Source organism: Oryctolagus cuniculus, chromosome 9 (assembly GCF_051225735.1).
Source record: "Oryctolagus cuniculus isolate XC-2025 breed Fujian yellow rabbit chromosome 9, ASM5122573v1, whole genome shotgun sequence".
NCBI lineage: Eukaryota > Metazoa > Chordata > Mammalia > Lagomorpha > Leporidae > Oryctolagus > Oryctolagus cuniculus.
In genome coordinates, this window is record NC_142875.1 from 60,794,113 (window position 1) to 61,947,545 (window position 1,153,433).

The 1,153,433-nt window shown below is 42.2% G+C and overlaps 4 protein-coding genes, 3 long non-coding RNA genes, 2 other non-coding genes and 3 pseudogenes across 43 annotated transcripts; 8 read left to right on the forward strand and 4 right to left on the reverse strand.

The window, feature by feature from the left end:
• Nucleotides 1-340: 340 nt before the first annotated feature.
• On the reverse strand, nt 341-407,785 carry VWA8 (von Willebrand factor A domain containing 8). 2 transcript variants are annotated; one of them, XM_008260014.5, is made up of 45 exons: nt 407,151-407,785; nt 379,528-379,605; nt 342,711-342,841; nt 337,606-337,716; nt 308,399-308,566; nt 303,022-303,186; nt 302,621-302,670; nt 301,776-301,884; nt 299,421-299,525; nt 289,310-289,441; nt 286,646-286,780; nt 286,479-286,556; nt 257,187-257,347; nt 253,617-253,730; nt 241,170-241,338; nt 238,603-238,680; nt 233,758-233,873; nt 224,789-224,895; nt 219,076-219,182; nt 214,037-214,108; nt 193,087-193,163; nt 161,259-161,334; nt 158,882-159,017; nt 156,724-156,843; nt 153,471-153,676; nt 151,021-151,172; nt 138,238-138,346; nt 135,928-136,066; nt 132,059-132,258; nt 125,648-125,758; nt 124,772-124,836; nt 124,053-124,178; nt 122,932-123,041; nt 122,117-122,271; nt 115,074-115,269; nt 109,834-109,915; nt 105,480-105,684; nt 50,787-50,895; nt 47,612-47,768; nt 39,744-39,852; nt 20,484-20,609; nt 18,400-18,558; nt 6,374-6,472; nt 5,455-5,693; nt 341-3,046 (listed from the first exon to the last, which is right to left on the reverse strand). In XM_008260014.5, exons 1-45 carry the CDS (start codon nt 407,311-407,313, stop codon nt 2,938-2,940), a joined length of 5,721 nt encoding a protein of 1,906 aa, XP_008258236.3. In that variant the 5' UTR covers nt 407,314-407,785; the 3' UTR covers nt 341-2,937. The 2 variants fall into 2 exon arrangements, with proteins under 2 accessions (XP_008258236.3, XP_051706601.3); XM_051850641.3 differs by lacking the exons at nt 299,421-299,525; nt 301,776-301,884; nt 302,621-302,670; ... (4 more) ...; nt 379,528-379,605; nt 407,151-407,785 and adding an exon at nt 299,052-299,281.
• Nucleotides 140,574-154,067, forward strand: LOC138843789 (uncharacterized). The gene is made up of 2 exons (XR_011378779.2): nt 140,574-140,754; nt 152,519-154,067. It is a non-coding gene; the product is annotated as an uncharacterized LOC138843789 (long non-coding RNA).
• Nucleotides 407,786-466,771: 58,986 nt separating the features above from the next.
• LOC127492225 (U6atac minor spliceosomal RNA) lies at nt 466,772-466,894 on the forward strand. The gene has a single exon (XR_007921384.3). It is a non-coding gene; the product is annotated as a U6atac minor spliceosomal RNA (small nuclear RNA).
• Nucleotides 466,895-488,151: 21,257 nt separating this feature from the next.
• On the forward strand, nt 488,152-697,037 carry DGKH (diacylglycerol kinase eta). 8 transcript variants are annotated; one of them, XM_002712967.6, is made up of 31 exons: nt 488,152-488,517; nt 495,406-495,609; nt 582,600-582,710; nt 585,854-585,934; nt 619,637-619,741; nt 620,025-620,157; nt 628,472-628,578; nt 629,239-629,364; nt 634,042-634,144; nt 635,120-635,279; nt 638,143-638,251; nt 638,362-638,501; nt 642,642-642,726; nt 647,761-647,846; nt 658,014-658,113; nt 659,853-660,126; nt 660,885-661,004; nt 663,685-663,816; nt 666,104-666,221; nt 667,518-667,628; nt 667,770-667,866; nt 671,273-671,380; nt 674,254-674,367; nt 674,626-674,760; nt 675,698-675,861; nt 678,652-678,757; nt 679,728-679,820; nt 682,937-683,056; nt 683,744-683,852; nt 685,292-685,422; nt 691,296-697,037. In XM_002712967.6, exons 1-31 carry the CDS (start codon nt 488,458-488,460, stop codon nt 691,383-691,385), a joined length of 3,732 nt encoding a protein of 1,243 aa, XP_002713013.6. In that variant the 5' UTR covers nt 488,152-488,457; the 3' UTR covers nt 691,386-697,037. The 8 variants fall into 8 exon arrangements, 7 of the variants coding, with proteins under 7 accessions (XP_002713013.6, XP_017198986.4, XP_051706602.3 ...); XR_016213237.1 differs by lacking the exon at nt 488,152-488,517 and adding an exon at nt 494,109-494,501 and having other exon boundaries at nt 678,652-678,771; nt 691,296-693,504; XM_051850642.3 differs by lacking the exon at nt 488,152-488,517 and adding an exon at nt 494,109-494,501.
• Nucleotides 686,449-726,650, reverse strand: LOC103349063 (uncharacterized). Of its 2 annotated transcripts, none has more exons than XR_011378783.2 (4): nt 726,523-726,650; nt 725,355-725,426; nt 719,146-719,213; nt 686,449-687,330 (listed from the first exon to the last, which is right to left on the reverse strand). It is a non-coding gene; the product is annotated as an uncharacterized LOC103349063 (long non-coding RNA). The 2 variants fall into 2 exon arrangements; XR_011378781.2 differs by lacking the exon at nt 686,449-687,330 and adding an exon at nt 714,364-714,490.
• Nucleotides 726,274-783,513, forward strand: AKAP11 (A-kinase anchoring protein 11). Of its 20 annotated transcripts, none has more exons than XM_089304108.1 (13): nt 726,651-726,779; nt 729,970-730,066; nt 741,520-741,628; nt 745,897-746,013; nt 748,406-748,453; nt 751,724-751,858; nt 753,835-754,096; nt 754,648-759,133; nt 763,894-764,049; nt 769,121-769,207; nt 769,957-770,003; nt 774,041-774,201; nt 779,551-783,513. In XM_089304108.1, exons 3-13 carry the CDS (start codon nt 741,569-741,571, stop codon nt 779,689-779,691), a joined length of 5,700 nt encoding a protein of 1,899 aa, XP_089160234.1. In that variant the 5' UTR covers nt 726,651-726,779; nt 729,970-730,066; nt 741,520-741,568; the 3' UTR covers nt 779,692-783,513. The 20 variants fall into 20 exon arrangements, with proteins under 20 accessions (XP_051706594.3, XP_089160237.1, XP_069904857.2 ...); XM_070048750.2 differs by lacking the exon at nt 726,651-726,779 and adding an exon at nt 726,787-726,845; XM_051850635.3 differs by lacking the exon at nt 726,651-726,779 and adding an exon at nt 726,881-726,989.
• Nucleotides 783,514-790,895: 7,382 nt separating this feature from the next.
• On the reverse strand, nt 790,896-792,501 carry LOC100352499 (tubulin beta chain pseudogene; annotated as a pseudogene).
• A 4,785-nt stretch (nt 792,502-797,286) lies between these two features.
• Nucleotides 797,287-798,974, reverse strand: LOC100352252 (neugrin-like; annotated as a pseudogene).
• A 1,045-nt stretch (nt 798,975-800,019) lies between these two features.
• LOC127492122 (uncharacterized) lies at nt 800,020-940,845 on the forward strand. Of its 7 annotated transcripts, none has more exons than XR_016213242.1 (5): nt 800,020-801,408; nt 896,945-897,006; nt 926,179-926,481; nt 939,982-940,078; nt 940,642-940,845. It is a non-coding gene; the product is annotated as an uncharacterized LOC127492122 (long non-coding RNA). The 7 variants fall into 7 exon arrangements; XR_016213243.1 differs by having other exon boundaries at nt 800,022-801,408; nt 926,309-926,481; XR_016213241.1 differs by lacking the exons at nt 939,982-940,078; nt 940,642-940,845 and adding exons at nt 929,685-929,775; nt 933,253-936,606 and having other exon boundaries at nt 800,037-801,408; nt 926,256-926,481.
• Nucleotides 930,537-932,653, forward strand: LOC149124572 (nibrin pseudogene; annotated as a pseudogene).
• A 7,280-nt stretch (nt 940,846-948,125) lies between the features above and the next one.
• On the forward strand, nt 948,126-948,232 carry LOC127492191 (U6 spliceosomal RNA). Its single transcript, XR_007921351.3, has one exon. It is a non-coding gene; the product is annotated as a U6 spliceosomal RNA (small nuclear RNA).
• A 77,469-nt stretch (nt 948,233-1,025,701) lies between these two features.
• On the forward strand, nt 1,025,702-1,059,116 carry TNFSF11 (TNF superfamily member 11). The gene is made up of 5 exons (XM_002712966.6): nt 1,025,702-1,026,112; nt 1,032,492-1,032,659; nt 1,051,511-1,051,556; nt 1,051,635-1,051,733; nt 1,057,588-1,059,116. Exons 1-5 carry the CDS (start codon nt 1,025,879-1,025,881, stop codon nt 1,058,007-1,058,009), a joined length of 969 nt encoding a protein of 322 aa, XP_002713012.1. The 5' UTR covers nt 1,025,702-1,025,878; the 3' UTR covers nt 1,058,010-1,059,116.
• The last annotated feature ends 94,317 nt before the right edge of the window (nt 1,059,117-1,153,433 follow it).

Genomic DNA, 1,153,433 nt, shown 5'->3' on the forward strand with positions numbered 1-1,153,433 from the left:
CCTAGAGCTTGTTTTGAGAAACCTTTGCTGGCATTGATGGATTTCTCCCCGTCTGACAGTTCACAGGAAAGGGTGCAGGGGGAAGAAGTAAATGATTCATTCCAAACATCTGATGGGTTCCCTCGGAGGACTCCCGCTCGGATCCACAGCTTGCGGCTGTCCTCGAGCCGCCCCGGCATGATGAGGTCATTTTGCTGGGGCCCACAAAGGCGTCCAGGGGGAACCCCACAGCACATAGGGCGGCTATTCACAGCATTCATTCCTCCTGGCTGCTCACGGATAACAATGAACCCTTCTCAGTGTTACATGCGCTCTCTACCGACACAGAGGGTCAGATGCCTTTCAGCGGAGCCCCCTGGGGCACACAATGCATTTATTATAACGTCCTGGCCCCAAGAAGGTCCTGGGAACAGTCTGGAGTGGCCCGTAATGAAGCACATTTAATAATAAATGCACACACTTCTTAGGTATTGCAATAAGTGAAAACAAACCCATCATCTCACGCCCCGCTCCCCTCCCCCACGATCCTTTCCTTTTACAAATAAGGGAAGCCCAGGAGTTCTATTTCTTTCTTCTTCTTCTTCTTCTTTTTTTTTTAAATAACAATTGCAAAGGATGTCTGGCTAGTCTGGAAAGGGAAATTAAATTACTTGAGAACATTCTTTCCATGTCAAAAGGAAATAAAAAAAGAGGGGCTTCTGCTTACTCAGGTAGTTACTTTGCATGGGGAGGATTTGTTAAAAGGCTGTTCCTTTCATCACCCTGGGGTCTTGAGTCACTTCGGAAGTCTCTCTGGGGCTAGCAAAGGGGCCCCACTGCGGGGGAAGCGGCCACTTCCTCAGCTCTCGGCTGGACCCGGGAAGGAAGGGGCAGTTGGAAGTGGTCCCCCAGCCTCCAGGCTTCTGGTAGACAGGAGAGGAGAAGGCTCTCTGCACCTGGGACAGGGGACAGGAAGAGAAACTGCTGGAAGGGGAAAGGCAGTGGGAGTAGCACACGTAGTGTGAAGTGTGTCCACCGGTACTGAAGGGATGGGGTCACAAGCTCAGCTTTGCCCCTGCCTGGCTGTGAGTGCGGCCCACTTTCTTGAGTTACCAGTATAAGGAAGAATGGAAAGTAGTTCAGGGGTTCTTTCTGAAGATTGGTTCCAGGACCCTCCTTGCAGACAAAAATTTACAGATGTCCAGACCCCTTCTATGAGTATAAAATGGTGTGGGCTTTGCACACAACTCCCACACATCCTCCTGCACACTACAAATCGTCTCCAGATTACCTTCATTATTTACTGCAATGTAAATGCTACATAAACAGTTGTTTTACTATAATCTTCAGGGAACAATAAGAAGAAAAAAGCCTACATGTGTTCAGCGTAGATGTAATTTTTCCTCCCCAAATACTTCTGATCCTAGCTTGGTTGAATCCATAGATGCAGAATCCAGGAATATGAAGAGTTGGTTGTGTTAGGAATCTTAAAAAATACCCATCTTGCATTGGTGTTGTGAGGACTGAATGAACTAATGTATGGAATCACTTGGAATACACCTACAGTACAGCAATAGGCAATAAACACTAGCTGTGGTTGTTATTAATGCAATAACGTGTTAGAGGTACTTATTAGATTGAAACTGCTTGCATCATTGGTGGATCCAATACACGAAGCAAGCATTTGGCCAGATAACAAGACAAGCCATACAAACACGCTGGGTAATAAAACTGCACTGGAAATCTGATTGCTTCTATTTCTCTGACACTTAATGAGAGGGAGAAGCGGTGGTAGAATAAATGGTGTTATCTTTTCTTCTGTTCTCCATTACAATGAAATTATGGGCCCGTACAATTTCATTATATAAGGGTGAATCAGACAAAATTATTAACAGGACTCATTTTTCCAACTCACAAGAAAGCACACATCCCCTGCGGTCTCCAGTGTCTCTGACTCTGCCGTCCCTGTGAAGATGAGCTTTTTATTGGAGGAGTCTAGCTGCAGAGACACTGGCTTTGGCTGAGGCATTTGACATTAAACAAATTGACATCGCGCCTACAGAAGAAGGTCAGGCCAAGAATGCGTAGGAATAAGGTACGCTTTGAAAGAAAAAAGAATGAGGCTTGAAAAAAAATTTTTTTTACAGCTACAGAAATCCACAATCAGTTTATTGCAATTCTACCGCCTTTTACTTTGCTTTCAGTAATTTTTATATGAATGTTCTCAATAAATACTTTTCCTCCTGAGCATCTGTTGGATTGAACCTTCCACCAAATGAAACTTTGGGGAGGCGCTAGGAGAACAAGAAAAACAGGAGCCTGGGGCCAGACGTCTTTATCCGTCCACTCTGGCAGCAGAACAAGCCGTTCGCTCTTTCTTATGTAAAGAGCCTTTGAAAAGTCACGTGGGAGAACAGGCACTCGCAGGCTCTTTTGACTCCTTTTGGCCTTGGCCAAGAAGATGGAATTATTGAGAAAATGCAACCTTTTATGAAATACTGCTGTTGGGAAGATTTTCAGTGGGTTCCATGCTATACAGTCTTTGTTTTGCTGGGCAGTGCAGAGTGGGGAGAAAGCAGAACCAATCACTGGACGGCAGCATGTGGGCCCCTTTGGTGGGGTGGCCCCTTATCTCAGGTGACAGATGATGTATGATGGCAAAGGCACAGGATTCCTCATCCCGCTGGGTTTAGGAAACAGAGACCAAGCACCTTCCTTTGCCCTGACCTTTCGTAAAATGCAGGTCAACTTGCTTCCTTGAATGAGTTCTAAACTCATCAGCGGTTGTAGATTTCCACACACGAGTCTCCTCCCATCTGTTTGTCTCAGTCTCGACTCCTGAGCAAGTGTGGGGAGACCCAGGAATCCCAGAATGATCCAGTCTGCTTTTCTTCAGAATGCTCTTTATTCCTGCCTTATTTCCAGTCCTGGGGTCATCGGGGTGCCCAAGGATGTCCCTTAAACACCCGACAGCATAGTGGAGGTGAAGATCTGTTGTAGAATCTGAGGGATGTCCTTTGTATCCATGGCAATAAAAGACCGGCCAGCTGGCAAAGTCCTCTGAAGCCTGCCAAGACGGAGAGGGAAGGAATTACCATGCAGCTCGGGGCTCCCCTCCGCCTCCTGCCCTGGCAAACCCTGCATCCAAATGGGTTCTTAGGGAAGGAAGCCTTCCATTCTGCTACCTTGCCTGCTGCCTGCAGTTGGATTGGCTGTCACTAGGCAACGAAAGTCTTGGAAGAGCAAGAGCGAGAGAGAGTGAGAGAGAGAGAGAGAGAGAGAGACACAGTGACAGCAGAGAACCAAAAGTGAGAGAATCAGCAAATTTAAAAAGAAGAAAATGTCTTCCTTTTGTTTCCGTCATTTCCTGGCATTTTCTGTGTAGTCCCTTGGCAGACTCTCTCCTGTGAATCTTGGTAGAATCTCGTCTGGGATGAGCTCACCTGGTCCTTCCAGGCACTTTTCCTGCCTTAGAAGAAGGCCTCCGGAAATGCTGCCTCGCCAAACCCCGAGTGGCTCTCTCTTTCTCCCTCTCCCCCTCTCTCCGTCCTTTTTCCTTCACAGAACACAGTGTGAAATGGGACCTGGATGATGCAGTTGCTGCTTCGATGACACAGAGCTCACATAGGCTTATGAAAACTTTTAAAAACTATCAACTTATCATTTGGAACAAAAGGCCATTTTTTGAAGGCAATAGAACGGCAAGACAGTTCTATTCCAACGAATGGCTCCTTTCACTGAGCCAACACCATTTGGTTTTGGAATGACATTTAATAAGTCGGCCCTTCTGTGTAGTTTCATACATTTGGCATGCCTGGTAGACCAGCTAATTCTGCAACGTATCTTTTGCCAGTGGATGTTGGACCACTTCCCTAGGAAACCACAAGGGCATTATTATGCTTTCTTAAGTATTCAAACAGGATCTGTTCACTCGAAAGACAAAACAGCCTTTGCAGCTCAGCCAGTACTTGTTGAGCTTGCTGTGTGCCTGATACTGGGCTGATGATGAGGAACGTGGGGCAGAAAAACCACCGTTTGCACTGGAGGACGTGGAGGTTGTGGAAGACGTAAAAGCGCTAACACATAAAACTGAGACAATACAAAGGCAGTTGTAATAAAGTGAGTGTAATGACATAATTTTCTGTCTGGTCTCAACTTTACCCTGCAACCGTGTCGTGAGGCAAAGGGAATAGAAAACATTGGTAGCATTTTGGATACCAGAACATTTCCTAGTCTCTATAGGACTATGCCACAGAGCGTGATGCGTAAAAGAGGTGGATGAACAAAAAGGGGGGCCCTTTGTGCCTAGGCAGGAATTTTTTTTTTGTTATATAATTTTAGGGAGATTTACTTTCATTTGTATTCTCCACTTAATACTGGCATTTTAAACAGACAAAAGTCTAGAGCTCCTTCTGGTTGCAATTCAAGAAGATAAATGTTAGTGCATCTAAGTTAAGAAAGTGTTTCCAGATTTCTCAGCTCATCCCCCAATGGCACTTATGATCTGACCATAAATTTCCTGAGTGATTGTTCAGTATATTCAGTGTAACGTCTAACGATATATACGGTCTTACTCTGTTTCTCCAAGTGTTTCTTCTGCCTAGTCTTCCCAGTAAGAAGGGAGATGAGTGTGTGTGTGTGTGTGTGTGTGTGTGTGTGTACAGTACATGCGAACTTATATACCTAACTATTCATTTCCCCTTTCTTATTGGGGAGACATAGAACAGAGCTTCAGAAAGTTCATGGAAATATGAATTACAAAAAAATAAAGTTGGGGCCAGCACTGTGGCATGGCGGGTAAAGCTGCTGCCTGTAGTGCCAGCATCCCACATGGGTGCCGGTTCTAGTCCCAGCTACGCCACTTCCGATCCAGCTCTCTGCTATGGCCTGGGAAAGCAGTGGAAGATGGCCCAGGTCCTTGGGCCCCTGCACTCATGTGGGAGACCGGAAGAAGCTCCTGGCTCCTGACTTCATTCTGGTCAAGTTCCAGCCATTGTGGCCATTTGGGGAGTGAACTATCGAATGGACGATCTCTTTCTCTCCTTCTCTCTCTGCCCCCAAACCTGTAATTCTGCCTTTCAAATAAAATAACTAAATCTTATAAAAAGTTTTTTTTTGCACCAAAATAAACTCATGCCTTTAATTTCGCTTTTCCATGAACATTTTCAAGTATCTTCATACATACATATGTATGAGTATATCCACATATAATATACACACACACATATTGTCTGTTATGCTAGGAAAATAGATGTTCATCATTTTAAATATGATAACAAACTGATTAGACTGAGCCTGGGACCTTGATGTAAGGTGCCAGATGTATAAAGTACTGTCTAATTTATTATTGGACAACTTGCTGATTGTTCATTTTACTTTTGATTCTTTAGTCTCCTCCCCTGCTCTCCCATTGAAAGGCTGTGTGTCAGGTGCACATTATCTTTAGATCTGTCCTTTGCCTGGGATCATACTTACCTGGCTGCTTGATCACCTAAAGATCCGATAAAAATGGCAAAGGCATTTACTTGAGGGTCACTTGTTAGGATTTGGGCAAACTTGTCAGGATGTATTCCGTATCGCGACAGATTTGCGTCACTCAAGACTATGACAAAGTACTCATCAGCTTCTTCTTTGACAATTTCCTTGATGGCGTGTTCTGTCCCCTCTAGCGTGTGGTCCCCACTCATGCAGAACTGGGAGTGGGCATGCATTGTCTGGAGGTGAGAGACATTGCACAAATTCATGGATGAGAAACTTACTTTTCAAAATAAACATGATGGTTTTTCCATTGGCCAGGAGAATGCACAAAGAGCAATTACTACACATCAGTAAAAACTCCCTGCGTTCTACTTAATTTGACCATTACAATGACAACAGTACATGGCGATATTTGTCTTTGGTAAACACTGTCATTATAAACAAGAAACACTGCAAAACTATCACAGTTGGCATTTTACAAATTCAAGCTTCCATGAAAAGTGAGAAAATGTGGGAAAAGATAAAACTTGATATCACACAGAAAGATGGATATGATACAAGATACGATAAGGAATGGGTTGAGTTTCCAAAAACCAAAGTTTTAGTGCTAAACACTGTACTCACATCAATAGCAATGAAAGAAATTTACTTGGAACTCACGGTGTGTGTGTTTTCTACCACAGATTTCAGTAGCTGAAATTAAGTTTATAGATAATAGTAAGCACTACATAAAGCTGGGGCTGAGAGTATCCTCAAAGGGGCATTCTTTTCCTCCTATTGACCATGTATGACTGAGAAAGACAGGTGGCAGAATCGCCCTGCATTCCCCACACAATCTGAAGTACTCTCAAAATCCATTCGGGGAAAATGGGCATGTTTTGATTTCACAACACAGTTATAATCAAATCGCATTTACCTTCAGAATTTCTAGCCTTTGCTTATTGTCCTTGGGGATTTTGTTAACCGGAACGAGACCAATGTTGTAGCCATCTCCAGAGTGCCCAGCGACGTCATACTATACACAAGAGAATCAGAGTTAGGATCCATGGCCACTCGTAGGACAGTCCTTGGGCCAGTGAAGCTTCAACTCTTTGGACTGCTTTTGTCCAAAATTGCTCAACATTTGGCCATAAAGAAGTGCCGAGAAACAGATTTTTATCAGTAAAGGCAAGCAAATTCCAGATGCGTTTGTTTCTGATCAATCCACCCTCTTCCGTGATCTCTGCTCTCCAGCGGCAGTGGGAAAGTGTGATGACAGCTTCAGGGGCTAATACCACAAATTCCATTCTTAACTCTCAGGAGAGACTTTGAAGAGTTATGCTGGGGCTGGTGCTGTGGCGCCGGCTGGTTCAAGTCCCGGCTGCTCCATTTCTAACCCAGCTCTCTGCTATGGCCTGGGAAAGCAGCAGAAGATGGCCCAAGTCCTTGGGCCCCTGCACCCACATGGGAGACCTGGAAGAAGCTCCTGGCTCCTGGCTTTGAATCAGCTCAGCTCCAGCCATTGTCACCATTTGCGGAATGAACCAGCAGATGGAAGACCTCTCTCTCTCTTTCTCTCTCTCTCTCTCTGCCTCTGCCTCCCTGTAACTGTGCCTTTCAAATAAATAAGTAAATCTTAAAAGAAGGTTACACACACACACACACACACACACACCCATTGAGAAGGAGAATTCTAAGGTGGTCCTCACGGATCTAGCCCCTAGCATAGAAGCTCTCTATATAATCTTGCCTGAGTGTGGGGAGGACTTGTAAATACAATGGCTGCCTCTCACAGACTATGTTCACTTGGGTGGCACAAGGGGTTTTACAGATGCAGTTAAGTTTACTTGACTTTGAATTAATCAAAAGGGAGGCTAGCTGGAGCATCTGAAGGGAGAGGGGGCTCTGACGTGAGGCAGTTACCTGCTCCTGGGGTGGAAGGGCCCACGGGCGAAGACCTCAGGGGCAGCAAGAAGCTGAGGGCAGCTATGGCTGAGTACCAGCAGGGAGCAGGGCCCTCTGACTGCAACCGCAGGAGCTGCCCTCTGCCAACAGTTGGGTACTCGGCCGCAGCCTCCAGGTAAGGACCCAGCCTGGCTAACACCTTGACGTAGCCTCCTCAGACCCTAATCAGAGAACCCAGTCGAGCTGGCTGAACTTTGGAACTACAGACCTATGAGTAAATAAGCATTATTCTTAAGCTGCTATGTTTGTGCTAATTTGTGAGGCAACAATAGAAACTATTACAAGGGTATTTCAAAAAGTCTGTGTAAAACGGAATTAAAAGATAAGCTTATTATGGAATAAAAACAGCTGGATTCTATGCCCAATTTTTTCATAACTGTACTTTCTTGAACTTTTTGAAGATCCTTGGTACATATCCATTTCTTCTATTCACCAAAGTGTGAAACACATTCATTGTAGAAATTACAGAAAAGCACAGAGAAGTAAAAATTACTCACAATCCCATCAAATATAATCTGTTAATGCTTTGCTACATAAGCTCCTAAGCTTCTATTTTTTTTTTTTTTTTTTTTTTTTTTAGATTTTATTTATTTATTTGAGAGGTAGAGTTACAGACAGTGAGAAGGAGAGACAGAGAGAAAGGTCTTCCTTGTTGGTTCACTCCCCAAATGGCTGCAATGGCTGGAGCTGTGCCAATCTGAAGCCAGGAGCCAGGAGCTTCTTCCTGGTCTCCCATATGGGTGCAGGGGCCCAAGGACTTGAGCCATCTTCCACTGCCTTCTCAGGTCACAGCAGAGAGCTGGATTGGAAGTGGAGCATCCAGGACCAGAACCAACACCCACATGGGATGCTGGCGCTGCAGGTGGAGGATTAACCTACTGCGCCATGGCGCCGGCCTCAAGCTTCTATGTTCTTTAAAATGTATGTGTAATTGGGGCCGGCGCTGTGGCGTAGTGGGTAAAGCCAACTCCTGCAGTGCCGGCATCCCACGTGGGCGCCAGTTCGAGTCCCGGCTGCTCCACTTCCTATCCAGCTCTCTGTTATGGCCTGGGACAGCAGCAGAAGATGGCCTAACCCCTTGAGCTCCTGAATCCATATGGGAGACCCGGAAAGAAATCCTGACTCCTGGCTTTAGATCAGCACAGCTCCAGCTGTTGTGGCCAACTGGGGAAGTGAACCAGCGGGTGGAAGACCTCTCTCTCTCTCTGCCTCTCCTTCTCTCTCTGTGTAACTCTTTCAAGTAAAAATAAATAAATCTTTAAAAATAAATAAATAAAATGTATGTGTTCACATACAGACTGTTCACATCTATATCACTTGTGGCTAACATGAGAACTGTGGGCCACATGATTTTACAATCTATGTTGCCATTTACATGTATATGACATATATTTTTCAATTTTGGAAATACCTTTCCAATTTTTTATCTTACTATGTACACAGAAGTTTTGTCTATTGAGAAAAGGCTACAGTCAGGAGTCAGGTACACCTCTTTTACCAAATCTGGGAAGAAGTCGGGACCCGTGGCAAACTATAACTGGGGCAAGATGGTTCATGCCAACTGCTGAATTTGTCCCCAAGTTCCTTCTCCCCACTCACCTCCCTCTAAGAATTTTTGTGATGCTGATAGGAAGCTGAGAATAGACCCTGAGGCATCTGGGCCACAGGCATTTGCAAAGAAAATCCTGAGTGTGGCTCTGAGGTAAAGATTTTACGGAGCACCTAGAGCACTATGGATAAAATGATTACAAATCCCTGACATCCACCAACCATCAATCAACAGCTGTCTTTTGAACACCTACTGTGTGCAATGCACTACTTGGTGTTACAGGTGAATGCAATTATTCCACATCTGTTCCTTTGAGAATGCTGAGTTCTCTGAAGGCGAGGTCCTATCACAGTCATCTTTGCATCCTTGGTATTTATGAGAGTGCCTAACATGCATACTCCATAAACACTTAAAGAGAGCCTCCAGTCAAGTTGGGGCAAAAAGAAGCGTTCCTTCTGCATGTGGGTCACACTCCTTCTCAAATAAGCTGTTTGGGAATTGGAATGCGTTTTCCCTCAACAGTCATGTGATAAATGGTGGTTAGTCCAGGCTAGCTGACAAGAAAACCACTACCCAAATCATGGTATTTAAAAATGAAAAGTAGAAAAACTCCTGGTCATTATTGTGCAAACACAGAAACCTGAAGGTAAGTTATCTTGGGGGGAGGGGGATGATGAGCTGCATGGAGATGTGCTGAAACTGTACTGGGGAGGAGAGATGTGGCTGGAGGTGAAGACCCCGCAGTCATCCTCAGGAGGGTGACATTCATCGAGGCCCATGTAGGATGTGTAAATATTTATTTATCTATTTTAAAAGACTGAATGACTTATTTGAAAGTCAGAGTTACAGAGATAGGGAGAGAAAGAGAGAAAAGAGAGGTCTATCTTCTACCCCCTGGTATACTCCCCAGATGGTTGCAATGGGCAGTGGTGGGCCAGGTCGAAGCCAGGAGGCAGGAATTTCATCTGGGTCTTCCACATGGGTGGCAGGGGCCCAAACTTGGGCAAACTTGTGCTGCTTTTCCCAGGCCATTTGGAGCTGGATCAGAAATGGAGCAGTTGGGACACGAACTGGACCCATATGGGATGCAGTATAGTCGGCAGGCAGTGGCTTTACCCTGCTATACCACAATGCTGGCACTAAGCTGTGTAAGTATTTAAAAGCTATAAATCTGCCTACAAACTATTAAGTAAATTATATTCTCTTTTCCCTCTTTGACTATGATGATCTGGGAATCCAGGGTCACATTTCAAATGTTTGGATTCCTCAAAGTTCTGGGCTAATACGTGGATGTTGGCTCCTAGTCTGCCCCCTGGATACCACTCAGATCTTGCGGTGTTCACACTAATTGGCCAGTCTGCCCTAGGAAGATGGACCTGGGTAAGAGGCCCATGCACGGGCTGGAAGCAGCTTGGGGACATTTGATTGGGATCACCGGGGATTCAGCTACCAGGAGGATCATCTGGGAACAGGTTCTGTGTGGGCACACCTCTTTGGCCCCATAGACATCCTGGCTCATGGGAGGGCCAGAGACAAGGTAGGGCCAGTCAAGGGACTGCAGACAAGGAGTCGGGAGATTCTCCCGTGCCTGGTTGTAAGGTTGCTGTCATGAATACAAAGGATGATACAAAAGAGCTATGAGGGGGATTTACCAATATTTAGAAAAAGGCTGGCAAGTGCTTCTTAAGGCTGTAACACATTGCGTATATGAAGAAAGTCTCCTCAGTGTATCATGCTATGAATGCAGTGACAGGTAAAATACAAATTGAAAGCCAAAGCTGTTCAGCTCAGGAAACTGCTGGCTTCAGCATGGGCCTGACGATGGTCACTCACGTGCTAGTGCTGGGACTGGCACGGATGCGGACAAAGCCTGCATGATTCTCCTGTGGAAGCATGCTCAAGGGAGGCCCGACAAGCCTGATTTGACAATGGTCATGGCAGGAACAGCGGGCCGCCTGGAACCAGTCCTCCCGAGAAGGTGCCAGGTTGGCTGCTTTCGTTATGTGGCTGGCAAAGTAATCTGTTCAACAGCATCTTACATGTGAGGGAAGACTGGTTCCCTGAACAGAGGCAGATTTCTTACATTGGGCTGATGCGAGGGCCATGAATCTGGTCAACTTTTTCCTACCTTTTAACTGATGGTTAGTGTTCTTAGTAAATAAATGACAACAGCTAAGATACATAAATCTTTGACCATGAGGTCTGTTCACAGGTCAATACAACTGCCCACAGCAAGCAGAAAAGTTGGTAATTAATGATTAAACACATAGCAGTTAAATGAGTTATTAGACGCTCTGTAAAACAAGATATTGGTTGACTGAAATATTCTAGCAACTGACCATCTATCAACTAACTAGGTTGACTGATGCATCTATTTAACTATTTGCCTTTGAGAAGAAAAGCAGCATGCTATACTTAGGTAACCGGGATAAAGACACATGGGCTGGAGACTTAATTTTCTTCCTTCCTTTTTTCCTGTTCTTTACTTTCTTTGTAGTAAGGGAAAGCGTAATTTGCAGAGGGATCAGCCTTTGTGTCCGGTTAGGGTGGCCAAGGTTGGAGAAGACACCTCAGGGACAGGCTGGGGTTATACAGTTGTTTTTAGGCTGTGGTTGCTCATCTTCCGCATGGGCTTGGGGATTGCTCTATGACCAAATAAAATGCTTGAGAGGAATCCAGGTATATCCAAATGTGAAGTATGCCCTGGTGTTACTGTACAGCATCTTAAGCTTCTAGTAAAAACAGCACTTCTCCATCATAATTACCTAGAATATGCTATGCAAGAATCCCAACACGTTTCACCAACAGTATGCTCGAAGTCATGTGGGTCCAGGAAAATGTAAGCAAACACACTCATGTGCATTCTCTAACTCCTGACTCTGCCGTTCACCCAGGCTGCTTGCTGCCATGACCATCAGGTTAGACAGGGACTCGAACCTGCTTCCAGGAACGAGCCTTTGGAGTCCAGCACCAAGAGCCTCACCATTGGCATCACACCTCCAACGCTGATGCTGTAACTTTTTCTGAATAGCTCAGCATTTTTATGATCATGACTTCACCACTTTTCGGACCGTTCCTGAAATCCCTGTGAGGTATTGATTGCATTGAGCATTCAATATAAATACCAAAGCACAGTGGTAAAAAGCATCAATTAGAAAGGCCCATTTTTGATACTCCATTGTTTCAAATACTTGTTTAAATGCCTCCTTGTTATATTTGCTTTTGAAAATCTCATTCATTTAGAGAAAAAAATAACAAATGAAAACAAATGCTGTGTTTTAGTCAAGACACAAAGATTTATCATCAAATCAGAAGGCTGATTAATAACACAAAATGCAAACAATCCTGTGCTTGGAACATGAAGCTATTAGCATTTTTATGAATAAAGTTTATTTTACATTTCTGTTGGGAAGGATACTCATTGGCTGGCTTCAGGAAAGGCTATGCTTTATTATATATCTATGAGGGCATTTCTAAAAGTTTATGAAAAATGGAATAAAAAAATCAGTCGATTTTGGTGCTAAAGTATTGAAATTCACACATAGTTTTTCTCAGAATATACATTTTCTAGGCACTTTCTGAAGCATCCTCATGTAAGTAGATATGAGGCTGAGACTGTTTCTGAAAACTGATGACATGTGCAATTCTAAACTTGTTCTGGAAATCCAAATACACCATTCTAAGATGGCAGTACTGAATGCAGGCAGCAAAGGATGAGAAGGCCAACGTGTGATTTAAAAGGTTGAAAGAAGTACCTTCAGAACCCAGGGTCTTAGCTAATCATCTATAGTATTAGCTGGCTAACTTTTCTTCTGCTCATTGAAGTCAATCCAGAATGTTCTGGAAGGTCAAGGAATCTGGACTTGGCTCTGACATTCACAAGGTTGTTGATCTAGAGCTAGCTGCATAGCCCCTCCAAACCTTGTTTCCAGCCTGTACATAACGCTGGCATAGATGACCTCTAGCAGTGTGAGCTCGTAAATCACTTCACTCCGCTGACAAATAAGAATGATCTCTGTCTCACTACTCCCCAGGCTTGCTGAAAGGACAGGTCAACACATTTACTGACCCTAGTGGTCAACATTACAGAGTTCCTTGCGGTGAACAGTGTGCTTTTTTACACATCTCATCTCCTTTGGTTTCCCTTCACAACCTGTGAGGTGGGTGTTACCCCCATTCACAAATGAAGACATAGAAGCTTGGGGAGATTCACAGATTATCTTAAGGCCACAGATACAGAACTGGCAGAGGTGGAAACCAAACCCATATGTTCTGGCTCCAAATCCAGCTTCTTATTTTTTAGATTTATTTATTTATTTGAAAGACAGAGGTGTATACACACACACACACACACACACACAGAGAGAGAGAGAGAGAGAGAGAAACCTTCCATCCAGTGATTCACTCCCCAAATGGCTGCAACAGCCAGGGCTAGGCCAGGCTGAAGTCAGGAGCCAGGAGCCTCTTCCAGGTCTCCCACATGGATTCCCCCAGAGACTTGGCCATCTTCCTCTGCTTTCCCAGGCACATTAGCAGGGACCTGGATTAGAAATGGAGCAGCTGGGACTTGAACCAGTTCCCATATGGGATATCTGCACTGCAGATGAAGGCTTAACCACCAGCCCCCCAATCTATCTTTTTTTTTAACTGTAGAGCAATAATAATTTCCCCAATGAGTCTATCTTCTCACCTCTAATTAAGTGTTTGGAATGGCTGACTTGGCCAATATTTTTACAGTGACAGTTGAGTCTATCCTGAATGCTTGCAAAATTTGGCATGAGTGCAGAGAAGCCTACACTCTTCTTTGGTTCTAACTCTGTGTGGCAATAAGAATGATTCAAAGTGTCCATCTCCAAGTGTTTGGAACATTTTCCTAAGACAATGGGAAAAGGAGGTTAATTACAGACACTGAACTAAGTTCTTGATAGAAAGGCTTTTCCTAGCAGGTGAATCATGTTTTTCTATATTCTTCTGACAGTTAACTCAGTCTTCCTGACCAAGATATATTAGAGAAAACTACATGTATTAAACCTCCAACAGATGAGAAGATACTGAGAGTGGGAGAAGACAGAGCACTTTACCTAAGTAATAATGATTTGCTCTTCAATTATAGATTTTTGAAAATGTTAACTGGGTGGAAATAAAATGACTTCAAGAAATACAGAGCTAGTATCATGGTACAGCAGGTAAAGCTACTGCCTGCAATGCCTGCATTCTGTATGGATGCCGTTTCAAGTCCTGGTTGCTCCCTCTAATGGCCTGACAAAAGCAGTAGAAGATGGCCCAAGTGCTTGGGCCCCTGCTACCCACATGGGAGACCCAGATGAAGCTCCTGGCTGTTGTGATCCTCTGGGGAGTGAACCAACAGATGGAAGATCCCCCACCTGCCTCCGCCCTCCTCTGACTTTCAAATTAAAAAAAAAAAAAAAAAGAAATATGCATGAAACAACTCAGAAAGAGCCCTGAAGTGTCATTAGTCCTGGTTTTTCCTAGTCTAGATGTATAACCTTAACCTCTCTTAGTTTTCTTGCCAGTAAAATGAGGAGGAGGGTGGGAACAATTTCTAAGATCCATTCCATTCCTTAAGGTTCCATGAAAATGCAATGGCACACCCAAGAAATGGTATAACAGTTGACTTTTCGTAGTTTTAGGAACACCTATGCCTTGCTTCCACCTATCAGGGGAGGAATGAATGACCACATCTGAGGACTGACAACATATTTTCCCAAAAAGAAAGCCTTCAGAATCTAGAAGAAATAGCAATCCAGGATTAATCCTACAATAATGGCTTTCCCTTTCCTTTAAGTTTTTGGTGTGTTTTTTTTTTTTTTTTTTTTTTTTTAGTAGTGGAACCCTTTCTCCAAATGAAATATTTCAGAAAAACCCACCTAAATGCATATCGTACAATATCAATACAGGTGGGACTGTTTTAGTAGAATTGGGGGTGGACGGAGGGGGGTGGGGAAGGAAGTGTTGCTCACACACCCCACCCCCCCAACACCCTTCAGGGGCTCATTGTCACACTCTTAGAAAACCGCTGCCTTAGAATGTGGTTTACACCATTTACATGCCTTCATAGAGACGATACCTTTGAGGTCTTATTTGCTTTTACCCAAGTTCAACTTTTGTATAAGTCTGTCTTCTGGTGCCCTTTTTGAGTGCTTAGTGGAGAAATATTCACCAAGCTTTTGTTATTGAGTACCTTGAAGAAAAAAATTAAGGTATTCTGAGCTTTTGAAGAGGAATTCTCATTTAAGACTACAGTGAAGACATTCTTAGTGCTTGGAGAAATCACGAGAAACAAATGGGAAATGACGGTAAAGGAACAATGTGTCCTGACTAAAACAAAATGGGCCAGCTAAGCCTGACCATGGTACCTTTCACTCAACATTATGCTAGGCAGGCATTAAGTACAGCGGCTAGGGCGTCATTTGAGATGCCTGCATCTCACATTGGAGTGCCTGAGGCTCCACTTGCGAATCCAGCTTCCGGCTCAGATGCACGCTGGGAGGCAGCAGGCGACAGCTCAAGTACTTAAGTTCCTGCCACCAACACGGGAAACTCAGGTTGAGTTTCAGGATCCTGGCTTTGGCCTGGCCCAGCCCTGGCTGTTGTGTGCATTTGGGGAGTAAACCGGTGAATGGAAGATTTCTGTCTGTTAATCTGTCTCTGGCTCTCAAACAAATAAAAATTAATTTTAATTTAGAATTTTTGTTGATTACAGGTGAATATGTTGCTCCTGTCTTAAGTGACTTGCTGTGAATGCTGTTCCTGAGAATAAGTGACTTGAGTCAGCAGAACAAATACGGACAACTTAAACATGCCAGATGGCTTTGAGATGTGTCTTGCCACGGAGTTGCCTTTCCTTCCGAGTATTCTTGCTCAAGGGTCTCTGTGGTTTGGCCTGGGTCATGCTAACGTGGAATGAAAAGTGGAGGCTCACTCCTAAGTCTCCTGACCCGGGGCTGTAATGACCCACGGCTCAGAGCTGAGCCCAAACCAAAGACAACACCAGGCAGGTGCCAAGAGAAATGGGAGGAGCCCAATGCCCGGACCAGGCTTCAAAGCAAATACAGACCAGACACCTTTACACCCCAGACATGACTGCATCAAGAACCATTTGGAACTGGGGGTGGGAGTCTCAGATCACACTGTGGGATTCCTACAGGTACCACAGGGGATGCGACCCTGGGCTACAGGGTACATTTTTCACCAGGAGCTCCGCAAACTGTGGTCTGCTCAGGTGTCATTTTACATTTTCTGGGCATATTACGTCATTCCCTTAGTTGTTTCTAGTCCTTATGCCTCTTTCACAAATGAGGAAATCAAAGTATGGAGAGATTAAGTGAGTTGGGTATGATCATATAACAAGGACACAGAGCAGAGTGTGCGGTGTGCAGCCACTTGATGTATGTTGGTCAAGTACCTCTGAGAAGAGACCAGAACATCCACTAACCATGGCTGCACCAGGGAGAGGAGCAGGCAGCTGGGAGAGGGCGGGTGGAGGTGTGCTCCTCATCCTTTCTCCTTTTGTACCTTTCATATTTTGTACTATGTGCACCTGTTACCTATGCCCCAAATACTTTATTGTAAACAGAATGTAAGTGGCTCATCCCATTGCCTCCTGCCTTTACAGAGGTGGCCTCGGGGCGGGGGGGGGGGCCCTACCACAGACTGGCTGGGTGCTACTCAGAATCTCAGCCGTGTTGGCAGGGGTGGGTAGGTAAGGGATGTGGTCTCCAGGGTGCCGGATGTGGCGGGAAGGGCTGTAAGGAGTTGTGGAAGTAGAAGGGATACTGGGACAAGTTTAAATAGCACCACTGAGAAAACCTCCAGACAAATCCAGAATAAGGATGGTCCACGAGACAACTGATTTGGACTCTCAAGGGAGAGACTCACGAGAAGCAAAAACTGGTAGTGGAAGTGGAGATGCTGTCCCAGATTGAGAGGTTAATGAGATATTACAGCCAAAAGGAGGATGTGGACTTTGACTGGATCCTGATTGCTGACACTCTTGGGAAAACTGGGTTTGTGTAGGATATGATGTGATATCTGGCAGTTTTCCTAGGTGTGATAATGGTGTTGAAATTGTGTTAGAGAAGTCTGAGTATAAAGTATAATACAGCAGTTAGAATTAAAGCATTGTGATGATTACAACCTACTTTTTTTAAAAAAAGCTCCTTTATTTGAAAGTCAGACACACACACACACACACACACAGATTTTCCATTTGCTAATTCACTCCTCAAAAGCCTGCAAACAGCCAAGGCTGGGCCAGACAGAAGCAAGGAATCTGACGCTCCCACGTGTGTGGCTATCACCTGATGTCTCCCGTGGTACGCACCAGCAGGAAGCTGGGTCAGAAGCAGAGGTGCCAGGATTCGAACTGGCACTGTGAAACAGGACACAGGCATCCAAACTGGGGTGCGTGTGTGTATGGGGGGGAATGTGCTGTGACACAACACTGTCCGATTATAATTTACTTTTAAATGAAAGAACATATACATATGAGGGGACTTTAAAAAGTTCATGGAAAAATAGAATCTACCAACCATATTGACTCTGCTAAAAACTAATCAAAATTTTGAAAAAATGAGTTTTAAAAAGGTCATGGAAAATAGAATTAAAAATAATTATTTCTGTGCAATAGCGAAGACTGGACAAATAGGCATCCTTGCATAACTCCACCGAGTGAGGTGCAAGGGAGTCTCAGCACTCTGTGATCATCACACTGCCTCTCCCTGGAGGCACGGGAATGGCTCTTGGAACTCCTGGGAGCTGGGCCACCATCTGCCCGCTTCTTATGCTTTGTGCAGTCCTGGGGGTTGTGTCAGCCTGCAGCATCCACTGCCTAAAGCAGCCCTTTCCTTCCGGTACTGGGCTTTCTTCTGTAGTAATCAGTCCTTTAACTCATGGGGTTGTTTTCTGGGGCCAGCACTGTGGCACAGCAGGTTAAGCTGCTGCTTGCAACACCAGCATCCCATATGAGTGCTGGTTTGAGTCCCGGCTGCTCCACTTCTGATCCTGCTCCCTGCTAATGCACCTGAAAAAGCAGCAGAGGATGGTCCAAGTGCCTGGGTCCCTGCACTCATGTGGGAGACCTGGATAGCATTCCAGGTTTCTGGCTTCAGCCTGGCCTGGCCTGGCCCAGCCTCAGCTGTTGCAGGTGTTGGGCAAATGAACCAGTGGATGAAGATCTCTTTCTCTCTCTCTCCCTGTTTCTGTAAATCTGCCTGTCAAATAAACAACTAAAAACAATCCATATGGTACTGTATTCTAATTATTTGAGCAGGTAAAACAAACAGGGTCACGTGCTCTGTGCTATCAGCAAATGAGCAGGGAGGATGGACAGTGTCACCTGTTCTGCCCGGATGTCAGGCTGATGTCAGGCTGACTCCTGGGTAGATGTGGTCAAGGTGGCCTCCCATCATTCTCATTCATACCATTACCTTGAACTTTTCCTCATAGTTCTCGAAGGCTTCCATGACCATACACACAGCCTCCATGGACCGCTCGAGCCGGCCGTCCACCCCGTTGAAGCGATACATGCTGCCAGATACGTCCACCACCAGCCGTAGACGTTTGGGTTTCTGTTGCGGGCTGCCCAGCTGATGGAGGGAGGGAGGGGGAGAGCGGATGATAGAAAAGCCGTGAACCAGAAAATCAATGGCTGCTGGCCTGTGAGATCAGCTGGAAGCTGGGCACTGAACAGGGCTGTCCTGGCAGGTGCAAAGGCAATGGGCTGGACTTCAGCGAAGGGAATGCCAGGCTCCTGTTAGTAGTCAGGGCCGTGTGGAAAACACCTTCCTTTGGAATACAGTCCTGTCAAGGCCCAATCTAGTCTAGTGAAGTTGACTTATGGAGGCTGATATTTTTAAAAAAAATATGATACCTTTAAAACGATAATCTGGCAAGACAGAACCCCAGCATGTCATTTTCATTTCATGCCTCGGAGTCACTATCTCCAGCAAGAGAGTGGGCATCATTTTGGAGGGAAGCTCACACCGACACTGACGTCACTGGTACCTGCTGTGCAGTGATGGCTACACAGAAGCCCCAAGAAACATCAGATCCCTGAAACTAGGGCACAGGAGAGAGGTTCTGGCAGAGAACCGAAGGAAACTGTTTTCGAACGCCTCTGTCTTTGGTAAACTTCCGGTGCTGCCTTCCTTCCAGTTGCTGCACTGTTGCCTCTCTCTGCTCAGCAGTTCAAAGCAAGGACGCGGTAGGTAACTGCTGTCCAGCAACAACTGTCAGTTAAAAGGCGAGACACACGAGACCCAGTTTGATTTTCAACTCACACCTGCCAATCTGCAGAATTTAGAGACGTCTGTCACTTTTGTTGACCAAAAATAAAAAAATTAAATCTAGATTATTCTGTTGTTATAGACTTGCTGAAATAAAATTAATGAGGCAAGTTAGCAATTTGAAGAAAATATTGTGGGTATTAGAATAATGATTTGAGGCAAATGTAATGTCCTTTAAAAAACGGATTGAATCTGTCCAAATTAAGATCACTGTCACACATGCTTCCATGACTATTCACAATTTCAGATGTACCCAAACACATGTGCTGACCACAATGAGTCAGTAAGGCAGGCAGCTGACTCATCCCCATGCCACAGACAGAAGAACACTCCAAATCACCACCAGAGCCTCCCGGTGTAAATATTTACATGGACTGGCTCTCCCTGCCCTGCCAGTCGCCAGCCCCCAGCTCTCAGGCCGCTCAGCAATGCCGGAAATCACAGAGCTCTTCTGCAGACTCAATACTTCACTGTGCTGCCAGTAACCTGACACACTACAATTCGAGTTATTTAAGGGAAGGTCTCCTGTTTTCTAGAATTTTCCTCAGTGATGTGATGGGCATAGATCTTTCCAGTAATAGAACAGCAGAAAACACCCAGATTTCTCTACTACTTGCGCCTGAAGAGTTCCCTGGGCTTAGCAGACATACTGAGGGTCTTCAGGTTCCCCTCCAGGGCACCTCTCGGTCCTAGGAGCTGCCCTCCATGCCTGCATCAGCCGCTTCTTGGCTGCTGACTCCCAATGGCAGATCTGAGGGTGAGGCTGGGTAAGTGTTCATGCTGCTCCTTCTCTGCTGTCGCCGTGGGCCGGCTCCTCCTCCACCAAGGCCACAGATTTCTCAGATTCCCTTCTCTGGGTTCCTGCCATTGTTCTCTCGCTCTGGCCTGTTACCCCTAGGGGTGGGATTAGATCCCGGCTGTTGCTAGCTCCGACTTACTGTCTCATTTGGATTTTCCTAAGCCTCACCCTTCGATTTAGCTACAGTCTTTGTATTAACTGTTCTTTAGATTGCCCAACTTAAGCATTCCTTATGTTTCCTTGCTTGGGCTTTGATTTGTATCCTAAATAATCTAAGGTTTACGTTTCACCTTGCTCGTTTTTTCTTTTTTTAAATACGGTGCTTCCCATATTCAAGGTTTATGGTGTTTTGCATACCTCAAGAAAGCAAGTTTCTGTAAGGAGGGCTGAACTATGCACATACGAGGCCGGTGTTCGCTGGACTTACCTGTGGCTCCAGATCACCCCGGCGTTTGTAGATGGCTTTCTCTCCAGTCAGCCCATCAATGATCTTGGCGTCATCTAGTTCTCCAGTAGCTTGGTGTCTCAGCCACTGTCGCTCTTTCCCTTTAGCCTATAATGACACACAAATAACCCTGAATTTCAATGACTTCTGCAGGGTCTCTGATACACTTTGTGCATCAATAACAGGAAACGCGGCATCTTTTCAGTAAGTGAGGTCCTGTGTGAACACGGTAGAACGAATGGAAAGGTGTCTGTACTGCTGACAGAGAAACGTGTTTTGTGCGGATTTTGACATGTTTAATTGTCTTAACATATGGAACAACAAAATGAGCTGACTCAAAGTGCATAAGAGCAGGAAGACAGCATGCAAATGAACCCCTGGAGAAATGCTCGCTACCTAGAAATGTAATGGTGACGCATTTCTTAGGGATTTTCTCTCCTAGTGCTTCTAGAAAATTTATAAGGTAACAAAATCATCAGTTTGAACTTGTTAACATTGTCTGCAAACCCAGAGAAAATGATATCTTCAGAAATTTTCCTTGTGGAGAAGAAATTTTAGTTTAAGTTCTCTGTGACTTGGAATGCAGATGGAAATGGCTAAAAACAATAGTAGGTGAACATTTTATACGGCACACATCTCTGATTTTTTCTTTCTTTTTTTTAATTGAGAGGCAGAGTTACAGACAGAGAGAGGGAGAAACAGAGAAAGAAGTCTTCCATCTGCTGGTTCATTCCCCAAACGGCTGCAGCAGTTGAAGCTGGGCTGATCTGAAGCCAGGAGGGTCCTCTAGGTCTCCCGTGTGGGTACAGGGGTCCGAGCACTCTAGCCATCTTCCACTGCTTTCCTGTGCTATCAGCAGGGAGATGGATCAGAAGTGGAGCAGTTGGGACTCAAACTGACACCATATAGGATGCCGACACCGTGGGCAGTTGCTTAACTCACTATGCCATAGCACCCATCCCAATCTCTGATTTTCTACATTCAAAAATCTTCTGAGTTACTTTTCTAAAGGTAATTCCATAAGATACTTTGCCACAATAACTTCTGCCAGGTGGCTAAGACAGTGGTAAATGGTAAACAACCTTCCTAGTCAAGGCAACTCTTTATATTATAACTGATAACTGTATTTATATTATGAATAAAAAGTTGCAAGAATAGTTAAAATACTTCTATGCATACAAATTAGATAGTGGTTAAAAAAAATCATGTGTTCTGGAGTCACACAGCCTGGCTCCAATCATCCCTTCATGACTGCCAAATATTTGATCAAGGTAAAATAATCACTCTGTTTGCAGTCTCCTTTAAGCGAGGAAACACTAGTATCTACTTGGGTGAGTTGTTGTGATGATTAAATGAGCTAGCACGTGGAATCAGGTAAGAAGGAGCTGGGCAATCTCTGTGAGCTGGCGCTGCTACTATGAGCAGTGGGTGAAGCAAATATTATGGACAATGAAGTCCACATTGACTTCAGCATACTTCCATCACTGTGTACTGTCTGACTGCATTGTCACTGAAAATACAGAGCCATGTGGCAGGCATTGGGTGCCTGTTTTGGGAGCAGAGCAACCATTACACAAAGAAACTCTATATGCTCCAATTCTGGGCATTACTATATATATAGTTTCTGTGTCTTTCATACCCTTGCTGTGAACTGGTACAAAATTACCAAGACTGGGTAAAAATATAATGATGTGAACGTGAAATCGAGAGAAGGAAATCCCTAATTGAGTAGCATAAAGGTATCAGTTTGGGCGGGCAGTTGATTCCAGAACTTCCGGGCTTGTGTTCTTTGGGAGTCTGTTCTTGGCAAGAGCCCCAGGATCTCACAGGAAGATGGGGCAAACTGTCGCACCGCTGTCACATAAACCTTGGTAAGATGCGCAGCACAGGTCTGGACACTTTTCACACTGGGGCATGGACCCCGCAGCCTGCATCCCACTGCACCCTGCTCAGGGGCCCTCTGCCACTCTAGTGGCTCAGACTTGGAGCGTAGCTCCTCTTTCCTGTCACTTCTGGTGGATAGGGCGAGGATTCCCCAGGCTTCCGGGAGAAACCAGGCTGGGAAATGTTACTGTGGTAATGCCGACACTCCACCCCTCTTGGAGAGGCCAAGCCCAAGAGCACTGGCTTCGAAAGCTTTCCTTGGAAGAGGACAGACGCTCACAGACAAGTCTAAACTGTGAAAAGAAGCACTGGAGAAAGTGAAGAGAACATGGTGGCAGTGATCAGTTGCCATCAAATCAGCATGAAAGACTCTTGAACTCCTTAGAGGAATGTGGGGTAAAAATTCCCATAAGATTATATGACATGTTACATAATAACACTGGGATCATTAAGCATTGATTTTCCAAGTTTCATAAATATATACACAAGGCAATGACCCTGAGGACGCCTACCCAATATCGCTAGCTACTGCACAGTTTTATTAATCAATGATGCTTTCGCTGGGGAAAGCTACAGATTTTTTTCACCATTGTGATAGGTATAGATGAAGTAATTTCTGTGATTTTTGATGCAGATGACAACATGGTAAAAAATAAATTTAAAATCCACCATTTAACAATCAAGGAAATATAAAATGCTAAAATTCTAATTATTAATTCTATTCTCCTTCCATATTTCAGTGTTTCTGAAAACAGAATATATTTATCATGAGGGCAAAAAATAAACCTTGTTAAGGTAACAGGCAGAGGGGTAAACTGTAACTTGTCTGTTCCAGCTGGAAGGACGTACATATGACCTTGGCTGAGCAGAGCAGGCATCATCTCATTATGATTTCCACTGATAATTGAGAATTGCTCAGTTAACTTTTAAAGGTCCTAATTATCATTTTAAATGGCTCTGAAACATTACTATAATATAACATTAGAATAATGAGCAAAGAAATGGAGTGTTAGTATACAAATACACTACAGGTGAAGCAAGGTTCTTCACTGCAGAAATGACTGCACTTGCACTAAGACCCACCACATTTCAATGTTCATAGACTATCATTAAAATGTCTGTACTAGGGGCCGGCGCTGTGGTGCAGCAGGTTAACGCCCTGGCCTGAAGCGCTGACATCCCATATGGGTGCCTGTTCGAGACCTGGCTGCTCCACTTCCGATCAAGCTCTCTGCTATGGCCTGGGAAAGCAGCAAGAAGATGGCCCAAGTCCTTGGGCCTCTGCACCCACGTGGGAGACCTGGAAGAAGCTCCTGGCTCCTGGCTTCTGATAGGCGCAGTTCTGGCTGTTGAGGCCAATTGGGGAGTGAACCACTGGATGGAAGACCTCTCTCTCTCTCTCTCTGCTTCTCCTCTCTCTGTGTGACTCTGACTTTCAAATAAATAAGTAAAATTTTAAAAAATAAGTCTGTACTACCCATGGTGATGTACAGGTGCAAGGCAATCCTCACCAAAATACCAATGGCATTCTTCACAGGGATAGAACAAGATCCTAAAATTCATGCGGAATCACAAAGATCCCAAGTAGCCAAAAAAGAAAATCTTGATCAAGAAAGAACTAACCTGGAGGCATCACAATATCTTACCTCAAAACACATTACAAAACTAAAATAACATGGTGCTGGCATCAAAACCGACACACAGACCAACAGGATAGAATAGAAAGCCCCAAATCAGACCTGTGTACAGCCAGCTGATCTCTGACAAAGGTGTCAAAAACATGCCCTGAAAAAGGGACAAGTTCTTAATAAATAGTGCTGGGAAAAATACATCCAAAGGAAGTGAAATCAGGACCTCACAGAGATAGCTCCATGTTGATGTTCACTACAACAGCTGAGGTATGGAATCAGCTGAGGTGTCCTTTGACTGGTGAGAGTGGTATAAACGCACAAAGGAATATTACTGTCATATTATTAACACATTATTAATATTAATATCATTAAAAATCTTGTCATTTGTGACTACATAGATGAACTAGAGGGCATTATGTTACACAAAGTAAACCAGACACAGACAGGCAAATACTATATGCTCTCACTCATATGTGGAAATGAAGAGATGGTTTAGTGAGAGTTAGAATACTGGTCACTGGAGGCTTAGAAGGGTAGGAGGAAGGGGGAGCAGAGAGAGGTCCCATACGCACCAACGTACAGTTAGAAGGAAGAAGTACATGGGGCTGGCGCTGTGGCTCACTTGGTTAATCCTCCGCCTGAGGCACCGACATCCCATATGGGCGCCGGGTTCTAGTCCTGGTTGCTCCTCTTCCAGTCCAGCTCTCTGCTGTGGCCCGGGAGTGCAGTGGAGGATGGCCCAAGTGCTTGGGCCCTGCACTCACATGGGAGACCAGGAGAAGCACCTGGCTCCTGGCTTCGGATCGGCGCAGCGCGCCAGCCACAGTGGCCATTTGGGGAGTGAACCAATGGAAGGAAGACCTTTCTCTCTGTCTCTCTCTCCCATTGTCTATAACTCTACCTATCAAATTAAAAAAAAGAAGAAGAAGGAAGAAGTACTGTTGCCAGACAGCACCATACGGGCTGCAGTTTGCAATAATGCGTTATACATTTTATAAAGAGTTGCAGCAGTAGAGTTCCAAAGTGCCCATCACGGAGAAATGACAAATTTTTAAGGAGCTGGAAATGCTAATTACCCTGATCTACTTTTATACGTGATCTACTTTGTATTGAATTACTATACTGTACCCCCTGAATGCGTAAAGTTTAAAAAAGAACTCCTGAAAAAGAAGAAAAGTTTCCTGCAAAGCAGTATGCCTTCTTACGCTGACAGGGCCTTCAGACACACACACACAGGCCTCCCTAGAAAGGTAACAGTGAGAGAAAATTGGGCACACGTTTGTTAGGAGGACATACACATAAAGGATTATACGCTGCAGGCCAGGCCTTGCAATTCAAGAGGAGAAACCTTCACATTTCACAAAGTAGGTCACAACGCTTAAAACTAGGAGCTGGGGTAACTAATTCATGTGTAGTGAATCACTATGGCTCAGGCACTGTACGCCACTCAATAAGTATGAAAAAAGCTGCTAAATGTCCAGTGATGTGCGATTCAGTTAAGTACAACATGTAACTCTGTTTAACCAAATAAGAAATGGAGAGAATATCGCACTTTTTGATAGAGGACTAGAAATTGGGGCAGGCACTGTGGCACAGCAGGTTAAGCTGACATTAGGGACGCCAATATCCCATAACAGAATGCCCTGGTGTGAGCACTGCCTCCATTTCTGTTCCAGCTTCCCGCCAATACGCTGGGAGGCAGCAGATGATGGTCCAGGTGCTTGGTTTCCTGCTTCAGCCTGGGTTTAGCCCTGGCTGTCACAGGTATGTGGGGAGTAACCCAGTAGATGGAAGATCTGTCACTCTGCCTTTTAGACAGCCAGGTAGATAGAGTGTCAGATAAGTAAATAAATATTTTGACAAAAAAAAAAAAAAAAAAAGACTGGAAGTTATACTGTTACTCCTAAAGGAATCGTAGAGGCCCAGATCATAAACATGGGTTGGTACAGCCGGAATCAAGGAATCTATCATTCTCTAGCTCATTAACCTGTGTAAATTTCTTCACATTTATCACCATTTATAAATGCTTTATTTGTCCCTTTGTCTCAGAAAATAAGGGTCATGGGAGACAAGCCCGTATTTTCTTTGTTCATTGTTGTAACCTCAGCATCCAGAGCAATGCTTGATACGTGGTAGGTGTTCAGTGAAGTACTTGTTAAATGCTTACTGTAAAATGTTAAGTGATTATGATACAAAAGCAGGTACATATATTATCTCAATGTATATGTACGTGTATTGCATGTACATTATATATATGCAAAGAAAAATATGTGGAAAGAAACAAACCAATGTATTAATAGTGATGGCTATTTTTGGGCTGTGAGATTATAGGTGACATTATTTTCCTCTCAATTTTTAAAAAATCTTTATTTATTCATTTGAAAGACAAAGTTACAGAGAGAGGAAGCGACAGAGATATCTTCAATCTGCTGGTTCACCCCCCATATTGCTGCAATGGCCAGGGCTGGGCCAGACCAAATCCAGGAGCCAGGAGCTTCATCTGGGTCTCCCATGTGGGTGCAGCCATCTTCCACTGTTTTCCCAGGCACATTAGCAGGGAGCTGGACTGGAAGTGGAGCAGCTGGGACTTGAACCAGTGCCCATATGAGATGCCAGCATCACAGGTGAGCCCCATTCTTTTAATTTTTGTGTTTTTGAATTTTCATACAATGAACTTGTGACTTTTACAATTCAAAATAAATAAAAATAAGTTATTTATTTCCCACAAGAATTTAAAAAATAATTTAATGAAATATACCTTTGAGTCTATCTGGCAGGTTATGGAGAGCAGGGCTTCTCAAAGCTTAGTGTGTATATAAATAACAATGTAGTTTCTGATTCCGGGTGGGGTCTAAGAACAAGCTTTAATGTGATGCAAATATTTGCTAGCCCAAGAGTCTTACATTAGGAGCAAAGATCTAGAGAATTATTGCAGACCATAAATAGTCTTTGAAAAATGACGATAAATGCCGGCGCTGCGGCTCACTAGGCTAATCCTCCGCCTAGCGGCGCCGGCACACCGGGTTCTAGTCCCGGTTGGGGCGCCGGATTCTGTCCCGGCTGCCCCTCTTCCAGGCCAGCTCTCTGCTGTGGCCCGGGAGTGCAGTGGAGGATGGCCCAGGTGCTTGGGCCCTGCACCCCATGGGAGACCAGGAAAAGCACCTGGCTCCTGGCTCCTGCCATCGGATCAGCGCGGTGCGCCGGCCACAGTGCACCGGCCGCGGCAGCCATTGGAGGGTGAACCAACGGCAAAGGAAGACCTTTCTCTCTGTCTCTCTCTCGCTATCCACTCTGCCTGTCAAAAAAAAAAAAAAAAAAAAAAAAAGACGATAAATGAGGGTATTTCAAGAAGTTTGTGGAAAATGTAGTATGCACTAAACTTCATCTTACTTAGAAATCTATCAAAAGAATGAGAAGGCAAGACATAGACTAGAAGAAAATATTTGCAAAAGATATGTCTGATAAAGGACTCTCACTCAAAACACACAAAGAACTCTCAAAACCCAACATTAAGAAAATGATCAAGAAACGGGCAACAGACTTGAGTGGACACCTCATTAGAGAAGATACCCAGATGGCAAACAAACATCTGAACAGACGTTCCACATCACATGTCCTCACAGAACTGCACATTATGAGATATCACCACACACCTATTAGAATGGCCAAAATTCAAAATACTGACAACACCAAATGCTGGTGAAGATGTGGAGCAACAGGAAGTCTAATAGCTTCTGAGATCACAAAATCCTAAAGCCACTTGGGAAGACAGTTTGGCAGCTTCTCACCAAAACATACCCTTACCAGGGAATCCAGCAATTACATTCCTTAGTAATCACCTAAATGAGTTGAAAATTTACGTCTATGCAAAAAATCTATACATGATGTATACAGTAGTTTTATTCATAATTGCCAAAATATGGAAGCAACCAGGATGTCCTACAGTAAATGAAAGAATAAACACACTGTGCTACACCTACATGGTGTTTTATTATTTAATGTTAAAAAGAAATGAACTAGGGGCTGGTACTGTGGCGTAGCAGGTAAAGCCAGTGGCAGTGCCGGCATCCCACATGGGCACCAGGTTGAGTCCCGGCTGCTCCACTTCCAATCCAGCTCTCTGCTATGGCCTGAGAAAAGCAGCAGAAGATGGCCCAGGTCCTTGGGCCCTTGCACCCACATGGGAGACCTGGCTCCTGGCTTCAGCTCAGTTCAGCTCTGGTGGTTGCAGCCATTTGGGGAGTGAACCAGTGGATGGAAGACCTGTCTCCCTCTCCCTCTTCCCCACCCCCCCTCTCTGGCTCTAACTCACTCTGTAACTCTTTCAAGTAAATAAAAAACAAATCTTAAAAAAATGTTTATTTTTCCCTTAGAATATTCTATGAGCTGTCTCTGGATCTGCCATCACATAAGAATCCAGGGATTTTATGTCTGAATCTTCTCATACTGGTGTTGCTTCCGTGTCCATAATGATTTTGCCTCCCTTAAAGAATCCCTCAGCTTAAACACTCCTTCTATTATGTATGCCAATAAAGTAAACCTTGTACTGAGAGTGTGGGAGAGGGATAAGCGCTTTCCAAAAAGTTTTTTTAAAATTTAATTATAATATGCATATGACAAAGTGGGTAAATCTTAAGTGCAGATCTCAATAAATGGTTACAAAGAGTCCATATTTTTTAACTTCCCATACCTCTGAAACCTCCCAGGGCCCTGTTCTGAACTTGACCTTCCTCCTGCCAGAGGTAACCCCTATTCTGACCCCTGTTTCCATGGATTAAGTCTGCCCGGTTTTGATCTTGATAAAAATGGACACACATGGCAGCTACTCTTGTTTCTGCCGTCTCTGTCTCAATACTTCCCTTGTGAGTTTCCCATGTTGGTGTGCGTAGGCGGTAGTCAACTTGTAATGCCTTGATCGATTTAGAATTTTTTACTTTACAGTAGTGGGAGAGTGTCACCCATTCGGTAGAAACCATGTCGGATTTTGAATTTTGATCTGAGATGCTAGGCGGCGGCAGCAGCCGCAGCTGCCAGTCAGCCTCGCAGTCCTGGAGGGGCACCGAGACCCTGTATGTGCTGTGGGGCTGAGCTAGGATGCTTGGCAGGTTAGACGTACTGAATGCATTTCCCACGTTGGGCTTATCAGCATGGAACCCCATCATCAGTCACGCAGCATCTGTACTGCCATCTCCTGTGTGACCTTGACAGTGTTCCGCTGTACGGCTCTGTCCCAATTCATCCATTCTCCAACTGCTGCTTCCTGTGTGGCGCTATTATGGGTAATGCCATCATTGACATCCCTGGACACGTCTTCTGCAGCAGGTATGTGCTCCTTTGTGTTGGATGGAAACCCTGAGTCACAGAATGTGGATATTCCAGCTCCAGCAGATATTGTGAAGCAGTTTTCCTGCGTGGTTTTCCCGTTTTCTATTCCCATGAGCAGTTCACGAGGATTGTTTGCTTATGTCCTCACCAACAATTGAGAATGACAGCTAAAAAATTGTTTTTCAGTCATTCTTGTGGGGTAAACTCTCTTTCTTTCTTTTTAATTGCAGATAAAGGAATTACTTTGGATACTGCTGCCATTGATATTTTCAGGAATAAGAACCAGTCGTTGTTGAAAGTGAGAGCATGTTTCAGCCACTGACCCACTGGGCACAGCCACTCTAATCACAGTAGTTCTGCTCATTGGTTTTTAACTCCATAACTCCCAGGTAAGTTTGGGCAGAAGATATGTTCCCTCCTCTAGCCAGCCCACTGGTACTTGCTAACTCAAAACAGGAAGAGGCCAGTCTGTCCAAATGTATGCTCTTGGGGACAGTAGGCTGGGAGCTCTTTAAAAAGTCCCTGCAGGCTGAATCAGAACATTTACACACAAGCTTCCATGTTCTATGGGACTAATTCAGACTCTTCTTGAACTAGTCAGTTCCTACTGTATTTAAATGTATGCTTTAATTTATACCAAAGGGCCAAAGATGTTCTTTACTGTATGTCCTACTGCACAAAGTATACTTCTAAGTATGTCCAGCAGTTTTGTATGAGACAGTATATTCATACTAATGTGAACTCATATATAAAGCTAGGTTGCACTAGCAAAAAGGCTGTTATACAGACTTTCTACAAAAGAAGTAGAATTTTACTGCTTGTATGCAAAGAACAATTAGACTAACTGAAATGCTCAGGGGATGATGTATTCTGATTCACTTATTTTCTGGGAAATACTTGTAGTTGGTTAACCAGAAAGTACACACACACCCACAGACACATAGCACTGAGGGCTTTAGAATGAGTAAACTTGACAAAAACCACTTATCTTGTGGTTTGTGACACTCTCCTATGATTTTTAGCACTGAAAGCATTGTGATTAATCTTAAGTCTCCACTTAATTGGGTTACGTTTAATCAAGATTTCCTTCACCTAAAAATTCTATAATCAAGCTAATTTTCTGTTTCTTCAGAATTTATTTAATGAAGATATTAGGAAGAATAGACTTAAATAACTACTTTTGTACACAGTATGTATATTCTACAGAATGAAGTGTATAGAAGTTATCAAATACTTGTTGGGTGGAAGAGTGATTACAGATGGCTGCTTGAGGATACATAGGGCATAGTCATTCTCTTATTTAACCTTAGTGCCCATTATTTTTATTGTGCATGCTCAACCAACATATATTTTTACGACAATTATTTATACCATTTGAAAAAAAAGACTTGCTGATTAAGAAAAATTTTTGTATAGCATTTATAAAATAAATAAAATTGTTTACTCTGTAGTTCTCAATATTTTGACATTATAGTTAAAATACTTTACAATATATCTGTTAAGTTCTTAGGAGCTCTAAACAGTGAAAGAGTATTTCAGAGAAAAGAGAAGATATGCATCTTCGTATTCTAAGGAATTCCCTATTATTTGTGTTACATCTCTTTGTAAGGTACTTACATGTACTTAGCAAAGATGATTCTCCTTGGAACCTTAACCTTGGATGATGTTGTGGAACTAAATCGTTACTTTGTGTGAGTATTTATCATCCTTTTATATTCAGTTTTTACAAATAAAAACAATTTCAGGTCTTTCCTTCAAGAATTAAACATTTTGGGGGCAGATGTTTGATGCAGAGATACTGCTCAGGGCGCTCACATGCCACATGGGAATGTCTGGATTTGAGTCCTGGCTTTTCCAGCTTCCCGCTAATGCCCACTCTGAGAGGAAGCAGGTGATGGCTCAAGTACCCAAAAGGGTGACCCAGTTCTTGGCTCCTGGCTTCACCCTGGCCCAGTCTTGGCTGTTGTGGGCATTTGGGGGATGAGCTAACAGATCTAAGAACTCTCATGGCCCATCTGTAGTGCCTGACTGTGTCTGTCTCCCTTTCAAATAAAGATTTAAAAAATTAAAAGAATTAAATATTTTATGCTTCGATGAAGCTGGGAACCACCCACACAGGTGCATATATGTAACTGTCATCTTAACAAGTTCAGAACCCTGGATTCCATGCCTAGGATCCTCCCCAGCACAGTAAAAGTCAGGGGGTAACCTCACTCTTCAGCTTTTCAGGCCACACACCCAAGAGCTGCCTGCGACTCCCGCTTCCCCACACCTAATCCACTGGCGCCTCCTCCCAGCGCCTGGCAGCAGCTGGCACTCTCCTTCCATCCCTAAGCCCATCCTCAGCCCGCACTGCCCTCACCTGCACCGCGGCACATCCTTCTAGCTGCTCTCCTGAACTGCCACCTCACCTCTGGCACTGCCTTTCCCACATAGCAGCCTCTAAAAATATGCTGTAATTCACAAGAAATACATCTTAAAAAAAAAACACAGCCTAACTGTAAGTCTTTAAAAAACATCTGATTGAACTTGGACTTCTCTAATCATTTCAGGAATGAGAGGGTCTTTGCCTTGCCCATAGTGAACATGAAGTATGGTGATTTATAGCTCTCTATTCCTCTTCTATACCAGCTTAATTAATCCAACCAACAGAATTAACTAAAAATCTCCTGGGTATTTACTTTTAAAATAATGTGAGCATTTAGGTCCTATTATTACTAAATCAATAATTTTCAATAGGGGTATTTTAAAAGGAATTATTCTTGATATTGAACTTTCTTCCTGAACTTGCTGGTCACAATTATGTAGACCTGATTCTGTGTTTATTGGTACCAGTGTTCTCGGCTTGTCTTTTAGGACCACAAAATTCCCACTCTGATGGGATTCTGATGCTCTCTTAACTGGCTGGAACGTTTACACATACGAGTATGTATATGTATGCAAGTGTGTCTCTGAGTGTGTATACTCATTTATTTCAAAGTTACTCCCAAAGAGCTCTTTAAGTGACACATTTTAAGTCTCTGCAGATCTGAAGATGTCTTCCTTCACCTTCATACTTAGGCTGAGTGTGGAATTCTTGGACCCCATCCTTCTCCAAAATCGTGCAGGCATTCTTCTATCTTTGGCATCCAGTGTTTCAGGGACAGCTAATGCATCATTTTCAGTTCTCGGATGGTAGCACGTTTTCGTCTTCTCATACGGTTTTAGGATATTTTCTTTATTTTTGAAACATTAAAGCTCCATGAAGTGTGGCAAGGTGCTTATCTCTTCGGTACTTTTGCCTGGCATTCAGTTTAGTTCTTTGGATCCACACTTAGGCTTTTTCTTAGCTCAGTACAGCTTTGTTTTTACTTTGCTTATTGCTTATGTGCCCTCTTTGGCGTTGTCCACTCTGGGAATAGCCTTTGTTCACGCAGCACATGGTAAGTGAGCATTTACACGTGCCAAGTGCTGCTCTGCTTACTGGGATGGCCCACGGCCCCGCGTGTGGGCTAGCCGCTCTGCTTCAATGCGTCACCTTCCTTATGGTTTTTACCTCTCTATATCCTTGGTAGTCTGGGAAAACTTTTCACATTTTTCACTCACATTAGTTTGTAGGCTTACAACCAAAGTTGAGTTATTCTTTCTTCTTGTAATGCAGATTCAAACTTTGCCATTGCATTTCTGGTTTTCTCATCATCTTTCCTTCTGTCATTCAACTCCCTAATTATTTCTGCTTGCTTCTTAGCCAGATCCTTTTAAATCCATGTCTTCTTTCGCATGCCTTGAGTTTCTTTGAATTTTGAGGACACAAAGCAGCTGTTTTCTACAAATCTTAGGTTTCCTGCAGAAAATCTTTTATCCCAGTTACACAGTCTTGTTTTGCATCTTGAATGCTTGTTACTTGGCCTCAGTGCAGAATCTTTCTGCAGATCCCCAGCTATTTCCTTCTTGATGTCCTTTTTCTCAAATGGTGAGATGCTGATGGAAAACTTCAGTGACAGATGGGTGGCTCCTCCTCGGTTCCATTTACTCGCCACTTGGTTACTATGAAACTTTCCCTGAGGATTTAAAACTGGCGTTAGGCTGTCGCACTAAAGCTATCCTAGCAGCTCAGGAACTCTGCAGGGGAGGAGCTGGAACTGTGGAGAGTCCTAGCATGAGGACTCCGTCTCCACATCATTTCATATTTTGCTTGGAGAAGCCATTGCAATGCGGCTAGCTTTTGGCATTTGGCTCTTGTTGGATCTTACTCTTTGGGCCAAGTTCAAGCTGGGGCTGAGCTGGCCCCTCTCCCGGAACTATTCCCCCTTCCAGCTTTCTGCTTGTTGTAGCCACTGCGTGAAACCTAGACCTCTCCTCCCCGCTCCTCACCAGCACTGCTGCTGCTTGGCAGTGACAGCATGGAAGTCACTGCATCTGCACCTCACAGGCTCCCAGACTCCCTCCCTTCCCCTGGCTCTCCCGGCAAGGGCTGTTAATGAGATTTCATTATGTCTTATTCGCTTACTTGCCGGTAGTGCTATGTCTCAGGAAGGTTTTTGAGTTTTCCTTGGTAGGGATCCTGTGACACTATATTTAGCAAAACTGAAACTTTCTCAGATGTCACTAGCACCCGTCCCTGATTTCTGCTGTCATGGAGGTTTCTCACTGTATATAGCTTTTTACTAATTTATTGGTCTTCTGGGCAAAGACCAAGTGAGATGCCCCAGTTGTGCAGCCTGAAAGTTAGCACTGTTTTCCTAGGCTGTTCCTCTCATGGCCACGGACATCACGTGCTGAAAGATAAGGCATTGGGTGCTGAGAAAGAGTAGCTAGCACTTTGCTGCTCTGCCTGAAATGCACCAGCTCCCAAATGGTGGCTGTCTTCACCCTCCCCTCCCTTTCTTCCAGACTCTTGCCTTAGGCAACCCACCTCTCTTGGCTTGAGCTGCCTCCTATACAGATGACCATAAAAAATACAGACACAAATAGAAATATAGATCTGTAACCCTGTCTGGTTCCAACCTTGCTCCTGAACTCCAGATTTACATTGTAAAAATTTCAAATATCATGCTTGCCATTTTTATATTAGGTGTCCCAGTGGTGAAAGAACATGCCACCATCCAAAGCAAACATCTGCTTAGTTCTCAAGTTCTCTAGGCCTTGAAACCTCCCCAGCTTTTTTAGCCCACATTCAATTAGTCACCGTCTTCTTGTTCTACCTCCAAACTGCTTTGTGAATTTTTTCTGCTCCTTTTGTTTTCACTTCAAATACCCTGGTTCTTATCACTTCTCACCTGAACAAGTGAAATCGCTTTATGATTTCATTTCTGGCTTCCATCTCTCTCTCTCTCTCTCTCTCTCTCCTCTGAAACTTTCTCCTTCTGTTAGGTAGGAAGTCAGAAATGAGCTTATGTGTGTGTGACAAAGGCCAGGGAACTGACATCTAGGTCCAGCATCTGCATCTCAAAGTCATCCCATCCAGGTGACCTTCCAGGGGGTCCTGCTCCTTCTACCCGATAACCTTCCCTCCTCTAAGGCGGGGCAACACCAGCCAGGCTTCCCCTGTCTGATAACTTCAGGGGGAAAACTCAGAAAGGAATTTTTCGTATTTACATCCAACAAGACCTTTGTTCGGGAGAAGAAAGAGAGGGGGAGGGAAAGAAAGACCCATGCCCTTAAAAACCCCAGCCTAAATGCAAACTGTGCACTCTCTCTCAGGTGCTGCCTGGAGAGGTGCCCATCTGTTCTTATGGATGTCCCTACCCTAATACACTTTGCTATGTTGCTTTCCCCTGCTCTCTGTCTCACGCCTGAATTCTTTCTTGCGCAAAGACAAGGACCCTTTTGCTTCTCTGGTAACAATTCTTTCTGTTCTCTAAACCTGAGCGAAGTCGGCACTCAGAGTAAAGTCTCAGTCCTGCTTCTCAGTCTCCTGTCCTTGCTTGCGTTTCATGCTGGGTGTGACCCGACTGTGGCCTGCTCTCAGCTCATGCCTTGGATCCGCAGGATCACGCAGGATCATGGCTCCGTCTGGGATGTGCCCTCTGCAGGGGGCATGGTTTCCACGCTTCTCTGGTTCATGTTCCTGCGTCCTCCAAGACCTCAGCTCATGTACCCCTTCCTTCAGAATTCATCCTTGGATCTCTTCCTCCTGGAACTCTACTTCATTCATGGCCTCTCTCTCTAGGCAGACACTTAGCGTAGTAAACTGCACTGATCTGTCTACATGTCTGTCTTCTCTGTCCCTTCAGCCTGGAACCTTCTTAGTCCAGGGACAGCATCTTATCAGAAAGGCTAACATAGTTTAGGCTGGGAATGAAAATACTGATTGTAATCGGAACTGAGAAGAACGACATGTGTGCAGTACCGGCACACGTTACCACGCGTGGTGGCAGCACTTCCTGCTCCTCAGATATCTGCCCAGCAACCACGTGTCGGTGCGTGGGCCACGGGGCCTGCTCTGGAAAGTCACCTCAAATGATGGTTTGCTAGTTCCTGGCCAGACTTTGTGTCGGTCACCAAGCATCACCATGGTTACTGGGATGACACAGCAATCTCCAGACAGCTAGAAGATTTTAGTTAATTAGAGCCACAGAGGACTGGCAGAGGATGGCAACAAGGGGAGCAAATCAAAGCCTCCTTGCTCCACAAGGCTTTGTCCACTGTTGATCCCTTGGTATCTTTTTACCTACCCCCATCTCTCTAAATCGAGAACCGGATGGCCCACCTGAGGCTAATTGGCCTAAGCATTAAAAATAAAGATAAGGGAAGCAACTGGAAATGCTGTATTGGCATTTGGATAATGGTACAAGATGTTTTATTAGCGTATGTAAGAATTATACTTTTTTATGGATTGTACAGTTGGAAGAAGTTAACAGAGACCTAACAGATAACAGGAACCTGAGTTTTGGGCTCAGATGCAGGAATGTCTAGCCGCATAACCCAGGACAAGCTACACCATCTTTCTAATTTACATTTTTATTCTCTCATTTACAAGGTGGTGAGGAATATCTATATTTCGTAAGATTCCGAGAGCTGAAAATACGGACGTGTCTCAGTTTCTTTAGCTATCGAATGTAGGCAATCCCAGAGAATAAACAGCACAATGAGGGCCCGGCCTGTTTGCCAGGCTGCTGGCTGTCGGCTGGCTCAGTGACGGTGATGCTGAAGCCAGCCTTCCCGGGGAGAACGCGCCGTACTGTGCACTGTTTCACGTGGCTTACGCACATCACCCGAGTGAATCATCTCTGCTGTCCTGCTGTCTGTCATTCCCATTCTGGCTCCCCAGCGGGCACTTTCAGCCACTAAGTGATGATGATGGTGACGGCAATGTAAGGCACTTAGTAAAATGCTCAGCACAGGGAAAATGCTCAATAAATACCCACTAGTATCATGGTGCTGGTAATACTTTTTTTTTCCTTTTTTTTGACAGGCAGAGTTAGACAGTGAGAGAGAGAGAAACAGAGAGAAAGGTCTTCCTTCCATTGGTTCACTCCCCAAATGGCCACTGTGGCTGGCGCACTGTGCTGATCTGAAGCCAGGAACCAGGTTCCTCCCCCTGGTCTCCCATGCGGGTGCAGGGCCCAAGCACCCGGGCCATCCTCCACTGCCCTCCCAGGCCACAGCAGAGAGCTGGACTGGAGGAGGAGCAACCAGGACAGAACCAGCGCCCCAACCGGGACTAGAACCAGGAGTACTGGCGCCGCAGGCGGAGGATTAGCCTAATGAGCCATGGTGTGGGCCAGTGCTGGTAATATTAATAGTGATTTCTAGAGGTGGAAGTTCTATATCTATGTTCCATATTCATTCAAATATTAAATCACTTTTATCTCCTTCTGTGTATCTAAAAATTGTTTTCTAGTTTCTGGGGTTTTTGAAATATTTCCAAGGAAGAAGAGAACAAAAAGTTCCCTGTAATAAAGTTACTCTATTTGAAGATATTTATTAGTTTATTGAACGTAATTATTTAAGGATTTTAAAAAATTATATATTTTATTTATTTGAGAGGAAGAGTTGTCTTATTTGAGTTCCTTCTTTGAGGGCAGGGGCTGCATTATTTTCCTATCCCTAATTCTTGGTGTGCAGCAAGGACTTAAGAAATGAATGGAGGATTACATTATACTCATCTTTTAGTCTTAGTACAAGCACCATCTCCCATTCCCCTCACCTACTGTGAACCACTCACGTTAGTGCGTAGTTAACTACTGCCTCGCCCTGAAGCTCAGAGCTCACCAAGCAGCTGCCCATGCCCTGGCCCACTGAGTGACTATGGCTGAAATTTCAGTTGTTCACTGTCAGGTTGTTCAGACAGCTTATATAAAACCTTAAGTTTATATAAAACCTTACCCTACGTCATTGCATATAGACTTTTAAAAAATATTTCTTTATTCATTTATGTGAGAGGCCCAGCAATAGAGGAAGAAGGACACACACACACACACACACACACACACGGAGGGAGACAGAGAGAGAGAAAGAGAGAGAAAGAGAGAGAGAGAGAGGATATTCAATCTACTGGCTTACTCCCCAAACTTCCACAATAGCCATAGATGGGCCAGGCTGAAGCCAGGAGCCAGGACTTCAGCCTGGTGTCCCCCTGGCAGGGGCCCAGGCACTTGGGCTATTGACCACTGCTTTCCCAGGCACATTAGCAGGCGGCTGGATTGGAAGCAGGACTAGAACTGGTGCTCAGATACGGGATGCTGGCATAGTAAGCCATGGCTTAGCCCACTGTGCACAACACCAGCCCCCATATGACTTTTTTTTTAAGCAAATGACTTAATTCCTACATTCCTCAGATTTTGAAACTGGTCATCTAGTTAATCATTATAAAGAACTTTTCCCAATATTCTAATGCAGCTTAGAGGATTTCCCAGAGTTTTGGATTAAGGTAGTGGATTAAAACTGTGTCACAGGACTTCTAATTTCTAACTGGAAAAAAAATAAAACTTCCTTCAAAAGGACAGCTCCAAGCAGCAGCCGAAGCGGGCAGAGGCGTAACTGGAGGAATCAACTGCAAGCACTTCCGGCTCCCAGAGCAGAGGCAGCCCATGCTTGGACTCTCGAGCCCTGCCCTTCTCCCCTGCAATGAGACTTCCCTCTCTCCGAGACAAAAAGATTTGACTTCCTTTGTGATATTAGGGAATATTTGCCTTTAATTATTTGTGCAAATTGACCAGAGTATAATTTATTTTCTTTCTTTCTTTTTTTTTTTTTTTTTTTTTTGACAGGCAGAGTTAGACAATGAGAGAGAGACAGATAGAGAGAAAGGTCTTCCTTCCGTTGGTTCACCCCCGAAGTGGCCGCTATGGCTGGTGCTCTGTGGCTGGTGTGCTGTGCTGATCTGATGGCAGGAGCCAGGTGCTTCCTCCTGGTCTCCCATGGGGTGCAGGGCCCAAGCACTTGGGCCATCCTCCACTGCCTTCCCGGGCCACAGCAGAGAGCTGGCCTGGAAGAGGGGCAACCGGGACAGAATCCGGCACCCCAACCGGGACTAGAACCTGGGGTGCCGGTGCTGCAGGCAGAGGATTAGCCAAGTGAGCCGCGGCGCGGGCCAAGAGTATAATTCCAAAAGTAAAATCTGCAAATAATAACAGGCACTGCTTGGGAAATACTGAAACAGCTTAATTTTTAGGGTAATAACAATGAAGCAGCCATGGTTTTGTGAGACTGCAAAGGGTAGGATGCAGGGGCACGAGAAGGACGGGGGCAGAGGGTGCCAGAAGTGCAGAGAATGGACAACTTGCGTGCCGACACTCTCCTGTTCCTCCAGTGATGGTGAGAGGCCTTGTAGAGGAGAACTCTATTTGTGAATTTTCAGTGGAGCTGAGACGCTCGCAGATTTTACATTGGTGAGTGGGGGTGGGGATCAGCAAGTCACATGTCTGCTAGGGTTACTGGTATCATTACAGCTTCCTGGACAGGCCGGATTAGAGGGCAAACATTTTCCTGAAGCTCCTGCCTGCAGTGCCGGCATCCCATAAGGGCACTGGTTCTAGTCCTGGCTGCCCCATTTCCAATCCAGCTCTCTGCTATGGCCAGGGAAAGCAGTAGAAGATGGCCCAAGTGCTTGGGCCCCTGCACCTGTGTTGGAGATCCAGAAGAAGCTCCTGGCTCCTGGTTTTGGATTGGTGCAGCTCCGGCCGTTGCAGGCAATTGAAGAGTGAACCATTGGATGGAAGACTCTCTCTTTCTCTTTCTGCCTCTCCTTCTCTCTCTGTGTAACTCGATGACTTTCAATAAGCAAATAAATATTTTTTAAGAAAAAAAATCAACTAACAGAGCTGTGCGGTGAGTGTACAGTTTTATGCAGGTATTTTGGTGTTGATTAACCTCTGCTGACTGGCTGATGAGGGTCTGGATAACTTCTCCCACAGTTTTGGGGATGTGGTAAGCCTTAGACTCAGATTATCTTTTTGGTCCATAAGTGGAAGATTACCTGCAAATTATCCAGGATGATCCGGAGGGAGTGCACTTGTCTTCGAACGGCACCTGAAAACCTTTCATAGGTTGCAGCATCGTATTCACTCATCTGGATCTCTTTCAGCCTGCAACCGGAGGAGGAAGAAAGACAGCAGCTTAGATCATGTTTGAGGGTCCTTTGAAAGGTTCATGAGAAAGTGGAATTCAAAGATAAGGTTGTTTTGGTGAAAAACTATTGAAACCCATGCATAGTTTTTTCTTAATACATTTTCCATCAGCTTTTGAAGAGCCCTTGTCCATGTATGGCTTTTGCTTTCATCCACCTACTGTTAGAGCTGTAGCACACTCCTTGGCACCTCAGGTTGACTCTGAGAAGAAAAGGCAAGAACTGGTGTCTCTGGATAAAAAGGGGAGATTCTACTTACTGGTGTGCTGGGGAACGGCTAATAAGCTCCCCTGCAGGAAGAAAAGTGCTGATTTGTGTATATATTTACTGATTTCTGTTGTGCAAATGTTCCCACCACGATCGCTCAGTTAGAAATGCACACAGTTGGCTCCTGTGAGCCGGTATAAACTGGCTCCATAGTATACCATTTCTGTATTCCCCAGACATGATATTGTGATACTGGCAGTTAATCAATTCATGTGACAGGTCCCTAAGAGAAATCCCATGGGCTGTATTTTAAGACAGAGGCTACAGGAGTATATTTGGTTGACCAAGATGAACAGACCCAAAGAACACACACTAATGCGTTGCTATATATTCTTATATGAGAGTTTCCTAAAGTTGCTGGTGGTATACATTAAGTAGGACAATACGATTTTATTGTGGTTTTGACTTTTATCCCCCCTCCAGTTCACTGCTTCTTGTCGTCTGTCACCACCTGCTTCTGCTGCAGCACCCCCAGGCCACTGGCGGTTCTCTGCACACACAGTGGGGCCATGCCTTGGTGCCTCTGCAGGGGCTTCTCTCCCACCACCGGTGCCCCTCGCCTGCCTCTTCGCCTGCTAACTCCCACTAACCTTTCAAGACTCACACCAATGATCACTTCCTCTGACCCCCCAGACTGCTCTCTCTCCACTTCATTGCTCCCTCAGGGCATCTACAAGGACTGAGCTTTTCTCCTCTTTGTACGTACAGGGCCGACCATGGTACTTGACACAAAATAAATAGAAATGAATGTCTACAATAAAAATAAGATTCAGGATTACTCAGAACTCAGCATCGCAGGGCAGGTGTTTGGTGTAGCAGTTTAGATGCCATTTGAGATGCTGCATCTCGTGTCAGAGTGCCTGGGTTCCATCCTGGATTCTCTCCCAATTCCAGCTCCCGACTAATTCACAGCCTGGGAGACAGCAGGAGATGGCTCAAGTAGTTGGGTGTCTGCTGCCTATGGGGGAGGCCCAGATTCAGTTCTCAGCTCCTGGCTGTTGTAGGCGTTTGGGGAGTGGTCCAGCAGGTGGGAGATCTGTGTGTCTGCCTCTGCTTCTTGTCTACATAAGTAGAAAGGTCATTCCCTGAGTGCTCTCTCTCGGGTTTTGCTGTACTGCACCCACACCACTAATTTAATCATGCATTTCAATAAATTTCTATAAATATAAAAGGTTCTAGTATGAAGACAAGGAATAGTGAATGCATATTTCAAAGGCCTGATCATACCACAATCCTCTACGCTGGCCTGATCATCACAGGGCCTTCTATACTGCTCTGTGGTGGGCAGATATGTGAGCCCTGTACGCAGCGCCGGAGGCACGGACTGCAGGTGCACTGCTAAAACTCTCATCTAAAACACTCTTACTTTCATTGTTCTGAGGCGGAACAGAAACCCCAGATGCTGAAGGAGAATGAAGGATTTCTATTCCTCCTTGTCAGGCTGAGCACTGGGAAGAGTCGCTTCAACACAGGGTGGAGAACTGGATGTTTATTAGAACCACATGAAGCTGGGCCCCAGTGACCATGGAGATGATTGGCACCTCCTGCTCTGTTATCGGGTGAGTTAGGTATCAGCTATTCAGATTTCAAGACTTGGATCAATGGCTAAATCCTATGAAGTCTTGCCCAATCCCTTGGGGAACATTGACCATTCTATTTTGGACACCTTATGTGGACATCGACCTTGGAACTTGCACATTTTACTGCTTTAATAGACAGATCCATTTTGCTCTGTCATGGTCTTTGTCAAATTTTTCTCTTCCACAGTAGGGAATACATCTTATGTTGATATCCAGTAAACCCAACTGTGTGTGTGTGTGTGTGTGTGTGCACAAGTAAACCAAAAATTCAGTGAAAAGTACATTTATAACAAATGAGGTACTCTCATGTTTTCAGTTCTATTCCTCTTGGAGAAGCATCACATCTTATTTTTTCTTTGAATCTGAAGTACCTAGCACAATGCCTGGCACACAGTAGCACTCAATAAATGCTGTTGGACAGCACTCTGCAAACATTATCAGAAGGTAAATGCACACAAGGCCACTATAACAGCTGAATGATTGTTTTCCTAGGGTGACACTGCAAGGTGCATGTCTGAATCTAATTAACTCTTCTCTAAGAAAAAAGGAATATAACTATATATATTATATGTAAGTATATATAGTATACATACATACATATACAGTTATATATACTACATACATACATACATATACATATGTATATAGCATGTATACTATATATACTATATATACTCTATATATATACTCACACACATGAACACACACACACACATATATGTTTATCAAAAAGGAATACCACACACACACACACACACACACACACACCTGACCTCTTAACAATACTTTTTCTGGCAATCTCTGGATCCCTTGGATTAAGTGATGTGTTGAGTATCAAGGCTGACAGAACACCACAGGGTATGTGCCTGACCACTTCATACCTAGGAAGCCAAGATCTCTTCCTCAAAGGAGATTAGTACTGACTGGAAAGAGTGTAGATGTGGCTTGCCTCTGGGATGTGGGGGAGAGGGAACAGAAAATACACACATGTCTGCACAGATGCTCACATACACACATGTACACCTGTTAGTATTCATGTTAGTAAGTCCCCTCAAGCAGAACGGGCTTTGCAGAGAGATCAGAATTAGCTCCAGTTATAGGTCTACCCCTGGTGTGATCACGCTGCACCCCAAAACACAACACACGTTATTTTAATGATGAAGAAATGTGGAAATCATATTCCAGATGGTATCGGATTTCAGAAAGATCACCTCAAAGATGTTCAAAGCTACTCACAAATTCTGAAAGATGAAGACCAAAGCAAGGCATGGAGAAGGAAAATAGGAAAATTTAACCTCGGGATCACACAAGCTCCCCATTGCTAATACTGTCAGCCCACAAAACTAGCTGAAAATATTTCTTCCTGCTTCTCCTAGAACTGATCAAAACTGCAGGGCACAGCTGCTTCACATCCCAGTAATCTGTGCACTAGCTGCACTTTGTTGGCACAGGGTACTTATAAAGGGTATATTTATTGTTACGTAAGAGTCTGGGAATTTTAGTTCTCATTTCGCTTTTTCTTATAGGTCAGACTTAAATACTATAATTTAAAATCAATTTTGAGGAAAACAAACATAAGCTGAGAACCAGTATGTGAGGCTGATTAGTTTTGCAAATGGTCACGGAGGCAGTTTCCACAGCTGGAGCCCACCCTCAATGCTTTTCTAAGTGTGCATGAGTATCTTACTGTTTCATCCACTTTTTGTTGGTGTAATATTTCTGTTCCATTTTATGCATGTCTTATGCTTGTCTCTCTCTGCTAGTCTTCCTGAATTAACCAATTTATGATCTGTAGAAATAGGCACCTGGGTTTTAAAACTGATACAGGGGCCAGCGCTGTGGTGTAGCGGGTAAAGCCAACGCCTGCAGTGCCAGCATCCTAAATGGGTGCTGGTTCGAGTCCTGGCTGCTTCACTTTCCATCCAACTCTCTGTTATGGCCTGGGAAAGCGGCAGAAGATGGCCCAGGTCCTTGGGCCCCTGCACCTGCATTGGAGACCAGGAAGAAGATCCTGGCTCCTGGCTTTGGATCAGTATAGCTCTGGCTGTTGTGGCCAACTGGGGAGTGGACCAGCAGATGGAAAACCTCTCTCTCTCTCTGTCTCTGTCTCTGTCTGTCTCTCTCTCTCTCTCTCTCCCTCTACCTCTCTGTAACTCTGCCTTTCAAATAAATAAATAAATCTTTTTTTAAAAAAAGGAAGACTTCAGAATAGGAAAAGAGGAAGTCCAAATACCCATGTTTGCAGATGACACGATGTTATACATGGAAAAACCTAAACACTCCACCAAAGAAAAGCTGTTAGAACTTAAAAACCAATTCAGTAAAGTTGCAGATTACAAAGTAAACATAGAAAAAAAAAAAGATACAAATGAAATTAACTAAATAACTAAATTCTATGTTGATGATATCAAGAATTCATCAGCAGGATTCGATTCTTCCGGGCAGCAGAGTGAACCTTCTTGGCTGATAGCTGGGGCTGCCTCATCCCAGGTGGCCTCTGAAACAAGTACTAGAAGGGGGCACTATACTTGCATGTATGTGTGTATTACTGATTCCAAATGGGAAGGAACATTTGCCATGCACCAGGTGCTGGGTATGGGGCCTGGGGTTGTGCTGGAGCACATAACATAAATCCCTGCCCTTGAGAAATGCACAGTCTGTGGAGACAATGAAGTAATCACACAAACAATAAAGTGGGAGAGAGTGATAAGGATTATGGAGAAAAGGTATAGGGTGCTGTAAAAGCAAGAATGGCAGGGCCCCGCCCCACTCTGCATGTGCCTGGAGGGGCAGAATTGCTTTAAAATGGATTATTTGATGACTAAAGAATTACTGCTTCTTTGCAAGACACAATACTTGCATTGTGTGTCTGTATTTTTTTACGTTCCGTATCATAGAGACACACCGGAATGTTCACAGTGAGACAACAGGACGTCTTGGGTGAGTTTCATGTTGATCTCGGGGTAGAGACTGGGTGTAGAGCCGGATTTTCCTTCTCGCAGTTGGAGGGGCTGGGAGGTTGGGTCCATAGGGTTCTTTCTTTGTGATTTCTCTCCTTTTGTTTTCTGCCTTGAAGGCTCAATAACACAAAGTCACAGGAGCATCTCCAGCAATACTGAATGGGTACTCATCAGGTCAGATGGACGCCCCATCTCTACATGCACATCGCGATGTTTTTCTCTGGGTGTGCTGCACGCTCCTGACTTTCTCAGGCTCTCCCAGCACTTTCATTTCATCCCCACGCCTTCTCCTAGCCTGGTCCACCTGCTCTCTAACAATGGCCTGCTACTGTCTCTTACTCAGGGTGAGATTCTGCACAGTGCGTCACAGAGGTGCCTGTACTCCTCCACGGCCCCCGCTTCCTCCAGCACACCCAGTGAGGTAGTAGTCCTGTTATCGCAAATGCCTCCTGAGCTCGTCCCCCGGCGAGGCCATGGTCTTTATGGAACCAGGCTCCCTTTGCCATCTGGCCATGTGGACTACTGCTGTGCCAGAGCCCTCTGTCCACTTGTCAGACTGGAAGATGTCGTGTGATGTTTTGACCACGGTGACAACGGGAGCTCAGGTGGGCGGGGGAGCACGACATCTAGCTAACTGGTTCTTTGCCTAAATGGACCTCCTCGTATTAATGTGAAATGTAAAGTGACAGCATGTCACAGGACACCAGATGTTCCACACGGGGTGGGGGGGTGGATCTCACAGCTCACGTGCACTAGAACGTGCCTTTTCACTACCTTGCTCCTCACAGAGCACACGCGTATCAGTCTGCTGCCCAAGCCGCAGCCCCGCCCCTCAGTCTGAAAGCACGTGGTGGCATTTTCCACTGTTAGTGGAAGGACACACATGGCTGTCTAGGGAAAGCATCGTGTGGGTTCCTGGTTTCTGGGTGGGTTCAAGGCAGCCCAGAACAGCTGGGGAATGTCTGCAGCCCACGGGCGCAGCAGCCTGGATGACAAACTCCTCATCTGCTGACAAGCTCGCCCCATCCAGCCCCACTGCCTGCTGCTCCCCACCAGTGCCCCTCGTCCTGGTGGGCAGGCGGCCCTCTCCACCACGGACAATATGGACACACAGCTTCCTCTCCTTGAACAAGCTAGGGCTCCTCTGCCGGCCCTACCCATCGACTTGCTGCTTCTAGAGAACATGGGTTTATTTGAAAGAGTTACAGAGAGAGGAGAGGAGGGGGTGGGCGAGGGAGAGAGGGAGGGGGAGAGGGAGGGAGTGAAGAAAGGAGGGAGGGAGGGAGAGGGAGACAGGGAGGGAGAGAAAGAGAAAGAGAGAGAAAGAGAGAGAAAGAGAGAGAAAGAGAGAGAAAGAGAGAGAAAGAGAGAGAAAGAGAGAGAGAGAGAGAGAGAGAGAGAGAGAGTCTTCCACCCATTGGTTCATTCCCCAGATGGCCTCAACAGCCCAGGCTGAGCCAGGCTGAAGCCCAGGAGCCAGGAGCCTCCTCGGAGTCTCCCATCTCCCACGCAGGTGCAGGGGCCTAGGCACTCGCCATCTCCCACTGAGAGCAGCTGGCAAAGGAACCAGCGCTCACTGCCTAACACACGAACCCTGTCTTTCTCCATACGGCAGGGGCACAGCCTCTGCACCACACGACATCGGCACTGACAGGCTGCGTGCATGTGTCTGCATGTGCAAGTTTGTGCTTATGTGTATGTGTGTTTGTGTGTGCATGTGCATGTGCTCATGTGTACCTGTGTGTGTTCTGTGTTTGTGTGTTTTGTGTGTGTGTGTGCGCATGTTTGTGTGTGCGCCTGTGTGTGTGGTTTGTGTGTACCTGTGTGTTTGGGGTGCATGTGCGTTTGTGTGTGTCCCTGGGTTTATGTGTGTGTCTGTTTGCACGTAGGCACTTGTGTCTGTGTGCGTATTTGTGTGCCAGTGTGTTTGTGTGTGCACACATTTGTGTGCTTATGTGTGCCTATATTTGTGTTAGCATGTTTGTGTTTAAGTGAACATGTGTTTTGTGCGCACATGTTGTGTTTGTGCATTCATGTGTGTATGTGTTTGTATGTGCATGTATGTGAACATGTGTTTAGTGCATGTGTCTGTGTGTTTATGTGCACACATGTGTTTCTGAGTGCTGAGCCTATGTTGTGTGTGTGTTTATGTGTGTTTGTGTGTGCGTGTTTGTGCACGTGCGTGAACGTGTATGTGATTTTGTGTGTGTGTGTCTTTGTGTGTGTGTCTGCATATGTTTGTGTGTATGCATGCTTTTGTGTGTGTGGACATGCAGAGATGTGCATGCACACACACATGCAAGCATACAGACACGCACACACAAAGATACACAAACACACATGCACACACATGAATGCACAAACACAACATGTGCACAGACACATGCACGCAAATACACATATATGTGTGTAAACACATATGCACACACACGCAGACACATGCACAAACACATGCATACACAAGCACATGTGTGAACACAACACATGCACACACAAATACAAACATGCAAACAAAAACACACACACATACATGCACACACACATACACACGTGCACAGGCATGCACACATGCACACACATGTACACAATACTTATGAGCACACCTATACACATAAAAACAATCATACACAGAAGCATGCACATGGACATACACATGCGCACATGTATGTGTGTGCATCTGTGCATGCATGTGTATGTGTCCATGTATGCACATGTGTTTGTGTGTACATGCATGTTTCTGTGCATGTGTTTGCACATGCGTATGCACGTTTGTGAGTTTGTGTGTGCACGGTTTTGTGTGTGCATGTTTGTGCACATGTGTGCTTCTGTGTGTGCATGTGAGTGTGTATACGTATGCATGTGCGTGTGTCATCACCAGCACTGCTCTGGCTGTGACAGGCACCCCACCCACCTCTGTTGGAAGGCTCTCTGTCCCATCTCCCTGGCGGCTCTCTTGACCTCCTCAGGCACCGCGTCTTTCTCAGCATCAGAGAGCTGGTACACTGGGTGTCCTGCATCCAGCCGGTAGGGACCGCCTTTGCCCCCCAGGCCTGCAGTGTCTCGTCCCCCTGGAAGGAAAACAGGAGAATGCAACTGGTGAGTCTGGACCTGGCCACAAAACAAAGTTGAATCAGCACTTTAAGGTGTGCTGCAGGTACAGTGATTGTAGTTAGCTAGGAACCAAATTCCCCAACACCTGCTGTGGAAGCAAAGCTGTTGGCCCTGGTCAGCATGCTCCGCCTTCCCTCCACCCACACGAATCCCACCCGACTCCATGTCCACACTGGAGGGCACTGGACTGGATGCCTCCACTCCAGAGGGAGCCATACTTGTTCTTCTTTTTTTTTTTTTTTTTTTAAGATTGATTGATTTATTTGAAAGGCAGAGAGAGAGAGAAAGAGAGAGATCTTCCATCCGCTGGTCTACCCCCACAATTGGTCGCAACGGCCAGAGCTGCACTGATCCAAAGCCAGGAGCCAGGAGCTTCTTCCGGGTCTCCCACAAGGACTGACTTGGGCAATCTTCTACTGCTTTCCCAGGCCATAGCAGAGAGTTGGATAGGAAGTGGAGCAGCAGGGACTTGAACCGGCACCCATATGGGATTCCAGCACTGCAGGTGGCGGCTTTACCCGCTAAGCCACAGAACCAGCCCCTGGGATCCATACTCCTCTGTTCTATATGTTGTTCTTCAAAAGCTATTTTTCTTTTCTCACTAGATGATGAATAGGACAATTCTATTTTATTTATCTTTGTACCTCTGCACCTCCCTGATTGGCTCCAATATCATAAACATGTAGAATACACTGGAAAGTTAAACGGGCAGCCTCTCTTCTCTTGCATGGTACCTGTTTTTCCTTAAGTTACTAGGACACAGCTCAGCCTCAGTTTCTTGGGTTTTGCAAAGTAGAAAAATGTTGCATAGTTAAGTAACCTATTAATGTCATTTCTAGCTTAGTCCAGATTAGAAGCCAATTATTCCAACAACTTTGACTCTTACTTTCCAACAACATAACACATAAACAATGCCAGCTTTAGAACAGTGTTTCGACTTTAACTCAGGCTCACATACTTTTAAGTACACGTTACAAAACAGCATATGAACTGTTTAGGTTTAAAATACGAATTACATGCCTATGAGGCCAGCCAGGTAATATCATAAGAAACAGTAGGGACACTTGGTAACTAGGAGAACTTGTCTTGTCCAAATACATCCTGATGCAAATTAATTTAAAACACTAAGCTGACCAAAGAAAGTACCTACATGTGACTTTTGACTACTGGTCTTTCACTCCTGTGTAACGACTGGGATATTAGTAAGAGTTCCTGTGCTCAGTCACACGACTTGGGAACTTGGAGGAGAATCCAACATGGGCTGTATGGGGTTGTAGGTACAGTAACACAGCACAGTATAGCATCACACAGTAAGGAGCAATAGTATTGTATTGTGTGGTCTGTAGCAAAGTCAGACTGCCTGAGTTTGAATCCTGGCTAGTTTGCTAGCTGTGTGTCTTGATTTCCCCAAAGATACTTTGTTTCTTTGTATCTCAACCACCTCATCTAGCAAACAGGGATATGGATATTTTTAGTTAATGTGTAGAACAGCATCTAGCACATATAAGCCTGCACTTCCTGCTGTCATTTCAGTAACTCTCAGTTACACAGCTCGAGGTCCTTTCCAGTTTCACAAGGTGGAAAATTTGAAAGCGTTTAGACATTGGTTAAGTTATGTTGCATTTTTGTTGTCTGCCTCAGGGCTTTCATTGGGCTAATAAAGTAAAATATGAGAACTCAGCATGGACTGCTTCCCTGGTAGGTCATTTCCTCCTGAGAAGAACCCTGAGAACAGCCCATTCATTATAATATTTTTAGCCTGGGACTGGAGCACACTTGATTTCATTTGCACTTAGCACTGGGCTGTGGAAAATTCCTTCTTGGATGTGCGTGATCCTGGCTGCCACTCACGGTCGACTTATGGCAGAGGGAGCAGCAAGTGCACAAGGAGCCACAGGTGGAAACGCTGTGGTTGGGACCTGCCTTTCTTCCCCACAGGAGTGCGTCCTTGGGTGTGGATGAGTCACAGATGAGAGCAGATGAGAGAGAGGGAGGGAGGGAGAGAGATGAAGCTAAAGAGCCTTGGTCAATTGAAAAATAAAAGCTTTGGGGAAGCAAATGCAGGTCTTCAGTCTGGAAAGATACTTGAGCTATTTGGTTCGAGCTGAGCAGCAAGCAACAACGTTCACTCCGGGGAAGCCCAGTGTCAGGAGCCCTGCGTCTGGCCAGCTCGCCCCACAGTGCACTCCATATGGATCAAATCTTCTTGCATTGACACTGACTTCCAGATCAAAGGACATTTCTAAAAACAGCCTCTCTTTTCAAGCTGCTGCTTGATGAATAAACAGAGCTGGACAAGAGGTCCCTGGGCCTTTTTGATAGCACATTGTCTCCGCACAGAGACCCATTTCCTGCCCAGGGCGTCAAGGCCAAGAGACAGGGGACCATCCTCAGGGAAGGTGAAGTCCTGAGCTCCTGCCAGCACTCCCCAGGGCTGGGCTGAGATAAGCTCAGACAGAGCACACAGTCTGGCTCTGTTCCTGTGGCCCAGCAGCTGTGTCTGCTGCAGCTGCCACGGAGGAAAAGGAAGACGGCAGTCAGTCACAGGAACAATGTGCTCGCCAGGCAGCCAAGAGGAAGGAATGGACCACAGCAAACAGCCCCAACCCCCTTATCTCAGAAATCTCGCATCCTCAACGCACTCGCTTAGGAGACAAGGATCATTTCTTTTCCGAGTCCCTGGCTCCAGAAAGAATTTAGAGTTCTGGCAGGATCCCAAAGGGCATGGAATTTAAAAGACACAGGATTAACACTTTTTCTTATGCCAGGCATTGTATGCTCGGCGGCTTTACATTTGGAATCTTATTTAATCCTCACTGCAACCTGGAGAGATTGCCCTGTTTTGACGAATGAGGCGACTCTGAGAGGGTGAGAAGGATGTCAGGTCACAGGGTGGCGGATGGGGAGCTGTGCCGGCCAGAAGGGCCTGGGAAGCCCCAGGATGCTCCAGCTAGGCAAACACTCCTGCTACCCACCTGTTCCTCCAGCCCAAGTGTTGCCGCCCACGTGGGGCATGTTGTCTGGGTCTTCCTTCCCGTGTTTGGGGGAGCTCACATCTTCACCACTGTCTCTGTTGATTGTTATCTACAATGAAGAAAGGAGAGGCCATCATTATCCTGTGACCAACACCTGGAACCCCGTGACAGAGAGAAGGCTTCTTTCCCACGAGTTCTGAATGGATCTCATGACGTGATAGATGCTGTTTGTGTATGGTAAAAAAAAATATATTTTTAAATCAGATTTAACATCCATTTATTTGAGAAGGAGATGAATTAAAATTTCAGGACACTCTTTTAAAGGAAGAAAAGGAGTGGGCTGGGTTTCAGCTTCACGGCTGTCCTGGTGAAGAATGCTCTGAGAGTGTTTTCACAAGGCAGGAGACCCGCCCAAAGCAGGCAAAACCAGAGCCCACCAGAAATAGACATGAAAAGGATCACCGTCTGGCTGATACAGCTGAGTCAGTAAATGCACACTTATCTATTTCACTTTCAAAGAAACCCCATTACTCTGAGAGCTGTTATAGTATGTAAAATATATGGGAGGAAAAAAAAACTCAGAAAATGAATGCCTGTGTGCCGGAGTGACAGATTTATGTCTATAGATCTGCAAATACTAAAAACTGCTGATTTATTTTCTGGACCCGCTCCAATTTTATTATGGTATTTTGTGGCTTTCCTAATTCATCTTTAACGCTGGATTTATGATGCCTGCAATTCAGACAGAGTAAGTGGTACGCTAGCCCTCCGCTAGGGGAGCACACAGTCCATCGGTCGCCGTTTCAATCAGCACGGCTGACAACCACGCAGGAACACCAATCCCAGTAATCGGCTGACTGGGCTCGAGTCCGCGGCAGAAGGACCCTGAAGCGTTCACGTTTCGTGGGCACTGTGCACCTGCTTTCAAACGTAACAACTTTCAGGGAAGAGATGATAAAATGTTCTTTTATAAGTCCTACAAGGAACACACTGATGGGATCCTGAAGAGTACCAAGGGCCCACAAAGCCTTGAAGAGTTGGTCTTGACCTCAAAGTGCTTACAGCAGGGACAAGGGAGCTTGTTGGGCCTGAAACACGCGGCAGATCAGTTCTTAGAGTGAATCCACTTGTGAGTGTGTGTGCTTTTCCTTCTTGAGGTTAGGATCAATAAAGGCAGACAGGAGGTGATTTGAGGTCTTTGCAAACAAAAATGGAGATTAGGGATGAACTAATCACAACTTCCATGGCCTATGTCCAGATGAGTTCACCTCAACTGTTAGATCATCACAAAGCAATTTTAATTCACTAGCCCGTAATTTCCTTTTTTTTTTTAATTATTTTATTTACTTGGAAGAGAGAGGAGAGACAGAAGGAGATCTTCTATCCACTGGTTCAGTCCCCCAATGGCTGTGATGGTCGGGGCTGGGCCAGACTCAAATCGAGATCCAGGAACTCCATCTGGGTCTCCCACCAGCGTGGCAGGATTCCAGGCACTTGGGCCACCTTCCGTTGCCTCCCAGGCATGTCATCAGGGAGCTGGACTGGATGTTCAGCAGCCATGGTATGAACGGGCAGTCTGATTTGGGATGCTGGCATGATAACCACGGCTCAACCCACGGCACCACAACACTGTCCCTTCCCTGGACTTTTCTTCCAGCAGCTTTATACACTGTTTTTTTTTTCGCTTTACACAGGAAGATACATTTATTACAATAATGCTGCCCCTGTAGCTTCTCAACTGATTCTGGAAGGATCGACAGAATCCATGGAATGTTCTTTTGAAATATCTTTGATGCCAGCAATTATGTGTTCTTTCAAAGTGGATTTGATTTTTAATAAACAACCAAAGGACACTTACAGCTGATTTCTGGTATAATGTATCTGCTAACTCAATATGTAACCTTTGAAGTAAACCAATGAACTTCTCTGGGCCTCAACTTTCCTACCAGAAACTAAGAGAGGTGAACTAAATTTCTGCTGTTCCTCTAGAGTTAATATGCTGTGACTGATTCAATTATTCCAAATCTGGTAAAAACAAAATATGGAGCTTCAGGTAGAGTATGAGTCAAAATGAGGTACAATTATGCAACAGTGAGCCCGGTTTATGTATAAGAGTTACGACTCTTCCATAAGCCAATTCTCAAAGAGAAGTTCCAAAAATGGTCTGAGCAGTGGCAATTTTCTCAGTATCATTCCTCGCTTTGGGGTGTGTGTGCATTCTGGTATGCTGTTTAAAAATAAATAAGACTAAAAGAAGTATGAAAAACAAATTTCCATGTGTCTAGTAACTATTTTCATAAAAAGTTATCTCTTTTAGACATTTCACACCATCCAGTTATGCTATAAAAGAAAAATAGCCCTTTATAAAACAAGTGCTAAAAATGATGGCTGAAGGCAAACAAAAGGCCCCTCCAATGCTCCCCCCCACCCCCACCCCGGTAGCTCCCACTCCAAGTTTTGGAGGTTGTAAAGCCAGCCATGATGGCCTGAGGGAGGGAGAAAATAGGCTATGAGATGTCTCTGCAGACAAGCACCTGTACTTCTTTGCCACCTGAGTGTCTTGTTCCCGGGAAATGGCCCTTCTCATGTAGCCAGCGACAAGGCAGCCCCCCAACCACCCTAAGCAGCGAGATTCAAAATCGACTAATATGAGACACGCATACCATAAAATCCCAGGGATCTTGAATTGGGAGCATGGCACATGGGGAGTTTATTTCATCTGGCGTCACTGTGCAAATGTCATTATACTTTCTCACAGGAATATATTTCCCAGGGGTGGGGAACCTTTTTTCTGCCAAGGGCCATTTGGATATCTACAACATCATTCACAGGCCATAAACAATTATCCACTCAAAAAAGAACCTGCTATAGATTTACTGGATTTAGGGTCTCACCTGCAGTTGCCTTGGCAGGACCAGATCAAATGCTTTCAGCCCCCAGGCCAGACATTCCCCACCCCTAGATGAATGGGAGGAGCACATATTCTAAGGGGCTTTCAGAGCCATTTTAGGGAATCTCTTACAGGCACTGACAATGATTCCTAAAAGCTGCAACAGACAGGCTCAGTCAGTCCAATGCAGAACAGAAACCGGGACAGACAGGAGGGAAGGCCTATCATTCGAGGAGGCTCACTCCCTGGGGATGGACTTATGCTGCAGAGCCACTGGCCATTCGGAAAAGTGATAAACTGCTGTCTGTTTTCATGCACGTGTTGAGGAGCAACCAGGATGCATTTCCTTTAGTTTCATCCAGAATGGGTTCCAGGAAGTCATCCCAATCACTGAAATAGGCACTATGTCATTTGGGGAGTGAACCAGCAGATGGAAGACCCCTCTTTCTCTCTCTCTCTCTCTCTCTCTCTCTCTCTCTCTCTCTCTCTCTCTGTCTTCTCTACCTCTCTAACTCTGTCTTTCAAATAAATAAAACATATCGTTAACAAAATTTATTCATTTGAAAGAGAGAAAGAAATAAGAGAGATAGAGACCGAGAATGAGAGTGAGAGCAAGAAAAGGAGAGAATCTTGTATCCACTTTTTCATTCCTCAAATGGCCACAACAGCCAGGGCTGGGACAGGCTGAAGCCAGGAGCCAGGAACTCCTTCCTGGTCTCTCACATGGGTGGCAGGGACTCAAGTATTTGAGCCATCATCTATCTGCTGCTTCTCAGTCATATGAGCAGGCAGCTGGATCGGAAGTAGAATAGTTGAGACTTGAACTGGCACTCCAATGTGGGAAGCAGGTGTCCCAAACAGCAAGTAACCCACTGTGCCTTGATTCCTGCCTACCTTCATTTTTTTTTTAAAGATTCTACTGATTTATTTGAAAGGCAGAGTTACAGAGGCAGAGAGAGAGAGAGGTCTTACATCCAATGGTTCACTCCTCAGATGGCTGCAACAGCCGGAGCTGTGCCGATCCGAGGCCAGGAGCCAGGAGCTTCTTCTGGGTCTCCCACATGGGTGCATGGGTCCAAGGACTTGGGCCATCTCCAACTGCTTTCCCAGGACATAGCAGAGAGCTGGAGGGGAAGAGGAACAGCCGGGACTCGAACCGGCGTCCATATGGAATGTTGGTGATGCAGGCGGAGAATTAACCTACTGCACCACCATGCTGGCCCCTCCCAACCTTCATTTTTTAAAAAAATATTTAATTAATTTATTTGAGAGGTAGAGTTACAGAGAGAGAGAGGGAGAGACAGAGAGAAAGGTCTTCCATCTGCTAGTTTGTCGCTCCCCCTCTTCGTGGAGGAGCAACACAGGACCCTGCGCTGTTCTTTCGTCTGCTCGGCCCTCCCCGGGTTTGCTGCTGGTTCTTCCCGGGTTGGCTACTATCCCTTCCACCTCCGTGGAAGGGCAGTTCCCCCTGGCCGCATTCCCCACTTCCGCAGGGGAGCGGCACACCGCCGGCCGGCTTTCTCGGGGGCTGCACGGGTTCCCTTAGATGTTCCCCATAGATGTTCCTGGTGCATGCCGTCTCTCTCCTCCTTTATAGTCCTCCTCCGCCAATCCCAACTCGGCTGAGTACGCTGCTCTCCAATCAGGAGCAAGTCCTACAGTTAATTGGTTGAACTGGAGGCAGCTGTGCGGAAGCTGTTTACTTCTCTCCCAGCGCCATATTGTGGGAGAGCAGATGCATAGAATAAGTCCTAATTCGAGTAACTTAGTCTAGTCCGGATTGCTCCCCACAGATCCCCCTTTCTTTTTATTTTTTAGCGTTGATACGCGCCTGTCTTCGGTGTCCCGCGGCACACACTCTGCTCTGCTGCTAGAGTTGCCCACAGGCTCTTACAAGTCCTATCAATCAGGAAAACCGAATCCGGGTCCTCTCTTCGCCATTGTGAGGAGGTTTTTAGGCGCTGATGCATGCCTGTGTTCGGTGCCCTGCAGCGCATGCTCTGCTCTGCCTGCAGGGGCTTACAAAACCTATCAGGCAAACCGAATCCAAGCCTTCTCATTGCCTTATTGTGGGGGAGACTTATTAGTGTTGGTTCGTGCCTATCTTCGGTGACCTGCAGCTCATACTCTGGTCGAGCTTTGCTGGCGCTTACCGCCTTAAATCAGGCAGACCGAATCCAAGCCTTCTAATTGGCATGTTGAGGGGAGGCCTTATTTTTCTCTATTTCTCTATCTCCGGGCATTCCTACCTCTCCCATTTCACTTCTATCTTCCAGCATTCCCATTTCTCTTTTACTTCACTTCCAAACTTCTGTTTCTCTTATCCCTGCGGCTTTCCGGCACCTCGCCCCGCCGGCGGGTTCCCGGCTCTGCGCCGCTTCAGCCCGCGCGCCTCTCTGCGCGGCTTCCCGGCTTTGCGCGGTCCGCGGTCTCCACGCTTAACCCTTTCGCGTCTGAACCACGGCCTACGCCAGCGTCCCCTATCTATTCACGCCCCGTGCTCTCTGCACGCGGCGGCTTCCGCGAGTAACACAGCGTAGCTTGCGTCTCCGCCACTAGGATTCAATCTAAGTTCCCCGGGCTAGCCTGGCGAATTCAACCCAGCGTACGTCTCCGCCCCACGATTTGGCTTCCCGTCCTTTGCTCCCCGGGCTAATCAGACGGATCCCAATCTGGCTTGCGTCTCAGCTTCTGGTTTTAACTTTTCGCCCCCTATTCCCGGGCTAACTTGAGAATCCCAAAGTGGCTTTCGTTTCCGCCTTGGCCTGCCCCCCGCGGCTTCAATTTCCCTAACATTTTTCTCTACCCGGTATGTTTCCCCAAGCTTTCCTCCAACGATATTCCTCCCTCATTTCTCCTGGCCTCTCCCCACAGTCCGCGTCCGAGTCTGTTTGTTCTAGCTTTCACTTTCGCTTTCGACCTTAGAGATTCCTCCCAGCTTCCCCCCGTAGTCCGTATCCGAGTCTATGCCTAGGCTTTCAACAGCTTCTTCCGGCACCTTTTTCGTCCGGCTTTTCCCTAGGCTGTTTGCTAGTCTCTCTCTCCGGTATTTTCCCTAGGCTGTTTGCTAGTCTCTCTCTCCGATATTTTCCCAATTCTTCCCGTTTCTTCCCTCCTAAGTTTGCTATCCGTCCTAGGTTTCCTATCCGAGTCAGGTTTCCTATCCGAGTCACGGCACCATTATGTCGCTCCCCCTCTTCGTGGAGGAGCAACACAGGACCCTGCGCTGTTCTTTCGTCTGCTCGGCCCTCCCCGGGTTTGCTGCTGGTTCTTCCCGGGTTGGCTACTATCCCTTCCACCTCCGTGGAAGGGCAGTTCCCCCTGGCCGCATTCCCCACTTCCGCAGGGGAGCGGCACACCGCCGGCCGGCTTTCTCGGGGGCTGCACGGGTTCCCTTAGATGTTCCCCATAGATGTTCCTGGTGCATGCCGTCTCTCTCCTCCTTTATAGTCCTCCTCCGCCAATCCCAACTCGGCTGAGTACGCTGCTCTCCAATCAGGAGCAAGTCCTACAGTTAATTGGTTGAACTGGAGGCAGCTGTGCGGAAGCTGTTTACTTCTCTCCCAGCGCCATATTGTGGGAGAGCAGATGCATAGAATAAGTCCTAATTCGAGTAACTTAGTCTAGTCCGGATTGCTCCCCACACTAGTTCACTCCCCAATGGCTGCAATGGCCAGAGCTGAGCCAATCCAAAGCCAGCAGCCAGGAGCTTCTTCCAGGTCTCCCATGTGGATGCAGGGGCCCAAGCACTTGGGCCATCTTTCACTGATTTCCCAGGTCACAAGCAGAGAGCTGGATGGGAAGAAGAGCAGCCAGGACATGAACTGGCGCCCATATGGGATCCCAGCACCGGAGGTAGAGACTTAGCCTACTATGCCACCGTCCCTCCTATGCATTTTTATGGTACATCTACTATTCACAGGGATACAGAAGTGTGTGAAACAGGATATCTGCTTCTAGAACAAAGCAAAAGGGAAGAAATCTAAAGGGGCACAAAGAGACAGCACAGGAAGATACAAGCAGTCATAAGGCAGTGACTACATCTGCTTAAACTACACTATTGTCTGGGGCGGGAGCTGTGGTGAAGCAGGGTAAGCTGCCTATCCTTAGGATTCCTGCAGCCCATATCAGAGTGCCTGGGCTTGAGTCCCACCTCTGCTTCCAATCCAGCTTTTTGTTAATGAACTTGAGAGGTGGCAAAGGATGGTCCAAGTACTTGGGAGTCTGCCACCTACATGGGAGATGGAGTTTGTAGCTCCCAGCTTTGGCCTGGTTCAGCCCTAGCTGATGTGGGCATTTGGGGAGAGAACCACATTGGAGGATCTCTCTCTTTCTCTGTCACTCTTTCAAAAAAATAAATATGTACAGCTTAAAAATGTATGCACATATACTCTTGTCTGAGATTATTCTCTCCTAAAGGTTAGAAATTTCTTTCACAGATACAGATACAATGAAAATTATATTAACATATTTCTAGGAATAATGGTTTTTCGTGTAAATTCAGTTGGTTAAAAAAAGTAGCAAGTTAACTGCCACCTATTTTCCATAAGTGACCCATACTTTCTACAATAATAACATGAGAAAAATACCATTGTCCCTGGTTTGCCCCTCTGTGTACCAACTTCAAGCTTTGGCGAAGCCATTGAATATACAATTTATCTTTAGTTCTTCCCTAGCTTGGTGGTAATATCCACTGCCAAATACTCAACGATTTACCCTTAAAAAGCAGAGAAACAGGCCGGCGCCGTGGCTCACTAGGCTAATCCTCCACTTGCAGTGCCGGTACCCCGAGTTCTAATCCCAGTTGGGGCGCCGGTTCTGTCCCGGTTGCTCCTCTTCCAGTCCAGCTCTCTGCTGTGGCCCCGGGAAGGCAGTGGAGGATGGCCCAAGTGCTTGGCCCAAGTGCTGGGTCTCCTGCATGGGAGACCAGGAGGAGGCACCTGGCTCCTGGCTTTGGATCGGTGCAGCGCGCTGGCCTTAGCGGCTACTTTGGGGGTGAACCAACAGAAGGAAGACCTTTCTCTCTGTCTCTCTCTCTTATTGTCTAATTCTGTCTGTTAAAAAAAAAAAAAGAGAAAGATCTGACTGTTGATCACTAATATCCACTAATTACACAGTAATTTATGTAATGATATACAATGCCTAGCTAATATTCATTTGTTCTAAATAACCAACCCCAGAGGGCATCCATATTCTAAGCACTGTTCTTACTAAATGATAAACAAGTCATTTTCCCTTTGTTGGAAAGGCTAGGAAGCAGCAGACAGGCAGAAGTGGTGGAATGTGGCATGCAGTACATGAGAGCTGCTCCCTGTCCCTGAAGACAGATGCCTGATAGGGTGACTTGGGACAAGCAGGTGAGAAGCAGAATGGATAACCCACGGCTGCCAAGTAGAAGCTATCCAATGGTACAGAAAGGCTTTCCTCCTCCTCCTTCTTTAAGATTTATTTATTTATTTATCTGAGAGGCAGAGTTACAGAGAGAGGGAGAGACAGAGAGAGGTCTTTTATCCACTGGTTCACTCCCCAAATGGCCACAATGGCAGAGCTGGGTCAACTCCAAGCCAGGAGCCAGGAGCTTCTTCTGGGTCTCCCATGTGGGAGCAGGGGCCCAAGCACTTGGGCATCTTCCACTGCTTTCCCAGGTTATTAGCAGGGAGCTGGATCAGAAGTGGAGCAGCTGGGACCTGAACAGGTACTCATATGGGATGTCAGTGCTGCAGGCGGAGGCTTAACCTACTTTGCCACAGTGCCAGCCCTGAGGGTTCCTTTCTTTTTTTATGAGCTTCTTCAAGGCTACCAGCAACCCCTCGACTGGACTCCTTGCCCACCTCCCAAACTCAACCCAATACACTGTTACCCTTCTCCTTCTGCCCTGACACTCCTAGGGAGTATTATTGCTTGGTAACTGTGGGACACTGGTTTCACAATGTCCCTCAGATACCCAAATCCTTGGGTGTTCAAGTCCCCTATAGAAAATGGTATAGTATTTGTATAGAACCTACATACCTCCTCCCATATACTGTAAAACACATTTGTTTTACTTATAACACATAAAACAATTAAGTGTTATGTCAGTAGTTGCTGTACTGTATTGCTTAGGGGATGACAAGAAAAAAATCCAATAGACATTTAGCCCAGATGTGTTTTTTCAAATGCTTTTGATCTGAAGTTAGTTCAATCTGCTGGTGGGGAAGTGATAGACACAGAAGGCCAAGTGTATTTTCGACTTTTGGCATAAGTGATGTGCTTAGTAAATATTTGAAACTATAACCAAAAACATCCCCCTCCGTCTATCTAGGTGCTCTAGAACACATATTTATATCCATTCTGTATTACTTCTCTATCTCAATGCACCAAATTTCAGACAAGAACTTTCTCACTGGAACGAGGACCCTCTCTAACAAGAGCCATTACTATGTACACAACAAAAACACCCAGCATGACTGAAAACAAAACTATGGACTACTTAGGCTTGGGTTTAAAGGAGGACAAAAATACCAATTTATTAATATTCTAAATTACCTTTCATTATCTGCCAGGAGTGGCTGGCACAGTGGCTTTTACATACAGTCTTGTACATACGGTGTTTACTAAACGTCTGCCAAATATGTGCACGGGAGGCTATTCAGTGGTAGAACACTAAGGGTTTCATCTTCCACATATAATCTTCCCCCACGGTAAGCTGCCATATGGGAGCTTGATGGGACTCCTCCAGCCTTGCCTGCCACTTCATGACTGATGCACAGTGGGGCCGCTGGTCAGCACAGCCGTCCAGCAGAAGCAGGAAACACATGCCCATGTCGGCTCCTGCCTCTCTTAAATCTTGATCTCACACTGATCTCTGCTGGACTTTGATCCCTCCCAAGGCCTCGGCTCAGTCCGTTTCAGGCTGGATTCCTCCCTAAACCCCAGACGGGCTCCTTGCTGTGGCCCCTGAGTCTAGGGTTATGACCTGTCTCCTGGCTCCCTGGGCCAGACAGAGCTGTCTGTGTGACTCCAAAACAAAACCAGAGTTTTGCAGAACCCATCCAAAGCAACTTCTTGTGCGTCACTTCGAGTCCCTTATTTAGTCTTTCTGTGTCTTCTATTTAAATGCAAATATGAACAAAAGATGAAGAAGATTTTTGGAAAATCTGGGAACATGGAATGCAGCATGATGGAATCAAGAAGGTGTTTCAAGGGTTAAGAGGCTACACTTAGACACAAATCTTTAAGGGAAACCAAATGTTGTTATCATTGTGTGTAGGTGAATGTCAAAAACACATGTTAAAAACCCACAAATAATTGGCACGGCAACAGTTTACTGGCACGGAAATGCATTCTTCCTGCTGCCACCACACACAAGCACATTCAGTATTCCAAACATCCACACAAAAACAACTGCTAATGAGAGTCATAGACAGCAGGGGCAAGGCAAGCTGTCATGTCTTTATATATTCTACCCTTCCTATTTTTGCCTCTTTTATTTTTAAGGGCCTTCAAAAAGGTTAATATTTTTAAAGATTTATTTATTTATTTGAAAGTTGGAGTTACAGAGAAGAAGAGGCAGAGGCCTAGGCAGAGGCAGAAGTAGAGAGAGAGAAAGATCTTCTATCCACTGGTTCACTCCCAAACGGCTGCAACAGACAGGACTGGGCCAGGCCGAAGCCAGGAGCCAGGAGCCAGGAGCTTCAATTAGGTCTCTCACATGGGTGCAGGGGCCCAAGCACTTGGGCCATCTTCCACTGCTTTCTCAGGTGCATTAGCAGAGAGCTGGATTGGAAGTGGAGCAGCTAGGACTTGAACGGGTGCCCATATAGGATGCTGGTGCTGCAGGCAGGGACTTTACCTGCTACGCCATAGCACTGGCCCCAGAAAGATTAACATTTAAAGCTGTAGTAAATAAAAAACCAGCCATTAGACCTCCAAGCTGAAGGTTGGCGAAGGCAAGGCAACCTCAACTGAAGCTGACAATTTTGTGCAAATGCTCTGGTTTGGTTAGCTGCAAAGTAGCCCTGGAAAGAGACATTTAATGTCATAAACTTTTATCATTACAAAAGCTAAATGACCTCTCGTGGCATTTCCTGGCCAGGTGACTTCAATCTCAACCTGAAGTCTTGTACGTCTTCCAAAATACAGTAAATTTGGAAATATCTAAAGCTACTCTGCTTTCCGTGGTGACAGAATTCTCTGAGGTGCTGAGGGTATTAGGAAAAGGGAAGGGTGGGTAGAAAAGCTATTCCTCGGACAGACGTTATGGTCCAGCTGGTAAAGTCTCTGCCTGCAAGCAGCTTCTCCACTTCTGATCCAGCTCCCTGCTTATGTGCCTGGGAAAGCAGCAGAGGATGGCCCAAGTCCTTGGGCCCCTGCATCCACATGGGAGACCCAGAAGAAGCTCCTGGCTCCTGGCCTTGGTCTGGCCCAGCCCTACCCATTGTGGCCATTTGGGAAGTAACCCGGCAGATGGAAGATCTCTCTCTGCCTCTCCTCTGTCTCTCTGTAATTCTGCCTTTCAAATAAATAACATAAACCTATTTAAAAACAAAACAAAACAAAACAAAACAAAACAAAACCGAAAAGCTATTCCTCCCAGCATTGTGTATTAGAAGTGAAACTCTGAAAAAATGATCCAGGTTCTAAGAATACACGGAAGCACCTACCACAACCACGTGCACAAGCTTTTATGTGGGGAATTCTTCCCGGGAAACAGGGGCGCTAACTGAATGAGTGAGGGACAGCTTAGCACGGCACAGTCCCTGTGCAGAGATATTTCTGGCATCAAATCTCGGCAACTGGTTTCCTACGTTCTTTGTTTCTACTGAAGTCACAAGATGCAGCCAGCCATCATCTCCTGCACTATGCTTCATACAACTTGGGTTTATCATCTCAGACTACGATCATGTTTACAAAACCATGCCTCCCGATGTTTATCCTGAATTTCCCTAACTATTTCTCACAATACCCAGAGTTCCTATAAAAACTGTGCAGTCACATCCAAAGATAACAGTCTTCCTGTGCTTCCAGTAGGACAAGCACTGTCACTCACGCAGTTGTGCACAGACACTGCGAATGAAAGCTATTCATCAGAGTACAAAATAGTAGCATAAGGAGAGGCGACACAGGGGCCAGCGTTGTGGCGTTGTGGGTAAAGCTGCTGCCTGCAATGCCAGCATCCCATGTGGGCACTGGTTCATGTCCTGGCTGCTCCACTTTGGATTCAGCTCCCTGTCAATGTGGCTGGGAAAGCAGTGGAAGATGGCCCAAGTGTTTGGGCCCCTGCGCCCATGTGGGAGACCCGGAAGAAGCCCCTGGCTCCTGAGTGCAGTTGTTGAGGTCCTTTGGGGAGTGAACCACTGGATGGAAGATTTCTCTCTCTCTGTCTCTCCCTCTTTCTCTGTAACTCTTTCAAATAAATAAAATAAATCTTTTTTTTTTTTTTAAAGAGGCAACATAGAAATAAGCAATCCACACTGCACACACAGCACTCAGGAAGCTGTGGCACGTTGCTCACTGGCTGAGAACATCTATGGTTTTGTGCTCTGATGCTCACTGTGGGAGGGACTCTTCCAGGCTGCTGCACTAGCTCATATGGGCTCAGAGCACAAAACAAAATTCAGATATTAGGGATCTTTAATATACACTTTTATTATAGGATATCTAGAGAAAACTATTTCAGCATAAGTAAACAGTATTGCCATGAATCAAAGCTGTGAGGTATATACAAAGACGTATGCAAGCTGACAGTGATTCTAGGTGTGACCACGCAGGGGCAGGGACTATTCTGTAGCTGGCACAGTGCTCCTGCAGCACAGAGCTGGGGAACAGACTGGTGAATGGCTGCATCCTCACTGTGGCCATGTTAAGGCCGCAGGACGGCCGCAGTGGCGTGCACGCCACCAGGAACCTACAGAAGCTGGACAGCTGCTCTCCTGAAACTCAGGCAGCAAGTTGGGAAGCAGAAACTTCCGAGTAGGAGGAAAGAATATTATTAGATCTCACTTTGTGAAGCCTTGTTTTAATTTTAGGTTGTGATGGCTCTTACTATGTGAGCAACCAAATTAGAACACTAAATACCACTTGGTAAAGATCTCTAACTAAATGTAGGGCACGGTTAATAGGATACAAATTTATGTCACGGATCATTGGTATTGAGCTACATGGTAATTAGAAACCAACAAAAATCTCATGCAATGACTGTAATTAATCAGGGGTTTACATAATCAAACATGAGCAAGCTGGTCATTTTCTCCTTGGTGTTGGTTCGCCAGTTTCCTTAACAGCGGGAATCTCAGTTTCCCGTGTATACTCTGACTCCTAAAAGGACCAGGATGCCGTTTGAACAAGTTCCCCTGCCTCTGCCCCTGTGTCCCTGCATCGCCTCCTGATCCCGGAGCTCTTCAATGATGCTGGTGTCAGGAGGCCTGGGAGGTGGAGAGCTCGAGGCGGCACAAACTCCAGGATATGGAGCTGGATATGTTTGCCCAGGGGTGCTGTGGCCTGGTTGCTGGCAGTGAAGGGGCTCACACAAACTGAAGAGAGTATGTGAGGCTGAACTGGCTGAGCAGAGGCAGCCTGGCCTTCCCCTGCATTCCTCCAGGGCCTGCGTTACCTTCTATTGTGTCACTATAGTTCGTATGACTCCTGGGAATTTTTCATTTTTGTCTCCTTCCACTGGTGTCACTGTACCCCAGGACCCGACACAGTGTAATATTTCTACTTGTGCAGCCAAGGCAGGTAGCCTAACAGAACTCTTGCTTCACGAAACACATTTAGGGTGGACATTGTTGTATGGAGGGTTAAACTGCCACTTGAGAGGCCTACAGTCCATAGCCGAGTGGCTGGGATACAGCCCTGCCTCTGCTTCTGGTCCAGCTTCCTCCTAATGAGCCTGGGAGGCAGCAGATGATGCTCAACTATTTGGGTTCCTGTCATCCATGCGGGAAACCTGAGCAGACTTCCTGGCTCCTAGCCCAGCCCTGGCTGCTGCGGACATCTGGGGAGTGAGCCAGCAGATGGAAGATTCATATTCTCTGTTTTTCCAATAAATAATAAACTTTAAAAAACTCCATTTTTTACTTGCTGTGTCATGTCTAAATGCCATTTCTAGAGATGCGTATGTTTAACAGAGAGACTGATGTGAGGCATCCGTGCCCAACAGGAACAGGAATGGGTGAGAGGATGGGTGTGCAGCAGGGAGGGCTCTGGGCTGGAAGCTGAGGGCTCAGTTTTAGCCTCACTGTGTGATGCTGGGCAAGCCATTGACCTCTCTGGGCCTCAGTTTTCTCATTTTCAAAATGAAAAATCACACCAAATTATTTTTAGCTCTAAATTCTTTACTTGGAGCCTTATCTGCATTCACTTTGATTTCAATTTAAAAGTCCCTGGGGATCATTTTGAGTAAAATGAAAGCTAAGTTTAAAGAACATTTTATATAATCATGTACAAGTTTGGCTTCTCTTTAAACTGATTTACTAGGCTTTTAAAATTAAATTTTTTTTTCTTTGAGAGGCAGCTTGATGTCACAGAGAAACCATTTTACTGGGAGTTAGAAAATTGGCTTTCGACCCTGGTGCTGGCAGGAACAGGTGAGAGGTCTGGGCCAAAGTCACTTCTCTTCTCTTTGATTTCGCCACCTAGAAAATGAGGAAGTGTGGCAGAAAACGGCCCTGCTGACCAATAACGTTTTACCCAGTTACTACAACAGGAAACCTGAACACTGGCTGAACCACAATCCCAGTAGAAATTTACTGGGGAAGTCTGTATTGTATAGAAGGGACAGGAAAGCGATAGCAAATTCACAGTGGGTTAAGCCACTGCCTGTAATGCTGGCATTCCATATGAGTACTGGTTTGAGTCTGGGCTGCTCTACTTTTTTTTTTTTTTTAATTTTATTTATTTATTTATTTATTTATTTGTTTATTTTTGACAGGCAGAGTGGACAGTGAGAGAGAGAGACAGAGAGAAAGTTCTTCCTTTGCCGTTGGTTCACCCTCCAATGGCCGCGCTGATCCGATGGCAGGAGCCAGGTGCTTCTCCTGGTCTCCCATGGGATGCAGGGCCCAAGTACTTGGGCCATCCTCCACTGCACTCCTGGGCCACAGCAGAGAGCTGGCCTGGAAGAAGGGCAACCGGGACAGAATCTGGCACCCTGACTGGGACTAGAACCTGGTGTGCCGGTGCCGCAAGGTGGAGGATTAGCCTAGTGAGTTGCAGCGCCAGCCCTGCTCTACTTCTAATCAAGCTCCCTGGGAAAGCAGTGGAAGATGGCCCAAGTGCTTGGGCTCCTGCCATCCATACAGGAAGCCTGGATGGAGTTCCAGGCTCCCGGCTTCAGACTGGCCAGCCCCAGGTGTTGCATGCATTTGGGGAGCGAACCAGTGGAGGGAAGATGCTTTCTCTGCCTTTCAAATAAATTAATAAAACTTTTTTTTTTTTTAAAAGGAAGTAACTTTCTGAACTTCCATGAGTAAAGTTGACAGAGAATGCATGAAATGGAAAAATCAATAAGAAACATCAGTATGCTCTTTAGAGACACTGGTGCAAAAAATAAATCATGAAAAGAGTTGATGGTGTTTGCGTCTATGTTATGTTTTACAACAAGTCTGATAAGTTTAATGTTTTTTCTATTTTAAAGATTTATGTATTCATTTATTTGAAGAACAGAGAGGGAGAGACAGACAGAGATCATCTTGCATCCGCTGGTGCACTCTCCAAATGGCTGCAATGGCTGAGGCTGACCCAGGCCGAAGCCAAGAGCCAGGAACCCGTGTACTCAGGCCATCCTCTACTGCCTTCCCAGGCACATTAGTAGAGAGCTGAACTGGAAGCAGAGTCGCCAGGATTCAAGCTGGAACTCCATATGGGATGTTGTCATCGTCGGCTGCAGCTTAGTTCAGTGGGCCATGACGCCAGCCCCTAAATGTAATTTTTCAAACAATGAACATGCAATGTACATACATAGTTAGATAACCCTATAAATGCTGCTCTTCCTTCCTTGCCTATCAGACTGCCTTCTTGCCTACAGTACAGTATCCACTGATCCTTGGGGGTAAGTTCCAAGACCCCTAGTGGATGCCTGAAACTGTGGATAGTGGCAAACTCTATATAACATTTTTGTTCCCATACTTATATACTGTGATAATTTAATTTATAAATTAGGTATAGTAAGAGATTAACAGTAACCAATGATAAAAGGGAATAATTATTGCAACATATTGCAATAAAATGTCTAGCATCACTGCTCTTGTGTGTTGAAGCCATTGTTAATACTTGGATGCAAGCACTGTGGCAGCTGATCTAGATAGCTGCTGTGTGGCAAATGGAGCACGTACAGGACAGACAGGCTGGGCAAAGGGATGACTCCTGTCCTGGGAGGGATGGAGCAGAATGATGTGGGATTTCAACTACTCCTAACAATGTGCAATTTGAAATGTATTACTTACTTTTTTTCTGGAATTTTCCACTGAATTTTCCCAACTATGTTTGACCACAGGTAACTGAAATTGCACAAGAGTAACACTGTGGATAAGGGGAGGGGGTTGGGCTATGTAGCTTATTTTACAAGCAACTACTGAGAGTCGGGGGTCTCTGCTCCATGCTGTGGATACCGAGCCAAATGAGACCTGGTTCTTTGTCCCACGCAGCTTTTAGCCAGAGGTAAGAGAGATACCCATTGTCAACAGTCAGAGCAGAGAGTGGGTGGAAGCCAGTCAGGGTCAGCACAGTATGTCAATACAGCCCGCAGAAAGGTTTCCTAACTCAGGCTGGGGATCTGGACAAGTGTCAGGGGACACTTCTTTTAAAAGGTAATGTCCATGGGGATTCTTTTTTTAAAAAATTTATTTTCATGTTTATTTAGAAGAGACAGAGACAGTGACAATGACACACACACACATACACACACACACAGAAATAAAGGGATTTTCCACCCACTGGTTCATTTCTCAAATGTCTACAACAGTGGGGGTTGGGCCAGGTTAAAGTCTGAAGCCTGGAACGCAATCCAGGTCTCCCATGTTGGTACCAGGTGGGGATACAAGTACTTGAGCCATGACTGTTGCCTGCCAGGGTACACATTAGCAGAAATCTGGAATCGGAAGCAGAGCCGGGACTCAAGTCCTGGCTCTAGATATGGGCGATGGGTGTCTTAACTATTGCACCCAAGGCCACCCTCCACTCCCCTAGGGGCATTTTGAAAGAGTACGAGTCAGACAGTAGAGCAGGCTGGATAGTTCTGGCAGAAAGAACAACAGCAGAGGCGCTGAGGTGAAACAAGGGCACCACATGGCAGCTTACATGAAGAGCTCTGTGTTCCTACAGTCTTGCTCGGCGCCCAGTGCAATCTACATGCATGTCCACATTCACCAAGGATTGTTAACCACTGAATGCCTCATCTTAAAACCCACTCATTCTGCCAAGCCGAAGTTGAATAAACTAATCAGAGCTTGGGGAGGTTTCTGTGAAAACCCTAATAACTGGAGAAGCAGCGGGGGCTCACCACTGCTGAATGTATTCTCCCTTACTGAAGAACATCAGGAAGACATGTGTTTATCATTGTGGCATGGGCTCCCCAGTAACTGCCATGGGCATTGACAAAAACAAACAATCCAAGTCAATCTTCAAGTATAGATAAACATTTAGAATTTTTATTTATGAAACTCCTTCTCCCTGGTCTCTTTCTCCCACTCATGCCAGTTGCTGTTGTGAGTTTGCCTCTCTCTTTAAAGACAATTTCTTGCCTTTTTTTTCTTCTAATGCATTATTGCAAATTCCTACCATTTCTGTGACTATTTCATTTATTAACATACTTTATGACCACTATTCACCTGAAATCATGGAAATGAATGAAGTTGAGTAAGAAGAGAGTTTTAGAGGGAAAGGGCAGTGGCCCTGGAGAGAAACAGACCAGCAAAGGAGACAGAGGAGCAGCATGTAGGAGAGGCAGGAGGGAAGGTGACAGGAGATTGGGATCATCCTGGAAGCTAAGGGGAGATGGGCTTCACCAAGGAGGGAGTGTTGCCCACTCCAGCCCAGCTCAGAGCCAGGCAAGATGATGACCAAGAGGTCCCCTGAATGTAGCCACGGGGTGGTTACTTGTGACGTCAGCAAGACTGACTCTGAGGATGTGTAGGAGGGAAGGGAGGTGAGACAGATGACGGAAGGGAGGTCTGGAAGTCCAGGTGGATCATTCCTGTAAGAGGCTTAGCTGTGAAAGTGATCAATGTTTCAGTGTTACACAGACTGGAGTTAGCGTAATAGGAGGCTTGATCCATGGGGGTCAGAAAAGCGTTAGAGTGTGTTGAAATGATGACGGGTGGGATCCAGAAGGCAGGGAGAAGGGAGATGCCTGAGAAGAAGGAGTCGACGCGCCTGAGGAGGTGGGAGGACGGGGTGGGGGCATGGGGGCAGCTGCAGTGGCGTTCCACCATCTGAGTTTAGGAAGTTAAAGGAGCTCCCTTCTGGTAGCTCCTGTTGTCTTTGGGAAACCCAAGACTACAGTAGTGTCTTGAGAATTTGGGGGAGAGCGGTTTGAGGTCTGAAGAAAGTAGAGACTATATGAAAATCATTAAAGAGTCTTTGATCTTAAAAGAACCTTAAAGTTTCCAAATAGTCTCCTTTAAAAGGAAGTTTGTGGAGCATAATCATCTGTTTGGAGATTATTAGGTACTCGACAGATGTGCTGGGTGGGAAAAAGAGATAGGCGGCCAGGATATTTTTAGACAAATTGCAAGAATCCAGACGTGAGGGGATCCATCCTGCAAACGCTACCTTGTGGGGAGCAACCCGGACTGGACTAAGTTACTGGAATTAAGACTTATTCTATGCATCTGCTCTCCCACAATATGGCGCTGGGAGAGAAGAAAACAGCTTCTACGCAGCTGCCTCTTGCCAACTTGAGTGCTGACCTCCAGGAGCTGATCCTGCTCCTGATTGGAGGAGAGCAGCGTACTCGGCGTGTGGGCAGCCGAGTTAGGATTGGCGGAGGAGGACTATAAAGGAGGAGAGAGACGGCATGCACCAGGAACATCTAAGGGGAACATCTATCTGAAGGAACACCTGTGCAGCCCCCGAGAGAGCCGGCCAGCGGTGTGCCGCTCCCCCGCGGAAGTGGGGAATGTGGCAGGGGGAACCGCCCTTCCACGGAGATGGAAGGGACGGTAGCCAACCCGGGAAAAACCAGCAGCAAACCCGGGGAGGGCCGAGCAGACAAAAGAACAGCGCAGGGTCCTGTGTCGTTCCTCCACGAAGACGGGGAGCGACACTACCTTCCGGAGGTTTGGGCCCCCACACACTGCGTTCTCCATGCTGCCCTCTGTGCCGCACCAGTCCTATCACTGTGAGGAGATGGGGATCCCCAAATTAAATTGCAGGAATCGGGAGCCCTGGCTGGGCTTGGAGAGACCCCAGCTTGACTTAATTCAGCTTCTGGTGTTCCCGCAGTAAGAATTCAAATGGGAGACACAGGTAGAGGTGAACAGAAGAGCAGGATTTACTAAAAAGCAAAAGGGGGGCCAGTGCTGTGGTTTAGTGGGTTAAGCCTTTGCCTGCAGTGCCAGCATCCCATATGGGCGCCGGTTCGAGTCCCAGCTGCTCCACTTCTGATCCAGTTCTCTGCTAAGGCCTGAGAAAGCAGTGGAAGGTGGCCCAATTCCTTGGGGCCATGCATCCACATGGGAGACCCCAAAGAGGATCCTAGCTCCTGGCTTCGGATCGGCACAGCTCCAGCAGTTGTGGCCACTGGGGAGGGAACCAGCAGGTGGGATACCTGTCTGCCTCTCTCCCTCTCTCTGCCTCTCCTTCTCTGTCTGTATAACTCTGACTTTCAAATAAATAAATGAAATCTTAAAAGAAAAGAAAAGAAAAGCAAAAGGATGGCACACACTCATACGTGAATACAGGCAACCTCAAGAGGGAACCGTCCCCACTGAGGCTGGGGCCATCCATTCAGCGGGCATGGGTGGTGTTCAGGGCAGAGCTGGACTCAAGATCCAAAGGAGACAGTGCTTGGGGAAGGGCTGCACACATGGTGGTCCCCAGGAGGGTGTCATGGCTCATGGTACCTGATACAAGGGGCGGCTTAGCTGCCTTGAGTCAGCACGGAAGGTGACGGCATTGGGGTGATACTGCGCTTGGGTGCTAACAGTCCTTAGCTCCTTACTCCTTCCTGGCTGCCTGTGGCTGCCTGTTCCTCCTGCGCATCTGTAGACACCTTAAAGACAGCAGTCAGTCCACAGTCTGGTTGCACAGTGTTCGTGACAAATGGATGTATAAACTGAAGAGAGACTGTTACCTGATTCATACAAACCGGCTTTCTACGCTCTGAGGAAGACTCTCATGGTCTAATACGAAGCATCTTTGTAAGAACAAAAGATCTCCACAAACAGCAACATGAAACGGGGTGGGCCACGCTGGCAAGCACCACGCTCCTTCTGTGGGCCACTCTAGCTGACAGCTTCAAGAGAGCCCTACCCAGCCTCGCCAGGAAAATTCAAGGAAATGAAACGACTCCCTCCCCCTGTGCCTATTCTTCTTAGAGACAAAAGACAGATAATTATCTAAAGTATTTCTCAATATGGATAAAATGGAAAAGTGACCTTTGCCTCCACGACAGTCTATTCACGTAGATGCAAAGCAGTGGCCAGGCTTAGGAGTGCTCAGCGGAGCCAACTTCTGCTCTCCCTCATGTTACATGAACCATAAATAAAGAGAAATAGTTTAGCAGGCGGCCAGACCTGTATGGCTCGGAGTCACCCCGAGGGACAGATAAAATTCTCCTGCTGGTAGACTTACATCAACTAAGATGCAGGAATTTTTTTTTAGGATACTCCCTTTGCTCAATAAACCTGAAAAACGGCTAGACTAAGAGGGAAAATAAATCAATCTGGCAAGAAAAAGCAATCGTTCAGAGTGCTGGTAGATCAACTGAAACATGCAGGATATCAAATTCAGTGATTTAAAACTCACATGCTCACTAGTTAAAAATCTCCATGTCTACTTTTCTCATGTATTTTTACAGACATACCAGAAGAGTTTTTATCCAGTGATTTGACTGCTCAAAGCCAAAACTGGGGCTTCTGTTGAATCTCTGGCTTGTTTGTATTCAAAACAGAGGACACAATAAATTTCAAAGTCTGAAGCTTTTTACACTTATCTGTTGTTTGGTGGTAATTCTCAAAAAGCACTTTGCCAGATAATGAATCAATCTAGTTGATTATCCTGATGATGATGACATCTTAGAGGGCTTTTCACTTGTCTAATACATCAAAGTACCCGAATGATTGCTTTATTATACTCTAAAATAACACACAAAACCAAAGAGAACAAGATAGTTGATAGGCGCAACACGTGGAGATCTGATCTCTGCTAACCACTTCAACAACTTGCTCATGTAGGGCAGCACACTTTCTGCCCTAAACAACCCTGGTTTGCCCCTCCAAGATATGCAGGCACACACTCCTTCTGTCTTCAGGCACTTGTTCTAGTGGAGATCAAGGAAGAGGACTGGCAGGGGAGTCATGTGGATTGCTGTAGGCAGACACAGTAATAGGGCTGGGGGCATCTTCTGGGGGAAAGAACTTACTAGTATAAATACCTAGAGCAGGAATTGCAGTTCATAAATATAAAAGAAGGCACTTTTAAAAATTAACCAAACAATTAAAACTGTTAATTCCATTTAGAATAGTTTCCAAGTCATTCAGAAAGTCACTGATTTTTTTGAGAAAATGACAATGCTAGGCCCAGTCAAGAGGGTTATTTCATTTTCAAATCTCTTTAGAAATGTACTGTTTGGGGGCATCCTCTTAGGATCATACATAGCACTTCTGGAGCTAGTTTAGCATCCTGGCTTTTATGTGTCTTGGCTCAGCTGTTTGGCCCAGAGTTCCTGTAACATCTGCTCAGCTGGGGAGGAGCCAGTACTGTGGTGCTGATGACTGGTTTCAAGATGGTTGCTTTGCTCTTCTTATTTATTAAAAGAAAGCACTTTTCTTTCATCTTGGGAGATCGTGACCATGGGAAGGATGTCACCCCCCCTCCCCCCCCCCAACTGTAGGATCTTAGGTAGAAAGGACTTGGCCATGCTAATTTACATTCATACTGCGGGGTCTTTTAGAATGCATTACAGGTTTATAATGCAAAGAAGGCTTTGTTTTCAAGGACATGGGAGAAGTGGGAAAACCTTTTCTTGGCATGCATGTATTTTCTACAATCATATATTCTGGATTCATATTTCCAAAATGCCAAAGGTATTCTAAAAAATTACCTACTAAATGAAATAAAGCAAATGGTAATCAAATGACCAATAACTAGTTGACCAGATGTTGTGCTGTGCCTGGAACAGCCTCAGTTAATGTCTGTTGTTGCAGTGTAATTATTGAAGGTTCCCGTTTGGTCACTCTGCAATAACCAGATATGCAGATGCAAGCTAGTCCTTTGGAGGACTGACTTACTCTCCACAGCACTGGTTCTCTGTAACTCACTGCTTGACAGAAGGAAGCCTACACATTGCTACAAAATATGTGTATTCCAGGCTTGTATGAACAATTTTTTGAATGAAGAATCTTTTGAATTTTGAAATCAAAAGTTTGAAATTTTTAATTTTATCTTCAAAATTCAGTTATGTTTTCTGAGATGTTTCTTACATTGACTTTTCATTAAAAGTTTGAGCATAACAGACAACGTTCAGCTCTTAAGGTCCTGCAGGCTCTAAGCTAAGGTGGTTTGAACAACTGTGGCCACTTGGCTCCAAATGCTGTTCAGCCTCCCATAAATCCTGCTGCTGCTCCCACTCTCCATTGCCCTAACGGACCCCCTGCCTTCTCTCTCGGGTATAAGCCCCTACCCTGCATGTCTCTTGTAGTAGCTGGGCCCCGGTTTGGTTCCCTATTGCATGAACCTATGCATTGATTCCATGCCTTGTCCCTCCTCTAGGATTGTAGGGACTCCTCTGCCTGACCTTGAACCTCTCGGATCTGGATTCCAAGCCACTGTCAGTCATCACGTGCTTAATTCTTTATTTTGCTTGTGTTTTCAACAGCAAATTAGGCATTTCTCTTCTTTGACTAGCTGGCAGCTAGTACAATGCCTGGTGCACTGCCGACAGCGAGAAAGAGAGAGAGACAGAGAGAGAGAGAGAGAGAGAAAGGTCTTCCTTTGCCAGTGGTTCACCCTCCAATGGCTGCTGCGGCTGGCACGGTGCGACCAGCGCACCGCGCTGATCCGATGGCAGAGGCCAGGTACTTCTCCTGGTCTCCCATGGGGTGCAGGGCCCAAGTACTTGGGCCATCCTCCACTGCACTCCCTGGCCACAGCAGAGAGCTGGCCTGGAAGAGGGGCAACCGGGACAGACTCCGGCGCCCCGACTGGGACTAGAACCCGGTGTGCCGGCGCCGCAAGGCGGAGGATTAGCCTAGTGAGCTGCGGCGCCGGCCAGCAACCAGCTTTTAATGAATGAATAATGAATGAGCACTGAAGCTTCTTTCTCATTGACTGGAGCTGGGTTTCCTTCCAAACGCCACTTCCGCTCTGCCTTGCTCCACTGCTCACAGGGCTTAGGGAGCTAATGTTGTTTGCCCATATGAGTTAATACAGGCACAGAGACTAATGGATGCCTGGACAGTTTTTTGGTGTTTCCCTAGTGGGGCAGCTGCCCAGGGTTGTACAGGGTACAGCTGAGACAATGTAAGTGGGGCTGAAATTTACACAATGCTTGTGTTACCAACAACACCGGCCTCCGAGGAGGACAGCTGAAACAAAGCAGCTCTATTTTTCTCCCCTAACTAGTTTGCCCAGAGAGGACCCTTTATGCAAGCCATCCTCCCTGTGGGAAAGTCCTTCTGATTTCAAACAGTGGCTCATGTGTGCTGGAAGAAGCCCCACCGGACTAACACTCCCACAAGAAAACACTGTAAGTTTAAGGAACAAGCACCTGTGAAGTAATGAAGCTAGTATCTCCTTACTTGCTTTTTATTACAGGTAGAACCCAGTATCCTTCTCCTACAAAGCTGTCCAGACAGAATTCACCAGGATTTAAAGGCAAGTATTTGGGGCCAGCACTATGGCATCGCGGGAAAAGCTGCCACCTGCAGTGCTGGCATCCCATATGGGCGCCGGTTTGAGTCCCAGCTGCTCCACTTCTGATCCAGCTCTCTGCTATGGCCTGGGAAAGCAGTAGAAGATAGCCCAAGTCCTTGGGCCCCTGCATCCACATGGGAGACTTGAAGGAAGCTCATGGCTCCTGGCTTCGGATCGGCACACCTTTGGCCATTGCGGCCATTTGGGGAGTGAACCAGCGGATGGAAGACCTCTCTCTCTCTCTCTTTCTCTCTCTGCCTCTCCTTCTCTCTCTGTATAACTCTGACTTTCAAATAAATAAATCTAAAAAAAAAGCAAGTATTTTAGCATGGCTACTAACTCAGATGTTTCTATTGTGCCATTATATGGAAGTAATCTTTTCCCAAGGCAGTGAAGTGAATGCTCTTAGCCTTGGGAGAATCCTTGCCAAGCCTTGCCAGAGGACTTCCTCCACTGAGCCTCTAATTTGTATTTTAAACCAAGGCACATGGCACCTGAGGAAAATCAGAGCATGCCTTGTCCATGTCACTTCTCTAAGATGATCACAAATATATCCTGTCCAGCCTTGACAGATATGTGTGTGACTGCCACTCAAAAATGTCCTCTAAGAGCACAAACATTAGAATCAGTTTGGCTGGATTTGAATCCCAGATCTTGACAATTACTAGTCGGTTAAGGAATCTCATCTGCAAGTCATGGATAATAATAGCACCTGGGCCACAGGGCAGTTGGAAAAAAAAAAAAAGTTAATACAATCACTTCAAATTGCCCCTAGACTCACCATGCACTTATGTGTTAGCTGTTATTACCATTAATGTCTTTCTAGAGAGTGGAAAAGGTACTGCTTAGCACAAAGCATTAGCTTTTCAGTAGAGATGTGCTAGGTATAGATCATCTCAACCTTAGCATTAGGAAAAGCAACTCGGGATTTTAATCAAGGATGTTTTCCGAAATTTGGTTATATGACAATTCTACACTCCGTCCAAGTTTTCTAACACTCATGATCTGTTGTTCACTCATGATCTCACTCAGGAAGTTCAAAGTTGCTGCAAATATAACAAATACCAAACTGATGTTTCCTAACAGTGCTGAGCCCAGACTGTGACAGGTCCCTTTCACGGCTCTGACAGCTGGAATGAGAACCTGATTACTTCTGAACTCCTCACAATGTGTTTGCTCTCAGCTGCAGAGATACGGCCTGAAGGGGACTCAAAACATTTCTGATCACATGATTGTTCCAAACAAGACTTGAGAGAATGGAGTACCTTTAAAAACAAGAATAAAATATGTTAAAGTGCCAAAGGACTGGCAGTTCTTTGTGAATGCCAAGTTAGGATTTATACTTCAGTCTATTATACTTGTTTGCTTGTCAAATTTTAAAAAAAGTTAATCAGATGATGTCAGATATGAGGTTTCCACTGACTTACATTTTTCTAAGTGCATCTGAAAGAAGAAAGGCACTTCCAAGAATGCAAAGAAAAGAATGTGTAGAATCTTACAGAATTTTCCTGATTCTCCAGAACAGAGCTGAACAATGGGACCAATGTGGCTCTTAGGAGCATTCATTCAGTCATGAGTACTGATGACAGGCACCTCCTGTGTGGCTGTGCACTTCCTGTGTGCCTGAGCCATGCACTAGGAAGACAATGTGAACCTTGCCCACATGTTGTGTGAGGAAGGCACTTCATGTATAGTATTTCTCACATTCATAACTCTCCAAAGTAGGCACTGCTATTTCTACTTTTCAGGACAGGAAGCCAAGGCTTGGAGAAGTAAAGCAACTTGCTCAGCATCATGCAGCTGTTATGGAGCTAGGATCCAAAGCCCAGTCTGTCTCCTTCCAAAAGCCAAGGTTGTTAGATTTCTTTTTCTACATTACACTGGCTTTAAACAATGAATATGTTCTTCAAAGTTAGAGAATTCAGTGTTTCACAAAGCATGTTATGGTTTAAGAAAGCAAGGGATCACTTTTCCTTTGTAATGTCTATTAGATTTACAGAAGGCAACATACACCAGTACATAGGATATGGGGTCAAAGGGCTAGCACAGCTTCCAGGAGGATAAGGATACAGCATCTATGGTCTGAATTAGTTTTGTACTAGATAATCTTTTTTTTTTTTTTTTTAATTTATGTATCTGAGAGAGAGAGGGAGTGAGCACAAGCTCTCCCACTCCACAAATGCCCACAACGGCCTGGGCTAGGCCAGGCTGCAGCTGAAAGCCAGAATCTCAACTCAGGCCTCCCATGGGAGTGGCAGGAACTCAATTACTTGAGCTATCGCCACTGCCTGACCGGGTCTGCAGTAACAGGACTCAGGAATCAAACCCAGGCACCCTAACAAGGGATTCGGGCATCTTGACCTGCAGGCTAAATGCCTGTCCCTGTACTAGACAATCTCGAACGTGACCTGTAGATTCAATGTCTGCCCTGGGTTCTGCAATCTGATAATGCCACAGGCTGGCCATACGACATGGGTGTATTATGCAGTCTCTCTGAGATGCTGCTTCTTCACCAGAAAAACATGGAACAAAATCATGCATTACATGGATAACTGCAGAGAATAAATGGAGTGACATATGCAGAATAATTAACAGTGATGGGCAGGATTCGGTCTCTTACATCCAGCTTTTCTAACAATGGTAGCAGAGTGCATTTCTCTTTAGCATTTATGGAGAAAAAAAAATCACTGCAATGGACCTGTCACAGAGTATGCCTTGCTTGAGGTAATCTAGGACATGAATGAGGACTGGAGGCTTTTAGGATACATGCTTTGCATGGACTCGGGTTTAGGGTGACTGAAAAAGGGTTTGAATAGATAATCCCTGAACCACAAGTCACCTTTCACTTCTGCAAATTAGGTGAGGACAGAGAGTCATATGTCTTAAAAAATACAGCAGAACGTGCTCATTTAAAAGAATCTGATTTGAAAAAAATAAAGAAACATTTTGAGAGACTATTATTTGAAAGCATCACACTGAACATCCGGGTATTTATTTCATTCATTTGGTTAACAGATGTTTACTGGATGTCCATGGAGTTCAGACACTGTGCTAGCACTTAGCATACGGTGCTGAACAGAACAAAAATATTTTCTCCTGTCAGAATCAGTTTTGAAGACACAAGCAGCACCAGTTGCATTGTCTACTGGTTTGTGAATATCACTAAGAGAATGCAGAGCTGCCTGACCGGATCCCAGCACCCAGGAGAGCATGGCAAGAACGCTCGTCTTAGAGGACCTGCGCAGTCAGCAGAGAACGTTCCTAACACCAGAGAAACAGGCCTTTGACTACGTCTGTGACCCTCCAGGGATGGCCTCACATTTCCTGAGTCTGATCATTGTTAATTGTAATGATTAAAAAAAGGTTCTCCCTTTTTAGCTTTGGAAAAAATCCTAACCAAATAGTTTTTGGAAGGTGGAGGCTACATTATTTATTTGGTTCAGGTCTTAAAAATATTTCTGTGTGTTTTTTTTTTTTTTTTTTTTTTTTTTTTTTTTTTTTCTGCCAGCAGCCCAGCCCTCTCTCCTCACAGACAGCAACCTTGATTTCTGAAGCAGTTCTTCCCTTGACATCACGGGGAGGTGGGCATCATTTCCCCAGCAGAGTAAACAGGGGAATAAGAACAAGGTGACTCAAAGGATGGGGAAGTATGTTTTTCTACAGAACAAAAGATCCTTTCTCAGTATGTCAAAGACTTAGCTGTGAACTTTCCTGAATGTAAACAGTGTTCAAATGGCAAAAGGAATTTCATCTATGTCTATAAAAGGTCCTGCACAATAGTTTTTGCTTGAAGCTACAGTTAGCAGGCGGCAAAATAATATTTTCTCCAAATACTTTGCACACAGACCTACAAAAGCATTTTAATCACAGGAGATGTACAGTTAGAATTGTGTTCATAATAGCAATAACACAGGGATCAGAGTGTTCACAGAATTGTCCAGAATAAAGAAATGATTTAAGAGATAATTTAAAAAATTGAGCTGATTCTTTCCATTTAGCACAAGGGTTCAAAACATACAGGGCAGTAGGTTAATTTAAACAGATGTTGTTATGATGACAGAGGGGAATGCTCATATTTTAAACTGAAAGGAATTGTGAGATATCAGTTGCCTAAAATCAATATTTAACTTTCCCTAATTTAAACCTCCTAGTTTTAACAAATGTAAAATGGACACTGGTAATTATGTTTATAATATTTAATAGAGCTATATGCTAATGAACCAAATGATAAAATCATTATGAAAATGTCAAAGCTCTTTCCTCATCCATCTGGAGATTTTGCAGATTTTTATTGTCACCATTTATGAGCCCAAATTCTTCCTCCCACCACTATAGAAATATGGTAGAGTTTCTGGGAAATGATCTATAAAGAGGACAACAGCAGGGTCAGAGGATGTTGAGGTTTTATTTGGGGGTTTCTATTTTCACACACTGAGTATAAAATTAGAATGAGATGTCCCGCAGGCCCCTATGGCGGCTGGGCTGAGGGTGGCAGGGATGAGACAGGACAGCAGCAAGCTTACGCGGCCACAGAGAGCGGCACGTGTGTGACACGCTTGTGTCTCCGTGTCCATCCATCAAGGCAGCGTCAGCTCTTTACAGCATTACAAAGGATGCTGCAAGTCAATGGAGTGTCTCACTTAGCCAAATCCCTCTCAAAGGAGCTTGTTGCTATCTCAGGGGGCCTGGGACCCAGGAGAGCACAGAGAGATCCTGACTGATTTATGTCACACAGTGTAACATGTAGAAGGCAAAGGCATTCTCCAGAGGCCAGGTCTGGCCATAATGGGCCCAGTCCTTGTGCAGCAAAAGATCAAGGGGTCAGTTCTTGCTCAGGAACTGAGCACACAAGGGGCTCATGTTCTAAGAATAGTAAGAAAGGACGAACTCCCAAGTTCCCTCTTTCCCAGTCCCCCTTTCTTAAGGAAAACGGCGTCCCAGAGAAATAAGGGTCCTAAGAATTTCATTCTCAAGGAAAACAAGGGTGCTAAGATACAGAATAGCTATCTTCTCAAGTTCAAGTTCTAGTTCTCTGCCGTGAAGTAAACGTAGCATCTCAAGGAATTCTTTTGGGGTTCAATTTACTCTTCAGGGCTGCCTTGCAATCTCCAAGGTTTGTAAAGTTGGTGACAATATTGAACATTTAGCAAGCTTGTCATACAAATTAGTAACTTGTCCCACACGGAAATATGCACTGTTCACGGCTTGCCTGCTTTACCTTTACAGCTACTCTTTGAATTCTTACGACTCTTATTTTATCTGAAGAAACTGAGGCTTGTAGAAGTGTAGCTAATAGAAAGTGGAAACAAGGGCTGTTTTGATTCCGGAGCTGGAATCCCCATACTGCCCTTTTCCACAGATTTCAGAATAATGTATGGGAATGAATTTTTTTTTTTTTAAGTTTAAAGCCATTTGTTTGGGACTGGAAGAATAAACTAGATATAATCTACAGGTCTGCTCCTTGCAGAAGTGTGGTCCCTTCCACTGGCTTTTATCTGGCACGTCTCCCTTCCTAGCAGCTGGAGGGAGGAATTGCCAACCTGCCTGGGCGCACACCAGGACGTCCAGGCAGTCACTGTGCATTTGTGTGTGCAAGATCCCCGGGTCCTTCTTTGGCAAGGTGATTGTCGGGTATATGATGAACCTCCTAAATCAGAGGGACTCAGCCCGTCTTTTCCCTTCTGCTTTCTTCCCTGTGCATGAACCTGGGAGGAGTGGTCGGATGGGGCTTCCAAGGCTAAGGAAGGAAGCGAGCAACCCTGCTTTGTCCTCTGGATTCAACTTTTTCTTTCTGTTTCTACTTCTGCACTGAGGGTAACTGAAGAGCGGTTTATTTCCTAATGAATGAATACAAATACACTGATACGTTGTGTCCTGTTAGGCTAATCTTCTTGAGTTTAAAGTCCTGTGGTTTGGAATTCTGGGGAGAGAAGGTATAGGGATAGGTAAGATTCCCAGGTCCTATCTTACTATCATCTGATGTTCTCAAAACCTCAGGTTGCTTTTGCAAGTAGAAATTGAATTCGTAACTTAAAACTGCCCACAAAGGAAAACCCAAGACCAGGCGGCTTCATGATGAATCTTGCCAAACATTTAGAGAATTAATAGTAATTCTTCACAAACTCTTCCAGAAAATAGCAAAGAAAGGAATACTTCTTAAATATTTCTATGAGGCTATTATTACTCTGGTATCAAAATCAGAAAAAAAAAATAAGAAAAGACTGCCACACATCACTAGCTTTTCTGAATATAGATGCGAACATTCTCAAAAAGTTTTTTCTGGGCCCAGAGAAGTATATAAAAACAGATTATACACTACAACCAAGTAGGCTTTATCCCAGGAATGCAAGATCTACTAAATATATGAAAATCAATTAATATAATAGATCACATTAATAGAATGAAGAAAAAAAAAGGTCATCTTAACAAATGCACAGAAAAAACCCAATAAGAACATTCAACAAACTAGAAATGGAAGGGAAATTCATCAACTTGGTAAAAGGGATTTATGAGAACCTATAGCTAATATCATACTTAATAGTAGAAGAATCAATGCTTTCTCCTTATTTATGAAAAAACAAAACAAGGATGTTCATGTCACACTCATTTAATATTGTGCCACAATATCTAGCCAGAGCAATTAGGCAAGAAAGTGAAATAAAGGTATCCATATTGAAAAGAGAGAAGTATTATCTTCTATTTGCAGATAACACAGTTTTATAGAAACGGAAAATCCTAAGGAATCCACTAAAAACTATTAGAGAAATATCAGCAAGGTTGCAGGATATAAGTTCAGTAACAAAAGTCAACTGTACTTCTGTATACTAGCAATGAAGAATTTGAAAATAAAATTAAGAATTTTATTTTCAATAGTATAAAAAATAAACAATAGTATAAAGCCTATACTCTGAGAACTATAAAACATTCTAGAAACAGAGAATAAATAAATAGAAGGACATTGGTGTGCATGAATCAGAAGACTCAGTGCTGGGTGACAATACACCCTAAACTCATCTTCAGATTCAATCTAATTCCTATCATTATTCCAGCTGGGTTTTTGGTAGAAACTGATAAGTTTATTCAAAAATTTATATAGAAATGCAAGGGACTTAGGACAGTCAAAACAATGTTGAAAAAGAAAAACAAAGCCAGCAGACTCATGTGTTCTGATTTAAAAACCACTACAATCTATAATAATTAAGACAGTGTCATCTTGACATAGTATAGCTACATACATCAATGGACAGTCTAGAAATAAGACCTCGGACTTATGATCAATTGGTTTTTGAAAGAGGTGCAAAAATGGGACAGAACAGTCTTTCAACAAAAGGAGCACAGACAATTTGGTATACACACGCAAATAATGAATTTGGAAAAATTACCTCAGACCATATATAAAAAACTAACTAAAAATGGATCAAAGACATAAATATAACAGCTAAAACTATAAAACTCTTAAAAGAAACAAAGAAGTAAATATTTGTGATCTTGGATTAGGCAATGCTTTTTCTGGATATGCCAGCAAAAGTACGAGTAACCAAATAAAAAACAAATTGGATATTATCAAAATTAAAAACATTTGTGCCTCAAAATATATTATAAGAAACTGAAGATACAACTTACAGATTTGCAAACCGTAAGTTGATAAGAGGTTTGCATCGAGACTATATAGAGAACTCTTGAACAGTAAAAAGACAAACAGATATTCCTCTAAAGCAGATACACAAATGGCCAAAAAGCACAAGAAAAGATGCTCAGCATTACTAGCTACCAGGGAAATACAAATCAAAATCACAGTGACGGGCAGGAATCAGCACAGCAGCTAAGAGCTGCTCAGGACAGCCACACCTCACGTTGCAGTGCCTGGGTCGAGTCCTGACTCTGCTCCTGACTCCAGCTCCCTGCTAATGGGCACCCTCGGAGGCAGCAGGTGAAAGCTCAGGTACTTGGCTCCTTGCCACTCCTGTGGAAGACAGCTTGAGCTTCCGGCTCTGGGCTGTGGCCTGGTCTACCCCTAGCTGTTGGGAGCATTTGGAAAGTGAATGACAGATGGGAGAATTCTCTGTCTGCCTGTCTTTCTCTGTCCTTCAAATAGATTTAAAAACACTAATAAAAAAGAAAACTACAATGAGATACTACTTCATACCCAGTAGTATGGCCATAATAAAAAAGCAGCCAATAACAAGTGTTAGCAAAGATATGAAGGATTTGGAATCCTTGCATACTGCTTCTGGGAATGTAAAATGGTGCAGATGTTTGGGAAAACACTGTGGCAGTTCCTCAAAACTTTTAAACAATGTTGACATGCTAGCCAGCCCTTCCACTCCCAGATATATTCTCAAGAGAACTGGAAACACACATCCCTACAAAAACTTGAACACAAATGTTCACACCAGCAACTTCTGTTAATACCCCAAAGTAGAAATAACCCACATGTACATGAATGGATAAATTGGATAAATAAGTAAAATGTGCGATATCCATACAAGGGAATATTATTCAGCAATCAAGGAAATGGAAGTACAGTATTGACACCTGTTATAGCACGGATGAACACGGAAAACATGATGTTAAGTGGAAGAGAGCCAAAAAGAACCACATGTTACAGCTTCCACTTAACATGTTGTCCAAAAGAGGTCAATCCTTAGAGAGACAAAGTAGACTTGTAGGTTGCCTGGGGCTGGCGGTGGGTGGGAGGTCAAATGGGAGCAACTTCTTAATGGGTAGAGTTTCTTTTCGGAATGATGAAAATGTTCTGGAATCATGACAGTGATGAGGATTGCAGAACTCATTAACACACTACAAAAATCATTGATTCATAAAGTTTAAATGGATGTATTATATCTCTATAAAATTGTTTATTAAAAGAAAGGATCTCAGCTAGAACCACTAATACCAATCACCCCTGAACACAGAGGGAGCTTAGTTTTTTTTAAAATTTTAAAAAAATTTCTTTATTTGAGAGGCAGAGTTACACACACACACACACACACACACAGAAAGAGAGAAAGAGAGAGAGAGAGAGAGAGAGAGAGAGAGAGAGAGAGAGAGAAAGCTATCTTCTAGAAGTTAATTGTTAAAAATTGATAATTTGCAAAGTATAATACATACTAGGGCCTAGGGAAAAAAAAGTATGAGGACAACAGTGTCCCTGGATCCAAATATGACAAAATTTCCTAAAGGAGAACAAGACAAATACACAGGTAATTTGAGGCAGGTTGTGAGCAGTACTGCCTGACAGGTCCAAGTGGGCAGAAAGAGGACACATCTACCTGGGGGATGGAGGCTGGGGAGTGGCGGGGGGAGGGAAGGAGCATTTGGAATGGACCTCTGAGAGCAGATGGCTGTGGCTGGCAGAAACCGGAAGGAGAGAGATGGCAATGAGCCGGAGCAGAAGTGCAGGGCACAGCAGGGATGAGCTGTGTCCTGGGATTAGAATGATCGTGAGCTTTTGTAGGCTGGGGCATGTTGTGGAGACCCTACACAACACAAAGGATGGTTTGTATTACATGCTGACAATGGTGCAATTTCTTTTTAACTAATTTCAACATGTTCAGGGCTATTATTTACAATGACTTGAATCAGCAGTATACGTAAAATAGATTAGACTTTGGCCTTAAGACAAACTTCCATTGTAAGGCAGGGATTAGTATCTCCACGTTTACGGTAAACTACATACAATCTTTAGTTACTCATGAATACTATGGGTTCAGCATCTTGAATCCAAAAACCCATAACCCCAAATGCTCCAAAATCAGAAATTTTTGAGTGCCGAAATGATGCCACAAGTCGACAGTTTCACAACTGATTTCATGTGATAGATTGAGGACAAAACATAGGTGTATTAAATTATTATATAAAATTATCTTTAGGCTGTATATATAAGGTACATATGAAATATACATGAGTTTTGTGTTTAGACTTGGGTCCCATCTACAAGATATTTCATTATATATGGGCAAATATTCCTAAATCTGGAAAAATCAGAGATCTGACACACTTCTGTTCTAAGCATTTTGGACAAAGGGTATTCAACCCATATATTAGGATGCAAAGGAAGGAAGAGGCTTCTTATTGCATTAGACTAACAGTCTGAGTTATAGTCAGGCAGATAATCATTGTCTATTTCTGGTGGGATGGGTTTACTTTGTATGAATTTTTTGTGAATAATTTTGAGTACAGCTATTTTTTCCATTAATATTTTGAGTAGTGCCAATTTTTATAATATTTAATTGCAAGTGTTTTTTTTTTCTTTTTAATGTATAATTTCCAGAGATTTGCTTTGAGGGGGGGATGCTATTTTTTCCTGCTGAAATGGGCCTCTCACTTTATCATGACTGTTAGTGGCAAAACAGAATTTACTTCTAGAAATAAGACTTATATCAAACCACAGATCATTAGCACTGGATGAAAATATATCAAATATTTTATACCCTTCTTCAGCCTTATATCTTAGGAAGATGACATTCTACTATGAGTGGTAGCTCCTACAAATTCAAAACAAATTATATGATAATTTGGTTGGTACAGGAAAGAATCTAATTCCTTGAACTGTTCATTGTTATCTATGTAGTTATCAACAAAAGCATTAGCCACCTCCCCAATAAGGGTTACTATATATGTTTTCAAGTTTACTAAAATTTAATTCAGGAGTTTTTATATTTAGCTGTCCATATGCTATAGTCTTTCTCCTATTTAGTGTACAGATTAAATCATAAATACTATCTCACAGGTGTATACTACTTTACAGTTCACACAGCACTTGAACATACGCTATCTCACTTAGTTTTTAGAACAATGCTGAGTGGTAGCTGCTATGGGTAGCTCCATTTCACAGATGGAGAAAGCAAGAACTTCAGCAAGGTTAAATGACCTGCATCTCCTTAGATCACTGGACGGAACTGGGAAGCAAATTTGGTTCTGGCTATCTGGTTCACAGGTGCTCATTCCACAGCCACAACCTAACATGTACAGAAAAATAAGCCAGGGTGGTAGGTTAATCACTATGTTCCTCATCAATCTAGGCAGTAATAGTCAGCTAGCTCACTTACAGAATCAAAAGAATTAGCCTTTTTGTATTCTAAACCAGGGGTCAGCAAACTATATAAATATAGATCCATATATAAATATTTTGTCCTTCATGATCCACACGGTTGCAACTACACAACTCTGCCTTGCAGCACAGAAGTAGCCACAGATAATACATAAAAGACTGAGTGTGGCTGGGTTCCATTAAAACTTTCCTATGGACACATAAATTTATATTAAATTTCATATAATTTTTACATGTCAGAAGATCTGCTCTTTTTCTGTTTTTCCCTCCATTATAAAATGTAAAAATTGTAATGGAGAAATTTTTGTGCCTTGTGGGTTCTACCAAAACTGGGGTCATCTTTTACTATTTCTATCCATTAGGGAAACCTAAGAGAGTTTCCTAGAGCAAGCTGGCAAATTCAGCAACAGGGCAACCTGAACAGGGTTGGAGAAGAATAGGGCTACATTTCTTGATCCTGCTCCCATTTTGGTGAGACAGTAGAGGGGTTTGTGGGTTTTGGAATGTTCTGCCATTCTCCCTAGCCTGGAAAATTCTGTATTTGCTGCCAAAACTTCAAGATAATGGGATTTCATTAAAAATATGGATTTTGGGCCGGTGCCACGGCTCACTAGGCTAATCATCCGCCTAGCGGCGCCGGCACACCAGGTTCTAGTCCCAGTCAGATTCTGTCCCGGTTGCCCCTTTTCCAGGCCAGCTCTCTGCTGTGGCCAGGGAGTGCAGTGGAGGACGGCCCAAGTGCTTGGGCCCTGCACCCCATGGGAGACCAGGATAAGTACCTGGCTCCTGCCATCGGATCAGCGTGGTACGCTGGCTGCAGCGTGCCGGCCACGGCGGCCATTGGAGGGTGAACCAACGGCAAAGGAAGACCTTTCTCTCTGTCTCTCTCTCTCTCTCATTGTCCATTCTGCCTGTCAAAAAAATTAAAAAATAAATAAATAAAAATAAAAATATGGATTTTGGTCCTCATGAAAATGGGATGATAAGGCTAAACTGGGATAGGATTCTCCCATAGCAGTAGCTAGTAGAGACTGCTCTCCCATGTTGGGCATGACTTCTAGATCACCCCAGACCTCCCCACCCGACCCCCGCCTCTGCTTTGATTACCTGGTACCTGTAAATACTCTAAGCTCTACAGGGTCAAGAATGATCTGTTCTCTTCTCTAAGGGCACAACCTTCATGTTGGCCTCAGGGAAATCATGTGATTTACAAAAAAACAAAACAACAGACCCACGGGTTTCTGAGTTAGAGACCTAGGCTCAAATCTGTTTGTTCACTAGTAGCAGAGTGACCTTGGGCAAATTAGTCAACCTCAGCCTCAGTACGGGAACCGCATGCATGCACCTGGAATGGTGGTGGCAACGATCACGTGACGGAGTACGTCAGAAGCAGTGAGCACATACTAAGCTGCTGGTCAACAAAAGGAATCGCTAGGATGGAGGAGTGCTTTGATGTCTGTCTTTTAATTATAGAGCCTGTCTTCACGGTTTCCGTCTGTGGAAGGGCCTGGAGGTTCAACTTATAATCTACCCCATTTTATAGAAAAAGCAATTAAGGCCCAGGGAGGTGAAGTGACTGCTTACAGCCACGCATTAGTGGTAGAACCAGGAAGAGGATCTACATCTCTTAATTGTTGGCCTGAGGAAAGTTCTATGTGCTACGTTACCGCAGAGAAAGTCCTGAATTCTTTTCATGAAAACTTTTCAATTCATGGTCACAAGATCTTCTTCTAATGGGATAACGCTTATTCCAGACTTCTAGCTAGCCTGGTGACTATAGTTTCTAATTGTAACTTCTAAATATAGTGAAGTGACACAAATTCGTCTGCAGTTGTGCAAGGTCTAATACTTATTTACCTGGAACACTTCTGTCCTAAGCTCAGCAGCACCCCCCTGTGGCCAGCAGATGTCTAGTTAAATATGAGAAGTCTAAAGCTATTTACAGTTAATTATTAAATATAAAAGGTAGAAAAGTGTTAAATACCATAAAATTCACTAAAATTATATTATTTTAGGCCCTGGCCAATTCCCAGAGGAAAAATTATTTTCTATCCCTGACTTTATCTTTAACGAGCCTGGTAGATCATGACATACTTTTCTGAGGACTTGGTCACAGTACAATTACCTACTATAATGAAGAAAAACATTAAACATAAGTGGTGGCTACATTATCTTAGATCTTTACATGTTTCCCTGCAACATACATGATTATGAATGACAGAATTCTAGCGCTGGCTCAGTACCACCAGTAAGCACAGGGGATAAACATCATAAGTAAATAAATAAACCAGATAAATACATAAACCAGAAGGCATCTCACAAAGTCTCTACCAAACATATGTTCATTAGGCACACAGCTCAGTAAGCTGGAGCACAGGGCTGAGAACAAGAAAAATACCCACCAGCTGTAAGGGCTCAGGAGGCTGTGGACATCCTTTCGGGTGGGAGGACATTTAGTGAGCTGGTTAAACAGAAGTAGGTTAGATGCTTCTTTTGTATTAACAGGTTGACCTAAGCTATTGGGCAGTGCTATTTTAAAAAATTAATTATGAGGGACAAAGGGAGGGCAAAAGAGGGAGGGAGGGAGCAAATGCAAGGGAGAGAAGGGATCCTATTTTCTGGTTTATTTCCCAAACACCTGCAACAGCTGCTGGAAGGTGGAAGGCAGGAACTCAATCCAGGATTCCCACACGGGTATCAGGGACCCACCCACTGGAGCCATCACTTGCTGCCTTCCACAGTGTGCATTAGCAGGAAGCCAGAGTTGGGAGCAGAGCTAAGACTCAAACCCAGACATCCAGAAATGGGATGCAGGCATTCTAACTAAATCTTAATTTCTCAGCCAAATGTGCTAAACTGCTCAGAGAAACTACATATACTAATATAGAAAATCAGTGGCAAAGATAACTGGATTGACTTTTTGTGCCACACAGTTCAGGAAAGACTCAAAATTTATGGAGATACGACAAAAAGACAAGGGACCTGGCTAGAAAAGACTCCCATTGGATAATTCTGAAATAATCTAAGCATCAGAAAATAAATATGGGCAGCATTGTACTATAATCAATGAAGTAATATTGACACCCATGGGGTCATACTAATAAATACGAGAGGGGCTGGTGCTATGTGTAGAGGGTAAAGCTGCCGCCTGCAGTGCCATCATCTCATACGGGCGCCGTTTCAATTCCCGGCTGCTCCACTTCCAATTTAGCCCTCTGCTGTGCCCTGGGAGAGCAGCAGACGATGGCCCAAGTCCTTGGGCCTCTGCACCCACATGGGAGACCCGGAAGAAGTTCCTGGCTCCTGGCTTTGGATCGGCATGGCTCTGGCCATTGCGGCCAATTGGGGAGTGAAACAGTGGATGAAAGACCTCTCTCTCTCTCTCTCTCTCTCTCTTTGTCTTTCCTTCTCTCTCTGTATAACTCTGACTTTCGAATAAATAAATATTAAATAAAAAACAAGGGGAGAAAGGAGGGCACTTCTTACCTTAGAGTGCCAACTAACAAATGTAGAAGGAATGGTGGAATCAGAAAAATCACCATTTGGTGATCACAGCAGTAAGAATTGATTCAAGCAAGAATCATTAAAAAAAATCATTAATGGATGATAAAACTAATGGATAAAAGTTTGATTAAGTCTTGAAATATGTATTTACATAATCTCAAAATACATGTCTGAGGAACACAGGTACTAATTATAAAAAGGAAGTAATAGTGACTGCACAGTGCAGCACAGACAGTAGAGGCAACATCTTAACCAAAGGTTCAAAGTTAACACCCCCCATAATGGGACATCACGTGTCACCCAACAGGACACTTAGAGAACACCACAACATTTCTGAGACATGTCTGCCAAAGATGTATCTACTGGATGAACCCAGGTTGAGGGATGTTCTACAAAACGATTGGCCAATACTCTTCAAACACGTCAGTGTCATGAAAATCAAGGAAGGATGAAGAAAAGATTGAAAGACAGCACAGAGACCTGTTAAGTCATGTAGCACATTATCCCCAGGCGCTTCCTTTCACCATGGAGGATGTGACTGGGACTCATGGCAGTTGAATAAGGTCAGTTAACGTTGCATCAATGTTAACTTCCTGATGTTGAGGTCTGTGTTGTGGTTATGTTGCAGGAGAGTGTTCTTGTTTTGAGGAAATACTCAAGTATTTATAGGTGATGAGGCATCATGGCTGCAAACTGCTTTCAAATGACTCATGAAAAAAAATACAAATATATCCTCCACACATAGACATTACAAGTAGAGTTTGGATTTATGGCTCTGATGATGGAATGTTTTTATTACTATTTTTTTTTTAAATTTTTTGACAGGCAGAGTGGACAGTGAGAGAGAGAGACAGAGAGACAGGTCTTCCTTTGCTGTTGGTTCACCCTCCAATGGCCGCTGCGGCCGGCACGCTGTGGCCAGCGCACCATGCTGATCCGATGGTAGGAGCCAGGTACTTATCCTGGTCTCCCATGGGGTGCAGGGCCCAAGTACTTGGGCCATCCTCCACTGCACTCCCTGGCCACAGCAGAGAGCTGGCCTGGAAGAGGGGCAACCGGGACAGAATCTGGCGCCCTGACCGGGACTAGAACCCGGTGTGCCGGCGCCGCAAGGTGGAGGATTAGCCTAATGGCTGCGGCACCGGCCTTTATTACTATTTTTAACAGCAGGTGCTCTTGATGAATTTTCCAACTCATCAAAGATTAGAAGATACTGGGAAAAACTCAAAGATATAACAAAGAATCAAGGTCTATTCTATAAAGCAAATTCCACTTTAGATAAATCACATATACAGAAAAAATGTTTTTATAATTCATATATTCTATCTATATAAATATTTCTGCAGCTAGGCTTAGGTGGGAAGGGTGCTGTATTCAGAATCTTGAAGTGTGTTCCTATTTTATCTTGAATCAGCCACAGGCTGAGCTCCATCACCAAATCAGAAGCATAAGAGATATGTAAGAGGATGGCATTGTGGGGCAGTGAGTTAAAATGCCACTTGAGATGCTGGCATCCCATAATGGAGTTTGAGTCCCAGCACCTCTGCTTCTGATCCTGCTCCCTGTTAATGTACCTGGGAAAGCAGCAGAAGCTGGTGCAAGTGCCTGGGGCCTTGTCACCCACATGGGAGACCCGGATGGAATTCTGGGCTTTGGGGAATGAACAGAGAATGGAAGATCTCTTTCTCTATCATTTCCCACCCCCCGCCCCATCCCCCACCCCGGGTGTTTCAAATAAATAGAATAAATCTTAAAAGAGACGTGAGGCTGATTTTTAAACTCTTGAATAATTATGGGTTGTAAAAGGGGGAAATGTTGTATTTTAGGATTAGGAAAGCCATGATTATGTATAGCTGATATTTGTAACTGTGAAATAGTCTTTAGACAATTTTGACTTTTTTTTTTTTTTTTTGACAGGCAGAGTGGACAGTGAGAGAGAGAGTCAGAGAGAAAGGTCTTCCTTTGCCATTGGTTTACCCCCCAATGGCCACTGCGGCCGGCGTGCTGCGGCTGGCGCACTGTGCTGATCCGAAGCCAGGAGCCAGGTGTATTAACCCAAGCTACACTTGAATTCCAATATTATGGAAGGTTCTTTTCATTTCTTCCTGGACAATGACTTAGATGGAAATAAGAGGGCAGAGTGGTGGAGGTAATGCTGACTCGGAAGAAAAGGTGGGGCCAGCACTGTGGCATAGTCGCCTGTAGCGCTGGCATCCCATATGGGTGCTGGTTCGAGACTTCCGATCCAGCTCTCTGCTATGGTCTGGGAAAGCAGTAGAAGATGGACCAAGTCCTTGGGCCCCTACACCCATGTGGGAGACCCAGAAGAAGCTCCAGGCTCCTGGTTTTGGATCGGCACAGCTCTGGCCGTTGGGCCAATTGGGGAGTGAACCACTGGGTGGAAGACCTCTCTCTCTGTCTCTACCTCTCCTTCTCTCTGTGTAACTCTTTCAAATAAATAAATAAATCTTTAAAAAAAAAAAAAAAGAACCAAAGGCAGCGCTTTCCCCTTTGACTGGCACAAAGCTATTTAAGTTTCAGATTTTAGCTTGTCCAGTGTTTCTTTTGGGTGTTCCCCTTCCCATCCCAATTCCTAGCTCTGTGTTTCAGGTGGCATTGACACAGTCACCTCTTGCCCCAAACTCTAGGAGTGGAGACATGACCTTGGTCTGACCAATTAGATTCTCACTGTTCTGGGGGAATCTACCCCTGAGGCCTTGGGCTGAAAATACAGGAAGAGATATGCTCCATGTGTTGGGTTTGCCAGCTACGAGAACCATATGTATTGCCCAAAACTTCCAAGGCTATCTTTGCCATCTACAGGAGCATCTGTGAGAATGAAGTCACCCTAAGGAAAAGCAGAGTGAAGGTAGGAAAGGCATTGGGTCCTGTGATATGTGTTCAGCCTTTGGTTAGAGCTGTGCCCAAGGCCCTGGGACTTCTTGGTTCTGATGGCCAATAACTTGCATTCTGTAGCTTAAGTTAGCGTAAGCAGAATCTCTGACACTTTCAATGCTGCTTATAAAACTTGTACGCCCCTTCTGATTCTATGGTCAACTTGGAACCACATGAATAACAGACGCTGTCTTTGGAGGTATAAGAGAAAGTTATTATTTTAACTAGCACTCCAGGTTTATTCCCTGAAATCATAAAAGACATACACCCTAGCAGTACTTGTGAGTCAAGATCAGAGTTAGCACAAACGTCTTATCCTAAACTGTCTACTACACAGAGTCCATGGTGGACTGCAGCAAAGGAGACCAGGAACAGAGAAACTGGCTACTTGCTGAAGTACTAAAAGGAGTTTAAGTACACTTGATGTCTACTAAGTTGAAAAAGCTAGACAGGTTTAGTTACAGTGTGATTTTTCAAAGCCAGTTATTTACCAATGATGTCCAAGAAGTTACTAAGTTATACAATGTTCCCAAATAGATTGAACACAGCTTCTTTATTAAAAATGGTTTTTGAGAACTTTCAGGAGCATCTGATTATACATATTTCCAAAAACAGAGCCTATTTGTCCTGATCATTTTGTTTGATCTCTCTATTCTCCTTGACATCATGGTTTCAACTAAAACCTCCAAGCTAAGGGTAGCTATAATTCTAACCAGCTTCAGGCTGTTGTCCCTTAGTTCAATTCCTGATGAAGCAGTCACTGGAATATCTCCCTACTACCTCAAATTCAATGTATTAAACCCTGTCTCCTTCCCACCTTGCCTGATTCCATTAAGGAACTGCCATTTTGCCAAACATCTATGGCATCTGCCTCCATGTCCCATAATCCAGCAGTCTCCACCAACCCACAGCAGGGCATCACCTCAGCCTCACCGCTGCCCTGCTGCCCTCGGGGCTCTTTGCCCCCTGCACACCTCTACCGAGCCCACCTTCTCAAACACAGAATCCAGAATTACACTGCTCCTGTTCAAGGAACAGCTCCCCATCAAAGGGAACGTAAAGGCCTCATTGGTTTTCACACAGCCTAGTTTCTCCTGTTCATGTGACTCCTTATTGTAACATTGTCTAAAGCAGACCATTTGCTTTCAACTGCTTTGAAAAACATCTTGTGTCAGTAAGACTGTGCAGAAACTGAACCATTGGCCATTTTCTCAAGTCTCCCAGCCTGTGTATGTCTGGTGGCTGTGGACATAGCCCTTACTCCCACCTCTGCTCTGGAGTATACTCCACCTGGAAATGGACTTGGATTTACCCTCTGGATTTGTGCTTGCATCAAATTATGGGTGATATTTGCTCAGGGTTCCTCTGGGATCTGTACCCTGTTACCCCTGGCACCTACGGCACAATTCTCCCTCTTACCAAGAAAATGCACCGTGCTCAGCCTTGCAGCTGTGATGCCTGCAGTCCCATTTTTTTTTTTTTTTGAATGACTACAATGCCCTTCCCTCTCCTTTTGAACTATCCAAATAAATCCATTTTAAAGGTCCAGTCCAGGGCCGGCACTGTGGCATAAGGGGGAAAGCCATTGCCTGCAGTGCTGGCAACCATATGGGCACTGGTTCAAGACCTGGCTGCTCCACTTCTGGTCCAGCTCTCTGCTATCGCCTGGGAAAGCAGTAGTCCTGCACCCATGTAGGAGACCTGGAGGAAGCTCCTGGCTCCTGGCTCCTGGGTTTGGATCAGCCCAGCTCCGACAGTTGCTGCCATTTGGGGAGTGAACCAGCAGTTGCAAGATCAATCAATCTCTCTCTCTCTCTCTCTCTCTCTCTCTCTCTCCCTCTGTAGCTCTTTCAAATAAATAAATAAATAATTAAAAAAAAAAGTCTAATCCAAGCTCCATCTCACTCATGAATTTCCTCTGCATAGAATCTGTCCTTTAAACTACATCGGCAGGTTAACTGCTACTTTAAATTGGGGCTGGAATTCCCCAACATAATGCTCAAGCACACATTTCCATACTCCTTGCTGTTTCATGTCCATCTCATCTTCCCAGTTCCACAGTATAGGCTTCCAGGGGCCAAACTATGCTTCCTCCTTTACTCTTTCTCCATATGGCAGACCTTGGTGGGTGCTGAGAAGTGCTCCACAAAATGAGCTGCTAAACGGTTCTCAAGGGACTCAAGCATCCCTAGTCTCTGCGATTCAATAGAAGACAACCTACCCATACCACAGAGAAGTCCTACAATGTACTTATGGCCAATGTGCAGTTGCATTGGATCTATGGGCATCAGCTGTTGCTTGGGGCTGCTGGAAGGCTACTCATTAGCAGACTTTTTGCTCAGATTGTACTGAAAGTTTCTACTTTATTCATGTGCAATTACTGATAAATCAACTCTTTTAAACAAAGTCACATATAAAAGTCAGTTACTTCAACAGCATACAAAAATGGTTGAAGTAAGATATTTGACCAGTGAAAATAAAATCCTGGGAACAGAGCAGTTTGGAAAAGGAAAACTCCTTCGAAGTGCATGAGATGCAGCTCCCTCTGGGACACACCAGCCGGCCTCGCTCCCTGGCGTCTGTGTCCCAGCCAGGCTTCTGCTCTGCCTGGCTCTAGGAATCGTGTACTTGTCACTCTGGGAGCAGATGCTTTTAGCAGCTTTTCTGATGGAAGCAGAGAGCATTGGTGGCTCAGTTACTGGGCTCCAGATCATGGAGGAAATACACACGCTGTGCTCTGCCTGGGAAGTGAGCAGTAATCTTACAGGGAAAGACCCATTCCTGTACCTCTGTCTTCCTACCAATAAATCCTGTGGAGGTTCAAATAAAACTAGTTCTGGAGAATCAGGCTGTGTCTTACTATAGTTCAAATATATGACAACTCCAAAACTCATGTTAAAATTTAATTGCCACTATACTATGAGCCGGAACTTCTGAGGGGGTGATGAGGCAGCTTTACTGTGCTTAGTCTTCAAATCCATGAATTCTGTATCTTCCATTTATTTGGTATTTGATTTATTTCATTAGTGTTTTATCATATTCAACATATATATTGTGCAAAAGTCACTTTAGATTTATACGCATGCATTTCCTGTATGGTAGGAGCTACTTGTAGATGGTATGTATATACACACACGCACACACATAGTTTTAGCTTCAAATTGTTCATTGTTAATATATAGCAATATGATTGACTTTTGTTCTCATACATCTCATTTATTAGTGCTAAGAGTAGCTTTGTTTTGTTTTTGCTTGCTTGTTGGGACCTTTTAAGGCAGACTCTACAGGATTTTATAGCAGGCAATTGCATTGTCTGCAGATAGGGATGGTTTCATTTCTTCTTTTCCAAGCTGTATGCCTTTTCCTTTTTCTTTTCTTCTTGCTCTGGCTGCACCTGCCAGTTTGACGCTGAGTGGGTAAGGCATGTGGCCCTCTGTGCCTTATCCCAGTATTAGGGGGAAGCATTTAGCCTTTGCCCATTAGGCATGGGGCGAGCTGTAGAGTTCATGCTTTCGCCCTTTACCAGGTTAAGGAGATGCCCTCCCCTCGTCCTCACAGCCACTTCAATGGTCAGGCTGACTCCAGTCAGTATCTGGAGGTTCTGGAGACAAATTGGGAACCCATAGCTGGTTCAAGGGTAGTTCAAGTTCTGGTCTTCTTCCTTAGTCTGTGTGCCTCCATTTCTTTTCCAAGACTAACTTTTCATGCACTCTGTCCCTGTTTTATAGAGACATTCCGTGGGAAGGAGAGAATAGAGCATCATTTCTCTATTTAACTCAGAACTGCAATTGCTGAGTCATGTTGACGTGAAAGAAGGAAAACTAACCAGCTTATTCAGTTCCACTAAAAATACGTATTTTTTTTAAGTGTCGAGGATTCAAAGGGAAGTCAAATTTAATCTCTGCTCCTGAGGAATTGTTTCATGTCCACTCTTATTCCTCTTTTTCACCCTGTAAATTCCTACTTGTTTTTAAATTAATTTTGTAATAAACTACATGGTTTCATAAACAAACAGTACTCTAAGATGTATAATAATTATACGAATGCTATGTCCCACTGTCTCCTTTCCCCATCCCCAGTTCCCATTCCTTAAGGGTAACTGCTTCAACTCTGCATATTATGATTCTGTTTAGCTCCATACTCCTAAGTAGTATTCCAATTTTACTTTTCAATTTCATATATCATCTATGACTTCCAACTATGAAAGGCGAGGATTATTTCACCTCTCTCACATCAAACACATTATTCACTTTCCCTCCCCTCATCCTCCTGACAAAGTACTATCATAAGCAAATCAATATTGTCTGCCTTATTAGTACAACATGCAGGTGGTAACATTTCACTGTATGTAGCAAAAAATATTATGTGACTATACAAAATTGTACTATAGTACACATTACTATATAGTTAATATGTGACTTACTATTTTAAATAATTGTTCATTTTCCCTCTAATCAATGAACTACTTAAGTATTCTTCACTTTCTGTATCTATCATTAATTGTTCCATAAATTTTCAACCAGACTCATGAACTCCTCTCATATCATCAACCTGATATTTTTTAAAGATATTAATTCTTTCTAGAGCTCTTCGTCTTTCCATGTCTTTTCTCCCAGTCTACTTCCGGGGCTGTAGCACAGCTGTCATCCTAGCACATTCTTTCATCATCGTCCTGGGAGAGACCCCTCCTCTTTTTGGCTCAGGCTTCTCTTTCTACTCACAGCTTCTGCTTACTTGGTTTACCCCTCCTTTCGTGAGAACACGTCATGCAGTGGCTTCCTGGGAAAGACGGAATGCTCCGAGATTTGCACATTTGCTAAAGTTTCAGTCTGCTCACTTGAATCCTAGTTTGGCTGGTTATAAAATTCTGGGTTGGAAATTAGCTTCAAGCTGTGATTTTTCTCTCCATCTTCAGTGCTGCTGTTGAGAAGCCCATTACCATGAGGATCTTTGCCACTGTTACATAACCCGTCCTCCCCTTCTCCCAACCTGGAAGTTTTCAGCATTGTTTATTTCCCCATGGAGTTCTAAAATTACAAGTGGATACGCTCTGGGGAGTTTGTACATTTTCCATTTGTCATACTGACCACCTGTTCTTTAATTCAGTGAAATTTTCTTAAATTAATATTGGGTAATTTCCTGCCCTTTCAGTTTCTCTTTCTGGAATTCATATCAGTCAGATAAGACCTCTTATCTTCTATTTTAAGCTTCTTTGCCTTTTGGAAGAGTTCCCTAATACCTAATCCCTTCTATTCAATGTTTTATTTTTGCTACTACTTTTTTAATTTCCAAAGGGTCTTTCTCATTCTTGGAATGTTTTTATCTTAAAATAGTTTTTATGTTTTAACATTTTTTTCTTCTATGATTACACTGGTTTCTTTTGCCTTTCTGAGAATATCAAGTGTCATTTTGTGTAATGTTTTCCTACTCCTTGCACTACTTCTGTTTTTTCAAAGTTCCTTTTTTCCTATCTTTATTTGATTTCCATATTTTGTTTTAAGAGGCTATTAATATTTAAGGATAAAACCAGAAAACTGGACTTTTTTTTACATAAAGGTGGGGCTCATAGACACATGGGTCTTTTTATTTGAAAGGCAGACAGAGAGCAAAAGAGAGTGAGAAAGAAAGATCTGCCATTTACTGTTTTTTTCCCCAAATGCCTGCAGTAGCCAGGACTAGGCCAGCCCAAACCCAAGAGTCAGGAACTCTATCCAGGGCTCCTGCATGGGTGGCAGGGACCCAAGGATTTGTGCCATCACTTGCCTCCTTCCAGGGGTTGCATTAGCAGGAAGCTGGAATTGTAAGAAGAACTGGGACACAAACCCAGGCATTCTGAATGGTATGCAGGCAACTCAAGTGATGGCTTCACTGTTGTGCCAAATGCCCACCCTCTGTGAGCTGGTTTTATGTAAGAAGGAACTTCCAAATGTTAGCATCACAAAGGATCTTCTCTTGGGCATGTCAGTTTCCATAGGGCATTCTTCTAATCTCTCTGCCAGAGAAGATAAAAATACTGATGCCAATTTCCTTGCATCCACCTAAGGAAAGCAGACTCTTCATCTTCCTAAGGGTTGTGTGGTATCACTCCTGTGCTACACTGTGCCAATCACCATTCAGCTCCTGCCTTGTATAGAGGCACAGCAGAGCCAACTGCCTACAGATGAAAGAGGGATTAGAAAATCTAGACATCTAAATGGACTCTACACAGATTTTCAACTAATCTTCCAAATCTCATGTCAACCCACCCTCCAATTTTCAGGGCTATATGCTGCTTCAAGTTCTAAAGGTAACAAAATCTAAAAAAAAAAAAAATTGTTTTTAAATCTAAAAAAGAAAAGCTAAGAAAGACAGCTCCAAATTCATCTTTGTTCTTTGCTATTCTCAGGACTCAGGTTAAATGATGTATATTTTGCTGCATGTTTTTTGGTCCTGTTCTAATTTGTCTTTTAAAAAAGGCTAAACACTATAATCCTCTATGGACAATTGTCCTATCATTGATTTCCTGCTTTTCTTCAAGCTGACAGGTTTAGGCAAAGATCATTTTTTCAATTCCTTTTTTGGGCCTGACAAAACTTTTTCCAACAAGGATTATAAACAAAGCTTACATTTTAACACCAGGATAGATGATGAATTATGTAACTCATTGGGTCATGATTTAATACTAGATATTTGTGTAACACTGTTTCATTTTAATTTGGCTTTGTCTCCATATAAATATTAAAGAATTCTGTAGCCCAATGTTGATTAAATCTGTTTCTAATTTTCACTTAATACTTACTCTGTCTCAGGTATGCATGTGTTTTATCCTTACAGCAACTATGTATGGTATACTGGTGTGATCTTTATATTACGGTTAGAAGGTGAGGCTTCAAAAAAAAAACTAAGTAATTTAAGTAATTTGCCAAAGACCACAAGGTGAAGCAGACATTTGAATTCAAGTTTAATTGATCCCAATTTCATGCTCTCATGCATCTATACTGCTGATGAACAAAATTATCATTTTATCTGTAAATACAACAGCAAGAAAGTTTTATTTCTACAACTGTTGTGACGTGTTGATTATACACAGTATGACAGGGTACTTTGAAAAGTTCATGGAACAGTGACATTAAAAGGTAAATTTACCTGGGTGCAAGAAATATTCAGGGGCTGTGGGGAGCAACTGAGACTAGACTAAGTTACTGGAATTAAGACTTATTCTATGCATCTGCTCTCCCACAATATGGTGCTGAGAGAGAGAGACCAAACAACCTCTACGCAGCTGCCTCATCAGTTTGATAAGCTGCAGGAGCTGATCCTGCTCCTGATTGGAGGAGAGCAGCGTGCTCAGCGTGTGGGCAGCAGAGTTGGGATTGGTGGAAGAGGACTATAAAGGAGGAGAGAGACAACATGCACCAGGAACATCTGAGGGAACACCTGAGGAACATCTGAGCAGCCCCAGAGAGAGCCGGCCGGTGGTGTGCCGCTCCTGCGCGGAAGCGGGGAAAGCGGCGGGGGAGTGCCGCCCCTCCATGGAGGTGGAGGGGCCGGCAGCTAACCCAGGACGGCGTCATTCCTCCGTGAGTGAGGGACCGGCAGCTAACCCGGGAAGGGCGGGGCAGACAAAAGAACAGCGCAGGGTCCAGTGTCATTCCTCCGCGAAGAGGGGGAGCGACAAGGGGCTGGCATTGTGACACAGCAGATTAAGCCACCACTTAAGATGTCAGCATCCCACATTTGAGATCCAGTGATTTGAGTACCAGCTGCTTTGCTTCTATCCAGCTTCCTGCTAATGCACCTGGGAAGGCAGTGATGACGGCCCAAGGATGTCAGTCCCTGCCAACCACATAGGAGACCCTGAAGGAGTTCCTTGCACCTGGCTTTTGCCTGATCTAGATCTGGTTGTTGTGGCTATTTCGGGAGTGACCCAGTGGATAGAAGATCTTTCTCTCTTCCCTGTCTTTTAAATAAATAAATAAATCTTTTTAAAAAAAAATCCACACATAGTCATAATACACATTTCCATGAAATTTTTTGATGTACTGCATATAATCTAATGTGCTCAGCGCTATACCAATTATAGTCACTGACTGTCAACCTATTCATTGTATCTGACATCTCAATTTATAACTGGTATATTATAAAATTAATGTTTTCCTTGTTTTTTAAAATTTATTTATTTATTTGAAAGTCAGAGTTGGGGCTGGCATTGTGGTGTAGCAGGTAAAGGTGCAGCCTGTGGCTCTGACATATGGCCACTGGTTGGCGTCCCTGCTGCTCCACTTCTGATCCAGCTCCCTGCTAATGTTCCTGGGAAAGCAGTGCAAGATGGATCACATGCTTGTGCCTCTGCACCTGGATCCTGGCTTTGGATCAGCTCAGCCCTGGCTGTTGTAGCCATTCAGGGAGTGAAGATCTCTCTCTCTCTCTCTCTCTCTCTCTCTCCTCTTTGTCTTTTTCTGTAACTCTGTCTTTCAAATAAGTAAATAAATCGATCTTTAAAAAAAAAAAAAAAAAGAAAAGAAAGAGTTACAAAGAGAGGGAGAAACAGATGGAGAGGGAGATCTTCCAACAGCTGATTCACTCCCCTGATGGCTGCATTAGCCAGGGCTGGGCCAGGCCAGAGCCAGGAGCCAGGGGCTTCATCAGGGTCTCCCATGTGGGTGGCAGCGGACCACGCATATGGGTCATCTTATGCTGTTTTTACAGACACATTAGCAGGAAGCTGGATCAGAAGTACCGCAGCCAGGACAAGTCCACATGGGATGTTCATGTCACAGGCAGTGGCTTTACCTGCTTTGTGGAAAAGCTGGCCCTGTTTTCTGTATACTTTTAATAAATCTTGCTAAAGAATTTTCATGAGTTGTAGGCATTTTAATGTACAAAATAATGATCTTAAGGCCTGTCTTGAAAGAAAGGAGTTGAAATTCCTGATAGTTTGAAAAGGAATTTCTTAAAGTTAGGGCTTTTACAAAGTATAAAAGCAAGATGATATTTCTACTTGTAATTAGTTTATACATCTATAATACCCATGATATTCATAGTTTATAGGGGTGACATTCTTGTTGTATATGCACAAGAGGTTAATGAAAATTCATAATCCTCCTAAAATCATAGACTTGATGATTTATTTGTCTTAGGGAAGTGGCTGCTGATTTAATTTTAGTTGTATTCAGCAATCACAGATAAGGTTGGAAGCCTTACTTCTGGAGGAGTATAAAAATTAACTGACAGTTTCTCACTGGAATATGATGTATATAAGAAAGAAGGCCCTTCCAAAGGAATCCCCGAGCATCAGCCTGCCTGAGGCAGACTTCTCTCCAATTCTCTGCTCAAACCAAACTGCTGGTCCAAGAGATCACTGACAATCTCTAACTGAGACAACTGCAGGCTCGCACACTTCCCAGAGGGAATGACCCCATTTTATCTGTGTTCTCAGGACTCCTTTCCCTTTTCTTCTACATCTTTTCCCTCCCAGTCCCATTTCCACTGCCTTCTTTCTCAAAGGCCTTGCTCCTAGGTGACTGTCGTAATTCTCAGGGGAGTTAGTCTGAGCCATTGGCAGGCTGGAGCCAAACTGTATGAGCTGATGAGAGATAGTTGGTAAATGTTCATGGTTTTTCTGAGCAGAGTTAACTTTTGGTAGCTTGACACCAGCCAGGGAGGGAATATTTATGCCACAAAAACTGGCAAAAGTCATTAGCCTCTGCCTAGTCCCCTCGAGAGCTGGTTTATCAGTACACAACTGGGTATCTCACTCTCCAGGAGGTCCTGCATATTCACCAGATTCTCCAGAAAACCTGAAGGATTCCAAATGAATTTCCATGCCTGGGATTGCTCTAACAGGAATAAACAATGGAAAAATCATTACAGGCAATGCCTAAGTGTTATCATATAGGCAAACAGCAAGCCCCGCTGGCTGCAAGCCAGCTCTACTGACATATCACTAGAAGATATGGTAGGAAATTATACATATTCAACAAAGGCACTGCCTTCCTGAGCCAAGAAAGGCTTCTAAAGATATATGCACGTATAATCATCTTGTAAGCTACAGATCACTCTGTAATACTGACCCACTGAATCAAACTGCTCCGAATTTTCAAGGTTACTGGCCAAAGCAAAGAATGAAGTGTAAGAGTGGATCATGCTCCTTAAAAAAGAGAAAATATTGTGTACCCACAGAGAGTAGCTGCAGAGAATTTAGCCTGTGTATCTCTCTCCTCCCAATCTTCAAACACTGACTGAGTGCCTACTATGTACCAAAGGCTGTCTGAACTGTAAGGATGATTAAGTTGCAGTCGCACACTGTGTTTTGGAAGAATCCATCCGTTTTATAGCACACAAAGGAGGTACTACACAGAGGCCTCAAGGAGAGTCTACCAGTCATACTGGGAGGATTTACTTTCTGGTTTGTCTGCTGTAATTAGAAAGTAACACTCTGAAGCTACAACACTGAAGTCCATTTTGCTCCCACAAGACGAGTAAGCAAGAGCCTTAAAGGAAGACGATCTGATTTCTGAGGAAAACTGTGGTGTAGCTTTCTTGGGAGGAATACAAATATAACAAAATAAAAACTTGAAAAATATACTTTACAGAGAATCACCATGGAACACAGGTAGAAGAATTCTGGCTAATACTTAATCCATTTCTAAAAATCTGGTGTCTAAAAGTAATAAATATGGACTCTTCATAATGAGTTCTAGGAACTACAGTTGCAATTAATGTTTTAAATTTGTTTTTATAGTTGTTTACTCTAGGAAGAACACTTTCCTGTTAAAGCATGTAAAATTAATGAATGCATTTTATATGCACAGCTCAATAAATTCTCTCTATACTCATGAAAAAAAAAACCCCAATGAATTCATTAAACAAAAACAAAAGTTTAAATCAACAATGGCTTCAAAGCTCACAACTCTGGAATGGCTGCACAGCCCATAACCCCAGAACACTAAACTGTAGCCCAGACATCAAGGGTACTGATAAAGTGGGTCACTGTATGGTTTATCAGCTACCATGCAGGGGAAGCCAGGAAAGGCGGGCGTCCTTAGGTGGTAGACAGCTTGGCAGGCTGTTTGCTCAGCCTATTCTGCTGATCTGAAGGAGTATCTCCTGCCCACAAGGAACCACACACGACAGGAGTGTGCAAACCACCCATGCTGAGGACCTGAGGACCATTTGGCCACTAGATGGCAATCAGGTTACTCTGCCAGTGACACGGGTGCCGCTTGTAGCCAGCAAGTGTAGGAAGGGTACCAAAAGAATCTCTTCTCTTTTCTCAATATTTCCATGCAAGGCATCTCCTGAGCTCCAGAATCAGGAGCAGATCCATGCTGAATAAAGGGTCCATAAATGAGGAATACTTTGAAAAACAGAATAGGAAGGAAACTACGAAAGAGAAGTATGAGTATGTGCTTGTTATTACCATTGCCCTTGAATGGTTCCTCTGAGACTCAGCTGTGGCAACTACTTGTACATAACAAATAATAATGGGCTTGTCTACACGAGAGCAATTAAAAGTGCTTTCTCATGATTTATCAAGCAGTGAGCAGGAAGAGGAGAGATATAACAAAAAGTAGAAACAGCAAGAGACTATTTGAACAACTAATCTTGTCTGTTTGAACAGAAAGATTCATGCTCACCATTTGTGGCTCAGTGTGCATATGTACAGAGGTATGAGTTTTCAGTATCAACCACAATGGGTCAAGGAATCTTGGAGACAAAAGAACGCTAGACAGCATGTATTCTAATTTTCCTAAGGAAACTGTTATTTAATTTTGAGTTGTATAACTTTATTACTAAGAGTCTTATTTTTCTATTGTGGTTGAACTTTGAAGTGGGGGTACAAAGTTACACTTTTCCTTGAAAATGTTTGGTGTGAGGAAATTCAGATACTGCATTGCATAACATAGTTGAGTATATTTTTGGAGCTGTTAGAAAGTATATTGCTCTGTTCATTTCTAATTTAATAACTACATATTCACTTGAAAAATACAGACTCAAGTCATAGGTCAGAAGGATAATGTGTGATAATTTAAACGAGAAATTCCATTTGTTATCAGATGGCTTCAAGTATCAGTGCACTTAGTACATGTAAGTGTGAACATGGCTGTTGTGTGCTAACCACTGTGCTAGGAGCTAGGAATTCAAAGATCCACAACATATTCAAAAATGTCCCTGAGTAAAGAGCTACAGGCTTAAAATACAAATGGGGTTAATCCTTGTAGCAGTTAAGAGCTGCTATCAAAACCATTAGTAAAAATCCATTTTAAAGATCTATTGTAAAAATAAATTTAGGTCACAAATCTTGACCACAGGAAAAACATAACTGTTGATTTCCATGACATATGAGAAACTGAAATAAAATATAAGAAACTTAAACATAGTAGTATTAATTATTAGGCACCAATGGCTATAATGAAAATAGGAGCTTAATTCAGAGAAAGAAATTCATGTTTAGATTAATAAAAGAAACACAGCCACAAGTAATTAACTTTCAAACATTGTACGGATAGCGCCTACAGCCTGCTGCTATAATAGATCCATTGCACTTATCTTGTTAATTGGTTCTCTGCAGGGCAACATTGCTGGTAGAAACCTACCTTTCTTTTTGCTGGACAACAATGCAATGTAAACAGAAACATTTTTCTCTGAAGATTAAAACAAATAAATTGCAAATAAATCTTTTCAGTCTATGCTTCAGTATTTATGGGGATACAGCCTTCCTCATTCTTTAAATTAGTTTCAGACAGCAACTATATAAGGTACTGACCGAGTTGTTTCTGGAGTCTTGGGGTTTCATTCTGCTCTGCGGGGTGTTCTCTGATTTCCAGTGCAGTCAGGGTCTGCTTACTGTGACTGCGAGATTTACGTTATCTGGAAACAAGGCAGTGGGCAGAAACATTCGAGTGCACGCATGTTTTGCTTACTCTCCGTAGCCTCGAGGTTTTGACCTTGTTAACAAGATCCTGTTTGTTAGACCCTCGATGTTTCTGTCTCCTAGGTAGCACGCAGAGATGCTGACAACAATGGCAGTCGAAGTCGGAGCTGATAAAAAGGTGTTCACGCTGATGGCTACAAAATGAAAGCTGATGACTGTCTCCGTATGTGGTGAATTTAGGAAACTACATTTAAATACTGAAAGAAAAGGAGTGGGAAGCACACGCTTGCTTTTTCACTCTCTAGATGGACAGATTTTTCTGAGCCCAAAAACGATGTAAGCTACTTTGGTTGGGCCAGACATTTTCCTGGCTGCGGCATCTGTAGCTAACTTTACAGCTGAACGTGTACCCCTGAGAAGGAAAGTCAGTTCAAGCGGTACCTGCATATGCCTGTCATCTTCTTGTCCAATCATGTTTCTCCACTCCATGAGGGATCGCTGCAGACGCTCCAGCCCAGTTTCCCAAAGCCTGACGCGACCTCCCATATCAACAGTAACAACGCCGCTTTTGCCCCACTCAGCCAACAGTGCGTCTGTGTCAGAAATGGTAGACAGCCATGTGGTATATGGCGAGAGAGATTCTGACCTGAGAAGGGAATCCAAAGTGAGGGAAAAACAAAAATAAAGCAGGGCAGGTGACCCTTCACAGTTGTAACTGCTTTCCTGTATAAAAGTATGCTTACAACCCTCCTTCTTTTACACATGCTTTTACCTATCTCACAGCAAAAGAGGCAGGACAATTACGAACACAGAAAAACCAGGAGGATCAAATTAAGGCAGGTATAATTTTTCTTTTTTATCACAGTATGTAACCTATCAGTAGTCCTGGTAATGAAACTAGCTTAGGCTAATTTAGGTTCACTAAGTTTGTTATAAATAATTTATCATGGACTGAATGTGTCCCTTCCCAAAATCCTATGCTGGAGCCCTAACTCCCACTGAGCTGGGGAACCTCTGAGAGGTGATTAGGTTTAGACAAGACATGAGCGTAGCGTCTTGTGAAGGGATTAGAACCCTGATTAGAAGAGACCGGGGGAGGCCGGCGCCGCGGCTCACTAGGCTAATCCTCCGCCTAGCGGCGCCGGCACACCGGGTTCTAGTCCCGGTCGGGGCGCCGGATTCTGTCCCGGTTGCCCCTCTTCCAGGCCAGCCCTCTGCTGTGGCCAGGGAGTGCAGTGGAGGATGGCCCAGGTGCTTGGGCCCTGCACCCCATGGGAGACCAGGAAAAGCACCTGGCTCCTGGCTCCTGCCATCGGATCAGCGCGGTGCGCTGGCCGCAGCGCGCCGGCCGCGGCGGCCATTGGAGGGTGAACCAACGGCAAAAGGAAGACCTTTCTCTCTGTCTCTCTCTCTCACTGTCCACTCTGCCTGTCAAAAAAATAAATAAATAAAAAAAAAAAAAAAAAAAAAAAAAAGAAGAGACCGGGGGAATTGTGTGCTCCCTGCCCCTCTCTGACCCACCTTTCTCATGCTGGGACAGAGCAGGAAGGCAGCCTCTGCAGGGGAGCCCTCATCGGGAGATGAATTAGCTGGGGCCATGATCTTGGCTTTCCCAGCCTCGGGACTTTGAGAAATAAATGTTTGTCATTTAAGCCACCCAGTCTATTCTATTATTCTGTTATTGCAGCTTGACCTGAGATAGAAGTCTAATAGAAAGTACATTAAGAAGATATCAACAGATCCATTTGTAAGGAACAAAATTACACAGTAATTTATGGGTTATTTGCATTTTTCTGCGTATGTGGACCCTAGCTGACCCTGGCTCTCAGCTGTCGGGAAGAAAGGAACTCCGCCTCCCCCAGCAACGTGTAGTGGTTGGCTCATTCCTTGGAGTCTCAACTCATTTCAATTGCATTTATATTTGAGACTTTGCCTTTTCTCACTTATGAATCTGTAACATGGAATTTATATAGTTACATGTTTCACACATACATCCATTATCATATAGGATACAATACATATTACTATGGAGCCATGTATATTACTATATGTATAGTAATTTCTAGAAGTGCAACTGCTGTCTGTAAGAGTCAATTGCATGCTTCTTTGAAATAAGTATAGCTTTTGCTATACAAAAGAGACAGATTATAAATTCCTATTACCAAGGTTGGCTCTCTACATGGTGTAAAGGATAGTCTGATCACATAATAAGAAAAAAACACTGAATTAGCAATGTAGATGTGGAAAAATCATAAAACCACAATATGTTAGCTAAATTCTTACAATATATCAAAAGTCAAGAGTATTTGGACCTTTTTTCTGTTTTCCTTAGCTGAACATAAAGACAGTGACAAGGGCAGCTATTCTCAGTGCAAAAGTCTTCTCAAATGTTGATAAGATGAGGAAGAGCACAGTAAGATGAGACCATGTGTTTCAAAACTACTTTCTAGGGCTCCTAAGAGATAAACTTGAAATAATATGGAATTTATTTCATGGTACTCCCTCATAAAGTATTTTCTTTAGAAAAAAAAATTGTAGCTACAGATGGTGAGGTAAAGAGCTATTCAAGAAAAATGGAATTTATCCCTGTGAAACTAGGTTTGAGTTTCTGCCAGGAACACTTCAATTGTATGGGTCCATGAGCATTTTATGTACTGCTTGCCCTTATTTAATTCTCCACCACAAAATTTTCAATTTACAAGGGCAATTTCTTAAATCGTTAAAACAAAAAAGTTACTGAAGAAATTGCATATTTACTAAAGTTCGCACACCAAGTCTAGAATCTCTTATTTTTTAAATGCACATTCCCCTTATACATAATTACCAAGAATTACAGTAGGGTCTAGCTTTCTATACAGCGTATGTGAAGCTAGACAGTACAGGTTTACAAGTGAAAACAGTACAAAAAATAAGTGAGGGCGACAGCAGCGTATTCACTTTGGCCCTGTAGTTACATGCGGTTTTATTGTATTCTCTATTATTTGAAGTTAGTCATCAAGTGGAAAATTCCTGATATGTAGCAGAATGTTAAATTTAAGCAACTGGCAGAAAAACTGAAATCCAGATGGGTTGTTCCCTTGAAATATATATATGTGCCAAAAATAGCAACAGTTAATCTCAAGAGAGACTCAGGATGCAGTGAAACAGATTCTCCATCAAGTGAGACCTGAAATATGGCAAGTGGAGAGGTGCAGGAGGCATAAAACACTGGGCCTCACGGACTTAAAGGAAAAAGCAACACAGAATCCCTCACTACAGTCTTCATTCTGAATACACATCACAAAGATAATCATGTGGACACACTGGGTAAAATATATTATTAAATGTAATTTCACCTGTCTCCTTTGACCTTTTTTTTTAGTGTGGTCACTAAGAAATATAAAATTACATATTTGGCTTGCATTATATTTCCACTGGACAGGGCAGCTCTTAATGAGTGAATTACAGCGACCGGCTGGCGTGCGGCCGGCTACACAGCTGCTCTTGCAGGTGTTCTTCCACGTCAGGGATAACATGTGGCCCTTACAGAAAGTTAAAAAGGAAAGAACACGGGGTTTAGTGAGAGAAGGATAAAGAGAAATACTGTGTGAAATTACCAATGCTTTAGAAATATTTAAGAAGCATATTCTTTGCTTCCATTATTAGAACTAACAGTATATTTTAAGGAGTGTGTCATTAAGACAGACTGAGGAATTTCTTCCAATTTAAAGTCATTTATCCTTAAACCAACACATTAAGATGGTTCCAAGAAGTCATACCTACATTTGTTGGGACAAATAAATCTATTGGTCCCAAGACAGGAAGCTGTTTTTCTGCATTATTTTGTACTGTCCCGCTGAGCTGGCTTCTTCTGAGAGTGGAGGGAGAAGATGGTGGCCTAAGGATGCTCTGGGGGAACCAACAGGTTTCCGTGTCCCTGGCCTTCCACTGACCTTGGAAGACCCTCCAGGCCCCTCTGCTTCAGGTTTCAGGCAAGGACTTCCCCACTGCGTTGCAAGGGCTCCATCACATGTGAGGGAGTCAATGGGAGGAGTGCATCTGATCTTAATCTAGATCCAACCGGAATGGAGGAAGGAGGCTTTGGCCAGAAGGGGCATGGGCAAAGGAAAGAAAAAGGCAAAACTCAGCATATGCTGACAAAGCAGCTGTAAGGTGAACTTGAGAGAGGGAGGCAAGACCAGGATGCACCCAGAAAGGCATGGGTGACAAGTGAGAGGACACCTGTGTTCTCAAGGTAGAGACCAAGTGTTACTGTTTCTGCTTTTGTGTCCTGAGTCTAGCTACCACCACTGGACAAAAATAAAAAACAGTGAATGGTAATGAATTTCATCCTACATCTAAGGAAACCTTCAGCTACTCTTTGACCTCCATAACTGGACATGCACAGAAACATACTTAAAAACAATATTAAGCAAATGCCATTTAAATTCCTCTGACATTTTGAACACCTCTGCTTCAGAACACTATTACATAAAGTTAATAAGTATCAAAATCTCTGCAATACTAAAAATGCTATTTCAGGACATAGAAAAACTTACCACCAGAACAGATCAAACAAAAGAAAATGCAAGGTTGAAGGCTGTTAGACTTATACCTATATAACATTTTTCCAAAATGATTATAAAAATGTCAGTAAAGCATGCGGAAGAACAGCAAGATATAAACCAACTATAATGGGGGGAAAAGAGCTTGCTATTTAAGGAAGCAAAAAGCACACATTTGTTCAGAGTACTTATTAAGAATTCACTCATTTTTTATGATACTACAAGCTAAGAACAAAAGTGAAATGTATTACCTGGGAATAGGGATATATCGCAGTTTCTTTGATTGAAGATCAGTGACTTCTATATAACCAGCTGTTTGCGGAGGGGTAACATCTGCACACGAGTCACAAAATGATCCACGTATTAAATTACTGCATGAGACCCAAATGAACCAAAAGAATAACTGAATGCTGCTAGAAGTGGAATAAAGTTATTAGTGGCTTAGGGTGGAACTCTGGGATGTACTTGCCGGGGTACAGTGTCAAGTCCAGTCCTCATAAAGACCGGGTAGGAAGGCCTGGCTCTGATATTTCCTAGCTGTGTCATATTAGTGAAGTTAGTTACCTTTCTGAGGCCTGTTTCCCCCATTTGTAAAATGGGAACAATAGCAGCATTTGAGCATCTAAGTACTATTTTGAGGATTAGATGAAATTACAGACTCATAGCATTTAATTATAGTTGCTCCACTTACAGTATCTGTCATTATTAGGGCCCTGAAAGACAGAAGTGAGGTGAGCATAGGGCAGTGGAGGGAGGACTCTGGATCACAGAGAATGTGGAAAGTTGAGGGAAGGAGGAGACTAAGAGATGTGGGAGCCAGAGGCCTCCACTTCAGTTCTGGGGTTGGTTTCCCAGCAAATTCTTGGGTTTCACTGACTTCTCTCCCACTAGCACTGTAGACTACCATTGCCCTCAAAGTCAGCAGCTCTGATGAGTCTTTACAGAGAGCGCCAACGGCACTGACAACAAGCAAGACCCAGGATTCCTATTCGAGGGAGAGGAAGCAGAGGCTTACACAGGTGTGCTGAGGTGACTGAGCTGCCATTGCCTTCAAACACAGGCCTTCTGGAACTCCACACACAACTCTTAGCTTAGCTGGCTCCCAGGAAATAGTTATTTGTGAAGTAGACCCATTTTACAAAATCTTGGACCTTAAGTTGCTTTGTAAAAAGAAATTTTCCCTACACATAGCTCACATGTTTAAAGCTTTTCATGTCTGCCTCTCTACCTACCACCTTATATTGTAACTTCTGATTAGAATGAGATATCCAGGATCTTCACACTGAATTCACTGGAGCTTGGCTTTTTTATTTCATGATTGTAGTAGTTTTCTAAATAGCTTATCTGAAAAACTCAACATCTCTCAGATCTACTTAACAAACATGTTTGAACTTACTTTGCACCAGACATCCATGAAGTGCTGGAGACAGAGAAAGGAAAGAGATGTGGACCTTGTCTTTGAGAAGTTCACAGCATAAAGAGAAAACTCTCGTTTTTCTTTCTTTCTTAAAAAATTGTCTAAGCCATTTTGGCCTTTTGGGAGTCACAGTCCTGGGCCAGGTATGAGCTGCAGAACTGGGCAAGGGAGAGTTCCAAGGGAAGGAGGTAATGTCCAGAGACAGGAGGGCATTAGAAATAAAGTAATCTGACCACCCGAATGCATCGGTTGTGCCTGGATGACCATTTGTATAAAATGAATGTCATGGACCATCTGTGTTGAAAATGCAGCCTAGGATATAAGGTCAATCTTGGATAAAGTTTTGCACCATGTACCTTTTTTTTTTTTTTTTTTGACAATTCCTGTTGCTAGAACCTAGCTGAAGTAAGTTGAATTATTTATAGACCACGGTTCAATGCCAAAAATGACCAGTTATTTAAGCAGTTGGGATGACTAAAGATGACTAGCTAACCAACTTACTCACATTTTGGCTTGCCATTTAGAGGATTTCTTTTTAAAGTAGTATTAAGTTGAGCTACTGCCATCAGCACTATTTGGCCTGTGAGAGTAAAGCAAGCCAACTTATTTAAAAATACCATTTTTTTCCTACGTCTTTCTTTTCTTTCATTGTGAAAATTAATTCCATGACATAGAAGGTAAGAAAAGTGCAATGAAAACTGTATACTATTTTAAGAAGAAGAAAGCAAGAATTTTACTCTTGATATTAGAAAATATTTGTATCGATCAGAAAAGGGAATTTGTGGCTATAAAACACTGCAGGGAAAGATAAAAGATGGTGGTAGTAGTGGTAAGCACTTGAAAATAATCAAAATTGATGCTTACTGATTTGCCAGCAGACAAGGATATTTACAAAAAGGACTTTGTGGCTGTCCCTACACAGAATACATGATTGAATTAAGGAAGTAAACCGTGTGGCTAGGTTTTCCTCCAAACTTAGCCAAATCCTTGCCCATCCATTTTAAATGTTTCAACACTCTGGAGAGGATGAGGCTCAGTAAATTTCCATTACATTTATAATCCAGGTGGATTTCAAAGATAGGTATAAACTATATTTAGGGATTAGCTCACTAACCATTAAAGGGAAGTCATTGCTGCAGTGTTTATCACATAGTTCCCATGTACAGTGGGGACAGTTTATATGCGCAGTGCCAAGGTTAGGAGGAGGTATAAAAACTGTCAGGCAGCACAACCAAGAAAATTTTCAGAGGGAAGATGAAATTATATTTTAAAATCCACTCCTTCTAGAAATGCAATTTGATGTACAACAGTGAACCACTAGGTTTAATGTACTTCCACCTGAGTTCCCAGGTTAAAAGAAGGATGAGTGTCATAATAAAAAGGCTTTTATATGTGACGTTTCACATTATGCTATTTTTCAGTGACTTCCTTTATGCTGCTGGGACAACAACCTTGGTAATTCCACTGATGGATACGTGTCCTTCAGACTCTCAATGTATATTCAAGGAGACAGGCATGAGAATATTCATAGTACCCCTTATTTGTGATGGCAAAAACTTAGAAAGAACCTAACTGTGCATTGACAAAGAAGAGATGAGTAAGTGGTGGTATGTAAAGCAGTGACTATGAAGTAGAGCTATCAGTGTGGTGATGACAAAGACGCTCTTCTTGACCAAACCGAATTCCCAAATTCCTGAATTCTCTTCCCAATTCTTAGGATTCGGTGTTCACCTTTACACCATGTAAAAAATTAGCTCAACTTGGATCCTAAACTTAAATATAAAATCTAGAAGTGTAAGACTTGTAGAAGAAAACAAAGGAGATTTTCCTTTCATCAAAATAGGAGAAAATATTTGTGAAGTATACTGACACTGGACTTATACCCAGAACATGGAAAGGATATGCATAGAAAGAATATCTCAATTAAAATGGGCAAAAGATCTGAAGATACATTTCACTAAAGAAGATATATGTGAAAAAATTGTCAACATCATTAAGTGCTAGGGAAAATATAAAATAAAAGTTGAATGAGATAGCACCACAGAACTACTAGAAAGATCAAGAATTGCAGATAATGAGTACTGGCAAGGATACAGAGTAACTGCAACTCTCATTCACTGTTAACAGAAATGCAAGATGGGACTGCACCTTGGAAAACAGTTTGGCAGCTTTGTCACGTAATGTAAAAATGCCATTCCAAGATATGTACACCTAAGTAGAACAGAAAGTTGTGTTCACTTGAAAATCTGTGAATAAATGTGGACAGTGGCCATATTCATTACTGCCCCATACTAGAAACAATCCATTTGCAAACAATAAGCAGAAAATACATCCATATGATAGACAATCACCTGGCAATAAAAAGGAATTGAGTACTGGTACATACAACATAAACAACTGTCAAATGCATTATATCAAAGGAAAGAAGCCAGACTCAGAAATCCACACATTCATATGATTCTATACAATATTCTGATAAAGGTAAATTTATGAGGACAGAAACACAGAAATTTGGCTTTTGGTTTCAGATAGGGTGGGAGTTGGCCACAAAGTGGCATGGGGGAGGTTTGTAGGGCAATGGAATCTTCTGTATAAACTGTGGTAGTGCTTACAAAATTGTGTCTGTCAAACTCAGAGAACTATACAGTAAAAGGGGTGAATTTTACTGTGCATAAGGTGGGTCCTGATAAGGACCAATGTTCATCTTTATGATATCACTCAGATTTGTGGAGAATGGGTGAGGAGAAAAGCATGGAAGAGGTAACATGTTTAGGAGTCTATGGCACTGTTTCAGATAGGCAAGATGGTGGTACTCCAGATGGGAGGCAGGCAGCAGAATGGAGACCAAGTGAGTGGATACAAGGCTCATTAGTGATGTCATATCAGGACAGAGTGACTGATGGATTGGATGTGGACAATGAGAGAAGAGGCATTAAGGTGGACTCCAGGTTTCTGGGTTGACGGAGGTGCACCAAACCCTGCTTCAGAACTCCCTATAATTCCTGGAGTGCTCTGCCAACCCCTGACTCTGCCATATGGGACTCTTTCCCTGGAAAGGTTCCTTCAATTGATTATGATTTGACTCATGAAAGATGAGTGAAAGTTAATCGGTCTGAGTTGTAAGCTTCTCTTTTGCATTGATGTTTCACCTTGTGAATATTCCCATCATAGCACTTATTACACTGTACTGCAATTGTCAATGTATTCATCTGCTTCTTCCTCCATAAACAGCTTAAGGAAATCATGGTTTCTTTCCACGGGTTTCAGTCTGGAAGGAATTAATTCTAAATACTGTTATATAACCAGGGCTTTTCAAACCCCAGGAACAGATTAGTATTATACAGTTAGCATTACATTTGTGAAGCCCATACTACTATAATAAATGTAAAAATAGGGTAATATATTACTGATTCTATGATGCAGATAAGAGCAGTCAATAATTTACAATCATTTGTTATGATGAAAGCAATATCCAATCCAATAATAGCTCTAGATTTGGGAGTGGAAGACTTTGGTGCAAATCTGGGTTTTGCTGGCCACTGGTGGAGTGATCTGGTCATTGAACCCTCTGTCAGCATTTTTTTATGCATAAATTACACAGCATGTCAACAATAGGATGAGATTTTGAAGATCAATGAATGTATATGAGAATAAAAAGATGAGATCAGGACAAGCCTTGGGCTTGGATATATTTTATAGTAATAAACAGAAGTTGACTTTGAAAGCACTGATAATTCAGTCGATCTGTCTTATAAGCACCTGGTTCTCGGTATCAGAAATTTAATACCAAAGTGAGGCTTCATATCTAGTTTATGCCTAAAATCCTGATCATTTTAGGTGGCCTTCTGAAACATGTTCTAGTAAAGTTACTGTAGATTGTCCCAGAACGAGGATGAGCTCTCACACTGTGTGAAGGTGAGTGAGAACTTTTAGAACCCCCTAAGTCTTTTTAGCTGCTTCCAGATCTGTGAGAATAATCTATGTTGATTAATATGCAAAGATAATGATAAGCTAAGTGTTCCCTACCGAAAGCAAGCTACATTTAACCACCTTGGTAAATGAAAAGTTCCTTACCTTTGGGGTAGATATCTCCTAGAGGGACATCTCCTGGGGGGAGAATCCTTACTACCTGATTGGTATCTAAAAGAGTCACACAATTGCTCTGTTTTGGGGTCCCACTTTTCTTCTTTCCTCCATAGAATGCTGTATCAGTGACATTTGATTTATGCAAAGATGATGGCCTCTTCCAAGAATAAACTTCACTAGGTGACTGAAAAACAACAACAAAAAGATTTAAGCATTGTCATATGCCTACCCTCATCACAATTTTAACAATGCACCCTTTCATCTTTAAGCAGATAGTAATGGTAAACTTAAGTTTTTAACAAGTATGAGAAAAACTGAATTATTCTTCAACTCTTTTGGATTTGGTACAGAAAATAGCTGCTTCACAAAGAACTATAATTTTCAGACATGTGAGATATACTAGTTTTTTATTTTGAAATGAAAAAATGAACACATATGTATCGACCATTTGACCTGAGGAATACAACAAAACTAATGTTTCTGAAGCCCTTAGAGTGTCTCTTGTCAATCACACCTCTTTTTGTCTTCTCTAAATTTAACTCTTCTGGAATTTTGCTTTACTTTAAAGCTTTTAAAGTTGCATCCTTTCCAAGATCAAATGATATCTTCCTATGGTTTCTCTGAAACTGCTTTCAAGAGTGAGGACCTCAGCCTGTCAGGAGTTTATTTTTGTGAGTGGTGGGAGGCAAGGACCTAGGTTCATCCTTTAATCACAGGGACACCTAATGGTCCAAATATCATTAACCTTTGTTCACTTTGATATGCAATGCTATCACCAAACACAGATCCGTGTATGCATGCATCTGTTTCTGGGCACTAAGCTCTGTGTTACTGTATATTTTTCTACCACTATGGAAATGTCACATAGTGTTTGTTATTGCACCTTTTACTAGCCTTGAAATTTACTAGGATGAGTACCTCTGCTTGTTCTTTGTTAGTGATGTCATGGTTATTGTTTGCCATTGCACTTCCATAAAAATGTATGAGCGTTATCTGCTCTGCATTCTTGTCGATATTTGTTATTTCTTACTTTAGCCATTCTAAGAGGCATATTGTAGCATCTCATTGTGGTTTTAATTTTCATTTCTCTCATGACCAGTGTTTTTGGATAATTTTTCATATACTAATTTGTCACCCCATATCCTCTTTGTTGAAGCGTTTGTTCAAGTCTTTTGCCCATTTTTATATTTACCCTTAATTTTATTTCTTTTTTTTAAAGATTTATTTATTTATTTGAAAGAGTTACACATAGAGTGGAGAGGCAGAGAGAGAGAGCAAGAGAGAGAGAGAGGTCTTCCATCCACTGGTTCTCTCCCCATTTGACCGCAATGGCCGGAGCTGTGCTGATCCGAAATTAGGAGCCAGGAGCTTCCTCCAGGTCTCCTATGTGAGTGCAGGGGCCCAAGGACTTGGGCCATCTTCTACTGCTTTCCCAGGCCATAGCAGAGAGCTGGATTGGAAGAGGAGCAGCCAGGACTAGAACCAGCGCCCATATGGGATGCTGGCGCTTCAGGCCAGGGCTTTAAACCACTGTGCCACAGTGCCGGCCCCATCCTTAATTTTATTTCTGTAACTATCTAAATACATAGAAAATTATGAATACAAACAAATATATCCAACTCCAATTCAATGACTATGGGGCTCATTCTAGTTTTCTTCTTTCAGTAAATGTGACTCCCTTCTCCACCAGAAATCTGTTTTAATTAACCTTATGTTATTATTTTGGCAGAGAAAGAAATAAAGGGTATCCAAATAGGAAAGGAGAAAGTCAAACTGTCATTGTTTACACATGACATAATCTTTTTTTTTCCCCTAAGAAAAATCTTTAGTTGTCTACAGGGAGATATCCTACTGACAAATTTTTTTTTTTTTTCCTTAATAGAAACATAGAGAGTCCCCATTCTTTATCCACAGCAAAATAAATAGCTATTCCCTACAGAAGGACAGTGGCATTGCTCTAGGGCCCACTTGGGGCCTGAAATGGGTTAGGGGGCCATCAGTCCCATGTGATACAATCTTATACATAGAAAACACCACACATTTCACCAAAAATCGATTAGAAAAATATATACAGCAAACTGCAGGACACAAAAATCAACGTGCAAAAATTAATAGAACTGTTTTTCATCAATAGCAAATTATAGGAAAAAAGAATGAAGAAAGCAATTTCAACTCCATTAGCTATAAAAAAATAATGTGAAGTATCTAGGAATAAATTTAGCAAAGGAGTAAACAATCTCTTAAATAAAAACTATAAATATTGATGAAAGCAACTGAAGAGGACACAAACATGTGAAAAGACAGCCTCTGTTCATGAAGTGGAGGAATCAATATCCTTAAAACATCCATAGCATCCAACTCACTTACAGATTCAATATTATCCCTATCAAAATATCAATGACTTTTTGATTTACAGAACTAGACAAAATACTACTAAAATTTGTATGGAACTACAAACACCCCAAATAGCCAAACCAAACTTAAACAAAAAGAAGTGAACTTGAGACATTATATTACCTGACTTTAAAATTTACTACAGAGCAACAGAAATTAAAACAGCATAGTATTGGCATAAAAACAGACAGACCAATGGAGAAAAATAGAGAACCTAGCAGTAACCCTACATATCTACAGTCAACTGATCTTTGACAAATGTGCTAAAAACATATATTAGAGGAAGAATGATCTTCCAGTAGATGGTGCTGGGAAAATTGGCTATCTACACACAGAAGAATGAAACTGGGGCACCTGTCTATTACCATGTACAAAAATCAACACAGATGGATTAAAGATCTAAATGTAGGACCTGGAGCTATGAAACTACTAGAATAAAACAGGGAAAATACTTCAGCACACTGGGATAGGCAAGGATTTGTTTTTGAATCAGATCCTAAAAGACAAGAAAAAAAATAAAGATATCAAATGAGGAAGCTAATTCCAAGCAAAGGAAATAATCAACAGAGTAAAGAACTAATCTGAATGAGAGAATGTATTTTGCTTTAAAGCTATTGATTTGATAAAGGGTTAATATTCAGAACATATAAAGAACACAAACAACTCAGTAGCAAATACCACCACCAAATAATGGGCAGTAGATCCAGACATTTTTAAGAGAAAGACACACATACGGCTGACAGGTACATGAAAAAAAGCTCAGTGTCACTAATCATGGGGTTAAGGCAAATCAAAATCACGGAGAGATATCACCTGACTGCAGTTGTATAGCCACTGTCAAAACCACAAAAAGCAGCCAGCGATGCCGAGGATGTGGAGAAAAGGGAACATCTGCACACTACTGCTGACAATGTTCATCACTACAGTCACTGTGAAAAACAGTAAAGAGTTTCCTAAAAAACTAAACTAAATTAAAACTACTATATGCTCCAGAAATCTCACTATTTGGGATACATATATCCAAAGGAAAGGGAATCAGACTGTTGAAGAGACATCTGCACTCCTGTGTTTACTGCAGCATTATTCACAATAGCCAAGAAGTGGAAACAATGTAAGTGTCCATCTACTGATGAATGGATAAAGACAATGTGATACATAGACACAATGCAAAACCACTCAGCCATAAAAGGGATGAAATCCTGTCATCTGCAACAACATGGATGGAACTGAAGGTCATTATGTTAAGTGAAATAAGCCAGGCACAGAAAGACTAGTACTGAATGACCTTACTTATATGTGGAATCTAAAAAAGTTGAGCCTGTAGAAGTTGAGAGCACAGTGATGGTTACCAGAGTCTGGGGAGAGCAGAACGGAGGAAGGGATGAGAAGTGGTTGATTAATGGGTACTAAGTTATAGTTGGATAGGAATAAGAAGTTCTGGGCTTCCGTTGTACAGTAGGGTGACCATGGATGACAATGACATACCATGTATTTTTTTTTTAACGAAAAAGCAAGAAGAAAGGATTTTTAATTTATTAATCATAAAGAAATGATAAATATTTGAGGAGAGCAGGTGTATTTAACCTGATCTGAACATTATACAACACACATATGTATTAAAACATCACATGGTACCTCTTAGTCATGTACAATTTTTATGCATTAAAAAGGCTTTAAAATACATATCATTTAATTATCCTGAATATATTTCATTATCTTTATGTTACTATGGTTAATGTATTTACTTTCATTGTGCATTCTCCACTTTCTATCCCCACCATAACCTTATCTTCTTGGCGGAAGCCCTGGATACCTTGCTTGGGTTCCCGAAGCTGATACTGAGCTAGGTTCAAGTGTGAACCTTCTCCTCCATTTGCTGGGACTCCCACACACCACACCAGGCTGCCCCTTCCCCATGCAAAGTCTTTTTTTAAAGATTTATTTATTTTACTTGAAAGGCAGAGTTACAGAGAGGCAGAGGCAGAGAGAGAGAGAGAAAGAAAGAAAGAGAGAGAGGTCTTCCAGATGGTCGCAATGGTCTGAGCTGCTCTAGTCCAAAGCCAGGAGCCAGGAGCTTCTTCTGGTCTCCCATGCGGGTGCAGGGGCCAAAAGACTTGGGCCATCTGCTTTCCCAGGCCATAGCAGAGAGCTGGATCAGAAATGGAGCAGCCAGGACTTGAACTGGTGTCCCTATGGGATGCCAGCACTGCAGGTGGCGGCTTTACCTGCTATGCTAGGAATGCTTTCAATGTTTCACTACTGAGGATGATATTTGCTATAGGTTTTTATAGATATTTGTTACTAGGATAAGAAATTTATGTAAGCTTTTAATAATTTTGGTGTTTTTGATAACTGTACAAAAGTTAATAAGAGGTGACATATCCTTTGTTGATAGTTTTATGTATAATGTAAAGAAATCCACATAAAAGCAGACAGGCAGTGTGGTATAGTAAAAAGGATTCAGGGTAGAGGGTTGGTCACACTTGAATTCAAATCTTAGTTTGCTTACTGATAGCCTCTGTGACCTGAGGGGCAGAACTTTTCCACTTCTTGATCTGTAAAGCCTTGTATAACTGTTATAAAAACTAGCTTTCAGAAAAGGGCTTAGAATTAAGCACAATACCTAACCATTGCATTGGGAACCAAAAAATACAATTGCCATCCAAAAACATTGAAGGCTGTCTGGTTGACTCTAATTTTTCACTTAATAGATATTCACTGAGCACCTTTTAGGTGGTGGGTACCACACTAAGGACCAGGGATATAGCTTTTAACTTAACAAGTTCAGTAATCACACAGGCTATAAAGGATTTCTATAGGATTAGTACATACAGTATTTTATACTCGGTTTTGATTCTCTAACTTGTTTATAATTCTATCTCTATTTTAATTTCTTCAATCAGAAGAAAGTTATTAGATCTATTTTTTACTTAGTTCCATCTTCAGACAAAAAGCTCCATTGCTTTTTCTACTCACAGCTATAACACTGTAGAAAGCATATCAAACACATCTCTTTCATTCACTTGAGGCTGCTGTGGACATTGTAGTCCAACTACAGGTTTCACTTTGAGTTACATAATATGATAACAAATGCTGTTTACTTGATAATCAGGAAGACATATGGCTAAGTCCTAAGCCACATATTATCCATGGGGTTTTAGATTTCAAATGTCTTATATCCTGAAGGGCCTACCATTCATTAATTACATTAAAAATTTGAGGCATGTGAGATGGTTGTATTATCAAGAAGAGCCCATATTTTTATCTTTTAAATGACTCTATCAGCCCATCTAATAGCTACAAAGGAAATTATGAAAATTAAATGTATAATCGAAACACATGGAGCTATATCAAGGTTGTTGGATGGCAGTGTGGACTGAAATGACCTTTACATTTATTTCCTCACATTTTCATCAGGAGAGACTGGTGCCCAGTTTTACCTGGAGTCAAATACAAACAGCCTCTTCTTTATAACAGTAAAGAGCAGTAATATGCTTCATTGAATTGAAAGATAAGTTGAGGTCATTACCCATCACAGCCTAAGCTGGATGTTGCGAACATACATTAAATCAGAGCAAAACTTAAATGAAAGTGAACTGATGTTCATGAGTGTTGAAGAACTGCATCTACAGTAATGACCCCTCTAAAATTTAACTTGAAAATATTTTAGGAGACTACTTTATTAGTCTCAAATTGTTTCTTGTGTCATTGAACTTCCACAAATGGAGAATACTCATTTTCCCTTACTAAATTATATCATAGAATTACACTCCAAATGTTACTTTTTAAAAAAAAAAAAGATTTATTTTATTTATTTGAAGAGTTAGAGAGGTAGAGCTAGAGAGAGAGAGAGAAAAAGAGAGAGGTCTTCCATTCACTGGTTCACTCCTCAAATGGCTGCAACGGCCAGAGCTGAGCAGATCTGAAGCCAGGAGCCAGGAGTTTCTTCCAGGTTTCTCACAGGTCCAAGTGCTTGAGCCATCTTCTATTGTTTTCCTAGGCCACAGCAGAGAGCTGGATCAGAAGTGGAGCAGCCAGGACTTGAACCAGCACCCATATGGGATACTGGCACTGCAAGCCAGGGCTTTAACCCACTGTGCCACAGTGCTGGCCCTTCAAATGTTAATTTTTAAAAAATTAATGAAATTATATAAGTATAATATAGTTTTTAAGTGACTGACTTATAGATTTGATCTGATATATTTACCAGAAAAGAATTATGTTTTTAATTACTCCATCAAACAGGCTTACAGATTACAGGTTAAATTGAGGAGAAGAAACATTTATTCAATAATTAAAAAATTGATGCTTGGGGGCCTGTGTTGTGACATAGCAAGTTAAGCCTCTGCCTGCAACCCTGGCACCCCATATGGGTGCTGGTTCAAGACCCAGCTTCTCCACTTCCAATCCAGCTCCCTGCTAGTGTGCCTGGGAAAACAGCAGAAGACAGCCCAAGGTGCTTGGGTCCCTGTACCTGTATCTATGTGGGAGACCCAGAACAAGCTCGGGGCTCCTACTTTTGACCTGGCCCAGCCCCCATGGCCATTGCAGCCATCTGGGGAGTGAACCAGTGGATAGAAGACCTCTGTCTCTGTCTCTCCCTCTTGTTCTCTCTGTGAAAAAAAAAAAATGCTTACCATGAGATCTGGAAAACCAACTACTACTGTAGCATAACTGTTCTCATCTGAGAGGATTCGGTTGGGAGAGACAATCTTTTGTCCCACAGCTGAACTTAGATTGTCAGATGAGAGTTGGTCACTTGAAATTTTATGAGGTATGCTGAATTCTGTTTCTGAAAAGAGACGAACATTAGACATCATACGTCCCCAGCATGCTCCAGGAATTAATTTTTTACAGGATTTCAGTTTAAACAACTCAAACAGAAAGGAAAAGGTAAAAAGAGAGAGAAGGAAAGAGAGAGAAACTTTAAATTCATAGACTTTGGTCTGAGAAACTGTTTTCACAATCAAGACATCTTCCCAAGTGCTTCTAAGTATTTATGAAATTTGAAATTGTATTAGGAATAAATATTAGTATTGTCTATTCCCTGTGAAACTGGCCCAACTCAGGATTGGTAACAGTACATTTTAGAGATTTTTCATAAGTACTGTTCATCACCACCGCCACCCCAAGACTTTGATGAAATACATAGCAGCCCTGATGGCCAAGAAAATAAAGAAAAGATGTCATCTTAATTAGGAAGCTATATGTATATAAAAATTCTGATTTGGCAGTTAAACAACCCAAAGACAAAACTTAAAAGAGTGAGCTTCCTCATGATGAACGGGAAGATGGTAGATGACCTATTTACTATTTCTAGGGTAGTGACTAAGTTTTCTTTTGGTATGAAATTAGCATAGGCTGATGTTATTGTCCTTAAATGATTCTAGAGGACAGTCCATGTATAAGCATGCACCCATACAGCCATCAGCACAGAGAGCATGGTATTTACCTTGTGTAACTCCAAACCCTGCACTAGGCAGTTCCTCTTTCAACATGTACAGCTGGCATGCTCCACTGTTCTCAGATTCAATGTGTGCTGGCTTAGTTAAAAGGTATTTCCTATAAACAAATGAAACACCTGAGTGAGTTTTTCTTTTTCTAATAATCATAATGGTAGACTATAAAAAATTAGAGTTTTTGCTCCCAAAGCCTCTTTAAAAAATCATCTAATTTGCAGTTTCAGGACTTCATCAGAAATTAACAAATGATTTCTCAACACTGTGTAAACGAACAGTGTCCAATAACTATGCAGTGGTAAAAGTGAACTCCAAATCCCACACTTCCTATAAGAGGAAGAGCTGTAAAAAGAAAAGCAACTCTAATGTAGTACGCCCTTATTTGCATGGCACCCTCTCTTGACAGGACTCTTTGATCTGCCAGTAACTAGGAACAAGACCTCTGATGTGTCATCAGCTGGCTCCTTACCACTACAGTCCCTCTGATCTACTTATTTTTTAGGATTTTCAAAATTCAGATATATAAACAGTCAGAAATCTTTTGCAACTACTTCTACTTGTCAATCGAAGGGCACAAATGCAGTCATGAGTGAGGGGACTCAGAATTTAGTGTGCACATTAAGGGCCACTTAATGCCTTTCATGCAGAAGTGTACAGTAGCCCAAGCATAAACATAACATAACCAAATAGGAGCATACGAGGTGAAAAGAAGAAGACAATTCTAAGGAGTTGATTCTGTGAAGTTATAGGAAGGCAGCAGTTCTAAGATGCAGACTGTGACTCTTTGAAGAAGGAATAAACGTCAAATCTATACAGAAGAATTTGCAATTTGGCAGATATATAGTATATATATATATTGCAGAATATAGTAGATTTTCAATGTGTTAATGGAAACATAGATCATTTATATAATCATTATTTTATAACTGCTAATTTCAATGGATTGCTTTGAGAAATGACATTTATTTTTCTTGTAATTCTTGCCTACAGAGATGCTGCCAAACACACACACCTTGAAGACAGACATAAGGAATTCACAGTAAGGCTGTTGGATCATTGATTTCGAAGGCCGCGCTACAACATGCCCCGTAACACGCTATATGGATCTACCCACTGATTTGTTCTGCTCTCCACCAGAAGCCATTTGTCCTCCGCTACAAGGAAAGCCGCACTGAGGTTAATGGGAAGCGAGATAGTGTGAGTTCGTCCTTCTAGAACATCCAGCACCGTCAGACTGTTCCTGAAAAAGGAGACGAAAACCATATGAGAAAGGAAATAGTAAGGATAATGGTTGAGTAATTATGGTAGAGTCATTCCACAATATGTTGTACAGCCCTAAGAGGGATGTTTTAAAGTCTAAGTAATAACATGTTTTTAAATAGAAAACTTTTATTTAATAAATACAAATTTCAAAAGTACAACTTCTGGATTATAGCGGCTCTTCTCTCCATAACCACCCTCCCACCCCCAAACCATCCCATCTCCTACTCCCTCTCCCATCCCATTCTTCATTAAGATTCATTTTTAATGATCTATATACAGAAGATCAACTCTATACTGAGTAAAGATTTCAACAGTTTGCACCCACACAGAAAACAGTAATAAGATATTAAAATGTTAATTGAGATCCTAAACTATGTCCAAGTGATAGCTTCTGTGTTACAATCTTTCTTGTCTGTTTCGCAGTGTTCTTCAATGTGAGAAGAGTGAATTTCACATCAAAGCATCTCTAACTTGGTTACATTAGCTTTGTAATACACAAGTATAATTACAACAGGAAAGAATGGACAAAATAAGAGCCTCAGTTTAAATCTCTCACCGTGAAGAACTCACCCTTTTTCTTTGTAGAAAACTAGCCAGTTTTTGTGTGCAAATTCTTTACACATTTTATAAGTTTCCTGAAGACAGAACAAAATAGCAACATTAATAATTGTGTCAGATGCAGTCATGTCTTTAGCTACTCCCCTTTAAATAAATTCTTCAATGTATAAAACCTCTACCCACCCCAAGACTCTTATAAAACATGGATTAAACTGTAGTTCAAAATTTACTGTACAATTATGTACTAAAGCTTCTTTAGAATCAGTTTTGAAAAATAATTCCAAATACTGTTTAAACATAAATATACTATCTGGTAATTAAGAATAGAATTCACATCATAACATAAACATGTGGTACATATTTTATTTTTTTAGATTTAGATATACTTAAAACATTTAAAAATTTCTTTTTATGGTCTTTGAAGACATAAGAATGCTGTTTTGCAGGGCATAGTGTAAGCTGCATATTTGCAGTTTAATTTAGTTAACAAACCAAAGAGTTATTCATCTAATAGGGGCAATTAGGAGTTGTACTCATGGTTTTATCACACAAATCTAAAATACAACTATATTTAGTAAACAAGTTAAAATTTACTGCATGACTGGGAGTTGGTTATGAACATCATATTCAAATTTTAATATCACATTCAAATAATGTTCTATTATTAGTTCATTCCTGTTAATATGTGGGTCAAGATGCTATTCATATTTGATTATACATGTATCTATAACTGCATATTTGTACTACATCAAAATCTGCAAGTACATAGAAAGAATTCTCTTATGCATTATGGTAAAAAAGGCAGGGATAGGCAGCATTCTCTAATGTTTTATGTCAGAAAGCTACAGAAAGGCCTGTGCAGTTTGCTGAAAGCGTGGTCTTCCTTACAGGTTCCTGCTTGTACAACCAGGAAGACTTCTTGGACGTAACTTCTTGTGAAGGGAGGATGAGACGCCGAAGGGCCCGGCCTGGAGTGTCCAACAACAGGATGACATTACTCTGGAAATAAAGACAAGAGTGAAAAGCTTAAGGTTTGTTCCTGCTTTTTTACGGGGGGGTTGCTGCTGCTGCTACTGCTGCTTTTTTTTTTTTTTTTTTTTTAAGCACTGGCCTCCTGGCAGCCTGAGAGTGGAAGGTTTAGTGATAGACCAATGGGAAGACAAGAATATTGAAGTACTCAACAGACACACGAAGACATCAAATGATTTCCCATAACATAGAATTGAAACTTTTAGGTGGGCCTTCTGAAGGCTTTCCCAATTATGGAAGGTAGAAGGTATTTTCTTGAAGATTTTATCTTAAGACCATTCCCTCCTAAATATAATACAGCTGGCTGAACCATGATTCTGTTTTTACTATATAATAAAAAGAAAATTAAGGACTGACACATATTTTCAAGAAGTTTACTTATACCCAAATTACACTTAGAGAATGCTCTGTAGAAAGTTCTCTTACATCATGTATGATTAAATCTTATTTATCCTTTTCATGAGAACAGGTTCAGTTCAGAAAACAGGTATCTTATGTAAAGATGAGTTGACAAGAAAACATGAAGGACTTGAAGATTAGCTGGTAAGAGTGTTTCTTCAACTTGAAATTCACTAAGCTAGAATTAACTGGTACTATACTAATATACAAACAAGAGACTTCTTCAGCATTATTAATCACTGCTATGCAATGAGGTAATAATCCCCCAGTGATTAGAAGGGCTTTTACAAAGAAGAGAAACAAGCCCTAGGCATTGAAATACAGAAATAGAAACACATGAAATAAGAAGTTAAAACTGAGAAAGCCAAAAATGATTAACTATCTTAAAGCAATGCAAAAAAAGTTGACTTTTTTCCATTAAAATATGAAGACATTTGAAGATCAGACTAACAGGTTTGCAAAAGACACCTGATAGTTGTTTGCCCTTATTGCTAGGCAACTGTCCCTTCTTTCTGGTTTTTGTGCTGTTTTAAATTTGGGGCTCCTCCATTTACCTCTACCTTTTTGACTTCTTAATTTCAAGAACTTCCTTTAGGGAAAATAAAGTAGAAAGGCACCCAAAGTATTAATACTTATTTTGCAACATATAAAAAGCAATTAAATTGCAAGAGGTTTGTTCATTTATTCCACAATATTTATTAAGCAGCTTATATTTAAAGTACAAAAGAGACTACAGCAATGAATTAATCATGGCCCTTGCCCTCTTTTATGTAATCCAGTTAAAGAAATGTAAAAATACTAATGAATCAGCTGCAATTCTAGTACTTGGTACTGTGGTTTCAAGATTTATTTTATAAGCAAATTTTATTGAAGTGCTCAAGAATTAAAGTAGCATTTGCACTGCATAGTTTACTTCCCACTATGTACTCTGAACCTTGGCTGTCTTAAAAAATTTTACTAAGCAGGTTGACAAAGCTTTGATGTTTTCCACAAACATCATCCTTCCAATGCATTATTCTGTGTAATATGTAATTCTCCATTAAAAATGTGCATTGGAAATATTTTAAAAATTACATCTAAATAAGAAGCATTATTCATAGTTTTGGAAAGTTTTGAAAATGGTAATGATACTTAAGAGGTTTCCAAAAAGAAAAAAAAACTAATGAATAAGTTAAAATATTACAAAGTCTCCATTGTGGATTAAATATTTTAAAGGACTGTTTAATGGTAAATAAATCTTGCCTGTATCATAAGTATTACAATATTAACATGAATTGTTAGCACTCAAGCAATTTAGGATGCTATAACTTTTAAAACAAAGTTCTAAAACATATATTTTATGATTTTTAAATCATTTACAAATGATGAAGGAGCTGATTAAATAGATATGATTAAGCAGAAAAGTAAGTGTGATTTTCCATTTTTGTTCCTTTTTAGGGTCTAATAGTCACATAGTCCTAAGTGAACTGAAAACTCTTCCTGACAGAAAACATGTATACATTCCAGCCATCCCTGTATTTAGAATTAGTTTTATAAGCAATTGGCAACACGAAGGAGCGCTGTTGCTCCCTCCCTTTAGATGTTAATGGTTTCCTTCTGTAAATGACTAATGATATATTCTGTCTGAGTTTAAAAATAGAATTTTGCGTCACACATGAGTACATGTAACTGTGGCTTTGGCGCTCCTTGGAGCGGGGCAGGGAAGAGAGGCAAGTGAGCGAGTTTATTATGTTTGTATTTGACTGGGAGAAAAGTAACCTCTGGATGACCTCAATGTCCCAAAGTCTGAAATTCTAAACTTTGTGCAGATGTAATAAGTAATCTCCTGGGGCTGGGGGAAGGGAGGGTCTTTATTTTTAGCATGGCAAAGTTTCCCTTTCCTCACTTAAGGTTTTATTTTAGCAAGGAATTTCTGAACAACTTCTTAAGCTAACCAGGGAAATGTATCCGTGGCAAAGCTTTATTTTAAAAAGACAGGGGTGTAGGAGAATTCATGGAAGTCCTCTTGAGGATAGGTCAGCTTCATTTGCAGTTAGGGCAGATGAGGGAGAAGGGGCTGGTGGCGGGCAGTTTATATTCCACTAGAATTATGTATCAGTTGTTGAGTTTCCCGGCTGTGTGGTGCTGTTCATAAAGGATTCCAACAGGTCTGACATCCCAACAGAGGCATTAGCACAAAAGGGACACCTCAGATTCCCTCTTAGGAATGATAGGGCAGTTTGGAGGACAAGTAGAATGGACCTATCCAGCTACACTGGCAAGTCCGCTCAGGGTGTCCCAGCACTTTCTGGAAAACTGTTAACACTGTGGCCAGGGGATAAGCAGAAAGAAGGCCAGGGGGCCAGGCTCTGGAATGAAAAACAAATTTTCTTGGATAAAGTCTTTGTAATAGAACAGGGTATTCACCAGCAAGGTTGCCAAATAATTGGATCACTTGAGGAAATACTTGCTAAGAACCCCCTAATCTTAAATCCAAATCCCCCCAAGCCCCCTTGACGAATGTGCACATGTAAATCTGACCATGAATTCGACACTGAAATCTGGCAGGACTTTTGGAATAAACACTCTAAATTTTTATTCTCACCCAAACTTGTTTGGCTTACTGAATGAAAAAAAACAAGATATCATGTGGGTTTCATGACAGGTTCTTCTGACTGACGAATTCAATATAACGGCATTGATATTTTATTGGAAATCTATAAAGTACAACTCATTTCAATTTGCCGGACACAAACTTTTATAAGTCGTATCTGGATACTTATGAACCCTGCTCCTAGGAGAAAGTGAAAGTGGAAAAAAATGTGAAAACAAAACCAGGAAAAAACCCAACTCAGAATTTATGATGATGATTCAGGCAAGAGTAAAGTCAGAGCTGAGTTATTTCCTCCAGTGATCCACTAAAATGTTCTTTTCCTTTTGGCTAAGTACAGACTAAAAGTATTGTTTCTTAGTAATCCTTTTCTCTTTAAATGATTAAAAATAACAGCATTGCATTTCTTTAATATTGTCCTATTATGAATGCTCTTTAATGTTTTCAGACTAGTCTTTAGCCCAGGTATCTGCAGTCAGTGAGAACACGGGTGAAGACTAATTTGGGTGGGGTCCACCCAGCTTGGTTGAATCTCAGTTCTATGTACTTTCTGGGAAGCTTGCTTAACCTCTGTGCCTCAGTCTCCTCCTAGGCAGTTGTAAGAAGCTGAGACAGTGCACGCTCATCCCTGACACACTGTCATCATGATATCTGATCTCTGTCCTTGAGACCGTCACCATTTGCCTTCCAGGATACCACACTCCCTGGGTTATCCATCTACTTCACTCTTACCCAGTCCTCATTGTTGATTCCTCTTCACCTTGATTTCTGCAGATTCTGTTGCCCCAAGGCTTAGAGCCTGGGAATCTCTTCTCTCCCTGCATTCATTTCCATGGGGCCCTCTTTCAATCTGATGCCTTTATATAACATTTATATACTCACAACTCCTAAATTTATATTTCTTGTTCTGAACTCTCCAGTGAATTCCAGTTCACCTTCTACTGGGATGTTTAATAGGTATCACGAATTCAAGCAAACATGCATTCTATATTCTCCACTGACTCCTTCTCCACCTCAGTTTATGGCAATTTTATTCCAAGTTGTTCAGACCCTAAAACTTGAGGCTGTCCTTAACTCTGCCCTCTCTCATCATGTACATCTGATCTGCTAGGAAATCCTGCTAGTTCTGTTTTCAAAAAACCAGAATCTACCACGGCTCATGACCTCCATCCTCTTCCAAACCACCAGTATCTTTTGGCTGGATCACTTCAGTATCTGCTGAGGGAGCTCTCTATTCATCACAACACAACCAGAGACTTTATTTCTAAAAAAACGTAAGTCAGATTGTGCCACTTTTCTGCTCAAAACTCACACCAATGCATTCCCCTTTCATTCACAGTCAGGGCCCAGAACCTTCGATGGCCTACAGGCACAACACAATCTGCTTCTCATAGCCCTCTCTGCCTTGTCACCCTCCCACGCCCTTGAGTAACCTCTACCTCACCTCTTACTCTCCTGCTTGATTCAATCTCCTCCAACACACTTCTTAAAAAGGAAGGGGCAAGTTTTAGCCTCTGGACCCTTCAATTTACTATTCCTATCGACTAGAATGTTCTTCAGGTATCTGTTCTCCTCAGTTTCATCAAGTTTTCATTTAAACATTGACCTCTTTCAGTTAGGCAATCTCTGCCCAACTTATTTTAAAATGCAGTCTTGGTTTCTCCTTTGACCCTAAGATATCATGTGTTTATTTTGTTTATTTTCTATCTTCCTACATCAGAATGTTAGCGTTTGAAGAAAAGAATTTTTTTGTTGTTTTGTTCACTGTGGCATCCCCAATAGCAGATACTGGGTATACATTCATTGAATAACATAACTAGAACAACAGCTGGTAGATAGTAGGCAGATAGCAGGTAAACAAAAACATTAGACTCCTCACTGTTGCTATAGTATAGATTACCTTGGCCTTGGAATTCCCACTAATTGAAACATAGATCTACATCTGTTTGGAATTGCTTTTATTCTGACTTTTCTTTAGTGCAACCTTAGTGCACTAATCCACAGAAGTGATGAATAGAATGTGATCATCATAGATACTAAATGATCAGAGTGTATTGCACTCAAGTGTATTCAACTGGCTCTCCAAACACAAAGAATGTCATTCAGGCTTCTCTCAGCACTCTTTCAATATTTGTCCTCCCAACTCCACCCCATCACTCCCTCAGACATTATGCTGTTTCTGTATAGCACTTACCACTATGTGAAACTGGCATGTTTACTTATTGGTTTATTTATTTGTCGTGTATCCCTCCCAAAAAAGTGTGAATTTGATAAGAGAATTATCTGGCCTTAAATGTCAATGGTATTGAGGTTGAAAAACTGAGCAACCTGTTTTCAGCCCTTCAGGTTGTACTGAAGTCTCTACAGAAAGGACATTAGTCTGCCTTTGTGGTACTGATTAACATCAAACTTCTCAGTTGCCCCTCAGCCCTTCTCCTCAACCTTTGTGATAGCATGTATTTTCAGTTAAAAGAAATTTCCTTCAAAGGGCTGGCGTTGTGGTGTAGTGGGTGAGTTAAGCCACCAACTGCAATATCGGCATCCCATGTGGGCACAGGTTCAAGTCCTGACTGCTCCATTTCTGATCCAGCTCCCTGCTAATGGCCTGGGATAGTAGCAGAAGAAAGTAGCCACAGTGTTTGGGCTCCTGCATTCATGTGGGAGATCTGGATGAAGCTCCTGACTCCTGGCTTTGACCGGCTTAGCCTTGGTAATTGCAGCCATCTGGGGAGTAAACCAGCAGATGGAAGCTCTTTCTCTTTCTCTCTCTCTGTAACTCTGACTTTCAAATACATAAAATAATCTTAAAAAAAGAAAGGCAGAGTTACATAAAGAGGGAAGGAAGGAGGGAAAGAGAGAAAGAGACAAAGATTTTCCATCTGCTGGTTTACTCCACAAATGGCTCCAATGGCCAGGTCTGGCACAGGTCAAAGGCAGGAGCCAGGAGTTTCATCCGGGTCCACTACATGTGTGCAAGGGCCCAAGCACTTGGGTCATTTTCTGCTACTTTCCCCAGGCCATTAGCAGGGAGCTGGATTGGAAGTGGAGCAGCTGGGACAAGAACCAGCACCCATATGGGATGCCATGTGATTGCAGGTATTGGCTTTACCCATTATGCCACAATGCTGGCTCCAACTTTGCTTTTCAAATAAAATAAATGGTTATGAAAATAATCTTTGTGATAGCACATATTTTCAGTTATAGGCTGTAGATGATTTTTTGCCACTTCATATAAATTACCATTCACATAATTGAAGCATGTTAGTGGGCTAGTAAGTTACCTGTTCCTCATGGAGAATCACTTGACCTCTGAGGGGACCTCCTAGTGGGGCTACTGTCACAAATGGATGCCAAACTCCACTGGTCAGTTTTGGGAAGATGTCATAAAAGTCCACAAAGTAGCCACTTTTCCCAGCCATATTCATGAAGTACAAGGAAACTGGGTTGCATGCTGCTACGTACAGAATATTTTCCTCATTATCTGAAATGACAAAAAGATGTTAATTTTACGGTTTACAACTGATTTTCTGATTAGTCCAGAGGTTGAACACACAGTTGAAGCTCAGCAGCTATATGTAAGTGGATTGATTAAGCTGAAGAGACTATGAGAAGCAATTTGCTTCTTACCCTAAATGCAGATAGGGCCACACCAATCAATTTGAGGAAATTAGTATCTATTTGCTCCCAAAAGAATACTGTTACATCTCATGATAACCCTATTAAGTATTCTATTAAGTATTCTACAATCCACAAGTTCAGGAAATTCTTCCTTGTATGGTGCAAAGTGCCTTGTGTTCCAATAATGGTCTTTCATTCTACTGTTGCTTCAAATGGACAACTGCTCATCAACATCTTCTATCTGGTAATCTTGCATTTTCTAGCTATTTACTAGTTCTTTATGAATTTTTTTGCTGTAAATTAGTCAGCCAATTTCTTTTTCTTTTCCAAAGAAATCTTTTATTTAACGAGTACAATTTTCATAAGTACAACTTTAGGAATATAGTGATTCTTCCCACCATATCTGTCTCCCATCCACACTCCCACCCCACTTCTTCCTCACTCTCCCACTCCCAGTCCCATTCTCCATTAAGATTCATTTTCAATTAACTTTATAAACAAAGACCAACTCTATACAAAGTAAAGATTTCAACAATTTGCACATATATGCACAAAAAAACTGTTTGAGAACAAGTTTTACAGTTAATTCTCATAATACAACTCATTGAAGACAGAGGTCCTACATGGGAAGTTAGTGCACAGTGACTTCTGTTGTTAATTTAACAATTAACACTCTTATGTATGACGTCAGTGATCATCTGAGGCTTTTGACATAAGCTAGCTGTCTAGGCTATGGAAGCCTTTTGAATCTACAAACTCTGTCCGTGTTTAGACAAGGCCTAAGCAAAGTGGAAGTTCTCTCCTCCCTTCAGAGCAAAGTGCATCCTTCTTTGATGGCCACTTCTTTTCACTGGGATCGCTCTCACAGAGATCCTTCATGTAGGATATTTTTTTTGCCACAGTGTCTTGGCTTTCCATTCCTCAAATGCTCTCTTTGCAGCCAGACCAGGATTCCTTAAGGGCTGATTCTGAGGTCAGAGTGCTGTTTAAAGCAATTATCATTCTAGGAGTCTGCTGTGCACTACTTCTCATGTTGGAACATTCTCTCCTTTTTAATTCAATCTATTATTATTATCAGACATTTGATCTTATTTATATGACCCCTTTAACATTTAATCCTATCTACATGATCACTTATCTTATAATATTAGTCCTATGGCTCTTAATTTCAAGGCTTTTCTTCATAGTTGAATACTTTTTTTTTTTTTTTTAAGAAAAATCTCTGTGTTTTCAAGGTGAATACTTGCCTGGGTCCCTTTTCTTACTTTTTATTTTATTTTTTTAAAGATTTATTTTATTTATTTGAAAGGCAGAATTACAAAGAGAGACAGGAAGAAATAGGGAGATAGAGAGAGATCTTCCACTGGTTCACTTCCCAAATTGCTGCAACAACCAGGGCTGGGGCAGGCTGAAGCCACAAGCTTCATGCAGGTCTCTAACATGGGTGCAGGGGCCCAAGCACTTGGGCCATCCTCCACTGCTTTCCCAGGCACATTAGCAGGGAGCTGGATTGGAAATGGAGCAACTGGGACTGAAACTGACATCCATATGGGATGCTGGCATTGCAGGCGGCCCCTCTGGGTCCATTTTCTGAATTCTATATCAGTGCTTCTTCAACTTTTGCATGTCTATTAATCACTGGGGAATCTACATGAAAATGAAGATTCTGACTTGGTGGGTGTGGGGCTAGGTTACAGACTCTGTCCTTCCAATAGGCTCCCAGGGGATAAACCCAGGCTGCTGGTTTGAGGCCCTCCTTTTGTGCAGTTAGGCTGTTTTGTTTTTTACAACCTCCTTTGTAGTCACCTTGAGATAAGGGATTAAATTTATCTTGTATAATAAATTCTATCAGCAGGTATCTGATTCTGATTCACAATGGTCATATTTTCTGAAACCAAAATTAAGACACCAGATATGACAATAAGAAATGCTTCAATTTGGGACTACTCTGGAAAATCTAGATGTGTGTATATGAGTATGCGTGCAACACCTACAATATTATATATATATATATATATATACACACACAACATTATATCTATCTATATAGAAATATGTCATATATATATATAAGGATAGTAAAATTTAAATCAACAAACTAACATTGCTAAGAAATGAAAGTCAACAGAAGGGCTGAAGAGGACACATTATTTAGAAACAGTAGGAACTGTGTGTGTGTGTGTACTATAGTACATTGTACAGATAGAACTGTACAATGCTTCCATTATCAACACAAACACGTTCACCTCAACATTTAATGAGCACATTCCTGCACAGCACAGAGCACTAGGGAATACAGCAGACGTGTTAACAGAAATGTACTTAAGAAGCTTATTAGTTGTTCTCTTTCTTACTACAGGCAGTAAATGCCATTTGGTCTTTGGCCTAAACATACAGAAATATAATTAACTCTGTTTCTAATCCAAGAACATGCTCTTTTCTCTTATAAATGCAGAATAAAACAAACAAACAAAGAAACAAAACCTTAGTTTACAAAATGAGACCAACACCAAAACAGAGTGTTGAATTATATCTGGGATAGCAAACAGTTTCGTTGTTCAGGGCTGACTCGGACTTGAGGGGCAGTGGCCACGTGGAATGTGTGCTGAGGACACTGGGGGCCTGTGACCAGGCTGATGGAGAAAAGTACAGCAGGGACTGATTAGCAATTCTGTCCTAGGCATGGGCAGAGATCACAGTGTACTTATTTACACTCCCTAGAAACAAAACAGGGGCCAAAGTTCAAACTTCACCCCAAAGCTCCATACTTTGTCTCTCACTCAGAATGTAAAATACCTTAATAAGAGAGACAGTTGTTTGTTTGTTTGTTTTAGCAAACAACAAGAACAACTGCACATTTTTAAAGCACAGTTTTAGTCAAATAGCTTATTTAGGGAATAAACAATATCCACAGAACATACAGGAACAAAAATAAGATACTGATCTTCGCCTTGACAATTCCCATCTCCCTGAAGTTAGAGACTCTCACCCTTTCCCTAGCTACAACTTCTGTTTATATCACCATAGCAACTGACATCCACTGAGAAACTCCTGCCAAAAGGTGCCCAGGCTCACTACACATCATAGGTAATGGCAAGAGTCCAGAAATGTAGATGCCCAAAATCCACGTCTTTTAACAACGAGAAGTTTAATGAGTGCAAATCGCTCCAACCCTGCTTTTGTGGTTCATGCAATCACTAAACTGGAATCCTAGCCAAAAAAAATCCAATGTTACTCCTTTTTATTTTTCCCTTCTATTTTTAGCACATGCCTGGGTGTGTTTAACTTTGTGCTACAGTTGTAATGAGAAACAGATATACGCACACAAACTCAGAAGTACTTATGTGGATTCCACAATAGCATTTTGCTAGGTTGTTAGAGGAAATTAGTTCTAGATTACATATAATTGCTATCCAATCCACAAATGACACTCACCGAGTCTGTCATAGTCTCTTGATGTCTAGACATTATTTTAATCCTTCTTTAAAAAGAAAATCAGTGTAGAAAACATCAAAAGAGTGAGCTGACATACCATGGGATGTAGCAATATCGCAGACTAAATTAATTTCATCCAATGGGAAACTCCAGGAAGCACATTCTTCCGTGAAGTTTAGGGATCTTTCTTCCTGCCTTTCTATTGGAAACTCCTGTATGTTTACAGTTGCTGGGCCCTGTAATAAAGCAGTTAGCTAAGTTAGAAATTTGTGTAGTCACAAAAATATAGAAAAATTGCAGTTCTTCCAACACATACATTTTAATTCAAGTACATACTGTTCTAATATACCTCTTCTCATTTTATTGGCTGGAATAATATTTATATTGATAATGTCACTATATACCTGCATTTACAGATGCTTTCACATGTGCTATCTTATTTAATTTCCCATTTTCTTTTCTTTTTACTCACAAAACATGCCAGAAGTAGAATCCCATAAGATGTCTCAGTAATTCGTTCCTTTCTAAGCCAACACCTAGTTTTTTATTCTAAATATCACAACTCAGAGCTGTCTAAGTCAGGAGAATAATTTGCAAATGAATGACCCAGGGACTGATCATATTTCCATTGGGAAGAATGCTTTTTGATGGGCAGAGTTAGACAGTGAGAGAGAGAGACAGAGACAAGGGTCTTCCTTCTGTTGGTTCACCCCTCAAATGGCACCGGCCACATTTTACTTTTAAAAGCCTGGTTCAATTCTAGATAGTGTTATAAAAAGCATTCTTCCCAGCCGGCGCTGCGGCTCACTAGGCTAATCCTCCGCCTGCGGTGCCGGCACCCCGGGTTCTAGTCCCAGTTGGGGCGCCATTCTGTCCTGGTTGCTCCTCTTCCAGTCCAGCTCTCTGTTGTGACTGGGAGTGCAGTGGAGGATGGCCTAAGTCCTTGGGTCCTGCACCCACATGGGAGACCAGGAGAAGCACCTGGCTCCTGGCTTGGGATCCGCACAGCACGGTGGCTGCAACGCACTGGCCATAGCGGCCATTGTGGGGTGAACCAAGGGAAAAAGGAAGACCTTTCTCTCTGTCTCTCTCTCACTGTCTAATTCTGCCTGTCTAATAATAAAAAAAGTAAAATTTTCATAAAATATGACATATGAAAGTTAAAAATAAAAGCAACTCAAACTTACTGATAATCACCAGTGTTATTTATGAAAGGCAGAGTATTTCATCCATAGTGATAATCATTCAATATAAACATAAGCAGAGCAACTAATTTAATAATGTATGGATATTAGTGCTGGGTATTAGATACGAGTTCCTGGAAAACTCTATAGATATGATTGAAGTTTCAATGATTCACATGGTCTACAGCCTAAATTAATCAAAAATGTTTGGGATAGATGTTGGCATTCTCCCTTCCTCTAGTCTGTATCTCAGGGGTTAGATTCCTCACACTCCCTAGAGAAAGGATTTTGGGAGTGACTTAGGTCCTGCCAATTAAATGCATTTGCATGAAATCTGGAAGGCAGGACAGAGGTATCTGGGTATCTTCCTACATCAACATAGACAAGGAAGCTCTGACAAATATGAGCAAATTCTGTGCTCTATTACAGGAGTTGACAAGGCCCACAAGTTGACAAGTATGACCCATTGTCTATTTCTGTAAAGAAAATCTTAGTGGAGAACAGCCACACCCATTTGTTTATGTATTGCCATGGCTGCTTCTGCACTGTGATGGCAGAATTAAGTAGTTGCAACAGAATCTGTATGGCCACAAAGCCTAAAATATTTACTACTGGCACTTTTACAGAAAAATCTTGCTGACCTTGGTTTCCATGAAGTCCCAGCAACAGGGATGGTAAAAGACAGAGAAACACTAATCTTGAAATTATAAAACCAATACTGATCCCCTGACTTTTGTTTTTCCTGTCCTTTCTAATGATTTTACAAGCACCTCATTTCCCAAAATAAACACCTTTCTTCTTGAAAAACTTAGTGATTTCCACTGCAAGGAGGGACTGATAATCCTTTGCCTTTTCACATGAAGAAGACAGCATCTATCAATAACGTGTAGCTACAGAGTAGCTGAAACTTTTTAAACAGCGCACACAAAGTTTTAATTCCACTGACAAACACAAAGTAAAGATAAATATCGCAGAGTAACTGTCCTAGGAAAACACAAGATATACCTAATGGATATACAGATTAACTCTTAGAAATTCTATCTGGGTGTTATGAATGGCGTATGTTGAGTCCTCTGGAGGTCAGACTGATTTGAAAGTTGAGCAGAAGCTAAAATGATATCATATCAGGTCATTCCTGAGATGCCATGGATTTTCTCCAGGAAACATACCAGAAAAAAATTGTAAGAGTCAATAGTTTAAGAGAAAATAATAAAGATATCAACCTTTATGTCTATATGATGAGTTTCTGCGGGACACAAGAGTCTCTGCATTCCAGTTCCTCCCTGACCAACTGTCCAGTAGCCCATGAACGTCTGCTTTGGCAGAGGTAACCTGTCAAAGACAATTTGAGAAGTAGACATTTTTTCCTGTTGACAAGTCACAGGGAAAAGTAATGTACCATTTATGATCAATCATACAAATATATTTGATGAATGCTTTAATTACAGTTATGAAAAGACAGTCTATAAAGTCATAGCTGGAATATATATTAAGGTGAGAAAGACTCCACATTAAAGAAAATTAGAAGGTAAGTTCTTTCTTGCTTTTACTTTAGTGATAAATATGCATTTATATAAATTATAAATAAAGTTTACAAGTTTTTTCCTTGACTTCTAAAATATTTAGTAATTTAACATGCAAATTCTTGGTAGAGGATAGGAAATATTTAAAATATTTGGGGTAGTCTATCAAAATTCTCAGTCTATTCTTTTAAATTTGGCATTAAGTAATAAATAGTACATAATACGAATAGTCCCAGGCTTGTAATACACTTTACCTTTTCTTCATTTTGAGTTCACACATAATACAGAAATATTCACATGAACGTGTCACTTGTCTCTGAACACAGCTGTAATCCGTGCCTAAAGAAATAGAGCACCCCCAGCACCGGAACCCCTTGGGGCCACTTTCAGTCATTGCCCCCAGCAGAGAAACTACTTCTATCACTTCTAATGGGCTCGTTCATTATTTTATTTTAAGCAGTTTCCAACTGCAATTTACCAAAGCTAATATGGAAATGCGAAAGCACAAAACTACAGACAGACTTTTGAGACTAAAGCCTTCACTTTTTAGTCACACTAACTCTTCTCTGAATCTGTAAAGAAAGGCACAATTGATTTATTTAATCTATTAGAATTTTCTTCATCACAAGTTAAGGGAAAAATAATCTGGATTTAACATTTCTCTAAAAATAATTATTAAAATCATTAGAGATTATTAAAAGTAATCTCTAAAAATAAATGACAACAGACTGAAATGCATGCTTGATATGAATTAGATGATTATTAAAAGAATATATAGTTATATTTAGAAATCATTTGTTTTCAGTTAAGGAGAAGTTTGATATGGTATTTCTTAGGTATTTTTTGCTTAAAATAATGAGCTCCAACATTCCGATAAAATATGCTCTTTGTCTCTTTGAAATGTTAATATTTAACAGGAGCAGAGAAATTAAAAAGAAATTTACATGAAAATTCTTAAAAGACACCTGACAAAAGCATACATGTGCTTTTGTATCTATGTGAAACATACATTTAAAATACTTGGGTAGTTATTCTGATTGGCAACCCACTTAATTCCATCTTTTCACTGGGGAGTGTGTTGTGGCTGACTTAGGGGATTCACCACTATTTTGTTCTTTCTTTTGAATGTAATAAAACTGCATTTTTGAGTCAATAGGGTTGATCTTGAAAATATCTTGTAGACTAGGATTTCTCTCCCCTAGTTCAAGGAACAAATTATATTGCTTACTTCTTTCAGCAATTCACAAAAGGAGAATTAGGCCTCCAAACACAGAAGGAGAAAACAAAGGCGGGAGACACTTAATTTCCCCCTAGCACAGAAAACGTAGTGTAATAGAATACAAGAGAACTGGGTTTTAGGTCTAGTTCCTTTATTAACCAGCCATGCAAATTTGGGAAAGGAAAATTTGACAAATATCTCCGAGCACTAATTTCATCTGTGAAATGAACGTGGTGATATGTAATGTTTCTTGGGACCTGGGGGGGGGGGGGGTCTGTGTCGATGCAGGAAGTGAATAGAGCGAGCTGCCAATGTTAGGTTCAGTAATCTTGCATTTCTTTACTCTGGAGAGAAAAAAAATCATCAAAATGAAATGATCTCTACCTAACAATAGACTAGGCGGCCTGATAGATGGGCGAGCTTTATTGAAACCTATGAAAAGAAGCTCTAGATACATCCCAAATTGGTACTTTGAAGACAACACAAAAAGTTTCACATCTTGAAATCTAATTAAAGGTGGAGAGTTGCTCAATAAAAATGATGCATAGGCTAAAAAACAGATCTAATACATCTGTTAACAATCCTACAAAAATAACATTCAGATTATATTAAAAAAAAAACTTCATTCATCTAAGTGAAAAGGACTTCACTCAATTTCCAACTTTAACTGACAATGTCAGGGATGTTCATAAAATCTGCTTTGAACTTGCCAGCTCACTCTAAATAACAGTTCTGGAAATTACAGGCTGCCTGACTCTACATAAAAATAGCACTGACTGGTTGGCAGAGTATGGGAAGGCTCTCAGGTACCCCATATAGACTCTATTCTGGAATCATGTAACAGGAGGCTATTGGCAATGACCACTGTAACCAAATGAGCTATTAAGAAACATCAGGGTGTCCTGGTGTTGCCCAATCTAAAGGACTTTGTTCTGTTTCTTGGTAACTCAAAGTGTTGTTTCTAGATTTTACTGTGGACTCTACACCAGCCAACTGAGGTAAACCAAAGCCTTTCATTTATTTTCCACTACTAAACCCTCTCAATAAGATGAGGAAAAATTTAACCATTAGTAACTTTCTCATCTTCAGAAAGTTAGTAGTCAGGGGAATGGAGAAGCATTATATTCAGGTGTATTAGCAAACTCTGGAATTTGAAACATAATTAACATTAATTTGGGGCTAATCCTAAACTAGTAACCAGTTAGCTATATTCCATTACTAAAATCTGGTATTCAACTCAGACCAGACTTTAGTTGTTATATAAGACTCGACTGAAACAATAATGGCATTTTCCATGGTTTTAAGATCCTGTCACTTGTATTGTTTAACTCTGTTGAAGTCGTAGTTGGAATGATGTCTGGATTTGATTCGAAGGGGGAAGAGGATGAACTGCAGGTCTATAAATAGCACTACTTTTTATCTTCAATGTCATTCATGATTTTATGTTTTTTAAAACAACTAAGTATTTCAACTCATATGTTGTGATGTTTCTTAATCCCTTGTGGAAGTCATAATAAAGATCTGGGAGTAATAGCTTTAACTCAAAGAAAGGTGAACATTAAAATTATGACTCAGGTCAAATTACAGTACTTGAGCAAGCTACAGAAAGGAGAAGAATTTTTCTCTAAACATACGTACGCTTCGTAACATAATGCATATGGACACCAAAGTCAAGTAACACAGCCTGAATGATGTGCAAGAGATTAGTCTAAGATTGCTTCCATAAAGAGGTGAGCTGGGGCTTTAAAGAACATGTTCTGGCAAATTTCTGCCTTCTCTGAACATTTGCCAACACTATTTCTGGAGTATGAAAGCAAACACATGAAAAAGATTTGGATCTTTCTAGGGGCATTATGCAATTGGAAGTTGTTGACATACCTATTATCAACAATTCCTGAAACATTTCCTTACCACAAGAACTACTAATTTTCATGGGAATAATGGAATCCTTCAGGGTAGTTCCACCAACTCAAAAATTCAACAATTGCTACCATCTTTGAGAAGGAAAAAAAAAAAAAAACTCCCATTTTAGAAGGCCTCACTCATTCCTAATGTTTTAAACTCAACCTCTGGCAAACATTAAGCCAGACTGTGTAACTGAGTTCACTGAGCCTCTCATAGAATAGCCTGGCAAGGTTGTTCCAGCTTCGGCTCTTCCCCCTTCCTCCTACTCTCTAGCCAACCTAAATCTTCGCCATTTCCAACTGCTACCTGCTATTCCTGAACATGCTATGCATTTGCATGCTTCCACAGGCTATCACCTCTGCCTAGAATTCGTTTTTGCTATACTTCTTTGGTGAACTCCTTCCCATTTTAAAGTTCAATTCGAACATTACTTTTCCCCCTGAGATCTTACTTTCTGGGCAGATTTAAGAACCCCTTGCTCTGTTGGGTTTCCATGTCGATTTGCACATATGCGACTCTCAGACTCCCAGAGCATCTGTAATTTTCAAGTTTAAGACCTGAGAGGCAATAAGATGTTAGGAGGAGCAGGTCAGAAGTGAACCTGTGAAATTTCTTTTCTTTTTTCCTCCTGAAAGAAACCTTTTAGTTAAGGAATACAAATTTCATGCGTTTCATTGTGAAATTCCTTACTAATATTTTTGTATTTTCTAAAACCAAAGTCAGCACATTAAAGAGAGAAATGTACAAAAGCCCCTGTAAACACTTTAAATTAGTAATAGTGTTTAGTACTACTAAGTCATACAACAATCCTCCTTTGTATGCTAGAAATTTCAGAATGTTTATTCCCTACACTCCCACATATTGCTGGCAAATTAATTTTTGCTTTGCTGCAAATGATACATACAAGAGTATGTGCTTGTATGTTCCCTTTATGTGTCTGGTTCTGTATTTAGAAATTATGGCTTTTACTTTGTAACTTGGACTTGTGTACCTCCGCCACCTCCATCCTGCCAAGGTTGCAGAAATACAGTCATTTGGATGCATGAGATGGAAAAGATTTGGGGAAACTCGCCATTCTTGGCAGTCATTTCTCAATTACACTCCCCAATACCCAGAACGACACTGTGCAGTCTCAGGGCTGTCGCTCATTGTCACTCTGTGCCAGAGCAGATGTTGTCAGCTTGCTCCACACATTCGGGCTCTCTTCCTCCTCAGAGAAGTTGCCAGACTGCAGTTCTGGGACCTGGGTTTCTTTTCCTTGATCTTTCTTCAAGTTTCACTGCAAAAATGTCTCTTTTTTTTGCCATCTGGTTTATCAACCGCATCTTGGTATTTTCGAACCTCATGTTCTTTTCTAATCATCCGCAACAAGAATGACTGGGACTGAAACTCTCCTAGTTGTTGCAAAATTTCCCAGGAAAAGACTTCCTGTATTTCCCATAGGAAAGACTCATAGGATGAAAACTCTGTGAATATAGCACTTTGAATAAAACATTGCATAGTAATGCTGCTCCAAGGTTTCCTTACTAGATTGCTAATTCATTGAGGATAAGGCTTATATCTTACTAATTTGAATTTCTGGTATTTGCAATCCATTGACTGTGCCATCTAATTCTGCTGTCCCTCCTTTTCATAGCCACAGCTACACCATAGCTCATCACTCCAATTACTGCAACTGCTTCCCAATAGCTCTTTCTGCCTTCAGATTCACTGCTACTCAGTTTACTAACTTTGGAAACCAGTTACTGTCTTTCTAAACTAAATCTAACCATACTACTCTCCGCCTTGGACTCTTCTAAGATTCCCCTTGATGCTTCTCCCCCTTTTAGCCTCACCACCCAGCATGCCCTCACATAACCCTAAGTTTTTGGTCACCAAACTACTTGGCAGTTGCCAAAGTGCACCACACTTTCTGAAAACTTCTCTGCTTGTTCTCCCCTCCTTTATCTGCCTGGGGATTGTCTAGTTATACTTTTGAAGATTCAGTTTTCTTGTCCTAATGTTTCCCAAGGGAGGATGACAGCAATCCTATTTCCTTGTTCCCTCTGATGTGGCTTTAACATAATAGAGGCCACCGTGTAATTGAGTTCAAGTGTCTCTTACATGAATGAATGCCTGGTTTCATTAGAACTCTGTGTGTGTGTGTGTGTGTGTGTGTGTGTGTGTGTTTGTGTTTTGAAACTTGCTGGTTTTCTCACTTTCAGTGGCAAGATGCAAACTTCCATGCTAAATCTTCCCCACTGTATTATGACTAATTGTCTTATCATTTCCTCCTCTTAGAGGACTCTTAACAAAGGATGCAGTCTCTTTGCAGGTGTATTTGGAAAAGTTATTTATAGCTGGGGACTGGGGATTGATATCTAGTCAGGTGACAGCTCTCATAAAACTTCATTTACAAATGCTTAAGGGATCAAGAATAAATCTGTGGGACAGCATCAGGCAGATATGACAGATTCATAGATCTTGAAAACTTCTGTGCAGCATGGAGATACATATATATTTGCATCCCCATATAAAGAAGCTAAAAGCAAATGAATGCTGTTAAGCTACTTCATAGTATGTCAAGAGAATATAGAGCAATGATTATGAAAATATAAAATCTAAGGCCATTATTCCACTTACAATAGTTCTAAGATATCATAAGGAAGATCTAACTTGCAAACTAAGATCTCTTAAGTGTAGTGAAAGTAAATCATCAGGCAGAGTGGAATCACACACCTTAGAACTCCATGGTCAACACTCTGAACTTATTTGTAAAACTATGACTATAAAAAGAAGTTATAGCATTTCACAGTCTGGGAAAAGGGAAGTGAGGCTCAAAATAGTAGGCAGAGTGCATTCTACTTCATGTGGATAAACATAAATTGATAATCATTCCTACTTTCAAAGAGAAATCTAATGAAATTACTCCAAAGAGAGGTCCCAGCTGGGGCTGTTCCTTTTGATGCTTCTGGTACTTTGAAGACTCCATAACTGTTCTCTGTTAGAGAAGGAGCAGCTGCTATTGATGGTTCAAATACAAGGCAAACGTACTAACTAAAGCAGAAAACCAGTTCTAGATAGAAGCCATTTCAAAGGCAAAATCAAGAGATGGAGGTGTTCTGGTCACAAATACATACAACTGGCACTGTTTTGAAAACAAAGATAAATATGAAACACAATCCTGCAGCACACATCGCCAAGATGCACGGATGGCTCTTGACCAGGAAAACACAACCTTAGCCACCTTCATCACAAGTACTACTAAACTAATGAACAAATGGTTACTGATGTAAGGAGGATTTATTATTTTTTAACTTCCCTATCCAATTAGGGACAGTAAGTCACAGAATCTGTGAGTTAGTAGGATATTATGGACTAGTTAATTCAGTATTTCAAGTCTGAGTCCTCTCAAGTACCTCCCCAGTGAGGTTTGTCCTTACCCATTTGAACGCTATCTACAGAAGGTACAACTGCTCTTTCTCCATCTTTGAAAACAAGAACTATTGATTCCAAGAGAGAGGACCAATCTAAATTAATTTGAAAAAAATTGTGATGAAAATAATATGTACAGTGATTAAAGCAAAAGTTATATATACATTGTGCCTGAGATAGGTCCCTAAATGTTGAGAAATAGAAATTGAAAGACAACTCCAAAGTTTCCATTATTTCTGAAACCTTGTCAGCCAACGTGGTATTGCATTGCTCTTCTCTTTCGAACAGTGGGATAAACAGAAAGAGATGTCAAGCTTTGAACTGAGATAGACCTATGATTGAATCCGCAATTGGGCCACTTACTAGTTGTAACACTTGGTATTTAAAATCCTCTGAGCCTCAGTTTCTTAATCTGTTAACACAGATCCAAACCTACATACACATAATCCTAACACCCAATAGATAATAAAACAGAATAAAGTTACTTGCCTAAGTAAACTTAAGTAAACCAGAATTGCTATGTGGATTAGGTGTGTTAATATTTGTAAAGTGTTTAGAGCACTTAGGATTTGGTAAATGCCAACTGTTTTTATTTTTGCTGCTTAAAAAATATGTTGTTTACTTTTGTTTGATTACATCGAAGCCAAGTCTACGAACGTATAAATTTACTTATACTGTGTTGAAATGCCAGGGGAATGCCTGGCTAACCTGATTTCTCATTTGCCATAGGTTATGGTGTCCAGGATCTAGTCCTAGAGAGGACACTGTAGGGTGAACTAAGCTTTGTTGCACAGTAGGTAAGGGCTCCAAGAAATAGCAATTGCAGAATAGACTTTTCCTCTGAACTTTTTACTTAAATAAGATAGCAAAATAAAAAATTTCAGTGCCCAGAGTCGATGAACACTTAAAATTTACAAAATAATAATATGCGCTAAGATAGTAAAGCAAGTGAGATAGACTTTCTTCTTTCTTGGGCCTCTCTCAAAGACAACCATTGTCCACAGTTACCACTGTTTCTTAAATTGTTTAAAATGTGACCTTATTAGAGACATTTAATAAAAACATTGGCCAGTGTGGTCCTAGACCTTGTTAGCTCAAAGTTAACTTAGTTTTCCTAAAACATTAAAAATTCCTTTAAATAAAACATTTCAAATTAGGGAGAGGATGCATAAAACAGGACACGTGAGGACTAATTCAATGGTTTCAATGGGGCTTTTTCAGCAGCGATGGGGCACTTTGAAAGTGCAGTCCCACATAACAGTCATTTTTAGATGTGTAGTCTGGCGAGAGCATTTTTATACATCTGAAAAGCATAATGGCATTTAAACATATGCAGAAAGACACAAAGTGTTGTTGATATTAATGTTTTTGTTATTTATGAAAGCATCTCAAATGCTTTTTAAATCTGTTCATTCTGTTTGGAATAAATATCTTTAGCTCAAAATTTCAAGGAGTGAAGGGAATACAGATACAAGTGGGAATGGGAGAGAACTGTTGTATCTGGGTTCTTCAAAATGTTCATTAAGGAAAAACTTATGCTTAGATTTCAAAAGTTTTTTTCTTTGCACCAACATATAACTGATATTTTAATTCCATTTTTTCACAAGCTTTCTGAAGTATGCTCATATAAACAAAGCACATTCATTTTAGATAGCTTTCTTTGACAAAGACACTTGGGAATGAGGTATTTAAAAAAGAACTTGTTTTAAGGGACATATGTCTTCTATTAAGAAGAAAGACTCAAAAATGAAAATCACTGGAAAGAAATGTTTCTAAATGCATAAAATAACACATATGCATATAATCATAGGAAAAGGTCTAGAAGGATTTTTTTTTTTTTTTTTTTTTTTTTTGGACAGGCAGAGTGAGAGAGAGAGACAGAGAGAAAGGTCTTCCTTTTTCCATTGGTTCACCCCCACAAATGACCGCTACGGCTGGTGTGCTGTGCCGATCTGAAGCCAGGAGCCAGGTGCTTCCTCCTGGTCTCCCATGTGGGTACAGGGCCCAAGCACCTGGGCCATCCTCCACTGCCTTCCCAGGCCACAGCAGAGAGCTGGACTGGAAGAGGAACAACCAGGACAGAATCCGGTGCCCCGACCAGGACTAGAACCTGAGGTGCCAGCGCCGCAGGCGGAGGATTAGCCTATTGAGCTGTGGCGCCAGCCTAGAAGGATTTCTTGATGGTTATTTCTGGATGGAAAAAACATGGGAGTTCTTATTCCCTTTTTGTTATTTTAGAAATAGATAAGGTGTTATTATTTAGTAAATACAGGTCATAAAGCCTACATGTAAAAATTTTTTAACCTCTTCAAATTTTTTATTCTACTTAACCATTACAATTGAATGGTAGTTTGTCAATGACAAATAGGAACTAAATGCTTTTGGGAGGAGAGATGGCTTAGGAATAAACTAAGCAGCATTAAGAAAGCAATCAACGGGGCTGGCGCTGTAGCATAGTGGCTAAAAGCCACTGCCTGCAGGGCCAGCATCCCATATGGGTGCCGGTTCTAGTCCCTGCTTCTCCACTTTCAGTCCAGCTCTCTGCTATGGCGTGGAAAAGCAGTAGAAAATGGCCCAAGGCCTTGGGCCCCTGCATCCACATGGGAGACCTGGAAGAAGCTCCTGGCTCCTGGCTTCGGATTGCCACAGCTCCGGCCTTTGTGGCCAATTGGGGAGTGAACCAGCAGATGGAAGATCTCTCTCTCTGCCTTTCCTTCTCTCTCTGTGTAACTCTGACTTTCAAATAAATATATAAAACTTTAAATGAAAAAAAAGGAAAGAAAGAAATCAACAGAGGGCAAGTCTTCTGGAGTAAAGAAAATGATCAAGCTATCTCTCTCTCTCTCTCTATTCTTGAGGGAAAAGCAGGCAGGCAAACTTTGCTTTTAAATATATTTATATATATTATATATAAATATAATTACATATGCTATTTTTATACTATTTATACATACATATACGTACAAATGTATATACATATATATTTGCGTATATGTATGTATAAATAGTATATATATTTGTGTATATGTATGTATAAATAGTATAAAAATAGCATATAAATAGATAAAAAGTAGCATATAAATAGCATATAAAAACCATAGCAGATACCTAAGAGTCTTTGGCTAGATGTGTAGATCTAATTCTGTTGTAAATGATATATATAAAGATACTTCCAAAAGTTCATGAAAAATTAAATTAAAAGGCAAACTTACTTTGGTATAAAATTTTCAAAGTCCATGCATATTGTTTGCAAATGTGCATTTTCCATGAACTTTTTAAGACCTTGTGTTTAGTTTATATTATATATATATGCATAATTTATATATATTTCTAACATTGACATTTAAAACTCAGATTCCAGGGCTGGTATGTGACACAGCAGGTTAGGATTCTGCTTGGGATGCCTGCAACACCTATTGGAGTGCCTGGTGTGAGTCCTGGTTCCACTTTGGATTCTTGTTTCTTGCTAATGCACCTGCTGGGAAGCAGCAGATGATGGCTTAAATACTTGGCCAACTATATAGGAGATCCAGATTGAGTTCTGGGCTCCTGGCTTAGCCAGGCCTTGCCACGGCAGTTGCAGGCATTTGGAGAGTGAACCAGTGGGTAGCATGTCTCTCTCTCTGCCTTTCACATAAAATGGGGCAAAAAAACTGCACCAAAATCTCAAAGAGTTCGGATGTTAACTCAAATCTCCCAATCTCTACAAAAGGAGATTAGTGAATGTATATGCATTTCTCTCTCTCTGGCATGCCTACACACACACACACACACACACAGTCGTGCACACATATACATTCGAGAGCACACACACATACACCCCATGCACACCCATGCATACACACACAGGCATACTATCTGCTTGGAGGTGTTTAACCCAGTGATTAAGATCTTGCATCTCACACTGGAGTGCCTGAATTTGATTCCCAGCTCTGGCTCCTGAATCCAGATTTCCAGAAATGCATATCCTGGGAGGCAGCATTGATGGCTCAGTTAATTGAGTTCCTGCCACCAGCCTGGGAAACCTGGATTGCATTAGTTTCAGTTAATACCAGCCATGGCTGTTGCAGAAATCTGGGGAGTGAACTAGAGGATGGGGTCCCCTCTCCATCTCCATCTCCCTCTCCCCCTGTTTCCCCCACTCCCCACTCTGTCTCTTCCCCACTCTTCTATTCTCACTTCCCCCTTTTCTCTTTCCTTCTCCCTCAAGCATACAAGAAAAATTATTTTAGAATATAAGCTGAATTTCCACGAAGCTAGAACTCAAACTATAAAACTGTTAATGGTCAAAAGAACTATTTTATTTCCAAGTGAAAATAAAAATATAACATTTTAAAAAAGAAGAAAAATGAGTACTAACAGAAGTTCACATATTAATAATTTTTAAGCTCTCTAATAGACACATTACTGACATCATAATTGCTGGCTCTATAATCTGTTATATTACTTAGTTTCAAAATGTCCACAGGACTGCTAATGAATCAGTAAAATATTATTGTATGGAAAAGTGTATGCATTAGCAAGTCACATCCAATCATTCTTCCTGAAAAACATTTACTCATTCAATAAGCAACATTTCCACTGATGATTTCTCACATCACTTCATCTTGTGCTTTTACAACAAAAGGGAAATATTTGTTTCTCTTCAAGAAATTCTGAATACTTAAATAATTTATTTGTGTTGGCATCTGTTTTACAACATCTTCGAAGAATAAATAATAAGGACTATGTAAATCAGGCTGTTATATTTTGCTGATATGTACCTTACAGATATTTTTCTACAGGCTGGATAGTACCTCCTATGTGAGATCAAGTGAAATGATTATTTACCTTAAAATTATTATGTCTTGTGCATTTATGATATCTGACTACTGTTATAGACAAATATGGTATTATATGCAGTATTTTTCTTTTGACAGGTAGAGTGGACAGTGAGAGAGAGAGAGACAGAAAGAAAAGGTCTTCCTTTTCCATTGGTTCACCCCCCAATGGCCGCTGCGGCCAGTGTGCTGAGGCCGGCGCATTGTGCTGATCCAAAGCCAGGAGCCAGGTGCTTCTCCTGGTCTCCCATGGGGTGCAGGGCCCAAGCACTTGGGCCATCCTCCACTGCACTCCCGGGCCACAGCAGAGAGCTGGCCTGGAAGAGGGGCAACCGGGACAGAATCTGGCGCCCTGACCGGGACTAGAACCCGGTGTGCTGGTGCCGCAAGGTGGAGGATTAGCTTAGTGAGCTGCGGCGCCAGCCTATATGCAGTATTAAGTTACCTATATTTAAAACTATTTTTGCAATGAGTTTATTTGTTATCACTTAATTTCTCTTAATTAACTTTGTTTATCTTTCTGATAAACAGCATGTCTGCAAGATTCTTAACTGAGGTTAGTTTAATTGCCTATGATTTTAAACAGTAGGCAACTTGCCCAAGTGAAGTGTACCTACTTGTTCTTATTACCTCATTCATCTATGAAGCTGAAATAAGAAAATAAATGTTTCTTAAATTAATATGCTAATAAATTTAGAAAGCTACCATAGATTAAATTATATGGGTGACATGAATAAAAATATCTTAATAAAATATAGTGGCAGTTTTGATGTCTGTACAATTATTTTGCTCTGGATTAGGAAATAATGAGACTCAATACAACAAAATGACAGAGACTGTTAAAGAAACAAATATTTCCCTTTATTTCAATGTGTTACATCTATCATCGGACAGTTATAATAATTGCAATTCTCAATTTACAAGCCTATTTACGTTATAAATAATGCCATTTAACTGAAAGCCAGTCAGCAAATAGTAAAATATATTTAAAATGCTTATTTGTGGAAAGTAATGTGCACACCAACTCCGTTTAGTAGAGTGAAACAGTAGATTAGGAATTATAAGCATTTAAGAATCAGAAGAGTAATGCTCAACATTATTTGATCAATAGTGAGAGTGCCTTACTCCTTTGCCAGCTGCACGCTGGTAGGTTTTGCTCCGATGGGAATCCCGTATTTGTGTAAAGTTTTAATCAAAACCTCCCTCATGTCGTTGTTATAGGAATCAAAGTCGAACACATTCCGAACCACACTGGAGAGGCCTTCAGTGGGAAATTTCTGTATTAAAAAAAATTCCCTTATTACACAAGTGATAAAATATACATTAAATAGATTTTTATAAAAGCAACAAAACAGTAATGAACAAGCGAAATTTAGCAGATATTTACTAGCCTTGTCAAATAACCAGATAACAGGAATATATATATATATGTATAGAGAGAAATATATTTATTTGTAAATATATATTTACTTTATATACTTATTTATATAAGGAATATATTTGTTTTATATTTATAAATTAGAAATATATTTATTTGTAGAGAAATATATACATATTTCTCTTTTCATGTTTCTGCTTAACAATACTTTCCTTTTTAATACCAGAATTTGAAGAACAGTTCCTCCTCTTAAATGTTAAAGCAGTGCTCAGATCCTGATGCTCAGTTATGGATGATGCTTTCTGAAACCTCCTGCAATTACAAGAGGCTTGGAGGGGTGGGAGAGATGAGGAAGTTTTGGTAAAAAAAAAAATTAGGGGAAGCTAGATGTGGTTAATTGCCACAAATATGTCATACTCACATGAGATGTTACTAGGCAGGGAAGTTGGGTGTGGTTTATTTATTGTGACAAATATATTAATGTGAGATGTCAACAATGTGGGAAGGTGGGTGTAGGATACATGGGAATTCGTTGTATAATTTTTGTTTTGTAAGTCTAAAACTATTCTGAAATTAAAATTTTATTTAAAAAATGAGTACAAGTTTGGCCAACTTAAAATGTTAACTGAATAAAGGAGAGTGCTGGGTGTCTACACTAACATATTTAGAAAAGTCACATTCTATGAATTAGAAAGATCAAGGGACAAGTAGAGAAGAGAAGTGTAAAAAGTACAGGGACTAGACACATGAGGAAGAGCAGGAGAGAAAACAAGCATCAGTGCAGCTAAGTCCACATCAGCAGTGGCCTCTGGGTCCTTTTCCCGGTCTGTTGTGATTTTCTTAGGTGTTGAGATCTCAGCTGGCTGAACAGGATTTTATCATGGTTTTATAGGCAGAATAAACCTTTCTATTGTACTTTTTTTCCTTTCCAGATATCTATTTTAACTTGACAGATAATAACTGTATTTTTTATGGGGTATAATATGATGTTTTGATATATGCACAGATCAGGAATGATTACGCTGAGTTAACACTTCCGCTGCTTCACACATGTAGGTTTTGTTTGTAGTACAAACCTTTACAGTATACTCTGTTAGCAATTTTGAAGTATGCATTACATTACTGTTACTTTATGGTGAACATGCTGTGTAAGAGATCATTGGAATTTATTCTTCCTAACTAAATTTTGTACTCTTTGACCAGCATCTCATCTCTCTGCTCTTAATTTTCTGTGTTTCTTTCTAGGGTCCTCTTGGAGGCACAGGGATGAGACAAAGGTGAAGAGTCATGACCTTGGGAGTCTTGGAGATCATTGTTTATATCTAAGTAGAATTCACATGGATTTTAAAATTTATTTATTTTTCATGATTTTCGTTTTTAAGACACAGAGACATAGTTTTTTTCATCCACTGACTCACTCCTCAATTGCCCACAATACCCAGGACTGGGCCAGGCTGAAGCTGAGAGTCCAGAACTCAACCATGGTCTTCCACATGGAAGGCAGAGACCCAAGTACTTGAGTCAAAATCTGCTGCCACCCAGGGTGTGCATTAGAAAGAAGCTGGAACTGAAAGGAGCTCTGGACTCAAACGAGGCACTCTGATACAGGATGTGGGAATCTCAAGTGGTGTCTCAGCCACTGATCAAATGCTCACCCTTGACATGAATTTTTTTTGTTTGTTTTCTTTAATACAGTGGACTACATGGTGTATTTGATCACAAAGGATTCCAATCTCCTGTCTACTTACTAAACTTCCTTGCAGTATTAAAGAATATTAATAGTCAATACTGTTAGGTTTTCCTCTTTTCTGCCTCCATATCATTTACTTCAAAAAAAATCTTTTTTAACCCAGATACTGCATGCTTGTTATAAAAAGCCAAATAGGACAGGATGCTTCCCGCGCATCGCATGGTTTCACTCTCCTGCCTCGCCACTTTCTAAAAAAGTCCTCTGCTGAATGTTCTAGCTTCCTGGTTACAACCAAGGCACCAAGTCTCGCAAAGCCAATATAAAAGCTAAATGGATACTGATCACTGGTCTTCCATGTTCACAACTCAGACTCCAGATAATTCATATCATGTCGTCTGACTCATTATCATAGTTATAGAAATTTAAACACCTGTTATATACTGTGCAGTCTGAGAAGGAGAGATTGATGGCTGCTTCCAAGTCTCTGCACCCAGGTGTCTGCCATACCTCTAAGTGTTTCACGATGTTGACAACTTCCCTGGTCGAGTAAGGATAATTGATGATCCCCTGGTCAGCCAAACTCCTCAACTCTCCAAAGGCAGCCACGAGCTTCCGAAGGATGGGCTCAGGGACATTTGGTCCATACTGTTTGAGCATCTCAAGCTCCGAGTGGGGTTTGGGGTTATCAATTGCATGACAGCTAAAAATATCACCTGAAGGAACGAAAGAGATGTGCATCAGCGTTTAACTTGCCCACTCTGATACAACAGGAGAAAATGGAATGGTCGCTTAGAGAGCTGCTAAGTGCAGAAAGCCCACCAGAGGAGAAAACACATGACTGAAGCAAAAGAAAGTTGCATGGATTTATTTCTGTTAAACATTATATGATACTTGAATACGCATAGAGACTCGATGGGAAATTCTAAAATACCAAAATAAAAAAGTTGATGTCTTCTTAATGTCTCTCTGCCAAAATCTATTCCCTCCATAACAGGCACCAGTGTTAACAGTCCAGTGTACTTTTTTTTTTTTTTTCAGACATGCATTAGTATTTCTTAAAAACAAAAATGCATATATGTAAATAAATACAGTTTTGGTGAATTATTCCTTTTCATGAATGCAAATATATTCTTTGTATGGCTCTGAGACTGCCTTTTTAACAATCATTGAATATCTTCAGAAATTATATACATCTATTGCATATAAATGTACACCAAAAAAGGAAGAATTGGAATCATCACTCTCCAGACAATTTATAATCATATTTTATACAGACTGCTGGAATATAGCTTAGAGGCTAGTACTGGAAAAACAAATGTGCAGAGACACTGTCTAAATTACAATCAAGAAAAGGAAACACAAAAGAGTTCATCTGTAATTCTGGCAATTGAGAATGTACTGCGAGAACATAATCTATGCTCAAAAGAAGGATGAATTGCTCATGTTAAAGCTGCATATAATTCTATTGTTTCATTATCTAAGTAGTCAGGGACCAAAGGAAGTTAAGTAAACAGACTCACATTATTTGGTATGTTCATTTTAGAAAAAGAGGACATCTAATCAGGTAGCAATAAGATCTTACTTTGATTTAGAAAGAATCAGAATAAATGTGTGTGTGTGTGTGTGTGTGTGTTTAAGAGTAATTGAATACAATGAAAGCCATATTTTGAAACATTTACCTCAGGGACTAGAGCTTTTCAAATATAAACATGAGGAATAGTCTTTTGTCTTTTTTGCTGAAAATGTAATCTGATACTAAAATAAAAATATAATTGACCCCTCCCTCATGCAGTCATCAAATAATTAGGAAATTTTTTAATATGTCAGGTACTACCCAAGGTATTTTATATTGTGGTGATTTAAAAAAAAAGTGACCCCAGTTAAATATAAGAGTGGGAATAAGAGAGGGAGGAGATGTGCAATTTGGGACATGCTCAATCGGACTTCCCCCAAATGGTGGAGTTAGAATCGTGCCAGGGGATTCCAATACAATCCCATCAAGGTGGCATGTACCAATGCCATCTCACTAGTCCAAGTGATCAATTTCAGTTCATAATTGATCACAATGATAGGTCTAAGAGTCAAAGGGATCACACAAACAAGACTAGCGTCTGCTAATACTAACTGATAGAATCAAAAAGGGAGAGAACGATCCATCATGGGAAGCGGGATACACAGCAGACTCATAGAATGGCAGATGTCCTCTGGCCTCAGAATCAGCCCTTAAGGCATTCGGATATGGCTGAAGAGCCCATGAGAGTATCTTAGGCATGGAAAGCCTAGACACTCTGGAAAAAAAAAAAAGACGACGACCTAAATAAAAGATCTCTGTGAGTGAGATCCCAGTGGAAAGAATGGGGCCATCAAGAAGGAGGTACCTTTCTCTGAAGGGAGGAGAGAACTTCCACTTTGACTATGACCCTGTCAGAATAAGATCAAAGTCGGCGAACTCAAAAGGCTTCCATAGCCTTGGCAACTCATGACTAGAGCCTAGGGAGATTACTGATGCCATAAACAAGAGTGTCAAATTGTTAAGTCAACAACAGGAGTCACTGTGTACTTACTTCTCATGTGGGATCTGTCCTTAATGTGTTGTCCAATGTGAAGTAATGCTATAACTAGTACTGAAACAGTATTTTACACTTTGTGTTTCTGTGTGGGTGCAAACTGATGAAATCTTTACTTAATATATACTAAATCAATCTTCTGTATATAAAAAAAATTGAAAATGAATCTTGATGTGAATGGAAGGGGAGAGGGAGCAGGAGATGGGAAGGGTGCTAGTGGGAGGGAAATTATGGGGGGGGGGAAGCCATTGTAATCCATTAACTGTACTTTGGAAATTTATATTTACTAAATTAAAAAAAAAGTTCTTGATGTTCATGGAGTTTATATACTGGCATATGGAGATAACAAATTATAAGTGTAAATATTAGAAAATATGTTTTTTGAAGACAGAAGATAAGCCTGGTATGGTACAGCAGAAGAGGTAAGTAGGGAAGGTCAGGCAAGCATCACTGAGAAGGTAATGGCTGAGCAAATATAGACATCTTGGGGAGGAGCAAATCCAGGGAGCAGGTGCACCAACGCAATTGCCCTAGGCAAGCACACCCGCATGTGGATGGAAGAGGTAGGAGAGCAGAATGGCCGGGATGGAATGATTGATGCAGGTTTTTAAAAAAATACACATTTTCCAAGATCTTTTTGAGGACTCTTCATACACATGGATTCTAAATTTTTTCCTCATCACAATAAACTTATCTTTCAATTCCATTTCCCATAAACTCTCTGAAGAACTCTCGTACTGCCTTAGAGGTATGAGAAGCCTTCTTAAAGACTTCTGATGATTAACCTTACTTGGGGGCCTCTCCAATCATGTGAACCAGTCCCCTCAGAACAGGCTTCCACCCACATAGTTAGGGGATGTGACAAAACAAATGCTAAAGATCATTTCTTACTTTGTGTTTTACTCCAGGGAGTCCTTAACAACAAAGGAGAGTGCATTTGCTTAATAAAAAAGGCGCTGGCATCAGACAGACTTGGATGTGAAGCTGAGCTCCACCACAGTGAACATAGGAAAAAGTGAATCTTTCTGATTGACGATCAGATCGTTCACCTTCTCTAAAACAGGAATAACAGTTACTCCCACAGGATGGTTATGATGGCAGGACAGCACAAGAAAAGCATTCAGTGATAGTCATGATAACCTCACAAGGCTTGTATTATTGTTAGCTGTTATTATTATAGTTACTGTTTTTACCTAAGGTACCGAAGAAATCGTTGCCTAAGAAAGGAAATCCAGGTCTGTTGGCAAGAACAATCATTCTGAAGTCTGGATGAATCACTACAACATTTTCTCTTCCATTTACATTGGCAGAATCTGAAAAATAACAAGTCTTTTTATTCTTAATTGACATTTAATCATTCTTCAGAATGTTAAGTTATAACCCTTAATATAACAAAAGTAGTCACACTACTCAATTATAAGAGCTCTAAGACAACTGTGATAAACTTGGTTGTAGAAAAACTAACTTCTTTGAGAAAGGTTACTCAAGAATAGAATACTGATAAAGCCCATTCTGCATTGTATAAGAGTTCGCATATTTATGGAAATTCAGCATATATCAAAAAAGCAAACTTGTCCAAAAGTTATCTTTCATTACTTAAACCTGGCTTTGATATTATTTCTCTAAAAAATAAAAACAAAATTGCCAATAAGAGATAAAAAACATCCAAGGTATAACATAAATATTGTTTCATATTCATCAAGTCAGCAATTGTATCCCTATATATAGATCCTGCCCCCTGTCTAGCTAAGGAGCAGTTCCTGTTTACATCATGCACCCTGCAACCTAAGTACCTAAAAAAGGTATCAAAAACCTAGTTAATTCAGCATTGTCTTATTTCCAATCAAGGAACTTTTACCACAGTTATTAAAATAAGTGATCTCAAAATGACTAGAGCTTTCTCTGTGCCTATGTTTAAGGCATTAACGAAATTGAATCCTGCAATCGACTGGGTAGTATACATTCCAGATAGAACAGCTAGGTTAGACAACAATTTGACAGAGTAAAATCTTTATTTTTATTATGGTTATTTTAAGAAGAACTATTTGCTATCTGGGTTTATTTAAACTGCAGCCTTTGGCTGTCCATCTTTAAACAAGATAGCTGTGAAACACCTGGAGTTTTATTTGAGATGAGTCTGTAAGAATCTACACTCATAATGTTTTTATGATACCAAAAAATAACCTTCAACAGGCCACATATTCACATCCTAATACAACCAACAGTTATAATATTTGGTCTTTATTAATTTCAGTGGTGGTAAATAACAAGGGGTAGTCACGCCATAACTGTGAGCAATTCTTCCTTTCCATTTTGCTGCTCTCACAATGCCTGCTGAGAGTTGGCATGACCTTTTTAAGAGATAGTATTCAGGATAATGCGAATTCTCATTTTCTCATAAAGTCCTGGGGAAAGTGAAACATTAGATGACTTTTATTAGTACTGAGTTCAGGCTCAGAAATGGCAATCTCGTAATGATGTCAAAGGAGAAGACTTTTGTGATGATGCATTTGTACCTTTTTAATGGGGTCTTCTTTACATGCTTTCTTTGGATAATAAAGATATTAGTTATTGCCTCAACTTGTTTGGTTACCACACTGTTGGCTACATATTTGGAACACCTAGAAATAGATTTTCAAATCTTTTTCAGGACACAAAAAACTGAAATTGCAAACTACAAAATCTTCTCACACTGCATTAGACAAACTCGATTTTTCCTTGTAGGTTAAATACACTGATAAGATTCATCTATCTTTATTTTTTCCTTATAACAATAAAAGGGTAGGTAGGGACAATTCAAAACAGAAGATAACTTATTTCTCAGAAGTGTGTGTGTAATATATAAATAGATGTATGTATTCACACACAAATTATATATGTATCTATAAAATATACATAAACTATATATGTAAATAAAAGGTCCAAAAAAATTTTTTTATTTATACCAACCTAACAATAAAATAGGTGCTAATACTGCAGGCAATAGAAATATCCCTGAGTTAAAAAAAAAAAAAAAAAAAAAAAAAAAACCTCCAGATAACAAAGAAGGAAAATAAATCACACACAAATAATTGAGAGAACAGTATATGGATTGCATATTGCTATTCTCAGAGTTGAAAAATATGGAGCTGATTTCTCCAATGACTACTACTGACATTTTCAGAATTTCTCTGGCTACAAAAAGTAAACTGACATAGCTAGATTTAGATGTATCAATTTTTATAAATGATTGGCAAGAAAGACAATTTAAGTTATATCAAGCTTTCACTTTCAGCCTACTAAGCGTATGATTTGATATGAGCGATGTAAAAATTGCATGCATTAAAGGAAGCATTGTTTATTTATACTCACTTGCAACAATGCGTCTTCCATCTGCTAGAATCATTTCTCCATTTTCTACCAGAGTTTTTAAAATACAAGTGACATTTGTTGGGGCTTTATCTGCCTCATCTACTACCAGAATATGACCCATCTTTACTGCTTTAACCTTTGGAGACAGAAAGTTTATTATAGACAAAAAAATGAAAGCAGTCATTATTAAAACTTCATCAGTTGCTGCATCGAATTTATAACAGCTGGTCTTATTTAAATTACGGATACTCTATCACACACCCAAAGAGGCTTGAAACATAATTAATGGACCTTTACCAGAAGTTTCACAGTTATTAAATGAACCGCTCTATACTTTTTTCTCTCACTTTAGTAATAGTTACTCCTATGATAGTGATGCCCAATTACGCAACAGCAGTTCATGCCCTACAGTTGGCAAGATTTAAAATAACTAAAACAAACAGAGAAATTAAAGTGCATTGTGTCCCCATCACAGCTATCAGAATATTGTATTTGATATAGCTCTTTAAACTGTCTACAATTTTATGAGATCAGGATGGATGGTGCTGAAGAGGTGGGCATTCAAGAGGAAGAGAATCAAAGGTAAAACTCAAGAGACCCTAGGACACACATTAGGGAAAAGTGAATATGAGCAGTTCCTGCTGCCTGAAACAGAGGAAGTAAATATGAGAAAAGAGAGAAGAGATAAAAATGAGTCTCTACAACTAAGGGCTTCATTGTCAGACCAAGAAATATGAGGATACCCAAAACATGCATCAGAAGTTCATATTATGAAAAACTATGCATGGATTTCAGATATTTTTGAATCAAGATAAGTTTTTCAAGGTTTTTTTTTTTTTTTTTTTTTTTTTTTTTTGACAGGCAGAGTGGACAGTGAGAGAGAGACAGAGAGAAAAGGTCTTCCTTTTCCATTGGTTCAGCCCCCAACGGCTGCTGCGGCCAGTGCGCTGCGGCCGGCGCATTGTGCTGATCCAAAGCCAGGAGCCAGGTGCTTCTCCTGGTCTCCCATGCAGGTGCATGGCCCAAGCACTTGGGCCAGCCTCCACTGCACTCCCAGGCCATAACAGAGAGCTGGACTGGAAGAGGAGCAACAGGGACAGAATCTGGCGCCCCGACCAGGACTAGAACCAGGTGTGCCAGCACCGCAGGCAGAGGATGAGACTATTGAGCTGCGGTGACGGGCTCAAAATTATTTTTTTAATTCAATTTTCCACAAATCTTTTGAAGTATCCTCCCATGTACCTTCTCTGCTTAGGTAATTTCATAATTTTGAGTTCAGACATGATAGTAATGAAGCCCGGAGTTACCATTTAAGATATTTAATGGGGCAGTAATATGCAGAGTGGACAAAAAGAGAATTAGTATAATAATTTGGTTTAAAAGTAGTTTGGGGACCAGTGTTTAGTATGACAGTTAAGATAACACTTGGGAGACGTGGATCCCATTTCAGAGTGTCTGGGGTCAAGCTCAGCTCTTCTTCTTATTCTTCTTTTATTTCTTTCTATTTTTTTTAAAGATTTCATTTATTTATTTGAGAGGTTGACTTAGTGAGAGAGAGAGAGAGAGAGAGAGAGAGAGAGAGAGAGAGAGAGAGAGGAACAGACAGAGAGAAAGATCTTCCAACCACTGGTTCACTCCCCAAATGGCCGCAGCTGGGCCAATACAAAGCCAGGAGCCAGGAGCTTCTTCCAGGTCTCCCATATGGGTGCAGGAGCCCAAGGAATTGAGCCATCTTCTACTGCTTTCCAAGGCCATAGTAGAGAGCTGGATTGGAAGTGGGGACAGCCGGGACTCGAACCAGTACCCATATGGGATGCTGGTCGGAGGCAGAGGCTTTACCAGCTATGTCACAGTGCCAATTCTCCCTCTCCCCGGTTCTGCTTCTATTGCCAGCTTTTCTTGTAGCAGGTGATGCTCCCACTGACGTGGGAAACCTGGCCTAGCATTGGCAATTGCAGGCATTTGGGGAGTGAGCTAGAATTGCGAACTCTCTGCCTGTCTTTTTCTCTCTTTCAATATCTCTTTACCTTTCAAATAAATAAATACAAATAAAACTGTTTTCTACAAGTATTACTTAATTTCAAACTCTACACATTTGGAAATAAGGAAAAAAATTCTAGAACAGAAAAAAGATCAATAGAGGATTTCTGTCATTCCCTAAATTTCTCACTCTGAAAAGAGAGCAGAATAAGAAAATATGTGATTTTCTCAATAATTTGCATTTAAATCTTCACCCCTAAAATGATACGCATTTGTTAGACTAAAATATATTCAAATTTAGAGGAGATTCTGTCTCCTACCCTACCCCACAAAAGCTGAAATACGACTATCATTCAAAAAATACACTTGAAAATATTCATATTACTGGATTACTAACCAAAGGTGAGTCTTCATACACAATAAGTCCATCTTTAACAGAAGGCTGAAGAGTAAGAGTTTGTACTGTGGTGTCCCTAGAGTAAAAGCAAGACATTTTATAGTCAGTGAGGAAATAAACTGATGTTCTGTTTAATGAAAATTCTAACACAAGAGCACTGTTCAATAAATTTCTGTTCATAAAGCAAGTGTATGTATTAAACATTCAGGTCCAATCCATTAATCTGCCATCTCTAGATGTGCAAACCAGATCATCTCAGGTCACTTACAACAACAAAGAGTTGCTTTCTAGGACTTGGAACATTTCAGCTGGGATAGGGAAATCCATTTTAGTTTCTTAAATCTACCTTCTAGTATTTACCTGACCCTCTTTTAGATCAGGATCTTCAAAAGTATTAATAGTGGGCCAAGCTGATGTTAGCAGCCTCTGTGTGCATGCATAGCAGTTGGGATGAGATGCCTAATTGGCAGAACTGGTGGCAATGGCGGGCAGGCAGCAACATTTGGCCAGTGGCTCTTATGTGAACATGTGATCCAGAGATTCTAGCAGAGGGAAAGGTCCACAGTTCCCACTGACTTTGAGCCTGGCAGGGCAGCCAGGTGGGACAGAGGGGCACCTGAAGCCGCCCAGGTCAAGACACCTAGGTGGAGCTGTTTCAGGGAACATCAGGCTGGCAGGGTGAAGGGAAACCTCTGGAACTGGCGACTGTGGAATCCTTGTGTGCTGAGACCCCGGGAACTCGGTGGTTAAATGAGAAGGTGCAGGGTGTAGCTAGGTATTGAGATCTACCATGTCCAACTTGTATGTTACCCTGGATACTGACACCCACCCCCCCAGCACTGACCAGAGCTCCCTGGCCACACCCACCACACATCTCTTGGTATTCAATGCACAGACATTCCACTAAGCCACAGAAGCATAGCTCAAAGATAAAAGCTTTCAGAGTAAAAACAATCAACTCCACCAATGCCTAAAAACAAATTCAGAAATTCAAGAAACAATAAGGAAGACAACATGGCCCCCCACCCCCTCAATGAACACAACATTTCAATATTAGAGTGGAGAGACTGAGGAAAGGTTGGAAATGAAATTCAAAAAATTAACCATATGATTACTCAAAAGCAATCAGAAGCAAATCCACAAACTAAAAAAACCCATACAGGATATGAATGAAAGTTTTTCCCATGAAATTGATATTTCAAAGAGAAATCAAAAGGAAATGTTAGAAATGAAGGCTTCAAAAAATCAAATAAAAAATGCAGTGGATAGCCTTAACAGCGGCCTTGGTGAGGAAGAAAAAAGAATATCCGAACTAAAAGATAAATCAGGAAATCTTAAATTCAGACAAAAACAAACAAACAAACAAACAAAACTGTGGGGAGCAACCCGGACTAGACTAAGTTACTGGAATTAAGACTTATTCTATGCATCTGCTCTCCCACAATATGGCGCTGGGAGAGGAGAAAACAGCCTCTACCCAGCTGCCTCCAGTTCAACCAATAAACAGCAGGACCTGCTCCTGATTGGAGGAGAGCAGCGTACTCGGCGTGTGGGCAGCCGAGTTGGGATTGGCGGAGGAGGACTATAAAGGAGGAGAGAGACGGCATGCACCAGGAACATCTATGGGGAACATCTAAGGGGAACACCTGTGCAGCCCCCGAGAAGAGCCGGCCGGCGGTGTGCCGCTCCCCTGCGGAAGTGGGGAATGTGGCCAGGGGGAACCGCCCTTCCACGGAGGTGGAAGGGATAGTAGCCAACCCGGGAAGAACCAGCAGCAAACCCGGGGAGGGCCGAGCAGACGAAAGAACAGCGCAGGGTCTTGTGTCGTTCCCCCACGAAGACGGGGAGCAACATAATGGTGCCGTGACTCGGATATGAAGCCTAGGCAGGGTTTTGTGTCGTTCCTCCATGAAGAGGGGGAGCGACATAATGGTGCCGTGACTCGGATAGGAAACCTAGGAGGGAAGAAACAGGAAGAAGTGGAAAATATCGGAGAGAGAGACTAGCAAACAGCCTAGGGAAAAGCCGGACGAAAAGGGTGCCGGAAGAAGCTATTGAAAGCCTAGGCATAGATTCAGATACGGACTATGGGGGGAAGCTGGGAGAAATCTCTAAGATTGAAAGCGAAAGTGAAACCTGGAGGAGGCTTGGACTCGGATACGGACTGTGGGGAGAAGCCAGGAGAAATGAGAGGAATATTGTTGGAAGAAAACTTAAGGAAACATACCAGGTAGAGAAAAATGTTAGGGAGGATGAAGCCGCGAGTGCAGGCCAAGGCGGAGACATAAGCCACCTTGGAATTCTTCAAGTCACCCCGGGGAGCAAGAGGCGAAGATCTGGAACCAGAGGCAGAGACATGGGCCGCCAGGTTGAAATTCGCCAGGTTAGTCCGGGGAACTTGGACTGAATGCCGGTGGTGGCGGAAACATTCGCGGAAGCCGCCACGTGCAGAGAGAGCACGGGGCGTGAATAGATAGGGAACGCGGGGCTGGCGCGAGGCCGTGGTGCCGGCGCGAAGTGCGTGGAGACCGCGGAGCGTGCGCGCAGAGCCGGGAACCCGCCGGCGGGGCGAGGCGCCGGGAAGCCGCGCAGAGCCGTGAAGCTGCCGCAGGGCGAGGTGCCGAGAAGCAGCCTCGGGGCAGGCGCCGCCGGGAAGCCGCAGGGATAAGAGAAACAGAAGTTTAGAAGTAAAAGGAGAGAAATAGGAATGCTGGAAGATAGAAGTAAAATGGGAGAAATAGGAATGCCCGGAGATAGAGAAATAGAGAAATAGAAAGGCCTCCCTACAACACTGCAATGTGAGAGCTTGGATTCGGTCTGCCTGATTAAGTGAGGCGATGAGCACCTGCGGGCGGCTAGCAGCTTATGCGCCGCAGGTCACCGAAGACAGGCACGAATTAACATCAGTAAGGCCTCCCCACAATACAGCAATTAGAAGGCTTGGATTCGGTTTGCCTGATTGTTAGGGCTTGTAAGCCCCTGCAGGCAGAGCAGACCATGCGCTGCAGGGCACCGAACACAGGCACGCATCAGCGCCTAAAAACCTCCTCACAACATGGCGAAGAGAGGACCCGGATTCGGTTTGCCTGATTGATAGGACTTGTAAGAACCTGTGGCAACTCTAGCAAGTAGAGCAGAGTGTGTGCCGCGGGACACCGAAGACAGGCACGTATCAACGCCAAAAAAATAAAAAGAAAGGGGGATCTGTGGGGAGCAACCCGGACTAGACTAAGTTACTGGAATTAAGACTTATTCTATGCATCTGCTCTCCCACAATATGGCACTGGGAGAGAAGAAAACAGCTTCTACCCAGCTGCCTCCAGTTCAACCAATAAACAGCAGGACCTGCTCCTGATTGGAGGAGAGCAGCGTACTCGGCGTGTGGGCAGCCGAGTTGGGATTGGCGGAGGAGGACTATAAAGGAGGAGAGAGACGGCATGCACCAGGAACATCTAAGGGGAACATCTAAGGGGAACACCTGTGCAGCCCCCGAGAAGAGCCGGCCGGCGGTGTGCCGCTCCCCTGCGGAAGTGGGGAATGTGGCCAGGGGGAACCGCCCTTCCACGGAGGTGGAAGGGATAGTAGCCAACCCGGGAAGAACCAGCAGCAAACCCGGGGAGGGCCGAGCAGACGAAAGAACAGCACAGGGTCTTGTGTCGTTCCCCCACGAAGACGGGGAGCAACATAATGGTGCCGTGACTCGGATATGAAGCCTAGGCAGGGTTTTGTGTCGTTCCTCCACGAAGAGGGGGAGCGACACAAAACCAAGAAGAAAACAGAAAACTTAAAATGGTGTTGGAGATTTATGGAATACTATCAAATGACCCAACATTCTGGTCTTAGGACTTCCTGAAGGTGTGGAAAGAACGAATGGACTAGAAGGCCTATTTAGTGAAATAATTAGGGAAAACATCCCCAATTTGGAGAAAGAAAGGGACAACCAAGTACAAAAAGCACATAGAACTCCTAATAGGAACAGAAAAGATCTTCGACATGGCACATAGTAGTCAAACTTTCCACAGTAAAACATAAAGAAAATATTCTAAAATGTGCATGAGAAAAATGTCAAGGGGCCAGTGCTGTGGCGTAGCAGGTAAAGCCGTAGTCTGTAGTGCCGGCATCCCATGTCAGCGCTAGTTCAAGTCTCGGCTTCTCTACTTCCTATCCGGCTCTCTGCTACAGCCTGGGAAAACAGTGGAAGATGGGCCCCTGCACGTGTGGGAGACCTGGAAAAAGCTCCTCGCTCTTGGCTTTGGATTGGCACAGCTCTGGCTGTTGCGGCCAATTAGGGGTTGAACCAGTGAATGGAAGACCTCTCTTTCGCTCTCTCTGCCTTTCCTTCCCTCTCTGTGTAACTCTTTCAAATACATAAATAAATCTTTAAAAAAATATCAGTTACTCTCAGAAGATCTCCAATTAGACTCACAGCTGACTTCTCAGCAAAAACCTTAGAAGCTAGAAGGGAATGGTGAAATATAGTCCACGTTTTAAAAGAAAAAAACTGTTAACCCAGAATACTGTACCCTGCAAAACTCTTTATGAATGAAGGTGAAATAAAGAGCTTCCAAAACAAACAAATTGAAAGAATTTGTCACCACTCATCCAGTCTTACAAAAGATGCATAAGAATATATGCTACACACAGAAACATAGAAATAGCCATCATCATGAAAGAATGAGAAGGCAGAAAATCCTTCAGTAGAAGTATAAAAGAAATTCAAAGTAAACAATAGAAAAATTTATGGAAAAATGGCAGGGGCAAGTAGTAACTTATCAATAGTCACCTTGAATGTAAATGGCCTCAACTGTTTAGTTACAGATACAGTTTAGTTTAGATACAGACAGGCTGAATGGATTAAAAAACAAGGCCTATCTATTTGGTGCCCACAAGAAACACATCTCACCAACAAAGACACATGCAGACTGAAAGTGAAAGCATGGAAAAAGATAGTCCACATTAACAGAAACCAAAAAAGAGCTGGTGTTATCATCCTAATATCCAACAACATAAACTTTAGCATAAAAATGTTATAATAGACCAAGAAGGAAACTATGTATGATTAATGGATCAATTCAACAGGAAGATGTGAATATAATAAATGTATAAGCACCTAGTTATGGAGTGCTTGGCTATTAAAAGAAATGTTAATGGATCTAAAGGGAGACATAGACTCCAATACAATAGTAACGGGAATTCAATACCCACTTTCAGCAAAGGACAGATCAACTAGACAGAAAATTAGCAAGGAAACAACAGATCATTGACACTGTAATCCAAATGGACCTAATGGATATCTACAGAAACTTTCACCCAAAAGTGGCAGAATACACATTCTTCTCATCGGTGCATGGAACTTTCTCTAGGATTGATCACACTCTAGGCCATAAAGCAAGTCTCAGCAAATTCAAAAAGACTGAAATCATACCATGCATCTTCTCTGACCTCAATGGAATACAGCTAGAAATCAGCAACTCAAGAATCTCTAGATCATATGTAAGCCCAATGGTCCTGAATGAACAGAAGAAATCAAAAGAAGAATAAAAAATTGGGGGAAAGAAATGAAGATGACAATACATAATATCGAAACATATGGGATACAGCAAAAGCAGTGTTAAGAGGGAAGTTTATAGCAATAATGCCTACATGAAGAAATTGAAAAGGTATCAAATAAATGAGCTATCAATGCATCTCAAGGACCTAGAAAAACAACAGCAAAAAAACTCAAAATTAGTAGGAGGGAAAAATAATTAAAATTAGAGAATAAACAAAATTGAAGCCAAAAAAATTACAAAAAAAATCAGTGAAATGAAAAGCTGGTTTTATTTTTTTAAAAGATAAATAAAATTGATACACCATTGGCACAGCCAAAATAAAGAAGGAAAAGACCCAAATCTAGATGAAAAAGAAAATGTAACAATAGATAACACAGAAATAAACAGAATCATCAGAAATTACTACAAAGAGCAGAATGCCAACAACTTGGAAAACCTAGAAGAAATGGATAAATTCCTAGAACAAATAATCTACCAAAATTGAGCCATGAAGACATAGAAAACCTAAACAGACCTATTATCAAGACAGAAATTGAATCAGTTATAAAGACCTTTCCAATAAAGAAAAGCCTAGGACTGGATGACTTCACTGCTGAATTCTACCAGATATTGAAAGAAGAACTAATTGGGTCAGCACTGTGGTGCAGCGGGTTAAAGCCTCAGCTTGTCATGCCAGCATCCCATATGAGTGCTGACTCAGGTCTCAGTTACTCCACTTTTTTTTTTTTTTTTTTTTTTTTTTTTTTTTTTTGACAGGCAGAATTAGTGAGAGAGACAGAGACAGAGAGAAAGGTCTTCCTTTTTCTGTTGGTTCACCCCCCAGTGGCCGCTGAGGGCCAGTGCACCCCGCTGATCCGAAGCCAGGAGCCAGGTGCTTCCCCTGGTCTCCCATGCGGGTACAGGGCCCAAGCACTTGGGCCATCATCCACTGCACTCCCGGGCCATAGCAGAGAGCTGGACTGGAAGAGGAGCAACCAGGACAGAATCCAGCACCCCGACCGGGACTAGAACCTGGGGTGCCGGCGCCGCAGATGGAGGATTAGCCTATTGAGCCGCAGCGTTGTGCACCATTCTATGACTGATCAAGAGACTAATAGTTAAAAACCTTAGCAGGCCTTATTCACGATATGCAGAAAAAAAAAAAGTGCTGCAATTTAGATACCTCTGCAATTTTTCCACAGTGCCACAGGTTAATAATATGTGAAGCCCTACATTTCTAAGAATATAATTCTTGCTCAGTTGTTTCAGGCGAGCTCAAGACTTTGTAATTTTAAAGGGCCCAACATTTTTTTTTCAATAACAGACTAGCTTCTTTTTCCTATAATTACAGATGTAATTTCTTTTTTTCTGTCAAACTTAAGGTACCAAATATGATGCAATAAATTGTTTTGAAAAACAGAAACAAAAAAATACAGCATTCTTTCATGATGAAAACCTTAAGTAAATTGAGTAAAGAAGGAACATTCCTCAACATAATCAAGGCAATTTATGACAAACCCACAGCCAGCATCCTATTGAATGGAGAAAAGCTGGAAGCATTTCCCCTAAGATCCAGAACCAGACAAGGATGTCCACTCAAACATTTGCTATTTAAGAAGCTCCAGAAATCAATCCTTGCATCTAAAACCAACGTATTTTGATAAAGGAGCTAAAATCAATCCCTAGAGCAATGACAGTTTCTTTAACAAATGGTGCTGGAGAAACTGGATCTCTATGTGCAGAAGTATGAAACTAGGTCCCTACTATACACCTTACATGAAAATCCACTCAAAATGGAGCAAAGACCTAAACCTGTAACCAGATACCATCAGATCATTGGAGAACACTGGGGAAACTTTGCAAGGCACTGACATAGGCAATGGTGTCTTAAAAAAGACCCCAGAAGCACAGGTGATCAAAGCCAAAATTGACAACTGGATTACATCAATCTGAGAAGCTTCTGCACTGCAAAAGTAACACTCAGGAAAGTGACAAGGCAACTGACAGAATTGGAGAAAATATTTGCAAACTACACAACTGATAAGTGCTTAACATCCAGAATCTATAAAGAGCTCAAGAAATTCAACAACAACAAAACAAACAATCCAGTTCAGGGGCAAAGGACTTGAACAAGCATTTTTAAAAAGAGGAAAATCAAAATGGCCAACAGACACTCAAGAACATGCTCAGGGCCAGTGCTGTGATGCAGTGGGCTAAAGCCCTGGTCTGAAGCGCCGGCATCCCATATGAGCACCGGTTCTAGTTCCAGCTGCTGCTCTTCCGATCCAGCCCTCTGTTATGGCCTGGGAAAGCAGTAGAAGATGGCCCAAGTCCTTGGGCCCCTGCACCCACGTGGGAGACCTGGAAGAAGCTCCTGGGTCCTGGCTTCAGATCGGTACAGCTCTGGCCATTGCAGCCATCTAGGGAGTGAATCAGCAGATGGAAGACCTCTCTCTCTGTCTCTACCTCTCTCTATAACTCTTTCAAATAAATAAAATAAATCTTTAAAAAAAAAGAACATGCTCAGTATCACTAGCCATCAGGGAAATGTAAATCAAAATAATGGTGAGGTTTCACCTCACTCCAGTTAGAATGGCTCTCATACAGAAATCAACAAATGACAAATGCTGGTGAGGATGTGTGGAAAAAGGTACCCTGGTCCACTGTTGGTGTTAATGTAAAGTGGTGCAGCCACTGTAGAAGACAGTATGGGCATAGCTCAGAAATTTGAATATAGACCTACCATATGATCCAGTCATCCCACTCCTGGGAATTTACCCAAGCCAAAAGAATTCAGCAATGAAAGTTATCTATACTTCCATGTTCATTGCAGCACACTTCACAATAGCTAAGATGTCCATCAACTTTTAACTGGATAAAGAAACTACTGTATATGTACATGTATTGTATATGTACACATATATTGTATATGTACACTACAGAGTACTACTCATCCATAAAAAAAAATGAAGTCCTGTCTTTTGCAACAAGATGGTTGCATCTGGAAACCATTATACTTATTGAAATCATCCAGTCCTGAAAAGACATAATATTTTTTCCTGATCTGAGGTAGCTAATAGAGTACCTGAAATGTAATGTATTGGAGTGAAGTGGACATTTTGAGAATCGATGATTGTTTATAACCCTTGTCTCTTCTATTGAGGAACTGTGTTTTTTATTTTTTCTTTGTTTTCTCCTGATACTATTTGTTGAACTATTTTAATTACAGTAGGGTCACCTATACTATCATTAAGTATACTGAAAATAGATCATTCATATAAATAGGATTAAGTGTCTGGTAATAATAATAGATAGAATTAAAAAGGAGTGAATGCTCCAACATGGGAAGCAGTCCATACAGCAGACTCATAGAATGACAATCGCTTTAAGAAACACTCCAACCTCAGAATCAGCCCCTAAGGCATTCTGCTCTGGCTGAAAAGCCCATGAGAGTATTTTAGGCATGGAAAGCCAAGACACTGTGGTAAAAAACGTCCTACATGAAGGATCTTGGCAGGTGAGACCTCAGTCGAAAGAAGTAGTCATCAAAGAGGTTCCTTTCTCCAGAGGAAGGAGAGAACTTTTACTTTGTTTATGGCCTTGTCTAAATACTGATGGAGTTTGTGAATTCAAAGGTTTCCATAGCCTTGGCAGCTCATGTTAGGAGGCTTGGGTGATCATACATAAAAGTGCTAATTGTTAAAATTAACAACAGGATTCACTGTGCACTAACTTCCCATGAAGGACCTCTGTCTCCTCAAAGAGGAGATATGATATTATATTTAACAATAAAACTTGTTCTCAAGAATTTATTTTACTTTAGTGTATTAAGTGGACGATATTCTTATGTCCCATAAGTTTTAGTTATGCCTAAATGTCTCATTCCATTGCATGTTTTCTTAGATGCTTTCTTAATTAATGATAAAACTTGTTCTCAAGGACTTATTTTCTTTTAATGTATTAAATTGAGGTCTAATGTCTCAAAAAATAAAAAGAAAATAGATCATTGCAAAAATTAAGAGTGAGAACATGATAGGAAGGGAGAGGGAGGGCTGGAGCACGGGCAGGAGGGAGGGTAAGGGGGGAAGTGCCACTATGTTCCTGAATCTCTATATATGAAATACATGAAACTTGTATAACTTAAAAAAAAAATCTCATGGCCAGTTTGATCATGTCAATTGGAAAATTAAAACTACTTTTAAAATATGAGTAGCAGCTTTCTTTAGAAGAGTCCTAAGATATTTTTTTTTTTTTTGACAGGCAGAGTGGACAGTGAGAGAGAGAGACAGAGAGAAAGGTCTTCCTTTGCCGTTGGTTCACCCTCCAATGGCCGCCGCAGCTGGCGCGCTGCGGCCGGCGCACCGCGCTGATCCAATGGCAGGAGCCAGGTACTTCTCCTGGTCTCCCATGGGGTGCAGGGCCCAAGCACTTGGGCCATCCTCCACTGCACTCCCTGGCCACAGCAGAGAGCTGGCCTGGAAGAGGGGCAACCGGGACAGAATCCGGCGCCCCGACCGGGACTAGAACCCGGTGTGCTGGCGCCGCAAGGTGGAGGATTAGCCTAATGAGCTGCGGCGCCGGCCCTAAGATGTCTTCTCAAACTACCTTTCTATTTTTTCATAGTAAAATGTAAGGCTGCCATTGTATTTGCGTACCTAAAAGAGTAAGACTACTTAAGACGTGAACTTAAGACCTTAGTGTTATACTTGTGACATTGATACCCAAATGCCAAATTTTATGACAATTTGTTAAGATTACAAAATGTAAAATAAGGAACAATGTATACTTTTAAAAGCTCTCAATGTAAAGCTTTTACCAAAATCTTGCCAAATATCTTCTCATTCTCCATGTTAGAACTAAACTATGTCTTACTGTGAACAGTCCTTCTGCTTCTAGATGAAGTTGTGGTAGTGATATAATTTCCCAATAGTGATAAAGAATACAGTCATTATTTTAACAACAATAACAACAACATACTTATTTAATTCTAGGACTGAATTAATAAAACCCAAAAAGTTAGGTTGCCTTTTCCCAGTTTAATATGTATTAAAAAAATGTTTCCTTAATGTAATAGTGCAAAAAAATCATCAGAAAATTGGCATAGAAGATCTTGACAATATTTCATGTTGTTAATTGAATACTGCCCAGAAATTGAAAAGCAGAATGATTGTATTGGTATGCTTTCACAGCCCCATAAGTAAATCACTGTTGAACGGTCAAAAAAAGAAGTAATTGTTCACTGGGATCCTGAGAAATAATGTACAATATGGTTTATAATGCAATAAATATTTCTCCAAAAATAAATGTAACTTAATGTCAAAAAAAAAAGATTACAAAATGTGTATTTTTTTTTTCAAAAAAAGCAACAAATGCCACATGTAAATAAAACATAAAGCAAACGAGGTACCATGAAAATTTTTTTGTTGTTTGTTTTAGCAAAACATCTTCAATCATAATCAGCTAATTGTTTGAAAAGAAAGTCATAGGGTAGTGGAAAGAAGGCTTTTGAGTCAGATCACTCAGGATGCAAAGTCTTGTTCTTGTCACTGACCAATTTGTGGTTCTTAGTCATGTGGTCTTAGGTAAGCACTACAGCTCATCCAGAAGAATGACTGCTAGAATGCTTGGAAAGTACCTAGCAGATATTAGGAGTATAATTACATGTCCATTCTAACTAGTTATCGTTACTGTGTTGTTGCAACTGAAGTTTCTTGTCCATGTAATTTTTTTTAAGATTTGCTTATTTATTATTTGCAAGGCAGAGTTAGAGAGAGGCAGAGGCAGAGAGAGATCTTCCATCTGCTGGATCACTCCCCAAATGGCAGCAATGGCTGGAGCTGCGCTAATCCGAAGTCAGGAACCAAAAGCTTCTTCCGGGTCTCCCACGTGGGTGCAGGGGCCCCAGGACTTGGGCCATCTTCTGCTGCTTTCCCAAGCCAAAGCGGAGAGTGGGATCAGAAGTGGAGTACTCGGGACTAGATCCAGCATCCACATGGGATGCCAGCACTGCAGGCGGTGATTTTATCCACCACACCACAGCACTAGCCTCATTTGTCCCTGAGATTTCAACCTTCTCTTTAGGTTTCAGCACAGACAGTAGAATTTACTGGACTCCCCTGCCTGACCCTTTCTCTTCCAGCTTGTGTGCTCTTGCTCTATGTGTTCTTTGAGCCCTGGATTTCTCCTGTTTCATCCTTGACACATTGCATTGTAATGACGTTTTAATTCCTATTTTTTGTGGGGCTGTGGCGCAGTGGGTTAAAGCCCCAGCCTGTAGCGCTGGCATTCCATATGGGCGCTCGTTTGTGTCCAGGCTGCTCTTTTTTCGATCCAGCTCCCTGCTAAGGGCCTGAGAAAGCAGTAGAAACATGGCTCAAGTGCTTGGGCCCCTGCACACATGTGGGAGACTGGAAAGAAGCTCCTGGCTTTCGATTGGCAGAGCTCCGGCCATTGCAGTGATTTGGGGAGTGAACCAGCAGATGGAAGACCTCTCTCTGTCTCTGTACCTCTCTGTCTCTGTAACACTTTCAAATAAATAAAATGAATCTTTTTAAAAAATACCCATCTTTCTGTACAAAGTATCAGATCTAAAAGCATCAAAGATATCTACGTTGTCACTCATTCTGTCCCAAGCATCTAGGAGATGTCTGGCTTATGGGAGGAATTCAATAAGTATTTGTTGAAGTCAACAAAAATTACTAAAAGGCAAAATATCAATATGATGGCTTGTGATTCATGACATAGCATGTGGACTTCTCCACTTATACTGATGGAACTCTTTTGGAACAGAAAATCTGGAACACACTCTTGTAAATAAACTGATTTATATTAAGGACAGATTGTTACAGGGAAGAATGATCATACTCATCTGCAAGTCCGTTTTAGAACATATATATTCATGTCAAGAGTATTCTTGAGGTTGACGAGTCAAGGGCCTGACTTTTATATCCATCATTTATTTCAACTGAGTTGAATTTGGACTATTGCAGCAAGTAACTACTTCTAATTCTTCTTCTTCTTCTTCTTCTTCTTCTTTTTTTTTTTTTTTGATAGGCAGAGTTAGACAGAAAGAGTGACAGGGAGAGTCTTCCTTCCGTTGGTTCACCCCCCAAATGGCTGCCACAGCTGGTGCTGCACTGATCCGAAGCCAGGAACCAGGTGCTTCCTCCTGGTCTCCCATGTGGTGCAGGGCCCAAGCACCTGGGCCATCTTCCACTCTCTTCCTGGGCCACAGCAAAGCACTGGACTGGAAGAGGAGCAACCGGGACAGAATCCGGCGCCCCAACTTGGACTAGAACCCAGGGTGCTGGTGTTGCATGTGGAGGATTAGCCAAGTGATCCGCGGCACCGGCCGCAGCAAGTAACTTCTGCATCAGAGTCTTCACTTACCAGGGCTCCAGCAGATATGTTGGCAATATAATTAGTAACATTTAAAAATTCTAGTCTGCCTTATTGGTCTCCAACTTGAAAGGCTTCTCCTTCTAACCTAACCAAGCAGTGATTATATATATAATATACAGATTCTATATACACACATAATGTGTGTGTGTGTGTGTACATACAAATTTAATTCCCTTGGAGTATGGCCTATTGTCATTCCAGACCTATATTCCAAGCCCCCAACCCTATGATTCTTGATCGGGGGGCACCTGTCACATCACCTACTGCTTCCTACATCCCAGGCATTACATATTAAAAGTTACTCTTTTATCTTCACCAAGAATCAAATTAAAGCTGTACCTAAAAATAAACCCTGTGGGATGTTAAGTAAAAATATATTGTGACAATTCATTGATGCTTATGAACTTCTAGAATGGATAAAAAATGTTTCTTACTCAACATTATGATCTATAGTCATATATACATTTTCTGTATTCATGGGTCTTACAAAGCAGCATAGGAAATACTTTATACTTTTTTTTTTGCTAATAAATTGACTTTTAAGGTTTAGAATAAATCAAGAACATAGCTTAATTAACCTCACTTAAATTCACTATTAATATTCTAGCAATGAAAAAGGGGTGTGTTGAGGAAGGGAAGAAAGGCATGTTCACACAGATTTTTATAGCAATATAACGAATTTCTCACCTCAGCTCTCACATACTTTATGGGCAACAACATGACACCTTCCAGCACAAAAAGGAAAAAGAAGCTCTTGCATCGGTGTCAGCAGAAAGGAAACTCAGTTGATACCTTAATAATTATAGTACTTCTTAACAGATTAAAACCAGTAAATTTAAACTGAGTTCTCGTTTTAAAAAAAAAGCAAATAAATTTCCCTCTAACACTTGAATTCTGATTCACAACTTGACAAATGAGATTTCTCCAGATGTTTGTGCTGGAAATAAAAACTATAACTTGGAGGGAAAAAGCGCAAGTTGGCTAATATCTAAGAGAGACAAAAAGAATAAATACAAACAGAAAACATGGCTTTCAGTGGAGTAGTCATTGGAGAGGAATTTATAGGACAACAGTGATTTTGCCCTATTCTTATTATTGATCCTTTCATCTTGTGCAGCTAAAGAAAAGCAAAGGTTAGTAAAATATGTAAAATGATATGGAGTTTAAAAAACCAGTTAGCTTGTATTTCAGGGAGGTACTCTAATTATATAAGAGTAGAAAACAATCCACACTACCCACTGCATAGCGCTCACAAAGAAAGGAGGCTGATTTCCAAGACAGTCTATAATATCATAAACTTAATCTTTTTTTTTTTTTTTTTTGACAGGCAGAGTGGACAGTGAGAGAGAGACAGAGAGAAAGGTCTTCCTTTGCCATTGGCTCACCCTCCAATGGCCGCTGCGGCTGGTGCGCTGCGACCGGCGCACCGCGCTGATCCGAAGGCAGGAGCCAGGTGCTTCTCCTGGTCTCCCATGGGGTGCAGGGCCCAAGCACTTGGGCCATCCTCCACTGTACTCCTGGGCCACAGCAGAGAGCTGGCCTGGAAGAGGGGCAACCGGGACAGAATCCGGTGCCCCGACCGGGACTAGAACCCGGTGTGCCAGCGCCACAAGGCGGAGGATTAGCCTAGTGAGCCGCGGCGCCGGCCCATAAACTTAATCTTAATAAGTGAAAATTGACGGCTGTTGTCACAGGTAGCATATGAACTGACTCTAAAAGAAGAAAAGACAAGACAATATAATGATTGTTGCTCAGAGAGTGTTTGATTAAAATCATTGTTCTGTATTTATGGGTGTTTTAGATGAAAGACTATTAATTCTCCACACAAATAAGCAATGACTCCAGGAGAACATTTCGCTACAATTTTAATTCTATTTTGGCTTGCTCCTTTTAAAAAAACAAGTTTGAAATTTAAACTAATGAGTTTAACGTCAACAATTTTAACAATACTGAGGAAAAGAAAATTTAAAACACATCTTAGTCACATTTCCTTACCCTAAGGTTTAATAAAGAGATGATTTTCCAGTAACAGAACAGTTACCAGTAATGCTTGATGAATTAGAATGTTCAGCTAATTGTTGACATTTCTGTTATCACCAATTGTTCTCACTTCTTAACTATTATACAAACTACAGCTGTCTAGAAATTCAAGTTTGGGCCAACAAGGAGACACTTAAAGCAATAGTGTGCCGTACTGTATTCGCCTTTTAAATCTGTGATTTTAAAGCCTTTTAAAAATTTGAATTATTAATGCTTCAGTGGTAACTTCAAATGATTCCAGAAGCAATAAAAGTAATTAAATTGTGTGAAGACCAGGTTTTTGTCAAAATAAGGAAAGAAAATTGGCCTGCAGACAGCAAGCACGGTCTGTTCTGAGATGATGTTTGTAAAGGTACAGTAAGTTACTGTCTTCTAATTTACTGAGGAACCACAGACCTCAAAATAGTGATGTTTATCTTAAAGATGATATTTTAATGAGTTGCATTTTAATTGATTTATGATTAGCTTTCCTTTAGAAAAATTGTAACAGTTATACACAAGAATGAAGGAAGAAAGAAGACGCACCGGAGTTTCAAATAGCTGACAAAAATTTCTTCTGACTTTAAAAAAAATGGCTATGGGAAAAGTCTACTCAATAATTTGTGCTGAACATGAGTGGGAAAAGGCAGAATACAGCTCAGGGAAGGCCATAGTTACTCAATATGTTAATAAGAGGGGTGATAATGAATACATAAGGAGATGGTAATTTTTACTATTCAGTGTAATATTGTTTCAGAAGCAAATGCTGTTGAGAGATGTTTTTCAAGTGAAGACTTCATGGCATCATCTGGAATATTATTTTTATAAGGCTTATTTTAAAATAATTCATGAAATAGAGGTAAAGAACACTAATAATAACTATTATTAAGAAAACAGAGTGGCATTTAGTTATGGGTTTAAAAATCAATTTAGGGGCCAGTGCAGTGGTGTAGCGGGTAAAGCCACCACCTACAGTGCCGTCATCCTGTATGGGCACCGGTTCAAGTCCTGGCTGCTCCACTTCTGATCCAGCTCTCTGCTATGGCCTGGGAAGGCAGTAGAAGATGGCCCAAGTCCTTGGGCCCCTGTACCCATGTGGAAGACCCAGAAGAAGCTCCTGGCTATTGGCTTCATTTTGGCACAGCTCCAGCCGTTAGGCCATCTGGGGAGTGAATCAGCAGATGGAAGACCTCTCTCTCTCTCTCTCTGCTCTCTCTGTGTAACTCTGACTTTCAAGTAAATAAATACATTTAAAAAATCAATTTAAAAACTAAACAATGTCTACAAATCTTCTGGACTCTCAGCGAGATAGTAGCACATCATCTACCACACCCAACCCCTACATTGGTAATGCAGCTGCCTCAGACCCTCAAAAACATGCATGGATTTGGTTATAATTAGTATTCTTATTCAACTATATTTCCAAAAAGACACACAATAAGCTATGATCACAACAACCTACAATGTTACTAGTTTGTATCACTATCTCTGCAGATGGAATTAACATAGCTGACACAGGGTCACATCATAAAAAGTAAGGAAGACATAGAGTGGGGTGGGGAGAAAGTATTATATTATACAGTGCTTTGATTATTTTGAATGCTTTGAGGGAAAAGTCCTCTCAGAAAGATAAGCAAAATATTATTTCTGCCAAAGCGACTGAAAAGACTCCAGCTCTTAAAATAGTTGTTTTGGAGGACACAGAGTTTATTTAATAGTCAATCACTCATCACTAACAGGCCCAGATGCAAGAAATCCTAACAGACTATAAAAGGGAGGAAGACATTAGGGGGATAATATTTATGAAAGGAAGTGTACTCTGATGCAACACTTCGCTCTTTAGAGGTGGCTTCTTGCTGGGAACAGCAGGTAGAAAATAGCTACAGCAAAACAGTCACCTAACAGAAGCTAAACATTTCAAAATGTTCAAAAACATTTAAAATCTCAGTACCTCTACCAAGTCTCCTAGTACTACTCTATAAACAGTGTTTCAGAAAGAATTCTTCCAATAGCCAAAGCCATGCTGATAATCAAGTCTTATGACAAACTCTGAAAATTTTGTTAAGTTGTCCAGTCTTCAGAAATAAAAACAAATTTGCTAAACTGGTATCTGGGAAATTCAACTTGTTATGTTCAATCTGAAAACTAATTTTCCAGCTTGATACATTTCAGGAGCCCAAAATGATCTAATTTTGGGGGAAAGAACTTCATTTGCCCCTTTCCAGACAAAAGTGAATGACAGCATCCAGGGCCCTTATTTGAACAGAGCAATGTATTTTAACATCAGTTTTTAACAAAGTCTAGACGAACAGATTAAAGAAGAATAAGAGGACAAAGTTAATGAATGTGCAAAGATGTGCACACAGATGCAACTGGCGTGTGAGAAGTTTTCTACACTAGATAAATCTTGGTCAGAAAAGACAGCGCATAGTAGTTTCCATGTTTAAAAGACTTTGTCAAGTGAAAAAGTGCAATTAACAGTCAACATTAGAAATAATCACTTCTCATATCAGCATATTCCAAAATCTGTCACTTAACAGGCACTTCTTGAGCATCTACTAATGGGTACTGCTTTAGAAATGAGAGGAACATGTGTGAACAGAACAGGTAAAAACCCCTTCCCTTGATGATTCTACATTCCTGTGTTTGTGGGAAGTTAACTTACCAGACTGGCAATGTACAAGCTACAGTATGAACTAGATCTTGCATAAAATTAAGCAGCACAAGATATTTTACCACAGGCAATTCAAAGAAAAAACGTTTAAAAAAAATGGTTTTGATCAAGACAACATGGTAAAGCAGCCTGCTGCTTATTAAGTCCTGCAAAAGAGGTATGTTCTCCCCAAAGCTGGACAGGGATGCTCTTCTGGATAATGACCTAAAATACATGTTTCATGTAATGCATACAGTCTAAGACTTACTGCCTTGTTATAAAATATCATGTTACTTGCTGCATTATAATCCCTGAATTATTATTGTATCTTTACTTCTGTTTGTTAGTTGGCAAAAAACAATACCCAATGCTCTGTATTTTTTAAATTTTAAAAATGTATTTATTTGAAAGGTAAAGAAGCAGGAGAGAGAGAGGAAGAGGGGAGAGGGAGAAACTAGGAGCCAGAAACTCTATCCTGGTTTCCCACAGGAGTAGAAGAAACCCTAGGACTTGAGCCTTCACCTGCTGTCCCCTAGAGTCTACATTCACAGAAAACTGCAATTGCAAGCACAGCTGAGACTCTGACCCAGAGTCTCAAATGTGTGATGTGAGCATCCCACGTGGGGTCTTAACTCCGTGTGTGTCCCTTTTTCCTCAACCTGCTTCCAATGCTCTGGTTTTAAATCTGCCAGATTTTAAGCACTTGGGTCAAACAGAAAACAGCACTATGTAAGCTCTATATTTGGAAAACTCTTATAGTAAATTTGTCTTTATGTTTTCTATAATTAACTTACTTAGTTTTTATGACAGTGTTTCCTGAAGGTAAAAACTGGTAAACCCTAAGAAAAACAACACATACTGCTCTTTGCAACAGCAATTAACGAGCTCACTTCAACTCCAGCCTATCTCCAAGGGTCATTTTCACGGCAGAGGAGAAGGAAGAGACACCTCTGAGGAATTAGAGGGGCGAGGGCTGCCGCAGCCCTCTAAGAACATTTCGTCCTCACCTATGTGTCAGCTTTACTTCTGATGTAGAGTCTGCATGCTAATGCATAATATACCCAGTTTGTTTCAGTGCAGCAAATGTTAAAAGTGACAGGAGAACAGCAGCAAGGGGCTGCTGCTCCGAGCCAGCACCTTCAGGAACTGGGGCTGCAGTGAAGACATTTGATGTCGCGTGGAAGGTCAGCACCTGGACGCCTTTTCGGTTCTGGCATCTATCACATTATTTATTGAACCCAAAATTGAAAGAATGGCTATAAACGGCAATCATTTTTTCCCCACTGCTGTATGAACTATGTCAGGATAATCACTATGGAGATCCTCCAAAATGATGCAGAAAAGGCAGTACGCGCAGCATTTTCTGACTCTTGCGGGAGACATTTCAGCAACTGCACCATTTTAAGATATCACACTGCTGACGTCATCTTGGGAGTAAAACGTTGTCTCGTCTCTTGGGCAGTCTCCCCTGTGCTTGCAGGATGAACAGGAAGATGTGGTTCATCTGTCCTGAGTTCTCAATCCAATTTAGGCACTACTGCTTTTTAAGGTTAGTAATAAAATCTCCAAAACCACACCAACATGAAAAAAAAAAAAGTACTTACTAAATAGATGAAACTTTAAAATGGAAAGGGCATGTTTAAAGCAGTTAAGAGAGTAGAAATAGGGTACAGTACAGTGCTACTCAACTGTATGCCCGCAGCAAGGCCTTCCCTGACCAACCTGTTTAAAATCATAATCCCTGGAATGGCCATTTAGCCTGGCAGCTGAGAAGTCCTGGAATCCTATCAGAGTACCTGGGTTATAGATACCCGGCTCCAGTCCTGCCAATGCACACTTGGGAGGCAGTGGTGATGACTCAAGTAGTTGGGTGCCTGCCACTCACACAGGACACCTGGATTGAGTTCCCAGCTCTTGATTTTGACCTGGCCCAGTGTTGGCCACTGCAGACATTTGGGGAATGAACCAGTAGACATCTGTCTGTCTCTCAGGTAAATAAACAAAACTTAATAACATAAATTCTAACTTTTTCTTTGGTCCCCTTCCTTGCTTGCCTGCTCACTTGCTTTATTACTATTTGATAAGCTGCATGTTCTAATTCTCTCTCTTTCCTACCAGCAAGCAGAATATAAACATGATGGCTACGTTTTTTAATGTTTTTGGCACTTTTATTCACTGATGAATCACTCCCACTTAGAAAAGTAACCACCATATGGCACATGTTCAATAATTCCTGCTGAAATGCATGTATTTCTGGTACTTCAATCATGTGCCCTGAGGCCATACTGAATTACTAAAAGCTCCTTAAGCATTACTGCATTTATTTTTAAAAAATATTTTATTAACTAATTTGTTAATTTGAAAGGCAGAGCATCAGGGGGACAGAGACAGAAACCAAGAGAGAGACAGAGAGAAATCTTCTATCTGCTTGTTCACTCCCTATATGGCTGCAATAGTCAGGTCTGGGTCAGGCCAAAGCCAGGAGTCAGGAACTCCTTCCAGGTCGCTGACATGGATGGCAGGGATCCAAGCACTTGGGCCATCTTCGGCTGCTTTCCCAGGTACATTAGTGGGAAGCTGGATCAGAAATGGGAAGCTGGATCAGAAATGAGCAGCTGGGACTCAAACTGGCATTCTGATATGGGATGCTTAACCCACTGTGCCAAAATGCTGGCCACCACTGTATATTTATATGCATTTTTTTTTCTCATTTCTGGAAAGTTTTCTTTCCTTCTCCTTTTTCCTGACAAACCGTTAAGGTCTATTCCTTAAATGTTCAACTCATGTTACCTCCTCTTAGAATCATTACTTATTTCTCACTTCTCCCATAGAATTGTTCCAAACAAATTGTTTTACACCTTAGATGTTGTTTGTTAGCTCATAAGACTGCATCCTTTACAATGTATAGTATCTATAGACAAACATAGAATATTGCCAGGTGCCGTGGCTCACTTGGTTAATCCTCTGCCTGCAGTGCCGGCATCCCATATGGGCGCTGGGTTCTAGTCCTGGTTGCTCCTCTTCCACTACAGCTCTCTGCTGTGGCCCGGGAGGGCAGTGGAGGATGGCCCAAGTGCTTGGGCCCCTGCACCCGCATGGGAGACCAGGAGGAAGCACCTGGCTCCTGGCCTCAGATTGGTGTAGCTCCAGCAATAGCGGCCACTTGGGGGGTGAACCAAGGGAAAAAGGAAGACCTTTCTCTATGTCTCTCTTATTCTCTCACTGTCTAACTCTGCCTGTCCAAAAAAAAAAAAAAAGTAGAGTATCTTTTTTATTTACCTGCTGCCTATCACCATGCCTCATGTCTGCACGCAGGCAATAAATACTTGCCCAAAGAGCGAAGGAACACAGAAGTATATTAAGCAAATATTAAACATGTATTTAAATATATAAAATAGATTATGGGAGGGTGGCATTATGACATACTTGCACCAATCTGAAGCCAGGAGCCAGGTGCTTCCCCCTGGTCTCCCATGTGGGTACAGGGCCCAAGGACTTCGGCCATCCTCCACTGCCTTCCCGGGCCACAGCAGAGAGCTAGACTGGAAGAGGAGCAACTGGGACAGAATCCGGCGCCCCAACCGGGACTAGAACCTGGGGTGCCGGTGCAGCAAGCAGAGGATTAGCCTAGTGAGCCGCAGTGCTGGCCTCCCTTTCTTTTTCTTACCTAATGGATCTAGCTAAAACTTCTAGGACTATATTGAATAGCAATGGTGAGAGCAGGAGTACTTGTCTGTGTCCGGTTCTTAGTGGGAATGCTTCCAGCTTTTCCCCATTCAATAGGATACTTCTGTGGGTTTGTCATAAGTTACCTTGATTGTGTTGAGGAGTTTTCTTTCTATATTCATTTTGCTTAAAATTTTCATAATGAAAGAATGTTGTATTTTGTCAAATGCTTACTCTGCATCTATTGAGATAATCATATGGTTTTTGTTCTTCAATTTGTTAATGTGATGTCTCACATTGATTTGCGAATGTTGAACCATCCCTGCATACTAGGGATAAATCCCATTTGGTCCAGGTGAATAATCCTTCTGATGTATTGTTGGATTCAATTGACTAGTATTTTGTTCAGGATTTATGCATCTATGTTCATCAGGGAAATTGGTCTGTAGTTCTCTTTTTTGTTGTATCTTTTCCACGTTTAGGAAGTAAGGTTATGCTTGCTTCATAGAAGGAGTTTGGGAGGATTCCATTCCTTTCAATTATTTTGAATAGCTTGAGAGGAATTGGAGTTAGTTCTTCTTTATATGTCTGGTAGAATTCAGCAGTGAAGCCATCCTGTTCTGGGATTTTCTTTTTTGGGAGGGTTTTTATTATTTATTCAATTTCTATCTTGGTTATTGGTTTGTTTTTGTTTTCTGTGTCTTCATGGTTAAATTTAGTTATGTTATATGTGTCCAGGAATCTATCCATTTCTTCTAGGTTTCCTGATTTGTTGGCATACTTCTCTTTGTAGTAATTCCTGATGATTCTTTTTATTTTTGTGGTATCTGTTGTTATATTTACTTTTTCATCTCTGATTTTATTGATTTGGGACGTTATCCCTCTTTTTTTTTTTTTTTTTTGGTTGGTTGAACAGTGTGTCAATTTCATTTATTTTTTTTCAAAAAAACTACTCTTCTTTTCACTGATATTTTGTATTGTGATATATTGTAATGTGATAGAGAAAAAGCAAGTGTTTTAAAAATAAGCATGCACATGCAATATTCTATCTCAGCTGGTTAGAGAACCTGCACAGCACAGTCACAAGTGTAATATGTGGGAATATAAGGGACCTTACTTAATTCTAAAATAACTATCCATGCCCCTAGGTAGGGATGACTAATCATAGGGTTAGCTTGAGCTGGAAGGTCTGAATGAAATTAGCATATACTAAGTCATTCACTGTGCATTGAGTATCACACACAGTGCCTGCCTCTTGATTGGCTAACCATATGTAAGAGAGTCTTTTCTTTTCCTTTCAACCTCCATGAAGTTATCAGTGATTCTAGCTATTTAAATCTATTTTAGTATGTCCCTTATTTCCTTTCTCATTGCCAATATGTTCAGCCCCAATGATTTTATCCAGATTACTGAAACTCCTCCTCATGTTCTCTGTGCTGTAAGTCCCATCTGACTCTGATCTACCCTCAGATGATGCTTGTACAAACTCTCTTGTTTAACTCTATCATGTTGCATTCAGGATAAAATCCAGGCTTGGCAGGGCCACTTTTTCGTGGGATCATTGATTCTTCCATATCCATGCACACACTCTAAGCTACAGTAATCTGTCTCTAACTTTCTAGTCTTTGTGTAGCCTGTTTTTCAATGGCTACAATGCCCCTTTCTATATTCTCATCTTAGGAAACTCTTACTTAATCCTAAAACTCAGTTTAATTGCCATTTTCTCCAGACACCTTCCAGCATACTACAGACCCATAATCAGAGAGGAACACCCTTTCTCAAGGTTCCCACAGGACCTGCACATTTCTGTTTCATAGGTTATATACAACAAATGTTATATTTTTTATTGATGTATTCATGGGGCCAGCACTGTGGCTGCAGTGTGGGCATCCCATATTGGTACTGGTTCATGTTCTGGCTGTTCCTCTTCTTATCCAGTGCTCTGCTTGGCCTATGAAAGCAGTAGAAGATGGCCCAAAGGCTTGAGCCCTTACACCCACTGGGGAGACTTGGAAGAAGCTCCTGGCTCCTGACTACAGATCGGCCCACCTCTGGCCATTGTGGCCATTTGGAGAGTGAACCAATGGGAGAGAAGACCTCTCTGTCTCTCTGTCTCATTAACTCTGCCTCTCAAATAAATATATAAATCTTCAAAAAAATTGATGTATTCAAACAGCACACACTGAAAAGCTAGTAAACACCTCTAAGTCATCTTAATAGTCACTAACATGTTATCAGTGCCTAAGCAACTACTAGCAAACAAAAGAACTTTAATAAATACATATATATTCAATAACTACATCAATGAGTTAACACAATGAACAAACCAGGCTTCTGCCCTCAAAAGTTCCCTATTTACCTGGGGGAGGCATGACTGGGGAAAAAGAAGGGGATGGAAATAAAATATAGACATTACTATAATGCAAATCAGAATCAGGTAGGAAAGCAGGGTGTCCAGTAAAAAATTAGGACTTAGGTTTGCCTAAATGTTTAGGTGCCTCTAAGTGCCAGATACTGTGGTTGGCCTGTTGCACAATTCTCTCACTTAATCTTCACAATCACCCTGCAAGGTTTTATTTTAATTTGATAGGTAAGGAAACTAAAAGAACTCAGAGCCATACAGAAGTCAGGGAAGGACATGATCTTTCTTTTTTTTTTTTTCTTAATTTTGTTTAAGGTGAAAGGATACCATCTCTTAAACCTGGGTTCTTCCTATCACAGTGGTACAAATTCAATCGTGTGGAATTTCAGAGGGAACAGTGTCAATCAGAAGGAACCATCCAACAAGCTTCTGAGTAAAAGTAACAATGGACCAAAACTGAAGGACTGGGAATGAAATGGGGGTGAATTTATCTGGAGCTATAGAGACAGGCATGGACACACATTCAAAACTCACTGAGTAGAACACAGAACGATCCAGCCTGGAATAAATTAAGCATATGTGATGAGAATGCAACTGGAAGAGGAAGGTGAGGCTACACTGGGAGACCTGGCAACTTTACATTTACAATGGCACCCCTTTCAGAAGAATAACCAAGAGCATAGGTCCTGCTAGCTAATGATTGTGCTTGTGCCATCATCTTCATCTATGAAGTGTAGCAAAAAAAAACAAAAAAAACAAAAAAAACAAACAAACAAAAAAAAACCAAAAAAACCTGGTAACATAAGTATTTGAAAGCCTTGGGATAATAGTGATTTTATTCTAGAGGTATACATTTATCCAACAAGGGAATAGAGCTACAGAAGTTAACACAGTCAAGTGCCCTTTTTAATGTCAAATTAACATAACATTGTAGAAAAAACAATGGATGTACTTCTCAAATGTGAGCCATATCATCTCTTCTTTGAAATGTATACCATCAAAAGTAATTACTTCTATTAATCTTTTAAATTCCCTAAATCATACTCTTAAGGCAACATCTTGATTTTAACTAAATACATTCTTGAATGGACCAACTTACTCATTTTATGAAACTTGATCATCAAGACATAAGATGGCCATACTTAACAGTACACTGGTTGTGTGTTTTATTCAAGTATGTTTGGTGATGGTTTTACTTATCAAGATTATGATTTGAATGGCTCTTACAACTAATTTGTCCAAATGAAATCCATAAGCTAAACTGAGTGTGACTGATTATTTAGATAGTAACATCACAAATCCATTAGAAGGGACCTAAAATAAACAGAGTAAAGACCCTTACGTAGATCATCTTCAGATCAGAGAAGACTTAAACCTTTTTTTAATTGCTATTTTTAGCTCTTTTAAACATATGTTTTTCTTAAAGCAATTTTGTGAGCTTAAATTTTATGGTAAATAGCCTTAAAGCTGTACATAATAAAGAAAAATTTCCTATATTAAAATTAGTGGGAATGTCAGATTCGTAAAGAAATTTAATATTATGTATTTTACACAGAAATGGAGCTTTTTAACTCTGATTTTAGATAATAAATTAAATATCCAATATCTTGAAATAGAAGTGCCCAGGGCCCCCATGAAAATCTCAGGGGCAAGTAACATAACAATAAGGAGGGTTTTCTGAGGAGCAGATTCTCAAAATTTAATGTATAACATACTGAGAATTATATTCAGCTTGGTCAATTCATGGATCCAGCATCCTAGCCAGCATTCGCTGATAATAACTAGCACAGTGTGCCACTTTAAAGCAAGAATGATTTTAGGAGACAATCAGGATGAAACATTTTCTATTAGCAACAAAGATCAGCTATTGCCCACTTTTAAATAAGGTAAAGAGAATTCTAACACACAGCAGTGATTCTGAGGAAAGGCAGCTGGATGTTGAAGCATATGAAGATAAGGAGAAGGAACTCAACACCACAAGTGTTTGAAAAAGATGAGCTTTCATTTCATTTTAAATTGCTATCAGCAAGTTAACAAAAAGCATGTGGCTATTGACCATGATATTCGTCAATTAAACATCTGCAATACTTTGTTGGGTTTAGCCCCAGGTACCTCATCTTTTCTTTCTTTCTTTTTTTTTTTCTTTTTTTTTTTTTTTGACAGGCAGAGTGGACAGTGAGAGAGAGAGAGACAGAGAGAAAGGTCTTCCTTTGCCGTTGGTTCACCCTCCAATGGCCGCCGCAGCCGGCGCACCATGCTGATCTGAAGGCAGGAGCCAGGAGCTTCTCCTGGTCTCCCATGGGGTGCAGGGCCCAAGCACTTGGGCCATCCTCCACTGCACTCCCTGGCCACAGCAGACAGCTGGCCTGGAAGAGGGGCAACCGGGACAGAATCCGGCGCCCCGACAGGGACTAGAACCCAGTGTGCCGGCGCCGCTAGGTGGAGGATTAGCCTAGTGAGCTGCGGCGCCGGCCAGGTACCTCATCTTGTACAACAGCTATTGCAAGTAGTGTTCAAAACATTGTATTCTCCCTTTGTCTATTGCTAGCATATAATACCAGGGACTTTTTGTACACTGACCTTTTATTCTGCAACCTTATTTAATTAGGTTCTTCAGGGCAGGCATTTTGAATGGTGGTTAAGACATGGCTTAGGATGCTTACATCTTATAAGGGAGTGCGTGGGTCCAGGTCCTGGCTCTGGTCCCCATACCAGCCTCCTGCTAACACCTGCTAACACCCTCTGAGGCAGCCAGTGATGGCTCACGTAGCTAGTTTCCTGCTACCCATGTGGGAGACCTGGTTCTTCTTGGCTTTGGCCTCCCCTGGCCCCACAGTTGCAGGCATTTATGGAGTGAACCAGTGGATGAAGCTTTCTTTCTCTGTCTCTCTCATAGACCTAGTCTCTCTCTGTCTCTGCCTTTCAAAGAAATAAAATAATTTTTTTAATTCAGATATTAATTCTGATACTTTTTAAAAAATAATTTTTAAGGCTGTTCCCAACATATAAAGTCATGTATTCAAGTCCTGTATACCATTTCTTATTTCTTTTGCTAATTGCACTAGCTAGCACCTCTGGCATAATGTGAATAATGAACATCATTGCTTTTTCTCCTAACATAGGAGCAAAGCACTTAATTTTCCACCAAAATATGAAGTTAGCTATAAGGATATCATAGATACCTCTTATTATGCTGATATTTGTAGTCTACAGATTATTTCATCATGAGTGGGTGTTGACTTCTGTTGAATGCTTTTTTTCATGACAACTGAGAGCTTCATATGACTTTATTTTAATTATATTCTTTATTTTCAAATGTTCAACCACACTTACATTCCTGGGATAAAACCTACTGAGTTAGATGGATTGGACTTTATTACATGTTGTTAGATTTGATTTGTCAAGGATTTTTGCATCTGTGTTCAAGGAAAATACTAGGCTATGATTTTCTTATATTATGCAGATCTAATGAAAAATATTCTCAGCTTTTATTTGTCTCAAAAAGTATTTTACCTCTACTTTTAAAGAGTATTTTTGCTGAATATACCATTCTCTATTGATTTTTTCTTTCAAACTTTAAAAACAACTGTTCCACTGAATTGTGGTTTATATTTATTTAAGTTTTATTGTAACTGTCACATAAGAGTTATACATATTCATGAGGTACTGTGTAATGTCTCCATTCATGTATATAGTATGCAATGATCAATGCAGGGTAAATATCACAATCTCCTCAAATATCTGTCATTTATTTTTAGAGAAAACATTCAAAATCCTCTTCTGTTTTTTTCTTTAAAAACTGTACATAGTATATTAACATTGACCATAGTGACTATACTGTGCAAGAGAACAGCAGAACTTCTTCCTACTATCTATAACTTACTACTCTATTAGCCAACTCTCTTCCCATCTTCCCCTCCACTCTCCCCAGCCTCTGAAACCTAAGTCCACTCTCACATTCTATGAGAACTTTTTTTTTAATAATCTATAGATAATTCAGATCAGGCAGTTCTCCTCTTTCACCCTCTTTAAATGACCAAATAGTATTCCCTCAAAGCCATGTACTGCGTTTTCTTTATATATTCATCAGTGAAGGACAGTTAGGTTGTTTCCATTTCTTGGCTATTGTGAGTAGTGCTGTAATAAACATGGAACAGCACTTGTCTCTTTGACAGACTGATTTCCCTTCCCTTGCATATATAACCAGGAGTAGGATGTAGATTATATGGTAGTTCTATTTCTGGTTTTTGGGAACTTCCATACTATTTTCCACAATGGCTGTACTAATTCACATGCCCGCCGGCAGCGAAAGGGGGTTTCTTTTTCTCCAGATCCTTACCAGCCTCTGGTATCTTTTAGTTTTTGATAATAGTTGGTCTAACTGGATTGAGGTGATATGGTGATATTTCTTTGTGGTTTTGATTTGCATTTCCCTGATAATTAGTGTTGACATTTTTTTTTAATGCATTTGGTGTGGTCATTTGTGTATCTTCTTTTGAGAAATGATGTCTATTCAGATCTATTGCTCATTAAAGATTTTTAAAATATATTATTTATTTTTATTTTGTTTGAAAGGCAGAGAGAGAGAGGGAGAGAGAGCGCACACACAGGTGAGCAAGTTTTCATTTGCTGGCACACCCCAAATATCTGTGGCAGCCTGTGGCGGGCCAGGCTGCAGCCAGGAGCCTGAAACTCCATCTGAGTCCCCCTACATGGGTAGCAGAATCTAATACTTGAGCCACCACTTGATGTCTCCCACGATGTGCTTTAGCACAGGTGGATTGGAAGTGGCAGAGCTGCTTTAGCACAGGTGGATTGGAAGTGGCAGAGCTGGGACCTGAATCAGGCTCTCTGACATGAGAAGCAGGTATTCCAAGCAGCAATTTAAACACTGTGCTAAATACATGCCCCTCTTAATGAGATGATTTGTTCTATGCTGTTGAGTTCCTTATATATTCTGGTTATTAACCCTTCGTCAGATATACTTTTCTGCCATTCGGTAGTTCCTCACTCTGCTGATTATTCCCTTTGCTGTGCAGAAGATTTTTTAGTTTGATTAAATCCTATATATCCATTTTTCCTTTTCTTTCCTGTGTTTTGGTGATCCTATCAATAAAATCCTAATATATTACAATGCTCTGAAGCATTTCTTTTTTTCTTTCTTATTTAGATCTATTTATGCATTTGAAAGGCAAAGTTAAAGAGAAAGAGGGAGAGATAGCGACAAAGAGAGATCTTCTGTCTGCTGCTTCATCCCCTCTGAATGGCTGTAATAGCCAGAGCTGTGCCTGGCTGAAGTCAGGAACTTCATCTGGGTCTTCCATGTTGGTGGCGGGGGCCAAAGTACTTGGGCCATCTTCCACTGCTTTCCTATGCACATTAGCGGGGAGCTGTATCAGAAGGGGAGCAGCTGGGACAAGGAACCATATGGGATTCTGATATAATAGGTGGTGGCTTAACCCACTACATCAAAATACTGGCCCCCTCACCTGTTGTCTTAGAACAGGTTTGTAGTTTCAGGTTTACATCTATGTGTTTAGTCCATTCTGAGTTCATTTTTGTATAAAGTGAAATATAAGTGTTTAGTTGCATTCTTTTGCATGTGGATATCAAAACTTCCCAGCAGCATTTATTTAATAGATTGTCCCTTCAATGATGCACCTTCTTATCATCTTTATCAAAGATCAGTAGGCTGTAGATGCAAGAAGTTACTTCTGGACCCTTTATTCTATGAGGTTACTACTTTTTGATAGTTTCTTTTTACTTGCTACCATTTTTCAATTTGAAGACTCTCTTTAGGATATCCTGTAGAACAGGTCTGGTGATGGTAAATTTTCTCAGCTTTTGTCTGTCTGGGAATATCTTTATCTCTTCTTCACACCTAAAGGGTAGTTTGGCTGATACACAATCTTGGTTGGCAGATTTTTTTTCCTTCAGAATTGTGAAAGTCACCCTCTACTCTCTCCTGGCCAGTAAAGTTTCTGATGAGATGTCTTCCATCTAGTAAAGTGGGATAGAACTGTGGTTTATATTTTTCTTCTGAAAAGTCATCAGTCATTTTTATCATTGTTTTTCTGTATGCAATATTTTTCCTCTGGCACTTTTAAGAATTTTCTCTTGGTTTTCACAAATTTGACTATGATATGTCATGTTGTGGTTTTCTTTTTATTCTGGTTGAGTTCACCAAACTTCATGGATTGGTGGCTTTATGCTTTTCATCAAATTTGGAGATTTTTATCACCATTACCTCTTTAAACAGCATTTTGTACTTTTTTTTTTCCTCCTCTCTTTTGAGACTCAAATTACTGGTATGTATGCTGTTTTTCTGAGTTGCCATTTCTGTACTGGGAATTTCTAATTACTCCTTTTTTATATTAATTTTCCCCCTTTGATACACTTATGTCAACTGTTTTATAGGCTTTATCTGCTAATTTCTTCATCTGTTATTTTTAATTCTATTGACCAATTTTCTTGCTTCTTTATATGTCTAGCAATTTTCTATTGAATGCTTGACATTATGAATGTTATGTTGGTGAGTGTTTGGATTTTGCAATCTTCCTTAGTTAAGTGTCAAATTTTGTTCAGGTAAGCAATACATTTACATTTGAAATATTTTGATCTTCTCAAGACATGCCCATCTGCCTTTCTAAACACTCATTGATTTTATTTTTAAATCAATTTTTATGAGAAACCTTCGAAAATGATGTTAAACAGCAAATATCTTTGTTTCTTCAAGATTTATTTTTAATCCTTTTAAGGGTGGGCATAGAGTAGTTTTTACTTTTAGGATAAATTAGTCCTACTTCTTTTTTTCTTTTCTTGTTCCATTAATTCTATTTCTTTTTTTGAGATTTTTAAAAATTTATATAAGGTGAACAAATTTCATGTATTTCATATATACAGATTAAGAGCATATTGATACTTCCCACCCCATACTCCCTCCCACACACACTCCCACCCTCCATCCTCCCTTATTTTTAAAAAAATTTTTACAATGACATAGTTTGTTTATTTTATAATTACAAGCTTAATTGTCGACCAAATAAAGAACACAACAAGCAGTAAGTAGAAAACCCACTGTTCCTCAAGAGTAAAACAAGGGCTATAAAGAACAACCAAATCTCAACATGTCAATTTCACTCACAAGATACCTTATGAATACAAGATAGGTTTACTGAAGACTTCCAACCAGGTACGAGTTCTGGTAGCTGTTCTTTTCTCATTATTTGTGAAATCTGCCCAGTTATAGTTTTTTTATTCTGGTTGAGCTAATTTGGTACTTTAATCTGTCAATCTGTCACAGCCAGAGGTGTTAATTCCTAGAGGGAATTTTTGATAGTAACTCAGCTTCCTTCAGTCCTTCCTTCTTTCTCCATTGACCTATTAAATTTACTCTCATTCTTCTATAGTTCTTTCTTAAGAACTCATAATTATTTAGCAAAAGGACCCAAATCAGACTAATTATAACTCCATCCAATGTATAATATCTAATCTCATGGAATTAAAATAATAATAACCTAAGTTAGCTCTAAATTGCTCATTACTTGTTACATATCTCCATATCTCTCTTTTGTTTGATGTTAGTTTTGTTGCTGTTGTTTGTTTCTGGTAAATCTGTTGCTAATATTTTGTTTTTACAGATTTAAAATGGCTTCACCTATAAATTTAAAAATGGTTTGTACTGAGGAAATCTATTTGATCAAAACTATTCTGGAACCAGTATTCTGTCTATACAAAAATAAATAACCCACCAAATGTTTAAAAGGAAGGCAAGGAGACATTAAAAGCATACTTTTTCCATATTTCTGAGTTCCTTATCTCAAATCTTAAATTCATATAGTTTACTGTTCCTTCTTGTAAGCTATTTTAGCTTCTTGCTAGAGAATGGGCTTAGGCTCTACATAGTTTTCTTCTAATTTAAGAGCCATAATGTTGATGAGGTCTGCTCCTAGAATGTAATGTTCATCACTCTATGTCCACAAAATATCTATTAATTCATGTTTATAAAGCATTAGTCACTTTAAAAATAAATTTTGCATGATTTTATTACCTTTTAAGGAGAGGAGAGATAAGAGCAGGAGAACAGAAGGAAACTGGTTTATAAAATGGGCATTTAAGAACGTATTTGTAATTGCATCAGGAGAAAAATAAAAGATTAAATCATATTTTGAGAGGTCTTGGGTCTGATACTCTTACCTATGCAGCTGGATATATTCTCGGGGTCTATTGAGCAGGTGAAGGAATCGGTCCACAATCTTATTTTTTCCTACACCCTGTAATTACACAGACATCATTAAACAAAATAAAGCTTTTGCTTAGAGCTCATTTTATACCAAAGCAGAAGAATCTTTTATCAAAAACTATTTTCTCAAAGTTGTACTGTTTTAATTTTTTGTTAATGAAAACACAACTGGCAAACATTTGTAATATGTCGCCTATGATATAAAGGTGGTTTTTTTAAATATACTTCTAAGCATGCATACTAGTTCTAATCTATTCTTATTTTAAAAGAAATCTGTAAATTAACTTCCTATATCTTGATTTTTTCCTTTTCCATAATTTTACACTAAAGTCTAAACATTATAGAAGATTATTAACTATTGCAGAGTTGAAGAATGGCATCAAAGGAGATTAAGTAAGTATGAAATCAATGGTCTTCTAATCAGCTCCTTAGAAGTATGGCTTTCAGATACAAGAAGATAAACATAATGCCGCAGTCTTATTTTTTAATCAAACATTCATTTTTGCTTCTTTTACCAATTTTCTAGTCTTTTAAAACTCTAGAAACCTAAAACTTCTACCCAACTATGTTAATAAAACAATTACATGTATTCTCCTTAGAAATGCTCCCACGGGCCGGTGCCGCGGCTCACTAGGCTAATCCTCCACCTTGCGGTGCCGGCACACCGGGTTCTAGTCCCGGTCGGGGCGCCGGATTCTGTCCCGGTTGCCCCTCTTCCAGGCCAGCTCTCTGCTGTGGCCAGGGAGTGCAGTGGAGGATGCCCCAAGTCCTTGGGCCCTGCACCCCATGGGAGACCAGGAGAAGCACCTGGCTCCTGCCATCGGATCAGCGCAGTGCGCTGGCCGCAGCGCGCCAGCAGTGGCGGCCATTGGAGGGTGAACCAACGGCAAAGGAAGACCTCTGTCTCTCTCTCTCTCACTGTCCACTCTGCCTGTCAAAAAAAAAAAAAAAAAAAAGAAATGCTCCCACTTCCTTACCATTTTCTGATGCTGAAGTTGCTGTCCTTTTATGGAAAATAGACTATTAAAAATGGAATCCACTCCCATACTATTTCCCTATTTTAAAGTTTTCACTTGGAAGTGAAATACTATTAGTAGAGTATAAGTCTTCTAGCAAGTAGGTTTTGTGGTCAGAAAGAGTGGAAGTGGCTTAAAAGTTGAGTTTTATTTCACAGGTGACAGCAATGATACCCTATTGATACATTACATTGAGCCAGGCTCTATGCTAGGTATTTTTATGTTATTACATGTAATCATAACTATAAGCTATATAAGGTATGTAGCATGGATATTTCAACCTCACAAACCAAAATACAACAAGGCTCAGACAAGCTAAGCAGTAAATACATGATCACACAGCTAATCATGGGGAGTCTGGTCAGAAGCACAGGTCCATATGACTCTGATGTTTTTAGCCCTGCATTATAGATTATGTATCTTTCAGTTTGAAATTATTTAGGTAATATGGGCTTAAATGATCTCTTTCCACACTGCTAGTATCTGTAATGGTCTGCATACAGTTTGAGTGTGTATTCCAGAAACTCATGTGCTGGAAGTTTGGTCTAGTGTGGGAGTGTTGAGGTGGTGAGAAAACTTTAAAGGGTGTGGCCTAGTGCAAGAGATTAATGCTGGTCTCTTAGAGTTAGTTTCCATGAGAATAGATTATTATAAAAAGAGCAAGACTGGCCCTTGAATTTCTCTTACTCCCTGCTTTTGTCATGTGAACTCTTTTTCTTAAATAAGTTCTTACCATAATGTCATCTGCTACGCTGTGGTATAGCAAGGAAGCCGTCATGCAGACAACATGGTCTTGGACCTCCAAAATTATGAGCTAAACATTTCAAGTATTTTGCTCTAGCAGCAGAAAACAGAGCAACACAAGATCTAGCCTAATTAATAAAAAATACTTCAGTGAATAAGGACATTGCATGGTATATAGTAGAGACAGCTGAAGCCCAACAGAGTAGCAGGTATTAGTACCAGTATTTTTACTACATACTCAAAGTTCCTGTGTGGAAAAGCACTCTATAAGCACGCTTCAAGGATAGAAATTCCAGTCAATGAAATGGTGCTTACTGAATGCCATGGGGAGCAGGGACCATGCTTGTTTCGCTTATCGGTATCTACAGAGCTCAGACAGCGGTCAACACAAAGGATGCATTCAGCAAATATTTATCAAATTAATGACTGAATATGGGAAATGTGGGAAGTAGTGAAAAGGGGGCATAAATACTGGCAAAATATAAACAATGGGGACCAGTGCTATGGTGCAGATTAAGCCACCATCTGCAGTGCCAGCATCCAATATGGGTGCTGGTTTGAGTCCCAGCTGCTCCACTTCTCATCCAGCAAAGGCTAATGTGCCTGGGAAAGCAGCGGAGGGTGGCCCAAGTGCTTGGATCCTTGCACACCCATGAGAAGCCCCTGGCTTCAGTCTGGCCCAGCCCTGGCCATTGTGGCCTCCTAGGGAATGAACCAGTGGATAGAAGATCTGTGTGTGTGTGTGTGTATGTGTGTGTGTGTGTCTACTTCTAACTTACACATAAATAAATCTTAAAAAAAAAAAATAAACAATGACCATGCTAATAGGATACTGATTAATGGAATCTGTGATGACTTGTAGAGTTATAAAAGCTAGACAAGTTTTGCAAATGATCCAATTTGTTTCACATACAAAAGGCTCCAGATTATCAGAGCCAAATGTCAATCAGACAAATACACTAAAGTAAGAACAATGGATCGTTTCACGTTCTAGAAATCATTTCAGTATCAAACTGGATTTCAACCAAAATAGTTTCAAGTGAAGTACAGAAGCAGAGAAGGAAAATACATTTGCACATTCACATGTCAATTCAAACAGCTGTGTATTCTTTAAACGGCATGCTGCAATGAACACAAAATTTTAAACATATAAAATCATATGAGTGAAATGTCTGTGTTAACATTTCAGCCCTGGTACATTCAGTGATCCTAGAGAAAAGCAAACATTAATGTATTAAATGTGGGAAACACAGAGGACTTTCTGAAAGAAGTAAGACACAGAGAGCTAACAACTTCTATCAGGAAGTTGTTCCTTTCTCTCTACCTCCAAAGTTACTGAATATGGCACACTTTTTCAAATTCCTCCTGAGCTTACAAACCCAATGAAAGCAGGGTTTCATTGTGTTTCAATGTGTGGGCTCCTAAGTGGCCACTCAGGAGTTCTTTGGCTAAGTGTTATGGTCTCATGAATTTCAGCCTCAGCTATCTTCTTGCCCCAATATATACTTTCTGGGAGGCCTCCCCCACTCCTGTGCCCTAGGTCACCACTAGGGCTCAAACTTCTCTCCTTAGCTCCATTTGAGATCTTCTTCTGCTGTGCTGAACCTCTACCAGATGTTCATGCTGAACTCATTATGCTCCCACTCAAACTACTCTTCTTTCTTTTTAATCTCAATACAACAGTATGGCCATACTGTGACCAGCTGCTTAATGGAAGTCTCAGAATTTTTTGACTGTTCCATTTTTTCCCTTGTCCTTATTCATGAAGTCACTGGGATCATCACAATCCCTACTTACAAGACTTCTATTTCCTTCCTGCCATTCCTTCATTTCTCCTTCATTCCTCCATCTGTCTAATTCGTCAACTAGCTGAGCCCCTAGTGCTACAGCACCATTCTAGCTGAGCTTGATACAAAAGCAATTAGTCAGCTACAGCTCCCTGCACACTCATAGTTTACAGTCTAGTAGGGAACATAGACTGTGAAGCAAATACAATAGATACATGTGATGAATGCTATCATAGGAGACATCTAATAGTGAACAAGGGACCTGGCTGGTTCCACGAGAGGTCAAAGTCTACAGGACAAGTGAGGAAGATGAAACACAGGGTTGGAAATCTAGATGAGGTCTAGCTCTGTCAAAGCCTTGGAAGCTATTTAAAAGAGCTGGCACTGCTTCCTCAAAGCACTGAGAAGCCACCAGAGGAGAGGAAAGGAGGAAAAGGAGGAGCTTTTCAGTTTCGGATGAACAGAGACAAAGAGGAAAGCAATCCAGAAACTCTTTCACAGATTCAAGCAGGAGATTACAGTGACTGAAACTAAGAGGGAGAGAAAAATGCAGGATTTAAGAGATATTTAAGAGCCGGCGCCGTGGCTCAATAGGCTAATCCTCCACCTTGCGGCGCCGGCACACCGGGTTCTAGTCCCGGTTGGGGCGCCGGATTCTGTCCCGGTTGCCCCTCTTCCAGGCCAGCTCTCTGCTATGGCCAGGGAGTGCAGTGGAGGATGGCCCAGGTGCTTGGGCCCTGCACCCCATGGGAGACCAGGAAAAGCACCTGGCTCCTGGCTCCTGCCAGGATCAGCGCGGTGCGCCGGCTGCAGCGGCGGCCATCGGAGGGTGAACCAGCGGCAAAGGAAGACCTTTCTCTCTCTGTCTCTCTCTCACTGTCCACTCTGCCTGTCAAAAAAAAAAAAAAAAAAAAAAAAAAAAAAAAAAAAAAGAGATATTTAAGAAAAAGAACAATAGGATTTGGGGATGGACTGGGTAGGGATTAGGAGATTAAGGAGTTAAAGTTTCTGTCTCAGGCACCAGGTGTCAGGTCCTGCCATCCAGAGATGAGAAAAGCAGGCGAGGGAAGTGTTTCCTGGGTTGGGGAGGGAAGTCTGGTTTGAAAAGGGCAGTTTAACTTTGGATGTGTTTACTCTGAAGGGTCTGCTTCCCATTCTGCCCCCTTCCTCTCCGATTCACTGTCCCTGCCCAAGGATGGCTCATCTTCTCCCCAGGTTCCTGGAAGGGAGCCGGTTTTGTTCCCCACCTTCAGACCCACAACAAGCCAGTCCACAATTGAGCTAGTTGTTTTTCTAAAACAGAGCTCTTGTCAGGTCGCTTCCTACTTCATTTTAAGAAGCTCTGATAGTTCCTTCGAGGAAATGCTGAAAGCATAATCTAGGAAGGAATTTCTGTAAATATCCTGACCAAAATGAAACAGTTAGCTACTTGTTCCTTCCAGACATAGCTTTCCCCTAGAACAGAAAATCCTTAGCATGATTTCAATGGAATAAATACATAAACAGGCTCTCTTTTTCTCATCATAAAAGTTAACACAATCATTTTTATCACTGGGAAATAGAAAATAAAACACAATTCAATGTACAATCATGCTTAAAAAATCTTTTTAAAAAATTTTGTTCCTGTGCATATTTATTTTTATTTACTAGTCATTATTCTGTATTTATAACTTCTGTCCTTCAATAAAAATTAACATTATTTACTCCTATTGAGGATAATTTTTAGTGGGCAAAACTTTAGGAAGGGAGAAGGAATCTGTGCAATGAGGGGAGGGTCCCAACCCATATAAATGATCTCAGGACAGTGGCTCTTACTGTAGCATTACTGCCAGCTGCCTAGTGTCATTCATGAAAAGAGGGAACTCCGAAGACACAGGCATCAGGATGCCCTTCAAGTGCAGGGCAGAAGTAGGGAATCAGTAAAGCCCTATAGAAAGGAACCAAACCAAGGACAGAAGTAAACATGCTTCCAGTTTCTGTGGGAGGAAAGCCCAAGGACCTGGATTTTATAAACTCTGAAGGATTCTGAGACTTTTATAACTTCCTCAGGTTTATTACTTTAGTTGTTGACATAGTGCTAGGGTGCACTGTGGTGAGAGACAGGGGTTTAGAATCCAAAGGAGGAAACCATTCCGGTGCTGAGGATTAAAGGAGACAAAAGAATGGCATAGCCAGACAAAGCTGCAGAGGAATGGGGATGCTCCATCAGAAAGCTAAAGAAAGAGTGGAGTGGGACAGATAAACTTGGCTTGTCTTAGCAAGAAAACACAAAAACCTAGGAAACTCTATCCGTATCTTGTCAATGGGAAGAGGAGAGGGAAACAGAGTAGCAGAAAAGGCCTGAAGGGGAATAGAAAACATGCAAAAGGAAAATGAACCTAGGAATGGGTTTTGGGTTAAGGGTGTCTGTCTAGGGGCCGGTTATAGTGCAGCAGGTTAAGCTGGTTCCAGTCCCGACTGCTCCATTTCCAATCCAGCTTTGTACTAATGCTCCTGGGAATGCAGAACATGGCCCAAGTGCTTGGGCCCTGCCACCCACATGGGAGACCTGGATGGAGCTCCAAGCTCCTGGCTTTGGCTTGGCCTAACCTTGGCCATTGAAGCCATTTGGGGAGTGAACCAACAGATAGATCTCTCTCTCTCTCCTTCTCCTTCCCTCCCTCCCTCCATTCATCCATCCCCCTCTATATCTGTAACTTTTCAAATAAATAAAATTCATCCTTTTTAAAGATTATTCATTTGAGAGGCAGACTTACAGATAGAGAGAGACAGGGAAAGAGAGGTCTTCCATATGCTGGTTCACTCTCCAGATGGCCACAACTGCCAGAGCTGAGCCGATCTTCAGGAGTCAGGAGATTCTTCTGGGTCTCCCACATGGGTGCAGGGGCCCAAGCACTTGGGTCATCTCCCACTGCCTTCCCAGGCTATTAGCAAAGGGCTGGATCGGAAGAGGAGCAGCCAGAACTCGAAACAGTGCCCATGTGGGATGCTGTTGCCAGAGGTGGATGCTTACCCTACTAAGTCAGCACCGGCCCCTAAAACAAATCTTAAAAAAAAAAAAAAAAAAAAAAAGAGTGGGGCTGGTGCTGTGGTGTAGCGGGTAAAGCCACTGCCTGCAGTGCCAGCATCCCATGTGGGGGCCAGTTTGAGTCCCGGCTGCTCCACTTCTGATCCAACTCTCTGCTATCACCTGGGAAAGCAGTATTAGATGGCCCAAGTCCTTGGGCCCCTGCACCCACTTGGGAAGATCTGGGGGAAGCTCCTGGCTCTTGGCTTTGGATTGGCACAGCTCCAGCCATTGCAGCCAATTGGGCAGTGAACCAGTGGATGGAAGATCTCTCTCTCTCTCTGCCTCTCTTTCTGTGTATCTGACTTTCAAATAAATAAATCAATCTTAAATTTTTTTTTAATTAAAAAAAAAAAGTGTCTGTCATGGTACTTACGACAATGGAAGATGAGTGACAGGTCTTGAATGAGACCTGAGGGGTAGAAACACTCACAGGCTTGCTCTGCCAGCCCTCTACAAGGCTCACTCAAACATGTTCCTATCAGCCAAGCATCTCCTGAGCACCTTTGGTGCTCCACATCTCTGCTCCTGTCGTTCCTTTGGATGAGAACAGCTTATCCTTTCCCTTTTATCGGTCATCTTCCACTCACCCTTTAGATTTCTGATGAAACTTCCTCATCTCTCTGAAGCCTTGCCTGACTGGTGCCACTGTTTTCTCTTCTCCAGTCCCCAGCACCAGAATGGTCTCCGCCTTTGGGTTCCTAAGCCTCTGTCTCTCACTACAGCATCCCTGAGATATACATCAAGTGCTTTGGCTAGTCACATGCTCCTTGAGACCAGGACAGTTTCTCTACTCAGGTCTCCATTGCTGCTGGACTCACAAATAATCTGTAGACAACAGCTATTAAAACTTGGGCAGAAGAGAGAAGAAAAGGAAGAGGAAGTTATGTGATATGCTATGCTCTTTTAAAACGGGGTAGGAACTTCTTCTGGGAACCTTCTGCTTCCATTGTTCAAACAAACAGGAGGAAACTAACATTTAGGAAGTCCTCTGCTGCCTGCATAAATGCACGTTCGGTGTATAATCACTTGATGTTCATACCAGTCCTGTGAGTGGGAAGGAATGTATCTGTTTCAGAGAGCCCGCAAAGTTCTAGAAAATTAAAATCTTGCACACAATGGGACTTTAAAGACAAATTCATTCTGACTTAGTACACTGAGCTCTATCTTCTATTGCTTCCTGTTGTAAAACAAAAGTCAGGAGGTAGTGTTTTCTGAACTGTTTTGCATGAGTATTTACCTTGATGTCGCAGAGTCAACAGTCAGTTCAAGGTTAGAAAATCATCTATAATAGGTTTGGGAACTCCCTACAGGGTATCCAGGTTTCAGGAGGGAAGAAGGTGAAGAAGTCAATCCAGATCTTTTCTTATGCACAGGAAAAAAAACAAACAAACAAAAAAAAACCCTATTTGAAAGCCAAGAGAGACAACACTTCCATCTGTTAGTGTACTTCCCAAATGCCCATGGCAGCCAGGACCAGGCCAGGCCAAAGTTAGGAAGAGCCTGGAACACATTCCAATCTCCCACATGGGTGGTAAGGCCACAAGTACTTGAACCATCATCTGCTGCCTTCCCAGGGTGAACACCAGCAGGAAGATGAATCAAAAGTATAGCTGCAACTTGAACCAGGCACTCACACCTGAGACATTTCCAACATCTCCAGTGGCATCTCAACCACTATGCCAATAACCTTTCTCTGCAGAAATTTCTTTTAATTGACTCCAAGTGAGGGTTTTCCATTGTTAGTGTTCAACTTGCCCTTGTGCTCTCGGGAACATTGTTAATTTTGGCCTTTCTTCCAGTTTCCCTCAATTCTTTAATACTTGTCATTAAATTAGTTCACTTTGTGTAATATTGAGGAATGTTCTTTGAATGGTGCCCTAAATTCATTTTAAGTAAAGTGAATATCATTAATAAATATAATAAATAAATAAATAAAGCTATAATAAAAAGATAAATTTTTATTGCAGTAATTCAGGACAAATAAATTATAGCTTCTTTTTAACTTAAAATTTCTCTCAAAGGTTGAGTTTTATAATTTTTTGCTTAAAATGTCTGAAACTACATTATATTAGGAGCTAAGAGAATCCCTGCTTAATCCTCCTCAGATGGAGATTTCTACTACCATCTGAACCTAGATTCATTCATTTTATGGGGAAGGCCTAGACAAGTTGATCTCCAAGCACCATTTATAATATTATTCTTTGGGTTCCATGCTGCAGTGTAGAAGTTTAAGCCTCTGTCTGCAGTGCCAGCATCCTATATGGGTGCAGGTTCAAGTCCCAGCTGCTCCACTTCCAATCCAGCTCATTGCTAATGGGTTTGGGAATGCAGAAGAAGATGGCCTAAGTACTTGGGCCCATGAACCCATGTGGGAGAACTGAAAGAAGTTCCTGGCTCCTGACTTTGGCCTGGCCCAGCCCTGGCCATTGCAGCCATTTGAGGAGTGAACCAATGAATGGAGGCTCTCTCACTCTGTCTCTCCTTCTCTCTGTCTATATAACTCTGCCTCTCAAATAAATTAAACCAAAAAAAAATTAATCTTAAAAAATTAATATTCTTTAATCCCATAATAAAAGATTGCTGCTATATGATCACTAACAATTTCCTTTATTTTTTAAAGATTTAAAGAGTTAGAGAGAGAAGGAGAGACAAGAGAGAGGTCTTCCATCTTCTGGTTCACTCCCCAAATGGCTGCAATGGCCGGATCTGAGCCAATCCAAAGCCAGGAACCAGGAGCTTCCTCCAGGTTTCCCAAGTGGGTGCAGGGGACCAAGCACTTGGGCCATCCTTTGCTGCTTTCCCAGGTGCATTAGCAGGGAGCTGGATTGAAAGTGGAGCAGTCTGTACTTAAATCAGTGTCCATATGTGATGCCAGTGTAGCAGGCAAGGGCTTTAATCTGCTGCACCACAGTGCCTGCCCATAATCACTAACAATTTCTTATTTTCCAAACTCTCTCAATGAATATACATTGCTTGCATAACTATAAAAAATATTAACTGAGTAGTGGGGGCAGGCTTTTGGCATGAGGTAAATATTTCACTTGGGCCACCCACATTAAATACAGAAGTTCCTGGGTTCAAGCACCAGCTCCACTTCTGATTCCAGTTTCCTGTTAATGTGCACCCTGGGATGCAACAGGTGATGGCTCAAACACTGTGATACCTACCTCCCTTGTAGGAGATCTGGATGGAATTCCATGTTCCTGGCTTTGGCCTGGCCCACTCTTAGCTGTTGAAAGAATTTGGGAAATAAATCTGCAAATTGAAGATCTCTCTTTTTTCTCCCTTTCAAATAAAATCTCAAATTTTTTCCTAAAAAGCTTATTAGTCTTATAAATTCACAAATATGAGTCCTTCTAAGAGAACCAACAAATAGTCCCCAGAGGAGAAGACAGTCATTTTAACTGTATTATTAATTTGCATGGCTCTAAAACACACTTACTTATAAAGCTTCCTGTCACGGTTATAACCTTCATTTCACACACAAGAATAAAAATCAATATCCTTGCAATTTCCCTTTGAAATGCTGTGTTGCTGTAAATGGCAAAGATGTACTTTTAGGTAGCAAGGTCAGCCATTAGGTACCACCTAAGCAGCCATCACAGACACTGTAGGGGAGAAAAAAATCAATGTATCTGCAAGAGCAAAATAAACATACAAATTAAATGTTAAAAAAAAATCACTAAAAAATGCTGGAGAAACAAACTAAATTTGCCAAGGGGTGGGCTGTTGGCCTAATGTTAAACCAAACATTGGAATGCCCTCATCCCATATCAGAATGCCTGGGTATGAGTCCTGGTTCCACTTCCAATTCCAGCTTCCTGCTAATGTGCATTCTAGAAGGTAGCAGGTGATGGATCAAGTAGTTGGGTTTCTATGATCCGTGTGGGAAATATGGCTTGAGTTTCTAGCTACAAGTTTTGGCTGGATGGAAAGCCAAAACACGGTGGAAAAAAATGGCCTACATGAAAGATAACTGAAGTAAGACCCTAGTGGAAAGAATGGGCCATCAAAGAAGGGTGTACTTTTCTCTGAAGAGAGGAGAGAACTTCTACTTCACTTATGGCCCTATCTAAATAATGACAGAGTCTGTGGACTCAAAAGGCTTCCATAGCCTTGGCAGCTCATGACAAGAGCCTTGGGTGATTACAGACATCATAAATGAGAGTGTCAATTGTTAAATCAACAACAAGAATTACTGTGCACTTGCTTCCAATGTAGGAACTCTGTCCTTAATGAGTTATACTATGATAATTGATGGTAAAACTAATCTTAAAACAGTACTTTATACTTTGTGTGTCTGTGTGGGTGCAAACTGTTGACGTCTTTACTTGATATAGAGTTGGTCTTCTGTATATAAAGATAATTAAAAATTGAATCTTAATGAAGAATGGGATGGGAGAGGGAGTAGGAGATGGGATGGTTTGTGGGTGGGAGGGTGGGAATGGGGGGGGGGGGAAAAACCACTATATTCCAAGGGCTGTACCTATGAAATTTATATTTATTAAATAAAAGCTTTCTAAAAAAAAAAAAAAAAAAAAAAGAAGAAAACAAGTTTTTGCTGGGCCTGTCTACAGCTGTTGTGGGCATTTTAGGAATGAGCCAGTGGATGGGAGATCTCTGTGTCATTCTGTATGAATCTCCCCTCTTCCCCACACCCCACTCCTGTCATCAAATAAACAAGATTTAAAAAAAAAAAAACTGAGAGAATGTGGCAGAATGGCAAAGAATTATAGTCAGGAAACTTACAGTCAGGAAAATTCACTAATAAAGGGTTGTGAAGGGACAAAAAGATAACTTAAAGATGAGAGTATCACAACGTTTGACGAAAGTCACATATTTCATGGCCTGGGACCCCTAGGCTGCTAGAGCTATCAGAAGCATAGCACACTTAGTTATCAAGTTACCTGCTGCCAATACCAGCTGGGAGTACAGGCAAGAAAATTTCTGGACAAACTGTTCAGTCTCTCTACAGATTTTAGACAATTATGCTGGCATAGCAACATGGTATATTTTTGATGGTGTACCGTAGCAACCTGCCAGGGCTCAGTTCAAATTAATTAGCAAAATTCACACATTCTTTAATTTTGGCAATAAAATATTCATAATATCTCAATATTAAATAATGCAGCAAGCACTTATTAAGCCCTTTACCAGGAGAAAAACTAACTACTTGGTCACAATAAGCTTATAATTAATAGAGGGAATGATATTCAAAGAATTATACAATAACAACGTTACAGAGTCATGCTTAGTTGACAATCAATTTATATTTGCTGTTTTTAAAATAACATATGTGACTTAAAATGCCAAGTGCTAAGAAAATTAAGAAAAGAAGGCAGTTATTTATAGCCAGAAATAAATATCTATCATTTTATCTCACTGGATAAATTAATTAAGGAATTAGGTTTATGAAGTTCACTCTAAGAAAATATTTCCTTAGTGGATGTTCATCAACATTGGCATACTTCTGCATAAAATGTGTATATTATTGAAAATGGACCAATACCTCTCAGAATAAAAATAACAGAAAAGTACATTTTTCCTCTTACAAAGAGACTTGAGCAGCACGTCAACTAAATTTAATGACCAGGCTTTCCTTGGATGTTGACTGGAACAAACTGACTGTAAAACAACATTTTTGAGATAATTAAGAAAAACTGAAAATAGGGTATCATTTGCTCATTTATTATTCTATGTTACTACTGACTGACTTATATTAGAGATAAATACTGAGATATGTAAGAAAAGTGATTTGTAAAAAATAAAGTTTTGAAAGATGACATACAAAATGTATTGAGGGAATAGATGAAAAAAGATGGACAAAATGTACTTAAATATTGAAGCTGGAAGACAGGAACATACACATGGAGGAAACATAAATGGCTGAGAAGCCATCCTACATGAAAACTAGTCACAGCTGGATTTTTATTGGATAAAGAAGACAAAAATGCATCAAGATTTTGGTAAGGGCAAAATATACAGATTGTGAAATATGAGGAGTATTTAATAAAAAATTTACCAGACTCCTATTATTTTATTAAACACACAAAGCTGATTTAAAATGGAAAAAAAAGTGCAAGCTCTAGCGAGTGATTTGTCTAATCCACATTCACATAGAAATGATTGTAATTAATAGTGCCTCATTAAATATAAACTTTGATGACTTTGAAATTTTGTCTAATTCTAGAACCTAAGCAATATTATTATATGCAGATGATTAAACTTTCACTTCTAAAAGCAGCACTGCATATTTTAACAATAATTCTTATGTAAGGGCATTGGAACATTAGAACAGCACATAACTAAAATAACTTTTCCCTTCAAATATCCAATAAAATGCTACTGTCTCTCAAAAGTCATGCATTCTTACAAACAGATGTATGTATAGGCAGATTCTATAATTGAGACTTTCATGACATATTTTTATATCAAATGAAATATGACTCTACAAGTCAAAAGAAAAGCAAGCTTGAGAAGGTAGAAAGCTTAAAAAAAAAAAAGAAAGCTTATTCTTGGGCTAGAGTTGGAATAAAAAGCATCACTGGCTTTGTTAAATAGAAAGCCATGCTATTTTTTTTTTTATAAAGCACGAAACGTCTAATTGCAGGAAAGGTACCTGTAATGTTATAATTGCATTCGGTAGAAAGGAACGCATGTTAGCAGCATGCTAAGTGGTTCTACAGTGTGCAGCATTGTATGCTGGGTGACCATGGGGCATGTGTAATTTCAGGGCACCCTATTCCAGCTGGTTTAAAGGCAGCACAACTCGCTTATAGGAAACACTCTGTGTTGTGTCATAAAAATCCCTCATAGAAAACAGAAATAATTTAAAAATTCTATTTTATTTTATCAAAGTAAGATGCAAGCTACTTTATTTTGCTATGAAAAATTATGACAGTTTTTAGCTTCTTCAATAAGTGTGAATGTGGTCTAATACCATAGACTTTTATAAAGATTTAATCTGCAAGAAAAGGTGGGATTAGGCTTACTAAAGGTGAAAGAACTTGAGACACCTCAAAATCAACTTACTCCTTTTAATTTCCTCATTCCAAAAGTTGCCATTAGTAACACAGCAATCTTCTGAAATAGCTCTAGATAAAATTTCAACCATTGGAAGTGTCTTTCACAGATTTTAGTTTCTTGTTTGCCAAAAAAAAAAAAAAAAAAAAAAAAGGCTATGTAGTTTGTTATCTTTCTGTAAGTAGTCTGTATTGAGTAATTATTGTAGTTTATTGTATAATTACACTAACTTGTTGCTGGTTTCTCTGTCCATATAGTAGTCCCTAAAGCTTCATTTTTAGTTATTACTTAATGTTTTAGAAAAAGAGACGGGAGGGGCCAGCGCTGTGACATAGTGAGTAAAGTCACCACCTGCAGCACCTGCATCCCATATGGGAGCCAGTTAGAGTCCTGGCTGCTCCACTTCCGATCCAGCTCTCTGCTAATGGCCTGCGAAAGCAGCGGAAGATGCCCCAAGTGCTTGGGCTCCTGCACCCACATGGGAGATGTGGAAAAATCTCCAGGCTCCTATCTTTGGTTCGGCGCAGCTTCAGCTGTTGTGGCCATCTGGGGAGTGAAGCAGCGAATAGAAGACCTGTCTTTGTCGCTGCCTCTGCCTCTCTGTAACTCTGCCTTTCAAACACATAAATAAATCTTCAAAAAAAGAAAAAGAGAAGGGAGGAATCCTGGTCAATTATTATGAACAGCTCACTTTGTTTCATGTGATAAAAGCAGGTATTTTTGAAGACAGCTGTCACTGCCACACTACCCCACCAGAACTGAGAATCAAGTTTTCAACCTCCCACCTGCACCTTCACTTACCTTTCATTTTCCTTTTACATTGTAATGTTTCACAAGGTGGAAGTAAGGGTGAGGGTGAGAAAGCACACAAAATATTAAGAAAGGTACGAAACACCAAAGCAGGCCATTTTCAGAGCCATTTAAAAGGACCTGGGTTACTCTGACTACAAACATATACATTCCCTCCGAAACGACTCTCCTGGATGATCAGGACTTAGAGGAGAGCAGATCGAGTTCTGGGATGCTGGCTATGGCTTGACCCAGCCTTGGCTGTAGCAGGCATTTGGGGAGTGAACCAGTCAATGGAAGATCAATCTTTCTTTATTTCTCTCTCTCCCCCTCCCTCTCTCTGCCTTTTAAATAAATAATTATTTTTTTATTATTTTTAAAGAGTCTAACTATAGAATCTCACTCAATTCTTGAGATAGGCAATAGCTTTTCTTTTTTTTAAGATTTATTTATTTGAAAGGTAGAGAGAGAGAGGGAGAGGGAGAGAGAGAGATAAGAGACAGACTTCCATCCACTGGTTTACTCCCCAAATGGCCAAAATGGTCAGGGGGGCCAAAGCCAGGAGCCAGGAGGCTCTTTTGGGTCTCCCACATGGGTGCAGGGGCCCAAGCACTTGGATCATCTTCTGCTGCTTTCCCAGGTGTATTAACAGGGAGCTGGATTGGAAGTGAGAGCAGCCAGGACTCGAATGGGTACCCAAAAGGGATGCCAGCATTGTAGGCAGTGGATTAACCTGTTGTACCACAACACTGGTCCCAGGCAATAGCTTCTCAAAGCTAGTCTGAAAGAAACTAAAGTTGGCTAAAGTATTCAAAAAGTTCTAGTTAGAGTTTAGTCAGCCACCTTGCTAATTTTACACTCTCTCATTTGCTAAATATAAAGATGAGGGGCCAGCACTGCAGTATAGCGGGTAAAGCCACTGTCTGCAGTGCCAGTATCCCATATGGGTGCCAGTTCGAGTCCTGGCTGCTCCACTTCCCATCCAGCTCTCTGCTATGGCCTGGGCAAGCGGTAGAAGATGGCTCAAGTTCTTGGGCCCCTGCACCCCTGTGGAGGACCTGGAGGAAGCTCCTGGCTTCGGATGGGCACAGCTCTAGACGTTGTGGCCATTTGGGGAGTGAGCCAGTGGATGGAAGGCCTCTTGTTCTCTCCTTCTATCTCTGTCTCTTTGCCTCTCTGTAACTCTGCCTTTCAAACAAATAAATAAATCTTTATAAAAAAAAAAAAAGATGAGCTAACCACTAATCAGCACTTAATTATTATTAGAAAAATTAAATTGGTATTTCTCTCATTTTGATAATGGTGCCAGCTTGTGAGCCTATCATTACAAAACCATATCTAGTTGAATGGGCAACTTAGTTGTTAACTCTCTTGAGTGGGCATACCTTAGATTCTACATAATTTATCTGTGGCCTTCACTCAATACTTGCAAGTTCACAGAAGAAGAAATTTGGTCAATTTGCCCTAGAATTTCCTGAAAATAATCCAACTGAGGCAAAATTTTATTTTTTTTAAATGATTTATTTTTATCTATTCAAAAGACAGAGTTACAGAGAGGGAGGGAGAAACATACACACACACACACACACACACACAGAGACAGAGAGGGAGAGGGAGAGGGAGAGGGAGAGGGAGAGGGAGAGGAGGAGGAGGAGGAGGAGGAGGAGGAGGAGGAGGAGGAGGAGGAGGAGGAGAGAGAGAACCTTCCATCCACTGGTTTACTTCTCAAATGGCTGGCTGCAATGTCTGGGCCTGGGCCAGACCAAAGCCAGCAGCCAGGAGCTTCTTCCAGGTTTCTCTCATAAAAGGCAGGGGCCCTAGCACTTGGGTCATCTTTTGCTGCTTTTCGCAGGCCATTAACAGGGAGCTGGATCAGAAACAGAGCAGCCAGAACAGGAACCATCACACATATAGGATGCCTGCCTCAGAGGTCGTAGCTTTACCTGTTATACTAATGCTGGCCCCAAAGCTAAATTTTAAATTTATATTACCTCTAGAGTGGGAGAGGGGAGTGTTGTGGGTGGGAGGCAAGTTATGGGGTGGGGGGAGCTATTGTAATCCATAAGCTGTACTTTGGAAATTTATGTTCATTAAATAAAATAAAATAAAAAAATTAAAAATTAAAAAACTTTATATTACCTCTAAATCTTTTTGTCTACTTATAATAAATTTATTTTAGGTAGCTTCTAAAATCCAATAATCCATTCAGAAAATATTTGTTCAATATCTTCTATATACAAGGCAAAAGAGAGGATGCAAAAATAATGAAAATTCACTCTTTTTAGGACAGATGTGTAAGTCTGACAGAAGGAAAAAGAAATCTACAAAGGATCGGCTACAACAGTTTAAATAGACTCAAACCTTCAGGTTGAAGCGATCAGAAGACTTTAAAGAAGTATAGAATGTGGACAGTGCAGTTGGAGAAGTAGGTAAAAGTTGATGCTTGCAGTGCCGACATAGTGAGTAAAGTCACCACCTGTAGCACCTGCATCCCATATGGGCACCAGTTCAAGTCCCAGCTGCTCCACTTCTGACCCAGCTCTCTGCTAATGTGCCTGAGAAAGCAGTGGAAGATGGCTCAAGTGCTTGGGTCTCTGCAACCATGTGGGACATCCAGAAGAAGCTTCTGGCTTTGGCCTGGCCCAGCTCTGGCTGCCGTGGCCATCTGGGGAGTGAACCAGCAGATGGAAACACTCTCTCTCTCTGTAACTCTGCCCTTCAAATAAATAAATAAATCTTTTTTTTTTTTAAAAAAGAACTATAGTATACATATTATAACCAGAGTAGCCTTAAAAATTATCAATCCAATCCTATAATTTTATAGATAAGAAAAGAAAAAGGGAAGTATCCTTATAAGAGAAATAACGATTTACTTAATATCACATAGAGTTAAAAAATCTGGGCAAGAAAAGGTAGGTCTTTGGATTCCAGCGACTTCATTTCTATGACACTGCACTTCCATTCTGAGGTTGAAAGGGATTGTGTAAGAAAGATAGGGAAATGGGAGCATCACACTGTGATGGGACCTATCACATGGTGAGCGACAGAAGCTAGAACAATACTGCTATGAGGTATGTCTGGGAATCAGACTGTTGACCTGAGGACAAAGTTTGAGGGGGAGGAATGGAAGACACTTGGTTGAAAGCGGGCATCAAATGACAGAGCATCAAATGACAGACTAAGACTTTTTTTTATTAGTTAACATAATGGACACAAGTAGCAGAATTTACTTAGAAAATCTAAAAATCCCTTCCACACTGGTCCTGTGATATATCACTGGCAGTCTCAGAAGTTTACAATGAAAGAACAGAAACCCTTCTGAAGCGAACAAGGTCAGCTAAATATAGCAAATTTATACTGGAAACAATCTCCCTTTGTTGATTCTTCTTTCTCCAAAATGAAGAATGGCAGAATCGGGGTAAAAGAAGGTGAGACACTGTGACCTGCTGGTCATTGATGGAATTCGTGATAGGACTGGTAAGGAGAAGTCTGTGACACCCCATGTTGCCTGCCTTGTGCCTCTTGGGGAGCCTCAGCTTACTGACTCTGTCCAGTTGGTTTCTAAATCAGAGGGACGGCCTATCCTCTCCAGGTGCTGGGTCCAACCTAGGGAGCTGGAGCTGCTCTTCCCTCCACTCCACCCAAACCAATGCCGGGTCCTTTGCTCTGGTGTCTTGTTCCCTTCTTTAGGACTGGAAACAGATGACAGGTAGCTTACTGGTTCATACCAACATTTGTGCAGAACTCCTGAATCATCCCCAAACACTCTCATGTATCTTTTCCATTTATCATAAAAGCAGAAGCAGAGCTCTGTACCACCTCACCCTTTGCTCAGCACATTCTCCCCAACCTCCAGAGGTTAGACCACACTCCCTGCCTCTGTGTTTACTGACGAGGCTCTAACTTCAACCTTTTATCCTAGATGGCCCTCTTACCTGCTCAACTGTAGCTCTACTTGGGGAAAAAACTCTACCTGCACCCACCCTCCAAACCCTTAGGACATCAATACCACAAGGATATTTCAAAACCACTTGGCCATCCCACCTTGACCTCTATAGGGCCTTCCTTTTGAAAGCCTGCTCATCAGAAAAAATTATTTCTCAAGCTTCAGATCTGTATTTCCTGGGTTGTTCTTTTCCCCATGTTGATCTGCTCTGCTGTGATGTCAGTAATCTGAGGCCATTTGAGTGATGGCAGAAGTTCTACAAAGGATGCACACATTGCACCAAGTGAATGTCTAAAAATCTCTGAAACATTTATTTAAAAAAAAAAAAAAAAAGCAAGCTGGTGGTTAAGACACCACTCGGACACCCATATCCCATGTCAGAGTGCCTGGGTTCAAGTCCCTGCTCAGCTTCTGATTCCAGCTTCCCGATAATATGCAACCTGGTAGGCAGCAGGTGATGGCTCAAGTAGTTGGGTCTCTGTCACCCATATGGTTGACCTGATTGTGTCCCTGAATTGCATCTAAGACATGGCTATTGTATACATCCAATATCAGAACTAGAGGATGAGAGATATCTCTGTCTCTCTGCCTTTCAAGTAAATACCTACATATATACATAAAAACTTTAAAGTTTGTCAGGGGCCTGCATTGTGGTCTAGTGGGTAAAGCAGCTGCCTGTAATGCTAGCATCCATATAGGGCTCTGGTTAGAGACCCAGGTGCTCCACTTCCAATCCAGCTCCCTGCTAATGGCCTGGGAAATCAAAAGAGGATGGCCCAATTGGTTGGGCCCCTGGCACCCACATAGGAGACCCAGAAGAAGCTCTTGGCCACTGGCTTTGGTCTGGCCCAGTCTTGGCCATTGTAGCCATTTGGGAAGAGAACTAGCAGTTGGAAGATAACTCTCTCTTTTTCTCTCTCTTACTCTCCCTCTCTCTGTAACTGTGACTTTCAAATAAATCTTTAAAAAAAAATTTGTGAAACACTCTGGGCTTAAAAATACTTAAGAGCCCACAAGTGATCACTTTTCAAAGTGAGATGAGAATCTGACTTCTTGGATTTCAATATTAATATTGATCATACTGATCTTTATCATCCCACTCTGGTGTGTACAAGTAGATTCTTCAGAAAAATGACTTTTCAGTGAAGTGGGTAGAACTTTCAAATGCTGAGAAAAAAGACTCATGAATAATTTACTGTTCTACTCTTAATTCTTGTTTAGACAAAAAATGGAACAAGAGACTCCTGAAGTACTTTTAAACTATACAGTGATACAGAGATTTTATTTTTAGCTGGAAGAACCAAGCACTGTGTGAAGTACTTTCCATGCATTATCTCATGTCATCCTTAAAGAAGACATACTATTTTTATTCCCAGGTTAGTCATTAGGAAACTGAGCCTTGGTAAGATAAGCAATGTACCCAAGTCAGATGGCCATATGTGGAAGAATTGGAAGATATCTAGTCAGCTCACTTCTAAGACTGTGCACTCAATCGGTAAATTGATCAGGTGGTCCCTTTTTATTAAAAAATTCTTTTAAGATTGCAAGCTTGAGGGGTTAAATATACAAAGAATATGTACTGTTTATAAGTGCAAGAAAAAGCTCATTACCCTTAGTTAAGAACAATTTTAAAAAGTGAAAATGTGTTCACTCTGTGTCAATAATTCAATTGAAGAGAGTTATTGGACCCTGTAAGTATAAAATTCCCTCTTCTACCTCCATAAACATACACTGAATATCAGCTACGCAGTAGGCACCATGCTGGGAACTGACACAGAGGTAAACAGGAGAAACATGATCCCTGCTCCTGAGGAGCTGCCAGACCTGTTGGAAAGACAGTCATCCCACATGTAAACACAGCACCACAGGACTCATATGATAAAGGGACAGAAGTGAGGAGAAGCAGGGGAAAGTTAACTCAAGTAGGAACAAGGGAAGGCCTCCATCCCAAGAGTTAGGGACAGGGCATGTAAGCAGAGGATATTCTATGCGGAAGGAGGAGCAGGAACAAGGACTAGAAAGAAGATAAGAAATCAAGGGAAATTTCATTGTGCCTCAAGCCAATGCAGAAAGAAAAGAGGGGCCAAAGCTTAGGACTGGAAAGGTGAGCTAACCAGATCCTAGAGGACTGGATAGCACGCTACAGACTATATACCTAAGGGTCAGGGGAGTCAGTCCTTCACCTGGCTGCCAAGCAGAGAGCAGATCACAGTGGGAGTGCCACCGCTGTAATCCGGGTGCTAACTGAAGCGAGTGGGGGCTAGCAGGACAGGTTAGGCAAGAAGAGTAGATATTCAGGAGGCAGAATGGAAAGGACTTGTTCTGAGACTGAATGAGAGTGATTTAAGACTCGAGGCAATTCTAAAATTTAGAAGGTAGCAGACTCTTATCTTTTAAATAAATCAGATATTTAACTAGGGTAAAAAAAAATGATTTTAAAAAAACTAAACAGGAAAAAGAAATGTACTGCTTCCTAAATACTGTTATCATCATTTATTCATTAGTACCTGCATGCTAGCCTTAACTCACCTGGTTACCAACCAATAATAAGTGTTCTCCAAGGAGAAAGTCTTTGAGCATGTCTTCCATCACCACCATGTGCTAGAGAAAGAGAAACAGAATAAATGGGTTTCCCACAATAAATAAGAAAGGTAACTATAAAGATATCTTTGTGGAATGTAAAACATATTATGATAGTATATTCAAATGATTGGATTTAAAAAAACTGATTAATAATTTAGTTATAAGCAAGTTATATAACCAACCAGGTGACTGATACTGAAAAACCACTGGCCAACATTTCAGAGAGGTTTTATAATTCAATTCAAATATTTTCATCCATTAAACTATGTAGAGGTGGCTTATCACTTAATATAATATTTAAATTCGCACTTGCTAGTGTAAATATATAAAGGCTTCCAAAACTAATTGGAGATTTCCATGGAATATTTTACACTGATTTGTTCTTAACTATTACCTTCAAAGCTATGTGTAGCTTTAGAATTAAAAATATATTATTTATCTTCCACGGTTCTTTATTTGAATTATGACACAATATAATAAAAGAACAAGATTAAGGTTGTTCACAAAAGCCACAGAGGAAATTACATTCTCTTTTGTGTCCTGAAAAATAGGACACCTGTAAATAGGCTATAAAGGCTCATCAGGGGTTGGGGAGGGAACTATGTCCCCGTCTTAGTAATATCCTCATCGCTTATTCTTGGTTTTCTGTATCAAGTTCCCTATTTGTACAAAAGGTAAATTAACCTTCAGCATCTAATACATGCTGTAGACGCTTTTCTACTGTGTCAGCTGCTTTCCTCTTTTAACTTGGTTTTTTTTGGAAAGCCATGAAATTTTCCTTGTCAAATTTACCAATGTCTCATTTTCTTTCTTAGAAAAAAAAAAAACTGAGAAAGTTTTTTTCCCTGCAAGAACAAATGAATATTCCCTGATGTTTATCTTGATAGTTTTAATTGTTTTACAAGTGTTTTTAGATACAACATAGAGCTAGAGTTTTAATAATGCCTGAAGATGAGCATATCCACTGATGGTTCATTCTGGAACACTTTCAAGAACAAAAGGAGACACTATTCATAATTATTCTGAGAAATAACTATGTACAGAGACTATCTTAAGCAAACCAAGATATATGGTTACCCCATAAAAAGGAGTCCTGAAATACTATTTTTTAAAATTGGGTGCTAGCAGTATATAGTCTGAAGACTTCTTCCTTTTAACAAAGATAAAGTCAGTGACAATTCCCAGACAAAATAAATTTTTCCCATAAAAAATAGGCTAAGCTATGTGATGTATAGATATAAAAGTTGGAATGAATACCTGCATAGCCAGGTAATACTGAAAAAAATAATCCAAACTATATTTATATTCTTACTTTCTCACCCTTCTCTTGTCCTCCTACCTTCCGCCCTCATTACATCTAACAGGATTATTCAAATCAGCAGAGGCTAAGGTCACTGCCAACACCATTTTTTTTCTCTTGACCTCTTGGTTGACAGCACCACAGACCATTTCTCAAATGTCTCTCCTGATTCCCTCGTACCTTCGTAACGATTTATCTCCCTAGTTTTCTTAATTGGATCTTCTTGTAGCAAATCTTTTAATACTGACTTTCCCATGGCTCCTTCATTTGTGCTCTCTCCTTACATTTTTACTCATTTTTTTCTAGGTAACAGTTGATGTAAAATTAAATAAACAAGTGTGGAAGGGAAAGGTCACATTCCTGCAAGGCAGAGCAAAATGTGCCCACTCATTCACAGGTGCCCACGTGAGAGCACATGTGTGCACAGCTGGGTATCTGCATGTCTGTGCTCCAGGAGCTGCCTCTGACTCTGACGTCTGACGTCCCTGGAGCTTCTCGTCCATCTTGTGGCTTCATCCACCAGCCCACGCTGATCGTCAAACAGAAACATTTTCCTCCTCAACTCCAGTCTCATAGTTATGAGTGCTGGCTGAACTACTTGATTATGCACTAGTCTCCTCCTCAACCCAGCTCATGACTTTTCACTGTCATTCTTTACTCTGTACTTTGTTTTCCAATTAAGAGCATCATTTGTACCACCTGACCGAACCCCTGTCCTCATCACCACTCTGCCCACCTTACTCCTTTTCTACTAAGGTCTGGTTACATACCAAGTCTTAGCTATTAGGACACCAAGAAAAAAAAATCAAATGTATCTACCCTGTCATTTCTGTCTGCACAGCTTTGATCCAGGTTTTTAATCACCTCTCGCCTAGATTTTTATCAGCTGAGTCAGTCTCTCCCTGAGCCAATGTGTTTTCTACAACACTCACACAGTCATTTGTCCAAAATCTTGCTACTTCATTCTTTAAAACATCTTAAAAGACGCTTAATACACTGGGAAGAAAGGCTCTTCTTTACATGCTCGATCTCATCTCAGCCTTCTCTAATAGTGCTCTCCTTCTCCTGTACTTTGTTTCAGCCATGGGCACAATTTAGGATAATTTTCTGTTCACTGTTGTTTACAGCTCTACCACACTATGTGCTCCCTGAGGGAGAATCTCTGCCTCTCTGTAACAGAAAGTGCTATCGATTGCACTTCTCCAAAAACCTTTTGATGTGCCCTCTCTTCTCTGTCCCCACTGTCACTTCTCACTGCCTTGGTTCAGAGCCTTCAAGACCCTCACTTAAGACTGCTGCAGTAACCACAGAGCTAATTTCTCTTTGGTTTGGTTTGGTTTGGTTCTAACTCCCTGACAACACTGAAAAGCACACCCAAGGTTAACAGAAGAGCAGAATCTTTCACTGGCTTTCCCATTTCTTCTGAGTTCAATCTCAGTTCCCTACTGAGCAAGTTCCGACTGATGGGATTCTTTCCTAATCATCGTGACACTCATCTCTTCACACTTTTCCACTGGCAACCTCAGTGCTGTGCCAATGACAATTAATCAATGAGCCGCTTTTTTTATACAACCAAGTCTTTGCAAATGCTTGTCTCTCTGCCTGAGAAACTCTCCCAGCTTTGGCTGCTTAACCAATTTTCTAGGGTCATTCCAACCTGAGACCACGCTGCTACACTAACTGCACATACCTCTAACACACTGTGCAGTGCTTACCACAGTGCTTACTACATTCTTTCTCCTCTGGGAGGTACAAATGCTTCTGTGTATTTTAACCTCTGTGTCCCAATACCTTAGTACAAGGTCTGACTCATGGTAAATATTTTTAAAATTTTTCAGATCTTAAGCTCCTGAGCTTATTAAGATCTCTTTCCTCAATTTCTTCCCTTTTCTGTGGCAAATGTTTCTTAATCAAAGATTTAATGACATCATACTCTGTAGTATGAGCATTCAATGCCTTGTCCATTCTTTCATTCACCTGTTCAAAATGTATTTATATAGGCCAGGCACTGTTATCTGCTGGAGATCCAAAATAAAGAAGACACAGGGCTTTGTCTCAGTGATACAGAAGACAACATGTTAAAACATGTTTTCCACACAATGTGGAAAGGAGACAGCAGGGCACAGAGGAGCACGATGGGACAGGAGCATCTACGTCTGCAAGAGGCACAGAACACTGCTGCCACGGAGATGAAATGGAACAGAAAAGGAAGTAGTGATTTCAGCAACAGAAGCAAATTTAATCAAGCCACTGTCCCCAGAATTGGTGCAGCTAAAAATTTTCCATTAGTGGCTAATTCAATTCATGCTGCTTTACGAAGAGAAGGTGTGCTTGGAGACAGGCTACATAAAGTCCCTCAGTGCCACTGTGTAAAGTTCACAGCAGCCCTGCAGCCTCAATGTCTGTGTCACAGGCACCATGGCAACAGACGTCGTGTTCAAGGGCACAATGGTCTCCCCTTCTACTGAATTTCCTACATTCTTGTATGCTGTGAAGTCTTTTCAACCTTTGCTGCCATGGGGTTTTTCAAATTGTCACTCACAGGAGTTTCCTGATTCTTTTTCTTTGTTCCTTACCACTACATGGACAGAGATGATACCACCAATGCTCAGCAATAGTATATTTCCTTACAATCACGTTTTTGCCTTTATTTGTTACGCAAGATTTTCTTCCTTCTTTGTATCATGTTCATTTGCCTATTGACTGTGCAAGAACATTAATATTCCAGAAGAAAAATAAAGCATTCATTAGTTAATTGATGGTAGAATGAATTGAAAAAATAGTGTCATGCCTTGTGCTGTGTCATATATGATGAATATAATTTCGACAGATTTCAGAATGTTTAACCAAGACTTTTATTGAGAAAGAAGAATTTGCCTGGATATTTCCTATGCTGTTAATTTAGCAATACGAATTAGGATACTCATTGAACAACACAGAGAATTAGGCAATGTCAGACTTAAAAAATAAATTGTACTCACTCACAATTACACTGAAACTAGTAAGAAGGTTTTCTAATATAATTTATGAATATAACATTATTTACACACAGATGGTGACTATTATAGAAAAATTTATTTTTTTTATAAAAGAAATAACCATATGACAGAAAACCTGAAAATGAAAACTGTCATGACTGATTTTTCCCTGAAAAACTGTTATTAAAGTGAACATATATAATAAAGCTTTCTAGATACAAACTTATTTCTATGTCTAAGTGAAACATCCAACAATTACTGGTTAGGTTAAAGCTGGGAAATCTTCTACTCTTCTCCCTTGAAAAAAAAAGGAAAAAGAAAGAATACAAAAATACTAGGAATTTGTAGGAAAAGGCGTACTAGGGTAGGATGTACAGGACATTTCCCTATTTAAACTACTAAAATGATGTAAATAACAAGCAAGCAAAAGAGAGAAGTTTCTATGTTTTTTTAAGCTTAATGTATTAATATATGTGAAGTAGAATCATAAAATGTATGTGAATATAAAATTTATTCCCCTAATCATAGCAGCAATTCCTTCAACTTTCAAGTATCTTTGGAAAAAATTTTAAATGTATAAAACCTTAATAAAAGATGTTCAACTCTTCATTTTTCATCATTCAAACTGAATTTAGGAAATGACAAATATACCTCAGCATCATCCCATAAGGAGTGATTTATGCAAGGATGCAAACCTATGCCCTTACCTGAACATTGTCATAGAAGAGAACATCAGGCACTTTCATTTTCTCATGGGCATTGTAGACAGGTGCGCTCACAGTGCCGATCCTCAGAGATCCAGACACCACTTCACCTTAACATTTCCCAGGATAGAGAATTATTTGTAGCAAGGTCCTCAGAGAAGCTAAGTCAATCCAACTTAGGATGCAATACAGCCTCTGTAATACCTGTGGGTTCTTCAGGGACTTTAACTCAACAACTAAAGAAATAAGCTTGAAGGTGATAATAACCTCATAGCTCTACATACAACTCAGAATGTAAGAAATTTTATTACATCAATATATATAAAAATATAGATAAAACTGAGAGACAAAAAAAAAAAAAAAAAAACAGTCAAGCCACCTACATAAGCTTATTCAGCCAGAGACTATAACATACAAATAAACCAAATACATACTTGAGAGTTCTAAAGTATCCAGAATATAATTTTTAGGACCCATCCATTGAACAGGAGAACCTTCTAGAGCTCCAGTAAGAGCTGGTGTTGTGGGACTGTAGAATAGGCTGCCACCCAGCAATGAAAGCATCCTAAATAGGTGTCCCAGCTCAAGTCTCAGCTGTTCTAATTCTGATCCAACTCCCTACTATGGCAGTTGGGGGGACTGTGGAAGATGGCCCAAGTACTTGCAGTCCTATCAGCATGTGGGAGACCAAGACAGAGTTTCTGGCTCCTGGTTTTGGCCTGGCTGTTGCAGATATTTGGGGAGTGAACCAATAAATTAAATCTGTCTCTCTCTCTCCCTGTCTGTCACTCTACCTTTCAAGTAAGCAAGCAAATAAATAAATAGTCTTAAAAACAAAGCAAGTGAACTGACTCACCCCAGCTTTCTTAAACTTCTATCTTAAGGGATGGCCCAGGAGCTCTACGTGAGTGTTCTCAAATAAGTACCCAAGTGATTCTGACACTCGGTTATACTGGAAATCTCTGTGCTATGAATGATTCTGTAGTAGTTATTATTGTAGTATATGTTATTTGCATTAGAGTGGTTGTCCTAGAATAGATTATGAGTTCTTTGAAACCAAGAAATGAACAATACATTTCTTAAAGTTAGGGAACATAGCTCATGTGTATGAGCATTCCCTGTAGTGACTAGAGATACATGCTCACTGTTGGGCATGTCCCAGGAGAATAACATCAGTAGTACCATTAGTGTGGTAATACTCATGTTCACAATAATAAAAGCTATCATTTACTAAGGACATCTCAAATGTCTAAGCTACATCTCAAATGAAGTGCTGCATGTAAGTTTTTTCCTTACACAATTTCCTGTCACTCTTAACAATGACACAAGAATTAAGAGTAAACTAAAATTAATTAATTAATTAATTAATTCTCTTAAAAATCACAAGGCTAGCGGATAGAGGTTGAAATAGAACTTAGTCTAACTTGGCATTCTTCCTACCATGTGAACTATATCCAATTCTTTGACTCCAAATTCTGTTCCTTCCTGTGGAAATACCCTAGCAAGCAGAAATACAATTCCAATGCCTTAAACAATTCATTTATCTTTTCTTCCCCTACTTCAAGTAAGAATATTATAGCATTTTTCCCCCTCCAGAATGATAATTTTGTGCTAAATCATTTTTGAAAGACAAGAGGGAAGCAACATTTGCTTCTGTGGAGCACCAGGAACAAATGGCGCTGAAGTAATTACACGGGCACCTTGTTTAATCACTGCTGAGGGCTGCACATCCGCCAAAGCATAGCAGACCTTCCAGGAACCTCTCCCTTCAATAGTTCAATAGATTCTTGGCAATTTCCTTTTATTTACAAGTTCCGAAGTGAAGAAAAACCATGAGCTCTCACACTGAGAATTTACTATTTATTTATATAACACCTTTGATAGAGATCCAGCATAAAATCATTAAGGAGAAGAGCAGGAACCTGGCAGTAAACCCACCGGAGACATGTATGTTGAGATAACAAACATGATTTTAGGTTCAAGCAGCATCTGATACCATCTATGGTTTAGTTTACTAAGCATATTCATTCAGTAGATTCAATTTAATCCACTCATCCAAAGCTTACTGTCAAAATTTTTGGGGGAGAGATTTTTTATTTCATAGTGAGTCAGTAAGGCATTTTTGCTGTTGTTTAAAAAAAAATCTCATTTCCTTATAGAAACAGTTTTTAGTTTTTAATGAACTTGTAAACAAAAATGCTCCCACTTAAAAATGAAAACATAATTTCAGATAGTATAGGTGTTTATGTTATTACATTTATGTAAGCAACATATATACATGTTCAGCTATATGATGTTAAGTAAATTTCTGTGACAAATATGTTTTTAAATAACAAGAACATTATAGAACTAACGCAGAGCTCAAGGATTATCTAGTAGTCATTAAGTTTTTCTCAAGTCTTCACTTTAGATGCTGTTATTTCTAGCACAGGTATGCAGGCAGAGTCATTCATATGTTCAAACACTAGAATCTTTGGTTGCTACCCTGTCAATCTGCTTGCAAACAAGAAGCTAACAATTTGAAGAATGTTTCAAGTGAACAACTTGTTTGTTTTTGTTATTTATTTGACAGGTAGAGTTATAGACAGTGAGTGAGAGAGAGAGAGAGAGAGAGAGAGAGAGAGAAAGGTCTTCCTTCCATTGGTTCACTCCCCAAATGGCCGCCACGGCCGGCACTGTGCCGATTCGAAGCCAGAAGCCAGGTGCTTCTTTCTGGTCTCCCATGCGGCTATAGGGGCCCAAGTTTTTATTGTGATATAAATAGAAAGATTGTATCACACAGACTGTAGATTGTTTCTCTGGATAATAGACCAGTGTTAGCAGTGCCCATCTAAGCTTCAGGTAGGTTACAAAGAACCCAAGTGAAGAGCTTTCTCAGTCGTCTTGCTCCTTTAATCTTCAAGGCTGTCTGTTTGGCAGAGAATTGTTTTGCTTTACTTTATGGGCCATCCTCCTGAGTGAACAACTTGTAAAACCCAGGGGTGGAAAAACCCTAAGAATGCACAATTGTGAGAATTTACAATCATTACAACTGCAGCCGAAAAGTGCTCATGCTGTTCTTCTGAAATGAGATTTCAAAGCAGTATAGTTCAAAATAAAGGATCTTAACAAAAAAAATGCCATATGAACAATTTCTTCACCAATTTGTATGTGTCAACCATTTAGTTAACCTTTCCACTTGAAAAAATACAATAGAAACCTGCACACATGTTTCACCACTTCAGTTAATATCCACAATTACAGCAGCTAAAACTCAGGATACAGCATCACCAGTGCCGCCCAGAGCCAGTCTGTAATGAAATTAAGTTCTTCACACCAAGTAAATGGTCGTCCACAACCACTGGCTAGTATACAGATGAAGTAAAATTTCTAGATTTGGGGAGAAACAAATGCTGTCCCGATCATCTGCTCTGCTGCTTCTGTGCCAGGATTTCATGTCACTCTAGGTTCTGTTGGTTTGCTTGCCCACGGGGGTTTGGGCCTGCTCAACCTGCCCACTGGAAGATACTGCCTGTTGTGCTGCTTTCTGCTTTTAACATTGTCCAATCAAATGTGTAGTCATACTGGTGGTTCAGGACCCTAAAAAAGGAAGAGCTGTCTCAGATACACTGACAATTTTAAGTTCAAAAAGGGAAACACACTGACAGAGTGGTGATGCTGGTACCTTCCTGGGAGAAAGTTGACTCTGCCAAAAAATCTCATAAGACAGCATACTTTGGTGCATTTGTCAAGGTCCTCAGTCTAATGGGCTCAAAATTTGAGATTGTCATCACAACCAAGGGCAAACTTAATTTTCAAAAGAATAAAAAAATATTTTTATATATGTATATATTCTGATAGAAAACCAGAGTTTCAGAATACTATATCACATGGCCGGTGCTGCAGCTCACTTGGCTAATCCTCTGGCTGTGGTGCCGGCATACCAGGTTCTAGTCCCGGTTGGGGCGCCGGATTCTGTCCCGGTTGCTCCTCTTCCAGTCCAGCTCTCTGCTGTGGCCCGGGAAGGCAGTGGAGGATGGCCCAAGTCCTTGGGCCCTGCACCCACATGGGAGACCAGGAGAAGCACCTGGCTCCTGGCTTCAGATCGGTGCAGCACGCTGGCTGCAACGCACCGGCTGTAGCGGCCACTTAGGTGATGAACCAACGGAAAAAGGAAGACCTTTCTTTCTATCTCTCTCACTCTCTCACTAACTCTGCCTGTCAAAAAAAAAATATTATATCACAATAAAAACTGTCATCCTCCTACAACCAGCACTGGTTGCAATAATCAGCAGCGACCTGCATGGCAGTCAAATCCTCATCAGAGGGTGTCGGGGACCACGCAGCATGTGACCTCTTAGTTGAGAGACAGGGCTGGACAAGCCAGACCTGATAGTACTGATAACGCAACCTTGTGTGACCTTGTGCCTTAAGGCCTTGTAACCTTTCCCCTACTTGCACTAGCATTGCAGCTACAAGATAAGCCCCCCCTCCTTCCCCCGCCCGATACCCTGCCTCGATGATATATAAGTGTGTGGTTGAAAAATAAAGTCGCAGCTTGATCGGCACCTGTCTTGCTGCCATCTTTGTGTCTCCTGTCCCTTTCATTTCTCCTTCTAGGTGCTCGGCCCCAGTTGCTGTCCCGCGGGACGGGACAAGAGGGTTGTCTGATGACCACAGACTTTGAACCAGAAAAGTAAAGCAAAACAATTCTCTGCCAAACAGACAGCCTTGAAGACTAATGGGGCAAGACGACTGAGAAAGCTCTTCACTTAGGTTCTTTGTAACCTACCTGAGGCTTAGATGGGCACTGCTAACACTGGTCTATTATCCAAAGAAACAATCTACAGTCTGTGTGATACAATCTTTCTTTGGCTGTTAATAGATTCAATCAAGCAACATCATGAGTTTACAAGTATCAGAGTTATTCACTCTGTTTAGTTGGCTCTGCCCATCTATATTTAGCCCTAAATTAACATGTTGAATTTACAATTTTACTAAAAAAAATCCTATTATTCTCTTAATATCAAATTCTTGTCTCAGGGTAACTACAGTTATTAAAAATATCTATTACAAAGAGAGCCACAACAAGAGACTGGTAACACATTGGCTGTTTTGATAAAACAAGTAATTAACATTTAAAAATTACAAGATTTTTGTTGTACAGAAGAGGGAACTTTCACAGAGAAAACAAAATCTCCCCAAACCCAAAGTTATACTTCTGGCTGTCTGGGGGAAAAGGAACACAAAAGAAAACAGAGGTACAAACAGAGGGAGGAAGAAGGCATGGAATGGTTTTCTAAGTGTTATTGTAGTCTGCATCAACCTAGAAAAGTTACCCAAACATATCGATGAGACACTGGTGGGCCTCAAGGTTAAATATTTTGCAAAGAAAACAGTATCTAGATGATATGATGAAATAAAATTTGGAAAACATACATTTGTCAAAAAATACGTTGATTTAAACAGGAATTCTCAGAGCCTTTACTTTGGTAATGTCAACTGTGACCCAGCTGGGTGGAACTGTTTGTAATATGTACTGAAAGAAAGTAAATGTTCTAGCATTTACCTTCTAAATGGTTTTCAAACTTAAAAAATAAAAGTATATTCATTTCTTCACACAATACATAAAACAAAATGGATGGAAAGCATTCTTTGTTTAAAAAAAGATAATAAGTAGTATCACATATTTGAAAATTATTATTTCACTTTACAAAGAACCAAAACAAATACTTACATTTGTAGTTCTCTAGTTCTGGTTCTGGATTATCATCAGCATTTATTTCTATTGAAGCATCTGCCAGATTTTTTTCTAATGCTGATCTAGCAAGGTTTGGTAAGAACCTGGTGGGGAAGGAAGAGGAAATGAATGATACAGTTAATGTATTCTGTGATTCTTAAACATCATTTCTCCTCTCTCTCTCTCTCTCTCTCTCTCACACACACACACACACACAATATTACTAATTACAGCTAATTAAGAAAGATTAATATGAATCTGTAAAATCCAAATTATACATTTTAGAATAAATTCAAACTTAACGTATGTACAAATTATATTTACAAAATTTCACTTCATAAACTAAGTAAAGCCCATTTGCAATCAGCAGTATCCACTTACATAAAATATTTTTTTAAAGATTTATTTATTTATTTGAAAGTCAGAGTTATACAGAGAGAGAAAGAGAGGCAGAGAGAGAGAGAGGGAACTCTTCCATCCACTGGTTCACTCCTCAATTGGCTGCAATGGCCAGAGCTGTGTGATCCAAAGCCAGGAGCCAGGAGCTTCTTCTGGGTCTCCCACATGGGTGCAGGGGCCCAAAGACTTGGGCCATCTTCTAGTGCTTTCCAGGCCATAGCAGAAAGCTGGATTGGAAGAGGAGCAGCCAGGTATCAAACCGGCACCCAAATGGGATGCCGGGGCTTCAGGCCAGGTCCTTAACCTGCTTTACCACAGTGCCAGCCCCTTACACACAATATTATGCAGAACAAGACAAAATAATTTACTTTCTTTTTTTAAAAGATTTTATTTATTTATTTCAGAGGTAGAGTTACAGACTGTGAGATGACGAGAGAGACAGAAAGGTCTTCCTTCTGTTGGTTCACTCCCCAAATGGCCGCAACGGCCAGAATTGCGCCAATCCGAAGCCAGGAGACAGGAGTCTCTTCCCAGTCTCCCTCGTGGGTGCAGGGTCCCAAGCATATGGGCCATCTTCTACTGATTGTTCAGGTCATAGCACAGAGCTGGATGGGAAGAAGAGCAGCTGGAACTAGAACCAGCATCCCATATAGGTGCCCTCGCAGCAGGCGGAGGATTAACCTACTGCACCATGGCACCGGCCCCATAATTTCCTTTAAGTGGATTTGTATACCTCATAAATCTTACCACTTAACTGGCTTGTCAAGTTTTTATAAGATAGATTAAAAACAACACTCTAAGAAGGTAGATTAATGAGGTTTCCTGTACTTTCTAACATAAATAACTATAATAAATAACAATAATTGATGATCCCAAGTACGTTCACAGAAATTATTTTTAAAAAATTTTTAAAAATTATTTATTTGAGAGGTAGAGTCACAGACGGAGAAAGAGAGATACAGAGAGAAAGATCTTTCATCCGGTGGTTCACTCCCCAAATGGCTGCAACTGCCAGAGCTGGGCTGATCCAAAGCCAGCAGCCAAGAGCTTTTTCTGTGTCTCACAAGCGGGTGCAGGGGCCCAAGGACTTGGGCCATCTTCTACTGTTTTCCCAGGCCATAGCAGAGAGCTGGATCAGAAGAGGAGCAGCCAGGACATGAACAGGCACCCATATGGGATGCTGGAGCTGCAGACAGAGGCTTAGCCTATTACGCCACAGTGCCGGCCCCCAGAAATTATTTTTAACCCATGGTCTTAGGTACTTTGCTACTATAAACTAACTACTATGTGATGTAATGTTCCAAATTAACATACTAAGCAAATATCATTTCTAGTTTAGGTTTTATGCAGCTCTCTTTGATGATGGTTCCCACAGGCTTAAGGATAAACTCTTAAGGAGTAGTTGATGTAAGCAAAAAGGCAAATGGATGAGTGAGTAAGGAACCGTCAGGTTTCCTATACCTGTAATTTTCCAACCTATATATCTAGTGTTACTTCTTACCTATCACTTCATTTTGGTCCGAGACTATGTTTGGGGGATTTATATAGCTCTAGGCCACTAGCTCATCAGCTCGGCATCAAGTCAGACTCACCTGTCGCTCATCTCTGACCTTTCACCACAGTTTTTAGATCACCATCTTGTTCAAGATCAAGCCCTCACCTTATCTCCCAGACCTGGAACCAACCTAAATGCCCATCAACGGTAGACTGGATAAAGAAATTATGGGATATGTACTCTTTAGAATACTATAGTGCAGTAAAAACCAATGAAATCCGGTCATTTGCAACAAAATGGAGGAATCTGGAACATATCATGCTGAGTGAAATAAGCCAGCCCCAAAGGGACAAATATCATATGTTCTCCCTGATCAGTGACAACTGACTGAACACCAAAAAGGAAACCTGTTGAAGTGAAATGGACACTATGAGAAACGGTGACTTGTTCAGCATACCCCTGACTGTTAATAATCTTCCCTCAAAACATTGCTTTTGCTGTATCCCATAGGTTTTGATAAGATATACTGTCATCTTATTTCCAGAAATTTTTTGATTTCTATTTTGATTTCTTCTATGACCTGTTCATTCAGCGTCCACGTGTTTACATATGTTCTGGAGATTCTTGAGTTGTTGATTTCTAGCTTTATTCCATTGTGGTCAGAGAAGATACATGGAATGATTTTGATTTTTTTGAATTTGCTGAGACTTGCTTTGTGGCCTAGCATATGGTCTATCCTAGAGAAAGTTGCATGCACTGATAAGAATGTGCATTCTGCTACTTTGGGGTAAAAGGTTCTGTAGATAACCGTTAGGTCCATTTGGACTACAGTGTCATTTAACTCTGTTGTTTCCTTGCTAATTTTCTGTCTGGTTGATCTGTCCTTTGCTGAAAGTGGTGTATTAAAGTCACCCATTACTATTTTATTGGAGTATATAGCTCCATTTATGTCTATTAACATTTTTAAAGTAGCCAGGCACGCTGTAATTGGATGTATATACATTTATTATAGAAATATTTTCCTGGTGGATTAATCCCTTAATGGTTTTGGTTTTTGTTTTTTTTTTTTTTTGTTTTTTTTTTTTGTTTTTTTTTTGACAGGCAGAGTGGATAGTGAGAGAGAGAGACAGAGAGATCCTTTACCGTTGGTTCACCCTCCAATGGCCGCTGTGGCCGGCATGCGGCAGCCGCCGCACCACGCTGATCCAAAGCCAGGAGCCAGGTGCTTCTCCTGGTCTCCCATGTGAGTGCAGGGCCTAAGCACTTGGGCCATCCTCCACTGCACTCCCGGGCCACAGCAGAGAGCTGCCTGGAAGAGGGGCAACTGGGACAGAATCCGGCGCCCCAACCAGGACTAGAACTTGGTGTGCCGGCGCTGCAGGTGGAGGATTAGCCTAGTGAGCTGTGGCGCCGGCCTCCCTTAATCTTTACATAGTGTCCTTCTTTATCTCTTTTAACAGTTCTTATGTTCAAGTCTATTTTGTCTGATATTAGGATGGCAATACCAGCTCTTTTGTTTCTGTTAGCATGGACTATCTTTTTCCATCCTTTCATTTTCAGTCTGTGTGTATCTATGTTGGTGAGATATGTTTCCTGAAAGCAGCAAATAGATGGGTCTACTTTTTTAAACCATTCAGTCAGCCTGTATCTTTTTTATTTTTTTATTTGACAGGTAGAGTCAGACAGTGAGAGAGAGAGACAGAGAGAAAGGTCTTCCTTCCATTGGCTCACCCCCCCAAATGGCCAACACGGCCGGTACTGTGCCAATCCGAAGCCAGGAGCCAGGTGCTTCCTCCTGGTCTCCCACGCAGGTGCAGGGGCCCAACCACTTGGGCCATCCTCCACTGCCCTCTAGGGCCACAGCAGAGAGCTGGACTGGAAGAAGAGCAACCGGGACTAGAACCTGGCACCCATATGGGATGCCGGCGCTGCAGGTGGAGGATTAACCAAGTGAGCCACAGCCCCAGCCCCAGCCTGTATCTTTTAACTGGAGAATTGAGGCCATTTACATTCAAGGTAAGTATTGATAAGTAATGACTTGCTCCTGCCATTTTCCCATAAATATTCCTATTGTTTATTTTGGATTTCTTTTATAATTCTACTGGTGTTTTTTCTGCCTTCTCATTCTTTCCCAATGGTTATCTTTCTGTGTTTCTGTGTGTAGCACCTCCTTAGGCACCTTTTGTAAGTGTCCACAAATTTTTGTAACTACAATATTTGCAGGGCATAGTATTCTAGGTTGAAGATTTTTTTCTTTTAAAACTTGGACTATTCTTGCCATTCCCTTCTAGCTTGTATGGTTTCCGATGAGAAGCCAGCTGTGAGTCTAATTGAAGATCCACTGAAATTGATCTGACATTTCTATCATGCACATTTTATAAATCTTTTCTTTATGTTTTACTATGGAAAGTTTGACTACAATGTGTTGTGAAGATCCATTCTGATCATGTCTGCTAAGAGTTCTATGTGCTTCCTCTACTTGAGCATCCCTTTCTTTTTCCAAATTGGGGAAGTTTTCTATAATCATTTCACTAAATAGGCTTTGTATTCCCTTCTCTCTTTCCACTCCTTCAAGAACTTCGAAGACTTACATGTTTGGTCATTTGACAGTACCCCATAGATCTCCAACACTGTTTTTAAGTTTTCTATTTTCTTCTTGTTTTTCTTTGTCTGACTATAAAATTTCCAAAGATTTCTCTTCTAGTTCGGATATTCTTTATTCTGCCTCATTAAGTCTGCTGTTAAGGCTTCCCACCACATTTTTTATTTAGTTCGTTGAATTGTTCATTTCTAAAATTCCGTTTTGGTTTTTCTTTAAATTCTAAATTTCCTGGGAAAAATTTTCATTCATATCATGGATGGTTTTCTTTAGCTCATGGGTTTGCTTCTGATCTCTTTTTTGCGTAATCCTGTGATTAATTTTCTAAATTCCCTTTCTGGCATTTCCTTGGTCTCTTCATCCTCACATTCCAACACTGAAATGCTATTGTGTTCCTCTGGGAGGTGTCACGGTGACTTCCTTATTCTTGTTTCTTGAATTTTGGCTCTTATTTTTTGGCACTTGTAGTGTTCATTTTAAATTTTTCTTCTGTTGGCTTTTATCTTTGGGGCTATGCTTCTGTGGCTTCATGGAATGTCTGCCCTTTCAGTGAATATCAGGAGGTGTGTGGTGGGTGTGGCCAGGGGGCTCTGGTCAATGCTATAGGGTGGTGTGAGTTTTTGGGTAACACCCAGATTGGGAGTGGTAGAACTCAATACCCAGCTATGCCCTATACCTTCTCATGTAGCCACTGAGGCCGCAAGGTCTCAGCACACAAGGCTCCCACAGTTGCAGGGTCCAGATGGCGCTGCTGTTTTGAGAGCCCCCTGACCCTCGTAGCTGTTTGGCCACCTTCCAGCCACGCTCTGAGTCAGTGGGGGCTAGGGGCCATTCCTTCCGCTTGAAGCTCTGGATCACACACACACTAGAGTCACTGGCCGAATGCCTGCCTGCTGCTGCTGCCATCACTACATTTAGGTGCCCCGTCTCAGCGAGCTATTATGTGTGTACCTGCAGCCTTCCGTTCTTGTTGTTCTGTTTGTTTTGTTTTGTTTTGTTTTGTTTTTTTTGACAGGCAGAGTGGACAGTGAGAGAGAGAGAAAGAGAGAAAGGTCTTCCTTTGCCATTGGTTCACCCTACAATGGCCGCCGCGGCCGGCACGCTGCGGCTGTCGCGCTGCGGCTGGTGCACCGCGCTGATCCGATGGCAGGAGCCAGGTGCTTCTCCTGGTCTCCCATGGGGTGCAGGGCCCAAGTACTTGGGCCATCCTCCACTGCACTCCCTGGCCACAGCAGAGAGCTGGCCTGGAAGAGGGGCAACTGGGACAGAATCCGGTGCCCCGACCGGGACTAGAACCCGGTTGTGCCGGCGCCGCCGCAAGGCAGAGGATTAGCCTATTGAGCCGCGGTGCCGGCCTTGTTGTTCTGTTTTTAAATGGCACCTGCCCTCTCTCAGCCAGGTCATGGGTTCTGTTTTGGAGAGACTGGTTTTGAATCGAACATCCTCCTCCACTTCCACTGGGACCACAGGTGACCGCCAGCAACTGTCTGCCCCGGGCTCCAGTCTGGTCCCATGCCACTCTCTCTCTCTGGCTCTATCCCCACGGATTGGTGTAGTCCATCCTCCGCCACCTCAAAAACGCTGCCAGCTCCGGCTTTCCGTGCTCTCTGGATGCCCATCAGCTCTCACCATGCAGGTTCACACTGTTTCCCCGCCTTCCATGGGGCTTCCTGGGAGGTTTTCTCTCCAATTCTCTGCTGAGAGTGTACCTCCTACCCTATTCTCCTCAGGGTTTCTCCCTAGCCCTGTGAAGCACACCGTTCACTAATCCACCATTTTCCCCCACAATACAACCTTTTTTCATGGACATTCATCTTTGCATTTTTGTTTGACTTTGACACAGGTGACTGATTTTGTTTTTCTGAGCCCCCCCCACCACCACCACCACCATCCCAAGTTCCAGACTGATGTGGAGTTTTCTTATCCTTTCTCTGAGCTGGTGGGCAGAATTTCTGTAGTCTATAAGCTCAGAAAACACATGAAGATAATTCTTTATGCAGAGATCAGCTGAAGCCTTTCTACTTCAAATATGCCTGTGGCCATATCTCTTGTCCTTTAGCAGACACTAAAATCCAGCACTGGCCCACAGAGCCCCATTCCGATTTGAAAGTCCCTTGGGAATGCATGATATCAGCTCCTTATTCTGGCTTTGCTACCTTCCTTCTTTTCTTCTTCTAAACATCAGTTGTACTGATACATAATCCTCAAATTTTGCATTTCATTTATTAGAATATATAATTCAATGGTATTTAAGTACAATCACAGAGTTGTGCAACCATTATCTCAGACAATTTTAGAACATTTTTCTTACCCTGTAGCAGTCATTCTCCATTTTCTAAGACCCAGGCAACCACCAAGCTACTTTCTATTTTTATGGATTTTCCCTATTCTCAATAGCTCACCTAAACAGAATTATACAATATGTAATCTTTTTTCTATGGCTTTTTTCACTCAGCATCATAATTTCTAGGTTCATCCACATTGCAATATATATCAGTACCTCATTTCTTTTTACTGTTGAATAATATTCTACTATACGGATAAACCACATTATATTTATCTATTCAGCAGGTGATGGACTTTTGTGTTGCTTCCTTGCTTTAGTTGTTATGAATAGTATTTTCATGAATATTCATGTTCAAATTTTTTAAGGACATATTTTCAATTCTCAGAAATGGAATTGATAGATCCCATGAAATCCTATTTTAACTTTATTTCAGATAGTCTCTGCTTTTCAAGTTTGAATAAGAATAAACATCTATTTATTTATTATATTATATTATATTCAGAATTTCTAGGTTGGTTGGGAGTTGACAGGAGATAATATCTACCATAGTTTATTTGTCCATATTTTCTACTATTTTTCTATAGCTTTTAGCTTTATAGATTTTTGAAAATATTTCTGTTTGAGGAGAAATCCATTAAGTTTTCTACTCCAAATAGTAGGAAAAAATGTAGAATCACTTTTTTCCCCCACTATTGTTTTTAGTATATAACCAAGGGAAATAATGACAAATCACCTGGTAGAAACTTATTCCTTAAATCTTTCTAATATTTATTTAAAATGTACATACAGTCTCCAGGTAGGCTGGCAACTGTATTAGTAACAAATTAAACTTTGCCAGCTTTCAATATTCTCAGATCATTTAGATTTCTTTTTATTTGTTCTCCAAAATTTGATTACTCATTTATTTGTTAGATAAATACTCATTACTTGATTTTTTTTAATAAGGGAAATTGAAAGTTGATTTAACTTCCACAGTATATCTTACAATCTGTCAAATGTGTTGGGCCTGATTATTTTGTTTTAATATGAATGGCTTTAAAAATTTCATGGAAAGTATATAGTATAAAAAAAAATTCATGGATTTCAAAAATGTCTATACCAAAACAAACTTTTAATTTAATTTCTCCATAAATTGTTGAATATTTAATTTTTTTCTTAGGCTCCACAGCTCTTAACATTGCTTAGCATTGTCTATTCATTTCTATGATCTCATATCTACAGCCAAGTCCTGCCTAAGAAGAAATATTGACTAGATAATGAAGCTATCTCTCTGTTTATAGTTTCTTCAGTTCTTAAGTCTGACAAATAAGGAATTGAGGCTTTTTTTTTTTTTTTAATTTTCATTTGGATGTCTAATACTCTTCTATTTAAAGGAATAAGGAAATCAATTTTGTTGGTTTTCATAACTACAAGTTATTCAAAGAATTATGCTAAATACTTGTAGGGAAGATCATCTTAGCATCTTAGCTAGACGGAATTCAAGCTTTAACTCAAGAAGATTAAACTATAGGAAAATTGTCTATTTCATTGAAAAGTTAACGAAGGCAATTTTTAGATTCTCCTAAACTGAAAACACATTCTTTTAAAATTCTTTTTTAAGGAATGAATGGACAACAAGCACAACTACCATAAAAATAACTATTAGATTATATGAATACACTCTAAAAGAAACCTCTGGGACTGATGGGGATTGTCCTTCTTTTTTTCTTATTAACAATCTTTTTGTTCAAATTAGTTTCATATGAATGTGATTCTATAAAAAATTCTGTAAGCTAGTGTTATATGAACTATCAGTCTAAGAGTAGAAAATGTTAGTTTTGTTGAACTTTGACAAGGTAGCAGTACTACTAAGTATGGGAAGTTCCAATGCAAATTCAGGCAGTGAGAAGTATAATGCTTAGGAGCTCAACGCAGAAGACAGGTGACCCAGCCTTCCAGCAGTCCCAAGTACACTAGTCACTCCTGTGTGGCTTGAGCAAGCACGCGACTCAGTTTCCCCATCTACAAAATGCCTGTTAAAACTGTTATGCCTTAACAAGATAATATATACTATACTACATAAGTTTGAATAACTGAGAGCAACATTGAAACAGAAGTATAGTAAAGTAGATCAATACATTATGCAGATCTGTGAATATAAACTATAAATACAATTAGAATTCAGTAAAAAAGGAAAACACGATTACCTGGAAAGGCAGGCTTTAGTAACTGCACCATGAAGATTTTCATTAGGATACTGTGACAGCCGCCGAGCAATCCGCAACAGCTGTCTTGTGGAAAGAGACGCTGCCAATGATTGTGCCTATGACCAGACAAAGACATCCTGTTAGAGTCTTGTTTCAACTTGCTAAAAGTCCCTCTAGCTGGGCTTCCTGGCAGGATCCATTATTCCTGAAGGACAAGGCCAAACTTAAATTAAGTGTGCGCTGCTAATGAATTACAAATAAAAATAAACAGAATCCAATTTCCATTTAAAATGTCCTTGAAGATGAGCTTTCTAAAAACCACATTGAAAGTATTTTTCAATTCAATATTTTAAAAAATATGTATTAGAGAGACAGAAAAGGAACAAGAGACAGACTGAGACAGAGAGTGAACAACACTCATCCACTGCCCCCCCCCCACAAATGCCCACAATGACTTGAGGCCAAAGCAGGTCACAAGGAACTCAGTTCAGGCCTCTTGCATGGGTTGTAGGGATGCAACCACTTCAGCCAGCACCACCACTTCCTGGGTTCTGCACTGGCAGGAGGTGGAGACAAGAGCCAGAAGCAGATATTGAACACATGGACTCTGATGCGGGAGGTTGGCATTTTAACTGTTACCTTAATCAGCTGATTAAATTCTCACCTCTAAAGTAACTTAACTGTGCCAAGTTTTATACACACATGCTGGCTAGGGGTAGGTTCCATGGAGAAAGGATGCTATATAGTGCAGGTTACACCTGACCCACAAATGGCCCTATTGTACTACTGACTACTTTTAATTTATTTCCCTCTGCCTTCCCCAAACCAATCTGCTAATATCTTGAAAATGCTTAGAGTTTTAAGAAAATCTACAGTTTGAAATAGAGAAAGAAAGATGTGGATAGAGGCCAGTGTTGTGGCATAGTGGGTTAAGCTGCTGCCTGCAATGCCGGCATCCCATATGGTTCTGGTTGGAGTCCTGGCTGCTCCATTTCCAATCCAGCTCAATGCTACTGTGCCTAGGAAAGCAGCAGAGGATGGCCCAAGTGTTTAGGTCCTTGCACCCACGTGGGAGATCCAGAAGAAGCTCCTGGCTTCTGCTTGGCCCAGCCCTAGCCATTGCAGCCACTTGGGGAGTAAACCAGCAGACGAAGACCCCTCTCTCTCTTGATCTCCCTCTCTCTCTAACTCTGCCTTTCAAATAAATAAAGTAAATCTTTAAAAGAAAAAATGAAAAATGTGGACAACTTAGATTGCTGACTACAGAGCTGTTCACCAGCTCATCACCTGAGTAGAAGCATGTTATTTGGAACCCTTCCTCTACTGACAGAGTAATTTCACTTTGTTTCCTTAACACTTCCCCAAATTCCACTAACAGAGATGCTACTTTACAACTCAAGGTATAGTACACACTTAATAATTATTTGTTGGGGATATTGAAGTCCTACAATAAAGTCTGACAACAAGGTTGGAGAGAAAGAATGCAACAGATGTGTGCACCAGTATTGCTGCAAACACAAGTTTTGTAAAATTTTGTTTTATACCATTGTCAAACCAATGGTTGAGAAAGATGTAATACTACGTTTTAATGATCTCTGATTATTTTAAAACTTACTGTGTATGAGTGAAATGGTACTTTTTCCATTCAATTATTATTTATAGCTGTTGCCTATATTCCCACTAAATTAGGGTCTTTTTGCTTTTTACTTGTTAAACTTCTTATCTGGTGATGCATTAAGTCTTTTTACTATAATATATATTTAAAATATGTTATTTCAAAAACTAAAAAGAGAAAGTGAGAGGGAAGGAGGGAAATTCATTATACTCTTTGAATTTTATCTATAAACTATACTGAATCTGTTAAAAATCAATCAAAATTTAAAATTAAAAAAGATTCTGCTAATATGACTAAAAGTATCAGAAATTAAATAAGACTCAGAAATTTCCATAATGCCTAAGGCCACGAAAAATCCCTATTTTTTTATTTTTTATTTTTTTTATTTTTTATTTATTTATTTTTTATTTTTATTTTTTGACAGGCAGAGTGGACAGTGAGAGAGAGAGAGACAGAGAGAAAGGTCTTCCTTTCTCGTTGGTTCACCCTCCAATGGCCGCCGCGGCCAGCGCACTGCGGCTGGCGCACCGCGCTGATCCGATGGCAGGAGCCAGGAGCCAGGTGCTTTTCCTGGTCTCCCATGGGGTGCAGGGCCCAAGCACCTGGGCCATCCTCCACTGCACTCCCTGGCCACAGCAGAGGGCTGGCCTGGAAGAGGGGCAACCGGGACAGAATCCGGCGCCCCAACCGGGACTAGAACCCGGTGTGCCGGCGCCGCTAGGCGGAGGATTAGCCTAGTGAGCCGCGGCGCCGGCCGAAAAATCCCTATTTTAATCATGGAAAATGTTTGACAAATCACCCCAGTAGAACATACTCATGTCCAGAGTCTTATTCAAACAAGGTAACTTGGTGGGAATCACATTCTAGTCTCATTCTAAGCCTGACACTGAACTCTGGCTTCCCATTTCACTCCAGCAACTAAGGCTTTCTCATAAAGAACACCAGTTCTCTCAACTGATAGCACCAAATGTTTTGTAACAATGTCTAATATCCAAAAAATCATAACTATACTTAATGTTCAGCCAGTGGTGACCCTTTCTCTCATGTTCTCTCTCTTTTTTTAAAGATTTATTTTATCTATTTGAAAGAGCTACAGAGAAAGGTAGAGACACAAAGAGAGTTCTTCCATCCGCTGGTTCACTCCCCAGATGGCTGCAACGGCTGGAGCTGTGCCGATCTGAAGCCAGGAGCCAGGAGCTTCTTCTGAGTCTTCCACACAGGTCCAAGGTCCCAAGGACTTGGGCCATCTTCTTCTGCTTTCCCAGGCCATAGCAGAGAGCTGGACTGGAAGAGGAGTAGCCGGGACTCAAACCAGCACCCATATGGGATGCTGGCGCTTCAGGCCAGAGCTTTAACCCACTGCGCCACAGTGTCGGCCCACTCTTTTAAAAATTGAGAGTATACTTTAATTTAAAAATTCCTAATGGATTTAATGTCTATAATATCAAATTTCTAACTGCAATTTTATCTTGCCAGGCACATTCCTTTGCTTACCATGGTTATACAATGTAAGAGAGCTAGCACTTCAGCTTAAAAATTTCAAAAGTTCTGGGGAAAGCATGTAGTGTAGCATGTAAACCTGCTGCCTTTGGCACTGGCATCCTATATGGGCGTGAGTTCGAGTGCTGGCTGTTCCACTTCCTATCCAGCTCCCTGCTAATGTGCCTCTGAAAGCAGTAGATGGCCCAAGTGCTGGGGCCCCTGCAACCATGTGGGAGACTCAGAAGAAGCTCCTGGCTCCTGGCTTTGGATTGGCGCAGTTCTGGTTGTTGTGGCCAAATCTAGAGAATATAGCTTATTACATACCTAGGCTGTATGGTATTTAAGTTCCCAGGACAGTGATGAACAAAATAACACAAGATTAAACTTAGCACAAGAGACAATTATGCAATCAAGAGATGTCATAAGTAACCAATGTATGAGGCTGCTGCTGGTAAAACATGGCATATAGTTTTATAATAAAGTTTTTTTTTAGTAAATAGACATACATTTTAAAATAATAAGTATACTAAATACATAAATCAGTAGCGTAGTTGTTTTTTACTATCTTGTATTAGGTACGGTACATAATTGTATGCATCATGACAGTGCAGGTTTGCTGACACCTGCATCAGAATCACATAACCAAAGCATTGTACTAAGACTTTGTGACAGCTACGTCATCAGTACACAATAGGGATTTGTCAGCTCCTTTATAATATCATTGGGTAGGGATTTCAAGATGGCTAAATAGAGATGCTCAGCATTTACCTCTTCTTCCACAGAGAGGAACCTAACCAACATTTAAGCCATAAGTGTATGATTTTATAATTTGTGACAACAGTCATGGGAAACTAATAGAGGGTCACTTGATGAAGACAGCAGTAAAGAGGAAATAATGTTACTTCAGGAGAAAGATTATGAAATCTGATACTAGGACAACTACTGCCTATAGACAAGAGAACAGATGAGACATCAAGATGCTAAACTGACAGAATCTGCTTTCAGATTAAGTGAAGACAGCAGGAAAGCAAGAAATTAACAGAGATGCCAAGGTTTCCTAACTTAGGCAATATGGTAGATAGATTTTTAACAAAGTCAGGAAATTAAATCAGGAACAGAAATAGACTTAAGGGACAAAGACATTTTTGTTGTATAAGATCTGTTGAATTCATAATGATCTCAAAGCATCAAGTTGAAAAGTGAAGAAAAGCAAAACTAACATTAAGCAGCTACTAAGGACAGAATTCTTTACCTACATTTTCATGGTTTAGCATTGTGACCTTCTCATGAGGGATCTGGTTCCCATTTTACAATTAACACCAAGAGTTACAGGGTTAGACACTGACAGCCCTGTACCTTTCCACCATGCCATTCTGGAATGGAAATACTGATCAATCAGAAAAGAGAAGTCAGAAGCTGAAGATAACAAAGCAGGCCATTAACTTATTAAGTGGTCCTTGAAGCCATAGAAACAGATAACACTGCTCAGCAGATGATCCAGGGGGAACAGGTTCCCATGAACATGGAGTACTGCTCTGGAACGAAAAGTTGTTTTCTGCGACATAAGCCATGAGCAGCTGGAAGAAATGTTAAAAACCACTGAAATCAAAGTAAAACATATGTGTGGCGCAAAGCGTAAGTGATAAAAATAACAGCTTAAAAAATAGACTTGACATCATTGAATTCTAAGAAAATAAAGCATCAGCATATCAACAATAGAGAATGCTATGGGAAAAGCCCAGACATACCGTTGGATCCTGTGTTTCCCTGAGTTTGTGCGTAAATGACAACAACTTGTCCAATGCTTCCTGAGGTGTGTTTGGAACCTATATTATGAGAGAAATGAGGAAAAAGAGAATGAATAAATTGGGACATCTGATCAATTGAGTACTTCACAAATCACATTTGAATTACTTATTTAGAAACTCCCTAATTATTAGTTATATATTTAACACATGGATATAGTTGCTTATTCAACTTTTCAAGAAGTTGCTTTCTCTTTAAAAATCAGGCATTAAAAATAAGCCTCTACTCCATTCACAATTCAATCACTAGGATAAAACTGAGAGGAGTCTCTTACAAACTGGCCTATGGAGGCAGGTGCTTGGCTCCATGGGTAAATCAACCACATCCCACATCTGAGTCCTGAGTTTAAGTCCTACCTCAGCTCTCTATTCCAGCTTCCTGTTTATATGCACCACGGTGGCGGTAGAGAGCAGGGGGAGGGGAAATTGTGGTGGTCAGGGGTTGGGGGACAGCGGATGATGACTCAAGTAGTAGGGTCCTAGACCCCTGTGTGGGAGACCCAGATTGAGTTTCCAGTGTGTGAACATTTGAGGAGTGAACATGTGAATGGGAGTTCATTCTGTCTCTTAAATAGATAAACAAAAGAATTTTTTAATAAAACTGGCAGATAGCATACCCTTAAAAATTTTATTTTCTTAGGGATTTTTTTGTTTTATTTATTTAATTTTTTGGCCTAGTATGATTGTTTTAAGCTCTAATTTGGGCAATTTCCTATTTTATTAAGTGGAAATTTAAATTTTTAAAATTATTAAAATTTTATTTATTTTTTTGACAGCTAGAGTTAGACAGTGAGAGGGAGAGAGACAGAGAGAAAGGTCTTCCTACCATTGGTTCACCCCCCAAATGGCTGCTACAGCCAGAGCTACGCAGATCCAAAGCCAGGAGCCAGGTGCTTTCTCCTGGTCTCCCATGCCGGTGCAGGGGCCTAAGCACTTGGGCCATCCTCCACTGCCCTCTCAGGCCATAGCAGAGAGCTGGACTGGAAGAGGAGCAACTGGGACTAGAACTGGCACCCATATGGGATGCCGGCGCCACAGGCGGAGGATTAACGAAGTGAGCCACAGCACTGGCCCCTCCTATTTTATTTAATCATCAACATATATCTACTCTGTGACATAAGGCACCCTGGGGTAAAAAACACATGCTCAAAGTGTCAGTTTTTCCAAGGACTATTAAAATGCAGCCTGGAGGGCCATGACCAATACATCAGTGATTTCCATGGGCAGTTTGACAAATAACATACATGACCGACTTGAAATAAAAAATCTTTATGTTATTAAATATTTGACTTAATTAAACTATAAGCAATTTTTGTTTAAGCAATAACAAATTGAAAGGTTTGATTTTAAAATCTCAGAAGGAAATATTAAAACAACAATTGGTGTAATGTGACCATTTCAGAGTCCTTTAAGGAACTAGAGGAATTTTTTTTAATTCTAAGTTCGATTCCACATATGCTTTAACTTATTCTTTAAATCAATAATGTGATGTACAATCACCTTCATCTTAAGATGAAGAAGTTCTGACTGAATAATTTGCTCAAGATCTGGAAGCTAATCAGGAGTGGATTGATATTCACAGTCAAGTCATTGAACTCTAAAGCCGATACCATTACCATAACCATGCCCACATAAAATTAACCAGTTCCTTATGTTATCTCAATAGAAATGAGGCATTTGTGTAAAACATTTATTATTAGTGACTAGAACAGTTCCAGAACTTTCTATGAACAGTAAATGTTCTTTAATGATGCTGTCTATCACAGTAGTCAGAAGTCCCCCATGCAGCTATTAAGCACTTGCAATGTGATTGGGACACTGAATTAAAACAACTTTGCTTAATGTGGTGAGTGTTGCTACATTGAACAGTGCAGTTCTAGAATTTCCAAGTGCTAACATAATGCTTGGTTAAGGCAGACATGGAAAGAACGAATTACACACACACACACACACACACACACACACAGGAAGCACTGGATGGTGACTCAGGTAAGTATAGGATACATTACAATCCTGAGATACCAGGACTACTTAGTATTTTCTATCAAATCTAATACCTGATAATATATCTGGCCTCCATTTACAGTAGTAACTTAAAATAGTTACTTTTGACTAAATGTAAAAGGAAAAGGAACTCCAAAAGTGTTTCTCTCTGAGGAAAGAGGAAAGGACCGTGTACATCTGTGGTTTTCATAGTGTGGTACCCAGACCAACAGCATCGTCATCACCTGAGACCTGCTAGAAATGCATATTCTCATGTAACCTTCCCAGATCTACTGACTCAAACACTATAGACACAGAATCATCAAATGGCTTTCCACCAAGGCCTCTGGATGATTCTCCAAAATGTTAAGTTTGAGAATCAGGACCCACACCATTATATGAGGAGATGTGGAAGTAAATGTGGGAGGAAAAGCTAGACATGTCCAACTCTGCTCTAGAATGTTTCAGAGCACCTTGAAAAAGGAAAACAGCTGCTGACACGAGGCTGGAGCAGCCTTTGCTCTTACCATTTCCTTCACCACTTGCATTTCTTCACTTTTGACAAGTGGCTTCATGTAATGGAAAAAGAACATGGTTAACAATTCTGGTCCCAGCCATTGCTGTGTTGCACTTCCAATAACAGGGGGCTCTGCCATGGCAATGATTCTGAAGCTGGGGTGGATAGGGAAAATGGATCTAAAAGGAAAAAAAAAAAATCACAAAACATAACCTTTCACACTAGAAATTAGGTCAGGGTGGCTTACCATTCTGTTAACAACGTCAAAGCTATTATCCAAAGAAAGAGTTTTGAAAAAAATAATTAGGATATTCTAAGAACCTAAGATTAAGACAAACAAAATAATCATCTTCTGCTAATAAATGTTGTACAATATCCACTTATGAAACTCCAGCTGAGAAACAAATCACTGCTTTGATATGTCTTCAAGCCTATAATAATTTTTTTCATAGTCCCTTGAAATAAAATTTCACCCAGTTTGTATTCATTATATAATCCTCTTTATTTATTTAAAAGCCCCTCAAATTTTCTGTCTTGCAAGGAGCCTAACTATGTCAATCATAGAATGGTCAAGAGTACTGGTTTGAGTCCTGGCTCCCCTGACAGAAGGCAGAGCATCCCAGGCAGTGGCTTAATCTACTGTGCCACAATGCTAGCCTTAAAAAAAAAAAAAAAAAAAGAAGAAGAAGAAGAAGAAGAAGCATAAAAAACAGAAACTTAAGCAGAAAAAGCAGTTAAATTTAAGGTTTACATTGGCAAAAATAATACTCAAGTCTTAAAAAGACAAAGAAAACTGAACCTTTATATAATTCATTTGCTTGTCACTTTTACAGCAAATGTTATGATTTTTTAAGTGATTCTTCTAGAAATCTGCTAGGAAATCTGAGGAAGCATGTAAACATGCTAGGACACACAGAGGAATAAGATAAGACTTCTCTAGGCTTTTGAAATGTCTTGAGGTAGTTCTGAAAGGGGGCTAGAACCCTCTTCTCATGATGTAATCATGTGAGTGATTCTGTCAGATTTTGTTTTTCAGTTCTATTAAGAGACCCAACAGAGGATAACATAATTCTTGCTAAGAGAAAGAAAGAATGAAAGTCAAACACTTGTCAAGGTTTCCAGAAACACAGAAATACAGGAATATGACCAGCATTTCCCCTTAACTATCATAACAGAAGCCAAAGGGTTTAGGTAGCTAAAATACCAGCATGTAGGACATGTGTGGATGAGCACTCTGGAGTGTCCAAGTGAGAGAAAGTCCCATCAAAACAACAGGCAGTCCACTGAGTCCCTGATCCCTTTCTCCTGGTTCAGACACAAGAAGAGACCAAGAGAGAGGGAGTTTGACATGGTCGCATTTGATTGAAGCTGTAGAAGTAGTTTCTCATTTATGATAGTGAAGGATACAACATCAAGGAAGTAAGCAAAGCCAAAATCCATCAGACAAGCCAGAGGGGCAAGTCCAGTTTAGTCAGAGGCCACAGCTGGCCTGTAAAATTAGGACCAGAAGAAGAGTCACTAAAAATGACAGCAGGCTGGGTGGTTTGAACTTAAATAAAGAAATGGACATTGCCTGGAACATATACAAGAGTACTTACATAAAAAAGTTAAGTTTATTGTAGTGCAAATCTATTTTGAAATTCACACACAGTTTTTCATAATGTGAATTTTTCATGAACATTTTAATGATCCCTTATATTGTCTGTGACTTGCATTGGCCAAATCTGAAGGCAGCAGTTTTGAGATAAGTAATGTGTTGGGCAGAAAAGTGTACACAAACTGTAAAAACAGCCACCACACCACTGAAAAACAGGATGACAAGGCCCTTTTTGTTTGTTAGGTACTCTCCAAAGACTTCCTTACATACAAATAAGTCATATGGAAAGTCATTTCCTGATCCTCTTGGTTCCCCAAGTTTAGAAGTAAGAGAGCAGATAATCTGCTGTGTACATTAGGGAGATGTGATAAGCCGGTAAGTACCACAAAGGCTGGAAAAGTGATACAGAATTAGAAATTAGGAAACAAGTGCTATTAGAATCTAAAATTAGGATTAGGTTTAATTTTACTAGAATTTAACAACAACAAAACAACGAAGGGAATATATGAGTTAATTTCAGGTAAACAGATATTATTTTATAAAGATTAAAGATATAAAAAAGCAAAAATGCTTTTAAAATGAAAATATCAAGGTTAATATAATATTATCTGTGGTCAAATTGTTTGGAAAGAATAATGTTTCCTCAATAATAAAAAAAAAGAACTATTGATACCTAAAACCACATGGATGATCCTAAAATAAGCTATGTGAAAGAAACTGGGGGGAGGTGGTGGTGGAAGAGAGTACACACTGAGGGTGACAGTGGGTGATCCTACACCAGGCTGGGAGACTGCCTGCCTAGCCCATGCAGAAGGTTAGCCTGACTGCTGGCAGGCGGCAGGAGCCCTAGGCACGTTAACCCCACCCCCACCTTCTGCCACAGGTAAACTGCTTCAGGGTGTGGCCCAGGCCCATCAGGAAAGCTACCATAGCCTATGTGACCTTCAAGCTGATTGGAGAAGTATAGCAGTGACAATATCAGCTCTATCCTATAGAATTAGTGTTGCCCTGAATTAGCTACAGCCCCTCTGGCTGCCCTTTAGAAGGTGCGCTTGGTCATTAATAAAGCAGATATGTTCACCAACACTTGTCTCCAGTGCTTCTTGTGGAAGAGTGCCTAGCCTCACCCATCCCACAATGCTCAGGCCTTGCAGGATAAGCCCACAGTTGACTAATGTGTGGATCTCTCAGGATGCACCTGCTGGCTAGAAAACAGAAGATACGGGGCCAGCGCCAGTGGCTCACTTGGTTAACCCTCCGCCTGCGGTGCCAGCATCCCATATGGGCGCCGGGTCTGGTCCTGGTTGCTCCTCTTCCAGTCCAGCTCTCTGCTGTGGCCCAGGAAGGCAATGGAGGATGGCCCAAGTGCTTGGGCCGCTGCACCCACATTGGAAACCAGGAAGAAGCACCTGGCTCCTGGCTTCGGATCGGCGCAGCACCGGCCATAATGGCCATTTGGGGAGTGAACCAACGGAAGGAAGACCTCTCTGTCTCTCTCTCACTGTCTATAACTCTAACTGTCAAAACAGACAGACAGACAGACAGACAGAAAGAAAGAAAACAGAAGATACTAGAGTAACCAGAAACAGATACCTGGGGTTAGGAGAGGAGGGAGAGAAGGAGCATGAGGGAGAGATTCCAAAGAAGCCTGAGGATACTTTGGGTGTTACAGATATACTCATTATCTCTACTGTGGTGATAGATTCATGGTATACAGCTGGTCCCTTTAAATATTCAGTTTATTATATGTCAACTATATCTCAACAAAATCTACAATAAAACAAAGCAAGACTTTGGCAAACTAAGTCCTTTACAGGAAGTTATTTGGGACATTTTGCTGAATTTTCATATTAAGGAACATGAAAAGAATGATATAGGGGTGGGAATTTGATCTAGTGGTTAAGACACAGGTTGGCATGCCCACATCCCCAACAGAATGCCTGGGTTCCTGTCCCAACTCTCTTTCCAGTTCCAGCTTCCTGCTAACGTACACCCAGGGAGGCAGTGGGGATGGCTCTAGTAGTTGGGCCCCTGGCATCTTTCTGGAAGATGTGGATTGAATTCCTGTGAGAGGAAAACCTGTGAATTTGTGAGAGGAGGTACACTTTCTCCATCAAAAGGAAGAACCCAGCACACTTGAAGGTGCTTCAATAGTTCATGGGAAATAGAATGAAAAATAAGTTCATTTTGATGCAAATTTTTTTGAAATCCATACATGAGAGGTATTCAAAAAGTTCATGGGAAAAGTATGCTTGGATTTCAAACATTTTTGCATCAAAATAAATATCTTCTGCTTCCATTTTTCTACAAACTTTTAAAATTAACTCATATAGTAATAAATAATTGCACCCCTCACAGGTACAAGGTTTAAAACCATTCCTTGACCATGGAAATGTTCAATATTATTTTCAAGATCAAAATTTCCTTAAGCCTTTTTATTTTGGGAATGAAACACAAAGATTTGAATGTAAAAACCTAGATCTATCTTAATTTTGGTAAAAAGTGGCATGGCGTGATTTGCTAGCTGAGATTTTTGAGTGAGCAGGAGACAATGCTTAGATCTTAACTGTCTTCAAATGTGGTGAACATAAAAGAGCCCAGAAAATCTAACTGACCAAGGATTGTGCTCAGAAGTCCAGTTATGGCTCACCACTGACCACTGAAGACTCACTGCAAATTGTTCTCACTGTTCATTAGCAACCAGTAAAAATAGAATATTCAATTAAAATGTAAAAATATTAGAGCATATCTAAGAGCAACTAATCTTTATTGCTTTCATTAGATAACCAGAATTTTTTCTTGGTATAATAAATTGTTAATAACTCACAGAAACTGTCACCCTCTCATCTATGCTTTGGACAACAGCAGGAAGGAACACATTTAGCAGCCTATAGTATTTGTACTCTTTTCTGCAAAATAAGTTTTTCTCATCAAAGGAAGCATTTCTATTTTGGTACTTACTTCCTCCTACAAATGCAAGTATGATATCTGGGGTGTGTGGTCATTATGCTTTTTCTAACCACCACGTCCATGGTACCCCTAATGTCTTGCAACAAGAGAAGGAAGGTCTCTAATTTTTCTTAAGCTATTTCCTTGGGCATATTAGCCATATGATTACCTACAAAGAATGTGACAGCCTTCAGTACATTCTGAATTAAACAACTTATATGATTTTGGTGAGGACCTAGTATAAGATGAAGGTTGGCAAAGGGGTCAAATGTAATTGTTGAAATGAGTGTCACGTTACAGTTTAAAGGGTTATTGGCCCATTGTTAGCAGCCGTTAATTATGAGATCCTATGCTTGTCAGACTTGTCTTTAAAAGGTATCAAAGAATTCCTAATTGACGGTTCCTAAAAGGAAATTCTGCTACTCAGTAAATTACCTAAAACTGGATGAATAAAATTACCTTTATCTGAGTACCCCAAGTGAATAGTCTCACATTCAAAAACATTTACTAGGTAGTCTACAATGTGCCAAAATACAAAAACAAGACACAAAGTCTTGACAACAAAAGTGCCAAGTTCCAGTTATTTCCTGAGGCTCAGCTTCCTTTGAAGGTGTGAGAGAGTAGTGTACTGCATAGCAACATTTCAGTCAACTACAAACTTCCTATACAATGGTGCTCCCAAAAGACTGCACTGCCAGATGCTATAGCTGTCTCAGCTTGTGTCAGTATTTGCTATGATGTCCATACAACAAGGCTATCATCTATAATCCATTTTTCAGAACAGACCCCTGTTGTGAAACAATGCATGACAGTACTGATGAATTTTCTCTTTCAACAATTTGAATTTTTTCATTATTATTAACAAAAAATCCTGCTAGTCACAAATATGAAAATGGTTTCTCTCTGACAGTAGAACCTCAAGTCTAAATTTACCAAACTGGATTTAAAGTCTGACAGTTTAAGTCTTCCTTGGCCTTGGAAAGGGCTAGAGGAATGTTTGAGAAGGCTTCATCACAGAGGAAGCGACTCTTGAAGGAATAGAAGTTCGCTAGGCTTATTCTGAGACATGAAAGATGATGCTGGCAAGTATGCATAGATATTACCAAACACTGCAGGCAATGGAAGCCAAAGAAGGATTTAAATAGTGATGTGATCAAATTTATGGATTAAACTTCTAGCCTACTTGTATGGAAAACTGGTTCCATTCACTAAGTTTAGGAGTTCAAAAAGAATAGTAGTCTATAGAAATTAACTCAGAATCCCCTGGGACACCTAACAGATGACATCTCGTAGTCACATGGCACTTAGGACAGAAAACTAAATTGAAAAGAGCCTCTAATTAATACTCAGCCTATCAATTACAGGTGAAGACACAGGGAGACTGAAGCTGCCTAAGGAGAAGAAAAGGCTAAGGAGAAAACACTGGGAGCTACCAACCTGAACAATATTCTGAAGCCTCTCCCCACCTCTCAAGGCAGATACTAGTCACTTCCTCTTCTATACTCCCCACGAATTTTGTATAGAACTCTAACTGACATTCAAAACTGCACTGTAGTTATTTATTTGCACATGTATCACAGAAGACAGTGACTATGTCATCTCGGGCTTGGAACTCAATAAACATTTAACCTGAAGAAAAGAATGAAGTAATGTTAACCATCAATAACCACCATTTGTACTCTCCAAATCAGTTCTACCCATATATCAGACTATAGGTCTGGGAACTATTCTGAGAGCCCAGAGAGTGACTAATTTCATGCATTACCTTTATGATATCCAAGTTCAACAACATCATCCAATCACTGGAGTTGGAAGAAAAGTTTTAAAGTCAACATTTAGGTGGTATTACTCTATATACTAGAGGAAATTGGTTTTGGAATCCTGATCCCATGGAGGTAGGAGGCTTATTTATTCAAGTAAGATTACGGAAGCTGTTCTTTCTGCTAGGCAGTTCCATCTTATTTTCTACCCCCTGCCAGTACACAACCCTACAAAATCTTTCCCCCTTAAAAAAATCTTTCTCTGTCATTTATCTTTGATCTTTTCTCTATTTTAAAATGTCCCACTATGTAACCAAAGTGTTCATAACAATAAATTAAATAAACCTGAGTTTATGTAAATACAATCATAAAGGTCAACTTGCTGAACTCTAGTTCTGTGATTAAGTATAGAAGTGAAAGATTAGATGATTTGGGTCAAGAGTTTCTTATCTGTAGTTCAAACATGAATGGCAGAAGTGACATATTAGACACAGACTGCGCATAGGATCACTCCATGCTGGATATGGATTATATGACTTACAGGAACAACTCAAGAAATAAATTGATTTCCTCACTCTATACAAATTTCCTGTACTATGTCTATTTAGTTAAGCTGGTAGCCAATAAACACAACCCTTAAGGAAACACTGTAAACAAACATTTTATAGCCCAAAAAGAGAACACATTTATTCCAGAAATACAAAAGATGGTTGCAAAATTAAGACATTTTCCCTTTTCCCAACAATCCAAACCATCAGGATGAAGCAGATTCTGTAACATGACTATGTTTAACAACAAAATAGAGGGGAAAACTGCTTATAATCATAACAGTGTTGATCAGGTCAAAAGGAGGAGACTGAGAAGGAAAGAGAGAATTTGACTTTTAACTGGTGAAAATGTTTCAGAAAAGACAGGAGAATCATTGTCCAAAAACATCTTACCTCTGAAAAGCTAATTAAGGCCCAGTAAATTCACAGAACATGAAGGAGGGAAAAAAAAAAGAAGAAGAAGAAGAAGTTCAGCCTGGGAGGTTCAACAAGGTGAAGAGAGACCAAGAAAACCAGAAAAGTGGACATGGAGAGAGATCTAAGGTGATGTAGGAACTACAAGTATGAAGAACAAGTTCAGATTAGAGGTTGTCAGAACACAGAGGAGATTTAGAAAACAGGGACAGTGTCTGGGATGGAAAAGTGATATATATATCAAATAGAGCCACTTCCTCTTTAGTGTTCCCATAGCATTGTTGTACAGACCACTACTCTAACTGTATTTTAATTATTATTCATACTATCTCTCTTCAAGTGTAGGTAATTGTTAACTTTAAGAAAAACAAGGCCGGGCCGGCGCCGTGGCTCACTAGGCTAATCCTCCACCTTGCGGCGCCGGCACACCGGGTTCTAGTCCCGGTCGGGGCGCCGGATTCTGTCCCGGTTGCCCCTCTTCCAGGCCAGCTCTCTGCTATGGCCAGGGAGTGCAGTGGAGGATGGCCCAGGTGCTTGGGCCCTGCACCCCATGGGAGACCAGGAAAAGCACCTGGATCCTGGCTCCTGCCTTCGGATCAGCGCGGTGCGCCGGCTGCAGCGGCGGCCATTGGAGGGTGAACCAACGGCAAAGGAAGACCTTACTCTGTCTGTCTCTCTCACTATCCACTCTGCCTGTCAAAAAAATAAAAAATAAAAAAAATAAAAAATAAAAAAAAAAAGAAAAACAAGGCCGGCGCCGTGGCTCACTAGGCTAATCCTCCGCCTTGCGGCGCCGGCACACCGGATTCTAGACCTGGTCGGGGCGCCGGATTCTGTCCCGGTTGCCCCTCTTCCAGGCCAGCTCTCTGCTTTGGCCTGGGAGTGCAGTGGAGGATGGCTCAAGTACTTGGGCCCTGCACCCCATGGGAGACCAGGAGAAGTACCTGGCTCCTGCCATCGGATCAGCGCGGTGCGCCGGCTGTGCCGGCCATTGGGAGGTGAACCAACAGCAAAGGAAGACCTTTCTCTCTGTCTCTCTCTCTCACTGTCCACTCTGCCTGTCAAAAAAAAAGAAAAACAAGATATACGGCAGATTAAATGGCATGGCTATGTATATAGTCTTCGTGCTAACATAACAATGAAAACACTGGATAAAGTTCTGAGCAAAATTATTATGTAACTCTTTAAGAAGAATGCAAGATGGAAGTATGTGTGTGTGGTAAGAAGAGAGGAGGTGAAACAGCTAAGCCTTAATTTTTCATGTAAGAAATCAATAGAAAATTCTTAAAGTTGAAAAATAAATCAATAAATAGTAATGACAGCATGTTCTTTAGTGATGTACAGGTAAACAGTAAAAGGAACAGTTGAGAATGTCTCACCTCTTTGGGATGAGAAGTAGGGAAGGCGAGACTGTCATGGAACCAGTAACAGGGAAAGGGTATATTTTCATAAAATGCTATGAGTAAGAAACAACAAAATCCAGTCATTTGCAACAAAATGGAGGAATCTGGAACACATCATGCTGAGTGAAGTAAGCCAGTCCCAAAGGGACAAATACCATATGTTCTCCCTGATCGGTGACAACTGACTGAACACCAAAAAGGAAACCTCCTGAAGTGAAATGGACACTATGAGAAACGGTGACTTGATCAGCATAGCCCTGACTGTTAATGAACTTAATACATTATCCCTCTTAGTATTTTTTTTTGTCTGTTCTACTTAATATGACTGGTTTAATTCTGTAATTATCACACAGTTAATCTTAAGTGTTGAAATTTAACTGAAATGTGATCCCTGTTAAACATAAGAGTGGGAATAAGAGAGGGAAGAGATGTATAATTTGGGACATGCTCAAGCTGACTTGCCCCAAATGGTAGAGTTAGAAACATAACAGGGGATTCCAATTCAATCCCATCAAGGTGGCATGTACCAATGCCATCTCACTATTCCAAGTGAACAATTTCAGTTCACAATTGATAATAATGAAAGGACTAAGAGTCAAAGGGAGCACATAAACAAGTCTAGTACCTGCTAACACTAACCGATAGAATAAATAAAGGGGAGAGTGATCCAACATGGGAAGCGAGATACTCAGCAGACTCATAGAATGGCAGATGTCCTAAATAGCACTCTGGCCTCATAATCAGCCCTAAAGGCATTCAGATCTGGCTGAAAAGCCCATGAGAGTATTTCAGGCATGGAAAGCCAAGACACTCCGGCAAAAAGATCTCTGTGAGTGAGATCCCAGTGGAAAGAACAGGTCTTCAAAGAAGGAGGTACCTTTCTCTGAAGGGAGGAGAGAACCTCCACTTTGACTATGACCTTGTCTAAACAAGATAAGAATCGGAGAACTCAGAGGGCTTCCATAGCCTTGGAAACTCATGACTGGAGCATAGGGAGATTACTGATGCCATAGACAGGAGTGTCAATTGGTAAAGTCAACAACAGGAGTCCCTGTGTACTTACTCCTCATGTAGGATCTCTGTCCTTAATGTGCTGTACATTGAGATTTAATGCTATAATGAGTACTCAAACAATATATTTCACTTTGTGTTTCTATGGGGGTGCAAACTGTTGAAATCTTTACTTAATGCATACTAAACTGATCTTCTGTAAAAAAAAAAAAAAAAGAAATTATCAACTCCCAACTTGACTCTCACTGGGATTAAACATGACAATAGGTCTGATCTGATTTTATCATCATTTAAAAAAATCATCTATTATTTTTCACTTTATGTTTCTGTGTGGGAGCAAACTGTTGAAATCCTTACTTAATGTATACTAAGCTGATCTTCTGTATATTAAGATAATCGAAAATGAATCTTGATGTGAATGGAAGGGGAGAGGGAGTGGGAAAGGGGAGGGTTGTGGGTGGGAGGGACGGTATGGGGGGGAAGCCATTGTAATCCATAAGTGGTACTTTGGAAATTTATATTCATTAAATAAAAGTTAAAAAAAAAATAAAAAAAATGCTATGGAAAACTGGCTCAAATTTCATGTATGTCTAATATTGATAAAAATGGAAACAAAAATTTTAAAGATAAATGAAGGAAGCAAGCTTGCTATGACCTCTCTCAACCTTCTCATACAGACCTCTGAAGATAGAGTCAAGCTCGGTTTTTACGCATGAGGGAGACCCAAATCAGTTGTGAGGGAGGTGTGAGGGAAACTGAGAAGCACCACTAACCATGCTGAGCCACACCCTGAACATGATCTCATGGCTGCTCTGTTCCTAAAAATGTTTTCATTTGTAAACTACTAATGTCAATGAGGGAGAACGTGGGTATTTTTACAGAAAAGGATTATCACTTCCTAGATATTTGGCAACAAGTCCAATATTCCTGATATCCTAAAGGAAACTGCCAGGCAGGATTGCTGTGAGCTAGCGCCCAATTGACTTGATGCATCTATGAAAATATAGACTCTTGGGGCTGGCACTTGTGGCATAGTGGGCTAATCCTCCATCTGCAGAGAGTTCCAGCTGCTCCACTTCCGATCCTACTCTCTGCTATGGCCTGGGAAACCAGTAGAGGATGGCCCAAGTGCTTGGACCCCGTCACCCATAGGGGAGAGCCAGAAGAAGCTCCTGGCTCCTGGCTTCAGATCGGCTCAGCTCCAGCCCTTGAGGCCCTTGGAGAGTGAACAAGCAGATGGAAGACCTTTACATCTGTGTCTCCCTCTCTGTCTGAAACTCTACCTCTCAAATAAATTAATTTTAAAAAAAGAAAAGAAACTATATTCTTTTTTTCTCTGGTGATTCACAAATAATGTATAACAGCTAAATTTTATAAACTTAAGGTAGAAAATGAGAGAGATCTTTATAACTTTGCTCCTCTAAGAACTCTATCAAACCAAACTGAGGTAGAAAAATTTGATAATGTACACTTCAGATTCATAAGCAGATAAGTAATAAGTGAATTTTTTAATAACTTATACAGTGCTAATGGGAACTTTAGCATTTCCCCTTCTAAGAAAAAGAATCTTAAAACAAAAGTTTGCTGGAACTTACATACAATAATAAATATGTCTAATTATCTTTGTAGAATCTTCATGTTTTAAATATGGTAGCGAGCCCTTTGGGGAGAGAAATCTCAATTAAATAAGGTCAGATTAGGTAACAAGGAGCCTCAATATAGCAACTTGAAATTATGTGAAAATATCCACGGAACTGTAATAAGCTGAAAACCACTCACATGCGCCAAACTTCCTCTGAGGGAAAGGACAAGGTACAGCTGAAGGAAGTAATTTTCTTTTGAACTTTTTATGTTGAATTTTTTCAAATGCATAGACAATTTAAAAGAATAAAATACAAACACCCATATTTCCTCCACGTAGATTTTGTCAGTGATGAAGATTTTACCATATTTGCCTTCTCACTCTTGCTTGATCCATCTCTCCTCCTCTCTGTGTGGTATGTGTTTACATGCACACATACCCATATTTTTCCCCTGAATCATTTGAAAATATTTTTATTTAAATTTTATCCTGTTACTATATAAGCATCTCCTAAGAATAGAAATATTCTCCTTTATAACCACAATACCATTAAGATACATCAGAAAATTAATACTAGTTCAACAACAGCATGCAATATACAAGGGACTGACACAAAGTTGATGGAAAATGCTGATTATCTTCTAATTTCATTTCTACAAAGTTTTTGAAGCTCCTTCATATATAGCCCATTTTAAAACTTTTCTAATTGTTTTCTGTAGCTGGTTTCATTTTGTTCTCTGCTCCAGGATCCCATCAAGTATCACACATTGCATTTGGTTGTACCATCTCTGGAAGGAATGCTTAAATCAGCCAGAATGCTTTATCCTGCATCAGGTGGCATACCCCAGGAACAACTGATGACTACTTAGGAAGGCAGACATCATTAATTGTGGGTCCAGCTATTGTTTTGCTGAGTGAAGCCAAAGTATGAGGCCAAAATTGGATGGGTAGTAGCAACAGAGGAGGGACTGCCTTCTTACCACCATGTTTTCATAAAAGGTTGAAACAATTACTTAGGCTAAGGACACAGAGCACACCTTGAGCAGCAAGTTTTAAGAAAGAAGGACACTATTAGCATGTGCAGGACACCAAATGATTGAGCTCTTCAGTGATTCTAGGTTGATACTAACTTAGAAAATAATGAACAATATTAATTTTAACTTAACAAAAAGAACAATGTACCCCCAAATTACCTCATCTGTAACTGCTCATCTGACATTTGTAGCTCCTCTTTTAAACGCTTATACCTGTCTTCTCTCAGCAGCCTCGAGCCATCATAGAGGCTTAGCTCTCGATCATGGATTAACCTAATCAAATAAGAGAAAGTCAGGCAACAGGATCGATCAGCTTCAAACACTGACATCATTAGAGGCAGAATCAGTCAACGTACTAATTTTGTCTGTTATTTCTGGCAATCAAGTCTAAAAATTTCTTAGATAAATATTTCAAAATTTCAAGTTGCTCATTCCTGTTACACTCAGAAAAACCACTGGATTATTCAATGGAGGGAAGAAGCCATGAATGCTAAATATGGATAGGGAGCAGGAAGAAGGAGAGGAAAAGAAACATCTGAATGAGTGTCTCTGGATAACCATGAGAGGCACATGAGTACTGATGACAAGCCAGTTTGGCACACACTCCCTTGAGTCAAATGTAACTCTTTAAGTGATGAGATTATCAAAATATTTCTATCTTTAGAATTATAGACCTAAAATATAAAAAATCTCCATAATGAAATAACTACATTGCTATTGCACATTCCAACACAGATGGTGATCTAATCAAACCACAAACGGCATTGTCTTCAATGCTGCACTGGCTGACAAGCACTGCTCTAGAGGCTGGTGCTGTGGCACGGTCTGTGATGTCAGCATCCTGTGTGGGCACTGGTTCAAGTCCTAGTTACACCTCTTCCAATCCAGCTCTCTGTTAATGGCCTGGGAAAGCAGAAGATGGCCCAAGTGCTTGGACCCCTGCACTGACATGGGAAACCTGGAGGAAGCTCCTGATTCCTGGCTTTGAATTGGCTCAGCTCCGGCCATTGCGGCCATTTGGGGAGTGAACCAATGGATGGAAGACCTCTTTCTCTGTCTCTACCTCTCTGTCTGTAACTCTGCCTCTCAAATAAATAAATAATTTTGTCTTTAAAAAAGCACTGTTCAGGCTGGCACCATGGCTAAATAGGCTAATCCTCCGCCTGTGGCGCTGGCACCCCAGGGTTCTAGTCCCGGTCGGAGCGCTGGATTCTGTCCCGGATGCTCCTCTTCCAGGCCAGCTCTCTGCTGTGGCCTGGGAGTGCAGTGGAGGATGGCCCAAATCCTTGGGCCCTGCACCTGCTTGGGAGACTGGGAGAGGCACCTGGCTCCTGGCTTTGGATCAGCGCGGTGCACCGGCCGCAGTACGCCGGCCGCAGCGGCCATTGGGAGGTGAACCAACGGAAAAGGAAGACCTTTCTCTCTGTCTCTCTCTCTCTCACTGTCCACTCTGCCTGTCAAAAACAAATAAATAAAAAAGAAGCACAGTTCTACATCTTATATTAACCACTAAGTTTCCTGATGCCCATGATAGAGTTGTGACCCACAATCTCCATTCTGTAGGCACTGAGAAAAGAGGAGACTCTATTAGGTAAAGGTTAGGGGTATGAGCGGTGCAATATCAGACTTACAGGTGGCTTCAAGCACAGGTCTATGTCTGAAGTGATGAGTAGGGAGAGAAGAGAAATATTCCATCTCTCTAAACATTTGCCTTTTATAAAATTAAGGCAATAATACCAGCCTCAAAGTGTTGCTGCAAAATTAAACACCTCATATGAGTTTAAAATACATGCTTGATATAGTTGTTCTCAATCTTGACTGTACGTTAGAGTCTTCTGGGAAGTACTTAAAAATATCAATGGTCAGACCTCAGGTTGGACCAACTGCATCAGAATTCCTGATGATGGAGTCCAAGCGTCAGTATTTTGAAGTTCTCAGAACACAAGGTAATTCTAGGGTTGAGAACCGGGGAAGGACTGGCTTAACACAATGGCCGGCACAGAGTTAAGTATTCAATTAATGGTAGCTGCAGCTGTTACTATTACTACTTGGCCAAACATGAAAGAGAAAGTCAATTAAAGTAGACTGGCATTATTTTATGGAATCTGTATTTGTTTGGCTCAGAGAGAAAAGCATTTAAAATCTATGAAATGTTTATGGTAAATCACTGAAACGTAGCCATCAAAATTTTCAAATACTTTCAAATCTAATCAGTATCAACACAATGTATTTGAAGTCTTCAATTATATTTAGTACTTGCATCTTGTTAAGGATAAAAACCAAATGGTTAAGTTAAAGGTATATTCTACTTTTTGACTTTTCTTAATAATTCAGAATTAAAAATCATACATCTACAAGATGAAATTTAAAATCAGTATACGTAATCTCCTAAAATGATACAAGATAGAAATACTTTCCATGAAAGTAAAGCATTCAGAATCTTATCTCAACATTAAATTCTAGAGAAGTTTTAGGAATGTGAGGCTATTTTTACCTAAACTGAAACAAGAAAACAACAGTTATATAAATGTTCAAGTCTCTAACAACAAAGTAAGCATTTTAGTCCATATAAAATATAATCAAGAGGCCAATGCTGTAACGTACTGGGCTAAGCTTCTGCCTGCAGTGCTGGCATCCCCTGTGGGCACTGATTCTGGTCCTGGCTGCTCCTGTTCAGGTCCAGCTCTCTGCTATGGCCTGGGAAGGCAGAAGATGGCCCAAGTGTTTGGGCCCCTGTACCCGAGCAAGGGATCCAGAAGTACCTGGCTTTGGATAGGTCCAGCTCCATCTGTTGTGGCATTTGGGTAGTGAAACAGAGGATGGAAGACCTTTCTTTCTGTCTCTCCCTCTCTCTGTAATTCTACTTCTCAAATAAATACAATCTTAATATATATATATATAATATGTAATCAAACAGCTATTACATATATTATATAAAAAGTACATTTCTCTCCATCCCCATTTTTTTATAAAGATTTATTTATTTATTTGAAAGGTAGAGTTACAGAGAGGTAGAAGCAGAGAGAGAGAAAAAAAGAGAGAGAGAGAGAGAGAGGTCTTCTATCCACTGGTTCACTCCCCAGATGGCCACAATGGCCGGAGCTGCGCTGATCCGAAGCCAGGAGCCAGGAGACTCTTCTGCGCCTCCCATTTAGTAACAGGGGCCGAAAGACATGGGCCATCTTCTACTGCTTTCTCAGGTCATAGCAGAAAGCTGGATCGGAAGTGGAGCAGCCAGGACTTGAACCAGCACCGATATGGGATGCTGGCACTACAGGTGGCGGCTTTACCTGCTACACCATGGTGCGGGTCCCCTCCTCCCAATTTTAACAAGATCAACCAATAAAGCAGACGTGATTCAGAGTCAATTTCTGAACAGTGAAGCTACAATCCTGACAAACTGGAGAAACTTCAGCTATGAGACTTTTTGCTGATTTAAATCTGTATATGTAAAGCCTTTCAAAATTACTATGGAAAAGTTTTCTTTTTTCAGCTATTACAAAGTTTTGCTATACCAGTGGCTTTCCTCCAAATGTTCATCAATTGGCATTTTACAGTATGTGTTTATAATAATAAAAGTCTGCCATTTTACTTGGATATAGAATCAGGAATTTCTCATAATCCTCATAATTCAGTTTTTAAAACAGAACTGAAAGACTTCCATGTCTACTGCTTGTTTGTGTGTATTGAATGTGGATGTGTATTTTGTTTTGTGTGACTCATACAAACCTCTGCAATACAGCAAGTGTGCCGGTGTTGACCCGGTGAATGCCATCCAACAAGACCAGCTTGCCTTCCAGGGCTGCATTCACAAGAGGGGAAGACCGCCAGGCGGTGTCTCCATTTGGAAGAGTGTATCTCTGTTGTAGCAGATCACGTGCAGTCATATCCTAAAAGCAATTCGCAGTACCCACAAAAGAACACACGGAATTAATTTTTAAGACACAGATGGAAGCTTATCTAGTTTAATGAAGTCACCTTTCTCTGAATATGTCAAGCCTTGTAACAACTGGGAAACATCTATGATACAACGAAAGAAAGGGCCTTGTCATCCTGTTTTTCAGTGGTGTGGTACTGTTTTTACAGTTTGTATACAATTTTCTGCCCAACACATTACTTATCTCAAAACTGCTGCCTTCAGATTTGGCCAATGCAAGTCACAGACAATATAAGGGATCATTAAAATCTTCAGAAAACTTCTTTTGGTCTTTTGAGGTTTCCTCTTATTACTAATTCAAATGATAGAGTAGGAATGAGGGTTTTTCCTAACCTTTTCCTTTTATTTGACATTTCCCTCCTACTTAAAATGTTCATATAGCAGTGAACTCCACCTTTCTTTAATGGAGTTTAAATCAAGTGGCTCAAAGATGCTTATCAAGAATGTGCATTTTCTTGTAGTTGATGCGGTCTCCTGAAAAGCCAGGATAGAGACCATCACAGTGAGTCTTATAACGGAGGAGACCAAGGAGGCCAGTCATCAAATGAGGTACAGGAATTCAGAAACAATAGCATGGCACTTACCAAGGCATTTTTAAAAGTGCACACACAATGTGCTAGCACTAAAATAGAGTAAAGATCTAAGCAAACTATCAATAGTCATGGTATACAGAAGTCTATCTACTGTAAAAATTTGGTGCCATACAGTATGAACAATTTTTTTCTTACATGTGCTACCATGAGGATGGTTTGTTTTTTGTTACCAGTTTCACATACATTTTGTGTCATTTATATCAAAGAAAAGTTAAACATTTACAGTTACTTTCATCTAAAACTTTAAAGTCTTCCATAAATTCTTTGATGCTCACTCCAAGCTCTTTAAAAAATTTTTATTTATTTATTTATTTATTTGAGAGGCAGATGAACAGAGCTCACATCTACCAGTTCCTCTTCAAATGCCCACAACAGCCAGGACTGAGCCAGGCCAAAGCCTGCAGGAGAGCACTCAATCTAGGTCTCCCACATGGGTAGCAAGAACCCAACTATTTGAATGATCCATTGCCACTGCCTCCAAGAATCTGCATTAGCAGGAAGTTGGAGTCAGGAGCTGGAGTGCCTTAATTATTTCAGCGTACTTTTTTTGTTTGCTTAATCAACAAAATACTGACTTATGATATATGAATGGGCTTGCACTGAAACATAAAGGCAATAAAGAGTAATAACATTTAAACTCAAAAAATTCTCATAGCCTTAAAGGGCTGACTTTGACACCTTATCAAAATTTGGACTACCTCTTTTATTAATTTTATTTAATCTTTCAATTATGACTCTCAAATTCTATACAAATATCATCATCAGTATGATTCTGTGCTGTCAAAAAAGTATAACAGCCAAGATCAAGCTCACCACCATCATCAGGGTTTGGTGAGATGGTGCATAGTGGGGATAAGCTCATTCCCATTCAGGGCTGTGCTAAAATGTATTGACTGCTCTGCAAGAAAAATAGGACAAAGTAAAAATAAGTGTTTGTGGGTCATTTGATGATCAAATTGTTTCAGAAATTAAGTGTATATACATAGAATGTATGTATGCAGACATAGATATTTGAACATACACATACATATAAAATCTTTTTTTGATTTACTTATTTATTTGAAAGGCAGAGTTAGAGAGAGGGAGAGACAGTGAGAGCTTCCACTCCTGGTTCACTCCCCAAAGGGCTGCAATGACTCGGGCTAAGATTAAAGTCAGGAGCCTGGATCTTCATCAAGGCCTCTCTCATACGAGTGGCAGAGGCCCAGGTATTTGGGCCATCTTCTCCTGCATTAGCAGGTAGCTGGATAGGAGGTGTTGCAGGTGGCAGCTTCACCTGTTACACCACAACATTGGTCTCTGGCCCCATCTTTTTATTAAAATAGGTAAATTTAAAGAAAACTCTTGGTAGTAATTATTTCAGAAAAAATATCTGCTATAAAGTCACATGGCATATTACCCTAGAAAATTAAACAAACAGAAAAAATGCTCCAGCAGACTGATTCAAAATCAAAGATTTGTATTAGAAACCACTAAGGTAAATAGTGGCAGAAAAATAAGGAAATAGTAAGTCTGGTTTCCTTTGAACACTCCTATTGGAAGCTGGAGGAGGTAGCATGTTACAAAGGCATCCCAGTGATATCATATTTTCAAAGAAATTGATGGATGTTAATTTTGAAAATCCTAGCTCTAGATTTAAAACAGATGATATCCTGGCCTAATTCAGCTTGGGGGTCATTTGCCTGGGTCCAGGAAAAGGAGGTAAACCATGTCTTGACTCAGGTAAACCATGATTTGGTTCAGACTCCAAAGGGAGGTAAGGCTAGTAGCTGGAAATATTTGTTTTGTTTTTTAAATTTCAATAGGGAGAATTCTTCATTCTCCCAATACATCTAAAATCACTACTCTGTTCTTGATATGAAAAAGCACTACTTCATTTAGTCATGATTCCAAAGTACTTTAATTTCTTGTTAATTCATACTGTGTACAGTCCTTGCCTCATTCTAGTAGGTAAATATTCACCAACAGAGCTGATAAGAAAGACAACCAGTACATAAGGCTCCTCTTTTCCGACCTAATAGCTGGAGACTCCCATATATTTAGGAAAATAAAGTGATTATTTGTTGCTACACAACAAGCTGTAACAGATCAATAAGCTCAATGCTGTTTATGCCAACCAAAACTACAGATCAAAAATAATTCTTCCTTTATTCCTTCTTCAGAGGCACAGAAAACGGCAAGCCCTTGGCATTATTATAACAGTAGTTGCTCAGTTTGATTCTAGAATTTAACCTCTCTGCATATCATCGTGGTAAAAAAGCCATCACCCCTCACTTCTAATATAATTTTGCAGTGAAACAAAAAACCCTCTTGAGGGGGAGAAGGAAGCATTCTCTTGAATATAAAGCTGCTGGCTTTCATAATTAAGTTCCTACTTGCAAGATTAAAAAATCAAGTCTTTCCTTAATGCATGAAAGTTATTTTCGGTTGTGTGAAAGTGCAAGGACACCAAGTAAAACTTCACAGAACAACTGGACCTAATTAGACCAGCACAGTCTAAATGACACGGGGATAAGCATTAATTTCAGGTAACAAGCAAATCCTTAAAGCAGAGTAATGAAATTTTCAAGTGCAGAATATCTGAGTTTTAGTAGCTTCAAATGGTTGCTTTAACATTTTCATTTATTTTAACATGCTGCATCATTTTATTTTTTCCACCTATGTGTACATCCTTTTCACAACTGGTAACACAAGTTGTTTTTTTTTTTTTTAAGTGTGCTCTTTTAAAAAATTGGTACTTTGAACATATACTAGTAAAAGTCAAGAAAGATGAATATCCTCATTTTTGCATATCTTTCTCTTATCCCTGAAACCTTTGAACCTCTGAGAATAAAAATAGCACTAATGATATCATAGAGCCCAAACCATTTCCTCTTTCTGCATTTCCTTAGAAATTTTAAAACAACAGGACATGAAATCTTGTTCCCTTAAAGCCACCATTGTCTAACCTTCAACGTCTCACCTTTATTCCGATGCCTGGAAAACATCCATATGCCTGCTAAGTTTCTGTGTCATTTTAAAACATGTTCTTTTGATTTGCAACAGAGAAATTTTACTGAAAATAAAAATGTCCTACTAAAATGAGAAGCATATCATACAAAATGTATCAGAGAATATAGATTTGAACCTTAAAGCAATTAAATACCTTAAAAGTCTTCAGTGCATTTGGCTAATTTTTCTGAGGTTCCCTTGAGAAACCCAGGTATAAATTATTACCTCAATAAAATAACTACATAAAGTAGTTATGTATAGGGTAGCTAGAATAAGATTAGAAGGTATAATGTCATTTAGAAAGAAAACTGAAATATTAAGTAAATTGTTAGACTATAAAGAAATGAGGGGCAGGTGTTGTGCAGCTAGTTAAGCCATGGTATGCAACGCCGGCATCCCTTATAAGCACTGGTTAAGAGTGCTGGCTGTTCCACGTCCAATCCAGCTCCCTGTGAATGCTCCTTGGAAAGCAGGCCCAAGTACTAGGGTCTCTGCAACCCACAGGGGAGACCTAGATAGAGGATTCTGGCTTCAGCCTGGTCCAGACCAGCTGTTGCAGTCGTTTGGGGAGTGAACCAGCAGATAGAAGATCTCTCCCCACTTCTGTGTTTCACTCTCTCACTCTTTAATTCCACCTTTCAAATAAATAAGATAAATTGTAAAAAAAAAAGACAAGACATTGGAGCTACCTCTCTTTAAATATGAGTGCTGATATGAACATAAAATTTTATACTTAATACATATATAACTTTTCTGATGGGGAATTAAAATAACAGCAAAAATAGAATATCAAATTGCTTATAGAATATGATTTCAACCACGTTAAAAATATATATACATTTCCATCACATCTAGGGACACAGAATAATTTCAGAAAGTATCCAAGTTGGCTTGCAAAAATGAGCTTGTGCTCAAAAATGTTACAACAAATACAGGAACAAATGATAGCAAAAGAAATTCTAAAGAAAAGTAGCTAGTCTGGATTTATCAGTCCACAGATAAACTGTCAACATAGGAACATACCAATTACACATTTCTGGCTATCTTCACAAATAAATAAACTTCTGATTAAAGTGTCAATTTTTTTGAGAAGAGTAGAAAAGTAGTGATTATGATGCTAATTACTCCATGAAATGATGATAGACTAAGTTAGTCTCCATTACTGCTTTAAAATATCACTAATTATAGATGTAAAAGATTAAAATAAATCTATATTAGTTAAAAGTAAGTATATCTCTATGTGGACGTGATTCTTCATTTTCATGTTATGAATTAAAAACAAACAGTGGGGGCCAGCACTGTGGTGCATCGGGTTAACGCCCCGGCCTGAGTGCTGGCATCCCATATGGATGCCGGTTCTAGTTCCAGCTGCTCCTCTTCCAATCCAGCTCTCTGCTATGGCCTGGGATAGCAGCAGAAGATGTCCCAAATCCTTGGGCCCCTGCACCCATGTGGGAGACCCAGAAGAAGCTCCTGGCTCCTGGTTTCAGATCAGCACAGCTCTGACCATTCCGGCCATTCCGGCCATCTGGGGAGTGAACCAGTGGATAGTAGACCGCCCTCTCTGTCTCTACCTCTCTCTACAACTCTGTCTTGCAAATAAATAAATCTTTAAAAAAATAAAAAAAACAGTAGGCACTTATTTTTAATGGGGGTAAATAGGCATTATGAGTGATTTTGCTTTCTGAAAGAAACTAGCTAGTACTCTAGTTTTTCTAGGACTTAAGTAATTTTTGCTTAAAATTATTTAAGGCAGAACTTATACTACCAGTAGAAAAAACACTAAGAAAATCTGAAATTCAAGTAAACAAAAGAACATGTACAAGAAGACTAGCTGATGTAAGCCATCAATTTTGCAATAAGGAACTAATTATGTCCATACCTATTAATGGCAGAATACTGTATAAATATTGTACAAACACAGAATGTTAATAATTTTTAGGTCTTAGAATAGAAACAAAGCCATTATTTACAGAGTCTAAGTGTGCTCAGTGAACAGAACACAAGGCATGCTGCCAACATTCCGCAGTGTCATTTATGTTTGATCTCACAAAGGCCTCTCATTTTACATATATTGTAAAATTATTTGTAAACTCTCCCATGCTTCTCCCTCATGTTTTTCTTTTAAAGAACTATTTTTAACCTGTTGCATATAAAAGAAATGCTCCCTTTTATGTGTTTGATGAGATTGGACATTACAAGTCTACCATGATTATTTTAAGTTACATGGCTATCAATGGGAAGAAGTGAATCATTTTAAGCTCTATTCATTGTAACCACTGGGACCTATTTCAAGATGATCCACTTTAGTTTAAGATTTATCCCATGAACATAGAAAAAAATTCTCTGGTTGAAGCTAATCAGAAGTAAAATCCACTATCTTGCTAATAACATCTCAACACTAGGACATTGTATTGAAGTAACAAACCAAATGAGAGCCAAGGTCCATGTAGGTATAGATAATGTCATATGTAATTACTGAAAACACCCAGTCAAATAACTTCCGCTAGTATCCTTTCAGTACTGTAAAGGCTAGAAAACCTGAAACATCATCTCTTCGTGCATTTGCAGGTAGAATTCTGTACATGACTCAGGTTCTGGCAGTAAGGGAAACTGGGAAGATGGCAGGCAGTGGTGGGAGTAAAGAGAGAGCTGGCATGAAGACAGCAGCTCTTCTAGCACAGCTATGGGTGGCGTTCTCCTGGCTCTGTCATCCCTAACTGGGTAAAATCTAAATCTCTTGTTTCTTCCAGAAATTCTTCAAGCTGATGCCCTGTAGTGACTATCTCTCCATCTCAGATACACAGAATGAATAATGTTTCTCACAAGGAAAATCACGACTTATGGATGATTTTTAAAAAAGTAAATCAACTATTAAAGTTTGGGAATAAAATGTTTCTAAACAACTAAGTATTTTTAAAATGGTCAGAGGTGTTTCAAGCACAAAGGCAAAAAGTTGAGCTGATAGTTAAACATTCCAGCACACACAAACTAAAGAATCTCATATTTCACTCAAATATTGTAAATTCTGCTGCATTTTATCACAAATATTTAACCCTGGTGGAATAATAGGTAGAGAAATAGCAATTAATTCTAGTTTAAATTTCTGCAAAAAATATTTGCTTTACAATAAATTAGTTTTTTAAAACAAGAAATAGGACTTACTTATCATTAAGGATTTATTTATTTATTTACTGAAATGCGGAGTTACAGAAAGAAGGGGGTGAGACAGAAAGAGAGATCCTTCATTGGCTGGTTTACACCTCAAATGGCTACAACAATCAGGACGGGGCTGGACTGAAGCCAGGCGTGTCATCCAGCTCTCCCACATGGGTTGTGGGGCCCAAGCATTTGGGCTATCTTCCACTGTCTTCCCAGGCCCACCAACAGTGAGCTGGACAGGAAGAGGAGCAGCCTGGATGCCTCATATGTGATGCCGATGTCACAGGAGGCAGCCAAACTTGCTATGCCACAACACTGGCCCCACAAATAGGATTTGAAGTCAGGGTTGGCATATGTACCAATTACTTGTGTGGTATTCCGTAAAGAAGCTGGAAGCAGATATGTCATTTGACCATACTCAACATTACTCAAATCCCTGCTAGTCAGCCAAGGTCAACATGTGGTACAGCTGTGTACAGAATGAAGCAGACTGGGTCTCAATTCCACTTCTGTGACTTCCTTATCATGTGACAGAGGGATACATTGAGTTACACACCTTTAGATTTAAATGTGTAAGTAAATTAAAGCTGAATCTAAATCAGTTACAGAAACAAAACATTTAAATATACCAACAAATATACAAATATTTAAATGTGCCAATAAAAATTCTTGTCTTAGAATCTGAAGAAAAGGTGATATTGAAGCTGACAGAAATAGTAAACAAACACTGACAAAGAAGGTTAGATTTGAGTCGGTTATTTAAAAGTCATCTGAAATTATCAAAGTGTATTTATTCACTCAATAGATACTGAGTGCCTATTACATTCAAGACTATGTCAGGTGCTGAGAATACAGTAGTGAAATAGATAAACATGGACCCTGGATTCTAGTGGGAAGAAAACAAAGCTAGGTGAAAGAAAGGAGGCACAGATGGAAAAGGAAGAAAGGGAAGGAGGAGACACAGATAACAAAAGAGTACCTAGTGGTCAGTTTTACATGGAAAACAGCAGGTTATGTGATAACCAGTGACTCAGAGTCAAGGATACCTTCCCTGAGGATATCTAAGTTCAGATCTCAATGTTAAGAGCTCAAGGGAAGAGAATTCCAGGCTGAGGAAATAATCTATGGAATACCTTGAAGCAGAAAGAAGCTAGACAGCTGTAAGTGACTTAATATAGACATTCATAAGAAACAATCAGCAGAGGTTTGGGGAGGGAGGGAGAATCTTGGGGAGGGAGACTTGGCTCAGGTCATCTGGAACAATGCCTCTCAACCCTGGCAGCCTGTTAGAATTTAAAAAATACTGAATTCCAGATCTTATCTCACAACAATTCCTTTAGATTATCTGGTAGTAGAACCTTCAAAATGAAAGATTTTCAAATATCCCTGTGTGGCTCTAATAGGCAACCTCAATAACTGGAAGGCACATAAACCAAGGTAAAGAGTTTTCATTGTATTCCATGTAGAATGGTAATCTGTTGGGTCCAAGCAAGGAAATGACATGATCCAGTTTATATTAAAAGGCAACTGTGTAACTACGGTTTAAAGCAGTAAACAGAACAGAATACATTGAGTTTGATGCATGCAAATATTCATGACATAATTGATATGTAAAATTCCACAAGCCTACTGTGTTTTCCAACAAAATCTCAACAATGGATCCGGTGATGGTGATGTCAAAGGTTACAATGGAACCTCAAATAAAATGACAGAAAACTGATAATTGGCTATTAGGGGTGAATGGGGTGGGAAGAGGCCAGGAAGTGAGCCAGGGCCTCACTACCCATCAGCTCTTTTAACTGGCACCTTCCTCATGAAGCTAAATCTGCTGTATCTGAATTGATCCTCCATGGGAGACAGGGTACAGCAGGAAGCCAAACGCCTGTTCACTGGGTACAGAGTAAGAATGTATTGAGGATTCAGAGAGAGTCATTAAGGAGAAATCTGGAATCTCCTGCGTGAAGCAGCACAGAACTTGCTGAGTAAAGAAAAGGGCCAGCAGAGTTTGCAAAGCAAGCACCCTACCTGTGTGATAGCTGCATTCTTCCTTTGTGCAGAGTTTTCCTGCCTACAGCCACCTCAAACTCCGAGAGCTTAAGAGAAACACAGGAAATTAGCAGGAAGCAGCACAGGAGATGAGCTGGCTAAGGCTCCTGTTCATATTAAATTTTTTTAACAGCAGTCAACAGAGTGCAAAGTAAGGGTTTAAGCAGCTTTACCATGTCAAATCTCAAGATGCTTCAACTCCAAGTTCCTGGAGGTTGCCTGTTCTGAGGTTGGTGCTGTGGCATAGCAGGTAAAGCCACTGCCTGCAGTGCCAGCATCCCATGTACTCGCTGGTTCCTGTCCCAGCTGCTCCTCTTCCCATCCTCTGCTATGGCCTGGGAAAGCAGTAGAAGATGGCCCAAGTGCTTGGGGCCTTGCACTCACATGTGAGGCCTAAAAGTAGCTCCTGGCTCCTGGCTTTGGATTGGCCCAGCTCCAGCCATTGCAGCCGTTTGTGGAGTTAACCATCGGATGGAAGATCTCTCTCTTTCTGCCTATGCCTCTCCCTCTCTGAAACACTGACTTTCAAATAAATAATCTTAAAAAAAAAAAGATTGCCTGTTCCTTTTCTGACTTTTTTGCTCTAAATAATTTTGTTTTTTTAAAAGATTTATTTATTTATTTGCAAGTCAGAGTTACACAGAGAGAGAAGAGAGGGAAAGAGAGAGAAAGAGAGAAAGAGGTCTTCCATCCGATGGTTCACTTCCCAACTGGCCGCAATGGCCGGAACTGTGCTGATCCGAAGCCAGGAGCCAGGAGCCAGGAGCCAGGAGCTTCTTTCAGGTCTCCCACACAGGTGCAGGAGCCCAAGGCCTTGGGCCATCCTCTACTGCTTTCCCAGGCCATACCAGAGAGCTGAGCAGCTGGATCGGAAGTGTTGCGGCCAATTGGAGAGTGAACTAGTGAATTAAAGATCTCTCTCTCTCTCTCTCTCTCTCTTTCTCATCTCTCTGACTCTTCCTCTCTCTGTGTAACTCTGGCTTTTAAATAAATAAAGTACCTTTTTTTTCCAAAAAATATACATTTCAAACAAAAGTGCTAACAAATATCAAGCTTGAATTTTATTAATAATATGATAACTTCATTGCACTGTGCCCTGATGTTTGAAGCTATTCCACAGTGAGATCCCAAATTTGAAGTTCTTTCCCCCTTCATTTTTATGGGTCATTACTAATAGTAAAAGAAATACCTTTCAGGCTGAATTACTTTATTTGGTTGGGTTCCTTGCTCACGTTACTTTGTTTTCTTCTTTGGGCTAATGGATTTGGCTGTTCTGAAATGCTTATTTTTACAAACATACCCAAAGGCCTAATAGTGTGTTTTTATAAATCTAATAAATACCTCATGATAACTAAATTTGTTAAGATAAACAAAAGATGTTGTTCATTACTTAAAAAAAAAAGTACACTGTTTTAATTAAATAAGCAGTCAAGTGTATTCTTTAAAAGTAATTCAGACCCCTGTGGACTCAGGCACCAGGCCCATCTAGTGGACACTGGCATCAGTCCTGACACAACAGACTCGTGACTGGGCTCATTTCCATGGATACAGCCCTGTTGCCAGGTTGGATCCTGCAGACTGCAGCTAATGGCCTGCCACAGCACCATGTCAACTTGTGTGGAACCAGATTTCAGACCAACTCCTGCAGGATCAGGCACCAAAACCAGCCATCTACCGACTAAGCTATCAGATCAGCCCAACCAAGGACTCCAATAGCAAGCCCATCCAAGGACCCCATTGGATGACTCACCAGAATCAACACCTGGGGTGACTACTGAAGGCATTCTGTTTCAAAGCCAGGCTAAAGAGACAGATGAGGTGCCTACTTCTTCAAATGCATTGATATCAGCACAAGACCAAGGGAACACAATCAGAAAAATATGACACTAACAGAAAAACAAAACAAAGTACCAGTAACTGGCCCAAAAGAAATGGAAATTGTGAACTAACTGGCAGAGAATTTAAGACCATCATCTGAAAGAAACACAGTGAGTTACAAGAATACACAAATAAATGACTAAATGGTATCAGGAAAACGACATGAACAAGATGAAAAGCTCAACAAAGAAACAGAAAGCATAAAAGATACAAACACAAATTTCTGAAAATAAAGAATATAATAATTGAATTTAAAAATACAGCATATAGCTTCAACAACTGACTCAAGCAAAAGAATCAGTGAGCTTGAAGAAAGGTCATTTGAAATTCTATAGTCAGGGGAACAAAAAGGACAAAGAATGAAAAATATTGAGGAAAGCATACTGGGATTATGGGACACAATAAAGGGAAATGATATATGCAGTGTAGCAATAATAAAAGATGCAGAGAAAGAGAAATGGGTACAAAGCTAACTTAAGGAAATAATGACAGGTATAGGCATTTGATGAAGTGGTTAAGACACCACCTGGGATGCATCAGTTTGAGTCCCAGGTCTGTTTCTAATTCCAACATCCTGCCAATGTACACCCTGGTAGGCAGCAGATGCTGGCTCAAATTTGGGCCCTCCCCATATGGGAGAATCAGACTGAGTTCCAACTTTCTGGCTTTGGCTTCGTCCATCACCAGATATTGAGGATATCTGGGGAATGAACCAGCAGATGAAATATCTCTCTGTCTCTGTTTGTGTGTCTGTTAATCTCTCTGCCTTTCAAATAAAATAAAATAATGGTATTTAAAAGATTTAAAAAGAAGGGTCACACTGTGACGCAGTGAGTTAAGCTGCCACCTGTGATGCTGGTACCCCATATGGGCACTGTTTAGAGTCGCAACTGCTCTACTTCTAATCCAGCTCTCTGGTAATGCGCCTGGGAAGGTAACCAAACATGGACTGAGTACTTGGGCCCCTGCACCCATTTGAAAGACTCAGAAGAAGTTCCTGGTTTCAGCCTGGCCCAGCTCCAGATGTTGCAGCCATTTGGGGAGAACCAGTGGATGGAAGACACCTCTCTCTCTCTCTCACTCCTCTCTCTCTCTCTCTCTGTATGTGTGTGTGTGTGTGTCTCCCTCTCTCTCTTCCCCCCAACTCTGCCTTTCAAATAAATATGTCTTATTTAAAAAGTACCTAAATATGAAGAGAAAAATGAGGATCCAGATCCACGGATCCAATGAAGTTCAAAGAGATTATATATCATGAAATCTTCACCAAGATGCATTATGATCAAATTTTTAGAAGACAAAGACAACACATTTTGAAATCAGCAAGAGAAAAGCATCATCACATACAATAGAATCTCCATGAGAATATCAGCAGATTTCTCTCAGCAGAAACTCTGTTGATCAGATAATATATTGAAAGTCTCAAAAGGTAAAAAAAAAAAAAAAAAAAAAAAAAAACTGCCATCAAAGAATACTATACTCAGCAAGTCTGTTGATTATAAATGAAGGCAACAGAAACAAAAGCCAGTGGAACTGATCTCCACTAGATCTGCCTGACAGGAAATGCTAAAAGTAATTTTTGAGTTGAAAGAAAAGGATGTTAACTTAAAAACATGAAAAGACATTAAAGTGGCATTGCAAGACAGATGAATAGAGAAACAGGGGAAGATAGCAGAAGAAAACCAGAGAAAGGGCATTGCTAGGGGAGATTTGCAGAAAAGTTTGCAGTGGAAATTCTACCACAAGAAGGATGCCATGGAGCACCATGGAAAGTCTGCAGCTAGAAACTGGAGGAGACACCGGCTTCTGGGCGGGCTGGGGGAGGGGGAGAGCAGATTGTGGCAACCCACGTCACTGGTGATATTGCTTGAAGGAGAACTTTGTAGAGCACACTGAATTTAAGTCTGGCCTGTAGCCCTAGTTGGGACAGGGTACCTACCTAATCCAGTGAAGGAAAAGTACATCATTCTCCCCATCCTCCCACTGCATCTGTGATCTCCACTGACTTCCAGTTTAGCAGGGAGGGTTGACAGGGGGCTGTGCACTCAAATAGGAATGTGAATTGCACCCATTCCCTCGACCCATCATAGGCTCTAGGCAGGCCAAGGCAGAAGTGCCACAGGAAGCTTGCTCTTGGAAGATCTCTGCTGTCTTCATGTACAGGGCAGGCTCATGGGGCTCAGAGTAGATCCTTTACACGCGATAACTGTGGGAACCTGGAGCTGTGACTGTGGGAATTCTGATTGCATATAAGGTGTGGGGTGTAGCTGCTCTCTGGGCAGTGTGTCTGGTGTCAGACGCTCAGAGCTCCCTGACTGCCTGGGGTGGTTCACTGCAGAAGGTTTGCACTCACACTGAAGACCACATAGATCCTTTGTGTAGTTGTGCCCACTGTGAACTAACCCCAGGCATTGATCGCCTTAGAAGAGAGGAAATGAGGCTGTGATTGCATCAGCAGGCATGATCATACCCTCCCCACTGCTGACAATAGAGGAGATCTACCACACTCAACTGTGGTGTCACCCTGGAATCTTGCCCTACCCTTCAGCACTGACCAGAGCTCCATGGCCCCAACCAGCACACGACACTGGGTATTCACAGAAGGGGCATATACTCCACTAAGCCACAGATGCATAGTACAAAGATTAAAAACCATCAGAGGCTAAAATCAACAAGTGGTTCCACAAAAGCAGAAGTACAAGAAACAAGAACAAGGAAGACAACATGACTTCCCAAAAGGAACATATTTCAATATTAGAATGTGAAGATGAACAGAGAGATGAAATGCCTGAAAATGAATTCAAAAGAATGGTCATAAAATTACTCAGAAGCACAGAGAAACAAATTCAGAAGATAATGATATCCATATATAACATGAATGAAAAATTTTATTCAGAGATATTGAAGAGAAATCAAACTGAAATATTAGAAATGAAGAATTCAATATGTCAAATAAAAAATATAGTGGAAAGCCTCAAGAAAAGACTCGGTAAAGCAGAAGAAAGAATATCGTTGCTATAAGACAAATCCTTGGAAATATCTCAGTCAGGAGGAGGAGGAGAAAGGAAGGGAGAAGAGGGGGAGGAGGAAGAGGAGAAGAAGAAATTAGAAAAAATGAAAAAAGCACTCAAAATTTATGGGATACTATCGAATGACCCAACATAGGTGTCTTAGGAGTTTCTAAAGGCGGGGAAAGAGAATGGATTATAAAGCCTATTCAGCAAAAATAATAGCAGGAGACTTCTCTAATTTGGAGAAAGAAAGGAACATCCAAGTACAGAAAGCACACAGAACCCCTAATAGACATGTAAAGAAAAGATCTTCACCATGGTATATTACAGTCAAACTTTCAAGAGTAAAACATAAAGAAAGGAATCTAAAATGTGCATGTGAAAAACTCCAGATGACCCTCATAGGATTCCCAATAAGACTAATAGCTGATTTCTCATCAGAAACCCTATAGGGAAGGAGGGAATGCAGAGACATCATCCAATTCCTAAAAGAAAGAAACTGTCAACCCAGAATACTGGAGCCAGCAAAACTCTCATTTATAAATGAAGATGAAATAAAGAACTTCTAAAACAGAAATTGAAAGAATTTGTCACTACTCATCGAGCCTTACAAATGATGATTAAGGATGTACTACACACAGAACAGAGAATGACAGTCACTGTTATGAAAGAACGTGAAGGCAGTAAAAGTACAAAGGGAATCCAAGGAGAACAATAGGAATATGTATAGTAAAATGGTAGGATCAAATCATTATTTATAAATAATAACCTTGAATGGAAATGGCCTAAATTCTCTAATTAAAAGATACAGACTAGCTGGCGCCACGGCTCACTAGGCTAATCCTCCGCCTCGTGGCGCCGGCACACCGGGTTCTAGTCCCGGTCGGGGCGCCGGATTCTGTCCCGGTTGCCCCTCTTCCAGGCCAGCTCTCTGCTGTGGCCAGGGAATGCAGTGGAGGATGGCCCAAGTGCTTGGGCCCTGCACCCCATGGGAGACCAGGAGAAGTACCTGGCTCCTGCCATCGGATCAGCTCGCTGCGCTGGCCGCAGCGCACCAGCCGCGGTGGCCATTGGAGGGTGAACCAAAGGCAAAGGAAGACCTTTCTCTCTGTCTCTCTCTCTCTCACTGTCCACTCTGCCTGTCAAAAAAATTTTTAAAAAATTAAAAAAAAAAGATACAGACTGGCTGAGTGGATTAAAAAACAACACCCACATATTTGCTGCCTACCAGAAACACATTTCACCAACAAACATACATCCAGAATAAAAGTGATAGGAGGGACAAGGATATTTCATGCTAACGGAAAAGCAGAAACAAGCAGGCGTAGGCTTTTTATATGTGGTTGAAGCTATTAGCTCATAATAAATTTATGTTTTTATAAGCCTCATGGTAACCACAAAGAAAAAACCTGTACTAGTCATTTACAAGATAAAAATAATGATAGCAAAGCTGATAACTACAGGAAACCATCAAATCACAAAGAAATATTGTAAGAGAAGAGGAACAAAAAAATTTAGAACAGCCCCGAAAATGGCAATAGAGAAAAAAAAAAACAAAAAACCTTACATATCAATAAATACCTTAAATGGAAATGTATTAAATTCTCTAATCAAGAGTGGCTAAATATATTTTTTTAAAAAGAAGATCTAGGGGCCTGCGCTGTGGCACACTAGATTAATTCTCTGCCTGTGGTGCTGGCATCCCATATGGGCACCGCGTTCTAGTCCTGGTTGCTTCTCTTCCAGTCCAGCTCTCTGCTGTGGCCCAGGAAGGCAGTGGAGAATGAATGGTCCAAGTTCTTGGGCCCCTGCACCTGTATGGGAGACCAGGAGGAGGCACCTGGCTCCTGGCTTCAGATTGGCGTAGCTCTGGCTGTTGCGGCCATTTGGGGAGTGAACCAATGGAAGGAAGACCTTTCTCTCTGTCTCTTTCTCTCACTGTCTGTAACTCTACCTGTCAAATAAATAAATAAAATTAAAAAAAAAAAAGATCCAATTATATGCTGCCTACAAAAGACTCACATCAGCTTTACAGACACACATAGGATGAATGTGAAGAGATGGAAAAAGATATTCCATGGAAATCATAATCCCAAAAAAGTACAGGTATCTATATTTATACTACACCAAATAGACTTTTTGTTTAAAATACCACAACAAATAAGCTCATTATAAAGAGATCAATTCAGCAAGTGGTTATAATAATTATAAGTTTTTATGTGTCCAGCATTAGAACACATAAATACCTAAATAAATAAATCTTTTTGAAAAATTTGCTTTATTTATTTATTTAAGAGAAAGAGCTACAGACAGAGAGAGTAAGAGACAAAGAGAAAGGTCTTCCATTGGCTGGTCAACTCCCCAAGTGGCCTCAATGGCCAGAGCTGGGCTGATCCGAAACCAGGAGCCAGGAGCTTCTTCCAGGTCTCCCATGCAGGTGCAGGGGCCTAAGCACTTGGGCATCTCCCACTGCTTTCCCAGGCCATAGCAGAGAGTTGGATTGGAAGAGGAGTAGCCAGGACTTGAACCAGTGTCCAAACGGGATGCCAGCACTGCAGGTAGCGGCTTTACTTACTAAGCCACAGCACTGGTCCCCTAAGGCAAATATTAACAGAGCTGAAGGGATAAAAAGGGAGCAACACAATAGCAGTAGGGGATGCTAATACCCTACATTCCAAAATGGATACATCATTCAGAAAGGAAACCAGTGTGCAAACAGTGGGCCTGAGCAGTATTATAGGCCAAATGGAACTTACAAACCATTTTTGAAACTTTCCATCCAACTGCAGCAGAATATACATACTTTTTAAGCACATATGGAATACTGTCACATGTTAGGTCGCAGTATGATAGCTCATCTGTTACACTACAAAACAAGTTTCAACAAACTTAAGAAGGCTGGAATCATATCAAATATATTTTCTTACCATAGTGGTATGAAATTAGAAAGCAATAGCAAGAGGAATTTTGGAAAATATTGAAGACTTTAAAATACAATCCTAAATAGCCAATGGGTCATAGAAGTGAATGAAAGGGATATTTTAAAAATACCTTGAGACAAACCAAAATGATCAAATAACATATCAAAACATGAGATACAACAAAATGGTCCTAAAGGGTAAGTTAATAACTATAAACATCTATACTAAGAGAAAAAAACTCAAATAAAGCACCTAATGTTATACCCCAAGGAACCAGAAAAAGAACCAACTAAGTCCAAAGTTAACAGAGGGAAAGAAGTAACAAATACTAGAGCAGATCTAAATGAAAGAGGAGGCATAAAAAATAGAAAAGATCAATGCAACTATAATTTTTTTCTTTAAAAGATAAAACTGACATTCCTTAGGTAGACTAACTAGGAAAAAAAAGACAAGAAAAACCAAATAAATAGAATTATAGGCACAGTCATTTGGTCTAACAGCAAAGACACATCCAGCATCAAAGTACCTGAGTTTGAGTCCTGGCTCCACTTTCAATTCCAATTCCATCTTTCTTCTAATGTGCATCCTGGAGGCATCAGGTAATAGCTGAAGCAGATGTGTCCCCACCACTTACAAAGGAGACCTTGATTGAGTTTTTGGCTCCCAGTGGTTCCCAGCTTCAGCCTGGCTCAGCTCCTGACATTATGAGGCTTTGAGGAGTGCAACTAACAGATGGGAGCTCGCTATCTGCCTGTTTCTCTCTCTGCCAAATTAATCAATAAATAATTTTTAAATAAATAAAATTACAAATGAAAGGAGACACATCATAACTGATACCACACATCATAACTGATACCTATGCAAAAGTTCATAGGAGACTACTATGAACAATTATATACCAACAATTTAGAAAACCTAAAAGAAATGCGTAAATACCTAAAGACATAAAATCTACCAAGACTGAATAATGAAGAAAGAGAAAATCATGAACAACCCAATAATGAGCAAGGATATCGAATCAGCATTAATCTGATTGCATCACCTTGCAGAAGTTCAGAACCTGTTTGATGAATTCTACAAAAAGTTTAAAGAATTAACACTAACACTTCACGAATGCATAAAAAAATTGAATAAGATGTAAAATTTCCAAAATCATATTGCTAGGCCAGCCTTATCCTGATACCAAGCCCAGACAAGAACACTACAAGAAAAGAAAATTTCAGGCCAATATCGCTAATGAACATAGATTAAAAAAAAAAGCTCCAAGAAAAATATTAGCAAATCAAATTCAACAGCATATTAAAAAGATACTAGATGAGCAATGGGGATTTTTCCCTGCAATGCAAGGATGGTTTAACACACACAAGTCAATAGATGTGACTCCTTTGTGAGTTCCCAGCAAAATTGAGGTTGCAATACGAGAGGCTAGTAACCTCATTACAAGGGAAAATGAAGGTGAGGGTGTGGGTACTTACAGTGTGCCTTTATGGGATACTTCTTTTACAGGCAGACAGCCTTATGCCTAGCTGACCAAAAACCACAGGGTCTTTAACAAGAGAATCTTGTTTGTACAATGAAGATACCCTTTTGGTATCTTATGTGTGCTATCACTTTGGCACTAGGAGAGCTAAACTTGTGTTCTGACCAGCATCCCAGGTAAAACTCAGCCTTGGGTAGCTCCTAGTTCCATGGAGGGAAGATGGAAATTGAAAACACCACTATAATATGTAACATGTTCAGTAAGTGTTGCTTTCCAATCCTGAGCAAAGAGTAAACAGTGGGTCAGACAAGCAGTCTTCTTGCCCTGACTTGCATAAGGCTAGAATAAAGAATCAATTCAGGGAGGGGTGCCATTAGGAATACACAGGGTTCTAAAAGAAGTTCATGAAAAAGTTGTATTCTAAAGAAATTATACATGGACTTAAAAAAATTTTTGCACCAAATAAACATAACTTAATTCCATTTTCACTCTCATATAGAAGTGAGGAACTCAGTCTTATAAACAACAAAGATGCCTCTAAATTCTTACTTCTGATCACTGGTATAGTGATCCTTTGGATATTATACAGAACAAAGTTAAACTTTCATTCAAAATTTACCAAAGCAACAACAAAAAAGTCTACAAAAATTTACTACAGAGACATACCATATAATTAAAAATGCACTCTAATCACTCTATTCAATACAGTATTTAAATCCTTGCCAGAGCAATTAGACAAGAAATAAAGACATCCAAATAGGAAAAGAAAGAGTAAAACTGCCTGTTCACAGATATCATGATTTTGTATGAGTCTACCAAAAAATTAGTAGATAAATTAATTCAGTAAAGTTGCAGTGTACAAAACCAACATGAAAAAACAACAACCAGGGTTTCAATACACCAACAACAAACTAGCCAAAAGCAACCCCATTTACAATACCATCAAAATACTTAAGAATAAATTAAGCAAGGAAGTGGAAGATTAGTATACTAGAAACTATAAAACACTGATGAAAGTATTGAAGAAGACAAAAATAAATGTGACAATATGCTATGTTCATGGATTGGAAGATATTGTTTAAATGTCCATAGTAACCAAAGTAATCTACAGATTCAATGCAATTTCCACAAAAATTCAAATTATATTTTTCACACAAAGAGGAAAAACATATATTAAAATTCATACGGAATCATAAAAGACCCCGAATAGCCACTGCAATCTTGAGCAAAAAGAGCAAAGCTGGAAAAATGATACTATTTGATTTTTTAAAATTATACTACAAAGCTATAGTAATCAAAACAGCATGGTTGGGGAACAAAAACAGACATACAGACCAATGGAATAGAATAGAGAGCCCAGAAATAAATAAACTCATGCTCTTTGATATTGGTTTGGATAATGACTTTTTTGACTATGAAGTCAAACACACAGGCAACTAAAGCAAAAATAATTAGGACTGTATCAAACTAAAAAAGCTCTGCACAGTAAAGGAAAAAGCATAGTACTGAGACAACCTAAGGGCTGATATCCAAAATATATAAGGAATTCAAACAACTCAATAGCAAGAATACAAGTAATCCAATTAAAAAGTAGGCCAAGATCTAAACAGACATATCTCAAAAGATATTTGCCAACAAGTATATGTTTAAATATTCAGTATCACTGATCATCAGGAGATACAAATAAAAGCTACAATGAAATAATGAAATATCACCTCACATCTGTTAGAATGGTTAACACACAAATTACAATTTCTATATGCAGGTATACAGACATAAGTGAATGCAAATAACTATAAATAAAAAGTTGAGTGTTAAAAAAAATAGAGTCACCTGCCTCTTTTTATATGAACTTACTGGTTCTCAGAACTCAGGATCTGATCTAAATAAACTTCTTGCTTTCCTACATTAAAGAACCCTAAAAATGGTAAAGCTCCTCCATGCTATTGATGAGGGAAGATCACAATGATGTCTGAATAATCACACCTACCTGCCTGATAAACGTAATAATGGGAGGCATGGGGCTGCCATTGTGTCTTAGAGAGCAAAGCTGCTGGCATGCCATAGGGGTGCCAGTTTGAGTCCCAGATGCTCCACTTCCAAAGCAGCTCCCTGCTAATGCACCTGGGAAAGCAGTGGAGATGGCCCAAATGCTTGGGACCCTGTACCCACTAGGGAGACCTGGAAAAAGCTCCTAGCTCCTGGCTTCAGTCCCAGTCCCAACCATGGTGGACATTTGGGGAGTGAACCAGCAGATGGAAGCTCTTTCTCTTTGTCTCCCCTCCTCATACTCTGTAACTTTTCCTTTTAAATAAATTATTCTTCTTAAAAAAAATCTGTACATAATTAAGATACCATGTAACCAACTTTTAAAATTTTTTATTTATTTATTTTGAAAGCCAGAGTTACAGAGAGAGAGAGAGACAATCTTCCATCCACTGGTTCAATCCCCAGATGGCTGCAACAGCAAAGCACTGGACCATGCCAAACCCAGAAGACAGGAGCTTCTTCTAGATCTCCCACTTGCATGGCAGGGGCCCAAATACTTCAGCCATCTTTTGCTGCTTTTCCCAGGCCATTAGTAGGGAGCTGGATTGGAAGTGGAGCAGCTAGGTCTCAAACTGGTGGTTTTATCCACTATGCCACAATACTGGTTCCAATACCAGGTTTTTTTAGATTCTACATATGAGTGAGATTGTGCAATACCTGTCTCTACGTGCTTGGTTTGTTGCCCTTAGCATAGTGCCTCCAGGTCCATCCATTTTGTTGTAAGATACAAAATTTCACCCTTTTATGGCTGAATCATATGCCTCTGTGTATAAGTTTCTCTATGTATTCATCACTGGCTGGACACTTAGATTGATTCCATTTCTTGACTATTATGAACAGTCTTATTCATACACTAAACATGCCAGTGCAGATGGCTCTTAGATTTCATTTCCCTTGGATACATATCCATTAATGAGACTGCCGGATCACATGGTAATTGTATTTTTAGTTTTTTGTGGAAATGCTATACTCTTCTCCACAATGGCTCTACTAATTTACATTTCCACCAATAGCTTCTAAGAGTTGCCTTTTCTCTACACCTCTACCAGCATTTGCATATTTCAGTATTTGTTATGGATTTGGCAAGACTTGGATCCCCAAATTAATGCAGATATTAAAATCCCCAAATCTTATACTAACTGTTAATAGATGAATGCTAATGATTGGTGGATTAGGGAGGGTAGAGATTTGTTCTACTTATGAGGTCTAGGAGGTAGCCCAGCTGGAGGTCTTTAGGTCACGGAGTTTGCCCTAGGAAGGCAGTTCTGCCAAGAGGGTTGGTTATTTAAGCCCCAAGTTGAGCACAGCTTCCCTCTCTGTTTCCCAGCTCATCATGGGATCCTACTTCTGCACATGCTCAGCTCCTGGAAGCCTCTACCAGATGCCAGACTGATGGAGCCACTTACTCCTGAACTGTGAGCTTCCACACTGTAAGCCATGTAAAACTTTTTTTTCTCAAGAAGCTCTTCTCAGGGATTTTAGTGAAAGTAAAAAAAAACAAAACTACTATACTCTTATTTTTTAAAATAAATACTAAGTGTGCATAGGCAACAACTATAATAATGACATTATCAGTCTGGCATGAAATTGAAAACATTTTTAACTACTGCTGATATATTACTGAGAGTCACCCATATTCTATTATTTCCAATAAAGTACACTTATGAAGTAACTTGTTATTAGCATAAGGATTATAGCTTATGACTTTATGATTTGATTTCTAAAATTCCCCACATATGCAATTGTTACCTATTTATTAGTACTTTGATGAAACCTACTGAATTAATTATTCCATACAAGGCAAAACATTGATAGTTTTACAATTATAAGTAATACTATCATGCATTATAATTTCATTTATCTATTAAATATGGCAAAGAACATTACAAATAGTTATTAATACTCTTATAGCATGCTTTTGTTATACAGGTAAGAAACCTCCAAGAAAATATCCCTTTAAATTAGGAGGGAAATTTTATTCTGCTTTCTAGGCACCATGATGGTCGATTTTATGTGTCAACTTTGACTTGGATATGAAGTACGCAGATGTTCAATTAAACATTACTCTGGGTGACTCAGCAGGGTATTTCTGGATGAGTCTCACAGTTGATTGCCTATCCCAATATGGCTGGGCATCATCTAAGACCTTAGAAGTCTGAATAGAACAAAAAAGGAGTAAGTAAAAGTGAGTTCTCTCTGCCTATTTTCTGAGCTGGGACATCAGTCTCGAACTCAAGGTAGAATTTACATCACTGGCTCTCCAGAGTCTCCAAGTTGCAGACAACAGGTCATGGGAGTTCTCAGCCTTCAAATTCTTTTGAGCCAATTCTGTACATCTCTATACATATCTCCATTAGTTCTGCTTCTCTAACGAACCCTGACTAATACAGGCACCAAATTTTATACTCTTGATACCTTGAAATAAATTCTAAGTTTTAAAATAGATTCTACCTAAGGCAGTCGGGAGACAAAGCACTCTTGTTATTAATGAGAAATTTATAAAGACTTGGTTTGACTCACTTGAAAAAGATGGATGAAGTCAAAATGTGGAAGTTAGGATGTCACTGATTACATATATTGTTATTGGAAAACCAAATTTGACAAAAGGGATTTGAAAGTGTTGAAATAAGTAAATTCTTAGTCTTAGAAAATTTCTTCTATGTGGGAAAATAAAAGATACTAAAAAAACTGGAAGGATGACAGATTGTAATAAAATAAGACAAGCTACAGAATTATGTAGAAATTCTCCAAGACAGATAGAAATATTTTTAAACCTTTATGAGAGAAAAGGGAAAAGTCAAGGCAAAGACAAGAAGGATGGAAATAAATACAAGACAGAGAGCAAGGAAAACAAGAGAGAGAAAGAGAAAGAAACATATTTCCACTGCATTTGGATAACAGAGAGAAGTGAGGATTGTGGATTAGATGGATAAGGGAAAAAAGGATTTTATTTGAGTTTAGCTGTAGGAAGAAAAATTTAACCAAGTAGTTAAAGATGATCCTATGACTTCATGTGTTAAACAGCAATTATTTCTACTAAAAGTCCCATCAACTTACTTTCTCTTAAATTTGATTGCATTTTAAAAAAATGACCTAAATGAAAGATCTCCGCGAGTGAGATCCCAGTGAAAAGAACAGGTCATCAAAGAAGGAGGTACCTTTCTCTGAAGGGAGGAGAGAACTTCCATTCTGACTACGACCTTGCCTAAATATGATCAGAGTCGGTGAACTCAAAAGGCTTCCATAGCCTTGGCAACTCATGACAAGAGCCTAGGGTGATTACTGATGCCATAAACAAGAGTGTCAATTTGTTAAGTCAACAACAGGAGTCACTGTGCACTTACTACTCATGCAGGATCTCTGTCCTTAATATGCTGTACATTGTGATTTAATGCTATAACTAGTACTCAAACAGTATTTTTCACTTTGTGTTTCTATGTGGTTGCAAACTGCAAACTGTTGAAATCTTTACTTAATATATGCTAAACTGATCTTCTGTATATAAAGAGAATTGAAAATGAATCTTGATGTCAATGGAAGGGGAGAGGGAGCGGGAAAGGTGAGGGTTGTGGGTGGGAGGGACGTTATTGGGGGGAAGCCATTGTAATCCATAAGCTGTACCTTGGAAATTTATATTCATTAAATAAAAGTTAAAAAAAAATTGATTGCATTTGACTTTGCATTTAATCTCACTATATCAGAAGAAAATCTCAGATCTGCCATATTTGTAATGGTATAGAAAGAAATCTGGAAATCTTCCCTTGTCTGTATGCGAAGAGAAAGAATAAACTTACGTTTTTTTCAACACAGGACATCACTGGTATCAACACTGAAAAACAAGCGACCTAATACTTGAGCCAAATGATTTTAAGATTTGTACAGCGTATTATAAAACTTACTAATCTTTAAAAAAAACTTATTTTATATACTGCTACAAATTGGTATTAAAGCTAAGTATTCTTTTACTTCATATAAAATCTAGCCCTAAAAATAATTGAATCTAAAAATAAGGTAAAACCTACAGATGAAGTGTACCTTTATACATGTACAAATAACAGGGAAGTCTTCACATTTTCTTGGAAAATAGATCACTTGTTCCTATTAAATTCTTTATTGAGTCAAACCTCTAGAAATTCTTCATTCATTAAAGTGAACTATATCAGTTATTATAAAAACTAAATTCTTTCTTTAACCCTATTAAATTAATTTTGGGGCTGGCGCCATGGCTCACTTGGTTAATCCTCCGCCTACGGCACCAGCATTCCATATGGGCACCGGGTTCTAGTCCCAGTTGCTCCTCTTCCAGTCCAGCTCTCTGCTGTAGCCCGGGAGGGAAGTGGAGGATGGCCTGAGTGCTTGGGTCCCTGTATCCCCATGGGAGATCAGGAGGAAGCACCTGGCTCCTGGTTTTGGATTGGCACAGTAGCAGCCATTTGGGGAGTGAACCAACAGAAGGCAGACCTTTCTCTCTGTCTCTCTCTCTCCCACTGTCTATAACTCTACCTATCAAATAAAAAAATTAATTTGTGTCCCAGAGAGATCAATATATTTTAGTTATAAATATGTTAGTATAAGGAAAAAAGAATCTCATGTTTGATCTCAGCAGCTTGGTTTCTATTATGAGAACCAACTGATCAACAATTCGCAAAATCTGCAAATACCAATTTCAGTGCCTAATATAAGCTTTGGTCCAGTTCATAGAAAAAGCCCATGAGAGAGAGAGAAAGAAACAAATTTATCTCCACAAGTTGTTACAGTTATTACACTTCTCTATTCCTGTCATAAGTCTATGCTTCCAGAATCCACTTTTCTCTAGAGTTTTTCTCTAAAGCTTAATAAGCAGAAAACACAGGAAAAGAAAAGCAGTTTTCAGAAAATGTGGTTACTTTGCTTATTACTGTACCATTTTTCTACTCCTTGAAGGACAACTATGAGGTTGACATATGTTTGAAAATATTCGAGTGGCAAATTATATGCCTTTCAATTATCAGCAACTGTATTTTTCAGAGAAGATCGATACAATATGAGCAAATTACTTTATTAAGTGGCAGATATTAGAAGAGATTGGCTTCATTATTCAGAAGTATACCAGGAAATACAATTTTAAGCCACCAATTTTAATGCTAGTAACTTCCTACCTTTGTATATCTATCCATCAACATACCGAATAGGAAGAAAAAAAATTAAAATAAAATGATACTTTCATGAGGTTATTGTACTCCAAAAATATATATTAAAAAAGTGCTTTCAGATTCTTTTTTTTAATTTATTTATTTATTTGAATGGTATAGAGAGTTATACCCTTTTATACCTACCTACCTTTGCTTATCTTTCTTGAGATATGATTATGAAAGCTATACAAAATGCTAGAGGTATGGCTCTGCCACAGTTTTTTATAAAGACATGATGTCTTCTCTTTCGTTTCTAAAACTGTTTTCAATGCAAATAAAACTCCTAAATGGTGCCTTGGTGCCCTGAATGAGTTAAATTGTCCAGAGGGGGAAAAAATTAGTTTCAGTGACAATTATCTTATGTACCATTACAATAGATGCTTTTGCTAACATCCCTAAGTTATCAGTACTACATAACTGGGGTCCCTTACAAACTCAGGCCAATTCAATTAACAAGCACAAAGTACATTAAAATAGCATAAAAGGAATCTTCTCAATAGAATCATTTGAAATAGGAGAACTAACAAAATTTTCTAGTATCCAATGTCACAACAATGATTTAAATACAAAATGGTTTAATATAAAACATAAAACAATTGTTTAAATATAAAATAATATAAATATAAAATATAAAAATATGAAGATTCTGCTGTAGATTATGGTAGGGTCTACCATAATCAGCCAAAGATTGATATATAGAATAAAAAATTAGCAAGACAAAAATGCCTTAGGAGAGATCATTACCAAAACAAAAACAGTGAATTTCACTCTTAAGAATACCAGCTATAAGTCTGCTTTCTTACCGTACCATCAACAACATGTATAGCCACCAAAATAAACTATTCAAAAATAAATGTAACCAAGGAGATAAAAGACTTCTACACTTAAAACTACAAAACATTGCTGAAAGAAATTTACAAAGACATAAATAAATGAAACACAATAATGTTCATGATTTGGAAGACAATATTATTTAGATCATAATACTACCCAAAGTATTACACAGATTCAACAAAATATCAATTCTCAATGGCTTTTTTCATATTCAAATAGAAAAATCCATCCTAAAATTCTCAGGGAATCTCAAAAGATCCTGAAAAATCAAAAACGACATTCAAAAGAAAGAACAAAGTTGGAAGTCTCATATTTGCCAATTTCAACAGGGATAATAAAGCCATATTAATAATAAAAATTATAAAATAAAGTAAAAATAATATGATAAATAAAAACTATATTAATATTAAAACTATTGTAATCAAAATAGTGTGATGCTGGCAGAGATCCAAACCAATGACATAGAAAGCTCATAAATAAACTTCTACTTACACTCATGATCAAGTGATTTGTAATAAGAATCTCAATCATGTGCTAAGAATTCTTAACCATGTGGGTGCCAGTTCGAGTCCTGGCTGCTCCACTTCCCATCTAGCTTCCTGCTAATACAATTGAGAAAGCAGAAGGGGATACCCGGTTTGGTGGCCCCTGCTTCCATGTGGGAGACCCAAAAGAGGCTCCTGGATCCTGGCTTTGGCCTGGCCCAGCCCTGGCCTTTGTGGTCATGTGGGGAGTGAACCAGTAGATGGAAGATTTCCCTCTCTCTGTCTCACCCTCTCTCTAACTCTGCCTTTCAAATAAACAAATTTTAAAAAGAAAAGATATTCAATATTAATAATATTAGTCACCAGAAAAAATGCAAATCAAACCCACAATGAGTTACCACTTCACATCCAGTAGGATGACTATCATAAAAAAAATCCAAAAATAGAAAATAAGTATTGTGGAGAATGTGGAGGAATTGTGTACATCCCTTTAAAACAGATTCTTTTGTTTGTAGCCCAAAAGTTACCAGTACTGTTGCAATTCCTCCTAAACTGTGGACAATTTGATCAAAGGGCACAAAATACCTTAGACCAGCATAATAAGAATCACTGCTGGTAGAAATGTAATAGGATATAACTGCTATAGAAAACAGCTTATTGATAACTCAAAAAGTTGAATACAGAATTATCATATGATCCAGCAAATCCCATGCCTAGGTATGACCCAAAAGAATTAAAAGCAGGGACTAGGCCGGCGCCGCGGCTCACTAGGCTAATCCTCCGCCTAGCGGCGCCGGCACACCAGGTTCTAGTCCCGGTCGGGGTGCCGGATTCTGTCCCAGTTGCCCCTCTTCCAGGCCAGCTCTCTGCTGTGGCCAGGGAGTGCAGTGGAGGATGGCCCAAGTACTTGGGCCCTGCACCCCATGGGAGACCAGGAGAAGCACCTGGCTCCTGCCTTCGGATCAGCACGGTGTGCCAGCCGCAGCGCGCCAGCCATGGCGGCCATTGGAGGGTGAACCAACGGCAAAAGGAAGACCTTTCTCTCTGTCTCTCTCTCTCTCACTGTCCACTCTGCCTGTCAAAAAAAAAAAAGCAGGGACTAAAACATACACTTGTACAACACTGTTTATAGTAGAACTATTTGCAAAAGCCAAAAGGTAGAAACCACCTAAGGATCCATCAACAATGAAGGGATAACAAAAAGTACAGATAATACAACATAATATTATTTGGCCATAAAACGGAATTAAATTTTGATATGTGTCACAACATGACCAGACAAAAAGGACAGAAATATGATATTACTTATACAAGGTTACTAACATAGGCAAATTCATAGAGATAGAAAGTAAAAGAGAGGTTAAGAGCATGTGGGGAAGAGGAGGGAATCAGGAATTATTGCTTCAGATGATAAAAAAGTTCTGGAAAGAGAAAGTGGTGATAGTTACACAACATTGTGAATACGCTTAAAGCCAGTGAATTATATAATTTTAAATGGTTAAAATGACAAATTGTATATATTTTATCACAATAAAATATATTAATCTATGGTATGGGTATTGCAGTGCAACAGCTTAGGCCATCATTTTGGATGTCTTTATTCCACATCAAAGTGTCTGGTTTGAGTGCTAGTCAGGGCTTCTGATCCAGCTTCCTGTTAGTGCTCCTAGGAGGCAGCATGTGATGGCCTAAGTTCTTGGGTTCCTACCCTCCATGGGGGGCACCTGGATGCAGTTTCTGGCTCCTGGCTTCAGACTGAAATAGCCCTGACTATTGCAGGCACTGGAGAGTGAATTAGTCTGTGGAAGATCTCTGTCTCTCACTCTCTGTCATTCTTTCAAATAAATAAAAAATCTTAAAGAATAACAATAGTAATCTATTCAGTGAATACCTAATTATCTCCCATTGCAGCCAAAACCAACTTTGCTTATATTTCCAAATTACCAGTAAATGTAGTCTGTGTGTGTGCATGAACATAAAGCAAACCTCTTAAAAAACAGATCCTGGAGCACCAGTTCAATTCCTGGCTACTCCACTTCCAATCACGCTCCCTGTTAATGAGCCTGGGAAAGGAATAGATTACCCAAGTACTTGTGCCCCTCATCCATGTGGGAGACCCGAATGAAGCTCCTGGCTCCTGGTTTTGGCCTGGCCCAGTCCAGGCTATTGTGGCCATTTAGGGAGTGAACAAGTAGATGGAAGATCTGTCTCTCTCTGTATATATCCCCTTCTCTCTCTCTCTCTCTCTCTCTCTCTCTCTCTCTCTCTATATATATATATATATATATATATATATCTGCCTTTAAAATAAATAAATAAATCTTAAAAAAAAAAATTCCAGGTCCTGGTATGCTATACACATTCAATAACATAGAATGGACCTACAAAAGTTACAAATAAATATAAATGCATTACATCAAAAACTTCATATGTTAACAGTCCAAGTGCCAAAAACGAATGTTGTACCTGATACAGCATAATAGGTTCTATGTTGTATCCTAAGGTATCAGCGAAGTTCTTAGCAATGACTGTTTTTCCACAACCCTACAAATGGAAACACAATCACTCAAAGGATTGATCAAAACAAACCATAGCCACAAAACTGAAGTTTACAGTGAGGCTGCCATTCTTACCTTTCCTCCCACTAAACATATGTCCTTAACCATGTGTGACTGCATCATTTCAGCCAGGAGCTGCTTATGGCCTAAAGTCTGGATGAAGCAGTCTGATGCACAAGGTTCACTCAATGGTCTGGTCCCAGCTGGCACCTACAATTAAAGAGAGGCAAATATAATATGCATATGCTTTTCTCAAAAGTTTAGTAACTTAAAGCACCTAATTCCCACGTGAATATCCTCCAGTAATTCCTTGCTCAATTCCACCCTAAACTATATTTTGATATTTCAATAGAGCAGAAACTATTTTCTCATTTACAGATCTTATGATGATTATCATCAAGCTTTCAAATCAATCATTTCTCTAAAATCCAAGTCCCATGTTCTCAGACATTCATAACAATCATGTCATTTCTGTGGTATTTATAACTTATAATAACAGTGTCAATGGAGAATGAAGTGTTTTCCCCCATATTTACTTGTTAGCATGAGATTTAAAATAAGTCTTAGGGCTAGCATTGTGGCGTAGAGAGTAAAACCACTGCCTGCCTGCGATGCTGGTATCCCATCTGGGTGACAGTTCGATTCCTGGATGCTCCACTTCCAATCCCACTCCCTGCTAATGGCCTGGGAAAAGCAATAAAAGATGGCTAAAGTGCATGGGTCCCTGCATCCATGTGGGAGACCCAGAATAAGCTCCTGGCTTCCAGCTTTGGCCCAGCCTGGAGCTGACCACTGAGCTATCTGGGGAGTGAAACAGAAGATGGAAGATCAATCTCTCCCTGTATCTCATTCTCTTTCTCTCTGCGTCTCCCCCTCTCTGCATAATGCTTTCAAATAATAAGTAAGTCTTTAAAATAAAATGAATCTTTCAACAGAGTATGACCCAACTACTTGGGAATCTGCAACCAACATGGGAGACCAGGATGGAGTCCCAGCTTCCTGTCTTCAAACTGGTCCAGCCCTGGCCGTTGTGGCCATCTGAGAAGTGTGAACCAGCAGATAGAAGATCAATCGATCGATCGATTGATCGATCTCTCTCCCTGTCTTTTCCTCTAACTCTGCCTTTCAAATAAATAAATAAATCTTAAAAAAAAAAAAACTCCTGTTGCCAAATAAAGTCACTGAAGTCAATTACATTTCATCTTTAAAAAATAAATCTTTCAGAATCTCCAGAGTCACCAAACACCTCCTGTTTTTTAAAAGCCATATCCATAAATCCTTTGCACATTTATCTTAGTTCACTGCTCAAAAGCATCTGTTCATAAAATCTCTCCCCATCGCAAACACCTACTTCTTCTTCTATTTTGTATCCTCTCCTTCTTAGGTTCCTGGGGCCTGCTCTGCTGAGGACTCTAGACTTGATCACACTAAAGAATGTAAACCCCACAGAACTGGACATTTGGAAGTGACAAGATCAGACTTGTACTTCAGAAAGATCATCTTGGCACTAACATAGTAAGTGAACTGGAAGGGACTGGAGACAATGAAGACACAGTTCACTACCAAAAGGAAGCAAATAATGAAGGCTTGCTCATACTTCACATGTTTGATCATACTGTATTAACTTTCACTTAAGCCTTATCACCTTTCCACCGGGGCAATTGGAAAAATCCTGTTGTTCTTCAAGGTTTAGCTCAAGTCCTACCTCCTATCTGAAGCTTTCCCAACTCCTTTCCCTGATTCTCAATGTTCCCGTCCTTCTCTATACCCCTATGACCACTCCAATGTTTTCCTTATTCATCTGTCACTGTATGAGGTCATTCATACGAAGGAGACATAAGAACATAGGAAGTAATCAATCTCAGCTTTGCAACTGCACAAGCTGGTGACTCTGGCTAAATCAATTAACTCATTTGCATCTCGGGTTTCCAATCTATAAAATGGAGACAAAATTATTTCTGGGGCTACTGGAGGATTTAAATAGCATAATATACACAAAGAGACAAATACAGGGACTAGTGCATAGTAAATACTCAGTAAATCTTAATATACAGCCTGGCTCCTGGTAGATATAATGTTTAGTTCAATAGATGAATAAATATAGTAACATGAATAAATATTAAATCATACCACACCAAAATTAAAATGTTTATTATGAAATTTGCCACAACATAAGAAGGCAACCATCTATTCTTTCCTACCTATATTATGCAGCATTTAGAGTTGCACTTACTGGCTTCACATGACAATCTTAGTGTTCTCAGGACCCTAAAAGAAAGAGTTAAATAAAGGGGAAGCCGAGCGAGCAGATGGAGCTCTCTGACCAATATCATCCCCTCTTCTAAAAACTGTTCAATCAAAACAGCTTATTTTTTAACTCTTTAAGGAAGCTGAGAAACATTTCACTGGAAAAGAGGTTTTGTAGCCACCAAATACACTTAAAAACACTATTTCTTACCGAGGACTCAGACTGCAAAATACTTTCATTAGTCAACATTTGACCTGAGTTTCCCAGAGGCAAACTTTAGATTTTTGAAGCAATGTTATCCCTAGGTTTCTCCTAAATTTTCCAACTTACAAGCACTTGTTGATTCTGTTTACATAGATACATAGGGATAACAAATACATAGATATAGCTATATGGTCAAAGACTTTCAAGAACATTGTAAACCTAATTCAGGCTATGAAAATGGTGAGAGCAAGGCGTATCTTAGAAACAATGAACCCGTGTCTTATTACCTTGATGGTCACCTCCGTTCCTGCAATTTGTATGGTCACAGAAGCCTGCGAGACAGGGCTTTCAGTCATCCTCTCCACTCTTACTATCTCTTTGGGAAGCAGAGGGCTTTTTGAATCCTGGAGCTCAAAGCGCTGTAAAATTGGAATAAAATCTTGTAATTTGCATTCTACTTCAGACTTAATGTTGGGTATCTGGAAGATTTCTATATAGTATACAAGTAGAGCTAAAACAAAAGGATTTTTTCTCTTTTTCTACTAATACCCTTACACTTAAATCAGTTATTAAAATGATATGAAAACAGTCTCTCAAATTTACTGGAAATACCTGGAATTTCTGAATTCCCAACTTGGTAGAAGTTCATAGCCTATATATCTCTGTAGTCAACAGTTCCAATTTCCAAACCAGGGATGATCTTATCCTACTGAAATAAAATAAGGCCTATGCCAATTTATTTCTTAAATCCACATGAAGTTCACATGTTGCTTGAAATTCATGAAAATAGAACTTCTTAGACACATTCTGCTATCTGCTTGTGTGAAAAGCTTAACTGATGAAAATACATTACAATGATCAATCTTCTACAGCATCTGGCCCAGTGCCTGCTATACTCAAGTCCTCCGTTTTCTCAAACTGGGTTTTTAAAAAGGGTTTACTTATTATTTATTTAATTATTTGTTTGAAAGAATTACAGAGAGAGGGGGAGAGACAGGTCTTTTGCCCACTGGTTCACTCCCCAGATGGCTGTACCAGCCAGACCTAGGCCAGGCCAAAGTGAGGAGCCAGAAGTGACTTCCCATGTGGATCCAGGAGTCCAAGCACTTGGGTCATCCTCTGCTGCCTTTCCAAGGCCATTAGCAGGGGATTGGAACAAAAGTAGAGTAGTGGGGACATGAACTGGCACCTATATAGGATGACAGCATTGCAGGTGGCAGCTTTACACAGTATGCCACAGCTACCAGCCCCTCAAACTGGATTTAAAAGGCTAAGACCTTTGATTCTCCCTTGTTGTGGGCCAGTTACCAATGTTCTAGCATTGATTACATCCCCTTAAACCAGCTGATTGTTCAAAAAGGGACATGGAAGGGCCAGCCTTGTGGCACAATGGGTTAAGTTGCCCCTTGTGTCACTGTCATCTCATACTGGAGTGGCTGTTTGAGGTAATGGCTCATAAGCCTGGCTCCTCTGCTTATGATCAGCCTCCAGCTAATGTGCCTGAGAAAGCAGCAGATGATTGCCTAAGTACTTGGGTCTCTGCCACCCACCCACATGGGAGACCTGGATAGAGTTCCTGTTTCCTGGTTTTTACCTTGGTCCATCACCAGCCATTGTGATCATTTGGGGAATGAAATAGCAGGTGGAAGATCCCAAAATCTCTCTCTCTCTCTCTGCCACTCTGCCTTTCAAACAAATGAAATTAACGTTCTTTAAAAATTACTTCTTAGGGACCGGCGCTGTGGCGTGGTGGGTAAAGCTGCTGCCTGCAGTGCCAGCATCCCATATGGGCACCGTCCAAGACCCGGCTGCTTCACTTCCGATCCAGCTCTATGCTATGGCCTGGAAAAGCAGTGAAAGATGGCCCAAGTCCTTGGGCCCTTGTACATATGTGAGAGACCCAGAAGAAGCTCCTGACTCCTGGCTTCAGATTGGCACAGCTCTGGCAGTTGTGACCATTTGAGGAGTGAACCAGTGGATGGAAGACTTCTTTCTCTCTCTCTCTCTCTCTCTCTCTCTCTCTCTCTCTCTGCAACTCTACCTTTCAAATAATAAAATAAATACATGTAAAAAATTACTTTTTAAAAGGCGCATGGAAAACAAGTATGTGAAAAATGGGAATACTGATTAGAAATTCCTTAGAGCCTATGTCATATAGCATGACCAATATGAATAACAGAATTCACTTGTAGTATTAAAGATGTACAAATTATCCTTGAAGGGGGCAGCATTGTGATATAACAGTTAAATCTACCACTTGCACCCCAGCATCCCATATGGGTACCGGCTGGAGTCCTGGCTGCTCCACTTCCAATCTAGCACCCTGGTTATGTGAGTGGGAAAGCAGAGGAAGGTGGCCCAAGTGCTTGGACCCCTGCACCCATGTGGGAGACCTGGATGATTCCAGCTGCTGTGGCCATTTTGGGAGTAAAATAGCAGATAGAAGATCTCTGTCTCTCCCCACCTCTCTCTCTAACTCTGGCTTTCAAAAGTAAAATAAATCTTAAAAAGAAAATTTCCGAGGCATTCCAAGAGCTGCTAGAGCTCTTATGTGCGCACCCAACTACTAGTGGGGCCAGTCTCCATGCTGTTGGCAGAGGCGACCGTGGCAGCTCACATGCAACTGGTGGGGATGGTGTCAACCCTGTCAACAGGACAATAGCAAGAACTTCGCTGCACCTGGTTGGCAAGGGGTGGTAGTGGGGAACCATCCCAACAGAAGTGCCACCTATAGAGAATCTTGTATGTGCCCAGCACAACTGTAAAATGAGTGTGGCTGTAGCCACCGGGTATTGTACATGTATGTGATCCAGGGATTTTACCAGAGGGAAAAATCCATGTTCTGCACTAACTTTGAGTCTGGCTGGGAGGATCAAGCTCAATCTGCCTGGCCAGAACACACATGGGTAGCGGTTCTGGGAACCCCTCAGTATCTCTGTGGGTGGGACAGGCTAACAGGGCAGAGTGGATCCTCTTGTACTCTTTCACTGTGGGAGCCTGGGGTGCTGGAACTGTGAAAACACTGTGACTATGTGAGAGGGTGCAGGGTCTTAGTGCGATCACTGTGAGCAGCTCCACATGCTCAGAATTCCCTGATTACCCAGGAGTGAGTCACTGCAATGGGATCCAGGCTCACACTGAGGACTATACAGATTCTTGATGCAGTCCAAGTGGTAGCACGGATGAGTACTACACCCATAAAGGGCTAACATCCAGGCACTAATTACCTTGGAAGAGAAGTGGTGAGGGTGTAGTCAAGCCAAAAGAGGTGACCATACCCCCTTTTCTGATAACAAGAGAAGATCTACCACACCCAAATTGTGTGTTACCCTCCATATTCACCCCACCCTGGAGAACTGACCAGCGCTCCCTGGTCACACCCACCACACTTCTCTGGGTATTCACTGAAAGAGCAGACATTCCAGTAGGCCACAGAGGCATACTTCAATGATAAAAGCCATCAGAGGAAAAAACTTAACAAATATCTACCTCCACAAATGCCAAAAAATAAATGCAGAAACTCAAGAAGCAACATTTAGGAGTTCCCCCAAAGGAACCCAATAACAACATTTTTAGAATGCAAAGATGAAGAAGCTGAGGAAATGCCTGAAACAAAATTCAAAAAAATAATCATAGGTTTTCTCAGAAACAACCAGAATAAAGTCCACAAACAAAAGAAAACCATACATGACGTGAATGAAAAAATTTCCCATGAAATTGAGATTTTAAAAAGAAATCAAACAGAAATATTACAAATGAAGAACTCAGTAGATCAAATAAAAAATGCAGTGGAAAGCCTTAACAACAGACTTGTGAGGCAGAGAAAAATATGTGAGATAGAAGTCAAATTTTGGGAAAGGTTTCAGTCAGTCCAAAATAAAGGAAGAAATTCGAAAAATTAATAACAGTGCTGGATTTTATCAAATGACCAAACATATGGGTCTTAGGAGTTCCTGAAGGAATGGAAAGAGAGAATGGATTAGAAGGCCTATTTAGTGAAATAAGCATAGAAAACTTTCCCCAATTTGGAGAAAAAGATGTCCAAGTACACGAAGTACATAGAACTTCAAGGGGCCGGCACCATGGCTCACTTAGTTAATCCTCTGCCTGCGGCGCCAGCATCCCATATGGGTGCCAGGTTCTAGTCCTAGTTGCTCCTCTTCCAGTCCAGCTCTCTGCTGTGGCCAGGGACAGCAGTGGAGGATGGCCCAAGTGCTTGGGCCCTGCACCCGCATGGGAGACCAGGAGGAAGCACCTGGCTCCTGGCTTCAGACTGGCACATCACCGGCCGAAGCGGCCATTTGTGGGGTGAACCAATGGAAGGAAGACCTTTCTCGCTGTCTCTCTCTCTCTCTCTCACTGTCTATAACTCTGTCAAATAAATAAAAAAAAAGAACTTCTAATAAATATAATCAGAAAAGAGTATTACTCATGATACACCGTAGTCAAACTTTCAACAATAAAACATAAAGAAAAGATTCTAAACTGTGCATGAGAGAAATGCCAGATTACTTCAAGAGGATCTCCAATTAGACTCACAAATGATTTATCAGAAATCCTAACAGCCAGGAAAGGAAGAAGATAAAACTGTCAACCCAGAATACTGTTCCCTGCAAAGCTCACATTCATGAATGAAGGTGAAATAAAGAACTCCATAACAAACAGAAATTGAAAGAATTTGTCGCCACATAACCAGCCTTACAAAAGATGCTTAAGGATGTAATACACACAAAAACACGACAAGATAGTCATCATTATGAAAGAATGTGAAGGCAGAAAATTCTCCAGTAAAAGTACAAAGGAAATCCCAAGTAAACAACAGGAATATTTATGGAAAAATTATAGGGCTGAGTTGTTACTCATCAATAGTAACCTTGAACCCTAATCCACTGTTGGTGGGAATGTAAACTGGTACAGCCACTGTAGAAGACAGTATAGCAATACCTCAGAAATCTGAATATAGATCTACCATATGACCCAGCTAATCTACTCCTGGGAATTTACCCAAGAGAAACGAAATCAACATATAAAAGAGTGATCTGTACCCCCATGTTTATTGCAGCTCAATTCACAATAACTAAGATATGAATCAACCCAAATGTCCATCAAACAGAGACTGGTTAAAGAAATTATGGTATATATATATATATATACACACACACACACACACACACATATGTACACACACTATGGAATACTACACAGCATTAAAAAATGAAATCCTGTCATTTGCAATAAAATGGATGCAACTGGAAACCATTATATTTAGTGAAATAAGCCAGTCCCAAAAAGATATGTTCCCTTTGATCATGGTGACTAATAGAGTACCTAAAAGGTAATTTATAGGAGTGAAATTGGCACTTTGTGATGTGATGATTTTGAACAGTCCTAGTCTTGACTGTTAAAGAACAATGTTTTTTGTTTGGTTGGTTCATTGTTTTTTCTTGTTTGTTTGTTTGTTTTTTCTTCATACTATTTGTTGAATTTTATACTTAGGAACTCTATACTTAGGACTAATCTTATGAGTATAAAGTTAACTGAAAATAGATCTTTGTAAAAAATAAGAATGGGAGAGCAAGGAGGAAGAAGGGTGGGAGGATGGGTGGTAAGAATGTAGAATGGGAAAAATCACCATGTTCCTAAATTTGTATATATGAAGTGATTTAGTCTGTATTCCTTAAATAAAATTTTAAATAAAGAAATTATCCTTCAAAAATCACTACAGTTTTAGAATATTGTCACTACAGTAAAAGAGTTAAAACTCAATGAAAGAACAGGTCCATCTTGTACTCATACAAATGACAGATTACAAAAATCAGATTTTGGGGGAAGAAAATCATATCTTATCTCAACATTTTAAACAGAGTATCCTAATTGCAATCTTCATTTTGGTGTCATAAATTTTCTAGACAATTACTAATTCCTTTTCCCAAATATAAGAAAAACTATTTATGAAGATTTTTTAACTTCTACACTTTATATATGAAAATAGCCATAGTATCATAAAATTTGCTAAGAATTTTTTCATGATACAGACAAATAACAATTAAAACCTTAATTTGATTCTTTTTTTTTTTTTACAAAAAGTCTACACTGCCTTTAATTTTTTTTAATTTATTTTATTTAAGAGACAGTGATACAGCAAGAGAGGAAGATAGAGAGTCGGAGTTCTCACATCCGGGCTCACTCTGCAAATGCCCACAATAGGCAGGGCTTGCCCAGGCTGAAGCTTGGATCCAGGAACTCAATCCAGTGGGTGGTGGGGACCCAATCACTTGAGCCATCTCTCAGGATGGCTCACACTAGCAGAAGCTGAAACAGAAAGCAGAGCTGGGACATGGACCCATGCACTCTGATATGGAATGTGGGATTCCCAACTGGGGTCTTAATTGCTATGTCAAACACCTCCTCCACACTTCAGTTTAAGAGAGGATTATCAGAAAGGGAATAAAGCCTAGCCAACTAATTCAATTCATTAGAATTTTGTGCAAGAAGCTATTAACTTCCCAGAAAACAAATAAGTTAAGGCATGTTTTTACCCATGTGGCAGTAACGTCAGTCTAAATTGGTAAAGGATTAATATCAGAGCACTCATATTCCAGAAACAAACACAAAGGCAGTGAAGTACCTGCTATACTGGTTATGTCCTTATAAATAATTCAAGCTAAAATATTTCAGTATAATAAAAATAGGCTGTAATACAATAAGATAGTAAAAGAACTCAAGTTTCAAGGTGAATTACTATTTGCCAGCACATGAAATTTAGAGTATAATTAATCAGAAAGGTAATAACAGAGTACATTAGATTTAAAATCTTTCCATGTATTTTAGCAAGCAGCAGAAAATGAGAGTTTATTTATCATTTCAATCAGCATTTTCTAAGTATTCTTGAATTTCAGTTAAACAAACAAAAAACTAACCCTTTTTTAATATATTTTCTTTAAGAGGACACTATTTGAATTGAGAGAAATAATTCAATAAGATGAAACATAAATCACACAATGTTAGTTGTGGTGGGATCCTATCTATCCACTTTCCTCATAACATTTTTCTAGGCCATTGAGCACTTAGATTCTCCATACCACATGGGCAAATACATGGCCCTGGTCTCTCCTGCACTATTTTCCCAAAGTCTTCTGACAACTACAAACCATTACTACTCTTCTCAGGAGTCAACCTGAGCCCACAACCCACCCTCAACAGGCAGGAGTTCAGGCAAGAGACACAGAAATAGTTTGCAAAATCGTGCCACTGGATGAAATCACTTTGAAAGTGATTATAAATAGAAAGTATAATTAAATCCTCGATTATTTAGCCCCACTCCCAAATGTGCTCCTCTCCACCTTCTCATATAAATTAATGGTATTTCTATCTACCAACTTGTTCAAACTAGAATTCATGGACATTTTCGATTTCTCACTATCTCTCTCTCTCTCTCTTTTTTTTTTTTTTTTTTTTTTTGACAGGCAGAGTGGATAGTGAGAGAGAGAGACAGAGAGAAAGGTCTTCCTTTGCCGTCGGTTCACCCTCCAATGGCCGCCACGGCTGACGCGCTGCGGCCGGCACACCGTGCTGATCCGATGGCAGGAGCCAGGTGCTTCTCCTGGTCTCCCATGGGGTGCAGGGCCCAAGCACTTGGGCCATCCTCCACTGCCTTCCCGGGCCACAGCAGAGAGCTGGCCTGGAAGAGGGGCAACCGGGACAGAATCCAGCGCCCCAACCGGGACTAGAACCCGGTGTGCCGGCGCCACTAGGTGGAGGATTAGCCTATTGAGCCGCGGTGCCAGCCCGTCACTATCTCTTACAGACCTCAAAATCTATCCCATATGTTGTCAGTAAGTACCATCTATTACCTTTGAAACATTTCTCATGTCCATTTAATTCCTATTTCCACAAACCTAATTCAGGTTGTTATTGCTTTAACAAACGGTATTCATCATTATGATATAATGCTATACAAATCATTATAGAATAGCTATTTACAAATACTAGAATTTCTCATGCTTTAACCAGACTCCGAGTTTCAGGAATAGAGATCAAATTATTGCCATGTAAGTATGTTTAACTGAATAAAAATACGAAAAGCAAGATCTTGCCATCTTTCTCAGAAAAATTAATTAATTAATTAAAAACACATGATTATACTATCAATGGATAAGTAGCAGCACCTCTTTTCTAAAGCACCACTGTTTTGTTTTTTTTCTTAATATTTATTGATTTATTTATTTGCGAGACAGAGAAGGAGACAGAGAGACAGAGAGGTATCTCCCACTACTGGTTCACTCCCCAAATGGCCACAACCACAGAGGCTGAGCCAGGCTGCAGCCAGGAGCCACAGCTTCTTCTGGGTCTCCCATGTGAATGCAGAGACCCAAGTACCCAAGTATTTGGGTACTTGGGCCATCCTCTGCCACTTTCCTAGACACATTACCAGGGAGCTGGATTGGAAGTGGAGCAGCTGGGACTCGAACAGATGTCCCAGGATCTGTTTTGTAAGACCAATTTGTTTTATCTTCATCTAGGAACATTAGTTTAAGATAATGATTAAAAGAAAACATAGAAACTTAAGACTAACAGGCCACACAGACTTCCTTGGAACAGACGAGAATGGATTACACCAAGGAGCAGGGTGTTCTCCTTTTAAGCAAAGATACTTAACATTCTAAATGTTTGTATATTGCAGTGTGTAATGACTTCAGAAAACAAAAGTTCAGAGAAATTAACTGAGGCCCTCCTACTTAACTATCTACTGGGGAGGTACAACTATTCATTAACTAGCTCCTCACATAAAGAAAGTGACAGAACACTCATGCTTTTCCTTCTCTTATCTACATATCACCAATTCCCTTTCCTTTTTTAAAAAGTCTCAATCTGGCCGGCGCCACGGCTCACTAGGCTAATCCTCCACCTAGCGGCACCGGCACACCAGGTTCTAGTCCCGGTTGGGGCGCTGGATTCTGTCCCGGTTGCCTCTCTTCCAGGCCAGCTCTCTGCTGTGGCCAGGGAGTGCAGTGGAGGATGGCCCAGGTGCTTGGGCCCTGCACCCCATGGGAGACCAGGAGAAGTACCTGGCTCCTGGCTCCTGCCATCGGATCAGCGCGGTGCGCCGGCCGCAGCGCGCCGGCCGCGGCGGCCATTGGAGGGTGAACCAAAGGCAAAAGGAAGACCTTTCTCTCTGTCTCTCTCTCTCACTGTCCACTCTGCCTGTCAAAAAAAAAAAAAAAAAAAAAAAGTCTCAATCTAATTTGAAAATACTGTACTTGCAATATGAATCCTGAATCATTTTTCTATGTTCCCTAGACTCATGACCAAAATAAAGGTTTATTAACCAAAGTAACATTAGGCACTTCCTTCAGAAAATTCAACTCTTTATTCTGTATCTTTACATAATTTATATGGACAGTTTAGGAATTGGAAATCAGAAACACATCAAAGTGGTCTCTTTGTAAAGATAAAGACTTTTAGGGTGGCTGGCATTGTGGCACAGAGAGTTAAGCTGCATTCTGTAATGCCAGCATCCCATATAAACACCAACTTGTGTCCCAGCTGTTCTACTTCTGATCCAACTCCCTGCTAAAACACTTAGGAAGGCAGCAGATGTCACAAGTGCTTAGGCCTCTGCCACCCACATGATAGACCCACATGGAGTTCTAGTCTCCTGGCTTTGGCCTGGCCCAGCCCTGCCTATTGCAAAAATTTGGGGAGTGAATCAGTAGATGGAAGCTCCCTTTTTTTCTGTTCTTCCCTCTCTCTAGTTATGCTTTCAAATAAATAAATCTTCAAAAAAAAAAAAAAAGAAGAAAAGATAAAATCTTTATTCATAACTGGCTTAACGAGACACTGAATATCTTCTCACAGTTGTATTATGAAAAACTGCATTGTTTCATTTTTCAGAACATTCCCCTACAGTTTCTTCCTGAATACAGGCCCTTGTCCCCAAGGCATTGGGCACTGTGCTAGAGGCACTGAGGAAACTCATTTGAAATCACAACCCTCGACCTTAAACACTAAGTGCTCTACTTCATTTACCTTGCTGACTTAGTTCAGATGCTGATTAAATCAAAGACAGGTTCCAGTTCTCTTTTTTCTCACCATCTGGAATCAACCTTAAAACAAAATATAGGGGCTGGTGTTGTGGCATAGTGGGTAAAGCCATGGCTATGATGTCGGCATCCCATAAGGGAGCCAGTTTCAGTCCAGCTACTCCTCTTCCAATCCAGCTCAATGCTAAGGGCCTGGGAAGAGCAGCAAAAGATGGTCCAGAATACAATGTTGAGGCAGCCATGTCTGGAAGAGAATGGAATGCAAGGAAAAGAAAGATGGGGAGAGAAAAATAGCAGAAATGAGGAGGGGAGAGACGGGAGAAGGGAGGCAAAGTCAAAGGAAGCAGATACTTACTTTTAAGACACCTTCCACAGCCATCTTCCCTTCATGTCCTAGTAAAATACTGTATGGATAAAGCCATTGAATTGCATGCTTGATTGACATCATAGGAAAGCAATCCTATTTAGGAGCAAAAAACATAGGAATGAGCAACTTCTAGAATAATCACAGAAAATTAATCTGAAATGTACATGGCATTAAAGTTGTCATAAAAATGGCCAAAAGGTTTTCTAGAAGTATAAAAATTAAATATTATTTCTCTTCTCTTCTTTTTCCTGGGTAAGCTAACTAGCTCCCCTCCCTCCATTCATTTTCTGACTATGTGTGAATGGCTCCTGTGCTTCTGTTTAGTTCTGAACTCTAGGCATGAATCATCAGTTGTCCACCACATGTGGCTATATGAACATCCCATAAACCTCCATTCAACACATGTGAAACTGAACAAATTTCCCATCCTATTCATCCCACAGTATCTCATCTTCCTCCTATACTCAATAATTTCCAATAATCTCATCGACATTCACTTAGCTTCACATTTGAAACTGTAAAGTTAGAAAGTATTCATTGAACCTGGCGCTGTGCACCCCGTATGGGTGCTGGTTCTAGACCCAGCTGCTCCTCTTCCGATCCAGCTCTCTGCTATGGCCAAGGAAAGCAGTGGAAGATGATTCAAGTGCTTGGGCCCCCACCTCGTGGGAGACCCAGAAGAAGCTCCTGGCTCCTGGCTTTGGATTGGCTCAGCTCAGCTCAGGTCATTACAGTCATCTGGGGAGTGAACTAGCAGATGGAAGACCTTTCTCTGTCCCTCCCTCTGACTGTCTGTAATTCTGCCTCTCAAATAAATAAATAAAATCTTTCTTTAAAAAAAAAGAAGAAAGTATTCATTATGCGCAAACCCTTCCCCCTCTAAATCAAATTATATTCTCAGTTCTTTCCATCCCACTGATCTACTGATGGGGCAATTAGGGAAATTTCAATATGGATTAGATGATTTTTATAGAGTTGTTGTTAATATGACATAAGAGTGATAATGGTTTACTGGCTATGTAGAAAAATACTATATTTCATAGAAGGTATATCCTGCAGGATTTAACAGCACTGACTGCAATTCACTTTCAAATGGTTCTGGAAATTTTAAAAAGTGGAAGGAGTGGCAGAGAGAAAGAGAAGGAATATATGCACAAGCAAACATGATAACATGTTAACAACTGGTGATTCTAGGTGAAGAGATTATAGGTGTTTGACCATTTTTCAACAGCTTTTTAAATATGAGAATTTCAAAGTAAAAATTATTGAGCAAAAAAAATGCAAGCACATGATTCGATAAATAGGAGGAGAAACACTGTTCTGAATATAAAGAACCATGTGAACAAGACCAGAGAAACCTAACTTTCTAATTTGCAGGTAACATTTGAAAACACACACAGATAGAAGCTTCAAACTAAGAGTCTCTTGCCTAAGGCAGTATTCCCCACGTCCTGCGACAAGTCGCTGCTCAGCAACACCTCACTGAGGAATGTGCACAGGCTCTGGGGTCCTCCTTGCTGCCGTCAGACAGAGATGTCTTCCTCAGATGTAAAACTGATCAGCTCACATGTCACCTACCTTGTAACCTGGGGTGGGAGCTTTTCCTCGTGATAAAATTCAGGCTACTTCACTCACCATGCCAACTACTTCATACTCGGGTTCTGACCGCTCCCTCCATCACACTCACTTTCATTCTCGAAGCATACCAGGTCCTTTCGTGACTGAACACACCTTTCCATGTGCTGTGCCCTCTGCCTGGAAGGCCATCCCATCGCTCCAGACATGACTGCCTCCAGTGCCCCTGTGAAGCTGCATGGGCAGTGTCGGGACTCTCCCAGGTCCCCTCTGGTCTGTATCCATTCTTTGTCTCTAAGTCCTCCCCTCCCACAGCCAATCACCACAAGTCTTTCTAAGATAATCGCCCCAGACCAGCTTTGCTCACAGGCAGGAGACTGCTGGTGCCTGGGAATCTGTGTTCCCTGGGAGCACCACAAACCAAAGACTGATGGATGCCAGTGTGTGAAAGCCCCAGCCGCCTCAGGCTGGGGTCACTGCAAGGCCTAATTTACGCTACAACACCCTCTTACTTGATGAAGCAAGAACTTTCTTCTGTGGAACTTTCGCTGAGACTGCCTGTCTACTTCCTCCTGCCCCAAAGCTGGAAGCTCATTAGAGGCCCAGAATATGTCCTTGATCTCCATACAGTTTACTGCACTGCACAACAAATTAATCTCAGGACTTGCAATATTTATAGAAGAACAAGACAAAGTTAAAAAAAAAATTAACTTTCAAATTTTGTTTGCTACATTTGGTGTATCAGTCATTTATTTATTTTATACATACCAGGATTTGAACTGCAGCTGGCAAACTATCTAAAGGAAAATCTGGAAGTCCAAGAGTAGAAGATTCTTGGGAACAGAGAGTTGTGGCAAAGGACAAGAGTTGAGAAATTCTAGGGAGAAAAAGGATAACAAATTTGTTTCTAATAGTTTCAAAATTTAAATATATATGAATCTGTTAAATATAAAAATAACTGGGCCAATTTAATTAATTTTAAAAATGGTTTCCTACTATTAATTATTAAAGAACAATGGCTCCATATCATAATATTCCACTTAAAACTCCAAAGTTGACATATACACAGATACATTTCCTAAATCTACCACAATATGCAAGGTTTTTTACAACCTGGCTAAAATCTGCCCTGTGAGCCTCACTTCTCTTCTTTCTAATCTCAATGCTAAATTTGATCCACTTGGAGCTTTTTATAGCCCTAAGAATAATGCTATAAACTCTCATATCCCATGGTTTAAAAACAAATCTCTCAGAACTGCTTGATGCCATTCTCTGGCAAAAGTCTACTCACTCTTTAGGACCTATTTCAAACACCAATGCATTAGGAAGTCCTTATAAAGACTCAACTACAAACAGCCTCAATACTTTGAAATTATGGCACTTACTATGTTATGTTTAACTAAGCTGTTCATATATCTTTCAGCTCTACCAGATCTAGAGTTTCTTGCCACCAAAGATCATATCTTACTAATTTTATCATCAGCACTTACCAACATCCTAATACGGAAAAATTCTTCAAAGAATTGTTGGATGAATGAGTGAATCAACTAGTCAATGAACAGGAAACACAATTTCAATGCTAAGAGTACAAATATGTTTAAAAATGTACTTACTTCTCAGCAGATACATTGGTTCCAACAGAATATAACAGTTTAAGTTGGTCCTAAAACAATGTAGAAACAAATCAAATCAATTAAAAAGAAATATAACAAATTAAACCCAAGTGTTTTATAGTACAACCCAACTTTTTAATTAGGCAGACACTAATTAACAGAAAAAAAATTTCTTGATAAATTTCATTTTCTAAAAGAAAAGACAGTCTTTTAAAAACTCTTTCAAATAATGCCGTGATAATTTTTCTTCCTGGTTTCCAGAGATTTTTCTCCACCTTATATCCATTTTGTTCTATTAACTACCAAGGAAGATGCTAAAAAAACAGTAATATTTTTATAGAATTGAATTACTAATTGGAAAATGCTGTTTTTAAAGATAATTCATCTTTAATCACGCTTACCTTGAAGGGTAGAAAATAAATATCTCTGGCTTGAAATCGAGAACGGAGAGGGGGATCTAGTGGATTTCCAGAGTACCTCGGCACCGGCAAACCTAAGGCAATCACTCGGAAATTTTCACTGACTCGGACAATCTTCCATGCATCCAACTCTGTTTTAGTATGATCCTTAAAAAAGTAAGAGATCAAAAAACCATGGCATACATGAAACAGAATACAACTTCAAGATCTGTCAGGAGAAGGAACTTTGGCCTTGACTCCTGAGAAACACATTCAAAAATCAATCTGTCAGGGCTGGCATTGCAGTGCAATGGGTTAGGCTGCCACCTGCAACATGAGATCTAATATGGGAACAGCAGTTCCAGTCCTGGGTGTTCTATTTCCCATTCAGCTCCCTGCTAATGCTCCTAGGAAAGCAGCAGAAGACAGACCAATTTCTTGGGCCCCTGCCACCCATGTGGCAAACCTGAATGGAGTTCCTGGCTCCTGACTTCAGGCTGCCCCAGCATGATCAACATGGCCATTTGGAGAATGAACCAACAGATGGAAGGTCTTTCTGACCTTCCTTCTCTTTGTCATTCTGCTTTTATTTTTAATATATTCATTTTATTTACTTGAAAGGCACAGTTACAGAAAGAAAAGGAAGACAGAGAAAGAGAGAACCTCCATCCTCTGGTTCACTACCCAGATAGCTGCAGAGGCTAGGGCTGGGCCAGGCCAGAGCTAGGAGCTAGGAACTTCTTGGTCTCCCACATGGATAGCAAGGACCCAAGCACTTGGATGGTATCTTTCGTTGCTTTATCAGGCACATTAGCAGGGAACTGGATCTGAAGTGGAGCAGCTGGGACTCAAACTGGTGCCCATATGGGATGCCAGCATCGCAGGAGGCAGCTTTATCTGCTATGCCACAATATAGGCCCCTCTGCCTTTCAAATAAATAAAAATAAGTCTTAAAAAAGATCCATCAGGTGTTTAATTAATGCTATAACTAGTACTCAAATAGTATTTTACACTTTGTGTTTCTGTGTGGGAGCAAAATGTGGAAATCTTTACTTAACATACGCTAAATTGATCTTCTGTATATAAAGATAATTGAAAATTAATCATGATGTGAAGGGGAAGGAGAGAGGGAGTGGGAGAGGGGAGCGTTGTGGGTGGGAGGGAGGACAGATGGGGGGGGGGGAGGCTATTGTGGTCCATAAGCTGTACTTTGGAAATTTATGCTCATTAAATAAAAAAAAATAAAAAATAAAAAAAAAGAAAACAAACACACACACACACACAAAAAGATCTATCAAGAAAAAAAAAAAAAAAACATCAAGTAGGAAGAAAAGTGAAATCAAGATCACTTTTCAATGCCAGGCTCACAAGGTGAGAATTTGCAAGTAAAAGTAGCTAACATACCAGAGAACAAAGGAAACTTGGGGCAGATCTTTGAGTCAGTAACTGAGCAAAAAAGAGTCAGGTTGGTAAGAAGCATATGTGATTATAAGCAGACCTCCAGCACAATGGAGACTGCTCATGGACCCTAACTAGATATGCTTATGAGTACTTATGAGTAAGGCATATTCCTGGTAAAAACTAATGTGCTCCATGAATTTTCCTCATTTAATTTTCACCAGAATCCAAAGAGACACTTAATCTCCCTTTTATCATTTGCCTGTGGTCCTGCAACAAGTATACGGTAGAGCTGAGAGAATGAAAACAGTATAGGTTTTGAGTAACTAATCCTAGTTCAACTGCTATAGCTGGAGCCTCAGTTTTATAATGTATAAAGTATAAATAAAATTCTCTACATTGCTACATCTACTATAAAAATTAAATGTGAGAATATATATGAAAGTAACTGATCCATAGAGGCACCAATAAATGTCATTTCCTTCCTTCTCTGCCCAACTCTGTCTTTACAGCCTTCAACAGTGGGATCCATGGTGCTCGTATAGTGTTGCCAGATCCTTAGAAGGTTCCCTAACAAGGTACTCAAGGTCGTTCCTGGGCAGGATTCAGCAAAGACCACACACCTGTCTCAGTGCCACACCTTCCCAGACCCTAAGGTCTATCTCATCTTGAAGCTCTCCAGACACATTGTGATGCTTCAACAACGCTGTTGTATTTCTGCGAAACTCCATTTTCATTTTGTACAGCATAAACACAACTACCATTCAAAGCTCAACACAAATGAAATCGTCATAAAAATGGGCCTTTTCTGATATTCTTTCCCCATTAGAATCTCTTTGTACCCCTTCCTTATACCCTTTGCAAGCTTCTATCACTAAACATTTGTGCATTCACTTCAATGTATGATTCTCTCATGCTAGATCCAGTCTCTTAACAGGATTTTTTATTCTTGCACATAGTAGGTCAAATGTCTGTTGACAGACTTCATGAATTACTTTAACAAATAACAATTATTTGAATCATAACCAAAATCACAAATGACAAAGTTAATTCAGAGACTGACATTATGACATTAAGTTACACATACTAAAAAGTGAGAGTCTGGATCTAGCCTGCCTGATAAACCAACAGAACAATCTTCAGAGCACTGAATATTTCCATTTTCCATGTACCTAAAACTGATAATCAGAATATAATGCACATACAAACTGATTATATTTGCTTCCATAATAACAATTGTACTCTAATCATCTCCATGAAACCAGTAAGATTTTTGACACATTAAAATTAAATATATTGAATCTATCTAGAAGTAAGTGGAGCTTAAATTGCAGATTTGGAAGCTTTTCACCACAGAAATTTTGTTAAGATGGAAAGTGTCTTATGAAAGGATCATGCCAAATTCTGTGAAGTTCCCATGAGACAGATTCTACCAGTACCAAAATAACATTTACTGATAAAAATCATGTATGTATAGTGATATTTACCTGGGGGAAAACAACGTAGTACATTTTTCCCACTTAATAATAGGCATTTCCTATATACTGCAACTCTTTTGATTTCTATATTTCAAGTTCCTACTCAAAGTATGTCCAATGTGTTCTATAACTCCACACAGAATTCTACTACTAGAACAAATTATGTATCAAACTAAAAATTACGTATCAAACTTTTGTGGACCTCTGTACTTTAATTAAAAAGATCCCATAATCTGAGTATTCTTTTTCAAATGATTTACTAGCGTGGGTGAATAACCATATAGTCTCTAAGGTAAATAGATATTTTATAATTAGAAAACGCCTACATAGAAAGTGTTCTGCATTATAGCCACTGCCTTTTAAAAGCAGTGAAAATATGTATGGCTCATTTCAGTAAACAATATGAAGGAATGAATTTAACTTTTTCTTATTGGTTAAATCCTCAATTATCCTCTTCTAGATCCAGAAGATAATGATTAAGCTGCACTGTTAAAAAAAATTCTAGAAATTCCCAAAGACAGTAAAGAGACTATTGAAAGGATTGCAAGGTGGGTTCCAGAGAAACAAACTTCTATAGCAGGAATCAGGAAGATAAAGTTCGTGGGCCTGCCAGCCAGGGAGTATCAGATCAATCAGATTCTCTGACATCAACATCTATTATTTAGTGTTTGTATTAGTATCATGGAGCAAGATCAAAAAGTAAAAAACACAGATCCTACTTTTGCGTAATCCACAATCCATCTGGGGTAGTAACAGTATAAACGAGTCTCTACAGAATAGGCTTGAGAGAGATTCTGAAGCCCTAGAATGCGAGGTACAGCTATCAGCCGCAGAAGACTGGATGAGCTGCAGAGCTCCACTGCGGTGCAGCTTGAGCTGAACGAACAACGGCTATGTGTCCTCTCGTCACTCATATTCTACGACCTCCTCTTCAAAGTACTGGAAGAGTCCTGATCCCAGAATTGTTACCCTATTTATATGCACATGTATCACAGCACTTCGTTATTTTTTACACTTATTCATTTATTCAACAAATAGTTACTGAGCAGCTATCATGTATCAAGCATTGTTTTAGGAACTTGAGATAACATCAGTGACAAAAATTCCTGCCCCTGTGAAATGTATATTCTAGTAGGGGGAGGCAGACAATTACCTAAAAACATAGTAAGCAAGGTATTTAGGATGGCTAGAAGATACATCAAAAAAAAAAAAAAAATAGCAGGATAGGGAAGCATGAAGGCAGACAGAAGACTAGAACTCTAAACAGGAGCAGAGGCTGCACTGATAATGTAACAGTGGAGCAAAGCTTTGAAGTAGGTACAGGAGTGAGCCAAGCAGACACCTGGAGAAAACCGTTCTGCGAAGAGGAAAGTACTCACACAAGAGTACTCACATGTTTATGGTATAGTGAAGAGAATATTAGTAGCTGAAGCAGAGCGCAACAGAAGGATAGAAAGAGTGAAGGCAGAAGGTAGAAAGGACCTATATTGGACCACTATATTCCATTGTCAGCACTTTGAATTTTGACTCTTGAGTGGAACATGAAATCATTAGGGTTAGGGCATAAGAGTGACCCACTCTGGTGCCTACTTTATTTATTTATTTATTTAGACAGGCAGAGTGGACAGTGAGAGAGAGAGAGAGAGAAAGGTCTTCCTTTGCTGTTGGTTCACCTCCCAATGGCCGCTGTGGCCGGCGCACTGCGGCCAGTGCACCGCGCTGATCCGAAGCCAGGCGCCAGGTGCTTCTCCTGGTCTCCCATGCGGGTGTAGGGCCCAAGGACTTGGGCCATCCTCCACTGCACTCCTGGGCCACAGCAGAGAGCTGGACTGGAAGAGGAGCAACCGGGACAGAATCCAGCGCCCCAACCAGGACTAGAACCTGGGGTGCCGGCGCCGCAGGCGGAGGATTAGCCTATTGAGCCGCAGCACTGGCCATCTGGTGCCTACTTTAGAGGCACCACCCACACTGCTGGGTTGAAAATTGTGGAAGCGGGCAATGATAGAAACAGGAAGTATAGATAGGAGCTTCTCACAATAACCCAGGCATGAGATGCCAGTGGAGCATCAGGGTATCTTTTCAACATCTGACTCATTTTTGTCAATTCCTTCTGGACTTTGTGCTTCCTAAGGGCAAGAACTAGACTTTACTCAGCTTTGCATCCCTGATGCCCAGCGCAGTCCAGAAGTCATGATGCTTTTAAATAGTCCTTGAAAGAAGTAAGAGAAGGGGAAAGAGCAGAAAGCAAAGAAGGGAAAAGGAGAAGGAGAAAAATGAATAAGAGAATAGTTATTAGACTGATGAGAAATTAAGAGTAAAAATCTGCACCGTCTTCCAAGCTGGTATCCAAAACTGCCAACTCAGGACCTGACCTCAGTTAACTGCCACAGACATGGGCAGCTGGGCATCTGTCCCGATTCCAAGATAACCAGGTCTTACAGAACGAAATGGCACTACCCACAATGTGATGGCAAAGACAACACAGCCAAATTTTTTTTTCTTACTTGGAGAAGTTTGTCGTAACGTTCAGCAGACATCAGGAAGCGTCCATCTTCAAGCTGCATCTCTCTGTTCTCCAACAAGTTGTTCAAAACAGGCAGAACGTTCCTCTCCGCCTTCTCCAAGCCTTCCAAAACCAGAGTTCTGCCTTCTGTGGCTGCGCGGACTGCACACTATAGCCCGGAAATACAAAGGCAAAAATGAGACAGGACCAAAACAGGACTCATTAAATCAAGCCCATCCCGACCTCACATGTATCTTCTATAGCTGCAAGCCAATCAGGAGCAAAGAGCACCCAGATCCTAATTTCAAAAGATCTCCCACTATCCTGTTAAGGAATTGTCCAACCCCCATGCCCGACCAGAATAACCCAGGACCACCAATACATGACCTTCCTGGCAAGGCAGTGGTGAGCAATCATGCCATTTTGAGTGTGTCACATGCTAAGAAAGGAAAAGTCCCTGCACAGGACACAGAGCCAGTTGTAAATTGAAATTTGACTGCTGTATGACAAAGGGAAAGAGACGTGAGACCAAGAGGGCAAAGCCACACCTCCTCAACTGGATAAAAGCCCATGTGATTCTGTCAAGTAGCCAGTCTACAGAACCTCTTCCTGCCAGGCTGTCTCCCAATAAACATAAGGTCCAATAAACCCTGCCTGGCTGTAAATTAGCCTCTTGTCAATTTCCACTGCAAGGGAGGCAAAGAACCTGACGGGTAACAAAATGAGAATACAGGGGCTGGCGCTGTTGGGCAGCGCCTGAAGCACCGGCATCCCATATGGGTGCCGGTTCTAGTCCTGGCTGCTTCTCTTCTGATCCAGCTCTCTGCTATGGCCTGGGATAGCAGTAGAAGATGGCCCAAGTCCTTGAGCCCCTGCACCCGCGTGGGAGAACCAGAAGAAGCTCCTGGTTCCTGGCTTCTGATTGGCACAGCTCCGGCCATTGCGGCCACCTGGGGAGTGAACCAGTGGATGGAAGACTTTTCTCTCTGCCTCTACCTCTCTCTGTAACTCTTTCAAATAAATAAAATAAAATATATCTTAAAAAAAATAAAAAAACAAAATGAGAATACAGAAGACCTAACTTCACTTCACTACAAATTATACTTGAGGTTCTTGTTATGGGAACAGCAATTGGGACAGCTGAAATCCAGATCTTTGTACTTCTTTGGACCTGATTATTTGTAAAATATAGAGAAACTGAGAGAAATGATCTGTAAGGCTCCTTTCACCTTTAACATTTTAAATTTTATACCCAATAAAGGATAAAGCAGCTACATGAGAACAAATAACATATCAAAACAATGGAACAGGTCTCAGAAGCATTTAAGAGAAATGGCTCACAATCAACCCTGTCTTTGCCTTCAGAAGCTTCTTATGAGGCTCATGCAAGCTAGGTGAGAAGGTAAGGTTTTCCAACCGGAGCCATCACCAGAGTGAATTCAGGGGTAGTATGAAGTGCAGAGCTGACCATATGAAACACTTAGCACAAGACTCACATCCTATCCTTGGCCGAGAGCAGAATGACTTCATCAGTACTATAAGTTTTCCAAATGTCAGAAAGTTAGTAATGGAGAAAATTGGGAAATAAAGTAGACCACACAGAGAGACCAGAAAACTGCTAATACCAAAAAAATTATGAAATGTAAAAAAAAAAAATTCTCCTTTACCTGACAGGACCCGAATAATATAGCAAACAACTATTTTTCAATCAAAATCCTTTAAAATTTGCTAAAAAATGGAAAACCACAGTCCTGTTGCTTCTGTGCATTCAATAACAGAGGATTAGTGGTGTCAAATTTATATTCTTACCCTCTTCTTTACAGTCATCTTCTTTGCCTTCACAATACTACATTCTCCTAGGAAAATATTTTCTCTTTTTTGTTTTTTAAAATTTATTTCTTTATTTGAGAGGCAGAATTACACACAGAAGAGAGGTCTTCCATCCACTGGTTCACTCCCCAAATGGCCACAATGGCCAGAGCTGGGCTGATCAAGGCCAGGAGCTTCTTTTGGATCTGTCACATGGATTCAGGGGCTCAAGTACTTAGGTCATCTTCCACTGCTTTCCCAGACCATCAGCAGAGAGCTGGGTCAGAAGTGGAACAGCCAGGACTTGAACTGGTTCCCAAAACAGATGCTAGTGCCACAGGTAGAGGCTTAACCCACTGGGCTACAGCACCAGCCCATATTTTCTCTTCTGCCTGTCCACTAATTGTAGGTGATGCCCACAATCCTTAACCCACAATTTGTTTTACTCTACAAGGACCTTCCTGAGCAATCTTATCCAATACACAGTTCCAACCACTCTTTATGTTAATGCCTCTCCAAATTCAAACTCTCTCACACTTCAGAACCACATGGTCCCATCACACGTAGGTCTCCAACCAGACCCTAGAAGCACCTCAGGCTCTCCTGTACAACACTAATCCATCTTTTTTTTTTTTTTTTTTTGTACATATTAAATTGTTTGAAAGTCAGAATTATGGGTATGTGGTTTTTTTTGGGGGGGGGTGGGGGGATAGAGTGAGAGAAAGAGAGAGAGAGAGAGAGAGACATCTTCCATCCATTGGTTCACTCCCTAGATGACCAAAATGGCAAGGCCTGAACCAGGCCAAGGTCAGGAGCCTGGAGCTTCATCCAGGTCTCCCACGTGGGTTCAGGGGGTTAAGCAGTTGGGTCAACATCCGCTGATTTTCCCAGGCACATTAGCAGGGAGTTGGATCAGAAGTGGAGCAGCTGGAACTGGAAGAGGTGCCCATATGGGATGCCAGCATCGCAGGCAGTGGCTGTACGTGATATGGAACACGGGCCCCCAACACTACTCATTTTATTTCTTTCTCACAAAACACGCTTCTCCTTTTAACTTTCAACTTAAGATTGGCATACCATTCACCCATGCCTGGACTCTTGACCCTATCTCACTATGATTTGATGATGAAACCTCCTTCATGTTTTTTGAACTGCTCCGTTTCTACCCCTGTCCTAGTTCATGGCCTCCTTACCTTTCAGATGTCCTTCCTCATGGTCCAAGCTCCCTAATCTGACATTTAAGCCTCCCACAATATGGTATCTCCAACACCATCTCCTAACACAAGATACCTCACATGTGGGACTTTTGTGACAATGAATTGACTATCATTGTCCCTACACATTCTGCTTCACTAGACAATCTCCATGCCTTTCCTTAGACGGACTACTTAAAATTTAATTTTCCCTTTAATAATTAGCCTAAACAGAATCTGAATGTTTGAAGAAGGAAAAACATAACTATTATTTTCTGGACTTAACAAAGCAGTCTTTTTTTTTTTTTTTTTTTTTTTTTTTTGACAGGCAGAGTGGACAGTGAGAGAGAGAAAGGTCTTCCTTGGCCATTGGTTCACCCTCCAATGGCAACTGCAGCCAGCGCACCACGCTGATCCGAAGCCAGGAGCCAGGGGCTTCTCCTGGTCTCCCACGCGGGTGCAGGGCACAAGAACTTGGGCCATCCTCCACTGCACTCCCGCACCACAGCAGAGAGCTGGCCTAGAAGAGGGGCAACCAGGACAGAATCCGGCGCCCCGACCGGGACTAGAACCTGGGATGCCGCCACCACAAGTGGAGGATTAGCCTATTGAGCCGCAGCGCCAGCCAAAGCAGTCATTTTCTGAAACAAGTGTTGCTCAGTCAAGCTTGCATACTGTCTTCTTTTAATAAACGGCTTACGTTTACACTGTATAAGAGAGCTCAGATTACTACAGGTGTCACCATATTAACATAAAAGAATAAACTTCTTTGAAGCGTAATGAGACTTGAGTTAATCAACTCATTTTAATAAGATAAATGTGGGGTCAGCGCTGTTGTACAGTGGGGCTAAGTCTCTGCCTGCAGTGCTGTAATCCCTTATGGGTGCTAGTTCTAACCCTGGCTGCTCCTCTACAAATCCACCTTTCTGTTACGGCCTGAGAAAGTGGTAGAAGATGGCCTAAGGCCTTGGGCCCTTGCACCCATGTGGGAGACCTAGAAGAAGCTCCTGGCTCCTGGCTTTGGATCACCTCAGCTCCGGCTATGTCGGCCTTTTGGAGAATGAACAAGTGGATGGAAGACCTTTCTCTCTCTCTCCCTATCTCTGTACTGTAACTCTCTCAGATAAATAAGATGTTTAGAAAAAGAAAAAAAAGAATCAATTCAAGAATAATCCTTCAAATCTATCAATATAGCACATATTTTCATAGTCTTTTACCAAATTGGCCAATCTATTACAATGGTGTTTTTTTTTTCTTTCTTTTTTTTTAATGCATGGGTAGAAGTGACCTACTAGTTTCGCGGGAATAAAAATATAAGAATCTCATATTTTTCTAGCTGTGTAAAGGACAAAGCCATAAAAATAACTCCTGGGACATTAAAAGTCAAAACACAAACTACTTCTTTAAAAACTTCATTTTTCAGTTAGGTCTCAATTAAGCCTTTGTTCACAAGAATCTATTTACTGCAAGAAACTAAATTATCAGAACCTGTGGCAATAATATTTTTTAAAACTAAAATTTTTTTTTAAAACTAAAATTTTTATCAGCCTTTGATACAAGCCAGACTAAAGACTGTATCTGGGGGCCAGTGCTGTGGCGCAGCAGGTTAAAGTCCCAGCCTGAAGGGCCAGCATCCCATGTTGGCGCTGTTTCAAGTCCCGGCTGCTCCACTTCCGATCCAGCTCTCTGCTGTGGCCCAGGAAAGCAGTGTAAGTTGGCCCAAGTCCTTGGGCCCTTGCACCCATGTAGGAGACCCAGAAGTTCCTGGTTCCTAGCTTCAGACTGGCCCAGCTCTGGCCACTGCACCCACTTGGGGAGTGAACCAGCAGACGGAAGAGCTCTTTCTCTCTCTCTGCCTCTGCCTATCTGTAACTCTTCCAAATAAATAAAAATAAATCTTAAAAAAAAGACTGACTTTAAAAATTTCATAGAGATGAAAATACATGTTTTCTGAGACAGAACTAGAATTATACAGATAAAAATACACTGGCTCAGGGATTCTAAGATGGCAGATTATGGAATGACATACTGCACTAGGCTAGGGGTAAAGAATAAATATAATTGAAAAAAAATAGGAAAACATCATGCTGAGTGAAATAAGCCAGTCCCAAAGGGCAAATATCATATGTTCTCCCTGATCAGTGACAACTAACAGAGCACCAAAAAGAAAACCTGTTGAAGTTAAATGGACACTATGAGAAACGGTGACTTGATCAGCCCTGACTGTTGATGTACAATGTAATATTTTATCCCTTTTAGTATTTTTTTTGTTCTACTTAATACTATTGGTTGAACTCTGTAATTAACACACAATTATTCTTAGGTGTTTAAATTTAACTGAAAAGTGATCTCTGTTAAATATAAGAGTGGGAATAAGAGAAGGAGAAGATGTATAATTTGGGACAAGCTCAAGCTGACTTGCCCCAAGTGGTAGAGTTAGAAATGTGCCAGGGGATTCCAATTCAATCCCATTATGGTAGCAGGTACCAATACCATCTCACTAGTCCAAGTGATCAATTTCATCTTCACAACTGATCATAATGATAGGTCTAAGAGCCAAAGGGAGCACATAAACAAGACTGGTGTCTGCTAATACTAACTGATAGAATAAAAAAGGTAGAGAATGATCCAACATGGGAAGCGGGATACACAGCAGACTCATAGAATGGCAGATGTCCTAAACAGCACTCTGGCCTCAGAATCAGCCCTTAAGGCATTCGGATATGGCTGAAGAGCCCATGAGAGTATTTTAGGCATGGAAAGCCAAGACAATCTGGGAAGGAAAAAAAAAAAAAACTAAATGAAAGATCTCTGCGAGTGAGATCCCAGTGGAAAGAACGGGGCCATCAAAGAAGGAGGTACCTTTCTCTGAAGGGAGGAAAGAACTTTCACTTTGACTATGACCTTGTCTAAATAAGATCGATGTTCGCAAACTCAAAAGGCTTCCATAGCCTTGGCAACTCATGACTAGAGTCTAGGGAGATTACTGATGCCATAAACAAGAATGTCAATTTGTTAAGTCAACAACAGGAGTCACCGTGCACTTACTCCTCATGTAGGATCTCTGTCCTTAATGTGTTGTACAATGTGAATTAATGCTATAACTAGTACTGAAACAGTATTTCACACTTTATGTTTCTGTGTGGGCGCAAACTGTTGAAATCTTTACTTAATATATACTAAATTGATCTTCTGTATATAAAGAGAATTGAAAATGAATCTTGATGTGAATGCAATGGGAGAGGGAGCGGAAGATGGGAGGTTTGCGGGTGGAAGAGAAGTTATTGGGGGGGGGGGGCTAAAGCCATTGTAATCCATAAGCTGTACTTTGGAAATCTATATTTATTAAATAAAAGTTTAAAAAAATTTAAAAAAAGAAAAAAGTATAGGAAATGCACTCTCAGGGGAGAATTGGAGAAAAAAAATCACACTGGAAATCCTACAAGAGGAAGAGGAATGCCGTGGACCTGTGCACAGACATGAACACAGGCACAACTGCAGCAAGGAGAGGCAGAGCAGGTGGCAGCTTGGAGAGAGAGGCGAGACCGGCCTGCAGCAACCCGCGGTGATACATCCGGAGGGAGAGGGTGGCGCTGCTGTGGGAAAGCTTAGATAGGTAATTTTAAGTTCATGAGCTGGAAGCCACACCTCCTTTGCTCTGTGTTGCCCTGTTCACCTACCTGTAAATCGGGAGACCCCTCGCTCAGGAAGTACTGCCTCTTACCAGCATGGGACAGGGTGTGTGGGCGGGGGGCGGGGGTGGTGGTACCACGTAAACACTTTCATTTTTCCAAACTCATAACAAGCTAGGAAGAACAGAAGCTCCCTCGCTCTTCCTCATGGACTCTGACGAGCCGAGCAGGGTGTGATAATTCCCTTTTCTTGGCTCACTTTCCTGAAATAGAGCGCTAATGAACCTGTGTATTTTTCTAATTTTGTAAGTAAAGTTTATTGCACTGCATGCCATGTTTGGGTCTGTACTTAGAATTCTTCTCTAAGTAAAAGGCAAGAGTTTAGAACATTAATTTAGGTCTAACCTAGCCCACGACATATTGGTAAGCCACCCAGGAGACAAATTCATTCTCAAACATAGCAGTGTGATTTGCTGAGCAAACGTGTGGGGTTTTTATCTCAGAAAATGCCCAGTTTTATTTTTCTCAGGAAAGGTACTGAGCAAACATGTGGGTCTTCAGTTTTCACAGCAATAGAGCTCAAGGGGTTTCAGTTTCAGAAGCAGCAGAGCTCAGGAGGCTCCTGCCTCAGAAACCCACAGTTCTAGAAGCCTGAAGATATCCCCCTCACTCATTTTCTTTTCTCTCAGTGCTTGAAGTCTGGAAAGGTCAGTTAAAATGCAAATGTTAATGTCTTTTGTGTTCCTAATTTTGGTAGCTTCAGTGAGCAAAAGACAATATAAAATATTGGCATTAATGGAATTAGGGAGAAAAGTCAAGAAAAAGGGGGGCCAGTTGTGGGGAATCCCACAGGAGTCCCAAAAGAGTTACAGAGCACCACTAACCCAAAAAGAAAGAGTAAAAGCAAAACCAAAATGGAGTTACTTGAGCTAAGGCCACTAAGCACCAGGAACTGCCTAGACCATCTGTCAGAACAGATGCAGGTGGTGAGGCCTGATAAGGACTGGGGGACATTACATCATAAGAAGAAGCCAACCAGCTGACTACTGCATTACTTTACCCTCAGTACTGCGCCATGATTGGTCACACCCAGAAGACCACTAAAACACCATTGGTCACACTCAGACACCAATATCTGGTTGGTAACACCTAAAAAAATGAGCTTGTGATTGGTGACACACCAGGGCACATTCACCACTCACCTACCCCTTCACAACTGCCCTTCATCCCCTCAGGGACCTGGCTAGGTTCAAGTGAAACTCTGCCCGAGTCTCCACTGACTGAAGCTCTGCTCGCCACTCTGCTGGAGCCAAGCTCACCTGGACATCCGAGCTGCTGCCAGAGGTGACATCAGAGCCAGACCGGACCTCTCCTCAGGTGACTTCTCCAACCCTGCACCTTGCTGTCCGTCTTGGAACTTCGAGCCTACTGCCCAGAGTGCCAGTCATCACACGACTGCTGCCTGTGACTGTTCTGAGATGTGTGTCTCTGAGTGGTAACGGAGACTTTGGACTGTGGATTTTGACTTTTCATGACCATGATATGAACCTTGAGAATGCAGCATTCATATTATATCCTTGGCCATGAGTGATTGGTTTTGCTTTTATGGTTTGTATGTGTTATACTTATTACTATTGCTGGATATTTCTAGAAACTGCCTTACTCCTAGAAGCGTGTTATGACCTGTAATGACATATATTAAGCAGTACTGACCTTTAGATATGTGCATTGAATATATATAGAGAGAGTGGTATTGATTATTGAAGAATAATATTGAAATCACGATTCTGTGTGATTCTTCCCCGTGCTCCAACATGTTGTATTACCCTTGTTGAGCTGCGTGAAAAGTGGTGCTTGCGACACCAGTTTATGAGTGCTTGCTGATATTTAAATTCTTCTAAGTTGTTTCTGACATGTTTTTAAGGATAATTGATGTATTTGGGAAAGTTGAAACTTAAGCCTTTAAGTTGTACAGAAGGATCTCATGGTCATTAAGAACAGGTTCACCTCAGGTTTTGGTTTTAAAAATCAGGAATGCTAGCGTGATTTTTCATTTGCCAGTTTTGGGTGGTACAAACTGGAAAAACCCAATTCTGATGCCTAGTAACCACATGGTCTCAGGAAGTGGGACTCCAAACATGGAAGAAAGTCCACTTCCTGCAGTAAAGGGTGGGACTTCCAACCTACAATGGAGGGTTCCCTAAAAACGTGGTTTCCAAGCAGGCAGACACCAGGTGGACTTCCGTTCTTAAAGGAAGATGGGCAGCAGATCCATCCTCAAGATAGCAGCCCCTGGGCCGGCGCAATGGTTCACTTGGTTAATCCTCTGCCTGTGGCATCAGCATCCCATATGGGCATTGGGTTCTAGTCCCGGTTGCTCCTCTTCCAGTCCAGCTCTCTGCTGTGACCCAGGAGGGCAGTGGAGGATGGCCCAAGTGCTTGGGCCCCTGCACCCACATGGGAGACCAGGAAGAAGCACCTGGCTCCTGGCTTCGGATCAGCACAGCGCTGGCCATAGCAGCCATTTGGGGAGTGAACCAATGGAAGGAAGACCTTTCTCTCTGTCTCTCTCCACTATCTATAACTCTATCTGTCAAATAAATTTAAAAAAAAAAAATCATGGTCATTATAAAAAAAAAAAAAAAAAAAAGATGGCGGCCCCTGTGTCCAGTCAGATACTGCATACCTGATTAGAGGAATATTTATTTTGACTTTTTTAATTTTAGTTTTTTTGTTTTGGCTTTACACTGGTTCTCTTTGCCTCCTGGGGTTCCATTCCTCAGACATGGCAGTGGCCTCCTGGGAACCGATATTCCCAGGAATAGCAGGCCTTTCGAGATTTCATCTCAGACCAGGAGGTTTTCTCTTTGACCTTCAGGGATGATATTCCCCAGACCAGGTGGCATTTTTCTTTCTTTTGGTATAGTATTTTGGCTTTACACTGGTTAAAAAAGGGAAAAAGAAAAGGAAGAAAATTGGGAGCCCCCTCAGTGGGCTTAGTAAAATAATGGACCCCATTTTGTGTACAAATGAAGACGCTAAGGTGTCAAAATTATGGCTAATGCAATGTATTCAAGTCACATGCTTAAGGATATACAGGCTTGTGGAGAGCCATTGTAATGCCCAGATAAGTAGATCCCCAAGAAGCTATCAGCGACCCGAGCACACCGAAATGCAAAAGCAAGGTTTATTTTAAAAGTACAAGCCGCAGCAGTGGCCTCGTCTGACCAGCCGACAGAGTAGAGGTCAGAGGAAAAGCCCAGGCCTTTGTTTGGGAGCACTTTTAAAGGAAAAAAACCACAGGGTTACATCACCGGGGCCTTACAGTATGGGGCTTTTGATGATTGGATGGGGCTGTTCCGGGTTGCTCTCAGTTGAAGGGGGGGGGAGGGTCTCCGTTTGGCTTGGGTTCAGGGAGTTACCTCATTTGGTAATCTCTACTGAGCTGCCCTTGGTCTGCTGAGCTAGCTCTCCTTGGTAAGCTTTGATATCTCCAGGACTCGGGTCTGCAACGGGAAATGGAAACTGCTTTTTATTGTTTCAAAATAGAGTCACTTTGGCTCTTCACCATGTTTACTTTATCTTCACAGGTCCTACAAAGAGACTGTTCAGCTGTATAGTTCTGCATACATTCCTATGGACATACTTCTAAGGGTACAGTTTAAAAACTTGCCATGAGCTAGATGGTAAAAACAACATTTTATGTGTTTAGTGACAATATAGATATGTAAATATAGATAATATAGACAGGGTTGAAGAGGAAAAATGCTCCAACATGAGAAACAGTCCATATAGCAGACTCATAGAATGGCAGTTACTGTAAGTAACACTTAGTGACCTCAGAGTTAGCCCATAAGGCATTCTGGTATCGTTGAAAAGACCATGAGAGCATTTTAGGCATGGAAAGCCAGGACACTGCAAAAAGTGTTCCTCCATGAAGGACCTCTATGGTCCAGGCCTCAAAGGAAAGGAACAGTCATCAAAGAAGGAGGTACTGGGGCCGGCACGGTGGCCTGCGACGCCGGCATCCCATATGGGTGCCAGTTCTAGTCCTAGCTGCTCCTATTCCCGTCCAGCTCTCTGCTATGGCCTGGGTCCCTGGGCCCCTGCACCCTCAAGGGAGACCAGGAGGAAGCTCCTGGCTCCTGGCTTCAGATCCACGCAGCTCTGACCATTGCAGCCATTTTGGGTAGTGAAACAACGGAAGGAAGACCTTTCTCTCTGTTTCTCTCTCTCACTGTCTATAACTCTGCCTGTCAAATAAATACATAAAATCTTTAAAAAAAAAAAAAAAAAAGGAGGAGGTACTGTTCTCTAAAGGGTTGCAGCCATTGGTGGTGACCTAAAGTTCTCCAGCCCATGAAACAGTCATTAGATGAGATAGGAAGAGGTTTCTGGACCTGAGAAAAGCAGGGTCTGCATCCATGATCAGCAGGAAGTAGATACAGAAGATATGATGTGCCTACAATCTTCAGCATCCCCTTAAGATTAAGTCAGACAACTCTGAATGGCAAATGATGTGGGGAAGCTTAGACAGATAATTTTAAGTTCATGAGCTTGCCATGTTCACCTATTTGTCAACCAGGAAACCCCTCCCAAGGAGGTACTTCCACTTAACTGGGATGTGGGGGTAGTACCATGTAAACACTTCCATTTTTCTAAGCTCATAAAAGCTAGGAAGAATAGAAGCTCTCTCTCTCTTACTCATGGACTCAGGATGAGCACAGCAGGGTATGATAATTCCCTTTTCTTGGACCACATTCCCAAAATAGAGCCCTAATGAGCCTGTATATTTTTCTCACTTTGCAAATAGAGTTTATCACACTGCATGCCATGTTTGGGTCTGTACGTAGAATTCCTCTCTAATTAAAAGGCAAGAATTTGGAAAATTAATTTAGGCCCAAACTAGCCCACAACAGCGTGAGTTTGGAATGGAGCCCTGAAGCCTAGTGGTTGCTAGAACAAAAACCATATGGTTATCTCAATAGATGCAGAGAAAGCATCTGATAAAATACAACATCTTTTCATGATGAAAACCTTAAGCAAATTGGGTATTCCTCAACACAATCAAGTCAATCTACGACAAACTCACAGAAAGCATCTTACTGAATGGGGAAATGCTGGATGTACTTCCCCTAAGATCCAGAACCAGACAAGGATGCACACTCTCACCACTTCTATTCAATATAGTCCTGGAAGTTTTTGCCAGAGCCATTAGGCAAGAAAAGGAAATCAAAGGGACACAAATTGGAAGGAGGATATCAAACTATATCTATTTGTAGATGACATGATCCTTATATAGGGGATCCAAAAACTCCACTGAGAGACTACTGGAACTACTGGTAAAGTGCCACGATATAGAAATCAACATGAAACATCAATATAGAAATCATCGATGTAGAATACATTGATATAGAAAACATCGATATAGAAATCAACATGAAACATCAATAGCCTTTGCATATACAGATAATTCCATGACTGAGAAATCACTTTCAAGCTCAGTCCCATTCACAATAGCTCCAAAAAGAATCAAATACCCTGGAATAAATTTAACAAGAGATGTCAAAAAGATCTCTGTGATGAAAATTACAAAACTTTAAAGAACAAAATAGAAGACCTTTTAAAAATAGAAAAATCTTCCATGTTCATGAATTAGAAGAATCAACATGGTCAAAGTGTCCATACTACCAAAAGCAATTTAGATTCAATGCAAGACCTATCAACAATCTTTGCAGATCTAGAAAAATGATCCTGAAATTCATATAGAAAGTATATATAATATATACAGGTATACACTATAAATCACAAATTAAGCACATCTGCTACTAAACAGTGATGGAAATAAGAAATCATCCATTTGGCAAACACAATAGTAATAATTGTTCCAGACAAGAATCATCAATAGATGGTAGACTTACTGGATAAACATGAGATGAGAAATGAGGTATCCAGATAGATTCAAAATATCTCTCCACAAGATATTTATAAATTACAAAATGAAAAATAACAGAACATTAGAGGAATCCGCCAGATACTACCTTGACCACATGATCCAAGTTAATGTCTTCAGTAATGGTATCCATCTTTTTCAGGTATCAGGCATCTGAGATGTTGTCCTAAGTTAGATACATCATCACTTCTATGGCATTCTTGCTAAATATGCATAGCCTCAATCAAACCATGAGGAAACATCAGACAACCAAAGGAAGCAACATTCAGCAAAATAACTGACTATGAAAAGGAGAAGGAAAGGTCTGCTAGCATAACCCATTATTGTCCCATAATCTCTATCTGACTTAATTAGTAATGCTGACATTTTCTCCCAGCTAAATTGTATTCTAGATAGAAGAAATTCAATGTCTTTTGCAAATTACTGTTTGTTTTTAAAATTTATATGAAGTTCTTCCTTTCCTTCTCCTAACAAGTATTGATGTAAGCAAAACCATTGAGGCAACAATCTAATTTCTGACAGTGGCTTCTAAACGCTTCAAACTTCTCCTTGATAACCCATTAGACATATTACCAGGAAAGTTCTATGCAGGAAGAACAGTAACTGGGAGACTTTATTTAAAAAAAAAAAAAAAAAAAAGACATAAAGATTACCAGAGAGAAAGGCAAGCCAATGAAATAGAAGAAGAAGGATATATTATAGTAAGAAATTTAATGTGTTAGCAAGAAATTCTTGGAAATTAAAGTATTAGTTCAAAGACACTTCTTTTCCCACTAAACCCTACTTCACTGTTTTTTTCCTATATTTACTTACATATTGTTTTTTCCATATAAGAGAACTAAAGAGCAAAAGTGATTAAATATTTTAATATGTGAGAAAAGTGGCATTTCAAAGCAGTGGAAATTAGGAATTTGAAAAACAAATCCAATTGAATTTAAAAATTTCAGGGTAAAAGTAAAACCATATAATTTATAGATAGTAAGTGACTTTTATACATTTTTGTACTTATTTATTTAAAGACCGAAGAAAGAAACGAGGAGATAGACAAAGAAAAGCCAACTTCCTTGCTGGTTCACTCTGCAAAAGCACTCAACATCCAGGGCTGGGCCTGGCCAAAGTAATGAGCCAGAAACTGAATTCAGGTCTCCTCTGTAGGTGATAGAAACTTGAGCCATCACTGTTGCCTCCTAGGGTCCACCTTAGCACAAGCTAGAATCAGGAGTGAGAGCCGGGAAGAAAACCCAAGCACTCATATATGGGATATAGGCATTTAAAATGGCATCTTAACTTCCAGGCCCAATGCCTACCCTAAGTGATTTATCAAAATAATTTTGAAATACAGAAAATCTTTCTTATGATTCACAAGTAGATACCATTAAGGAAAAGATTAATAGATATTAACAATCAACATTTTTTCATATAGCAAGAACACCTTAAAGGATAGTCTGAAAATTAAAGATATACACAGAACTATTTAAATACCTTTAATATAAAATAAGTTTTCACAAATTAAGAAAATTAGTAATACCTCTATAAAGTTTAAATAAGCACCATAACAAAATATATTCAATTTTCATTATCAAAGAACAATAAGGTAATAAGATTTTTTTTAGACTTTCAAATTGGCAGAGATTAAAAAGGATAATACAGACTCTCATTCATAAGTCGTCTACACATAAGATGGCAACTTTAAACAATATCTTGCTAAAACAATTAAGCAAGATAAATTTTAAAATATGCATAGCTATGTTAATTAATCCAGCAATTCAATTTCAAGGAAATTATCTTAAAGAAATAATAAATGTATAATGACATATGTTAGTAATTAAAACATGGTTTCATAATGAAAAGGAACAACCCAAATGCCAATTTAAAGAACATTGGCAAAAATGAATCACATTAAATCAATAAGATGCACTATTACACAGCTGTTAAAAAATAACAATATAGTTCCATCTATACCTGTAAAACGATCCACAAAGTGCTATTAACTGACAAAGCTGTAACCCCTCTCTAGGACTGAAGGGGGCAGGAAAGCGAATGAGAGGATGAGAGGACTATCCCAGAACTTCTTATCTGATTACTACATCCCAGATAAACATGCTTCTGCCTTCTTTTTTTTTTTTTTTTTTTTTTTTTTTTTGGACAGGCAGAGTGGACAGAGAGAAAGGTCTTCCTTTTCCATTGGTTCACCCTCCAATGGCCACTGCAGCCGGCGCACCACACTGATCGGAAGCCGGGAGCCAGGTGCTTCTCCTGGTCTCCCACACAGGTGCAGGACCCAAGAACCTGGGCCATCCTCTACTGCACTCCCAGGGCACAGCTGAGAGCTAGACTGGAAGAGGAGCAACCAGGACAGAATCTGGCACCCCAACCGGGACTAGAACCCAGGGTGCTGGTGCCGCAGGCAGAGGATTAGCCTATTGAGCCGTGGCGCCGGCAGCTTCTGCTCTTAAGAACCTTCTTTTTGAAAGTACTGGATTGATAAGCCTATGAGATGAGCCGGGGAAGACAAGGACAATGTTCTGGAGAGGGACAATTACTCCTTCGACTGGCTCTACTACTAGCTGATCTGTGATTAAACATTAGGAGAAGCTGCTACAAATTTGCCTTCTTCAACTTCAGTGAACCCCCACTAGTACTCAGAAATTATTTTGTTCATTTCTTGTAAAATTTATTGCCATGGCAAGCTTCCAACTCTTTCTCATGGCCTTGCCCAGTACTTTACTGTGCTGATCAAAGTTATATGAATTGAGATTCTGTGACTCTCCTCCATTCCATCAGTCCCTCTTTGTCTTCATCTTTCCACTTTACTATGCTTTCTATTTTGACATGTGTCATTCCTCTGATCCCTCCAATACTAACCCTTTCCACTTTGATTTTAGAGGTATCACTCTACTACCATCAGATAAATCCCCTCACTTTTATTTCCAAACTCCTTCTCTTCTACAACCATGTCTGTACTTGCAGAAAATCTATAGTCCTGTAAAACCTCTTAATAGTCTCTTTATCCTTTCCTTTATCTTCATGCCCCATATAAAACAGCCCACATGCACACCACCTCCAATAAGCTCCTAGGTAACTTCCACTTCCACTCTTTTTTTACTGAAACCTGTTACCTGAAAGCAACCAACAACTGAAATGTAAAAAAAGAAAAAAAAAATTCCAGGCTTTTACTTGTCCTCCTTTTCTGAACGGTTTCCTTGATTTGCTCTTGTGTCTTATCTTCTGAGGCCATTACCATGCCGGTTTCCCCTTGCCCTCCCCAGCACTTCCTCTACCTCCTATCCTCTACAATGAAAGGATTTTGCACAATTCCTCTTCTTTTGCTCACTTTTTATTTCACTGGTGGATCTATCTCAATCCTGTACATTCTCATTCATGGAACATGCATAATTGGGTACACACTATTATACGCCATGCTTAGTACAACAAGACTTTTTTCATCTTTATTTCATTGTTCTTGAGGAACACATTGTGTAGACTTAACCTTTCTCCTGAGTCCATACACATCTCTAAATATCTTTTTACTATCTCTATATGGATGTTCAAAGTCAGGATTCTTAATCAAATAAAGCTCACAACCTTTTTCCCTAAACCAGGTCTTCTTGATTTCTGTTTCAATTAAGATGTAACTGAACTCTACCCACAACTCATTATTAATTTCTTTTGCATCTTCACACAGTGCAAGTGTTACCTCTAAATATATTATGGCTCCATCACCAATTTTCCATTCCTAATGCCACCACCTCCAATGAGAGCATTCATAAGCTCCCTGCTTTTTAACTATAAGATAATTGCATCAGGCACCGTATCACAGTACCTCTGGTCTTCAGTTGTCTCCAGGTGATAACATCCATCTACAGAAAGTGAATCAAGGTAGTGACTGAATCAAGCCATCTCTAAAGTCTCTTTCAGCTAGAAGATCCAGGTACATGTAACTTATCTCAACTTTATTAAGAATATTTTTTAAAACGCAAAAGGAAAAATCTTCAATATTTTCTTATTAATTCATTATAAATTATGTATTAATTTTACATACAATAAGTAGTGATGAGAATGGATGCTTTATAGTTCAATTCATTCCAAAGATAAGACTATAAAAAGAGGATCACAAATGTGTAAGAGTGGTATAATTTTTTAGAACAAAATGACAAACAAAGAATCACCCACAATTTTTAACTTTCATCTCTTTGTGCCCTTTGGTTACGTGGTTGTATTCCCAAAACATATGCAAATTAAAATTTTTGAATGTAGACAGGAATATTGACCAAAAGAAGAAAACCTTAAGAAGATGCTCTTTGGTAACAAAATCTGAAACACTCAATTTATAAAGCTAATACTACTTACTTTGTTACTAATTCATTCTCCCCTTGCTTCTTAATTCTTCCTTAAAATAGTCTATGAAAAGATTAAAGTATTTTAATCAGCACTCAGACTTTATTAATCTAAATGGTTACATTTGTAGAGAAGATAAAATTTAAAATAAGCAGCTGAATATAGCAAAGAGTAAGTTCATTAAGTACTTTAATATATTAACAATGTATTGTACCACACTATGAAATTCACAATTAACTGGACAGAACAAAGTTCTAAGTTTAGTATACCCAGTAGAGGCCTAAGCATCTCACCCCCCTCCCCACCCCCCGCACGGATACACCCTTTGCCATGTTTGCTCAGTATGTTAACTATGGAAGCCCAACACAGAAATTCCCCTGTTCTCCCATTCTCATGTTTCATCTTCCAAGCTGGATTTTAAGGCACACTGATACAAAACTGGTTCATAGTGGGCTAATGTCATTTAAGGAATAAAAATGCAACCAACTGCTCAGCTAAAAAATGCTGTTATGTAAGTTTAAGAATTTTTATATGAAGGATTATAGGTATCTATGCCTACACTGGTTTTCAGTTTTGTTTTGTTTTTATTTTATTTATTTCAGAGGTAGAGTTATAGACAGAGAGAGGGAGAGACACAGAGAGAGGTCTTCCATCCACTGGCACATTCCCCAAATAGCCACAACAGACAAAGCTGGGCCAATCAGAAGCCAGAGGCCAGGAGCTTCTTCCAGGTCTCCCACGTGGGTTCAGGGGCCCAAGCACTTGGGCCCCCTCTTCCACTGCTTTCCCAGACCATTAGCAGAGAGCTAGATCAGAAAAGGAGCAGCCAAGACATGAACCGGTGCCCATATGGGAAGCTGGCACCACAGGCAGAGGGTTACCCTACTACACCACAGCATTAGCACCTACATTTGTTCTAAGAACAGAATAGAACAAGTTTAACTATCAACATGAGAGGCTTAGATTAGATATTTTTAAATTTTTCCTATATAGATTGTTAAATAAAATAGTTTAATTTTTCTCCTAAAATCTTAAAAATAAAAATGGAGTGGAACACAGATGTGGAATAAATGTCTACTTTAAAGCAGAAATTAAACTCTAAGGATCCTTCCTTGTCCTTCATGCTACAAAACTTGGCGAGACCTAATTCTCTCAAGTAAGTCAGAAAAAAAAAATACAAGATCCTTTTGGCCCAGCCATCTCATATCATAGCTTTAATAACCTAACATGTGGACATGAAGGATTTCAAGATAAAAGCAGGTACATGACCTAAAATCAAAAATGTCTAAGCTCCTATTCACTAGATTTGGTTCTAATGTTACCTTAGGCAAATAATTAATCTAGATGTCTGTGTCCTCATTTACTAAATGAGAAAATCCTCCAGGGATATTGTACAATGTAACAATTTAACAATCAAAGTGGTACTGGAAAAAAAACTTAAAACTCTCGAACCCATTAAAATATAAATCATTATTAACAAAGCCATTATTTAGTGAAAACAGAATCCAAAGAGCTTGAAACTCAAAATATCTACAGCATAAAAGCACTAAGGCAGTTAAAGAAAAATGAAAAAAAAAAATTTAAATTCTTTATTTTAAAATACCAGAAGATCATCAGAGTGACTTTTGGTTGCTGCGTGGTTTGACTGTGTCCCCCAAAATTCGTGTGTTGGAAACCTAATCCTAGTGCAACAGTGTTGACAGGTGCAACCTTTAAAAGGTGATTAATGGGGCTGGCGCTGTGGCAGAGAGGGTTAAGGAGTTCTGTGAGAAGTCAGACCGGTTAAATTGGTCCCGGTGGAAATTGAGGGTGCAAAATGCTTCCTTTCCCCAAAAGTTACTTTTAGCAACATCAAAAGTGCCTGCCCTACTTCTTAGGAGCTTCCAATCTTTTCCAGAGAACAGCAAGGGAGTGGTGACTCCATTCTACTGAGCTCCCAGTTTACTATAAAGCAAGTCACAGTACCTCACCATTCTGATGGCTCTTTTGTTTTATCATGAGCAAGCCAGATAAGGTAAATAAGATTACAAACCAGGTATGTTGATAGGTTTGTCCCCACCTTGTACTGACAGTTTGTTTCCCAAAATTGTGCTTAAAAGCCCCACTACCATCAGCCCGTTTGGGTCTTCCTCTTTTGGAATTCACTCCTGGTCGCTTCAGCAGGAGTTTTCAAAACTTAAATAAATCCTGCTTTTCTCTCTCTACCTTGTCCACATGATAATTATTCTTTCACGTGAGACGAAGAACCAAGATAATCTCTTCGCCATAACAATTACAGTCCTGGCTGCTCCACTTCAGATCCAGCTCCCTGCTAATGCACCTGGGAAACCAGCAGAAGATGGCCAGAGTTCTTGGGCCCTTGCACCCATGTAGGAGACCCAGATGAAGCTCCTGGCTTCAACCTGGCCAACCCCCAGCAGTAGCAGCCATTTGGGGAACCAGCAGATGGAAGATCTCTCTTTCTCTCTCTCTGTAATTCTGACTTTCAAATAAATAAATCTTTAAAAAGAAAAAGGTGATTAATGCCATCATCTGGGGAGTAGATGACTTTTCCTTCTCTCTTGCCTTTCCATTGAACACTTGCTTTTTTGCCCTTTCTCTCTTCCATGGGATGATACAAGAGGGCCATCCCCAGATGCCTGCCCCTCAACCTTTTCATTCTCGGCTTCCAAAACTGTGAGCCATTATAAATCACCTGGCTTCAGGTATTCTGCAATAGCAGCACAAAGTGAACTTAGACAGTTGCTCTACCACTTACTTGTCATTCTCCCTAGTTTCCTTCTGAAGTTAGGCTCTTAATCATGCTTATCTCATAGACTGTGTTGCAGATTAAAGGAGACAAATTCTGGTATATAATGAGTCATTAAAAAACAATGAGCTATTATTATTATGAATGTTATCATTGTCCTTGGTGGTCATTACTATCAAGTTTTTAGGGAAGTAGCATACTATGGTAGAAAGAACCAGAGCTTTGGAATTGGACAGAGTCTGGTCCATATCTTACCTCGGCTATTTATAAGTTAAATGACCACAGCCCTGTAAGCCTCAGTTACTTCAATTATAAGATGTGGTAAATATCTCCCTCCTAAGTATTAAATGCAATGATAAAAAGCACATAGCACAATAGAAGTTTAATGAATTACTTAAATCTGTCAGACAGTTAACACTTTATGGATAGATAAAAGATCTGAATGTGACAATAATCGCATGAGGAGCCAAGGTCTGAGTTCTGACAGTGAGGTCAGAGTAAATGTAGGGAGACCTTCTCAAACTGTCAAGGACTGATTTGCAACAGTGTACTTGCAAACAGTCTGGGGCAAGTATCAGAATTTAGCCATTCTTCATATCCTTGTGTAGGAAATGCTTTCCAATTTCCAAATACTTAATTTACGAATGAACTTCTGAAATACAACTCTGTTATTCCCAAGCTGGTTACTTGTGGAAAGTGTCTTCAACATCCACAAGTGAAGTAGAATTTCCAAGTAAATGTTCTCCCAGCTGGCGCCGTGGCTTACAAGGCTAATCCTCGCCTGCGGCTCTGGTACTCTGGGTTCTAGTCCCAGTTGGGGTGCCGGTTCTGTCCCGGTTGCTCCTCTTCCAGTCCAGCTCTCTACTGTGGCCTGGGAAGGCAGTGGAGGATGGCCCAAGTGCTTGGGCCCTACATCCACATGGGAGACCAGGAGGAAGCACCTAGCCTCGCATAGGCACAGCGCACCAGCCATGGCAGCCATTTGGGGGGTGAACCAATGGAAGGAAGACCTTTCTCTCTATCTCTCTCTCTCATTGTCTAACTCTGCCTGTCAAAAAAAAAAAAAAAAAAAAGTAAATGTTCTCCCTTATTTGCTAAAGTAAGCAAAAGGCATTTAGACATGATAAAAATCTTATTTTCTAGTATTTAGCACTTTGTTATTCAACCTGAGTAACTTCTGACGATCTGTAACCTTCAAGCAATTTTTTTAAAGTTAAGACTTAAGTTTTTTCCCTGTTAATAATGAGGAAGAATCAAGCATGATCCAAAACAGTGGAGAATACATTAAAATATTATGTAATTGCTCAAGACATATTTTTATACTTTATATTGAATGTTAATTATACACACTGTAGAACTTCACAGTACAATGTCAGACAAATTGACAAGAGTCAAATGTGAAAAGAATTCTTGGCTTAGAAAAGGTTAAGGAAAATCTTCTAACTTCGCCATCCTTGCTTTGTACTCCCCAAATTACCTTGTGGATGAAGAGTTTCTGCTCTCAGACAGAACATCTAAATGTAATTTATTTGTAGTTTAGTTCATTTGTATTGGCTTACACTTGAGTAATGCAGGCAATTGTATATTGACGTAATAGTCTTTTCCTCCAGCTCTTTAGAGACACGCAACAATAAACAGAATTAACGATGAAAATCTCAACAGGTTCAGAAAAAAAAAAGGGCAGTAATATATTGTTAAAAGGTTACACTATCAAGACTTTTGGCTTTTTTCAGGTCACTTTATCTTCTAAGACAAATGAAAGTTAATGTGGTAGCAAAGTATCTTGTTAGTCTTATTTCTCTATAGGCATCACAATAATATATAAATTTTCATATTTCAACTCTTTAACAGTTCTTTTTTTTAAGATTTTTTTTTTTATTTGAGAGGTAGAGTTGCAGACAGAGGAAGAAAGAGAGATCCTACCCACTGGTTCATTCCCCAAATGGCTGCAACAGCCAGGGCTGAGCCAGGCAGAAGCTAGGAGCTTCATCCAAGTCTCCCACATGCGTGCAGGGGCCTAAACATTTAGGCCATCCTCCGCTGCTTCCCCAGCAGCAGTGACAGAGAGCTGGATCGAAAGTCGAGCAGCCATGACTCAAACGGGCACTCATGTGGTATGCAACCTTTGCAAGTGGCTGCTTAACCCACTGCACCACAAGTTCTTCTTCTTCTTCTTTTTTTTTAATTTGGAAGTCAGAGTTACACAGAGAGAGGAGAGGCAGAGAAAGAGAGAGAGGTCTTCCATCCACTGGTTCACTCCCCAATTGGCCGCAACAGCTGGAGCTTCACCTATCTGAAGCCAGGATCCAGGAGCCTCCTCCAGGTCTTCCAAGTGGGTGCAGGCCCAAGGACTTGGCCATCCTCTACTGCTTTCCCAGGCCATAGCAGAGAGCTGGTTTAGAAGTGGAGCAGCCGGGACTTGAACCGGCGCCCATATGGGATGCCAGCACTGCAGGTGGCAGCTTTACCTGCTTTGCCACAATGCCAGCCCCACAAGTTCTTCTTTTTAAAAAACTTAATTTATAAACTGCCTAGAAAATCAATTCCATAAAAAATAATAAAGTGGGGACCGGTGTCATGGCATATAAGGCAGTTTGAGACCAGATGCTCCACATCCGATCTAGCTCCCTGTTAATGTGCCTGGGAAAGCAGTAAGGATGGCCCAAGTGTTTGGGCCCCTGCACCCACATGGGAGACATGGAAGAAATTCCAGGCCTCTGGCTTCAGGCTGGCCCAGCTCCGGCCATTGTGGCCATTTGGGTAAGATGGAAGATCTCTCTTTCTCTCTCTGTCTCTCTCTCTCTCTGTAATTCTTCCTATTAAATAAATAAATCTTTAAAAAAAAAAAGCTCAAAAATGCAAAATACTAAATAATGACGGGTTAAAGGATTCATAGATGCGTGGTGTCATTATAGGCAAGTGATTATCTCCTAAAAACAATAATAAAAGTATCTTCTTAATAGTAAGTAAATTATAGCAAATATTTACATGGACAAGAATGGTATCAATTGTAACATTTTCTTTACAGGCTGTAACTTATTTGTTGCTTCAATACCTTTCTGCTTTTCCACATCACTCAATTTATTGATATCTTGCAGAAGCAATAGCCAATAAACAAACAAACAAAAACACAGCCTGCCTAATAATTATCAATGCAAATTAAAGTCTACCAGTCTGGCAAAGCATATACATAGAAATATTCAATGCTGGCCGGCACCGCGGCTCAATGAGCTAATCCTCCACCTAGCGGCACCGGCACACCAGGTTCTGGTCCCGATCGGGGCGCCGGATTCTTTCCCGGTTGCCCCTCTTCCAGGCCAGCTCTCTGCTGTGGCCCAGGAAGGCAGTGGAGGATGGCCCAAGTGCTTCGGCCCTGCACCTCATGGGAGACCAGGAGAAGCACCTGGCTCCTGCCTTTGGATCAGTGCGGTGCGCCAGCCGCAGCGCGCCAGCCGTGGCGGCCATTGGAGGGTGAACCAACGGCACAGGAAGACCTTTCTCTCTGTCTCTCTCTCTCTCACTATCCACTCTACCTGTCAAAAAAAAAAAAAAAAAATATTCAATGCTGGTAAGAGTCCATGAGATAATTATCAATACTGCACTAACTAGACTGTGAGTCAGTACATCCTTTCTAGAAAGCAATTTGGCAATATATACATCAAGACTCAGGAAAATGTCCAGACTATTTGACAGGAAATGATACTTCTAGGATTCAAATCTTCAAAAAATTAGCAATGATAACAAGATACAAATACAATGATACTCACTGATCTGTTATGTATAACAGTGAAAGATTAAGAGGAACCTAAATGACCAACAACATGGGAAGGTAGACAAAATGACACTGTTAAATAAACAATGGTTCTGAGAGGAAGGAAAGAGAGAAGATAGATAATAGGTAACAAAATACAATTAGGTAGAAGGAATAAGTTCCACTGTTCTACAGCACAGTAAGGTGACTATGTAACAATAATTTACTGTATGTATCAAAATAGCTAGAAGAGAGTTTGAATGTAGCCAACATAAAGAATGATAAATGCTTGAGGTGCTAGAAGTAATAATTATCCTGTTTTGATCATTAGACACTATAAACATGTATCAAAACATCACATTGTACTCCATAAATATGTACAATTCTATTTCAATTAAAAATATAAATAATGGCTGTGGGGAGCAACTCGGACTAGACTAAGTTACTGGAATTAAGACATTCTATGCATCTGCTCTCCCACAATATGGCGCTGGGAGAGGAGTAAACAGCTTCTACGCAGCTGTCTCTCGCCAACTTGAGTGATGACCTGCAGGAGCTGATCCTGCTCCTGATTGGAGGAGAGCAGCGTACTCAGCGTGTGGGTAGCCGAGTTGGGATTGGTGGAAGAGGACTATAAAGGAGGAGAGAGACAACATGCACCAGGAACATCTAAGAGGAACACCTGAGGAACATCTGAGCAGCCCCCGAGAGAGCCGGCCGGCGGTGTACCACTCCCCCGCGGAAGTGGGGAAAGTGGCAGGGGGAACCGCCCTTCCACGGAGGTGGAAAGGTCGGTAGCCAACCCGGGAAGAACCAGCAGCAAACCCGGGGAGGGCCGAGCAGACAAAAGAACAGCGCAGGGTCCTGTGTCGTTCCTCCATGAAGAGGGGGAGCGACATAATGGTGCTGTGACTCGGATAGGAAACCTAGGCAGGGTTTAGTGTCGTTCCTCCACGAAGAGGGGGAGCGACAAATGGCATACCTATTTGATGAAATATTGTACAGATACTAAAAATCATATTTATCTAATGTCACAGGGACATGTTTCCTACAAAAATGCTAGGTTTTAAAAAACATACAGTATAAATGATATATATGGAATACCATTTTCGTAGAAATTATTCATTATTTATGATAAATATATTTGCAATAGACAGAAATATTCAGGAAACCTACATGGTTGTCCTCTAGTGTGGAAGACAGATAATAAAGGTGTGAGCAAAGAAACAGTAACTTTAATTCATGGTAAGCGCTGTGAAAATGACATTTGTAACATGACGGCACAGGGCTGCACAGTACATGTGGAAAGGGAGTGGGCACTGACCAGAGGATATTTTTGTTAAAATATTGAGGGAATTTATTACCTGGATTTTGAGGAGACAGGAATTTAAAGTAATGGAAGAAGATGATACCAAGCAGAAGAAATACATGTATAAGGAAACATCACTGGAGCTGCAACCTCAAAGGCAACATACAGGGTGAAACAAGATGAAGCAGGCAAGGATTAGATCCTATGGGATGTTGTAGGCTGCATTATAGGGTCTGGATTTTATTCTGGGTATAACAGGAAGTTATTGCATGCCTTTAAGCAAGAAATTGATAGTATCTGATTATGAACAGCACACTTAGGAAATATTAACTGCCAGACAATAAAATGGAAGAAAAAATATGAAAATCTGGTAAGAACTTCCAAACAATGACTTGGAACAAGCCAGAAAAAAGGACCAACATTTCTATACTTCAATCCCAAGCTCTGAAGGTATCAGTGTATTATTATAGCACAGTAAATTAACTAAAGTTCATCATAATGAGTTGCATTCAAGAAGAAAACATAACACTATAAAATACTACCATATGTTTACATGATACTTTAAATATTTTATAAACTATAATATATATATATATATATAATCTGAAAATACACTTTTTAAAATGGCAAGGGAAGTGTATCATTTCAAAAGGTTTTATCTAAATAATTTTCTTTTCTGTTCCAAGAAATCTTTACCGTATCAATAAATTTAGATGCCTAAACAATTCAGTTTTGAAAAGCTAGTTTAAAACAATGAACACATAGAAATCTACTTTCGCTCCCACACTACTTGTATTGCAACAGTCAAATCAGCTATGAAACTGATTTTAAAAACTCTACCAAAGCAAGCAAGTTATTTTACTGTCATTTAAATATAGTCACATCTCTTTACCTCTCTCCTCAGGCTATTATCTCAACTTCTAATTCCCATACTCATCTCTTCACCATCCCAATTCTTGTTCTTAGCCAGTTTGGGACAGAAGAAAATGTAGGAAAATTTCTTTAAAAGCTTGTCAGTTGGAGGTAGTGTGAGGTATATACAGCCCCTGTGTGTATCTAAATATCATGGGGAAGAAACACATGGAACCAAAGGCTGTGTGTTTAACAAAAAAAAATCTAGAACCTAAAATTTTAATATTTGTTTTAACTACAATATTCCAGATTTTCTATTAGCTTAAAATTTTCAAGTGTATTAAAAATGTATGGATTGCGGCCAACACTGTGGCATAGAAGGTCAAGTCTCTGCCTGCAGTGTCGGCATCCCTTATGGGCACCAGTTCAAGTCCTAGGTGCTCCATTTCTGATCCAGCTCCCTACTAATACACCTGGGAAAGCAGTGGAAGATGGCCCAAATACTTGGGCCCCTGCACCCATGTGGGAAAACCACAAGAAGCTCCTGGCTCCTGGATTTGGCCTGGCCTACCCCTGGCCATTGCAGCCATTTGGAGAATGAACCAGCAGATGTAAGCTCTTTCTCTCTCCTTCTCTCTCTATATCTCTGCCTTTCAAATAAATAAATAAATCTTTTTAAAAAAAAAAGTATGGACTGCCAGTTCATATATTTTATAAAAATAAACCAATAGGAAATTTAGTATACTAAACATGCTTAATCAAGTAACTCTATCAACTACTCCAAACAGTTCACTAAGAAGTTCAGTAAAAATGATCCTGCGGTTTAATATCTACCTTTGGCAGAGATAACCAACTGGAAAAAGAAATCAGGACTAACCTCCACCTTTCTTACCAAGTGAAATTCACATGGTGTTGATTCTAAAAATAATTACAAGCTTTTGAATATAAATATATTTTATCATGTGCTTATTATGTGGATCACTAGGTTTAGAATACACACTACTAGATTGAAAGTCAAAGTCAACAGAGCAGAAACAGAAATCCAAGTTCATATTTCAAAAGGCATTTATTCACAAAGAAAACATAGCAGGGGTTTTAAAAGTGCGTAAAGTGATGAGCACAAGAATCTCTTGGTCACAAGAAAGAATCTTCCACAATAGGACTGGAAAGACACATAGAAAATCAATGCAGGTGTTTTGCATAGCAGTTAAGCGCCAGAAAAGACACCTACATCCCATATTAGTATGCCTGGGTTTGAGTCCTGTTTCTGCTCCTGATTCCAGCTTCCTGTTAATGCAGACCGAGGGAGGTAGTGGTGATAATGCAACAAAAACAGCTGTCTACACTACAGTCCAATAAAGAAACTAAATGATCTTCTCTCTCCAACCTTTTAATGTGGAACAGTCCTTTCTGTTTTGGTTTTCATGACAATGAATTTTTTGAATAGTCCAAGCTGTGGTCTTACAGAATATCACTCATTCTAGATTGGTCTGATTGTTGATGTTAACAATAACATTTTAGGCTACAACTACTAGGTTGTAGCGCTGTCCACCTCTTACTGAATAACAGCAGGGTTCTAAGTGAGCTTGTATAACAGTGACTGTCAGATGAGTTAGTTAAGAAAAATAATGTCACATCTGTCCATTATAAATGTGTATTTTTATCCCATTTGTAATCAGAAATAATCTATGAAATGCTGACAGCATATGAATAAAATGTATTCTTTTGAAATATATTTGTATACTTCATCTACATAGGATTACTTATAAAAAAATATTTATTTATTTGAAAATAAGAGAAACAGAGAGAGAGGGAAAGACAGAGAGAGAATTCTTCCATCTACAGGTTCACTCCCCAAATGGCTGCAATGGCCAGGGCTGGGCCAGGCTAAAACCAGGAGCCAGGAGCATTCTCCAGGACTCCCATGTGGGTGACAGGGACCCAAACACTTGGGCCATCATCTGCTGCTTTTCCCAGGCCAGGGAGCTGGATCAGAAGTGGAGCACCAGGGACACAAACCAGCATCCCTGTGGGATGCTGGCCTTGTAGGTAGCAGCTTAACCAGCAATGCCACAATGCTAGCCCCAGGATTACTTTTAATTGCAGAAAATCTGAACTTAGAAATTCCCACTTGGATGATGCTAGGTTACACCACCATCATATTAATGGCAACTACCAAATCTCTCCATTTTTAGTACCTTTTTTGTTTGCAAGTAGTAAATAATCTTTGAAACCAGGTGAATATCTTGTTGCCCCCAAAATGTGCCACTCAGTGGTTTCTTACAGTTATACTCTTAATTATAAAGTAAGGGTGTGCCTGCAATAAAGTTTCAAATTCAAAGAACTATGAAGGGCCCTTCCTTCCAGTCCTCCAGCCACACTTCTGGAACACATTTGATGTCCTCTCTGTTAAATGCTTCATGTGCATCCCTTTGGAAGCTTTCAATGTATTCATAAAGCCAAATGCATTTCTTTTATTTTTCAATCACAGATGGGAACATATTATAGGTACTATCTTGCAACTTCATTTTTTTTTTCACATAGGTTCTGGACTTCTTTCCTATCAGTGCATACAGATTAGTTAACCTCATTCTATTCTTCTTACCATTACTTAGATTATTAGTCTCTTAAATGTACATTATTACTGTTTTCAGTTATCACTTTATGATTTCAAACAATGCTGCAATAAATATCTTTGGTTTTGTGTCCTTTTTGTGAATATACTTGGAAGAAAAATTGTTAGAAACCTAACTTCTAGGACCAAATGCACCTGTCATTCCTTTTCTTTTGATCGATGTTGCCAAATTTTCTCTTAAAATTGCATCACTTTCTGCTGCCCTCAAAAACAATGCCATTTTCTCATGCCTCCCTCCTCATCAACACTGGACATTAGCAAATTCTTCAATCTTTACCAATCAGACAAGTGAAAGAAAAACAGCAGCTCACTGATGTTTTAATTGTCACTTTTCTAAACAAGGAGGTCAAGTACCTTTTCATGAATTGATTGGGTATTTGAAATATTTTCTCTTTGAATTGCTTGTTTAGTTTCCATCCTATTTTCTATAAGGTATTCTGCATGGACAACAAATACAACTTCTTTCAAGCAACGTACTAGAAAAATATACATAACAAACTTCATTATAATAGTCCTACTACTTCAGTTGGTAATCTATACCTAGGACTCCTTCCTACAAAACCTGTGGTTCCTATAGTATATATTTAAGTTCACTACCTTTAGTACGTTTTTACCCAATTGACCTTTAGATTGAGAATACTTTAATAAATGTGTAGCGAATTTTCCATATCAAAATCTTATTTTTTAAGAAAATTCAAATTTCTATAGGCAAGTAGTAGAAAGCAGCTGAAAATGAAGAAATCAGCATATTGATCTTGAGCTGATACTTTAGAGCCATTAATTTCATCTAGGGTTTCTCATTTGGTACTAAATCAAGAAGACATTTCCAAGAAAAGCAAAACCAAAAAACTAAATTAAATCTGTTTAGAGAGAGCATACTACATCTACCTTTCACCATTACAAGAGCTACTTTCATTCTACTTAAAAAATCAATTTTGTGTATCCCTGGAGTACACAGGCCCGGGCTGGAGTGTGAGAAGAACTTGCCTGATCAATGTAAAAAGCCGTGCCTGCGCGGATCTCCCGCCGCTGTTTGAGATCCGTTTCCGTCGTGTCCCTTGACAGCGCAATGTATTCAACCTCTCGCTTGGTCAGCTCCTGGAGAACAAGAATGAAATTATTCCAAAACTCAAATCAGACTCCCAGCATACGATTTGGTGCAAGTTATCTGGCAATGCCCCTGCCCTACAGAAAAGCATTTTAAACATAATTGTGGGACTAGTGCTGTGGTGCAGCCTGCAGTCATAGGGACCGGTTTGCATCCCAGCTACTCCACTCCACTGGCTGCTCCACTTCCGAAAACACCATATGGGTCCCGGTTCTAGTCCCAGGGAAAGCAGCAGAGGATGATCCAAGTACTTCAGTCCCTGCATCATGTAGAAGACCCTGAAGAAGCTCCTGGCTCCTGGTTTCGGGGGTGAACCTGCAGATAGAAGCTCTCTCTCCCTCTAACTGCCTTTCAAATAAGTAAATAAATCTTTACAAATAAATAAATAAATAAATAAATGTAATTGTGGATGAAAAAATCATTTACGTTTCAGCTTTGAGAAAAATGTAATAAATTGAACATTAACCAATATATGTAAATAACTCCTTAGAGCTCTACTTCTGTACTCAATCCTACTATAAGCAATAAGAATGAAAATTAGATATTAAAACCTTAATTTCCCCTAGAGAATGCTTTTCAAATATCCTGAGTAACAACCTGAAAGTACTACTTGATTTTCCCATAAACTACTATAGCTGTTTCTGTAAGGAATGTTTATCTTTTTTTAAAAAAAGTGATTAAAAACAATTTACTTCATTGACCAATATTTACCAATTGTATACAGATTGTTAGGTGCTTTACCCAGTATGAAATTAAGGTCAAGCCCAACAGTGAGATCAATAGGCACACACAGCTGAGGAGGGACACAGAACAGGAGAGACAGGGGGAGAAGGAAAAAGAGAAGATGAAAGAGGAGAACAAGAAAGAGGGGAGGAGGGAAAACCTTGTTTCTTCGAAAGACAATACGTTTTAAAGGGAAACCAACCAGAATCAATTTCTTGCATGACAGTTCATCCTCCTTCAATTCATTTTGTCCTACACGTAACAGCTATGTAAAAGAAAAGTCTTTAAAATTATTTTTATTATCTTCTTTTTCACAGTGTTGAATTAAGAACAATGACATTCTCTATCAAGGCTTGCAATAAGTTTTTACTAAACAGGGCAAACCAATTACTTTACTGGAACATAAGGGGAAAAGTTGAATGCGCATGCTATTAACAGTGAGAGGTAATATCTCTATACAAGGAAGATTTTTTTTCTCTACCTTATCTCAATTTGATTTCATAAAAATAAATTATTATTTAATTTTTAATGTGCTAGTTGCTAACTTAAAATATGAGTACTTAAAAAAGATTACGGAAAACAAAATTAAAAGACAGGTTCATTTTGGTACAAAAATATTTTGAGTGTGCAGCAGCAATAATGGCATCCCATATTAAGCACTGGTTTGAGTCCCAGCTACTTCACTTCCAATGCAGCCCCCTGCTAATGCACCTGGGAAAGCAGCAGGAGATAGTCCAATTACATAGGTCCCTGCCACCCATGTGGAAAACCAGGATGGAATTCTGGGCTCCTGATTTTGGCCTGGCCCAGTCCTAACTATTGCAGCCATTTGTATATTGAACCAGAGGATGGGAGTTATCAACCTGTGTGTCACTCTGCCTTTCAAATAAGTAAAATGAAACAAAAAAAATTTTTTAATCATACTAATGTTTTCAGAATACATATTTTTCCTAAACTTTTTAAGGATCCCTTATATGCATGAAATTTAAAAATATTTTGCACCAAAATAAACAGCTTTTAATTCCTTTTTTCATGAACTTTTGGAAGTATCCTCATATGTGTGGAAAGGATGAAAAATTTTAAATATAGAAAACACACAGAGCACAGTAGTGAAGACGAGATAGCAAGCAATGTCTCCCTAAATACAATGAACTGTCTGTGAGAATGCAAATTTGGAGTACGGTAGCAGTTTTTTCCTTTGAATAGATGCCTCTGCTTTTACTTCTGGAACACATCACCAGTACCTTTATGTCTTCTTCACTGGTTAGTTAATACTATCACCCTTACTGAAAAAATGGCACTCACAACAGGCATCCATTGCTTGAAAAGCTACGTATGCCTCTTAGTATGAAACTGTACCATATTACACCCTGAACTGCCGCACTGAGGAAAGTGTGAACATTATATCATACCCAGCACTGATGGCTTCCTTGGACTCTTCATCAACCATGACAAGCACCAAAGTGTGGGGAGCAATCCGGACTGGACTGAGTTACTGGAATTAAGACTTATTCTATGCATCTGCTCTCCCACAATATGGTGCTGGGAGAGAAGTAAACAGCTTCCGCACAGCTGCCTCCAGTTCAACCAATAAACTGTAGGACTTGCTCCTGATTGGAGAGCGGCGTACTCGGCGTGTGGGCAGCCGAGTTAGGATTGGCGGAAGAGGACTATAAGGGAGGAGAGAGACGGCATGCACGAGGAACATCTAAGGGGAACATGTAGCTGAAGGAACACCTGTGCAGCCCCCGAGAGAACCGGCCGGCGGTGTGCCGCTCCCCTGCGGAAGTGGGGAATGTGGCAGGGGGAACCGCCCTTCCACGGAGGTGGAAGGGATAGTAGCCAACCCGGGAAGAACCAGCAGCAAACCCGGGGAGGGCCGAGCAGACGAAAGAACAGCGCAGAGTCTTGTGTCGTTCCTCCACGAAGAGGGGGAGCGACATAATGGTGCCGAAACCCGGGAAGAACCAGCAGCAAACCCGGGGAGGGCCGAGCAGACGAAAGAACAGCGCATGGTCCTGTGTCGTTCCTCCACGAAGAGGGGGAGCGACATAATGGTGCCGTGACTCGGATGTGAAGCCTAGGCAGGGCTTAATGTCGTTCCTCCACGAAGAGGGGGAGCGACACCAAAGTCTTCTTTTTCTTTAATTTTAGTGTTTAATTAGTTCTTTTTTAACAGGTTCAATGTGACTTGCAGATACAATTCTAAGAACATGGTACTCCTTCCTCCCTACTTTCTTCCTTCTCTCTTCCTCCCATTCTCCTTCCTTCTCCCTTTCTCTCCTTTAGTTTTTCAGGTAACAAACTTTAAATTTATTTTACAGTAAAAAGGCTTAATAGTTCACCAAATCAGAAGCTTAACAAGTAAAAGCAAAAATAACCTAGTTTAGTGGGAATACAGACAATGGCTTCGCACCAAAGTCTTCCAGGTGCTGTCTGATGAAAGAGGTATGAGCAAGCTCACCAACAGTGGCAGGAGGAGGTGGTGGTAGTGGTGCACTGAGGTTTCTTGTTTGTTTGTTTTTAAGATTTATTTATTTATTTGAAAGTGAGAGTTTCAGATAGAGAGGAAAAGACAGAGGAAGGGAGAGTTCTTCCATCTGCTGGTTCACTCCTCAGATGACCACAACAGCCAAAACTGGGCCAGGTCGAAGCCAGGAGCCAGGAACTTCATCTGGGTCTTCCATAAGGGTTAGCAGAGGACCAAGCACTTGGGCTATCTTCTGTTACTTTTCCCAGGCCATTTGCAGGGACTGGATCAGAAGCTGGTTTGTTGTTTTTTTTGAAGGATCACAAAAATCACAAAACTTCTCTTATATGAGCTCAATATTAAATGAAGAAAATTATCAGTTCTCACTCATTCATTTCTCACTGGTTCAGCAGGCTTGTCCCCAGATTTCTCCCTTACCTTATCTACTCCTTGGTTGTAGCAGTACTCACTGCAGAGGCTAGTACTGAGTGTTAGCCTCAGCTCTACCTCACAACTAAAATTTGTGTAAGTATACCAGCTTCACACTTACAGATTTATGTTGCACTTTGAACCACCAAGCCTCCTAAAATCATCCAACCATTCTCCTCTCACAGTTTCAAAGAGTTTTAGAGCTTGCCAATGACAAAATCTACATCATATAGTGTGGCCTTTTAAAAGAGCAAGGTAGGGAGTACACATCTGAAAACCAAAGAGGTTCCAGACCTGGGAACCCCTGTAGCTGGTCTGGCATTCTCAGATGAGATACTTGTGCCTTACATATTAATGATCTCATAATAATACTGCAATGGCATGTTATACCTCAGAAACTGGTTCTAAGGATAAATAAAAAAGTATGAAAGGAATGAACTGGTGGGAGGTACGTTCTGATTCACCCGCTGCATTTTTGTCGTTGCTGCCTCACATTATTTTTGCAGTGTCAAAGTCAAGTCACCACCAGAAAAGAAAGTATACAAAGATCTCGGTAGCATAAAAATCAATCTTTTAAACAACAGAAGGAAGCTGTAAATAAAGATTTTTCTCTTCATCTTAAAAATAAAAAATCTTCAGAACACAGCACCTTCATGGGATGGTACACTCCCTCATGTCATTAGAATAATAATTATTAATGCTGATAAAACAGTAGGAAAGTCTTGTAAATGTTTTTGATTGGATTGAGATTTGAACATTTCAACTCAACAGCTCTGCAAGCATGTAAGAGGATAACATGCAGAAAGGGGAAACAACATGGAATGCGCAGTCTACCATTCATTAGCTAGATAACACTTGACTCATTTAAACTATGTGAACTGTGGAGGATTTCAGGGCAGGCTGGAGAACATGGAACATACAAAATATGCTCTAACAAATTTTAGGTTCCCTTTAAAGACTGCATACTTCAAATGCCCAGGCTTGTTCGAGTTTTTAAAATGTGAGTCGGGGGCTAAGGGGATATTCATAGAGTACCACAAAACTAAGTTTTGTTCTAGACTTTCAGAGTTGTTGATTCTATCTACAAAGCTACTCATTTCCAGAATTTATAAATTTCCTTCTATAAAAATGGAGATTTCATAGTTAAGTTCAAAAAAATTAAAGCAATGAATGGCAAATGTATGTCTGCTTTTCAAACAAGTTTTGCCAAACCCTTCATAAGTAAATCATCCTCTGATGGTAGCATCTGTCTAAAGCAAGGACTAATTCTGGCACTGTTTGTAGAATTCTAATTCAATGTAACTAATAACATAGCTGATCACTGTTTAGATCCTTAGGAACTGACAAGAATTGATTGCTTACCAAGTACTGCATAGCAATAGAGCGGCGAAGAGGTCCAGGAGGTCCTATTAGAAAGACATCTTGCCCCAAAAGATCCTTCTGCATTATCCATCTTAGATGGTGAACTACAGATTGAGCCAGAGAGTCTGAAACTTTCAGGAGAAAAAAAAAAAAAAAAAAGAAAGTGAAATTCAAATTGAACTACTACTTACAACACTAATCTGCAAGCAATGCAGACATTATAGTTTAAAATATATATATCTATATGTACACAGAGAGAAGCATAAAGACACTTGGTAAATTTTCACACTGATATGCGATAAAACCATTACTACCAGAGCTAAAATGGGACAAAGTTTACAATATTAGAGTCACTTATGTTATACTTGAACGTATATAAGAACATTTGAAAAATCACCTACAAGTACCCCTAAAGGAATTAAAGTGCCTTTCAAAAATGATTTGAGGAACTGATATCATTACTTTGTCATAGTTTTATGGAGCAATCCTTTTGTTTTGTTTTGTTTTTTGGACAGGTTAGACAGTGAGAGAGACAGAGACAGCGAAAGGTCTTCCTTCCGTTAGTTCACCCCCCAAATGGTTCACCCCCCAAACGGTTGCTACAACCGGCGTGCTGCGCCTATCCGAAGCCAGGAGCCAGGCGCTTCCTCTGGGTCTCCCATGCGGGTGCAGGGGCCAAGCACTTGGGCCATCCTCCACTGCCTTCCCGGGCCACAGCAGAGAGCTGGACTGGAAGAGAAGCAACCGGGACAGAACTGGCGCCCCAACCGGAACTAGAACCGGGAGTGCCGGTGCCACAGGCGGAGGATTAGCCTAGTGAGCCGCGGCGCCAGCCAACAATCCTGAACAAATCTTTCCAGGTGATTAATTATCATAGTCTTGAAAATTAGGGGAAAATTCTACCATTTATAAAGTGGCAATAGGTATAAGATCTCTTGGCTGGCACCGAGTGTGGGTGTGGGTCACAAAGGTTCATTTTTCTGCATTTTACATACACATACAGGCACATACAAACATACATACATTTATCTGCATACAGGCATATAAAATATTTTTGTATTTTCGAATGTTCCATACCTTTCAAATTTTGTTTAATCATCCATCCCACAGGGTTGGGGTAGACTAATTGGGGAGAAAAATCTCAGTAGGACAACAATGTAAACTAGATTAAAATATGCTAAGATATACCCTTTCGAGAAATCATCATTTCATGATGCTCAACTGCAATCCACCTGAGCCCAGAGTTCACCTCACTTACAGCTCTCAAACATTGTTTCTTTCCCACTTCAAGTTTAGACCTATCTTTGTGATATTTGAAGGCACTTCAAAAAGTTCATGGAAATTAAATTAAAAGATAACACACATTTTCCAAGAATTTTGAAGCCAACCTCATATAGTTTTTTTTTTTTTTATTTCAAGGTGTCAGTCACCTTGCTGTAAGACGCCATAACTTCTTCCTAAGTAAATTATACGGTATCTCCTGTGCTGCAGATCTTCTACCACTTTGTACTCTGATATAAAATATGCCATTAAAAACTCAAAACACTTTGGGGTTTTTTTCTTCATGTTTTCGAATTTCAGCTTCATTTGGCCACAGGATTTCCCAACATTACTCTCACAGTTTTGTATCACTCTTTGTATTCAACTTTGGCAATGTGCCTGACCTTCCATTACCTGCACTTGACTATTTAAAATTTGCAAAGTTCTAAAAGGGAAAGCCAAGGTGGTCTCTTTGATTTCCTCCCACATTTTATTATTTATTACTATTGGTAAATAGTCACAATTACATAATCTCAATTTAGTTCTGTATAGTTCCAGTACATTTTAAATGTCTTAACATTGAAATATATTCATTTTCAAGAATCTAAGGTGGCAGTTTCTAATCAAATGTTGTCTCTCTTCCACTAGTTGTCAGATTAATAAAGTGCAGAAGTTTAGGAGTAATTTGGCTCCTTTTTTTTTAACTAGAAAACTAGAGTAGAATCAGATTTATATATCTGTATACTAATGAACTTTATTAAGCAGTAAATAAAGGCAGGGAGTTATTTAAAGCTACATATCTGAGAACTGTATACATTCCTGTGCATGCTCATGGGAATGTCTTCCACTTCAGTGGGATGCTCATATGTGGCTTAAGGCACATCTGGAAATTCCATTCTCAACTACGGGCAATACTGCCACCAGCCTTTGCCTACTATGCATTTGGAAATATCTGGGGGGTATTTTATTTGTTGCAGAACTTTGAGGGATGATTTTGATACTTAATGATGCTAAATACAACCTCTAACACAGTCAATTCCTACCCTGTATGTCGGTGGCACCCTACTTGAGAAAGACTATGGTGTTTTTCTCAAGCCCCCTGTTGCTTGTACATTATTAATGAGTTATTTCCAATTAGTCACAATTAATCCCAAAGAGAGTCCCTCCCCAACTCTCCCACCTTCTGAAAGATGAAACTGTTAAGAAGGTAAATCAGTACAGAATAAGTCTTACCTCTAGATTGAGCCTCTAGGAGATATGGGGATACCCAAAGTTCTCATAAGCATATTAAAATTTTTCAATTTTATGTAAGTTCCTTAATATATGTAAGCAGCTGGGGCTGGCACTGTTATGCAGCAAGTTAAACCATCTCTTGCAATGCTGCATCCTATATCTGAGTACCAGTTTGAGTCCTGGCTGCTCCACTTTTGATGCAGCTGCCTGCCAATGTGTCTGTGAAGCTAGTGGAAAATGGTCCAAATATTTAGGCCCCTGCTGCCCATGTGGGAGACCTGGATAGACTTCCTGCCTCCTGACTTCAGCCTGGTCTAGCCCTTCCTGTTGCAGGCATTTGGGGAGTAAACAAATAGATACAAATAGATCTCTCTCTCTCTCTCTCTCTCTCTCTCTTTCTCTAACCCCCTCCTTCCCACTCTTTCTCTTCCCTGCTCTCTGTTACTCTACCCTTCAAGTAAACAAATCAATATTTTTTAATTAACATATTTAAGCAATTTCTGAATCTGATGGCTGGCCTTCAAGTCCATGGTATATGTTTAAAAGGACCGTTTATTTTCCCTGCTTTTATCTTCCTCCAAAAACAGCTCTAAGGCCATAATTTATTATGTTCCTATCATGTGCCAGGTAAAAATGCAATGACTTTTCATGCTATAGGTCATTTAGATCTCATAAGAAGCCTTTACAGACTGTAGTATGTAAAGCCACAGGCTTCAGCCAAATTATGCTGGGTAAAAATGCCACCACTGCTATTTCCCTGCTACATAACCTTCATCAAGTTATTTAATCTCTTAAGGCTCAATTTCCTCACCTGTGTACAATAATTCTACTTACTTAGAGAATTGTTGTGATGAGTAAATTAAGCACCTGGAACAGTACCCAGTAACAACAAGCGCTGTGTTTGTTATACAGTCATTATCTCGATTTTTTTTTTTTTATTTTTTTATTTGACAGGTAGAGTTAGACAGTGAGAGAGACAGAGACAGAGAGAAAGGTCTTCCTTCCATTGGTTCACTCCCCAAATGGCCACCACGGCCAGCACTGTGCTGATCCGTAGCCAAGAGCCAGGTGCTTCCTCCTGGTCGCCCATGTGGGTGCAGGGGCCCAAGCACTTGGGCCATCCTCCACTGCCCTCCCAGGCCACAGCAGAGAGCTGGACTGGAAGAAGAGCAACCGGGACTAGAACCCAGCACTCATATGGATGGGCTGCTGGAGCCACAGGTAGAGGATTAACCAAGTGAGCCACGGCACCGGCCCCTATCTCGATTTTACAATAAGGAAATCACAGTTGGAAGGTTGTTTTGATACTACCTGAGTGTGTCCTCTCAAGGGTTCATGTGCTGGAATCCATTGTGGCAGTGTTGCAAAAGGGTGGTACCTTCAAGAGGCAGGGCCTGGCAGGAGGTCCCAGGATTGGCCCGGCCCTTCATTCAAGCTTCCTGTGGCACCACCTGACCTGTCCATCTTGCATGCACTCCTTCCACTGTGGTGTCATCCACTGTGAGACCTGGAGGTAAGGTGCCCTCACCGGAGCTGAGGCCACACGGTGTGGACTTTCTGCCTCCAAAACTGTGAGCTAAATAAACTCTTTTCTTTTTGAGTACCCAGCCACAGGCGTTTCTTCATAGTAATGAAAAACAGACTACTATAGTTACTGTCATTTGTCCATAGCTGATAAGGCTATAAACCAAGATTTAGATCTAAGTAGTCTGAGTCATACAGTCCCTCCGAAAGCTTTTCTATAGGCGTCTGTTTACCTTCAGGTCCAAGAATCTTCTCTAAGTATGGATCCCACAAGGCTACATCAAATTTAGTAGATTTGCTTTTCTGGCCATCAGTTTGCTCTTTCATTTTTGGTGATATCAATGGTATTTTTTACTCCTTTTATTAAAATTTCAAATTCATTTCATTATATTATTATCATCAGAGGACCTACTTCTCCACAAAATTCATACTATCACTTGTTCATGTTTCATTTTAGTGTATTTTGTCAAAGAAATGCACCTCCATATTTAATTTGCCAGGAAATTGCATTAATCTACTGAAAGAAAGCATTATGTAGTGTTGTGTGATGTCTGCAGTATATTTTACATTAATGCTTGAAACTAGCTGTATTTTTAGGATAGCCTCAAGAAAACATGAGTCATACTTAAAAGCATGCCAGAAATAGAAACAAGATTTAAGACTGTACATTACGAACATCTGCAAAACAAACTGCCAAACTGCCATGCATAACCTAATATAAACACAGCCCAGTGCATGAGAAATTCCCAACTTCAGTGTTTTCAGGCACAAGACGCTACCTTCCAGGAGTCCACATAATAAACTGATGTCAAAATAATGCCAAAGAGCTTGATCATATATCCTACGATTTCCTTTTCTAGGTAAAAATAAGACATCTGGTTCATGATGAACTAAATTTCTGACTTAATTCCTACTCAGTATTTTTAAATGCTTATTTATTTTCATTTATTTAAAAAGCAGAAACAGAGAGGGAGGGAGGGGGAGAGAGATAGGGAAAGAGGGAAGGAGGGAGAGGCAGACAGAGGGAGACAGAGAGAGAGAGATTTTCTGTCACTGGTTCACTCCCCCAAAGCCTGCAACATCCAGGGCTGGAGCAAGCTGAAGCCAGGAGCCAGGAACACTATCCCAGTCTCCCATATGGGTGGCAGGCACCCATCATCTGCTGCTTCCCGGGATGCATTAGCAGAAAATTGGATCAGAGGTGGCGTAGTGGGGACTCAATTTCAGGCACTCTGGTATGGAATGCAAATGCCCCCAGCTTAGCCACTGTGCCACGGTACCCTCCCCCTAGCCAATATCTGCTTCCAAAAAATACTATTTCTTTCCCAGTCATATTTAAGGACTTTAAGATAATTTTATTGGAATAATCTGAATAATAATTTTCTCCCCTTATAGTCAGATATTTAAAGATTAAAATTTCAGAAAACTCACTGTCCACTCTGCCTGTCAAAAAAAAATTTTTTTTCAGAAAACGAAGCATAGTTCGAATTCTATCATAATAAATCAAAACTAGTGATATTTTCTTAGCATCCCAGGTGCAACATAATATAAGTGAAACAAAGCCTCTGAGGCCAAACAGAACTAATAGTCATTTTTCATCCTGCACCCATCAGTGCCCTTGAAAAAGCATTTTGACTCTTTCAGGCTGGAGTTTCATTATTTTCAAAAGAGAGGTAATAATACTTATCAAATGTGGCTACGATGAGCATTATAGGAAAAGCAGCTTTTCCACTTCCTCAGCCAGTGAGAACCAGGAATGGAAGGATCTTGAAGTGCCAACATCTCTTGCAAAGTCCTCTCCACATTACACATTCTGGACAGCAGGATGCAGAGTGCGGACTCAGTGGAGATGAACAGGCTCCTGTACTTACACTCCAATTACTTGCGGGGTGAAGAGTCTATCATGGGGGCCGGCATTGTGGCATAGAGGATAAAGCCACATGAGCACCAGTCTGAGTCCCAGTTGCTCCACTTCTGATCCAGCTCCCTGCTAATCTTCATGGGAAAGTCCTTTGGCCTCTGCATCCATATGGGAGACCAGAGAAGTTCCTGGCTCACAGCTTTGGCCTGATCCATCCCTGACCATTGGAGCCATTTGGGGAGTGAATCAGCAGATGGAAGTCAGTCAGTCTGTCTGTCTGTCTGTCTGTCTCTCTCTCTCTCTCGAAGAAATAAGAGAAAGGAACCTAGCATTCACTGTACCCTAAGTTGGTAGAGCCCATGTTAGCTACTTTCCCATGCCATTTCAGTTTATTACCACAATCACCCCACAAAATCACTCAGACAGAATCTGAACTCAGGTCTGTCAGAAAATCCTCTAAAGTCAATCTTTCTACCACATAACAATGGGAGACTTCAAAAGGATTCCTACCTGCTCATCTGTTGTCACCTATCTATCATGTATCATTCTGTACTTGCCTGTAGTAGACATCAAGAGGGAGCCAGGGCAGAGGACACAATACATGTGTTTAGAACCAAAGTCCTTATTATATACAACATGAACTAACTGAACAAAGAGATTAAATCACTCATGCAGCTACTATTTATTGAACATGTACAATGTGTTTAGCACCAAGAACACAAAGAAGAATACAAGAAAGTGCTTACAAAATGACAACTGAAAATAAGTTATATAAAACCTCAATTTAATTAAAAAAAAGACACTCAGCTGAACAGTGGGCTGATGTAACAACATAACTATAATCAAAACTAAATGAGAACTACAACATTAGCAACCACAATGAAGGCATTGAGTCTCTTAATATTGGGGGTGAAAAACCATCAGTATATATTAACTATAGCAGGTCCATGTGAAATGTTTCAGTGTCACTCAGCACACTTTTTGTAAGGTTTGAAAATAACATAAACATATGTTTGCATATGTTTGCATATGTTTGCATGGAGAAATACAGGACAGAATCTCCTGACACTAATAATGTGGGAAATAATATGAATGGTAACAGGGAGAAAAGAATGATATTTCAATGTATGTATTTTTTTTGTTTTCTGAACCACATTAAATATGTAAATTCTACATGAAAAAGTAAATTTAATTAAACATTTAGACAATATTTGATAAAAGAAAATTTCACCCTCCAATGGCCGCCACAGCTGGCGTGCTGTGGCCGGCGTATGGCGCTGATCCGAAGCCAGGAGCCAGGTGCTTCTCCTGGTCTCCCATGGGGTGCAGGGCCCAAGCTCTTGGCCCATCCTCCACTGCACTCCCGGGCCACAGCAGAGGGCTGGACTGGAAGAGGAGCAACCGGGACTAGAACCTTGCATGCATGTGGGATGCCAGCACCACAGGCAGAGGTTTAACCAAGTGAGCCACGGCACCGGCCCCCAGAATATTTTCTTAAATAATGCATATGAATAGTCACTTTTTTTTTGGTTCTTAGTTTTTTAATTTAAGGTATTTAACCTAAGATATACAAATTTCAAGTATTTCATATATATAGATTTAGGAACATATTGACACCTCCAACCCAGCCCTCCCTCATGCCCCCATTCTTTCTCCCTATCCCTCTCACACTCCCTCTCTTAACTTTTATAATGATCTACTTTCAGTTAACTTTATATTCGTAAGATCGACACTACACTAAGAGTTAAACAAATATCAAGGAAAAAAAAAAACATTGTTCTTCAACAGTAGAGACAAGGGCGGTAAACAATTATAATTCTCAAAATGTCAAATTTACTCCTATACATTACATTTTTGGTACTCTATTAGTTACCACAGAATAGGAAAAATATGTAGCATTTGTCTTTTTGGGACTGGCTTACTTCACTAAGTATAATGGTTGCAAAGTTGCATTAATTCTATTGCAAAATACAGGATTTCACTTTTTTTTTTTTTTTTTTTTTTTTGGACAGGCAGAGTTAGAGAGAGGCACAGAGAGAAAGGTCTTCCTTTTCCGTTGCTTCACCCCCCAAATGGCTGCTACCGATGGCACGCTGCGCTGATCCGAAGCCAGGAGCCAGGAGCTTCCTCCTGGTCTCCCATGAGGTGCAGGGCCCAGGCACTTGGGCCATCCTCCACTGTCTTCCCGGGCCACAGCAGAGAGCTGGACTGGAAGAGCAACAACCGGGACAGAATCTGGCACCCCACCGGGACTAGAATCTGGGGTGCCGGCGCCACATATGGAGGATTAGCCTAGTGAGCCATGGTGCTGGCCGGATTTCACTCTTTTTATGACTGAGTAGTATTCCATAGTGTATATACACCATAATTTCTTTATCTAGTCATCAGTTGATGTACATCTGGATTGATTCCATAACTTAGCTATTGTGAATTGAGCTGCAATAGACAAGGGGTACATATAATTCTTTCATATGCTGATTTCATTTCCCTTGGGTAAATTCCCAGGAGTGGGATTGCTGAGTCATATGGTAGTCTATATTCAGATTCTGAGGTATCTCCATACTGTCTTCTGCAATGGCTTTACTAGTTTACATTTCCACCAACAGTGAATTAGAGTCTTTTTTCCCCACATTAGCATTTATAGTTTGTTGATTTCTGTATGAAAGCCATTCTAACTGGGGTGAGCTGAAACGTCACTGTAGTTTTGATTTGCATTTCCCTGATGGCTAGTGATTCTGAGCATTTTTTCAAGTGTGTGTTTACCATTTGAATTTCCTCTTTTGAAAAATGCCTGTTCCAATGCTTTGCCCATTTCTTAACTGCATTGTTTGTTTTGTTGTTGTTGAGTCTCTTGAGCTCTTTATATATTCTGGATATTAATTCTTCATCAGTTTTGTAGTTTCTAAATATTTTCTCCCATTCTGTCAGGTGCCTCTTCACTGCGCTGAGTGTTTGTTTTGCAGTGCAGAGGCTTCTCTGCTTGATGTAATCCCATTTGTCTATTTTGACTTTGATTACCTGTGCTTCTGGGATCTTTTCCAAGAGGTCCTTGCCTATGCCAGTGTCTTGCGAGTTTTCCCAATGTTTTCTAGTAATTTGAGGGTATCAAGTCATAGATTTAGATTCTAAATCCATTTTAAGTTGCTTTTTGTATAAGATTAAGGTAGGTGTCTTGTTTCATACTTCTGTAAACTTAGATCCAGTTTTCCCAGTACCATTTGTTGAAGAGACTGTCCTTTCCCTAGGGATTGATTTTAGCTCCTTTGTCAAAAACTAGTTGGTTGTAGATGTGTGGGTTGATTTCTGGGGTTTCTATTCTATTCCATTGGCCTATATGTCTATTTCTGTGCCAGTACCAGGCTGTTTTAATTATAAATTACCCTGTAGTATGCCTTGAAATCTGGTATTGTGATGGTTCTGGCTTTGTTTTTGTTAAGACTGCTTTAGCTATTTGTTTCCATATGAACTTCAGCATTGTTTTTTCTATATCTGAGAAGAATGCCATTGGTATTTTGATTGGGATCATGATGAATCTGTGAATTGCTTTCAGTAGTATAGATATCTTTATGACATTAATTCTTCCAATTCATGAATGTGAAAATTTCTCAATTTTTTTTTGTGTCCTCTTCTATTTCTTTCATTAATGTATTATATTTCCATCTTAGAGATTTTTCACCTCCTTGGTTAAATTTATTCCAAAGTATTTTTTTTCAGTAGGTACTAGGAATTGGATTGATTTCAGAAGTTCTTTCTCCAGACTAGTGCTGTGGCATAGTAGGCTAAGCCTCCACCTGTAGCACCAACATCCCATATGGGTGTGGGTTCATTTCCCAGCTGCTCCTCTTCTAATCCTGCTTTCTGCTGTGGCCTGGGAAAGCAGTGGAAGATGGCCCAAGTACTTGGGCCCCTGCACCCACATGGGAGACCCAGAAGAAGCTCCTGGCTTCTTATCTGCTCAGCTCCAGCCATAGTGGTCATTTGGGAAGTGAGCCAGCGAATGGAAGACTTTTCTGTTTCTCTCTATATATAACTCTAACTCTCAAATAAATAAATTTTTAAAAAAGTTCTTTCTCAGCCATTGCATCATCTGTATATATGAAAACTATTGATTTTTCTGTGTTAATTTTATATCCTGCCACCTTACCAAGCTCTTATGAGTTCCAATAGTCCCTCAGTGGAGTCTTTTGTATCCCTCTATATAGAATCATGTCATCTGCAAATAAGGAGGATCTGACTTCCTCCTTTCCAATTTGTATTCCTTTGATTTCTTTTTCTTGCCTAATGCTATGGCTAAAACTTTGAGGACTATACTGAATAACAATGGTGAAAGTGGGCATCTTTTTCTGGATCCGGATCTTAGTGAAAAAGCTTCCAACTTTCCCCCATTTAATATGATGCTGGCTGTGAGTTTGTCATATATTGCCTTGATCTTGTTGAGGAATGTTACTTATATAACCAATTTTTGCTTAAGATTTTCATCATGAAAGGATGTTGTATTTTATCAAATGCTTTCTCTGCATCTATTGAGATAATCACATGGTTCTTATTCTTCAGTTTGTTAATATCATGTATCATATTTATCAATCTGCAAATGTTGAACCATTCCTGTATGCCAAAGATAAATTCCCACTTTGTCCAGGTGAATGATCTTCCTGATGTGTGGTTGGATTCAATTAGCTAGTATTTTGTTGAGGATTTTTACATCTATGTTCATCAGGTATATTGGTCTATAGTTCTCTTTCTCTGTTGTATCTTCTTCTGGTTTAGGAAGTAAGGTGATGCAGGCTTCATAGAAGGAGTTTGGGAGGATTCCCTCCCTTTAAATTGTTTTGAATAGCCTGATAATAATTAGAATTAGTTCTTTAAAAGTCTAGTAGAATTCAGCAGTGAAGCAGTCTGATCATGGGTTTTTCTTTGTTGGGAGTGTCTTGTTACTGATTCAATCTCTGTCTTGGTTATTGATCTGTTTAGGTCTTCTATGTCTTCATGACTCAATTTTGGTAGAATGTATGTGTCCAGGAATATATATATTTCTTTTAGGCACACAGCTCTTTGTAGTAATTTCTGATGATTCTTTTTATTTCTGTGATATCTGCTGTTATCCTTCTTTTTTCATCTCTGATTTTATTAATTTTTCTTCTTTTTTGTTTATTTGAGCCAATGGTATATCAATTTTGTTTATATTTTCAAAAAACCAGCTCTTCATTTCATTGATAATTTGTATTTTTGTTTCAATTTTGTTTATTCCTTCTCCTATTATTTCTTTCCTCTTAGTAATTTTGGGTTTCATTTACTGTTGTTTTCTATGTCCTTGAGATGCATTGATAGCTCATTTATTTGATGCCTTTCCAATTTCTTGTTGTAGGCACCAATTGCTATACCCTTCCCTCTTAACACTGCCTTTGCTGTATCCCATAAGTTCTGATATACTATATTTTCTTCTTCATTTTCAGAAATTTTCTTATTTCCCTTTTGATTTCTTCTATGATCCACACTGTTCAGAGACAGATACTTTCCCTGAGCCAGCTGCTTGTGGTTGCTCCACATTGGTGACTTGAGCCCCAAAACCTATATGTTGAGAGACTAGGACCACCTCACAGTCCTACATGGGTACGTAGCTCCCTATCAATCCTCCTAATCAGACTCAAAGTCACTGGGGAATGTGGATTTTTCCCTCTGGATAACACACATGCACAAGAGTCGCCACAGGTACTGTGGGTGTCAAGATGGTGCCTTCTCCCCTCCAGTTGCTGGGCACAAACACCTGAGCCACAGCAGCCACTACTGGTGTCAGGATAGCGTGCTGTCCCTACCAGTTGCTGGGCATGTAAGAGCTGCTGCAGCCACTAACTACTGATGTCAAAATGGTGATTCTCCAAGCTGGTTGCTGGGAGCCACTGTGGGATGAAGGGGTGAGAGAAACATGCTCCTTTTCCCCCCTAGGTTAGGCAGTTACCCTGTCTGCCTTAGAGCTGCAGGCCAGACTCAAAGACAACATACTCCACCAGGCTCTCCCTCTGGCTACATGGCAGTGGCAAAGACCGCTGCAGTCTGCTCTCGCCTCCCTTTCCAAAGCTGGTGCTTCCTCCAGCTCTTGGCTGCAGGGACTGTGGGTTATGTCTGCACTGGTTACTTCACGTCCACATCTTCCACGCTGATCCATGACGTCCCTCTTTTTTCTAATGAATTTCCTCTGCAGATATCTCTCCAACTCTCCCCTGGGAATGCATTTCCTCTACTTTTGTGCTACTATTTTCCCCTAGCATAAAACGCTATATCCTTTTCCTATTCGGCCATCTTGGAATCCTATGATCTGCATACCCATTTTTAAAAAACATTTGAGCATATTTACAAGGATTCAAGTCATAAAAAGTATGTTCTCACACCAATATTAAATTAAATCAGCAATTGATAACACAAAGCTCTTTGGAAAATCTCCAAATGTTTAGAAACTAAATAGCACACTTCAAATACTGCATAGAATCATTGCTGAGTTAATGTTAGCACGATGACTAATTATTCTTTTACCTCCACAAAAACAAAACAAACTACATTTTTGCGCAAAATGGAAAGTAAAGGAAAGCACTAGAAACAGCAAAGGAGGAGCAGAAATGTATACCACAGAAATCCAGGAATGGACACAAACAAAAAGGAAGGAAACATCTTGCCTCTGACAAAGAACCTTACTCCTGCATCCCAATCAGGGTAGTTTAGAACTGTAAGGGACTGCCTCCTGCAGAGAACAGGTCAGCAAGCAGACCCCAGCAGCCTCCATCACTGCCACGGACATCCACAGCTTCAATAATGGAGACTCTTGCAGTCCTCCTAGACTCTAAAGCCAGATGAGGGAGCTTGATGCAGTACTCACGCTGAGTTGTCTCCAAAGAAGAACATAACACTTTGCACCACTCCCTCCAGTCCCAGCTGTTACTAGACTAGACTTAGAACCATGGCCAATGCTACAGTGTGTCCTCCTTCAAGGACAAGCAACCATTGTAATTCACTCTGGAGGTCCTGCTACCATTGTACCCCATCTACCGAATAGCCAACCATTCCCAAGTTTAGCTACTGCTATTCCTGAGCAAGCAATCACACAAGCATGTCTGAGACCAAGCTATCACAGAGCCATGTCACGCTCCCCTATCCAATTTACTTACGCAGCCTGCCCCTTGGGGCCTCAGCTGAATTGTCTCAACATCCATGAATTCAGAGCTGGGAAGTACCCAGGGCACACTCATTCCCAGTTTCTGAGCCAACACAGCACCCTGCCCTTACAGAGGTGCCAACTCTCAGGTACACCAGTTTCCCCTAAGTGCCATAGCTAGTGATGTACCCTTCTCCCCAAGAGAACAATGGCTATGTTTTCCAGGGCCAAGTGGGAGCAGTGCCTTGCATCTCAGGGAATCAAAGCTTTGGATGAGCTATGCCACCTGTCCTTCAGGCTGAAATGCAATAGGATCACATCTCCCTGGAACTGGTCCAGGTGCTAGAGTTGGATTTGCTGAGACTATACAACTCCCCAGGGAATAAAGTTGTCACTGCATTTCTCCCCATCTACTAGAGTCTAAGTCACAGTAGGATTTTGCCATCCCTGCTGCATCTAGCCAAAGCAAGCCTGGGAAACTATGCATCCCATCAATCCATGTCCAGAGTCACCACCATGCATTCCCTCACTTTCCAGGGCATGAGGTGCCACTGTGTCCTATTGATTTGAGGTTTCAAAAGGCAGCAGTATACTGCACTCTAAGGCTCAAGCCTCCAGAAAGCCCCTTCTTCCTCAGAGTCATACTAGTGCTTCACCCTGACCTACAGGCCACTGCCATAGGTACATTCCTATCCCATGGTCATGAGGCACTTGAGTGTGCTCAGAAAAAAAAAAAAAAAAAAAGACTCTAGCTTTGGGGCCAGCACTGTGGCATAGCGGGTTAAGCCACTGTCTGCTGTGCCAGCATTCCATAGAGGTGCCAGTTTGAGTTCTGGCTGCTCCATTTCTGATCCAACTCCCTGCTAATGCACCTGGGAAAGCAGTAGAACATGGCTCATGAGCTTGGGCGGCTGAATCTACATGTGAGACCCAGAAGAAGCTCCTGGCTCCTCTCCTGGCCCCTGGCTTCGGATTGGCACAGCTCCGGCCATTGCGTCCATTTGGCGGTATGAAACAGAGGATGGAAGATTTCTCTCTCTCTCTGGCTCTGCCTTTCAAATAAATAAACAAATCTTGAAGAAAAAAAAGACTTTAGCTCAGTAGGACGGCTTCATCCACTTGTGCCTTGGTGAGGGAAGTCACAGTGCTTCAGTAGTCTCACAAGACCCTGAGCCCAGGACATTGGCTCCACAGCCACTGTGAGCACCTGTGTCCAGAATGCAAATGCCACCGTGGATGCCTATGGACCACACTGGACCTGACACCAAGACATATCCCCTTATCTAGGATTCTCCACTGTGGGGATGACAAGAACAGTGAAAGCATTTCTAAGAGGAGAATTTTTAGGAATAAATTTAAAAACAAGAAATACTGCAAATAAATTAACATAATTCCTTAAAGAACTAGAAACAGATGAAACCAAATCCAAAGTTATGAGAAGAAAGGAAATAATAAAGATCAAAAGAGAGATCTAAATAAGTAGCAGAAAAGCAATAAAAGCAATCAATAAATATAAAAGTTGGTTTTTGAAAAAAATAAAATTGACAAGCCCTTGGCTAGTCTAACTAACACAAGGAGAGAATATTCAAACAACAAATGGTGTTGGAAAAAACTGGATTTCCAAATGCAAAAGAATGAAATTGGACCCTATCTTATGCCATACATAAAAATTAACTCAAAATGAATAATGACCTAAATGTAAGACCTCAAACTACAAAACTCTGAGAAAGGACAGAGGAGGAAAGCTCCTGGACATCAGCCTTAGGAATGATTTTTTAGCTATCACACCAAAACTTAGGTTACCAAAGCAAAAGTAAATAGACTACATCAAAATAAAGCTGCTGCATAACCAAGGAAATAATCGCAAAAGTGAAAATGTAACCTAAAGATTGGAAAATGATATTTATTAACCATATATATGACAAGGGTTAGTTTCCAAAATGCATAAAGAACTTATATAATCCACAAGTCAAAAAAATACAATGTTGGCAAGCATATGGAGAAAAGGGAACCCTTATACACTCTTGATAGGAATGTTAACTGGAAAACACTATGGAGTTTCTTTCTTTAGAAATGAATAATTTCTTTAGAAATTAAAAACAGAACTATCATTAGATCCAACAATTCTGTTCTAGGCATATTCCCAAGGAAAATGAAATTATCTTCTCATAAAGATATCTACACTGCTCTCAGTAGCCAATAAATAGTAATAATTTAAGCATCTGTTTATGAACAAAGAAACTGTGTGTGTGTGTGTATTTACAATATAATATAAGAAAAGGAAATCTTACTCTCTTTGACAACATGAATCAATCTGGAGGATATAATATGGGAAACAAGCCATGCACAGGAAGAAAGATAATACATGATCTCACTTATGTGTAGAATCTGAAAACAAAGTCAAACATACAGAATTAGAGAAGAAAACAGAGTTTAACAGGGTGGGTAGGGGGCAGCAGGAAATGGAAAGATGTAGATAACAGGATACAAAGTAGTAGATAGGTATGATGAACAAGTCTAGAGATCTAATGAAAGCCATGAGGACTGGGGCTGGCATTGTGTGGCACCAGCATCCCATACCGGTGCCAGTTTAAGTCCTCTTCCGATCCAGCTCTCTGCTATGCCCTGGGAAAGCAGCAGCAAATGTCCCCCAAGTACCTGAACCCATGAACCCACATGGGAGTCCTGGAAGAAGTTCCTGGCTCCTAGATTCAGATAAGCACAGCTCTGACCATTGTGGCCATTTGGGGAGTGAACCAGCCGATGGAAGACTTTTCTCCCATTCTCTCCCTCTGTCTCTAACTCTACCTCTCAAAGAAAGAAAGAAATCTTAAATAAAATAAAATAATTTAAAAAACCATGAGAACTATAAGTAACAAAATTTTACTACATTAGGGATACCTACCAATGAGTAGATTTGCTCTTGCCAGGGCTGGCCCTGTGGCATAGCAGGTTAAGCCACTGCCTGCAGTGCCAGCATCCCATATGGGAGCCAGTAGGAGTCCAGGCTGCTCCACTTTTGATGTATCCTCCTGTTAATGCATCTGGGAAAGCAGTGGAAGATGGCCCAAGTGTTAGGAACTCTGCAACCACAGACCAGGAAGAAGCTCCTGGCTTTGATCTGGACAAGCCCTGGCCATTGCAGACATTTGGGGAGTGACCCAGCAGATGAAAGACTTCTCTCTGTCTCTGCCTCTCCCTTTGCCTCTCCCTCTCTGAAACTCTGCTTTTCAAATAAATAAAAAAGTCTTAAAAAAAAAGTTCTTGCCACAAAAATAAAAACAATCTAACAACCCCGTGAGATGACAGATATGGTAATTTGCTTCACTATAGAAACCATTTTACTACAAATATATCTCCCATAACATGCTGTATACCTTAAATACACATGAGATTGAGCAATGAAAAAATAACACATGTGTCAAAGAAGGAATTAGAAGGGAAATTACAAAACTTTTTGAATAGAATGAAAACGAAATTTTGAAATTTTTGGCATATCGCTAAAGCAGTTGTTAAGGGAAATTACATAGCAACAAATGACATACTGAGAAAAAGAAAGTATTTCAAATTAATGGCCTCAGTTTTTTGCTTCAAAGACTAGAAAAAGAAGAGCACATGAAACCCAAAGAATCAACATGATACTTATCAGAGCTTAAAAAAAAATCGGGGGCTGGCACTGTGGCACAGTGGGTTAAAGCCCTGGCCTGAAGTGCCGGCATCCCATATGGGCACCGGTTCAAGTCCCGGCTGCTCCTCTTCCAATCCAGCTCTCTGCTGTGGCCTGGGAAAGCAGTTGAAGTGCACCCATGTGGGGGACCTGGAGGAAGCTCCTGGCTCCTGGCTTTGGACCCACGCAGTTCCGGCCGTTGCGGCCATCTGGAGAGTAAACCAGCGGATGGAAGACCTTTCTTTCTCTCTGTCTCTACTTCTCTCTGTAACTCTTTCAAATAAATAAAATAAATCAAAAAATCAATTAAATAGGCTAAGTGAAATAAGCCAGACCCAGAAAGACAAATATCACATCTCCTCTAATTTGTGGAAATTGATACAGAGAGAGTATAAAAATTGTTTGGCTGTCATATCATTCTGTATATAGTTATAAATTTACCTCACTGATGCATACCACATACATGACAACATACCCTCTTTCCCCATATTATGATCACCATCATGAATCCCTTACTTTGTGATATTAATATTTCTTCTACCAAGATAAATAGTACAAACGTGTATGTACAGAATGTCTACATTTGAGGGGAATGTGGTGAAGTGTTAAAAGCTGTACTTTGGAAATTTATATTCATTAAATAAAGTTAAAAAAAATGATATATTTTAGGGGCCGGCAATGGGATGCACCAGGTTAATCCTCCGCCTGCAGCACCGGCATCCCATATGGGCACCGGTTCTAGTCCTGGTTGCTCCTCTTCCAGTCCAGCTCTCTGCTATGGCCTGGGATAGCAGGGAGGATGGCCCAAGTGCTTGGGCCTCTGCACCCACATGGAGACCAGGAAGAAGCACCTGGCTCATGGCTTCGGATCGGCGCAGCTCCAGCCGTTGCAGCCATTTGGAGAGTGAAACCAACAGAAGGAAGACCTTTCTCTCTGTCTCTCGCTGTCTATAACTCTACCTGTCAAATACATAAAAATCTTTCAAAAAATTGAATACTTCCCAATTCAGTCAATGAGGCCAGAATTACTGCAATACCAAAATTGGACAGACATGGCAAGAAAAGACAGTTGCAGATTAATATTCTTCATAAATGTAGATGCAGGAATTCTCCCTAAAATTTCATGAACTAAGCCCAACAATATGTGAAAAGAATCATTGCCAAATAAAATTTATCATAGCTAAACATTTGAAAATCAATCATTGTAATTCACCATATTAAGAAACTAAAAGAAAAATGATCAGATCATATCTAAGTCACAAAAATAGTACTTGACAAAACTCAGCATCCCTTCCTGAATAAAAAAAACTCTTAAACAAACTATCAATAGAAGGAAACTTCCTTAATTTGATAAAGAACATTGATAAAAAGCCTATATCTACCTTAGGTAAGAGAGAAAGACTAAATACTTTTCCACCCAAACATTAGGAATAAGACAATGTTCACTCTTACAACTTCTATTCAACATTACACTGGAGGTTCTAGCAAATAAATAAGTATTGAGATTAGAAAGGAAGAGGCAGAGCTGTCTTTGTAGATAGACAACATGGTTGTTTATGCAGAATGTGATGTAATCTACAAAAACCAAACATGAAAACTATTAAGTGACTAACAAGGTGCCAAGACCCAAAATAAATAAACAAAAAATTAATTGTACTTCCATATTAAATTTTTTAAAAATACCATTTACAATAACATCAAAATATATGAAAAATCAAGTTTTAAAACTGAAAAAAATATATGAAAGACCTGTACATTGAAAACAAGAAAATATAGCTAAGAGAAGCTAAAGGAGATCTAAATAGTGAGATTTATGTGGATCATGGATTGAAAGGTTAAATATTAAGATATCAATTAATCCTCAAATGATCTACAGATTCAATGGAATTTCTGCTTAAAAAAAAAAATCCCAGCAGGCTATTTTTGTAGAAATCAATAAGCTGGTCATACAAAGGACCTAGAGCCAAAACAACTTTGTAAAAAAAAAAAAAAAAAAGGGAAAATTAAAGCTACAATAGTCAAGATAATGAGGCATCAATGTCAAAAAACAAAAACAAAAACCAAACAGATCAACAGCACATAACAGGTCTAGAAATAGACTTACAATATATGTGGACAATTTCTAAAATAAAAAAAAAGGAGAAAGGATAAATGTATTTCAGCATCATTTGCTTCAAAGACTTATCGTTTTTCCTTTTTGTTTTTTTTTTTTCAGAAATTGTCCACAAATATTGTAAATCTATTTTTAGACCTGTTATATGCTGTTGATCTGTTTGGGTTTTGTTTTTAATTCTATCTCTGAAACATGCAATGTAGAAGAATACCCAAATAATTATGCTGATAGAAGCTAGAAAAAAATTGTGTGCGCATCATATATAAACAGATACCCACATGGAAAAATACTTGAAAGTATTCACAGAAAACAGAATTAAAAGTTTATTTTGGGGCCGGCGCTGTGGCGCAATGGGTTAAAGCCACCGCCTGCAGTGCTAGCATCCCATATGGGCACCAATTCGAGTCCCGGTTGCTCCTCTTCTGATCCAGCTCCTTGCTATGGCCTGGGAAAGCTGTAGAAGAGGGGGGCCCAAGTCCTTGGGCCCCTGCACCCACGTGGGAGACTCAGAAGAAGCTCCTGGCTACCAGCTTTGGATCGGGGCAGCACAGGCTGTGTGGCCATCTGGGTAATAAACCAGCAGATGGAAGAACTAACACACACACACACACACTCTCTCTTTCTCTTTCTCTCTCTCTCTCTCTGCCTCTCTGTAACTCCGCTTTCAAATAAATAAATAAATTTTTTTAAAAAAGTTTATTCTGGAGGGGCTGGCATCTGGCAATCTAGCACTGGGTGTAAGGCTCTACCTGCAATGCTGGCATCCCATATGGGTGACAGTTCAGGTCCCAGTTGTTCCACTTCTGATCCAGCTCCCTGCTGATGGCCCAGAAAAAGCAGAAGATGGCCCAACTCTTTGGGCATCTGCCACCTATGTGGAAGACCCGTAAGAAGCTCCTGGCTCCTGGCTTCGGTCTGGCCCAGTTCCGGCCACTGTGGCCAGAGAGTAAACCAGTGGATAATGATCTCTCTGTCTCTCCCTCTCTCTCTGTAACTATAAATAAATCTTTCTTTAAAAAGTTTATTTTAGAGCCGGCGCCGTGGCTCAATAGGCTAATCCTCCACCTTGCGGCGCCGGCACACCGGGTTCTAGTCCCGGTTGGGGCGCCGGATTCTGTCCCGGTTGCCCCTCTTCCAGGCCAGCTCTCTGCTATGGCCAGGGAGTGCAGTGGAGGATGGCCCAGGTGCTTGGGCCCTGCACCCCATGGGAGACCAGGAAAAGCACCTGGCTCCTGGCTCCTGCCATCGGATCAGCGCGGTGCGCCGGCTGCAGCGGCGGCCATTGGAGGGTGAACCAACGGCAAAAGGAAGACCTTTCTCTCTGTCTCTCTCTCACTGTCCACTCTGCCTGTCAAAAAAAAAAAAAAAAAAGTTTATTTTAGTGCAAAAAGTTGAAATCCATGAAGTTATTTCATAAGATGTTTTCCATGAACTTTTTGAAGAATCCCTATATATAAAATTAAAAAAAAATTTACATCAAAATAAACTTACCTGTTACTTCCACTTTGCATAAACTTCTTAAAGGAACCATGCACATATGAACACACACACACACACACACAAATTTAACTTACATAAAACCTTAGAAAGTCCAAATAAATTTATAAAGCAAGTCAGTGATTATCAATAGAGGAACCAGGAAATTTTACAAATGGGCACAAGCAAACTTTTGGGGATGATGGATATATTTAATCAGTATTTTGGTTATGATGATGTTCCTGAATATATACACATATCAAAACTTATCAAACTATATATTTTAGGTATGTGAAATTTATTATACGTATATGATATCTAATAACACTGCTGAAGAAAAATTAGAATAACATTACAACAATATTTATACTTGGGCTTATGGGTGGTTTGGGTTTTACATCTTGTGTTTTTCAGTGTGTTCCAAGTTTCCTGTGTTGATCATATTTCATTTTTGTTATAAGAACAAAAAGTTACACTTCTTATTTTTTGAAAACCATATTTCAAAGTAACACTAGCTATTCTAGTAAGAGCTGTGACACACTGAAAAAAGTAGCAATACGGTAGGTGACACATCATAATATTTTGATTGATCAATGAAACACAATTTAATACCCTAAGTCCAATTTGCAACTCAGCCTCTAAAGTATTTATATTATATAAAGTGTTAAATAATTAACTGAAGACATCTTTGTTGGTGTTAGTATAGTTAGTCATACCCATGACAAGACAATAGCAACCAAGAGTATAAAGTAAAACTAAGGAATGGCCTTCAGTTACAAACACAACTAAGAAGAACCAACAATTTTCTTCAAATGAACCCAAATTCTTTAAACTTATAACATGAACTATTATTTTTATGAGTCAAGTCACAGAAAAAGCAGTTCAAAGTTATAATGGATCTAGTCATTATTTTAATGAAAATTTCACTTTAGGGGCCAGCACTTTATTATCACTTTAGGTGGCATAATAAGTTAGGCCTCGGCCTTGGGCGCTGGCATCCCATATGGGCGCTGGTTCAAGTACCAGCTGCTCCACTTCTGATCCAGCTCTCTGCTAGTTGCCTGGGAAAGCAGTAGAAGATGACCCAAATGGTTGGGCCCCTGTACCCACATAGGAGACCCAGAATGAGTTCCTGGCTCCTGGCTTCAGATCATCCCAGCTCCAGCCATTGTGTTCATTTGGGGAGAGAACCAGCACATGGATGACCTTTCTCTGTCTCTCCCTCTCTCTGTAACTCTGGCTCTCAAATAAATAAATAAATCCTTTTAAAATTTTCACTTTAAATATAGAAATTTTTTCAGTTATTTTTAAGATTACAAATCTAATACATGCTTACTATAACAAAGAAAAATTCAAGGGCCAGCATTGTGTTGCAATGGGGCAAGCTGCTATCTGTGAGCTGGCATCCCATATCAGAGCCTTTTCAAGTCCCAGCTACTCTACTTCTGATCCAGCTCCCTGATAGTGTGCCTGGGAAAGCAGCAGAAGGTGGCCGAAGTGCTTAAGCCCCTGCACCCATTTGGGAGACTTGGGTAGATTTGCTCCTGGCTACAGCCTGGCCCAGCCTCAGCTTTTGTAGTCATCTGGGGAATGAACCAGAAGATGGAAGACCACTTTCTGTCTCTCTCTGTAACTCTGCTTTCAAATAAATAAATAAATAATTAAAAATGCAAAAAGAAAAAAGAAATGAACTCTCCCAATCCTTTCCATTCACAATCCCACTCTTAACACCCCACAAGAAAGTCAAATTTAACAGCCCTCTGTACACAGACATATAATATACCTATAAAAGATGTTTTAAATCATTGGGGTTTTTCCTTAAACAAAACTGGTATTACACTTTATGTTACTTTGCATCCTGCACATTTTTGCTTAATGGCACATGGATACTCTTTGGGTTCACGGATGTAACTCTAATTTGTTCTTTTTTAATAACTGAATTAGATCTGATAATATGGGTATATAATAATTGATTCAGTCATTTCTCATTTACTGCCTCAGATTGCTTCTAAATTTTTTCCCTTAATGGATAAAATATTAAAAAGAAACTGCTATGTCAAAAGGTATGTACTTTTCAAAAATATTTTTAAGGTAACATTTTAAATTTGCATGATAGTCAAAGGCTTACTGGGGCCGCACTGTGGCTCACTTGGCTAATCCTCCGCCTGCAGCACCAGCACCCGGGGTTCAGTCCTGGTTGGGGCGCTGGGTACTAGTCCCAGTTGCTCCTCTTCCAGTCCAGCTCTCTACTGTGGCCCAGGAAGGCAGTGGAGCATGGCCCAAATGCTTGGGTCCCTGCACCCGCATGGGAGACCAGGAGGCAGTACCCGGCTCCTGGCTTTGGATCGGTGCAGCGCTGGCCATAGCAGCCATTTGGGGAGTGAACCAACGGAAGGAAGGCCTTTCTCTGTCTCTCTCTCACTGTCTATAACTCTCTCTGTATCTAACTCTGCCTAGCAAAAAAAAAAAAAAAAAAAAAAAGGCTTATTGGGTCCCCTACATAAAGAGTTCAATAAATAAAACCTAAAAAGACCACAGTCCAGCAGGAAAATAGTGAAGGGTTACACATAATTATCAAAAGAAAAGCCATTCAACTTCATTCATATAAACTCTTTAGTCACAAAATAATAAAAACTAGAGTAGTATATAATTCCTATCAATTTGTTTGACAAATATTTAAAACAAAGTTTGACAAAACACTGTCTCTGCAGTAAATATAGTACGAATATTTCTTTCTTCTTCCATTTTAAATTTAGCTCCCATATATAAGGGAGAACATGTGGTATTTGTCTTTCTGTGAATCTTAAAAAGAAACTGTGATGCCATACTTTTTATCTTAATAGCTATTCCCATATTACTTTCCAAAGAAGTCATATGAACTCATATTCCTACCAGCAATATATGAGAATGACATTTCCATGGAATTTCATAGGTACTGGATATGTACTGTTTTTTTTAATTTTGGTCAAAGTGATATATGAAATTTGCTATCCAACTGGACAATTTGTAATTCTTTCATTATTAAACAGGGTGGAAGCGTATGTTCATGTACTCATGTGACCACTGGCATTTCCTCTTTTGTGCTGTGACCATGTAAGTCCTGTGCCTGTTTTCTACTCAATTCCGTGATTTTTCTCATGGATTTGTAAGATACTTTGTATTTTAAGCATATTAATCTTCTACCACATATATTACACTAAAATGCATTTAAAATGCATTTGGTATGGCAGTTAAGATGCTATTTGGGGCCGGCGCCGCGGCTCACTAGGCTAATCCTCCGCCTAGCGGCGCCGGCACACGGGGTTCTAGTCCCGGTTGGGGCGCCGGATTCTGTCCCGGTTGCCCCTCTTCCAGGCCAGCCCTCTGCTGTGGCCAGGGAGTGCAGTGGAGGATGGCCCAGGTGCTTGGGCCCTGCACCCCATGGGAGACCAGGAAAAGCACCTGGCTCCTGGCTCCTGCCATCGGATCAGCGCGGTGCGCCGGCCGCAGCGCGCCGGCCGCGGCGGCCATTGGAGGGTGAACCAACAGCAAAAGGAAGACCTTTCTCTCTGTCTCTCTCTCTCACTGTCCACTCTGCCTGTCAAAAATAAAAAATAAAAAAAAAATTAAAAAAAAAAAAGATGCTATTTGGGACGGCTGCATCTCATATCAGAGTGACTGGGTATGAGCCCCAGCTGAATTCCTGATTCCAGCTTCCTGCTAATGCACACACTAGGGAGGCAACAAGTGATGGTTCAAGTAGCTGGGTCCCTGCCACCCATGTGGGAGATCTTGATTGAGTTTCTGGCTCTTGGCTTTGAACTGACCAAGTCCCAGTAACTGAAGGCTTTTGGGGAGTGAACTAGCAAACGAAAGATCTCTCTCTTACTCTCTTTCAAATAATCAAAAATAAGTAAATATGTAAAGATGAATACACTACTTTTATAAGGAGCTTTTTTTTTTTAAGGCAGAGTTACAGAGAGGAAGAGACAGAGAGAGAAAGAGAATCTTCCATTTGCTCGCTGGTTCACTCCTGAAATGGCTGCAACGGCCAGAGCTGGGCCCATCTGAGGCCAGGAGCCAGGAGCTCCTTCTGGGTCTCCCATGTGGGTCTCCCAGGGGCCATTTTCTGCTGCTTTCCCAGGCCCATTAGCAGGAAGGTGAATCAGAAGTAAAGCAGTCAGTGATGGTGGCACCATAGGCAGAAGCTTTACTTACTTAAAAGGAGTTTTTAAGTTAAGGGTAACTACTTCAATTCATATTCTCATTTAAATAATGTCATTAATTGTGACTGAATTGCAAGGCGGTTCCAAAAAAGCCCATTTAGCATATTAATAATGTAACAAAAAACATACTATATGGAGGCAGACAGCATTGGGGATATGTTGGTGGAAGGATACAATATTTCATTTAGATTGGAGGAATAATTTCAGGAGCTATAATGCGTAACACTGTAGCTATAGTTAAAAACAATGTCTTGGCCAGTGCCGTGGCTCAATAGGCTAATCCTCCGCCTTGCGGCGCCAGCACACCGGGTTCTAGTCCCGGTCGGGGCGCCGGATTCTGTCCCGGTTGCCCCTCTTCCAGGCCAGCTCTCTGCTGTGGCCTGGGAGTGCAGTGGCGGATGGCCCAAGTGCTTGGGCCCTGCACCCCATGGGAGACCAGGAGAAGCACCTGGCTCCTGGCTTCGGATCAGCGCGATGCACCAGCCGTGGCGGCCATTGGAGGGTGAACCAACGGCAAAAGGAAGACCTTTCTCTCTGTCTCTCTCTCTCTCACTGTCCACTCTGCCTTCAAAAAAAAAAAAAAAAAAAAAAAAAGTCTTACATACTTGATAACTGCTGAGAATGGGTGCTAAATGTTAAGTATGTAAGGTAATATATATATGTGAATTAGCTTGGTTTAGTTATCCTACAATACATACCCATATCAGGGCATGAATTTACATACCAGAAATAAAATTTATCAATTAAAAATCTTTAAAAATTGTATATCAGCAATGAAAGTTGCAGAAAATAACAACTAAATTAAAAGTAAAAAAAATAGCAAAAGTACTACTATTAAAATTAAAAGTAGTAAAATGTATCGAAAATTTTAATTCATCTTAAATGTGGATCCTGGGAGAAAGAAGATTAAGGAATATTAGGCACTAGATAAAGATTGCTACAGGTAGGCTAGAAGAGACTTCAGGGGTACATTCAAGGGCTTTACAAGTTGATAGGATGCTCAATGTATCTCAAAGGCAATCCTTTTCTCAAATTCTTATCTAATGAGAGGAATTAATGCAGCTTTGAAAATAATGCAGATCTTAAGTATCAGAGACACTGTTTCTCTTACTTATTTGTCAGGATCCATGTCTACTAAGGAAGGGGATCTTGGGTAACACTTTCCCAGAGACTCTTTATGTAACTTTTATCACTAATTCAGTAAAATTGACAATAACTGTAATGATCACTTTAAGTTATCTATGCTTACACAAAAATCACAAATTTTCTTTGCTATTCTGACATCGATAAATTTCTCAAACCTCAAAATTGTTTACAAACTGAAGAGGAAAATCTTTTATCCTGTGATCCATTTTTAAGAGCACAATGTTGTAATTCTTGCAGAAATTATGAGGCCTAGTTGCTTGGATAAAAGTTCATTGCATTTAGTAAACCATAAACAACCTAAAGTATAATTCTCCTACTAATTGCAACAAGAAAATAATGTAAAGAGACAAAATAATTCTGAGGTTAGGTTTAAAATTGCTTATTAAAAAGCTGCTAGCTGACTGGCGCCGCGGCTCAATAGGCTAATCCTCCGCCTGTGGTGCTGGCACCCCGGGTTCTAGTCCTGGTCAGGCGCTGGATTCTGTCCCGGTTGCCCCTCTTCCAGGCCAGCTCTCTGCTGTGGCCTGGGAGTGCAGCAGAGGCTAGCCCAAGTCCTTGGGCCCTGCACCTGCATGGGAGACCAGGAGAATCACCTGGCTCCTGGCTTCAGATCAGCATGGTGCGCCGGCCGCAGCAGGCCATTGGAGGGTGAACCAACGGTAAAGGAAGACCTTTCTCTCTGTCTCTGTCTCTGTATCTCTGGCTGTCCAGTCAGCCTGTCAAAACAAAACAAAACAAAACAAAAAACTGCTAGCCTGCAGCACAACTTTCTGAACCAGCTTCCTTGACAGAATACAGTTCAACTTCAAGCACAAAAACATGAAAGAATCTCTTCTTAAAAACTGGCAATTTCATCTAAGCCTTGAGGTCCGGTTTTCACACAGAAATGCAAAAAAAGCTTCAATTATCTACTTTAATACTTTCAGGCGTGAGACCAGGACTGAGATGCTAAACGGTCAAGGCAGGAGGTGACAAGACCTAGATAATAAAAAACCTGAAGAGCAACACCACTCCTGTGTCAAGGATGCTTCAGGCACTAGGCTGGATGCTAAGCTAGGAAGATGTCACGCTGTGCCCAGCACTGCAAGACAGCAACAGTGGGAATGAGAAGCTGACAACAGACTCTGGAATACAAGCATTCATCATCTCAGGTGGCCAGTGAATCAAGAAATTTTCCTTTCAGAGACAATGCTGCCCTTGCGTGGCTTCTCCTGCATTGAATTTTAGACCTGCACTTGAGAGTATTTCTAGTCCATGGCATCTACCAGTTAGCAGGGTTTCAACCACTCTTTTAGATATATATTAACTAAGAATATCAGGGTTTATAAGTCAACATTTGGTGTTTATTTCTTCATTACTTTAAGATAACACTGATTTTGAATGCTCTGAAGAATCTTTGATAAAATTGAAATAAAATAGCAGTCATGCCTCAACTCAGAGTTTTTTAAATAATCTTCTACCATTTTCAATTTCAAAAGGTTCTTCTAACATTCCACTCTTCTTTGCATTCTAAGACTTACTGTGAAGAACATCAAGAGTATCTGGTAAGTAGCTGAAGACATTGAGGGAGACTGTAAAAGAAAAACCAAACTGAAGCCAAGGAATCTGGGCTTTCTACTAATTAATTAGTCTTCTGACCTCTTACTTGTGGTCTACTTTCCCAGCTATGAAATGAGAGTTTTAGAGAGGACAGTAATTGTTAAAGTTCTTTTCTTCAACAAGTCTTTTTATGTTTCCCTTGGAAAAAAAAAAAAATATCCAGAAGGCAAAAGCCTTTAAGAATTAGCTAAACAGAAACATAAACAGAAGAGGGCTCCAAAAAGCTCGTGGGAAAACTGAATTAATTAAAAGATAATATGTGGGACAACTGCTGTAGTGTCGCAGTTAAACTGCCACTAGGGATGCCTGCAACCCATATCATAGCTCCTGGTTCAAGTTCTGGCTGCTCCACTTGTGATCCAGTTTTCTGTTAACGTACCTCCTGGGAGGCAACAGTGCAGTGATGATAAAAGAGCCTGGACCCCTGGCACACATGTGGAAGACATAGATGGAGTTCTGGGCTCCTGAGTTTGATTTAGCCAGCCTTGGTTGTTGTGGGTATCTATAGTGTGAACCAGGAAATGGAAGAGTTTTCCTCTCTGTTTCTCTCTGAAATTTACATTCATATTCATATTCATATTCTCTCTCTCTCTCTCTCTCATACACACACACACACACAGAGTGTACATTTTTGAGAATTCAAACTACATGAAGTTTTCCTGTTGTCTATAAAGAGTGTGTATTATTCCATGCCTCTGAAGTTTATTGTAAAAAGTTAGCTACATTTGGGGCTAGTGCTTTGGTGTAGCAGGTAAAGCCACCACCTGCAGCACCAGCATCCCCTGTGGACATGGATTACAGTCTCAGCTGTTCCACTTCCAATCTGACTCTCTGCTATGGCCTGGGAAAGCAGTGGAAGATGGCCTACTGCTCCTATGGGAGAGACCTGGAAGAAGCTCCAGACTCCTGGCTTCAGGTCAGCTCAGCTCCAGCTGTTGCAGCCACTTGGGGAGTGAACCAGCAGATGCAAGATCCCTTTCTCTCTCTCTGCCTCTACCTCTGTAACTCCACCTTTCAAATGAATAAACAAATCTTAAAAAATAGTTAGCTATATTAATAACAAGAAAAGACATAGAAATCAGGGAAAATGCCCTTTTTGTTCTATTATCATGTATCCATGGCATGCAAGCTATTACAGATCTACTTTATTATTTTTTTCCAGACAAGTATAACAACTATTTGAAAAATTTATGTCACTAGTCTCACCTCAAAAAGGAAATTTTTCTATTAAAACAATACACTTAGGCACAATCATTAAATAATGAACATTAAAAATAAATGTTTCTGACTCCCACTTTGGGTTAGGATGAAAAGAGTTGCAATAGAATTTCACTTTCAATCTAACAACCAGAACAAACCAGTTAATCTATAAAAATCACAGTTTGTAAAAACTCATCCCATTGCTAAGAATACAAAGAAATTAATGAACTAAATTCCACAAGGTAATGAGCCCTTTCAAGGAGAGAAGAGGCAGTGGCAAAGTAACAGGAGGAAGAATCGGCCTCAGGAGAAACAAGCAGACCTTTCAACAAAAGTATAATGGCCACACACAACTGGCATGATGGATTAATACGCTGGGAAGTCTCAGTCACAGAGAAAATCTGGACCTACACACTGCTTCTCAACAGCTCCCCCAAGTACACAGGGGCATACATTACAAATCAGACACACAGGACTCTCTCCCTGCCCCTCTGCCTCTCTCCCTCCCTCCTTCCTTCTGCCACTGTGCCTTTCAAATAAATGTCTTTTCAAAAAATGACTAAGCAAATAGATGGAAAAATTATTCATAATACAGCCATATGACAAAAGACCCTTATCCATAATATATGAAGAACTTTTACAAACCAATAATAAAATGGCAATGATTCAAGTTTTTAAAATACGTATATGGCCTTGAATTGACATTTCACAAAAAAAGATATACAGAAATCCAGTAAGCATAGGAAAAATATCTTAAACATTATTACTTATCAGGGAAATGCAAATTAAAACCACAATCAAAGGACAAGCATGACTGGAAGAGATGGATAAGGACTTCTGAAAGTTCATTCCTCCATTTTAAAGAATAACACTGGCAAAAACTGTCAAAATCAACTTTTTCAGAGCCATGGAAATTCACAAAATGCTTTCAATACTCTGATAATCAGATAATAATCAGCAAAAGATAAGAACCTCAGTAAGAACAGTTAGCTTTGTTGTGTTTGGAATTGCTCAAATCCCAACCCCATCTCTCCAGATCTGTGATTGTCTTAAAAACGAATTTATGCCGACGCTGCGGCTCAGTAGGCTAATCCTCTGCCTGCGGCGCTGGCACACCGGGTTCTAGTCCTGGTCGAAGCGCCGGATTCTATCCCGGTTGCCCCTCTTCCAGGCTAGCTCTCTGCTATGGCCTGGGAGCGCAGTGGAGGATGGCCCAGGTCCTTGGGCCCTGCACCCCATGGGAGACCAGGAGAAGCACCTGACTCCTGCCTTCGGATCAGCGCGGTGCGCTGGCTCCAGTGCGCCGGCCACGGTGGCCATTGGAGAGTGAACCAACGGCAAAGGAAGACCTTTCTCTCTGTCTCTCTCTCTGTCCACTCTGTCAAAAAAAAAAAAAAAAAAAAAAAAAGAATTCATAATCACAGGGAAAACCAGCTGCATGGCAGCCACGGAGGAGGAGAACAGACTGGAACTCCCCAGTAGCCCCATCCCAGAGAACTGTCCCTGCTTGACTTGTCGAGCAGCTCTCAAGAAAGCTCCATTCTTAGAATTTGTCTTTATTAGATCCACTCAGAGCTCACTGTGTGTAAAGAACAAGGCATTTGTCAAAAAACATCAACAACAATTGTTGAACATCTAAGCTGCCTCAGGCAGGGAAACCAGTTGAAGCCAACAAAAGGATAACCAAAATACTTAAAAGGAAAACTGAACTGAGACATTCACAGGAGGCTTTGAAAAGTTCCAGTATATAGCTATGCATCTAGAAGAGAATGCACACGTCCTGCAAAGTCCTGATTGCCGAGAAGAGCCTAACATCTCACCCCTGACTGACCCTGAGGGTGTGCACAAGCAGGAAAGAAAGGTTAAGACACAATGGTTAGCTGTCTGTGAGCCCTGAAGTCATGCCCAAGCCTGTATGCACAGATCCTCCTCAGCAAAGGACATGGAACTTACTTTTTTGACAGAATCCAGTATAATCCCTGTCCAATCATCAGTTCACCATTAAGCTAATCAAGCAGAAACTTCAATGCCTACATGTGGCAAAGAATAAAAACTTAGGAGAAATAATACTAGCAAATCACTAAAGAAATAAACAGCAGCAACACAAGGAGCAACAAACAAATCCTGGGTAAAGAAGACTGATCTCCAGCATTGCCACATTACACTATTCAAAATATCCACTTTCAATAACAACAAAAATTAAAAAAATGAAGAAATGGTAAAGCATGGCTCCTACATAGAGGAAAAGGGAGTCAATAAAAACTGTCTCTGAGGAAAACAGACATTCAAGAACAGACACTTTAAATCGGCTTTTATAAATATGTCCAAAGAATTAAATAATGTGCAAAGAATTAAAGGAAAGTATAATAACCATGTCTCTCCAGAGAATACCAATAAAGATGGAAATTAGTTTTAAATCCACATAGAAATTCTAAACTTAAAACTACAACAAGTGAAAAAAAAATGAGTAGAGGCTCTCAACAATAGATGTGGGCAGGCAGAGAAAAGAATCAGCAAACCTGAAGACATACCAATTGAGATTACCTGGTCTATGGAGTAGAAAGAAAAAAGAATGAAGAAAAATGAAGAGTCTTCGAGATGTGTATGGCATCATCAAATCTATCAACATACACATAATTAGTATCCTAGAAGGAGAAACAGAGGCATGAAGGAAGAAATAACAATGAAGAAAAAAGAAATACTGGCCAAACACTTGTTAAATCTGATGAAAACCATTAATCTATACATTCAAATAGGATAAACTCAAATAGATCCACACTTAGCTACTTCATAGTCAAACTATCCAAAGAAAAATCTTGACAGAAGAGTATAGAAAGGATCCTTGGTAAGAGTAATAAGTGGGCTGGCGCTACGGCTCACTTGGCTAATCCTTTGCCTGCGGGCCGGCACCCCAGGTTCTAGTCCCGGTTGGGGCGCTGGTTCTAGTCACAGTTGCTCCTCTTCCAATCCAGCTCTCTGCTGTGGCCCAGGAAGGCAGTGGAGGATGGCCCAAGTGCTTGGGCTCCTGCACCCGCATGGGAGACCAGGAAGAAGCACCTGGCTCCTGGCTTCGGGTCAGTGCAGTGCCGGCCATGGAGGCCATTTGGGGAATGAACTAGCAGAAGGAAGACCTTTCTCTCTGTTTCTCTCTCTCACTGTCTATATCTCTACCTGTCAAAAAAAAAAAAAAAGAGTAATAATTGACTTTTCATTGGAAATTAGGGAAGCAAGAGGGAATAAGACGACATATTCAAAGTGCTGAAAGAAATTACCAACCAACAGAAAAAGGAAGACCTTTGTCTCTCTCTCTTTCACTGCCTAACTCTGCCTGTTGAAAGAAAGAAAGAAAGAAAGAAAGAAAGAAAGAAAGAAAGAAAGAAAGAAAGAAAGAAAGAAAGAAAGAGAGAGAGAAATTATCAACCAAGAATTCTATATCCAGTGAAATTATCCTTTAAAATATGCAGGCAAAATTAAGACACTTTCAAGTAAAAATGGAGAGAACTCATCATTAACAAACCTACCCTTAAATGAATACTAAAGGGAGTCCTTCCTTCAGGCTGAAATGAAAGCATGACACACTCAAATCTACATAAAGAAACAGTATCAGTAAAGAGAAATACATGAGTAAATCCAAAAACAGTAAAATATACTTTTGTTTGTAACTGTTTTCATCTCCTGATTTTTTTTTAAAAAAACATAAAGTAATCATTGTAAAACTGTTGATGGACTTTCAGTCTATAAAACGGTCATTTGCCTGACAATGGCACAAAGGGCACGGGAGCAAATAGAAGTACATTGTAGCAAGATTTTTCTACAATATTGAAACTAAGCAAAGACTAATTTTCTGAAACTAAGTAACTTAAGTTACAGTGTTAAGCCTTAGGATGAATACTAAGAAAACAATGTTAAAAAATTTGTAAAAGAAAAATGCGATGGACTTGAATATCAGATTGAAGAGCCATTTAGGAGGTAGAGTCAATGGAATTGTGTGGAATGGAAGTGAGATGCTCTTTCCTTAAGGTACACATAGCCTCATGAAGAAGCTGAAGAATGAACAAAAGTTATTCTACATCATTCCCAATTACTAGAACATAGAATAGGAGAGAGGAGTGTGGCATCAGATGTGGCTAAGAGTAGACTATGATGGCTAAGGATAGATCTGTGTTCTGAAGGTATTAGTCATTTAAAGTATTTTGAGAAGAAAGGTGACATGATTTTAAGCAAAACAGTGAGTGCAAGTCATCAGGGAAATACAAAGCAAAACCACAATGAGACACCACTTCACGTGTACAAAGATGGCTAGAATCAAAAAGACAAAAACAAATGTTAGTGATGATGTGGAGAAACCAGAACTCTCATAGAGTGATGGTGTGACTATAACATGGTGTAACTACCTTGGAATCTATTTTGGTAATTCCTTGAAATGTTAAACATAGTTACCATGTGACCTGGCAGCTCCTCCTCTAGGTATATACCCAAGAAAACTAAAGACATATGTCTGTACAAAAACTTGCATAATCATGTTCATAGAAGCATTATTTTTAACAGCCCCAAAGTAGAAAGAATTCAAATGTCCACAAATCAGTAAACAGATAAACAAAAGGGAGAATACTCATGTAATGAAAGAACGTCACATATGATCCCATTTATATGGAATGTCCAGAACAGATAACTCCAAATAACAGAGAGTACATTAGTAGTTTCAAGTAAATTTTTTTGTTTTTTTGGACAGGCAGAGTGGACAGTGAGAGAGAGAGACAGAGAGAAAACGTCTTCCTTTGCCGTTGGTTCACCCTCCAATGGCCGCCGTGGCCGGCGTGCTGCAGCCAGCGCACCAAGGTGATCTGAAGCCAGGAGCCAGGGGCTTCTCCTGGTCTCCCATGGGGTGCAGGGCCCAAGGACCTGGGCAATCCTCCACTGCACTCCCTGGCCACAGCAGAGAGCTAGCCTGGAAGAGGGTCAACCGGGACAGAATCTGGCGCCCCAACCGGAACTAGAACCCGGTGTGCCAGCGCCGCAGGCAGAGGATTAGCCTATTGAGCTGGGGCACCAGCCTCAAATAAATTTTTTTAAAAATCGTAAAAAAAAAACCTAAAGAGCAATTTTTGGCAAGGATGTAGAACATCACTGTTGATCAAAGGGTAAAATGGTACAACTCCTTTGGAGAATTGTTTGGCAGTGGTGTTATAAGGTTAGATAGGCATTTAACCTGAGACACATCAACTCAACTCAGGTTCTTTATTCAAGAGAAGTAATAGCTTATTACTCTTATAGGAATGTTCATAGCATCTTATTCATAACAATCCAAAAATGGAAGCCAGCCAAATATCCATCAACAAGAAAACAGGTAAACAAACTATGGGATATGGAGATATATGTATATGTATATGTGATATGTGTATGTGTATATATATTGATATATGAGTACATCAGCAACCAAATCCACTATAGAAAAGATCAACACCCAGTTGCCAAATTTAAAAACCTTTAGATATGAATTTCAGGTGCCTCTATTTGCCATAACCATATCTACCCTCAAGGCCCCCTTAGGAGTTATTTGGCAACAATACGGACCACTTTTTCGTGTGCATATAGCTTGGAGCGAGTGTCGTAAAATAGTTAACAAAGTAGATGCCATCCTTATGATGGGACTTAAATTAAGATGTTATGCCAGTAAGATATTTAACACAGAGCCAGACATAGTGGTCCTACCCTTATCACAATTAGAACTGTCCACATTGATGCAGAATAGCACGCTCTTTCAAACTTTAATGATCAGTTTCCCAGGACAGGTTGACAATCACCTGCTGGTGCACAGGCTACTCTAGACATTACAAACCTTAGAAACAGACTATCCAAAACATGTTTCCCCTGCTAATCAACCTATACCCATGGCACTGTGTGCATTTATGGACACCAACAAGTCACTGTTTGGAATAGTGGTCAAATCCTCAAAAAGATAAGATCCATGTAGAACCCCATGGGGGATCAGTACAGTTGGGAGAATTAAGGGCAATAGTCAAGGTTCTACTTCTTAGCCAGGATGGGCTGGTAAATATATTTTCGGACAGTAAATACTCAGTATAGGTAGCAAAGACAATCCCTTTTGCAGTCTTTAACCCGACCAATAAGCCAATTGACCAGATGTTCACAACACTTAAAGAGCTAACTGAGAATAGAAAACACCCATGGTATATCTCACATATAAGATCACATACTGGGTTATCTGGCTTTATTTTCCAAGGCAACAGAAAGGTTGATCGTCTTCTACAACACAGCTTTCATCGGACACCTAGAGTAAGCCTATATTCTACACCAAAAATTTCATATGTAAGCAAGCCCGGAGCTAACAATGAGCCAATGCAAACACCTAATACACTATTGCAAGAACTGTGCCCCCTTCACCCCGTTAGGCCCACTGCAACAAGCAGGAGTGAACCTACGAGGCCTTGCTCCTAATAAGCTCTGGCAAGTGGACGTCACCCACATTAACCTTTGGTAAACTTAAGTTTGTCCACGTGGTGGTAGATACTTATCCAAAGGCTGTATTTGCAACAGCCCAATCTGGAGAAAAGGCTAGTAATGTGGTTAAGTCAGCCATGCTGGCCCTCGTTGTCCTCTGGACGATAAAGACTGATAACGGGCCAGTGTATACATCACAGGAATTTAATTCTTTCCTAAGGTCCTGAAACATACAGTTTGCCACAGGTATCCCATACAACCCACAGGGACAGGCAATCACTGAAAGAACTCATAGGAAGATTAAAGATCTCTTTCAAAGACAGAAAAACAGTCATATGCCCCCAGACCCACAGCTTGCTTTGACTGAGGTCCTTTTCACTATAAATTTTCTTACTTTTGATTCCCAAGGGGTCAGCCCAGCTTATAAACACTGGGAATCCTTTCCATTCCAGACTCCAGCCCCTATGACTAGCTGGAAAAACCCCCTGACAGGAGAATGGAAGGGACCACAACCTCTGCTAACCAAGGGCCGAAGATATGCTTATGTCTTTCCAGAGAATGCAGGACAGCCCATTTGGGTACCATCCAGAAACATCAAGCCTGCAACTGATGGTCAACCAGAACCAGCTGAACAAGACTGAGAGTCCGCTTTGTTAGTGGACGCACCTGCCCTAACATCCTACCCTGAGAAACTGCCCATAGCCACATCTGCTACTGCTTTATACCCCACTTAGCTCTGGTCAGCCATTCGAACAGCCAACAGCCTGCGTGCAGTCTCACCATTCCTGATTACCATTGTTCCTCATTCCTACCCCCATCTGAGCAAGCACTCCTGTGGTCTCCCGTTTTGAGGGCTGGTTAGTCAATGACGGGTAAGATCCCCTGGGGAACAACCTAGACAGGCACAGCCACGTACGGAGACCACATGGAAACGGGGTCAACAATGGTATGGCTAAGGATCATGCCTCCCGTTGCTCAAAAATAAACGAAAAGGGGGAAATGTGGTGGAATGAGAAGGCCATGCCAAGATGACCGCTGGCAAGCGAGCATTAGTTACTCAGGAATGGCTTCAAAACCCACCTGGCAATGGAGCCTGCCTGGCAACAGGCAGTGATTGGCTAGGGCATAAACTGCCCCTTAACTGGATTGGCTGCCTCAGCTATATAAGCTGCTGTACCAACTGAAATAAATGAGTCTGCTGGCTGTTCACCTCTGGCCCGCTTTCACCTGACTCCCGGTGTCTGTGTGGTGACTCCGTGCCTCTTGCCCCCACTATGCTCCTCCTCTCAGAACAAATCCACAGCAACACATATACACACTTGATGGAATACTAATCAATAATTAAAAATGAAAAACTGGTGCAGCAATATGGACAAACTTTAAAATCATGATCTTGATAGAAAAAAGCCAGATACACAATTACACACACAAACTATACCATATGATTCTAGTTATATAAAGCTAGAGACCAGCAAAACTAACCTCTCATGGTAGAAAAGAAAACAGCCATTTGCAAAGCAGGTTAACAGGGCAAGGGACACAAGAGAAGATTCAGGTGACAAAAATATTTTAGTGGTTAACAGGTTTGTAATATTGTCAAAATTCATTGAAACAAACACTCATAATCTATGCATTTTCGTATATATAAATTTTATTCCAAGTAGAAAGGAAAGAGCAGCATGTGAAAAAAATACATGTTTTATTGAAACATTCATGGATGAAGTGACAGGTTATCTGGGTTAAGCTTTAAAAAACACTCATGCACAAAAACTAGGGCTCTGCTCAAAGAAGATTGGCACAGTACTGATAAATGTGGATGATAAGCACATAAGGTTCATATTATTCTCCTGAGTCTTGTATAATTTGGAAAGTTCCCAAGATGAAAAGTTCAAAGTTATTCATTCATAAATAAAAGAATATTTCTTACTGTAATTCTGTGGCACAAGTTCTGGGTTCTTAGGTGTTTTCAATTTGTAGGATACATCTCCAATATTAACTGTATCCCCTGAAAAGAAAAGAAAGAAACAGAACTGTTACAATGACAAGTTAGAAAACCACACACTTTGTCTTTGGCAACAAGGTCCTCACCTACAGAGAGGGATATAATAGAAATATACCATACCTAAGTCGGAGTCAGCAACACTATGCTCTGCTCTAAAACTTCCATCCAAAGTATACATTATACATAGGAAACAAGAGAAATCAGGGAAACCCATATCTTAAATGCTAAGTAGGAGGTGGGCTTTTCACCTAATGGTTAAGCTACTGGTGAGATATCCACACCCCACACTGGAGCACCCAGGATTTAGTTCCACTCCAATTCCAATCTTTTGCTAATGCATACCCTGGGAGGAAGGCATTGATGACTCTAGTAGCTGAGTCCTTGTTATTCACACAGGAGACCTGAATACATTCCCAGCTCCCAGCTTCCACCAGGCAAGCCCTTCCAGGCCTGAGGAGAATAAACCCACGGACAGAGCACTATTTTTCTCTAATAAAATAAAAAATTTTTAAATACAAATCTAAATGCTATTAGACAAAGTACAATAAAGTATAGTAACCAGCTTCATATTTTCACTATAGCAATGCTAATGTAGATAACAATATACAAAAAAGCTTTTTAAGATCAATCAAAGCACAATAGGGTAGAATCTTCCATGCATATCTTCATCTTTTTTCTATTTCCATACAGTGCTAATTTTACCACACATAATTTCAAGTTTTCAAGCAAAATGACCCTCAAAATTCAATACTTCTAAATGCATAAAAAGAACAATGTCCCAGGGTCATAGATGCCAAGAATTCCTACATGAAACTAATGAAAGAGGGCACAAGTTCTAAGTAAGTTATACAGGGGTCTGTTTTTTAAAGCAGCATCATGGGGCTGGCTCTGTGGCATGGTAGGTGAACCCCCACCCTGTGGGGCCGGCATTCCCACGTGGGCACTTCATACATAGGCTTGGCTATTAACCCAAATCCTGGAATCCATATTCTACAGAATCCTGTCATTCCCAGAAATGTCCTTAGCTGCTTTTTCATCTTTGGTGATCTTATACATAGAATACCTTCATTTCTCTTGAAAGAAAGAGCCCACTTTCCTAAGGTTAGAATATATGCCAAGGCACCAAGATGGTGGAATAAGAAGGGAGCTTACTCTAGTCTAGGGGAAGATAACTTAAAAAAAAAAAAATGTGGCAAGTGCAATCTCATGGAAGAGTTAGGGAGAAAACTGTAGAGGAAACTCCTCACAAATTAGAGGGACACCACGGAACTACGTGGAGGGTGCAGATGCACAGAACTCAGGACACCAGCAGCCAAGAGCCTCAGCACCAGCTTTGGAGAGTGAGGTGAGACCACACTTCAGCAGCCCAAGCCACTGGCAATAAAGCTCCAGTAAGAGCCTGGCATGAGTCTGGCTTGGAGCACTGTGGAGGACAGTATATCTGCCAACCAAGAGGAAAAATTAGGGGGCATATTTCTCCCTCCCTGACTATCTGGCACTGGTGTCCTGTAACTAGTAGAGTGTGGGCAGGTGCCATTTTGGACATATGTCACAGCTGTGCCAGCTCAAGTCCGAACACCTAGCAACCAGCTGAGAGGCAACGCCTGAGTCTCACTAGGAGAACTGAAAGGAGGCTGGGTGCTCGTGACTGTGGGACACTTGTGTGCCAGGACTATGAAAACACTGAGGCTGCATGTGAGGACACAGGGTGTGGTTAGTCTTCGGGCAGTCACTGTGGTGGGTCCATATGCTCAGGGCTCCCTGGTTCCCTAGTGAGGGTCATTCCTGCAGGATCTGTGCTCACGCCAAGGACTGCATGAATCCTTTGTGTGAATATTGTGACAGCCTGAATGAATAATGTACCCACTGGGGCTAGCGCCAGGCATTGATCTCCTTGGAGGAGAGGAGGTGAGCATGAGACTATAAGAACAGAAATTAACAAACCTCCCCTCATATAAAAATAAAAAAAGGAGATTAACCACACCTAATTTGGCAGTTAACTTGGATACTCCCCTCACCCTGGAGCACTGAACAGAGCTCCCTGTCAACAATGAGAACATGCCTCAGGGTATTCACTGAAAGAGCAGACACTCCACTAACACACAGAAGCATAGCACAAAGACAAAATCCATCACAGGGGGGGAAAAATAAACCAACAAGTATCCCCACAAAAGCCTAAAAATAAATGCAGCAATTCAAGAAACAAGAATAAAGAATACAACATGATGCCCCCAAAGGAACACAACACTTCAATATAAGAATGTGAAAATGAAGAGATTGAAGAAATGCCAGAAACGGACTTCAAAAAATTGACCATAAGATCACTTAGAAATAATCAGAAACAAATACATGAATTAAAGAAATCCATACATGACATGAAAAAAATTTATCTAATAAATTGAGATTTTAAAGAGAAATCAAAATGAAATATTGGAAATGAAGAACAAATAAAAAATGCAGTGGAAATATTTAGCAACAGAATCAGTGAAGCAAAACAAAGAATACTCGACTTAGAAGATAAATCTCTGGAAATTTTACAGGCAGATAAAGAAAAAAAAAAAAAACAAAAAAAAAAAAACAAGAAATTAGAAAACTAAAAAACAGTGTCAGAGAGCTATGGGATACTATCAAACAACCCAACATATGGGTCTTAAGAGTTCCTGAAGGCATGGAAAGAGAATGCGTTAGAAGGCCTTTTTAGTGAAATAATCACAGAAAACTTCCCTAATTTGAAGAAAGAAAGGGACATCCAAGTACAGGAAGCACATAGAACTCCTAATAGACAAAAAGAGATCTTTACTATGACACAACCTAGTCAAACTCTTCACAGTAAAACACAAAGAGAAGATTCCAAAATATGCATGAAAGAAACGACAGATTACATTCAGAAGATCTCCAATTAGACTGACAGCTGACTTCTCATCAGAAACCCTATAGGCTAGGAGAGAATGGCAAGATACAGTCCAAGTCTTAAGAGAAAAAAACCTTTCAACCAGAATACTGTATCCTGCAAAGCTCTCATTTATGAATGAAGGTGAAATAAAGATCTTCCATAACAAATAGAAATCAAAAGAATTTGTCAAAACTCGTCCAACCTTACAAAAGATGCTTAAGGACGTGCTACACACAGAAAATATAGTAATGAATGTGAAAGCAGAAAATCTCCCAGTAAAAGTACAAAAGAAATCCAAAGTAAACAACAGTAATATTTATGGAAAAATGGTAGGTCCAAGTGGTTACTTATCAATAATCATCCTGAATGTAAATAGCCTCAACTCCCCAGTTAAAAGGCACAGACGGGCTAAATGGAAAAAAAAAATTTTTTCCTCTATTTACTGCCTGCAAAAAAACACATCTCACCAACAAGGATACAAGCAGACTGAAAGTGAAAGGATGGAAAAAGATATGCCATACTAACAGAAAGCAAAAAAGAGCTGGTGTAGCCGTCCTAATATCAGACAAAATAGACTTTAACGCAAAAACTGTTAAGAGAGACAAAGAAGGGCATTATGTAATGACTAAGGGATCAATTCAACAGGAAGATGTTACTATGATGAATGTATACACACCTAATTATACGGCACCTGGCTATTTAAAAGAAATGTCAATGGATCTAAAGGGAGACATAGACTCCCATACAACAGTAATGGGGGACTTCAATACCACAATTACAGCAATGGATAGATCAATCAGGCAGAAAATCAGCAAAAAAACAAAAGTTAATTGGCACTGTAGACCAAATGGACCTAATGTATATCTATAGAACTTTTCATCCTAAAGTTGCAGATTACACATTCTTCTCACCAATTAATGGAACTCTGTCTAGGATAGACTGCAGGCCGGCCATAAAGCAATTTTCAGCAAATTCAAAAAAATCTAAATGATACCATGCTTGCACCTTCACTGACCACAATGGAATGAAGCTAGAAATCAACAACTCAAGATTCTCTAGAACATATGCAAACATATGGAAACTGAACAACATGTTCCTGAATGAACACTGGGTCATACAATAAATCAAAAGGGAAATAAGGAAACTGTTGAGGAACAAATTTTCTTTCCATACTATTTGTTGAGCTTTACCTATTATAATCTTCTGTGTATAAAGTTAATTGAAAATAGATCTTATTAGACAAATGTCTGCTAACAACAATAGATAGAATTAAAAAGGAGAGAATGATCCAACATGGGAAACAGGCCACATAGCAGACTCATAGAATGAAAAACGCCCTAATGGCCTCAGAATCAACCCTTAATACGGCATTCAGATCTGGCTAAAAAGTCCATGAGAGCATTTCAAGCATGGAAAGCTAAGACACTGTAGCAAAAAATGGCCTAGATGAAAGAGCTCTGTGAGTGAGATACCAGTGAAGAGACCATCAAAGAAGGAGGTATTGGCCAGTGCAACGGCTCACTAGGCTAATCCTCCGCCTGCGGCGCCAGCACCCTGGGTTCAAGTCCCAGCTGGGGCACCGGATTCTGCCCCGGTTGCTCCTCTTCCTGTTCAGCTCTCTGCTGTGGCCCGGGAGGGCAGTGGAGGATGGCCCAAGTGCTTGGGTCCTGCACCCACATGGGCGACCAGGAGGAAGCACCTGGCTCCCAGCTTTGGATCAGCGCAGCACGCCAGCCATAGCGGCCATTTCGGGGGTGAACCAACAGAAAAAGGAAGACCTTTCTGTCTTTCTCTATCTCACTGTCTAACTCTGCCTGTCCAAAAAAAAAAAAAAAAAAAAAAGAAGAAGAAGAAGAAGAAGAAGAAGGAGGAGGAGAAGGAGGAGGAGGAGGAGGAGGAGGAGGAGGAGGAGGAGGTATCTTTCTTTGAAGGGAGAGGAGAACTTCTACTTTACTTATGGCCCTGACTAAATAATGATGGAGTCTGTGAACTCAAGAGGCTTCCATAGTCTTGACAGCTCATGACAAGAGTCTCAGGTGATCACTGACATCATAAATAAGAGTATCAATTGTTATATCAACAACAGGAGTCACTGTGCATCTGCTCCTCAGGTAGGACCTCTGTCCTTAATGAGTTGTACTATGAGAATTAATGGTAAAACTTGTCTTCAAACAGTACTTTATACTTTGTGTGTCTGTGTGGGTGCAAACTGTGGAAATCTTTACTTAGTACAGAGCTGATCTTCTATATAAAAAGATAATTAAAGATGACTCTTAATGAAGAATGGGATGGGAGAGGGAGTAAGAGGTGGGACAGGAGTAGGGGGTGGGAGGGTGGGTACGGGGGGAAGAACTGTTATATTCCTAAAGCTGCACCTATGAAATTTGTATTCATTAAATAAAAGCTTTCTAAAAAAATTGAAAAACATGGGAAAAATAGATCTTATTAAAAAAAATAATGGGAATAGGAGAGGGAGGAGGATGAAGGGTGGGAAGAATCACTATCCCTATGCTCCTAAAGCTGTATTCATGAAATTCGTATACCTTATAAAATAGATTCAATGAAAAAAATGATAATAAACCTATAAACAATAAAAAGAAAAAAAATAAAAGAATATACCTCAGTTAATCTACCTCTTGTTTAGAAACCTGAGCTTTTATTGAAGAAACTCTGTATCCTTGCTTTTCCCAGATTCTGGGTTTAATGGAATGCAGAAAAAAGTATCCCTCAGGCAAGGGTTTAGTACACAATAGAATATATTGAAACAACTGCTTCTTCTGTGTCTCCCTCTATCTGTAACTCTACCTCTCAAATAAATAAATAAACTCTTTAAAGAAGCACCCGCCCCCCCAGCTCTGCAGCACAATACGTTAATCCTCCACCTGCAGTGCCAGCATCCCATATGGGTGCCAGTTCTAGTCCTGCCTGCTCCTCTTCCATTCCAGCTCTCTGCTGTGGCCTGGGAAAGCAGTTGAAGATGGCCCAAGTCCTCTGGCCCCTGCACCCACATGGGAGACCAAGAAGAAGCACCTGACTCCTGGCTTCAGATTCTCGTAGCTCTGGCTGTTGCAGCCATTTGGGGAGTGAACCAACAGAAGGAAGACCTTTCCTCTCTGTCTCTCCCACTCACTGTCTGTAACTCTACCTCTCAAATAAATAAAATCTTTAAAAGAAAAAAAAAAAAGAAACAACTGCATCACTAACAGCACTGAGGCCTTTAACCATTTTGTACTCTCCATTTGACTTTGAAACAGGGAAGTGTTACAGAGAGAAAGACATGGAACCAAGAGTCCATGTCTGAAAAACTTAACTTTAAAGAAGCACCAGGAAGCTAATAAATCTTATAACAAATGGAGTTGGACACTTAGACATAACTAAAACTTAAGACATAGGAATGTCCTCTACTTAGCACACTAAACCAAAGTAAATCTTTCAGAGCAAATTTTACCATTTACTCTAATAATACAACTCTTGGAGGATAGAGGTCCTGCATGGGAAGTTAGTACACACTGACTCTGTTAATTTAACAATTAACGCTGTTATGTATGATATCAATGATCACCCAAGGCTGTTGACATGAGTTGCCTAAGCTGTGGAAGCCTCCTGAATCCACACACACCATTAGTTTTCAGATAAGGCAATGAGCAAAGTGGAAGTTCTTCCTGCAGAGCAGAGTACATCCTTATTTGACAACCACTTCTTTCCACTGGGGTCTAATCCACAGAGGTTCTTTATGTAGGGACACTTTTTGCAACCATGTCCTCTTTCCACAACTGAAATGCTCTTGTGGGATTTTTAGCCAAACCAGAATGCCTCATGGGCTGATTCTGAGGTCACTGAGTGTTATTCATAGCAACTGTCATTCAATGAGTCTGCTGTATATACTGCTTCTCATGTTGGAGTGTTCTCTCCTATTATCACTAAACACTTACAATGCTACTTTTACCATCCAGCTCATGGGGACTTAGGATCCCATAAGTTTTCAAACTATACGCTTAGAAGTAAATCCATAGGAATGTATGTAGAACTACACAGCTGAACAATCTCTTTGTAGGACCTGAGAAGATAAAAATAGACACAGCTCTTTGCTAGCTTAATTATCCTTAAGCATGTGACTTGAATACAACACATTAGCTATAATTTTGACACCTAAGAGTCTGCATTTGTATGCAAAATGAGGTCCATTATTTTCCAAAGCCCACTGAGGGGGCTCCCAATTATTTCCCCTTTTTTTCTTTAAACAAGCATAAAGCCAAAACACCATACCAAAATAAAAAAGAAAAACAAAACACTGCCTGGTCTGGAAAACATCATTCCGGAAGGCCAAAGAGAAAGCTTTCTGGTCTGAGATGAAATCTCAGAAGGCCCATCATGTCTGAGATACTGATTCCCAGGAGGCCAGTGCCATACCTGGGGAATGAAACCCCAGGAGGCCAAAGAGAACCAGCGTAAAGCTAAAATAAAAAGTTAAAATAGGCCGGCTCCGCGGCTCACTAGGCTAATCCTCCGCCTACGGCACTGGCACCCCGGGTTCTAGTGCCGGTTGGGCGCTGGATTCTGTCCCGGTTGCCCCTCTTCCAGTCCAGCTCTCCTCTGTGGCCCAGGAGGGCAGTGGAGGATTGCCCAGGTCTTTGGGCCCTGCACCCATATGGGAGACCAGGAGGAAGCACCTGGCTCCTGGCTTCAGATTGGTGCAGCGCACGAGCCATAGCAGCCATTTGGGGGGTGAACCAATGGAAGGAAGACCTTTCTCTCTGTCTCTCCCTAACTCTGCCTGTTAAAAAAAAAAAAAAAAAAAAAAAAAAAAGTTTTTTAAATAAAAAACCGGAAACCAAGAGGGGACCAGCACATAGGCAAAAGGATAAAGGGGGAAAAAGGGGGGAAATCCAAATGGTGACTGCCACAGAGCCACGAAATAAGAAAAGATTGGGAATCCAATTACATGAATTCTACCTTATGGTGCATAGCCAAGAAAATAGCAGACTAAAAAAAAATAAATAAAAAATAAAAAAGTCACTATGCTAATCAGGCATGCAGTGGTAGCCAGTCACAGTGGCCACCATCTTGGTGATGGAGTCTGTTGCCCATCTTCCAATAAAAACAGAAGTCCTCATGGTGTCTGCCCACTTGGCAACCACGTGTTTTACTGGAAACCGCCATTTTGTGGTGGAAGTTCCACACTCCAACACAAGAAGTGGACCTTCAGCCATGTTTGGACTCCCGTTTCCTGAGACTATGTGGTTACTAGGCAACAGAACTGTTTTTTTCCAGATTGTACCACTCAAAACCAACAAATGTCACTCTAGCATGCCTGATTTTTCAAAACAAATCCTGAGGTAAACCCATTGTTGATAACCATGAAATCCTTCCATACAACTTAAAGGCTTAAGTTTTAGCTTTTCTAAATATATAAATTATCCTTAAAAACACATCACAAACAACTTGGAAGAATTTAAATATCAGCAAGCACTGGTAAACTGGCCTCCTTTTCTTCTCAACTCTTCTCCCTAATTCCATTGGCTTATGCTTCCTGAAGCTATCAAGATTAGGAACACAAAAGACATTAAAATCTGCATTTTAGTTCAAGCCTCAAAAGCTGAGAAAAGAGAAAATGAAACCGAACCGGCCTGAGGCGAAAGCCAAGCACATTTGCTTAGGTGCATTTCCTGAGGGGAATAAAAAAAAAAAAAAAAACTGTGTGTTTGCTGAGGTGAAAACACTGCGCATTGCCTTGTTTGAAAATAAATTTTTCTCCTGGCTGGCTCGCCAAATGTTATGGGCTGGGTTGGGCCTAAATCAATTTTCCAGCCTCTTGCCTTTTACTTAGAGAGGAATTCTAAATACAGGCCCAAACATGGCATGCAGTGTGATAAACTTTATTTACAAAGTCAGAAAAATACACAGGCTCATTAGGGCTTTATTTTGGGGAAGTGGGCCAAATGGGAATTATTCTACCTGCTCTATGAGTCGTGAGTCCACAAGGAGGAAAGCAAGTACTTCCATTCTTCCTAGCTTTTTATGAGCTTAGAAAAATTGAAGTGCTGGGGCCGGCTCTGTGGCATAACAGGTGAAGCTGCTGCCTGCAGTGCAGGCATCCCATATGGATGCCAGTTCAAGACCCAACTGCTCCACTTCTGATCCAGCTCTCTGCTATGGCCTGGGAAAGCAGTGGAAGATGGACCAGGTGCTTGGGTTCCTGCACCCATGTGGGAGACCCGGAGGAAGCTCCTGGCTCCTGGCTTCAAATCAGCACAGCTCTGGCCATTACAGCCATCTGGGGAGTGAACCAGTAGATGGAGGACCTCTCTCTGTCTCTCTCTGCCTCTTTTTCTCTCTCTCTCTCTCTCTGCCTCTTTCTCTCTCTCTCTCTCTCTATAACTCTCACTCTCAAATAAATAAATAAATCTTTTAAAAAAAAAAAAAAGGAAAAGAAATTGAAGTGTTTACATAGTATCACCCCCACATCCCAGGTAAGAGGAAGTAATTTCTGGGGAGGGGTCCCCTGACTGACAGGTTGGTGAACATGGCAACACAGGTCAAAGGAGGTGTGGCTTCCAGCTCATGAATTTAAAATTATCTATGTAAGCTTTCCCACATCACACACACATGGGAGATCTAGAAGAAGCTCCTGGCTTCTGGCTTTGTGGCCATTTGGAGAGTGAACCAGTGGACCTCTCTCTGTCTCTATGCTTCTACCTCTCTCTGTAACTCTGTCTTTCAAATAAATAAAATATATCCTTAATAAAGATACTTAGAAAAAGTAGCTATACAAAACACATCATTCAGTATTGCCAGTTCAGAGCTAAGATCATAAGTTGTGGCAATTAAAACAAAAGCCAATACTTGTTGAATGCTTACTACCTTCTAAGAACTTTATACATCTAAAAATAACCCTCTGAGACACAGACTTTACAAATGAGAAAATCTGCTGATCTGTGAAAGTCTTATAGATGAAGACATTTATTACAGATACATGGTAAATTGGAAGAGAAAGATAAGGATTACATGTAAAATCAAGTACTTGCTAGATCCAAAATTAGCAGCCAGAAGGCAGAAAGGCAAAACAAAGTGAGAAGAAAAATCCTAGGGACTGCAAATGTCTTCCATAATATATCAGGACCCTCTCCTGCTCCCTCAATTCACTCTGTCCTTAGTCTATCAGAGATGCTCCAAGCATCCACCTCACCTAGGATGAGCAGCACATATCCTAGGAAGTCGAGAGAAATGTACTTTTTCAGTACTATTCCTCCCTGCCCCCAACCTGTATTTCAACAAGCTCTGCAGGACAATTACAATACAAATTTGTGAATCACTGATCTTTGAAATTCTAACATCCTCTAACTAAGTGATCATCAGAGTCTCACATACAACCTTAATTGCTTCCAGGTATTGTCTGACAGGCCATGCCACCCTACTTTACCTGAGGCAGGAAAAAATATATAAATTAGCCACATTTTAAAGTATATTTTTAAAGGATAAGTTTGCTTGCAAATATGAGTGGTACCTATTGGCATTTAATAAGAAGTAGTTGTAAAGAATTTCAGGTTCAGTAGTTTCAAATGAGATGCCTTTTAAATGTCATTTCACATCCTGAAAAGACTAATTTTTCGTCTCCTGACAAAATAGGTGCCAGGTAATTAACCTGAATATGAGAATACTTTTAGGTACCAGGTCTCATTACAAATCTTGGCTTCAGTCTGACCAAATCATTCTAAAAACAAACCTAGGAAAAGAACAGATTATACAAAATCACAGGAACTTCAAAATTTGATGTCAATTTGTTTACAAATAAATCGAGGTAAGAGTCTCACCTCAGGCTTCTCATAAAAAGGAAATTCAAAATAGACTAAAGATACAAACATTAAAAACAAAAATATTGGGCCAGCAATGTGGCATAGTAGGTTAAGCTACTGCCTGCAATACTGGCATCCCATGTGGGTGCTGGTTAAAGTTCCAGCAGCTCCACTTCCCATCCACGACCCTGTTAATGAGCCTGGGAAAGCCTCACAAGATGACTTACATGTTTGGGCCCCTGCCACCGACATGGGAGACCGGATGAAGCTCCTGGCTCCTGGCTTCGGCCTGGCCCAACCCTGAATCTGCAAACATTTGGGGAGTAAACCAGCTGATGGAAGATTCTCTCTCTCTCTCTCTCTCACTCACTCTCTATGTTTGAAATATGCTTATATATAATTAGAAAAACATGCAGGCACAATCATGACCTAGAAAAACACTTCTTATGTAAGAACTTAAAAAAAAAGGAAAGGAAAAGACAAAATATTTTACATTAAGTAAAATAAAATTGTGGCTGTCATTGGTGCATAGTTGGTTAGGTTGTTGCCTGTGATGCCAGCATCCCTTACGGGCCTCGGTTCAAGTCCCAGCTGCTGAATTTCTGATGCAGCTCCCTGCTAATGAACCTGGAAAAGCAGTAGAAAACGGCCCAAGTGCTTGGTCCCCTGCACCCACATGGGAAATTCTGATGGAGTTCCAGGCTCCTGGATTTATCTTTGCCCAGCCCCAGCTGCTGTAGCCATTCATTTACATCTCCCACAAGGCACAAACAAGGATGTGCTACCATAGCATTCTTTATGCTATGGTATGAATATTTGTTTTCCAATAAAATTGTTATACTAAAATCCTAACCCGTAGGTAATGATATTAAGAGGTAGGGCTTTATGAGCACATTTCAGGCATGGAAAGCCAAGACACTGTGGCAAAAAATGGCCTAGATGAAAGATCTCTGTGAGTGAGATACCAGTGAAAAGAAGACACCATCAGAGAAGGAGGTATCTTTCTCTGAAGGGAGAGGAGAACTTCTACTTTACTTATGGCCCTGTCTAAATAATGATGGAGTCTGTGAACTCAAGAGGCTTCCATAGTCTTGACAGCTCATGACAAGAGTCTCGGGTGATCACTGACATCATAAATAAGAGTGTCAATTGTTAAATCAACAACAGGAGTCACTGTGCATCTGCTCCTCATGTAGGACCTCTGTCCTTAATGAGTTGTACTATGAGAATTAATGGTAAAACTTGTCTTCAAACAATACTTTATACTTTGTGTGTCTGTGTGGGTGCAAACTGTGGAAATCTTTACTTAGTACAGAGCTGATCTTCTGTATAAAAAGATAATTAAAGATGACTCTTAATGAAGAATGGAATGGGAGAGGGAATAAGAGGTGGGACGGGAGTGGGGGTGGGAGGGTGGGTACGGGGGGGGGAAGAACTGCTATATTCCTAAAGCTGCACCTATGAAATTTGTATTCATTAAATAAAAGCTTTCTATTAAAAAAAAAAAAAAAAAGAGGTAGGGCTTTGGGAGGTGATTAGGTCATAAAGGTGAAATCTTTCTAAAGGTTTCTAGGCAGCCCATATGCCCCTTTCACCATCCAAGGTGCAGATAGAAGGTTTCTATGAACCAGAAGCAGCCCTTACCAGACAGCAAATAATCTTGATCTTGGAATTCCCTGCCTCCAGCACCGTAAGAAATATTTCTGTTGCTTGCAAACTATTCAGTTTATGATATTTTGTTACAGCAACCTACACAGATTATGACAGCTTTAAATATTTTTAAAAATAGAAAAAATCTTAGGGCCGGCGCCGCGGCTCACTAGGCTAATCCTCCGCCTAGCGGCGCCGGCACACCGGGTTCTAGTTCCAGTCGGGGCGCCGGATTCTGTCCCGGTTGCCCCTCTTCCAGGCCAGCCCTCTGCTGTGGCCAGGAAGTGCAGTGGAGGATGGCCCAGGTGCTTGGGCCCTGCACCCCATGGGAGACCAGGAAAAGCACCTGGCTCCTGGCTCCTGCCATCGGATCAGCACGGTGCGCTGGCCACAGCGCGCCGGCCGCGGCGGCCATTGGAGGGTGAACCAACGGCAAAGGAAGACCTTTCTCTCTGTCTCTCTCTCTCACTGTCCACTCTGCCTGTCAAAAAAAAAATAGAAAAAATCTTAAATACTCATTAATAGGGCAATAACAAACCATAGTACATCTGTACTATAACTTCTTTGCTGAGGTTTTCAAAAAAAAAAACACAAAGAGGGATATTTTTCTTCAATTGAACTTCTGATTTTTCTACCAAAATGTGCCCCATTCACAGTATTTCCCAGCTCTCCTAAATCCTCCCAGTTGTTCAGACCAAAATGCATGGAGTCATTCTTAAATTTTCTCCCTCTACCCCAATCTGTGCTAGTCCAAGACAACATTCACTCTCACTCCCTAAGAGATCTCCTCTTGCAGCCCCTGTTTCCCTACAGTCTAGTGTCAACAGAGCAGCCACGGTGACCCTAACAAAATCAGAATAAAGTCAAGTCAATTCTTTACTCAATCCTCAGTCTGCAATGGCTCATAAGGTTTTTTTTTGGGGGGGGGGGGGTGGATCTGGCTCCCTTTTTTTCTCTCTGGCCTCATCTCCTGCTGGTTTCCCCTCTTCTTACTGCACTCAAGCCACAAGTGTCTCCTCACTGTTCCTTGAAAACATCAGCTCCATTTCAAGCTTTTCTTACTAACTACAATGCTTTTCCATTCATCAATCAGGCTCCCAGTGTTGCTCCTAGGCTTCCTATCCGAGTCACGGCACCATTATGTCGCTCCCCCTCTTCGTGGAGGAACGGAACGACACAGGACCCTGCGCTGTTCTTTTGTCTGCTCAGCCCTTCCCGGGTTTGCTGCTGGTCCTTCCCGGGTTGGCTACCGTCCCTTCCACCTCCGTGGAAGGGCAGTTCCCCCTGCCACTTTCCCCACTTCCGCGGGGGAGCGGCACACCACCGGCCGGCTCTCTCGGGGGCTGCTCAGATGTTCCTCAGGTGTTCTTGGTGCATGTTGTCTCTCTCCTCCTTTATAGTCCTCTTCCGCCAATCCCAACTCTGCTACCCACACGCCGAGTACGCTGCTCTCCTCCAATCAGGAGCAGGATCAGCTCCTGCAGGTCATCACTCAAGTTGGCGAGAGGCAGCTGCGTAGAAGTTGTTACTCCCTTCTCAGCGCCATATTGTGGGAGAGCAGATGCATAGAATAAGTCTTAATTCCAGTAACAGTCTAGTCCGAGTTGCTCCCCACACCCAGCAAGAAACAAATGGTACATTTAAACTGAGGATAATCAGGGAATCATTTATGAAGAAGTGGGCAGACTTTAGGAAAAGCAACAAGAGACCTTAGAACTAGCAGTAACAGAAAGCTGTTACCAAACCTAGGCCTAAAGGGGAAGAAGGAGAGAGTCAGCAAAGAGCATATCTGTGTAGCCCTCCTAACAGGAGCTGTGGATCTTTGTGGAAAAACATGGCAAGCCTGTAGTGGTGACCTGACAAGGAGAGGGCTGGGGAATAAGCATGAAGCAAAAAGTGGCAGAACTAAAAAGTAGAAATAGGCAAAACCACCGTTGTATCTAAATTGCTTATTATATCCCTCTCAGTGACTGAGGGGAGCAGCAGGGGACATGGGGTGAGGATACAGGAATAAGAATCATTGACTCTCAGTCTATCAAATGCAGAAGGTTAAAGAAGATCTGAAAACACCTTTACCCACTCCACCTAAGTGACCTCTGCAGAGCACAACACCCAATAACACAACACCTATTCTTTTTAAGTGTACATGGAATAATCGCCCAAATAGATCACAGACCTGACCACAGAGCAAGACTTAATAAATTCAAAGGACTGAAATCATACAGAGCATGTTTTCTAACCACAATGGAATTAAACTAGAAATCACTAACAAAAAAAAAAAGTTAACTGCGAAATTCCCCAAACATTTGGAAACCAGGCAACAGGCTTCTAACATCTCCAAAAAGGAAATCAAGACGCAAATTAGACTCATTAAGAAATAGGGCGTGGTCAATGAACCGTATCTGCTCTGGACAAAGGAGATGGGTTATGACATTCATATTAGCCATCTTTGCTTTAAATGTTGATGTTCTTGGCCATCTTCTGTTACTATACTATTCTTTTCTGAGTCACATAAACCACACTAGTAGTCCAACTCTTGACCTTCATAAAACTCTTACATGTCTATCTTGGCTCAGATCTTTGAGTTTCATATCTGCCAGTAGCTTGCTGGACACTTTACCTAGATATTCCAGAGACACCTCAACTTCAATACAAGAAAAACAAAACACTATATTCTGTGTGCCCAACCATCTCCAGCCAGCTCTAACTTTTTCAGGGACTGATACTTAATCCCCTCAGCTTAAACATCCCCCCCTGTTTCTCACACTGCTTTCCCTTACACAATGAGTCCTCAAATATCTTCATGTCTCCCCTGACACCCCTGATGTTTCCTGTAGCATGATCTCCACCTCTCTCAAAAATTGATCATTTCATGGGTAGGAGTTTAGCCTAGCAGTGAAGACACTGGCTCAAACACCCGTTTCCCATATGCAAGCACCTGGACTCAGTATCCTGTTCAGGATTCTAGCTTCCTGCTCATGTATAGAAGGCAGCTGTGATGGTTCAAGCAATTGGGCACCTGTACTCTGCACCCATATGAGAGACCCAGATTCAGTTCCTGGCTCCCAGCTTCAGCCTGGTCTTGCCCTGGCCAACGTTGAGGGCATTTAAGGAGTGAACCAGCAGATGAGAGAGCTAGCACTTATGCATGCTCTCTGCCTCTCAAATAAAAAAAAAAAAAAAAAAAAAAAAGTCTCTCTGTTCCTTTCTACTGGCATAGGATCAGATTCATACTTTCTAAATGCTTTTCTCACACTGATGAAATTACTGTTTATGTCTCTTCCACAACAGTGGCCTTTGAACTAATGTACAAACATTTTTCAAGGGTGCCGCACATGGCAGTCTCATGATCTTCACTTTCATCTGTTCTTTCCTAACATGAACCTAAGAACTGGTTCTGTAGGTTCTCCACTGTCATAAGCTCTTTGAAAACAGCCCTTCTCCCACTTATTTCACTATATTAATGCTAAACAAGAGGACATATAAGATTATCAATGGAAGAGCCAGCACTGTGGCTCAACAGTGGGGTAAGCTGCCACCTGTGATGTTGGTATCCCATGTTGAGTGCCATTCCAAGTCCCAGATGTTCCACTTCCAATCCAGTTCCCTGCTAAAGTGTCTGCCTAATTGCTTGGGCTTCTGCCACTCCCATGGCAGACCTGGATGGAATTCCGGGCTCCTGTCTTATGTGTGGCATCAGCCATGGAGGCTATCTGGGGAGTGAATCAGTGGTTGGGAGATGTCTCTGTCTCTCTGTCATTCTCCCTTTCAAATAAGTAAATGAAAAAATTTTTAAACGATTATGATTTGAGGCAAGTCTCCTTTTAAAATTATGCAAATCAATACAAATTTGCCTAAGGACTTTTAATATTTCTAAGAAAAGTGATGAGTTGCTTTGGAACTGAGGAGTATTTTGGTCTGCGCTGGCTTGTGTCAGATAAAGTATATTGCAGAGTGGGGAATTAAAAGTGAGTATTGTCAAATAAGCCAAGATGGGAAAGCTCAGAGAGCAAAGTAAAGAAAGCTTAAAAATTAGCTTTTCTCATAAAGATAATTTGTTCAGCTTTTCTCAATCCTTAACTTAAAGCTATTGCTGCAGGAAATAAGCACCTCTGAACATCTGAAGCAAGGCATATTATTGATGCTGATCTCCTTTAATGTAACTGACATAGTTCTTAGTACAACCAAGTTTTTCATAACACACAGGTAAATATCAGAGAGAAAACTATTAAACATTGCTTAGCGGGATGGAGGGGGAGTGCACATTTGATGCAACGGTTAAGACACCTCTTGGGACGCCCCCATCCCATATCAGAATGCCTGATAGAGGCAGAGTTCCAGATCCACCATACATTCTGGCTTCTTGCTAACGGATACCTGAGGAGGCAGCACGTGATGGCTCAAATACTTAAGTCCAGGGGTAAAAGTTGTGATACAGTGGGTTAAGCCATGGCTTGTGATGCTGACATCCCATAAGGAACATCAGTTTGAGCTCCAGGTTGCTCTGCTTCCAATCTGGCTTCCTGATAATGTACCTGGGAAGACAGCAGAGGATGGCCTAAATATATGGGCTGCTGGTACCCATGCGGGAGACCCAGATGGAGTTCTGGACTCCTGGCATTGGCTTGTACCAGCCTTAGCCATTGAGACTATTTGGGAAGTGAAACAGCAGATGGAAGACATCTCTCCCACTCTCTAACACTGTGCCTATCAAATAAATAAATCTTGTATCCCTGCTACTTATGTAGAAGACCTAGATTGAGCTGTGGATCCCTAGCTTCTGTCTGGCTCATTCCTGGCTGTTGTGAGCACTTGGGGAGTGAACCAGCAGATGGAAGTACACTTACTTTCTTTCTCTCTCTCTCTCTCTCTCTTTCTCTCTCTGCCTTTCAAGTAAAGTTTTACGAAAGCTTTGACCCCCAAAATGCATACATGTTTTAAGCTGTTCCCTTTCAGTTCAAATGTGCAACTTTCATTAAGATAGTTAAAACTTATTTCTAAATAATTTCATGAAATGTATAATCTACTTACTGTGATTTCTCATCTTATAAAGCACTATTTTCAAATTCATATTATGAAAAGATTATACATTAGTTTCTAAACCAATTAGTTGTTTTACTAAATATAATGGCAAAAGTTTCATCATGGGGCCCATGCTGTGGCATAGCAGGTTAAGCCTCTGCCTACAGTGCACTGCCTACAGTGCCATATGGGCACTGGTTTGTGTCCCAGCTGCTCCTCTTCCAATCCAGCTCTCTGCTGATAGCCTAAGAAAGCAGTGGATGATGGCCCAAGTGCTTGGGCCCCTGCACCCATATGGGAGACCCAGAGGAAGCTCCTGCCTCCTGGCTTCGATGGGCCCAGCTCCAGCCATTGCAGCCATCTGGGAAGTGAACCAGTGGATGGAAGACCCCTCTCTATCTCTCCCTGTCCCTGTAACTCTGCCTCTCAAATAAATAAATCTTGAAAAATTAATTAAAATATTTTTAAAGTTTAATCATAAGGACTAAGGAAATTAACAGAAACGATTTTTATACATGACTTTAATTACTCTCTAAAGCCCTTCAGCAAAATTTATGGCACATTTAATAAATGAACATCATGCCTTCTCATTACATAAAAAAATACTATATTACTTTATTAGAAAGCATATAAAAACAGCAAAACTATATAATCATATATTATGAAATAATTTAAACATAAAAATGTAACCACTAAATTCCTTTACTCGAGCTTTGCTAGTTTTAGTAATCTAGCTTACAGAATATGCCCTCTAATTTGTATTTTTCAGTGTTTTTATAGCATTCCTTAAAATATGTATATTAATACATTCATTTTAACTGAAAGGTACAAATGATTTTATGTCAGAAAGTTTAATTTAACTGACAGGTTGAGTATAGACATTTATGAATTATAAAAACTTTTTAAGATTTTGCCTCAAAAAAGTATTTAAACATGTGATGGGGGAAAGCTGTATCACAAAAAATATGATACTGATAAAAGTATGCTGAAGCTAATAGCAGCCGCTAAGCAAGAAAGTAACAGACAAAGCCACCTGACAAATTTTGGTAAAGCCTCTTTAGTGACCCTCTCAGGAACTAAGGCACCAATGACTACGAGTTGCATACACACCATATTTTGGCAAGTCATGTGGTTTTTTATTCTTTGCTACCATCAAAATTGAAAAAGGCCCCAATCAAGTTGTAAGCTTATAACAGATCATTAAAAATAAAGCTTTTGATCACAACTCTGCATATTATTATCTGGCAAAAATCTTAGAATGTTACTTATATTGCTATATAAAAATTCTGCACATTCTAGCTATCACTAGAATTACTGCTATAATGATTGGGGGCATTAACTGTATTAATAAATTAATGTTATCTAATATTCAACTGGGATAAAATGCCATTCATGTTATTAAAAAGTATATTTTCATTTAGTTTTTTTCAAAATGTATAACATATAGAAGTTCTTCTGAACAACCGTGCACTGGTTATGATAGAAATGTTTTAAATACTTACACTTAAAAGATACACTTAACAGTTTGTAACAATTTTTCTTCTAAATGTCAATATTTACAACTGGCTGGAAATGTCATTTAGACTTTTTTTATTGCAGAGAAGTCTGATGAAAATAAAACTTTCAAGAACTTAAAAACCAATTAAAATTGCAAAGACTATAACTTAAATACAAATTCAAGGAGATAAAGCAATCGTGTACATTTTCTGTAATTTAAGAATTTATCTACTTTCAAAATAGAGATAGTGGCAAATTACCAGGATATTCTGTTCCCACTTAAAAGATACACTTAACAGTTTGTAACAATTTTTCTTCTAAATGTCAACATTTACAACACATTGGAAATGCCATCCTTTGCAACTATTTATACTTATCAGGCAAACTTCTAGCTATCAATCTAAAAATGTGCAAAGGACTATATATTTGCAAAATCCTTTCAACAAACAGATGAGAGAAATGTTTATAAAGACTACTGTTTAGTCTACAAGACTTTTTTTGGTACAGGGCCTGTGTTTTATTCACCCTTCTACATCTAGTGCCAAAAGCAGTATCTCAGACTCACCAGGTACCAATAAGTGTCTGACAAATGGATAAATTAGTGATTACAGTTTTTAATATAATTTTTAATTAATATTTTTGAACCTTGATTGATTTTATACATTCTTTGGTCACATCCTATCTCCCAATATGCTCATATATCAAGCCATTTGTAATAGATTTACTTAAATAAGGTAGATTAAGTATTCTCCAAAGGGACATGAGAATAATTATAAGACAAACAGGTAACATAATTTAGGCAGAAGAAGCTAATGAGTGAATTTCTTCAAATGAGCTAGTTTAATTACATATAAAAATCTTTAAAAAAATAGAATTGCTAACAACATAAGATACTTTTAGCAGAAATTACTAGAATAACTGGAATGAGTTAAATAAAAAGTATGCTGGGGCCCTACATGGTACAGTGGGTTAAGCTGTTGCTTGTAACAGCATCCCACATCAAGTGCTGGTTAGTCCTAGTGCCTTTGCTTTGGATCCAGCTCCCTACTAATGTACCTAAGAAAACAGCGTTAGACACCCAAGTACCTAGGCCGCTGCCACCCATGTGTGAGAACTGTATGGACTTCCAGGTTCTTGGATTCAGCCTGGCCCAGCCCCCACCATTATGGCCATTTGGGTAGTGAACCAGCAGATGAAAGATCTCTGTGTGTGTGTCTCTCTCTCTGTAACTCTGCCTTTCAAATTAAAAAAATCATTTAATAAGGTTTATTTTTATTTATTTGAAAGGCGGAGTAAAAAAGAGCGAGAGACAGAGATAGAGATCTTCCATCTGTTGGTTCACTCCCCAAATGGTCACAAGGACTGGAACTGGGCTGATTCAAAGCCAGGAGCCAGAAGCTTCTTCCTCATCTCCCAGGTGGGTGCAGGGGCCAAAACAACATCCTCTGCTGCTTTCCCAGGCTCACCAGCCAGGAGCTGGATAGGAAATGGAGCAGCCAGGACTCCAACTGGCACCCCTACTCATTACACCAAAGTGCTGGCCCCTATACTCCAGTTAAAAATCAACAGTACATTTTACATAATACCTAGTCACAATATAAATCCTTTGGACATTACTCACTTGCGTGTAAGGTCTTTTTCAGTGAGCAGCTGTTGTGTTTTACATGTCCAACATTCCTTTCCCCTTTCTTTAGACAACAGAATCCCTCTCTTCAATGGACAACCTATCACATCTGGCTTAAGGTTTATAACATTCATCCCAATCCCAAACTTTACCCTTTGACCAAAATCCCCACAGGTAAACACCCTGCACAAACCTAACCAGAACATTTCTTCAGCCTTCAGCCACAGTGGTTGCTTCAGAGAGGCGCACGTGACCCAAGCTTAGCCAATAAGAGTTCTCTCCAGGATTTTTGTCAGTGCTGCACAAAAAGATGATCTCCTTTTCACATTGAACTGTAAGGACAGTGAAAGCCTGGGGCTATCAGAGTGGAAAGTGGAGGGTTCAAAGGAAAAGCAAGGAGAGCCCAAGTCCTAAAGATGTTACTTGAGCACTGTGCATCCAGCCCAGCCTGAAGACACTGGGCCTCCCCTCAATGTCAAGGAATCCGCATGGTTTTTCTTTGTACATTTCTTCCACTTAAAATCTAATGACTGCCAAATAACATAGCAATTCTCGTAAGTTAATGGCAGACAGAAGCGCAACAATCCCCATTTTGTGGATGAAGATGAAAGCTCAGGGAAGAAGACAGGACATTTTAAACCTGTTGACATTCAGAAAACAAATCTTTTAATCAGAACAATACTAACACTCATAAATTTTCATCACATCAGTCATTTTCAGAGCAAAATTCAAGAAGCTAAAAAAACTCACTGATCAATCTATACAGCAGAGATTCATTTCTCTTTTATTTAAAAAACTATTCATCTCCTTTTTTTGTCCCTATAGAATTTTACCAAGTATACCATCTAAGATTGTATTCTCTCCTTTGAGGCCATTAGCCTGGGGCAAATACTAGCAACATTTTCCCTTGATGTTTCATCAGTAACAATTTTTTTTTTAATTTTTTTTTAATTTTTTATTTTTTGACAGGCAGAGTGGACAGTGAGAGAGAGAGACAGAGAGAAAGGTCTTCCTTTGCTGTTGGTTCACCCTCCAATGGCCGCCGTGGCCGGCGCACCGCGCTGATCCAATGGCAGGAGCCAGGTACTTCTCCTGGTCTCCCATGGGGTGCAGGGCCCAAGGATTTAGGCCATCCTCCACTGCACTCCCTGGCCACAGCAGAGAGCTGGCCTGGAAGAGGGCAACCGGGACAGAATCCGGCGCCCAACCGGGACTGGAACCCGGGGTGCGGGCGCCGCAAGGCAGAGGATTAGCCTAGTGAGCCGCGGCACCGGCCATCAGTAACAAATTTTGAAGTAAACATTTTTGTCACAGTATATTTTGGATGGATAATTTCTAATTATAGCTGTTATTTCTTATTTAATTCCTGGCCAATCCCTGAGAAATTTGAATACTAAGATATTTAGAGGCTATTCTATAATTAAGATCTTTAGCAGTTTCAAAAAATGTTTTCAATCATATTTCAGGAACATCTGTAGTACTGCAGCTCCTAAAATGTGCTTTTAATCCCCTCCAAACTCAGATTCTGATAATAAATGTATATAGTTTTAAGACATTCAGCTCTATGAAATATACTCACAATACAATGGTTTTTGTTTGTTTGTTTTCAGTGTTGAAGTATCCTGAGGATTCCTCTGTACCTTAGGTAACCTAAGGTAACCTAAGGTAACCACAGTCTTAGCATACAAACTAACAGCTTAACTTGGGAGTATACTTTTCCAAGAAATAGCTGAGTTTCAGCCAATCATTGCAACTGAACTTGAGTCAGTCACAGGCTGCCATTCAATCAGACCATGCTCGAAAGAGCCAAACATCCAAGCTATACCCAATCAAGCTGTTTCTGTGCCTTCTTCCCATTTTCTGTCCATAAACACTGAAGAGCACAAGGCTCTGAACCTCTTCTGGGGCTGAAGGCTGCCAGATTCACTCAAGTAAACTGTTGGGGTTTATGTGTCTCAAGTTCCTATTTTAATAATAGCTTTGACAAAGAAGTTGGCTTAGCTCGAGTTTCTCAACAGAGCCACTTTGGGCTTTCTTTGGTGTGAGGGACTGTCTTGGAAATTACAAAATGTTTAGCAGTACTGGTAGTCTCTGCCCACTAGAGGCCAGAAGCACCTATCCCTCCTGATTCTGATCATGTAAAATGACTTCAGACATTACCAACTGATCCCATGAAGGATGGGAATCACCGGAATAAAAACTACTGGTTTAGTGTCACCATTTTTTAAATATACAAAACATACATCCAAGAGAAAATCAAATGAATCAGCAATTCTCACATTAGTCAGCGTGCTCCCAATATGGGTCCTCCCAATATCTGATAAGGTTTTAACTACTCTGGGTGTTTACTTTTAAAATTCTTTAATAGATGGGGTCAGTGCTGTGGCGTACTGGGTAAAGCCGCTGCCTGCAGTGCCAGCATCTCATATGAGTGCCGGTTCAAGTCCCAACTGTTCCACTTCTGATCCAGCTCTCTGCAATGGCCTGGGAAAGCAGTGGAAGAAGGCCTAAGTCCTTAGGCCCCTGCACCCATGTGGGAGACTGTGAAGAAGCTTATGGGTGCTAGCTTCAGATTGGTCCAGCTCTGGCTGTTGAGATCATTTGGGAGAGTAAACCAGCAGATGGAAAACAGACTCACTTACTCTCTCTCTCTCTCTCTCTCTCTCTCTCTCTTTGCCTCTTCCTCTGCCTCTGCCTCCGCCTCTCTGTAACTCTGTCTTTGAAATAAATCTTTGAAAAAATTCTTTAATACACACAGGGTCAGGATATCTTCATGGTCAAAATAGCATGCAGCAGTTCAAATTAGTTAATAATTTCCCCAAGGCTCAATTCCAAGTAAATACAGAGCTAAAACTTAATTAAACCACAATACAGTTATTTTCCATTTATAATTTATTTCTCAGTTGAAGACAGAAATCTGTATTTCTTCTCTCCAAAGTCACTGATCACTTTTTCTACTGCAGCCCAAAACATAACCTTAAAATCACAAAATATCCATGTACATATTTACTACACTGGTTATATAGTTAAAAATAGGCAATTTGGGGCTGGTGTTGTGGTATAGCATCCCATATGGGCACTGGTTCAAGACCTGGATGCTCTACTTCCAATCCAGCTCCCTGCTAATGAGCCTGGAAAAGCAGCAGAAGATGGCCCAAGTGCTTTGACCCCTTCACCCACATGGAAGACCTTGAAGCAGCTCCTGGCTTTGGCCTGACACAGTCCTACCCATTGCAGCCATTTAAGGGAGTGACCAGCAGATAGAAGCTCGCTCTCTCTCTGTTAACTCTCCCTTTCAATAAATAAATAAATAAATCTTTATAAAAAGTAGAAAATGTGTCTGCCTAACAATGAGAAATTGGTAAAGATCAATTATATGGATAAATATGAGCTTTATACCTATTTTAAATGATCATATACACAACATTTATCACTGTATGTTGCCAATAACATATGTGATAAATTATAAAACATACATGATCCCATTATTTTAAAATATGGAATTATAAGTTAATAATTATGAACATGGAGAGCAGGTGAAAGCCCTCGCCTGAAGTGCCGGCATCCCATATGGGCGCCGGTTCTAGTCCTCGCTGCTCCTCTGTTATGGCCTGGGAAAGCAGTGGAAGATGGCCCAAGTCCTTGGGCCCCTGCACCCACATGGGAGACCCGGAAGAAGCTCCTGGCTCCTGCCTTCGGATCAGCTCAGCTCTGGCCATTGCAGTCATCTGGGGAGTGAACCAGAGGCTGGAGACCCCTCTCTGTAACTCTGTCTTTCAAATAAATAAAATAAATCTTTAAAAAAAAATTATGAACATGAATGAGAGGATGATGTTGTAGGTGATTTGTATTCTCATTTTTCTACAATAAACATAGATTGTGCAGAGTTATTTTTAGAGCATTTATATAAAGAAATTTACTTCATACACAAGAGTCACAAGGGAAAATTAGTGGATCCTTTCAATAATGATTCTGTTAAAGGACAGCACTAAGAATTTACAGAGTTCTGTTTGAAGTTTACCAATTACTCAATGGTATATTTGAGTCCATTAATATCTGTGTCCTACTGAACCAACTTACTTGGCTGCACTTGTGAAAACACTACAATAATCTCTACTGAAAAGCCTTTGCAGGAGGTAATCTCCTGTTTAATTCTTTCTACCTAAAACCAAGAGATATTATTGATACTTACACTACCCGATAACAAATAATAAAAAGCAGTGATTTTTTTATTTTATTTTTTCCTGGCCATTTTAACTTAAACGACCTCTCATCTTAAGCTTATCAGGCTTAATAAAAGACTAAGCTGAGAGCCAAGAAGGCAGCTCCAGCCTGTCAGTCATTCACTGTATGAACTTTAACACAGTAAGCCACTGAATGCTTACCGGGTACAAAGTGTTGGCAGGCATCAAAGGAACACAGAGATGAGTAAGACACAGAGTCCAGTCCAGCAGAAATGAGAGCAATATATAACTTGAATCTATTATTTGTATACTTTGTTGCTCTTTTTTCAAACTACTAAAACACAATGTCAATTACAGGCAGAGAAGGCATAAAGAGTAATTGATGTATGAGTGCGGCTGAGAGCATCTTCCAACACAAACCATAACCCATTACAGCCCGAAGCTATCTGCGGTTTTATATTTGTCTGTGTATGACCTCTGGCACATTCCAACCTTGATGGCCTTACCCTTATGTCTCAGAGTGGCCAAGAGCTTGCCTTCTATTTACCTAGCTCACAGCTGTTCTTATTTGGGTCCAGATCTCTGGTGAGCTCCCAGCTGTATTTATCCACAATCCTCACACCTTCAAACTTGTGAATCTTTGCAGTAGCAAGGCACATCAGTGTACTTCTGGTCTAATTCTGCCAGAGTCAATGGCTGAATCTAAGAAGTTAATATGTTGTGTGTAATACGTCCATGACTCTCACACTTGAAATGCACCTGCTACTTTGATTTCCTATCATACACAAATTTTGAGGACATTTAAAACTAATCTGCCAAAACCTGCACAATACAGACTTTAAAACTTCACATCTAGGCCGGCGCCACAGCTCACTAGGCTAATCCTCCACCTTGCGGCGCCGGCACACCGGGTTCTAGTCCCGGTTGGGGCGCCGGATTCTGTCCTGGTTGCCCCTCTTCCAGGACAACTCTCTGCTGTGGCCCGGGTGTGCAGTGGAGGATGGCCCAAGTGCTTGGGCCCTGCACCCCATGGGAGACCAGGAGAAGTACCTGGCTCCTGCCATCGGATCAGCGCGGTGCGCCGGCCACGGCGGCCATTGGAGGGTGAACCAATGACAAAGGAAGACCTTTCTCTCTGTCTCTCTCTCTCACTGTCCACTCTGCCTGTCAAAAAAAAAAAAAAAAACCTTCACATCTAAATTCATTTCTACTGTTTCTATAATCCACATGTACTATTCATGTATAAAAAAATCTTTCTTTTTTTTTTTGACAGGCAGAGTGGACAGTGAGAGAGAGAGACAGAAAGGTCTTCCTTTGTCGTTGGTTCACCCTCCAATGGCTGCCGCGGCCGGCGCACCGCGCTGATCCGATGGCAGGAGCCAGGAGCCAGGTGCTTTTCCTGGTCTCCCATGGGGTGCAGGGCCCAAGCACCTGGGCCATCCTCCACTGCACTCCCTGGCCACAGCAGACAGCTGGCCTGGAAGAGGGGCAACCGGGACAGAATCTGGCGCCCCGACCGGGACTAGAACCCGGTGTGCCGGCGCCGCTAGGCGGAGGATTAGCCTAGTGAGCGCGGCGCCGGCCTAAAAATCTTTATTTCTAAAAAAATTTTCATCTCAATTAACTGCTCTGCTTATCCTGACAGTTCTGAACCTGAAAGGAACTGGTTCCATTTTTTTCTAAAGCCACACAAACAGAATAACTCATACACAGCTGATAGCATATACACTAAGAATAATAAAAGATGCTCATTTTGAAGCCTCATGGTAACCCTAGCAGAGGTACTCTTAACACTCTCATTTTATAGTTAAGAAAACTGAGACATAAAGCCAACTAACCTACCCTCAAGTCCCCATAGCTAGTCAGTGTAGAAGTGGATGCCAACCAAGATTGCAAAGTCCAAGGTCTAGATTATGCTACCCCTAACCTCTGCCTACTAAGAAAAAGGAGCAATAAGCAAACAAAACATACACACCAAAATAATAAACCAAAACACTAGAAGTCACAATTGGGAGATGGCAAAATTGGAATCAGCAACTCTGAATGAATGAAAGAATAAGTGAAATGAATGGAACATAAAGTTATTCATTTCTTTGCAAGAAAAAGTATTGGCTGGAGAGGGGAGGAGACAATAAGAGAAATGACACCCACAGTTACACAGTAAAACCTCCATTATTCTAAGCAACAGTGACACTGACAAAATCTTGCTTAAAATCATTTCACCATGCAAGAACGCCAACAAGAGACACCTTTCACCATCACAAGTAGCCTACACGAACACACAACTAAAAGGGTCCTAAATCCAGGTCAGAACCAAAATGTATGTATGTATGTATATGTACACACACACACACACACACACACACACTGAGCACAGACGTCGGAGCACGCGATTCTAGTGTGGTCACTAATTAATTATGATCTCCAGCAAGTCACTCTTCCGTTAGGGTCTCAATCACCAGTTGTAGAGTCAAGGGCTTTAACTAAATTCTCTTGTGACTTTCAGCTCTAAGACTCTGTGACATTTGAGGAACTCCTGTTGGAAAGGCTCTTGGACACTTCTAAAACATCGTGAGTTACGGTTCTTCAGAGAGCGGTGGCTGGAACATGGCACAGAATGGCTTCCAGGCCTTTGGGACTCAGAGGGCAAGGTCAAGTCCGGTTTCACGCTACCCCTGGAGAGCTGCATTAACCTCGGCGTGAACTATAATACAAGTCAGAATGCTGAGGGTAAAAGCAGCAGTGAGGAAAGAAGAAAGCACCATTTGCCCCAGAGAGTGCAAGAACTTAGCCCCAAGTCGCACAGCAATGAGCAGCGAGATCAAGACTAGAACCTGTCTCTGGGCTCCGCGAGCACAGGGACGGCGGGGGGCGCCCCGGGTTACCTGTGTCGGCCCCCGCCCCGGAGTGCAGCAGTCTGACCTCCGGACGCTGTCGGTCGGCGCCCGGCCTGCCGCGCACCACCTGCCGCAGGAGCAGCCGCACACGCCGGGAGGCCGAGCCGCCGTGGCCGCCGGGCGCCCCGAGCAGCAGGAGCCGGGACTGCATGGAGCCGGGGCGCTGTGGGGACGGCCAGGAGGTCGGGCGCCTAGCGAGGGGGTCTGGCAGCAGCGTGAGGCGGCGCGGCGAAGGGGACAGGAAGCGGCTCCAAGGCGAGTCCGCCGGAAACTCCTTCCCCCGGCGCGGCCGGCTCCGCCGTGTCGGGCCGACCCGGCCCACTGGGCGGAGGGAACCTGCGGAGGGCGAACCCACGGGGCCCGCACTGGCGCGGGCGGTCTGCGGAGCAGGCGCGCTTGAGAGCGGCCGGGCCGGGCTCTGGCTCCCGTCCGTGCCGGGCCCTGGCTCCCGTCCGTGCGGCCGTTCGCCTGGCTTCTGCGGCTGCTCCGGCCCTTGCCTGTAGTCGCCTGAACTCGAGCTCAGGAATTGCCCGCGGGTCTGAGGCGCGGCCGTCGGGGCGGCTACATTGTCTTCTTTGTTCGTTAATAGCCCAGTCTTACCTCTGGGCCCTGGCCGCTGTTTCGCATCCTTTTCGGAAACTGAGATGGGAACTTTCACCTTTCTTCATTCACTGTAACCAAACTAGTGTGGCTTTGCAGCACCTCGAGGCAGTTTATTTTTTTTTTCTCCGTGTTTTGTGACTGCTTCCTGAATCCTGGATTTTTCATTCACATCTTCGTGATACGTAGAAGTTGCTGAACTACCAGAAGGGACCCAAACCGAGTATTTCTTCAGTCGTGCTGCAGTGCAAGAGTCATAGAAACATAAGCTCATGTCTTCGGTCAGAGAAAAATGTAGGATTATGGCTAAGGGCACCTCCTTTTCTTTTAAGAGTAAGCCATCCTGCCACAACGCAAAGGAAGCCTGATGTAGTTATACCGCGCCTTGCGCACGTCAGGAGTGAAATGGACCCATGCGAAAGGAAGAATCGAGTTAACAACTCAAAATCAAGCACAAAGGATACAGAAGAACTCATTGCTAATAATTGTAGAGCTGCCGCCATCTTGAAATACATGCATCTGTTTTGTGCAAATGTCGCTGTGATAGGTGCCAAGGAGAAGATGATGAAGGGGACCTTGCATTGTGGCCCAGCAAGTTTGGCCGACCCCTGTGTCATTGCCAGCGTCCCCTATCTGAGCACCAGTTTGAGTCCCGGCTGCTCTGCTTCAGATAGAGCTTCCGTGGAAGGCAGCAGATGATGGCCCACGTACTCTGGCCCTTGCCACCCATGTGGGAACCCAGGATGGAGTTCCTGGTCCTGACTTGGGCCTGCCTAGACCTGGGGCCATCCGGGGGAGTGAACCAGTGGATGGAAGATTCCCCCTCTTCCCCTGCCCCTGACACTACCTTTCAAATAAGTAAATCTTAAGAAAAAATGGAGGCTGTAAAAGAGAAGCTGGGCTGGGTAAGGAAGGCTCTCTGCATCCTGCTAGACTTGAACTTGAGAAATGAAAACTGGGACAGGCATCTAACCTAGTTGGGGAGAAAATAAGGTGCTAAGTATTTATACAGTGCATGATAATATGCTGTCACATGTATCTTCTGATTTCACCCCCACAGCATCCCTATAAGCTGAGTAGAAGATGACATAAATATAGGGTTTAAGTTTATAACATAATTTTCCCCCACTTTGAGCACGTTATGCCAAGCACTGTGATAAACACTTTAATGAACTGTCCCATTTCATATAACAGTGCTTTGATTGATGCCTATTACAAATGAAGAAACCATGTCTGGAAGTGTTAAACTGTTCAGAGTATCTCTATTTAATCTCATTGGAACTCTGTACACATCTGACAGAATGGAAGAACAATATAAGACAATTTAGCACAATGGCTGATATACTAAGAGTGCTTGGAGTTCAGACAATGGGGAGAGCAACAGAGGTTACAGCATTCAATAACATTCATCGAGCAACTATTGCATAACAGTGTTCTAGGTCCTATGAAACAATGGACTTGCATCCAGCACAGAAGACATGCAAAGACATGCAACCCAGCGAGACAAGTGCAGGAGACTTGGGCTCCAGGTCCTTGGGTGTAACACTGCTCCCAGGAGAAGGTAATGTTTGAACTGGTTCTTACAGGAAATATCAGAGTATGTCAGGCTGAAGAAAGGACATGTGAAATCTGGCAGTGGGAAGAGTGTGCACAAAGTTCAAAGTACAGAACAAGACTAGAAAACAGAGAGATGTGATGTGTCCAGAGGCCTTGTACAGAAAATGGGTTGCAGAGACAACACCAGAAAGAGAAACTGAGGCCTTATTATATGCCAGGAGAAAGAGTTTGCACCTTGGCCTCCAGGAATTGGAAAAATTGTGAAGACTGATTAAAGTGACAAATCCACAGTGTCACAATGTGGAGGGAAGTTTTGAACCAAACAAAGGTAACACCCAAGCTTTATTTGAATGATAGGGTGAGTTGGATAAAAGAGGAGTAACCAGTGGCCGGTGCCGTGACGCACTTGGCTAATCCTTCACCTGCGGCGCTGGCACCCCGGGTTCTAGTCCCGTTTGGGGCACCGGGTACTAGTCCCGGTTGCTCCTCTTCCAGTCCAGCTCTCTGCTGTGGCCCGGGAAGGAAGTGGAAGATGACTCAAGTGCTTGGGCCCTGCATCCACATGGGAGGCCAGGAAGAAGCACCTGGCTTCTGGCTTCGGATCAGCGCAGCGCACTGGCCGTAGCAGCTATTTGGAGGGTGAACAAACGGAAGGAAGACCTTTCTCTCTGTCTCTCATTCACTGTCTAATTCTGCCTGTCAAAAAAAAAGAGGAGTAACCAGTATGGATAGAGGCTTGGAGTCCTGAGAAAGGACAATCTTCAGGAAGGAGTAGAAGGTGTTGTCAGATAGGAAGAAAAGGATTATAGAGTGAGGGATCTTGAATGGCTGGATGAAGTTGGACTTCATCTTTCAGGAAAGTAGGCAGCCACTGGACATTTTTATCCTGTGGAGGTGGTCTCAAGTACTATGGATTAATTTAGGAAGACAGGAAGCATCAAGTACTAGCTACATTACAGTCGAAACAGTCTCTGCTTGCAACAGTAAACCCCTGCTGGGTGCAATGAGGCTGATGAGAAAGAATGGACTTTAGCAATGGGTATAATGGTGAATCAAAGGAGATTGGTTTTAAAAGATGTCCATCACAATCTCTACAGAACTTCTCTCAAATTCTCACTAAAGTATCTGACTGGGGCCAGTGTTGTGGCTGTGCAGGTAAAGCTGCCACCCGCAATGCTGGCATCCCATATGGGTGCAGGTTTGAGTCCTAGCTGCTACACTTCCAATCCAGCTCTCTGCTGATGACCTGGGAAAAACATCGGAAGAGGGCCCAAGTGCTTGGAGCTCTGCCACCCACATGGGAGATCTGGAAGAAAGCTCCTGGTTCCTGGCTGCACCCTGGCACAACCTTGGCCATTGTGTCCATCTGTGGAGTGAACCAGCAGATGAAAGATTTCTCTTTTTCTCTGTCTGTCCCTCTCTCTAACTGACTTTTTTTTTCTTTTTTTTGTTTTTGACAGGCAGAGTTAGACAGTGAAAGAGAGAGAGACAGAGAGAAAAGTCTTCCTTTTTCCATTGGTTCACCCCCCAAGTGGCCACTACGGCTGGCGCGTTCTGGCCGGCATGCTGCGCCCATCCAAAGCCAGGAGCCAGGTGCTTCCTCCTGGTCTCCCAAGCGGGTGCAGGGCCCAAGGAATTGGGCCATCCTCCACTGCCTCCCCGGGCCACAGCAGAGAGCTGGACTGGAAGAGGAGCAACCGGGACAGAATCTGGCGCCCCAACCGGGACTAGAATCCGGTGTGCTGGTGCCTGTCCAAAAAAAAAAAAAAAAAAAAAAAAAATGAGCAGGAAGTTGGAGCAAAGATCAGAGGCAGGAGAACAGATGATGGCCGTTTTGCAGCATGAAATGTTTTTGAACAAGGACATGGGTGGGAAAAGCAGCCATGGGAAGACCAGGAACTATAGTTTTACTTAAACTTCATCTACTGTGAATGTGATAATATATGAAAATACCCTATCCAAGTCCATCAGAGCCATGAGAACCAAAGCCCTCTAGACCTTAACTTAAGATCTGTGAAGGGAACTTGACCAACACCCAAGTGGAAGAGGGCAAAAAAAAAAAAAAAATTTGGCCTGTTGATATACTGGGTAACACTAGGTCTGAACGTACCTCTCTACATTCATGGATAAGTAAACAGGGTCTGCATAGATCATTCTATATTCAAGAATAAGCTAAAAGGGAGGAAATAGAATCGATTTAATAATATTAAATAAAGAAAATAGTATAACATCTTGTCAGTTCTGGGGTCTGTAAATAATTGAAAATTTATTATAGTAAGTAGGGAAAACATGTTTGCCCTGCTTAAAAGGAATGTTAGGATATGTAGCATTTATGAAATAAGAAGCATCAAAGTCTCGACAGGTTTGGGTAGAGAGAGACAGACAGAGAAAATGGGAGAAACGATATACTATGAGAGTTAATTAAATGGGATTTTCAGCTAAAACTCTCCTACCATAAAACACCTAATAATGCTGGATAAAATATTTTTGAAACATTATTTTTTAAAAGATGTATTTATTTGTTTGAAAGGCAGAGATACAGAGAGGCAGAAGCAGAGAGATCTTCCATCTGCTGGGTCACTTTCCATAATGGCCACATGACCTGAGCTGGGGCTATCTGAAGACAGGAACCAGGAACTTCTGGGTCTCTCATGTGGGTGCTGGGATCCAAGGATTTGGACCATATTCCACTGCTCTCCCAGGCACATTAGCAGGGAGCTGGATAGGAAGTAGAGCAGCCAGTACTCAAACCAGCCATACAGGATGCCGGCACTGCAGGCAGTGGCTTTACCCACTATACCACAGTGCCTGCCCCTGAAACTTTTTTTTTTTTTTTGACAGGCAGAGTGGACAGTGAGAGAGAGAGACAGAGAGAAAGGTCTTCCTTTGCCATTGGTTCACCCTCCAATGGCCGCCACGGCCGGCGCGCCGCGCTGATCCGATGGCAGGAGCCAGGTACTTATCCTGGTCTCCCATGGGTTGCAGGGCCCAAGGACCTGGGCCATCCTCCACTGCACTCCCTGGCCACAGCAGAGAGCTGGCCTGGAAGAGGGCAACCGGGACAGAATCTGGCGCCCTGACCGGGACTAGAACCCGGTGTGCCGGCGCCGCAAGGCAGAGGATTAGCCTAGTGAACCGCGGTGCCAGCCAACCCTGAAACATTATTTGAAATGGATTTGTAAGCTTATGAGAAAGTAGGGAAAATTTTCTAAGATCATGAATGTAGTTGGAAAGAGGGAGTCTGGGAAGGCAGGACATCACTGAAGATACTGGATGCTCTGGGGACATTGACCATCCCTGGTACCTTCAGCTACAGGGACCCAGACAGGCCAGTGAGTGGGTTGAATTTTCCTACATAAAGCCTGGACTGAAAAAGGCCCACAATTAGCTAAGTGTTGGACTAGAGGGAAGAAATTGCAGAGGTAGACAACAAGAAGTCATTTCTGTCTGCTTGATTTTTTTCCTCTAAGAATTTGTAATTCTATCTGAAACTAAGGTGTGTGTCTTTAATTCATAGTATCTCCTTGTTATGAAGGAAAATATAAGCTGATAACGTCAAACGTGGATTCAATAAATACATGGGATATTTGACCAGCACAATTGCCAAGTATTGTTGGATGAACATACAAAAAATCAACAAGCATCAGTTGGAGAGTACACATTATTTGAAGAACATATGTGACATTAAAAAGCATTTGCCTAGTGAATAAGCTACCACTTGAAACTCCTACATCCCATGTTAGAGTGCCTGGGTTTGAGTCCTGGTTCTGCTCCTGAGACCAGCTTCCTGCCAAAATGCACCCAAGGCAGCTGGTGATGACTCAAGTACTTGGGTCCCTGCCGCCCACGTGGGAGACCCAATTGAGTTCCTGGCTCCTGGCTTCAGTCCAGCCCAGGCCCAGCCATTGCAGGCATTTAGGAAGTGAATTGATGGACGCAAAATCTGTCTGTCTCTCTGCCCTTCAAATCAAATAGATAAATAAACAAAAATTTAAATGGATTCTATGAAAAAGCCAAAGCATGTTTCAACAGCAATCAGAGACTGGAGAACACAATTCAACTTCATGACAACTTTTAAAATTGAGGTGGGTGTTTGACCTAGGAGTTAAGACATATGTATCTAGTATTCAAGTAGCTGGGTTTGAGTGGCAGCTTCACTTCTGATTCCACATCCCTGCTAATATGTACCCTGGGAAGTCGCAGTCAAGTAGTGTGGATGATCTGAGTTGAGTTCCTTCATCCTCTCCAACACTTGTTATTTTCTAGATTTTTGTTTGTTTTGATCACAGCCTTCCTAAGAAATGTGAGGTAGTCTTTAGTTTCTTTTATACTTAAATTTTAGTCATTTCTGCCTCTGTCAACTTTTGTCACTTTTACTAGGTTCTTTGTCATTATCTACTTAATACTGAAGACACAAGTGTCAGAGACAATGCTTGATACCATAGATGATGAATATGTACTCATATTGATAATTTTCAAAAGATATGGTAAACAAAGTCTAAAGAAGAAATAGGAAGTGGCTAGGCTTAGGCAAAGCAGACCCAAAATAGATGACAAAGAGGAAATAGGGCAATGTGGGCGGTATGATATGGAGAAATCTTTTTTTCTCAGAACCAAATGGTTATAGTGGTCATTTAAATTTATATTTGGGCCGGCGCTGCGGCTCACTAGGCTAATCCTCTGCCTTGAGGCGCCGGCACACCAGGTTCTAGTCCCAGTTGGGGTGCCGGATTCTGTCCCGGTTGCCCCTCTTCCAGGCCAGCTCTCTGCTGTGGCCAGGGAGTGCAGTGGAGGATGGCCCAAGTCCTTGGGTCTTGCACCCCATGGGAGACCAGGATAAGTACCTGGCTCCTGCCAGCGGATCAGCGCGGTGCGCCGGCTGCAGCGCGCCGGCCGTGGCGGCCATTGGAGGGTGAACCAATGGCAAAAGGAAGACCTTTCTCTCTGTCTCTCTCTCACTGTCCACTCTGCCTGTCCTCCAAAAAAAAAAAAAAATTATATTTGGGAGGGGAAGCAAGATGGAAGAAAAGAAAGTAGTTCTTCATCATGTGAAATGACTTTATATCAAACATATTGACCGACAGTGGAGTGACACAAATGTTACCAAGTATATTTAGTATTAAAACGTAAATTTACTAACAGCTGCAAAACTATATCTGAACACATGATTCTTTTTTGTGGGGGAGGGAGAAAGAGAGAGATCTTCCATTGGTTGGGTTGGTTCACTCCCAAATGGCCACAACAGTGGGGGCGGGGCCAGGCTAACGCCAGGAGTCAGAATTTGTGGGTCTTCCATGTGGGTGCAGGGGCTCAAGGTTTTGGGCCATCCTCCACTGCTTTCCCAAGCCATTAGCATGGAGCTAGATTGGAAGTAGAGCAGCTGAGACACCACCCAGCACCCAAATGGGATGCTGGCACTACAGAGGTTTAAACTTCTATGCCACAGTGCCGGCCCTTACAGGTGATTCTTAACCCTTATTCTAAACTATCAATTCTCCACATACCCTAGCCTTTTATAGACTTCTCTCAATTCAACAAAAGACCCCAAAATTTAAGTGTAAATGATTGTTTAGAATTGCCATTGCGATTAGTTTGTGTTATGACCAAATTGAGCATAACTGTTTTCTTTTAAATTATTATACCAGTTGAAGTAAGTCATTCCTAAAGAAGGATTTGTTCTTCAGTGAGCATTGATCAAATCTTTAGTCAGGATAGTCAGTGAAGGCCTGCAAGAGCTAACAGGCTAGATATGGGGAAGGAAAAATTCATATTCATGCTGACGGTCACTAGACAACACATGATTAAATGTAATGTAAACTGTTCCATACAACACTGCTGAATACCATGCACTCCACTGTTCACTGGGGTGATGGTAGTAAATAAGGCAGCTTCCTACTCTCATGACCCTTAGGAGCTATTCTGTGTAGGTTGAGCATCCCTAATCCCAAAATCTGAAATCTTTACCTTCAAAATCTTTGGGTTTCAAGGCATTTCAGATTCCCAGAACAGAGAGTCTCAACTATAAAGTCTGTGCTGAAAAAATGCTCAGGATCCCTAGCCATCAGGGAAATGCAGATCAAAACCACAATGAGGTTTCACCTCACTCCAGTTAGATTGGCATACATACAGAAATCATCCAACAACAGATGCTGGCGAGGATGTAGGGGAAAAGGGACACTAATCCACTGTTGGTGGGAATGCAAACTGGTAAAGCCACTATGGAAGACAGTTTGGAGAGTCCTCAGAAACCTGAATATAGCACTACCACAGGACCCAGCCATCCCACTCCTTGGAATATACCCAAGTGGAATTAAAGGGGAGAAAAAAAGAGCCATTTGCACCTCAATATTTATTGCAGCTCAATTCATAATAGCTAAGACATGGAATCAACCTAAATGCCCATCAACGGATGACTGGATAAAGAAACTATGGGATATGTACTCTATGGAACACTATACAGCAGTAAAAAAACAATGAAATCCGGGCATTTACAACAAAATGGAAGAAGCTGGAAAACATCATGCTAAGTGAAATAAACCAGTCCAAAAGGGACAAATATCATATGTTCTCCCTGATCGATGGCAACTAAATGAGCATCTAAAATGATACCCATTGAAGTGAAATGGACACTATGAGAGACAATGACATGATCAGCCCTTGTCTAGACTGTTGAAGAACAACTTACTATTTTATTCCTTTTAATATTTTTGTTGTTGTTGTTGTTGTTGCTCTGTTTATTCTACATAAGCCCACTGGTTGAACTCTGTAAAAAAAAAAAAAGCTATAAAAGTCTGTGCAAAATTTCAAAATCTGAAAAACATTGAAATCTGAAACACTTCTGATCCCAGGGATTTCAGAAAAGGGATATTCAACCTGCATTACATCGACACCTTTTGTGTTTGCGTTGTTGATCAGTGGTTTTCCAGCTGTGCTTTGGGCTGGACGTGTAATAATACAAATGAGTGTATCTGGTCCTTGTCCCAGTTTTCTCACTCAGGTGGGGGTGTCAACATTACTCATGATCCCCTTGAGTCACACTTGAGTGTATGTTAATGAGGTGACTCATGGAGGGCCCCTAGGATGGAGACTGACCACACCAGAAGCACTAACCATATGCCTAGAGGGTCAGGGTTTGAACCATAGGATATCAGCCCAACTTCTTGACCTCCAGGGAGGTGGGGGAATCTGAAGATTGAGCTCCATAAAGCTAAGAGGTGCTTCCTGTTTGGTGAACACATTGATATGCCTGAAGGGTAGCATACCCTAATTCAGTTGGGGAAAGAATATGTAGAATTTGTGCATTTGGGTCCTTCTTAGACCTGAGTCTTCATTTGGCTGCTCTTGGCTATATATTTTATAGCTGTAGGGGTAAATATAGCACTTACCTGAGATGTGTGAGATATTCTAGTGAATTTATCAAACCTGGGTGGGAGGGGTTCATGGGACCCTCTCAGTTTTGTAGGTCATTGGTCTAAAGTGAGGGTAGCCTTGTTGTGGAACAGGCCCTTAAATTTGTGGGGTCTGCACTAACTTCAGGTGGTTAGCACCAGAATAGAATTGCAGTCTACCAGCTGGTGTCAAAATAGAGCCCTTCTAGAGTCTGCAAAGGAAAGAGAGGGGAGGAAGGCATCATATGATTGTAAAATCTGTTTTCCAGATTGGCTTCCTCAGTAACCCTTATTGAATGCTTATTAACTATCAGGGACAGTTATTTCTGTTTTATAAATGGGAGAATATGTAAATATATATATGTAAATATAAAGTGTTGAGGAACTTAACTATTATGAAGCAAAGGTTAAATTCAAGAGCCTTTGCAGAATAAATGTCAAGTGACTAATTATATGTGAAAATCAGAAGAGAAAGAAGATCCAAAGCAAACTTGAGATTGTGTCCCATAGGAAGAATTTGGACATATCAGTAATTGCAAAAAAAGGGATGCCACTTTGAGAAAAGGTGATAACTTTTATAGAGAAACAAAAGTATTTGAAGCTCAAGATGTGAATGGAAAAGAAGGAGTAAAAATAGATGGATAATCCAGGAAGCTTAAATTAATTTCTTTAAAAGATTCATTTTTATTTATTTGAAAGTCAGAGTTTCAGAGACAGAAGGAGAGACAGAGAAGTCTACCATCTGCTTTTTTCACTCCCCAAACGACTCCTACAGCCAAGGCTGAGTCAGGCCAAAGCCAAGAGTTAAGAGCTTCTTCTCAGTCTTCCACGTGGGTAAAGGGGCCCAAGTACTTGGGCCATCTTCTGTTACTTTCCCAGGTGCATTAACAGGGAGTTGGATCGGAAGTGGAGCAGGCAGGACTGGAACCGCCATCCATTTTGGATGCTGACACTGCAGGTGGAAGATTAACATTCTACTACACAGCACCATCCCCAGATTAACCTAATTTTAGGTAAAGCCTTACCTTCCTCATCATAAAATGGGGATAATGATATCTGCAAGAACTAGTGATCATGAAGACCCCAGGAGCAGTTATCTGTGTGAGATCATCTGTGGGATATTTCAGGTTTTCGGCAAATAATAATTCCCTTTCCCTCCTCTTAGTGTCCACTGTTTGAGCAGGAGCAAACTATAATCAGGTACCCTCCCCCAACAGAAACTCATCCATATTTGCCTGCTCAAAATCTGTACCAGTTATTGAGACCCTTTTACAAACTCAAGAGCATCCTGCAAATAGAGCAAAAATAGCACAACGTGTTCCATGCCCCCAGCTAAAAGTTTAGGATTGCTAGGGAAGGCCATGCCAAATCACAGCCCATAATCATTGTATAGTAAAATGAAGGGGAAATTAGAACAACAAATCTTTGTACTTAAAATTATAAAAAGAGTTCTGTTTAAGACACAGTTAGGTCCGGGGATCTGGTAATTATTTGCAGGTTTTCCCCTTATATAAATGAGCAGAAGAGGAGTGAAGGGCAAAGAGCAAGCTCTCTTTATTTACCTGTATTTAGTTATGGGCCTTTCTCTGTTGTTTGTCACTGCTTCTCCTTAAATTTGGAGTTGTTCTCTGGAGTGTAGCAGTCTAGTGGCTCTAGTTCAGCCACGTAGGACAGACTGCCCTTGACTAACAGGAAACTCCAGCATCCTCGCTCAGTAAGTCTTAGGGAAGATCTGCCACTGCCAACCCCAATGTTTGTGCTTCCCTTGGAATCTTCCTTCTGACTTGGCTTTGTGGCTTAAAAGACCACAATAACATTGATGCCTTCATTTCCTCTCTTGCCTCCCAGGGCTCCATGGGCACCTGCTGATGGTAGAAACCCAATTCTACCCACTCTAGTAAACTCTGAGGAGATGTCCAGTCCCAAATGTTGAAAGACACTTTAGAATGAAGACTCATTGTGCCTCTTTGTCCTTGGCTCTGGGCCCTACTTCTCAATACCAGGGAGGAGGGAATGATCCTTTCTACCATCCTGTTGTGATGGATACTCAGTTGCCTCTGGGAGAAGGACTGAGGGTCTGGGGTGGGAGGCACAGGAACATTTCACCACATACCCCTGTGAGATGCTTGACTTCGCATCATGTGCATCACTTCATTCAATTTACAGTCATCTATTTTAAAACAGAAGGGAATAAGTTAGTCTGCGTGGGTTGACTTGAAATAATGTACACGGAGCTGACTTTTGATGGAGCAGTTAAGACAGCTTGGGATGCTTGCATCCCATATTGGAAAATGTGATTCAAATACTGGCTCCTCTACTTCCAATCTAGCTTCCTGCTAATGCACACCCTGGGAGACAGCAAGAGATGATTGAAGTACTTGGGTCCCTGCCACCCACATGCGAGACCTAGAATGAGTTCCAGGATCCTGGCTTTAGCTTGGTAAAGCCCTAGGTGTTACAGGCATTTGGGGAATTAACCAGTAGATGGAAAATCAATCAATTAATTAATCTCTCTCTCTCCTCCTCTCTTCTGACCTTCACTCCCTTCCTCCTTCTCTCCCCCTCCCCCTCTCCTCTCTTTCAAATAAAATGGACAAAAGAGAAGGATGTACATATGGTGCAGTTTTCAAAGCATGTTGCAAATTATGGGTATAAATGGTCACAACAGTTAAAGAAATGCCTGTCCCCCCTCCCCGGAATATGGGTAGGTTGGTGTGTGTTGCATAAGTGTGAGGAAAGGTGTGAGGGTCACATACCAGTCTGTTAACACGCTACCTCAGGGAGGTAGGAGAAATGACAGGCTAGGAGAAACACTTTCATTTTCTTTGCTATTCTCCTAAATTCCAGAAATAGCACAAGCTTGTTGTAGCCCGTGCAGGTTCAAACAAGTGTATGTTATTTCTGTAACTTGAAAAAGGAAGGAAGCGAAGGGAGAGAAGCTAGAAGAAAAGAAAGTACATCTTATACCACCATGATCACAGGCCCAACAAACAGATCAGCAGAACAGACACACAGCCCTGGTGTACAGATTTGCCCAGCACCCCGAGGCCCATCACTCCCTCCCTCTGTTCTGAAGTTGGATTTCAGAACACACTGTGTTGATAGCACTCTCTTAGGACCAGCTCAGGGGTCTTCCTTGAAACTTCAGAGACTTGGGGAGCCTATGTTTTAGAAGAGACACATTGTATCTGTAAGCAAAAAAAAAAAAAAAAAAAAAAAAAAAAATTCAAGTGCCCAGAGACAGCTAAGGAAATCTAGTAGTACCAAGCCTCTCTGAGAGAAAATCTTGAGAGTGCAAAAAAGCATCAAGTAGCTGCGTGCCCCAGTACAGAGGGGGTTATAGGAGGTGCCTGAGTATAAGGCAGGGTGGGAATGTGAATCCACCATGCAGCCTTCCCTGGGGTGCCCTGGCCTGGAATTTGCTGATTCCAATCTGCCCAGTACTTTTCCTTTCCCATCAAAACAATGGGCATCACACCCCTTAGAAAATGCCTAAAAACACAAATCTTATTGCTCGACTTGATGTGAAAACAATAAATGCTTATGCATATCAGATAGGAAACAATTTTAAAAACATGCCTTGCTAATAAAGCTGAGAATGAGGTAAGAGAAGCATCTTATATATTGACATATTGCTAGTGGGTGTGCAAAGCCGTACAGTTATTCTGGGATGCAATATGAAAACATGGATCAGAGACCTAGACACATTTTACTCTCCTCCAGGATGCTAGTTTGAGGAAATAGAGACGTTATTATCAAAGATTTGACATCAGGGGCCGGCGCCGCAGCTCACTAGGCTAATCCTCCGCCTTGCAGCGCCGGCACACCAGGTTCTAGTCCCGGTCGGGGCGCCAGATTCTGTCCCGGTTGCCCCTCTTCCAGGCCAGCTCTCTGCTGTGGCCAGGGAGTGCAGTGGAGGATGGCTCAAGTGCTTGGGCCCTACACCCCATGGGAGACCAGGAGAAGCACCTGGCTCCTGCCATCGGATCAGCGCGTTGCGCCGGCCTCAGCGCACCGGCCACAGCGGCCATTGGAGGGTGAACCAATGGCAAAAGGAAGACCTTTCTCTCTGTCTCTCTCACTGTCCGCTCTGCCTGTCAAAAAAAAAAAAAAAAAAAAAAAGATTTGACATCAGAATGTTTTTTCAGCAAGTATTTATAATACCAAAATATGGACAGCCAAGTGTTCAATAGGCATGGCTAACTATTTTACAATAATAATTTATGCATTCATAAAATCTTCACTCTATAATATTTAACAGACTAAAAAACAAAGCAACAAAGCCAATTCTCCAGCATGATTCAAATTTTTAAGAAAACGTATATTAATGACAAAAAGTAGGTTATACTTGAGTGGTAAGTTCTGTTAGGAAACTGGCGCGGTTCTAGCCAGGTGGCCACATGGCCCAGCTATCTGAGCCAGGCTCCACCCCCATCCTAATGGGATTTGCTGCTCCTGCTTACCTGCCCACCCTGTTCCTGAACACGTGCTCTCTCAGTTCTTCTCTCTAGCCTCCTCCTCTGGTCTCTTAGCTCTCCTCTCCTGCTCTCTGCTCTCCTCTCCTCCTCTCTGCTCTGCTCTATCTTCTCTCCTCTCTAGCTCCTCTCCTCTGGCTCTCTCTCTTATACTTTTTATCTTTTTTTCCTTCACCACCCCTTCTCTCCGGTCTGTTGGGTATTCCAGAATAAACCCTTTCCCTTACTCTGGTGTTCGGTGTGTTTTGCGATGGCTAACATTAATATATAACAAGTTCCTGGCCGGCGCCGTGGCTCACTAGGCTAATCCTCCGCCTTGCGGCGCCAGCACACCGGGTTCTAGTCCCGGTCGGGGCGCTGGATTCTGTCCCGGTTGCCCCTCTTCCAGGCCAGCTCTCTGCTGTGGCCAGGGAGTGCAGTGGAGGATGGCCCAAGTGCTTGGGCCCTGCACCCCATGGAAGACCAGGAGAAGTACCTGGCTCCTGCCATCGGATCAGCACGGTGTGCCGGCCTCGGTGCGCCGGCCTCAGTGCGCCGGCCGCGGCGGCCATTGGAGGGTGAACCAATGGCAAAAGGAAGACCTTTCTCTCTGTCTCTCTCTCTCACTGTCTACTCTGCCTGTCAATATATATATATATATAACAAGTTGCTGAATAATTATAAATGTGTTTATTCTTTGCATGTTTTGAAATATATTTACTAAAACCTATATTCATTTTCTTATTGAAGAAAATAATTAAATGAAAGGGGGGAAATCAGCTATATTTCCACACAGAGAGAATGAATTATCCTTGACACATTTAAATCCATGAATTTAGGGCGGTCTATTATCTAACCGAAGTCAGGTAATTGAGTAGTCAGTTTCTGAATTCATGTATTTCCCCAAGGTCCTAAAAGATGTACCTATTTAACTGCCCAAGACAACTACTCCCAGGAGTAGGGGTCAGATTTTTTTCCTTCTCATTTGTCTCTCTTTCTTGAGAGAAACTGCTCTATCCATAAAAGAATTTGACAACAGTTTGCGCCCCAAAGGCAGTTAAAGAACTGGCACCTTGAATGGGATTCCGAATAGCACTTGCGCAGATGGAATGTAAATATCACCCTGAGCTGAAATGGTCCACAGCCTGTCCAGCCAATCTGGAAATGTCTGGGAATGTTTATTACATGAGTCTAGAGACCAGGAGGTGTGGGCTGAGATGCGAACATGAATATCATTACCATATTCGTATGAGTGATGTTAGAAACTATGGGAGCAGCCTTCATTTAAATCCGTGCTTCCCCAGAGTGTCCCACAGGGAACATTTGGTGATGGATGGAGACATGTCTGATTTTCATATCTGGGGGCAGAGTGTTACTGGCACCTGGTGGGACAAGGTCAGGGATGTTGCTAAACATTCTATAACAGGACAATAAAGGATGATTTGACCCAGAGTGTCAGTTGTGCTGAAATTGGATAACCCTTATCTAAAGTACTCACAGGTACTTTCAATTCAAAACCAAACTAATCTTTTCTCCCTCAAAATGGGAATCTCCTCCTATGTCCCTATTGTTAGGAAACTGGCAGTCTTATCTGTGGCATGATCTGCACCTTGATTTACATTCTATACCCCCCCCCTTCCCACCACCATTACTGAAAGCCAGGTGGCCACATGGCCCAACTACCTGTTCCAAGCTCCACCCCCATCCTCTTGGGATGCTCCTGCTTCCCTGGCTGCCCTCCAGCAAAGTTTTACAAGGACCTGTTCCTGAACACGTGGCTCTCTTGGCTCTCTTCTCCTGCTCTCTCCTCTCCTCCTCTCCTCACTATCTCTTCTTCTCTCTCTCTCTCTCTCTTACTCTCTTTCTCTCTCTTATCCTTCTTTGTACCTCCCCTCCGGTCTGCTGCATTTTCCCCAATAAACTCTTTCCCTTACTCCGGTGTTCAGTGTGTTTTGTGAGGGCTAACACCTATCCTAGTCATTAGTAACCCTTTTTAATTTGTTAACCAAATTAGAAACCTAGGTCCTCCTAAACCTTTCATACCTTTACTTCTCATAACCAAATGATAACCAGACTCCATCAAATTTACCTCTTCCATATCTATCTGATGCTTTCTTCTCATAATCTCTCTGCCACTGCCCTGATTCAGACTTTTTAACTTGTATTGCTGCAGGAACTTCCTAGAGAGATTATGTCTCCAATCTTGTCAACTTCTAATCCAGTCCCAACATTAGCTCTATCATGATCTTTCTAAAATTCCAATCTAATTGTTAGGTAGGAAGTCAGATATGAGCTTATGTATGTGTGACAGGCCTAAAGAGAAGATGTCTATGTCCAGCATATGCATCTGCATCTCAAAGTCATGTTTCAGGGGCAGTCCCAGGGGCAGTCCGGTATTCGCATCCTGCCCTGCCCCCTTCTACCTGATATCCTGCCTGGTGGGGGGGGTCCCCGCCCCCTTCTGCCTGACAAATCTTCCACAATCTCCCAGATGCAGCACAGTATCTGCATTTCAAACACCCTGCTCTGGATTCTCTAGGGGGTCCTGCTCACCCTTCCTCTAAACTCCTGTCTGATACCTTCAGGGGAAAACTCAGATAGAAGTTTTTCTATTTACATCCAAAAAGCCCTTTGTTCCAAGAGGAGCAGAGGTGGGGAAGCAAGACCCATCTCCTTAAAATCCCCCGGCTTCAACCGGACTACGTGCTCAGCCCTCTGCCCCTCTACAGAGCCGCCTGCCTCACCTTGCCAGGTGTAATCTCTCTACTCAACCATGTAACCTCACTCCCCCACCCAGTCCAAACGACTGCGCACTCTCTCTCAGGTCCTGTCTGGAGAGGTGCCCATCCGTTCTTACAGATGTCCCTTCCCTAATAAACTTTGCTATTTTACCTCCCACTACTCTCTGTTTCACGCCTGAATTCTTTCTTGCATGATGACAAGAACCCTGCCATTCTCTGGTAACATAATCACATCACTTCATCACATGGAATCTGATTTGTTTTACCCTGAAGATTAATTTAAAACTCTTTCTCAATTATATAAGCCTCTTCATGATCTAGTGCTCTCCTGCTATCCCACTCAATTAAATTATAAGTAGCCTTCTGTTAATCTTCTATCTCATCCAGTAGAGTATGGGCACCCCAGTGGCAGCATCAGTGTCCTATCTCTGAAAATCGCCAGAAACCAGAGCATTTCCAACTTCTTTGTTGAACTAATGAAGATCCTTCTGAGAGAGTGTGCATTCATGAACACACACTTTTAGAATAGACAGATGAAGAGTAGTGTATATCACTAAAAGGGGGGAGGAGGGTCATCAAATACCATAAGGAGGAATCAATTAAGAAGAAAACTAAAAATAGTAAAAGGGATTGGAAAATATGACAGTCACTTGCAGTCTTTATCAAAGTCATTTTAGTGCTCTCTGGGCCTACAGTCAAGTACTTGGTGCTGGGTTTGGGGTCATTATTGTCAACAGGACCAGCAGTTGGGAATATTATCTTGACACAGAACAGAAGGAGAATGAGCATCGTGAGTGAAGTTTTCACCTTTTTGTATGTGTAACTGCCACAGTCTCAAATGAACAGTGAGTTATGTATTATTTCTGCTTTTCAGATCTCAGAAAAATTCTTCTTGCGACCAATTGTAACCTAGAACCACACGTGGGAAGGGAATCCAGAAAAATGTAGCCTCCATTGGGAGTTGTGGCATCACACTGACCACACACAATCCAGCATACTTACTCAAAAATTGAAGAATGATATTAGAACATATATTTATATTTGCCACATGTTTACCACTCTCAATGTGTTCCAGTACATTCTATGGGTATGAATTTCTGTCTGGTAATATCTTCCTTCAACGTGAAGAATGTCATTTTTCATTTCTCTTAATTCAGGTCTACTGGCAATGGAATCTCAAAATGTTGGTATGTTACCAGGGATCAGTTGCTCAGGATAATTGTCTTGGCTCAAGAATATCAGGATGGGACAGCTCAGAAATAGTTCACCAGATTATTTCCTTTATATTTAGGTTATAAGCAAGTTAAACTTGATAGCATCTGAAAGGCAATTTACAGTGCCTTAAATTTCCTTTGGCTTCAGGAATGTCATGATAGTTTCTGTCAAAATCCCCTCCCCACTAGAAATGGGTCTGGGTAGTTGACCCTAATCATTTAGAGTTGCTGCTACACAATGAGGGAAGGATAGACTTTTTAAAAAATATATTTATTTATTTATTTATTCGAAAGATAGAGTTACAAAGAAGCAGAGAGAGAGAGAAAGAGAGAGAGAGCAAGAGACAGAGAGATCTTCCATCCACTGGTTCACTTCCCAAACGGCTGCAACAGAGCTGGGCTGACCCAAAGCTAGGAGCCAGGAGTTTCTTCCAGGTCTCCCATGTGGGTGCAAGGGCCCAAAGACTTTGGCTATCTTCTACTGCTTTCTCAGGCCGTAGCAGAGAGCTGAATTAGAAGTGGAGCAGCCGGGACTCAAACTGTTGCCCATATGGGATGCTGGCACTGCAGGCACAGGCAGCGGCTTTACTCACTAAAGCATAGCTCCTGTCCCAGGGTAGACTTTTTTTTTTTTTTTAATTAAAAATCTCCTGGTTCTCAGCTGCCCAATATTAATGGCAGAATACAGAAGCTGCATGCCCGTGGTAACCACAGGCTCAAACACTACAGGAATGAGGTTCTAGGCTGTCGTACTACACATACCACCTAGACTACCTTAGGTCACAGCTGAGGGTAAGGGGACTCTAGAATGGGTAAAGGAAAAGGTAGGTATTGAGTATCAGTCATAGCCACCAAATCAACTGTTCAACGATGGAGGTTTTAGTTCCTTCCAATGACCTTTCCTTCCAAGTTCCCTAGGAAATAAGACCAATCAGAATGCTGGAGAAGCTGTTTTTCAACCAAGTAAATTCCTCTAAAAAGGCACTTGGATGTGAATGGTACAAACAGTGACCTGTAGTGAATTCTGTAGTGCTCTGCTCAGACACCCTCTTCAGGGCTTTCACACCGTATCTGAAATGTTGGTGAGGTAGGCAGCTGGTGGCTCACAACTGTGATCACAGGAACACATTCTTCTCCACAGGGAACTCACTCCTGCTTCCCTGCCTTCCTGGAGAGTATCTTATGGCCAGGGACTGGCTTCTGCAGGAACCAAAGAATCAGCCAGCTGACCTCAGCATGGACCACACTTAAAGGCCATCTTTCCTCCAGATTTGGCCCCAGGATTAGGTGAGGTTATGGGCGCTGCCTTCCTTACTTCTCTTCAGGTATGTCTCCTGAGAACACTCTCCATACAACCTTCCATATGCAAATCTCCATCTCAGAGTTTGTTTCCAGCCTTCGAAGATAGGGAGAGTTGGAATGCAGCAGAACCTTGACATTCTTGGTATGGCCCCTTGAAGAGGAGTCACCAAGAGACTGAATAGAGGGCAAGGACAAAGCAGTGTTATGCCTCCCCAGGGACTCTCAGAAACAGCTGAAGGGTCCCCCACCCAGCCCCCCAAGGAGTTAAGGTGCTGAATAGGCAGTAGGCTTAAGACATGGAAATGTTTAATGGTTAATGTTAATGAGACCTTATTTGTTGGAAGATGATAGAATCTCAGGGAAATCTAGGTTACCCTTCTAAGGAAGTCACCTAATTTCTTCATGTGTGCCTCTTCTAAAATTAGACCATCTTGTACTCTATTGAAATAGCTTTGTCTTTAGAGGAGAGCTTCTCAAAATGTGATTTGGAGACCCCAGTATCAAACCCCTGGGAGCTTGTTAAAGGTGCAGACTTTAGGGCCCAGCCTCACCTTTATTGAATCAGAATCTCTGGAACTTGGGATTCTGCATGCTTGGGAAGTTGGTTTTTTTTTTTTTTTTTTTTTTTTTTGTTTTGTTTTGTTTTGTTTTTAAAGTTTGTCTATATATTTCAAAGTCAGAAAGACATGCACACCCACACCCACACCCCCCCACACACACACACAAACACACACAGATCTTCCATCTGATAGTTCACTCCCCCAGATGGCCACAACAGCCAGAGATGAGCCAGGGCAAAGATAGGAACCGGGAGCTTCCTCTGGGTCTCCCAGTGGGTGGCCGGGGCCCACACACTTGGGTCATCTTCCACTGCTTTCCCAGGCACATTAGCAAGGAGCTGGATCAGAAATGGAGCAGCTGGGACTTGAACCAGGGCCTTTATGGGATGTTGGCATAGCAGGCTGAAGCTTAACCCACTGTGCCACAATGTCAGCCCCCAAATAAGCCTTTAAAATAAGTATTTTCAGGCTTTTAAATGGGTAGGAGATTTTTTTTCAGGTGATGAAGATCTCCTGCTACTAGGTAGTAGTAATGGTTGTAAGGCATGGTGAATATGCTGAAAAATACTGCATTGTGTACTTTAGAATGGTTCAGATAGTCAATTCTGGGGCTGACATTGTAGCACAGATGTTTAAGCCACCGCCTGCAACCTGGCATCCCATATGGCCACTGGTTGAAGTCCCACTGCTCCACTTCCAATCTAGTTCCCTGCTAATTCATCTGAGAAAGCAGAAGATGATGGCCCAGTGCTTGGGCCCTTGCCACTCACATGGGAGGGATGAAGTTCCAGGCTCCTGGCTTTAGCCTGTTCCAGCCCTCACTGTTGTAGCCATTTGGGGAGTGAACCAGCAGATGGAAAATCTCTTTCCCTCCAGTCCCCATCCTTCCCTCTCTCTCTAACTCTGCCTTTCAAACAAATAGATTTTGTTTAAAAAAAAAAGAGTCAATTTTAAGTTATATGGATTTTATCTAAATTAAAAAGGGGGTACAGAAATCATATTAGTGGTTGCCAGAGCTGCAAATGGGGGAAGGGATGGATGATAAAGGATCAGAAGATAATTTGGGGGGGATGATGGAGATTTTCTATATCTTGATTGTGGCAATGGCTGTACACACAGTGGCCAAAACTTATTGAACAGTATACCTAAAAAGGTAGATTGTATTGCATATAAGTTATTCCTCAATAAATCTGATTTCATACATAAATACAAACATCCATAATCTCCAAGAGATGTTTAGACTCTCTAAAATCTGAGAACCATTGCTCTAAATTGGGGGTCTCCAAAGCAAGGAGATACCACATCTTCAGGTTCTAGAGGACAAATCACTGGGGCATAGGAAGAAAGTAATAGAAATCCTAGTTACACTTTCTTTTTTTTTTTTTTTTTTGCTTTTTAAACATATGTACTTTATTTAAGTATGAGCTTTCAAAGAGAAAAAGATGAAAATATATTATAAAAATAAAAATGAATATTATAAGTATTAATAAAAAAGAAAACATAGATTAGAAGTAAAGCTTGATTAGGAAAGACTCACTGAAGAAATAAAAACAAATGATTCTGGAAGAGAGAAAAATCAAGAAGCAAAAAGTAAAAAATATCAATACGCAAATGAGAATATTAAAGTATATTGACTAAGAATAAATGTGTTCTATCTGATCCTAGAATCAAAGATTTTTTTCAGATTTTGGTACCTTACCCAATTATCTCTAAATTTAAAGTAGCAATAGTTATCTCAATAAGTACTGATTTGAAATATCATCCTTTGGAGGTGTTTCTTCCAACTTCTTTCTTCCCCCTTGAAAGTACATAGCATTTTTTTAACAGGAAGAAATCATGCAAATTTATTTCTCACAAGGAAATGAACACCCAAAGATGCGGTTAGAGTCACACACACACACACACACACACACACGAGTTGGCCAAAGAGCAGTAAATTGTGAAGCTGTGACAAGGCCAGGGTTTGTGCTAGAGTATTTAACTGGGTGGGGCCGTAGGTTAGTTTAATCCAGGTATACAGATTTCTCTAGGCCTCAACCTCCCACCCTCCCCTATGTACATTTTTTAAAATGTAAAGATAAGAAGGAAATTATATTTTCCTAACATCTGAAAATCTACTTGAAAGGCTTTACTAATATCTATATATAAAATGGCATTGTTGTCCCACTCTATCTGTGTCACATTAGGTACACAACATGTCCCAGGGGGAAGACTGGGCATTGCATAATGAATTGATTGAGCTTATGATCTCATTAATTCACTTGCTTTCAGCAGACTGCAACTGACATGGACTTATGGATTATAATATCTAGTTTTAAATAAACTAACTCAAAAAATGGAGAAATGGTTTTAAAAAAAAAGACCTCTGTAAAGGAGCCACTGATTGAAGATGATACAAATAATGAATGCCAACCTAAAGTCCATTAAATGACACAAGTGACTTTCTAGTAAGAGCTTTGTCATCAGCCGTACAATGTGGAAAGCGATATTGGTTTAATCAGATCTGAAATGAAGTCAGCTAGTGAGTGAGAAATGGCTTCATTACTTTATAAAAGAAACTATGTTATAGGAATATTTAAGAAAAAAAAGATTTGGCAGTGTTTCCACCCTTAAGTGATTTCATTGCCTAATCAATGTAACTAAAACTTGCATACCTACACAACTGGAGGAAAAAAAAAAAAACACTTTTCTTTCTAACCAACATTAACATCTTCCAAATGAGGACTTTCAGTGGAATTTGAATCCATTTGTTTAAAAAAAATTTTAAAAACAACACCTTTCAATTAATGTGCCAGAACAACCAATGAATACCGGGAAAGACAGAAATTGCTCATGTGGGTTTCAATAAAAACTTTTGCATAATTAATGTCTGGGATAGAAACATGAGCATCATTATTAAGTAAGTGCCTCCAATGATGCACCTCTTCCATTCGATTCCTTATATCTTTGTGAGAGATTTTACCATTAAAACAAAGGGTAGCTATCAGTCAAGTTAGAAATAGTCATTTAAATCAATGTATCACAAAACATCAAAACAAAATTGCACAATAATGTTGCATATTCCATAACATCTCTTTCACTAAAAGAAAGACAGGACAAAGTTCTTAGAGTATTTTAATGAAGTCATTCTTCACTGGCCGCCTAGACTTCATTTCTGTCACTCACAGCTTCAGCTGCTCTCTGTAAGTGGGTGGCCTCCAAAGTTCAGTGGCTTGTGTTTCCAGCTATTGATTTAGAACTTCTACCTGGTTCTTCTACAGGTCCTTAGACTACAGTGTGTTCAAACCAGTGGGGTGCCCTCCCCTCTCCTCGCCTCCTCCCTTCTCTTCCTCTTCCTTTCTCTCCCCTTCCTCTCCCTTCCCCAAGGTCCTCATCTTAGTGGCCACACCTCTTGTGAGGTCTGAGCCTCTGCACTCCTCTCTGCTCATACCTCACGTGCCCTCAACTACCCACACTTAATCCTCCTTCAGGCTGCACTCTGCTTTTGCCTTTTTCTGTCTTTCTAGTTGTATATTGAGTTTCCTGTGGCTCTCTGTTTCTGGATCTTTCTCTTAGGTTTTATTCCCAATTTTATCCCTTTCCTCATTCTTCCTTATCCTCTGCCTTCCTTGCACTGAAAGAAAGAACAGAAGTACTTTTTGTTTGCTATATTTATTATTTATTGTACTAAAGTATGAAAGGCTATACTTTGTACCTTGATTTTTAAAACCTATATTAAATTACATATTTTTGCAGGCCTTGGTTGATTTTTGTTGTTAGTGTCATTTCTATGGGCCAGAAGGTTTGGATAGAAGAGGGGAAAGCACCAGAATTAGTAAGCTGGTGTTTCCCTTGTTGCCTGACATGGTTAGCACGTGGCTACTCCCAACTCCTAACGAAGAAAAATTCTCAGGCAAGTGTTCACGTTAGCAGCAATCTTAGTTTTGTAGCTCTTGTCAAAATGATTATTCTTTTTGAAATTTTCATTTATTTAATTTGTTTGAAAGACAAAGAGACAGAGAGAGATCTCACATCCACTGGTTTGCTCACCATATGCTCGCAGTAGCCTGGGCTGAGCCAGGCCAAAGCCGGGAGCCAGGAACTCAATCTGGGCCTCTCTTTGGGTGGTAAGGACCCAACCACTTGAACCATCACCTGCTGCCTCCCAGAGTACACGTTAGCAGGAAAGTAGGACCAGAAGTGGAGCCAGGACTCTAACCCAGTCGTTTCAATATGAGGTACAGATAGTCAAAGTGGCATCTTTAAAAAAATATTTATTTTATTTATTTATTTGGAAATCAGAGTTACAGAGAGAGGGTGGGGGAGAGAGAGACCTTCCATCCAATGGCCAGGTCTGGGCCAGGTCAGTGCTGGGAGCTTCATCTGGTCTCCCACATGAGTACAGGGTCCCAAGTACTGGGCCATCTTCAGCTGCTCTCCCAGGTGCTTTAGTAGGGAATTGGACTGGAAGTAGAGCAGAGGGGACTTGAACCAACAGCGATGTGGAATGTGGTAGTTAACCCATTACACCACAACACCGGCCCCCAAGTGGCATCTTAACTGCTTTGCCCAAATGCCTGTTCCCCAGAAATGTTATTTTTTCAGGACAAGGTTAGACTGAAAGGAAAGGTTTCATGGATTACAGGGAACTCTCCCAGTGCGAAAGGTACTCTTCATGTATACACCTTGTTAATCACTATTCAGGGGTTTGTTTCAGAATGTACACTAAATATATGCATTTGATTTCATTAAATACCATGAATTTCCTCTCAAATAATTTTTAAAACAAATTATGAATGTAGTGCTTATTTTCCATGGAGCTTATGTGATGAATGCATTATAGCCAGGACATCAATTTGCAGTCTGTTTTTGGTTACATTGTGATCTAGTAAAAGAAGAGTAGAGGAAGTTCCTGGCTTCCTTGTGCACAGTTCAGCCCGCCTGTTTCCCTGAAGGGTCCCCTGCCTATAGAAGTGCCCCCTCTCCTGCAGCAACTGCACAGCATTCCCTGCTTCATGAGGGAGGGGTCCCTTTCTCTGATGCTAATACAGAGCTCCACCACCCACCATGACACATCTCTCTCACATGTCTGATTGTTCCTTACCCCTCAGCTCCTGGTCACTCCTTGCCTTAATCCGAGGGGGCCTCTCTCCACTTGTCACTGCGTTCAACACTGGTAATGGAGTGGACTTAATTCTGCAGCCCTATCCTCCAGATAACAGACTTGGTGTCTGCTCTCTCAGTGCTCAGGGTCTGGTGGCAGAAAAGGAAGAAAGTAACCAAAAATGCTAAGCGAGAGGAATCCCCTGGAGGTGGGGGCTGAAGGAGGCCTGCCCAAGCCAGGCAGAGGAAGGTCTGATATGGAACCAGTCAGGTGAAACAGATGGAGCTGTGGCAAGGGGTGAGTCCCAAGAGGCCAGCAGAAACCAGACATAAGGAGTTGCAATTTAATTCCCCAAAATATTGGCATTCTTAATTAGGAGAGCAATGGGGTTAGATGTGTCCTACTTACAGGCTGGAGAATGGGTGGGAAGCCTAAGGGTGGAGGCAGGGGGAGTCATTTGGGTGCTGGTGAGAGAGGGTAAGGTCCTGAATCCTGGGGTTGACACTGGGTTAGGAAAAGGAGATAAACTAGAAAGGAATGTGAATGTGGAAATGATGGGACATAAATGATGGGGCATGTGGCTCATGGAGTGGAGAAGGTGTTAGAAAGAAGGGGAGAAGGGTGGGGAAGATGAGGAAGAAATGGATGTGGAGATGGAGCTGGAGGGAAAAGTCCCTTTCCTGCCCCTCCCCCAGCCTGGTGCTTGCAAGGCATTTGAAAGTGGGGTGACACTAAGAAATGCTAAGAGATAGGAAAATTGAAATTGCAAAGGAGGGGGAAACTTGCCCAACCTTTCTCTTCATATCCATACTCCAGACCTCTGGTCCTCTCTTTCTCTTTGACAGTTTCCCTTCCCATTTTTGGGGTCACTTTTATGCTTAAGTAGCCACCTTGGATTGTTTTATGAAAGGAGTGAAAAATCTGTCTATTTAAAGATGTTTTTATATGCATATCTCTCAGTATATTTTATAATAGAAAAAACAAAAGTGCTTACAGTTCCAGGTCCTTTACCTATTATGGGTTCACCCAGGAAAGTAAATGCCATGGGAAATGTCTATGGGAAATATGTTTTGAGTTTCAAACAAACATCTTCAATTAACTTTTGGAAGGAAAAACAGCTCTGTAATTGAGCTGAGTACTAACCATACTGAGTGTATAATGTGAAGTGGAAAATCAGAAAATGCTTTAAATGCGCTCTTCTTAAACTCTGGCTTGTTCCTGCTGATTACTCACTATTTGAATGTACGTGATAGTTATATTTAGAAGGAAAGTGGGAAACTCAGTCAAGAATGTTTTCATACATCTATAAATATTTGGCACTATCCAGATAATCTTTTGCAATCACATAGAAGATGAATCTCAATGTCCCTCTACATTCATTGTTCTTTTAATCATCTGCCCCAGGTTGTAGCTAGATTTCAAAATTGTGACAGTCTTGAAAAGAGGAGGCTGATGGGATCTTTCCTGAGTTTGGCAGGAGGCCATTTGCATTAGCTGTTGATATGCCATAGGTGGTACTTTTCAAAATAGACTAAGCCAGGTTGATATTTGGCTTCTGTGGGATTGTCTTATTAGGACCATAGCAGGTTACATTTATGTGGGTGGCAATGGGCTTCCCTGTGAGTGGAAGGGACATTCCCACTGTCATGCATGTTAGGGGACATGAGAACACAGGACCCAGGTTTCATACTTTCTCTCTTCTGCGGGGTCAGTTTGGCATGGAGGGGAGGCAGGGTGAGACCAGTGATCTGGACTGAGTGCCTGGAAGCCGAGAGCTGTGTGGTCGACATAGGCATGTATACTGCTCAGAGCACCCTTCAGAAAAGGATCATGGCTCAGCTCCAAGGAATATGGTTAGCTGACAGCCTCCAGCTGCTGCGTCCTTCAAGTCCACCTCAGTTTTTGGGTCAAGGTCACATTTTTTTAAAGATTTATTTATTTATTTGAAAGGCAGAATTACAGAGAGGCAAGAGGCAGAGGGAGAGAGAGGTCTTCCATCCACTGGTTCACTCCACAAAGGGGTGCAATGGCCGGAGTTGAGCCGATCCAAAGCTAGGAGCCTAGAGCTCTTCTGGGTCTCCCATGAGGGTGTAGAGACCCAAGGATTTGGGCCATCTACTGTTTTCCCAGGCCATAGCAGGGAGCTGGATCAGAAGTGGAGCAGCCAGGACTTGAACTGGCACTCATATGGGATGCCGGTGTTGCAAGCTAGGGCTTTAACCTGCTGTGCCACAACTCCAGCCCCTACATTTTTCTTGCTCTTCTCCAAGTAGCCCCAAGACTGAGCAAGGCTGTGGTACAAGTCTAGCCCTTTCCACCTGAAGATTGGCTCCTCTAAAGACAGACTTTGCTCTCCAACACCCATTAGATAGCAGTGACTTTGTCAGGTGTGCATCTTAGTCAATCCCAAGTCTTATTCCCTGCAACTAACCTTTTTGTACTCCTGACTCCGTCCCCACATCTGCTTTCCACAGGGCCCAAATGACATACACTGCCACAAGGAGGCAGGCTAGGAGAGGGATAGAGTAGTAACTGGAAGAGGCTTAGGATGAATACGGATCAGTACAGTATTTAAAGGTTGTTCTCTGTCTCTCACTTTCTATCTGATATCTCTGAAACATCAGAGAAGCTCACTGAAGGTTCCATGCTGGTATCCACCATGTTGTGGAGAAGTGAGCAGGAGCTAGCCACCATCTGGGAGAGCAGAGAGAAGACATCTCTGGAGAGCCTTGTCCCCAGCAGCAGCAGAGCCTGGAGTGGAGGGCCAGAGGCTCTAGGTAGGTCCCAAGCACATGTAAGCCGAGACAGATTGGACACCTCTCTAGCAGAGCTCAGATCACTCTCTTGAGCTTGTTTCTGATAACAAGCTCAGAGGTAGCTCGTGCTGTCAGTACTGGATTGCAGATCACGGCATGTGCACCATGCAACCCAAAACACAGACAGATTTTTTTTTTATCCCCACTTTACAGCGAAACAAGGCACTATTCTAGACGTTAATTAGGTTTTCTTCCTGCTAGTCCATGACTACCGCTTACTCCCTGCCTTTTCAACCAGTGTACTTACGGGGTCACCTTTCTCATTAAATAATGGAGTCTCATGCAGAAAGGCATTTTAGGGGCAGTGTAATGCTTGAGCTATGGCAGTCATTCCTCTAAAGAGTAAGAATGTAGCACCCTGTCACCATCAGATACTCCCAGTATTACCAGGAAGTTCGGTTGTTTGTTTAAATGAGATCACATGAGTCTTATGGATATGAAATTCTGTGTTACTGTTGAAGTAACATTTCCCCTTAATTTTATTTCTGAATCTCATCCATTTTATGTCAGGATATCTGGTTGAAAATTCAATTAACAGACATTTTTCTCATAATTTGATTATTATCTTGAAAGAGATTTAAGATTAGGATAATTTTTTCAATGAATTCTAAATTTTTTGTTCCCAATTGTGTGCTTTTTTTTTTCAAAGAAAGATTTATTTATTTTTACTTGAAAAGAAGTTATGGAGATAGAGAGAGAGAGATCTCCTACCTGCTGATTCACTCTCCCAAATTGCCACCATTGTTCTTCTTGGTACTAGGCCAAACAGTATACTAGGTACCTTTTCTCCTAAACCTTACCAACATTTGTTAGTTTTTATTTTGGGGTGTTAGTCATTCTAACGGGGGTGAAGTGAAACCGTATTGTGGCTTTTATTTCCATTTCCTTCATGGCTAGCGATCCTGAGCAATTTTTCTTGTGTCTGTTTGGTATTTATATTTTCTCCTTTGAAAAATGCCCAATCATATCCTTTGCCCATTTCTTAACTGAGTTGTTCATTTTGTTGTTGTTGAATTTTTTGAGCTCCTTATATATTCTGGGTATCAACCTTTATTGGATGCATAGTTCGCAAATATTTTCTCCCATTTTGTTGGTTGCCTCTTCACTCTGTTGATTGTTTGCCTTGCTGTGCAGCATCTTCTTAGGGTGTGGTAATCCCATTGGTTAATTTTGCTTTTATTGCCTGTGCATCTGGGTTCTTATCCAAATATTCTCTTATACATAAATATTCTTAAGTCCTTTTTCTTCTCTGGTCCATTTGTTATGAGTACTGTTGTCATTTATCTCTCATTTTCTATTCCTTTCCCATGACAATGCAAACTTTTCTAGCTTATTCACTTTCTATCCTCATTTGTGTTGTTGTGCATCCTAACACATATAGTGAATCACCTCATTTCTCCTTTTTTTAGTCTTTAAAAATATTTATTTCCATTTTATTTGAAAGGCAGAGAAACAGTGACAGAGAGATAATTCATCTGCTGCTTTACCCATAAATGCCCACACCATCCACAGATGGGCCAAGTTGAAGCCAGGAGCCAGAAACTCAATTCTGGTTTCCCATATAGATGATAGGGACTCCAGTACTTGTGCCATAACAAGTTGTCTTCCAGGATGTACGTAAGCAGGAAGCTGGAATCAGAAGCAGAGCTGAGGCTCAAAGATAGGTACTCTGATATGAGATGAGGGTGTCCCATGGAAGTCTTGACCCCCACACCAAATACCCGTCCTTCTCCTTGCTTCTAAACCTTGGAAATGGTCCATACTATAGTAGCTCACTCTCTGTCTTTTGTTTTTTAAAAATTGTATCTTTTTTTTTCTTTTTTCTTAAATCCCCCTGTGATTTTTATTTTTCCCATCCCCACATCTTTCTTATACAAAAATGAAAACAAATTTAAAACATTCTCCAATTTCTGCTTTTGTTTCAACGAATCAAGCTCTCCCATAAGAGTAAAATAGTCAAAATTCCTTATTATTCATTCATCTGGTACAAATTCTCAGCTGCCGTGGGCAAGCAACTAAGCGGTTATTGCTAAGCCTGCTTCATGGCAGTAAGAATAATTATCCTTGGGTTTCTTTTTCATGCTCAATTTTCTCCTGGACTTTATTTCTGGGTTTTGCATGTTTTCCAAGGGAAATGAACAATGGTTTTTACTGACCTTTATTGTGCTTCATGCTCTTAACACTAAGCTCTGTGTCTGAGAGAATTTTCCTTTTATTCTCTGTACCAGAGCCAGGAACAGTTTTAACCAATGTCTTCTAGAACTTTTATTTCTTGGCTTGTATGCTGTGTGAACAGTTTAGCAATTTCCTTCTACCTGTCATGACCACAGAAGGAGAATGGAGTAATATTGCTCTGTGAAGGTACTTGGGTCTGACGTCTACAGTGGAAGAGGAAAAAGTGGAAGCCAAATGGGCAAAATTCATGTTTATTTTTGTCTGAGTTATTTATTAACACATGACAGGAACAGATGTACTAGGAAATGCTTCTTTATTAATTACATAACATCGTTTTTACTGGGATGCTAAAACCATTATACTTTCTTGGTTCTGAGCAGTATTACTAGCATGGTTTCTACCAAAGGATTTTTTTTTGAGATGGCTACTTTTTAAATATAATTTAATATGACAATGCAAAATCCTCACGTGGCTTGGTTAAGATAAAAAATTACATTAACCAACCCTATCTTTTAATGAAAATGCAGACTTTCATAGAATCATAGAATTCAAACAGGGAAACCAAGAGATAGTCTAGTTTAAAGTCACATCAGATAATGAATTCTCTCTGAACACATTGTTGACATAGGAGTTTAATTTTTGAGTTTAGTTTGTACCTGAATGCCTCCATTGTGGAGAGCTCCTGTGAAAGCTCCTGTCAGTTAAACAGTGCTAGGGTTAAGAAAGTCATTGAATTTGAGTCCATGTGGGACCCGTTTGCCCTTTAGAAATGACACTCAGTTCAGCATGGCTGCTGCGTATCTATTTAAGGATCAGCACAGACATCAACCATCAACTCATTTTTCTCCCCTCTTGCATAAGTGTTGGTACCTCCTGCAGCCATTTTCTGTCTCTTTAAATTTACCTGGTCTAGGTACTCACATATGTTAAATCATACTATGTGTTTCTTTTTGTTGCATCAGTTTCTTTTGGAATAAAAGAATGAATGATTCCAGCCTACTTAAGACATTTGAAAATTTCCTGGCTACTCCTGCCCTGCACTCAATCATCCTGCCCCACTGCTTCTCAACACCCAGCTCAACCTCCTTCCAGTGCTGAGACTTTCTGGCCTTAGCCAAGGCCTTTCCAACTGGGACACCTGCCAGAGCCACCTAGCGGTACTCCCCATTCTGGCCCCTCTGCACACTCTGCTTGGACACCACCATACCCTGCACACATGAGACAACACGCATCCATGTAGCATTTCATTATTTACAAAAGGCTTTGTTGTGTATGTACCTGATTTTCCTCTCACAATATCCTTTTGAGGCAGATCATGTGAAGAAACTAATAACAGAAACTAGAATGTCACACTAACATTCAGAGGGCTAGCAAGCCTGGAACTAAGGTCTTAGGCTTCTCTGCACAATTCTTTGTTCTCACCACAGAGTCTGTTCTCTTTCCCCTTTTAACTTTTTTTTTTTTTTTTTGACAGAGTGGACAGTGAGAGAGAGAGAGAGAGAGAGAGAGAGACAGAAAGAAAGGCCTTCCTTTGCAGTTGGTTCACCGTCCAATGGCCGCCGCGGCTGGCGCGCTGTGGCCAGCACACCGCGCTTATCCGAAGGCAGGAGCCAGGTGCTTCTCCTGGTCTCCCATGGGGTGCAGGGCCCAAGCACTTGGGCCATCCTCCACTGCCTTCCTGGGCCACAGCAGAGAGCTAGCCTGGAAGAGGGGCAACCGGGACAGAATCTGGCGCCCCAACTGGGACTAGAACCCAGTGTGCCGGCGCCGCTAGGCGGAGGATTAGCCTGTTGAGCCGCGGCACCGGCCTCCCCTTTTAACTTTTACTCATTTATTTGAAAAGCAGAGAAATACACACAGAGAGGTACAGAGACCTGCCATCTACTGTTCCACTCCCCAAATGCCTACAACAGTTGAGCCTGGGCCAGAATAAAGCCAGGAGCCAGGAAATCAATCTAGGTCTCCCTAGTGGGTAGCAGGCACTCAGCTATTTGAGCCATCACCTGCTACCTCCCAGGATGCACAATAGCAGGATGATGGAATCAAGAGTGAAGCTGGGACTCAAACTTGGCCACTCCGACATGGAAGGCGGGCATCCCAAGCAGCGTGTAACCCACTGTACCAAATCCCACTCCAGCTCCCTCCTTGTAAAGAAGCTCAGCCACTGGATAGGACAGAGGGATGTCCAGGGATGGTGTATACGTGTATGTGTGTGTGTGTGTGTTTGTGTATGTGTGTGTGTGTGTGTGTGTTTGTAAGGAGAAGAGTTTTGGAGGAGGAAGAAATTCAACAATTCCAGTTTTGCTCTCATTTAGATTCTGAGTTTATGTTATTATTTCCCAAATAACTCAGCTTGGGTAAATCTGAATTCTATTGCCTATTGTTGTGCTATGGTTTATAAGTAAAATGCAGGGAATTATTCCAGCCAAGTACTTTTCTGGAGTGTCTTCCCCTCTTCTTTTTCTGCTTTCCCATCCTATAGAGTAAGGCTGCAGAGCACAGATACCTTACCTGTCAGCCTATCCTCTTCCAAAGCCTGAGGTCAGCTCTAAAGAACCACCTTCTCAATTCCAACTTTGGCCTCACTGTATTTTCTCTTAAAAATCTAGAATCAAAGATGTTACCTAAGATGGCACATACAGCCCATGCCTGATTCTGCAAGAAAGAACACATAGAGCAAGCCCAAAGAGAGGAAGATGGCTTTTGTAACCTCGTCATTTGTCCAGCCAAGTATTTCAGCCCTTGGCCCCAAGATCCCTTCTGCGGGGAGGCTAGTATGAAGGGCTGAGTGCTGAATGTGTGGCGCACACTTCTGCACATTCTGTAACATGAATTAGCCTAGGCCTACAGGTGTAGATGAGGGTCATGTTAATAGCATTCACCCCCATGCCTTTGGGGACATGGACTTTTGCCCCATGTAGCTTACCTGTGAGTCCACCTGCAAAGATTTCTCCACACATTTCAGGGAGTCCCAAGGGAGTATCTTCTATGCTTCTGATGATATATCTGTCTGCACGGAGTATCAACACCATCTCACACCTGGCATCCGCCAGCTTCCTGGGTCATCAACACCTGCTAAAGCAGCTGATACACAGAGTTTTTGAGGTGCCAGAGCATTGCTCGAGTCTGCTTCTGTGTGATGCTGTTGACCAGAAGTCAGGCTTGTCCTGTGAGGTCATGCAGTTAAATATTTCCTTTAGTTTTTCCTTTACGTACCCCTCCCTCCAGCTTACCCAATGTAAGTCCAGTGAATGTGAGTATTTGCTGTTTGAGACTGATATTGGAATTTCAAGACCATTTCTGTAATAACTTCTGCTTTCCTACTGAAGCTTTCTCAGTGTTTCCAGTTCTTGCAATGTGTAGCAGCTGCTTTCTACAGAAGGAGTTTCCTCAGAGAGGCTTTTCAGGGCTCAAGACTGCCTCTATAGAAGGTTCCTCCCTCTGTTTTATCAGATATGTTCAGATACATCTGATTTCTGGTCTACCTGCCACATGGATGTGTTATGTCCACAGTGGCTCTCTCTAAATCCAGACTGAGTGTCAGTTGGTAAAAAGGTCTTCCGGGGCTGGCGCTGTGGCACAGTGCATTAAAGCCCCAGCCTGCAGCACTGGCATCCCCTATGGCACTGGTTTGAGTCCCGGATGCTCCACTTCTGATCCAGCTCTCTGCTATGGTCTGGCAAAACAGTAGAAGATGGCCCAAGTCCTTGGGCCCCTGTACCTGCATGGGAGACCCGGAAGAAGCTCCTGGCTCCTGGCTTCAGATCAGCTCAGCCCTAGCCACTGCAGGCATTTGGGGAGTGAACCAGCAGAATGGAAGACCTCTCTATCTCTGGATCTACTTCTCTCTGTAACTCTTTCAAATAAATAAAATAATTATTTAAAAAAAAGGAAAAAAAAGGTGTTCCAGTTGCAAATGACATGAAGCCCGACTAATGAGAGCTTAAATAGTTTCATTTGTGTGTGATAGCAAGGCAGGCAGGAGTAGTGCTCCAGGGCCAGTGGTGACTCAAGGAGGATGGCTGTCAAGGTCCCATGCTCACTCTGTGTTCATGCCCTGCCTTCCTTAGCCCAATAGGTTTTATTCTCTAGTTTTTCTTATGATCATCAGAGGGCTGCTGCATCTCCCAGACATCTTCTGTGTGCAGAGAAAGGAGAAAGGTCAGACAGCAGACTACCACTGTCTCTTCAGCAGACACCTACACTCACACAGCCACAATCAGCGTGGGTGCTATGTGTGTTTAGGAGTGGCCTCCACTTGCTTTGTGTACCACCCCCAAAATGATCCCCTCACCTTCTTGTCTCATTCTGTCTTTGTCTATCAGAGGTCGGGAACATCTGGCCCTTGGGCCAACCTCAAAATTATTTGTTCTGGTCCTGCCAAGGCAACTGCAGGCAGGACTAGAAATTCAATGAATCTGTAGCAGGCTAATTTTTAAATTGATAGCTTTGTATAGCCCACAAATGATGTAACTATCCAAGTGACCCTCTCCAGAAAAAAGATTCCCCACCCATGAATGTGAGGCTATTTAAATAGGCAGTTGAACATTGAGGCTTTATCAGATTTTGCAGTGTGGCTCCTAGAAAGCCACTACAATATTTGAGGACATGACTTCAGCTAACTTTACACCATGCCAAGCTCTTCTATGGGTCAAGAGTTTACCCGCTACTTCAGAATTTCTCCTGTTTTACAGAACCTTGGTCTTAACAGGTGTTCTGGAACAGGCACCACTATGTTGGAAATGCTGCATTCAATATCCAACTCTTAGTGCCCTACAATGCATGCTGGCATTCTAAAGATTTTTAGAAGTCGTGCTATAACTAAACTTGTTTACTTCATTCAACTACTATTTTCCCAGTTGGGGGGATTAAAAAGAAAACTCTCTGAGGCATGATAACAATGAACACCTTATGGAACTGGGGTTCTGTGGAGGGCACTTTGGGAAATGCTTAACTACTCAATTTCTGTGACAAACTATGAAAATACTTCAAAAAGTTCATGGAATGGATGGGCTTAGAAGAGAAGTTTATTTTGGTGCAAAAGATTTGAAATATATGCACAATATTTTCATAATGTACATTTTCCACAAACTTTTTCAGGGCCTCTCACATCTGGAAGACCCCTCATATCTTTGCTTCCCACCCCAGCACATCAGCTTGAGTCGTCAAGAATGAGAGGCTGATAGCATCATAGACGCACACAACGCCATGTAAGCAGCTTAGCGTGCTTCCAAGTGCTTCCTCTTCCCTGGGATATTTATTTATAGAAACCTTTTCCCTTGAACAAGAAGATCATAATGCAATTTCCTATTCATTTAGATTAAGAAAAATGTTTTAGTTTTATTACATGGCAGAGTGTTGAAAGTAAGGAACAGTTTGGTTTCCTTAAAAAGAGGAAGATATCTGCATGTATTTAAGGAAAGAAAATAATATCATGAAAAAAAGTTAAACTTAGCATATAGAACATATTAAAGAGAAAAAGAACTCCTTTTTTTTTTCCTTTTTTTTTGGAAAGCATGCTTTAACCAGGCAAGAAATAACTAGGCTGTGATATGATGGCCATTAATAAGAACTGAAAAGAAGTCAGTAGCTTAGAAGGATAAGAAAAAAAAAAAAAAACTATTGGACTGCAACTGCTAACAACGTTCTACAAAGGTAAACAATTCTGAGGAGCCAGACAGTGGAACAGAACGCAAGTTCAGATTGCACGCTTCATTACAATTTGTGGTCAGTGAACAGAAAGAACACTGTCAAGTGCCTCAGGCCTGGACGGATTCGCTATCACATCCACACACACGTGCATAGTCACGGGGATGACAGCCCCAGAAGAGACAGCTGCCAACTGTGGCTGGCCTCATGATGATGATGGAGAAACAGCAGAAACTGTGGCCTCGATGCCCACAGTGTGAACCTGTGGGTGGCAACAATTAGGGCATGTGAAGGGGATGCCTCTGTCGATGCTGTTAGTGTTTTGCAATTATCTACAGTTTCATATTTAACGCTCAGAAAGTTGATTCTCTGACTTAAGGGTAGAAAACCAGTAGCTTCTTCAACAGGGTTAGACATGAGCCCAAATAATTAATCAGAAAATGTATGATTCTTTTTTTTTAAGATTTATTTTATTTGAAAGAGTTACACAGAGAGAGACAGAGAGAGAGGTCTTCCATCCACTGCTTCACTCTCCAAATGGCCTCAAAAGCCAGTGCTGGGCCAGGCCAAAGTCAGGAACTAGGAGCTTCCTCCGAGTCTCCCATGTAGTTGCAGGGGCCCAAACACTTGGCTCAAATTCTCCTCCCTTTCCCAAGCCATTAGCAGTAGACTGGATCAGAAGTGGAACAGCCGGGACTCGAACTTGTGCCCATAGGGATGCTTGTGTCACAGGCAGCAGCTTAACATGCTACGCCAGAACATAGGCCCCAAAATGCATGGTTCTAAATGCCTGCCTCTGAAACATATGCGTGTCATCTTTTATATAAGCATTTGATTTTGTGTGATGATTATTGGCTTTTAATCAATATTTTACATCTAGATTCCTAGGAGAGAGTACAAAATTTTACTTATGCTCATTATCAGACTTGCTCCTTAATTGTGGCAAAATACTGGTGTTATTTTGTTACTATTGCATAAAAAAAAACTGAGGCTATTGTAGAAAACACGTATCCCAATGAAATGAGATGCTTTACCGAAAACCTGCCTGAGTTCTGGAAGGAAGCAGGTGGCAAGTAACCGGGTGCCTGCCATCCATGTGGGAGATCCAGACTGAGCTTCCAGTTCCTGGCTTTGGCCTGGCCCAACCCCATATGTTGCAGGCATTTGAGGATTGAACCAGTGCATAGGATTAGGAGTTAGGAGATCTCTCTCTCTCTCTCTCTCTCTCTCAAATAAATAAATAAATAAATAATAAAAATGTAAAGATGAGTAAGGAAGGGGCCGGTGCTGTGGCATGACGGGTAAAGCTTCTGCCTGCAGTGCCAGCATCCCATACGGGCACTGGTTCAAGTCCTGGCTGTTCCACTTCCTATCCAGCTCCCTGCTAATGCACATAGGAAAGCAGCAGAAGATGGCCCAAGTGCTTGGGCCTCTGCACCCGAGTGGGAGACTGGGAAGAAGCGCTTGGCTCCTGGCTCCTGGACTGACCCAGCTCCAGCCATTGTGGCTGTTTGGGGAGTGAACCAGCAGATAGACTCTCTCTCTCCTCTCTCTCTCTCTCTCTCTCTGCCTCTCTGTAACTCTGCCTTTCAAGTAAATAAATAATAAATATTTTTAAAAACAAACAAAAAATGATGAGTAAGGGAAGCAGACTAAGAGGAATTTCATTATATGTACTTTGGTAATTTTGGAAGAATGAAACCTCAAATAGTATAATAGTGTCAATTTTTAAAACTACTTCCAAAATAGAACACGTTAAGTTTAATATGATCTATGAGAGTTTAAGGAAGAAAGGTTTAGGAAAAGGGGAGTTTTCCCTACAGTTTTTGGAAGAGACTATAAAAATAGGAGCTGTCCTCAAAGAGGAAAAACAACAGCATTGTAGGTGCAACAGTATTTGTTTCTAGATGGGTCTTGATATTTGACATTCAGTGCTTGCTGGTTCTATATTTAGAGCAAGGTAAACTCAGCACCTAGAATGAATATGGGGGTAGGAGGCATTTGTCACCTGATAATTTATATTTATTCATTCATGCATTTATTTCAAAGGAAGAAGAGGCTTATTACAGATAACCTGTTATCACTCCGTGAAGACTTGCCTATTGAAAACTGCTGGTGGTGTTTTGTTTCTGTATCACAGTCTAGTCAAATGGCCACTTAATAATATGTAACAAATAAAATAAACATTAAAGTATACCATGTTCTGGCCAGCATCGTGGCTCACTTGGCTAATCCTGCGCCTGCAGCGCCGGTACCCCAAGTTCTAGTCCCGGTTGCTCCTCTTCCAGTCCAGCTCTCTGCTGTGGCCCGGGAAGATCAGTGGAGGATGGCCCAAGTGCTTGGGCCCTGCACCTGCATGGGAGACCAGGAGGAAGCACCTGGCTCCTGGCTTTAGATCGGTGCAGTGCACCACCCGTAGTGGCCATTTTGGGGGTGAACCAACGGAAGGAGGACCTTTCTCTCTCTCTCACTGTCTAACTCTGCCAGTCAAAAAAAAAAAAAAAGTATACCACATTCTAAAAGCTGTGCTCCCTTCCAACATGTGGCCTGCAACTGAAGCTGAAGCTCTGTGACTTTTGCATTCTGTGAAAGTGCTTTAGTTTTATGAGGTCACAGGAGGAAGCCCCAGGAAAAACAATTGCTAGGGAGCTCTCACAACTTTTCATGGATACACCTGTCCTTTTAAAAAAAAATTGTGATAAAATATACTTAACCTAAATTTACTATCTCTACCATATTTAATTGTGTGCCATGGTATTAAATATATTAATTACCACCATCGTCCATCTGCAGAACCCTACATCTTGAAAAACTGACACTTGGTATTCATTAAAAAAATAATCTCTATTCCAGGTTCCTCTGGTCCCTGGCAACCCCCATTCCTACTTTCCATTTCTATGAACTTGACTATGTTAGGTATCTCATGTAAGTGAAGTCATCTGGTATTTCTCCTTTTGTGACTGGCTTATTTCACTTAGCGTGATGTCGTCAAGGTTCACACATGTTGTGGCCTGCATGTGTGTATAATCTCCCATTTTAGTGGATGAGCTAAAAAGGAGCCTGTCAATCTTTCTTGTATCTGTATAATATTTCACATCAATTTGCTTCAGAAGGACTCTGGAAACTTTGCTTAGGGTGTGATTTGATTCCCCTTCATGAGAAACTCAAAAGAACAAGTGTGTGCTGGTGGAGATGGTAGTGGAAATGATGGGTTAAGGGTTTAATAAATAGGATGAGGTACGAAAAGAGGAGGCAGTTTTGACTCTGAGTTAAAGATCTTCTGCTTTACTTCCAGAAATTCAAGATCCACAGATCTGAGTGGAGTTCAAGAATCAATATTTTTAAAGAGATTAAGAAAAAAAAGAAACACAACAAAAGGAGAGAATAGAAATTGTTCTTTGTATTGTGCTGCATCATCTCTATCTGTGACCTCCACCCACCATTGGTTGCTCTACAGATAACCTATCCTTTTAGATGGCCTCTTAAGTTCCAGTTTGCTCTCTTTTGAACATCCACAGATAGTCTTCATCCCTTTAAAATGAGTTATCTGGAACTGTTCCTTGCTCACTATCATTCCCAGTTCTGCCTGTAGTAGGCGGGATTCTAAGAAGGCAAATGGAATGCAGGCTGCTAATAGGTCAACATTGAGAAAGGAAGATTGACTAGGTTATACTAACCTAATCACATACCCTTATAAAGGTCAGAGTGACCTCCTGCTGGCTCTAGGAGAAGAAGACAGAGAGATTCAGGGTGAGACAGGGATCCACAGAAAAGGAACTTCTCCACTGCTGAAATGGATTGGGTGGGGGTGGGGCATAAGGTGGGGACATCAGAGTGGCCTTGGGAGCCAAGGCCAGTCCTCAGCTGATGGCCAGCAACAAAATGGCAACCTCAGTCCTACAGTCACAAGTCCTACAACTGCCCTCGAGGGAGCCTAGAAACAGATTTTCCGTGGTCAAGGCTCCTGGTGAGGACGCAGCCAGCCAACATCTTGATTTCAACCTCATGAGATTTTCACAGGGACTCAGTGAAGACAACCCAGACCCCTGAGTCAGAGAATCTCAAGCCACTAAGCCACTAAGTTGTCAGAAGCCACTAAGTTTGTGGTGATTTTGTCATGCAGCAGTAGATCATGGGTACACTGCCCCTTCTATTTTATGTTCCAGAGATACGTGGAACAATACCATACTTGCAGTTCGGCACATGGCTTGCTTTCTTAGGTGTGCGCACTTTTGTTCATGCTGTTTCCTTGCCCAGGGAGTCCCCTCTTCTCTGGTCACATGGACAAACTCTGCTCTTTGTGTCGAAGACACATCTCAGGCATTAAAGCTACCAGAAAAAAATGCCACGACGTCTCCCAGGTAGACTTCCAGTGTATTTGCCCCTTCTGCTCTGATAAATGTCGCTGATGGGGCAGCTCACAGTGTACAACTTTAAGACTTTTATGGAAAAACAAGATTATGAAGACTGAAATCGGGAATGATGTATAAAAGTCCTCATTGATATTTTTATATTTCTTAAAATAATATAAGCTGTTTAGCATGTAAAGATAGTAACAATGACATTCTACACATGATATTGGCAATAACTTCAGACTACTTCTTATATTTATCACTCTTTGCTAAGTGGATACTTGGAAGAGTTTCTTCCCCTGAAGTCTTTTTTTTTTTTCTGGAGGCATGTGCCATGTCCATGTGTGTGGTATCTCAGCTAAATATTCCATGGTTTTTATAACTTTTAACTCTGAGTTTTGACCCTGCCTCGTAGAGACTCTGTAGCTTGGGTTTCTAACATGAGCGACAGGAGCTGACATCATGCTGTCAGAGTGGGAATCCCTCAGCCCACTTCCTAGTATGAAGAGAATATATAACCTTCCTGATAGCTTCATACCAAGCCACAGGCCCTCCTGCGCTCCCCCTGGTCGCCATGGAAGCTCTCCTTTCCTGAGTGCAACACTAAAACCAAGCAAGAATACCATCATTTCATTTGTCTGGCTCCTGGGATTGCAGAAACTCTGTCTCTGCTGTCCTCCCTCTTCTGTCCTAATTCTAAAGTACTTTCTCTAATTACAGCCTACCCTTTCCATTCCCAGGAACTATCTCCCCTCTTGTTTGATAATCCTCGGATACACGAGTACATCATAGCATGTTTCGAGCCTCTATCACAAGACAGGCCCTGAAACTACAAAGAGGAAGAATATGCAATTCTGTCTATGTTTTCAAGACATTCATCTGCAGATCCCAAATAATCCAGTTCAGTAGGTAAAGCAGTATCCAGAAATTCAGCCAATAAATGTAAGTTGATATAAATAGCATCTAGGGGATTCAGTATTTATTAACAGATATCCCAGTAGGCAGACAGAACATGAAAACTTACATTTAGGTAAAGAAAATATTTCAAGATCCGGGCAGACATCAGGGAAGCCTACCAGGAGGTAGCAAGGTAGCAAGAGACAGAGCAGCCCTGGGGAGATTCTTTAGAGATTAGAACATTGGTTAAAAAAAGGAGAAACACTGCCACATAGAAAATCAAATCTGTGACCTAATTACCAGAAGTAGGCCACAAGGCAGGGCTTGGGACTTGAAAATAGTTTTTAAAACTGGAGCAAGGAGTTGGAGCTGTGGCATGGCAGGTTAAACTGCTGCCTGCAGTGCGGGCACCCCAGCTCCTCACATCCGATCAAGGTCCTGCCAAGGCGCTGGGAAAGCAGCAGAAGATGGCCCAGGTGCTTGGGCCCCTGCACCCACAGAGGAGACCCGGATGAAGTTCCTGGCTCCTTGCTTTGGCCATATGGGGTAGTGAAGCAGTGGATGGAAGATCTCTCTCTGTCTCTTCCTCTCTCTCTGCAACTTGACTTTCAAATAAAATAAATAGATTTTGAAAAGAAAAAACTGGAACTTTCATGCATTTCTACAAATATATGCACATGTATGTAAATACATACATGTTACGCTGCTAATTGCAGTACTGTGGGTAATAGTGAAAAACTTAGAAATAAGTAAATGTTCATTGAGGGGGCTCCTGGTTACATAAATGATGGTATATCTAACCAAGGGGATATTTCACAGCTCTAAAATCAATAAGCTTGTATGTATTACTTTCTAAAATGTACAATTAATTAAAAAATTGAGATATAGGACAATGTGAACTGTTTTATAACACCCATACAATAAAAAAGCCTCTATCTGGAAAACACACACACACACACACACACACACACACAGGTATATGTGTATTTGTCAGTATCCATTCAAGAAAGCAAAAAACATTCAAAATATTTCAAACAGAGAGGATTTAACTGGGGATTGGTTAAATATTATTGCAGAATGAAAGGGGAAGGTAATTTCACTAAAAGTCAAGCAATTGCAGGAAACCAAGAACATGCCATGGAGCAAAAGGAAGTTATTTAATTGAGTTCACAATTGCTGTGGCACTGAGGGCTGGGGAGCTGATAGGGTAAATCCTAAATATTCCATATTCTTACCATGATCTTCCTTTTTATATAAAAAAAGGGTTTATTTATTTGAAAGGCAGAGTAACACACACACACACACACACACACAAATCTTCTATCCACTGGTTCACTCCCCAAATGGCCACAATGGTTGGGACTGGACAAGGCTAAAGCCAGGAGCTAGGAGCTTCTTCTGGGTCTCCCACATGGGTACAAGAGCCCAAGGACTTGGGCCATTCTCTGCTGCTTTCTCAAGTGCATTAGCAGGGAGCTGGATCAGAAGTGGAGCGGCAAGGACTTGAACCAGTGTCCATACAGTATAGCTGGCACAGCAGGCTGCAGTTTTAACCTGCTGTGTCACAGTGCTGGCCCTGGATCAACTTTTCAAATAAAAATGTGTAGTATATTTTTTAAAAAGACACTCAAAAACTTCAGGAGTCAGTGTTGTTCTGAAGATACAAGGTCTCTGAGGTTGGAGCACTACTTCAGCTCCTAGGGGCCTTCTATGTCTCTGACGTCAGCTCCTCCCATCTCAGCCAGCTCTGTGTGGGCTCCAGTTTCCTGCAAACACAATCAGACAGTGCCTACCTCTGCACATGACATTCTCAGGCATTGCAGAACAGGGCTTCTCTGCTGACATGGAGGCAGACAAGCATGCAACAACCTTCACGGGCAGAGGCAAACTCTTGCTGGGTTGGAGCTTATGGATAGATGCTTTTCCCAGTTTTTCCTCTGATTGGAAAGCCTGGAGTTTTACAAGGCCATTCGGAGGTCCTGTGAGCAGGAGTGAGCAAGTAGCACGGCATCTGTGCAGTCGCTCTCCTCCCTTATGGCTTCAATTCCCTGACCCTCCCTCCTCCATCCTGAACCACACTCCTCGGCAAAGCACTTGAACTTAAGTGTTTGTTTCAGGCTCTGCTTTCTGGGGAAGCCCAGGCTAGGATAGTCTCCAACATACAATACTGTGGTTCCAATGAAGGTCTAGTTCAATGATGGGTAGGAGAAAAACACATTGAAAATATCATCACCAGGCCAGGACCTGAGCTGGATGTTTCTGTTCCAGATTTTATGGAATAGAGCAAAGTGGGAAAATTCAAAGATGGGAGAATAACTGGAACTGGAGGACTTGAATGTATCCAGACTTTCCCTATATTGCTCCTTTGCTATATTTCTTGCTGTGTTTTTCTGTTTCTCTTAGTCTCTGCAGCAGTCTCATCTGCTTCTCTGGTTCACACGGAAAGGAAGTGCCTTGTTTTGCAGAGGCCCGTCACGCCCTTGCTCTCATGGATCCATGTGGAGGCACTTCTACTCAGGAATACTGCCTGCTTGGCTCTGCAGCCCTACTCCCCAGCTGCCCCCAGTGAAAGAGTGATTGATCTGATTTGCAAGTTTGGAGGAAGGGACGGAAGGTGTGTGGCTCAGGTGTTCAGGTCCTCCTCTCTTCTGGGGATCAGTCTGCTGCTGAAAGCACACATTTCCCACTCCTCCACAAAGTAAGTTTTGAAGAGCAACATCCCATTGGTGGAAGCCAGCCCTTGTGTCGCCATGCTTATGACTGGATGGGTCATGCTCTTTAATTCAGAGGTGGAACAACAGCAGGTCCATATATCATATTTTCTGCTTTGATCTCCAGGCTAGCATTCATCAGTAATAAATCTGACTTATTGATATCTAATTGTTTCAGTCCTGCACTTATCTCCTATTTTATTCCAAACTTGGGCATATATTAGTATGTCTTATATAAATATATATTTGTAAATACAGCAAAGGTTTTATGTATCAACCCTCTTAAAATCCACAGCCACCAATATCCACCAGCTTTAAATCTTAGAATCCTTAGAGTCAAAGAGAGATAGTTTTCTTTTTACTTCCACTCCCAAGATTTCTCAAGAAGAACCCTAATTACCATACTCTGACCAGAGAGGAAAGAAAATAAGATTGGCTAAGCTTGGGTCAGGTGGCCATTGGTAGGCCAAATACCTGTGATCATAAAGTCAAGTCCATTTATCACATAGCCTCTTTCTGTGACCACAGCTGCACTACCCATATGAGGATGGGGCTCTGGGGAGGTGATTAGGGCCCTTATTAGAGAGACCCCTGAGACTCTCCTAGTGCCTTCTACCATGTGAGGGCACAGTGAAGAGTAGCCATGTATGAATGAGGAATCAGGCCCTCACCACACCTTGATCTGGGCTTCTCCAGCCTCCAGAACCTAGATCAATAAATTTCTGCTGTTTATAGTTCACCTAATTTATGGAATTTTGTTTTAGTATCCTGAACAGACTGAGGTATTACTATAATGTTGGGCTTGGACACCAAATGGCTGTGCCATTTCCTGGGCTGTGACATAATCTTTCTGTGTTTCACATCCCTCCTGCATCAGAGTTAAGTGTAAAATAGTTGTAACGACTCAGAGGATTGGTTTGAGGATTAAGGAAGCAGCTAGCCTGTGCCTGATGTGGAATAGTAACAGCAACTTTTCACTCAGCATTGGTCTCTGATAAATTTCCTGTCACTAAATCCAGGAAGTACTTTTCACCTCTGTCTTCCTTAACCTCTGTCCAGCAGCCAATGTTGTTGACTACTATCCTTGATGTTTTTTCATCATTTTACTACTTTCTTGTGGTTTTTATTCTGGTCTACTCACCATAGCTTCCCAGTGTCCACCCTGGGATTCTCTTTCTCTGCCATCACTTAAACATAGAGGCACTATCCCCAGCTCTCGTTGATCCTTATGCCACGTTGTGGCCCTGCAAGATCTCTTCCACACCACATCTTTGATTAAGCCTTGGGGAGGAGTTCTACAAATTTCTATTTCTGGGCTCACCTTTTCCATAGGCTTAAGGATATTTAACTTATAGCTGGATGCACCCAATTGCTGAAATAGGCTCAGAATGCTTTGATAAATGTAATAAAAGCAGGTGGCTAACAGTTTCATATTTTAAACATCCAGTTATCTATGGGATTTGTCCACCTCTTCAACAAACATGTCAGAAATTTCATGTGCAAAGCCAAACTCATTTGATTCCTATCCCATATATGAGTTCTCTATCCTTTCTCCTATATCCTTCTACTTGGACACCCTAACCAGAAACTTCTTACTCCCTTTTACTCCCACTAAAATGCCATCTGTTCTTAACAAGTTGCATTGGTCTATCTCCTAAGTCCCTCTTGGATTCATCTCTTTCTGTCTATTCCCTCACATTATCCCAACCTAAATACTTGCACTTCTGTAAATGTGCTAGCATCCTCTTTTGCTCAAGCTCCTTCATGTGTTAGCGATGTCTTTTCTCCTTTGCCTACTCCTTCTGTCTTTGAGAAGTAGCTGAGGGCTTATTTCCTCTAGGTAACCTCCTCTCCTTCCCCCAGGATCAAGCGAGAAGCCCCTGGACACACACTGTGGTAAATGCTTACAATGCGCTGGGTCACAGCTTGTTGGCACATAGGTGAAGAGTCCCGCAGGCCTTTCTGAAGTGTCTCTGTGCTCTGCTGCCTTAGGGATTTCTCTAAATACACAGGGAGCTACTTAGCTTGGTGGCAAAATTAACACAGAAGCCAGAGGAAGCTAATGTCCCCAGGGGAATCTGCGAATTAATAGCAGAAAAGAGTTAGTAGGTTTTTTGGTGGGATAATTCTGAGGTTCATTCTGTTCAGTTCTGCAGGGGGTCTGCAGTGGGATGGTGCCCGAGTGTCCCATCATGCTCACTGACATCCCTAGGTAGCTGTTCATCTCCTCTGCCTTGCCCTCCACTCTGAGCATCTCTGGTCTCTACTGATGCAATCGTGTTTATTGTGTTGAGTTATCACATTCATCTTTGCATCTTTAGTGCCCAGTACCCTGATGTAGGACCTAGGTTAAAATACACAATGTGTAAAATCGGGTAGAAGAGAGAGAGAGAAAAGGAGAGGCAGGGAGAGGGAGGGGAGACAGACTTTTGGCCAATATCACTCTCACTTAGTGCTGGCCATTCCTACTGCTATACTTTTCATTTTGTGAAAGTACAAAATTTGATTAACGCAGTACAAATGTATAATATTATTAGAAAATAATCTACAAGGGGTCCAGTGCCATGGTGCAGTAGGTTATTCTTCCGCCTGCGGTGCCAGCATCCCATATGGGTGCCAGTTCAAGTCCCAGCTGCTCCACTTTCAATCCAGCCCTCTGCTATGGCCTGGGAAAGCAGTAGAAGATGGCCCAGGTGCTTGGGCCCCTGCACCTATGTGGGAGCCCCAGAAGAAGCGCCTGGCTCCTGGCTTCGGATCAGCTCAGCTCCAGCCATTGCAGCCATTTGGGGAATGAACCAACGGAAGGAAGATCTTTCTCTCTGTCTCACCCTCTCACTCTCTGTAACTCTACCTCTGAAATAAAATAAATAAAATCTTAAAAAAAAAGAAAAGAATCTATAAGGTAGATACAGCCCCAGGGTGGGCTTTTTGTTCATGTGTTTGTTCATGATGCAGTCCTTATGTGACTGAGCTACATCATACTGTCGCATCACTTTGGAAATTACCTCACATGGTAGTTATGTTTCACTGTTTCAGATTCTGCATGCGCAAATGGCAGGGTATTGGTTCTTTGGAGGATGCCATCAGAACCGAATACCTGGGTTGGAGACAATAACAATGGAGTCACAGAGGTGCTGCCATTGAACTTTCAGCTTCCTCAGAAAGTTTGTAGGCAAGATGGAGTTTTGGAACTGGGAATCAAAGTTGTCTGGGTTTGAGGGGTACTAAAAAGCTGATGGATCTTTTTCTGGAACCTCACAGATGATTTCTTTGAAACAACTTTAATCGAGAGCATGCCTCACTGGTGAATGATGTGATGCCCTAGTGCATAATTATTTATGAAGTTCTTATCACAGTGGCACCTAAACACTTCAGAGACATTTGATGTATGACCTAGATGCACCCAGAACTTTATTAGACTCTAGGTGCATTCAAATGTGATAAAGGTAGAGGCCTAATGAATTCGTGTTAAAATAAATAAAGCAGAAAACCCACTGCCAAAGCACTTGCAAATGTTTGATTTCTTCATGCAATGTGAATACCGATCTCAGGGGGAAATAAATACCGGTTATAGTGCATAAGTAAGTGGGCTACAAAATTCTTGTGCTCTGTTGGGGATCAGTGCTGGGAAATAAAACAGTAACTTAGGAGAAATAAAAATTAGTCATCGCAGACTCTTGTATCTCCTTTTTAATTTGTTTCTCTTTTCTTTTCTTCTCCCATTTTTGATTTTTATTCTGCTCTTTTTTTTCCCCCAGAAGTTCCATTGTTTATTCTCAGGACATCCAGATAGCCAGGCATCTGCGGGGCAAATCACCTCCTTTAAAAGACATCAGTGTGCTTACTGATATTCCTTTCCTAGTCTATTTCACTATAGAGAAGGATTTTCACACAAAATGAATGTTTTAGAAACTTAAAACACAACTATATTTGGATCTGTAAGCAGTACACATCAGGGAACCTGCCAGCTAAAACCTGCTATTTCTCTCATTGTCTCTGTTTTACAATTCTCTCTGTGTTCCATCTTCAGAAGCAATCTCACCTGTTCCGGTTCGAGAAAATTTCCCTTAACAGAACGTGCAGGCTTTGGATTTCTCTGCCTTTCCCCACAATTGTCCCCCCAGCAATGATGCACACTACTTAGTTCAATTTGCATCGTTGCACAAAAGGGACTCTCCTTGGAAACCTTTCATGCACTTCTCAAACATAATAGCATTTCAAAGAAATGTGTTCTTTTTGAGATAATAACTGCTGTTAACTCCCCCACTAGATCTTGCTGAAGTATTTGACAATTAACCCAGCTTACCAGTGGCTTGAAATGATTTGACAATGATTTAACTCTTTGGGGAAATGCTTTTCTTTAAGTTATTATTGAGCATTTCCCCCTCTTTCATTGTATTTTAGCACATTAAATTTCATCTCTATTCTTCTCTGTTAATACTAATCCATTTTGGGGTACTTGTCTTGTGATTGTTAAAATCATTAGAATCGTTGAATTGTGGGCTGAATTATACCCCACAAAATGCATATGTGGAAGCTCTTAGCCTCTAGTAGCCCAGAATGTGACTGTATTTGCAGATAGGGCATTTAAAGAGGTGGTTAAGTTAAAATAAGGCTGCTAAGGTGGGCTCCAGTGACTGGTGTCCTTGTAAGAAGAGATGATCTGGCCACGTGGAGACACCAAGGCAGCAAATGCACAATGAGGAAAGACCACGTGAGAATGCAAGGGGAAGGTGGTCCAGGCTGCAAGCCAAGGAGAGAAATTGCAGGAGAAATCAAAGCTCCTGGCTTCTTTACCTCCAGAACAGCGAGAAAATAGACTTCTGTAGTTTAAGCCCCCGCCCCCCGTCTGTGAGATTCTGTTACGGCAGCCCCATACCTGCGGATTCTCTCCACTCCATCCCTTCCAAGGGGTCGGTCCAGACTTCGCTTGAGAGTCTTCAGCGTCAGGGAATGTGCCCAGGTCTGCTGCCTATTCCACTTAGGATGGCCCTTTGCAAAGTGTTTCCTTCTGTGCTAGGCTTTCCTGCAATCATTTTAATAATTTCATGATGCATAGAGAGCTATCCCGCATCTCTAGAGAAGCCTAGTGTTTTCAAAGTAAAATCATAACACAAATACATTTTTAAAAATGGCTTAAATGACTCCATGCCAGGCAGTGCCTCTAGGTACTATTTCACTCTTCTTGCACACTTCCTTGCTAAACCCAGACTCTTCTTGCCTCCAGCACATCCTTCAAGCCTGACTGTTCCCTTCCTCACTTGTTTGTTCTGTGTGGCCTTAACTGTTACCTTGCTGGCTTTCCTGCTTAAAACTTAGAGTAATTGTTACCAGAAAGAGGTCATATTATTAACACTGGAGGGACCAAATAGGCTCTGGGCTCATCACTCACCTGTCGCCATCCCATTTTTATTTGGAGACAGTAAGTTAACAATAAAGTTGACCTCATATATTTTTTAAAGACTTATTTTGTTTAAAGTTGGACTTTTTTTAAAAAAAAAGATTTTATTTTATTTATTTGAAAGAGAGTTTCAATGAGAGGTAGAGACTGAGAGAGAGGTCTTCCATCTGCTGGTTCACTCCCCAGATGACTGCAACGGCCAGAGCTGCGCCGATCTGAAGCCAGGAGCCAGGAGCTTCTTCCGGGTCTCCCATGAGGGTGCAGGGGCCCAGGGCCTTGGGCCATCTTCTACTGCTTTTCCAGGCCATAGCAGAGAGCTGGATTGGGAGGAGCAGCCGGGACTAGAACCAGCGCCCATATGGGATGCCGGCGCTTCAGGCCAGGGCTTTACCCTGCTGCGCCACAGTACCGGTCCCTAAAGTTGGACTTTTAAAAGCAGAGCAAGACACACCCTGTAGTGTGTAACTACAGGATGTAGGGGAGGTGTGTAGGGGAGGTGTGTAGGGGAGGTGTAGGTCTACTGTGTGGGAACACAAGTCCTTTGCCTTGTACGTCATGAGTGTGGCACTAGCTTCCTCACCAGGCTCTGTGCTTCTGCCCCCTGTCGCTCTGGAGTCCCATTAAATCGTAGCAGCCCAGTGAGGACTGCATATTTGCATAGCCCTCCCCTCCAACCCCCCTCCCCCGCAATCCTTCAGGGCAAAACCTGAGTCCTGGCAATGCCTTGGAAAGTTTCAGGCCTGGGCATGACTCTCCGGACACTGACTGCCTCAGGTGCTTCCTGCTGTCCTCAGATGCCTCGGGCTCCCACGGTGGCTTTTGGTCTTGTTCTTCCCTCAGCTTGGAGTTCATTTCCCCTCAGGTGTCTGTCTGAACCTTGCTCTAATGACATTTTTTCCTTTTTCCAACCCTCTCCCAATCCCACCAATGAAAAGAATATTGATGACAGTAACAAAAGCAATTGTAATAAAAAGATAGTCGTTCCCGCCATGGTTTAGGGTATAACCAGTGGTCTCTCCACTCAGGTTTCTGGACAGAAGCATGATTTACAATGTGGTTGTGGCCATAGGTATTCTGTCCAATCTCACACGTAAACCCAGGTCACTTGAATGCTGAACACAACGTATTGAAAGGATACTACTGGGGCCGGCGCTGTGGCGCAGCGGGTTAATACCCTGGCCTGAAGTGCCAGCATCCCATATGGGTGCCGGTTTGAAACTCTGCCGTTCCCTTGCCCGCAACGGAATGACGATACTCGCAGCTGATCGGTCTTCTGTAGACTTTTATTGAGAAAATAACAACGACAGAGAAAGCATGAAAGGAGGAAGAGAGGAGAGAGAAAAAAGCCCCCTCCTTCCTGGGCACACAGCTTATATACGAAATTCAACCAATCGCAAGCGGGCTCTAGTCCATGCACGGAACACTCCAATCTGCTGCTTGTTCACGCGGTGTGCACGCGTCCTCGGGCCAATCAGATGAAGTGTCACACAGCAGGCGGGCTCACTGCACAGTCCTCGGCGCCATCTTGTTTACGAGACAGGCTCAACTTCTCTGGAAAGTCCCGACCGCTGGAAAGCATTGCCCTAACTGAAACTAGCAACATCCGCCTTGCAATAAAGACACAATGACAGCTATCAGACCAAACCCTGACATGGGGACCCCATGGCTGGCCAGCCCATGGGGCCCCACAAAACTCGGCCCCTCCAACTCCGATCCAGCTCTCTGCTATGGCCTGGGAATGCAGTAGAAGACAGCCCAATGTGCACCCATGTGGAGACCTGACAGAAGCTCCTGGCTCCTGGCTTCAGATGGGCGCAACTCCGGCCATTGCAGCCAATTGGGGAATGAACCAGTGGATGACTTTCAAATAAATAAATAAATGTATTTAAAAAAATAAAAAGGATACTACTGTGGTTTGAATACAGTTTGTCCCCTTGAAAACTCGTGTTGAATTCTGATCGCTGTAGTGGAGATGTTGGGAGGTAAGGGCATTTAAGAGGTAATTAATTAATTAATGCCTTTCTCTTAGGAGTGAGTTAATTCTCACAGAAAGTGGGTCAGTTATCGCGAGAGCAGGTTCTTATAAAAAGGGGCCCTTCCATTTTCCCATTTTCCCTGACCCTGGCCAGGTCTTGGACTTCCCAAGCCAAGATCTGTGAGCCAAGTAAGTTTCTAGCCTTAATAAATTACCCCATCTCAAATATTTTGTGATGCAACAGAAAATTAATCAAGACAGATATTGATAAATTTGTGGGCATTCATGTACAAAGCTGTTTCAATCAGTTTTTTTTCCCCCCAGAAACTTTTATTTAAGGAATATAAACTTAATGCATTTCATAAGTACAACTTTAGGAACATAGTGATATTCCCACTGCACCTGCCCTCCCACACACACTTCCACCTCTCTTCCTCCTCCCTCTCTTATTCCCATTCTTATTTTTTACTAAGATCTATTTTCAATGAACTTTATACACATATGATTAACTCTATATTAAGTAAAGAGTTCAACAAATAGTCTGGAAAAAAAAAAAAAAACCTGTTCCTCAACAATCGAGACAAGGGCTGTTCTAAATCGTTGCCTCTCAAAATGTCAATTTCACATCTATATATTACCTTTTAGGTGCTGTTAGCTACCACAGATCCTCGAGAACATATGGTATTTGTCCTTTCCGGACTGGGTTATTTCACTAAGTATAATGTTTTCCAGTTTCATCCATTTTGTTACAAATGCCATTAATCAGTTTTTTAGAAGTTACATTTATAGGCACCAGTGTTGTGTCACTGTGGGTAATGCTGCTGACAAAAGGCCAGCTTTCCGGATGGGTGCTGGTTCGTGTCCAGCTCCTTGCTGATATGCCTGGGAAAAGTAGCAGAGGATGGCCCAAGTGTTTGGACCCCCACCACCCACATGGGAGACCTAGATGAAGCTCCTGGCTCCTGGCTTTAGCCTTCCAGAGCACTGACTGTTGTGGCCATTTGGGCGAGAGAACCATTAGATGGAAGATGTCTCTGTCCCTTCCTCTCTGTAATTCTGACTTTCAAAGTAAATAAATAATTTTTAAATAAATAAAACATATAATATATAAATATATAAAATTACATATAAAATATGAGTACAATAAAATATAAATAAATATTTTGTAAAAAGTTACATTTATATACCTTTGCATAAATTAACATAAAGGAGTAAGTACATGGATACAACTGGATTCTCAGTGTCTATTTCTCTTTTTCCTGGGTCTGGTTCAGAAATTCAATTTTTAACTTTCAGGCTTCTTCCTGAAAAAGAGTCACTTTCTTCTTATGGACCAAGTCCTCAAGGGGCAATGGAAATAGTGAATGGAGGGTGCTCCCAGCAGGTCCTGCGCCTACTCAGTATTTTGGGGTCCCCAAAGGGGTCACCTGATTTCTTGCATCATTGCTGCTGCAGAACATCTATCCTGTCTCATCGTGCTTCTTCGGATGTGTCATTGGGGTGTGTACCGCACTCTGCTGCAACCTAACAGCAGAGTTGCAACCTAACCTATCTGCCTTACCTCATATCCTCTGGGCTATGTAAGGACAGGGTCTTTAAAAAAAAAATCATGATAAAATTGACCATGCAGAAAAATTGAGACCGTACAAGCAAAAGGTCCATGATACCTTCAACCTTTCAAATTTACTCCCAGAGGTGTCCCTTTTAAATTTTTGAAATATTTTCCTGATTTTCTCTACTTATTAAACTAGCAAGTATCCACACATTGCAGGCATGATCATTTTCAGGACACCACATTCAGGAGGGCAAAATTTTAAGTTTTTTTTTTTTTTTAAAGATTTATTTATTTACTTGAAAGTCGGAGTTACACAGAGAAGGAGAGGCAGAAAGATAGAGAGAGGTCTTCCACCTGCTGGTTTGCTCCCCAGATGGCCACAATGGCCGGAACTGTGCTGATCCGAAGCCAGGAGCCAGCAGCTTCTTCAGGGTCTCCCACGTTGGGGCAGGGGCCCAAGCACTTGGGCCATCTTCCACTGCTTTCCCAGGCCACAGCAGAGAGCTGGATGGGAAGTGGAGCAGCTGGGACTTGAACTGGCACCCATATGGGATGTCGGCACTGCAGGTAGCAGCCTTACCCACTATGCCACAGCACCAGTCCCAATTTTAAGTTTTTAAAAATAAACAGTGTCTGTTTTGAGCTCCAGATATATCAAGGGGGCAGAAAACATAATGTTTGTCAATTTAAAGGAAATGCAGGCATTTCAGGGGTTCCCAGTCAATGGAGGAGGTTCCTCTCTGCTTTCCTACACTAAACCATTGTTGCTGCTGCTGTAGTTCTAGATCCCATGGGGCTGGAAGGGCGTTGTGGAGGTTGCCACAACTGCTCAGCTACATCTGAACTGCTACCATCTATCACAGTGTCCAATACCATATCTGAATTTGGGCTTCTGCTGCCCACTGACCTCCCTTTTAACATCTGGTACAGAGCAGGTCGCTGCTGCAGGGGTGACCTTGTGCTGGCCTAGGGCTGTTGATTCTGCACCTGAAACCTGAGGCTGCTCCCCAGTACCAGCCGCAGAAGCTGCCCCAGGCCCATCTGCCTGGCACGTATTGTCCCTGTCTCTGCTCAATACTCCTGCGCCATGACAGCAAGGGAGAATTTACGGGGCCCTGGACAGGAAACTGGGCATGGTTCCTCATTGTCTTGGACTCTGGTGCTCTCTGTGCCTCAGCCCATGGAGGGCAGCACGCTGATTCCCAGTGTGATACTGTTGTCCGTAACTCTCCTCTCTCTCCTGGAATATTTTTAAGTCATCTAAAGCAGGAAAACTGGCTCTTAGATCAACATTCATTCTTTGCAAAGCTATTGTTTAACCTCTTGTCTCTTGCCAGGAGTTTCAAAAGTCTATTTTGAAACTAAAAAGCTGAGAATTAATTCTTTTGTTCTCTGTTCCATGTGGCCCTGCTCCCCTGAGGCTCGGGACGCCCTGCTTGCTCCTGCAGTGGGTGGGAAGGGTAGAAAAGGCGATGGCAACTGTGGTGGTGGATATGGGGACACTTAGGACGCACTTCAAAGGGTCATCCCAACACAATTATAGATGGGGCCAGTGCTGTGGCATAGTAGGTTGTGTCACAGCCTGCAGTGCCAACACCCCATATGGGCACTGGTTCAAGTCCTAGCTGCTCTACTTCCTATCCAGCTCCCTGCTAATGGCCTGGGAAAGCAGGGGAGGATGACCCAAGTGCTTGGGACCCTGCACCCATGTGGGAGACCCAGATGAAGCCCCTGGCTTCTGGCTTTGGCCTGGCTCAGCCCCGGCTGTGGTGGCCATTTAGGGAGTGAACCAGTGGATGGAAGACCTCTCTCTCTCTCTCTGTCTCTTCCTTTCTCTCTTTAACTTTGCCTTTCAAATAAATAAATAAATCTTTAAAAAAAAGAACCTTTCAACTCCTCCTCATTCTTTATACAATGTTTAATGAATTGTTGTGAATCTATTGGAATTTATTCAAGGGTAAAGTGGGCTTATAATGTAAGCAGTTAAAAATGGAGAATAAATATGGAAATTTATTTCCCAAATATTTCACTATATTCTATCGAATATCATGTATTCAAAATGGTCATGGAAAATGGGATTAAAGGGTAATTTTATTTTGGTGCAAAAAATGATGAAATCCATGGATAGTTTTTTTCATAATATGCACTTTCAATGAATTTTTGGATGACCCTTTGCATCTTCCTATGGAGTACTTTTCATGCAAAGGTACTAAATGTAGTTGTATGATCCCATATTAATAATTTGCGGATTATCCAGGTCAGGGGCTTCTCTTCTTCTCTTCTCCAATATTTCTGATTGTTACTTCTTCCATGAAGTATGTATGTTTGCCTTTATGTGGGTCCAATGAGATGAGGAGACCAATGCAAATGACCCTCGGGGGCTCTCTTACCCATTGAGTGGAAGCTCCACCCAGGGAGGCCGAGCATATAGAAGCCCCCCATTTCTGATGGCAGTTCCAAGCTTCGTGCTCAAGGAAAAATGAAAATGTTAGCAGTGACTCAGCAGGCTGTGCTGTTATAAAGTGTGTGGCTTCCATGATGTCACAACCTTGAGCAAGTCACAGCCAAGATGCTGGCTCTGGAAATGCAGAAAACCTCCCCCTTTGGCAGACTGGAGCCCTGAACCTGCCGTGGGTTAATATCTTCCTCTTCTGCTGACACATTGCAAAGAAAACAAGCAGGTGGTGGAGTTTATCAGCCCCTTTTCAGGAGCAGGAGTGAGCCCCCAGCTCAGCTTAAAGTCATTTTGTAGTAAAATCTGCACCCACAAAATCAACAAGACTATAAATGCTATAGGGAACGTTTGAAGGTGGGAAGTGCTGGGAGGTCAAGCAGAAGAGGGTCTGCAAGAGAAATGGAATACTGGGGGTTGGTGGGGGGCGCCGTTACAATTTTAGACCCTGCAGTCAAAGTAGGGCTCCCCCTCCCCACATTGCCTGAAGGTGACCTTGGAGCAAAGATATGGGAGAGGGGAGGGCAGGACTCCTGAGCTTTCTGAATGCCGAGCATCCCAGGCCCAGAGGGACCAGCCGGTGTGAAGGTCCAAGGTGCGGCGTGCCTGGCATATCTCAGGGACAGTGAGGGGGGCAGGGTGAATGAGGAAGAGGCAGAAGGGGGGAAGACCAGAGAGGTAGGGAGTGCGGGTGGAATCAGGTCATGTGGGACTCAGAGGTCTACTTTCAACCTATGTAGCCCTCACTGCCATTGTGTTTTTCCCTTCATGGTCCAGGAGACAAAATGCTAGAAACCTATCCAAATTTCAACAAAATGATTCACTTAAATAACTTGTGTAGAGGCAAACAGATTGAAAATTAATGTTTTCCAATACGGAATAGGCGGGATATTTATAGCAAAACAAATCAGCTCTCTTGTAGTGTCACCTACAGTTATACATACAGTTGTCTTCCAGGATCTGTGAGGATTGGTTCTTGGAGCCCTGCCTTCCGTGGGTACCAAAATCTGACGCTGCTCAAGTCTCTTATATAAAGTGGTGCAGTGTGGGCACATAACCTGTGCAATGCTTTGTTTTTAATTTATTGTAAGGCATTTCTTTGTAAAGATGTATTTATTTGAGAGGTAGAGAGACAGACGGAGATCCCATCCACTGACTCACTCCCCAAATGCCTGCACTGACTGGGGCGGGAACAGGCTCAAGCCAAGAACCCAGAACTCAGTTTGGGTCTCCCACATGGGTGGCAGGAACCCAGTTGCTTGTTCCATCACCTGCTGCCTCCCAGAGTCCCCCTTAACAAAAGCTGGAGTCAGGAACATAGCTTGGACTTGAACCCACACACTCTAATATAAGATGTGGGCATCCTAATGGCATCAAATATCCAACTCATCTTTTAAAACATTTCCTTTTAGTTCTTTTATTGGTATTTTATTATTATTTTATTTATTTGAGAGAGAGAATGCACACAATAGAACATTTCTATCAACCTGTTCATTCCCCAAATGCCCAAAACAGCTGGAACTGATCCAGGCTGAGATCAGGAAGCAAGAACTCAATCCAGGTCTCCTACATGGGTGTCAGGACCCAATTATTTGAGTGATCATTACCACCTGCCATGATTTGCATAAGCAGAAAGCTGAAGTTAGGAGTCAGAACCAGGTATTGAACCCAGGGACTTGGATATGGGGCACAGGCTTTTCAACTGGCAATTTAACTGCTAGGGCAAACACCCACCCCATCTGGTATGCTTTAAATCATTCTAGAACCCTTATAATACCTAATGCAATAAAAATTCTATTTTTCTATTTCTGTTTGCTAAGAAATAATGACCAGAAAAAATGTCTACATTTTCATACAGGTACAATATTTTCCCAAATATTTTTGATCCATGGTTAGTTGATTTGGAGAGTTGACTATATATACACACACACATATATAACACATATATGCATATAATATACATAATAAAGGTACATATGAAGTCTCTTCCAAAAGCTCATGGAAATGCACATTATGAAAAAAAGTACATAAATTTCAGAATTTTTTGCACCAAAGTAAACTTGTCTTTTAATTCCATTTTTCCGTGAACATATAACATATGATATAATTTATATTTTTAAAAAGCTTTATTTATTTATTTGAAAGTCAGAGTTACACAGAGAGAGGGGAGGCAGAGAGAGAGAGAGAGAGAGAGAGAGAGAGAGGTCTTCCATCCGTTGGTTCACTCCCCAGTTGGCCGCAATGGCTGGGGCTGCGCCAATCCGAAGCCAGGAGTCAGGAGCTTCTTCTGTGTCTCCCATGTGGGTTCAGGGGCCCAAGGACCTGGGCCATCTTATACTGCTTTCCCAGGCCATAGCAGAGAGCTGGATCAGAAGTGGAGCAGCCAGGTCTTGAACTGACACCCACATGGGATGCTGGTGCTTCAGGTCAGGGCGTTAACCCGCTGCGCCACAGCACGGGCCCCTAATTTATATTACAAAGTCAGTAAGCTAAGCATTCAGATGAATGTTTTCTATATTACAAATATAATTCAAATACATTTGTATAATATAATTCAATAAATTATAACTTCAATGAATAATGTTATATCAACCATACTGTGTTAACTCTGTTACTACTCTTCAAAAATTCTAAACATAATATTAAGGGTAGAGGAGAGAAATGGGTAAGCCAGAAACATGCAAGTAAAGTTATATATAGATTTTTTTCTTCTTTCTTTCAGAACAAACAAACAAATAAGCAAATTGAAACAGAAACAAGGAAATGACAAGAACAATGCCTGCTGGCATTTTGTCACTTCCTCTGGAATTTTTATTTGCTGGTTATTTGAAGAGGCACCATTGTCTGAGAGCAGAGCTAAGAACCAGGATTAAATCCTGGATCTTTGATTTTTAACTCCACTGAGTAGCCTTCAGCGCATGGCTTCTCTTTCAGTCCTGAGTTTCCTGTTTACACAAAGAAGAATAACCGTATGGAATGAATTCTCTGGGACAAAGGGCTCAAATGTTGACAGTCTAAACATTTATTTGGTGAAAGATCTGAGAAAAAATTAATTGAAAATTGTAGAGCTTATGTCAAATTGCAAATCGATGATAATGTTTTCAGTAAATACGTGTTAAGGGTTAAGTTAAATGGGAGTAGAGAACTTGAGGAGAGCTTATGAGGGTGTGATTGGAGAGGCAGGGGAACCAGTGTCAGAAGCTAAGCTTTCAGGAGTAAGCCAATGCTCAAAAGCTTGAAGCATTGCAGAGCAGTTGGGTGTGTTAAGTGTCCAGTGGATTTGGCCTTCTGGAGTTCCTTGGTGCTTTGTTAACATGGTTTCTATGGTGTACAGTGGTTTAGAATTTACAAAGCAGCTGCCATGCATTTTATCACCATGTTAGCATTCTATCTGTTGAAGTACCCAGAGTCATTGCTGTGTTCCCGACATGCCCTCTGTTCACTGATACACAGGACATGTCCGCCAGGTTGTGACTAAAGTGTAAACTCCCTGGATAGCAGAGTTAGGTGATCCTTACTATCTATGCCCACCCTTACTTCCGTCATCGCTTTGTCTAACAGCCAGGAACCTCCTGGGGCAGTTGGGGCTGAGGGGGTGGGGATGAAATCTTGTCTCCTCCTGAGTTGTAGACCTTAATGGGCACATATGGAAAGCTGATGTGTGTGGGAGTTTAAGGGTAGAGTTTGTGATAAGAAGTGACAGATTACTGATGGAATATGGACCCTCTGGCAGAGAGGCAACCATTGCAGAAAGAACTGGGAACAGTGATGGGGGTGTGAGAGTGAAAAGAGGTTCTAGACTGTGGTCATTAGCCTGGCGGCCACAATACATGAGCTAATCTCAGGCAGGCCAGCTAGTTTGTACACTGAGGGCCAAAGGCTGTAAATGAAGCAAAATAAGGATCTTTTTTTAAAAATGCTTATGTCATAATCTCTCTTCAAAAATTTATTTTGAGAGCCAAGGGAGAGAGACAGAGAGAAAGAGAGAGAGAAGGGAATGGGATTGGGGTGGCGAGATTATCCATCCATTGGTTCAACTCTAAAATGTCGACAACAGCTGGAGACTGACCAAGCCAAAGCCAGGAGTCCAGAGCTCAATCCAGATCTCCCCTGTAGTTGGCAGGGACCCAAACACTTGAGCCATCACTGGCTGCTTCCCAGGGTGCACATTAGTAGGAAGCTGGCATCAGAATCAAGCCAGGATGGACATAGGTACCCCTAGATGTAAGTGGCATCGTAACTACTTAGGGTCACCTCAAACAGAATAAACCCTGGACCCCAATACCCAGATAATTTTGCTGTGGTGTCTCTCTAGCAGACTGTTGCTCATGTGGAAGACAGCCATTTCTCCAGAATGCCAATTTGTCATAATGCCATGAGCTCCCAGAAGATGTGTTCCTTGGAAAGGCGAGAGCATTGTCATCGGCACAGCGTCGGCCTGGCAGAGATGTGTGACTGTCCTGGCTGTGGAACCTGGCAATACATCAGAACCATCGTGGCTTTGCAGAAGTGCCTTCCAGGAATTCCTCAAATCTTTGGGAGAGCAAATAGTGCTTTGTATGAGGCTGAAGTTTCTGATGAATCAGATGGAGGCCTCCATGTAATTAAGATTACAAAGAGAAAACAATAGCTGACTATTGCTCAAATTTATAGGGGGAGAAAGATGTGCAGAGATTTGAAACAATAGAAAAATTTTCAAACTTTGTTTTCTATGCCATATGTCAGTAGTGTTGTATGAAAGGAGAGAAGGTTAGCACTCCCCTTGACAAGGATGGAAGAGGCCCTCAGGCCTTACAACACACATAAGGTTAAGGCATTGCCACCTACTTCATATAATGTCAGTTGTATATTTGGAATTTTCACTTAGGTTTAAAAATTAACACATATGCATTATGTAGGGCAGTCTTTAACCAGTTTTTCATAATAGTTGCTGCAGATCTCTCTTTATCTTAGATCTTCTCTTTTTAAGTTTGTTTTCTGTCTCTTTGGGCCCAGGTATGCTAGTGGGCGAACAATTTTCTTACTACAAGAAACCAACTGTTGCTTCTGTTCGGAAATTGCTTTCTAATTTTCCAGTCTGTCCTTATTTTCTTATGGAATCTTCTCCCTATTCTATACCATATTTTAGTATAGATTAAAATTATGTTTCTCTTTTAGTGGTATTTTTAAACTCAGGGGAGCAGATGTTTAACATAGAGGTTAAGAAGTATCTTATATTGAAGTATCTCAGTTCAGTCCCTGGCTCTGACTCCTGCCTCCAGCTTCCTGCTAATGCAGACCCAGACCCTGTCAAGTGGTAGTGATGACTCAAGTGATTGGATTCCCGCCACCAACGCGGGAGACTGAGTTCCCAGCTCCTGGCTTTGGCCCCAGCCCAGCCTTGGCAATTATAGGCATTTGGAAAATGAGCCAAAGGATGGGAGTTCTCTGTCTTCTTGTATCTGTCTCTTCACCTTTCAAATAAATTGAAAATTTTTCAAAAATTGATTAGAAATTATCTTGATCAAACTATATCTTTCTGTGTCTTAGATTTTGTAACAATAATACTTAAAGTACTTCACTACCTTTGCTGTAATAGTCATCTAAATCATTCAAATTTCTTGTGCCCCTCTATAGTCTCAATCTTTTGCAGTTTTTGGTCAATGCAAAACAAAAACCTTAAACACAACAACCAACCAAAAATAAATAAATAAATAAGGACCATCCCCCCAAAAAACGAAAGAATGACAGTATGATGGATTTGCAATGAGAATCAAGTATGTTTTAAGAGATCTACAATGATTTTATGCAAAGGGCTTGTTGTATTACCTTATTTCAGGTTAAAAATCTGTTAGTCTTCAAATCTTTGAATCAAAGCTGTCTTTCCTCTTTATCTGTTTCCATTAAATATCACATGTCTTCTTAGATCAAAAATTTGACAAGTAAATATCCAGAATAGACCTACAGATATTCAAGAAAGATCTGTTGTTCTTAATTGAGAACCAATTGCTTTGAATGATTTCTGTCAGTTTGCTTTCTATGATAACTTTCTTCTCTTTTTCTCTGGCAATATTATTCATAGAATGAATTGGAAAGATCTTTTTCATTAGTCTACACTATATAGGATTTTTTAAAAATTGCTTTAAATTTTAAGCCATCTCTCTTAGGATTTTGTTTTCTATTCCTGTTGAACTTTTAAACATACCATATGTTCTTTTAGTAGGGCTAAGAACAGAGGAATCATTCCAGATTGTTCCTCTCTTCTTTACAAGTTAATTCAGTGGAACTCAAAATGCCCAGATGATAGTCTCAAGTTCTAGGTCAATAGGAAAAGCATTATTGTAGGCTTCAAAGGAAGGGTTCCTACTTTGAGAACTATAACTTTGGACCAGAAGAGCCTAAAGTTTCAGGATGGCACAAATATTTACAAATTGGCTTTTACATGTGACAGTAGGAGAAGTGTCTTCCACCTCTACACCTTAATTCGTACACCTGGTATTACTACATATTATACTATTACCACGTGTTGGTAACATTGGTCACTAATAAGCTCTGGGGATCAAAAAATGTACTAAATCCTATAGGAGAGAACACCAACCCTGCACTATTCCAGTATTTGCCTAAGGGCCTCTAAGGGTCTCTAGAAGATGGGCACTTGGTAAGATCAATGGATTCATGGACATGATCCCATTTTACCATTTTTTTTGCTGTAAAAATTAATTCTGCATTCAGAAGTATTTCCAAAATTGATACCATCATTCTCTCTCTCTCTCTCTCAAATATTAACTAGGTTGTGATGTATGTGTGAATTAATTTGATGTGGTTATCATTTCATATGTGTATATCAAATCATCATCACCATATAAACTTTGAATACATATAATTTTTGTTTGAAAATTATACCTCAATACAGGTAGAAGGGCCAGTGCTATGGTGTAGCGGGTAAAGCTACAACCTGCAGTGCTGGATTCCCATATGGGATGCCAGTGCTGCAGGAGGCAGCTTATCCTGCTATGCCATAATGCTGGCCCCTCCTCTTTTCCTAACATATGCAGAGTTTTTGTGCTGGATTTTATTAAATACCTTTTGAAGTTATCTATTAAGACAATTCTTAGAATATTCTTCATAGAAAATTTGAGTGTGAAAATTACACACCAGATTTAGTCATTATCTTTTGTATCTTTATATTAATGGTGTGAAATGACTACTTGTATATGACAGATTTTGTTGAAGATCTTTAAAGTCATCTTGATAAATCTTAAAATTAGAGCTACTTCTGTGTTAGTAACATTTGTTGGTGAGCTGTACCTATTATGTAATTCTACCAAATTGCTCTGTAGAAGTCACTTAAGTCCTACAGAAGTCAATCAGAATAGCAAAGAGTGAAGTGGAATCAAGACAGATCACTTCTGTTTCTTCCAACAAATGGTAAAGCCACTTATAAATTCATGCACAAATGAAGAACAGCTTTATGATCTTTACAGAGCATCTGCCAAAGTAAATTATAAATACCTCAATTAAACTTTGAAATTATATTGGAAAATATCATATTTATGCACTATGGTTGACAAAGATGAAAAATCTTAAAGACTGCTTAAACAGTTCTAAACTATATATAAGTCAAGTTCAAGCTCTTGACTTCACCATTCAGGCAGAACGGGACACAAAGGGATGTGGCTTGTGTATAGAACAGTCGGGAAGACTGAACAAGGTCACCTCCAAATGCCTGTCCATTGACTGAAGCCAGTCCTACTTCAGAGTCCCTGCCTGGCCCACAGCTTCCCTCTGAGAAGGATTTCTGAGTTGACACCCCCACAGTGAGTGAATAAGAATCCCAAAAGGTTAAAAAAAAAAAGAAAAAGAAAAAAGAATCCCAAAAGGAAGTATTGGGGGTCTTGGATGGCACATTATGAAGCTTGAATCAGATTCTTCTGGCATTGGTGTGTCCCAGAAGGAACAGGGCAATATCACTGGAGTCCCTATTTATGCCTACAACCCTTCCTCTGCACAGAAGAGTTAGGAAATAATGTTGTATATTTCCACAGAGAAGACTAACAATCTTTTGTTCTCTAGTCCTTTTTTTCCCTTTCTCTACCTCAGTTTGTTTCTCTTGCTTGTATTTTACTTATGGCTGGTCATCTGCAATAGTAGTGAAAATCATGTCAGAGCAGAAAAATCACAGAAAAAATCTTCTTAGAAAGAGAAGGGAAAAAACATCACAATAACAACAACTGCATAATAGTGATGAAATTCAGCATGGCTATTGTAGGCTACCCTCAGATAAGCAGAGTCACCAAGTGGGTAAATACTGGTTTTAATTGTTAGTGCCATAGGCTTCTAGATTAGATGCCCCAGTCATGCTTCTTCTTATGAACACTTCTCTTTTCCTATCTTTGCCCACATCTCAGAAGCGATCTAGGGTGTGACGAGGAACCAGGGTCATATTCCACTGCGGGAAATGCTGTGGCGTATCAGCAGAGCCTCTGAACTCTGTGAGCTCCCAGATTGGTTCTAGTTATAGACCTCTTCCCTCTATAATTCTGTGGATAGATAGTCTGAGAGGTAAGCAGAAAGGCCAGTCACAGTGGGCTGTGTGGTCTGACAACAGGACTCTGTGAGAGCCTCACACATATTGCATGAGCCTAGATTGTGGCTACGGATTTCAGGGTCCCAGAGTGGCAAAGTCCATCAGTGAACAAACACTAAGGAACAGGTGGACCTGCCACATGGCAAAAGTCATTTTTTCTTGTGTGGAAGCAAGACTAAATTAGATCATCTAAAGCCTAAACATGAACAACATTGCTTTAAAAAAAAAATATATATATATATATATATATATATATATATATATATAAACCCATTCCTGTGCCCGAGAGGGGAGGGCCTGGATTATCAGACTGGTGCAGTAGCAGTGGTACAACAGGTCAGCCAGCAGAGCAGCACAGGGTGTCCCGATGCACACCGAGCTGTTGCCCAGGAAACAGTTGCAGCTCTAGAAAAGACCACAGATGCTGAAGGAGAGAAGGGTCCAGTGAGGCGGTGGCTTGAGGCCGTAGAAGACCCGTGGGAAAGAGGAAGGAGCGTGCACCTGGGTCTCACTGCTTTTCATGACATGACTGGACAAGACTAGGGTGTCTGACATTCAGGTTCAGCGCCAGTGATAGGAGTCAACATGATGAACAGAGGCTGGGAGAAGAGCCTGGAGAGGAAGCTGTGATCTCTGCTGACAGGGATGGAAAGGGTCCTGCAGCCAGAAAGACAGAAGAAGATCGAGTGGGAGGACATAGCTGAGTCCTGTGCTACAGTCTGAAATTTTGTATCCCCCCAAATTCCTATGTTGCATTTAACCGCCAGGAAGAATGCATTTTGGGACACTGGAATGTGTTTAGGTCAGCAGGGTGGAGCCCCAGTGATGGGATTAGTGCCCTTATAAAGAAGCCTATAGACTTTCCACTACGTGAGGACATAGCAAGAAAGGCACCACCTGTGAGGAAGCAGGCCCTTGCCAGGCACTCTGCCAGTGCCTTTTTTTTTTTTTTAAGATTTATTTTATTTATTTGAAAATCAGAGTTACAGAGAGAGGTAGAGACAGAGAGAGGGAGGTCTTCCATCTGCTGGTTCACTCCCCAGTTGGCCACAATGGCCGGAGCTGTGCCGATCAGAAGCCAGGAGCCAGGAGCTTCTTCCGGGTCTTTCACAAGGGTGCAGGGGCCCAAGGACTTGGGCCAACTTCTGCTTTCCCAAGCCATAGCAGAGAGCTGGATCGGAAGTGGAGCAGCTGGGACTAGAACCAGCACCCATATGGGATGCCAGTGCTTCAGGCCAGGGCTTTAACCCGCTGTGCCACAGCGCTGGCCCCCACCAGTGCCTTTTGATCTGGGATCTCTCGGCCTCCAGAGCTGTGGGAACAACTTTCTGCTGCTGATGAGCCACCTCATCCATGGCATTTTGTTATGGCCGCCCGAGTAGGCTCAGGCACCCCTTCCTCTTACCAGTCCCGAGGGGGTACCGGCAGGGTCAGGATTCAGGTAGGTAGCAGCCCCTTGAAGCTGTGGAAAGGGCTCTTCCATTGTCTTACTGATGTCCTCCCCTCTGACTGACCACCGTGGGAACTGAACAAAAACCAGGGGAGTGCTGGCTCTTGTTCTCCTTTTCCCTTCCCCCCACCAGGGGCTGTGGGGTGGTGGGGATGGACACACACACTCCCACACATTTTGTTAAACCATGGCCTGAATGGCTGGGGCATTCTCATAAGACAAGCAAGAGGCACCCATCTAAGCCCAGATGGCTTGTTCCTTCGTTAACACGGGCTTCACTCTTTGTGCTTCCGGTCAGGATCAGTCTCTGGGCTGGAAGTCAGGGCTCACTGGTCCTGACTGGGGAGGGCTGGAGGTGGGCAGCCTAGACCAAGCAGAGTAATATCATGTAGATTAGCATGAGCTTTGGAGGGAGGCTGCCTGGGGTGAAATCTCAGCTCTGTTATTTAGCAGGTACATGACCTGTTAGTGCTGTATTTTCCTCACCTGTATAATACAGAAATCATACTACCTAGCTCAAGCATTGCTTTGGGATTAACATGAATGGCTATGCATAGAGCTTTCATATCTGTCTTTGGCATGTAGCAGGTGTTATTTGCATTAGCTTATAGACATGGAGACAAAGTACCCATTCAACCAATATTTATTGAACGTCTACTGTGTGTCAGCCACTTACACATTGAGAATAGAGCAACAAACAAAAGCAGGTCTCTGCTAATGTGATGCTTCCATTGTAGAGAGGAGGTGATTAGTAACTCAATGAGCAAGCAAAAAAAAAATACTCTGAAGAACATAAAAGTGACTGACAGTGAACTGTAGTTTGAGTGATAAGGAAACCTCTTAGAGGAAGACATTAGTAATGTGGTCATTAGGGAAGGGGCACCAGAGGCCAAGGGAACAGCTCATACAAAGTCTCCAAGGCTGGAAGATGCTTGACCAAACGGTTCAGGGCACACAAAGGACACTGTGGCTGGGTTGGTACATGAGGGCAGAGAAGCAGCCAGGGCAGAGATCAGCAAGGACTTCGACACAACTTGAATATCTACAAGAATCTTAGATACCTTGGAGTCACGTTGAAGCCATTTGGGAATATTAAGCAAACAACTGGCATTATCTGATTTTTACTTTCAAAAAATTGATCTGAGGCATATTATTGTGACATAGCGAGTAAAGCCACTGCCTGCAATATTGCCATCCCATATGGGCACCTGTTCAAGTCCTGGCTGCTCCACTTCCAACCCAGCTCCCTACTAATAGCTTGGGAGAACAGCGGATGATGGTCCAAGTGCCTGGGCCCCTGACATCCACATGGGAGACCTGGAAGGAGCTTCTGGCTCCTGGCTTCAGCCAGGCCCAGCACTGGCCATTGCAGCCATCTGGAGAGTAAATTAGATGGAAGATCCCCTTCCCCCATCTCTCTGTAACTCTTACTTTCAAAATAAATAGATGAATCTTTTTTTTTAAATCATTATGTCTGCTATGTGGAATGTGGAATATGGATTGTGCAGGTCAGATAAAACGGAAGCAGGGAGTCCAGTTAAGAGATAGTGTAACAGCCCAGGAAGAGATCTTTGTAACTTGCACTAAGGTAGACATGGAGAAAGCTATGTAGGAACTCTTTGGAGGTAAAGTTGACAAAACCTGGTGATGGACTGGAGATGGAGGTTGAGGGTAAAAGAGGACTCATTGGAGGCCTTTCCCCTGAGCTACTTTGCAAAAATTGATGCTTTGTTATTGGTATGGAGAAACCGAGGGACAGAGATGGTGGGGGAAATCTATCTAGGGAGCATGAAGCTTAATGTATCAACTAGATATCTAAACGAAGGTGTCAAGTGAGCGCATGAGAAGGGAGCGCGGGAGAAGAGTGGGGATCGGAAATACAGATGCAGATGTCATCAGCAAATAGATGGAGCAGAAAGCCAGGAGATTGAATGAGGGTGTCAGGGCGGAAGGTACAGACAAGAGAGCAGAAAGAGCCCTGGAATGCATCCATAGTCAGAGGCTGAGCAGAGGAGCAAGCAAAGGAGAAGGAGAAGGGAGCGGCCGCTGAGGTGGGAAAAAAACCAAATGAGCGCAATGGCACTGGTCTGTGTAAACATGGAGGTCAAGAGAAGGAAGTATTTCAAAAAGTGGGGAGTGGTCAGTCAACCGTGTGGAAAGGCATAGTGCCACTGAAAGTTTAGGTTAGAGGAGGAGAGAGGAGTGTCCGCTGCATTTTTACTACCATGGACTACCCGGTGACCCTGGCAAGACCGGCTTCCACAACCGGGGAGTGCTAGGAACTGCACCAGGAGTGAGTTAGTGAGCGGTGGGGGAACGGGGAAGTGCAGGCAGTGACTGTATTATTTGGACTGTTTCCTCACCGTTCGGGCAGTAAGGGAAGAGGGCAAGAAAAGGCCAGTGTGTTGTTATTCAAGGCAGAATGAGCAAGGGTGCCTCGCTGCTGGCCCAGCCCAGCTCAGCTCACCCAGCACTGCGCCGCCGCCGTGTTTTGGAGCAAAGCCTCTTAGCAGTTCACTGGCTCCCTGCCCCTTCCTGTACTTTCTCTCTGAAGAACCTTTAGGGAGGGATGTTTACGGTTTCTGTCACAATCTATTTCTCTATTCACTGCGAAGCTCAACCTCCCATCATCATCTTTGCTACTGACAAGAAATGATTAGAATATGAATTTCCTAAGTTACCATTTCACTTTTTTGGTATGGGGATTCAGTGCTAATAACGCTTTACCTTCAAATACCAGCTTTTGGAAAGCTTTTAATCTTGTTAACGTTATGCTTAAACAAATTTAACAACATGACTAATTCTGCGGTCTAGTCACTGATGGATTCCGACAGGAAATTTCTCTTCAGGAGAGTTCACTCCACAGGTAACATCCATCTGATGTCTCATCCTAGATAAGGTGTTTTGTAGACTGTGAGGTAAGAACTTCATGTTCTAATCTTAGGCCAGATGGACTTACAATTGTTTATTCATCTTGATGTCTTTATTCAAAGCAGTGCTTTAAAAACTAAGTTGTAAAAGTCTTGTGTTTTGAAGTAGGTTTCCAAACTGGCCTCCCATTCCCCCCTCCAAGGTGAAGCCTGCTGTGGCTTGTCATCTTTACTCCACCCTGCAGGAAACTGTAAATTTCTAAATCTTTGCAGATGCCAAGCTGATTAGTCAGAGGATTTCTAAACTCATTCACATTGGCCCCCTTCGGTCATCACTCCTATGATTGCTCACTCCTCTCCACTCAGAAAGGCAGAAAGAGAGAAGAAAGAGAGAAGAGAGAGAGGGTGTGAGGGAGGAAGGGAGGAAAGAAAGAGAAAAAAGAAAGAAGAGATTTAAAAACCACATATTTACTTGTTTTAGGTTTTCTTTGAAAGGCAGAGAGTGGAAGAGAAGGAGAGACAGACAGACAGACAACTCCAGTTTAGTGGGTCACTTCCTAGATGCCCACAACTGAGCAAGGCTGAAGCTAGGAGATAGGAACCCAATCTATGTTTTCCATGTAAGTTGCAGGGACCCAGGTACCTGAGCCCTGCCTCCCATGGTGTGCATCAGCAAGAGGCTGGAATCAGCAATGGAGCCAGGCCTCCAATTCTGGCACTTCAATATGGGATACAGGTGTCCTAGGCAACACCTTAACCATTGGATCAAATGCCTGTCCCCAGTAGTAGATTTGTATTTATTTATTTATTTATTTATTTATTTATTTACAGGCAGAGTGGACAGTGAGAGAGAGACAGAGAGAGAAAGGCCTTCCTTTGCCATTGGTTCACCCTCCAATGGCCGCCGTGGCCGGCGCATCATGCTGATCCCAAGGCAGGAGCCAGGTGCTTCTCCTGGTCTCCCATGGGGTGCAGGGCCCAAGGACTTGGGCCATCCTCCACTGCACTCCCTGGCCACAGCAGAGAGCTGGCCTGGAAGAGGGGCAACTGGGACAGAATCCGGTGCCCCGACCGGGACTAGAACCCGGTGTGGGGGCGCCGCTAGGTGGAGGATTAGCCTATTGAGCCGTGGCGCCGGCCAAGTAGTTCATATTTTTAAAATGCTATCTATGCTCTCAAGTTTTGAAGACATAATAGTAGAGTATTAAAGATGGGAGGAGGGGCTGGTGCTGTGGTGTAGTGGGTAAAGCCATTGCCTGAAGCACGGGCATCCCATATCGGTGCCGGTTTGAGTCCCGGCTGCTCTACGTCCTATCCAGCTCTCTGCTGTGGCCTGGGAAAGCAATAGAAGATGGCCCAAGTTCTTGGGCCCCTGCACCCATGTGGGAGACCTGGAAGAAGCTCCTGGCTCCTGGCAGGATTGGCAAGCTACAGCCATTGCGGCCAACTGGGGAGTGAACAAGCAGGTGGAGGACCTCTCTCTGTCTCTCTCTGCCTCTCCTTCTCTCTCTCTTTGTAACTCTGACTTTCAAATAAATAAATGAATCTTTAAAATAAAAAAGATGGAAGGTAAGTTCCTATAATCAAACCTCAATTGCTTTCTATGAGTTCTAAGGATTAATCAATCTATCAAATGGTGAACTCACTGCTTGCTATTATCCTGATATTACAGATTGAACACAGAAAGTCTTTGCTGCTCACTCTGGCCTCAGAAAGCCCATAAGAGTTTCTCAGGCATGTAAAACCAAGACACCGTGGCAAAAAAAAAAAAAAAAAAAAACCAACCTAAATGAAAGGTCTCTGTGAGTGAGACCCAGCAGAAAGAATGGGCCATCAAAGAAGGAGGTACCATTCTCTGAAGGGAAGAGAGAACTTCCACTTTGACTATGGCCATGTCTAAATAAGATCAGAGTTGGTGAACTCAAGAGGCTTCCATAGCCTTGGCAGCTCATGACAAGAGCCTCAGGTGATTACTGACGTCATAAATAAGAGTGTCAATTGTTAAATCAACAACAGGAGTCACTGTGCACTTACTCCCCACGTAGGATCTCTGTCCTTAATGTGTTGTACTATGTGAATTAATGGTAAAACTATTACTAAAACAGTACTCTATACTTTGTGTGTCTGTGTGGGTGCAAACTGTTGAAACCTTTACTTAGTAAATACTAAGTAGATCTTCTGTATATAAAGATAATTGAAAATGAATCTTGATGAAGAGTGGGATGGAAGAAGGGGTGGGAGATGGGATGGTTGCGGGTGGGAGGGCGGTTATGGGTGGAAAAAGCCGCTATAATCCAAAAGTTGTACTTTGGAAATTTATATTTATTAAATAAAAGTTTAAAAAGTCTTTGCTGCTATACTAAGTCCTTCATGAATCATTCTATGTTCATTTCTTCAGTCTTACCTCTATTCACACCTGATACTGTAGTTAGCAATCATACAACAATGCTATTCTAAACTTGAAAGAATCAGCTGAGCTCTCTTTTGCTTCTTTGGTAAAGAACCAGTCCTACTTCTGCTGGGATACATACACCCCCTTCCCTTCCCTACCTGTCATGGTCTACTAATGAATGAGATTTTGGTTGCCTTTTAGATGTCATTTCCTGCAGGAAGCCTTCCTTAACTACCCAACTTTGTATTAGGCATCCCCTCTCCATGGTCTGGTGCTCAGTGCAGCATTGCTGTGGTGACAAACACCCCCTGTAAAGGTTTAGCTACCTGGCTCAGAGGTCCTTCTGTACTGAGCCGCAGGTCTAGTAGCTGCTCAGGATGTACTTATTGAATGAACAAGTTGAGGAAATCTGAATTTTTAAGTAATGAGTCTAAAAAACAGTTTTAAAATGACCGTGATAAAGAAAACATGAAATGAATGAACACTTGAACTTCAGTCTGGCAATCTGTGAAGTTCTAGAAGTTCCATACCTGTATCCCAAGCCATTTAGCTAAGGAAAACCATTTAACATGATTTCTGGACAAGACAAAGTCAATGATGCGTGCAAAATACCTGTTCAATAACTTTTTATTGGTAAGGAAATGAAACTTGAAGGTGTTGAGGTACTTTCTTGGTGACACACACAGCGGACGTCTAGTTAAATGGTTTTCACGGCCAAGTTAGCAGCCCTGTAAACATCCTCTCTGACTCGCTGCCCTGCACACTCTCGACCATGAGGACGGAATGCAAACAGCCCCCAACTTTCCCTGGCCTTCACCTCTTCAGCAGCCTCACTTGGGACCCCTAGTCTATCGCCCACCTCACCAGGTGTGCGCTCTGTGAGTGTTCACAGAGGCAGGCTCGCACAAGGCAACAGGCAGTACTGGGTGGACACGACGGTATGTGGTTTGTTCTGGGCTCCGTGACAGCTGAAACCCATCTGTGGCAGAGCATGAGACAACGCCGGCTGGCTCAGGCCAAGCTCCTGTAGTCCTGCCCCATCCCCTAATGGTGGACTCTCCAGTTCCTACTGGGGCTGAAAGGGCCGAGAAGTGGAGGAGAGGAAGGGGACCCTGCAGAGGAGGGTGAGAAGGTGCAGGTGCAGGAAGCAGAGTCCAAGGAAGCAACAAAGGAGAGTGCGCAGTGCAAGGGGGCGGGGCGCGCGTGCAGGAGGCAGGTGAAAAGGAGACTGGACCCGGGACCCAGGCTGTTTAAGACCTTTGTACTGAAGGCAGCTGCTGTTTCCTGTGGCAACGGGAAAGAAAACACACTGTAGACCTGGATGCCAGTCCAGGTCATAACAACAGCTGCGTTTACTGTGCGCGTCTCTTCCTCACCTTTCTGTTCTTGGGTCTGAGGAGACAGAGTTCTTCATGCCGCCTTTCGCCTCAGCCTCCGCGGTACACCTCTCCCCTGCCACCATCTTTCGTCTTCGGCATTTCCGTCATTTTTCCCTCCACCAACTCCTATTTTCTGGCCAAAACACATGTTTGTTTCCCTGTTGCACTCCTGGACAGCAGGCATCTCCCCTCCACTCTCACTACCCCAGTACTTGCCGTGTAGTCCGTTCTCCTTCTCAGCCCTTCCTAATTCTTCTTCTCCCCTTAAGGGGACTTCTGCCTGCTAAGGATCATCCCACATCTCAGTTCTACAGCTTACACATGCTGTGACCTTGATCAAACGGCTTAACCCTGAACTTTAGTCTCCTCATCTGTAATAATAACCTCATATGCTTGTTTTGGTGGCTAAAACCAGGGTCACTTGTGGAAAAGGGAGCTTTACACAAAATTTTCTTAAATATGGGGCCAGCATTGGGGTGCAGTGGATTAAGCCACCACTTATGATACTGATATCCCAAATGGGAGTGCTGGTTCGAGTCCTGGCTGCTCTACTTCCAATCCAGCTCCCTGGTATTGTGCCTGGGAAAGCAGCAGAAGATGCCTCAGATACCTGGGCTCCTGCCACCTTTGTAGGAGACCTGGATGGAGTTCCTGGCTCCTGGTTTTGACCTGGCTCAGACCTGGATGTTGCAGCCATCTGGAGAGTGAACCAGCAGATGGAGAGTCTCTCTCTTTCCTTCTTGCTCTACCTTCTAAATAAATAAATAAGCAAATAAATAAATAAATCTTTTTAAAAATTGGTAAATGTTAATGGCTTCCTAATTCCAGTGGAAACAAATTTCAAAGGGTATGCGATTTCCTGTGGAATAAGGAGGGGCAATGCTCCCCAACTATTTTGGAGACATGAATGAAATGGTGCCCCCATTTCTTTCTCTTTTTTTAAAAGATTGATTGATTGATTTGAAAGTCAAAGTTACACCCAGAGAGAAGGAAGCAGAGAGAGAGAGAGAGAGGTCTTCCATCCGCTGGTTCACTCCCCAGTAGGCCGCAACAGCCAGAGCTTCGGTGATAAAGCCAGGAGCCAGGAGCTTCTTCCAGGTCTCCCATGCGGATGCTTTCCCAGGCCATAGCAGAGAGCTGGATCGGAAGTGGAACAGCTGAGACGCGAACCAGTGCCCATATGGGATACTGGACTGCAGGTGGCGGCTTTACCCGCTGTGCCACAGTGCTGTTCCCCACCTCCCCATTTCTTTCCTTTTCTCAGCTGGCACTGTTTGGAGTACCTATATCATGGCAGAAATTTTTAGTATGGCAGGTCATTTCATCCTCTCATGGTACTGGGAAATTGGTATTTTTAGGTTCGTTTTAAATGGAGGAAACCACATGCCCAAGGTATCAGGGTTAATAAGTAGAAGAGCAAGAGTGTGAGCCTAGTCTCCTATAATAGCAAGTCCCACCCTCTTTCTACTTAGTCTTAGTGTATCTCAAATTACAAAGTGCCAGGCCTTATAGAATTATTGCCTATATCTCCTCTTTGTATTGTTGTCGAATAGAAAAATTTTCCTGTGCTCCCTGAGAAGACTACTTACAAACATCAGTCCTTTAATTAGGAGGATTCTCTGGTGACCACCATTCTCACCAGCCTCCTTGGATCCTGCTCCCTGTCTCTCTGCTGGGCAGCATGCCTGGTGCTGAGCCACCGGGGCTGGAGTTCCCTCTGTGCTACCACAGAGCCCAGCACTTTGCTTTGGCTCAATTCCTGCTACTCGGGTCTTGACAGGCCTAACCCTAGAATCTAAAACTCTGACCTTGAATCTGAAGTGGCTGGGGCCCTGCTGAGTCTGCTGAGTATACTCTCACTGGCCACAAAAACTAGTCCCAGTCCTTGGTTTGGCTCACTTGGTGGGAGCCCTGCATTTTGCCATTACTTGAATCACAACTAAACCCACCACATTGTATTACAACTCTAGACCCAAGCCTTCACCCTTCTCTGGCCTACAGAGCAGAACACTGACACCCCTGTTATTTCCCCCTTTCCTCTGCCTCATTGCTACCTCATTTTCCAGTCATAACGTCCCAAGGGGTTTGGTTCAGGACCCACCAACACAGGTACCAAAATCCAATGATGCTCAAGTCCCCTATACAAACTGGCGTAGTATTTGCATATAGCCTATGTGCAATGCACTTTGTCATCTTTAGATTATTTATACCACCTAATACAATGTAGATAGTTGTTTGTATTGCTTCGGGAACAGTGACAAACAAAATAAAAGTGCAGATGCAACTTTTTTTTGTTTCAAATATATATTATTTTTGTTTGAGAGACAGAGAAAGAGAGAGGGAGCAAGAGAGCACTAGTGCAAGGATGCTTTATTCCCTAAGTAATGCCCCAAATGCTTGCAACTGTGAGGGTGGGTCAGACTCAAGATGGGAGATGGAATCTCAATCCAGGTCTACCACATGGGTGGCAGAAGCCCAATGAAATGAACTAGAAGTGCAGACTTCTAGGATCTGCATTAGCAGGAGGCTGGGATCAGGAGCCAGAGCCAAGAATTGAATCCAAGTATGTGGTACATGGATGCCTTAACGAGCGTCTTAACCACTAGGCCAAATGCCCACACCTCAAATATATTTTTCTAAAGATTTATTTGTTTATTTTGAAGAAGTTAGAAAGAGAGGGAGAAAAAAAGAGAGAACCTCCATCTGTTGGTTCACCCCCAAGATGGCCACAATGGCCAGTGCTGTGCCAGGCCAAAGCCAGGAGCCAGAATCTTCATCCAAGTCTCCCATGTGGGTGTCAGGGGCCCAAACACTTGGGTCATCTTCTGCTGCCTTCCCAGGTCATGAGCAGGGAGCTGGATCAGAAGTGGAGCAGGCGGGACAGGAACTGGCACGAATAGTGGATGCTGCTACACCACATTGCCAGCCCCTCTTCAAATATTTTTCATCTCTGATGAGCTGAATCTGCAAAAGTGGAATCATGGGTATAAGCAGCTGACTACATCTTTATTTTTTGCATTTATGGATTTATATTTTCATTATGCTATATTGATCTCCTTGTTAATTTAATTATCAGCAATTATTAATAACTGTTTTCTTACAAATGACAAATAGTTATTCTGGGAAAATTAAAAGAAACATCTATCTAGTACTACCACACATCAAACAAAAACAAGAAAACAAAGACAGGAAATTTTGGAATCCACTGCCAATCAATAATTGCTTGACACTTTGGGGTATATTCCACCATATTTTTAATTCATAATTATATAATATCAGCTTTTTCACACAGTGTATTTTTAAGTCAACTTTTTACTTTCCTTATTATTAGCATCTTTACAGGTAAATAGCCATGGCCAATAAATTTTTAATGATTTTTAAAGTGTTCTTTTCTTGATATTATGTGGGATGAGGAGAGCAAGGTAAGATCATTTGTAGAATTCGTACACGACAGCTGTGGTCTGTAGAAATTGGGACCATCCCTGCCTGCTGCTTCAAGAAGAACCATGAAAGCCATGCTCACCAGGACAGTGGGGGTAGTCTTAGCCGTAATTACTAGAGATTCATCTGGTTTGCTGTGGATCCTTTTTTTATGTGCTCAATATTAATTTTATACAGTGGAATAGGGGCTGGAGTTTTCATTTCTTGCTTCAGGTGCATTATGACTAAGATATGATCTGTTTATTAACTTGCTTCAAGTGAAAGTCTCAAGTAGAAAGTCATTATCAGATTCTTTCTGTGGGAAAGTTTATTAGACTCCAATATGCTCTGTTATGGGTTGAGCAGGGCTTGGGTCCCCAGACTCATTTAGATGCTTAAATTCTGAAGTCTTAGGTTAAGGGTTGATGGATGAAGGATGGAGACTTGATCTAATTATGGCACCTAAGATGTGAGTCCAATGGGAGGGCTGTAGGTCACTGGGACCTTGCCCTCAGGAGGCGTTCTCATGAGAGGGTCGGTTACTGAAGCCAAGTTCAGCCTAGCTTTCCTGTCTGCTTCCTGACTCACCATACGATCATTCCTCTTCATCTGCTCCACTAGTGAAGGGGCCACTGATCCCAAACTACAGACCTCCAAACTGTAAGCCCAAGACAACTCTCTCCTTCTCCAAAAGCTCCTCTAACGTATTTTCATTAAAATAAAAAAGCATCCAACAGGCACCCCCCCCCCCAAAAGGTCTGCCTGGGATGGTGGGATGTTACAAAGTGAGGACTCAATGCTGACATTTTAGTGAGATTGCGTTCCCCATGGATTATAGTCCATGTTTTCCAGGGTCTGTATCAGAGGGAAGGCATAGCCTTCTATGCATATCATCTGTGCCAGAGTGTCCTCTGGTTGCCCAGAAACATGACTACCGAAACTTACTGAGACACACCGTTGTGGTGGACTGTTCCACAGGTGGCTGCACAAGTATATATATTCCTACATGTTCTTCTCATGATATTCCTGATACTTCTATCTTGATAGACATGGTTAATGCAATTGCAAAGTGAATTAGGTAATTGGATGACAGATTTGAGAAAATTATCTAAGACCAGCGCAGAGATTCACAAAGGTAGGAAATATTAAAGAACATTTAAGATATGAAAGATAAACTGAGAAAACCCAGCCCATACATAATAAAAGTTCAGAAGTCTGAAATTAAGAAAAATACATGAAGTAGGGGCAGGAGAAAGTAATTTTTGCATACATGAGGGCTACACATTTTTTCAGAACTAAAGGACTTGGGTCCTTGGGTTAAAATCCTTACAAATTTCTGAAAAAAATATATTGTAAAACAAAAATCACCCAGACCCACAGGACTAATGCACACATCAACTGAAAAGAGAAAATATCAGTTATTAGAGGAAGAAAGGGATAAAATAGTAACAACGAGACTGACTGAAGACATCTGATCACCAGCAGTAGATGACAAATGGTAATGGAACAGTGGCTTCAGATGTTGGTGTCCGTAACTGTCAACTTAGAATTCCATAGCTGATGACATGATGACTTAAGACGGTAAGGGAAAACTGAATGAGAGTGGTAATAAGAAAGGAAATTTTACTCACAGACCTTTGGGAAAAGGACTATTAAAGAACGTGCTTCATTAACACAGAAATTGAGCCTAAAAGAATTGGATACAAAAAGCAAACAGTAGGAAAAATAGTGGGAAAATGTTTTAGTATAATTAGTTAATAACTATGAAAGTAGCAAAAATGATGACTAATTTAGTTGAGAATTTTTAACAAATGATAATTAATAGTAAAAGATAACAAGGCATAGTTTATAAGAAAGGAACTTAAGGGTTAATGTTTTTATTTAATATTATCTCATAGGAGAAGATAGATGTTGATTAACTTTGGATGTTACCTATAAGTGTGAATATTTTAAGGGTCACCAGTAAGAATTGAAATATAAGTATAACTATATTTTTATATTATTGTTTAATATTTATTTATTTGAAAGTTACAGAGAGAGTGAGAGAAACAGAGAGATTGAAAAAAGCAGAGAGAGAGAGAGAGAGAGAGAGAGAGAGAGATTTTTTTTTAGCTTTTATTTAATGAATATAAATTTCCAAAGTACGGCTTATGGATTACAATGGCTTCCCCCCCATAACATCCCTCCCACCCGCAACCCTCCCCTCTCCCACTCCCTCTCCCCTTCCATTCACATCAAGATTCATTTTCGATTCTCTTTATATACAGAAGATCAGTTTAGCATACATTAAGTAAAGATTTCAACAGTTTGCTCCCACACAGAAACATAAAGTGAAAAATAATAGATGATTTTTCAAATGATGATGAAATCAGATCAGACCTATTGTCATGTTTAATCCCAGTGAGAGTCAAGTTGGGAATTGATAATTTCTTCTTTTTCTTTCTTTTTTTTTTTTTACAGAAGATCAATTTAGTATACATTAAGTAAAGCTTTCAACAGTTTGCACCCCCATAGAAACACAAAGTGAAATATACTGTTTGAGTACTCGTTATAGCATTAAGTCTCAATGTACAGCACATTAAGGACAGAGATCCCACATGAGGAGTAAGTGCACAGTGACTCCTGTTCTTGACTTTACAAATTGACACTCTTGTTTATGGCCTCAGTAATCTCCCCATGCTCCAGTCATGAGTTTCCAAGACTATGGAAGCCCCTTGAGTTCTCCGACTCTTATCTTGTTTAGACAAGGTCATAGTCAAAGTGGAGGTTCTCTCCTCCCTTCAGAGAAAGGTACCTCCTTCTTTGAAGACCTGTTCTTTCCACTGGGATCTCACAGAGATCTTTCATTTAGGTTTTTTTTTTTTTTTTTTTTTTTTTGCTAGAGTGTCTTGGCTTTCCATGCCTGAAATACTCTCATGGGCTTTTCAGCCAGATCCGAATGCCTTTAGGGCTGATTCTGAGGCCAGAGTGCTGTTTAGGACATCCGCCATTCTATGAGTCTGCTGAGTATCTCGCTTCCCATGTTGGATCACTCTCCCCTTTATTTATTCTATCGGTTAGTATTAGCAGGTACTAGACTTGTTTATGTGATCCCTTTGACTCTTAGTCCTTTCATTATGATCAATTGTGAACTGAAATTGATCACTTGGACTAGTGAGATGGCATTGGTACATGCCACCTTGATGGGATTGAATTGGAGTCCCCTGGTATGTTTCTAATTCTACCATTTGGGGCAAGTCAGCCTGAGCATGTCCCAAATTGTACATCGAGAGAGAGAGAGAGAGATCTTTGATCTGCTTGTTCATTCCGCAGATGGCCACAATGGCTGGGGCTGAGCCAGGCTGAAGTCAGGTGCCAAGAATTTCATCTGGGTCTCCCATGTGGGTGGCAGGGACCCAAGTATTTAGGCCATCTTCTGCTACCTTTTCCAGACTGTTAGCAGGGATCTGGGCTGGAAGTGGAGCAGTCAGGACTTGAACCAGAGCCCATATGGGATGCTGGAGTCACAGGCAGTGGCTTTACCCGCTGTGCCCTAATGCCTACCCCAGAGGTATAACCTTCAATTCAGTGGATGTGTTTAGAAAAAAGAATCAACTTTAAAAATTCATTATATTTAATCATTAGATTATAAGACAAAAGGGAGGGGGGCAAAGACAAGGGAAAAGAAATTTAAATAAATGCAAAACGAGAGGCAGGTAATAAGTCCAAAAATAGTGATCATAATATTACAGCTAATTTTCACTAAAATATGGTTTTTAAACTTTTGTTTTATTTGAAAGGCAGAGAGATATACACAGAGAGACAGAAAGACAAAAGAGAGAGCTTTTCCATCCACTGGTTCACTCCTCAAATGCCCACAATGATTATGGCAGGACCAGACCAAATGATTTCATGGATCTTGTTGGCCCATGGGCTGGACGTTCCCCACCCCTGCCTAAGGGATGAAACAGCAATGTGGACTGAGAGAGCCACTGCTCAACAACCTGGCCCCCTTAAGCCCGGCACAGTCCCATGGGAAATAAGCATTCTATGTAGGAAGGCAGGGAGAAGACTTTCTTATTCCAACATTTTACCCAAATTAATACACACACACAACACACACACACGAGATTGAAAACCGATTAAAATCGATTACAAAATGGGTCAGTTATATCAACACTCAACTTGTTATTTATAGGGTGTACTTAAAACACATGACTCAGGATGTTTGAAAATAAAGGGATCAAGAGATATACTGGGAAATCACTTGCAAAATAGGATTTAAGGTGACAAGACCATGGAGGTGCTGAGTGCATTTGGACGGCCATCATGCTACAACAGTGAGTGGCCTCTACACCACAGAAATCTGTATTTTGTGGTTCTGGAAGCTGGGAAGACCAAGGCTCTAGCGATCTGGCACCTGGCACACAGATCACCTTCTGCCTTGAACGTCACAGAAGGGCTGAGGAGTCTGTCTCGGGCCTCTTGTATAAGGGCTTACAGGGGAAAGACCGCCTCAGTTTTCTATTTGACAGGGCTGACTGTGGTCACTATAGGAGAGCTGACAGGGTGGAGGCAAGAGCAGCTTAGAAGCAGCAAGACTAACGAGGAAAGTCAAAGTTTCAGGGGCTCAAAACAAGGAACTCAAAACCAGGCACTAGGGAGGGAACAATGCGGGCACGGGTGAGTGGGGAGGGAGGGGAGGGCAGGGGAGACAAAAGGAGGGGCCTGGATAATTTTCAGGTTTCTTCTTTGAGCGGCTCAGTGAGCCGCGGTGACATTCACTGTGAATGAGGCCACAGAGAAAACCCAGTTGTCAGGAAATTTAACTTCCGGTTCAGTTAGGTCTAGTTTAAGGCCTATGGAACTCCTGGACTGGGATGTCTGCTTAGCTGGCTTTCCCGAACTGGAGACCCGGGACAGGGGATTGACATGTGCGTTACCAGCTCGTGGTAGGACGCTTTAGTCTAGCGAGGGGAGAGCCTGGGCAGGCCACTCACTGGGCCCATGCCGCCTTGGAAAGACGCCAAGGGCAGATTAGGGTGGAGGAGGGGTACCCCAACCTCTAAGAGGCGGGCAGGAGAGAAATGACCGGACACCCTGGAGACCGACGGAAGCAGGGACAAATGCTGCAGCCAGGTGGAGGAAGGTGAGGCTTACCAGGTAGGTAACTTCCACAGCCACCAGGCGGGCTAACAGGCTCAGAAGTCCCTCTGCGGGGCTCTGAAGTGTGAGGTGGGCGGGGGCAGGGCAGCCTGGGTCAGGTCAGGTTTCCCGATTTTCCGTGTGCGTTTTTAAACTGTGCGTAGGCCCTGGGTGTGACTATGAGCCGTGAGACACTGCCCGCAGAGGGGACCGCCTGAGTTCAGCCAGCCTCCCGCGGGTTGGAACCAGACCCCAGCCGTCTCCGACGCCACGAAGATGGCCCGAAAGGCTGATTTTCCAAAGGGCCGGCCAGGCGAGTGGGCACTTGCCCCGCGGTGGCTCCCGAGCCGCGTCCTTCCCACGACACCGTCCAGCCCTACACAGGAGTTAAAGCAGCAGTCGGCCGAGCGGCGCCTCTCGCGCAGACCGAAACCCAGCGGCAAATCTTCCTCCACGTCTGAGAGCCAGCCCAGCCCGGAGCAGCGCCTTCCCGCGCGTGGGCGCGCCAGCACCTCCCTGGCTCTGCCGCGAAGCGGGTTCCTGTCCCGTGTGGTTTCGTTCAAGCCCGGGCGCCTAGCGGGCAACCAGCGTGTGCGCCTAGGCGGCGAGACGCGGAGAGGGGCGCAGGGGGACGTCTCCCGGGACTCGCGGCCACCTCGCCGGCGCGGCGGGCGCCTAGCCCGCCCGGAGGCCGTTCCTCGCCAGCCGCCCGCCGGAGTACCGGCGACCACCCCGCGGCCGCTTTCGGTTGCGCGCCTTATAAGGCCTGACAGGGGGGTCACGTGCGTCCCCGGGCCGCCCGCCGGGAGGAGGGGGCGGCGGGAGGAGGGGCGGGAAGCGGGGAGGAAAAGGGGAGGGAGTCGGGGGCGGGGGAAGGAGCGAGGGGCGGATTCTGTGGCCGTGGGAGGCGGCGGCGGGGAGCGGACCGTTCGTAGCCGCGCAAGGGGAGCGGGACCGCTGAGGAGAAGGAGGCGGCGGCGGCGGCGGCGGAGGAGGAGGAGGAAGGGACCGGCGCGGGGGCGGGAGAGCCCGGCGCGGCGGAAGCGGGAGACGGCGGGAGGGCCGGCGGCTGGCCCGGGCGGGAGCCAGGGCGGCGGCGGCGGCGGCGGCGGCGGCGGCGGCGGCCGAGAGGGACCGCGGCGAGGGAAGCGCATCCAGCGGCGGCGGCCCGGGTCCGTGCGTCCCGGCGGCCGGCGGGCGCGGGCCGGCGCGATGGAGCAGCAGCACGTGCGCCCCGCGCCTGGCACCCGCAGCCCAGCCTGGGAGGAACCGGTGGGTACCGCGCCCGCGCCCACCCCCCTCCCGTTGCTCCTCTGCTCCCCCCCGCCCGGGCCGGGTTCCGTTCAGGAAATGGCCCGGGATGAGGTCCCCAGCTGCTTCCCAGCCGGAGCAGCGCTTCCTTCGCCGCCGGGGCTCCTCCTCGCGCGCCACCCGGAGCGCCTTTGTCCGGCCGGCCGGGGCTCTCCCCGAGGGGCCGCTGGCGGAGCGCCGGCGACAGTTCTCGGAGGACCGTTTCGGTGCTCCCTCGACTTTTCAACTTTGCGCTTGATTTGGGAGCGTGCGGTGTAGGCGAGGGTGGGGTGGAGGGGGTAACGGCGAAACTCGGGCTGCGCGGTCGGCGTGCGGGGCTCGGCAGACCATGGCCTTGGGTCACCTGGACGCAGGTGCCCAAGGACCGCGGCTCGGGGCGCTGAGCGTGGCGCGAAGCCGGGAACCACGCCTCCGACCCTTGGGGGCCGCTAAAATCTCGGGCTTCTGGCCGGGTCTAGGGGCTTTGCCCCGGTGCAGCTAGCGGGACGCTAACTTCGCTTTTCGCCCGGGATTTCGCAGCACAAGCAGCACGGAGGTTGTGTAACTGCCGGGGCCGAGGGTATAGTGTGTGTGTGTGTGTGTGTGTGTTTGTGTGTCTCGGCGCGCCGATAAGGACGACACCGGGGCGGGGCAGGGGGCTTTGGATTTGTTCCCTCCAACTCCATCAACTTCTTCCTTCCGACTCCAGCAGGCAGAGCCGCCTCACATCCTTCCCGGGATCCCACCCCGGAACGCCCTGGCCACTCGGACCTCTGCAATCGCGTGTGGGCTGGCTGCCTTTTCCCTGGCCGTCCGCACCCTGCCTCGATTTTTGTTACTATTCCTTGCTTGTCATTCTGAACTAGTATGAAAAGCCCCGTCCGAAATTACTGGCCTCACCAGTGCCCGGGTCAGCGTGTTCAGATGCTGTTTTCCCAGGGGTTCCGTGAGCCTGCTCTAGCCGGCCCTCTTCCCCTTGGGAGCATCTAGGTCAGGTGCCCCGGTTGATTCTCTTTTTCTTGGCTAATGCGTGCAATCGCAGCTCTTTTGCCCGCGGTGCGTTTCTCTGCTGCCTGTTCCCCGACCTTTCAGGAGCGTCCTTCCACAGTGATCCATCTGCATCCGCAGCTGTCTTTGCTTTTGTGCATTTAAACATGTTGTTAGGTTGCCCATCTGCTCCTGATTCTTCCATTGTGGTTATCGCTGGGGATTAACTTATTCTGAACATTAAAAATGCAATCCAGTTTTGAAGAGTAAGTCAAAGGTGGCTGAGAACTAAATCCAGTGACCAGTCTTAAAGTGTGCGTTGCACGGTCCCTGCTGAACTTGGATACTCTGAACCAACACCAATCATGGTGGGAAATACCCATGTATTTTCCTTTAAGTTACTGATGCCAGAAACTACTTAGTGCCTAGAAAATTCGAGAAAAACATTTTTTCCCTTTACCTCTCAAAAATGACAAAAATGAAAATGCTGAATGATTTTGCGCAGAAAATATTCAGTACCAGTCTCACCACGGGAGCTTTTAAAGACTAGAGCCCTGACCGAAAGGTGTGAGTGAACTGTGATATTTCATCTAGACTGTGGAGCTCTACAAAAATTAGGTTTATTTTCTTTAAACACTAAAGACCTTTCTGTTTACTCAGCAGATATTTTTATCCTGCACCTGTCACATTCTGGGACTGTTGGACCACAGTTAACAACACACACAAATCCTGTCCTCAGAAAGCTTGCATTTTTAACTTAACAGACTGTCTTTGTTGGACATCTGTTAATGGTTTACATTCAGAGATCTCAGGTATGTTACATAAAAATGCTCCCTCTGACGAGCGTTTTTATTCAGAACCTGATCGTCATACATGTATGACCACATTTAAGACCTATTTAAGAATTAGGAAAGGACATTCTCAATGTAGTTGTTAAAAAAAGACAAGTTCTTCAGATTACTGAAAAGTGACACATACTAGAAAAAAAAGGAGAGCTACTTTTTCCAAGGGGGGAAAAGTGTTTAGATGTTAAATATTTCAGGTATTTCGGGGCAAAGATAGTGGAGGGAGGAGCATGAGCTTAACTTAAAGAAGTTTTGTGAAAACACAAAATCCATCAAAACCAGCAGTTCTTAACTTTTCTCTGGGAGACAGATCCTTTTAAGAAGCTGATCAAAGCTGTGGACTGTCTCTGCTTCAAAAATGCATCCATGTGATGTGAAGTCAGGTGCCACAGCGTAAGTCCTGAGACACACATGTTGTTAGGTGCTCTTTATCAATGTGTGAACATCCTACAGCCTACTTAGACTAAGGGGGCTATGATGTCACTAGCCCATGTAAACCATCATGGTACATGTGGTCTGTCGTTGATGGAAATATCATGTAGTGTGTGCTTGTATGTATTAATACATACTGTGTGTGTGTATGCATTTTACTATCATTTCAAGAGAGTCAGTTTTCCTGAAGACCAATCTCTGGACCCCCCAATGACCTCAGATTAAGAACACCTACTGTCATCTGGTCTTCATTACAAAGTCGGCTTTTTGAAGTTAAATATAGGCAACATAATACTTCACTATAAAATATGCCCATTTATGTTTATGAAAAGGAGTATTCAGTTTTGAATAAACAGTGTTAATATTACAGATCCTGTTGCATTGTCCTTTATGGCATAGAATAGCTTATGTGTAAGGATTCGCTCTCATTTTTTGGTGGATCTTACACCCGATGACACGATTCTGCATGGAACTGTTGAGACAGGAGAGCAAACACAACCTCGGGAATTGATGCAAATAGGGAAGAGAGTATTTTGTCTAAAATGCATCCATGTCAGCAGCTGAGAGGCAGTTATGGGACTTCATGACATTCTTTGTGTTTGGAGATGAAACAAAGCTATTAAGTGGGAGCATTTGAATAAATTATTAGTTTTATCGTTACTGTCACTAGGGCACTGGGCCTAAAAAGATGATAAATGTTAGCGTTTAAGTTTCAGTGTAGTCTCTTTAATTCTAGCTTTGGAATGTAATCACAGCTCCATGGAAATATAAGCATTACCTAAATTTCTAATTAATTTAAAAATATTTTGGTGCAGGGCATGGGTATATAGGAAGATCTTTCCATCGAGTGACGCTTACTCATAGATAATACTTTGGATGAGGGGGTGTGTGAACAGTTAAAAGAGTTCTAGCAAAAACTTGGAAAATGTATTTACTCAGTGCTTTTTAGTGAAGGCATGCTAGAGTTCAGTTCAGTTTTCTTTTATTTCCAAATGATCTTATACTTACTTAGTCTCTAACAAACTATCTAGGAGTAAGGGAAAATTAGGAAGGAAAGATCAAAGGAGAAAGGGCCAGGATATAAATGTGAGGTTATATGTTTATGCATTATGTCAAGATGATGAAAGATTTTTGTCTAGAGTGCAAGGATGGCTGTACGTATGTGTAGGTGATACCATAATTAGCTTCAAAATCTTTGTCGTTTTGGTAACAGTGAAGGAAGTGTTAATAAGACAAAGTTTTGAATGTTAAGGTCTGACTATGTAACAAACAGTGTATTATGGAAATAGTACTAACATTTTCATGAAAGCAGCCTCCTAAGGCCTTCTACTTGTTCAGCGGGCAGTGCTCTTTGATTGCATGGTTTCTCCTCGATGAGGAATGTGAGTCAAGGTGACTGTTTCTAAAGTGCCTACTTGAGTTCTCTGGGATAGAAAATGTAGCATTTCTATGTGTATGGCATAATATATAGTGAAAATCTGGAGAACATGTGTGATTTAAAGGTTGGCAAATGGATATTAAAGCTGTCTTGAGTAGTGATCGGTAAGAATATATATAATTCAAAATACACCCTCCCCTCCCATGGTAGATAATACTAATACTCAGAGTTGAGGTCAGCATGAAATTTGGCCGTGACATGCAACTTTATTACAGTGTTTCTCTCTCTCTCTCTCTCTTTCTCTCCCTTCCCCGGGTGTGTGTGTGTGTGTGTGTGTGTGTGTGTGTGTAATGGGGCAGCAGAAAACCTAATTTGGGGGTAGCAGCACTATTTCCCTTTCCTTCTGAATGCAGTGTCTACGTGGCTTCTGTCAAAGTTTTTGATAGTGTGTTTCTGATATGTTCCAAGCAGGTGTTAAAGTGTCAATAACTAAAGAAATATGTAAGATGCATCTTAGAAATTATTTGAAAATCTGAAAATGCCAAGCATGGAAAAAGATCAAAGAACTCTTATCAAATAAGGTCATACACCACGTATTCAAAATTGGTTTCAATTGCCACTTTCAACCACATTAAAATAGTTGAAAGTATTGAAATCTTGACATGGTTACCCTGTTTTGAAGGAAAGTGAAGTACATTAAAAGTATACAGTGTGCATATGGGATATTCATTCTAGAAACTGATAATTTACAGGTAAGACGTGAGGAAGCTAGTGGGTCAGGCACCCTTTTTTAGGAATTCCTTCAAACAGTCTCTCCTCTGAAGAGAAGAGGATTTTCATGAGTGGCCTTTTGTGGGAAGGGAGGTGACATCCAGTGACTTCATTGGGAGTTTGGTTTGTGCTGGGAAGTTGTAGAACAGCAATCATTTGTTCAGCCGGAACTGGCTATGACTGCTTCCCTTACAAACTTACAACCAAGTGTTAGCCGGCATTCTGGGAGTCAGGAAGAACAGAATTGGCTGGGAGGTTTAACCTCCATAAGTAACAGAATACTTCTACTGGGAGGTGTTCGTTGCCCTGCATTTGGATGTGCAACTGATCTAAAGTATCTTTAAGCAGTCAGGGTTTGAACCAAGGAGTGGGAAATTTAGTTCTGTACACAGTAGGCCCCAGGCGCGGGTGGATTCTGGAGAATGTCACTGTGTGAGTGGAAAGTGCGGGATCGCTGACACACTGACTAACGTTGCAAGGTATGGGAACGCAAATACAGCGGCACAATAGGAATCATGGTTTTGACACAGGCTCTGGTTTGTGGTTTTGGGCCTCAGTTTCTTTACATTAAAAGAGAGGCTTAAACTAAGCCTGTTCTTTCAGAAAAACCCCATTTAACACATGTCCTTGTCTACACAGTCAAATCATTGGATTTGTTGGTGGCCAAATAGCTAGGTGGGGATGAAGGCCACTAATTTTTAGTAATTTTTCTCTTCCATGAATTCCCAATAGTATCTCTCTGCAGATACAGAATTGCATATTTATAAAAGCCATAAGGGCTCTTAAGGTTCATGTCGCCTAACTCCTTTCTTTCCTGGGGATGACAGCTGAGGCTGGAGGAGTCGCCTCCAGGTTCATAGTACATGGTGGGCATCTCCTGTCTTTGCAGATGTAAACAGCACCTTTTACAACTTTTTGAATTTAATCCACAACTTGATGCACAGTATTGGGATTGCATTCTGTGTCATAAAACCTCTGAAAATGCCAGCCGTAACACAGAAATCCAGTTATGGTTCTCTAAGATTGCACTTCAACGTAGAATGTCAGCTTGGAGAAACCTTAAAGGTCATTTCAGTTGACTTTAAGGTCAACTGAAAAAAGACGAAAAGGAACGGGGCGGCGGGGTGGCTGACCGGGACATAGACGCATAGACGTGCTGAAGCGGTGGAATGTTTTATGCAGGCGGAGACCCCACAGTCTGGGAGGCACTTTCGGGCTCTGTTTAAAAACACAGCTAACACCAGCTGGGAGCTCTCTTGAGATGACACAAGGACTCCGTCATGTTAGCATCTTCTCCCCCCAGTCCTCCCACACCTTGCAAGGGTTCGTCGGCGTTGAGCTTGCACAGCCCACAGCGAGGCCGCTCTCCCCAGGGCCCGCTGAACCAGCTCGCTTGGCGCGAGGCGGAGAGCAGGGGCTGCAGCCGGCCGACGCAGTTTCCTCCTCTCCGGGCCGGGGTAGGGAGTGGCTCTCCCGGGACTTGGAGTGTTGCTGGTGCCGCGGCACTGGTGTTCGCAGGTCTCCAGCGCCGGGTTTCCCTGCAGGCGGTGTCGGTAAGCGCTGCAGCTTAGACCCTGCCTTTGCACGCCGTCGTCTCGGGCGGCGTGCGCTCTTCTTTCTGCGCTGCCTCCACGCCCTTCCCAGATTCCTCTTAGCCAAAGGGGATCGCTCTTTCTGAACGAAAAGTTCTCAGAGCCGAGCTGAGCCTCCCGGAAAAGCACTCCTCTCTTCCGTGTGCGCCGGGTAGGGGTGGGCCCCAAATCAGACAACGCGGTCGCACGCGCGGAAAGGACTCGAGCCCCGCGCGCGCGCGCCGGCGGGCGAGGTATGGTCCCCGGAGTGGGGCTGGGGTCGTGAGGCAAACAGAGCGGCGCGCGTCCAGCTCGGAGGCCGAGGGGACTTCTATTCAGCTGGAACCCTGCGGCGAGGCCCAAGTGTCTAGGGGGACATTCGAGTCCAGGGGGTGGCGGGCTGCACCCAAGGGAGTCGGGGTGGGGGAAGCCCCAAGTTCCCTTCCTTCCTTCCCTAGGGGCTCTTCTGGCCCCCGCTGCCAAGACGCGTGGGAGGATCAGCGGCAGCGGGACCAGCTGTCCCTGCCGTATCCTCGGAATCCCGGACCCTGGAGATTGGGAGGGACATGGCCCAGACCCCTGTCCACGCCACCCTCTCCCACCGTGCTGGCAGGACTCCGAGTCACGGACCCCAGGACACCCAAGGCTGGCTGCGCAGGGAGTCCAGGTGGCCTCCTGGGTCCACTATGGGAACCGGGCGGAGGAGCCCGGCTGGCCCCTGCCAGTGGGGGAGTCTGGTTCCCGGCGACCACTCCCCCGCGGGGGCACCCAGGGGCGCAGAAGATGGCGGCGACTGGGCGCGGGGTTCAGGGCCCCGCTCGGGCCGAGCGAGTCCACCAGCTGACCGCTGCCGCCGCCCTCGCCGGGCGGTGCTGTGTCCCCGCAGGAGTTGCAGAGGATGGCCGGGGCCGGCGGCCAGCACCACCCTCCGGGCGCCGCGGGAGGAGCAGCCGCCGCGGCCAGCGCCGCGGTCACCCCGGCCGCTGCGTCGGCGGCGCCGGGAGAGGACTCGTCCGACAGCGAAGCGGAGCAGGAAGGACCTCAGAAACTGATTCGCAAAGTGTCCACTTCGGGGCAGCTCCGCACCAAGGTGAGGCGGGGCAGGCGGGCGGGGAGGCGGAGAGAGGGCGCCGGGCGTGGGGTGCGCCGGGGGCGACCCGGCAAGCGTGGGGAGTGGGGCGGAGCCGGGGCGGGCCCCGGGCGGGGCCAGGGCTCTGGGTCGCTGCGCGGAGGAGGGGATCCCCGGGGTGGACAGGGTGGGCTCCGGGGGGCTGGGCTTGCAGAGGCGGAGCGTGGGAAAAAGCTGGGGCGCGTCGCGAGTTCCCACTCAGGGAGCTGGAGTTTGTTTTCTTCGCTCGCGGCCGTGCAGGGTTGGGTAGGGTGCGCGCGAGCAGCCGAAGCCTCGGGGGCCGCCGCTGCCTGCCCTTCCCTGGCTGGCTGGCCCCTCGGAGGCTGAGTGGGTGTTGACACCGCCGGGCTGGCCCGAGCCTCTGCCTCCTGCGGCGGGCGGTGAACGGGGCTTGCCGCGGAAGCGCGTCCTGCTCGGCGCAAGTTCCCGCGAAGTGTGGAGCGCAGATTTTGCTCATACTCCCACGATTTTTTTTTTTTTAATAACGAAAAGTGGCCTCTTTTATATTAGGCGGCAATGAGCATGTGGTGTTGCTCTGGTTTGTGAAGCTAGTGCTGTCAGCCTGCTTGGTCTCCAGGTTGAGTTTTAATTTGATGATGGCCGTGTATGAAACAAATGCTTATGAATGTTAAATGCTTTTTTTAAAAAAACATATTCTGTTTTGCATCATGGTTAAAAAGGCTTCACAGCGAGTCTGTTATTAGTGGGAGACTTTTAAGGAGGAATTTGAAAGGGAACCAATAAAGTCATTGGGTTTGGGACCTCTTTTACAAATCAATGTAGAATTCATTCTACACTTGTTTTAGGAGACTGTTTCCTGTGGTCCATGGACTCCTACGGAGATGGCATTTTTATTATATGTGTGGATGGGTGTTTGCGGTAGCCTCCTTCTTTACTTTCTCAGATGATTGTGTGGGGTAGACACAGGTGACTGTTAACCAAGTACACCTACCAAGGAGTCAGTCTGTTGTATTTAAGGGAACATCTTGTAACTTTTTTTAATAGTCACATTTTTAGCATTTGTAATAAAGTAAGAATGTGGCGATCAGGCCTAAGCAAGATGAGGACTTCCTAATAGCATTTTTATCACTTGAAGTCTTAGTTTAAAAAATTTATTTATTTTTAATATATATTTACTTGAAAGGCAGAGAGACATGCAGGCACAGATCTTCCATCTGCTGGTGCACTCCCCAAATTTCTGCAACAGCCATGCCTGGGCCATGTGCCCGAAACTCAGTCTGGATTTCCCATATGGGTGGCAGGGACCCAAGTATTTGATCCATGGACAGCTGCCTTTCAGGGTGCACATTAGCAGGAAGCTGAGTTGGAAACAGAAGGGCCAGGACCCACACCACCTGCTTCAATACGGGATGCTAGGTTGCTGAAGCACCATCTTAACTGCTGTGCTGGGTTCCACCCCTGGAAATCTTATGTTTTTTTTAAAGGTTCATGAGACAGTGTTAATAATTGTTAAATTGGCAGGTGTTTATAAAATGGTATATGTTACATATCTGAAATTGTCGCAGTTCCATGCATGGGGCATATTCCTTTGCCCAGCACTAAAGATGCCTGCTTGTCACATCACAGTGCTGGGATTCAACACCCAGCCTTGGCTCCTGAATTCAGCTTCCTGCTACTGTGGATCCTAGATGGCAGCAAGTGATGGCTTAAGTTGTTGGAGTGTTGCCACCCACATGGAAGACCTGAGTTGATTTCCCAGCTCCTGGCTTTGGCCTGGTCTAATCCAGGCCCTCTCAGGCATCTGGGGAGTGAACCAGCAGATGGGAGTCTTTTTTCTTTTTATCATCTCATTCTGAGTCTCTCAAATTAAAAAACAAACAAAAAAACACACTTGGAGCCTGCCCTGTGGCATAGGGAGTAAAGCCACTGCCTGTGGCACCAGCATTCCCTGCTGCCGCACTTCCCATCCAGCTCTGCTGTGGCCTGGGAAAGCAGTAGAAGATGGCCCAAGTGTTTGTGCTCCTGCACTTGCGTGGCAGACCTGGAAGAAGCTCTTGGCTTCTGGCTTCAGATGGGCCCTCTCTGGCTGTTGTGGCCATTTGGGTAGTGAACCAGCAGATGGAAGATTTTTGTCTCTGTGTCTGTCTCTCTCTCTCTGTCTGTAACTCTGCCTCTCAAATAAATAAATCTTTTTTTTTAAAAAATTCATTCATAATTATATCAACATTAACCAATCGATTTATACTGCTCTGATTTGAAGTGAGTGAAGTCAACAGATTTTTTGGGAGTGCCACTAAAATTTGTAGGCTTCATGAACTAAGTAAAGCTGGAGATTATACTGTTTAATTTTGATGTTGCCTGTGGTTTGGGCAAACCTTGTTTTTGGAGAAATTAATTTTAGAAATTAATTTAAAAATTTTTTAAATTAAAATTTTAAAATTTCATTTACTTTGGCCGACACCGCGGTTCACTTGGCTAATCCTCTGCCTGTGGCGCCAGCACCCCAGGTTCTAGTCCCGGTCGGGGCGCCGATTCTGTCCTGGTTGCTCCTCTTCCAGTCTAGCTCTCTGCTGTGGCCTGGGAAGGCAGTGGAGGATGGCCCAAGTGCTTGGGCCCTGCACCTGCATGGGAGACCAGAAGGAAGCACCTGGCTCCTGGCGTTGGATCTGCACAGCGCTAGCCATGACAGCCATTTGGGGGGGTGAACCAATGGAAGGAAGACCTTTCTCTCTGTCTCTCTCTCTCACTGTCTAACTCTGCCTGTCAAAAAAAATTCATTTAATTTAAAATTTAATTTAAAAATTATTTTAAAAACCAAATTTAAAAACAATTTTGATTTTTTTCTGTTTGCTATGATTAGAATTATTGATCATTAAATACAATATTGCTTAGATTTCAGAAGATATATTGAATATCAGGAATTCTGCATTTTATACTTGGTTCTGTGTGAAGGTGCATATAAGTTAGTGTATTAGCCAGTTGGTACAACGACAAATACCTGAGAGGGACCTTTTGGGAAGGAAGATTTATTCTGGCCCAGTTTTGGTGGTTCCCAGTCCAGGATCAGGTGGCTCCCTGGGTCTGGTGTCTGATGAGGTGGTGGATGGGGCAGGCATGGGGGGAGGATCGTATGGCAAGCCAGGAAGTGGACAAAGAGGGTAGGCCAGTCTCAGCATTGTAACCATACCCTCAGGAGAAGTGCTCTCTGAGTGCCAGCTCCTAATTACCTAAAGACCTCTCCCCAGGCCTACTGTCCAGACACCATAACTAGGTCAAGTCTAACACAAGGCTGGGGATGAAGCTGCCAGGGCATGGACCCTTGGGAGACACCCAAACTATTGCCCAAACCGTTAACATTCTCATATATAAACACCTGAGGTCAGGGCCAAAGGTTGTTGAGACCAGGGAGCCTCAACCTCCCTGCCCTCACCCCCCATTCTAAATGGTTCAGTTACACCTTAAACTTCATCAGTGACATCTGCTCAGGTATCCTGATTCTAAGGGAAGAGGCAGTGGAGGGATTTACCGAGTGAGAACTGCTACGTTTAACTGCTAAATGCATTGCCTCCTGGTCTCCAATTACGATCCAGATAAAAATTCAGGACAGGATACTCATTTGATTCCCCTCCTTAGGTGTGTTAGTTGGGAAAGCGTGGGGGAGAGGTAAGCCCTAGGACTAGCTCAAAGCTCAGTCATTGTTAAGAAAGCATTAGCAGTTCTTGGCTCAAGCATCTTGAGTCTCCCAAGGATCACTAGGTTGGACAGGTTGCCATTACTAGTGAGGTCTTCCAACCTGATGGAGTAGCAGCCTAGGACAGTATGTGTTGCAGCCACGTACCTCTACACACATATCCACAGGCTTACCCTGGTGTATGCATGTATGCATATGCATGTAGATATGCATACAGACTCCAGCACAGTGAGTTGCATGTGGAGGAAAAAAATGTTTCTAAAATGAATGACTGTGTACATATATACATACTTACATATAATGCTTGACATATATGAATATTGTTCTGAAAACATAGGTAGTGCTAATCTTCGTTTCCTTTAAGATTCTTGGGATTACGATGTTGTTTGATAGCCAGTTTAGTTTGAGAGTGATAAAAGGCCACTGGTTTTTAATTTGACATGTTCTTTCTTGGGAGCACTGGTTAATGTTTTAAATAATTACAATGTAAAATGCAAAGGACGTTAAGTTAACTGTGGCCTTTGAAAAGTACCCAGATGTTTCTTGATTAAAAAAAGCAGCACATGTGTATACTAAGACATTCAAACAGTAGATGCTGGGAGGGTATCCAATGAAGAGTCTCCTCCTCTCCCCCTACTCACAGCCTACACTTCTGTCTCCCTGTCAGGCAGTCTCTGTTGATGTTTTCTTGGTGTGCCTCCAGACAGGTTCTGTGCACACACAAGCTGATGCGGGTTTTGCATTCAGACATGCTGTTGTAAAACTTTCACAGGTGTTGACTGAGAGTGAGACATTTTGAAACACCACTAACACAAACTCAAACTGTTGGGTTTTGAACATGAACATGAACATGAAGGAAGCTTTGTGAGTTTTCGCTGGACAGTGAATACTGGAACCTTTCATTTTGCAGGAATGCTAGGAAGAGTCTTGCTCAGGCTTGCAGGCTAGGTTTGTTCAATTGTCGTAAACCGAATGGTGTTAAACAAATAGCAGTCATTTGACTTTTCCACCATTGCGTCATCTTGGCTAAGATCTTGAAGCTTCATGTGTTAAAAATAGTCCTGATTAGGTTTCTTATGTTCTCATTTTTTTCTCATTTATATGTCTAATTATAGTTAATTTTGCATGGTCATAACTGAGTCTCTAAAACCTGCCTAAACCCCGGGAAGGATATTGAGACCTGTGCAACAGCATTATGTCTGGATCAAGACATCTCTGGAAGCCCAATAAGAAAGAGTAATGATTACATCCTTCCATTATTGTCTTGGTTCTAATTTAACCTGAAGGATGTATGAGAATAAATAAACTCCTCTACCTTTATGGTAAGGCAATATAAAAATACTGATTTATGTTTTTTTACTGCTTTATGAGATGCAATTTGTGCAATTAAAACCTTACTGTTCACCACAAACTAGGTAGAGTAGGCTAGGGAAGCCTTGCTCGGTGTTTTTTAACCCATAGGCAGGCAGCAGTGCATTAGTACTGGGTGCTGATGGTTCACATCCTGCATTTCAGACAGAACAAATCAGAAACTGTTACCTAAACCTTTTTAGTTGCCCTCCTAGGTGGATACACGGGAAGTGGGTACTGACCCACCTAGGACAAAGGATAGACACAGAGCTACAAGAGGGGGAAAGTGACACTGGCAGGCTTTTTGTTCAGAAGCTCAGCAAGCAGCAAGCAAGGGGAATGCTTACATTGTAATAGGTGATGAGCAGGAAGCCATCTCGAATACTATACTGATCAGCAGTTATCTAGGTCAGGAGTTGGCTAATTATTTTCTGTAAAGGGCCAGCCAGATAGTAAATATTTTCAGTCTCGTGGGCCACAACGTCCCTGTCAAAATGACACAGCCCTGAGAATGGTGGTGAGAGGCAGGGTGGCCGCGAGCGCTGTGGTCTTGGTCAGAGGGCATGAAGTCTCCGTCGGGGTGGATCCATTCTGGAACGTATTCTGGCGAACAGATAATTCTATCGTGAAGCTTGGAGACTGTAGTAATGTATTAAATATTTGGAAATTGTGGAGAGTGTCCATCTTGAATGCTCCCACCACACACACAAAAAGCATTTGAGGTGCTAAGTTTGTTGGTTTGCTTGGTTTAGTCATTAGTTTTGTATTTGTTGATTAATTCTATGTTAACAAGAAGAGAAAAAGTTACTTCACTCTGCTGTTGTGGTGGAAAGCAGCCACGGACAGTATTTAAGTGAATTATCAGTGTGGCTGTGTTCCAGTGAAACTATTTTAAGGACACTGAGATTTGAATTTCACATACTTTTCATGTGCTAAGGAATATTATGATTCTTTTAAACAATAATTTAAGCCTATAAAAGCCTGCCTAGCCTACTGATTATATGAACTCACGCAGCCAGACGGCAGACCTAGGCCCTGGGCACCGTCTGTGGGCTGTGGTTGGCTGACCTCTGTGCTGGCAGGCGGACGTTGGTACGGGCAGGTTGGCAAAGCACCCCAAAGCCGAGGGGCTGCTAAATAGGATCAGCATTTAAGGGACCAAATAAAGCTAGATTTCAATCCATTAAAACAAGATCTCATCTTTGTAGAACATTTTATTTTTAGCTTGGTTTGCGTCTTAGCTTCCATTTTAACGTGAACTAAATATAGACTGGAAACTCTGAGTCTTAGTACAGTAATATATGGTATAACAGCTTTCTTTCCATTCTGATTACAAGTTAAACATGCTATCCCATTATTAAAGATAAGAGGCATAATAAATAATTTACTAGGCCTTTGCCCATAACTTAAGATGCATTATTTGAAAGGGGCTAAGTTTAGAAAGCTTGCGCTGGGGTTTGCCGCTGTGGCCGGGAGGCGGGTGGCAGGCAAGGTCACATGGAAGCACTGTTGACAATGACTTGGGGCTCCTTTCAGTTTCCCGAGTACAGCATTTCACGTAGATTGGATTCCTTAGGCATTGCTGACTCAGGAAATGTGTTTGTAAGCAAAGGCTTTAATTAGAGTTTGTTTTCTATCTAAGAATAGACATTTGAAAAAGACCGTAACATGGTAGTACAGTACAGTTTCCAGGGGCCAATGTGTGTGGTTTTGTTGGGTATTGAGTGTTTGACTCTGTGCCTAGTTACTGGAAATACGTTTGTATTTTTGAGTTGGTTAACAGGCTTAATATGGTCAGTAATTACTATTGATGATAGATTTAATTTGGGATTAAGCGTTCATTGTTTCTGTTTTATGTGGTTGCTTAATTTTTTTTAAAAGAACATATACAGTATTTTTAAAAAAGATTTATTTATTTGAAAGTTGGAGTTACACAGAGAGAGAAGGAGAGGTAGAGGCTTGGGGGGGAGGGTCTTCCTTCTGTTGGTTCACTCCTCAACTGGCCGCAACGGCTGGTGCTGCGCCGATCCAAAGCCAGGAGCCAGGAGCTTCCTCTGGGTCTCCCACATGGGTGCAGGGGCCTAAGGACTTGGGCCATCTTCTACTGCTTTCCCAGGCCATAGCCGAGAGCTGGATCGGAAGTGGAGCAGCCGGGACTTGAGCCAGCGCTCATATCGATGCTGGCACTGCAGGCGGCGGCTTTACCCGCTGTGCCATAGTGCTGGCCCCTGGTTTTTTTCCTTTTTAATGAATATTAGTAATAATTCCTTCACTTTTGCTTTTTTACTTGTTTCATATCTAAATGATTGACTTAATTGTATGTGGAGCTGAAATCTCTAAACTTTCCTCATTTTTAAACTGTTTTATTTGTATATTTTTATTTTAAAGACAGAGAGAACAAGAGAGACAGGGAGAGGGAGAGAGAAAGATCTTTCAACGAATCCTTACTTAAGGTATACTAAGCTGATCTTCTGTATATTAAGATAATCGAAAATGAATCTTGATGTGAATGGAAGGGGAGAGGGAGTGGGAAAGGGGAGGGTTGTGGGTGGGAGGGACGGTATGGGGGGGGAAGCCATTGTAACCCATGAGTCGTACTTTGGAAATTTATATTCATTAAATAAAAGATAAAAAAAAAAAAAAGATCTTTCAACAGCTGGTTCACTCTGCAAATGGACTCAATAGCTAGGACTGGGCCAGGCTGAAGACAGTAGCCAGGAATTTACTCCAGATGTGGGTGGCAGGGTCCAAGTACTTGGGCCATCACCTGCTGCCTTCCTGGGGTGAGTATTTGGGGGTAACTGGAGCCGGGAGTGGAGCCAGGCCTCCAACCCAGGTACTTCTCTGTGGGTTGAAGTTGTCTCAAGCAGCGTCTTCCGTACTAGACCAATGCCCACCCCATCTCTCCACTCTGCACTGTGCCATTTGAGTACCAGGACTTTTTTGAACCATTAGAATATAATCTGATATATTAAATCTTCTAAATAGAAGTGTGGTGCATTTATTTCAGAAGTTTAAAATAACTTTCTACTTAGCATTCTGTTACTTACAGAGCAGTTTTAGCTACATGGTCATATTTAACGGCTATGTAAAGTCACCTACAATTTTCAAAGAATCAGACTGAGGCAGATGGAAATTGAGTATCTGCGAGGAAATGGCAGAGCTGGAACTCAAAAGCAGACCTTGTAGCTTCGGCTGCTCCCTCTTGGATCGGTGGATTGAAGTGGGTGGCTTGGCTTCCAGTAGCTCCATGATTTCTTGGGCAGTGAAACTTGAAGGTGCAGTATAGGAACACAGAGGCACTTCAGAAAGTTCATGGAAAATGGCATTGAGAGATGAGTTTGTTTTTGTGCCGAAGGTTTTCCATGAGCATCTTCAAAAAGTGCATGGAAGACATCTATCATGAAATGGATTTCTAAAGTTTTTATACCAAAAAACCTCCATATCTTTTATTTTCATTTTTCCACAAGCTTTGTGAGGTACCCTGGTGTGTGTGCAAGCAGAAACCCTCCTCCAGGCCTCTGTCCCCTTCTGCTCTTCTCCCCTCTTTGTTTAAGAAAGAAACTTCCTTAAATCCCACCCCATTCCCTGCCCTCTTTTGACTTCAGAGCCCATTTGTCATCTGTGTGCTGGGGTTCCTAGGACCTTTTTGCATTTGAATCCTCCATTTTTAATGACAAGTAGAAAGAGGATACATCTGAAACGTGAATTTTGGCCTTCAAAATGGCAACTGAAATTTATACCAATTTTAATTAAACTGGGCAAAAAACACCTTTAAAAACATACTTAGAAGAGCTAATTTAGAAGGAAATGCTTCTAGGTACCTAATCTTTCAAGCAGGTTTTCAAAGAAAACTGTCAGTTTCACTTCTATAGAGTAAGATGGTATTTTTAAAAGGCCATGATATAGATTTAAAAAGAATTATATGAAGTAATTTTCCATTTGGCCTATTAAGACATATTTCAGCAAGAAATATGAGTGAAATCTATTTTTAACTAGCCAGGGAATGAAAATCAGAGTTTTGTTTTTTTGACCTACTTTTCTCCATCTGACTATTATTTTATTTTGATAAGAAAAGGTACAAGGGTATATACCTGAGCAGGCATAACATGTTGAGTTGGAATATTAGTACAATCTTCTATAGCACTTTAAAATTATGTAATGTAATATTTGGTATATATGAGGATACTGCAAATGGTTTATGGAAAATATAATTAAAAATTGTTTTGGTATAAAAATTTTCAAATTTATGCATTTTCTAAGAGATTTTTGAAGTCCCCTTGTATGTAGAAAGGGACTTTTTTTTTTTTTTTTTTTTTGGACAGGCAGAGTTAGACAGGTTAGACAGAGAGAGAGACAGAGAGAAAGGTCTTCCTTCCATTGGTTCACCCCCCAAATGGCCGCTCTGAAACCAGAAGCCAGGTGCTTTCTCCTGGTCTCCCATGGGGTGCAGGGCCCAAGCACTTGGGCCATCCTCCACTGCCTCCATGGGCCACAGCAGAGAGCTGGACTGGAAAAGGAGCAACTGGGACAGAACCGGCGCCGCAACTGGGACTAGAACCCTGGGGTGCTGGCACCGCAGGCAGATTATTAGCTTAGTGAGCCCTGGCGCTGGTCAGAAAGGGACTTCTAAGGGTTTTTAGAAAATGGAATTAGAGGATGTTTATTGTGGTGTAGAAATTTTTGAAATCCATGCATATAACAGATCTTTAAAAGTTTCATGGAAAATGCATATTATGAAAAAACAAAAAATTATTATTTTAAAGATTTATTTATTTATTTATTTGAGAGGTAGAGTTACAGACAGTGAGAGGGAAGAGACAACGGCCAGAGCTGTGTTGGTCCAAAGCCAGGGGCCAGGAGCTTCTTCTGGGTTTCCCACATAGGTGCAGGGGCCCAGGCCCATCTTCTACTGCTTTTCCAGGCCACAGCAGAGAGCTGGATTGGAAAAGGAGCAGCTAGGACTAGAACCGGTGCCCATGTGGGATGCCGGTGCCACAGACAGAGAATTAATCTGCTGCACCATGGTGCCGGCCCTGAATTTTAAAAATTGTTCTCACTGAAATAAACTTAGCTTTTATTAAAAAAAAAACAGACTTATTTATTTGAAATAATTGGAGGGATGAGAGAAAAAAGAGAGAGAGAGAGAGAAAGAGAGAGAGGGAGAGAGGGAGAGAATGGAATCTTTCATCTGCTGGTTTACTCCCTAAATTATGGCTGCAATGGACAGGGCTGGATCAGGCCAAGGCCAGGAGCCAGGAGCTTCATCTGGTTTCCCATGTAGGTGCAGGGGCCCTAGAGCTTAGACCATCTTCCACTGCTTTTCCAGGTGTGTTAGCAGGGAGCTGGGTCAGAAGCGGAGCAGCTCAGACTTGAACTGGTGCCTGTATGGGATGCCAGTCTTATAGACCGCGGCTTAATCTACTGTACCACAGCGCTGGCCCCCTGGCCTTGTATTTAAAAAAATTTTTTTTTTTTTATTTGGTAAACATATACACAGATACACACACAACCACACTGGAAGAGATTGAAAGACAGTTCCCATCTGCTGGTGTACTCCTCAGAGGCCTGCAATAGCCAAGGCTCAGCTAGATAGGAGCCAGGAACCAGGATCCAGGATTGCAATCCAGTCTCCCACATGAGTGACAGGAACCCAGTTAACCTGGGCCATCAGTGCTGCCTCCCAGAGTCTTCATTAGAGGGAAGCTGGAATCAGAAGCCAGAGCTGAGAGTCAAGCCCAGACACTCTTGATATGGGATAGGAGTGACTTAACCCTCTCCTAAATTTGTCTTTTCATTTCCTTTTCCATAAACTTTTTGACATACCTTCATCATAACTGCTGCAGCAAACACTGCCCAAAACTCATGACTTTTAACACAATAAAGGTAACAATAGCCTTGTTGTTTTGGATGATTTTTGACAGGGGGAAGCTTGTTTCTTGAGTAATGTATACCATGAGTGTTAAATAAAAAATAATTCAGAACGAATGACCACTTGGAGAGGTGGGTATGGAAATAATTGGCCAGGTTTTTTTTTTTTTTTTTTTTTGGTGTTTTCATGGCCAAATCTAATTTATTTAAAAATGATCCTCCTCACATTTTCCCAATATATCCTGTTCCTCAACTCCTGTTCACTCCTTGGTTCATTGCCATCTGACTTTGGCCCCAACCACTTCCTGGAAACTTCTCATGCGAAGGTCCCTGACGTTCTGATATCCAAGTGCAGGAGATGAGAGTGTATTGAGGGTGCTAGCGCCGTAGCCACTGCTGCTGTCAGTGAGGCCGTGCCCTGATCTTGCTTCCTCAGTTCCCTCAGACCCATGGCTGCCTCTGCACCGTGTCTCAGGCTTGGATCTTGCCACATTCTCTCACCTCCCTCCCAGCTTTTGCACCACAGTACTCTTCTCCCTCCAGGACCCCTTTGACTACCCTCTTTCCAGCTCCACCCTTAGGACTCCTCTAGGCTGCAAAGACCAAGTCTCAGGGATTTCAGGGATCCAGTTTGACACACTAAGAAGGATGAGACATCAGTTTGAAAAGAATCCTTATCAGAGCAACATGAATTCAGTTAAAACTGAAGCAAGAACAAACACCCAATTCATGATGAAGCTTGGGTGGAAGAGTGGTGAAATCACTGATGCTTTATGAAAAGTTTATGGGTACAATGCCCCAAAGAAATTAGTGGTTTACAAATGGAGAACACATTGTAGGGAGGGTTGAGAGGATGTTGAGGAAGCAGCTCGCAGCAGTGGACCATCTATATTAATTTGCAGGGAAAAGATTAATCCTGTTTGTGTCCTAATTGAAGAGGACTGAAGAGCAAAAGCATTAGGCAACACCAAAGGCATCTCAGTTGGTTCCACTTACAACGTACTGACTCAATGGGTCCCAAAATGTGTGGACATTATCAAAGATGCAGACAAGAGCAGAGCTTGCAAAGGAAATTTTAAATGAGTGGGATCAAGATCGTGAAACTTTTCTTAGAAGAATTGTATTGGGGCTGGCACCGCGGCTCAATAGGCTAATCCTCCGCCTGCTGCGCCGGCACACCGGGTTCTAGTCCTGGTCGGGGCGCCGGATTCTGTCCCGGTTGCCCCTCTTCCAGTCCAGCTCTCTGCTGTGGCCCGGGAGTGCAGTGGAGGATGGCCCAAGTCCTTGGGCCCTGCGCCCGCATAGGAGAAGCACCTGGCTCCTGGCTTTGGATCAGCGCAGTGTGCCGCAGCCATTGGGGGGTGAACCAATGGAAGGAAGACCTTTCTCTCTGTCTCTCTCTCACTGTCCACTCTGCTTGTCCAAAAAAAAAAGAAGAAGAAGAGGTATTATGCTGAAGACCAAGCACCATCAGCACCATCAAAGCAGTGACTACCAGGACGTGGAGGTGGTCCAGGCTAAGCAGAAGTGGACCCATCAGGAGCAAAGGTCATGGCAGCTGTGTTCTGGAATACTCCAGGCTTTTTATTTGTTGACTTTGTGGAGGGCCAAATTATGCTATGTGTGAATTATGAGAATATTTTGAAATGTCATTCAAAGCTCTAGCGGAAAACATGCCTAGGAAAGCTAGACCAGAGAGTCCTTTTTTTTGTTTGTTTGTTTGTTTTTTTTTTGTTTTTGTTTTGACAGGCAGAGTGGACAGTGAGAGAGAGAGACAGAGAGAAAGGTCTTCCTTTTTTGCCGTTGGTTCACCCTCCAATGGCCACTGTGGCCAGTGCGCTGCAGCCTGCGCACCGCGCTGATCCGATGGCAGGAGCCAGGTACTTATCCTGGTCTCCCATGGGGTGCAGGGCCCAAGCACTTGGGCCATCCTCCACTGCACTCCCTGGCCACAGCAGAGAGCTGGCCTGGAATAGGGGCAACTGGGACAGAATCCAGTGCCCTGACCGGGACTAGAACCTGGTGTGCCGGCGCCGCAAGGCGGAGGATTAGCCTAGTGAGCCGCGGTGCCGGCCCAGAGAGTCCTTTTAACACCACAATTTTCCATGATTCTCAATGGGAAATCATTAATATCCATCTTACAGTCCTGGTTTCCTTCCTCTGACTTCTTTTTGTTTCCCAACCATAAAATATCTTTAAAGGGTACCCATTTTTCTTCAGTTAAGAATGTAGAGAGACTGTATTGACAGCTAAATTCCCAGCCCACTCAGTCCTTAGGAGTTGACTGGAGCTTCTGTTGAGAAAAAAAAAAAAAAAAAACCCTACATATTAAAGGAAAAAAAAGTACATTCCTGCTACAGAAGAGAGAGGACATCTTTTTGTTACATCTGAGCACCTAGATTGGATGATTCCCACCCATATTGAGAGCTAACCTGCAGTCCCTTGATTCCCAGGCCAACCTGTTCTAGAAACATCTTCACAGACACACCCAGAAGGGATCCTTTTACCAGTTCCCTTGCTGTTCCTGAACCTAGTCAAGGGGACGCCTAAAATTTACTATCAAACATGCTAAACTAGATTTGTACTCATTTAACCAATACTGAAGGACTACTACTCTAGGTGCTGGGATGGTGAAGTGATGTAAAAAGCCCTGCCCTTTGTGGGGAGCAACTCGTACTAGACTAAGTTACTGGAATTAAGACTTATTCTATGCATCTGCTCTCCCACAATATGGCGCTGGGAGAGGAGTAAACAGCTTCTACGCAGCTGCCTCCAGTTCAACCAATAAACTGCAGGACCTGCTCCTGATTGGAGGAGAGCAGCGTACTCGGCGTGTGGGTAGCAGAGTTGGGATTGGTGGAAGAGGATTTTAAAGGAGGAGAGAGACAACATGCACCAGGAACATCTAAGGGGAACATCCGAATAACATCTGAGCAGCCCCCAAGAGAGCCGACCGGTGGTGTGCCGCTCCCCCGCGGAAGTGGGGAAAGTGGCAGGGGGAACCGCCCTTCCACGGAGGTGGAAGGACGGCAGCCAACCCGGGAAGAACCAGCACAAACCCGGGAAGGGCCGAGCAGACAAAAGAACACTGCAGGGTCCTGTGTCGTTCCTCCGCGAAGAGGGGGAGCGACACCCTTATGGAGCTTATATTCCATTGAGGAAGAAGTTCATAAACATTTTGCCACATGGACCTACAAGAGCACATAATGTAATGAAGGCAAATAAGTAGGGTAGAGGGAGAGAGTGATGTTGTGGGGCATGTGTGTGTGTATGTGGGAAGTATTCTGGTTATTAAGGACATATTTAAACTGAGATCTCAGTGAAGTGCATGAGCTGTTGCAGACAGCTGAGGTCAGAGCGCTCACAGAGTCTGTGCCGTAGAATTTCGGTTGTGTTTTCTGTCATTACCATCCTCTGTTCCCAAAGCAAGGAGGGCATCCCCGTACTTCTAAATGTCCGCATCTGTTATTGATCAGCCTACAAGGTCCTCTTTTTCCCACTTGTGTATCTGACTTATCTTTATGTACTATTACTGTCCCACATTGTTGAACATACTTGAAGTGGCTTATATTCTACACTGTACTGAGTATAGGTAGAATAATAGATAGACGAGAACTGTGAGACCAAGAGGAAGGTTAGCAGGTTCATGCTAGTCTCTGCCGTTATAAGATGAGTTGTAAATTTTGTCCCAAGCTCCTGGCAGCCAAAGCAACAAGATCAGTTACAAAATTGTATTGTATGTTGAGAGAAAAAGCTTTGGGGGGTACTGACGGGATCTCTTTTATTGGACTTTCATGTAGAGGGGCAATAAGAGAAACCTCAGATGTTCTTCTTACCCTTATCATAACACAAACTTGGGAGTTGTCTCCTTAGTAAGATCCAACGTAATCCAAACTTCAACTTTGTGACAGCAGTTCTGTGCAGGATTTAAGTAAGGCACATTTAGATACACCGAAATCCAAGCAGGAAATCCAGCTTATTTTTGAAGATTGAGAAAATGACAGATTCTTGAAATAATCTTCCTGTTAAACCAGGAGACTGTTGAAATAGAGTTGTAGAATTTTAGGTTATCTTGCATTTTTTTCTATTTATCCAGATGCAGTTGATAAGAGGGGACTGAATGGTATGTTCTTAGCTAATATGAAATCAAAATTTGGTGTTTCTGGGTGATGTGCATAAAAAATGATAAATTGGTTCTACATTCAGGTTTTTGAGAAATATGTTTGTAGAGTTTCATGACTGTATTATAGAATATTAAGCATGTATACTTTTATAATGAATAAATATTTTAATTTGATTTTACAAAAGCAATGCATGACTATTCTAAGAAGTTCAAGTCATCATGAAGTATAAGAAATGGGAAGTAAAAATCATTTTCTTTTAATTGTAGGAAATTATGGGTTTGTATTAAACATGCTGGGTTATAACCTACTTTTTCATTCAGCAAACATGCATTGTAGTAAATTTTCTATGTCAAATGCAAATATCAACCTCATTATTTTCATGGTTTTGGCATGTTCTTTGTATGGGTTACTGTAATTTATGGAATCAATTTTATTTTCCTCTTTTTTCAAAATTTAAACATTTTATTGAAATACAGTAAACATACCAAGAAATTCGCATAAGTATACAGATAAATAAATTTTTTGTCCTCTGAGTACATGCATAATCAATACCCAAATTAAGAATAAACACAACGGCCGGCACCACGGCTCAATAGGCTAATCCTCCACCTAGTGGTGCCGGCACACCGGGTTCTAGTCCCGGTCGGGGCGCCGGATTCTGTCCCTGTTGCCCCTCTTCCAGGCCAGCTCTCTGCTGTGGCCAGGGAGTGCAGTGGAGGATGACCCAAGTGCTTGGGCCCTGCACCCCATGGGAGACCAGGAGAAGCACCTGGCTTCTGCCATCGGGCCAGCGCACTGCTGGCTGCAGCGCGCCGGCCGTGGCAGCCATTGAAGGGTGAACCAACGGCAAAAGGAAGCCCTTTCTCTCTCTCTCTCTCTCTCTCTCACTGTCCACTCTGCCTGTCAAAAAAAAAAAAAAAAAAACAAACAAAAAAAGAACAAACACAACTGGTAACCCAGTAGTCCTGACTATTCCACCATTTCTTTTTATTTTATTTTTTTTAACATAGGGAAACATAATGGTATTTGTCTTTTTGGGACTTGCTTATTCACTAAGTATAGTGGTTTACAGTTACATCCATTTTGATGCAAACAACAATGTTTCATTTTTTTCTTCATACTATTTGTTGAACTCTTAGTGTATGGTTAATCTTAGGAGTTTAATGTTAACTGGAAACAAGTCTTTATAAAAAATGAGAATAGGAATAGGAGAGGGAGAAAGAAGAAAGGTGCGAGCATGGCTCAGAGGGAGAGAAGGGTGGGAAGCATCACTATGTTTCTGAATCTGTATGTATGAAATACATGAAATTTGTATACCTTAAGTGAAATTTTTTAAATGAGGAAAGAAGAACATGTTGTCATTTACATGGTATGATTCAGTGAAGCAATATTTGTAACTAAATTCCAAATGATATGAAATCTACACAATTTTTTCACTCTATATTAACTGACAAATAGAGAAAACATGACTTTCTCTCATTCTGGGTCTGGCTTATTTCACTCAGCGTGAACAATACTGGGTAATAGTCTGCCCATCATTAGCTGGTGGACATCCAGCTTGGTTCCATGTATTTACTGCTGTGAGCTCAGCTGCTATAAACATGAGTGTGTAGTCATCTCTTTCATATGCTGATTTCATTTTCTTTCGGTATATTCTCAGGAGTGGGATAACTGGGTCATATGGTAGATCTATTTTTGGTTTTCTGATGACTCTCCATACTGTTTTCCACAATGGCCATGGCCACCTTCATTCCCACCAGCAGAGTATTAGGGTACCTCTTTCTCTACAAGCTCGCTGACATTTGTTATTCTTGATTTTTGGATGGTAGCCATTCTAACTGCAATGAGGTATCACCTTACTGCATTTCCCTGATGGCATGTGATCCTGAGTATCTTTTTGTGGATTGTTGGGCTTTTGTATTTCATCTTTTGAAAAATGCCTGTTTATACCTTTTGCTCATTTCTTTTTTTAAGATTTATTTACTTATTTGAAAGTCAGAGTTACTGAGAGAGAGAGGGACACACACACACACACATACACACACACAGATCAAGAGAAATCAAGATCTTCCATCTGCTGGTTCACTCCCCAGAAGGCCATAACAGCCAGGACTGGGCCAGGCTGAAGTCAAGAGCTAGGAGCTGCTTCCAGGTCTGCTGTGTAGGTGGTACCACCTACACGGAGCTCAAGCACTTAGGCCATTTTCAGCTGCTTTTCCTAAGCCATTTGCAGGGAGTTGGATTGGAAGTGGAGCAGCTGGGACTCGAACTGATGCCCATATAGGATGCTGCAGCTGCAGGAGGTGGCTTTACTCAATATGCCACAATGCTTGCCCCTGCCCATTTCTTAATTGGATTGCTTGTTTTGTTGCTTTTGAGTTTCTGGAGTTCTTTATATATCCTGGCTATTAGTATTTTTTTTTTTACAGGCAGAGTTAGAGAGAGAGAGACAGAGAGAAAGGTCTTCCTTCTGTTGGTTCACTCCCCAGATGGCTACTATGGCAGGCGTACTGCGCCGATCTGAAGCCAGGAGCCAGGTGCTTCCTCCTGGTCTCCCATGTGGGTGCAGGGGCCTAAGCACCTGGGCCATCCTCCACTGCCTTCCCGGGCCACAGCAGAGAGCTGGCCTGGAAGAGAGGCACCCAAGACAGAATCCGGCACCCCAACTGGGACTAGAACCCGGGGTGCTGGCACCACAGGCGGAGGATTAGCCAGTGAGCCGCAGCGCCGGCCTTGGCTATTAGTCTTTACAGGATACATAGATTGCAAATATTTTCTCCCATTCTGTTGGCTGCCTCCCTGCTCTGTTAATTGCTTCCTTTGCCGTGCAGAAACTTCTTAGCCTGATGTAGTCCCATCTGTCTGTCCTGGCCCTTATTGCCTCTACTTCTGGGGTCTTATCTAAGAAGTCTTTGTCTAGGCCAATGGCTTGCAGCATTTCCCCTATGTTTTCCTCTTTTATGATCATTATGGCAATAGTGTTGACCTCATGGACCCCTGCAGCGGTCTTGAGAACTCTTGGAGAACCTGATAGCTCCATGTATCTAGACCTGTTGTTTATTTATTTAAAAAAATTTTTTGACAGAGTCTGTGACGACATCTGCAGGAAAAGCAGAGCAGGAAAAAAATTACAGCAAATGCATTGTGGCTGCGACACCAGATGTATCTCAGGAACATTAAGAGGCTAAGGGTGGCTGGAGCAGAAGGAATGAGAGGGAAGTAAGAGCAGGAAACAAATGTCAGGGAGGTCGGGGGTGGGTCACAGCAGATAGGTTGCTGCAACAGTTTCCTTGATGATTAAGCACAGTGGTTAGCACCTAACTTAAAAGAGGCTAGTCATTATATTAGTATTAAAGAAATACTTCCATAGCAAGTCAGATCTCTGAAAGCAGCATCTAAAATAAGTACTTAAAAGCTAGGAAAGAAATGAAGTAATAGCTGGAGGGAGCTCTTATTAAGTGCAGTGATTTTTAAGAACAATTTTTGTCTATTTCTGTATTATTGGGGGGGGGTAGAGAGAGAATGCCTGCAATAGTAAGAGATGGGCCAGGTTGAAATCAGGAGCCTAGAAATGTGGGGTCTCTCACATGGGTGGCAGGGACCCAAGTATACTTGACTCATTATCTGCTGCCTTACTGGGTGCTCTTCAGCAGGAAGCTGGAATCCAGAAGAGCTAGGACTCGCTCAAAACCAGGCTCCCCAGTAGGGGAGGCAAGTGTTCCAAGTGGTGTCTTATCTGCTGTGCCAGACATCTACCCCATGCGCATTAGTTTTATAAGGGGAAAGACTATGGGTGTTGAGAGAAACAATCCAGTTGAGAGAGAAGACTGGATGACGCAGAAGAGAGAGGCTTACTGGAGCAAGGTCCTTGCATATGTGGGGCAGGATGGGATCACATGCAGAGCTGCACTGGGGGCAGGTCAGGTGACCCACAGGATGTGGTCGATGCTGGGGGATCACTTCCTGATGGTATTTTCTAGTGGTTTTGAGTTTCTCAGAGGAATAGGAAGCTAGGTTGTCAGCTGAGAACCAAGAGAGAAGGAAGGGAGAAGAGAGGATGAAAGAGAGGATGAAACTCTGGAATAGGGGAGTGGGAAAGTGGGCCATCTGGAGAAATACAGTGTACATATCAAACTGCCATAGGGCACACCTGAGGCGGGACCAGGAATTTTTTTACTGTAAGTGCCATCAGCCTGGTCGTGGGACTGTGTTCAGCTGCACAGTGAATTAAGTGGACAGCTGGGTTAGACTTCAGATTGGGCTTTATCTCAGTACAGCCAGGCAAGGGGAAGGGACGAGTGGGGAGATCCAAAGCAGAGATTTCAATGTGAGGCTCTGGAATTTGTGTTGGGTGAAGAGTGAGGGCTTGAGTCAGGGTATAGGGAGTAACCTTGACACCAAGCAGTCCAGGTTGGGAAAGGAGACTGGCAAAAACAAGCCTGAGAGTCATTTAAACTTTTTAAAAAGGAGAAGAAAGAAAAAGGTTACTGGAAGAAAATATAGAGTGTTAATTATTTAAAATGTGCTTTAAAGATATATTAATTGTAAGTTCTGTTGGGAAAACTCTAGGTCATGTATGACAAGTGGAGGCTATTTTTTAGAAAAATACAAAAGAGGGGCCAGCATGGTGGCTCAGTAGGTTAATCCTCTGCCTGAAGTGCCGGCATCCCATATGGGCGCCGGTTCTAGTCCCAGCTGCTCCTCTTCCTATCCAGCTCTCTGCTATGGCCTGGGAAAGCAGTAGAAGATGACCCAAGTGCTTGGGCCCCTGCACCAGCGTGGGAGATCAGGAGGAAGCACCTGGCTTTTGGCTTCGGATCAGCTCAGCTCCAGCCGTTGCGGCCATTTGGGGAGTGAACCAACGGATGGAAGACCTTTCTCTCTGTCTCTCTCTCTCACTGTCTGTAACTCCACCTCTCAAATAAATAAATAAAAATATTTTTAAAAAAGAAAAATACAAAATATATTTTGCTTAGAACATGAAAAAGAAAGTTCTCCAAAAGCATAAGTAAATCTGGATTGGAATTTAAAAAAAATAAGTAAACGAAGCCCCGAACTGCATTAGCCAGCTCCAGTTCTTATCGGGCAAGGTAAAGAAGGAGTGTAAGCCTTAGCGTCCTCATAAGGAACCCCCACGGGCTGCTGCGTGGACGAGAAGGAGAGCGCCCTGGGTTCGCGCCGGGCTGCGCTGAGTGCTGGTGTGCGGCAGTGGTGCAGCCCTGACTCCGGAGCCTTTTTCCCGTAGAGCACCTCTGTCCTGAACAAGAATGCAAGCGAACAAGGTGCCAGCGGGACCTGCAGCCCTCCGGAGAGAATTCCCACGCTGGTCCTGCCCACGGCAAGGCAGAGACTGGAGCAGTGTCAGACCTTTTTCTGTAGCCTGGGTGTCCTTTGAGAAGCAGGCAGAGATTTTGATCACAGAACTAGGAAGGGAAGAATGTTGGAGGAGATTTGACTTTCCCGTGGTTATGATCGTGAGCCCTTCCGCCTTGGCAACCTTGTCATCGTCCGTGTGTGTGCCACAGCAGTCCCAAGTGAATGCCATGTGACCAAGTCACGCTCTTTCTCCTCTTCTTCAAGGAGGCTCACTCTAGCTCGTTGAACCAAGTCGTTCATCCAGAGTCCTTTGTTACGAGACAGGAACGTGGGTATAGTGATTGGACAGGACCAGAATGAAAATCCCTATGCAGCATTTTAACCTTTAGGCCCTACTCTATGTGTGGGGTAATTGAGAGAGGCTGGAATGTAGGGCAAGTCACACGTACTGGGCCTTCCTGTTCGCTAGGGACAGGGGGCAAAGAAGAGGATCCTTGAGACATGCCCTGCACATGCTTGGGGGAGGCGGGACGACTGGGTTCCCACATGAATGAGTAAGGGGAAAGCCAGCCAAGTGTGCATTGTTGGGGTCATCATGATCCCAAGTTTCCCCACAGCCTGCTAGAGCCTGGCAGTCTGATGAACTCCTTTATGGACATCTGTGGGCACGTGATATGTACAATGTTAAAATCATGAAGCAATTGTACACCATGTTCATAGCAGCATTCCCAAGGGTCCAAAAAGTAGAAGCAACTCAAGAGTGGATAAGCAAAATACAGTAATATCTATTATGGGATATTTTACAGCCTTAGATGGGAAGGAGATGCTGACACATGCTACCACATGGATGAACTTTGAGGACGTCTTGCTAAGTGCAGTGAGCCAGTCATGAAAGCAAACATACTTTACAAATGCATAAGGACAGGCCGGCGCCGCGGCTCACTAGGCTAATCCTCCACCTTGCGGCACCGGCACACCGGGTTCTAGTCCCGGTCGGGGCACTGGATTCTGTCCCGGTTGCCCCTCTTCCAGGCCAGCTCTCTGCTGTGGCCAGGGAGTGCAGTGGAGGATGGCCCAAGTGCTTGGGCCCTGCACCCCATGGGAGACCAGGAGAAGTACCTGGCTCCTGCCATCGGATCAGCGCGGTGCGCGGCCGCAGCGCGCTGGCCGCGGCGGCCATTGAAGGGTGAACCAACGACAAAGGAAGACCTTTCTCTCTGTCTCTCTCTCTCACTGTCCACTCTGCCTGTCAAAAAAAAAAAAAAAAAAAACAACCACAAATGCATAAGGACAGAAAGAGGGGACTGGAGAGTAGGTAGTTGTTGTCTAATGAGAACAGAGTTTCAGTTTTGTAAGATGAAAGAATTATGGGTGGATGGTGCTGTTGGTAACACAGAAATGGGAATGCACTTAATACCACTGAACTGTACTCTGAAAAGTGGTTAGGACCGGGGGCAGACGTTTGGCCTGGTGGTTAGAATGTTGCTTGAGATGCCCACATTGCATATGTGAATGCCTGGGTTCAAGTGCTAGATCTGTTTCTGATTATTGTTTCCTACTGCTCAGACCCCAGAGGCATCAGGTGATATAGCTCAAGCACTTGAGTCCCTGCCGCCCATGTGGGAGACGCAGGTGTATCTGAGTTCCGAGCTCCTGACTGTGGACTTATCCAGTCCTGACTGTTGTGGGTATTCGGGAGTGAACCAGGAGGTGGGAAGTCTGTGTATCACTGTCTTTCTGCCTGTTAGACAATTAAAATAAAATTAAAGGTTAAGGTGATAAATTTTATTATGCATATTTTAACACAATTTTTAAAAGTATAAAGCAAGCATAAAGGAATGGGCCTGTATAAACTCAAATGACATTAAAAGATTTTTTTAAAGTCAGCTAAAATAAAAAATAAAATGAACACGAAAGGTACAAATCCTGAAGAAAATGATGAAATTTTGTTGAGGGACAAAAATAATCTGAATGGGTGTTACCCATTTTGCCCAATTTATCTGTGAGTCGTACAAAATTACAGTTGTTTTTAGAATTTCCTCTAATGTAGTAAGGTGACTTGAAAGATCATGAAAAAATTTAATTAAATATTAGAAGGGAACAGTAGGGGCGGGTGCTTGGCCTAGTGGTTAAGATGCCATCCCAGAGTGTGTGGGTTTGATACTTGGCTCTGCTCCTGATTCCAGCTTCCTGTTAATGTGCACCCTGGGAGGCAGTGAGTGCTGGCTCAACCTCCTGGGATCCTGACCCCCATGTGGGAGACCTAGGTTAGGTTTGTGCATCCTGGCTGTGGCCTGGTCCATCATGGACATCATGGGCATTTGGGGGCTGAACCAGAGTCTGGGAGCTCCATATCTGTCTATCTGTCTCTCTGTGTATCTTTTAAATAAGTTTAAAAACTGAAGCTCAATCCCTACCTCACACTATGCACTATATACTTTCCAGGAGCTTAAAGATAAAATTTACAATAAATCAGTCATAGAAGTACTAGAATAATTATAAGTAAACAGTCTCATAGTTTCAGGATTTGAGGGGCTTCTAAAACAACAGTAAAGGAAGAAAATGGAAAAAAAGCTTTTAGATCCTGACATGTTTGAAAGACAAACAACTGCTCTACTACTCCAGTGTTTAGCTAGAATGATATTTCTCATTCATAGTTGATGATAAAAATGTCCAATAATAAAGTATTGGTTAAATTATAACCATATAAATACAATAAATTAAATAGAAAAAAGAGATTACAGTACCATGTGTAGACCATATTCATTTTACTGTTTCATATATTTATAGTCATCAGTATAAGAATGGTAGGAGATAAAGAGAGCTATAATAACCTCTCACTGTATTAAAGAACTGTAGATGTTTATTCTTCATTTCGCTTATTTCTGCTTTAAATCTTTTTTCAAGTAGTTTGCTTTCTTTTGTAATAATGAATGTACTCCATTATATTACAAAAATGCATATAGAAAATTTGAATTCTTATACACTAAAGGAATTCAAACACTACTCAATATGTAATGTTTACTCAATAAAGCACATATAATTAATAGATGGCATAGTATTTCATATTTCTAGAGGTGAATTAAATATTTCTGTTGGAATAATTAAAGATAGATGATATTATCCAACTAATAGTGTGCATTAGTTTCTGTTTCTTTTTTTAAAATAATTTTTATTTATTTATTTGAAAGAGTTATCAGAGAGAGGCAGAGGCAGGGAGAGAGAAAGAGAGAGAGAGACATCTTCTATCCTCTGGTTGACTCACCACCATAATGGCTGGAGATGGGCCAATCTGAAGCCAGGAGCCAGGAGCTTCTTCTAGGTCTCCTATGTGAATGCCGGGGCTCAAGGATTTGGGCCATCTTCCACTGCTTTCCCAGGTGCATTAGCAGGGAGCTGGATTGGAAGTAGAATGGCCAGGTCTCTAACTGGTGCCCAAATGGGATTCAGGCAACACTGGTGGATTTACCCACTATGCCACAATGCCATCCCCCTAATTTCTGTTTCTATGTAAAGGAATAATTGAATGATAACAATTTGACAATTTATCATTTCTGTAAAAGTAAAAACATAAAAACCCATAAATGTGACCCATACTTATCAATATGGTTACTTTTAAGATATTATTGAGGTATTAAAAATTGAAAGTGTGCAATACCTAATTTTTATTAAACAGTGAGTTTAATATTGGTAATAAAGTCAGAAAACTCTAAAAAGACTTGTTAAAATTTGCAAATTTTTTTTTATTTGACAGGTAGAGTTATAGACAGAGAGAGACAGCCAAATTTATAAATAGAATAATCTGACTTGTAAACTGAAGTTACATTAAGGCTGCCCAATTTTTATATTGCTAAGTTGAATATTAATTCTTAAGAAAATATTGATAATAAAAACCCTTGGTTATTTGGAGCATATAGAAAACCTATTTGAACAAAAGTACTTACCAAATGATAACATATTGGCAGAGTACTAACAGATGTCATTTGAGAAAATGTACCCTTTGGGTGAAAAGCTCCTTCCTTTTTTTTTTTTTTTAAGATTTATTTATTTATGTGAAAGTCAGGGTTACAGAGAGGCAGAGGCAGAGGCAGAGAGAGAGAAGTCTTCTGTCTTCTGGTTCACTCCCCAAACGACTGCAATGGCTGGTGCTGTGCCGATCCAAAGCCAGGAGCCAGGAGCCTCTTCCAGGTCTCCCATGTGGGTACAGGGTTCCAAGGACCTAGGCCATACTCCACTGCCTTCCCAGGCATAGCAGAGAGCTGGATCCGAAGTAGAGCAGCTGGGACTGGAACCAGCACCCACATGGTGGTGCCAGCACTGCGGGCAGTATCTTCACCTGCTGTGGTAGCCCCGAGCTCCTTTCTTTCAGCCCTGAAATGTCACAAAAGGGTGTGTACCACGAATGCTCCATGTACAGAAATCATTGAAATTTATTTAGACATCATAAGACAAAAACACATGACCCAGATCAGTGATGACGCAGCTCAAAGACAAATATCAGTGAAACGGTGCCTTTGCTGTGACACCCAAAGTCACACCTTCAGTTGGGCAATCTTTGGTGCACCTTGCTCACCTGGTTGAGCACATTTACCATAGCTTTTCTCCTAAAAGAAGCACCACATGCCTTTACCTCACATTTCATACCCTCTTTATTCACAGCTTCTTTGTTTGCTAATCCACTTACTTGCTAACATTTATTTTTAGCTTCAAAATCAATACTCAGGGTGCCTTTTGCAGGACACGTGTGAAGTGAAAAACCTGAGCTGCCCGATGTGCAGATTCCCAGGCGATGCTCTGCACCCTTGTTGCAGCTATTTTTGTCTAAATATATATTCTTGGATCAGAAGCATACATAAAAAAAGGTTGTATATTGATCAAATGATGAAAGTGTTGTGCCCAGCAGTTTATTGGAACCTAACCCTGTGTTTCCCCTAGGGTCAATGGTTCAGTAGTTGCTAATTCAGCATTTTAAATAACAAGACTGAAATGCATATTAAAATATTTTAAAGTGAAACAATATCATTAATTTCTGTGCTTTTAAAGGAAAACCAGTATTTGAGTTGAAACCCATCAATTAGTACAGAACCTATCAAATCAGAATAGTTTATCAAACATTTCTTCTGTCAGAATGGAAAATAGGCTTCATTTTAATTGTCAACACACTAAAGAAAAAAGAATTTTGAAAGTCAAATATAGAATTATTCATTTCATTAAGGCAATCTATTTTTTCTACACCAAACACATATTTGGCTTTGAGATAATCCGTTCATGTCATAGAAAAATGACTGTGAACCCAGCAAAGATGATAAAGGCTTGAAATGACAAGTAGATACCATTGTGTTTGCTAACACCAACACTTTACATTAGTGCTTCATCCTTGGTTTAATTATTAATTATTGCTACAATTGATCCAATAATCAATAATACATTTCTCACGTCTGTGTTGGTTTAATTTAAAAGGAACGACTCTGAGGCTAGAGATATTCTAAGAGACAGAGGGATGCGGTTTGCTTTTGTTTTTATCAGTACATTTTATTTCCTTTTCCCTATTGTGAGCACCCTTCTGGCATCAGTACTCACTGTGTTTATGTAATAGATTCCCAAGATAGCCTTGAAAAATAGGGCTCGTGTTTTGCTCTCATGAGTTCATGTTGCCTAATGTTTGCATTACAAGAAGAACTTTAGTTATGAGGGCTTCAGTATTAAGTTTGTATTAGAAAATTTAATAAGCGGGTACATTGAAATACTGTTGAACGTAACTGATCTTAGCTTTGTGGCTGTAGAGTGTTGTGTTAAGATTATGGGTTTTAGAGCAGGCGGATTGTCTAGTGGTTCTGATGCCTGCATCCCACATGGGAGTGGCTGAGTTCGGTTCTAAGCTCCAGCTCCTGACCCCAGCTCCCTGCCCAAGCAGACCATGGGAGGCAGCAATGGTGGTGCAAGTAATTGGGTTCTTGCCATGCACATTGCAGACCTGGATTGCGTTCCTGGCTCCAGCCCAGCTCTTGTGGGAATTCGCGGAGTGAACAACAGATGGGAGCTCTGTCTGTCTTTCTGTCTCTGTGCCACTCAAATAAATCAAGAACAGTTTTAAAAATGATTATGTGTTTTTTGTTTTGGAAAAGGCTTGGTTTTAAATTCCATTTGCATTATTTCTCATCTAAATGACTTTGGGAAAACTACCTAATCTTTCCAAACTTGTCTAATAATAACCATACCTACCTCGTGGAGTTGGTGTGAGGATTTCAATGAGATAAGTATTTAGAGCAGTGACTGGAAGATAATTGCTACTTAAAAGAGATCAATTATTATACTGATATAATATAAGAGATGTGTCATAGCAACTTTACTGTTTAAAGAAATTCAGCATCTAAAACAAACTTCAATTGTGATGATCAAGAAAAAAAAGTTTAACTTGCAGTGAAATACAGATCTACCCATTATCATTGGACAATGGCTTCCCATTAACTCTGTTTTAGATTATTTCTGCATCTAGAAGATTGTGAATTCTCATTAGGAAAGCCTACTTTTTTAAGATTTATTTATTTATTTGAAAATCAGAATTACATAGAGGGAGGAGAGGCAGAGAGAGAGAGAGAGAGAGAGAGGTCTTCCATCCTATGGTTCACTCCCCAATTGGCTGCAATGGCCAGAGCTGTGTTGATCCAAAGCCAGGAGCCAGGAGCTTCTTCCTGGTCTCCTACGTGGATGTAGGTGCCCACGGACTTGAGCCATCATCCACTACTTTCCCAGGCCATAGTAGAGAGCTAAATCAGAAATGGAGCAGCTGGGTCTCAAACCGGTGCCCATATGGAATGCTGGTGCTTCAGACCAGGGTGTTAGCCCACTGTGCCACAGTGCTGGCCCTAAGCCTACTTGTTTTGAAATAATGTCTTACCGAATATATGTCTTTAACCAACGAGTTTCCAAATAAGGAAAGAATTATTTTTGACTATCTGACTCTTCTGTCTCCCACCTTAGCTGTCATCTTCTCAGTGAGGACCTGCACTGGTAGCGTCGCCCAGCATTGCGACTCATCCTGGAATTCCTTTCCCTTATCACGATCACCATCTAATACGCTGTATGCTGTATTTTCTCTGATGTCCATCTTCTTCTTTTTTTTTTTTTTAAGATTTTATTTATTTGTTTGAGAGGCAGAATCACAGTGAGAGGGAGAGATATAGAGAAAGGTCTGCTGGTTCATTCCTCAAATGGCTGCAATGGCCAGAGCTGGGCCAATCCAAAGCCAGGAGCCAGGAGGTTCTTCCACACCTCCCACGCAGGTGCAGGGGTCCAAGCATTTGAGCTATCTTCCACTGCATTCCCAGGCCATAGCAGAGAGCAGCATTGAAAGAGAAGCAGTCAGAACTAGAACCAGCACCCGTATGGGACGCTGGCACTGGGGGTGGAGGCCTAGCACACTATGCCACAGCGCTGGCCCCTGATGTCCATCTTCTAATAGTAGAGTGGAAACTTCACATGAGCAGGGCTGTTGTTCCCTGCGCTGTCTCCTGTGCCTAGAACACTGTCACATAGTGGTTGCTTAAAACATACTTGTTGAATGTAAGCAGGGGTTCCACCCGTGGCTCATATTAAGGCCTGTGATATCATTTGGCTTGACCCTGTCAAGGCAACCACAGGTGAGATTTGAAATTCAATAAATCTACAGCAAGCCACTTTTTAATTGATAGTTTTGTATGGCCCATGAATAATGTTATAAACATCCATGTGGCCTTTGGCATAAAAATAGGTTCCCTTCCCCTAGATAAAGGAATAATTCTTGTTTTGAGAAATTCTTACATTTTTAGCTGTGTGTGCCAATAACATTCATCCTCTTCTCTGTTAGCTGTTTGGTAAGAGTAACTAAAGTTCAGACCAGTATCTTGTCTGGTACATTCACATTATAGCAGGGTATAATACATGCAGTAGGGGAGCCAGCCACATGAGCAAATATATAGATGCATATTGTAACAGAGGCAAACACTGGGGGGCGCTCCTGAGCAGTTTTGGCAGGTGTTCTGAAAAGCTCATGGTGAGGAGTGAGTTCTGGCACCAAGGGGACATGACGTACTCTGTGCCGTGAGCACTTTGTCACCTTCTCCCAAAAGCACTTTCATTTTAGTGTCCGCTGAATTCATGGAACTTTTCTTCAGGAAAATAATTTACCATAGTGTTTTTGTTAGACACTCTACAATTAGAATACTTACTGAGTTCTAGTTGCACTATAATCATGATTGAGTGGTTTTATTTATTTTATTTTTATTAATATAAAGAGAACAGATTTAATGTGTTTCATAGCTACAGTTCTAATATGATAACCATGGAGTTTGGGCTTTTGAATGAAAGATTTTTCTTGTCATTATGACCTGAAGGTCCATATACTAACATTTGGAGGAAGCTGATTTATGCAAATTCCAGTGTTTTGGACATACTGACTTACATTGGGTAGTGTGTGTTTTTAAGAGTAACTTAGCTTAAGTATATGAAATGATTCTTTAAAGTGTGATTTATGTCATTTTAAAACCCTTCTTACAGTATCATGCCTTTTTTCAGGTGTTCATATAATTTATCAAAATCTATCCTGAGGAAAGCGTTTAGATTTCATTTCCCTTTTTAATAAATGAAACAAAGGATATATTTCCAATACTTATTAATACTTATTAATGACATATTCAAATAGCTGTTAAGATGTAACAGTGGAAGCAGTTCATATCAATCAGAGAGACAGAAGAAGATACCCTTGGTCCTATCTTGGCATAGAGATACGTCAAATCTGTATATGCCCTAACTCGGCTGATCTTTCAGAGCAGGCTACCGTCTGATCATCCTTCCACCCAGCCATCAATCCATCTCATGTCATCTAACATCTTGAACATAGGCTTTATTTATGTTCTGGAATGATTAAGATTAGTAAAACACATTTACATGTTCCCTGTTTGGTGAGTTCTGTAACATTGACTAAAAGTAAGAAAATTACTTCTAATAAAGGTATAATTTAACAGTTCTTAGAAAAATAGGATTGAATATTTGAATGTATGCACCATTCTTTAAATGAGTATTTATTTTACTTTGTCAAAGTGGCAGTGGGATGGTAGTGGATATTGTTTGAGATTTTAAGGTAAATCAGCCCTTTGGCGTCTTATACTTACTAATTGTATGATAGTAAGTGAATTACTTAGCATCTGCAAGCCTCAGTTTCTTAATTTTACAATTGTGATCACTAGATTGATCTTGTTGGGTTATGTAGATTACATGGGTTAAGTACAAGTGAGCTTCAACCTTATTTTCTGTCACTTTTGTACTTTTTCCTGCTTTAGGTCATGTGTCTGCAATTTGTTGAGTTCTTGTATAGATTTCCTCGTAATGTTTGAAGGTGTAATAATCCCCCCCATTTGGCAATACGTTTAGAATTTAATCTGGGGACTGGCAGATTTGTGGAGATCATGCCGGTGCATTTTATTCTCACTGTTCTAAAGTGAAGGAGCTTTATAACTAAAATATTTACTTCATCATGAAAACATGTCTCTTGGATCCAAGGACACTGGGGAATATGAGTTCTGAATGTAAAAGCGCAATAAGTACTTGACCCAGCTTCCACCCAGTTTTTGTACCATTGTTAATCCACAAATAAAATACTGTCATTTTCTCCCATTATTTTGTAAGTCTTTCAGAAGTCCCTTTGAAATTTAGCCCTTAACAGGCTTGTGGACTAGTCCCCATTACTGTTGGCAGCTTGTTTGGTCTATGTAAATAGAGCTTATTAATGTCTGTGGGTTGCTGGAGTCACTATGTGAAACTGAAGGAAGGTGCAGGTGGGGACTGTCAGCCTTATGCCAAGGTGTATGTTCGCCTGGTGATCATGGTTACCATGGAAAGCACCGGCTGCTACCTGCCTCAGCAGCTCCCTCCCACTCCTTCCTATTTTCAGCCTGCTGTCTACATTTTACAGACTCATTGCCTCCTAAGTTCCACCAGCGTTACCTAACTCCATCCTTGGTTTCTGTGTTCCCAGTTGAACTTCAGTGTCTTCAGTCTCCTGAAGTTTAAAATCGCATGTAGTAACAGCCTTTTTCTTTTAATATGAGCCACTTTCGATGTGATTCCACTTTTCATCTTTCCATTTTGGATCATTGTATGCAATTGTCTTAGAGCCTTCTATTTTTTTCTTGGAAATTCCAGATGGTGTTAGTAAATAAGGTACAAATGGCTTTTATAAATGAAGTGCTCAAAATTTAGTTCATGATTTAAAAAAAAGAAAAAAAAAAAAACAACCCTAGTATCTAAGCACCAAGACACTAACTTGAAATAAGTTTCAAAAATTTAGTTGGCTAGTAAAATTGTTATTCACATTGTTGGTAGCCTTTGTAGCAGATTTCTATGTTGGATAGCCAGACGAGACCGTTCAATATAAAAACTTTGATGTTTTGTATATTTGGATTTGTAATCTATCTGAAATAGTAATTTTTTTTTTTGACAGGCAGAGTGGACAGTGAGAGAGAGAGACAGAGAGAAAGGTCTTCCTTTTTTGCCGTTGGTTCACCCTCCAATGGCCGCCACAGCTGGTGCGCTGTGGCCGGCGCATGGCGCTGATCCGAAGCCAGGAGCCAGGTGCTTCTCCTGGTCTTCCATGGGGTGCAGGGCCCAAGGACTTGGGCCGTCCTCCACTGCACTCCCAGGCTATAACAGAGAGCTGGCCTGGAAGAGGGGCAACCGGGACAGAATCCGGCGCCCTGACCGGGACTAGAACCCGGTGTGCCGGTGCCGCAAGGCAGAGGATTAGCCTAGTGAGCCGCGGCGCCGGCCCTGAAATAGTAATTTATTTTCTATGGCCTATCATATTTTTGTCATGGAAACTTTCTATACTGGCCTTGGAGAATGGCCTGTTGAAGAGAGAAGAGAAAACCAACCTCCACCGTAAAGCTAGAAGGAGAGCGATATGAGACTTATTTAAGCAAAGTGTTTTATAAGAAAACATCATAACCCTCTTATTTGCTTGCCATTTTTCCAGCATTCTTCCTGCTTTTCAATTTTATGTTAACCCATTTGTTTGCTTGCCATTTTTCCAGCATTCTTCCTGCTTTTCAACTTTATGTTAACCCATTTGTTTTCTACATGTGGCTCTATTTTAACTTTCTATTTCCTATGACCATAAAGTTTTTTTTTTTTTTTTTTTTTGACAGGCAGAGTTAGACAGTGAGAGAGAAACAGAGAGAAAGGTCTTCCTTTTCCGTTGGTTCACCCCCAAAATGATCAGCGCTGCGGCCGGCGCACTGTGCTGATCTGAAGCCAGGAGCCAGCTGCTTCCTCCTGGTCTCCCATGCGGGTGCAGGGCCCAAGCATTTGGGCCATCCTCCACTGCCTTCCCTGGGCCACAGCAGAGAGCTGGCCTGGAAGAGGAGCAACTGGGACAGAATCTGGCGCCCCAACCGGGACTAGAACCCTGTGTGCCAGCGCCACAGATGGAGGATTAGCCAAGTGAGCCGTGGCGCCTGTCGACCATAAAGTTTTAATATAAAATATTGAACATTTAATTATTTTACCGCAAGTAAGTTGTGGCTCTCTTTCAAGAATCTGTAAACAGCAAAAAATTGTCTTTTAAAAGTGTGTTGTTCAGATCTTTTTCTACAGATGTGATAGTATAATTCATCCAAAGATCAAAGTTATTTAGGTCTACTAATCAAAATAATTTGATACGGTACCTAAACATTGAGAAAGACCTATAGGTTATTATGTTTCCTGTATTTTACAATGTGTTTCTGTGGTGTTGTATACATTTTTGTTTTCTATTTGGTGGTTTGTAAGTAAGACCTTTTTTTTTTTGACAGGCAGAGTTAGTGAGAGAGACAGAGAGACGGGTCTTCCTTTTTCCATTGGTTCACCCCCCAAGTGGCTGCTACGGCTGGCGCGTGCTGTGCCGATCCGAAGCCAGGAGCCAGGTGCTTCCTCCTGGTCTCCCACGCGGTTGCAGTGCCCAAGCACTTGGGCCATCCTCCACTGCCTTCCCGGGCCACAGCAGAGAGCTGGACTGGAAGAGGAGCAACCAGGACAGAATCCAGTGCCCCGACTGGGACTAGAACCCGGGGTGCTGGCGCCGCGGGCAGAGGATTAGCCTAGTGAGCCGCACGGCACTGGCCTGTAACTTAAGACCTTTATCCTGTTAAAAGTCTGCAACATTTTTCTTCACCTACTTTTTTTAGAACTTAGATTTGTGTGTACCTTTCTTTTTTCATAATGTTTATTCACTCATGGTGATGTTGCAAACTTTAAAGCAGAACTAAATTAGTAGAGAAAGCCTCTTTTCAAACCTTGGAAAACTTCATGAAGCTTTACTATTGATTACTACTGGTGGAACTTGACTTAGTGGTACAATACCAAGAAAGAATAAAATCATTTACCCAAGAAACGAAAGCAGAACTAATAATAGGTTCATGTAATAAATGACGAAAACAGTTTTGTGAATATTGTACTTGTGAAACAGAAGTGAAATTGAAAAGTAGCTTTCAATGTCCTTGGCCTGGCCTTGAACTCTTCTCTGTTTAATGGAAATGTTAGGGTGATTTAGGTCAGCCTATTTAGAAACATCTTAGACTTGTTTGGCTCTTGGTTCAAAGCACTCATCTTCTGTTCTGTCTAAATAGAAGGGATTTCTGACCATCCAGATTTAAATGTTGTCCACTTCCATTTCAACCAAATAGAATTAGGATAAAAATATCCAGCTATAATGTGGCTGCCAGGGTAGTTTGGGATTATTGCATCAGCATTCTAAGTGGTTTTCCTGATTCCAGTCTTGCTTCCCTCTAGTCCTCTCTCTAGAGAAAACTAAAATGAGGACAGTAGACTTTCATACTCCCACCATCCAGAGTGAAACAGCGTCAGCCTCTTGTCATGTTGTATTGTTTTTGCAGATCTGAGTGTGATACATGCAGTTGTGAAGAATCAGGAAACTTACAGTAAAGTACCAAGTCAGGGAGGTTTTAGTGCAGGAAGCAAAGCACTTGAGGGATTTCAGTCAGGAACTGGGTTCTTTCAGAATCTCTGGGAGGTCAGGGTGAGTGAAATCAGAGGCCACCCCTGGACTGTGTGTGCGAAGGTGCCCTCCGGTGGTCAGGAGGCTGCCCGGTTGTCTGTGGCACTGCTGCCACAGCTGTGGCTGTCCCGTGTGTGCGGGGCCAGGGGCTGTGCTTCAGGACAGGTTGTGGCCATTGCACAGACTTTGGACTTTGCCCATTGTCTGCTCCAGCAACCAGAAGATGGCTTCTGCACTGTTGGCAGCTCCTAAGTCACCTCAAGGAGTTACAGGAGGGAGTCTGGGAAATGGAGTCTTTTTTTGTTTGTTTGCTTGTTAAGAGATTTTATTTATTTGAAAGGCAGAGTTACAGAGAGAGAGAGAGAGAGAGGTCTTCCATCTGCTGGTTCACTCCTCAAATGGCCTCAATGGCCAGAGCTGGGCCAGGCCGAAGCCAGGAGCCAGGAGCTTCTTCTAGGTCTCCCACGTAGGTGCAGGGGCCCAAACACTTGGGTCAACCTCTGCTCCTTTCCCAGGCACATTAGCAGGGAGCTGGATCAGAAACGGAGCAGCTGGGACTAGAACCGGTGCCCATATGGGATGCCGGCGCTTTAGGCAGCGGCTTCACCTTTTACACCTCAGTGCTGCCTTGGGAATGGAGTCCTCAGCCTTTCAGCCCTGGGCTCTGAGGGGCAAGGAGGATAGCGGTGCTCACAGATACCAAATGCCAGCAGACAGTACCCCACCGAAGCATGCAAATGAAGTTTAAAAAAGTCTTGCAAAGACATCTAAAAATAACTATACATGTAACCTTAGGTGTGCATCATTCCAGACATGTGTCCTATGCATACACACACATAGATAGACAAAAGTACTTTCAAGGATAAGGAGAGCAGTTTTCCTTCTGCCTGAAGGAACTTGCAACTTAAACGGGGAGAGAAGTGGGCAGAGGCAGGGGAAGTGGAGCTTCAGGGGTCAGTGATGCCAGTAGGTGGTGGGATGACCTCGGAAGCCATGAAACCCTCTTTTCTGTTACTGAACCACCGACATGCCTTCCTCCCTTTTTGCTTTATTCAGTCACGAGTCTCAAGTGAAGAAACTTAAAAACAAAGCAAAACAAACAAACAAACAAAAAAAAAACCCTTGGAGAGTCATGCAAATGCAAGGTTGGGTTATTTTACTGTTGGGTAATTCAGGGAGTCCTAGCTGCAACCCTAGGTTCACAGTATCATGTCAACGGGCCTGGTCGCTGCCTGCAGGGGTCGCCCTGCAGAGGGAGCTGGGAGCACAGCCCAGGGTACATCAAGGCTGGCAATGGGGTGGTTCACCCCACTGGCCTGCAGCCCACAGAGGGAACCCCGCCCCTGTCCCCCGCAGGGTTAACTGGGGTTTCCCTGAGCAGCCGGTTGCCTGTGCACCCTCTGCAGGCCTGCTAACCCACCCCTTTCCTAACTCTGGCCGTTCCTTTGCCTGCCAGGGTGGACCCTGTTTTCTAGAGAGCCCCAACTCCAGGACAGACAGCTTCCTCAGCCTTTAGAAGCTTTAAAAAGTTAATGGAAATATAAAACAGTGCTCCACCTCCCCCCATAAAAGGGGGTGGGAAATACTCCAGAACCAACCAACCAACAGATTTTCTTACAGTTACACACAGTGAGAAATGGAGGTGGAGCTGGTGTTAAACCTGTGTTGAGAAGGCAGAGGGAGATGGAGGAGCGGTCTGGGCAGTCACCAAATGGACCAGATGAAGGCCCAGCCAGAACCAGAAGTCAGTCCGCTCTAGTGATAAACTAGACCCGAGGGTGATGATGAAAGAACGCTTAGTCAGGCCGGCGCCGCGGCTCACTAGGCTAATCCTCCACCTAGCGGCGCCGGCACACCGGGTTCTAGTCCCGGTCGGGGCGCCGGATTCTGTCCCGGTTGCCCCTCTTCCAGGCCAGCCCTCTGCTGTGGCCCGGGAGTGCAGTGGAGGATGGCCCAGGTGCTTGGGCCCTGCACCCCATGGGAGACCAGGAAAAGCACCTGGCTCCTGGCTCCTGCCATCGGATCAGCGCGGTGCGCCGGCCGCGGCAGCCATTGGAGGGTGAACCAACGGCAAAGGAAGACCTTTCTCTCTGTCTGTCTCTCACTGTCCACTCTGCCTGTCAAAAAAAAAAAAAAAAAAAAAGAAAGAAAGAACGCTTAGTCATCCATATTCACGTGAGCATGTTACATATTTAGTTTAAGGGACAGCATAGGCGTTTAGACATAGGTGTACTTTGTGTGTTTATCAATACTTGCCCCAAATAAGTGGTTAAAAGAAAAAAGTTTGCTGTATTTGTTCACAGGTATCTTTTGGAAGCTCTTTGCTGTTCATCTTACTGCTGTCCAAACAGAAATAGTACAATCTGTTCTTTTTTCTTTGATACCACATCGTAGGAAATGATCCCATCTGCTATTCAGTGTTGTATATAAGAGTGCTTGTGTGTTTTTAGTTTAGGTGTAAATATTTAAAACGACCAGATTTTTGCAGGAAGTTATTCACAATAGCCTCATTCATCTTTAATGAGTTGTACAATTAAAAAACTGATAGTAAGGCTAACTTTATATAAACATAAGATGTAGTTGCCTGAAAATGTATTTAATATATTCAAGCTTTAGCATGGCAGAACCCTGAACACATTCTTTTCAACCTGAACAAATATTAAAATAACTTCGATGGTTATGTTTTATCCAACCATTATATTTTTAGAATATGATTTTGCAGTTCATGTGTTATGGTAGGTTATAGGGGATAACTAAGGAGTAGATCTTTCTTTTTCCAGACTAATAACATAAATGTGCTAGGACTCTGTTTGCTGCGATCTATCTAAAAAAACTTGGATTGACAGAGCTGTGGCAAAGTGACAAGGCCTTTACAGCTGCCTAGGTCCTGAGAGTAAAGGAGAAGTGTAACGAATTTGGAAAACAGGTGTTAGTGCCCAGATTAATCTTGTTGAAATGACCCAGTGAAAAGTTTCATAATGATTGTTCCTTGTGAAAAAATAATCTTTAAGCCTACCAGTGGATACTATGTGTGCACACAGGGTTTCTGTTTACTATTTCGGCTCATGGGAATTTACATGGCTATTTTTATCCCTACTTTTAAACACCAAGCAGTCATCCCTTTTATGAACTGAGGATGTGGTACAACATTAGAAGGAAAAAAAAGCGAATTTAGGTTGTGCAAATGCAAATGACTGAACAGTGTGAGCTGAGACATGATGGATAACTAACAGGAACGGTCTTCGGACCAGTGCGGGCTTTCGGGGGTGTGTGGAACCTCGGGGGATGTGACAGTTACATGTACATCGTAATGATTATTGCACTCCGTGTATGTGAAATGTAAGTGAACAGAATAGTTTCACAGATTTTCCTCCACCTGGGTCCCTACATCTTCCCCCACGTGACCAGCCTACCATCACCTCCCCAGGATGCCTATGCCTCTGGGGAATACACTTTGCGATACATTGAATGAAATAAGGATGGGAAGTGCAGTGATCATGGGATTTGGAGTTTGTGGCGATGCATAGGGTTCTGAGAATGCAAGCAGTCAGGCTGCTGTGATAGAGTGCCTGTACGCTTTGAAATGTTAAGAGAAATGCTTGGCGGCTCACTAGGCTAATCCTCCACCTGTGGTGCCAGCACCCGAGTTCTAGGCCCGGTTGGGGTGCCGGTTCTGTCCTGATTGCTCTTCTTCCAGTCCAGCTCTCTGCTGTGGCCCAGGAAGGCAGTGGAGTATGGCCCAGGTGCTTGGGCCCTGCACCCGCTTGGGAGACCAGGAGGAAGCACCTGGCTCCTGGCTTTGGATCAGCTCAGCATGTCAGCTGTAGCGGCCATTTGGGGGTGAACCAACGGAAGGAAGACCTTTCTCTCTGTCTCTCTCTCTCACTGTCCACTCTGCCTGTCACACACACACACACACACATACACACACACAAAAAAAAAAAAAAAAAGAGAGAGAGAGAGAAAGAGAAATGCTTGAGGATAATAGGTGTGGCACAGAGTAGCATTTTATATGGATGGAATGGTTTGTTTGGGGGGAGGATGTAAACTAAAACTAACATTTTTACAGAGAAGCAAACAAGGCCAGAATAGGATTCTTGAAGCATAACCCTGTGCTTTTTGCTTGAGTCTTGAAGTTTTAAATTGAAATAGTTTTTTTTTTAAATGATTTCAACTCTTGGAAGATCCAAATATACATAAAGTCTGTAATGTGAGTGATTTTTTTCCTTCAGAAATTCTGTAACAGGAAATATTTTTCTAAAGATTTTTATTGCAAACTGATGTGTATGAGTGATGTCTGTATTTTTGTCTCGTCTGTTGGTCTTCAGGTATCTTATAAGAGCAATAAGAGCAGGGATCTTTCATGTATCATTGTATCAACCTTGGTGCCTAAAGTATTGTTTTAGCTACAATCAGATATTCATTAGGTGTTTATTAATGAATGAATGGGAATATCTCCCTTGCCATTTCTCTTACTTTGCAGTCTCCAAAATATTCTTATAAGGACAGGGCGGAAAATTGTGCTAGTTTTATTGCTACACAATCAACCTGGAGATTGCTTTATTTTCTGTGAGTATGACCACTGAGAAGAAAATTACTTTTAACATACAATTTTCCAACACTTTCTCCTAGCCAAGTAACAAACATTTACAGTATGCTGCTTTTAAAAATTGATTTGATACAAGTAGAATTTTAGAGACATGAAACAAATTTTAATTGATAACAAGAAAACAGTTTGCCTCTGCCCGGGGTTTCTGCCTTAAAGAAGTATATTAAAGCATTGTCTTTCAGATGACAGACAGCGTATGAGAATGACTCCTTAGGGAAAGGGAGAAAACCAACCTGCCAAACAAGCCAGGATGTGAGCACTTTGGTTGCCCCAGCTTACTGCCTGGAGAGAGTTTCCAACCACAATATTAGGGAAGAAACCCAAAGAAAGCTTCTTGTTAAGTTGAAAAAGCAGTTCAGAGTTTGAAGAGGTCAGAATCTGTAGGGAAAGATAGCAGACAAGTGGGAGCTTCACAGGCGCAAAGTTGTAGACAACGGCTGAATGTCTTTGAGTCATTGGCCAGGACCTAATCTTTGCATGAAGGGGTTAGATCATCTGGCAGGGCGGTGGGGTGGGGGTGGAAGGACACCAGGAGGAAAAACAAGAGAGAGACATCAGAAAACAGGCAAAGAATCATTAGAATGCATACAGAGCTGGGGAGAGCTTATGTTCCCACTTGACAGTGTGCAAGACCTGGTGGTTCATGGAAATCAGGTAGAGGCCTCAGAATTACTTTGCCTCTCTGTAAAGGGGACAAATTAGCCACAGAACAAAGGCTGCTCTGGACATTCCATAACAAAGCTTTGAAAACAAGACTTAGTTGATTTTACTGTATCCCGCCACATAGCCCACTAATATTTAAAAGAATACAATAAAATCCAGATCCCAATGACATAAAATTAATAATGTCCAACATCCAATAAAAATTACCAGATATACAAAGGCAGGAAAATTCAAGCTAGAAACAGGAGAAAAAGTAATCAATGGAAAACTGAATTAGAAATGAAAGAATTGGCCAACATATTTTTAAAAGGACTATTATAAATATACTTAATTTGTTCAAAGAGGTAAAATAAAACATGAATATGATACAAGAACTCAGAGGAAAAAAGAGTCAAACTCAACAAAGATGAAAAGTTCAATATCTGAAAAGATACTTTGGGGGCCAGCATTGTAGTGTAGCAGGTAAAGCCACCTCCTATATGGGTGCCAGTTTGAGACCCAGCTGCTCCATTTTGATCCAGCTTCCTGCTAATGCTCCTGAGAAAGCAGCAGAGGATGGCCCAAGTCCTTGGGCCCCTGTACCCTTGTGGGAAACCTGGAAGAATCTCCTGGATTCTGGCCCTGGGCCAGCCTAGCTTCCGCTGTTGTAGCCATTTAGGGAGTGAACCAGCAGATAGAAGATCTCTCTTACTCTGTGTCTTGCCCTCTCTCTCTGTAACTTGGCCTTTCAAATAAATAAATCTTTTTTTTTTTTTTAATGACAAGATACTCTGAATAGTATTAATGGCAGATTACATAGTACATTTGAAGACATAGACTTAGCTGACTTACAACAGGGTAAAAAATGCTGTGCTCATTTCTTAATGAGATTTAAGATACTATTAAGCTTCTTATGTTTATATAATTGGAGTCTCATAGAAGGAGAGAGAGAGACACAAAGAATGTTTGAAGAAGGCATGGCCACAATTATTCTAAATATGATGAAAATTTCAAGTGTTCAAATCCAAGAAACTTGGTCAAACCCAAGCAGAGGAATCATGAATAAAACAAGATGAAGGCATATAAAAGTCAATTTGCTATAACCAAGTAGTAAGGAGAAAATCCTAAAAGCAGCAGAGGGAAAAAGATAAGCTTTTTTTTAAAAAAAAAAGATTTTATTTATTATTTATTTGAGAGGTAGAGTTACAACAGTGAGAGGGAGAGACAGAGAGGGAGGTTTTCCATCCACTGGTTCACTCCCAAATGGCTGCAACAGCTGGAACTGGGCTGATCTGAAGCCAAGAGCCAGGAGCTTCTTCTAGGTCTTCCACGTGGGTGCAGGGGCCCAAGCACTTGGGCCATCTTCTGCTTTCCTGGACCATAGCAGAGAGTTGGATCAGAAGAGGAGCAGCTGGGACTAGAACCGGTGCCCATAGGGGATGCTGGCACCTCAGGCAGAGGGTTAACCTACTGCACCATAGCACTGGCTCCAAAAGATAAGCTTTATAAAGAATGAAAATAAGATTAACGGTAGACTTCTAACAGAAACTATGCCAAACAGAAGACAATAGAATGACAGTTTTAAATGGCTGAAAGAAAAATATCCATCTGCCTATAATTATATGCCTAGCCAAAAAAAAAAAAAAAAAAACTTTCAAAAGTTAAGGCAAAATGAAGACTTTCAGACAAAAGTCTAAAAGCAAAAGTTGAGGGAATTCAACACCAAAAGAATTTCATTGGAAGAAATCTTAAAGCTCTCTAGGTAAAAGAAAAATAATACCAGATAAATACCAGTAACACATAGACAAAAAATCATTAAGGATATTAAGACTTAAATATTATTAGCCAACTTGACTTAGTTGATATTTGTGAATCCTCAACCCAACAAAAGCAGAATACACATTCTTCTCAACTTTGCTATGTAAAGTAGCATGGCCATAGGTTGTAAGGATTAGAATGTGAACTCTCATGTGGAGTCATTATTCTACCCACTTTTTTTTTTCTTTTTTAAAGATTTATTTATTTTTATTTATTTGAAGGTCAGAGTTACACACACACACACACACACACACAGAGTTAGAAAGAGAGAGTGGTCTTCCATCCACTGGTTCACTTCCCAATTGGCTGCAATGGCTGGAGCTGCACCTATCTGAAGCCAGGAACCAGGAGCTTCTTCTGCATCTCCCATGTGGGTGCAGGGGCCCAAGGACTTGGGCCATCTTCTGCTGCTTTCTCAGGCCATAGCAGAGAGCTGGATCAGAAATGGAGCAGCCGGGACTCTAACCAGCGCCCATATGGGATGCAGGCACTGCAGGCAGCGGCTTTACCTGCTACCACAGTTCCTGCCCCCTCTACCCACTGTCTTTAAAATGATTGAAATCGGGGCTAGTGCTGTGGCACAGTAGGTTAATCCTCCACCTGTGGTGCTGGCATCCCATATGGGCACTAGTTCTAGTCCTGGCTGCTCCTCTTCCCGTGCAGCTCTCTGCCATGGCCTAAGATAGCAGTGGAGGATGGTCCAAGTCCTTGGGCCCCTGCACCCGCGTGAGAGACCCAAAGGAGACTCCTGGCTCCTGGCTTCGGATTGGTGCAGCTCCTGCCGTTGTGGTCATCTGGGGAGTGAACTAGCGGATGGAAGACCTCTCTCTCTGTCTCTCTCTCACTGTCTGACTCTACCTCTCAAATAAATAAATAAAATCTTAAAAAAAAAGATTGAAATCAGCCCAACTATATTATCTGACTACAAAGGAATTAGATTAGGAAAAAAGGCTAGAATGTTATTTGCAAAACTCTGAAATGTTTGAAAACCAAGCAATTCACTCCTAAATAATCCTTGGATCAAAGGCAGAAATTGTAAGCCTAATTCTATATCATTTGGAAGAGTGGGGTAAATTCTGGAGGAACTGGTTGAGGAAAATGATAAATTTACTGGAGTAGAATGCACAGATTTTGTGGAGCAGTGGTCCTTACACATATGGAGGAAAAACTTGAGACTCCAATAAGTAAAGAGTGGGGAGTATTTAGTTTTCTTTTCTTGCGGCAACCTAGAAAACCAGTCAAGTGATCTACATGTCAAGTGGCAACTGACCCATGGCTAGGTAGGTCATTCTCATCCACCTCGAATGAAAAAACCTCACTTGGACATGGAGAGTCCAAAAGTGTTCTACCGTGCACGACTTCCGTCCACAGGAGCTCTGCAACACTGACCCCTCCTACATGTTCAAACACATGACCTGGTGTACCTGTGTCTCATATCCAACTAATGCAAATTCATTTGCTTTTCCTGTGGCCCTGGGAATCTCTAGTTGTATGGGAGTACCTGCAGTACATAGTTGAGGCTGCTGTTCATGTAGCTTAAACAGAGCGACGTCACTGATTCGAATCAAAATTAACAATAAATCTAACTGGAGTAACCTGTGTTCCTGCGTGTTCTATGTATACGTGTGGGAGAGAGTGGACTGGGCAGTGTTTCACCATTGAGTATGATGGTTGCTTTTTGCCTATTTCCCCTGTAGTGGTTGACACACAAAAATTAACAGATCCTTTTAAATGCAGTGGGTTGGTTGTGATGGATAGTAGATTGCCCTGCCCTCAGCCTACATACTGGCCATCTTAATTAAGGCCCACTGGTCCTCCTTTCTACCAAGTCTTACGTTGGCTACAAGTTGGCCTCATCCTGCTGCTTGGAGTCCTGTTGACAGAAGCTTTCATTAAGTGCTGTATGAGACGTGGTAAACAGATTGGATTTCAGCCTCTGTGAGATTAATTAGATTGACCGACTGGTATACTCTCGAAAAATTGCTAGAAATGAAGATGGTTTAAGAAAAAGGAGTGGGCCAGCTCCGCGGCTCACCAGGCTAATCCTCCGCCTGCGGCGCCGGCACCCTGGGTCCTGGTTCGGGCGCCAGATTCTGTCCTGGTTGCTCCTCTTCCAGTTCAGCTCTCTGCTGTGGCCCGGGAGTGCAGTGGAGGATGGCCCAAGTGTTTGGGCCCTGCACCCCATGGGAGACCAGGAGGAAGTACCTGGCTCCTGGCTTTGGATCGGCGCAGCATGCTGGCCGTAGCAGCCATTTGGGGTGTGAACCAATGGAAGGAAGACCTCTCTCTCTCTCTCTCTCTCTCTCTCTCACTGTCTATCAAAAAAAAAAAAAAAAAAAAAAAAAAAAAAGAGGAGTGGAGTGGATTGGTGAGAGACATGATCTACATGTCTTTGGTACTTGACGTATCCTGGGGGATACAGGGCCCTGAATACTTTTGAGCTGGGCTGTTTCTCAGTGTTGATTGTAAGGAGCAACCATGAGAGATGAGATGTCTTCTTGTGGGCCAAAGAGTAGGCTTGCTTATTGCTTGCTATAAGGAATGGAATCCCCAGTCTCTTCGTTCTCTTATTAGTCAACCTGCTGTATGCACAGGCATCCACTTGGGCCCATCTATCTCACCCTTGAGACTTAGGGACAAAAGAAACTGATGCAAATATGATTACGATACTTGCTGTGTCACCAGTAATAAAATCCTAGGGCCGATGTTATGGCACAGTAGGTTGAGCCTCCCCTTGTGACGCTGGTATACAATCAAAATGAAAATGCTGATTCAAGTCCATGCTACTCCACTTCTTGTCCAACTGGTTGCTAATGTGTTTGGGAAGGCAATGGAAGGTGGCCCAAGTGCTTGAGTCCCTGTTATCCATGTGGGAGACCAGGATGGTGTTCTTTGCCTCTGGCTTTGACCTGGGCCAGCCCTGGATTTTGGGGTTGTTTGGGAGTGAACCCGCTGATAGACGATCTCCCTCACCCACCCACTGTGTGTCTCTCTCTCTGTTTCTCCCTTTCTCTCTGTAACTCTTGGAAATTAAAAAAAATTGTTTTCTGACACAGACAAGGTCAATATGCAGAAGCCAAAGGTTTCTATATATTGTTGATAAACAATTGGAAATAAAAAAATTGGAAACAAAAATACCTAAAATAGCATCAAAATTTTGAAATACATACATTTTTAAAAGCTATATTCAGAACCTGTGTCCTGAATATTATAAAATAAATCAATGAAAGGACAATATGTGTTTATAGATTGAAAGAGTTAATATTATCAGGTTGTCGGCCGGCGCCGCGGCTCAGTAGGCTAATCCTCCGCCTAGCGGCGCCGGCACACCGGGTTCTAGTCCCGGTCGGGGCGCCGGATTCTGTCCCGGTTGCCCCTCTTCCAGGCCAGCCCTCTGCTGTGGCCAGGGAGTGCAGTGGAGGATGGCCCAGGTGCTTGGGCCCTGCACCCACATGGGAGACCAGGAAAAGCACCTGGCTCCTGGCTCCTGCCATCGGATCAGCGCGCTGCGCCGGCCGCAGCGCGGCGGCCATTGGAGGGTGAACCAACGGCAAAGGAAGACCTTTCTCTCTGTCTCTCTCTCTCACTGTCCACTCTGCCTGTCAAAAAATAAAAAAAATAAAAAAATAAAAAAAAAATATTATCAGGTTGTCAATATTACCAGAAGTGATCTACAGATTCATTATGATCCCTATCAAAATTCCAGTAGCATGTTTTTCTTTTTTTTAAAAAAATTATTTATTTATTTATTTATTTGAGAAGCAGAGTTACAGACAAGAGAGGAGGAGGAGGGGAGAGAGAGAGAGAGAGAGAGACTGAGACCTTCCATCACTGGTTCACTCCCCAAATGGCTGCAACAGCTGGATCTGAGCTGATCCAAAGCCAGAAGCCAGGAGCTTCTTCTGGGTCTTCCATGCAGGTGCAGAGGCCCAAGCATTTGGGCCATTTTTCATTGCTTTCTCAGGCAATTAGCAAGAAGCTGGATCATAAGTGGAGCAGCCAGGACTCAAATATGGGATGCTGACATTGCAGACAGAGGCTTAACCTACTACATCATAGTGGTGACTCCTCAAAATTCCAATAGCCTGTATGGTCAAGGATGCCGAGACCATTCAACAAGGAAAAGATGGAGTTCTCAACAAGTGGTGCTGCTAAAGCCGTGTACCTCCAGGCAAAAGCATAACCTTGGACCCTTATGCTCTTTATAAAAATTAACTCAAAGTTGATCAATGGCCTGAACATAACAGCTAAAAACTCCTAGAAGAAAACATAAGGGAATATCTTCATGATGTTGAATTTGGCAATGATTTTGTGACTATGACATCAGAAGCATATATAATAAAAGAAAAAATAGAGAAATTGGAATATATTGAAATTTAAAGCTTCTGTGTGTCAAAGATAAAATCAATCGAGCAAAAAGGCATCTCCTAGAATAGGAGAAAATAATGTGGAAATCATGTGTCTGGTGAAGGGTTAATACTCAGAATATATAAGGAAGTCCTACAGCTCAACAAAAAATGCCAGCAACTGTACTTTTAAACATGGACAGAGGACTTAAATAGATGTTTCTCCAAAAATGAAAATTACAAAGATGTAAATTGGCAGCAGGTGCACAAAAATATTCTCCACATCTAATTGCTAGGTAAATGCAAATTAAAATCACAATGAGGTACCACTTTATTCACATTAGGATGGCTTCTGTCTGTCTATTTAAAAGAACATAGCACTTGTTAGTAACAATGTGGAGAAATTGGAATACACACTGGAGGTGGGAATGCCAAATAGTGCAGCTACTGTGAGAAATATTCAAAATATTATTGCCATATGATCCAGCAGTTCCACTTCTGGGTATGGACTCAAAGGAATTGAATGCCAGGTCTCCAAATGATGTTTGTACCCCCGTGTCATGGCAGTATTCACAATGGCTGAGAGGTGGAAATAACCCAAGGGTCAATGACCAGATGGCTACATAAGGAAATTGTAGCATATTAGTATAATGGAATATTACTCAGCTTTTTTTTTTTTTAAGGATTTTATTTATTTGAGAGGTAGAGTTACAGAGAGAGAGAGACAGAAAGAGAGGTCTTCCATCCGCTGGTTCACTCCCTACATGGATGTAATAGCTGGAGCTGCACCGATCCAAAGCCAGGAACCAGGAGCTTCCTCCAGGTCTCCCACGTGGGTGCAGGGGCCCAAGGACTTAGGCCATCTTCTACTGGTTTCCCAGGCCACAAGCAGCGAGCCGGATGGGAAGAGGAGCAGTAGGGACATGAACCAGCGCCCGGATGGGATGCAGGTGCCACAGGCGAAAGTTTAACCTACAATGCCACAGCTCTGACTCAGCTTTAAACAGGAAGGAATGTGTAACACATCCAACATGAATGAGTCTTGAGGACCTTGTGTAAGTGAAATAAGCCAGCCATAAAAGGAGACTGTGTGATTCCACTTACAGGCGGTACCCAGAGTAGTAGTCAGATTCAGGCAGGAAGTAGAGGGTGGTTTGTCAGGTGCCGGGGGAGGGGGACTTGGGAGTTTGACTTTTGCAAGGGGAAGAACTCTGCAGATTGGTTGCACAGCAGTGTGAGTGTACGTAACAGCATTGAACTGCACGTTTAAAAATAGCAAAACTTTATGTTACACATATTTTACCACTCAAACCAAAAAACAAACAAAAAAACCTTGCAGAGGCTTTAAATGCAATGTTAAAATAGCGCCTGGCAGCAGTTGATCGGACCTGGATATACTTAATAGATTTTAAAGAGCTTCAGAAAGCAAGTGCTGCCTCAGAATTGTTAGTATGCTTTTCATCTCCAAACATGTGTTTTTCCAGCCCAAAACTTAGAGTTGAGTCTGGGGAAATATTAGAATTTAGTGCAAGTCTGTAAAAGGCATCAAGAAGTTGAGACACTTATCTTGCTACCTTGCAGTGATGCTTTACCTGAATTTCATACTTCAGGAAGGGTTTGTATTGTTTTCCCTGTTTCCCGTAGGCCTAAATATGAAATGAACTGAGGCCAGCACCGCGGCTCAATAGGCTAAACCTCCGCCTGCGGCGCCGGCACCCCGGGTTCTAGTCCCGGTCGGGGCGCTGGATTCTGTCCCAGTTGCCCCTCTTCCAGGCCAGCTCTCTGCTGTGGCCCGGGAGTGCAGTGGAGGATGGCCCAAGTGCTTGGGCCCTGCACCCCATGGAAGACCAGGATAAGCATTTGGCTTCTGGCTTTGGATCAGCGCGATGCACCGGCCTCAGCACGCCAGCTGCGGCGGCCATTGCGGGGTGAACCAACGGAAAAGGAAGACCTTTTTCTCTGTCTCTCTCATTGTCCACTCTGCCTGTCCAAAAAAAAAAGAAAAGAAAAAAAGAAAAAAGGAAACAAACTGAGCATTATCAGTTGGAAAGTGATAAGAGCCAAATGTACAACAGTGTACCATTGACAAATTGTATTTAAAAAGATTTAAATCTTTATACAGGGAAATTTCTGCCAAGAGGGAGATTCAGAATTAGTTTTTGTTTATGCAAAGCCCATATGTTGTTTTGCACAGTCTCAGAAAGACATGCAAATTGACAGATTTCTACATCTGCATCTCACAGGATACACGTGCATCAGGGCTGTCACTCATTAATTTCTCGCTAGATCCTTAATAATTGTCGTAGAAGGAAACCCGTATAAAGGTAGCAGAGAATTGGGAAAGGCACAGAGGAAGGAAGAACTGGCTAATGAGATAGGAAGATAGATGAGAGAGATAGATGACAATGAGATAGGTAGATGGGAAGGCAAGGGGGCGCTCCAAGACACTCTGCCTGCTTTACAACATGAAGTGGCCCCATGTCGTGTGTGTGTGTGTGTGTGTTTTAAGTTCTAAGAGGCAGAGATAGATAGATGGAGAGAGTTCTTTCTCCAAATGCCCACAGTGGCTGGATCTGGTCCAGGCTGAAGCCAAGAGCTGGGAACACACTCCAGGTCCCCCATGTGGGTGACAGGAACCCAAATACTTAAGCATCAGCTGCTGCTCCCAGGATGCACACTAGCAGGAAGCTGGAGTCAGGAGCCAGAGCCCGGTGTCCAGCCCAGGTACTCCAGTGTGGGACATGGTATCTTAATCACTTGGCCAGATGCCTGCCCTTCCCAGGAACTCCCTCGAAGTTTTCTGTTCTGCCAGTGGAAGATAGTGTTTTAGTATGCATACAAGAGCAGCTTTTAGAAAGTCCATGGAGAGCTGGTGCCGCGGCTCAATGGGCTGATCATTCGCCTGCGGTGCTGGTACGCCAGGTTCCAGTCCCGGTCGCTCCTCTTCCAGTCCACATTTGGGGGGTGAACCAATGGAAAAAGGAAGATCTTTCTCTCTCTCTCTCTCTCTCTCTCTCTCTCTCTCTCACAAACTCTGCCTGTCCAAAAAAAAAAAAAAAGTCTGTGGAAAATGTGTATTATAACAGTGATAGGCATGAGTTTCAAAAATTTTTTACACCAAAGTAAACTTTTCTTTCAATTTGATTTTTGCATGAATTTTTTTCAAGTACCCTCACAGCAGCTGCCTAATAAATGTTTATTGCTTTTAATGAGTGCTTAATATCTGACAGAAGAAGAAATTAAATGTTAGAATTAGGAATTGTATTTTTAGAAGTGTTCCTCAGCCTTGTAACTTGAATTAGACATGGTGATTAATACATTTTTTTCCTCCCAATTTTCTTTATTCCTTCTCCTTTAGAGGAAGGTCAAATGAACCTGTTCTTTATGTTTTTCTTAAAATGAAATAAACATTTTGCCAACTCTGTGTATCTCTGTGAATGCATATATATATATAGTTATTTATATTTATGCATCCCACTTCTAGAAAATAGTATTTGACTTAGTATCTGTGGATAATATTATCATAATTAACACAAGTTAATTAAAATTATAACTTATTTCACTAATGAATGGATAATTGTGTATTTGTTGGCATTCTGTTGTAAAAAGACTGCATTTGATTGACCTAAATCTGTGTAAATTTAGAGAACAGAGAGATGCAGATATTTGTTTATTTTGAAATTATATTGTCTCTGTGTTGATTGTTATTTTCCTAATTAAAATTTCTTTTCATTGTATGAATAATTATGTTTTGATTGTGTAAATCCAGTAGATTTAGGTTACAATTTCAAATTCAGTTCAGATTCTGTCGATGTAGTTGGCTTTCCATGAGACTTGTGTGTTCTCTTCTGTCAGTTAATTTCAGCATTTCTATTCCATAATGTAGTGCACTGCACTTTCCACAAGGCTTGGTGGGGTTTGCAAAGATGCTTACAGCTGGTGCTCTGCCGGGAGGGGGTACATCTTAGAAGTTCACAGAAAATACTTGAGACCATAAAGCAGGGTGGGTGTGTCATATGAGGCGAAGGGGTGGAAGGGACCATGTGGAAAAGGAAAATGTGGGGGCCAGTGCTGTGGCATAGAAATGTAAGCCTCTGCCTCCCGTGTCGGCATCCCATATGGACACTGGTTCGAATCCTGGTTGTACCACTTATGATGCAGCTGCCTGCTATTGTGCCTGGAAAAGTAGCAGTGAGGACTTGGGCCCCTGCATCCATATGGGAAACCTGGAAGACACTCCTGGTTCCTGGCTTCAGTCTGGCCCAGCCCTGGCTCTTGTGGCCATTTGGGGATGAACCAGTGGATGGAAACTCTTTCTCTCTCTCTCTCTTTTTCTCTCTCTCTGTATTTCTGCCTTTTAAATATTTTTAAAGGAAAATGTGCAAAGATTCTTCAGGGATCCAGGCTCAACCCACCTCACCACAGTGCTGTCCCCTCGATGCTTGCACAGTAACTCCTCCCTTTCCCTCTCACTTCTCTCTGGAAGCTTTCAGGACCTTTGCATTTCCTCCTGAATCTGAAACTTCACGGGGAAATTCGTATGCGCTTATTTTCTTCTGCTGTGTGCACTTCTTGCAGTTCTCAGTCTTCAGTTCTGGGAAATTGTCAGGAAGCTTCTCTGCCTTCTGTTTTCCCTGTTCTTTCATTGTGCAATCATTGCTGTTTGGATGTTGCACCGCCTCTACTCCTCTTCTAACTTTCCTGCCCCCCTCATCTCCTCCACTTTCCATGCTGTTGTCTTTTGGTTCTGCTTCTGGGAGATTGTCTCAACTTCATTTTCCAGCTCTTCTATTGCGTTTTCATTTCCGTATGGGCAGATGGAAATAGATACATACACCTGTACTCATGTACATGTTTGTGTAAATATGTGCACACACATGCACACACTCTCACAAGAACCCTTGGAGCTGACTGAAATTTCTGCCTGGGCATGTGGGGCTTGTAAACTGTGTACGCTCCTGTGTAGTTGAAGCAGTTATTTTGTGGGCAGCCCCCGATCTCAGTATCTTTAAGTCTTTTCTTTCAACTTTGTCAGATTTCTAGAGAAGACTGTTCCCATGGAAAGTGGGGAGCCCCACGGAGCAGGAGGTCTGGGGAGCTCTCAGTATCCAACATGCAACGTAGCACACACTGCCCCTGTGTCCAATACATCCCTGCCTGCAGTTACTCCCGGGCCTCCTGTCCCAGACCTGGTTTGTTTGGCCCTCTCAAGGGTAAAACTCCACTTGTACCTCTGGGTGGGAGAGGGCTCTCCAGAGTGGGAGTGGGAGTGGGAGTGGTGAGCCTGGCACAGGGAAGAAAGGGGAGCTTAGGGACTCCAAAGCAGATTTCCAACCAATTCTGTTTAGCCTCATCTTGACCCTAGCATCCAGAGGTGCTGCCAATTCCTGAGCCATTTGGAATTGTTTGTTCAAGTGGGTTGATTTTCAACTATTCCCATTGCTGTCTTGGGTTTGTGCTAATAAGTCACTCCTCACCCATCCATCTGCTTTCTAGCTTACAAAATTTTGCCCCTCTGATTTCTCCCCTTTTGTGTACAAAAGGCTCCCCTTTTTGTAGCTTTATGCCTTTAAAAAACCTCTCTTCTGTATACAAATGCATACAAAAACCAGATGTACCTCCTCCCACAGAGCGCCAGCTGAATGCATCTTTGCAAATGCCACGAAGCCTAGTGGAAAGTGCAGTGCACTACATCGTGGAATAAAGATTACTGACACTCTGATGGGAGAGAACCGGCAAGTCTTGTGAACAGCCAACCACGTCGGTGAAATGTGAATGGCATGTGAAACCATAACCCAAATCTACTGAATTGAATGACACAGACCACAGCCTCCTGAGTGGGAGACTAGCAGCGTGTGTTCAGTCAGCCAGTTTTAATTGGGGATTTGGAAAATTAAAACCTCACAAGCTACTAAAAGAATTAATGTAATTTAATAATTAATATTTAATTAAAAGCCTGTTAATGTGTGGTGGCACTCAGGTCATATTTAGAGAGCTCCTCCTTTTGACGTCTCCCTCAAAAGAAATGAGAAGACATGCGGGCCTGAGATTCTGCAACTCTTCATTTTCTGTACGTTTCGGGGTATTGCTGCTCGCTTTGTGACCTAAATGAAGCAGCAAATACTTCATAAATGTCAATAATTGACTCATATGATTTTTAGTAGTGTGTATTTGTCAGGTGAGTTATATTAAAAATTCATGAATTTGACAAGCATTGGAATGAATATATGTGCCAGTGCTACGAGAGGTCATGGTGTCTCAAGCTAGTCTGTGCTTCAGAGATGCTGTTAGCTGAAACAAAATTTAAACATTTTTATTTTATTGAAAAAATGTATTTGTGAGGCAGAACAACACACACACACACACACACACACACACGCATATCCTCTGATTCACCTTTCTAAATGCCCATAAGGGCCAGGACTGAGCTGGGAGCCTGGAACTCTAGCTGGGTCTCCCCTGTGTGTGTAGAGAGACCCCACGACTCGAGCCATCACTGCCGCCCCCCACGGTTTGCATTAGCAGGAAGCTGTAGTCAGGAGCCGAGCTGAGAATGGAACTCAGGCACTGCGATGCAGGACACGGGTGTCTTAACTGCTAAGCCAGATGCCTACCCAGAGGAAAACCATTGTTTACTTGAAAGGACAGGTGGCAGAAATGTATGGACATGCATAAGGAGATACCCAGGACTTTTCTCATTGAAAAAATTACAGATGCATCATTAATGCCAAATAGTATGTTAAACTAAAGTCCTGTTGAAGGTCACAATAGAGAGAAACCAGCCTGAGTCAGAGTAGCAGAAGGACGCTTCACCTCTGCGGGGGTATTGAGTTCCTGATCTTCTGGTCCACACTGACGCATGAGGTCACAGGTTCTGGAGTAACCTTAATGTCGCTCACTTCCCCAGCCGAGTTTCTTACTCCAGGCCACACTGGCACAGCTGGCAGAGTCTTCCCTTGTAAGATGGGTCCAGTTTGTTCAGTTCTCGCATCCCAGTGTGTTTGTTTAAGCGCATACCCTATGCCCAGTCCGTATTGTGCAAAGTGCTGGGGCTGAAGAAGGCCTCTCAAGGAGACTGTGTCCCTTCGTGAGGGCAGTAGACATGGGGATTAAGAATTTTGGGTAGAAAGTGGGGTGTGTTTGCAAAGTGTTTGTGCAGGATCCAGTGGCAGCAGGGAGGCGTGACAGGGCTCCCACCTGGGGACCCAGCTGATGGTGCCGAGGCCAGTGTCACGCAGCTTAGCAAGAGTAAAGGTACACACTTTTTTTTTTCTTATTAGTTCAACAAATAATGAATGTGCCAGCTATGTTCCAACTGTGTTCCAGGCAACTCCTGGAGCTGGATACAGCAGTGAACAAAATACATGACAATTCTTATGTCGCAGACAGGAACCATATGACAACTATGACAAAGAAAGTTGATTATATGTAATGCTTTTTTTAAAAAGATTTATTTATTTATTTGAAAGTCAGAGGGAGAGACAGAAACCTCCCATTCACTCATTCACTCCCCAGATAGCTGCAATGAAGCCAGGAGCTTCGTCCAGGTCTCCAGTGTGGATGGCAGGGGTCCAAGCATTTGGGCCATCTTCCACTGCTTTCCCAGGTGCGTTAGAGAGCTGGATCAGAAGTAGAGCAGCCGGGACACAAACCGGCGCACACATGGGATGCCGGCGTTGCGGGTGGAGGCTCTGTCCACTATGCCACAACTATGGCCCCTGATGGTGCGTTATGATTGAAGGGGATACACACTTAGGATAATGATACAGCTGGGTGATAGATTTGAGGTTCTGGGCCCTAACCTGGGACTGCAGAGATGCCTCAGGGGTCTGCAAGTATTTGTTCTAATTTTTTGTTTTTAGCATGTTTTAGAACACTGCAGAACCAAATGATGGTACAGTAAGGAGACTGAGAAGTGGGGACAAGGTGTTTGATTTGTTGTGATCTCTGCTGTCCAGCACCATGACCACCAGTCATGTGTGGCTCCTATTTAATTTAAAATCAATTAAAATGCCATATGGTGAGTTTACAGTTTCCTGGTCTCAAAAAGACAACACAGGCATACATATATGATATATACAAAAGATACATACCACCAAAACAAAGAACTAACTTGTGCCACTGCAGTAGCTCACATTTGAAAAGAAGACTGGATATCAACACAATTGTGTTTATATTGATTGACTTCATAATATATGCTTTTCCTTACTTAAGCCTACATATGTGTTTACTTTAATAAAACATCTCACGCTTTTCATAGATCAGGAATCCACTGCTAGATTCACTTGAGAATCACCTTTTAGGAATTAAACCTTGGATTATCGTACTGCTTTTAGCACCTTCCAACGTTCTGTTCCCCCTTGTAAGCTCTCTTGCATATCATGGCGAGAGTAATTTTCTTAAAACACTGAAGCTTTTAATTAAACGCTGTGAAGCATAAATGCTGTTGTGAGGGAAAATAGACCTAGATTTCGTTACAGCTCTGCCACAGAATGCCCTGAAGGAGGTCTTTGCTTTCTCATCTGTAAGTGTGTTCTTCGCTCTGAGTTTTTCCTCCTAGGACTTTTCCCCAAGCTGCCTCTGGCTTATCTGTGCACGTGTCCCCTCCACCAGTCCCTGTCCTTGTCCCCTGCTCTTCACTCCTTGTTCCCACCACTCCAGTCTCTTCCCTTCCCTCTCTGCACACACCATTTGCTGATTAATTAGGCTCTGTATGTATTCCTGTTATTTTCCCAGCCTGGACTGGCATCTTTAGCTGTTGATTTAAATTCTGCTCAGCCTTTAAGAATAGTCTTCTAGACTATTGACTGAGGAAAATTCCTTGGAAGAACAACAGGTGAACCAAATAATAGCACAGTAAGGAGACTGTGAAGTGGGGACAAGCCATTTGATTTGTTGCGATCTCTGCTGTCCAGCACCATGACCACCTGCCATGTGTGGCTCCTATTTAATTTAAAATCAATTAAAATGCCATAGGTGAGCTTGCAGTTTCCCGGTCTCACTGGTCACCTGTCACTAGTCACACGAGGCCAGCGGTAGTGTGGGTGTTGGACTTTCCTGCCCCTGCAGAAGAGTCAGTTGGACAGTGCTGGCTGCAGGTGCCTGGGGCGTTTGTTTCAGGGACTTCTTGGGAAGAGAGACACTTGGAGATGTTTTTGGAGGAAATGCTGGGTGAAGAAAGAGTGGATATGAGTATAGGCATTTGGCTCTAGAGCCCGACAGTGTAAAAAGCAATGCCCAAGTAAAAGAGGCCATAGAGAGAATGAGGAAGGACTCTTCTTAAGGGCAAAGAAGAAATGTTTGTGGTAATGGAAAGACCGATTCTGTTCTGGAGCCCAGAACAGGAGTGTGTAGGAGGAAGTAGATGTGGGGAGAGCCCATGAAACAAGGTGCAGAAATAGCTTTCTTTCTGTCTCTTTTGCGTTGGCTCCGAAATGTTGCAAACAAAACAGTAAGTGGCAATGGCAGCCTTACTCCTGGTAAGGCTTAGGAGCCCAGTGCCTTTGAAAGTGTAACTGAGGTGAGGAGGACAAGACAGGGGCTGGGAGGGTGGGAAGGAGGCAGGGGAGTCTGTTTCAATGCAGGCTGGGGGAAGGGGTTGGAAGGAGGTCGCCTGCCTCCCTTCACTTGACCTGCATTCTCTGGAGGCCACAGAGGTGCTGAGCTCAGACTAGAAATGGTAGAGAACAGATACTTGCTAGGGCTGCACCTGCCTGTGTGGCTGCAGAACAGGGAGAGGGGTGACACTGGGAGCCTGCAGGGCAGTTCTCCAGGGACCGGGAGAGGGCCTGGTGGTCATGTTTGGAAGTTTTTATTTCTCTCTCTCTCTCTCTCTCACACACACACACACACACACACACACATACACACACACACACAGAGAAAGATTGAGAGATTTCAAAAGAAGAAATTCAAATCACCAACAGACAATTGGAAAAATGCTCAAGGTCACTAGCCATTAGGAAAGTGCAAATCAAAACCACAGTGAAGTTTCATCGCACCCCTTTAGAATGGCTCACATACAGAAATCAACAAACAGTAAATGCTGGGGAGGAGGTGGGGAAAAAGGTACCCTAATCCATTGTTGGTGGGAATGTAAACTGGTGCAGGCACTGTGGAAGACAGTGTGGAGATACCTCAGAAGTCTGAATATAGACTTGCCATATGATCCAGTCATCCCACTCCTGGGAATTTACCAAAACCAAAAGAAATCAGCATATGAAAGAGTTATCTGTACCCTTATGTTCATTGCAGCTCAATTCACAATAGCTACAATATGGAATCAACCCAGATGTCCATCAACTGATGACTGGATAAAGAAATTACGGTATATATACACTGTTCAGCAGTTAAAAAAAAATCCTGTCTTTTGCAACAAAATGGTTACAACTGGAAACCAGTATACTTAGTGAAATAAGCCTATCCCAGAAAGACAAATACTATATGTTTTCCCTGATCTTTGGTAACTAATAGAGGACAAAAAAATAATGTATATGAATAAAATTGACATTTTGAGAATTGATTATTGTTTACAGCCCTTGTCTCTGCTGTTGAGGAACAGTGCTTTTTTCTTCTTACTGTCTGTTGAATTCTTCACTTAGTGGAGGGCTAATCTTTTTTTTTTTTTTTTTTTTTTTTGACAGGCAGAGTGGACAGTGAGAGAGAGAGACAGAGAGAAAGGTATTCCTTTTGCCGTTGGTTCACCCTCCAATGGCCGCCACGGCCGGCGCACCGCGCTGAACTGAAGGCAGGAGCCAGGTGCTTCTCCTGGTCTCCCAAGCGGGTGCAGGGCCCAAGCACTTGGGCCATCCTCCACTGCACTCCCTGGCCACAGCAGAGAGCTGGCCTGGAAGAGGGGCAACCGGGACAGAATCTGACGCCCTGACCGGGCCTAGAACCTGGTGTGCCGGCGCCGCTAGGCAGAGGATTAGCTTATTGAGCCACGGCGCTGGCCTGGAGGGCTAATCTTATGATTATAAAATGAACTGGAAGTACGTCACTGTAAAAATTAAAGAATAAGGAGGGAAGGTAGAGGGAGGGTGGGAGTGTGAGTGGGAAGGAGGGAAGGGTGGGAAGTATCTCTGTGCTCCTAAATCTGTATGGGTGAAATACATGAAATTCGTTCACCTTATATACATTTAAAAAATATATTAAAAAAGAGACACATAGACAGAGAGAGAGAGACAGAGAGAGTTCCCATCTGCTGACTCAGTCCCTAATGCTTGTAATAGCTGGGGTCGTGCTGGGAGCCAGGAACTCAGTCCCTTGAGCCATCACCACACCACTGCCTCCCAGGGTCTATGTTAGCAGCAAGGCAGAGTCAGGAGCCAGAGCTGGGAATCAAACCCAGGTACTCGGAGATGGCACGTGGGCATCTTAACTACTAGGCCACATGCCCACACCCCTGCAGGTGCTTGAAAAGGTCTGCCCCCATGAGCTCTCCCGCCCAGGTAGAGCAGGACCTGCCCAGCACAGGCTGGGAGCGTGCCCATGGGATGCAGACGTTGGAGGGGGGCCAGCACTCTGAGTAATCCTCCCCGCAAAGAGGAGCTGCTTGGCCGCAGCAGGAAGAGCTGTGCAGAAGTGCGGAGGAGTTGGAGGCTGCCTAGAGATGGAGGGAAGTAGCCCCCAGTTTCCAGAGAAGACGCCTGCGGTGCGGGGGGGGGGGGGGGGGGGGCTTTGAATAATGCCGAGTCTGGGCCTGGATGTGTTCCCGACTGAAAAGTGATTGTTTTTGTGACTAGGAGTGGCCAGAGGACTTTTAGTTAATTTTTTTCTGTGAACTTTCTGTCTGTGTGTTTAAGGTCTACAACTTCGTGTATTTAATACATACATATTTGGGAACATGATGATGTGGCCCATTCCCCCCCCCCCCCCGCCATCTCCCTCCCACCCACCCATACTCCTGCCTTGCCTTTCTTCCTCCGACTTTTAATTGTTTTATGAATGAAAAGCCTTGGAACAGATTTGTGTCCGGGACAGGAAATGAATAGGCTTTTGAATGGGTTTAAAGGCACATGGAGAAAGAAGCTAGCTTTTGCTGCTTGCGTCTGTGGAGTCCTGCTTATTTGCGGTCATGGCCGCACTGATTTGGAGTTCGATGAGAGTACAGACTGTTAGGAAAGCTCTAAGAGATGTGCCGAGAACTGGTGGGAGGGAGTGCACGAATAGCCCAGTATACACCGAGCTACAGGAGTGAAGTCAGTGGAACAGTCAAAGGAGAGTTGTGCTTCCCCTCCCGGCGATCTGTAGCGATGGGTAGGGAGGAGACGAATTGTTGTCTATTTTGGGATTATAGTTTTGGTAATCTGAAGCGTCGTTGTCATTTTGAAGTAAGAGTAAAGTGACTGGAGAACGATGCTTTAACATACTGAGTTTTCCTCTGTGTGTGATGGCTCAGGTGCCCTTGGATATTAGTAGGTGGTGGCAATCAAACCTGTATCTCCCCTGTGTAACGACTGGAGTGTGTTATGATTGGCATCGGGATAGTATCTTACTTCTGATTCACTTCTAGGATTGCTCAATTTACCGTGCACGTCACCTGGGGTCTCCTGTCCTACTTTATCAGTTGGGATGCCATCAGTTACATGTAAGGACAACAGCAGAAAGCACTAAATCATACTGACTTAGGCACCTGGGGGAGGGGCGGGCTGTGACTCATTTATGCTTGTGAGTTTCAGGACTTTGCTGCCCGGTGTTAGCTCTAGGCTGAGCAGGGTGGCTGACTCAATTCCACATGTCCCATCCAGAGAGCAGACGGTAAACCAGCTCTCTCTGAGGAAGAAGGGTGGGAGGCCGGGGAGGGGTAGAATCGCTGTGTTCCTAAAGTTGTAGTTATGAAATGCATGAAGTTTGTATACCTTAAATAAAAGGTTTCTGGGTACAAACAAGAAGTCACTGTTCTGTTAGAAAGCAGGAGAGGGACATGGGTGCTCGGTGGAGTCTTGCATCTGTCCTTAGAATTAAGGCATAACAGCTAATATAATCGATCACACATTGCTAATCACAGGTAGGGTGGTAGGAACATGGTATTGGTAGACTAATCTGCTCTGACAAAGCTGTGACCTAGACTGGTTTAAATAATTTGAGAGTTTATCATTCTCTCACCAGTAGCAGTTCAGGGACATGTGGTCTGGGGCTGGTGAGGTGGTTCTGTTCTATCATAGCTTAGATGTTAAAATGGCCAAGTTATAAACAAAATAAGGCCTCAAATTTGGAGACTTAGAGAAAGCAGGAGTTTGTTTCTTATGCCCCGGTTCAAGGAAGATTTCTGAAGTGAGTGTCTCTGTGGCTTCGTGCCATTCAGGGGCCCAGGTGACTTCATACTGTCTCTGTGCCGGCCCCTGACCAGGGTTGTCCTTGCCTGTGTGCGTCCGGTTGTGTCACCATGTCCGGGTCCCAGCTAGAAAGTGGAGAACAAGGACGTGGAGGAGGTAGGCCCAGGTGTAAAGGCGTAGGCCAAAGGGACACCCACTACTTCAGCTCAAGTGCCACTGGCAAGATCTTGGTCTCATGGGGGCATCTGGCCGCATAAAGCCTTGGAAATATAGTTTCACGAGGCAGCGTCAGGTTGCTCAGATTATCGCCATTGCCGGCCAGCAGAAAGAATCCAAACCCAAGTCAAGTGTCTTTAAGGCGATGATGCATAGATTGAGCCCGTCACTTCCTGTTTACATCCTGTTGGCCTAAACTTAGTCACATGAAAGGGAGGTCAGCAAATATGGTTTGGAGTGGGAAGGTCCGGGCTGGGTGAAGGAAGGAATGCGTATGGCAGATCGTTTGCTGTTTTCCCTTCACAAAGGTTTCTCTTTGCCTTGCATGGGATCTTCCTATCTGGAGACCTTCTTTGTAAAGCCAATGACCATCCTGCTGAATATGGTTACTTGCCAGCCTTCTACCATAGGGAGGACTGACCGCAGTAGTAATGCAACTGTAGCAGGGTCCTTACAGACACAACATTTTCTAAGGCCCTGTGTTGTGGCACATTAGTGCAGGCTGCCGCTTGCACCACCAGCTTCCCCTGTGGAAGTGCCGCTTCGAGTCGTGGCTATGGCGTTTCTGATCTAATGTGCGTCGGAAGGCAGTGGAAGGTGGCTCAGGTATCCAGGCCCCTGCCACCCACGTGGGAGACAAGGATGGAGGTCCTGGCCCTTAGCTCGGCTTGCCCCACATCTGGCTGTGTGGCTACTGGAGGAGTGAATCAGCACATGGAAGATCTCCCTTTCTGCCCCCCTCTCTCTGTGTCACTCTGCCTTTCAAATAAAATTAAAAAAATTTTTTTCAAAGCTTGCCTTTTACAAGGTGCATATATGTAAACTTGGCCTTATAAAACAGCTGTATAATTTTGTCATGTATGTATGTTTATATGTATGTTTTAAACCTTCATGCCTGTCTTGGCCTGTTGTGTGCTGCCATCACAGAATACTTGAGACTGGGTAATGTATCATGAACAGACATGTGTTGGCCTATAGTTCTGGATGCTGGGAGGCCCGAGAATGATGGACTGGCATCTGATGAGGGCCCCTTGCTGTCTCACCCCAGTGTGGGAGGCACAAGGGCAGGAGAGGGCAAAAGAGAGCAAGAGGGGGCAAAAGTTGTCCATTTATAAGGAACCCACGCTTGTGTAAGTGAATCCAGTCACGAGATAACAGAAGTTACCCATTCCTGAGAGCCGTGCCCTGTGATCCAAACACCTCCCGCCAGACTCCACCTCCCAGCACAGCAGCACGCTGAGGACCGGTCCAGTGCAGGAACTTTGGGGGGCACATCCAGACTGCCCCTCTCGTTGGGAGTGAGTGGCAAATTCTGTTCCCAAAGGCTGTTTGGCTTTTGGTCCTACTGCCACTCACTTTCTCATCTGGAAAACTATTCTTTTGAGTAGTCGTAGGATGTTGTCCTAAATTTTGGTGTTTATTTTTCTACATGCTATTTTCATCTTTCTGTCTTACCTACAACTAGCTTAGTAAGTTATGTAAGTAGGTACACACCTTTTATATGTAGATATAAAGTGAAATTAGATATTGTCAGAAATTCTGTTTAGAATTTTAATTACGGCGTGCAATACAGTATTAGCTCCTCGTGGGAAGGCATTTTTATCTATTCTGTTTGCTGCTCTGTCTCCAGTGCTCAGAACAATTGCTGGCATGTAATAGGCACTCAACAAATGTATGGTTAATGAACGAGAAGATGTGGAAAATACAGTATAGTCCATGCGTGAAAAATCCAACCTGATTCTTAGCTCTGCAGTTAAGGAATTTGTATTTCTTAGACATTTGGATGAAGTTATCTTTATTTGCTCACCATCTGAGGGACGAGTACAGCAAGCCTGAGTCCTGCCTGAACCTCTGTAACCTCCGCAGAGGGGCTGTTTGTGTGCAGATAATTGGGTATTATAAGGGTAGCATAGGCGCTGTGACCTGACACAGGATGCAGGGATGTGCGAACTGGAGAGAGAGAAAGGAAATGTTTTGTTCCATCCCAGCAACAACAAAAAACACCCACTCTTTCCAAGGTGGCTCTTTGTAATGGAGTGATGTCTAGATAGGAGGCGGAAGAAAAGGCAGCACAGATCCTAGGATGACTTTTGAGGACTGGGGAGACAAGGTTAGACCGACTGGGTAACTTGACCTGTTTTATTATTTACTTTCTCCTCTTACCGTAGTTTAGATTTAAAATCCACGCGCCATTGAAAGTATTGAAAAACAAGCATGAGAGGAGCTTTTTAGAATAAAGCGAGTCTGGGTGCATCCCTCTCCTGTGCACATGTGTAACTTCTTACGAACGGGGCTCTGGGAGACTGAGGACACGGAATTGTGGATGTGTGAGCTGTGCTTGAGTGACACTGGAATGGTGGGCATTTGAGTGCAGAATTTAGGGTGAGTCAAGGGGAGAGGTGTTGGGGAGGGAACTGCAGTTTGTGGGAAGCCCCCTATCATCAAGGGAGGAGGACATGTGTCTCGTTTGGCCAACAGCAGTAGAGCAGTCTGCCAAGCCCAAGCAGCACGGATGGAAGCTGCATTGGGTGCGTGGGCTACAAACGCAGTGAAGACGGGGACAGTCAAGTGCCCTAAACGCTTATGCTGAGGTTTTGAACAGGGACGTGATCAGGTGAGGCTTCTGTCTTAGGGAAGCAAGTCTGTGCTGGGAGGTATTATGGGAGATTGGTGGGGGCTAGTTTGGTGTAGCGGATTCTCTTTGTCATGTTTATGTCCATGGGATTTTCCTTGATGGATGATGGGGAGCTTCTGTGGGGTCGCGGTGTTCAGGTGAGGCCTGCGTGGGTGAGGCTGCTCCCGAGTGAGGACGGACCCTAGCGAGGCCAGCAAGACGCTGGCTTCTGGGCTTTGGCGTGCACACCGTGAGTGTGGTGTCTTTCTGAGCTTGGGCTGCTTGCCCACTGGGGACCACCTGCTATGTTGCTGGGCAGGAGCTGAAACAGGAAAGGGTCCCTATGGACTCACAGGGAGAACTCAGGGATTTTTTTTTTTTTTTTTTTTGACAGGCAGAATTAGACAGTGAGAGAGACAGAGAGAAAGGTCTTCCTTTCTGTTGGTTCATCCCCCAAATGGCTGCTACAGCCGGTGCTGCACTGATCCAAAGCCAAAAACCAGGTTCTTCTCCTGGTCTCCCATGCGGGTGCAGGGCCCAAGCACTTGGGCCATCCTCCACTGCCTTCCCGGGCCACAGCAGAGAGCTGGACTGGAAGAGGGGCAACTGGGACAGAATCCGGCGCCCCGACCGGTACTAGAACCCGGTGTGCCGGCGCCTCAGGCAGAGGATTAGCCTAGTGAGCCGTGGCGCTGGCCTGAACTCAGGGATTTTATTCTGCTAAGATGAGACTCTGTTTACCTGCCTCTGTTGTTGCCAGCTGTCAATTGATTCTTGTTTACGTGTTCTGTCTTGCCTCTGTTTTTTTATGGGTTATTCAGAGTTGAGTCTGGGGGGTGGGCGTTCAGCTTAGCAGTTAAGACATCCTTGTCCCCGATCGGAGTACCTGGGTTCAATACCCATCCCCAACTCCTGGCTGCAGCTTCCTGCAGAGGTGTTCCCTGAAAGGCAATGGTGATGGCCCAGATAACCAGGTCCCTGCCACCCATCACCCCTGTGGGAGACCTGGATTGAGTTCCTGGCTCCTGGGTTCAGCCTGGCCCAGTCCTTGCTGTTGTGGACACTTGGGGAGTGAATGAGTGAATGAGCGCTCTCCTCTCTCTCTCTGCTTCTCCAATGAATAAGTTAAGTACATAAATAAAAATTTAGGAATATTTAAAAAACAGTAGAATTGCTTTCTACATTTGGGCCAAGCTTCAAGGAGAAGCAGTAGCCTCCAAAGGAGAGTCAGCGCTGGTGGCAGCGGGTGGTGGTTCTGTCCCCAGAGAAAAGCTGTGGCTTCTTGTCTTCACGCAAGAAAGAATTCAGGCGTGAGACAGAGCAAAGTAGTAAGGCTTTATTGGGGACAGGGCATCCGCAGGGTGGAAGGGACAGACAGGGAGTGCCCAGTCACTCGGACTGGGGAGAGTGAGCTTACATGGCTGAATGGAGAGAATACAGCCGGGCAGGCCAGGCGGGCGGCTCAGCAGAGAGCAGAGGGCTGAGCGAGCCCCTTCTCCTTTGGGATAAGGGTTTCGTGGAGAGCAAATCAGCAAATTCCTCTCCGGGTTTGCTGGCACGATGGAGCAGAGGGGCGTCCCCTAGGGCGGGCGTCTGTGAAGGTTCTATTGCCCTGTGTCATCAGCTCAGGTAACCCATTCGGTCCTGAGGACAGAGAATCCTCCCGGGGCTTTCCCAGCAGGTGCTGGATCCTTCACACACACAGGCTCATTGTTAACTTCCTACCTAACGGTTCCAGCTCCCTTTCCCATTAGGGGATTGTTCCTCCAGTGCCGGACCTGGAAGCATTTCTCCACAATCCGTCATTGCTAAGATCTAGGTGAGAATAAAATTCAGAGAATGGGGACCTGAAAGAGTACAAGCAAACAGGGACATTGATTTGGGGGTGAGGGGAGACGAAGGTAGCTGGGAAGTCCGGGCGCTGTGCTTTGGAGGATGCTGTTGTAGCCAGCACCTGAGGACCCAGGAAGAGAAGCCGTGTTGCCTTGTGAAGGGGCTGAATTCTTTCTGAGGTCCATGCAGAGTTACTGAGAGTCAGGTGACTTTTATCTGCTGTCATGTAGTTACTGGAAATTCTGGAATATAATCTAGATTTCCTGAATCCAGGCTGAAGTTTTTTTTTTTTTTTCCCTGTTATCCTAAAAGGTACATTACATGAAATAAAATGTACTTGTTGCGTTTCAGGGGTGCTGGCATCCCCACCTGGAGCTGTCAGGGAGGCAGTTACAAATGGAACTGGAGAACAAACGTGGATGTTTGTTTTAGTGGAGTTCATTGTAGTCATGGGAAAGGGAAACTCAGAGACTTGGCATGTGGGAAATCGCTAAGGGGCCATCCTCACAAGACAGGAAGGAGAAAAAGCTGTCAGGTGAGAAAGGCCGAGGAAGGAAGAGGCAGCAAGAGAATCCAATCAGTTTTCAAAGTTTTGTGGAAGTGGAGAGGCAATCAGTCAATATTGCTGTCATCCACAAAGAAGAGGGAACCCAGACACGGAAAGCTTAACATAATTTTGCACAAGGCCAGCGCTCTGTACCTACCTGTGCTGTATAGGCGAGTTATTATACTGCAGTCTAAAGATGGAAGCAGAAGTAGCGTAAAGGAGGACAGGCCCGGGTTTTCTGTCCAGAGCCAGAGGAGGAGAGGCCAGACCTTAGAGGAGGGATAAGAGAAGACAGGAGATTCACCCAGGTAAAGGGACAGACACACTTTTATTTTTTTTTTTTGAAGATTGATTTATTTGAAAGAGTTACACAGAGAGAGGAGAGGCGGGGGGGGGGGGGGGAGATACTCAGAGAGAGGTCTTCCGTCTGTTGGTTCACTTCCTAGTGGCCGCAACAGCAGGAGCTGTGCTGATCTGGAGCCAGGAGCCAGGAGCTTCTTCCAGGTCTCCTACGTGGATGCAGGGGCCCAAGGACTTGGGCCATCTTCTACTGCTTTCTCAGGCCATAGCAAAGAGCTAGATTGGAAGTGGAGCAGCCAGGATTCGAACCAGAGCCCATATGGGATGCCAGCACTGCAGGCGGCAGCATTTATCCGCCATGCCACAGCACCAGCCCCAATAGCACATCTTTCTGACAGGTTAGAATGCTCTGCTAGTTCTGGAGGCTGGGACGTCCAACAGCAACATGCTGGCATCTGTTGAGGGCCTTTCTGCTGCATTGAAACATAGCAGAAGCCATCACACAACAGAAAGGAAAGAGTGGAACACACTTTTATGACCAAGGTTTGGAGATGTTGGCATCATGTGTGTGTGCACACACCTGCTCAAGTGCCACGTCATTTAGGAACTTGCATGGCCTTCCCCTCTTACCTTTCTTCTGCCTCCTCCTAATCACAGTCACATTTCTCTCTATTTATTTCTGTGAACAAAGAAGATATTAAAAAAAAAATTCTGCCAGAACTGGGTTATCCTTTTAGGAGTATCCATTGTGCCCATCAAAACCACCTTTGGAGCATAGCTTCTGTTTCCCAATATAACATATGTGTTTGTTAAGTCTGCCTGCATGTATTTATATATGTACAGATTATCTATCTTTGAATTCAGAGAACTGGCAGATGTGTAGCTGAGGATTTTTCCATGCAGTTGGGACCCAGTTAATCTCGGGGGAAGGACTAAAGAACTTGAGAGACAGATTTTGAGAATAGAATTCTAGAAAATAGGCAGACTTTCAGCTTGGAAGTAACCATCGGCCTCTCTGAGATAGGTGTGCAGGATGACGCAGGACCCTGGCTTCCTGTGCTTGGTGTGTTGGATCCCCGCGCTCCCACTGGTTCCCCGCTCCCCTCCAACCACACCTCGGCTGCTCAGCCGGCCGCAGGCTCAGCCTCAGGCTGCATTCTGGGACGGGGTTGTCGGGAGCTGCAGTGATGTGAGATTCAAAAATGTCTATTTTATACATTAGTCACTACTTAAAACAAAAAGTGGTATGTGTTTCCTATATAGCTGTTTAGCAGTTAAGCTGTTGCTGGGACACCCTTATCTCATATCGGAGCGCCTGGGTTTGAGTTCTGGCTCCATTCCCGATCCCAGCTTCCTGCTAATGCACACTCTGGAAGGTAGCAGGTGGTGGTTCAGGTAGTTGGGTTGCCACCCACTTGGTACACTCAGATCAAGTTCCAGGCTCCTGGCTTTGGCTTAGCCCTGCTGGGGCTGTTGCAGGTATTTGGGGGAGTGAACCAGTGGACGGACGCTCTCTCTCTCTGTCTCTCTCCCTTTCAGAAACACTAATAATAAAACACAGTAAATGTCATGTTTATTTTGGGGCATATCACAGTGACCTTACAACAAAATAGTTGCATCATTGTGGCCAGGAAAGTGACTATGTCAAAATGTCACATGTGGGCAAAGGGATTATTCTTAGAAATAAGCACAGGGGCATTTGATAAAGGAAGAAGTAAATTCAGAATTTAGGATAGATTTTTCTTGCTCCTTCACAAGAGTGACTTCCGTAGCCCCCAAGAGTAATCAGAAAGGATTTGTGAAACCCTGAGCAAAATGCCTACTTGCGTGTATTCACGTTGGAAAGACGTAGCACCACCGCCACCTAGTGGTGAAATGTTGTCATTCATAGGATTTTATGAAGCGAGTGGGTCTCATAGTCACACAGCTTGCACTCTGTACCTTCTCAGCACAACGCACTTCATGAAGCGTACATTTTATCTCTCTAATAGAATAGTCAGGAAAAGACACATTTGGAAGGAGGTACGCGTTAAAGATGGAAAAGGAGCTTAATTTTAGGACTCAACAAATAAATATTGACAAGACGATCAGTCTCAAGAAGGCCATTATATGTTTCTCAAGAAATTTACAGGGGCCGACACTGTGGTACAGCAGGTTAAAGCCCCAGCCTGTAGTGCGGACATCCCATATGGGTGCCAGTTCAAATCCCAGCTGCTCTACATCCGATCCAGCTCTCTGCTAATGCACCTGGGAAAGCAGAGGAGGATGACCCGGTCCTTAGGCTGCTGCACCCACATGGGAGACCCAGAGTAAGCTCCTGGCTCCTTGAGAGAGAGAGAGAGGTAGAGACAGCGATAAAGAGGTCTTCCACCCACTGGTTCACTCCCCAAACGGCCACAAGAACCAGGGCTAGACCTCTTTCTCGCTGTCTCTACCTCTCTCTCTCTCTGTAACTCTACCTTCCAAATAAACAAAATAAATATTTTTTGAAAAAAATTATGAATTTTTCCAAGAAGGAGACAAACAGATGTATGGGCTTAAATATGCTGGTTTGTTGGTATGCAGGAATATCCTGAATGATGTCTATTAATTTGCTCTAGAGGGCATTCATTTATATTTAAATATAAATATCCAAGTGTTAGAACGTCTGGAATTTTCTGATAACGTAGTGAAGGAATTTTTGCTATGTTCAGTGGCATTGAGACTTCTCTGCCAGCCAGGGAGACTGGCTTCTTCATTGCCTTTCCCCATGCATGTGATGCCTGGATTTCTCCCAGGGACCACCTCTCAGCTCTAGGCAGACTGCAGCCCGATGATCGTCACTTGACGGGTCATTGGATTTTCCCTTTTTGGACAGTGAGGAGGAGGTCACAGGAGTGGCAGAGGAAAGCCTTCTGCATTGTCGGGTTGGACACAGCCGCCTGAGCAGCTGCAGAGCCACAGGCCTAACTTAGAGCCTTATGGTAGCCTCACCCACCCGACCCCTGGACCTGCGCAGTACTGAGGCATCTGCTGCCCGCGCATGGTGGGTGCCAGGCCCCAGCTTTGGCATCAGACGAGCAGAATCAGGGAGTGTGTGTGTGTGTGTGTGTGTACACGCACCTGCACGTGCGTGTGTTCTACCTGTGAAAGTCAACAGTGGCTTGTAGTACGCATACGCTCACAAATAACGGTGCTTGTCTGTGTTCCTGAGAATAAAGCAGCTATTAGACAAGCTTCCAGAATATTAAATGGCAAGACTTGGGGGTGAATGTTAAATAGCATTGTACTATATGTGAACTGCCCGGCTCTGTGGTTGTAAACTTCCTCAGAGGTCTCCCCGAGTAGGGAGGCTGAGACAGTCAGGTTCTGACCCTCTGTTCAGGGTGCTTGGGTGGAACGATGGACGGATGGACGGATGGAGAGAGAGATTTTATTGGGAAAAGTCCTCTGGATTATTCTGATACACAAAACTCTCTGTGAGGCGGTTTATAAAGAGGGACATATTTTGTGATGTTATAACTAACTGACAGAGCACCATTATCATCTTATTTGAGCATTTTCATGAAATACCAGTTCCAGAAGCATCTCTCACCTTCCTTCTTCCCTAAGCTGGGAGATGATCCTCTTACCCGTCCCCTCCAGTGTTTATGCCGTGGATCCACTGGCAGTCTTTGGTGTAGGTCACGCTGGCACCAGCCCCGGTGTGGTTGCAGCACAGGCACCACCGAGGGGAGAGGAAGTTGCTAGGGCCGCACCCCTACCCCCACCTCTTCGAAATTTCCTGGAGCCAGCGCTGTGGGACAGTGAGTCTGCAGTGCCGGCATCCCATGTGGGCGCCCGTTCGAGTCCCGGCTGCTCTGCTTCCGATCCAGCTTCCTGCTGATGTGACTGGGAAAGCATTGGAAGATGGTCCAAGTGCTTGGGCCCCTGCACCCATGTGGGAGACCTGGAAGAAGCTCCTGGCTCCTGGCCTCAGACCCATCCGGCTGTTGTGACCATTTGGGGAATGAACCAGCAGATGAAGATATCTCTCTCTCTCTCATTCTCTCTCTCTCTCTGTGTCACCTTTCTCTCTTTCTCTGTAGCTCTCTCAAATAAATAAATATTAAAAAGAAATTTCGCAGCCCATGGTGGTCATGTCTAGTACCCATGGGAACGCCTTTCCTCTCATCAAGAGGTCTTACCCTTGTCTTTGTGTGCAATGCAATTGATTTTTGCATGACTTATAGCTGAGTATATATATATATATATACACTGAGTATATATATAATATATATATTTGTATATATAATATATATTATAGCTGATATATATATATATGTGTGTATATATATATATATATATATATAGCTGAGTATTGCTGGTGGACAGCTGGCTGTCAGTCGGAAGAGAGGAGTTTGAGTGAGCACGCTCAGCTATTTCACCAGAATGACTCCTCCCCATACCCTTTCCCGCCCCAGGATCTGGGAGTATAGAGCTAGCAGGGGTGGAGAGAGGGCAGAAGTGACATATTTACGAAGCTCCATCCCCAGGGAAAGAACTATGACGAGTGCAGAGCTGTGACACCGTCCTGCCCCATGGAATGTCTTAAGCCTGAGCAGTTATTCTGATCTCCAGGGGAGGTTTTCATGTGTGTGGGTTCCCATGCTGCGCTCCAGACACACCGAGTCTGAAGCTGTCTGAGGCAGTGCGGCGTGTGAATGTTTGCAGACTTCCTCGCCACATTCTAGAACATCTGGCATGGGTAACAGACCTTAAGTTAATGGATGTGTGCTTATCTGCATAAGGAGGATTACATTTATTTTTAAGATAGAGTAGGAAACGTATGGTGGCACCGAATCCAGAAGGGAAAGGATCCGAGGCACAAAGCCAAAAGGGTCTGGAAGCCACGGAATTGCTGAGACATTTTGGAGACCGCTAGGAAATCTGGGCTTGAAGCAATTTCACACGTGGCTGATGAAGGAGGCTGAGTGACTGAATCAGAGTCACGGGATGAGGAGCAGCAATCACTCAGTTTGAAGTTCTGGCATGTTAGGGGCTAAAAATCATTCTAGTTTTATAGTCACACAAAAATATTTACAAGGGTTAATAAAACAAACAAAAAAAAGCAATGCTACAAGCATACTTCAAAAACTTAGTAGGAAATGTAATTAAAAGGTAAGTTTATTTTGGTGCAAAGAGTTTTTTTTTTTTTTTTTTTTTTAAAGATTTCTTTATTGTGAAAATCAGACTTGCAAGGAGAGACAGAGAGGGGAGATGGATCTTCCATCCTCCGCTTCACTTCCCAAAGGCTACCAGGACCAAGGCTGGGCCAGGCCGAAGCCAGGAGCCAGGAGCTTCATCTGGGTCTCCCATGTGAACCAGCAGATGGAAGATCTCTCTCTTCTCTCTGTCTCTCCCTCTCTCTCTGTAATTCTGGCTTTCAAATAAGTAAATACATCTTTTAAAAAAGAAGTTCGAGAAAAATGTATTTTATTGAAATACTGCACATGGATTTCCAAAAATTTTTTGCACAAAAATAAATGTCTCTATTAATTTCATTTTTCTACAGACTTTTTCAGGTACTCTCATGGAAGACTCAAGACATAGGAGTGCAAACATTATAAAGAAAGACTAAGTTTTTTAGAGATGTGGGGTAAAGCATGGGTCTCTGTGGTTTGCATCTGACCACCTTTCAAGCCAAAGTCTGTGAATTTAATGTTGGATAAAACACTGAAGGATAGAAAAATCTATCCTTTTAATTTCATGATTTACACAAAACAATAGTTGATTTACATATTTTAGAGGTGTAGTCTTTCTGTCTACCACCCAAAGATGATCTTAATGCTGGCAAGATGGATGGCCTCCCTCAATAAGGATAAAGTGGTAGTGGATAAAAGCAGAATGGCTTTTAGTTTGGGAGGAAAAAACTGGAATGGACAATGATCAAATATTTACATGTGCCACAAGGACATTTGCAAATGAGAAAGAGATGCTTGTCTGTAAACTAGGTACTTCCAGATCCGGTTCCAGCGTGCTACCAGTTTCCTGCCCAGGGTCTCCCTTCAGAGCTCAGGAAGAGAGTTTGTTGTTCAAGTTTTCCCCCCAAAGCCATTTTCAGTGGCTTCATCTGAGTGTCAGTCTTCATTTACTCATTTTTGCAATGTAATTGGTAAGGGTGCCAGGAACCATGGTAAATGCTGGGGCTATGGGGTGGAGAAGGCGGATGTACCCCCTGCGTCCTATGAACATACAGACTGGTTGGAGGCATATATACATATTTGGGGTTCCTTAATATTAAAGAGCCAGTGGCATTCACGTGGAGGTACCCAGCATCAGTTATAATCACTTCCTAATGTTACTGGAGAACAGTGATTGGTTTTCCAAGAAGTAAAATAACAGCAACAACCATAATATATAATATGTCATAGGTTATGCTCCATTATTATGTTAAATAAAATTTTATGAAAATTTCAAGACTGTATGTTGGTTTTGTGTTCATACTATGTCCAAATGGATGCATTGGACCCCTATTCCGGATTATCTGTTTAACTTGTAGCAGTCCCAGTTAAAACACCCATTCCCAAAAGCGTGTCCTGCTGAACCAGTACCTTACTTATGATCCTTTATATTTCTGTGCCACTTGGGAGCTTCTACGAGTTAGTTGCATATCACTTTGTTCATCCCAGCAGCTCTGAGGAACACAAGGCAGATGATAGTTATCGTCACCTTGCAGGTGTCCATGGATGTTATTACTTATTTGGGGTCCCAGGACTAGTATACAGTGGAGCCAGAAGAAGAACCCAGTCTCTGCTCTTTGCAGGAGTCAGGTCTATTTCTTTCAGACTTCAAAATGTAGTGACTCACTGGAGGGGAAAATGGAAATATCTCTCACCATTGAGTTCCTCAAACACCTATCAGTCAGAGGGGGAAAAAAAAAGTCTTAGTCTTTGTAATTTTTATTATTTGTTTTTTGCTTCTTCAGTAAATCAGTTAGCTTATACTACTTTCTAAGTTATCAGACATTTGGCCCTATGTGAGATTGCAAAATAAATGAGATACAGTTTCCACCCTTGAGAAACTCCAGAGAGAAACTCATTCCTCTACAGTGTGATTAATGCTGGAGCTTAGGTCTGAGCGCAGAGCTGTGATAGTGGCCTCAGCCTTGATAGGTGATAGCTGGGCTGGGAGTTGTAGAGGCAGCAGCAGAGGGCAATATTGAGTAGAACAAAGAGCTAGTGAAGAAACTTGGACTTCAGGACCATGGTGTCTTTGGCGTCTAGAAAGTACTTCTCTGTTACTTTACTGTGAAGAGAGTAGAACCTGGGAGGACTGCTGACAATGAGGCTGTTGAAGAAAATGCGTCCCTTGTGGAAGGGAAGAGTCTTGAATTCAGAAGTCTAGATTATACCGGTGGTGATGGGAAACTACTGACCATACTAAACCGAAACTTGGCAGGATCAAATCTTTATTTCAAAGATAATTCTGTACAGTGTGGGAAGAACAGACAGCACGGAGAACATTCAGGAAACGGTTGAGTTCAAGGGAACTTGAACCAGGGCAATGGCAGGAGGAGTGGAGAGGCATGCATTTAAGAAAGTGAAGTCTTTCCTGTAATAAGCAATGCTTACTAATGAGAATTAATGTTAATGATGGTAATTGTTGACATACCACAGTTTAAAAGAATTACACATTCTTTCATATCCATTACGTCACGTCCCATCATAGCACACAGTTATTTACACTTCTGAGGCTGAGGTCTGTAAACTATAAGAGTCTCATCGGCTGGCGCCGTGGCTCACTTGGTTACTCCTCCGCCTGCGGTGCCAGCATCCCATATGGACGCTGGTTCTAGTCCTGGTTGCCCCTCTCCCAGTCCAGCTCTCTGCTGTGGCCCGGGAGTGCAGTGGAGGATGGCCCAGGTGCTTGGGCCCTGCACCCACATGGGAGACCAGGAAGAAGCACCTACCTCCTCACTTTGGATCGGCACAGCTCTGGCTGTAGCGGCCATTTGGGGAGTGAACCAATGGAAGGAAGACCTTTCTCTCTGTCTCTCTCACTGTCTACATGTCAAATAAATTAAAAAAAAAAAAAGAGTCTCATCATTGGAGATGGTCAAAGAGATCATGATGTTGCACTTCTGTGTAGACACCGGGGAGGTGCAGCACAGCCTTCTGGTGGCCTTTATGACAAATGGGTAAAAAAATGGATAGGGCAATCAAAAATCCCGTGTGAAAGGACAGATAGATGGTAAAATCCTCCCTCGGTATCTGTGGGGGACTGGGTCCAGGATTCCCTGAAAATACCAAAATCTGTAGATGTTTAAGTCTCTCATATGAAATGTCATAGCCTTTGCACATCTTCCCATAGGCTTTAAGCCATCCCTAGAGTACTTATAATACCTAGTTCAATGTAAATGCTAGGCCAATAATTTATTATTTAGGGAATAGTGATGAGTGGGAAGAGTTCGTGTATGTTCAGTAAGGCGCAATTCCACCCCGCTCCCCACCCCAAATATTTCCAACCTCCAGCTAGTTAAAGCTTTGGATACAGACGGCCCACTGGGGTCAGGACAGGAGACGGCGATACCTGGAAAATGTAGTGCTGCAAGCTCCTAAGACACATTGCTCCCATCACTTTCCCTAGAAAAGAAGTCAGTGGGTCATGTTGGGTAAGACTGGTGGAAGTCAGAGAAGTTTCTAGACATTCGGCGGCATCTGTAAAAGGTATGAATTGTCACTGATCTCCTCACCTTACCACACGTGTTTAACTTCTGCCTCCCCAAAAGCCAATATACTGAAAATGTCCACTCATCAGGTACATCAGAGTGACTGATTTTTCAGTTATTTGTAGCTTTACGAAAGGCTCATTGAATACCAATTTAAAAAATATTTGAAAGAGTTACAGAAAGAAGGAGGGAGAGAGAGAGAGAGAGAGAGAGAGAGAGAGAGAGATCTCCCATCTACTGTTTCACTCCTTGCTTTAAGTAAGGGATGTGAAATAAATAATTCCATAGCAGCTTATTTTTTGAAAATATTTTTCAAGCCCAAGTTTACCTGTTTGTTTCTAATGTCTAGAAACTGGGTTATTAGGTTACAGTTGAAGTCTAAATGGGTTTACTGATTTTTAAAAAAAATTTTTTTTATTTATTTGAAAGTCAAAATTACAGAGAGGGAGAGACAGATAGAGAGATCTTCCACCCGTTGGTCCACTCCCCAAGTGGCTGCAACAGCCGGGGCTGGGCCAGCTGAAGCCCGGTGCCAGGAGCTTTGTCTGGGTCTCCTCTAGGGGTCCAGGGGCCCAAGGACTCGGGCCGTCCTCCCCTGATTTTCCAGGTACATTAGCTGGGAGCTAGATTGGAAATAGAGCAGCCAGGACTCAAACCAACACCCATGTGGGATTTGGGGTGCTGCAGACTGTGGCTTAACCCACTGTGCTACAGCGCCAGCCCTCTCCTGATTTTTCCTGAGGGTCAGCTACTTGTAGAGAACTAACTGTCAGATTGTAGGACTGAGTGGTGGTGAAATATGTGTGTCTCCAGGCTGTTTTCTGGGGAGAGAGGTGTGTTAATCCCTGTTCCCAGAAACTGTAAAAGAGAATAAGATTAGATTATGAAGCCTGCTTTAACAGGCATCATAATAATAACACTGGTAATCACTTCTTACATATATTACTAACTTTGTTTTTCTGGTTGAATATTAAAATATAATAAAGTGTTTTAAAAAATAATTCCCTGTTTCTTCACTTAGTAGATGCATTATTTAGAAGTTTTTGAACCCACATGTAAGAACATGATTTTTTTCATAAGCACACTTTGATTACATGGCTATCTTTCCTAAGGGTGCTATAAATTAATGATTTTTATTATGCTTTTATAAGAAGTGTTTGTCTAGCCAGCCACAGCAGAGCTTGTATTTTGAGGATTAACTTTCAAGCGAATGAATGCATCCCAGTTAAATCTTTTAAAGGGAAGCAAAAATGTTTTTCTATTTTCTGCAAGAATTTACAATCACTGTGCCTTATAAAACATGGAGGTTTGTGAATCCACGAAGGCAGGGGCTGTGTCTTATACATTTCAGTGTCCCCCACAGCCTCACTTAATGCAGGTTAATCCGTGCTGACTAAGAGTTGAAGATCACACTGGTTACCGGGGGTGTGTGTCAGGGGAGACATAATTTGCAGCAGAAGTGACTATGTAAGGAACATTTTGAAGTGAGCAATATTTACAAAATCAGAATAGATGGGATACTCAGTGTCCTCTGCCTGTCTTTCCTCAACCCTCATCCATCAAGAGCCCCTGGGGCATGTACACCTTTGTGTAGCATCCCTGCTGTTGTCATCCACGTGAGACAGGCTCAGACCTGGAATAATTGGCATCCATTGTTTCTTCTTTACTCATTGGTATTGCTCCTCCTCAACCAGAGGCCCAATGATTTCTCATTTTCTAATCTTTTCCTTGTTTTAAAATGTGAAGTCACCTTACTTAGCATTTTACAGTGTCACTAGGAGTCACTTGGCTGAGATTTGCGTGTGGAGGCCCTCCTATGTGTTAGGTAGAGATGATATAAAAACCTCCATGCCATAAATGTGCACACCAATGCCATTCACTTTCATCGGTGCTGTTCCAGCGATAGGATAAGGGCCCACTGGAGGGGCAGAAGGAGGCATGTTGCTTCTTTTGTGGGGGTCAGGAAGCCTTCACCTGCCAGTGGTACCGGGCCAGGGTGGAGATGAATGGGAGATTCCAAGACAAGCAGATTGAGGAGAGGACATTGAGGGAGGAGGGAGGGGCTAGAAGGAGCAGGCCATGAGGCTAGGGAGTGTTCTGCTCAGCTCTTCTATGATCCGAATGGGGGTCCCTACTCAATGCTACAGGTAAGAGACAGCTAACGAAGCCGTGGCATAATATAATCCGGTTTTCATTTCAGAAGAGTAGCCTACTAACCACATGGAGAATTAAGTAGGTTATTTATGCTTGCTTGCTTTCTTTCTTTCTTTCTTTCTTTTTTTTTTTTTCTTTTTTGGTATGGTTTTATTTATTTGGAGGGCAAAGAGTGACAGAGAGAGAGGGGGAAATACAGAGAAAGAAATCTTTCATCTACTTATTCACTCCCGAAATGCCTACAAAAGCCAGGGCTGGGCCAGGCCAAAGCCTAGAGCCAGGAATTCCATCGGGGTCTCCCATGTGGGTGTCCGGGGCCACCTGAGTCATCCTCTCCTGCCTCCTGGGGTGTGCATTAGTACGAAGCTGGATCAGAGATGTCGTCCACTCCAGATACTCTGAAATGGAACGCCAGCATACCAAGCAGTGGCTTAATCCACCATGCCGCATATTTCTGCTTTCTTAAAACAATATTTACCAAATATCAAGTTTTCTTCCTAATTACCTTAAACAGAACTTTACAAAAATCCATATATATATAAAATTTGAATTTCCAAGTGATTTATTGTCTGGGTAGGTTGCGTTGTTGCAGCATTTCAATACGTTGTGCGTGGGTTTGAGAGTGCAGGCTCTCTCCCAGTCAGCGGTGCATCCCGTAAGTCCTCCCACTCCTTCCTGCGCAGGAACAAGGGGCACTTCCTGTGTTTCTCCTTGCGGCATCTGGAAACAGCAGTGTGTTAGTGGGGTGGGCCTATGATGCATATTTTTTAAGTGTTTTCGGGAAAAAGAAAATTTGCTTGTGGATGACTCTGGAAGACAAGGAATTGGTCGATGGTCAGAAGAGACTCCAGGTTTGGTACCATGTAGCACCACACAGCTCAGAGATGCGCCTCCTGGCCAGGGAGCCCGGGGTTGCCTTCCTGCGGCATCGTTAGCGGTCGTCTATGGTCTGTGGCATTGGTCCGCCTTTCATTAATGCAAGCAAAATACCTGACAGGAGATTTTTCCTGGAAAGAAAATGTTTCTTTCAGCTTGGAGTTTGGATCGGGCAGCCCTACCATCTGCCGTTTGTGGGGACTGGCCGCGGCCAGCCGGGGCCGAGGAGGGTCACGTGGTGAGGCAGGACGCAGAGAGAGGGGAGCTAGGCTCAGCTTAAATAACCACCCCTTTCTGGGAAAGCCACCATCTGAGGGCATTCCTCAGTGACCTGGGGACCTCCCACTGGACCGTCCCACCTCCTGGACGCCCTGGTTAGGTCAAATCTGCAGCCTTAATCCATCCGCCATCAGCATGAGACATGAGAGTTTAAACATGTGCCTCAGTCTGGGGAGACAGCCCTGCGGGACCCATTACACTGACGTGGTGTGGCTTTCTCTCACTAACTTCGTTATAGTAGAAGGCTTTGACACAACCCTTTGGACACAAAACCCCAGGGCTTCCCGGGCTGTTTAACAATTTTGTAATCTTTTCAAAAATAAATTATTTTTATTGGCAATAAATAACACAGACATAAAAATTACCATCTTAATTGTTTCTTTTTTTTTTTTTTTTAAAGATTTATTTATTTGAAAGAGTTAGAAGGGCCAGTGCTGTGGTGTAGCGGGTGAAGTTGCTGCCTGCAGTGCTGGCATCCCATATGGCCACTGGTTCGAGTCCTGGCTGCTCCACTTCCTATCCAACTCTCTGCTATGGCCTGGGAAAGCAGTGGAGGATGGCCCAGGTCTTTGGGCCCTGCCCCCACGTGGGATACCTGGAAGAATCTCCTGGTTCCTGGCTTTGGATTGGTGAAGCTCTGGCCGTTGCGGCCATTTGTGGAGTTAACCAGTAGATGGAGGACCTCCCTCTCTCTGCCTCTCTGTTAACTCTTTCAAGTAAATAAATAAATCTTAAAAAAAAAAAAAAAGAAGAGAGAGAGATGGATCTTCTACCTGCTGGTTCACTCCCCAAATGACTGCAACAGCCAGGATTGGGCCAGGCCAAAGCCAGGGGCCAGGAGCCAGGAGCCAGGAGCTCCTCCCAGGTCTCCCATGTCGGTGAAGGAGCCCAAGCACTTGGGCCATCCTCCACTGCTTTCCCAGGTGCATTAGCAGGACGCTAGCGTTGCAGGTGGAAGCTTAACCTGCTACACCACAACACCAGCCCCCTGAATTGTTTCTGAATGTACATGTCAGTAAAGTATGTTCCCATTGTTTTACGATGTAATCTTTTCAATTTTAAGCCAATACTTATTTTCATAGTCCTTTCTCTTCAGGCTAATAATTATTTTTATTTAACGTACTATTGTATTATTTTTAAACTTTTTCCCTCAATTTTTTGTAATATTTTTCCATCATAAATAACTAGTTAAGATTTTTTTTTTAGGCCGGCACCATGGCTCAATAGGCTAATCCTCCGCCTGCGGTGCTGGCACAGCGGGTTCTAGTCCCGGTCGGGGCGCCGGATTCTGTCCTGGTTGCCCCTCTTCCAGGCCAGCTCTCTGCTGTGGCCAGGGAGTGCAGTGGAGGATGGCCCAAGTGCTTGGGCCCTGCACCCCATGGGAGACCAGGAGAAGCACCTGGCTCCTGCCTTCGGATCAGCGTGGTGCGCCGGCAGCAGTGCGCCAGCCGCGGCGGCCATTGGAGGGTGAACCAATGGCAAAGGAAGGCCTTTCTCGCCGTCTCTCTCTCTCTCACTGTCTACTCTGCCTGTCAAAAAAAAAAAAAAAAAAAAAAGATTTAAAAAAAAATAACGCTTAAAGTTGTCACTGCACTTGAATAATATGATCTTTGATACTTTCTTCCTACTATGGTTTCTAATGTATTTCTTCCATATTGCCCTTTCACTTCTCTATGGTATTGGCCTTTCAGGAGTCACAAGTGAGCACTGTTACCAATCAACCATAAAACTGGAGAGGACATGAGAGACTCTTGCAGCTGTTTGGTGATTTGAGGTTACTGAGGTGTAGGTGCTAAGAGTGTTCTTAGTCTCCAAGTGAAAATAGCCTGTTTTCCCTGTAGGTCCCACATCTCCAGTCTTGGTTTGAAAATAAACTGGGACTAACATAACATGTAGACGGGAAATATTCAGGTCTTTTGGTGTGCCAAAGGAATGAGTACTTTGGTTCAATATTTTTTTAGGGAGAACTTTCCACTTTCATAAAATTTTTTCTTTAATGATTTTGGGGAAAAATTAAGGAGGTGTCTTCAAAATCAAATTTTTAAATTGAATAAGTAAGGATGGTTAGACTTTCAAATTAGGCAATGCCTTATATTTTAGGATAGGTTTGATTATGAGCTGCAGTTATTCGCTGCTGCTAAAATTACAACAGAAAGTTAGAAACCCAGATTTTTGGTTATTGCCCCATAACCTTTTAAGTAATATTAAGTTATGCTGTTTCCATTGCTGTTAAGAAACTATTAGGCTAACTGACGAACAAATTAAAAAATAATATTTGTTACTCATAACCACATTAAGGCCTGATTTATTTAAAAAACAACAAGCAAAAGATTCACCAAACTTGGTGTTATATGAAAGCCATTGTTTTTGGTTATGGTGGATCCAGAAAGTTCATGAACCTCCTACAACCATTTGTAATTTATAGTGTGAATGTGTGCGTGCATGTTCCTGGAGAGAGGGCATCGATTTCATCAGATCCTGAAAAGTCTTCTTGCTTCAAAAAAAAGTTACCAATCACTGTCGCAGTTACTCTGCCCATTTTCCTCTTTACAGACTCCAAGTCACAGCTAGTTTTGTTCCAGAAGTAGTTTGTTTATTAACTGATTGTTTTTGGAATTTGGGTTACGTTTTATGTGAAAATGTAACACATCCATTTACAGTACTTATGTAAATATAGGGATATATCACTTATGCAAATACAATGGAGTCTTCACAATGGACAAAGACAAAGGAGGTAGACTTCCCAGGCTCCGAGGAGTTTATAATGCAGCCTAGGGCAAAAAGACATGTACACCTGATCTTCAGTTGCAATTCTACTCGCAGTTTACCAGTGCCCTTCCTGTTCATGCTTCTGCAGCTGTATCAGGGCTAATTCTGTCTCACCACTACAGCTTCGTTTCTAAAGGCAGTGGAGAGGCAGGGCAGCAAGTCCTTAGCTGTGAGGGATTTGGTAAAAAAGGACAGAGCCCGGCTTCTCTCAGCAGGAGGTATGCCCATGACATCTATATAGGGATAGAGTGGCCTGGGAACTTACCCCAAATTAAGAAAAAATGGGATGTGGTTTCCATTGGAAAAGCTGGACTCCTACTTCCAACTTGGAACTCAGGTTCCTGGGACACAGAGCTTCCCCACCTGGGTGCATCATTAGTGGGTGCCCCTATGGGTCGTGAGGAGTTGGGATTCCCCTCACCTCTGGCATGGATTCGTTTGCTGTGGAGTTAGTCATTCACACAGTTAGCCAGAATGAAGATCTTCTCTTTGTTAGTGACCACTTGTGTTTCAAATGTTTGTAAGTCAGATTTTTCTGAGATACACATGAAAATTATCCCTCAGCCCTCAAAGGAGGTTCTTGATCAAAGACATGGTAATTCCTTGTAGCTAGACCTCGTCGTTTCTACTGGAAATTGTGTAATATATGTTGGTTGGTTGATTGACAGGAGGGGCTAATGAGTACAAGGAGAACCAAGAAAGTAGGAGAATGAGAGGGGACCAGAACTGGGTGATGCCATCACATGAGGTTTAGCATCCATTGTGCCACTTAGACAGTCACTTCATAGTTTTTCCTGATCCTGGGAGAGTTTTAGGTTGGTTAGCATGACAGGTCATTGTGTGTGGTTCATGCCCATGTTTTCAAACATGGATCCAGAAGGCATGCCCTCCACACAGATGAATGCAGGGTCCGCTTCATATTCAGAGAACACAAGTGAGCATGTTTGGGAGTGGCATTATGAATTTACGTTAAGAATTAGAATTAGGGGCCAGCACTGTGGCATAGAGGGTAAAGCCACCACCTGCGCTTCTCGCATCCCATATGGGCACCGGTTCGAGTCCCATATGCTCCACTTCCAATCTAGCTCTCTGGGATGGCCTGGGAAAGCAGTGGAAGATGGCCCAGGTCTGTGAGTGGGAGACCTGGAGGAAGCTCCTGCTCTGGTTTCACTCTAGGCTCTTGTCATGAGTTGCCAAGGCTATGGAAGCCTTTTGAGTTCACCGACTCCGATCATATTTAGATCAGATCAGTGCAGCTCTGGCCGTTGTGGCCATTTGGGGAGTGACCCATGGATGGAAGACCTCTCTCTCTCTGTCTCTCTCCCTCTGCCTCTCTGTAACTCTTTCAAATAAATAAATAAATAAATCTTTAAAAAATTAGAATTATGTTAGCCAAATAATTGTGAAACATATTCTTTTATTTGACTCAAATATATATGTGATCCAAGATCACAAACATTTATTTATTTTTTTGACATTTATTTAATGAACATAAATTTCCAAAGTACAGCGTATGGATTACAATGGCTCCCCCCCCCCATAACTTCCCTCCCACCCGCAACCATCCCCTTTCCCGCTCCCTCTCCCCTTCCATTGACATCAAGATTCATTTTCAATTCTCTTTATATACAGAAGATCAGTTTAGTATATATTGAGTAAAGATTTCAACAGTTTGCACCCACATAGAAACACAAAGTGAAAAATACTGTTTGAGTACTAGTTATAGCATTAATTCACAATGTACAGCACATTAAGGACAGAGATCCTACATGAGGAGTAAGTGCACAGTGACTCCTGTTGTTGAGTTAACAAATTGACACTCTTGTTTATGGCATCAGTAATCACTCTAGGCTCTTGTCATGAGTTGCCAAGGCTATGGAAGCCTTTTGAGTTCACCGACTCCGATCATATTTAGACAAGGTCATAGTCAAAGTGGAAGTTCTCTCCTCCCTTCAGAGAAAGGTACCTCCTTCTTTGATGACGTGTTCCTTCCACTGGGATCTCACGCGCGGAGATCTTTCATTTAGGTTTTTTTTTTTTTTTTCTTTTTTTGACAGAGTGTCCTGGCTTTCCATGCCTGAAATACTCTCATGGGCTTTTCAGCCAGATCCGCATGCCCTAAGGGCTGATTCTGAGGCCAGAGTGCTATTTAGGACATCTGCCATTCTATGAGTCTGCTGTGCATCCTGCTTCCCATGTTGGATCATTCTCTCCCTTTTTTATTCTATCGGTTAGTATTTTCAGACACTATTCTTGTTTATGTGATCCCTTTGGTTCTTAGTCCTATCATTATGATCAATTGTGAACAGAAATTGATCACTTGGACTAGTGAGATGGCATTGGTACATGCCACCTTGATGGGATTGAATTGGAATCCCCTGGTATGTTTCTAACTCTACCGTTTGGGTCAAGTCAGGTTGAGCATGTCCCAAATTGTTCATCTGTTCCCTCTCTTATTTCCACTTTTATATTTAACAGGGATCACTTTTCAGTTAAGTTTCAACACTTAAGAATAACTGTGTATTAATTACTGAATTCAGCCAATAGTATTAAGTAGAGCAAACAAACAAAAAATACTAAGAGGGATAACGTATTAAGTTGTTCATCAACAGTCAGGGCAAGGGCTGATCAAGTCACCGTTTCTCATAGTGTCCCTTTCACTTCAACAGGTTTCCTTAGTTAGGTTAGTTGTCACCGATCAGGGAGAACATATGATATTTGTCCCTTTGGGACTGGCTTATTTCACTCAGCATAATGTTTTCCAGATTCCTCCATTTTGTTGCAAATGACCAGATTTCATTGTTTTTTACTACTGTATCATATTCTATAGAGTACATATCCCATAATTTCTTTATCCAGTCTACTGTTGATGGGCGTTTATGTTGATTACAGGTCTTAGCTATTGTGAATTGAGCTGCAATAAACATTAAGGTGCAGACTGCTTTTTTGTTTGCCAATTTCATTTCCTTTGGGTAAATTCCAAGGAGTGGGATGTCTGGGTTGTATGGTAGGGTTATATTCAGGTTTCTGAGGAATCTCCAGACTGACTTCCATAGTGACTTAACCAGTTTGCATTCCCACCAACAGTGGGTTAGTGTCCCTTTTTCCCCACATCCTCACCAGCATCTGTTGTTGGTAGATTTCTGAATGGATCAGAAACATTTATTGTCTTACAAAACCATACAACTGATTTCTTTCCTTCCTTCTCTTCTCTTCTTTTCTTTTCTTTTCTTTTCTTTTCTTTTCTTTTCTTTTCTTTTCTTTTCTTTTCTTTTCTTTTCTTTTCTCTCTTTTCTTTCTTGTCAGAGTTACACAGAAAGAGGAGAGGCAGAGAGAGAGAGGTCCTCCATCTGCTGGTTCACTCCCCAGTTGGCCACAAAGGCCGGAGCTGCACCGATCCGAGGCCAGGAGCCAGGAGCTTCCTCCTGTTCTCCCCTGCGGGTGCAGAGGCACAACCACTTGGGCCATCTTCTGCTGCTTTCCTAGGTCACAGCAGAGAGCTGGATCAGAAGTAGAGCAGCCGGGACTAGAACCCGCGCCCATATGGGATGCCGCACTGCAGGGCAGGGCGTTAACCCACTGCGCCACAGCGCTGGCTCCAGGAGGCTTTTCTAACTTTGCCTCTGTGTGGACTCCAGCAGATATGCAGCTGTTCCCTGGTGTCCATGGGGGATGGGTGCCAGGATCCCCCTCAGACACTTAAATCTGCAGACGCTCAAGTCCCTGATATAAAACAGCACAGGATCTTCATAAAACCTGCGCACACTGTCTCATTTTTTAAAATATTTTATTTATTTGAATGGTAGAGTTACAGCAAGAGAGGGAGAGACAGAGAGATCTTCCATCTACTGGTTCACTCCTCAAATGGCTGCAACAGCTGGAACTGGGCTGATCTGAAGCCAGGAGCTTCTTCCAGGTCTCCCACATGGGTGCAGGGGCCCAAGCACTGAGGGGACCATCCTCTGCCTCTTCCCCAGGCACATTATCAAGGTACTCGAACTGGTGTCCTTACAGCATGCTGGTGCCACAGGCCATGGTTCCACCTGCACATAGTCAATCCAGACCAGACACGACTGTTTTTTTATCCCCCCCCCCCCCGAAACATTTCCCATCATTGGCTGAGTCCTTGGACGCAGAAGCTGTGGCTGTGGGTGTGGAGGGAAACTCCAATTGCTGTAGATGTGCAGTTGGACCCTCCTGCAGGCCAAGGCAGCAGTGCTCTCCCATGGCTGCCCTTGGAATTCCCTGGGCATTCCCTGATTCCCGGGCTGCCTCTTAGATCCATTGAGTCAGCGGCATCTCGAGGAGTTGGCACCGAGCTGTCAATATTTTTAAGACCTCGGTAACATGGGTGTCCATGCAAGGTTGAATACCATTTCTTTATGAGAATTTGAGGATTACACCATTTTCCATTAAGATAAAGTACATGCTCAGTTATAACTCATGTCACTAACCTGGTCAAAGTTTAAAAAGTGCCATTGTTTTTTGTGAGTTTTTGTCATCAGTGCCCTTGAAGTCAGTCATAGGTGTTTCCCTAACCTTTTTGTTTTTAAATATTTTATTTTATTTATTTGAAAGGCAGAGTTACAGAGAGAGGTAGAGCCAGAGCCAGAGCCAGAGCGAGAGAGAGAGAGAGAGAAAATCTTCCATCTGCTGGTTCATTCCCCAGATGGCCGCAATGGCCAGAGCTGAGCTGATCTGAAGCCAGGAGCCAGGAGCTTCTTCTAGGTCTCCCACGTGGGTGGCAGGGATCCAAATACTTGGGCCAGCCTCCATTGTGTTTTCCAGGCCATCAGCAGGGAGCTGGATCAGAGGTGGAACAGCTGTGATACAAATCGGCACCATTTGGGATGCTGGCATCACAGGCTGTGGCGTTACTACGCCACCATGCCGGCAGGGTATCCAGGATTCTCCCTAAGGATGTGTTAGACCTTTTTTAGGCTTTATAGAATGTTCCCTGCTCGGAACTCCTCTCACTCCTTTTGTCTTACCGCCTTTTTTGGTGCAATTTGAAAATCCATGACCAGGTTTCTTTCTCTTAGAGAGCTCCTTTTTGTCATTGCCTAAACTTCCCAAGTCCCCAAGTACCCATTGTGTAAACTGACTCTAAAACTCCCCCCATGTTCTTTGGGAAATATTCTGCCATTTATTAACACATATTGGGCATGAAGGAGGGCCTGGCTGTTACAGGAGCCTTTGCTTTGGTTTTTCTTTTTAAAACAATTTGTACTACAATGGATGATTTGGATACAAATATCTCTAAATGTGGAGCATCATTAGTGTTGTTATGGAATTTTTGCATCATAAAATAAAATTGGCAGCTCTGGCAGTATGCTTGTCTCAGGGATGTAGGTTTCTGGTGGCAAAGGCTTGGGGGTCAGGAGCCTCAACCACTCCTCCCAGGCACAGCGCTAAGGGACGCTTTCACATGTGGGCTGGTCAGAGTTCTATCCAGCATGGGTAACCCTAATGTCTGACCCCTTTCACCTCTGATCTGAGAGTGAGGGCTTCTGGGAGCAGGTCAGGGCTGTTCCCCAGGAGACTCTGACATCAGCTGGACTCATGGTTTGCACCAGTTAACTCCAGTTCACTCAGTCTTCCTGTCCGTGGCACTGCCCATATGAATTTAAGGAGAGTGATATTTGGAGCCATGGTTTGAGCTGGTTTTCTCAAACAGTGCATTTTCCCTATCAGCATCTTCCTTGCCCAGTCTTTGGCATCAGGTTGCTCAAGGCAGGTGCTTCCAGACTTCTTCCTTCATATCTACTAGCATGGCCAGTAGATACTGCCCCACGCCCACCCCCCAGTAACCTCTCAACTTCCTGTTTCTTTCCATCTCAATAGGCGATGCGACAGCCCAGCGTTCCCTCTTCTGGGACTCCTGCAGCAGCCACCTGTTTGTTCCTCCACTTCCTTTCTCACCCATTTCCCCCGTGTCACTTCCCTGCCTCAAACATTTCACTTGCTTTTTGCACTTAGGATGAAAAGCAGACTCCCTGTTGCGGATAGATTGTCCTGGATTTTGTCTCCCATCACCGCATCCCTTGATCCTTTCCATCTACTCCAGCTGTTATTTGCCCTGACAGTGGCCTGTGGACACTTATTTACTTCTTCCAGGAAGCTCATAATTTGATGCCTGGCAAATACTCTCTGAACTTAATAGCATAATGATATCATAATAATAACACTTTCTGCCACTTACCGAATGTTTTCTCCTACCCAGACGGTGTACTAAGTGCTCTCCAGGCATTATCTTATAATTATCTTGTAATTAAGTTAGTTGCGACAAGCTTGTGAAGTTAATGCTGTTCTTCCCAGTTTTGACAAAAGGAAAGTAGGGCAGAGAGAGTTGCAGTGACTTGCCCAGCTTTGTGCTGTGTGGTGGAGCCTGGCACCAAGTCTGTCTGTCTCTCACTAAATCAGCTCTGTGGTCCAGAAGTTTCCAAAGGATTTTGTTACTGCTAAATTGTAATGATCTGACAGTATTTCCTGGGGGACAATCTTAGAGTAAGCTGTAGAGTAAATCTTTTATGGAAATTGAAAGTGGATATTAATATAACGACTACCTTTAGTGGAGGCCATATGCCTTTCTTAATGTTTCATGTCTTGTTGATGGTAAGAGACAGTGTGGTGCAAAAGTTGGAAATAAACTCTGGCAGCAAATAGAAAGCGTTTTCATCTCAGCCTCTGCCTTGTGTTCACCTAGATCTCATCATCATATGTGCTAGGTCATTTTCTAGGCACTTGGGAAATGTCAGAGCGCAATCCAGTGGGATGATTTAAGATTTTGGTTCTGTAAGCTTTTTGTACTGGAGGCTCATTATAACGTTATTACTCTTTTTTTTTTTTTTTTTTTGACAGGCAGAGTGGACAGTGAGAGAGAGAGACAGAGAGAAAGGTCTTCCTTTGTTGTTGGTTCACCCTCCAGTGGCCGCCACGGCGCTGCGGCCGTTGCATCGCGCTGATCCAAAGGCAGGAGCCAGGTGCTTCTCCTGGTCTCCCATGGGGTGCAGGGCCCAAGCACTTGGGCCATCCTCCACTGCACTCCCTGGCCATAGCAGAGAGCTGGCCTGGAAGAGGGACAACCAGGACAGAATTCGGCACCCCGACCGGGACTAGAACCCGGTGTGCTGGCACCGCAAGGCGGAGGATTAGCCTATTGAGCCACGGCACTGGCCACGTTATTACTCTTAATGAATTCAGTTATGTGATCCCTCTTTGACCCCCACCCCTAAAGGGTCTATTTGGACCAGTCTTTGTGCCATGTGCAGTAAGGACAATCTCATAGGAAGGCTCTAGTGTACTCCCTTTCTTCTTTCCTTCCAATTAAGAAGAAACATTAAATCTAACTTTATTAGATATAATGAACTCAGGAACCTTATATTCTAATAGGAGTGGCACAATCAACATAATAAGCAAGTAAATTAAATTATGCATTAGAAGAGGGAAGGCATTTGGTGTGGGTGGGTAATAAGATTGCAATGGGGAAACTATGGAGAGCAGGAACAAGTTGTAGTATTAAACAGGTGCTTTGCAAAGGTCGAGACTTGTAGGAGGTGAAGGAGTTGGCTAGATGGGAATCCGAGGGAAGAGTAGACTAAGAGGAGAGAATAGGTGGTGTCCAGACCCCAGGCAGGAGCATGCATGCCCACTTGAAAGCAAAGTGGCCACTGCGGTTGGAGGGGGTGGGGGAGGTCCTAGATGAGGTCAGAGAGGTCTGGAGTATGTTGTTGGTGACAGTGGAATGCACTGGCATTCATAAAGCACTTAACACTGGCTCCAGCCAAGTCACAGAGCCGGCCTACCCCTTCCAGCCACATCTGCTACTCCCCTTTGCAAGTCCTTTGCTGTGTTTGTAACAGAATGCTCTTTGAAGACTCTCCAAATAGCCGTGCTGTTTTAAACTGTGCACGTATCTGCAATGCCCTTCTCCACCCGACGTGGTTCTAATAATCCCTTTTAAGACTCCTTCTTCTTGGAGGCTGTTGACGGTCAGTGACTCCCACTGAGGCAAGTCCCACTGGTTCTCTGGCCCACCATGCAGAGCTCTTCATATACGTGTTTGTGAAGATAATTAATTGTAACATATACACATCGTAACTGACATTTAATGGCACTTGCTGTGTGCTGTACAGGAAGTCCTTTATGTGGTTTTCATTCATTACCCACAACAATCCTGTAAGTTGAGTTCTGTTGTCATACCCACTTTCCAGATGAATAAAGTAAGGCATGAAGAAGTTTAGTAACTTGCCTCAGATCCCTAGCTATTAAGCGGTGTGCCAGAAGTTGATCACAAGGCACATGGCTGCAGAGCCCACGTGCTTGTCTAATCTTTGTACTGCACTGTGCCTCTGTTCATAGGAGGTGGTGTGCACATCACACCGGATAGCAAGTATTAGTTTGTGTGCACGTGCCTTCCATTCCACTGGAGAGTACTTTGAAGGCAGAGAACCCTGTCAAATTTGCTTTTGTTTCTTTGGGGTTTTGCATATGTGTTCCCATGATTCAACTGTGATGAAAATGCAATATTCTCTCATATAGTTTGTAAGACACGGGGAATATTATTTAAAATGTTCACGATAATGTGTCGCTGACTCTGAATTTCACGTTAACCATGTCCTTGTGTTTCTGCTCTTCTCCAGACGAGTATTAAAGAGGGACAACTACTGAAGCAGACCAGTTCTTTCCAAAGGTGGAAAAAACGATACTTCAAACTCCGAGGCCGCACGCTTTATTACGCAAAGGACTCGAAGGTAATTTGCGAGAACACTCATTTCAAACGCCGGAAGTTGTAGATGCATTTGAAATTGTGGTTGCTTGCACTGTTTTTGTCTTGGAGCTCCCTGTAGCATCACAGCTCTTTCATAAATGCAGCGTAGATGTGGTCTTTCTTGCGCCCCATCCCTAGGGGTTCTATTTGAGTTAGTCCCATGACATGCTCCTAAGAATAATCTCATAGGAAGTCTCTAGTATGACTCTCTCTCTCTCTCATTCTCTCTCTCTCTCCCTCTCTCTCTTCCTCTCACTTTCTCTCTCCCCCTTCCTTCCTTCTAAATAAAATAAAACGAGATATAATCAAATTAAACCCAAATCTTAGGTTTTCCCCCCTTTTCTGCTGCTTTTTACCCCAGAAATTCTTCTCTGACCATGATAGAGAGTTGCTATAGTTGCCAAGAATTCATGCTCTGGATTCAGACAAGAATTCGTGTCCTGTTCCCAGCACATTCCAGTGGGGTGGCCATGGATAGCATGAGTTGTTGACACGAGGCTTAAGGAAGATGATGCATGCCAAGTGCTTACATGGTGCCGGACACAAAATCCGTTATGCCAGCAGTCAAGAATAAGAATTCGATTGAAGTAAAGACTTGAAATAATTTTCATATATTAGTTAAATAAAATGATAATGTAATTTTTGGAGAAATTTTTGTGATGATAAGCCTCCACTAAAACCAATGCTTTAGCAGTGCTTCAAAAATAAACATTAAAGGATGAATGTTTAGCCTAGTAGTTAAGAGACCAGTGTGCCATATCAGAATACCTGGGTTCAGTGTTCAGGTGCAGCTCTGACTCCTGAAACTAACTTCCTGCTAATGTAGAACCTTGGAGACGGTGGAGGTGATTCAAGTGCCTGGGTCCCTGCTACTCACATGCAAGACCTGGATTGAGTTCCTGACTCCTACCTTCATCCCAGCCTGGTCTTTCCTTTGTGGGCATCTTAGAAGTGAACCAGTGGATGGGAGCTTGCTCTGTTCTGCCTATCTCTCCCTCTGTCTCTGCCTCAAAAAATAAAATAAACATTGAAATTTCTTGCTACTGTGCCAGTTGAATCATGTTCATTTTTAGAAACGTATGGCCCTCATATAATTAGTAGAGGTGTAGACCACTTAGCAAAACAAATAAACCGACCTAATTCTTAGTTTATGCAGTCACAATGGAAGTAATAACGAAATACTTATGTAGAAGTAAGAACCAAATAAGATAATCTTATTTGGAAAGTCATTATGGCCCGAGCTGGCCCTGCTGTGGCTCCGTGCGGACTTGGCACAGCCACTTCCTGGCGGCGTTGACTGCCTGGTGGCCTCCAGCCTTGGCCCCTGCCTCTCAACTGCAGGGTGCCTTTCCCACTGGCTCCTCTTTATTTTTGCTGATTTGTTTTCACTTTAAAAAAAAAAAAAAAAAAAGCAGAGACACAGAGAGAAAGACACACAGAAACAGATCTTCCCTCTGGTGGTTCACCCCCGCCAATGATCACAACAACCAGAGCAGGGCCAGACCAAAGCCAGGAGCCTGGCACCTGACTGGGGTCTCCCATGTGGGAGACAGGGACCCAGCTACTTGAGCCGTCACCTGCTGCCTCCCTGGGTGCACTTTGGTGGGAAACTGGAGCTGTGAGCGGGTGAACCAGGCCTCCAACCAGGCACTCTGAAAGGGGATGTGGGATCCCTAAGCAGGATCCTGGCTACAGTGCAAAGCCCCTCTCTCTCCCATCTCCTCTTGCTCACTCTGCTTTCTCTGAGGTCTCCCTCAACTCAGCCTTCTTCTGTTACACACAGAAGAAAAAGTTCGATTTTCTTTTTTCTGCTGCAGAAATTGTGACCTTCCGTGGGATTCCATCGCATCTCTTCTCTCCCACTTTAATTAGTCTCTTCCCGAGCCGGCGCCGTGGCTCAATAGGCTAATCCTCCACCTTGCGGCGCCGGCACACCGGGTTCTAGTCCCGGTTGGGGTGCCGGATTCTGTCCCGGTTGCCCCTCTTCCAGGCCAGCTCTCTGCCAGGGAGTGCAGTGGAGGATGGCCCAGGTGCTTGGGCCCTGCACCCCATGGGAGACCAGGAAAAGCACCTGGCTCCTGGCTCCTGCCAGGATCAGCGCGGTGCGCCGGCTGCAGCGGCGGCCATTGGAGGGTGAACCAGCGGCAAAGGAAGACCTTTCTCTCTCTGTCTCTCTCTCACTGTCCACTCTGCCTGTCAAAAAAAAAAAAAAAAAAAAATATTAGTCTCTTCCCTTCAAGTGAGCTGTGTCTGTTTCGTCTCCTGTGATACACTGTGAATTCTCTTCCAGTCAGGGAACAAGACTTGTAGTCAGATTGGGTGAATTGAAGTAGACCAGCCTAAGCCTCTAGAGATCCTGGGCTGCAGAGGGTATGTGGAGCTATCAGAAAAGGAGAGCCCCCTCTTCTTCAGTTCTAGAGGTGTGTGGCTAGGCCTGCCTTGCTGGCAGGACCCTGAATGAGTGTGACCAGTGACTCCCTGACTGAAAGTGGCAAGCCTAACCTTTTTTTTTTTTTTTTTGCTAGAATGTCCTACTTTGCTAACTTGCACATTTTTACCACTGACGCTCTTTTTTGTTGTTGTAAGAGGAACTTTTAATAAGAGTATAAAAGAAGTGGCATCTTCTGTCTGCAGAACACACTTAGCCTCTGCATTGAGCACATGCGTAGACATGGGAAAATAAGGTTGCAAAGGCTCAGACACTCCGCGTGCTCTGGAGCAGGGCTCGTTCTCAGCTGTCACTTAGCGAGCCTGGGAACGGTGACCTGCCCGGGGCTCCCGGGAAGACTTGTTCTAACGTTCCCGACACTGGCTGGTGTGTGAGTGTGCAGTGCACTCTGCAGGCTCCCCAGAAGTGGTGGCTGTTGGGGCTTCCAGAGTGCACAGGGCATTTGCTCAGGGTGCTGGGGCTTGGGGATGAGGCTTTTCAGTTTGGGATTTATGTTACGGTTTTGCTCCTCCTTCCTAAGAAGATAACGCGAAGTAGCACTAACTCAGCTTTTCCTGTGTTTTCTATTCCTGATTCCTGACTTAGCTGCCTAGTCATGACCTGACAGCAAAAACGTGGGGGAAAAGCATCACGTTGGGTTTTCGTTTAATGTGTTTCGTGTTCTTTTTCACCGACAGTCTCTCATATTTGATGAAGTTGACCTCTCCGATGCCAGCGTGGCTGAAGCAAGCACAAAAAATGCCAACAACAGCTTCACGGTAGGGTTCCAGTCTGTGACCTCTTTGCTCCCAGTTACACAGTGGCTTGTCCTAAGCGTGTACAGTGCAGTTGTCAACTGATGGTGAATTTATGCATGTTGAGGTTCTTGAATATGTAATGGACTCTCATCAGTACACTGTGTCTTCCAACATCCAGTACTATTCATGATTGTTTAACTCAGGAAACCCGAGGCTATATGTATTCTTTATTTATTCCTTTTTCCTTTTCAGATTAATTTTAGTGCTTTAAGTTTTTCACTTCCTTTGATAATTCAGTTGATTCCATTGTTCTTGAGTATTCAAAAAGTTTGTTATTTACTGTCTTAAAAATAAGATTTTCTCTTTCTATTTTTCTCTAGTTGCTGTCAATCACACAGGTGCTGTAGTTCAAGGCTTCATTTCTTCTCCCTTAGGTACTTCGTTTGCTGGCTATAGAAGAGGTGTCCTCTGGGCTAGTTTCTTCTTTTCCAGTCACGCACTGCATTGCTTTAAAGGCCTAGCTTGTTCCTATTGCCTGCAAATTGCGTCTCCAGCTCAGTTGTAAAGTCTTGTGTCAGCCGTGCCTCAGCATTGTCGTGTTTCTGGTAATTATTTGTCCTGACGTGCCCAGCCAGTTAATCAGTTCTGTCTTGTCCCTGCGCTTTCCTATTTTCCTTTGTTGAAATCACACCCATTCTTCAAAGCCTATTTCAGATAGCCATTCTTTTTTTGACTTCTTTCATTCAAAAATTATAAATTAGCACACTGCTTGTGCCAGGCATTTGGTGAAGCACAGGAAATTCAAATACACATATAAACACATTATATATATATATATGTGTGTGTGTGTGTGTGTGTGTGTATTATATATACATATCAAAAGTTTTTCGTGTATTTGTATAATGCTTATAATTTTAAAAATTATTGTACACGCACACAGACATTCCATTTCCCTCAAAACAGTCACACTGTCATTGTGTAGTTCAGGGAGTTCACGTGGGGCACTCTTTACGTATTCCTAAGTTCCAGTAAGATGCGTTGCTTTGTTTGTGTTCTCGCCCCCTCCCTGACGTGTGTTGTGTCCATCCCCTAGGCATGCCAGGGCAGGGAAGACAGCCAGATAAACAAGTGCAGAGCAGTGCCATGTTGGAGGTGAGCGCTGGTAGGGGTAGGGGTGGGGGAGGAAGCAGATGAACTCTAATTTAGTCGTATTGATTTATGGACATGTGGGATAACTCAGAGCGTAAATATTCCATTCCCTCTCCCCCATCCCAAGGGAGAGTTTAGTTTGAGAAGAGAAAAGCCAAGAATAGAATCCTGGGAAAAATGTTAACATTAAGGTTTGACCAGTAAAGACAGAGGGGGAGCATTCTTAAACGTAGAAGGAGAACCAGGAGGCAACCGTGTTGTAAAAACCCAGTGGAGGGGAGTGTGAAGATGGGAGTCGTTCAGTATCACATACTGTGGACAGCTCAAGTCAAAGAAGAATTGAATCCCCTTGATGGGAGTAGTGTTGGCGGAGGGGTGGCCTGCATCAGGCTGCACCGGGATAAGTGACTTTCTCTCCAAGGTTTGCTATTACAAGGAGAACAGGTTTACCTAGAAGGATGTTTAGGCTGGAAGAGTTTGGATTTTGTTATTGCTCCTTTTCTTCTGTTTGGTTGTGAGTGTATTTATGTGAAGCAGGGGAGGGATGTTAGAATTGGAAGGTGAAGATGCAGGAGGGAGAGGGGTGGGGGCATGAGGGCTGAGTCAGCTGAAGGTGTGGGAACCAGAGTGTAAGTTCAGAGATGAGCACTGGACGGGAGCGGGGAACTTACAGAGGCAGGGATGTGCAGCAATTCATGGATTTCACACCTGAATCCTATTATTTTTCCATGAAAATAAAGGACCAGGTTATTTATTATAAGTGAGACTTTAGGAAGGGTTGGGGTAGTTTTTGTAAAAAGAAAAAGGGTGTTGAAACTGAACAGGGAGGTCACATGGAAGGAAATACAAGGGGTCTTCAAAAAGTTCATGGAAAATGTTTATTATGGAAAAGTTGTGTGTAGATTTCACATTGCTTTTGCAGTGCAGTAAACTCCTATACTTCTACAAACTTTTTGAAATATCCTTGTAATGTCTACCAAAATATTGGAGATCACACTTAGTAATGCCCTTTCCTATGCTTACAGCATTTTTCTTAAATGGAAGTGCAGAACAAACAAATGAATTGATCCAGGGTTGATGGTTTATAGGACATATCGGACAGAAAGATAAAGGGATGGCTGGGTTGAGGGATCAATAACTCATCCATCTTCCTCCTCTGACGTCTCAGTTTTTGAACGTAAGACATAGGGAATAAGGGACAGCTGTATTAATGGGTAAAAGGATCCAATAACCGCGGAACACAGGGCTTTTGATAAATTGTCAGAGGCCTATGGCCAAAGTGTTCTTTCTCCTTTCTCCCAAGTGAAGGTGGGATAGCAGGGGGGAAAGAGCCTTGCCAGACCTAGCAATTGGATTAACCCCTTGTTCTCCTGGGTCCTCTTCCTCCATGGAGGTTCATGGAGAGGAGATTAAGAGAACCCTCCTAACAGAGATCTAGAATTAACCTGAGAGAGGGTCCCAAACTAAGATTTAAAGGACAGAAAATTTTCAAATGAAGACACAGCCTAGGGTTTGGCTTAGATAAGGGCAAAGGGAAGTGAAAAGCACAGAGTTGGAGAGCAGATTCTAATCTTTGTTTAGTTCTTTCCTGGCTCCCAGATGCATGTGATCTCTCCTGTTCTGTCTTCTTCTAGAACTTAACCATATTCTGCCTTATAGTTAGTTAAGTACTTATTTTTGTAATAACATCGTCAAGGAGGTAACATTCTCATGGTGCCTTATCCGTAAGTATTGGTTGATTTGAACTGATAAGATGCAAGTTTATTTTAGGCATGAGACTTTCTGTTGAAATATTTTCAAGAAATTTCTTCTTTCAAGCATACATAATTTCTGAAGTTTGTTGAACTAGAACTGTGGGGACTAAAAAGATAGGCATATTGCTTAGGGTTTTACCACAAGCAAACTTTCCAGGGCATAAAATTATGGTTGAACACCAGCAATTGACCATCCTCCATACTTTTTAAATATTTCTTTTTTTTTTTTAAGATTTATTTATTTATTTGAAAGGCAGAGTTACAGAGAGACAGAAGCAGAGAGACAGAGAGAGAGGTCTTCCATCTGCTGGTTCACTCCTCAAATGGCTACAACTGCAAGAGATGCACCGATCTGAAGCCAGGAGCCAGGAGCTTCTTCTGGGTCTCCCACGTGGGTGCAGGGGCCCAAGGACTTGGGCCGTCCTCTGCTGCTTTCCCAGGCCATAGCAGAGAGCTGGATCCTAAGTGGAGCAGCCAGGACTTGAACCAGTGTCCACATGGGATAATGGCATTTGCAGACCAGAGCTTTAACCTGCTGCACCACAGCGCCGGCCCCTGTTTTTTAATACTTAAATGTCCCACCTTCCTAGATTATACTGCCCACTGCTGAAGCTGTTGTTTTGTCTAGTTCAAATGAGAAGTTAATAGTGTCATTTGATGATATTATGACTGGAGAACACGCGAATGGCCAAATTCTGCTTCATTACAGCCATCCCTCCTCCTCTTGAGGCCCTGTGAGGATAATACAGTGACAGAGGACAATAGGAATGGGGAAAATCTATCAGTAGTAAGTGGGAAATGGAAAACCCGTGCTTTGCCTGCGTATCTGCTCCTGACACCGCTGGTAGAATGAGTCAGGCGAGTGAAGGTTCCCCCAAGCTGGGCAGCCTCTGCCTAAGCTGAAAGCTGCTCAGCGTCATTTCTGTGGCCTCTGCTGATGTGAGTCACTAGGCTGGACCAGCTTTAAGGGGCGGGGATGTGAATACCATGAGAGGAGAGACAAAGGACTTGCAGACATGGTTTAAAGCCTGTTTACGGGAAGGATGCATTTCCTTTCTTGTAGTCCCCCTCTCCCATCTCTGGAGTTAATCACTGACCTGTTCTTCTCAGCTATCTAAATAAATTCAAGCATTATATTAGTTTTCTATCACTGTGTAAATGAACTACCACAAACAGTGGCTTCAAACAATGCCCAGGGCCACCGCTGTGGCTTAGTGGGCTAAGCCTCTGTCTGCGGCACCAGCAACCCATGTGGGTGCCAGTTCTAGTCCTGGCTGCCCCTCTTCTGATCTGCTATGGCCTGAGAAAATAGTAAAGGATGGCCCAAGTGCTTGGGCCCCTGTACCCTTGTGGGAGACCTGGAAGAGGCTCCTGGCTCCTGGCTCCTGGCTTTGGATGGGTCCAGCTCTGGCCATTTCAGCCATTTGGCGAGTGACCCAGTGGATGGAAGACCTTTTTCTTATCTCTCTCTCTCTGTCTAACTCTACCTCTCAAATAAATAAATAAATAAAGTCTTTTAAAAAATGCTCTTTTTCCTCACAGTTTTTACAGATTACATATCTGTTTATATGTAACTTTATAATATATACCCATACATATATAACTTTTAAACCACATTAAATTGGACCAGACTTAGTGCTTATTTAAAGTTATTTAAAAATTTTTAAAAACACTTTATTTTTGAATGTTTTAAATTTACAAAACCAAAATTGTGGGGTGGTAATATACAGAGTTCCTGTACACCCCTCACCTGCTTCTCCTATTATGAACATTTGATGTTAGTATATTTGTCATAATTAATGCGCCAAACCCAACTTCCCCTAATTTTTTTTAATCCAAACCCTCTTTATTCCCTGCACCTTGCCCAGCCTCCAGAAATCAACATTCTGTGTTTAGATTGATTTAAATTTTTTTAGCTTCCATATATGAGTAGCATTTGTCTTTCTATGTCTGACTTATTTCAGTCAACATGATGTACTCTGGTTCCGTCCATTTTGTGGCAAATGACAGGATTTAATTATTTTTTATGGCTGAGTAGTATTCCATCGTGTATATGCTACATTTTCCTTATCTGTTTGTCTATTGATGGGCACCTTGGTTTATTCCATGTTTTGGCTATTGTAAATAGTGTTGCCATAAATATGATGGAATTGGTATCTCTTTGAATCAATGAGTTCATGTCTTTTAGATATATACCCAGTAGTTAGATGGCTGGATCGTGTGGCAGTTCCATTTCTAGATTTTTAAGAAGTCTCCATACTGTTTTCCCTAGTTGTTATACTAATTTCATCTCCACCAGCAGTGTATAATAGTTCCTCACCAGCATTTGTCCCTGTCTTTATGATAGTAGCCATTCTGACAGTGGTGAGGTGATACCTTGTTGTGGTTTTGATTTGCATTTACCTGATGTCTGGTGATATTAGGCAATTTTTTCATATATTTATTGGCCATTTATATTTCTTCTTATGACAAAGGTCGATTCAGTTCTTTTGCCCATTTCTTAACTATTGTTTGTGTGTTTTTACTGTTGAGTTTTTTGAGTTCCTGATATATTCTAGATATTCAACCTTTATTGAATAAGTAGCATGCAATATTTTCTCCCATTCTATTGGATGTCTCCTCACTCTAGAAATTATTTCCTTTGCTGTGTGGAAGTTTCTAGGTTTGATATAATCCCATTAGTTTAGTTTTGCTTTTGTTGCCTATGCTTTTGGGGACTTACCCAAGAAATCAATACCTACACCAATATCTTGAAGTGTTTGCCCTATGTTTTCTTAAAGCAATATTATAGTTTCAGGTCTTACATTAGGTCTTTGATTTGTCTTGAGCTGATTTTTGTATATGATGAGAGGTTTGTAGTCTAAGTTCTACCATGCCATTTTCTGTGACTGAGGAATCTGTATGTTTTTTGTTGTTCATTTTTCAAATTAGAGAGACAGGCAGAGATCTGTCTGCTTGTTCATTTCTCAAACACACACAAAAGCTGGGTGTGGACAAGGCTGAAGCCAGGAGCCAGAAGCATGATTGAGGTTCCCCACATGGGTGGTAGGGAGGAACCAACTAGTTGAGCCACCACCTGCTGCTTCCAGGGGTGCACATTAGCAGGAAGCTGGAATCAGAAATGGATCCAGGACTCCAACCCAGTCACTCTGATGAGGGATGTGGCGTCCCAAGCAGAGTGTTAGCCACCACATCAAATGCCTGCCCCTTTGTTACTCATTTTAACAATTGTTCATTTTCTTTTTTATCTGTATGGTATTTTGGAGTTTTACTTTCACTTTAACATTTTGATCATTAGCATACCCCTGTTCTGTATGTGAATGTGTTCTTACATTAGGTTGGAGAGAAAACTTGATGTCCCCTGGGTCGTCCACCCTCTGAAGGGGCTCCCAGTCCTCCTGATGTCTCATCCAGGACTCTCCCATCACACAGCATCCTCTCCAGCTGGGATAGGCTTTGCCTAGGCTGGTCTCCTCACTGCTGTCTTTGTCTCTTGTTCACCAGAATGTGTGTATTCCCAGATGTTTCTTATTTACCCAATTGCAGAGGGGGAGAGCTTAGACTATGAAGTCAGACAACCTGGATCCGAGTCCTGACTCAGTCACATCTAGTGTTGTGACCCTCTGAGTGACTCCCTCTGATGCCGGCTTTCTCACCTCTAATTGAGGATCGCAGTGGTACCTGTCTTCATAGGGTGATGAGGATGAAAGTAAATGTGATAATAAATGGAAATACCTAGCACAGGGAGGAGCACATGCACTTAAAGAATGCAGCTGGGTGTTTTTACCCTGAGCTTATCGGCCCTTATTTCCTTCACAACCAGCAGGCTGATCCCGATTCCTAAATCTTGGGAAGTTTGAAGGGGAATATGGGCGAACTTTCCTGGAGAAAGAATCCCATCCTGCCTGACTTTTAGGAGTATAATGAAGATGTATTCCCATTTCTATTTCATATTAGTGATGTTGGGAAAGGCAACCATTTGGTAATGAATAAAATTAAAATTATACCCAGCTAGGTAAATACTGTTTGCTAACAAAAAGCCTTTCAAGGATCAGAGGTCGTTGCAGTCACATGTTAGGCTTTCAAAGCATGGTGGTAAAGTGACTATTTTCTTTAATGGCAGCCAGGCTGAACTTTAAACAAATGAGCCATCATTTTGAAGAAATGATTGTATTGGCATGGAGACTTCCTAGTTTGTAGATAAAGTAGCGTGTGAACCTGACCCTAAGAAAGTGTGAGTTTACTTTTATCCACTGATGCCTCCATATTTAGTTACCAGGGAGGTAACCAAAAGTTATTTGCTTTTCCTGTAATTTGCGAATGCATAGCACACGATCGTTATCACGTGGAAGTTATTAGATAACCATCGGAGTGACTGATCACTTTAATGTCGGCTGCCTACTTTACATAGTATTTGTTGTAACCTCTGTGTCCCTGTTCAGAATGCTTCATGTCTGATCACTCATTCACTTCTTTATATCAGCCCTATTAGGTAACTATTTTGGAGGAATTTGCACCAGAGAGGCTGTCATCTGGTCTATGTAATATCTAGAATCTGAACCCTTCTAGGCCATCTGGCTTCAATCTGTACTCTTGACCTTTGCTACCCTGCCTCTTTATTGGTTTTTGAACAAACATGGTTCAGATTGTATTCCTGTAAAGGTTATTACATGTCCACTTGTTCTTCCTGCCTCAAGTCAATGAGAGTCATATGATGCATTACCAGGTGTATAGCAACCCTTGATGCTCAGACCATACATACAGAATATTAATTATATTTCGGGCACTATATTTTAAATAGAAATGTTAAAGGAGGAGTAACCAACATTATGAAAAGTCTGAGAATTATGAGATTGTCGTTTAAGAATACTTTTTATTTTAAAGATCTAGGGAGGCTGGTGCCGCGGCTCAATAGGCTAATCCTCCACCTTGCGGCGCTGACATACCGGGTTCTAGTCCCGGTCAGCACGCTGGATTCTTTCCCGGTTGCCCCTCTTCCAGGCCAGCTCTCTGCTGTGCCTTGGAAGGCAGTGGAGGATGGCCCAAGTGCTTGGGCCCTGCACCCCATGGGAGACCAGGAGAAGCACCTGGCTCCTGCCTTCGGATCAGCGCGGTGCACCGGCCACAGCGCGCCAGCCGTGGCGACCATTGGAGGGTGAACCAATGGCAAAAGGAAGACCTTTCTCTCTGTCTCTCTCTCTCACTGTCCACTCTGCCTGTCAAAAAAAAAAAAAAAAAAATCTAGGGAAACACAGCAGATCTCTTTTTATTTTAAATGTTTATTTGAAAGGCAGAGTGGGAACCAGTGTTGTAGTGTACTGGGTAAAGTCACCAAATCTGATGCTGGCTTCCCATATGTGTGCTTGCTCAAGTCCTGGCCACTCCATTTCTGATCCAGCTCCCTGCTAATGTGCCTTGGAAAGCAGCAAAGAATGGCCCAAGTGCTTGGGTCCCTGCACCCACATGGGAGATCTGGATGAAGCTCCTGGCTCCTGGCTTTGGCCTGGCCCAGCCCGAGCTGTTGTAGTCATGTGGGGAGTGAAACAGCAGAAGGAAGATCCCTTTCTCTCTGTGTCTCCCTCTCCTTCTGTTACTCTGCCATCTGGATCTTCCAAATAGGTAGCAGGGTCCCAAACACTTGAGCCATCAGCTGCTGTCCCTAGAATGTATTATCAGGAAGCTGGATCAGAAGTGGAGTAGCTGGGATTTGAAGTGGCACTCAGATATGGGATGTGGGTGTCCCAAGCGATGGCTTCACCTGCTGTGCCACGGCACCTGACCCCATGAGGGATTACCATGGAAGAGACACAGTGGGTAGATCTAGCATGCAGGACAAAAAGCCGTGGTTAAAACCATGGAGGGCAGTTTCAGCTCAGCGTAAAAGAGAACTTTCTGATGGAGGAGACCCTTTGTGAGGTAATGGCCTGGCCTGCCCATTATTGACAGTCTCAGTCATCTCCTTGCCTGCGAGCCGAGAGGGGACTTCAGAACGAAGACGGTTCTCAGAGCAGACTCAGGTTCAAAGTGCTGAACGGATTTCTCAAGGTTCGATGGCTAATAACTGGGCACAGCTAGAACTGAACTTGGGGCTCTTGAGATGTGTTGAGTTAGGCAGGAGTGCATTCGGAGGTTGCTGGACACTGTGCCAGCCTAGTTACATGTCTTGTCTTTTTATACCACACAGCATGAGTGCTGTTAGAGACATCTTTGATGTGTATGGGAAGGAGGTGGGGGCAGCGACATGGTGGAGATGGAAATTTCTTTGCAGGTGCAAAACACTGTTGCACCATTGAATCCTCACAGCTAAGGCAGCCATGTGGCATAGGGAAGAAATCCAGTGCATATTTGTTGAGTGAATGAAGGGATGTGTTCTTTTTGAATAAATGAATGATATTTCAAACTCTAGTTTTTCTTTGGGCAAAAAAATATCATTTCATGTTTTAGCTTAGAGAACAGTTTTCTAGTCTCCCCTCCTCATCCCCACAATGTTGTTGGGCTATACAGGTTGAGTATTGCCTTATCCCAAATGCTTGGGGCCAGAAGTCTGCCTGTTCTTGGAGTTTTTCAGATTCTGGAATATTTGCATAGACTTTACCAGTTGAATATTCTTAATCTGAAAATCTAAAATGCTCAAAAAATTAGATGTAACAACATTTCAGGCATTGATTTTCAGTTTGGGGATGCTTTACTTGTAGAATATGCTTGTACATACTTGAGTCTTCATTGAAATCTTTATATTATGACTCAGACTATTTTCAACAGTAAGTTCTACAAACATGATCCTTGGATTTCATTAAAAATTGCAGTGATCCCACATTTGCTTACATAACTATTAAATACCTGGAAGAAGCAAGCCACATATCTTTTATTTCTGTGTTGGTTAAAATAGTTCATAGTACTCTAAAATGATACCATATTAATGCAATTTAAGTAGTTGTTTCATATTTTAAAATTGACTTATAGGCAATTTAATGGATGGACTTATGCTTTGAAAGTTTATCATTTTTAAGTTGAAATTTATATTCCTTTTTCTATATCTTACATACTAGAGGCTTTTAAAAATGAAATATCTTATCATTGTTTCTGTGACTGTGTCATAGTTACCTTTCCATTTAGTGATAAAACATTTTTTCTAAGAATTACTCAGAGAAATATCTTATAAATTTTTTAATGGGCTTCCTCAGACCAAAGTCCTAAGGGATAAGAAACCATTGGCCCCCTTGTAGCTTGGATAAAATGTCGGGCTGGAGAGAAGATGTGGGCAGAACAGTGTGTTTGTCTCTGTTGTATATGAACCTGGGAAATACACTTCCTAACGTCTTAGTAGCCTTCCATGCATCTTTTAAACGGACTTTGTAAAGAAAGTCAAAACCACGTGCTTGAGAATTCTGCCAACTTTTGGGAACCCGGCGCTTGCTTGAAAAATCAGACCATGGGAGTCCCAGCACGTAGGTCCATTTCATGGAAAGGTCTGTCTGAACAGTTAGTTACGTTAATAGGATGGGGGAGGGGGCCTCCTCACTGAGCAGCTGAGTCTCTGGAGGTCCAGGCCGGGAGGTATTGTGGTAAGTTTCTGTGCTTGGCATGACCACTTTGACCTTACCCTGTGTCTGGTCTTGCTGAAGATCCTTTCTCAGGGAGAACACGGTGCTTCTAACCAGTAACCTTCCATCTGCTGCCTGTATCACTTGCTCTATCCTTCCAGGCTGGTGCACTGCGGGCCACCACTTCCAGGACTGCCCTTAGAGTTCATTCATTCATTCATCCATTTAGCAAGTATTTATTGTGAGTTCATTGTATGTATTAGCTGTTTTGCTAGATTCTGAGCATACAGCAGTGAATAACAAAAAAAGTTGGCTACTAAATAACAAAATTTTTTATAAGTTTTGACTTGAGTTTAAATAAATTTAGAAGATTACAGTGCCTACCTGCAGGGAAGAGCTCTCTGTCTTTAAAGTATATGGCCTGAGTGTAGGATTTCCCAACTGGGCCTGGAAACTGGGCCATTACAGGGACCAAGTTACAACAAAGAGTCAGAAGATTATACATCTTTTTTTTTTTTGAAAGGTCTTCCTTTGCCGTTGGTTCACCCTCCAATGGCCGCCGCGGCCGGTGCACTGCTGCCAGCGCACCGCGCTGATCCGAAGGCAGGAGCCAGGTGCTTCTCCTGGTCTCCCATGGGGTGCAGGGCCCAAGCACTTGGGCCATCCTCCACTGCACTCCCTGGCCACAGCAGAGGGCTGGCCTGGAAGAGGGGCAACCGGGACAGAATCTGGCGCCCCAACCGGGACTAGAACCCGGTGTGCCGGCGCCGCTAGGTGGAGGATTAGCCTATTGAGCCGCGGCACTGGCCTATACATCCTTGTAGAGTGAGAGGCCCAGGCTCCTCTGGAGTTGCCTCGTCTACTCTTCTCCACAAACACCACAAACACATCCCCTATACTATTATTTCTAAGGCCAAGGTGTGGCAACCCTGGAGAACTTCTTACACCTGGGCCTGGATGGCAGTGCGATGAAGCTGGAACTGAAGGAGGCCTTTAGCCTAGGGCACCTTGTGGATGGCTATGATTGCAGTCTAGTTAGAAAGTCTGGCCAGTTTTTTTTTTTTTTTAATTTATTTTATTTATTTAAAAGATAGAGCTACAGAGAGAGGTAGACAAAGAGAGAGGTCTTCCATCTGCTGGTTCACTCCCAAGATGGCCGCAGTGGCCGGAGCTGAGCGGATCTGAAGCCAGGACCCAGGAGCTTCTTCTGGGTCTCCCAGGCGGGTGCAGGGCCCAAGGACTTGGGCCATCTTCTACTGCTTTCCCAGGCCATAGCAGAGAGCTGGACCAAAAGAGGAGCAGCTGGGACTAGAACTGGTGCCCATGTGGGATGCCAGCGCTTCAGGCCAGGGCTTTAACCCTCTGCACCACAGCACAGGCCCCAGCCTGGCCAGTTTTAACCTGTATTGGGGGCATTGCCCTTCCCTGTACCCTGTCGTTTTGTAGCTCCCGGTGAGTAACCACGTGCTGCACAGCCTGCTAGTTTGGGGGCAGGTCATATATTTGCATTTCACTCACAGGCTCCACGTGCAAGACTTCCCCACAGGCTTCAAAGAGACGATCCTGAGCTGCTGATGCCACTGTCATCCTGACTCTGCAGACAGCACTTACAGCTCTCTGCGTGCAGTTAAACTTCTAGAACCCATCTTCTCTACTAAGAGGTTCTACATAGAACTGGCAAGAATGGCTCAAACAAATGTACTTTTTGAATGGTTACAGGATTAATTTTTTTTTTATTTGAAAGGCAAAGGTACACAAAGAAAGTTAGAGAAACAGACACAGAGAGAATCTTCCATCTGCTGGTTCACTCCCCAAATGCCCACAACAGCCAAGGCTGGGCCAGGACAAAACCAGGAGCCCAGCACTCAGTTTGCGTCTTCCCTATGAATGACAGAGATCCAAGTATTTGACCCATCACCTGCTGCCTCCCAGGGTGCTCATCAGCAGGAGGCTGAATAGGAAGCAGAGCAAAGACAGTGCCCTCCAAGCAGGCATTCTGATACGGGATGCGGGTATCCCTCAGAGCAACCCAGCTGCTGCACCGAGTGTAAACTCCAAGGCTACAGGATTTATTTGGACTTTATTATAGTGTTTACATGACTGAAGTATTTAGTAGGAGGCTCTTTAGTCCCGCACTCATTAACTCTGACTTCTGATTCTCATTTGTGGTACAGACTGAAGCCTCAAATCCGATACAAGACAATCTTCTGTCCTGGGAGTAGAGACCTAATATGAGAAAATAAGCTACTGACAATAAAAGCTTTAAAAATAAAACACTATAAATATCTGGATATTAGCTCAAGAGGATCTGACACCCAAAGGCCATCCAATGAAGCTGCAGACCCCTGGATATTTTTAATATCTTGGACGTTCTCCATTGGCTAGTATGCTGGAGTTCTGTTTGCTAACAGTGTTCTGTTTCTGATCACCAAGGAGGCTGGAATCTGGTGTCATGTTAACAAAATTGAGAATAGCAGAGTGCCATGGTATTCAAATTCTCCAGAAAATCCCAGAGATATTTACAGCTCTGTGTCTTATGAGAAACCCAAGCCTGATAGTCTTAAATCACCCTGATGTGTACAGAGAGAAGGGCTGTGGGTCTTGTTCTTGTTGAATTTGGGCACATGTATATGAGAGGTTTCAAAAAGTTCATGGAAAATGCATGTTATTAAAAAAACCTATAGGGCCATGTTAAAGCAGGTTAAAGCCCTGGCCTGAAGCTCCGGCATCCCATATGGGCACGGGTTCTAGTCCCGGCTGCTCCTCTTCCGATCCAGCTCTCTGCTATGGCCTGGGAAAGCAGTAGAGGATGGCCCAAGTCCTTAGACCCCTGCACCCACATGGGAGACCCAGAGGAAGCTCCTGGCTCCTGGCTTCGGATCAGCACTGTTCTGGCGGATGCGGCCATGTGGGGAGTGAACCAGTGGATGGAAGACGTCTCTCTCTGTAACTCTTTCAAATAAATAAAATAAATCTTAAAAATTTTTTTTAAAAAAACCTATGCATGTATTTCAGATTTTTTTGCATAGAAATTGATTCATTGAAAGAAAGCAACAGTTTATTTGTTGTAAACAAAAGAACTTTTCCTGTGTTCTTTCCAGAAATGAATTGTTTTATTCTTATTTTCTTTTTTTAAAGATTTATTTTATTTATCTGAAAGAGTCATAGAGAGAGGTAGAGACAGAAAGAGAGAGAGAAAAAGGTCTTCCATCGGTGGTTCATTCTCAGTTGGCTTCAACATCCAGAGCTGAGCCAATCTGAAGCCAGGAGTGAGGAGCTTTCTCCAGGTCTCCCATGTGGGTGCAGGGCCCAAGACTTGGGCCATCCTCCGCCAGTTTCCCAAGCACTTTAGTAGAGAGCTGGATCGGAAGTGGAGTAGCCAGAACACAAACCACCACCCATATAGGATGCAGACGCTGCAGGCCAGGACCTTAACCTGCTGTGCCACAGTCCCTGCTTCTATTCTCTTACCTCCTTTGAAACTATGTTTGCTTATTTAAAGATATATATCCAGAAATAAGAGAATTTTTATTATGATGAAGCAGAAAATTACTGGTCTTAAGCTAACCACTCAAAGTATTTGAACTGTGGTGTGGCTGGCATACAGAGTTAAATATATGTAGCTATTTTATTTTACACTGCTTACTGTGAGGTAGCATAAAAGAGAGTTACTTCAGTCATAAGAAGGTGACATAACGTACCCATGGCTTCCTTGTAAGCATTCGTCTAGAACTCATATAGTTGTTTCCTTTGGAGATGGAGATTATTCTAAGTAAATGGTAGTTTAGTATACAGGCTGTATCTTTCAATCATGGATACTGATAATGGCTTGGCATTAAGAGATAGTAAACCTATTTTTACTATAAAATTAACTCCTTGTTTGTGTTTATCTGTCCAGTATTTCTTCTTAGGTGCTTTTATATAATAAGAATTGTAAGGTGTACTTATAAATAATTAAAGGATTATTAAATAAAAATACAAAAAAGAAACATTTTAATTCCATTTCCACAGTTTCCTAAGTACCCTCATATAGTTAACAATAATCAAATTATTTTTAAAAAATTTATTTATTTATTTAAAAGGCAGACTTACAGAGAGGGAAGGAGGGAGGGAGGGAGGGAGAGAGAGAGAGAGAGAGAGAGAGAGAAGCTTTAAGCCCTTTTTTACCTGTGGATGGAGAGGATATTGTTTTGGATGGGGAAAATTGGCAGGATCCTTAAGTCTGACTTTTACAGGAGATACTGTCTTTCCCATCCCACTACTGTCCTATCTATTCATACCTGAGGGTCTACCTGTAGCTCAAGGAGGGGAAGACAGCCTGTGACTCCCAGTGGTAATAGAAGCTGTACATGAGACTGGAGTGGATGTCTCAGCCTAATCGTGGAGCAGGTGTTTCTGGGGTTATTAGAAAGGAATGGGTAAAGTGGAGGTCTCCCCAAGAACAAGCGATAGGTTGAGAGAAATATCTCTCTATGGGTTGTCCAGAATCTCCCTGGATGGCCACCTTGTTATGAAACCTAGGTCCAGTGGAAAAGGGAATAGCAGGAAAATGGGCTCCAGTGTCGACCAGGAGCTTTATAGGCTGGTCCCCTACTATAAGTGTTGCCTAGGGCTCCTCGAGTTGTACCCAAGCAAGTGGGGCACCTGTATAGTATGCCCTGGGGACCAGCACTGGTTGATTATTGGCCCTATTCTCCCTGGGGACAAGAGTTTTTCCCAGCGGTCCACTTTACATATGGGACAGGGTCCCGAGGTGAGCGGCTCCTCTGGGGATATAACCTTTTGAAGTATCCCAGTTTCTAATTGTGGAAATAGACCAATTTTTCTCCTCCTTCTCTCTGGCCTGTCACCAGGGTTCCTTGCAAAGCTACCATTCTCTCATAACATTCCTTCTCCCTTTTCTTATTTATTACCTGCTCTTGATGATAATAAATCTTTGTGGCTTCAGATACCAAATTTTCCAGGGTTTTGTTAGCTTCCGCCACAATTTTTTGGCACTCAGGGCGCATGTCCAGGACAGACCGATTGAGGAACTTGTTCTTGAGGAGCGCCTGCCCCTGCATTAACTCCAAAGTTATCAGAGTGTGATTAGCCCAAGTCTCTTTCAACCACTGTAGGGAAATTGAAGGGGTCTCTTTGTCTCCCTGGTGAACCAGGGACAACTGGGTATGATTTACTGGCTTTACTGGGGAACCCTTGAGACCGTGAGTGATACAGTAGAGGAAATATTCACATCCCCATTCCTCAGACGGCTCCTCAGGGTCCCAGTCAGTGTCCACCTCAGGTGATGCTCTCATGGGGGACATTCTTGTGCCTTTTAGAGTATGACCTGTTATAGCCTCAGCCTCATTGGATAGGCTGTTCCCACACTTTTCTCCTCTCAGTTGGGTTTGGGATCTCATCCAACGTGAGAGTCACATCTTTCCAGGTTAAGTCACACAGGGCATAGAGTCGCTCAGAACTACTGATGGACTTAACAAGGTCGTCTCAGGAGCTGGAGGGGAAACTCCCATTGTGGCCAGTAGGGGGGTCTAGGTGGCATTTTCCTATCCACTCAGGTTGGTCTCTCAAGGTGAAGAAGGGTGGGACATAGGGGACCTCAGACCATTTGCCTTCCTTCTTACAAGAGAGATCTTACTGGGAGATGGTATGGTAGTTGAGGGTCCTTCCTTCAGGCCACATTTCTCTTGATCTCCCAAAGGGTACTTGGGCCAAGCCTGGGTATAGGAGAAATGAGGGCCCGTCTCTTTAGTCTTTGGCTTGATCATTCCAGTGATCCAGCAAACATAATGGTGAATGTGTAGGAATATTGGAATTTATGGTTCCCATCTGTAAGGGGGGAGATGGGAAGGAAGGAAGTTGGCTAGGAGTCAGGTGAACCCCAATCCCCATTGTGGCACAGCCTAGGAACGCCTTGCTGAGAGCCCATACCCACTAGTGGGAGTGGTTGTGCTTACCCGTGGGTGGGTCCCAGACCTTAAAAAATTATCTCCATAGGATGAACAATTTTGATACTCCTCTGAATTTTGGTCTCAGTTAAGAGCAAGTTGTTAAATTAGTTTCTGGCAAAAAGAGATTTTCAGTTCAAAAGTTTGTGTCTTAATACACTTCTGTAGTCTCTGGGTCCAGTTTAAACTTGGCTAAGACCACATTTCAATTCATGAAGGCAAATGTATGTTTGTACTTAACAGGAGGTAAGTTACAACGTAGAGAGCAACAGACAAGTGAAGTCAGAAGCACGATTTTCCTATTGCCAGCAGGGTGATCAAGTGGTATCGAGTGGAGATTTTATTTGATTTATTTTTTTAGTTTAGTTTTGTTGGTTGTTGTAAGTTGAGGCTTGCTGGTAGCAGATGTAAAGGATTCTGGGTAGTCTAGGAACTCAACTTGTGTTAGCTGCTCAGGGTTGGGGTAGATGGTCAATCAGGTGTTTTAAGGCACCCTCAGAAGCTTCCTGTAAGCTGCCCTCCTGGTGTGGAACTCAAGGCTAAAGATAGTCTTTGTGCCTTGGAGGAAAATCAATGAGCATCAAGAAACCTTTAAAAAGAGCTGACATCCTCAAGTAGGTAGTGTGGCTACCTGACAGCTCTGGCGCATGACATCAGGATTCATAAAGCCACTTTCATCTCGACTGAGTGATGTCCCCCGTTGAACCAGGCTTTGCTCAGGGACACAGCCTGTGGGGATCAGTGAGTAGGGCTTCTTAATCTCTGGATGGGGTGCTTTTACACACTCCATTGATGCTTTGTAATCACCTGGAACGATACTATTCAGTGTGAACTCTTGGCAGTGTGTAGCTACTGGGGAAGTAACCATAGGCCTGCCCCTGGTATGTCCAATGGGAAGAGTCACAGTATTCCATGCGTTGTAGGGCTCGTGATTGTAAGAGCAGTGGGTTGAGTGTTTGGCCTCTGTGATCTGCTTTCTGCATAAACGTTGGTCATTTTCCTTTTTGAAATTCTGGCAATAAGCAACAATTAATTATTTTTTCCCAGTTGCTCATCAGTATCCTTAGAGTTGCCCTCTATATTAGGCCGGCCCATGAGTGGGAGAAGCTGTCAGGACAGTCACTAGCCCTTCTTCCTTCAAGACATCTGTAAGAATCCAACTTTTGGTTGTGTTTTGTTAGTTTGTTTTACAGGTTGAGGACCCCATATAGAGTGTGTTTTAGAATTGTATTTGCGGCCGGCGCCGTGGCTCACTAGGCTAATCCTCCGCCTTGCGGCGCCGGCACACCGGGTTCTAGTCCCGGTCAGGGCGCCGGATTCTGTCCCTGTTGCCCCTCTTCCAGGACAGCTCTCTGCTGTGGCCCGGGAGTGCAGTGGAGGATGGCCCAAGTGCTTGGGCCCTGCACCCCATGGGAGACCAGGATAAGTACCTGGCTCCTGCCATCGGATCAGCGCGGTGCGCTGGCCGTGGTGGCCATTGGAGGGTGAACCAACGGCAAAGGAAGACCTTTCTCTCTGTCTTTCTCTCTCACTGTCCACTCTGCCTGTCAAAAAAAAGAAAAGAAAAAGAAAAAAAGAATTGTATTTGCCTTTTTAGGATGTGAAGAAGCATGCCTACCAACGAGGACAAGCATTTCTGTCCTCAAAATGACTACGGAAAAACCTTTTTTTTTTTTTTTTTTTTTTTTTTTTTTTTTTTTTTTTTTACGGAAAAACCTTGAAAACATTTTTGCCCTGGGACTTAACACAATATGAGAAGATACACACCTTAAAGAGCTGATTGTAAAGAAAGCTTTTCAAGTGCTTAGATTTATCAGTACCTTCACCGCCCCCACCATCTAGAATCAGCAGGGGTTTATATGCACAAAGACATATGCACTCATATAAAGATATGGATTGCTCAACATAATAGCAAAAGGTTGGAAATGTTCCATGCATGTGAGTGAGAGACTGGTAGGAGTGCATTATGAAATATATTAGATAATGGAATGTTACCCAGCCATGAAAAAGAATGATTCTAGGCTTTGTGTGTAACAATTGGCACTGAATTCCTATTTATATTCAGTAGGAAAAGCCGATGCAAGAATGTGCATGCACGACCAGAAAGTGTTACTCTTTGTGTGTTTGTGTGTGTGCACACACACATGCGTTCAAACCCCAAAAGGCCATGTAGTTGCTGTATAGACAGAGAATATTCCTGGAGAAATACAGAAGAAGATTATAAAGATAGGACTTCAGGAAAGGAACTTGGTAACTGGAGGCAGATGATGCGGTGGAAGGAGATGTGGTTTTCATTCCGAATACATTTTAAATACTGTATCATACATGTGTGTCACCTAATCAGCAATTTTTCAATGCTCCATGGGAGTCTTTTCTGGCAGCTTCCTACCAGATGCAGTTGACGAGAGAGATGGGCTTGACAGGGCGGCCTTGGCCAATGCCATATCGCCCAGGGAAACCATGATAGGGCCCGTATCAAATTGTAATGGGAAGGAAGGACGAGGTGGTTGTGCATAAAGCCTGGAGAGCTACAGCCACAGGAAGGGGAGAAGGACAGGAAGAAGCTGATGGAGAACTGTTGAATTAGGGAGAATGTATGTAGAAATGATGCTTTTAATGAATGCTCAAAAAAAAGTGAGAATAAAACCAGGTTTGTGGGAGGTAGGGGATGGAGGCAAGTGAAAAGGGAAGTTCTGGATATTGTGATGGTTAAGGTCACCTAGGACGTCCAGCAAGCGATCAGAAGAAGTGCTTTAAACACTAGTTAAGATGCCTTAAAGTGCTTTTTTGGGGCCTTTTTGACGGCTCCTTTAAGTTTCTATCATATTTAAGTATCCTTTCTATTCTTTAGAATAATTATGGACTAACCAAAGATTTAAATTTTAGAAACATTTTAGTTTTGTGGTGACCAGTACAAAGCAAGATAATTATGTTGTTTTGAAATTTTCCATTACATACATGTCCTGTACAAAGCCATTTACGGTTACACATCAAAAGAATTTATGCCAAGGGAGGGAGGCTAATGCATTGTTCCAATCTCTGGTACAGTCTGAAAATACTAAATGAATGGTAAAACTTTTAATGTGTCCATTAACTAATACCACTAATTTACCATGGGAGTATATGTGACAGCTTACATAAATAATTTGTGAGAGTACTATGATTCTTGCTATTACAGCAAATACAGGAAAAAAAAAAGTTTCTCCTGTGCATTGTAATATTTCCAATATAAGACCTAGATGACTATTTATCTTGTAAATATTTTGTTCTCTGAAGATGCCTAGTTTGCAGAGACCTATGTTAGTGAAGTCATTATCACCATCATCATCATCATCATCATCAACAACAACCACCAGTATGTTTGTATCCACTTTCCTGTTTGCCTTTAAAGAATGCAGAAGTGTTGGGGCCAGTGCTGTGGCATAGTAGGTTAAGCCACTGCCTGCAGCACTGGTATTGCCAGTTTGAGTCCTGGCTGTTCCACTTCCGATCCAGCTCCCTGCTAATGTGCCAGAAAGGCAGCAGATTTGGGCCCCTGGCACCGATCCAGGAGACCCAGAAGCGGCTCCTGGATCCTGGCTTCGGCCTGGCCCAGCCTTGGCCACTGCAGCCATTTGGAGAGTGGACCAGCGGATAGAAGATCTCTCTCTCTTTCTCTCTCTCTCTATCTCTATGTCTGTCTATCTGTCTGTCTCTCACTCTGCCTCTCACTCTGTCTCTATCTCTATGTCTGTCTGTCTCTCACTCTGCCTTTCATCTTTATCGGATGAAGCCACCTTGCTTGTGTCACTTCCCCGATTAAAGCCCGTTAGTCCTAGCACTCTACACTTTTAGGATCAGACCCATACCCCTTCGTTGGCTAAAAACTTTTTCCTTTATATCCCCTCTGGCTTTGTTTTCCAGTCACTTAAAACTGTGGTTGTCATATCACCTTTCACAACACCCAGCCCCTGCTGTAACCTCTCCCTGTGTGTACCTGTGTCCCCTTGACTCGTGGTATCTATGCCTACCCTCCCACACCTCCTGCCGACTTCCTCCCCACAGACACACACAAAATCTTACCCTTTCTCTCTCCTTGTTCAAGTCTCTTCTTCACCCACAAAGCATCCCCTGATTCTTTAGTTTTGGTTAGTTGTCTGTTGGCTGTGTTCTTCTTGAACCCTGGATGCTATCAGTGCAGATAGGGTTCATATCATGAATAATCTCCTAAGCTGTGCCCAGTGGTTTGGAAGGTAATAGGCACTGACCTTATCAAATTTGGTTTACTTATCTATGTTTCCCATAGTTCTTTGAGCTCTTTGAGTGAAGGGCCTAGGTATTTCATCTCTGTTCCACAGGCTGCAACAGTGCTTTGCAGAAAATAGGCATGTTTTTCATTTTCTAATGAATGAATGAATGAGTTCCAATGGAGAGTGTAAGTTTTAAACTATCGCAACAGATAACCTCAAGATGTTACAGTGCCTCTAACCCACCGTCTTTACCTGACACTTAAAACCGTAGCATATTCTGTTATAGGACTGTGTGTGGCTTTTAGAGTATGACTGTGAAACAGATGGGAAGTGGATGGAGTCAGGGATTAATCAAACGTTAATACATAAGTGAAGAAACGTGCTGTAAAGCTAAGAATAGCATGTTGTGATGAAGGGTACAGGGGATAACTTAGATGAAGTCATCAGGGAGAGTTAGTGAACCAATTTTCAAAAAACATGGAGCTTACAGTCTTACAAACACTAAAAAATGATTTGGATGACCCAAGTATTTTTTAGTAATAAGACATATTTATAGCTATTTATTATATAACTAATTGAAATTATAGCATAATTATTTTGAAAACTTTTATAGGAAGAACAATTTTATTATTGCTAATCTGAAACTCTTTATATCTTGACGATTTTCTGTTGAAACAATTGTTTGGATGACATTTGATTTCCTAGAACCTACATATATCAAATGATAGCAAAATAGATTGTATTCTGGGCAGGGTTCTGTGGTTGCCCTGAAGAAGCTTGTTGTCTGGTATAACAGAAGATAGAGGTTGTGGTTTAAAGTTTCAGAAGAACTGAGATACACTCTGGCTCTGCCACTTACTGAGTTTGCTGCTTTGAAAAAGTTAGGTTTCGGTTCCCCTCCTGTGAAGGCCAGGTATCTGGAAGATTAAATGAGATGATGTACATGACCATATTGATGGCAAAGTACTTCAAAAATCAAATATGCTACAGAAGTCGTCCTTCTGCTTGCTTTTCAACATCAGAGCTCCCGAAATGTCTTACTTTCAGTGAAGCTAATTATTAGCTCCTTTGAGGAAAAGTTGTTTGCATCCCTAGATATGGACTGGAGCTATGAGTATAATAAGAACATAGATTTCAGGTGTTAATTTACTAGTTGATTATTACAATACCAAAATGTGTAATTATGTTGCAGGTTTATTTTATGAGTATGGTAGGCTGAGTAATGGACCCCCAAGAATGTTCCTGTCCTAATTCTTGGAGCCCGTGAATGTCACCTTGCCTGGCAGAAGAAACTTGGTGTATATGATCTTGAGATGTGGAGATTGTTCTTGGGTGTCCAGGCGGGCCCAGTGTCATGACAAAGGCCCTGGTAAGAGCAAAGCAAGAGGAGTCAGTGTGAGAGGAGATGCGACTGTGGAAGCAAGACACTGGAGAAACGTCAGAAAGGACTGCAAGCCCAGGAGGGAATGAAAAGGATGAGGACATGGATTCTCCCCTAGAGTCCTGACAGGAATGCAGCCCCACCCCACCTCCACACCTTGAGGCATATTTGTGCCATTTGGGACCACTAAGATTGTGCGAATTTGTAGCAGCAGCGATAGGAGACTATTCCAGTGGGAGATGGCTAATCATTAATAATGAAAATTTATTCGAATTCTAGGACTTTCAGTATTGGCTTTGTTAGTCTTCAAAGAAATAGTAGTTTATTATTATGGATGTGATTTGTTGCATTATCTTTTAATTCCATTTTCCATGAAATTTTTGAAGCCTCTGTGTGTGTGTGTGTGTGTGTGTGTAAAATACTTAGTAAGATAGCACAACACCAATAATCCCAGAAGGAGGTTAAAAGACTGATTACTTTGATACTCTGTGTAGATTCTAAGGTTGTATATATGTTGAATTTAGTTGTTGATTCGGAAAATGGATTTTCTCACCCTAAATATCTTTGTTTTACTAAAGTATAATATTTTATTAAATACTTTTCAACAAAATTTTAGTTTATAATGTTTTGAATTTTTAAATTTAAAGATGCATTTTTAGAACTTGAGATCTTATGGAAGTACTGTGTATGCAGTGGTACTGACTGTTGAAATCTGTGGTTCTTCATGGAAACAGGTATCAGAATTTATATTTTATGCATTAAGAAAATAAGAATGATCTAATGTCTGTCATAGAAAGGCGTCAAGTTCACCTGGCAAGGAACACTGATGCAGCCACGCGTGACTTCTCTGTCAAGAAGCTGTGTGATTAGGTAGTCAAACTGGCCCAATGGAAAGCAGAGCCAAGGAGACTCAGGAGTTCAGGAGTGAGATCCTGCTCAGTGCGTGCCACTCCCTCTGCACCCGTGCCCAGAAGCCCTAAGTCACCAGCTTCTGTGGACACTGATGTCACTTAAGCAGGAGAACCACACCGGCAGCGAGGACACCTGGAGCCTAGGTCCCTGATTGCCTTTCAAGAAGGAATTCAGGAATCACAGAGTAGGGAATGGTGAACGGCAAGAATTTGATTGAGAAAAAAAACAAAAGATATCTGCTATCTGGGGCCAACCTAGAGGGGAGTGGCCCCTCTCTGCGCTGTTTAACATTGTAAGGGTCATTTAATGAAAGGGGAGGGACATTCTAATAAGGTGGAAGAATATTCATGGTTTTTGCGGGAAATAGTTGGAGATTTCCTGGAGTCTTGCTCCCAGCCCCTTTCACATCACATATGGCCCCACGTTTCCTGCATAGCAGCTGGTGGGGGTGTCATTTTCATGCTAAGGTATTACAGTGAGTGTACAATGAGCTGCAGGTTGATCTAGGTCAGCCATGGCCCTGTAAACTGGTATAAGCTGGGTCCAGGCAGGGGTTCTGCTTATCTTCAGTGAGAACCAGACCTGGGTCCTGTAGATCTTGAGATAATGGCAACTGTTTCCTCCAGGTGGCCCAAGTGCCTCTTCTACCTCCCTGTCTCAATATCGCTCAGCTAATGTAAGTTTGATCTGGGAAGGGAGGAGGACAGTCAGACTTTGAGCCCAGCACGGCCCATCCATGTGTGTCCGAAAAGATAGAGACCTCCATGTCCCTCCCCTTCTTAGTTCCTTGAAGAGCTGTGCTTAAGTTTCTCAAATGTTTGGGTTCTTCCTTTTTTTTTTTTTTGTAATTTTGAAAGATTTCAAATGTAAACAAACCCAGGACCACTCTGTTAATGAACTCCCCACCCGCGTTGTCCAGCTCTTTGTGCTGCCTAGGTTTTGTTGCGTCTGCTTTGTTCCTTTCCCCTGTGCTGTCTGGAGTGCTTTATTTTTTATTTTATTTTATTTTTTTACAGGCAGAGTGGGCAGTGAGAGAGAGAGACAGAGAGAAAGGTCTTCCTTTGCCGTTGGTTCACCCTCTAATGGCCGCCACGGCCGGCTTGCTGCGGGTGGCACACCTCGCTGATCCGAAGGCAGGAGCCAGGTGCTTCTTCCTGGTCTCCCATGCGGGTGCAGGGCCCAAGCACTTGGGCCATCCTCCACTGCACTCCCAGGCCACAGCAGAGAGCTGGCCTGGAAGAGGGGCAACCGGGACAGAATCCGGCGCCCCGACCGGGACTAGAACCCGGTGTGCCGGCGCCGCAAGGTGGAGGATTAGCCTATTGAGCTGCGGCGCCGGCCCTGGAGTGCTTTAAATCCTTCACATCATTGCACTTCACCCCTCATTCTCCAGTAGTGACCCTTTAGAATACGGTGGCCAGATGTTAACTCTTCCTGTTTTCCATCTTTATTTTTTAAATGCTGCATAGGTCCAAAGAAGCTGTGAAAGAGAAAGATACACTGAATTCAGTTATATAGTTAAATAGTGTACACTAAAGAAATAATCTTTAAAAATTTATTTTCTTGCTCTAACACGGCTGTTACTTTTGAGCTCACATCAGCAGTGCATTAACAGATTGTGGGCAGTTTATGCAGTGGCTGTGTTTGATTTTTCTGTTCAACATGCTTTAGGAAAATTAACTTACAGTTGGTTTACAGAGATAATTGAAGGATCAATGAGATTTTGCCTTTTTGAACTAAGTCAGTTGTCACGTCTTTCTGAAGAAAAAGAGAAAGACATGTCCTTGGCAAAGATGTTCTGCTGTTGTCCAAAAGTCACTTCTCTATCTGATAAACTGATTTCTCAGAATGATTGTTACATATTTATAAAATGTATTAGAATTTATTTTTCAATACTAGCATTTTTGATAGAACCTTGTCACAGTGTTTCATGTTTATGCTACAGAGTTCTCAATTATATATGTCAATGTATAAGTTATTACTAGATTTCCAGTTTGATTTTTGAAATACATATGATATCCAGAAGATACATGGGTGCATCAGAAAGTTTATGGAAAATGAAATCTAAAAAATGCTTACTTTTGGTGCAAAAGTTTAAAATGCATGCATAGGCAATGTCTTCAAAAAATTTATGAAAAATGTATGTTATGAAAAAACTATGCCTGGGTTTCATTTTCTTTACACCAAAATAAACGGATGTTTTCAATGAACTTTTTGAAGTACCCTCATGCATGGTTTCTCCTTAGGTAGATAAACAAGCAGCATTTTTGCATCCTTTCTTGTGATGGTGACAAATGCTGCCCTCTTAATGTTAAAGACCTGTAGGGATGGCTTGAAGCTTGAGAGCTCCTGGTCTGTGTGACAGGAATGCTTCCTGAGATCAGTTAGTTGTCATCCAGCCAAAATGATCAACCAATTAGAAGGAGGATCAGCCAAACCGGAAGTGTAGAATGACTATCAAAAATTTTCTTTGAATCTCAGTAGGGAGTGTATCTGTGTGTTTATGTACAAATGTAAAGCATGATTCTGTGTAGACCTCTGTAGAGATTTCTAGACCATTCTGAAGGGGAAAGTTCACCTATCAAGCAATTTGATTTAGGATCCTAATTACATAGTATGGTTCCTGCAAAACAGACTTTCTGGATAAATTTCAGCAGTTGGTTATTAGTGAAGTATTTGTGTGTGTGTGTGTGTGTGTGTGAATTGTCTGTCAACCTCTTTTTCTTATCATTAGTCAATTACATCTTTAGAAGTTATTTTGAATCATTTTGGATATTCTGAAAATTGTCTTCTAGGGTTTCATGGAACTATTGTTCCTGAGCACTTAATGCAGATTCTATAATGTTCACATTTATAAACTGAACATTTATGATATCGTGCCAGTATGTTAAGGTCTCTACTTAATCTCAAAATCTTTTATCCTACTGATTTAAATTATATTACCTGTTGAAAATACCTGTGGCACCTTTTCAGTCACAGTGCCAGGAATGCATTTGTTATAACATTGCACTTAGTCTGCCATTAAAATTCAAACAACCTTGAAAGAAAATGTACATTAAACCTTTATGATCTGTTAAGACTTAAGAAGAATTGCTTTTAAGTTAGATAACTGTCCTCTTAAGAAACAGATAGGGCTTGAGGAAACTGGATTAGAAGGTGAGGAAGTATCAATCCCCAAAGCACAGGAATCCGGAGAGTGGATATAGGACTTAGGAACTCAAAGCCTCCAGGGACTGCTGGGTATATGTGTCTGAAGTGATCAACAGAAGAAAGCAGGCTTAAACTGCTTGTACTTGTACCTATCTAATTATAATGGAGTGTAACTTTTTTTTTTAACAAGAAAGCTCTTTAGGGTTCAGACAGCATTGCCAAACAAAACCATCAGATATCACAGCTTGGTGACCCCTGTCATATTACACAGGATGGACGGAAGACTGTTTTTGATTGGACCCATTCCAAGTAATCCTATTGAGGGCAGCCAAGAGCACTGGGAGTTTGGGAGCAGCAGGGTCCTAAAAAGAGAGATGGGGGCCAGAAGGATTCAAAACATTTTCTAATTTTCTAACCTTATTTAGACCAGACCTTATCTTTACTGACAAGAAAGGAAGACACTTCCACTACCCTTCATGGCTGATAGACAGGGCTGTCATCAGAACCAGCTGTGGAGCTGTGCCAAAGTGCATCTGAAATTACTTCACCTCTCTGCAAACCAAGACGTGGTTCAGCAAGTCTAGTTTGGAGCTTGGTTGGTTGTGTTTTGATTCAGGTACACACGAGTGTTGCAGATCTGCATTCTTGGATGTGGACATTTCCATTTTACTCCTTAAAGTGTGGGGAACTCTCTGCCTCCAGAATAGTCACTTAAGATGTATGGTTACATTGCAGCTTGGCATATTGAAGTTGTCAAACTGGATTAATTATTCCACTCTGTAAAGAAAGAATGAACAAAGCAACATCCATAATTGAAGAGTTGGCTGTAGATTCTGTAAGGAAAGATGGAAGAGATGTGTTAAGACTGCATAGTTGACAACATCAGGTTACAGCAAAGCAGTGTTAGAAAGGCACATAATTATACCTCATTAGTCTATAACAAAAGTCAAATTATATCCTCTAAATTATAATAAATATACACAATAAAAATTGCTGTTGCACAATTAGATTTTTCTGCTGCCTCCTGCTTTTCACCAACAGCTTTTCACTGAGAGCAGCTCAGGATTAGCCACTGACAAGAAAACAAACTTGTGAGTCCTGCAGTAGTACAGACGTGTTAAGCTTCTTGTGAACTTTAGATGAGAAATAAGAACTTCCCAACATTTAAAATAACAAGTGATGATTGCAGAATTTCCTTCATTGCAGAATTTAAAAATCTGATTTAAAATGAGTAGCCATCTATCTTGGACAGCTTAGGTATGGGCCTTACAAGAGATGGCATGCTGAATTCTTGCAGTGCCGTTCAGGTGCCTGGGTCCTCTTAGTTCTGGTCAACCTTTTCCTGTTTTATACAAGTCGAAGTTAGATGTAGTGCAATTAGTGAGAGTCAATTTTTTCCTAATTTAGTAGTTGATATTTTTCTAATATCTTAAAAACTTTTTTTTTTTTTTTTTTTGGTATTTTGAGAGGTAGGGGGACAGAGCAGAGGGAGAGAGAGAGAGAAAGTGAGATTCAGAGAACTCCCATCTGCTGGTTCACTCCCCAAATGCCTGAAATCTGATTTCTCAATCCGGGTCTCCAATGTGGGCGGCAAAGACCAAACCACTAGAACCATCACCTGCTGCCTCCTACAGTGTATGTTAGCAGGAAGCCGGAATCAGGAGTGGCACCAGGGCTCAAACCCAGGCACTCTGACCCAGGAAGCAAGCATCCCAAGTGGCATCCCAACACTGCCAAATGCCTGCCCTGAAAGTTTCCTAATTCATCAAAGGAGCAGGTCAGCAAGTCGTCATTTCTGTTTTAGTGGTTTGCTAGTCAGTGACTACTTTGTTGGCAAAATGCCTCTATTTCTGACATCAGCTTGTTTGATCATATTTAAACAAGAAGTGTAGACACTACAGAAGAAATCTGTAAATGTATGTTATTTCTGTCCCTGCTAAGGATTGTGATGCTAACATTTGGTGAGCTTTGAGCATGGCACCGTGCTAAATGCTCTGCCTCATCTCCTTAATCTGCACCTGGCTCTGCAGGGTTGTGAGTTACTGCTCGGTTCCCACGGAGCAGCAGAGAGCTCAGGAAACGTTTCCACGGCCACGCAGGTGAGGAAGGGGTGCTGAGGTTCCAGCCAAGCTGCTCTGGCTCAGAAGTTGGAGACTGAATCACTTTGCTTTTCTGTTAATGATTTCCAGTTGAGAATTTGCAGACAATTTCCTAACTCACTTCTCTTTAAAAATTTCTCCCATTTTTTGCAAGCGCGACCATTGTTGCAGGGAACAGCTGCTTTAGACACTCAATCTCAAAGGCTGAGCTGGGTGTTAGAAGAAAAATCCCACTGGCTTGGTCCCACCTTCAATATTCTCAGTCCATCAGTATTTAGGGGCTGGATGTCAGGATTTTTAAAATTCCCCCAGGTGATTCTGTTGTGCAGCAGAACTTAAGAACTGCTTTGGGGCTGGTGCTGTGGAGTAGCTGGTTAAGCTTCTACCTGTGATGCCGGCATCCCATATGGGCACCCATTCCGATCCTGGCTGCTCCACTTCTGATCCAGCTCCATGCTAATATGCCTGGGAAAGCAGCAGAGGATGGCCCAACTGCTTGGGACCCTGCTACCTATGTGTGAGACCTTGATGAAGTTCCTGACTCCTGGCCCAGCCCTGGCTGTTGCAGCCAATTGGGAGTGAACCAGTGGATGGAAGGCTTCTCTCTCCCTCTGTCTCTGCCTCTACTTTCTGTAACTCTGCCTTTCAAATAAATAAATAAATAAATAAATAAATCTTTAAGGAAAAAAAGAACTATGGCTTTGGAAAATGTACTTAAAAAATATTTAGGGGCTGGTGCTATGGTGTAGCGGGTAAAGCCGCTGCCTATAGTGCTGCCATCCCATATGGGCGCCAGTTTGAGTCCCGGCTGCTCCACTTCCGATCCAGCTCTCTGCTGTGACCTGGGATAGGTGTAGAAGATGGCCCAAGTGCTTGGGCCCTACACCCACATGGGAGACCTGGAAGAAGCTCCTGGCTCCTGGCTTTGGATCAGCACAGCTCCAGCCATTATGGCCATCTGGGGAGTGAACCAACGGATGGAAGATCTCTCTCTCTCTCTGCCTCTGTCTCTCTCTAACTCTGCCTTTCAAATAAATAAATAGATTTAATTTAATTATTTGAAAGACAGTGTGAGACAGACAGAAGGAGAGAGACAGAGATGGAGATTTTCCTCTTACTGGTTCACTCCCCAAGTGGCCATAACTGTAAGGACTGGGCCAGGTGGAAGCCGGGAGCCTGGAACGCCATTTGAGTCTTTTGGATACAAAAGCCCAAGCACTCCAGCAATCTTCCACTGCTTTCCTAGGCACATTAGCAGAGAGTTGGGTCAGAAGGGAGCAACCAGGATTCAAACTGGCACTCACATGGGATGCCAGCATCACAGACAGTAACTTAACTTGCTATACCACGATGCCAGCCCCAGATAGTGAAAATTTTTGAATTCTAAATTCGTCAGTAAAAAAATAAAAAGAAGAAAAGAAAAAATAGGGTTTTTATTATAGAAGTACCATTTATTTGCTTTAGAAACCTCAGACAATGCAAAAGTTACAATTAAAATGATCTGTAATCCCTTCACTAAAAGATAACAGTGTAACAGTGCAGTATCAGATTTTGTGTCTATTTTTTTGCCTCATGCATGTTTAGGTATTTAAAGTCTTGTTTATATGAGGGTATTTCAAAAAGCTCATGAACAATGGAATTAAAAGATAAGTTTGTTTCGGTGCAAAAGAGTCCTGAAATCCATGTGTGTTTTTATCTTAGGTATTTATGTCTTTACTTATTTGAGAGGGAGAGTGACAGAGCTTCCATCTGCTGCTCACCCCTCACATACCTGCAGGAGCCACCATGGCCTGCCTAGAGCTGAGAGCCAGGAACTCCATCCAGGTCTCCTTGTGGGTGGCAAAAACCCAGCCACCACCTGTTAACTCCCAGGGTGTGCCTTAGCAGGAAGCTGGAACTGGGGATGGATCTGGGCCTGGAACCGAGGCGCTCGGATAAGGGATGCATACAACCCAACCAGCAGCAGCTTCCTCGCTGGGCCAAATGCCTGCACCTGCACATGCTCTTGAAGGCCTCTCATAATATTACTGTCAGGTAGCATTTCATATATTTAGTGCCAAATTGTCTTCCCCATCTTATGTATTTACTTGCTTTACCAAACTGATAAGTTCTTGATTCTAAACCTCCATAATGATGCCATTGAAGAAATCCCTTTAGGCCAATAATCCTCAAAGGGAAGCAGTTAATGGCAAGTATGTGTTTCTGGAAGTACCAGGTAGGAAGCTGATTTCTACGTCTCTGCTTGGTTCCCTCTTGTACAGCACTTACCTAAGTAAGTTCTTGTTGCGCTTCTAGTCTCCCTGATAGACTTTGGCAGCAGTGCCTACGTGGTTCTGGCATGTGGTACATGTGCAATAAATACTCCAGTAGCAGAACAGACAGAAAGAAGTGTCCCAGAGTCTGAGGCCGGAGTTACACTTTGAAAAAAAAAAAAAAAAAAGAGTTACTGAAATAAGATCAGATGTACTTGCAAAAAACTTATTCAGGAGAAGTAGTAGGAAGAGAGAGTAAGGGTAGTGTTGAGACAGGACAGGGCTGTGAGACACTTCAGGAGAGGTAAGCGTCAGGACCTTCCAGGGAAGTAAAAGCTCCTGTAGTTCGAGAAACTTCCTGGATATTGTCCCCAACAGGTTGCCTTCCCTGGGGAATAGCTTCCCTCCCCAGTATGATGAAGGGATCACATTCTATCCATCCATCATCCCTGTCACTCACTTGTCATAAGACCCTGAATTGAATGAGCTTTCACAGTAACTACTAAGTAATTTTTGGAATTTATTCCTCACCTGACGTTTCAAAGATGTGGAGGAGAAGCCACTGTCGGGTGATGGAATTCAGGAATGTATAAGCAGAGCCTGCCAGCCACAGGATGGTGGGCAGGAAACTCAGCACTGGGGGCCTGCTGAGGGCTTAGCCCAGGAGGGAAGGGGCTGGTTTGGAGATGGGAGGTGGTGCAGCTTTGCTGGGCAGGCCAGGCTTGTCTTCAGTCAGCCCAGACAACTCACTGAGGTGTTCTGGGTAGTGTAACCATAATGCCAGACAGCTTTGCACATGTGATTTATAAACGGGTGCTTTTTTCATACTGATTTCTTACAGTGTAACTTTAGAATCAGTAGGCATTAAAACCACCTTTAGGGGCCTGCGTCATGGTTCAGTGGGTTAAGTCAGAGCACTGGTTCAAGTCCTGGCTATTCCACTTCTGCTCCAGCTTCCTGTTAATGCACACGAGAAGGCAGCAGATGAAGTTTCAAGTACTTGGGCCTCCGACACTCCATGTGGGACATTCGGGTGCAGTTTCTGTTCCTGGCTTCAGCGGTCCCAGACCCAACTGTTGAGGCTGCTTGGAGAGTGAAGCAGCAGATGCAGTATCTCTTCCTCTCTGTTGTTCTCCCTTTGAAATAAATAAATGCATAAGTAAATTTTTTTTAAATCGTAAGGGCTGTAGATAAAAATAACAGTTTCTTTTTGCCTCTGACAAACTTAACTTTCTATTTAAGAACATGTCATGATCTTTATTTGCGTATTACTATTCTTTTAAAAAAATTTTTATTGTAAAGGGGACACTGCAAATGTATACCATTCACTTCACTAGCATATAAGGTACATGTGTGACCTGGTTATATAGTATTATTGGAATCATTAGGAATTGGCATGTAGATCCAAAATCTACAAGATAAATTAGAAGCTGTTTTCTTTATTTTTTCTCTTTTTATTGAATTCATGATGAATTTTAAAGACTCTTAATATAAAGGCATTAAAGATAATTAAAATCTTAAGTCAGCGTGCTTTACTTAGAATTCAACAAAGAACAAAATTAGTGAAATGGCAAGCCTGGTTTACTTGCTGAATAATACTTGTCTCCTGTTAAAGTCATGAATAAGAGAGAGGGAATCCTTACAGTTGCATCAGATAGCAAGAGATAAATAAAATAAATGCTGATGTTTATTCAGATAACATCGGTGAATCCAGTGGAAGTCAGGGGTTTCTGGGAGGCTGTGCCAATTGGCAGAGCCAGGAGTATATTATGATTTAATGGTACCTCGCTGCTGCATTTGATGAGCTGTCCTAGAAAAACATTTTGAAGCAATAAAACATCCATTTGGCTCCTGAGTAATGAGGGAAGCATTGCTCTTTGCATTAACTATTTATTCAGGAAGAAAAGTGACCAACTGCTAATAAGCGTTATCCAAAGAGGGTCATGGAAAAAACAGAAGAAAATGTAAAAGTGAGGTTCTCTTCGATTTCGTATGCAATTAACAAATGCCCGGGGCTGAATGGTTGGTGCACCTCTTCCATGTGACTTTTGGACAGCGGTATTTAAGTGTTGAGTGTCCGTCAGATGCAGTACTAACAGCGCCCGATTTTAAGGAAGGACTGCGCAGCCTAACCCAATGACAAGCGAGGGGGTGGCGACCGGTGAGTAGCTAAGATTGCACTGATCTCTAGAATAAGGGACTTATTTTTTAGGTGAGTAGTAGTGTTTGAGGTTCACTAGTTTTCTTGTTTTGGAAAAGGTTTCTTCTTCTTTTTTTTTTTTTTTTTAGATGATTGTTGCTTTTTCATTACTTGTGAAATCTGTTCTCTCATACAATATAATGTTTAGAATTATCACTTGATCAAAAGACTTAACCAGACAGCACTTCTTACTTGCTATATGAATAAATATGTTGTTTAGTATTTGGAACTAATTTCTAGGTAGGAATGTAGCATTGTGTTCCTGTTCCCTCCTTCTTTGCTGTTGATGCTTAGGATTTGGTAACTGCAAGATCACAACCAGAATACTGTATTCATGTGCAAATAGGGGTTTCCTTTCAAGTCGTTTTAGCATCTTACCGTGGAGCACTTTCCATGTTATAACATCGTGAAGTTTTCATTCCACTTGCTGCAAGGTTCTGAATATAATTAATTTTCCTTTTTTAATGACATGAGAAAAGATAAAAGTCAGACTTATTTTCTTCCCTAAAGCCAGCGAGAGGATTTTTAGGCTAATTCTTCCTCTGACTCAAACTAAAACATATTACAGTGGGGCTCTGCACAATGGTGTGTGTGAGGGGGGCCCATCATAGAGATCATGGTAAAATAGGCAATAGGTTCAGTGTTATTTAACTATTAATAGAATGTTCTTGATAGCATAGTGTGCCAATTATTAAATCGTTTAACATTGTATTCCTGTGGTTTTTCAGTTAAAATACTTTCCTTATTGAAAACTGTAAAAATTCTAAACTTATGATAAATTACTTTGAAGAACATTGAGAATCAGTTTTCAAGACAGATTCCACAAAATGAGAACACATCACTGTATTTGGGTTCCTAGACTTTGGGGAAGGGCTGAAAGGCCTGATAAGTCAGTAGTAACGGGTTCAAAGACAAAACTTGCTAAAAGTTTGCTTCCCTAGACCTCATTATAACACACAGCGAGAATAAAACTCATTTATACTCAGAGAATCTTCACCAAGGAAATACAGACTCGGTGAGAAGTAGAGGTGCCTTCTAACATGTTGGGTTTCCCAGTAATCCCTTTAGTTGATTAACAATCATCAGATTGGATTATCTCTTTCAGATAATCACTCCCTTTCGAAGGCTAATGCTTTGTGCTGAGAACAGAAAGGAGATGGAGGACTGGATCAGCTCACTGAAGTCTGTACAGACCAGAGAATCTTATGAGGTAAAATAGCATCTCTTCTGTCAACTCCTGTTCTTAGTTCTTTGGTAACCAAAGAATAGAAGCTACACTGTGCAAAAAAAAAAAAAAAAAAGTATGTGTAGCCTCATTTGACATCTTGTTTAAATCAGATTTTGGAACTTCTTACTTGAAGCCAAGTACTTTGGTGTTAAAAATGTCAGCTGTGAAATTGTGATCGTAACTACAGTATATACCTTCCAAATAGCTCAGCATCTGTAGTCTTACTCTCTTGCATGGCAAATCTGTCCTAATGTCTCATTTCTAGGTGGCCCAGTTCAATGTGGAACATTTCTCAGGGATGCATAACTGGTATGCCTGCTCCCACGCCCGCCCCACCTTCTGTAACGTGTGCAGAGAGAGTCTTTCTGGAGTCACCTCCCATGGCCTGTCCTGTGAAGGTACTGTAGTATCCAGCATGTATGTGTCCTCTCCCAACAGGCACAGTGCTGTAGATGCCACCATGGATAGTCCTGCAAAGCAAACAAAAACATCCTAGGAAAACAGTTCTCTTGGGTGGGAAGCCAGGGCTGGGGTATCTCAGCTGGAACACAGTTTCGGGTCTTTTTGTTTTTGTTTTTATTTTTTTCTTAACCATAGCTTTATCTATCCATCTATCTATCGATCTATCTATTTATCTATCTATGTGAAAGGCAGAGTGACACACAGAAACAGAGAGAGACAGAAAGAGAGAGCTCTCCCATGTGCTGGTTCACTTCCCAAATGCCTGCCACTGCTGAAGTTGGACCAGGCCCAAGTCAGGAGCCTGGCATTCAGTCCAGGTTTAACACCTTGGAGTCAGGGACTCAAGTACTTGAGCCATGATCTGCTGTCTCCCAGGGTGCGCAGTAGCAGCAAACTGGATCAGAAGTGGAGTGAGCACTCATACCCAGGCATTCTGATTTGGGGTGTGTGTGCCTCTAGCAGCTCCTTCATCACTGTGCCAAACACCTGCACTGGTTTTATTGTAGCTTAACATTCAGCTCTGCACACATAAGACTAACCTGGGAAAAATTTTGCTCAAGAAGAGATAATATAAAATTGCTTAAAAGGAAGAATAAACCAAAATATTGCATGTTAGTCCTCAGAAACTAGGAATCACTGTCTCAAAACAAAATATAACTTTGGACTTTGTAGACCATCTAATACTCTACTCTGAGTTGATCTTGGAGAGCAGGATTTTCTGTGAGGACATTAAGAGGGGATTTCAGAACATTCATGGAAAAATGGAGTTAAAAGGTAAGTTTATTTTGGTAGAAAAACATTTGAAATCCATGCATACTTTTTTCATAATATGCATTTTCCATATTTTGGAGCACCCTTTTATATGTGTAGATTTGAAAGTTTTTTGCACCAAAATAAATTTATCTTTTCACTTCTTCTTTGTACCCTTGCATATATTCTTTGGCAGAATTTCTGATCGTTACTTATGTTGCATTTTTTAAACGTTATTTTCGTTTGTGTTATAATTAATATCATTCTTTTTAATTTATTTAAAATTTTCTAAAAATAAAACCTATGCTATCACTTTCTCTATAGGATTTGTGATGTTTTTGTTCTTTTAAGGGTTTATTTATTTATTTATCTGAAAGAAAGAATAAGAGAGAGAGAAAAAGAAAGAGATCGATCTTCCATTGCCTGGTTCACTCCCCAGATGGTCTTAACAGCCAAGGCTGGGCCAGACCAAAGCCATGAGCCGGGCTTCCATGTGAGTGGCAGAGACCCAAGTACTTGGGTCATCATCTGTTGCTTTCCCAGGTGTATTAGCAGGAAGGTGTATCAGAAGCTGAGTAGCCAGAACTCACACCAGGTCTCCCATATGAGATGATGGCATTGCAAGCAGTGGCTTAACATCCTGCACCACAACACTGGCCCTTGTGAGTTTTAATTACATGTTTTGTTTATTTATTTTTTGGGAGGCAAAAAGAGAGATGAAAAGGTAGACAGTGAAATCATCCATCCCTTAGTTCACTCTCAAATGCTGCAATGGTAAAGACTTGGCTGGGAAACTCAATCCAGGAGTTTGATTGACTTAAAATAAGGAGCTGGAAACTCAATCCAGATCTGTCATGTGGGTGCAGAGACCTAATTCCTTGAACCATTGCCACCACCTCCCAGTGTCTGCCTTAGCAGGAAACCGGAATCAGGAGCCACAGCCAGGAATTGAACACAGCCATTCCAAAGTGGGTTGCAGACATCTTAACTGCGGGGCCAAATGCCCACACCTGATTTTTTAAAATTTATCAAAAGTAAGTACATTAAAAATCACCAAGAGAAAGCATATAACTCTTAAAAATTTATTTCATATCTCAATGATCACACCATTGTGAACTGCTTTGTGAACATATTGTAGTAATATGAAGAACTTTTTTCTCTAATGTGAAAATTTCTTAAGTATTTTGGAATATAATTAATATTAAGTAATAAAGTAGTAATTGTCACAGTTTTAATAGATTTTCTAAAGAATTATTTTATTATTTATTTGAGAGAGAGAGAGAGAAAGAGAGAGATCTTCCGTCTGATGGTTTACTCCTCAGATGGCTGCAAAAGCCAGGATTGGGCCAGGCCAAAGCCAGGAGCCTGGAACTCCATCTGGGTCTCCCACATGGGTGGCAAGGGCATAAGCACTTGGGCCATCTTCTGCTATTTTCCCAGGCACATTAGCAGGGAGCTGAATTGGAAGTCGAGGAAGCTGGGACTTGAACCAGTACTTCCATGGGATGCTGACGTTGCAGGCATTGGCTTAATCTGCTACACCATGATGCCAGCCCCTACTTAATTTTAAATTATAAATTATGGACTACATCATTGTTTCATCTATTTAGTGTCATACAGAATTCTAGTTACATAGCGCATTTGAAGCTCCCTACCATTTCTTCCATTGTAAATCATAATCAGAAGAAGCAGTGTCATGCATTTAGACTATCCTCATCTGTAAAATAAGATAATAGGAATTTATAGCTCATAGAATCACTATGAAAATCAAATCAGAATACATATAATAAAGCTATTTTTCTAGTCAAATAAATTTTAGACGTTTTTATCTGTGTCCTGTAAGATGTGTATCAAATAAATAATTGCAGACTGAGTCATAGCCTGGTACATTAAAATTCATCAAAGTGAACATTTGGAGAAGATAGTAACCTTTTTTTTAATTTAAGAAATTATGGCAGACAGAAATATAATTGGCCTTTATGACTTTAATAACTTGAATGGGCTCATTTTATGTAGATCTGAGGCACTCCCTACAAGTTCTGTAATATTATATGGTACTGTTTTGAACATTTTTTTAATTGACTTCTGATCTCTCATTGCCTCAAACGCTAAAAAGAATGCTTGACCTGACACATCATGTGGTATTTCTGATTTGTGAGGTGTTTGTTATTGAGTGTATTTAATTATTTAGGAGTTGAGTCAGTAGTGAATGATTTAATGATTTTCTAAGCACTTTAAAGGAAAAACGCACATCAGTTGGTGAGAATAAAATGCTTACGTGTCTCTAGGGGCGGGCATTGTGGTGCAGTGGGTTACGCTGTCACGTGGGACACCTGCGTCTGTATCAGAGTGCTTGGTGGAGTCTTGGCCACTCCTCTTCCTGCTAATGCTCACCCTGGGAAGCAGCCGGTGACCAGTACAGCTTTGAGGCCCCTGCCACCCATGTGGGGGTCCTGCATGGTGTTCTGGGCTTCTGACTTCAGCCTAGCCCAGCCCTGGCGGTTGTGGGCATTTGGGGAGAGAACCAGAGGATGGAAGATCTCTCTCTTTCTCCCTCTTCCTGTCTGTCTCCCTCTCCTTTTCCCCTCCTCTCTCTGTTTCTCTCTTTCAACTAGATGAAAATAAATAATCATTCAAGAAAAAAAAATTTGTTGATATTTTAAAAAATAATGAGTAAATATTTTTTAAATACTTATTTGAGAGGCAGAGTCATAGACAAAGAGAGGGAGCATCAGAGAAAGAGAGCTTCCATCTGCTGATTCATTCCCTAAATGGCTACAACAGTTGGGTAGGCCAATCCAAAGCTAGAAGCCAAGAACCTCCTCTGGGTCTCCCACATGGGTGCAGGGGCCCAAGCACTTGGGCCATCTTCCACTGCTTTCTCAGGCCATTAGCAGGGAGCTGGATTGGAAGTGGAGCAGCCAGGACACAAACCTGCACCCATGGGATGCCAGCACCACAGGTGGAGGCTTAACACAGCATTGGCCCCCATGAGTAAGTCTTTAAAACAAGGTCTTTAAGTACTTTTTGTATTCTTCCATAAATAATATAGTCTTCCTGGCATTTTTTCTGTTACTAGGTTTAAAAAATTTTCTAGGAATTTATATATTAGTTTTTAATTTTGTCTGCTGGTAAAATTTGTAAGTCTGTAATATCTTGCCCATTAGTATTTTTGGAGCCACAGCAGAAGATTTTAAAATTCCCCAGGATTTTATAAATCCCCAGATCAATTGAGAATGTTAATTATAATTTCACAGCATAATTGCCCTTCACAATTAACAGTCATGAAACAAAAAGAGGTTAAGTTGGAATTTTAAAAAATTTCATATTGTATATTTAAAAGAGATACACAGGGACAGGGAGTGGGAGAGAGAGAGAGGATGAATCTCCCACCTACTGGTTCACTTCCCAAATGCCAGCAACAGCTGGGGCTTGGACAGGCTGAAGTGTGGTGCCAGAACTCCTTCCAGGTCTCTCACACGGGTGGCAGGGACCCAGGTATTGGAACTGTCACCTGCTGCCTCCTAGGGTGCACATTAACAAGCAGCTGGAATCAGGAACAGAGCTAGGACTCGAACCCAGGCATCCATCGAGTATGGGACAGACATTCCCACAGATGTTTTAATTGTCAGGCCAAACATAAATATGTCAAGATGGGTAGCTACAAATTTTTATCTTAATTGCTATTTAACACTTAACAAAGATTCAATGTGGTAAAGTTTAAATAATGCAATGCAAATCATAATTTTATCATCAGTATAGTTTTTAAGTTCTGTAGTTTTAAGTAATGGCCTTATAAGTCAGGGAAAAGTGCTTTATTTCAGAATAACTTGTCTGCAGAGATTTAATTGTCATCTAACAAAATTAAGTTGCCTGTTAATCATTTCCATTCCTTAGTGACCGTAATTACAGTCTGATTTGTTTTATTGCTATAACTATATTTATATTAAGCAACTTTGTCTTCCTGAAAGTTCATTGCTTAAAGTACTTTATTATTATAAAAGTAATCATTTTTTGTTTTTAATGAGCTGTTTGATATTTAATGGTAAAATTTTTAAAATGTGATGAAATTATCCCCTTTTACCTTCTCATCCCCTCAGAAATCGAGTATTCATTGTTAATATCAAGTATTTATTTTTATTTAAAAAATACCCTGGGGACTCTATTCCAGCTCATTTGGGGACATCACTTTTGAGAAATACTGTAATGAATGAAAAGTCCTAGAAACACTAACCTAACACAATTTAAAACAGTCACATGTATTGGAACCAAAGGGCCATGATCAAATTCTCCCCCAATCTGTGTTTACATCCTGTAGTGCTAGGTCTTCACACTTACTATATAGTGGTAACAAAGTTCCCTGAAATGTTACCACTTCCTACATGAAGACTGTGTTCCAGTCACACAGTCGTGAATAGAACACACAGTGGGATCACCAGGAAAGGATTTGTCAAAGTACAAGGAAAAGCAGGTAAGTAAAACATGTTCAATGTCTCTGAACTAATGTTTGTCAAGGAGAGCCCAGCTGAGTTTAAGTGACCATTTGTATAACAGTAGTCACAGAATTTGAGACATTTTGAACATTGGGTTCTAGACCTCTGAGCTATTTTACTGGAACCTTTCCTTTTCATGTTATGTCAGATTAGGGCAGTTTAAGGAGGATGATGTGTACCTCCTCAGGTGAGATTTGTTAGTGACTGACATCATAAAGTCCAGGAATCACGTGTAAGGAGCCAGCTTACATTTACATTTGGCAACAGTTGTTATGTTTTGACTGAAGTAATCTCTGAAAAGTTGGGAACCGATAGAACACACTCATCCATGAGTGCTTGGATAATTTGCTTCCAGAGGGAGACAAGTATGTCTGGCAGTAGTCACGTTTTGATTTTCATAAGCTTGGTTACTTTTTCCAATAACCTGTGGTTTTACTTGTTTTTCCTTATATGAGATACTGCTTCCCTAGGTATTACTTCTCTTTTCCAAGCTCCATTATGATAACGTTGTTGTGGGAGTGTGTTCCCTGGCTGTTTGAGTCCAGGCTCTTGCCCCTGTGTAAGATAAGAATTCAAAGCAGGGACATAAGTGAAAAAATGGAAGCAGGATTTATTTAAAGAGAGAGAGAGTGAATGTACCTTCATCAGATGTGAGTGTGGGCAATCCCACAAGGACAGACACCTGCCATGAGGTGGATCTAGCTCCATGTGGAGAGGGAAGAGGGCAGCGGGAGAGAGACCCAGAAGGAGTGAGTAAGAGAGAAAGGCTCCTCCTGCCTGGTCCAGTGGACCCTTTCATTGGGTAGGAGATGGGGTCCTAATTGAATACACAAAGGTGGGGGTGGACTTTGGGGTGGGGGCTCAGTACACATCATGTCCTCTGGGGAAGTTTTCATGGCATCTCCATGTGGAGCTCAGTGCACACATAAGAGGCTCGGATGCATCATGGGGAAGTGAATGTGCTAAACTGGCATGCAAGGGGGTGGTTAGGGTACAGGGCTAGAGGTAGAAACAGCAAAATCTTTCAGTTCACTGTTCCCTGAGCGACTCCTTGCCTATTCCACGTCAGTCTGGCTGGGGAGAGTCAGTGAAGCTGACGATGAGTATGTTACTTGATCATTTAGTCCTGCATTTATACTATGGCCATCCCAATGTAATGCTTGTAAAAGACAGTGCTGTCTTTGTGACCCCTATCAACCTATTTCTCATGGTGCATGGATGTTTTCTTGAGGTACTTGCATTTTAAAACTCCTTGAATTGTCTTTATCTTAGTGACAATTTCAGACTTCTTGTTTGTAAATATATCATACCTATTTATAATATGCTGTATGTATTGCATTATTCAAACATGTGCATTATACATAGAGAACATTGCATATATCAACATTGCACAGCTTGATGAATTTTCTTACTTAAACACATTTGTCGCTCCCCCTCTTCGCAGAGGAACGACACTAGACCCTGCACTGTTCTTTTGTCTGCTCGGCCCTTCCCGGGTTTGCTGCTGGTTCTTCCCGGGTTGGCTACCGACCCTTCCACCTCCGTGGAAGGGCGGTTCCCCCTGCCACTTTCCCCACTTCCGCGGGGGAGCGGCACACCGCTGGCCGGCTCTCTCGGGGGCTGCACAGGTGTTCCTTCAGATAGATGTTCCTGGTGCATGTTGTCTCTCTCCTCCTTTATAGTCCTCTTCCACCAATCCCAACTCTGCTACCCACATGCCGAGTACGCTGCTCTCCTCCAATCAGGAGCAGGCCCTACAGTTTATTGGTTGAACTGGAGGCAGCTGTGTAGAAGCTGTTTCCTCCTCTCCCAGCGCCATATTGTGGGAGAGCAGATGCATAGAATAAGTCTTAATTCCAGTAACTTAGTCTAGTCCGAGTTGCTCCCAGTTGCTCCCCACAACATTCATGTAATCAATACTCAGGTTAAGAAATAGGATGGAAGCAGATGTTTGGCGAGGGGTTAAGATGCCATTTGGGATGCCTAAGTCCTATATCCAAGTGCCCGGATTTGGGTCCTGTTCTGTTCCTGATATCTACTTCCTGCTAAAGTGTACTCTGGGAGGCAGCAGGTGACAGAAGTAGTTGGATCCTTCTGCCCACATGGGAGACAGGTTGAATTCCTGGCTGCTGGCTTTGGCCTGGCCCACTATTGGCTGTTGTGGGCATTTGGGGAATGAACCAGCGAATGGAAGACCTCTCTCTCTCTCGTCTCCCTCTGTCTCTGTCTCTGTCTCTCTCTCTCTCTGTCTGATTTTGTTTCTCTACTTTTCACATTAATAAAAGAATAAACATATATTTCAAAGCAATGATAGGATGTTACCAGCCCCCAGTACTGATTTTATTTGATTGTATATGTATTTTCCCTTTCTTCTCCTCAAACACTTGTTCATTTGTATTAAGTCCCTTCTGTTCTATTAAGTAGCATGTTATTCATTGCCTGATAAAAGCGCTTCCTGAGTACATAGCTGTGTTTGTCTTTGAGACTATCCTATTGTTGGAGAGTAATTCAGACTTCTAAGCTTATTTGTTCTTGGGGCTGATGCTGTAGCATAGTGGGTAAAGCCACCTTCTGAAGTGCTGGCATCCTAGATGGACACTGGTTCGAGTCCCTGCTACTCCACGCTAATCCAGTTCTCTACTTACTGCCTGGGAAAGCAGTAGAAGATGGACCAAGTCCTTGGGCCCCTACACCCCATGGGAGACCTGGAAGAAGCTTCTGGCTCCTGGCTTTGGATCAGCCCAGCTCCAGCCATTGTGGCCATTTGAGGAGTGAACCAGCAGATGGAAGGCCTCTCTCTTTCTTTCTCATTGCCTCTGGCTTTCTGTAACTCTGACTTTCAAAGAAGTAAATAAATCTTTTTTTTTTTTTTAACTTGTTCTCCTTCTACCTCTTCTGACTCTTGAAAAAAAAGAATCTCACACACTATGCTTTACTTTCATCCCTGGTCTCCATGTAGTTATTCTCTGAAAAGTGATTGCCTTTTCTGTTCTGTTTCGCCTTTTAGTGTGTAAATTTAAGGCTCACAAAAGATGTGCTGTGAGGGCCATGAACAACTGCAAGTGGACCACACTGGCCTCCATCGGGAAGGACATCATAGAAGATGAAGACGGAGTAAGCTGCTGCCGAGCCCGGGGCTTTCCCACTGCCCCTTCCCATTGTCCACCGCTGTGGAAGAGGAGGATAGAGCATTAAGTGGGGAGATCTCCTACTAGGGTCAAACATTGTTTCTGAGTTTTGGGTTTCATTCCAGTCCTTCATAGTATTTTCCAGCTCTTGGATTTTTTGAGGGGAATCGATTGTGAGTTGGGTTTAGAAGTGGCTGCTGGACTGCACAGGTGTTGCAGGCCCCATAACTCATCAGCTTGGAGATTTTTTAAGGCTCAGATGAGAAATGTTCTTTCTTCAGATTTGGGGGTGCCCTCTCCCCCTGTGCCCCCTCTCAACAGTACCCCTCATTTCCTGATCTTGCCTCCATGGTCTCTTGCGTGGGGGTTTCTGACTGCCCTCGTTGGTGGCTTTACCAAACCAGTTACCTGCTGCTCTTCTCAGCTAGACCTCCCCTGAAGACCAGGGCTTTGGTTTTCCTTCTCTTTGTATCCCTGAGGGTTCAGGAATAATAGCTGCTGTACTAACACGGGGCGACTGTGTGAATGCCAACGTGTAATACATTTTGTTGCTCCCACAAAGTAAAAACTCCGTCAGTATCTTCACTGGGGTCCGGATACCAGCTCCCATGGCCTCACTCTGGCCGCCTGTCTTCCTGTTCCACAGATCGCTATGCCTCACCAGTGGCTGGAAGGCAACCTGCCCGTGAGCGCCAAGTGTGCCGTGTGTGACAAGACGTGTGGCAGCGTGCTCCGTCTTCAGGATTGGAGGTGTCTTTGGTGTAGAGCAATGGTGAGGGCTTTGAGATCGCTTCACCCTTGTAAATTGAGCTTGTTCCCCGATGTGGTCGTCAGTGCGGTTCAGAGATAAGGCACCAAATCTATGGCAGAGCACACCCAGGCAGCGCACACCCCACCGTGATGTTCTTCTCCTTCACACATGCATTCTTTTTGGTCTGGTCATTTTTTCAATTGCCCTCCACCCCTTTAAAATAATACCTACTCTTTTCCTGTGTTTTCTGTGTCTCAGGACCTCTTTCCCACAGCTGTAATTGTTTTGCATTTTGCTTCAGCTGTACAGTGGGGTGCTATTTTCACTGGACAGAGAAAGCCCCTCGGTGGTGTGCCAGCAGGTTTTGGTTGACATCCAAAACGTGATGTTGCTGCAACCTCATGTGTGTTCCTTGACTGAACGCTGAGCTTTGACAGCACACACTAATGCAATCTATGTGATATAAGGTAACATTATATAAATGAATAAATACAAACTTTACAACTTGTTTGCAAGTGCAAGAAAAAGGCAACAAGCACAAATGGCATAATGGGGAGCCAGCAGCAAGGAGCGGTCTCCCTTGTGCTGGACCTGGTGCAGACAGGGCCTTTGTGCTGCCTGGGGTGTGTCAGAGTGGAGTGGAGGCCATGCAGGCAGTGCTGAGGCTAACGGGCACAGAGCGAGGAGGCTGTGGCTATGCTGTGCCTGCTCATCTTAGCACAGGGAGATGCCGGCCTTTGAGGACGAAGACTGCCTTGCTTTGTGACTGATTTGTTTGGTGTTGTTTCAAGTCTTGCAGTTTTTTCAAAAGTTGCTGGCCTATGGGGCCGGTGCCATGGCGCACTAGGTTAATCCTCTGCCTGAGGCTCCGGCATCCCATATGGGTACTGGGTTCTAGTCCTGGTTGTTCCTCTTCAGTCCAGCTCTCTGCTGTGGCCCAGGAAGGCAGTGGAGGATGGCCCAAGTGCTTGGGCCCCTGCACCCACATGGGAGACCAAGAGGAAGCTCCTGGCTCCTTGGCTTTGGGTCGGTGCAGTGCCGGCCATGGCGCCCTTTTGGGGGGTGAACCAACAGAAGGAAGACCTTTCTCTCTGTCTCTCTCTCTCACTGTCTGTAACTCTACCTGTCAAATAAAAAAAAAAGTTGCTGGCCTAAATTTGGAAGTCAGCCTCAAACAAAAGATGTGGATAAATCATTGCTTTTGGTAAGTATGGTATAGATCAGCAGGTATCAGAAATAGAACAATGTGTTGCTTGCTTGCTTTTTTTTTTTTAAAGATTTATCTATTTGAAAGGCAGAGTTAGAGAGAGAAAGAGAGAGAGAGAGAGAGAGAGGGAAAAGGAGAGACAGAAAGAGGGGCGTTCTTCCATCTGAAGGTTCACTTCCCAAATGGCTATAACAGCCAGGGCTGTACCAGGCCAAAGCCAGGAGCCAAGAACTTCCTCTGGGTCTCCCATGTGAGTGCAGGGACTCAAGAACCTGGGCCATCTGCCACTGCTTTCCCAGGCGCATTAGCAGGGAGCTGGTGGGAGTGGAGCAGCTGTGACCTGAACCAGTGCCCATATGGGATGCTGGTGCTGCCAGCAACAGCTTAACCTGCTATGCCACAGCACCAGCTCCCAATGTGTTGCTTTGTTAATCAGTGACTGATTGCATCGGCCACAGAGGAAAGTCAGTCCTCCACCTATTTTGTAGGCCTGATAGGTAACGTGTGTTTCCTTTTATTTTTAAATCAAATACTCTTTGTGCATGCATTTGTTATTCTTCATCAATTCCCTCTTTTCCGAGGCAGACATGTAGACAAATAAAAACTTTTTTTAAAAAGATTTATTTATTTATTTGGAAGCCAGAGTTACACAGAGAGAGGAGAGGCAGAGAGAGAGAGGTCTTCCAAATCCGATGGTTCTCCCCAATTGGCCGCAATGGCTGGAGCTGTGCTGATCCAAAGCCATGAGCCAGGAGCTTCTTCCAGCTCTCCCACGCGGATGCAGGGGCCCAAGGACTTGGGCCATCTTCCACTGCTTTCACAGGCCACAGCAAAGAGCTGGATGGGAAGTGGAGCAGCCAGGACTAGAACTGGTGCCTATATGGGATGCCAGAACTTCAGGCCAGGGCGTTAACCTGCTGCACCACAGTGCCGGCCCCTAAACACTTTTTATTTCTCCTATCCCATTAATGTAATATGTAGACCTGTAATAGGTGCCTCTATTGGGAATCCTAGTGCAGTTCTAGCTAAAATTCTCCTGTGGCAGCCCATATTTTATAAGAGTACTGTCCATAAACTAGACTGTAAATCCCCTCCGCCAAGCTATGGTTTTCTTTCTGGGGACAACCACTGATAGCATTTCCTGCTTGGTTACTGAAGTTTGTTTCTCCATCTCTAGAGTTTCAGCTATCCATTCCTTTTTTATTTTCTTTATTTGAAAAAGTTACAGAGAGAATTAGAGACGGAGAGAGAGGACTTCCATCCTCGGGTTCACTCCCCAAATAGCTGCAATGGCCAGAGTTGAGCCATTCAGGAGCCAGGAGCTTCTTCTGGGTCTCCCACATGGATGCAGGGGCCCAAGGACTTGGGCTATCCTCTGCTGCTTTCCAAGACACATTAGCAGGGAGCTGGATCAGAAGTGGAGCAGCCGGGACTCGAACCAGCACCATATGGGATGCCAGTGCGGCAGGCCAGGGCTTTAACCTGCTGTGCCACAGTGCTGGCCCCTCAACCGTTCATTTCTTACTTCTTTGAAAGAGAACATATTGTGTGTGAGGAAGTATTTTAGAAATGCTTTATATAAGTTGCCTTTACCTAAAAATTACATGCTTGTACTTCAAAAAGTTCATAGAAAATGGAATTAAAAGATGATTTTATTTTGGTGCAAAAGAATTCTGAAATCCATGCATAATTTTTCGTAATAAGCATTTTCTGTGAACTTTTGATAGACTCCCTTGTATGTATTAAATTCGACAATTTTTTTGCACCAGAATAAGCTTCTCTTTTAAGATTCCATTATCAAAAAGTTTTTTGGAGTACCCTTGTATGTCTCTTTTACTTAGTAGTTTTTGATATAATTAGGCTTTTTAGTTCCTTATTCTACCCAGCCCAAGCTTTAAAAAATGTCACAAAGAGAATAGTGGTGCTATTACAGTAGGCGCACAGGGGCATTATGGACTCCCCCCCCCCCCCCATTTTATTCCTGGCAGAAATCAGATCTCACCTCAGTTGTGACATCGTCCCTGTCCCATGTTGTGCAAGCTGGACATGCTGCTTTCTGACATCCTGTCATCCTTGAAACTCTTTTTTTGGTCTTATACTTCTTATATACTATCATTTATCTATTTACAAATTATTTTGCCTTTAAATTATGAGTTTCTAATGGCAGAATATCTAGTACTGAAAAAACAGCCATCTAGTACACACACAGACAATCTCACAGTTTGCAATCCCAGTAAGTCAATTCCTAATTTTTCTAGCTGTCATGCAGTCTCTGACATAGCTTTATCTTGTCTGTAAAAGTCGTGTAGATATACTTTTATCTCTTGCTTTTCTTGTTTAACATTATTACAAATACCTTTCTATTTTGTTCTGTGATTCTCATAAATTTTTCAATTCCTTTTAAAGCTGTCTGTGCATGCTGGTTTTTTAAAAATGCATTTGGATTGTTAACTATTATAAATGAGAATAGGAAACTGTCTAAAAACAGGTCATCAGCAAAATAATCATCACTGTTCAATTTCAGTTATTCTCCCCCAAAGTTTGATAAATACAAGCGTACTTAGAATGCCACGTTTCTAAAAGGATTAATGGAATAAAGCCATAATAAGTAAGTGCTTTATGACGTGTCTGCTTTTGTTGCTTAGAACATTTACAAAGCTCTCTGGTAAGTACACAGAGGATTCTAAATTGCCTGGGTTCTACTTAATAAATTAGCCCTGTTTTGTCCTCATTTGCTGAGGGCCTAGGATGTGCATCAGTTTCCCTTTCCTGACAGAGCAGTAGTGTAGCTGAGAAAATAGGCCTGGGTGTCCTTGTAAATATAATAATATGGTAATCTTATCAAAAGAAGTATGAATAGAAAGTTATAGGATTGCTGTAGAAAGAGCAGGCACTTTTATTTATTTTCATTAAACTGTCAGAATTTTTTTTAATATTATTTATTTGAAAGGCAGAGTTAGAGAGAGAGGAAGAGACAGAGAAAGCGAGATCCTCCATCTGCTGTTTGACTCTCCAAATGGCCGCAGTGGCTGGAGCTGGGCCAATCAGGAGCCCGGGGCCCTGGGCCATCTTCCACTGCTTTCCCAGGCACATTAGCACATGGGATGTGGGCGCCACAGGTTACCTGCTACACCACAGTGTGTAAGATCGACATTCATCACTTTATTTTATGGGCAGTGATATTGACATACTGGTTAGCTCTCCCACTTTCTCTCTCCCCCTCTTCTTCCTCTTCTCCCTTCATCCCCCCTCCCTTCCTCTGTGTACCCCATCTCTTCTCTCCTTGCCCAGTCAGGCATTGACTATACGCTCCATACTTGAGACCATCGCAGAGAAAGACTGCACAAATTCCTGTCTCTGTAATGCTCACTTTGTTCCATTAATTGGTGAGGCAGTTGCTCCTAAACTGTCAGGTCCTGAGATGTAGTTTATAACATATCAATACATTAATTGTTTTTATGATTCTTGAAGCTTTATTTGTTTATTACTAGGTACACACTGCCTGCAAAGATTCATACCACCTTGTATGTCCACTTGGCCAATGTAAAGTCTCTATCATACCTCCAATTGCACTAAACAGCACCGATTCTGATGGTATGTAGCAGTAGTGTAAGTATGTATATTCCTGGTATATTTAATGTGAATATGAACATTTATTTTCCTGGAATCAGAGAACTATAATTGATCATCCTGGTCAGTTTTTATATAATAATTCCACTTAAATTGCTGAGCAGTACAGTTAATTTTTAAAAGAATATTTTAAAATTAGAGTTGTAATATAGTATTAACACTGGTGAAATTACTGTGTATAGACATTCATATTTCACATTTGAGGAAATAAAAGTAGGATAATTATTCTATACTGAAATGCATTCCGAAAAGGTTAATTTCTGTAAGTGTTTTTTCCTCTATAATTGAAACTGCCCATTAGCGTGGCTGTTATTAAAATCTGTTTTCCCGTAATTTTATTTCAGGAATTTATATTCCTGTAAATGCATTCACTTTTTCCAGAATCTTACAGCTAACTTGTAAGTGCTGAAGAACTCTGTACCACACTGATTTTGGAATAGCATAATAACTCTCTTCTAAGCATGCCGTATCACAAAAGGCTTTTACCATGTACTGTCATTAATGTCTTGCATTGATATCACGCTTTATACTTTTCAAACTTGTTAGATAAATTATGGCAATAGAGATCTCAGATATGAGAATGTAAACTTCAAATATATATTTGTTAATTTGTGCTAATAACAGCCCTCCGCCCTCACTTAAGCCCTGATATATCAAGCTTCTTTTGCTTATTGTAAATTTCAAGTTTTTTTTTTTCTCCAGCCTCACCAAGGAGCAGTTAAAATACCTTAGGATACTGAAATAAGGCCACAGCCATTATTTGACACATGTAAATGCATAGACTGTTTTGAGACTAAATTATAATTTACTGTTCTAGTAATGAACAAGATTCTTTACTCTTAGGAATTTACCTTCTGTTCTCTGAATGTCTGCTGATGCTTTAAAAGAGAAAGCTGCCTATTAATCTTGTGCTGTGTTTGTGTTTGTTTGTTTTTACAGGTTTCTGTAGAGCAACATTTTCATTCTGTGTTAGTCCTCTCTTGGTTTTTGTCAATTCTAAGAGTGGGGATAATCAGGGAGTAAAGTTCCTTCGCCGTTTTAAACAGTTGCTAAATCCGGCTCAGGTGTTTGATTTAATGAATGGAGGTCCTCATTTAGGGTAATTGATTATTAATTATCTTATTTGAATAAAATGTAGCTCTTGGAATGAAATGTGTCTGACTTAGCAGCTCATGAAAATTGTAGACCTGTAGACATCTCTGTTGATTTTCCATCTCCTTCCCTGTTGTAAAATCCTCATCAAACTTTAGCATAATTTTTGATAGTTATTCATCTTCCTTACATAAATTCCACAATTTATGTTGAATTCCAGATTCCAAAATTTGTTAGAAAATCTTTTAGAATATATCCAACATCGAACAATACCGACAGCTTTTTAGCTCCAAGGTCAACTTGCATCAATATAGAATTATGCAATAATGTTAGATGATATGCGTGGAAGGGCTAATGTTGATTAATATTTGCCACATATAATTGCTTTCCATGGTGTCCACAAAGCCGAGTACAAACATGATCCTGGTTCTTAAGGACAGTTCCTGGAGAATTTCAGACTCGGTTCTCACAAATGACAATGAAATTCTTTGTGGACTCTTCTTTTCAGCTTTCTGGAATATCATCTGACTTAAAATCTGAAACGAAATGAACTAAATAGTATATTCATTGAAAGGAATATATCTTGAGACATTGTAATACAGCTTTAGTATATGTGTTTGTTTTTTTTAAGAGGTGCTGCTATGGTGTCTTCTGACCCAGAGACCTTCCATAGCTGTATGAGTTTTTTTAGGTCAACTCAGCTTTTTTCTCTTGAGTCCTACTGTTAACTTAAACACAAACACAGAAGTGGAAAATGGAGATTTTATTTATTTATTTATTTTTGTTTTTTATGGTGTTCTTTTTTCCTTTGCTTTTTCATTTAAATTTTTAATTTTTCTTTAAATTTTTTAAAATCAATCTTTTAGATTTAACAATTTTTTTTTTGCCAGGCAGAGTTAGACAGTGAGAGAGAGAGAGAGACAGAGAGAGAGTCATAAAAAGTGAGAGACAGAGAGAAAGGTCTTCCTTCTGTTGGTTCATTCCCCTAATGGCCGCCATGGCCGGCTCTGCACCAATCCGAAGCCAGGAGCCAGGTGCTTCCTCCTGGTCTCCCATGCGGGTGCAGGGACCCAAGCACTTGGGCCATCCTCCCTGCCTTCCCGGGCCACAGCAGAGAACTAGACCGGAAGAGGAGCAACCGGGACAGAATCTGGCGCCCCAACCAGGACTAGAACCCAGGGTGCCGGCACCGCAGGTGGCGTATTAGCCAAGTGAGCCACGGCGCCGGCCTAGATTTAACAATTTTTAACATTTTGCCAAATTCACTTCGTAAGTGGCTATCATATGCATACACATCAACATAAAAATTGTACATATTTATGGGTTAACATATAATGTTTGGATACATGGATACACATTGTATAATGTTCAGCTAGGGTAATATGTCTATCTCCTCTAACATTTAACATCATTTATTTTGTTATGGTGAAAATATCTAAAATCCTACCTTCTAGGCTTTTTAAAATAAAGGAGTATACAGTGCATTATCTGTAGCCACCCCTTGTGCTGTAGAACCCAGAACTTACTCCTGTCCAGCTGTAACCTAGCAGCTGTCAATGAACCTTTCCCCTTCCTTCTCTCCTGCTTCCCTCCCAACCCGTGGTAGCCACAATTATCCTTTTAAGTCCCATAACATCACCCTCTTTTTAGACTCCATGTAAGAGTGAGACACGTCTTTCTGCGCTTGGCTTTAGGCATGGAGATTTTAGAGAGCAGGACCTGACAAGGCACAGTTTGAGACTTTCCTCCGACTTCTCTGGTTCTGTTCTTTCTGTCCTCTTTTCATTTCCCTGACTATTTCCACAGCTGGTTCCTTGCCCTGTCTCCCTTGCATCTGCTCACCTGAGATCTGCCTGCCTCACTTCCGCCCAACTTCTTCCTTTGTCTGCTTGCGCCTCACCCTGGGAGCCCTAGAGGGCGCTCCCTCATCCACCTCTCTCCCACCTTCCTAGTCCCCATATCGAACACATTTGTCTTATAAGGAGGACTCTTGATAGGATCTGGCAGGTTTCTTCAGGAAATTGCTAGCTTTGCTGCTCATTAGCATCTGTGCCCTAGATGCCCCACCCCGGTGTGGAATTCCTAAGGAAGCAACGTAACCTTGCAATGGAAAGAGAAATGCCTCTGCTTTCACCATCTCACTTTTCCTTTAGTTCTCTTTCCTGGTTTCTGCTGCTTGTTGATTTTTCTCATTTCTCACTCCCCTTTCTTTCTAATTCTATCGCCGTTTCTGCCTATAATTCCCTTTCCTTCTTACGATTAAGCTGTTTTCTTGAGTTAAAAATGGCATTCTTGTAGCATAATTAATATGTAATTATTATATTATTACATTATTATTATATGTAATTAATTGATTAATTATTATGATTAATATGTAAGTGTTCTCATATATAAACTGAATGTGTGGGCTGGCGCCGTGGCTCAATAGGCTAATCCTCCGCCTTGCGGCGCCGGCACACTGGGTTCTAGTCCCGGTCGGGGCACCGGATTCTGTCCCGGTTGCCCCTCTTCCAGTCCAGCTCTCTGCTGTGGCCAGGGAGTGCAGTGGAGGATGGCCCAAGTCCTTGGACCCTGCACCCCATGGGAGACCAGGAAAAAGCACCTGGCTCCTGGCTTCGGATCAGCGCGATGTGCCGGCTGCAGCACGCCGGCTGTGGCGGCCATTGGAGGGTGAACCAATGGCAAAGTAAGACCTTTCTCTCTGTCTCTCTCTCTCTCTCACTGTTCACTCTGCCTGTCAAAAAAAAAAAAAAAGAAATAAAATAAAAAAATAAACTGAATGTGAATACCAATTAATATGGAATAACAAAAAATTGGGGAAAGTCACTTTTACTTATTTATGCTAAAATGAAATACTTTTTTTCTTGCAGTTTAAGATTATTTCAGAAGTTTGACAATTTCCGGATTCTTGTATGTGGAGGAGATGGAAGTGTAGGATGGGTTTTGTCAGAAATTGATAAGCTCAACTTGAATAAACAGGCAAGTGCTAAAACTTTCTGTTGCTCCGTGACGTGAATATATACTAGCATGCTCACCAGAGCAGGCCTGCTCTTCCAGTCTGGTCATTTGCTTGCCGTGCTGTCTTCTAGTGTCAGCTGGGAGTATTGCCTTTGGGTACGGGAAATGACCTTGCTCGAGTGCTTGGCTGGGGAGCTTCATACGATGACGACACCCAACTTCCTCAGATACTTGAGAAGCTGGAACGGGCCAGTACCAAAATGTTGGACAGGTGAAAGCAAATTTTCTTCTATAACTAGATTGAAGATGGTGTACTGAAATCATTGTTTCTTTTTTATTTAACAAAAATACTTATTTTGTTTTAATTTTGATTATTTTTTGTTTATTTGAGAGACAGGAAAGCTCCCACCCGCTGGTTCACTCCCCAAATACCCACAGTGCATGAGGCTGGGCCAAGCTCAAGCAAGGATCCTGGCTTGCAATCCAGGTCTTCAGCGTGGGTGGCACAGACCCAATTCCTTGAGCCAGCATCACTGTCTCCTAGAGCTTGCATTAGCATGAAGTTGGAATCAGGAGTCAGAGACAGGAATGCAACCCAGACACATAGTTTTTATTTTTATTTTTTTGACAGGTAGAGTTATAGACAGTGAGAGAGAGACAGAAAGGTCTTCCTTCCGTTGGTTCATTCCTCAAATCGGCGCTGCGCCCATCCGAAGCCAGGAACCAGGTGCGTCTTCCTGGTCTCCCACGCAGGTGCAGGGGCCCAAGCACTTGGGCCATCCTCCACTGCCCTCCTGGGCCACAGCAGAGAGCTGGACTGGAAGAGGAGTAGCTGGAACTAGAACTGGCGCCCACGTGGGATGCCAGTGCCACAGGCGGAGGTTTAACCCAGTGAGCCATGGTGCCGCCCCCCCTGCCCCCCCCCAGACACATGGTTTGTGATGTGGACATTTTAACCCATAGGCTGCACACCTGCTCCTATAAAAACCATATTTTGATCATTTTACAATAAGCCCCATGAAGGTAGAGATTCCTGGTCTCTGGAGATGGTGAGTGAGAGCAGGGCCTGGCACAGACACTCAATTAAGATGTTTTTCTTAGTGAATGAATAAATTGTGAAAAAACTAGTCTAATGAATCCAGTATTTTAAGGATAGAAGATTATGATGATACTAATTACCTTTAATCGCTGTTCAGGTCAGAAAGCTGAAGTTTGGCTGGGTGGATTTTTTTTTTTTTTTTTTTTTTTGGACAGGCAGAGTCAGACAATGAGAGAGAGAGAAAGGTCTTCCTTCCATTGGTTCACCCCCCAGAATGGCCACTATGGCCAGCGCACTGTGGCCGATGCACTGCGCAGATCTGAAGCCAGGAGCCAGGTGCCTCTTCCTAGTCTCCCATGGTGTGTGGGGCCCAAGCACTTGGGCCATCCTCCACTGCCCTCCCGGGCCACAGCAGAGAGCTGGACTGGAAGAGGAGCAACCAGGACAGAGTCCGGCCCCCCGACCGGGACTAGAACCTCGGGTGCCAGCGCTGCAGGCAGAGAATTAGCCTAGTGAGCTGCGGCGCCGGCCAGCTGGGTGGATTTTGATGAGTAAAATAAGTAGGGACTTCTCATCTTGTGTTTTCACAAAAGTGAAGGAAGATAGAAACTTCATAGAAAAAAAATATATATATTTTAGAGATTTATAGATATATATTTTTTAGGATATCTCTTCTTAGTTGAGCAAATGACGAATGAATTGACCTAACAAAGAACTATATATTAAAAAAAAGAAAATGAATCTTCTCCCAGGGCAGGAGGAAGTGTTAGGAGCAAGCATCCAGAGGAGCTATCACTGTGTTTGGGTGATGGACACATCTCATAACCACGTTTTCCCTGAATGCCCCACATCTAAATCAGAAATCACAATTTCTGAGCATTGTGGAGGGAGGGGCTTAGAATTTGGGCAGAGGAAGCAACAGAACTCAGTAAGCAGGAATGCCTGCCCACCCCCTGACCTTGACTGGAAGACAAATGTCAATATATTGTTATGCGCTGGACCTAGCATGAATCAAAACAACTTTGACAGGATTAGCCATCTGTGTTAACTCTTCCCGAAAGTAGGTAACAAAATCTCATCAGCGAGCTACCCATCCAAAATGTAATTACTCTATGATGAGCTATAACCTAATTAATTGTAACCTCACTTGTCATCAGATAATGTGGTCATGGCCGATTCTTTTGCTAGCAGAATATTTAAAAAAAGAATCGGTCAGTAGAGCATTTGTCTGTTTATTTAAAATTGTATGAGAAGGACACTCCTAGAGTTTGGGTGTGAAAAGATTCATAATCTAGTGTGGTGCTGAATTCAGACTCCAATCTTTTTTTTTTTTAAGATTTTATTTATTAAGCTGGCACCGCGGCTCACTAGGCTAATCCTCCGCCTTGTGGCGCCGGCACACCGGGTTCTAGTCCCGGTCGGGGCGCCGGATTCTGTCCCGGTTGCCCCTCTTCCAGGCCAGCTCTCTGCTGTGGCCAGGGAGTGCAGTGGAGGATGGCCCAAGTGCTTGGGCCCTGCACCCCATGGGAGACCAGGAAAAGCACCTGGCTCCTGGCTCCTGCCATCGGATCAGCGCGGTGCGCCGGCCACAGCGCGCTGGCCGCGGCGGCCATTGGAGGGTGAACCAACGGCAAAGGAAGACCTTTCTCTCTGTCTCTCTCTCTCTCTCACTGTCCACTCTGCCTGTCCAAAAAAAAAAAAAAAAAAAAGATTTTGTTTATTAAAAGTCATAGTTACACAGAGAGAGAAGGAGAGGCAGAGAGAGAGAAAGTTCTACCATCCGCTGGTTGACTCTGCAGTTGACCACAACAGCTGGAGCTGGGCTGATCTGAAGCCAGGAGCAAGGACCTTCTTCCACGTCTCCCACGAGGGTCTTGGGCCATCTTCTACTGCTTTCCCAGGCCATAGCAGAGATCTGGATTGGAAGTAGAGCAGCCAGGACTCGAACTGGCACCCATATGGGATGCTGGCACTACAGGCAGCAGCTTTACCCACTATGCCACAGCTCTGGCCCCCAGTCTCCAATCTTTTAAAGAGGCTGGAGGTGAAAAAAAGGAAAAAGAAAATGATAACTATGGTAGGCGATGAATGTGTTAATTAGCTTGATTGTGGTGATTATTTCATAATGTGGCTAATTTCATAATGTGTCTGTGTATCAAAACATCACCCGTGTATCTTAAATATATAAAATTTTTAGTTGTCAATTAATTCTTAATAAAGTTGAGCGGAAAAGATTGGAAATGATACATTAAAATTGCTTTTATCCATACCAGAGCTTGAAGGTGAATCCTGGACTGCTGTTTGATTCTGTGTTAGGAAACAGTGGAGTCTTTTAAATGCTTTCGTGTTGCAAGTTTAAAGACCATTCCCGCTGCATGCTAGGAAATGCTGTTCGGTATTTTCTGCACCCTGAAAGTGTGCTTTTCCCCTGTGTGTTACAGAAATTCAATTGTCCAGGTAGTTAGCTAAGAATAAGCACTCTGGTGGTGAAATTCCTTAAAACAGAATGGCCTGTAAAATACACAAGAAAAGAAAATCTTAGAGGATATAAAAACTTAGGAACACTGTTAGAAATAAATGACTATCATGTTGCTGTGTTTTCTTTACTAATGTACTGTTTGTACAGAAAGAGTGAAGAGGAGGGCCAGTGCCTTGGCACACGAGGTTAATCCTCTGCCTGCAGTGCAGGCTTGCAGAGACCATGGGTGTAAGAACTACTGGTATTTCATGTCTGCCTGGCACTTCTAGTCATCTGACTTCATCTCTCACCATCTCTGTGCATCACCATTGCACTCCTAGGGATAGCTAACATTGTCATCTTTATTTTACTGGTAACAAGGCTCCCTGGGGTGAGCACTGTGGGCAGTTAAGCTGCGACCTGGGATGCCTGCATTCCATATCAGAGTGCTTGCATTCAAGTCCCATCTCTGCTCTCCATTCCTGCTTCCTGCTAATGCACACCCTGGGAGGCAGTAGGTGATGTCTCCAATAGTTGGGTCATTGACACTTAAGTGGAAAACCTGGATTGAATTCCTACACCTGACTTTGACCTGACCCAGCCTTGGCTGTTGCAGGGATTTGAGGAGTGAACCAGAAGATAGAATCAATATCTCTCTCTCTCTCTTCTCTCTCTCTCTCTCCACCCCTACTCTGACTCTCTGTGTGTTCCTGTGCCTCAGATAAAAAAAGAATTTAATTCAGCATTTTGTAAATTACCCAAACGCCATTTCTTTCTGCATTTGTGGCTATTTTAAGATGCAATAATCCATAGTACGTGAGTATATGTATATGCTGATATATGTATTTGGGATGGGAACTCTCAGCTTGTTAAATTTCAAAGGACTTTTAGAGCAAAGATGTTTTTCCCCTCAGGTGGAGTATAATGACGTATGAACTCAAATTGCCACCAAAGGCTGCTCTACTTCCAGGACCTCCAGAAACATCGGAAGAACTTTATGTAAGACTTATATGTAAGACTTAAGTATATAAGACTTTATGTAAGACTTATATAAGACTTTATGTAAGACTTATATAAAGGGTTACATATTTGCCATTTGAAATAGGGGCAGATACCTTGCAAAAAATAAGAACATTTACTCATAAGCTATGACAATGTGTTATTCAATTTCATTTTTTTTTTTTTTTTGGTGGTGGTGGGGGGAGAGGTGGGGTTTATTTACAATCTTATTAAACCAAAGTTCTTGCAACTGAGCAATCTCTGAGCCACTACAGGTGCTAGCCAGAGAGGCAGGACTGGTCCTGGGACAAGCGCCCCCCAGCCACCAGCCAGAGTATTTTACAGTAAAAACGTGGGGAGAAGAAAACCCGAAGTGCTCACACTGGCTCTACACGGGCTGTGGATGAGAGCTGTGGGACAGCACTGAGTGGGTGGAGCTTTGAAGTAGGGGGACGATCTACCTGGAGAAGGAGTGGCCGCGCTCGTATGCAGAACCACGGCACCTTGGCGGTTATCCTCCTGGGCTTTTCCCTTGAGGATTGTGAACACACTCCTGTCGTTTTGGTTTGTCCCAGTGCTGTTCAACTGAATAGCTTTTCTTGCTTCTCCTCTTCTCCATCCTCCCACCTCATCACTACCTTCAGGGCATCTCAGGGATTTTTCCTTTCCTGTTTTAGTGATTACTCCCATCCTCTCCCCCAGAGACAAGACTCTTGCTGAAGATTGAGGTTTTAGGATCTTCCCTGACCATCCACACTAGGAAGGTGAATTTAGCTGTCACTTGATTTTATGGTCCTTCGTTATGTCATCTGTAAGTGAGGATACAGGCTTGTGAGTTTATGCATTTGAAAAGCAGGGCACACACACACACACACATACACAGAGGAGAGAGAAAGATGGAGAAAGAGAGAGAATCTCCTGTCTGCTGGTTCATTCCCCAAATACCTGCAACACCAGAGCTGGGCTAGGCCAAAGCCAGGGGCTGGGAACTCAGGTCTCCCGTGTGGCAGGGACCCAACTATTTGAGCTCCCACCTTCTTCCAGGGTGTCCATTGGCAGGAAGCTGGAATGGGGAGTGGAGCAAGGACTCAAACCCAGGTACTCCCGCATGGGATCAGGTGTCCAAAGTGACTTAGCCACTGCACCCAACACCTGCCCCAGCAGTGGTGACAGTTAAAGCTTTATTCTCCGTTTCACTAAGTCCATTTGATCTGTGCTAACTTATTTTTCTCTCCAGTTCAAATTTGTCTTTTGTCATTAAGGAAATTATGAACTTGTCAAAGCTAATGTGAGGAATAATAGCTAGAAATATGATCCTATTCCTTATAGAAGCTAATTATATTTTTGATACTTTTTCTGTTATAATGGTGGCAAAAACAACTTCTAAAAACTTCAGAAAATAACAATGAAAAATAAAATAATAGTCACTTTTAGTCTTTTCACCCAGAGATAACTGTTGAAGATGAATATATTTATTTACTTTATCCCCAGCAGCAATTTTAGATACAGTATTCTTCTGACTATAAACATAATGTTTTTATAGAAACCAGTCTTTTTGCCTCAATAATATTTTGGTAAATTTATTAGCTTTGTTTCTAAAAAAGAGAACAGGGGGAGTTATTTTTGCTCTACTTATTTTTGTCACATCTATAATCACCAAACAGGAGGTACAATTTTAAGTAGATGAAGGGTATCTTTTCTTTTTTTTAGTGCAAAAGGATTTTGAATGAGCTTTATTCTGGTTTTTATAGATGTATTTTCAGAACAAAGGGAAAGCATCTTTCAAGATTATAGATTTATTGGGTGTTCTGCATGACCCTGACCAAGACTCAGATGCCCTCTGACTGCCACTGGAGATGCACTTGACTGTGTGTGAGACTTCTTGACCTTGACAACTGCATTAAAATCAAGCTAAACCCTTCTTTGTTGCTTATCTGTACTCTACTAGCTGTGGGTCTTAGGAAAAATCACTCCAGCCACCTAAGCCTCAGGTTTCTAGGCTGTCAAACAGGATGCTAAATAAATACATACAGCACAGTGTCTGGAATACAACAGAAAATGTTAAACCTTTGTATGACTTCCCTTCCTGACCCTGCTAAGTGAGTACATAAGTGACACCTATAGTTTAATCCTTGGACATAGGGGTTATTTTATTTTACTCTAAAAGAGGTTGTGGTTTTTTTGTCTTTGAATATTTTTAATGAACAAAAACTTGGATTTTTAAATTTTAAGCTTTGAAGGGCATTAATGACTGAGTCATTAATTAGTGATATACATGTTCTTTTTTTTTTTTTTTTTTTTTTTTTTTGACAGGCAGAGTGGACAGTGAGAGAGAGAGAGACAGAGAGAAAGGTCTTCCTTTGCCGTTGGTTCACCCTCCAATGGCCGCCGCTGCAGCCGGCGCACCGCGCTGATCCTGGCAGGAGCCAGGAGCCAGGTGCTTTTCCTGGTCTCCCATGGGGTGCAGGGCCCAAGCACTTGGGCCATCCTCCACTGCACTCCCTGGCCATAGCAGAGAGCTGGCCTGGAAGAGGGGCAACCGGGACAGAATCCGGCGCCCCGACCGGGACTAGAACCCGGTGTGCCGGCGCCGCAAGGTGGAGGATTAGCCTATTGAGCCACGGCGCCGGCGATATACATGTTCTTTTAAAACACTTGCCACTTTTCAGAGAATAAGACTAATCTTTGAAGAATGTTTGCTTTTTGCATTTTAAAAAGGTATTTGCCTTTTTCTGATGTTAAGTATAAAGATGCATTTTAGGCCGGTGCTGCGCTAATCCTCCGCTTTGCGGCGCCGGCACACCGGGTTCTAGTCCCGGTCGGGGCGCCGGATTCTGTCCTGGTTGCCCCTCTTCCAGGCCAGCTCTCTGCTGTGGCCCGGGAGTGCAGTGGAGGATGGCCCAAGTGCTTGGGCCCTGCACCCCATGGGAGACCAGGATAAGTACCTGGCTCCTGGCTTCGGATCAGCGCGGTGCTCCAGCTGCAGCGCGCCGGCTGCGGCGGCCATTGGAGGGTGAACCAACAGCAAAAAGGAAGACCTTTCTCTCTGTCTCTCTCTCTCTCTCACTGTCCACTCTGCCTGTCAAAAAAAAGAAAAAAGAAAAAAAAAAGATGCATTTTAGCATTATGTCAGGAGATCAGTAAAGTAGGTTCCTGGGTCAGTACAGTGTGGAGTGTAACTGTGGAGTTCCTGCCCTCCCCTTCTCTCCTTGGTGTGAAATTATTTTTCCATACATGACCTCTCTCTGAAGGAGGTGGGATAGAAATTTAAGGGAGAAGCATACTGACTAGCCATGGTGCACTTGAGTGTCGGTTAGCAATGAAATTCCTCGGGGAAGAGGCCAGTGGGGAAGGCGTGATGGGGAGAGGGACGTTAACTGAATCTTGAGTGTAGTCTGAAGAGACTTAGGCTGATGGGCGAGGAGCCGTGGAGAGATGGGCAGAAGAACACAGGAGGCCCTCCACAGCTGGTCATTTACACTGGAGCTTTCTGCACTGTGTGGCAGGCGGCGTATCTGGGGCAAACGTTTAGTAGAGAGCTGTGAACATGAGGCTGTTCAAGTTGTGTGCACATTTTTTTAGGGAGATGTGTTCTTTTGCAAGAAGGTGTTAAAGCTTGAGTCAAATAGAAAAGGGGATGGAGGACATTTTGAGTATTATGGTTTTATTAAGAGGTCCTTATTTACTTGATTGTATGATTGTCTAGTCAACAATTTTATAAAAAGATTATTTATTTTATCTGAGAAGCAGAGAGAAAGAGAAAAAGTCTTTCATATTTTACTGCTTCCATCTTTTACTGCTTTCCCAGGCCATAGCAGAGAGCTGGATTGGAAGTGGAGCAGCCGGGACTTGAACCGGTGCCCATATGGGATGTCAGCACTGCAGGCAGCGGCTTTTCCCGCTACACCACAGCACTGGCCCCAACATTCAACATTTAAAAAAAAAAAAACTTCTATGAAATTATACATACTGGAAGGTGCACGTATCATGACTACACAGCTTAGTATATTTTCACAAACTAAACAAACCTGTGTAATTAGTACTGAGATTACAGGACAGCATTCAAGTGTTCCAGGAGTCCTCTTTGGCCCCCCACCACTATCCTGGCTTCTAACAACATAGAGTACTGTTTCGGTTTTTGTGCTTTGTAAAATAGAGTCATCTTGTATGCTCTCTTTAGTATCTGGTTGCTTTCCCTCAATGCTGTGTTTGTCATACTCATTTATATTGCGGCACAGTCATCTAACTCCTCCATTCTCTTTGTCCTACACTAGCCCATTGCATAAGCAAACCACAGTTTGCTATCCACTGTGCTATCTGGGAATGTGAATGCTGCTGGGAACATCTAGCATACATCTGCATTTCTTTGGGATGTAGATATACTAGTTGAATTGTTGGTCCCATGGTATTGCACATGTGTTCAGCTTTAGTAGATACACTGGATAGATTTCTAGAGTATTTACATCAATTTACACTCTCATTGTCAGTGTGTGAGGGTTGTATAGGTCCACACTACGCTAACAATTGGCATTTTCTGTTTGTTACTGTTTTTGTTTTTCCCATTCTGATAGATACATACACCATTCATTATCATATGACTTATAGCGTATGTGCATTGGAGTTTTAGTTCACATTTGCCAGATGGCTGATGAGGCTGAATACCTCTTCATCTGTTTCTGGACCATTTGGATCTTCTCCAACTTAAGTTTCTAGTCTTTTGCCCATTTAAAAAATTAGATTGTTTGGCTGTTTTGTACTAATTTGTAGGAATTCTTTTTACAGTAAGGTGTTTGACATATTTTGTTCAAAAGATATTTTTCTGGATTTTTATACAAATAAAGTCTAGAAACTGAAATCCTTTCACAGAAATGAGATATTTATCTGTTTGGCATAAGGACCCCTTTTTCATTGTAGCCAGTGCTCCATCTCACATGCCTCGTGAATGTTACCATGTATGAAACAGTAGTAAGGACTGAGTTGTGTAAATGGCACCCACGGAAATACAGCATAGGCTTTATTTTTTTTTCTTTGCAGATGACAATTTATGAAGACTCAGTTGCAAATCATCTTACGAAGATCGTCAATTCTGGTGAACATGCAGTGGTCTTATCATCTACCAAGTGAGTTGTGGAGCTTACGTCAGGAGGTAGTTCCACAGTGACGATGAAGGAAAGCTGCTTCCTAGCTCTGACATCATTACTTTGTGATTTTTCTTTTCAGAAAGTATCTGTGAAGTAGCTTGTAGGATTCAATACACTAAGTTTAAACTGAATTCTAAAAATCACTTTAACATCTTCTTTGTAAGTAGACTATATTTAGAGGGTATATTTTTTGCTATTTGAAACGTTTTTTGTCAAAAAAAAGGTATAATACATCTCTAGACTTTAATCTAAATGTTATTTAAGGAAGTGTTTATGATTAATCACAAAATGAAAAGCATGTTTTATTATAATTATTTTCATAAACACTACTGTTTTGGAACTATGTACATCAATAGAAGGAAACTAATGATGAGATTTTGCAAAATTACCTTTCTCAGCATGTTTAAAATTGCATAATTATGTTTTAATTCAAAATTGCCAGATTTTATTTAAGTTGATTCCATACATGGAGCCAATGCCACTTGATGTTACCCAAATATTTCCTGGCTGGAATTTAGAATTTAGCTTTTGAAGCATTCTATACTGATGTCATGAGAATTGGAAAGTCAGCCAGAGGAAAGAGGTGAAACCAACTGAAATTTTCAACTTATAAGTAGAAGAATGCTTTTAGGATTCTGGCTTAGCGAGCAAATACTACTGTTACACAGAAAGAAAGACAAGGAGGGAGAGGGAGGAGGGAGTGGGAGGGTTGTGAAGGAAAACTACACAGACTTCACTGTAGTGTGGACCTAGTTTGCCCCAGAAAGGAAAGACAAGATAAGCCATAAACACATCTGGTGACCAAGGTATAATCGGCGTAACAGTTGCTTTGGACAACATAGCCCTCAGAAAGAGGAAAGAGGACTAGGAAAAGGAAGAGCACAATGGCGTAGGCCAGCCAAGCACACTGGGTGGTCCAGAATGCCTGGGCTGTAGACCTTCCTTGTTTGTTGGGCAGTGCTGCTGTTGGTGAATGTGTGGTTACTGAATTGTAATGCTTTCTGGTGAAACATGTGACTCTCTAGGTTGTCCCAGGCCTCAACACTCCCTATTCCTTGTCTGTCTCATCCTGGGCCCCCATTCATACATCTAATATGTGCTTTGAATTCCCTGTGATCTTTTGCTGTGAGGTTTCCTTCCTTTACCTTCTTTCATACTGATGACCGTGTTTCTGTGTGCAACACATCTTTAAGCATCTTTTGCAGGGCTGGACGAGTGGCGACAAATTCTTTCAATTTCTGTTTGCTATGAAAGGTCTTTATTTCACCTTCATTCACAAATGAGAGCTTTGCAGGATATAATATTCTGGGCTGGCAGTTTTTCTCTCTTAGTACCTGGGCTATGTCTCACCATTCCCTTCTAGCTTGTAGGGTTTCTGATGAGAAGTCTGCTGTGAGTCTAATTGGAGATCCTCTGAGAGTAATCTGACATTTCTCTCTTGCACATTTTTTTATCTTTTTTTTTCTTTTTTTTTATTTAATGAACATAAATTTCCAAAGTACAGCTTATACAGTATAGCTTCCCCCCCTCATAACTTCCCTCCCACCCACAACACTCCCCTTTCCCCTTCCATTCACATCAAGATTAGTTTTCAATTATCTTTATATACAGAAGATCAATTTAGCATATATTAAGTAAAGATTTCCAGTTTGCACCCACACAGAAACACAAAGTGTAAAATACTATTTGAGTACTAGTTATAGCATTAATTAAACACCTATCTCTCTTGCACATTTTAGGATCTTTTCTTTCTGTTTCACTGTGGTGAGTTAATTACAACGTGTCGTGGTGAGGATCTCTTTTGGTCATGTTTATTAGGGGTTCTATGAGCTTCCTGTACTAGGATGTCTCTGTCCTTCTCCAAACCTGGGAAATTTTCTGCTATTATCTCACTAAAAAGGCCTTCTAATCCTTTCTCCCTCTCCATGCCTTCAGGAACTCCTAGAACCCGAATGTTGGGTTTTTTAATAGTATCCTGTAGATTCCCCACAATATTTTTGAGATTTCTAATTTCCTCTTCTTTTCTTTGGTTTGACTGTATCCTTTCCTGTTCTCTGTCTTCTAAGTCCAATATTCTCTCTTCTGCTTCACCCATTCTGTTTTTAAGGCTCTCTAATGTGTTTGTCATTTGATCTATTGAATTCTTCATTTTGTTATGATTTCTCATCACTATCACAGTTTCATGTTCTACTAGTTGTTTCATTTCATTTTGATTCCTCCTTAATATTTCATTTTCACGAGAAAGATTTTCTATCTTGTCCATTAAGGATTTCTGTAGTTCAAGAATTTGTTTTTGAGAACTTCTTAATGTTCTTATCAATTTTTTGAGATCTGCTTCTTGCATTTCTTCTATCTCATCATCTTCATAATCTTGAATTTGGGTGTCTATTTCATTTGGGGGCGTCATAGTGTCTTCCTTGTTCTTGTTACCTCGGTTTTTGCATTTGTTGTTTGGCATATTGGAGATATTCTTTGGTTTCTTCACTGTGGTATTTTTTCTTGTTATACTATGACTCTAGATTAAGTGGACTGTCTGCTTTTGATGGAGCCTCAGAGGCTTGAGATGGGTGTGGCCTGAGAGCTCTGTTTGGTTCCTCAGGGTTAAGGGTGTGCCAAAGGTGACACTCCCAGGTTTGGCGTGGTAAATCTCTTTCTTTCTTTCTTTTTTTGATTCAAAAGGGAAGTAATTCCGCACAGCTGAACAGAATTGGAGGTAGTTAGCAGGCGAATGATATACCCACAGGAGCCAGAGATCGGAAGCTCTTTCCCAAGGATCACACAGGGAATCTGTCCTGCCCTCAGTGTGGGCTCAAATTCTCCTGCAGTCTCCACTGGGTTGCCAAGGTTACTGAATTGTAGCGTCTCTGGAGAGTACTCACATGAATTCCGTGAGTTCTCTCCCCCACCGTCTCTTTTTTCACAGTCTCATTTCAGTAGCACCACACATTCACTAGGTCCTAATCTCCTGTTATTTCACCCCCCACCCCCAGAGTCAGGTTTTTCTGCTAGGCTCAGGGCCAGTGCAGACCTGAGGTCACCCTGTTTATGATGTATGTCCAAGATGGCGCCTGCTCTTTGTCTTGCTCGCCTTTAAGAGGTGAGCAGAGAGAGAGAAACTCGTGTCCGTATGGGTCACTTTTTTTTTTCCTCTCTCTTCTAGTTAGCCTGGTGAACTTTTTCCCACAGGATTTCAGGCCTTGTTCCCTCTAGACTCCTCTTTCCGCTTGCCTGCCGGTGTCTTGGGTTATTGAGGTTCGGCTCACCTTGCGTTCCAGTGCTGGTGCGTTGAGTCTGCTGCTGGTGTCCCGAACACCCCCATTCATACATCTAAGTTGCATTTTGAGTGTGCCACGCTGCTCCTGGGAATCAAATGCATCTTTGTAGAGCAAATCGGAGAGCACTGTTAGAAAAGATGGAAAACTGAAATGGAAGGTTTGCAAAGTATAAAAAGATGTGACTTTAAAAAATCATCCTTTGTTTAATACAAGGGAACCTGAAAAACTTTGTGGAAAATAGAAGTAAAGGTAAGTTTATTTTGGTGCAAAAATATTTTGAAGTCCACGCTTAGTTTTTTCATAGCATAAGAATTTTCCACAATTTGATGGTTTCAAGTCATAGATTTAGGTCTTTAGTCCATTTTGAGTGGATTTCAGTGAAAGGTGTAAGTAGGGGTCTTGCTTCATACTTCTGCATGTGGAGATCCAGTTTTCCCAGCACCATTTGTTGAAGAAATTGCCCTTGTTCCAGGGCTTGATTTTAGCTCCTTTGTCAAAGATAAGTTGGTTGTAAATTCCTGGATTAATTTCTGGAGTTTCTATTCTGTTCCATTGGACTATCCATCTGTTTTTGTGCCAGTACCAGGATGGATGTTTTGATTATAACTGCCCTGTAGTATGTCTTGAAATCTGATATTGAAATGCCATCAGCTTTGTTTTTGTTTTCTCTATATCTGAGAACAATGTCCTTGGTATTTTGATTGCTAGCACATTGAATCTATAAATTCCCTTTGATAGTATAGATATTTTGATAATATTGATTCTTCTAATCCATGAACATGGAAGATTTTCTCATTGTGTGTGTGTATGTGTGTCTTCTTCTATTTTTTTCTTTAATGTTTTCTAATTCTCATCTTAGAGATCTTTGATGTCCTTGGTGCAGATTAATAAAATTCTTGAGTTTTTTGCTGTTAATAAATTAGGTAGAATTGAATTATTGAAGTCTTCTATGAGAAAAATTAAGCAATAAAGTTATAGCTGAGATATAATCTTATATTTGATGTAGTTTCAATTATTTCTGCTATTGTTTTAGTTAGAAGGCTGTAAGGCAATTGGCTTCAATTAAATACAAATAGCAGAATTTGCTTTAGTCCAAGATTTACACAAAAACTAATTAATTCTAAAGTAGAAGTCAACATATTATTTGTCTCTGTCTAACCATGTGAGTATTTTTAAAAAAACTTATATTCCTAAATGAAATTTGAATAAAGCGTTTGAGGGAACCTCAGAGTGTTTCTGGAGAGCGTGAGAATCCCTGGAGTGAGCCCCATGGTTTGCTAAGTTGGAGTCAGTCTGTGCTCCAGTTGAGACCCAACCATGTGCCAGCTTTGAGATCTGTTTCTGCCCTAGAAGTCTAAGAATGGAAGAATTTCCAGTTAGTTCTCATGGATCTGTTAGGAGAATTCAATTGAGTAGTGAAATAAATGCAGAGTCTATGAACTACAGAGGGTTTTGTTAAATATGATATCGCCTCATATTTTACCTGATTTCATTTCCAGTTGTTTCTTGGACCTTGGTCTACCTCCTTGTCTAGGCTCTGCTGTCAGCCCCAGCTCTGGGTTTCTCCCTAGCTAGTTCATTGCCTGTTAGCAGATTTTGTCCCAACCATGGCTTCCCCTTATCACTATTTTGTTCTCCCCAGCCTGCTGCAGCCTGGCCTTTACGACTCCAGATTAAAATTCCACATTCTAGAAGGCAAAGAGAAAACAGTCTGTAATCACTTTATACCAGTTTATGCAATATGTTTTCAGTTTTTATGTACATATTCAAACATATGTAAAAGTAGAGACTGCTATGATTTCCGACCGTACCATTACTCAGTTTCAGTACTTATCAACATATTGCCATCTACTCTCCACTTCATTTTGCTGTAGGATCTCTTAAGCAAATCCTACAGATCTTTTTATTCCACTTTTTGTATAAACACGTATATTGTTCTATAAAAAACTTTTTTACTATAGGGCTGGCATTGTGGTGCAGCAAGTTAAGCTGCCACCTGTGACACTGGCACCCCACACTGGAGCACAGGTTCAAGTCCCAGCTGCTCCACTTCTGAGCCAGCTCTCTGCTAATGCACCTGGGAAAGCAGCATAAGATGACCCAGGTATTTTGGACCCTGCCATTCACATCAGAGACCTGGGATGGAGTTCTAAGCCCTTGACTTTAGCCCGGCCCAGCTCCAGCTGTTGCACAGTCATTTGGGGAGTGAACCAGCAAATGGAAGTTGTTCTCTTTTCTCTCTCTCTCTCTTCTCTGTGTCACTTCACTGCTCCAAAAAATAAATAAATTTTTTAAAAAAATTAGTAGAGTTAATCCCAATACCATCAATATTACTTAATCCATATTCCATTTCCCCTGGTTATGTGAGAGGTTCTTTTTAATAGTTGACTTGTTCAAATCAGAATTCAAACACAGTTCAGTCATCACACTTAAGTGTCATCTCCCTAAGACTTTTTTTTTAAAGATTTATTTATGTATTTGAAAAGCAGAGTTATAAATAGAGAGGGTGAAACACACATAGAGGTTCAGTGGTTCACTCCCTAAATGGCTGCAACAGCCCAGACTGCGTCAGGCTGAAGCCAGGAGCCAGGAGCTACATCTGAGTCTCCCACATGGGTGGCAGGGACCCAAAGCACTTGGGACACCCTCCATTGCTTTTCCCAGGTCATTAGTAGGGAACTGCATTGGAAGGAGAGCAACTGGGACACAAACCTGTGGCCTATGGGATGCTGGCATCAGAGATGGTAGCTTAACCTGCTATGCCATAACACTGACGCCTCTTATGACTTTTAAAATCTAAAAAATCCTGATTGAGGGATGGCATAAAACCAGTAAAGTACACAAATCACAGGTGCTATGCCATAACACTGACGCCTCTTATGACTTTTAAAATCTAAAAAATCCTGATTGAGGGATGGCATAAAACCAGTAAAGTACACAAATCACAGGTGCGTGAGTCAATGATTAAAAAAAAAAACATGGTGTACACACACACTCGCTTGTAGCCTGATTTGAACCTAAATAAAATAAATAATCCCCTTATTTTGTTCATTCCACTTGTTTATCAAATGACACAATATTTTTTTTAAATTTTTTTTTTTGACAGGCAGAGTGGACAGTGAGAGAGAGACAGAGAGAAAGGTCTTCCTTTGCCGTTGGTTCACCCTCCAATGGCTGCCGCGGATGGCGTGCTGCGGCCGGCGCACCACGCTGATCCGAAGCCAGGAGCCAGGTGCTTCTCCTGGTCTCCCATGGGGTGCAGGGCCCAAGGACTTGGGCCATCCTCCACTGCACTCCCTGGCCACAGCAGAGAGCTGGCCTGGAAGAGGGGCAACCGGGACACAATCCGGCACCCCAACCGGGACTAGAACCCGGTGTGCCGGCGCCGCAAGGCGGAGGATTAGCCTAGTGAGCCACGGCACCGGCCCAAATGACACAATATTAAGACAAAATATTTTAACTCTCTTGTGTATATAATACTTATATTTTGTAAAATAATAATCTCCAATATCCTCAACCACTTCAATATTTTAAAAAACTTTGAAATGCTAGTGACAAAGTTATATTTCATTAACACAGCTGATATGTAGGTTAACCTAAAGCAATAATTCTTTGACTGTTGCTGGACTTTTATCTATCCACTATAGTAACAGGAGTGATGATCTGAAAGTCAGAAGCTCTAAATGAACAGTCATAGATAGAATTTAATGAATAAAATAAAAAATGATGTTATTAAATAAGTTGTCTTTACCTCCTGCAATATATATGGCTCTATTTTTATTTAGTCACTAGCTTTTAAGCTTTGTTAACTTTAACAGTAGGATTTAATTAGGTTCTCTGATGTCTTACCCTACTCACTCCAAATGTTTAAAATAAGTGCAGTGTGTTCTGTATACATTTTTTTTTTTTCAGAAAATGAGAAAACTGATGGGAAAAAATAATAATAAGATAATATGGAACCACAGAATTTAGCTTTGGAAAGTGCTTTAGAGATAAGTAGGCAGCTTCCTCATAAATAGAAGAGATAGGGTACATAATTATTAAAATATATACTCAGCCATGTAGATGGCTAGAAGTCTTTCTGAATTATGCATGATACCTCTCAGTCATCTTTAATTTCTAATTGGAAATGTGTGTATTAGGTGAGGAACAAATTTGTCAATCTGTGATTGAGTACTGTGACCATATTTATCTTAATCCAGTATTGCATATTTTATTGCCTTTTGCCCCTATTTAGAAAAACAATAAATGAGAAACTGATCAATGAAGGTATAGATTCTAGTGATAAGTATAATAAAATGATGGTGGAAAGTATCACACATGTTAAATGTGGACTGTTATTGGCTTCAACTGAATATTTCATATCGTATCATTGACTGTTCAACTTTGAAGGAAGAAAACTAAATTGAAGAAGTAAAATGTTGGAATTATAAAAATTTTAATATTAAAAATGTAATTAGAGGTTTAACAGGTTTTATGCTCTGGGGGAATAATCTATGTTTCACTTTTATTTGCTTTGCAAACTGTTTTCTGTCAGTCTTTCATGGAGTGAAGTAGGAAATTGTGTGTGAAAATTGTTTTTGTCCAATTTGCAAATTCTCAATTAGCATGACCTTGAAATCGTACTATTTTAAGTATGCATCTTATTTCTATTTTAAATGGTCTGCATTCACTTTTTAGGTGTGGATAAAAGATTAATTCATTCCTCCAGAATATAAATGTTCCTTGTGGAATGTGGAACTTAATGGGCCATTAGATAGAGCATTTCTTCTAATTTTTTGCACAATTTATGTGGCAAGCACCCTGCTAACCCTCACAGTCCCGTTGATCAGCCCCTTGGCCACAGGAGTCACAGGATCATCCTGTCAAGCCTTCAGCCTCTCTGCCTCAGGGAAGTGGCAAACTGAGGAAGGAAACCTCTGCTGTCTCTTTTATTCCTGGGCCAATGGACCCAAGGCCTCTCACCCCCGGAGTTAGAAAAACACTAACAAAAGCAGCCATGACAATGTTATTGCTCATGTAGTTTCACAAACCTTACAGGAAATCGTATCCGAGTAATGCTATCATCATGGCAAGGAAAGACTCTCTTTGGGAATTATACAAAGAGTTGAGAGTGCAGTATCTCCTCTCGCTGGAAGTGGGATCGCTTAAAGAAACTTTGTGTAAAGCCCATAGAACAAAGTTCATGGTAGGCAGACTTCGTGTTTTAAGGACTCGCATAGATGTATTGTTCATGACTAAAGAGACAAAGCTTCTTGTGAAGTGCATGAAAGTATCTCTAACAGGTAGTAAGCAAATTCTTCTTTTTTAAGATTTTTTTTAAGATTTATTTATTTATTTGAAAGGCAGAGTTACAGAGAAGCAGAGGCAGAGAGAGAGAGAGAGAGGTCTTCCAACCTGCTTCACTCCCCAGATGGCCACAAGGGCTGGAACTGTGCCGATCCGAAGCCAGGAGCCAGGAACTTCTTCTAGGTCTCCCATGCAGGTGCAGGGGCCCAAGGACTTGGGCCATCTTCTGTTGCTTTCCCAGGCCATAGCAGAGAGCTGGATCAGAAGAGGAGCAGCTGGGACTAGAACCAGCACTCATATGGGATGTAGGCACTGCAGGTGGCGGCTTTACCCGCAACGCCACAATGCCGATGCCAACTCCATAAGCTAAATTCTTGATAGAAATTTGAATTTAAAAAGCCAATCCAGAAGGTTGGAGGTTAGGAACTACTACCTCTCTGTCCAAGTAAAATCTATCAATGAGTGCCAAAAAACAACAAACAAAACACAAATTGTTAAGAATAATGCATTTATTTCCTAGATGATAAATGTGAAGAGGGAGTGTGTATATACATGGGTATGTGTGTACGTTTGTCTATTGAATGGCTCAGTTTCAAATTATTAACTTATTATTGTGCCATTCACCTATGAGTGAAAATTATGAGTATAATCGAAAATATAACTGTGGAATCTTTTTTTTTTTTCTTTTTCTTCAAACTCCTCCATCTAAATCCCTGTGATCTTAAAGTGGTCTGATTGTATCAGTATGAAACCTTGCTGAAAGAAAACTGATCATTTGCCATCCTACTGGTTGTGTTAAAATTGTAGCACCAGGTCCTAAGACTTTTGAAAGACAGATTTTGTCAGTGTTTTGGGTTATTTTTTCATTTAGCATATTTCCATTGCAAAGCAACCAAATGTAATTTAAAAAAAAAACAAACAAACAAGTAAACCATACATTGCTGACACTAAAGAGACCTAAATTAAATTAGGTTTGTGTGTTATTGCATTGGTTCTTTTAAGGGGAGAAATGAGTGGATTAAAGAGGACATAACTCAATTCAAGTGGCAGATCGGTTTCCAGCATAATATACAACCTCTTTCCTCTTCAGGAACAATGTGCTGTCAAGATGCCATACACTAAATAGTAGATGGATAATGACAAAGTAGATGGTAGCCTCTTCCTCGTTTGTTCAACACTGCAGATTCTGCTATGGAAAATAGCAACTGTAGACGATACTGCTTTACTTTGTTTAATGGGATCTAAAAGTAGTCTTCTTAAGAATGTAACTTAAAGAATGTAATGTAAAATATCATTCTTAAGAATGATATTTACATATCATATTACATTACATATTTACAAAGGCTTATGGTAACCTTAGAATGACTGCAATTTTAAATGATATAGAGCAAAGTTCATCCATGTATCCAACTTGAACTTATCTAAGATGCTTGATTCAGCAGATCAAAGTATAGACTTACACAAAATGATCTAGATATGTTGACGGCTTGCCTAATTGTTCTTGTTTTTCAAATGTGTTTATAGAGCAAAAGAAACCAGCCTGCTGTGTTTACTGAATTCTACAATTTCTTTTCCTCAAAAGGGTACTCTGTGAAACTATAAGGGACTTCATAGCCAAAATAGAGAAGGCCTATGACAAGACCTTGGAAAACACCGTGGTGGCCGATACCCTGGCCAGTAAAGTAAGGATGACCGCGAGGGCATGCACATTGGAGACCAACCATATTAGCAGTGAACTGTGTTTTAAAGCTTGACTCACAAAAGTGGCGTTGTTTTCCTCTGTCAAACATCTCAAATCATGCAAAAAATCGCTTTTGAATTCAATACGAGGGTTTTTTGAAAATATGCTATTTTATAATCTCCTCTTACTGTGTGGCCAAACTGCTGAAAAACCATGCAGCAGCCAAATGCTGTAGCCCCAGTCCTCTTGGCATTAACTGACATCTCGCAGGGAGGTGCACAGCAGTCAGGCAGGGAGGGACAGGGCTGGGCAGCTGGCTCCGCATTTCCAAGCCAACAGGCCCATCAAGGGCCCTGCAGCCCTGTCCTTGGATTGCTTACACATTACAGTCCTTGGTCCCCTGCAGAGCTCTGTTTCTTGCATTGCCTTTTTCTTTACAGATGCCTCTCTGACGCACAGGTGCACACACACACACACACATCCCACTCCACCCCAAGTTCATGCCAGAGTGTTCTTACAAAATGCTGGGATATCTTGGCAAAGAAATTTGTTCTCCCAGATTCATGCTGTAGATGGTGGCTTAACTGAGTGGAAGGAAAAGAAATAGAAATAACCATACGCCTCAAGTTCTCAACCCCTTCCTCTTGTCTTTCTCCTCTGGGGAGAGCTTCAGAAAACAGAGACCCTCTCTTTCTGCTGTCATCAAAGCAAAGCAAGGGAAATTGTGTAGATTAGGAAGTAGCATCTACAGCAGCAGTCCTAAATGTGCCTTCACCCCTAGCAATGGGAGAAGGGCAGAAAGAAACAAGGGCAGGTGCTTAGTTTTCTTCCTATACCTCTCCTTGTTTCCCTCTTTATCCTTGTGTGTTTTTCTTCTCCATCTTTCTTTGAACCAATAATCCTTTCAGTACTTTTCACCTCTTTACAAACTGAAGCTTCTAAGGCCACCTTGCATGGCAGCCAGACCTGAAGTTTATAGTGCTCAGAATGGTCCATAAGCCAATTATTTTTTTTAAAAGTATATTTAGTAGCTTGTATAACATATAGCAGATCTTGCATAATATATAATGTTTAATGTGTCACTTTACAACAAAGTGTTTGTTGTGCTATTGCAAAGAAAAATAACTGTACCAAGGTTTTTGTAAAGATTTTTAGCCATGAAAAGTGCAGTCCATGCTTCTGGGAGTATAAGAATTACATAACAATTGTGCTGTTTGGTTTCTTTGTTTAAAAACTCCTTAATTAAGAAGAGTTTTAAATTTACAAATCAAACATTGTGAAGTAGTAGAATTCCTTTACACCCCACACCCAGCTTCATCAAATACTAGTGAGATATATTTGTCACAATCTGTATTCCACACTCAGCTCCCCCTATTATTAACCTGTCACATTAGTATATTTGTCACAGTTAATCTGTTTTAAATTGTAAATTATTTAGTTAGTTCTAAAGTGTAAATAATAATAGATGGTCAATTAATAGTTAATACCAACAGAGACATCTTCCCTCTAAATAAAGGAAACTATTAATTTAAATTAGCATTTTCCACCAGCACTAAATAGAGCTTTTTAAGTGAGGCGCTCCCTAAAGTAGAACTTCTCCAAGTCTGAAAGGCGATAGCCATTTGCGTTTCAGTGTGAAAACTTTTCCGTGACTCAGCTTTTAAACCGTCTTGCAGAAATGCCCTTGTCCTTTATCTGCTGGTGCTGCTTCTTATGGGTTTCTTTCTTGGGGTTTCTCAGTGTTCATTCCTGAATGAGAAGCTTGAGGAACTGCTGCAGGCCTTGCACACAGACTTCCAGGAGGCGCCTGCTGGCCCGGATGTGAGCTCGGTCATCGCGGAAGAGGACGTTGTGGAATCCTCCAGTGAAGAATCCTTGTGCGAAAGCAAGGAGCAGCTGGCGGATGACGTCACGAAACCTTCCTCCCAGAAATCTGGCAAACACAGGGAGATAATGCTGCGGGCAAACAGTTTAAAGAAAGCAGTGAGGCAAGTCATTGAAGAAGCTGGAAAAGGTACACACTGACGATGAGCTTGGCGAGCAGCTAGCAGCACTCTCTGCACCTGTCACAGAGTTTTCATAGTGGCCCAAATAGAGATGCTATTAACACTCTTACAGAAGATAAAAGCGCTATCAGGAAATCTGTGCTGAGCTATGTTTGTTTAATAGTAAGGATCACACTGATGGTTCATAAGATAAAATCTTAGAGACAAATTAATTAAAATGTTTCTAGTCCATCTAAGATAGAAAATTGATCTAAAATAACATTTCTAAAATTTTAATTATTTTTGTCTAATTGAATTCCTAAAGGAAATCCAACCTGGTAAACTACTCTGAAATATAGAAAATATTTTTAGCATTAATTTCCTAAATATTCATGTTGCTTTTTTAAAGTATTTATAAAAACTCTACCTATATTTTAACTTTACATTAATGTTTATATGCTTCTTTGATAATTTTGTTAGTAGACAAGTTGAATTTGAATAATTTGTATTCAAAATTCCCTTTATAGATTATAACTAGTAGTTAGATTTCTATTTCCATTATCTAGAATTCTTATATTTTATTTTTTATTCTGCTAATATATAATTTTAACCTTATTTTATAAGCTCTAGTATTTACAACCCCCAAGTTAATTGCTAAATGATTTTCATTTGTGACAATGGAATTTTTTTGAGTATATTTTTCAATTTCCCTTTCCTAAGCATATGTTCCTATTGATGGGTTTCATTTTTACTTGTCCAAACATTTCTATGTTCTTACTACTTAAAGTTATAGAAGAGCAGGCACCTCAGTCCTGTGAAGTGCTCAACCAGTCATCTGATTACGACAGTACAGAAACAGATGAATCTAAAGAAGAATTAAGAGATTATGATACAAAAGAGTTAGCTGGTAAGAAAATCATGATGAAGTTATTTTGGAATTAAATAGGAATGTAATTTTCCTTCAGATTTTCAAAAGACTTTTCAGGTTAAAATTTTAAAAAATGTATATTTCTTATTTTTGAAAAGGCTGTTTAGAAATTAAAGATTTTCCCGAGTGCCAATATAATCCACATGTAACAGATTATTTGCACTGTTATCAATTACCCTCATGTGCTTCTCTTGGTGTGCAATGGAGAGATTATAAATAACCAAGGATTATGGAATCAAGGATGACTAAACATTTTAGCTTTCCTATAGAAAGAGGAGCTAACACCTAAATCATCTGATATGGGTTACAATGTGTAGGTTAGCCCACATGTTCCTTTGAAGACTGTAGAAGACTGTAGGCCCCACAGGCACGAAATACAGCCTTTCAGAGATTCGGTCATCCCTTGGGTTCTGTTGCTAACCTCAGAAGACCAGGATGGATCATTTCATCCCGTGAAGAGTTTTTGAAACTTGATTCCTTTATGTCAAGTTGACTTCATCTGTGAATTTGATAAGCAAACCTTAGATGCTTTCATCTCTCTAAAGACACTGACTAAAGATGGGCTGACAGTGGCAGCCATACAGGGTGCTGCTTGGTAACTCTGGGGAGATAGTGACTCTTGGCGAGGAGTCAGCGTTCTAGTCAGTAGGCCCCCACCTCTCTGTACTCTCCAACCGGCCTCTTCCCCTGTAGTCTGTAAAGGAAGCTAAAAAATGCAAACACTGTTCTATAGATTAAGTAGACATAGACTTAGAAAATTCTGGAATGGCACAGTATTTTATCTTAATTTGGCTAGTAATTCAACTTATTGAAAATCAATTAAATCCTCAATTCATGTGCCCGAGATGTGAGAAATGCAGTATATTGCAATGATCAATGAAATGCTTCATTCAAGAAGAACTGTGACACATTAATGTAATTACCTGCAGGAGAACATCAGTCTTGGTCATTTGTAGGCTCTCTGCTTTTTAACAGAGATAAACATCAAAAAGTTCTTTCTATTAGCTCCAGGAGTTCCATCTGTTAGGAAAGAGGAGCTGTTTGTCACTCTTTGCCAGTGTAGCTGGACTGTTTTTGAACAGAGAGAATAGAGTGTAAGATTAATATAATTAGTTTGTAATTAGTCTTGGGAAAAGTGAAGATAATTAAGTTTTAGAGTATTTTTAAATTGAGTTTGAGGACTACTGCTTTTAAAATCTACCAATAGCCCCCAAATTACTTAAAGGTACTATTTGTTCTCCATTAAATTGCCTCAGTTTGGACAGAATTAAATTTCCTTTGGTTGTTTATTCTAACAGTAATTTTGTTTCAGAATAATATTTTAAATGAATCAAGTTTTACAAGAATATGATAGAACTTCTGTGTGGCAAATCATCATTTTGGATAAGAGAGAAGTGCAGGAAAAGTATAATGATTTCATTTGAAAATAAACTGTTTTTCCTTCCATTCATAGAAGACAGTGTTACCTCATGTTTCATCTGTTCACTCTGGGAATTATATTGATTAAATTGGATCCTTCACCCAAAATTCATGAGAAATGGATTATTGGTAGTAAATGTTATAATACATATGTTTCGTTTTAAAAAATCACCAGGCTTCAAAGTTTCTACTTTTTTTTTTTTTTTTTTTTTGACAGGCAGAGTGGACAGTGAGAGAGTGAGACAGAGAGAAAGGTCTTCCTTTGCCGTTGGTTCACCCTCCAATGGCCACCACAGTCGGCGCGCTGCGCTGATCTGATGGCAGGAGCCAGGTATTTATCCTGGTCTCCCATGGGGTGCAGGGCCCAAGCACTTGGGCCATCCTCCACTGCACTCCCTGGCCACAGCAGAGAGCTGGCCTGGAAGAGGGGCAACCGGGACAGAATCCAGCGCCCTGACCGGGACTAGAACCCGGTGTGCCGGCGCCGCAAGGTGGAGGATTAGCCTATTGAGCCACGGCGCCGGCCCTCTACTTAGTTTTTAAAAAGATTTATTTATTTATTTGAAAGGCAGAGTTATGGGTGACAGGAGAAGAGAGACAGAGATCCACTGACCGCTAACTCACTTCCCAAATGGCCACAACAGCCAGGGCTGGGCCTGGTCGAAGCCCAGAGCTTGGAACTTCATCAAGGTCTCCCACATGGGGGCAGGGGCTCAAGCACTTAGGCCATCTTCCACGCTTCCCAGGCATGTTAGCAGGGAGCTGGATCAGATGCGGAGCAGCTGGGACTTGAACCAGTGCGCTTATGGGATCTGGCATTGCAGGCCTCATCTTAACTCTGCTACACCACAGTGCTACCCCCTCTACTTATTTTGAAGTTTGGATTGATCATATGCAGATTTTCAGTATCACTGATTTTAATTCTGGCAGGTATCTGTTTTCTACTGATCTCTGTCTTTCTGAGACCAGAGATTGAGACATCAACTGTGGCAGGTCCTCTCCAGATAAGTCTTAAGAAAATGAAAGCAAAATGGTAAAAGAATAGACAAACAGTGAATATTTTCAGGTCTACTGATTGGTTTAAACAGGTATTCATTTATTTGATGTCTTGAATGTATAAGGTCTAGTTTTATTTATTATATATATATGTATATGTATTTATATATATATATATATATATATATATATATATATAACACATTACTGCTATTTCTTTTTAATCTGGACTTTCTGCCAACAGTTAAATCTGCATGTCGGTCTCCAGATGCCCGGACAAGTCGTGGCCCTTCCCAAGCTGATTGTGTCTCCGGCCCAGCTGTGGCAGCCAGCAAAGAAATTCTCCCTGTGCTCAACACCAGAATCATCTGCCCAGGTCGTGCCGATGCTGCCACACGGTGTTTTCTTAAGTATTTCTGTAAAAATATAGAATTACTCATTGCCACGAACTAATATCTACGTTCTTAAAGATAAATGTTCTTTTTGGAGAATGTATTTGGCTCATTTTATCCCAGCTCTTAGATTCTTCTGTGTGTGACAGTTGCCTTGAAAGAATTAAAACATGTTTCTGGGCCCTGGCCAGAGCAATGGAGATTCATTGGGTTTAGAGTACAGCCCAGGAATCTGTATTAATCCAAAATAAACCAGATCTTATCTGCTACCTCTTAAGGACCTGCACAGCTTTCCTTTTGCTTTTAAGTCACAAGTCTGTCTGTAGTAGTTTTTAGACCAGTGATATTGCTTCCTTTTTGAACATCTGAGATATCAATTCCAGCCCTAATAATTGAATTTATCTTGGGATTAGACTAGGTCTAATAGAAAGTAAAGGACTGTGGGACAGAAGATGGAGGGAAATATAGGGGTCTCTGAGGCCTCCTGCAGTACCATTTTATTTATTTATTTACTTCTCTATTTACTGAGAAAGAGAGAGTTCTGTTCCCATCTACTGGTTCACTCCGGATTTGGTCTCAAGCCAGGATCTGGGAGCAGGTCTCAAGACAGGAGCTGGGAACTCAGTCTGTGTCTCCTGTGTGGTAGAAGAAACCTAAGTACTTGAACCTCACGGGTCTGCATTAGCAGGAGGCTAGGATCAGGAACCTGAGCTGGCACTCTGGTGTCAGACACAGGCATCTTATAATCGCGAGGTTAAACCTCCTCCTCAGTACCAGTTATCTGAATTACAAAAAACCCTCCAGTTCATTCAGAATAGACTGAAATCCATGTTAGACCTTGAAAATCAGTATCTTCGCCAAGTGATTTTGAAATATAGATCACAATTCAATACTAATAGCTGGTACTGGAAATAACTGGATAGCCGCAAGCAGAGGATGAAGTTGGGTCCCTACCTTACACGATCAGTAAAGATTAACTCCCACCCCTCCTTCTCCCTCTCCACTTGCTGGTCTCATTCTCCATTAAGACTCATTTTCTTTTTTTTTTTTTTAAAGTAACACTTTATTTTATTTTATTTTTGACAGTCAGAGGTAGACAGTGAGAGAGAGACAGAGAGAAAGGTCTTCCTTTTCCGTTGGTTCACCCGCTCAGTGGCCGCTATGGCCTGCGCGCTACGCCAATCTGAAGCCAGGAGCCAGGTACTTATCCTGGTCTCCCATGCGGGTGCAAGGCCCAAGCACTTGGGCCATCCTTCACTGCCCTCCCGGGCCACAGCAGAGAGCTGGACTGGAAGAGGAGCAACCGGGACAGAATCTGGCACCCCAACTGGGACTAGAACCTGGGATGCCGGCGCTGCAGGCGGAGGATTAGCCAAGTGAGCCGCGGCATTGGCCAAGATTCATTTTCAATTAACTTTTTACTCAGAAGACCAACTCTATACTAAGTAAAGATTTCAGCAATTTGCACACACACACACATACATAAAAATGAGAACTAGTTTTACAGTTAACCCTTAGAATACAATTATTGAGGACAGAGGTCCTGCATGGGGAGTTAGCGCACAGTGACTCCTGTTTTTAATTTAACTATTAACACTCTTATATATGACATCAGTGACCACCCGAGGCTCTTGACATTAGCTGCCTATGCCATGGAAGCCTCTTGAGTCCACAAACTCCGTCAGTATTTGGACAAGGCCAAAAGCAAAGAGTAAGTTCTCTCCTCCCTTTAGAGAAAAGTACATTCCTCTTTGATGGCCACTTCTTTCTGCTGGAATATACCCACATTTCATATTTTACTGCTTACTCTTGGCACTGAGTTTTCATCTTAGTACATCTCTTAACATTTTAAATTAAGTATTATCATCTGCGCTCTGAGAATATGGAGGTGATAACATTTTGGTAATTTCGTGTTTATTGTAAATTCTCTACAGACTTAATACCTTATTTGCTATAACAAAGGAAGTAACATGTATTTGTTGGGATTGCAGAATTACTAGAATAGTAAGTGAGAAATATCATGGAGAGGTTCCTATTAAAGTTCTCACTTCCTTAATCCTTATGACTCTATATAAATATATAAATGAGATACCTGGAAGGATCAACAATTTCGTATTCACAAATGTCATAGTTCTTAGTTGTGATTGTTGAGAAAAATAAATACTGAAAACCAAGCTTTGGCAGTGAGATGTTTGCAGTTAGACCTGCGTCGACTGATTCACTGCTTTTACTCAACACGAGGCCCTTGTGTGTGTTTTTCTTTTTGTCCAGGTTTAAGGGCAGGACTGGCTGCCTCCATTGCTGGGAGCTCTATAATCAACAAAATGCTGCTAGCGAATGTTGATCCTTTCGGTGCGACGCCGTTTATTGACCCAGATTTAGATTCACTGTAAGAATCTGCTTTTACACATATTTCTGTTTCAGCTTTTCTTTTCTTTCTTCTTCTTTTTTTTTTTTTTTTTTGGTGACTTTGTAACATTTTAAATGTGTGACAAAAAATATGGTTCTGTGTATAAAAGGTTACTCAGAAAATTCCAGACGTTGACCATGATGAGCACACAGATCCCTTTATAGGTCTGGTCTTGGTCAGCTCCTGAGACAGGTCCCTTTCCAGCCTGGCTTCTTTTGGAGAAACCCTCTGGCCACAGCAGGGGCATAGTGCTCCTTGCTTGTCCCTGGAGTATTTTACTTAATAGCACCTTCACGCTTGCGTCTATACTGTTCCCTTCACCTCCTTTCTTCTCAGTCTTACCAAATCTGCCATCTTTCTGCCTTGAGCTTCTAGGTTTATTTCAGGAAGCATCTGGCCCGTATTGATCTCTTCCCCCTCAAAATTCCTAAAATAATTTAAAAACAGAAGCACTGTAGCAAGTTGAGATATACTTCCTTATATTTCAGGTTTTAATTTTGCTTTTACTCTGGCTCATTTCAGTAATGACGTTCCTGGAAGACAGTAACATATTTTAAACTTCCCCAGACACCCAAAATAATTCATTGAATCTAGCAGGGATTTCTTTTTAGCTCAATAAAGCAAAGTTACAGAAAGGCAGAGGCAGAGAGACAGAGAGAGAGAGAGAGAGAGAGAGGTCTTCCATCTACTGGTTCACTCCCCAAATGACCACAACAGCCAGAGCTGCACGGATCCAAACTCAGGAGCCAGGAGTTTCCACTGGGTCCCCCACATGCATGAATGCATGGGCCTGAGGACTTGGGCCATCTTCCACTGCTTTCCCAGGCCATAGCAGAGAGCTGGATTGGCAGTGGAGCAGCTGGGACTCGAAACGGCACCCATGTGGGATGCTGGCACTGCAGGCAGTGGCTTTACCTGCTGTGCCACAACACCAGGCCTGTGGAGGCAACTTTCTAATGACCACAAGACGCTCCCATAGTCATCCTCATTTGTCTGTCTAGTGAGGGACTTCTGTAAGGAGACAGAAGAACTAAGATTTTGGGGACAACTAATAGAAAACAGTCTCTCTCGTATCTGCTTTCTTCACTGTCCTTTTATGTCATGTGTACCAGAAATTGTAGCTGTTGGACACATGGCATGTGATTCCCGCCAAGCTTTATAATCTTCTTTCAGGAATGGATGAAGCTTAAATGGTTTTCAGTGTTGTTCTGTGTGTACGTTGTTACCATAATGAATGTGAAATTGACTTTTCTGTACCTTTCTTTATTGTCATAGAGATGGATATTCAGAAAAATGTGTCATGAACAATTACTTTGGGATTGGATTAGATGCAAAAATTTCATTAGAATTTAACAATAAGAGAGAGGAACACCCTGAAAAATGCAGGTAATTTTGGTAATAACAATAATGTCATTACATGAAGGCAATTTTACTTTCATTCCATTTATTGTATCTTTTTGCTTGCTCTGCCTTTAAGGAGGAAAAAAGTAAATTGTCCTGAAATTGCCTGCCGATATTTATTTTCAGGAGCCGAACTAAAAACTTGATGTGGTACGGAGTCCTTGGCACCCGGGAGCTATTGCAGAGATCATACAAGAATTTAGAACAAAGGGTTCAGCTCGAGGTGAGCTCATCTTGAACTGAAGACCTTTCACATAATCTTACTTAGAAAAAGAATTTGTGAAATGAACTTGGCCTAAATTCCTTGTGATTAGTGATTGAATACTCAGGGGAATAATGGAGTTGTTCCCTAGCTTTATTCTACAGAGAGCACATACACTGGATGTGAGTGAAACAGTTGTCATTCTCCTTAGCTCCTAAAATTGGGACTACTATGGGGTGGTGATGCCACATGAGAAGGTGGAGCCGTGGGGGTACATTTATAGGATGAGTTTTTAATAGATTTTCTCATTTAAGTTTCTAAATTGGCACAGTTCTATTACACTCCAAGTTTCACAAGTCCCTGAAAGTAACATCCATAGTAAATAGAATCTTTAGCTATGATTTATTTTTTGTTTAAATTATTTCTAACAAGGAGTAAAAAAATTAACTTTGAGAATTTAAATATTTAAAAAAAATTTGTTTACTTATTTATATGATTCAAGAGATACAGACAAAGAGGGAGACAGACAGGGAGAGTGCTCCCATCCACTGGTTTACTCCCCAAATGCAACAGCCACTGGCTATGGCCAAAGGCAGAACTAGGAACTCAGTCTAGGTCTCCCAGCTGGGTGGCAGGGACCCAACTAGCTGAGCCATTACTACTGCCTCCCAGGGTGTGCATTAGCAGGAAGCTGGAATCAGGAACGAGCCAGAATGCAAACTCAAGCCCTCCAATGTGGGATGCAATCATCCCAACCCGTGTCTTAACCACTAGGCCAAATGCCTGCCCCAACTTAGTATTTTAAAAAATAATTTACAGAGGAAATTAAGGATATCAACTTATTTAAGCTTCTCTAATAACTTGGCTCATAAGAGTCTGTTAATTTCTTTGAATTTTATTGTCACCCATCCTTGGCCCAGGGCTTGCTATTTATGCTGATAAGCATGCCTTCAGATCTTGTGTGTTTTTATAACCAGATATTTTAAATTAAATACCATAGCGTACAATCATAACTGGTGTGCCGGTGCCGCAAGGCGGAGGATTAGCCTAGTGAGCCGCGGCGCCGGCTTCAGATTATCATTTTTAAATGCATCATATAAAGTACATACACTTAGAAAGGAAACAAATAATACTAAGTAATATTCATACATGTGTTTCATCATGACACATTAAATACAAACCTAACAACACCTCCACCAACTTCCCTTATTTCAAAGTCACAGTGAACATGAGTGCTAACATCTGTATCTGAAACACCTGACATGTGATACAGAAATGCCTGTGTTTCTGTTGACATTGAAGCCACTGGCATTTCTAGTGGCTGCTTTGCTACCTACTTAGGATTGAGGGCTATGCTACATTTCACAGGGTAGTGAACATAAACGAGTATATTTTAACCACCACTGTAACAGACCTTCTGAATCTATTTAGAGATCCTGGTTTCTGAACCTCACATTAAGAACCCTTGATATAAAGTTTTTGTTGAATAATAAAAAAGGAAATAAGATTAGTAAAACAAGGTAAATGAAAACATGTTAATATATATGGAAAAGTATCTAGAAAGTGATGCAGAGAAGTATGTAAAAAAGTGATACAGAAAAAGAAGAGAATTCTTTGCCATAGTTAAAACTCAACTTTCGGCTCCTACGAGTCACAGACATGCCTAAAATGCATTTGCCTGATGCTGCTGGTTCACGTGGAATGTCGGTGGAGAAGAGAGAGCTACATTGTGCAGAGCTCTTCCCTGAGAGATCCCTTGTCCAGTGGCAGTCCTTGGCATGAAACTCTTCTCCCTTTTTTTTGCTGAAACAAGTTTTTTTTTTTTCTCCTATTATACTGTGATATAGAAGGAGACATGTCTTTTTTTTTTTTTTTTTTAAGATTTCTTTATTTGAGAGGCAGAGTGAAACACACAGAGAGATTGAGATCTTCCATCCATTGATTCATTTCCCAAATGTCTGTAACCACTAGGGCTGGGCCAAAGCTGAGAGCCTGTATCTCCATCTGGGTCTCCCACGTGTGAGAGGCACCCAGGTACTTGGGCCATCTTGCGCTGCCTTCCCAGGCACGTTAGCAGGAAGCTGGATTGGAAGTGGAGCAGCTGGGACTTGAACCATCCCCCATGTGGGATTCCAGCCTTGCAGGTGGCAGCTTAACCCACACCGCCACAGTGCCAGCCCCCAGTATAATAATTATTTAATAAAGATCTAGCATCTATTTTAAATAAGCTCTTTTTTAAATTGAAGACTTGAATGTTTCCATTGGATTAAATGTTGATGTAGTGATCTGTTTAGATGGTGGTTAAAATATTAAGTGTGATCATCATAAAATGTACTTAATAATTACAGTCATTTTTCTTAAATAATTAAAAATGTTTTAAGTAATTAACAAACTTAATTCCTTAACTGTTTTTCTACTTAATAGCTAAATAGGCTTTACTTCAGAATTAATAGATACAATAAAGCAGAGTATTAAGAGAGTTAATTAAAGAAGTAACATTTGGGAAAAGACAGCAATTCTGGGTCTATTCCCTAATTCACTGGTATCTTCAATGTATTTTTTATTTAAAATGGTAACTTGCTTATTGTTTAAGTGGTTAGTTAGAAGGCGGGGAGTATAAGGTGTTCTCCAAGGCAGATGCTTTTTTGTTTGGCTTTGGTTCTGCCTGCTTGAAACCCCTGGACTTTGGGTTAAGCCCATCACCAGTCAGCAGCAGAGCAGGGACAGTATGCTGGGGGCTGTGAGAGTCAGATGCCAAGGACCAGAGCCTGCCCTCACAAGGATGCCTCCCAGAACAGAGAAGACCAAAACCTAAGCAAGAATATCCCAAGCTGCCTGATTTCAGCGAAAAGAAGAGGAAAAACATTTTATTTAGTTTAGATTTTTGCAACTGCTGTATTTATTTATAATGTTAGTGTTTGTTTTTGTTTTTGTTTTTGTTTTGACAGGCAGAGTGGACAGTGAGAGAGAGACAGAAGGGTCTTCCTTTGTCGTTGGTTCACCCTCCAATGGCCGCCGCGGCCGGTGCACCGTGCTGATCCGATGGCAGGAGCCAGGTGCTTATCCTGGTCTCCCATGGGGTGTAGGGCCCAAGCACCTGGGCCATCCTCCACTGCACTCCCTGGCCACAGCAGAGAGCTGGCCTGGAAGAGGGGCAACTGGGACAGAATCCGGCGCCCCGACCAGGACTAGAACCTGGTGTGCCGGCGCCTCAAGGCGGAGGATTAGCCTAGTGAGCCGCGGTGCCAGCCTTGTTTTGTTTTTAATTAAAAACCCAGGAGAATGCCTTTGTAGTATATGGGAATATGTTTACTGGAGAGAGTGTGTTACCGACACACTGGCTCTGTCGACCTTTGTCTCTGCTATTTTGCTGTTCCAGGACTGTGGCGTTGCTCTCTGTGTGTGACTCTGGGCTTTTACCTTGCAGTGTGATGGACAGTACATTCCACTCCCCAGCTTGCAAGGCATAGCGGTGTTGAACATCCCCAGCTATGCCGGAGGCACCAACTTCTGGGGCGGAACCAAAGAGGATGATGTAAGTAGCATAATGGGGGTCAATAGTTTGTTTCTTCAAAAAATAATTGAATTATTGTGGTAATATTGTTTTTAAAATTTTATTTTTATTAACAATTTAACTCATGTCAGAATATTTTGCATTGAGAATGTCGCAGTGGAATACATTTGTTTGAGAATTTTATTTGAACAAACTTTTTCAGATATAATCCAGTGTTTCTCATGTTGGATATATAGCTGTGCATGATCCTGAGATGTAGGGAGGATTGGATAATGGCTACTAAAATGCAGTTGGGGGAAGCAGATGGGTTCTGGAGTTCCACAGAGCAGTAGGGTAGCTATGGTTCTCAGTAAAGGAAACAGAAGAGCTACTTGCCTGGTGTGATTGCTTTGTTTCCCATCTGTGTTGAAATATTGCACTATACCCCATAAAACATACACAGGTATTTCATGTCACTCCAAACTATTAAAAATTTTAAAAATCTAATAAACTTTCTGGGTAAAACAGTAGAATTTACTTTTGAAAAGAAAAAATTTAAAAAAGGAAAATAGATTTAGGACATAACAAAGTTCTTACTTTTTTAAAAAAGCTATTTACTTATTTTTACTTTTATTTGAGAGACACAGATAGAGGGAGATCTTACATCTCTTGGGTCACTCCCAAAATGTCTGCAACAGCCAGGGCTGAGCCAGACCAAAGCCAGGAACCAAAAACTCATTCCAGGTCTCCATGATGGGTAGCAGGGATCCAAGTACTTGAGCCATCATCTGCCACCTCCCTTAGTACACATTAGCAGGAAGCTAGATGAGAAGCAGAGCCGGGACTTGAACAAGGCAACTCCAATATGGAATGCCAGTGTCCCAGTAGAGTCCTAAATGCCATGCCAAATGCCTGCCCAGTTTTTACTTTGTGTAATATCATACATGGATTGGTTTTCTACTGCTGCTATAACAAATTAGTATAAATTCAGCAATAGACACATTGATGGTCTTAGAGTTCCACGTGATACAAGTCTGACATGGTCTCACTGCTGGTCACTTGGTCTGTGTTCCTGCTGGTGGCCCAAGGGGAGAATCCTCTGCCTGACTTTGCCAGCTCTTCTGGGTGGCCACATTGCTCCTTCTGTCCTTGCAGCTAACAGAAGGAGGCTGAATCTGCCTCCTGTTGCTCCACTCCCATCTCCTCTCCTACCTAATGACCTTGTCGCCTCCCACCCACGTCAGCCAGCATAGTCTCTCCATCTTTCACTGAATCATCCATGCAAGGTGCCTTTTGCTGTCAGAGAACGTTCTGAGAGCATCTCCTTCATTGTTTAATACCCACACATTGAACCTCATTTACTACTGGGGAAACTGAGGCGAGGTTTCCACGGTTAGCAACAAATTCATGGACTCCAGGGATTAGGATACAGACATTTTGGGGGTTGGGATGGGGGCATTATTTTGCCTCCCACAGTAATTGTACTTTTAACTTCATAAATCTAGGTGTAGATTATTGTTATTATTTTTATTAAAAATATCAAGAGGATTCATTTGGCAAATGAGGTTTAGGAGGGATTTTTTTTAATGCTCTTCTAAATTAAAAAGGAAGAGATACTTCACAAATATAATTGTTCTAAAAAGAAAGATAAGACATAATTATTAAAAATATATGTAGCAAATGAGAAGGGTTATCACAGGCTACTGGAGGAGTCCATTACATTGATTTTGCTTTGAAGCTTATGATGTGCTGCGGCTTTGACCCTGTGATTCCAGAACTCTTAAATGAACAGGCGGGGCCAGCGCTGTGGTGCAGCACATTAAGCTGAGGCCCGCAGTGTTGGTTCAGGTTCAAGTCCTGGCTGCTCCACTTCTAGTCCAGCTCCCAGCTGATGTACCTGGGAAAGCAGTGGAAGATGGCCCAAGTCCCTGGACCCTTTCTCCCATGTAGGAGACCCGGATGAAGCTCCTGGCTCCTGGATTCAGGCCTGGTCCAGCCTTGGTCATTAGAAGCCATTTGGGGAGTAAACCAGTAGAGGAAAGATTCTCTCTCAACTTCTCTTTCAAGTAAATAAATAAATCTTTAAAAAAATAAATTAACTGGCAAGGATTAAAGTAGAAAATAACTTGAAAAGTATTTGCAATTTTCATGATATGAATATAGTCTTGCCTATTGAAGTGTAAGAACTTACACCAGCAATCAGGTGGTGTAATATGGGCGCAGGTTCTAGACCTGGCTACTCCTCTTCCGATCCAGCTCTCTGCTATGGCCTGGTAAAGCAGTAGAAGATGGCCCAAGTCCTTGGACCCCTGCACCCATGTGGGAGATCCGGAAGAAGCTCCTGGCTCCTGCCTTCGGATCCGTTCAGCTCCGGCCATTGTGGCCATTTGGGGAATAAACCAGCAGATGGAAGACCTCTCTCTCTCTCTCTCTGCCTCTCTTTCTCTCTCTGTGTAACTCTGACTTTCAAATAAATAAATAAATAAATAAATAAATCTTAGAAAAAAAAAAAAAGAAAGGCAGAGTTACAGAGAGGCAGAGGCAGATAGAGAGAAAGAGAGGTCTTCCGTCTAATGATTCACTCCCCAAATGGTTGCAATGGCTGGGGCTGGGCCGATCCAAAGCCAGGATCCAGGAGCTTCTTCCCACATGGTGCTGGGGCCCAAGAACTTGGGCCATCTTCCGCTGCTTTCCCAGGCCATAGCAAGAGCTGGATAGGAAGTAGAGCAGACAGGACTCGAAATGGCACCTATATGGGATGCTGGCACTGCAGGGAGTGGCTTTACCTGCTATGCCACGGCACCGACCCCAAGACATAGGTTTTTTAAAATATGTATAGTGCGTAGTTTATATTCCTTGATGTGCCACTGTGTCGCCTAAACATTCAGTGGAAGCACGTGTCATTTTTCTCTCAGATATTTGCTGCACCATCATTTGATGACAAGATCCTGGAAGTTGTGGCGATATTTGATAGCATGCAGATGGCAGTCTCGAGGGTGATTAAACTGCAGCATCATCGAATAGCCCAGGTTGTGGTTTCTCTAATCAAAGCTGACTACATTTCTTGGGCAACGGGGGTTGGGGGGTTGGGGGGGGAGCTATGGCTTCTACACTGTTTGTCCAGCTATAAAATGTTGCTGGTGTCAATGGTTACCATGTATCCTAAGTGGTAATGCATAGTATTCCCTTCCATAGAACTGACTAAAAAATCAAGCCTGAATGGGGTTTGAGGGTCAATTTCCTCGGGATGATTTGTACTCTAAAATAGTTTGCTTGTTTTATTTCAGTGCCGCACTGTAAAAATCACGATTTTTGGCGATGAAGGAGTCCCAGTGCAGGTGGATGGTGAAGCTTGGGTTCAGCCTCCGGGGATTATCAAAATTGTGCACAAAAACAGAGCTCAGATGCTAACCAGGGACAGAGTATGTAACAAAACACATTCTTCCAGAATTTTACCAAACTGTTTCTGAAAATTTTTAAGTTGCTATAAAAAAATAAAACAGGAAAATTTCGAATTGTCTCTTTAAATTTGACATGTAGGTCATTGAGGTTTTAAATATGAGCAACTATTTATTTTGTTTTGTTTTAAATTAATAGACTTTAGTCTTTATAGCAGTTGTAGGCTTACAGAAAAATTGAGCAGAACATACAGAGAGTTCTAATTCTCTTCCTATGTGCTTCTTTCCTCTCTCCTCTATACATGCAACTAGCCCTGTTGTTAACAGTGTGCATTAATGTGGCACGCACAGTTGGTATGATTTACGTGCAAGCCATTATTGATGTCTTGCTCTGAACTGCAGTCCCTAGCTTGCATCATTCTTCATGTTGCACATCTGTTGGATTGTGACAGATGTGTAATCACGTGCATGCACCATTGCAGTGTCACACAGAATAGCTTCACTTAAATTCCCCAGTAGTCTTCCTGTTCATCTCTCTCACCCTGACCCCGACTGCTGGCAGCCATTAATCACTTCCCTGTCTCCGTAGTTGTGCCTTTCCTGGAATATGTATTTTTAGTTAAGATCAACTCTTAACAAAGAAGACTGACAATATCCAGACTATCTATCTAGCCTATATGAAATAGTTGGTTAAAGCGTAAATTGAAGAAATACTAAAGACAGAAGCATAGCATCTTTTCTTTTCAATAATATATTCACTTTCACCAGTTACATTACTGTTGTTTGTCACAGTACATTTGAAAACTTTAAAGTGGCTTTTTTTCTACTATTAATGATTTATTTAATGAGGCATCAGATTAGAGAAAATGCAATTGTAGTTTCGAAGACATTCATGTAAGATCTAAATACACATTTGCATGGGGCTCAGCGCTCTATTCATCGCGATATTGATGTTAACTAGGCCTTTGAAAGCACTCTAAAGTCTTGGGAAGATAAACAGAAGTGTGATTCTGGTAAACCAGTTCTTCGAACCCATCTGTACATCCAGCACGCCGTTGACTTGGCGACGGAAGAGGTGTCCCAGATGCAGCTGTGTTCCCAGGCGGCCGAGGAGCTCATTACAAGGTACGGGGGTTCCGGCTTTTGTACTCTGAGAACTCAGGTCTGAGCCAGTGGCATTATTTTTTTCCTCAGTTTGAATACACTGTTCCTGTCATTTGTGGGATCTACAAGACATGGATTTACTCTTCCTTATTTGCTGCCTCACGGGTACCTCAGTATCAGGTCCTCTGTCACACACACACACACACACACACACACACACACTCGTGTCCCCTGCAGTCCAAACCACACACTTCCTGAAATACGATGGCTGACTTAATCCAACACTTACCATTCTTGTTTGTTTCCCCATTTTATATGACCTTTACATTATGTCACCCACTTACCTATTGCCCTATAATTAATTAAGAGTTCTGGACTATAGTATGAAATATAAACATTAACCCTGTTCCCAGGTTAGTTGTGGGCAAACAAAAGAGTCCAAGAACCAGTTTCTTTTTTAAGATTTATTTATTTATTTATTTATTTATTTATTTAAAAGGTAGAGTTAGAGAGAGCGAGAGAAAGAGAGATCTTTCATCCACTAGTTCACTCCCCAAATGGCTGCAATGACCAGAGCTGGGCTAAACCAAAGCCAGGAGCCAGGAGCTTCTTCCAGGACCCCCAAGTTGGGTACAGGGGCCCAAGCACTTGGGCCATCTTCCTCTGCTTTCCCAGTGCCCATATGGGATGTCGGCACCACAGGCGGAGGCTTTACCTGCTACACCGCAGTGCTGGGCCCCAAGAACCAGTTTCTGACAAATATATGACAGAAATTTCCAGACCATAAATTAATTTTGGTAGACAAAATGGAAAGGGATAAATGGGCTCTGTGAGTGTAAAAATCACCATAACGAGGAGAGTTTGGACAGGGGACAATGATGAGTTCCCTGGAGAATTAGGAATGTAAATTACACTAGAAATTCCTGGGTGTGGGGGAATTCACTGGGCATGTTAGGGTCCGAAAACACCCACCGCCCGAGGAATGTCTCCAAGAGACTCTCTCATGCAAATTGCAAAGGGTTTTTTTTTTTTTTTTTTTCCCCAGCATGCTGGGGCTCTCTGATCAGACCAGGACAGAGCAGCCTCGAGGAACTGAAGTATAGGGTTTATAAAGGCAAAAACCGCAAAATCGGGAGGGGGGAGAGAATACACGGTTGCTAAGCGGTTGCTAAAATCTTACAATCAGCAATTATGATCTTAAGACATAGACAAATCATATCTTCATTATTAGCCCAGGTAACCCAGGTGCAACCTTTCTACTTTTAAGCTTGAACAATCATGCTAGGGGGTTTTTGTGCTCTGCCAAGGGTGATGTAGTGCACTGCTATTGTCCGACTGTTTGAGATCATAGTTTCAGACCAGAGTCTCACGGTGGGGTGTGGGGGGAGTGCTTTCCCAGAATGCAGTCTCAAGTGCTCCAAAATGGAGTCCCTACTGTCAAGGTGCTACTTCACTCTGTCTTATTTTCACAGCTGCACCAGGAAGGTTTAAATCTGTAAGCTTAAGCTTAACTTTTTACACCCGCACATATACAATTTTAACTCTTCAGGCAGTTAGAATGTCAACCTGAGATTGTTGTACCTCTTTCCCTTTCTTTGAAAATGAAAGTAACATTTACCCATCTCTGCTCTTCTAAGTAACCCATTCTCCATGTCTCAAGGTTATTAATAACAATGCTATGGTTCATTTGCAAGTTCCACTGTACCTTGGGTATCAATTGTGGGATCCTTAAGAATGAAACTCTTTCTCTTTAGTCTCGATTCAGGTAGATAGGGCTCCTGTTCCTTTTCCTGTTCTATCCTTTCCATATTGACAACCATTCTCCTTGAAGACGTGGCAAGCAACAAGTGTTGGACTAGTCTTGCATTCTTGCTCATCTGCCAGCCATGTTATTTTGTAGCAATCAGTGGATCTGTTCCTCTTTTCCCTTCTTTGGTCTTTAGTGCCTTCCAGGATTTTGTCTTTCCAGGACTATTCTTAAAGATTTAAATAGCAGCACACTTGGCCGGCGCGCCAAGGCTCACTTGGCTAATCCTCTGCCTGTGGTGCCAGCACCCCGGGTTCTAGTCCCTGTTGCTTCTCTTCCAGTCAAGCTCTCTGCTGTGGCCTGGGAAGGCAATGGAGGATGGCCCAAGTGCTTGGAGGAAGCGCCTGGCTCCTGGCTTCAGATCAGCACAGCGCACCAGCCGTAATGGCCATTTGGGGGGTGAACCAACAGAAAAGGAAGACCTTTCGCTCTGTCTCTCTCTCTCACTGTCTAACTCTGACTGTCAAAAAATATGTATATATATCAGCACACTAGGCTGCGTTGAATAGACTAAGATTCAAATCTTAGCTCTACGTCTTCATGTATAAATGGACTGAATTAATCACGGCTACCTTTGTAAGCTGTGAATATCCACTTAGATAATGTTTATGAAGCTCTTAGTATGTAGATGATAAATATGGCCATGTACTCTCCCAAGTCTCTTATATTTGAAGGTTCGTTAAACATTCTACATGTGACCACTCTTACTTTCCAATGATTCTGCAAAATGAAGTATTTCTATGTTTTTACTCTTCCAAATAGCACTTCAGTATGTTTATTCCTGATAATAAGCCTTTTTATTTCATTTTGACTTACTATTCTTTGTTGTGATGGTGTTTGAATTTTGTAAGTCTATCCCATACCATTCATAATTACAAATTGTTTTCCTTACCAATCTTTGCATAATTCTTTACTTGTTTTATCCTACTACTTGTACATGTCACAGAAAATCAGCAATGCTTTTAAATAAAGGTTTTATTGACTTGTGTCATTTTTGCTTCCAGGATATGTGATGCAGCCACAATTCATTGTCTTTTGGAGCAAGAACTGGCCCACGCTGTGAATGCATGCTCACATGCACTGAATAAGGCCAACCCAAGGTGCCCGGAGGTGAGGATCTAATGGTAAATTCTCATTCCACAGATTCTTTGGTGTTACGTGTATGTTTTAATTCTGTAAAATAGAGACACCTCGTGAAAGATACTTAACGCAGCTAAATCTGAGTCTCTACCCGAAGAATCTGTAGCCAAATTCTCCATTTTCCTTTCCCTGCCAGTTTCCATTCCCACCCTTAAATTCTCTCCTTTTTTAAAAGTTCACCGTCAGTCACTGTCGTCTAGCCATCTTTCCTCTACTCTGTTTTGAAGGCCACCGTCCTTCCTTATTCCTTCTGCCTTCTCCCTCGCCCCTTGATAAAGGGCAGAGCTAGATATCATCCATGTACATTGTGTTCGAGCTGCTCCTCTATCCTCGGGTGGTACATTGCACTGTTCATACCTGAGTTGGATTTACTAAATAGGAAATTGATGCTTCTTTAAAGTTTTTAACGTAGATGTTAACAGAATGGAGAAGATATGTGCTATAGTATGTGTTACATATATATCTATATATATATAGCAGTATAGAGAAAATTGATAGTATTGTTTTATTATTTATTCAATTGATAGTAACACAATCTGGTTAGAACCCCTGAGTGAAAGAGAGTATTTAGGAATAATTATAATCAGAAAATGCCCCTGCTGAGACATAATTTTTCTTTAACTTTTTTATGGGAACATTTATATGTTGGGTGTGTGTTGGGACTAGCATTTCTATATTTGTAGGTAGCCGATGCGGCCCTTGCTGATGCATATTCCTTGCTGGCAGTGTGATCTTGTGGTTCTGTGATAGTAATAATTGAAGAGATAATTGTACTAGCAAACCTGAGTACAAGATATCAAATTTCTAAGAGAAGTTTTGGAGTTTACAAAAATGTTTTGTGATGTGAATTTAAGTCATGAGGCTAAAATTTAACGTATTTACTGATGGTGGATCCCACTTTAATACAGAACTGCGTGTCTTTGATACTCTTCTTTTCTAGAGTCTTACCAGAGACACCGCAACTGAAATAGCCATCAATGTGAAGGCACTGTATAATGAAACAGAATCTTTGCTAGTTGGCAGAGTTCCTCTGGTAAGAACAAAGAAAAGATGGATAACACAAGGATGATGGAAAAAATATGTGGGCCTTCCCTTCCCCGGGAACACACGTTCCACAGATTGTAAGACAGGAGCAGCCCTCTGGCCTTCACCTTTTCCCCCTAACTTTTGCCTTCCAGGAAATGTATGTGTAACAATGGGGGTTATGACTGGGGCTGACAGGTACGGAGAATTCCCTTGTGCATGCCATCCTGACGTTGTGCCTTCCAGCTTTCCCCAGTCAGCCTTGGGAGACTTGAGCTAGCCAAGGTGCAGTAGCTGTTCCTTGGGTACTCAGTTTGCACAAAGGTGTACAAGTTTCATGGGTTTGTTCTGTGAATTGACGTTTAGAATATGATTAGGATAGCCCTAAAAAGAGCACACCTTCTAGTCACAGTGTTTCAAGTAGGCAATTTCAAGAACTATCTCTGGTTAAATCCAAATTGACCCTGGATATCAAGTATAGGTCAAGTCTGAATCTGCCCATTGTCCATAGACCTCAGCCACATATGCTGCAGCCCCATGGATGTTCTATGTAAATTATCCAAAGTCAGCCTTTCTTAAAAAAAAAAAAATCCCTCACCATTCTCAAATGTTTCAGCCTATTGGATCTTGTTACCACCTAGAGTTTGATTGTGGCATATCAATCCTTGCATGTGACCATGTAGAAGGCCTGAAGCATTAGCTAGTTTTCCCTTCCTTGTAAAAAGTCTGACTAGTTGATTGGTGGTAATCCTGAAATATTTTTTGATAGTAATTTAATCTTAGGCAAATGCAAACCTAAATAATAGTGATATTGAAAGTCACAGTTCTTGGCATAGTGGTAAATGGGTGGGAAGTATATACCAGCCTAGCAAACTGGAAGTGATTTGATTGATTGTGGCACAGAACACTGCCAACTGTTGAACATCCTTTGCTCAGGAAAAGAAGCCTAGCGGTTGCACAAAGGCCATTGCTCTTGTTCTCTGCAGTAGAAACTGAAACACAGGATCCTTGGCGCAAGAGGCAGTAGCCTCTATTATGGCCACAAAGGAAGACTTTTAGGAAGAAACGTTGGTTATCTTTTTTGGTAAAACCAGTGGGGCTCTCTTTTTGATTGTTTTTGGCACTACCATTGGTAACTAGTATATTCTACTACTCTTCTAACATAAGTCTATAGGAAATGCAATGAGCTGTGACTTCTGGCCTAATTTTTATGTTGAGGATATGTACTTCTGTGTTATTTGAATATTTAAAATAGTTTTTGACAGGAAGTGCAAGCATAACTTTATGCTTGACACCACAAGTATCCATTCAGTATTACTTTGTAGATCTTACATTATTAGATATATTAATACAGAAGAACTCTTTTCTGTTATTGTCAAATATGGATGTTTGGTTTAAAAAGTATACCAGTCAGTTTTGCCCAAACCTTTGTCAATGGTGATTTTACAATAGTTGATGACACTTGAGTACAACTAAAACTTACTATTTTACTGTTAGTACGAATATATCATAACCATTAAAAAATTTTGTGAGACTTATATTCTTGGATGCAAAAAGAGAGTGGTAAATTCACACAATATGCTGGAGAAGCTCCATGTTTTATTTGCTACTAGAAATGGCCGATACCTTAAATAACTAGGGATCCAGCAACAACTGAATGTCCATAATAAACAACAGCACTATTCGCTCTTCACTTATAGTTCTAAAATTCTGTGAATGATCATGGATAGAAATGGTTTGATTTTAAATTAATTTTCAAAAGTATTGATCAGGAGCCGATGCTGTGGCACAGTGGGTTAAGCCGCCATCTGTGGTGCTGGCACCCCACATGCGTAAGGTTCAAGTCCCTGTTGCTCCACTTCCTGATCTATCTCCCTGCTGATGTGCCTGGGAAAGCAGCAAAGGATGGCCCAAGTAGCTCTGGCTTTGAAATATATAAATATTTTTTTTAAGATTTATCTTATTTATTTATAAGTCAGAGCGGGAGAAAGAGATCTTCCATCCACTGGTTCACTCTCCAAATGGCCAAAATGATCAGGGCTGGGCCAGGCCAAAGTCAGGAGCTTCTTCTGAATCTCTCACATGAGTGCAGGGTCCCAAGCACTTGGGCCATCTTCCACTGCTTTCCCAGGCCATTAGCAGGGATCTGGATGGGAAGTGGAACAGCTGGGACCCAAACCGGTGCCCATATGGGATGACGGTGCTGCATACAGAGTTTTAACCCACTACGCCACAGCACCGGCCCCTAAGTAAATCTTTTTTAAAAAAATATTAATGAGCTGCAAGAGACCTTGGAAATAATCTGGTCATGTTGTGCTGTGTCTGGAAGAGGAGATGATGCTCCTGAGATCAAGTAACCTTCTCTTGATTGTATACTTGATAGTAACAAGGGCAAAACTAGGATGTAGTCAGCTGCCTTCCAGTTCCATGCCGGGCAGTGTTTATTTCACCTTTATTTATTTATTGAACTTGTAAATCAGTGAATTTTTAATAACTTATTTGAGTGGGTAAATGTGGTAATAGGTGACCAGCTAAATTCTCTCCAAAGTATCCAAAGCCTATTGCAGATTATAAGCCATTTAGGGTTTTGTTTTGTTTTGCCTGGTATTTAACACAACTTTTCATGACAAATGTATGTGAAATTCATTTCTTTAATTCTCTAGGAGACTTTTGTGTAGTTCTTTTCTATATGACAAATGGTTGGTCAATTTAAAAATTATTATTTATTCAGATAGTGACTTGTGTAAATTAGAGGGATTTTTGGCACAAGTGAATAGAATAATGAGACAACTCAGTAGTACAAGCAAAAAGAATGGGTAGATGCTTGGAAAGAAGGAGGGAGGCAAGAAAGGGGGTTATGTTTAAAAGAAAACACCCAAAGCAGTCCATTTTCTGTGAAATGATCGAAGTCACAGTCACACCGGCTACTTCCATCATCTCTAGGGATCAGACCAGGATTTCCCAGGTTGTTAAACAAAAGTCAACATTAAAGAATTTGCTCTATTCTTTTACTTAAACAAAATGGTTCTTATAAAAGGTGAGGATGCTCACTGTCCAGATAAAATGAATCTTCTGTTGGAGGTTGGTCACTGAGGCTTGTTTTGTGTTTAATCTGCTGATAAATAGCAGCTGGAGTCTCCACATGAAGAGAGGGTGTCCAGTGCCCTACACTCTGTGGAGGTGGAGTTACAGAAACTAACCGAGATCCCTTGGCTCTATTATATTTTGCACCCAAATGAGGATGAGGTATGTAAACTTCAGCCTGTTTCTTTATGAATGTAGGTCTTCTAACAGTAGCATTTGAACCTATCTTGGAAAAGGAGATTTTTAGGGGAAAATAAATTTTGATTATTACTTTTGAAGGCATTCATCTTTTTGTTATTGTTAAGATTTGTTTATTTATTTGAGGGAGAGGGAGAGGGGATAAGGGGGTGGGGAGAGAGAGAGATCATCTATCCATTTGTTCCTTCCCCGAGTGACCACAAGGCCAAGGCTATGCCATGTTGAAATTAGTGGTCAAGAACTCCATCCAGGTCTCTCACATGGGGCCCAAGTAGTTGGGCCATCCTCTGCTGCTGCTTCCCCAGGTGTATTTGCAGGAAGCTGGATTGGAAGTGGAGCAGCCAGGACTAGAACCAGTGCTCTGATATGGGATGCCAGCATTGCAAGTGGCGGCTTAACCTGCAGCACCACAATGCCAGCCCCCAAAGTCACTAGTCTTTAGCCAGAAATGCATTTTTGTGAACACATACATATTATGGGAATTGGAACATTTTCAACAATACATTGTATCATGAACTTTTTTGAAAGAAGTAATCACTATTCTAGCATTTAGTGCTTATAACCTATTCCTGTTATATCTCTATTCTAAGTATTGGCTTTTCCTCTCTGAATGTCCTGAAAAAAAATTTTTTTTTTGCTCAATTTGAACAGGAGCCCCCTATGGATTGTGCCAAAAGGAACAGTAGAAGCACGGTGTTCCGAATAGTGCCGAAATTTAAAAAGGAAAAGGTTCAGAAGCAGAAGGCCAGTTCACAGCCTGGTAGGTGGTCCACACTGGAAGGGAAAGGACAGCAAGATGGAAAAATTTACTTGTTCAGGTGATGTCATGGAGTTGATGAGGATGTTCTGGAGCTAGGTAGTGGTGAGCACTGCACAGCATCGTGGGTGTTCTAAATAGCATTGAGTTGTACACTTTAAAGCGGGGGATGTTCCCACAAGATATCATGCCTAGAGTTTGTCAGCATATCAGTAGGTGTCTGTAGTGAGGAAGCCCACAAGAAAATGAAGTGCTTGCTAAGCTGATGCTACTTTCTTGGGCAGATGTCCATGTGTTTCTTCAAGTGGATCTTTTTCTTTGGCCATAGCAGCTCACAGCATCAGTGTGTAACTTGTTCTTTGTCTTCAAAGTTCAAACTCTAGATTGTTTTGCTCCATTGAACACAGATGCTTTTATTCACTCGTTTAACTTGCTTAGTATATTTTCACCTCAAGTTCTATATTCTCTTTCTCCTGTTTGAAGGACACTGTTTGAAGCCTTGGTAATGACCGTGTGCTGTGATGCTTGCTTTCTCAAGCAAAGATTAAAGCCTTCTTTGCTACCGTTTTTCTACTTCTTTCTCTACCTTTCCTTTGAGATTAAACTCACTGCAGTCCTAGGGGTGAAGCACCTTCAAGTTCTGTGTATGTAACAGTGGCTGCTTTTCAGAATTAAATCATTTTATAATCGTTCTGAGTTAGCTATCTGATGGGAAACCTTGTTTATGATATTCATAAAGCAGTTATTGAAGGACATTTAAAAGTCCAAATGTTGCAAATAAATAGGTTTTTATTATTCTAATCAATGTTGAATAAAATGTATAAAAATGATTATAGAGACTAAAAAAGAACATAATGCAGCTCACCTTAAAGAACAATGCTGACAGTTTTTAAATGACATTAAATTGGTTTAACAGCACATTTATTGCTGTAATTATCAGTAGCAGTAGAATGAATGAAGGTAACACCTGATTTCACCAAGACCTTAATACAGAAAACTTGTATAAAATGAAATACACCGCAGCAGATTTTAAATGTTGATTATCGTTTGTAGCTCATTTCCAATGGTAACTTTTCATACGTGCTCTTACAGACTTCACCAGAGCTTATTTAGACCTTGCACCACTGATCCTAATAATCAAATAATCAAAATACATTTTCAATACATACCGGGTAGTGGGGTTGCTTTGATGAAATTGAATGAAAGGTAAAGGCATGGGTGCATGGCAGCAAATGTCCCTGTACAGTCAGCTCTTTGTGTTGATTGATAGTGTGTAACCTGCATGGAAATAAAGGAACTGTAGTTTTGTTGAAATGAACACCTTTACCCTTTCCTTTGCTAGCTGCAGCTGCACTCTGTTTTGCATCTTCTTTGGCCAACTTTTGCTTTGTGATGCATTGAGCATGTAGAAATTAAGGGGGTTTTGCTCTTAACTTTGGTAGTTCAGAAATGGGGCACAGAGGAAGTTGCTGCTTGGCTGGATCTGCTCAATTTGGGAGAGTACAAAGAAATCTTCATCCGCCATGACATCAGAGGGGCTGAACTTTTGCATCTGGAAAGGCGAGATCTTAAGGTATTTCCTTTGTGCTACCCTTCTGCTCTTGAAACATTTTTTGACAAAAGAGAATCCTTTCTTCTGTGCCTCTTCTGTTATGTGCTTTTAGCTTGGCTTATGTTGTGAAATGTGCAGTATTCTAGCATTCACTGCTCTGTGGTCTGAGTCCCTTGTATGCTTTCTACACAAGAACATCTGCGATGTTTTCCCATCAAGCTCACCCTCTGTTACAACTAAAGTTCAGCATGAATTTGCTAATTTTTCTGTGCATCCATTGGTCTGATGGCTCCTGTGCTAATATTTCCAAACAGATCCTGTTTCCATTAGTTCCTTTTATTGGATCAGCATGGAAGGTGATGATTGTTGCTAAAAATAACTTTTAAAAATGTAATACATGGTTAACAACTAAAAATTGATTAAAAATATCAATAACAAAGTGCTTCCAATATATAGAACTAGATGAGAGACATAGCAATGACTACTTATAGTCCTGTGGTTTTATTGTGTTTCTGTTTGACCTTTCTTAGGCAAACATGAACAACTAGATGAATAAATTCATATTTCTTTTCCATTATGTATTAAAATTTGACTTTTCTTTAATAGAAATGTATTACTTTCTTGAGTAAGTGATGGAAAAATTATACCTAGCTTTTGCTAGAAAGTAGCTCATAGCCTAATTGTCATTTATAACAGAGAGGGAAAATCATTAATTCATGGTCTGTAGCAATTTGCTTTTATTCTTTGGGTGAAGACTCAATAGTAGAAACAGGGAAAGCACCCTGTTCTGTCCAACAGTTAGGAACAGGATTCTGTCATTTTATGTTTTCTTACTTCACACTGCCATTTAAAAATTCTAATAAATGACATTATTGAATGGTTCCTTTTCCTGTAGATTAAGAATAATGATACAGTGAATTTCTGACAAATCGCATAGAATGCATATGTATGCATAGAATGATGATATAGTGAATTTCTAACAAATTCATGGATTGTTGTACCTTAATCTACAAGTATGTTAGCAGAGCTCTTTAAACAGATAATGGATAGTATAAAGTAGAGATCTTTATTAAACAGAGTCATAGTTTTAGCACATCAAAGGTAAGTCCTACTTACATCTAAACATTTGTATTCAGCATTAACAAAATAATAGATTAATTCACTACCTTGGTTGAGAGTCTTAAATCTGGAACATAGCAAAATATATACATTTTTAGAGTTCATAAAGCAAATATTGACTTGAAAATAGCACACAACAAAATTAAATACAAGGGATCTTTACATTCCTTATATCTGTATAACATATGATATCCTGGGACGGCTACAATATTTATTGAGTAGTTACTGATTAATATATTATGCCTGCTTTTCTAGGTGATATCTACCTTCTTGAAGCTTGCATTTCATTGGCCACGAATAAGCATACATTCAAGGAACACATTTGTGTGTATGTGTGTGTCTAAAAAACACATGGATATAAATACATTTATATGTGTATTATATAAATACATATATATGTGTGTTACATAAGTACATGCAGACATGGGTGAACACATGTCACACATACACTCTGCCACACACTGAACGAAGTAAATATTTGCAGAACCGAAGCTCACAGATATACTGAGGCAGAGCTTCAGGGACAGGCTGGAAAAAGATAGGAGTAGAAAGGAGATAAGATTAAGAATTATCTTAGTAAACTTTCCTTTTAGGTTTTCATGGGTTTTTTTGTTCTGTTTGCTTTTATTTTTAATGAAAATTGCATTCTCTCCCTTAAAATTTTTCTTTTAAAGAAATTTGTATTTGATACTAAAACAGTGTGGGACAAAGGGAAATTTCACAGTAAGGACCTTGTGTAGCACGAAATTGTGAAGCTGGAGAACAGCCTTCCCTTGTTCTCTGTCACCGTAGCTGTTGGAAGAGTGAACCCTGTGAGAGAAAGTTTCAAAATGTTAGTTGGGATTACCTGCTTCCTGGGTAATCTCACCATTCCCCAATGCTGCACATGCTACTTACAAATACATCCAGTCATCTCTCCAGCCCTGATTGACCTCATTTAAAAACTTTAGGGTTCTATCACCAACTGACTACTGACACTACACAGGAATGTTGATCTGAACATGCCCAGAGCTAACTTTGATGCGTCCGGCTCCCCTTGGGCCCTTTCTCCAGTGCTCTGTGTTTGTAGAGCATGCCCCGGCCCCCAGAACCTCAAGACAGAGCAACCTGCAGTCATATTTAGCACCTTCCTATTCCTTATGTAGCCCCCCTTAATTCATTAAGCCCATCACCAAGCCATGCTGATTCTAATCTCCATTCATTTCTCTCTGTCTCTTTTCCAGAATCTGACTCCATGCTACGGTGTCAGATTTTGCTTGTTCAGTGAGGTCAGTAGCTCCCTAACTGGCCTTACACTGCTACTCTCTCTCTCTCTCCAGTCCATTTCCACGTGGATACTGGAGTGAAATGTTAACATTATTCATCAAGTGTGTCATTTTTCTGCTCAGAACCTTTCAGTGGCTTCCCATTTCCATGAGAACAAAGACCCACAGCTTTATGGAGGCCTTCAAGGTTCTGTTTGTTCATTCAGACGCCTGGCCCCTCACTCAGCTGTGCTGCATCCACTCTGCCTGTATTTCAGTTGCTTAAAAAAAAAAAAAAAAAAAAAAAAAAAACAAAACGCTGAACTTGTTCTCACCTTAGGGTGTACCCTGTTTTGCTATTCTTCTCCTCCTACCCTTCACCTGGTTAATGCCTACTCAGAGTTTGGCTCAAGCATTACTTCCTTATTGCTGAAACAACTGGAAATAGGAACATGACAGTCCGAAGATGGGAGAAGGAAAGTATGTATAAGGTACTTAGCAGATGAAGGAGCAAACTAACTGCATTATTTTCCCAGCCACAACACAGTAGGAGGAAGCAAGGGCCATCAAAGAAACAGTAAAGATGGGGATGGGGTGGGTGTTTGTTTATTTTATCTATTTATAAAGCTGTATGTATATAGCTGGAAGGATAACTAAGTCTCTACAAATCCTGCTTTGGCAAAATGAAGCCTATTCATCCTAAGAAGGAAAAGCCCAATAATAAAGAAAATGACAGGGAGCTGCACTGTGATGCAGTGGGTTAAAGCCCTGGCCTGAAGCACTTGCATCCTGTATGGGCACTGGTTCGAGGCCCGGCTGCTCCACTTCAGATCCAGCTCTCTGCTGTGGCCTGGGAAGGCAGTGGAAGATGGCCCAGGTCCTTGGGCCCCTGCGCCCACGTGGGAGACCCAGAGGAGGCTCCTGGCTCCTGGCTTTGGATGGGTGCAGCTCCAGCCGTTGCGGCCAGTTGGGCAGTGAATCATCAGATGGAGGACCCCCCCCCGTGTGGTTCTGACTTTCAAATAAATAAATAAAAAGAGTATGACAGAAATAAATATACAATGATATGTGACAGATGTATTGATAAAAAGAAAGATAGAAAAATATGACAAATACCATGTCATAACTTTATCATGGCCTAACCTCTGAAGGACATAAAAGAATTAACACAAACTGAAGAAAATATAGGTCAGCTGTTAGTGTAACCCTATGGAAAACATTCCTCTCCTTACACTAAAATAGTAATTCTACTTAGTCATCCTGCCCCTAAGTTTTTATTCTTGAAAATACAATATGAATATGGCATAACGTAAGATATTTAATGTTGAAATATTTTGATAATCATATCTATGTCATCACAAAATATAAAAAATTTTGATATTCCATTTAAATCAAACAGTCAAATGTGACTCTAACTGCATTTGGATTATAAATGTAGGTGGTAGGCACTGGTATGTTCTCCTGGGATTTGGCCTTGTTTTTCAGTTTGATAGGTTAGCACATACTCAAGGAATGTATAATTGCTTAAGGACTGGTTTTGGATACTGTAATGTCACATGAGAAAGTCTCTCTCAGGACCAGTAAAATATTACAAAGATGTTACACTGAGGTTGTATCTAGTTTGAAAGTGGCAATAGGGCCGGCGCCGCGGCTCACTAGGCTAAGCCTCCGCCTTGTGGCGCCGACACACTGGGTTCTAGTCCCAGTCGGGGCGCCGGATTTTGTCCCAGTTGCCCCTCTTCCAGGCCAGCTCTCTGCTGTGGCCAGGGAGTGCAGTGAAGGATGGCCCAGGTGCTTGGGCCCTGCACCCCATGGGAGACCAGGATAAGTACCTCGCTCCTGCCATCAGATCAGCACGGTGCACCGGCCACAGCGGCCATTGGAGGGTGAACTAACGGCAAAGGAAGACCTTTCTCTCTGTCTCTCTCTCTCACTGTCCACTCTGCCTGTCCAAAAAAAAAAAAAAAAAAAAAAAAAGTGGCAATAGAAAGGGCCTTTTCCAGAAGGAGTCACAATCGTCAGCAGCAATGCTGCTGTGGAACTCATTAAGTACAGGAGGGCAGGGGACAGAACTTAAACCGGCTGGATCTGTTCCATTCAAGAGTTTAATCATAAATAATGCTGTTACAAGACAGGATGAATATTTTGAAGCTTTATCTTCTCAGACAGGTAATCTTGTGGTATCTTGGAACCCTAACTTCTAGACTGCTTTGGAAATTACCTTTCTAAATATTTTCCTACTATTTCAAACTGTGTCTTATGAAGGAGTTGTTTGGCTTGACACATTGACAAACTGATTATACCCTTTACAGATTAAGAAACTATATATTTTGGAGGCCTTAACTCTTGCTTTTAGCTTTTCAGATGGTGAATGTCATGGCTGTTTTAGAAGGGTTCATTCATTCCTGTAACAAATACTTGCCCAGAGCTTGTAATGCATACTCTACAGTGATCCTCCATTTCTGAAAGTTAAATTTTGAATTCTTGGCACTTACAAAAGGATGGTTCTTTAGGAAATAAGGAATAATTCTGAGAGAATAAAGGCCAATGGTGTTTTGAGAGAAAGTGTCAACCAACAGATACCCATGGTTAAGTAATGTTTTACAAATACAGACTATAAGCCGGTGCCGCGGCTCACTAGGCTAATCCTCCGCCTTGCGGCGCCGGCATGCCGGGTTCTAGTCCCGGTCCGGGCGCCGGATTCTGTCCCGGTTGCCCCTCTTCCAGGCCAGCTCTCTGCTGTGGCCAGGGATTGCAGTGGAGGATGGCCCAAGTCCTTGGGCCCTGCACCCCATGGGAGACCAGGAGAAGCACCTGGCTCCTGCCATTGGATCAGCACGGTGCGCCGGCCACAGCGTGCCGGCCGTGGTGGCCATTGGAGGGTGAACCAACGGCAAAGGAAGACCTTTCTCTCTGTCTCTCTCTCTTTCACTGTCCACTCTGCCTGTTAAAAAAATACAGACTATAAAGTATGAAGAGTATTTAAGTATTTCACTCAGATTAAGGACTCATAATTCAACTGATGCACTTACATACCACATTTAGATGGCAAGCCCTAGCATCTTCATTTAGGGTTAGGCCTCAGTTTTAAATTTAATAATCTAGCACAAGAAATATCCATCACTATTTGCCTTTGTACTCATTGACAATGTCATGGTGTCATACACCATTCTTCTCTGAGATCCTAAAGAGCCTATTTTTGGGGGAAAAATACAGGAAGGATAAACTAAATTAATTTTGCTCTTAAAATATCACTGTATCTAATTTATGATAATGTTGTGATTAAGATTGTGTGTAGGATGTGATTTTTTTTTAATCAGTTGGTAATTTTTCAGTGTTAGGTTATTTTTTTTTTACTTATTTTTCTAACTTTCACTGCCTGATTCATTTAATTTCAACTAAAATGGATTAAATGAATGCTAATGATGTTACTTGCTGGTTAAATATTTAATCCCAGCTTCCTTTTATCAATAAATTTCTTTTTTCTTTCTCTCTCTCCTTCATTTTGCCTACCTTTCTTCTTTCTTGTAGGACCTGGGGATACCGAAAGTGGGCCATGTGAAGCGAATTCTCCAGGGAATTAAAGAGCTTGGCAGGAGCATGCCTCAGGCTGAGGTGTAAACATATTGGTGCTATTCCTTGGAAGTGAAGTCATTGCTACATAATACAAAGTTCATGGAAGCCACTGTCTGCTCTCATAGTTTCCCGGTAGATAAGTAAGCACCACTGAAGCACCTCCATGGCTTGATATGTTGCTCTGGGTGACAAATTTTGATTTGAGGTATTAGAAAATATTTTTGTGCCAAAACATACATTCCATAAAGCCATTTTCTTATTGTGCAAATCTGACACATTCAAATATACTCACAATTGTTAAAAAAAAAAAAAAAGGTAGGCTGAATCTGAGATGAGATGATTGCATCCTCTAATAGGCGGAGTGAAATGTTTACTTTCCTCAGATCTGGTCTGATAAAATGTTCTGGCTGAGCAACCGCATGTAACAGTATGTGGCTGAAACTTCTTAGGTCTCATTTTGGAGGCACCGGCTTCTTCCTTCAAATCATTGCTTAGGAGACAAGATGTAAATTAAGTTGTGTTTGAATGTTGGATTGGTATCAACTTGGTCGGGTTCCTAGCATTCAGTGTTCAGAAGGGTATGGTTAAAACCATCAGATGCTATGATGAATGCAAATCTTAATGCACAGTGTTCCTACCTGAATTGTCTTTCCTTTTCCCGCATGTCACATCTGATATTGTAACACTATAATAGCTTTGATGTCAGTTTTAATGGAATTTAATTTATTACTACCCAAGAACCTTTTAATTGGCTAAGGGCACTGCACTTTTCTGTTCTTTCACATGGAAGTTTGCATAAATGTTTCCATACCTGAGACTTTGTGAACATGTGTCTGTGCTGTAGCCAACAAATGATACACGTCATGCAAGTCACTTGTACTTTGGCCTATCATAAACAGCAGGTGTGCACATCAAGAAAATTCTCTGGATAGTTCCATAAAATCACATGCTCCATTGCCTGACAAAACTTATTGCCACTTTGCAAACCAAAATTTTTACATTGTGTTCCCATTTTTTCCTTTCAACTTGATAATGATCAGATATTCTGTTTGGATTTCTAATATGACAGACTATTGACATCCAGGAATCCTCCAAGGTTTCAACTGCATTTTGTATTTCAACTGCAATTTGTATATTGATTCATCACTAGACTCATTCACTTGCTACAGTGACTGCTGACATACACTTCCCAAATGAAGACATTTAATTTTTTTTCTTCAGGGCTTTACATTATTATTATTATTGTCTCACTTATATCTTTTATCCAATCTAATAGATATAATTTTCCTTTGCATAAACCACTATAAGTCAGTGTAGCACATCAGAATTCAATACTATAATGACCAAATCTCTGAAAGCCAAAGGCAAACATATCAAAAGGTCACAAAAATATCCTCAAATAGGCTTTCTTTAGCCACTATGTACCAAAAAATTGATTGTAATATTTTAAATGTTGTGTATAAGAGAATTAAACAGGGTACTGACCCACTGGTGACAATTTTTGTAAAGTAGCCTGCTAGGTGCTCAGTAGATAAATATATACACACATATCTCTATATACACATATGTGTATATATACACATACATACACATATATGTTTATATGTATATACACACATATGTACATATAATCTTGAGATATAGTTTCATTGCTATTTTCTAGACAATTATTTGCCCAATGTTTAAAGAGAAATGTTAATAGGAAAGTATTTAAAATAAACTATTGTCAGACATATATAATTTAATTATCTCAAAGGAGGTGAACTGTTTGATACTTTATTCTTATTTATAACTTGGTTATTTAACTACTAGTCAACTCAAAAAATTTGAATATCTTAAAAATAAATGAACCTGGTGAGTTCCTGGCCATGTATGTCTGACTATAGGAGTGTATTTTACCTATACTGTGGGTGAGTAGAAAATTTTCAAGTAGTTTAAAAGAGTAGTACACTGTTCAGTGATTTTAATTTGATACACATTTCTGAAATCAAAGCTTACCTTTCCCAGTCCCTTTTATTGTTCCCACCCTGCACAGTGTCCTGCCCCTCTCAGTGCTTTCCTGTGATGTCCAGATAGGAGGTGCCAGATTCCCAGAACTCTGCTGAGTTCATAGATCCCTGTTCAGCTCTACACTTCCACCCCTCACAAAAAATAAATAAATAAATAAATAAATAAATAAATAAATAAATAAATAAAAAGGCAGGGACCTTAGAATAAAGAATGTATTAGTATTAAATTCTTATTTGATTTTCTGTCCTTCATTAAAATACTCCTTTGCAATAGAAAAGATTCTTAAACTACTGCATCTTTTGAATTTAAGAGAACATGTAAGTGCTTGAATTATTTTTGGTGTTTGATGATCTTTTTAGTCTTGAAAGAGCTTTTATATGTGCTATAAAATCTTACTGGAATCCTGAATCAGAATTTTCTTGCAAATGGATTTGGGATGAGGGAAATCCTTTAACATGACAATTTGGATAATTTTTGTCATTGTTAAATGAGAGCAGTTTTTTCTGGAAGCTTTGTCCATGGATGGCTGTGTAAGACTCAAATGACTCACTGGCACCTGTTTGCCAGCATGGTGCCCTCAGAAACCTCCTTAGCATTACAGAGACCAGCTTCTCATCATAGGTAGGGGTTACCAAAAAAGAAAGAAACAAAGAAGCAAAGAAAGGAGCCACCATGAGCTTCTGCCTGGGATCAGATCGGATCACAGCTCCAGGCCTTGCTGTAGTCCATGCAGAAGTCAAGGTGAGAAGCTCAGTCTACAGCTGGTTGCCAGCTGTCACTGTCACCTCTTCTCCCTGGCAGGCTCCCCAACACTTGGAAGATCAGCATGCAGTGGGACATCACAGCCAAAATCTTAATTTCCATTTCATTTTCCAGAGAAAGAACTTTCTTTTCAAGAAGGAAAGGGAAAGCGTCATGCTTTTGTAAAATTTTGGAGTACTTGGTGTTTCTCTTCTGATCTTTCTTCATCCCTTTCTGAGAGTCCTGGTTCTTCATTTTCCATTTTCCCACATGTGCAGTACAGTGATGGTCGCTCAGATTCTCATTGCCATCTACTGTCCTTTCCCTTCCTGATCCTCACTATAAAATGACCCTTTTTATCTCTCCCTACCATAAGTACACGTTGTGGGTCATTCAGCCAAGTGGTAGGAAGAAAACAATGTCAAGAAATGAATTTTGTAATTTGTATTTATGAAAAGAACTTGCTAAATAATCTAAGCAAATTGATGGACTGGGTGACGTGAGGACTGCGGTATACACTACTGTGGCTAAAAAGGAGGCCTGTAAATGTCGACATGCATGCTGTCCGACAGCTACAGGTGGCCGTTTCAGTTTCAGGCTAATTTAATTAGAGGTTCTGTTTCTGCATTGCGGTATCCACATTTCACGTGCTTAGTAAAACGGCAGTGGACTGTACAGTTGTAAACATTTCCATCACCTCAAAAATTCTGTTGAACAATACTGGTTATGTCATTGCTGCTCAAAGTGTGGTCTTTGTGCCACACTTGTAGAAATGCAGAATTTCAGGTCCACTTTAGACCTACTGAATCCGAATCTTCCTTGTAACAAGACGCCTCTGAGGATTAGTATTGACTTACATCCATTATTATCCCTCTTAGATTCTGGGACTCTGAGGTCTGAGGTCTTCAAGAGTTCCCCAGAATAGCTTGCTCCTCCATCTGGTATTTCTTCTTTGTCGTCTGGCTAATCCCAGAAGTGAACTGAAACTCATTAATTACTCTAAATGATTTTCCTTTTAATTCCTTATTCCTAATTCTAGTTCTAGATGAGCTCTGTCTATCCAGTGGTTGTATTTTGGTAGCTAAAGTGGAATACAGGAAATTGGCCAACCCACATAGCTGGCCTCTCTCCAATCCCTCACTTTACAACTCAGTCAGTAGCAGACCACATTTGCTCAGTTGGTTGCTCATGTGGCATGTTCATTTTTGCACAACTTAAGTCACAGGGAACATTTTAGAAGAATGTGTACTGAGATAAGTAAAGACCAGGCCAGTCTCTTATTACAACACGTTCGTTTTCATTTTCTCTTATCAGTAGATTATCCTGCTGACATAGCTCATGCTTGAAGACACATAACAGTACACACACATTCAGTGAATCACTAGGTATGCAAAAAAAAGAGGCAAGAACCAAAATGATTTCAAGTAAAATGAATGTTGCATTTAAGGCCTCAAAGAAGGTATGTTTTTTTAGATTGAGGACTGCTTTTCTTACATGAGCTTATCTTGATTTCTCACATGGTTAATAATTCCTTAAAATAGTACACTAAAACTAGCATATTATATTCTTGATCCCAAAAGTACAAATTATCTATTTCTATAAGCAGGTTTTTTTTTTCCCAATGATTTGTCAGGAATCCTTCACTTACTAATTTTTATGTTTACCAAAACTTAATGGCCTAGAGCATGTTTATCCAGCTTTGATGAATAAAGAGGGCACACTGTATTCTTCATGGAAGTTATCTTTAAGAGGAATCATGGAAAGAAATATTCATGCAAACCTATGACTTAGAAAATGTTAGGGGTTCCCTATGAATACCACTTCACAGTAACTGGTCTTTTTTCTCTGACTGGGCAGACAACGTAGAGGAGTCTCATGTTCTATGGGATATGACTCTCTTAAGGATGTAGCTGTTAATTAAGCTGTAAAAACAATACATATCTCAGGCTTGAGGTCTTGGATCTCGCCTCGCCTCATCTCCACTGCAATGAATGCACCCTACATCTTTCAGTGTTAAGTTGGGTAAGACAGCGATTTTAGAGTTTGATAATCCAAGGGGCAGTTTTAAAACTTAAAATTCTTCAAATCAGCTGGAATGACAAGCGAGTTGTGAAAATTCCTCCAGTAGTAGAAAGTGTGGGCCATGGAATAGTTTCCCCCTCGGTTCCCACATTATAAGGCTGCCAGACTTCTTGCTGTCCTTTCGCTGCCCCAGGCCAGTGCCTCGGGGCCTAGAGCTTTGTCTGCTTTGGCAGCCCCAACCAGTGTCACAGTCTCTGGTCAGAGCAGTCATAGGATGCCTTTGCCATGGGAAGCATTCCCAGGCACACAACTAGATGTACAAGGGGATGATTATTGGCTTCCATAATATGCAAAGCATTCATTTTCAAAATCTTTACTATTCTATTTTTTTATCAAGTTTGTTTAGAGACATTCATGTTAAAAATACTATAAAGATTTATCATAGAGAACAGAAAGATCAAAGACAGCTGGACTGTACTTATTTGTATAATGCTGTTATTTTCAGGAAAAGAAGTTTAACAAAGTAAAATTATGTATTTAATTCAGTAGCAATGTTTAAGATAGACCCCTATATTATGTTATGTAAGTGAATATATTAATTCTTGTTATGTAACTAAGGTAATCTATTTACATTATTTATTTACGCTCTTCATTTTTTTTGTACTTCCAAGTTTTAATTGGAAAAAATAAAAGCCAACCATTAAAATGTTTTTAAAAATCCACATAAAATGGTTCATTTTAGCTGCACATTATTCAATTTATAGAGAGTCTGCATATTTAATAGCAACTGCATTCCAAGAGTAAAATAACCAAGCCTGAAATAACCAGGAGTTACTGTGTAGATGCGTTTAAGTAGAGGAGTTTAATACTCGGTTGATAATGCCACTAAAGTAAACCAATGCAGTTAGATAAATAAGCTAAAAAGGAAAGAGAATATGTTTGTGGCCCTTGATGTTTGATTGCACTATGATTTCCCTCAGCATAGCTGTATTCTGAGTCGTAAGCTGATAGATAGCTACAGGTTACTTACAGTTCTGGTAACTGGTAACTAGTGCTGTGACAGGTTTGGTATTGAAACATTCCTTGTTTTGTGAGTTATATATGTATATTGAAGATGACTAGTGAATTGGAGTAATATATTTATGTACAGTTGGGAAAATATGGTAATTATTTTCAAATCTGCAAGTAACTTGTACCAGATTTTTTTTCTTCCTCTTAAGTGAGATAAAAGTCTTACTTTTGTGTAAAATGTCTATTTATACAACAGATCTCTCCTTTTACTGGTGTTATTAATTTTCATATTAAAATTTTTCTTATCTTTTTATACCAAGATAATTATCATGCTGGTTATTCAAGCTGCCAAGATGTATCTTAGTTTGCAGGATTTTTGGCAGACAAAATATTTAATAAAACGTAAATATAAGCTTTGTATATTTTGTGGCTTTAGGGACAAGAATTTTCTCTTTGACTTTCTCTATGTGAGGCAGTGCTGTTACCAGCAAAGTCAACAATATACAGTATTATCTGTAATCATTAGAAGAAGGTTTGCACTGGTTGTATAAATCAGTGCATTTATTTATTATGTTGTTGTTTCATCTTTATAGAAAATGCATATTCTAGCTCTTTTCCTTTTTACTGCTGTTGCTTAGAGTGTAATAACTCTTGTTAATGATTTACTTACTTAAATACTTGAAGTACTCATTTCTGCCAAACAGATGCCCAACTTTTTTCTTGTTAAAAAAAATAGATATTCTTTACCATTGTAGATACCTGAATAGTAATGGGACTTTGTTAAAAAATAACTTTCATGTTTGAAATACATATCCAAGCATAAAGCCAAAAGGAAATCACCAATATTAACAATTCATTATAGCCAAAAGACTTATTGTACAATATTTTGCCAATCTATAATAATCATAAAGTTATGACTTCTTTCTGTGGTGAATTTCAGTTTCTAGTATGCAAGAGATCTCAGTGATTATACTGCCAATGTGACATTCAAATGAGCATTAAGAATCTTGAATACCCTAAAATAATCAGATACCCTCTAGCAATCACTCTTGGTTCCAATTTGTATATTTTTAATCTATGTTTGCAATTGATTCTGGGCTGCTTTACAGATAGTAACCAGGATAGAAAATGGTTTTGTTTCTGTTAAGTAAATCATCGATGAGATTATAATCATTTTGCATTATTTCTATTCAAATGTCTTTCCAACTCCACGATTCAAAAAACTAAAAAATTAAAACATAATATCAACATATGACACAAAGTACAATCACATTTTCGCATTAAAAAATAAAAAGCTGTTCCAATTTAATGTGAAGTAATGTGTATACCAAAGAAATCATTTTGATAAGTCCTAAATTCAAGTGTCTTATTCTACTTTCCAGTGTAAGCAGTAATGAATTGTGAGTTGAGAATAATAAGAGATTGAGAATTAATTTGCTATAATTTGAAAGATATAGCATTTTATATTGATTTTACTGTTTCACAAGCAATTATTGAGGTCAGGAAATATATAAGAAACTATATGGAAATTATAGGAAAAAGGAAATTGAGTTGCTAATTTGGCAAAGATTTGGGAACAAATAGTTTGAATATAGATTTCTTTCACCTTATATAGGAGCACAAGGCACATGTGAGAGGTATAGTGTGACACGCACAATACCCCAAAACAAAAACATCTCACCGTTGAAATCTGAGATTGTATCTAGATCTATCAAAACGCTAGTGAATTCAGTGAGCCCATTCAGTTGAAATTGAAAAATCAGTTAAGAAAATTTAGATGACCTAATCAATCAAGACATTTGGTAAACACATGTGTTTACTACAAAGCAATGTCTGTCCTTCAAATGAATAGTTCATGTGGGGAGAACTAGTCAGAAGGGTTAGGTAGTTCCTCTAAGAACATTGGTAGATATGGATCAGACCAGATTATGTGGACCAGAGATTTTTTATGAATTTCCTAAGTCTTGAAATTTGTTAGCAATATTAGATTTTCCTTTGATTTGAAACCAAAAAAATTTACAATTTACAGTTTTAATAAACAGCTGAATTCTAATATTCTGGTGATGGCAAAGCTGTTTTGGTTTATTGGGTTTCATAATTAACTTTGGTACTAACTCATTGTGCCCTTTCTACAAGTTCCCTGTTTTGGTGCCATGATCTCCCTCATTAGAAATAGCATACATTATTATGAGTTTTAAGTACTTGGTAATTTTCTTTTTACAAAAGGAACTATATAAATGTGAATCACAATTAAATTTACCATTTCTCTCCCACTGTCATTTTAGACATAAAGGTTTCCCAGACTATAGATAGCATGAGAATTCAAAATTGAAATTGATATCCCTTGATGTTCAGTTTAAAAATGAGCACAAAGAGAAATCAGTACCATCTGAACCACAGTAGGTCATGGGTTTTTCATCTATCTACTACAAATTCATAGCATTTATTTTAGGATAGTTTGAAAAGTTCTAAAATCTTCAAAACTTCTGAGTAGTTTCAACTTTTTCTACACTCAGCCCACACAATGTTTATACAGTTGAGTGTGAGTGTGTGCATTTTTAAATGTCTTTTTTAAATTAAGGCCTTAATGTCTTTTCTTAGGTAAATTCTTCAAATAGGAAAATGTCTTTTTAAATATCAGTGGTCAAAAACATGGGTATAGGACTCCCTTACCTTTTTTTCCCCAGTGATGTTGCTTTCTGTGTCCTGTCAGTTCTGAATGGCTTCTTTGATCCAGAGCATGGATCACTGTGTTCTCTGGTCATAGGATGGTATTCTGTCATGCAAAGCTTCGTCAAAACTTCCCAAAAAGAAACTTAACAAGAGGGTGTCTTAGTGATGGCTATCATAGATATCTAACTACAATTAAGGGAAATAAAAGAGAAATTAGAATAACCTAGTTAAAATAATCAGTTACGTGTAAGGATAAGATGACTTTATTTTTACATGACATTTTAATTCTGTCACAGTCTTACTCTTTCCCTGAAGCTTTCTTTGCTAACTCTGGTATTTATAATTGCATAATTTGATAATTTGGAGCTCCTGTTGCATATCCTATGGAATTATAAGAGGGGATAAGTTGGGGGACATGAGAGAACAGACTAAATTAGAATTCACCAGCATGGCATTTTGATCTGTCTTAATGACACAATTTTCATAATGACAGATCTCTGATTATTCCAGAATGATTTGGTACAATGACTAGAAGAATTCCTTTTCTGGGAATTTGCTTCCCACAATGCCCTGATATGCAGATGGCCTTAGTATAATTGAAATTAATTATAATTTTAATTAGAACCTGCCCTGTTTACAGATTTCAATTGTAGCACAATGACAATGTGATGAGGGTGAGAAAGCTGCAAACCTGACCAGTCCTTTTGTGTCCGCTCCTCCTTTTTCTTGAGACGCTTTCAGATGATATAATTTATACAACTACATTATGTAAATTATGTTCTTCTGCCAGGAAACTTATATGCTTGATCCTAATCTTGGTTTTAGATTATACAAGTGAAAGCATTTTATATATGTGCATAAATAGTTATAGTTTTTAAGCATTTGTATACTTTTCTGACCATCTCAAAAATTGAATTGGCATTTTATATTTTCTAATTAGCTGCAAAAAAGTCATAATTCTATTGCCTTGTTCAAGGCATCCATCAGTTAAAAAAATCATTTTTTTCGTTGTGCTTTTATCACAGTTTTTCAGCAACCAGCTTTCCTACTCTCATTCTCTCCAACAACAGTGGTCTTTCCACAACACAAATGTGCTTTGTCATTTCCTTTCTAAAAATTCTTAAGTAGATTCTCCTTTCTTGGCAGCACAGCAACATAACTCTTAGCAGGATGGGTAACAATCTCTATGACCTCACCTCTTCCCACTTTTGTAGCATCACTCTCTTGACTTTTTGTAATCCAGGATTTTGGAACTAGTCAGGAGTTAGTGCCTTGTCATAATCACCCATCTTCAAGATTTGATTTAGATGTGTCTTTCTGTGAAGCACCACCTGACTTCTCTGGGCAGGTAGGTAGTTCATCCATGCTCCATAATGTCTTGAATTTTCTTCTTTAAAAATAACATTACATTTTTATACATGCACATACACATATACTTCAAGAAGTTTGTGGAAAATGGAATTAAAAGATGTATGTTTTGGTATAAAAATTTTTGAAATTCATGCATTTTTTATAATACACATTTTCCATGAACTTTTTGAACCCTTCATGTCTAGCTAGAAATCATAGGGCTTTGATGAATGATTTTGAATGAAGGTAATATTAAACCCAAACCTCTGTATTTTTATACTTTCACAAGTAAAAACTTAGGATTTCCTAAAAGTCCACTTGAGGTGAGTGTGTGTTCAGGAGCATGGATGCAGCCTGGACAAAGCAATGGAAGAAAAACAGGGAAAAGCAGTTGTGTGGTGGGTAACCATCGATTAGCCGTGCATCAGAAAGACTTCCCAAATCCAATTTCTTATTTCTAAAAGTGAGACTGAGAGAATTTTTACATAACTGCCAAAATAGGAGGACTTTTTTTTTTTTTTTACAAAATATTTTTCTCAGGTTATTTAATGTCAGGAATCTCTTTCCACTCCCTACCCCCAAATTCACGCAAGTTAGTGTCATAAAGAAGTAACCACATCATTATATCTCCAGTCTGTATGTCAGCCACAAATAGTATTGGCTATCTCTTGTCTTGTGAAGTACCTGTTTCATCAATCCTACAGAACCCCTTTTCCACAACCACATGTGCTGTGCACCAGCCAAGTGACTGATAGATGTAGAGTGAGAGTCCAATTTAAAGTTCATTGTAGAAAGGCCTGCATCCCCACTAATGATACATACACCAAAATTACACCAAAATATGTTAGAGGTATGCATTGCAAACTCACAGGACAGTAGGAAGTTTATAAAGTAATGTTTTCTGGCAGACTTTAAAGGCTCCAATTGAAGTTACAGCTTGCTGTTTTTACAGTTATTTTTAATGAGGAGTAGGGAGTGATAGTGTTTAACAGCTAGCATCCTGATCCAAGCATATAGTAAATATACTAGTAGCACTTGAGGGCTACAAGGCACTGATACCTAGATGAAGCGAAACAAAATATATTTGGATTATAAAATAATAACTTATCTTAAAACATATTGATAGTTAGAAATTGGGTTCCTTTATGGGATAGAAAAAAACCTATCTTTATTGTCCAGGATGTTTGGAATAAGCCTCCCTTGTAGGACTACTCACATTGTGAGAGGCATATTTTGAAGTTAGTTTCGTATCAGTATAAAGTATCAACCATTTCTGTGTTCTCTAGCAGAAGAAAATTGGAAGTTTGATACAACTTCAGTCTTGTTCAGCTTTGTTAAGGATCCACAAAAGAAGGAAGCTCAGAAAGCCAGACATCTAACCCCTTAGATTCAGCACATTCAGTTTTCCTCCAATAAAGAGACTCGAAAATCATTTTCCTCATTTATCACCCTGATGAAAATAAGAGTAGGGTTCCTTTTGTCCCTTACATTGCAAAAGATAATTGTAATTTAGCCTTGCCGTATTATTTATAGTTAAGAATTTACTACATTTTGGTAGTCTGTTGAAGCTAAGTACTTGTATCTGAAAGATGCAGATAATGTCTATTTATTTATTACACAGCAGTGGGCTCTGTTTGCTGCAGAAAAGAGTGAAACTTTTAACTGCTTAGCACACTCACCAGTGAAACATACCTGACAGAGCAGAGGTTCTAACTTTGGCTCTAATTAATTTTAATAATGGTAAGACAACGTGAGTTTTGTTTGTTTACATGCTGTTTACAATGGCATAATTTTTAAGATATATACAACAATTGAGATATTTATTGCATACTATTTTAAAAATGTTTTATGTGTTTTCACCTTTGGAATATATTGTTACATTTCCTTGTACAGATAATTTGGGTGGCTTTGTTAATGTAGCTAGAAATTTTTATGACTACTAAGTGACCAGTTTTTGGTGCCTTTTATTGTGGAGTGCATGATTATGTATTTATTGTACAGAAGTCACTGATGTGTGTATTTTTGTACTTTGCTGAGAGTAATGGTTGATCTTGATGTCCATGATAATGAGAGATGTCTTTCCCAAAGGGCACTACCTTGAGATAGTTCTTCTCAAATAAAAAGAATGCATTTGAAAGAGGTGTGTTGTCTACATTCTTTTGGGTGGAAAATCTTTTTTAATTAAACTTTGTATGTAAAAATAAGTTGTAGAGGCCGGCTCCGTGGCTCGCTTGGCTGATCCTCCGCCTGTGGCGCCGACACCCCAGGTTCTAGGCTTGGTTGGGGCACCAAATTCTGTCCCGGTTGCTCCTCTCCAAGCTCCTCTCTGCTGTGGCCCGGGAGGGAAGTGGAGGATGGCCCCGGTCCTTGGGCCCTGCACCCACAGGGGAGACCAGGAGGAGGCACCTGGCTCCTGGCTTCGGATCGGCACAGCGCACTGGCCACAGCGCACCGGCTGTGGCGGTCATTTGGGGGGTGAACCAACGGAAAGGGAGGACCTTTCTCTCTATCTCTCTCTCTCTCTCACTGTCTAAATCTGTCAAAAAAAAAAAAAAAGTTGTAGAGTCACATGCAGTGACTCTGTATGCCCTTGACCTGTTTGCCTCCAGTAGTAATATCTTGCAAGTCTTCAGTATAATATTGTAACTAGGATCCTCACATCTATATGGTCAAGATGCTGAACACTTCTATCAGCACAAGGGCCCCACAGCAGGGATCCACATGTTGCCCTTCATTTAGTTATTTTCAAATTTTTAATTTACTTTCTTTTGTGAAAGGCAGAGAGGGCGAGAGACAGAGAGAGACCTTCCATCTACTGGCTCATTCCCCAAATGCCCACAACAGTCAGGGCTAGACCAGGCAGAAGCCAGGAGCCAGGAACTCAATCTCAGACTCCCATGTGGGTGGCAGGGACCCAGGTACTTGAGCCATCACCTGTTGTCTCCCAATATGTGGGAAGCGAGAAGCTGGTTTGGAAATGGGGTAGCTGGGACTTGTGTAATGCACTCTGGTATGGGGTGCAGGCATCCCAAGCAGCAACTTAACCACCATACCACACGATTGCCCCCTATTTTGTCCTTTTATAAGCATACCTACTACCTTCATACCCTCACCCATTTCTTAACCCCAGACAACCACTAATCCATCTCTACTTCTATAAGCCTTTCATTTTAAGAATGAAATGTTTGTGGAATTTCATTGTATGTGATTTGTGCTGCACTCAGAATAATTCTCTGGAATTCAAATTGTTGTGTGTAGCAATAGTTATTATTATTGTTGATAAGTAGAGGAATTCTTAATGGTAAAAACATTATTTGGTTTACCCTTCTAGTAATGATTCCTTGCAGGTCATTAAAGAACATTTAGGAGCACAAAGCATGACAAGTTCTGTCTCTGGTGCTAATGATCTGTGGGTAGTCCTTTGAAATCACTGTCTAGTGGGGGAAGAAAGGATTCTAACACAAGGTGTGATGTTCAGTGATAAACATATGCCACCAAATGTATGAATGAAAGGAAGGTTTAGGGGCACCTTCCTGTATAGGTGTCATAAAATTCATCTTAAATCATTTAGCCTGGGGGCTGGCATTGTGGTTTAGTGGGTAATGCCACTGCCTGGGATACCAGTATCCCACATGAGTGCCAGTTCATGTCCTGGCCACTTCACTTTCAATCCAACTCCTTACTAACAGCCTGGGAAAAGCAGAAAAAGATGGCCCAAATCCTTGGGTCCCTGCCAGCCACATGGGAAACCCAGATGAAGCTTCTGGCTTCTGACTGGTCTAGTACCAGCCATTGAAGCTGCCTTGGGGAGTGACCCTGTGGATGGAAGATATCTCTCTCCCTCTCTGTCTCTGTCTCTCTGTCTGTGACTTTCAAATAAATAAAATTTAGCCTGGAAAAGAATGTATTAGGAAGTCGGCGCCGTGGCTCAATAGGCTAATCCTCCGCCTTGCAGTGCCGGCACACCGGGTTCTAGTCTCAGTCGGGGCGCCAGATTCTGTCCTGGTTGCCCCTCTTCCAGGCCAGCTCTCTACTATGGCCCGGGAGTGCAGTGGAGGATGGCCCAAGTCCTTGGGCCCTGCACCCGCATGGGAGACCAGGAAAGCACCTGGCTCCTGGCTTCAGATCAGCGCAATGCGGCGGCCATTGGAGGGTGAACCAACGGCAAAAAGGAAGGCAGAGAGGACAGTGAAGGAGAGTGGAGCGTAAGCGATGATGTGGCAGAAACAGCCAGGAGAGATGGGAAAGAAGGAAGATGGGCCTAGGGCAAGCAAGGGCAGAACTGTGCAATCAGATTTGAGCCCTGTACAGATCTGTGAGCTCTACGTGTTGGGTGGACTTGAAGTGGGCCAAGGGAAGGGAGTTGGGTTAGAGGGTCTATGCACAGGATGACAAGAGACTTCTCTAGGGCAGTTTTAGTGGAAATGGAAAGCAGGGAACAGACCTGAGACACAGTTATAAATGACCTGCATTTGGAGATAGGCTGGGAATGAGTGAATGAATGAATGAGGAGAAGAGAGACAGGATGAATCCTGTGAGTTCAGCATTAACCCCAACTGAAGCATGCTAACACCTTTGGAGTTTGTTCTACTTCTGGCATGACATTTTAGATAAATGTGAGGCACTGGAGCCCAGCAGGTCACCCAAAAAAACCCAGTGAGTCAGGTAAACTGTGTTCTTTCCACATTTCTTCATCTACGCAGATTTCCTTCCTACCCAAATCCATGCTGTCATAGCACCCCAGCAACCCAAAGAATGGTCAAAAATAAAAGGAGTATTAGTTCTTTCCATTTAAGCTTTTTCAAGTTTTTTTTTTTTGACTGCTGCTACACAGACATTTCTCCCCAGTATACATACATGTTTATGAATATGTGTGCATATATATTTATATATAGGAATGTATATATGTGCACAAATGTGAGACTTCAAAAACGTATGGAAATGGAAGTAAAAGATATTTTAAATATATTTTGAACAAAATATTTGAAATCCATGCATGAGGGAATCTTTAAAAATCTCATGGAACATGTATGTTATTTAAAAACTATGCATATATGCATGTGTTTCAATTTTTTTTTTTTTGCACCAGAATAAACTTAACTTTTAATTACAAAATTTCTGTGAACTTTTTAAAGTATTCTTGGTTTGGGGCCAGTGCTGTAGCGAAGCAGGTAAGGCTGCCACCACCTGTAGTGCCAGCATCCCATATGGGTGCCGGTTCAGGTCCTGGCTGCTCCACTTCCGTTCCAGCTCTCTGCTGTGGCCTGGGAAAGCAGTGGAAGATGGCCCAAATCCTTGGGCCCCTGCATTCACATGGGAGACCTGGAAGAAGCTCCTGGCTTCGGATAGGCGCAGCTCTGGCCATTGCGGCCAATTGGGGAGTGAACCAGTCGATGACCTCTCTCTCTCTCTCTCTCTCTCTGCCTCTCCTTCTCTCTCTGTGTAACTCTGAATTTCAAATAAATAAATAAATCTTTTTTTTTAAAAAAAGTACTCTTGGAACTTCAAAAATTTGTGGAAGGGGCTGGCATTGTGGCACAGTGGGTTAAGTTGCCACTGGCTATGCTGTCATCCCATATTAGAGCGCTAAGTTTGGTTGTTCCACTTCTGATCCAGCTTCCTGCTGATGTGCCTGGGAGGGCACAGAAAATGTTCCTGCCACCCATATGGGAAGACCAGGATGCAGTTTCCGGCTCCTGGCTTTGACCTCACTCACACTGACTGTTGTAGTCATTTGGTGGGTGAACCAGTAGATGAAGAACTCTGTCACTCTGCCTTTAAATACATAAATAATAAATCTTTTTATAAAGTTTGTGGAAGAACAGAATTAAAAGATAATAATGTGAGGAGCAGCTATTTAGTCCAGCTGTTAGGATGCCCATGTCCCATATTGGGTTACCTGGGTTCGACTCTGAGCTGTAGCTCTTGACTCCAGCTTCCTGTTAATACCCACCCTGCCAGGCAGTGGTGATGGCTCAAGTAATTGGGTTCCTGCCACCCACATGGGAGGCCTAGATTGAGTTCCCAGCTCCCAATTCAGCCACAGCCCAGTCCCAGTTCCCAGTGCAGTTGGGAAGTGAAAGAGCAGATGGAAGCTCACTCTATCTCTTTCTTTTTCTCTTTCTGTACCACCACTCTCCCCATGTCTTTCTGTTTCTCAAAAAAAATTTTTTTAAATATATATATATATTTTTTTTGACAGGCAGAGTGGACAGTGAGAGAGAGAGACAGAGAGAAAGGTCTTCCTTTGCCGTTGGTTCACCCTCCAATGGCCGCCGCGGCCGGCGCGCTGCGGCCGGAGCACCGCGCTGATCCGATGGCAGGAGCCAGGAGCCAGGTGCTTTTCCTGGTCTCCCATGCGGTGCAGGGCCCAAGCACCTGGGCCATCCTCCACTGCACTCCCTGGCCACAGCAGAGAGCTGGCCTGGAAGAGAGGCAACCGGGATAGAATCCGGTGCCCCGATCGGGACTAGAACCCGGTGTGCCGGCACCGCTAGGCGGAGGATTAGCCTAGTGAGCCGCGGCGCCGGCTTTTTTTAAATATATTTTTAAAGATAATGTTCAAGGTTGGTGTTGTGGCATGTCACTGCCCGTGACACTGGCATCTCATACAGCGCCTGTTCATGTCCCGGCGCCCTACTTCCAATCAAGCTCCCTGCGAATGGCCTGGGAAAAGCAGTGGAAGATGGCCTGTTTAGGCCCTTGGCATTGGAAGACCAGGATGAAGCTCCTGTCTCCTGGCTTCAGCCTGGCTCAGCCCCAGCTGTTGCCACCAACTGGGGAGTGAACCAGTGGTTGGAAGATTTTCTGTCTCTCCCTCTCTCTGTGTAACTCTTTCAAATCTTTCTAAAAAAAGACAATGTCACTTTTCCATAAACTTTTTGAGTTCATATGTATATATAGAACAGTATATAATAAATAAAGATACATGTTTATATATTAGCAAGCTTAACAAAATAACTGATCTACATCAGTGTGCTTTAATATTTTCTATTCTTTAAAAAAAAAAGGACTGAGGGCTGGCGCCGTGGCTCAATAGGCTAATCCTCCACCTTGCGGCGCCGGCACACCGGGTTCTAGTCCCGGTCGGGGCGCCGGATTCTGTCCCGGTTGCCCCTCTTCCAGGCCAGCTCTCTGCTGTGGCCAGGGAGTGCAGTGGAGGATGGCCCAGGTGCTTGGGCCCTGCACCCCATGGGAGACCAGGAAAAGCACCTGGATCCTGGCTCCTGCCATCGGATCAGCGCGGTGCGCCGGCTGCAGCGGCGGCCATTGGAGGGTGAACCAACAGCAAAGGAAGACCTTTCTCTCTGTCTCTCTCTCACTGTCCACTCTGCCTGTCAAAAATAATAAAATAAAAAAAAAAAAAAAAAAAAAAAAAAAAAAGGACTGAATGCAGCCCATTAAATAGATTTTATAAACCACCAATGAAAGGGCCAGCAAACATTTTAGGTAAATAGTTTTGGCTTTGCAGGCCATGTGGTCTCTGCCAAGACTCTGCCATCATAGCAAGAAAGCAGCCATAGACAATATGTAGATGAATGGGCCTGGCTGTATCCCAGTAGAATGTTATTTACAAAAACAAACTTTGGCACAACTCCTGTACTAACGGGTCACAGCCCATAGTACTTACAGCTTATAAAAACACAGAGCTAGTTCAACAGTTTCCAGTGCTCATGTGACTGGAAAGTATGTTAAAAATTTTTTCTCAGGGCCAATCCCAGACTTTTGGAGCTAGACTCTGGGAACAAGGGTGGGGACTACACCATGTGGATCAGCTTCCCTGCAGTTCTTACATGTGGCCAGGTTGAGGAGTCTCTGATCTGACCGAGTCTCCCCACTCACCCCAGCCCTTCCATTTTATTTTTAAGATTTTACTTTGTTTTGTAAAAGGCAGAGTTACAGAGAGGAGGGAGGAAGAGGGAGAGAGAGATGGAGAGATTGACTCTCCATCCTCTTGTTCACTCAAATGGCTGCAACTGCTGGAGCTGGGGGAGCCAGGAACCTGGAACTTCATCCTGGACTCCTATGTGGGTGACGGTAGGGGGCGGGTGATGGGCAGCCAAGGTCTTGGGCCATCTTCCACTGCTTTCCCAGGTGCATTAGCAGGGACACCCCAGCCTTTTCTAAACAGATAATCAGTGGTAGCCATGAAAATGCTACATGGTAGGATACAACAACTGTCTAAAATTTTAAAGATCCCGGTCATACAAGCTGGGGACTCTTACCACAGTGCAGTTACATTACAGATTAATAAAAAGTTATCTGAATCCAGACATAAAAGTCACCTCTTATAATTTGTTCAGTACATATCCCTGCAGCAATTCAGCAGAGAGTGATCATCAATTAAAGGACTGAGCCAATGCCCATTAAAATGATAATTAGAATAATATTAAGCATCTCAAGACTACTTTAGTTGTAAACCATCATTCAGCCAAAAGGCATAAGTATCTAGAGCTTAGTACTCTATGATGACAAATTTTCCACCAACCAAAAAAACTAATATCCAACACTATAATTAATTAGCTTCATTATGATTTGGTGAACTATGCAATTCCAACTGGAAATCAAATTACTAAAACATATCAGTTAATTTGAAAGTGATCAGACCATGCTGGCAACATGTTTAACTTTTTTCTTTGGTCTGAAGTAATCCTAATTTTAAAAGCAAAATAATTTCATCAAGATAGAAATTATCTTGATGCAGATTTTATGTGTAGAATTCCATATATTAAAACAATAAATTGGACAAAATAGGCATGAATGAAAATTAAAAACCAAAATTAGTGAAAAACCCATTGTCTTTGTGAATTTAAATGCTTATATTCATTTTAAGCATATTCATATATGTTATGCAGTCTCTGATAACTTTAATGATGGAGTATGTTAGATATTAACTGAAGTTACATTTTCCCTCTTTGTACCAAGTTAAAATAAAAAGAAAGCTTCCAAGCTATTCTCTAACACACAGATTTTTTTTTTAAATTTCTCATCTGTGTCTCTCATTCTTTCCTGGCTACCTGGTCCACACAGAAGCACATGTGTGTAAACACACACACATTACCTTGACTTATATTCCTACTGTCTTCCCCACCTCGACCACTGTTACTTACCCACCTGTGACAGACCTCCTCATCCATGAAGACTCAATTTAAGGGGTTCCCCCAACAGAGCCCTTTAAAACTTGCCAAAAATATCTACAAGTTCATAGGTATTCTCTTCTCACTACATTCGGTTCTCATTACTTACCTCCACGAGAGCAAACACACTGCATCATGATTTTTTTTTTTTTTTTTTTTTTGACAGGCAAAGTGGACAGTGAAAGAGAGAGAGACAGAGAGAAAGGTCTTCCTTTGCCGTTGGTTCACCCTCCAATGGCCGCCGCGGCCAGCGAGCTGCAGCCGGTGCACCGCGCTGATCCGAAGGCAGGAGCCAGGTGCTTCTCCTGGTCTCCCATGGGGTGCAGGGCCCAAGGACTTGGGCCATCCTCCACTGCACTCCCTGGCCATAGCAGAGAGCTGGCCTGGAAGAGGGGCAACCGGGATAGAATCCGGCGCCCCAACCGGGACTAGAACCCAGTGTGCTGGCGCCGCTAGGCGGAGGATTAGCCTGTTGAGCCGCGGCGCCGGCCGTGCATCATAATTCTTAACACAGTTATCTTCCCACTAAGTTAGCATCGGCTTGACAAAGACTGTATATTATGCATCTTGTCCCCAGCCCATTACACGAAGTTTATCTTCTAGCTGTTCTTCAATAAATGTCACTTGAACTAGTTAAGAGAGAATGGTACTTGGAATGCTTTGTTTAAACTTCTTAAATCCATGCTCATGACATTATACAGAGTCAAGGTTACATTAGGTCATCAAATGAATTCAGGGAGAATTTCCTCTATTTCTAATCTGTGAAAGAATTTGTGTAAGAATAGAATTATCTGCTCTTTGAATGTTGGGAGAATTATCTGTAATACTATCTAGTCAGAGCTTTATTATTTTGCATTTGTAATGATTTATTATTCTAACTTCTTGAGTTGGATGCTTAATTTATTTACTAATAAAAGCATGCAAAATTATCAAATCTCTGCTAAGTACTGATTTTAGCTGCCTCCCACAAAGTAGTTTATATTCTATTTCATTTTTTCAGCTGCATTGTCTAGGTTCAAGATGGCCATCTGCTTATCTAGGAATGCAAGGGACAGGGGAAAGGAAGTCAGTGAGTTGAGACTCTGGATGGCCTCAAACCCCAGCAAGGGAATTGGTAGTTAGGAAACCCCAGCAGAATCCCAGTTGGACATTGCAGACCAGCATGGTGGAGCGATGTTCAGGAATTCAGTGGGTACTCAGACTCGAGGGCAACTCCAACACTAGACCTGCCATTGCACACTGATCCTGTGTGCTACCTCCAGTGGGCAGAGGCCTGAGGAGCTGAGCATGCTGAGGAGGGTCTATATGTAATCTCATCATTATCCAATTTCAAGCACTTAGCAATTTACTATATGAGTAATTTATTTAATTCACAGGATTTTAGGGAATGTATTAAGAGTAGCTTTCTCCCCTAGAGGTGAAGGTCCACACCTTGGGTTCGCTACTGGTTCACCTTTACACTGAATACTACAGTGCCCACCCCCCTTTTTTTTTTTTTTTTTACAGGCAGAGTGGACAGTGAGAGAGAGAGAAACAGAGAGAAAGGTCTTCCTTTTGCCGTTGGTTCGCCCTCCAATGGTCGGCGCGGCCGGCGCGCTGTGGCTGGCGTACCACGCTGATCCGATGGCAGGAGCCAGGTACTTATCCTGGTCTCCCATGGGGTGCAGGGCCCAAGCACTTGGGCCATCCTCCACTGCACTCCCTGGCCACAGCAGAGAGCTGGCCTGGAAGAGGGGCAACCGGGACAAAATCCGGCGCCCTGACCGGGACGAGAACCCGGTGTGCCAGTGCCGCAAGGCAGAGGATTAGCCTAGTGAGCCGCGGCACCGGCCAACCCCCCAAAATTTGTATGCTGAAACCTAATCCCCCAAAGTGTTGGTACTTAGTGGTGGGGCATTTGGGTGGTGATGAGTTTGTGAGGGTACAGTCCTTATTATGGGATTAATGCCCTTCTAACACGGGCCCCGGAGAGTTCCCTTCACCTTTAGGCCACATATAGGCACAGCGAAAAGATGGCGCGGCCATCTATCAATGCAGAAGCAGGTACCTCATCAGCTGACTCCTTGATTTTGGACTTGTTAGCTTCAAGAACTGTGAGCAAGAAGTGTTTCTTGTTTATAAGCCACCTGGTCCATGATATTTTATTAGCCAGAGGGAGTATCACACTTGGGGTGTGCCCTTTTGTGTTTTAGATCTGGGGCAGAGGTGTCCCCTTAGACTGCCCAGTGACAGTGGGTTCTGGCTTGACTATCTTTTTCCAAATGCTCAGGGCAGGCATTTGGCAGTAGTTAGGTCACCAAGGGGGATGCCTATTTCACATATCAGAGGGCCCAGTTTGAACCCCAGCTCTGCTCTCCATTCCAGCTTCCTGCTAACACATACCCTAAGAGGCAGCAGGTGGTGGCTCAAGTACTTGGGTTCCTGTCACCCACATAAGAGTTGTGGGAGACTTAGTACCCAGCTCCTGGATTCTGCCTGACCCGCTTCTGGTGTTGTGTACATTTGGGGAGTGAACAAGCAGTTGAGAGATTTCTGTCTGCTTTTCAAATAAATACAAATATAAAAAAAATTAAAAACGAAAGCTCAAAGTAACCATGAAGTAAATGCCTTAAAACAAAATGATGATTGGATGAACTTTCTGGTTCTTGCTTTCATTTATATTAATCAACATTTTTAGTTAGTTACAAAGGAAGATTGGCTCAGACCTGAACTGTCCGATATAGCAGCCACTAGCTACATTTGACTATTGAATATTCAAGATGTGGCTGGTCTGAATTTTCTAAATATACACTCTGAACTTTGTAGCTGGGTATGAAAAATGAATGTAAAATGTTTCAATAATGTTTATATTGATTGTTAAACTATTTTTAATATTTAGGGTTACATAACATTATTTTGCATGTTTCTCAACTTTTTAAAAACATGACCACTAGAAAAATTTAAAATTCTATATACATGGCTTGCATTGCACTCATATAAGAGTTATATTTGTGCTGATCTAAATAATCTAGTGAGCAATAGTATTTGGGAAATGTATTAGTCCTTTATATATTATGGATGTTAACTACGTTACAGAATACTTAAAAAATTGCTTTTATTTTATACAGAATGGATGAATTTTTTAACTGGATAAGAATTTTTGAAGAATAACAGATTAGAAGACTTTGGGTTCCAAGTATTTCCTATAATTTATATTCTGAAAGAGGACATATAATAACCACTTGATTTGCTGTCAGTGTTCTCTTTCAGAAGGTAAATGAAGTAATGAGTTTACAACACTGTAATTAATCTGTTCAAGTGTTCTGTGAGAGAGAAGTAATAAGATTTTTGGCTAGTAAAATCTCATTGTCAGAGGATAAAATACAAAGGCAAAAAAATATTGGACATTGTCAGGTATGTGCCTTAGACTGTAAGAAAGATACTGCTTAAAAATTAAGGAAATAAGGGCCGGCACCTTGGTTCACTTGGTTAGTCCTCTGCCTGCGGCACCAGCATCCCATATGGGCTCCGGGTTCTAGTCCCTTGTGCTCTTCTTCCAATCCAGCTCTCTGCTGTGGCCCAGGAGGGCAGTGGAGGATGGCCCAAGTGCTTGGGCCCTGCACCCGCATGGGAGACCACGAGGAGGCACCTGGTTCCTGCCAGCCCACAGAGTTTAGTCAGGTCACCACCCATCTTCTTGAGCAGTTTTACTCCTCCTCCATAAAGTAATTCTTAGGAAGTCACAGAGATGATGGCCTGTGTGGGCAGAACTCAAGGCATGAAAATCCAAAATGGCCTGTTTCGGATTCTTCTCCAGGGCTATGGCAGCTTCTGTAGTGCACACCCTAGAAGAGGGTGTGTGCAGCTGCCACTCTGGTTTTGCACCTTCACACATGCTTGGGGCCCTGGTGCTTCTCCTTGGCCAACTCACAGGAGAAGTGACCCAGGCCCTCCGGAGCAGTGTCCATAGAAGTCCAGAGAGAGGTCTGCGCAGGAGGACTGTGCATGCCAATTGATCAGGTGGGTGACAGCAGCCTCCACCTCAGTGAAGTACTTCTGATGGAGGTCATGGTTGCTCAGCAACTCCGAGATCACCCCAGACATGATGCTGGCTGTCCCAGATACAGAAGATGGCTAGGAAGTGGTCCTCGAGGTTGCAATTGGAGAGGAGAATGGAGGGCATGGCAAGCTGGGAGAATGAGCCATGGGGCCCATTCTGGTCAAACACTGTTGAAGCAAGGAGACAGATTCGCAAGTCTCTGGGAATACTGTTGCACTTAACTTTTTAAGCTTTATTGAGGTTTCACAAACAGGAAAAAAGTTAAACACTCAGCCAATACTACATATTGTTCATAGATTCATACACATATAGGAAACATATAAAAACACTCTTGGTAGTATTCTATGTCAATTTCAAGGGAGTGGTTTCCTACATTGAGAAAGGAAAGGGAAAGAGATTCTGAGAATGGGGCTTTAGCTGTATCTGGAACATTCTGCTTCTTAAAAGAAGACTCATGTTATTTCATTTTTATTCTAAATATTAAAATTTAAATATTTAAACATTTAATAATTTAAAATTATACTCTACCTAATTCCCACTTTCTTTCTCCATCTTGTACCTGCAGAACAACCCTATGCCCACCAGGCTCTATGATTATTATTACTTCAAAACCTTTTCAGGGTATATAAAACACCCAGATGTTGCCTCTAACTCTTATTTTATATCTCTAATCTGATCATATGGTTCCCTGACTCACAAAACTTGATTCCTCTATTTTTTCTGGACCTGAGTTCCCTGGTAACTAAGGAGATGATCCCATATTGGAAGCCCTTTTGCTTTGGCTATCCCTCTTCCCAAACTAGTGTCTGACAGAGGCCATTTTATTTGTTGCTATACTTTCTTAGTGCCTGTTGCCTGTCAGCCTGGATTTCTGAGAAGCTCTTAAGGCTAGATTCTCTGGTGCTCTATTTTGTCACCTGGTCTCCTTGGATCCTTTACACCTGCTGCATTCATGAACTATCTTTGGGATATGGAACTCTGAACTCCAGACTGGATTTTCACTTAGCTCTGTTGCCCAAAACCTGTCCTGATCCAGTGAATGTGTGTAATAGAGAGCCCTAGCTCAGAGAGACAAAAATTTATAGCTCTCAGCACTTGCTAAGCTTTCTGATTTCCTTCCTAACCTGTGTCAGACTGATCAAATTAACCACTCTTGCAATCCAGGCCCTTAAAATAAAAATTTATTGGGACCCAGCTCTCTCTCATTACCTTCCCTCACTGTCAGACCTAGAGATACAGTACTTCTTGGAACTAGAGCCTCTGTATTGGAGATGATAAGGACATCCCAAGTCCCTTAAGTGGGCACCCAGGAAGGCATGCCCTCCAGCTACTTGCACAGCACCTATCTGCTTAGCAACCTTTCACTTTAGCTCACTTGAAAAGCTCTGTATTTGAGTATTTTGACCCTTCTGCTCTCTGAAGATTTCTCTCTGGTTCTATGCTACCTTGGCTTCTTCCCTACAAGACTCTGTATTTGTTGCCCTTTTACAGTCCACGGCTCACACCTGACTTAGCCTCTTTAGCAACAGGACCACATCCCACCTGCAGTCTCCATTACCTTGAAGTCTACTGACTGCCATCCCAGAGCTACACACTATTTCGTCCCCATTTTGCAAGCAAAAAGTCTCAAGCAAAGAGTTAAAAAGTAGCGTGGAACAGCACAGATGTGCCTGTTGCCCAGTTAATGTCCACTGCCCACTTCTGTGACAGGCTCTTAGGAATCAATTATAAACAAGGCACAGTCCTGCCAGCCTTCCAGTGGCATGGTACTGAAACTGGTTGTGTAAAAGGAAAGATAATGAGTGAAACAGGAGACGGGCCAGAGTCCGAGGTTGGGGAATTTTATCTCATGTAGGCTTCCTGACAAATGTCTTCTCAAAATTTCTCAGAGTTGAAGTTTGGTGATAGGTGATGATACCTCCTCCACATGGACTCAAGAATTTTCTAGGGATCAGATTGCAGTAGAAATCCCAGAATTACAAGTTCCTACATCTTCCCTGTAGGTAGTGGCCAAGGACCCCCAAATAGCAGGCAGAGATGAGGTGGCAAGCCCTCAGATTTCTTTTTCTGATGATATTCCATTTGTGTAAGTATTGGATTTGTTCCCAGTGAAGTTAGGAATCTGGAATGACATGAACTATGTATTCCTAAATATCCTTTAGTACTATGAAGAGTAGGAGTTTAATTGAGCAGGTTGAAGAGGGACCTATGGGGGCCAGGTGTAGCAGGTTAGGCCACCACCTACAATGCCATCTTTCTCTATCAATCTCTCCCTGTAACTCTGCATTTCAAGATTATTTATAAATCTTAAAAACAAAAAAAGAGGTCTCTGTAGAATGAAGTTTTCTGTAGAATGTACAGCATTAGGAACTGCAGTTGTACATCCCAAGTACGATGGTCAAAATGCTAAGATGAGAATGGTACCTGTAGCTTTGTGAAGAACTGCAGGCAAAGAAATGCTCAAGATGCTATGGAGACTAGTAATATGCCTTTAGGATCATGCCTGGGTACCACCACTGGCTCATCATTTGAAGGTCTCAATTTCCCTGAGAAAGTCTGCTAGTTATCCTTTGTGGCTTACAATTCCTCAATATATGCTACAGTTATAAACACTGACAGGAGAATTAAACTCAAGAAATAGAAAATGTAGTTCCCAGATATTTGGTGTTCTGAGATAAAGATGGATGATGTTTTAAAAATAGAAGTGGGAAGTAGAGGTGACCATTAGTTATATTGGAGTTGGAGGAGGGTGGCACTGAGGAGTCATCTTTTGAGTTTAGCCAGTTATATTTACCAGCCTACCGTCTGGGGGTGGTATCCTGGGACAAGTCCACTTTGATAGACAAGTACAAAGTATTTGCCTAAGGCATGATATAAACATGATATCTGTAGATTTTCCATACTGAGATATAATTTTAAAATTTTAATTATATATATATATATTTTAATTTGAAAGGCAGAGAGACACATAGAGACAGAGAGATTGTCCACTGGTTGTCCACTGGTTCACTCACCAAATACCTACAATTGTTGGAGGTAGGCCAGGTTGCACCCAGAAGCTCAGAACTCGACCTATGTGGGTGGCAGAAACCCAAGTACCTGAGCCATCACCTGCTGCCTTTCAGGGTCTTACATCAGCAGGAAGCTGGAATAGGAAGCAGAGCTGCAGGGCCGGTGCTGTGGCGTAGTGGGTAAAGCTGCTGCCTGCAGTGCCGGCATCCCACATGGGCACCGTTTCGAGACCTGGTTGCTCCACTTCCAATCCAGCTCTCTGCTATGGCCTGGTAAAGCAGTAGAAGACGGCCCAAGTCCTTGGGTCCCTGCACCCGTGTGGGAGACCTGGAAGAAGCTCCTGGCTCCTGGCTTCAGATGGGTGCAGCTCCAGCTGTTGTGACCAATTGAGGAGTGAACCAGTGGGTGGAAGACACCTTTCTCTCTCTCTCTCCTCCTCTCTCTCTGCCTCTCCTCTGTGTAATTCTGACTTTCAAATAAATAAATAAATCTTTTTTTAAAAAAAAGGAAGCAGAGCTGGGATTCAAACCCAAGCACCGTAACATGGGACACAGGCATCCCAAGCAGCATCTTAACTACGCCCACAATATCCTGAGATATTTTTGAGAAAGAAGAGAAGAGCTGACAGTAGATTAAAAAATGCTATACTAGACAATGCTGGGTGTAAGGTCACCCTGAATGTAAAGGGAGGGGTCCTCAGAGCACAGCAGTCTTGGTGGTGCCTTTGTGGAGGCAGTTGACCAGTATGATGATCCAAGTGACTCCTGTGGGGATTCTCTGGCGTAAGTGGAAGTGAGCCACTTGTTACTGGAACAGTCAAGAAGGTGGTGTTACATTACTGAGAGGAAGGGAGCTTAGTGAGGAAATCCATTATGAAGGTGGTCCAGGGAAATTGGATGCTTGGCAGGAGGCAGGTAAAGCTTGTGGTTGCTCCCAGCAGGTGTTTGTTTTTGCATGTATCTTTACATCATTGTGTTCCATCACTTTCACTTTCTGACCTAGAGCTAGCAGAAGTCATGAGCCAAAGTAGAACCTTAATTTGGTCAAAGTAAACAAATGAACAAAGAGAAGAATTCAGGACAGTATTCTATGAATTTCAGGTCCTGTGACAGAGACTTCTGAGGGCAAGTTGAGGATTTGCCTGATCTATTAATATAACTATTAATGCCCTTCCTAGGTGAGAGACAAATGGCCCAAAATATGCTGGGTCATAGGATGAGACATTGTGGTTTCACAAAACTTTGTCCCCACAGGAGGTGGTGAATCAAATTATTGAAAACAAAGAATGTAAGTATTTGTTGTGCCCTGGCAGGAAGGGCTGGTATCCAGATTCTGTATGGTATCTAAGAATCAAATGCCATTTTTGCAGAGGGGGCTCCCTGTTGGTGAGATGGTGTTGTTCAAGCATCTTAATAAGGGTGTTGTAACAGAAAGCAGCGCTGACACTGTAGCTGGAGACCAGGCAGAGATGCATGCATTTCAGTGGATGCTGGTGTGGAAAGGTGATAATGATCACGAACCCAGATAGGATAATGCACAGTTCAGCAAACTGCAGTAGAGGATTCTTACCGACCCCCCCCCCCCCACTGAAATTTAACTCTTAGAATAACATAAAGAATTAACTGAGCAGAGAATGTTCAAGATTTTTTAAAGACTTACATAAAAGGTTTATTAATATTAAAATTTGAAGGGCATAGAGTTTGACATTAAAGCTCAAGTAGCATCTTGTAAATGTTGTGTAAACGTTCTTTTCCCCAGGGAAGAATGCCATTTCTTTAAACCAAACATAAAAATTAGTGATTTACCAGACCTTATTTCCTTGCAGACTTAACTTTCATCAGGAGTTTATATGCCAGTTTCAGAAGCGTTAATGACCATCTGAAAAAGAGAAAGAAAATTACAGGCCTTTTACTGTTAAATAAGAACTCTGTAGGAATCTTGATACATCCATAATATTCTGCCTATAGGCATGCTCTTTGAAGATAACAAGAGCTTTTTAAGAATCTTGTTATAGCAATAATAAGGCTAGTAACTTGTACAATCAAACGTGAGATAGGGATATACTTAAAAAGGAACAGTTTTCAATTTGTTTAGAGATAAGAGCAGAATATTTTGAAGAGTTTAGTGCCTCAAGTCTGGGCTCTACAGGACTGGGGTTTGGTCTAGTGGTTAAGATCCCAGTAGGGACAGCTGCATCTCAAATCACAGTGCCTGGGTTTCAGTCCCAGCTCTGCTCTAGAATCCAGCTTCCTGCTATCGTGCACTCTGGGAGGCAGTGGTAATGGCTCAAGGTGATGGGTCCTTGCCATCCACACAAGACCCGGATTGAGTTCTCAGCTCCTGGTTTCAGCTGGGCCCAGTCGCAGCCATTGGGAGCATTTGAGAAGAAAACCAGCAAAGGGAGAGCTATTTGTCGGTTTATTCAGCAAATAAATAAATAAATGTTTCATATTTTAAAAACTGGGCTATACAAAAGTTATTTTAAAAATATTATTAACTAGATAAAAAGAAATTTGATACTCATTGTTTATAAAGATAACCCATTCCATTTTTTTTTTTTTTTTTGACAGGCAGAGTGGACAGTGAGAGAGAGAGAAACAGAGAGAAAGGTCTTCCTTTGCCGTTGGTTCACCCTCCAATGGCCGCTGCGGCCAGTGCGCTGCGGCCGGCGTACCGCGCTGATCCGATGGCAGGAGCCAGGTACTTATCCTGGTCTCCCATGGGGTGCAGGGCCCAAGGACTTGGGCCATCCTCCACTGTACTCCCTGGCCACAGCAGAGAGCTGGCCTGGAAGAGAGGCAACCGGGATAGAATCCAGTGCCCCGACCGGGACTAGAACCCGGTGTGCCGGTGCCGCAAGGCGGAGGATTAGCCTAGTGAGCCGCGGCGCCGGCCCTAGATAACCCATTCCATTTTTAAAACAGCAATGATTTTTTTTTTTCCTTAGAACTGAACCAAAATCTGTGCCTTCTTTCTTGGAGAGAGGAAGCCTAAGACATTTCTTGTTTAATAGCCTTTCAACTTCAGTTTATTATACCCCTCTAAGTCTTAATTTCTTTGGTCTAAATACCCATGGGTTAAATTTCACATTTGCTATCTTCCTGAATGCCCTCATCTCTGGTCCTACCTCACTTGGGTGATACAGGTGTGGATTGCTTAGCTCAGAGTAGACCGAGGCCACCACTTCTTTTGTGCTGAACACCACACTGGTATTCATGAAACCTATGGTTGTATTTGCTATTTTTTTGCCATAACCACATACTTTTAATGGAAATTGGGCTAGCTATGAAGTGAGGTAGGCAGGTCAATCAACAAATTAGTGAGGATGGCTACATCAGTATTCACGACCATTAGCTATGAGGAATCCTAGTCTGTCCCTTCAGAAGTTTGGCTGATCTCACAAATTCCATTGTGAGGGATTTGTTCAAGTTGGCCCAAGGGAATCTAAAACAAATAAGGATCAAAACTGCTATGGGGGCAGACCAGACATCTCTAGCATAGTTTAAAAGGCTTAAAACCCTCAGTAGAACAGAGATATCCTAAAGCTTAGTCTAGGAAACTTTCAAGGTATCTTAAAAGCTCTGAAAGTTTTCAACCTAGATTTTTACAACAGTGTTTAATGACTTCCTGCCCCAGAAGGAGACATGTTTTGTGGGCACGACTGGCACCTAAAGATCTAATCACATAAGGATATTTCTGTGGAATTTCATGTGAGTTAACTAATGAACGAGGATGTTGTTATTTGCATGTTAAATTAATGTTTCATTTGAAAAGCAAGGCAGCCAAGTAACACGAATGGCAGACCCAGGAACAGCTTGATCCAGGGTCTGTTTTATCTGTCATAAAGTTATGACAATATTCAAAAGACTGCCCTTGCCATTTGAATGCAATCCAGGGAAAATTATCTGATACCATTTTAAAAACAGTAAGCATGTATGTTATGGGCTCATATGAAATAGAAGTCTACCTTACCTTTTGCAAAAGACAATTTTTAAAAGTTGAGTATAATTTATTTTGCAAATTATATTTTCTATTTACTTAATACTGTTTTTAAATGCTTGATAACCTTCATACTTCTTTGAATTAGTAATTTCCGTAACATAAACTTTTATAATATTTTGTGCTTTTATTTTATAATTAACTATATGTCAGGCATTTGAAACCATCAGGGCAATGATATTTAAAGAGAGTCTCATCTGAAGTAATTACACTGAGGCATGATTATTTGCTGTTGAATTTCAATCGTGTATTTTCTTGAGAGGGTACATTGTTACTTCACATGTTAAAAGTTGCATAAGTCAATAAGTACCTGTGACTATAATGATTTAAATCAGAAAAGAAAAAGTATTTGACTATGAGATATAATAGCACTCAGATTTATTTTGCCATTTAAGAGTTCTTTAATTCATAGTGGCACTTGTGAATTATTATCTGTACTATATACTAATAAGTATAGTTATGATTTTAGAATTCATAGTTTAATGAGTGCCTTCGTATATTAAAAATTACTAAATATTATGTTACAGCAGTGGTTAAGATGGTTTCTACCCTTCAGAAGACTTACCACAAAAGAATTACTGAAGAATATAAACTATGACGCAACAGACATGCTTATACATGCTTAAGAACAAAGGCAAGATGGAAGAACTTCGTCTCTAAAATCTACAAAGCATTTTTACATTATTTCAGGGACTGCTAAAGCTACATTTTCTACTTTCAAAATGTTTTCCATTATTTTATTAAGAACTATTAAATAATGCATGTAATGCAACCACCAAAAGAGGCAGTCTGCTTCATTATCTTTTCCTGTATTTTTCAACGTTCTACATAAAGTGTATTAATTCATGAGCATTAAAAAATAAAAACCCAAATCCAGAAACTGAGCCATGTGGATAATAAGGCCTTGCTATCTCCCTCTCACAAGTGAACTGCCAGCTGGGGCTATCAGTCAGGCAGGAAACATCACTCAGGCAGGAATTCAGCAAGTGGGCCAAAGGGAGACAAGTTTTCAAACAGGAAGAGGCATGGAATCTGCTTCTGGCTGTCCCAGAGCTGCTGGTGTAAAGCTCCAAAGCTCCTGGGGAAAGATGATGCCTGCCTTTGTAGTCAAAGGATTAGGCTGAGACCAAGCTCTATGCAGTATGCTTAGTTTCACTGAAAGATAGGACCAGCTAATTTTAGTCTGAACTATGACATTTAGTGCCCAATCTGATCTAGAACAAATCATTCAACCATCTTCAGTTGTTAATTCTTTCATGTACCTATAACCCAAATTTCTTGGGTCCATTAGTCTATGACCAAAACTCAAAATATTTCCATTAAATTACAAAATCACAGTGGAAGAGACACTAGCAATTTTATTGCTAGAAATTAGCCTACCAAAATGTCCCTGGGTTTTCCAGGTGTTCTCTTAAGTTCCTTAGTCAAGCCTGTGTTCTCTGATTGGTCATACTGCTCAGCCTTGGCTCCTCTACACACCACTGCATTGGTAGAGGACACTTGTTTTTCTGTGATGCACCACCCCACATGTGGGGCAGGTCTTATCATTAATTCCCCTTAGCACAGCACAGTCTGGCAGATATCATTTACCAAGACTTTACTGAAGATTCCTTAGGAATATAGAATTGACTGGGAGGACAGCTTCTATCCTCCCCTCCCATCCTTCTCTGCTCCATGCTTCCTTCCTCAGGGTAGTTATTGAGCAACTATTGCCAGGCACTGGTGAGCAAAAACAGTCCCTGCCTATGGACCCAATACTCTAGGGGAAGTTAACAGAATAATCACACAAATAAAAATCCTTATAAGTTGATAACTGCTTTGAAGAAATAGTGGAGAGCCTTAGATAAAGGGGACTACCGTAGTCTGGGGGGCAGGGAGAATGAGAGCAGAACTGAAAGCTGAGGGGTTCCTGGGCACTCAGAGGCTTAGGATGGATGGACAGAGAAAGAAGATTCGCTACTGAAGGAACAGCTCATGAGAAGGCTCTGAGGCAAGGAGGGTTTTAGTCCCACTAGGAGGAACTGAAAGAGGGAGGGGCAGAAGAGACAGGTAGGCTGACATTGGGAGAATGCAACGCATGCAAAGCCACAGAAGGGCTCTAAGTAGGGGAGTGACATGGTCAGCTGCGAACTGCCTGAGTGGGAACACCCATCCTCTGCACATACTTCACGCAGCAGGCAAGAAGACAAAGCCCAGGAACAAAGTGACTAGGCTAGGACAAGAAATACGGACTTTGTAAGTTGGTCCAATTTAATGTTTTATACTTCAAGTCTTAAAAAGAATACACAACGGCCACACAACACAACTATATGAACGTTCAAAGCAGCATTATTCATAGTGGCCAGAAAGTAGAAACAACTCAAATGTCTACCATCTGACAAATTATTAACCTGTGCTCTATGCATAAAATAATTATTTGATAATAAAAAGAAAGGAAGCACTAATACATGCAACAACATGGTGACCCTTGCAAAATGCATGCTACGCTTATGAAGTGAGACACAAAAGACCATCTATTGCTTCACTTCATTATGTAGAATGTCCACAGAATAAGCAAATTTATCAAGACATAGTGATTGCTTAGGGCTGAGAATGAGGTGAGGGACTGACTGAATGGATATGGGGTTCCTTTAAAGGGGAAGAAAACTGTTGGAAAATTAGATTTTGGTGATGATAGAATGATTCTGTGGATGTGCCAAAAAGCATTGAATTGCATGATATGTGAATTATATCTCAACAAAACTGCTAAATAAAATAATTTTTAAAATACAAGAACTAGGGACATCATGGAACTGGGTCTCAATCCGAAATTTCTTCTCACTTTCTATTCATCGTATTGCAAGTAATCATACCTAGCACAAGAGACCAGAATAACTGTCTTACTGGAGTATTTATAACTCTATTAATACATGTTAGAATGGCAGAATCCACTGTTCCTCTATATTAGCAGTACCAAGCAGCTGTTTTAGTTAATCATTACGAAGGCAGTAAACAAGGTTTAAAAGTACTCAATTAGCATTTTAAACAAATGATCTCCGTTTGTTAGAATAATTTTTCTCTGGCATTTTTCCTTTCGAAAAGTAATTCTATCATGTTTCTTGAAATCTTGTTTTCATCAAAATTCAGGTACTAGCCAAACTTTAAGATACAATGTTAGATCTTTTAAAAATTTATTTTCTATCTTGTTCTTAAGCCCTGATTAGGAACATGTGAATCATTATTTATTAAATACTACAGAGGTTCAAAATAGCTCCAGAGAAAGGGAATATGAGGTTGAGCAGGTGGCACCGCTTCCGTTTTCACACTCCGAGAAGGCCAACATTTCTTAGGAAAGCATTCCTGGTATCTGTATTAATCAATTTCATAGTTCCTCAGCTGGTGTGTGTGTAAGTCCAATTTCATTTGGCTTGTGCTGCTGACTCTGTTAGGTTTTCATGAAGATTTATTTCATTTCCCTTTCCAGCTTCCGTCCTACTGGTGTGTGCATGCCAAAGTGTAATTCAGCCTTAACTACTTTGTGGGTAGACTGGTTATGTTGTCTTGTTTTATGTATGAGGAAGCTGAGACTCCAGGATGATAAGGAACCTTGATCTGGCTGTGATACTAGAAAATGAGAGGCTTCTGGTTGGAAGTGAAACCTCCTGATTCCTATTTATTTTAGGGAAGCAGCCTGCTCCTTTTCCAGCCTTGAACCTCTATCTTAGCGAATTTTACACTAAAGAGTAAGTTTCTACATGGTACATCATTTTATGGTCTTTTTTTTTAGATTGACTCTAAGAGTAGACACAGGAGGTGGCAACCTGTGTGGCATTAATGGAGGGAAGAAGATCAGAGGAGGACCTTTCCTTCTGGGCCATCCCCTTTTCCAAGTTACAACAACAAAATCCCATTTATTTCTCCTACTCAAAATACGTGTTCTTAAGAAAAGGCAGCAGTTAGCACTAAGGCTCCGACTTAATGGGTTTTAGAACAGCAATTTCAAGATAATTGGAAATTACATTTTTTATGATTGCCTCTCACCTGGACTACAAGTCTCCTAATCTCCCAGTTTCTGCTTTGGCCTCCATAAAATCAATTCTCGCCATGGAAGACCTTAAAAAAAAAAAAACAGTATAGCTCTCTCTACTATGTAAAACCTCAATGCCCTCGTTGGCACTACCGATTCCTTTCTTGGCTAACAAAGCTCTACAGGACCTGGCCCACTTTTGTTGACCTCCCCAGAGAAACTTGTTTCCCCTTTTCCATTTTTCCCCCTCAAATGCGCAACAACAGGTTTTCATTCAGGGCCCATGATTTCTACTTCTCCTTGAAACCTGCTCGCCCCATGTCCTCACCAAGCTCCAGTGTCTCCTCCCCAGAGGGGCCGTCCCGGAAGTAACCTCCCACCCAGTCAGCATGGGCATCACTGTTTTAACGCCTCTGCCTGAAGCTCAGCACCAACGGATTGCGTGTTCTTTCTTCTTTTCCCCTCTCAGATAAGCCCGTGTAGCCTAGACTCGCTTCATTACCGCTCAATCACCTGCCTGGAGAAGTGTCTACCATTCATAGGAGCTCAACCAAACTTTGTTGACCATAGAAATGAACCCAGGAATACCCCTTCCTACCCGCACCTCTCCCCTCAACAGGGCAAAACTGAACTCTAGGATGACGAGCCACCTCAAAAAAGGGTCTTTATCATCTCTCAGGATCTCCGTCCTGAGGGGCACAGGCTATGCAGGATACAGCATGACGTGCTTGGCCCTTCCAGTTTTGAGTGGAAATACTCAACAGACTAGTTATGCATCTCGGGCTCTGCTTCTCAGGGACCAGAGCTTTACTTTCCCATTTTAGGCACCACGTAAAGCCATCAGGGCGAGCACTAGGGCCCGGAGACCGCTCGGTGCTAACTCTTGAGGGGCGCTGTGAGTGGTTCTCCCTGGAGATGCTGGGGAGAAGGGGCGGAGCTATTCCCAAGGATGGGCCTGTCGTGGGCTGTCGGATCTAGCGGGGCTGGGGCTTCGGCTGGGGCCCGGGGCTCCAGGAGACAGCAAATCGAGCTTTGAGGCGAAGAAGGAGCCTAGCTGACGCCCCGCGCTGAGACGAAGAGGTCGAAGGAGAGGGGGCAGGCCTGAAACCTAACCCGTGGGACCAGCCGAGGCCCGGATATTGGGCCAGCGGAAAGGGTTAAGCCGTTTCCAAGGCAACGCACCAGGAAGCGCGCAAGACGTCCGCCGCAGGTTCGTAGGTCAGCCTCGAGTTTAAAGCTCCCACGGCTGAGCGGGTTCTGGCCAATAGGTAGGCCTCCCCGGCGTCATGTGACCAGCGGGGCCGCCCCGCTAGCGGCCTCGCAGCACGTGGGAAGGTTTTTTCTTGTTCCTCCTTTCCTTCTTAAGAGCCCACCCACTTTTGCGCGGGCTTGGCCTCGGGGTGTTTCTCGCGAGAGAGGGACTGCAGCCTCTCGCGAGAGTGAGTGGGAGGCGTGGGGAGAAGGCGGTGTTGCTGGCTGGAGCTGCGGCGGCGGAAGCCGAAGGGGTGGGCAGGGCGGGGGCGGGCCGCGGGGCTGGGAGGGGGGAGGGCTGGGGGCCGGTGCGGGAGGGGGCGTCCGCCTGCTCGGCCGGCTCGCGCGGCTGGGCGTTGCGGGCCGGTGACATGCTTGTGAGCTGCGGAGGCTGCCAGGTGAGCCGGGAGCGGACTCGCCCGCGGCCGTAAGCAGCGCGTTCGTTGACCGGGCTGGCGGCGGGTCCTGCGGCGGGGATGGATGGAGCGGCCTGTCTCCGACGTCCCAGCCCCTCCGCCTTCCCCGCAGTCCCAGCTCTGGCTTCAGGGCCGCCCGAGCCCGGCGCCTTCTCCCGGCGGTGGGAGGAGGGCAGGAGGAGCGCGGGCCCGAGGAGGTGGGGGTGGGGGGTGTCCTCGAGCGCGTGACGGGTCTTCCGGGGGTCCTGAGGGTGGTGGCCGAGCTGTCGCTCCTGTGGATGACAGGCTCGGTGTCCACCCCGCGGTGGTGTTCGGAGCCGGGCCCTCGGTGCGTGAGCTCGGTTCGTGTTCGCGGTCTGCGCACAGGAGCGTTCGCAGCGGGGCAAGGACGTTGCACCTGGACCCCGAACAGCATCCTTCGCTGTCAGAACCCCTGAGACCCGGAGCCGGGCTCTGCCCCAGCCTTGTCACAGAAACCGAACGCATCCAGCGACTCCTCGAGTATCGATAGTTTGCTGTCAGATTCTCTGCTAGGTTGTTAGTGACTTAAATGCTGGTCATTCACTAATCCGAAAGGATTGAGCGTACTTCTGTTTTTCCAGGCATTTAAACGGCTTTATTTAAAAACGCTGATGTAGACAAAATACCCCCCCCCCCTTTTAACTTTTGGGAAATGACAATAATAGTGAGATGTAAACCGCTACAGTGGTATAGGGTGGTAACGATTCTTCCCTCCGCATTCCCTCTCTTCCAGAATCTTAGTTGGAGATGGTTTAGCCATAGATATTAAGGAATTTCATGGTGAGAAATACTGCTGAGAGACACATATCTAATGGTCTTTTGCAAACTGGAGTTAAAAATTTCGGTTCTCTTTCCAGTTTTGTAATTTTTCAGTCGTGTGCAAAACGCCCAAATTTTCCTTAGCTTCTTCCCACCTTGTCGGTTGATAGGTACTGATCTTATTATGTCGGAAAATACTCAGAAAAGATAAGGAACTCAGTAATGCAAAAAATGATTTTGTTGTTAATGTTTTGTTTATAATTTTAGGGTAAATGACAGTGCATTGTCCAGCATTGTTGATGTCCATTGCAATAGTGCAATTTAATGAGCCCTTTAAAAACACAGCCACACTGTGTACACTGGTTATTCATACTTTCTGATGTTCCTCTTTGCAGAACTGTGACCCAGAGGTTGAGCTTGTGTTTCACAATTAATTGTCATTGTAATGAAGTGATTTATTTAGGAGAAGCTAAAGAATGTAAGGGAATGAGGGAAGAAGCGAGTTCCCAAGCTGCACTGGTGATTAGTACATGGACCTGCATAACTGCACTGTTGATGGGATAGATAAGGGTCTAAGAGTTATTTCCCAGTCGTTGAGGTTATGAGAGTTACCTAAGACCCAGAACAACAGTCAGAAATCCTTGAGCCTTCTGAAGCCTTTGAACTCCAGGGGTGAGTCTGGAAGCTGAAGTCTTCCTTTGCCTGTAGATTGGAAAAAGGATGGTACTGTGTTTTTAATTTCAGGAACTTACTGCTGGAAAAGGAACTTTAACCATTTCAGACAGCACATTCGAGGACACATTAAGGGCAGTAAACGGGTAGAGGAATTCTCTGTCTGCACTTGAAGAAGCTGTGAAAAACTTAGAAAATTTGTTGCTTTAAAACAATTTGTTTATTTGAGAGGTAGAGTTACAGACAGAGGGAGGGAGGGATAGGTCTTCCATCTGCTGGTTCACTTTCCATACGGCAGCTACGGCTGGAACTGAGCTGATCCCATGCCAGGAGCTTCTTCTGAATCTCCCACACGGTGTAGGGGCCCAAGAACTTGGACCATCTTGTGCTTTCCCAGGCTTAGCAGAGAGCTGGATCAGAAGAGGGGTAGTCAGGATATGAACTGGCGCCGTTATGGGATGCTGGCGCCACAGGTGGAGGCTTAACCCCCTACACCTCAGTGCGGGCCTCAGAAAATGTGTTTTTGTGAATGGGCGGAGATGACTAGTCTAGATTAGAAAAGTTCTCTCCCGTTACATCTTGGCAAACTGAGTCTCAGAAAATATAATGTTTTGCCTGTCATAACCTTATGGCAAGGATTTCAAGTGTTTAGGGTGTTGTTTTGACTTTGAAAGGTAATTGAAGTAACTTTGGTTAGGATAAGTTACTTAGGTGTACTGATTTTTTTGGGGGGAGTGTCAGGTGTCAGGTGATTTTCATTTTATCAACAAAATCAACTACTTGGAAGAAAAGAGGTCAGGGAAAGATCTCAGCTTATTTTGGGTATGAATTAAGGGCATAAGAAAATAGTGATGTGGGGAAGGGAAAGGAAAATGTTTTATTAGAATAGTCTGGTCAGATCTAAGTGTCTTCCTTCTTCTACTCATACATGAATTTTCATTTTTTTTTTAAATTAATATTTCCTGGGGACATAGTCACTTGGAATGTATAGATCAGACACTGGCATGATAAAGGAGAAAAGTTAGCATTTTCTGATCAGTCTGAAAATGTTTCATGGGGGACAGAGATAAGTGGTGAAGTGATCTGGAACAGTGAGAATGACACTTGCGTGGTGATCAGGTGCAGTGTAAAGACTTTGGATTTTGGAGTCGGGCAAATGTGTTAGTTAATATCCTTGAGCCTCATTTTCCTCATCCTTGACCCGAGTTCAGATGCCCATCACAGAAAGTTAATGTGAAGCACACAGGAGCTGCTTGCTCAGTATTTTTCATTTGGCCTCTCTTAATAGCTTGAGGATTATTTGGCTGCAAGGAACAACAAGCCGTTGAATTAGCTTATTTTAAAAAGCATTTGTTGTAACAGTTTCAATACTGCTTCTGAAGTCCGCTGTGTGATTCCAGCTCTGCGTCCTGGAAACCAAAAAGATTTCAGGCAGTTATTCTTCATTTTTCCTCCAAAAACACATGGTCTTGTATCTCTGCCCTTAACTGATTTTTGCAATTTCTTTCAGATCGGTCTTGAAAGCTCCTGGTTGCTGCTTCCCCAAACTTTGGGTTACTGTGGCGCAAACACAGCTTCACTGTGACTTTGGAGCATGGTTCTCAAAGGTTATCTCCAAATCTTTGTTTTAGAATTTCTGGAGAGGGAATCCAATTGGTCTAGTATTTACATCTAGTCCAGTTGGCTGGGGTGGAGGAAGATGGGAATGGGAAAATTGGATAGACAGGAGATGCAGGTGTATCTCACAGTTTGTAGGCCTGCACTTTTTAGACTTTCCATGTCAAGTTCCCTAAAAAAGGAGTGTGGACAGGGAGGAAATGATGGGTATCTCTGGTGTACTTCAACGTCCTGCAATTTGGTTTCTTCCACCAGCACAGCATTGAACTGCTCTCGGCCTGGGGATAATTTAATCAAATCCAATGGTTACTTTTTAGAGCAGATTCCTCTAGGTGTGTGAGTTAGATTACTTAACTGATCTGTGCTTCAGTTTCCTTATGTTTGAAACGGCTGTAATAACAGCACCTGTTAGGAGAATTAGGAACTCATGGATTGAAAGCAGTAACCAGTATCTGTCTGGCACGTGGCAGGTACAGTACTGAGGGTATGGTATTCCCTTACTGAATGTGTACCATGTGGTAGCTACTGTTCACCTTTCACACTGCCATTTATTTATTTATTTATTTATTTTTTTACCTTCCCTGGAACCCTTGATCATGACTTCCCCTTAGATTTTCTCTTGATCTTCTGTTCTCTCCTAGTCTCTTGGATCAGCTTTGAAGTTATATAAATGTGATTCTTCAAGTAACATCTCCAGCTCTGGCCCCAACTAAGTCTTAATTTTTAGTTGCCTTTGGATATTACCACATGGTCATAAAACACTACCTTCTAGCTCCCCAGAGCTGAAATCCTAAAATGGATTTCACACTTTTTTGTTATGCCCTCCAGCATTATGTCCTGTTAGTTCATAGGTTCTCCATGGGATCATGAGATGCCTCCTGTGTGTAAGCACCATATCTTCTCCAAACCAGGTACCTTCACTCATTCCTGCCATTGGCAGTTGGGGGAAGAACTTTTCTATATCTGTCTTTGCAAGAGCTGCCTAAAAAGCCATTTCAGCAATATGCTCTCGATGTCAGGGAAGGACAGATGTCACTGATAACAAGAAAAATGTGTTCCTGGATCCTGCCCCTATTTTTGGTTAAATACAGTTTTGTAGATGAGATTATGTGTAAGATAAGACCATTATTTCAGCTTCTAGGCAGCATATCCACATGTGCCTTAAGTTTATTGTTGTACAGGGAGTTTTCAAGCCAATAGCAGTTTACACTAGGCCCATATTATTACTGCAGATACCAGCGACTAACCCAGGCACAGACATACTTTTGAAATGAATCCCAACCTTGAGTGTAGTTGAAGGACCAGTAACTTTCCTCTGTGAATGTTCGAGAAAACCAAGGGGCGGAACAGACATCCCTGAGTTAATTTTTTGAAAAGTCATTAGGTAGGTTGCCCCAAGTGTTTTCTATTTAGTGGTGTCAGTTTTGCCTCCAAATGCCCCTCTGAATTTCATGTCCTTGATGAAAGTTTCCCCTCACGTTAAAGCTTGCCCAGTTCAATAAATATATGGTTGTTTATCATGATAAAGGCCTTGGGGAAATGCATAAAAGAGTAAGGCATGACCATAGAATGTGAGCTCCTTTCACTGTTGTCTCCTAATCACTGTTGCACAGACATCTGGAAATCTTGGTTAATGTTGTTTACAGTGCAGTGCAAGGTGGGGGCATGTGTATATTTGACGGTTACGTAAGACACTGTAGTCTCAAGTGCTGAAAAGGAGCAGTGATAGTTTTGCTCTCAAGACGACATTTGGCAATGGTTGTACACATTTTTTAGCTATCACAACTGGGTGGGTGCTACCAGCATCTAGTGGCTAGAGGCCAAGGATGCTGTGAGATGTCTTACAATGCAGAGATAGTTCTCTAACACAAAGACTCATCTAACAAAATGTCAGTGTTGCCAGCATTCCTATCCTGGAACAGTCAGATCATAATGTACAATGTGAATACAGGAAAGAGGCGGACTTAGGATTAAAAAGCAAAAGGGCAGAAACTACAAAGTAGCAACTATCTTAATAGACATTTAGGGCATACTGAAATATTTTTAATATGATTGTTTTGAATGATGAAATAATAATGACGAATGTCTATGGCATTTTACATTTTGTAGATTGATACCCAAGGAAGGAGCTAGTCTTTGAATTCCTGCTGTATCAGTACTGTTTTTACATATGTTGTTATTGCATTGTATTCTCACTGCAGTCAGTGAAGGTGAGCCTTAGGGAGATAACCTCACATTTATTCCACTGTTCACTTGATGTTTGATTTTGCTAGTAGTTGCCGTAGAGTTTACAAGATAAACTGATCCTGGGATTTCTTGGATAATGCCATTTGACATATAAGATAGAAATCATGATGGTATTTTTAAATCTCCCACACACCACATTCTTTGTGCTATTTTGTCAAATTTTACTTCTGTGTCTGTTGTAAACCCGATAATACATTGTTATTAGTTATATACAGGTATACATATGTATGTTTCAAAATTATGTATTTATTTGAAAAGCAGAACTATAGAGATGGAGAGATAGACAAATATTCTATTCGTCCACTAATTCACTTGCCAAGTGACCACAACAGCCAGGGCTAGACAAGGCTGAAGCCAGGAGCCTCGAACTCCATTTGGGTTTCCCACATGGGTGGCAGGAGCCCAAGTACTTGGGCCATTTTCTGCTGCTTTCCCAGGGACTTTAGCAGAGAGCTGGATCGGAAGCAGAGCAGCCAGGACTTGAACTGGTATTTTGATGTGAGAATGCCAGTGTTGGCAAGCAGTGACTTAACCCATTGCACCACCATGCCAACACCTAACTAGTTAAATATGTGATAAGACTTAAAAATTAGAAAATTACTTTTATGATACTCTCATATTTACCATTTCAGGTATTCTTTGCTCCTTTATACCGTAGTGGGGAACCTTTTTTCTGCCAAGGGCCATTTGGGTATTTATAACATTCACAGATCATACAAAATTACTGACTTAAAAATAAGCCTGCTGTAGATTTACTGAATTTAAAATCTTGGGGTCAGTGCCGTGGCACAGCAGGTTAACACCCTGGCCTGAGCACCAGTATCTCATATGGGTGCCGGTTTAGGACCTGCCTGTTCAACTTCCGTTCCAGCTCTCTGCTATGGCCTGGGAAAGCAGTAGAAGATGGTCCAAGTCCTTAGGCACCTGTACCCACCTGGGAGACCTGGAAGAAGCTCCTGGCCCTTGGCTTCGGATCGGCGAAGCTCTGGCTGTTGTGGCCATCGGGGAGTGTACCAGAGGATGGAAGAACTCTCTTCTTCTCTCTCTCTTTCTGCCTCCCATCTCTTTGTGTAACTCTAACTTTCAAGTGAGTCTTAAAAAAAAACAAACAAAAAAAAACAAACCTCACCTGTGGTTGCAGTGGCAAGACCAGACCAAATGCTTTTGTGGGCCATATTTGGCCCTGAGTTCCCTACCCCTGAATAGCTCTAAATTTCCATTTAGCTTTGTTTTTCTTTGCTGAAGAATTTCTTTTCACACTTATGCTAGTGCTGGTTAGCTACTGGTGAATTCTCAACAGCTCTATTAGTCTGCATAATGTTATTTTTCCTTAATTTTTGAAATGTCTTCATTGGGTGTGACTGAGATGTTGCTGCATTGTCTTGTTTCTTGCAGAGACAGGAAGTCTGCTGTCCTTGTTTTCTGTAGCTGTTTTTTTTTGTTTGTTTGTTTGTTTTTTTTTTTGACAGGCAGAGTTAGAGAAAGAGAGAGAGAAAGGTCTTCCTTTTTCTGTTGGTTCACCCCTCAAGTGGCCGCTATGGCTGGAACGTTGTGGCCAGTGTGTTGCGCCGATCAGAAGCCAGGAGCCAGGTGCTTCCTCCTGGTCTCCCATGTGAGTGCAGGGTCCAAGGACCTGGGCCATCCTCCACTGCACTCCCGGGCCACAGCAGAGAGCTGGACTGGAAGAGGAGCAACCAGGACAGAATCCAACGCCCCAACCGGGACTAGAACCTGGGGTGCCGGCTCTGCAGGCGGAGGATTAGCCTAGTGAGCCATGGTGCCGGCCTCTGCTTGCTTTTAAGATTTTTCTCTTCATCGTTGAGTTTGAGCAGTTTGGTTATGATGTATCTTCGCTTATTCTTTCTTCTTTTTGTTTGTTTCTGTGGAACTGTGAGTTTATGGTTTTCATCATCAAGTTTGGGGAATTCTGGGGTGTTTTGTCTTCACTTTCTTTTTCTATCTCTATATTTGGGAGTACCTTTTACAGTGGTTAGTAAGTTACTGATGCCTTGGGTTGGGTGGTGGTTTCTCTCTCTGTATTTCTTTTTGGATGGTTTCTATTGCAGTGTCTACAAGTTGTCCAAGCATTTATACTCTGGTGCAATAATCTGATGTTTATTGCAGCCAGTATGTTTTTCATTTTATATATTTTATATTCTATTTTCATCCCTACAAGTTCCATTCTGGTATCTTTTTTATATCTTCTGTTTTCTCCATATCTTGATCATGTTTTCTTATCCCTTCTTGAATGTATGTATGGAACATACTTCCTCTGTAGTTTTGCAGTCCTTTTCTGTTTATGCTATTATCATTTCTTGCTCTGCATTTATTGACTGTTTTTCTCCTGGGTCTGGGTCATGTTTTTCTCTTCCTTTGCCTGGTGATTTTTGTCTGTTTGCCAGCATTGAGTCTGAAGCTTGCTTTATTTGTTGTATTCCTTAAGAGTGATTTAGTTTGGGTGCACAATAGGGTATTTGGAATCTGTTGGATTGTCTTGAGGCTTGCTTTTAAGTTTTGTTAGTGTGGGGCCAGTACGTAGTCCACCTAATCAGGCAGCTTCCTTCTGAGGAGCCTGTCCTTTGCTTGAACAGTACAGCATTTTTCCACTCTGGTTAGTGAGAATGCAAACCCTTCCAAGCCCAGTCTGACTCCAGGTATTGTTTGGCCTGCTGTTCTCCAGTTGTTATTTCCTCAACCTCAGGCACTCCGCACGGATTGGGATTCGGCCAAGGGTCCCAGGGGAGCTCATCTGCAGATCTTTCGAGCTCTCACTCTTTTTGAACTTTCTCTCAAGTACTGACTGGACCTTGTAATTTCCAGCCATCCTGGTCTCCCCAAACTCTGACTGCTTGGCTTCCATGTTCCTGTGTGGTAACCTAGAAGTAGCTGGCAGCCAGTGTTTCTCTCGGGATCATAGTCTTGCGTTGCCTCTTACCTATTGTTTGGAAACCAGTGTTTTCTGTATAGTTTATGCTGTCTTGTTGTAATTCTAGTCAACAGAATCTTGTTTTTTTTTTTAAATACTTGGCTGTTTGGCATTTGGTCAAAATGTGTATTTGGAACATTTATTACAAATATCTCATAGAAATTATTGGAAATGTTTAAATGTATTTTCACAAAAATCTCATTAAATGTACATATATTCTTTTAAACATCTAAAGGCATACTTTATCCCTTTAAATATGTTACTCTTACTAATTCAGCTGTTTGAATACCTACTGTGTTAAAATAGGTATTGGTAAAAACACTTTTGTCTTCAGGAAACTCACAACAGGAGGGAAGCATGCAAAGAGTGGCACCAAAGGATTAAAAGGCGAAGCCTTCTACCTCCTGTCTACTCTATGGGCCAGGAAGTAGAACGGTACTCAGGGAGGGAAGTCCTTGAATTGGTGCATGAAGAGGAAGTAGTAGTGCAGGTGAGGAAAGTGAAAAAGTAAATTTGAAGGATTGGTGGGGCCAGTGCTGTGGCACAGTAGCTAACCCTGTGCCTGTGGCCGCCGGCATCTCATTTAGGCATCAGTTCATGTCCCAGTGGCTCCACTTCCAATCCAGCTCTCTGCCATGGCTTGGGAAAGCAGTAGAAGATGGTTGAAGTGGTTGGGCCCCTGCCACCCCTGTGGGAGACCCCAAAGAAGCTCCTAGATCCTGGTTTCAGATCAGCTCTTCTCTGGCTATTGTGGCTGTTGGGGAGTGAACCAGTGGATGGAAGACCTTTCTTTCTGTCTCTCCCTCTATCTGTCTGTAACTCTACCTCTCAAATAAATAGAATCTTAAAAAAAAAAAAAAAAAAAAGACTGGGAGGAGCGCAGATGAAGACATGATAATTTACTGGACATGGTGCTGTGTAGGGATCTGGGGAAAGGCAAGATCCAGCTTGGCCTATTGTCTGGGATTGGTTTACTAAGAGAATATCAGAGGAAATTAGGAATGAAGTTTTATTCAATTTTTGAACTTAGAATTTTGGGGTAACTGTAATATTCAGTTGAAAGTGTTGAACAGAAAATTGAATATAAAGAACTAAACTTAAAAATTTGCATAGTTAAAACCAGAGATAGGAGTAGAATGCCTTTGGCAAACCAGACTGAGACCTGAAGAGGATGGGGTGAAGGTTAGAAAATATTAGTCTTTGAGTATTAAGTTACAGAGGAATTTAGGGAAGGAGATTAATGGAGAGCTAAGTGCTTCTTAGTCAGAAATTACATAGAGCACTTACTAAAATACAGATTTTTGCGTTCCACATAAACCTACCAAATCTGAATCTTCTTGCTGTGAGTGGATTAGAAATAAAGTCACTCAGGTCAGGCATTTGACAAAAGCAGTTAAGACATCCTACTCCATATATTGGAATGCTTGGATTCAATACATGCTTCCAGCTCCTGATTCTAGCTTCCTGCTGATGGAGATCTTGGGAAACAGCAATGATGGCTCAAGTAACTGGGTCCCTACCACATGTGTGGGAGACCAGTATTGAATTTTCAGCTCCTAGCTGCTGCCTTGGCCCCTCCCTACTCATAGCAGTCATTTGGGGAGGTAATCAGTGAATGGGACCTTTTTTTTTTTTAATTTATTTATTTAACAGAGTTAGATCTTCCTTCCGTTGGTTCACCCCCCCAAATGGCTGCTACGGCTGGAGCTACGCCAATCTGAAGCCAGGAGGCAGGTGCTTCCTCCTGGTCTCCCATCCGGGTGCAGGGGCCCAAGCACTTGGGCCATCTTATGCTATCCAGCAGAGAGCTGGACTGGAAGAGGAGCAACCAGGACTAGAACCCAGCGCCCATATGGGATGCCAGCACCATAGGTGGAGGATTAACCAAGTGAGCCATGGTGCCAGCCCCAAATGGGATCTTTTATCCTCTGATTGTTTGGTTCTCAAATAAATGAAAAATCAGAAATTAAAAAAATAAAAATAAAAGCATAGCTGATTTGTGCCTGTACTGAAGTTTGAGAAGATCGATGCAGTAGGAAAATTAAGGTAGGAAATTGTGATAGAAGAAACATGTTTCAAAAGTGCCTTGACACAGTTAATTCTCCTGCTATAAAAAGGTGAATAATTTTTATTTATTTGAAAGGCAGAGAGACAGAAACAGACAAGCGATCTTCCATCCACTGGTTTGCTTTCCCAATGCTTGCAATAACTGGGGCTGGGTCAGATGGAAGCCAGGAGCCTGGAACTTAGTCCAGGATTCCTCCGTGGTGGTACAGATTAAAGTACTTGAGCCATCACCTGCTGCTTCCCGCAGTGTGTATTTACAGGAAGTTGGAATTGGAAGCAGAGCCAGAACTTAGATCCAGGTGCTTGTGTGGCATCTTAACCACTGCGCTGGATGTCTGCTCCTGACTTCAACAATTCTTCAGCTAGAGGAGAAGGACTTGGAGATGATTTTTAAAATTTTATTTTAGAAGAATTTGTGATCATTCATAAAAACACAAAACACACTTTCACAGACAAAAAGGAAACACAGTTTCATCTACCAAGAGAAAACCAATGTCTATGCCTATGTAGAATATAACTTCTTTTATATTGCCTTTATAAATATACATATGTAGACATACAGATTTTATACAAAATGGGGTAATACCAACATGTTCCAGTCTCTTATTTTACTTATTAATCTATAATTTTCCCACTTTATAGGTAGATGGGAGCTTATAACATTTTGTAAGAATCTCAGTTGTCATGGTTGGTCCCTGTCATCCTTAGTATACCTCCTTCAAGACATTTCCTGGGTGTGTACAAGTACATTTATGTGTCAGAATTGTATGTGTCTATGACTTAAGTGAGAACATAGTATTTACACAATTTTACAACTTGCTGTTCGGCACCAGTGTGTCTGACTCTAAACCATTTTTCCATCAGGTAGGTCATAATCAAGTGTATTCTAATTCATTTGAACTGAAACATTTCTAGGGTTTTTTTCCCTTTTTTTTGTTGTGTTGTGTTGTGTTGTGTTTTGTGTCAGTGACTGTTCTTTCACCAGTCTGTATTTTGTCTCAGTGTATGTATAGGATAAATTTTAACAGGTGAAATTGCAGGATTAAGGTGTATGCATATTTAGTCAGAGTGTTCCTTGTCAGTGTTCCCAGGGTTTCTTTCTCTAGCTGCTTTTGTTTTCTTCTATATTCTATTCTTAAAACTTCCTTGGTTGTCCACTGTTTTTAGCAGTACCTGTTCTGCTTTTTTTGTTGTTGTTTTTTGTTTCTTGTAATAGGATTTCACATTTAGTCATGTTATTTTTTATTTTCTTTGTCTTTCCTAAGCTCTTGGAGCTCATCTGTCCATTGTTGGGCTGTCCATCTATACTTAGTCTCCCAGATTTTTTTCCCACCCATGCGATCTAGGTTCATTTTAATTTTTTTTTTTACTATATCTAACCTACTTAGTTATTTTTTACTGTATCTAACTATATTTTTTTTTACTATATCTAACCTACTTAGTTATTCCCTACCTAGGACTCTTTTTTATTCATCCAGAATAGGGCACAATGCAAAAAAAAAATTAAGTGAAAGGTTTATCATTCCACAAGGGGAGTCTCGGGGAAAATACTGAATACTGTGCTTTTGCCTCTCGTGGACTATAAGACAACACCCTGCTCTAGCTGTTAGTCTTTCTCCCCACATCTCTCTTTGCATCATTTCCAAGATACTTTTGTTTCTCTTCCCTTTACCAGAATTACAAGTCCTATATGTGTCATCTCTTATTGGAGCCACTTTTATATTGTACACATATTTTCTGATGTTTTTCTTGTGAGGCAACACTTATGTTGAAGTTAAATACAACGTAGTAGAGTAGAGTTTAGTAATCTTTCTTCTAGAAGTGAAGAAGAATGTTAGTGTGGAATTAAACTTAGTTTAAAAGTCAGTTTCAGACAGTGATATAATTCTGTAGTACTTTTAGATTATGTGAATTTTAGGGGGACATGATTTTATTTATCTGGATTTTTTTTGTGCATATTTTTCAGCCATAAATAAAGGTGTTCTGTGTGGCCTTGCTGCTCAGGAATGTTGTGGGTACAGTGAACTGGGGTAGCTGGATTTGTCAGATCCAGGGGCTGGTCTCAGACCACTGTGGCCTCCCCACCTCCTCTTGAAGCTATTTCTGTGCCAGAGACATGCTGCACTGTAGGGTAAGCAGCCTATCTACTTAGTCCCTTTCGTGGTGACGTCTCTTAGAAGTTAGTGTTCCCCTTTGCTCAGTCAGCTTTAGCCAGCAGCTGCAAAGGTGATTGCTGTTTCCCATCTCTTTTCTGGACTCCTTCAGGCAACATTAGGAATGGAGTCAGAGAAAATACAGATGTGTGTGCTGTCCCCTGTGCTTCAGCATCGTTCTGACTTCAGCAATGGTATCACCGTGGGAAAGAACCCAAGGTTGTTCCCTCACCCTCCTGTCTCTGCGTCTAGATCTCTACTTATTTCTGCTGCACAGTGTGAGGAACAGCTTACCAAACCTTTATGCCCTGTAGAGTAGTGGCTACGTGGTCAGGACTGGAGTTAGAAAATGTCCATACTTCCTGTGTGGGCCTGGATGAGTTGCTTAACTTACGCTTGCCTCAGCTTTTCCCATTATAAAATGATAATACTACCCTACTGGTTGTAAGGTAAAATGAACTCTCCTTAGGCCCCTAGGTGTTACAGGTTCATTATTTGCTTTGATGAATTCCCAGAAGTAGAGGTGCTGGGTCCAGCAGTAGAACTCTTTTTAGGGCTTTAAAGTGTATTACAAAATCACCCTCCAGAAAGTTGGTGCGACTTTCCTCAGGAGCTGAGTTGGAGGGTTTCTGCTTTTCTGGAGCCCCTGGCCTTTATATTTTATGTTTTATGTGAAGTTTGAGGCCAGTGCACTTTCCCCTGAGGGTTTCTGGCAGTGAAGAGAACAACATTGTGGTCTGAGATAAATAAAAGGATTATCTTCTTGCTTTGGCTATGTAACCCTTTTTACTTAAGCCTTGTTTTGAGGGTTTTGGTTCCTCCAGATCATTTTAATATTTTAGGCACATGTTAAAATGTTTTTTTTTTTTTTTTTTTTGGTCTGTGTTTTCTTATTTACAAAGTACTTCCCATCAGTGCTTTCCCATTTGATTCTTAGAGTAGACATTGGTAAATAGGATGCCATCTACCTAGAAGAGACAGACTTTGCATTTACCAAGAGGAACAGAGCTAACCCGAGGCAGAAGTGGGACAGGAATGGCACTCTTCTGCATGCTGGCGTGTGGTTCTCTTTTAGCTGAGGGGAGCTCCCTGGTTCTCCGCTGAGACTCTTTCCCAGTGCTGCTTTGGTTTTCAGTAATTAGCTGCGTTTTATTGTTGTAGAGACTGCTGTGACTTACCTTAGTTCAGATCAGAATACCATCATAATTCTTTGTCTAAAAATCAGCATCTAGAAATCCTTAAAGCAAGGTGCATCTGCAGCACACTCACTGTGTTTTCTGTGTAGAGGAAGAATATAGAATTTCACTAAAATGGAGCTTGAAGTTCTGAAGGGAGAGCTAGATTAAGTTGCTTTTGCTTATAAATCTTCTCACAGTATAAATTTATATTAGCCAAATGTTAAGTTCTTAAAGATATTTTATGAAAGTGTTGTTCAAACATTGAGATTTCATTTTTAGAACTTCTCCCCAGGGGTGTGTGTGCTTGTGTAAGTGCTATTAATCATGTAACTTGGATGTTTTCTGACCTGTAGTCATTGGTATGTTCTTAGGCTTCCTATATAAGGAATTTGTTTTTGTTCATCTGTCTAATTTAATATGTACAGATTTCATATTCTTGAGTATTATCACACCTTTCTGCCCAAGAACCAAGGATGTCTGCAGCATTTACTAGTGCTGTAGAGATAAAAGTGACTTTAGGAGGCAGGAAAGATGGGATTCTTTGTTGTGATATTTTCTATGTAAGATTTAAAAAGAGTTTTCAGATATCTCTTATTGCAGCTTTGTATTTGAAAAGTGCAATGAGATTGGATAAGGGTAAACTATGATTTTGAACCTAAAATAAGATTTTTATAATAAGTTTGTGATATCCACACATTTTTCAGATATTCATGTCGAACTATGAAGTAAATTTTTAGGACACAGAATGATTTGATTTGCTTTCGTTTTTCTTTAAATGACCAAGTTTAAAGAAATTTATTTTAGCATTAAAGAGCTTGCTTGAGTCATTGTGATCAGTCACTGAGTAATTTGTCGCCATGTGTTTCCTTCAGGTGTTTTGTGGATTTCCTCCTTGTTGATGACACACATAGTAGCATAGTTATGGCGACTTCCCAGCAGCTCAGAAACAGTTACCTGAAGATGAGAGCGCCTGTCAGAACAGTAAGTTTAAAAAAAAAGTGACAATTTTTTTATTAAAAAAAAGTTGGTCGTTTTTGAGTATTATTGTTTTGATGTTTTGTTTTTAAATGAATCTTATTTAGTAACAGTAAAATACGAAGATTGGCATGTATGAAAATAATGCTATGAAATCATGATCACGAAGATTTTATTTTCTGAAGACCACAATGCCTGTTCCTCATTTCTTACCAACAATAATTTCCATCTGTATTGTTAGCAGTGTAGGCCATCTCTTAGCTTTAACCTAAATTGTATAAGAAGTATTACCATTCACTTATTCATTCAGTAAATGTGAATTTGAGTGCTTTTTGTTTGTTTTAACTTGCACTTATATGTCAAATACCATAGTACCTGCTGGGTAATTAGTAATGAGCAAATGAAATACAATTCTTGGTCCTTTCTTCTTTATAGTCCCCTCACTTCCTCTCTGAAGATGAGTTGGTTAACCTGTTTCTCGACATTTTTGTCTTTGATAAAACTTGAGGCATTGGTGCCAGCACTGTGCCCTAGCAGGTAAAGCTGCAGCCTGCAGTGCTGGTATCCTCATAAGGGCACCAGTTCCGGCCCCGGGCTGCTCCACTTCTGATCAGGCTCCTTGCTATGGCCTGGGAAAGCAGTAGAAGATGGCCCAAGTCCTTAGGCCTCTGCACCCTCGTGGGAGACCCAGAAGATGATCCTGGCTCCAGATCAGTGCAGCTCCAGCCGTTGCGGCCATCGGGGAGTGACCAGTGGATGGAAGACCTCTCTCTCTCCCTCTCTCTGCCTCTGCCTCTCTGTAACTCTGTCTTCCAAATAAATAAATCTGAAGAAAAAAAAATTGAGGCATTACTTAAAAGAACAAGGGAAGAGAGCAGGATGGTTACTCTTGGTAGCGCTTTTTCTAGGCTACGTCTTCTGCATGATATGACTCTCTTGACCGGCCCTTACCTGTTAAGACAGGCTTTGACTTCTTTCAATGCAATGTTTTTCCTGCTTTCATCTAGTTCATCTAAGAAGATGAGGAAAGGATAAATGCCCTTTAATTATCAATTTTCATGTTAATACAGGGTGTAATAGTCACCTTCACTAGTGGCAAGTGAAGAATGTGTGACATGCTCATTATACTGGTTTTTCTCTTCATTCATTCATATGTATTACTCTGGACTCACAGATTTTCACATTCCTATATTCCTCAATCTTTTATTTATTTACATTCATTCATTCATTTTAAGTTGTTCTCAAGTCCCAAAATAAATACCTAGGAGAATTTCAAGCTGCTGCCTGTGTCCTTTTTGTCTTGGGCTTATCACTCTGACTGCTTCCCTGCCTGGAATTGGCTATTTCCTTAGAGAACTCTGAAAAATATTTAGAAACCATGATCTAGGAGTGCCCTTTACTCCTACAGTGCCATGAGTTTATATTGATAGTTCAGATTCTGAGTTCACATTTCATATTTTTTCTTGTTTTAATTTCATGGTAATAAATTAGTATGAAAACCTCTATTCATTAATGAAAACAAAATTATTTAAATATTGAATATATCCAATCCACAGAAACTTTTGCACAAAGAAAAACTAGTGCAATGAGCATCTTATACTGTTTATTTCACCCTCCATTAACATTTTACCATGCCCATTCATTTTCTCCCCTCACCACCACCACCACCACCACACACACACACACACACACACACACACACTCTCTTCCCTTTTGCAGTTGTATGAGACTGGCCTGCATACATTTGTACTTCTGAGAATGCCAGCATCATTACCACTTCTAAGAAAAATCATCAATCCAGTAATCTCATCTAATGTGATCTATACACAGGTTTGCCCCGTAGTCTCAAATATCCTTAGCAGTTTTTTCCTGCCTCTCTAGGATTCCAATCAGGGTTCACATGCTACATTTGGGTATTTTATCTTTTTGGTCTCCCCGCTGTAGATTGTTTTTTCATGACAGCAAACCTTTGGAAGAGTCTAGGTTAGTTGTCTTGTAGCGCATCACCCTATTGTGGGTTCATTTGTCTTTCCCTGTGGTTAGATTCAGCAGAAATACCCCAAAGGTCATGTTGCATTCATCCTGCTATGTCAGATCAGGAGGAATATATTGTTGATACCAAGCTTGATCAAGTGGTCAAGAATTTAACCACCAGATATCCCTACTCTGAATGCGTATAGTACTTTTATCATACAGTACTTTTATAATTAATATGATTAGTAAATAATCTGTGGAGTGATAGGTTGAGATAATGTGGGCATTTTGTTCTTCAAAAGCTTTTAACCTGTAAATTTAGTATACATTGATGATATTTGCCTATCAGTAATTGTGATGGTTGTTACACATTTTCTAATTTTGCCATACTGCCCATGTATGTCAGCATTTGTAGATAGAGAATGCTCCCCTTGACTTTTTTCCCCTCTTTTTATGGGCTCATAGATTTTTATAAGCATCAGTAGTTAAAATCCGTTACTTTTTTTTTTTTTTTGGATGCCCCATTTATCCACATTTGGGATATTGGAAATTTTGGAAATTCTTTCAAGTTGGCTTTTAGGGTTTTTTTTTTTTCCTTCCTTCCTACCTACCCTCCTTCCTTCCATTTTCTTTTTTTCTTCTTTTTTAAATAACCCAAGTACTCTTGGAGTACTTCCTTGCATTCTGGCATAGTAAGGTGTTCCATGCCCATTTCATACTTTTTCTTCCTCAGATGTATCAACCATTTCTCCAAGGGGCTCTAGTTCTTTTAACTGGTGGTATTTAGAAACCAAAATCTGAGAATTGGTATGCTCATTGCTTCCGAAGGCGTTTCAGTGGGAAAACATAATACATATAATTAAGGAATTATGAATTCATATTGGCACATCACATTCAAATGTAACACTGTTTTTCTTAAATTCTGTTTCATATTTGTATCTCTTACCTTGGATCATAGATTTTGATTATGTTTGCTTATAAATAAGCTGCCTGTTTTCTTGAGTTCGTGTAGTATGTGAGGTCCTGAAATCTGGGGAAATAAAGTAAATGAAATGCTAAGCTCCTTAAGTTGGTTTAATGGGTGGAAAAGACAAATACATGTGAGTATTGTAATTATAATATGGTGTGATATACATTAAATGATATTAATGCACAAACAACACAGCAGGAACTTTGAGAGTGCGTTATGATTACGGGATGGAACAAAATCTTCCTATGTTTTAAATGGATAGGATTTCTATAGGCAAAGACTCGGGAGTAAGGACATTTCTAATAAAAGAACAGATAAACAAATCAGCAGAAGATGAGTAAGGTAGAAGGAAATTAATGTTGTTTGTGTCTGACTGTAGTATTCATTATTTTCTTTATGTAACTGTTTCTTCCCTCTATTCCATTGCACTTATAATGACTGCCCCAGATTGAAATCTCCCTCATTTTTTTTTTTTTTTGTTTGACAGGCAGAGTGGACAGTGAAAGAGAGAGACAGAGAGAAAGGTCTTCCTTTTCTGTTCGTTCAACCCTCAATGGCCGCTGAAGCCAGTGCGCTGCAGCTGGTGCAACACGCTGATCTGAAGCCAGGAGCCAGGTGCTTCTCCTGGTCTCCCATGGGGTGCAGGGCCCAAGGACTTGGGCCATCCTCCACTGCCCTCCCGGGCCACAGCAGAGAGCTGGACTGGAAGAGGAGCAACCAGGACAGAATCCGGTGCTCCAACTGGGACTAGAACCCAGTGTGCCGGTGCTGCAGGTGGAGGATTAGCCTATTGAGCCACGGCGCCGGCCGAAATCTCCCTCATTTTTATCATATAGCTGCCTTAGGACTGCCAACAAACCCTAGTTTGGGTTACTGTCTCCTTTATTCTGTCTCTAGCTTTGTTAAAGGAATAATTGCTGCTGCTAGAGTGCCTTACCAAAGCCTCCGTATTATCACTCATTATATAAATTATTTCTTCTATTCTTCGAGTGAGTTGGAAGTCAGACATGGAGTTTTTAAAGTTTTAGTCTAGGAGTAAGAAAGTAAACCTGGCATACGGCTGTATGTGGACTTCCAGGGAGTTGAATGCCTAGGCTCAGGTGTGGGTGTGGGTTTTTGGCATGTGGAAAGGTACATGGTGGTTTTCAGCTGACTGGAGCTGTACTCCTGACCTGAAATTGTCTCGTGCATCCAGTATCAAGAGGTGCTCAGTGGATATTATTTGGAGGATCAGTGACTCTCCATTTAAAAACAGATTGTCTCCAGGGTCTGTTCCTTTATCTTAAATAAATAAGTAAAAACGTCTTTTTTTTTTTTTTTTTCTTTCCAGAGCTTCAGTGAAGATGTGTTCCAGTCTGTAAAGTCTTTGTTACAGAGTGAAAAGGAACTATGCAGTGTAGCACCAGAGGGCAGTCTAAAGCAGGATGAACATGCCAATTTAACTGAGGTGCGACATTTTGCTTTCTAAATCTTTCCTAATAAAGCACAACATATTTTCATGCATATTTGTAGGGCTGCAAGCCATATTTTTAAAAATGTCTAAAATCTCTACTTTTTATTATATGGATTAAAAGCATCTGTTTCTTATACTGGCTAACATCATTGTCTTAGTGTTATGAAGAACACATGTCATTCAGTGCGTGGAGCCTGTTGACCACTCATGGGACATGCAGCATCGCATTAGATGATTCCTGCCATATCCAATAAGCAGCATTTTAATACCAAATTTTTCTACCCTGAAACATAAATACTTATCTCTTACCTGTTTTTCAGATTATTGTTAGTTTCCTTGACTGTTTAAACTTAATGCTTTGATTCAAAATGAAAAGATAGTGATAGATTTGTCTTTGAAAGTAAGATAGTTAATCTAGTACTTGAGGATAAGCTATACACCAGTATGGCTTGCTTGCTTTTTTCTCTGCTGCAGCCATAGTTTCCAGTCTTCATTTAAATTTATTACTATAAAAAGGAGTACAGTTTTTCCTTTAATTTATCCGTACTTCATCATCATATTCCTGTAACCAAAATAATAGATGTGGTATCAGGTCACTGCAGCTTCAAACTGATGAAATAAGGGTTCCAATGAAAACTTGATTATTCGTTTACTCTGGAATGATTTTCTTTCATATCCTTGGTGTCATATCATAGGAAGATAAGCGAACCTTTGAGGGTTGGATTGTTCTGTTGAACCTCAACTTGACTGTCATCTTCTTGTGGTCCCTTTTCACTGTTACTCTGTTCCATCGTTGCTGAGTGTGATGAGTCTCCCATGTCCTACCCTCCAACAGTTTCCAGCACATTGCTTGGTGTGGCCTTCCTTGATCAGTGGGAAATAAAAACTCCCCCAGCATCTTCAGAACCCCCTGTCACCTCATTTTCTCTTTTGTGTTCAGTAAAGGAAACTTGAGAGAATAGAAGGAATTTCTGTCCTACTTTCAGGTGTGCATATTTCAAAGTATCTTTGAAAAAAGGGAGGAAATTTGTTATTTGAGTACTACTTGCCTGTGAAAGTGCCCAACACTTTCCTCTACTTTAATTAATCCTCACAGCTGTGGGATGGCAATTGCATTGCCCTGCTTTTATAGGTGAGGGGACAGGCTCCTAGAGCCAACAGTTTACCTTGATACCTGGAAGTTAATTGCAACACTTCAGGGAGGCAATAACCATGAGTAGAATAAAGATCCTGGAGTAAAGATTCTCATTTGTTTCTCAGTTATTGAAAACAGCTCAGAAGTTTTATTTGGTATTGCTTTATATTTTAACATGCTGTTTCTCCCCAACTCTTGAGAATTGGTTATTCATATGTTATCACTTAAATATTACCTGCTTTTAGCCACAGTCCTTGCTTAGTAGACAGTTTAATATTTTTGTTCAAATGGAAAAAAAGTTCATGTCAAAGATATAAAGAAAATACGGCTTTTTGAAGTAATATGTTTTCATGTCGTAAAAGTAATACATACTCTTGGTAGAAAAACAACACTGAAACTGTAAAAAGGGAAATGACTATCATTGATCCTATGAATTGGGGGGAAGCACAGGAAAAAAAAGTTAAAAAAAAAAAAGATCATCTGTAACTCTGCCATCCAGTTATTCACTGATAGTTTGGTGTACTGCCTTTCAGTATTTTCCATGCATAAAGGGTAAAATTGTTTATATGTTATGCTTCATTTTTCTGACCTTTTTTTTTACTTAGTACTGTGACATTTCCTCATGTCATTAGTAGTTATTAGAAAAATTATAAACTTCTACAGAGTAATCTTTATAAAAGTGTATTTCTGAAGGGAGTAACTGATGATCATAGAAAGTCAATGAAGAAGTAGCTTTGGAGGTCTACTCTAAGAAGGCCTCTCCAAAGAGGTAACATTGGGATTGAAACCTGAAGAATGAGGAGGATGCAGGCTCGTACATATCCAAGAAAGGATGATCCAGACTGGGCAAGCACATCCAGGGCATGTTACAGACCTGGAAGGGAGGCCTGTGTGCATGAATGAAAATGAGGGAAGCCTGAAGAGATCAGCTGGTTCCCACTAGGAATTTTGTACTGGGAAGTGTTCAAGAGTTGTGACAAGGAAGTAGAATCAAAGTAGGAACAACTGGGAGATAATTGTAGTACATGTGAGGAAGGATGGAGAAAGTAGATGTACTTCAGATATGTGGGGTAGATGCGACTGAATTTGCTGTTGAGGGATGTGAGTATGAATCTTGGGGAGAAATCTTTTTGGCCATTTTGAAAAAATTACCCTTACTGTTTTTTTTTTAATGTTTCTCAGCTGTATCAACAAATGTGAGATAAGACATAAAAATTCAAATTAATAGAACTTTGCTGCTTTTTTATTTAGGTCACATTTCTTAGTTTTAATGAAGAAACAGATGCTGCTCATATACAGGTATGTTGACCCTCAAAGGACTGTGGAACATATTTTGAGACTAAATTTCCCTTGATGTCCTAAATTTACATGAATTCTTGTGTTGTTAAGAATTTGTACTAAATTCTTCTAGGGTCTTTCCTTTTTAAAGTCAAAAAGTGACATTTTCAGGTCAGCTTTTGATTGTGCTTTTGCATAGTTTCACCTGGGTTATTCTTACTGAGTATTTTGTTGTGGAAAGCAGCACAAGGCATTTATCAGAGTAGGTTGAAATTGCAGCATTTTTCTCCATTCTGTTCATAATATAGGACCTTAACACTTGTTTTTTTATTTTAATGATTTTCATAATTTGACTTCATGACTAAAAATTCTTGTATTTTTCATTGCAATAGAGTTAAATTTAAAAGATAAAATTTATGGGACCAGTATTGTGGCATAGTGGGTAAAGCCACAACTTGCAATGCTGGCATCCATTATGGGATGCTCCACTTCTGATCCAGCTCCCTGCTAATAGCCTGGGTAAAGTAGTGGAAGATGGCCCAAGTCCTTGGGCCATTGCATCCCATTTTGGAGACCAGGAAGAAGCTCCTGGCTTTGGCCTGGCCCAACCCCAGCCATTGCTGCCATCTGGGGAGTGAACCAGTAGATGGAAGATCTCTCTGTGTCTCTTCTGCTCTCTCTCTAACTCTGCCTTTCAAATAAATAAATATATATATATTTTTTTGACAGGCAGAGTTAGTGAGAGAGAGAGCGACAGAGAGAAAGGTCTTCCTTTTCCGTTGGTTCACCCAGCTAAATGGCCAGTGCAGCTGGTGTGCTGTGGCCAGCGCGCTGCGCCGATCCAAAGCCAGGAGCCAGGTGCTTCCTCCTGGTCTCCCATGCAGGTGCAGGGCCCAAGCACTTGGGCCATCCTCCACTGCCCTCCCGGGCCACAGCAGAGAGCTGGACTGGAAGAGGAGCAACCAGGACAGAATCTGGTGCCCCGACTGGGACTACAACCCTGGGTGCCGGCACCGCAGGTGGAGGATTAGCCAAGTGAGCCGCAGCGCCAGCCAATAGATAAATCTTTAAAACAAAAAGATAAAATTTGTATAAAGTAACAGAACTTTAAGAAAGCTTAGCGTGTTTGATTTACGCAGTTGTCTACAGAGTGACTGATGTTTGAGATGAGGACCAACAGTGGAAAGCTTCACCATCACGTGAAAAGTGGTTGAAGCTCATGGAGATGGTACTTCAGTTTTTTCCTCACACTGCTTCTTAAACATTTGTGATCATGGGGCAGATGTCTGGCCTAGAAGTTAAGATGCTGGTTAAGGCACCCACATCCCATTATTGGAGTGCTTGGGTTTGATTTCCAGCTTTGTCTGCTGATTCCAGCTTCTTGTCCTTGTGTAGACTGGGAGGCAACAGGAGATAGCTCCAGTAATTGGGTCTGTGCTATCCATGTGGAAACCCTGGATGAACCTCCTGGCTCAGTACCTGCTCAGCCTAGCTGTTGCAGGCATTTGAGGAGTTAACCAGTAGATGAGTGCTCTGTCTGTCTCTTGTCTCTCTCTCTCCTTTTCTGCCTCTGGAATAACTAAAAAATAATTTACATTGTTACTTGTTTTCTTTTGTGACAGTAAAATGTCTCTTGATAGAGGAAGAAGTAACATTATTCCATTCTTCCTGATTACTGGGTGCTGAATAATTATGAATGGAAACTCTGCTGTGTGCCTTGATTGTGCCCTTGCTTGCAGGAAATACTTTGGAAGGAACACAAGAGGACATATTCCTGAAACTATGGCTGTAAAGAGAAATACTCCAAGTATTTCTTTTTTTTTTTTTTAACTTTTATTTAATGAATATAAATTTCCAAAGTACGATCCATGGATTACAATGGCTTCCCCCACATACCGTCCCTCCCACCCACTCCAAGTATTTCTGATACTCTTCTTGAAGAGTTACTGAGATGCCATGTTTATAAAACACAGTACTCAGTAAAGGATCAAAAACTTTAATAATTCTTTAACTGATAAGATATTGACACAAAAACTGCAAATAAGAAAGAAGTAAGAGCTATGTTCTTTAGTTTCATAAAATTTTCAGGTAAAGTCTGATAGTACCCTGGAGAGGGAAGGCAGAAAAATGGACTTGAATTTTACAAAATTAAGACTTAAGCTCTGAGGAAGTTCATTCTGTGATTGATAATCCTGTCTGAAAAATTCCAGAGTTAGACCTGAAGAACTGAGGTTGACATTTGCTAAGAATTAAATGCAGAATTGTCATGGATGTGTGAAGCACCATGTAAAATTTGAAGAATAGCTTAGTTTATCAATGTATTTGAAAGGCTACAAGAAAAGCCACTATTCCAACATGGGAAGCGGGATACACAGCAGACTCATAGAATGACGGATGTCCTAAACAGCACTCTGGCCTCAGAATCAGCCCTTAGGGCATTCGGATCCGGCTGAAAAGCCCATGAGAGTATTTCACGCATAGAAAACCAAGACACTCTGTCAAAACAAAACAAAACAAAACAAAAAAAACCCTAAATGAAAGATCTCTGCGAGAGAGATCTCAGTGGAAAGAACGGGTCATCAAAGAAGGAGATACCTTTCTCTGAAGGGAGGAGAGAACTTCCACTTTGACTATGACCTTGTCTAAATATGATCAGAGTTGGTGAACTCAAAAGGCTTCCATAGCCTTGGCAACTCATGACTGGAGCCTAGGGAGATTACTGAGGCCATAAACAAGAGTGTCAAATTGTTAAGTCAACAACAGGAGTCACTGCACTTACTCCTCATGTAGGATCTCTGTCCTAAATGTGCTGTACATTGTGATTTAATGCTATAACTAGTACTCAAACAGTATTTTTCACTTTGTGATTCTATGTGGGTGCAAACTGTTGAAATCTTTACTTAATATATACTAAACTGATCTTCTGTATGTAAGAGAAATGAAAATGAATCTTGATGTCAATGGAAGGGGAGAGGGAGCAGGAAAGGGGAGGGTTGTGGGTGGGAGGGAAGTTATGGGGGGGAAAGCCATTGTAATCCATAAGCTGTACTTTGGAAATTTATATTCATTAAATAAAAGTTAAAAAGAGAGAGACAGAGAAAAAAAAAAAAAAACAAGAAAAGCCACTATTAAATAATGTTAGTGTATTTTGAGTTTAAAATTGATTACATTAACTATTTGAAATAGGGAAATTTGTTTAGCAGTTATGTTTCTTGTATAATGTCTTCATTATGGAAACCTTAACAAAATGGTTATTTTACAGTGATGTTTATTTTTATTCTCTTAAATTAGGATTTAGCTGCTGTGTCTTTGGAACTTCCAGAGCTTCTGAATTCACTCCACTTCTGCAGCCTAAATGAAAATGAAATTATTTGTACGAAGGATATAAATAAATCATCAGATATTAGCAATGATCCTCTACACCAGGTAACTATTTTAGCTATAATGAGTTCTTTAAGGTGACTCTTACCACATTTGATTAAGAATATAAAAGTTTTAAGCGCTTGGATGTAGTTTTTTTCTTTTTAAATGCTATCTTAAGGAAATCTAATTCATAACTCTTAACTCCCATGATATTGACATCTCTGAAAGCTAGAATAATTTTGGTCACAGCTTATGAATTAGATGTTCTGTCTGTAATTCCATAAGTGATATGAAAATACATATTAATTTTTCAGCAAATTCATTATTTTTGGATTTCTTGAACTACCTCTACCTTTATATAAGCCATAGGGACTTTCTCCTTTCTGACCACTTCCAGAGTTGCATAAATGTTGTGCTGTATGTTTTAGAGAATGTATATCTATTCATTTCCTATTTAAAAAAATAATTCCATGTAAAGTAGATACCTGATAATATTCTTTATTTCTAAACAGAAATGTTACCATTTCAGACAGGTGATTAGTTTCATAATATTCATTTCTTAGTTTTTTAGTGGGTATGACTTTTTTAATAGTAAGTCAGAGTTTTAGGAGATAAATCATTTACAATTGAACTCATAGATTTCAATGTTGGATTAGTTATTCCAGATAGAAAACTTGCTGTGTTCTTTATGAAGACTACCAATAAAATTAAGAATGCTTGCTTGTTTCCTTAATTATAATCTATATTCATATTTACTTTGCTTTATTTGCTAGTTTATATGAGGTGGTTAGCTATTCAGTGTCTAGTTTTTGAACAAATCAATCAATATATGCATGTTGTAGATATTATCTAGGTAAAACTCTGACTTGCATTTTTAATCAAAGCTGCAAACATTCTAAATTTTAATACTAGGTAAATTTAAGTAAAAGGAGGATATAGTTATTTGATGGTAATAGGAGATAAGGTGGTAGCTGTTGGAAATCGGGTTATAAAAATAAAATAGAACCTTCTTTTTTTTTTTTTTTTAAGATTTATTTATTTATTTGAAAGGCAGAGTTACAGAGAGGAGGAGAGGCAGAAAGGGAGAGAGAGAGGTCTTCCATCCTTTGGTTCACTCCCCAGATGGCAATAATGGCTGGAGCTGTGCTGATCTGAAGCAAGGAGCTTCTTCTGGGTCTCCCACACCGGTGCAAGGGCCTAAGGACTTGGGCCATCTTCTACTCTTTCCCAGGCCATAGCAGAGAGCTGGATGGAAAGTGGAGCAGCTGGAACTTGAACCGGCGCCCATATGGGATGCTAGCGATGCAGGTGGTGGCTTTACCTGCTACGCCACAATGCCACCCCCACCCCCTTTTTTAAAAAGATTTATTTATTTATTTGAAAGTCAGAATTACACAGAGAGAGAAGGCGAGGTTGGGGGGGGGGGGGAGGTCTTCCCTCCACTGGTTCACTCCCCAGATAGCCACAACGGCTGGAGTTGTGCTGATCCAAAGCCAAGAGCCAGGAGCTTCTATTGGGCTTCCCACACCAGTGCAGGGGCCCAAGGAGTTGGGCCATCTTCCACGGCTTTCCCAAGCTACAGCAGAGAGCCGGATTGGATGTGGAGCAGCCAGGACTCGAACTGGCGCCCAATTGGGATGCTGGCACTGCAGGTGGCAGCTTCACCTGCTATACCACAGCACAGCCCCTAGAACCTGATTTCTACCCTGGGGTTTGTACAATAGTACAGGAAAACATAATTATGTTAAGATATGGATAGATAGTATGTTCTATAACTAAAGAGAGAAACTAAGTAGGAATTGAATACCTCCATAAGAGATAAAAATAGAAGATGACCTGGAAAGTGAGAAATGTAAAGAGTGAAGAAAAGAATTAAACTTTGTAAAACCAGGGAGCCCTCAGGATGCAGTATTTCTTGGTTTTGTTTTGTTTTGTTTTTGTTTTTATCTGAGATCCCCTTATTAATAGGCTTCACTTTCAGATAATATATTTTTTATTTGAAATTAAAATTGTTGTTGTCATCTTTCATCTTTCCCAAGAGTCATCATTCTGGAATGCTTTGTGTCATGAGAGTGTCACCTACATTACCAAGACTCAGAATTGATTTTATCTTTAGTCTCCTAAGTAAATATACTACTGGCATAAGATACACCCTGGACACATACTTGAATCAGAATCACCAACCTGAGACAACTGATGAAGATGATGATACTAACCAGTCCGTGTCTTCCATAGAGGATGACTTTGTCACAGCTTTTGAGCACTTAGAGGAAGAAGAGACTTCAAAACTGTATACTGATGGTTTGTTCTTTTGCTAGACTTTTTCTTAAACTAGGGATTTAAAGTTTAGACTGCAGTTTTGAAAGTTTTAAGGCAGACTTGTTCAGCTGAAATTTGGTCCAGTTAAATGTTTTAGCTCCTTTTTTCTGATTGAAGACTTAATTTTCTTATGATTTTTAAGTTCATTGTTAACTGGATTTCAGTTTTGCTATTTCTGTTTTTAGGATTTACTGTTCAAGCACTGTTTACCTTTTTATCGTCAGTGTCTGGAACATGCTTAGGTTCAGATTTCAGAAGAGTTAGCTGGCAGACCTACCCTAGTATGTTTCTAACATGTGTGACAGTATGCCAACCATTCTGTAGACCAAATACCACAGACAGGGTAAAATGATGTTATAGTCAAGGGTGTATTTTGCTTTCAAGTATTACTTGGGATGAATCTTTTTGTTAACATAGTTTAGAAGACACATTTGGAGTAAATATTTCATACTTTATTCTACTGATTTAAATTTCTAAAAAAAATTTAAACTTTCTCTGCAAGGAATAATATAGAAATATTTCTTTTCATTTAGGAATAAATGTTATTGCATTAAGGAGCCAGTGTGATGCTGCTTCTCAGACTATTTCTGGTCACCATTTAGAAAACCACGATTTAAGGATTCTGGTTAGTTCTGGACAACAGAAGTCATTGACTAAACCTTCAACCTCCTTAATAAATGTTCTGGAACATAAAGAACTACCTTCTGTGAAAACTTCAGTCACAACACCAATTTCAGAGCCTTGGATCCAAAGGAGTTTCTACAGATCTTCTAAAGCTGCTGAGAAAGGCAGTGACATACAGAAAACCTTTTTGTCTTCTTCACCTGCTTACTCCTCTGAATCAGAATGCTCAAGCCCAAGTCCTGTGATTTTCTTGGATGAAGAAGGATATCAAAAAAGTTTAAAGGCTAAACTTGAGCTGCCTAAAATTCCTGTGATGAAAGATGATATTGAAGATTCAGACTCAGAAGTAAGTGAATTTTTTGATAGTTTTGATCAGTTTGATGAACTAGAGCAAGCCTCAGAGACTTCTTGTCTGTTTATAAAAGATCCTGCTATAGGAAAGTCATCACAAAAGAAAGCGCACAAACTTGAAAAGTCTTGTATGAATCCTCAAAAGTTCGATCGTCCGGCCCTGCCGGCTAATGTTCGAAAGCCTACTCCTCGGAAGCCAGAATCTCCATATGGCAATCCGTGTGATGCTCCAGATTCTCCTCGCCCAGTGAAGGCCTCAGGAGAAGACAGTGGTTTGTTCAGTCCTATTCGTTCCTCTGCTTTTAGTCCCCTTGGAGGCTGTACCCCTGCTGAATGTTTCTGCCAAACAGATGGTGGAGGAGATAGGCTTCATGAGAATCATGATTCCATTTATTACGCCTATGAAGATTATGCAGATAGTGTTTCATGTGGAGTGCTGGACTCGGTTCTTCATACCCATCACGGTCATTCACTATCAAACATCAATGTTATTAAAAGGGGAGAAAGTAAAACTGTAGCTCTTAAGCATGGAAACCTTGACCAGCAAAGTAAATCTAAAAACAAATCATTAATGATTAAAGATAGTATTCAGAAATTTGCAGCAGACCTTGTGGAAAAAAGTTTGGGCAGTGCATTTAAAGATTTGCAGAAAGGACTCTCTTCGTGTACCAATGCCTTGTGCCACTTAGCCATCAAATTGACGTCATCCGTTTTTCAGATGGCATTTAATGAACTGAGAAGACAACGTGCATTTTCACTGAAAGAACGTGCCATTAGTAGCCTGGCTAATTTTTTGGTGAGTGAAGCTTTAGCCAATGCCTTAAAAGATTTACAGTATGTAAAGAAGCAGATATTCACAAACACAGTTGCTAGGTTTGCTGCAGATCTTGCTGAAGAGCTTGTTTTTGAAGGCATCATGGAAGTGTGTCAGTTTTCGTATCCGCCAACACCTGCATCTCCACAATGTAAGTCATTTGACTTTGAAAACAAAGTAGTGAAGTCGTATGCAAGAGATTTGTCTGAATCTGTAATACAGGAAGCCTTCATTGAACTATCACAAGTTGATATGACCTTCGCAACCAAGGCAGCAGTTAGTGTTTCTGTGGATAATGTCAAGTATGTGAGTGCAGAAAGCGTAGTGCCATTGACACAGACCTTCACAGTTTCTCCTTTCAACAACCAAGCAACTCTGGTGACGAAACCAACACAGGACTATAAGAAGGAATACACAGTGCAGCAGGCCTTGTTTTGTACTTCTGGAATTGTTACTTCTATACCAGTGCCCTTGGCAGGAAGTGCCCTTCTCCCATATCATATTTCATCTGTATATCAGGCGAAGTCTCCTCTGTCCTCTGATGGTAGTAATTCAAATGGTGATTCTACCTCAGCAAATGTTGCCACAAAAAGCAAAGGAGAAGAAGTAGCTTGTCTAAGAAATATTTGTTTGCCTTCAGAACACAATCCTCCTAACCAGAATGATTTTAAAACAGCTAATGATGATGTTGAAATGCAGAGTTCTTCAAAATTAACAAGTGATCCTGTGATTATTAGCAACTTTTCTTCAGCAATGGCACATACATTAGTAAATGAAACCTTAGAGTCAGTAGCATCATTTGAAGTTACAGAACCAGTTGGTGAATACACAGGTGGTTTAAATAAAGCAGTAGAGGGAAGAGCTTCTCCTTTGTCCCATTGTGAACCAGCAACGTCGCAACAGAGTGAAATCAGCAGTAGGGACATGTTTGCTGACTGTTTATCTAAATCTATTATTAAACATTCCATAGATGAAAGCAAATCAGTGACCCCAAATAGAGATAAAACCGTATGTAAGGAAGGCATACCAATTCCTGGAGAAAAATTACAGTTGACTTTCCAGAAGTTCCCCAAATTTCTTGATGTTCAAGATCACTTGACTGACTGTTCACTTTCAGTTGGAAAGGAATGTGTTCTAGAACATAAAGGTTCTATGGCTCATGGATTTCCTTTGGAGACACTGCCAACTTATCCAACCATGGCAGGTCAGAAACTTGATTTGACAGAACTTGCTAAGGATAAAACAGTGAAAAAGCATAATGTGAAGAATACAGCACTTGAGCCCTTGACTTTTGGACAGGAAAATTCCTTTCCTCATTCACATGCTTTCTCGTCTTCAGTGCTTACCTGTGTAGATGGCTTTCATGTGGAAGACAAGCCAAAAATCAGAGACAGAAATGTAATACCTGACACTCCTCCATCGACTCCTCTGCTACCATCCCAGGCCAGTTCTGAGTGGGATATTAAGAAGTTAACCAAAAAGCTGAAGGGTGAATTAGCCAAAGAATTTGCACCTGCTACACCACCTTCCACCCCTCACAACTCATCTGTTGGTAGTTTGTCTGAAAATGAACAAAATACCATAGAGAAAGAAGAGTTCATGTTGAAACTCATGCGGTCTCTTTCAGAAGAAGTTGAAGGCAGTGAAGATGAAGAGCACCCACAATTGGATGTGAAGTCAGAGCACTTGGGGAAGAAAGTTCAATTTGCCGACGGATTAGCTACACACATCATTTCTGTGGCAACTGAAATGGCAGCTTCCCACTTAGATAATAAAATAACTCAAGAACCCAAGGGTAAATGTGCTTACTTGGATGTGCAGAGTCAAAGAAATGCATCGCCTACTTTTTTAAATTGCTCAGCTGAAAATTTGCAAACATTGTGCAGTTTTGCAGGTGATATGGCAACAGAAGTCATTACAGAAGCTGAGAAAATTGCAAAAGCTAGAAGTTGCATGCTTTTTAGGCAGAGGAAGAACAGTTGTTATCTTGATGGTGACCGAGATTATCGATCAGAAGAGAGATTAAATATGGACGTTATAGCACACCCAAGAGAAGTGGACCCATTTCTTCTTTCATTACCACCAAGTTCTTGTATGTCAGGGCTGATGTATAAGTATCCCAGCTGTGAAAGTGTGACAGATGAATATGCAGGCCACATTATCCAAATACTAAAACAGGAAGGTGGTAACAGTGAGTTAATAATGGATCAGTATGCCAATAGACTTGCTTATCGATCTGTTAAGTCAGGATTACAAGAAGCAGCTAAGACAGCCAAAGTGAAGTGCAACGCAACAGTGTTTCCTGTGCAGAGCTCACAGGTGAAGACAAACAGTGAGCTGCTAATGCTTTCAAATAAAGAGCACCACCAAGAAATAGATAAACAAAGACAAAGTAAAAGAAATGGAGGTTACCTTTGTAAAACTCACACTTGTGAAAGGACACAGGATACTTACAGAAGTGAGTGCTCTGAACTGTGTAGTTTTTCAGCCTCTCTTGCTCACAGTATAGCAAGAAACGTTAAAAAAGAACTGACAGAATCCACAGTTGGCTTGCCAAAATCCTTAACAGAGCCTTGCCTTTATGACAGATCGGTGTGTGTTGAAGACACTGAGCATCGCATTGAACCAGAATTTCCTAAATCTCCTATGCCTTCCTCTCGGCATCACAGATTTTACCAAAGAACGGGCAGTGTTACTGGACATGGATATGGAGAGAATGTTGTTCAAGCTATAGAACAGTATGCTAAAAAAGTAGTGGATGACACTATAGAGCTAAGTTTAGGATCTGCAGTTTCCCAAGTGTCTGATGCCACAAGATCAGCAGATAGGCTCACTTATGCTGAAAAGCTGTCACCACTTATAAGTCGAGTTTGCAGATACTGTGACCTTAAAGAACTTCATGATTGCACCGGAAATTCATCTCAGCACTTTCCCAGACAGAGTTCACTTTCTTGTAGGAAGCCAATTTCAAATTCAAAATTTAGCAGTGTCTATCAGAAATCAAAAATTTTTCATCTTGATGTCCCTCAAATTCACGTTAACCTTGATAAGAAGACGTTGCTTGCTGAGAAGATAGTTGCTGAAGCAATTGAAAAAGCTGAGAGAGAGCTGAGCAATGCCAGTTTGGCAGCTGATAGTGGCATTGGGCAAGATGGTGTTAGCTTCGCTGAAAGCCTTACCACAGAAATAATGACATCAGCCATGACAGATGTTGGCCAGGCTGTTAGCTGGTAAGTTTCAAATTTAACATGAAAAGTTAAACTCGATTGTGTTAGGCCCTCTTTGGAGATACTGTTATTTTTAATCCTAAATTAACAAAAATTTTCCCTATTCCATTTGTTATTTCATATCCTGTGGCAGACTCATAGATTCTGTCTCCTGATCCCTTTTGAGCTGGAAGATGAGTTAGTAGCAGATCATTACTTTTACAAGTTCACAGAGCTATTGCGTAGGTAAAGTTGAATGAAAGAAATAGCTGGGGAATTTGGAATGTTACCATGTTAATTTTCTACTCTAAGGTTAAATTTTCATATAATGTTTTCTTTGCCTGCAAGGTAAGTTTTCTTGTAGACAGCTTGGATTAATCCTACTGCCCTGGGGCAGAAAACAGAAATTCTCCAAATACTTATGCTTCCTCTTTTGATCAGCTCACAATCTAAAGGGATAGTTCTTTTTGATAGTCTTTCAGGTCTTGTCTTTGAGTAGCTGTCTCTTGAGTTCAGTGATTCTAACAACTTAGTTAATGTTTTTACTTTTTTCCCTTTTCAAATTATTGACACATAATAATTGTACACATTTATGGAATACAAAGTGATAGTTTCAGTGTATGCAAGTGTAATCTAATCAGGACAGTTAGCATATCTGTTACCCAAAACACTTATCATTACTTTGTGTGAAGATCATTCAAAATCTTTTCTTCAAGCTATTTTAAAGTACACAATAAATTATTGTTAACCCCTAGTCACTCTAGTTTGTAAAGAACAGTAGAACTTCCTCCTCATCTTTACCTGTGTTTTTGTACTTGACAACCAACCTCTTTTTTTAACCTTATTTCTCCCTGAGAAAACATTGGTGCCAACCTGTGTTACTTGTTTGCAGGATTGTATTTTCTAAGTCTCACTGGAAAGAGAAATGCTCGGAGTTAAGGTGGAATTTAATGGATTTGTGTGCTATCCTGGATTGTTGAGTAGTTTTTGTCAAATGTGACTAGGATTGCTTCTTTTGTCAGTCATCTTCAAAGAGGGAGCTTGGCCAGGGCTCTTGAATCCAGTTGTTCCATGGCATCCTCTTGAGATGAGAGATGCTGCAGGTTTCTGGTGAACTTGGGGAGCTTTCTGTTTGCCAGATATACTCCACTGCTTGTTTTTGTATAGACTTCAAACTAAGAATGATTATGTATGACATGTGAATGTCCATGGGAAATTGTGTGATAGTGATTTTTTTTTAAGATTTATTTTACTTATTCGAAAGAGAGAGAGAGAGAGAGAGGGAGAAATGGAGAAACAGAGGTCTTACATCCACTGTTTGACTCCCTAAATGGTCACAATGGCCAGGCCTGGGCCAGGTTGATGCAAGGAGCCAGGAGCTTCTTCCTAGGCTCCCGCATGGGTGCAGGGGCCCAAACACATGGCCTTCCTCTGCTGCTTTCCCAGGCACATTAGCAGGGAGCTGGATCAGAAGAGTAGCAGCCGGGACATGAACCAGTGCCCAAATGGGATGCTGGCACCTAAGGCAGCAGCTTAACCTGGGAAGTGAATTTTTAGAAGGGCAGAACCTCTAGACTACATTCTGAACTATCATTTTTCTGAGCTAGAATAACCCAGCAGTCATCAAAAACTCTTCTCTAGACCTCATCCTGTGGATCATTTCAGCCAAAAGCCAAATGAATGTGACACATAACAGGAAAAGGGCTCAAAGAAGAAAGTAATGCTCTCTTGTGGTCCACAACTGTAATATGCCTGTCCTTGGACTGCCTAATAGAATAATGCTGATTGTTGTGTCTTAAGTAGAAAGTGAAAATAGCCCAAAGAAAGAGTGCAGTTCAGGAGTTGTTCTAGCTACTGAGCATTCAGAAGTTAAGTAAAAAAGGCAAAAAAAAAAAAAAAAATCTGTCTTCTTTTGGAGTTTAATTTTTTAACACTTTTTTTTTTTTGAAGATTTATTTTATGTATTTGAAAGAGTGTAACAGAGAGAGAGAGAGAGAGAGAGAGAGAGAGAGAGGTTTTCCATCCACTGGTTCACTCCTCAAATGGCTGCAACGGCTGGAGATGGGCTAATCCGAAGCCAGGAGACAGGAGCTTCTTCCATTCTCTCATGTGGGTGCAGAAGCCCAAGGACTTGGACCATCCTCTGTTGCTTTCCCAGGTGCATTAACAGGGAGCTGGATCAGAAGTGGAGCAGCCAGGACTTGATGAACCAGTGTCCATATGGGTTGCTGGTGCTGCAGACGGTGGCTTAACCTGCCATGCCACAGCACTGGCCCCTCTCTTGAAGGTTATAGTAGACTGAGATAGACAATAGATAAGTATAATGTATAGTATATCACTTGGTGGTAAGTGCTTCAGAGGAAAAATCAAAGAGAGTAGCTCTGAGTGGAGTAGTTTGGGCTGGTTTGCAATTTTGAATAGGTAGCAGGGATTGCAGTGGTGGTATTTTAGGACTTTTGTTCCTGTTCTGATTGGTGAGAAGCCATTAGAAGCTGTTTTTGTTTGTTTATTTTCATCTATTTGAAAGGCAGACACACACACAGACATATATCTTTTACCTGCTAGTTCACTCTCCAAATGCTCACGACAGACAAGGCTGGACCAAGAGCCGAGAATTCTGTTGGGGTCTCCCAAGTGGGTGGCAGAGTCCCTAGCATGAGCCATCACCTGCTGCCTCCCAGGATACTTCAGCAGGAAGCTGGATCAGAAGCAGAGTAGTCAGACTAACACTTGAGTACCAAATGTGGGTATCCTAATCTGTGGCTTAACCCACTGTGCCACAATACCCACCCCCAGTGTAAGATTTTGATTAGAAGATTGACATTTTCCCTCTTCACATTTAAAGACATCACTTTGAACTTTTTTTAATTAAATATTAGGAGGCAAGCAGATAGGTGTTTTTTTTTTTTTTAAGATTTATTGATTTATTTAAAGATAGAGTTACAGAGAAAAGAAAGGGGAAGAAAAAGATCTCCAGATGGCCACAACGGCCAGTGCTAGGCCAGGCCCAAGCCAGGAGCCAGGAGCTTCATCCAGGTCTCCCATGTTGCTGGCAGAAGCCCAAACTCTTGGGACATCCTCTGCTACTTTTCCTAGACCATTAGCAGAGAGCTGGCTCAGAAGTGGAGCAGCGTGACTAGAACCAGCACCCATGTGGGATGCCTCTCATTGCAGGTGGTGGCATTACCTGTTACACCACAATGTCAACCTCACTTTAAACTGTTTTGAGGGTAAATTGAAGAGGGGGCAGTCATGATAGTTGAACACTGAGTGAGTGGGTTATGATGATGGAGTAAAAATAGAAATGGTTCTTCATTGGAAGGAAAAGTGAAAAGGTTATGATCCATGGTAAAGATCTTGAAGAGATTTGGCTTGTTTGAATATAGGTTTGATTCATAATATTAGAATTCTTTAAACTACTTTTTTTGTTGTTCTAAAAGCCATAAAGAGCCTCCTTTAATATAAATGAAAGGACTGTTGTAGTAAGATGATAAACTTAGAGACTTACATTCCTGCATAATATCCCCAGTCTAAACTGTGTGTGTGTATATGTGTGTGTTTTAAATTTATTTATTTGAGAGGCAGATTTACAGAGAGGGAGGGACAGAGAGGTCTCCTATCTGCTGGTTCACTTCCCAAATGCACAACAATGGCTGGAGCTGGGCAGATCCAAAGTCCAGAGCTTCTTCTAGGTCTCGCGTGTGGGTGCAGGGGCCCAAGGACATGGCCATCTTTTGCTGTTTTCCCAAGCCATTAGCAGAGAGCTGGATCGGAAGAGGAGCAGCTGGGATATGAACCAGCAGCTGTATGGGATTCTGGTGCTGTAGGTGGAGGCTTAGCCTACTGCCGCTGTAGGGCCAGCCCCTAAACTATTTTTTTTTATTTGACAGGTAGAGTTAGACAGTGAGAGAGAGACAGAGAAAGGTCTTCCTTTCCATTGGTTCACCTCCCAAATGGCCGCTACGGCCGGTGCTGCGCCGATCAGGAACGAGGAGCCAGGTGCTTGCTCCTGGTCTCCCATGCAGGCACAGTAGCCCAAGCACTTGGGTCATCCTCCACTGCCCACCGGGCCATAGCAGAGAGCTGGACTAGAAGAGGAGCAACCGGGAGTAGAACCCGGCGCCCATATGGGATGCCGGTGCCGCAGGCGGAGGATTAACCAACTGAGCCATGGCACTGGCCCCTATTTTTTTTTTTTTAAAGATTTATTCATTTACTTGAAAGGCAGAGATTCAAAGAGAGAAGGGTTGGAGGAGAGAGAGAGATACCTTCCATCCTCTGGTTCTTTGTCCTAATGGTTACAACAGTGGCGCCAGGCCGAAGCCAGGAGCCAGGAACTCCACCTGGGTTACCCATGTGGGTGCAGTGGCCCAAGCACTTGGGCCGTCTTCCGCTGCTTTCCCAGGTGCATTGGCATGGAGCTGGATTGGAAGTGGAGCAGCCGGGACTGGAATCGGTGCCCATATGGGATGCCAGCACTGCAGACAGAGGCTTAACCTTCTACTCTACAGCACTAGCCTCCGTCTAAATTGTTTAAATCAGAATTTAGATAAATGATGCCCTGGGGAATGGATCCATACTAGATTAACAAGGTGAGTTTATTGTTGACCTCAGTTAACTCTGAAATTAATATGTTGTTTTGCAAATTCTCACACATAGGATTGGATGGACCAATGGAATGACTGCATATCACTTCTTGTTTTTGTTATCTTTATTGTCAACTCAGTAGTCTCTGTGGTTCAGGATCCATGATGTTTTTGGTTTTATTTTTTTTTTTTTCTTAGTTCAAAAGAGATAGAAGACTTTCAGTCAACTGAGTCTTTTGTTAGCCAGCAGATGAATCTCAGTATTGGTGATGACAGCACTGGTAGCTGGTCTAACTTAAGTTTTGAGGATGAACAGCAAGACGAAAGCAGCAGTTTTCATCATCTGAGTGAAAGGTAACTAAAATTTTGTGTATAGTTTTAAGTTCTCAGATCTCCAGTTTGAGTTATAAATTTACATTGAGTTCTATTTAAAAATTATAGATTTGAAAATCTGCCATTAATTTAAGATATATTTTTCATAGTGTATTTGACATTTGCCACTTATTAAATGCAGTAATCAGCCAAGCTAATTTTCTTTGGTTGTGCCAATAACTTATTAGAAAAATACTAAATATATATGATTCTATACCTTTTAAGCTTTTCCTGAACTTTTTAGTGAACTTTCTAGGAAAATATTTCTTTTTCACTTTAAAAAGGTTTTTTTTTTTTCTTTAGTGCTTAGGAAAAAGGACAGTTATCTATAAAAGGCATAAAAATAGTCTTATGATTTTCTTGATATTACTCAAAATCATATTGGTGGAGGGGACTTACTTGTCCTGCCATTAGGAACAGAATGCTCTGGAGCTTTTGTACTTGAATGTTTGAAAATACTTTTGTAAATTAAACTCATCATAAAAATATATTTTTGTGTAACACAAGGCATCTACTTCATGCATAACCTTTCTTAACTTTGTTCATAACCATAGTCTTTGAAATATTTTATTAATTATGATACCATTGTTTCTTACATTCTTCTACCCTAAAGGCACTTTGCGTTAACATATAAAAATCCATAAAATCTTGTCCACATTAACTGATAATTGGAAGTAATAAATACCATCCATTACTGAATGTAGGGAGATGAAAGGGTTCACAGTGTACTTTCAGTTTCAGGCATGTGTGGAAAGGATTTTGTGAGCCTCAGTTAAACAGAGGCCTTGACATTGACTTACTAGGATGAAGGAGGAAGAAGACAGTTGGAGGAGGGCATGAGGTAGCATATGGAAAGGAAATGGCTTGTCACCTGTTAAAACAATTGAGTATTTTGTTTGATGTTTGTATTAAGCAGTAGCTATAAATATTTTTATAAAGGATCTATTTTGCATAGTTACAATGCTATATAAGACATCTGTATTTCTTTTTAAAATATTTATTTTACTTGAACGGCAGAGTAACACACAGAGGGAAAGACAGAGACAGAGTGAGTGAGATCTTCTGTCTGATTCAACTCCACAAATGCCCACAACAGCTGGGGCTAGGCCAGGCTGAAGCCAGGAGCCAGAAATGCTATCCAGGTCTCCCACGTGGGTGGTAGGAGCCCAAGGATGTGGGCTGTCACCTGTTGCCTCTTGGGAGCATTAACAGGAAGCTGGATTGGAATCCCAAAGTAGCCAGGCCTCAACTGCCCCCCCCCATCTTTTTTTTTTTTTTTTTTTTTTGACAGGCAGAGTGGACAGTGAGAGAGAGAGACAGAGAGAAAGGTCTTCCTTTGCCGTTGGTTCACCCTCCAATGGCCGGTGCGGCTGGCGCACTGCGGCCGGTGCACTGTGGCAGGTGGCGCACCGCGCTGATCCGATGGCAGGAGCCAGGTACTTATCCTGGTCTCCCATGGGGTGCAGGGCCCAAGTACTTGAGCCATCCTCCACTGCACTTCCCTGGCCACAGCAGAGAGCTGGCCTGGAAGAGGGGCAACTGGGACAGGCTCCGGCGCCCCGACCGGGACTAGAACCCGGTGTGCCGGCGCTGCAAGGCGGAGTATTAGCCTAGTGAACCGCGGCGCCGGAACTGGCCCTCTCTTATATGGGATGCTGATGTCCCAAGCTGCTTTTTAACCTGCTGTGCCATAATGTTCTCCCAACTGCCAGTGTTTCTTAAAATCAGGATCCAAAAAGGCAGTCCTTAGTAGTAGAAGCAAATGGAATAGTCTCACAAATCATAATCTGGTCCTTTCCCCTAACTTTAGACTCGACTATTAACATTTAATTTCTTCCCTCATCTTTGAGAAACACAGGCTTCTAGGATTTCAGGGAGGGTTGCTTAGGAAAATCCTGGTGTTAAAACAGGAGAACTGTGGGTAGAGGCTAATGACATGAATAGGACTTGTAGCCAGTTGAACAGCTCTATGTGGAGTGTTATCTAATTTGACAAAAAGAAGGAGGAGTCTGTTTTATGAATGATGGAGAATACTCATTTGTCGCTAGTGAAAAGTAGCCTGAAAGATAATCCTATTAGTAGAACCATGGTTCAAAAATTGGACTGAGGCCAAAATTGTTACATTTAACATTGATAATTGCATTTAGAATTAAAAAAATAATTGTTTGAATTCAGATGGGGAGCAAACCTGGCTTGAAAGCATTTTGTCAGGAAAATACTTGGTCTTATTATGAACTAATGATGCTATGTGGTATTTAGGTTTGGGCAAAAAGAAAAAGAGAGTGGATTCATCTGGGGTTGGTGATGTGCTTCTTGCACACCAGTTTCCATGTCCTCACCTCCACAAATAAGTGACTGATGAGGTCAGCAGAGGGTCCCGAGAATCTGCATGCTTGATAAGCACCTCAGATTGTTTTTGTGCAGATGGTTCGGAGACCATACTTGAATGTCCATTGCTTTATATGCTGTGTCCTTGGATGACATTTACTGTAGGTACTGTTCTTTTCTGGTACAGTAATCAAGGTGGGCAATAGACTTGAATGATTTCAAGCACCTTGGCGCTTTTACTGAGTAAATTCAGTGTGGGGCAACAATTAAACAATTTCAGATTTTTATTAAGTGTTTAGGAGACTTCTATAATTATTTGGCAAAAGAAAAAAAAAAAACTAGTCTGTGTATGTAAATCTCTTAAATATTTCCAGTAGTTTGTGAATCTCAGAAATTCTGTATTAGATTAAATTGTGTAATTTTGGAGAAAATTTTTGAGTTGTGTCAGAATTCATCATGGTCTTTATATGACTGAAAACAAAGAATTTTAGTACTTGACTACCACTCGTTTGAGGGTGCAAGTATGGCTATTCTAGGTGTGAGGAAGATAAAAAGACATTCAAGAAAATGATGGAAGTAGGACAGTGTTTTAAGAACGAAATAGGAAATCTGTTAGGTGAAAAGAATTAAGTTTTTTTTTTTTTTAAAATGTGGGGTTAATGTAGAGTGAACCTACCTTCTAGTTTACCCAGGATAGTCCTGGATTGTTTCTGCTGTTCTCATGTAGCTTTTAATGGTGACTTCTTTCGTCTTTGAAAAATCTCCTAGTTAGATGAAAAATTTATATGGCCACCCAAGCCGGAGGTGGTATTTTATAAATAATTGACTTCACATCTGACCCATTTTGAGGTACAAAATGGGAGAGGATATGAGGTAGTTAGAGTTTGAATCTGTAGTCTTTATTTAACTGATACTTCTTTTTATGTTCATCTAACAATCAGTTGACAGATTTTTATCATTAAATGAATGGAGGAATCATTAGTTATTTCACAATATGGGCAAGGATTTTAATTTTATAACTTTTTGTTTGGATAATCATTATATTTGTAGAAATAAATCAATTCTTGAGATCATTAATTTTCTTTTTCCTTAGCTCACAGCAGTCCATTATGTATTTGTGTTTTCTCATTTTTAGTTTGTCTGACAATAGACTATGTGGGCAAAAATCTGGTTGTTTTAATGTTTTTTTTTAATAGAGATATATTTATTTGAACATATGTTGAAAAGGCTCTTCTCAGTTTTAACTTTGATTCTCAGATACATTATGGTTTGTGACAGTTTGATGTAGTATTAAAATGAATATAGATATGCAAGTTACTTGAAATTGGAAACTGTTTGGAACTTGGTGTAATTATCCTTTTTTGTTACCTAATTAACATTTATGAATGCATATAAAATGATTTTATATTATTTTTAGAACCAAAATTCTAGTTTTTATAAATATTAACTTTTAATTGCCTAGCCTAATATTAGGAAATACTTGTAGAGCTGCTTATCACTGCAAACTAATGTGCTTACTAATTTTTTTAATAATTAGGAATAAGAACTTTTTTTAAAAAATTGCATGTTGAAGATGTTAATCTGAAACATTGAATTTGAATTTAAGTTTATTTCTAAACATGGTTGCTTTCTTAAACATTGCTTTGCTGCAGTTTTAGAATATAGTTGCTTGCTTCTTCTTTTGGTTAGGTAGCATAAGAAGTTATCTGTCCGTGGCACTGGTGACTGGTCGGCCAGACAAGGGTAATGCTTGATTAAAACTTGGTTATTATAGCTTTATTCTGAAGGAACTGTATGTTATTTGCCACCTACTGAATTACACCTAATATATGAAATGAACGTAATTTGTACAATATTTGAAAATTGGAGTATATCATTTCCCTGAAAAATTTAGAAAAATTCTGTTTGGGACAGTGTGTGAGTGTGTTTTGTGCCCCCTCCCGCCTCACCCACTCAAGCCTTACCACTGTTTTTGAAGACTTGAGAGATAGGTAACCTGTCTTTTTTTCTTTTTAAACTTAATTCAAACTGAAGAGTATTGACTTTTTTTTTTAAGATTTTATTTATTTATTTGAGAGGGAGAGTTACAGACAGTGAGAGGGAGAGACAGAGAGAGAGGTCTTCCTTCTGTTGGTTCACTCCCTAGACGGCTGCAACGGCTGGAGCTGCACCAATCCGAAGCCCAGAGACAGGTGCTTCTTCCCCGTCTCCCATGTGGGTGCAGGGGCCCAAGCACTTGGGCCATCTTCTACCACTTTCCCAGGCCATAGCAGAGGGCTGGATTGGAAGACAGGCAGCCGGGACTAGAACCGATGCCCATATGGGATGCCAGCATCACAGGCAGAGGATTAACCTACTGCACCATAGCACCGGCCCCTGACTTTTCTTTTAACCAATTAAATCCAAAGATTTGCCTTAAGGCATCGATTTTTATTATGAAACTTGTATGTTCATTTGCTGTCCTGTAAGTCATTCTGTCTTAATCTGCAAAATAAATGTAGGTTTAGAATAATTTTCATGATCAACTGAGAGCACTGAATCTCCGCATTGGTCCATTACCTTTTAAAAAAGTAGCAGGGATGGTCCCTGCCTGGGTGAATGCTCCGCTCCGTTGTGGCAGCTTCAGAATATCCACAGTAAACAAGGACTGAAGCTGTGCCAAGGAAACCGAAGGACTTCTTCACTATTCATTTGCTAGTTCAGCCCTGTTCTTTTCTTCCTCCAGCAGTAATGGTAACAGCAGTAGCTGGAGCAGTCTTGGTTTAGAAGGAGATTTGTATGAGGACAATTTATCCTTTCCAACATCAGACAGGTTGGTCCAGTTTAGAAACTTAAAACCTGATGAGTCTTTCACCACTAATGCATGATGTCATATTCTTAAGAGAATGTGGGTTCAATGCCAATATGTATCAACCTGCTTTTCTCCTATATCCTGACATGATTCTGCTTGATAAATTCACATCTAATGAAAAAATTCAACTCTGCTAAGATATGACTGACATCTAATTGCAAAAATATGTTACTGTTATGCATGTGTTGCTGTGCTTGCTCTTTTTCATCCTACCAATTATTTCATTAAAAAGAGCTTGCTTCCTACAGGATTTCTGGATCCTTTTTTGTTGCTTTATTTTATTTTATATATGAGAAAACTATAGGAAAGATGTGTTTTTACTGTGTTAAAAGATAAATAGCATCAGCAGAAACATTAACAAATAATTATTCACAGCATTTTATAATATTCAAAAACTATTATGTAAAATCAAATTAAAATATTTCAGCTTTAAATTATTATAAATTAAATTTTATTATGAAATTACTTGGCTCTATATATCATAGTAGGACTTCTTGGTTACTGCTAACTTTAGACATTATTTGCAATTCAGATTTTAACATGAAATGATGTGAGAAGCAAAGCTTCCTTTTTTATTGTCATTTCTTCTCTTTCTAAATGTCATATGTCATATTGTAACACTCATTGCTTACCGTATATTTAAAAATTGATTTTAATATCATTACTAATTGAAGTTTTTTTTACACACTTCTGCTATTTTATTCGAAAAGTGATGGACCAGATGATAAAGATGAGGAGAATGAGGACGATGTAGAAGGTAATTGACAGTTTATTTTTGAAAGTGTTTTTGCATAATGTTCCCTAAAGGACTCTATTTGCTTTTTTGTATTTGTGCATTTTCATCAGAGAGGTCCTGAATTATTTTTGTAAACAAGATCTTTGTAAGTCAATTAATTCTTCTCCCCCTCTATTCCAGTCAGATCATTATACTCATGCAGGTGTACGTGTATTTGTAGAAAATATTCAAGTCTTATTTATCTTTCAGATATGTAAATACTCAATATCATTGGTCACAGTTATGGACTATAGTTTGTAATTCATACACTGTCTGAGTGAATCTAGTAACTTTCCACATTGAAACTGAGTTTTCATTGTATATGGATAGTTGTTGAGTTTGTTCCCCCAATTTCAATTTTTTTCTTATTTATGAAAATACTCATAATGCATTCTATGGAGTGACACATATAAATAAAAGATTTGTAACATTTGAGATACTTGTTTTTTTGAACCAGTGCGTTTTTTGGTAATTGTTTATTTAGAAGCAGACAAACTGAGAAAATGCCATGAAGAATTTTTTAAGATGTGTTTTGTGACACTTAAGTTTCCAGTCAGTTTTTGTACTGACTGTACTCCCGTGTTTATGGAGGCCAGGTAATAGTTTTCAAGGGAAAATCCTCAGATGCAAGATCACTGTTGGTAGTAGTGTTAGTATTTAGTTCTAAAGCCTCTGTCAGTAACCATTTTCAAGTGGGAATCTAGAAGTAAGCTTTTCTCCCCAGATACCAAGTTCTGTAGTAGGACAATAGAGTTATTGATCAGATAATGTTGTTTATTTTTCTCCACTGGAAAGCATTGACTTTTTTTATAGAAAACTTTTATTTAATAAATATAAATTTCAAAAGTACAACTTTTGGATTATAGTGGTTTTTCCCCCCATAACCACTTCCCACCCGCAAACCATCCCATCTCCTACTCCCTCTCCCATCCCATTCTTAAAATTCATTTTTAATTATCTTTATATACAGAAGATCAACTTTATACTAAGTAAAGATTTCAACAGTTTGTACCCACACAGACATACAAAGTATAAAGTGCTGTTTGAAGACTAGTTTTACCATTAATTCTCATAGTACAACACATTAAGGACAGAAGTCCTACATGGGGAGAAAGTGCACAGTGACTCCTGTTGTTGATTTAACAACTGACACTCTTATTTATGATATCACTAATCACCCGAGGCTCTTGTCATGAGCTGTCAAGGCTATGGAAGCCTCTTGAGTTCACAAATTCCGACCTTATTTAGATAAGGCCATAATCAAAGTGAAAGTTCTCTCCTCCCTTCAGAGAAGGTACCTCCTTCTTTGATGGACCCTTCTTTCCACTGGGATCTCACTCACAGAGATCTTTCATTTAGGTCATTTTTTGCCACAGTGTCTTGGCTTTCCCTGCCTGAAATAATCCCGTGGGCTTTTTAGCCAGATATGAATGCCTTAAGGGCTGATTCTGAGGCCAGAGTAAAGCATTATCTTTGTAAAACCTGTGAGCATTTTCTGTAGTGAACTAGTTATTACCTAACTCATTTGATTGAGAGATGATTAAGAGAAAAATATGCTAGTTAATATACATATGAATTGAATTAAAATAATTTAAGCAAAAGCCAGACTGTTGAGGATTTCTTTTCTGAGTAGGTAGAAATCAGAAGATTAATTATACGCAGATATGTTACTAGTCAGCTTTTGAGGTCATAGGAGTCTGTCATTGTATAGAAAGTTATAGGCAACTTTCAAATTTGTCAAATTAGAAATTGATAAATTAGGAGATAAGTTGCAAATTATGGAAATCCTAAGGCAACAAACCTGTTTTATTTTTTCCTTTTTGTTTGTGTAGGATTTCAGTCCCTTCCCTTTTCATTAGTGGTTGGTAGGTACTGTCAGGCAGCCAGGAGCCCTGATCTGAGGAGACACTAGCAGTACAGAGAGGTATAGGGTAACCTGGTTTCCAGCCTCTCCAACTCTGCAGGGTTTACAAAACCAGTTAGAGACCATGTCTTGTATCATTAGTGTATCAGACCTATTTTTTTTTAATTGAGAGTCATTAGGAAAAGGGGAAGGAAAAGATTACTATTTTTATTTTAATATGGACCGAATTTTTCCAATTAAAAGTTAGATCACAGTGCAAATCCTACAATTGGTTAGTAGTGGCATAGAATGCCCTGCAATCTGCAAGAGAGCATCAGGCCGGCGCCGCGGCTGACTAGGCTAATCCTCTGCCTGCGGCGCCAGCACACCGGGTTCTAGTCCCGGTTGGGGCGCCGGATTCTGTCCCAGTTGCCCCTCTTCCAGGCCAGCTCTCGGCTGTGGCCAGGGAGTGCAGTGGAGGATGGCCCAGGTGCTTGGGCCCTGCACCCCATGGGAGACCAGGAAAAGCACCTGGCTCCTGGCTCCTGCCATCGGATCAGCGCGGTGCGCTGGCCACGGCAGCCATTGGAGGGTGAACCAACGGCAAAGGAAGACCTTTCTCTCTGTCTCTCTCTCACTGTCCACTCTGCCTGTCAAAAAGAAAAAAAAAAAAAAAGAGAGCATCAGGACATGTATAGCATTTCCATTATGGTAGGTATTGGCACGGTGCCTACCTGCATACATCAGGTGCTCACCTTTGGTGGTGTGGTGTGGGCTCCAGGTCTCAGTATTCCTTAGGCTCAGTAATTCTGAAGCAGGAATGGTAAACTCATGATACTGGTCCACAAACTTTAGTTTTGCAGTCAGCAGGGATATCCTTCTCTATGTTCAAAATGTTCTCGTTCATTATAAAGAAAATAAACGAGAGCATCCGCCTATATATTAAAGATGTACCAGAAAACTCACAGGCCTGGCTTTTGGGATGTAAGTAAGTGGTTGACTAAGACTTTTTATTTTTCCTATTTTATCTAAAAGAATGGAGTGACTAAGAGCATAGAGCCAGACTGCTTGTATTCAGATCATAGCTCCGCCATTTCCCCTTTGTAAGACCTTGTGTCTGTCTACCTCAAATCCCTCACCTGTAAATGGAGATAATTTTTTTTTATAAAGATTTATTTATTTATTTGAAAGTCAGAGTTACACAGAGAGAGGAGAGGCAGATAGAGAGGTCTTCCATCTGATGGTTCACTCCCTAATTAGCCACAATGGCTGGAACTACGCCGATCCAAAGCCAGGAGCCAGGAGCTTCTTCCAGGTCTTCTACGGGGGTGTAGGGGCCCAAGGACTTGGACCATCTTCTGCTGCTTTCCTAGGCCATAGCAGAGAGCTGGATCAGAAGAGGAGCAGCCGGGTTTCGAACCAGCACCCATATGGGATGCTGGTACTTTAGGCCAGGGTGTTAACCTGCTGTGCCATAGTGCCAGCCCCAGGAGATGATAATAGGTCCTGTCTCATAGGCAGGCTGTGAGCATTAAGGGTATTTGTATGTATAAAGACCTCAAAACAATACTCAGCATTAATATGTGCTATTTGAGAGTACTTCAGAAAATTGTGAAAAGATGGAACTAAAAGATAAGTTCATTTTTGATACAAAAATATGAAATCATTATATACAAGGAGTCTTAAAGTTTATGGAAAATTCATATTATAAAAAAATTTTGCACTGATTTTGAAGTTTTTGAACCAAAATATTTTAATTCCACTTTCTCTAAACTTTTTGAAGTACCCTTGTACAGTGTCTGTTGCTGTTCTTAATTTATTTGTGTTTATTTTTATTTTAATTTCAATGATAGTTTGGTAGCTGTATTTTCTTTCCTAGTAATCAGCCCTAATTTAACACAAATTGTGGTATTTATAGAACTTGAATTTAGTATCTTAAAACAATGTTTTACATTTGTACTATCAGTAAATGATCAACTGATATCCCTTTGTTTTAGTATTTTCCATTTTGAAGAAACATACTAGTTGATGTTATGATGTGGTTAAGAAAATGTGAATTTTTTTCACCCTTCATTGGAATCTTAAGAAATGTAAAATATTTGCATGTACTTGGAAGCCAGAAGATTTAGAGTTGAACTGATAAGTTTTACTTCCTTTGTTTAAATATAAATATTAGGTTTGGGGCAAGAAGGAAAGACTCTGCTAATCACGAATGTTGACATGGAGCCATGCACCATAGACCCCCAGCTAAGGATTGTTCTGCAGTGGCTTGTTGCCTCTGAGGCTGAAGTTACAGAACTTTATTTTCATGACTCTGAAGAGAAGGAGTTTATACAAGTAAGTACCTGCCTAAGAAAGTGATTATGAGGCTATATTTAACAGTACATGATGTTCTTGTCATGTTGTCGGTCTAGTTAAGATGGTTGTGACTGGCAGATGAGTTAAATGCTTAGAGTATGAGCATTGGAGTCTAAATATTTGACTTGAATGTCAACTCTGTCACTCTTTAGGAGTATAGCTTGGGGCAGTTTAACCAGTCTAATCTCAATTTCCTTAGCTGCACTATGGAAATCAATATAAAAACTAGGGGTTTGTGAGGATTAAATATAAAACTGATGAAAAGAAAAAGGATACTTAATCTCTTGCCTGGCACACACCAAGTTCTCAAAGCTAGATGCTGCCATTAAGCACTTCATGCATTCTATGAGAAAATTGAGTTATATATTTAATTGATCATAATTGTACCTAATATCTTTCTCTGGTACTCAAAAAACCAATGAAAACTTTTAAAAGATACTTTTATTGAGCACTTAGTATGGGCCAAGCACCTTGTTAATCAAGATTTCAGTTTACAGTCTTGATTTTGTCCCATAATTTTTCTTATTAGAACTTTTATTTTTATTTGACAGAGTTAGACAGTGAGAGAGACAGAGAGAAAAAGGTCTTCCTTCCATTGGTTCACTCCCCAAATGTCCGCTACTGCTGGTGATGCACCGATCCGAAGCCAGGAGCCAGATGCTTCCTCCTGGTCTCCCATGCAGGTGCAGGGGCCCAAGCACTTGGGCCATCCTCCACTGCCTTCCCAGGCCATTGCAGAGAGCTGGACTGGAAGAGGAGCAACCGGGACTAGAACGCTGCACCCATATGGGATGCCGGCGCCTCAGGTGGAGGATTAATCAAGTGAGCCATGGCGCCAGCCCCTCTTATTAGAACTTTGATTTAATCTTATCACATGGTATGAAATAGCTTAGTAAATAACTATTTTAATAGATTGAGCAATAATAAAAAAGAAACAGTCATGTTACTCTTTAAAATTAAAAAAAAAATTTAAAAACAAAGGCAGAGAGAAAGAGGAAATATAAAGATCTCTCATCTACAATAGCCAGGGTTGGGCCAGGCCAAAGCTAGGAGCCAGGAAATCAATTTGGGTCTCCCACATAAGTGGCAGGGATTCAATCATGTGACCTATCACCTGTTCCCTCCCAGAGTGTATTTTAACAGAAAGCCAGAATCAGAGCAGAGCTGGGACTCCAAGACAGGCACTCGGGTATAGAATGTTTTTTTTTTTTTTTTTTTTTTTTATTTAATGAGCATAAATTTCCAAAGCACAGCTTATGGACCACAATAGTCTCCTCCCCGCCTGGGGTATAGAATGTTGGTGTCCTAAGCGGCACCTTAGTGGCTATACCAAACACCAACCCTACTCTTATTTTCTGATTCAGATTTTATGAAGATATTATTGAAGTATGTGATGAAGATGTTATATAAAAATAACTTTTTTTGCACTTTATAATTTATTTATGTGTAGACATTTTGGACTTTTCCAGTTTGGGTTTCTGTTTTGGGACAGAAAGAGACAATAGGACAGAAAAGGATGTTCAGGTAGTGCATTGTCAAGGTAAAGAACAGGCAGAGGAAGTGCTAGACCTTATGGAGACAAACATTTTCAGGAGTCATTTAGTCTTTTTCTTATATATATATTTTTAATTGACATAAAAATTTATATATTTATGATACACAATGTGATTTTGAACAACAGGATTTTTTTGAAAAAAATTATTTGAAAGCTAGAGGGATACAGATAGAGAGAGAGAGATTGTGATCTTCCATCTGCTGACTCAGTACCCAAATGCCCACAGAAGCCAGGACTGACTTCCAGGGTATGCATTTGCAGGAAGCTGGAATTGGAAGCAGAGCTGGGGCTTAAACTCAGGCCCTCTAATATAGAATGTAGGCATCCCAAACAGGATCTCAAAACACTGAGCCAAATGCCCACTCCTTACTTTTTTTTAATATTTAATTAATTTATTTGAGAGGTGGTAGAGTTACAGACAGAGAATGGGAGAGACAGAGAGAAGGCTCTTCCAACCGTTGGTTCAGTTCCCAAATGGCTGCAGTGGCTGGAGCTGTACCTATCTAAAGCTGAGAATTTCTTCCAGGTCTACCACATGGGTGCAGAAAGTCTACCACATGGGTGCAGAAGCAAGGACTTGGACCATCTTCTACTGCCTTTGCAAGCCATGGTACAGAGCTGGATGGGAAAAGGAGTAGCCAGGACATGAACTGGCACCCATATTAGATGCTGGCACCTCAGGTGGAGGCTTAGCGTACTATGCTGTAGCACCAGCCCTGTGCAATTTCTTTGGTTCAATGGCATAGCTGGTAAAGCCACTGCCTGCAGCACCAGCATCCCATATGGGCACTGGTTTGAGACCTGGCTGCTCCACTTTTGTTCCAGCTCTCTGCTTTGGCCTAGGAAAGCAGTAGAAGATGGCCCAAGAGCTTGATCCCCTGCACCAGTGGGAGACTCAACCCAGAGGAAGCTCCTGGCTCCTGGCTTCAGATCGGCACAGCTCCGGCTGTTGCAGCCATTTGGGGAGTAAACTGGTGGATGGAAGATCTCTCTGTTTCTGCCTCTGCATCTGCTTCTGTGTAACTCTGCCTTTCAAATAAATAATAAATCTTTAAAAAAAAAAAGAAAAAAATTGTTAATAATGGTACATATTTATGGGTTACAGTGTGTTATTTCAATACATGCATATGTAATGTGTACAGATGAAATAGGGCAGTCAACATAGATCAGGAGATCTTTGCCTGAAGATTGAGTGACATAGGATACTTAATTATGAACAGCATTGTCTTGTGATGTCTGTGACTTCTTTTCACTAATGACCATCATTGGTCATGTCTAGCTAGTGCCCCCCGCCTCAGCACTACTGTCATGCTGTGAAGCAATTATGAGGCAAGTACAGAATATCTTTGGTGATAATGATGATAGTGGAAATACTTTATTTTGTATATTCCTGAATAATATACTATAAATTCTAAATCTTCACTGGTAAATAGAAACAGCACTATTGCCATCCGTTTAACAACAAAATGAGAGGTAATTGTAGAGACAAGAAAATAGAAAAGCATATGTATACAACTGAGAAAAGATCAAAATAGACACTTCGCTGCTTCAAAGGACATCATCAAGAAAATGAAGACAATTCACATAATGTATAAAGAACTCCTACAACTCAATAGTAAAGAGGCAGATATTCCACTTAGAAAAATGGGCAGAGAATCTGAACATACATTTTTCCAAAGAAGATACACAAATGGCAAATAAATGCATGAAAAGATATTCAATTTCAGCCATTAGGGAAATGTAGATCAAAACCACTCAGAGATACACCTGCTGGATAGCTGTAATCAGAAAGATTGCAGGTGTTGGCAAAGAGTTGGAAAAATTTGATCCTTCACATATGAGTATTCCTGATGAGAATGTAAAGTGGTACGGCCAGTTTGGAAAACATTCTGCCACTGCCTTAAAAAGTTAAACTATATTCTCATGTCACCCAGCTTTCCCACTCCTAGGTTATATATCCAAGAGAAATGAAATCATAACCTGGTGCACAGATGTCTATCAGCTAAACAGTGGATAAAATGTGTTATACCCATGCAAGGAAATGTTATTTGTCAATAACAAGTAATGAAATATTGGAACATGCTGCACCAGGGAGGAACCTTGAAATAATTACAATAAATGAAAAAAAAGGTGGTCAACAAAAGGCTGTACACATACTTTATGATTCCATATATGTAAGAAAATGTTCAAAATAGGCAAATCTATAGAGATCAAAAGTAGGTTAGTGATTGCCTAGAGTGGACAGGTTTTGGTTGAGGGGGAGTATTTTCTAATGGGTAGAGCTTTCTTTTTGGTGTGATGAAAATGTCCTAATATTAATTGTGGTGATGGTTGCATTCAACTCAGTGAGTATGCTGAAAGTCATTGACTAATACACTTTGGGTAAATTATATGCTATGTGAATTAAATCTCAATAAACCAACTTTAAAAATGGTAAAGCATATTTATATTGCAAAAAATTAAAATGGTTTTTCAGAACTTACCTTTCCAAATTTTAGAATTCAGCTGGGCCTTTGACACAGTGGTTAAGATGCTGCTGGGTATACCTCTATCCTATATTGGAGAGCTTGGATTCAAGTGCTGGATCATTTATATATATATATTTTTTTAGGATTTTTAAATTTATTTGAAAGGCAGAGTTAGGGAGAAAGAGAAAGAGAGAAGTCTTCTATCCTCTGGTTCACTCCCTACATGGTCCCAATGGCCCCAGTGGCCTGGGGCTGGGCCAGGCCGAGGCCAGAAGTCTGGAGCTTCTTCCAGGTTTCCCACATGGGTGCAAGGCCCTAGCACTTGGGCCTCCTTCCACTGCTTTCCCAGGCCAATAACAGGGAGCTGGATCAGAAATGGAACAGCCAGGATTTGAACTGGTGCCTATTAGGGATGCCGGTGTCACAGACAGCAGCTGCACCTGCTGTGCCACAATGCCAGCTCCCCAGCTCAAGCTTTTTATCCGGCTTCCTGCTGATGTCATCCTGGGAGGCAGCAGGTGATGGCTCAAGTACTTGGGTCCATGTCATGCACTTGGGAGACCTGGACTGAGTTCCAGGCTCCTGTCTTAACCTGGCCGAGCTCTGGCTGTTGTGGGCATTTGGGGAGTGAACCAGCGGATGAGTTACTTCTCTCTTCCTGCCTTTCAACAAAAATAAATAGATAGATAAAATAACTTAAAGACCCATGAGAACTTTTGCAGAACTTACTTGGAAAAAAAATGAAGAATGCATGTTCTGTTTGGTGATGGTAGAATTTTCTTAAACCTGTCTTTATGTTTTGGTTGCTTTTGGTTGAAACATTAACATTTCTTAACTTAGAAAGCCATGTTTCCGTTGAGGCTAGAGTATGTTTTCCAGAAAAAAAGGAAAAAACCACACTACATGTTGTGGAAGGAAAACCCACATCCTTTTATTAAGCTTGACGTTGCCTTTATTATTTGCTGTTCCTAACTGAGGGTGCGGTGGATGTATTTCACTGGGTGAAGGCTTTCCCGGAGAAAACAAGCCTCTGCACTTGCCACGGATTCTGTGCTGGATGAAGTTTGTGCAGCTTTGGCTCCAGAAGTCTGTGCAGGAAGTGTGTTTGTGAAGGGCAGGAAGAGAACATGTTTAATTTGGGTAAAAGAATATTGGTTTAGGGGAAGAGAACTTGTTATAACTGGGAAGCAACGTTTAATCGTCAGTGGCAGGATTCATAGTTTTATTTGATGTTAAAAATAAAAGTGAAAACTTTATTGTTATGTGATTTCGTGGTTAATATCTGACATATTTTTTCTTTCTTAGCTTTCCAAACGATTACAGGAAAAAGGATGCAAAGTGGGAGACCTTCTGCAGGCTGTGCTTACATATTATGAAGGGATGGAAAACACTTCCAGCGAGGAGAAAAGCAAGTCACTGTTTGATTGGCTCATGGAAAATGCATAGAAGAAATGCATACACCCCAAACCAGTATATTTTACTGCTTGTTTTGGGAGAGGGGAAAACAGATAAAGATGCTTAGGATGAAATTTGAATATTAACATTTTAACTGAATTGGGAGGAAAGTTAATAACAGCTTTTTAAGTGCTTTATGTCATTACACGATGTATATAGTTCATACTTTTGTAATTTCTGTCAAAATAGTACCTTCAGTTATTCTTCTATACACATATGCAGTGTGTTGAGACCCTAACAATTTGTATGTGAAGGCAGGTCTGGTGGGAGCTTTTTGGGCGTTGTCTTAACAGCGTTCTTGTGCATCTAAATTGTGCTGCTAGGAACTCTACTGAGGTGGCCAAGGAGAGGGTCCAGTGATGGTGTTAGTAATTTGCCCCTTTGCCAACAAATGGTATCCAGTTAATAACTAGTCTGACATCAGAATACAAATCTGAGGCTAATTTTTGTTTCTGGTAGATTTAGTCTTTTTGTTCTGCTTTTGAAAATCAGTTTTATTTTCATAGTTCAGCTGTCGGAAACTTTGTGATTCCTCTTAACTACTTAAAACAGAAACATTGGTAGTTTAGATTTCTGTAAACACCATCAGTGATAGTTTCTCTGGCCTTCATGCAGTTATCTTACTTGCCAATTATGCCAATCCTTCTGGCGTGAAAGTGTGTGTGTGTGTATGTGTGTGTGTGTAAAGGTACTTCAGCCTTTACTAGTGGTTTGTTCCCTCGTTTTTTTGTTCTTTTTCTAGTTAAAAATCTGCTGTTAATATTAAAAAGGTGCTTTAAAAGGAAAATGTCTATAAAGATTGTGCAGTAAGAAGTTTTTTTCCTTTTTGACTATTTTGGATCCCCAGCTTATCCTGTAGATGAACATTTATGTTGCAAAACATGTTGAAATTTTAATATTTAATTTTAATATAGAAGAGCATTTAAAGAAGCCCAATAGTGACTTTCATTGTTGGATTTTTGAGAAAAGCTCTTCATTTTACCAAGGATAATTTTTTCTAAAAATATTGGGATCCCCTTCTACCTCTGTCCAGCAGATAGAATATATTTGCGGTTGTGAAGTTCTCTGATGTGGTCTCTCTGTGCTCTGCATTTTTCCTACTGCTTTGTCTTTGGAACCTGCAAGCTGATGTGACTTGGTGACCAGGATTATGTCTCGGTTTTGTGCGTGTGGATATCTCTATGTACATTTCTGGTTCTCCCACTAGTGGATTTTGTAATGTAGATTAAGTTGCTTTTCCTGGGGACTTTGATTTTTGCTCCACCATGTTTTCTTTTTTCCTGAGCACTGACTATAGAGGCCGCACAAAATATAGAAGACACAGCACCTGCCAGGGAGTAGGGAATAAAGGCACTTACATTACATTTGAATTACTAATTATACTAGAGTAATGTAATTTACAGTAAAAGATTCAAATTTGCTTTTTAAGAAAAATCCCCAAAGCTATTGAAATATTTGGTGGTTACACTGTAAGCTTTGATTTATCTCAATTTAAGATATAGAAATAAGAGTATATGTTAAACATCGAGTTTCCTAAAATGTCCTCAAGTATTTTTTAAGGTGGAGAGATATAGGGAATATATAATCAGAATTGTTTCTGCCTTTAACTTTTCAGAACTTTTAAGCCGTGACAGCATCAAGGAGGGGTATTTAGATTATAGGACTGGGCATGTTGCTCTTATTAATTATAACATGGATTAATTGATTATTAAATGTAGAGTATATTTTTACAAGTATCTAACTTGTTGAACTTGTTGTTCTTGTTAATTATAACATGGATTAATTGATCATTATGTTTAGAGTACATTTTATAAGTATCTAATGTCAAATTGTGTTTAGTAACTTGGGTTTGATTAACAGCAAAACTGAGTTCTGAATTTCTGTTATACTAAAGTAACAGTACATTAGTTTTGTAAAACTTTCTGTGCTTGAGAATGTTTTTTATGTTAATTATTTAATCATTTTTAGGTAAGGTTTGCCTCATGTTCTTACTTCTTTTGCATTTCGCTGGATCTGTGCTGGGTTTAGCATTCCCTTATTTAACCACTACATAATGGCAGATGAGTCATTAGGCATTAGCATTTGTGGTTAAAATAATCGTGGAACTCCACACTGAGGAAATTCAATGCAGGGGCAGAGACTTTGTGGAAGGGCCTTGACATGGTGGCAGATGTGAAAAGAAGCTTGAGTTAAGTTTCCTTATACAGAGAGAAAACATTTAAATTTAAAACAGTATCTTAAGTAGAGTCTAAACTTTCTTTAAAGGCACTTTGTATTTTCCCAAAGACTTTCCAGATCTGTTTGGTTGCTCAATCTGCTGAGGACAGCTCTGACTTTATTACAAATCTGCTTGATGTATTTATATTGTGACATTGTAATATTGCCATTCTATACATTTTGGCTCTATGAAATATGTCTTATTCAGTACTGTTAAAGTTGTGATGTGCATTGAGCTGAATTCTGTTTACCAGTTTCAAAACCATCCTGTGATCTGTGGAAAAGAAGTAAATAAGACCTCTGAAATGGGGTTTTCAGAGCATTTATTTCAGACTGAAATGCCATGTTCTTTTCTCAAGCCAACTTTAAATTACATTTATATTTTTGGTATTATGATGTTGATTTTGAAAATATTTCCTGATTTATACAAAAGAAGTGACTTATTTACAAATCAAAAAGAAAATGACTGTCTCTTTGGTGTTTGATATGACTTAATGGCATTCGAAAACCTTTGAGAGTGTTCACTTAGTGAATATATATGTGAGAACATCTTTATATTCTGAATAGCATTCCACTGATCCTTTCAGACATTTGATATGAATTCAGTTTTGCTTAAATAAGGATTTTATTTGCTGTTAGGAGAATTTAATTAAGTGTACTTATGTAGAAAGTGAAAGATAGTTTACTTATTTGATTTTTTATTAGGTGATTTTGACATTAGTACACATTCCCCAAATGTACAATTTAATCTTGATTTGTTATCAGAGTCCAGACTCAAATGTCTACTTGTAAATATATTATTCCATAGTACTATTGTCAGTTTCCCTTCGTTATATTACTGAAAATTTTATGTCTCCAAAGGAAACTTTCCATAGACTTTTTTTTTTCTAATGACACATCCATACTCAGGGTGTAGGAAAAATATGTTCCATTAAAACCCTATTCACCTGTCACCAGCACAAGAGAATGAGAGCTTTAATGGAAATCAGAAAAATTGTACTAAAGTGAAATGCATTTTCTTCTCATTTTCAGCAAAAACCCTGCAAGCATTTACTCATTGACTGTATTTCTGCTCTGAAGATGCAGATACAGTGTTAGTCACTCATGTCACTTTATTTATTTATTTTTTTTACCATCCATGTACATTCCTTTCATTTGGGTAGTAGTTGTAGTTCCAGGGCTTTTGCTTTGTTTTTGTTGTAATGTTTGAATTCTATTTAATATCAGGTTCTAATATTGCTACCTTTGGTTCCTTGTGCAGTGTTAAAAGTAATACACATTCTTGTTTCATACACCAGATATATAACAAAAGCAGCTTTGTGTAACTATAGCTGTTTATTTGGCTATGCCCAGTTACTACATTAAAATCTCATACTGTGTAACGTAACTTTGGTTTGCTTTTCAGTAATTTAATATGTTCTCTTTCCAAAATATGAACTTCAAGATTCACTAAAGTTTTGTTTTAGCAGTGGTTCAAAAATTCACAAATTGCTTTTGTAATAATTTGCGATTAATTATTCCTTTATCTTACAATTGTTTAAGCCTGTGATCTTTCCTCTCCCAACTAAGAATGTTTCAATAAATATAAGAAATGCCTAGGTGTGGTTTTCATTCTGTAATGTTTTGTATTCATCTAAAACAAAGGCATATTTGTGGGACTGTTAACAATGGAAGACACATAAAAATATCTAAATGTTCATACCATGTTTTTTTAAAGTAGTTTTTATTTTTAAAAAATTTTACTTAAGATTGAGGAACATAGTGATACTTCCCACTCTACCCTCCCTCCTGCCCATGCTCCCACCTTTTTCCTCCTGCCTCTCCTATTTCCACTCTAAATTTTTATAAAAATCTATTTTCAGTTTACTTTGTACTCCTAAGATTAACCCTATACAGTAAGTAAAAAGTTCAACAAATAGTATGAAGAAAAAAACAAAACAAAACACTTCCTTAGGAGTAGAGACAAAGGATGTAAACAGTCATCAAATCTCAAAATGTCAGTTTTACACCAATCTATTATGTTTTAGGTACTCTATTAGTTACCACAGATCAGGGAAAACTTATGGTATCTGTCTTTCTGGGATTGGCTTATTTCACTAAGTATAATGGTTTGCAGTTGCATCCATTTTGTTGCAAAATACATTTTTTTTTTACTGCTGAATAGTATTCCATGGTGTATCATGTATATATACCATAGTTTCTTTATCCATTCATCAGTTGATGAACATTTGGGTTGATTCCATATCTGAGCTACAGTGAACATAGAGGTACAGATAACTCTTTTATATGCTGATTTAATTTCCCTTGGGTAAGTTCCCAGGAGCGGGATTGCTGGGTCATATGCTAGATCTATTTTCAGATTTCTGAGGTATCTCCATACTGTCTTCCACAATGGCTGCACCAGTTTACATTCCCACCAACAGTGGATTAGGGTACCTTTTTCCCCACATCTTTGCCAGCATTTTGATTTCTATATGAGAGCCATCCTAACTAGGATGAGGTGAAACCTCATTGTGGTTTTGATTTGCATTTCCCTGATGGCTAGTGATCCTGAGCATTTTTTCATGTGTTTGTTGGCCATTTTAATTTCCTTTTTTGAAAAATGCCTGTTCAAGACCTTTGCCTGTTTTTTCACTGGATTGTGTTGTTGTTGTTGAGTTTCTTCAGTTCTTTATAGATTCTGGATATTAATCTTTTATCAGTTTCATGGTTTGTAAATATTTTCTCCCATTCTGTCTGTTGCCTCTTCACTTTGAGTGTTTTTGGCAGTGCAGATGCTTCTCAGCCTAATGTAATCCCATTTGTCAATTTTGACTTTGAGTGCCTGTGCTTCTGGATTCTTTTCCAAGAAGCCTTTGCCTATGCCAGTGTGCACCATGTGTGGAACTTTTTTTTTTTGACAGGCAGAGATAGAGACAGAGAGAAAGGTCTTCCTTCCGTTGGTTCACCCCCAAATGGCCGCTACAGCTGGCGTGTTGTGCCGATCCAAAACCGGCAGTCAGGTGCTTCCTCCTGGTCTCCCACGCAGGTGAAGGGCCCAAGCACTTGGGCCATCCTCCACTGCCTTCCGGGCCACAGCAGAGAGCTGGACTTAAAGAGGAGCAACCGGGACTAGAACCCCAGGGTGCTGGCGCCGCGGGCAGAGGATTAGCCAAGTAAGCCATGGCGCTGCCTATATGGAACATTTTTAATTGGATATTGGATTCTACCCACTTATAGGCACCTAAATAAAGCAAGCATAAGTGACTTTAAAAGCTGATTCCCAGTCTGTTTTGGATTGAATGCAAAATATAGTATTATGGTTGCCTTGAATATGAACATGGTTTGAGCACTCATTCCATAGTATATGGAGATCATACTTGTTGCTTTTTTTTTTCTTTAAAGATTTTTATTTATTTAATTGGTAGGTAGAGTTAGAGAGACAGAAATCTTCCGTCTGCTGATTCACTCCCCAAACTACCACAACAACCAGGGTTTGACCAAGCTGAATCCAGGAGCCAGCAGCTTTTTCCAGATCTCCCACTGTGGGTACAAGGCACCCAAACAGTTGGGCCATCTGCTGTTGCTTTCTCAGGCACATTAACAGGGAGTTGGGTCAGAAATAGAGCAGCCGGGACTCAAACTAGTGCCCGTTTGGGATGTCGGCATTGTGGGTGGTGGCCCAACCCACTATACCACAATGCTGGCTCCTATAGATCGTATTTCTGTTACATATGCATGCAATACTACAAGTTAACTGCTGCTGTAATACTAAAATACTAAAAGTTAACTGCTGCTGCTTTTTTTTTTTTTTAGTTTGTCTTAATTTTTTTTTCTTTTTAAATAAACCTTTTAGGGCTGGCGCTGTGGCGCAGTGGGTTAATGCCCTGGCCTGAAGCGCCGGCATCCTATATGGGATGTTCAAGACCCGGCTGCTCCACTTCCAATCCAGCTCTCTGCTATGGCCTGGGAAAGCAGTAGAAGATGGCCCAAGTGCTTGGGCCCCCGTACCCACGTGGGAGACCCGGAAGAAGCTCCTGGCTTCTGGCTTTGAATCGGAACGGCTCTGGCTGTTGCCGCCAATTGGGGAATGAACCATCGGATGGAAGACCTCTCTCTCTCTCTACCTCTCCTCTCTCTGTGTAACTCTGATTTGCAAATAAATACAATCTTTAAAAAAAAAAAAAACCTTTTAAATGATGGTTTTAGGTGCACAGCAAAATTGTGCATAAACTGCATTATTGCCAAATACAAGTACCCCTGCATTTACTCTCCAGTCTCCATGTGGGCACTTCCAACAGTGTGCTATTTCTATAGTCTGAATCCACATTGAGACACTGTCACCAGTCAAAGTCTATAGTTCATGTTATGGTTTCCTATTGGTATTGTTTATTCATGGTTTTGGACAGATGTGTAATATGTTTCCACCATTGTAGTATACAAATAGTTTCAATGCCCTATCATGAAACAAGAGAGCAAATTTAGTTTTCTGTGAATGTTTCAAAATGCTAGGAAGTAGCAGCAGTGGGAAGGCTTGGATATGAGTGTATACCATATACTAAGAAAGCAGTTTAAGAATTTTAAATGTTGACAAAGCATGAGATTCCATAGAGTGTAATTCTAGAAAGGAAAAATGGCTCCAGTGGAATGGGAAGTGTGGCAGTGTATATTTGAACACTTTTGCAGTTGGGGTCACTTGAGATTGGTATCTAAGCTAGGATAGAGCTTGAGAATTTAACCTCAAATCTTTGATAAACGGAGAGGTGTTGTATCAGTGATGAACACTGCATGATGCTGGTGCAGCATTATGTTTATAGCAGGAATAGAAGAGTATCCTTTGTAATTCTGTAATCTCACTCATTTAACTTTGGTGCTCTATGCCAGAGGGTCACATTTTAGACTGGAAAGAATGAAAAACCCATTCAAGAGATTGAAACCCCAGCGTTCACTTCAGCTCTTCCCCTTGCCCTTTTAAACAGACACCTGAATGAATTTCTTAGCTTAGAGCAAGGGGTTAAAACTGGACTCCAGTGTGCTGCATTTGGTCCAGTGATAATGTTTGACATGGGGTGGGAGCATTTTAAAAAAATTACCCACACTTAAAAATGAGATTTCACATTTAAATACGTCTTACATTCTGAGCTTCTTGAAAAGTTGGAGCTCTAGAACATTGGTTAGCCTTTTTTTCCTGCTTAATGTGGCAATAGTTTGGCAGGATCTGAATAATTGTCTCTTAAAGTGCTAGAGTCGGTTGTTTTTTGCCTCTGTTCTAACTTGCTCTGTGACCTTCATTTCTGTTGTCTGTGGGGGGACCCCTGACTTAAAGCAGATGAGAGCTACTAGAATTAAGTCCAAGGATAGAAGAAGGAAAGTATAAAACTCAACACACTCAGCTATGTGAAAGTAAATCTATGCCCATGGTATTTTGTGAGTGAAAAAGAAAACCTTGATAAATTTTTTTTTACAAAGCAGAGAGATCATGAATGTGCTTTGAAAAACTGAACAACATTCTAGCAGCTCTTCCATTTCTAGAATTCAAAGAGTGGATAATACACTTCCAAAAAGTGTAGACTTGGTTAGTTAATGGCTCCTGAGCAGGAAGCAAGTAGTAACTGTTCAGAGCATAGTTTTCTTTAAGTCTGTGAAGAAGGGAGAGCCAGCATGGGCTTATCAAGGGCAGACTATAGATTTACATCTCATCTTCAGAATTATTCTCATGGCATATTAGAATTAGAGACATAGTTCAAGGGCACTTCAAAACCTCACAGGACGATGGAATTAAAGGATGTTTATTTTCGTGCAAAAATTTTAAATCCATGCATAGTTTGTTCATAATATACATTTTCCACAGACATTTTGAAGTACCCTGTATATAGATTTTAATGATGTGTTTTCTGTGGCGAGAAAGAGTAAATGACTGTGGCTTACTAATGTTTTGAGAGTGTGTTCCTAAGACCTGTGGTTAATATAGATCGTTATCTCCCTGGAGGTCAGCACGGTGAAATGTCAGAAGCCGGTTCGTGTAGTCTTTTTATAGCTGTGAAGATTTTGCTGGAATATGCTGGACAGGGGTGTTGATGGTTCTGGGCATTCTGCTGAGCAATACAGTAACCATGTGGAGGGATAATGTCCTAATAGAAGAGAAATAAACTGGGGGAGCAGTGAGGGATTTGAATCTATTCTCTTTGGCCTGTGAACATGAATCATGGGTTTGACATTTGCCTCCAGGTGTGGGAAGGTTCTTTATTTACATATTGCCCTTTTATAACTATGGGCTTGAACATTTTCTTCCAGATACTATATTTTCATGGCTTTCTTGATACAAGCTTCATTCTTCCCCTGTCATTTATATAAAATTCTGTGAATCCAGGTCATCTAAAAATATGGGAACTGATACAAGAGGTCTCATAGGGCATAAAATGCTGTGGGCTCCTGAAAAAGACAACAAGGCCACAACAGAAAAGAAAAGCAAAAGCTGCTGCCAAAACAAAACTACTGATACCTGCAATCTACCTCTTACTTCCTTTCTGTTAATGTGGGTGGCTGAGCGATGGGTGAGCATGGTGTAAGGAGGTTATGATGTTACAATGGTTTTTCCAATCTCTGAGGCTCTTCCTTTGAGGCTGATTTCAGTGGGTGGTGGCAAATAAAAGGGAGATTAGTTAATCTGCCTTAGCTGGCATAACCCAGTGGACGTCTTCACTACCCTTGAACTCTTTAAGAAGCCATGGCTTCCACAAGGTGCACAGAGCAGGTGGCATGCAGTCAGTGTGGTGTGAGAGATCCAGTGAGGCCTCAAAAGGCCCAAATGGCTAAGTGCTCTGATAAGGTGGAGGGTGAGTTCTAGGTCTTGGGTCGTACATAGATGGGCAAGGGGGAAGCTCCCAAGGCTGATACCATTGTCCTGAGAGGCTGCAGGGAGAGAAAGCAGGCTAGTGCCAGTGACCTGTTGTGAGTGGGAATACATGTTTTTCCTTTTGCTCTACAAGTTTTTTTTTCAGCATTTAATTACTTTTGAGATAACATTTTTAATTTATGTTATAGTCAATGGCTTAATGCCCCACTAAATAAAGAATTCAACAAATAAAAAATCAAAAAAACCATAGTTCAGCAGGAATATAGGCAGGGGCTTAAAGCAATAATCAGATGAAAAAATGCTCAACTTCACTCATAAACAGTAAATTTTAAAATAGCCACAAATCATTAAAATGTTTAAATGAAAAAAATAAAACTGTGTCTGTCTCTCAGCACCACCCCCCCCCCCATAACTTTTCCTTCAAGTAAGTAAATCTTGAAAAAACTTTAAAAGTTTAAAAAAAATGGGCTGTGTTGTGCAGTGGGTTAAGCCTCTGCCCATCCCACCAGTTCGAGTCCTGGCTGCTGTGTTTCTGATCCACTCCCTGCTGATAATGCCTGGGAAGACAGCAGAAGCTGATCTGGATGCTTGGGCCCCTGCCACCCACACGGGAGACCTAGTGAGTCCTTGATGTCTTACTAGCTGTCTTATCCTTTAGAATAATGTTTTAATAGTTTATCCAACATTCCTTCTCAGGCAACCACCCTTTTTTTTTTTTTTGACAGAGTGGACAGTGAGAGAGACAAAGAGAAAGGTCTTCCTTTGTCGTTGGTTCACCCCCCCAAGTGGCCGCCGTGGCCCGCATGCTGTAGCCGGCACACCGTGCTGATCCGAAGCCAGGAGCCAGGGGCTTCCTCCTGGTCTCCCATGAGGGTGCAGGGCCCAAGCACTTGGACCATCCTCCACTGCACTCCCAGGCCACTGCGGAGAGCTGGACTGGAAGAGGAGCAACCAGGACAGATTCCGGCGCTCCTACCGGGACTAGAACCCCGGGTGCCGGTGCCGCAGGCGGATTAGCCTGTTGAGCCACGGTGCCAGCTGGTAACCACTCTTAATATTTTAAGTTACATTTAAAACTTCTACTAGTTTTTGTTTATTTCCTTGCCATTAGTGCCTTTTTATTTTCTCTTACATCTTTTTGGAAGGGATATATATTTATATTTATATTTATATATAAAAAACTCCAAAAGGTGTAAGAAAGTGCAGTGACAAGTGTCCCTCTTCCTGCTCTGCTACCACTAAGCACCGCCTCCAGGAGACAACTACTCTACAGTTTGTGCTTTGATGATGACATGCTATATGGCCCTTTCAAAGCTTGGGTGGGCTCTTATAATTGATTGGAGGATGTAAATTTTCAAGTGTCAAAAAATAGGGAGCGACAGCCACAGTCATTTAGTCAGGTGTGTGGTGACTTCTACGGGAGAAGGATATATAGGAAGCTCCTATGGTTCAAAACTATTCTTTTTTACTTGCGTTGTGGTAAAACTTTCTGTATGGAGTTTGTACAATTCAGTGTATACATTTCATATAACAGTTGCATGTGCATACACGCACACACACCCCAAAACACAACTGCAAGACTGATTTTTTTTTTTTCAATTCCTGTTTATTTTTGGCTCTTGGGGCAATGTCATCTTTTCAATATGAAAAAAAAAAAAACACACCAAGTTCAACACAAAATAGAAATCTGAAGTGTGGGACAAAACTAAAGGAACAGGGGACAGGGGGAAGAATAGCCAAGGAGGAGCTGAGATATCTCCGACAGAAGGCTGTCCTGTCCCCTGTGCTCTAGGGAGTGACTCACTCCTGCAGGGGGCAGAGGGAACCTCCCATGCACGGCAGGGATGGGCGGGGGGGATATGAGGGGATGTGGTGTTGGGGTGGGAAAAGTCAGGGAGGACGTTTCTGAAGGCTCAGGGACCAAGACTGGCCTTTCTTCTTGAGTCCCCTTCCTTTCATCAGGGGAAAGGCAGGAATGGAGCATGTGAGACAGGGAGAGAGCTCAGGACGGAGCCTGGAGGGAGACTGGGAACGGAGATAATACTGTTAACACCCCCAAAGCCGAGACGGATCGTGAGATACCTGAAACAAAGATTTCCTCCCTGGCAGGGGCTCCGACCTCTTTTCTCTCTTGTCTAGTACTTGGGCTTATGGAGAATTATTTTGGAAACAGAAGGGAAATATTAACTGGACAGATGGGAGCAGTGGGCACCAGAAAGAAACACATGGCAGGATTTGGGTTTCCCAGAGCGGAGAGAGGAGACATTCAACAAAGATTTATTGAGCCCCTACTATGTGCCAGGCACTGTTCTAGATCCCCCTCCCCACAAAGGAAAAAGAGAGAGAGGCAGCAACACAGATTCTGAGGGAGAGGACAGGGCAGCTGAGGGGGCCTCCCGGAAATCCTCCTCTTCCGCGGTGGCATCCTGGTACTGCTGATACTCGGACACCAGGTCGTTCATGTTGCTCTCGGCCTTGGTGAACTCCATCTCGTCCATGCCCTCACCCGTGTACCAGTGCAGGAAGGCCTTGCGCCAGAACATGGCCGTGAACTGTTCCGAGATGCGCTTGAACAGCTCCTGGATGGCCGTGCTGTTGCCGATGAAGGTGACTGCCATCTTGAGGCCCCCGGGGCGGCATGTCGCACACGGCCGTTCACATGGTTGGGGATCCACTCCACGAAGTAGCTGCTGTTCTTGTTCTGCACGTTCAGCATCTGCTCGTCCACCTCCTTCATGGACATCCATCCACGGGAGACAGCGGCCACGGTGAGGTACCGGCCGTGCCGGGGGTCACAGGCGGCCATCATATTCTTGGCATCAAAGACCTGCTGGGTGAGCTCGGGCCCGGTGAGGGCCCGGTACTGCTGGCTTCCTTGGCTGGTGAGAGGCGCGAAGCCGGGCATAAGTGCAGGCGAGGGAAGGACACCATGTTCATGGCCAGCTTGCGGAGGTCGGCGTTGAGCTCATAGTGGCAGAGACGAGGTGGTTGAGGTCACCGTAGGTGGGTGTGATCAGCTTGAGCGTGCAGATGCAGATGTCGTACAGGGCCTCGTTGTCGATGCAGTAGGTCTCATCCGTGATCTCCACCGCTGGTGCATGGACAGGGTGGCGTTGTAGGGCTCCACCACGGTGTCTGACACCTTGGGCGAGGGCACCACGCTGAAGGTGTTCATGATGCAGTCAGGGTACTCTTCCCGGATCTTGCTGATGAGCAGGGTGCCTGTGCCACCGCCCAGCAAATGGATCAGCTGGAAGCCCTGCAGGCAGTCACAGCTCTCAGCCTGCTTCCACACCACGCTGAGCACTGAGTCGACCAGCTCCGCCCCCTCTGGTAGTGGCCCTTGGCCCAGTTATTGCCTGCCCCGGACTGACCAAAAACAAAGTTGTCTGGTCTGAAGATCTGGCCGAAAGGCCCTGAGCGCACAGAGTCCATGGTTCCCGGTGCTAGATCTACCAGGATAGCACAGTGGCTTCGTTGTAGTACACGGAGATGCAGTCCAGCTGCAGGTCGCTGTCCCCATGGTAGGTGCCAGTGGGGTCGATGCCGTGCTCATCACTGATCGCCTCCCAGAACTGCGGGCGTGGCGGAGGGAAGAGCTCCTGTCAGCCACGCGCCCCTCGTTTCCACCGCAGATGCGAGCAGAGCGGCCCTGACAGTCCTTTATGTGCCGGCCGCGCCCTTCCCTGCACTCAGCCACAGCCTCCCAGAGCCTGGGGTGGGAACGTGGCGCAACTGGGCGGCCCTGGCATTCCAAGCACCCTGTGAGTGGGGGTCCACCGACCAATTGTCTTAAAAAACCACCAGAGATGGCCGGCGCCGCGGCTCACTAGCCTAATCCTCCGCCTGCGGTGCCGGCACCCCGGGTTCTAGTCCCGGTTGGGGCGCCAGATTCTGTCCTGGTTGCTCCTCTTCCAGGCCAGCTCTCTGCTGTGGCTGGGGAAGGCAGTGGAGGATGGCTCAAGTGCTTGGGCCCTGCACCTGCATGGGAGGCCAGGAGGAAGCACCTGGCTCCTGGCTTTGGAGCAGTGCAGCACGCCTTCGGTAGCAGCCATTTGGGGGGGTAAACCAACGGAAGGAAGACCTTTCTCTCTGTCTTTCTCTCATACTGTCTACCTCTGCCTGTCAAAAACAAAACAAAACAAAAAAACCAAACCACCAGAGACTGTACAGATGAATTATCTGCAAAACAAAATTGATATAGTGGTCTGCTGAACGCTTATGATAGGGGTAGATGTTTGACTCAGTGGTTAAGACACTGTTTGGGACTCCCACATCTCATAACAGGGTACCTAGTCCCAGCCCCACTCCCAGTTCCATCTTCCTGCTAATGCAGACCCTGGGACACAACAGAGCTAGCTCAAGTAGTTGAGTCCCTGCCACCCACGGAGGAGACTTGGATTGAGTTCCTGGCTCCTGACTTGGGTCTGGTCCAGGCCTGGCTGTTCTATGCATTTGGAAATTGAAGCAGTGAATGGAAGATCTCTGCCTGTCTGTCTCTCCCTGTCTTTCCAATAAAAGAAAAATAATGCTTTAAGTACTGGGTTAAGAAAAAGTTGCTTCTAAGAGTTTATATCTTTCTAAACTATTTGTCAGGAGTGAATGCCCCTTTAAGGTAATTTCCAATAGATTGAAAGTTTACAGCGAACTGTGCTAGAAGAGTGCTTCTGTAAGAAGGGACCCAAGCTTGTAAGGAAATAATGAAGAAGCATGGTTTGAGAGAGAAAATGAGAGACGGTGATGTCCCAAATGCAGTCATACTCAATAGAATTCCTATTCCCCATCAATGGCAAGCACTTCCATATGATTGGTTCCAGTATCAGCCTTGTCATTTTTCCTAGTTTTCATAGTGAGTTTCTATGCACTGAACATCGTGGTAATGTCTGGGTCTGTCAGGCCTATTAAACCACAGCATCCCACAATACTTTAAAACATATATAAAATACCAATCAAAACACCTGTCATGGAACATAGAGGCAACTGTTTTCAGGTTGGTGTATTTCATTCTAGCCCCACCCCCCGAAGTGTATACATACACATATACATACAAATATATAAATATAAAATTAAGAATTATTTCAGAAATGTTTGTCCACTTTTTAAAACCATACACTGGCCTTTGAACTTTTCAAGTTTGGTAATTGATGAATCTGGTCACTTCCTTGACTGGAGATTTCTCAGAGCCCTTCGTTCTGCTTTATGCTTGTGTTTCCTTTTTACTCCTATGTGGTGCTGCTGTGAATTTCAAGCTGATACAACTGACAGTCTTTACAATCTTAGAATTTTAAGTAGATCTTGTGAGAAGGACAGTATGTCAGAAGAATCTCCGGTTGGCTTCCAGAAACCAGGCGCAAGTATTTATTCTGTCAGCTTAACTGTGGTTTTCCTCTTTCCTTTCCTTCATTCAAGAGCTCACAGTAATAGATACTATTTCTTGTGTGCTTTTCATGCCCCTCAGAACCTGATGTGAACAAAAAGTTCTAGAAAGAACAAATGTGCTTTCCAAGCTCTAGGCCCCCTTTGCCCATTGTCAAAAGTTTCCCCTTGCTCTCTCATCATTTTATACTGTAGTATATCTCAAACCAAGCTCATCCTGTCCAGCAAATATGCACCTCCTCCCGTGTACCAAGCATTATCCTAGCCACTCAAATTTGACTTCTTTCAATGGTTGCTTCATTGTCTCAGACCCCTTCCTCTCCACCCTGACTCCCTTCTCTGAGGGAGAAGATGGAGATGGTGATACAGGAGAGATGGCAGGTGTCAGGGAAAGTCTTCCATTCAGAAGGATGTGGAGAGAAAGTAAAATGTTCCAAGGTCTGTAGGAGAGTGGATAGTGAGATACAATGGAAACCTGTACTCCACAGTCATCAGAGACAGCCAGTAAAGATCTAACTTACTTCTCAGTGATTTTGAATAGGTGTAGTGCTAATCATTGCTACATTATGTATTTGATATTATGTGCTGAGTATGACAAAATGGAGATGGCATTGTAATATCCAGGAGTCACTGAGAGATGAGCTACTTTTCATGATTAAATAGTCTGTAAGGTAAGTTAAGGGAAATCTCAGTAAATCAGTATTGTATGGACTTCCATTTTAACTGGTTATGGCAGACGACACCTGCTCAGCCTTCCCAGTGGGAACAACTGAACATTCTGGATCAAATGTTAAAAAGTCTTAAATGTATTGATGGACTAAAATGAACACAAGTAATACGCAGGCCAAAACCCTAGTGAAGTAGAAATTCAGAGATGAAGGTAGAAAGTAAAGCCAACCTTGGCTTTGAAGATAATCCACCAAATGAACCTGAGGTTCAGGGTTGATTAGCCAATGGCACATAGGAAGAAGCTGGTCTATTTGAACTCTCGGGAGAGGGGCCAGTGCTGTGACGCAGTGGTGCAGTGGGTTAAAGCCCTGGCCTGAAGCACCGGCATTCCGTATGGGCGCTGGTTCTAGTCTCTGCTGCTCCTCTTCCAAACCAGCTCTCTGCTATGGCCTGGGAAAGCAGTAGAAGATGGCCCAAATAATTGGGCCCCTGCACCCATGTGGGAGACCCGGAAGAAGCTCCCTGGTTTCGGATTGGTGCAGCTCTGGCTGTTGTGGCCATCTGGGGAGTGAACCAGCAGATGGAAAACCTCTCTTTCTCTGTCTGCCTCTCTCTGTAACTCTGTCTTTCAAAATACATAAAATAAATCTTTAAAAGAAAACTCTTGACAGAAACAAACCCATAGGGTGTGCATGTGTGTGTGTAAAGGATGTGAAGAAATTGGGATGAGTATTCTTGGTGAGAATTTAAAATGGTGCAGACTGCATAAAACTTTGTATATGAATGTTCATAGGTACCTGTAGTAGCCTCAGACTGATGCCTAGAATAGAAAACAAAACAAGATGGTAGAATCTGGCCTCTCCCTTCACTGATGTTCCTGAGAGTACTCTTCCATAAAACTCCTGGACAAGAACATCTGTTTCAAGGGCAACCCAAGCTGTGAAAGAGTAGGAATTAATACACCCTTGGGAAAAAAGGACATCCATGAAGTTGGACTTGTGTGTGCCCTGTGACACACTTTTGCTATTAGACACAGACTCCCAAGAAAACATTGCATATACACCTGGAAGTATGTATAAAGATGTTTATAGAGGAGTTGCTCCCAGTGGGATACCATTACAATCAACCAAATGTTTGTCCACAGTAGACTGGATAACTAAATGAATTGTGATATATAGTCAACTCTCCAAACATACGGGTTCAGCCAAATGAAGACAAACTATTAGAAAAATATTTTTGCCTGTACTGAATATATACAGAATTTTTCCATGTCATGATTACCTAAGCAATATAGTATGACAGCTATCTAGCATTTACATTGTATTAGGTATTTATAAGTAGTCTAGAGATTAGATTTAAGTATATGATGGGTATATGAGGTTCTATGCAACATTAGGCCATTGTGGATTTGTGCATCCATTGGAACTGGTATCCGTGGGGGTTCTGGAAGTAATTCCCCTGGATAGCAAGAAATGAATATCTATATTCATCTATTGGAATTTGGTTAAAACCATGAAAAAAAGTACAACTGCATGCATCAACGTGGATTATATAAAACATAGTCGCAATAAAGTCACAAAAGGATGCAAAAGAGTGACCTCACTTAGCTAAGTTTCTGAAGCAGACAAAACTTAGGGTAGGTCTTTAGCCTAGCAGTTAAGATATTCATGTCCCAAGTGAGAGTATCTGGTTTGATACCCAGCTCTGGAATCTGCTCATGACTCCAGCTTCATACTAATACAGATTCTGAGAGGTAGCAATGATGGCTCATGCAGTTGGGGTCCTGCCACCAAGTGGAAGACCTGGATTGAATTCCTGGATCCCAGCAATTGTGTGCTCTTTGGGAGTGAGCCAGCAGAAGCTGGAAGCTCCTTGTGTGTCTCTGCCTCTCAAAAATACATTCTATTAAATGTACCTATGAATACATATGAATGCAAAAGTGTCAAAGAATGACAAAATGCAGGATAGTGAATTACCTAGAGCAGTGGGGGAGGGGAGGCAGGCTACCATACAGGCTTCTGCGATCCTAGTAATACTCAATTTATGAGTTGCGTGCTCCTGGGTGTTTATTTTTTCTTCAAATTATACATACTCTTTATTATTTTTTGCTATGTCATTTTATTTTTCTACACATAAGGAAATAACCAATTGACCAGGCTGGTGTTCACTAATCAACAAGGAAATGAGGTTAGAAGGTAAACTTTTCATTTCCTCCCAAATGTATACTGCACAAGTATCACAGAAACTCCCTAACACATGCAACACTGGTTTGCAACACAGAGCCCAAGCAAGAAGGGTGAGCATGAAAGCTTCACAGGGTTCAGACTGGGAACAGTGCTCCAGGAACGCTTCAATTTACCCAAGCAGCTTCTTCCCACCTCCAACTTCCTCTATCCTAAGGTGGATAACCTATATGCAGAAACCCAGGCAGTTCCAAATACACTGGCCCATCTGAGTGTCACAAGACATTTCCACAAGGTAGGCCCTGCTCACATTTTGCACGGGAAGTTCCCATTGCTGCCAAAGAACCCCCAACCCCATCTGCACTACTTTGCTGCTTAAGTTCTGGTCACCTGCTCCCTCTGCCTTCAACTTGTCCAGCTTCTCATCACTTGGCAACTGACTGTCATTTCTCTGGTACCCGTGCAGTCACGAGTGGGGGACACTGGTAGCTCTCTCTGCTGACCCAAGGCTGCAGCATCAGGCACAAAGCCCTCCTTCTCCGGGCCCTGGATTTCTTGATTCCTTCCTTTTTTCTCCTTGGTATCCCTGTTCGAGGCATGTTTGCCACGATTGCGTTCAAAACTGTACTCTTGACCTTTGGATGAGGCTTCATCTCCTGGCACCAGCAAAGCCCGTGATAGAGTGGCCTGCAACGGGTGGCTTCCTGCCTCTGAGCCCTGGAGCCGCTGCAGTGAATGGGCAAGCCCGGCCTTCTTAAGGATTTTTTGATCTTGTTTCAATTTCTGTTCCAATGAGCGTACAAATCTGCTTTTTAAAACCCTTCAGATCACATCGGTGCTTACATCAAAGCCTCAGCCAATCTGGGAAGTGATTGGGTCTCTGCAAATTCCTTATGTGGGATCTGCTCCATGGCTTCCCAGTCAGGGTTCTGGGCGGGGCCCCAGGTGCCTCCACTCGCCTCTAAGATTTTCTGGAATCGGATTGCTTTTTTCTGTCCTTTTGTTATGGGCTAGCTTAGCGCCTAAATTAATTTTCCAGGCTCTTGCCTTTTACTTAGAGAAGAATTCTAAATACAGGTCCAAACACGGCATGCAGTGTGATAAACTTTATTTAAAAAATGCCAAAAAATACGCAGGCCCATTAGGGCTTTATTAAGGGAGAATGGAGCCAAGGAAAGGAGATTGTCACACCCCGCTGTGCTCGTCCTGAGTCCACGTTGAGAAAGGGCACTTCCTAGTATTTTACGCCTTAGAAAGACGGAAGTCTTTACGTGGTACCACCCCCACGTCCCAGGTAAGAGGAGGTACTTCCTGGGGGGGGTCCCCTGATTGACAGATAAACATGGCAACACAGCGAAGGAGGTGAGGCTTCCCCCTCATGAATTTAAAATTATCTAAGCTGTCCTAAGTCAATTGCAGGGTGCTCTGGGAGAAAACCAATGGCAGAAGCCATGCGAGGACGCGAGATGGGTTTTGAAGAGCCTGCCTCGGGCTGAATCACAAGGCACCCAGCCTTCTTTCTGTCTGCCAGGCCCGCTGGGCCAGGGTGCCCGGCATGGAGCCGCTCCGTGCACCGCCCCTGGAATCTAACCTCTAGCACAGCAACTGCCCACAAGCATGCCAAACGCTACACAGATGGTGGAATACACCAAGAGCAAGGAGACCTGTGGGCCCAAGGGGGCTGAACTCACCTCCCCTGCGCCTTGACGAGGGAAGGCCACACAGGGGCCGCCCGAACGCCAGGGCAGGACGCCCGAGGGCCTGTGGAGGAGCTGCTGCCTCTCTAGCTCCTGCAGCTCCCGCTCCTCAGGCTCGCAGTGGGCGTCGGGGTCTGGCCCTGGGGCCCACTGGGGCCCCTGTCTGTCATCCCCGGGGTCGCGAACCCACAGCGAGAGAAGGCAGCGCGGACATGCCGGCCCAGCAACGGGCTCAAGATAGCCGCCATGTCGACGCACACCAAGCTTCTGCGAGCAGCCCGGGACGTGGCAGCACCGGTACACATACTTTATATGCCGTTTTATCTATATTATTTCAAATGGATGCTGTGCCAGGGGACTTCAAAAAGTTCACAGAAAAATGTGTGTCAGATTTGGATTTCATTTTCCGCGAGCGTTTTGAAGTACCCTTGTATTTCATAATGGAGATTTTATTTACAATCTATCATTGAAGAGCATACTTTGTTCGAGGGAATTTTGGGTGTACTAATTGGGTGGTTTCTGAAATTTTGCAAAAGTAAAAAAGAGCTTTGAGGAGAAATACTGTTCAAGCACAACTGAGCATGGTTTATTTTTTAAAAAGAAAACTTTTATTTTCTGGATTGCCTCCTGGGAAAAGGACACATTATTTGACTGTTCTGTCTCTTAAAGTTGGAGTGGGCAGGGGTGAGGCAGAGACTGCTGGCTGCTGGGCAGTCAGTCAAAAACAAGCTATGGGCATGTTTTCAGCAAAGCAGTTAGTACATCCACCTCCCGTATCAGAGTGCATGGGTTTGCGTCCCTGCACTACTGATTCCACTTCCTGCTAACGCACACCCTGGGAGGCCGCAGTCGATGGCTTAGATGCCAGGGCTCCTGCCACCTATGTGTGGACGCGGATGGAATTCCAGGCTTCTGGCTTTGGCTTGGCCCAGCCCTGGCTGTTGCAGGTCTTTGGTGAGTGAGCCAGTAGGATGGAAGATCTTTCTCTATCTGCCTTTCAAATAAAATGAAAATTGAAAGTTTGTAGAGAAAGAGCAGCTTTGCAATGATGGATCTTTGCTTGTTTTGAACCTCTCAGTCCCTATTCCTCCGTCTGGACTCCCACCCCAACTCCTGACATAGAGGCTCAGCTTTGCAAATCCCAGACCCCAACTCCAACCGTGTGCTTCTAACACAGAGGTGCCTGCTATCCTGCACAGGCACTACGTTGGAGGAGGAGGTCGCAGGGGCAAGTGGGAAGGAGAGGGAGGGCGAAGCTCAAAGCCAGAGCCTTCATCAAGAACAAATAAATACCTCTGACCTGGGGGTAGGAGAGGCGCAAAGTTGAGGGGTGGCCAGTGTGGGAGGAAAGCCGATGGGCTCAGGGGCTGGCTTGTGAGACCCAGGGGCTGAGGGGCCTGCACTCTGGGTGGGCTAAGGAGGCCATCGTGGCAGCTCGCCCTTGACAGTGGCACCCTCCACCCCACAGCCAGGCTGGACTGTCCCTGGAGTTGCAGGGTGGCCTGGCCACCTTGGGGGCTGCCTTCTCCGGGTGTTCCAGTAGCTTCTCCCTCATGGTTCAGTCCAGGGAAGTGCTTGTGTGCAGCCCAGAGACAGAAGCAGACTTTGGAAATGGACCACAGAAGCCCAGACACCCCGTCCGGAAACACCAACCTCGGTGCTTAGGCTGCAATGTTTCTTTGAGCCTCCAGGTGGTACAGCAGCACAGTCTACCGCTCTCCTAAAGCCTCATTCACACTTGCAAAAACCTTCCCAGGGCTTGATAAGCCTGCCTGCCTGCCTGCTTGAATCCTGGCTCACTTTCTTACCTCCTGGCTCCTCCCCTAGCTTCGCCTTTCTTGCAGGTTCTTCCGCTTCCCTTCCTAGCCAGAATCCGGGTGGTTTTCTGAATTCTTTGATTGCTGCAAACGAAAGCCTCTTCTGCTCAGGTGCAACCTCCTTTTCAGATCAGTACTGCTCTCCTGTGGTGGCAGGGTGTGTTTGTGTTGGGGGAATGGTGCTGGCCTCATGGGCACCACCTGGCCCTGGGCCAGGCTTACAGCACAGGTGAGTTCACAGGGGCTCCCAGGATGGCCATATCCTGCTCAGGTGAGCCGTCACCACCAGCTTGCCTCCCCTGTTGAGAACACCTGCTTCCTATTTTACCCATTCCCACCTGCTTCCCCTTCACACACATCCATAGCCACCCCTCAGTAGCCTTTTTGAAATTTTCACTGGGTCCAGCATTACCATCCCATTATGCCTGCACCATTAAGAGTACTCAAGTACTCTTAATCTGACTCCAGAGTTCACTCTCCACTCAACATGTCACTTAATCCTCGAGGTCTTCCCTAACACCTGGGACCCACTAGCAGGAACCCTCCTTTACTCAGTGTCCCTCGGACACTGCTACCTGATTTTCCTTCCTGGCCTGTCTGCCACCTGGCATTCAAAGATCTTTGTTATTGCTTCACCCCCAAGAGGGTGAAGTCCGTGAGAGCTGGGATTTTGCTAGTATTGGTCTCTGCCTTGGGGCCGTGTCTGGCAGTTAGGAGATACTCAGCAACTATTTGTTGGATGAACAGGTGGACGGATGGATGGCTAGGAGAGTCGTGCCCCTCTCCCCGAGGCCCGTGGGAAAAACAGTCTTGAGAGAGTGATGTGTAGGGCCTGGCTGCAGTTGAGCCATGAGTTACCTGTAGGACTGGGAGCCAGTCTCCTGCCCGTCAGCATGTCCTGTTCCTCCTGTAAGGTGAGTAAGCTGAACAGTGTGGTGGGAAGTTCCTTCCTGTCCTGACAGTTTTTGGTTTTGTGATTATGCTTCTGAAAGGGACCAAGGGCGTATCCGGGTGACAGACAGCATGTGTCTGCAGCAGGGCACTGTTGAAGTAATAACCTTGCATTGGAAGATAAGTTTATGTGTGTGGATAAGCAGAACTGCTTCATAATATTTCACTCTTTAAAAAATTGTTTCCCTAAGAAAATCTCCAATATATTGATCTTTGTTTATGTTTCCGTGTTGACCCCTGGTTCCATGTACTGATGATTTTAATTTTTCTCAAGAGTTTTGTGTGTTTTTTTTTTTTTTTTAATTTTTCTGCTTCATTTGAACTCTTAGGCTATGCCTCCTTAGTAGGAACATCCTTTTGCGAAAGCTGTCATGTTCTTGGTGTGCTTCTGACATGGTAAAAGGTTTAAACATAATAATAATGAAAACCCTTACCTTTGAAAAAGAGCCCTCACTATGCCATAGTTTTTCTCTATTTGGTTGTTGTTTTATAGGATTGATACATGTCTGCTATGTAGAAGCATTAAAGTGGCCGGCGCCGCGGCTCATTAGGCTAATCCTCCGCCTAGCGGCGCCGGCACACCGGGTTCTAGTCCCGGTCGGGGCGCCGGATTCTGTCCCGGTTGCCCCTCTTCCAGGCCAGCCCTCTGCTGTGGCCAGGGAGTGCAGTGGAGGATGGCCCAGGTGCTTGGGCCCTGCACCCCATGGGAGACCAGGAAAAAGCACCTGGCTCCTGGCTCCTGCCATCGGATCAGCGCGGTGTGCCGGCCGCAGCGCGCCAGCCGCGGCGGCCATTGGAGGGTGAACCAACGGCAAAAGAAGACCTTTCTCTCTGTCTCTCTCTCTCACTGTCCACTCTGCCTGTCAAAAAAAAAAAAAAAAAAAAGAAGCATTAAAGTAATTTTTGAATGATGGTCAGTAACATGCTAGAGAAAAAAATTCCATGAAGTACTTCCTGAAAATGATTCTACCTTTCTTATTCAAGGAAGGAAATCTTTGCTCCTTCTAAATGAGACTGAGGGGAAAAGGCAGTGCCTCTCCTTTGTGACTAATGGGTTCTCCAAGCCCTCAGTTTCAAATGTTTACTCTCTTAATGAGAACAAAACAAAACTTGAAACCAACAGCAGGCAGAATAAAAGGCTCCTAAACATGCCCAGGTCCTGATCCCTGGAGCTGAAAATATGTTGTTACTTTACATAGCATAAAGGACTTTTCAGAAGTGATAAAGTTAAGGACCTTGAGAGAGGAAAGTATTTGAGATCATCCAGGCAAACCCAGTCTAATTTCCTTAAACTGGAAGAACCTGCCCCAGCTCTGACCAGAGGAAGATGTAATTACAGAGCAGGTCAGAGAATGGTGACTTCATTGGCTTTGAAAATGGAGGAAGAGAGCTAAGAGCCCCTTGGAGTGCAGGAAACTTCTAGAAACTGGAAAAGGCAAGGAAATGGATTCTCCCAGAATGGGAGGGAGCCCTGAGGGCACTTTCATTTTAGCCCAATGAGACCCATATCTGACCTCCATTAATCATAAATGTAACGTAATAAAATTTATGGGAGTTAATGTGCTAATTTGTTATAACAGTGAAAGCAACTCACTAGGCTAATCCTCCGCCTGCGGCGCCGGCACCCCAGGTTCTAGTCCCAGTTGGGGCGCCAGTTCTGTCCCGGTTGCTCCTCTTCCAGTCCAGCTCTCTGCTGTGGCCGGGGAAGGCAGTGGAGGATGGCCCAAGTGCTTGGGCCCTGCACCCACATGGGAGACCAGGAGGAAGTGCCTGGCTCGTGGCTTCAGATCGGCACAGCGCCCCGGCCGTAGTGGCCATTTGGGGGATGAACCAGCAGAAAGAAGACCTTTTTCTCTGTCTCTCTCTCTCACTGTCTAACTCTGCCTTTCAAAAAAAAAAAAAAAAAAAAAAGGAAACAGATACGTTAAGCATTGAGTTCTTGTATGAGTGGATGCTTTGAGTTCCCCTTTAGAAGAAGCACAGAGGCCAGACCAGAGGTTAGAGCAGCACCATCCAAAATTGCAGCCACCAGCTGCGTGTGGCTGCTTATCCCTTGAAACGTGGCTGTTCCAAACTGAGATGTGCTGTTCAGTATAGAGTTCACATATTACAAAGATGTGGTGTGAAAAAAGTAAAATATCTCACCAATTTAAAAACTATTTAAATTTTAGGCCGGCGCCGCAGCTCAACAGGCTAATCCTCCACCTTGCGGCGCCGGCACACCGGGTTCTAGTTCCGGTTGGGGCGCCAGATTCTGTCCGGTTGCCCCTCTTCCAGGCCAGCTCTCTGCTGTGGCCAGGGAAGTGCAGTGGAGGATGGCTCAAGTGCTTGGGCCCTGCACCCCATGGGAGACCAGGAGAAGTACCTGGCTCCTGGCTTTGGATCAGCGCAGTGCGCCGGCCGCAGAGCGCCGGCCACGGTGGCCATTGGAGGGTGAACCAACGGCAAAAAGGAAGACCTTTCTCTCTGTCTCTCTCTCACTGTCCACTCTGCCTGTCAAAAAAAAAAAAATTTAAATTTTAAAACTATTTAACAATATTTAAAACTATTTAACAATTTTAAAACTATTTAAAAATATTACATATCAGTAATATTGAGAATAATTGGCTTAAATGATGCACATTATTAAAATGTGTTTCACATGTTTTAAAAACATTTTTTAATGTGACTATTAGAAAATGGAAAACACACGTGTGTCTTGCACTTTCAGCCTGCATGATGCTTCTTGTGGAAGCCTCCCTGAAGGTTAAGAGGTTGTGATTTCAACAGCGGGCCATTCTGCAACCAAGTGGTGAGCAGGGAGAACATTCAGGTATGGGTTTCCAAAAGGAAGGGTCAGGTTGTCTTGCATCTTCCTGAACTGGACCATAAGGGAAGATGGCACTGACCTTTATATACTGAGCACCCAGCAGAGTGGTTGGCTCAAGCTCTCAGAATTGCAGAGCATGCAGTTGCTGTTGCTGACCATAGATGGTGCTTTGATAAGCCTTGAGATGTAAGTGCACCCTTGTGTTGAGCAGTGGCCCTGAAGAAACTTGAAGCTGGCCTAACAGAAAGCAAGGTGCAACAACTGGGTCTTTCACCTGTTGACTAGTGTTTGTTACTTATCTTACCCATCCTGGACAGGGTCATTTACCATTTCCAGCAAAGAAAGATGCCAAGAGGCAGCATCTGATGTCTGTGCCCAAATACCAAGAAGCATTCTGTGTAGTGATTCCTATTTGGCCCTTTTCTTATCTCTGTGACACTTTCTCACCCATACAGAGAAGCACAGCTTGAGCTCAGAGATAGGAGACAAATTTTTCATTTGAAATTCTGGTTTGCCAGTGATTTGCTCTGAAATCTATTTTGCTTCCCTGTAGTGTCCTTCATCATGCCTGCTGTAAAAGGCAAATGTTTATGTTTGTACTGGGCTCTGTGTGGATTAATTAGGGTTTATACTTAAAAATATATGTATATATTTAATATCAGGAATAATTTGCTTTAGTAACAAATTATCCTGGCACAGGATTTGGGAAATTTATAGTTGTTTCACTGGGCCTTGATCTTGACATTTGTGGATTCTGTTATGGTTCAACTGTTTTATAGGTCCAAAATATCATATTTGAAAGCACTCACCCATGGTTATACGTAGCTAAATGTTGCTGGTTTCTCTCCCCCACTCACCCCCGTGTGACGTCATTTGCTTAACTCAAGTGAACTTTGTGCCATTAAAAATGGGGAAATACAATTTATTTTAATGTCATTTGAGTCCATCTTGAGGTATTGTGGACGGAAATATCCTGGTTACTTGGTTGAGATGATTCATGTAGTAGAGTGGTCTGGGGAATCAACTTTATCTTGTCCTCATCTTTATTTTTGTTTTCTATATGGAAACTAATCATTTGAGGTTAGCAACATGGATTTGAGCTCCAGTTCTTCCATAAAATGTTTTCTATGTTTCTCTGGTTCAGACCAAAAGTCTCCAAATCTAGGCTATGTTCCAAGAACAAACCTGCTCATGAGCCCTCAGAAGATGGCTGGTCTGTTAGAAATTACAGCAAGCCCCTTCCTAGGTTGGTTAGGCTGAGAACTCATTGCACCTTGGTCAAAAGAGAGGGTGTTAGAATTTAATCCCAAGAGCAGTAAGAATTAGTTATGAAAACATTGTCCGTGGAGACAGTTGCCTGGGAAACAGGCTGAGATCATTCGTTTGTCTGGATCCCATGCTGGGGCATGGTATGGGTGGCTAATGAGGAAAACTCTGATGGCCTGGTTATTTAAGACACTCTGTGTTCATAGTCATAGCCCTTTCTCAAAGTGCTGCTGTATGACTGGTCAGTTAAATATTCATGCAAATACACACACATACACCGAGTTATATTTTTCCTGATGCTTCAAGAAAGTGTGGAAGTTAGGACAACTAATATGGTTTGAGAGTAACTGACCATCTTATCACTGAAAGTGTCATAGTTGAATATTTTATCTGCCAAAAAGCAAGCTAAAAATGAAGGGATCAAGGCATTAAACATCTGTGCTGAGAACAATAAAGATACAATCCAACTGTTTTGTTATAGTCTAAAGCAACCTGTTGTAATGATATGGGTATAGTTTATGATACCCATATATGTTTATCCTCTCCAAACCATTTTCATAGTCATTCAAAGCTTCTACCAAATATTGAAGACTATTTTATTAGCCAAAATTATATTCTAATTGACCAAGCCTAAAGTTTGGTATTTGGAGAATACTATGAGACCATGTACAGGAAAGCACAGTTGGATCAAACTTTGAAGAAATACATACTTTCTCCACTATCTTGCTACCACTCTGGGGAATGAATAGCTTTTTGTCCATGAATTGTAATGTTCAGTTTGAAGGCTCTTGGAAGCAGTGTCTTTTATTCACCTTTTTATTTTCTTTACTTTGCAAGCTTGTATAAATGGAGGCCATGGGACAGGCTGGTACCATCACCACTGTTTAAAATGAACTTTGTGCATGTGTTTCTACTTGTGGGTTGTTGATTTTCTATGAACTTTTTGAAGTCCCCTCATGTACAATTTTATTTGTTAGCATTCAAAACATAACATTTTTTAAAAAGAGAGTTAAAGACCAGAGAAGAATCATCATTTAAGTCTTTTCTCAGGAGCTGCATGGTATCTGGGCACACCACTAGATGAGCACAGCAGTTGTTGTGAGTTAGCACCCAGCCCTCATCAAAGAGGATCTGGAGTCATATCATCTGCTGCCTTAGAATTTTCTGGAGACTTCCCAGAGAGGGAGGCTCAGAAAGTACCCAGGGACAGCAAAGCTAAGGGCTGGCTGTGTGATGGGGCTGGGCTGCAATTCAGGGAGGAGTTATGCAGGGGAAGTGAAGGGTCGTGGGTGAGCCTGCACTGTAGGAATGGGACTTAGTGTTTGCCTTGGGCACCAAGCAAGTGTCTGTATGTGTGTCCATGTAGGCTTGCACATGGGTAAATATCTCTCCTGTCTGCCTGGAAATGTGCCATCTAGCCTTTGTTACTGAATTTAGACTGATAGCTAGGTGCAGAGAATGTACATGCTGTGCTCACACAGCAAATCATAGAGGGTCACCTAACACCCATTTCACAATCTCTTTGAACACTCTACAGCAACGATGAAAATTCAGTCACTTCCCCCAAAACCACCCCAACATCAGGTTAACTGGCTCTTGCTTATCTTGGCTCTTCTTGGTTTCCATGTTTGTCTTGGCTCCTATACCACAGCTGAACATCTGTTTACCTTTGCAGAATGCATCTTGTAGTATTTCTATTAAGTGATAACAACAAATTACATTCACTCCTTGGCCTTAGGACATTTTTAAACTACTGAATGTCCTGGTTTCATGGCCAAGGATCATTTGTCAGATATAAGTATATAAACTCTCAAGCTGTGCCCTTTGCTTTGTATTCCTCTTCGGTGCCCCATGCCACTCTTACCGACTTCTCCTCACCTGTTCTCCCTCAGTTCTGCTGTGGAAATGGAAGATCTTCCCAGGTACTCTTCCCCTAGGTGGGCTACCTTGTCAGCAGCTTCTGTCTTCCAGGTACAATTTTTGGCACACCCCGGAGTATTCCAGAGGCACTTGTGTTGTTTGGCACCAAAGCCAGTATTGATTATTTTTATTGGGATTTGGGATTGTTGTGTTGTGTCTCACAGGGGCTTTTTCACATCTGTTGCTGTGCTTGAGTTGATGGTGGAAATTCATTCAAAATGGGATTTCTTTTTTTTTTTTTTTTCCATTTGAGGCAAGAGTACAGATGGGCTGTACTTTTAATTTTTTTGCTGCCACCAGGGAAGAATTTGTCATTTCATTCCTAAAGGAAAGAGGAAAAAGAGCTACATCTGAAATAATGTAATGTGAGTGTGTGCTAAACAACTCCAGCATCTCCCATCCAGCAATTCCAACAATTTGTGCAATTAGCTATGTCCAGAAAGGACTTTCCCGGGGAGAAGACTTTCAAGGAACCCTTTTGTGTATCCACTCGAGGTGTTTTCTTCTCTCCTTCACTTTCTAAAGCTCCTAACGGTGGAGGATGATAATTTGGCTGAAGAAGCAAATTAAATACAACTAAGCAACCAAATGGTGACAGCCACTGTCAAATGGATAGAGACAGCGTCAGAAAAGAGATCTCTGTGTGTCTGTGAATCTGAACAGGGCACTAGGCGGAGCTAGCGGTCTTGCCTCTAGGATGGTGACCCTGGCTGCTCTGCCTTAGCTTCCCCTTGCCAGATCCTCTTCATCCCCCCCCCCCCCCCCCACACACACTGAGGAGGTACTTTCCTGTCTGTTCCCCCAGGACATTCCTCTGGGCTTCGAGCCACCCAGCTCTGACCTTGTTGTCACCTTCTTCATTCCCTTCCTCTGGGTGGTCTCAGAGGGATTCTGCCCTAACCCCTCACTCATTTCTTCTCCGCATACTGTCAGAGATCCTCTACAATGCTGCCTAACAACGAAAGCAGGTTTTAGTCTTCAGGAAGCCTGCTTTCTTTATGCATTAATATGCTGCCACCTGGCTTTGGATTGGTCCATTCTCCATTATGGCCAAGCAGAAGCTACCCAGAGGCTGGAGCGTGGTGTAGCATTCCTTTGGGGGTTTCCTTTGGACACACTTCCATCCTCTCTCCTCTTGCTTTTTCCCCTGCGTGTTCTTCCGCTCTCTTTTTCTTTCTCTCTTTCAGGGTTCTGCTTCATCCTGCTACCAGGACATATTCTTTTCTTATTTAGGTGTGGACAAGTTCAGTTGACCTTGAGTTCTTAATATTTTTCACAAGATCATCCCCCACCAAAGCAAAACAAAGGAAATCAAACCAAATTTGCTAATAGAAAAGTTGGATGCATAATATGCAGAGGCACTCCCACCCTAAACACTCAAAAGAAACAAAATGGGGTGAGATTGTGAGGGTGAGGTTGAAGACAAGCTTGTTTAGTGGCTTGACCCATTCTCCAGCAGCCTTCAGATTCCATGCTTGGTCTTGCTTTGAGGGCTGGCTGCATCATGCAAGCCTCACTGCAGCAGAAACAGGTTCCCTCTCCATTTTGCTTCTTTCAAAACACAGGCTTCCTTTGGTAGCAATTCTTGCTTCTTTTGTGAAGGGCACCTCCATCTCATACCTTGAAGTGCGTGAAGATGACTAACATCCTGGAGCTCAGTGGGGACTGCTTACACTTCCCACATATCCATCTGCCATGGCTTTGCTTGATGACTCACACACCATTCCCTGCACAGTAGTCCATTCCTTTCAATCTTCCATTGAATATTCAAATATTGTGTCAGTGTGCAAGTGGTGGTGTGAATAATGGGAAGGTTGTTGTGGCTTTCCTGAGAGTCACCTTTCAAGGCAGTGGTAAAAAAATATTCTTACAATCTTCATTTTCTTTGCATCCTTTACTTGTGTTTGTAATTCTATTGAATGCAGTTAAGAAAGCCCTTAAGGACAAAAATAGGAGGTTTGGAAAAAAAAAAATAGGAGGTTTGTTATAGGTGAATGTTGTGAGAGGTGGAATTTAGTCATGACCTTGAAGGATATTTCAGACGATGAATGGCAGGAATATACCGTTGAAGGAGCAGTTCAGGCATAACAGAACCCAGGAGTAGGACAAGTCAAGGCTTTCCCTCAAGGACCATGAGTAGACCCATGTGGCTGCTAAGGCACTTGTGGAGAGGTGTGGGAAATGGGAATGGGATGGGACATGGGAGTGATGCTGTTGATGGCTTCTGCAGCAAGAGGGTGCTGTGCCAGGGGATCCAGAGGCAGCTATCATCTTCTCTTGATAACCACAGGGGATTGGTTCCAGAACTTCCCTCCCCTCACCTAAGGAGACCAAAGCCCAAGAGTGCTCAAGTCCCTTATATACAATGGCGTATAAAGTACAGGTATTTGCATACAACCTATACACAGCCTCTTGTAGACTTTAATAAATCATCTCTAGACCACTTGTAATACCTAATACAATGTAAACATTACTCTATCATCTAGGCACAGGGTGGGGATTGTCTTCATGGCCCGTGGGGCATATAAGGCCTACAAAACCATTTGGTTTGGGCCTGCCAAGGCAACTGCAGGCAGGACTTCCAAAATTCAGTTAATCTATAGCAGTGTCATCTTTAAGTTGATGACTTTGTATGGCCCACAAGTGATGTTATCAATATCCAAGTGGCCCTTAGCAGAAAAAAAAATTCTCCACCCCTTGTAGGGAATAATGAGAAAAAAAAGCTATACTTTTTCAGTGCAGATGCGATTTTTTTCTGAATATTTTTGATCCTTGGTTGAATCTGTTGATGTGGAACCCATAAACTTGGAAGGCCAACTGTGTATAAAATACTTTTTATACACATATGCAGTAAATTCTTTGCCCAGTTTGACTGTCCTCCCCATTATATTGTTGCTTTCAATCTTGGGCTGTAAAGTTATGGAAAAATATATGCCCCAGTGTCCTAGTGCCTCTATGAATTTTTTATTTCCTAAGATGAAAATTTTCTTTTTACTTGTGGAGTCTACTTTGAATTTGTAAATGGCTTTATGGTTTTAATTTTCATCTTGTGCCTGTGGCTTATATATTTTGAGGTTTAAGCATGCATATGCTGGGGCAGGTGTTTGGTACAGCAGATAAGATGTCAATTGGGATGCCAGCACCCCATATCAGAGTTCCTGAGTTTGTGTCCTGGACTGCCTCCAATTCCAGTTTCTTGTTCTTTCATACCTTGTTAGGAAGAAGATGGTGGTTCAAGTATTTGTGTTCCTGCCACCCATCTTGGAGACCTGGATTGAGTTCCAAGCTCCTGACTTTGACCTGGCTCAACCCTGACTGCTGTAGGATTTGGGGAGTGTATCAGTGATGGAAGTTCTCTCTCTCTCTCTCTCTCTCTCTCTCTCTCTCTGTGTGTGTGTGTGTGTGTCTGTCTGTCTGTCTGTCTCTTTCTCTGTTGCTCTGCCTTTCAGATAAATTTTAAAAGATATATAAGTAAAGAATGCAGATTCTGGGATGCATCTGTCTGGGTTGAAATCTCAGCTCTGCTTCCCAAAGGTGAAATCCTGGGTACATCAGTTAACCTCTCTGTTTCTTTATCTGTAGAATGGGGATAATAGCTGTGTGTACCTGTGTGTTGGGGTGACAGGATTAAAAGGGACAATGGGGGTTACACATTCTTGCTGCCTAGCACAAGCTAAACAGTAAGTACTCACTATTGCTATTACACTTTCAAAAACTAAATGAATCCACAGTGATGTTTATTATGCACAGGGTGATTTATGCACAAGGTTAAACAAAATAATGAACAGGACCCTCTGTTAGGACCACTAGGTGAACAGTAAATGTGACTCCTACACCTAGGCTCTGGATACCTCCCCATCCTGAGGTGGTCACACTTTCCTGTTTATCTTTCACAATCATTTTGAGTTTCTGAAGCATATATATGTGTATACTTCCCAGCATGTGTTTCAGAAATGTTTGTGTGAATACATATATGAATATGTATGTATATGTATATATATAATGTTCAGTTTTGTACCTCCTACCTTCATATTATAAATTATCTTAGTGATCATTCTAGAATAGATTTAGAGAATTCCTTTACATAGCAAAATAGTATTTCATTTCATAGATATATGAAATCATTCCCTTATAAATGGATTATTAAGATTGTGTCTAGGGATGAATGTTATGGCATAGCTGCTGCTTGAGACACCCACAACCCACATCAGAGTGCCTGGTTTAAGTCCTAGCTCCTCTCTTCCAGTCCTGCTTCTTGCTGATGTATATCCCAGGAGGCAGCACATGATGGCTCAGCTATTTGAGTCCTTGCCACCACGTGGGAGAACTTCATGGAGTTCTGGGCTCCTGACTTCAGCCTAACCCAGCCCTGGCTGTTGTGGGCATTTGGGGAATGAACCAGAAGATCGAAGATCTCTCTCACTGTTGCTCTACTTTTTAAATAAATAAAAATAGTCACTTAAAAAGGTTGTGTTTGGGACCAGCGCCATGGCTCACTTGATTAATCCTCCGCCTGTGGCACCAGCATCCCATATGGTTGCTGGTTCCAGTCTTGGCTGCTCCTCTTCTAGTCCAGCTCTCTGCTGTGGCCCAGGAGGGCAGTGGAGGATGGCCGAAGTACTTGGGCTCCTGCACCCACATGGGAGACTGGGAGGAAGCACCTGGCTCCTGGCTTCAGACCAATGCAGTTCTAGCTGTGTCGACTATTTTGGGGGGTGAACCAATGGAAGGAAGACCTTTCTCTCTGTCTTTCTCTCTCATTGTCTATAACTCTACCTGTCAAAAAAAAAGTTGTGCTCATCCTTTTTGTTATAAATAGTGCATGATGATTTTAATACATTTTCATTTTGGTGGATATTATTAAATTGTAAATTAGGAAATGAATGCTTCCTTGTCTTTCCAGAAAACCTTCCACAGAATCCGCATTTTTCAGTCATGTTCTGTGAAGTGGATTTGCTTTGGGGATGTGATGTGAAGTGTTGTATTGTTACTCTTGATGAAAAATAATTTTTCTCTCTTCAGTACAAAAAGCAGAACACATTTTCATTATTGCAGCTATTGCTTTTCAATATCCCTTAAAAATTCATAAGTTAAAAGATAAGGAAGGAATATCTGTGTACAAGTACATGAATATTTAAAAATTTTCCATGTTTCCTTGAGTTTTATGAAATGAGCATGAGTTCTCATAACTGAAAACTAAACACAAGAAAACACTTTAAACACATCAAATTAGGGAAAGAATTGCTGGCAGAAAACAATGTGGAAAAAATTGATATAAAGTGTTGAAAGAGACCTTTAAGAATTAAGAAAATGTAACTGTTGGGTCTGTAGCTAAAACCTCGGGAATTCTGGCCAACCCTGTTGATAAAACTGTACTACAGTTATCACAATAGCTGTTAATGTTTGGGGGTCTTGAGTCTTGAAAATTAGTCGTAGAAAAGACAGAAGATCAAACAAACTAGTAAAGAAGTATGTATTACATCTTAAAATATTCTCCATCAAGATAATTTTTCAGCTGCTACCTAGAAATACACTTGTATGGACAACCTCATTGCTTAACAATGCTGGATAAATGTGGCTTTGCTTTATTTAAATTTTTTTGAAATATACCATTACTTTAAAAAAATACCATGTTCAGACAGATCTGTTTGCTAGTACTTGCTTAACAATCTTTGATTATATTTGTCCTTCTCTGTCCAAGTTGTTTAAGAAAGTGTCACTGTAAATTGTTGATAATGGCCATGGCAAGACTCAGAAAAATGACCTGCAGGTCTAACTCTATTCCAAAGAATTCAAGGGACTTTCCAAATTAATTCGTTTGGATTCCATTTTGGAATTTTGTAGTTCAGAAAAAGACTCACAGAAGCTTATGTTTTTAATGTCTATAAAGATAACGTTTATTCAAAGGAAGCCCTGTGTTTCACTTTCAGGAAGGAGACTTTTTCAGTATTATCAAGTTTTGTTGCAGGTGTGTGCTAACAAACAATTGATATGTAGTATAAGAGGTTTACAGATCGGTATAATTTTTAAATTTTAACTTCCAAGGGCTTTACTTGATAGCAATCTATTAATCTATGTGAATTGATAGGTTTAATTTTTAAAAAATTTTTGAGAAGCAGAGATGGAGAGACATGAGCAGAGAGAGAGAGCGAGAGAGCGCTTCCCTCTGCTGGTTAATTGCCCCAAATGCCCACAACAGGTGGGGCTGGGCCATCCTGAAACAGGGAGCCAAGACTTCAATACAGATTTCCCATGTGGGTAGCAGGGACCCAATGACTTGAGCTACCCTCTGCTGTCTCACAGGGTACATTGTTAACAGGAAACTGGAATCAGGAGTGGTACTGGGGCTTGTGCACAGGCACTCTGATACAGGATATGGGGTGGTTTAACAGCTAGATCAAATACCTATCCCAAATAATCCATTTTGTTTTACTTAATTTTCTATTGAGTCAGATTTTCTCCTAACCCTCTCTCATACCTTAAAGGGATCAGAATTATTGAGGTAAATACCTCATTTTGATAGGCTGTTTTGTGAATATATTGTAAATATTCTTGATATTAGGGCCTTTCCATCTGTTTTCTTTTTTATAATTATTACACAATTTATTTTTTTTCCCAAAAGAAACCTTTTATTTAATGAATACAAATTTCCTAAGTACAACTTTAGGAATATAGTAATTCTTCCCATCACACCTGCTCTCCCACCCACACTCCTACCCCTACTCCTCTTCCTACCTCTCCCTTTCTCAGTCCCATTCTCCATTAAGATTCATTTTCAATTAACTTTGTACACAGAAGACCAACTCTAAAGATTTCAACAGTTTGCACACATACACACACACACAAAACTGTTTGAGGACAAGTTTTAAGGTTAACTTTCATAATACAACTTTAAGGACACAGGTCCTGCATAGGAAGTTAGTGCACAGTGAATCCTGTTGTTAATTTGACAATTAACACTCTTATGTATGATGTCAGTGACCACCTGAGGCTCTTGACATGAGCTGTCTAGGCTTTGGAAGACTTTTGAATCCACAAACTCTGTCAGTATTTAGAGAAGGCCATAAGCAAAGTGGAAGTTCTCTCCTCCCTTCAGAGAAAAGTGCATCCGTCTTTGATGGCCACTTCTTTACACTGGGGTCTCACTCACAGAGATCCTTCATGTAGAACATTTTTTGCCACAGAACATTTTTTTGCCTGAAATACTTTTGTGGTCTTTTTAGCCTGACCAGGATGACTTAAGGGCTGATTCTGAGGTCAGAGTGCTATTTAAAGCAATTGTCATTTTATAAGTCTGCTGGGTGGACTGCTTCTCATGTTGGAACATTCTCTCCTTTTTTAATCCTTTTATTAATACCAGACACTTTATCCTATTTATACGATCACTTTAACACTTAATTCTATTTATATGTTCACTTTAAGACTTAATATGATCACTTTAACACTTAAGATGGCATTTTTACCACCCAGCTTAATGAGATTTGGTGTCCCATGGCAAATTTTTAAACTCTACCCTTAGAAGTAAGTCTGTAGGAATGTATGCAGAACTACACAGCTTTACAGTTACAAGCGTCCTCCTTCCTCTCTTATTCCCACTCTTTTTTAATGAGATTCATCCTCAATTGACTTTGTACACATATAATTAACTCTGTCTTAAGTAAAGAGTTTAACAAATATTATGAAGAAAAAAGGAAAGAAGCAAAAAAAATCCCACAAAACTGTTTCTCAACAATCAAGACAAGGGCCACTAAAGTAATCCCTTCTTGAAGTATCAATTTCTCTTCTACAGATTTCATTTCAGGTGCTCTATTCTCACAGATCAGGGAGAGCATATGATATTTGTCCTTTTGGGACTGGCTTAATTCACTAAATATAATGTTTTCTAGACTCATCTATTTTGTTGCAAATGACCAGATTTCATTTTTTGTACCACTGTGTAGTAGTACATATTGTACATATCCCATAATTTCTTTAATATTTGGTTGATGGGCATTTATGTTGATTCCATATCTTAGCTAATATGAATTGAGTTGCAGTAAACATGGGGATGCAGATAACTCTTATTTACTGATTTCATTTTCCTTGGGTAAATTTCCCAGGATTGGAATGGCTGGGTCATATAGTAGATCTATATTCAGATTTCTGAGGTATCTCCATACTGTTTTTCATAGTGGCTACAGTAATAGTTTACATTCCCACCAACAGTGGGTTAGGGTACCTTTTCCCCCATATCCTCACCAGCATTTGTTTGTTGATTTCTGTGTGAAAGCCATTCTAACCAGGGTGAGGTAAAACCTCATTGTGGTTTTGATTTGCATTTCCCTGATGGCTAGTGATCCTGAGCATTTTTTCATGTGTCTGTTGGTCAATTGGATTTCCTCTTTTGAAAAATGTCTGTTTAAGTCCTTTGCCCATTTCTTCACTGGGTTTTTTATTTTGTTGTTGTGGAGTTTCTTGACCTCTTTGTATATTCTGGTTATTAATCCTTTAACAGTTGCATCGTTTGCACATAATTTCTCCCACTCTATTAGTTGCCTCTTCACTTTCCTGACTGTTTCTTCTGCAGTACAGAAACTTCTGAATTTAATGTAATCTCACCTGTTAATTTTGGCTTTGATAGTCTGTTCCAATGTCTTGCAGGGTTTCTCCAATGTTCTCTAATAATTTGGTGGTCTCGGATCATCGATTTAGATCTTTAATCCATGTTGAGAGGATTTTTGTGTAAGGTGTAAGGTAGGGGTCTTGTCCATCTGTTTTCATTGGAGATTTTCTCACAATGGTTCCTACTTTGATATATGCAGAATGAGGAGCCATTTTCTCCTTGTTCCCAATCTGTATCCCCCGTGTTAATAGAGCTTGTTTTAGACCTTCTTCTACCCTACCACATCTTGCATTTGTCTAAAATCAGCTACGTGAATCACTTTTCTCTATCACAGAGTGAGAATGATCTATTTCTTACAACCTTCCAGTGAGTGCCCACCAATGCCTTCAGGCTCTTATCCTTGCGATTCAAGGTGTCCAGTTCAGAGTAGGTCAGTTGAGCCTTGCCTGAACTCATGGGCCAGACCATCTGAACACTGAAGAGCCCTCTGCTAGATTACTGTGTTCCTGACTCACACTAAACCACACTGAAAGATCTGTGGACAGAATGTTGGGACTCCTGGAGTCTTTTTGCCAACTCTTGGCCTTAGGAAATTACCTCATCTTTGTGTCTTCAATTCCAATATCTTGGTATAAGTGTTGTAATTTTAAAAGGCCTTTTCTCACTGCAGTCCAGATTGGTTGTTCTTACTGACCAAGACCCCCCACCCCAGATCCTGCCTACCCCCCAACAGTGTTCACCACCCCTTCTGTTGGGTTCCCACCATGCCTTACCTTTAAAGTCCCCCCACTGTAGAGAGGATCACATGCTCCTCTAATTATCCATTCGTATTGTCTGTACCCGCTATGGTACCCTGATCCCCAGAGGAGAGGAACTGTCTGTGTCTCACTCATGTTTACCTCTCCAGCATCATTTCCAGAATGCCAGTCTCCAACAATGGCTGCTATACAACCATTCATCAGCAGAGGTACAAAGCAACAACTCTGACATCCTGTGAGAGCATTTTTCCTTAGCAGAGCACTGCCCTAGCAATCAAGAGACTTGGGTTTGGCAGCTGATTGGCTCTTAGACAGCTTGCCTAATCTAAGGATTGCCAAAGAAAACACCTCGAAGAATGAAGAGCCACTAATATTAATTGTCACCATTTTAAAAAGCTGATTAATTTATTTTCATCTTATTAGAAATGCAGAGACAGAGAGAAAGACAGAGACAGACACAGAGAGATCTTCCATCTGCAGATTCACTCTCTAAAAGCGCCCATAATTGCCAAGGCTCGGTCAAGCCAAAGATAAGAGACCAGGGTCTCTTGGTCTCTTGGTCAAACTGGGTCTCCCACGTGCACGACAGGGGCCCAAGTACTTAACCTGTATCTGCTGCCTCCCAGAGGGTGCATTATCAAGGAAGCTGTATCAGAAGCAGAGTAACCAGGGCTCAAAACCCAGCACTCAGACACGGGATGAGGGCAGCCTAAGCATTGTCTTAACCAATTCACTAAGTGCCTACCTCTCACCATTCCTTGAGACCATATGAAGTCCATTGTTGCTATATTCATTTTACTAGTTCTTACAGCAAGTGAACAATGTGAGATTCAAAGTTTATGCTCTTTCATTATACTACACTGCCTCTTACTATTCAGTGTATATTGCTATATTTGTACATCACTAATACCTGTTGTGCACATGTTACAGTACATATGTGATTGGTGTTGGTAAGGAAGGTGTAAAAATATGGCATTCAGATGCCACATTTTTTAGCTCTCTTCTATTAAATCTCTCATCACCATTTGACCCTGTTGACCACTTCCTCCTTGAAATGTACTCTTCCCTTGGCCTTCATTACACATACTTCTCTTTTCATAACACATACTTCTCTTTTTGGTCTCTTTTGGAGAGTCTCCCTTCTCTATCCAGCTGTTAAATATTGGTGCTTCTTAAAGTTTGGCCCTAGCCTCTTGCCTCTGCTTCTTCACCCTCCCAGTGCCATCACCATCTAAAGAAAGGGCTGTAGTGACTGTATCTATACTGGCAATTCTTTAATTCCTGTTTCTCAGGACCAGACTAGTACCTACTAGATGTCCCTAACTGAAGATCTCTTGAGTACCATAAACCAGGTCTAAACTAGACTAATGCTGCCCACCCTCTTCCCAAGGCATGATCTTGCTTTGCTTCCAGATTTACTGAATGTACCATATCTATGTAAACCAGGAGTCCAGGAGTCATTCTTTTGACTGCTCTCTCCTTCAGGCTTCTTCCAGATGCAATTATTAGCTCCTCCAATCAGTGTTTCTGCTTGTTAGCTCTAATTAGTTCTCTCTATTTCTGCTGCCCCTCTGCCACAGTCCATGCCACCATCACCTCTCACTGAGATGGCAGCAGCAGCATCCTGACTTGATTTTCCTTCATTCTTCATGGCCTTCCTCCTCAAAACCTTTTTCTGATCAACATACAGAGTGATCTTTTGAAAATACTAAAGCATTCCTTCCCCTCTCCCGGTAGGTTTGCAATATTCTTTGGGATAAGACCAAAACTTTCATCAGATGTAGGCTCTGGTCGTCTGGTTCTTGTTCTTCTCTGGTTTTATCTGATCCATCCTCTTCCTGTCTCTGTACTTGTCTTCTCCACCCTGTAGCTGGGTATTAACATAGGCTTTTACTTCTATTCAGAATGCTCAGTCTGCCTCCAACCCCTGAATAACACCTCTAAGATACCCAAGTCCTAACCCATGAAACCTATGAAGGTGACCTTAAATGGTATCAGGGTATCAACAGATATGAATAAAGCGACTCTCCTGAACAGGGGAGAGTATCTTGGATATCCAGGTGAATCCAAGGGTGTTCTAGGAGATTTGACACACAAGGCAAAAGGCAGTGTGATAATGGAAACAGTGTGTGAAGATGCAGTGATACTAGCTTTAAAGGTGGGCTTTAAAGGGATGAGCCATGGGCCAAGCTCTTGAAACTGGAAAAGGCCAAGAAACAGGCTCTCCTCTGGAGCCTCCTGAGGGAGTGGGGCTCTGCCCATGTCCATGGATTCTGATCAGTGAAACCCATTCTTCTGGCCCACAGAACTAGTAAGAGAATAAGTTTCTGTTGTGTTAACCCACGAACTCATGGTGGATTGTTGTGGCTGCAGTAGGAAATAAACACATTACCTCCTTGTTTGAACAAATGCTTTGTGATTTCCAGAGTCAAAGAGAACGCAGGCCAGTGGCACACCACTACCATGTTGGTTATGGTCTCCATTAGCCACAGGTGTTTGTTGAACACTTGAAAGTTCTACTTTGGCTATGGCAAGTGAGATAGTACTGTGAGAAATGTTGTCATTTTCCTAAAAGCAGTGTGCATCCGTGGGGGTTAGGAGACAGGCATATATTTGCCCCAATGGGGCTGCCAACTGCAGTCAATCTTCTTGTGCCCCAGCTAGAATAATGGGCACAGAACCAGCTCTGGTCAGTCACGACTTGCTCTCCCTGATGGTCTAGTACCTGAGCCAGACCACTCAGGGTTCTCTCCAGGGAATGCATTTGACCACTGAGATGGTGATCTTGCGATCATTTCCCCTAGAATTCCTCAGTTGGGATTATGCGAGACTGAAACTCCCCTGACCTTGCACTCTCCTTCTCCTTGTGCTTAGGGGAAATGCATGACAGTGGATAGAATAAGGCTAACATGCACAGAGGAACTAAGCTAAGACATGTGGGAATGGGTACAGAGAGACATGCTGGTCTGGTTATGTTTCTAAAGTCTCCAGTGTCCCGGTGGCCATTTTTATCCCCCAGGTCAATTGCAAGGACAAAGGATCACAAAGACCTGGAGTTGTAGGTGGATATCTTTATCACCGAATGTAGTGACACTAAAAAAAAAGATGTTAACACAGAGGAAGGCAGAGCTGAGAGCCTGGCATCTTGAACATGGACTTCAAAATCCTGGGATCCAATGTGCCTGACGTTAGCATGACCTCTTAGATATCCTAGTCATGTGAGCAAATAAGTTCTCCATTTTCCGTAAGCATTCTGAATCAGGGTTCTTTCACTGGACCTGTCAAGTTGTATTTATACAACTAGCAAAGCGCCAGTGCATTACTTGAAATGATACTTTAAAAAATTTTTATTTGCTCTGTGAGGAGAAAAAAAATTACACAGAGATTCTTGAAAGAATATTAGACATTAGAAAAAAATAACCTCCTTTATAACAGCCCTGTAAATGAATGCAATAAATACAGACCACAGCCAATCAATTATCGTCCTGCTATATTTTGTTCCTTCTTCCCCATGGTCCCCTTGTAAGGTCAGGATTACGGTGCTAGAGAAGACACAGGGTCTGTGATCTCAGGGACTTCATTGACCTTCAATTTCATCCTGTTGCTGATGAAAATGCAATCCTATGAGGCAGAGATCCTCTAGTGTATTTTCCCCTCTGTTATATATTACCAGTCATTAGAAGTGTCTAGCTCATAGTAAATGCTCAAAAAAATGATTTTGAATCAACGGGTGAATGAACAAATGAATGCATGACAACAATATTGGCTTTCTATCTCTAGCATTATATATAATAAAAGATAAAAAGGCATTGGAGGAGTTAGGAATGGTCCTTCATCCTCACAGAGAATACAGATCAGTTTTTCCTCATCTTTTCTTTTAAAATCTATTCCAAGTTCATAGACTGAAAATCATTGCATTTGTTCTTTTATAATTTGCAATATATGCTTCAAAGAGCAGGAATATTCTTAAAGAATCACATCTGGTTCAGGTATTTCCTTAGATGCTACAAATGTGTAAGGATCAAATGGTTAAGAATTATAGGTTCCTTGGAAAGCCCCATGCTAGTCCTATGAGACACAACCCACTTCTTGTTTTTAAGCATAAGGAATGCATGATCGAAAAGCATAGGGTGATTTAATTGCACATCTGGTGTGAAAACATGCAGTGCATTCTGTGTTACTCATGGAGCAAGTATAACCCATTCAAGTAAGCCTGGAAATTGTGAATAAAATCACCATGGCAACTTGGTGATGGTGGTTTTCTGAATGCCACCAGTCATTCCGCAATGGGAGATCTGCCAGAATCCCCTCCTCAGTAGCAAGGCTTCTGCACTGGGCTTGGGTCACAGCCAGCCTGCTGCCATTCCCTGAACTGTGTGCACTGTTCACAGTAATCCCTGTGGACTGTGGAGCCTGGCCATCTAATGCCCCCAGCCCGGGGAAGCCTTCCAGCTGCAGCACACCCTCAGCAGCGAGGACTGCCCACAAGGACAGTGCTGGTAGGGCATATGGGTGCTTGGCATGGTGCATTTAATTGGCAATCTCAGGGCTGGAGCTCTAGACCGGCCATGTGGGCAGCCTCCCAGTTCTTCCTAGGGAGAAGGCTACACACAGGTTTAGCACTAGAGTTGCGGCTGTTTGCTTCTGCCTACTGAAGGAGTCATTATTAGCCAGAATGGAACTCTGATGTCAGTTTGGTCTTTGTGGATTTCCTGACTCCATGTTTATGAAGGAGACACGTTATTAATGGTCTAAGATATCTGGTCCAATTTGTATCATACAAGAGGCCTTTTTTTCATTTTCCATTGCTATGGTAATTTTAATGTGTTCTCCTCTGTGAGACTGCAGAAATAAATACTGTGGAGGAAATTGAAAAAAACAAAGGCAGTGCTTTCTCAGTCTTCTCTTCCCATTTAACAACAGCGTAGAAATACAAAAAAAGCCACGGCCCATGTCGCTTTGGAGACTATTGTTTTCAGAGTTCGTCTTGTGACAACAAAGTGGTGGCTCTTCCCTTGGGACCCAGTGCCCAGAGATGGGGTCTGAGCTTGAGGCAGCTCCCTGGGAGGCCTGCTCGGGAGAGCTGAGACCCTGTTGGCTTTCCTTTCTCATCTGTAAAGCAGAGCGCTGAGAGCTGAGCCCTGCATGCACTCGAGGGCGGAGAGAAGATCTGCAAAGCTCTGAGGCCTTTGAAGGCAGGTGCTGGAAGAATGTGAGATAAGCTTCCGGAGATGAAATGACTTGTCAGCCCTTTTGAGAGTTGACAAACATCACTGCCGCTGGTTTTCTTCTGTCTCTCTTGCCAAGCCCTGGGCGTTTGGTACGTTGCAGCATAAGGACCTGAGCTGAGAGGGGAAAGCCGCCATAATGGCCTGTGATGTCTCCTCGTTCATTCCCCCACTGGGGAAATAAGAAAGAAGAAAGGAGAGCAAGAAGGAAGGTTGGAGGGGGAGGCAAGCTGAAGACTTTGATCATGATCTTCCTAAGACTTGGAAAGAGGAAAGAGGCTCTCAGAAAGCCAAGTGCACCAGGCTGCTTACGGATGCAGGATGTGTCAACGTTTATTTCACCTGAGGGCTGATGGAGCTCATACTGGTATTGGGGCTGGTGGTATTATTCTCCATGAGTTGTTGTGTGCCTGTTTCGCCAGTAGAGGGAGCTAGACTATATTCATCTTTACACCACCTCCGCCATTCTGAATGCCAAGTATCTGCCCAAGAAGGAAGATTGATCCTGCAAGAAGAGTGCCCCTATGCCAAAGCCAAGGAGGCTGCACCAGAGCTGGAGGTTCCTTTAAGTACCGCCATGTCACCCAGGCAGGGTGAAACCAAAAGTCTTATAAAACTCCAATCTGATTAATGTTGCATTCCACCCACATCCTATTCATCTCCATGTCTGCACTACTTTTGTACTGCAAATCTCTTTCAATGTTGAGATACAATCTTTAACAGCACTTCAAAAAGTTGATGGGAAAATGAAATTAAAAGATAAGCTTATTAAAAGGCTTTCCAACATGATTCTAAGAATGAATGGCTGAGCAGCTATGTGTATCACACATTTCCATGAACTTTTTCAAGTTCCCTCCCCAGCACAATTCTCTGTGTGTAGTGGGTGTTTCACAAATGTTTGTACCATCCAAATTTCTTCAGCCTCCATGAACCTGGGTGGCTGAGGTAGGATGAATAATGGCTAGCCTAATCCTCAGGACCTGTGAATGTTATCTTTGTACAGCGAAAGAATTTTTGCAGGTGGGATTACACCAAGGATCTTGATATGGGGGGTTATTTTTTATAGAAAGCTTTTATTTAATAAATAGAAATTTCACAAGTACAACTTTTGGATTATAGTAGTTCTTCCCCCCATTCCCACTCTCCCACCCACAAATCATACCACCTCCTACTCCCTCTCCCATCCCATTATTCATTAAGATTCATTTTTAATTATTTCATGTACAGATCAACTCTATACTAAGTAAAGATTTCAACAGTTTATACTCACACAGACATATAAAGTACTGTTTGAAGACTAGTTTTACTGTTAATTCACATAGTACAACACATTAAGAATAGAGGTCCTACATGGGGAGCAAGTGCACAGTGACTCCTGTTGTTGATTTAATAATTGACACTCTTATTTATGACGTCAGTGGTCACCAGAGGCTCTTGTCATGAGCTGCCAAGGCTATGGAATCCTCTTGAGTTCACAAACTCTGACCTTATTTAGATAAGGCCATAATCAAAGTGGAAGTTCTCTCCTTCCTTTAGAGAAAGGTACCTCCTTCTTTGATGGCCCCTTCTTTCCACCAGGATATCACTCATGGAGATCTTTCATTTAGGTCATTTTTTGCCACAGTGTCTTGGCTTTCCCTGCCTGAAATAATCCCATGGGCTTTTTAGCCAGATCTGAATGCCTTAAGGGCTGATTCTGAGGCCAGAGTGCTGTTTAGGGTATTTGTCATTCTATGAGTTTGCTGTGAGTTTGCTTCCCATGTTGGATGGTTCTCTCCTTTTTAATTCTATTAATTATTATTAGCAGACACTTGGTCTTGTTTATGTGATCTCCTTGACACTTAATCCTATCTTTATGATCAATTATGAACTTAAACTGATCACTTTAACTAGTAAGATGGCATTGGTATCTGCCAACCTAATGGGATTTAGAGTCCCATGGCAAGTTTACTTAACCCTTAGGTATAAGTCCATGGGAACGTGTGCCAAACTGTACATCTCCTCCCTCTCTTATTCCCACTCTTATTTTTAACATGGATCAATTTTCAATTGGATTTAAACACCTAAGAATAATTCTGTGTTAAGTAAAAAGTTCAACCCATGGTATTAAGTAGAAAAAGAAAATACTAAAAAGAATAAAATAGTAAGCTGTTTCTTGACAGTCAGGACAAGGGCTGATCAAATCATTGCTTCTCATAGTTTCACTTCTATAGGTTTCCTTTTAGGTGCTCAGTTAGTTGTCACAGATCAGGTAGAACATGATATTTGTCCCTTTGGGATTGGCTTATTTCACTCAGCATGATATTTTTCAGGTTCCTCCATTTTGTTGCATATGACTGGATTTAATTTTTTTTACTGCTGTATAGTATTACATAGAGTACATATCCCATAATTCCTTTATCCAGTCTTCTGTTGATGGGCATTTAGGTTGATTTCATGTCTTAACTATTGTGAATTGAGCTGCAATAAACATTGAGGTGCAAATAGTTCTTTTGTTTGCCAATTTAATTTCCTTTGGGTAAATTCCAAGGAGTGGGATGGCTGGGTCATATGGTAGGGCCATATTCAGATTTCTGAGGTATCTTCAAACTGTCTTCCACAGTGGCTTTACCAGTTTGCATTTGTGGATTTATTTTGTATGACTAGAGTGGGCCTGCTGTTAGCACAACGATCCTTTGCAGAAGGGAGTCAAAGAGAAAGGGAATATGACCCTGCAAGTAGAGGTTGGGGTGAATACATTTCTGTTGTTTTAAGCCATGAAGTTCATGGTAATTTGTTAGAACAGCAGTAGGAATCTATGGTATGCATGCCACCAGGGTTTTAGGGTGACTTCACAGTGGTGCAAAGGTCCTACTGGACTGAGAAGCCAAGGAAATTGTGTAGCCTGGCCTGCAGACTGGAGCCTTCTTCTAGGTCTTGGGGTTAGCTTTGTGCATCTGTAGGATTTACATGCACAGCACTGGCTGGAGTCGTTGCTTGGTAAGGAGGGAGCAAAGGAGAGCAACCAGTAATGCTTCTGGGGCTCCACCTTTGGGGTTCATCCCCATTCCCATTCCTTCTTAAGATCAAACCCAGTGATATGGACTAAGGTCTTATTTTTGGTTCTCTCCCAAAACACATTTCCAGAAAACAGGAACTAACACTCCCAAGGAAATGAACTACCAAGTCATAGCAATTTCCCAAAGGACTATGAATCGCACAGCATTAACCATCACAAACTGTCACTGGAACATTGGAGCATGATAAAGTACACAGAGAGATAAAGACAATATCAATGCTATGGAAACACGATTGAGAAATAAAAAAAAAAGTGGAATTATCCATGAGAAATGTAATACCGAAAAAAAAAATAGCACGGAGAAAAGATAAATGTTTAGAAGAATGTAACTGAGACTAAGCTTGAGAGTTAGACTATCAAATTGGGGTAATCTCAAAGAATGCATGGAAGGGTCAAGAAATAGAAGATTAAAAAAAATTCAAAGCCCAGGGCACAGAGAATAGAAGGAAAAACACCATTATTCATCTCATAGAAATCACAGAAAGAGAAAAGCATCAAAGAAGAAATACCTGGAGAAATCACAGAGATTAACTTCCTGGAATTACAGAAGGAAAGGCAGATGGGAAGTCTCATAGAAGATAATGAGACACGTACACTTAGACTGATTATAGTGAAATTTAAGCAGATCAAGACAAAGAAAATAGACCAGTTATTAAGCCATAAAGGATTTTACCATAAAAACCAAAGGATGAGTATAAGTATGTTTCTACAATTGTAAACATAGGCTCATTTCACTATTGAATGTACATGCATAATCCTTAAATAAATACTAATTAGCTGAATTCAACAAGGATTTTATTAGCATATCTTGATCAAGTAGGGTAAGTTCAAAATACAATATTAACATTAAAGGTATCATAACATCATAGATAGATCTTTAAGGGCATAAAATTCAGTAAAGTAAAAAACAGAGTGAAATGTTATACTTGTCCACAAAATACCTTTTACGTAAGATGAAAGTACATGTGCACAAAATACCACTATACTGTTTTCAGGAATATATAGAAACAAAAAGATGCAAATGAACAAAGCAGAATGCTTGCCTGTGGATAGGGAGAAAGGAGTAGAAATGGGGATTAGGGATAAAAAGATAGATGCCAGAGAGGCTGGTGTTGTGGCATAGCTGGTTGAGTTGCTGCATGTGATGCTGTCATCCCATATTAGAATGCCATTTTGGGTCTCAGCTGCTCTGCTTTTGACCCAGCTTCCTGCTAATGCACCTGGGAAAGCAGTGGATGATGGCCCAAGTGCTTAGACCCCAGCCGCCTGAATGGAATTCTTGGCTCCTGAGTTCAGCCTGGCGGTTGTGGTCATTTGAGGAGTGGACCAGCAGATGGAAGATTAGGTATATGTGTGTCTGTGTCTGTGTCTCCCTCTCTCTTTGTTGCTCTGCCTTTCAAATTAATTAATTGAAGATAATAAAAAGATACACACCAGATTAAAAGGACCACATAAATGTTACATGGGATATTAAAAGTCAGTTATTCCTTCCATCTTCCCAAAGGAAGATTTCTGCAATGACCACAGTGCTTTGCAACTCCTGTATTAAGAAGTAGAGTCTAATATTTTTTCCCATCCATAGTATTTCATCTTGTGGATTTCTTTGACCACGTTTCTTTGCAGAAGTTCTGACTGTAAACCTCAGGAGACCACATAGTCTCTGCTGTTACTGCTGGAAACCCTGAAACCTTCATGTGCTCACACCTGGGAAGGTCGCTGGAGATTGGAAAACCACGTGTAGAGAGGCCCTAAATGTCTCCACTGACCTCCGAGGCTGTCATAACCCAGCCAGCCTCAGGCAATCCACTATCAGTGGAAGCATAAGTAAGCCAGCAAAATCAGAACCTAGCTTAAATCAAACAAATGATCCAGCTCATTTCAGCCCAAATTGGGACCTGTGGAATCATGAGTGAAATCAGTGGCTGATTTACATTATTAAGTTCTGCAGCAGTTTGTTAATGCTGCAAACACTACCTCCTATTATTTTCCATCTTTTATGTAAGAATAGTACCTTCTGATTCTCACTGCATAGGTTGGGATTTCTCTCTTTTGCTCCAGTCATCTACCCATCTTTGTGTATCCATTCATTGTATTAGAAGCTGGAAACACAAAGATCAAAAATAAAGTGGTAGCCCCAAAGATTCAGATAAGGTGATAAAGGAATTATAATGTGGTATTATGGGTACCCATTGGGCAAATCTAATCCAAACAAAGGCAATACCTTAGCGAAGTTTCAAGATCTGTGCAAAACTTAGCTGTGTCAAAATTCATGTGTGTGGAAGGAACTGAGGGGGTGTGGTTTGGTGGAGGAACTGCAAGTAGTTATGTGGGAAGCTGGAGAGACCAAATGAAGTCCTTCTTTGGGGGATGGCTGTCATCATCCCAATGGGTTACTGTCATTCCCAAGAGGTTCCTCAGTCCTCAAGAAATTAACCATTTGGGTCATGCCTCCCTGGCCCATGAATATGGCTGTACATATATGATTTTTTTAAGTTTTTTATTTATTTGTTAGGTAGAGTTATAGACAGTGAGAGAGAGAGAGAGAGACAGAGAGAAAGGTCTTCCTTTCGTTGCTTCACTTCCCAAATGGCTGCCACGGCCAGCGCTGTGCCAATCCAAAGCCAGGAACCAGGCGCCTCCTCCTGGTCTCCCATGCAGGTACAGGGGCCCAAGCACCTAGGCCAACCTCCACTGCCCTCCTGGGCCACAGAAGAGAGCTGGACTGGAAGAGGAGCAACCAGGACTAGAACCCAGCGCCCATATTGGATGCTGGTGCCGCAGGCGGAGGATTAACCAAGTGAGCCATGGTGCTGGCCCCCTTATATGATTTTTTAAAAAGATTTTATTTATTTGAGAGGTAGAGTTACAGAGAGAGAGAGAGACAGACAGACAGACAGAAAGGTCTTCCATCCACTGGTTCACTCCTCAAATAACCGCAATGGCCAGAGCCGGGCCGATCTGAAGCCAGGAGCCAGGAGCTTCTTCCAGGTCTTCCCACATGGCTGCGGGGGCCCAATCACATGGGCCATCCTCTACTGCTTTCCTAGGTCATAGCAGAGAGCTGGATTGTAAGAGGAGCAGCTGGGACACAAATTGGCACCCATATGGGATGCTAGTGTAGCAGGAGGAGACTTAACCTACTGCACCACAGTGCTGTAAACACCACTGTAAACATTTTTAATGTGCATATCGTCTTCCTCCATTTGATAGGAAGCTTTGTGGATAGAAGCAGTGAACTGGGAGTTTGGAGCCACATGTTCTAATTTCAGCTCTGTCATGAACTTCAGTGTTTGTGTGGATCAAACAGTTGGGGTTCTTAGTACAAAGGCTACCAGGCAGATGATCAGAGCTGCTCTCTCCTCCTCATGGCTTATAATTATTTTGCCATGCTGAATGTTTTAGAAAACAGAGAAAGCCTCCAATGCATCAGCTTCCATCCATAGCAATAGCTTTAGCAGTCAGCAATTCTGAATCAAAAATGAAATAAAATGAATATAACTGCCATATTTCATGGGAAGGAGACAATTTGGACCTCCCTCATGCCTTTGTCCTGCTCTTGGTCTCAGCTTGTATGACTGTTTCTGCTGGGATACAAGTCATCACACACAGTTGTGCTGTTTCTCAAAGTGGGAGCAGGGACAACAAATCAGACAACTAGCTAAAGTATGTAGAGTGTCAGATGGTGATGGGTGCCATGGCACAGAGTTAAGTGTGGAAGGGGAATGGGGCTATGGTGGGCGTGAGGGGAAGAGGCTGTAATTTTGAATAAGATGTTAAGGGAACATTTTACAGAGGAGGTGTTATCTCAACAGCACCCTGAAGAGGGCAGGGGGAGGTTAGAGAGTTGGAGGTGGAGTGACTTTGGAGGAGCGACTTTGGGAACTGTTTGGGGGAAGACCATTCTAGGCTGAAGGAACAACCAGTGCAAAGGCTCTGGGGGTAGGGGCCTTTGTGTGGTGCAGAACTCAAAGGAATAGCATGGAGGTCAGTGTGGCTGGATTGGAGCAAATGGAGAAGAAAGAGTAGTGATGGGAGTGGAATGGTGAGAGATGGAACAGGGAATGCCAGGTGGGAGGGCCTGAGGTGTCGTCATAAGTACTTGGCTTCAACACTGAAGCAGCCAGGGAGAAAATGAAGGATTTAGAAAGGGTGTAGTGGGCTCTGACGTACCTTCTACCAGGATCACTCGGACTGCTCAGTTGAGCAAAGACTTCAGGTGTCATGCTGAACATTGTGTGCTGTAACTTACCAGGCCACCTTGGATCCCAGTGCCCTGGAAACTTCTTTGTAGCTTTGCTTCAACCTTGGCTTTTTGTTTTCCCTAGACTAAGCTTCCTGTGCTTCTCCAAGGTGTGAGCTACTGCTCCCTTCTTTCATGCTACTGAGCTATTCTTGAATGCAATGTGAGGACCCAAGGTGCAGATTTTATGCTCATTCATTCATTCCCTCACTTACTCATTATACATGTCAGGGATGCCTGCTTTGTGATTGTATTAGATGCTAGGGATATTGCTGCCCTCAACCAGCTCCTCACCTATAGAGGAGGCAGATAGGTATACCTGCGGTTCTAGATGGCCACTGTAACACAGATACATGGAGGACAGCTGTGTAGAGTGTGCAGGACTTCAGATAGGACCAGCACTGGACCTGGGCATTAAATTGGCCCTCAGAGAAGAGGGAGAGAACATTCTAGGCAGAGGAATGAAAAGTTTAAAGATAGAGAAGCATGAAAGAATGTGATTGGTTTGGAGGAAGGAGAATAGAATCTTTAATGGGGAGCTGAAGGAGGTGAGGCTGGGGAATGAAGTTGGACCTGCTGCCTTAATGAAGTACCTTATCCCTAAGCAATGGGGGAGTCATTGAAGGTTAGGCTTTCATTTTGAAGTGAGGATTGTTAGCACCAACATTCCTTCCTTCCTTCCTTCCTTCCTTCCTTCCTTCCTTCCTTCCTTCCTTCCTTCCTTCCTTCCTTCCTTCCTTCCTTTCTCTCTCTCTCTCTCTCTCTCTCTCTCTCTCTCTCTCTTTCTTTCTCTCTCTCTTTCTCTCTCTTTTTCTCTTTCTTTTTAAGATTTTTATTCATTTATTTGACAGGTAGAGTTACAGACAGTGTGAGAGAGAGACAGAGAGAAAGGTCTTCCTTCCATTGGTTCACTCCCCAAATGGCCGCAACGGATGGAACTGCACCCATCCGAAGCCAGGTGCTTCTTCCTGGTCTCCCACGTGGAGCACCAACATTTCTGATATATAGAGGTGCCACATCCAAAATTATTTCTAACAGGTGGGTGGGTGGTAAGGCTTCTGGGGTTTGAGGGAGACCCAGAACCAAGAGATGCTTCTGGGTCTACTGCAGGAACCATCCATACACCCTGACATCAGAGGATGAGCTCTGAAAGCTTGCTATTTTTTACTTTCTTATGTGTTCCACTTACATTTCTAGTAGCCCACTGCCTATTTCTGCCTGGGCACTGCACGGAGGGATTGAAGCTTTGTACAAAACTGAGCTCTTCAGGAGCTCCCTAAGCCCCAGCATTTCTCTTTTCTCCTTACTCTGTTTGTGACACCATTAACCACCCACTTACCAAAACTGGAAGCTGTAGAACCTTCTTAGATTCATCCCGTTCCTCTTACCTCCAACTCTTCTTGAATTGTTCATTCTTCCCAGTGCCCAGGTCTTGGAATTCACAGCATCAACATCCCAGTCCCTTCTCTGGACAGCAAATCATAGTTATCATGTATTGAATATTTACCAAGCCTTTCTATGGGCTTCCCATGTATCAACCATTTAACCCTTACAACTTGTGAGTGTTATTACCTAATTTATAGAAAAGGGGAAAACAATTCCTTGGGATGACTCAGCAACCAGATAGCAAAGGCAGGATTCAAGCTCAGGTAACCTTGCTCCAGAACCACGGCTCCTCACTGCTATGGAAATAAATCAACACATAAACAAAGGAAATTCCATGCCACCGGCCTCTCCTCTCCTGTGGGACTGTACAAACACAGAAGCCCAGGTCCCATCCCCAACCTTGGAATCAAATATCAAGCAGTAGATGACTGTCCCAATTTAGTTCTCTTCACCTCTCACCTGGGCTGCATCTGGACTGGTCACTGCACCTCCAGTCTCTCTGCAGCCATTCCTTCTTCCAAGGTGTGATCAAGGCATTTTTTGAAACAGGCGAATCAGACCCAGGTCTTTTCTTGCTTAACATCCTCTTTGCCAATAGCATAAGGTCAACTCTCTATTGTGGCTGTCCACATCTGCTATGATCCGGTTTAGATTCACCTCTCTGCTCTTCCCTTGGCGTCAAAATCAGCTATGCAAAAGCCTAATACTATATCCCTCTCTGATGTTGTGCACATTTCCTCCTCTCCTTGGCCTCCTGATAAATTACTACTCATTTGTCTTGTGTGTTACTGCTCTGGCAAGTGTTTGCTGACCTCATCTTATTGAACTGGACTTTACTGAATCCTACATCTGTTACAGTCTCTGGATAGTGGCACTGCTTTGTCTTTTTTGTTTTTAAAGTTTGTATTTATGTTGGAAAGAAGAGAAACTAGGGGGAGGGCGCTCCTATGTGCTGATTCACTCCACAAATGTGCAGGAGCTTGGAAAGCAATCCAGATCTCTCACATGGGTGACATGAGAACAATTATTGAACCATCACCTACTGCCTTCCAAGGGTACTTGTTATTAGAAAGCCAGGGTCAGGAGCTCAAACTGGGTATGAAAGCCAATACTCTGATATGGTACATGGATGTCTTAATTGGTATCTTAACTGCTAGACTAAATATCTGCTCCTGATGGCACTTTTTAACTGGAGCCAACTGTCAGAGTCACTGTGGAACACATATGATTAATGATGCTTGGATCCTACTGCTTGATATTTGATTCCAAGGTTGGGGATGGGACCTGGGCTTCTGTGTTTGTACAGTCCCACAGGAGAGGAGAGGCCGGTGGCATGGAATTTATCTGTTTATGTGTTGATTTATTTCCATAGCAGTGAGGAGCCGTGGTTCTGGAGCAAGGTTACCTGAGCTTGAATCCTGCCTTTGCTATCTGGTTGCTGAGTCATCTCAAGGAATTGTTTTCCCCTTCTCTATAAATTAGGTAATAACTCTCACAAGTTGTGAGGGTTAAATGGTTGATACATGGGAAGCCCATGGAAAGGCTTGGTAAATATTCAATACATGATAACTATGATTTGCATCCAGAGAAGGGACTGAGGTGTTGATGCTCTGAATTCTGAGACCTGGAACCTTGCCTGTCTTATTTGACAATGAGTAAATGTGTGAGGAGTTGAATTGAAAAAGTGCAATCTATATGAGAACTAACCTATAAGATAGGATGGAAATAATTTTAGATCCATAATTTTCTGCTTTATCAGCAAGTCTTAGTTTTATAAGAAATCAGTAATCTATACAATTGTTGTCCAAAGATGAGTACTAGCACATGGACATAGAGTAAAAATAGCTTAGCCTATAGATACATAGAGGAAAAAAAAGTGGGGCAGCCTCTAAAAGATATGTTGGAAAAGCTTTTGTTTTTTCCAAGTATTTTGGCTAGCAAACGAAGCACTGAATGTATAAATATTCAAAAGTATTGGCTGTTTACTAAATCACATGTGAGAACTGGAAAGGTTTTTTGGCATCTTAACTCATCAGATCTCTGCTTCCTTTTCTATAAATGAAGAAAGTTGAAGTGGCTTTGCTAAAGTTGCATGACCACTTGTGTCAAAATCAAGACCTGTGTGGATGCTGGGTTCATTCTAGTCTACTTCTACCATTGTAATTAATTGTGATAATATAAAATTAAATGTGTAGCCACCTCATTCCTGTCAAGCCTTTTTTTCTTTGTGTTATCAATGCATTGTGCCCTTCCCAGTGTGTTGGGTTGCCTACTGTGGATCATAGTGGAAATCTGTCATGGTGGACAAGGGAATAGAATAGGTTAGTGGAAAATTTTCAATAAATGAATCAGGAAAACTTATATAGATTAGCTGACATTCTTTTGATCATGAGAGTAAAGTAAATCAAGAAATTTCTTTTCTTTTTTACCATCTGGTAAGTAGACTAGAAGTCTTGAAAAAACTGACTCCAGAAAACTGAACTTCAAAAATGGCATTTCCAGGTGCCATCAATTCTGGTCATTAAGTTCATAAATATTTTGATTTGCATTTTTTAGTGAACAGTTTTCAGTTTAAAGCATATTGCCTTGTACACAGAGGAGAGTCATAAGTAACATATTGACGCAGTCAGCCGTACTGCAGTGTTGTAGTCTAGTCTTATCAAAAAAAATCAAAGAACTAGAGAGTTTCTCTCAATATTCAACATTTCTCTCACTCAAAAAAAAAAAAAAATCAGGTGATTCCTACAAATGCAGTATACATTTGGAGTTGTCCCTATCCTTGGGGAAACTTCCAAGTCATCTCTAGCTGTGTGACCTTAGGATGAGTTTCTTCCTGTCTTCCAGGCCTCATATTTCTTTTCTGTGAAAGGACAATAAATTCAGATGCCCAAGAGTATTGTATGTGCATTGCTGAATGTCTGAAAGCACCACTAAAACATCAAGCACACGGTACACCATATATGTTGCTTCCTATTGGGATTTAATCTTTTTCCCTCTTTCTCTTTCATCACTTCAAGGATAGCAAATTGTCCTTGCTTTGGACATTTAGGTTGTCTAGAGAGTTCTTATTTGATTTCCAGGGCAGTAGCTAGTACTGATGAACTTTTGTTTTTCAGTCCCATCTCATTCTCCTAATGTGAATGTTTCTAATCAGAAAAGAGCCTGCAAGTGGTTGGTGGTTGCATCCTTCCAAAGGGACATGACTGTTGTATAAGTGGAACAGGTGTCTCCTCACTGAAGTGTTTTGGTGATAGGCACCATATCCCACGTATAACATGAGCTCAGGCCCAGGATACAGCTCTTTACAGGGGCGGTTAGAGTATTAGAACAACAACTCATTTCTGAGATTCTCCATCCAGAAGTCTATGTGAAAAGACCACTGTTCAAATGTCACTGCTGCATAATAAAAACAAGAGCTTTCTAGAAAGAAGCTGCTGAACTGCATGCTATGACTTACTGTAGTTCTCAGATTACACTAAAGACATGAGAAATAGAAGCTTCGCAATAGGAGTTGAGGCACTGAAATGAAGTGGCTCATGAATGATTTTGCTAAATTTTTTATATTGAAAAAAAAAAGTCTCTGGTCAACATTTGTTACAAGTATAATCAGACTTTTACAAGTGATGTCTACGAGAGCTCATCCAAGGGAAAAGTTGAAGGAAGGAAGACCAGCTAGGGGAACAAGTTTCTGTGTGAAGTCTGACAGTGGTCTCCAAGAGCTAAGGAGGAAGCAGAGCTGCATATGGATCATTGTGGAACTGAATGACCTTATTTAAAAAAAATCCCAAGTTAAATATTTTTAGATTATGCATGTTAAATGTAAACATATAATTAATTGGAAAAGAGGGGAAATAGCTTGATATCCAAGCCTTTAAAGATAGCAATTTTTTTCTTTTCAACTTTTATTTAATAAATAATTCCAAAGTACTACTTTTGAATTATAGCAGCTTTCCCCCCCATAACCTCCCTCCCACCCTCAACCATCCCATCTTCCACTCCCTCTCCCATCCCATTTTTCATCATGATTCATTTTCAATTATCTTTATATACAGAAGATCAACTTAGTATATACTAAGTAAAGATTTCAACAGACTGGACTCACAAAGACACACAAAGTATAGAGTACTGTTTGAATATTAGTTTTACCATTAATTCTCGTAGTACAACATATTAAGGGCAGAGGTCCTACATGGGGAGCAGGTTCACAGTGGCTCCCGTTGTTGATTTAACAATTGACACTCGTTTATGACATCAGTAATCACCCGAGGCTCTTGTCATGAGCTGCCAAGGCTATGGAAGCCTCTTGAGTTCACAAACTCCGATCTTATTTAGACAAGGCCATAATCAAAGTAGAAATTCTCTCTTCCCTTCAGAGAAAGGTACTGCCTTCTTTGATGGCCCATTCTTTCTGCTGGGATCTCACTTACAGAGATCTCTCATTAAGGTAATTTTTTGTCACATTGTCTTCGCTTTCCATGCCTGTGAAACTCTTTAGCCATATCCGAATGCCTTAAGGGCTGATTCTGAGGCCAGAGTACTGTTTAGAGCTTTTGCCATTCTATGGGCCTGCTGTGTATCCTGCTTCCCATGTAGGATCATTCTCTCCTTTTTAATTCTATCAATTATTTGCAGACACTGGTCTTATTTATGTAATCACTTTGACACTTAATCCTATCTTTTTGATCAATTATGAATTTAAACTGATCACTTTAACAAGTAAGATGGCATTGGTACAGTCCAGGGGATTAAATTGGAATCCCCTGGTATGTTTCTAGCCAGGTGCTTTGTCCTGGTCTCTCATGTAGGTGCAGGGCCTAAGGACCTGGGCCATCCTCCACTGCCTTCCCAGGCCACAGCAGAGAGCTGGACTGGAAAAGGAGCAACCAGGACAGAATCCGGCACCCCGACCGGGATTAGAACCCAGGGTGCTGGCGCCTCAGGCGGAGGATTAGTCTAGTGAGCCACGGCGCCGGCCCAGAAGCATTCTTGATTAACTAGTTTTGATTTGAATTGCACCAAATGTATAGATTAATTTGGCAGAATTAATAAATATCTTTATAATAGTGATTCCTTTTATCCATCACTATTTCTTATTCATATTCTCTTTAATGTCTTTCGCCGTTTTGTGTTCTTTTCTGTGTAAGTTCTAAGCATTGCTGATGAAGTTTATTTCTAGTTATGATCTCAAGGTCACTAATCCAGAACTACATTTCCCAGAATTCTTTTCTCTGTGGACCCTGGCTCTGGTTGGCCTCTAGAGACGTCTGCACAGGATTTGAAATTAGAAAGGGCTCTATGGCTATTGCGCTCTGTATTCATCTCTGGCTAGAAGTGGAGAGGTATGGATGAAGAGGTGCTGCTGGATTCCAGTGGGTCCTTGCCTCTCTTCAGTTCCCCATCTCCTTCCTCTCTGCAGACAAAACTGACAAACGGTGAGTCTGTGGGCACCACCAGAAAGGTATTTCACTGCGACTCACACAAGTGGTTGCAGGGAGGAGCCAGAAACCATCCCTGGACTTCAGCAGTGTTCTCAGTTCCATTGCAGCAACTGGGTGTGCCTTGTTTCCTGCAGCCTCCAGCTCACTTTCCCTACCCAGGGCTAGGTAGCTGACTTTTCTCCAATCGTTTGAAGATTACGCCTTATCTTTCCTAATTTCTCTTGCTATAATTGAAAGTCAAACTCTACAGTCAGTTCCTTATTCTTTAATACTGATGGTGGATCTGCTTCCTTGATCAAACCCTAAGTGGTACCCAAAGGACTCAGAGAATGTCTTGCTGGACAGATTCAGGCAGATCTGTGAGGAAAGCTTCAGAGGCTAGGCCAGCAGGAGGCATGTGGCTATTACACCAGGACTGAACACTCTGGGGTTTGAACACCAGGAGAGGGACCTGGATCTTTCCAGGGCCTTCCATGTTTATAGAGGAGTTGGGAGGGGCAGGATCATTTACTCAGGATTGCAGGACCTGTTTTGCAAGTGAATTCAGAGCTTTGCTGATGTGAGACGTGACTTACCTCTAATCTCTGATTACGCACTGCTCACTTGGGGAAAGTCTCTGCTGAGTCAGCATTGCTGAGGTCCTGAGGGAGGCAGCAGCAGTCCTCTGGGAGCTAAGTGGCTCCTCTCATCATAGGGCTGTTTTAGATTTTTGTTACTATTGAGTGTGGGCATATGTGGCTTATATGAAAAATTTTAACTGGATTTACTTGTCTAAAGGAAATCTACTGATTATCCACATAAAGGTTTAGTAGACATTCCCTTTACCAAACTCTATTGTTTTAACCGTACATAATGATAACTTGACCACTTCCTTTCTAAAACCGACTCTTATTTTGGATTTTTGTGAATTGCTTCCATTAGGTGATGGAGGACACCCTGTGGTTGCTAATTTGGAGCATGTCTTATATTAGAGGGTAAATTATAGGCAAATACAGGTGTACACACACGCAGAAATAAGTAGCTTGATATGGAAGTGTCCATCTATTCCTACTTCACAGAGTATTTTGAGCAGTAAGAATGTTTATCAAAAATCTTTTTGGAATTCATAATTTTTTTCTCTTATGACAATTTGCACTGTAGCTTTTATAAAAAGATTTCTTTTTAATTATAATGCATTATTTTATATTTTAGAAAGATTTATTTATTTGAAAGGTAGAGTAACAGAGAGAGAGAGAGGGAGAGGCAGAGAGAGAAAGACGGAGAGGCAGAGTCCTCCATCTGCTGGTTCACTCCCCATATGACCACAGTGGCCAAAGCTGGGCCACCCTGAAGCCAGGACCCAGGAGCTTCTTCCAGGCCTCCCTTGTTGGAGCAGGGGCCCAACACTTGGGTCATCTTCTGTTTTCCCATGTGCATTAGCAGGGAGCTGGGTCGAAAGTGGGGCAGCCAGGACACAAACTGGCATCCATATGGGATATTGGCATCGCTGATGGCAGCTTTACTCTCTGCACCACAAGGCCAGCTCTGCATTATTTGAATGTATCATAAATATTTACCTTTTCATTTTTGGGTAGTAAAATATTTGCTAATATTTAGTTTATGTTTTGCATAAATATTCAGGAGGAAAACTGAAAGGTAGTTATTTCCGTTTGTCATGGTCAGGTTTTAGGGTCAGGGTTATGCAAATTAGAAAGTGGCAATGTTCTAGACCTCTTGTTCAGAACCAGAAAATATCATAGAAATTAGCTAGTCCTTGCATGTTTGCTGTAATTCACCTATAAAATTAATCAAGCCTTTTAAAATTTACTTTCAAGGGGCAAATCTTTACATTTTCAATGTTTAAATAATAAACATTAAATAAATATAGTTTTTCTATATTTCTTTGAACTCCATTAATTTCAGTTGTCTTAGAAAGAATCATAACAATGATAGGTTTTTACATAGTATTTATTTACAAAAAAATCTAACTTCTATGTTAATACATTCTTTTAAAAATATAAACCAAGAGGCTGACCCTGTGGCATAGCAAGTAAAGCTGCTGCCTGCAGTGCCAGCATCTCATATAGGTGCCAGTTTGAGTCCCGGCTGCTCCACTTCTGATCCAGCTCTCTGCTATGGTCTGAGAAAGCAGTAGAACATGGCCCAAGTCCTTGGTCCCCTGCTCCGGCGTGGGAGGCCTGGAAGAAGCTCCTGGCTTCTGGCTTTGGATCAGCCCAGCTCTGGCCATTGCAGCCATTTGGGGAATGGGCCAGCAGATCGAAGAAATCTCTCTCTCTCTGTCACTCACTCTCTTTCTCTCTGCCTCTGCCTCTCTGTAACTCTGACTTTCAAATAATAAATAAATCTTTAAAATGTAAATCAGTGCTTTGTGAGGTTCTTTCTGTTTTCACATAGAAAATTTTTTTCAGGCTAGTTTATTTTATGCATCTGTTCGTTGATAACTCATTTATTCTGATAATTTTTCTTTCTAAATCATTTATTTGTGATTATAATTTATTTTCTTTTCCTTTTCTTTTTTAGCTTCTTGAATGTCTTTTTCTTTTGAAATCTTTCTTACAAATAACAATATAAAAAGTAATATATTTTCTATTAAAAATGACACTGGCTGTATTTCTCAAGTTTTCTATGGAATATTTCTTTTCTTTTTTTTTTTTAACTTTTATTTAATGAATATAAATTTCCAAAGTACGACTTATGGATTACAATGGCTTCCCCCCCATAACGTCCCTCCCACCCGCAACCCTCCCCTCTCCCACTCCCTCTCCCCTTCCATTCACATCAAGATTCATTTTCGATTCTCTTAATATACAGAAGATCAGCTTAGTATACATTAAGTAAGGATTTCAACAGTTTGCTCCCACACAGAAACATAAAGTGAAAAATAATAGATGGTTTTTTTAAATGATGATGAAATCAGATCAGACCTATTGTCATGTTTAATCCCAGTGAGAGTCAAGTTGGGAATTGATAATTTATTTATTTTTTTTTTGACAGAAGATCAGTTTAGTATACATTAAGTAAAGATTTCAACAGTTTGCACCCCCATAGAAACACAAAGTGAAATATACTGTTTGAGTACTCGTTATAGCATTAAGTCTCAATGTACAGCACATTAAGGACAGAGATCCTACATGAGGAGTAAGTGCACAGTGACTCCTGTTGTTGACTTTATAAATTGACACTCCTATTTATGGCATCAGTAATCTCCCTATGCACCAGTCATGAGTTTCCAAGGCTATGGAAGCCCCTTGAGTTCTCCGACTCTTATCTTGTTTAGACAAGGTCATAGTCAAAGTGGAGATTCTCTCCTCCCTTCAGAGAAAGGTACCTCCTTCTTTGAAGACCTGTTCTTTCCACTGGGATCTCACTCACAGAGATCTTTCATTTAGGTTTTTTTTTTTGCCAGAGTGTCTTGGCTTTCCATGCCTGAAATACTCTCATGGGCTTTTCAGCCAGATCCGAGTGCCTTTAGGGCTGATTCTGAGGCCAGAGTGCTGTTTAGGACATCCACTATTCTATGAGTCTGCTGAGTATCTCACTTCCCATGTTGGATCACTCTCCCCTTTATTTATTCTATCGGTTAGTATTAGCAGGTACTAGACTTGTTTATTGCTCCCTTTGACTCTTAGTCCTTTCATTATGATCAGTTGTGAACTGAAATTGATCACTTGGACTAGTGAGATGGCATTGGTACATGCCACCTTGATGGGATTAAATTGGAGTCCCCTGGTATGTTTCTAACTCTACCATCTGGGGCAAGTCAGCTTGAGCATGTCCCAAATGGTACATCTCTTCCCTCTCTTATTCCCACTCTTATGTTTAACAGGGATCACATTTCAGTTAAATTTCAACACTTAAGAATAACTGTGTATTAATTACAGAATTAAACCAGTCATATTAAGTAGAGCAGACAAAAAAACCTAAGAGGGATAATGTATTAAGTTGTTCATTAACAGTCAGGGCTATGCTGATCAAGTCACCGTTTCTCATAGTGTCCATTTCACTTCAACAGGTTTCCTTTTTGGTGTTCAGCCAGTTGTTGTCTATGGAATATTTCTATAGCTGTTCCTAAATGGTGTATGATTTGTTTTAGTTTCCCTTTACCAAAGAATTAATTATAGATCAAGTACTTGTTTCCAGGGAGGTGTGTATGTTTTTTTCTGTAATAGTCAGTTGATTATTTATATTTACTTGAGAGACAGTGAGAAAGAGCCAGTGTACTCCCATCTGCTGATTCACTCCCAATTGCTTGCATGAGCCATGGCTGGGTTAGGCCAAAGCTAGAAGCTGGGATCTCAACAATTTTGTGAATATTGATAAACTGATTTCAAGTTTATATCAAAAGGCGAGAGATCCAGACTAGGCAATACAGTATTAAAGAACAAAGTCAAAGGATCAATAGTGGAATAGTCACTGCTTTCAAAATTTATTATACAGCCACAGGAATCAAGACAGCATGCTATTGGTGAAAGAATAAACATATAGATCAATGAAACAGAACAAAACCCCAGAAACTCCACTAATAAAGTCAACTGGTGTATGAAGAAGGACCAAAGGCAACCAAACAGAGAAAGGACAGTTTTTTAACAAATGGTGCAGGGATGATTGGACAGCCAAACGTAGAAAAAAAAAAAAAAACCAACTATCTCAACACACATTATACCTTTCACAAAAGTGTACTCAGATGGATTTATGAACCTTAAATATACTGTGCAAAACTGTACAAGTTCTATAAGATAACATACGAGAAAAATCTGAGTGATCTGGGGTTTGGTAATGAGCTTTTGGAGACAATACAAAAAGTACAAGTTGTGAAAGAAAAAAATTGTTAAGTTGGCTTCATTAAAATTAAAAACTTCTTCTCTGCCAAAGTCACTGTTAGAAAAAGGAGCCAGCCACAGACTGGGAGAAAATATTTGCAAGACATAGAGCTAATAAAAGATTTGTGTTGAGTCCACAAAGAATTCTTAAAACTCAAGAAAAGAAGCTAATGAACAAGCGGGCAAAAGATCTGAACAGACATCCCACCAATCAGACACACAGATGGCAAATAAGCAAATATAAAGGTTCTCAATGACCTATGTCATTAAGGCACGACACATTGATGCAGATTCCAACAACAGACACCATACCACCATTCTCTTTATTTAGTGGAGCATTAATGTTAATTAAAAGTGTGTTATATACAAAAGTTGCACTTTGTAAATTCACATTTATTAAATAAAAAATAACAATATAACAAAAAAGAGAAAAAAAAGAACTTAATACTTTACCCTTTTAGTATTTTTTATGTTCTACTTAAAACTATTGGTTGAACTCTGTAATTAATACACAGTTACTCTTAGGTGTTTAATTAATGCTATAACTAGTACTCAAATAGTATTTTACACTTTGTGTTTCTGTGTGGGTGCAAACTGTTGAAATCTTTACTTAATATATACTAAACTGATCTTCTGTATATAAAGATAATTGAAAATTAATCTTGATGTGAATGGAAGGGGGGAGGGAGTGGTAGAGGGGAGTGTTGTGGGTGAGAGGGAAGTTATGGGGGAGGGAAGCTATTGTAATCCATAAGCTGTACTTTGGAAATTTATGTTCATTAAATAAAATAAAATATAAAAAATATAAAAATATATAAAAATTTAAATATAAAAATATAAAAATTTATAAAAATAAATATAAAAAATATAAAAAAAGAAAGAAGAGAGAGGGAAGGTCAGAGGGAGGGGAAGATAGAAGGGAGGAAGGGAATATTGTATTCAGAATTTTATCTATGAACTACATTGAATCTGTTCTCTGCATTAATATTACATTAACATGAAAAAATAACATTTCATATAAAAACCAATCCAAAATAAAACTAAACATAGTCTTACCATAGAATCCAGAAATCATTTTCCCTAGCGTTCACCCAAATGTGTTGAAACGTGCTCATACGAAATGTCCAACCAATGTTTGCAGCAGCTGTGTTAATTAACACCAAAACCTGGAAGGAACTCGAATGTCCTTCAACAGGTGAATGAGTAAACAGACTGGTCCATTCACGCAATGGAATATTATTCAGCAATAAAGAGAAAGGAGCTAACAATCCCTGGAAAACCATGGAGGAAACTCCTATGCTACATGCTCACTTCTCAGTGAGGGAGACCAGTCTAGACAGGCTACACGTTGCATGACTACAACTCTGACATTTTGGAAAAGGTGAAACTATAGAGACAGGAAAAAATGATTGGTTGCTAGGGGCCCAGTGGGAGGGAAGGAAAGGATGACTTAGGTGAAGCAACAGGGGGTTTTAGAGTATGGAAAAAAACTCTTCTGAGTGATATCCTAGGGAGGGATACATGACATTTTGTGCTTATCAAAACCCATAGAACTCTGTGACACAAAGAGTGAATCTTAAAGTAAGCTGTGAACTTTAATTACTATAATACATGCATACTGAATCATTCATTGTAACGGATGTATCCCGTTAATGCAAGATGCTGATAATAAAAGAAACCAAGTGTGTTTGGGGGAGTAGATATGAACTATGCTACTTGTTTCATTTTTCTACATAATTAGAACTGCCATAAAAAGAAAATTTATGAATTAAAGGATTCACCATTTTTTTGGTCCAAACATTCCTTTTCTACAGATGGAGCAAGGTACAGGAAGACACAAACTAGGTTCAGTCAGCACCAGGCATGGAGAAGTCCGTTATCTGATGAAATCAGGGCCCCTTTAATAACCTGTGGAACTTCTTAGCGTGTGTGTGTGTGTGTGACACACATATATGTATCTCTGTTAGTTTTGCCTTTACAATTAGAATGTTCAAACTCGTTTGTTCCTATGTAATAAAATAGCTGGAAATAGAATATACTTTCTTATCTCTATTAAATATCTAAAAATACTTATTGTGTTAAACTTATTTTGTAATATAAGAGAGAAGTTTCCAGGGCTGAAAACCAAGTTAGAATCCCTTTCTGGCATTCTTTGTTGTAAATCTCCCATCATTTTCTAACACTCTTGCTTTTCAGTTAGTGTATGGCAAGCACCCAGGTACATTTGATAAAAGGTCTGAAAACGAAACCTGAAAGCAGCCCTTCTGATCTCAGTAAGAAGGGCTGGTGACATTTAACCCTCTTTTCCTTTTTTGATCACTACTGGAGAGCTTGCTGAGATCAGAAAGGATAACTCATCCTGCTAGCCATCCATCGGGGTAATTTAGAGAAAGAAGGTCAGAAAATGCATTTGCTTTTATAGATAAAAAAAGAATTGGCAATGGGGTTTTTAATTTTATTCTGGTACCTAACAGTAGCAATGGTGGCCAGTTGCAAACCACCATGATTTTAATGGTACAGAAGCAGTGATCTATGATCAGGGGATGTTAAATAGCTTTATACTTGAGATAATAGTCACTGGTGCAGCTAATGAAGTCCTAGGACACCAAGAACCCTAAATTCCTAAGTCAGGTTGAATGTCATAAGTCCTTGGGCTTTGACGGTTTCTAAGGGAAGGCCCTCATGCCCTTTTAGTTGAGCCTCAAGATAAAAACAATTTTGATAATACTGCAACGCCATGATTTGTCCATTCTACTAGGTTGACATTTGCCCTGATGGTGGATAAAATTGCTGGTATATTCAGATAAGTTGAGGCAGGTTGCCAATCGTCCTATCTGTCAGTGTATTTTTCCTAGTAGGCATTGCAATGTAATTTGTGAGCATCTTTATGTCTTGCCCTCGCCTCTCTTTCACAACTCTTACAACTACTGAAATATGTCTTACAAGCAGAATTTTACATTTTAGAAGAGTAAAGGCAAGCTCTTTTTAAAAAAAAATTTTTTTTGACAGGCAGAGTTAGTGAGAAAGAAAGACAGAGAGAAAGGTCTTCCTTCCGATGGTTTACCCCCCAAATGGCCACTATGGCCGGCGCGCTGTGCCAATCTGAAGCCAGGAGCCAGGCACTTCCTCCTGGTCTCCCATGTGGGTGCAGGGCCCAAGTGCTTGGGCCATCCTCCACTGTACTCCTGGGCCACAGCAGAGAGCTAGACTGGAAGAGGAGCAACTGGGACAGAACCTGGTGCTCCAGCTGAGACTAGAACCCAGGGTGCTTGTGCTGCAGGTGGAGGATTAGCCAAGTGAGCTGTGGCGCCGGCCGCAGGCTCTTTTTTTTTTTTTTTTTTAAATATATTTTTTATTTATTTGAAAGGTGGCGTTAAGAAAAGAGAGAGAGATTTTCCATCTGCTGGTTCACTCCCCAAATGGCCATAACGACTAGGGCTAGGCCAGTACAAAGCCAGGATCCAGCAGCTTCCTCTGGGTCTCCCACATGGGTGCAGAGGCCCAAGCACATGGGCCATTTTCCTTTGCTTTCCCAGGCACATTAGCAGAGACTTGATCAGAAGTGGAGCAGCTGGGACTTGAACCGGCGCCCACATGAGATGCCTGCATAACAGATGGTTGCTTTACCCACTGTGCCATAGCACAGGCCCCTAAATGCAGGCTTTTAAGGAAAAGCAGATTTAAGGAAAAGCAGATACTGTTGTTAGCTCAGTTAACTGCTTTTTCCACATAATGTCATATTTTTTTGAAAGGATGACTGACAAGACAGGCTATGGCTATCCAGACTTGTAGGTTTGGCAAACAATTTCTCAAAAATGAGAAACCTGAGTCTGACACTTCAAGGGGAATGAATGACAAAGATATAATTTGAGCTTTTAAGTGGGAATTAGAATTTCAAAAAACTTGGACATGCCATCATGAGGTTGGCAGCTTCACAGTCTCAGACATTTTTCTGATAGAACAGTGGTGACATGAAGGAGTGTAATTTTTAAATATTATATAATGGAAGCATTAGCATTTGAAGATCTGCACGTTATCATGCATTACCAATGCATGAAATTCAAATTGCAAGAAAGCTCAGTGAATTATTCATGTGATGGTTTTAGATTTTATATTGAAACTCATCTTTAAGAAACTACCAGTTGCTGATGTTTGAAGTATCAATATTATTCCTATTCTTCAACCAATAGCATGCATGGTAGCAGATTGAATTGATAAGTGGATCTAACAGTTCAACTTAATCTATTAAGCCAGATACTAACAAGTTTTGCCAAAATGGAAAACTGTTATTTTTTTACCCATATGGGTATGTTATTTTTATAACATGCAATGGTTTTATTTTTGCTACTTTCTCTTAATATATGTTAAAGAAGTTTTAGCTTTGGCCGGTGCCGCAGCTCACTGGGCAGATCCTCCACCTGTGGCACCAGTACCCTGTGTTCTAGTCCCAGTTAGGGCGCCGGATTCTGTCCCGGTTGCTCCTCTTCCATCCAGCTCTCTGCTGTAGGCCCGGGAAGGCAGTGGAGGATGGCCCAAGTGCTTGGGCCCTGCACCCACATGGGAGACCAGGAGGAAGCACCTGGCTCCTGGCTTCGGATTGGCACAGTGTGCCAGCCGTAGCAGCCACTTGGGGGGTGAACCAACAGAAGACCTTTCTCTCTCTCTCTCTCTCTCACTGTCTAAATCTGCTTGTCCAAAAAAAAAAAAAAATTTAGCTTTAATTGATAAAATGATTAAATACTGATAGATATTAACTCACAAATAAAGCTCTTTGGGGGCCTCACTAGTATTTAAGAATGTCAAAGGGTTGGAAGAATAAACAGCTAGAAAACACAAGAAGTAGGTCTACACATACCATTATCTTTAGGGGTAAATAGCTTGGATTGTTAGTAACCTCTTCTTTATTGCTTTTTTTATATTTCTTACAGTGCTGGGCCTTTTAAGTACTCAATAAGTATGATCAGAATTCATGTAAATTTCTTTACCAACTTTATAAGCTCCACTGATGTGGTTGTAGCTTTTGTGGCAACAACAGACCCTGCAATTACAGTCATAGCTCCCAATTTAATATATCTTTTTTTAAAAGATTTATTTATTTATTTAAAGTCAGAGTTACACAGACAGAGGAGAGGCAGAGACAGAGAGAGAGGTCTTCCATCCACTGGTTCACTCGCCAGATGTCTGCAATGGCCGGAGCTGAGCTGATCCGAAGCCAGGAGCCAGGAGCCTCCGCCAGGTCTCCCACGTGGGTGCAGGGGCTCAAATACTTGGGCCATCTTCTACTGCTTTCCCAGGCCATAGCAGAGAGCTGGATCGGAAGAGGAGCAGCCAGGACTAGAACCAGCGCCCCTATGGAATGCTGGCGCTTCAGACCAGGGCTTTACCCTTCTGTGCCACAGCGCCGGCCCCTAGGTGTATTCTTAAAAACCTGTGTGTACCCAAAAATGTAAAACATCAACCTATTTACTTCAAATTAGCTTCTGTTTTCTTATCAACTGATGCAATGGCTGACACATTTACTTTGGTTTCTGTTTCTTTTATCAAATTGGATGCCTAAACAAGCAATTGGGAGAAATTTAAGCACTACTGAAAAAATAATTAAAAATTCTACCCCTCAAGGAATTTATGAATTAAGGTGATCATTCTATTTTAGAAAGACTTGGGGGAATTTGCTGGACTGTGGTAAGGTGGGTCAAGTATAATGAATTGTTAAGACAGAAACCCTACCCTGCAAAGTCCCCTTGAGTGGGTGGGGAGACAAGTTTGATGACATAAACAATATGAGGCCTGAATGCTGAGAGTTAGAGACCATAAGAAGTACTGTTATTTGATTGGCACTTACTAGTATTTGCTGTCAGATTCTCTAGAAGGGAGACAAAATTCTAACAGCTATTTGAACAATGAAGCACTTTTCTAGGTTAAAAAAATTTTTTTTAGAACAAAGACATAGCATGGTATGATTCAGGTAAATGCAACTACCACTGCTCATAGTAACAATGATGGAAATAGATTTCAGCAAGTTTATTTTAAATTCAATTATATCCAAAGGAGTTGATGATAAGTATAATTGGTGATTATCATTATTCTTCGCCTAGCCATGTGTCAGTCATGACTTTCTACAACCTATTAAAGCATGTTTTACAAACAAAAGCTTACAGTTAGATGAGTGAATGTAGGCTCCTGTATTCTTAATGTCTGTCTGTTTAATGGAAGAAAATCAGTGGAGAAATCTGCCATTCAACCTTTCTAGTAAGCAGCATCATCTCAGTTCTTTAATCAGCTTACCATGTCTTCTGATCAACACTATTTATCTGCTTCAGACAAACTGGGGGGATTTGAATTAAAACACAATTGTTAATAGCCATAAATTCCACTCTAGCATCTCTTTGTTATTACCTGCCCCTGTGACCCATCCCAATTTGACCACATTTAATAAATTGCAAGAGAAAGTGTGTACTCTATGTGAAAAAAATGAATATCAACTGCCCCATGATACAGGTTTACTTTAAGGTGGCACATCACTGCTGGACTTGTTGGTATGCTCAGAAACCACACTTCGTGTAGACAACATGCATGGTTGCACGCAGTTGGATGATGCCTATGGCTTCAGTCTGTGTTAATAAGGCTCTCATTTTGTGAGGCACCAAAGATGCCATAAATTCCAGTCTTGGCTTCAATATGCTTAGCACATCACCTGGCATTGGACAGTGTGTTCAGTGTATGTTAGTTATCAATATTGCCAGCCCCACCTGATGAGCTTAAGCAAATTATTCTCTGAGCCTAATTCTCTGAGAAAAATGCCTATTGTATTTGCATTGCAACACTCTTATGAAAATTGTCAGATTATGTGAAAAGTAAATAGCCATCATGGTCAATAAATAAATAAATAGAATTAAAGAAATTGTTGCTGCAACTGGTATTGATGTTGTTGCTATTATTTCTGATGAGCCTGGCAGGATTTCTACTTCTGTTAAGCTATCAGCACAACATGTTATGACGACAAATTACAGCAGTTACTGCTCTTAGGCATCGACATTTTCTAAACAGATAAAGCATTGTGGCACTGCTCTCTTTATCATTTGGAAATGACATCATCATATATTTGTTTTGTAGGCACAACATTAAGAATCTCTTCACAAAGACGCTGCTAGCATCTTTTACTTTCCTTTACTCAATCAGAAATTTCCCCCACTAAAAATTAGTCATTTTTTTCATCCAGAGAAATGATTACCTAAAGAATATTGACATTCTACAGAATTTTGTTCTTCTTGCATTTTCATAGTAGTTATGAGAAATTAAGATCAGCATCAGAGTCATAGCTTATAATTAGGAAATCTATGATTCAAAAGCACACAGGATATTTTATGTTGTTGCCAGATAACTCTGAACTATAGACACTTGCCAAACATTGTGGAAATGTTCTGGGCTGAAGGGTTTTTGCTACACGGATTTCTTCATTTTGGGATAACTAGAGTCACTGAAAAAAATTTTGGATTGTCTTAAAGGGAAATAATAAAAACATTGTCTCCTCTGTTTGACAAAATACTTCATGCTTCTGATTCCCATCTATGGAAAAAGTGGAAGTAAGTGATTTGCAAAAATTAACAAGGGAATCCAAGATGATGAATATAGATGCAAAAAATCTCAACAAAGTATTAGCAACCCGAATCCAAAACCACAGTACAAAGATCATACATCACTATTAAATAGGATTTATCTCAGATGCAAATCAATAAACATCGTAACTCACATCAACAGAATGATCAACAAACACCGTGTGATCCTCATAATAGATACAGAGAAAGCATTTGATAAGATTCAACATTGCTTCATGGTAAATTTAAAAAACCCACAAATTAGGTATAGAAGGAAAATACCTCACAATTATAAAGGCTATCTATGACAAACCAACAGCCAATATCAAACTGAAGGGGGAAAAGCTGAAAGCATTTCCTCTGTATCTGGAACAAGACAAGGATATCCACATCCACCACTCTTATTCAATACAATATTGGAAGTATTAGCAAGAGCAATTATGGAGGAGAAAGAAATAAAGGGCTCAAGAATTGGAAAGGAAGAAGTCAAAATACCCATGTTTGCAGATGACATGATATTGTACTTGGAAAAACCTAAACATTTTATAAAAAAACTGTTAGATCTCATAAACCAATTCAGTAAAATTGCAGGTTACAAAACAAGGATCAAAAGTCAGTAGCTTTTCAATGTGCCAATAATGAACTTAACAAAAGCAAAACCAAGAAAGAAAGCCCACTCACAATAGCAGTACACACATAAACAAATCAAATATTTAGGAATAAAATTAACCAAAGAAGTGAAAGTTCTCTTCAGTTAAATTATAGAACATTAATGAAAGAAATAAAAAACATATGTATACAAAATGTGTTTGGCTCATGGCTTAGAATAATTAGTGTCATTAAAATATTTATGCTACCTAAAGCAAAGTGCAAATTCAGTGCGATTCCTATCAAAATACCGATGACATTCTTTAGAGAATTAGAAAAAATAACTCTGAAATCCACATGGAATCACAAAAGACCTAGAATAAGTCAAAGCGATCCTGAGGGAAAACAAAAAACAAGATGGAAGTATAAAAATACCTAATTTCAAAGCATACTACAAAGGTATAGCAATTAAAACACCATGGCACTGGCATAAAAGATGACACATAGATAAATGGAACAGATTAGAGAGCCCAGAAATTAATCCATGTACATACAACCAACAGATTTTTGACAGAAGTTCCCAGAGCATACATTGGAGGAAGGATAATTGTTCAATAAATAGTGCTGGCAAAACTGGATGTATACATATAGAAGAATGAAATTAGATCCCTATCTCTCACCATATACAAAAATGAACTCAAGATGGATCAAAGACTTAAATTGAAGACCTGAGACAATGAAAATGCTAGAAGAAAATGTAGGGGAAACTCTGCATGACACTGGTGTAGGTGATAACTTCTTGGATAAGGCTCCCTAAGCACAGGCAACAAAAGCAAAACTAAACAATGGGGTTATGCTCGCTGGTGTGTAGATGGGAATGCAATGGAACCTGATGTGAATCTACTGGCAGGGAACTGAGCAAGGCTTCTCTCGAGGAGATGCTGACTCCCTGGGTCATTGCATTCACACTTACGTTTGCGGTTACCTCAACTTGTTTTAAAAGATTTTGTTTTGTGAATTTGTACTGTATATTTGAGTAACTGTCGAGCTTTTGTTTTATTTAAAATTGTTTAACATGTACCATGTACATGTCATTACTATATTTCAGTGCATCATGCTTGTAACAGGCATTTCATTTATAAGAATGAGTTATTCATTTGTAAGCCGTTCAGTAATTTATCTGCTATTCCTAAATTGACGTAATGTTAGGTGTGTATTTTGAATCATCTTTAATTACATGTCAGAATGCCTTAACTAAAAAAAAAAAAACAAAAAAACAATGGGGTTATGCTAAACTCAGAAGATTCACGCAACAAAGAAAACAATCACTATAGTGAAGAGACATCTAACAGCATGGGAAAAATATTTGCATGCTGCTTATCCAACAGAGGATTAATATCCAGAATATATTAGCAACTTAAAAACTCAACAACACAGAACCAACCAATCCAGTTTAGAAATGGGCAAGGACCTCAATATAGTTCTCAGAATAAGAAATACAAATGGCCAACACATATATAAAAAAATGCTCAATATCACTAGGCATCAGGAAAATACAAATCAAAACCACAATGAAATATCATCTCACACCCATCAGAATGGCTATCATCCGAAAGACAGAAAGCAACAAATGCTGGTGAGAATGTAGAGAGGGGAACTCTTGTCTACTATTGGTGGGAATGTAAATTAGCACAGCCTCCATGGAAAACAGTATAAAGATTTCTTTTAAAAAACTGAAATAGACTTTCCATATGATCCAGCAACCCCACTACTAGGTATATATCCAAAGGACATGAACACATTGTAATATCAAACAGGTACCTGCACCATAGTGTTTATAGCAGCACTGTTCACAATAGCCAAGATACGGCATCAACCAAGGCATCCATCACCAGATGAATGAGTAAAGAAAATGTGGCCTGCACACGTACACATGCATACAATGGAATATTACTCAGCTAAAGAAAAGAATGAAGTTCTTTCATTTGCACCAAAATGGTTGGAACTGAAGGATATCATGTTGAGTGCAGTAAGCCATTACAGAAAGACAAATACTGCATGTTCTCCCTTATATGTGGGAAGTACATTTTTTTAAAGATTAAAAAGAAAGAAATGCCTATGTGTATCAGTTTTGCTATGAATTGTGTTTTGCTAAACTTTGTTTTAAATGGTTGTCAATTTGTTAATTAATTATATCATGATATTTTAAAATTTATATGAGTGAAGTCAAACATTTTTCATTTGATGAATGTTCTAGCTCTTGCCTATTTTCCTGTCTAAATTATGGACTTTTTACTTTTATTTCTTGAACTCTTTATTTGTGGCACATTAAGCTTTGACTACAGTGTAAATTTAAAATATCTCAAAAATAATAAATAAACTATTAAGTTGAAATAAAGAAATATAAATAGCTTAACAAAAAAAAAATTAGCAACAAACAAGGTTGCCAGAGGTAAATGTTGTACAAAACCTTTGCTTCATGATTATTTGCAGATAGTATTAATACTCTACTCTGCTCTCATTTGTTTGAAGATACTGTACAAGAATGCAGTTCCCAAGTTTTGTAAAGACTTTGATGTTGTGACACAGTACCCTAATTATATTCCTGTTACCCTCATCCTTTTGGTAATAGAAATCTTCCAAAGTCTGGTTGGGCACACACAGCCATTTCTCGGGTTTCCTTATGTTAGGAATGTGATTAAATTCTGGCCAATAGGTTGTGAGCTTTAACTTCTTGCTATACCCTTGAAAAAGAAGGCCCTGCCCTGTTTTACTCTTCCTATGGGAGAGAATGAAACAGGTGCTACAGTTGAGAGAAACATTTGGCTCAGGAAATGGTGGATTAGAAAGTTGAGGGTACACTTAAAAAGGTGAGTTTGACTCTATATAAATTAGACTTAAATAGAAAAAAGAAGAAGATCCTGTGTCCCTGGAACACCTCACGGGGCAGTCACATCCTTGCCCTGTCTTGCCCACAACCTCCACTCTCCTCTGCTAATGGGAAAATGTGATTCTGCTGTGCTTGAGGCCCTGTGTTTTGGGGTAGCTGGGTTACAGCACATTGGACTATGCCTTATTTATTAAAAGTATTCTGAATTTTCCTGTTAGTCTTCCATTGGATGAAGGTTTGTAAGACACAGTGTATGTTAAAAGGAAAAAGAAAAATGACTTCGAAATTTGTAATACTGTATTCCAAGGTAATGGACACGGCTCACTTTCCATTCCAGGCACTTGTAGTATATTGCATGTCACGAGCTCAAGTACTCCATTTCATTTCTTTTGATTTATTTCTGTTGTTTGTGAAATGGAATTAAAATGACTGTGCTGTGACTATTATAATCGAGTACAAAAGTAGTGAAACGATTGTAAGCACCAAGCAAAGTGGTCATTATTGACTTCTTTTACTGGCTAAGTAGGGAGACAGGAAATAACTGGATGGAAAAATGACTTTTGTATGAGAAATTTAATGTGTCACAGAAAATGGCAGAGAGGACAATGTGCACAGTGATGATGTGAATAAGGTGTAGTTTGAATGGAGTGTGATGGTTGAGGGCAGCTAATCACGGCCTTCTTGAAAGCGATTCATCGTTTCGTCTTTATTGAATCCCCAGGCTGCCACACAAGCGGGACCCTGTGCATTCTGCTGCAAAGGTGAAAGGAAATGGGGAACCAGTGGGGACTCTAGAAAAATCCCTCTGACAGATTTAGTCTGTGGCCTGTGGGTATTCAAACTCCTGAAGTGTGGGTTACCTTTAGTCAAACCAGAGGGAGTTTTGCATCTGTCACCTAGGGCGGAGCAGAGGCAGAGGGAGCAGGTGTGGAACAGAACCCAGACTTCCTGTGAAGTCCAAATGCGGTACATTTTGTGTCTCACTGCTCCCCTTGGTGCATGGAGGCTGGTAAATGGTGCAGTGAGTAATTCAGAGAACGGAAACAGAAAGTGTCACTATGTCTGTACTGGACCCACCTTGCATCAAAAGCACTATCTTTGCTTTTAGAGAAGCTTGGTGAGTCTGGTGCTTCCTTCTCTTTTGTCTGGGTCACTTTTTATTGCTTACCTATCAATGGGGAGCTGGGAGTTTAAGAAGTGTGGTGATTACACGAATTCCCTGCTATCTAACAAAGTCACTAGTGGTGTCTTTTTTTTTTTTTAATGTATTCACTTATTTGAAAGTCAGAGTTAGAAGGAGAGATCTTCCATCTGCTCATTCACTCCCCAAATGGCAAGACTGGGCCAGGCGCAAGTCAGGAACCAGGAGCTTCATCCAGGTCTTCCATGTAGGTGGCAGGGGCCCAAGGACTTGGTCCATCTTCTGCTGCTTTTCCCAGGCCATTAGCAGGGAGCTGGATTGGAAGTGGGGTAGCTAGGACACAGACCGGTGCCCATATGGGATGCTGGCATGGCAAGCAGTGGCTTTACCTGCTATGCCACAATGTCAACCCCTGGTAGTGTCTTTATTATTTAAATTTTTAAGCTTTATTTTACTTGAAAGTCAGAGGTATACAGAGAGAGAAGGAGGCAGAGAGAGAGAGAGGTCTTTCATCCGCTGGTTCATTCCCCAGTTTGCCGCAATGGCCAGAGCTGTGCCAATCTGGAGCCAGGAGCCAGGAGCTTCTTCTGGGTCTCCCACACAGGTGCAGGGACCCAATAACTTGGACCAACTTCTACTGCTTTCCCAGGACATAGAAGAGAGCTGGATCAGAAGTGGAGCAGCCGGGACTCGAACCAGCACCCATATGGGATGCCGGCACTTCAGGTGGTGTCTTTACCCACCAAGCCACAGCGCTGGGCCCAAGGTAGTGTCTTTAATACCACTCATATTTCCACAATATCAGAGACAATGACTTCTTAACATGGGAATCCAGGAATGGTCCAAATTCTTTATTTTTGGCATGGAGGTCTTCCATAATTCAACTCCAGGCTGCCTTATTTCTAACCCCTGCTTGCCCTCTTCATGAATTCTGATCTCAGATGGCAGAAGCACTAGTCTAGACTGCAGTTTTCAGCCCCAAAGGATGACCCATCATTCTTTCTTAGTAGATAGAACAACCCCATGGCCTTGACCATCATCATTTTGTTTACTTAACACCCATGAGAGACTTTGGGGTGAATTGATGGAATCTAGAGGATAATCCTGAGACCCTGAGATGCTTCTCCTAGAGGGAGGTGGTTAGGAAGTACAAGGCCATGCTGTCTGCTCACTCTCAACCTTAGCCCCAGGCTGCCAGGCCAACATTGGAGGGGAGACCACAGTTCTGGAGCCCCAGCCCTTCCAGCCACTGCCTTCTTTACTAAGGTCGTTAACGAGCACGCTAATTAGTGGCAATTTCCCTGGTGGTTTCTGTGATGTGGGGATTTGTCCACTAAGAAATGACCAGAAACCGCGAGGTCATTTAAAATAGCCAATACTACTGTAGATAGAAATAACTCCTTGTCTGTGTTGATCCCAGCTAGTGACCAAGACCAGAAGGTGAAATCTTGGGAAGAGAAGCCTGGGCTTCTGACTCAGCAGAAACCACCGTCTTGCCATTTTTAGCCTCTTCTTTGGGCCTATCCTACTGGACTCTTCTTCCTACAGGCCAAACTTGACAAAATAGCCCTAAAAGACCAGATTCTGGGCTGCCCTAGTCATTCCTCCTCGTTCCACCCCAGAAATGTGGGCTTATGTTTTTGAGATCCTTCTGATATTCAGAAGTCTTAGCATACTTTTTCTAAGGAATCCTCAGATTCATATAATGCTTGCAAGAATACTTGGACAAAATGTCCAAGAAGATAGAGCCACAGTAGTTCAGTAGTTCTCAACCCAGAGTGCTTTAATCCTAGGGAACATTTGACAGGGTCTGGAGACATTTTTGGTTATAATAACATGGGGGAGGGCGTGTGCACTACTGGCATCAACTGAATTGAGTCTAGGGAGTTTTTAAATGTCCCACAGATTCCAGGAGAGCCCTCTACAAAAAAGAATCGTCCAGTCGTAAATGTCACTTATGCCAAGGTTGAGAAACCCTAGAGTAGAAGAAGACAAAGAAGTCCTCCTTATATTTGGTAGTTTACAAAAAGGGTTCTAGGGGTGGGGATTTAGCTTAGTGGTTAGAATGCTGCTTGGAATGCCCCCATCCCGTATCATAGTGCTTGGGTTCAAGTTCCAGGTTTGATACCAGCTTTCTGCTAATGTGTATTCTGGGAGGCAAGGGTGATGGCTTAAATAGTTGGATCTTTGCCACCTGCATGGAAGACCAATATGTAGTTCCTGGCTTCCCACTTTGTCCTGACCTACCCCTGGCTGTCGTGGAATTCGGGTAGTGAAATGTGTGTGAGTTCTCTCTGCATGTCCATATGTCTCTGTCTCTCTTTCAAATAAATAAATAAATACATAAATTTAAAAAATAAACAAGTTATAAATATTTACTGAGCATCTCAGAATCTAGATGGTGCCATGCTTTAAGACAGATTTTATGGAATAAAAATCATAGTTATTAAAATCAAGACATTTCCAGTTCATTTGGAGACAGTTCACACAGCATGAAAATTTGTGTTTTTTATTATAGCAATAGTTTGCTTGCAAGGGAGACTGATGCTTATGCTAATTAGTAAGGCTGCTGTAACAAAACAGCAGAGGCTACGGGTGGCTTAAACAATGTTTGTTTTCCCTTTTAGTCCAGGAGGCCAGAAGTCTGGAATCAAGGTGTTGCCAGAATTGGTTTCTTCTGAGGACCCTCTCCTTGGCTTGTGAAATGGACATCTCCCTATGTCTTCACATGGCCCCTCATCCATGTTTATGTCCTAATTTCCTCTTCATATGGGGATACCAGTTATACTGGAGTAGGGCCTATCCATGTGACAGCTTCGTAATCTAATGACCTCTTTAAAGACTCCATCTCCAGATTGAGCCACACTCTGAGGTACTGGGGTAATCTGAATTCGGAGGGGACATAATTTAGCGAGAGTGAGTCAGGGGTTGCAGTCTAGCTTGTCTGCATGACAGGAAAAGATGAAGAAGCACATCCTTGGTCACCTACCTTGCTGGGAAGGAGGAGGAGGTAGAGGCTAAGGAGGAGAGGAAAAGATTCAGGAAAGAAATTAGGACCACAGGCAAAGTATAAATTCCACATCTGTCACTTAATCTCTGGGCCTGATGGGACTTAGTCTTTGGCTTCTGCAGCTGCAGGTAGAGACACAGCTGGAATTTCCATTTCAACAGAGCTGGCCTGAGCCATAGAGGTTTGGTTTTCAGTGGATCCAATGATCATGCCAAGTTCAGAGGCAAGAAAAATCTCAGGGCTGGAGTGTTTAGGGAAAAGTCCTAAAGAGTGAAGTGGGACAAGAGACTTGGAGACAGAAACATTTGGATGGGAGAATGGTGTTAGATGAGTTAGGAGAGTTTGAGTCCTATTTCATGGTCATGGCTCAAGGGATTCCTATTTGTGAAAATGTTCGGATGCCACACGCATCCTCCTGAGCAGAAAGATATGCTCAGGGGGAAATGACAAATGGGAAACAAAAGTATAAGATGCATGAGGTGCTTCCTAGGTGCCATTCCTTTCCAAGCAGTTTACATACATGCCAGGGGGTCCTTTAACAACCCTAGGAGGCAGTGGGGAGTGGTACTCCTATGACCCTCACTGTGCAGATAGGAGACTGCTGCAGAGGGAGGCTAGGTGATGTTTGTCAGAAGTCACAGCAAGTTGAAGATGGAGCCCAGGAGATGCCTTCGCATTTATTCTCATCCGATCCTTAATTACTTGAATGTAATTCAACTATTGAGACAAAGAAAACACACACACGCGAGACAGGGAGGGAATAGATCTTTGGATCTTTGTTGAATGAGATGATTCCTGGGCAGTCAAGCCTGACACAGGGCAAAGCTTACTGGGAAATCCAAGGAAAGGATATGCATGTCTAAAATAAACTGCTCAGAACTTGAAGAACAATTTGCATATAAAAAGCACACCTGTCACCAGAGCACAGCTTGATGAATTATGACAGAGTGAAAGCACCTGTGTAACCACAGCCTGAGACAAGAAATAGAGCAGTGTCAGAGCCCCACCCCTCAGCCTACCCTCTTGCCTCTGCAGATGATTTATTGGTCTTCCAGCCACTGACAGGGAAAGGAAGCACTTTGTTCGGGAGGCCTGACACACAGTGGCATCCCGGAGGAAGAAATCAAAGAATTAGTTGAAAGGCACATAAACACTGACCAACAAAATATTTGGAGGATGTTCAGAGGATATATACACATATCTTATTACTCCAGGCAGAATCTGAGGGGCAGTTTAAGGAACTTTTTAGGGTAATTTCAACTCTTCAAGATTTTCATCGTCATAGGACACTGCTCTGTTCTGTTACTGTGAGGGCTCTAGGGTCAGAGCAGAGCAGAGGGCCGCACAGGCTCACAGCCTAAGCCAAGCTGTTTACTCCTCCTACCCACCTGCCTGGGAACTTGAGGCACACACGGAGAGGGGATGCAGAGCAAGACATCTAAGCCTGTTCAGAGTGAGCAGTTGTACCTCAGTTTACCCCTTCTGCATCTGGGGTAAGACATGAACAAAGCCCTTAGGGAGAGCATGAGAGGGAGTTGACTCAGCAGGTCTGGGCAGGGAGCTCAACTTTTAACTTTAGCCAAGGGGAGGCCACACTGCTAGAAAACCCACCCCAGCTCTCTGCAGACCATATCTCCTAGCACATACACAGAGGATGCAACCCAATCAGATTCACAGTCCTCCTCTTGGGGTGGGGCTAAAAGCTGGTTTGGGGGGTGGTTGGTCTCTGCTAGAGATTGGTTAGTGAGCAGAGTTCAGCGGGCAGTGCTGCCTAGGATGTGAATGGGTTTGTTGGGTTTGGCTGAGCTGGGGAGGAGGGGTGGGATGCTGGGGTGGATGGATGTGGGGAGGGTGTTAAGGTCAGGTTGAGAAAAAGTAGGAAAAGAAATTGTAGCATGATTTTTGAAGGCCTTGAATATTGAAAGATTTTAACTGTATCTTGTTGGAGGTTGAGATGCACACCTGGGCCAGGGGGTGATAGTGACTAGTGGACAGGACTTGCCATATTTTTCTTTCTCCTCTTGGGCCTCAATGAGTAGAAAGTCGAGTTAATCACACTCTTCAGTTGGTAACCATCATCATCACAGGCGTGCTCAGAACCCTAATTTACTTCATCAATGGGTTTACCTATCCTTTTCGCTATCATTCTTCGTTCTTCCTTCCCTGCATGCAACCACTCTAGAATTTTGCTTTGGTTGATAAGTGTTCCTACAAAATGCTAGTTGTTTTCCTGTCTGTGTGTAATTTTAAAAACTTTTTCTTATGAAGATTTTTTCACATACCCAGAAGTAAATGGAAGAATGGAACCCCCTGTGTCCATTATGTAGCCCATGATTATTCCTGTCCTAGCTGCCTCCCATCCACTGCACTGCTCCCACACATTGGATCATTTCGTTCATTAGTATTTAAATGCATAGCTCTACAGGACAGCAGAAACACAATATTCTTATCAATAGCTTGAAAAGAACAACATTTCCTTAATATCATTGAATAGCCAGCACTCAAATTCCCCATCCTGCCATAAATGTAATTTCTTCTGAAGTTTGTTTATATGATCTGAAGGTTATATAAGGCTCATGCATACTGATTGGTTGTATTTAAGTCTCTTCTGATCAATAGGTTTCCCACTGAACCTTTTTTTTTTCTTGCTGCTTATTTGTTGAGTAGCCTAGGTGTTGTGGTGTAGAACTTACCACAGCATGGATTTGCCTGATTCTATCTTCGTGGTGTAGTTTAACAAGGTCCCCTGAACTCTGTAGTTTCATTGAGTTGGTAACTGGACTTAGGGATCTGATCAGATTCATGTTTATTTTTTTGACAAGGTGTTTTCATGGTTTATCTTGTGTTCTTCCATCAGGATGCAGATAATCTCTACTTGTCTCTTCTTTGTATGTCATCTCAGCAGATATTGGTGACCAAAGCCTAGGCCCACTTAGTTATCAATTTGTTATCTGTTGTTGTATGGCACTGTTGCCACAGATTTAGTGGTTTACAAAACACATTAAGTATCTGACAGTGTCTGTGGATCAAAAATCCAGGCAGAATTTAGTTGACTCTCTGCTTCCAGGTCTTTCAGAAATTTATAGACAAGGCTAGGGGTTGACTAAGGAAGCACCGAATTCCAAGTTTAGTGGTTGTTTGCACTGTTGGCAGTTGGTTCTTTGGGGGTTGCCTGGTTGCTCCTGGTGGTCAGAGTCTGCTCTAAGTTGCTTGCCACGTGAGCCTCTCCATTCAGCAGCTTACTTCATCGAAGTGAGAAAGAGTCCACACAGAAAGCAGGAAGCAGCAACAGTCCCACATAACGTACTGTGGAAGTATCATCACATTGCTTTTATGTATTACACAGGTTAGAAGCAAGTCACAGGTTCTACCCACACTGAAGGGGATAGAATTGCACAAGGTATGAATATCAGGGATGATTGGGAGCTTAGAATCTATCTGCCACAATTGGCATGGCAAAACAGTGATATTCCAATTTGAACATTTCTTCTGTGTTTATTTCCTGGAATACATCTATAAAAAGAAGCTCCCCCCTCCTTATACTATTTGATTATCCATGGTATAATTTTCATCAAGGAAAGTCATAATAAATGGTTGATTCTTCATGCTTATTGATGAGTTTTCTAAAGTAATGATTGGCTGGCACTGCTGCTCAATAGGCTAATCCTCCGCCTAAGGCGCCGGCACCCCGGGTTCTAGTCCCAGTTGGGGTGCCAGATTCTGTCCCTGTTGCTCCTCTTCCAGTCCAGCTCTCTGCCGTGGCCTGGGAATGCAGTGGAGGATGTCCCAGGTCCTTGGGCCCTGCACCCGCATGGGAGACCAGGAGGAAGCGCCTGGCTCCTGCCTTCGGATTGGTGCAGCATGCCGGCCACAATGCGCCAGCTGTACTGGCCATTTAACGGGGTGAACCAACGGAAAAAGGAAGACCTTTCTCTCTCTCTCTCACTGTCTAACTCTGCCTGTCAAAAAAAAAAAAAAGTAATGATTGATTCCCTTGCATTCTCCAAGGTGGCCAATTACGCAGGCAGGCATTAATTACATAAATGATATTGAGCTAAATATTGCATTATGTGTATTCCCTTTACAGAAATTCAGCACTGTGCTTTTAAGGTCTAGTTGTACTGCTATGTAAACATCAAATTATTAGCTTCTGCTGTTGAATTGCATCCTTTACCATCACTCCTTTTACCCGTTTGCTCACCTCGTCTATGCCATAGTGACCATTCTTATACAGTGCTTAACAAGGGAGGACACCTCATTGTCCTTAATGAATTTTATGCCTTTCACTAGGCTGAACTAAGTTTATTTAGAGTGTTCTTAAAACCTTCTTACCAGAGGCATCAAAGTCACTCCACATCTCCAAAACCATAGCCAGGTGATTGGAGATAAGAGAAAATCCTATACCAGTATTTCCCAGTCTAGGCTATTTGCAGCCTGGCAAACTATCCAAATTCTACTTCAGGTCTAGGAAATTGGATAGAAGAAGAAGAGAGGAATAATGAGGGTATAATTGAAAGATTAAGAAAGAGGTGAGGAAAATTACTTCATTTATTCAGGAAGGGACAATGAGGAATCATGCCTTATCATTCACCTCCTCATTTTATTGTTTTACAGACATAGAAACCAAGACTTAGGGATAAATCCACTTCTGCACGACTTATATTGTGGGTTGAAGACTACTGTGCTGGTTTGCTGACTCCCAGATGAGGTTTGGGATAGGAAGGGGAAGTTGGAGACATACGCAGAGGGTAGAAAGAGGTTAGCATGAGTAGGTGGCTGAAGACTGAAGCTGGCAGCTGAAGACTGAATCCTGACAATGTCAATATTTAGGAGGGAGTGGAGGAGACAAAAAAATGTGCAGGGGTACGTGGGTTGGGGGTGCATGTGTAGGCTAGCAGTCGAAACTCATGCATCCCACATCAGAGGAACTGTGTTCGAATTCAGGCTCTTGCTTCTGTGTCCAGCCTCTTGCTTCTGCAGATCCTGGGATGCAGTAGTGATGGCTCAAGTAATTGGGTGTTTGCCTCCCACACAGAATACCCGGATTGCATCCCCGGCTCTGGTTTCAATCTCAGCCCAGCTCTGACTGTTGTAGGCATTTTGGGGACTAGCAGGTGGAAACTTTCTCTCTCTGTGTCTGTCTGGCCCTCTGTCTCTCAATGTAAATAAAAAAGATTGTGAAGGTGAGAAAATCAGTCAAGTGTTATTTCATGGAGACTTAAACACTTTACAAGCAGCTGGTTTAGTTTTCATCACAACTGCTATGAAGCAGGGACAATCATTCCTCTTTTACAGATTTGGCAACAGAGATTCAGTTTTTAAGCAACTTCCTCAATTTCTTGCAGTTAGAAATTGTTGGGTTGCAATTCATATCCAGGTTTGTTGATGCAAGAATCTTTGCTCTACACGCACGCACACACACACACACACACACACAGAGAGAGAGAGAGAGAGAGAAGGAAAGGGTGTGGTTAATATAGCCAAATGCTGAAGTAAGGTCAAGGAGAGTGGGAGGAAGTGGTTTCAGAAATTGTGGCCTTAGGTGGAAAAAGCCCACCAGTTTCTTTAGGTTGCTGAGTGGGGTGGCTGGAGGTCACATCTGCGGATCCGGGGAGACTTTGAGACGTTAAGAAATACTGAAATCGTTTGGGACCACAGGCAAGTGGAAATACATGGTTGGATCTTGAAGCCTGAAATTAGATGTCATTTCAAACAGAACTTTTCTGGCTTAATCACTAAGTTAAGGAAACCATAAGTGACCAGATTGACAATGGCTTTTTCCCAAGTCCAGACAACAAAATAGAGAATATTCAAATGATATTGATGACAGAGAAGCTAGAAAGGAGACTGGAGAAAGACCATTAAAGTGTTTTTGCCAAGTGCTTTTGTGAGCAGGCTGTAAAAGGGGTGGAAGGAACACTTTTAATTTGTCAAACTTGGAAATCCACTGAAAAATTAATGTATTGGGTAGCAAGGAACAATGAATGGTCAATGGGTTTTTCTGCCCACATTGGAAAAGGACATTTCGATTTGGGCATTTTAAATAGCAGATTTTTCTCTCAAACAGCATTTTAATGAGCCAAGCATCAATAAATTCATTGCTTCCAAAAAATACAAGGATTTCAGTTCAAATGGCAGAGTGCCAGGCAAGTTGCCTTTGGGGTTTTAAAATAACTGATATTTCATGACCATTGCAAGAGCAGGCAGGGTTTATAGCACAGGCTGTTTATTGAAGCCAGGTGTGAGCTGTCTCCTCTTCCTGGCCAGGAGGCTGTTTGGGTCCTGTTTGGGTATTTCCTGTGGTGGTTGTGCATTTCTGGCCCACATCCCTGGTGCCACCAGAGTCTTCACCACGATTCCCACAATCCCTTGTTGCTTTTTCTTCCCTCCAGCTCCTCTTTCTTTCCCTTCCTTCTGAAGTCTACTTCTTTGAACAGTTCCACTTGCACTCCATACCCAAGTGTTTAAGAAGCTATTCATAATTCCAAAATTTGGCTCAGAGTATTAGACCCATGGGATATTACTTATGTTCAGTGTGGCTGCAACAGAACTTTGATTCTGGAAGGATGGCCCCAGGGGTGTTCCTGTTTGTCCTTAGCTTAAAAGAAGCAACTTTTGTCAACTCTTCTTGATCAATTTTTTCTTCAGCAAAATAGGACAGAGTGCCTTCCTCCTCAAAAGTTGGTAAGGAGAAAAATGAAGTATGTGAAAGCCCCAGTTAAGGGCCTGGTATACGGAAGGAACTTAGCACTTGGTTACACTGAATAGGAAAGCAAGTTGGGTGACTTCCTTCCCTCCTCCAAGATAAAGTAAGACTGATCCCTTTCTTGAAAGAGAAAAAGTGAGAAAATCCTGGAAATAGGAGCACAGAAATCTGAGAATGAAGCTCAAAGAATCTGTCCTCTGTGATAGCCACTTTGAAGTTGGTGAAAGATAGGAATTAGGAATTCTTGTTTTTTCCTAACATTTATTTATTGTCGCTAATATACAGAATTTGTATGTATGTAAGGTGTACAGCTGGGTGTTTTAATATTCATGTATATGCTATGTGAATTAATGGTAAAACTACTACTCAAACAGTGCTCTATACTTTGTGTATCTGTGTGGGTGCAAACTGTTGAAATCTTTACTTAGTATATACTAAATTGATCTTTTGTATATAAAGATAATTGAAAATGAATCTTGATGAAGAATGGGATGGGAGAGGGAGTGGGAGATGGGATGGTTGCGGGTGGGGGGGGTTATGGGGGGAAAAAGCTGCTATAATCCAAAAGTTGTACTTTGGAAATTTATATTTATTAAATAAAAGTTAAAAAAATTCATGTACATGATGAAATTATGACCACAGTCCAGCTATGTTAGCTTTTTTGCTACCATAATGAAATACCTGAGGCAGCTGAACTTTATAAAGAAAGGAGGTCTATTTGGGCTCCAGGATTTGGAAGTTCAAGGGCTAGGGGCCTCATCTCATGGTGGCCTCCTGGCTGGCAGGGTCCTGAGGAGGCACAGATCATCTCATGGCGAGAGATAGATGTGTCTAATTTTGTCTCTGTCTGCCTATAAGGACACTAGGATTGGATCATGAGGGCCCTACCCTAATGAACCAACCTAATTGAATCCAACCCTTTTCCAGGGGTCCCTCTGTCAACATAGTAGTTGGATTAGGTTTCCAGCCTTATCATTCACTTACGACTTTGGGGTATAAACTTCTGTCTGAGCTCAGGGAGACAACTCATACTCGAGCTGTAGCACTGTGTAATTAACACATCTGTCACTTCTACTTATAGTCTGGTACCATATTTGTATCCTTCGATCCACGTCATCCCATTTCCTCTGCTCCACTCACCACCCAAGCCCTGGCATCCTTCTCCTCTTTGCCTCTGTAAGTTTGATCATTTTAGATTGCATCTGCGAGATCATCAGTATTTCTCTTTTTGTGTCTTGCTAGTTCACTGAGCAACGTGTCCTCCAGCTCCATCCATGTCATTGAAAATGGCAGGATTTTCTTCTGTTCAAAGGTTGAAGTAGGTTTATGTATGTGTATATGATATATGAGTATACAAAGGGCTTCAAAAAGTTCATAAAAATTCACATTATCTTATTCCATGTTTCCATGAACCTTTTGAAACCCTCTCATGTGTACTGCATGGGAACTGTTGAAGTTTGGAGAACCTCAAGAGCATTCAGAGAAGATTCGGGCTACTGGAAGATAGTATTTAATGAGGGCATTAAATTCAGCATACCATCCATTGTCACATGGGGAGAAATCTGAGGGCAAATGGGATTGGTTCTTTGAGAGTCAGTCTGACATTAGACCTGTTAGCTCCATGAGACCAAAGTTCCCTGGTATTTCTTACTGTCAAATCCTCCATATGCTTTTTGGTACTTAACTTCTGGGATTATTTGATGTTGATGACACTGCCTCCTCTATCCCCCAAATCAGTGACTTATATGACAGAATTCTCTGATTCTCTGTATCTTGTCTACCTTGGGGGTTTTATGGTTAGATCCTTGTCTTCTGCATGGCTTTTGTGAGTACCCTTAGGTTTCTCTCATGCTTTGGGGCAGTTTTATTGATACCTTCACTTTGAGCCGCCACCTACCTATGATGATGCCAAGCATCAAACTCTGCCAATTCTCTGCAAGACATCCTCCAAACTCAGCCTACTCCAGTTGGTTGTCTGTCTGCCAATTCTTCCTCGTGTATGTTCTTCAAATCCCTCCTCTCTGTCCCATCCCAGAGCTCAGTAACTGACCCCTGATACTGGGTTTTATTCCTTCCACCTCTTGCCCTTTGCTTTTTGCAAAGGTTTGATATTTCCTATACCTGGCCCTTACAGTGTTTTTCCAGCTCCAGGTGGAATGTTGCTTGCTGGAGATGTATACCACTAGCCACTATGGTAGTGAGTGGCTTTACCCAGGATGCAGGCGTTGTACCTGCTTTCTCCCAACACTGCGGGTTCCTGGCTTTTATAGGAAGTGCAAGATAAGCTTTATTGCCTCTTTTTCCACCAAGGGGGTTCAGCACCACCCTGGCTTCAGGTCCTGATCCTGACTCGGGTCCTCCTCCATGCCTGGAAGCTTGCACCCCCTGGTACCCCAGAAATATCACACATTGGCCATTTCTGCCTTCTTGAGTGGGACACTGACAGACAGGTCCAGGGCTTTGACTCTGTTTGCCACTATGTGCTTCTCCTCTATGGAAATATTTGTCTGATTTTTCAGTGTGGTTTTGTTTTAAATGTGTGTCCCAAACAATTCCTGTATCCTTGCTGGGCCTAAAGTAAAACTAAGGAGCTCCAAAGTTGCACTCACAGGGCCAGTGCTGTGGCTCACTTGGTTAATCCTCCGTCTGCGGTGTCAGCATCCTATATGGACACCAGGTTCTAGTCCAGGTAGCTCCTCTTCCAGTCCAGCTCTCTGCTGTGGCCCGGGAGGGCAGTGGAGGATGGCCCAAGTGCTTGGGCCCTGTACCCGCATGGGAGACCAGGAGGAAGCACCTGGCTCCTGGCTTTGGATTGGTGCAGCGCCGGCCGTAGCGACCATTTGAGGGGGGAACCAATGGAAGGAAGACCTTTCTCTCTGTCTCTCTCTCATTATCTAACTCTATCTATCAAATAAAAAAAAAAAAGTTGCACTCACAATATCCTTTTGCTGGGAAAAAAGCTCTTCCAAATGCATCTTGGCATTCCCATGCTTGTCAACTAGCTTGTGCACCATGAATTTTGGTGATTTATTAACTGAGACATGGGCCCATTGGAGACACAGAGACTTAGTGAGAAAATCCAGGTTCCTACAAAGCCAGGAGAAGCTTCGCTTCTGAAGCTTTTCTTCTCTGATAGTGAGGCCTACCCCAGTGAGCCCTACTCCCCAGTGTTAAATAGTCCTTGTGCTAGAAGGAGGACTGATCCTCTTAGTGTCAAAAAGCAGCCTGATTCACTTAGGAGCCAGTGTGTTAGTGTTTGAAGAAAGAGTGCTGTCCTGTAAGCAGCTCTGTGGCTCACCAGCTAATTTGGTATCCCCAAATTTGGGTTCGGGGCCAGCAGGCCAGTGTTTCCCTTTAGCAAGCGGCTCAGTGGCTGGGCTGGTTGCTGCTGGGATACCTGAGTGTGAAAAGCTCATCTCACAGAATGCCTAGAGGTGATAATCTGCTTGGGGCTCATCACTACTTGTCGCTCCCCCTCTTCGTGGAGGAGCGACACAGGACCCTGCGCTGTTCTTTCGTCTGCTTGGCCCTCCCCGGGTTTGCTGCTGGTTCTTCCCGGGTTGGCTACTATCCCTTCCACCTCCGTGGAAGGGCAGTTCCCCCTGGCCGCATTCCCCACTTCCGCAGGGGAGCGGCACACCGCCGGGTGGTTCTCTCGGGGGCTGCACGGGTTCCCTTAGATGTTCCCCATAGATGTTCCCGGTGCATGCCGTTTCTCTCCTCCTTTATAGTCCTCCTCCGCCAATCCCAACTCGGCTGAGTACGCTGCTCTCCAATCAGGAGCAAGTCCTACAGTTAATTGGTTGAACTGGAGGCAGCTGTGCGGAAGCTGTTTACTTCTCTCCCAGCGCCATATTGTGGGAGAGCAGATGCATAGAATAAGTCCTAATTCGAGCAACTTAGTCTAGTCCGGATTGCTCCCCACAGATCCCCCTTTCTTTTTATTTTTTGGCGTTGATACGCGCCTGTCTTCGGTGTCCCGCAGCACACACTCTGCTGTACTTGCTAGAGTTGCCACAGGCTCTTACAAGTCCTATCAATCAGGAAAACCGAATCCGGGTCCTCTCTTCGCCATTGTGAGGAGGTTTTTAGGCGCTGATGCGTGCCTGTGTTCGGTGCCCTGCAGCGCATGCTCTGCTCTGCTAGAACTGCCTGCAGGTGTTTACAAAACCTATCAGGCAAACCGAATCCAAGCCTTCTCATTGCCGTATTGTGGGGGAGACTTATTAGTGTTGGTTTGTGCCTATCTTCGGTGACCTGCAGCTCATACTCTGGTTGAGCTTTGCTGGCGCTTACCGCCTTAAATCAGGCAGACCGAATCCAAGCCTCCTAATTGGCATGTTGAGGGGAGGCCTTATTTTTCTCTATTTCTCTATCTCCGGGCATTTCTATTTCTCCCATTTTACTTCTGTCTGCCAACATTCCTATTTCTCTTTTACTTCTAAACTTCTGTTTCTCTTATCCCCGCAGCTTTCCGGCACCCCGCCCCGCCGGCGGGTTCCCGGCTCTGCGCCGCTTCAGCCCGCGCGCCTCTCTCATCTGCGCAGCTTCCCGGCTTTGCGCGGCTCGGCTTTGCGCGCTCCGCGGTCTCCACGCTTAACCCTTTCGCGTCTGAACCACGGCCTACGCCAGCGTTCCCTATCTATTCACGCCCCGTGCTCTCTCTGCACGCGGCGGCTTCCGCGAGTAACACAGCGTAGCTTGCGTCTCCGCCACTAGGATTCAATCTAAGTTCCCCGGGCTAGCCTGGCGAATTCAACCCAGCGTACGTCTCCGCCCCACGATTTGGCTTCCCGTCCTTTGCTCCCCGGGCTAATCAGACGGATCCCAATCTGGCTTACGTCTCAGCTTCTGGTTTTAACTTTTCGCCCCCTATTCCCGGGCTAACTTGAGAATCCCAAAGTGGCTTTCGTTTCCGCCTTGGCCTGCCCCCCGCGGCTTCAATTTCCCTAACATTTTTCTCTACCCGGTATGTTTCCCCAAGCTTTCCTCCAACAATACTCCTCCCTCATTTCTCCTGGCCTCTCCCCACAGTCCGCGTCCGAGTCTGTTTGTTCTAGCTTTCACTTTCTGGCCTCTCCCCACAGTCCGCGTCTGAGTCTGTGCCTAGGCTTTCAATAGCTTCTTCCGGCTCCTTTTTCGTCCGGCTTTTCCCTAGGCTGTTTCGAGTCTATGCCTAGGCTTTCAATAGCTTCTTCCGGCTCCTTTTTCGTCCGGCTTTTCCCTAGGCTGTTTGCTAGTTTCTCTCTCCGATATTTTCCCTAGTTCTTCCCGTTTCTTCCCTCCTAAGTTTCCTATCCGTCCTAGGTTTCCTATCCGAGTCACGGCACCATTATGTCGCTCCCCCTCTTCGTGGAGGAGCGACACAGGACCCTGCGCTGTTCTTTCGTCTGCTTGGCCCTCCCCGGGTTTGCTGCTGGTTCTTCCCGGGTTGGCTACTATCCCTTCCACCTCCGTGGAAGGGCAGTTCCCCCTGGCCGCATTCCCCACTTCCGCAGGGGAGCGGCACACCGCCGGGTGGTTCTCTCGGGGGCTGCACGGGTTCCCTTAGATGTTCCCCATAGATGTTCCCGGTGCATGCCGTTTCTCTCCTCCTTTATAGTCCTCCTCCGCCAATCCCAACTCGGCTGAGTACGCTGCTCTCCAATCAGGAGCAAGTCCTACAGTTAATTGGTTGAACTGGAGGCAGCTGTGCGGAAGCTGTTTACTTCTCTCCCAGCGCCATATTGTGGGAGAGCAGATGCATAGAATAAGTCCTAATTCGAGCAACTTAGTCTAGTCCGGATTGCTCCCCACAACTACTCCCTGTGGAGAAAGAGGAGTCAATTTGTATGCTCTCAGCAGGAAACTTTGTCAGTGGCTTGTCAGAACTAAAGGGTGTGATTGCAATCTAACTTCAGTGTCACTTTGACTCTTCCCTGTGCTGTTCTCTTTATCTCATGAGTCATAGAAATATTTTGATGATTGCTGCAAAGTCTCAGGCTGTTTGTACTTAGCTCCTCCAAGCTGGAAAAGCTTGATCCCACTGTAGAGTGAAATTGAGTGCCACGTGGTTATGCTTTGCCTGTCTAGCCCACGGCCTCGGGGCTTTCTTTACCCTGTGTTGGAGGTTTTGAAGGTGAGCCTGGGGTGCATGGGGGCATCCCTGTCTGATATGTGTTGCTGCAATGCTCACTCAGGGTAGTTTAGGAGACAATGGATGTTTTTGCCTCTCCAGCATCCCTGCTTCCATCCTTCTAGGAACTGGGTACTTCTCTCTCATGGAGAATTTTCCACAACCTGAGCCTGGTCCACCCTGCCACACTGGAGGCCTCATGATTCAGGAGAGATAGAGGAATGGGCACCCAACCTTAGAGAATCTTCCAAGGATATTTCTGTTGGGATCATCAGAAAGTCCTCATTCCACTGGGATTTGGAGTTGGCAACAGTCTCCCCACCTTTGGAGAACACCTGTCCAGCAGATGGAGACAGAGGCAGAGTTCTGATGACCTTGTTTGAGACATTATAAGCACCTTTGCCTGTAATCCAATGCATCCAGATGTGTAAACCCATGGATTGCTTTCTCGATTTCAGCTAGGTTGGATCAAATTATATTATTTGAGATTATTAAATGTTCTGGCTCTTATGTATGGAAGTTAGGATGAGAAGTCACAAGAATTCTTGGTTGCAAACTCCAGGTACATATTAATTCCTTCCAGGTTCACGCTGTTTATGATACATAGCTGGCCCTCAGGCATTCTCAGAGTAGATATTCATCAAGCTTATTGGATGAGCATTGACGTTTGGAATGTCTAAGGCTTCAGTTTTTTTTTTTTTTTTTTTTTTTTTTTAATAAATGCTGAAGGTGCCAAATAGTCCAGATTAGGGAAAGAAGGGGAAGGAAGAGGACCACGAACAAGAATGCCTGCTCAGCCTAGGAACAGTACAGGAAATGGAGCTGTTGGGTGCCTGTTGTAGGAAGGGTCAGCAACTGAGAATGCTCCTCTGACATACTTTGTTCCTACTCACCCAAGGCTGCTGAGATGTCCATTGACCCAGAGAGTCAAAGTGTTTTCTCCACCGTGAGATGATTGAGAACTCAAAATCTCCCAGTTTTCAGGTGAGGTCTCCATTCATCCAACTTCCTTTTTACCTTAAGAAAAAAAGATTAACCTACTAATTAGCATAACTGGGTCTACAAACTGCAGGAGAAAATGTCCCACATGTAGGTGATGTAGTGTGTGTGGTCTGTGTGGTGGGGAGCCTTTGTGGAGCAGGTGGGCTTTCTAGAAGGTTAAAGGGAAGAGGACAGGACAGGGAACTGCTGAGCCTCCCTCTTCTCACTAGGAGCTGTGGCAGCTGTGATTCAGAGCGCATAGATGCAGTCAAGCATTTGGGAAAAGCAGAATGAATTGGGCTGGGGGATCGATCAGTGATCAGGGATCTTTTTTGTGTGATAATAAGACCCCTAAGTCTTAATATGGGTCTGAACAACATTGAAACTGTCATTGGGGCACAGCATAGTGGGTGTCAGGAGGATGGGACAGTTGGTGGGGGAGGAAGTGGTTTCGTAGGAGAATGAAAGAGAAGCAAGGGAAACCCTCTCTTTGGCAGCAGCTGCCTGCAAGGTGGGTAAGCAAGGCATGATGGGGTTTTGGGCTTCTAGGGAGACCCTGGATCTAGGTTCTTATTGTAGTGGAGCACCACTGATCAGAAATTAGAGGAATCCACTAAGTTAGCATGGGATTTCCTAGCACAAGGTGGTCCTACTCAGCTGACCCATCCTACCCATGGTTGACATTTGAATGGGAAGAGCATGCTGCCAACCCTGTGTAGGAGGCAGCCACTTTGGTTTGTGTGGCTCGTACCCTGTCTGTCTGCTTGCAGTGTCCAGTCCACTCCTCCCCAAACTCAGCTCTGGAACTTTCATTCAGTGCCTACATGTTGTGTCCAAGCTTGGTTGGCAGGACAAGAGCTGAGCAAGGCACAGATGTGGCCTCTGCTCTCACCTTTCTGACTTCCCCATACCCTTAATCTGCGTCAGATTCCCCTTTACAGGAGCTAATGACTGAAGGGTGTACAAGTTTGTGTTCCTGATTGAGACTCTGCTCTCTGTCTGCGGCCTCCAGTCAGCCTCCTCCCCGTCTCCTGTGAGCAGCCTCTGCCAGGGTGATGCGGTTCCTCTGGCTGGCCGTGGTCGACAGGAAGCCCTCTGGCTCGCCTCCACACGATCAAGGTCATCCCACCACTCTGCCAGCCTGGTTCCCAAATGAGGAGGGTTTTTGAAGGGCCCCTAAGCAATCATTTGCTCCATTAAGTTAATGCATGAAAACAAGGAGAGGGATCTTATTCTAGCAATGAATTTCATAACACATGTGAGACCCTGCTGGTGGGAATAAATGGGCAACAGACGTATGATAAATTATTTCTGTCTCCTCCATTTGTTTGAACAATGCATATATTCGTGTGAAACCCCAAGCTCGAAATAGAGACAAAGAGCTGAACATAGTAGCTAAAAAAGACCCTCCCCTCCACTGACCCCATAGCACACCGTTAGAACTATAGAGTAGCTGGTGTTGTGGCACAGCAGGTTAAGCCACCACATGCAACACTGGCATTCCATATCTGCACATGTGTTCAATACCTGCCTGCTCCACTTCCCATCCAGCTCCCTGCTAACGTGCATGGGAAAGCAGCAGAAGATGACCCAAGTACTTGAGCTCCTGCACTCATATGGGAGACCTGGGTGGAATTCCAGACTCCTGGTTTTGGCCTGGCCCAAATGTGGCCTTTTGGAGAGTGAACCAACAGATAAAAGATCTCTCTCTCTCTCTCCAAAGAAATAAATTTTTTTAAAAATAGAATTTAAAGGCTGGCACCGTGGCTCAGAAGGCTAATTCTCCACCTGCAGTGCCGGTACTCCAGGTTCTAGTCCCGGTTGGGGCGCCGGATTCTGTCCCGGTTGCTCCTCTTCCAGCCCAGCTCTCTGCTGTGGCCCAGGAAAGTAGTGGAGGATGGCCCAGGTCCTTGAGCCCTGTACCTGCATGGGAGACCAGGAGGAAGCACCTGGCTCCTGGCTTCGTATTGGCACAGCACGCTGGCCATAGCAGCCATTTGGGGGATAAACCAATGGAAGGAAGACCTTTCTCTCTGTCTCTCTCTCTGTCACTGTCTAACTCTGCCTGTCAAAAAAAAAAAAAAATACAAATAAAAAATAAAATTAAAAAAATATTTTAAAAAAAAGGAATAACTTTGTAAAAAAAAAAGTGAATTGAACATAAATAAAGAGGTGCAAGTAGCTTCAGGAGTGATAATAAGGCCTCCATCCTGAATCTCTCTAGAGCCTCTCAGGGGTTCTTAGAACACTTGATTGTGGGGCGTTTTGTTTTGTTTTGTTTTAAGATTTATTTATTTGTTTGAAAGGCAGAGATGGAAGGGCGGGGAGAGAAAGAGACAGATGAGTCTTCCATCTGCTCATTCACTTCCCAAATGGCTGCAATGGCTGGGGCTGGGCCAGGAACTTCTTCTGGGTCTCTCATGTGGGTGCAGGGGCCCAAGGACTTGGGCCATCTTCTGCTGCTTTCCCAGGTGCATTAGCGGAGAGCTGGATTGGAAGTGGTGCAGCTGAGAGTCAAATAGGGGCCCATATGGGATGCTGGTAATACAGGTGGAGGCTTAACATTCTACACCACAGCACCAGCCCCAGAACACACATTTATGTTAAACAGGGGCTTCCAGCGCTGGGCTCCTGGGCACAGGTGCGTGTGATTTCATCTCAGGTTCCTGGCGGGTTTGTGTGGTCTGTTAACACAGGTGACCCAAACGGGACATGGGCTGAGGAGGGTGGGCTGTACTTGAGACAGCAGCGTTACCCCAGTTGCTTTGTTGTGTGTCAGGGCTGGGGGAGAGCTGGGCAGCTCCTCCTTGGAGCCCTAGCCTCTCTTAGAAGTCTCGAGTGTTGTTTCCTGGGCTGCCTCCGTGCGTGGTGCCGTCTCCTGCTTGGCTTCACCACGAAGCGATTTCCTTTCGGGCACCTGGGGCAGACGCCATCACACCACGAGACTCCTTCGCTGAGTCTCCCTTGTGGCCAGGAGCTCGGGCTGGCTGACATGACTGAGCCAATGCTCCAGGATTCTGCTGGTTGACCAAGCTGGTCAGCTGAAAAAGTTCTTAAAAATGTCCCAGGGGCATGTTTTTATTTTGTGTTGTTTTTGAAAGGATAAATATTCCTAAACACAGATGTCAGAAAGAAAGCACTCTAGGACTTTTATAAAACTGGCCATGCTGCAGATTTTTTAAAAAAAAATTAGTTAAAAGACTAGAAATTATGGTGACAAAAATATGTCTGCTAATAGTTTACTGTCTGGCTTGAGTGAGTTTAACTTTAAGGTGTGGTAGCTGTGGAAATTTACCGTGAGTCACTGCATAATAACCGGCTATGCCATCAGCCATCAGCCCACACACGATTTTCCAGCCCTGAACTCTTGAATGTTTCTTACAAAAAGAAAATAATACAGCCATATGTTTTATTCTAGGGATGAAGTGGTTGGCGTCACTTTAGACTTTGCTGCAGACTTGTGAATTTGGTGTTTCCTACCAAATTAAAACGTATGGAGCAAGTACCTCCTTTTAAGCTGCCAACCACCCATCTCCTTTAAGAGAAAAACCACACAGAGACAGGCCGTGGTCTGTAGGTGGACCTACTCCATTGTGGGGTATTTGCTTGACCTGGATCGTCTCTCTCCAAATGGCCAGCTCAGCTCTTAGAATCATAATTACACATTGGAAGGAAGACTAACTCAGCAAGCACAGATGGTTATCTCTTCGCATGCTTCATTTTCTTCATTACCTTGGCCTTCTGTTCTCTTTCTGGGGTTCGGAAACTGTACATATTCTCTCTTCTGGACTGAATCAAGGCCACAAGCCTGGAGGTCATAAGTGGACGTTCTTCTTTCCCTCACACTGGGCTTACTCTCCAGTTCTAATAGTTATTCAAGCACAATTGGGCTGGGCCCTTGGAGAGCCTATTTGCATTGTATGCATGCATAGGAGACTAATATAATCCTATCTCCATCTGAAATGTCTTTTTAGCTCATCAAAACCCTCCTCAGCCTCCTCAGCCATTGTGATTCTGCTAAAATTCCCCTCTTTTCTACTTCCATGGTTGTCCTTGTCCTTGCTTGAAGATTTCTGGGGCACTTGCCATATAGATCCTTTTTGGATGTCATGCAGTTCCATTTTCAGTGCTTTAAGAATCTTTTTGTTATTATTTAAGAGGCAGGAGCAGGCAAGTGAGATAGCATGTGTGAGAGCAAGAGCGAGAGCAAGATAGAGAGTAGGCGGGCTTTCATCTACTGGTTCACTCTTCAGATGTCCACATTGGGCCAGGACTGGTCCATTCTGAAGCTGGAAGCTGAGAACTTAATCCAGGTCTTCCACATGGGTGCACAGACCCAGTTACTTGAGGCATCACCACTGTTTCCCAGAATGTGCACTAGCTGCAAGCTAGAGTAAGCAGCCAGGGCCAGATTTTGACCCCATGTGCTCTGATAGGGATGTGAGTGTTTTAACCAGCATCTTGACCTCTAGGCTAGATGCCTCCCCTGTTCAGTGCTTTCCATTTATCTTACCATGTGTTTATATCACTTCCTTAACTAGTCTATAAACTCACTAGTGGAAGAAAAATGCTTCATCCCTTTTTGTAGTTCTCATTTGCCTAGCATCTGGGGCATGATTTCTGACAGATTTGCTAAGGTAATTGATGTGTTCATGAACTCTCATTTAGGGCAAACAGGGTGCACGTCCCTGTGTGAGGCACCTTTGCTTACATCACTTCATTTCATCTTCTCAAGGACCCTAGGAGCTCAGTAGTACTGCAGTTTTTTTTTTGTGATGGCACCAAGCCATAAAAGCATCCTGGATGTTCCATGCCAGGAAATGGTAGAGCCAAGTTCAACCCGATTCCAGATTGAATATATGTGCATTGCCATCCTTATAATAGAGTGGAATCATTCAGAGGCTAGGAGGCAGGGAAGCTTTGTCTTCTTGGAGGGAAGTCTGCTCAGGAAGTCAGCTCCTCAAGTGCCGAGGAACTGTTGAGGGCCTGCCGGGACTGACTGTGCAGCTGCTGGGGAGCCTCTGCCAGCTGGCAGGATCCACGGGACTCCCAGGGGTCTGTCTAAACTCTCTGCTGAGTTCTTCTGATTAGATCCTTGTTATGCTAACTGATATCATGGGCTCCTAATGCCTGTGGGCTAGGAGAGGGCCTCTGCAAGCTGTCTTTTATTTTCCTTGGCTTGTGATCCTTCCCACTTGATGGACATGTGTCCTTTGCACTGTTCCTGCTGCAGTTTATCTTCTAGACTGCACTTGCTGCAGGCAGAAACATCAGAGTGGAGCACCCAGTCTTGAGGACAAGAAGGTAGCCTCAAAGACCCTAGGTGGGGTTTGGGGTCCTTGAGTCCACAGTGCGTGAGGCAGCTTGCTGCAAGTCTGTGTGTTTGAGTCCACATAGCAAACACTGAAATTGCACAGCTGGGCTGTTGGGCTGTCACCCCATGCAGTGTGTACTGTACACGATAAGAAACCTTGGTGCCTAGCAAGAGAACTCTATGACAAAAGAGAAGACTTGGCTAACATACTCTTGTGGTTTTAGATAATTTTCCTTTGTTAGTCAATAAACCAGTCTTTGAGGGTGGGGGGATGTGAAAAGTTTCGCCCAAACACGGCAGAGTTTCTCAGTGTCAAATGTCTGTCACAAATTTTGCTTGTGGTCGCGTCCAAAGCCTACAATTTAAAAAAAAAAAAATGCAGCAATTATCTCAACCAAAGTGCTATTGAGTGCACTTTCCAGTGGTTGGTCCTCAGGCCCCTTTCCCAACAATGTTTTCCTCGTGCAAAAAGCCCAAAGGAGCGTGTGCGTGGCTCCTATAGCCGAGAAGTCAACTCCGCGGAAAATTTGCATGCTGTAATTGAGTTGCCGGGAAAACTCCAGACCTAATTCTTTAGGCTTGCAATGGTTGTGACTCCCTGCAAGCCTTTCAGGCTGATAGTGGAAATGGCAGTCAGACTCCACTGATCTTTTATAACTTAGTTGTCAGATTGGACCTCTTTAATCCAGCTTGGATCCCCTTTGCTTTCACGAGGTGGCAGCTGGTCAACATTCAACTTACTGTTTGAACTCCTACAGGGTGCTTTGCTTTTATAACTCATTTGGATGTAGGTCATGCATTGCCAAATATTATGCTATGTTGAATTTGGAGTATAAGGACACCTTGTGACTGTGGCAACATGGCGAGATCTAGGAGGGAAACAACTTTCTCATATTTTTTAGAAAATTGGTTAGTAAAGCTGAGAATTATTGAACGCATGAACAAAGAGAGGATGTTGCATTCCTTTGAAATGTTTTGAGTGCAGAACTGTGATTTAGCCCTGTGTGCATACCTGAGTTGGAGGTCTGATTGGAATGAAATTGAAGAAGGAGCCCCTATAGAATTCTTGTTGATAACTTTAATGAAAATTTGTTGGGCAATCATTCCTGGTAGATAGGTTGAATTTAATATATCATGAAACTGCAGAGGTTCCTTATTTTTCCTAATGCTTAAAAATGTAACATGAACATGAATATTCATTGTGTGTGTGTTGGGTGCTGCGGTGGGAGCACATTGGACATATTATTGCGTTACAGTGAAGCCACACACAATTGGTGCCCAACTTAAAGGAAGCATCCATCATGCCATCATTCCACATGCTGGACTCTGGGATACTTCCTGGTGTATTGGGTACTCTTTCCTCTGAATCCTTCCACAGTGGAACGTTCAACTATCCAGGCTTGAAGAATGCCCAGCCCATTCAATCTTGAGGTCTGGAGATGAGAGTATGAAGGGGATGCTTTTTTGAAAAATAGGATTTAGGCTGAAGGCAGGTGAAAACTTCATTCTGGAGATTTTGGGCTGGCTGTCTCCATGGTCCTGAATTCTCAGAGCTAACTAGAGGCAAAACAGAAAAACTGAAATTAACCTCTGGAAGTTTGTCACCTTTCTTCCCACATCCTGGCCAACCTTCCCCAAAATAGCATTACCTCTCCAAACAGGTGCCCCTTTGTACACAGGCTCTGTTTTCCCAACATCCTATCAGAATCTGTGTTCAACTTTCTCCTACTTTGGACCAAGTTCCACAGGAGCCACCAGTGAGGCATAGTTTGAACAACAGGAAGTACTCTCCTAGGCCGCATTTAGAGACATGAATGTAGGTTAAGGAGCTGGCCGTTCTGGAGGGTTCTTCATTGGTTAATTTTATTAATAAAACCTATTAATGAAATTATTAAATTTTGAGGGTTATCCTTAAGAGGGACTAAGTGAGGGTGAGATGATGAGGCTGATGAAATAGGATAGAGTTGCAGAGAGAGTGATAGAAGAGGGGGCTCTTTGCCATCTACAGAAAGAGGCCAAGATGATTCTAGAATCTGAAGGTTAGGAGATACAGGTGATCCAGGCTTCTGGTGCCTGATTTTATCTTCTGCACCTCTCTGCCTGATGATCAACTGACCTTGGTCTTCATATCCCTAATGGCAGAAAACTCACTACTCAGAACTACAAACCATGGAAGCCACTTTTAAATATTTCAAATGGAATGGTTTAAGACCTCCAGAAGGCAGAACATCTGGGAAGGAATGAGAACAAGGCATTCTTTTGGTTCTCTATCACCAGAAAAAAAAAATCCTTGAGCGATGTCGCTCCCCCTCTTCGTGGAGGAATGACACAGGACCCTGCGCTGTTCTTTTGTCTGCTCGGCCCTCCCCGGGTTTTCTGCTGGTTCTTCCCGGGTTGGCTACCGTCCCTTCCACCTCCATGGAAGGGCGGTTCCCCCTGCCACTCTCCCCACTTCCGCGGGGGAGCGGCACACCGCCGGCCTGCTCTCTCGGGGGCTGCTCAGATGTTCCTCAGGTGTTCCCGGTGCATGTTGTCTCTCTCCTCCTTTATAGTCCTCTTCCACCAATCCCAACTCTGCTACCCACACGCCGAGTACGCTGCTCTCCTCCAATCAGGAGCAGGTCCTACAGTTTATTGGTTGAACTGGAGGCAGCTGTGTAGAAGCTGTTTCCTCCTCTCCCAGCGCCATATTGTGGGAGAGCAGATGCATAGAATAAGTCTTAATTCCAGTAACTTAGTCTAGTCTGAGTTGCTCCCAGTTGCTCCCCACAGAGCGAAATCTGAGGATAGTTGGAAGTTGACTTTTATGCCAAGTATAAGTTTCCTACTGATATCAAGATATGCTGCATTTATTTATACTCACTTAAATAAGGTTCTTTGGTTACAAGAAATATAAAATCTCTGAGGCAAGCTCAAGGAAAAAATATCCGAGGTAAGAATAAGATGGTCCATTTTATTGACCCTTAAGAACAAGAAACAAAGTATGGGCAGACCACTGAAGTTGAAACTAGAAATTCTAGAACCAGGATTAAAGAGTACCTTATAGTTTCCTTTACTTGTCCCTATTGCTTTCTTCTTTTCTTCAGCTTGGCTCCCCTAGCCCATCTACTCCTGACCTCTCCCCCATAGTTTCTGGCTGACAAGTTACCTCCTGTAATCCCAGCTCTACTTGAACTTCCCTCTCACCCTCTCACCCTCTCACAGAAGATTAATCTCTCTCTATCTCTTAGTTCTAAGTCTAGAGAAACAGCTTGGCTGCATCCCATCATTGGATTGGCTCACCTGGCATGTCTGGTCCTGTTCCAATCATCCACAGCTTATGGAACACAGGGCTTCATGGGTCAGTGGAGACAGATTCTTTAAGAAGTATGTTAGGAAAGGCAACACTTAGACTGCCTATATTAGACACTCATCTTAAATAAAAAAAAAAAAAGGAAGATTATCTAGTTGTCTAGTTGTGGGATTTTTAGCCCTTCATAAAAGCAGACTTAACAAAAGTCCTCTGAATCTTACTTCATGGGTCCCTATCTAGTCCCTTTTATTTGATTCCAGGTTGTTGTCTTCTTTATGATGACACAGAACCTCCATCTGTCGCTTATTTTAATTTGCTCAGTTCTACTTTGCTTTACTTAAACATGTTTGTGTTTTCTTTGGTCTACAAAGTTGAGCTGTTCTTTCTTCTTCCTACTCTTGCTTTTTCTCAGAACTCTGAAAAGCGCTTTTAAAAAGTTGCCCCCAATAGACTCTATCTTATGTAGTATATAAATGTATTTTTAAACAGAAAATTCAGAATTAGTTTCTGGTGTCATGTCCTATCTTTCAGGATGCATGTTCCTCTCTGCCTGGGGTGCAGAGCGTGATGATAAATGAGAAACAATCATTTCCCACATCTCAGTAAAATAAATATTCTCCTTGAAACAGCAGGTGATTAGATCTTCATTTTGATGTATACTGCAGTGTCTTCAGAAATGAGCTAAAAGACCTGATTTCAAAGAGATTGCAAATTTCTAGCCCAGGAATATGTTGAGGTATCTGCAAGGTTCTAGAAGGTCATGTGGAGGTGAAGGCCTGTGGGGCAGGGAGTCTGTAGGGGTGACTCCCAGCAACCTTGACTTAAGTCTGGACTCATGCCATTGACTATGGGTAATTGATTTTATATTCATTTCTACCACTTGTGGTGCCATTATTCGTCAAGGAGTTTGTTGAAGCATTAATATGCCTGAACCATCTCCCAGGTGGAGTCATGGCTTGATTCTCATAAATTATTAATCTTGGGGAAGAAAAGCTTGATTCAAAAATTAATTTGAGTAAACTTGGCTAGTTTGCAGAGAAACTTACATAAGAGGAGCATCAGTTAAAACCTGACGTGAATAAGAATGAACACGAAGTGCTTTGTCGGGAAATATCCCTCCTGCCTTTCTCAGCACAGTGTTGTTTTCCAGGAAGAGAGGCAAAGCAGTGTCACAGCTAAGAGCATAGCACCTGGAGCCAGATGTCTTCTGCTCTGATGCCAAGTCTGCTCTGTACCCAGCAGCATGTCTTTGCTGGAGCTCTTGCACTCCTCATTCTGTGCTTTGGTTTCCTTATCTGTAAAATGGGGTTGATAATCAAAATACCTCTCTTGGAAGATCTGCGTGGGAAATAAACATACTCTTGTTTTTGTAGATGAGGAAAAAAAGGCTCAGAAAGTCGCCTGTATGTCTAAGGTCACAGAGCTGGTGAGCAGATGAGTCTGAATTCAAGCTGCAGTCTGTCAGCCTCCCTTGAGGGCCATTTAATGTTAGTGCTGCTTCCTAAATATGCCTATCAAGGAGCACTACTTGGAAGTGCCTGATGAAGACAGGATTCCTAGGCCCTTAGAGTGGGGAGCAGGAATCTGTGATGTTAACAGGGCCCCAGGTGGTAAGATATGGCGGTGATCTAGCGAAGTTCCCCCACTCTCATGCGTGTAAATGGATTTAGATTCAGAGCTCTTTTACTTCCTCTCCCCACTCAGGGCTTCCCAACTCCCAATCCTCTAGCCCATCTTTTCCTTCCCAAAACATTCCCTGTTTCCCCACAGTGCCTTTGAGAGGAATGGGAACTTTACTCATCTTCTCTCTGAGGTTTCTCAGACCATTTATGTGCCTGGTCAGTTTGTTCCAGACTTCTTCCTGACCATCCAGGCATCAGTGTGAATTCCATTCCCATAGCCAACTTTTTGTTCTTCATTCATTCATTTTGCACCTTCCACTTTTCTTTTAGGTTTTTTGGAATCATTTAGATATCATAGGTGGCATATGTGCTTCCAGTATTGTCATGAAAACTGTAGTTTTTTTTTTTCAGGGCATGATATGATAAAGTCCAGTAATATTTATATTAATAAAATTAATTTTTGAAAAATATTTATTTATTTGTTTATTTGAAGGCAGAGTGAAAAAGAGAGAGGGAGTGATGAGAGAGAGAGAGAAATCTTCATTCTGCTGTTTTATTCCCCAAATTGCCAAAACAGCCAGATCTGGTCTAGGTGAAAGCCAGAGGTCCAGAACCCCAACCTCATCTTCCACATGGGTAGCAGGGCCCCAAGTCCTGGGACATCTTCTGCTGCCCCTCCCAGACTCAGTAGCAAGAAGCAAGATCAGAAGCAGAGCAGCTAGGACTTGAACTGGCACTCGGATATGAGACGCTTGGCATTGCAAGTGGTGGCTTAATCCACTGAGTCACAACATAGGCCCCTAAACATATAAAATTTATTACAGATAAAACAATGACTGGTAGGTATTTTGATGAAAGTAGTTATTTAAAGAGCCAAACGGAGTACAGTGAGTTCTTAGCAGGCGCTGCGGCTCACTAGGCTAATCCTCCGCCTTGTGGCACCAGCACACCGGGTTCTAGTCCTGGTCGGGGCGCCGGATTCTGTCCCGGTTGCCCTTCTTCCAGGCCAGCTCTCTGCTGTGGCCAGGGAGTGCAGTGGAGGATGGCCCAAGTGCTTGGGCCCTGCACCCCATGGGAGACCAGGAGAAGCACCTGGCTCCTGCCTTCGGATCAGCGCGGTGCGCCAGCCGCAGCACGCTGGCCACAGTGGCCATTGGAGGGTGAACCAATGGCAAAGGAAGACCTTTCTGTCTCTATCTCTCTCACTGTCCACTCTGCTTGTCAAAAACAAAAACAAAAACAAAAAAAAGCTGGCAGTTCCTGTATAATTTGCAGAGGGCTGTCTCCTTGACAGACTGTTTCAGGTCCTACACTGTCTACTTTTGGCAATGCTGGTATTGGAGTGCTGAGTCATAGAAACATATTCCAGGCAATTTCCTACAAGGCCAAGTGATGGTTCAAGAAACAATATTCTGCTGAAAAACCTTGTTTTCTACAGTTGTGTAGGTCAAAGTCGAATGCACTTGTCTCTGATAGGACAACAAATTGATTCAAGGACTTTGGCCCACAGGCTGCCTCTTAAAGAGTCAAGCCTGAATTAGATGCAGAAATGAGTAGTTGTGTGTGCTATTGTGGTCTAAATGAATGGTACTCAGAAGCATCAAATGGATTGCTTACCCAGGAAAGGGGAAATAATTGGGTGAATGTAATTTGTAGTTGGTGATTTACACACCAATGTAAATTTTTCAGTTGAGAGGCAAATAATTTTTCCAGATCTGGTGGAAATGTTCCTAGCTAACAGGAATTACATGTATTTGTGAGTAATCATGCTAGCATCTTTTATTCCATTATCATTAAACATTGCTTGAAAATTAATTATAATTTTCAAGTTATGTGTGAGCAAGCCTTAGAAAACAAACTATCTTTATCAGATATGTATATTTTTTCTAGTATTTTGAGTATGTATTAATTCAATATTTTTAAAAGGACCTAAACATTTAGCAAATATTCAAATTATTCAATTCAAAAGGATAGAGTTATTGATGAGATATAATTTGAAATTTGAGGTTAAGTGTCCTTAACTAAGTGTGTGGCCTTGAGCAACAAAGTCACTTTAGTAGTCTAATCCCCACTTTTCTCGCCTATAAGTTAGATTTCTACCTACAGCATTGGGTTTTTGTGGTAACCACATGGTTTGCAGTGTATCTAACAGCGGTCAGCTGTAAAGCCCAGTAGCAGTAGGTTTATGTTTGATGCAAAGAAACAGCTGATTGCTTACTATTGGTTGGGACCTGCTGTGTGGATTTAATGTATGGGGAAGCATGGAGCGTCTGTTGGCACTTGGGAAATTTGGATGTGATTGAGTTGTGAGATGACATTGTCATGCATGGAGAACAGAGGGCATCCTGGTTTCTCTTGCTGGATGGTGACTGATGCCTATGGTGGTTAGTTAGAATATCAAAGCTAGAATTGTCTAGGGGCTGCAACCACCTAGCCGGTGGCTCATAGTCTAGGCCTCCCCAAATAATTTTGCAAAGAATTCCAGTTCTTTGAAAGCAGAATTCTGTGCCCCCAAAAGTTTGGCAAATGTCACATGCACTAACATTATAGATATGTATTGTATAAGTTGGACTGTCTCATATGTAGATACCAGCCTTATCTGGCTATTTAACTAGAAGTTAATAAATAAATAAAACATGAAGTTTCTCAGTTGCAGTGGCTACATTTCAAGGGCTAAATAGTCATTTCTAGGTAATGTCTGCCACATTGAAAAGTGTATATACTGAACATTCCCATCATTGCAGAAAGTTCTGTTTGTGCCATGCAAGAAAGACTCTGAGATTGCCTGCAGTCCAATAACTTACTTGACTTTCTGCATCTCTCAAACCTTTTTTTTTTTTTTAAATTTTATTTTTTGACAGGCAAAGTGGACAGTGAGAGAGAGAGACAGAGAGAAAGGTCTTCCTTTGCCGTTGGTTCACCCTCCAATGGCCGCCGCGGCCGGCGCACTGCGGCTGGCACACCGCGCTGATCCGAAGGCAGGAGCCAGGTGCTTCTCCTGGTCTCCCATGGGGTGCAGGGCCCAAGCACTTGGGCCATCCTCCACTGCACTCCTTGGCCACAGCAGAGAGCTGGCCTGGAAGTGGGGCAACCAGGAAAGAATCCAGCACCCCGACCGGGACTAGAACCTGGTGTGCCGGCGCCGCAAGGCGGAGGATTAGCCTAGTGAGCCGCGGCGCCGGCCTCTCAAACCTTTTAATACCCAGAAGAGTTTCCATTCCACACGACACTGTTTAGAAAATATGATTTGGCATCACTGGAGAGATGGATCCAGTCTTCCAGGGACCTGCTCGGCAGGCTCTATATCTTTACAACTCTTCAAATCCTGTTCCTGATACACCCAGGGTCATAGTTATCTAAGCTCCTGTTCCTGTTGAAAGGTTAATTATTTTGGTATTATGAGACATACCTCACTATGTGTCTGTTAAACTTGTGCACAGCCAGTGTTCCTTCCATCACAGATTTGGAATTGTAGAAGTGGAAGATATGTTAGAGGGACCGTAGTTCAAACTTCTTTTACTTATGAAGACACTTAAACCCGGAAAGGTTATGTGACTTTCCCAGGGTCACTCTGTGAGTAGGGCAGTCTGTGCTCTCACTTTCTGTTATTAAGGTTCTTGTTGTGGGGCCGGTGCCGCAGCTCACTAGGCTAATCCTCCACCTAGCGGCGCCGGCACACCGGGTTCTAGTCCCGGTCGGGGCGCCGGATTCTGTCCCGGTTGCCCCCCTTCCAGGCCAGCCCTCTGCTGTGGCCAGGGAGTGCAGTGGAGGATGGCCCAGGTGCTTGGGCCCTGCACCCCATGGGAGACCAGGAGAAGCTCCTGGCTCCTGCCATCGGATCAGCGCGGTGCGCCAGCCGCAGCGCACCGGCCGCGGCGGCCATTGGAGGGTGAACCAACGGCAAAGGAAGACCTTTCTCTCTGTCTCTCTCTCTCACTGTCCACTCTGCCTGTCAAAAAAAAAAAAAAAAAAAAAAAAAAAAGTTCTTGTTGTGTCTTCTCATCATAAGCCAAAATAAAGGGGGGAAATTATTAATAGACTAGGATTGTGTCAGTGGTAGTATGAATTTTATCTCTAGTTTGAAATCTTGTCTGCCTTTGTGAGTGTGTGTTCTGTAATGATGAGTCTGTATTTCTTAGTTCAGAGTATTTTTACAAGCTCTGACTAGGCAGAGGCCATCACCAAACACATCACCTAATCCCTCAGTTCCTTTGGCCAGCATTGTAAGAAAGTCTGATGGTTTTCAGCAATCAGCCAGTAAGTATGCATCTGCTTTTGAACCCACTCAGAACTCATTTGATCACAAATTCTAGCTAAATCAACCCTATCTGATTTTCCTTTTTTTTTTTTTTTTTGCCAAAGAATATAAAAAGTGGTGAAAATGGCAATCTGTATATTGGAAGAAAAAAGTCACTTTCTGGTTTATAGAAAGGTTGACATTTGCTGTGATACTGTTTGGTTTTGAGGTCCAGGTATGCCTTTCTGTGTCTACTACTGTGGAGGAGAGGAGGATCCCACATGGGGGAGTCACGTAGGTTGTCAAAGGAAGATGGGTCATCTGTCAGGATCATGTCCCAGGGCTGTGATCTGGAACAAATAGACTTCTGGCACCTTTGCTGGGATGTCAGTGGGAAAGCCCCGTTAGTCATCTTGCCAGATGAGGGCTTCTGGAAACCTTCACATGGCTGTACATGTGTCTATTAATGAAAACACAGAAGCCACAGGAGTTGTGGCCACACATGTGTCATCCTGCCGACCCCCTGGACCTGCAAGAATCACAAAGAAGTGAATGAGTTGTGAAGCTTGATCTTTGGAAGTTCTGAGTTTTGAAATATAGGAAATGTCATGTTCACCATTTCTCTTAGAGAATTTTTTTTTGACAGGCAGAGTGGACAGTGAGAGAGACAGAGAGAAAGGTCTTCCTTTTCTGTTGGTTCACCGCCCAGTGGCTGCTTTGGCCAGTGTGCTGCGGCCGGCGCACCACGATGATCCGAAGCCAGGAGCCAGGTGCTTCTTCTGGGTCTCCCATGCGGGTGCAGGGCCCAAGCACTTGGGCCATCCTCCACTGCACTCCCTGGCCACAGCAGAGAGCTGGCCTGGAAGAGGAGCAACCGGGACAGAATCCAACGTCCCAATTGGGACTAGAACCCAGTGTGCCTGCGCCACAGGCAGAGGATTAGCCTATTGAGCCACAGGGCTGGCCTCTCTTAGAGAATTTTGAACTTGAAGGACACAGCTGACTTTTGCCTCCCCAAAGATCTCTGAAGGATGGGTGCTCTCAGGTGTTCTGCTGTTTGAAAGTCATTAATCTTGAGAAAGCATTCATTTTCTCAGAAGATCATCCACCGAAAAACCAGTAATACAGCTGAGCCGATTGTCAGCCTAGAGAATGATGTTGATATAGAATGATGTTGATATGTTTGTTCTGCCTTCACAGAATTCAAATTTTACTCCCTTATATATAGAATCTGATGCAAATTTTCTAGTTAACGATACCATAATACAGAGGGAAGCCTGCTCTGTATTCACCTGCCCTTGGCATGATTTTTTGTCCCATTATATTTAACTGGAGTTAGAGAAAACTCTACCTCAAGGTGTGCCCAGAGATTCAAGTCACTTGAATAGTTTCTTTCACAGGGAAGATCCACATCCACGTTTAGATTTAGAGCAAAATTTGGAATGGACACTTGATACCAGACCCCTGCTGTGTTCTCTCTTGTTCTGCTGCGTGGCCATTAGTACAGCTTGTTTTTATGGCTGGGCTTGCTCATTAGGAGTCAATCTGGGGTTGACCTCCAAATGAGCTTGGTGTAGAGGAAACAGCCCAAGACAAGAGTCAGGAGACCAGTGTCCCACTTCTGTCTGCCGGGGGTTGGCTTTGGACATGTCCATTCACATCTGTAGGCCTCCCTTTCTTCATCTATGAAATGAAGTTTTTAGTAGTGGTGCAAGTTAACTCTGTCCCCTGGCCCCTTGATCATTTTATTCTGTCAGCTAAGGCAATCAGTATCCTTGACCACTTCCTTAATCTTAAAGTATTCAACTTTTTTGGATTTTGCACCACCAATTCCAAGTTAGTTCCACAAAAATTACTAGGTTAAGGGTTGCCCTGGCTATTCAGAGTGTGCATAGGACATTTTTTGTCTTTGAGGCACTCATAAGATGTGTAAACATAATCTAAACCTAATCTGTTTCTCTGGCTGCTGTTTCTTGGCTTTATTCTTCTCCTTTATTTTTGTTCTGTCCCCAGCTTTCTTCAACTTTTCTATATTCTCTCCTTGGAAAATATTACTCATCCTCCGGATTTCAACTACAATTTAAATGTTGTTAATTAAAAAAAATTTCTCAGGGCCAGCACTGTTGACATAGTGGGTAAATCCACCACCTGCAATACTGACGTCCCATGTGGGCACCGGCTAGAGTTCCAGTTGCTCCACTTCTGATCCAGCTCTCTGCTATGTCCTGGGAAGGCAGTAGAAGATGGCCCAAGTGCTTGGGCCCCTGCACCTGTGTGGGAGACCCAGAAGAACCGCCATGCTCCATTTGGGGAGTAAACCAGTGGGTGGAAGACCTTTCTCTCTCTCTTTTTCTCTTTCTCTCCCTCCCTCCCTCCCTCTCTCTGCTTCTGAAACTTCACCTTCCAAATAAAATAAATCTTTAAAAAATTTCTCTTTAATCATGACCTTCTAAATCTCTATCAGTGATTGATTTGTATTCCTCTGTGCATCCTGATCATCTCTCCCTCCCTGGATATCCCACAGGGACCTCCCCAACTCAAAAAGTCTGATATCAAACTCATTTTACTTGTATCCGTTTCTTTCCTCCTGCTCTTTTTTTTAAAGGGTTGCAGTTGTATTCTTTTTTTTTTATTATTTATTCATTTATTTCAAAGTCAGAGTTACACAGAGAGAGAAGAGGCAGAGAGAGGCATAGAGAGAGAGAGAGAGAGAGAGAGAGAGAGAAGTCTCCCATCTGCTGGTTCACTCCCTAATTGGCTGCAACGGCTGGAGCTGTGCTGATCTGAAGCCAGGAGCTTCTTCCAGGTCTCCCACACGGGCACAGGGACCCAAGCACTTGGACCATCTTCTACTGCTTTCCCAGGCCATAGCAGAGCGCTGAATCAGAAATGGAGCAGCCGGGTCTCAAAGCGGTGCCCATATGGGGTGCTGGCGCTTCAGGTGAAAGCATTAACCGGCCCCTCTCCTGCTCTTAAAATCCACCACTTCTCTTGAATTTCTTACTAAGATTAGGAGCATTGCCATCCATTTAGTCACTTAGACTGGAAACTTCAGAGTCATTTGCCTCTCCCCTTTCCCCAATTCTAATTTATTACCCGTACTTTACTTTAATACCCACTACTGAAGTGCTACTGGCTTCTCTTCCCTTCTTCCTATTATTCCTATTACTGCCTTTGGCCAGCGCGAGCTCTCATTGGGACTGTACTGATTTTTTCTGCACCTCCCATGTTCTGACATCTACAGAGTCAGGATGCACTGTGTAGTTCTGCTGTCTGCTGAGCAGTCATGTGGCTGCCATCATAGTGTGGGCCTGTGCATCCAGCCTTGGGGAATGGGCATCAGTTGTGTGGAAGAAAAGTCCCAGGAGCAACAGTGGAGCAGTTTGAAAGGAAAACATGCACCATTCACATTTTAGATGGTTTTTGAATGGAAAGTACTTTAGAAGAGTACGATCTTGAATGGAAAAAAGTATTAGGAATACCTTACTCAAATTATTTTGCTGATTTTTCCTTTTTATGTATGTGCAAGTGTTATATATGATAAAAATCTGCAATATGAGTCTAAAAGAACCCTTTCAACAAGTATAAGACAGTCCAAGTGGTGATAAAAAGCATTATGTTACTGTTTAGTTGGCAGAATTTTCTTCCTAGAGATGAACAAAGCAGTGGTGGGACTCACAATCAGTGGCATCGTAGACTTGATAAACAAAAATCTCTCTAATCAATCAGTACTTTCACCATCCTATTCGGGCATGCTTGCCTTCAGTTTCTTCCTCTCTGACCTATGTTTCCTACTGCTAACAGCATACTCAGATCGGATCATATTATTATTTTTTTTTTAAAGATTTAATTATTTTATTTGAAGGGCAGAGTTACAGAAAGCAAAGGCAGAGAGAGAGAGAGAGAGAGGGCCTCCATCCCCTGGTTTACTCCTCAGATGGCCGCAGAGGCTGGAGCTGTGCTGATCCGAAGCCAGGAGCTGGGAGCTTCTTCCGGGTCTCCCACGTGGGTACAGGGGCTCAAGGACTTGGGCCATCTTCTACTGCTTTTCTAGGCCATAGCAGAGAGCTGGATTGGAAGTGGAGTAGCAGGGACACGAACTGGCGCCCATATGGGATGCTGGCATTGCAGGTGGTGACTTTACCCGCTACACCATAGCGCTGTCCCTGGATCATATTATTCTAACACTTAGAAATATCTCCTTTGAAACAGGTTCTCAACTCTCTTTTTCTTACCTAGAGCTGGAGAATTTGCAGTTCTACTAAGCTCCCAGGTGATATTGATGTGGCTGGCTCAGGGGCCACATGTGCAGTGCCATTGCCTTTAGGGTATTCAAGGATCTTTTCTAAGGGCTCCCGTGGTGCAGCTTCACATACTCTGCCCATTACCTCTGGGATTCTCCACTCTGAACTTTTAAAAATATGTGTATATATATATATATACACACACACACACACACACATGCATGCCTGGGCACACTGCCTGAAAATGATTTGACATTTAAGATGTAGTTAAATGGACAAATTCTACAGCAGGACATATTTCTTTTACTTATCTTTTCCAAAGAGGTAAATTTCAGGATGTTTATCTATTAGGATCAGCCTCTAAGACAGCTAAACTTAATGCCCAGGCTTTTCCAGTAATTAGGACACTGTTCCTTGGGGACCAACAGGTCATAAAGTTTGACGGGGTTTTCCAATTTTCTGGATTATCAATTTGGCAATCATCCCTACACATAACACAATTTATTATGAGTCAAAGGATGCATCATTGTGATCATTTTAAATATTTATAAGATGTTGTAAATATATAAGGTACTGAAAAGCAATTTAAATTGTACCAAACCACCAAAATTCTCCCTGTTTCAATGTATTTTAACTTCAGGCACATAAATAATAAGATAAAAACTAGGGAGTGGGTGCACAGGCAGAGTGAAAACATGGGAAGGTGGTTTTAAGGTGTGCCTGCTGCAGAAAGCTCTGGATTATGACCTGCGTTATGTGACAGCAGTTCAAGACTTGTGGCCTTCGACAAGTGGATCTAAGTGGGGATTTAGGCTGACTTTTGTAGGGGGAATCACTGCTGAACACTGTAGGTTGAGCACTATTTCCTGAGTAGGAAGCTGGATGAGTTTCATGTGTAGTCCCTGTATGTTCACACACACAGACACACAGTTGTAAAGACACACACTGATTGCTAATATAGAACAACTCAGAAATGCAAAGTTAATAGAATTGTGATATAAGAAGCAAGTTAATCCTAACCCTAACCCTAATCCTAACCCTATGCTATGGTCTGCCCAAGCTTCATGAGTAGAATTTTTATTCTTTCATGTATTCATTCAGTGAACATCAGTACACAGTGTATGTAAACCTTATGCTGATATTTGACATACAACAAGGAACAAGTTTTCATAATCCTGGGTGAATGAATGAATGAATGAATATATTTATAGAATAAAGAATTCAAGTTCAACAGCTTGCGATACAATTATAACTGTCTGCATGTGTAGCACTTCCAGACCACTTTCCATGTGCCAGCTTTGTGCTAGAATTTCCGTGAATTTCATTCAGTTGACATTACTACTCAGAGTTAACTGCAAGAATTATTTCCTGAGGAAATGCATACTTAGAGAGGTTAAGAACTTCATGAAATACTGTGTAGCTAGTCACATGTAGAGCTAAGATTTAAAGCGAACTTAATCTTATGTCCTATAGTTTCTAATCTACAATGTTGTAGTCTCATCAGGGAGCTGTTAATATGTGAATACAATGTGATGTGATAAATGCTTTGGTATGGGAAGTACAGGAGGTGGTAGGAGAATACAAGAGGGACAAGAAAATTCTTTCCAGAGAAAATAAAGTTCTTATAGTTGGCCAGGGTTTGGGGGAAAGCATCTACAAAGACCTGGAGGTTTGAGAGATTGGCAGTGTGCAGAACTAGGGTAAGGTCAGCAGGGCTAGAGCACAGAAGCTCTCCCAGTTGACTTCAGCTGCCAGCTGTATCAGTCAGAGTCCTCCAGGCAAACAAAACCAATAGGTTATCCAAGAGGAGACTTACTGTGAAAACTGGCAGTTAGAGAGCACAAAAGGTCCCATGATCTGCCATCTGTAAGCTGAGAACAAGGAAAGCTGGTGGTGTAATTTTGTCTGAGTCCAAAGGCCCAAGGACCAGGGGAGCCAACAGCATGATTCTCAAACCAAGGCCTAAGAACCCGGGGTGAGGTGGGGCTGCTGGTATAATGAGGCCTGGTGTCTGAAGGCCCAAGGACCAAGAGTTTCAATGTCTGGGGCAGGAGAAGATGGATATCCCACATTCAAGAGATACAGTGGTAGTGGTAGTGGTAGTGGTAGTGGTAGTGGTAGTGGTAGTGATAGTGATAGTGATAGTGATAGTGATAGTGAGAAATTGCCTTTCTTCCATTTGCTCTATGAAAGCCCTCAATGTATTGGGTGATGCCTTCCCACATTGCTGAGGGTAGAATGTCTTTACTAGGTCTACTGTTTCAAATGCTTGGCTTTTCAGGAAACATCCTCATAGACACACCTAGAAATCATGTCTTATCCACTATCTGGGCATTCTTTAGCTCAGTCAAGTTGCCATATAAATTAACCATCCTGCCAACTCTACACTGACAACTCCCAGTCTGTATCTCTTAGCGTTTACTCATAGCCTGATTGGAGTTTGCACATGAATGTTTCAGTCTCAGCCACGTTGCAAACATCTGTACTAGGTGTATGCTTCGTAAGGTGTGTGCTGTCCAGTTTAGCCAGCACAGGTCTCTGTTTCTGGTAGGCACTGCTGACTGTTTGGAATAAAGTGTTCTATTGAACAGCACAGAAGGTTTAGTAGTTTCATTTGGGTGCTTAGTGATCTTTGCTTCCCTCCAAACAGAATGAAGGAGAAATGTACCCTGACTGCTGTTTGTCCCTGGAGCAGCTTAGCAGATGTGCCTGGGCTCAGGCAGAGGTGATCTTTGTAAAGAGCTGGCTGCCTGTCTCATGGTTCATAGCATTGCATGCAGCCTGAAGCAGGCCTCAGAATTAAAACAGGAGAGGAATCAGGATGTGTTTGTGAAGAAAATGAGAAGGGAAGAAGGATCTAGAAAAATCAGGAACTCCTCCCATCCCTTTCTTCTGTGTAGGCCATGGTTGCTCTCAGGAATCAGAGTGTCTGAACCTCTAAGGGGCTTGAACAACAGTCTTGAGAGATGGCCAGGTACGTCCCCACACTGCAAATATTTAGCTTTCAAATATCAGTGTGAGAACACAAACGCCACATAGCATTCAGGGCCAGTTGCCTTGATTTCAACCTAGCAGAGTCTCTCAGGGCAGAAATCACTGCATTAAGCCTACACCACCACTCTTCCCATCAGGAAAAGTCTACTTTTCAGTTGCTCATGTACACTCCCTGTAGACTCATGACTTGTTTGTGCTTTATGGCTGCTGACACCTAAATCTCACTCCATTATTATCTCATTTTCTATTTGCCACTGCTTTTCACATCAGTTAAGCGCATCAAATACTCTTGTGTCACACATGTACAATGTACACCCTGCATGAAGAAGCCATATTTCAATCACTTGGCTCTTTGTGAAATAAAAGCAACAGTAGTGAACTAACCCTTAAATTCCAGTCTTTTATTTACTTTTTTTTGTTATAGCTTACATGATATCTTGTACCTTTTTCTTCAAAGATGCTACCATCTGACAAAATGTATTTTCTTTAAATATGTAACCATCAAGTTCAAGTGAGTTTTAAGTACTGTTGGTCTTGAAGCACAAATCATCTGATGTAGTATTTTTTCAAAATAAATACATATATACATAATTTGAAGTCCTTTATGAAGAATAAAAGATACATTTATAGCCATAGAATACCCTTGATAAATCAACACATTCATTATGAATCAACTAAAAAGGAATTTAGAATTAATTCTAGGACTGGCCTCATTGATTTGACAGAATCTTGTTTTGGGCTCAGAAGGAAATTTCCAGTCACTAGGTTGAAGAAGCCTTTGTGGTGATTTGTGCATCTCGGGTCTGTGCCATAGGTCACTCATCATGATGTTCCACACAGTGGACTCTACGGGAGTCCTGAAAGCATCAGTGGCTTCTTTGATTATAATTACTCTGGGCTGTCACAGTGTTAGGTTTTTATGACACTTTTTCCTATAGTTGAACTCACATGTGACAGGCAACCAAGACAAATCCAATAGCAAAAATCTACCTAATGAACAGGTAATGAGAATACAACCTTTATTTCTTGAAACTGGCATACCCTTGTACATGACATGTGCTTTTATTTATTTTTAATCATCTGGCTAAACAACTCTCTTTAATGAAAATGTTAATATAATGATGGTTTGTGGGTGCTTTGGGGGATTAACTGAAAAATTTGACAGATGCAAAAAATTTTTTGATTCTCTATGAAATACGTGTTTGAAAAAGTTTAAGGAAGACATTGCTTCTCCTAGACATTGTATTCCAAGAGCCAGAAACTCCCTTAGGGACTATAGGTACTTTTTAAAAAAGATTTATTTATTTATTTGAAAGAGTTACACAGAGAGAGGAGAGGCAGAGAGAGAGAGAGAGAGAGAGAGAGAGAGAGAGAAGACCACAAGGGCCAGCCAGAGCTGTGCCAATCTGAAGCCAGGAGCCAGGAGCTTCTTCTGGGTCTCCCATGGGGATCCAGAGGTCCAAGGACTTGGGCCATCTGCTGTTGCTTTCCCAAGCTATAGCAGAGAGCTGAATCAGAGGAGGAGCAGCCGAGACTTGAACCAGTGCCTATCTGGGATGCTGGCACTTCAGACTGCGGCTTTACCTGCTACGCCACAGTGCTGGCCTCCATCTAGGTACTGTATGGTAGTCTGGTGACATTTATGGAGCAGGTCCCAGCAAACTGAAAATGTGCCTATTGTTTGATCCCTAAGGAGGAAGCCCTCTTTTTGTATCAGAGTTTCAGATTTTCTGCAGCTTGATTTGAGTTTGTTCTTAAGAATTGGATGCAGTACTCAGTTAGCAGATATGAAGAAGGAAGACCTCATCACGGATGTTGGCTGGGTTCTCCACTGAAGATGAACTTTTTGGGTTCCATCCAGAAGTCAGAATGCTCTCTGTCTTTTGCTTTCCTCCATTCCAGATGAGAGAGGCCCTGCAAAAGCCATAATATGAACTCTACAGTTATCTTTACGTCCTCAGAAGCTGTGGCTGCCGTGGATTTCAGCCTGGGGTATAGGAATCCAACTTCTGAGCTTTTTCTCACCTACTTGGATTATTTCTCTAGGGATATCTCTCATTCACCCACTGAAGTCATGCTCCTGGCCCCAGGATGCCCTCTTTAAAGCAAGGTACTGAAGTGTGAGGGTTGAGATGATGAATCTGGTCCACATTATATAGGCTCAAACACCAACTCCACTACTCACTAACTTGGCGGGTTACATAAGTTCTAAAATGCTTCATTTCATATCAGTAAAATGAGGGAGAACAATGATCATCCTGCTACCTACCTCATAAGACTGTTGGAAGAGTGAATGTCAGCACATTGCTTAGAATGCAGCAGTAGGTTCTCAGTAAATGCTAGCTGTTATTATCACCATGCCACCCATTTCATTTTCCTCACAGCATTTACTGAAGCATTGGCAGTGGTGGTGGAAGGTTGTTTCTCACACACAGGTGAAAGGCCATGGTGAACTGTGTGCCTCTTGCCTTGGTATGTTGTTGAGGCTCCATGGGGAGGGGGGCACTTGCAGGATAGGCTGGAAGGTACTCACTCTGCTTTAACTCTGAGCCAGGATGAGGCCCTTTCCACAGCTGAATCACAGATCCTCCTGAAGGTGGCATCACATGGGGATGGTGGCAATAGTCAGGTGACCTTGGCCTTCTGGTTCTTTTCATAGCCTTTATGTGCAACAAGAGCATGAGAATACATTCAAGCTCAACTAGGCTTTTCAGACTGTGTCATCAATTCACTGGTGGTTAAAACATCACCAATTTTTAAATGCTACATATATAGTTATTTAGGAATAGTATCTTTTTAATAGTTCTATTCCTTGGGTTATAGCCACATAGAAGTACTGGTTCATTCCTTTTAAAATGCATATTTGTGAAAACATTTGGTCAGTGGCTCTCTATTTTTGGTTTGATTCTCTATTCTGGAAGCCAAAACATTGATGTAATTCCAAGGTGAACCTAAAGTATGTGTTCTATTTCTGATGGTGTGTACCTTTGGAATATCTACCACAGATAGCTAGTGATTTCCTGCTCCTGCATAGTTGCAGCCAAAATAAAAGGAATGACAGAGCTAGACTGTGCATTCAAAATCAAACAGTTGATTTTGAGAATTGGGTTTTCCTCTGGTTTCCAGATGCAACTACTCTAAAAATCCTGGACGCCTTTTTGGGACTCATCTTTCTCTACATCTTCCTAGTGCTTAGTACTTGCTAAGTACATGGTTAGACTCTTTGATTATGACTTGATAAGTAAATGTTTGTTGAATGCATAAGTGAAACACTATTGTTAATTGTACACTTTCCTCCTTGGGTGGCATGTTCTCTGTACTCTGCCATTTTCTTTCCTATCCAAGCTCAAGTTCAACCTAAGCTGAGTGGAAAATCATCACAATGGTAACCCAACCGTTGGAAGTCATAGATAGCAAAGCTTCAACAAAACAAACCCTGACCCTTGAAGACTAACATAGTGTTTCCAATATATTATTCTGATAAGAAATTTTCATTAGCTGACTTACCTCAAACGGTAGAGTTAGAAACATACCAGGGGATTCCAATTCAATCCCATCAAGGTGGCATGTACTAATGCCATCTCACTAGTCCCAGTGATCAATTTCTGTTCACAATTGATCATAATGATAGGACTAAGAACCAAAGGGATCACATAAACAAGAATAGTGTCTGCAAATACTAGCTGATAGAATAAAAAAGGGAGAGAACGATCCAACATGGGAAGTGAGATACACAGCAGACCCATAGAATGGCAGATGTCCTAAACAGCACTCTGGCCTCAGAATCAGCCCTTAAGGCATGCAGATCCGGCTGAAAAGCCCATGAGAGTATTTCAGGCATGGAAAGCCAAGACACTCTGGGGGGAAAAAAAAAAAACTAAATGAAAGATCTCCGTGAGTGAGATCCCAGTGGAAAGAACGGGTCATCAAAGAAGGAGGTACCTTTCTCTGAAGGGAGGAGAGAACTTCCACTTTGACCATGGCCTTGTCTAAATATGATCAGAGTGGGTGAACTCAGGGGGCTTCCATAGCCTTGGCAGCTCATGACAAGAGCCTAGGGTGATTACTGATGCCTAAACAAGAGTGTCAATTTGTTAAGTCAACAACAGGAGTCACTGTGCACTTACTCCTCATGTAGGATCTTTGTCCTTAGTGTGCTGTACATTGAGATTTAATGCTATAACTAGTATTCAAACAGTATTTTTCACTTTATGTTTCTGTGTGGGAGCAAACTGTTGAAATCTTTACTTAATGTATGCTAAACTGATCTTCTGTATACAAAGAGAATTGAAAATGAATCTTGATGTGAATGGAAGGGGAGAGGGAGTGGGAAAGGGGAGGGTAGTGGGTGGGATGGTCGTTATGGGGGGGGGGAAGCCATTGTAATCCATAAGCTGTACTTTGGAAATTTATATTCATTAAATAAAAGTTAAAAAAATAAAAATAAAAAAGAAATTTTCATTAAAAGCAGCCATCATTGTGGTATGTGCAAAAATGCACCCTATCCTGCCTCTACCACCACCAAAAATGTTCACTTCCTCATGTCTGGAACCTGTGTACTACCCTTGCACGATAAAAGTTATGAATAAATTAGTTTTCTGACCATGAGGAGATTATCCTGGATTATACAGTGGAACCAATATAATCTCAAGAATCCCTTTAAGAGGGATGCAGGAAGGTCAAAGTCAGAAAGAGGGTGGAAGATGCTAAGGTGCTGGTTTTGAGGAGGGAGGAAGAAGGAAGGAGCCATGGACAAAGGAATGCAGGAAACTTCTGTAAACTAGAAAGAGCAAGGGAACCATCTCTTCCCAGAGCCCCCAGAAAGAGCATTGCACTTCCATCCATTCTGGACTTCAAGACTCCAGAACTGGGAAGTACTAAATTTGTGTTTTTTAAACTTACCATGCTGGTGATGATTTGTTATGACAGTAATAGAAAATGAATACCAATGTCTATATGTTCCATCATGTTATAAAACAAATTTTTAAGGTTAAAAAAATAGGACTGGATCCCCCAAATGCACACTGGCAACTTTGCAAGCCACACAGGCAAATACATGTATTTGTAGTCTACCTGGGCACGATACTATTGTTCTTATCTGTTCCAAAGACAAAAATAACAGCTTGGTTGTATGAAGGGAGCCCACAACCCTTGCCCCTTTACTATCAAGTGAATGTCAACCAAAGTGGGAAGGAATAATTTGCCTTGGGTTTCTTTTCTCTGAGTACTTTGCTTTGGCTTCCAGATGCCTGCTCAATACATCAGCTGGAGAATCCGACTTGCTTTGTCAAAATGAAATTGAACTAGGTAAGTTCCCTAAGTTTAATGTAAGTCCAAATGAAATCTATTAAGCATATTCAGATTCTATTCTAATACAGAGTCTGTGGATAAAAAGTAAAAGTCTAGACTAGCATTGTAGGAGCCCATACTTTCAGAGTCCTTTCAAATTCTTTCTTTAAAGATCTACATTTCTCTCTTTCCTAAATCTTTTAAAAAAAAAAGAGCTTAGTGACATGTCTGGCTGCTTTGCATTTTCATTGTTAAATATCTTCATTCCTGTGTTCTCAATTTGTAAGGCAGTAGGGATGTGATCAACATAATGAGCCTCGTTTTCCTGGGCAGTTCCTTGTAGTGCTAGGAGAAGAGAGAAGGAGGCTCATTCTGGTAGCAGAAGCTAGGTACCCCCTCTACCTGGTACTGAATAAGGCAATTTCACCCTGACTTCTCACAATGGTGACAAGGATAGTCCAAGAACCATGTCATGTTCCTGTTAGCTGCAAAGTCATGATTACAGTACTGTGTTTTGGGGGCTCCAGTTCTGGAGTCAGGCAGAACTGAGTTCAAATCTCAATGCTGTCCCTGAGTGGTTGTATGATATTGGGTAAGCTGCTTGACTTCTGTTTTTATTTGGAGTGTCATTAGCACTGTCTGCCTCATTGTAAAAAGTAAATAGGTTGATGAATTAAAAACACTTAGCACAGAACTTTGCTATGGTACTTAATAAGCACTCAATAAATATCTAGAATATGCTCTATGTAACATTTATTCAGACTGTAGAGATGTTGGATAACTAATATTCTCTGTATGGTAAAACTACATTTCCCTCTCCCTTCCTGCCTTGTCCCAAGTTCCATGTGATAGGAGGCAAGGGAAAGAACTTATTTGGAACGAGTTCATGTCTAATGGATGTTCTCTGGCTGCCTGTGTATCTCTGGAATTGAACATTAGATAGATAGATAGGGTGATGGGGGCATTGGCCGACAGTCCAGCACTTGCTTTAACATCCATGTACTACAGCTGTGGAAATCCCCTTTAGGCCTTTGACAACTCTGCGTATCAAAAGTTATTTCCATCTTCCTTTTTTTCCTGCTTCTTCTTTTACCCTGACTCTCTTAGGGGACAAGAGCTCTCCTATATCTTTTTCCCAAGTTCACTGGAGAGATTTTTGTCTTTGCCAAGGTTGATGTCCAGAACATCTGGAGGCCCGTGAAAGCGAAGGATTGGCCCACAGTGGAGTCACTGATTGCTCCATCAGGCACGTGGCTGCCAGCTCTCCACCAGGCTCACAGTTTTTAGAGGCAGCTTGTGTCATGGAGCCCCCTGCACATTCACCATTGCCTGCCCGTAGATGCCACTTACACATTAGCCCACCCTCATGACAGTGATATGCCATTTAATGGGACTTTCAAAAGAATGGTTTGCTTTGGAAGCTTCTATGTAGGAAAGCTTTGTGGGGATTCCAACATATCCCACATCGAATTCACTAATCCCCCTGGCTGTCTTCCCTTCTGTGTGCTCTGGATCAGTCAGTTCACCAACAAACTGACATCTGGGCGTCATCCTCGATCCTGTTCATCCTTTCTTCTACAGCTAGCTATGTGGTCTCCAGTTCTGAGGCATCCACCTCCACAGTCCTCCCCAGCATTATCTTCTTCTTCTCTCCTTCCTCACTGGCATTGTCAGTCCAGGCCCCCTCAGTTGCTACCTGCTGCCTCTCTGGTTTGGCTCCTCTGCCTGCAGTCACTGCTCATCCATTACAAATGGGGCCATCTTTCTGAAACAAACATCTGCTCAGTAAAGACTCCTGTAGCCCTTTGGCTAAACTCCATGCTCCTCCATTCATGTGCAGTGTGGCAGCGTTGGTAGCAAAGATGACCCTGGAATCGATACTTGGGCACACAAGTTGGCTCCTCCACTTACTAGCCATGTGACCCTGAATAAGTTACTTTACCTCTCTGGTACCAGTTATCTGACCTGTAAAATAGGGGTAATGATGGGACCTCATAAGATTGTTTCAAAGATTAAATACGATAGTACATATTGGCACTCTGAACAGAGACTGAGATATAACAAATGCTCAAAAATGTTGACTGCTACTGCCAACTGCCTTTAGTTAGCTACTGAGGCCCCACAACCAGCTGCCTCCTGCTGGGAGGTCAGGGAGAGACTTAAATGGTAGAAATCTAACTTTTTTTTAAAAAGATTTGGTTATTTGGAAATCAGAGTGTCAGACAGAGAGGGAATGACAGAGAGAGAGAGAGAGAGAGAGAGAGAGAGAGAGAAAGAGAAAGAGAGAGAGAGATATCTCCCATCTGTGAATTTACTCCCTACATGGCTGCAATGGCTAGGACTGGGTCAGGCTGAAACTAGGGGCCAGGAGCTTCATCCAGATCTCCTGCATGGGTGATCTTTGGCTACTTTTTTCAGGTCAGTAGCAGGGAGCTGGATCAGAAGTGGAACAGCTGGGAAAGGAACTGGCACCTGTGTGGGATGGCAGCATCACAGGCTGTCGCTTTACTGGCTATGCTACAACAGCAACCTCTTTTCTAAATCTACAATGATAATGGAACTGAAGACTTTTAAGGAACTCCATTGGAGCAAGTGTTTGGTATAGTGGTTAAGATGCTGGTTGGAATGCCTGTGTCCCACTTTGATCCCCAGCTCCAGCTTCTGATTCCAGCGTAGTGCTAATGCAGGCCCTTGGAGGCCGTGGAGATGGCTAGATTGATTGGGTTCCTGCCACCCACTCGGGAAACCTGGATTGATTTCCTGGCTCCTCACTTTGTCAGAACCCAGCCCCAGCTATTTTGGGCATTTGAAGAGTGAAATAATGTATGAAAATTTCTCTGTCTCTGTTTGTATGTGTCTTTCTCTATCCATCTCTCCATTTAATACTTTTAAAAACTGCATCGTTTTTGAACCCCAATCTAGAAAAAGTGTTAAGGAAATGATGCTCCATTCTGGAGTGGGTATGTGTGGGAGAGAAAGGAGATGGTGAAAATGTGATGGGAACGATCATATTAGCTAGAGATGCATGGGGTAGCCTTTTCTAGAACTAAAGTCAAGAGTGGATGATATATTGAATGTGTTCTAGAACAATGATTAGGATTATTCTGGGTCTAACCTGGAACAGTATTACCAAAGCTACAAAAATTGACATGGTTTCTGGGCTCTGTACATTCTAGTATTTTACATGTTTGTGGTCTTCACCTTATTGCATCAAAACTTCATGATTTAGAGTATACAGCTATAAGCAAAAATACTGTGAATGTTAAACATTCCATGTGTAAATTAAGCATGGGGAAAGTAATTTTGTTTCAAAAGATAGCTTTATAAATGTAATGTTCTCCATTCTCAAGCTATCTTAGATCTAAATAAACAGCTTTAGATTCCTAAAAATGACCCATTATCCCAGTGACCTTAAACAGGCTTGCAGAAAGCAAGGCAACTAGGAACAGAATTCATCCTGATTTACAGTAACAGTGTCTGTATATAAATTCATTAGATAAGGCAGTTCCTTTAACCATCTTTTATCTGTTTATATGGACGAAGCCATTCCTTGAAAAAAATGTGGGTCCTATTATGGCTCAATGTAAAGAAACTAGACAAATGCCACAAAGGAACTTCTGTCACTGACTACTGATTCAGTCCCAATGTCATTGCAGGCCCTTGTTCTGAGCAGGAAGCTGGGTGTGTATTCAATCCCAAGATGTCCTAGATTTACATTCAGGAGGCTCCTGTCTTTGGCACTGCCCTTGGTCAGTGGTTCAAACAAAGGGGATTTTTGCCTCACATTGGTATATCTGCTAGTGTCTGGGAACCGTGTTAGTTTTCTCAACTTGGGTTGAGGGTGGAAGTTTCTGATGGGAACCGGCCAGGGATGCTCTTGCAGAACACCACAAAGGCACAGGACAGCTCCTCACATCAGGGAATTATCTGGCTTCAAAAAGTCAACAGTACCAAGGCAGAAAAGCCCTAGAATCGATGCTCTTGGCCTGACAGGGATAGTGTGGGGAGGGGCCCTCCTGTGCTCATCCCAACTCTTCATCCAGGACATCCAGATAGGACCCAGACAAGAAGGCATCCCAGGGACTCCAGGGTCCTGGCAACAAACTCCTCAGCCCCGCCTCAAAAATATCCTTTACTTTTCACTGAAGCCTCACATTATGTCATCAGTGCACTTACAGCAATTTGAAATGAAGTTTAAATTGTGACCACAGCTGGGAAGATGACAGGTTGACCCCAATTTTCAAAGGATAAATGGGGCAGTTACAATTTTCTTGATAAGAAATTTTGATGAGGTAGAGAGAACACAAAGTGCCTGTGTAGATGACCAGATTTAGCAAATAAAAATATCAGATGCCCAGTGACGTTTGGATTTTAGATAAGCAACTAATCATTTTTTAGGGAAAATATGCCCCAAATATTTTATAAGACATAGTTCTATTGAAAGGCTCTTCGCTGTTTATCTGGATTTCAGATATAATGGAGTGTCCTGTGTTTTGTCTGTCAAGCATATCTTGAGTGACTGGAGGAGTGGAGGTATATTTGAGTGAGAGAAAAGGGAAAGGACAGTGTGCAGGCCTCTAAGATATATGGCTTCCATGATAAACCTACTTAACCTCTCTGTTTCTGATTTTGTAATGTCCAAAATGTGAGTAATAATAGTCTTTCCTGATAGAAAGAGTAATGAGGATTAAGTTAGCCAATATGCATTATATATTTATATATTTATTTATTTATATTTATATTATTTATATATATTTAGATTCCTAAGGATTTAGATCCTAAGGATATATATATATATATAGTTCTCAGGATTATACCTGGCACATAAAATCTTAGTCTCTGTTAACTATTATAATTGCTAGTATTTTTAGGATTATCAATGTTTTTCCAAAGCAACCAGGTACATCTTAGTCTTTTATCCTTTAGATTTTTTTTTTTTTTTTTGACAGGCAGAGTGGACAGTGAGAGAGAGAGAGAGACAGAGAGAAAGGTCTTCCTTTTTGCCGTTGGTTCACCCTCCAATGGCCACCATGGCTGGCGCGCTGCGGCCGGCTCACCGCGCTGATCCGAAGCCAGGAGCCAGGTACTTATCCTGGTCTCCCATGGGGTGCAGGGCCCAAGTACGTGGGCCATCCTCCACTGCACTCCCTGGCCATAGCAGAGAGCTGGCCTGGAAGAGGGGCAACCGGGACAGAATCCGGCGCCCCGACCGGGACTAGAACCCGGTGTGCCGGCGCCGCTAGGCGGAGGATTAGCCTAGTGAGCCGCGGCGCCGGCCAGTCCTTTAGATTTTTTTGTAATTATCTGTATTTCCATTATTTGGAAAGGTGGGAAAAGGAGAAACTTCCCCATTCTTTTTCCAAGGGAGTTACACACGTGACTATTATCTGCATGTTGGATACCAGATAATTTCCAAACAGGAAGTACCCATCTTGCTTTAAATAAATGAATTGCTGAGAAAAAGCATCTGCTTTTCAGAGTAGCCCTGTGTTTTGATTTCTGCCGGTTGCCAACCTGACACAGCACTTGGCATTCCATTCTGTCAGATTTCTAAGGTGAATTATAGTTGCCATGGAGAAAGAATCTATGTCTGCACAAGATAATTTGTCACACTGATTCTACAGAAAAGAATGATTAGAACTCTGGGTAGAGCAATTTTCCTGTGTTTATCTATATAGCTATATCTGAATAGAGCAGAGAGTTTCTTCTACATAGAAGTTTTTAAAAAATTCTTTTCCCAGGGATGTTTTAAATAGTCTAGTCCTCTTTTAAAACCTGTGATCATCCCTTCTTGCCTATAAAATGGCATAATTGTAAGAGATCACCCTGAATTTCAGTGGAGTGACATAGCAAGAGGCATCTTGAAAGAACTTTAAAAGAAAGAGAGGTGAAAAAGAAGAGAGTTTTGTTATTGGAGTGCCAAGAGAAGAGCATTTTAAAATGGAAGAGTGTGGCAAACAGTGCCATATTCTTGGAGTTAGAAACCTATTGGAAGGAGTTGAGGTGCTAGTTGAAGACTTTTGACATAGGTGACTACATAAATTGCTACTTTGATACACTTTTTATCTACTCCATACCAGTAGTAATAACAATGAAAATATAAAAGAAGCAAATTTAAAAGACATATCCAGATTCAAAAATATAGTCATTGAAACACAAAGTCAAACCAATAAACTAACTAAACAAAAAGCCTCAGTAGATACAATCAATTATAGAGTGAACCCAATATAAAGAAAGCATTAGAATATAGGACGATAGCATGGAGGAATTCACCTAGGACATAGAAGAAAAAGACAAGGAAATTGAAAATCATGAAAAATGAATGTGAAAGATATGACTCTTATGTTAATGATTTTCCATTTTTCTAAAAGTAATTTCAGAGAAAGAAATAGTATCAGATGTTGGATTGGTAAATATCCATTTTTGCTGGTTAAATTCTGGCTCTGAAAGATACTTTTAAGTCCTAACCCCTGATTATTGTAAAAGTATTTTTGAAATAGTCTTTGCAGATGCAATCAAGTTAAGAGGTAGTCATAGGAGTTGACTTTGCAAGAAGAAAGAGAGAAGGATTTTGGTACACAGACCCAGAGGAAAGATAGGGAAGAAAGCCATGTGAAGACAGAAGTAGAGATTGGAGTGATAAAGCTATGTCTAAGAATGCCAAGGATGTTCTGAAACCATGAGAAGCTGGAAGGGAAGCAAGACAGGATTCTTCCCTAGAGCCTTCAGAGTAAGCATGGCCCTGCTGACAGTTTTGAAAACGATTTTGCAGGGTCTCCAAAAGTTAAATATTCACTTACCATACAACCCAGTCCTTCTGCTTCTAGTTATATACCCAAGTGAAATGAAAAAAGTATGTCCAACAGACACGTCTAATGAATTTTCATAGCAACTATTTGTGTGATATTCCAAACTGAAAGCAATCCAAGTGTATACCAGTTAGTAAATGGGTAAACACATAAGCTGTATCCATCCATTCAATTCCACTCAGCAATGAAAGGGAATACACTTTTTACACACAAATCTATGAGGATCAATTTTAAAGTATTATATTGAGCAAATCCCACCATATTAAATAAGAGTGCATATTGTATGATTCCATCTATATAATATTCTATAAAATACAAACTGATGTACAGTGACAAAAACATCTGTAGTTGTCTGAGCAGAGAGGTTGAGGGAGTGATGGGTTATAAAAAGTACGAGGAAACTTTGAGGTGAGGGATGATAAAAATGTTCATGGTTTTGATTATAATAATGGTTCCATAGGTGTATTGTGTGTCATTATTTAATATTAAGAAAATATTATAAAATAAATCACAGGGAAATACCTCTGTATACCAGCTAAAGTCAGAGAACACATGATGCTAAATACAAGCAAATATGTGGAATAACTGTGATTTTCATATTTTGCTACTGGAAAAGTAAAATCATATAGCTAATTTGAACATTAAGTTATTGTAAAGTTAAACATATAAACATACACTGTGGCTTATTGGTATTTGTTCAAGAAGAGAAATGAACATATTCATAAAAAGACTTATGAGAAGATTAATAGTAGTTTTTTCTTTTTTTTTAAAGACTTTATTTGTTTACTTGAAAGTCAAAGTTACAGAGAGGCAGAGGCAGAGACAAAGAGAGAGAGAGAGGTCTTCCATCCACTGGTTCACTCCCCAGATGGCCACAGTGGCTGGAGCTGTGCCGATCCAAAGCCAGGAGCTTCTTCCAAGACTTCCACATGAGTGCAGGAGCCCAAGGACTTGGGCCATCTTCTGCTGCATTCCCAGGCCATAGCAGAGAGCTGGATTGTAAGTGGAGCAGTTGGGACTTGAACCGGTGCTCATATGGGATGCTGGCACTACAGGCAGCAGCTTTACCTGCTACGCCACAGTGCCGGCCCAGTTTTATTCTTAATAACCTGTGCTTGAAACAACTCAAGTGTCCCAAAGCAAGTAGAATGATTGAACAAATTTAGGCATATTCAGACATTAGAATAATGCTTTTCGGTAAAAAGGAGTGAACTATGGGCACATACGCCATTTTGAATAATAAATAAGTGAAATATAGCCAGACAGAGAAAAAATGCTATTTATAAAAAGCTCAAAAATCTATAGAAATACTATACATTGTGTATGAATACTTATATTTGCATTAGTAACATACCAGCTTTCATAAAACTGATAAATATGAAAATTTTTGGGAAGAAAGGGAGAAAATGAAGTCATGGTGATATCCACAGGAACTTGAATCATAATGTGATTTATTTCTTTAAAAATAGGAGTTGAAGCAGATATAGAAGGTTAAGATTTAACAATGTGGGCCGGTGCCGCGGCTCAATAGGCTAATCCTCCACCTAGTGGTGCTGGCACACTGGGTTCTAGTCCCAGTCGGGGCGCCGGATTCTGTCCCGGTTGCCCCTCTTCCAGGCCAGCTCTCTGCTGTGGCCCGGGAAGGCAGTGGAGGATGGCCCAAATGCTTGGGTCTTGTACCCCATGGGAGACCAGGAGAAGCACCTGGCTCCTGGCTTCGGATCAGTGCGGTGCGCCGGCTGCAGCGCGCCAGCTGTGGCGGCCATTGGAGGGTGAACCAACGGCAAAAAGGAAGACCTTTCTCTCTGTCTCTCTCTCACTGTCCACTCTGCCTGTCAAAAAAATAAAAATAAAAATAAAAGATTTAACAATGTGTGATATGTATATTGCAGTGTTATTCTGTAAACTTGTCAGTGTACATAAAGTCATAACAACATTTCTTTAAATGACAAGGTAGGACTTGAGAAAGGGATAACTAGCACTGATAAATTTTTTAAGAAAATGAACATGTGAAGGAGGTAAGAAAATGAAAGAGAGGAAATGAATGTAGGGCATGGGGGAAGGTTTTTTTTTTAAGAGACGAGACTTGAACACACATAGGTACTGAAGGGGAGGAGTGAATGGAGAGAGAGGTGGAGGGAGGGAGGAAGGGAGGGAAGGAGATTGAAGTTGAAGGTAAAGGAGGTGGAGAGGTGATTAAGACTAACTTCTGGGAAGGATGGGAGAGATGGCTTATGAGGTACCATGAAACTGTAGTGGAGCCACCCTGACCTCACTCTTTCTGCTCACTCACTCACTCTCTCAAGAGGTATTCTGAAGTCCATGCTGGTAGCATTCTAGCTTCTCTTCCAAAAACTCGCAGCAGCAGGAACATTTTCCAGGGAGAACTAATGTTCACTCAAAGTCCTTGGGGTGGAGGATATGTTTTAGAAGAGTTTCAAAACGGAGACATCAAGGGTGAGGCTAAAGAAATAAAGAGTCCAATGTCTGAAGAGTTTCTCCTCTCTCTTCTAGTTTTACAATTTTGAGGCTTCCCCTTAGAACTAATCTATTTGGATTTTTGTATGGGGCTTAAAACAAGCGTCCAAATTCATTCTTGCCTGTGGATATTCATTTCCCCCAATATTAGAAAGTCAATTTTGTTATCAAATTTCCCATGTGACTTATCTTTTGACTCATTGGTTGTTTAACAGTGTGTTGTGGTACAATCATTCGCTTAGCAGTTAACATGTCTGCATTCCCCATTTAGTAACTGGGTTCAATTCCTGGCTGTGAGTCCCGACTCTAGCTTCCTGTCACTTCAGACACTGGGAATGAGTAGTGATGGCTCAAGTTATTGGGTTCCTGCCACAATGTGGGATACCTGGACTGTTTTCCTAGCTCCCAACTTTGGGCTGGCAATATCCTGCCTATTGTGGACATTTGGGGAGTGAACAAACTGATGAGAGGTCTCTCTCTCTCTCTCAAATAAATTTTAAGAAGACAATGTGTTAATTTCTACATGGTTTTGGATTTTCTAGTCTTTCTTCTGCTTTGTCTTAATTTCATTCCATTGTGATCAGAAAAGATACATTGTATAATTTCATTTTGAATTTTCTGCAGCTTGTTTTGTGACTTCATGTAATTATAAGGGATGACGGCAGAATTGCTTTTAGGTCTCGCGTACGAAAATTCCAGTTATAGCTGAATGGTAGTTCACAGAAATAGTCATTTTTGTTGTAGGTCTAAATGGGGGAATTTGGGAAGTATTACATAACCATAAATTACAAGCACAAATCCCAACTGAAGTCATCTATTTTACAACTTTTTACGTGTTGAAAATCACGTATGAGGCCAGTACTAACAGCCTTGTAAAATCGTGTGTTGGTCAAATTTGCCTACGTGGTCATAATGGGGCCCTTTATGTTACAGATGATGAAACAGGGAGTCATACTGTTCCTAAGAAGTGAGTCCCAAAGGAGCAAGAATCATCCATAGGTTAGAGCTTCTGTTACCGCACATTGCAAGTGCCTTTGTGGCCACCCTCTGCTGTCTTCACCCCTGGCACAGCCAAGTCTTTCTGAAGCTGTTTTTGAATGTTTGCAGCATTTGCATAGTCTAGAATTCAGAACTTGAAGAAAAACAGACATTTATTTATTTATTTATTTTTATTTGAAAGTCAAAGTTACACAGAGAGAGGAGAGGCGGAGAGAGAGAGAGAGAGAGAGAGAGAGGTCTTCCATCCGATGGTTCACTCCCCAATTGGCCGCAACTGCTGGAGCCGTGCCACTCCAAAGCCAGGAGCCAGGAGCTTCTTCTGGGTCTCCCACGTGGGTTCAGGGGCCCAAGGACTTGGGCCATCTTCTAATGCTTTCCCAGGCCATAGCAGAGAGCTAGATGGGAAGTGGAGCAGCCGGATCTTGAACCAGTGTCCATATGGGATGCCAGTGCTTCAGGCTAGGGTGTTAACCTGCTGCGCCACAGCGCCGGCCCCAGACATTTCTTTATAGTAGTTTTATGTTCACACAGTTGGTCAGAAAGCACAAGTTCTCATCCACCTTCTGCTCCCACTTTATCCCATCCCGCCTAACTATCCACATCTGGCAGTAGTACAGTACATTTGTTACAACTAACTCACCTACCCAGACAAATAATTGTCATCCAAAGTCCATAGTTTATATTAGGATCCATTATTGGTACTGTATATTCTATTTTTTAAATTGTGATGAAAACACATAACAAAAATTTACTACTTAACTATTTTTAAGTATACATAAGCACTTTTAAGTTTCATATTATAGGGCTAAGTATGTTCATATTGTTGTGAATCAGAACTCTAGAATTTTTCTACCTTGCATAACTGAAACTTTGCCTCTTTAAACAATAACTACCTTTTTTGTTCTTCCTCAATTTGGTAGCCATCATTCTAATCTTCTATTTCTATGAATTTGACTACTGCATATACCACATATACAAGGAAAATGGCAAGCTTATTTCTTCTAGTTTAGCACTCTGAAGTTTCATTCATCTTATACCACGTGAAAGGATTTCCCTTCTTTGTAAGGCTGCATAGCGTTCTTTTGTGTGCATGTACAGTATTTGGTTTATCCATTCATTGTCAATGGACACTTGATTTGTTTCCATCTTTTGTCTGTTGGATTGTAATGCTACCATGAACATGAGTGTACAAATATTTTTTAGAAAATGTTTCAATTCTTTTGGATATTTATGCCGATAAGTGGGAGTGTGTGATCATATAGGTATTCTATTTTGAATTTTCTGAAAATATGCCATATTGTTTTCTACAACAATTAGCAATCCCACCAACAAGGATTCAAAATTCTGCACATCCTTTCCAACACTTGTTTTCTAAATATCCATCATGATGGGTGTTGTAGATTTAAAGCTATAGGATTAAGAATTTTTAAGTGTAACACAGATTTTTTTTCCCTCATGATTAAACTTCTACAGAATTTTGGTTGTCCATTTGGTTAGGACTTATTGCCAACTTCTATTTAGGACTGGAACAAAAATTCTACAGACAAAATATTGGAGAAAACTGAAATGATAAAGCAAGGGGAAGAGGTAAATTAATAAATTATTCCTGAGTAGCCACAATAAAATGGAGTTTGTATGAAAGTGAATTTAGAGTACAAAATGTAAATTAGGAAGAATTCCTGTTGTTTTAGTTTGGATCATTATTAGAAAATGCAGTAAAATATTTTACAGAATATTTTTATAATGAAATTTTCAAATTCATCCTATTTCAAACAATAAAATAAGATAAAAAGAATATTTCTTTGACCCATAAAATTGTATCTATATTATCTACAATTTAGTCTCAAGGGAATTACTAAAGATACAAAATGAAAACAAGGAAATGATGTTATTTATTTGAGAGGCAGAGTGAGTTAGTAAGAAAGCCAGAGAGAGAGCGAGCGAGCGAGCGCCTATCCACTGGTTCACTCTGAAACAATCTGCAAGGCCAGAGTTGGGCCAGGCTGAAACTGGCAGCTGGGAACTCAAGCCAGGTCTCCCACATGGGTGGCAGGGGCCCAAGGACTTCAGGCATCTTTCCACTTCCCAAGATGTGTATTAGCAGGAAACTGGAGTCATGAGTGGAGCTGAGACTCAGTCTCAGGCACTCTGATGTTGTATATGAGCGTTTTAATTAGTAGGCCAAATGCACATCTCAGAAAGTGAAATTAAATAGAGAAATAATGGGGCCCATGTTTTGGCCCAGTGGGTTAAGGTGTTGCCTTAATGCTGGCATCCCATATCAGAGCGCTGGATCAAGTCCCAGCTATTCTGCTTCCAATCAAGCTCCCTGCTTTTCCTTAGGAAAGCAGCAGTTGATGGCTCAAGTGCCTGGGGTCCTGCCACTCACATTGGAGACCCAGATGGAGTTCTAGGCTCCTGAGTTTGTCCTGGCCTAGTCCTGGCTATTGTGGCCGTTTGGGGAGTGAAGCGTTAGATGGAAGATCTCTTTCTCAGTCTCACCCTCTCTCTGTCACTCTGCCTTTCAAATAAATCTTTATTAAACAAAAAATTAAATGGAAAATCACAAATATAGAAAAATTATAAGATAGTTTTGAGTTATTTACTAGAGTCCAGGCACAAAGTTTTATGCATTTAATTATCACAAGATCTCTTTGAGGTAAGTTCTGCCATCCTCCCCATTTCACAGAAGTGTCTCAGGGAAGTTAAGTAAGTAACCCAGGATTAAACAGATCTGAAGAGGCAGGTCCAGGATTCAAACCCAAAGAGTTTAACCTCCCTTCTTCCCTTCTTTACCTCCCCATGAAGAAGTGTTAAAGAACTGTGTTTCTCCTTCAGGAGCAAAGACTAAAGGATAACTGGAAAATAGAGGAAGAGTTATGACCTTCTTTTCTTAAAGAGAGGAGACAGATTCTTTGGGAGGAGGGGAAGATTCACACGCAAGTTCATGTCATAGGAGACTTTCACAGAGTCCTGTGTGCAAGCAGTCTAACACTCAGCTTTTCCTTTACACTCTCACCTGCGTGTTCTTCTGTTGGGATGCCAGGTGTCTTCAAACCAACTGTACGGCACCTGGGGAACTGGGCCTTGGTTTACAAACATCCCCACGTGTCTCGGAGGAAATAGTGTGGTATAATAGGGAAAGCCTGGAATGCTTTCTAAATGCTTTCTTGCAGAACTCGGCCGTTTAAAATGATTATCGACTTTGTGAGAGTGGAGTGCAGTCTAGTGGTTCAGAAGCCAAACTGCTGGTGTTTGAGCCTAGATCTCCCACTGCCTGATTGCATAACTTTGGAAAAACTGTGTAACCTGTGTACATCTTGGTGTCTTCATCTATGAAATGGAGATAAAAAATAACACCATATACTTGGACCTCCATATCTATGGGTTCTGCCATCATGGAATCCACCAATCACAGATGGAATGTAATTTGGAAAAAATTGTGTTGGTGCTGAGCATGTGCAGAAGTTTTTCTTGTCATTATTTCCTAACCAACACAGTACAACAACTCTTTCCATAGTATTAGGTATTGTAAGTAGCTTGGAGATGACTTAAAGTTTATGATAGGAATGGTTGTGGTTAAATGCAAATACGATGCCTTTTTGTAAGGGACTTCATCAGCAGGTTTGGGTATCTGCAGGATTGGGGCTCCTGGAATCAATTCCCCATGGGTACTAAAAAAATGGCTGTACTTTCTGGGGTCCCTTGGAAGGAAATGAGTGAACATATATAAAATTGTTAGCGCACTGCTGGAACGTAGTGCTATTTCCACCTGCCTGGTGAGTCAGAGGGTAGAATGGACAGTCACAGAGAATTATGTCCAGGCACTGAAACCTAATGGTGTCTGCCTGGCTGGATTTTAAATCTGCTTTGGATGGGTGATTCTACTTTTTCAACTTTACTTTTCCATTTCCCCTTTTCAGAATTCGGATGTCTATGATTGTTATCTGATGTTTGCATGTTGGGAGCAGAGAGCTTGTTTAATAGTTTCATAGGTCCACCTGTGGAGAATTATGTGCCAGAGTTTGTACTTACATAAATACACCCAAAGCTTCAACTGTATGTGAATCATATGTTGATAATTAGATTAAGGGCTTTTGTGATGATGAGATTTTGGTGGGATTTTTGTTGTTGCTGTATTTGCATAAAACTTTTTGGAACCTAAATATTAAGTAAACATATTTTTTAAAATATTTTATTTATTTATTGGAGAATTAGAGTTACAAGCAGAGAGAGAGAGACAGACAGACAGACAGAGGTTTTCTATCTACTAGCTCACTCCCCAGATGGCCACAATGGCCAGAGCTTGCCCATCTGCAGCCAGGGGCCAGGACCTTCCTGGGAGTCTCCCACATGGGTGCAGGTACCCGAGCACTTGGGCCATCTTCCTCTGCTTTCCCAGACCACAAGCAGAGATCTGGATTGAAAGAGGAGCAGCTGGGATACAAACTGGTGCCCATATGGGATGCCAGCACTACAGGTGGGGGCTTAGCCCACTATGCCACAGTGCTGGCCCTGGGTAAACAAATTTTACTTGTGGGATGGATGTGAGCCACAGAGGCCACTGTGTGACTGAGATAAGTAGAATGTCAGACCCTTGTGCCTCTTTCACTACAGTGGTTATTATTTGTGGCAAAAGGATTTTGCAGATATCATCAAGGTTGCCAATCAGCTGACTGTAAAAAAATGAAGACAGCTATCTTGGATTGTTACTCAGATGAGCCAGGTGGTCATTTGAATCCTTGAAATCTTAAGAGGAAGGCAAGAGAGATTGAAAGTGTGAGAAGGACCCTATCTTCCACTGCTGGGTTGAGGGTGGGAGTGCTCACATGGAACCATGAAAAGGAAGTTAATTCTGCCAACATAAATGAATTAGGGAGTGGATTCTCCCCTAGAGCCTCCGGGGAAGAGCCTCAGCCAATTACATGGTGACTCTAGACTTGTAAGATCCTAGACAGAGTACACTGCCCATTGCTATAGGACCCATGGGACTGAACATCTGACCTATAGACTTGAGAGATGATAAGTGAGGGTGGTTTTGAGTTGTTAGGTTGTAGTAATTTATTATGGCACCAATAAAAATCCAAACACCAGACATTAATTGTTCCTGTTAAACAGAGTAGAACATTTTCTTCAGATGCATTATTTGGATCACCACAAAGCCTTTTGGCCAATCTGGGGGTGGGGTAAGAGTGTGACTCCGCTGAAAGCCTCTCCCAGGCAGCCCATCAATGCAGTTGCATAGGTTCAGGTGTCAGTGCCTCACCAGCCAACCTCCCTGTGGGTTTCAACAGTTACTACAACACACCATACTCTTCTGTTGTATCCTCCATCACTCCCACTAGACTGTACACTCAATGAGGCTAGGAGCCTTTCCTTTTAAATTTTTTTTTTCTCCGAAGGAAAAAACACAGTATTGGCACAAGATAGGCACTTGGTAAGTATTTTTTTGAATGAATGCTAAGTGAGTTTGACAACTAATGTCTCTAGAGGACAATATTGGAGGCACAGCAGGGGATAAAATAGGAGAAGAAACAATTTTCAAGGGGGAAAAATGTCGAATTTAATACTTGTCTAATTATTGTTGGTTTAGAAATTTTCCTTGATATATCTTTCCTACCAGCACCACCAGTGGTATCAGTTTCGGGAAGCAGACTGACCATTGCATAAGTGGCTTGTGAAATAGAACATCAGAGCTCACATTCCCCACAAGTTGAATAAATATATTTGTGTGTAGTTAACCCCCCAAGGATGCTTCTCCTGCCTCCCCCACAGCTGGATTCAAAATTGGTGTTTAGTAATTGTGTGGCAATGGACTCATTTCTCCCTCCAGGATGGGTAGCCCCATGGCTGGTGGTCTCTGGGAGGCGGGCGGCTGGTAAATAGACTGGGTGCATTCTAATGGAGTGCTCAACAGTGCATCCAGGGACTTCCATGCAGGCTCCCACAGACTAGGGTGGCCTCAGAGGCTTCAGCAGGAGAATGTGTAGAGCTGGTTGCACCTCAAAGGCAAGCCAGAGGCACGGGCAAGACTCAGGGCGTGCAAAGCAGCTAGGAGGAACCACACATGCATGCACACACACAGGCTTGCAAACCCAAGCACAGCTAATCGTTAGAAAGACTGACTCTGTCTTGAAAACGAATTAAATGCTAGTCCATTCTGTATTCCCAGAGTAGTGCTTGCTATTTCGGTCACTGTAATTGAGAGCAAAAATAATCTCTGCCATGGCTGAAAGACAGCCACCAGCTACCCTATTTTAAATTACGTAGAAAAACACTAGGTGGGTGTTAAAACTGGCCTTCTAGGAATGACTGTATCCAGTTTCCCTGGTTGTGCTGCGAAACTCATGACTCTGTTAGTGAAGCTGAGCACCATTTGCTTTCAGGGGATTTGGTGCCCTCAGCACTGGGGTGGAGAGCATGACAGCCTGTTATCAAGAGTGCATTTTCAGACTTCAATCTAGGTTGTGAATTTGGGTCAGCCATGTTGCTGTCTAAGGTTTCCATTTCTTGCTCTAAAAAACCAGCATATGCCAGAGGGGCCATGGGGAATGCAGGAAGTTGAACGTGGTTTCCTTTTAAACTAACTTCTTCTGGCCTTATTAGATCTCTGGGTAATTTTCTCTACTTTTCATGAACTCTAAATTTTATTGGTGGATTTGGCAAGAAATATGTATTTAATACGGGTAGATCAAGATTTTTGGGGGCTCTTGAATACCTTTTTATTTTTTAAGAGCACAAAAGGATTGACTTTAGCAGATTTTATGAAAACATATGACCCCATGAAGGCATTTTCTCCTCACAGGGTAGTAAAGATTTGGAGTGGCTCCAAATCTTACACTTTGGTACTTCCCAGTAAATTCACTTCTGCATCTGTAGAAGATGGACGTCATGGTGCTTCCCTGTAAAGGATGGAAATTTTCAGGAATGCATTAGGCCAAGCAGACCCCAGATGAATCCTGCCATTTCACAGGTGTAGACAGGAGGAAGCTGAGGTTCAAAGAGGACAAGTAATACTCAAACTTACTTATATAATCAGTAGAATTAACTTCTTGTAACTTCAGTTATTCAGACTGGCATTTCTGGTGCTATTTTTCAGGTTAGCAAGACAAACATGTTATAGGTTCTTTCCCCATATAGAAGTATGCTGAAAGCCAATAAATAGGGTAGCTGTAATCAGGTGACCCCACAACCCATCTGGATCTCTGAGAGAGTGAGAATGGGAGGTTTTACATCATTGGATCCTCTCCCTCTGTCCTATTTTCAGATGCTTACACATTATCACTACATATGGATGTCACTACAAGAAGACATCCATATCCAAATCAGTGTTGTCCTCTTGTTCCTTTCAGTATGGCCTTATTGGAATTTGCTGCTACTGCTAACTCCATTTGCAGAAATTCTTTTTTCGACTGTCTTCATCCTCCTTGCCTCCCTCTCTTCTATCCATACTTTTTTTTTTATTTGACAGGTAGAGTTATAGACAGTGAGAAAGAGCAAGAGACAGAAAGGTCTTCTTTCAGTTGGTTCACTCCCCAAATGCCGCTACGTCCGGCACTATGCCAATCCGAAGCCAGGAGCCAGGTGCTTCTGCCTGGTCTCCCATTCGGGTGCAGGCGCCCAAGCACTTGGGCCATCCTCCACTGCACTCCCGGGGCCACAGCAGAGAGCTGGACTGGAAGAGGAGCAACCGGGACAAGAACCTGGTGCCCACATGGGATGCCGGCACCGCAGGTAGAGGATTAACCAAGTGAGCCACGGCGCCTGCCCCCTCTATCCATACTTTTAAACCAAAAATGCATATGTATATAATCTAGTTTATTCACCAGATTTGGTGCTGGATGACTTTTGAATGGTTCTCAGAACCAACCACATGATTATAGGTTTAGGACTTAGAATCATGTATATATTAAAAATAATTTGACATTGATTCTGAAGGGGATATCGTTTTCACCTAAAACTAGTAGGAGGAAATGAAACAATGTGGTATAAGTTAAGCCCAGGATAGGGAGAACTTATATCTTTACATTGAAAGAACATATACCAGGTGACAGGACATAAAATATCTACCATGTGCTAGACATCATTCTGGATGATTTCACATACACTGTTGAGTTATTCTTCCATCCATAGGGAAACTCAGGGACTAGGAAGTTAAAAAAAACAACCTCCAGGGGTAGAGCTGAAATTTGGACCCAATCTGTTGATGCCCAAATTAGTGCTCTTTGCTGTAGCCACCACCTTTCCTGACCCTGAGTGTGTTGAATTCATTGAGGTTAGCTAGGCCTCCTGGGCTTCCCACCTAGGTATTATGAAGTCTACCCCAAAGAAGGGCAGGACAAAGGCCACCTGGGAGCATGCAGAAAGTGCCCAAGAACCAGCAGTTACCGAAGCAAAGCTCTGGGGAAGATGAGGTCTTTCTCTTGCCCCAGGATGGTGTGGAACTTCTTTCTCTGACCTGTTTCTTCATGTCTCTTCCAATTCCCTCTTACATTCTCATGTGCAGTTCTTTGTGCCAGCGGCCACTTCACCCAGATCACCACCAATCTTTTCCTCTAGACATTGTTTTACATTTTATTTCAACACTGACCCTGCTCTAATTTCTACCCTACACACTCCTAGTATTTTTTTTTTATTTCATAGGAATAAGAAACATAAGTAATTACCTATTGCAATTTTGACTGGAGTCTTCCCTCTACAACTAAGTCATTCTGCATCATACTTTTAAGTACAGTGATACTGAACTTTAGAGAATGACATTTGGAGATCAACATGGTATTACAGAGACTATGTTTCAAACATTCAGGTCAATTTTTGTTTGGAGGACTGATCCTTGTGTTTTCTATCCATTTTTTTTTTAACATTTTAAATCCATGTTTTTGGTTTTGGAAAAAAAAGCACATGTTCTTGAATAAAAGTCTTTGGAAGGAGAGCAGTCCTTCAACAATCAACCAGGATGGAACAGTTGGGCTTTCTACTCAGGTACTCCAGGGTTTGAAGAAGCAAGGTGCCTCTCTGATGGGCTTCGTGACATAGGGCACATTACATGACTTCTCTGAACCTCAGTTTCCTCATCTGAAGAACCGGGTCATAATTTGTAGGTCACAGAACTCTGTTAAGAGCATGGGTTGAATCAAAGTTGAACTACTCTGTGGTACGGAGCAAGTTGATTTCTCTAACCTTGTTTCTTGGCTGATAAAATGGGAAATAACACTTATTTATAGGATTGTTAGGAAGAGTGAGACAAGTAATATATTTAAGAGTGTAAGTGTAGGGTATAGCACTGAGCAAGCATGTAATAAATGGCAGCTATTCTTAGGATTAATGAGATGGTGAATATGGAGTGTCCAGGACAATGGCCAGCCCATAGAAGAGCTTCAATAAATGTTAATTCCCTTACTTTCCTCCCAGGCAGAGCAGCAAAGTAAATTGGATGCTTACTGATCATCTCCCCCTTCAGCCTAATGTGTATAAGATTAACACTCCCTCCATCCTCCCCTACTTTGCATCTAGTGACACTTCTTACAAGGACACTATGCCATGGAGACTGGCCCTATGCTTAGCAAGAATAAAGAACTACACACATCCTGTAATTTCAGGAGCACTGAAATCTTTATTTGCCTCAAATGCCTCTTTTTTAGCATACTTCTTAGAATTGGGATATTACTTCCTCTGAGGCTTTCCTTTGGGCTACAGTATTATCTCCAGATGTTTTTGTTGGAGTGCAGCTGTCTTACCTGAGTAACAGTCTCTTGTCATCTGCACATCAGCATGGATTCATGCAGGTGAAGACCCTGCAGAACCGGAGGGTGGGAACCGTGGATTTACGCAGACAGGAGAGCAGGACAAGCTGGAGTTGTTGAGAGGGAAGAAGGTAGGATGAAGCAGGCAGGGTGTGCCACATGGGCTCAGGATAGACTGGGTCTATTAACCCACTTTGTGCAGGCAGCTCCCCTATCTCCAGGAGCAGAACTAGAACAAGCCTAGGGAGCCTCTCCCTGGGGCTCTCAGAGCCCAGTGGGTGGTGGGTCCCTGTGCCATGGACACCTTGCACTGAGCCTATGGCAGGAGCAGATTATGGTGATGAGCTCTGATGTGGCTCTGTCCTGTTGTGTCATCAGATGCAAACTCAGAGAAGGTTTCAGCGGATCTGTGTATGCAATGGGTCACAAGAAGAATAAAAAGGATGATAGAAATGGAGAGGGAGCTACCAGGGTCAAGTACTCAAATTACTATTGACACACAGACATCAGAGTCCTTGTAGGTTGATTTAAAAAATAAGGAAAGCAGCATAACTCCGACATAGCAATTGCCAGTGGGTGGAGAACCAGGACGCCTGAGGATAAGTTGGTTGCAAATAAATATAAGAAGTGGAAATATAAACAGCCTTTTAAAATATATATATATATAAAGAAATATAGGGTCTGAAGAAGAGCAAACTAGGCAGATAGAGGCATGTTTTGCATTTAAACTCTGGTGTGTGATATAAGAAAAACTACTAATTGGGTCCAGAATGTAGGAGTTGATGCAAGGAACAAGATTTATTCAAGAGGCCAGCAATCTTGTCTCAAATGCTTTCCCTGCCTTGCTAATTATCGCAAGAACAATTTTGAAAGAAAGAAGAGAAAAGTTAGGGAGAATGATGGCCTCAGCTGACTGACTAGCTGATGTCCAAGGTCAACTTGAAACCTGATAGGTGGTCCCTTAGATTCAAGGCTGGACTGTTCCCAGCAGGTAGAGCTCCCGTTAAGTCTTCTGATTCTAGCCATTTCCTTGTAGTCATTCCCTGGAATTCTTAAGCAGGCATTGTTTGTCTCTTCAAACACAATTTTGATTGGTGACAAGATCAGAAATTAGCTTTTGTTAATCAGAATGTGAAAAGAGAAAGGAAGGTATATTCTCCTATAGTCACATACATACAGTAGTAGCAAAACCAGCACTACCTCATTAAGCAAGTTTACACGTGTAGCACTTCTCTCTGAAGGCCAGAGCTTAATTACTATCATTTCAGTGTTTCCAAAATTGCTGTGGAAACAGGGATGCTGTAAACACTTCGTCATTCCCAGTTTACAAATGAGATGATGAAGGCCCAGCCAGACGATGACTTGTGTGACAGATGTACGTGTTCCTTGTGCTTCTGTCTGCAGCCCAGTTTATTGTTGAGATGCACCCATGTCCACCCATAGCCTTACGATGAATGTTTCATCAAAGTGCCTGGTGATGCAGAAAAAGAGTTGCAATGTAGCCCTTATTTTGTTGTGAGAATGAGAAATACATACAGAGTAAATATCTCCACAAAATGGAGAGGTTGAAGGTCTTTCATGAATTACACAGATTCGAAATGGATCCTTTCCTGCCAAAAGTTGGGGGAGGCTCTAAACCCCTTCCTCCTGTCACAATGAGCCATTTTGCAGCTGTCATTCTGCAGCTCCCAGAGTCATGTTTATGCATTGGAGAGATAATAGTAACAAATAACATTTACTGAATAATTGCTGTGTGCCACATTGAGCACTCGACATACTTTATCTCGTTATATAGCTGGAATCGTTAAGCTAGCAAATAACAGATGTGGTTAGAACCAAGGAAATCGCGTGGTTAGAAGCAAGGAAGTAGCAAATAAAAATAGACATGGTTACAACTAAGGAAATAAAGATTCTGCACTGAACAAAAAAGCAACTTTTGTGTAATTGCAGAAAAGTCTGGGATTCTCTGATATTTGTAGGTAAATCCTGAGGCCATCTGTTGATGCTCATGTGGTTTGTTGGCCCAGGTGGGGTGTGCCGAGGGTCAGCAGGCGACCCCCTAAACAGGCTAACGGAGAACCAGAGCCAGGACAGAGCTCTTGGCCACACATCCCAAATGGGGAGAGATTGACAGTTAAGAAGACAATTACATCATAAGGAAACAAGCATAGTGATTATGGGTCATTTAATATGAATTCCTACTTCAGTTCATCTGCTAATAAAGTATACTTAATTCATGATATATTTTTTTTTTTTGGACAGGCAGAGTGGACAGTGAGAGAGAGAGACAGAGAGAAAGGTCTTCCTTTGCTGTTGGTTCACCCTCCAATGGCCACTGCGGCCGGCGCGCTGATCATGTCCGTGTTGATCTGAGGCCAGGAGCCAGGTGCTTCTCCTGGTCTCCCATGGGGTGCAGGGCCCAAGGACTTGGGCCATCCTCCTCTGCACTCCTGGGCCACCGCAGAGAGCTGGCCTGGAAGAGGGGCAACGGGGACAGAATCCGGTGCCTCGACCAGGACTAGAACCCAGTGTGCCAGCGCCGCAGGTGGAGAATTAGCCTAGTGAACCGCGGCGCCGGCCTCATGATATATTTCTATGGTCTTTCATGGTTTTTACGAAGTTGCAACTTAGAAGAACTTTTTTGGGTATTGCTAACCTGTGAATGCAGTTGTTGACAGGATTCTGATTTTGACCTTTTATGTTGTAGCTCATGTTCATTGACTTGGACAGATGTTTACAGCATATTTTGAGAGACTTAAGTATAAAACACCAGGTATGATTTAGTCTCATTTTGTCAAATAAAAGAATAAGCAAACAAAACTCTAAACAGAATTATTTATTAGAACTGGAAAATGGGAAACAACTAACTGTGAAACACTGGTTAAGTAGTTCAAGCAGACGCCTGGGCAGCCGTTACAAATGCTGCTCTGGAAGAATTTCCTGACACTGAGAGGGGCAGGCACCTGCTGAGTGGTTCAGCAGACAGTTAAGATGCCTCTGTCCCCCACTGGAGGGCCTGCATTCAATTTCTGGCTCCAGCTTCCTGCCAGCACAGACTCTGGGAGACACCAGAGTGACTCAAGTGATTGGTCTCCTACCACCCACATCTACCTGTGACCTAGATTGAGTTCCATGTTCCCGGCTTCAGCCTGGCCTGGTCTTGGCCACTGTGAGCATTTGAAGAGTAAACTGCCAGATAGACACACTCTCATTGTCTCTGTCTCTCAAACAAAATTATAAATTAAAAAAATCCTGATACCGACAATGTTCATAACTTAGTGTTAAGAGTGATAAAACAGGCCGGTGCCTCGGCTCACTAGGCTAATCCTCCACCTTGCGGCGCCGGAAAACCAGGTTCTAGTCCCGGTTGGGGCGCCGGATTCTGTCCCGGTTGCCCCTCTTCCAGGCCAGCTCTCTGCTATGGCCAGGGAGTGCAGTGGAGGATGGCCCAAGTACTTGGGCCCTGCACCCCATGGGAGACCAGGAGAAGCACCTGGCTCCTGCCATCGGATCAGCGCGGTGCGCCGGCCGCAGCACGCTGGCCATGGTGGCCAATGGAGGGTGAACCAACGGCAAAAGGAAGACCTTTCTCTCTGTCTCTCTCACTGTCCACTCTACCTGTCAAAAAATTAAATAAAAAAGAGTGATAAAACAATCCCAAATAGTTTAATCTATTTTTTAATAAGATGGAATTTATACCTAGACAAAAACATTTAGAACTATAGATAATAATATGTTCACTTGCTTACTTTGGGTGGTATAGTTTCTGTTTTTTTTTTTTTTTTTTAACAAAATTTAAGTAGATTTTGTTTTTCAGAGCAGTTTTAAATTTAGAGAACTGAGGAAACAGTACAGAGAGTTCCCATATATCCCACACTCAGTTTCCCCTACTGTTGCCATCTTACATTAATATTATACATTTAATTGATGAACTGATACTGAAGCATCCTTAGTAGTTGGTGCAGATTATGATGCAAAACATCGTTATTGCTGCATATTTCTTTGTTTTTAAATAACATTAGATCCCATCCAGAACACCAGAGCCCCTCTTAGCCATGATCATTTTCCAGACATTTCCTCTTTCTGTTGCCCTTGATGGTGTTGAAGAGGATTGATGAGGATTCTGTAGAACATCCCTCCACTGGGACTATTTTTTCTGATATTTCTCTCATGTTTAGACTGTGATTATGGATTTTGGGGAGGAAGAGTTTATTTTTATACCAGTAAAATTCATCTGTATCTATTTCCTAAAAATGAATGTGCATCACTTTTGTACTATTTATGATGATGAAAATCCTGAGCCGTCACATACAAGTGCGGTTGCCCAGGTCAGCACCAGGTGAACTTGTGGTTGGCACATTTTCTCCTCAGCACATTTCAGTGTCTTTCATCCCCTTTCTTACCCCGTTTCAATGTCTCAGACAGTCAATGAAAGTTGAAGTTACAGCTTCTTTGCGGAGACACTTGTATTGGAATATAAGATTTTTAAAATCTGAGAGAGTCTGAAGACCCAAAGGAATGAGACTGTAATGGTGGGTTTGCAGGTGCTGGTGGCAGAGATGCTAAGGGTGGACGGAGGAGGGGCCGTTCCTGTCACCTCCACCCCTAATGCTGCAGAGTGGTTATGCTGTGTGACCTGCTCACAGCGAGACTCAGACGACTTAGAACTTGCAGGTTATCAAAGGAGTAAAATCCTGTATCTGCCAGAATTGGAATTAGTCCTGCAGTACAATTTTCTTCGCTATCCTGAAATATGTGTTTTTGCCTTCAAAGCCTTGTGACTTCCTTCTTTTCGTAACAGCAGCCAGATTTGCTTTTAGTGCCTCTCCCTTCCCCTCCCCTGGGAAGGGGACTTTTGGACCAGACTCAGAGTCAGAGAGCACCCACCTCTCTCACAGTGATTGGTGGATCTGGGATGCACCTGTGGCTCTAAGTGAGTCTATGGGTGATTGCCCTGGGAATTTCTCTAAAGTTACTCCAGAGGTAGAATTTTCTTTCTGTTGTCAATGTTAAGCTGATGAGATATAAGCCTGGGATTGGGAGGGATCATCTGGACGACCATAGAGAAACAATCTGAGGAGGAGGCAACATGAAGGAGAACAAACCTGGGAGGTGAAAAGGAGACTCCCGAGGCTGACATCAGAGCACCTGCTTCTTTTAAGCCATGTTTACCTCCTAGATTGTTCAGTTACGTGAGCCAGTTAAGCCTTCTTTTTTTTTTCCTTAGGTCAGTTCAGGTTGTATTTTTATTACTGGTAATGGAAGAGTCGAGACTATAAGATTCTCTCAAAATCTTCTTCCCCTAAACAAATGAACTAACTTTCACCCAAGTGTCTCACTTTAGCATCATTTTCATACTTATGAATGTCATTTATTTTATTTTTAGGTTCTGCTATCTTTTTTTATAGAAACAATAAATATAGCCATTCAAAATTCAGTCAAGCTGATTTTTATTTTCCAGGTTATCTTGACAGCTTATCTCTATTTGGTGACATAATCCAATTCAGAATACATTAAAATATGCAAGCTATAGCACATAGGGTCTGTGATTAGGACATAGCTACCCTTTTGTGACTTGAAAATGTTTTACTCCATTTAAACAAGCCTGTTGGCCAGAGAGGATCTCTCTCTCTTTCTAGTTCTCTCTCTCTTCCTCCCTCCCTCGCAGTTTCTTAACTATCAGGAAATTGTAGTCAGTTGTCATGACAACAGCATCAACTCAACTCTGCTGCTCTTAAAGGGTCATCTGTCAAAGGAGCAATCAGTCTTTTTTTCTACCACATCCCAATCACTGAGCCAAGGTGAAACAAAGTCAACAGAGTAACACAGGATTATTTTCATGAGAAAAGGTGTGAAGGTGATAAAAGAGTTCATAGAGGGCAGGCCATGAATGTGTGGCCATCTCACAGTCCCTTAAACTGCATCCCAGCTCCCAACTCTGCTATTTTCTTGCTGACTGGCTGTGAAGAGCTTATTAAAATCTCTAAGCATCTGAGAGATTAGGATAATGATAGGATAATAACCTAATATGATGTGTCAAACAACAGTATGCCTAAAAAATAACATGGCTGGTATGAAGTTAAAAGATCTGGTCCACAGAGCATCAGATTCAGCGGCTGACCTAGAGGAAGCAGCCAGTGATGTCAGTGGCTATTTTTTTTAAAGATTCATTTATTGGGGCCGGTGCCATGGTGCACTAGGTTAATCCTCCGCCTGCGGTGCTGGCATCCCATATGGGCACCAGTTCTAGTCCTGGTTGCTCCTCTTCCAGTCCAGCTCTCTGCTGTGGTCTGGGAAAGCAGTAGAAGATGGCCCAAGTACTTGGGCCCCTGCACCCACATGGGAGACCAGAAAGAAGCACCTGGCTCCTGGCTTTGGATCCGTGCAGCTCTGGCCATTGCAGCCATTTGGGGTGTGAAGCAACTGAAGGAAGACCTTTCTCTCTGTCTCTCTCATTGTCTGTAACTCTACCTGTCAAATAAATAAATAAAATCTTTAAAAAATTCATTTATTTATTTGAAAGGCAGAGTTGGAGAGAGAGGGACACACACACAGACACACAGAGAGAGAGAGAGAGAGAGAGGCCTTCCATCAGTTGGTTCACTCCTTCAGTGGCCACAATGGATGGAGCTGGGCCAATTCGAAGCCAGGATCTTCCTCTGGTTCTCCCACAGGGGTGCAGGGGCCCAAGCACTTGGGCCATCTTGTTTCTTTCCCAGGCACATAGCAGGGAGCTGGATCGGGAGTGAAGCAACTGGGACTGGAACCAGTGCCCATATGGGATGCTGGCATTGCAGGCAGCGGCTTTACTGCTATGCCACAGTGCTGGCCCTGTCAGTGGCTATTTTGATTCACAGTTGTGGTGTCACATCTGCAATTGGTATATGCTTAAAATGGATACTTATTAATATGCCTGCATATTAGAGGCATATCAAAGTAGAGAAAGTTAAGGATCAAGCTGATTAGATGTTAGAGAATGATAGATGTGTTGAAAGGAAAACACAATAAAGATATGACTTGGGTAAATTATTCACTTTCTTGCCTGTTCTGGAGTTATGACTAGAAGTCTTAATAAAAGAATTAAACTGTGAATGAGGCTCAGAAATATGGCTATAAACTTTGGACCCCTGCCACCACCCCCTGAGGCTCGTTGAACAGTATTGAATGTTGCATGGTGGATATCTATGGATTTTTCTATTGTACTGAAGTTGAAATTTAGAATAGATATCTTCAGAACTATTTGTATCCCATGGTTCTTTTTTTTTATTTTTTGACAGACAGAGTGGACAGTGAGAGAGACAGAGAGAAAGGTCTTCCTTTTGCTGTTGGTTCACCCTCCAATGGCCGCTGCGCAGCTGGCGCACCGCGCTGATCCGATGGCAGGAGCCAGGTGCTTCTCCTGGTCTCCCATGGGGTGCAGGGCCCAAGTACTTGGGCCATCCTCCACTGCACTCCCTGGCCACAGCAGAGAGCTGGCCTGGAAGAGGGGCAACCGGGACAGAATCCGGCGCCCCAACCGGGACTAGAACCTGGTTTTCCGGCGCCGCAAGGTGGAGGATTAGCCTAGTGAGCCGTGGCGCCGGCTTCCCATGGTTCTTTATCAGGATATGATTTTCAAAGCAAATGCTATCATTTGACTTTTCTGAATGAGTAGATGTCATGGAAATCTCATCAGCATTAAAACAACATAGCATTCCTCATGTTTTATTCTGAAAAGACAATAAATGCTTTCAGGACAGGCCTGCTCCATCTTTCCTGAAACCCTGCATAGTGGCATGATCAAAGGAGTATAAAAATTCAAATAATGTAATTATTATGGATTTGAGCAGTTTCTCCTGTCTTTTGATGAGGTGCTAACACCAAGGGAGCTTGGTTGGCCTCCAGTCCTTGAAGTTGTTGCTTCTGATTCATTTCTGTTAGGCAGATATTTGGGGATAATGGGCCTTGAGGATGAATGTGGATTAGGTTCATTAGCAGCAAAAGAAAGCTGAGCTAGAGCCATTTGCAAATTTGACACCAGTTGTTTAATGAACTCTTGAACTCACTGCCTAAATTGCTGGGTAGCTACAGGATTTCTTTCAGTCACAGCACTACAACAGGGAACAGACTATTTACAAACAGTGTTTCTTGTACAGCTGGGTAGAACTGAGGGTCATTCATTTATGTTCAGCATTTCCAAAGGTTAGCCATGTGAATCATACAACTGAGACTGGCATCACATGGCTTCAGGATGTCACCACATCAAACACCCGGCTGGCGTCAGGGAAGGAAGCTTGATGTCATTGTATGTTTGGCCTATATGTTTTCTTAACCTAACAGCTTGCTTCCTGTGAGGGCAATGTCTCCAGGGACGACACAGAAATTTTCAGGAAGACTTCTACCATCTTCTCATGCTAGTGAACCAAACCATACAGCAAAATGCCCATTTGGAAAATAGGTTCTTTTTTTTTTTTTTAAAGGTTTATTTATTTGAAAGTCAGAGAGAAAGTTACACAGAGAGGAGAGGCAGAGAGAGAGAGGTCTTCCATCCACTGGTTCACTCCCCAATTGGCCACAACAGCTGGAGTTGCACTGATCTGAAGCCAGGAGCCAGGAGCTTCCTCTGGGTCTCCCACCTGGGTGCAGGGGCCCAAGTGCAGGGGTCATCTTCTGCTGCATTCCCAGGCCATAGCAAAGAGCTGGATAGGAAGTGGAGCAGCTGGGACTTGAATCGGTGCCCATATGGGATGCTGGCACTACAGGCGATGGCTTTACCCGCTACGTCACAGTGCCGGGCCCAGAAAATAGGTTCTGAATTAAACAAATAAAAATGCAAGGGAAGAAAATTTGCCAAGTGGTATAATATAGAGATTTTACCAAGGATGTTGAGCTGGGCAGTAGTTAAAATACACGTTACATTGACCTAATGATTTGCATCTTTTGTTATCACAATTGTACAGCACAGTTTTAGTGCTATAGTTACAGCAACCACAACCAGTCACACGAGCTACAACCTACTCCAGGCTTATGTTCTGGTTTTCATTTCTGGGCTCATGAACTATCTACATATGGTATTCTTCCTTTAAAGAGCTTTATGACTTTCAATTACCCAATAAATAAAACTCTGCTTTTGCATTTTGATAGCTAGCCATTTGTTAATTGTTTAAATTTATTTATTTCAGAAACAGAGATAAAAATGAAGAGAGAAAGAGAGAGTTCATATTCTCTACTTCACTCCTTGAATGTCCACAATGACCAGGACTGGTCCAAGCCAAAGCCAGAAGCTGAGAACTCAATCTGAGTGTCCCACAGGAGTGGCAGAGACATAACTACTTAAATGGCCACCTACCACCTCCTGGAATGTGCATTATCCAAAAGCTGGAAGAAAGAGCAGAGCCAGAACTTGAACACAGACACTCAGATATGGAACACACACAGGCATCCCAGCTGGTGGCTTCACTGCTAGACCAAATGCCAACCCCTGAGTAAGTATTTTACCCTCAACATATCTATAGCCTGATTTAAGGTGAGTGATTTAAAATAGAAAAAACAACGAAAGGTGCATATAATTGAATCTGTGTTTTCCCTGAATTCCCTGAGCAAATGGTTACTTGAAAGCCAACAGGGCTATGCTGCTCTCTTAGCTGTAGATCTGACCAATCCAGAGCCTCTATTTGGTTTCCACGTTTGGTGCTTGCTGATCTGATGGGTGAAGAATCCCTCGCTGAACCCATTGTCTCCTGAGGGGAAGTGTCATCTCATTCAGCATGATGTGGCTCCAGGGCCTGGCATGGTACCCAATGTATAGTGGACATTTAAGGATTTTGATTTAGTGAATGAGCAATTTTAGGTTTGCCAATGCAAAGGAAACCACTCAGGAAAAGCCAGCATATATTTATTTGTGGCTGCTTGGCAAATAGGCTCTTTGGGAAATAAATTGGTTATCTAGCTTTTATCCTCCAAATTGCATTATTGTCATGGAACATGCTATAGGTGTGGCATCATGTGAAATATATATACATTCTGATTTAAGAGATAAAACAGTGCATCGAATGACAAATGCCTTCGGATGACTCTCCAGTGAGGACTTGGATTCTGAACTTTAAATTCCTTCCAGCAAGGTGAGCTAATTTGCTTTAGCTAACAGTGGCTCTGCCTGGCTACCCCCTGCCTATAGCTTGCTGACTGTATCAGACAGGAGAGGAGTGACTCATTAGAAAATCACAGCCACTCTAAGAGACCAGGCACCAGAGGGAGATGACCTTTTTTTAAAAATTAATTAATTTATTTATTAATTTATTTTTTGACAGGCAGAGTGGACAGTGAGAGAGAGAGACAGAGAGAAAGGTCTTCCTTTGCCGTTGGTTCATCCTCCAATGGCCGCTGCAGCTGGAGCACTGTGGCCAGCACACCGCGCTGATCTGATGGCAGGAGCCAGGTACTTATCCTGGTCTCCCATGGGGTGCAGGGCCCAAGTACTTGGGCCATCCTCCACTGCACTCCCTGGCCACAGCAGAGAGCTGGCCTGGAAGAGGGGCAACCGGGACAGAACCCGGCGCCCCGACCGGGACTAGAACCTGGTGTGCCAGCGCCGCAAGGTGGAGGATCAGCCTAGTGAGCCGCGGAGCCGGCCGAGATGACCTTTTAGGGCAGGCTGTCCCTGAGTTATTATCAGTCCACAAAAACCACCAAAATAGGAAAATCCCCACCTCCAGAACCAGTATTTTCTATGAAAAATAATTAATCAAGCTGTTAGTGGGTGTCTTATCAAGAAAGCAAAATTAGGGAAAAGATCATGACAGATTTGTTTCTTTACATTTCCACCAGTGGCTTGGCTGCCATCTTAAGATGCCTCAAGCCTGCGCCTGGATCCTGTTAGAGTCAGTTCCCCACCCTTGTCCACTTGCTGATGGTGATGGGGAAGCTTCTGCATTTGTTTCCATGTTGGCTGACCCTTTGGCTTGGGTTCTCAAGCCTTCAGTGTCCCTCCCAAGGACAGGGACGGGAATACATCCTGGAAACGCAATTCAGTTCCCCCAGCGTTCACTGCGAGAGAACTCAGGCAACCAACAACTCAGTGACTCCGCCAGATGTTTTTGTTTCTTAGCCTCGGGCACCTTGCCCTGCTGTCTCGCATGCAGAGGGTGATGCCTGGCACCCTGCCCGGTGCCACCAGGAATGAGCACGGCCCCAGGGAGTACTGCCAAGTCATTCAGCCTGCTGCCTTCTGGGAGCCCCGTGGCCACGGGACAAACGCGCTGCGCTGTATGCTCAGAACTCTGTCAGGGGGAAGTGTCTGAGAGCTTCCCGTGGCTGTAAGTTCTGAATCCACGTTCTGGGTTTTAAGCCGTTTTGTTTACCATTGCATTGGCCACGTTGTGCAATTGCGGTAACTGAGGGGGCTCATTGGATGGAAGCCATGGGTTTCATGGCTGGGTCTGTAGCCACATATCAAGGGGAAAACATGCGGCTCTCAGTGAAGACGGAAGTCACCTAAACAGTAAACAGGGATACAGAGACCCCTGCCAATCATCACGGATCCAAAGACTCATGTTTCATAAGAGCATCGTGCTGTAGAAAAGCACAGAGCTCGGATCAGAAAGTTGGGCTGCTGGCCCCGCCCCTACTCACCATCCGTAAATTGAGTCCTTTGTGTTTTCAATTTATTTTTAATTCTTTTCTTTTCCTGTGAGAACAGTTTGCTTGTTGTATGGACTTATTTCTCACACTAAAAAGAAAATATCTTCACCTGCTTCCATGGTGGTTTCAAAGCAGACTTTAGCCGGGATTAGTGGAGTCAGCGTGGCAGGGTGGCTGCTGATACCCAGCCATGGCTATTGCCAGATTTTCCCTAGTTGGGACCAGCTCTGGCCTAGATGGTCTCTGAAGAGAACTGTATAGACTTTTGACTGGTGTTGAGGACAAGGTGGGGAAGTGTGGGGAGCAAACCGGACTAGACTGTTACTGGAATTAAGACTTATTCTATGCATCTGCTCTCCCACAATATGGCGCTGGGAGAGAAGTAAACAGCTTCCGCACAGCTGCCTCCAGTTCAACCAATTAACTGTAGGACTTGCTCCTGATTGGAGGAGAGCAGCGTACTCGGCGTGTGGGCAGCCGAGTTGGGATTGGCGGAGGAGGACTATAAAGGAGGAGAGAGACGGCATGCACCAGGAACATCTATGGGGAACATCTAAGGGAACCCGTGCAGCCCCCGAGAGAACCGGCCGGCGGTGTGCCGCTCCCCTGCGGAAGTGGGGAATGCGGCCAGGGGGAACTGCCCTTCCACGGAGGTGGAAGGGATAGTAGCCAACCCGGGAAGAACCAGCAGCAAACCCGGGGAGGGCCGAGCAGACGAAAGAACAGCGCAGGGTTCAGTGTCGTTCCTCCACGAAGAGGGGGAGCGACAGGGAAGGACAAACTGCCCTTTTAACTGAACATGATCAATCATTTGACATCATGCTGGGTTAACTGTGAACTTCTTGGTAACCAATGTGAGTCAAACAGATGAAATCCACACATTGGAAGGAAAAGATAATTTGAAGCTTGGTCCCTTGGTTGATGAACTGAGAAAGGCAGAACAGGCCTTCCTGAACTTGGAAGCCACAGGGTAGCGTTCACTTTGGAGTATGTGGAAGCACACTCAGAATGGAGTATAAGCCTGTGGTTGCTTGCTTGTCTGATTTAGATGTTCCTGGGAAAACTCAAAATTAAGGCTGTGGCAACCTGGAGGACTTCCTGCAAGCAGCTGGACAGAAGAGTGCACTCACCTTGCCAAGGTATCCCTTAAAGTGATCATGAAAACAGCATGTTGACTCAATTGTGGACGCCCTGTTGTAAAGCCGGAGTGTTTAACTGATGTTTTCAAAGCAGTTCCTGTCCAAAGAATACCCTTTACAAACTGAAAGTTGTTATTTACCTATTGATGAGCTAGCTAGTGGGAGTGAAAACGCGGATCTACCTGGATAATAGGAAAGAAAACAAATCTTCAAGGGGAAAAGATTTATATTTGTAAGTGCCAAGCTGCCCAAGACATTAAGCTCAGTAGTTGTTTTTGGAGGTGAATAAGCTGTGGTGATAACAGAAGAAAATAATAAAAAAATGTTTTTCATCTCCTGGAAACTATGTTATTGATATAGGAATAACAAGCACCCAGATCAATTTTTTTTAAAGATTTATTTATTTGAAAAACAGAGTTACAGAGAGAGAGAGATGGATGTACAGAGAGGGAGAGGGAGAGATCTTCCATCCACTGGTTTATTTCCCAAAAGACCACAAAGGCTGGGGCTGGACCAGGCTGATGCCAGGAGCTTGGAACTCCATCTGAGTCTTGCACGTAGGTGGCAGGGATCTAAGCATTTGGGCCGTCTTCCACTACTTTCCCGGGTTATTAGCAATAACCTGGATCAGAAGTGGGGCAGCCAGGATGTGAACCAGCACTCATATGGCATGCCAGTGTTGGAGAGGGCAGCTTAACCCATTGCACCACAACAGCTGCCCCAAGCACGCAGACTATCAGAAATAATGGATTCATTCGATCATGGATATGCTTCAAAAATCAAAGACAAGTCTAGGACCAAGGCTTTTGCAGGGCTTGTCAGTCAAGAACAGATTAACACTGAGTGCCCTAGTGGACAGTACAACATGTGTAGCTGAAACTGACTTGGAACAAGCACAAACATGGCTGGGCTTGATGGAAAGGCCAAAGAAATAAAAATCTCTAGGAAGAAATAATAATCTGGAATGCTTTCACAAGAAATATGTACTATAAGGAACTTAACGAATAAGCTGTGATAATAGTCATATCAAGCATTAGGGTGAAAATTCCTGTCTATCAGCTTTTGTCAGCTAAGTTCCCAGGTGTAAATGAAAGTAGAGATGGACCTCTGAGCATCAGTGGGACCAACTCCATTCAAATTACCCTCAGTTGTTTCTCAACAAAGAGAAAGGGATGGAGTAAATCAAGAAATGCTTTCATTCAAATCACAAAATTAGAAATGTCTTGTTCTACACCCTCAGTGTGGAAAAATAAGGAGCAGCATCTATCTTACAATGAGCCTTAGACAAAAAATGAGATTACTTAGTTACAGATTTAAAATAAATGTGAAAAAAATCTACAAATTAATTTCTTTCTACAGAAGAGCAGTCATCAAAAGGAAAGAAGGAAGGGAGGGAGGGAGGGAAGGAAGGAAGGAGGGAAGGAAGGAAGGAGGGAAGGAAGGAAGGAAGGAATTATTTGTACATAGAACAGGAAGTATTGAAATAGTTGTTTGAGAATAAAACACCAGAGTTAGGAAATGAATTGAAAATTCAAATGCAAGAAAAGATGTCAATATTAGAAAAAGGCCAAGAATGGATACAGAAATATATACTTTTAATGATTAAACAATGCCAGATAAGAAAAAAAATCTCAAGAAAATGAAATTGGGAAGAAATGGGTGCTGAAAAAAGCATCATTATGGCCAACTAAAAATGCATCTGACAGTGACGAACTTCAGGGCAACAGTGAGATGCTTCCAAGAAAAGTGTTAGTGACTGAATTTAGATCACTGGTGGTTAATAAGTCCAGTCCCAGAAGTCCATCTGGTGTAAATAATGATTATGGTCAATGACAGAATTCCCAGAAATGCAGAAAAGGTCACATTTCCTGGGGCAGGAAAACTTCCCCACATCATTGGAAGATCAGATCTAATAGCTCATCATGCTCAAAATAATACAGAATTGGAAAAGGGGTTAGGGCAGGAAATGGAGGTGCAAAATTTATACGCAAAAAGGAAAAATCTCTTTTTGATTATCTCTTTAGATGTAATCCTAATGTCAAAAGGAGAAGGTAACAGGATTTTAAAAAGAACTTAAGGGAAAACATTTCCTACCAAGTATTTTTTTTCAGCTAAGTGGGATACAAGAATATAGGGTATAGAAGAGATTTATGTGATAAACATTGCATAGCTTAACTTTGCTAAATGTGCAAAACTAAAGAAGAAAATGTAAGTGAATGGGTGTGCAACTTTATCAGACTCTCATCATGTCTTTATTTCCTCACCTCTATAATAGAGTTCATTTATTTACTTAGCAAACATTGATTGAGCATTTCCCTCTACTGGGCACTGACTCGGGACATACTTCTTTTCCTTTAGGTGGAGTCATTGTTCAGGGATGAATTCAGACACAACCTAGAGATACAAGCCTAGAGTCCTAGGAATATGGTGGTCCAAAAAGTCTCTTCTGCTGGGACAATGATGCTTTATCAAGAGGGGATGCATTGAGCTGAGCCTAGAGAGATGAGCTGGGATTTTGTCAAACTTGAGCAGTGAGACTTGGAGAAAGAGCAGGAGGAGATTTGGGGGAGCATAAAAGGCAATGAAAAAACACCTGGAAACAGGAAGACACTGCTCCTGGAGGAAGGTACCTCATTTCACAGAATACTTGTAACAACACCTCGTAGACCAGGAAAATGTCCAAATTTTTTTTTCTGATGACCAAAGTGATATATTTTTATTGAGTAGTGAATTTAGAAAATGTCAGTATAAAAAAGAAATAAAAGCCATCTAGTACCTCTCCTCCCAGAAAAAAATTGTTTTCACTGTAATGTGCTCTTTACTGTGTATATTTGCCTGATGTTTAAGTTGCCATCTGAAGAATGAGATGGGATTACTGGTAGGTCTAGAGGAGGCATCTCAAGACAGAAATGAGATTGTGGAAGGTCAGATAGTAGAGCTTGGCTTCTCGAGGGAACTGGATGAAGGTCAAGGACTGGATGACAGAAAGAGGGATGGGATGAGGTTGAAGATTGTCAACCAGATCACACGGAACCTCACAGCTCATGTCCAACTTTTGGGCAACTGAGAATTTTGACCAGTTTTGATCAGGAAATTTACATGACAGGGTCCTACTTTTTAAGAAGATCTCCTAGTAGCTAGGGGAGGATTGACTGTGAGGAAACAGAAATGGTAGCAAGGAAACCAGAAAGATCATGGTGGCAGGAGATGAAAAGAAAGCACCACATTCAAAGTAGACTTTAGAGATCTGGTTGATGGGGCTTGGTGATGGACTGACATGAGTTTGCAGGGGATGGAAACACTGAGGGTGAATTCTAATGGGTTAAAATTTCCACAATAATATGTATTTTTTAAAAAAATATGTGGGATCAGTATTCAGCCTGGTGGTTGAGACCCCCATATCCCACAGTTAGAGTACTTGTGTTCCATGCCTGGCTCTGGTACCTGACTCCAGTTTCATATTAATGTGTGCCCTAGGAGGCAGCAGGTGATGACTCAAGTAACTGAGTTCCTGTCACTTACTTGGAAGACGTGGACTGAGTGCCTGGCTCCTGGCTTCAACCTGGCCTACCCCTGGCCATTGTAGACATTTGAGTTGTAAATCATTACATGGAAGGTCTAAGTAAATAAATAAATAATTCCTTGTATATGTCTGATTCTCTGAATTATAATATTTTAGCCTTTTTTCTAAAAAGTACAATGTGTTTTTTTCTTTGTAATAGATTACCTCCATACATAGTGGCTTAAAACAACAGTTTCATTAGCTCATGATTCTGTGATCTGTCTATTTGGGCTATGTTAACCTTGGCAGTTCTTTTGCTAGTCTTCCCTGGGTTCCCTCACTTGGCTACACATAGCTGATGGGCTTGCTGGTTGGCCTTACTATTCGACTGATATGTTGGCCAAATCAGGAGAGAATGTAGAAGGGACATTTGAATGATACTGATTCTTCTGATCCATGAGTAATGAATATCTTTCCATTTTTTGGTGTCCTTGATGATACCTTTCATCAAAGTTTGAAAATTTTCATTGTAGACATCTTTCACTTCTTTCCTTAAATTTATTCCTAAATATTTGGATTTTTGGTGGCTATTATGAATAGGATTTCTTTCTTGATTTCTCTTTCTGTGAGTTCATCTTTAGCATACCAAAAATCTGTATTTTTTGTATGTTTATAACCTGCAACTTTACTGAATTGGTTTATCAATTCTAACAGCGTTTTGGTGGAGTGTTTAGGTTTTTCCATGTACAACATCATATCATCTGCAAACATGGATAATTTGATTTCCTCTTTTCTAATTTTGATGTCCTTTATTTCTTTCTCCTCCCTGACTGCTCTTGTAAAAATTTCCAGTACTATATTGAATAAGAGTGGTGAAAGTGGACATCCTTGTCTTGTTCTAGATCTGAATGGAAATGCTCTTTCAGTTTTCTCCCAGTCAGTATGATATGGACTGTTGGCTTGTGATAAATAGCTTTTATAATTTTGAGGAATGTTCCTCCTATATCTAATTTGTGGAGGGTTTTCATCATGAAGAGGTGTTGAATCTTATCAAATGCTTTTTTTTTTTTTTGCATCTATTGAGATGACCACATAGTTTTTGTTCTTCATTCTATTGATGTGATTTAAGACATTTATTCATTTGTGAATATTGAACCACTCTTGCATTTCTGGGATAAATCCCGCTTGATCATGATATATGATCGTTTTGATGTGGTTTTAGATTTGATTTGCTACTATTTTGTTGAGAATCTTTACATCTATATTCATTAAGGCTGTAGATCTGTAATTTTCATGTTGTGTCTTTGTTTAGTTTTAGTATCAAAGTAATGCTGGCCTCATAAAAAGAGTTTGGTAGAATTCCATCCTGTTCAGTATTTTGGAATAGTTTGAAGAATATTGGAGTTACTTCCTTTTTGAATGCTTTATATAATTCAGTAATAAAGCCATCAGGTCCCAGACTTCTCCTTGATGGAAGACATTTTAATTACTGTTTCAATCTCATTGCTTGTTATGGGTCTGTTTAGATTGTCTGTATCTTCTTGATTTAATTTTGGTAGGTTACACGAATTCAGGAATTTATTTTTTTTAGGTTTTCTAGTTTATTAACATTTAGTTCTTCATAGTAGTTTCTTATGACTCTTTGTATGTTAGTGGTGTCAGTTGTAGTGCCTCCTTTTTCATTTCTAATTTTATTTGCTTGAGTTTTTTCTCTTTTTTCCTTTGTTAACCTGACTAGAGGTTCATCTTCTTTGTTCCTTGGGTGTGTATATTTGTTCCACAGAGTTCAGTGTCAGTCTCCCTGGCAAATAGGATAGCCAGGGCCTTGTTCTTGGTGCTGAGGGAGACAGGAGTGGCTGCCACTTTCCTACTAGCAAGCCTGAGTGATGCTGGAGCTTGGGCACAGATTACTGTGGCGTGGCTCTAGGACTGTGTGATATGGATGGACCCTTCCTCAGGTCCTGCTAGGAGAGTCCAACTGGTGCTGTGGCTTCTAATACCAACAGTACTAGTCCTAGGACCAGGGGGTGAGAGTTGGATTCTGTTCCAGTCCTGCAGGGTGACTATAAGATATATATACAGGATATTTTACCCTGGAGGGTATGAGTCCAGAGAGGTGGAATGCAGATAAGTTCTTCCCTATGTCCAGCAGGTAGATTCCGGTGACACCAAGAAATTTAGAACAAGTGGTTACAGCCCTGGTATTGCAGGGTGTAGTGGGGTCATTCACTGGATCTCCCAGTGTGGGAGCAGATTTTTTTAATGGGTTGCTTCTAGTGTTAGCCCCCAGAAGCTAAGGCAATGTAGAGTGTATGAGTGTAGCTCTGTGGCTGCTGCCCCAAAACTTCCACAGTTGCAATATTCAGGGGATCTGTCCTTTGCCCCACCTGCTACCCTGACTCTGTCTATGGTGCTGGTAGGAGAACAGAGGTATGCTGCCTGACTTTTGGCTGCCTAGTATGGTGCTCTGCAGGAGTAGGGGAAGGGAAGGAAGCAAGTCTGCTCCCGGCTCCAAGCCCTATAGTTTCTTGGACCCCAGTCAACTCACCAGGCTGAAGTAATGTCCGTGAGTGACTGTGGAATTCCCTCTCTGCTAAACTGCAAGTGAGAGGGCACACAGCAATTTCTGCCTACTTTGACATGGTAAGATGGCGGCTCACAGTGGCAGCTGCCTATGCCTCGTGGCTCACTGCTGTGGTGTCTCTGTCTTCTCTCCTCTTGTCCCACAGAGTCATTGTGGGTTTTTTTGTTTGTTTTCTTCACTTCTACATTGAAAATTACACCAGTTGCTCCCCTGTAAACATAGTCCTTCCTTTGTTTTCATATCCCAGAGCAGCTTATGTTAGTGTGGCTGTACCCTATTCAGCCATCTTGGCAACACAGTGAAGCAATATTGATAACTATATACCAAATGATATGCTAACCACAAGTTTTTATGCTCTCTATATTAACAACCACAAATAAGAGAAGATGTGATATTTGTCTTTTTGGGTTTGGCATATTTCACTTAAAAATTAGAAAATACAGAGAATAAAAATGAATAAAGGAAAAAGTCACCTATAATTTCACTGTCTTCAGAAAAATCATTGTTAACATTTTCTATAGTTTTCCCAGAATTTTTATATGCATATTACTTCAGTCACTCATTTATTTTTTCATTCAACAAATAGATTTTGAGCTGCTTATCCAAAATTAGGTGTAGCTAGATACATCAGAGTCTAAAAAAAAGTCATATCCATCCAGGAGATTATACTGTGATAAGAAGACAGACTCAGAAAACTATGAAGCAATTAAACATTTTTTCCACTTATAATAATGGCTATTAAAGGAAAATATACTAGGAGTATACTAGGAGAATGTTTAACAAGAGAGCATGGGTCTTAGAAATATACTAGGAGTATACTAGGAGAATGTTTAACAAGAGAGCATGGGTCTTAGAAAAATGGTCATAAAGAAGTAATATGTTATATTTTATATACTATAAAATGTGATGTTTCACCTTTTTGTAACACATAATTTATTATGTTGTACATATGTTACATGTGTAATATGTGTTATATAGCACATGAATAAAAGAATGTGAAATCTTTCCACTCTAATAAATGTGTTAACATCTCTCTTACTTTCAAGATTTATTTGTTTATTAACATTTTACTTATTTTAATACCTGTATCATATTCCACTGAAAAGTGTGCCATGTTTATTCAACAAATCCCCTGCTATTAGACATTTGAATTGCTTTTTTTTTTTTTTTTACTCCAAGCAATGTTGCAGTGAACATTCTGGCAAGCATTCTAATATGTTCATTGAAAAGGCATAATTGTGGTACAAATGGGGAAATTATGTGCTGTGAAGCAAAATTCTACAACATATCTTGACCTTATATATCCCCTAAGGAAGCATAATGGAAATATTTATTTTTGAAATAAAATTTCTCATGTACTGCCAGCTATGCTTAGATGGTCATTTATGGAGATCCTTGGGGATAACTTAGACTATCTTTCTTGGATGAAGATTTATGGATGGTAGATGGGGACAGAATGTCAAGGGAAGTGATAAGTGTGTATACAAAGAGAAAAAAGCCAGAACACCACCCCTGCAGTTTCAAATCAGGGTGAAATCTGTTGTCACAATATTGTGTTGCCAGTATATATTCTTTTTCCCATCAGTGTGGTTTTTGTTACTTCATCTGTGGCCAGTTTCCAAAAGCCATGAGTGAGTCCCGACAAGGTAAGCATTAGAGTGTCTGATTTTTTCATGAGTAATATGCCAGGAGAGTGCTCTAAACAAACAGCTGAGTTCACCCATGTAGCGGGAGATTGAAGTTGTCTGAATGAAAATAAAGTATGATAAGATGATAGAATTCATATGATTTGTCTTACACAGGGTGAGTCTGATATTCATTTAAGAAATGATAATTTCGAATTGTACCTTCAGTTTGAATAGAAGAGGTTTTAGCAGGTTTTTATCATGTAAAGTTATGATATTTTTGGTTTATAGTATAATATGACTTTACCATGTGGTTCATTGTGAGGTGAACTTACTTATGTGTCTGTTGTCAAGAAACAGCTTATTATCTTATTCTTTTTACTATTTTCTTTTTCTACTTAATACCATTGGTTGAGCTCTTTACTTAACACAGACGTAGTCTTAGGTGTTTAAATACAATTGAAAATTGATCCCTGTAAAAAATAAGAGTGGAAATAAGAGAGGGAGGAGATATATAGTTCAGCACACATTCCCCTGAACTTATACCTAAGGGGAAAGCTAAAAAATTGCCATGGGACTCCAAATCCCATTAGATTGGCAGGTACTAATGCCATCTTACTAGTTAAAATGTCCTTTTTAAGTGCATAACTGATTATAAAGATAGGAATAATTGTCAAAGGGATCATATAAATAAGACCCAAGTGTCTGCTAATAACAATAGATAGAATTAAAAAGGAGAGTATGATCCAACTTGGGAAGCAGGCCACATAGCAGACTCATAGAATGACAAATGCCCTAAACAGCACTCTGGCCTCAGAATCAGCCCTTAAGGCATTTAGATATGGCTAAAAAGCCCATGAGAGCATTTCAGGAGTGGAAAGCCAAGACACTGTCAAAAAATTACCTACATGAAAATCTCTGTGAGAGAGATCCTGCTGGAAAGAAGGGGTCGTCAAAGAAGGAGGTACCTTTCTCTGAAGGGAGGAGAGAACTTCCACTTTGATTATGGCCTTGTCTAAATAACGTCAGAGTTTGTGGACTCAAGAGGCTTCCATAGCCTTGGCAGCTCATGACAAGAGCCTCAGGTGATCACTGACATCATAAATAAGAGTGTCAATTGTTAAATCAACAACAGGAGTCACTGTGCACTTTCTCCGCATGTAGGACCTCTGTCCTTAATAAGTTGTAATATGAGAATAAATGGTAAAACTTATCTTCAAACAGCACTTTATTCTTTGTGTTTCTGTGTGGGTGCAACCTGTTGAAATCTTTACTTGGTATAGAGTTAATCTTCTGTATATAAAAATAATTCAAAATGAATCTTAATGAAGAATGGGATGAGAGAGGGAGTAGGAGGTGGGATGGGAGTCAGGGTGAGAGGGTGGGTATGGGGGGAAGAACTGCTATATTCCTAAAGCTGTACCTATGAAATTTATGTTTATTAACAAAAGCTTTCTAAAAAAACAAAAAACAACAAATATGTGTCCATTTGCTCTGATTAACTATGAGGAAACACTTTGAATTATAAACCCAGTGGAAGAAAGTGGTTTAAAAATTTTTCTTTTGCCTTACAAATCTCTTTTATTCAGGTAACATGAGTATGGTACACGTGCATTGTTAATTTGGGGGATTATAATCTCAGTGACCAAATTTAATCAAATTACCATCAAAAATGGGATTCTTTGAGAAGCATTCCCTCTTTTTAGCTAAACCTGGATTGACTCACATTTTAGAGCGTTTTGTCCAGAAGAATAATGGAATCTGAAAACTCTACATTTTGTCAGTGACTTTCAAGCAACCGGTAACATCCACAACAAAAATACAACCTAGACTTTCAGGGGAAATTTTTTCTTCCCTTTTTGAAAATGCTAGATGCTTACTCTCCCAAATTTCCTTGAAAAGGGTCAGATCAGAAGATGGGGTGGGGTAGGGTGGGGATTTAGGGCCCTTAGAAATGTTGCTCAATTAAATTGCTTTTCAATTTTAGAAGACACTTTTAGTGTTTATTTTTAATTTTTATTTGAGAGAGAGAGAGGGAGAGCAAGTGAGAGAGTACACGTACAAGACAGCACTCACATTCATTAGTTTATATCCCCAATGCCTACAATGGCTAGGTGTGAGCCAGGAACTCAGTTTGAGTCTCCCATGTAGATGGTAGAGACTTAACCTCTTGAGTCATCACCTGCTGCCTCCCAGGGTCTGCATTAGCAAGAAGGTGAAATTGGGAGTGGAGATAGGACTCAAACCCAGGCACTCTGATGTGGGGTGCTGGCATAGCAACTTGGCATCTTAACCCCTGGCCAAAGGTTTAAACAGTAAGGCTGTTGTGCTGTTACTTGTGTCTAGTACAACTTTAACACAGCTTTCCAAACAGTGACTTAGCAACATCCCCATCCATTTTTTTGCTTGGAAACAGGAGTGACCTCTTTGTTCTCAAAAAGGGAGCTTTAATGTCCTCGGAGAAAATCACTAACAAACTCACTTTATTCTTCCAGCAAAGTGTATGGGGTCTTCCCTGAGTGTCTTCTGGTTTTTGGAGCTTAATGTCTGGTGTAGGAGACAGATAATGTAGAGATCAACACAAGAACTAAGGTAAGGGCATGAAGGCAGTGAAAGCAGAGAACCAGGGTGGAAGATGGATGTGGGAGGGGAGGAGAACCAATTCACGCCAGGTGAAGAGGAATGCCTTTCAGCTCAAAGCTGGGATGGCATCGGCCATGAGCATTTGTCCATCCCTGTAAAAGGTCCCAACACAGAGTAGGAACTCAGTAGGCGGGTGCAGAATGAACAGGTAGATGGATGTGTGGGTAAAAAGCCCTTGGGGCAGGAAGAATGACCTAGAGAGCACAAAGGAGGCTAGTGGGGCTGCAGCACCATGTACAGGATGGGACAGGGTGCTGAGAGGTGATGGTGGAGAGGCAGATGTGGCTCACAGGTGCTGCAGAGGGTTGAGGTCCTCTTGGTAAGAATTGTGAACTGTGTATGTCTTTGGAAGATACTGCAGGCTTTGAAGATGACAGGAATCTGAATTTTGATCTTAAAAAATTGCTAGGGGCCGGCACTGTGGCTCAGTGGGTTAAAGCCCTGGCCTGAAGCACAGGCATCCCATATCGGCACTGGTTCTAGTCCTGGCTGCTGCTTCTCTTCCAATCCAGCTCTCTGCTATGGCCTGGGAAAGCAGTACAAGATGGCCCAAGTCCTTGGGCCCCTGCACCTATGTGGGAGACTGGGAAGAAACTCCTGGCTCCTGGGTTCGGATCGGCACAGCTCCAGGTGTTGCGGCCATTTGAGGAGTGAACCAGCGGATGGGAAGACCTCTCTCTCTGTCTCTACCTCTCTCTGTAACTGTCTTTCAAATAAATAAATCTTTTTTAAAAATTGCTAAATATTAACCCAATTATTCAACACAATTTTGGAGGAAAAAAAAAACACCAAAGCCAGAGGCCTCACACTTCTTTATTTTAAACCCACAACAATTAAAACAGTGTGGTACTGGCAAAGAGACAGACATACAGAGCAATGGAATACAATAGGCCATGTAGAAATAAACTCTCCCGCATATGGCTAAATGATTTTCAATAAGGGGGCCAAGACCATTCAGCAGGGGAAAGGACGGACTTCTCAAATCTGCAAGCAAAAGACTGAAATTGGACTTTAACCCTATACTACATATAAATATTAATTCAAAGTGGATTAAAAACCTATCCAGAAGATCTAAAAAGCTAAAACTCTTAGAAGAAAATACAGGGCAAAACCTCTCTTGGATGTGACACCAAATACACAGGCAACAAAAGTAAAAAACTGATAAATTGGACTATATGTAAATAAAAACTTCTGTGTTTCAGCACACAATCAGCAGAGTGAAATGGAAAATTACAGAATGGGAGAAAGTATTTGTAAATCATGCATCTAATAAGCGGTTACGTTCTAGGAGAAGTAAAGAGCTCCAAACCCCAATAATACATAAACAAAACCCCTAAACAACCAGATTAAAAACTCGGCAAAGGAATTGAGTAGAAATGTCTCCATGGAAGATATTTGGATAGATGCTCAACATTCCTGGTGGTTAGAGAAATGCTAATAAAAACAGATATCATCGCCTCATGTCCGTTAGCACAGCTATTATGAAAAGACTAGAAAGTGACAAGTATAGCAGAGAATGTGAAGAAATTGGAACCCTTCTGCATAATTGGAGGGAAAATGTAAAATGGTACAGTTCCCATGGAGAACAGTATGGTAGATGCTCCAAAGTAAAAAATAGAACTGCTATATGACCAAACCCACTTCTGAGTATATAGTCTCAAAATGGGAAGCAAGTACTCAAAGAGACATTTGTACGTCACGTTCAAGGCAGTGTTATTTACAGTAGCTGAGAAGTGGAGACAACCCAAGTGCCCATCAACTGATGAAACATGGACACATGTGGTCTGTATATTACATGGAATATTATTTAGCCTTCAAAAGGAAGGAAATTCTAATGCACATGCTACAATGTTTATGAACCTTAAGGATTTTATGCTAAGTGAAATAAGTCACCAAAGGACAAATATGTGTAGTGACATTCACATGGCAGAAAGTAGAATGGTGGTTGCCAGAGGCTTGGAAAGGGAGATATGGTGACTTACTGGTTATTGAGTATCCACATAATTTCAGTTTTATGAAATGAAAAAAAGTTCTTGAGATGAGTTGCATAGATATGTGACTTACTGTGTTTTTTATTTATTTATTTTTTTTTTTTTGACAGGCAGAGTGGACAGTGAGAGAGAGAGAGACAGAGAGAAAGGTCTTCCTTTTTTGCCGTTGGTTCACCCTCCAATGGCCGCCGCGGCCGGCGCGCTGCGGCCGGCGCACCGCGCTGATCCGATGGCAGGAGCCAGGAGCCAGGTGCTTTTCCTGGTCTCCCATGGGGTGCAGGGCCCAAGCACTTGGGCCATCCTCCACTGCACTCCCTGGCCACAGCAGAGGGCTGGCCTGGAAGAGGGGCAACCGGGACAGAATCCGGCGCCCCAACTGGGACTAGAACCCGGTGTGCCGGCGCCGCTAGGCGGAGGATTAGCCTAGTGAGCCGCGGTGCCGGCCTGAACTGTGTTTTTAAAAATGGTTGCTATAACTGTTGAAATCTTTACTTAGTATATACTAAGTTGATCTTCTGTATAAAGATAATTAAAAATGAATCTTAATGAAGAATGGGATGAGAGAGGGAGTAGGAGATGGGATGGTTTGCGGGTGGGAGGGTGGTTATGGTTTGAAAAACTGCTATAATCCAAAAGTTATACTTTCAAAATATATATTTATTAAATAAAAGTTTAAAAAATAGTTGCTATAACCAATTTTTTATGTGTTTTGCCACAAATTTATTTATTCATTTATTTTTAAAGTTTTTATTTAATGCATGCAAATTTCATAGATACAACTTTAGGAATATAGTAGTTTTTTTCCCCCCATACCAACCCTCCCACCCCCATGCCCATCTCACCTACTCCCTCTCCCATCTCTTCACTGGGTTGTTTGTTTTGTTATTGTGGAGATTTCTTGATCTCTTTGTAGATTTTGGTTCTTAATCCTTTATCAATTGCATCATTTGCAAATAATTCAAATAATTTCTCCCATTCTGTCAGTTTCCTCTTCACTTTCCTATTTCTTTTGCAGTGCAGAATCTTCTCCAGTTGAAGTAATCCCATTTGTTAATTTGGGCTTTGACTGCCTGTGCCTCTGGGGTCTTTTCCAGAAATTCTTTGCCTGTGCCAATGTCTTGCAGAGTTTCCTAAATATTCTCAATTAATTTGATGGTGTTGGGTCATAGATTTTGATCTTTAATCCACACACACACACATACACAAACACACACACATACACACACAAACACACACACAAGCACACACACACACACAAACAATTTTGAGTGAATTTTTTTATTTTGAATGGATGTTTTGTAAGATGTTAGGTAGGGGTTCTGCTTCATACTTCTGCATATGGAAATGCAGTTTTCCCAGCACCATTTGTTGGAAGATTGTCCTTGTTCCAGGGATTGACTTTTGCTTCTTTCTTTCTTTCTTTCTTTCTTTCTTTCTTTCTTTCTTTCTTTCTTTCTTTCTTTCTTTCTTTCTTTCTTTCTTTCTTTCTTTCTTTCTTCTCTCTCTCTCTCTCTCTCTTTCCTTCCTTCCTTCCTTCCTTCCTATTTATTTATTTATTTATTTTTGACAGGTAGAGTTAGACAGTGAGAGAGAGAGACAGAGAGAAAGGTCTTCCTTTTCCCCTTGGTTCACCCCCAAGTGGCCACTACGGCCGGAGTGTTGCGGCTGGCATGCTGCGCCGATCCTAAGCCAGGAGCCAGGTGCTTCCTCCTGGTCTCCCATGCGGGTGCAGGGCCCAAGGACCTGGGCCATCCTCCACTGCACTCGTGGGCCACAGCAGAGAACTGGACTGGAAGAGGAACAACCAGGACAGAATCCGGTGCCCTGATCGGAACAAGAACCTGGGGTGCCAGCGCTGCTGGCGGAGGATTAGCCTAGTGAGCCGCAGTGCCGACGACTTTTGCTTCTAAATCAACTATAAGCTGGTTGTAGATGTTTGGATTGATTTCTGGGGTTTCTATTCTGTTCCATTGGTCTGTCCATCTATTTTTGTACCAGGCTATTTTGATTATAACTGCCTTATAGTATGTCTTAAAATATGGTATTGTGATGCCTCTGGCTTTGCTTTTGTTGTATAAGATTGCTTTAGCTATTCAAGATCTCCTGTGCCTCCATTTGAATTTCAGCATCATTTTTTCTAGATCTGGAAGAATATCTTTGGTATTTTGATTGGTATCACATTGAATCTGTAAATTGCTTTTGGAAGAATTGACATTTTGTTGATATTGATTCTTCCAATACATGAACATGGAAGGTTTTTCCATTTTTTTGTATCTTCTTCTATTTCTTTCTTTTATGTTTTGTAGTTCTCATCGTAGAGAGCTTTGACATCCTTGGTTAAAGTTATTCCAAGATATTTGATGTTTTTTGCAGATGTTGTGAATGGGATTGATTTTAGAAATTCATTCTCAGCTGTGTTATTATCTGTGTTTACTAAGGCTGTTGATTTTTGTGTATTGACTTTATATCCTGCTAATTTACCAAACTCTTCTATGAGTTCCAATAGTCTCTTAGTGGGGGGGCTGGCGCTGTGGTGTAATGGGTAAAGCTTCTGCCTGCAGTGCTGACATTCCATCCAGACACCGGTTCAAGACCCTGCTGCTCTGCTTCTGATATAGCTCTTGCTATGGCCTCAGAAAGCAGTAGAAGATGGTCCAAATCCTTGGGGCCCTGCACCCATGTGGGAAGACCCGGAGGAAGCTCCTGGCTCCCAGTTTTAGATCAATGCAGCTCTGGCTGTTGCGGCCAACAGGGGAGTGAACCAGCTGATGGAATACCTCTCTCTCTTCTCTTCTCTTCTCTTCTCTTTCTTTGTTTGTAACTCTGACTTTCAAATTAATAAATATATCTTTAAAAAATAGCCTCTTAATGGGATCTTTTGGATCCCCTATATATAGAATCATGTCATCTGCAAATAAGGATGGTTTGGCTTCCTCCTTCCCAATTTGTATCCCTTGATTTCTTTTTCTTGCCTAATGGCTCTGGCTAAAACTTCCAGGACTGTATTCAATAGCAATGCTGGGAGTGGGCATCCCTGTCTGGTACCAGATCTCAGTGGGAATGCTTCTAACTTTTCCCCATTCAATATGATGCTGGTCATGAGTTTTTTATAAATTGCCTTGATTGTGTTGAAGAATGTTATTTCTAAACCAAATTTGCTTAGAGTTTTCATCATAAAAGGGTATTGTATTTTGTCAAATGCATTCTATGCATCTATTTAGATAATCATATGGTTTTTGTTCTTCAACTTGTTAATGTGATGTATCACATTGATTGATTTGTGAATGTTGAGCCATACCAGGGATACCCTGCATACCAGGGATAAATCTCACTTGCTCCAGGTGAGTGATCTCTCTGGTGTGTTGTTGGATTCGATTGGCCAGAATTTTGTTGAGGATTTTTGCATCTATGTTCATCAGGGAAATTGGTCTGTAGTTCTCTTTCTCTGCTGCATCTTTTCTGGGTTTAGGAATTAAGGTGATGCTGGCTTCATAGAAAGATTTTGGGAAGATCCCTTCCCTTTCAATTGTTTGAATAATTTGAGAAGAATTGGAGTTAGTTCTTCTTTAAATGTCTGGTAGAATTCAGCAGTGAAACCATCCATTCCTGGGCTTTTCTTTGTTGGGAGAGCCTTTATTACTGATTCAATTTCTGTCTTGGTTATGGGTCTGTTTAGGTTTTCTATGTTGTCATGGCTCAATTTAGCTAAGTTGTATGTGTCCAGGAATTTATTTCTTCTAGATTCCCCAGTTCATTGGCATACAGCTCTTTGTAGTGGTTTCTGATGATTCTTTTTATTTCTGTGTTATCTGTTGTTATATTTCCATTTTCATCTCTAATTTTATTGATTTGGGTCTTCTCTCTTCTTTTTTAGTTACTTGGGCCAATGGTGTGTCAATTTTGTTTTTATTTTTTCAAAAAACAGCTCTTTATTTTGCTGTTCTTTTTTTTTTTTTTTTTGTTTCAATCTTGTTGATTTCTCTAATGTTAAGTATTTCTTTTCTTCTACTAGTTTTGAGTTTGGTTTGCTGTTGTTTTTCTGGATCCTTGAGGTGCATAGATAGTTCATTTATTTGTTGCCTTTCCAGTTTCTTGATGCAGACACCAGTTGCTATCAACTTTCCTCTTAACACTGCTTTTGCTGTATCCCACAAATTTTGGTATGTTGTATTGCCATCTTCATTGGTTTCCAGAAATTTTTTGATTTCCCTTTTGATTTCTTCAATGACCCATTGTTCATTCAGAAACATGTTGTTCATTCTCCATGTATTTGCATATAATGTAGAGATTCTTGAATTACTGATTTCCAGCTTCAATGCATTGTGGTCTGAGGAGATGCATGGAATGACTTCATTTTTTTGAATTTGCTGAGACTCATTTTATGGCCTAGCATATGGTCAATCCTAGAGAAAGTTCCATGCACTGGAGAAAAAGATGTGTACTCTGTGGCTTTAGGGTGGAAAGCTCTGTAGATATCTTCTAGGTCTACTTGGTCTAAGGTGTTGATTAGCTCTGTTATTTCCTTGCTGATTTTCTGTCTGGTTGATCTGTCCATTGCTGAAAGTAGGGTATTGAAGTCCCCCATTACTATTGTATTTGAATCCATATCTCCCTTTAAGTCCCTTAACAATTCTCTTAAATAGCCAGGTACCCTGTAATTATGTGCATATACAGTTATAATAGTCATATCTTCCTGTTGAATTGATCCTTTCATCATTATATAGTATCCTTTTTTGTCTCTCTTAATAGGTTTTTTGTTAAAGTCTATTTTGTCTGATATTAGGATGGCCACACCAGCTCTTTTTTGATTTTTGTTAGCATGGATTATCTTTCTCCATCCTCTCAGTCTGTGTGCTTCTTTGTTGGTAAGGTGTGTTTTTTGTAGGCAGCAAATAGATGGGTTATCATTTTTCATCCATTCAACCAGTCTGTGTCTTTAAACTGTGTTTGTTTGTTTGTTTTTTTGTTTTGACAGGCAGAGTGGACAGTGAGAGAGAGAGAGAGAGAAAGGTCTTCCTTTGCCATTGGTTCACCCTCCAATGGCCGCCGTGGCCGGCGCACCGTGCTGATCTGATGGCAGGAGCCAGATACTTATCCTGGTCTCCCATGGGGTAACTTTTAATTAGGGAGCTGAGATCATTTGCATTCAGTGTGACTATTGTTAAATACCATTTTTGCCCTGCCATGTTTCCTTAAATAGTCCTGGTTATGTATTTTGAATTTCATTTTTACTTTTGCTGGGTCATTTTCTGCATTCATCTTCTTTTTTTAGTGATGTTGCAGCATCTTTTTTGAGCATCTTTTGTAGTTAGAAATTCTTTCAATTTCTGCTTTTTGTGGAAGGTCCTTGTTTCTGGTTTTTTTTTTTTTTTCTTCCACAAATGATAGTTTTGCAGGGTACAGTATTCTGGGTTGACAGTTTTTTTCTCTTAAGACTTTTGATATGTTTCACCATTGTCTCCTTGCCTATAGGGTTTGCGATGAGAAGTCTGGGGTGAGTCTAATTGGCTTTCCTCAGAATGTGATTCATCATTTCTCTTGTGCACATTTTAAGATCTGTTCTTTGTGTTTCACTGAGGTGAGTTTTGCTACTATGCTTCATGGTGAATTTCTCTTCTGCTCCTGTCTATTGGGAGTTCTGTGTATTTCTTCTACTTGGATGTCTCTTTCTTTACAAATTGTGGAAATTCTCTGCTATTATTTCATTAAGAAGGCCTTCTAATCCCTTCTCTCTTTCCACATCTTCCAGAATTCCTAGGATTTGTAAGTTTGGTCGTTTGATGGAATCTTGTAACTCTCCAACAGTGATTTTTAATCTTCTAATTTCTTCTTCTTGTATTTGGTATCACTATATTATTTCTGGAAGTTTGTCTTCTAGTTCTGATATTCTTTCTTCTGTTTCATCTGTTCTATTGCTAAGACTTTCCACTGCATTTTTTATTTGGTTCATTGGATTCTTCATTTCCAGTAATTCATTCTGGCTTCTCTTTAAAATCTCAGTTTCTGTGCTCGCTTCGGCAGCACATATACTAAAATTGGAATGATACAGAGAAGATTAGCATGGCCCCTGTTCAAGGATGACACGCAAATTCGTGAAGTGTTCCATATTTAAAAAAATAAAATAAAATAAAATCTCAGTTTCTTGGGAGTGCTTTTCATTTAGATCATGAATTTGTCTCTGATTGCTTCTTTTTTTTTATTTGACAGGTGGAGTTATAGACAGTAAGAGAAAGGGAGAAAGGTCTTCCTTCTGTTGGTTCACTCCCCTAATGGCCGCTATGGCTGATGCTGTGCTGATCCGAAGCCAGGAGCTGGGTGCTTCCTCCCGGTCTCCTATGCAGGTGCAGGGACCCAAGCACCTGGGCCATCCTCCACTGCCCTCCCGGGTCACAGCAGAGAGCTGGACTGGAAGAGGAACAACTGGGACTAGTACCCGGCACCCCAACCGGGACTAGAACCTGGGGTGCCGGCGCTGCAGGCGGAGGATTAGCCAAGTGAGCCACAGCTCTGATTGCTTCTAAGTAATCTGACTATTAATTTTCTTAACTCCTTTTCTGGCATATCCTCGATCTCTTCTTCAGCTTCAATTATTGAGGATTTATATTGCTCCTCTGATGAGTTCATAAAGCCTTCCTTATTCTTGTTCAGGATTTTTCCTTTGTTCTTTGGTATTTCTGGTTGATTTTATTTTTAAATCGATTAACGTCTGCTGTGAGCTGCTACCCATCTGTATGTTGCAAGTGGAAGCATGCAGCCCTATCTCCTGGAGCCCTGTTTACTTCTAGATCCTGATGGAGGTGGGTACCAGGGCTTTGGTTCACTAATCCCCGCCTGCTGGGCTAGGTGCACTTCTTACTGGTTCATGAAAGGAGCTTGGGTTTTCACTGTTTAGGACTATGTTGTACAGCTTGCGTGGTGGTTTAGGAACTCACTCTGAAGTGTTGTGATCCTTGTTCCCAGGTGGTGCGTGTTGTGAGGTGTCCCCTGCAATTGATGTGTGTGTGCTCAGGAGGCAGATGTCGTGGTCCCCTGCTTACACTCGAAAATGTAAACCATCAATATGGCTTCTTCTCACTGGCTGTAGGTTCGGTTGGGGGGAAAGGGGGAGAAACAGAAAGACCATGGCTTGCCCAACCTCTCTGCCTGTTTCCCTACAATTTCTCCTTCTTCCTACTTGGAGCTTCAAACAGAGTTCACCAAGCTTCTTCCTTGCCCACTGCTATCTGCATCTCTATGGACTCGCTACCTCTCACCTGGTTTGCTGGGGATCAGCGCCAATCTCCTCGCTTGGTCCCTGCGCCGCTCCTTCACTGCACATCTGCCACCTCTCCCTCCTCTTTGCTCCCCCAGAGTGCACCTCAGCAGTCTCTAGTGGATTCCTAGGCCACTCTGTGCAAGCTTCTCATGATTCCACCACCAGCTTGTATCCCCTCTGCTCACTAACTATCCATTTTTCCTGGTATGACTCAGAATGTCCCGTTGCTATACTGCCATCTTGCCCCCCCCTTTACAAATTTGTTTTTAAAGATTACCTATTAGTATTGCCTTTAGGCTGAGCCCATGTAAAAATGCACCCTTTCTCCTTCAAGGAGCAGGCCCAGGTCACTCGCCTGTCATGGACCAGCATGGCAGGTGACTTGAACATGCGGGCCAGATGTCACTGTTGTTAGGCTTCTCTTGCCAGGTCCTGGCATGGTCACGTGCTTCATGTGCTGGGTTCACCCTCCCCTTGGACTGGGAACTCACTGAGCAGAAACTGTTTTGTGCCTCCTAGGCCATAACTGTTTGTTATTGTTAGGGCTCACCAGGCTCCTCTTCCTCAGATGTGAAGGGCAGTGAGATTCAAGTGTCCGGGGATAAACGTCTCAAGATCAAGGACTCAACATGACATATGGGAAGACCTAAACCTACAGATCGTGACATCACCCCAGAGGCATCCGCACAAAATTCACTGATGGTTTAATGACAATGACATCACTTTGGCTTGGGTTTGAACACATTGTAATAGATTGGGTCTATCCAGTGCAGTCAAAAACATTAGATGGTGACTGATATAAATCCATTTATACCCAAACATTTCCTGTTTGTTTTATTTCCAGATTGTTACACAGTATGACATTATTGATTTTAAGTAGAAATGTAAGTCTGTGTAACCAAAGGACTTACAGAATTATCTTGCGTCAAGTTACTCTGGTTTGGGGTACACCATGCTAAAACTGATTGAAAGTGACCAGCGGCCAATTATCGAGATGACCTGAATATGTGTATAATTGGCACGATTGGATTGCTTTCTCCATACTTTCTCAAAACTCAGTTTTTGATCAGTGTGTTTTGGCATGGCCCTACTGCCCCAAACAGTTTGCAAACATGGGATGGGGAAATCAGAAGAGGAGGAGAAGGAAGGGAAAGGTAAGAAGAGAGGGGAGCGATAGAAATAGAGAAAATATTTAATCCTCTAAACCAGTGATTCTCAAACTTGAATATGCATCAGAATCACATGGATGCTTCCCCAAGGTCTGGGGTGAGGACCAAGGACTTGTGTTTATGACTAGTTCCCAGGAGATGCTCATGCTGATGGTGTAGGACCACTGCAGTCAACTAAAATCATGGGTTGTAATCATGACCTAACAGTAGGGTCACCTGGGGAACTTTGAAAACTCCTGTTGCCCACGTGACATCCTAAACCAATTGCACCTAACCTCTGCAGATGGAAACCAGGCAACAATATTTTTTCAAAGGGTCTCAAATGTTTCCCATGGAGAAGCCAGGGCTGATAACCACAGCCCTGGGCTCTTTATACTGAATTTTGCTAGGCAGACCAGCAGCAGTCTGGAAGCATGTGAGAATTGTAGAATCTCAGTCTCTACCTCCCTGTGGGGGCAGCATCTACATCAAACAAGCAAACTTCATCTCTGATGTGCACAGGAAACTTTGTAGAGAAATAATGCACAGAGGAGCTGGTCCAATGGGGAGAGATTTTATGAGGCTGATGACAAAAGAACTAAGTACCTGGGTCTGGTGCCATGGCATAGCAGATAAAGCCACTGCCTGCCATGCTGGCATCCCACATGGGTGCCAGTTTGAGTCCTGGCTCCTCTACTTCTGATCCAGCTCTCTGCTATGGCCTGGGAAAGCAAGAAGATGGCCCAAGTCCTTGAGCTGTTGCACTCACATGGGAGACCTGGAAGAAGCTCCTGGCTCCTGGCTTTGGATCAATGCAGTTCCAGCCATTGCAGCCATCTGGGGAGTGAACCAGCAGACAGAAGATCTCTCTGTCTGCCTGTGCCTCTGCCTATCTGTAACTCTGCCTTTCAAATAACTAAATCTTAAAAAAAAAAAAAAAACCTAGGATCTCACAGAGATCTTTTGCCAGAGTGTCTTGGCTTTCCATGCCTGAAATACTCTCATGGGCTTTTCAGCCAGATCCGAATGCCTTTAGGGCTGATTCTGAGGCCAGAGTGCTATTTAGGACATCTGCCATTCTATGAGTCTGCTGAGTATCTCACTTCCCATGTTGGATCACTCTCCCCTTTATTTATTCTATCGGTTAGTGTTAGCAGGTACTAGACTTGTTTATGTGCTCCCTTTGACTCTTAGTCCTTTCATTATGATCAATTGTGAACTGAAATTGATCACTTGGAATAGTGAGATGGCATTGGTACATGCCACCTTGATGGGATTGAATTGGAATCCCCTGGTATGTTTCTAACTCTACCGTTTGGGGCAAGTCAGCTTGAGCATGTCCCAAATTATACATCTCTTCCCTCTCTTATTCCCACTCTTATGTTTAACAGGGGTCACATTTCAGTTAATTTTCAACACTTAAGAATAACTGTCATTAATTACAGAATTAAACCAGTCATATTAAGTAGAACAGACAAAAAACTACCAAGAGGGATAATGTATTAAGTTGTTCATTAACAGTCAGGGCTATGCTGATCAAGTCACCGTTTCCCATAGTGTCCATTTCACTTCAACAGGTTTCCTTTTTGGTGTTCAGTCAGTTGTCACCGATCAGGGAGAACATATGGTATTTGTCCCTTTGGGACTGGCTTATTTCACTCAGCATGATGTGTTCCAGATTCCTCCATTTTGTTGCAAATGACTGGATTTCGTTGTTTCTTACTGCGGTATAGTATTCTAAAGAGTACATATCCCATAATTTCTTTATCCAGATCTCTGTGAGTGAGATCCCAGTGGAAAGAACAGGTCTTCAAAGAAGGAGGTACCTTTCTCTGAAGGGAGGAGAGAACCTCCACTTTGACTATGACCTTGTCTAAACAAGATAAGAGTTGGAGAACTCAGAGGGCTTCCATAGCCTTGGAAACTCATGACTGGAGCATAGGGAGATTACTGATGCCATAGACAGAAGTGTCAATTGGTAAAGTCAACCACAGGAGTCACTATGCACTTACTCCTCATGTAGGATCTCTGTCCTTAATGTGCTGTGCATTGAGATTTAATGCTATAACGAGTTCTCAAACAATATATTTCACTTTGTGTTTCTATGGGGGTGCAAACTGTTGAAATCTTTACTTAATGCATACTAAACTGATCTTCTGCAAAAAAAAAAAAAAAAAAAGAAATTATCAATTCCCAACTTGACTCTCACTGGGATTAAACATGACAATAGGTCTGATCTGATTTCATCATCATTTAAAAAAAATCATCTATTATTTTTCACTTTATGTTTCTGTGTGGGAGCAAACTGTTGAAATCCTTACTTAATATATACTAAGCTGATCTTCTGTATATTAAGATAATCGAAAATGAATCTTGATGTGAATGGAAGGGGAGAGGGAGTGGGAAAGGGGAGGGTTGCGGGTGGGAGGGACGGTATGGGGGGGAAGCCATTGTAATTCATAAGTCGTACTTTGGAAATTTATATTCATTAAATAAAAGTTAAAAAAAAAAACTAAGTACCTGCAGAAATGAGAAACTTGCAGCTGATGTTGTCACACTACAGACAGATGTTAGAGGAGCAAATGCTCAGCTGATACAACAGAGAAAACTGATGTCTAAACCACCGATTAACATTGATTTTTAATAATGCCAAACCGTTTCCGGCAATGAACCTTTCATGTAAAACATCAAATTGAGAAGAAATTGATTAAACCATTTTCATCTTTATATGGACATATTCTTTAGTCTATTAAAACCACCACTTTAATATTGAATGTGCTTAAAGCACTAATAGGTGCGATCCTTATTCCTCGTAGCTAGCACCAGGAATCGCTGCTGCCTGGGACAAGGAATGCTGACCAAGTAGTTCTCTCTGTGTGGCCCTTCCCCTGGCTGTGCTATGGTCAGTGACTTGACTGGCTCACCACATCAGCATCTTTTGGATGGTGTTTGTGAACTTAAACAGCATCCCAAAGCGCTAGACACAAAGTTCTGATCTTACTGGAGAAAATGGGAAGAATGTGCATGGCAGCCCACCAATAAAAAGAGGCCCAGAGTGTGCCAAAGCATGAAGACTAAGCACAGGGACTTTGGAGCCCAGCTGCCTGGGTTCGAGTCCTGCTGCTGCTACTTAGCTGTTATGTGTCTTTAGCAAATAATTTGACCTCTGTAACTCACTTCCTCCATGTATAAAATGGGGAAGATAATGATAATAGTCCCTTTCTCATGAGGTTGTGAGAAGTGTGTTAGTCAGTTTTTCATTATCATAATGAAATACCTGGAACAATTAAATTTATAAAAAGAAAAGATTTAATTAGCTCAGTTTGGGAAGTTCAAGTTCAAGTTCAGCTGGCCTTACTGGTTTGGTACCTGTAAGGGTGCTAGATGCCAATGACAGAGGACTTGAAGAAGAAGGATTATGTGGCAATTAATTTTAATCAACTAAGGCTTGTTTAACAACACCATCATGAAAACTACCTTTTGAGGGCATAACCCCAATGCTCTAAGGACTGTTAAGGGCCCACCTCCTAAAAACCATAATTGGATGGAGTTTGTACCCTCTTAGTATCATTAACTTATGACTATGGGTTTAAAACATCTGCATGGATTCAGGGACCAAAGTGTAAGATAAAACAAGTTAATGTTTGTCAAGCTTTTAAGTCTAGACTATCAAAATTGCTATATAATTGTTAAATATGCAGGAGCAGAAATATGAACTTTTATTTTATTTCGTATAGTTCAACTCCAGGAAACATGAGAAAGGTACTATCCTGAGATCTGATGCTGGAGCTGAGTCAGTTTCTCTAAGCACTGTGGAACATAATGCTCAGCTGTACAGCCAAGAAGCAAAAAATTTAGAATAATAACAAAAATAATTAGAATGTATTTAGAATAATTTAGAATAATAACAAAATAGTAAATTAATTGAAGAAGAGTATTTTCAGAAAAAGAAGAGAACCCTGATAGTCAACAAACACTTAAAAAAACCCTCTTTGAACAGTTGTATACACTAAATTCAGAAAAAGAGGCTTTTATAGACCACTTACATGTAACAGGATTCAAATTAGCATATGATTAGGAATTATTTAGAAAAGTGCTTTTTTTTTATTTTTATTTTTTTTGGCAGGCAGAGTTAGACAGTGAGAGAGAGAGACAGAGAGAGAGTTGTAGACAGTGAGAGAGAGACAGAGAGAAAGGTCTTCCTTCCGTTGGTTCACTCCCCTAATGGCCGCTACAGCTGCCACTGTGCCAATCTGAAGCCAGGAGTGGGGAGCTTCTCCTGGTCTCCTGTGGGGAGCAGCCCGGACTGGACTGAGTTACTGGAATTAAGACTTATTCTATGCATCTGCTCTCCCACAATATGGCGCTGGGAGAGAAGTAAACAGCTTCCGCACAGCTGCCTCCAGTTCAACCAATAAACTGTAGGACTTGCTCCTGATTGGAGAGCAGCGTACTCGGCGTGTGGGCAGCCGAGTTGGGATTGGCGGAGGAGGACTATAAAGGAGGAGAGAGACGGCATGCACCGGGGAACATCTAAGGGGAACATCTAGCTGAAGGAACACCCGTGCAGCCCCCGAGAAAGCCGGCCGGCGGTGTGCCGCTCCCCTGCGGAAGTGGGGAATGTGGCAGGGGGAACTGCCCTTCCACGGAGGTGGAAGGGATAGTAGCCAACCCGGGAAGAACCAGCAGCAAACCCGGGGAGGGCCGAGCAGACAAAAGAACAGCGCAGGGTCCTGTGTCGTTCCTCCACGAAGAGGGGGAGCGACAGTCTCCCATGTGGATGCAGGGCCCAAGCACTTGAGCCACCCTCCACTGCCTTCCCGGGCCACAGCAGAGAGCTGGCCTGGAAGAGGAGCAACCGGGACTAGTACCCGGTGTCCCAACTGGGACTAGGACCCTGGGTGCCGGCACCGCAGGCGGAGAATTAGCCAAGTGAGCCATGGCACTGGCCAGAAAAGTGCTTTTAAGCAACAAAATGGAAAACTAAAATTTCTTCTCCCATGGAAAGAGCTGGCCCAGCAGGCTTCCCTCTTCATAGGGCTTTCCTTGTCATGAGGGTCTATTTCTTGGGGTATGTGGGTTCACCCAGCTACTCAACCCAAACATGCTATACACACACACACACACATGTATACACACATGGACATAGACACAATCCAAGGTGCTTTGCCCAGCCCCAGGGCCTCCATGAAACCACCATGAGCTGTACACAAGGAGCAATCACCTCACTCAAATCAGTCATTTCAAATTGCAAAGCAGCCTGGCAAACTGATTCCTTCACATTAAACGAGAAGTTCCTGCCTCCTGAATTAATAGGGAGGTACTTCTCTGGCCCATCCTCCTCCACCTCTTTGTTGGTTCCTTCTCCTCTTGGCCACCTTTCACAGTTGAAGTGGCCCAGCCTTGATTTCATCTCTGTCCATCCCCCTCCCTCGGAGAGCTCATCCTGCCACAATGCCTTCGTCTTGTGGTGTCTCCAGGGTCTACAAAACCAGGAAGTAAACAAATATAACATTTTTTTAAAAAATCCTCAAAATTGATGACTCTCTACCACCTCTGCTATAGTCCACTCTGGTCTGAGCTGCCATTGTTTTTACCCAGATTATTGTGATGGTCTCCTCATCTTTTTTTTTCTTTAAGATTTATTTATTCATTTTGAAAGAATTAGAGAGAGAGAGAGAGAGAGAGAGAGAGATCCTCCATCTGCTAATTCACTACCTAGATAGCTGCAGTGGCCAGAACTGGACCAGGCTGAAGCTAGGAGCTAAGGGCTTTATCCAGGTGACTGGAGACCAAGCCCTTGGGGCACTTTCTGCTACTTTCACAGACCATTAGTAGGGAGCTGGATAGGAAGTGGAACAGCTGGGACTTGAACCAGCACTCATATTGGCACAGGCAGCATCTTTACCCACTGTACTGAAATGCCAGCCTGATCATCATCTTTTTAACATTTGTCAGATCATCTATTTTTGTGCTCAAAACCCTGCCAAGCCCCACATTTCACTCACTAAAAATTAAAGTTCTTACTTTTTAAAAAAGATTTATTTATTTATTTTAGAGGCAGAGTTATAGAGGGAGGTAGGGAGGAAGGGAGGGAAGGAGGAGAGAGAAAGAGAGCGAGTGTGAGAGCAAGAGAGAGAGAGAGAAGGTCTTCCATCTGCTGGTTCACTCCCCAAATAGCCGCAATGGCCAATGCTGAACCCATCAAAGGTTGGGATCCTGGAGCTTCTTCTAGGTCTCCCACGTGAGTTCAGAGGCCCAAGGACTTGGGCCATCTTCTACTGCCTTCCCAGGCCATAGCAGAGAGCTGGATCAGAAGTGAAGCAGCTGGTACTTGAACCCATGCCCATACGGAATGCTGGCACTGCAGGTAGTGGCTTTACCCGTCACACCACAGCACCGGCCTCTAAAAATTAAAGTTCTAACAGGCATCCATGGTCTGGTCAGCCCCTCTTGTTACCTCTGGTGTCATCTCCTCAGCTCCCCCATCTTCCACTGCTCCCCAACCATACCAGCCTCTTTGGGATAGTTCATCATAAGACCTTAGCACTGGCACCTGCTCATTTACATGCTGTTGACTCAGATAATCACATGGCTTAATCCTTCACCCCTTGAGGTCCTTGCTCAAAAATCATTCTCTCAATGAGACCCACTCTGACACTGCAGCCCTCTTAGCACATTCCTAATCCCCCTTGCTCTGCCTTACTTTCCGTTTCACTAAACACTTTTCAGTTTCCGTTTTACTGATTTACTTATCTATCATCTATCTCCCCTTGCTAGATTATAAGTTCCACCAAGTCATGGAAATTTGGCTTACTTTATTTATTCAGTAGGTGCTTAATAAGCGTGGGTAGGATGACTAAATTCCTGATTGACTTGGCTCCTGGTTTTAGTACTCATCAGTTCTGTGGTGGCACAGAGCTCCAACAATCCTGCTGTGTCATCAGAAGAGTATATTGCATTTAAAACATTAAACAAGTATCTTCCTCCAGTAAGGAGCACTGGGTTTTGTCCCTCTCCAAGCCCATGCCTTGTTCCAGCTGGCTTCTTCCTTCTGGCCCCCAGTTCCTACTTTCCCTGCCAAGTACCCAGCCATACTGATGCTAGTCTTGGTCAAACTCCAATTTATACATCAGCAGTACTAGCTCATTTTGTATGCTATGACTTGCCTCCAGTTCCAGGACAAGTTACAGTAAATGGAGGCATGTTGGTAGGTCTAGGTTCCCTGACTTCATAAATGGTATATTCCTCATCCCCATCATTGCCTTGGAACCAAAAGGAAGGGCCAGTGATCTCCAACGTAGTCAAATGCTATAGCCTAATTCCTGTAAGGGGCTGTCATTTTGTAGCCCTCACACTACCTACCACCTCCCTCTTCAGAACTGTATAATACATATACCTCAAAGCCTTACGATTTGGTTGAGAAATTTCTGATAGATAGATTCATCGGGAATAGAGTCAGGAAGAGCTTCCATAGATTACCTGGAAAGCCATAAATCCCTGTCATCTCAGAACTTTGGATCATCACTCCATTTTTCTGTGTGTCCAATTAACTCTTACTTTTCAGTTTCAGAAACAGCTACCCGGGCTGGCGCTGCAGCTCACTTGACTAATCCTCCACCTGCGGCGCCGGCACCCCAGGTTCTAGTCCCGGTCGGGGCGGCGGATTCTGTCCCGGTTGCTCCTCTTCCAGTCCAGCTCTCTACTGTGGCCCAGGAGTGCAGTGGAGGATGGCTCAGGTCCTTGGGCCCTGCTCCCGCATGGGAGACCAGGAGGAAGCACCTGGCTCCTGGCTTTGGATCGGCGCAGTGCGCCAGCCGTAGAGGCCATTTGGGGGGTGAACCAACGGAAAAGGAAGACCTTTCTCTCTGTCTCTCTCTCTCACGGTCCAAAAAAGAAAAAACAAAAACCAGCTATCCTAATAATGAAAGGAAATTCTGTATTGTCAAGTACTTTGAACTGAGCAATAACTAGATTTGAAGTATGAAAGCACATATCTATTGGAAATTTAGCTGCATTATTTATTCCATTTTATTTGTAATAATTTGTGTTTTTCCATGAAAGAATGAGAGTTAACTCTGCTTAAATAATGAAGTGAGCACGGGCCTTGAGTTCTTCCAAGACAAGCTGCCAGTTCCCTTGGAAGGAAAGCTAGCAACTATTTATAGGAGCAACCATACTTTTGAGACCTACAAATATAAACTCATTAGATCCTCATAGGAACCATGAAAATTCAGCATTATGCCTGCTTTGCAGATAAGAAAATGATGGCTCAAAGGGCTGAAATTACTTGCCCCATGTCATCATAGTAGTATATGGTACAGACAGGTTTTGAATGTAGCCGGAGGTTATTGCAAGGCCATGTGAAGTCCATGGATCATTTCACACTTCTCCCTGTGTGGGTCATGGCCACCATAGTTGGGAGGAATGATTCATTCTTTAAAGAGAATTCTCTAGAACAGAGCCTGTTGTGTAGAACAGGCTTCATGCATGTTAGTTTCTCATATTCTCCTCTCTTCAGATGACTTCTGATGATGCACGGAATCATGAAAGGCAATGCTCACTCAGGGTAACCTTAGACAAAGTGGTGTGGTATAAGAAAAACACATGTTCAAATGGTTCTGTTTGCCATGTGTTGTACTATGCACTCTCTGTGCATTTCATTTGATCATTTTAGCAGTTCTATGAAATATATTCCACTTTTGCCACTCTGTTTAACAGACTTAGCAAAATTTCACAAATATAGCTAGTCAATGAGAGGAGAGGAAAGGGAGTTTAACTCAGGAAGTGTATCTCTGGAATCCAAGCCCTTAACTGCTATTCTGTGCTGCCTACCAAGTTGGCCTGTTGTAGTCTCAGGACTCTGTGTGTGTGTGTGTGTGTGTGTGTATGTATGTATGTTTACATGGATATATACTCCACCACTTTGAATTGCATTAATGTGATTTTATGGCTCCATCTTAACACTGCATTGCTATGATTCCACACTCTGAGGACTTTCATTATCATATTACCTTCCTATAATCACAGACATCATTCTATAAGCAACATGGTAGAATGCCTACAATACACCTAGGAGGTGTTGGCCAGAGCCAAGGTGATTGCCATGTGGTCCAACATCTTTCAGTCTCAGGCACGGTGCTGGAAATATGCATACTGAAGGAAAATTGGTGTTGCAATTTATTGAATGGTTTGAATAAATGCCATGCCCTTTTAAAGCCTCACCTCGGCCGGCGCCGCGGCTCACTAGGCTAATCCTCCGCCTTGCGGCGCCGGCACACCGGGTTCTAGTCCCGGTCGGGGCACCGGATTCTGTCCTGGTTGCCCCTCTTCCAGGCCAGCTCTCTGCTGTGGCCAGGGAGTGCAGTGGAGGATGGCCCAAGTACTTGGGCCCTGCGCCCACATGGGAGACCAGGAGAAGCACCTGGCTCCTGCCATTGGATCAGCACGGTGCGCCGGCTGCAGCGCGCCGGCCGTGGCGGCCATTGAAGGGTGAACCAATGGCAAAGGAAGACCTTTCTCTCTGTCTCTCTCTCTCACTGTCCACTCTGCCTGTCAAAAAAAAAAAAAAAAAAGCCTCAGCTCATTACACAATGTTAGACACACAGGATTTTCTTTTAGGTTAGCTATAGGCAAAAATCAATTTTCATAGCTGAAACCCATTTGGGAATTCATTGCTGCCTCTTTGGAATGTCACTGCCTCCTGGGTGTGGCCAGACCACCCATGGTGCCACCTTTGTTGTAAATCCATGAATAAAGCTCTTAGTAATGGTGCAATAATAAAATATTTCTGAGAAGGATGTTAGAGGCAGATTTTCTTTAAATAGCGGTATCTTGTGTTTACTTTTAAAATAGTTTCTAGTGCAAGGGAGAACTATGTCCTGGAAGAGCTGTCCCAAAGAGCTCATGAACAGGAACAATGGTTTGTACTACTACTTTCTGGAAAGCAAATGGAATTTTGATGTGAACCCTGTAAGGGGTTAGACCACATTGACATATATTTTCTGGTTTTTAATCTTACTTCTACTACCATTCTAGACTGCATTTATTACACAACCCTCTAACTCAGACTCCCTACAGTTTTGTATCAGCTCAGAGAGATCTTGCCACAACATGGCTTTAGCTGAGGACTTTAGGGACCAGTGGGTGGACAGACCTCAGGGTCTGGGCATGGAACACCCAGGCTTCCACTTCCACCCTGAAATAGAATGACAGTGTTGCTGGTGGGCCAATCAGATCAGTTGTCTGAATTCAGTTCTGGGCACTCTGTTACAGTAATTCACAGATGATTGGATCTGAGGTATTATTTGATAGCCTGGATAATTGATAGTTGGAAAGTATTTCTTGGCCGGCGCCGCGGCTCACTAGGCTAATCCTCCGCCTTGCGGTGCCGGAAAACCGGGTTCTAGTCCCGGTTGGGGCGCCGGATTCTGTCCCAGTTGCCCCTCTTCCAGGCCAGTTCTCTGCTGTGGCCAGGGAGTGCAGTGGAGGATGGCCCAAGTACTTGGGCCCTGCACCCCATGGGAGACCAGGAGAAGCACCTGACTCCTGACTTTGGATCATCGCGGTTCGCCGGCCACAGCACTCCAGCCGCGGCAGCGAACCAACGGCAAAGGAAGACCTTTCTCTCTGTCTCTCTCTCTCACTGTCCACTCTGCCTGTCAAAAAAAAATAAATAAAAACTAAAAATAAAAAAAGAAAGTATTTCTTTCATCATGTTTCTTTACTTTTTAATTTTTATTTTTGTTTATTGCAAGGGAAGTTGGGCAAAGGGGATTAGACTGTTCTTTCTCTCTAGTTTAGCAGAACCAAAACTAAGTATAAAATTTCTCAGTAATTGATACTCACCATCCATTCAATCCAATATTTGTCACAGAAGAGTCATCTATTTAACTCACAGCCAATATAAAATTCAGTAGTGGGTAGTGTCCTCTCTACCCCCGAAACATTTCCTGAATGTGACTATTTTCATTATATCCACAACTAATCACCCTCATCCAAGGCATGATCATGCCTCATCTGGACCAACGCCAATAGCCCTTTAACTGGTTTCCTGTCCTCCTTTTTCCCTGTCTGTGCACAGTGACCCATAGGAGTCTTTCTCAAGAGCAACTCACATTGAATTCATTTCCTGTCTAAAGCTCTCCAGTTGTATCCCTTTGCAAGCAGATTAAAATCCCTGCTCCTTTCAATGGATATGCTCAAAGATTCTCATCTCTGCTCAGCACCTCATTCATAAAGTTGAGGCATACTAGCTTTGTCCTTGTTTTTAGCCTTCCACATTGAGATTATCTCTGCCTAGAAGCCCTTCTCCTAGGTCTTTACACAGCTGCTTTTTCCTTATAGCTCAGCTGTCACTCAAATGTTACTCAAGAAGGAGGGAAAATGCATTTCATGACAACTTGCACACTTGTAGAATTCTTTGCTCTACACTGAAAGTATAAACTCCATGTGGTCAGGGACAGTGTCAGTGCTGTTCCTTAATTTATCTGCAGTGCATAGCACTGTGGCTTATACAAGGGAAGTCCTGATGAATGAATGAATACATGGATCCAACTAGTTTGGGTGTTTTGCCCTGGCCAAGTTCTCTAGCATACTTTGCAATGGGAACTTGTAGACAGCATGGCATTGCAGTCACATTGTGATAACAATAAGCACAGTGATTTTTAGTTTGGTTTTATTATTGTTTTAAAATTTCCTACAGACAATATACTCCCTTGATTCCCACATGAGATGAGTCATTCCCATTGGTACATTTCTGGAAAAACCAATAGTCCTCCTGGCATTGAGGATAGAAGCCAGTCAGCATCTGACATGAAGTACAAAACTGGATCACTAAACCTACAGCAATAAATCACTTCTGATAGGCAAGCAATTAGGGTAGTAATTTTGCCCAGCATTTTGGAAGAAGTGACTATGTCAGTTACAATGCAGTAATAAGCGAAACAAAAAGCTTATAAATGTGAAGACAGCAGTGCTCTTTTTACCATTCCTCCCCAACCTGGAAGCACAAAGCATTCCGTGATTGCTTACTCCTTCCACTGAAGATCTGAGTGTGGTTAATGCCGCCATTTCCATCTTCATTAGAAACACCTACTCCCTCTTTGATTCTTCCTTCCATCTCCCTGCTATGCCACCTAGTGATGTTGAGTGTCTCTCTTAGATGTTTCTGGATTCATTTCCAGTGTTGGCATCTCACTTGCAAGGCACTGGTTGAATGGCAGTGTCTTGCTGGACTATGAAAGCAATGGCTGAATTGGTTTTCCTTCCTCCATACTCTTTTCTGATGTCCTCCACATGTTCCCACACTACGTTCCATAGATGCAGATCAGAGTCTCCCTGCCTCCAGTATAAAGTACAAAAAAAAAGCCATTTACTTATCTTCCCAATCACCTCCTCCTTTTTCTCCTTCTTCTATTTCTCTTCTTTTTCTTCTTCTTTCCCATGTAATTGTACCATAGATCATAATTAATAATGATGGGCCTAAAAGGCATCACAAAAAGCACACTGTATAATTGATATAAGCTCAGTGGAATTTTTTACTTCAATAGAGAATTCAAGGTATGCATTATGTCCATGTTGGTGAATATTGCCTCATTAAAACAGAGAAAAACAAAACAAGTGTGTAAATATACTCCGCCTTTCATTGTATTGCATATCTCCTAGCTTAGCTCTCCAATATGATTTACTGATTAGAGGTAGTTATAAAATCAGTTTCATGCATGGCATCCCACCTTTGAGGAAATTTTGAATTGTAACCATTGAAGAGTGAAGACCATTGGAAAAAATGAGCAAGACCTGGAAGGACCAAGTCGGGGAAAAGAAACTATGACTCCAGAAATTCACAGACCATGACAATTGCAAAAAAGATGATCTCAGCAAATGTGGTGGTTTTCCTACAGAACTCAAATTCCTGTCCCACTTGTCAACTTAAGAGGATTTTGGCTGAAGGACATCACACAATAATTCACTCACACCCTGAGGTTTTGAAATGTTAAAAATGCAATTGAAAAAAAAAAAACTTAAAATAGAATTACATATTCCAGTTAATCTGCTACCTATCTTGTGATATTTTCTGATGATGGGGCAAGTGACCACTTTACACATTGCTTAACAGCCATATTATTTTTATACCTGCTGTACATTATGTTTTTCATTATTAATTTATGAGCCATTAAACTTAGGTGCTCTCTTTTAAAACATCCTTCTAGGTGTTTTACTTGTGCTGATTAGAAGAGTAACAAACAGTGGACACTGTTGGGCCATATATTTTGACAATTCTTTTGTGGTTCTGGACTCCATCAAAGATGCCTGATGTTAGAGAATTAATTTATTCCCCTCGTATTGAAGGGAGGTTGCTGTTTCTCAGACTCATACTTGTAGCTGTCACAGTCTGCTCTTTCAGGCAGAGCCCAAGGAAATAATCATGAAATAAGCAAACCAGGTGAAGTTTAATAGGCAATAACCAGTCAACTTCAAAGAGAAGGAAAGTGTATGCTTTTATTTGAGTCTTATGGAAATCTTTTGGGTGTGGGAATCCAGTATTTGTAACTGTTAGATTTGCTCATCCTTTGAACCTTATTATTTGTACAACAACTTTAGAAAGAGGTGAAGATCTAGAAGAGGGGCTTAATCATCCATGCAAATTATGTTTCACTGTGTATTTGACTTTGGCATTTCAGAAGCAGTTCAAGTAAGTGTCTACCTATTTGAGAAGGTTGGTAGATGAGAAGGTGGATAAGGAGGCTGCCTGGATTATTATTTCCAAATTCTCTGTAAAACAGAAGACTCATATGTACATTGACAGCCTTTTCTCAGAAGTGGTCTGAAGGGGTAGAAGTCTGGAAATCTGGAAGTCACCTTGTTTACTTTGGAAAAATACCGTTTTCTTTATACTGTTACTACCAAGAAACTTGATGTGTTAGGTAAACATGTTCTATGATTGTTCTAGTTGGTTTTTTTCTGGAGAAACTGGTCATCCATACCATAATGAGCACTATAGATCATCTGTATATCTTTCCTCTGTTTGTCAGGATTAAATCAAGTGGCTCTGTACTGAAAGATTCTATAAAGAAGACAAAAGATAAGCCAGATGTTCGTGATCCACACACTTCTAGTTCCCTTTCTCATTCTTTTTCCTTGACTGTCTTTACGTAAATGCTTTTTGAAAAAGCACCTTCGCTAAAAAGAGAGCTGGTAGCTGGGAAAAATAGATCTTAGTTAACCAGCTTTACTGTTGGCCAAAAATTGTGAAGGCAAAGATTTGAAAAGGAGAAGCTCTTCCATCACAGCTGTAGTCATCACTACCTCACCACCACCACCACCACCACCACCACCATCATCATCATCTATATCAATATAACTAACCATTGCTATGTGCCAGAAACTGTGTTTTTGTGCTATTTTAATAAACCTCCTCTTTTACGTGAAGTACTGCCTTTGCACATGTTGGGTCCTTTGCTTGGAGGATCCTTGCCTGCTCCTTTCTTGTTACATGCATGTTGCAGTTTAATACATATCGCAGTTGGTCCATATATGCAGCCATCTAGGAGGAAATTGCACTGTCAGGATTCCATTCCAGTCCTTTTCTGGTACCAGAAATTTAATTGCTGTTATTCTACCTTCTTTTCCCTTCCTCCTCTGCATTCCTGCACCTTTTTCTCCTCATCACATCTGCATAGTGTAGTGTTAAAAGTTGTTGCTTCACATTTAGACCATTGAGGTGGGTGTACAGATAGTGCATACAAAACACTAAGTGCTCAATATTTATTCTGCTTTGATTGCCCTCATCCCTGCTTCCAATCTGTGGATGAGGTTGTATCATTGTTGATATTCTGTTGTTTCATTTGAATTAGCTGGGGCCTCTGCTGTTGGGACTGATACTTTAAGACCAGCAAGGCTTATCCAGAGAGGCATGTAATTCATTTGGAGAATTGGGTTGAACTAGAAGTTCACTAAGGCTATGTAAAATGAAAAGATCAAAGGCTAATCATACAGCTAATGGTGATGGAAGGAGGATTCTGGTTAGAGGAGGCCTCAGTTGATGAAGATTGGGAACTCTTGGAATGGTTTTAGGTTAGGATAGAGAGAAACCTTGGTCACACTGCCTTAAGAACTGGGAAAGACTGCAGGTAGTGGGTTAGAGAATTAAAGGGTATCTAGAGAAAGTTCTGGAAGAAGGTGAGAAATATTTCTAAAGATACAGAGTTTGATGGACATTCATTGCACAAATGTAGATTGATTCAAACAATAGGTGCCAAAGATAATTATTGGCTAAAAGGAGGTAGATTTGGATAAACCATGGACTTGCTTCAAGATTATTTCTGTTTTTCTGATTGGTAGCTTATATTGACACAATGGGTATATTATCACCCTTATATTAGATGAAAATTTAAAAAATAAAATAACAAGGAAGACCATCAGCAGGACCAAAAAGTATATTAAAATCGTCATAGCATTATAAACTCTGGATTGACAGGATCAATATATGAGAAATAAATGAGAAAATTTTATGTATTTGTGTACATGTTGCAAAATAGAGAAAAATCAACATATCCTAGAAATTGGTGCTATAATTGCAGGTTTAATTTTACCAGTGGTTATATTTCTCATAGTTTCCTGTGTTGGAGTTTATGGCATGGGAATGAATGGCCACAGAATTAGCAATTATCCTGTAATTCTAAAAGTGTGGTCAAATTTGTTTCTGTTAGCATTAGGTTTTCCACTTGGATTAAAACCTACTACATAGAACATTTTGGGAAAGTGGATCAATCTTGTGCTCCCTAGTGTTAAAAGTTAGTAAAGATGATATTTCTTATGAAAAAGAAGAAAAGTAATCACTGATTTGCATCTCTAAATAGTTAACTTAATTAAATTCCACTCTTGTACAACACTGAGGTTTGGGGAGATTTTATTTTATTTTTATTTATTTTTATTTTTATTTTTTGACAGGCAGAGTTAGAAAGAGAGAGACAGAGAGAAAGGTCTTCCTTTTTCCGTTGGTTCATCCCCCAAATGGCCGCCGCGGCCGGCACGCTGCGCTGATCTGAAGCCAGGAGCCAGGTGCTTCCTCCTGGTCTCCCATGCAGGTGCAAGGCCCAAGCACTTGGGCCATCCTCCACTGCCTTTCTGGGCCACAGTAGAGAGCTGGACTGGAAGAGGAGCAACCGGGACAGAATCCGGCACCCCAACCGGGACTAGAACCCAGAGTGCTGGCGCCACAGGTGGAGGATTAGCCTAGTGAGCCACGGCGCTAGCCTATTTTATTTTTTAAAGAATTAATTTTTATTTATTTTGAAAGACAGAATTACAGAGAAAGGTATAGCCAGAGAGAGAGAGAGAGAGAGGGAGAGAGAGTGGTCTTCCATTCTGCTGGTTCACTCCCCAGATGGCTGTAGCAGCAAGAACTGAGCTGATCCGAAGCTAGGAGCCAGGAGATTCTTCCAGGTCTCCCACGTAGGTGCAGGGGCCCAAGGGCTTGGGCCATCTTCTACTGCTTTCCCAAGCCATAGCAGAGAGCGGGATCGGAAGAGGAGCAGCCAGGACTCGAACTGGCGCCCATATGGGATGTCAGCACTGCAGGCTGGGGCTTTAACCCACTGTGCCACAGCACCGGCCCCAGGGGAGATTTTAGATGTTAATTTTGCACACTCACTAAAACTGATTATGATTATTTTGGCCACTGTATTTATTTGTACCACAGGGTGGCATAAAATAAAAAGCTAAAAGTCCCCAAAATACATTATTCTACCAACAGTGTGTCCAGGCATCTATATTGTTATGTAACACTCTCTAGATTCTAATTACTGACAGCAAGAAAGTTGCAGTAATTTTGTTTTTTGTTTTTTAAGATTTGTTTATTTATTAAAGTCATAGTATTGGGAGGATGGAAAGAAGAGAAAGATCTTCTATTCACTGGTTCACTTTGCAGATGGCTGCAATGATCTGGGCTGGGACAGGCTAAAGCTAGGATCCAGGAGCTTCATTTGGGTCTCCCACATGGGTGGCAGGTACCTAAGTACTTGGGCCATCTGCTGCTGCTTTTTCTAGCCCCTTAGTAGAAACTGAATTGGAGTCAAACAACCAGGACATGAACCAGCACCCATATGGGAAGCTGGCATTGCCTGCTTTAACTGCTATGCCACAATGATGCCCCAATCTTTTTTTAAAGTTTTTTAAAAAGATTTATTTTATTTATTTGAAAGAGCTACAGAGAGAGGTAGAGACAGAGAGAAAGAGAGGTCCTCCATCCACTGGCCCACTCCCCAGATTGCTGCAACAGCTAGAGCCGTGCTAATCCGAAGCCAGGAGTCAGGAGCTTCTTCCTGGTCTCCCACACGGGTGCAGGAGCCCAAGGACCCAGGCCATCCTCCACTGCCCTCCCAGGCCACAACAGAGAGCTGGACTGGAAGAGGAGCAGCCGGAACTAGAACCTGTGCCCATATGGGATGCCGGAGCTAAAGGCCAGGGCTTTAACATGCTGCACCACAGCACTGCCCCACCCCCCCGCCCCCCGCGCCCAGTCAATCTTTTTAGCTATGATTTTGCTAGGTGCAGGATAGGTACCCAGTGAGAAGTTGTTGGAGAGTATGAAATACATCTATGTCTGTTGAAATTCAAGTTCTGGAGCACCAACTTAGTAGCCACCTACCTTGGAAGAAATGTATCTGGGTCCAATACCACAGAACACTTTTACTGCCATTTTCTCATTCAGAAGTGCCATGGTTTCCTTAAGCAAATCAAGGTGAAAGTGTGTAGTGTTGGAGAAGCAGGGTAGGAAGGGTAGGGGGAAGCAAACCTAGAGGGAGGTTGGATAATGTGTACCAAACTAAACTCAGATGGGAAGAATTAATTTGAGTGTTCTATAGCACAGTAAGATAACCAGAGTCTACAAAAGTGTATTCTATATCTTAAAAAAAAAAAAAAAAAAAAAAAAAAAAAGAGGAGACTGCAGTTTCCTAACGTGTAGAAATGATCAGGGTTTGAGGAGTTTGAAATGCTAATTAACCTGATTTGATTGTTATACATTGTTTACAGGTATAAAATTATACTGTACTCATAAGTAGCACCATATTATATTACAATTTTAAAAAAGAAAGAAAAATAAGTGCTTCATAGTGCAAAAATCACTCATCCATAAATTCTAGAATATTAAATACATCTTTTTCCATAAGTAATGAATAAAAACTTAAAAGTAAATGGAATCATAATGTACATATTATTTTTAACTTTATGTTTTTTCTCAATATGTTATGATCACTATCTCAATGATTTTAATGACTCCATAAAATAGTTACATCTATCAAAACTCTATTTTTTGGCCATTTATATTGTTCATAGACTGGGAATTAAAATGAATGCAATGATGAACTTCCTCACCAGTAAATCTGTGTGCACCGGTCTGAATCTTTCCTGATGGGACATTTTCTATAGACAACATACTTTCATTTATAATCAGACTACAATGCTCTTTAAAGCATCTTGAAACAATTATCTTTGAAAACGCCACTGGGCATAACCTCAGATACACAAAAGTAGTGGAAAGAAATGGTTCAACAAATTTATGAAAACCTCAGGCCTATCTCCAAAGTTTCAGCTGTGGCACCTTCTGCTCTTCGTCTCGCTGGTGGTCGCCAGTGAGTTGTGAGCAGACACATCTGGGAAAGACACTTCATTTACAAAACACAGCACCAGGCTGAAGGTACCCTGGAGAGCGGTTCATAGTGAGAATAATAGAGTCCGTTTGATAAAACCTCTCTTTTCTCACTTCCTTTTCTTTGACCTTAGGAGAAGCAGGGCTAACACCAATTTCCAGAGCTGAGGTTTTCTACAGCCTGGCACTCTCAGAGCCCTTCCTGTTAAACTTCCTCATCCTGTCTTTCACTCAGGATAGAAAGAAAGATCTCAAAACCTGTCCTTTCTTTGTTTTAAAAAAAGCTTTGCGATTAAAAAAAAAAACTAAAATACTTAAAAAATCTATTTGAAAGTAAGAGTGTCACAGACTGAGGGGGGAAGATAGACAGGGATTTCTATCTGCTGCTTTACTCTCCAAATGCCTACAGCAGCCTGGACTGGACCAGGCTGAAGCTAGGAATCAGGAACTCCATCCAGGTCTCCTACATGGATAGCAGGGATTCAAGGGATTCACGCATGACATTGAGCAGTCTTTAAAACCAGAACTAAAGAAACAGGTTTTCATTTGGGCAACCAGTAAACCTGCCATAGCCTTCACCAAACTCCATGGGAGAAGCTGATGTGGCTGTGCCAGGGCAGCGGAATGGGGCTGGGGAAGACAGGAACGAAAATGGATTCATACTCCAACAGAATCTCAGCACTGGGCTAGACCACAGTAGGTCTTTGGCCTTTCCATGATCCACTAATGTGCTCAAGGCCGAGGTGGAATAAAACTTTGGTGGTGGTGATAGTAGCAACATGTTGAATCCTGGCTTTTCTTACCCTTATTGTACTGTGATAGTTTTCTTTTCTTTCTTTCTTTTTTTCTTTGCATGCTCACTGAAATTTTTAAATCTACGTTGTCAAGATTTTCTCTGCAGGAAGAATCTGATAGGTGTATTATCCCTGCATTTTAGTAGAAGTCAGAGATTGGTAAATTGGTTGGGGGTGGGAAATGTGAGGATGGTGAGCTGGCTTGCCTTTGAAATTCTTTTTTTTTTTTTTTTTTTGACAGGCAGAGTGGACAGTGAGAGAGAGAGACAGAGAGAAAGGTCTTCCTTTTTGCCGTTGGTTCACCCTCCAATGGCCGCCGCGGCCGGCGCGCTGCGGCCGGAGCACCGCGCTGATCCGATGGCAGGAGCCAGGAGCCAGGTGCTTTTCCTGGTCTCCCATGGGGTGCAGGGCCCAAGCACCTGGGCCATCCTCCACTGCACTCCCTGGCCACAGCAGAGGGCTGGCCTGGAAGAGGGGCAACCGGGACAGAATCCGGAGCCCCGACCGGGACTAGAACCCAGTGTGCCGGCGCCGCTAGGCGGAGGATTAGCCTAGTGAGCTGCGGCGCCGGCCTTGCCTTTGAAATTCTATCAGGCATAAAGGAACTCCCCTTCTTCCTTTCTTGTAAGGACAGTTCCAGTGGCTCTACCTCCACCATTCTTGGAAAATGGTCATTTATTGCAGAAAATAAAATAGGGACATAGTAGGTAAAAGTACATTTGAACTTCTAAATTGTGATATGTAAAAAATAAACTATGGTTCTATATAAGACTTTTCTGTGTCTGGTTGAAGCTAAGAAGAGGGTAATGAAATAACAATGATTCAAATTCATCAAGAAATATAATTTTTTTTCCCAAGTAATTCTGATTCCTTAAATGATGTTTTTTCACATCTGGATTACAAAGACTCAGTTTTTAATTTATATTCACTGTTACTATTTGTTTCTTTACCATTCAATCCAGCTTATATGTAAGTTATTTAAAATCAACACTAACGTTTTTTTATAATGCTAAAAGCATGCCCTACCTATCAGCTAAAAAGCAATGTCCTTGAGATTGATTAATGCATAGGTAATAAAATTGTTCTGTACGTTAGATTTTTTTAATCAGTTTCACTGAAGTTGTAGCAAATTGCAGCTCGATGAGCAAGGAGGTTAGTCAGTAATAACTGGTGGAGAGAACTTGTTTGTGAAACATCTTAATCCCTGGCATTGGAAGGTGGTTGCAAAGATGCTGGGAAGAGATCTGGAAGAGAAAGCCAAGAGATCAGTAGGCAGTGTTGGCATGCATCAGGCATGGGAACCTCTGTCGGTGTGTGCTACAACCAGGTGGAGATGTGATATCAGCCAGCTTATTAATAATGTGCAATATTAATAATCTTGTGGGTTCTTGCCATGTATTCAGAGAAGAATTCTGAATACTGGCTCAAGTAGACCAGGTAAGTTTTTAAGCTTTTTATTCAGTGAGAAGAATACACAGGAGAGTGAGGGCTTTATTTAGGGGAGAAAGAGTGGTCTAGAAGCTAAGCTGGGTCCATACCAAGCAGAAAGCAGGCCAGGAGTGAGCCACATGGAGGAAGAGTATGGTTATGAGCAGCCACAGGTAGCTTAGCATGGGTAGCAAAGTGAGGGCAGAGAGCAGGCCACGGGCCACGTGGAGCAAGCATGCAGGCAAGAAAGCAGGTGGCCCTAAGGCCATGCATCTGCAGGCAACCAAGAGGGGGCCCACCATGTTCCAGGCCTTTTATTTACTCCCAAAGGGGTGTGGTTACATCATCTGATTGGCAGGTAGGCATCCAGGTGAGGTCAGGTAGGGGTGTGAGATCACACAGGGGCGTGCTGAAGGTGTGGTCTCCAGCTTATAAATCTTATCAGTTTTCTCTTATCTGCCTACCTGTGTCAGATGCTCACTAAGAAGCACCCGGTGAAGATGGAGAACAGCCAGGGGTGGCCTTTCTTCTCTTTTTTCCTTTTAACCTTGCTTTTGCTTGATATATAAAGATTGTGTTATTTCCAAGGTACAATGTGATGTCTTGATTCATGTGTGTATTGGGAGGTTGACCTTTCTGACTACTTTTAAGATCACGTCCCATTAGAGCTGGATTTTCACACTCATTTTCTCAAATTCGAGATTTGAGGTTGCTTCTTTCCCTAGCTGGGAGGAAATGATAAGAACTGTGAGATGGTAACTCGGTCAGTCTTCAAGTGACTGGTATTGAGCTTCCTGGCAATGTGGGAGGAACTTGTTTCTGTCGGCTATGGCCTTTTCCAACTGGACTGGGTCCACCTCACCATTGACATGGCTCCTGGCCAGGCATGCACAGTCTGCTTGGAGATCAAGTCACACACTGATGTTCATCTTTATGGATGCCCTCATAGTCAAGTTAATTATTCCTGAGACGCTCAAGTCAAGGTTTCTTGGGAGTTAACTGGGATCAACCTTGAATTGTTCAAGAATAGGAAGGTTATTATTTTTTTTTCTGTAGACTGGATCTTCAAGTCTTTTGAGCAGTAGAATCTTCTGGCCAAACCCAGCTTTCTGTGGACCCCCCCCCCCTTACAGAAAATAGAGAAAAGTAGGTTTTTCTCTTGCTCCCCTCACATCTGACCGCAGACCGTACCCCACGACACAGCAGGGAGAGAGCCACTAACCAAAGCGGAAAATTCCTCTCTAGATTTGTGTGTGAACAGAAGCTGCTTGTGCTAAGTGGCGGCCCGTGGAAAGAACCTGGCAACACTGAGGGATGTCATAGGAAGCAAGTCCATGGGCCGTGAAACTTGTTTGGTGTTTACTGCAGGAATGTTGTTAAGGAAGTGGTTGGTGACATCCCGCAGTGTTTCCTTTATGAATATCTGCTGAGGAAATCTTTTTCTTCCCTCAGGACCACGATTAACCACATTTCTCTGGAGCAGCTGGGGAGTTTACATATTATAGGTGCCGCAGACTCTGGCCTATCTCTATCAATGCCAAGAGGGTAGGCACAGTAGCATCATCTGGGGAGCTTGTAAAATGCAAATTTCCAGCCTCACCCCAAACCAATTGCATCAGAATCTCAGGAGGGAGACCAGCTTGTTTTAAAAGATCCCCATGTGGAAGCAGGGTAGAGGAGCCCTGCCATGGGAATTACTGCATGCGTTGTGAGCCCAATTGTTCATTCCTTATATGTCTTTGTGAGCCTGGTAAATCTGTTCTTGAATGAGTGGTTATGTGTGCACAGTTATCTGTTGTATCTACAGAGGTTAGTTCTAGGACCAAAATCTGAGGATGCTTTATATAACATATTTTAAATCATCTCTGGACTATTTATGATACCTAATGCAATGTAAATGCCATGCAAGTATTTGTTAATACAAATTTGTTTACAAAATAATGACAAGGAAAAAAGTCACTATATGTTCAGTGCAGATGTGAATTTATTTTGCCTATTTTCCATCCTCAGTTGATTGAACCCTGGATCCAGAACAGAGAACCAACCATTCGTACACTAGTTTATGATTATTAAATGGTTAAGGGTGGTCACTTTCTTTTAAGGTAAATATTAGTTATTCTTACACTGTCTTCGGCAGTCCATGTGCTAGTTTGGATACTCTAAGAAGCAGACAGAAATATGTGCTTAGGTGTGCAAGAAATTTACCAGTGAGATATCTGGGAGGGAACATGGAGAGGGAATTGGCAAAGGTGGGAAAAAACATCAGTGGTTGATGTGGATTTGACCTTTGGGACAGAGAGTGGGGAATGAAGGAAGAGTGAAGACTCTAGGTAAGTTTGGCAAGGCTGGTGTGGAGCCTCGAGCCTAAATCACCAATCAGAGGAGCTACTGGCTCCCAGGGCCAGGATACACTTAGGATCCTGCTGTGCAGGGCCATTGGCTGGAAGCATCCCAGGAGAGAGTGGCCTGGTAATAAGCTGGTGGGAGATTTCAGAGCAGAGCACCTGGAACCATCAGCCCATGATCTGCCATTGTCTAACTGAGAAGCACACTTTTATGGTAGTCGCAGTACATCCCATGAACTCCTTTCTCATACTGATTCTTCCCATTATTTGTGGTAGAAATAGCAAAAGATTGTGAGGGATGAGGATGTATGGCAGGAGGAGGGGAGAAAGCGACAGGATCAAGAAAGTGAAAAATGGGGATGTGTGACAGTAGCTGCAGGGGCCAGCCAGGGTGGGGGGTGGGAACGGTGGGTTGGCATTAAATAGAGCATTAGCTGGATTCACCTACAAATCAAAGAGAAAGATGCAGGGTGGAGGCAGGAATGACAGCTGAGAACAGAGTGGATGAAAAATCTGGACAAGGAGTGAAAAGGTCTGTGCTGGTTAGACCATGACAAGGACAGGGACAGTCAGGTTGAAATATGGACATCACTGGCATCTAAAACAGAAGTTTGTTTCAAAGGGCAGCGGCAGCTGTCTCATCCCTACCATGCCAAGGTGCACTTGACCGTTAGTAGTAAGACACACTTTATTTCTTTGCATAATGGTTTATTTTCTGGTTTCAGGTCAGAATCACTTGGGGATCTTAAATACCCATGTCTGGAACCTGAACAGAATAATTAAATGAGAATTTTGGAGGGCAAGTGTGGATATAAGTGTTTTTTCAAAGCACCTCAGGTGAGGCTTTAGTGATGGATCCGAAAACTATTAACAGAGCGTGCAAAGGACCCAGGAATAAAATGTACATTTATTCACACAAATAGCTGAGAATAATTGGAGGGTATGGGCATTGTACACGGTGCTTCAGAGTGCTCAGATTTTAACATTTAAATCATCCATGAAAATTGTGTTTCAGTCTGACTCTCTCTGTTTACATCAAAGACCATAATAAAAACATTATCTGCTCTGCCACATTAATGCTGCACATAGAACTATGTCTGGTTCCCTTCTCACACTCTTCTTTGGGAAACAGGGTAAAAATAGGATTCCATTTCTGAACAGGCCAGTGCAGATCTCACGGAAGAAGGTGCAGGTCCACTGAGCAGACGGCAGAAGCAAAGACTTGTTCCGTGGTATTTGGGTCGAGGTTGGCTCCAGCACCTTTATGGACACAAAATCTGTGAATGCTCCAGTCCCTTGTATAAACTGGCCTAGTATTTGCATATAACCTTGCAGTCCTCTCTTGCATTTTAAATCATCTCTACATTACTTATGGTACTTAATATAACGTAAAGCTTTGTGTACAGTTGTTGATCAATATGACTTGGGGAATGATAACAAGAAAACAAAGTCTCTATATACGGTGAAGGTAGGCATAATTTTTTTTCTGAATATTTTTCCATATGAAATAGGTTGGACTTGAGAATGAAGGGCCTGTGTGGATAGGGAAGACCCAGTGTGCCTTGCTGAAGGTTCATTTCAACAGTCATTCATTACGTACCCACCTGGTTCTGTGAGAGGCACTGAGGCAGAAATGTCATAGGAGAAGACAACTCAGGGCACCCCCAGGATGTTCAGATCCAGCCCCGCTTGAAGATGGGGAGACCTAGAAGTGCAGATCTAGATTTGCCTGGTTCCTGGTGACATTAACCTTCATCACTTGGCTATAGCTTTTTCCATCCTAACATTTCCGTCTTTTTTTGTGTATTTGGGTAGATAGACGTTGAGACTATTCAAATATCCTGTTTCTCCATCAACATTTGCCTGTGAAGCTTATCATTCACCAATCTTGCCTGCAGCCATCTTCCCCTGGTGTAACAATGAGGACTTCTAGGTCCCTTATTCCTTCTACATTCATTAGTGGGGGTCTCTGAAGAGCAGTTGTTTGTTCTCTGCCTTTTACTTATTTGCTTATTCAGTTATTTATTTCTATCAGAAGGGATGGAGTACTTATTTTATCTTTTGGCTTAGGATCTACTGCTATTATTTTTATTTTGTTGCTCAAACTGTTTCAGGTTTGGCCACTAGGGGCTTTTTCAAGTGAGCTTCTGTGCCCCTTCAACTTGTCTTTAGCCCTGTGTGTGGGTTTTTGGTTCATTGGTTCGTTTGTTTGAGTACTGATCCTTTTTGTATTTTCCCTGCTCTAGTCCTTACTTCAACCGCTTCACCAAGGAGTGCTTTGTTTCCTTTTCTTGGAAAATGGCATTTACAAACCAAGATGCGGGTATCAGGTGTACTCCTTGCTACTGGCTGTCACTGGTTCCAGGTCCTCCCAACAGACAAAACTGTTAGAGATATATGTGTGTATATCATATGTATATTCTCTCCTCCCTTTCTCTCTCTCTCTCTCTCACACACACACACCCAAGCCTGAATATATATTTCTGTACCTTTTGTGTGTATATTTGTATTTTAAAAATCAGATCACAATTTCTTTAACTCAGCACAAGGTTCATTCTGACCTCTGTTTTCTTATTTAGAGCTTGATTCTCTTGTGAGAAAACTGGCTTGCATTTTCCATAATATGCTCACTTATTCGTTTAACCCTATCATGCTTATAAAATGCTTCAGGATTGCAGGCTTGTATCCCTGTGAGGAACAAATTGACCATGGTGTTTGTGTGCAGTTCTTTTCGTATTTGGCCCTGCAGAATGCAGCTAAAATATTGCCAAAAGTACTTGTGTCAGCTGCTTTCTTCCCCACTGCTTAGATTTTTAACTTTCATCTTGCAACTTTCTATGATTTCAAATATGAGATGAATTGTCATTCATTCACTTTCAAGAGCCCAGCCTGAAGACATCTCTCCCAGCCAGAAATTGTGCTTTGACATCAACTGTGGCTCTCAGAGACTAGAGTCAGAAAGCGCGGCGCTAACACTTTGATACTTGATCCCTTTAGCTTGGGGGAGGTTACTCACTCATTCTGTAATAAGTTAAAAAATTAAATAATCCACCGTGCAGTACTCATCCATTCTGAATAGTCCAATGGTTGCAGCTTTACATTGGTTCTTTACCATATGTATGTCTTACTCTTCTAGCTAGATTACAATCTTCTCAAATCTCCTGAAAGCATTAATTCATTCTTTATATTCTTTTAGCAAGACTACTTTGGCCATAGCTGATGCTCACATAGTTTCTCCATCTTTATCTATGATGAGTGTTAAGTTCAAGATTATAACTACTGTGTGTGATGGGTTTTGTGCTACCAAAAAAGAGACATTTTCTTCTTCTACCTGCAACAATCTCTCCTACATCCCTTCCTCTGGCTCTGTTGCCTTGGTGACACCTGTGGTAGGTCTAGACTCAGCTGAATCATTCTTGAACTTCCTGCTCCCTCCACTGCCAGCAGAGGCCCATATTCTCTTCTTTCAAGTATTATGTAAAGATCTAGAAACACTCTGGATAAATTCTCTAGAAAGAAATTAGAACATGTCGATGTGACTGTTGGTTCCCTTGCCCTTCTCTCTTGTGAGGTACTCAGCTTGCTGCATGCTAGCTCTGGGCCTTTTGTATCGTAACATCCCAAGCAGATGACCTTTTGGGCATAGATATTTAGTAGGTGTTCATTGGACAAATGCACAACATAACATTAGTGGTTAGAGGATTAATATTGTAGGTGCATTAGCGTGTATAGTCATCTGGTATTGGGAGCAGGACACTTAAGCACAAGTAGGCCCTTGCAAATGCAATCTAAGTGTGAAGTGATTTAACTTGTAAGCATAGAACTCATTGAAACCAAAAATTATTTACGAACAAAAATAATACTTAACAAGCATCTGTTGTGTGCCAAGACTTGCCAGGTAATTTATACATATTATCTCATTTTAACCATCAACAATCTAAGTGAGGTGGCTTTACAACATTATGCAGAGAAGCAGCATCTAGTACTGGGGGGTGGGTGATGACTTGTCTGTATTTCCAGAGCTCATATCTGAGAACAACAGCTTCCATCTTCCTCCAAAGTCAATATGCTTCCTAGTGCACCACATCATTTGGATGGGGAGAATGTCTTTAATTCATCTGTTAAATAACTACAAATATAAATCAAAAAGCTTTATTAAAAATGAACTGGAGATAAACAAAGATCCTTATATTGAGGTCAAGCTGCTTTTTACTAGCAAAGTTGTCTGAAGCAAAAGCCTACTATTAGTGCCAGTGTAACTTTCACCAGTCCCCTAAGTGACAGTTGAGATCTTTGAATAATGCTGTCGACTCCCAGTACAAGTGTGTAGGATAAAACTTGGGAAGAGCATAACTGTCAGGCACAAAGGCATCCAATAAAACCACAAGAAGCTGTTGTTGTTTTTAAATGTAGAATACATATCTTGTAATTCTTTTTTCCAGAAGATTCAAATGCCAAAAAAAGTCATGGTGTCGTGGATTTGTGTACAAGAATCCAGCTGGGCAAAGGCTTCCCTTTGATTTCTATGGTCTCATTCGTTGGATTGGACAGCTGGATAGCAATTCACAGTAATGTGTAGCAACTTTTGTGGGTCTACGCTTGGCTTCATCAGACTTGGCAGGGAGTGAAGAGTTATTTTTAATGCCCAACTTTTTTTTTTCAAATACTTTTCATAGACCACAGTTTTTGTTCTGCAATTTATTATGATTAGAATGGGGAAATTTGTTACAGTTCAAAACTTTCTCCAAATGTTGTGTTGCAACTAGTTTTGCTTTCTAGCCAATTTTGTGTACTTGATGTACTTGGCAGACGAGTTATCAGCAAGAGCATCTTCAGATGAAGCACCAACTTTCACTTCCCCAAGGAAGATCACTCTTCCACTTCAGAAGACACTCACTGCCCTCCGAAGCAGACATGCAAGAGGTTGCTCCAATACTTCCCAAGCATGGTGGCCATTCAACAATGTGTAATCCCACATGGCCATCAAGCTAATTAAAATGCTTTATTACATCCTTGTGACAAATAGCTTTCTTACTCCAAGCAAAGAAGAGCTGATTGTAAATGAGGAAGTGAAAAAGGGGTTGGATCATTTACTGGATGAGGAATGTAAGCAAGTCAAAGCATCAGTCAGAAAAATGGGTAGTAGTTTGTTGCTAGGCTTTCTTACTGCAACTGGTCTACCTAAAGGACCATGTCTGAAGTGACAAATTCAAAGGATTTCTTTAAGGAATGAAAAAGAAATCCTTGACTTTCTTTCTACTTTGTTCATGCTTATATGAAAGGATTCTGGATGCTTGACTAAGTAGAAGAAAACCTACAAAAATAATTAAATTTAGAAAAACATTGTGGAGCTACCTTTTTGTCCAAGATATGCACATGAAAAATAAAAATGCACCCTTTGAACTGAGAAGTAATTGTAATAGTTTGTTGAAACTAAAGTCTTACAGCTGTGCTGGGTAAGCTTTTTTTCCTATTCTTTCTTTTTTCTCATGCAAATAAAACCAAGAAAAACATACAACCCTGCAAACCCCACCTCAGACAAGTCTGAGAATGTATTATTTCTCAGAACCCAGTTGGATTTATGGTCTATCTAGTGTGGACTCTGTTCTTAGAAGATAAATATGGGAAATAATCTCAAAAGGATACATTTTTGCTGAAAACAGTTTCTGGCTCTTCTTGTCTCTTCTCATGCCCCTAGCCTTAGATTTCACTATCCTCACTCCTAATTTCTTTTTCTCTTATATTTCAGCCTTAGGTCCTAAGGGGGTCCGGGATATGTAGTATGTACTCAATATATATTTTTTGGAGTGAATCCATGAGTCGGGGGGTGGAAATGGAAGGGAGGGATGTAATAAAATTATTCTTGTTGCAGACAGACAAAATCATCACTCAGACTTTGTCCTGTTATCAACCAGGACATGAGCCCCATTCAAGCCACCATTGTGTTACTGTATCACTTAAATATCAGAGAAGTAACACTGGAGTACTCGCTCAGAGAGTGTGATGGGCACATGAGAGCTAAATCAAATCCCAGCACAACAAACAGAGAAGTATTTCCTGTTTCCTCATTAGAAGGGCTGGAGATTACACTGGAGACCTTAACACTGAACTGGAAAAGAAGAACTACAGACAGCACTTTTCTCCCAAGCCCTCTTATGCTCTAATGCACACCACGTGCACGTGTGTGTGTACACACACACACACCATACATACAAATGTCAGTTGTTTATGCATTGTAAGCAGTCTACCAGCCAACTGTTCTTTGAAAGAGTTCTTGTTAAAAGGAATTCTTTTTTCAGTAGCTTTAATTTGATTTTCTTCTTTCTTCTTGTGGTGCATTCCCAAAGAAATCTTTTTAATCAAACAAAGCCAGCTGTTGCTGTGGGCATTTGGTGCAGTGGTTAAGATACTGCTTGGGACACCTTCATTCAGCTCAGATTTGAGTATTGGCTCTACTTCTGATTCTAGCTTCCTGCTAATTCAGCTCCAGGGAGGCAGTAAGTAGTTGTGATTAAGTAGTTGTGTCTCTGCCACCCATAAAGGGATATACACATTGAGTTCTAGGCTTCTAGCTTTGGTTTGGCCCAGCCTTGGCTGTTGTAGGTATTTGGAAAGTCAATCACTCTCTTCTTGTCTGTATTCTCAATCTGTGTGTCTCTTTCACTCTCTGTCTCTATTTCCTGTCCATAAAAAGATAAAGAATTTTTAAAAATATATAATAAAGCCATCTATCTATTTGACAGGAATTTCTACAGATTTGTCTCTCTTGAACTAAACGACAGAAATACAGGTTCCACCTACTTTTAGTGTGACCAGTAACAGGTAAAGTTGGTTGGGAATGCAAATTGAAACAATTATGTAATAGTCTTCAGCTGGACTTGGTGCATGGCCTCTGCATTGCTTTAGTGGAACTGAGGTTGAACAGGCAGAGATTGACTAAGGCAGAACTATTCTCAGAATCAACAGCATCAGATAGATGTGATTGCTCAAAAACAAGAGTTAAGACCAGATAAAATTGTCAGGCATGCTAAGGCTGGGGCTAGATTGAAAACATAGGAACATGCATGGCAGACACCAAGACCTATTTCTAAAGCAGCCCTGAGAGTCTGTGTTGACTTTTGCTTTTATTTTCTACCTAGTATCCATTCTCTGTTCTTGTGGGTACAACTCTCCAATTCTATTAGTGACCTGTTCTTTTCTCACTACTTGTGCATGTGGTTCCAGAGAAGCTGATTCCTCCCTAGGGTTAAGAGTTGAATTTGTGGCCGGCGCCGCAGCTCACTAGGCTCATCCTCCGCCTTGCGGCACAGGCACACCGGATTCTAGTCCTGGTCAGGGTGCCGGATTCTGTCCCGGTTGCCACTCTTCCAGGCCAGCTCTCTGCTGTGGCCAAGGAGTGCAGTGGAGGATGGCCCAGGTGCTTGGGCCCTGCACCCCATGGGAGACCAGGAGAAGCACCTGACTCCTGCCTTTGGATCAGCACGATGCGCCGGCCATAGCGTGCCGGCCGCGGCGGCCATTGGAGGGTGAACCAACGGCAAAGGAAGACCTTTCTCTCTGTCTCTCTCTCTCACTGTCCACTCTGTCAAAAAAAAAAAAAAAAAAAGAGTTGAATTTGTATGCTGTGTTAAGCCAACCAAGTACTTTCCATCCCCCAGTCACTGGGGATTGGTACAGGAGTGAGCACATGGCCCAAATTAGGCCATTCAAATTCAATGACCCTGAACTCCAGAACTACTATTTGAGCAGCTGGGAAAATGGATTCCACTCTGATTGGACCTGCAAGTCAAAAGGGCTGAATCAACTGTTGCTATCTTATGACTATGCATGATCTGTGTCTAAATTCACCCTAGAAAAATATAAAATTACGAAATGGATGGGGAGAAAAAAATGCTAAGTTCCAGTGACATTATTTGAGTTCTAAAACTAGCTGCCCCTGAAGCCATCACTCAGTCTTTAGACTTTGCCATTATATGGGTCAGTAAATTCCATTTTATTTAAGCTAACTTGAGAAGGGTCTTCTACCATTGGAAACCAGATAGATAATTTTCTGGTACAGGATTGCAGAGTTTGTCTCATTACCAAATTTCTATCCATGTACAGCTTTTGACTCAGGGTGGCTCACGTGCCATAAAAATTTCACAGATGTGTGATTTTTTTTTTCCTTAGGTAAGTAGCTAAAGGTCATGCTCTGTAGATGAGAGCCTAGGGAGAAAGTAAATCAACCTAGGTGAATGGTGTATCTGCCAGGATGATGCAGGAAGCCTTCAAAATCTAGACACCCTCAAGTGACCACCACAGCACTTCCTGGGTAGAGATGAAGTGAGTGATACTTCCACACGGGCTGTTCTTGTGTGGGTGGGCCCAGCAGTCTTGCAGATAGCTCAGCATTTGAACTCGGGGGTAAAACTATGGGATCCACTCTGTGCGTGAGATCCCGGTGGAAAGAAGGAGCCATCAAAGAAGGAGGTACCTTTCTCTGAAGGGAGGAGAGAACTTCCACTTTGATTATGCCCTTGTCTAAATAACATCAGAGTTTGTGGACTCAAGAGGCTTGCATAGCTTTGGCAGCTCAAGACGAGAGCCTCGGGTGATCACTGACATCATAAGTAAGAGTGTCAATTGTTAAATCAACAACAGGAGTCACTGTGCTCTTGCTCCCCATGTAGGATCTCTGTCCTTAATGTGTTGTACTATGAGAATTAACAGTAAAACTAGTCTTCAAACAGTACTTTATACTGTGTGTGTGTGTGTGTGTGTGTGTGTGTGGATGCAAACTATTGAAATCTTTACTTAGTATAGAGTTGATCTTCTGTATATAAAGATAATTAAAAATGAATCTTAATGAAGAATGGGATGGGAGAAATAGTAGGAGGTGGGATGGTTTGGGGGTGGGAGGGCAGGTATGTGGGGAAGAACTGCTATAAAACAAAAGTTGTACTTATGAAATTTATATTTATTAAATAAAAGCTTTCTATTAAAAAAAGACTATGGGATCCAAGCAATGGCATTGTTCGTAGACACAGGATCCCAAGGACTACAAGGGCAAAAAAGGCTGAAATCTCCAAGGGGTTGCCAACCAATCAGTGAGAACATTGGTTTCCAGTGGTCACTAAAAGCTTCTGAGGCTCCAGTGTCCCTTGTATCCTTCGGTCCATTGCAAGTATTACCACGTGGCTGCATTTTTACTGCCTAGGATATGTGTGTGGTTTGTGAGGTATACCTCAGTGGGGTTCTCTGTACTTTCCAGATTGTCTCATAACCTCAGGCTTAGTATTTTCTGACCTGGTTTTTCCTGCTGTTTCTGGTTCAGAGCATATAAGGGATGTGGCCCACTGGCAGCTCTGCACAGTTATCTGGCACACGTGAAAACTCACTGTATATTAAGGAAAGAGATATCTTATCCACAGCTCCACGTACACTTCAGCCCAGGCTAGGCTATAAGCTGAGAACTGCAAAGTCCCATCAATCTCAACTTAGGCACTCATGGAAAGGCATCAGGGACAGGACCTACAGCCTCAGTGTGATGGTCCTGAAAGCTCTAGTCATGGAGTATCAGATAGGAGACTTAATTTGTGTTCATGATCTACTGTGCTGTACCGAAGGCAGTGTGAGGACTGCCATCCACTATGAAGGCTGGGATAAAGGCACTGTTTTTGCTGTGGTATTGGAATGAATCATAGTGGGCTGGAACTCAGATAAGGCAGGATGTTGTTAACAAGAGGCAGGGAGACTAGGGTGGATGGATTTACTGGTAGAAGTAGCGTGAAAGTCTTGATGTTGGATAGAGGCCCCTGAAATAACATGGAGGCTGGGATCTATACAGAAAAATAAAGGCCACAGGGTGGCGGCTTAGACCAAGTTTGGACAAGGGAAATCAGAATTGGAGAAGCACTAGAAACAAGAACATGGTTGGAAGCAGACTCAGGGACCAGACCCAGTAAGTAAACTTGTTGCTTGACCAAGGCACAATAGGCAGCGGCAGGCATTGATTTTCCCTCAGCCCCCACTTGGCGCTGCTCTAACATTAGAGTTGCAAATTTTTGCCTCTTCCTGGATCCTCCCCACTCCTAAAACCTTTGTATGGTTCAGTATTTTCTGGTTGGACCCCCCAGAGAGCTGATTGGGGAACTCTGGCTCCTTTGGGTGCTGGTAGACTGGTTAGGAGCTGGTTTTTCAGAAGTCAGGAATTTCTAGTGTATTCTTCCTGTATATACTCACTTAATCATGGAATGTGACTTCTTGAATGCCTGGTGTTTATTTGAGCCTCAGCTATTGCTATCAAGGAAATCACTTTGATTATGTTTTCTTCTGGGATAATCAAACTTCTTCAGGAACATGAAATTTCTCAAAATCTATAGCTACTTGTTTTAAGCAACAATATACAGTATCAAATGCTATAGATATTTTAGGATTTATATCCTTCCTACTGAAAAATAATGTTTGGGGTAATTGCAGAACTACAAATTCAAAAACTAAGGCTATGGAAATTTAAATAGAAAATTGCAAACTATATAGGAGGAAGAAACCAAATGGATTATATTATCTGATACATCTAAATAAACCAAGTCCTTCTGAGATACAATCTTTTTCCTGGTACTAAGAAGAACATATTGTGTGTGTATGTCCTAACACAAGGAACATGGAGCAGCATAACAGATAATATCTTTAATCACAGTTTCAGAAATGATGGATTCCTATTTATGATGTGTAAGCTCTGATGATAGGTTGAGGAGGGTCAAGTCTCACTGTGCTGATTTCTGGTTGTGTGTCTCTGGGCAAGATACTTGACCTCTCAAGGTCTGATTTCTTATATGTAAAATAAAAGCAACAGTAGAGACACTTGCATTTCATTTTGGGAAGAATAAATGAGCTTATATATAAGACATGGGGAAAGTGTCAGGCCCATAGTGAATGCCAGTCAATAAATATGACCATTCTTCTTGCTGTTTCTTGTGTGAATCTTACATGGAGATGATTCAGCAAAGCACTGGCAGAAATGGGATGATGGGCCTGGTGTCAGGTGGAGTTCCTTGATGGAAATGGAGATTAGGCTCTACACGCAATAATCAACAGTGCTCTAAGGGACTCTGCACATCAGCTTAGAGGCACTAGGCTAATTTTGTCTTAGGTTTCCTCCATATTCCTTTTCATCCTTCAATTTCAGGGGTGTTTCCTTTCTAATCCCCGGCCTCGTTTTTTTCCACAGCAAATCCTCAGCACCTTGTGTCCATCCTGCTGCCTTCTTGGCCTTGGACTTCACGCAGCAATGTTTGACTTAATGCTTCCTTGTCTTAGGGATTCCTCTCTTGTTGCTGTTTCCTCTTATCTCCTGTTTTTTTTTTTTTAATGCATTGTCAAAACTAGCTTTTCCCATATGTTGATTCCTAAGGAAACTGACAAATAAATGCAGTAAACCAATTCAACCCCAAAAGTTTATGATAGTCAGTTTTTTATGTCAAATTGGTTACAGTATTGTGCCCAACTCTTTGGTCCATCACCACCAGCCTAGGGGTTGCTGTGAAAGTATCTTTTAGATGGGATCACCATTTCATTTAGTAGATTTTGAATAACACCGTTTACCCTCCAAATGTGATGGGCCTCATCTAATCGGTAGAAAGCATTTAAAGAAAAGACCAAGGTCTTACCCAGGAAGGAGGAAATTCTGCCTTCAGATTGAGTTTGGATTCAAGACCACAACATTGACTCCTGCTGACATTCCTAGTCTGCCTATCTACTCTGTGGATTTCAGACTTGCTAGTGCCCACAATTACATTAGCCAATTCCCTAAAATAAGTCCATCTCTCCCTCTTTCTTTCTCTCTCTCTCAGAATCCATGTACTGTCTTTTTCATAATGTGCATTTTCTGCAAACTGTTGGAACATATTTCAGTATGCAAGGATTTCAAACATTTTTGCACCAAAAATCTTATCTTTTAATTTCATTTTCTGTGAACTTTTTGAAGTGCCCTTGTATCTATCCTCTTGGTTCTGTTTCTAAAGAGAAACCTGACTAATAGAGTGTGAATACTTATCATCACTAAATGTTCCAGTTCCCTTGGTTAACACATTTTCATAAGGGCTCAACTCTAAAATGTGAGTAATGTGAATATTTCCAAATACCACCAGGGAGCATGTTCCAGGTGGAGGGGTGCTTCCAGTGACTTTGAAGTCACTTCATGTGGGCAGCTGTCTATTCGTGAATGGGCCCTGAGATAGTCCATATTTAGATTTATTTCCTGCTCCTCTGCAGCTCTGCAGGAGATGTGTGGAAATGACTTTCACTCTTGGTGCATACCACGCACATTTCTTTTAGTCTGGGTTAATGTTTGAAAATCATATATAAATAAAAATAGCCTTCATACTCCTCTGTGCCTCTGCCTCGGGTATCAGCATAATTCACCTATTCATCATAATCATCCTATCAGCACGGTAAACATGAATCATTGTTTTCTCTAAGAGTCTGAAAGGAAACAAAATCAAATTTTTCTCTGAAACTTCCTGGAGGAAAGCCAATCTTCTATCCATTATATTAAGAGGAAAAAAATCAGTCAGTCTAAAAATCAAAGTCCTTTTTCTGTTTTAGCTTTTCATGTGAAAGACTGCCATCAATAAATCCTCCAGAGTCATCATTGCTCTTACAAGGGTAATACGGCATTCTTTCAGAAATGGTAGAACAATGATAATGCAGGGGCAAGGTAGACTGTGGAAGAGAAATGAACTTGGACGTGATAAAATACTGAATGGTTCTGGTTTCTACAATGCAGGCCATTATTATGGGGATACTGTTTTCCCTGCATGAAAATGTAGAAAATTTGTATTCATCGATAGAACATAGTCACTGGATTTCTTTTTTACGGTGGTGTTTTGACAATCACCTATCCTCATCCATTCTTGCTCACTTGCCTACTCTTTTCTCTGATGCTCAGTCTGCCTTGTGAGATCATGGGAATCGTACGCTACAAGAAGCTGAGGCCGTGATTCTTTATCTTGAAATAGAAATATGTGAGCCAGGTAACACTCTCTACTAGAGTGAGGAAGGAAGTTTGCGGTGGCAGAACAATAGGCAGAGATATTTTAAGAAACATTCAGTGCCTGGGACCATGACTCACCTTTTGGGAGAAGGCAAAAACAACCATTTGCAAGTGGCGGTTGCGAACTCTTTCTCTGAGCAGTCCGGACAAGGAGAGTGCTTACTGGCTGATGGGCAGGTGAAGGAACCCAAAGAGGAAAAAAATGTGAAAAGGACCAGGGATCTGAGGATCTAGTCTTCAGCCTGATTGTAAGGGGGTGCTGTAAGGTATTGCAGATACCATGGATCCGAGAAGAAAAGCAAATGGTTGTTTTATTAGAAATAACTTGGAAATGGGCATTTAGCTTAGCAGTTAAGATGCCTGGGTTCCATATCTGAGTACCTGAGTCTAATTCCTAATTCCAGCTGCTGTCTCCAGCTTCCTGCTAAGGCAGACCCTGGGAGACAGTGGTGATGGCTCAAATCACTGGGTTCCTGCTACCCATGTGGGAGACTTGGATTGTGTTACTGGCTTCCAGTTTCCTAGCCTTGGCCATTGTGGGCATTTGGGGAGTGAACAGTAGATAGAAACTCTTTCCCCAGCCCCACCCCAACTGCCTCTCAAAGAAAGTTTTTAAATTTTAAGAAAAAGAAATCATTTGTTGAGATAATTATTCGAATTACTGAATAAGTCTCTCCTCTACTTTATTCCAAAGTCCCTGTGCTTAAATCTTGAAGCCTCTTCGCCAAGCCTGAAGGTAATTATTCATTAGACACCCACTGTGACCACAGAAGGAAAGACTACAAACACTGGACGAAACCCAAGTAAGAGAAAAGCATCTGGATACAGTGGCCAGGGCAAATCTTTCCAGCTCTCATGGACTGTGCCAAGTGCATGGAGCGAGAAAGGAGAGGAAAGGAGGGAGGGTAATGTAGAGTGTCACTGTGTGTAGTAAGGGGCTTCCTCTGCCAGAGCTTGGAGCTCGGCAGATACCGAGTAGCCACCAACTGGTCCTCCTTGCTGCTATCCTGCCCCATTCCATGACTTAGTTACTCATAAGGGTGATATGAGGGTAGAGATCTGTTCATTGTGGGAGCTGTGTAGAGAAACCATGGGTATAGACTGAGGTTTTTAGACTTTGATATCCATGATGCTTTGGGCTGGATAATTATTCGTATGATGCCTTCTTGTGCATCGTAGGGTGTTTAATAAATCTCTGGACTCTATCCACTAAGTTCCAGTAGCAGCATCACTCCAGCACAGAATGTTTCCAGACATGGCCCAATGTCCCCTGGGAAGCAAACTGTCCCTGTTGAGAACCACAGGTCCAGACTGAACAAGTTTGAATCTCCCTCTGAGTCAGGATGTTGGCAAGTTGTAATACTCACTTTATGTAGAAAAAAAAAATCTCTAAGCCCCCTTTGCATCTGTCCTCTGCTGTCTATCTCTAACACCTTAGTCTGAATTACAGGCTTCTTTAGACTGGACAACAGCTGCAGCCTATAAATAGTCTCCCATGTCCCTTCCTACTCTCCAAAACCCTCTTCTCCACAGTGTAGCCACAGGGATCTTTTTAAAAAATGTGTCTTGTGCTGCAAGCCCTTTGGGCCATCCAGTTTTCTTGGGATGCAGACCAACCCCTTGCTGCCTAGTGTGGCCTGTGTGGCAGATCAAGCTGCTCTCCAGCCTCCCTTGTCCTTTGGGCTCCAACCACCCGGCTGTTCTTTCGTTCTTCGAACAGGCTATGATTCATCCAGCCACATGGCCTTGGCACATGCCTTTCCTCTGCCTGGGACATTCTCCCCCTACGTATCCTCCTGGTTACAGCGTAGGTGTTCATCCATCAGCTTAAGCATCAATTCCTTGGGGAAGCCTCTTCTGACCACTCTGAAGGAATTGGGCTGCCCCTGCTGAATGCATGTGTATCATGGAGGTCTCCTTTGTAGCACTTATGACAGTTGTGACTTTATTATGCAATGTATGTCTGTTTCCACCTTTGGGCTCTAGGGTGTAGGAGGTTAGCACCAATTGACATCTTCCTCCCTCTTTCTCGTCATCTTTCCTTTCTTCCTTCTCTCAGTTTTTGTGGACACAGTCCACGTGAGTCTGCTGAGCCTGACCTGTCATGACTCCCAGGGCTCTCTGAAATGCTGCATCTATTCTTCCAGTTATTTATCTTTCAACCAATCTCCCTTTCTAACAACCCACCATTAGCTTCCACCACCGCCCTTTTCAGTGGCCAAGAAGTCTTTCGAAGGAATGTGAGCTGCTGGATTGATGCCACCCAGAGCTCTCTTTGTGGGACCCCTCCAAGGTGAGGAAAGTGCCCCTGTCTTTTGTTCAAAGCAAAGAGAGTAGCCTTCCATGCACATCTCAGCCACCACAGTGCTGGCCAGGGCTCTAGCCTGTGTGGCTGATGATTAACAACAAAAAAAATCAGACAATGGCAGAAAAGAAACATCTAACTCATTACAGGGCAAGCTATTTTTCTGACAAACTCTATCAGCCCAGTTTTCACGGTAGGCAAGAGAAAGTGTAGTTAATGATAATGGCTGATAGCGGTATTACTGATAGGTCGTGAACTTGTCTGGCTCCTCAGTTTTTGGTTTGTGGTTCTATCTGAAGTCTGTAATGGCATATGAAATAACAGGCCACTTCTCCTGGTCCTTCCTCCTGCTTGCAATCACTTTTCTGAAGACAATACATGGAATTTACAGAGTGTAAATGTGTTAGTAAAAATGTGTGTTACTCAATAGATTGCTACTGATTCAAGACCTCACAAATCACATTCAACTTCAGCCTATTTCCTCAGACAGTTCCACTTGCAACAAACTCTCCCCGTTTCCATTTTGTCTTTCTTCCATCTCAGTCCCTGCAGGCTTTGAAATTCACTATTTATTTCCTGGCAAAAGCTCCAGAAAGTGCTATCCACCAGGGAATAATGAAGCCATGCACTCTTCCAATCTTGACAAGACAGTGCCGAGAATGTAGAGCTAATAATCATAATGCAGGAATAACTACTAGAATTCATCACAGATCTTTGTAGGTTATAAGACATTTTTCATATCTGATATTGCATCTCCATGATACTTGTGGGAGGCAAAGCAAAAATTCAAGGCTCCAGGCAGAGATATGAGAAACGTTCTTCTCCATTGGAAATTCTGTTTTACTAGGATTTCCAGCGTAAGCACCTGCGGCCATGCTCTGGAATCCTTTGCAAACGCAAGCAGAAATGCTCAAGAGAAAATTCATGGAAGAGTTAGAGGAAGGATTTGGTTGCTGTCCTGATAATGAGCTTAAATTCTATGAATGTGGTATTGCATCTGCTTTGTTCAACACCGTATTCCTAGAGCCTAACAAAGTGCTTGGTGTTCTAATTGGATGTTCTAATGTTCCCAGCAATGATCTCTTAATGTCCTGTGTGTGTAGCAAGTAGACAACTACAACATGGAGGTATGCTGTCTTTAAGACACCTCTTCAACAATTACTATTATTTCTATTATTCATAGTTGAAGAAGATATAACACAAATTTTGAATTCCCTTGCATGGTATGGCCAATCAAATCAACTTTTTCTGACTTAAAATCCTTGTGGGGCCAGTATTGTGATGCAGTGGGTTAAGCTGCTGCTTGTGATGCCTGCATTCTGTATTGGAGAGCTGGTTCAAGTCCTGGCTACTCCATTTCATTCTAGCTCCCTGCTAATGCTCTTGGAAAGCAGCAAATGATGACTCGAGTACTTGAGTCCTGACCACCTATGTGGGAGACCTGGAAGAAGCTCCAGTCTCTTGGCTTTGCACTGGTCCATGACAACTGTTGTATGTACTTGAGGAATAAATCAATGGATCTCTCTCTCTCTCTGTCATCACTCTGCCTTTCAAATAAATAAATAAACCTTTAAAATATCCTTGCTTCTTTCTGTAAAAAGTTTATTTGAAAGAGAGATAAAGAGAAACAGAGTAGGCTCTCATCTACTGGTTCACTCCCCAAATGCCTGCAACAGTTGGGCTGGGCCAGACCAAAAGAGTGTTGGAGAGGGGGAATTAATATAATCCAGGTCCCATGTGGGTGGCAGGGATGAAATTACTTGGGCCATCACCACTGCCTTTTAGGGTGCACATTCATAGTGTTCTAGAGCCATGAGGAGAAGTAGGTATCTAACCCAGGTACTCTAATATGGGAGTTAGGGGTCTTAACCTGTGTCCTAATCGCCAGACAAACACCCATCCCCTTGCTTCCTTTTTGTCCTTAAATAAGATCACACAGGGACAAAAACTGTTTTCCTGAAAATACTACAGTCTAAAATAACTTTGGCATGGAGTTACTTCTGGAGAAATATTTAAGATTCAAAAGTCCCTCACTGAAAGGAAGCAACAGAACTTAGAATGATCAGTTCTCCAATGACTTAAAATTTTTCTTTTGGTCTTCTATGACACTGGAGGCCTTAGTTCTGCTAGAAGAGTTTTCCTGGAGCTTGGTGACGAAATTTTATCCATTTTTGTTTTTTCCTTTCCTGCTAGTATATGGTAGACCTCACAACAGGAATATATTATTAATTCTTCCTTAAGTAAAGAAGTCGTGCCCCCGCTACTCTGTTTCCTGCTAATGCTCATCCTGGGAGGCAGCAGTTGATGGCTCAAGTACTTGGATCTCTGCCTTCCACGTGGAAGACCTGGATAGAGTTCCAGGCTCTTGGCTTTAGTCTGGTCCAGCTCTGGCTTCTGTGGGCATTTGAGGAGTGAACCAAATGTAAGATCAGTCTTTCTTTGTCTCTCTCCCTCTTTCCACCCCCTTCTCCTGTTGTTTCGTCTTTCAAAAATAAATAAATAAATAAACATTAAAAAATAGAAGGAACTGTTGGTTAAGTACAAGTTGGGTGCCCAACCTTTCAGCGTGTAAGGAACTGAGAATACTCGGGCTGGTCCCCGTTGTGAAGCTAAGTTTTGGTTATGAGGCTGACAATCTAGGTAGGGACAGTGAATTGTCTTGCACTGTTGAAAGCCTGGGTTCTTATGCTCCTCTGAAACTCAGGGCTCACAAACTGCCTTGCTTCTCAGGCTTCTTGTATCTACTGCTTCCTGCTTCTATTGCTTCAGCTTCCTTCATTTTCTACTCCCAGGCTGTGTCATGGTGTTACAGCTATACTCACATGCACACGACACATACACAGATGAGCAGTTCCGTGGCTACTCTCTTACAGTCCCACTTTTTTTTTGGTCAGAATGATGTAATAGGACCCCCCCCCCACACACACACACACTCCTTTTGCATCTGAATCACTCACAGGCAATTTGCTGTAGGACTTGGGATAGAACACTCTCTCTTCGTGGACATTCCTTCCTACACTTTCAGCTTGAGGATGTTGTAATGTTTGCCACATATGGACTAGAAGAGGACTATAAAGAGGATGAAGCAAGCCACTTTTCTATCCCCAGAGGAGACTCAAATAAGTTTAGAGTTGCTTTCATATTTCTTTGAATTGGTGTCACTATTGATTTTTAGCTACAGAAGTATTTTATATACCATGAAGAAAGGAAAAATGCGACTAATTAAACTGTGACCCAGTGCTTCCCATCTCATCAGTTTTGTATATATACTGGTTTCAAGGATGTTACAATGTGGAAAACATAACAAAACATGTATGTGCAACTTGCAGTTCAATTCCCATTTTCTCTTACATCAAATTCCATTTCACCTTACATTTCAGATTTTATAAACTAAGCATGATCAGTGGTATGAATGAATATTTTTGGAAGCATTCTGTTTTATTCCAATCAATTATCATGTGGATCCTGAAGGAACCGAAAGCTCAGTACTTGTGGCAGCTGTTTTCACGAGTGGTGGATGGATACGGTCTAATGCTCAGCATTTCACTTACGTTACAGTTTATTCAGCTTCCATGAGCCCATTTATTTATTTTAAATCTGACATTCTTTCTATGAGAATTTCTTTTAAAATAATAGCCACTCTTTGGTGCCTCCCACAAATAACCATCCTTGCACACTTGCTGCTGACACAGCACTGGCAGTTAAACACAGCCTGTTTCCCAGGGCTGTTCTGGCTTCTCCTGGCCAGCACTGGGGATGCTAAGGCAGCGTGGGCCAGGACGCTGCAAAGTTAATGGACCTTGGTGTCCAAGCTCATCAATCAGGCTGCTGTCAGTCTGCATTTTTTTAAAAATGATTTTTATTTATTTATTTGAAAGGCAGAGTTACAGGGAGAGACAGGGAGAGAGACAGAGAGAGAATCTTCCATCTGCTGGTTCACTCCTCAAATGGCCATAATGGCCAAGGCTTGGCCAGGCTGAAGCCAGGAGCCAGGAATCAGGGGCTTCTTCCAGGTCTCCCACATGGGCGCAGAGGCCCAAGCTCTAGGCCCACCTTCTGCTGCTTTCCCAGGCACATTACCAGGGAGCTGGATCGGAAGTGGAGCAGGTGAGACTTGAACTGGCGCCCATATGGGATGCTGGCCTTGTGCCGCAGTGCCAGCCCCTGTCAATCTGCATTGAAAGGTGCAGTGAAACTTATGCTTTCTAAGAAAAAAAGTAGAGTAGCATTGCCTGCTTCCTTCTTTTCATTTACAGTGGGTAAGGTTGGTCAGTGAAGTATACATACATTCAGAGCTATGCAAGGTGAGTTAAGAGCCATGCTGACCACTTTCAGTGGGAACTGTGATGGGATGTTGATGGTTTGCTTACTTGTCAATCAGATTTGCCTTTCCTTCAGGAGTAAGGCCTGAGTTGTCAGAGGGACAGGGATGGAGAACATTCTACACTCCTCTGAATGCTTACTGCGCACCGAGCACACTTGTAAGTAATTCAATCAACCAGATTTGTCATCACACACGCACACAACAGGCTGTAAGAATTCCAGTATCATCTCAAAAATAAGAAAATGAAAGGTTATGTGTTGAGCTGTGTCCCTCCCACCCCCAAAGTGCATGTGCTGAAGCCCTAACTCCCAGTAGCTCAGAATGTAACTGTATTTGCAGATAGGGCCTTTACAGAGATAATTTAGTTAAAATGAAGTCATTGGGGTGTTTCTTAATTTAGTAAACTCATGTCCTTTTAAGAAAGGGAAATTTGGACGTAGAGATAACAGCAGAGAGAATGCCATAGGCACATGAAGACAGCATCTCCAAGCCAAGGAGAGAGGACTGGAACGGGAGCAGACCCTTCCCTTACAGTCCACGGAAAGAATTGGCCCTGTCAGCACCTTGATCTTGGGCTTCTGGCCTCCAAAACTGTGAGAGAATGCATTTCTATTGTGTAAATCACCCAGTCTGTGGCACTTTGCTCAGCAGCCCTAACAAACTGAATTCATCAAGGTTATGCCATTTGCCAGGAATCACCCAGATAATAGGATATGCAGCTCTTGGGAGCTGTCTGGAACCTGGGTTCCATTCAGTAGTACTCTATTCCCTGCTGACTCAGATGGAATGTCTTCCTAGGCTCCATGCTCCATGAAAAGGGGTAAGCTCTTCAGTGAGGGGCTTGTGTTAATATTGCACAGTAACTGTTTGTCTGCCATAATGTTTGGAAAAAATTTGGTTATTTTGTCATTATTCCCCAGGGAGAAGGAAAGGCCAAAATGACTCTATTCATTTGTCCAGTCTGAAGCCCTCCACTGGAGCCAAACAGTCAGCATCAAAAACAAATTTCAGTAACACTATTATCCAGATCCTCTTCTGGGTCTGATTAGGGACACCATGACCTGTGATTAGGGTTTCCCTCCCAAAGACTTTCCCAAAGACTCATGTTAAATTACATTCCTGATCATGTCATTCAATGCTCAGAAATTTGAATGACTATCTACCTCCTTTAAAAAAATTATTGAAAGGCAGAGAAAGAGAGATATAGACAAAGACATATAGATAGAGATCTTCCATTTACTGGTTCATTCCCCAAATGCCCATAATGGTGGAGACTGGACCAGACTAAAGTCTGTACTTCCACCTGAGTCTTTAATGGGTGTGGCAGCTCCGGCCATTGTGGCCATCTGGGGAGTGAACCAGTGTGTGGAAGACCTCTCTCTCTCTCTCTCTCTCTCTCTCTGCATCTCTTTCTATGTGTAACTCTGACTTTCAAATAAATTAATTAATTAAAAAAATGGGTGTGGCAGGAACTCAAATACTTGAGGCATCACCTGCTGCCTCCCATGGTGCACATTAGCAGGAAGGTAGAATCAGAAGTGGAGCCAAGACTCGAACTCAAGCACTCCGATATGGGATGTGGGTGTTGCAAACAGCATTCATCATTCTTGTGCCAAAGGCTCACCCCAGTCATGCACTTCTATGACAATGCAGAATAAAAGAAAAAATCCTTTTCCTACCATTCAGGACCTTATACAGCATTTCCCTGGCCTATGCCTTCTGTCTTTGCTAGAATATCCAAGCCTTTTCTCTCCACATGTTTTCATGGACTAGTGTGCACACACTCAGACCCATCTCTGGCTGACTCAGCCATTAAGAATGGGATGCACCATGCTCTCTGATACCTGGGTCTAGCTCTAGAGGTTTTGTTGGCCTTAAACTTCCTTCCTTTTCTTTATTCACCTGTTGACATCCTACTCAGCTTACAAAGTCCAATTCAAACATCACATTCCCCAAAGACATTCTCCCATCTCTTCAACTGAGTTTTTTCCTTCCTTTTTTTTTTTTTAACAGGCAGAGTGGATAGTGAGAGAGAGAGACAGAGAGAAAGGTCTTCCTTTTTGCCGTTGGTTCACCCTCCAATGGCCATCCGAAGGCAGGAGCCAGGTGCTTCTCCTGATCTCCCATGGGGTGCAGGGCCCAAGCACTTGGGCCATCCTCCACTGCCTTCCCGGGCCACAGCAGAGAGCTGGCCTGGAAGAGGGGCAACCGGGAAAGAATCTGGCGCCCCATTTTTTCCTTCTAATTCAAAGTCCCAGGACCTGTTCCCAGTTTGTCTTCTAATAGAAATGATTATGACTCTCTGGTCCCCATGAGTCCTTGGAAGGCAGAGCCTTTGTCTTTTCAATTTTTGTGTCCTACACAACATTTAGCATGGTCTTCATATGGTAGATAGCCAATAAGGTTTTGCTGGACTTAATTCAGTCTCCAGGTTGCCTAGTGAAAATTTCCAAACAGGTTTCAGGGACAAGGCTGAGAGCCCAGCCTTTAGCTTTCATTTTTTTTTTTTTTTCTAAAGCAGAGCCAGCTCCTAAAAGCAGAGTAACTCTTTCTCATGTTTTTCCTGGAGGACAAAGTGTGGGCATATGGTCATCAAGTGTGCTTTGTGGTCTCAATTTCATTGTCTACCAGCTCAGAAGATTTTATTCTGTTTCTAGATTTAACTACTTTGAATTCCAGGAGTGATATTACAGCATAGGCTGGCAATAATTCCTTCACCTTAGGTCAGGTAACGGAATGACAACTCTGATGGCATGGTGGCCCCAAAAGGAAACAATATTTGATATCAGATTGAAAGCTGCATATGGTCAGAGTATATTGCATTTCTCTAAATTGCTTTCATCTTAAGAAATATGAAGGAGCAGGAAAGAAATACGCTTCATAGCTTGCAGACCTCTTGAGTCTAACCGCCCAACTTAAAACCACTCTTAACCTTGATCTTGATAGCAACAGCTGTATTAGCAGGATGCACTGAAACTTGTGTCCTTTTTCCTTGGGACTGAACTTGATGGAAATTATTCAGCCCTGTATGGCTGCAGAATGTAACTGTCCACGTGTATGGAACCTGGAGCCACTTATCTGGGGACAAGTCCTGACTATTGTATTTACTAGAACTTAGGGACACTGGGTCCATTTGCCTTTCTGGATTTTAGTCCCATCATCTGTAAAAGGGGGACAGAGAACTATTTTGTAAGACTGTTATGGTAAACCAACAAGCCGAGGTATATATCAAGTGTGTTGTCCAATCAGTACCCAGGACCTAGCTGTTGGGCTTCACGGGAGCTACTCCTCCTTCAAGCTGTTGTCTTCACAAAGAGAAGAAATGGCAGAGGATGCTACTGGCTTTGTGATAAACTCCATCTCAGACTCCCTTCCCTAGGCTCACCTTTTTATTCCCTTTTCTGAGCTTGTTGGAAATCATGAGCCAATACACTAGTGATGGATATATATTTAGTTTCACATACAACCTTGCTGTTATTTCCTGGCCTTCCTCCAAGAGATCTTCCAAGTTATCAATCTCGCCAGGACACAGTGTGTTTTCTGACCACTTCCCTTTGCAAGTAAGGCTGGTGACCACTCGCTTACGCACAGACTGAGACCAGCAGCCTTAACCCCAAAGGAGGTCAGAAACTCCCAGTGCTCTCCGCCGAGGGGGCTAGCTGAGAACCCGATACCATGTGTTTTAAGGCTGTGGCTAAGGCTGTGACCATAGGAACTGGGAACACCCACCAACACCCTGTTTCCCCCAGCCCCACTTCCTTGGCTTCAATGCTGTTAAGCAAGGTTACAGTGTGTTTGTGTATGTTTTGAGTGGAGTTGGGTTTCTGGTGTTTATTATTGAATTGCTAAAGATCTGGAGAGAAGATTAACTGACAGACAGACAAGTGAAGGAACAGATGGCACACACCGCTGGACAGACCAGCAGTGTGAGCAGACACACCAGGATGACCCAGAGTCGTGGGGAGCTCTGTGAAGGTCAGGGCTCCCACTAGAGCCTAAGGATTTTGGTCAGTCGCTCTGCACATAAAACCTGCCCCAGACACACAGCAAGGTTTTATTTGTGTAGGAAACTTGCCAGTCTGGCCTCAAAGATAGTAGGTCACCATCAGGGTTGTGGTGAGCTTTCCTGTTTACCGTCTACCTTCGTGGAAGCATCAAACGCAGGGTGTGGAAGGGGTCAGGTGGGGCCATCTCCTCTCCTGTTTCTAGATTTGGTATTTCAGTGAAACCCAGTGCTTTGTCTCTTGGATTGCTCTCTGCAGCAGCTCTTCCCCGTGTAGTGGAGAGAAACAAGATCAACCCACAGAGACTTCTCTGAAGGTGTGGGAGGGCATAGGAGTGGGGCTGGTTGGGTGGCTGATAGAAAGGTCAGATTGGACTGTGTCATCCACAGGCTGTCCCAGCTGGGCGGGAAGCCTGCCCCATCTGACTTCATCATGGTACTTCTTAAGTGTACTCACCCACACACACTGAACTCCACGTGGGCAGAGGCACTGTCTATGCTGTTTGCCACTGTACACTCCATATCCACCACAGTGCCTGGCATCTACCAGTCTCTTAGTGTTTTTTTCTTTGTTGAATATATAAATGTCTAGAAGTAGATTAAATACATATCGGTTGCGGTGGTCATAACATACAGTAGGTCCTGTTGTTTCCCTAAGTATATTTGTGCTGGACCAAATAAACATGCTGATTTTATGTATGGTCCATATAATCATTGCATCTGCTTTCCCTTTTAAATCACTAAAGCAAAGACAGCCACCCCCAAGGCCTTGGGGTACCCAAGGTGCAGGATCATCAGGTGCAGGATGTTTGTGGTTTCCTGACACAACGGACTCCAAAGGTTCTTCCACATTGTTTGAAGAGTCTTGTAGTGCATGGGCTTCTCCATGCAAGATCGACTGTGTTCCTGGAGAGGCCAGACTCTCATCCATTCTTGGAGAGAAACCTCATGTTTTCAGACGCTGAAGTGATTGGGTCTGGCAAGAAGGAGAATGGCACATTATGCAATTATGAAAGCTTATGCCATTTATTTTTTTTTTCTGTTTAATTTCTCTCATCAGGTTTTTTTTTTAATTTATTTAATGAGCATAAATTTCCAAAGTACAGCTTATGGACCACAATAGCCTCCTCCCCCCCGCCCCGTGTCTTCCCTCCCATCCACAACGCTCCCCTCTCCCACTCCCTCTCCCCTTCCCCTTCACATCACAATTAATTTTCAATTATCTTTATATACAGAAGATCAATTTAGTGTATGTTAAGTAAAAATGACCACATTTTGAAAGCTTATGCCATTTAGAAGACAGTGTCGGTGACACAAGTAGAAATTATAGTATAACATGTGAAACAAAGACCTGGACATATTACCTTGTCATCTGGTAATTCTTGCAGAAAATAGACTCAGGATCAAATATGGAAATCGGAGAAAGCTCCATACCCAGTAATGTTCATCACATTATTGCATATGAGAGCCAGGAGTTGGAAATGATCTTAATATCCCCCAGTAGGCTATGGCTGAGTAAGTAACGGGACACAGCCATTAGCGTGGGAAGTAGGACATTTTGTTGTAGCTGTTTTGTGACTGCAGATACTTTCTGTCCCTAAAGAGAAAACTACTGAATCTCAAAGTTGGATAAAAAGTGGTATTTTTAATACTTGCCTCATCTCTGATATCCTAATTCTTGCTTCCTTTGATCCTAACCCCAGCAGCTAAAGTGACTGAGTAGGTTTTAGAGATAAGATGAGGTTATCTGGAGTGCAAATAATTTGTTACTTAGAATCAAAAGATTAGTGATTTATTCTTAATGAGATCAAATAGATGTGGTAGTGATTTATTCTTTTTCTTTTTTTTTTTTTTTTTTGGCAAGCAGAGTGGACAGTGAGAGAGACAGAGAGAAAGGTCTTCTTTTTCTGTTGGTTCACCCCCCAATGGCCGCTGTGGCCGGTGCACCATGCTGATCTGAAGCCAGGAGCCAGGTGCTTCTCCTGGTCTCCCATGTGGGTGCAGGGCCCAAGGACTTGGGCCATCCTCCACTGCACTCCCTGGCCACAGCAGAGAGCTGGCCTGGAAGAGGAGCAACCAGGACAGAATCCGGCGCCCCAACCGGGACTAGAACCTGGTGTGCCAGTGCCGCAGGTGGAGGATTAGCCTAGTGAGCTGCGGCGCCGGCTGATTTATTCTTTTTTTAAAAAGATTTATTTATTTATTTGAAAGAGCTACACAGAGAGAGAAGGAGAGGGAGAGTGAGAGGGAGAGAGAGAGAGAGAGAGATCTTCCATCCATTGGTTCATTCCCCAGAAGGCCACAACAGCTGGAGCTGTGCCAATCTGAAGCCAGGAGCCAGGAGCTTCTTCCAAGTCTCCCATGCAGGTGCAGGGGCCCAAGGATTTGGGCCATCTTCTGCTGCTTTCCCAGGCTGTAGCAGAGAGCTGGATTGGAAGCAGAGCAGCCGGGACTTGAACCAGCACCCATATGGGATGCTGGCACTGTAGGCGGCAGCTTTACCCGCTACACCACAGTGTGGGCCCCATGATTTACTCTTAATGTGATCAAATAGATGTGGATATTAAAATAAGCATGAAAGCCAGAAAAAAAGAGAGTCAAACTTTTACCTATAATGATTCTAGTTCTAAAAAGTAAATATTGATATTCATATGCTAAATTACTTACATTGATTTTTACCATTAAATGACTATGAATAAAAATGTGTCTTCATATTTTACAAATTAACTTTATATTAAGTTAAATTTATATTAAACATAATGTTATAGTAAATAAAAAATTAAATCATAGTGTTATGGAGCTGGCTCTAATTCCTGGAAAATGTTTTTTAAATATTTGCAGTGAGGATTGGGCATTTGGCATAGCAGTTAATACGCTGCCTGAGATGCCCACATCACAGAGTGCGTGGCTCGAGTCTTGGTTTCTCCGCCTCTGATCCAGCTTCCAGCTACTGGACATCTTGGGAGGCAGTAGATGATGGCTCGAGAACTTGGATCTCTGACTCTCTGCTACTTAGATTGAGATTTAGGCTCCTGGCTTCAGTTGGCTCAGCCCTGGCTGTTGTAGACAACTGGGGAATGAACCAGGGGATGGGAGCTCTTTGTCTTTCTGTCTCTGTCTCTCTTCCTTTCAAATAAAATGAAAATAAATAAATTAATAATTTCAAAAAAATTTGTAAAGTTTATTTATTTGAAAGGAAGAGTTAGACACAGAGAGGGGCAGAGACAGAGAGAAAGGTCTTCCATCTGGCAGTTCACTCCCCAAATGGCTACAACGGCCAGAACTGGGCCGATCCAAAGCCAGGAGCTTCCTCCGGGTCTTCCTATGTGGGTGCAGGGGCCAAAGTATTTGGGCCATCTTCTACTGCTTTCCCAGACCATAAGCAGAGAGCTGGATCAGAAGTGGAGCAGCCTGGACTCAAACAACCATCCATGTGGGATGCTGGTGCCACAGATAGAAGCTTAGCCTACTACACCACAGGGCCAACACCACAGTGCCAGCCCCAATTTCAACAATATTTAAAATGAGCACCTCAGGTACAATGTGTGGCTGTTTCCTACTTGAGCGCTATGGGGAAAGGAAGTTAACTTTCTCCCTGAATGGTAAACAGATTTTAGGAATGAGACACTGTGGACCCATGAATAATTCTCATGTTCTAAAAATCTTTTACATTATGGAGACAAAACAAGGATGGTTCAGTGTTGTGGCAGGAAACAGGCCATGGTATTGGTTGGCCATATTTTTTTTTTTTTGCTAGTTCTTTACTAATGAGCTGCCCCAAATACTTATCCCAGGGTATTTGCAATAATTTCCTCTTTGAATAAGTTCCCTGTTTTTCACCACCTTCCTCCTCCCAAGTCCACTTTCAATCTAATCCCCTTTATAATTGGTGGAGCCGCTGAAGGTTGAAGTTGATCTGCATCTCCCATAGCTTTCTCTACACTGTACAGTGCTGAGCGCATAAGCCATACTGATGGATTAAATGACAACATCAGATCACAAAGCCAGAAATAGCTTAGGAGAAATATTTTCTTGATTGTGGCCCCTGCTCTTAATCCCTGACATCCTGTTCTCTTAGGAATGTAGCTCCAGATCGCGATCAGCACCAGCAGGGCAGGAGATTTCTTCAGGGTTGTGCAGTGGTCTTTAGGGTTCTCAAAATCTGGCAAACTGCCTAATATACTGATAATAATATGGCAATTCTAAAGAGTAACAGGAGCCACACTTTGTGAAAGGCATTCAAATACAGACAACTTTCAAGCACAGTGAAAGGTATTATACTATTCATTGTATTGAGAATTTTGACTTTTGGGTGGTGGTTCACAGAAGAAGACATTTCATGGAGCAGATATCTTATTCCCACAGAATGTGACCAACTACTATTTGGAGGGGCAGGTGTTGTGGCTTAGCATATAAAGCTTCTGATCCAACTCCCTGATAATGGCCTGGGAAAAGCAGCAAAGGATGGCCCAAGAGTTTGGCCCCCTGCCACCCACTGATACATCTGGATGAAGCTCCTGGCTGCAACCTGGCTCAGCCCTGGCCATTGCGGCCATCTGGGTGGTGAACCAGTGGATGGAAGTGCGCGCTCTCTCTCTCTCTGTAACTCTTGACTTTTAAACAAATAAATAAATCTTTAAAAAAATACGATTTGGATCAGAAGTGTTTGGTAAGAGCTTCTTCCACAGAGTCTGGGTTTCCTAGGGTCAAGCTTGGAAGAATTGATTGGACTCTGGGAAACACTGAGATTCCCTGGCCTCCCCAGAAGCTGGCTGGGACCTGGAGGTGTTTCCTGGGCGATAGAGATGAATTCATTCTGGGCAATGGGGAGGTGGAAGCAAAGGGAGAGAGTTATCATGTGAATACACTCCAACATATTTGCTACATTTTGGTTGAAGGGGAGGAAAAGTAGCTGGAGCCTGGGGCAGAGGAGGACCTGTTGAAGATAATGAAGAATTCTGGGCAAAGAGCTCTTATCCCTACCCAGAGTGCAGGGCTCTAAAGATGGAACTGGAAAAAGCCTGGGTTCGTTTGCTCGAGCTGGTAGCTTAAACAACAGGCATTTATTTTCTCCATTCTGATGATCAGAAGTCCAGGATGGAGGTTGGCAGGGTTGTTCTATTCTGAGAGTCATGGGGGAAGGATCTGTTCCAGGCAGCTCTTCTTGGCTTGAAGATTACTGTCTTCTATGTCTTCACATTGTCTTTCCTCTGTACCTGTCCACATCCAATGTACTCTTCCTGTGAGGACACGCATCTGTGTTCTTACATGAATGTGTATCAGTATCCGAAATGTCCTCAGATTAGGGTCCAACCTAATGATCTAATTTTAATTTAATTCTCTAAAGACTATGTCTCCAAACATAGTCACATTCTGAGACACTGTGGGTTAGGATTTCAACATAAGAATTTTGAGAGGGACACAATTCACAGTTCATTTCTATTCTTTTTTATTGAATATTCTCATTTTACTTGAAGGGGAGAGAAAGAGAGAGGGAGGAAGGGAGAGAGGGAGGAAGAGAGGAGAGATCTTTCATCTGCTGATTCCCCCACAAATGCTCACAGCAGCTGAGGTTGGGCCAAACTGAAGCCAGGAGCCTAGAACTCAATCTGGGTCTCCCACATGGGTGGCAGGGACGCAGCTACATGAGCCGTCACTTGATGCTTCCCAGGGAGCACACTAGCAGGAAGCTAGAATCAGAAATAGAGCCATGACTTAAACCCAGACACTCTGATATGGGACGTAGGCCTCCTAAGCAGCGTCTCACTGTGCCAAACACCTGCCATGCATTTATGTCTGACTGTGGTAAACTGGTGTGGGAAGATTCCACAATCTTTAGTGTCTGTATATCTTTTCAACCTGTTTATTAGTGGGAGATAGATGGAGAAAACGAGTGGGAAAACATTGTGTGCCAAACATCATTCTTATGACAGGTGCAGGATGAGCCACCTACTCAATCCCAGCCTAGACAAGACTGTTCTCTTCCCCCATGGCTACTTGTAGAAAGAGGAAAGCTTGGTGGTGAATCCAAATGGTCTGAAATGATGAAACTGGGCAGTTTGGCTGTGTGGTGGAGCCCATTAATTATAGTGTATCCTGATCATGTTTATTTGGCTAAACTTTTCTCTCTTCTTGCTGTTGCAAAAACTGCCTCTCTTGGGTATTGAACAAGGACAAAGCAAGGGCCCATGTATCTGTATTGTTAAAAAGGATTTATTTAATTATTGAAAAGGCAGAGTTACAGGGAAGAGGAGAGGAAGAGAAAGAGAGAGGTCTTTTGTCCTCTGGTTCACTCCCCAAGTGGCCACAGCAGCTGTGACAGGGCCAGAAAACTGGAACGCCTTGTGGATCTCCCATGTGGGTGGCAGGGACCTAAGTACTTGGGACATCTTCCACTGTTTTCCCAGTCTCTTGGCAGGGATCCGGATCACAAGTGGAGTGTCTGAGCCTCATACCATCACTCATATGGGATGCTAGCATTGCAGGCAGCAGCTTAACCCACTATCCCACAATGGCAGCCTCCATCTATATTCTTCTTGCCATCCGCCTTGGCTGCATGTCTGTGGTAGGGAAGCTCATTTAGACTAAAAGGAGGATCTGGATGCAGGGAGATGGACTGCACCTTGCTGGGATGGAGGCCTGCCTGATTAGGGCTCACTTGGGTCCTCTGGGAGCGAGAGCTTTTTGAGCAGAGCACAGTTGTGGAGTGATTGGAGTGGTCCCCAGGGCCAACTGCCTTGTCATCCAGGGCAGAGTTTTGCAGGTCAAACTGCTGGATTGAAAAAGAGGGGGATGGGTGTTGAGGAGAGAGAAACACTCATAATTCCTGTCCTCAATGTCTTGTGTCCTTGCCCCAGACTGTGGTCAAATAAAGCAGGGACCAGCTGGCCAGCCTTGTTTGTTTAAGTTGTTGACTAATCTCTGAGTTCATGTGCTGAGCTGGTTCATGAAGTTCTTGAACTTTTCTTATCCTTGGACTTCTAACACAGTGAAAATGAAATAAGAAACCAGTACTGTCTTTAAAATAAGCCTATGGCATTGAGTGAATTGAATGTTTGACTTTGAATTAAGAGATTCAAGGAATTCCAAGAAAACTTGTCTACTACTCATTGAGGGGTACTGTGTGCCGGCCACTGTGCTAGTTCTAGGGTCAGAATGAAACTGAATTTCCCCTGAGGTCTGTGGAGAATTCTACTCTCTCAGGCTTCCTCCAGAGCCATTGGGTCATACTAAGTCTACGTCTATTTTAAATATAATGTTTTAAATGCACAAAATGAATAATCAGGTGGAGATCAGAGCTTTTAAAAAGTGAAGATAGACCTATGCTCTCCAGTGTGAGAGCCTGTAGTCTCACGCCAATGAGGAACTGCAGATGTTGGGCTCCTGGGTTATACTAGCCAGAGCTCCAGGGCTCCAGAGCCACCTGTGGCTGGTGGCTGCCATATTGGACTGCACAGACAGAGAGCAGTCTCATTGGTGCAGAATGTTCTAGTGGGCACACATCATAAACAATGAAACATGAGCTCATAGGAATATTTGAATATTTTTTCACTTATAAACATTTTGACAACTTCAGCCTATAACACTTGGAAGGGTCATGTCAAGACTGGAAACAACCTTATAAATTACACAGAATAACTATCCATGATTAAACTACTCTACCATATCATATCAAACCTCTGTCCTTAGTGTGCTGTACATTGAGATTTAATGCTATAACGAGTACTCAAACAGTATTTTTCACTTTATGTTTCTGTGTGGGAGCAAACTGTTGAAATCTTTACTTAATGTATGCTAAACTGATCTTCTGTATATAAAGAGAATCAAAAATGAATCTTGATGTGAATGGAAGGGGAGAGGGAGTGGGAAAGGGGAGGGTTGGGGGTGGGAGGGACATTATGGGGGGGGAAGCCATTGTAATCCATAAGCTGTACTTTGGAAATTTATATTCATTAAATAAAAGTTTAAAAAAAAAACAACAAAAACCTCTGTCCATGATGGGCTTGATAATTCCAACAAAAGCATTTGCCTTCCAAGACAATGGCTTTTCTCAATGAATTGTCCTTGGTCTAAATGGTTGGTATAATTTAGTACATGGCTCTTAAAAGTGAACATTTTTCTCTGAAAATATTAAGGAATTCCATATTCTTACAAATACCTTTAAGATGAGTCACACAATTCCCATTAAGATTGAGCATAGGAAGAGTAAATGTCAAGTATATATAAATGCAAATGTCAAAAATAAAATGGAGTTACCACGTCATCTGCCACCGAGGCCCACAGTCTCTTTAAGTATGCTCATAATAGATGTAGGCATTGTGGCACAGTGGGTTAAGCCACCACTTGGGGCTACCTGCAACCCTTATCAGAATGCCTGGTTTCAAGATCCATTTCAGTTTACAAGCTAGCTTCCAGCTAATACTTGCCATGGAAGGAAGCAGATGATGGCTTAAGTATTCAGGTTGGAGTTCCTGGCTCCCAGCTTTTGCCTGGCTCAGCACTCCTGGCCAAGGAGTAAGCCAGTGGATGGAAGATCTCTTTCTCTATGTTGTTCCACCTTCCAAATAAAAAATAAATAAATGAACATATTTTTAGTAAGAATATTTTGATATTGGAATATTGGATATTTGAGAACAGCCAAACCGATGACTTATTACTAATAATGATCAGGTTTGTTTCCTAATGATTTTTTCTCAAAAATATTTTGCAATTGAAAAAAATAAATGAATTTTCCAGATAAAAATTAAGCCTACTTTTTATAATACTATCTTGAGAATTGTAATCGGTCGCAATAGAAATATTTTCATAGACTAGCTCTATGTGAGTAAACAGGGTGGAGGGGTATGCCCCGTTTTCTCAGGGTTTGTCACTCTCAGTAGTGGGGTGCTGGCACTGCTGTGGTGTCCTGGCTTGTGAGCCTGCAGCTACCCTCTGTGTGCTCATTACTTCCTCAGTCATTCCTTTCACTCTTCCCTCTTATTCTTGACTGCTGATGGCTGTCTGTTCTGTGGAAGAGCTCTGCCTTATTGTCTTATGTACACCAGAATTATTTGCAAAGACAAGAATCCCAACTATTATTCTGCCAGAAATCCGTAGTTACTGCCACTGAGTGAAGTGCACTGGCTTTGTGAGCGCTCCTTTCCTGGGTTCCCTTCTGGCCTTCAGTACTCACTGATGTTCACAGTCAGCTACCCGAGTCGGGATGCTGTGTTGTACGGTGCTGAAAACAACAGTATGAGGAAGAATGGCAAGCACAATAGCCAGCACACAAGGAGTCTTCAGCAAATTAATAGAGAACGCATATTGTGAGAAAACTACTCAAGGGCTTCAAAAGATGTTTTGTCCCTAAACCAAATTTAATTCCAGTTTCTGTGAACTTTTGGAAGTGCCCTCATGGTAAGCACTGGGCTAAGGATTTTGTGTTCGTTGACTCATATTATCCTCATGACTCCCCCCCCCCACCAGAAGTACTGAATCAGACCGTCGCACGCAGGTGTGCCAGCTGTGAGATCCTGCAGACTCCTATTTCATGCTATCTTCATTTTTCAAAGAATGAGACCCAGAGCACAGCAGTGGAGGTCATCCAGCCCCCAGGTGCCAGAGCCTGGACTGAAACGCAGGATGGGCAGCCTCACAGACTCTACTTGCAACCATTGTGCTTTATGGCAGATGTCTATAGCTTTCGCTTGGTAACAGAATAAATACATTCATGTTTACAACAAACACTTACTTCTATACTCAGTTTTGCAAGGAAACCTTTGGTAAAACTCACAGACTATTCTATGAGAAGCAGCTTGTTCTAACAGAAAGAATACAAGATCAGACAGAACTGATATGACTTTTGTGCACACATTCAACAGAGGTTACTTTGAACAAAGTCTCATTTGAATACCTAATTTTTTGAGCCTTTTGTATCCTTCTTAGAAGGCTAGCAATGCCTTGTTTGCATGTGAGCATGTGATTCTTTTTTGTAGTTATTGTGATGACAACATCTGACATACCAGTTTTCTGAATGTGTTGGCTTAAAACATTTGGCCGGTGCTGTGGCTCATTTGGCTAATCCTTCGCCTGCGGCGCTGGCACCCCTGGGTTCTAGTCCTGGTTGGGGCGCCAGATTCTGTCCCAGTTGCTGCTCCTCCAGTCCAGCTCTCTGCTGTGGCCCAGGAAGGCAGTGGAAGATGGCCCAAGTGCTTGGGCCCTGCACCCACATGGGAGACCAGGAGGAAGCACCTGGCTCCTGGCTTCGAATTGGCGCAGTGTGCCGGCCGTAGCAGCCATTTTGGGGGTGAACCAACAGAAAAAGAGAGAAGAAAAAAAATCTCATTATACATATTTTTTGGTTCTGTAAGCAGATTCAGTATTTTAAGATTTAGGAAGAATCAATTTATTCAGCAACACTTATTGAGTGCCTACTATGTGACGAGGGTACAGGTAGTGACTCATACAGATTCCCTATCTTCAAGGCGCTCACTATCTACTGGGGAAGGCACGTTGATGAAGTGATAGCAATGAAGACAGTGGTGGAGTAAAGGTAAGGGATGAGAGGAGGGGCTCTGTGAAAAACCTAGGGATTCGGGAGAAGCCAGAAGGAGCTGGGTTGAGATTTGAAGGCTCACTAGGAGGCCACCCAATAACTGAAGCAGGAGAGATGTCACTGGGCCCCTTGGAGCCATGGGTGCGAAACGCAGCCCATCCAACCTGCTCCTCCTCCTGGGTTCTCATTTCAGGGGATGGCACTGCTGAAGACAGAAACCTGTGCAGCATCTTTGACTCCTTTTCTTTCTCCACTAGCCATGGCCCAGCCACCAAGCCCATTGGCTCCTGTGCCCCAGAGGCTCTGGGACCTGATGCTTCTCTGCACCAGCCCCATAACTTGTCTGGGTTTAGCAGATTCTAGTGTCAGGCTTTCTTTGCTTCCAGGCTTGGGCTCTGCGGGTCTCTTTCCACTCCCCTCCCCAAACCCATTCTCCGCATTGCAGCCACAGCACATTCTAAATTGCAAACCGGAACAGGCCGTTTTCCTAAGGAAAGAAACCTCTCAATGACTCTGCTGGTCTTAGAACAAAATTTAAATTTCTATCATGAACGACAAAGGCTTCCTGCTTCAGTCCCTGCTTATTTTTCCAGCCTCACATTTGCCTGCTCCTTCCTCATGTTCTAATCAAGCTCTCCTGAGCTCCTTTCAGTTCCTTGAATACATCCTGTTTTGCTCCCTGGCATTTTTATGTGTGTTTTCCCACTTTGCTTGGATAAGGATTACTCATCCCACAAGTCTCATTTTAAATATGGCTTCCCCCAAAAAGTCTTTTCTGGACTCCCAAGGCTAAGAACTTCTCTTATGTGCTCCCAAGACACATTTTACTAATTACACTATACGGTCCCTGGCTGTTTGCTTGGGTAACAGCGTGTTCACGTGGGCACTGAATTCTCCCGTATTTCAAAGAAAGATACATGCAGAGGAGGCATCCAGGAACCAGGTTAAGATTAGAAATGCTGGAGGCTGAAATAACCAAGAGCTCAGAGGATCCATAAGAGGGGCTTTGAGACAATCAATTGGAGAGGCCGATCTTTGTCGTGAAGTTTGAGGTGACAGAGACACTGGGATTTGTTCCCAGTCTAAGAAGTCTAAAAGTAAATGGTTGTGGCCAAGGCGGCTTGTCTGGTGGCAGAGTTGAGATGAAGCTGCACAGAGTGAAAACAAACTGTGTTTGCACTGCCAGCAGGGCAGAAATGTGTCCCAGGGACATGATGGGGACAGCCAAGGAGGAGACAGTCTGAGGATGATTTGTAAAGGGACCCAGCTAGGAAGGCTTCCAGCCAGAAGCAGGCAATGGCCAGAGAAGGGAAATGGGTTGTCGTGTAATAGAGGCAGAAGTTGGGAGATAGGGGAATTGTAAGCAGTTCACAGGAGACAGGGAGCATCAGTCAGATGTTTCTGGTGGGAAAATCTTCAAGGAAACAGGAAAGTGCTCCATGGAAGGAAGAAGGAACTCTGAATGTCTCACCATGCCCAGAGAGCAGCAAACCAAGTAAAAACTGTAACAGTCGCACGAGAGCCTGTGCTACACCTCACCCCGCCACATCCGCAGCAGCCGTTCTCCCCACTGTGAAGGTTCCGGAAACCTGGCTCTGAGCTATGTGAAGCAAGATTGAACTTTCAGTAGAATCAACTTTTTTATTATTATTATTGCACTGATTCCTTCTTTGACATATTGACTTGAGTATGTATTCAGAACTGAAAATGACCACAGGACTTTTTATTATCTTGCTGTGAACAAAGAAATTATGAAATCTGCTTAAGAGTTTCAGCTTAAGGAAAAATAAAAATATAGATTACTTAGTGATTGTAAGATTCTTTTTTTTTTTTTGAAGTCTTTGATTTCAGCAGTTTGATGATGGTATGTCCAGGTGTGGATTTCTCTGAATGGTCCCTGTTTGGGATTTTCCAAAATTTGAATCCAGAGGTGGACTTTTTTAACTAGTTGGAATGTTTTCAACATAATCTCTTCAAATGCTGCTTCTTCCCCATTTTTATCTTTCCTTCTAAACTCCAATTATACATATTTTGGACCATTTGATAATGTCACATCCAGTGTTATTTTGCAGTTATTATTCCTCTATGTGCCTATATGATTTAAAGTCTCTTTCTCTCTCTCTCTCTCTCTCTCTCTCCCTCCCTCCCTCCCTCCCTCTCTCTCTCTTTAAAGATTTATTTATTTGAAAGTCAGAGTTACAGAGAGGGAGAGAGAGAACTTCCATCTACTGGTTAACTTCCCAGATGACCACAAACCCGGGGCTGGGCCAGGCCAAAGCCTGGGACCAGGAGCTTCTTCCAGGTTGACTACATGGGTACAGGAGCTCAAGCACTTGGATCATCCTGCACTGCTTTTCCCAGGCCATTAGCAGGGAGCTGGATCAGAATTAGGGCAGTGAGGACTTGAATTGGTGCCCATATGGGATGCCAATGTTGTGGGTGGCAGCTTTACCTGCTACACCACAATGCCAGGCCACATTTAAAGTTTTCTATTGAACTGTTTGACTTCTCTGATCTTTAAAAAAAAATTTGGTGATATCCAGTCTTTTATTAAATTCATCCAATGATTTCTTACTTTCAGATACAATAGTGAGTGACCATGTATATATGGCCTCCCTTTGCACAGTTTCAGTTCCCTGCAGTCAACTGCTATCTCGAATTATCAAACGAAAAGACCCAGGAATAAACCATTCATAAGTTTTAGGTTGTACACCTTTCTAAGTAGTGTGATATAAGCTGATGTCACCCTGCTGCATCCCACCTGGGACGTGAATCATTGTTTTGTCTAGCATACCCAGCCATTAGTCACCTGTAGATGACTTAGTCATCAGACTGACTGTCATAATACACAGTGCTCGTGTTCAAGTAACCCTTATAGAGTAGCCTAACCGTCCATCGCAACACTTACGCCATTCACCTCATTTCACCTCATTATGTAGCCCTTGTATCATCTCACATTGTCACAAGAAGGAATGAGTATAGGACAATAAGATATTTTGACAAAGATCACATTCACATAACTTTTACCACATTAAATAAATTGTTGTATTTTGTTATTAGTTGATATTGTTAATCTCTTACTGTGCCTAACATAAAATAAACTATATCATAGGTATTTATCTATCTATCTATCTATATATGCACATACGTGTGTGTGTGTGTCTGTGTGTTTGTGATCTCGTACTGTCTAAGGTTTCAGGCATCTACTGGGGGGTTTTGAACTGCATTCCCTGTTGATTGGGTGGGAAGCAGGCTGCACTTTATTTTTCAGTTCTGTAATAGACATGTAGTTATTGTCTAAAACATTCTCTTTGTTTAATTCTATTTCTTGTAATCCATTTTATTTACCTTTCCTCTATGTTCATTGCCATACTTATAAAAGCATTTTATACACAATGATACTACTCAGCATAAAATGGGTTAAAATCTTGTCATTTGCAACAACATGGATGGAACTGGAGGTCATTATGTTGAGTGAAATAATCGAAGTTTAGAAAGACAAGTATCATTGGCCCAGCGGGTTAACACCCTGGCCTGAAGCGCCGGCTGGCACCCCATATGGGTGCTGGTTCAAGACCCTTCTGCTCCACTTCCTATCCAGCTCTCTGCTGTGGCCTGGGAAAGCAGTGGAAGATGGCTCAAGTCCTTGGGCCCCCGCACCTGTGTGGGAGACCTGGAGGAAGCTCCAGCCATTGTGGCCAATTGGAGAGTGAGCCATTGGATGGAAGATCTCTCTCTCTCTCTCTCTCTCTCTGCCTCTTCTTCTCTCTGTGTGTAACTCTGCCTTTCAAATAAATAAATCTTAAAAAAAAAAAAAAAAAGAGAAGTATCACATCATCTCACTCATACATACCAGAGGCTGGGGAGGAAAGTGGGGAGGGAAGGATGAGGAATCTGTAGGGTGACTACACATCATGTTAATTTACTATATATTTTACTGTAAAACAAGCAAGCTAGAGATAGGATTTTGGATGTTTTCATTACAAAGAAATGTTAAATGTTTGAAGAGATCAGTATATTTACCATGATTGGACATTACATAATGTATACATGTGCTGAAACATCACATAGGATGCTGTAAATACATGCAATTTTTATACATCTGTTGAAAATTTTTAAAAATAAAAGCACTTTTTAAACAATCCAATAAGAAAAAAAATCATTGCCTATCATTTATGGCATTAGGGTCATCTGGTGGTTAACTTCTATTCCATGATTTTCCTCATTTCATTATGCGGCACACATTTCAGCTTCCAGTCATGTCATGTAATTTCTAAAATTGTATACCAGATATTATGTATAAAAGATCTGAAGTTGGTATTATAGGTAAGATGAGGAAGACTTCAGTCCAATCTGGAATTGTGCTGGATTTTCACTCTAAATATCTTGAAAGATATACCTGTTTTGTGCCTATTTCAGATCTTTCTCATTCCCCAGCAAGATTCTCTTGCATACACTGGAAGATCTTTCTCACTTCCCAATCCTCTTAGCTGCCCAGTACTCAGCAAAATCCTATGGACTAGTGTTTTCCTTCACACATGGCCAAAATATTTCTTGCCTCTCCACATCCCACTCAGATTTTCCTCTAGAAATATACTTCTCTAGTGGTAAGCAATGTATTTCCCAAGGATTGCCAAATGAAAACTTAATTCAAATGTCCATCAACATAAAGCAACACTAATTCATTATACTTTATTAGTTTGTTAGCTGAAGGGGGGATGAGGAGAACAAGTTACCTGGAAAGCAGAATGGGAAAGTTGAGTCGGGCTTGCAGGGAAGTCAGACCTAGGTGAGAGGCATCACTGGGTGGTAAGTGAGCAGAATCAAGAGTGTGGTTCTCTTTCTACCCTCCTGACCATAGCCAGCACTTCCCAATGACTGAAGCAAAAGTCAGCCTTAGGATAAGAGAGCTCGGTTCATGCAGACAGCAGAGATCACCCTCTTGGTCAGACAGTGGATCTGGGGAGAAAAGAGGAATTGGTCAAGTGAAGAGTGGTGAGAACCAGATTCTTGAATTATGCCATGCTACTGATTATGATGATCCTTATTTAGACACTGTTTTATACAGAAAAGGTTTGTATCCTAATGCATTTTGGTCCTTTTGTTAAAGTTTGGGAAATCATATTTTTTTTTTCTTCTTCAGCCAGAAATTACTGTTACAGCATCAATAAAATAAATAAGTACACATATATGTAAATACAAACAGAGCCCCTTACTGCATAATTTTAATGACGTGCTTACATTAGTGATATTACATATCACACATTTTTTAGTTGTTACAGAATTTGGAGGTCTGGTCATCAGTCTCAAATAATGTTGTCACTAACCACAGATTTAGAGGTAATGATTAAAATACCACACTGAATATATTAAATATGGAGACACTGTGCCCTTGTCTAAACCTTCTTGAAGGAGACATGGATTATAGGGGGCAAAAGTATTATGGAAACACGCAACTAATATGAATCCTTACTCAGGTACAGAAGGGAGGCTAGGGAATCTTGTCGTTCCAATGAAGACAAGATCTAAAATATCTGAGTTCTTCCTATATAGGCTAAGAAGAAAATAAAGTTGCAAGAAATGGGAGATTAAAACTAGGATATGATTGCCAGTAAAAACCCTAGTAAATCAGCCAAAATACTTCACCTCTGAAGGAACAAGAGGGTAAAATCAGCTGAGTACATAGAAAAATTGAAAAAGAAAGTTGATAAAGTCAATGACCCAATAGTTATGGGGAATTTTGCTTAAATTGTTGAGGAGAGAATATCAGGGATGATAAATTTTTACATCACCAGATTAAACCTATAAAATATTTGCTCTTTTCTGTAAAGATAGTGTGATGATTAATTTTATGTGTCAACATGACTGGGCCGCAGGATGCCCAGACAGCTGGTTAAACATTTATTTCTGGGTGTCTGTGAGGGTATTTCTAGGAGAGTCGAGTATTTAAATTGGTGAGCTGAGGCAAGCAGACAGCCAGCCCTCCCCATGTTCATGGACCTCTCCCAGTCCATGAGGAACTGAATAGAACCAAAAGGTAGAAGAGGGTTAAATTCACTCTCTGCTTGAGCTGAGACACCTGTCTTCTCCTCCGTCAGTGTTCCTGGTGCCCAGGCCTTCACACTAGGATTGGAGTCTACACCCCTCTGCCTTTCTGGCTCTAAGCCCTTGGAAATGCACCTGGCTCTCCAGCTTGCATGATTTCTCAGTCTCTATAATCATGGGAGCCCGTTGCTTCTGAGATCTCTCTATCCCTCTCTCCCTCTCTCTTTCTCCATATATGTAAATTTTTAAAATACGCTCCTATTTCACATTGTGTTTTATAAACAAAGGCTCAGGGCTTGTGGCATCTGACTGCCTTTCCTCTGGCGGCATGCCCCAGGCAGGCTTGCCTTCCCTTACCCCACTAACACTCCCCACCTGTGAGCCTACACCTCTTTCTCACAGATCTATCTTCTCTAGTCAGTCCAGGCTCAAATCCAACCTCAACTCAACCCTCAAAGTGATATATTTAGATTGTCCATCCAATGTCACTTCCATACTTAACAGCTGATAGTGACTTCCTTTTCTAAACCTGTTTTTAATTTTGTTGTTGCTGGAGATGGTATGCTTCTTTGAGTGCACCTTGATTTTGGTCACAGAAAGATTTCTTCAGATGAAAGCTTAGCTGGAAGCATGATATTGTAAAAGACGTGACTTGGTTGACTCAGATTGAAGCTAGGGTCTGAATAGTGACCTCCATCCTTGTGCTGCCCTGATTGTTGACATAGGGGATGTGATAAACCTGAGCAGGCAATTGAAAGCGGCATGAGAAGTGCTTGAGAAGACTGGGCCAGTAGTCCCTGTATCAGCTGGCCAGGTGAGAGGCAGTCATGAGGTCTCAGGCAGTGAGAGATAAACTGGCTGCTGAAGAATGTGGGGCTGGGCATGGACAGAGGTCCTCGGCAGTGGCCCATTGCCCAGTGTTTCTGAACCCTAACATGGCTCCTTTCCATCTGCCAATTTCTTTTCTCCTTGCTTGATGGTTCCCAGATTTTAATGACTCCACGACCTCCTTTTGACTGAGTATTAATGGTTCTCAAAGTGTGGCCCATAGACCCGTGAATTCCTTGGGATCCATTCAGGAGACTCCCAAGACTGAAGCTATCTTTAGACTGAAGCTATCTTTAGAGTAATCTGAAGACTTTGATTTACCTTTTTTGTTTGTTTGTTTGTTACCATGTGGACATTTGCTCCAATGGGTAAAATGTCAAAGCCATAGAACAAATCAAGGACAGTTGACTTGAAAACTCCCTTTGTAGTCATCATTTTCTTCACTACTACACACTTCCTAGTTTAAAAAGCATTTCATTAACACACAATTATTCTTAGGTGTTTAATTTAACTGAAAAGTGATCCCTGTTAAATATAAGAGTGGGAATAAGAGAGGGAGGAGATGCACAGTTCAGCACATGCTCAATTGGACTTACCCCTGATGGGAGAGTTAGAAACATGCCAAGGGGTTCCAATTCAATCCCATCAAAGTGGAATGTACCAATGCCATCTCACTAGTCAAAGTGATCAGTTTCAGTTCATAATTGATCATAATGATAGGATTAAGAGTCAAAGGGATCACATAAACAAGACTAGTATCTGCTAATACTAACTGATGGAATTAAAAAGGAGAGAACGATCCAACATGGGAAGCAGGATACACAGCAGACTCCTAGAATGGCAGATGTCCTAAACAGCACTCTGGCCTCAGAATCAGCCTTTAAGGCAATCGGATCTGGCTAAAAAGCCCATGAGAGTATTTTAGGCATGGAAAGCCAAAACAAAACAAAACAAAACAAAAAAACAAAAACAAAAACAAAAACCTAAATGAAAGATCTCTGTGAGTGAGATCCCAGTGGAAAGAATGGGCCATCAAAGAAGCAGGTACCTTTCTCTGAAGGGGGAAGAGAACTTCCACTTTGACTATGACCTTGTCTAAATAACATCAGAGTTGGAAAACTCAAGAGGCTTCCATAGCCTTGGCAACTCATGACAAGAGCCTCCGGTGATCACTGACGTCATAAGAGTGTCAGTTGTTAAAATCAACAACAGGAGTCACTGTGCACTTACTCCCCATGTAGGATCTCTGTCCTCAATGTGTTGTACTATGTGAATTAACGGTATAACTAGTACTCAAATAGTACTTTATACTTTGTGTTTCTGTGTGGGTGCAAACTGTTGAAATCTTTACTTAGTATGTACTAAATTGATCTTCTGTATATAAAGATAATTGAAAATGAATCTTGATGTGAAAGGGATGGGAGAGGGAGTGGGAGATGGGATGGTTGTGAGTAGGAGGGAGGTTATGGGGGAAAAATAATCCAAAAGTTGTACTTTGGAAATTTATATTTATTACATAAAAGTTTTTAAAAAAGCATTTCATTTAAGAATGTCCTTGATGACATAGTAAAAATCATTGTTTATGACCTCTTGACATTTGAATATATTTAAAAAATATCAGTGGGGGGAGTGCAAAATGGGAATTTTGCCAAGAGGACATCTCTGCATGTAACTGAATAAGAAGCTGTCATGAGGGAAAGCACCCATGTGGTCTCTGCAGTGGACTTGTGAGCAGAGTAAGAAACGGAAGATCTGTGCTTCTCAGACTTGGGTTTGTGGGGGGCAGATATTGCCTGGAAAATTAACAAAATGCTGCTATCCATTTAAGAAAAAAAATGGACAGCGTTGGTTGCCAATGATAGAACTCAAGCTGTCATAGAAAAATGAACATTTTGGAAAACTTCTGCCGCTGTGAACTTAGTTTTCCAACACTGGAGACTTTGCTAATGGACTCAATGGTGACATTTGTGAATGGAGATTCTTGATATTGTAGAATGTATTGTGTCAACACTTGTATGTTCTGTGGAACACTCTGAACAAATATTTTCAAATGACCAAATGCTTGTTGTTACAAAATCATCCCTGGATAAATGATCAATTGGAAGAGTCATAGATATCATTATAACAGTCAGAAGATATCACTGGTGGTTTTAGATTCATAGGTAAGAAACAACACTGGTGATATTTGGTGTATTAGGAAAGCAGAAGTCTATGATTATTTGGAAAAGCAATTAAAATATGCCTCCCTTTTTAAACTATATATTTATGTGAGACTATATTTTCATCAAGCACTTCAAGAAAAATAATGTATCACAACATATTGAGTACAGAAGCAGATATGAGAATAGAGTTATCTCCTATGATAGGAATTTGCAAAGCAATCAATGCAACCCTTTTCACTAATATTCTAGTTTTTGAAAACGTAATCATTGTTCACAAAATATGTTGTTACCTCAAGTGAGTAAGAAATTTCCATTTGAAGTTCCGATATGTTAAATATTAACAGCTATAATGCACATTAAAAAAACTTTTTGAGGTCCCCAGTGTTTTAAAAGGGTAAAGAGATTAAAATGCATCTATGTATCTCTCTTTACTATCTAAGCATATTATGCTCTCAAGTTTGCTGCATGTTTTCCTACTTCAGAGAGACCATAACATTTTCACAGAGTGACATTATTTGGACACTTTGTTACTTTCCTCCTTAACATTTTGTCTTCTCCTCAGTCCAGCCCTCTGTAATAGGAATGCCAGAAAAATGTGTACATGCTACTCTTTAATTTGTTCATCTCATAAACATTCATTAAGTGATTTGTTAAGGGAGTAGGCATACAAAGATAGAGACTACTGTCAAAGCACTTAGAGTGCTAGATGAGACAGAGAAGGAAGTTAAAGACAATCAAATGAAGCTTCAGAGCTGTGATTGCTGGGTGCCTTATGATGTAAAGAATCAAAGCAATGCTCAGCCTAGGAAGGGGTCCCAGAAAAGCTTCATAAGGACCAAGAGCCTTAACTGAACCATCAAAGATAAGCCGGTAATTCAGAATAAAAGTCAAAGAGCCACCATGACAGAAGACCCTGATGACCAAAGTTGTAGAGGAAAGAAATGGGAGGGTTGAAGGAGTTGTCTATTGCTGGGTCAGAACGTGGTGAGGTTGGAGGAACAAGGAAATCACGAAACACGGGACAGACAAGACGACAGAAGCTGTATTAAGCAACGTGGCAGTAATCTGATGGGCTGCTGGGGCTGACAAGGTTCATGAAGCTCTAGCAAGACTGCATGTCTGACAGGCCGGCACCATGGCTCACTTGGTTAATCCTTTGCCTGTGGCACCAGCATCCCATATGGGCGCCAGGTTCTAGTCCCGGTTGCTCTTCTTCCAGTCCAGCTCTCTGCTGTGGCCCAGGAGGTCAGTAGAGGATGGCTCAAGTGCTTGGGCCCCTGCACCCGCATGGAAGACCAGGAAGAAACACCTGGTTCCTGGCTTTGTATTGGTGTGCAGTGCCAGCCGTAGAGGCCATTTGGGGGGTGACCCAACGAAAGGAAGACCTTTCTCTGTGTCTCTCTTACTGTCTATAACTCTACCTGTCAAATAAAAATAAAAATAAGAAGACTGCATGTCTGTGGAAATGTTTGTTATGGCCAGTGCCATGCCTTAGAGTAGATTTTGAATGCTTTCCTACAATTTGTTTTTCTACATTTCTCATGGACCTGTCCCTTGTTTGTCCTCTTGCTGCCCTTTGTCCCTATATGTTCCCCTGGCTACCAACTATTTATGGATACCTTGGCCCCTTATGTTGTATTGTCCATTCATGTCTTACAGGTGTCTCACCCAGTTTTTAACCAAATCTTGCTGCTTAATCCTTTGATATGTGAGGCTCCTCTCCCCAAAATGATTAAAAATATTTGGAAAACTCTAAACACCAAATCCCCTGTCTGGATGGAGATTCACCATGTACATTTGTACATTAACACCACTGATAAGATCGGCATTAATCCAAAAACAACCAGTATTGTTTAAGATGATATCTTCTAAGATAACGTAAGTGGAGGCTGAGCCTTGATCTGAACCTTATCAGTGTTGCATAGGACTGTTTGGCAGCAAGCGAGACAGGCTGGATGGCTGGATTTTTCTGAGTGTGGTCAGAGAATCTTGCAACTGTGTACTCCCTTCAGGAATTCCACAGTTGTAAAAGCCTTCCATAACAATGGTGAGGCCTAATTTCCTGTTTCACTCTCATTCTCTCGGCAGTGTAGAGTATCATTGTCCAGAGGCTGCTCCATGTACAACATTGTAAGGAAGTAAGTGTCAAAGTGGACCTGAGCATCTATTAAGTCAGAGAGCAAAGAAACTTGAAAAAATGTCAAGCAGTGCCACTGTTCTTCCCACTTTTTTTTGAAATATAGTTTTTAAAAATAAAATTATGTTAACATGATCATATGTTAACATTTTTTCAGTTGAGATTTCTATTATGTCAAATATTTATAGCTGTCTCATAAAATGAAAGCTTTCAGGAGTCCTCATTAACTTTTTTTTAAAAAAAGATTTATTTATTTGAAAGAATTACAGAGAGAAAGAGAGAGAAAGAGAGAGACAGAGAGATCTTCCATTCTCTGGTTCACTCCCCAGATGACCATCATGCCTAATGTGGGGACTGGCTGAATCCAGGAGCTTCATCTGGGTCTCCTACATGGGTGGCAGGGGATCAAAGACTTGGGCCATCTGCTGCTGCTTTTTCCATCCAGGCCATTAGCAGGGAGCTGGATTGGAAGTGGAGCAGCCGGGACACAAACCAGTGCCTATATGGCATGCAGGCATCGCAGGTGGCACGCTTTACCTGCTATGCCACAATACGAGCCCAAGTCCTCATTAACTTTTTTTTTTTGGTGGGCGGGGGGACAGGCAGAGTTAGACAGTGAGAGAGAGAGACAGAGAGAAAGGTCTTCCTTCCGTTGGTTCACTCCCCAAATGGCTGCTACGGCTGGCGTGCTGCGCTGATCCGAAGCCAGGAGCCAGGTACTTCCTCCTGGTCTCCCATGCAGGTGCAGGGCCCAAGCACTTGGGCCATCCTCCACTGCCTTCCTGGGCCACAGCAGAGAGCTGGACTGGAAGAGGAGCAACCGGGACAGAATCTGGTGCCCCAACCGAGACTAGAACCCGAAGTACCGGCGCCACAGGCAGAGGATTAGCCAAGTGAGCCACAGCACCAGCCGTCCAACTTTTAAGAATAAAGGGGTCCTCCTGAGGCCAATACTTTAAAAATTGCTGATCTAGCAGAATTACAGCAGAAAGGCAACTATTCATTGTCTGTGCCCAGCAGCACAACATAAATTCTTTATCTTTTGTGTATCTGTGCTTGAGTAATTTTCCTTTGAAAACTCCCTTCCCCCTCCTTTCAGCCCACAAAGTTCACAGTGGGTTAACTTAATTCCCTGGCTCAAGGGAGAGGCATTTGAATCAGACCTGTATTTAGCCAAAGTCTAGATCTGACCTTACATTTATCAACAACATGGACCAATAAATTGTCACTTGAGTCCGGAAAAGTCTTGTCTTAATACATCAAGGTATCAGGAAACAGAGTTTGGGAAATGGTGATCTAATCACCATGTTTAGAGTTGCGTGTTGATTCAAGCTTTGAATCTTCAGATACCTGGATCTTGGCAGCACTGAATACCTATTAGTTTACGAGTTTATTTTGACTTAATTGTTTTATGATTTTGATAATTAATTAGGTTAATTGTTGTATTAATATAACATATAAATGAACTCATGGTCAATGAGAGATATATGCAATTGGTAAAACATATTAAATAAATTACTATAATAACATAATCACCCTCCACTTAAGACAAGCCCTTGGCTACTTTCTCTTTGGGTGGCTGCTACAATGGGATGAGTTGAATCATTATCTTTTATTATTATCTAAAAACCTGACTCCTCAAATTGGTTTATGTCCCACTTTTGTTATAAGGTTATATTGTTATAAGGTTCTCATTGTGTTGCACTTAGCCTGTGAAATACCAAGTTTTAATTATTTGTGTGATGATCTGCTCTGGAGGTTTTTCGCACTACAGTGTAAGACATGTGTTCGACTTTGATTGCCATGTTCCTGGGATCCAGCTCAGGGTTGGCACAGCATGGATCCTCCCCAGTCTATCTGAAGAGTAAAGACTGAAGGCATGAGTGCCAGCGGGAGATGTTAAGGGTGCTGAGGGAGGATGATACTAGAGCACCCTCATGGGTTAGTGGGGTCACACAGGACGTCGGGAGGGGTGATGTCTGAGCGGGGAGAGCAGAGCGAGTAGGAAACACAACCCAGCAAAAGGCTGAACTTGAAGCTGATGTAAAAAGGGCACCCTCTAGCCAACTTGTGCAGCACCATTTGTAGACTGCACTTAGAGACCATGCAAGGAGTTTTGAATACGGGAATGATATAGGAGGTAGCTTTAAAATGTTCATGGAAAATGTATATTATGAAAAAGCCATGCATGGAGTTCAAAAATTTTTTGCACTTTTAATTCCATTTTTCCACAAACTTTATGCAGCCCTCTTACATATTTTTGCTTTTAAAAAGATTTAATTTTTTTTTAATTTATTCGAGAGGGAGGGAGAGACGGTGGGAGGGAGATAGATAGATATCTGGTTCATCCTGCAAATGCCTGCAGTGGCCAGGACTGGACTCAAGAGCCATGAACTCGATCCAGATCTCTTTACATGAGTGACAGGAACCCAATCACTTGAGCTATCCCTTTATTAGCAGGGAGCTGGAGTCAGGAACTAGAGCAGGTACTCAAACCTCAGCCTCCAGTCTCAAGCAGCATCTTAACTGCTAGGCCAAACACCTGTTTCCCATAATTTTGCTTTCAAAAGGAAATCAATGTGTATGGACCTGGACCTGTGCAGGGGACAAACAAAACTGGAGTTGGTGGGATCAGATACAAGATGTGATTAATTCAGATGAGAAATAGTGTGGCTTAGATTGAGAGAGTGGCAGAAACTTTGAGATTCCTTCACTCATTGGTTTTTAAAGACAATTTTATTTTTATTTATTTTTATTTAATTTGAGAGACAGAGACACAAAGAGAGAAACAGAGACACACAAATAGATTTTCTATCTGCTGGTTCTCTCTGCAAAGGCTTGCAACAGCTCAGGCTGAACCAAGCAGGAAGCAGGAGCCTGGAACTCAATCCAGGTCTCCCATGTAGATTGCAGGTATCAAAACACTTGAGTCATCACCTGCTACCTCCCAAGGTGCACATTAGCAGGAAGCGGGATCAGAAGTGGAGTCAGGACTCCAGGGCACTCTGACATGAAAATTGGACATTGCAAGTGACATCTTTTTAAACATTTATTTATTTATTTTTAAAGGTTTTTTATTTTATTTTATTTTTGACAGGCAGAGTGGACAGTGAGAGAGAGAGAGACAGAGAGAAAGGTCTTCCATTGCCGTTGGTTCACCCTCCAATGGCCGCTGCGGCTGGTGTGCTGCGGCCAGCGCACCGCGCTGATCCGATGGCAGGAGCCAGGTGCTTCTCCTGGTCTCCCATGTGGGTGCAGGGCCCAAGCACTTGGGCCATCCTCCACTGCACTCCCGGGCCACAGCAGAGAGTTGGACTGGAAGAGGGGCAACCGGGACAGAATCTGGTGCCCCGACCAGGACTAGAACCCGGTGTGCCAGCCCCGCTAGGTGGAGGATTAGCCTATTGAGCCGCGGCACCAGCCTAAAGTTTTTTTTGTTTTGTTTTGTTTTTCTTTTGAAAGGCAGAGTTACAGAAGCAAGGGCAGAGAGAGGTCTTCCATCTGCCTATTCATTCCCTAGATGGCTGCAATGGACAGAGCTGGGCCGATCCAAAGCCAGGAGCATGGAGCTTCTTCTAGGTCTCCCAGGTGAGTGTGGGGACCCAAGGACCTAGGCTATCTTCTGCTTTCCCAGGCTATAACAGAGAGCTGGATCAGAAGTGGAGCAGCCAGTACTCGAACCAGCATCCACATGGGATGCTGGCACTGTAGACGGCAGCTTTTCCTGCTACATCACCCAGCCAGCTCTGCAAGTGGCGTCTTAACCACTGCACCAAATGCCTGCCCATCTTCACTCATCTTTTATTTAACAAATATTTACTGTGTACCTATTGTACCAGGCAGCATTCTAGGAAATGGTGAATGTTATAGAAGTGTATAACACATAAAGAGCTCTTGAATGTTTAGGGCTTACATATTAATTGCAGTGTGGAATACTGACAAATAAATAGGTGAAAAAGATCTGTTACCTTTGAAGGAGTAGCAAGTGGACTGCTAGTGAAGTTTCTAATGCAGCCTATTGAAGTCCTCACACAATGGGATGCCATCTTATGACTACCAGAAGAAAATACCTGCCAAGTGACAGGGATGTCATGTGAGGGGGTCACAGGAATGTAATATGATGCTCTGGGTCTAGTATACCTGAGCGTGATTCAGAGATTTGAGAGATCTTGTAATCTGAGAATCAAGATGAAAAGGAATTAAAAAAAGTATAAGACAAAGCATCATGACATCATTGCATTAAAACTCACTGATGGGGCTGGCGCTGTGGCACAGCAGGTAAAGCCACCACCTGCAGTGCCGGCATCCCATCTGGGCACTGGTTCAAGTCCTGGCTGCTCCGCTTCCGATCCCGCTCCCTGCTAATGTGCCTGGGAAAGCAGTAGAAGATGGCCCAAGTCCTTGGGCCCCTGCACCACGTGGGAGACCTGGAAGAAGCTCCTGGCTCCTGGCTTCAGATCAGCCCAGCTCCGGCCATTGTGGCCATTTTGGGGAGAGAACCAGTGGATGGAAGACCTCTCTTTCTCTGTCTCTACCTCTCCCTGTAACTCTTTCAAGTAAATGATTAAATCTAAAAAAGTGGACTCTGGTCACTCTTCAACATGTATTGAGGCTGAAGTATTCCATGTAGAAGACACGCTTTAACAAGTCAGAAATGTATCATTTGTGATAAACGCTATCAAAGTGCCTATTGGAGAACTGAGCAAAGAAATATTTGAAACAAAACAGTATTAATAAAAAAGTGAAAACGGTGTAAGCTTTATAGATGTTTAAGTGGCCAGCACCTCCTCTCTTTCCCTCTGAAGAGGCATCAGAATTTGTGAGCTTTGTTAATATTCTCATTCTTACCAAGGTGCACAGTTCACAAACAGGCATTTACAAAACACTAGAAAGTTTTCTTCAGCAATGGAAGTAATATTTACCTCTCTCATCAGTTTTTTTTTTGAAAGGCAGAGTTACAGAGAGGCAGAGGCAGAGAGAGAAAGAGAGGTCTTCTATCTGCTGGTTCACTCCCCAGATGGCTGCAATGGCCGGAGCTACGCTGATCCGGAGCCCGGAGCTTCTTATGGGTCTCCCACGGGGGTGCAGGGGCCCAAGGACTTGGGCCATCATCTACTGCTATCCCAGGCCATAGCAGAGAGGTGGATCAGTAGTACAGCAGCTGGGACTCGAACTGGAGCCGATATGGGATGCCGGCAATGCAGGCAGCAGCTTTACCTGTTTTGCCACAGCACCAGCCCCTCTCATCAGCTTTATATAAGATGTCTCTTTTAAAAAAAATTATTTATTTATTTGAGAGGTAGAGTTACAGACAGTGAGAGGGAGAGACAGAGAGAAAGGTTTTCCCACTGCTAGTTCACTCCCCCAGATAACTGCAACAGCCGGAGCTGCGCTGATCTGAAGCCAGGAGCTTCTTCCAGTCTCCCACGTGGGTGCAGGGGCCCAAGTACTTGAGCCATCTTCCACTGCTTTCCCAGGCCATAGCATAGAGCTGGATTGGAAGAGGAGCAGCCGAGACCAGAACCAGCATCCATATGGGATGCTGGCACCCACAGGTGGAGGATTAACCTAGTGCACCACAGCGCTGGCCCCTAAGATGTCTCTTACACAAAGATAGATATTAGGCACAGAGGTTAAGATACCATTTGAGACACTGGCATCCCATATCAGAGTGCCTGGGTTCAAGTCCCAGCTCTGCTCCCAATTCCAGTTTCCAGATAATGCACACCCCAGGAGGCAGCAGGTGATGACTTAAGTACTTGGGTCCCTGCCATGCATGTGGGAGACCCTCAGTGAGTTCTGGGCTCCTGGCATCAGCCTGGTCCAGCCCTAGCTGTTGGGGCATTTGGGGAGTGAACTAGTGGATAGAAGCTGGATCTCTCTCTCTCTCTCTCCCTCTCTCTCTCTCTCTCTCTCTGTGTGTGTGTGTGTGTGTGTCTTTCTAGGGCTTGCTTGTTGCACATCCCTGTATCCTTTTTCTCTGCATCACCATCTTCATTTTAAGTGAGTTGATGTCTGTAAGCTCTCTTTTGCTGCATTCAAAGCAGCCACGCTTAAAGCTACTTTGATGATGCAGAAGCACGCAGCTGGGAAGACAGTTCTGAAATTTTCTAAGCCTTCCAAAATACTTCGGGAAGCAACATTTGGAACGTGATAGAGGCCGAACCTTTAAGATCCCTGAGGATGATCTTTGCTGAGTTGGGGATGGGGGTAGGGGACAAGAATAGGAAGGGTATTCAGAGGTCACCAAGTCTAACCTAAATCCAAAGGAGAAAACTGAGCTCAGACATATGCACTGCCCCCAAGGAACGCGCCCATGGAACTCTTCAGCCTTGCCCAAGATCCCCTTTGCTTCGCCCGCAGCCCACCTTTGGGCTCTGCAGAAAGGCAGCCTGGGATGACCCAGCGGAGCCTGGAACCCCTGGAGCAACCCACAGCCTCCCCCTCGGAGGGCCCTGATGGGGAGGAGGCTGACAGTGCAAGAGGGGGAGAGGAAGGAAGGTGGGAGTGGAAGAGGCAGCCTCGCCCCGGGCTGATTGGCTCCCGAGGCCGGCCCTCTCGAAGCGCTTTTTATAAGAGTTGGGGTTGCCGGGCGCCCTGCCCGCTGGCCCGCGCGCCCCAGGAGCCACCGCCGGGCTCCGAGCGAGCGAGCTAGCGAGCGAGCGCCCCACGTCCAGGCTCCCGCCTGGCCCCTCCGCTGTCTTTGGAGTTGGCCGCGAGCGGACGGGAAAGGGAGGGAGCGCCCGAGCGAGCGGGCTGAGCGCCATGCGCCGCGCCAGCCGAGACTACACCAAGTACCTGCGCGGCTCCGAGGAGATGGGCAGCGGCGGCTCCGGCGCCCCGCACGAGGGCCCCCTGCACGCCCCGCCGCCGCCGCCCGCGTCGCCCCCGCCGCCCCAGCCGCCCGCCGCTTCCCGCTCCATGTTCGTGGCGCTCCTGGGGCTGGGGTTGGGCCAGGTGGTCTGCAGCGTCGCCCTGTTCCTCTACTTCCGAGCGCAGGTGAGTGGCTTCCCTCCCCCCGGGTGCCTGCGCACACCGCGCGCCTCCTGCATTTGGGGACAACCGGCCTGGCCGCTGGCCACGGCTCCTCAGAGCTTGCCTATGCAAGAGGGGAAATGACTCCGAGAGAGCGAGAGCGCGGGCCTGGGGACTAGCCAGCTCGGGGCTGCCCCGCACGCTCGGCCCTGCTCTCTGAGCGCGGAGGCTGGGCTCCTGGGGTTTGAATTTCCCCCCTGGAAACAGCATTGGCCGCTCGCTCACCTCTGCTGGAGAAGGCACGTTTTCTCCTGCCGTCCATTTCTCACTTGGAGTTAAGACCCAACCAACTTAGGTCCCCTAGGAGGAAAAAAAAATCCAGCTCCTCCACTTTGGCACCGACCCCTTTCCCTTTCTGCCCACCGCCTGGGGGACTTCGGGTCCCGGGTGGGCCAATTTGCCGTTGTGCTGGGGACACAGGGCTGGAAGTGTGCGCGGTGCCAGGAGGCGCTGGGATACCCGGTGGCGATGCCCGGGTTGCCAGGGGGGGACACAGCGCGACCAGGGACGCCCAGTCTCGGCACAGGGACCATGCCGCCGCGCTGACCCGTGGCACACCACTCGCTGGCGGCGAAGTGGGACGGCCCCACGTGCTTGCCGGGGAGGTGGGCGGAGGAAGGAAGCAAGGTGTGTGCGGTGAGTAGGGCTCCGCTACAATCTAGGAAATACCCAGCCTTTGAACAGACGAAGAGGCTGTGCAAGGCGGCTCGGAACTGCAGGGGGAGAGTGGAAAGGAAGGGGCACATTTGTAATACTATGCTTTCTGGTGGTTTATGTCTTGTGTTTTCTTGGAAATTGCAGTGCAGTTGGTTGGATTCATTCAAATATTCTTGTCTGGTGCTGTGAACTCTTTCTCAGAGGAAGTGGGGGGCTGACTGTGCATTTTTTTTATGGGAAAAGAAAGTTGGGTTTGGACTTCATTGGTTTCAGATTCAAAGGTGATTACTAAACTAAGTTGGATGCATGAAAACATGGCATTGTGTTCATTGTATGGACTTTTGACATGGGCCAGCATCCTCAACTCCATTACTTTTAACAGTGGCTTTTCGTTAACCATTCATTATCCACTGGTTTGCATTTTATGGAGATAATGTGGTTATCTACTAAAGTAGAAATACTTTGATCGATACTGCAGGAAATGTATGTTTATGTATTATAACAATAATTTTTACATGATGAGAAATTTTTTTCCCTAAGATGAAAGGATAAATCATTCATTCTCGACTTTGGTGTGTTTTTTGTGTAGCACAGATTATGCTAATCTCTATGAAAGTAAATGCTTTTCTTTCTCTGGAGTATGTTGTAGTCAAGAGTGAATGGTTTATCCTTTTTCTCATCCAGCATTTGGCTCTTCATCAGCTTGTGTACTGAGTGTGTGTGTTGTGAGCAAGATTCAATAGTATGAAATACGAGTCAAGAGTCACTTATTCAACACACGATATCCACCTACTGTGTGCCTGGTACCCAGGAAGGAAGGAGCCTCAACAAAAACCTTAAAATCCTTAGTCAAACAAGAGGGCTGCAGTCATATAGGGACTAAATATGCAGTAGTTCTCAGCATTTTATCTAACACCTTGTGAATACATTTTCATGACAGTAATAGTGAACACTGTGAACATTCAGCATTGAACACAGTAGGACAATGAACAAGTTCTCTTTTTTAAATATTTATCTGAAAGGCACAGTGACAGAGATAGAGAGAGACAGACAGTCTGGGGGTTGAGGGGAGTGGAACACCTTCCATCTGCTGGTTCACTCCACCAAATGCTGGCAACAACAGAGCTTGGGCCAGCCCAAACAAGGATCCTAGAACTCCATCTAGGTCTCCCATGTGGGTGGCAGGGGCCCAAGCATTTGAGCCCTCATCTGCTGCCTCCCGGCAACATAAACAGGAGGCTGGATGGAAAGCAGGTAGTGGGAGTTGAACCAGACATTCCAAAATAGGATGCAGCTGTCCCAAGCTTAGGCTGCTGTGCCACGATGCATACCCCTAGAATGAATGAGTTCTAGGGACCGTGAGCCACCAAGCTTGACAGGAACCATGGAAATCTGTGTGGCTCAGTAGGAGCCAGTCATTCAGCCCTCCCATAGCAATTCTCAGTGGCCCTCTGATGATAACCTAAAGGCTTGTAGTAAACCTGATGGCACACGGGTAATAGTGAAACACTCAAAACCTTGTCTGAAGTCAACATGTGAGCTAGTAAGCCTGGCTTCAGAGTTTTCATTCAGAGAATTTAATTCCATCAGATTTCTAGGTACCACTTTCCTAATAACCATGAAGATTGGGTTTATCTAAGACTTAGGAAAAATGTTCTAGCTATTATTGTGAATCCAGTCCTGCACTGCACTTTTAAAAGAGTATCCAGTAAAGAAGTAATATTAGGAGCAATGTGTTCACATGAATACCCCCGCTAGATCTGATTGCATTTTACTGCATTTGCTGCCTAGTGGAGATTTAATTCAATGGAGATACATCCTGAAACAGTTCAAGTGAAATGCTATCATATCTGGAATTTGTTTCAAAATAATTAGTGGGAAGGGGGAGGGAATAGGGAAGTCATTGCTCAAAGATTGAAGTAAGATTGGGCCACTCATTGGTAATTTTAGAAGTTGAGTTTTGGGGACATCAGGGTTTAGTCTATGATCATTTCTACTTTTATATATCTTGGAGGCTTTTTCTCAAGATTAAGAGAATCACTTTGGGTTATCTTAGCATTCTCAAGATAAAGCAATTCAATGTCATTTTAAATGCATTTAGAAGAATGCCAAGAAAATGTAAAATTTATAGTGACTTTTTTCAGTTTTTCTCTTCTTGACTCGCATTTGAATGGTTAAAAAAGAATCGTCCTGAATGTTGGCAGATTACCTGTGCCTAGATTTTTAAAATATGTGTAGTAGATCCTGTGTAGATTGCTTCTCTCTTCACAACCCCTGCTAAGAGAAAATAGCATGCGGCTTGTGCTGTATTTTTACCACATAGTATTCATACTTTGGTTCACAAAGAAAAAAGCCAAACTTCTCAAAAACACTGCTTGTGATACTCGTGTGTGTGTGTGCAATTTAAACTCCCTTACAACATATTTGAAGTTTAGGATTTAGCTAAGAGATAAGCTTTTCAGAAACCTCAAACTCTTTTGCCCTTGTCACTTTCCCTCTCAACCTCCCTATTTGCTTTTTAGCCAGGACACTACTGAAAATAGGGTGGACAGATGTGCAGGCTGCCTGTTGGAAAAGACAGAGAACTTTAAAAGAGTAAAAATAAAAATAAAACTGGTAATGCTTGGTGAGAAAGAAGAGGACTGTGTGTCAAGTATCTGCCCTGTTTAACCCTACAAATGATCAAGTTTCAAGGAAGCTAAAAAAATAACAAAAAACTGAAACTAAATTTATTGCATAGGTATTATATCATCCGGTAAATGCACTTATGTCTATTTTAAATCAGATATGCAGGATTTAGTGTTTTGAAGACATTTCTAGGTGTAAGTGCTTTTCTGACAGGTTTCTGTGTTCCTCACTCCATGTGAGTCCGTGAAGAGAGGGAGTGCCTGTTTTGCATACTTTTTGCAGCATCTGGCGCAGCAGCAGAGTCCGCCGTGTTTCGTTGACCAAAAATCTTCTCTTAAGGATATGGATGGAATTGGCTGGAAGGGCAGAAGGAGGGATGCAGCCATGAGTATTTTCTTTTAAGAAAGGGACACAGTCTTTTGCATTGTATTCCTTGGTATCAAATCCTCAACTATCATTAACTGTTGGAACATTTTTGTACTAATTGGCATTTGGTATTACTTGTGAAAAAAGCTTAAATTGTTGCCCAGGGAAATTTGGAGTCATTTTTAACAGTAGAACATCTCTTTGTATTTGTCTAGCTGGCATTGTAAAGCATCTCTTCTCAAACTTTAAGGTGTGTAAGAACACCCAGGGACCTGCCTGATGTGCAGGGTCCCAGGCAGCAGGCCAGAGCAGAGCCTGAGATTCGGCATCTGAAGGAGCTCCCAGCGAGCCCGTGCCCGTGCCTGGTCTTAGACTGCACTCGGAGTTGTGTGCCCCACAGCTCCGAGCGTGTCAGCACGACGCGAGTTTACCCGGTGTCAGGGTCCCCAGGCGTTCAGCACCAACACTGCGGTGTTCTGCAGCTCAGCGGCCGGCTGAGGCCGCCTCCTGTCTCTTGCTCCCCAGGTCACTGTTCCCCAGTGACCCTCCATATCAGTTGTCTGGGCTTTTCTGGTTTTGTGGGACACTTATTGGTATGAGGGAGCTTTTGTTTTCTTTTTCAGTGAATGACTGAAAGCTTTCTTTATATAAAAACCTCACATCTGTTGATTCATCCCAATTATTCCAGAGAAAATATAAAAACTATGGGTCGCAAAGAGTTTTTGCTTCGTACTGGTACCTCTCCCATGATGATAGCTAATCCTTATTTTGCAAAACTACAATGATAAAGTTTGTAATAGTGCATGCACCAAGGCTGTCATTTCATGGTAAGAATTTCAGATGTGACTAGGATATTTTCTAGTTTATTTTTGATGCCTGGAAGGTTATTCTGATACTTTTAAAAAGATCACTATACCAGGGAGAGAGGCTTGGTATTCGTTCTGACTGCGCTTTGGTTATTATAGTTTTTCTTTTTCACTTTTTCATCTATTCTGTACTTATTAATAAGCACGTGCATATGAAATACCTTGATAAGAAAGAAGACAAATGCAACTGAAATTTTGGAGTCCACCCAATAGTTTGCTGATAGCATGCATTCTTCGTGAGCATTTTGAAGTTCCCTCGTATTATTAATTAAACAATTGGTTGCTAATTATCATTACCCTTTAGTTGGCAGTCACTGCCAAGGCCTGTCAGAGCTCTGGGAGGAGCAGGCAGACAATTTAAAAGATAGTACTTGGTGGCTGGCGCCGCAGCTCACTAGGCTAATCCTCTGCCTGTGGCGCCGGCACACCGGGTTCTAGTCCCGGTAGGGGCACCGGATTCTGTCCCGGTTGCCCCTCTTCCAGGCCAGCTCTCTGCTGTGGCCCGGGAGGGCAGTGGAGGATGGCCCAAGTCCTTGGGCCCTGTACCCGCATGGGAGACCAGGAGGAAGCACCCGGCTCCTGGCTTCAGATCGGCACAGTGCCAGAGGTAGTGGCCATTTGGGGGGTGAACCAACGGAAGGAAGACCTTTCTCTCTGTCTCTCTCTCTCACTGTCTAACTCTGCCTGTCAAAAAAAAAAAAAAAAAAAGGTAGTGCTTGGAGAAAGACTCACACCGGGCACCTGTTCCAACCTAGAGATATGCTGATAGCTCTTTGGGAATTTTGAGTAGAATACTTCTTTATATTATTGACATTTTAGCATCATCCACCCAGCTCATAGCCATGTGGCCTGCTCATGCAGCCCTCCAGATCCCATAATGCACTCCAGGTTGGCAAACACTAATGGGAGTTTCAGAAAAATGAGACATTAACGCTTCTGGCTCCAATTTTTTTCCCTTTAAGTTTGCTTTTTAAATGTAAAAGGCAAAGAGTTTGCTCTCAAGCCAGATGGATAGACACAGTGAGGGAACTCCTTCACCCTCTAAATGTTTGCAAAGGCTGGGGCCAGACTGGGGCCAGAGCTAGGTACCAGAATGCTATCCAGGTCTCCTATAGGAGTGGCTGGGACCCAAATACTTGATCCATTACCACTTCCTCCCAGGGTCTGTATTTGCAGGAAGCTGGAGTCAGAAGCTGGAGCTAGGAATTGGACCCAGGTACTCTAAAATGGAACGTGGTGTTTTCACCAGTAGACAAACACTTGCTCTCTGGCTTCAGGCTTTATTTAGAGTTAGGACACAGATTTCTCTGGCTCTTACTCAGTTGGTTAAAATATACAGTGATTACGGGAAGAGGTCAGGCAAACCTAGTGGTTAAAGATGGTGTTAATTGCACCTGATTTATGTGGGCTTCATGCTTTGAGTATCCTAGAGAGCTTTGTAACTCCATTGAGCATGTTACCTGTGATTTAAAGATAAAGATCTTTCTCTACCTGGACTGACCACATGTGACTTCCTTGATGCTTCTCTAGGACTTTCATGTTGTTAGGCAATTTGGAGAATTTCCCCATGAGCCTCATGTGTACAGTTCTGTTTTTGAGCATCCCCACACAGAACTGTGCCTTATGCTATGGATGGTAGCTGCTCACCCAGATGAATCAGTAATCTGTTTTTTTCTCCAGCTTGAGGATAATTGTCCTAACTATTCATCGTTGGGGGCATAAAGACTTGCTAGAATGTCTTTTCTGTACTTAAGTCACACTTTATTAAGCAGCAGAATAACTAATGGCAGCCACTCTACCATTCTTCCATGTTTTTCTCTCTTCAGATGGATCCTAACAGAATATCTGCAGACAGTACTCACTGCATTTATAGAATTTTGAGACTTCAGGAAAATGAAGATTTGCAAGACGCAGCTCTGGAGAGTCAAGACACAAAATTAATGCCCGATTCATGTAGGAGGATCAAACAGGCCTTTCAAGGAGCTGTGCAAAAGGTAGGTCCACACTGAGGTTGGTACACCCAGGGCTCTTGCTGGCTCTGCCATTCCTGAAAATTAAAACCGGCCATGTGCTATTGACTCTGCTCTTTGCATTTTAATAAATTTTCAGAGAGCCAAAGAGAATGCTTTAAAAGAGATGAACAGAATTCTTCTCCAGTTGATAGCGGTTGATTAAGGTGTCCAGAGACATTCATGCAAATATCCTTTTTTTCCCTTTCTGTTTTCTTTTTCAGAGGAGGTTTAAACTTGCACTTAGAAAGAGGACAGAGGTGGTTGTGGTTAGTAGATGGGTCAGTCAGCTAGGCTGAATTTCCTGACCTAGAAACCCTTCCCTCCCTTGGCTCACATGTCTCTGGTGGCCATTTCCTTTGCACTGGGTTTTGTAGCAGTAGGATCCCCTGTTCCTCAACTGTGGATCCAGGGCTCTGATGAGAATCAGTTGTACTTGGTGCTTCATGGTCATCTGTGGTGGGGAGGTTCACAAGCAGAGCAGGAAATGATGTGATGGAGAGGGTGGAGCCTCTGTGACCACCGTCTCATTTTCTGGTGGAACCGGATGACAGGAGGAGATGCAGACAGATGAGGTCAATGGCTTCGCTTATACCAACAGCTCCAATTGAGAATACTCTCATAGCTGCCTTTTTCATCTTCCTGGATGAAGCCCTTTGAGAATTCTGCAGGTGTGGCATTATTTAACTCATTGATTCCATCAATAATGAGCCATACAATGACTCCAGGGCAGAATACCTATGTGTTGCTTATATGCCTGCAGGTCTGCACTCATGCAGCCACTTTCTCTCTCTCTCTCTCTCTTTTTTTTTTTTTTTTTAAGATTTATTTATTTATTTAAAAGTCTGAGTTAAACAGACAGAAAAGGAGGGGCAGAGAGGGAGATCTTCCATCCTCTAGTTCACTCCCCAGTTGGCTGCAATGGCCAGAGCTGCGCCGATCCGAAGCAAGGAGCCAGGAGTTTCCTCCTGGTCTCCCATGCCGGTGCCGGGGCCCAAGGACTTGGGCCATTTCCTACTGCTTTCCCAGGCCCTAGCAGAGAGCTGGATCGGAACTGGAGCAGCTGGGAATAGAACCGGTGCCCATATGGGATACTGGCACTGCAGGAGGCCATTTAACCTGCAAAGCCATATCATCGGCCCCTCAATTTAATGTTAACTTAGTTCATTTTTTAAAAATCCATTAATGGTAGTGATTTTTTTAAAGAGGATGACATAGGAAGATGGAGCTGTTTTGTAAAACCAAGGAATATGAAAGGACTTCAAAGTATTGTGGAAAAATACAACTAAGATAATGCAAAATTTCCATGAACTTTTTGAACCCGTCTCATGTCTCATGTCAAGTCAAATCTAAGATTAAAAGATAAAAATTTAAGATAAAATCAAAGTTAAAAAAAATTTAAAATTCAAAGCTTAGATCTTATCGATTCTAAGACATCACCCATTTCAGCCCCCATTCTTTCATACATCACTGAAAAACAATGTCTACTAAAAAATTAAACATGATCATCATAGATTCCAGTTGTGTGCTAATTTCAGAGACACTAAAATGTAAAAAAAAAATGCATCATGGAATCAATGAAGTACATCTGTTTCTAATATCTATAAGAAGGTACGTTGCTTATGAAAATTATTTCTCCATGATGATTAATGTGGAGGTGCTTAGCTTTATGCAGTAGCTGTATAAAATGCGGGTTCAAATTTAGTGGTCTTTTAATCTCATTTTGTAATTTTTGAGCTGTCGAGACAATTCTCCTAACCTATTCGTTGTCATTGCTCAGTTTTGCATTTCATTGGTATGATTTTTATCCTATTTATAAATACTGAATGATCTACCTATAAATAACTATTTACTTGAATTAGAAATAATCTGTTAATTCTAAACTGAATCCCTTATTAAGATAATTCTGGTTAGGTAAATGATTGTGTCCAATTATCTAGAGCAGCTAATATTGTCTCTCCTTAAAACAAAGAGATAAACTTTTTCATTGATCTCTTATGCTTAAAGATGATCCTTTGAGTTTCTTATTGAAGAAGTATACAAGGTCAGCCAAGATAATTTTGAAAACAAATAATATTAAGAACAGATATCATTAACATTTATTTATGAAAATGCAAGAATGGTTCGATCCTAACAGATCAAAGGAGAAAAATATATTATCATTTCATAGGACCTATGAAGTGATTGATAAGATTTTGCATTTGTTTCTGGTATTTAAAATCCATTAGAGGGCCGGCGCTGTGGCTCACTTGGCTAATCCTCTGCCTGTGGCACTGGCACCCTGGGTTCTAGTCCCAGTCAGAGCACTGGATTCTGTCCCAGTTGCTCCTTTTCCAGTCCAGCTCTCTGCTGTGGCCCGGGAAGGCAGTGGAGGATGGCCCAAGTGCTTGGGCCCTGCACCTGCATGGGAGACCAGGAAAAGCACCTAGGCCCTGGCTTTGGATCAGCGCAGCACGCTGGCTGTAGCGGCCATCTGGGAGGTGAACCAATGGAAGGAAGACCTTTCTCTTTGTGTCTCTCTGTTACTGTCTAACTCTGCCTGGCAAATAAATAAATAAAAATAAAATCCTTTAGAAAAATAGAACTAGGTGAACTCTTGATGTGATCATAAATATCTCAAACTATAAGTTAGCTAGTGTTGAAAAACAGGAGAATTTCTCAAAGTTAGAAAGACGAGATGGATGCCCGCTATCTCCTTGTTTTTTAATACTGTTTTGAGGTGCTGGCTAATGGAATTATTCAGTGAATTAAATAAGAAAAATATAGACAGAAAAGGAGAAAGAAGTATTTGCATGTGATATGATGGTATACTTAAGAAATTTAAAAGGAACATAAAGGCTAGAAGCAAGGTAAAATAAATCAGTGTGAAACATTCATAAGTAATCCCTCACTGTCCCCATTTTAAATAACATTTAGAAAACATAATCAAAAATTTCATTCATATTTTTAAGTAAATGCCTTTAAAATAAACGTAAAATGTTCTATTTGTATGAAAAAAAGTTCATACAAATAAAAGTAGAAAACTCTGGAGGCATTTTTTAAGTAGAATTGGATAACATAAAGACATAGCCATGTGAAGTCATAGTAATTATTACAGTTTGACTTGAACAAAGGGTAACAAACTCATTAGTGAACAAACAACTTAGAGTAGACCTTATCATGTGTGTCTCTGAGTGTTGGAATGTTTGTGTGTGTGTAATTTAGTAGAGTGTAAAATCATTTTATGTGACATAGTTTGGATCATTAAAGAATGGTATTGGAATAATTTGTCTATTGCTTCCGAAAACTAATGGACTTAGGATGGATATGTTGCATTGAGTTGGTTATCATGCAATGTATACATATACCAAAACATCACATTGTACTCTAAGTGTGCATAGTTATTATGTGTCACTTTAGAAAAAATGATGTTTTAAGCCTTCCTTCATGTTCTAAGGGAAAATAACTCCCGTGTGGAGAGTTCTTGGTGGCTGATGGCTGCTCTGTGGCAGTCAGGAGACCTTTGCCTTCTCTGCTGCTTCAGTGGGTCTTTCTCCTGCACAGCTTACCTGCGCTGCTCACTGTCCCATTCGTTTTTAAGACTCCTAGTGGCTGCTTGGCTAGTATGAAAAGCCAGTTTGTAAAATTTGTGATTAAAAGTGTTGACGAGCAATAACGGCAGAATCTTCATTCTTTGAGAGGCTGCATTCCAAACAAGTACCATTAATTATGAGAAATTCAGTGCCTGTCAAGCCAGAAGAGAAAGATTTGTGGCCAAAAATAGCAAACGACTCTCATTCCAGGCACATAGTCTTAATTAGATGAACAGATCATGCTTATTACGTCTCCCAGGATGAGTAGAACGTTACTGCACTATTTTCACATTTGTTTTTGTTGAGCTATAGGATTTTAACTTTTTCTCATGAGTAATATTATCCACAAGGAATCCTTCTTAAAGAATGAGAGGCTGCCATGCTATGCCATGGAAAGCTGGTAGAAGATACCGATTTCCATATGTGTGGACTGGAGATGGAAGATGCCATTTTTAGGATGATTTTAGAAATAAGAGGACGTTTACCCACACCTTATCATTAGAATCAACCATCAACCATTAAGTGTACATACCGTGCTTGGCTCTTTGCCATAGCTTTCCTGTGCCCAAGGATTTACTCTTCTCTTTCCCTAGCTAAATGAATGATTTGCCCTATGTGTTGTCCTTTGATGAGGATTACTGGTTGATGTGACATTCCACAAAATTGGCCCAAAGAACCAGTTTTCTTATTTCTTTTGCCAATGCTGAAAATAAGATGGGTGTATTAGGCATTTATAAGTAGGCTTGCTTCGTCATTTTAGCTCAAACAGAGATAGTGAGTGACACTGTGAAACAAAATTGCATGTGTGGCTGCAATCATTATTGAGCGATCAAGCCGCCCAGTGGTAACGAATACCAGACTCAAGCACAGTATCACATTCTGTGTGTGCAGAAAGTGGTGTTTACCCAGCCTGTCCTTGGTCAGACAAGTAATGCTGTTTTTTTTTTTCCTCCTCTTTTTTTGTTTGTGGCGGCGTTTTCTTGGCTTTTTTTTTTTTCCCCTTTAGCACAGAACTCTGAAAGCCTCTTAGTGATCCCACCCTACCAACCACAATTTATAAAGGCTATCATAACAGTCTATGACAATAAAGAAAACACGAGTACAAATATGGTGTCTGATTTATAAAGCAATGCTTGTTTCCAGCTTCGGCAGCCTCCCTGGCCCCTGCCAGCCTGGTGGGAGGAGGAAGGAGTGATGAGCTCAGGCCCAACTGGGGGCACCGTGACCAGGGGGACCAGATCCTCAGGCTTCCTGACCAGTCTTAGTGCAGAGCCATCTGTCTGTGCACTAAGTGTCCATTCGGAGTCCTCAGGCTGTGACTGTCACTTGACTTCAGTGTACCAGGTTTTTGATTTCACACGGGGTGCCTATTTGTGACACTTTCCTTGCCAAGGTGTGTGAGAAAAAGCTACGTGGGCTAGACAGCAATATGAAAATGGTACAGATCACTCTGTTCTCTAAATGGAGTGTTCCATGCGTTCAAGATGATGCCTTAGGATGTGAGAAGGAAGCCTTGGACTTATCTGTATGATAGCTTTAAAAATCCAGATTTGGGTGAATATCACAGTAGTGTTCTCTTTAATGTTTAAATGAACGAAAATAAATATGGAGGTTTGGGCACATTAACTTTTTCTTTTTTTTTTTTTCTGAAAGAGCTGGAATGTTTGAGATGATGGAACAAAGCTTCAGGCTCTGTCAGAAGAAGAACCATAGCCATGTTGCCCACACACGAGTAGATCACACCTGTTTTATTCTTGGAAATGAGTGAAAACATGAACACATAAATGATTGATGATTCACTCAACTCTGAGAACTACTGTTTTTTGAATGAAGGGGAACATCAGCCTACCCATGAAGCCATTCAGAACATTGTAAGCCTGACATCATTTACCTGATGTCTTACTGATGCCCCCGTTGATAATTATGGATATTACAGCTTAAGGCTATAATGCTTCAATACAGTCACAGTACAGGCTAATTGTGGTTAGACGTTATCTCAGGCTCCTCTTCTTGCCCCAGTCACGTTTTCCTCAGGTCCCTTTGCGTCTGCACAGCCTGCTTACTGCGTGGGGAGTAGGCTAATGATGTAAACTAAGAGATGTCATTCTGGCTCTTTACATAAGCTCAATTGTATAAACTCATTTCGCTCTGGAATATGAAGATCCAGTGATGATGATAACCAACAAAGTTTTTTCTTTTTTTTGTTTTTTTTGGGCATATCTGTGATCAATCACTTGCTAGAGAGTAAGCCCCTGAACCTCTGAAGACTTAGTGGGAGATGGGAATAGGGACCCGTGTTTGGTGCGGTGGTCCCACTTCTTGGGACACCTGCATCCCCCAATGGAGTGCCTGGGTTTGAGTCTTCATTTCCTTCCATATTCCAGCTTCCTGGTAATGTGCACTCTGGGAGGCATCATATGATGGCCCAACTACTTGAGTCCCTGCCACCTAGGTGGGACACCTAGATGGAGTTTCAGGTTCCTGGCTTAAGCCTTTCCTACACCTGGTTGTTGTGGGTCCCTAGGAAGTAAACCAGCAGAAGGGAGATGTCTGACTGTTTCTCTCTCTGTCTCTGTCTTCTCTTTGCCTTTTGAATAAATAAAATAGCTACAATTTTTTTGAAAGAAAATGGGAGTAATGTCAGAGGCCATAATTACTGAACAGTTCCTTCTTACCTGGAATTCTGATCTAAAAGTTATCTCCAGGTAGTTTTGTCACTGAAGCAAGAAGCCAGCTGGAGATAATATTCCCTGGGATGAGTACATATTTGGCCTCATCTCCTTCAGGATTCAAAATGTAAGGGCACACTATCTCCTGATTGAACAATGTACCCAAAGATTTTCAATGCTTTGTTGCATGAAAATGTTCACTGCTATTTGTTACAGTCTAAGCTGGGTAGCAAAGAGGCCTTCACATTCGATGAACTATGTGAGAAGTGTTTTCTCTCTCTCTCACTTTTTTAAGATTTATTTTATGTATTTGAAAGGCAGAGATAGATAGAGGGAGGGAGAGAGAGGGTGATCTTCCATCTATTGGTTCATTCCTCAAGTGGCCGCAGCAGCCGGGGCTAGGCCAGGTTAAAGCCAGGAACCTGGAGTTTCTTCTGGGCCTCCCACATGGGTGCAGGAGCCCATGCACTTGGGCCATCTGCTGCTGCTTTCCCAGGTGCTTTAGCAAGGAGCTGGATTGGAAGTGGAGCAGCTGGGACTCAAACTGGTGCCCTTATGGGATACCAGCATTGCAGGCAGCAGCTTAACCCTTTGTGCCACAGCATCGCCACAATACTGGCCCCAAGAACTCTTTCATCTGATAATGCAGAGGGAGTCACCCATGTCTAGAAGGATGCTCCTCCATCCTTACCTGTGCCTTCCTGCTCTTCTCCAAGTTGGCTTCTCCTTTTGTGGTCATTTCTAGACACAGAAAGGGTGAAAGAAAAAGTCAGGGCAGTGCATGCAAGCTGAGACATCTGACTGGCTGGAAGTTACCCAAGGGACCCAGTATCACTTCAGCGGCTGCTGGGTACTGTGGTTTTCAGCTGACCAGCCATTGGCCCACCCAGCTGGAGAAAGTAATTGCCTGTACCCAATAGGAAAAATGTAGGAGTGATGAGTGGTGTCTGACATCCACTGAAGTCAACGGGGCAACTTCAAGAAGTCTGTGCCAAATGGAATTAAAAGATAAGTGTATTTGAGTTCCAAAAATGAAAATTCATGCAGAATTTTTTCATGCTATGCATTTTCCATGAACTCTGTGAGATACCTTCATATTTTGGAAAGAAAGTGGACTTATTATGTAAGCAAGAGTTAATTATGAGAATCCACAGTCTCAAAAAAATTGTAATGGTCAAGATTTGATTTTCAGAAGGTTTCGGTACTTTGGGATCATGTACATTAAAAGAGAGAAATTGAAAAGATTGAACAGCGTTCATCTTTTTGAGGGTCTTTCTAAAGGTCTGGTTAGAAACAGGCATCTGTGATCCTTTAGTGAAAGCTGATTGTCACTTCTAGTTTTTGCCAGGTTTGTGAATTCGGGAACATTAAGAACAGAAAGTTCATTAGATTACGTAATTGTGTTTCTCCATATGTAAAGCTAAGCCCTTAGAATGGCAATATTGATTGTCCTAAGACATTTATTTCCAATTTTAAACTAAAGTAAATAAAACATTTAAAATTTAAACAGATTATAACTGCTTGTGAGAGTGTAGTCACTTAATTTGTTCTATAGTTATTATTTCTCAATTGCTTTTTTTAATTAAAAAAATAGAGAAGTTAAGCTTCATTTATTGTCTCTTTGCCTTTGTATATAACAGTATGTGTCCCGAGAAAGTTTCTCATAAACCCACAAGGAAACTTGAGTTTGGGTGCACGAAAGTTCCCAAATCAAGATGTTAGTCATGTAGTGGTTTTCCAATAGGATTTTGTCTCTGTTTGCCCTAACAGTTTTGGGAACTGCAATTCAACCCCAATCATATTTAGCGTTTGTGAAAGCTGTCTTTATGGGAAAGCTGAAGTAAGACCCACAGAGTTTTCCTACAAAACCAAGGCCATCTACTGTCCTTTGTCCAACAATAGGCTATTGGTTTTGTGCTCAATCTCAGGGGAGAACAGAGCCAGGGAAGAAGGCAGGAGGGCTCATGAGAGGGTAAGAACCACTGAGTGATGCTCTCGGAGGCGGGCCTATCTTTGTGCTATAAGTACTACAAGATGGAGGAGATGTTCTGGCTTGATGTCTTTAAAGAAACAGAACTGGAAGGACACTCCTTCCAGAAGAGCATTCTTTTGAGACACAAGGAGAGATCATCCCTCTGCTGGTTCACTCCCTAAATGGCCCCAGTGGCCAGAGCTGGGCCAACCCAAAGCGAGGAGCCAGGAGCTTCTTATGGGTCTTCTATATGGGTGCAGGGGCCTAAGCACTTGGGCCATCTTCTACTGCTTTCTCAGGCCATAGCAGAGAGCTGAATCAGAAGAGGAGCAACCTGGACACGAACCGGGGCCCATATGGGATGCCAGTACCGCAGGCAGAGGCTCAGCCTACTGTGCCATAAGCGCTGGTCCCCAAAGGAGCATTCTCTACGGGGCCTGAGATCTTGGCCTAAGATCTCAGAAGGGCGTGGTCCTCTGTTGCGAGCACAGTGGTGAGGGATGGATTGGATTGTTGTGCCAGCAATGGCAGATTGTAGGACAGTTGCAGTGTGTGTCGCTAGAGAGAAGAGTGTCTTATAGGGGTGCTTGCCAAACCTGCAGCATCTTTGGAGCCTTTGTTTTATTAAAAAATAAATTAAAAGGGGCTCCCTGATCACTGACTTTCTGAGAGGAGGTGAGAGCCCCTGGTTGGCAGGGCAGCCATTCGTGAGCGTGTGACTGTGGCTGAGAAGCTGGACCAAGCCCGCTTGAGGAAGTGCTGTGGGGAGGGTGGGTCCCAGAAGTCAGAGAGCCGTGTCAGAGGGGACCAGACAATAACCGTGTACTTGGACGTTTTCAAGTTCAAGGTCTGGGACTGTTGCATTCTGGCGGCTTCCTCATCTCTCTGATGCTACCCAGTCATCAGTCTTTGCCCCTTGAGACTTCAGGTGGTGGTGGAGGTGGCAATGGTGTAGTTTAAATAATGATTATAATCGTACACCCTAAGGCCTGTATGCATCACTGAGTTTTGGTGAACTTGAATCTCTTCTGCTCAGCACTCATAGCCGCTTCTCATTTGATCTACTGTTTTTAATGGGAAGGATGATACCATCCTCTCTGTCACCCCAAACCGGAATCTGAAATGATGGTGGCCTTTCCTCACCTCTCTTTCTGCCTCCTGTGGATTCTGCCCCTTACCAAGCCTTCTGGTCTTCGCACCACTCTGCCTGTCATAGTCCTGTGAATAGGGGCCATCTTCGTTTCCTGCCCTTAGCTCTGCACCTGGCCACGTCACACCTGCTCTCACTGCCTCTAACCCATCCTCTCCATAGCTAAGTGACTCCCAAGATGCAAATATGAAAGTAGCATTAAATTCCTGCTTCAGCTGTTTTTCATGGATTGCCTGTTGTGGCACAGTGGGTTAAACCACAGCTTAGGCTGCCCGCATCCCACATTGGAGTACCTGGGTTTGAATCCTGGCTCGGCTTCTGATGCAGCTTCCTGCTAGTGCACAGCCTGGGAGGAAGCGGGCATTGGCTCATGTGGTTGGATTCCTGCCATCCATGTGGGAGAGCTGGATTGAGGTCCTGTGTTCCTGGCTTCAGCCAAGCCCAGCCCTGGCTATTGTGGGCATTTAGGTAGTGAAATAGCAAATACAAGATGTGTGTCTCTGTCTCGCTGCCTTTCCAAAGGACTGAAAATAAATAAATAAAAATTTGAAAAGAGATACTTTTGGGAGAGTCTGCGAGAGACAGCCTCCGAGGGGATGGATCTTGGTAAGCGTGTCAGGTGGCGTTATTTTTTTCCAGAAGGTGGAGGACCTTAGAGACACAGTAAATAGCACAGTGAGTCCAGGATACCACACTGTAGTTACTCTGCCAAGCCCTCGGATGGAACTTTCTTAACGGGTAGCATGGTGCAAGACATTTTGAAATGGGGCTTTTTATGAAGAGTAATATTGCTGTCCTAAGGCCACTTTGTGAAAACCCAAGGGGACCCTTAACTGTAGCAGAAGCTTCCTCGTTTAAACCATGAAGGTTAAACAATAAAAACTAATTTTCTATTCCCAGCATACCCATCGTCCTGCCAGGAAAAGCGTCACTTTGCTTTATGAAAACAAGAATGCACTATTCTGCAGCCCTTGGGTGGGGAGAGCATGTTAGCTGTTTGCAAAGCCACGTCTCTTCCTATTGGCAGGCGTCTTCTGAAGGAGACCACGCCCCTGTGACTGGATTTGGGATTTGGGGAGGGGGCAGCGGCCAGCCACAGCGTGGTGAAGTCCTTCCCCGAGGGGTTTCATAAAGGCTCGTGGCCTATGTCACTTAGGAGGTGATGAGGGGAGGAGGTTCAGACCAGGGCACTGATGGGAATAGGTGTAAAATCCCCACTGAGAAGGCTTGCACTTTGAGGGGCAGTTTTTCAGTCAGTGGCTGCATATTAAAAAGTCAAGGGTTGTTAGGATCAGAAGCAAAGTAGGAAATGGAAGTCAGAGAGGGTGTGGCCTTCAGGGTCAGTCTCCTCCCTCTGCTCTTCTCCACTGGCTGGGCCGATGGACCCACCTCTTACCCTCCCTGAGCTGGGGGCAGGGCATGAGCTGCCTTCTCCATCCCGGGGCTCCTGCCCTTTCCCTTCCTGGAGGCTTGCAGAGCTCTGGTCTAAGGAACCTGTGCTGATTTTATGTTATTATTATTGTTGCTGTTATCATTAACTGTATTTGGACAACAGACCACTCAATGGTTCCTACTCTGAAACTTTTTGCTTGGGGGCCGTTTTTGAACCGTCACCATGGCTCTCCATAAGGACCTGGAGGATGAGGGGCGGCCAGCTCCACCCAGGTGCATATAGGCATTCCTGCCTCCCCAGCCCACCCAAGGGTCTGTGGAATGGGAGGTTTGGAAGGTTCTTGACTGAGACATGGATACTGTTAGGAAAATGGCGCAGTTTTATCTATGGTACAGTCTATACACTGACACCATCCTAGGCCCTAGCCCCCACCCTCATTGCTGGAAGCCAGGTGGCCACATGGCCCAACCTCCGTTGTCAAGCTCCACCCACATCCTAATGGGATTTGCTGCTCCTGCTTCCCTGCCCACCCTCTGGCAAAGTTTTAAAAAGACCTGTTCCTGAACTCTCTCACTCTCTGCGCTCTCTGCTCTCCCCTTCTTGTCTCTCTTCCCTCTGCTCTCTCTCTTCTCTCCTCACTAGCTCCTCTCCTCTCTCTCTCTTATACTCTCCCTCTCTTTTTCCCTCTTCTCCCCTTCCCTCTGGTCTGCTGGGTTTTCCCCAGTAAACCCTTTGCCTTACTCTGGTGTTTGGTGTGTTTTGTGATGGCCTAACAAATACTGAGTCCCATCTCTTCAGTGTTGCACGCCCCTGGTGGCTACTCTCTGTGCACCTTGTGAGCCAGGCACACATGGACAGAAAAGCTTCACGTTGCAAGATGAGCTCTGGATAAGACCCAAAGGCATCCTACTGGGGGAGCAGTGCAGGCAGAAGTCTGCGTGATCAGGAGCCAGGGTTCTTGCAGGAAGAAATACCAGGAGCTTCATTCAGGTGCCCAGAACCTGTAGCATCCCAGGGTGTGTTTGGAGGTGGCGAGATTTTGGGGGCCAAGGGAGGAATACAGGCGAGCCTGGAGTTGTGACCAGGCTGAAGGGAAGCCTCTTTTCCTCTACCCTTGTGTCCTGCCATTCCATCAGGACCCTTACTGCCAGGAGCTGGGACCAGGAGCCTCCCCACTTCACAGGGCAACTGAGCACCCCAGCTTGTTGCCTGTGCTCTGACAACCAGGAGTCCACAGTACCTTACTTAGGTACCACTAATTGCTTTAAATTGCTTTTTTTTAATATAAAAGATTTATTTCTTTATTTGAAAAGCAGAGTCTTCCATTTGCTGGTTCACTCCCCAGATGGCCGCAACAGCCAGGATTGGGCCAGGTCCAAGGCAGAAGCCAGGAGCTTCTTCCAGGTCTCCCATGTGGGTGCCAGGGCCCAAGTACTTGGGCCATCCTCTGCTGCTTTCCCAGGCACGTTATTAGGGAGCTGGGTTGGAAGTGGAGCAGTTGGGACATGAACCAGTGCCCATATGGGATGCCAGCATTGCAGGCGGCAGCTTTACTTGCTACGTCACAATGCTTGCCCCTTAAATTGCTTAAATGGCCACCAGAACCCAGGAAAGTGCTTTCCTTACTAAAACCATTTATGATAAAGCACACAGCTCAGGAACAGCACAGGGAAGAGACACAGAGAGGAAGGCACAGGCATTTGCAGAAATTCCCTGCGCCTGCCACCCTCCCGGCGCCTTATGTGTTCCAGCTCAGAGCACCATTGCCTGGTGCTTTTGGGGGGCATCTCTACACGGACATAGTTGTCTAAATCATTGGCCACTGGAGATTGAGGTCAATCCCAGTCTTTCCTCCTCAGAAGGTGGGGAAGGGGCTAGAATTCCAACCCTCTACTCACATGGTTGGTTTCTCTGGCAACCAGCCCCTCCCTCCTGCCTCCCAGAGTCACTCCATCTGCACAGACTCAGGTGTGGTTGCAAGGGGCTGATTATAAATTACAAAAGATACTTCTGTCTGTCCTCTCATTCAGGAAATTACAAGTTCTTAGGAATTTTGTGCCAGGAATGTGAGGCAAAGATGTCTTATATCTTTCTTTTCTATCACACCAGCACATGGTCAATGCAGGGCCTTCAATGTACTGATCAGGATGGTACATTTGGCCAGCAGAGCCCAGTGCATTTTAAGAAGAGAAGGCACATGCGTCTATGTCAACCTGAGGATGCTCACCTGAGCAGCAATGGCTGATGGGTTTGTAGCGGGCAGGGGAAGAGAGGTGGAAGGCTGGGAAGAGTTGGCAGCTTGGAAGGAAGGCTGCGATGTGGGGGTTGGAGAGGAGGGGATGGATTTCGGAGCTCTTTCCAAGGTGGGAGTCTTGCAGGACTTCTCTGCATTAATAGGAACCGGGCTATTCATTTTCAGAAACAACTCATGTGTGGCATTCATGTGCTGACTTGGCTGATGAATGCACTATTCTTGTAACTGGGTTGGAGAAGAATTACAAGAAGGGTATCATTAAGATGTTAAAATGAAAGCGTTACATATGTTAACAAGTGTATGAACCCTGTATTATATCTGGCAAGTGGGGTGTTAAATCCTTGTGCAGCCAGCCAGATGTCCCTGCAGCTGTTGCTGGCATTGCAGAGGGAAGCAGCCACCTGAGACCCCAGCTACGAGCTGGTGCCAGTGGTTTGAGAAGCATCTGGCTGTACAAATTGCTTCTTCTGCGCTCTGATTGACAGGTAGCGCAAGTATCGCGTGTGTCATGTTACAACACACAGGTGGGATTTTCAGTCTGATGAGCCTAGGCTCCAGCAACATGAACTTCTTAGGGAATCTTTGCAGCTGGGATTGTTTCCCCTCCCCTTCTCCCCGCCCCAGTTGAAGCTTAAAATATATTGATATTATTTTGTAAGGTGAAAAAAAACACTTTAGTCAAACACACTTAAGACCCACTGAACAACATTTACTCCCGCATCTCGGAATGTTCTCCATGGCTTTTTGGGGCAATTAATTCAGCTGAGTTTGCAAATTAGCTCTCAATGTTTAAATTACCTGGAGCAAAATTCCCATAACTACTGGAAGGAATCAAAGTCCTCAGAAGTGTTTGTACTTATTCTTAAACAGTACAGTCTCCCCTGGGGAGCCATGATTTATCAAGATCAAGCCAACTCTGGGATCTCACCCTCCTTATGTTTGGCAAAAGATCCCAAAACATCTTCAGCTGGGTCCCAGCAGGCTGGACACAAGGTTTCCCCTGCACACTCCTGGGAACTGTGATTCTTGGATGTTGAGTTCAGGCAGAGTTGAAGAGAGGCAGTCCTGGAGACCACAGTGACACAAGCACTTCATTCTTTTGTATGTTTAGCTTCCTGGAGGAGGAATTGTGAAATCCCATCACTTTTCTGAGAGTGAAATAAAAATTGAGATAAAAAAAAAGCGCTATTGTTTTCCTCTATGTACAAATGAACTCTGACAGCAAAGATTAGAAGCTAATGCAGTTTAAATAGCAAATGCCGCAATGATAAGAGTTTTTAAATGTTGCAAAAACTTAATCTATTTTTAGACAGAATTTCAATCTGGAAAGCTGGCTGAGATGATGTCCCAGGCACTTCAATTCCAGACAGTGTCCACTAGGGGGCAGTATGTCAGAGGGTTTCTTTTACCCTTGAATTGGCAGGATTTCTTGGGTAGGCTGCTGCAGTTCAGCTTCCCCTTTTTGTCCTCTTTGAAGGAACAGATGAAGCTGTCATGAAGTAGGCCCAAATTATGCGTATCTAAAAACGTATGTATTTGCCGAAAAGCCTGCTTGCGACAGTGCGACCATAAATAAATACATTCATTCATGTGAATTGTCTCAGTAACTTTTTGGAGGTAATTCTAATTTGCATAGGCAGTTTCTGGAACCAGGAGATAATTCGTTTGCCCTCTGCATGTAACAGATGAGACACATGCTGTATTCCGGGAAGGAGGAACTCTGATTTTCCTGGGCAGCGAGCGAGACGTGGGGTTCTCTCCAGGATCATTCTGTGGCAGTCCCCAGCTTTCTCAGCCAGGAAATTGGTTCAGGCTTCTGCTCTAAGCTGCTGGCTGGGAGCTGTGTCAAAACTACCCGTGAAAATCTGTAGGTATTCTGAGAGTGTAGGGAACATATGAGTGCATTGTCTGTCTAGCCAAAAAATTAGCTAACTGGTTTTTTTTATTAATTATAGCTAACTTAAAATAAGATAAAAACACGCGCACAGAACTCTTTAAAACATCCCTTTCATCTGAGTAATTCGTTTAGAAGAAAGGAAATGGAACACTCTTTGTAGTGTTTCCCCAAAATTAGATTGTCAGAACTTTCTGAATTCAAAGAAACCAAAAGCAATGACTGAATGATAAGACTTGGGGAGGGGGTGGACTCTACATTGTAAATTGCTCTAATTAATCTGACAGATGTAGAGGACTCCAGTGAAAGAAAATCAATATAGATGTGAAGCTTAGAAAATAAATGGAATTGTTGGTCGGGGTGAAGGTTGGGCACTGCTTCAGAGGGCCTTCTTAGAATCCTGAAAATGAAAAGGATTAGAGGCCATCAGGATGCCCTACTCGGGATGCCCAGGGCTGAGTGTGATCTTGGAGGAGAGAAGGGCAGAGCACGGGGCCTCTGCTCTGTGGAGTGACTTGGAAGAGTTGTGGCTGGTGACATGAAGCAGCCAGGGGATATGCAGGCCTGGGTTAGGAGGAGTCAGACCCAAGTCTTCCCCACCCCCCGAGAGGGTCCCAGGAATTCTGAGCTCTCGTTTCCTGTGTGTAGGCTTTTTTATCAGATCCCCCACGTGCCCTCCCACTCAAGGTGTGCCTCCTTTTCAGAGTCTCCCCCCAGCCAGGCTCTAGGGGTTAATGGAGAGGCCATGCATTTTTTTTTTTTTTTTTTTTGACAGGCAGAGTGGACAGTGAGAGAGAGACAGAGAGAAAGGTCTTCCTTTGCTGTTGGTTCACCCTCCAGTGGCCACCACAGCCGGTGTGCTGCGGGTGGCGCACCACGCTGATCCGATGGCAGGAGCCAGGTGCTTCTCCTGGTCTCCCATGGGGTACAGGGCCCAAGGACCTGGGCCATCCTCCACTGCCTTCCTGGGCCATAGCAGAGAGCTGCCATGGAAGAGAGGCAACTGGGACAGAATCCGGTGCCCCGACCGGGACTAGAACCCGGTGTGCCGGCGCCACAGGTAGAGGATTAGCCTAGTGAGCCGCGGCGCCGGCCGAGGCCATGCATTTTTTCCTCCAGGCTCCCAGGAGCATCTGTGATGGGAGACCTTGTAAAAGGGAGTGTACAGATCTCTCTGGCCAGTTGAGGTTCAAGTCCTGGCTTTGTAGAGTGAGTCCTTAGTCTCTACTTCCGCCTGTCAGTTGGAAAAAAATGGAGTGAGCAATAGTTATCCAACCTTCGACTGTAATAAGACTCAAATGTGACAATACCAGAAAAATACTTGGTTGACTTTGACTGTATGAGGCTATTTAATTTTCAACAAACGCTTCATACAACTGGCCCTCCATGCCCTTGGATTCAACCAGTGGTGGATCAAAAACATTCATTTAAAGCAATGCCTCTGTGCTGAACTTGTAGAGATCTTTTTCTTGTGAGTGTTCCCTAAACAAGATAATAATTATTTACACAGCATTTACATTGCATTGGATACTATAAAGTGTGCAGGTGAATGTGCTTAGGTTGTACTCAAATTTTTCACTATTTTTATGTAAGGAACTTTAAAGCATCCACAGGTCTTGGCATCTGTGGGGTCAGGTGAGGAAAGAGATAACCTAAAATCAATCCCCCTGTGCATACCAAGGATCAACTGTACATATGAAGTGTGAGAGTGTAATAAATCCTTGCTAAATAGAGGTGTCACCAAACAATGAATCATGAGAACCCTCAATGATTCATATTGTTTCCTAGCACCTGCTATATGTTAGAATCACCTAGGGGCATTTAAAAAATATACCAAGTCACTATCAGACTAATTGAGTTAGACTGACTGAATTTGGGGTCAGTGCAACCCCAAAATTTCCCTTCAGGTTAGTCAGCTTCCCTACTAAGATACATCATATCCTCCCCTCAGAAGTTTACTTACGGTCCCTAAGCCCAAAGACACCCTCAAACTGTAGTTGTGTGCTTATGGTTGGATAGAAATAACAATGGTGTGAGTTCAGAAAGTTGGGACGGAGACCAGATGTCAGGAACACATTGAAACCTGAGATTGCGAACACACCCCGGGCTCCCTGTTTTACATGACAGCTTTCCGGCAGAGTTTCAGAGATGGAAGATGCCTTGTGATTGTGGGACAGACAGCAGACATTACAGGAGAGCTGCAATATGAATGGGTCTCTCTGTCATTCATGCTGGGTCATGAAGCCTTGATTTTTAAAGTAGATGTTGAAAGTGCTTTGAGAGTTCTCTTTATTGAATTATCTTGTAACACAGTGGGTCTGTAGCAGCTCTGACCTAGAAGCTAACAATGAAACAGCCAAGAAATGTTCTTTCCCAGGAGAGAGAGAACAAATTTTCCTTGTCTTGGGTCTGCTGTTTCTCTGACCTGGATCTCAGACTTCTAGGAGAGCCCTGGATTGGACTGTCTTTGAATCTTTTGGAAGGGATTGTTAGTCTCAGAAGAGGCGCCAGGCTAGGAGCACCTGCTCACCCGGTAGAAATGCAGACCCACAGGTCTCCACCCAGATCTTCGGCTTCAGAAATTTTGGGGCTGGGGGCTCTTCCTGAAAGTCAGCCACAGTGGGGCTTTAGGACTTCAGGGCGTGTAACGGAAGACAGCTGTGCTGTCTTTTCCAAGGCTGATTAAAGATACCATAGAGTCTCATCTCTCTTGGGAGGTCTAAAGACAGAGAGAAGAATAAATGTTATCTTATGTCCAGAGCCCTTCCAGGGGATGACAGTTCAAGTTTTGTTATTGCCTGTATCTAATCCAATCTAATCTAATCTTTCTATCTCTCCCTCGCTTCCTCCCACTGTCCCTCCCTCCCTCCCTCCCTTCCTACCTATCTGACCTCTATTTCAAAACCCTCCTATCCACACACTCAAAAGAACTTAAGCTGTATGGCCTGTCTATTAAGCATCATGGGAGGAATGGTAAGCCTGAATGGTTATCCTAATAGCAGAGAAATTAGCGCGTCTCCAGAGTGTTTCTAGTATCTACATATCTGAATTTTTCAGGTACTCAGCTACGTGTCGACATCCATTATTTCATTTATGCTTTGTAAGCACCCTGTGATAGAGGTGCTATTAATATCCTCCATTTATGCAGGTTTTGAACCAAGGTGAAACATGAGCTTTCATTCACTCCACCTTACTGTGTCCCAAGAAGTGACATTCACTGTTAGCTAATGTCTGGGTTCAAGTGGGCACGTGGATACCTATTGGGTCTTTCATTCCCAGGGCTCAAATTGAGCTATGCAATTACCTGTGCTCTTTATGTTTGTTCTTTTTCTGGCTTTTGCTTCTAAGCCTTTATTTGCAGCAATATATTAGGTTAATTATTGGCACTCTAAAAGCTCTGAGACTTCCATATAGTACTTTAAATACACTGTGATTTTAAAATAAAAAAATTAGCCGCTGGCAATGAGGCATCCTTCTCTTCCCTGGGTGCTGAGCCTCAGTGCTGTAACAGGAATCCACCAGTGAAACAGACATAAAAAGAGTCTCCGTAAAGATTTAGGGGCATCATATATTCCGTGTAATTGGTATTTTCCTAGCTAATTTCATCTCCATTTGTGTACCTGCGACACATTTTTAATTGTGTTCCATTATTCTATGTTTTGTAATTTACATTTTTTTATTTTCTCTTATTCTCCAAAGTATTTGGTCTGACAGTGTATGAACTGTTTTCTAAGCACATAAACATCCGATTCTTTGGGGTGAACAGCCCTTGATATCTCCTAGAACAACCAGTAATAGAACTGCCTATGTACTTCTCACATCTTTTGAAGGACGTGAGAGTTAACTTATTACATATCTAACAGCCCAGAATTCTTACTGATTTTCAGAAAGAATGAGTGAATAAATAAGATTCTTTTTCCTTTTGATTTTAGGAACTACAACACATTGTTGGATCACAACACCTGAGAGCCGAGAAAGGTAAGCGTGAATTTGTGTGGGTATTTGAAATCTCTCAGGGTCGCTGCTCTTTGGGCTAATGTGGTTTCTCATCTCCAGCTGTCATGGAAGGTTCATGGTTCGATCTGGCAAAGAAAGGCAAGCCTGAAACTCAGCCTTTTGCACATCTCACTATTAATGCCACCAACATCCCATCAGGTAAGTTCCATCTGCATCCAGCCTGAAACATATTTCAAGAGTCATTTGTCTGTCTGTTAAATACTCCAACCTATTATCATCCTGTCACTACACTTTTGAGAGCCCTGACTTCCAAACTGAAAGATAGATGGTTAAGTCTTCAGTTGAGAATCCGCATCCTGGAAACAGAATGGACTTCAGCTCTGCATTCATTTCAGGTCATCGGAGTGGGTATTTATAATCAAGGGCTGCTTACTGAGAAGGACAGTCCCTTGTTAGGCTCATCCATACTTAACTCAGGCCAAAGCTGCTGCACCCACACTGCCGACCTCTCAGGAGGATGAATGCACAAAGTTCCAGCGAGGGCTTGGCAAGGTGATCTTCAAAAGTCAGTAACTCTGCAGAAAATGCAACTTCCTCCTTCTTCTCCAGGGACTTGTCATTGTTCTCTGGGTAAACGTTTAGCTCAATAGACTGGACACTGGGTTGTATTTTACAAATGCGGAAATCCAGAGCTCAGGGCCCGCAGCTACATTAATGCACCAGCCATTGCATCCTGTAGTCCCCTATGAATCCTTCACTTTGGGTTAGGGAAGGATCCAAAAAAGATAACCAAGCTCATTTTAATAACGTTCTCATTGAATATCATTCAGGTTGTACAGACAGGGAAGCAGGTTCATACACTGTGTTGTTTGGTCAAGGTCATATGGTTGCATGATTAGGAGTTGGGTTCCACTCTGCATGACTCCCAGGTCCATTCTTTCTACGCTCTGTGTTCTCAGACAAGCAGGCCAGCAGGTTCTTGTGGTTAGGTGGCTTTGTCAGACGAAAAAACCGAAAGGTATTTCTGTTGTCCTTTTCCTGGAAGAAGTAGACTAAGGTATTATCTAATAACGGGGCTGTAAAATCTAATGCCTGGATTTGCTCCTCACTGTACTGTTTAGTGGCTCTATGACCTTGTATGAATCTTTGGAAACTCCTGAGCCTCGGCGTCACTGCATCTACAATGAGGATGGAGAAGGTGTCTGCCTCACGGGCTAGTGTGGAGGTTTAGCTGAGGAAAGTGCTAACCTTTTGGGTGGAAGGTGGCCTATGGCAAGCACCTGGTGTGACTTGTTAGAGTTAACTGAATTGAATTAAACAACTACACATTCCGCTTTGTTCTAACGAGGATTTAAAGCGTGCTTTTCCTGGGGTTGAGTTTTATTAAATGATGTTGATGCTATCGTCATCGCCTGGGCCAGAGACAGATTTTTTCCTGACTGAAGACAAAGAAAGTAAGAAAATGACTCTTTGGCTTTGGGAGAATTTTCCAAATTACCTACACTGTCCCAGAGACTTGTGTTGTAAACAAATCTTCTCTCTTTTTGTGTCTGTGTGTGCCTTGTGGTAGAGCCGCACTACTTTTCAATCAAATGAGAACGTTATTAAAATGAGCTTGGTTATCTTTTTTGGATCCTTCCCTAACCCAAAGTGAAGGATTCATAGGGGACTACAGGATGCAATGGCTGGTGCATTAATGTAGCTGCGGGCCCTGAGCTCTGGATTTCCGCATTTGTAAAATACAACCCAGTGTCCAGTCTATTGAGCTAAACGTTTACCCAGAGAGTGAGTGGAAAGCCATTTTTGCATGTGAGCTAAGGCAATCAAATTAATACTGGTGCTTCAGCTGTGTTGTATGTGATGAATGCGTCCTACATTTATCTTTTCAGCTCACTGTAAATGGCATGTGATAAATATTGCATTAGACTGTGTGCCAAAGTCTGTTTGGCAACAGCAAGCCTGTTTTAGCTATAAAGCTCTCTGCAGGCACCTAGCATCAAATCATTGTCAACAAAACAAGGCAGAACTCCTAGTTATTATCTGACAGTTACTGAGTTTATGACGGAGTGAAACAAGTGCTACTGTTTAAGAAAATGGAGTCTGTTGCTCTGGCTTGGCCAACCACCTCTTAAGTCTGTTAAGCTTGCTGTGTGGGCCAGTGCTGGCTACCATAGAGGAAGTCGGCCATGTTCATTTTGTGGTTCTTAGGCTTACTTAAACGACAGAAACCAGACTCTACCTTCCAGGGCTGTTGTCTTGTGTGTTTTCAAATCTTCTTGGATAAGATGCATGGAGAGGTATTTTGTGGGGTCAGCGTGGGCGGCTTCCTTTACAGGGATGCTCAGGCTAAATATCTGCAGGAGCCTCTTTCCAGCATCTAACAGACAGGACTCCTGCGTGGGCCTGCAGAGGCTAGACTCAGAGGTCATGAGCCTGCCTCATTAGCATTGGAAACTCAGGCTGCCCTGTGAGGCCCTCCAACCTGCTTGCAGTACATTTTTCTCATCTTTTATCCCACTATTGTCTATGCATGAGTTCATTAGTCACACAGTTTGGCTTTCCTTCCTGTCTGTGTGTGCCTTGCACAGGCCCTTCTGTCCCAAAACCATTTCTCTGGCCCTCATTCCTCTCCCTTTGCTCAGCCTGTGCAAATTTGACCCAAATGCAACCTGTCCTCTGTCCCTGAACTCTCCTGATGCCACACATTTCTGTCGGTTTCACTGGACGATTGCTTGTCTGGATGTCAGCCCTATGCCAGGCAACATGGAGAAACGAGCCTGTTGTATTTTATATGCCAATTTCCTTTTTCTCTGCTACTGTGGTAAGAAGCTGTGAATGTACACCACTTGATAAAATTCTGAGTTATGGGCAGAGTGAATGCCTACCGAAAGTACCACCTGATATTGCATAACTGGCCAACAGAATGAGTCAATGAACGTATGGGCAAATAAATTGATAAGTATGGAGAGGTATTTACTGGGAAATAAGAACCCTTCTTCGACTTGACTTGTGTAATGATCTCAATGGTATTCAGTCAAGATTCCCATCTTCTGTCCTCTGTATTTAACATTCCTTCCTTGCCTCTCCAGCCAAATTTTACTCTACCATGACCTGACCCATCCCACTGGGAGAGTCAATTTCATCCTAGTCATTCTGCTTCTCTCTGTTCTCTCTCTCAATAATTGATTGAATAAAGGATTGCATACAAGGAGTAGGGTAAAAAAAAGAGGGAAGTGTGCGATACAGGAGGTGGGAAACATCTTGAATTTTGTTAGCTTTGTCGATGGATTAGGTGGCTTTTCACCAGCCTGTGTTCACAAGGGTGTGTTGAGTAGTCTTGTCGTCTCGTGTTGACTCACTTGGGACTATAGGGTGGTGTTTATATTTGGAATGCTTTAATCTACGGTGCCCTAACATAAGACCTCCAAAGAAAATGAAAGACGTTTTTGTGGTGATCCCCCTGGAATGGCTCTGTTGTGGAGGTCAGGAAAAAATCCTGTCCTTGGATGTGGGAATTGGAACATTCAATTCTTGTCTTGTGATGGTTTGCCTGGCTGAGCATTGGTCACTATGACTTTTGTCATCCGCTTGCCCCATCACGTGGTTGACTCTTGGAACAGCCTGGTTTTGTTTGAGTCCTCCAGACTATATCCCCGGCTTTCTGGTGGTCCTGTAGAGATAATAGGACATTCTAAAGCTTGCAACTCTCTAGAGATGTTCAAGGTTTCCTGGAACTGGGCCAGTCTGGGAAGGCAGTTAGTGTGGATGTCTTACTTTATAAGGATCGTCTAAGGATCCACCCCAACCAGAGTGTTGTCAGCTCTGTGGATCCTTGGAATCCACATTAAGTTTAAGCCCTGTGAGGACAAATTTCTCTTCCTCAACATCTCAGGGACAGCACAACTAATTCCAACTCCAGTCTGAGACTTAGCTCTCCAAACAGATGACAACCTCTGTTCAGCCTGAGTCTTTGCCAAGTCTTCTGAAGGAAAAGTTCACTTCTGGGCTGTCCACATTGTCACAACTTCCCCCAATCAGTTAATACTTTTTCCAGTTGAGTAATTGGTTTCCCCATAAATAAAAGTGCTTGATTCACTGAGTTGAGGTGTTATCAGTTTTTAAGAGCCCAATAAAATATACTAAAGACTTATAACACAAGGGGACTTGAAAGAGTTCTCTGTGGCGCCACTGGTGCAAGTGGTGGCATAATCTGCACTACTGGAATCCCATATCAGGGCACTGATTCAAGTCTCAGATTCTCTGCTTCCAATCTAGCTTCCTGCTAATGTGCCTGGGAAAGCAGCAGAAGATGACCCAAGTACATGGGCTCTTGCACCCATGTGGGAGACCAAGATGGAGTTCCTTGTTCCTGGCTTCAGCCTGACCCAGCCCTGGCTGGACCCTTTGTGGAATGACCTAGCAGATGGAAGATCTTTGTCTCTCTGTCTCTCTCTCTCTTTCTCCTCCCTCCCCCTCCCTCTCTCATTGTTACTCCGCCTTTCAAATAAATAATAAATAAATAAATCTTTGAAAATAAATCATGAAAAACAGAATTAAAAGATGTTTACTTAGGTGCAAAAATGTACACATTCACACTGTTTGTTTTTTAGAAATTTCCCAAGAAACTTTCAATGCTCCAGAAATAGTAGCATGAATACAGATAACATCAGAAGGGGGTAAAGGAGAATTCTAGTCAATCAAATGAGGTTTTACAACAATAGATTGCATGGAATTGTTAACTTAGAGAGTGCAATACCAAGTATTTTTTTTTTTAGCTTTTCTGGGAATAGCTTTTTACTTGCGTAAGCCTGGGAGACACTTTGACTATTGGAAGTGAGGAAAATAGATCGTGGTAATAATAGAGTTGAGGAGTTTGACCTTTTGTCCAAAGTTATTGTGACCCAGATTTTCATCTCCTTGTACACGTCCTGTCCATGAGATAAGAGAGAAGGCTGAGAAGATGAAATGTTCAAATTCTCTTCCTCTATACTAGTTTCTTGTTTTCCTGACTCAGTTGGCTTTGCTAATTCATTTCCTTGAACCTGGGACGACCCCTTTGCTGCTGCCGGTGTGACTAAATCCTATTCCTCTTTGTCCATTTGTGTAGCAACTACACAAAGACATTTTTAAAAATCTTTTCTTTTTTTTTAAGATTTATTTATTTATTTGAGAGACAGAGTTACAGATAGAGAGAGGTCTTTCACCTGGTTCACTCCCCAAACAGCCACAACAGCTGGAACTGAGCCAGTCCAAAACCAGGAGCCAGAAGCTTCAACCCTGTCTCCCACGTGGGTGCAGGGGCCCAAGCTCTTGGGCCAACTTCCATTGCTTTCCCAGGCTATCAGCAGGGAGAGCTGGATCAGATTTGGAGCAGCCAGGACTCCAACCAGTGCCCACATGGGATGCCAGTGCCACAGGTGGAGGCTTAATAACTAGAAGCCCCCAAAAATTCTTGATCCCTCTGCATGGATGAAAACTCCCTCCTTTGAATTCCTGTAACTATCTCATGCACCTTGCTTATCACTACTCCTGCCTTCCTTCTGATCTGAACACATGACACACTTACTCCTGGAGGGCAGGAAAAATTAGTACTTATCTTTGTATGTCTAATGTGCCTAACAGACTACTAAATGCATCTGAATGTATTTCTCTTCTTTTATAAAGTAAATTCAAAGACATTATGCTCCCATTAGAATAATGACTGTTAGTTTGTTTCGCCTCTAACTTTATGGAGTTATGAGGATGTCCTCATAAAGAGTGGATTTAAAATTTTTACTTATTTATTTTATTTGAAAGAGGAGAGAGAGAACGCGCACACTCCCATCTGCTGGTTCATTCCCGAAATGTGCGCGACAGCCGGGGCTAGGCTAACCCAAACCCAGGAGCCCTGAACTCAATTTGAGTCTCCCACATGGGGAATCAAGAACTTGAGCCATCCTCTGCTGCCTCTCAGGGCACACATTGGCAGGAAGCTGGAGTTAGAAACAGATCTGGAACTTGAACCCAGGCAGCGAAGAGTAGATTTTAAATCGCCTACCTTTCCTCTCCACAGGTTCCCGTAAAGTGAGCCTGTCCTCTTGGTACCATGACCGAGGCTGGGCCAAGATCTCCAACATGACTTTCAGCAATGGAAAACTGATCGTTAACCAAGATGGCTTTTATTACCTGTACGCCAACATTTGCTTTCGCCATCACGAAACTTCCGGAGACCTAGCTACGGAGTATCTTCAGCTGATGGTGTACGTCACAAAAACCAGCGTCAAAATCCCAAGCTCTCACACCCTCATGAAGGGAGGAAGCACCAAGTACTGGTCAGGGAATTCTGAATTCCATTTTTATTCCATAAACGTTGGGGGATTTTTTAAGTTGCGATCGGGTGAGGAAATAAGTGTGGAGGTGTCCAACCCTTCCCTTCTGGATCCAGACCAAGATGCAACGTACTTTGGGGCTTTTAAAGTTCGAGACATAGATTGAGCCCTACTTTGCGGTACAGGGTCAGGTATTTCCTAGATGTCTGGGAACTCTTTAATAAGAAGACGAGGAAGATGTATATAGGTGTATGAGACTACTAAGAGGCGTGGCCCACAATGGTACAAGACTGCCCATGTCCCTGACCCCGCGGAGAGCTTACCCACGAGTATTCACTGCCAGTGGGCAGTGTTGGACTCCTGATATGTTACACAATGGTTTTAAAATTTTGTAATGAATTCCTAGAATTAAACCAGATTGGAGCAATGACGGATGCCTGTGAAAGAGTGCACGTGGGCTGTGGGAGGGATTCATCCTCTGCATCTCACCCGTGGTTGTGTGCCACTTTGCAGCTCAAGCGGAGTGTGTGTCATCTATGGCAAATGAAATGACCATTCAGAGGGTTAAGTTCTTTTGAATTGTTACATTGTGCTGGAACCTGCAAACAAATACTTTTTCTAATGAGGAGAGAAAATATATGTATTTTTATATAATATCTAAGGTTATATTTCAGATGTAATGTTTCCTGTGCAAAGTATTGTAAATTATATTTGTGCTATAGTATTTGATTCAAAATATTTAAAAATGTCTCACTGTTGACATATTTAATGTTTTAAATGTACAGACATATTTAACTGGTGCACTTTGTAAATCCCTTGGGGGAAGCTTGTGGCTAACAGGGAAAAAATGTTTCTTAATACCAAATGTACTATATTTCTTCATTCTCTTTAACTTAATAGATTTGCCAGACTTGTCAAACATGTATAAAAATAATTAAAATAGATGCCTTGAATAATAAGCAGGATGTTGGCCACCAGGTGCCTTTCAAATTTAGAAGCTAATTGACTTTAGAAAGCTGACATTGCCAAAGAGGTACCTAAAGGGCTACTGAAATCTGTCAGGAATATTTATAATTATTGAACAGGTGTTTTTTTCTATGAGTGCTACAAATTGTAAATTTTGTGGTTTTTTAATAGAAAAGTTTATTAGTTATGATCCACAAAAAATCCAATTTTTAACTTAGTGGAAGTTATTTTAAACTGTACAATAAAAGCATCACGTTTGAATATTAATTCTTTTGGTACAAAAATAAATTGATAGTAAAAACGGCCATGCAACTCTGTCTTTTCCTTTTATGTCCATCTTGCTGTGTGATTCCGTTCTCTCCAATATGATAATGTGGCTTCTATCTTTTTCTAAAGGTTACTGACAGAAATGCAGATTTAATTAAAAACTAGGAGCAGATTCAATTAAATTAATGAAACTTGGAATGTGAAAAATAATTTGCAAGGAATTTGTATGCAAGCATATAGCCAGCTAGAAAACAGAGGCCTCTTCACTCAAAAAAGAAAAGCTTATGTTATGTTGAGATCATGAGAAAAATTGCTGTCTGCTTTGTTCAAGTTCCGAACATCCTGCAGAGCAGCGTTTGACCTGGAGAACAGCTGACACCTTGCCACAGTGAAGGATTAGCAATGTCTGACTCTTAATCCTTATAGGGATTTCTGTGGACAACGTGTGCAGCCCAGGTTGGCTACAAACAGCTTGGAAAGGCACAGTAAGCCATAATTTAAGCACTTGCCATTTGTGGATAAATGTTTTTTGGTGGTTATACTAGAATAGAAGGAGAAAAGAAATAGCAGATTTTTTTTAAAGATTTATTTATTTATTTGAAAGTCAGAGTTACACAGAGAGAGGAAAGGCAGAGAGAGAGAGAGAGAGAGGTCTTCCATCTGATGGTTCACTCCCCAATTGGCTGCAACGGCCGGAGCTGCGCCAATCTGGAGCCAGGAGCTTCCTCTGGGTCTCCCATGTGGATGCAGGGGCCCAAGGACTTGAGCCATCTTCCACTGCTTTCCCAGGCCATAGCAGAGAGCTGGGTTGGAAGAGGAGCAGCCAGGACTAGAACCGGCGCCCATATGGGATGCCAGCGCTTCAGGCCAGGGCATTAACCCTCTGCGCCACAGCACCGGCCCCAATAGCAAATGTTACAAGGAAGAAATTGTAAATTTTAAACAGTGGAGCTATGATGGCAAGGCTCAATCATTGGCAAAAAAAAAAAAAAAGTATTATTTTAAAACCAGTAATCTGAAGCATATTGGTACAAAATGTGATTTTTGTGTTGTACATCTCAGTTACTATGACCTGGCTTATGAAAAAAAATCAATATTTTTAAAGTTATTTATTTTTATTTATTTGAAAAACAGAGAGAGAGAGATTTTCCATTCACTTGTTCTCCTCCCCGCCCCCAAATGCCTGCAGCAACTGGGGCTGAGCCAGGCTGAAGCCAGGAGCCCAGAAGTCAACCTGGGACTCCCAGCTGGCTGGGAGGGACCCAACTACTAGGCGCTCTGAAATAGAATGCAGGTATCCCAAGTGGCATCTTTTTTTTTTTTTAATATTTTATTAATTTTTTTATTTGAGAAGTAGAGTTACAGATAGTGAGAGGGAGAGACAGAGAGAAAGGTCTTTCCTCCGTTAGTTCACCCCCAAAATGGTCATAACAGCCAGAGCTGCACTGTTCCGAAGCCAGGAGCCAGGAGCTTCTTCCTGGTCTCCCACACAGGTGCAGGGGCCCAAGGACTTGGGCCGTCTTCTACTGCTTTCCCAGGCCAGAGCAGAGAGCTGGATTGGAAGTGGAGCAGAGGGACTCAAAACAGCGCCCATATGAGATGCTGGAACCGCAGGCGGAGGACTAACCTACTGCACCACGGTGCCCCCCACAAGTGGCATGTTAAACACTATGCCAAATGTCTGCCCTGGAGAAAGGAATTTTATTTGGCAGGAAGTTGGGTGGGAAGCATTGTAGCTGGGTTTCAAATGACCCTCCAATATGGGTTGCAGGCGACCCAAGCAGAGGTCTAACCCACGGTGTCACAGTGCCTGCCCCATGCATGCCACTTCTCTGCTTTTTCTTCTTCATTCCTTTTACTCTTGCCATCCTTTTGTACGTGTTTTAGTCCTCTTCTTTTTTCCTCTTGATGCCTGCTTCTTGCCTCAAGGGCCATTGCATCTCCCAGGTGGCCCTTGGGGAATAAAAAAGCTGCTGCACCAGAGATGGAAAGAGAGATTGTCAACACTTACCCACAGCAAAGTGTGAGTGTGCTGCAGTGTGACAGCAGCATGTCAGGACACCAGCGCCCGCAGGAGCCAATGGCACGCTGAGGCGCATGCTCACTTTAACTTCTCCATTTTGGTCTTCTTCACATCACCAAATCCGCAGGGAGGAAAGCGTGCCAAATTTGAAGTCATCGGTCTTCCTGAATCAACTTCTACAAGTACACCAGACTCCTGCACCCCTGTGTCTTTCCAAAGACACTGTACACGGCAATTCTTGTCTAACGTGCTTGCGTCTGCTCTGTCCTCCTATTTGCCTTTGTCTCGTGCATCTCCATTAGGCCATCCAAGGAAAAAAATCTGGAGAACAGGACCTGTTTCTCCAGTGACCTCGCTGGGAACCCCAGCACTTGTTGCTTCCTATTTTATCTGGGTCCGATTCTTGGTGTGGCTTGCAGTAGTGGCGTCTGTGTGCTCACACCTTCGGAGGGTACAACTCTGATTGTGCCTGTGGCTCTACATATTTCCAGAAGGGCCATGAGGGGTGTGCCAAGCACGTGCTTTCTTTGCTTTCGGCCTTGTTCATCAATTCTCCAGCTTCCTTGCTATGGAATTGAAATATGTCTCCCAGTGGCTGCATTTATAAATACTAATTAGTTATTGATTCACATTATGATGATTTAGGTTTGTGTCATACTTACAGTAAAAAATGTGTGCACAGTGAGTGTTAGACTCTAGCTGTAAAATAGAGAACGAGCCTTTTGATTAATAACATTTTTATGATACTTCTACTTTTCTATTCTGGTAATATAAAAATTGTATTTCATCCACTTTCACCTCCCCTCTCTTTTTGGGCTGATTTCCTCTGCAGAGCTTCCTCTTAGTGCACCTAGACCAGTGCTCTGGCTGTCTGAAGTGAGGACCTCTTGGATATTAGACGATGTGGACTAAGAACAGTAGTATTGATACCATTCCTGGCTTTCAGTGTCTGTATGGAAATACCGTAGAGTACTCTGTGTCAAAACTTCTTGGAGGCGTCCCTCTGAATTGACAAAGGAATGAACCAGGAGTCATTTATTCCGTGAGCAGCACCCAGAGTACACCAGACTCCTGCACCCCTGCACAGTTGGTTTCAGAGACAATAAGTTCTCTAGAAATGACACTTCCGTGTCCCTCATGGGCATCGCAGAATCGCTAGGCGTCGCTCTCTGAGCTGAGATGCACTTCCTGCCTTTTGTATATGGATCTTCCCAAACATGCATTTCCCTCAAAGGTCGGCTCTCAACCATCTTAGGTTGGTGGAATGAAAACTCCACAGAAGATGTCTACATCTTTGGGAAGATGGCTGACTTGGGCATCAGCCAGACCCACGTGGGAAGCTTATCTCCACGGCTTGCTCGGCTGGGAAAGGAGGCCTCCAAGTGCATCTCAGTTTCCCGCCCTGAGAAGCAGAAATCTCCCTGTCTGTGCTGCAGAGTTGCGAGGATGGCCCGGGGAAGGCCCTCAACCTGGATGGCCCAGGGCAGCCGCCGCAACTGCCTTCCCGTCTCCTTTACTCCATCCCCAGGGTCCAGGACGCAGTTTATCCTCCAGCTGCTGGTAGGGCCCACCTGAAGCAAGTACTGTGTGGTGTGTTGTGGGAGATACCTGGACAGGCAGTCTATTAATATCCTGGGGATGTCCAGATAACAAATGCTCAAAAACTGGGTGGCTTCAGACAACACTCTCACAGTTCTGCAGAGTGAAAGACCCAAATCAAAGTGTCAGCAGAGTCGAGCTCCCATAGGCTCTAGGGAAGAGTCCTCCCTCCCTCCCCTCTTCCAGTTTCTGTTGCTTGCCAGCAGTCCTGGATGTCTCTTGGCACTGGCTGCATGACTCCCACTCCGCCTCTGTCTTCACATGACCTCGTCCCTGTGTCTTCCCTGTGTGCCCTTGTTCCTTGTGTCTCTGAGTGTCGCTCTCCCTATTCTCACCCTTAAGGCACCCATCATCAGATTTAGAGACCACTGTCATCCAGTCTGACCTCCTCTAACCTTGATGACATCTGCAAAGACCTCTTTGCCGATTAAGGAAGCATTCACAGGTCCCAGCTGAACATAAATTGTGGGAGGGAACACTATTCAACCTATACAGATAGCAAGGAATTGAGAGTGCTGGTGGAAATAAATAACTAAAAACCAAGCTATAATACAAGCAGTGTGATGTTGAACCCATCTAACTCTCAGTGAGAGTTTACTTTCACAGGTATATATATATATATATATATATATATATATATATATATATATTTGACAGGCAGAGTGGACAGTGAGAGAGAGAGACAGAGAGAAAGGTCTTCCTTTGCCGTTGGTTCACCCTCCAATGGCCGCCACGGCCGGCGCACTGCGCTGATCCGATGGCAGGAGCCAGGTGTGTGCTTCTCCTGGTCTCCCATGCAGGTGCAGGGCCCAAGTACTTGGGTCATCCTCCACTGCACTCCCTGGCCACAGCAGAGAGCTGACCTGGAAGAAGGGCAACCGGGACAGAATCCGGCGCCCCGACTGGGACTAGAACCCAGTGTGCCTGTGCCGCAAGGCGGAGGATTAGCCTAGTGAGCCGCGGCGCCGGCCTCACAGGTATATGAATAACTCCATATTCAGATGTCATTCAGGTAACTGATGTGCTTGTGTTGGCTGTATTTGTGAGATTATTTTAGTATTAGGATAAGGCTTTTTTTTTAAGCATTTATTTCTTTGAAAGTCAGAGTTACATAGAGAAGGAGAGACAGAGAGGTCTTCTATCAGCTGGTTCTCCCCAGTTTGCTGCAATGGCCGGAGCTGCGCTGTTCTGAAGCCAGGAGCCAGGAGCTTCTTCCTGGTCTCCCACACAGGTGCAGGGGCCCAAGCACTTGGGCCATCTTTTACTGCTTTCCCAGGCCATAGCAGAGAGCTGGATGGGAAGTGGAGCAGCTCAGTCCCGAACCGGCACCTATATGGGATGTCAACACTGCAGGCAGTGGCTTTACCCACTACGCCACAATGCCAGACCCAAGGATAAAGTTCATAAGCACTCTCATATATCCTACCTTCCTATGAAGCCACTCACCCACCAAAGCACACAAACTCAATAAGCCGCACACCAGGACTTTTTGGATTTCCACGTGATGGTGGCCAGGGTTCCTTCTTAGACCTTCCTTCTAATGGTGAATGTGGTTTTTCTGAAAGGATAGGAGTTAAAAGTAACACACTTGGGGGCCAGTGCTGTGGTGTTGTGGGTAAAGCCTACAGTGCCCACATCCCCCATGCACCCTGGTTTGAGTCCTGGCTGCTCCACTTCTGATCCCTGCTATAGCCTGGGAAAGCGGAAGATGGCCCAAGTCCTTGGGCCCCTGCACCTGTGTGAGAGACCTGACAGCCCAATGACTCCTGGCTTCAGATTGGCATAGTTCTAGCTGTTGCAGCTAATCGGGGAGTGAACCAGCGGATGAAAGACCTCTCCCTCTCCCTCTCTCTCTCTCTCTCTCTCTCTCTGTGTGTGTGTGTAACTTTGACTTTTAAATAAATAAATCTTAAAAAAACCAGTAACCCATTTGAAGAGAGCATGTTTCCAAAAAACTCAAAATGTGAGAAAATGTTACTCTCCTAAAATTCTAGAGCACAGAGGAAGGCAGGCCTGCTTGGTTGAGATTCTCCCAGCGAGATTTTCAGGGCTAATATTTAGCAAGGTGCCTTGACTGCATACCAGGGGGCTGCAGAGTGGCCACATAGGTGATGACGGGAGAAGAGAGTTTGAGAAAACGGAAGCACACATATGACTGAAATTTTCAGTCAAGTCACCAGCATCCTCATGGGTTTGCTGCTATTGCATTTATGGTGGGAGTTAGTGGAAGGGCAGAGTCTGTCCAAATGTTATGAGATACAGAACCGAGTAGCCTGAAGAAGCAGGAGCAGAGGAAGGCACGAGGCCGTGTCCATGACCTTGAGGGTGGAATTCCTGGTGTTTGAGTCTGCTGTCCTTGAAAGTTCCCTGGCAGGGAAGCCTGTGTGTATTAAAGTTTGATTAAAAAAACCAGAAGCAACAGGACTTAAATAGATATGTAGACAGAGATCTGTTTTCAGGGATTATCTCACATGATTATGCAGGCTGAGAAGTCCTCCTCCTACAAGCTGAGCCCAGAAAAGCAGTATTGTAGTTCCAGGTCAAACCCAAATGTCTGAGCTTCTGGTGAGCCAACAGTATAAACCCAGGTCAGAGTGGGAAGGCTTGAGAACCACAGTGCTAATGTCCAAGGGCAAGAGGACACGGCTGTCCCAGGCCACAGCAGCCTGAGCAAATTTTCTGTATTTCATCAGTGGATTCAAATGCTAACCTCTTCCAGAAATACCTTCACAGACACACCTAGAAATGACATTTTACCAGTAATTTGGGCATCCTTTTAGTCCACGCCACTTGATACATAGAATTCACCACCAAACCACACTGACACTTGGGTTAGATATAAAGTAATTTATTCAAATGTAGAAGGAAAACATTCTCAACCTTAATAGACAAAAGGAGAAAAGTTCACGTGCAAATTTATGGAAAATAATAAACTTACTGAAAATATCTCAATGAGGAATTAAATCACAAAAGAGGGATAGGAATTTAGGTGAGTTAACCTATATGACTTCATATATAATAGCAGGGGGAAAAGAGACCCCTACAGATTATGTGGGAAATATCTCACCTGTCCACTCAAGAGGTAGACTCAGGAAGTTCAGTGGAAGTGAGACTTTATTATCAACCTTGTAAGATCAGGTGTCTGATGAGCAGGCACGACTGGAATAGCTACAGCAAGCAACATATATCCTAGCATGGAATGTCCCTCCTCCATTTCCTCATTGGCTGGGTCCTATGGGGTGTACAATCTTCCCTGACTTCACCTAACCTACACAGTTACCTTCCTCCTTCCTTCTCTGTGAGTTGGCTACTCTATAACATCCTGCTTGCCTACTGAGTTCTGCTACAACTGCAAGTCACCTACAGTAATGTTCCCTCCTATGTTGAAACTGGACCACCAGACATTGTCTTACAAATGTCTGAGACCTACCAGAGAGAAGTGCAGGCACACCTTCCTAGCAGCAACAGGTGCAGCATCTTCCATTTTCCACTTTTACAATAGTGCTGACATGGTTGGCCCATAATCCAGAAGATAATTCCAGCCAAGTTCAGCCCATGTCACTAGTACAGGAGCAGTGAGTAGTGTCTGGACCATGCATGGAGACAGGAGTACAATCTAGAGGTAAGACTCCATGCCACTTTAGACCTGAAGACCATTACCACAGATATGGCTTTAGTGTGTGGATAATGGTTCAAAAGCATGCACTCCCCTCTGGAAGAAGACTGACCGGAGCCTCACAATGGTTTAGACCTAAGGTGGCTGGGGGTGCAGGTGGTGCCTCCTGCCAAGACACCAGGGCACCCTGGTAATGGGAGGAAACCCCAAGAGAATGGGCTAGACAGCCAGACAGGCTTCCCTATGGACAGATTCAGGGGGCTGCTAAGTCACCCTGTCTGTGAAACTACACAAAGCTGTTGCCTCTGAATTATCTTGCCAGCACAGCTATGACAAATTACTATGAACATGGTGGCTTTAAACTACAGAACTGTGTTTTCTCACAGTGCTGGAGCCCAAAGTGTGAAATTAAGTCCTTGGCAGGGCCCTGCCTCCTGGGAAGCCTCAAGGGGAACTGCTTCTTTGCGTCTTCCGGCTTCTGGTAGCTCCAGAAGTTCCTCTGCTTCTGTCTCCACGCTGCCTTCTCCTCTTCTCCTTGTGTCTTCTCTGCTTTTGTTTCCTGTAAGAACACTTGACATTGGTTTGGATCCAGCCTCATAATCCAGCATGATCTCATCCCGAGATCCTTACTGAATTACCTCTACAATTATGCTTTTCCTAAATAAGATCACGTTCACAGGTTCTAGGGTTCAGGTTCAGGATGTGGATTTATCCTGTTGGTGTCACCATTCAGCCTCCTACACCCCCCAAGGGACCATTTCCAAATCCTGACTGCCCATGGAACCAACCCTCCTGGTATCTTCCTTTTGGAGCCATGGCATCCAGGGAGGGGATAGGAAGCCAAATAGGAAGAGACTGAAATGGAAAAGCCATGCATAATACATGCAATGACATATATCTAACAATATATGTTAGATAGAACATATCAGTAAGTATCCAGAGATGACCTCCAGAGGAGACAGACAGGAGGAGCCTGTGGCTGTGTGAGAGAGATGGGATTATGGATGTTTTTCTTTTCAAAATGTCCCTCAGTGTTGTTGCATTGCCATTGAATTCAACAGTAAAGAGCATTAAAACTGATCTTTGCAATAGAGGAAAGAGATCACAGTGTTTGGCGCTCAATGAATCTAGGCACCAAGCTGTGAGCCTGTTTACTTTTGAAATGGAATACCCTAAAGACATGGGGAAAGCGAATCCCCAGAGAAGAGAGGAGTCCACTTTCTAGAAGTGACTTCTCCCCAGCAGGGCAACTTCCACTATCTTGCACTTGGATTGTCCTTGCTATAGGGGACTAAAACCCCTGCAGGAATCAGGGTGAGCCTCCAGCATTGCATCCTCCCCTTCCAGAACTTACCTTTTCACCACTCTGATTTAAGAGGGGAGGCAGAGTGGTTTGAAAGGAGAATGTTTTCCTGAACACCTGACACCCAAGAGGCTCAGAGTTTATTTTTTAAAGATGACTTAACAACTTGTTCACCTTGTTTCCTACCATCAACAAGATGGTAAGTGCCGCAGATACAGTAGTTGAAATGTCCCCTTAACATGTAAGCTGCTTGAATGAAGATGGTACCTTGTGGCATGACTGTTTGTAAGGGGTGTGCGTGTGTGTGTGTGTGTGTGTAATAGATTCTTAAGAGGAACTCAAAGTCAGCTGTGCATTTGTTGTATGCTACAGTAGGGTTTGTGAGGAAGGCTTCCTTTTAAAATGAGACTGGTATTTCAAACCTAAGAATTCCTTCATAAGCCTGGGATATTGTCCCATAGGAGTCCAAGCTACAAGATACATTGAACACCTACCTACTGGCCTGAGAAGAGGGTTAGGTGTCTGGTCCAACATCAGTGCAAGAAACTGGATTTCCATTAGTAGAATTTGGCTAAAGGAAGTGTGTTAGGGATCTCCCTAACCAGTAGGAGATAGATGATAGATAGATAGATGATAGATAATTTATTAGATGATTGACTGACACAGCTGGAGGCTGAGAAGTTGCACCACAGGCCACGTACAAGCCAGAAGCCTGGAATGCCAGTGGGTTGGCTAAGTCGGAGTCTGAAGACCTAGGAATCTGAGTAGCACTGATATAAGTCCTAGAGTCCAAAGCCCACAGAACCTAGAGTTACAGTGCCCAAAGCAGGAGAAAAGCATATCCCAGCTTCAGGAGTGAGAGAGACCCATCAACCTTTCTTTTGTTTTTGTTCTAGCCAAGCTGCCCAAATCCACCTAGACTCATACCAATCTCTGCTGGAAACACCCTCCCAGAGTGCAAAAATGTTTGGCCAGTTCTTTAGGAATTCCTTTATCCAATCAAGTTGATGTCTAAAATTAACTGTCACAGAAGGAAACATGGTTTAGAAATCTTTTCTTATTTGCACTTTAAAATAAAAACTATTTGGAATTCATTGTGCAGTGTTAATATAAACATCTGCAGCCTTTACATGATTAAAATAAGCAATTTCAATGATGCGATCTTGCTTTTGCAGGAGACTGATTTTTTTAAAGATTTATTTATTTATTTGAAAGACAGAGTTACAGAAAGGCAGAGGCATTGAGAGAGACAGAGAGAGAGAGAGAGAGTCTTTCATCTGCTGGTTCACTCCCCAGATGGCCACAACAGCCAGAGCTGTGCCAATCCAAAGCCAGGAGCTTCTTCTGGGCCTCCCATGTGGGTACAGGGGCTCAAGGACTTGGGCCATCTTCTACTGCTTTTCCAGGCTATAGCAGAGAGCTGAATCCAAAGTGGAGCAACTGGGACTCAAACCGGTGCCCATATGGGATGCTGGCTCTGCAGGCAGCAGCCTCATCGGCTATGCCACAGCACTGCCCCCTGGTGGATATTTTTGAGGCTACTGGTGTCCCTGGAAGGGACATTGGAGATTGGTATGAGTCTAGGTGGATTTGGGCAGCTTGGCTAGAACAAAAACAAAAGAAAAGTTGATGGGTCTCTCTCACTCCTGAAGCTGGGATATGCTTTTCTCCTGCTTTGGGCACTGTAACTCTAGTTACAGGCACCAGTTCGAGCCCTGGCTGCTCTACTTCCGATCCAGCTCTCTGGTATGGCCTGGGAAAGCAGTGGAAGATGGCCCAAGTCCTTGGGCCCTTGCACCCACGTGGGAGACCTGGAGGAAGCTCCTGGCTCCTGGCTTCAGATCAGCGCAGCTTCAGCCATTGCAGCCATGTGGGGAGTGAATCAGCAGATGGGAGACCTTTCTCTGTAACTCTGTCTTTCAAATAAATAAAATAAAACCTTTAATAAAAAATGCTATGGGAGATTAGAGTATGTTCCCCCAAATAGGAAGGTTGTTGAGCTGCAGGCTGACCTCCTTCTATTTGTGTATACATAGGACACAGATTTTTTTATTTTACTTTATTTATTTGAAAGACAGAGTTACAGAGAGAGGTAGAGACAGAGAGGTCTTCCATCCATGGATTCTCTCCCCAGATGGCTGCAATGGCCGGAGCTGCGCTGATCCAAAGTCAGGAGCCAGGAGCTTCCCCCAGGTCTTCCACACAGGTGCATGGGCCTAAGGACTTGGGCCATCTTGTACTGCTATCCCAGACCATATCAGAGAGCTGGATCAGAAGAGGAGCAGCTGGGACTAGAACAGTCACCCATATGGGATGCCAGTGCTTCAGGCCAGGGCATTAACCTGCTGAGCCACAGCGCCAGCCCCCTCATGCCAACCCCAAGGACAAAGGTTACTCCCTGAAGTTGACATCCGATCCTCAAAGGCCTAAAGGGGCTATCAGAGGCATTACCAGCAGCTGGGCTTTTGTGGCCAAATTCTTCTCCTTGGTCTTATATGTAACTTCTCTAAGATATCTGTCTTTCATTGAAAATACTATATAAGCTAGGATTCAAAACCTGCCTCTTTCAGGATTGTATGTATGAAATATATACAAGTTAGTAAGCTTCTATTAGCTTTTCTCTTGTTAATCTGTTTTTGGCAACAAGGTCCTTTTCAAAGGAGTTATTTTTTTTTTCCTTGACAGTTGGTCTCATGAACCTGACCCCTATAGTGGACCCTAGAGACCAAAAATGAGTTTGTTCCCAGCATATAGAGAAGTAAATATATTCTCTCCACCTCCATCTTCTTACCTTTCCTGTGTCCCCAGGCACCCACCTCTCCAAGCCATACACTTTGTAAAAGGAACACTATAGTCATCAATATCTCTCAAAAAAGTTTTTCTTCTTGTCACTAAAAAGGACTTTTAGGATATTATGATCAAATGGTCAAAAATTAACAGTCTATTAAAGTACCTTTATGTATTCATTTTTGCCTAGTTCAATGATAGAGAAATACGTGGGGTGGGCACTGGGGTGCAGCAGGTTAAGTTGCCCACTTCCATTTCATATCAGAGTTCCTAGGAGTGAGTCCCACCTGTGCTTCCAATCGAGCTTCTGGATAATGCATGTGGGAGCAAGCAGAAGATGGCCCACATGCTTGGGTTCATGCCACCCACATGAGAGACCCGCATGGAATTCCTGGCCCATGGTTTTGGTCAACCCGAGCTGTTGCAGACATTTAGGGAGTGAACCAGCAGATGGCAGATCACTCTCCCTGTCTATCTCGATGGCCCTGGCTTTCAAATATCTATCTATCTGTCTGTCTGTCTATCTATCTATCTATCTATCTATCTATCGATACAGATATAGGTAAATCTCTTTTAAAAAAGAAGTTTCTGAGTTGATTTCCTCTTCTTTCAGAGGTCCATGTCAGTAACCTGTCTCTTTGTTAGAAACTATATAGATTGGGCAGTGGCAAGACATGTTATCCCAACTGTACTACATTTCCACTTGCCTTTTGCAATTCTAACCTTGGAATCACATTTGCAATTGTAAAAAGTCTATTTTCCCTTTCCCTTTCATATTTGAATTAACAAATGCTAGTTGCTAACCTTGTGCCTGACCAAAATGTTCAAACAGATGCTGACCTAAAAACTCCAGGAGCTGACTGCAGGGAAGTGGCCGGAGCAGCAGACCCCATGTAAGGGAGAGATTCACGACCATCAGCACACACGGCCAGTTGCACAGTGGAGAAGCCCCCTCCTAAGGGGCACACAGGCCCTCGAAATCTATTTGACAACCTCCCCCAACTTCGTTCTGCTAATTTGAGGATTGGAAAGAGCATATTTGGAAAGAGACAGAGTGCCTTCCTCCACATGGCCACTTGGAGAACCCTCTCGTTTCTTTGTCTCAGCTCTTGTCTCAGGTGTGTAGACTTTAGACTTTCAGTGTTGAGCTGACCAAGTCTGACATTACTTATTTTCTTTAGGATCAGCCTAAAAGTACTGAGAATCTCCCATGTGCTAAGCATTAGGCTAGCGTTTTTCTTATACTTCATTTTTGGAACCTTCCCTGTGATTCTCAGCAGTAACTGTCAGGTTCCATTTTACAGGCTCATCAATGGGAAGGGACAGCAGGAAAGTCTATGTGTGTTTGAGGTATGACTGTAAGACTACAGGGCTTTCTTCTGCATTCCTGCTGCTGGAGACAATGTGACTGATGTGGTTCCTTCTACCTGAAATGCCCTCCCACTCCTCACCTGGACAGATTCTCGCCTCCTTCAAATCCTTACGGTGCCTGCCCTTACTCCTGCCCCATGCATCTGGCAGTCATATTTGCCTCCTGTGCACTCTGGTTATTCCTGGTGTCTTAAACACACCGTCTAAGTCTGGGGGTTTATTTCAGGCTACAGTATCATTCATCCTCTGTCTCCTGAGCCTGCATCTTGCCTTTCAAGAGGAGTGCCAGATACCTGAGAACAGGGACAGTCTGCTCTCTGAGCTTCCCTTGGATTCCCAAACACACTTAGTGTAGGGAGGGAGCAGAGGGCACACAGCACAGGACTCGTGGGTACACGGTTCACCTGTGCTACCTGTCAGTCATGAACAATCACAGCCCAGCTTCTGTTCTGTTGCATTTAAGAGCCCTTCAACTTCTCATCCCAGGTGCTCATTGAGGCTGCCTAGAAGAAGATGGGTATGTGATGGTGTTACGGGCTGGGCAAGGACCTAAATTAATTTTCTAGATTTTTGCCTTTACTTAGAGAAGAATTTTAATTCAGGCCCAAACACAGCTTGCAGTGTGATAAACTTTATTTACAAAGTGAGAAAAATACACAGGCCCATTAGGGCTTTCTTCAGGGAGAAGGGGGCCAAAGAAAGGGAATAATTATACCCTGCTCTGCTCATCCTGAATCCACGTGGAGGAGAGAGGGGAGGAGAGAGCGCTTGCATTCTTCCTAGATTTTTATTCACTTAGAAAAACAGAAATGTTTACATCTTACCACTCCTATGTCCTAGGTAAGAGGAGGTACTTCCTGAGGAGAGGTCCCATGATTGACAGGTAGGTGAACATGACAACACAACGTGAAGGAGGTGTGGCTTCCAGTCCATGAATTTAAAATTATCTTTCTAATCTTTACCACATCCTCCCCACCCCCAGAGATTTCTGCCCCTTAATCTTAAGGGGATGCTGAAGGGCGTAGACTCATCTTCTATAGCTGCTTCCTGCTGATCAGGGACACAGGCCCTGCCTGTCTCAGGTCTGAAAATCCCTTCCTATCTCATCTAATGACTCTGTTTCATGAGCCAGAGAATTTTCAGTCACTGCCAATGACTGAATCCCTCACATGGTCATGATTATTTTCAGAAGTTGTTGAATTCTAAAACATACAAGTTTATCAATTAGAATGAGCAAAACTGAGGCTGGCACCGTGGCTCAATAGGCTAATCCTCCACCTTGCGGCGCTGGCACACCGGGTTCTAGTCCCAGTCGGGGCGCCGGATTCTGTCCTGGTTGCCCCTCTTCCAGGCCAGCTCTCTGCTGTGGCCAGGGAAGGCAGTGGAGGATGGCCCAAGTGCTTGGACCCTGCACCCGCATGGGAGACCAGGAGAAGAACCTGGCTCCTGCCTTAGGATCAGCGCGGTGCGCCGGCCGCAGCATGCCGGCTGCGGTGGCCATTGGAGGGTGAACCAACGGCAAAGGAAGACCTTTCTCTCTGTCTCTCTCTCTCACTGTCCACTCTGCCTGTCAAAAAAAAAAAAAAAAAAAAAAAAAAAAAAAAAAAAAGAGCAAAACTGGAATGAGCAAAACTGGAAGAAAACAAATTACAAGTGGAGTGCCGTTTAAGATGGAAACAACATATCTTATAGATTCCCAGATAGTGGGTGGTGATAGGCTATCCTTATGCAGATTATAAAATCATTTAGCCTGAGCATAGAGATTTTTCATGTCTTTTTCAGTAAATATACTACTCTTTGAGTAAAGGTGGTAGATTCCATCAATCATTGCCCACGTTCCTCTTTGTTCTATTCATGTATATTCCAAGGCCTGTTGATTATCCATAACTACCTTGGACAGTGTCCACAGACATAAGTACTTGCTGTAAAAGCTGGCCTGAAGTGTAAACCAAACTTCCAAAAGCAGTGGTCAGATTTTTTTTTTTTTTTTTTGACAGGCAGAGTGGATAGTAAGAGAAAGACAGAGAGAAAGGTCTTCCTTTGCCATTGGTTCACCCTCCAATGGTTGCCACGGCTGGCGCACTGCAGCCGGCGCACCACGCTGATCTGATGGCAGGAGCCAGGTGCTTCTCCTGGTCTCCCATGGGGTGCGGGGCCCAAGGACTTGGGCCATCCTCCACTGCACTCCCGGGCCACAGCAGAGAGCTGGCCTGGAAGAGGGGCAACCGGGACAGAATCCAGCACCCTGACCGGGACTAGAACCCGGTGTGCCGGCGCCGCAAGGTGGAGGATTAGCCTAGTGAGCCGCGGCGCCAGCTGTGGTCAGATTTTTAAAATCAGTTTTATGTGACACACTGGGATCTTCTAATATTATAATAGAAGAATCCACTAAGGAGTTTTCCTGCCAATAACAGCTTCCAGAGAGAATTTAAAAAGAGGTAGGTACAACATATCTGTCTTAAAGTGCAGCAGTCTTGCTGTGTCAAAAGCAGAAAGCTTGACTTATCTTTTTGCTTTTTGAAGAGGTATTGAAGATCTTCATTTGGCTCGCAGGAATAAATAGACATGTCTTTCGAGTTCACCTGCAAAGACACAAGAGGTAGAAGTTGAATTTGTGACAAATGTAGCCAGCATGGGGTGCCCTGTAGTTTCACTGTGGTAGTTGTGCCCAGTAACATCTGGTAAGGCCCTTTCCATTTACACTGTAACTGGTCTGAAGGGGATCCTTCCTTCATGTAGCTACTGCCATCAGAAACCACTCAACAACTGGATTCTTCAGAGACTCATCTTGTAGTTCAGGTCTAGTAGAATACACCTGTCCTATAGTTTCTACACAAGAATGAGTTGACTCTCTAATATCCTCAGATGGCAACAGAGTTGCTGGGATGAGGACTTGGCACACCTTAAGAGTTATGTCAGGCGAATCTAACAATAGAGCCTGATATTTTGTGAGACACCCTCCTGTTAGCCATTGATGTCTTTGAATTTCTATTTTTTAAATTGGATTTTATTTAGGTTATATAAGTCTCATATATTTCATATATATGGATTTAGGAACATTGGGGCTGGTACTGTGGCTTAGCGGGTAAAGCTACTGCTGGTAGTGCTGGCATCCCATGTGGGCGCAGGTTTGAGTCCCAGCTGCTCCACTTCCAATCCAGCTCTCTTCTATGGCCTGGGAAAGCAGTAGAAGATGACCCAAGCCCTTGGGCCCCTGCACCCACGTGGGAGACCTGGAAGAAACTCCAGGCTCCTGGCTTCATTTTGGCACAGCTCCAGCCACTGTGGCCAACTGGGGAGTGAACCAATGGATGGAAGACCTCTCTTTCTCTCTCTCTCTGCCTCTCCTTCTCTCTGTGTGTAACTCTGACTTTCAAGTAAAATAAACAAATATAATCTTTAAAAAACAAAACAAAACAAACAAACAAAAAGATTTAGGAACATAGTGGGATTTCCCCTCCTACCCTCCCTTCCTCCTGGATTCCCATTCTTAATTTTTACCATGATCTATCTTCAGTATGCTTAATGATCATACAGTTAACCATACTCTAAGTAAAGGAGTTCAAAAAGTAGTTTGAAAAGAAAGAAAACAAAACAAAACAAAACCCTGTTCCTCAATGGAAGAGACAGGGGCTGTAAACAATCACCAAATCTCAAAATGTCCTTTTCACTCCAATACATTACATTTCAGATACTCTATTAGTTACATTGGATCAGGGGAAACATATAATAATGTCTTTTTGGGATTGGCTTATTTCACTAAGCATAATGGTTTCCAGTTGTAACCATCTTGTTGCAAAAGACAGGATTTCATTTGTTTTAACAGCTGAGTAGTACTTCATAGTGTATATATACCATAATTTCTTTATCCAATCAACAGTTGATGGACATCTGGATTGAGTCCATATCTTTGCTACTGTGAATTATGCTGCAATGAACATGGGGGTACTGATAACTCTTTCATTTTATTTTTATTTATTTATTTATTTTTTTGACAGGTACAGTGGACAGTGAGAGAGAAAGGTCTTCCTTTTGCCGTTGGTTCACCCTCCAATGGCCGCCACGGCCGGCACGCTGTGGCTGGCGCTCTGCGCTGATCCGAAGCCAGGAGCCAGGTATTTATCCTGGTCTCCCATGGGGTGCAGGGCCCAAGCACTTGGGCCATCCTCCACTGCACTCCCTGGCCACAGCAGAGAGCTGGCCTGGAAGAGGGGCAACCGGGACAGAATCTGGCGCCCCGACCGGGACTAGAACCTGGTGTGCCGGCGCCGCAAGGCGGAGGATTAGCCTAGTGAGCCGCGGCACTGGCAACAGATAACTCTTTCATATACTTATTTCTTTTGGGTTGGGCAAATTCCCAGGAGTAGGGTAGCAGGGTCATATGGTAGGTCTATATTCAGATTTCTGGGTTATCTCCATACTGTTTTCCACAGTGGCTGTACCAGTTTACATTCCCACCAGCAGTGGATCAGGGTACCTTTTTCCCTTTTGTGACAAATGTCATTTGTTGACTTGTATATGTGAGCCATTCTAACTGGAGTGAGGTGAAACCTGGTTGTGGTTTTGATTTGCATTTGCCTTATGCCTATGGATCCTGAGCATTTTTGCAAGTGTCTGTTGGCCATTTGAATTTCCTCTCTTGAAAAATGCCTGTTTAAGTCTTTTGCCCATTTTTTCATTGGATTGTTTGTTTTGTTGTTGAATTTCTTGAGCTCTTTATATATTCTGGATGTTAACCCTTTATCAGTTGCATAGTTTGTAAATATTTTTCCCCATTCTATTGGTGGTCTCTTCACTTTGCTGAGTGTTCCTTTTGCAGTACAGAAATTTCTCAGTTTGATGTAATCCCATTTGTCGATTTTGTCTTTGATTGCTTGTGCCTTTGGGGTCTTTTCCAAAAAGTCTTTGCCTATGCCAATGTCTTAGAGTTTCCCCCATGTTCTCTAATGATTTTCTGGTATCAGGTCATAGATTTAGGCTTTTGATCCATTTTGTGTGTATTTTTGTGTAAGGTGTAAGGTAGGGAGGGGTCTAGTATCAAACTTCTGCTCATGGAGATCCAGTTTTCCCAGCACCATTTATTAAAGAGACTCTCCTTGCTCCAATAGTTGATTTTAGCTCCTTTATCAAAGATAAGTTGGCTGTAGATACATGGATTGATTTCTGGAGTTTCTATTCTGTTCCATAGGTCCACAAGTCTGTTTTTGTACCAGTATCAGGCTGTTCTGATTATAATTGCCCTGTAGTATGTCTTGAAATTGGGTATGGTGATGCTTCCAGTTTTGTTTTGTTGTGTAAGATTGCATTAGCTATTTGAGGTCTCTTGCTAGTCAGCATAGTTTTCTCTAGATCTGCAAAGAATGTCCTTGGTATTTTGAATGGGATTGCATTGAATCTGTAAATTGCTTTTGGTAGTATGGACATTTTGAGGATGTTGATTCTTCCAATCCATGAACATGGAATATTTTTCTATTTTTTAATGTCTCCTTCTATTTCTTCCTTTAGTGTTTTGTAATTTTCAACATAGAGATCTTTGACTTCCTTGGTTAAATTTATTCCAAGGTATTTAATTTTTTTGTAGCTATTAGACTAAGTAACCACTCCCCTTTTGGGAGTGAATAAAAATGTGGAGCACACTGGGTCTGCCCCGTTGTCCCACGCCTCTGGGCACTCAGCCTTCTAGCCACACCTCGCCCTGCTTTCCTGCCTGCTCAGTAACCTGTGGTTACTCCTAACCTCACTCTTTGCTCTGTGTGGCTCCAGCCTGTGGATTTCTTGCACATGGTTCCCAGCCTACTCTCTGCCTGGTATGGACTTCCCAGCTCATGTCTTTTTTTTAAAAAAAGATTTATTTATTCTACTTGAAAGTCATAGCTACACAGAGAGAGAAGGAGAGACACAGGGAGAGAGAGAGAGGTCTTCCATCTGCCAGTTCACTCCCCAACTGGCTGCAATGGCCAGAGCCGCGCCAATCTGAAGCCAGGAGCCAGGAGCCTCCTCTGGGTCTCCCACGTGCGTGCAGGGGCCCAAAGGTCCAGGCCATCTTCCACTACTTTCCCAGGCCATAGCAGAGAGTTCAATTGGAAGTGGAGCAGCCAGGACTACAAACCGGCACCCATATGAGATGCCGGCACTGCAGGTGACAGCTTTACCTGCTACGCCATAGTGCTGGCCCCAGCTTATGTTTCTAAACTCCTCCCCCCTCCCTTTTTTTAAGAATTATTTATTTATTTGAAAGTCAGCGTTATACAGAGAGAGAAGGAGAGGCAGTAAGAGAGACAGAGACAGAGACAGAGAGACGTCTTCCATCTGCTGGTTCACTCCCGAAATGGCCGCAACAGCTGGAGTTGGGCCTATCTGAAGCCAGGAGCATCTTCCAGGTCTCCCACGTGGGTGCAGGGGCCCAAGGACTTGGGCCATAATCTACTGCTTCCCCAGGCCATAGCAGAGAGTTGGATCAGAAGTGGAGTAGCCGGGACTCGAACCAGTGCCCATATGGGATGCCAACACTGCAGGCAGAGGCTTTACCTGCTATGCCACAGCAGCAGTCCCCCCTTCTTCCTTTTATAAAGCCCTCACTTTCCCATGTATTTCTCTCACTCTCTAAATAAATGCTAAACCTTACCATTTTGCCTGTTTTATTCAAGCCAATATTTAGAATTCTTATCTAAATAGATGGCAAGGACCCTCAAGATATTAATCTTAAAATAACCAGTAATTTTAGAATAAAGGTAACCAATTTCAGAAGCACCTAAGAATAATACATCTTACAAGCACTTAGACATAAGTAAAACTTACGAGACATAAGAATATCCTCTACTTAACACTAAAATGCAAGTAAAACTTTGAGACCAAGTTTTACTATTAACTCTAATAATACAACAGGGGTCCTGCATGGGAAGTTAGTGCCCAGTGACTCCTGTTGTTAATTTAACAGTTAACACTCTTATGTATGATGTCAGTGACCACCCGAAGCTCTTGACATGAGATGCTTAGGCAGTGGAAGCCTCTTGAATCCACAAACCCCATCAGTCTTCAGACAAGGTCATGAGCAAAGTGGAAGTTCTCTCCTCCCTTCAAAGCACAGTACATCCTTTGATGACCACTTTCTTCCACTGAGGCCTGGACCACAGAGGTCCTTGATGGGGAGAGGGCACTTTTCGCACCAGTGCCCTTGCTTTCCATGCCTAAAATACTCTCGTGGGCTTTACAGCCAGATCAGAATGCCCTATGGGCTGAATCTGAGGCCACTGAGTGTTACTTACAGCAATTGCCATTCTTTTTTTTTTTTTTAATTAATTAATTAATTTTTTTGACAGGCAGAGTGGACAGTGAGAGAGACAGAGAGAAAGGTCTTCCTTTACTGTTGGTTCACCCTCCAATGGCCGCTGAGGCCGGCGCACCACGCTGATGCGAAGCCAGGAGCCAGGTGCTTCTCCTGGTCTCCCATGCGGGTACAGGGCCCAAGGACCTGGGCCATCCTTCACTGCACTCCCAGGCCATAGCAGAGAGCTGGCCTGGAAGAGGGGCAAGCGGGACAGAATCTGGCGCCCCAACCGGGACTAGAACCTGGTGTGCCAGCGCCGCAGGCGGAGGATTAGCCTATTGAGCCATGGCACCGGCCAGCAATTGCCATTCTATGAATCTGCTGGATGGACTGCTTCCCATGTTAGAGCATTCTCTCCTATTATCACTAAACACTTAACCCTATCTATAGTATTACTAAACATTTAGAATGTTACTTTTACCATCCAGCTCATGGGGATTTGTGATCCCATGCCAAATTTTCAAATTGTACCCTTAGAAGTAAGTCTGGGCTGGTGCCGCGGCTCACTAGGCTAATCCTCCGCCTGTGGCGCTGGTACCCCGGGTTCTAATCCCGGTTGGAGCGCCGGATTCTGTCCCGGTTGCTCCTCTTCCAGTCCAGCTCTCTGCTGTGGCCCAGGAAGGCAGTGGAGGATGGCCCAAGTCCTTGCGCCCTGCACCTGCATGGAGACCAGGAAGAAGCACCTGGCTCCTGGCTTCGGATCGGTGCAGTGCCGTGGCCATAGCAGCTATTGGGGGGTGAACCAATGGAATGAAGACCTTTCTGTCTCTCTCACTGTCTAACTCTGCCTGTCAATAAAAAAAGAAGTCTGTAGGAATGCATGCAGAACTATACAGCTTTACAGGTTTTTTTGGAGGACCCGAGAAGATAAAAACACACACAACTCTTTGTGAGCTTAATTATCCTTAAGCATGTGACTTTGACACACTGAGTTTTGACAGAGTCTCCATTTATACACAAAATGGGGTCCATTATTTTACCAAGCCCATTGAAGGGGTTTCTAAATTTTTCTTCCTTTTTTAAAAAAAATTGTAAAGCCAAAATACCATAGAAAAACAAAAAGAAAACGCTACCCAGTCCAAGATGAAACAGTAAGGAGCAGAACTTAGCCAGCTGCATGCATAGACTGTAAGGAGTAAACAGAACACCTAAGGCTCCATGTGATAAGATAGCTGCACCACCTGATAAGGCCCACCCACAAGCAACAACCTGATCTAGGCAGGCAGATAGGATTAAATCAGTTAGACTCCTGAGCTGGAAGACCACGCCCTCCCCCACGCCCGCTATGGGATCTCATGCCCCTGCCTGATCTTACCTGTCTGTAACCACTCTGCTTTTGGAAATGGGGTAGAAGGTGCCGAGCACACTGGGCCCCTCCCTTGCTGTCCCACACCTCAGGCTGCGCGGGCTTGTGGCCGCCTCACTCTCTGCTTTCCTGCCTGCCTGCCATGTACCTCTGGCTACTCCCGATCCCCTCTCTGCTCCCGGCCTGCTCTCTGCCTGGTTTGGACTCAGCTCATGCTTTATCCTTTCTCCCTTAAATAAAGCCCTCACTTCCTGTGTACTGTTCTCGCTAAATAAATGCTAAAACTTTACTATGTTGCCTGTTTTATTTGAGCCAATATTCAGAATTCTTATCTGAATAGATGGCAAGAACCCTCAAAATATTAACATTAAAATTATTAATAAAGCTAACCTATAACAGATGGTGACCATGAAGGGATCTTTAATAAGGAAGGGACCATTTATTAATATTTGTTTATTCGGTTTAAAAACCAGCAACATGGTAAGAGGCTTCTGGTAGTTTCTAACTTCTGAGACTCTGTCTGCACCCCCCCCCCCCATCGGTCTTCAAGGCTTCCCCATTAGATCAGGGAATGCCTGGTGGCACTGCTGTGGCCAGGCAGCCGCCTCCACCTCGGCTGCAGCTGGAGGGTGGGGGTGGTTTCCAGTGGTGGCACGTGGCCAGGGCCTGGGCTCTGCTCCCACTGCTGCCACACCCACTGCTGCCTCCTGTGGCGTGGGCTCCTCATTCCCCACTCCTGCTGCCGCCCAGCCCGCACGCAACCCCTTGTGCAGCTGCTGCAGCAGCAACAACAGGTGCGCTCCTGGGGTTGGGTCGGGGGTCGATGCGGACAAGACAGGATGGGGAGTTACTGTCACAGCCGCCAGCAGAGCTACAGCCATGCACACGGTGCCAGGGCGCTGGCCGCACGCACACGCAGCCTGGCTCTGCTGCAGTGACGAGTGTGCACTCTCACTCCTGCTCGCAGCCCGCCACTGCAGTAGCCACCCTCGTGGGGCCTCCACCGGCAGCTCCTCCGGTCAGCCTTGTCCTGCCCCCACCTGTCTGAGCAGCAGCTTCCACCACCTACGGCTCCAGCCAGCTGATTTTATTCAAAGCAACACATGGTTTTGCTCCCCTTTAGCAAACCACGGTTTTTGGCTTCAGGTGGCTTCAGTTTTACAAATGACAGAGCTTAGGCGGCTTTTCTTTTGAGTTTCTCAGCGTTTGTGGTTTTCAGAAAATGCAAGGATTGCTTTTTATCACTGTTTCTCGCTAAAAAAAAGTGAAGTTAACTATTCATATTAAAATTATTAATAAAGCTAACCTATAATACACCCACAAGCAACAACCGACACCTAACCGCTAGAGACGATGACACCGCAGTTTAGGCGTATATAAGCAGAAAGTGAGATAGCCTCACTGAGACTCTTTGAGCAGACTCTCCTGAAAGTGGTAGAAAGAAAGCTCTTTCCCGGGAAAACTCTTCCCCGGGGGCCACGGGGTTGCCCAGCCACTACTCAAGCCTTCCCGCCTCCCAGCCAGCCTGATGCCTGCTCTATGCTTGGACTTCACCCATCTTCCGACACCTGCAGCATCTTTGGCTCAGAGGCACCACCGGAGCGGACATCACATCGTTTTCGCCCTCTGCAACTAAGAATACGTTGTGAGAAGCACCAGCGGTTCTGTGGGAACCTTGGGTAGTCGGTTTACCCAGTGTGCTGTGTGAAATAAGATGTGTGATTCCCTTCTGCATTAATAAAATCCTTGTTGGAACCAATACCGCCTTGGTGCCGTTACTGTGTTCATGACAGAAACCTCAGAGGGCCTGCTATGCCTAGGATACGGAGCCCCAGGTTACCAAAGGGAAAACTGCAGTCTTGGAAAGCCTGCTGTGCCTGGGGCACCAAACCCCAGGAGGCAAAGAGAAGCAGGTGAAGCTAAAACAAAAACCCAAAATCACTCCACTAATCAGGCATGCAGCATGAGACCAGCCTTGGGGGCTGCAATCTTGAGGGTGGAGCCTGCTGCCCATCTTCCAGTAAGGACAGAAGTCTGCATGGTGTCCGCCCACTTGGCAACCATGTGTTTTTAGGGAACTCTCCATTTTGGGGCGGAAGTCCCACCCTGCACCGCAGGAAGTGGGCCTTCCGCCATGTTTGGACTCCCGCTTCCTGAGACCATGTGGTTACTAGGCATCAGAACTGGTTTTTTCCCAGTTTGTACTACCCAACACTGGCAAATGAAAAGCCGCTCTAGCATTCGTGATTTTAAAACCAAACATGAGGCAAACCCATTGTTAACAGCTGTGACATCCTTCCAGTACGACTTAAAAGCTTGTTTTAGCTTTCCAGAATACATACATTACATACAGAATACATACATTATTCTTAAAAATGCGTCACAAACAACTTGAAAGAATTTAAACTTTAGCATACACTTGTGAACTGACCCCTTTTTCTCGCCCTTTCTCCCTAATTCCATTAGCCCTAGCATTTTGTGTTAGCTTTTGCTCTCCTGAAGCTGCCAAGATTAGGAACAAAAAAGACATTAACATTTACATTTTAGCTTTCCAAACCTCCAAGGCAGGAGCCTCCAGCACTCCTGTGCTTCTGAAACCAAAACTGAAACTGAAATCGAAACCGCCGGCCTTTGCTGAGGTAGAAACCCCGCGTGGCTGCTCAGCAAAGCACACTCCCGTGTTTGAAAATACATTTGTCTCTTGGCTGGCTACCCCAATTGTTATGGGCTGGATCGGGCCTAAATTACTTTTCTAGGTTCTTGCCTTTTACTTAGAGAAGAATCCTCAATACAGGCCCAAACAGGGCATGCAGTGTGATAAACTTCATTTACAAAGTGAGAGAACCACACAGGCCCATTAGGGCTTTATTCAGGGAGAATGGGGCCAAGGAAAGGGGATTGCCCTACCCTGCTGTGCTGGTCCTGAGTCCACATGGAGGTGAGAGAGAATGTCCATTCTTCCTAACATTTTATGTACTTAGCAAGCCGGAAGTGTTTACATGGTACGACCCCCCACATCCTAGGTAAGAGGAGGTACTTCCTGGGGAAGGTAGATAAACATGACAGCCCACAGCGAAGGAGGTGTGGCTTCCAGCTCACGAACTTAAACTTATCTATCTAAGCTTTCCCACATCCACTGAGGATGGAGCCAAAGGGGCTGATTTTGCATTGAGAGGTTTTTCAGGTTTAGTGTCTTTACAAAAGTTTGCAGGCAATGGAACTAAAAGATACATTAAAATTGAAAAAAAAAAAAAAACACAACTTTGAAACCCATGCATCTAAAAGGTGTTCAGAAAGTTTGTGGGGAAAACAAGCATATTATAAAAAAATTCTCTGGGTTTCAAAATTCTTTGGCACCAAAATAAACTTAGTGTTTAATTTCATTTTCCCCAGAACTGTTGAAGTCCTCTGGTATAATATCATGCCAGGCAAGTAAAGCAGAGTGGAAAGAAGGGTGAATTTGACGTTGGGAAGTGAGAGATGCAGTCCTGCTCCCTCAGTTGTTGTCTCAGGATGAGATACTTAACCTTTCTGAAACTCCGCTTCTTTATTCACACAATTGAAATGATAACAGCCAGTGACCTACCCTGTAGAGTTGTTGAGAGTGCAAATAAAACAATGGAGGTGAAAGTACAAAATGCAAAAGGCTTTGAACAGCATCCTTATTCTTGAAGTCAATCAAACCTGGCCCATCTGGCTGGTTTAGACACCCCTGAACCAGACATCATGTGCTGGGATTTGGTGCAATGATTTACAGGGAAGACTTGCAGGGCCAGGGGGAGCCCACTCGCACCCTGCTCTCTATGGTGACCCAGTTCTTCACATTGATTCTCCTCTGATTTGACATTTCAAGTGGTTTTTCTCCTCTTCACAGCCTAGCTCTGGTTTCACATTTCCGTTTTCTAAAGTGGAGAAGAACGCGGGCAAGGTGGAGAGGAAGTACACTTGACTTGCACTTGCAAAGGATCACTTTCTCCCTCTCACAGGCAGAAGTGCCCTCCACAGAGCAGTGAGTCGGAGTCTTCAGCCAAACCCATCTCGTCCCTTTCCGCTCAACCACTGGGCACAGCTGCACTTGCCTCTCTGCCTGGTGTGGTGAACAGTCGGTGGTGAGCCTCATGGTGCAAACGAAGGGAGCTAAAGAGATGATGACCTATATGCATCTTTTTTCTCATTTAAAAACAAATCTTTAAAGACCACTATCATTTGCTGTGCTGTTCTCTTGGCTGGTAAGGACCCACTCACCTAGAATCATCACAACCTGAACTGTCTAGCACATGATAAGGACTCAATAAATTATAGAACAAAATTTAAACTGATTTTTTTTGAAAAAGAAAATAATATTTCCCAGAGATAAGTGCAGTATGGGAGAAAGAAAAAAAACTCAATAAAAGGTAAGTTTCACTTATGAGTGGCCTTTCTGGCAGTAGTGATTAGTTAGAGAAGATATATTTTGGGGTGTGTGAATGTGTCTATGGGTGCATGGATAGTTCAAAATATTTGTGGAAAATGGGCTTAAAAGATGAGTTTATATTGGTGCAAAAATTGAAATTATGTATATGAGGAGTTTTGAAGTGGTGAAAATTGTGTGCTATGAAAAAATTACGCTTGGATTTAAAAAATTTTAGCATCAACCTGAACATTTTTTTTTTTTAATTTGAGAGGCAAGGAGAAAGACAAACAGATGTTTACACACACACACACACATACACACACACACACACACCAGCTCCCATCTGCTGATTCACTCCCCAGATACCTGCAACAGACTGGGCTGGACCAGGGCTGGAGCCTGAAGTTGGGAATTTAATCCAAGTCTCCCACATGGGTGGCAAGGACCCAACTTGAGCCATCACCTGCTCCCTTTCAGGGTCTACATTAGCAGGAAGATGGATTTGGGAGCTGGAGTCAGAACCTGAACTCTGGAACTCCAGTATGGAATCCAGACGTGTTAACTGACATCTTAAACACTAAGCCAAATGCCTGCCACTAAACTTAGCTTTTAATTCTGTTTTCCACAAATATTTTGAAGTATTCTGGAATTTGGGAGGTATAAGTAAGGTAATTTTGTCTGTAAATAACCTCAACCCAAAGTGGTTTAAACAATGAGAAAATTATGCAGTTATTTTCCTCACATTAATAAGAAAGCAGCTGAAGTCCATGCTGTGGAGACGGCACAATAGGGCTCCGGAGCTGCTGAACTTGATTCTCGTTGCCCTGTTCTCCCTCATGTGTTGGCTTTGTCCTCAGGATGGTGGCAAAATGGCTACAGCAATTCCCACCATCAAAACAGACACAACAATGGTCAGGGAAGAAAGGGGCCATCCCTGCCTATGGCTTTCTAGTGAATAGGGAAACCTTTCCTTAAAGCATCCCAAGTAACATCTCCTACTCTGCCTGCCCAGGGACTGGGTTAGGGTTAAATCCTGAGTAGTGACAGATGTCAAAGTTCTGGGATTCCAAGTTTAGGATAAGACACCATGGCTTAAATTCCCTATTCCTAAAAAATAATCTCAATGCCTGGTGATCAACTAAGATTTTGAAGGCAGCATATCTGACATTTGGATGTCCTTGAACCTTTTTACCAAGTCACTTGGAAGACTGATGGTTTTGAGTGAGGACTGGGTTCTGAAAAGCTTCTGCATTGGGTCCAGGCTACAGGGATCCCTACCCCACCTCAGAAGTGGGGCTGTTGCTGGGAAGAGGTTGGCCAGCTGAGGACTACACTTCCTAAAACCTCATGGCATGGAGGAACGTGACAAGTTCTCATCAATGGAAGGGGGGCAGAAGGGACATGCCAGCTCCAAACCAAAGAGGGAAGCTCTCATTCCTTTCCTTGCTGGCTGGAAGCAGAAGACTTTAATGGTCCAAGGAAGAGCAAACCCACGAGATGGAAGGAACCTGGATCCCTGGATCCTCCTTTGTGGAGGAAAGTCATTTGCTGGGCAGGAGCACCTATTGTGTGCGTGAGAAAAAGGCACTTCCATGTGTGAAGCCATTGACATTTTAGGGCTTCTCTCTGATTCATTAGCACTGTCCTACTAGGATCTTATATGTCAAAGAAACAACACCCAAGAGATACACGCTTCTTAATGATCCTGCTATGAAGACTCTGAGCTCCTATGTTACTGCTCTGTCCTGGGCACAGCACATGACAGTATAAGGGTCTCCTATTCTGCTCTTTATAGAAGTGTGTGAAACACTCAGCTGCAAGCAAACTCCAGCCTCTCATCCTAGCATCATGGTCACAAGCAGCATATCCCACAACGCTGGCGGATGCCTAGCAGACAGCTTTTAGTCTCTGTCCTGACAGTCCACTAAGTCTGGGCTTATTGGTGGAAACAAGAATATGAGTAGGAAGCACTTTATATCCTGCATCCCACAGGGAGGTCCAGAGAATGGTTCAAAAGTCCAACACCCTTGAATTCTCTTTACAAAGGGAGTTGCAGATGGTAACCCTTTAGTCTACTAATTTTCAGAGGGTAATTGCTAAGTAGGACACAAACACAAACACATCTCTCAAAGACAAATGATGAAGCTCAATAGAATAAGTTTATTACGATGCAGGGAACACATTCCCAGCTGTCCAGACAATTTTCCATACTCTCACTGAAGAGTAAGAAAGATTCTGGCTTCCAGGAAGAGTGATGTAAGTCCTGTTTTGTAGACCAGAGTTAAATCCTTTTTTCTGTATTCCTGTTGTTTCAAATAATATTATGGTTGGTCTACAGGGAACCACAAAGTGGCCTATTGCTGATTCACGTAAACCTTAATGGTGTCTTCCTTAGTGGACAAATGAGTATATGGATGCTTTGACAGTAGGAGATCAATTTCATCCTCAGTGGGGATAGCTGTTGCTCCACTATGGTTGAATGATATGGGAACTGAGGGTTTGTGGGGGCTCTGGCTGGTTTCACTCTTCCAACAAGAGCTGATTGTCTTCCATTGAGACAGATGACCTCTTTGGAGAGCTGGCACCTTTCTCATTCTTTCTGTGCTAAGGAAGAAGTCATGTGATCCCACTGCATGATAAAAGAGCCCCTTTGGTACAGTTCAAGTCTCCTTCTCACCCCCCCACCCCATATGATGGATTGATAGCAGAGCAAGCGGTGGTGATGGAAGAATAAGCATTGTTGGTAGTGGCCAAAAAACTTTCAATTCCCATAATGCCATTGATCTTTCAGGTTCAGACACCACTTCCTATGTGGTGTTTGTTCCTTGTGTGAGAGACTAATAATCAGATCTCAAAGAATGTTACAGCCCTTTCACGTTTGCAACTCATAACTCCTGGAGTGTTTGAGATTTCCACCAGAGGCAAGGGGCAAGACAGGCTGCCACAGTACACCTGTGGGCAGCATCCTGAGCCAGGTGATATTGTGGTAATTTATTTGGCATCTGTTGGTGCTAGGCAGGCAATGAGAACAAAAGGGTGGATGACTTCTAGGGGCTTAGAAGAGGAGACTGTGAATTTCCTTGTATGGTAAAGAGGTTATAATGGAAACCTGGCCCCAAGGCTTTGGGAACATGGAAGACACAAGATCCATCCCAGAAAGCTCAAGAGGGCTTCCAGGGGAGGTGACAGCTGAGACAAGTCTTAGAGTGTGGGCAGGAGTTAAGCAGCTCAAAGACTGAAGAAGAAATGGAGAGTAGAACTTGATTGTGGAAGGTGAGAAGTTGAAAGAAGTCATTGAGAGAAAAGGGGCCCCAGTAAGGGTTGAGAAGAGAAGGAGCTGTGGGGACAGAGATAAAAGGCCTGAGGGCTACCAGTGGCTTTCCCAGTGGTTTTCTGGTCCTCCCCCAACCCATCACACCAGGGAACACGCCTCCAACCTACTTACGGTGATAAGTACAGCCGGTGGAAATATTTCTATAGAGCGTGGCTTTGTTTGGCAGAGAGTGGAGAGTGCCATGCTCTTGTGAAAATTGAGTGAGATGTGAAAGGAGCAGGTTGCAAATGGAATGGTCACATCCCAGATCTTTGAGAACTGGCCCTTCTGTGGCCTGTTTTTGTTTGTTTGTTTTTGATGCAAGACACAGTGAAGAGCTTCCCCTGAAGTGAAACTCAATAGACAGCTGCTTCTCTTTTTGGAAGGCGTGGGGACAACTACTAAGTCTCTGTTTACAGTCCATTCTCTGCTACTTTCCAACACACTGGTAGATTACACATCTATACCATCATGCAGCTGGAAAGGGCCATGAAACGAGTTCCATACTATGGGTTGTAAGCTAAGTGCCATGCTCATTTTTCTTTGTTACCCAAATCAGCAGCTTTCCAAATGTCATAGCTTCTAAAGTCTTGGGTCCTTGTGGCACAGCCTTGCTCTGGTACTCAATGGACAGGTACCCTGAGTAAGAAACAACTCTCCTTTGTAGGTTTTGAGGTTTTAAATGTGGTTTCCACAGCCTAATTGTGCTTACCATGGAGGATACAGAAAGGCTACCTCTTCCTTTGCACTTGAAAAGTCGCCACCGCTTACAAAAAATGCATCAGCAATAGGCACAACTGGGCGGGGCTTGGCCAGGGCCCGCTGCCCTTGAGGGGCACCTGATGTTGAAGAGTGAAGTTAGCCGTTCCCACAAAGCAGCTCCCAAAGTCTAGGGAGAGCAGAGGGAGCTGTATGCTCAGCTTACGGAGACCCATGTTGATAAGCATGCTTATCACAACGCCACTTTTGTGTACAGAACACTTATTGCTGGATTTCTCAGCAGCGAGACCCCAGTGAGTGCTAATCCACTCACAGCTGCGTGACCTTCACCTGAACCTCCTCCACCCCTGCCCAGGCTTACATTGCTTACAAGTAATGCCGTGGGGGCTGAGTTTCCAACACATGCATACTTTTGTAAGATCACAAATTCCCCTTAAATTTTCTGCGTTAGTCAGTACACTGAAGATTTGGGATAACAATGTTTCATTCCCTTCACATTAGCCCTTTCCTGGCCTGATGCAGCCTCCAAGGTTTGTTTTTTCCAAACTTGTTTGCTTCAGACATGAGCTGGATCATCACATGGCTTCCTCGATGACTTAACAACCGCCTGCGAACAACTGCACAGCTGGTCTCAACAACCGCAGAAGTTTGTCCTTAAGATGACTGAGAGACAGTTGTCACCGAGACAACTGTTCCTCTTGAGAGACAGTTGTCACCGAGTTGATGAGGCCAAGCCCCATGATGCTCCTGCACCTGCAAGATTTCCAACCCACATTCATTGCATTCAAGAATGTGGTTCCTGTCCTGTCACTGACTTGCCCCAGGGGCTCCCCTCATTTCTCCAGGCCAGCAGATTGGGTGCAGAACAGCAACTGGCATCAGACTTTTTTTTTTTTTAAAGATTTATTTATTTATTTGAAAGTCAGAGTTACATATAGAGAGAAAGAGAGGCAGAGAGAGGGAGAGAGAGAGGTCTTCTATCTGCTGGTTCACTCCCCAGATGGCCACAATGGCTGGAGCTATGCCAATTGAAGTCAAGAGAGAGGAGCCTCTTCTGGGTCTCCCATGCAGGTGCAGAGGCCCAAGGACTTGGGCCATCTTCTACTGCTTTCTCAGGCCACAGTGGAGAGCTCAATCAGAAATGGAGCAGTTGGGACGAACCGGTGCCCATATGGGATGCCAGCACCGCAGGCAGTGGCTTTACCCACTATGCCATAGTGCTGGCCCCATCAGCCTCTTTCTGCAAGCTTTCCTCTTGAAATCTCTGACCCTGGGCAGAGCACTACAAAGTGCACTGGTGGTACCAAAATACCTCCTGCTGCCTCAATGTCCTGGCGTGGCCTTCCAACCTCAGTACTTGTGCCTATGGATCTGGACAACCTTTTGCCCTCTGTGGCCTCCTTTTCTGAGGTCTACTCCTGTACCACCTTCCCTGTGAAGGTTTCTTTATTCTCATGGCCGTCAAACAGTTCCTCCCCTGGCTCCTTACAGCACTGTGGTTCATCCTCGCAGGTCATGATGTGATGATTTAGTTACCTGTGTGTCACTATACTAGTGTGGGGACTGCATCTTATTCATCTGTGTGTGTATGCTACCTGATACAGGGATCAGTAACTAGAAGCTGCCCAAGGAATTTATAAAGGAAGGAAGGAAGGAAGGAAGGAAGGAAGGAAGGAAGGAAGGAAGGAGTAACTGAAGGAGGGAAGAAGGAAAGTCATTACTTTAGGTGGAGGCCACACTGGTCATTGAAGGAAGCCACACTCCAGCCCCTGCACAAGCCCTGTTCTCCTATCAGGCTTCAGTTATAAACCACAAATAAAAAGATCAAATTACTAAGAGCTTTACTAACAACTCTGCAAAAACTTATGCTCTATGCAGGGGACCTTCTGAGTGCAAGGCCCTGCGTGGCCACTCTGGCCTCAGGCCTGTGCCCTGCTCTGCGTGTCACAGCTGTGGGTGCTCAGGGGCACGGTGGGCGTGGTGTTGGCTCAGCCCCCCTGTCTTCTGCATGTAACATCAAACATGTGTGTCTGAATGGAAAGCCCCATCGGCTTCCCTGCCTCAGATCCACCTTTTCCTCCATCCTCCCTTTAGGGAAACCCAGGTGCTCGTCCCTTCTGTTGTTCTGCTGACCACTCCCATGGGAGATGGGGTTTGACAATGAAGGAAGGAACTGGCCATGCTAAGTGACAATAAATAGATAAATCCTGACTTCTCTACTGGGATCAGATGCTGGCTTTGGGGAGTCATTTGTATCTACCTCTTTTTTTCTCCTTACTGGGGCCTACAGCAGCAAAGTAACAATCACCTGGCACCCTGAGACATGCATTTTATTAGACACAACTGGTGGGGACAGCTTTAACTCCTCTGCTGCTCCACATCTGTGGCCAACTTCAGCTACAGGGATTGCTTGTTGACACAATGCGACCTTTCTGGACTTGACTCATTCCCAAAAATGAGTTCTCAAAACAAATTGCTGGGAAGAGTATGTGGTACATTTGTTAAGGTGCTGCTTGGAGGGGCTGGCATTGTAGTGCAGTGGGTTTAGCCACTGCCTGTGATGCCAGCATCCCCGATGAGCACCGGTTGAAGTCTGGCTGTTCAGTTTCTGATTCAGCTTCCTGCTAATGTGCCTGGGAAGACAGCAGAAAATGGCCCAAGAGCTTAGGTCCCTGACACCCACATGGGAGACCTGGCTTGGGCCAAGCCCTAGCTGTTGAGGCCATCTGGGGAGTGAACCAGCAGATGGAAGATCTCTCTGTCTCATCCTAGGTGCTGCTTGGATGCCTGCATTCCAACTGAATTGCTGGGGCTCAAGTTTTGGCTCTGCTTCTGATTCCAGCTTCCTGCTAATGTGCACCTTAAGAGGCCCAAAGAATTGAGTCCCAGCTACCCACAGTGGTGACCCCGATTGAGTTCCTTGCTCTTGGGTCCAGACACAGCCCTGGCTGTTGCACACATTTGGCAAATGAGAATATTGGCTATGGGACATATTAAAATAAACTATTGATTGTATAAAAGAATTTTTGTTGATTAATAGAATTATTTGAATGATTCAAATAATTAAAAGATTATGCAGTGAAAACACAGTAAGTTTCTTTAAAAATTCTTTGGAGGAGAAATTTCATTTAGAGAGATGAGAATGGGAGATAGCATCTGTGTAAGAAATTGTTTATTGGAGCATTATTTGCAGTTGCAAATCACAGAGAACAACTTAGGTATCCAATGAAGGAATGGCTTTATAAATGATGTTATAAGAAAAAACAGTTCTGTTCTCTGTATATCCAAGGGGAATTGGCTCCAGGACTTCTCTGGGTGTCAAAATCTGTGGATGCTCAAGTTTCATTTGTTTGCATATAATCTACATTCATCCTCTTATATGCTTCTTGTCACCTCTAGATAACTGATAATACCCAATACAAGACAACTGGCTTGTAAATAGTTGTTGGATGGTATTGCTTAGGGAATAAGACAGGAGAAAGTGTCTGTACACATTCAATACAGATGCCAAGTTTTTCCTGAATGTTTTCTTTCTTTTTTTCAGATTTTATTTATTTATTTGAAAGACAGTTACAGAGAGAGAGAGAGAGATCTTCCATCCTCTGGTTTACTCCCCAGATGGCTGCAATGACTGGAGTTGGACTGATCCGAAGCCAGGAGGCAGGAGCTTCCAGGTCTCCCATGTGGGTTCAGTGGCCCAAGCACTTGAGCCATCCTCAGCAGCCCTCCCAGGCACATTAGCAGGGAGCTGAACTGGAAGTGGAACAGTTGGTGCCCATATAGGATGCTGGCACTGTAGGTGATGGCCTTACCAGCTACGCCACAATGCTGTCCCCCCTGAATATTTTCAACTTACAGTCAGTTGAATCTGTGGGTGTGCATTCCATGCATATGGAGGGCCTACTGTCCCGTCTAAAGTTTAAGAGTGGGCTCTGGACCCAGCAGGTGTGGGTTTGAAAGCAAGGTCTTTCACTTACTACTTTCATGATGTGAACTAAGTTAGCATTCTTATCTAATGTGTTAAAAAGCTATCGATAAATTAAAAAAAGAAAACTGTCCCTAAATTCAGTGATTTCAAACAGCAATCACTAGTCGTCATAGCTCGCGTCTGTGCAGCTGGTACGGCTGGGCGGGACTGCTTTGCTCCCCACCACAGGCACTGTGTGTCCATAGGGCTAGGTCAGCTCATGCATCCCTCAGCCTGGTTTCTTATCCTGAGGGGTAGACAGAACACACGGTGCCAGAGGAGCCACAGGAGTGAAAATGTGAAAACACAGTAGACCTTGTCACAGTATAATTTCCTGTTCATTCCACTTGCCCTGGCTGGGCTGGTCCCCCAGCAGGTGAAAGGGGAGTGAGACAGCAGAGACCTGGGTCTCTGGATGACCTCATACACAGAGACGCTTCAAGTCCCTAACTTCTCATACTGTGAGAAAAACAAATCAATCCATTGTGCAATATTGCATTTTGGGGTCTTTGGTAACTGTGGCTTGGCCTCATTCACAACTAAATATAAATCAGTATCAAAAATAGTATTCCTGCAGAGATAAGAACAATGCAAACTACATCACTGTCACTTAACCACCGTATGCTAGGCAGCAGTGACAAAGATACTGTAGGCTAAAAAGCTAGGGACCTTTCCCAGACTATGGCAAACATTAGGTGAAACTGATCTCTGGGATAATTTCAAAGGGGGGATTACCGAGCCTTTGTTGCTATGGGGGAAATAGACAAAATCAGAGGGTTGGTTTTTCCTGGCTGCTGTTTGCTGTTTTTGTTAGGGAGAGTTGAAGTCTGACAAGAGCTTGTCAGTTTGCAAGCAGAGGTGGAAGGGAATTCAGCTGTGATAGGGATGTCCCCTGAGCTTGGCAGTGTAATCTGAACTGACCAGCAGTGCAGCAATTCAGGCCTCAAGGAGCTGGAAAATTGAATGGCTTTGGTACCACAAACAGAAAGAGATAATACTGTCTATGAGCCCTTCTCCAGGACCTGTTGTTCACAGAACCATGGCGGCCAACTCAGTGGCAAATATAGAATTAAGCATATTGTTGTCTCGCCTGAGCCTGTCATTTCCGATGACCTCAAAGTTGCTACTGGAGGGAAAATAGCCCAAGGACTGAGTTGGGTAAATAAACGAGCATCTACAAATGTCAGGCTTACGCGGACAAGATCCTTGGCGCTCTTGACATGTTCATGGAAATGACTTGGAGCGAATAATCAGAAAACAGCTAAGAATTTTGGAAGAATTATGTGATCAAAGAAACCGCAAACCTGGCCCTCCAAAGTTATAATTTTCTGATTCTTAAAGCAACCCCCAGGAAAGTTGTACATCCCCAAGGAAGGCACGTTCTCCCATGCCTTGCTTTAGTGGTGGCTGCAGAAGTTAATGGACAATGCAGAGTCTCCAAGAGGTCAGTAGACAGAGGAGTTTGTGCCAGAGACAGGAGGACCAGGGTCTACAGATGAAGGAATTTTCGGCATGGGTTAAGACTTGATACAATGCCTTCCAAGAAGATTTCTTCATTCTTAAGGACCACAGCAACCCTCTTTCTCCTGACTGAGAGCCTTAATTGCATCTACCCTGCCTGGCTGCACTCCGGAACCATAAAAGTATGGAGAAGGTTCCAGAAGACATGCCCTTTGCTTTGTAAGCCTTCAGACTAGCCACCGCCAGCCCTGATGGTGAAGGCTTCATGTCAGCCAGAAATCTTGCACTTGGAATGGAAGGAGTAAGTGGGTGATTCTCCAGGTTCTCTTTCCAGTGCAGGGACAGGCATGTTCCATGGGGTTAGGAGGCACGCCTGAGTGACCGGGTGCCTTGAGGCAGCAGCTGACAATTGTCCCCAGTCCATTGTTCCCTTCCACTTAGAAAGAAGCTCTTTCCTGCTCGGGTTTTATAAGATGTGACTGTGTATTGACTTTTCCTAGTCTCCCCTATAATAAGAGGTAGCCGCGTGGTTGGATTTTGGCAAAGGGCAGTGAGCAGAAAAGACACGAGCAATGGCCAGGGCACATTATCAAGACAGGAAGCTGCTTGCCTTTCAGTTCCTTTCTGACTCCTCCCCCCTTTGCCTAGAATACTACGTGGTACTGCTGGGCCTGTTTTGACCACATGACTAGAGTAAGGTAGCACCGTCATCCCTCAGTGTCTGCGGGAGATTGTGTCCAGGCCCCCCTGCCATTACCCAGATCCTACACACTGAGTCCCTTACACAATACGGTATGGTAAGGGCTGGCACTGTGGCATAGTGGGCTAAGCCTCGGCCTGTGGTGCCAGAACCCCCTATGGGTGCCGGTTCTAGTCTCGGCTGCTCCACTTCCAATCCAGCTCTCTGCTGTGGCCTGGGAAAGCAGTAGAAGATGGTCCAAGTCCTTGGGCCCCTGCACCCATGTGGGAGACCCGGAGGAGGCTCCCGGCTCCTGACTTCAGATCGGCTCAGCTCTGACTCTTGTGGTCATCTTGCAAGTAAACCAGCAGATGGAAGACCTTTCTTTCTGTCTCTCCCTCTCTCTGTAAATCTACCTCTCAAATAGATAAATAAAATCTTTTTAAAAAATGGTATAGTAATTTTCAAATAAACTACTTATATCCTCCTGTGTATTTTAAACAGCATCTAGGTCATGTGTAAAACCTAACACAATGTAAATGCTATTGGAAAGCCAAGACACTCTGGCAAAAAAAAAAAAAAAAAAAAAAACCAAACAAACAAAAAAAAAACAAAACCTAAATGAAAGATCTCTGCGAGTGAGATCCCAGTGGAAAGAACAGGTCATCAAAGAAGGAGGTACCTTTCTCTGAAGGGAGGAGAGAACTTCCACTTTGACTATGACCTTGTCTAAATATGATAAGAGTCGGTGAACTCAAAAGGCTTCCATAGCCTTCGCAACTCATGACTGGAGCCTAGGGAGATTACTGATGCCATAAACAAGAGTGTCAATTTGTTAAGTCAACAACAGGAGTCACTGTGAACTTACTCCTCATGTAGGATCTCTGTTCTTAATGTGCCATACATTGTGATTTAATGTTATAACTAGTACTCAAACAGTATTTTTCACTTTGTGTTTCTATGTGGGTGCAAACTGTTGAAATCTTTACTTAATACATACTAAACTGATCTTCTGTATATAAGAGAAATGAAAATGAATCTCGATGTTAATGGAAGGGGAGAAGGAGCGAGAAAGAGGAGGGTTGCGGGTGGGAGGGAAGTTATGGTGGGGGGGAAGCCATTGTACTCCATAAGCTGTACTTTGGAAATTTATATTCATTAAATAAAAGTTTAAAAAAATGTAAATGCTATGTAAATAGTTGTTGTATTCTTTAGGGAATAATGACAAGAAAAATAGTTTGTGTGTGCTCAGTACAGATGCAATTTTATTTTTCTGAATAGTTTCTTTTTAAAGATTTATTTATTTATTTATTTGAAAGTTCAGAGAGAAGGAGAAAGAGAGAGACAGAGAGGAGAGACCTTCCATCTGCTAGTTCACTCCCCAGATAACTGAAATGGCCAGGGCTGGACCTCTTCCACATCTCCTATGTGCCTGGCTGGGGCCCAAACACCTGGGCCATCTCCCGCTGCTTTTTCCAGGCCATTAGCCTGGAGTTGGATCGGAAGTGGAGCAGCCAGGACATAAACCAGTGCTAAGGATCCTGGACTATCTTGTTACATAACCACCCTGCCCACCTCTGTCTCCATACCCAAGGGAGAATACCTTGCTGCAACCACAAAATGTCTCTTTGTAATAGACACCTACCCTAACACTCCATTTACCCTAATAACTCAATTGTTCAGGGAAAAAAAAGGTGCAAAATATGCCCCCAGTTATTTTTTTAAAAAGGCATGCATTGAAAAATATTTATAAACGAGTAGAGATATTGCAACTATTTTGTATTTTCTTTTTGTTTTTTCTGTTTTCCATTTTTTACTTTGCATAATTATGATTTTTATAAATAGACAGACACTAATATCCACTCCTTTAAAAAGATAACCACGGAGTCCTTATTTTTCTCTTTCACATTTAACAACGAATATTTTCTCCATCTGCCACCCTTTTCTTAAAAGCTGGGAGTGTTTGACCAAATGCAGGCTCTGAGGATGCTCTGAGTGTTTTTTCTTATATTTTACTTCCAAAAGATCTGCTCAACACTCTGTTGACACCCCTCAAATTTTAGAAAAAAAAAAAAAACAACCTAGAATCATTACCAGCTGATGACCACAGCTTTTCCAAGGCCCTCCCACAGCTGCTAAGCACCCTGGACTCGCAGACTTGCCTGCTAACTGCAGATGGCTGCTCAGACCAGCCCACACTTGCTTTTCTCCAGAAGCTTCTGGAAAACATGCTTCTCATAATTTGCATGTGCTTGTTATGGTTGTTTTTAAACAGCATTTTTTAAAGATTTATTTATTTGTTTGAAAGGCAGAGAGTTAGAGAGAGGCAGAGGGAGAGGGAGAGAGAGAGAGAAAGAAAGAGAGAAAGAGAGGTCTTCCATCCATTTATTTACTCCCCAAATGGAGCATGGACCTTCTTCCAGGCCTCCCGCACAGGTGCAGGGCCCAAGGACTTGGCCCATCTTCCACTGCCTTTCCAGGCCACAGCAGAGAGCTGGATTGGAAGTGGAGCAGCCAGAACTCTAACCGGAGCCCATATGGGATGCCGGCACGGCAGGCGGCAGCTTTACCCACTACGCTGCAGTGCTGGCCCCCAAAAAGCATTTTTATAATCTGCTCAAAACCCTCTTTCTATCTTCAACCTCCAACAGGTAAATTTCTTGCAGATTACATCCTCTCTTCCTCCATGCCCCTCCCGGGGAGCTCCTTGCCGTGACGGGTGCAGGCCGCCTTTGGCTCACTGACAGCTGTAAAAAACTGCTTTCCGCTCATCTTTCTTCTGAGAGCACTCCACTCAGAACCATCCGTGACAAGAGCACATCTGATTTTGTCCCTGGTCTGCACGATGGTTTGCTTTCACTTTTAAGGTGGGGCTACTGATTCGCAGACGCTGCGAGATCCAACCAGTGCCTACGTCTCCAATCTCCTCTCACTGCAGGCGCTCCACGGGCAGCAAGCACCACCTGGTGCAGCTATTCTAGAGGTCTTTTTGTTCATGGAGCAGAAAGCGTGGAGTGCCCTATCCTCCACCCCAACTCCCCCTTGCCTGAATCTTATCCCTTTGCTACAACTGTAGGCCAATACTGATACATTGTTAGTAATTAAAGGCAATAGTTCAGATGAGCATTGACTCCTACTTTCTATGGATTTTGGCAAACGTGTCTTGACATGTACCCACCACCAGAGTGTTACACAGCATGTATTCGCTGCCCTAGAAATTCCTGGTTCTCCAGCTGTTCATCTCGTCTCCCCAGCTCCCTGCTCCCTCCCCTCCACCCCTGGTGAAGGCTGATTTATTACCCACCACATAGACGCATGTAGTTAGAACCATACAGTGTGTATGCTCTTCCTATGTATGCTCTTTATACTGCTTCTTCCACTTGGTAATATGCATGTAAGCTTCCTCTGTGTCTATTCATGGCTTGATAGACCATTGTTCTCATTGTTAGGTAATGCCTGTGCATGGCTGTACCCCAGTAGATTTATTCCCCTACTGAGGGACACCTGGGCTCTTTTGGGTTTTGGTGATTATGAATAAAGCTGCTAGAAACATTAAAATGAGCAAGTTTTTATATAGACATGTTTTCAACCACTAGATCCCTTTTAGTTTATTTATTTATTTTTAAATGCTATTTTTATTTATTTGCAAGGCAGAGTTACACACATACGCACACACACACACACACACGCAGAGAGAGAGAGAGAGAGAGAGAGAGAGAGAGAGAGAGAAAGCTTCCATCCGCTAGTTCATTCCCCAAATAGCTGCAATGGCTGAGGCTGGGACAGGCTGAAGCCAGGAGCCAGAAACTTTTACCGGGTCTCCCACATTGGTGCAGGGGCCTGTGGATCTGGGCCATCCTCTGATGCTTTCCCAGGCACATTAGCAGGGAGCTGGACTGGAATTGGAGCAGCCAGGACTTGAACTGGTGCCTATTTGGGATGCCAGTGCCACAGGCAGCGGATTTAACCTGATGAGCCAAGTGCCAGCCCTTTTAATGCCCCAGATACTATTCAGCTGAGCCTTTTAACTGCAGACATCCAAACATGCTACCCCAACACCCTAGAATATGAGTCCCTTTTTGTTTACCTGGATAACCCTGTTCACTTGCCAGGTACAGCCTAGAAACCACCCCTCTCAGAGGGTCTTTCCTAACCCCAACACTGTCCCACTTCCCAGCAGGTTGTTTGACTACTGTGTGTTTCTGTAACATTATCCCCTACCCTGGAGCATAGCATACCGCATCCCAAATGAAAAACGTCTCTTCATTTCTGTTTATCATGCACTAGACTCTCGGGTCTTTCTTGTCACTACTGAGTTTCAGCCACAAAGCACAGCCCCTGGCACACAGTAGGTGCTCAACAGATATGTATGGGGTAAATAGCCATAAGGTTCTTGGCAGGCTCTACCTAATCTTCATTGAGAAGTGTTTTACACTGTTCGTCAGCTGTTCTAAATTCATCATCATCATGATCTTTATTTCAGATCTCTTTCATCTGAAATCCAGAGCCTGGACACAATCAGGGATTTAATAACATCACCGACTAACCCGGAGTTCTCGGTGCTTTCTTTTTCTTTAGGTGACAGTAACCCTGAACATTTCTCATTGTCCTCAGAATATTTCACAAAGTGAACATGTTTCCATTGTCCCCAAGCCACACCCTAATGCCAGAAATGCTCTCACCTAGGAGTGGCCTCAGTGCATGGTTACAATAATAGATGCTATCATTTCTTAGGGGCATTGTGGTCAGGCGTTGTGCTGGATAACATCATGAGAATTCAATATGTATCGCTAGTAATCCATTGCACCCATAGAGATTCATGGAAATCTGGAAGACAGCATGCTCCTTGTCACTAAATGTAGAAATGAAACATCCTTGCTCCTCTTCCAGGCCAGCTCTCTGCTGTGGTCCAGGAGGGCAGTAAAGGATGGCCCAGGTGCTTGGGCCCCTGCACCCACATGGGAGACCAGGAAGAAGCACCTGGCTCCTGGCTTCGGATAGGCACAGTTCCGGCTGTAGTGGACATTTGGGGGGTGAACCAACGGAAGGAAGACCTTTCTCTCTGTCTCTCTCTCACTGTCTATAACTCTACCTGTCAAATTAAAAAAAAAAAAAAGGAAAGAAAAAAAAACATCCTAACGTTTCCAGTGATTCTCTTGAACTCACCTGGTTGGGAAGAGATAGGAAGAAGATAACCACTTAATGCATGAGAACACTGTCTGATATAAGCCATTGCCATTCACTTGCTTACCCTCTGGGTCAGTGATAAATACTGTTGGAGAACTATCCCACAGTGACTTGATCCTAATTTGTATAACTATTCCATAGTATTACTTCCTCAATCTTTTCTTAATAAACAGAATCTGAAACTTAGAGCTTTTCAGTAACTTGCACAAGGCCACCCAGGTCCCAGGAACTCCCGAGTCCTGTCATTAAACTGCTATGCTGTCTCCAAACCTTCACCTTTCTACTGTGCTGTCCTGCCCTAAAAGACATATTCCATCTTCAGTTACGCTGTGAAACTCACCGGGATCGCTGAACCATAAATCATGGCTGGGATGAGGGGGTGGAAGGAAGATGCCAAAGAAATGAATACACTTCTTACCTTTTCCGTGAGTTGACAAGATGGTTTTATACACAGAAGACACCGCTAAAGAATACCCTAGAATGCCTGTCAGCATGGGGTAAGGATACCGTGAATATCAGCACACGTACTCGTGATAGAAGACTCCGCGTGGAGAGAGGACATAAATCACACCCCGAGATAGCGCTCCTCATCACTACGCACGTGCAGATATTGAACTTGCCTGTTTTATATTTGCTTGATAAGGCCATCGTCTTGATGAGGGCCATTTTAAAATAAAACTGGGTGGGCATTTCACTGAGTTGTTTGCACTGCAAACCCAAGGAGCAGGACTTAAGCAGGTTACTTCCAATTCTGCCTTACCCCAGAGGTTCACATTGTCTGTCAAATTCCATCAATGTTATTAGCTCAGTGTTGTCATTAAAAATTTGTCCTATAGCAACCGTGACTGTCAGTGGAACATCATGCTGTACCTATTGTGCAGGTATACAAAGTACCGCAGAACAACAGGACAACATTGAAAAAGGTGTGGTGTTTTCTGGAATATGTGTGAACTTGGCCTCTCAATCAAAGCAACAGTAGTTCTGCTTACATAGCAACTCAAGGCTGAGGTCCTGCCAGGTGAATAGTGTGGAAACTGCTTCCCTGGATCTGTGACTCCATGTAATAATCTAATGCTGATAATATCTAAATGATTGCTAACATAATAAATGCAGTGTGAATCTTAAAATCCCTCTGAGTCACCTCCAAATGGTATGCTATTTGAGAAAATGTCACAAACACAAAGGAAATGTGAAATTACTGCTTCAGCATGACAAAATAAGCTGGCTTGAGTATGGATTTTAGAGTCAAATACCACAGGTTTACCTCTCAACTACTCTCTACACCAAGCATTGAGTCCTTCTTCACTTATCCTTTTGTGTTTTTGTGAAGATTAAATGACGTAATGCGTATGCCACATTTTTTCACTGCACCAGCACATAGTAAATGACAATTCTCAAAAGTATCAATTATGGAGTTTGGTGGATTGAATTGTGTCCTCCTCACCCCAATTCATGTGTCAAAGACTTAAACCCCCTCTCCCAATGTGACTGTGTTTGGAGATAGGGCCTTTAAGGAGGAAATACAGATGAAGTTATCAGGGTGGTATCCTAATGCAATGGGACTGGTGTCCTTATAAGAAGGGGCAGAGACATCAGGTTTGTGCACATAGAGGGAAGACCACATGAAGGTACAATGAGAACGTGCCATCTGCAAGCCAGGAAGAGGCCTCACCAGACAACAGCCCTGTTGCCACTGTGACCTTGATTTCCAGACTCCAGAACTGCAAGAGGATAGCTACTTAAGCCACTCAGTCTGTGGAATTTTGTAATGGCATGTAAACATGTTTACATGTAAACACAGGACCCATGCTCTTTCTCTGGTTTTTTGGGGATCTGTATGAGTGGAATTTTTAGTAACACATCCTGAGTCCTTGTGAAAGGACCCTATCAGAATTAAAATATGTACAAGGTTCTCTTTAGTGGCAAGAAAATAAGCTGGGAATTCTTTGTACTGTACTGCACCCAACTGCCCAGAGTGCTTGGGTTTCGAACTAGAAAAGGCTGCAAATATACATGTCTGAGTGAGCCACTTGCACTCACGTCCAGAAATCACACCTAAGGAATAAACTTCTCAAATGTGGTCCTTAGTCCTTGTCAGATTCAATTGTCCTGGCTGTAAGTATAGCTTCAGAGGCAAACTAGTTCTGGTCAAGCAGCATACACCATTGATGAGCACAGGGAAGCTTGAATTTCTTCCCAGAGCCTGGTCCCAAATCATCTCTTACATACCCCCCCAAACGGGCATATTTTAGTTGACTCCTGAAAAAAGAGGAACACATCAGAAAGTCAATCAGCCTCTGGCCTAGACCAAGTGATGAAATCTCTGGCTCCAACAACTTTTCATTTGAAGCTTGAAGAAGAAAATAAACAGGAAAATGCAATAACATAAAGATTGGCCATGCAAGAGAATCCCTTCTCAACTACCTTCAATAGTTTAGTCATGTCTCACCACATGCCCACCATTCAGAGCAGGAAAACTACAGATTGCAACTTTTTCAGGTTCATTGCTTCTAGCTTTATACCTCTTGTTTACTGGGGCAGAAGAGAATTTAAGAGGCTGAGCAGCTGCCTCTGTTCAACAAATGTTTGCACAGAATCCATAAGGAATGTTCTCGTTATAGGCGACCTCTGGTGGATTCTGAACCCCACAGATGCTTTCTCCTGCTCTTGACCAGCATCCTTTCTTTCCACTACGAATTATGAGCTGAAGAATGAGGGAGACTACTTTAATACAACTCGATTGCATTAGAAAAATGTTCTCAAAGCAAATTAGCTAAAATCATAAGTCAAGTCAATGGATAGGTTAAGATCCAGATCTCTCTTCTGGTATGTTCCTTTCCCTAATCAGTTGTCAGGGTGATTGCGGATAGACTTTACAGAGCCTATGGAAGTGACAGGACCGGGGAGATGGGAAGGCCAGACACCTTAGGCGTGCCCTGGATCCATGGAGTAGGAGCTGAATATTACATGATGGAAGACAGTCGCTCATATCCTGAGACTCGTGACTTCAGGTCGTGGGCATCCTCTGCCTATGTGACTGGGGATGCTTGTCTGACCACTCTCTCTCCCTTTGTCCTTATCCTAGCCCGCGGGTCAAACCACACATATCCCTGATGTTGAATACAAGGTCCATGCCTTCCCAGTGGATTCGTGCTGGCCCAGCCATTGACATGATACCAAAGTCCTGATCAGGATGGTGTGACTTCTGTTACTTGCTATGTGGTGACTGCCAGTTATTTTGTCATCTTCAAGGAGACGGTCAATCTTTGCTCTGCCCAGCTCATAAAGTATGAGAAGTAAATGAAGCCATGGTTTTCAAGTGCCTTGTGGCTTACAAGTGTTGTGAAGTGGGAGGGATGATGAGCAGTGGGCACTTCATCTTTCTTCAAAGAGGTCACACTGGGGACTCTGCTGATTCATTTCCACAGTAAAAAAGTTTTCATCAAATTGCTCTCCTTTGTCCTCCTAGGCACTGACTATGTTTTCCATACTCCTTCATTGTTACATGAAGCTATCTGGGTAAGTTCTGGCCAGCAGGACCTGAATGGAAGTGAGATGCAGCCTTCTGGACTCAGTCTATGAGTATTTCTCAGCCCAGCCCTCTGTTATGAGTTCACAGTGCTCTCAGAGACTCAGAACATGTTTCATAGTACACCTGAGCCCATGGATTACCTAACAGTTCCAGTTATTCAGTGGTTAGTTCCAAATAACAAGTATTTATATCTTAATGATTTTAAACTTTAAAAAAGAGTGAATGTGAATTAATAGTCAAGCAATATATATATTTTAAAATATTTACTTATTATTTTTTGCTTATTGATTTGAAAGAGTTACAGAGAGAGAGAGACTAAGATAACTTCCATCCACTGGTTTACTCTCCAAATGGCTACAATGGCCAGAGCTGGGCTGATCCGAAGCCAGGAGCATCTTCTGGGTCTCCCATGTGGGTGCAGGAGCCCAAGCACCTGGGCCATCCTCTGCTGCATTCCTAGATGCATTAGCAGGTAGTTGGATTGCAAGTGGAGCAGCCAGTACTTGAATGGGTGCCCATATGGGATACAGGCACTGAAGATGGCAGCTTAACCAGCTACACCACAGTGGTAGCCCCTGCTTATTTATTTTAAAGTCAGAGTTAGAAAGAGAGAGAGAGAGAGAGAGAGAGAGAGAGAGAGAGAGAGAGAATATCTTCCAACCCACTGGCTCACCTCAGATGGCCAGAATAGCCAGGGCTGAGCCAGGCTGAAGCCAAGGGCCAGGAGCCCCATGCCAGTCTCCCACGTGGATGGCAGAGGCCAAAACATTTGGGCTATCTTCTGCTGCTGTTTCCATGTTATTAGAAGGGAGCTGGATGGGAAGTGGAGCAGCTGTGACACAAACTGGTGCCCAAAAGGAATGGCTGCTTTGTAGGTGGTGGCTTTACCCACTATACCACAATGCCAGTATTTTTATTTCACATTTAAGTATCTATAATTACTTACTAATAGACTATGTATGCTTGTATAGACACTGCCTAACTCCTTGCACCCAGAAGTCAGATTGGACAGCCTTATTCTTATTTCCTATTGCACACTGATTTTTGTGTGATATTTGCTTTTCATCACAGGAAAATGTTCTTGTTGAAAATCCATATTCAGAAAGATATAGTGTAACTGTTATTGGTTGATAAGGCTTGTGTCCCCAAAACGCATGTAGAATTTGAAACTCTGATGTCTTAATGTGAATGGCTGAGAGGTTAATAAGGGTAGAGACTTGATCTGATTATGGTGCCTGAGAAGTGGTCATTGGGCGTGTGCCCTTGGAGGGTGGTTCCATGAAAAAACTGACTATTATTCCAGTTCCAATTGGGTTGACAGTTTCTCTCTCTGCTTCCCTGGTCTACTGTATGATCATTCCTCTGCAGCTGCCATAATCAACCTCCACCGATGCCAGAACATGGCACTGCCTGGTCCTGATTTGGAGCCTCCAAACTCTATGCTGAAATAAACCTTTTCTTTCCTAAGAAGCTCCTCTCTGGCATTGTGGTTCAAGTAATAAAAAACAGACTGATATAATTATCAAAATTAATGTTGCGTGATTTAATGATTAAAGTGAAAACCACCTTGAGCTTGCAGGTTTGGTACTGTTCAACAGACACTGAGTACTGCTGACTTTCCTAAAAAATTTTAACTATGAGAGTGTTTCAAAATGTTTGGGGAAAACAAAGTGAAAGGATAAATTTGTTTTGGTGCAAAAAAAAATTTGAAACTCACAAATATGAGGGATTTTCAAAAAGTTCATGGAAGTCCCTATTATGAAACACCTATGCAAGGGTGTTAAAGTATTTTTGCACCAAAAGAAAGTTATCTTTTAATTCCATTTTCTGTGAACTTTTTGAAGTCCCCTCCTATCTGAGCATCCCAAGGCAGCTTGGTGCACAATTTGGGAACCATGGTTCCCTTCTTTTTCTCTGTCTGCCAGTTGAATGATAGCAACTATAAGGATACAGGGGTGGGAACCTTTTTTATGCCAAGGGTCATTTGGATATGTATAACGTCATTTGCAAACCACATGAGAATGTCAACGTAGAAATTCACCTTCTACAGATTTAGTGAATTTCGAGTCCCATATGCAGTTGCTCAGGCAGGGCTCGATTAACTGATTTAGTGGGCCTTATACAGCCTGAGGGCTGGATGTTCCCCAGCCCTGTATGGTAAAGAAAAGATGGAGTCTTCAGGGAAGGAGAGACACTCAGAGAACCACTTAACAGGAACTTCTGCTTTGGCTGGTGGCAGTCTGAGATATAATTTTTCTTTTGACATATCATTGATTTAGGGGGTTTGATGGCAACAGCAGTTGGTCTACCCTGACTCATACCATCTCCAACATTAATGACATATCACCAGAGATACTGTTGTAAATTTAACCTTGGCTTGATATTGAATGGCTCTCTCTCTCACAGATGATTAATGTTTGCCGGGTCAGTCTCTAGTCTTGGTGACTTGGCTTTTCTGTAATTCCCTAGGGAGACACAGGCAATACCCTGAGTCAGGGAGTTTTTCTCTAAAGGCAGGTGTTCCTGAGTCAAGGCACTATTTGTAAAGCATGCTAGAATATTCCCCAGTGGTCACCTTATAAACCAAAACACAAATGCTCCTAGAGGCTTTGGGATGCTTGTTTTTTCAAGAGAATAAAGTATTATTGCTTAAAAAAAAAGAGCCATGGCCATCTGGCTGTTGGCATGGGGATGCACTCTGAGCGATGAGATGTAGAATGAACCTTCTACAGAAAGACACAGTTAAGCAGATTTTCCAGTCGCAGACTGTTTCCAGAAAAGAACAACATAGCTCACTTTAGAGCATCAGCTTTCAAAGCTAGTGCTCGGTGTTTAGTGCTGGGACCCCATGGGTGTTTCCTCTGAAGCAGGTCACATTTTCAATTTAGGTCTTGGGTCCTGACCTACCTAAAGAATACAGGAATTCAAAATCAGGTGAGCATTTCTGGGAAACTTCCCATTTGATTGTGACCTCATTTTATAACCTCTCTGAAAATCCTCCCTCCCCCAGAGAGGAGCACAGAACTAAAGAGAGGTGTTCTTCACCTTGTCATGAAAAAGTAAGGATGACCGTGCTTCCTCGAACCTGTTAGCACGCATGTGTCTGTGTCACCTTGGGAGTTAAGGTGTCTTTGATGTCTCATGACCAGCCCAGGTTGAGCTTTTGGAACCATCGCTTCCAATACCTTCCTTGCACTTGTTTAGAGACTGTCTTCATGGCCCAACTTCTTTTTTTTTTTTATTTTTTTTATTTTTTAATTTTTTGACAGGCAGAGTGGACAGTGAGAGAGAGAGACAGAGAGAAAGGTCTTCCTTTGCCGTTGGTTCACCCTCCAATGGCTGCCGCGGCCGGCACGCTGCGGCCGGCGCACTGCGCTGATCCGATGGCAGGAGCCAGGTACTTCTCCTGGTCTCCCATGGGGTGCAGGGCCCAAGCACTTGGGCCATCCTCCACTGCCTTCCCCGGCCACAGCAGAGAGCTGGCCTGGAAGAGGGGCAACCGGGACAGAATCCGGTGCCCCGACCGGGACTAGAACCCGGTGTGCCGGCGCCGCAAGGCGGAGGATTAGCCTAGTGAGCTGCGGCGCCGGCCTGGCCCAACTTCTTAATGACTGATGGGAAAATTAAGAACGGAGCCTTATGGGCCCCATGAGTTTTGGAAAATTTTGCAGAGAACATGTAGCTTTCTAAAGACAGTTTTGTGGAGACTCGTTGGGTAGCCCATCTACCAGGAACCCAGCCACGCCATTGGAATCTGCCTCCGATGTGAGTTTCTCCAAAGAGAAAACAGCCATACTTCACTTTCTGATTATTTGTTACACCGAGTTAAGAAAATAATGAATTTTTTTAACTTCTGTATTTTATATTTCTTTCCATTGACTCAAATTAAAAGGCAGACAATAAGGAAACCAGGGGTTGAAATGTTGAGGCTGTGGCGTATGGGTAAAGCCGCTGCCTTCAGTGCTGGTATCCCGTATGCGCATTGGCTTAATTCCCGGATGCTCCACTTCCGATCCAGCACTCTGCTATGGCCTAGGAAAACAGTGGAGGATGGCCCAAGTCCTTAGGCCCCTGCACCTGCATGGGAGACCTGGAAAAGCTCCTGGTTCCTGGCTTCAGATTGGCACAGGTCCATTCATTTTGACAATTTGGGGAGTGAACCAGCAGATGGAAGATTTCTCTCTCTCTCTCTCTCTCTCTCTCTCTGCCTCTCCTCTTTCCTTGTAACTCTGACTTTTAAATAAATAAAATTAAAAAAAAGAAAGAGGAAGAAATGTTGAGGCCTGAAGTGTAAAACCCAGGAGGTCATATGTGGAATACGTGGCAAGGGAATCACAAGGTAAATATCAGAGATATTTAAATATTTTATGTAAATATCAGAATATTCAAAAGGAAATTAGATTATTGTGGTTCTGATCTTGGGCAGTGCGATGACCATAGTCATTTTACATCATTTTCCAATTCTCCATTTGTAGCAAGGAAACAAGAGTGACCTACATTCTTCCTCTACATGACCTATCATGTGCTTGTCAGAATTTTCACCCCCACAAGCTTTATCCCACTTGAACATGCCATGCTACATGGTAACAGGCTATATTGCACATGTAATTAAGTTATGAATCAGCTGACCTTAAGTTGGGAAATTATTCTGATTATTTGGTTGGACCCTTTGTAGTCACATGAGCCCTTTGAACAGCTTTCTCCCAGATCAGCACAGAAATTGGAGAAATTCAAGCATGAGAAAGATTTGATGTATTATTGCTGGCTTGATGATGGCGGGGACTATGGGGGAAGTGTAAGAGGGAGGTGAATTTTGTAGTAGTGAGCTTGGAAGAGGACCCGCAACCTTGGATGCAAACCAGGGCTCTGGCTGACACCTTGATTTCAGCCTTCTGAGACCCTCATACAGAAGCCAGCCACGCAGGTGCTGATTTCTAACCCACAAACACATGAGGATAACATTGTGTAGGTTTAGGCCACCTTGGTAGTAGTAATTTTTTTACAGCAGCCAAAGGAAACCAATGCATGTCACAAAATCAGGGGTTATAACCTAATATTAATATTATTCATCTAGGCCGGTGCCGCGGCTCACTAGGCTAATCCTCCGCCTTGTAGCACCGGCACACCGGGTTCTAGTGCCGGTCGGGGCACCGGATTCTGTCCCGGTTGCCCCTCTTCCAGGCCAGCTCTCGGCTGTGGCCGGGGAAGGCAGTGGAGGATGGCCCAAGTGCTTGGGCCCTGCACCCCATGGGAGACCAGGAGAAGCACCTGGCTCCTGCCTTCGGATCAGCATGGTGCGCTGGCCGCAGCACACCAGCCGTGGCGGCCATTGGAGGGTGAACCAACGGCAAAAGGAGGACCTTTCTCTCTGTCTCTCTCTCTCACTGTCCACTCTGCCTGTCAAAAATAAAAAAATAATAAATAAATAAATAAATAAATAAACATTATTCATCTAATATTGTTCCTCAGCTTTGTGAGAATGTTGACAAATATGGGAGTGGACAGATGCAGAGACAAATAGATATTTTGCTGCTTTTCTGTCTGTCCTCTAAAGCCCAATGGACATTTATTAATCATCTACTGTATATCCTACACTAAAATGCATTTCAAACTTTCTCTCAGTTAGTGTTCAGGATAACTCTGGAAATAATAACTTTCCTCTTTATGTAAGAAGAAATGGAGACTCTGAGAGCCCAGATCACTTGCCCACAGTTCCGTGGCTGGAATTTGTTAGATTTGAGCCCAGATGTTCTGAATATAAGCCACAGCCAACTCTGGATCTGTGGGGTGACTCAGTATTGATAGTCATGGAGGTTGGCACAAGGTCACAGAAAAGAAGAACTAAGGGATTTCAATTTTAATAGAATACGGCAAATGTCCCAGATGAAAGATTCCAAAATATGTCAGCTTGTATGAAAAATCAAGCTCTGTCAGCCATAGTGTAGCAGGATTCCTGTACAGAGACAAGACATCAAGGCCTCTTAACAGGAAGTAGTCTTTCTTTATGCCGGCATAAGGCCCAGATGGAATTTCTTATCCAAAACTGAGTCTCTCTCTCTCTCTCTCTCTCTTTTTTTTTTTTTTTTTTTTTTTGACAGGCAGAGTGGACAGTGAGAGAGAAAGAGACAGAGAGAAAGGTCTTCCCTTTCCATTGGTTCACCGCCCCCCCCCCTCCAATGGCTGCTGCGGCTGCTGTGGCCGGCCCACTGCACTGATCTGAAGCCAGGAGCCAGGTGCCTCCTCCCACACGGGTGCAGGACCCAAGGACCTGGGCCATCCTCCACTGCACTCCCAGGCCACGGCAGAGAGCTGGACAGGAAGAGGAGCAACCGGGACAGAATCCAGCAACCCGACCAAAAACTGAGTCTGGAACAAAGCAGAGTGTTTCCTTATAGATGGCTTTGGCTTCTTTGCCTCCCTTATTTGGCTACATGCATACATTTGATTGGATATACTAATGCTACAAGGCAGCTGTAGGAATTGATACAATACTGCATGTGCCTACACAATTACTAATGATGTTTTTTTCCACACATATCCTGAGCCGCACCCTATCTGGCAAGGGTTAACACCATTGCTCTGTACTAGCAAGCAGAACCTGAAATGGTTACATAGAAGCAGACAATAACTACAGTTGGAGCATTCATAGGCAAGCAGACAAGGGCCATATTCCATTTCCAGGGTAAGTTTCTTTTTTCTGTCTGACCTTGGAGAGGCCTCTACCGCAACTTTAATCATGTTAATTATAAACAAGTTTAATTAAAAGACAAAAGCATCGGCCACAATAGAAGCCTCGGAGAACCCAGAATTCTTACCTCTCACTTGCTGGCTTCCAACTTGTTACTTCCATAGGAGCATTGCAGGTTGGCAAAAACAAGTTAAGTGATTTAATATCATCACCACCTAATGGCTGATACTTCCCAGGTTTTATTCTAGTTAATATCCATTTCCAGGGGAAAAGAGAGGAGAGCTCACATGACAGACTTAGGGAAGCACATTTATTTCATCCCAGTGGTCTATTGCTGACTCACAGTGGGAATCATTGCTTTCTAATTGCCATCTGGTTTCAGGGGAAAATGCAAAAGAAAAGGTGTCTGTGTGCCCTGAACTCTGCCACAGGGGGATAATTATCAGGAATCTCCTCCTGACTTCTTGGCTATCGTCACTCATTGCTATTGGCCAGCATTGTTCAGTTGTTGCTAAAAATACCAAAAATCAATTTATGTGCTCCAAGTAATAGATGCTACAGAAGTTTTAAAAGTGTGATGGTTATTGCTAATGCAGAAATCAAAGAAGCTTCAAAGAGGATGAGACATTTGTGATTGAACTGTTTTGTGAAGTCCACTAAGGAACACCCATAAAGCAGAATCTGCTCCCCCTGTGGCTTTTCCTTTTCTAAGGAAGGTTACATGGCTCCCACACCGCCATAGGAGGGCTAATAAGAAATGTGTCTAGAAGACTTTAGATGCTACAAATCGACTTTCTCTTAAGGAGGCTTGTAAACAGATACTGTGTCATTATAAGGCTATTACAACATCTTGGGTGGGCTTTGGCTCTCTGCCCAGAGTTTGGAAGTTGAGACAAAGAGCAGCACAATGACACCACTCTGTGGCCCATTGGTTCATGAGGCCATTGAAGCTTTCATTACACCCATCCGTCAGCAACAACTCCTGGGCACCCACTGTGTGCAGAGCAATGAGCGCTTTGGGGAGCGTCAGAGCAAGGAGAAGGCACAGCTTCTGCTCTTGAAGAGCTTTAGATTTACTGGGGGCAGTCAGGAGCACACAGACCAAACTGTGTAAGGAAGCCAATGAAAGTAGCAGCCAGCCAACCAGCCACACGGAAACAAAATCCCAAAGCACCACTAGGGTCTTGACATAGCTGGTGGTGTCAGGTTGGTTTGGGTGACTGGGTGACCATAGTTAAATGGAATTATAAGGAAATGTGGGCGGAATTTTTTTTTTTTTTTTTTTTTTTTTGAGAAGAGGGAGACAAAGGAAGGAAGAGGAGGAGGCAGCAGAAGAGAGGAGGTGGGAGAGCAGGAACCCCACAACGGCGACATTCACAATCAGAACAGATTCTAGGGAGGGGCTTAGGAGTAAGAACAGCAAGTGAGAAGAGGCTGAAGTCAATGAGGTGTTGGGGAGGAAGTATACCTTCTCTTCAGTACTTCTGAGTTTGTAGTTGGGACGGACTCTTGTAACAAAAGATAGATTAACAGGGCCGGGGCTGTGGCGTAGTGGATAAAACTGCCGCCTGTAGTGCCGGCATCCCATATGGGCACCGGTTCGAGTCTCGGCTGCTCCACTTCTGGTCCAGCTCTCTGCTATGGCCTGGGAAAGCAGTAGAAGATGGCCCAAGGCCTTGGGCTCCTGCACCCATGTGGGAGACCTGAAGGAAGATCCTGGCTCCTGGCTTCGTATCAGCAGAGCTCTGGCCATTGTGGCCTTCTGGGGAGTGAACCAGCAGATGGAAGACCTCTCTCTCTCTGCCTCTCCTCCTCTCTCTCTGCCTCTCTGTAACTCTGCCTTTCAAATAAATAAATCTTTAAAGAAAAACAAAAGATAGATTAATGAGAGAAGAAGCAGGTTCATTAACATGTGCAGGCACATTAAAAGGAAAAATCCCAGTGAAATGTAACTCAAAAGCAATATATTAAAACTCTGCCTTAGATCATATCTTAAGACAATATATTTCAGGGAAAGGAGGAAAGTTTTGGCCTTCCACAGGCAGGAAATTGTGAGAAGGTACATGTATGGGCATAAGTGAATAGAGAAATGTTTGTTGATTTCCCTGGTGCCATCTCTGAGCTGTTAAGAATTGTCTCCATTAAAGGAGTATTTACATCACATCTTTAGGCAAGAAGAGACTGGGTAAGGACTGGAAAGAACTTTTCTTTGGTTTGCTACTTCTTAACTGTCTTTACCTCAAAAATATTTATGTCAAAGAGGCAAATTTAGGGGGTGACAAGTTCTGGCTTCGTTCAGAGGATTGTTTGGGCCAGAGCTGTGAGCCCAGCCCTGGAGGTGGGGACAACTTGGTATCATGGAGAAAAAGATGATTATGGAGTCCAGAATCCTGGAATTCCAGATGCAGAGTTTCCATGGTCTCTGAGACAACTAGGCAGTTCTAAAGTTTGCTGGGGAAAGGCCGGGTACCATAGGGTGACGTCAAGAATAGGAACAGAACTTAGAAGAGGTACCTTCTCCTCCATCATTTGGTGGAGAGGATTTGGGTCCCAGTTCCTCCAGGAAGCCCACTATGCTTCCTCCTTACTCTGAGCTCTTGTGGTACTTTAGGTAAGTATGTAATTTGGCAATAGATCATTCACTTGTTTAGCCTGTCCATATGATATTATATTAAAAGTAGGGCCCGCGGTTGACACAAATATTGTGCAACTGCTGTTCATTCAGAGCAAGGAAGTGCTTTCTAGAGAAAATGGGGGTGGGTGGTGCACTGATTCTTTTTTTGGTTAGGGAAGACACTTGTGGGTGGGCCCCAGAGTGAACTTGTTGCTTTGAATTAGCTTGTAAGCTTCAGAAAGAGGTTCTCCAGGAGTTTGCAGACGGGAGCAACTGACAATACTGCTATGCAGGCATTTGCTGTGCCCCACACGGGTGTTTTCAAAATACGCTGGGCCACCTTCATCTTCCAAGCCCCAGAACAAGGACTCCTCTGTCCTCTCAGCTTCTGTCTCATCTGTGGTGCTGATTCGAGCAGAGCCTGGTTAGAGTACATCAGTCTAGGCAAAGCGACTGGACTCTGTGAGGCTGGGTCAGATTCTTCAGGGGAGAAGGGAGGACGGGGAAGAGCAGAGGGGATGTCCCTCCGGGGGAAGGGAGGAGGTGCCCCGGGGGGTGGGTCTGCCAAATGCATGTGACCCTCTCACCCCTCCTTCTGCAGGTGGATGTGGGTCCCATACAGTCTGGTGGAAGCTATACGTGACCAGTAAAAATATGGAAAAACACTCAACCTCACCAAGCACCTGATCAGAGGAAATTGAAACAGCCTCCGCTTATTTTCAAAAGGGTTCAAAGGAGAGGGATGTAGTGAGTGTACTTTGTCAACAACTGCACTGTGGTTTGATTTGCAATTCTAATGGAGTTACATCTCCAGGTATAGCTTGCAATGCAGATTTGATTTTGAACTTGTGACATAGGAGACGAGTGTATAACTCCATATTGGAAAATGGCACCGTGTCACAGGACACCAACACCTGGCTGTAGTGGCCGCTTCAGCAGGCTCAGCTGAGACCAGTCACGCCTAAAACCACGACCCTCCCTGGAGGTTGCTGTGAGCCATCACGGAAACAGCGCCCTCACCTGGGGGCAAGCACGTTACTGAACCTGGACAGCCATCCTCCCCTTTGACTTCAACAGTAACTCCAAAAAGCAAGCTCTTCGACTCCTCCTCTTTTCCCAGAAGAAGAAAAAAGCCACACATTTTAGAGATGTTGAGATTGAACCATATGAAACTGCTGATCTTTCAGCCAGATAACATGGTTATGGTCACACAGTGGGCAAGCTGCGAGGCTGAAATTATTCTAGGCCCCTCACTCCACAGTCTTAACCACTAGGTAACACTGCTTAACTTTAGCTGAAAGAGGAGGCCAGATGACCCTGGGGTCAAGATTACCAGGACATTGAAAAGCCATTAAAGGCAAATCCCAGCAGGACAGTTCAGACAGCAGGCACTCATAAAAATCTGGGAGGCACTATGATTCCCCGCAGGCTTGCAACCGTTTTGGAATAAGCAGAGTGCTTTCATATTTGCCACTGGATTGCTGAAAATGACTGGCCTTGTGACTCTCTTATTCTTCTGTACAAGGGACAACGCTGTGGTTTGGATGCTGGGTATTCCCAAAGGCCCACTGTGATAAGCGCTGGCTCCCCACTGTGGCACTGTTGGGAGGCAGTAGAACCTTTAGGAGGGAGGACTAATGGGTGGTCCTTGGGTCATTATGATATAGGCAGACAGATAGGATTAAATCAATTCTATTTGTAAGCTGGAGACCATGCCTAGCCCCGCCCCCTTTCGTGATCTCACCTGTATGCTCACCTGCCAATCAGGCTATGTAGCCACTCCCCTTTGAAAGTGAACAGAAGACCCGGAACACGGTGGGCCCCCCTCCCTTGTTGTCCTGTGCCTTTTGGCCGCCTCTCTGCCTCTGCTTTCCTGCCCCCCCCGCTAAGGTATCTATGGCTGCTCCTAATCTCACACCTTGCTCCACGTGGCTCCCAGCCTGCTCTCTGCCTGGTAAGGACCCTGCTTGTGTTTCTAGACTTCTTTCTCTCCTAAATAAAGCCCTCACTTGGCTGTGCATTTCTTTGACTGAATAAAAGTTAAAAAAGAAAAAACTTACTATGTTGCCTGATTTATTTTAAGCTGATATTCAGAATTCTCTGAATAGACAGCAAAAACCCACCAGAATCATTATATTTAAAATTATTAATAAGGCTAGCCGATATCAATTGGGGGCGTGGCTCTTGGCAGGCAGTTCTTGAGAGAGTATTGTTATAAAAGGCCGGGTGTGGCGCCGCTCAGTCTCCCTGGTTTCTGCCTTACCATATGCTTCTCCCACCCTCATGCACTCTCCCACCGGCCGTGGGGTCCTCACCACAGCCAACATCATGCCATTTAGATGTTCAGTCTCCAAAACTGTCCATCTACATGAACCCCCAGATCCTTCACCAAGCAGCTTGTTGAGGGTATTTCATATTAATAATGCAAACCTGAATACAGATACATAAACTGAATGGGCCAGGAGACAAGAACCAATCACTATTGTCAGCAGGAAACATCAAGTCCCAGGACGGCTTCAGGAGGGTCTGCCTCACCATGTGGGAGAGGGTGTAGGACTAGGCTCCCATCAATATTCAGTGGGATGGATGAGCAGCAATTTTCTCTTTCTAAACTGTTAGCTCCTTCAATGCTGGGAGACCTACAATGATCCAAGAATTCATTCTGGCTCATTTTGATGAATCAACTTGCTGTTAACATAAATCAGATGTAGTTGAAAGCCCACCTCAACATCACGAGGTCAAACACTGGCTGTTGTCACTGGGAAAACTCCAGAGGCACTTGCTTTCTTAAGTGTTGTTGCTAGGAAGAAGTTCAAAGAAAGGCAAAAGATCTTTTGTACTTCACACGGTGTATGCATCCAGGCTGCAGATAAAAACGATAACAATTTATTTTGAAATTTGCTTTTTAATTCTGATGGATTTTCCAAGCAAATGATTCTGAATCTAACAGCTGCTGGGCGAGCAGTATGTACCTGAATAAATCAATCCTCTGCTACCTCTAGAGCAGTGAATAATATGTCTTAGTTAGTGCAGTAAAGATTCCCGCATTGGAGATAGGGAGCACCAGGCACAGCTTGCATGTGATTGCAAATATTCAAATGCAATGTAGGGCACTTCCCAGACTGAATAATCAAGCACATGCAGTGGGACAGCCCCTTCCCATTCGCATGGATTTCTGTGGGGTTGAAAGAAAAAGGAAACACAGTAGGGAGGTGCTCAACACAAAAGCCAAAGCAGGGTGGGCTGTGCCCACTCTGTCAAAGATGCAAATACAGGTTAATCTGGTGGTTGCTTGGAGGGAACCTTGATGAGAAGGAGGTCAGAGAGCAGGAGCTCCCAGGGCTAATCTAACTCGCTCTGGGTGAGGAAAATTGAGCCAAGATGGCCCCAAGTGGAAAGTGACTTAGAGAAGTCTTGTCCTCATTCATGGAGTAGAGGGGCTGATAGGAAGAGGAAAGGCATCCTTATCTGGAGGTGACAACAAAACAATGGCCAGTGGAAAAGAAGAAACATTAGGGAACCAGAAAAATGAGTTAGTTAGGGTTTTTGTTTTAAATTAAAAAGAAAATTCCTTATAGTAATTTGTTTTTTAAATCAACAAATACAATTGTGTATATTTATGATTTAAAACATATTGTTTTGATATATGTATACAAGGTGGAATGGCTAAATCAAGCTAGTTAACATATGCAGTGCCTCACATATACTTGTGAAGATGTTTAAAAATCTCACTCCGCCATTTCCAAGTACATAAGACTATAGTCTCCGTATGAAGAGCCATAAAATCTCTTGATCTTATTTCTCCTAACAGAAATTTTGTGTCCCCAGTCTCTTCTTTGCAAGGAAGTGGAATTTTTAGGACTGAGATATCAAGTTTTCACAGTGAAAATATTCATTAGTGCAAAGGGAAAGCTTGTGTTACAGGGTGAAGCAGACCCTGGTCACTAGATGAGGAAGAGTTCTCATTTATTCATTTAACTTTGAAGTTCCTTCAGATTTAATATTTTTGCTTTTAAATATTTATTTTAAGATTTATTTGAAAAGCAGAGTGACACACAGGGAGAGGAAGAGGGAGAGGGAGAGGTAGAAGGAGGGGGAGACAGAGACAGAGAGACAATCTTCCATCTGCTGGCTTATTTCCCAATGGCGTCAATGGCTGAGGCTGGACCAGGTCAAAGCCAGGAGCTGGGGGCTACATTGGGTCTCCCACATATATGACATGGGCCTAAGTACTTGGGCCATCTTCTTCTGTTTCTCAGAAACATTAGCAAGGACCTGATGGTTAAGTGGGGAAGCCAGGACTCAAATCTTCACTCTGATATTGGATAACAGCATCACAGGCTGTGGGCACCTGCTGTGCCACAATGCCAGCCCTGATATGTAAGACTAACAAAATATAAAACTGTACCTAGCTATTCATAGAAGGTCTGTTGGCTCTGAACAAAAGGGTAGAACTTCGGAAAATCAGACTTTTTTCATCCCTTCTCTGATGGTGACCCTGGTATTTATTGGAGACCAAAAGGTTGATTTGAGGCTCAGGGGATCTGATCTGTGTGTCAGATTTAGAGATTTGTATGTTAGAGCAAAAACTATAGGAATATGGGAAATAAATGTCCAAAGAATCAATGTATAGATTTCAAGTCGGGATATTCCTGTGAGACTGACGTACTCACAAAGCGCGGTGTATATCTGTGTATAAATGTGAAAACATGATTATTAGAACACTATTATTTGGAAACATTATTTAAAGATCTGGGTGTTTAAAAGGGTTGGTTGGGGTCCCAGCACAGTGGCACTCTGCTATGGCCTGGGAAAGCAGTAGAAGATGGCCCAAGTCCTCGGGCCCCACGTGGAAGACCTGGAAGAAGCTCCTGGCTCCTGGCTTCAGATAGGCACAGATCTTGCCTTTGTGACCACCTGCAGAGTGAACCAGTGGATGGAAGACTTCTCTCTCTCCCTCCCACCCTCCCTCCCTCTGCCTTTCTGTGGCTCTGCCTTTCTGTGGTTCTGCCTTCAAATAAATACCCCAATTGGTAGAGTTGGAAACATACCAGGGGATTCCAGTTCAATCCCATCAAGGTGGCATGTGCCAATGCCATCTCACTATTCCAAGTGATCAATTTCAGTTCACAATTGATCATAATGAAAGGACTAAGATTCAAAGGGAGCACATAAACAAGTCTAGTACCTGCTAACACTAACCGATAGAATAAATAAAGGAGAGAGTGATCCAACATGGGAAGTGAGATACTCAGCAGACTCATAGAATGGCGGATGTCCTAAATAGCACTCTGGCCTCAGAATCAGCCCTAAAGGCACTCGGATCTGGCTGAAAAGCCCATGAGAGTATTTCAGGCATGGAAAGCCAAGACACTGGCAAAAAGATCTCTGTGAGTGAGATCCCAGTGGAAAGAACAGGTCTTCAAAGAGGGAGGTGCCTTTCTCTGAAGGGAGGAGAGAACCTCCACTTTGACTATGACCTTGTCTAAACAAGATAAGAGTCGGAGAACTCAGAGGGCTTCCATAGCCTTGGAAACTCATGACTGGAGCATAGGGAGATTACTGATGCCATAGACAGGAGTGTCAATTGGTAAAGTCAACAACAGGAGTCACTGTGCACTTACTCCTCATGTAGGATCTCTGTCCTTAATGTGCTGTACATTGGGATTTAATGCTATAACGAGTACTCAAACAATATATTTCACCTTGTGTTTCTATGGGGGTGCAGACTGTTGAAATCTTTACTTAATGCATACTAAACTGATCTTCTGTAAAAAAAAAATTATTAATTCCCAACTTGACTCTCACTGGGATTAAACATGACAATAGGTCTGATCTGATTTCATCATCATTTAAAAAAATCATCTATTATTTTTCACTTTATGTTTCTGTGTGGGAGCAAACTGTTGAAATCCTTACTTAATGTGTGCTAGGCTGATCTTCTGTATGTTAAGATAATTGAAAATGGATCTTGATGTGAATGGAAGGGGAGAGGGAGTGGGAGGGGGGAGGGTTGTGGGTGGGAGCGACGGTATGGGGGGGAAGCCATTGTAATCCATAAGTCGTACTTTGGAAATTCATATTCATTAAATAAAAGTTAAAAAAAAATAAACTACTAATAATATAGCAATGATCAATAAAATGATTATTTGGAAAAACAAAAAAAACAAAAAAAACAAGATAAGAGTCGGAGAACTCAAGGGGCTTCCATAGCCTTGGAAACTCATGACTGGTGCATAGGGAGATTACTGATGCCATAAACAGGAGTGTCAATTTGTAAAGTCAACAACAGGAGTCACTGTGCACTTCCTCCTCATGTAGGATCTCTGTCCTTAATGTGCTGTACATTGAGGCTTAATGCTATAACGAGTACTCAAACAGTATATTTCACTTTGTGTTTCTATGGGGGTGCAAACGATTGAAATCTTTACTTAATGTACACTAAACTGATCTTCTGTAAAAAAAAAAAAAAAAAAAATTATCAATTCCCAACTTGACTCTCACTGGGATTAAACATGACAATAGGTCTGATCTGATTTCATCATCAGTTAAAAAAAATCATCTATTATTTTTCACTTTATGTTTCTGTGTGGGAGCAAACTGTTGAAATCCTTACTTAAGGTATACTAAGCTGATCTTCTGTATATTAAGATAATCGAAAATGAATCTTGATGTGAATGGAAGGGGAGAGGGAGTGGGAAAGGGGAGGGTTGTGGGTGGGAGGGACGGTATGGGGGGGGGGAAGCCATTGTAACCCATGAGTCGTACTTTGGAAATTTATATTCATTAAATAAAAGATAAAAAAAAAAAGGGTTGGTTGGTGTGGCTTTGTTGGCTTTGCCTTTCGGGTTCCTTCTTGGCACTGGAACAATTGTGAAATGAATCTTCTTGGGGGCTGTAATGCAGTTTCGTCATGGCAACCTTGGCTCCTACAGAAAACAGGAAGTCATCATCAGCATCTTCCACTGCATGCCGCTTCAGTCAGGTTGTCTCAGGCATCCATCATCCATGAGTCAGAGCTACCAGCTGTTGTTCCTTCTTCTTTCATCATTAATATAGAATCAAATTTTTAATTCAACCTATCGCTTACCAAAACAACATAAAACACATCCATGAGTCCGTGATGAGTGAATGTCACCTGTGTACATTCAACTCTGTTAGGTCATGCCCAGGACCTGGCTGTCCAAGCATCACACAGGGGGGCCAAACTACATCTAAATGACAGCTGCAGGTTGTAGCAAACCTGTATAAAAACTGAGATTTCTTTGGCCCACTGTGATGATTCTTGGGGAGTATTAACCTCACAGTGATGGTGTCTTCCATATGGACCCAGTTTGATCCATAGGGAACACTTACAAACCCTTAGCTCCTAACATCTCTGGTAATAATACAGGCCATGGACATGCAGCCACAACTATCCCATTGTCACAGGCAATTTGAGCTTTCCCAGAAGTAGGTCAAGTACTCATCCTCATGGTTAATATTCTTTCATTTCCAGAAAGTTCCCCCAACTTGGCTTGACTTAAGGCAACTAGAATCCTGCCAGGTCCTCTTAGGGAACTGGAGGAGGGAGCAGCATTGGAGAACCAGGGTAGCAATTACTCTCTTCAGTGAAATTGCTTCTAAAACTTCTCTTCCTTGCATAAGCTTTCCATGTTGAAGTCGAGGAAGGTTATCCAAGACACTTCCCACAGTGGGAGGATCTGCCTCACACTTTGCTATCTGAATCAGAAAGTCATCCATTTTAACATTCTGGTAAGAAGTTACATTATTTCAAGCTAGGCTGAAATCACTCCTGCAACCAGCGGCAGAAAAGCACATCTACACTCAAAATCTCTTTAGCAAAAACCTGTCTACCCCAAAGTCTCAAGATTTCTATTATCATAATTTTTCAAAGCTCTTTGAGAGATATAACCTATTCAACCAGGAATCATGTATTCATTCCAATTTAATATAACACCCAGCAATTCAGAAGCCATTCAGAACATCCACAGCTATAACAGAAAGTATCTCATGTGCTGTGTTCTATATCTGTGCCAGAATATATACTTCCATTGTGTGTTTAATATTTGTTAATTGATCTCACTGTCATTCACATTCTCTGAGAGTGTGACAGTCAGCCATCTCGAGAGGTATAGAAAAAAAGAAAGATACATGTGACTAATGATGATGATTACAGAGATGAGAACTGGGGACAAAAACCTCCTTATTCGACATTCAATTTAAATAATCTTCACAGGAGTAGGAAAGTGTAATTCTTTCCAGCAGAGGGGAGCAATGCAATAAACGGATGTGACAGATGGCCACAGCAGAGCCCATCCTAATTAGCATTCATTAGCATACCACGTTGTGTCTTGATCAGGCACTGAACTCAAGGTGTACACAGAAACAACATCTTCATTAGCCTCATCTGGAAGAGTACCCTCTTTCCACCCTGTTGGGGGTACATGGTAGGAAAACAGCACCGCCATGTGTGGTGCTGAATCCTGTTCCCCAAGCATGAAGGATGTCAAGCTCAGGCTGAGTCAACCTGGAGAAAGACGAGGCTGAGTGAGACTCAGAGAACTGGGATCGGAAGGGGGACTGGGGAAGAGAGTAGCTTGCACTTGTGTCCTTGGAGAAAAGTCGTTCCTCGATGTTGAGCAGCAAGACGGTCTTGTTCACATGTCATTGTGGTGCTTCTGTGTTGTCTTTTCTGTTCTTATGAAACCCTTTTACTTGAGCTGGGAAGAAACTGATGGAGAGAGAGAGAGAAAAAAAAAAAAAAGAAGGCAAAATGAGTGTCGAACATCACCTGCTTCCCTGGGAAGATAGAGAGTGCCCGAGAAAATACATGTAAGGTGCTTTGAGCGTAATAAATGGATGATATTTTTGTAGCACTGCCTTTCAGGGGATGCTGAAAAAATGCGTTCCTCTCCTAGGTCTGCGTGATCATCAATTGAAAGGAAATTGCTTCTGCCAGCTGATGACGCCCAAATCCATGCCTCTAATTTCAGATCCCTCTTTGGAGGTTGGCATCCATATATCTAAGGGGCTTGCAGGGTGCCCATTCTCACAGGCACACAGGTAATTCTGGAGGGTGTACCATAAGGCAGGGGTTCTGTAGTGAGGAACTGAGAGCTTGTTGTTGAGTTTGAGAGACAGATGCACACAGAAAGAAACTCTAAGACAACTATGAGAAAGGGAGGGGGTGCTAGGGGAGCACAAGGCAGGAGCCCCGCCCTGCCTGGTGCATGGAAGCCAAGGAGGGAATGACAATGGATTACCCAGGGGGAAGCCCAGGGACAGGAGGCCATGGGCCAGGTGGGAAAACAGATGGGGGCTGCAGCCTTTTCACGATGCCTGGAGGGGAGAGGGGGGCGGTAGCACATTGATGGAGAAGCAGTAACGCCTTGCCTGGCAGGATCGTCTCCCAAGCTTCAGGCCCTCGAATGTCTGAATCTGCCCCTCTCTTCTGAGTGCTCTTATGTCTCCCCAGTCAGCCACGGCAGCAGCCTGTGCAGCTCTGTCTTTTCGTTCCTCCCTCAAATGCAGCAATCCATTAGCTTTCTTTGGAGAGCGCTGGGAATAGGGCCTCTCTCCTCCAAGCCCTTCACACCTCTGATGCCCTCTGTGCTTGTCTTCCTGAGGTTGCCCTGTCCCACTCCAGCCCATAGTTTCTATCCTTGCTGGAGCGCTCTCTGCAGAAAGCGGGATCCACGCCATCAGTTCCTGTCATTGGCACTGAGGACTGGCAGCCGCGCCGTCTCAGGGCATCCGGTGTCCAGGATGATTTGACCTCTGCTCAACATTCCAGACTCCCTGGTTTCCAGCCATTCCCCACGTAGACCCTAAGAGCCCACCCAGGTGCTAGATCTAACTCCACTGTCTGTATTGTGTTTTGTGTTTGTTCTTTCCAGAAGTCCCCCTGCATTTCATGTCTAGCTCATTCTATTCGTTCTGTAACTCTGTGGAGACATCACCATCTCTACAAGGCCTCCTTTGAAAACTCCGTTTCCAGGCTAGGTGGGGGACCTACATGCTTCCAGGCAGGCTGCGCTGCCTCTCCCTAGCACAAGTCACACGGTATTTTCATACTGAGTCTGCCTGTGTTCCTTATGGGGCTCAAAGTGCTGAGGGGAAGGCATCAATGATTTCATCTCGTGGCTATTGGAGCCTCGCACAGTGCCTCTGGGCACTCTCTAAGCTAAGCCTGCTTTCCTCACCATCACAAGACCTAGTACATTTCTGTGAAGGCGCTGTTCCTCTACACGGCCAGCCGTGCGATATCAGAGTTTGTCTGCTGTATTCACACCTGTGCTCTGATACCAGTACATGGTGTGTCTAATCATTAAAGGAATAAGTAAATGAACTTGGCACTCATGCTGGTATCCTAGCTTTGCACCACTACTTAGTTTTTTTATATTTCAAATCACCTTTTTCCCCCAATTTTCTTTGACAGGATATATTTTTTTTAAGATTTATCTATTTATTTGAAAGTCAGGGTAACAGAGAGCAGAGGCAGAGAAAGACAGAGAAGTCTTCCATCCGTTGCTTCACTCTCCAGTTGGCAGCAACGGCCGACGCTGCACTTATCTGAAGCCCGGAGTCAGGAGCTTTTTCTGGGTCTCCCACATGGCTGCAGGGGTACAACGATGCGGACCATCTTCTACTGCTTTCCCAGGCCATAGCAGAGAGCCGAATCAGAAGTGGTACAGCTGGGACTTGAACCAGCACCCGAACGGGATGCTGGCACTGCAGGTAGCAGATTTACCCACTACACCACAGAGCCAGCCCCCGACGGAATATTTTATAGTAAGCAGTCATTGATTGATTATGAGAGGCTTCAAATTATTCATGGAAAAATTTATAAAACTTTTTGAAATCCATGCACACTTTTTCCATAATAGGTATTTTCCATGGACTTTTTGAAGAGCCCTCATATGCAAAAATTTCAGAATTTTTGGCACCAAAAATAAACTTATCTTTTCATTCCATTTCAATGAATATTTGAAGTGCCCTCGTATGTGATACTGGATAAATTATCAATTCTCTCTTTCTCTGTCTCTCTCTCTGTTTCCTCTTCTATAAAATGATGATCATAATAGAACCTACTTCATTACATTTTCATGAGGGTTAAATGAGTTTATGCATGTATAATGTTTAAACAATGCCTCGCAAATGCTCAGTGAACGTTAGCTATCACCATCATCATCATCACCAAAATTGCCTCCATTTTAATTTTATAGTCCCAATCCCTTTAAAATTACCCTTTGAAACATTTTTTTCCTCCTATAAAGTCTTCAAGCAGTAACTGTCTCAATAATTTTAGGGGCCCCAAGACTCTTTCATGGATAGTTCTTAGCACAGTGTTAGATGGTTGTTAAATGCTGGACTAGAATGCCAATTTGGGACTCCTGTTTAACAATACTTACATCTGTATGTACAGGTCATCTTTTCATATTGCCCAATACTGAACTGCTCTGCACTATTCAATAAAAATGAGTTTGGATGAAACAGGTTTCTCTTACCCATTTTCCCCCTTAAGTTATAAATAACAGTTACGAGCAGAATAGCAATAGCATTTCTATTTCTGTACATGACATCCATCTACCTGGTTTTTGAAATCTGACACCTAAGCCAGATACATCCCATCCTCTATTAGAAAGGAAGTTAAATTGGAGGAAAATGTGCTCAGATGCTTCAAGAAGCAAACGAACAAATGACCACAGCAGTATTTCCACGGAGATACTAAGAAGTCAATCTGGGCAGCTGACTTTAGGTAAGCTGGAGAGAGAGAAGTAACAATATTTTTAGGCATGATGGCTAGCATTCCTATGGTGCCAATAAAAGATTTTATGTCCTAGAAATTTACTAATGTTAAAAACAAAACCTTAATGGCATCTGTGATGGATGTTATGGGCCCTGTACACATAGCCTGATACAGGAGTGTGTGTGTGTGTGTGTGTGTGTGTACTTTTGCATTAGTCAAATCTAAGGATCGTCCAAAAGATGGCACTGTTTGTGTTCCTATCATGCTTAATTGCAAACTATACTATCTGGGCACATTAATGAACTAAATTAAGATGGAGCCGAGATATCATCCTCCACACAAATCAAACTGCCACTTTGTTAAAGGCCTTTTCAAACTCTTCATCTTGTTCCTCGGCAAGTGACTATGCCCCAGCTGTTAAATGTAATAACTGCAATGTCAGCAAACCTTTCACTGATTAAATACTTTTTTCCCCCCTATCTTAAAGGGAATTATGGAATCCACTTTAAAAATCATTACAGATGCACAGCAGAAGATGGGTAATTGAGACATATTTAACTTTTCAATCTTGCAAAGCTAGGTTTTCAATTGTAAGTACTTCTTGATGATCCTTTAAACGTGACTGCACAGGGGACACACAGCTAGTAGCTGCAGGTCATTGGCTATTAAAAAACATTGTTCTTTGAAATTACATGCGAAGCAAAAGGAGCAAGCTCCAGACTAACTTTATTAGGCCAAATAGGAAATCAGTCTGACAACATGGTATAATCCCAAGATGCACTCAGGGCATTTCTGTGTAGGAATGGGACATGTAGACAATGGCCTTCGAGAAGCCCTTCTGATAATAGCGTACATATATTTTTGCCTGTCCAGCACATCTATAGGAAATCGCTTTTCCCATTCTTAAGTCGCTTCCATTCTTAGGTCATTATCCAAAGCAAGTCGAATGCAACTCTAAATTCAGTAAGCCAAGGCCGTCCAGAACTGCCATGGTCCCGGAGGGGAGGAAAACCAAATGTTCAGATGATGTGCACTATTGGCCACATTCAGGCTGTGGTCTGCATAAGTCTGAAAGCAGAAGCCAGTGTTTGGTTTCCTCAAGTTGGGGGAGGGGCAACTGTTAGATATGGGCCTGAAGTGCTGGCATCCCATATGGGCGCTGGTTCGAGATCCGGCTGCTCCACTTCCAATCCAGCTCTCTGCTGTGGCCTGGGAAAGCAGTAGAAGATGCCCAAGTCCTTGGGCCCCTGCACCTGCGTGGGAGGCCCAGAAGAAGCTCCTGAGTCCTGGCTTCCGATCGGCGCAGCTCTGACCATTGCGGCCAATTGGGGAGTGAACCATCGGATGGAAGACCTCTCTCTCTCTCTCTCTCTCTCTCTCCCTGCCTCTCCTCTCTGTGTAACTCTTTCAAATAAATAAATAAATTTTTTAAAAAAGATATGGGATGAGGGTGTTAGTCATTTTTTCATTACTTTAAAATATGTGAGCAGAGCTTCTTGTAAGAGGAAAGGTTTATTTTGGTTTCTGTATCAGGGGTTCACAGTTCAAAATCAGATGGCCCCAATTGTCTGGAAAGGGTGGAGGCTGGTGTTGGTGGAGCAGGTGTAGAGGAATGATCAATGGCGAGCCAGGAGGCAGAGAGGAAAGAGGCCAAACTCAGTTTAAATATCCAGCCTTCTCATGAGAACTCCCCTCTGAGGGCAAGCCCCCAGTGTCATCCAGACCTCCCACCAGGCTCACCGCTCAGAGCCCAGGATTACATAATACCTCCATGTTTAACCCATCAGACAGTAGCCTGAGACTTTGGGGTTTAAAAATCTGCCTAAGATTGGGGAGCCAAGTTCTTTTTTTTTTGAAAGATTTATTTACTTAGTTGAAAGGCAGAATTAGAGAGAGAGAGAGAGAGAGAGAGAGAGAGAGAGAATCTTCCATCCACTGGTTCATTCCCCAAGTGTCCACAACAGCCAAGGCTGAGCCAGGCTCAAGCCAGGAGCCAGGAGCTTCTTCCAGGTCTCCCAAGTGAGTGGGAGGGACTCAAACATTCAGGCCATCTTCCAGTGCTTTCCTAGGCCATTAGCAGGGAGCTGGATTGGAAGTGGAGCAGCCAGGAATACCAACCGGCACCCATATGGGATGCCACCTTTGCAGGCAGCAGCTTTACCTGCTATAGCATAATGCCAGCAAGTTCTGTTCAATCCATAACAATGAGTAAAATTCCTGACACAGTCTTTCCCTAAAGGCAAAGAATCATCCCAGGGAATGTCAATGCGTGTGCATTAATACACACACTGGGATCAGGTGGGGGATGCTTTTCACCCTAACTCCTTCAGTGTCTCTTATAGTCAAGACTCCATTAGAGCTTTATGGAGCAGAAAACATTATCTCTTATGCAAAAAATATATCAGAAAGAATTAATGTCTTTCCTGATACCAGAAGAAAACCAACAGTGTTCAGATGTTTTTATTGTGGTAGGTGGTATTTTAATGTATCTGCTCTTTCCAGTAATGTAGACAGAAACAAGGAAGAGGCTGCTAAAAGCTTTGTCACAAATAAGAATTTCTAAAGAATCAATACAAATTTCTCTTATGCATATTTAATAATAGCTGAAAGGTTATGGGAGAAAGTATGCAAAAGTTAATTGTGTCTAGTGTTTGTTTTTGTTTACATCTTGCTTCCTATTGTATCTTTCCATATTTATAGTACTTTCTAACATTCCCTCAGTGGTTCTAATATAATCACTTGTATTAAAGCTATCTGTTCACATTTTCTGTTTCCTGAAGACCTGGGTATAAAGAGACAAGGATAGGACTCATTGATGTAGGGAAACTGCTCAGATGCAGAACAAGCACGAAAAAGACTAAGAGACAAACTGAGATAGATTTGTTCCTGCTAGGTTACAGGCATATTTGCATTAATGTTGTTGAATATTTGGTTTCCTGGTGCTGTATATCAAATGAGAACTGTTTGATGCCTTCTATAATTCATTTTAGGTGATCATTAAAAAGCAAATTTGATCATGTGGTTTGCCTGCCTCTAGCTATATATGCATATGGATACCTAATAAATCTTAATGTATATAAAGACGATAAAGAAGTTAAATCATAGACTCTAGAGTTGGATATATCTCAGTTTGACACCTAGTTATTATTTGCATAAATAATATAACTTTTTATATTATCAGTCACTTAATAATTTATGTAAAATATCCAGCACAATGCCTGAACCTGTAAGTAGTCAATAAACATTAGCTATTAAAACACGTGGTTTTGGGACTGACGCTGTGGCACAGTGGGTAAAGCTGCTGCCTGCAGCGCTGGCATTCCATATGGGGGCTGGTTTGAGTCCCGGCTGCTCCACCTCTGATCCAGCTCCCTGTTAATGCGAATGGAAAAGCAATGGAACAGATGCTTAGGCCCAAGTCCTGTGCCCACATGGGAGACCCAGAAGAAGCTCCTGGTTCCTGGCTTCCGAGTGGCTCAGCTCTGGCTGCTGTGGCCATTTGGGGGAGGGAATCAGAGGAAGGAAGATCTCTTTCTCTCTGTGTGTGTCTCTCCCTCTCTCTGTAACTGCCTTTCAAATAAAATAAATCATTTAAAAAAACCATGATTTTACATACCTTGTCCTCTTTAGCCTTGTGAAAAGAAGACAAGAAAGGTATTACTACACTCCACTTGAGAAAACCGACCCTCAATGAGCTGAGCGTGTATGCCTCCACTTCACTAGGGAGGTAGTGCAAAGAAAAACGAAGTCCAGCTGATGAAATTTTCCAGCCATCGTTGTGTAGATACTTACACAATCAACACTCCTTTCCATAAGCCATCCTCATGCAAGAAATGATTAGTTCTATGTATACTGATGGCTAAGACACAGTAGCAAGCTATTTAATCCAACATGAATCTAGGTGTTGCTGAAGGTATTTTGTAGGTGTAGTTATTAGCATCTACAATCAGCTGACTTTAAGCAGAGAAAATTACCCTCCATTGTGTGGGTGAGACTCATGTAATCAGACGAAGGTCTTTGAAAAAAAAATTTGTTTCTGAAATGTTTATTTGGAGAACAGAGTGAAAGATGGATAGAAACAGACACACACACACACACACACACATACAGATTTTCCATCCATTGGCTCACTCCCCAAATGCCTCCAATAGCCTAGGCTGGACTGGACCCAAGTCAGGAGCCAGTAACTCAGTACAAGTCTCCCACATGGGTCTCATGGGCCCAAGGACTTGAGCCATCATCTGTTGCCTCCCAGGGTGAGTATTAACAGGAAGCTGGAACAGAATCAGAGGCACCTGTGGTAAAGCATCACAAAATGAAAATGGTGCTTGAAGTCACCAAAGTGATTGGGAAGTTCACAGTCCAGAGGCACAGCCTTGGGAGAAGACTCGCCATAAGAGTTAGGATGCCTCTCCTCCCCGTCTTACCACTGAACTACTAAAGGCCCATTTGTAGCAGCTCTTTTCACCCAGGACATTGTGTGTAGCCACCAAGACAACATTAGGAGAGCATTTGATACAGCAGTTAGGATGCCACTCAGGACACCCTCATCCCATATGAGAGTGCCAAGTTCAAGTTCCAGCTGCTATGCTTCTGAGACAGCTTTCTGCTAACGCACACCCCAGGAGAGATGGCAGGTGATGGCTCGAGTACTCAGGTTCCTGCCACCGACGTGGGAGATCTGGATAAAGTTCTGAGCCTGGCTATTTGAGGAGTGAGTGGACCGTCAGAGAGAGGATCTTTCTCTCTCTCTCTCAAATAAAATGAAAACAAATACTTGTCTAATGAAGAGAAAATTACAAGGCATACTAAAAGGCAAAATAGACTGAAGAAACAGAGCATGCACCAGAAGCAGATTCAAACATGACAGGGATGTTTGAATCATTAGTTGTGAAACAACTGTTATTAATATGTTAAGGGATTTACTGGGCAGGGTAAACAGTATGCAAGAACAGATGGTCAATGTAAACACAGAGAGATAAAAAATTCTAAAAAGAACCAAAAATAAATTCTAAGGATCAAAACTACTGTAAGAAATACTACATTATTCCATACGTATCAAAAGCAGCCCAGTTCGCAAACCTAAGAGCACGATATGGTTTCAAGGGCCAGGAGGCAGAGGGAGGTAGCGAGTTACTGATCAGTGGGGGTAAAGTTTCAGTTAAGCCAGTTGAATAAACTTTAGAGATCTACTGTACAACATTGTACCTGTGGTCAACAAAAATGTATTGTACACTTAAAAATTTGTTAAGAAGAAAACCTCATGTCAACTGTTCTTACTATAATAAATTAATTAAAATTACATCAATTATAGCAATATTGTAATAGAAATGAAGAATGCCTCTGATGACTTATTTATTTATTTTTTGAAGATTTATTTATTTACTTGAGAGGCATAGGGAGAGACAGAGAGATCTTCCATCTGCTAGTTCACTCCACAAATGGCCACAATAGCCAATCTGAAACTAGGAGGCAGGAGCTTCTTCTGGGTCTCCCACGTGAGTGCAGGGACCCAAGCACTTGGGCCATCTTCTACTATTTTCCCAGGCCATAGCAGAGGGCTGGATTGGAAGTGGAGGAGCAGGGGAATGAACCAGTGTCCATATGGGATTCTGGCACTGCAGGCGGATGCTTAACCTAATATACCACAATGCTGGCCCCACTGATGGCTTATTAGTAGATTGAACACAGCTAAGTAAGTATTATTTGAGCTTGAGGATATATCAATATAAACATTTAAAACTGAAAAGAAGAGAAAAATGCCAGAAGAAAAGCAGAATAGGATATCCAAGAACTGTGGGATAGTTACAAAGTGTTACATACATGTAATGGGAATACCAGAAGAAGAGAGAAAGGAACAGAAAAAATATTTGAAATAATAATGTCCGAGAATTTCCCCCAGATTAATGTCAGATACCAAGCTATAGATCCAAGAAGTTGAGAAAACACCAAGCAGAATAAATTGCAAAAAACAAGCAAACCCTACACATAGGCTTATTATGATCAAACTACAGGAAAACAAATGCTTTTTAAAAATCCTAAAAGAAGCCAGAGGAAACAAAGCATCTCACCAAGAGAAGAGCAAAGATAAGAATTACATCTGCCTTTTCCTCAGACATCATGCAAGCAAGACGAGAGAGGAGTGAAATATTTATAGTACTGAGTGACTACAACACACACACACACACACACACACATACAACGTAGAGTTCCATATGCAGCAAAATTATCCTTCAAAACTGAAGAAAAGATAAAGACTTTCAAAGACGACCAAAAAATTGAGGCAATGTGTTCCTAACAGGCCTGCCTCACAAGACATAGTACGAAAAAGTTCTTTTGAGAGAAGGAAAATGGCATGGGTCAGAATCTGGGATTTACGGAAGGAAAGAAAAGCACACGCTGTATTTTCACATTTTTCAGAGGAAAATGGACAGGCCTTATAAATTGTAAAAATCTCTGAAATGAAGTCAAGAGAACCGGCTTTCAACACTGAGGAACACCCTGGAAGGCTCAGGCTCCCTGGTGTGCATATGACTCCTAACATCAGTGAGGCGCTCAGAGGTAGACTCATTTCTGGGGACCTGCTCTCTCTTTGAGCCTCTCGGCTCATTCACTAGTAAAATGGGATAATAATACTGCCCGTGTGAACTTTAAATTGGGTTTATAAGAAAAAAAAAAAAAGGTCCCTAGCTCCTGACTCCGGTCAGACGCTCAATAAGCAGTAAGTTCCATTCCTTGGCTTCAGTTCTCAGCTTCCTTTTGGTGTCCCTCAACCCGGCTGCCCTCCTCCTCCTTCTATTCCACTGGCAGGGATGGCTCCTGCCTTGCCTCTGAAATCTGTTTCTACATTTTAAAGTTCTTCTTTTTATGACAGTTCCTAAAATAACGTAAACCTACAACATGACTCAGCAATTCCACTTCCGGGTGCGTATCCTAGACAAGGGGAAGCAGAAACTTGAACAGATATTCGTATACCCATGTTCATAGCAGCCAAGTAGCAGCTTGGCTATTTGCAACAGCCAAAAGATGGAAGCAACCTGAATGTCTATCCAAGAATCAATGGATAAACAAAATGCATTGTCGTCACACAATGACATTTGTCCATTTTATGTATAGACAATGAAGTGGAGTGAAATTCAGATACATGGTTCGACACAGCTGGATGTAGAAAACAGTGAGTTAAATAAACTAAACCAGCTATTAAAGGATAAACAATGGAAGATCCATCACCTAAGTGATGGATCTAGAGTAAGCAAATTCAGCCGGCGCCACAGCTCACTAGGCGAATCCTCCGCCTTGCGGCGCCGGCACACAGGGTTCTAGTCCCGGTCGGGGCACCGGATTCTGTCCCGGTTGCCCCTCTTCCAGGCCAGCTCTCTGCTGTGGCCCGGGAAGGCAGTGGAGGATGGCCCAAGTGCTTGGGCCCTGCACCCCACAGGAGACCAGGAAAAGTACCTGGCTCCTGCCAACGGATCAGTGCGGGGCTGCAGCACGCCGGCCGTGGCGGCCATTGGAGGGTGAACCAACGGCAAAGGAAGACCTTTCTCTCTGTCTCTCTCTCACTGTCCACTCTGCCTGTCCAAAAAAAAAAAAAAAAAAATAGAGTAAGCAAATTCAGAAAAAGAGAGAGAAAATAGTTGTTACTAAGGGGAGGGCAGAATGGGCAGCTATGGTACAATGGGCACACGGTTTTTGTAGCAGCTAACAGAATGGATGCCACTGCACTACACACTTATGTGTTCTTGTCACACACACACACACATTTTTATAAAGGACAAATCAAACCAGCAGGAGAATCTGCTCTGCCCAGCTAGAGTCAGGGCAGGGAGAGAGCTATCACACAGAACTTCCGTACAGTCAGCCCTCCCCAGTGCTCCCTGGCTTTTTTAATTACACTAGTGATTGACAGTTCCTCATGGTCTCAGTTGGGGGCTGTGTTGGGTGGACCCTGTCAGCTCCTGATCGTCCCGCAGAAGCTGCCTTCCGGGGCTGCTATTGTCTTTGCTTGAACTTGATTGTGTCCTCCGTGTGACACCAGTGGCTGGGCATAACAGGACCTGAAAGGAATTCAGCTGACTTGAAACTTGGCTCCCTCGATTGGCTTTCTTCACACCCCGCTGCCCAGTCTCCCTTCTCAGCATCTCTGCTGCTTTGTAACTTCCATCCTTTGTCAACACGGGCCAACTGTCAGGGCAGAAATGGCCTCTTGGTGCTCATCTGAGTTTTCTGTTGGTGATATCCATCTCTGAGGTCGCCCATCTCTGCTGTAGATCAACATGATTTCCCCCCTCCTGAGCTGTCAGGACCAGTCTTATCACAGAGAATCAAACCTGGCCTGGGAGCTCATATATCATCATTACCTACAACACAAATTCTGAAATCAAAGCAGACCTGGCAATTTTATCGATGCTCAGAACAGAGCAGAGAGTCCGGGTCACCCTGAATCCCTTGTGCTGGTTGTGCCTCGCTGACAGCAAGCATGTCACTGACAAAATTACCAAAGAAAAGATGACTCTGCTGTAAGTTCGGTGCAGGAGGTAGCTTGTCAGTGACGGGGTGGTGGTGGGGTGGATATTTTTATCCTTATAACTCAATGCTAATGAAATTGGTGGGGGCTGACATCCGACGGAAAACCTGTCGCTGGGGGCGGGTGGGGAGCAGGGAGAAGCAGAAAGCCCTGGAGTCGGCTTGTTTTCAAAGTCGTTTTTCCTCAACACAGCCCTGATGTAATCAGGTGGTCTTAACAAGAGCTGAGGAGTTGGCGATCCGGCACAATAGCCAGGAAGACCAGTTTTGTCACTCTTCAGCCTGGCCGGTAGACAGCTGTGTAAGGTGCAATCAGTCACACCTGTGTCTCAGTTTTCTCATTTGCGCAGAGACAAGAATCTCACTGCATGGCTCTCTGCTGTTGGGAAGATCAGAAGCTGTTTGTCAAGTGATTTGAGAGCTAAGAATAGGAAGAATTATAAATATGGTACATCTCACTCTGTCATTTTGCAGTTGTTAGCAAAGCATCGAATGGGGAGAGAGAAATGCCTAGATAGGAGAGCTTGCCGACTGTCTCTTTAGCTTTGAGATGGCGAATGGAAATTATTGTTTAAATTAAGTTTTCATTTTAAAAAAAGATGTATTTATTTGAAAGGCAGAGTTAGAGAGAGAGAGAGAGAGAGAGAGAGAGAAAGGGAGAGATCTAGTATTCACTGGTTCACTCCCCAAATACCTGTAACAACCAGGGCTGCGCCAGGTGGAAGATGAGAGCCAGGAACTCCATCCAAGTCTTCCAACATAGGTGCAGGCCTGCTTTCTTGGGCCATCTTTTGCTGATTTCCCAGGCCATTAGTAGGGAGCTGGATCAGAAGTGGAACAGCTGGGACTCCAACCGGCGCTCATTTGGGGTGCCAGTGTCACAGGTGGTGGCTTAACCTACTGTGCCACAACACTAGCCACAGGAAGTAGAAATTAGAAAAGATGTTATTGACTTCATGGAGATAAATGGAAGGAGAAAAAAATATAAGGACATTGGACCTGTATTCCTTAGGACCATTCTCAGGTTTGATGGGTCACTGGTGAGACGCACACGACTCAGAAAAGCTGTTTCACTCCTGGGTATAGTTTGCTACCGCACAGGGACATGGATGAAAGCAACACAAAGCAGAGGTATGAAGGTCAAGGTTTAGAAGAGGTGCAGCACAGGGCTTCCCGCTGCCCTCTCCCAGTGGACTTGTGTGAACAGATTGATTCTCCCAGCGAAGATGTGTGACCACAGTCGTGAAGCATTGCCAATCAGAGATGCTCACTATACCCTTGATTTCCAGGACTTTTATTAGGGGTCAATCACACAGGCAACTTATTCATTTTTAATAATAAATAATAACAATGATAAAAAGGTAGATTTGAATCCTAGCTATTTAGGATGCTGGTTGAACAGTCTTAGACAAGCTACTTAAACGCTTTAAACATGTGTGATAGATTTTTGTCCCAATAACAAAATACCTGAGGCAGGTTAACGTTATAAGGGGAAGAGGTTTATTTTGGCTTTGATTCATAGTCCAGGATCAGGCATTCAGAGTGGCTCAGGGCATTGCGTGGCATGAGACACGGAATGTGCATGTCTAAGTCCATGTGGCCTCTTATAAGCCCACCAGGATTCAGTGATGGGGGCTCCACCCTACTGATGCTGTCCGGTCACTGCACACAGCTCCATCCCACAAACAGGCCATTTTTCTTCATAAGTAGATTGTCTCTGGAATCTCACTGTAGTGCCGAACTGCTGATGAATACAGCACGTGTCTACACTGGCCAAATGATTTTTTAGAGAGAAAGGCAAAATGCCTAGTTGCTAACTAGAAAGTATTTATTCTTATTACCTTCTCCTTTGCTATCCTTGTAGTCATGGTCCCTTTGTTTCTTTGCCTGAGGGTTTATTGTTAACTAAGTCTCCTTAAATCGCTGCCGACAGCTGTCAGGACACAAACACTTTCACAGCCAGTGAGCGTCCAGGTTGGTCACTTTACGGTGGAGGTGAGAAGAGGTTCCCTAGGGCTCTGATTGCTGGCAGCAAATGCACCCCACTGCTGTACACTGTTTCTGTTGTGTTTGTATTGAGGTCCCCTTCCTTGGGCTGCTCCCCCATGTACCCCAGGAATCTCCAGGCAGGCCTATTCCTGGAAAATGGAGCATCCCTCTGACAAACTGTTTTTGTTTGTTTGTTTGTTTTGACAGGCAGAGTGGACAGTGAGAGAGAGAGAGAGACAGAGAGAAAGGTTTTCCTTTGCCATTGGTTCACCCTCCAATGGCCGCCGCGGCTGGCGCATCACGCTGATCCGAAGCCAGGAGCCAGGTGCTTCTCCTGGTCTCCCATGGGGTGCAGGGCCCAAGCACTTGGACCATCCTCCACTGCACTCCCTGGCCACAGCAGAGAGCTGGCCTGGAAGAGGGGCAACCGGGACAGAATCTGGCGCCCTGACCGGGACTAGAACCTGGTGTGCCGGCGCCACAAGGCAGAGGATTAGCCTAGTAAGCAGTGGTGCCAGCCCTGACAGACTGTTTTGACCCTACAGCCTTCCTGAAATTTTCTTGGAATTGTACAGCGGCTCCATTGTACACTGGCTGCTTCTGCCCGAGCCTCCTTCCTTCCATTCTGTCACTTGAGTCCGGCCGTGTGGTGGTCTGATGCCTCTACAATTTCCTCTCAATAAATTCCTTCCACGCTCAATCTTGTCTTAGAGGCCCCAGCGCTGTCTGTAGACTGACCGAGTGGGCCACTCCTGTAGCCTATGGAGAATGGGCTTCACCAGTTAGGGACCCCACATGGTGCTAATTCCCACATTATTCTGCGATGCTGGAAATTGTTCAGCAACAAATCTTCATGTGCCGTACCTGGAGACATTCTTCCTTTGGCCTGCTTGGGTGCATTCTAGAAGGAAAGAGTGGGCTGGCACCGTGGCTCAATAGGCTAATCCTCTGCCTGCGGCGCCGGCACACCAGGTTCTAGTCCCGGTCAGGGCGCCAGATTCTGTCCCGGTTGCCCCTCTTCCAGGCCAACTCTCTGCTGTGGCCCAGGAGTGCAGTGGAGGATGGCCCAAGTACTTGGGCCCTGCACCCCATGGGAGACCAGGAGAAGCACCTGGCTCCTGGCTTCAGATCAGTGCAGCACGCCAGCCGTAGCAGCCATCTGGGGAGTGAACCAACGGAAGGAAGACCTACAGTGCGCTGGCCGTGGCGGCCATTGGAGGGTGAACCAATGGAAAAAGGAAGACCTTTCTCTCTGTCTCTCTCTCTCTCACTGTCCACTCTGTCAAAAAAAAAAAAAAAAAAAAAAAGGAAAGGGTGGTCCACACCGTGCAACTCTCATCTTGGTCATGAGATCATCCTATACACACACACACACACACACACACACACAAAGAGGGTGCCTGGTCCCAGAGTTGGAGTTGAACTATTTCAAATTTGGATCTTCATGTTCATCACCCGCATTTCCTTTCCTCAGACTAAACGCCTCTCACCATGGAGCATCCCTCCTTGGTGGACTGAACTGCATTCTAGCAGATTCTCAGCTGTTTACCTTTCCCACCTCAATCAATATGGCACCAGGAGCAAAATAGCTGACATCTATTAGCGGAATCAGTGTGAAAACATTGTTGAGCTGATTATTGCTCCTCCAAGTCTGTGCAGGGAGCTGAAACTAATTGAAACTATTTTAAGGGCCCGTGAATATGGGACAGTCTTGATGCTATCCGGTCTCAGCTGGGGTGCTAGCTTTTTTTGAACGTGTCTGTGTTACTAGAACATGACTTGCAATGTGCTGACACACAACTGCTACCGCTAACCTGTTTTTGAGCCAAGTCCCCATTAAAACCAAGGCTCAGCCAAGGCTCGGTAGCTGAAAATCCAAAGGGCACCCCTGCAGGGAGAGGGAATGGAGTAACCAGAGGTAGGTAGCTGGCAATAGGTACACAACAGGCCATGGGCTTAGCCTGCAGGCAGAGCCTTTGGACAGGGGCATGTGGTGGCTGATAGATGTCCAGGCGCAGTGGTGGTCCCGGCTGGGAAGGCCCACCAGTGGACTATGTGCCTCCATTCCTTGAGGAGGAAAATCCCATTAGGAAAAGCACAGCGGGGGCACCTCGTAGGGGCAGAAAGACTGGGAGGCCAGTGATTAGTGGGAGATTGGTTCAGACACAAGGCAGCTGGCCACATGCTGCAAATATAGTCAGATGGGCAGTGGCCAAGTGACAGTACTCCCAAGGACAGCTGCCTCTCCTCCCGAGTGCACAGGTCCCTGTCTGCACCATTCATGAGGATGTCCATTTCCCACAAGCCTATGGGACGAGGCTCAGGGAGAAGACAGGACAGGATCTGGGAAGAAAGGGCTTAAAGTTTCAAAGTTCAAGGGGTTGGGATGCAAGCAAAACTTTAGCAGGGGTGGGGAAAATTTCTCTGCCAAGGGCTGTTAGGATATTTATAACACCTTTTGTGGGCCGTACAAAATTACCAACTTAAAAACCAGCCTGCCTGGTTGTCTTGGCAGCACCAGAACATATGACTTCACAGACCCATGTTCCCCACCCCTGCTTTACAGCAAAAAGGAGAAAAGATCAAAAGCAGGAATAAAGGCACCCCACTTTTTCCATGGTCCCATCAACACTTTGCTATCACAAACATCACTCGGAGGGTGGGCACTGTGGTGTGGTGGGTGATGCAGCTGCTTGGGAGGCCCTCAAGCCCTACTGGGGTGCCCAGGATCAAGTCTGGCCTCTGCTTCTGATACAGCTTCCTTCTTCTTCTTCTTTTTTTTTTTAAGATTTATTTTATTTATTTGAAAGAGTTACAGAGAGAGGTGGAGACAGAGAGAGGTCTTCCACTCCTGGTTCACTCCCCAGATGGCTGCAACGGCCGGAGCTATGCAGATCTGAAGCCAGGAGCCAGGAGCTTCTTCCAGGTCTCCCACGTGGGTGCAGGGGCCCAAGCACTTGGGCCATCCTCCACTGCCCTCCTGGGCCACAGCAGAGAGCTGGATCGGAAGAGGAACAGTCGGGACTAAAACCGGCGCCCATTTGGGATGCCTGCGCTTCAGGCCAGGGCATTAACCTGCTGTGCTGGCCCCCCAGCTTCCTTCTAATTTGCACTGTCAGAGGCATCAGATGTTGGCCCAAGGAGTTGGGTTCCTACCACCTATGTGAGAGACCCAAATGCAGCTGCTGGCATCAGCCTGGCCAAGCTCTGGCTTTTGCAAGCATTTAGGGAATGAATAAATGGTTGGAAGATCTCGCTCCCTCTCTCTGTCTCTCTCTGACTTTGCCCTTTAAATAAATAAATGAGTAAAACTTAAAAAAAAAAAAAAAAAAAACAAGCCGGTTCCGCGGCTCAATAGGCTAATCCTCCGCCTTGCGGTGCCGGCACACTGGGTTCTAGTCCCAGTCGGGGCGCCAGATTCTGTCCCGGTTGCCCCTCTTGCAGGCCAGCTCTCTGCTGTGGCCCGGGAGTGCAGTGGAGGATGGCCCAAGTACTTGGGCCCTGCACCCGCATGGGAGACCAGGAAAAGCACCTGGCTCCTGCCATCGGATCAGCGTGGTGCGCCGGCCACAGTGCGCCAGCCATGGCGGCCATTGGAGGGTGAACCAACAGCAAAAGGAAGACCTTTCTCTCTGTCTCTCTCTCTCACTATCCACTCTGCCTGTCAAAAAAAAAAAAAAAAAAAAAAAAAAAACCAAAAAAAAAAAAAAAAACCCGAAACATCATTCAAGGTACGTATTTCCTTCCTCTCAGCTATGCAGCCTGCTGAGTGTGTGTGGGGATGGTTCCTGGGCTAAGCATATGGGGGCTGGGCGGTCTCAGACCATCGCCAGGACCCTCTTGCTGCTGCTTCTGCTCTAGGAAACCTTGGTAATTAAAGCTTCCTCTTAGTTGGGCTGCAGTAGGCCCTCTGGTGTTCCAGGCCCATCACTGCCAATGAAGAGACCGGCACTTCCCCCAGCACTCTGTCCACTTTGCTCAAAGGGGATTTCAGGGGATTTGTGAGTGGAGGTATCTGTGGCCCTGTGCCGCTGAAATACCAAACTGGCCTTTTCTGTTCCAAGAGTGCTCCAGCTTGTCTATTCATTCCTCTCTGCCCTTAACAAGGAAGTCCAGGGGGACTACCCCCTGCCGGCAGCAGCTCCTGCCCCTGTGAGACCGTAAGCTGTGGGCTCTCCTGCTTCCAAGCCCCCACCCAGCCTGCTGTCCGGTCGCTCTGCCTAACCTGCAGAGCTGGCTCCAGGTGCCCAGCCTTTGCTCCTGCAATGACACCCCACTGTCACATCTTTGCTAACTCTCGTCGCCTCGGAGAGCTTCAATTTTAGCTGCTCATTTGCTTAATTGCCTCTATTGCTGAGACTCACAAAAAGGCTGAAGATGTGACAGATGGTGTCTTGGGAGGGATGGATGTTATGGAGGCAGAACTGTCAACACACCTATCTTCATCCCATCTTAACTTTCACATTATGTCCCCCGGTGGACTACTGGCAATGAACTAAGCTGACGCGCGCTGCCGGCGCCTGGATTCACATCAAGCTTAGTAATTCCTTTTCCCTCTTGGGCTTCCTTCCTTCTCCTCCTGTATATTTGGCTTCCTAGTGCTTCTGTAATGATCTCTGTAGCATCTTTAAAAACTATTCCACCTCATTTAAAATGTAGCATAAATGATGGGGTTTTGACAAATTAAGTAATAATAAGAAAACATTTTCATGATTCTGTATTTTTCCATTAAGCTACAAAAAAAACCTAATGATTATAGGAGCACCATTCTCTCTCCACAGTTAACGATGTGTTAGCCCTGGTTTCATTAAAAATCTCATTATTCAAAGATTTATAACTCAGATCAAAAAGTGTCCTCTGAAGTTGGAAATAGATCCAATCTCAGTTGAGAAACTCAATTTTAAAGTCTTTGAATGAGGATTGAGTAGCCAATAAAGACACTCATTAATAAATAAATGTCTAAGAATGTGGAAACGATGGGACAAAATCAACAGGATGAAACTTAGCATAGATTATTTTTGAGTGCAAAATGAAGTCTGAAGTGTTATAAAATAGAAAGAACAGATGTTTGGGAGTTGGGAGACCTGACTTTGACACTTATTCTATCTCCCAATAGCTGCCTGGCTTAGAGCAATTTCGCTGGAGCTCTCTGGGTTAAAGTTAGCTCATTCATTTAAAGAAGTTGCCACCAAGTTGTCTTATGATCTCCAGGACAGCTTCAGGTTCTTGAAATATCAACTCCTTGTAAAGTACAGATTGAATTCTCCATGAAAAAGACCTGGGGCTCTTTGGAGAAGTGGCTGATTCCGGGGCTGGTGTGGTGTAGGCCAGCCTGGAACAGCGTGCTCTGCCAGGAAATAAGAAAGTGCTCAAGAAAACAATGGAGAAGGAAAGGGAAATGCAAGAGCCTGCTTGAAATGATTGCACTGGCCAAATATGAGACACCTTGAGCACCAACATAATTAGTATGGTAAAGATTGCGTGTGTGTGTGTGTGTGTGTGTGTGAGAGAGAGAGAGAGAGAGAGAGAAAACAAACGATAAAACAAATGAAGTAGAATATTAAAAACAGTGAATCTGGTACAGGATATGTGGATGTTCATTGTGCCATTTATTCATAGAGATCTGAAATTATTTCCAAGAAAAACAGTGTGCATGTGATGATTAATATGTAGATTCAGAGCTATCTAGCCTTAGAGTTTAGGTGGGAAAACCCAAAAACCTAGGTAATAAAATTTGCAGCATAGAACCGAAAGTACACTATGTACTTTTTAAAAAAATTTATTTATTTATTTATTTGAGAGATAGAGTTATGGACAGAAAAGAGAGACAAAGAGAGAGAGAGAGAGAGTTCTTTCATCTGCTGGTTAATTCCTCTTATCAGATTTTTCCATAGATTAAGTAGCTACAAATAAGTAATGCATTCTAACTGAAAGTTTAGTCTCTACTATCATTTTTAAAAAATATTTATTGATTTGTTGGAAAGGCAGAGCCAGAGAGCCAGAGAGAGAGAGAGAAAGAGAGATCTTTCATCTGCTGGCTCACTCCCCAGATGGCTGCAATGGCTGGAACTGGGCCAGTCTGAAGCCAGGAACCAGGAGCTTCTTTTGGGTCTCCCATACAGGTCCCAAGAAGTTGGGCCACCTTCTGCTGCTTTCCCAGGCCATACCAGAGAGCTGGATCAGAAGTGGAGCAGCAGGGACTCAAATCAGTGTCCATATGGGATGCTGGCACTGCAGACAGCACCTTTACCCACTACACCACAGCGCCAGCCCCTCTACTACATTGGTTAGGAATGTGATCCAAGGTATTCTCATTGTCAGGGGATGATTGGTCTACACTGATCTTCCCAATCCATTGACTACCTAACTTTGGATATCCTTGGGATTTTCTGCATGAATGCACAAATCTATATGTACTCCAAGTGTAATCCTTGTATCCATTAAGTACTGTATCTTTCTCCTGTATTCATTACTATTTTACAAGTGTGTGTAGGTGTTATTTGATTAATAAATACTTCCATCTAAAATCCTTTCAGAATTCATACTACCATAAGATGTTACCCTTTTTTAAGTATCCATCCATGCAACTGTAACCATGCATGAAATCTTTCCTTAATAAAAAAATCTAGAAATGTGTTCTCCTATGGAAGAAGCCTTAAAGAAACAGAGAAGCAAATTGTATTCTTCAATAAGGAAATGTACTATAAAAACATTAGTTTATCCTTAAAATAATTTTATAACTTCCATACAGTTCTAATTAAAAATTTGACTCTTTCTGTGGTGGCCAAGCACAGGGAGATTTGACAAAACAATTCCAAAATGTATTTGCCAGAATTAATGTTCAGAAATCCCTCACCCCTCTTAAAGAAGTAGAATAGGGTTCTTATCCTACCAAACAGCAAGCTCATTGTAGAAGGATAATGATTCTACAGGGAGGTGGTAGGAACTGAAGGAGACTTGGACAATGGGAGAGGAGAGAGGATTTCAAACTAAACTCATGAAAGAGAACTCAGCATGTGATGAAAATACAAGTATGTCTCATGGAGAAATTAAAATTCATGTGCAGCATTTTAAACACAAAAGGATTTAATTTAGATATGTGTGTGTGAGGTGACTGAAAGGGCTAATGGAGGCATTTCAGGGCAGTGTCTCTGGAATGATTCTCCCAGTGCTGCCAGTCTGCATAGCATGGGGCTTACTGTCTCAGCTCCCATCACTGAGAGAGGGAATCAGAAGGGACACCCCTAAAACTATAGAGCTTAAGATTGCTCTACCATAGCTGTGATCCAGGATCAAGAACCCGCAATTTCCACAGCCTAATTTGCAGCCAAAGAATCAACACTGAACTGTTACTGCAGGGATATCCATGTTTTGGACACCTTCCAAAATTTACCTGAGTGCACCTACATGGCGTAGGCTAATGAGCACTGAAAATTCTAATTGCAATGTCAATGCTCAGTAGGGAAAAATTGGGGAGAGGACTTGACTGATGGTGAGCACCACATTAAATGCAACAATTGCTACCAGAAAAAAGATGATCACCAGAGCAAACGATCGTCATTTAGTTTTTTTCCCCCTCTGTTTTGAAAGAAGGGCCAGGGTCACTCATTGTTAGAAAAGAAATAGTAATAATAGTTACTGAGAACCTCTGGTACAGATCGGAGTTTAGTGAACTTTTTCAATGATGGGCCAGATTGCTGCCTTTTGATGCTTTGTGACGTATGGTCTCTGTCTCAATTACTTAGCTCCACCACTGTGGCAGGGGAGTGGGCAATGTATACAGGAATGAGTGTGGCTGTGTACCAATAAAGCTATATTTACAAAAGGAGAGCCTGAGGAATTGGCACATGGCCTTAATTGGCCAACCTTTGGTCTAGAAGACAATTCTTGAAGTATCCTATTCTGCTAGGATTCCAGAATTCTGAAAAACTTGCTCATGTGGTTGTTGATAACTGGTTACCTATTGCCATTGTTTTTCTTGTGACTTCTTAGCTTGAACATACTATTTGTAGTGATTTCATTTGACAATGGAATAATCTGGTCCATGTATTGTCAAGTTCAAAAGAAAAAGAAATTATTCAAATGACAAGCCATTCAACTTTAAAGTCTCTTTGAGTCTGGACAGGTCATTAAATCGGGCATTTTCACAGGGTTATGTGACACATCAATGGGCACCTTGCTACGTCTTTGCCCTGAAATAAGGAGGAGACTAATCTAAAACTGGTATGTTTCAACTAAATCTTGACCTTTTATCAAACTCTCACATTCTGTCAACATTGCCAGAGAGCACTGGAAACAGGTTTCCTGTGAGAGAAATGCTACCTGTTCTCATCATGTCTACATCAATATTCTCACTTTCTTCTGAAACCACAAGTACACTTAAACACACACACACACACACACACACACCTGTGCACACCCTCACACCACACACAGTTTCGTCTTTTGATGACTCCAGATTGTTAACAGGTGCCCAGGGCACTCTCTTTGAGATAGTCAACTTCAAGTAACATAATGATATGAATTCATTGTCACAGTGCTATTCCATAATATTTTCCTAGGATAGAACTACAGGGCATCTGGGGCTGGGGAGGAGGTGAGATTCCCACTGATGTTAGCTGAACTTAACTCAGCATTTATTTAACTATCAGCAATTTTATGTAAAAACAGAAATTATAGAATAAGGTATTTTTCAAGGAAGGATAGATTATCATGAAAATCAAGACTAACCTTTCATTTTTTTGCAGAATAAAAAATTGAGGTTCACAGAGATAAGCTTACACGGTTTGTTAGTAGAGCTGAAATCAGGAATACCTACTCTTTTGATAATTAAATCTTCTAATAAAGAGAGTATTTTATACAACAGATCACTTCAGAAATGTTTTTAAAATATAAAGTACTGAGATAAAAGCCAGCTGGCTTTTGTGTGTAAGACTTAACATTATACAAATCAGGTTGCAACCTAAGCTGTTGCATCTTTTTTCATAAATATGACAAGTATTTTAATTTAATCAAGATAAGGAAGATTGCTCATCTAAATTTTTGGTAGTGTGTTCACTGTTTGAGGGATTTAGTCATATGCAAGTGGCCATAGAGTCTGCATAATAAGCAGAGCCTGAAAATTATATGGAAATATTTCAAAACTTTGTAGAAAAATAAAATGAAAAGATAAATTCATTTGGTGCAGAAAATTTGAAATCCATGCAGTGTTTCATAATGTACACTTTCCACAAAATTTTTGAAGTCTCCTCATATGAACGGATTTGAAAACATTCTGCACTAAAATTCTTTTAATTCCATTTGCATGAATTTTTTGAAGTACTCTTGTATTTCATACGTTAAGCCAATACAAAAATGTTATGCCCAGAATAATTTTTCAGATTTTATATGTTACATAGACAAAATAAAATTTCATTTATGTAGAAAAACCTACTTATCTCTTACTTAACACCTGATCATATACCTTGAAGTTATTTCCATGTCAATTAGTCTGGGATTGAAATAAATCATGTTCTGTATGTTAGGACTAGGCTGATCTACAACTCGGCTGTACTCTTTTCTTGTGTGGGTTCTTGCCAACCTCTTTGGTCTCTACATTTGAAAAAAGGATATTGTCAGCAAAATCTGGGAACTAGTTATCTTGGTGAGTAATGGGAACATCTTGTCTCAGTAGAGGAGATTAATGCCCTCTCTGTGGAATGGGCTCTGATATTTGGAGAAAATTTAATACCAGAGGCCAAAGGTTCAGTAATGCACCCTTGAGAAAGCAGAGTTCACTCAAAAATGTGTACTGCCCAAAATGTGCTATAAGATAGAAAAGTCATTCTTTAGCTCAGTGCAGAGAAATATCTAGCCTCTCAGTTACACTAAAAATTATGAATTTTTTTAAAAAGTAAAAGAAGTAAAATGGGTGGTTTGATGTGCCTGACAACTTTGAGGATAATACAGAAATGTTGGTAAATACCAACATTGAGAAATCAACAAGTAGGATGTTGGAAGTAATAGGTGCTGAAATAGAGAATTGATAGTGGAGTAGAAGAGAGAGAGAGAGAGGGAGAGACAGACAGACAAAGAGATCTCTTCTATTCAATGGCTCACTCCCCAAATGGCTGCAATAGCCAGTGCTGGACCAGGCTGAAGCTGGGAGCTGGGAACCCCATCTGGGTCTCCCATGTGGGTGGCAGGGACTCAAGTACTTGAGCCATCATCATTTCTAGGTAGGGAGCTGGATGGGAAGTGGGATTCTAACATACACACCCATATGGAATGCCAGTGTCCCTAGTGGTGACTTAACCCCTGTGCCACGATGCTGGCCTCCCTTAGGAGAAAGTCTTCTTAAGAGAGTTTCTAGCAAAAATATTTCCTCACTCTTTAAAACAGGTATATCAAACAACTCAATAACAACAACAACTAAAAAAACCCACAAGTAATCCTATCTAAAAATGGGCAGGTGATATGGGTAGATACTTCTCAAAAGCAGGAATTCAAATGGACAACAAATTTATGAAATAATACTCAACATAATTAGCCATAAAGGAAATGTAAATCAATACCATGATGAGATATCATTTCCCTCCAATTAGAATGACTCTTATCAAAGAGATAAAAGATAAAAAAATACTTGCTAAGATGTGGATAAAAGGGAACCTTGACATACTGTTGGTAGAGATGGAAATTAGAGCAGCCATTACATACAACAGTATGGAGGTTCCTCAAAAACTGAGCTTTTCAACTTCTCACTACTTTAACTGAACTACCTAAGAGGAGCTACTTGGAAGGAAGAATGTTTATTTGGGTTTATAGTTTGGATGCTCACAGTCCATGTTCAGGCGGCCCAATGGGTTCAGGCATCTGGTGAAGTAGAAAGACAATCACAAGGTGAGTCAGGAAGCAGAAAAGAGGGAGCACACTCTTCATCTACCTCCTGTGGTCTCTCCTTATCAGGCCATCATGATGTAACCACGGGGTCTACCTTAGCAACCCAATCACTTTCCAAGGCTGACACCAGAGTTGGGTCAAGTGTTCACCCTAATCCAACAAACATTAACTATTTTTTAAAAAATATTTATTTATTTGAAAGTCAAAGTTACACAGAGAGAGAAGGAGAGGCAAAGAAAGGTCTTCCATCCACCGGTTCACTCCCCAAATGACTGCAACGGCCAGAGCTGTGTTGATCTGCAGCCAGGAGCCAGGAGCTTCCTCCAGGTCTCCCACATAGGTGCAGGGGCCTAAGGACCTGGGCCATCCTCCATTGTTTTCCCAGGCTACAGCAGAGAGCTGGATCAGAAGAGGAGCAGCCGGGACTCGAACCAATGCCCACATGGGATGCCGGCTCTGCAGGCTGGGGTTTTAACCCACTGCACTACAGCACCAGCTCCTACCATTAACTATTAATGTAAGACTTTTATCCCACTTCTGGGCATACGCCCACAGAAAATGAAATCAGCATTATGAAAGAGATGTATGCATTCCCATGTTTATTACTGTGCGTTCATCAATAGACTCAGTCTAGATGTTCATCAACAGATGAATGGACAAGGAAAATGGCATATATACACAATGGAATATTATTTATCCATAAAAAGAATGATATCATTTGCAGTAAAAGAGATGGAATGGGAGGACATTACATTAAATGAGATAAGTCAGATTCAAAGACAAATACCACATGGAAGTTAATAACAATGTCAGTCTCAATGAGGAATAGTGATTAGAATAGGTTGGGAAGGATGGGAGAGGAAGGATGGAAGCAGATCAGATCAGTGCCGAAGCAAGCTGGGAGGAGTAAGTTGTAGTGCTCTACAGCACAGTGGGGTGGCTACGGCTCACAAGGACCTGTCTTACGTACAGACAGAAGACAGGAGCTTGAAGGCTCCCATAACAGTGTGATGACAAGGAGAAGGAAATGCTAATTAACCTGACTTGATCAGTACTCATTTTGTACATTTATTGAACTGTCATTCTGTACCTCATAAATATGCACACTATTTATTACTATTAAGTGTTAATCAAAAACAGTTTTAATGTTTAAGGAGCTTGGTTTGCTCATTGCACATTGAATGTATGCACTGAATTATCAGACTGTATCCCATAAATATGTACAATTAAAATAATTTAAAGGAAATAAGTAAGTAAATAAAAGGTACATAGGCAATGGCTTGCTCCTTTCTGAAGTTGTACATTGTTTTATGAGGTATGATTCCTGAGGTTCCTATAGTCACATGTCAACTGCAAGGGGAAAGTCTTGGAAAATTACAGGAAATCACACCCAATGGCTAGACATTCTTTAAATTCAAAATAGGTAATGTAGCCTACTTATTATGTGAGGCAATAAACCCTTTACTGTTTAAGACTTTTAATTAATGTCCAAAAACAAAATTAAAACAAATGTAGTTATAGATGTAATTGGTTTATTTGCAATTCATGAATTGGGGTGGCTTCCATTCTATTAAATAGAATGAGAGCTCCCACTGGGCACTAATAAAACAAGGTGGTTTATAAGGTGGGAATTAGGAAACAGAATAGTGAGGGCGGGGAAGCTGATTAGTTAACATCAGGGAACTTCAACTTACTTTTTAAAAAAAGGATTTATTTATTTTGAAAGTCAGAGAGAGAGGGAGAGACATACACAGAGAGAGATTTTCTATCAGCTGGTTCATTCCCCAGATAGCTTCAATGGCTAGGTCTGGGTCTGGCTCAAGCCAGGAGCTTTAACCAGGTTTCCCATGTGAATGGCAGGGGCCCAAACACTTGGGCCATCTTCTGCTGCTTTTCCCAGGCCATTAGCAGGGAGCTGGATTGGAAGTAGAGCACCTGGGACAAGAACCGGCACCCATATGGGGATGCCAGCACTGCAGGCAGTGGCTTAACCTGCTACACCACAACGCTGCCCCTTCAAGTTACTTTTTTTTGGGTAAAGGTTAAAGCAGAGGGGTTTCTAATTGTATGGACTCAGGTAGACTGGAATCTCCTGTTCTCAGCAGAAACTGGTCTGTTTTGAGGTCTTACTGCTCTTTTAAAATTTTAGTATGATTATGTGGCATTTAGCATCAGCAATTCCATTTTGCCTTGTTCTGGTCTGTTGAGGCCTAGTGCAGGAGCTCATTCTAAATCACTGGCTTCCATACATTTTGTTTAACACTAGATTTTCTGTTACTTGAAGTCAATGTCAAACATAATGGGAACATTGATGTTGTCATAGTGCTGTGCATGCTGTTTGTTCCCTCCAATATTTAGAATCAAAATATGGAAGATCACAGACTACTTAATAGTCATAAAGCATAGTGTAAATATCGTAAAACTTGAGAATGTTTTGCCAGAGTTGATGGGTCAAGTAGAAGTGTCAGTATATTATTTTCAATCAGATTTAAGCCAAAGTCTCAAGACTCCCTCTGTGTTTCCACTTGCTCTCCCTTGTGCCTCTGCTGTCAATGCAAGAACATGCCTGCCGTAGTTCACTGGAAGTTCAGAGACACATAGAGCAAAAAGAAGCCCCTCCTGAGACCAGCCTGGATTGGCCAAACAAGATGCCTCTCACATAAACGAGCAAGCAAAGCCAAGAACAGCAGAGCCACCTAACCAATTACTGCAGAAGCCTGTCCCATAAACACTAATGCTGCATGCCACTGGGGTATCTCGGTTGTTTGCTATGCAGCATTATTATGACAGTAAACTCACATAAGCTGATTCTTCTACTGTCAGGCATCTGCTATGATTCTTTTCCTTGATCTCTTGAACTTAAGCATGGCCATGTGACTTGTTTTAATAAGTACAGTGTGCATAGAAGTGATATGTGTGTCTTGTAGGTTGGGGCAAGCAATTACCTCAGCAAGACAAAGCAGTTCATCTTTCCTCTGAGTGGTAGTGGTGCTAGCACAGGCCAAAATGGAACCACCATTGGCCTAGGTCCCTAAGTGAATCAAACACGTAGGAACTACTCTTGTCAGCCTGTGTCATTCATAGTGTGCACTAGAAGGAAATTTTTGTTGGGTGAAGACACTGATACTTGGAGGTTAGTATCAGAGTTTAATGTAACCTATCCTGAGTGATACAGGTTGTCTCAGGAGGCTTCATTGAAAAGGTGACATTTGGACTTGAACTTGAAGGTGAAGAGATGCTGTGTGATAGCCCAAGGAGACATGTTCTAAAGCATAAGAACAGCAGATGCAAAAGCCCTAAGAAGGAGGACACCTAGTGTATCCAAAAAGATGTCGGTGTAAACAGGGTAAAAGAGAAAGAAGTAGGAGAGTTAACAGGGAAGGGGGAATGCTCAGGACTGCGCATTGTATGTAGCTTTCAGTTCACTCTAGAGATTTTTGCCTTTTATTCTGAGTGAAATATAGGGAACTGCCAGGGGTTTAGGCCGAAGGAGGATATTACGTGACTCAGATTTTCACAGTGTGGAGGATGGACTATAAGGCTACAAGCAGGGAAGTCAGGAAAAGTTGAACCCCAGGAGAGAGGTGATGGTGCTGGCTGGGACGAGGTCATGGTAGGAGAAGTGATAAGAAGCGGTTGGGTTTTGTCTCTACTGGGAAGGGAGAACCTACAAGATTTTCTTGGTAGATTGGATGTAGAAGGTGAGAGCCAAAAAGAAATAATTAAGAATGCTTCAAGATTGTTGGCCTTGGTGCGAAGGATATTGGGAAGCAGATGACAAAGACCTTAAAAGCTAGGCAAAAGCATTTGTATCTGATGATGTAAACAAAGAGAAGTCATTTTTGGTTTGTGAATAGTAAGTTTGGGGATTGTGGCATGAGGAAATGGGTGTTCTAGATCAATCACTCTGGTAGCATACAGAGACGGGGAAGACAGATCAGATGGGGTTACTGACATAACAAGGGGTCTCAATTAACTCTCAGGAAAATGAGCCTCCAGAAATGGCTCAAAGTAAGCTTGGCAAAAAAGAATATGAAGTAGGAAGTCAAGAAGGGAGACAATGGGGCAGGCGGTGTGGTACATGAGGGTTCTGTTGCCGCTTGGGTCACCCACAGCCCACATCAGAGTTCCAGTTCAAGTCCTGCCCAATCCTCTTCCAATCAAGCTTCCTGGTACGCGCCTGGTAGGCAGCAGGTGAAGGCCCAAGTACTCCAGCTACTGCTAACCACATGGGAGACCCAGATAGTGTTCCTGGCTCTCGACTTTGGCCTGGCCTAGCTCTGGCTGCTATGGGCATTTGGAGAGTGAACCAGTGGATAAATTCTCTCTCTCTCTCTCTTTCTCTCCATCTTTCCCTCTCTCTTTGTCCCTCTTGAATAAATACATAAAAATTAAATATGATTTAAAAAAAGAAGCTGATTATGAAGAAAGAGAAAAAGGGCAAAGAGGTGCACTGTGTCTGGAATTAAAGTCTGTCTTGCTGTGGGGCAAAGTTCTGCTGCAGACATCTAGATGGTTCAGAGAGAGATCCGTTTCCCCTTGTTTTAAATGAGGATGCAAAGGTCTCTTTGAAATAAGTGAGGAAAATGACAAGGCAGAGCCCCTGTAACTCCTTGCCCCTCTCTTTGGTTTCACGCTGTTTTCCTTTAGATTACATTTCAGTGGCTACTAGAGGGACAGAGAGATACACAGAGTCACTGCCTTAGACCAAAGTAAACCTGAAATAAGTTGACTATGCCTAGTGATAAAGAAATAAATAGAGCTAATCCACTGATAAAAATATATGCTTTGGCCTTGTCTGAGTAGTGATAATAATAATCCCTTCCTTTTGTAAAGTACTGTAGGGTAGAAATAAAACTGTGCTTGAAGATATCAAACCCTGAAGTGTATTTTTATAGTCCAAAGCACATCTTACTCTAGATATGCATTCTAAACTAAGACTTTCATGAAAAAACATCAACAACGATAACAAAGCATTGTAACAAAAATATCCAGCAAATGTATACTGTATATTAAATATAATACATCTATTTTAAAACATAACATACATAGAAAGATGAGATACACACACACACACACACATATATATATATATATATATATATAGAGAGAGAGAGAGAGAGAGAGAGTGAGCGTGTTTCCCTTAAGAAACAGTTCCTCCCCCATTCCTGGCCTTTGTTATATTGGTTAAATAAATAAAAATTTGAACGAGCAAGTCATTTGCCTTTTTTTTTTTTTATGAGGACTCAAGAGTTTACTCAGAAACTAAAATCTACATTTTTTTTTGACAGGCAGAGTTAGACAGTGAGAGAGAGACAGAGAGAAAGGTCTTCCTTTTTCCATTGGTTCACCCCCTAATTGGCCGCTACAGCCCGCGCACTGCGCTGATCAAAAGCCCTCCTGGTCTCCCATGCGGGTGCAGGGCCCAAGCACTTGGGCCATCATCCACTGCACTCCCGGGCCACAGCAGAGAGCTGGACTGGAAGAGGAGCAACTGGGACAGAATCCGGCGCCCCGACCGGGACTAGAACCCAGGGTGCCGGCGTTGCAGGCAGAGGATTAGCCTAGTGAGCCGCAGCACCGGCCTACATTTCTTAGCTTGCCTCATGGCTTTAATGATCTTTCATCACCCAACCCTCTAATGTCACCTTATGTCACTCTCCCCTCACTCAAAGGACCTTCATCGCCCAGCAGGTGCTCCTAACTCTAAGTGCACCACATTCTTGCCCACAGCAGAAGCTTCATCCTTGCTATTTCTTCTCTGCTCAGCTCCTTCCAGCTCCTGCATGGCGCCACCTTATTTCTGCAGCCATCAGGTTCTAGGCTAGACACAGAATTCCCAGCCGATGATCCAAGGTGGTCAAGTCCACACCAGATGGCCCACTCGAGAGGCTGGGCAAGCGCGAGGCAGTCAGAGACTGGCGACATCTGGAAGTCGTGATCACACCTGGGGCTGAAGGAGCAAGGAGAAGAAGTGTTGTCTGAGCCCAGGGAGCAGCAACCTCAGGAAGGAGGCCTGGGGGAGGTGGAGCTGCAGAAGCCGTCACCACAGACTGACACCAGGGCCTGGGACACCTTGATCTCCGTCCTCCTGCCCTTCAGTTGTGAGCCGCCGGCTCAGTTTGGCAAACTCCTCAGGAAGCCTGAGGGGACAGGAGCAGGAGAAGCATGCAGACTTCAGGGCCCCTCCTGGGTGGGTGCAGCAGGGTTGAGAAAGGCGGAGAATGAAGTGTGGGTGGATGGGTGGGCAGGAAATGGAGATGAAACTGTGAAGCGTTCTTTAGTCCTCTGCTTTCCTATCTCCTGCTCAGGGGGCTCTTTCTTGACCATGCTGCCTATGAAGACCACCTGAAGAACTTTCTTTATTTTTAAAGATTTATTTATTTACTTGAGAGGTAGAGTTACAGACAGGGAGAGGGAGAGACAGAGAGAGAGGTCTTCTGTCACTGGTTCACTCCCCAAATGGCCGTAATGGCCGGACATGGACTGATCTGAACCAGGAGCCAGGACTTCTTCCCGGTCTCCCACATGGGTACAGAGGCCCAAGGACTTGGGTCATCTTCTACTGCTTTCCCAGGCCATAGCAGAGAGCTGGATCAGAAGAGGAACAGCCGGGACTCGAACTGGCGCTCATATGGGATGCCGGTGCTTTAGGCCAGGGCGTTAACCTGCTGTGCCATAGCGCTGGCCCCTTATGTCATTTCAAATTGTTCTCCTATCCCATTAAAAACAAAATAAAAGTGCAGGCATTTGGTGAGACAGTTATGCTGTCACTTGGGATGCCTGAATCTCGTATCAGAGTGTTTAGGTTTGAGTCTCTCCTCTGCTGGAAATTCCAGATTCCTGTCAGGGTACAACCTGGGAGGCAGCAGATGATGATTCGAGTTCTTGGGTCCCCACCATGGGAGACCTGGAATAAGCTCCCGGCTCTTAGCTTTGCCCTGGCCCATCTGTGTCTATTGTAGGCATTTGGGGAGTGAACCAATAGTTGTGAGATCTCTGTCTGTCTCTGTCTCTTTCCATCTGACTTTCAAATAAGTAACATCAATAAACAAAAATTTAAAAAAACATGCACAGTTCAAAAGTTAAAAAAAAAAAATAGCAATTGAGTTGGGGAAAGAAGATGAAATTGTGTGGGTTACTTATGTTGTAGCAGCCACATTTGCATGAATCCCTGTGACAGCTCTGCGAGACAGGGCTTACTATTCTCATTTAATATTTAAGTGAACTGTCAGGGATATCAAGTGATTGATGAGTATCATGCCAGTCATGGGGGTGGTCTTTAAGCCTTTTTCACATGGGTTGAAAGTGTTTTTCCTTAACTCT

Excerpts from the sequence above, each read along its gene's own strand:
- TNFSF11 (XM_002712966.6), top strand. The coding sequence starts at position 1,025,879 with ATGCGCCGCGCCAGCCGAGACTACACCAAGTACCTGCGCGGCTCCGAG. Across the intron at positions 1,051,557-1,051,634 it reads ACACCTGAGAGCCGAGAAAG|CTGTCATGGAAGGTTCATGG; the intron begins GTAAGCGTGAAT and ends TCTCATCTCCAG. Across the intron at positions 1,051,734-1,057,587 it reads TGCCACCAACATCCCATCAG|GTTCCCGTAAAGTGAGCCTG; the intron begins GTAAGTTCCATC and ends TCCTCTCCACAG.
- DGKH (XM_051850642.3), top strand. The coding sequence starts at position 494,229 with ATGTTAGCATCTTCTCCCCCCAGTCCTCCCACACCTTGCAAGGGTTCG. Across the intron at positions 671,381-674,253 it reads GCGGAACCAAAGAGGATGAT|ATATTTGCTGCACCATCATT; the intron begins GTAAGTAGCATA and ends TTTTTCTCTCAG. Across the intron at positions 685,423-691,295 it reads TGGAAAGGCGAGATCTTAAG|GACCTGGGGATACCGAAAGT; the intron begins GTATTTCCTTTG and ends TCTTTCTTGTAG.
- VWA8 (XM_008260014.5), bottom strand. The coding sequence starts at position 407,313 with ATGCAGTCCCGGCTCCTGCTGCTCGGGGCGCCCGGCGGCCACGGCGGC. Across the intron at positions 132,259-135,927 it reads CGATATTGCTACATCCCATG|ATAATGAGGAAAATATTCTG; the intron begins GTATGTCAGCTC and ends TTGTCATTTCAG. Across the intron at positions 124,179-124,771 it reads GTTTTCTACAAAGAAAAAGG|GAACAGTCTGACGGTGCTGG; the intron begins GTGAGTTCTTCA and ends CTCCTTTTTCAG.
- AKAP11 (XM_051850634.3), top strand. The coding sequence starts at position 741,569 with ATGGCGACTTCCCAGCAGCTCAGAAACAGTTACCTGAAGATGAGAGCG. Across the intron at positions 748,454-751,723 it reads CAGATGCTGCTCATATACAG|GATTTAGCTGCTGTGTCTTT; the intron begins GTATGTTGACCC and ends CTCTTAAATTAG. Across the intron at positions 754,097-754,647 it reads TTCAAAACTGTATACTGATG|GAATAAATGTTATTGCATTA; the intron begins GTTTGTTCTTTT and ends CTTTTCATTTAG.